At 45.9% G+C, this 1,153,433-nt stretch overlaps 1 protein-coding gene across 1 annotated transcript; it reads left to right on the forward strand.

Annotated features, from left to right (window-relative positions):
• The first annotated feature begins 49,442 nt into the window (after positions 1–49,442).
• Positions 49,443–742,266, forward strand: LOC138473084 (neurotensin receptor type 1-like). The gene is made up of 3 exons (XM_069611583.1): positions 49,443–49,717; positions 551,160–552,240; positions 735,998–742,266. Exons 2-3 carry the CDS (start codon positions 551,334–551,336, stop codon positions 736,462–736,464), a joined length of 1,374 nt encoding a protein of 457 aa, XP_069467684.1. The 5' UTR covers positions 49,443–49,717; positions 551,160–551,333; the 3' UTR covers positions 736,465–742,266.
• The last annotated feature ends 411,167 nt before the right edge of the window (positions 742,267–1,153,433 follow it).

Below are 1,153,433 nucleotides of genomic sequence, written 5' to 3' on the forward strand. Positions count from 1 at the left end.
GTGGGGGCCCAGGTAAGTTGCATGGTTATGATTGCAGGCCCTGTGGTTGGTTCTATAGAGCATTAGGATTGTGCCTCTGATGCCTAAAGTCACAAGTGGTGTATCACTGGTCAAATGTGGGAACTGCACTGTCCCAGGGCTGAGGCTGTGGTATGAGCCGTCCCATAGGAACAGTTGTTGCTAGGCTCTAGGTGGATGGGTCGGGGCCATGTGGCATGCCATGGGCTGATACAATTAGTCCAGTGTTAGTCAATGGATAAGAGCGCATCTATATGATGCATTGGGTGGGAGCTGGAGGGCAGAAAATACTCCAGCACACCTGTATAGAAACTAGTGCTCTGTGTCCACCGAGTACTGGTTTAACACTACAGCAGCGAGGCTATTAGGAATTGGTTGGGCTGTGGAAGGGGCTAGGAGAATGAATTATGCTGAGTCAGACAGCAAGGAACGAAAATCACAAAGTAGCAGCTCGGTTTAGCTGGAAAAGTTGTGGTTGCAAGTGCACGCCGTTGGTGGTTTTCCTAAAATGCTGATGGTTTTTGTTTACTTATGGCGAGTTATAAATAGCGTGCTTCTGCTGGTAGCTGAAGCGATGAAGTTGTATCCCATTTTAATTAGTGAATGCTCGTAGAACAGGTTTCTAGTTTTGAGGTACTGGGGCCAAGCAGTATTGGGTAAAGGTGACAAGTTGTGGTGTCACCCAAAACCAATGTCACAAGAACAATTTACAATTGCAAGTCCAAATATGTTGTGTATGTCATCATCTGTGTTTGCAATTTGTTATTTATTGTTCATTTATATAGCACCTATACACAGGTGAGCACCACATCGGGAGAACCATCAGGGAACTAAGGATAAGAATATGTGAACATCTCAGCCTGCTAAGCACCCAAAGCGCAATATATCCCCGGCTGCACACTGGCAAGACAAGCACCAACTAGACAACAAAAGAAACATCTAATGAATCGATCTACAAACAGTAAAATGTGAAACAAGAGAAGGGAACCACAAGTTAAAACTGAATCAAAGGGAAGCCAGACTGATATGCAAATACAGATGTATAAATAATGGTTTAAATACTGAACATGAACTTAATATTTTTGTATGAACTACTATCACATTTACATTTAGGCACGGCCCGCTGACCTAATTTGTTTTATATTATGGCTTGTCTATGCACCTACAAAGGCCTTTCCCAACCCAACCCCCACCCACACACCTACAAAACTAGGAACCCTCTTAGTGGCATAGCCTCAGGAGGAACCCACATCTGCTAGGTGAGATTGAAGTGACGATGATCAATGTGTACTACAAATCAAACATTCAAGTTGCAGCTAGCTGCATTCTTTATTGATTTGTAAGCTGAGTGATCCACCAACAAGAGTCACAGACACCTTTCCTCCATCCAGATGTCAGCCAGAACCTGCTGGTGCAAGAGATGTTGTGGGGGGAGACAGCGTTCGTCGTCCTGCTTGCATGGTGAGATGGACCCATGCCCTTTTCTGCATTCACAGTATGGAGTCCAACAAGAAAATTGTGGAACACTTTCATTTGCAAGACCACCAGCCCAATCACAAGATTCAACTTGGGCCAATTACAAGTGCAGTAACTGTAACATATGCATGTGGATCCGGACTCGCCATGGCTGCTTTCACCAGACTTTCCCCCAATTACTCCCTGTTAAAGGATGTGAACTGAACACATTCCATTCACAGGGAATCGAAAGAATCTGGTGACATTGATTCAAGTCAACACCTCCCCAAATTGGGAGTGACAAATTAGCATGCCTGCTGCCTGCTGGCTTCCTTGGATGTGGGGGCTGTTTGTCAGGCTCACTCACTTGAACCGAAACATGATACATCCTTACCTATGAGCACCATGGTGGGTGCAGGATGTTGTCTGGCTAGACATCACTATGTATGATTGCTATCACAGGGCGGTACAAAATGACCAAGTGTAGCTACAGTCACTGAAGCGGGCATGATATGCCATATAGTCTGATTAATGCACGCATGCTAGGAGGTCAGCGTCTGCTTCATTTATTAGCTGTACATCCACCACGGAAATCAAAATTACAGAGCCAGTCATCAAATGGGGCATCACTAACTGAAAGGGCTATTTGCACTGTCACTGTACTAGCCATGTTTACAGACACGTGTATGGCTCACCCATATGACACTGGCTGGATCCCCAAAGTAGCTGCAAATGCCTGAGTATGAAAATGGGGGTGGGTTGCACCCGCCTCAGACTGATCTGAATGCCCGCAGGGACCTCTGTGGGATAGAAGCAAGAGAGCATGCAAAGCACCAACACTTCGGGGGTGGGCAGGCCAACCACACGAGCACAGGCCGGCCAGCCTGCACAGGGGGTGTTCATGGAAGGGGACAGACTGGGAGGGGTCATGCCACGCATCACCACCAGTGTGGTGACAGTGGCGGTTGGCACTCCACAGAACGGTTGCTCTGAACTGCTGCACATACATGCTCAGTGGGGAAGGCTGAACAGCATTGCCGAGAGGGCCCGCACTAGGGCAAACAACACCCAACCCCATCCACTCTGAACTGGTCACCAGTGAGCTTCCAGGATGCGCAGCCTCTGCTCTGCCTGTAGGGGAGAAGACGCCCATGTAAAGGTGCCCACCTGAGGGGGCATACTCTTGACACAGTCCCAAGGTGGGTGGAATCCCTTTCCTTAGACTGCGGCCATGAATGTGTGAGGCATGTCACAATAGGAAATCCTGTGTGGGTGCCTCCAGGCAGAGCCACTGTTCAGGATCAACCCACACGATGGACTGGGTCCCCTGTCTGGCAATAACAGGAAGGTTTATTTATTTATTTATTGTGCATTTGTAAGGCATTTATAGATCAAGAGATTGTGTTTCTAAATGTCCACAGGTCAAAGGGGAGGGAACAAGGGAACAAAAGAAAAGAGAATAACAAAGATGAACAGAGGAAGTCCTACTAGGCCTTGTGAACATTCAGAAAGTGCAAGTGCAGAGAGAGAGAAGGGATTTTGGAAGGAGGGTAAGTGCTGAGGTTCCACTGAGGGGGGAAGTACCAGAGAGACAATTGCAAGGCAACAGGTAAGTGCCTGGCAGAGACAACACTTGGTGGAGAGTGGCATAGCTCTCAACTCACCCACTTTTGGCGGGTGTCACCCGCCTTGCAAACGGCTGACTCACCCGCCAAGCCTCCTGCACGCCCATTCATTCCAATGGGCATCTCACCCGCCAGAAACAAAATCGGGTGATTTCACCAGCCTTTGCGAGACAAATGGTTGAGAGCTATGGAGTGGTCACCCGCCAGTACAAAAAGTGCAGGCCTGTCGGACAGCACAGGCCAGTGGGTGCCCAAAGGCAAGTGCAGGGGGAGGGCGGAGGCTGAAGGCGATTGGACAGAAGGCCTGGACCCAGAAGGACACATAAGGGCCCAGGCCAACATTCTCAGCGACTGTGGGGTTTAGCACAGGAGTGAGAGGGGGAAGGAGGAGTAGAAGAGGAAAGTCTTGAGGAGCTCTGCAGAATTTGTGATGTGGGTCAAGATGGGGAGGATGTGTGAGGCTGTTCCAGTGGAGCGAGCCAGCCGAGGAAAGAGATCGGCCACCCGTTCACTGCTTAGACACACAGAGAGTTCGAGCAGGGAGATCTGAGAGATCTGGAAGAAGAGTATTTGGTGAGAGCTAGTTTTAGATAGCATGGTCCCTGGCCCCAGGCAGCCTTATGGATGATGCAGAGGGATTTGAATTTGATCCTTGCACCAACCGGGAGCCAGAGGAGAGATTTTAGGGCTGTAGATATATGGTCCCTGGGCTTGAATGCAAGGATACATCTCACTGGGGTGCAAAAGATAAGCTGAGGTTACATCAAAGAGTGAGCACCAATGAATACACCAACATCGGACATCAGGAACACAGTAATCACTGGCAGTGAAGTAAACACATAGGCACTCTGGACACAGGAGTTAGTCTGCCATGGGCTGCGGGCACAGGTGGGACATTGATGGCAGGTATTTAAGTCTGACACACCTACTTCCGGGTTGCCCCGGGGCCTGTGGGGTACCCTTGGATGTAGAGGAGGGAAAGGGACATCAATGGAGGAGGTGAAGGGCTCGGGAATAAAGGTATAAGTGGGGGAGCTGATGGGAAGGAGGAACAAGGGCAAGAAGGACTGGGAAGAGAGGAGACATTGGGAATAATTGGCAGATGGGGAGCGGAGAGAGAGAGAGAGAGAGAGAGAGGGGAGCAAGGAGGTGATATGCTGGTGGGGAGATGAGGGGAGAGAAGGGGGCTGTTACAGTGGGTGAGGGATGAGAGAAGGAGGGAAGAGAGGAAGACAGAGACAGACAGAGAGGAAAAGAAATAAGCAGTGGCAGAGAGGCCGGAGCTACACTGATGAAAATATAGAACAGTTTGGGATGAAGGAGGACAATAGGGGGAGAGGGTGAAGGGCAGAGTGTGAAAGAAAGGTCACCTGCTAAAGGAAACTCCTCAGTTTCTCATCCCCCAACCCACATGGTCAACACACCGTGGCAGGAAACCCAGAAAGAGACCCCGGTCCCCCACAGGTCCTCAATACGCATGCATGTAAGGCTGTGGCACCCCAAATCCAGACTCCGCCTCACCCACCTACCACCCCTGGTGGACACAATAGTACATGGACAGGTCATCACTCCCCAGCTGTCACTTCCCCCACAATCATAGCCCACACGCAGAATGAACCATTCCCAGGAAGGGGGCGGGAATAATAGGGTGTTGTGCCAACACTTGCAGGGACAGCAGATGAACAGAAGCTGTGGGGAGGGGATGATGTTTCACATGCATGTGCCCACAATATACAGTCACATACAGTGAACATTTGCACTATTTCAAAAAGGAAATCCATGCAATACATTGAAGATAAGAGAACATACTGAAAACCAACAGTAAACAAGTGACGTACATGTGGAACACAAGTAAAGGCAGTGCCAAGCAGCACAAATCTAGATGGCCCAAGTGCGCTAAATCAGTCCATTGGAGTGCAGGGAGACATACAAGCATGCTTCTCTGCCATCTGTGTGCAAGTCAGCTGATGTTTACCTTTTGCCCAGGCACCTTGCTGGCCAAAACAAGCTGGACTCTTGAAAAAACCAAAACAGCCATTTTATGCAGTACAACACTGCTATGGGACAGCAGGGTTCCCCCAGCAGTGCAATACATGCTGGTACATTGTATGAGGTGTGGCCTTTGTCCGGCTTGGAGAAGGAAAGACGCAGGTTTTGAGGGCCTTCTGGAAGGATTCTCAGTGGGAAGGAGTTTCAGAGTGTGGGAGCCTTGATGTAGAAAGAGGTACCTCCAATTCAAGTGGAATTGAGGGAAGGGGTCACAAGGAGTAGTGCAGAACCTGAATTGAAGTTCATGTAGTGTTGGTAGCCTGTGAGCTAGTGTTGGAGGCAATCAAGTCACATCTTGTGTAAGGCAGAGTAGCTGGTGCAAATGGCTCTGAAGGTGGTGTGTCGGACAATGGGAAGCCAGTGGAGCACACAGACTGTGGTAGTCATGTGTTCCTGTGGGTAAGTGCATGGATGAGGCAGGTTGTGTTGTTCTGTATCTGCTGTCGCTTTCTGAGCTGGGAGGCAGGGGTGCACACATAAGTGCAATAAAAGCAGTCTAAGCGGGAGAGGATGATGGCCAATATGGCCATGGCTCAGTGAGGGTAGGATAGGCAAGGGAAGGATCATCTAAGGATGTGGAAATGTAGATGCCAGGATCTACAAGCAGTGTTAATGTGGTGAGAGAGTGTTCTGTCATAATCCATGGTGCATCCCAGGTTCTTTACTATGCTAGATGCTATTGGAATGGGGTATTACTGCAAGTCAGGATTCCACTTCCACCAGGATCTAGGAGGAGTTGTCTAGCTACCAGGTAGTGTTTTGAAAACTGTGTAGCCCGAGGTAAGGTCACGATAGGGCATAGCCGACATCTTGGGTATCTTGGAAAGGATGTGGGTGTCATCTGAGTAGTTGTAGCAGGACAGGTCATGTGATCGGATAAGGGTGAGGAGGGGGCTCAGGCACAGGTTGAAGGGTTGGGTGAATAGGAAGTCCACCTGCAGGTCCTCCTTGGAGACAGGGTGGGGGGAGAGGAAAAGGTTAGTAGGAAGATTTGTGAATGGTCAGTGAGGTAAGAGGTGAACAATCTAAATGAAGAGTCCATAATGCCTAGAGAGTGGAGTCTATCAATGTGGATGCTGTCATTGATAGTACCAAAGGCTGCCGATGGCCCAAGGAGGATAAGTGCAGCACAGCCTTCTGAGTCTGCTGTCCTTTGTGGAAGCGTGACCAGAAACCCAAAGCACATGAATGGATGATCAAGGGGACATGTTTGTCAGGAAACCACCTCGTTCTCACTACACTGCGCACAGCGCACCTTTGCAAGGCAGGTACTCGCTCATTTCCTCCAATCCTGTGATTAAACCACATAAAATTTTGCGTACACTACGTTAAATTGGTCTCGCAAAGGTAAATCCCCTATGCGCCGCATCTCATTCCGGGAACGCTGGGGGTTGTTTTGGAAACGCTGGCAGCCTATCCATAGACTCCATTTGGTTAGTGCACAGCGAGACACTTTGCGTCAAGTCAGTAGATGTCTTAAAGACTCTGCCTCGGATTCAGAGCGCTGCTTCTGATTCTCGTTTCTAGTGGCGTCTTCCTTGTTACACACCTGGTTCTTGTTTACCTCGACCCGGTTTACATTCTGGACTGCTCTCTTCTTGATCCTCGGCTCATCCACTACGACGGAATTCGACTCGGAATGTTCAACAGACTTCTTTTGCATGCTGTTTTGTCATTATTGCCTTTTGACCACGGATTTCCCAATCGGATTGTTTTCATTTCATCCTCAAACTGTTACCTTGTATCTCAGAACTTTTCATGGACTTCCTTTGAATCTTGCTTGCTTGGACTAAGGACTGGGATACAGGTGTCCTCGTTTCGTCAGTGTTAGATGGATTTCAGGACTCTTGCAGGTGTCCTCGTTCCATCGGGAATAGTCTGCTGCGGGACTTGTTTCTTGGATTTTCACCTCCACTGCACAGAATAAGGACATCGGAACTTCTCCAGGAAACCTCGCTCTGTTAAACACTGGTAAGATTGGTACTGAACTCTAGTGTTTTTTCTATGGCCCTATATTGATTGTTAGCTTACACTTCTGGTTATACTTCCAGGGTTACATCTCCCATTTACATTGACAATATCCTTGGCAGACTTCATTTACTCCTCATTAGTGAGTATTACTACTGTCAGTATCTTTATGTGTACTCTGGTGTGTGTTCTTGGCTGACTACTGTTATTTTCTTTGCAGCCAGCGGTGTACCTGGTCATAACTCATTTTCGGGCAATACCTCAATCTGTCCTTTCGTACTCTTGAGGGGTATATTGTCAGAAAGACCTAATTACTTCACGACGTGTCAAAAACTGCCGCTCTGTTCTGTTTGTAGACGCTACGTCTAACATATTCAGAATCCAGAACTTACTATGGAGCCAGCTGAGGACCCGTTAATGGTCCTGACCCAGTTGGTGGCAGATCTCAGAGCAGAGCGCAGCTCATGAGGCTACTCAACATTGTATCAATGCGTTACATGCTGACATGCTATCCGGGGCAGAGGCCCTTCCTTCTGTTTCCGGTTCCACCTCAGAGGGGATTCCTCCTAGACAGGAGAACGTCCCCGTCTACATGACGGCTCATTTTCCTTTGGCTCCACCTGAACGATTTTTGGGTGATCCGAAATATTTCAGGACATTTATCAACCAATGTCGTTTACACTTTTTATGTAGACCCTCATGGTTTCCGGATGCTGCTACTAAGGCGACCTTTGTCTTATCCTATTTGGGGGGTACGGCCGCAATTTGGGCTAACCCTCTGTTGGAGGAAAGCAGTCATTTACTTCATGATTGTGACGCGTTGATAGTGGCTATGTCCCACATTTTTGATACCCGTTACAAGTCTCAGGCTATGGATCTGGAACTGCTTTCCCTGCACCAGGGGGATACGCCTTTCTTGAATTATTTGGCTAAGTTCAACCAACTAGTAGCAGAAACCAGTTGGCCGGATGAAAAGAAAGAGGCATTGTTCTATAAAGGTCTGATTCATTGAAGGATGTGCTAGCCACAGCACCAGTGGTTCCTTCTGCGTTCCCTGAACTGGTGGATATTGTTCTACAAATAGATGCACGAAAGGCCGAACGTAAAGGTGAGAGGAAAACAATATCGTCAAACTCTCCTACCTTGCTGCTGGCAACGCTTTCTGAACCCATGCAGATAGGGGCATTGCGAGGTCCACTATCCAATGATGAGCGGGAACACCGTAAGAGAAACAATGTATGTTTCTACTGTGGATCATCAGAACATTACTTACGATTGTGCCCCAAAAAACCTAAGAAGGCGGAAACGCCAAAGCTCACAACAGAAGGAGTCCAATTGTCAAGCTAGAACATTCAGGACTCCTCGGGTCTTGTGCCTTTTTCTGTTTCTGTTACCCTTGCTTTTCCTTCAAGGGACTCATGGCCTGTTGAGATTATTTTAGATTCCAGAGCCACAAGGAACTGCATGGATGCTCAATATGTACGAGACAATGCTATACCTGTGGAACCTGAATCATGTCCCGGGTTGGTCAATGCAGATGATGGTACTACACAGGCCTAGTCACAGAACACACTGTTGATCTTACTATGACCCTTTCCTGGGGGCATACTGAGGTTATTACCTTTGATGTCATTACAGCCCCTCAGTTCAAGGTCATCCTTGGATTACCATGGTTAAAGTTGCACAACCCCGTGATAGATTGGTGTTTGGGTTCCATGGATTTCGTTTCTACTTATTGTGGGAATGTATGTTTTTCTAATCAGGCACCTAGTACTGGTCCTGGTACTCTGTTATTGGCGTCCGCTCCGTGTTAGGGAGAATTCTCTGTTTAGGCTGAATTTCCTAACCTAGTGAGTCCCCCAGCAGCTTTGCTGGATTTCTGGAGTTTGTTTTTTCCATCCTGCCAAGAGTGAGACACTTTTTCTCCCACTCTTGGACATGAATGTGTGTAATTCCTTTGAATGTCAATGTGTTCTATGGGCTATGGGGTCTTTTACTCCATAGGGTCTCATATGTTTTTCTATGTGTGTTACACCGCACCCTCCGTGCCGTAGCACTGGGGTGTCCTAGCGGACCTCCATCACAGACTCCATACCCGGGGACTGACTACTGTCTCCCCGGGCATGTAAAGTCACCATTGGCTTTACTAGACCTAAATTTACTAACAGAGCTAGTACACACCATCCTATTGTGGATGTACTAGTAGGGGTAATTCGATTACTCCTAGGTCTGTTATTAGAGGGGGCACTGTCCCGTCCCCCCTCTTTGAGTTTTGGCTGGTGGCAGTGGAAACTACTTGTTATATTCGACCCCGAATATAACCCTATGGGATTCTTCCCATTGTTGGAGGTTAATACTTTTCCTCGTTAATCTTTAACATACAACCGGTTTATTTATCTTAAATAAATCTATCGGTTGGTATTTTCTGCCAGAACTCGGTTTTTAAAATGGCGTCTGTGTTTGTCTCTGTGACTCCTAAACCAAAGGTTGAGCCCTTTGTTCCACTTTTGGCGGGCCTCTACACAGAGGCCCTCCAAAGTGGTGCCATTCTGTCTGGGTACCACAGGGGGTGTGGGAGGGGGTTTAGGCACCCTGGACTGAGTTGCCTTGCCAACTCAAGTCGCACTCTGGTGTGATTGGCCCAAGTGGTGAGCCACCCCGCTCACCACTTAGCGTGTTTTGAGTGACAGCTAGGCTGAATGAATGGGGGTTTTCTGCATAAAAGCAGGGCTTTTGGGACTGGATCTTCAGAAGGCGCCACAGGACCTAAGAATCTGACGAGGGTAAAGCTGAGCCGACCTGCAACGACGACACCTCTGGTGGAGCCCTGCTGAACCGACTCACCACTTCCCGACGACAGAGGAGATCTCCCCGCCGGAGAGTCTCTTCCCCTGACTGGTGGGAACAACCAGTCCCCCTTTGTTTTTTCTTCGTTCCAGGATGTAGTGGTCGAATTGCCCGTGCAGAGCAACCCGGCAACCGGATAGCCACTACCCCTGTACCATGACCAAAAGGTGGTGCCTTGTGATGGAGCACTCCGTGGCTGGTCTCTTCCCTGGTGGTGCAACGATCTTCTACTTTCCTTCGACGACAAGATCATCTCTTCTCTTGGCAAAGACCCGACGTGCATCCACCACCAGGAACAACTGCCCCCGCCGGAGCTGTCTCTCCACAAACAAGGTACCATGTCTGCCTGGCTTCCCTTGTGTCGGTTAGCGTGAGGTGTCTGAATCCTTGCCTCTCCATTGGGTCGCCTCCAAGCGTTCTCATCTCTCTGTTCTGAACTGGTCCAATCTTTCTATAACAATTTGCGACAAAGACTCGAAGTGCATTTCCACTGGGATACTTTCTGGGACATATGGCCTCGCCTCTCTCCGAGTGGGCCTGGCCTCTGAACTTTGTGATCTACAGTGACCCCTGCCTTACTTGCCTTGCATTTGTTCGTAAAAGTGTTGGTACCGAGTTGATTTCTTACCCTGCCTTTCTCTCCCGTCCTAACGAATACTAGAGTGCCATCTAGGTTAAAGCATTCACCTCTGTCTGCAAATAAGTGGTGCCGTTGAACCTAGACTTGTCGAACTATTGTTAGGGGGATTGATTTTTCTTATAGTAATTGTGCTTGAAGTGTTTACCATATTAGTGCCCGAGTGTTTCTCATAGATGTGTTTTATAAATAAATAACTATATATCTTTACACCGAAGCCTTGTTCCGTGTTTGCTTATTCTACTGTGTAAATTGCCCTATTTTGTATACTCCACATACTGCCTAACTCTTCTTGAGGGAAGTCTGACTGCTCACCACAGCTACCAAGTGAATCTTTGTGGTACAGACTGCTACCAAGTGGGTTTACTGCCAAACACCTGTAGTCCTAAATCTTTTGCAGTGGTCCCAGAGGGAACTGCACAGGTTTCCGCCTTACACTGGTGTACAGCGGTGGGATTTGTATCGAGTACACAGTTTAGAGTGCTTTTCAACACTTTAGGATAACTAACCACAAAGCTTAGCACTAAAAAGCAACTTTCAAAAACATGTCTACTATGGAAGTTTACAGTCAAGAATCCTTGTCAGGTGAAAATACTGAGCCTTTACGAGCCCTCTGTAGACAAGAAAATCTTTCTGTAAAAGGCAAGAAAGTGGAACTGATAGCGAGATTGCTGGAAAAACAAAGCTTGGGTACTGGTTCAGAGGAACCAACTTCTCCAGCAAATGTAGAAAACAGTAATGGTATTGATCTGAATCAAAGTCTTGATAATGAGTCAGAAGAGGAAAGTGAACCTAATGAAGTTAGCCACTCTGAGCCTCTTTCTGCCTTACCTACTGTACCTATGGGGCCCATATCAGGTCCCACATGTAACCCTGCTTATTGTGAACTTGAATAAATGAAGCTCGAATTAGAATACAAACGCTTCTTGGCTCAATCTGAAAGAAACCAAGAGCTCGAGTTCAGACGGATGAATGCCCAGGCTGAACAGAAGCAAGCTGAGTTAAGACTCAGAGAAATAGAACTTAATCACGAGTTAGAGATGAAAAAGTTGTCTGTGGAAAATGCTTCTCTCTCCTCTGGTTCCTCTAGAAGCTCCAGTCCCAAAAGACCCCGGATGCCGAAGGAATTAGTGGGTATGTATGAACCAAGATTGGATGTTTTGGATTGGTTAAAGCTGTTTGAGTACAATCATGGGCTCCAGGACCTCACCGGGAATGATCTACTTCCCTGGTTGTTCTCTAGGCTCCCCCCTGTTGCGACTGATGTGGTAATGGAGTTCGGGGAGGCGGATAAGAAGGATTACAAAAGTGTGAAACTAGCTTTGATAGCTAGATTCGGGAAGACCCCTTCCCAGTATCTTAAGAGGTTTAGAACCCTCAAAAAACATGATGGTACCCCTTGGGCTACCTGGGTGAGTGAAGGGTTGAAAAACTCAGAGGGATGGATTAAGGGTTACAAAGTAAACACTTATGAGGGTATGAAGAATCTTTTTATGTTGGAGTCTATTTATGATGCCTGTTCTCCGGAGCTCAGACAACACTTGGCTGATTCGAAGGAATTGGATTCCAGGAAGCTAGCTAAGGCTGCTGACTTGTGGGTTGCCAACAGGGCTACTCATAAGAATTATGGGGCATCTCAGAAAAAGGAAGAGTGAAAACAGCCTAAAAAAGACTCAAAAGAGAATTCCAATAACTCAAATTCCAAAGAGGGCCCCAAACAAAACCAGAAGGGTAAACCACAAGGAAAACCACAGCAGAATAGTGTGTCTTCTGGTGCCAAACCGGAAGGGGGCCAGAACAAGCCACCATTCCAGAAAGCATTTGGTAAATGCTTTGTTTGTGGCTCGACTGACCACGTGAAAGGAGATCCCAGATGTAAAGGTAAACCTTCAGGGGTCCAGCTTGTCTCCTTAGCCTTTGCTCCAGAGGAGGAAGTCCAAATGGCAAGTGGAAACTTTCTACTGCTAGCTGATGAACCCATTGGAGTCTCAGCCAGCGTTTCTTTAGTGTCTCTGGGGTTGTGGGAACAACAGAATTTAGACGTCTATAATTCTATCCCCGATAATACTAAAGAGTATTATAAGGACAGTGTCCAGGTGAATGGTCAGGAGACTCCTGCCATTAGGGACACTGGGGCCAGCATAACTGTGGTGGATAAATCGTTTTTTCAGGCTGACGATGTTGCTAAGGCACCCAAACGCCTCACCAAGTTAGCTGGAGGGCCTGTGCAGATGCTTCCCCAATTGCCAGTTCTCATCCAGTGTAACGACATGACTGTGAAGATCCCCGTCAGCATACAGAGTGAGGTACCAGGACGCGTTCTGTTGGGTAACGATTTGAAAACTCTCGGAGTTGTATCGCATACCCCCAGACCTCCTAGTAAACGGTTACAGGAGCTAACCAGACCTGCAAGAGAGAGGACCATGCGCGGTACTCTCCAGGAGATGATGAAGAAAAAAATCACTCCTGCTCCACTGGAATTGTTGCCCGCCGTCTCGAAGAAATCAGAAGCGAAAGGGAAACCTAAGACTTCTACCCCGAAACCAGCCGCCAGCATTCCAGTGCAGCCAACAAGGACTTCCCTGCGGTTGTCCAAAGTTACACCCGTAACTCCACCTCCAGCTGAGGCTGAGAGGGAGGTTCAACACTGTGTGGTAGAATTAGACTCTGACGAAGAGCTACTGGAAGGCCAAGAACTCATTGGAGATCTGGATCCTGGTGACCATCCTGAGCTGCAGTCTTTACTGGCAGAAGGTGGACCCAGCAGGGCAGACTTCAGTAAGGGACAGAGAGAATGTCCAACTCTGGAAGGTCTTCGCCACCAGGCAGAAGCTCAGGCTGAAGGGGAAGAGCCTGGGAAATACAGGTTGCACTAGGAAGATGGCCTCTTCTACAGTGAACCGACCGAGTCTGCACCTGGAGACTACAAACGACTTGTAGTACCCCAAGAGAACAGACCACAGTTTTTGCAGTTAGCCCACGAGATTCCTTTGGCTGGTCACTTGAGTTTCAAGAAGACTAAGGAAAGGCTCTCCCTCTACTTTTATTGGCCAAAGATGGGGGCCGAAGTAGAAAAACACTGCAGGAGCTGCCACACCTGCCAGACCTCTGGTAAGGTTGGCTCCAAGAATGTGGCACCTTTAGTGCCTCTCCCAGTCGTGGTAGTCCCATTTGAGAGAGTAGGGATTGACATTGTTGGTCCCCTTGATCCTCCAACCTCCTCAGGCAACAGGTTTATATTTGTTGTAGTAGACCATGCTACTAGGTATCCTGAGGCCATTCCTATGAGGACTGTTACAGCTCCGGCTGTGGCTAAGGCCCTCGTTGGTATTTTTACTAGGGTCGGGTTTCCTAAGGAAGCAATCTCTGACAGGGGGTCAAATTTTATGTCCCACTACATGAAAGCCATGTGGAAAACCTGTGGAGTTACTTACAAGTTCTTCAAATCTTACCACCCACAAACAAATGGGTTGGTAGAACGGTTCAACCGAACCATGAAGAGCATGATAGGTGCTTTAGAGGAACCCCTTAAAGGTAAGTGGGACCTTCTACTGCCATGTCTTCTATTTGCTTATAGAGAAGTCCCTCAGGAGGGAGTAGGTTATTCTCCCTTTGAGCTTCTCTATGGTCATCCCATCAGAGGTCCATTGGCCCTGATTAAGAAGGGGTTGGAGAGTGCTCCTTCCCCCAAGCCAGTCAGAGTGACTGACTATGTGATAGGTCTCCGGAGGAGAATGTCACACATGATGACAGAAGCAAGCGATAACTTGAAAGCTGGACAAGCATTGGTCAAGCACTGGCACGATCAAAAGGCTAACATGGTCGAGTTCGCTCAAGACCAGCTTGTTCTCATTATGATCCCAACAAGGCAGAGGGCCTTGCAAGACAAATGGATGGGACCCTTCAGAGTTGTGGGTAAACTCAGAGAGGTCAACTATCTGGTGGACTTGGGCAATCCCAAGGAGGCTCCGACAGTCTTCCACACCAACCGACTCAAAGCATATGTCTCAAGACCTGATGTAGGAGCGTTGCTTCTTGCATCATCCGAGGAAGAAGAAGAGAGTGAAGCTCTTCCGGATCTCCTCAGAGGCTTATCTTTAGACGAAAAAATTGAAGGAGTAAATCTCTCTTCAAATCTGACACCCGAGCAACAAGAAGAGTGCAAATCTATGTTGAATACGTTTGCCTCGCTGTTCTCGCTTTCACCAGGCTTGACCCCTTGGGGCCAGCATGACATACTCACTGGTGACTGTCTGCCAGTCAAAAGAAGAGGATACCGAATATCAGAAAATGTACGAACCCACATCAAAGGTGAGGTCAGCAAGATGCTCGATCTCGGGGTAATAGAGGCCTCTACTAGTCCATGGTCTAGCCCAGTTGTGTTAGTACCAAAGGCCGGATCTAAAGAACTTAGATTCTGCGTGGATTATAGAGCTCTTAATGCAGTCACCAAGACTGATGCCCACCCTTTGCCAAGAACAGATGAGTTGGTGGACAAACTTGGCGCAGCCAAGATCCTCAGCCCATTTGACTTAACGTCAGGCTATTGGCAAATAGCCTTGACAGACCATGCCAAGGAGAAAACTGCCTTTTCTACCCCCGTTGGCTTATACCAGTTTAAGGTAATGCCTTTCGGATTGAAGAATGCACCTGCTACATTTCAACGGATGGTAAACCAGGTTCTGAATGGGATGGAGGACTTCTGCATGGCATACTTGGATGACATAGCAGTGTTCAGCAATTCCTGGGAAGAGCATGTAATCCACCTGAGAGATGTTTTGCAGGCTCTTGGACGAGCCAATCTGACCATAAAGGCGAGTAAATGCCAAATTGGACAGAGTAAGGTAGTCTATCTTGGACATGAGGTAGGAGGTGGAGAAATAAGGCCTTTGCTCAGAAGATTGAAGCTGTGCAAAATTGGACAACACCTACTACTCAGACCCAGGTGAGAGCCTTCCTAGGCCTCACTGGGTATTACAGGAATTTCATCGAGAACTATGGGACCATAGCTTCTCCACTGAATGTCATCTCCTCGCCCAAATTCCCTAAAAAGGTTAGATGGAACGAGGAGTGCAATCAGGCTTTTGAAAACCTGAAAAAGGCTCTTTTCCAAGCCCCAGTACTCAGAGTTCCTGATTACCGCCAAACTTTCATTGTGCAGACAGATGCTTCAAATGTAGGGATAGGTGCCGTACTCAGTCAACTGGATGGGAAAGGAAGGGAGCACCCCGTTTGCTTCATCAGCCGCAAGCTGAAGGATCCTGAAACAAGGTGGGCATCAATTGAAAGAGAGTGCTTTGCTATCGTGTGGGCTCTGAAGAAGTTTAGGCCATACTTGTATGGTTCTACTTTTGTCATTCAGACTGACCACCAACCCTTGAGATGGTTAATGCAAATGAAAGGGGAAAACCCAAAACTACTGAGATGGTCAATCTGCCTGCAAGGGTTTGATTTCACCATTGAGCACAGGTCAGGGTGTCACCACCAAAATGCTGATGGTCTCTCGAGGATGTATGTCATCGACTAGAGGTATGGGATTCATCCAGGAGTGGATTAAATTCTCCTGTCCCTTAGTCTGGGGGGGGCGAGTGTTAGGGAGAATTCTCTGTTTAGGCTGAATTTCCTAACCTAGTGAGTCCCCCAGCAGCTTTGCTGGATTTCTGGAGTTTGTTTTTTCCATCCTGCCAAGAGTGAGACTCTTTTTCTCCCACTCTTGGACATGAATGTTTGTAATTCCCTTGAATGTCAATGTGTTCTATGGGCTATGGGGTCTTTTACTTCATAGGGTCTCATATGTTTTTCTATGTGTGTTACACCGCACCCTCCGTGCCGTAGCACTGGGGCATCCTAGCGAACCTCCATCATAGACTCCATACCCGGGGACTGACTACTGTCTCCCCGGGCATGTAAAGTCACCATTGGCTTTACTAGACCTAAATTTACTAACAGAGCTAGTACACACCATCCTATTGTGGACGTACTAGTAGGGGTAATTCGATTACTCCTAGGTCTGTTATTCGAGGGGGCACTGTCCCATCCCCCCTCGTCGAGTTTTGGCTGGTGGCAGTGGAAACTACTTGTTATATTCGACCCCGAATATAACCCTATGGGATTCTTTCCATTGTTGGAGGTTAATATTTTTCATCGTTAATCTCTAACATACCATCGGTTGGTATTTTCTGCCAGAAATCGGTTTTTAAAATGGCGTCTGTGTTTGTCTCTGTGACTCCTAAACCAAAGGTTGAGCCCTTTGTTCCACTTTTGGCGGGCCTCTACACAGAGGCCCTCCAAAGTGGTGCCATTCTGTCTGGGTACCACAGGGTGTGTGTGAGGGGGGTTTAGGCACCCTGGACTGAGTTGCCTTGCCAACTCAAGTCGCACTCTGGTGTGATTGGCCCAAGTGGTGAGCCACCCCGCTCACCACTTAGCGTGTTTTGAGTGACAGCTAGGCTGAATGAATGGGGGTTTTCTGCATAAAAGCAGGGCTTTTGGGACTGGATCTTCAGAAGTCGCCACAGGACCTAAGAATCTGACGAGGGTAAAGCTGAGCCGACCTGCAACGATGACACCTCTGGTGGAGCCCTGCTGAACCGACTCACCACTTCCCGACGACAGAGGAGATCTCCCCGCCGGAGAGTCTCTCCCCCTGACTGGTGGGAACAACCAGTCCCCCTTTGTTTTTTCTTCGTTCCAGGACGTAGTGGTCGAATTGCCCGTGCAGAGCACCCCGGCAACCGGATAGCCACTACCCTTGCACCGTGACCAAAAGGTGGTGCCTTGTGACAGAGCATTCTGCGGCTGGTCTCTTCCCTGGTGGTGCAACGATCTTCCACTTTCCTTCGACGACGAGATCATCTCTTCTCTTGGCAAAGACCCGACGTGCATCCACCACCAGGAACAACTGCCCCCGCCGGAGCTGTCTCTCCACAACCAAGGTACCATGTCTGCCTGGCTTCCCTTGTGTCGGTTAGCGTGAGGTGTCTGAATCCTCGCCTCTCCATTGGGTCGCCTCCAAGCGTTCTCATCTCTCTGTTCTGAACTGGTCCAATCTTTCTATAACAATTTGCGACAAAGACTCGAAGTGCATTTCCACTGGGATACTTTCTGGGACATATCGCCTCGCCTCTCTCCGAGTGGGCCTGGCCTCTGCACTTTGTGATCTACAGTGACCCCTGCCTTACTTGCCTTGCATTTGTTCGTAAAAGTGTTGGTACCGAGTTGATTTCATACCCTGCCTTTCTCTCCCATCCTAACGAATACTAGAGTGCCATCTAGGTTAAAGCATTCACCTCTGTCTGCAAATAAGTGGTGCCTTTGAACCTAGACTTGTCGAACTATTGTTAGGGGGATTGATTTTTCTTATAGTAATTGTGCTTGAAGTGTTTACCGTATTAGTGCCCGAGTGTTTAACATAGATGTGTTTTATAAATAAATAACTATATATCTTTACACCGAAGCCTTGTTCCGTGTTTGCTTGTTCCACTGTGTAAATTGCCTTATTTTGTATAATCCACATACTGCCTAACTCTTCTTGAGGGAAGTCCCACTGCTCAGCCACAGCTACCAAGTGAATCTGTGTGGTACAGACTGCAACCAAGTGGGTTTACTGGCAAACACCTGTAGTCCTAAATCTTTTGCAGTGGTCCCAGAGGGAACTGCGCAGGTTTCCGCCTAACACTCCGGTAATTGGAACCAACACAACCTTTTCCTTGCCCAGGGAATATGAGAAGTTCAAGGACGTTTTTGACAAGAAGGGGGCGGAGGTCCTTCCCCCACACAGACCATATGACTCTCCTATTGACCTAGTCCATGATGCTTCTACACCTTCTGGGCAGATTTTTTCTCTGACTTAGAAGGAAGATGTTATACTGAAGGAATACTTGGAACAAGCATTAAGGTCAGGGTTCATAAGGCCTTCTCGTTCACCAGCAGCCTCTCCTCTTTTCTTTGTTCCTAAAAAGGAGGGGTACTTACGTCTCTGTATTGATTATAGGGCTCTGAACGCGGTTACCATCCGTAACCAGTATCCAATTCCACTCTTCTCGGTCCTATTAGACCAGTTGGGCTCTTCTGTTCTTTTCACAAAACTGGATTTACTTGGGGCCTACAATTTGGTATGCATGCAAAGGGGTGATGAGTGGAAAATGGCATTCAAGGCCAAATATAGGCTCTATGAATACTTGGTCATGCCCTTTTGGCTGTGCAATGCCCCAGCCACATTTCAGTGCTTCATTAATGATGTCTTCAGGGATCTACTGGACTGTTATGTCATTTTATGTTTGGATGACATCCTCATATATTCACCTTCGTACGAATCTTATGTTCTGCACGTTTCTACTGTCTTACAACGGTTACGTGAGAACAACCTCCATGCCAAACTGGAAAAATGCATTTTCCATGCTACCCAAGTGGAATTCCTGGGTTATGATATTACTACCGAAGGGGTCCGGATGAGCAACACTAGGGTCAAAGCCATTCTTGATTGGCCTGTACCTACCTCAGTTAAATCCCTTAAATCTTTCCTGGGTTTCAATAACTTTTATTGATGTTTCATCCTCTCTTTTTCAGCTACTGCTGCTCCTCTAACAGCCCTTACTAGCTCTAAGCGATCCTTCATTTGTACTGATGAAGCTCAAGCTGCTTTTGATACACTCAAAACTGCCTTTACTTCAGCTCCTGTACTGCCACACCTTGATCCTAGTAGGCCCTTCTACGTTGATGCCGACACTTCGGATGAAGCAGTAGGGACTGTCCTATCACAGTTATGTGCTGATACGGGTTTTCTTCACCCCGTTGCCTATCATTCCAGGAAGTTAACCAAGTATGAGTCCAATTACACCATTACCGAACAAGAATTGTTAGCGGTCTGGGATGCCTTTGCAGTCTGGAGGAATCACCTTCTTGGTACTAACTCTACGGTGCAAGTATATACAGACCATCATAATCTGCTGCCCTACAGTCAGTTAAATGTACCACAGCTCGCCACGCCAGGTGGCACGAATTCTTTTCCATGTTTAATTTCGTGCTCACTTATCGTCCTGGTTCGCTACATTCCAAAGCAGACGCCCTGTCTAAGATACATGGGGAGGAACGTTCACGTGCCTGGCGAGGGACTATCTTGCAATCCTGTCATGTAGTCTGCTCTTGTACCCTTGACTCTTCCTTAAAGACTATGCTCCTACAGTTGGTAGCGACTAACCCGCCTGAGATAGCAGACTACAACATGGATCTAGTTCGGTCTCTGCCTTACCTACAGGGGCGGATCTACTTGCCTGATGCAGCGACCCGTTTCTTAGCATTGAAGTGAGGTTATGATGCGCTTATGGCCGCACACCCTGGTCGATGCAAAACCATCGAGCAATTGAAGCGATTGTTTTGGTGGCCTTCCATGAGTAAGGATGTAGCGGAATACATCGACACCTGTTCTGTTTGTGCCCAATGCAAGGGTTCTACATCAAAACCCATGGGATTACTACAACCTCTACCCGTCCCTAAGAAGCCCTGGGTCATGATCTCCATGGACTTTGTAGTCAAATTGACATTGGTCCAGGGATACAATACCATCTGGGTAGTCATTGATTATTTTACCAAGATGGCCCTGTTAATTCCATGTAGGTGCCTACCCACAGCTCCAGTTCTGGCTGAGCTGTTCCTGAACAACGTTTTTAGAGGTTTTGGATTGCCGGATATCATCATTTCTGATCGAGGTGCGCAGTTCACCTCCCGGTTATGGCGGCATTTGACTACAACTTTGGGTTCTCAATGGGAGATACTCCACTGCTTACCATCCTGAAACTGATGCGCAGACCGAACGTACTAATGCTACTCTAGAGCAATTTCTTTGGTGTTTGACTATGCAACATCAGGAGTCCTGGTTGTTCGTTTTGGGGGCTGCAGAGTTCGCTTACAACAACTCTGTTCATGCATCCACTGGCTCTTCTCTGTTCTTTGCCCTTTATGGTGAACACCCAAGAATTCTTCCCTTGGATTTGATGCCCATATCCGATAATCCGGCTTTACAAGAGGTTGTCCGGGATTTGTAGGCTCTACGTAAACAGATCTTTGAACATTTGGAATCGGCTAAGCAGCAAGCCAAGTTTCACGCTGACCGTCATCGAGCTCCCGCACCTGTCTATCTACCTGGGACATTGGTTTGGTTGTCCTCAAAGAACCTACACGATCCAATCCGCAAGTGTCTGGTGCCCCGTTTTTTGGGCCCTTTCCCCGTGAAGTCCTTAGTGAACCCTTTAGAAGTCCAACTGGATCTGCCCCCTCATTGGAAGATCCTATCATGATCTCTGCTTCCAAAAGATCAGGACTTGCCCGACTCCCTTGGAAGCAGACCCATAACCCCGGTTCCGAGTGCCAGCCAGTCCCAATTGGGACCTTTTGGACCCTGTCCTGGCGCCAGTGGCACCAGGCTCATAAAGATGCCCAGTCCCAGTGCTGGAAGCGCCGGGCTCATAATGCTTGGGTGGACTTACCTGCAGCAGACCATGCTGCTTACTTACCTGCCAGTTGAACCCCTGATCCTCTTCTGATTGGGACTACTTTTCCTGTTGGGTGGGGCAGGAGCCACTCCCTAGGTTCAGAACACTGGAACTCTTCTGGAAAGCGGGAACTCTTTTCTTACCTAGGCGTGGCTGTGGAAGGAGACACCTAAGCACTACAGGAGGCTATTTAAACCACACCCAATGGATGAATCTTGCTTTGCGTTATTCTGCATTCTCTGCAGCAGAACGCTCATCGTGTCTTTTGCTTCTGATCCTGGGCCTAAGGGAACAAAGGCTTACCATCCTGGAATCCAGTCTTCAGCAGCACCTGTAAAGACAAAGAAAGAACAGGTTAGCACTACAGTCTTCAGTGGCAGCGCATCTCTTACCTGGTCCATCGGCTGTCACCAACGTCTCGCGCTGCATTCCGGCATCTGAAAGACAAAGGCTTTCCTACTCTTCGCAGGCTCCAGAGGTCTTCGCACTGCATTCCGGCATCTGAAAGACAAAAGCTTACCAGCTCTTTGCACGCTCCGGAGGCCTTCGGCGCTGCATCCCGCATCTGAAAGACAAAAGAAGGTGTGTTTAAAGACATTGGGCAACTTTATTACTCACGTGCCATTACTCCTTCCCACGCCGAATCCAGTGGGTATTCCAGCACCCTTCAGCTTCTCTAAAGCTCCGGACTTGTACCTGCAAGATAAAAGGGACAGTTAGTGCGCATCGTGAAGCAGGCTACAAGCGCTTACTTACGTGCTTCCAGGCGCTTCTATTCCTCACGCGGGTTCGATCCTCAACTCTCATCAGCCCGCCATCCGCCATCGCCGGAACCCTGCAAAACAAGGGATATCATTACAAAAGACTTTTAAGACATTTGAAGTGCCCAGAACTTACCGTTCGTGCAGTTAACGACGGACAGCAGTCCTCTGAGGTCAAGAGGCCTGCACCCTTATCCAGTGAAGAAACTGGTTACGGCACCCTGCCCCGAGGCAGATGGAGAGTTCGGCGTTCACTTACCTAAGGTGAGGGTGTTAACCTTTGGGGTTCTACAGGAGAAGAGAAAGGGAAGAGGAGAGAGGCACCCAATAACCCCAGTTCATTAATCCCATATTTTCTATCTGCAGACATCTTACTCTTCGAGTCAGGCATACAGCGCACAGAGGTCCAGCCCAAAGAGCCAACCGTGTGTTACACATCACCTTTGAAGATACGGCATTCACCCAGTCAAGACCGGCACCTCTGCGGGAATCAGGTGAGCGTTACAGAACGCAAAGCCTACCGCAAAACTCCCACCCAGGCGCTATGGAAACCTCGGATACCGACCAGCTAGCCCAGTTACTTGGGGAACTAAGAGCAGAAGTGCATGCAGCCTGTCAGGAAACAAATGCTCTAAGAAGGGAACTGATTATTTCCAAGGAGCGAACAGACGATCTCGCTAGACAATTGCTACAGTCACAAGCCGGACAAACTCCGTTACCCGCATCAGGGGCAAATCTTCCTTCAACATCCTTTACGAACCCAGTGCAGATCAACCTACCTGGGAATGTACCTCTGGCTCCGCCCGAATGATTTTCTGGTGACCCAAAGAGGTTTGCAGTATTTATTAATCAGTGCCGGTTGCACTTCTTATGCCGGCCAGCAGCCTTTCCAACTGATCAAGCTAAGGTAGCTTTCGTGCTTTCGTACCTTAGTGGCAATGCGGCAGACTGATCGATCCCTCTAGTTAATCAAGATGATCCGGTTCTCCATGATTTTCAAGCTTTTCAGCTCAGTATGGAAAAACTGTTTGCAAGACATTCACAGGGGCAGGCCTTGGACAATGAGCTACTTTCATTACGACAGGGTAATCAAGACCTTTTGGCTTATATTGCGTCTTTCAACAGACTGATAGTGGAAACTCGATGGCCTGAGGACAAAAGGATTACGCTGTTTTATAGAGGTCTACGTGGAGAGCTCAAAGATGTGTTAGCCCAAGTAGTGAATCCCCCGCAAGACTGTTCGGACTATATTGACTTAGTCGTTCAAATTGACCACAGACTGCAGAACAGGAAGGCCGATCGTTCCAAGTTTGATGCTCGAGTATTTTCCAAACCACCAACTCCTACCAAAGGAGTAGACTCCGGGGAACCCAAGCAAATAGGGGGCCTGAAAGGACCACTAACACAAAAGGAGCGGGAAAGGAGAAAACAGCTGCAATTATGCCTCTATTGCGGAAACTCGGGGCACTTTCTTCGAGACTGTCCGGTGAAACCAGCCAAGAAGGCAGTAGGAGCTGCAGTTACCAGGGTCACAAACTCTGAGCAGGGAAACGACCTCGCCCGACAAGAATAGAGGTCCTCTTGCCGAGCGTTAAAACCAGTTCGTGACCTTGCATTTCGTGATACCTATGGTCCTCATTAGCCCTGAACATCTGGATCGATTACATGCGATTGAAGCTTACGTCGACAGCGGTGCCATCGGCAATTATGTGGATCATGAAATGGTTTTGAGGATGAATCTGACTCTTTGTCCAAAGGCTGTAAAGGACGTCATTACTACGGTGGATGGTACGGAGATATCCTCCGGACCAGTAACGCATACCACCCAAGAAGTGACGCTAGTAAGTCAAGATGGACACCATGAGAAGATCGTGTTCGATGTGATCAAGGCCCCTCAGTTCCAGATTATTCTAGGAATTCCTTGGTTAGAGAAGCACAATCCTCAGATCGATTGGCAAGGAAGAACGGTTCAGTTTCCAGAATGTGTCTCTACTTGTCACCCTCGACCTGGTGTTGCACTGGCAGCAATTTCCTCTGAGGCTCCCCAGTTACCTCCTGAATACCTAGAATTCCAAGATGTTTTCCGGAAGGATCAGGCTAACTCTCTACCTCCTCATAGGTCTTATGACTGCCAGATAGACCTGATACCTGGATCTACTCCTCCTTGTAGTAGAATTTATGCCCTCACCGAGCCTGAGAATCTTCACCTCCGACAATACCTGGATCAATACCTAGCGAATGGGTTTATTCGTCCTTCCAAGTCCCCTGCTTCCTCAGCTTTATTCTTCGTTCCAAAAAAAGAAGGGGACCTTAGAACTTGTATAGATTATCGCGCCCTGAACCAGATCACCGTTAAGAATAGATATCCGTTACCTTTGATCCCTGAACTCCTGGACCAAGTCAGAAAAGCATGCATATATACAAAGCTGGATCTTAGAGGAGTCTACCACTTGGTACGAGTAAAAGAGGGCGATGAATGGAAGACGGCCTTCCGCACCAAGTATGGGCTATTTGAATATCAGGTCATGCCCTTCGGACTTTGCAATGCCCCGGCCGCCTTTCAATATTTTATGAACGATGTCCTCAGAGAGCTCATAGATGTGTGTGTTGTTGTTTACATTGACAACATCCTCGTTTATTCTTCATCGGAAACTGAACATCGGAAACACGTGAAAATGGTTTTTGAGAGATTGCGTCAACACAAACTTTTCGCTAAGTTTGAAAAATGTGTTTTCAACGTGACTGAAGTTGAATTCTTGGGATTCATATTATCACCTAGCGGAGTGCGTATGGATTCAAAGAAGGTCGATGCAATTCTCAAATGGCCATCGCCATCCTCCGTAAAAGGTGTTCAAAGCATGTTAGGCTTCGCTAACTTTTACCGCAGGTTTATCCCCGAATTCTCTCGAATAGTCCAGCCCATCACCGCCTTGTTAAAGAAAAACAAACGTTTTGAATGGTCTACCGAGGCGGAACAAGCTTTCCAGAATTTGAAGACTAGATTTATCTCTGCACCGATCTTAAAACATCCTCGCCAAGAACTCCCCTACATCGTTGAAACTGATGCTTCGAGCCTTGCCATGGGGGCAGTTCTATCACAAAAGGACCCAGTAACCAATCAGTTGCATCCCGTGGCATTTTGGTCCCGCAAATTCTCGCCTCCTGAAATCAATTACACTATTACTGATAAGGAACTTCTAGCTATCAAGTCCGCCTTTAAGGCTTGGCGGCATTATCTTCTGGGGGCCCGACACACCGTTACTGTGATTACAGATCACCGAAACCTGCAATATTTGAAAACCGCAAAAGCTCAATCCTCTAGGCAACTCCGTTGGGCACTATTCTTTGCCGAGTTTGACTTCATAATTACCTATCGACCTGGTACAAAAAATGGTAAAGCTGATGCCCTTTCTCGGATGGGAGTGGAAGAACATTTGATCAATCCTAAACCTGTACCTATCATTCCCGAACAAAGAATTCTAGGTGTAATCGCCACACAATCCATAGAGGAAGTTAAGGATAAAGCCAGGCTACTGGTAACTCCAGCAGACATACAGAATTGGCATCTGCAGGGAAAGGACTTTACGGTGAAGGACAACCTATTATATTTCCAAGAACGGTTATACCTGCCCAGCACAGATTTACAGAAAAAGGTAATCTCTTGTTATCACGATTCTTTAATGGAAGGACATCCCGGTATGACCAAGACCTCGGAAAAGATCAAGCGCTACTTCTGGTGGCCGTCTTGGAAAAAAGATATCAGAGACTTTATAATGTCCTGTGGAGTATGCGCCCAAAACAAGAGTCAAAAGGAAAAACCAGCCGGCCTCTTACGCCCTATTGACATCCTGCCTCGCCCTTGGCATACGCTTTCTATGGACTTCATCACCGATCTCCCTCCATGCTCCGGATACAATACGATCCTAGTAATCGTGGACCTATTCTCCAAGATGGCGCATTTCATTCCACTCAAAGGCTTACCAACAGCAGCAACTCTGGCCCGAGAATTTCTCGAAAACATCGTCCGACTGCACGGTTTTCCTTCAGTTCTAATTTCGGATCGAGGTAGTCAATTTATTTCTCATTTTTGGCGAAGTTGCTGTCGGTCGGCTCAAATTGATGTGAGACTTTCGACCAGCCACCACCCTCAAACCGACGGACAAACCGAGAGGACCAATCAAACTCTGGAACAGTATTTGTGAGCGCAAGCTACAACAAACTGAAAAAACTTGGAAAGATATCCTTTGGATAGCCGAATATGCCTACAATAACTCTGTCCACTCGGGAGCTGGGAAGACCCTGTTTTTTCTTTTATACGGTAGTCACCCTCGAACCTCGGAGTTGGATCCACTCCAAGATCTTGGAACACCAGCAGTAGACCACCTGCATTCTACAATCACCCAAGCCTTTAAGGAAGCCGTTTCTCACCTTCAAAGGGCTAAAGAACAATACAAGAAAGGAGCAGACCAACATCGGAAGGAAGCCCCCCAATATCAAGTAGGAGATCAAGTCTGGTTATCCACCAAATATCTACCTCTAAAAGGACCACGCACATTCAACCCAAGATACCTTGGTCCCTATTCCATCACTACCATAGTAAATCCAGTAGCGGTCAAGTTGGACTTGCCCCCTCACATGAAGATACATCCGGTCTTCCACGTCTCTCTATTAAAACCTGTGCAACCTCAAACCCGACTAACTACATCTCCAAAACCTATTCTAGTTGATGGAGAACTCGAGTTTGAAGTCAAAAGCATCCTGGATTCCAAGATCTCCAAATCTAAACTATTTTACCTGATTGACTGGAAAGGCTACGGTCCCCAGGAAAGATCCTGGGAACCTGCAGAATATGTCCACCCGCCTCGTCTAATCAAAAGATTTCATCGAACATTTCCTAACAAGCCCAAACCCCTGGAAAAGCCCGGTTTGGGAGGGGCCTTGAGGGGGGGTGCTGTAATGATCTCTGCTTCCAAAAGATCAGGACTTGCCCGACTCCCTTGGAAGCAGACCCATAACCCCGGTTCCGAGTGCCAGCCAGTCCCAATTGGGACCTTTTGGACCCTGTCCTGGCGCCAGTGGCACCAGGCTCATAAAGATGCCCAGTCCCAGTGCTGGAAGCGCCGGGCTCATAATGCTTGGGTGGACTTACCTGCAGCAGACCATGCTGCTTACTTACCTGCCAGTTGAACCCCTGATCCTCTTCTGATTGGGACTACTTTTCCTGTTGGGTGGGGCAGGAGCCACTCCCTAGGTTCAGAACACTGGAACTCTTCTGGAAAGCGGGAACTCTTTTCTTACCTAGGCGTGGCTGTGGAAGGAGACACCTAAGCACTACAGGAGGCTATTTAAACCACACCCAATGGATGAATCTTGCTTTGCGTTATTCTGCATTCTCTGCAGCAGAACGCTCATCGTGTCTTTTGCTTCTGATCCTGGGCCTAAGGGAACAAAGGCTTACCATCCTGGAATCCAGTCTTCAGCAGCACCTGTAAAGACAAAGAAAGAACAGGTTAGCACTACGGTCTTCAGTGGCAGCGCATCTCTTACCTGGTCCATCGGCTGTCACCAACGCCTTGCGCTGCATTCCGGCATCTGAAAGACAAAGGCTTACCTACTCTTCGCAGGCTCCGGAGGTCTTCGCACTGCATTCCGGCATCTGAAAGACAAAAGCTTGCCAGCTCTTCGCACGCTCCGGAGGCCTTCGGCGCTGCATCCCGCATCTGAAAGACAAAAGAAGGTGCGTTTAAAGACATTGGGCAACTTTATTACTCACGTGCCATTACTCCTTCCCACGCCGAATCCAGTGGGTATTCCAGCACCCTTCAGCTTCTCTAAAGCTCCAAACTTGTACCTGCAAGATAAAAGGGACAGTTAGTGCGCATCGTGAAGCAGGCTACAAGCGCTTACTTACGTGCTTCCAGGCGCTTCTATTCCTCACGCGGGTTCGATCCTCAACTCTCATCAGCCCGCCATCCGCCATCGCCGGAACCCTGCAAAACAAGGGATATCATTACAAAAGACTTTTAAGACATTTGAAGTGCCCAGAACTTATCGTTCGTGCAGTTAACGACGGACAGCAGTCCTCTGAGGTCAAGAGGCCTGCACCCTTATCCAGTGAAGAAACTGGTTACGGCACCCTGCCCCGAGGCAGATGGAGAGTTCGGCGTTCACTTACCTAAGGTGAGGGTGTTAACCTTTGGGGTTCTACAGGAGAAGAGAAAGGGAAGACGAGAGAGGCACCCAATAACCCCAGTTCATTAATCCCATATTTTCTATCTGCAGACATCTTACTCTTTGAGTCAGACATACAGTGCACAGAGGTCCAGCCCAAAGAGCCAACCGTGTGTTACACATCACCTTTGAAGATATGGCATTCACCCAGTCAAGACCGGCGCCTCTGCGGGAATCAGGTGAGCATTACAGATCCACCCCGTTTTTCACCTCTCCCTCGTAAAACCTTGTCATGCTGGCACTAGGTTGCCTTCACGTCCTACGCCTAACATGGTCCAGGGCACAGAGGAGTACGAGGTCCAGGCCATTCTGGATTCCAAGTTGATTCGGGGTATCCACCATTCCATTATTTAGTGGACTGGAAAGGGTATGGTCCTGCAGATCGCACTTGGGAGCCTGAGTCGCATTTACATCCTTCTGAATTGCTGACTCGTTTTTTGGCCTCCCGTGCCTGAGAGCTTTCTTTGGGGGAGGATGCTGTCAGGAAACCACCTTGTTCTCACTCCAGTGTGCACAGCGCACCTTTGCAAGTCAGGTACTCGCTCATTTCTTCCAATCCTGTGATTAAACCACATAAAACTTCGATTACAGAGCATGGCAATCCGTCTCGCAAAGGTAAATCCCCTACGTGCCGCGTCTTGTTCCGGGAACGCTGGGGGTTGTCTTGGAAATGCTGGCAGCCTATCCATAGACTCCATTTGGTTCGTGCACGGCGAGACACTTTGCGTCAAGTCAGCACATGCCTTAAACACTCCGCCTCGGATTCAGAGCGCTGCTTCTGATTCTCGTTTCTAGTGGCGTCTTCCTTGTTACACACTTTGTTCTTGTTTACCTCGACCCGGTTTGCATTCTGGACAGCTCTCATCTTGATCCTCGGCTCATCCACTACGACGGAATTCAATTCGTAAGGTTCTACTGACTTCTTTTGCATGCTGTTTTGTCATTATTGCCTTCGACTTACGATCACGGATTTCCCAATCGGATTGTTTTCATTTCATCCTCAAACTGTTACCTTGTATCTCTGAACTTTTCAGGGACTTCCTTTGAATCTTGCTTGGACTAAGGACTTTGTTACAGGCGTTCTCGTTTCGTTGGTGTTAGGTGGATTTCAGGACTCTTGCAGGCGTCCTCAATCCTTCGGGAATATTCTGGTACGGGACTTGTTTCTTGGATTTTCACCTCTACTGCACAGAATAAGGACATCAGAACTTCTCCAGGAAACCTCGCTCTGTTAAACACTGTTAAGATTGGTACTGAACGCTAGTGTTTTTTCTACGGCCCTATATTGATTGTTAGCTTACATTTCTGGTTATATTTCCAGGGTTACATCTCCCTTTTACATTGACAATATCCTCGGCAGACTTCATTTACTGCTCATCAGTGAGTATTACTACTGTCAGTATCTTTTGGGGTACTCTGGTGTGTGTTCTTGGCTAACTACTGTTATTTTCTTTGCAGCCAGGGGTGTACCTGAGCGTAATTCATTTTCGGGCAATACTCACCTCAATCTGTCCTTTCGTACTCTTGAGGGGTATATTGTCAGAAAGACCTAATTACTTCGCGACAGTGTAGAGGAGGTCCCAAATAAAGCCTGCACTCCAGTTGCCCATTTTGATGTACCAGGAACGTTCACACCAGAAAATGTGACGTATGATGAGCAAATAAACCAGCAGAGCGCCGCAGTAGGGCTCTGCCCAATACCTATCAGAAGAGCAACACCTATTGAAGTACCAATACCCACAAAACCATGTACAGTAAGGTATCCATTAAGAAAACCCTACCAGCAAATGAGATGAAATGAAGATTGCCTAAGTACCGTCCCGGAAGAAACTAAAAAGGTCTTAATGGAAGACGAATGGTGACGTCACAAGGACTCAGACAGACTCGCAGATAGAATAAATGATGACCCAAGGATGAAACAAAGAGATGAAACGTCATGAGAAAAGAGATTGTGACCCTAAAGTGAAAGAATGCTATAAAAAATACAAGAGAGTTAAGCTGTAAGCAAAATGAATACAACCGATCAGTTTACACCTGTAAATATGCTTGAAACTCTCAAAAAGCAAAGAAAACAGTACAGCTTGCTATGCTAAGTAGAAGAAAAGCGCATCAAGCGCCATTATACATAATCTACCTCAAAACGAAAAGCAAAATCAACCCAGGTTACTAAAGGCCGAATGATCAGAGATTCATATTCTAGCAAAACGAGAAGAGACAGCTGAATCGAAACTCAGCAGATGCAACTCGTGCCAGGAGAGCAAAGGTCATACCAATAGAAGGAACGAACAATAGCTACATATAATTGAAATTTAAGAACAGAATATCCTGTCTCTGAAAGGTCGAGATAAGGAGGCATAGGCAGGTGGCAAGCTAAATAAGAATCAAATACACAAATTGAGAGAAACAAGACAAATTCACGGTGTGTAAATCACATGACCAGCCCAGCGAGAAGAGCACGGGTTCACACCTACGCTTGGCATCTGCCCAGACAGGGATATCAGAACTTTTCCAGACAGAAGATGCAGTTTCGAGGCCAACCACATTGAAATAATTGACACATAGTTGCTGAAGCGATAATTGATTGTGACCATAATTGGAGAAAGGGGCACTAAGGGGCACCCTGCACCTGGCTGACCATTCTGCGTGCTGTTAAGCGAAGTGGAAGAATATGCATGGGGTGGTGCCATCCCAATCACAATGGACCAAACAATCTAGGGTCCTATAGTTAGTAGAACCAATGGGACGTCGTACTTTTAGTGACGTCTACAGTAGTTATTTTTTAAGGAAGGGCTTAGACGTCCACCTGACATTGTTTATCCAATCCCCTCACTCCGTTACAATATACAGATAAAGTACCTATAGTAAAGTTACCTTTTCCTAACCAATAGAATTTCATATTAACTTGTGAGTGTTAAACTTCAATGATGATGACTTTTGAGTATAAATATCACTGCTTGTATGAAGTTTGTTGGAGTTGAAGCGAGAGCGAGATGGACTATCACATCACTGCTGATTTCCATGACTACCCCGTTTTTTGTACTTGTCATTAAACTGACTCTCTTTGCTAAACCATTGAGTTGTCCTTATTGATTGGTGTTGGAGTAATAAATCTGCACCCCATCCATCTCAAAGGTGCAGCTATCTCGTCTTAAAGTACTTCAGAGCAAACCTCGGCTCTATGGGCCGGCCAGGGGGTCTCCGGAGTACAACGTGTCAAAGACTGCCGCTCTGTTCTGTTTGTAGACGCTACGTCTAACAATGTTCACATAAAGACATGTGGCTCAACTCACAGCTTCAGTGACAGTCACCAATACACATGATACATGCAAACCCTACATGTGTCAATGCATGCCAATTTTGGGGTGCAAATGTTGCCAAGATAATGAACATAATTGACAGTGAACAACATTACCATCTGGCAGAGCGGTTCTGCTGTGATTTCCTCACCCTCTCCGCCTAACACTGTGCCTCTATATTGTAGAATGGATGGCCAGTGTCTGGTAGAGGGTATGGGGGCTGGTGTGGAAGATGGTGCTGGGTGGACCTCTCAGGGAGTTCAGGTACTGGATAAGGCAAGATACCTGTAATGGCATGGACATTGGGTTGGACCAGCAAAAGGAGCCATTCATGCACACTGCACATGTGTACATCAATGTAGAGTGTAATCTGTACCTGTATGTGTGAGGCTGTTGCAGTCAAGTTAACCATGGCAGTTAACTCACTGAGCATAGCTGCATGTCCGTCATCCACTCAGGAAGGCCTTGAGAGGGCCATGGCCCATCACTGAAGGTGAAAAAAGATAAAAGATAAAGTGTCCATTTTGGACGGGGTTAAAAAAAAGTATGTCCACCATGGGAGTGGGGCGACAAGGGGAGAGGTGCGTGTCCACCTAAGTGAACTGAAAAAAGTTAATAGATAAACAAAAAAAATCATACCCCCTGCATGGGCTCATGGACATCAGGGCACAGGTGGTTGAGGTGGCGTGGTTGCTTTGGGAATGCCATCCGGTGGTGGTTCCAAGGGTGATGGTGGGGGTGGTGGCAGAGCATCCTGTCCACATAGTATCAAAGCATGGTTTTCATTGGCTGGGGCCATTTGTGACACAGATGCATGCATGAGTAAACCAATGGCAGGGAGTTCACAATCGTCTTCTTCCCAAGTAAACACAGAGTCCGCAAATGCACTCACTCGTGATGCATCAGACTGCTGGGAGAGTGTCTGCCTCAAGGCATCCACCTCCAGGTGGAGGTGGGTCCTTGTAGCCAAAAGCTCATCATGCAGTGAAGCCCTGAAGCTCTCATCTCACGGTGATGGGAGGTTTGAGATGCCAACATCTCCAGCTGCAGGCCTTTTCTCTGTACCACCACATCTCGATGCAGGGAATCCCTCAGAGATGCCAGATTAGCCTGCTGGCATTTGATGTTGACCTCCATGCCCAGTTTTTGGGAGAGCCTTGAGGACCTAATCTCAGCATGCAGTGTCCTCGTCAGGCTGTCCTTCAACTTCTGCTGATGGTCCTGAGAGACCATATGTTGTGCATTACATGCAGCTGGTGAGGAGATGTTCTCAGCCAGGTGATGGATGTCTCCAGCCATCACCTGCATGACCTTGTCATGTCAGATGGTTGCACGCAGCATCTGCTGCTCCCACTCCAACTGTCCATCATGCACATGTCCACCATTTGTGCGGGGCCCATGGCGATGGGATGCCGGGGTCCAGGCCTGTTGTGGGAACCCTGCCCTTGGCTGCCAGCTTGCAATCCTCCATTGGCCCACAGCCCCACTGCTGATTGCAACACAGGCGAATGTGATCTTGCAGCTGTAACCACCGTAGACGCAGGGCTTCCCACTGACTAGACAGATGGCTCCTGGCTCACCTCCTCAGATTCAACATCCCCATCTGGACTGCCCATTGGGGCTCTCTCCATATCCCTCAGTGTGTACTCCACATTTGATTCAGAAGCTCCATTTGAAGAGTATGAAGAGTCAGAAGAGTCAGCAACCATACTGAGGTGTGCCTGTAGCACCTAGGGATTCTCATGGAGCACGACACTGCAACCTCCACTGGTGTCCACGTCGTCTTCCTCCTACACCTCTTCATCTGCTGTATCATCACCTGCACAAAGACAGAGAAGAACATTCTGAGGCATGAGTACCTGACAGAACATGATTATGTGCATTACAATGCATACAGACACATAATGGCTGGCCACACATACATTACACATTGTGACTGAGCACACAGTCACCTGTACGGCACAGATGAATGGGTCGATGACCTGTGGAATCATGGCTGCGCATATTAGGCTGTGCAGCATGGCATGTTTTGTGGGATCAAGAGTACATGCATGCACACTGACATGATTGGCAGTGAACCACATCAGTGGGAGGACAGAGGTCTGTGCATCATAAGTGAGCCCCTACTTTACTCTGACCTTTTTTTGTTGAACATGTGTACATGACCTACATATCTGCTGACACCCAATTTCATGCAGGCATATGTGTTGCCATCATCTCCCCAACCACCATTGCAACATTGCCCCCTGCAAGATATGTGGTTGGTCACAATCACATGCATTGCAACCATGTGTGCAGGGAGTGCTACATAGAAATGACTAATGAATGCTTGCAGGGCCACTTCTCCATCATTCATGCAGCATTCATGCAGTGGCCATGGATGGCTGCCAACTGCAGCCAACTTTATTTCCACACATATGAAACACACAAATGGCACTCACCAGATGTATCGACATAGACATCCATGCCTTCCATGCCAAGCACCTGCTCACTACTGATCATTCCACATGCGACCTCTTCAGAGTCAGCTCCTCCTCCTCTGGTGGCCCCCCTCCAGTGGCCTGGGCAGAGGCCAAGTTGCTACTGAACTTATCCTTAGTCCTTTGAATTAGGTCATCTATCCGCTTGTGGACATAATTAGCAGCGCGCCTCTCCACACCAAAGGCATTTATGAGGTCCGTGACCACCTGCCACATCATCATTCACTGAGTGCTATTACGGGTGCTGCCAGCCGAGTGGTAGAGTTACCCACAGTGGTCCTGAGCATACACTGTGAGGATTTCAAGCTCCTCATCAGTGAAGCGCTTCTTCCTCTGATCATGGGGTGGTGCCTCTTCCTGCTCTGCAGGGTGTCCCCTCTTGGCCCTGGTGGCTATTGTTGGAGCTGGGCCACCTGTAGGCCTCTGACCATGTCCTTGTCGTGGTTATGAGTCTCCTGTGGGCTGAGTCTCACCACGTCACGCTCCTGGAGCTGGAGCAAGTGTGTATTCGCCACATCTCCATCCTTTCCCTTTTTGAGCCTTCCCACTCATGGTGTAGGAAAACTGAAAAGCAAACTAAAAATGGTAACAGCACAAAACAATACAGGTTACATGATGGACTACGTAGATGCGTGGTCCTGCAAGGCTCCAAGGCACCCCAAACACAGTATGCGATACATATAGCGGCTCCCGACAGAAAATATGCATGTGCAATACATTATAGGTACCCCAAACACAAATAATTCAGTACCTGATATGTAGAGGGCCTCCAAACAAAATAAATGCATATAAAATTCCATATGGGCACCCAAACCCAAAAAATGCAGTACGCAATATGTTGAGGGCCTCCACACAAAGAAAAATGCATACACGATACCATATGGGCACGTGGAACGCGATACGTAGAGGCCCTACAAACAAATTAAATATATACCCAATACAGTATAGGCACCCCAAACATTTGTAAATAGTTAATTCGTATTCGTTTTTTTTTTGTGTGTGTTTTTACATGGACATTGTTACCCTTCCATTTTTAATCCAACCTTTCATCATGCCATGCTTCTTGCAATGACTTTATCCGTGTGCACATTTATTTTTCCATGTTCTCCCAGTGCATAAATTCTATGCCGGTAAGGCGGATTGGGACCTCACTGTGTGTGTCATGTTGTTACTGTGATGTTTGGTGGGGGCGATGTGATTCTGCTACATGTGTGGTAGTTGTGGCATCCATGCTTGGTGACCATGGGTAGGGACTTGTAGGTGCGGGTAGGTGAGGTGCTTTTGTATTCACATTTCTGGAAGCTTATTCATGCACGTGTGTTGGTTGCCTACATGCATGCTTTGCAATACAGGTATGTTGTTGAATTGTGTACATGGTGTGGATGTGTGTGTGTGTGAGTTGTTTGCTGTGGTTGAGACTATACTCCATTGCTGGATATATTCTTGTGTGTTTTGATGTTGTGTGTTGTTTGAAATGATGGCATTCTTTGGATTGACTTTGACATTTGCAGATGTGTTTCACATGTATGTGATTGGTGTTGACTACAGCTGTTTCTCTGATTCCATACCTTGTGCAGGGGAACTAGGTGTCTGCTGTCAGTGTGTTGGTGTTGGTGGAGTGACTTTTTCAGTATGTGTGTAATGGTGTGCATACATGGATGGTAGTGGTGATGTGTGAGATGTGTGATGATGGTGTTTGGTATCTCTCATTGGGGATGGGTACTCACCTATTCAAGTGTATTTCCAAATGCTCAACATGTTTTACTTGCTCGTTGTATGTGATGACAGCTCATTCACTTCTGGACATTTACTACTGGGGTTGGATTTTATTGGACATTGAGTTCCTTCTTGCTCGACTGATATTTAAATATTCCTTTGGCACTTGCCTGTCAATGTGTATGTGCCCACGCTTCAGTCACTTGTATGGGTGTTTGGCAATGTGGGTGTTGCAGTGAGATGTGATCTCACTGTGGATGGGTGGGCTAAACTAATCGCTTGTGCAGAAGATGGAATATTGCTGTGTCACTCCCACGTTATGGCCACCCACCTGCACACATCTGCAAACACTGGTTCCTAGTCATTGCAACGAATGTCAAACCATTGAGTTCCTAACCATAGAAAAAAAGTATCGAAAAAAAGCATCGAATGCATTTAAAAAAAGAAAATGTTAATGGGGGTGGAGGTCCTTCTCCAGCCCCCCTTTTTTAACCTCAAAACCCATTATAATTAAAATAAACCCTTTACCACTGAAAAAAATGCATTCAATGCTTTTTTATGCATTTTATTCTATGGTAAGGCTTTTGATGCTTTGGCATTCGATGCAAAGACTAGATACCGCAATCATCCACTACCTGCTCTCATATAATGCATAACCTCTGCCACTAGAATGCAGCTGAGTACCATGATTGATGTTGAATCTAGAAGCACACATTTTCTGTCTCTCGAGTCGCACATTCTCTGACAGGTTTCACATCACCCATACAGTGGCCTGTTCTGCTTTGGTCAACTGCAGGGACTTTGCCACCCCTACCTACCTGCCTACTTTTGTGTAGGCTGAAATGCACCCATGCATTCTTTATAATTAGCTCCAATTTGTGATTCCTTGGACTTCTGTCCTCCAAGGGCATTTACTTGCAGTGCTTTGAGGCCATTGTAATGACACAAAGGCACTATACAATAGTCACATTGCATTGCTTTACCATGTCACGTGTACATGGGGTGGTCACCGTGTAGGTGAAGCAACCGTATACTGTCCTGTTGATGTGCAGTAGATTTTGGTCTACCAGGGAGGATTTGGAAGATGCTCCAGGCCTGGCTTCCACAGCAGTGCTGCCAGTTGATTGTGTTGGAGGGGGATATGTGGCAGGTATACTTTATGGTGGAGGCAGGCCTGAGGAGTTGAGGTAAGTTAAATCTTCACATTGGATTGGTCAGGCTGTAGACTAGAAGGCGGCTGCCTGGGGGTTGGGGCGGAGGTCAGTGAGGGTGGTCAGAGGAGGGTGGACTAGCTTCTAGATTTGAAACTTATCTGATTTCCAACTTAGACTTCTCCTGTGTGGCGTGTCTCTTTGACGGCTGCGACAAGGTCCTGATTGTATCAGGCCTCCTGGAATTACAGTAGTTCTTCTGAACTACATTTCCCAGCTTTCCCGAGTCTCTTGGGAACATCGGCTGCGCGTTAGCGCCATCGCGTTTGTGAGGCCAGTTATCGACGGTTTGGGCAAGGGGAGAGCGGTGTGCCTCCCTCAGCACTAAACGATGCAGGTAGTGTCTTGTTTGTTAACTGATATTTATTAACATCCTGTGCATGGATATAATGGCCATGCAAATTCACTCCCTAAACAAGTGGATATTAGCACTTGTACTACCTGCCCCACTGATAACAGCACTATCAGTCTCCCTTTGCAGCCAGATTCCCTGCACGCTCCCTTACAGCACACACCTCATGAGAGGACCTCTGCCTTGGCCATCCCTCTTTCAGCCCCAGATAACATCCTTCCTACTTGTCATGCCCATACTGAAAGTTCCTTTAGTCCTGCTGACATAGAAAACACTGCCACTACACTTGGTTCTTCTCTATCTATCAATTCTGATGTGATCAACTCTACGCTTACCTTCTCCCTGCTAAACACAAGATCACTTCTTAAGCACAGAGCAGAGTTTGCAAATTACCTCACGGAATGTGGCCCAGATCTGTTGGCCTTGACCAAAACATGGCTTAAGCCCTCTATTCCCACAGATACAACCCTATCCCTCCCTCCTGATTACATGCTCTTCTGGTCCGACCGTCTGGCCAATAAAGGTGGAGGGGTGGCAATCATGTGTAAAAGCCACCTTGACTGTCACACCGTCACTCATACCAGCCCTGATGATGGTGAATCATTGTGGGTCAAGTTTAAGGTTAATGCAAACACTTCCTTAAGTGTTCCTTGACTCTCTACAAACCCCCTTTGGATATGCCACTCGTTGAGGAGCAACTCCCTGAGCTGCTTACTCATATAACCAAAGTAAGAACACTATGTATCATCTTGGGTGACATTAACCTCTTTGCAGACCATCCCTCGGATAAACAGGCATCCTCACTCATTGATTCCCTCAACACTATTGGGTTCTTTCAATGGGCAGGGGACTCCACGCACAGGGGGGCATACGCTGGACTGGGTAGTATCTCATTACTCACAGATGTCCAGCATTGTAGTCACACCCTGTGCGTGGTCAGACCATTGCTTGGTGCAAGCTGGCATGCATCTTCCTGTACCACCAGTGAGATTGGACACAGTGGCGAGAGTAAAAAAAAAAACTCTCAAGACATTTTAAAAATGTCACCCCTGCTAAATTCTCAGCACATCTCTCATCTGGTCTCGAGTCACTTGAGCGCTTTTCCAACTCCACTCAATTGGTGGATCATCTTACCTTCGCTATAAAACATTTAATTACAGTTCTGGCTCAACAGAAAAGCAAAATAATCAAGCCTGAGGCCAACAAAAATACATGGTTTAATGACGATATCATCGCAGTCAGGCGGACAAAGCAGACGTGTGAAAGAGCCTGGTGCAAGAATCCGAGCCCCCTCACTATAGCCCAATATAAACAGGCAGTGGAAACATTTCAAACCGCCATCACCACTGCCAAACCCTCTTACGTTAACAACAGGATCACTAATGCTCGGTTCAGCTGAAGTGCATTTTTTTAATTTTGACTGAATTTCAGGATTCCCCTCTCCTAATCAGGACCTGATGAAGGACTCAACATGATGTCCGGAAATTCACAATGGCTTTTTAGCCAAGATCTCAGCTCACAAGCAGACAATCAGCAATATGCAGGTACAATTGCAGGGCCATATCACCCCTCAAACTGTTGTTCAGGATGAGCCCTCCGTACCTGATAATGTTCCCATCTTCAAATTTGTCCACTGTACAGAAGATCAAAACTTTAAGGTCATCCAAGATTTGAAACCTACATCATGGCTTGGCAATAGCTGCCCATCAGACATTTGTAAGGGCTCACTTGAGCTGTTGGTCCTCTGGAGGACAAAACTCATTTACCTTTCCTACGATGAAGGCTTAGTTCCATTTGTCACGGTTTATAACACGGCACACTCCAGCCAGGGACTCCTTCCCCGACAATGAATGTGGCGTATAATAAAGTGCTTTTTATTTTTAATAAACCACAGATTTGTTTGAGTAGGCCTCCAACCCGTCTCACACTCAACCTTCACAAACACCCCATGTCACAATGGACTAGGAAACAGGCCGGTGTGTATTAATCAGATATGTATTAATTTATGGTTTAATGAAAATGATTCCTACAGAACAATTGGTTCAGAAATCTTAACACAGTTCACACGGATCTTTAATGGCAAAACAGGAAAAACAGTTTTGAATCAAGTGATAGCACTAATGTTTGGCACTCAACCCTGCAACACTCAACCCCACATCAGCTACTTAATTCCTTTGAATGGAAGGCTGTGGCAAGGAGATGGGTTAGAAAAGAAACAATCAGATTTGGAATAAAGCCCACCACCTCAACATGGGAAGCCAGAAAATAAAGTGAAAACCCGCTTTTGGAGCAAAACGGCAGAATCGGATTTGGATTATTACTCGCACGGTTACTCACAACTCCGGTGGGACAGAACAAAAGGAAATTTGTGTTGCTACACTTGGGGAGATAGGGAAGCTTAGAAACTACTAATCAGTACACAGAACAACGTGGAAATGAGGTAGGAAAATCGATTTTGTGAGAAACCAAACGCAAAAGAAAAATACAAACGGCAAATGGAAATTCATTTTACACAGGATTTACAATGACAGGCAGCTAAGGAAGGAGTTTAGCTGTCAAAATCGGAAATCGGTTTTCACGGACAAGGAAAGAGGAACATAACAGATAGAATTCTAGGCGAAAAGGGATTGCTCTCAATGGGACTACAGTTTGGGTTTTTAATAGATAAGATGCAAGTTAGGAGTTTGGGGGTAATGCACACAATACACAGGCAAATTCGGTTTTCAATTAAACAGAGACTAATTCTGTTGAGGCTATACTTTAATGACTATAGTTATTAAAGAAAGACACTAGGCACAAGGGGGTAATTTCGAAATGTATCCAACTCGTACTGAATTTCAATGGGGAATTAATTGATTTACTTCAAAATAATGCTAAGGATTTATGCAGACAACTGAGAGATTTATCACAGGGAATATGCTAACATACACAGGCTAATACCAATTTTACTACGGAAGGTGCATGAATTATGCTGGCAACAGTTTTGAAATTTCAATGAGATTTTCAATGGAGTTTCAATGGGATGCAATGCTATAAAAGGAAGGGCTTATGCAATTTAGGGCTGGGGTTTTTTGCTACTTACAAATTAAGCCTTGGTTTGGGATTCTGGGCAGCCAGCTGGATTTCAGGACTCTCTGGACAGCTAGGCAAGGGGTCTGGTCTTTGCACTCTCCTGGATGAGATTCTGGACAGCCAGCTGGATCTCAAGACTCTCTGGACAGCTAGGCAAGGGGTCTGGGCTCTGCGCGTTCCTGGATGTGATTCTGGACAGCCTGCTGAGTCTCAGGACTCTCTGGAAAGCTAGGCAAGGGGTCTGGTCTCTGCACTCTCCTGGATGGGATTCTGAACAGCCATCTGGATCTCATGACTCTCTGGAGAGCTAGGCAAGAGGTCTGGTATCTGCACTCTCCAAGATTTTAAGGATCAGCTTTCCCTCCATCCTCTTTCTCCTGTCTCCCTGTATTCTTGTGTGTATGTCTAGTACAGTCCCTCTTTATATAGGCCAAATGACATCATTCACTTTACAATCTAGGGGGAGTATTCTAGAATTACTCCTACCCTGGGATAGGACAGTCTACCATTCCTCTCTCCGCCCCCTACAACCATTGGTTCAAGGGGAGGGAGCACCATCTGTGTGTTTGGCCATTTATTACAGTTCTTTCTTCTCCGGTCAACTTTTTAGCAAAACAGAGTTATGTATCTTAACTTCAAACTTATACTAGCCACCACCATAAGAAATAGATATGCGGTTTCAGTGGGTCATAGGGAATTAGACAAGCCGATCACCAACTCTGTGCGTGGTAGTTTGGCCCTTTGGCCCTTTCTTGCCCTTTTCATGAAATGCATAACAGTTATGACTCTGCAAATGATAAAACATGTCCATAACCTAATTGTCCATATTTCCACCAATTGTGATATTTGTCCCATTTTTAAATCAGCCATAAATGAGTCTTTACTGTCCATCTCAGTCTACAAAGTCCTAGAAACATACACTTAGGGCCTCATTACACGGATGGCGGTAAGGGTTTACCGGTACTGGTATTTTACCGGTACCAGTAAATCCTTACAACCTTACTACGAGGTCCCTTTGCGGGTTGGAGAATTTAACGCCTGCTTTTTGCAGGCGTTAAAAACCAACCCGCAAAGGGACCAGTGGAGCTAATTACGGTATCGTAATTAGCGCCTTCCCCATTCCCATAGAGCCCTATGGGGCAAAAATGGGAATGGGGAAGGGCAATGTTGGAAGGGGAAATTACCGCCCTGCCAACCTTGGAATAGGGCGGTAATTCCCCTTTCCACCAAGCCGGTGCCGGTATTTTACCGGCATGAACCATGGCGCTAATAGCACCATGGTTCACCGCCATCCGTGTAATGAGGCCCTTAGTCTCTTAAGAACCCCCTGAAAATTGCATGGAAAAATAACATAAAGCGAAATTACTTCTTATTCTGAGTACTGGGGAAAATGCCTAACATGAATCAATCCTTTAATGTCAATTTGGAGGATCTGTCACATATGGGAGGGTGGTGCTTCATCCCCCACAGCCAACTGTCTCCCCTTGGCTCAGCTTGCAACAAAAGATTTTTATTACACCCTTTGAAGTTTGTCAATTTGTCCTTGGTAGTGGGTGCTGGAGGAACTCACACTTCTTGGTCAAGCTCTAGCCACACTTGCTTTCTTTGTCCTCCCTGCTAGTACTGCCTTCCAGTCTGGCAGAGAGGAGAATTATAACACCCTCATCACATGTCATTGCGGAATGGTTCACTTATTGGTGCGTCTTCCAGTGGGAGGCAAGGCTTTCAATGGAGAAGTTTCCTGCCTGTTTTTTCCGGTCCTCTGAGCCTCATCCAAGGTGATTGAAGTCTTGTGGGGGAAACATCATTTACATAGCTTTATTCAACACCCCACCCACCACATATTTACTGACATTTCTGTGCAAGCAAATCTATCCTTTCACAGTGGCTTTTAAACGTAATTTTTCTTATGTTCTTTCACACGTGTGCAAGCCGTATTTCATCTAATGTTTGAAATGCTGTTCTGTAGTTTATGGGATTTTTTTATTTGTCCTTTTGAGTGGGTTTGCATTTACTGTTGGTCCATGTACATGGTGGGGTAGGCCCCCTGCACAAGGGTTATTTAATTGGACACTGAATAGAAGAAAAAGCCAAGCTGTTTTTTATTTGCAATATGATATGATATGATATGATTGTTTATTTATATAGCACCTATACACAATGTGTTTCAAAGCGCTTCAAGGCAAGGGAGGGAACAAGGGAAAATACAACCACATTCTTACAGGTCATGAACAGTAAGGATGTGAAATTAACTATCGTACTCGGCCTGACGACATTTCAGATAGTGCAAGAGCTAAGACATAGATAAGTAAGGGAGGGGGAGAGTGGGAAAGAAATGGAAACAGACAGGCGACTACCGTACTAGGCCTGACGACATTTCTGGTAGAGCCGGAGAAAAACAAAAGGTGAGGGAGTGGGGTGCAGAAAGCGGATACAATTGCAGAAGTCAGTAATAACACATAATGTTGCAAGCCAGGATACAAGATAAAGATGGGAACAGCATGATTCAGGGCCACCATGAGTACAAGATGCAAAGGAAGTCCAGCATGAGAGTTGAGAAAGAGTGATGCACCGTGAATGAATGAAGTCCATAAAAGTCAAATCCAGCATGGGCCACAAGACAGTGATGGTGAAGGAAGGCACCAGGTGGGCGGGGCTTGCTAAGTGGTGAAAAAGAGCAGCAGGCAGGAAGGTACCAGGTGGGCGGGGCTTAGGCCAGGTGACCTAGATCCACTTGCACCTGCTCCTCATCTGCAAAGGAAAAGAGGCTGGAGGACTCCTTAAGTAGGGAAACAGAGCGGCAATCAGGAAGGCACTAGGTGGGCGTGGCTTGCTAAGTGGTGAAAAAGAGCGGGAAGCAGGAAGGCACCAGGTGGGCGGGGCTTACTAAGTGGTGAAAAAGAGCAGCAAGCAGGAAGGCACCAGTTGGGCGAGGCTTGCTAAGTGGTGAAAAAGAGCGGCAAGCAGGAAGGCACCAGGTGGCCGGGGCTTGCTAAGTGGTGAAAAAGAGCGGCAGGCAGGAAGGCACCAGGTGGGCGGGGCTTGCTAAGTGGTGAAAAAGAGTGGGAAGCAGGAAGGCACCAGGTGGGCGGGGCTTGCTAAATGGTGAAAAAGAGCGGCAGACAGGAAGGGACCAGGTGGGTGGGGCTTAGGCCAGGTGACCTAGATCCACTTGGACCTGCTCCCCATCTGCAAAGGAAAAGAGGCTGGTGGGTTCCTTCGGTAGGGAAACAGAGTGGCAAGCAGGAAAGCACCAGGTGGGCAAGCTTACTAAGTGGTGAAAAAGAGCGGCAAGCAGGAAGGCACCAGGTGGGCGGGGCTTGCTAAGTGGTGGAAAGGAGCGGCAAGCAGGAAGGCACCAGGTGGGCGGGGCTTGCTAAGTGGTGAAAAAGAGCGGCAGACAGGAAGGCACCAGGTGGGTGGGGCATTGGCCAGAGTTTAGAGCGCTGCTGTTCACATGAAAGGGAAAACAAAAGCAGTGTCATGTTGCAATGTTGAAATCCTTGCCCCTCGTGTAAATTAACAGTAAGACAAGCCATTTTTTTAATGTAGTGCATACCTTTTTGGCATTTAGATGAAATAAAGCAAACACAGGGCTGTTCTTCAATGCAGTGCATAACTTCTTGTTAGTCAGATGAAAGAGGAGCATACACAGGGCAGTTTTTCAATGCAGTGCATAACTTCTTGTTATTCAGATGAATGAGAAGCAAACGCCGGCCGTTTTTCAATGCAGTTCATAACTTATTGTTATTCAGATGAAAGAGAAGCAAACGCAGAGCCATTTTTGGTGAAATGTTTAAATGCTTGCCACACATGTTCCAGGGAAAGCACTGTTTTTTGTGGCAATGTTTAATGCAGCTTTTCAGGTGACAGGGATTTCTGTTTTGCGCCTTAAATGCACCCCACACATCCTCCCTTAAGGAGGCATGGATTACACCCATGCTTAGGAAGAGCAACATAGACCCTCGAGTCGTTCATAACTATCGACCCATCACAAATGTCCCTTTTATCCTTAAGATCATGGACAAGGTAGTATACGTGCAGCTACAGAGACATATTGAAGTGCAACACATCCTGCGGTCACGTCAATCCGGTTTCAGAGCTAAACATGGGACGGAGACCGCTATCCTTAAATCCACCTTGGCCAGTATACTGTATATGCTCATGGATCTAGCACATTGTTCTGAGCTAGTGTTAGGGAGAATTCTCATTCTATGGCTAATTTCCCTTACCTATAGAGTCCCCTAGCAGCTTTGCTGGATTTGAAGGTTTTTTTTTTTTCTCCTGCTAAGAGTGTGACTCTTTTTCCCACTCTTAGGCCTTTTTTGCTTTGTGTGTCCCAGGCTATTTTTTGTGGTTAATGTCTATGGGGTTATCTCACCCTCATAGGAACCATCTTTTTACACATGTGTTACACAGCACCCTCCGTGCAGTTACACAGGGGTGTCGTAGCGACCCCCAAACATAGACTCCATACCCTGGGACTGACTACTGTCTCCCAGGACATGTAAAGTCCCCATTGACTTTACTAGTCAAATGTTATGATTAAACCAGTACAACCCATCTTACTATGGAGTTACTGGGAAGGGTTAATAGTTTTTCCCTGGTGTTCATTTTCGAGAGAGTACCGTACAGTCCCTCTCACAAAAGTTTCTGGCTGGTGGCAGTGGTTACAACCGAAAATATTTGACCGCAAATATTTCCCTATGGGATTTTCCCATTGTTCGAGGCTACCCCATTTACTGACAGCCTCTAACATACCGCTGGTTTATTGTTATATTAACTTTACTCCAGTAGGTTTTATTTGTCAGAACTTTGATATAAATTCTTTCTTGTGTCTTTCTCAAAACTCCTATCCCAGGTCGGGGATCCTTTGTTTGTCCTTTTAGCGGGCTTCTGCCAGGAAGCCCTCCTTTCAGCGCCACTGAGTCTGGGGTGGGTCCATTGTGTGGGAGGGGGAGTAGGACCCCTGGACAGGGTTGCAAAACAACTAACGTCGCACTCTAACCTGATAGGCTGGAGGGTCTCCCACCAAGGTAACCACTTCACTGTGTGAGTGACAGCTAGGCTGTATGAATGGGTATCTTTTTGCATAAAAGCAGGGTCCTGAGGACTGGAAGAGCAAGACGTCGCCACTGGAACTACGGAACTGAAGAGGAGAGAAGCCAAAGACATCTGCACGACTGAACCACCGGTGAAGCCCTGCTGCAGCGTCTCACCACTTTTCTCCACATGACAAGAGGAGATCTTCATCTGAAAGAGCCTTCTTCCCTTGAGCTGGTGGGACCAACCAGTTTGCCAATCGCCTTCTTGGACCTGTCTTGGTCGAATCGCCAGTGCCCAGCACTTGGAGGCCGTATAGCCAGGCAGCCATCCACCCGGACCGCGATTTAAAGGAGCGTACCTTTTATTCGTTGGGCAGCACCGCGGCTGGTTTCATGGTTTCATCCCTGGGTAGTGCAGTAACTCGAACCTTCCTCCACGACGAGAGCCTCTCTTCCTCTGCTGGATCCCCCGAACTACCAGGAACAACCACCACCGCAGGAGCCTCTTCATCATTTTAAGGTACTTTGTTCCGCCAGGCCTCCCTTTTCGTGTGGTAGTGCTAAAGGTGTTTTAAATCCTTTACCTACCTGTTGGGTTGGCCACACCTATCGTCTAACATTGTCTTTCGCCTCCTGCATCCACCTTTTTGAATCGTTAACCAAAGACTTGACATTTTGCTCATAAACTCTTTGTCCTTTACCACTGACTCTGGCACAGGCCCATTGACTCTGGCTGAATTTGTTAGAACTGCCTTCTCTAGATTGCTTCTCAACTAGAACTGTGTTGATGCACCTAATTCTTCTAACCTCCTTTCTTCCTTCCCACTTTTTAACTTGTGAAGTGCCATTTTGCTTGGTTTTCATTTAAGTATTCTTATGCTAAAGTACTGCCTTGCCTAAACTTGTTCACAAACTTCTGGGAAGTGTTGCTAGGGTGTGTAAGAAGATATTCCTGTATAACGTGTGCTTTCCCTCCCTTGTGAGAAATTGCTAGAGTGCCATTTGTGTTTGGTTTTCACTGTGCCGTTTTGCTCAGTTTTCACTCTTGCTCAAACTTGTCTACAATTTAACAAGGGAGTTGTGTATACTTGTCTTGACTGATTTTAACTTGCTTTATTAATTCTGATTAAGGTGTTGAAGTAGAAGTGTGTAAAATAAATATATATATTCTTTTAATACAACGCTTTGGTCAGTGTTTCCTTGTACCATGGTGCTGAGGTCCTATTGTGTAAACCCTGAATACTGCTCATCTCCATCTTGAGATAAGTCTGACTGCTTAGCTTCAGCTACCAAATAAATCTTTGTGGTACAGACTGATACCAAAGGGGATTTATTGCTCATACCTGTAGTCTTAATCTTCTGTAGTGCTCCCTAAGGGAACTGCACAGGATTCTGCCTAACAGCTAGCAACACAATGGACATACTTGTTTCTTGGGCCCCGGTCCGTCCAGGTAGAGATGGGTGAAGCAAGCTCTTCCCCTGTTCTCCAAACATGTGGTGTTCTCCAGGGCTCATGTATCTCGCCTAATTTTTTCAATGTTTGTATCAGGCCCCTGCTCGACTTCCTGGATGCCCTGGGTGTGCAGTATACGAACTATGCTGATATTCAGGCATCATGTCGTCCTCCAGTTGAGTGGAACTATGTGCAGGATTCAGTCGTCATGAATGAAATCTATAATGCTGTTCGGTCATTGATGGCAAACAACTCACGCGGCCTGAACTGCGAAAAAACTGAGCTCTGGATTGTGGCATCCAGTCCACGTCTCAAGAAGCTGGAGCCTGCCTTTGTCAAATTTTACATTGCCGGCAAGATCATTAATGTTTGCAAGACAATAAAAGCTCTAGGGGTAATCCTTGATGCCGAACTGACCATGACACCACATGTCTCTCATATTCGATCTTCCTCTGGGCTCATCTCTAAGCTAACTAAATTCGCCCATATCTTTCATTTCAGAACTGTATCTTCTGGCCACAGCATTAATTAACTCCAGACTGGACTGCTGCAAGAGCCTCTTTGCTGGAACCTCACTTTCCAGTATGCAGTCAGTACAGGTTGCACAGAATGGCACATTTCGTGCCATCCATAGCATGTCCAAGCACACCTATGTGGCTGAGGTGCATAGGAAACTGCATTGGCTACCAGTAAAGCATAGGATCACTCACAAGATTCTTAGATTGTCATTCAAATGCCAGTCCAGTTCAAGCCCTAAATACCTAAAGGATTGTTTGAAGGTCCATACCTCAGGGAGACAACTCTGATGCTCTGCCTATCCAACACTTATTTAGCCTAGATACAAGCATGCTCGTTTTGGGGGGACATTTTTTGATATTCAGGCTCCCTTGCTCTGGAATGCCCTTCCCGGGCCTATACGCTTGGTCAACACCCTTGCCCAGCTCAAAAAACTAGCTAAACATCATCTATTCAATCTTAATCCAGGTTAAGTATGGGGCTCTTCTGATTCTACTTGATTCTACTCTCTGGCAACTGATCCTTTGTCCTTGACTGTTCTTGTCTGGTCGTTTTTTTGTGCACCCTTAGGCCCATTGACATGAGGCATGCTATAAAAATTAAAATAAATAAAATAATAAATAGCAGGGGGCTGCCTGGGGTAGTGGGTGGAGGTCAGTGGGGTGTTGGGTGGTGTCAGGACTTGAGGGGGCTGCCTGAGGGTTGGGGCGTCAGCGGGGGTGTTGGGTGGTGTGAGGACTTGAGGGGTTGCCTGGACTAATAGGCATAGGTCAGTGGGTATGGTGGGCGGTGTCAGGATTTAAGGGGGCTGCATGGGGGCGGGGCAGAAGTCAGTGGGGGTGTTGGGTGATGTGAGGTTCTGAGGGGCTTCCTAAGGTTTGGGGCAGAGGTCAGTGGGGTGGTAGGAGCAGAGTGGACTAAAAGGGGGCTGCCTGGGGTAGTGGGCAGAGGTCAGTGGGGGTGTTGGGTGATGTGATTTGAGATGGCTGCCTCAGGGTTGGGGTGGAGGTCAGAGTGGGTGGGTGAGAGAAAGGTGGACTAGCAGGTAGCTGCCTGGGGAAGTGGGCGGAAGTCAGTGTGGGTTGTGGGGGGTGTCAGAACTTGGGGGGGCTGCCTGGTGGTTGGGGCAGAGATCATTGGGGGTGTTGGGTGGTATCAAGACTTGAGGTGTCTGCTGAGGTAGTGGGCGGAGGTCAGTGGGGGTGTTGGGAGGAGGGTGGACTAGCAGTGTGCTGCATGAGGGTTGGGGCGGAGGTCAGTGTGGATGGTTGGAGGTTTCAGGACTTGAGGGGCTGCTATGATTTTGGTGTGGCAGGCCACAGTTTCGCCGGGATGCCGCTTGAATTTACAGGTGACGATCTGTAGTTTGGGTGCCGCTTGATCTTAGGGGTGGCGGTACGTAGTTTAGGCGTTGCTTGGGGTTAGGGGTGACGGTCCACAGTTTCGCCAGACCACTGCCTTGAGTTACGGGGGCAGTATGTAGTTTCACCCGGGTGCTGCCTTGAGTTACGGGGGCAGTACACCGTGTTGCTGGGGTCCTGCCTTCAGTTACTGGGAACAGTACACAGTTTTGCCAGAGTGCTGCCTTGAGTTACGGGGGCAGTACACCGTTTTGCTGGGGTTCTGCCTTCAGTTACTGGGAACAGTACACAGTTTTGCCAGGGTGCTGCCTTGAGTTACAGGGACACTATGCAGTTTTGCCGGGGTTCTGGATGGTGGTGCAAAGGTAGGAGCAAAGGTTGATTGATGGTGCTAGTTTTTGTTTGCATAGGGGTGTGTTGTGGGTGCTTCGTGCACAACTCGTTGTTGTTGGCACTGCTGGTTACTTTGCGCTTTAGAATCCATGAAACCGCTTTTCGCATGCGCAAGTAGGCGCAATGTTATTTATGGCGCAAAGTAGTGCCTTTTCTATGAATTTGGCCAAAGAGTGTACCAACACTTCCTGCATGCAATGTCCATGTTCGTGTATTAAAAACGTCATCTGCTAGTACTTCCAATGCATTCTTTAGGAGAGGGGCAAATCTGGGACTGAAAACAAAACCTCTTACTGGGGCAATACGTGAACAATACAGCATTTCTACCCAAATGTCGACAGTCTGAACACATATAAAATTGTCATGAAAGCAGTCTACTCAACAGTCCATCCTCACGCCTGCTGTCAGACCCTGCCTATTGCCTCTTCTGAACCTGTGGAGAATCACACGCTCCTGGAGCACCGGTCTGGCTGCAGCCCCCTGCTTGTGACATCTACAGGCTCAGCGTGGCGCTGAAAGAGCTGCAGTCGCAGACTGACTCCGCGCCTTCACAGAAACCTCGAGGGGGCGAGTGCGCGCGAACAAACGCACAGCCGCATATGCCGACATTCGAAGCCTGGCCATAGCGCTAAGAGGTGAGCGAGAGGAAGGAAACGGCACTGTATGCGTCTGTAACTCTGCATCGGGGCTTTACACGTGCACGGTCGGCTTTTGTGCGATGGCTGGGTCATTAAAAGACTGGTAAGCGGCAGCTTTGAACTTATCTAAAAATGCATGTTCGGGGACTGAATTTATTGTGGCTTCGAGCAGTATTTCTGATAGATGTATGCGCCGTTTAGTGAGCTGTTGCACTTCATGTAACCTGTTGCTCTCTGGTTTTCCATCAGGAGAGACTAAATCCGGCAAGAAAAGCATGTTTACACGCATTGAACTGATAGTGACAGCAGGCGCCTTTTTCTAATTGAAAAATATTGCTGCCCCTCAATATCCTTCTGTTATGGGCAGCTCCGATCGCGGCACATAGGTACACGCGGGGTGAATGAAGTGTGTGCTGCAGCAGAGGGAACCTGTGTTCTAGTGGGTAAGGCACTGGCACTTAAATTCTGCTAAATTCATCTTACTTTATTGTGGCGATCCTCGGTGTGTCCTTGGAAGCTAATAAGTAGAATTAAAGCCCTGTAACACAAAACAAAGTATTGAGTGTACACACGCACACATTCACACATCCTCTCACGCACTCCCAATAAATTAAAATGTGCCCAATGCTTGCCTATTGCACACACAGTCGTCATCAATAGAGTCAGAGCATGCCATTCAGAGAACCTGGGTTACACGTGACATGACAATGCACTCTTAGCTCGGAGAGTGGTGTGTAAATGCCACCAGAACACAAAGACATCATGACCGAACTCCAAAGAAATGTCATGTTGTGGCTTTTCATAGGATTTTGGCTGCTTTCATAACGCACGAAGGATATGTCTTTTTTTTAAATCGGAAAATGTTTATTGAATGCAATTATGATTACTCCATTACTATTATGATGTGTTATTTATATAGCACCTTTATCCAAAGCGATTTACAGAGCACATATTTACATACAATATCACTGTACCCAAATGGGTACTCATTTATCGACCTCGGAAGGATGAAAAGCTGAGTTGGCCTTGCCAGGATTCGAACCTGCAACTGGCATATCATGCTCAGATCGCAGCAGTGAGCGCTCAACCCACTGAGCTAGCTTACCAGCTATTATGTTATTCATAGTAACACAATATGTAATCTTATGTTATCCAATACTTACACTGCACCCATCACCACCGTAGTGGTGTGACAGCACCTGCCTTTGTCCGAAAGGTGGCATATTGTGACCCTGCCAGGGTGTCACCAGACCTTAGTCTGTGGAAGGGGAGGGGAGGGTCGGGTGGAGGTGATAGGAAGGAGAAATTAGACAATAGAATGACCAAAATCAGAGAGGAAACCAATTGAGATGAGTGAGAGGGGATATGGCTGTCGAAGCAGGGGTGTTTTTTTCTCAAATGTGATCAGTTATTGGTAAGCAGGAGTGTAGGACTCAAGGGGGTACAGCGCGGATTAGACCAGAGTTTTATTGTGATGACACAATCTAGAACCAAAGAACCATGGTACTAGATGGTGATTGATGCGTGACTATCAAAGAAATGCCTAATTATGGTAGCCAGTGAAAGTGCAGTGTAGCTAACGCATGCAGTGCACTGTTTGTGGTTGTTGACACGTGCATTGTTTGTGGTTGTTGACACGTCTTCAAGTGTTCCAGTGCTGATTGGACAGAATCGTCTTAAGGGTTCACCTGACAATGGCAGCTAATTAGTTGCTCTGTTTGTGATTCATGTCTCCATTATCAAGGGCAGATGACTGCTTGAACCAATGGGCTGCTTCCTCTGGATAGAGTGGGTCTTGATTATCCAAAGGGGCTGCTGTGCCTGGACAGGAACGTGACTAATTAGCTGATGCAAACAACGTCATTTCCTAGCCTAGCTATTGGATAAAATGCACAGTTCAAAGACATGATGTCATAGACATATGGGAAATGATTCACTCGTGTGGCACAAACCCTTAAAGCACTAGGTTCGGATGTCACCACCACCTGTGCATTAATACATGCCAGCAAGTAAAAGTAAGGGAATGCCAGTGAATGATGCTGTAATGACTCTATTTAATGCAGCTCAGTGCAATCTGGGATAACCGAGATGCTTGGGTAGACGCTGCAATTTTGCATTCATGGTGCAGCATAATTATCACTTAAGAATGCCATTCAGCCCATCTTCTTCGTTCAAATGCAACCATGCACCGCTTCATATGACATGCATGTCAGATTAGTAAAAATGTATTATCACAAGTAAAGTCATAAGTCTAAACATGTTCCGCCTTTTAAAAAAAGGAACACCCTACTAATAGCACTGCCTGTTACAGGACGTAATGGCATTCCCAAATGTTGTCAGTGTCAATTGTTGTATATATAGGGTATCTTAAATGAAATGACTGTCACGTGTGTTTGAAACAGAAGCATACACGTGGCTGGAGGTAGAGAAATAGATAGTTTCACTAAATTGTCACAGCATTCTTAAGGGGTACATTGAGACGAGCAATTATAACATGAAGGAATCCGATATGAAGCCTTCTATAAAAGTGGGGACTTCTTTTAAAAAATGCCAACATTAAGGTTTCATCAGACACTAAACATAACATTGGATTAAAGCAACAGCAACACTAACCATGCCAAAATAGAAATAAAAATGTCTTTGTACTGGATGTAATTTCTCACATATGGGCTTCCATACATATGTACAGCTATCAAGAGGTTCCAAGGGTGAGTTTATTTAATTAGGCTGAGTTCCATTGTTGTCTCTGCCATATGTCTTTAAATATACAAGCAGTGTTTAAAAAAAAAGCAATCTATAGTTTAGTTACTGATTATGAAAAGGTGTAGTTCTCAAAGCTGTGTCAGATCGTCTGTAATTGGAAGCAGAACAGCCACCCACTATGGACCAGCCAAGCCAGCCCAGTGAAAACAGTGAGCGCTCCCTCTGATGCAGAAAGCGGCTGAGGGGGTGCCCTGGGCTGGCATTAGCTGTCAAAGAGAAACCTGATTTCCTTTTGACAATTGTCAGTACCCCAGCACACATGCAGGGTCATGGGCATTTTGCTTAGCCAGCATTGTATGGACCATTGAGGATGCAGGCTGGGGTACTGCAGGGCTGACTTTGTACAGGGGGTTACTCCACCTACCTGCACATACAGTAGCCCACTGGCAAAGAGCTGGTAGTGCTGTGCCACCTCCACACGTGTGTCGGAACCAGGAAGCTCTCCCTGCTTCCTGTTCCTTTTTGTTCTGCATGGGAGGCAGAGAGCCATCATGGGAGCTGAAGGCGCATAGGATTCTTGACTGGGACTGCAGGTAAGGAGAAATAAAATGTATTTATGTGTGTATGTGTGTGTGGCTGGTCCTGAATGAATGAGTGTATGTTGTATGGGTGCATGCGTGAAAGACTGTATGAATGCCGGATGGATGAGCAGATGAAAGAGTACATTAATGCTACGTGGGTGTGCGGGTGAATGTATCTGAATGGTGAATGATTGTGTGTCTGAATATATTTAGTTAATGTGGCATGATTTCCTTACTGGCAACACGTGTAAAGTTAACATAATGAGTGTTCTTATGTGACCATACTGTCCTACTTTGGTGGAGCCAGTTTAGACATGTTTTTTTTTTTTTTTACTGTGGCATGGCATTTGTTGCTGAAAAACCCAATAGGAGTATTTCCTGATTTGGTAATACTGGCATATATTGTTGCATCCTGCATGGACATGTATAGTCATAGCCAGCACGGAAATGTTCATTTATACTGGCATATATTGTGGTCAAAGGCATCATGAAAATTAGTTGGAAAATGCTCCTGTGCATTGTTGGTGATTTGAATCTATTGCATTCTTTCCTGTGTTACCATACAAAATGTATTGAAAACTGTGTGGCTTTTTTACCCTATTTCTCAAACAAAGTGTGCTGTAAAATGCATCATTTTAACCAATTATTTTACTAGTGGAGAACCCCACAGAACCCCACTTGGTTGATTTGGGTTCCCTCACCATACACAGTAATTCCTCCATATTTGTGGGGAAAATGTATGCCCCTCCAACTAAAGAATTCACCAGCCCCCACTATTGCGATGGTATAGTTCACACATGTTTGAAATGCCATTGTTAAGGTCTAAACGATCAATCGAAATCAACTATTTCTCTATAAAATAAAGTCCATCAAACTTACAATTTAAGGATTAAGTCACAGTACAGCACAGTTTCCAAAGATGCACATTAGCTACCAGATATTTAAAATGGAAGTTATAAAGTAGCAGTCATTAAGAGAGTCAAGGTATTGTGTGTGTGTGTGTGTGTGTATGCATACACCTCATATGTGTGCATTGTTTGCTATCCCTGCATCATTAGTGTGATGAAATGACAACTGTCCTGCAGAATTACAAAGAGGAGTACTGGCTGTGCTACCTACTGATCCCTCACACTTCTACAAACCAACAGTGATCCCACTCATGGGGCGAGTCATGCTGGTCTAAATGGCGACATTGTGTCAAGTCAGTTTGAAGTTGTTGCTCTGTGCGGTTCAAAGACAGTGCTCGAGTGATGCAGTTTGGATGAATCACCAGGGTCAGTTAGATGTTCAAAACAATTTAAGACATGGGTAACCACTGGGTCAAATCGATGAGTGATGCCATGCTTCCAGTGGTTTCAGACCAGGTCCGTGGTACAAAGTGGTGACCTTGACGGTCTGAGGTGATGTTCAGAGATGTGGTGGGTTCAAGTCACCCGCAGAGGGAAGCTGGTTGTACGAGCCTAACAGGTGACATGCTCTGCTTGGTACAATGCGACATTGAGCTGTTTCATGAATGAAGCAAACGCAGCTTGAGGAAGTGTCAAAAGCAGTTTTGCAGATACTGTCTCATCCTGACCAGTTCCCGTGCCTACAAATTCCAAGGCCCTTTGGTCTGCCAAACCCTGGTGTGAGGATGGACTTTTGTTTGGGTTATGCCACTTTGAAACTGGTTCCCCAGAGGCCCCTGCTGAGAGCTTCCTGGTCTGGAGAGAGGGATTACATGTCCTCACAAAGGATTAAAGTGAGACACAGGGCTCATTAGGAGTTACACAGTATCCTGCTGGTAATTCGGACGGGAAACCACAGAACTTCCATCCCATCTCCGATGCCTGATATCCCGGTGTTACCGGGATGTTACGGGCGGCGGAGACACTGCTAACGCCCTAGTCCATGGAGTCCGACTCCATACAATGGGTTGCCCGAATCACCGGCACCGCTATCAACAGTGCCAGTGATCCAGGCATTTATCTACTGGTAGGGGCCTGATCTACTGGCAGGTCTGGCCTGCCGGTAGATCAGACTTGTAGTTTGCCAGTCCAGAAAGGTGCCAGTATATGTTATTTCCGCCACCTTATTTACAGACCAGCAAACATGTAATGAGCCCCACAGTCTTCCATCCCCTGTCCTGCTGCCTGGGCAGAGAAAGGCAGTCTGGCTGGAATACACAGAACCCTTTCCTGGCTGGCCTGGGTCCCAGCGTTGACATGTGTATGATACATATCTGCTGTGGCTTCAGTAATTATGGGAACTATCAGCCACTAGAGTAATACCCAGAAATGGCTTATAATGTAAGATGACTCTGCCACCAGGATGTCGTTTATTATAATTTATATGTTTTGGATCAGGAGTGTACATTTAAATGCGACTTTTGTCTGCATTGACCTTGCTGTCACAGAAGCTGTCAAACAGGATACCTGTAACATCTGAACCTGACCTGTGCCACTAGAGAGCAAGACCTGAAGATCAGGGAGGCCGATTCAGCAGGACATGAATGGATCTTACTGAGACGGTGGTCTGAATATCAGACCACCCTTTCTGATACATTTTCTACATCATTTTAGTATTTAATAAAAATTCAAAATGCCAGGCTTGTACACCCCTACCAGATCCAAAATTATGTTTTTTGAAGCCATAGCAAAGTCCAGTCCAAAAGAAGACTGTTTTCTGGGAAACTTTCTTTTACTTGAATGTAATCTTCATAGGTCATCAACATTTGCAGGTTTTGTTTGAATGTGGCCGATTTGTTTATTTGCTACATTTTGAGAACTTTCATGGTCAGCGTCAAAGGTTGCTTAAATTCTCCTGTAGACCTATCCACAGTGTTGCTCGTGCAACACTATGATATCTCCAGTTCCATAAGGAACCTGCTAAACATTGATGCTAATATCTGCTCACTGAGCAGCCCTATGTTTGCATATGATTAGACAGAATAGGAGAGAGAGAACCTGAACATATCCCTGCCCAAAGGCTCTTCATGTCTCTACACAATGTCCCTGTCATGTTGAACTGATGGATTGATGATGAAAACAATCATTTGGTGCAGGTTTTGGGGTGTTCACATTTCTTCATAATTCTAGTGGTTATATACATGGGGAAAGTCGACTGCATCTGCAGTAAATATGGGCTAATACTGCCCTAGATGAAGGTCAATAGTTTATAGCCCGAGGCCACACATGTCAGAACCAGCCCCTGGTGTCTAAGATGCTTTTACTTGAAGTCAGGGAGTTCTGGATCATGTTGTGCTGTGAAAGGTTTTCAGTGGCGATTTTTCTCCCTCTCTAGGGAATGCGCCAACCCCCTTCTCCGTCTCTTTACAAGTGCAGAAGTGCCTTGTGCGCTCCACTCTTTAACCTCCTTTCTCAATCCTCTATGTCATGCTCTTTACCCTGCAACCACGATTTCCGTCACTCCTCGTTAGGTCTATCAATCGAGAACTTTAGCTCTTTGACAAGGCTCTTGAAAATATCTTTAGAGCGGGGGTCTAGTGACAGTCAGCCCCTTTGTGATGCAAAAAAGTGCATCCTGATGAAAGCTCTGTAAGAGTGGCCGCCATTTTATAGGAGCTGTCAAAGCTGGGAAGAGATTTGTGCATTATGCTTTCATCACAATTGTTTGTTTCCCTGCTGCTTGGTAACCTGATGTTTTCTTTTCAGATTTGGGCTGTATTACATAGCTTTTGCTATTATTGGGAATACTATTAGTTGCATTGTGCTTTATGTTTTAATTTATTTCAATTGTGTATGATTGTGTAAAGAGAAGGGATGCATTTATCCTATCAATCACCATAATTCATCCGTCCACCCAAACTCAACCAAACATGCAAACATGCTCATACATCCATCCAATCACACTTATTCCACACAATTTGCAGTTCACCCCTTCATCAGTCCACTCAGTCAAACGCATGAATCCAAACACACTCAACCATCTTCCCACCTATAACCACAAATATACTGACAAGTCCACTCAGTCAGATCCATGCACACAATCACCCACCTATCCTTCTAACAATCCATAAACATGTCCACGTTTAAAAGCCAGACCTATTGTTAATAATAATAATAATGATTTACTACTACGAACCCTCAGGCATCTGAGTGCTGCTTGTTATTACCCACGGTGTGTGGTGTTCATTTTATTGACCTCGGAAGGATGAAAGGCTGACCCTGCCGAGATTCAAACCTGTGTCAGTAGGCTCTGCACAGATGTCAAACCGAGCACCCCTACGCGCTGTGCTATCAGACCCGCTATTGCTTTGAGAAGATTTGTTCTACACAGCAGCCCCAAGATTGCAGCATCTTGATAGTGTCTTGGGGCAGTGCTGTAGCTCAAAATGTGGGAGCCTACCAGTGAGCCATCCCACCCCACAGCTCGGCAACAAATCACAAGTCACGCCACACTCTGGGCCGGCCTATATTATCAGGCTTGCACAATATGCACAAACGTGCTGCTGCAGGGGTACGCCGCACACTGCACTAGGAGAAAGAAAGACATATGTTTTAATGCATTATATAGCTCACTTTCTGAGAATAATTGGCTAAACGGCCAGAGCTTTTGCAATTGCTTTGTAGGGTAACACTTGCTTTGTAGGGTAACACCAATCCAAAAATCCAATACATGCAAGTCACCAACAGTGCACATGAACATTAATGCTTTAATTAATTGAATGCTTTGCGATTAAAAATGACATTCCACAATGAAAACATGTCCAACTGGCTGCACAATGTAGACACATAATAACATATTACAGTAAACATACCAGGCCACATTTAGACATACCTAGACTGGTTGCACCAAAATGCCAGTGGTAGCAACAACACTTGTCATGGTTGTTTTTATCACAGATGCCCAGAAAAATATACAATGCCACAGTAAGAAACGGCTAGATTGGCAGCATCCAAATACGAGTCTAGTCATGTAATTCCACCTAGCAAGACTGCTTTATCAGAGATGGCCGGTTAAAAAACAGTCAAGACAAACTAAGAAATGACTGGAGTGGCTGTACCAAAATGCCTCTCTATCCACTAATACCACCGGCTTTGCCTGGACATGGATGACCATTAAGATGTATAGCACAAACCCTGCCCTCTTCCCCACACATATCTTCTCCCTCCCATTCCATGCCCCAGACCCTGAAATCAGCTCCTCGGCTCAGAATTACCGTCTTCCTTGTCTGGGTGCTTACATATGATCGACTTTGCCTCATAGGCACGTACTGGGACGAGGAACAGTGGAACAAGGAAAAATGAAGATTACAGGTAACTAATCCAGGCATCACCTCCATGTCCCTCTACCTCATCTCAGCACTTGTGTATAAGGTTAAGTGCCAGATACACTGCTACTTGGACGAGGAGAGGGTCCTCTCCCAGGAGATGTGGTGGGGCCGATTGCAACTCGGGAGGTGCGGGGACCCCAGCTATGCCAGTGTCTTGGAGCTGTTGCAAAACACTCAGTGGCAGAAACATAAACAAGAATAGCAAGCTCATGAAACCCACATGAAAATATGCACATGTGCAATTTAATTAGCTAGTCGGTGGGTGAAAATGAGATTATTTTCTTTATCTGGCTTACGCAAGTAAAATATGTTGATTCATGAAAAACATTTTTATGTAAGCTTTATTTTATTGCCATCTCCGAACAAATGATATAGTAGTACATACAGTCGAGAAGATCATAACATCTTTTACACCTTAATAGTTACAAGGAACAAGCTGATGGTTGTTAGAGATAACAACAATTTTAAATGGTCATAACTCGTTCCCCTCCCACCTCCCTGCGCCCCTTCAACATAACATAAAAATGGTGGTGTGACAGAGTTCTGCGAGTCTTACAATCAGTCTCTCCTCCAGGAGTGTCCGCCGCAGACCAGGGCAGAGGTGAACCGGCTAGAGAACCGAGAAATTGCAGAGCAGGCTAGCCTAAAGTAATTCTGTTCTGTACCTGAGACATGTTCCTAAAATGGGAGCCGCGCTCCGAGAAACCTTTGGTGTGTACCATTGGCCAGTGCACATGCTTTCTCCATTGCCATGATTCCCCATATCCTAACCCACCACATGGCCACTATTTGTCCCTGTTCTGATTTCAAACCATGGACTGTTGTGATCCTTGATGCTGTCAGCATGTGTATAATGAAGGCTGCACGTGCCCCGCCAGACCCTCAGCCACCGCCCCCAGAATCACTACCGTCGGATTGTGAGGCAGCTGTATTCCCAGTATGTCCTTCAAATGGCTTAGAATTTCTTTTCAGAAGACTTGTATCTTTGGACAAGACCACCACACATGTCCTAGGTCCCCCACCTGCTCACAATTCCTCCAACACAGAGGTGACACGTGGGAATTGATGTTATGTAATCATGTTGGGATCATATACCAGCGGAAACATATTTTGTATGGCTGCACATTTGAACGCTTTATGGGCACTACTCCAAATCTGGCTCCATTCCTCCCCAGTTATGCTGATCCTCAAATCTTGCTCCCATTTGGCCATATATGGCAGGTTGTCCTCTGGCACAGCTTTATCTAGAAGACAGTAGAGTCTAGCAACCCCTTTCTGTAGTAACCCTTCTCTAATTGTGATTTCTAAGCCCAAAAGCAATCTTGTGACTGCATCGGTGACCACCCTGTGTGAGATCCAGTGTCTGATCTGTATGTATCAGAACCATTCCTGTTCCATCAAATGGAATTTTGTTTTACAGTCTTTGAATTGCAATGGGTCCCCTGCTTGATAAAGTCTGCTCTGGTTAATATTGCTTGACAAGCCGAGTTTGCCCAGAGTTCAGAGGACCTAACTGGCCCAAAATTGACTTTGTCCCCCACTGGGGTGTGTGGTCCCAGATCTGGCTTCAACTTCTTTCCTCTTAAAGCCTGATCCCAGTACACTAATGAACATTTTGTGGTTTCGAATAAAGGGCCTCCCGCCCGACGTGCCGCATGCTCGAGGAACCTAAGACGTCCCAATGGAATATCGGTAGCACTTTGTTCAAGTTTGCACCAGCCTCTAAGATGTACAGATGAAGACCATTGCAGCATTGGGGCTATTTGTGCACCCTCAAGCCCTCCAACACCAGTGGGTGAATAAGGACCTTCCTGACTACCCTAGGCTTCTTTCTACCCGAGATATAGCTGAGGACCTCCCTTTGCAAGTTCTTCACCATTTGGATTGGGATCCGGACCAGGAGAGAGCCGGCCACATATAAGAATCTGGGCAGTAAGGTCATCTTGACTGCCGCTACCCTTGCGAACCAAGAGAGATCTTGCATGACCCATCTCTTAAGATCGCTTATCATTGTTTCCCATAATGTAGGGAAATTTGCTCCAAATGAATCCCCATACTTCGGGGTCAGTTTGACTCCCAAGTATTCTATTTCGTCACGCTCCTAGGTCATGGTGAATCTTCTACTCCAGCTATTTACTTTTCCCGGGCCCTCTGTGGTATTAAGTGTTTTCGACTTTGAGTAGTTAATTTGGAATCCTGAGACCTCTCCAAACTCTTTTAGGAGTGACACCACTTTTGGAAGGGAGCGTGATGTATCGCAGAGGAACAGCATCACGTCATCTGCATATAATGCAATCTTGTGCGTGTCCCCATAGTCAGCGACTTCATGGATTTCCCCATCAGTTCCGACTGTCTGTGCCAGCGGTTCCATGGCCATTGCGAAAATGGGTGGTGACAGTAGGCAGTTCTGTCATGTGCCCATTCTCACCTTAATTGAATATGAACACGCACTATTGATCTGTAGTTTCATGGAGGGAATCTGAAAATTCTCCAGTACCATCCGGCAAGATCAGCCCTCATACGAACTTCTCCAGGGTTGGCCTCAAGAATCCCTAATCCAGACAATCGAAGGCTCTAGAAGCATTAAGCACAATTATGCAACATTTTTTAGCCGTTCTCCATCCCCATAATGCCAAATTCACTGACCTTCTAATGCTATCTTGGGTGTGCCTCCCCATAATGAAACCGGCTTGATCTGGATGCATGAACTTGGGTATCACCCGCATTTGTCGCCTGGCCATAATTATTGCATAGAGTTTGGCGTCCCCATTAAGTAATGAAATAGGATGGTAACTAGAGCAATCAGTCAGGTCCCCCCTTTTGAAACTTTCCCTCTGGGTCTCTTAGCTAGGTTATAAAGTTTTGTCCCTTTGTTTCCTCAGCATTGCCACTAGAAACCGATTTTGGCCTTGCCCTCCACTCAGATAGTAAGATTGTTGGGTTTGAATTAGGAACTGCGCCAACCTGTCCGTTAGGTGGGCCTCTAATGTTGCTCTCACTTTCATCAGGGCCCACCACGCTTTCAGAGATCCACACAATTTATGTAAGCCCTCAGCCTCTTTCACCTTCTGCTCCAGGACTACACGCTGGAGTTCCCTTTCCCTCAGGAAGGCTGTTGCCTGGACAATAAACTCCCCTCTGTTACGGCTTTACTGGCATTCCAAATCGTTCTCCAGTCCATGTCATCTGTTTCATTTTCTTGGAAATGATTTTGCACAGCTCTTTCCATATGTGTTCTTAATGCTAGATCCCTGAATATCAATTTGTTCAGTTTCCAGTTTTACATTCTGTCAAAGGAGGCAGGAATGGTTCGGCCCGGAGGATGATTGGAGCGTGGTCTGTCAAGTATCGCACCCCAATTACCTGTGGTATAAATGTGTCTGATATCAGAATCATGTCTATTTGTGAGAACCCTCTGTGTGCTGCAGAACCATGTGTATGGTCTCGCTGGGGAAAGAATCACCACTTTTTGATTAGGCCGAGTTGTCTAAAGCAGCAACTTCTCCACAACATCCTGTCTCCGAAATCTCCTGACCCGTCCCTCCTTTCATCTGTTTCTTCCTCTGACTTTGCTAGTTACTTCACATCTAAAGTTGCTAATATTTGTTCTTCTTTTGCTTCTTCTCCCACTCCTCCTTCCTCTTCATCCAGTTTACCTTCATACTCTTTACCCTCATTCTCTCCGCTTACTGATTCTGATACTTCTGCCCTTCTTACCCTTGTTCATCCTACAGTGTCTCCTTCTGATCCTCTTCCCTCTACTCTGATTCCACATGTTTACCCCCATATTCTTCCTTATCTTACTTAAATCATTAGTTCCTATCTTTCTAACAAGTTTCCCTGCTACCTTTAAGCATGCTCTTATTCTCCCAATTCTAAAAAAATCCTGACTCTTGCTAATTTCCCCCAATTTCACTTCTTCCCTTTCTCTTTGAGCAGGTTGCATGTGTCAAGGTTGCTAGTTTCCTAAATCCTAATTCTCTTTTACCACCTCTTCAATCTGGATTCCTTTCTTCTCATTCTACTGAGACGGCTCTTAAGCATGTGTCTAATTCTCTTCTATATGCTTGTCATTCTAAGCTCTCTATACTTATTCTTCTCAATCTATCTGCGGCATTCAATACTGTTGATCACACTCTTCTTATTTCCTCACTTTCTTCTTTGGGTAGTACTGGGTCTGTCCTTGACTGGTCCGGCTCCTATTTTTCTCAATGGTCCTATTCTGTAACTTGGGCCAGACACACCTCTTCCTCACTTCTTCTCTACTGTGTTCCTTAAGGTTCTGTACTTGGTCGTCTCCTTTTCCTTCTTTAGACTGCACCACGCTCTCCTCTTATTGCTTCATTTAATCTTTCCTTTCATCTGTACGCAGACGATACACAAATCCTTCTCTCTTTTTCTTCCTTTGACTCTATTCTGCACTCGACTGCATCAACTTGTCTTTCTGCTGTCCAAAACTGGATGGCTTCTCATTTTCTACACCTCAATCATTCTAAGACTGAGGGTCTGTTTTTTCCAGATTCAACTATTCCATTTACTATTCCTCCCCTGTCGCTCTTTGTTCCTCTTCTGCACAGAATCTGGTGGTTATCTTTGATTCCTCACTTTCCTTTAAAATGCATATCTCAAATATTGCTCGCTCCTGCCACTATGCCCTTTTAACATCTATCATACTTTCCCCTATCTCTTATTTCAGGCTACTAAACCTCTTCTGTTCTTCCCGGTCTTTCCTTGTATTGACAACTGTTCTTCACTTCTTCTTGGCCTTCCTGCCTTACATCTTCTTCCTCTCTGATCTTTTTATAATGCTTTGGTTTGTCTTCTCTTCTCTTTACCTATTCACTCCTCTGTCACATCTTCTTTACTGTCTATTTCACTACTTCTCTTTGAATCACATCTTCTCTACCCTTTTCTTTCTATTGTTTTTAAATGTACTCATGACTTGCCTCTTCCTTATCTTTCTTTGTTAGTCTCATTCTATTCTCCCTCTCGGACTATTCGATCACATTGCTTTTTTCTCACTGTCCCCAAACCTCTCTGTGCTTCTTCCAAATTCCGATCTTTTGCCCTCTTAGCCCCGAAACACTGGAATTCTCTCCCTCTCTCTGTCCGCTCTTCTGCATCTCATTGTATCTTAAAATCTAACCTGAAAGCTCATCTTCTCTCCCTTCTCTTTACTAAGCAACTTCTATTTCTCTCCCCCTCCTTTTGTGTTTAGCTGTTTTTGCATTAGCACATACATTGTACAATTTTGCTAATATTTTGTAATACCACTTTTAGCGAAAGGCACTTTATAAATTCAAGAAATGAAATGAAACAAAATGAAATGAAATGTAATGAAAATTAGTTTTATCCAGAGACAGATCCATTACACAATCAAAGTCTCCACCCACCACCCCCTGGCCTACACACCACACTGCCAGCTTTCCCAGCAAGCCCATCAAACAGTGTTCCTGTTTCTCGTTAGGTGCATAGATCACTACCAAGGTCACTAATTGGCCCTGCAATAGTCTCCTAAGAATTCAGATAGCGCTCCTCAGGGTCTTTGTGGAGAAAGTGTTTAGTGAAGCCCGTTTCCCTCGCGATCAGAATTGCTACCCCTTTCTTTTTAGTACCACTCGAGGTGAAGTATTGCGAGGGAAACACTCATGCAGGGCTCATCTCTTGGGAGCAGGTGTGTCTCCTGTAAACAGACTTTGGAGGCTTGGGGCTCAGTTAAGCGCCTCAGGATTGAGCATCTTTTCACCAGCGAGGTTAAGCCCTGAACATTCAGGGAAACCATGTGCATCTCAGCCATCCTCTAGACACTGTATGTCGTGTCCCATAAAGGGTAGTTGCAACCCCCACCTGGAGCATCTTTTAGGAGGTCTTGTGCACCGCCATCTTACCATTAACAATGTAAACCAAAGTGACCCCCCCTAAACTTCCCCAAACTTTAAAATCCCAACAGGATAAGTAGCATCTCCAGCCACCAGTTTCTGAGGAGCAACCTGGAGTAAATAGGGCTAATTTCCAATGTCCCATCCGCCCTCCCCCCCACCATTGTTGGAATACGTTCCCCCCAAGATACCCTCCTTGGCATAACCCATGGCACTGTTAAGAGAGTTGTGAACCATGTTCTGTTATCTGGGTGGATTAGCCTCAGAGGCCACGGTTCAAAGGCGCCCATATGGCCTCAGCTGCAGCTCCAAAAATTAGCAGTCAGGTAGGGCCTAAGTTCCAAGCTCCCCGGCCCCTCACCTTAGGATGCAGGCAACACAACGTCCATCCCTCCCTCTTAGGCAATGGTGCAGTGCTTGTGTTATTATCTGGTTCAGCAGTGGGTTCTGTGGGCCATGATGCTTCGTCTCCCTCCTTCAGATCTGCAGCCTCTTCCTCCTTAGTGATAGTGTATGATTGGCCCTGCCATTCAAAACACAAACCACACAGGAATGACCATCAGCATCCAATATCCTTAGTCTTGAGCCAGCTGATCACCATCTGCAATCGTTTCTATTTATTCAGTGTTTCCTGGGTTATATCCTGAAAAAGTGTCAGGGAGGTGCGCCGGAACCGCACATATTTTAAAGAGGGTGTGTACGTGGGCCACCGTCATCTGTTGAGGGCACTTCAAGGTATCAGCCCCTGCATTAATACCTTCATGTCGCACAGTAAAGATCCTTTCTGCTTCGCAGATTGCTTCAAAATTTTAGTGTGACTGAGGATATGCAGGGTAGGGTATAATGCTCCTGTGGCTCCCACCCAGATCCCGTTCTTCACAGCAATGCAGGGGTCAGGTGTATCCCCAGCACCCCTTGCATCTCTGGGGCACCACCACAGTGTTAGCCAACCCCAGGTGCTAATTGCCTCAGACATTGCCCTTTGTTGAGGGAGTACATGGGCTCTCAGGTGGGTGATTTTCAAACATGTAGATGACGCAGTGTGGCCTCCTGCAGACAATATGTCAGCCTGTCAAGCAACTCCAGTTCCTTCGATCTAGAGAACAGCCACCACAGATCTTTCCCAAGGGACTTCACTTCCCACACCATGCGCTGATGGCAAGCTAAGGCAAGATTCCCAAAGCTACAGATGTCTAGGGCGACCTGCCAGTGATCGCCACATTTATATGGCCCGCGGTGTGCTCTCTTGTCCGTTTGCAGCCACCAGACTCAGATCATCGGGGCAATTCGCACTCCGGTTTCTCCAGCCAATTCCTGGAGTCTGCACAGTCACCATCAGGGACATAGTGCCCGCCGAACCACTCTTGCATCAGCAGACCGCACCCTTCCAGCACGCCAGTGAGGAATCATGGGCAGCCCGGACGGTGGGGCGCACGTCGCGCCACGAGCCCGGGTCGCATTATCAGCTCAAACCTTCTCAGCACACCAAGCCCATCTCCACCATGGGTCCCAATTTCTGTTAATGCCACTACAGAGTGGGCTTACTTCATTTGAGAGAGAGAGATCAATGCTGCGAGGCTCAGCTATGGTCTTCCCCTGGCCGTTAAACACCAGGCACACCCCGCCATCATTGATTCCCTGAGGGTCACATGTCGGGCGATGATTTTTCATCTCCCAGTGAATAGATTAGGCTTACAGCTTCAGGGACCCACCAACACTAATTCCAACACCTGTCAAGCAGTCTTCGAGGCAATTCTGATGTTCTAGAGGGCGTAGCGGCCCATGGAACAGATGTGGTTGTAGGAGCATACCGCAGAAGCATCCGTTAACATCCGCAGCTAGCCATGCCCCTTAAAAAAAGAAAATGTTAAAACACATTTAACGTATGGGTTTTGTGTGGGGTCAGCAATGCAATGCGGACAACTCTTGTATGTTTGTTCAACATTTGCCATTTTATTCGAATTAAAAATAATCTTTAAACGCCTCACTATCCCTACTCTGCCGAGGATTTCTCTGCCTAACAACACTTAGGGAAAACACTCTAATACAGGATGTCTGGCCCTTAGACTTAAACAGAAGAGAGACCTGGGCCAATAAACCTTCGGTGTGGGCCGCACACCCTTAATAACCACTATGGGTTAAACAGTTTCCTGATGCTTGTATATAAATTTCAATAAGGTAAAAATACCGAGAAGTGAATCCCTGGAGTGGGTAGTTGCGCACACAGTATTATTAGTTCACTCAAAACAATATTCTGGTATGAAAGTGGGACATTAGCAGCAGTAGCAGAGCGTAGAAGGGTAACTTCTCGGCATCCCTTCTATACAGTGGACAGTAGGCAAGGTAGTGCCTGCTTATCTGCGCTACCCAAAACAAATAGTAATCAGAAGTCGGTTTTGTGCCAAAAATTAGCCTAATGCCACACTATCGTGGATTATACAATGAGTGTTTTTAATTGACAAAAAGTACAGAAACACTACACGCCAACACGTGTTTCAGCCCTCTCTGGGCCGTCCTCAGGGCGTATGTATATAACAATTAGGTATAACTGTTCCATAGACATATTAAAATACATTTGTCAAATGTTAGACCAAAGTAATAAGACAGCCAAAAAATTCATTTGAGTCAAAATTGGTTACATAGATCATGTAGTTCATAAAATGGAAAGGAGGAGTAGGGTGGAGGACAAAAGAAGGGGTGTGGGGAGAGAGAGGAGAGAAGAGAAAACAAAATGTTAAAATTAAAAATGAAAGACTGAACATTATTATTAAAGGTTGTGCTTTAAGTAAAAGTTTATGTTATCAACTTATAATTGCTATGTTGCCACATACTGTGTATTGGATTAGGTTAAAGAATAATATTTTTTATGTTAAAGAATATTATTTTGATTTGGTGAGGTCGTTACACCAGAAGGACGATCAATACTCCAATGTTATGCTGTTCCTACAAGTGGTTAATATTGCCAAATAAGTCTATAGGGTAGATTGGTTCGAGTCGAAAGATAGCTGCATTAAATATACATAATAGTATATTACCCATTCCATGGGGTGCTAGAGACTTGCATACAATAATTCCATCTAATAAGTGTATTAAAGCTCGTATCAACTCATAATGTTCAAGATTGCTTACCACTGAACAAAGTGCTGTCAAGCGTGATCTCCAAGAAGGTTGTGTGTTACTGCAAGTCTAATGTCCGTAAAGTACGAGCGTCATCTATTTCAAAAGGAAGCGGGAATGTTGTAAGAAACTGGTAGTACTTGCTGGTCGTAATGTAACCTTGTCTCTTAAAAAGGACAGAGACAGAGGCAGAGGCAAAGGCAGAGCGCTTACCATAACACGCCTGAATGCGTTCCTGCAATATTAACCACTTGTAGGAACAGCATAACATTGGAGTATTGATCGTCCTTCTGGTGTAACGACCTCACCAAATCAAAATAATATTCTTTAACATAAAAAATATTATTCTTTAACCTAATCCAATACACAGTATGTGGCAACATAGCAATTATAAGTTGATAACATAAACTTTTACTTAAAGCACAACCTTTAATAATAATGTTCAGTCTTTCATTTTTAATTTTAACATTTTGTTTTCTCTTCTCTCCTCTCTCTCCCCACACCCCTTCTTTTGTCCTCCACCCTACTCCTCCTTTCCATTTTATGAACTACATGATCTATGTAACCAATTTTGACTCAAATGAATTTTTTGGCTGTCTTATTACTTTGGTCTAACATTTGACAAATGTATTTTAATATGTCTATGGAACAGTTATACCTAATTGTTATATACATACGCCCTGAGGACGGCCCAGAGAGGGCTGAAACACGTGTTGGCGTGTAGTGTTTCTGTACTTTTTGTCAATTAAAAACACTCATTGTATAATCCACGATAGTGTGGCATTAGGCTAATTTTTGGCACAAAACCGACTTCTGATTACTATTTGTTTTGGGTAGCGCAGATAAGCAGGCACTACCTTGCCTACTATAAATTTCAATAAAGCTGCAACCATTTCAGGGTGGTTTTATTTCTCAATAAGTAATCTATGTTCTCAAATCATCAAATTATTGATTCAATGTCATCAAATAGGCTAGAGTTGAGACTGGGGCAAACAGTAACCGATTGGGCTAAAGCATTTCAGAATGGTTCCTTCTTCAGAGCCGGGTTATAAATACTAGTTTAGTGGTATTCACATGTCCAAAAGTTTTATATCAATTAGTGCATCGTAACAACCCCAAATCATGATTCAACATTATAATGCAACATAAAACAATATTGCACATGACAATTTTCCCCCAAAAAAACAACAGGGCGCCCACAGGTACAAACAAACATTAAACAATAAATAGAGAAAAAAGATGAGAAAATGTACTTGATTAATCTATATACTCAATGAGATCTCCAATAGCAACTTTAGGCATTGCCTAAAACCGGTCAACACAGTGTACGTAACCCAATATTTTATCCTCATGCATACGTGTGCTTAATTCATTCAATATTAGCTTGATCTATGGTGGTCACTTTCATTCATGATTGTGGCAATGCTTACAGTAAAGTAATATTGGTCATGCAGTGTGCCCCATTGCTGTGATCCAGTGTCATTCAGCTTCAGAAATAGTCACCTCTATACTGTGGGTAGATAATGTGACTGTGCATAGTTGCATGCATCAGGAGTTATTGACCTGTCTGCCGTGGTTTTAACTTGCACGGATGGATTCTGTGTTGTTTCTATCGAGATACACTGTTAGATAGTATCAAATGGTCAGAGTTAGAGTTTCTCAATATTACCTTTGTGGTGTCTGTTACAACATTCGATCGCTCGTTCTTGCGTTCAACTCTTCTTACCTTGAGGTGTAAGGAGCCGGGACCTGCTCCTGCTAACTCGAACGGCGAAAACAGATTTTGGTTTGTGGCGTTGCTATAGCAACGTTGTGTACCAATATGGCCACGCGTGTGTAGTCGCATTGGCCATGTTGGTGGGGGCAAGGTCAGAATGTTTACGTATAGGCTGTACGCTGAAGCCTTCGCGTTCAGTACAGTTAATGTTGCGGATGTAATCTCTATTGGCCATGCAGTGATCACGTTCTAAAGTTAATTATGAAGATGCATTACCATGTTGTGGACTATGACACGTATGTGTAGGCAATGTACTTCAACGACCAATATTGAGTGTATTTGTGATTCTATTAAGGGTCAAGTATTCATGTTTATTCAAATCACAGGGATTCTTGTTTTGATTGCCAATGACAACATAAATTGGAGTGACTAATCAGATTGTCCTGTAATTTTTCTATGGTGACTATAATAGTTGCGCTGTATGTCGTGAAATACTACAAGCTCATGTTGCACTTGTTAGTGTTGAATGGGAGGATTTTAAAATAAATGGTACTATGGCCGTGATACATTCAATCATCTCATATTGATAGTGTTACATTGTGAGTGACATGAGTGAAACAACAATATTATTTAGAAAAAACAATTAAGATCAAACTCTTCATTGAGTCCTCGTGGGGATAGTGCCTCTAAGCGATCTATCCAGTATGCTTCTTTTTGCTGTCCTCTCTTTTTCGTATCTATAGGTGAACCGTGTGCTTCAATGGTTTCCAAGACTTGAAATTTAATCTGAGAAATGTTATGCTTCTTCTCATTGAAATGTCTTGCGATCGCAGAGTTCATGTTGTTGTTGCATATGCATGACTTGTGTTTGTTCATACAAATACTCAACTTTCGTCCTTTTTCTCCTACATAGTAAAGCCCGCACAGACAACGTATGCAATAAAATGCAATTTTCTGTGTTGCAAGTTGCAAGCATCTGATTGCTATTTTCTCTCCAGTGTAAGGATGTGGGACTAATCCGACTTTGATGATATTGTTACAAATACTGCAATTAGGGCAGGGATGAGTCCCTACTTTCTTCGGTTTGTTCCCTTTCTTTTTAGTGTCTCTGGTGTTCATGAGCAAGTCTCTCAGATTACTTGATCTTTGATATGCGAATGTGGCGGTTTCAGAAAAAAGAAGTTCTTTCATCACTCCTGAGTATTGTCCAGTGTTTGTTAATGCACCTTTTTATCTGCATACCTTGTGAGGAGAATTTTGATACATACACTAACGCTGGCGATTGTTTCTTGTCTTTCTGTATGAGTGCGCTGGCTCTTGTTTTGGTAGATAACTTATCCTTTGCTGTTTGTAAATATTCATTGGGATAACCTCTTTCTTTTAGTTTTTTGCTCAGTTTCTGTAACTCTTGTTCACATTCCCTCTTGTCACTGATGATCCGTTTCAAGCGCAACATTTGGCCATAAGGTAAGTTCTTCAGGGTGTTCTGCGGGTGAAAACTCATGCAGTGTAGTAAATTATTTCTGTCAGTTGGTTTGGTAAACAGGGAGGTTGTAATCTGTTGATTGTGTACGTTTACATTGATGTCCAGGTAGTGTATGCCTGGGTTACCGATCTCTGAGGTGAACTGAATCCATGGATCTATACTGTTGATGTAAATCATAAATTCGTCAAGTGATTGTCTTGTTCCTTGCCAAATGCCGAAAATGTCGTCAATGTAACAAACCTATTTTTTCAATCTGTTTTGCCATTTTGCTTTTTGTAGAATGGGTTGTTTCAAAACGGTGCATAAATGCATTCGCAGAGGCAGGTGCCATTGTTGCACCCATAGCTGTGCCGGAGATTTGGATATAGAATTCATTTTTGTACTCAAAATAAGAGTTCATTGAGATGAAGGTAAGCAGTGTCAGGATGAATTCTTTCACAGCTCCCATCTGTCCTTCCTGTAACAGTAGCCACTCGACCACTTCTTGTTCTAGGTCATGAGGAATGCTTGTGTATAAATTAGTCACATCGATGGTGAAAAGAATGTCCTGCTCTTTTAATCGTACCTCTTCAATAATATTCAAGAAGTGTGTGTTGTCTTTTACATAGGTGGATGTCTTCTGTATTAAAGGTTGGAGGAAGTAGTCGATGTAAGTTCCTAGTGGTTGCAGGATTCCGCCTGTGGCAGCCCCTATTGGTCTTCCTGGTGGATTAATAAGACTTTTATGTATTTTAGGCAATTAATAAAAGTGAGGTATATTGGGTTTAAGGTTGAGCAGAAAAGCTTTGGTTTTCTTAGTTATCATGTCTCTCCCCTCTGCTTTAGTGAGCAGTTCTTCTAGGTTCTTTCGTATCTCCATAGTTGGGTCATGATCAATTTTAGAGTAGACATTGTGGTTGTGAAGTTGTCTCTTACATTCTTTCTCATAGTCCAATGTGTTCTGTAGTACTAATGCACCCCCTTTGTCGGCCGGTCTTATGGTTATCGTGTCGTCAGAATATACATTCTGTATTATTGACATTTCTCCTCTGCTGAGGTTTCTATTCTTGGATGCACCATACTTGATTTTCTTGAGATCTGCTGTGACCATTTTCTCAAAGATGTCTATAGCTGGAACACTGATAGGTGGTACAAATGTACTCTTAGGCTTGAATTCAACTAAATCTGGTGGTTCGTGTGTGGGAGCAGTATTGTCCATTTCTGCGAAGAAAAGTTTGAGTTTCAGTTTTCTGGTAAGTTTGTGTAACACGACCTTGGTGTTAAATAAATTGGTGTTATAGGTAGGTACGAATTTCAAACCATTTTGTAGAACATCTTCTTCTTGTTTGGTAAGTCTCCTGTTTGAAATGTTGACCACTAGGTTGCTCGCGCTTGAAATCTCGTTTGTACTACGGGGCCTTTTCCTCTTCCCCTTCCTCGTTCGTTTCTTCCTTGTTGATTGTCTAAAAAAAACACTGTACTGGTGCTTGGAGTGGCACCACTGGCGCCTCTTCCTCCTTCTGTTCTTTGTTGTTGTGCTTGTGAGGTCTGGTCCTTAGAGTGGGTATCTGCAGCAGTAATTCCACAAGGTAATTCCATAAAAAAAGCCCCATTGGGTCCAATGACCCAGAACTAAAGGGAATTATGACTCCACCACCACTTGTAATCAGGCAGAAATACCACCTGACCAAGTGGTGGCAACAGTAATTGCTCAGCGCTATTTTTTGGAGGATTTACCTCTGAATTTCCATCTAACTCGTAATGAGGCCCAGTGTTCACAGTGGCTTTCTGCAGCGTTTCCTCTTCACGCAAGTGAAATAGATATTACCAAACACACGTGATTGCTACTTTTGCATTGTCCCATTATTAAAGGTTCAACAAACGACTTCAGCTCGCTTCTGCTTATACGCAAGTGAATGTTCAAGCTGGACACTGTTGCCAGCAGTGCTCGTGCAAGGAATCATAACACAAGATTTGACTCATCGGCTTCTGTGATCCATGTTCTATGTGTTGCACAACTTCCAAAGCTTCTTGTACAACTTCTACTGCTTCTGGCTTCACTAGGACCCACTCCCTTCCTCAATAAAGGTGTCTGCAGTCCGACCACTCGACAAAGGAGCCCCTCTTGCTCCTGAGACCCACAGCTTTCCAACAGCTTCTAGTCTCAGTCTCCGACACGCCTCTGGTACAGCAATCTCTACAATTAGGCTCACATGGCGAAAGGTAACCTTCATGTACACCTTCCACAACGCAGCCTCTGCAACTCAGAGCTTGAGGGAACACAATACTCTCAAAGAACAAGCAGGTGGAATCTGCTGTATCAGAGCTCTGGCGCACCTTTGGTTCTCCCGCGTTTGCCTGTATTGAAAGCACTGTGTCTTCTGTTTTCTGTGCAAACTCCAGCCACAGTTCCAGCTCCTTCTCTCTCGCAGTGCCTGCACCTGAGGGGGCCTTTTATGCCTCTCTGGTTCCCTCAGGTGTAGACCGTTCTGCTTCATTGCCTGACTACTATTACAGCATACCTCTTCAGCCCTCTTCGTCATCCCAGTACTTATGGGATTATAGGAATTGTAGTCCCCATCAACAAAATTAGTTCTTTTGAATAATTTCAGTGGTTAAGGGGAAGATTTAGTCCCCTTATATGTATCTAAAGATGAACCATTCTAAATCATTGTTACAGAGGAAGACTGTTTAAGGCAATAATTCCAATATCCTTTTTATTATGCCTTTGGGAATGGGGAAGATTATTCTCCTGAAATAACGTTCAATGTCTTCGTATTATTAAGGTCTGTTCAGGTTTAAAGGCATTTGCTTTCAGAGTCACAGATCTTATATGTGGTTCAGACACATCATAATATCAATAGGCCATTACCTGTTCTGGTAACTAAAAGGTTATCCGTTGTAAAGGACAAATACCTTGTCTCATCCCACAGGATCTCCTCCGCACCCTGGGCCTTGTCTCCTCCCAGGTGATCCTCCCGCAGTAGGTCGGGATCAGGAAGCGTCTGCCTTTCCCTAGCCACCTGGGAGGAGACTTAGGCAGGGGTTCAGTGTTGATCGGTAGGATTCTTCACATTTTCCAGATGACTTTCCCAGAGGAGAGCCCTTATGTGACTTCCAATTTACTCATGGATTCCCCTTTGCGCTTAAGGTGCAAAGTCAGCACTGCCAAGTGGGGGGCACTTATCAATTACATAACTAATGGGGGTTTGCAGCGTGGAAGGGGAGGGGGCACTTCTAGGGATGAGGACATCATTGATCGCTGCGCTATGCAGGCTATGCGCAGGTGCGGTAGAAGATGTCCACTGAGGTGAGGGGCATGTGAGGGATATAGGTAGTGGATAATGGGAATAGTATAGCACGATGTGAATTATATAACAGACAATTGTAGCATAAATATGTAACAGCCCTTTGTAGAATAGTCCTCAGGGAAGTAAAACTCTTCTCTCTTTTGCAGCTGCTGGTCCCTTGTATTGGGTGGACAGGGATTACTTGAGCACTCAGTCTCAGGCGATGTGCTGTAGAAATGTTGCAAGCTGACGGTTCCGAGGAGAACATGGCTGCAGTGGAATGGGACCAGTAGATACTTTCAAGGCTAGCGGGACAGGCAAGGAATTAGAAATGAAATGCAGTTAAATACAATCCAACCACAGTGGGATATGCGGTTTCAAATCACCCCTTGGCAGATGGTCATGGGAAGAGGGCTGTGGGACAAGGGGGCGAGTGACGAGGGGACCAGTCACTGTGAGTGGTTTCAGAGTCCCTAGGGTGCAACAGTGTTTTGTGTCCTTTCTGATGTCCACGGGGCACCTCATTGTTCGGGTGCCGTGTGAATGTCTTCCCTTTGCCAAACTTAGGTTGTCCTGTGTGCAAGCTGGGAGCTGACCAATGGCAGAGGAATAAAGTTCCAGTGGTCCACACAATCATGTAATGCTTTAACACATCATTGTGGGGGCGATTTGGGAAGGTTTGTGATGTCACGTGGGCTTGTGTTGGACAACTGGGGCCAGGATGGCATTAATCGATTGCAATCATTTAATGTATGCCTTGATATAGGGGACTGACATAGTCCCACCAATCAGCTTTTGTGAGGTATTGCAAATATTGTTTCAAATGTGTTTATGCAAATTATGTCGTTTGGGTATAGAAGGTTTGCTCAGTCTGTGCAGCGTTTATAGCTCTCTTCGTTCAGTTCTGCCATGCAGTTTGAACCGGGCTCTCCCAGCTGTGACTGGGCATAAATAAACTGTATTACTTCTGCTTGGTCGATGCTTCTTTTTGGATTACTTTGGTGTTTCAGTCATTACTTCCCTAGGAGGACCCCTGATGCACCTTCATGACAATCCATGTGTTTATCTTTTATGGAGGTTTTATATGGTGCATTATTGGGCGTTTGAGTTTGAACTTGACATATGATGGCAGTAGTGGGACATGTGGGGGTGACACATTATCAAATAGTTATTATACCATGCATATAATCGCATTGTTGGTACCTTTCGGCTGCACTTAACATATGGCAGCTATTTCTTTAGTTTTTTATTTGGGCTATTAGGTGATGCTTAAACATCAGCTATAAGCTAAATCGATTGCATTGGGGTACAGGTATGAAGGGAGATGAAATGTGAAAAGGAACACAGAGCTTTTGGGTGTTGTTTGGTTATTTACCCACCCATTGACTTCCACTGACAGTGCTAATGCCTATGACTGTTCCCACCCACTACCTGCTCCTCTCCAACCAAAACAAATTCAACTAGGATCTCTTTGAGCTCGTTCTATCAAGAGATAACATCAACCTGTAGCTTGTCACTGTTATTTCTACACAGTCTGCTGGGAGTTAATGGGTGAAATACAGCTACAGGTGTCTACTGCAGTAATACAAATGTCTCAACCAAACATGTCTTCTTCGGTCACTTGATTTGCCTCTCTTTAATGCAGTGAAGTCCTGTTAAAAACAAGCAACGGCAAAGTCAACAGTTTTGGCTTGGAGTATTAGATCAGCATTTGACAGCACTGCTGTTAGACGTCCAGTTAATCAGTCTATTTTCCAGTTGTTGTAAAGCTGTGCATTGTTGTGATCATATGACCATTATGCCAGTGTCTAGCAAATACCTACCGTATGCATGCACAAAATCGCAAACTGTTGCCTTTGCAAATGCTTATTTTGTCTTTGTCCCTGCTTGTTTAGAGCATGTTGAGGTTTTTGACACTACTCTGTGCCAGTGCAAATATTTAGTTATTTATACTTATGTAGCACTTTATGGATGAGTTTAGTGCGTGCTGGCGCTATTTGGCTGATAAAGTAACTAGAGTGTTGACAAAATTCATATGAGTACACAGTGTAGCCAAGGGAGGGGACTCACACTCAGCTTTCTTGGTTCCACTCTGTTCTATTATTCCACTAATAGGCTCCCCTTCTTTTTGAAAAGGCGTGGCCAAGCGTTTTTTTGTAAAAACAAAGTTCGTCCAGAGGGTACATTTTAAGAAACTCGCCCGCATCCACAAAACCCCTGTGTGTAAATTATGGAAAAAACTAAAAAAAAAGTGTTTGTGGGTGGTTACCCCTCTGGATGTCTATGCAACCAATGTTTGGGCCCAAAATGTTGACTGTGTAGTGCAGGTTTTATTTCTTGCATCGCCCGTTTCCTTCTAATGTGCTGCACCTCACTACAGGTGGCAATGGGCACACTGCTCACCCGCCAAAGCATAAATAATGCCAACTAAAAGGCATTGCAACGAGCCAGAGTGACTTTCGGGTGTCCGGATGTAGAGAAGGATCTGCATATTTGTATTATCTGTTCAATGATTCCTTGGAGGAGAATAGACTAGCACCTGTTATGGAAGACATTTCATACAGAATATCTACTAGTAATCATCACACTTTGTTATTTATGCATGTATTTGTGTTCACAATATCATTTGGTTGAGAATGACTCTAAGGCTTGAACCTACCTTAGGACTGGGCCCTTGTGCCAGATTCACTCTAATGGTATGCCGCATGCAAGGTGACCCAGATTCAGGGCTCGACTGGAAAATAGGCCTGCGTACCCCCCAACAACAGGCAGATTTTTGCTAATGACAGTTTGGAACTTTTTGCAGCAAACTGTTTGTGTAGTACCAGGGCAAAGGGTCCATTGTGGGGAGAACTTGTAGCAGAAGGTGCATTTTAAAGAAGGTTGGCCCATAACATTGTCCAGATGTCCAAGGTGAACAACCGACTAAGAGCTGTCATTGCCTCACTTTGGCCTGCGAAACCTGTCACCACTGACCTGGTACGGTGGTCCTTTCGGCACCGCCCTATTGCCCTATGGCCAGTGTGGGCATGTCTACGACACTTATCTTTCTTCGTTGCTTGCCGATTTGCTGCCAGCTTCCTGTGAACTCTAAAATCTGATGAGGTCTATTGAGTTGTACATGGCAGCTTAACATGACACATGCCCTTAGTATGTTGATATTGTTCGAATCTGTAGGAACGGCCAGGCTCTTGTTATATGTATATATATATATATATATATATATATATATGGCTGTATCCCTGGATGTGGATGGGAGGAAGAGAAGAGACAGTAGGCATCAGAGCTGTTTCTATCTAAATGATACCTGGCCTTGCTGTGACCTACAAGTGAAAGGATGCAAAGAGTTGGGCATCAGAAAATTGGGTCTCAGAATCAAAACCAGCACTAAAGTTTGTATAGAACCAGCTCTACATCTGCAGGGAAGTACAAAAAGCTTTAAAAGAGAGGTCATTTCACCTCTCTTAGAAAAAACCTCAGTTAACCCAAAAGTATTTGACATTTTGATCCCTAATTCCCAGGTTCCATTGGTGGCATGGATTCGGGAGAAACTTGTCACCGCCCAGCTGCATGGGAGGCTTGCATCCTGTGCATGCATGTAGTTTTAGGCCTAGGAGAAAGACTGTAATTGCGATTTTCAATATCATAGCATGTTATTACAGCGCAGGGTCTTGAGCAGTTTCACAACGTGATTCAATGGATTGTGTTGCTGCACTTGACATCATTACCATGCGACTCTTACTGGCAGACTTTCCTCTTTGCCTCAGATAACAGGCTCACTGTTAAGCTGGATCCATTCTTTCTTGAACTGAAAGCATCCACGGCTGTGACTTGGCAAGAGTTGGTCGAGTAATTTGAAAGCCACCCTTAGGGTCCCTTAGGGCACTGCAGTCTCGCTGCTTCTCTTGATGATCAAGGGGTGTGACATGGTGTTTTAAATGTATGTATATGAACCCGGTTGTTGGTTGACCTTGATCTGGATGCGGGAGATGAAAGCCCGGTTGGGGACTGCCTGCTGTGTATTCTGGATTGGATGGGAGTTAATTCACCCTGCCTCAATGCAGGAAAGGCCATAATTCTCCTCTCTGGTCCACGACCAGGCATGGTGATCTCCCGTTTGCCTGACCAGAGACTCTCAGGCCTCCTATTCCTCTGACAGGGCTTGTCTACAAATTAGGTGTCTTCTTCGAGGTAACCCTGTCCTTATAGAGATGGGTCAATTCTGTGGTAAAGAGTGTCCCATATCAACTTGGACTCATTGCTCAGCTATGTCCCATGCCTAGCCCCAATCGTCAGGCAGCTCTCATCCAAGCTGGATCCCTGTTCAGGCTGGATTACTGCAACAGTGTTACTATTGCATGAGGTTACCAAATAAATATCTCCATACGATCGTAAAATCCAATTGCTCCAATATTCAGCTTTGATCTGAGAAGGTCTGAGCCTGTTTCTAAATACTGCGGCTGAGAGGCTGGCTTAACATAGACCAGCAGATTAAGCAGACTCTGCCCCTCGCCTCTACAGTTCAGGAAGGAGCTCAATACCCTCCTCTTTAAGGGATGGGTCCTCCGTAACACCTAGGTCAGTACACCGTACACTCCCCACCTTACCTGAAACTGCGTGATCTGATCCCCACTATTTTCTCCCGTTTACTTGTAGATCCATTGCTGACTATTGCCCTCCCTCCCCTCTTGTTAGATCCCTCCTCCTTCATTTCTCTGCTCCCTAACCTTATTCTTCACCCTATGATTGTAAAGTGCTTTGTTACTCCCACAGCTAGGACCATGCTCAATAAATACCTTTATAATAATAATAATTCTAATAAAAGCTTAAAGCACTATTATTTTCATGGAACCTCGAGAAGTCTAGTGGTTGACAGTATCTCAGCACATCAAACAGGAAGTTTCACATCAGTCAGGGAGAATTCTCTGTTGTCCAGTGATGACAAGTTACTTTTGTTGAAGGTCTGTAGTCAGTGGTAGATTGGTAAATGCTTGCAGGTGTTGGGCTCGAAGTCTCCTTGCCTGCTTCTACCCGACATCAGTCATACTATAGCATTTTTTTAAATACATGTCAAATCATATTCATTTAAAAATTAATAAGGTTATAAATTAGATATTTATTGTTGTAATTATGAACCTGGTTTGAAACTGTTGCTTATTTTCATGGAGTTTTATTTTATGGTTTTTTCATTTGTATTATCTGTTTTACATGTGTGCCATGATGCTAGTATGTAGTTTTGTGCACCTACTACATGATTGTATTCATTCATTCATTCATTCATTCAAGTGTAGTGAGCAAGTGCTGGAAGTAATAAAGACCATCCCAAAGGAGAGAGAGAGAGAGATATCTTCCCACAGGAATTTGGTAAATAGTGGGATTAAAGTTGTATGGTACAGCTCATGGGCCAACGTATTGCGTGAGCCTTGTTGCTTAGGAACTTCATTCTTAATCTTCGGAATCATTCCGTAAACTAACTGCTACAGCATTTTCTTCTTCGCCGCTGAAGAAGATGCAGTAGCAGCTAGTTTACGGAATGATTCCCAAGCTTAAGATTGAAGTTCCTCGGCGACATGGCTCAGGCAATAAGCCTTGAGGATGTAGCTAGACTCCGAAATGCATCGGCTTTGAGCCACATTGCGATTTAGGAATTGTTTTGCCTCATAAAAGCTGATTCTAATGTTGGTTTATGTTGGATTCAAATATTTTTTCAGCTTTTTTCACAATTGTGTGAATGATCTTTTGAATGCAAAGTACACACAGAACTATGCAATTAAAGAATTGAATTAAAGAAAAGGAACATCAGCACAAGAATCATCACAATCTAATAGCTCCTTCTCGAGCAACATGAGAGCATTGGGCATTACTGGGTGGACACACCTGGTTCTTGTTTTTTGGGATGATTTCTAACGACTCTTAACCACTGCCATGCCATTACAGAAGAGGAAAGACCTGATGCAAAGCAATCATGATCCATCATCAGAAAGGGTAGCCCAGTCCACACTGCTTGGTCGCATCCCTTCTGCCCGCAGTCAGAAGCAACCGGAGACATGTTTCGGCCTGAGTGGGTATCATCAGCGAGATGTAGCTTGGGTCTCCAGGCACAGGATCCATGTCTGTGCACAAGACGTTTTTAAATGAATAGAAACTACTGCCAAAGCTTTGTAACCCTCCAGACCATCGTTTTGAGGGTTATCCAGAGAAGCACCTGTGGTTATGGTTAATTCAATATTGTGTAGCCTTCAGCGTTCTGTGTTGCTGTTCACAAATGTCAGAGCTGCTGCTTCCATTAACTAAAGCTGGGTGTCTAGCAGTGCACTGCTCACATATGCCCCAGCTGTTCATTTGCCAGGGTGCCACTACTTGCACCAGAGCTGCAACTCATGTGCTAAAGCTGATCCTCGTGTGTCAAGCTTCTGCTTGTGTGCAGGAGTGCTACTAATAGGCCACTTTGATGCTGCAGCAGCATGCATGTGCCATGTCCAGTAATGTACCAAGTTGCTCCTATTGTGCTAGGGCTTTGCTCATCCGCCAGGAAATGCTCACAGGTCAAGGGACTCTATTTGCTGGGATTCTGCTAACATTCAAGTAAATGGGGTTTCTCCAGTGGGGCATAACTAATCCTGAATGAAGCTGCTGCCCGTATACTAGTGCTACTGCTCCAGGGCTGTCATTTCACCAAAATGCCATGGGTAGCGGAAGTGACATCGCGTGACCCTTGACCTCTGATGACACCACAGGAAGTGATGTAATTTGACCCCACCCCAAAGTGACATCACGGAAGCGATAGAACACAACCGTTAACCTGTTGACAAAACAGGAAGTGGCATCACATAGCATTGTTTCTAAGTACTCTATGAAAAATATGGTCGCCATATCACTGTAACATGATATACATTTCATACAAAAATAGATCACCATATGTATCGGCAGAAAAAAAGATGCTATAACTGCAAAAAACAAAATACATAGTCCAAAACGGATGCTTATTCTACTCTAAATGCTTTTTGGAGTATTTTCTCTGAATTGTGAATCTGAGGTGTTTAAGAACAGACTAAATCAGTGACTCATCTCCTGAAGTGTGCCTGAAATAAACCTTTAATGAGTCTAGCAATTATTGTATAGAATTCCAGAAAGACACATTATTTGTTATTCCTATTCTTTCTTGTTTAGGGACACTACTCAAAGTGTAACACTTGTGGAACCCCCTGTTTTTTTAAGAAGCCTGATCAAGAAAGCCTGCTGCTCTAGAAACAAAGAGCCACATGGCATTGGCCACAGACCAGGGGCTTCAATTTGTTTTTAAAAAAAGTGTTTTTAAATTGTTTTTTTAGGGGTAGCAAGGGAGACCTCAGGGGTCACAAATGCGACCCCTGGTGACCACTAAATGACATCCCTGTGCTGCTCCTTTTTAAATAGGATGCTTGTGTGCCAGGGGAAAGTTATGTTTCAGTCTATAGTTTTGCCATTGGGTTTGGCCCGTTCATTTCCTTTTTATTAGGCATGCCTTTGGATTTGCTCTGTTCTTCCTGAACCTATCCTTCCATTAAAAAAGTGTTCCATTATCAGCAACAAATAGGATCACTTTTTCATCACAGAGCTCCATGGCACATGCAAGAATAAGATTCCTAGAGGATCCTCTTGGTGCCTCGCAAGCAGCCTTTAGCACGGCCGCTAATGAATTAGCACCGGAAAACTTACCTTAAAAAACAGTCCGTTGCTCAGCCCCCTGGTTTACTTCCCATCTGAAAGCTCTTCAAATGCAGCACAAACAGGCTGAGTGTCAGTGGCGGCGTGCCTTTTCTGACCGAGAAAGAGCTTCTTCAAGAAGCGCCCGTTTGATTTATCACGACGCTATCAAGGAAGCTAAGGTTTCCTATTTTTCGACCCTTATTTCATCAGCTAAGAATCAAACGACAGAACTCGTTGCTGTCCCTTGGGAACTGTCTGCCCGACATCTGCTGTATCAGTCATTCCAGCATCTCAAGTTCTCTGCGATGCTCTATCAGCCTTTTTTACGGAGAAAATAGTTACTATCCGTAGAAATATTCCTGATACGCCACAGCAGTCTCTCTGCTCTTCTGTTTCTTTGGACTCTAATTCTAATAAAGCAGAGGTATCTTTCCTGGCCTTCCTTCCAGCTCCCAGGGATCAAGTTCTGAAGATTATTGTTCAATCTAGATCCTCATCTCCCTTAGACTGCCTACTGTTAAAAACAATTAAGGAGATTGGAGCTGATATTGTGGCATTGGTGATGGTTGCTCTGAATCACTCACTGGCTACTGGGTTTATTCCCACTGATCTGAAGCATACCATTGTTTGCCCTATTCAGAAAAAAACGATGTTGGATCTGGAATCCTCTGCCAACTTCAAGACAACCTTCCTTCTTATGCTTTTAATGAAGGCACTGGAGGCAATTGGTATACCACAGCTTCGAAACTTTCTCGAACATTCTAACACCCTGGATACCTTCCAGTCAGGGTCCCGACCTGGAATGGGTACCGAATCTGTGCGTGTGTCTGATGATCTAGCAATGATAGTGGACCAGGGAGGAGTAGGCCTGCTTATTTTGTTAAATCTCTCTGCGGTATTTGAAACAACTGACCATCCTACTTTGTGTCACTGTCATGAAGAAATTGGCATTGGGGGTTCCGGTCTAGGGTGGTATCAATAATTTCTCACCAGTCGGAAACAGGTGCTTTCTCTCCCTCCTTTTATGTCGGCCCCTTCTTCTCTTACTTGTGGGGTTCCAGAGGATTCAGCTATCTCTCCACTACTTCACTACTTCATATTTATGACTTACATCTTGCTAGACTAATTTATTCCCACGGTGTCTTTTCTATGCCTACCCAGATGATACGCAGTTGGTATTGAGAATTGACCACCACCGCGATGCTATGTCATCCTGCCTCAGGAACTGCTTAACCGCCCTTGGCAGTTGGAAGAATGCCAACTGGCTGAAGCTTAATACAGAGAAGACCAAGGTCATGGTTTTTGGCCATTCTCCAGAGATTCAGTCCTTATGGACCCCTAAACTCAGGCCTACTTCTCTTGGCCCCTTACCCACTCTGGTTATCGTTGGTCAAGAATCTTAGAATTCAGATCACCTCTTCCCTTTCTGCACTGCCGCAGGTCAATGCCAGGTGTGGATCTGGCCATCTGAAGTTAAGAACTCTGAGAAAGGTAGTCCATTTTATTCCGGTCCATCTGCATAGTACGATGGTCTCGCAACCATCTCAGGGACACTGGACTATTGTAAACCCATTCTACTCACACAGCTAGAAATGTACCAAAATGCTTACCACGTAACTGCCACTAAGCAGTTACGGCGACTTTGATTCATTTCCTTTTGCCAACTCCCATTCCTGCGCGCAAGCAGAGTGGTGGTTGCAGGGGTGGCCCCCGCCCTCCTTGCGTGCAGTAACGGGAGTCAGGGGTTGCAGGGGTGTCCCCCGCTTATCATTGTGGTGACAGGGGGACAAGAAAGTTTAAACTAAAAAAAAGCACGCTGCAGCGTCATCTCCGACCCACCTAAGTGGGAGGAACTGATGCCGCAGGGATAGCAGGGAGTCAGAGGTGCACACAGAAGTGTGCCACCGTAAAGGTAAGTGGGGGGCGGGTAGGGAAATGCGGGCAAACTGATCTATCTGATCTCTGCACCACCGTAATTGGTGTCCACATTTTCATCAGTGCAGTTAAGGGCGGTGCAGTGTTGACATAGATTCGCACAGCCAAACTTTTTGACCAGGGTTTACAAGCCTTGCAGAATTCTGCTGCACATTTGGCTGGGGGCCTGCCACAATTTGTCCATGTGTACCCTGTACTACAGAGCCTACATTGGCTCCCTGTTGAAGCACGGGTCACCTTCAAGTGATTGTGCATGGTCCATCAGGCCTACTATGACACTGGGGCTCACTATCTTGATGAGACATTTTTTAAATGTGTTGCATTGAGGCAGCTGCGCTTGACCAACCAGTTGTTTTCGGTGCCCCACTATACCCAGGCCACTGTGGGAGATAGGGCCTTTTCGGTGGCCACCCCCACTCTGTGGAATATGCTGCCATTTTCTCTGCTTGCCATTTCTGACAATCTCGCATTTATGTTGGCGCTGAAGACTCATATTTTTCCCTAGGTGGTTGAAACCTTTCTCTTTCTTTTAGGGTTCTCTGTTTTTTAGTTCTCTCACCGTGTACCCCCTCACTTAGCGACAAGACACCTTCTGGTCTAAGCCGCTCCATAAATTCCAAATTCATTCAAATTCTTTCATAGAGGACCAAGTGAGATTACATCATTTTATTTTAACCATAATTTAATGGTGATCTATCTTTCTGAATGCAGTGACGTTTGCTTTACTTAAAACTTATGGCGAGTTTTCTGACTCTGCGACAGAATGCCATTTGTGAAGGTGTAGTCTCATTGGGGTTTTTTTACAAAACATAATAAAGGTAATTTTTTTCTTTTTGCTGCAGGACGGTGTGCCCTGCTTACACACTTTCCACATATCCTCTTTTACTAAATGTAGTTTGAGTTTTTTCACCAGAGATGGTTTCAGCCTCTGCACGAGAGTAACATAATCACTGTTATTCATTCAGTGGATGCAAGTATACTTCTGTTATGCACAGCCCAAAGATAAATTAGCAGCGGAAAGGTAAATTGGGCACTTTCTAGATCAAAAGGATAAAAGCAACTTAACATTTTCAAATGAAAAACTGAAGCTGTTTATAAAAGTACCTTGTGTTAAAATCCTACATGCGCTAGAGAGACAGGCCAATATTATACTAATTAAGCAATATAACCAGAGCGTCAGGGGCATTACTGACTCAGGTAATGCCCCGGGGCCCATAGGTAAGGCCCTGAGCGAAGCGAGGGCCTTACCGAAGGCCCCGGGGCATTACCAGTGCCGGTAATACCCCCGACACGAGGGTTATATTGCTATTAGTACCCCAGCCCGCAAAAATTGCGTGACCGGGGCACTAAAAGCTTTTTTTTTGTCCCGCATCGGGAGCAGACGCGCTGGGAACACAAGTGTTCCCAGCGTGTCCGCTCCTGAAAAAGGATCAAAAAGAAGGTAAGTGGGGTTAGGAGGGTGGGAGTGGGATGGGAGGAGAAAAAATAAAACCCTACCTGCGTCTCCGGCGAGGGACGAGGAAAGCCTCCAGCCGTGTGGAGGCGCAGAGCGGGGGTGGCCTGCTCCGAGTCTCCACACGGCTGGAGGCTTCCCTCGTCCCCCGCCGGGGACGCAGGAACAAGAAGGTAAGTTGGGGGGGTTGTGGAGGGGAAGGGAATAAAAAAAAAGGCCTCCTCATTGGCTGAGGGGCTGCCATGCCCCCACCGGGAACAATGGCCGTGGAATCCCGGCTGAGGGATTCCCGGCCGGGTAATGACCCGGCGAAAGCCTATCAGAATGCGTGTTGCATTCTCCTTGGCTCTCGCCGGGTACTAATATCTATTAGCAATTCCAAACATATCAATATAAAAAAGAGTTGGAGAGAAGATTGATATTGGTCTGCTAAGCCCTAAATCACCAAGCAGACATATGTTACATTTTAAATGTTAAAGGTATTTGTACCGTGCACTGTCACCAACGGAATGGATCCCCAGGCGCTCTGGCAGATCTGTAAACGATAAGGTGGGATGGTTTAGTAAGGTGAAGAGGGAGTAGGATAGTGAGAGGGGTGGTGTCCTGTTGGCAGCTTCAGCTCGGTATCCACCGGGTGCTGAGCTTTGGTGCGGGTATTGGATCGGTGTCAGCCCGTGTGTGCTGTTGGTCTGGCTCATGTGTTGTTGCAGTGTTGTGAAGTGCGTGTGGCTTGTTGTGCGAGAGATGGTTGTGTGAGTTTTTTGAGTGAGATAAGTATGCAGAGTTTGAGCTTATATTGGTTAGTGGGTTACCTGACCTTTAGCATGCTAACATTCACAGTTTTGTCTAAGTGTGGCACTTGTTGACTTTCACAATCCTACCTAGATGTGGCGCAGGCTAATGTTTAGAAATCTGTCTGGGTGTGGGCATGCTAACATTCACAATCCTATCTTGATGCTATGCATGCGAGTGTTCACAATTCTAAGTGTGGCACATGCTAACATTCAAGTTTCACCTACGTGCAGGTATGCTAACATTCAAAGTCCTATGTAGATGTGATGCAAGCTAATATCCACAATTCTATCTAAGTGTGGCATATGCTAGTATTCAAGTTTCATCTAAGTGCGGGCATGCTAACATTTAAAATCCTACCTAGATGCTACGCAGGATGATGTTCAGAATTCTATCTTGGTGTGGGCATGCTAACATTCATAATCTTATCTAGATGCTACGCAGGCTGATGTTCACAATTCTATCTAGTTGTGGGCATGCTAACATTCACAAGCTTATCTAGATGCTACGCAGGCTAATGTTCACAAATCTATATAGGTGTAGGCATGCTAACATTCACAATCTTATCTAGAGGCTACGCAGGCTAATGTTCACAATTCTATCCAAGTGTGGCACATGCTAGTATTCAGGTTTCACCTAGGTGCGGGCATGCTAACATTCAAAGTTCTGTCTAGATGCGATGCAGGCTAATATTCACAATTCTATCCAAGTGTGGGCATGCTAACATTCAAGTGTCAGTAAAGAAGGAGAGGGATCAGCCTAAGAAACATTGATGGCCCTCTAGGTGGATAATATTGAGCCGATTGACAATTGGAAAGCAATTCAAGATGCTGCAACTGAGGGATGCCACAGAGGCTGACCTGGGCTCGGAAAACTAAAGAGGAGAAAGACCCTCCTGTCGCGTTTCTCAAAATAAAATAATGACACTAATGGTGATTTGCAACGAAAAATTTAATTACAAGTCATTTGATTTGAGCATAGATAGGACAGACAAGCCTGGATGTAATAACAAAAGCAAAAAATAATTTTTTGTTCTGGTACTTAGACAAAATCCAGTTAATTTTCAAATTGTGATGTCCTTAGTTAAATGCACTAAGTATTAAGTATTGAGGTAAAGATCCTGGTACCAAAAAGGTAATCTGTGAAAAAAAAAATGTGGTGACTTGTAATGCCCTAAGTTTCTGGCGTGATGACTTCAAAAAGAAATTTGCTCATTGGCTGAAACTTGAAGTGTGCTCAGTTATCGTCACTAAGTTCACTGATGCGATGTTGTAGTCCAGTTAGATTCCAAATTGTAATATCCTTAGTTGTGTTCACTAGGTATTGAAATAGAAGTTCTGGTTTCAGTAGGATAATTTATAACAGTGATTCAGGCTCGGAAGGTTGTGGTTTTGGCAGAGCGAAGCTATGTGTTTCCTCAACCCAATTGAATTTCCAAATTGTAATATCCTTAGTTATATTCACTAGGTAATGTAGTATAAATCCTGGTTGAAGCAGTATGGTTCCACTTGGAAGGTTGTGGTTTAACAGAACGAAAACAATATGGTTCCTCTTGGAAAGTTGTGGTTTAACAGAGCGAAAACAATATGGTTCCTCAACACATGTTTCCCCGCCGCTGATGCGCGGCGGTTCTTCAGGAGGATTGTGGTATAGAACAATTGTGTTCAAATCTGAAAGGAAGGAGGAAGAAAAGAGAGCAAAAAAGGAAGCAAATAACGGTCGTGGGAAAGCAGTATGATATATTGTTTAAAATATCACATTGTATCTCAATACGATGTGACAAGTAAAGCAGAATAAGTACTTACTTGTGTACAAGATCAATGGTGTTGGTATGATGATTCTCACTCTATTGTAGAATACGTTGTATGGTCTGTAGCACGGGGTCTTATCTGTTGAGAAATGAGTATATAAGAATACTTTTCTCAATGTATGTTGTTACTATGTGTATTAGCTGAGGTCTAATATATAGAAGAAGTGCACATAATGATAAGATTAATGTGAAAATATGTGAGATTATATGGTACAAATGACAGGTTAAACCGAAAAAGTACTGAGTTGGGAAAAGATGTAGGTGCACTTATAAAGAAATGGTGTGGGTATGCATAAATCGGATGGAGAAAGGGGGAGGTAAAAGGGCTGTATGGAGGAGGTAATTTAAGTAGTGTAGCATGGGTGGAGGTTAATCCAGTCCAGCTTCCTTCTAAAGAAAGGTGAAAAAAGAGAAAGCTGCTTACCTCTGAGTAAACAAATGTCCTGCCCGTTTGGATTCTGCTGCCGTGCTGACAGAATACAGTCTTGGAGAATAAGTGTGTATTCGCGGGCCGACGCGAGCGCTGTGATATCACGCGCACGCACGTTTTTGCGCGATGACGTCATCGTGCCCACGCGACACTGCGCTATTATGGTGTGACTTAAATAACAAAGTAGCTTACTCTCCAGGCACCCGTGTATATGTATACACATTATGTCAATGCAAAGGTATGATTCTTGAAAAAATATGTAGAGATGCAGGAATACTGACTAGAAGATATGCTAAGTATAAAAATGTGAATGATATTCATAGTAATTACTAAAACATATACGTGCCGATAGGCAGACATATGTTCTGAGTGTCAGCACCATGAGTGCTAAGTCTGATGGTTTCTGGGGTGCAATATTTACGAGAAAACTAGCTATGTCAAACCTGGTAGCGGTTGGACTAGCTAGGTGGTATGTGATGGCTCTGATAGTATTCTATGTACTTTATGGTCAAAAGAAGAGGACGATAGAAGGAAAACAAAAGGTTGCAGTGGACAGGGTCATGATACAGTCACAGTAATGGGAAAGACACACATGCATGTAAGGCCTGGTGGTACCTGAGCTAGCTGACTGGTGATATATCTGTTCACGATAGATGGAACAATCATAGTGATGGGAGCATGAGAAGACCATTGTAAACGAATATAGCATGTGGTTTGTAGAGATCCAAAGGGTAAGAGAGAGGGTGATAATTAAGAGCAAAACAATCTCTCCAAGGCCGGGTAGTTATAAGAAAGTTAGTAAGAATGTCAAAAAATGGGAGAGGTAAGATGACATGCAAAGTATGCTGAACCATAAATTTACAGAAAATGGCATAGTTCCTGGTCGCTGTTTAGACCTGTGTTGCAAGTGTCCATTAGACAGATCCAGCAAGCTTCTTGTTGTCTAAGTTTCAGTTCCATATTGTTTCCACGGGGGGCAGGTTTTAGTTTGACAATTCCAAAAAATTTCAATTGGTTAATCTGAGTCAGTAGATGCGTTTGTTGAAAATAGGTGGCTAGCGGAGATCTTAAATCCTGGTTGACGATTGCCCGAATATGTTCACTGACTCTGATTTTAAGTTTTCTGATGATGCTCCCAATGTAAAACTTGTTACACGGGCACTGGATGATGTATATTGTAAATTTGCTATTGCAGTTGATGAATTGTTGGATGGTGTAAATGGTGCCATTTGGTTTGGTGATGGTGGTTCTAGCATTGTCCACATTTGTAGTTACCTTTGGTAGGTTTGTGTAGCCACATAGTTGGTGGATTTGGGTTGTTCGTGGCGACGTTGGCTTCAAAATGAGATGGATTTAGCTCATCCTTGAGAGTTTTTGCTTTCTTAAATGTGATTGTTGGTTTAGTATCCAAGAATGTCGTAAGATCAGGATCTGATTTAAGAATGTCCCAATATTTGGTAATTGCTTTCCGAATGCAGATATTGTTGGCACTATAGTTTGTGATGAAGCTGATTTTCCTATCGATGTTGGTGATAGTTGTGTTGGTTTTGACTTGTAGCAATGATTGCCTGGTCCTAGATAAAGATTTCTAATAGCTGTTCTTGACGAGTTTGGTAGGGTAGCCTCTCGTGATAAATATTTCTACTGTGATTTTGGCCTTTTCAGTAAAATCATCATCTTTTGTGCAGTTCCTTTTTACCCTTAGGATTTCGCCAAAGAGGATGTTTCGAATGATATGCTGAGGGTGGCTGCTGGTTGCGTGAAGAATGCTGTTGACGGCTTTCGGTTTGGTGTAGAGCGTTGTGCATATAGTGTCATTTTCGATGTAGAGGGTAATGTCCAGAAAATTAATGGCTGTTTGACTGTATTCCGTGGTTAGTTTTAGGTTGTAGGTATTGTTGTTAAATAGTTGAAATAGAAGTGTCACCTAAGTGCAGCGCTTGTTGACCTTGCAAAGTATGTTAGTATGTAATGCAAGGCAACTTCTACAATCCTGTCATGAATATGTTCTGTCTGGTGGTCACAAAACTTTCTAAGTATGCCTGATGTGAGTCTATGGCAGTCTATGTTATTGGAAGGTAAGATAGAGTGGCAGGAGTTTTCTGGAGTAGAGTAATTGCTCTGCTCCCCACCCATGCCACACTCACAGTTTTTGTTGGTGTCTGTTTACTGCTGGCTTCACTAGCTTCCCCTGCGGACACCTGCAGACACATCTTGGAGCCGCCAATGAAGGAGCCGCCCTTGGCCTTGGGGCCCTTAGCTTTAGGGGCTGCCAGGCAGAGGGCTGCCCTGAAGTGTCCTTGATGCGCTAGGGCTGGGGAGACAGGCTCGAGGCAAATCAGGAAGCGGGCGGGCATGGGCATGTGAACCGCACGCTGAGTGAGCTCCAAGTGCTTTTAAGCACAATTTAGGCATTTCTGGTGGAAAATATGCAGGTGAGGGTCAGGAGACTCTTACCTAAGGCAGGGGGGCTCAGCAAATGGCGCAGATCTTCTTGCTGCAGGCCTTCCTTATGGCCTGTGTTTGCTGTTTTTTTCTTGTTTCCCTGGACCAATCAGGGCTGGGGAGGCGGGCTCGAGGCAAAGCAGGAAGCGGGTGGGCATGGGCAGGGGAACTGCACGCCGAGTGCACTCCATGTGCTTTTAAGCACAATTTAGGCATTTTTGGTGGAAAATATGCAGGTGAAGGTCAGGAGACTCTTACCTCGCTTTTCTAAAGACATATTGGGCCTCATCACGATCATCCGGCATCGCCTCCCGCGATTGGGCAATACACTCCCATTACGAGATGAGTGGGCCGGTAATTGCCCATTCGCGGGAGGCGGTAATGCCGGGCTTCCGATCCCCATTCTGCCCCATATGGATAGAGCATGGATGCTACTAACGGTGCCGGCAGCATTATGAGTTCAGCTCGTGGGTGCTGCACAGCTGGCAGGCTGTCAGGAACCCGCGAGCAAAACTCTTAATGCTGCTGGCACTGCTATTAACGGTGCTGGTGCCTTACCTGCACTGTTCATACCACCGGTGCCAGCCTCATAATGAGGCCCATTGTGTCTGGTGGCAGTGCCCAACAATCCTACAAAGTGACGGTGGACTTTGACTGAGATACATAGATCGATATTCTAGCAAAGGAGAATATTGGCATGTGAAGGAAGATATAGACACTCCAGATTCTGTATTAAAACATGTAATTTTCTTCCCTGCCACACATTGGCTAAAGCAAAGACCCATCAGCTTGAATACGTTCCTATCTTTTCCTGCTGATAACCTATGAGTCGGCTCAACCCAGGGACCCCCTTTGTCAACTCGAGTGAGAATCTAACACCTCCTCTACTTGTGGGAAAGTTGTGTTTCTAAGGTAGGGTTGAAGCATACACATTGCTAGCAAGCCAGGGCAGGGAAAGAGTGCATTCATTACTGGCAGGCATCCTTTGATCTGCAGCAGATGGAACATACCGGTATCTAAGACAGCCAGGCAGAAAGACATTAGGTCTCATTACGAGGAGGGCGGTAAGGGGTTAACGCCGCCGGTAAAGGTGCCGGAGCCGTTAACCCCTTACCACCCTATTACGAGGTCTGCTCGCGGGACCCCGTGAGCATCCCAGCATGCTAACAACGGGCCTGTTATTAACAGGCCCGTTGTTAGCATGCTTCCCATTCCCATTGAGCCCTATGGGGGCTCGAATGGGAATGGGGATGTACCGGGTCTGGGTTTCTTGAATGAGGAATTACTGGGCCCTCCAAGGTTGGAATGGCCCAGTAATTCCTCATTTAAGGAACCCAGACCCGGTACCCGGTAAGGGGGTAGCCATGCGGCTAATAGCGGCATGGCTACCTCGTAACTCGTAATGACCCCCATTGGGCCTCATTATGAGGAGGGTGGTAAGGGGTTAACGGCACCGGTAAAGGTGCCGGAGCAGTTTACCCCTTACCGCCATATTACGAGGTCTGCTCGCGGGACCCGCTAAGGCCATCACCAGGCAGCCTTAGCGGGTCCTGGTAAAACCAGGCAGCCTTAGCAGGTCCTGCGAGCAGCCCAGCATGCTAACAACGTGCCTGTTAATAACGGGCCCGTTGTTAGCATGCTCCCCATTCCCTTTGAGACCTATGGGGGCTCGAATGGGAATGTCGATGTATCGGGTCTGGGTTCCTTGAATGAGGAATTACCGGGCCCTCCAAGGTTGGAATGGCCCGGTAATTCCTCATTTAAGGAACCCGGACCCAGTACCCGGTAAGGGGGTAGCCATGCCACTAATAGCAGCATGGCTACCTCCTAACTCGTAATGACCTCCATTGTTGTGCTTAGTGCTAGATTTTAGGAAAAACACAAACGCGTATTGGGGGTCATTACGACCTGGGCGCAAAGGCATACCGGGCACCGGTAATGACACTGGTGCCGGTAATCCCTTTGCGCCCTATTCCGAGGTCCCTTTGCGGGTCCCACCCTTAACGCCTGGTTTTACCAGGCGTTATGGACGGCACCCACAAAGGGATACCGGGGTCAATTGACGCCTTCCACCTTCCCATTGAGCCCGATGGGGGCTCAAATGAGAATGGGGAATGGTTTTTCAAATGGGGATTTACCGGTCCCGCAATGGTCGGAATAGACCGGTAAGTTCCCATACCACCAAGTCAGTGGCGGTACCAGTATTGTTGTTAGTCATAGCGCTAATAGCGCCATGACTAGCACCACAATCGGAATGAGGGCCTTAGTGTCTTGTGCTATTGTGCTTCCTTACTCGCTTACCAGTTGCAAGCTGAAAGCAGAGGTGTATCGCTGCTGGGACATTTAATGAGTGTTGCTACGCTCTGCTACCTTAGTCTGGAAACTTCTTCAAGCAGAAATCTACTTATTGAGCCTGGATCTGGAGCTAACCTTGTCACGTGTTTTTTCATAAAAGCCTCCGCCGAGCGCATGAGCGTGCGTGTCAAGTGCGAGGCTGAGTGTCTTGTGCTATTGTGTTTCCCTGCTCGCTTAGCGGTTGCAACCTGAAAGCAGAGGTGTATCACTGCCGAGACATTTAAAGAGTGTTGCTACGTTCGGTTACCTTGCTCTGGAAACTTTCCCTCGAGCAGAAATCTACTCATTGAGCCTGGACCTGGAGCCAACTGTGTCACATGTTTTTCATAAAAGCCTCCCTCGAGAGTATCAGTGCGCGCATCGAGTACGATGCTGAGTGTCTTGTGTCCTGTGTTCATGTGGCCATGTTTGGTGGGGCCTCCATGTCATGTCTGCTGGTTCTCATGTCCATACCAGTACTAAGCTTTCTGCCACTTCACAGGCAATACGACTGCCATTTGCCTATAGAACGGCTGCCAAGCCGTTCTTCGCTAGTTGGAGGCTTTCAGGGAGGTTGCCATGGCGACGTTGTGGGACTCCGGGCTGCCGCACAGTTACCATGAGTTCCACGGCTCATCACTGTCACGTGGCATGGAACGCTGCGTATCATGTCAGGGCCGTGTCATAAAGACGCTATTTAAACTGTTTGTGTGTGGCAATCAGGTGCTTCTGATTGTTGTTTCAGCCCGAAGCTCTGTCCGTAAAACACTGCGCCACCTGTCTGTTGCTTGTGATATTCTGCTGACGGTTTTGTTTTGTTATACAGACTTCTCTTTTGTCTCTGCCCACGGCCATTGCTAATTGCAAATCTCCTACGACCCAGGTTTTCAATTACGGTCTGCCTTACTTTTTGTGGAATTGTCACGTCTTTTGCCTGCACATTGACGACTGGATTTCTACATGAATTCCTAGCCTCGCTCCCCGTTCCAGGGCTGCCTTGGTCATTCTAGTGCTCGGAATTCTTCCGCTCCTTGCAGGTACCATTCACTGCACTACCTCTCAGCACTCTAGGCAATTCAGAGCCTTCTACTTCCCTGCTATCCCTGAATCCACCTCGAGGATCCAGTTTCCAACTGAAACTCCTCCTCGTTTCCTCTCCTATCCACCTTTACCCAAATAACCTTGTAAACCGTGCAAAGGACTTTATGGATGTTCTGCTGCAACTATCAACGTGTGCACCTACCCGACACTAGTGCGTCCCTCGTGCCGCCCAGGTCCTAGTCCCTCACTAACCTTCGCTTCTCCGTTTTTCCTACCCCTGCCACCATCCTCTGGACAAGTAATCAGGACCATCATCAAACCTCCCTTACGGTAAGAGAACTCAGCAGAGGGGTGTTATCAAATCCAAACGCAAGGGAAGGAGGTGGAGGGTGTTAGACTGACATCTCCCTTTTCTCACTTCTTTTAACTTGCCTTCCTAGGGGGAGTCAAGAAGGAGGTACACTACCACCCAGGAAGGTCGGGATCCCTTACGCCCAGGTTAGTCCAGCATAACCAAGGGTCTACTTAATTCTATTTGAGGAAAGTCACTGATTTGTGCCTCTTTATTCCAGACAGGTGTGTTTCCTGTTGTGGATTCCTCACCCTTTCAAATGATTTACTCCTCTAGCTTTTCTTATTGTTAGGAGCTAGTGAGGTGTATCATTAGGAAGGTCTTTATTGATTGAAGAGGTACGGACTGTTCTGGAGTCCGGACCTTCTTCTTCACCAGGGCCAGTGAGGTACCCAGTATACCAGCCAGAGGTCTCATAGTTATCCCTGGTCAGTTATTCCTTGCTTTGAAATTAGTGAAGAACTATGACACTCCACTACTTTCTTAGTACGCTTATTGCTCCTGTTCCATCCAAAGGTAAGAGCGGCTTATTACTCGCCTTTTTATAAGCGAAGTCTCATAAAGCCTCGCTGCTCAGTGTTGCAGTGAACAATAAACGAATAACAAAGAAAACTGTCACCAAACAGGGAGCAAATGTTAACATTGTGCATACTCCTACAACTCAATCAGATATCACTGCTTTCTTTGAAGCTAAGCATGCGCGCGAGTCTCGTCATTCATCTACAACACTAAATGACAACTCGGACCACTCTTTATCTCAGGATATTGATAATAACAATTCTCTTCTGAAGTTGGTAGTCAATCTGAAATGCGCATCTCTGGGCGGCGAACAAACTTTGCCTTATGTAAACATTCTGGAAGATATAATTTATATCAACTTATCCAATTCTCCAAATATGTCCGCCTTTGCATCTTTTTCAGAATCTGTGATCACAGCTGACTCCAGTGGAGGTTGTGATAGCTCAAATCCAAACGACATGAGTCGGGGGCGCTCCACTACATCAACATTCAATCCCAACGCTCTCAAGGCTAAGTTAGATGAACAAGCCATTGCACTGTCCTCCTTATTGGAGGGGCAACTGGAAGGCAAAGTAATTATATCGCAAATATTACAAATTGTTTCAGCTCTGGTAATGAAAAACTTGGCCAATAATGTGAAACAAATGTTAACAAAGGAACTTACAAAAAAGCACAATGACACAAGTTGCCAATCCTGCTTTTGTAATACGAAACAGACTGAAATGAAAGAGGAAAATTCTGTTAAATCAATTCAATCTCTTGAAATGACTAAGAAATCAGTCACACTGGGATGGGATTTCGAGGAAATCCATATTCCTCCTCCCACAGAGTTGAAACACGCCCTAAAGAACAAACGGCTTCTGCAGACCTCGCAGCCTCCTTTAGACTTTCCTAGGCCTCTGGTCACAATGGCGAAACCAGAACTAAGTGGGGTGCTTTTAATAAACAAACACAATACTTTAAAGTGCACCTTAGTATCGAAACGCGCTCCAGATAGCAGTATACCACAGGCTTATCTACATGGTCCCCTGAAAATTGGGGGGAATAAACCTTCAGAGAACCATACACTTGTTTGACTGGTCAAAAATAAAGTTCTGGCAAAAAAACTTCCTGACACAGTTTTCCATGCCGTACCATCTGCATCGGCAAGAAGAGACTTGATAGACCCAACGTCTAATCATAAGTCACAAATGGAGGTCTTGATCAAGGATTTTCAGCCCACTACCCCTATAATTCACCCAGATGCTCTGAAAGATATGGGCACTTGGATCAATTTGGAGGAACATCTTTCAACTGCCTCTAGTGCTTGTTTGAATAGATCCACTCTATTGTCCATTTTTCAACAGACTCCATATTTGGACATAATTCAATCTACTGATATCTCGAAAACTGAGCTAGCGGCATGGAATTGCTCTACGAACTGAGCCTTGGTGGAGTTTGCTTCTCCGTTAATGGTGGCCTTGCTAAAAACCCATGTGGACCACCTTTGTTAGATGGGCTGTGCACAGATTGCTTGTCGAAACATTCAACATTCTAAGGAGTGCGAGTTTCAGTCAGCTAGTCAATATGTCACCCAAAACTAGCATGAGGCACTAGGAGCGCTGCAAAGACAAAGCACCAGAGCAAAAGAACGTGTTCAGGCCACTGAATATTGGATGCCGGTGTGTCAACAAAGTGGGGCAAATTGACCACGTGTATCCTTAGTTCATCTACACTGACTGTCCTGGAATATTAGGGGGTTTCGTTCCTTCCTGGTGCATACTGAGGGGCATAAACTAATAGAGGTTTCGGACATATTTATCTGGCAAGAAACTTGGTGTACTAAACCTATCTTTATTGACGGCTACCAAATATGAACACATAACGCAACCCCCTCTAAGAAAGGATGTGCAAGTGGTGGACTGGCTACAGGTGCCAAAACTTATTTAAATGTATCCCAATTTACAAATCATTTAAATTCTCCATTTGTGCTGATGGGTATTTTACAACCTTCCTCGATAAAAGCTGAGGAAATCCTAATCATTAACATTTAGGACCCCTCGAAGATTCCCACACTAGAGCCATTCAGTCTATTTTGACAAATTCTATCTCTTATTGGTTTGAGAGGTCATCCACTGGTCAAGTTGTGATAGCAGGCAACTTTATTAAAAGGGACTTACATTTAGCACCCCTATTTTATATCTAAGGGCAACAAAAATTGGATTTCTATGACTTAACATATTTGAATTTTTTCAATACATCAGAGCATGAGCCACATTTCACATGGACTAATGGTGTTGTTAAATCCCATATTGAATACTTGAAAACTAGCCCAATTTTGAGTTCATGTTGTAGCCACATTGCTATAACTCATAACAGGCTGAACGATCAAGGTGCTCTTGACTGAACTATGAAACTGAAAGGTGCCTCCTTGCCATGTGCACAAAGTAGTCTGCTGATCTCTAATTATTCGGGACTCGTTTGCAGTGGGCATCTGATAATATTAAGTTCACAAATGGGTCTTTACATCAAGATCTACCTAGCCTGTCTGGTGCCTTAGCTGCATCTGAATGGAATTTGGCAAAACTGGTAACTGCTTAAACACAATTATTGCAAAATAAAAAATGGTGAGTTGGAAATAATAATAAAAATAATACATCTGCTCCTTTTGTCTACCTTATATCTGATAGGAAAAGATCATATCGGAGAGAGTGCACTGCTGTTAGACTTAATATTGAACTTAACACCCTGGAAAGACTAAAAGCATTTACAAATCTGAGAACTAAGTATAGAAATTGGTTAAAACAACACGAATATTCCATCAGAAGTGCTAACTGGTTGAGGCTCTTTTCCTGGCTAAGAACGTACAACATGGGTACATTCTGGCAGCACTGCAGCGATTTCCGTAAATCTTTCTCTCCAATAGAATTGAATCCCATATCTCAGGAGACTTGGCTTCAATATATTCGGGACTTATTCTATAGTCCCTCTGAAATTTCATTTGGGCCTGGTATAGATAACCACTGCAAATTATCGATGCCCATGGCTTTGCCACAGAGTCCCTTTCACTCTGATATCGAAGGGGGAAACTTAGTGAGGTTGATGGCTAAATCCAAACCCTCACGGCCCCCGGCCCTGATGGAATCCCCAATATTGTTTTCAAAGTGGACCCGTGATTATGGGCTAAAGTATTGAAAGCTTTCTTTGATCATAGTATTCAATCTGTTTGAATGCCTGAAAGCTAACTTAGATCTATATTAGTACCCATTTTAAAAAAGGAAAATAGATTGGAGCCATCGAATTACTGTCTTCTGGCAATGATGGACTCCAGTCAGAAGCTTTTCGCTAACATTCTTCTTAGAAAACTAACTAGCTGGTTGGAAGATGCAAATATCCTAGGCATGTTCCAAACAGGATTCGAAAAAGCATTAATACCGCGACTAAAATAGCCATTCTTCTATTTCTCCACTCGTCTTGGGTCAAAGGGAGTGAACGTAGTTTGCTCTGCTGCTACGTGGACTTCACAAAGGCCTTGATCTTGTCCCTAGGTCCAAGTTATGGGAAAAGCTGAAAAATCGGGGATTTATTCGCAATTGCTGTATTTTATACAATTCCTTTATACTAACACCTCAATATACATATGGCTTAGCTCTGAAGGTCACCATTCTAAATGTTCCCGAATAAACTGGGGCTTAAATCAGGGTGTGTACTGGGGCCCACTCTATATAATGCATATACAGCAGATCTGGAACCCACTTTACATCATGTACCTAATAAATGGTACCAAGATTACCAGCATGACTTACGCTGATGACATTATTCTATTTGACCAGACTCACATCGGTTTGCAGCGATCAATAAGTGTGCTTGCCGAGTACGCAAGGCAAAATGAAATGGTTATTAATAAATCTAAGACCAAAACGATGTTCTTTGGCGGCAAACATACAACGTTAGAAACATTTAAATGTCAAGTGGAAAATACTGCTCTGGCCAATGCACAGGAATTGGTATACTTGGCCTTTTTAGTTAAAACTCGAACTCCTACTTCGTATTATGAGGCTTTTGGTCAGGACATTTTTTTTATGAATAAAAGGCTGGTAATTAAGAATTCTATTGAACATCATGGAGGATGTAATATTTGGGGTTTCATAGAAATGTACAAAGTGAGTATTAATCCCTCAATGTTTTACGCATTGGAAGTTTTGCCATCCGTACAAGTGAAATTGTAGGGCAAAATGGAAGCAAAATTATTGCAATCAATTATGAATCTCGCAGGGACGTTTCCATTTGAAGCCTTGTGGCTTGAATACGGTCTCTCATCTTTACACTCTTTTTGGAGTGTGAGAAGAGTTTTATTATACGCTGAATTGTGTAAATTTGACCAAAGCTCAAACGCTCTGCTACAACTGTTGGGTGAAGGGATGAACTCGTTCTGTCATAACCCTTTTGTTGTTGAACTGCAAAGGTTCACAAAAAGTAATCTATTAGAATTGGGTCCTAAACTGTATGTTTTCGTCCTGATTACGAGAGAATGATTAAGTCTTAAACTATGCAATGGTACATGGCCTCCAATATAGAAACACTCCACAACTATAAAAGATACAACAAATATTCGTATCAGAGTTTTAAGGGAGGTAGCAAACATGGCTATGTGATAAAATGCTGTAGCCCAGAGTTAAAGCGATTTACTATTCATCTTCACTTTAATATCCTCCCTACCAAAGAATATATTAGTGCCTGGAAAAAGTCTGCAATACAAGATGATGGGCCTCATTACGACCCTGGCGGAAATCGTGGCGCCAAATGCACCATGGAGCACGGCGGAAAGCTGCCGATAGCGCCATGGGGGTTGGCGGATTTACCGCCCCATTCCGACCTTGGCGGGGCGGTAAATCCCCATTCCCCATTTTACCCTTCCCCATTCCCATTTTTGCCCCATAGGGTATAATGGGAGTGGGGAAGGCGTTAATTACGCCACCGTTAAATACGGTGGCGTAATTAACAACAAGGTCCCATAGCGCCATGGATTTCTCCGCCCGGAAAAACCAGGCGGAAAACGCTCCATGGTGCTACGGGAACTCGTAGTAGGGCGGACGGGTCCGCCGCGAATAACGCTGGCGTAAACCCACTCCGCCAGGGTCGTAATGAGGCCCGATATGTATTTATTTATTTATTTATTTATTTATTTAGATTTGTAAAGCGCACTGCAGCCCACAGGCATAGAGGTGCTAAGAGGTGCTTAAGGAGGCTTACTTATGGGTTACATGAAAGCCGCCCAGGATGATTCTTATACATAGTAAGGTTGGTACAAAACATAGGAGAGAGCTGCGTGTTCAAAAGGCTGCTTGGTTACAGATGCAGCGGTTAAGAGAAGCAGGTTAGTGCAACAGATTCAAACAAAGAGCACGGTTTTGATCGCCTTACGGAAGTCTGCATGAGTGTCAATGCTCCTGATGTGTGGCGCTAGGGCATTCCAGTTTTGTGCGGCCTCGGTGGGGAAGCTATTTCCACCGGCATGCTTTTTGAGAGTTTTAGGGACAGTGATCAGATTTGTGTAAGGTGTTCTAGCTGGCCTGGATGAGAGGGGTTTGGTGATCCTCTGGGCCAGGTAGGGAGGTGCAAGTTGGTGTAGGCACTTGTGAGTAAGGGCTAGAGTCTTGAACAAGATATCTGCAAATGCTGTAATAATGAGGTTGAATCTTGTAGATAATTGTTAACTTATTATACAGTGCTTGAAGGACTATTATTTGAGGGGGTATGGAACCTTTGTTAGCTCTATAAATAGTATAAGAGCGAATTAATTTTGGTCCACACTGATGGGGGGCACAGTCTCTCGTGGTCAATGCTGCTGCTTTTGCGATTTGGAATTTTTTTATAAGTGGAAAAGAGTTTCGATAATTTATATATGATTCATTATTGTTTTATATGATGGTGTAATGCTTTCCTTTTTATATTAAAAATCTAATTTGTTTATTTTAATATTGTGACTATATGTTAAGAGAAAGTAAGTTTTTTCTTTTCGCTTATTTTCCCTTTTAACTTAAAATTTTAGATGTATGTAAATGTGCTTAAAGTTTTCTGTTTTTCAACTTAACTAATGCACTATAAATAAAAAAAAATAAAGAACGTAGCACAGGAAGAAAGCCCCCTTTAACTCCCTGCATCCTTTGCTCTGCTATGCAGGACCATCTGGGGATTTAAGCCTTTGGGTACTGAAGAGGTTGAACACTGCCCTAAGAAGTGCTCATGATTGCATCTTCGGAAAAGGCTTGAAAATACACCAGTCGCCTTCCAGGCCTTCACTGAGTGCTCACTCTGCATTCTTTTGATTTGCCATTGTTGTTGTTGACAGTCCCTGTCTGTCTGGTTATATGCATTCTCAAGGAACAGAGAGGCCACCAACTGGAGGACTCCTGATACATAACTGCAATCAAGAATCCTGTGACCAGGACTCCTAATTATCAAAAATCAGACTGCTCTGAACATAACCTCTTGCACTTCCCCTGCCTGGTATATGCAGACACAGGCTCCCCCTCTTGTAGGGGTCCCGTGCTGGGACCCCAGGGAATTTCAATGGCAAGGGCATTACCCATAGCATTAATGTTGCTCAACATTTTAAAATTTGAATTAAAGGCATTTTCAGCCTGACAAACCCTTGCCAAACCCTTTTCATGATGACCCTGGCACTGCAGGCACCTGGTGACTACTGCGCATCGAGAGCTTGCCTTGGCTCTGTCAACCTTGCCACACCACTAACCAAGATAGCAGTTTCCAAGCAGGCCTCCATTATTCATGCCCCTTTAAGTCTCGTCAGTTCACGATGCCAGGCCTGAATCTCCTGCTTCAGCTAAGAGAGATGCCCCAGTAAGCTTTCTTAATGCTGTTGATCCTGCTTAGGAGACTATGCTACTTGTAGTGTGGATTAGGTGCCGCCTTTCCAAGGCAGTCGTAGGTACCCTGGCATTTCTCTTGGTGCCCTAGGTTTGGCCCCCTTTCCCTACATTGCCAATGACATTTGCAAAAAAACATTTCTTTTTTTCTTCTGTTTATTTATTTTCGCCGGCATTAATGCCTTGTGCCGTGTACCATTGTGTGCAAACAAAGGGGGGTCTGGGAATCTCTCTACCAGCACGAACACAGCCCAATGACCTGTTCTTGGGTGAATAACCCCTGGGAGAGACTCTACCAAGTCTTTAGCTCACTGTCCTTTTCACAGAGAAGAAATTTCCCCGCATATCAGCCTTTGTCCTGCCCAGGGGCAGTCCAGCGCCGAAATGCTAGGCAATTCTCCTCTGAACAAGAGTACCATCAGTAACCCCATACACGTGTTTCAGCCTTGTTGGGCATCATCAGTGAGGTGAAACTGTTGCCTCTCTAAGAACAGTGAGCAAGGGGTCCACGTCTGGATTGCCCTGTTAACTTAGGGTGAAACCCAAAGTTAATGTATGCAAACAAAGGGGGGTCTGGGAATATCTCTACCAGCACGAACACAGCCCAATGACCTGCTCTTGGGTGAATAACCCCTGGGAGAGACTCTACCAAGTCTTTAGCTCACTGTCCTTTTCACAGAGAAGAAATTTCCCCGCATATCAGCCTTTGTCCTGCCCAGGGGCAGTCCAGCACCGAAATGCTAGGCAATTCTCCTCTGAACAAGAGTACCATCAGTAACCCCATACACGTGTTTCAGCCTTGTTGGGCATCATCAGTGAGGTGAAACTGTTGCCTCTCTAAGAACAGTGAGCAAGGGGTCCACGTCTGGATTGCCCGGTTAACTTAGGGTGAAACCCAAAGTTAATGTATGCAAACAAAGGGGGGTCTGGGAATCTCTCTACCAGCACGAACACAGCCCAATTACCTGTTCTTGGGTGAATAACCCCTGGGAGAGACTCTACCAAGTCTTTAGCTCACTGTCCTTTTCACAGAGAAGAAACTTCCTCGCATATCAGCCTTTGTCCTGCCCAGGGACAGTCCAGCGCCGAAATGCTAGGCAATTCTCCTCTGAACAAGAGTACCATCAGTAACCCCATACATGTGTTTCAGCCTTGTTGGGCATCATCAGTGAGGTGAAACTGTTGCCTCTCTAAGAACAGTGAGCAAGGGGTCCACGTCTGGATTGCCCTGCTAACTTAGGGTGAAACCCAAAGTTAATGTATGCAAACAAAGGGGGGTCTGGGAATCTCTCTACCAGCACGAACACAGCCCAATGAACTGTTATTGGGTGAATAACCCCTAGGAAAGACTCTACCAAGTCTTTAGCTCACTGTCCTTTTTACAGAGAAGAAATTTCCCCGCATATCAGCCTTTGTCCTGCCCAGGGGCAGTCCAGCGCCGAAATGCTAGGCAATTCTCCTCTGAACAAGAGTACCATCAGTAACCCCATACACGTGTTTCAGCCTTGTTGGGCATCATCAGTGAGGTGAAACTGTTGCCTCTCTAAGAACAGTGAGCAAGGGGTCCACGTCTGGATTGCCCTGTTTACTTAGGGTGAAACCCAAAGTTAATGTATGCAAACAAAGGGGGGGTCTGGGAATATCTCTACCAGCACGAACACAGCCCAATTACCTGTTCTTGGGTGAATAACCCCTGGGAGAGACTCTACCAAGTCTTTAGCTCACTGTCCTTTTCACAGAGAAGAAACTTCCTCGCATATCAGCCTTTGTCCTGCCCAGGGACAGTCCAGCGCCGAAATGCTAGGCAATTCTCCTCTGAACAAGAGTACCATCAGTAACCCCATACATGTGTTTCAGCCTTGTTGGGCATCATCAGTGAGGTGAAACTGTTGCCTCTCTAAGAACAGTGAGCAAGGGGTCCACGTCTGGATTGCCCTGCTAACTTAGGGTGAAACCCAAAGTTAATGTATGCAAACAAAGGGGGGTCTGGGAATCTCTCTACCAGCACGAACACAGCCCAATGACCTGTTATTGGGTGAATAACCCCTAGGAAAGACTCTACCAAGTCTTTAGCTCACTGTCCTTTTTACAGAGAAGAAATTTCCCCGCATATCAGCCTTTGTCCTGCCCAGGGGCAGTCCAGCGCCGAAATGCTAGGCAATTCTCCTCTGAACAAGAGTACCATCAGTAACCCCATACACGTGTTTCAGCCTTGTTGGGCATCATCAGTGAGGTGAAACTGTTGCCTCTCTAAGAACAGTGAGCAAGGGGTCCACGTCTGGATTGCCCTGTTTACTTAGGGTGAAACCCAAAGTTAATGTATGCAAACAAAGGGGGGGTCTGGGAATATCTCTACCAGCACGAACACAGCCCAATGACCTGTTCTTGGGTGAATAACCCCTGGGAGAGACTCTACCAAGTCTTTAGATCACTGTCCTTTTCACAGAGAAGAAATTTCCCCTGCATATCAGCCTTTGTCCTGCCCAGGGGCAGTCCAGCGCCGAAATGCTAGGCAATTCTCCTCTGAACAAGAGTACCATCAGTAACCCCATACACGTGTTTCAGCCTTGTTGGGCATCATCAGTGAGGTGAAACTGTTGCCTCTCTAAGAACAGTGAGCAAGGGGTCCACGTCTGGATTGCCTTGTTAACTTAGGGTGAAACCCAAAGTTAATGTATGCAAACAAAGGGGGGTCTGGGAATCTCTCTACCAGCACGAACACAGCCCAATGACCTGTTCTTGGGTGAATAACCCCTGGGAGAGACTCTACCAAGTCTTTAGCTCACTGTCCTTTTCACAGAGAAGAAATTTCCCGCATTTCAGCCTTTGTCCTGCCCAGGGGCAGTCCAGCACCGAAATGCTAGGCAATTCTCCTCTGAACAAGAGTACCATCAGTAACCCCATACACGTGTTTCAGCCTTGTTGGGCATCATCAGTGAGGTGAAACTGTTGCATCTCTAAGAACAGTGAGCAAGGGGTCCACGTCTGGATTGCCCTGTTAACTTAGGGTGAAACCCAAAGTTAATGTATGCAAACAAAGGGGGGTCTGGGAATCTCTCTACCAGCACAAACACAGCCCAATGACCTGTTCTTGGGTGAATAACCCCTGGGAGAGACTCTACCAAGTCTTTAGCTCACTGTCCTTTTCACACAGAAGAAATTTCCCACATATCAGCCTTTGTCCTGCCCAGGGGCAGTCCAGCTCCAAAATGCTAGGCAATTCTCCTCTGAACAAGAGTACCATCAGTAACCCCATACACGTGTTTCAGCCTTGTTGGGCATCATCAGTGAGGTGAAACTGTTGCCTCTCTAAGAACAGTGAGCAAGGGGTCCACGTCTGGATTGCCCTGTTAACTTAGGGTGAAACCCAAAGTTAATGTATGCAAACAAAGGGGGGTCTGGGAATCTCTCTACCAGTTCTCTAAGAACAGTGAGCAAGGGGTCCACGTCTGGATTGCCCTGTTAACTTAGGTAGAGAGATTCGCAGACCCCCCTTTGTTTGCATACATTAACCGAGCTGGTGGATTACGGTGCGGACTGAGGATTGTAGAGCAGACGTCATTGGTGGTGGTTGACAGTACACCCAAGTAAAGTAAAGCAAGGGCTTTGTTGGGCATGCAGTCGCGTGGAGGAGTTTTCCGCAATCCATCAATACTATGCTTAATTTGCATTCAGCGTGTGCAAAATGAAAAAAGTACATTCACAAAAACGCCTTATTACTGGAAGATCAGGAACCAGAATTTGCATTTCATTTGAAGTTGCAACTTTTACCTGAAACTCCATATTTCAAGAGACCCTTACAGAGCTAAAAACAAAAGACCTTATTACTGCAATCTGCCCTTTACAACCGTCCTGATATTGTCATGCTGATACCATGCAGTCTGAAAGTGCATCTCCCATGATGCACATTGCTTAGCTAACTGAAGACGTAGAACTAGAACTTGTGCATTTGAGCCTTCCTTAGTATCTGATGCTGGATACTGCAAAGCCATAAACAGTTTCCACCAAGATGCACAGTGCTGAACATCGAAAATTCCTACAACTGCAATTTTCAAGTTAAAGCCTTCAGATGCTTGTTAGGATAAAGCCATCAACTATATCCCCCAAGCCGCATTGTGGTGGATCCCATAAAGCCGTAAAACCTATAATCATTACTTCCAAACAACAAGTTAAGACAGCATCCACTCCGTCCAAAACTGGAAGTGTGCAATTTTATCTCTAGGCAATTCATGGCACTTCATAAACCTCCCTAAAAGATTTGCCAGTCCATTCAAACCAGCACTAACTGTTTCTGCGAGCTGCCTCTAAAACACTCAAAGCGCATCTTGTGGCAGTTGGTGAAATCAGTATTGTCTGTGTCTTCCAGGCACAGTTGCATCCATATCTGCTGCTTGAAGGGGTTTGTCATTTCAGGATTGTGCATGCGGATCAATTGCACTTCCGAGGCTTTTAGCGGGAATTAGTGCTGTTTGGCATGCACATGGTAAATGCACTACATGAACCGCAATGACGTGTTCTTAGCTACTGAAACACTAGAAATGGAAAGTGCACTGCAAATAATTCCTAGTGCTTTGAAACGGAATATCTATCGGCTAAAAACTACAACGCGCAAGATAGAACATACATGAGTTGCTGGCACACCTGAACAGAGACGTAGACAGGGTATGGCCTGACCTGGCAAAGCCCACCCAAAATCTGTAAATGCCCACTCGGCAGCGCCATGTTTTGGCATTTCCAAATGTTGATGTCACTGTGGTGGTCCCCTTAGCTTCAGGCCCCACTTGTAAGGCACTCCTGGTTACACCTCTGAACTTAAACAGAGATGCTGTGCTTTTTACAGGCTCCTTGATGCTGTGGTGCTGGAAATCACACAGACAGAAACACATTCTTCCAAGGCACAGTGGGTTGCGCTGCTCAAAGACCCGGAACCGGAGCGTTCACTTTCCAATCTTCTGCATTGCAGCATGACCTCAAACCAAAATCAGCCCTTTTGAGATCTTGTGGGTGTTATATTGCGAGCGGCCATGCATCAAGGAACGATGCATTGTGCTGAACTAGGAGGTAATTTTGCATGTCCCTGAAGGATAAAAGGAGGGGCAAAACCCAGGTTTCATCATTTATTTATTTTATTTATTAATATGTTTGTATAGCGCTGAGAGCACGTTCCATATAGACAGGGACATAGTAACGGGACAACAATTATGTGTGTGGTTCAGGTGTTGGATTTAGTAGTGCTCCATTGGAATAACAGTGTTTTCAGTTTTTTGTTAAAGCATAACAGGTTTCTTTCAGTTCTTAAAGTCTCCGGTAGTTTATTCCATTTTGTTATTGCTTTGGTTGATAAGGCCCTGCCTAGGCCGTTTGTTTCTTTAGTTAGCGTGGCCTGTAATAGGCTTTTGATCGTAGATCTGAGATTTCGACTTGGTTCATATCTCATGAATTGTTGCATCAGGTGCTTTCATAACGCACAGGACTTTGACACAATGTGAAAGCATAGTGGGCATACAGGTCCCACCATGCATCACTGATCTGCCATCATATAACACATGGTTTTGCCCATTTTTCTGATAGAATAAAACCAATAGTTTCCTTTGGAAACTGCGTGTTTTTTGCACCATCAGGCAGACTCCATTGTAAGTGTTGTTCAACCATTGTAAACAAACACAGCAGGTGGCATTCACACTTATTTTGCAAAGCAGAGTGCAAAAACATGTTGTAAAGGTAGTTTCACCTACTTTTACACGTATTTATTGCACTACGTTATGCAAATGATTTAACTTGCATGGAGGGGACCCAGGTGCGTGTAAGTGCTCATTGATGTCCTCTCCATGCAATTACACTTTTTGGGAAAATGACTTGACCTGGAAACTGGTCAGGGTGGGCAGCATTAGACATTGACACGTTGTGCTGGGGCCCTTTGAAGCTAAAGAATTGAAATGATCACTTACCAAGAATTCCTGCTCAGAGCTCGTCCATTGACACCACTGATGGAAGGGAGCATTCCTGCCTGGAGCCCAACAATGAGGTAAACTACTCTGTGTAGTATTTGCTCCTCACTTTCAAAATGTAGTGTAGCCCACCCATTCAAAATAACAACCACGGTTATTTCTTATAAACAGTCAAATAGAGCACATATGAGAACATTTTGCATGTATTACATAATCTGTAGGTGGCCGCATTGGTCCACAGATCTGAGTGTTTCGTATTGATTGTGCACAGCCATTCGAGATGATGTTCATCATTTCACCAGTAGGTGGCTCCTTGCCATTCATTGTAGGTGCAGTCCTTGACAAGTGCAGTGAAGGTGGGGGGAGAATGTGATTTAGGCGTTCTCTCAAGCACACAGCTCAGACACCCATCGCACTCTGTATCAGCGGAAGCGGCAGTTTTGAAAATTATTCCTTCAATATGTTCTATAAATATAGGTATGTTACTGCCGTTTTTACAGCATATTTCTCTGTCATACTTTCTCATGCCTCTCTTTCCCTATGCCTCTCTTGGTGCACCACCTCCTTGATAGGGATAGTGGCACCTTATAGGTATAGGGTGTTCTTCTGCCTAGGGAAGTCTGCAGCAAACACATTCGATGGAACTATTTAAACCAGTACCGAAAAGCATTGGAGTATGCTCCTTGAAGGTGTTCACGTGTGCTATAACCATTGTTGTACCTAACACTTTAGGGTATTTTTTCTCCCACAACCAGATTCCCTGATTTTATGTTTAAAAGCGGTATTGCAACACATGACCACATACTTGGACGCTGCATACAAGGGGAAGAAATTAGAGAAAAGGTTGGCTATTTTAGAGCTTTGGAAGATGTACCAGGAAGAGAGGGAAGATCGGCCAAGGAGTGGATGCTAGGCCAGCGTAAGGAGGAAGGTGTCAAGCCTGCTGCTCCCCTTACCTCCTCTGAAGTGAAAGGCGTTGATATGGAAGATTTAGGGTTGTATCCATTAAAGGTACCAAAGGAGGTGGCATGGTATAGTAATCCGATATACGAACCGCATGCTTATAGCAGTGAGTATAGTCCAGAGGAGAGTAAGAGAAAATATTAGATTGTTAGAATCATACAAGATAAAGAAGAGAAGAGTGAGCGATCGAATGTGTCAACAGAAATAGAAAGAGAGATTAAAAGATAGAAAGGAGAAAAAGATAGAGCTGACGAGATAACGCCTGTGCAGAACAAATGGATAGGAGGACAGATATTACTCATGTTGGATGGGAAAAGCATTGAGGAAGAAAGGCGAAGAGAAGATAAGGATGAACAAGATAGAAAAGACAGGGAATGTTAAAAAAAGATTGAAGGAAGACGTACACAAAAGAAAGAGCAGAGAACAACGTGAACAGATGTATCAGGAGGAGCAACAAAAGAAAGAAGAAAGGGCAGAAGCGCAAAGAAAATATGACAGTAGAGAGTGATGGAAGACAAGGAGTGAAGAGAAAGGAAGAGAGCAGAGGAAGAAGAAGTGCAGAAATTAAGGAACACAAGGATACAGAGACGAAGAGAAGAGGAAGAAAGGAGAGCAGGAATGAGGAGAGAAGAGATAAGACAAGAGGAAGAGAGAATCAGAAGGGAGGTGAGAAAAAGAAGGGAATTAGATGAAGAATTAGAATGAAAAAGGAGACAGCAGGATTCTGAATCCAGCCTTGTTCGAAGGGAGCCAGTAGGGCCGAGTCCAGAAATATGATGGGACAGAATAGAAGAGTTTCTTCCGAAGAAACAAGCAATGCCAGGGGCATCTGGAGTAACATTAGAAGAGGAAAACATCGACATAGGAAGTATCAGAGATAGGATTGATAAGGCCTATCAGAAATTAAAGGGAGGTAGCACTATGAAAGTCAAGAGAAAGGGGATGTCCCCCCAGCATTTAAACCGTGAAACGAAGAAGAAAATCAGTTTCGTCTTGAGCATAGAGCCATGTCCTTAAGTAGGCTGAACCTAGACCAAGGTGAAGGGGAGGGAAGTCATATTTCGTGGGGACAAGATATGTCAGATGAAGAAAGAGCATCTTTCCTGGGGGGGGGGGCGAAGGAAGTACATGCACCCCCGAAGACAGCCTGCAAACAGAAAAGTAAGTAAGATGGTCATATCTGGAACAACCTCAGACAGGACGCCAGATCCAATACTATATTCAGAACATCCCTGAGGACGATTGTATAGTGAGAAGGGAGAATCACGCCATATGTGAGCAGGTTAATATCGTTACCAGCGAGGAGACAGTCAGGAATGGTCATCCCTGCCATGGATAGACAGACGATGGGAGCTGAATGCAAGTTAGGGTTTATGCAGTTTCCCTAACTGGAAAAAGGGGGAGCAAGACCACAGTATATTCCATGGCCTCAGAAGGACTAGGATAATTTAAGGTGCAAGCTGCTGAGTTTGACATCAGGCACTGGGAAATGGATAGATGAATTAGAAAAGGTGACATGAGGAAACACATTGGCCATAGGGGACATTAAGGGTCTCTTGGCAGCTATTATTGGAGAGAGAGCTGATGACATATGGAGGAGAGCAGGATATGCAAGTCTGACAGCACAAATCACAGCACATGATAGCGTGCCATTTAATATTTGCACAGCAGGTGTGTGGCAGGCTCTCAGAGTGCTGTATCATGACACATCAGATATGGGTGCAATTATCACACATCGCATCTATAGCGCTCTGAAACACTTGTGTACGAGCGCAATAGAAATAAAGTGGTGGCAACTTGAAATGAAAGATCCGTGGGAAAAAACCAGTGGCATTATTTTACCACATTTTATGTTAAGGGTTGCCTGAGCCAGTACAGAGACAAATGAAGAACCTGGTGGGAATGGAAGCCAAACGGTGGGCTGAGATATAGTTGACTATAGTGTATCACTGTCGGCTATTGCAAGAGAAAAAAAAGAAGGAAGATGAGGCTAGGAAAACTGACAAAGCCAAATTAGTTCAGAAGAAATTGTCAAAATACACCATAGAAGGGGTGGTATTGACAAGCGGAGAAGAATTGGGGATACAGCAAGCAGTTTGGCATCTCAGGAAAATAATCAGTGCTCGATGGCCCAAGGAGGGAATGGGTTCATGCCACGAGGCAGAGGTTTGGGATATAGAGGAAGGGGTGGATTTCAAAACAATCAAGGTGGGGTTCAAAATGCACAGAATGAGAATCAGAATGTGCAAGGAGGATTCAATCAAGGGGGACTAGTCAGGCGGTCTCCTCTCGTGGACTTGTGGGATGATAGGACATATTGCATGCTTATGTGGGAGCCAAGGGAATGAACAGAATGGAAAATTCACAAGAGGGGGGACAGCTAATCCTCCACCATATAGCACACAACCTAGAGAAGGATTTGCCCAAGATCAGACAGTGTATCAGACACAAGCGCCCCACAAATGCAACAGACATCACAACTAGAGCAAGTGCAAATTAATCCACCGCAAAGAAAATCGCAACATGCCCCCATGAAGATACAGCAGTATGCAAATACAGGACAATTACTGATACATGGAATAGGAGGTGCCAATGTGGTGGGAGGGAATCCCTTCACAGGTACAGGGATATGTATGTGCCCAAAGTAGGACAGCTCACAGGGTGACTTGATTAGTTCAGTACTATCTGTGACACCAGACACCCAAGAGGAACCAAGGGTCAATGTGACAATAGGAGTCAAAGCTTTTTTTTTTTAGTAGACCCAGGGGTAACTTGTTCGTGTATACGAGAGGGAAAGTATCCAATGTCTGGAATTGCCATGAATGCTCAAGGGTTCTCTGGAGCTACACGTCAAGTTCCTCTGATTGATGAATTACCAGTCTCTACAAGAGAGTGTGACATGTCTGTTCCATTGTTGTATTCATGACAGACACCAGTTAACATTTTGTAAAGAGATTTGATGACAAACCTTAATATGCTGATTTCATTTACTGATGAAGGAATATAGTGTTCCACTCCTACAATACACTACATGAATGTGGGCGAGTTTATACTGGCGTTCACAGGGCAAGTGGTTCTGCAAGGCATTCCAGTTGAGCCAGAAGTTTTCCTTTATGGGGTGAGCATTTTATTAACATGGCTACCTGGCTTAGTGGGGAAAACTGTGAGAATACCTGATGAATTCTTGTTTTGACCACAGATACCTATTGATGAAGAGGGTGGACAGATTATCCCTATAGTGTTAGAAGCAGCCATAGTACGAAGGGAAATGACAATGCTCAAAGGAACGGATGATGAGGGTATACCATGGAGGACAATGATAGCTCTCAAAGAAGGGTACAGGTTGACTGACATTACTGATGACATGTTTAGAGATGACCCAACAGATGATGAAGTAGTGTTCTTTATGAGCATTACATATTGAATAATAATAGAGAAAAGGGAAGTACCACAGGGAATGGCAATAATGCAGCAGCATCCAGCATTTTTTGAGGAAGACTTGGACAAGGTGCCCAGCATTCTTTGGACCACAGGCCACCATGATGTAGGTTTGTTAAAAGGGATAGGGGAAGTCAAAATAAAGTTGAAGCCTGGGGTGATTTTACCTCGAGCAAGACAGTACCCCATATCTGGAGAGACCGATGAGGGTATATTCAAGACCATTTCAGTAAATATGAAAAAAGACATTCTGGTACCATCAGAATGGTCATGCAACACCACAGTGTATCCTATCAAGAAATCAAAGGGAGGGTCATGCAGATTTATACAAGACATGAGAGCCATCAACCAGATTGTAGAGGCAGAGTTTCCTTTAGTGCCTAACCCAGCGATGATACTATGATGTATCCCGGTGGAAGCTTGATATTTCACGGTGATGGATTTGAAAAATGCATTTTTCTCAATCCCGTTGCACAAGGACTCCCAACACTTGACTTAATTTACGTTTCACCAGACTTATCTAAAACATACTAGGCTGCCTCAAGGGTACTGTGAGTCTCCATCTATCTTTAACAGGGTCCTCAAGATTGACCTAGGCATTATCGATTTGAAAAGCTTGATTATACAGTATGTAGATGACATTTTAATTTGTAGCATTACAGAAGATGAGTGCAGACAAGACTCGGTTAAGCTGATAACTATCATAGTAGATAAGGGATACAAGGTACACAAGGAAAAACTGCAGTAGTGACAAGAAGAGGTGTTATAGAGAGGACAGTTGATTTCACATGAGGGAAAGCAGGTGACACCTGAAAGGGTTGAGGCAATTATGAAAAACGCAAAGAAACGCACACAGTAAAATACATGCAACAATTTGTGGGACTGTGTAATTATGCTAGAGCCTGGGTGTTTGATTAAACTTCATATACAAAACCCCTTTTGCAGGCTTTAAAAATGGCACAGTGGACAAAGTTACAATAGGATGAACTGGAGATGGAGGAAGGATTTGAAGAGTTCAAAAAAACAATTTGTACAGCTCTTGTTTGGGGATTCCCAATTATGCTGAGGACTTGTATTTATTCTCGCACACAAATGGAACAGTCATAACTGCAGTGCTTACATGGAGGACCACATTAGGGTATAAACCTTTAGCAGTGGGATTTTAGACGCAATTATAAGAGGACACTTTCCTTGCGAACAGTCATTAGCAGCTGGCGTGTTCACAATTGACAAGTCTACAAGCATTGTGATGGACTGCTCTTTGACTCTCTTCTTCTTGGAGCATGCTCTGTTCGCCATTTAAGAGAAACCTAAGGGAACGTTGACATCTCAGAGAGCTTCTGCTTATGAAGTAATGATTTTGAACCCAACAATCAAAATTTTAGGTGTAAAATAGTGAATTCTGACACGTTTATAGGTGAGCCAGTGCATGAGTGTGCAAATTAGGGTTGTAACAGTAACACTGTGGTCAATTTCATTTTGCTTAAATAACCGTTACCTTGTTCGTAATGATAAGCCGATTTAAATGATGATTTTATTTTACATGTGTACGGTGCAGTGCACTTCAACGAATGCAATTGAAAATAGCTAGCAAGCAGGACTGGCACTGGTCTGGACTAGCTTCTTTCTGTGTTCAGCAAGCCTGGGACTGGATGAGGTGGAGTTTGCCTAGGCCCAGGCTGCTTGGTGGAACATTCTCGAGTACCGAAAAATCACAGCTCTTCACTGCTGTGACAGGTGGGTGTTGGCTCCAACATTGGTGCCTGCCCTGTGTGTGGATTCAGAATCTGCACAGCACGAGCACCAAAAGAAAGGTATGGTTTTTTTCTTAACTGCAGTGCTGCAGGCTGGAGTTGAAAGTGTGATTTATTACACCCACGCCCTTTACAAGAAAGGGTTCCTTGAGGCTTCATCCATATCTGAGCCAAATAAATCAAGCACATGCCACCGCGTATGTGATGCACTTCGGTTGAATGAAAACACCAAGTTACAGACTTCGTGCAGTCTTTATGTTAAACTTTTGGACATTGATTGTATTGATTGTACTGCCACTATTTGGAGTAGGAAGCTTAACACATTCCTCCTGCATGTATAATTACAATATACAGAGTGTCCGTGGCTTGGGAGCTTCAAATACTGCAGTCAGCACCTTTCAACATGCCATTTGTTTTCAAACCGCGAATAACCTCCTTTTAAATTCACTGTGTGCAAATTTAGCGTGTGTGGCTGAAGAGTCTGGGGGGTCAGCTAGGATTGTGTGCTGTTAGACGCGGGTGGGTTATGTGTTAGGAAATCGCTTTCTCTGGAGCTTTGGAAGTGGTGTGAAAAAGACACAACATTTAAGTCTGTGTGTTTGGGTGGGGGAAAGAGATGATTGTGGTAATGTGAGCTTCTAGGCTATTCATTTAAAAAAAATCAGGCTACACTTGCTTGTGGCATTTAGAAACTGTTGGACTGAAAATGTGCATTTTTAAAAACGAAAATAGAAAATGCACAACTTTTTTAAGCACGCTGTTAAAATGGCCAATTGCAAATTAATTTCTTATCAGTGGCAGTCAGAGCCTACCATATGCATGATGGAACGTTTCCACTTTCCAACCCAAAGAGCTCACACAGCAGTGCACCTTGCAAATCTGTGATAGTTAAAGTGATGAACACAAAGCACCCATTTAAAGACTAGATGCAAACCAATAAAGTTGCCGGAAGGTACGTTTGGTGCAGCACTGTCCATATGCCAGACAAGTCTATTCTTCTACTTGGCTAAATTTCGTTTTTTGTTGATGAAGGAAGCAATCGCGTTTCTAGCGCTTGCAGACTCCACTCCCACCCCAACCGCCCCAGCTCCTTTCCAGTCCCTGCAAACTGCTTGCATCCTTCCCCAGCCCCACTATGTGATTAGGTCCCGTTGCCCTGTGTTAACTTCAAGCATTTTGCAAGCCATGGGAAATTGTGCATGTAGTGCTGGGTGGCCATCTCTTGCCAGGTGTGTTGCCAGGAATCTACATATCTATGTTTGTTTATTACACAACTTCTTTTATTACATGTCTTAAAATCACTGAAAGTACTGAAAGTACGGTGGACATTATTTTGCATTCTGGGACTTATAGTTTACCATTTTGGATGTAAAATTTAAAGCCACAGTATAATTTTGGCTTTACATGTTGCTATAGGGATTTACATGTTTATGTGGCGTCATTGCCCCCAGTGATGGGGGAAGCAGTCATTTGTAAATTAAAATGACGGGAGAGAGGGGTGATTGGTGCAAGTGGTTCTCCATCCCATCATTTAAGTTAGCAAATGAAATGTCTCTTCTCCCTGCTTGAGGCTGGCAGACGGGTTCTGTGCCTCAGTGCATGCCAGATAGCGCCAGGGTTTTTAAACCCATCAGGTGGAATGGCGTCATGAGTCACTCTCAAGGGGGTTAATCTACAGCAGCTGCCCCCATTATTTGCAGCGCCACAGTCAGTGCAGGCAGTAGGCTTAGAACATGGCAATATATTCCTTACATTCGTTCAGGGGTTTTAAATGTGCACTTTGAGAGCTCACCTTACAACTTCAAGCTGTGTTTGCTGGATCCCTGCGGCTGTCACTTTCCTCCTGTGTTATCACCTCAGTCATTGCCTTAACAATCATCTGTTCCACTTCTTAACTATGGCATTTCCAACCCAAAGAGCTCACAAAGCAGCGCACCTTGCAAATCTGTGATAGTTAAAGTGATGAACACAAAGCACCCATTTAAAGACTAGATGCAAACAAATAAAGTTGCCGTAAGGTATCTTTGGTGCAGCACTGTCCATATGCCAGACAAGTCAATTTTTCTACTTGGCTAAATTTCGTTTTTTGTTGATGAATCAAACGCGCTTCTAGCGCTTGCAGACTCCACTCCCACCCCAACCCCCCAGCTCCTTTCCAGTCCCTGCAATCCGCCTGCATCCTTCCCAAGCCCCACTACATGATTGAGCCCCGTTGCCCTGTGTTAACTTCTGGCATTTCGCAAGCCATGGGAAATTGTGCATGTAGTGTTGGGTGTCCATCTTTTGTGGGCCCAGAGCTATGCCTGCAGTTGATTAATTTTAAAACCTTCCAGCCATCATACTTTGAGACCCTAGGGTCATACATGGCTTGGCCTCCTACTTCTTTAGTTAAACTTCTGAAAAGGTTGTATTGTTTACAAAGTTAAATTGGACCCCCTGCTCCGTTGAGTTAAAACTAAAATAAATGTTTATAAGACAAACTAAGACAACTTCCTGGTGATGTTTTCTTGTTTGTGTATTGTGTCTTGTTGAAAATGTGACTTTTCCTGGCAAAATAATATTTAAGACAATGCTTATAGACACGTGCGTGCTATACCGCAATAACTGCGGTATACCATCATTTCAAATGAAGGTTATCATACCATCAAAAAATCAATATCGTGAAATCACTAGAATTATATTGAATTTTATGATTATATACCCTGTGTGAAAAAATAACGCTTTGCCAGGAGGGGACATTCTCTTTATTTAAGGTTCTTCAAAAATGTATCAGGCAAGTTGGTAAAGGCATTCAGGCGCAGCTGTAATAAGGCATAGACTAAATGCAGAGTTTGAAGTGGTAGCAAGTGCAAGACTACCGTTTCACTTTTCCACGCAAGCAGTGCAATTGGTAGCGCTTATTGTCACGCTTGAAAAAACACAAAGGGCAGGAAGTGACAGTGTACAATGACTCCGCCTATGTGACGCCAACTGTACATGCAGGGCTAGCACATCGGAAAAGGGGGGGCTACCTCTGTGCAGACGGCACTGCAGTCCAGCACGCATCCTTATTGGACAGGCTTATTAAAGCATTACAGCTACCAGCCGCCATAGCGATCTTTAAATGTGCAGCTCACACTAAGCAAACCGACTTTATTTCTTGCAGGAACAAAGCCGCAGATGTAGAAGCCAAGAGCAATGTATATTCTCCAGATATTTCAAGCTTTGATACACCAAATATCAAAAGGAAAAGTAGTCATAGTTATGGTGTTGCAAGAAGGATTTAATACATTACCAATGACCCAATTAATGGAGAGTCAAGGAAGTGCACAACAGGAAGAGCAGGAATTATGGAAGCAAAGGGGGTAATCCTTATCCCCCACAGAAGCATTATGGCAACAGGACAGCACTGGAAAGCTGGTGATGCCAGTAGCATTATTAAAGGTTGTGCTTGAACAGCTGCATTACCCCCCGCATGTAACTAGGGAAAGTCTTGCTGCAACAATTGCAGAAGACTGGTTTATTCCAAATTTGTTAGAACACATTACATTTTATGTAAACTGCATTGTATGTCAGAAGTTTACCGCTGGGCATACACTGAGAACGATTAGATGAATAATGTCTCGACCGAATGGTCCTTTTCAGCATTTACATATTGACTATGTTGACATGCTGCATGTATGTCATGGATGCAGGTATCTGATAGTGGTGGTGTGTCCCTTCTCCAGGTGGATCGAGACAGGTCCGTGTACACACCCGGAAGTTTCTAGTGTGCAAAGTCTTTCCAAGATGGGGTGTGTGTGAAGTGCCGAGAATCGATATTGGGCCATATTTTGTCAATAAAGTATTTGAAAAGATAGGGCTTTTGTTGAACATTAAGCATATGTTTTGTTATGCTCATCACCCACAAGTAGAGTGGGTGATTGGGGTGACGTAGAGTGGTGAGTGGGGGTAAGCCAGGATGGGTGAGTGGGATGAGGTAGAGTGGCTGGGTGGGATGAGTTAGAATAGTATGAGTTTGAATGGGATGAGGTAGTATGTTTAAGGGGGAGGGTTAGAGTGGGTTGATAGAGAGGGGTAGGTTGGAGTAAGTGAGGGGGGTGAGGTAGGGTGGGATGGGGTACACTGGGTAAAGTACAGTGGCTGAGTGGGGTGAAATAGAGTGGGTTGATATAGAGTGGTGTGGGTTGGAGTGGGTGAGTTGGGTGAGGTAGGGTTAAGTGATGTGGAGCGGGTAAGGTTGAGTGTTTAAGTAAGCCCATGTACAACAAATGGGATGCAGGCAATGTAGACCTGCTTTAGTCTACTTATTAATGGCTTTATTAATGGCCTGGGAGGATAGCTCATGGGCAACACAACAGGACAACACACATTTCGAAACTGGTTTGTTATGAAATATTGATTATTAATAGCCAACACCGTAGGTAGCATGGACATTGTTCCCTTACCTGCAGGGTACCCTAAAACTGAGGAATGTTTTAATAAATTCCTAAAGAGCAATTTGTTTTTTTCACTTTGACCTGTGTTTTTGTAGATTTACTGATTTAATGTACTGTTTGTATTTACTTCAATGGCTATTTCAATCCGAATAAAGTTTGTTTGACTGACTGAGTTAGGGTGGGTTAGAGTGGGTTGATATTGAGTGGGGTGAATTGGACTCGGCGAGTGGAGTGGGTTAGTGGAGAAAGTGGTACTTATATATGCAAGGCCCATTGCTGTTCCAATTGACACCAGTAAAATATTAAGAAGTTAATGTTAATGTTAAAGGATATTTGTACTGCGCGCTATCACCACCGGTTTCCATCTAGCGCCACACCATGGAGAGAGTTCAGAGGTGCAATTACTTACTCTCTAGGGATATTGGCAATGTGGGCAAAAAAGAAATAAATCAAGCATAGGTCACTCAATGAGTGGGTTTGCATAAGGGGAAAGGGAGTGTTGCGTTTTGGGTGATAATACAGCTGTCGCGGTCACGTAATGTACATCATCTGTAATTATTTGCTTCATTTTATATCATGTGGGTGTTTTCCGTTGCGCTATTTTGTACCAGGGCTACTTCAAAATGCTTATAATAAAAACAGAGGACAACAATACAGAACATTGCAGAAGAGTGATAAAGCTGGTACACACGCACACAGCAATGATAAAGCGTTCAACAACTTAAACAACCATAGTACAAGGTAGAGGGGTAAAAAGTTAACAATCACAGCACTTCAAATGTACATTCCTCGTTAACAAAATGAAATCAGCTTCACAGATTAGGTTAGAGTGTTGGTCAACAGTAACACGTTTACCAAACTGTCGAGCAGTTGAATATCCAGGATGAGACATCAGTGGGAGTGAGAAAGCAGAGAAGATTCAAGTTTAATTCTAAAGTTGCGAAGTGAAGCTTCCAGTACAATTTTCAGTAGGCAAAGAATTGCAGTTCTTGGCTGTGAAATTCGTAAAATATGTTTTCATCAGGTGCTAGCATCCATCGATGGGCATCAGATGTCATCAGTTCAGGGTTGTGTTCAAAAGCCTTGATCAGTAATGAATGTAAACTGCGACCAAAGGGATTGAAAAACTATTTACCCCACTCTCTACTTGTATCACACAAGCTGGTGAAACATATAAAAGTTTCTCTCCGAATATTCTCCTTTCTTTATTACATCAGTCAAAAGAAGAGAAAAGAAGAGCAATATCTCGAGACAACTAAGAAAGTTTTTTTTAAAATATGCTTTATTTATTTTCAAAATATTCCTAAAACATTTTTACTTATACAGCACATCTGTGATGCAATTTAGCAATTACTAAAGCCCATTTTTAAGAAACACAGTATATGCAAAACAATTAAGAAGAACAATTAAGAACAAAATTCAATGGGGTATATTTTTGGACATTTTTCATAGGTATATTCCGTGATACAACATAACAAATGTGTTCATGTTGAGGTCTAATCTAGATTTTGATCAAACATGAAGACTTTTTCTATTTGGGTTTTATAGATAGTCGACATGTTTCAGCCTCAATGTTTATGAGACACTATCTTTAGTGTCCTTTTTTTTATTTTATCGGCCTTCTTCAGGACAGGAGCATTTCTTTTAAGCAAGGTATTAATCCTGTACAACAGTGTAGATAACACTTCAAACAACACAAAACCTCAATTTCATGTTACAATACTTTCTGACCCGTGGCAGAGATTTGTTCAGCACTTCAAAGTACATTTCACACATTTTTACACAGAGGTAAGATATGCTTAATGTTAACAGTTTTTTACATTCAATTCCAGAATACATTCCGAGAGAAACGTTTTGTTAAAGAACACCAGTCTACTACGTACATAGGATACGGGCGTGAGAACCCTCTAAACCTACGAGATAGTTTGCCTGTGGGACAATTTTTGAGAATCAGGAGAAACTGCTCTGACATTAATGAATATGTCAAGGAAAAAACCTCAAGTTATTCATACTTCCTATAAGCGCGCACAACACACGAATAGGGAAACATGTCAACTGTTCTTTCTTTCCCTGGGAGGTAATATGATATGAATTTTCTTTCCCAGTGGAAGAGATCCTTTGGCCTGCATGGTCATCTCTAAGTAGGTTGTGATTGCTCAATTTAGATAAACTCGTCTAAAATCTAGCATTCTCAAACCAGAATACATGATTCTTTCCTGGCAACTGCAGATTGAAGATATCGCCTAGCACAGTAAAAGAATTAGAAGCTCATCACACAAATGATGCTTGTAGACACAGAAAAGTAAAGCATTGAAGCATTGATGGGTAGAAGAGAGCCTTATGGCTTTGGATCAAAATACTGATAACCTGTTCATGTTGTTCTGTGGACTGTTTTCTGGAAAAGCAATTGTCTCCTATTGTACATCTCTTGTACACGCTGCAAATGCATGACAATGTGAACTGCTGCCTTGAAAGACTGGAGAAAGCCAAAGCGGGTTCCTAGGAAAATGCAAACACGCATAAAGAGAGGAGCAATAGCTGTGGAGTCCATAAGATACCTCGCCAATGTCTCTGTGCAAACGCAGTCATAGGTTAGGATCTTGCTTCCGTTGATTCAGCCTTCACCCTTCGGTATCATCACATTTATCAACAACAGCAGCAAATCTTATAGTGCAGGGCCCATCACCCTGGCCAGCATAGTCAATTGTGAGCTATAATGGGCAGTCATAGTCCAACTCCTGTGAAGATGCGACAGGTCGAAGACCCCTGTTCTAGTGCTTAGAAGTATGTTACATTCAGCGTGATGTGCTCTAAATATATGGCATTATTCAATGCCAAATCCTAGAGGGAGAAGCAACATATGTGTATGGTCCATGCTGTATGGCCAAGATAGTTGGACTGGAACCCTCGATACAGGAAAGACCCATTTCTGGGGATTATCTGGATTGCAGTGTATGGGATATGGAATTATAATGTAGAATATATGATTTTAAGGTTGTCATTGTATGACGCCCCTGCACCCCCTGTTTTGTGATGATAAGTAGTCTGTATGCTCCAACTGCTTTTAGGCAGCACAATGGCAATTGAGATAAAAGGTCATTGGGACACTAAAACACATGGCCACATTGAGCGTATGGCGGTAATGGTAAAACATGTGTTATTTTAAATACCTTTGGTTTAAAAATATCAATTTTACGTTGTGATCATCTTGGATGAACCTATAATATTCTTTATATTAGACAGTATGTTCTGTGTACACATCGCTGTAAATATGCCTTGCATGTGTGACTTGTAATTAGGTGGCCTTTTAAAGCAACAGATGTACTGGGACGTTTATGTGTTTGCACCACTATCACTATCACCAGGAGGATAAAGAAGCCGGAAAACCTGCAGCCCTCTAATGCTGCTCTTCCGGCTATGATCAGGGTCTTCCATATAGTTAATGTTGCCTGGCGATAGCCAATGGATGCCTGGCCTCCAATTGTTTCAAAAAGAATAGTCAGAAGCGACGTGCGCTTAGTCAAAGGGAGGGTAATCCACAAAATAGGTTTCATTAAACCTGACCGGATATACCAAGAAGAACCATTATCCTGAATCAGAGCAATTTAGATGTTCATGAATTCACTTAAAATACTTTAGTAAGCAGTCAAATATCCCATGTTCGCCTGCTGGGAGCGATCTCTAATAGCCTCTCCTCTCGCATATCTAGGACAACGAATGGGCTGCAGCATTTTCCAATGGTGCATATGTGTTTATGCCAAATTGCTCCAAATTGTCTCAATCAAATGTAAGTGATAGATTTATTACATTACTTTGTCGGAAAAAAATACACATTTTTGTGTATGTGTGCCAGTCTATGTAGAATGCATGGTTAAAAGTTGCCACTGCCCTTTAACGAATAAAGCAATTACCCTTTAGACAATGTAAATAGTGAAATGACCAATCTGTGGCAATGCTACAGTACAAAGCCTGCAGCAGTTCTTTTAAAAAGTACTAGAATAATTTCAATTGTGACTTCCTTTGTAATTGCTTGAATGGGCTGCGTACTAAGAGAATCAGTCAGTAAAAGAGGGTAAATGAGGGGGCCGAAGACCAGCTCAGGAGACTTTAAACAATGTCCTTGTGACAAATTGGATTCTGCCCTACTGAAGTACACAGATGAGTAGGCGCTAAAATGTGCACCCAACCCTCACACTGCTACACAACAAGAGCCAGCACAATCATAAGTGTAAAGCATGCAGAGTTAAGAGATATACCTCCTATGCCTTTTGTGGTAACGCGGGCTGAGGGAAGGCTAGGCTCTTAAGAGGGCTGTGAATGTTATTCAGTAATGACCCAGACACCAAAGCATAACGGCCAAAAATAAATTGAATTGAGAGATGTATTTTTGTAAAGGTTGAATACATTTAAGCATGTACAAATATATTTTTTTTAAAAGATAAAGGGAATGTCCACTCAAGGTTCTATAAATATAGATATACTTTAATAAAAACCCACCGTCTGCAAAAAAATTAAATAGACAAAAACAACACAAAACCCACCCCTGAAGAAAGAACATAGAATAAACCAAGATATCACAATACATCCCTCTGACTAATGAGTCCAGGGTGAACGGCAAGTAAAAACAATAAAGTTATTTTAAAAGGATATGTTTCTTGGATGCAAAAAGTGCATTTCTTGATGACCGCCGGTGTCGGTTTGGTAGTGAAGTGGCTGATGCCAGATATGCACTTGAGTGCAGTGTGCAAAGATCACGGTTCAAAAGTACCATCAGGGTCTTCTTAACTGCTGATTAAAATCTGCAGTGAAGATGCTGACAATTCGAAGGGGTGGTTCAAAGAAGGTAGATGCAACAATGAGCTTCAGGTTCGAGCTGGGGCAATGACGTACTGAACTGATTCATCAATGGCAAACTGGTTTGAGGGTGCAGTTCAGGAGCAGCAGTCACATGGTTCTAGACCCAGAGTGGTTTCAAGATCGGTACAAACATTGGCTTGCTGCGTTTTGAATGCAATGCTTGAAAAGAGCAAAATGTTGGGGCCACCATGGTCAGTATGACAGTTGGCTGAACTGCAAATATTCTGGAGACTGGATACGCAGTTCGATTTGAGGGGCTAAATGCAACGTTCGATGATCAGGGATCACTGGACCACCAGGGTCAGTCCTACTGGCTATGGCAATTGGCAGCAAAGATGCTGGCAGTTCATGCGGCAGTTTGAAGGAGGCAGATGCAACTATGAGCATGTAGTCAGAGCTCACTTAACGGCGCACTCAGCTAGCGTGGTGCAGCGGCGAACAAGTATCAACATGCAGGACGGTGGCTCGAGGATGTAGAGTGCCAACAACTGCTCTGGAGAGTCCTGTGGGTTGGAAGGAATCTAACAGGCTCAAAACACGTCTCAACTTGCTTTGATGGTAGGAACAAAGGTTTCCTGGCTGTCTTGGTACTTTGGATGCTCTGAGCACCTATCAAGGGGCTCAAGGCTACATTTTGGTCCTTGTTGTCATTCTCCCAAGCACTAGGGAGGCCGGAGGAATCCTACAATGCAGTGAGGTCCTGGATACTGCTATGGCTGGCAGAGAGGCAGGTCCTGTTCCAGCAGCAGGTCATCTCCAATGGTCCCTGGGAATGGTTAGGGGACAGAGTTCACCTCTGCCTTGGACACTCAGTCGTCCTCCCCTCGCTGGTGTAAGACTTTGGAGAGATCAACTCTCCCAACAGAGGTCCAATTAATTATTATTCAGGTTTATGCTCAAGAGTGAATGAAAGAAGTTGTGTGAGACCACTTCTTTTAAAGGTAAATGTCTGCAGGTAATTGGACTAAATCTAGCCTGCTTTAGGGATTCAATCCCTGTTCTCGAAAGAAGTGGACTTTGCCCTTCTGAGATCACACCCAAATTGCTCCGTTATAGAGGAAGAAGAGTGAACAGGAAGGAGAAAGAAAGGCAGAGAGAAACAAGATAGCAGAATATTCCTTCATTTTTTATAGAGCTCACCCAGTCTACACTAGCCCCACCACTCCCCTTCTAAATAGGATCAAAGGCCCTTTGAAATGCAGCACCCTGGTGTGAGGCCAAGCCAAGCCTTTTGTGAATGGGTGTGCCATTTGATTTCGTTTCCCTGGCCAGTTTCCTGTGAAGTGGCTGTCTTCTGGGAAGGGTGTTACCTATGATATGGTATTTGTAACGCGCCTATACACAAGTGTTTCAAGGCGCGACACTAACCTACCCTTACAAAGGAACAAAGGGAGGCAATCGCCAAGTCTGCAGTCCTGCCAAGAGTAGCAAGGTCCAGCCTGTCCGGGAAGAAAACACATAATCCTTTCACAGCTGAGCATGGGCTCACAGGGCTGACACATTTGTGATATTGAAATGCTGTGGCTGTAATAATTATGAAAATGCCATAACTCATGCATGGCTTATATTCAAAGATTATTCTCCCAGCAGGAGGTAGAGTCATAATTATAGGATGTTGGAACAGAGATGCATATCTTAAATACAGCCCCTGTGCTGTAAAGACTTTGCCGTCACAACAGCTGTCAACTGGGCACTGGTGACCTCTGAAGCTTCTCTGAGCCAGTGGTAAAACAGGTGCTGCAGGTCAGGATACTGGTGCAGCTGGGCACAAGTACATACTATGCGCTTGGCATGGGACTTGTGAATGGGGAATCTGATTAGCATACTACCCTTTCAGAGATGGAGTCACCTGCATCATTTCATTACATTTCTAAATATCAAAAAAGCCAGGTCCCCAACACCCTTGCCAAATGGCAATCCGTCACAGTCCTTGTTTTTTAAACCTTTGATTTGGAATTAGAAGACATATATTCAGGACTTGAAATTGATCATAAAAGACTGACAGCTCTAGTCTGTAAAACAGGGGTCTGCAACATTTTGATCACCAGAAGTTTTGCATTACAACGCCCATCAACCGCTGCCAAGAGGTGCCCAGTCAATATATCTAAAACATTACAGAGTTGTACATTTCAGAGTGGACCATAAGTTATTTTGGGTCAGGCTGGGGTTGCGGTGGTCGTATGAGGGTAAAGAGGGGTGCCCCAAATAAAAAAATGAAAGTTAATTCAGTATTTTGTCCACAATGAAATTTACCCTTCTGTAATTGTGGTCGGTAAGATTACATATAACCTGCCAAGATAGTTAATCGTGAGGGATCATGGAAGTCGTAGTCCTAAAACATCTGGAAAGCCGCTGGTTGCAAACCCCTGCTATAGTTCTTAGAAACTTGTTGAATCCAGAAAGAAGTGCTACATACAGACGGATATTATTCTATGCTAAATTATAGAGGGAGGGGCAGAGAATGACTACTCCATACAGCATTGTCAACATTGTAAAGCAATCCGAAAAATAGGTGGCACAGGAAACGAGCAGCTGTTCTTCAAAACCGGTGGTATCACACACAATGCCATGCTTTTGTGAATGCGGCTTTTGGGAGATCAGTTTTGTTTGTTCCTATTTTCACAAGAGTATTCATCAAGAGGGTGTTTAGAGAACAACATTAGGTGTGTAAGAATAGGTTCTGGTTCATCTCATCCCTATTAATTTCCCTCTGACTAGGCACGAAGGGAGATATCCTGGAAAAAACACATTGTTATGTCCTCTCTCTTCCCATAAATGGCTGTTGTTTATTGTACATCTCGAAGTGAATCCCTATTTCATTAGCTAAGAGAATGAGTTGAAGAGAAAAGAAGTGATTTGCCCAAGATCACACAATGTAATAAACTGGTAAGCCTGTGATTAGAGCCAATGTGCCATGGTTCCACTGTACCATAACTTAGATATTCGAGCATGTAGCCTTGCATAAATTATAAACATGCTAGGGCAAGCAAGGAGCCACTAGCACATATTACTTCAATGTATTATCTGGCACTGTGCCCAGAAGCCGGAACATATCGGCACCCTGCTAACAGCCCCGTCTGAAGCAGTGACTGAGTGCCTGGTTCCCTCTGAGTTCTACAGGGCACCAGCCCTACCGCTCAGTCGACCCCCCATCTGTGCACTAAGCATGTGGACCTGCACCCCATGCAATTCCCTGGCACTTGCCCTCCTGTCCTCCCCTTAGCACTCGCTTAGCCCCGTTTACCCTCTTCCCTCCCCCTCCTCCACCCCCATTCACTTGCATTCCCTCCTCTCTACCCTGCACTTTCCTTCCCACCTTAGCACTTCGCATACGCGTGAATGGCACTTCTCACTCCCGTCCATCGTACTTCTTGTTACTGCACTTGCACAATCCGAATGTCACAAGGCCTAGTGGGACCGTTATTGTTATCTTTCTCTCTTACCCCCACCCCCCCCCGCCGGATTTTGTGTGTTGTGGCACCTTGAAACACCATGTGTTGTACAGGTGCCTTACAAATATCCAATAAATTAAATAAATAAATACATAAATAAATACTGGTAAAGCCAATCGTTTTAACTTGATTAAAGTTCACAACAGTGTTTTAAAGGGAAAAAAGAAGTGTAAGTACTCACCAATCTAGGCTTTAAGGCAGGAAGCCCTCAGACCCTGTAAGGTCAAAAAATTGCTCTCGTGTCGGAACCCTGCAGGATCTCACCATTCCATTTCCATTAAATTAAACCTGTCTCCCCCTCCTGTTATGTAATTCTAAATTTATATCACTTTCTATGTGTGTCTTGCTCTTTGTGTCTTACTATTTGTATCTCTTTCTAATTGTCTTTCTCCCCGCTTGTCCCCTGTTCCAACCATATTTTCATCCTCTCATTCACTTCGTGTAAGTCCCTTTTTAGTGTTCACTATTATCTGTCTCTTGTGACACCTACAAGCTGAAACTATTGCATTCCAGTACAGAAAGTGACGATTGGCATTTGAGGAAGTACACACAGCCTGTAGGTATTGTTTGGTTAATTACCCACCTATTAACCTTCCATGGCCATGTTTATTCCTATGGCGATTCCCACCCAGTTCCTGCCCCACCCACCCCACCCAAAAAACTTCCTCATGGGAAATCTTTCAAACTTTGCACTGGAAGTGTCTGCCAGGGTTTTTTCAAAGCAGTCTCTGAGAGTGAATGCCTGAATTGTAGTTGTAAACCAGCTCCTTGTGTAATAAGAATGTCTTAACCAGGTCTATCTTCAGCCACTCGATTATAAGCACTCTGCATGTCCTTCACTGAATTCCTGTTAAAAAGAAGCATTGGCAAAGCCAACAGTTTCTTCCTGTGTTTACGTATTTGGCATTTGCCAGGCACTGCTATTAGATGCCCAGGCACCCGCACCATTTTGCACCTATTACTATCAATGGGCAGTTAATACCACTACAGCTGTGCCTGGCAAATGCCGTTCCCATTCCTACACAAAAGCCCAAACTGTTGGCATTGCCAATGTTTGTTTTCTGAGATTTTGCCTTGGGAACTGACACACTGTAACATTATAACAAGGCTAAGTAAAATGGTTTGCTTTTAAGTTACTTGCTTGAAATTACATTTTCTCAGCCTAATGCATTCATTTCTCACAGATGTTCATCAATCACAGACTGACTTTGTCCTGTTTGGCACCAATATTGTGATCAATAAAAGTTGGAAGGCTATGAAGGAAAGGCAGGCTAGAAAGACAAATATTAGTATAGAAATCCCTATGCTTGTTGTAATCAATCTGATTGGCCCTCGCCGGGTCGTTACCCGGCCGGGTAGGACTTACATGTGTGAGGGACACGTCCCTCACTGTTCCTTTCCTTTCTCTGTCTGTCCGTCATGGAAAGGTAGAAGGGGACCATGTGTTGTCCCTTAGCCCGATCCATGGTGGCCATTTTCTCTATTTACATTTATTTCAATGTTTTTAATGGCCACCATGAAAAGGGAGAAGGCACTACATGTAGTGCCTTCTCCTCAATCCCAGGCGGCCAAATTCTTTTTCATTTTTTTCTCGAGTTGAGAAACGGTTGCAACACTGTCTCTCAACTCGAGAATAATTGCTATTAATATCCCGGTACAACATGCCTGGGTACTAATAGCAATGAAACGCTTGGAGGGGGGCATTAGCAGTCTGGTAATGCCCCCAGGGCAACGTTAAAGCCCTCGCGTATTGGGGTACAAGACCGTTACTCTATGTAATCAAGCTACTGTGGGAGTGTACATGCATCAGTCTGATGTTTGTCAGGTCTCCTTACTTTATTAAATGAGAATAAAGTAGTACTTTGCCATATTCCTTGAGTCTGTCTGATTACTGGTCTGAGATCATTATTTGTGATTCTATCTAGCACAAAAGACGCTTTAAGGTGCTAGAGCACAGTTTGGAATGAAAAATATAAAAAAAATAGTTTTATAGCAATGGCATTAAATAAATAGGTTTAGAAAAATGTTGAGCAAAAATAGGATCATAGCTTTATTTTACTGACCCTTACCAGTTCATAGTAAAAGCGTGTATTTAACAGTTTTTCACTGTGAAAGAATCGGTTTTTTTTTTAAATGTTATCTGCTAGAGTCTTTATTTCACATAGTATGTAATCTTATGCTTCCCCATTCACACTCTTAATGGACATTAGTATCCGGCAAGGCACAATCAGATTGTATCAAACGATCCAGCCAACAAAGAGTCACCTTCTGTGGGTCCACGCTCGTGTCCAGTTCCTTTCCTTTCATCATCAGGCCGTCATGGAAAGGGAGAATGGACTAAGAGTCCATTCTCCCTTTCCATGGTGACCACTTTGTTTGTTTGCTTTTCCCCCTATCTTTTTAAAGGCCACCATGGAAAGAGAGATGGGACTACATCTCCCTTCTCCCCAATCCCTGGAAGCCACTTTTTTTCTCGAGGTGATAAACAGTTGCAACGCTGTGTCCTAACTCTCTTAACTCGGGAAAGCTTCTATTAGTACAACATGCCAGGGTACTAATAGCAATAGAACCCTCAGATGGGGGGCATTACTGGTAGCCAGTAATGCCACCACGCACCCCCAAGTTCTATTGCTTAAACAGTCCTTCAACAGGCATCCTTGTGCCTGGGCCATCAACATCTAATCTCACTTTTTGTAATGTTTTGTTGACACAAAACAAAACTTCAGAAGATGTCTTGATTTCTTTTTAATGAACTGCGCCTCCTCCTGGAAAAGCAGATATTTCACTAATACACAATGTCATGAGACCAAGTGGCTTCCAGGCGGCAGTCAGTAAAGAAATTGCCTTCCCTGGGACTAGAGCTGTGGGACTAGATCACATTATCCATGTGATGTTTTATTTTGTAAAGCATGGATGAAGGGCGAGGGTACAGGACCAGGTGTTAAGGGGCGTTGTCAAGTAAGTCCAGCGTTCATATTCCAGATCCTGACCAGAAAGGAGGAAATAGTTGGAAACATTCACAGCAAAGTCCACAGGCCACAATCCATTGTCTAATTGTCCACTATTAGAGGGAGAGAGAGAGAGAGAGCTGAGCAAAGGAAAAGGGAGGGAAGATCAGATTGTCCAAAAGATCCAGAGAAGCCTTTATGCAACGCAAAGTATAATTGTGCGTAAACTGAGCATATTCTTTTGACACAGGACCAGCTAAAGGTTTGGCGTACATATGAAGCATCTGCACAAAGCCTGTTAGGGTTTGTTCTGGCCAGTAGCCGGTAGTGAGTGCCAAATTCTTGTCTCTGGCGGTAAACTGTACATCTTTATCTCCTTCCTGTTTCTGGTGAGATTTTCTTCCTAGTCGTAGGTTCACCAAGATGATTCTTTTCACCAAAAAACAGCTGTTTTATTTTGGCATGGACAAAGGGTCTATCACTCCACGGTCTGTGGATAAAATAAGGCAGCACCGCATTTCTTCAACTCATAATGTCAGTTCCTTCTGATGAGCTGGTGCCGCTCCAGAATACCAATCTAACTCTGTTAGGTTAAATTTAAAAGGTGCAGTGATTAATGCAAGGCCCACCACGGCCAATTTCCATATCTAACATAAATGTGTTTGCTGACAACCATTTCCATATACTTTTGAAAACGGAGTCTTGGTTAATTGAGGACTGTGGTGTTATCCGACCATCTCTTTTCCAGAATAAATAAGCTATTAAATGGCTCAACAGACCTCACCAGCGAGTGGTTGAGGGTTACTTGGTTTGATCTTTAAAACACATTTGGCTATATTTGACTTTGATTTTGTAGCCTGGCAAGGGGGCCTTCATATTGTTACAGACAACCACGCCTTGTGTTATACATTTAACATTAGAGTAGTACTTTGCTATCATCCTCGGCAGACGTTTTTTTGGGTAATTCAATCTTTCATGTTCTCATATGCCTGGAACTTTAAACATCTGTTGACCCTAGGAGAATTGAATATCTGCTGTTGGGCTGGATGATTTGTTGTTGGGTGGGGGTCATGAGTTCCGCCCCCCATCAAACTCAGCATCACATTTTAATGCACTTTAGTTGGATTTAATTTGAATCAGAGTTCTGTCTGCTAAGCTTGGACTGGTCATTCTGTCAGGGTATTTGAGATGTTGGGTGTTGCCCTAGCTAATAGAAATGCTAACAAAGCATCAAGGGTCAAAGTAAGGAAAAACTGCTTTTCAGTCAATCTAGTGAACTCCTCCCCAGCCTGCATATATTTAACCCTAAAAGCTATTAAACGTTTTAACAGGAACAATGTCAATCTGCTTTTTGGTCGTCGTGCACTATCAGAGCCATGCTTCATGTATTAAACCCTTCCTATCCGAGGGACAGCAACACATACGATTGGGTCCCTTTCTGTCAATGCCACCTTGTGTTAATTGAGGTGTTCTCCAGGGATTTCTACTTTCACCTCTTTTATTCAATGAATAAATCCATCCCATGATGTCTCTTTTCGAAAAATGTAGACTGGATATCACTCTTATGGTGATGATACCCAAGTGTCCCTCAAATTGAATGAAGGAAGTGCATGGATGCTCCACAATGAACTGCAGTTGAACCACTCCATGGCTGAGGTCCAACACTTGCATAACGATTCGTCTTGCCATCCTCCCTCTCCTGCTTTATTCGACTGCCAAAAACCTTCTCTGATAAGGTAAAGAATTTTGGTGATTTTGGCAGTCCAAACATGGTGTCAGTCGCCAAGTGGCAAAGGTGGTTAAACATTTATTTTTAGATTGTGGCAACCATATGATCCATTATCTCCCTTGCAGTGATGTTTGGAGCTTTGGGTAAATCCAAACCTAACTACACAACTGTAAGCTTTGCATGAATTCACGATGCGCAACAGGCAGGAGTTTTACTTATTTTTGGCTCCTCAAATCCCATTCTGCCTCTTGCTTTAGACAGTCACTTGACTGGCAGCCTCTACAGTTTAGTGTCAATTTTAAGTTGCTATGTTCTGTCTTCAAATGCCTTCATGGACTTACTCCCCAATATCTGCTAAAGAAATCAATACTCCCAAAACCTCTGTAAGACAAGAGTTGAAGGCAAGATTTAAGCAGCTGCACCCCATTTATGTATGCCTTGCCTATTAACATCCCACGCCTTCATTCCTTGCCTTTTTTCAGCAAACCATTACGGACCAATCTGTACAGTTAATAATCACGCTGACTTTGGATTTTTGGTACCAAGAACCTGCAGCAAGACGCAGTTCATTTTGGTTGGTCCACACAGCACAAATACCTCAATATGAAAATGGAGCTAATAGCATACCTCACTTTCCTATGGATGCCCTCCCTACTAATGGTACACTGTGTGTAGTCTGTAATGGAATATTATGTGAATGGTACTGGAATAGGATATCTCTGCCCTCTTTTTACGTTTGTCTGTTCTGCTGTGGAAATCTCAAATGGTCCTGTTTCAAGAGCCACCTTTCAGTTGACCTGAGCTATACAATTGCCAGGGTTTTTCCCTTGAGAACGGAGCAGGAATATACATTTGCCCAGAATATGCTAGGGTATTGTGTAGGAGAAAGGTCAAAGGAGTAGTGACTGTAATAATAAGACCACACCAGATCCCACCTCAGCTTCCTGGGATGACAACGTGAAGTCAAGCTAAGAGTAGAGTAAATGAAATCCCTTACCAGGAGCCAGAATCAGTCCATTAAAATGTATGTAATACCACCCCCACAGTACAGAAAGCAAGAGTGTGTATCAAGTGAGCACCACCACGTCTAAGGCATTTTAGAGGAGTCATGGGTGTTCAGTTCCCCCAGAAAGCCTTTAAAGTATAGAACTGAATTATCTACTTAATAACACAGCTTTGCAAATATATTGGCTTGGAAGACATAGGCATTCCTCTGCTACACAAGTAAATGTATGTTTCAAGCATCAACGTGTGTGCCTGGTAGGATAGAAGAACTGGGTCACAGCAGACAAGTGTTTGTCGTATGCAGTGTGTGAGAGAGAGAGCCCATCTGAAACATTGTGTTTCAGTAGAAAACAACATAAACTCATCATAAATCCTGTGGCAGAGTAAATAATATAGCCATAACCACCCATTCCATGGGCTGGAGGTGGTAGTAATGGCCTGGGGCCTGAGTTTGTTTTAACAAGGGTCTCAGTGCCATTATCACCCCTTCCAGCCCGTGGAATGGGTAATTATGGCTAATAGCACCCCGGGTTTCCAATACAGAAATCCAGGGTGCTAAGAACAAAGTATTTTGTTTCAATGAACGGGATGCCTCGCGGCGTCCCTTTCATTGAAACAAAATACTCACTAAAGATGGCCTCCATGGAACAGAAAGGCGGGGCTCCATACTGAGTGCCTCTTCCATGTCCATGGTGGCCAGCAGGAACAATGCAGTGGTAGCAGCAGCGGCGGCTGTGGGAGCCGCCACCGGAGTAATCAGGTCAATGAGGCTGGGGGGGGTATTGAAAAAGAAGGAAAGGGAGGCTGGGGGAAGATGGTGGGCCAGGGAAAGCAGCCATTGGGTTGCTCAGAAAGCAGGCTTGGATCGGTAGATTCAGCCCGCAATCCAATCAACCTGTTTGGATGTGTCCCCCACCCCGGTGTTAGTAGAATTTAAAACGCATGTAGGCTCTACGCAAAGAAACCCATGGTAGAGTGCATTGCAGCAGTCACACTGCTCACATATGCTAGAGCGCTTGACTTGAGAGGGCCGCTGTGTTGTGCCAAAGGCGTTGCTTACGTTTGCAACAGCTATTCAAATGCTTCTGGTTCTATTTACATATAAGAGGGCTAGTGCGTACTTGAGTCAGATTTGCACCTGTGTCCTAGAAGAGCTCTCATATGCCAGAATTGCTAAAGTGATACTCATTGTGCCAGGTCTGCTGCACATGTGTAAAGGATAATGTTTATAAGTCAGGGTGCTGTTCAAGTGCAAGAATTCTGGTCTTCTATTGAGACAGAGTGCATCATTGATTCTGATTATATGGGAGGTCCGAGGTTCATGTGGCATTGGCCAGGGCCTGTTCATAGTCCATGTTCCAGGGAGCGGGGCAAGGGCCATCAGACTTTAAGTTCTCTACGTGCTAGTAGGTTTTGCATATCAAGGGACAGCTCATGTGCCAACTGTTAATGAGCGGCTCCGGCAACTGTTAGTATTGCCAGAGCTGCTCATTACGCAAGGCTGGTGCTTACCCGGTTCACTTGTTCATTCACAATGCTCGTGCTGCACAGGGCTGCTAACTGTAGAAGATGATTGCTAATATGCATCAAGGAGTGCTCAACGAGTGCTGTTTGCTGGCAGGAGACCCGTGTGGAGACCTGTGGAGAGACTGTGGCGTCTTATTAATTGGACCTGCTACAACCGTGCTATTTGTTTTATTCGTATTTATATAGCGCACAACAGCCCGAGGACATCATGGCACTTGTTACAGTACAAAGCTTATTTACTTAGTTACATGGTCATTAGCAATATATATCCAGGTTGCAATATAGTTACATAGTCATTAGCAGTATATATACAGGTTACAATATAGTTATATTACATTTGTGTTATATTACAATATACATGGCAGAAGTGGAGGAGGCAGTCCTCCACTTGCTATTTGAGGAGAGTGGCCTTGAGGTTGTTGTGGAAGACAGAGATGGAAGTTTCAGCTCTAAGGGTGGCAGGGAGTGAGTTCCAGAGTTTTGGTGCAATATAGGAGAAGCCTAGAGCTCCCGCTGTGGCTCTCTTTATGCGCGGTATGTGTAGCTGGTTGGTGTACTGAGCTCTGGTGGGGCGAGTGGATGTTGTCCTTGATATTGCTTCAGATAGGTATGCTGGAGTGGTTTTGTCGATGCACCTGTGAGTGATGGTGAGGATTTTCAGAGTAATAAGGTCTTTGACCTAGAGCCACCGTGCTTCACGTCTGGCGTGGGATATATGGTCTCTTCTAGGGATGCTCATGGCGGCTCTGAGAGCATTGTTTTGTGTGGTTTGCATTCTGTGAATGTTTTTGGCGGAGGTGCCAGCTAGAAGGGCGTTGCAATAATCGAGTTTGGCTCCTATAGTTGCTCTAGCTATGGCCAAGCGGTTGGGGGTGGATAAGTAGGGTTTAATGGCATTGATGAGTTTGGTGCTGAACGCTGTAGCAGAGGCTATGGCGCTGACTTGTTTGTTCATCGTTAGATTTGCATCAATGTGAACACCTAGAGTCTTGACAGAGGATGATACGGAGATGGTTCAGTTGTCTATGTTGAAGTTGTTGTACTGGGGGCTTAGTTTTGGTAATGTGTTTGTCTGGCCCAGGATGAGAATTCCAGTCTTCTCCCTGTTAAGACAGAGGCCATTGATTGCCATCCAAGCTTGGATAGTGGCATAGATGTTGTGAAGGGCCGTGGCGTCTTGGTGATAGAGTCCAGATAGGGGTAAAAGTACTTGAGTGTCGTCTGCATAGTTTGTATATGCAACACCCATGGAGTCAAGTAGGTCGAAGAGGGGTTTTGTGAAGAGGTTATAGAGGGTGAGGGCTGTACAAGATCCTTGGGGGACACCGCAGTTTATAGTGTTAGGATCTGCGTTAGCTGTGTCGGAGTAGACCTTCATGGCTCTTCCTTCAAGGAAGGAAGTGATCCGGGATGCTGCTTGATTAGAGAAATGGGCTGCATGGGTGAGGTGGGTGGTGAGTGTTTGGTGATCTACCAGGTCAAAAGCAGCTGATAGATCGAGGAGGAGGACCAAGGCAGGTTTTCCTTTGTCCATGATCTGTGAGATTTGATTTTTTAGGTCTAATAAGGCGGATTCTGTTGCATGCCCGACACAGAAGCCAGATTGTCTTTTGCCTAGTATGGAGTTAGCTTCTATGTATGATTGGATCTGGATGTGAGCTTTTTCTTCCAGGATTTTTAGGAGGAACGGGACTGTCGTTATCGCTATGCCGACTAGAAATATCTAGCTACTTTAACATAGACTTGCCATTGACTCTGAATCCAATAGTCACATTGGACAATACGCAATGGTTCTTAAAACCATTATTATCTTTTTTTTCTAGTTTACTGCTCTGCCCCCTTAATCCGGACACACTACATATTGAGCAGTGCGCGCGAACATGTGTGCCTAAAACCATTGCTAATCCTGATGTTGCAAGCAAATCTAAGAAGTTAACGACTTTCTTTTGTAAATGGAAAAATGTAAGTGCAATTGATGAGGAGGATGCAATACAGGAAATTGTGTCAGAATTAAACCTATCACTGGGCTGTATGGGCTCTAAATTGTTAGCTCAAGTAATTAGTCCAGCTATCAGTCCGCTATAAGTACAAGGGATGAGACATTGACTGTGACAGATTTAAGCTGTTTTATGGTACATCATGAACAAGATGAATTGCAAGAATTAGCACAATTCGTGGAGTGTGTGAATGGTGCGACAGATGTGTTGTTAAACTGTACAGATGAGGTCATAACAGCACCTAATAATCTAATAGCTGATGAATGTATCTACGCAAATAACAATAATAAGAGCAATAATAAGATTAAGGAGCATGAAGATAGGCAAATTGTTGAAAGGCGTATTGAAGTCGAGAGCAAGGTAAAAAGCCATATGTCGACACTGCTGCTTTGTGCAAATGAAAACTGCCATGATCTGCTTGATGAGATTGATGAATGAAATCAAAATTATGACCATACAAAGGAACTTGATCTAAGCAATATTAGAAATACAATTGATATTAGTGATATAAGTAATACTAGTATGACTTCGACTGCAATGTTTAAGGTGTTTGAACACCTATTGTCCACCCTGGTTGAGAAATTCATCCAATCGATCCTTTTACATAAAAGTATAAATCGAGGCAAGAAAACGATAAGAGAACAGGGAACCAACACCAGTGAGCAAATAGGAGTCATTGTGGCTAGAGAACAGGCAACAAATAAAAATAACAATAGTGAGAACCCCGTTAATGTGATGTTATCCTCGAGAGAACCAAAAAAATGAAAAAGGAAGGCTATAACGTAAGATTTCATGTATGCAAAACAACCTAGATTAAGTAAAAATGTATGTGTTGTTGGTAAAGAAATGTAAATGTTAGTACTATAGATCTTGAAACCCCAGATGTTGAGTTGATGCTTTCGACTACTAAAGTTGTATGTCCCACCCAAGTCCAATAAAGAGAAAAGGGAAGACAGACGTAGCTATTTAGTAGAAACTGAAATAGTGCATGATGGTGGATGTCCTGTAGTTGAACAGGAAACACAGTCCTGAATAGACATGAAGTGCAAAATGAACAAGGTGTGAACTGAGAATACAGATCGCGCATTGGAGGATATAGAAAGCCTTTATACAGCTGAGGAAAATAGAGCTCTAATTGCTAGAACCAGTAATATTGCAGGGAGTAATATTGGAACTGTAAGCACTGTATCACAAACAGGGCAAAATGGTCAGATCAAGTCATATGAGTATCAGCAAAGGGAAGCTTGTCTCAGTGCTAGATATGAAGCTGCTAATATGGATGCTGTTTCTCGAACAGAAATCAGTGCATTGCAAATAAAACCAATCTCATCCTCCAAATATGAACCGGCACTAAATCGAGCAGAAATTCTGAGTATTTATAATACCATTGTGGTGCTTAGAGTCATCACCGCTGATGATATCAAAATGGTGGAGCAATTAGAAAATACAGTAACGTCCATATCAAATATTTGGTTCACTTCTGATGCAACACCTGAATATATTCTAAAATATCAAAATGAGCTATTTAGGATCGGATATACCTGTAGGGTCATAAAAATAACTCAAATGAAAATGTAACAAAGATACCCAATGCTACCAACTACCCCACTAATGAACAGGTAAGACCTACGCAATCCAAAATAATATTTGAAAGGGGCACCAATCACAGTGGACATGACAAAATGAGGATGAGAGACACTAATAGAGAGGAAATAGAAAGTGGAGATGGTTATTGGAAATGACTGCCCAAGGTTCTCAAGGCCCATTTCACATCGATGCCTCGATGACGAAATCATGACTTGTTCCTGGAATAATCGGGAATTTGCACATTTGTCTGCTGAGGATGGGCTCTTAAATAATATACAACTTTTCAGTCTAATTGCACTACAGGAAACACGGATGACAGAGCAATGTGAATTTGATGGAAGAAGTACTGTGCAGATACCAGAGATTAAGGGACCCATTGGTCTTCCAAAGGGAGGCCTTTTGGTCTCTGCACACCATCTATGGTCATTAAGTCTTGTGGATGGCACATCTGCAATCGTAGTAGCAGTAAAAATAGGCTATAGGAGATCGTGATTAATATGCATGATCCACCAAATGCAGTGGCTACAAAACATAACTCAGGCACAGTTACAAAGCGTATTGATGGAGCTTATCCTAATGTACGTTATGATTAGTAGGGGATTTTAATGCTAAAATGGGTGATGGTGATGAAGAGTCATGTCAAATGAACAACTCTGCTCCAATTAAGCCCTCTACTTTGACTCGGCAGGGGAACGCCTCGGCTAAAATGTTATACTCTTGTTCACTAATTAAATGGTCTTTGTGCAGGTGATGCCCACAAAGCTTTAACGTGTGTGAGCAGCAGCAGTGCCGCAACCATTGACTATGTGTTTGTAAACTCAGCAGCGCTGAGAATGGTGGATGATATGGCTGTGCTCATGCGTGAAGAAAGTGACCACATGCCCCTGTGTGTTAAGCTAAAAATGGAAACGAGTGTTATGATACCTGACACATATGATCTAACTAAAGACATCTATGTGAATAATGGCAGAATTGCATACAATGGAACACAGTGAATTTAGACATAGCAATATGGGTAGTTGAAATGTTGTTACCCACTTATGTACAGCGACACACTGAAGGTCGTCATAGCAGTGGTACCGCTATCATAACTGACTTTTCAGTATTAACAGCAAATATTAAAGAGGGTATGCAGCAAAGACATAATTATAACAGTACACAAGAACGCTGGAACATGGCACAAAAAAAAGGCCAACGATACGATAGGAAGAGAAAATGCAGCAAAAATGAAACTTGGAGCCAACATAAGAGAAGACTTACACTCAACTCGGGCTGAGTACACAGCAACCGAAGTTAATGAGCTTATCAAGAAAGCTAAAAGCACTTACCATAGGTGGTTGAGAGAACACGGAGCAAGAGGCGAGATTGAAGTCTGGCAACAACTTGCGAATCATGCGAGAATAGGAAACACGACAGGTATCTGGACTGTGATTAGAGGCGCAGCAAGACAAGCACCGGCCATTAATAGTGTCCCTGAGGATGCCTGCCGTGCACATATTGCAATAACATTGAATTCAAAGGCACCAATAGATATACAGACATACATCTGTTTGAGACATGGACATGTAAATCTTCTATATCTGATACATCGGCCATAATAGAAAGACTACCTAACTCTAGAGCTGCAGGGCCGGATGGCACGTGTAGTAGTTTGGTTAAATTGTCACCAAACCCATGGGCACATGCACTGCATATTCTTTTTGTGCACATAGGTGAATGTGGCATCCTCCCTGCCTCCTGGAGTGAGAGTCAAGGTCTACCAGCATTCAAGAAGGGATGCTGGAAAGAGCCGGCAAATTACAGAATGCTTGTTGTGTTAGACATACCTGCAAAAATATTTGCCAAAGTACTACTGTTGGAACTGAACCAATGGATAAATGACAATGGAATATTACCCCCGAATCAAATTGGTTTCAGGTTGAATTCCAGCACAACGCATATTGTATTGATTCTTGTGTCAGCTGTGGAGTATGCATGGATAAGACGGCAAGCATTGGTCCATTCCATGGAGCATATATTGATTTGAGTGTGGTCTTTGATACGGTTATGAGAAATAGACTATGGTAAACATTAATTTCCTGGATCATTCCCAGTGGTCTGTTGAACATGATCATGCTGTTACACATAGTTACCGGACCGGCAAACTTGTAACGAGGCCCAATATCTGTTGTTAAAATGTAATGTCAGTGAAGTCTTGGAGATAAAGGGTGTGAGACTTGGACTTGGTAGATTGGATTTAATGTGTTGCTTATGTAGGAATAAAATCATTGGAACTCATTATAACCCTGGTGGTACGGTAACAACGGTGCTGGTGAGCTACCGGCACCGTTGTTACCGCACTGCCATACTACAAGTCCTGCTCGTGGGTGCCCATGGCGGGCGGACCGGCACCCGTGAGCAGAGCATGATGGTAGCACCGGTACCATTATTAACGGTACCGGTGCTACCGCCCTCCCCATTCCCATTGAGCCTTATGGGGCCGAATGGGGATGGGGAGTCCCTTATAACCGGCACCCGCTAACGGGCAATTACCGGGTCCGCCAACCTGAGCATTACCCGGTAATTGCCCATTTGCGAGTGCTAGAAAAAATGCAACACCGGCAGCAGCCATGCCTGTTTTACAGGCACGGCTAACGTCAGGGTTATAATGAGGCCCATTGAGTCTCTTGAACAGGTAATGATTCACTGTGAAAGTCTAAATACGCTTAGAAACAACCACATCAAATCATACAATAATAGGACAGATTGTGCTGACAAATTTTACATGTGGCAAATGTTTATGCAAGGCAATGATATTAACTGAAATGTAAGGATATTTTAGATGCATTCTCTGAGTTTTTTTTATTGAAATATATGCAAAGTTGATTTTATATTATTTTTAAACCACACTGCTTTATTGGAGGTTTTAGTTATATTTATTTTATGTGAATGGAATATTGTTTGTATAATGCAGATTTTAAAACGTTGATGTATTATGTGATTGATTTTATGTGATATATATATATATATATATATATATATATATATATATATATATATATATATATATATATATATATATATATATATATACAAAGCCATGGTGGCTGTGCGTATTTTAAATAAATACATAAATAAATAAATATGCCAGAACAACTATATACTGTTCCACTAATGTTCATGTTCCAGGATATTGTTAATGTGCCAGGGATCCTCTACTTATGGTAAAGCTTCTCCTTTTGTGTTCAAACAGTTAGCCTTCCCCATTGGAAGCGCTATATCTTAGCTTGGATGGTTTAAATCACCTAGTGAATTTATGGTGACAGAGAGGTGGGGCCTATGGTAGGCAAGAGGGCCAGGAAATGCATAGCAAAGTTCCTAGCAACAGACAAAGCAGCAATCATGTTCCTCTGTTCTGTAACCAGCTTCTTTTCTCCGTTAACACCACTTCTTGGAGTCAGCAGGTGCAGGCTTTGCAGCCGAGCTTTGTGTACTTCCTCCTCAAGCGCCATTCAGAGGAGGTTACATTGGTCCGAGAGGGTGGGGCAAGAGGTGGGGCACTGAACCCTCAGCCCCCTCTTGTCCCACGTTGTACGTACCAATGAGCCAAGCAAAGGATGCAAGGTTTTGAGAGAATGGAAAAGAGTGACAGAACACTACTTGCCCTCTGTCACTGACTCATGACTGCTGTTTGCTGAAGCAACACTTGCATCATCAGGGTGGGATTAAAGCTGCTGAAACCCCAGCAGCAGCAATCTCTTGCATGTTGTCTCAGTTCTAGGTCAATTTGCGATTTACTACAGTCTGCATCACTCAATTACTTACTAACACAATGGGCAATATTCAAGTACACTAATAGACTTTTCTGGCTGTGTGTATTTTTTATTTGTTTTATTGTATTTAGTTAATATAGAACTTTTACAATTTAATTTACTTATAATACAGTTATCCAAATATTGCATAATCATTACATGGATGTACTTGTACATTAGACATTTTTAAAAAAATCCTTTTACAAAACAGTAATACAACGATTAAAACACAGTGATAAAACCGTTCCATAAAATCCTAAAACCTTTCATTAAAACTCATTGGGAAAAGAAACAGTTCACAGTCAATTCAATCCAATTTCATTCAAATTACGGCAATTTCAATCAATTTTCAATTTCAGTTGTACACATTTCCAAACCCAGTAAAGTGCCAATTGTGTATTCAAACAATTAAATCCAGATTTCATAGGACTTAATGGTGTCGTAGTCGTGCACTATGCTACCCAAGTTGCTCATATATAGGTGTCCTAGGTATGGACACTCTGTGAGGAGATGTTTCACTGTCTCTGTATTGTCAGGGATCTTACAGATTATGCAATACCATTCTTTTTTAGATGGGTTCCTCTTGGCACCGCACACCACACGCACCGGGAGCTGATTAGTACGCATCAGCAGCCGAAATTAGCGGCCCTCTGGATCAAGACATATAGACAGATAACCTTGAGGTTTCAAATAACTATGAGTCACATGGCTCACCTGTGGGTATCCATGTAGCCGTGAAAGGTGTTCTTAATTTCCAAGCCAATCCCACTTCTTTACTCTCCAGGTAAAGCCCTTTTGAGTACCAAAAATGCATCATAGCGTTCAAAATATGGTTGCCAATTTATGAGATGGCAAGTTTGGCTGATTACATTTACTAACGGATTCCCTATTCCCTCTTTTTGTAGCTTATCATAATGCTCACCTAATTTTGCTAAGAGTGGGCACTCCAGGAATAGCATTGCTTTTAAGAACAAAATACCCTTGCCTATCAACAGCATAGCCCTCCTAGAGACCAGACCAAATTCCAAGCAGACTTATTCAATATAGGCAGAACGTGGCAGACCCAGCACATATCTCCAAAAGTTACCCTCAATTACATCCAACCATTTTACATTGGTAAACCAAAAAGCCTCCAGGCCGTACAGGATCACTGGGCAAAACCACTCCCTGTATAGGGATAGAACACCCTCAAAAGAAAACCCTGCGTAGGAAGTGAAATATTTACGAACTAGTTGTGTAATTTGGGAACCCAATCTAGTTTTAATTTCACAGATATTTTTGTGGTTACCGCTATTAGATATTTCGACTCCCAGATATTTATAGGTGTCTGTATGGTCGATAATACTCAGGCCGACCTTCAGCCGAGTTTTATTGACTTTCTTTGCCGTAACTAACATGGTTTAGTCTTCGTTAAGTTAACTGGCATTCCATGTTCTTTCTCATGTCTCCCTAACTCATTCATGATTGCTTTCATGTCAGTCCGCAGCTGGTCAAAGACCACTAAAACATCTGCATACAGCATGGCAGCAACAATGAATTTCCCTATTTTGGGGGGCACTTAGCACTTTTCCTCAGTCTGGCCAGTAAGTCAGCAACATAGATGTTAAACAACAACGGCGCTAACATACAGCCCTTTTTGAATGCCTTGGTGATTCTTATGGGACTGGACAAGTTTCCATCATTATCAAGACGAATCTGGACAGTGGTCTTAGTATGAAACGCTACTATGATCTCCAGTAGCCAACTAGGACATCCCCATCCCCTAAGTTTTTTCCATAACAGTTTACGATCTACTAGGTCTAATGCCAACCTAAAGTCGACAAAAGTAATATATACCGCTGTAGAGTGGTACCTTTTAACCTGGCTGATTAGGGTTTACAATACCCGGACATTATGCACTGTACTCGAACCCGGTCTGAAACCTGTTTGGAAATCATGTAAATATTATTATCACTGACCCAAGATTGAGCACATATGATGCAAATATTTTGCCCATTACATCAGGTATTGATAATAATCGATCATTCTCAGGGAATAAACAATCCTCTGCATTAAACACTGGAATCAATATTGATTTTTTCCAAGACCCCAGTATCGATGTTTACCCACATACTTTCTGGAACTGAGCACATAGTAGATTGGCCCACAATAGGCCATCTCCTTTCATTATTACCACTGTGTGTATTAGTTGGCAGAATTAGCAGCTACAGAGCCCATTCTCAGGTCATCATAAATAGGGGTGAGCACATTTGGCTATTTCCACACCATGGGGTGGAATGGAGGTTTGGGCGAAAAATTCACCTCGTCTCTATTGGTGCAAACACATTTAGTTTTTTCCCTGAGAGTCATTGGCTGTGGACAAATGCTATCTACTTTGAGATTTATTTTTTCTTGGATGTGCACACATTTCAGACAATTAAGATAACAGGCAATGTTGTGCCCTCTGATTGGCTGAAATGGCAACCATTCTCAAATACTGGCAATCTCGAAATCAAGGGTGCTCACTATCAGATATTGGAGTGCAACATTGGGATCTCCTCTCTGTGGATTTAACGGCCTCACTGATCTTTTATCTTTTTAAAAAATGTGGCAGCATTTTTGTTCGTACATACCAGCTAACACATTTTCCATTTTAGAGAGCTATTTAGCTCCAAGAGGCCTGAATTATGTGCCCATTGTGCTTTCTAAGCACCTAAATATAAGCACTTGGTGGCAGTATTACATAAACTTTGCACTGTTGCAAGAGCAATTAGCATTAGAGCAAAACTGGCCCTATTGCACAAAAAAAAAGTTTTTAAATCCATTTTTTTCACCAGGGGATTGTTTTACCTGTTCATAGTTATTTGTAGTGGTGCAAAGCTGAATTGATAGAATATGTTTTTTGCACTGGGGTAATATTTGCCCTACTGCTAATTCTACTTGCACCAGTTCACATTGTATGCAATGTTGCCCTTGGTGCGCTACTCTGTGTTACAACCTAGAATACTCCATTTGGAGCCAAGTGAAACTTTGACAGTCTAATATTCAAATATTATTAAAGATTAATCATACAAATATAAAAAAAATACTCAATTCCCTTTAATACGTGTTTAAATGCCATTTATTCACGCCCCTAGTTGGAAAGAACTGTATATATTTGAGAACTTTGTTGTGGATAGTTAACACACAAACCCACATAGGCAGTGAATGGATTCTAACAAGATCTTGTCTATGGTCCTTTTTAGTTTTGACTCATAGGTGGCTCTTTAGATCTACAATATATTTTGGCTCATTTATGGCCTACTGTTAATAGCTACTGCTATTAGCAGTTTGTTTCTTCAAGTAGTTTTGGCTCATATGTTGCACATGTTTTTTGTCATGGTCAGTGCCTTAACGCCACATTTAATATTAGCTCCTAGTGAGAGTGCATAGATTTGGCTTGTATATAGCACTTTTTATCACAATTAATCTTAGCTTATGGGTGGGGCTTGGCACCTCCATTAGTTTTGTCTCCTTTACATTACTTTTTTGCCACTGTCTGCTGTGGTTCCTAAATGGAGTTTTAGAACCATAAGTCGTTTTTGGATTTGGTGCATTTTTGTGGTATAGCCACCAAAATATCATCAACACCATTGCTACAGGGAAGAGAGAGAGAAAAGGGGTGCAAGAAGCTGGCAATGTCTTTGGCAGGACAGCTGGAAACGCTGAATGATCGGCCGACACACCGTTCTATTACGCCAATGTAATCCAATTGAGGCCTAACTCATTTTCTCCCAATTAATGTCACATGTCTGTGTCACTTTGAAAGCTGAGGCTGCGCAGTGATTTTCTTTTCACTGCAGCACAGTTTGTCTCCATGTAGGGTTGATAGATTGGGCTATTTCCCTTCTGAGCGTTTAGGTTTTGGGGCTGTTGTGGAATACATTATGTGCAGTTAATCGAAAAGGAAATATTTGCTGGTCAACCAATAAGGGCTTGTGTGTCAGCCTGCACAGAGAATATTTCCTGTAGTTTAAGTACGAAGACTAGAGGGATCGACACAGATGGCACAGAGCTTTGTCATTACTAGAGGCGGGAGGGACAACAGATGTTAGGGAATCCATGCACAAACAGAGGAACGTTGTGGGCCTTACGTGGCTGATAGCAGACCTAGGCCAATGAAATGCCTTAGTATGCTGTCAGTCATTCAGACATTCATTAGCCACTGGCTGATTTTCTAAGCCAATGGAATAAAATGTGTGCTCTGCATGGGGTGGAGCTTCAGTGCCACACCTAATGTTTTGTTTTAGTATGACTGCTGAAAAGGCTCCAAAGGAGCACTCCAGAGAGGAGCCACAACCTGACATCGAAGAAGAGGATGTAAGGTTAGTGCAATAGGTGATCCCTGGGCCACTGCTTGTATTATTTTTCTACAGTTCTGTGGTGTGGCCTGAGCTGAGCTGTCATTAGTTTTAGGTATGGGTGATTCCTCACTCCTCTGAGCCAAGGGTCAGCAGAGCAGTGTGTACTCCTCTGCCTGTAGCCTACCCCTCTAGTGATGGCCACGGTCAAGCCTGATCTGATTAACCACGTCTCAGTTAACTGCCTCTGATGGGCACCAATTAAGATGATTTGGTTTCCGTGTCCACTTTGTTTAAGGAGATTGCTAGACTCTTGGGCCTTAATGGGCAGGCAGAACCAACCTCTCCACTGACATTACTTTACTTCAGATTGATGTTCTTGAATAGCTCGATGACTCGCCCCAACTGTCGAATGGACACCACACTATTGCAATGCAAATGCAATTGAAATGTTAGTCGTGAAACTATTATGCCATTTCTGATGACAATTTCTAGTTTACTATGATAACAGCTAAACTATCTCCCTGTCACATGCACTTCATAAATATATACCATCATGCTCTGGGCGTAAGAATTTTCAAAGGAAAATGTTAATGTGCATCAAACGTATGTAAAAAGAAAACTCATCCGAGGTTGGCATACGTAGATGTGAGAGAGCTCATCGTGTAAAATGCTGGTGTTCAACCTGCATCCAAAAAAGCTAACTCAGCCCTTCACCCTTGCTTGGTCGATACACTGGGTACCCTGATTAACCCTAACAGTGCTCGAATAAAGAGAATCTGGCACAAAGCGCTATATTATAACAAATTAGTTATTCATATGCACTGGGAATGGGTCAGCCTTCAAGACCTCAAGCAAGATCCAGCTATTGTGATCAAACAAGCGTATAAGGGGGGTGGTGTAGTCGTGTTGGACTCTGACCAGTATAATAATGAAGTTATGCGCCAACTTAATAACCCTGAATTCTATTGAAAATTGCAAGGTGACCCAACGGACAGTATACGGAAATTCTGTTAGTCGCTTCACGTTCACGTGATGCAGGGGTGATTAATGAGAAGGAGTTCTTACTTCTCACAGCTAAAGGCACAAGAACTCCTCTTATATATACACTTCCTAAAATTCATAAAGATCTATTGCATCCACCTGGACGTCCCATTCTGTCACTTTGTAGTTCAGTGTTGGAACCTATTGGTCAATTTTTGGATTTTTTTCCTCAAACCCTTGGCAGCATCCACTGACACATACCTTTCTGATACCACAGACACCATTACTCATTTTGAAGTTTTATCCTTTGATTCCAATTCAGATATCCTATTGACACTTGATGTGGAATATTGTAATATAACACAACTTGAATCCTTACAGGTTATGAAAACATTTCTTGATCTGAGACCTGGGGTTCATCAGGTTCCCAGTGAAGTGTTAATAGACTTATTGGAAATAGCTCTATCTAGGAATTATTTTTGCTTGAAGTCCACTTATTATTTACAGGTCAAGGGGACAGCAATGGGGGCTGCTTTTGCCCCTTATTACGCCACCCTATACATGTGGAATTTTGAAAAGAGATTTATTTTGACAGACACTAACCCCTTCAGATCCGCGATCAGACTCCATAAACGGTATATTGATGATATCATCATTATATGGGACAAATCTAAAGGAGATTATCAGATGTTCCTCACATGGGTCAATACTTTGAATACCAACCTTAAATTCACCATGTCCGCCAGTAATTCCTCTCTGCCATTTCTAGACCTCCTCATCAAAGATGGAGGCGGACACATCATAGTTGACCTGTATCAAAAGGAAACCGACCAGAACACCATTTTGAGGTTTGATAGCTTTCATCCTCAATCGTTGCGGGAAAGTATTCCTTACGGTCAGTTCCTTAGAGCTAGGCGTAACTGTTCCAGGGTTGAAGATTACATGACACAGGCAGATATTATCCAAGATAGACTCCAGGGACGTGGATATCCCTCCCATTTGCTTAGACAATCATGCAAAAGGTCTAAGTTTCAAGATCGAGACGTTATTTTGACTAAGCCCAATCATGAGAATATCACTAAGAAGCAGATAGTCTGTGCCATGACTTTTAATACTCACCATCACAAAATTAAGAAGATTATTGCAAAACACTGGCATTTTCTTCAAATGAATATTCCCAATCTACCATGCCTGCTATATGCCTTCAAAAAAGGTAAGAACTTGAAAGATTGGCTCACTAAAATAGACAGAGCAGTGCCTGTCACTAAACAAAATACACTCATGAGCCTATGGGGTGCTAAAGCCATCACTGGCCACTTTCTGTGCGGTTTTTGTAACCAATGTGAGTATACTACTGCTTGCACATCCGTTACGATTAATGGAAAGAGCTGGCATCTTAAACAGCATGCCACATGCAACACTAAACATTTTATCTATGTGATATTCTTCCCTTATGCCAAAACATATATCGGAAAAACATCTAGGCCCATTAAGTTGAGGATTGGAGAGCACAAATCCAAAATACAGACAAATACTATTACAGCTCCTTTGGTAGCCAATTTCTTAGATTACAACCACAACTGCAATGATTTGAAATGGTGGGTCTTAGAGAAAGTATCTTGGGTCGACTCCTACAACATAGCATCCAGATTGGCCCAACGGGAACAATCATGGATGTATAACACCAATAGCTATGACTTAGGCCTCAATCGCCAAGAAGAGTGGCTTCATTGTGTTCCATGAGACTTCTGTGTCGAGTCACAGTTAGCTAGATTAGGTAGCTCTCCCCACAGTTTCCATTCTCATTTTCATTTTTAGCAATCTATGATAATAATCATAGATAAAGACTTCTGTGTCGAGTCACGGTTAGCTAGATTAGGCAGCTGTCCACGCAATTTCCATTCTCATTTTTAGCAATCTATGATAGTCATTTTTTCTCTTTTTCTTTCTTCCTTTTCGGTTATAATTTCATTATACCATTGCTATTATGTATAATTACTAATTCTCCTTATTTTATGACCATATTTATTTCAGTTATATTGTTGATGCAATTGCTTTATTTAATTTTATTTTTATATTTTATTTTTTCAGCTCGTTCTCTGGGTTTTACTATTTTTGTACTTTATCCTTTCATTGGCCTTGCATCCGTATATACAAATAACTGTGGTGCCTTTGAGATTAGTTAGCCCTTCTCTTATTTTTATTGTGCTTTGGCTCTGGTGCCCAGTCCCATTTCTCTGTCTAATTACTTGTGTTTACGAGGTTGCAATAGTATCACGGTGTCAGTTTCAGCGTGTACGTGACACGCGAATGAAGTACAGCTAGTGTTTCTCGTTTCTGGCTTCCTGCAAACTCGTTACGTGACACACGAATGAAGTACAGCTAGCGTTTCTCGTTTCTGGCTGCCTGCAAACTCCTTTTGTGACCACCCGGAACTCTTCTTAATACCGCATTGGATTATAAACACGGTAAGCACACGCGGTAGACTCCCTAGTCTGCAAGCATACTAGTACGTGGATCTGTGACAATTACAAGTTCATTTACTTTATGGCTTCACTAGGGGCTAGCTTCTGGAAGTTTTCCTTTTTGCTGTACAATTTTTCCAACTGTTGGCAGAAGTATTTGCTATTTATACGAGGTAAGCCTCGCTTGGCTCACTTATTGGCTTGTTACATTTATATGTGACACGCATCTGTTTGATCCATTTATTTAGTATAGTATTGGGTACTATTGTGCCCTCTGACAATTGTGGTTCTCTTTATTTTGACATCATAAAGAGTCCCATTTCGACATACATTTATATGATATGCCAGTTCTGGTTCATTGAGCATTTTACAACACACTAGATAGCTGCTGTTTGTCAGCTTGACCAGTTTTCAATTTTTGATAGCCTAGATCTTTCCAATCTAGTGAGGCTTTAAAATATATATATATTTTTTCTTATGTTTCAGGGCCTATACCAGTCGGCCTATTTCTACACTCTACCTCTTTGAAGTGTACTATTGCTGCACCGAGATGCCTCTCCTCACGGCAACCCTTTGAATGCTAGATGCGAGCAGGGTTCAGCGATCAACTTTTGCAAATGCTTTGTACCGGCATAACGTGGAGGTTAGTGTACTTTTTGGATATGCAGCCCCTTACACGTCTCCAGGCCAGTCACTTTGTGTAATATGGCTCGAAGTTTGGGATAATGGCTATATCCCATATATTCTCTTGTCTCCACAGATGCTAAATTACCACCATCTGTTTATTTATCGGGCTGCGTGAATAAAGTAATTGTGTTCTGCGCCCCACATGGACCAATCAAGGTGAATATATTTTGCTTGATAATGTTAGTCCATCAAATTGAATTCTAATTAGGTGTGGAGTGTTTTGAGGCACAGTTAGTTTTTTGGTTTAGTTTTTAATGGATGTTTTTCTTCTATTTGTTTTTGTCTATTTGGGTCGATGCTCTTATAGATATTCAGATCTACAATCAAGTTTGAGGTTCAACATCTGTGCAATTATGGGATCCATTGATTTAACTATACATTTTATGCTAATAAACATATCGCTGGTGTTCCAATGGTAGATGTTAGTTCAATAGTGCGCCCTGACGAAGGCGACGATCAGTTCCTATGATGGAACTAGATATACCTTGTCGTCAAAACTACATTTTTGAAGATACTTTGTAAACCTGTACTCGTAGTAGGCACTTAGCACATTTTTGCTAGCACCTTCATATTGATTAGTATACAATGCTTATGAAATATAGATGGATATGAATTACATCTAGCACTATTTGATAGGTTGCTTTTAGATATATTCCTTGATATTTTGTCAATGTTGGTATACATGTATTTTATGATATTACTGTGTGAATGTAAAAAGCTTTTTTATTCTATTACGATGTTTTGATAAATAATAAAATATGATGTTATATTTGTTTATCTGACTGACCCCCTATCCACTCCACATTTATTTGAATCAATTATTATTTGAATAATTGATCTCCTTACCCGTGTGACCTTTTGTTTTGTTCTCTCATATATAATGTTCCTCCTGTCCACTGTTCAGAGGATACCCATTGTTTTTCTCATTCAGATGCACTTTGCCAGATTCCACCAACTTCTAAGCGCTGTTAAAATTGTTATTATTGTCTTTGTGGTACTCAATGTATCGCTTTTAGGAAGGGGGTGAATGCCTGAAATGGACAGCCTGGGTATCCTACCCTTGACGCTGTAGCATCCTATTTCAAAGATAAGCTCATTTCCTCATTTCCCTTTTGCAAACCCCCTCCCAACACCCAAATTACAAAAGGTGTAAAAAGAATGTAGACTTGCAGACTCACTTAAAGACAATGATGACTGTTCATAACAAGAATGAATGAAGCATAATTATTGAGATGACTTTTCATAGAGTTCTTTCCTCTTTTCTCTTGCAATGATCTAAAATATTATGTTAAATTTGCTAAATTGATAAATCACATCATCTTTAAGACTCCCACGCTCTTACTAACTATGTCAACCTGCCAGAGACTATGGCATGGCGCCCCATCTCCCAGCCGAGGCCTATCCTGTGGGCGCTACACCGTTTCTGGGTCATCACTCCCAGTCCTGAGCCCTGAATATTAACATGTCTGGTTTAACAAGTCCGGCATAGACTCACCTTATGCCACCAACTGTCCTTGTTCCCCATACCATAGGACCGAGTTGTCAACAAGACATTCCTCTAGATGACTTCTTTTATGGGTAACCTACTTAATGCAGGATATGTGCTTTTTATTCCTCACAGTGTGCATGAGCGGTGAATGAGCTGGCACTCAGACTCATGCTGTGACAATTTGCAATTCAATGAGTCGCAAATGATTATACATTTCAGCCGCTGACCACACATCCCACAGAGTTACATATCCTGAATGAACTGTCCCATTTCCGTGTACCATAGAGTATGCTTTCTTTTGTCACCAGGTCCCCTGCAGAGATGCTGCTGCTGAAGGCGTTAGCTTCTCAGAATGATGGAGAGATGCCACTAATGAGAGTGATCGGTTGCATCTGTGCTATTCAAGCCTGTGTGAGAATAGTAGATGTGAGAAAAGTTCTATATCTGCTCCTGTTTTGTTTACCTTTGCCAGCCAGATTCTGGAGAAGGGATTAGGGGCTTGTGTGACCCCTGTTGCTGTTCTGGATGGTCAGGGCTATCGGAGGTTAGCCAGCTCTCAGCTCTGCATTATCAAGCCATTCCTCGGGCGCCACAAATCTCCGTTAGCCACCTCTAAAGTGAAAGATCCCTCCTCATTTCCGCACACACGCACTTCAGAAGTAGCCCCCACCCAGTGAACCTTTAATATCTTCCAAAGTTACTGTTATTCTCATGTATCTTTGGCTCCTTGTATAAAACATTCATTACCCAACATGCTACACTGTATCTCCTGTAAAGTCTTTTTCTGGTAGCAGTAAAGTCCAACACTCTGAACTAAATGCAGAACAGCCCCATAGCGCTCAATGGGAATGGGGAGGGCACAAATAACGGGCTGGCGTATGTCAAGCCCCTTAGTTGCGCCCTGGTCCCTTAACGGGTCCCGTCCATAACGCCAGGTGAGACCTCGTAGTAGGGCGGTAAGGGATTACCAGCACCGATCTCCTTACCAGTGCCCGGTACCCCTTACCGCCCAACTTGGAATGAGGCCCATTGTGTTTCTGGCTCGGGGGGCAAACTGTGTCATACATCTGTTCAGAATATGATTTATTCCTCCAAACATTCTTCAGGACACCCAGCACGAGACGATGTAAAGACTCTCAGGGAAGACGCTACAAACAAAAACATAGTGGATATGAAAACCTGACCATAGGGATTACCATTGAGTGTATAGCATGTATACTGCTGCTGTCTACCCACCTTTTCTTTCTTCTTCGTGTCGTGGGATGCTTGTTCACACACGCATAATCATTTCTGTATGTTTCCACACATGTTGTTACTGGAAGGCAGAGAAAAAGAAGAAAACAAAGGACAACCCTGTAATCTTAGTACTTATATTTACTATCTAGTTTAGTGATGCTGCCAACAGAGTATCTTGAAATCCCCTGTATAGTTGGTAATTCCAGTGCTATGCCTGTCCACAATGGGCAATTCTGTGACTTGCACCTGAACATGAGAACCTCCAGGAGAGGAGGCTGTTTAGTTTACTTCGCAGTGATTTCGTTCATGGTGTTCCATCTGAAAGGAGGAGGGAGAACATCTATTTAGTTAAATCATCCTCTCCTCATAATGTGGCTACTGCAGCACGCGTTGAACTATTTTAGTACATTAACTTCAATATTCTTGCTTATGTATTGCCCCCCTGCCTCACGATCCTCACGGAGCCATGCGTACGGTCCTGAACCGTGCTGTGGTCCGGTGCTCAGTATATGAGAAACAATAGACTTGAGCGTTGAGGTTGCACTGGCGTGTGTGCATACTTATTACCCCGGTGATGGCAAGTGAGATGTTCTCTTGCCTACTTAGATCCAGGACAGAGGTCTCCAGCTTCATTCACTGATTCCAGATCGTGAGACTGGACTTCCGTGTTAGTGCGTAATTGCATGCCATTACGCACTGCTGGCGGTTGACACCATCTTGGCGAAGGCTGTACTATCCAGACGTGTGGCTATGAATAACTTTATTAACTGATGCCATTGCAAGCCGAACAATGGAAACTATGTCAACTTCCACGCCAATTGTGCTCTGCTCATGTGGGGCCCCGGGCTCCTTGGGGTGAGCCATCACATGGAAATTTGTAATCAGATAATGTAACCCACTCAATTGTGTCATCCTCTGCGAACTGGCCATAAACGAGTGAACTCATGTGGCTGCCATATAGACGACCCTGTGCCCCGTCACAGTGAGCAGTGGAAACTCACGGGGTCTGCCTTATCCACTGGTGGACAGTGTATCATGTCAAAAAGTACAGATCATGATGGTAGACCTGATTAGCGTGGAAGACAATGGCAATGCGTAGCCTCGTCTTAATGCAGAAAGAGATTGCACTCAATGGAGGTGTTAAGACCATTATTCACTGAGTCCAGATTCGTCATCAAAGTGAGAGGGCAGGAGCCCTCTCCCTTCAGGACCGTCGCCACTATGAGCCACCTTGGCTCTGCCTGCACCATCTGCAGGATTCCACAGGACCCAGACGTGGACCTGCTTAACTGTGAAATTTCGATTGAAATTTTGATTGTTCCGCATCAGTATATTTACCTACATGATGGAGAAATTATATGATATGATATGATGTGGCATTTATAACGCGCCTATACACAAATGTATCTATACTGCCCACAGCACCTTTTCTCGGTGCATGGTAGCCGTTAGCTCCTTATCCACGGCATCACATTGCCCAGTTGCTAGAATGGCAGCCGTGACCACAGCATTGATTTTAATTTGCCCTGTTTCCTGCTTTTCGAATATTGCGTGCTGATTGGCCTTTCACTGTAATATCATCCAATTGCCTGCACCGACAGGCGGAAGCCGGCCGCACGGCCAAGGGCAGTAGAATAAGGGCCTGTCTGTGCCTGTACAGCCCGGTAGGACCATAGGGGCATGTCCCGTTGCCCAGCTACCACCACATCCTGCAATCCTGAGACTTCCCTTCCCCTCAAGGGAAACAACCGTACCTGCACTGCCTTTTGACTGAGCACATTCCCGCGTTCCTGTGACACTGACTGCCGAGGGTAAGATCCCAAACATGAGTCACGATTCACCACTGGCTCTTCGCGTTTCCCAGATGTGTATAATGTTCAGCAATATGGAATTTGTGTTCTGCTAAAGGATTATTGCATGAACGCTAGTTGCAGACGTTCATTCGCCCCTGTTTGTAATCATACAAACTGCCTATTACTTTAACAACCAATGCTATTACCTGCACTCTCCCACTGTCTAACTGTGATTGGCAACATACACATACCATGTGCTAAGGAGATTCACACATGTTAGCCAACACATTGCCATGTATCACATCATGTTCGCACTCTGCCGGTACAACTGCCTATAACAGTCGTAGCCCATGCTCCCGCTAAATACGCTTTGAGCCGGATCGTACCGCGATGAACGGCCGAGGCCCTATGTTATGATATAATCTGACTTAGCTTCCGGGGTCTGCTTCATCATATACGTACCTCGTTGCACTAAATGCCAGTATCAATTGTGACGCTATGAAACGTGACATCTGCATTTTACTATGTATAGCATCGAGAACCAATACAGCTTTATGCGCCTCCTCATAATGTTCAGCACCCGACATAATTGTGATGGACAGTTGAAGCCATTTCTCAAGTTTTTCTAGGCTACTCTCCTCTTGTGATGGACCTTGACAGGCGCAATTTGCAATTCTAGTTGCATGTCAACTTTATAGCTCTCTGTTAAGCCCCACTGGCTATTCTCCCTCGAACAACGGGAGCCATCACTTTATCACACTATCTAGCTACGTGCCCTTTCTCTACAGCTGCCACTCGAACCTACTAGTAGCTCTAACTACTGTGATCACCCTATGTATAGTGCTACTTGCAGTCTGCCATACCATCCAGTTAGTCAATTCTGATGCTCTTCATTGTGCATAACCCGCATTTGACCTTTACTATAAGGGCTATCTCAGGTATATTTATTACGTATCTTGACATACGTACTGCCTGCAGGAAAATTTTAGTTTCATCTTCTCCTATTATTACCTGTATTAAACTACTAAAACGTCCCTAGATTCACTATCCAAACTATGTGTTTCCACCCTCAACCTAATAGCTGATCCTCCTATACACATGTGGATCACCTCAGTATTTCAAGTCATGTACTGCTTCATTACAAATATTCTAGTAATAGTTATATTAACCTGCTCCTTCAGTTCACACTCTCTAGCTGCACTCACTTTTAACTCCATGGTTAAGCCCTTAACTCACACTGCCTCAGACACAGCCAACACATTATGGCCATTTCCTCTCTCACCAGGTCTGGACTGCCACTACAGTCTGCACATATTAGACCTAGCTACTTCCTGCCACCATTACTTCCCACTACCGATAAACCTACTCGTTCGGGCCACTTAGTTGTTAGACCAACCTGCCCACTTACCCATGCCCAAAGGATTGAACGATTTGCCACTAGACCTACTCCTAATCAACCGTGTCCTATTAACCTCAGAAATCACAAGCTCGGATCAAGGCTCAACGAAACACTCCTACCACCCTCCACTTCGATCAATATACTGAATTTGCAAACCCCACTTAAGATGAGAGCTAAACATAAACCTCATTTATTTATTAGATTAGATATACATCTAGCCAAAAGGCTTTGTATAACACATGACATACAACATTTACATAAAAACCTACACAAAATATACAAAGGACATATTGCACGTCTAAAATACATCATCCAATACAGTTTAAAATCTCCACAATCTTTAGATAAAATACTACGAAGTAGTAGATAAGATTAATATCATTGCCTCTCATAAAAGTCATACATAAATCAATTGTTTCTGTCATGTCAATTGCATTATTAAAAGATGTAAAATACTTAGTTTGCAAATCAATTAAACTTTCACAAACCATAATAAGGTGGTAAAGTGACTCAGAGACATTATTACCACATAGACAACATTTCCTCAATAAGCGTGGAATTACTAATCTATCGCCTTTAGGGGGTAATACATACATGGATTATTTGCGCCCAAAAAAACGGGATTTGTGTGCCATTCTGCCCGCAAATCCCTGTTTAACAAATGGGGATTTGCGGGCAGAATGGCGCACAAATCCCGTTTTTTTCAGCACAAATAATAATGAATTACCCCCTTAGTCTCCAGTGCCTCTGTCATATTAAATTTCATCAATAGAAAGGTTCAGAACGTACAAATACTTGGATATGCTTTTATATGCTTAGGGGGCGTAGATAAAAACTCTTCGAGGTACACTCCACTGTAGGCTTTCGATGCTATGTTAATCAAATTTTGTTCATGCCAAATGTCATACACTTTCTTCTTTAGACCCCTTTTTAGGACCAAGATAGGTGTAGCAACTGGTGCGCACCCAGCTAACCATTTGCAATGTAATCTTTGCAAGGTGCCTGTAGTGCCAATCATCACATTTCCTTCTAATCTTAGATATGCTTTCACATATGGGACAATAATCGTATCCGTTTGGGATGTAACTACCTTTTCGTAGGACAAAACACATTGGCTAGTATATGCGTACCATATTCTTTTTATGGCAAACTCCAAGTACAGATATTCCACACTAAAATGTTTTGGTAGTCTTAGTAGTTTTCTCAGAAGTTTGGCTTCAAGTACTACTAAACGGTTTACAAAAGTATGACCCTATATCTCAACTGCAGAGACTAAAATAGACCTTATTTTCACTAGATAAATATTCAGAACTGCAGAAACTAAGTAGCCGCTGTTTCTTCCAATAAAAGCACTCAATGCATTCAATGCATTCACTGCTACAGAACACCGATTTTTCACTGCAGACCATTGAGATGCCCAATTTAACTTCTCATTTATGATGATTCCAAGGTATTTATAAGAAGTCACTTGTTCAACTTTTTCTGAGGCCAAATTCCATAGATATTTCCTTGGTCTTTGCTTTTTCGAGAAAACCATTATTTTGCTTTTATCAATATTAATGATAAATCCATTATTTATTGAATTAGCAACTAAGGAGTCAAGCATATTCTGCAGACCTACTGGTGCATAGTCTAGTATCAGCAGGCCATCGGCATATGCAAGACATCCAATACTCACACCATTGACCTTCACAGGATTTGCTTCAGATTTGTTGAAAGCTTTCATCATATCTGAAAAATATAGATTGAATGGGATCGCTGCGAGAATACATCCTTATTTCACCCCACAACAAGTTTCCACATAGTGCGAGAGTTTTCCTGCTGCATTTAACCTGATTCTAACTGAAGTATCTGTGTGTAGCAGAATCAACATTCTTAAAAGACCTTAAAGAATCCCCCAGGAATTCAATTTATGCCATAATCTATTGCGAAGAACAGTATCGAATGCTGCAGAAAAATCTATATACGCACAATAAACGTCTAAGTTCCGTTTACCCCATGCATGCTCAATTGCAGATGTTAGTATCAATAAATTATGGGTCGTGCTGGATTTATCATGAAAGCCTATTTGATTTGATGGTAGAATGTTAGACTCAGCAATCCATGCATTCAATTCCCGAAGCAAGACCTTAGTAAAGATCTTCAATGAAACATCGAGCATCGCCAACATTCAGAAGTTTGCAGGTTTATCCCATGCCCTCTTCTTATGTACCGTTAGTATATGGCTAGTTTTTCATGAAGGAGGAATCACTCCCAACTTACCAATTTGTTTAAATAATAGCAGAAGTGTGGCACCCCATAAATCTTGTTGTGTTTTAATCACTAAGTTACAGACACCATCGGGGCCTGCAGCGCGTGAATTCTTCAGGTTTTCAATAATCATAATGATGTCTAATTCAGAGGTATTACATTCCCATATAACATCCGGAATTGTAAGAATATTTCCGGACAAGTCAATCTTACCCAATGTATCTTTTATGGATTGAGCCTATGTTTCCTCAGTGATACACTTAATAGTCAAATCCCATTTTTTATGTTTACTAAGGAGATGCCATGTACCTTGGTTGTTATTTGATGATGCCATCAGCGCTATTTTTTTTCCATATAACACACTCACATTCCCTTTTATGCAAGGTAAGCCACTGTTTGTAGTTCTTTTTAGGTTTTTCAATGTGGCATGCGACTGCTTGCGCTGATAATGATATATCGATTTTTCTTACCACACTACAAATTTCATTACGGAGATTCTTTTTTGCTTCTTGAATCATTTTATCATTACCATATCTACGAGGTAGCACAATATTGGACCGTTCACCTACAGATTTGTAGGTTCTCCGTTCAACCACATGTTTTTGAATATCTGCAGGAGCTGAGAATAATTTGACAGTTTAACGGTCCCAGTATTCTTTCCCGAAACACCCTCTTTAATAAACTCTGGTAGTAGAACCGACACCACTTTGGTGACATTATCAATGTTTCGCTTATGCCAAATTATTCGATTTTTCCCTTCATTAATGTGAACCATCCCATTTTCGTCATAATCACAGCTCACATCACAAAGGCCAGGAAAGGCAAACAATAGACAAAGGGGGAGATGGTCGCTTGGGGGGCAGACATGGGGTTCAAAGGTCCGCCAGCCTGAGCTTTGGCCGTTAAAATCCATCTTTGCCCCCAGCCGGGGCATGACAGCAATCCACATCCATGGATTTCCCAGAGTGCGGATAGTTTTCTTTTATTTTTGGCCAACGGGAGATGAGCTCAGCGCAAGCCCATCTCCCGTCGTAGAAAAAATAACATGTTCCAAAATGGCCACCGTCATCCGAAAAGGGACCAAGTCCCCTTTATTTTTCAATGATTGCAGCCAGACGGAAGGAGCATCGGTAACCGGAGCCTCCAGTCCCACAAGTTGGGGTGGGGAAGTGGAATTGGGTTTTTCTAACATGGGCAGGCAACATGGCCACCTGATTGGCTGAGCACCCTTCCCTGGGTGCAAATTCTTGTTAAAGTCTTAAAATGTTAGTCGTACAAAGGAATGCAATTTGTCAGAAAGTATTGTTAAAAACTTAATAAAAGCACACTTGTAATTGTGAGACTGAGGGTATGGTTTTCAACGGTATCATTTAACATTTTCCAGAGGTCAACTGTGCAGCACATGGGGTCAAGCACATATATTAGCATAGTCAGCATTGATAGGTTATCTTACTCTTAAGCAGTATAGGGCATAGCGAACATTAAAATGAGTTTTTACACTAGCAGAATGTTAGATTATATTAGGGGGAAGGCATCATGAAAATGCATTAGGAAATGCTCCTGTGCAATGTTGGTGATTTTGCATCTTTTGGGTTTTTTCTTATTGCCCTACAATATTGGTTGTACATTTGTATACCTTTGTACCCAATGTTACTCAAAAAATATATGCTGTAAAATGCAAAATTTTAACCCAGTAGTCTGAACATTTCTCCTATTTCTCCTTGGTTAGTTCAGATTTCCTTGCTGTGCCTACTAGGCGAGTCTAGACCCCTGCTCGCGGGACCCGCTAAGGATGCCTGGTTTTACCAGGCGGCAGGTGGCCTTGGCGGGTCCCGCAAGCAGAACTCGTAATTAGGCAGTAAGGGGTTGACGGCTCCGGCACCTTTACCGGCGCTGTTAACCCCTTACCGCCTAACTCGTAATGACCGCCATAGTGTGCCAAGGATATGGTTCCAGATCCTGGGTACGTAAACTGTGGCTCTCCAGATTTTCTAGACTACGTCTCCCATGATCACTCACTATTGAAGAGACAAATCAACTTCCGGGGCACCAGTGGTCCCGGGTTGAATATCGGTTTCTAAACCATCAATCAGCCCCAACCGTCTAATACACCAGAAGGGATTCAAACAGATTGGAATAACAAGCAAATTATAAACCTCTTTGTCCAAATTTGGTAACGTGGATGGAGTGGCAGGCTTATCTCCGAAAAGGTTGAGGATCATTGTTTAGTTGCAGCACAGCAAAAATACAATTATTACCCAATGATAAAAGGGACTGTCCCGTTCAGGTTATATCAAAAATATCTACTTTATTTATTTCACATTAGACAGTTCTAGCAACACTACGAAATACAACCCACCCTGTAAAGGAATGCAGAGGACAGAGAGTTTCAAGCAAGGAAAAGGGATACACTCTGGAGGGTAGTCGGTATTGTTAATAACCACAACAGTTTAAGGTTTCTTGGCTTAAGCACAAAGGGAGTAATGGGTCTTAAAATGTCTCTAGGGGCGTTCTGGGAAGGATTAGGGGGACAGAAGCACAATGAACCTTCTGCTGTGGGTGTTCTTGACAGAATTCAAGACAGGAGTCAGCTGTGGGTATCAGGCGGCAAGATGGGTCAGCGAGCGAAGCAAAACGTACGGCTGCAGGCCTGCCTACATGGTGGCTCGGGGTAATGAATCATTGTCTCAGTGCTGATCGGTGGTTCTGAAACACTTGTGTATAGGCGCGTTATAAATGCCATATCATATCATATCATATCAAGACATCTCAGATGTAGTCATGCAACTGCGACTTGACAACAGTCAGCGTTGCAGTCGGTTGCAGCTAAAGCAACTGGACTGGCTTGAAAATGTCCTTCATGAAGGATGGCAGTAGAACCTTGTCGAGGCATTTCTCCCAGCTTCTTCAATTAGCTGGTATTGTCCTTTAAGGCAGATGGCACAAGGCTGACGAGTGTGTTGCATGCAGCAGCCATGTCCTTGTTTTCGGGTTCAGAGATCTTCTGGCACTTCCTACCTTGGAAGCTTGCTGCAGAGCCTAGCATGGCATGCTCTGTGCTGGCTGGGTACCGGTCCTGGAGCGGCTAGCGAGTCCTCTGGATTTGATATCTCCCTCTGTTCACTGGGAGATGTTTAAGAGAGGGATCTTGCTTCCCTCTTTGGAGATCCTGGCCTTCCTTCACTGGTTCACTGGCAGAAGATGTAAGGCAGACTGTACCTTGAGCCAAGGTCCAACGAAGTGTTCTTCTTGCTACTCCTTGCAAAGTCTTCAGATGATCTGTCAAAAGAGGGGCTCAGCCCTCGTTTAAAAGCAAATGGGCCACATTGATTGGTGTAGGTTAAGCCTACCTTAATGAACCAATCCTGGGGTCCTCACCAACAATCTCCTGTAAGCGTGAGGTCATATGAGCATAAAGCAGGTGAGCACAGTCTACCCCACCCTTCCACACGTACAGAAAATATTGTACTGAATTATTCGACAATATACATGGTCAGGCAGATATTTTTTAAATTATTTAAAAAGAACGTATTCAAAGTCAGTATCAAAAAACATATCAAACATTAACATGTACACAATACAACATTTAATAATATGTTACAACACCCACTAAGGGCGACTGTATTACATGACCTATTTTGAGGGTTTGATGAATATGGTATATATACGCTTTACCCTTTATCAATGTGAGGTTAGTAAAAGTGTGGCAAAAATTACACTAAACATGTCAACACATTGGGCCTCATTCCGAGGTTGGTGGTAGTCAGGGTGCTATTTTCCCCATGACTGCCACCAATAACGGGTCTGGCACTGGTATAGTTCAATGGGGACTTACCGGTGTAGTCTGACCTTTGCGGGACCGGTAAGTCCCCATTGAAGATGCCATTCCCCATTCCCATTGAGCCCCATAGCGCTCAATGGGAATGGGGAGGGCACAAATAACGGGCTGGCGTATGTCAAGCCCCTTAGTTGCGCCCTGGTCCCTTAACGGGTCCCGTCCATAACGCCAGGTGAGACCTCGTAGTAGGGCGGTAAGGGATTACCAGCACCGGTCTCCTTACCAGTGCCCGGTACCCCTTACCGCCCAACTTGGAATGAGGCCCATTGTGTTTCTGGCTCGGGGAGCAAACTGTGTCATACATCTGTTCAGAATATGATTTATTCCTCCAAACTTTCTTCAGGACACCCAGCACGAGACGATGTAAAGACTCTCAGGGAAGACGCTACAAACAAAAACATAGTGGATATGAAAACCTGACCATAGGGATTACCATTGAGTGTATAGCATGTATACTGCTGCTGTCTACCCACCTTTTCTTTCTTCTTCGTGTCGTGGGATGCTTGTTCACACACGCATAATCATTTCTGTATGTTTCCACACATGTTGTTACTGGAAGGCAGAGAAAAAGAAGAAAACAAAGGACAACCCTGTAATCTTAGTACTTATATTTACTATCTAGTTTAGTGATGCTGCCAACAGAGTATCTTGAAATCACCTGTATAGTTGGTAATTCCAGTGCTATGCCTGTCCACAATGGGCAATTCTGTGACTTGCACCTGAACATGAGAACCTCCAGGAGAGGAGGCTGTTTAGTTTACTTCGCAGTGATTTCGTTCATGGTGTTCCATCTGAAAGGAGGAGGGAGAACATCTATTTAGTTAAATCATCCTCTCCTCATAATGTGGCTACTGCAGCACGCGTTGAACTATTTTAGTACATTAACTTCAATATTCTTGCTTATGTATTGCCCCCCTGCCTCACGATCCTCACGGAGCCATGCGTACGGTCCTGAACCGTGCTGTGGTCCGGTGCTCAGTATATGAGAAACAATAGACTTGAGCGTTGAGGTTGCACTGGCGTGTGTGCATACTTATTACCCCGGTGATGGCAAGTGAGATGGTCTCTTGCCTACTTAGATCCAGGACAGAGGTCTCCAGCTTCATTCACTGATTCCAGATCGTGAGACTGGACTTCCGTGTTAGTGCGTAATTGCATGCCATTACGCACTGCTGGCGGTTGACACCATCTTGGCGAAGGCTGTACTATCCAGACGTGTGGCTATGAATAACTTTATTAACTGATGCCATTGCAAGCCGAACAATGGAAACTATGTCAACTTCCACGCCAATTGTGCTCTGCTCATGTGGGGCCCCGGGCTCCTTGGGGTGAGCCATCACATGGAAATTTGTAATCAGATAATGTAACCCACTCAATTGTGTCATCCTCTGCGAACTGGCCATAAACGAGTGAACTCATGTGGCTGCTATATAGACGACCCTGTGCCCCGTCACAGTGAGCAGTGGAAACTCACGGGGTCTGCCTTATCCACTGGTGGACAGTGTATCATGTCAAAAAGTACAGATCATGATGGTAGACCTGATTAGCGTGGAAGACAATGGCAATGCGTAGCCTCGTCTTAATGCAGAAAGAGATTGCACTCAATGGAGGTGTTAAGACCATTATTCACTGAGTCCAGATTCGTCATCAAAGTGAGAGGGCAGGAGCCCTCTCCCTTCAGGACCGTCGCCACTATGAGCCACCTTGGCTCTGCCTGCACCATCTGCAGGATTCCACAGGACCCAGACGTGGACCTGCTTAACTGTAAAATTTCGATTGAAATTTTGATTGTTCCGCATCAGTATATTTCCCTACATGATGGAGAAATGATATGATATGATATGATGTGGCATTTATAACGCGCCTATACACAAATGTATCTATACTGCCCACAGCACCTTTTCTCGGTGCATGGTAGCCATTAGCTCCTTATCCACGGCATCACATTGCCCAGTTGCTAGAATGGCAGCCGTGACCACAGCATTGATTTTAATTTGCCCTGTTTCCTGCTTTTCGAATATTGCGTGCTGATTGGCCTTTCACTGTAATATCATCCAATTGCCTGCACCGACAGGCGGAAGCCGGCCGTACGGCCAAGGGCAGTAGAATAAGGGCCTGTCTGTGCCTGTACAGCCCGGTAGGGCCATATGGGCATGTCCCGTTGCCCAGCTACCACCACATCCTGCAATCCTGAGACTTCCCTTCCCCTCAAGGGAAACAACCGTACCTGCACTGCCTTTTGACTGAGCACATTCCCGCGTTCCTGTGACACTGACTGCCGAGGGTAAGATCCCAAACATGAGTCACGATTCACCACTGGCTCTTCGCGTTTCCCAGATGTGTATAATGTTCAGCAATATGGAATTTGTGTTCTGCTAAAGGATTATTGCATGAACGCTAGTTGCAGACGTTCATTCGCCCCTGTTTGTAATCATACAAACTGCCTATTACTTTAACAACCAATGCTATTACCTGCACTCTCCCACTGTCTAACTGTGGTTGGCAACATACACATACCATGTGCTAAGGAGATTCACACATGTTAGCCAACACATTGCCGTGTATCACATCATGTTCGCACTCTGCCGGTACAACTGCCTATAACAGTCGTAGCCCATGCTCCCGCTAAATACGCTTTGAGCCGGATCGTACCGCGATGAACGGCCGAGGCCCTATGTTATGATATAATCTGACTTAGCTTCCGGGGTCTGCTTCATCATATACGTACCTCGTTGCACTAAATGCCAGTATCAATTGTGACGCTATGAAACGTGACATCTGCATTTTACTATGTATAGTATCGAGAACCAATACAGCTTTATGCGCCTCCTCATAATGTTCAGCACCCGACATAATTGTGATGGACAGTTGAGGCCATTTCTCAAGTTTTTCTAGGCTACTCTCCTCTTGTGATGGACCTTGACAGGCGCAATTTGCAATTCTAGTTGCATGTCAACTTTATAGCTCTCTGTTAAGCCCCACTGGCTATTCTCCCTCGAACAACGGGAGCCATCACTTTATCACACTATCTAGCTACGTGCCCTTTCTCTACAGCTGCCACTCGAACCTACTAGTAGCTCTAACTACTGTGATCACCCTATGTATAGTGCTACTTGCAGTCTGCCATACCATCCAGTTAGTCAATTCTGATGCTCTTCATTGTGCATAACCCGCATTTGACCTTTACTATAAGGGCTATCTCAGGTATATTTATTACGTATCTTGACATACGTACTGCCTGCAGGAAAATTTTAGTTTCATCTTCTCCAATTATTACCTGTATTAAACTACTAAAACGTCCCTAGATTCACTATCCAAACTATGTGTGTCCACCCTCAACCTAATAGCTGATCCTCCTATACACATGTGGATCACCTCAGTATTTCAAGTCATGTACTCCTTCATTACAAATATTCTAGTAATAGTTATATTAACCTGCTCCTTCAGTTCACACTCTCTAGCTGCACTCACTTTTAACTCCATGGTTAAGCCCTTAACTCACACTGCCTCAGACACAGCCAACACATTATGGCCATTTCCTCTCTCACCAGGTCTGGACTGCCACTACAGTCTGCACATATTAGACCTAGCTACTTCCTGCCACCATTACTTCCCACTACCGATAAACCTACTCGTTCGGGCCACTTAGTTGTTAGACCAACCTGCCCACTTACCCATGCCCAATGGATTGAACGATTTGCCACTAAACCTACTCCTAATCAACCGTGTCCTATTAACCTCAGAAATCACAAGCTCGGATCAAGGCTCAACGAAACACTCCTACCACCCTCCACTTCGATCAATATACTGAATTTGCAAACCCCACTTAAGATGAGAGCTAAACATAAACCTCATTTATTTATTAGATTAGATATACATCTAGCCAAAAGGCTTTGTATAACACATGACATACAACATTTACATAAAAACCTACACAAAATATACAAAGGACATATTGCACTTCTAAAATACATCATTCAATACAGTTTAAAATCTCCACAATCTTTAGATAAAATACTACGAAGTAGTAGATAAGATTAATATCATTGCCTCTCATAAAAGTCATCCATAAATCAATTGTTTCTGTCATGTCAATTGCATTATTAAAAGATGTAAAATACTTAGTTTGCAAATCAATTAAACTTTCACAAACCATAATAAGGTGGTAAAGTGACTCAGAGACATTATTACCACATAGACAACATTTCCTCAATAAGCGTGGAATTACTAATCTATCGCCTTTAGGGGGTAATACATACATGGATTATTTGCGCCCAAAAAAACGGGATTTGTGTGCCATTCTGCCCGCAAATCCCTGTTTAACAAATGGGGATTTGCGGGCAGAATGGCGCACAAATCCCGTTTTTTTCAGCACAAATAATAATGAATTACCCCCTTAGTCTCCAGTGCCTCTGTCATATTAAATTTCATCAATAGAAAGGTTCAGAACGTACAAATACTTGGATATGCTTTTATATGCTTAGGGGGCGTAGATAAAAACTCTTCGAGGTACACTCCACTGTAGGCTTTCGATGCTATGTTAATCATATTTTGTTCATGCCAAATGTCATACACTTTCTTCTTTAGACCCCTTTTTAGGACCAAGATAGGTGTAGCAACTGGTGCGCACCCAGCTAACCATTTGCAATGTAATCTTTGCAAGGTGCCTGTAGTGCCAATCATCACATTTCCTTCTAATCTTAGATATGCTTTCACATATGGGACAATAATCGTATCCGTTTGGGATGTAACTACCTTTTCGTAGGACAAAACACATTGGCTAGTATATGCGTACCATATTCTTTTTATGGCAAACTCCAAGTACAGATATTCCACACTAAAATGTTTTGGTAGTCTTAGTAGTTTTCTCAGAAGTTTGGCTTCAAGTACTACTAAACGGTTTACAAAAATATGACCCTATATCTCAACTGCAGAGACTAAAATAGACCTTATTTTCACTAGATAAATATTCAGAACTGCAGAAACTAAGTAGCCGCTGTTTCTTCCAATAAAAGCACTCAATGCATTCAATGCATTCACTGCTACAGAACACCGATTTTTCACTGCAGACCATTGAGATGCCCAATTTAACTTCTCATTTATGATGATTCCAAGGTATTTATAAGAAGTCACTTGTTCAACTTTTTCTGAGGCCAAATTCCATAGATATTTCCTTGGTCTTTGCTTTTTCGAGAAAACCATTATTTTGCTTTTATCAATATTAATGATAAATCCATTATTTATTGAATTAGCAACTAAGGAGTCAAGCATATTCTGCAGACCTACTGGTGCATAGTCTAGTATCAGCAGGCCATCGGCATATGCAAGACATCCAATACTCACACCATTGACCTTCACAGGATTTGCTTCAGATTTGTTGAAAGCTTTCATCATATCTGAAAAATATAGATTGAATGGGATCGCTGCGAGAATACATCCTTATTTCACCCCACAACAAGTTTCCACGTAGTGCGAGAGTTTTCCTGCTGCATTTAACCTGATTCTAACTGAAGTATCTGTGTGTAGCAGAATCAACATTCTTAAAAGACCTTGAAGAATCCCCCAGGAATTCAATTTATGCCATAATCTATTGCGAAGAACAGTATCGAATGCTGCAGAAAAATCTATATACGCACAATAAACGTCTAAGTTCCGTTTACCCCATGCATGCTCAATTGCAGATGTTAGTATCAACAAATTATGGGTCGTGCTGGATTTATCATGAAAGCCTATTTGATTTGATGGTAGAATGTTAGACTCAGCAATCCATGCATTCAATTCCCGAAGCAAGACCTTAGTAAAGATCTTCAATGAAACATCGAGCATCGCCAACATTCAGAAGTTTGCAGGTTTATCCCATGCCCTCTTCTTATGTACCGTTAGTATATGGCTAGTTTTTCATGAAGGAGGAATCACTCCCAACTTACCAATTTGTTTAAATAATAGCAGAAGTGTGGCACCCCATAAATCTTGTTGTGTTTTAATCACTAAGTTACAGACACCATCGGGGCCTGCAGCGCGTGAATTCTTCAGGTTTTCAATAATCATAATGATGTCTAATTCAGAGGTATTACATTCCCATATAACATCCAGAATTGGAAGAATATTTCCGGACAAGTCAATCTTACCCAATGTATCTTTTATGGATTGAGCCCATGTTTCCTCAGTGATACAGTTAATAGTCAAATCCCATTTTTTATGTTTACTAAGGAGATGCCATGTACCTTGGTTGTTATTTGATGATGCCATCAGCGCTATTTGTTTTCCATATAACACACTCAGATTCCCTTTTATGCAAGGTAAGCCACTGTTTGTAGTTCTTTTTAGGTTTTTTAATGTGTCATGCGACTGCTTGCGCTGATAATGATATATCGATTTTTCTTACCACACTACAAATTTCATTACGGAGATTCTTTTTTGCTTCTTGAATCATTTTATCATTACCATATCTACGAGGTAGCACAATATTGGACCGTTCACCGACAGATTTGTAGTTTCTCCGTTCAACCACATGTTTTTGAATATCTGCAGGAGCTGAGAATAATTTGACAGTTTTAGGGTCCCAGTATTCTTTCCCGAAACACCCTCTTTAATAAACTCTGGTAGTAGAACCGACACCACTTTGGTGACATTATCAATATTTCGCTTATGCCAAATTATTCGATTTTTCCCTTCATTAATGTGAACCATCCCATTTTCGTCATAATCACAGCTCACATCACAAAGGCCAGGAAAGGCAAACAATAGACAAAGGGGGAGATGGTCGCTTGCCTCTCTCTCGACAATACCCCTTATAGAATGTAAACCTACATTGTTGGTGAAGATATAATCAAGAGTAGCTGCTGATCTACCCTCAATCCTAGTGAATCCCATACAGCCATCACCTGGAGTCAAACAGTTTAGTTTTACTAGACAGTTGGCGTTCATTATATTTGCCCATGTAAGCCCTTGCCTATTGTGAGTCATTGGGTTAATTCCTGATCTTGTCAGGCCACTCAACCACTCTACATTATGGCTAAGATTTCCGATTTTTTGCATTGAAATCAGCCAAAAGCCATATCGGATGACGATGGTTATACAACTTTAACACAGTGACTACAGTCTTCACATTTTCCAGCGTCTTGATCAAATTAGGAGGATTGTATATGTCAATGACAATTACCACTTCCATTAGCCAAGACAATGTTGTCACCAATACATGATGTGTGGACAGAGGAAGTTTCACTATCTTCCATGGCGATTGAACAGATACCAACAAACCCCCCTTCGGTCTACCAAGAGGACCCTTGGTAGCTATCTGATGTACAGTGCTTCTATCATCCAACTGGATCTCAGATGTTAGCCAAGTTTCTTGGAGTGCAACAATTTTAAATAATGCCAGATGTTCAATAAGTCCCTCCTCTTGAAACAAATGCACATGCCCTCTGGTATTCCAAGAATACAACAACTGTAGAGGGTTCTGTCATTGACGAGACCCAGCAAAATGTGACTTAAAGCTCATTGGTAACCATTGCCAGTAGCCTTCATGAATGTCATGAGTACCACCTTTTGCCATATTCGGAGCCCGGGTACATGAGCTCTTGGCAGCAACCTGGCTTTCCAGATTAACTGGCGTGATTCTAGGGTGTTTAGTAGGAATAGACCTCTGGTGTTCGGGTCCTTTGCGAGATTTCACAGCAGGTATCAGCACTTTGTGTGGTGCATAACCCATACGCATTAGATCAGCTTCATAACATAATATATAATTCAACGTTCCCTCAGCTTCAAAACATACATTTGAAATATATTGGTTAGTAAGTTCAAGCTGGTCAACCAAACGAATATCTTTTGATGAAATCATCCTCAGGGGCACAATAAATTTGAAAATGCTCAGGACTGCTGCACGATTTAACGGAAGTGGAGACTTATCCTTGTGTATCTGGGTAATTTGCAAGGCAGACAACATACCAATGTTGGCATCCCCCTTTTTAGTGCTGCTAGAACCCCCAATGATTGCGTTGTTCAACACCCATGCTTCCGGTACTGTTGTTTGTATTGGGGCAGCTGATACGTCAATAATTGGAGCAGGCCCTATAATACTTGGTTGCTTTGTTACATGCAGGGTTGCCTTAACAAGAGGCAATGTGGTCGCGTCCTACACATAGGCGATCACAGGTACTGCATTAATCTTATTTATGGATGACTCTCTATCTAGAGAGTTATCATCAGCATGTCCCTGATCATCAAGCACAACAATATTTGAGACAGACTCATTCTTAGTATCGTGTCGGTCCTTCGATGGCACTACATCTGCACCAACAAGTGTTTGTTTTTTCCTTTTCACAATTCTCTTACTATACATAAATGCTTGGTTAACACATGGAGGTTTCCGTTTGACCAAAAATGCCTTCTTCTTTGCCTTCCCACCCAGACTCTTATTGCCTTTTACCTCACTGACTTCTTCAGGGGATATTGCATGAGTCATATTACGCTTTCTTTCACACACTTCACACCATTGCTCTTTCAGTGCGGAATGAATTAACAACGATTGCACATCAATTTTAGTTTCCAAGTGGGTACATTTCTCAAGCAACATAGAGGGCACATTTTCTAAGGCATTAAACATTTTTTTCTGAATTCATACTAGTATCTACATCGTTTTCACATGACCCTTCCCCATGATCAGTAATAACATTACTAGGGGATCGAACAGGAGCAGTCATTCCAGGCTTTACTACTGAATTAAAACTGAATACAGGTGGTATGTTGATGTCATTACACTCTAGGCTTTTAGAGACAGACTCAACATTAATGGCGTATTTAACATCGGGCATAGACGGCAAGGCCATCTTAGTAGGGGGGGGTAAAATACATGGGGGTCACAACCACCTCATCTATGGACAATTCCCATGTACTCAATATCTAGTTCTTCCAGCTCAGAGTTGGAAATATCAATGGCATTCTTTACAGTACCATTGAACTCCCTATGAATCATGATGTTGGTAACACCACTTGCCTGTGTCCTATTATTGCATGCCATACTACACGCATCAATGTTTATAGAGGATGCTTTCACCACACCAGGCATAAAACCAACAGCCTTGGGATCAAGCACACTAGAGATAGCATTTAGCACAGCATTATTTTCCAGGGAGATGCTATCCATACATTCACTATTTCTGTTCAAAGGACCACATAATACATCACACAGAAGTTTAGAACGTACACATCCCAAATCACTTTTCATCTCCGACACCAAATTAGCAGATGCTATATTAAGAGAATCAATGTCAGCAATCACCAATGGCATAGCCACGGTGTGCATTTTCCAGAAGTATTCAATAATTGTATTACCCTGGACTGGCCCCTTTTTGGGACGTGAAATGATCTTCGGAACACAGATTTGTCTATTACGCAAATTTGTATGCATTGCAATTTCCTTTTCGTAGTCATCCATATCAACCCACAGAAAGAAGCTCTAAATCTGTAGGGTCAACAGGAGTCGATACGAAACTCATCAGATTATTTTAACAGAGAATACGCAGCACCAAACTGTAATCCACTGCTCCTAAAACCCCAAAACCAATATCGCTGTGCAATGATAAGGCAATATATCACACGCAAAACAGTAAAGATAATCTGTAGCTTATTGCTAAACCTTAATTCAATAGTTAGAAGCCGCCAGTAAATGAGTGCTTATACTCCAACACACAAGATCACAAAATCCCGACTAGATCAAAACAATGTCAAAGATTAATAAAAGAAGAAGTATAAAAGCACCAAACTCGGCACCATTCACAGTAAAGTGGAGACAGAGACAGAGCAGAACTACTTACAGTCTAAAGAGTAGTATTGCCTCTTACTTGGAGATGGGGGACGGAGATACGGACATAGCTTTCCTAATGCCTCGTGTCACGTCCTCCAATTGTTCGTATCTTAAGGCTTCACAAGAAGGAAACTCCCAGCTCGACCCCTGCTTATTGTCACGCTATGCCTTTGGGAGGACTATAGGAGCAACACGCTTGCCCGCTTGCCGACCAGCAGAACAGCAAAACAGCCACTTCCGAGCCACTTCACAGAACGCGCGCGCAAGAGCGTGTGGGTGGCAACTTTTAATGACTCTGCAAAAAGGGGGCATGGCTTCACTACCTAAAATCAAGCAAATGGTGTATTTAGGGGCTAGAATGCAACGTAGACTTAGTAAAATATATTAGAGAGTCCAAAGAAGTCCATTGAGAGTGCTGGATAGATGATATTGTGCATACCAGCGCGAGCTCCTCCAAGTCATTAATCACACGGACGTAGTCTCCAGCAAAACAGCCACTTCTCAAGATTCCATCAACCGTCCTGGTCAAAAATCCCAACTATGCCCACCTAACAGAAAAGATAATAACTTGCCTTTGAAGGTGGATTTATCAATGCCAGATTGATGGTAGCTCATGCCATAGACATTCCTGATCTTATTGTCGCAAACCAATACAATTTGGCTTCACCAGGCAGCAGGACCCACTCTTTTTATAGCCATTCCAGAGAAATATTCCATACCGAGACTAGACAGAGAAACCTCTAGAGGAAGCGGCATTACTTTTATTGCCAAAACTAAACGGGGACTAAGGATAGCAACACATCCACTGTTCCCCCTCAGGAGAACTCCTGACAGTAAAACTACCTCTATCAGCTTCACAAACCATTATCATGTACCTCTTACACAGACCGTCTGGCCCTATCTCAACGTTTGAGGAAGTCATAACCTCATTACTCACTACAATCATGAAACCAGGTTCGCAAATCATAATATTAGGAGACTTTAATCTTGGCCTGAACGATTTGAACGATGTTAATGCCTCTACTCTTGCTAATACTATCACAGAGTTAGGCCTTACTGATAGGATCAACACGCCTACTCACACTAAAGGACGTACCTTAGATTGGCTTGCCGACATCAACTGCAAGACCTCTATAACGTCCATTGTACCATGCACCTGGATGGATCACCATCTTATCTCCTTCTCAATTCAAGATAATCTACAACCTAATCTGAACAGTCAGATGGCCCCACCAACCATAACTAGAAACAAATGCAATATAACTGTAAACAACCTACTACCGCTACTCCATCCTATCACCAACCACACAGCTCTCATTGCAGACCCAGCAGTGCTAGTAGAGTTATACAACTCAACGCTCAATCAAGCCATTGATAGACTAGCTCCACTAAAATTATGCAAAGGGAAACCACAAGCTCACTTTAACTCTTGGATTACTTCCAAGCTTAAAGCTATACAAAGTGAAAAAAGGAATGCGGAATCCCTCTGGGAAAACAACCCCTCGGTTCAGAATAAGGAGAATTTCATCAAAATCTAGATAAAATTTAAATCTGAAATCCTCCAAACCAAAAGAAACACGGTCACTGATAGCATTATCAAAGCTAACTCTAGTACAGGGGAACTCTTTGTCATTCTAAGAGAATTAGAGTCTCCCTCTCCTCCAATCGACACTTGCATTAAGGACACGACCTGGTGCACTAATATCCAAACTGCGCTCTGCAATAAAATATTTCTTCTACAAGAGAAAATGTAAGCCAAAAAAGCCAAAAAACTAAACCTCTCATCCAATGACTTACCATTGCAGGAAGCACCGAAGATTCTGAAAAAACAGGTCCATTCGTTTAAATTTGCCCCAGTTTCCATCCACGAAGTGAAGGATATAATAGCTTCACTTAAACCATCTAGATCCCAAGGGGACACCTGTCCAGCATCAATAATTGAAGAGGCAGCTAGGGACCTAGTGCCTTTCATTACTCCCCTAATCAACTCCTCACGATTGCACTGTCCCAACTTATCTTAAAGATGCCTGGGTACTCCCCCTATTAAAGAAACTGAATCTCGACCCTAGCATTCCTACCAATTACGGACCGATAACAACAGTCCCATTTCTCTTGAAAATCCTAGACAAGGCGGCTTACCGTGAGATTCAAACGGTATCAGGTAATATTATCCCCACCAATTATATCAGCATATATATGGTCGTGGGGTAAGGCCATAGGCGATATTATTGGTGGGGATAGTTTATGGGCTAAATGGGAGCGGGGGTTGTGGGGGTGTCCCCCACTCCCTTTTAAAAGATATGGGAGTGTCCCCCGAAAGTTCCATAGATTAATATTGCCGCGAAAACATGGTGATATTTTTGTACGGTGATAATTTTGCGGGGATATTAACACATGGAACCATTCAAAGACACCTAGAGGCAAACAACCTGCTAGGACTCTGTCAGTCAGGTTTTAGACTGAGACACGGTACATAATCTGCTCTCATTGATTTGAAGAACTAAATGGGTGATTTAAAGGACAAGGGTGAACAACTGGCCCTCATCCTCCTACTGGACCTGTCTGCCGCTTTTGATTTAGTTGATCATAAAGTGCTTTGTAATCATCTGACCTCAGCTGCTCACTTTTCTGTGGAAACTACTGCTTGGATTCAATCCTTTCTGGATAATCACTCCATGAGAATGTTATCACCTACTGCATTAGCGTAGCCAGTACCTGTAACCTGTGGAGTACCACAGGGTTCATGTGTCTGCCCCACAATGTATAACATTTTCACCAAGCCTCTGTTTGATGACCGTGACAATCTGAGTGTCACCTACACTAACTATGCGGATGACACTCAGATTCTCATTCCCATATCAGGTGACTATGACATTGACGTGGCCAGGCTGAATAAAATTTACCTCACTATTCAAGCGTGGATGGCCACTCACAGTCTTTGTCTCAATGACAAAAAGACAGAGCTCCTGCTCATCGGCTCGTCAGGCAGACTCAAAAAACTTAGTAACCAGTTTAAGTCATTCAACATTGACGGTATAAACATCAAAGTTTCCAAAGAGGTAAAACCTTGAGGTTTTTATGTGGACTAAGCTCTGAACTTGAACAAACAAGTCAACGCAACTGCTTCAGCTACAGGTTGTACATACAAATGAATTAATGCATGTAAACCGATTCCCTACACAGATAGTTGCATTACCTTAGCAAGAGCTCTTATTCAGTCAAAATTGGACTACTGCAATGCACTCTATCTAGGATCTAGCAAACATATTGTCAACAAACTGCCAACACTACAAAATAATGCCTTGAGAACTGCGTTAAGTATCCCAAGAATGCTAGCACATCTCGAACACCAGACGCACCACTAAATGTCTTGCAATCAAGGACAGAATTAAACTCAAATCCTTAACCCTCACCCACAAATGTCTCTCCAACCTGGCCCCTAAATACTTAATGGATACATTCTCCAAACATACATTTGAACGTCCCACCAGAACCTTGCACTCAAATTGCCTTAAGGTCCCGAGATGCAAGCTCAAGAAAGCTGGGGTAAGTAGCTTCCGGTTATGGCAGCCCAGGTGTGGAACTCCTTCCCTGTAGCCTTAAGACCAGACCCGTCCTATTATAGTTTTAGGAAAAAGACTAAAACCTGGCTTTTCTCCCTCGATGTTTGTTAAAGCCCCCTGTTACCAGCCTGCTCATATGCCGAATACCTTGCCTGCTTGTATATTTATGCAGAGTAATTGTGAAAATATCTGACTGTATATGTATGCAAAGTAATTTTCTGAAAAGTCATTTACCTATATGTTCTATAATGTTACGCAAATAATTCTAATTATCTTCTTTACCTTATATCCTGCTTTAAGTAACCATGTAAACTGTAATGCACCAAAATACCCTGGGGTTCGGTGTGCTAGATAAATAAATAAAAAAACAAACAAAGATTCATTTTTCTCTAATTGCCTCAATATCAAGTCCCGATCCCCACCTTAGGCCGTGCATTTTATTGTCTGAATAATGAACCATAGTAGATTGGGGTATTTATGCTATTTTGCCCTAAAATGGGTCACCATAGGTTTCTCTGCTGCTTGGTTCTTGATGCAAGACCAGTGTTCACATATCTGTTAACAAAAAAGAGGGAATTAACCCACATTTTTCAGATGTGTGAAGTCATAACCAGAGTGCTTTGCAACAAGAAAACAGGAAAGGTAAAGGGGTGAAAACATGTGATAATAAGTCCCACCCATCCTCCTCTTTGTTGTGGATCAAATGAGTCTCTCTGGGTAATGGATCTCTCTGGGATTCCTGATTAAAGTAACAAGGCTCCCTTGAAGCTGTGACGAGACGAGACTCTCTGGCTCCTACAAACCACATTCTCGTACCTTATAAATGGGGTCCGCCTGTGGGGTTCACTACTGTAAACACCCAGTCCATGACATGACAGTTCACTGTCATTGATATTGAGGGTGGGAGCTGGCTTCAGGTTGACAAAGTTGTTGGGGTTTCCGGTCTCCTTTGTTAACCTCTGCAGCCAGGCCCCATTTTGGCCTGTTTGAAGCACACTCTATAAGCATGATAACCACTGCTGCCAGCTGCAGGGCCCAACAAAAGAGCAGGGCAGATCCATGGAACCTTTCTTTGTTAATCAGGTAGGCCATGGCAGGGGGAAGCTTGGTCCTGCCCCTTTCTGGAGATGACATGTGTACTTCTGGCTGTCATATCCCAACCAGAAATGAAAGCTCAGACTGTGCCTGTAGGCTGTGTCCATTACATGGTATGCAGTAAGGGATTACCGGCACCAGTAAGGGCACCGGTGCCGGTAATCCCTTACCCCCCTACTACGAGGTCCCTTAGCGGGTCCCTTCCTTAACCCTTCCTTGGTTTTACCAGGCGTTAAGGAAGGGACCCGTTGAGGGACTTCAGAGCTAATAACGGCCCGCTAATAGCGGGCCCGTTATTAGCTCCTTCCCCATTCCCATTGAGCCCTATGGGGGCTCAAATGGGAATGGGGAATGGTTCCCGGAATGGGGACTTACCGGTCCCGCCAGGATCAGAATTACCTGGTAAGTCCCCATTCCGGGAACATGGACCCGGAATGCGCTAAGGGGGTAGCCATGGCGCTAATAGCGCCATGGCTGCCGCCTACCGTGTAATGAGGCCCTATGTGTTTGTAGTGTTATGAGCATAGGAAAATGTGTGTGGATTAGCCCCACACATTTTTCCTGAGGTTGGTCTACCATCATTCCATTTAATTAAACATTTCAAAAAAGCCTGGGCGAGCGCACACCCACCGTGTGGATGGTCGAATTCCTCACAATTGACTATGGTGGCTAGGGCTAATGAAAGTTGCAGTGCAAAACATCTAGAGATCCAAAGGTTGCAGATTCCTGTTATAGATATGTGTGATGTGGCATGCAATAGCAAGCACAAGCTGAAAATTACCAGTGAAGAATCTGGGACCAGGGAGCGCAGGTGCACAGCACTCCTCTCTCATGGTGCTGCCCTTTTTGCTATTCATACTGCCTTTCTGGTCTCTGATGGGCACATGGGTGGCAGCTTGGATGGCTGATAGACTTCTGTTTAGCAAAGCCAAACCTGTTGGCTTTGCCAACGATTATTCTTGTTGATCAGAGAGGTTTCCTTGAGCCAATATATTGCACGAGAAATGTGTCTATCTACATGCCTCAAGAAAGTAGTTGCAATATAAATGTGTTTGTTTTCTTCTGCCATTAGATAAGCCTTCTGTAAAATAGCCAATTGGTTATGTCATTATACAGGACATCAGTGACATAACAAATCATTAGATATGTGCAAAATGTCCAGCTATATTTTCTAATTTATTTGTATACATCAGGGGCGTTGCTAGGGGGGGGGGCTAAGGGGGCTATAGCCCCTGATCTTTTGGTTGCAGCCCCGGATAGAATCTCAGGAGCTACAGCCAAAAGACTAGCTAGCCCCCAGTCCCAACAGTTCCGACATCAGCGTAGCCCCGGGTCTTTTCCAGACCTAGCAACTCCCCTGGTATACATGATCCCTAGAACTAGCTCAATTCGTTTCACAGTCCCAGTCTATGTACGCTTTAATCAGTCGGGTACTCAATGCTGTGAACAGTATCGCGTCTTTGCGTTCTCCACATGGCGCTTTTGTGGGAAGATGAGCAATTTGATTCTTTGACTGCACCATCGATCTTCTGATGAATATGCTCTGTTCTAGTTCTATTTTCATCCCCTCTTTCAGGTGCAAAGCATGTACGTTGTACAAAACACTTTTTTTTGCTTTCCTGAAGTGATCATATCAGACGGCCTCTTTGATTCTCCTTCAGGAAGGGTAACAGCTATGCCCAGGGCAAGGGAACATTTCGAGGAGGAGACCTCCTGGAGACTGGTGATTGAAAGACACCACTGGCATAACAGGGTACTGGCCACCGGAGTCCCTTTGATGTAAGCAGGCATGGCAGGAGGGCAGAGTTAGAGAAGCCAGAAGGGAGAGGTGGGCTGAGAGAGGGGCTTCAAAATCTTAAATTTTCTGTTATGGATCCCTTCCTTTTTCTGTCCCTCCTTTCGTGCAGGCACAGCACTCTGGTTGCGGTAGCAGGTTTGCTTTAGACCATTCCCCTGTGGCATGCTGTCATTATATAAAAGGGGCACCCCCACTTATTTTTCATTCATGTTTGGACTCTTAAAAGTACAAGAAGGATGTTCTGGACCTTTGTTGGGAGTACTGGATACTTTCAGGTCCTCTGTCACAGAGGTGAAGACAGAATGCATCCAAGGTGGAGGCAAGCTCTGTCTCCTAAATATCCCCAGGAATCAGTATGGGTGACTCCTGTTGGTTCAATGACCCACTTCTTGCTGCACTGAAACTAGGACCCTGTTGTGTGAAGGGGAAGGACCCCCTGTAAGTGCGAGTTACTTCCTGGATTTCCAGCACACCGAAATCCAGAAGCAACTTAAAATCTTGTTTTGTCACCTCGTGTTATCTTTGAGCCAGATCGACTGCATGCAAAGCCTTCAATCCACCACAGGAACCGCTGTTCTTCTTTTGGCACTCCTTGAACCTTCAAACTGCTCACTGTATGTCAAGCCCTAATGCATCTTCTCGGTCAAACAGATTGTTGACTCAGTCTTTGTGGGAGCAACTAATTTGAGTGGCAACTCGACCTACTAGAATCTATGGACACTTTGTCACTACCTTCATCTTGACCCAGCAGAAGTATAATCTCACCCCAACTTGACCGCCACCCCAAACCATTGGAAGTTGTTTGTCTTGCCATCTTGAATGCTAAATTGACCCATCAGAAGCCTGTCACTTTGAACTGACTCTATGCTGACTGCCAGTGAGTTTGCATCAACTCAAACTTCTCATTATCGGGTTGACTGCAGCTAAAATGCCAACAAGCCTGGTTCAACATTGATGAGCACCCAAAAACAAGAATAAAGGTACTTTGAAGAGAATTCCCTGTGTTCACTTTTTGCACCCATAGTTCTTTTTAGGCTCACCCTTCTCTACCTTGTTCTTCAAAGACACATCTTGAACAGTGTCATAGCAGGCAGACTCCATAGAAATCCATTGTTCACGCTGCCTACCCTGCACGCATGAGAGGCAGCATTTACAAGTACAATTAAATGCTGCCTGCCAGGTGAGCATGTAGGCAGTGTTTACCCATTTGCTCTGGAGAGTGAAAATGTGCAGGGCAAAAGGCAGCATACATGCATGTATGCCGCCTTTTGTCTGGCACATTTGCTCTACGCTGTGCAAATGACAAATATTTGGCAGCAGTGACCTGGGTTCGCATGAGTGCAAATGTACCAGGTCCCTGCTGTCAAATTACGAACTGGTGCAAAATGATCTCCCATAGTTCTACGTTGATTTCCGAGGAAACAGCTTAGCTGTTCTCCTCATGCCAGTCAAATCATGTGCCTGTACTTGATTAAACAGGGAGAAGTGCTACTTAACTCAAAGGCCACACACATCTTCTAGAATTGACCAAACTCCCAGCTTCACTGAAATATCATCCTCACTACGTTTGGAATACCTCCTGAGGAATCATTTGGACTCCTTAGCCAAAGTGCAACCCTGCGCTGTATTATGCGGCAAATAAAAGAAATTCTGCGAAAGCGGCCATCTGATAAGATCGCCCCATGGAAGAAAAAAAGGGGGTTTTGTACAACGTACATGCTTTGCACCTGAAAGAGAGGGAGAAAACAGGGCTAGAACGGAGCACATTCAGCAGTAGATCGATGGCCCAGTCAAAAGAATCAAATTGCTCGTCTTCCCACAAAAGCGCCCTGTGCAGAACGCAAAGACGAGATACTGTTCACAGTATTGACCATCTGACTGATTAAAGCGTACATAGAACCGGGACTGTGAAAGGAAGTGAGCTATTACTGGGGATCATTTATACCAATAAATTAGAAAATGTATCTGGACGATTTGCACATATCTAATCATTTGTTATGTCACTGATGCCCCATATAATGAAATAACCAGCTGACTATTTTACAGCCGGCTTTATCTGATATCAGAAGAAAACACACTGATTTTTGTTGCAACGACTTTCTGGAGGCATGTAGATAAAGACACCTTTCTCGTGCAATATACTGGTTCAAGCAATCCTCTCTGATCAACAAGAATTATCATTGGCAAAGCCAACAAGTTTGGCTTTGGTAGACAGAAGTCTATCAGCCATCCAAGCTGCCACACATGTGCCCGTCACAGAGACCAGAAAGGCAGTCTGAAGAGCAGAAGGGACAGTGCCATGAGAGAGGAGTGCAGTGCCCCTGCACTCGCTGGCCCCAGATTCTTCACTGGTAATTTTCAGCTTGTGCTTGCTATTGCATGCCACATCACACATATCTATAACAGGAATCTGCAACCTTTGGATCTCTAGTTATTTTGCACTGCAACTCTCGTTTTCCCTAGCCACCGTAGTCAATTGTGAGGAATCCGACCATCCGCTCAGTGGGTGTGTGCTCGCCTGGGCTTTTTTTAAATGTTTAATTAAATGGAATGATGGTAAACCAACCTCAGGAAAAATGTGTGGGGCTAATCCACACACATTTTCCTATGCTCACAAAACAACAAGAGCCCTTATACTCAGGGTGGACACAGCCTACAGGCACAGTCTGTGCTGTCAGAGGTTAACAATGGAGACAGGAAACCCCAACAACTTTTCATATGTAACTGTGTCAACCTACTCCCACCCTCAATATCGATGACAGTGAACTGTCATGTCATGGACTATGTATTTACAGTAGTCCACCCCACAGGGGGAGCCCATTCATAAAGTATGAGAATGTGATTTGCAGGAGCCAGAGAGTCTGGTATCTTCGCAGCTTCAAGGGAGACTTGTCTCTTTAGTCATGAACAACAGAGAGATCAATTACCCAGAGGGACTCTTGATCCACATAAAACAGGAGGATGGGTGGGACTTAGTATCACAAGTTTTCACCTCTTTACATTGCCTGTTTTCCTGTTGCAAACACTTTAGTTATGAGCTCATGCATAGAGGAGATTGTTGGTGGGGACCGCAGGATGGGCTTATTAAGGTAGGCTTAGCCTGCACCAATCACTGTGACTCATTTGGCTTTAAAAGACAGCTGAGCCCCTCTTTCGGCAGATGATCTGTAGACTTTGCAAGGAGCAGCAAGAAGAACGCATCATTGGACCTTGGCTGAAGCTACAGTCTGCCTTACATCGTACGCCAGTAAAGGAAGGCCAGGACCTCCAAAGAGGGAAACAAGATCCCTCCCTTAAACATCTCCCAGGCAACAGAGGGAGATACCAAATCCAGAGGACCCTCTAGCCGATCCAGAACCGGTACCCAGACAGCACACAGCATGCCCTACTAGGCTCTGTAGCAAGCTTCCTAGGTAGGAAGTGCCAGAAGGTCTATGAACCCGAAACCAAGGACAAGGCTGCTGCCTGCAAGAGACTCCTCATTCTTGGGCCGTCTGCATTAAAGGACAACACAAGCCCATTGAAGAAGCTTGGAGAAGTACCTGGACAAGTATCTACTGCCATCCACCTTAAAGAACATTTTCAATCCAGTCGAGATTCTTGAGCTACAATCGACTGCAATGCTGCACGTCGTCAAGTTGCACTCGCAGTCACATGAAGACATCCGAGATGTCTCAACCAATGCTTCAGAACCACCAATCAGCACTGAGACAATGATTCCTGACCAGAGCCACTGTGTAGGCCAGTCTGCAGCAGTTTGTCCAGCTTCGCTCATGAACCATCTTGCCGCTTGGTACCAACAGCTGACTCCCATCTTGAACTCTATCACAGTAGCCTGCAAAGCACCTTGAAGCCGACTCAATCCTGTCAAGCAGCAAGAACACCTACAGGCCAAGGTTCCTTTCACTTCTGTCCCCGTGATCCTTCCCAGAAGGCCTCTAGAGAGATTTTAAGACCCTTTGCTCCCTTTGTGCTTAAGCCAAGAAACCTTAAACTGTTGTGGTTAATAACCACACTGACTACCCTAAGTCAGTATCCAGTGTGCATCCCTTTTCCTTCCTTGTAGCTCTCTGTCCTCTGAATTCCTTTACAGGGTGGGTTGTATTTCGTAGTGTTGTTAGAACTATCTGATGTGATATAAATGAAGCAGATATTTTTGATAAGACTTTGACTGGACAGTCCCTTTTATCATTGGGTAATAGTATTTTTGCTGTGTTGCAACTAACCAATGATCCACGACCTTTCGGAGAAAATCCTGCCACTCCGTTCACATTACCAAATTTGGGCAAAGAGGTTTATAATTTGCTTGTTTTTCCAATCTGTTTGACTCCCTTCTGGTGTATTAGATGGTTAGGACTGATTGATGGCTTAGAAACCGATATTCACCCCTGGACCACTGGTGCCCCGGAAGTTGATTCGTCACATCAATAGTGAGTGATCATGGGAGTCATAATCTAGAAAATCTGGAGAGTCACAGGTTTCATACCCAGGATCTGTAAAAATATCCATGGCACTCTCTGGTGCGGCAGTATTGCCCAAGAGAAAACCAATGGTGATGCCTCATATGTGCAAAAAGTATGTAGCATCAATCGATGTTGTTACTGCAACCCCTATGAGCAAAAACGAATTGTGATGCTAAAGTACACACTCTATGGGCAGGATTCATGGACCTTTTTGCAAGGTTCAAAGTGACCAAAGTGACTTTGCACTGCTGAAAAGTGAATGTGCACTGCCGACCCAAACCCTGATTCATGGAACTGTGCAAAGTGTATTTTTGCAGTGCAAAGTAATTTTATACTGCAAAAATGACTATGCACTGACTTTGCACTGCAACAATACACTTTCAAAACTAATTGTGGCATAAAGCTAGGAACCAAAGATGGTAGTGGCACCTTAGTGCCATGAATGTGCCAAAATGAATTTCAACAATAAACTGCCAAACATGAATCAAAACTAATTTTGGCGTGAAAGCACCATTTTAGACATAAAACTCTGTACCCTTATTATGATCCAGAGCTAATTGTGGTGCTGCAGCACCAGCTCGAAGCCAAAACGAATTGTGCCACTAAATCCCCACATTAGTCTGAATTCACAGCATGAGTTAATCGTTTGCATTTGACTTCGCAAGACTGAATCCGATCCTCCTCTTCAACTTTCCAAGGTTGATAAATGGAAGTCTGTTAAGTTGGGTAACAATAACCCCTGCTGTTACATCACTTGGGAGTGGGAGGAATCCGAAATGAAGAGCTGTTTAAAGACATATATTACTATTATTTTGAGCCAAAGCTAAGTATCTAGCAAATGCATCCTATATTGGCAAAACACTTTGCAAAGTGCTGTCTTTGAGCTAAAACTAATTCCGTTAGCAAAGTGATGAGAAAAAACAAATTGTCTCGCTAAAGCAACACCTATGAGCTGAAACTACCTTTGGTGCTAAAGGAGCATCTATGAGTCAATACAATTTGTGGCCCCTAAGTGCAACTACACAGTGTGACATCTAAGCTCTCTATCTTCAAATTAATACTAAGTGTAGCACTAAACCAGGGAAGGAGGGACAGTGCAAGGGGAGAGGAGGTACAGTGCAAAGGGGGAGTAGGGACAGTTCAAGGGGGAACAGGACAAGGGGGAGGAGGGACAGGGCAAGCAGGGAGGAACAGCGCAAGGGGGAGGGACAGTGCAATGGGGAGGGGCAGCGCAAGGTAGGGAAGAGGGACAACACAACAGTGAGTGGGATAGCACAAGCGGAGGTGGGACAGCAGCCTGGTTATGGAGCAACAGCATAAGTGGGACGTGACATCTGTTGGTTGTGTGACTAACTGAAGCCTTTCGTCGTAGTTGTCATATAGTGTACTTCTGAATGTGATTTTAGGAACAAGGACACCTGTAATAATACAGGTGTCAGTGGTGCTGAGACTCTCCAATGAGCTACAACCTACATATCCTCACAAATTATTTTATTAGAGAGGTGCAGTACCACTGACAACATACAGATGTCCTCATAAGAAATCAAATTGAGATTGGAAAACTGCAGTGCCACTTACAACATAAAGATGCAGTCATAGGAAATCACATTGAGATTTCTTATGAGGACATCTGTATGTTGTCAGTAGTTTTTCACCTCGCCAAAAAATAAAATAAACAAAAACCAGGGGAAACAGGAAATGGAAACAGGTTATGAGCAGGAGAAAACATTTTTTAGGTTCTGCAGCTCTTCAATAAACTACAGCTTACAGAGGTCTTCACAATTTATTGGCGCATTGCAGTACCACTGACAACATACAGATGGCCTAATTTCCTATGAGGACATCTGTATGCTGTCAATGGAACTGCACCTCACAAATAATTGCTTATATAACAGGATCCAGAAAGGGATACCTGCGTGTAGCCAATGGGTCAGGGATGTAGCCCATATACAGCCCAATTCCCTCTGGCTGTTTCTTCTTTTTTTTTTTTTTTTTATTTTTTATTCTCGTTTTAACCATAAGATTTTTACAAGAACATTTTTATGAGAATTTCAACATTTTCAATATAATAGTCTAAATAAAATTGATGTTCATATTCTTTAAAACATTCACAGATTTTTGTTATCTATGTGCACAATGTATACATATTCAATAACCCTTTTTTTTTTTTTTTTTTTTTTCCCCCCCTTACCCTCTTCCTGTGTGTGTTTGTTTCCACATGTTTATAATGATTTTATATGAGTGCAGGGGTATCTAAGCACAATTTATTAAAAAAGTTCACGGATGCAATAGATAAACTCATATTTGCAGAGTTTAAAAGGAAAGCCCATCTCAAGGATGCCTGAACCGAAGCAACCACACACATATTTTTTGTTCCGAATATATTGTATCTGATTGAACAAAGTGCTGTGCAGTCTATTAGTAGATGTTTTAAGGTTTCTTTTTGAGACACATCAAGACAGAACCGGCAAAAATTCTCCGACAAGGGTATTTGCTTACGCTGAGCTAGGATGTCTCTAGTCAGCCATAAATTGAATCGTATTCGCATGAATGCACTACGCATGTATGGAGATGGTGACTTTAGCAAGTATTTTTCTGGGCATCTCATATTTTTATCCGGATAGAGGTGCGTATCAAAGTGTTTATATTTCAAACATGTTTCACTTTATTTTTTGCACGGACGGGATTCAGGATCAAGGTTTCAACATCAACATCTGTTGCTGCCATTATTCCATATACATATGTAGTCCATTTCACTGTAAATTTCTGAGATGAATGAAATAGATGTTTTGCCAGGACAGCAATTATGGTGTCAGATTCAATGTTCGTTAAACATTTCCTGAGCAAGGCACAGAGCTGCCAATGATATCTGGCCCTAAGAGAAATGAGACCAAGTTCGTATCTGATACACGCAATGGGTACAGATTGAGGCAGATTCAAGAGAGTTCTCCAATATTTGGCTTCAATTTTGTCGAGCTCCTTCACATCTGAGATGTCTCGAGATTCCAGGCCATAGAGTATTATTGGTATCACTTTCTGCTGCCAATAATGTAAGATAGACTCCACTGAAAATTTGCCGTATTTGTGTAATATCAATTTGGATTGTGATATTGCAGTTGTCACTTTGCTTTGTAGTGATTGAAAATGCTCTGTTACTACTGAGCTGGCTTCAAAATGAGTTCCTAAGTATTTATAGCTTGACACAATGTCAAGAACGAGCTGTTTCTTCTACATTAGCCATTGTCTGACAAAAACGGATTAATAGCTTTTCAGTGGACATCAGTGGCAGCTTGTTATTTGTTTCCTTGCTGGAGGCGTAAATCTTTCCCACGGTATCGCCCTAGTAGGCAGAGCAAGGAAATCTGAACTAACCAAGGAGAATTCGGGAGGGATCCGCCCCTGATAAATGTTTAGACTATTGGGTTAAAATTCTGCATTTTACAGCACAAATTTATTTTAGACACATTGGGTACAAAGCTATTCAATGTACAACCAATATTGTAGGGCATTGAGAAAAAACCCAAGAGATGCAAAATCACCAACATTGCACAGGAGCATCCTCCACCCCCCAGTATAATCCAACATTCTGCTAGTGTTAAAACACATTTTAATGTTCGCTCTACCCTATACTGCTTAAGGGTAAGAAAACCTATCAATGATGAACATGCTAATATATGTGCTTGACCCCATGTGCTGCACAATTTTCTTCTGGAAAATTTTAAATGCTACAGTTGAAAATCATACCCTCAGTCTCACAATTACAAGTGTGCTTTTATTAGGTTTTTAACAATCCTTTCTGACAAATTACATTCCTGCTTAGGACTAAGATTGTATGTCTTTAATATGAATTTGCACCCGGGGAAGGGTGCTCAGCCAGAAAACCCAATTCCCCTTCGCCACACCAACTTACTTGAGGGAGTGCAGGCTCCGGTTCCCGATGGTCCTCCCTTCTGGTCGCCGCCATTAAAATAGAAAGGGGACTAGGTCCCTTTTCGGATGACGGTGACCATATTGGAAAAAAAATGTTTTCTAAAACGGGAGATGGAATTGCACTGAGCTCATCTCCCGTCGGCCAAAAATAAAATAAAACTATCCATACTCTGGGAAATCCATGGGTGCGGATCGCTGTCACACGAGGGGCATAGATGGAATTTAACGGACAAAGCTGAGGCTGGCGGCTGTTAAACCCCATGTCTGCCCCCCAGTGCGGGCATGAAAGCTATAATGATGTTTACTTTGGCCCTGGCAACCAGTAAAATTGACTCACGATTTTAAAAAAGATTGGCAAAGAAAACTTTGACAAATGAAACCTGCAACAGTTATAATGTCTACTTAATATTTCTGTTCTGCATTTAATTCACAGTGTTGGACTTCACTGCCATCAGAAAAGACTTTACAGGAGATACACGTTTGTTGGCTAATGCATGTTTTACACAAGGAGCCAAAGTCGCTTTGGAAGGTATTAAGGCTTCACTGGATGGGGGCTACTTCTGAAGTGTGTGTGTGAAAATGAGACGGCATCTTTCATTTCAGATGTGGCTAACGGAGGTTGGGGGCGTCAGAGGAATGGCTTGATAATGCAGAGCTGAGAGCTGGCTAACATCTTATAGCCCTGACCATCCAGAACAGCAACAGGGGTCACACGAGCCCCTAATCCCTTCTCCTGAATTTGGCTGGCAAAAGTAAACAAAACAGGAGCAGATATATAACTTTTCTCACACCTGCTATTCTCGGATGCTACAGATCACTGTCATTAATGGCATCTCTCCATCATTCTAGGAAGCTAACGCCTGCAGCAGTAGCAGCATCTCTGCAGGTGACCTGGTGACAAAAGAAAGCATACTCTATGGTACACGGAAATGGGACAGTTCGTTCAGGATATGTAACTCTGTGGGATGTGTGGTCAGCGGCTGAAATGTATAATCATTAGCGACTTTTTGAATTGCAAATCGTCACAGCATGAGTCTGAGTGCCAGCTCATTCACCGCTCATGCACACTGTGAGGAATAAAAAGCACATATCCTGCATTAAGCAGGTGCCACATACAAGAAGTCATCTATAGGAGTGTTGTGAACAAGGACAGTTGGTGGCATACTGGTTAAACCGGGACCACAGACATTTTGCTTTATTCATTCTTGTTATGAACAGTCATAATTGTCTTTAAGAGAGTCTGCAAGTCTACATTATTTTTTACACCTTTCGAAGTTTGGGTGCTGGGAGGGGGTTTAAAGGGGAAATGAGCTTATCTTTGAAATAGGATGCTAGAGTGGCAAGGGTAGGATACCCAGGCTGTCCAGTTCAGGCATTCTCCCCCTTCCTAAAATTGATACATTGAGTACCACAAAGACAATAATAACAATTTTAACAGCGCTTAGAAGTTGGTGGAATCTGCAATGAAGTGCTATATGAATAACTAACTTGTTATAATATAGCGCTTTGTGTCAGATTCTCTGTATTCGGAGCACTGTTAGGGATAATCAGAGTACCCAGTGTATCGACCAAGGGAGGATGAAGGGCTGAGTTAGCCTTTTTTGGATGCAGGTTGAAGACCAGCATTTTACACAATGAGCTCTCTCTCATCTACCTATGCCAACCTCGGATGATTTTTTCTTTTTTAACGTACGTTTGATGGACCTTTTTTAATTAGCATTTTCCTTTTAAAATACCCACGCCGAGAGCATGATGGTATATATTTAATAAGTGCATGTGACAGGGAGATAGTTTTGCTGTTTTCATAGTAAATTGGAAGTTGTCATCAGAAATGGCATAATAGTTTCACGACTAAGATTTCAATTGCATTTGTATTGCATATAGTGTGGGGTCCTTTCGACCATTGGGGCGAGTCATTGAGTTATGCAAGAACATCAGTCTGAAGTAAAGTAATGTCAGTGGAGAGGTTCGTTGAGCCTGCGCATGAAGGCCCAAGAGTCCACCAGTTTCCATAAACAAATTGGACACAGACACCAAATCATCTTAACCGGCGCCCCTCAGAGGCAGTTAATGGAGATGTGGTTAATCAGAGCAGGCTTGACCGGAGCCCTCACTAGAGGGGTGGGCTTCAGTCAGAGGAGAACACATGGCTCTGCCGACCCTTTGCTCAGAGGAGTGAGGAAACACCCATACCTAAAATGAAAGCTCAGGCCATACCACTGATTTGTAGAAAAGTAATACAAGCAGAGTCCCGGGAATCACTTATTGCACTAACCTTACATCCGCTTCTTCGATGTCAGGTTGAGGCTCCTCTCTGGGGTGCTCCTTTGGAGTCTTTTCAGCAGTCATACAAACACAACATAAGGTGTAGCACTGCAGCCCCACCCGTGCAGAGCACACATTCTATTCCATTGGCTTAGAAAAGCAGCCAGTGACTAATGAATGTGTGAATGACTGACAGCAGACAAAGGCATTTGATTAGCCTGGGTCTGCTGCCAGTCACGTTAGGGCCACAACGTTCCTCTGTTTTTGCATGGATTCCCTAACGTCTGTTGCCCCTCCAGCCTCTAGTGAGGACAAAGCTCTGTGCCATCTCTGTGTATCTGTTAGGTCTGTTCCTCTGTGGCGTCTGTGGAGCTGATGGACCTTCTGCCATTGAGGGGACCTTACGTCTTTACTGAACGTGCAGTAACACACTAGTAGTTTGTAACATAGACAGAGCCTGAATGAATATCTTCATTCAGATTGACGGCCATGGTGAGTTGCAACCCTCCGAACATCCTTATGGATTAGATATTGTTTTAGGTCTTTCGGCTGTGTCTTTCTCTTGTGTTTTACCTACTGTTTTTCTCCTGCCTTTGTTTTCTACCCTTTCTGGGTCTGTTTTCCGCTGGAGCTCTCCCCGTGGTTTCCCGAGTGGGTTTCCCTCCCCCTCTGTGCTTGCCTGCTCGTCTCTCATTCGCTGGGAATTTCCCTGCTCTCTTTCATACTTCTTTTCCTCGTTCCCGTCTCATCGGGACCTGGTTCTCTTTACTCCCGCTCTCTTGGGCTTCTGCCTCAGTACTTTCCTCTTGGGCCTTCTACCTGTGACTGCAGGCTGACTTCATCTCTCCAGCGTCTTGCACAGCAGTCAGAGCTGGATTTAGTTGGGCTGCATCTTTTCACAATTCAAGGACTTCCAATTAGTCCCCATGCCTACTTTTAATCCTGAGTTCTTTTGGAGCACTTAACCAGATCTCCTCCTCACGGTATTCTTCCAGGGGTTTTTCTGCCTGCCCAGGCTTTTCCCCTGTTTAGCTGTTTCGGGAAGGGGCCACTAGTCCGTCAATTTCCAGGCAGACATAGTGGCTTCACACCGCAACAGGACTTACCTATTCAAGGAAAGGAAAACCACAAGGAAGAAGAAGAAGGGAAGAAAAGGAAGGCCTTAGGGGACCTCATCTTTAAGTCAAGAAGAATCAGGTGAGGAGTTAGGGGTCCTCTCTGATACTGGAACCATTCCTGACAGATTGCAACACCATAAGAAATCATGGTGAACCCTTAGGCTCTTTAAGACGAGGCAACACTCTACAGGATGGATGGTGATGGAGAAATGACTCAGGCATCAACAATAAAACTGACTCAGGAAGTTGGCAATAGACTTGGTCTGTTTTAATAACAATGATCTAAAACAGGGAGTACAACGGACATCGTCGGATGTCTGACAGCAAGATCTCAGCGAACAACATAAAAACACATTTATATACTAAAAACTATCATTGACATCACACTACGTGGCAAACTGAGAAAACTTATGTGTGTCTATGATTGGGTAACAGGGGACATCTAGATTTACTGAGTTGGTGTTGTGATTGGGTCTCTATTGTCAGGTGGGCAACTCTGCCCACCTCTAGTGCAAGTAATTGTGAGCCTCATAAAATAACAACGTCTCATTGGACCTCTAAACTATAGGGCTCTTTGGTACGTGACCCTTTATAATTGGTTGGCACACTTGTACCATTCTGGAATATTCCACTCGCTAGCAGAATTCAAGCTGGTAACCCAGGTGTTGGTGGTTTCGGCCTGGTCATGCCTCCCCACCCAATTAGCCCATCATCCATCATCACTCAAGCTGTCTGACATGAGACTAGTATCACTGCTCCTGCGAATCAAGGGGGTGTGAGCATGACTTTCTCTTCTGGTCTCAGTGTATCTTGCCCAAAGTCTATTTTCCTCTGACCATGTGGCTGGAGAGCTCTCTTGTTATATTTAATAATATTAAATGAATAAAAGTTGGAACTCAATGTCCTTCCACCGCACCTTGACAGGAGCTCGGCTCACGCCTTCTCTTCTATTGTATCTTTTCATTATAATTAACTAGCTTCTTAGCTGCCTCATCCCTTGACATTGGGCCAGGCAGGACTCTTAGATTCTTCTTCCATTCTCCAGTAATGCTTATTCTGCTGCACTACACTTCTCCTGCCCTTCTATTTGTGGGGTCCAGTTTGCCCAAATACAATGTGGAACTTTCAGATTCCTATGCATATATATACCTTGGCGCATTGCCGCAATCTATTCACTACATAGTCAGCCTTATGATTATTTTGTCTACTTGTGTTACTGCATCTGTACAATTATAAAATGGTTGTCTGCTTATTCCATGCCCTTCACACGTATGATCATCATGCCATATATGAGAGTTTACTCGATTCTTACTTCGTCATCAGATTCTATATGGTCTAGCAATCTTCTTTCTTATCGTCTCTTCTGAGGTGTGTCACTTTACTTCATGTGACATCACCAGCCTCGTCTTTCATCCGTCTTCATGGTCTCTTCAGGGATCTTTCCCAGGAGGCTGTCAGTTCTCTGTGGATACATAAAGAATGGTTGCCTTAATGGATACTTTGCTTCAAAGGCTGCTCGTGTGATAGGCATCATTACAGGTGTCTTGCTTGTCACTATTTCCAGTTCCCAACATATAGGCAATTAATGGGCAGGACTTCCGGCAGAGGCTTTTGGCTCCTCCTCTACACTCCCCCTCTGGTTGATTCATCGACCACTCTATCACCAGACTCTGCATCTAGACATCCTCTCTTGAAGAAGTGCTTCTTAGGAGTCCAGATCTTCATCACGCCTTTCAAAGATCCTGCTGATTTTACATGTTCATCAACACTCTAAGTCATGTGGCTGCACTGTCCACTCGGGCTGCAGTAAATCCATCTCCCCACATACTTCATGTGGTCTCTTGGATACAGGAACTTTGTTCCCTCAGGTGCATTGATGCTAGCTTTTATACAGTCTCTGATTTCTTCATAGGTCAGCTCTGTAGGTTCAAATCCAGATTCAACATTGATCATACTCTTCATTCCTACTACTTTATTTGCTGTCTTCTTGCACTCTGTGATTATTATCTTGATCACACAGAATCCAAACATGATCATCAGCAGTAATGCTCGCAGGAACATAAAGATATTCTCAAACCATTGTGGTACCCATGAGAAGTTTGCTGCAAACCAGCTGCCATCTGCAATATCTTCCACTTCATCTTCCATCTTGATATGCAGTGTTATCAACAACGTTATGGCCTCTGTCAAGGTCCCATTCTCTTCATTGTGAGCAGGTATGAATGTGCAACACGATTCTCAGATTTTGGCGCAAACACCTACATCCATGGCTGTTTTCATGTCCAAGACATATCTATTCTGGAGTGTCATCAGTGTTATAGCTCTCAGCTCTTCTTTGATAGCATTAAATCCCTTTATGGTAGTGCTGATCATCTGCAGGCGCGCCCATTTGGTCATCTGTAACCATTTGGCATTCATCATCACCTGGATCCTGGGCATGAAGATTGTCATGAATATTGCTGAAATCTGACTGAACAATAGGTGTTCATAAGGTATGGCCTCAAAAGCTTCTATTGATTTAGCTGAGAAAAAGTTCTCCCTCTTTGTCCTATTGAGAATCTCTAGTGATCTGTTCTTCCTTAGATGAGCATCAGCCTTTGGAAATTCTCCAATGCTCAAGCCACTTTTAGGAATCACTAATGGTGAAACAGGAATAATCACTATGGAGCACAGTCCTCCCCAGTCTCTGGGTAGCTTTATATAAACCCTGGATCCACAGGCCCAGTAGTGGTCCATTATCACTACTGTCCCATCCTTCGTTCCTGGTACATCAAAGATTCGTCCGCATTGTTGGTTTCTCCAACATTTCTTGTGTCATTGTTTCTGAAGCATAGTTCTGCACTTACCAGAGGCCATATCTGCACTGGGACTCCATTATCTTCAACCCATGTCAGCAGTTTGGCAAGCTTCGGCCAGAGAGGTTTGCATCCCTTCTTGACACAGTCAATAACTGGTTTATGATGTCCTGTTACTGCCAATGTGCTGCATATGACTATGCCTTCTTCCCAGCCATCTGGTGAAAGTACTGTTCCCCAAATGTGCATTTGGCTTCTCTCTTTGCATCTTTGTATTTCTTTATCAGTCTTTCCTTGAAAATTGAGCTTTCTGTTTATCTCCCATCTAATTCCTGCTCCTTTAATTCCAGGCTGTTCGTATCTTATCACATTATCTCTGGTGTGTGGTCTTGCTGTTGTCTTCAAATCTTGAACATAATCGTCTTCTTCTGGTGCTGATCATTCTGTCACCCATACCAAGTATGTTGTTCAACCCTGGAATTGATCTCTCATATGGCAGAATGCAAGGTGCATCTAGCAATGAGCAGTTTCGATTTCCATATCTATAGCTATGAATATTTTTGAATTCTCCAATGCATAGGGTAGGAAAGCACAAAAATAGCAGCTCTCTTCAGAGGTTCTCATGCGCACCTCTTTCATGTGCTGACACCACATGTTGTTCCCCAAGTGTGCTGTATTGTCTATATAATTATTCAACTCATAATCATCCTCGCTTACACTTCTCTTGGATCTCTTTCTGGCCTAGTGAGCTCTCATAAGTAACTCATGAAATACATCAGTGTACATTCTTCCTACAAGGGGAATCATAGGAACACTTGTCAGTGAAATTGTTGACCTTACGCGTGTCACTGGTGTAGGAATAATCACATATGGTCTTGGCCTTCGTGCAGCAGTTATGTCTGTAAGGGTCACTGGTGTAGGAATAGTCAGAGGGATTCCTGCCTTTTTTGGACCAGCAAGGTAGGCAGCATGCATTAATAAAAACAGGAATACAATAACAGATGCTTTGCAGACATGTACTTGGCACCAATACATTATTCTCCACCAGTGGCGATTTCCCATACCTCGTTGAACTCGCTGATTTCCCTCCACTGCATCATTTTCAGGATTCCACATTATACCAGTGTACTATTTTTTAAGGAAGGAAAAAACCTTTTTAATCAGGCAAATCCGTTTAATACTCAGGTAGCTGCAGGATCTGCTCAATAATTGCTGAAAGCAATTTCTTTATAATTGGAACATTCTTAGGATCGTGCAAGAAAACCAGAATGTCAGTACTTCTCCCCACAACTGCAGGATATACCCAAAGCATAAAAATAAAAACAATAAGCAAGAGCCAGTGAATGTCAACATCAGATAGGACCATTTGCGTGTCCAAAGAAAAATTCAGAAAGAAAAGGGTCAAGATACTGCTCCCTCTTCCAATTTATAACCAGATGTTGTTGTTTAAGCATAATAATGATGTATCAACAATTTTCTGAAATTAACTTTTTCAAAATATTCCTGTCACTCAAGAACAAGTTTGCTTTCTCACTTCCTGCTATAATATCTACACAGAGTGTCCCATGGGAGCCACAGTCAAAATGCACACTTGCATTCATACAACTAATCATGTCACCATCCTTCTTCCTTGTCTGCACATGCTTAACTACTTTGTGCTGTCTTGCTTCCGAATCGGGTGGGGGTATTCCGGTCTCAGCTGCCTATGGCTTGACGTTGCTGAGGGGAATCCATGCACGTCTTCCTTGGACCTTTACTGCTGAGGGAGTAATGTCTATCACAATATATGGACTACTGAACTGGGGCTCATGCCACTTCCTAGTGAAGTTGCGGATTAGCACGGCATCTCCCACAAAAAGCTCAGGCACTAATTGATATTCCTTAGAAATGGTTGTTGTATGGTCTTCATCTGTGTTTCTGAGACTGACACACCTTGCGCTTGAATTCATCTGAAATGATAGATATACTAGTGGTCATACATGTCAAATAAGCAAATAACTAATTTCCTAAGATTTCTGCTGTCTTCTGGGCATCACTCGGAATCCTTCATTGAGGAGTCAGAGGCGTTCACATTCGCCTCCCCGTTACTAGTTCATTGGTGTGAGATGGTGGTCCGACCCGGGTTTATTCCTTAATGCTAAGGGCAGGCAATAGAGCCAGCCACCCCTTCTTTAGTGACAATTTCAATTTAGCAATCATCTCTTTGAGAAGGCCGTTGAGCCTCTCACATATTGCATTCACTTGCGGGTGATAAGCCTTATATGGTCGTAGACTTTACAATAGCAAACGCGGCTGCTGCCAGCAATTGTTCGCAAGAAAAGTTTCCTCCCATAACTTGATCTAAAATCCCACTATAACATGCCAGAGGTTTGTAACTCAGTGTAGTCCTCTGTGTAAGCACTGCTGTCATAATTGTCCCATTTGTGTGCGAAGACAGGTAATACTCTTCAGAATAATTGGGAATTCCTAAAACTTGAGCGGTACAAATTGCTTTCTTTAATTGTTCAAACCCTTCCTCCATTTCCTCAGACCATTTTATTTTCTCATTATTCACTTGTGCCATTTTTAGAGCTTGCAAAAGTGGTCTTGTGTATGAACTATAATCAAATACCCATGCTCTAACATAGTTGCATAATCCTAAAAACTGCTTCATTTGCTTTACTAAGTGCGGTTTTGCTGTTTTCAAAATTGCCTCAGCCCTTTTAGGTGTGACCTTTTGTCCCTCATGTGAAATTAACTGGCCTATAAACAACACCTTTGCTTGGCAATACTATAGCTTCTCCTTGTTCACTTTATATCCCTTGTCTGCCAGGATAATCATTAACTGAATCAAGTCTTGCCTGCACTCACCTTCTGTTATGCTACAAACCAAAATGTCATCTACGTATTGCAAAACAACACTTTTCAAATCAATATTGCCTAAATCCATCTGCAGGACCCTATTAAAGATCGATGAAGTCTCACAATACCCTTCAGGTAATTGAGTGTTTTTCAGTTTGGTCTGGTGAAAAGTAAAAGTCAAAATAGATTGTGGGAGTACTTGTGCAGTGGGATTGAGAAAAATGCATTTTCAAGTAAATCACTGTGAAATATCGTGCCTCAACGGGGACATAGTATCATTGCAGGATTTGGAACTAGAGGAAACTCTGCCTCTACAATCTGGTTAATTGGCCTCCTGTCCTGAATTAAATGCCATGACCCCCTTCGATTTTTTCACAGGGTACACATCGGTATTACGCAGTGACTCTGACGTCACCAAGATCCCTTGTTCCATTAGTGCGGAAATAGTTTTTAAAATACCCCCATCAGCCTCTTGAGACATGGGATACTGTCTGGCTCGAGTTAAAATTGCTCCTGGCTTCAGTTTAATCTTAACTTCTCCCACACGCTTCAATAGGCCTACGTCATAGGGGCCTGTAGTCCATAACAAGGCTGGTGCCTTTAGTCCTCGTCAAAATAAACTGGACGCTGTCACACTATCATCATTCGCTGTGGGAACTCTTTTTTCTCTATTTTGATCCAATAGGTAATGTTCATTTCAAATATCACTTTATCATCAGCTGGATCGTCCATAAACATATCCTCATGTGTGACATCAGTCATTCTATACCCTTCCCCAAAGGCAATGACTGTCCTCCATTGCCTGCCCCTGTTGAATCCTTTGAGCATGGCAATTCCCCTTGTACTATGGATTGAACTAGTTCTAGATGAACCGTCTGTCCCCCATCCATAGGTATCCGTGGTCTAAATAAAAACTCATTAGGTATTCTGATAGTCTTTCCCCCTAAGCCGGGTAACCATGTTAACAAAATGCATATCCCATATTGGAAGACTTCAGGTTCCATTGGCAGTCCTCACAGGGCCATGTGCCATGTGAATGCCATAATAAATTTGCCCACATTTAAATAGTTTATCCCTGGAGTCAAACACACTATTCCATCATCAGTAAAAGAAATCGTCAAGTTAAGCTTTGTCATTAAATCTCATCCCAGAATATTAACAGGGTCTGCCGTGAATACAATAATAGAACAGACATGTCACGTTCTCCTATAGAGACTGGCATCTCATCCGTAAAAGGAACTCTTATTGTTGCTCCAGAGAATCCTTGAGCATTCATGGCATTTCCTGATAACGAAATGTTCCCTCGTATACATGAGCGAGTTGCGTCAGTGTCTACTAAAAAAGAAAAAGATTTGCCTCCTATGCACACATCAACTCTTGGTCCCTCATGGGGTCTGGTGTTACAGATAGTACTGAACACATCAAGTTACCCTGTGAGCTGTCCTATTGTGGATATATGCTCCTCCCCGTACCTGTTAAAGGACTTCCTCCCACTACAAAAACCCTCTATTCTAGGAGTTAATAACTGCCCTGTTTGCATTCTGTTATATCTGCATGGATGCATGCTGTGACTGTCCTTGCGGTGGATTCAATGGTGCTTGCGGTAGTTGCTGTGCCTGTTGTATTTGTGGCACTTGCTGCATTTGCAGCACTTGTGCTTGATACACCATCTGATCTTGAGCAAACCTTTCCTAACATGTGGGCTATATGCTGGAGGATAAGCTGTCCCCCTCTTGAAAATTGGCCATTCTGTGCAAACCCTTAACATCCACACATGCGCGCTTCATGCCCTGCCATGCCACATGTCCAACATATAGGAGGTGTTCTTATAACTTGCCCTCTTTGCATACTCTAGTTATTATTCTGCATATTCTGAAAGCCACACTGATTATTCTTGAAATTACCTCTCCCTCTGTAACCCATTCCTTGGCCTCTCGGCATAAACCCATTTCCTTGTTGGTCCATCTGGCATTGATTATCTGCCTGTGATGCACCTATAGCTTGTTGTTGAATTCCCAGCCCTTCTCTGCTTGTTAATACCGCACCTCCTATGACGTATTTTGACAATTTCTTCTGAATTAATTTAGCTTCCTCAAGCATCCTAGCCTCTTCTTTCTTCTTGTTTTTCTCTTGCAAGAGTCGACAGTGATGCACTATGGTCAACTGTATTTCTGCCGAAGGCCTTCCATACCCACTAATTTCTTGAGCTGTCTCTGCACTTGCTCCGGCACACCCTGCCATAAAATGAGGCAAAAAACCACCACTAATTTCCACCATGGCTCGCGTGTTTCCAAAATCCACTGTTCCTGAATATTTTGAATGTAAGCATGCAGATCTTTGCCTTCTTGCATCTTATGTGCAATAATTGCACCCATATCTGATGTGTTGGATATTGCACCCTAAGAGCTCTCCATACGTCTGCTCTACAATTATTAAATGGTGCTCCATCATGGGCTGTATTATGCGCCTTGAAACTTGAGTATCCAGCTCGTGTCCAAATGTCATCAACCCTCTCCCCAAGAATGGCTCCTAGGAGACCCTTAATGTCCCCTATTGCTAGAGTGATTCCTTTTTACTTCATATATCCATTTTCCGGCACCTGCTGTTAAACTAGGGAGTTTACATCTTAAATTATCCTTATCCCTTTGCGGCCATGAAATATACTGTGGCCTAGCTCCTCCCGTGTCCAATAACAGGAATTGCGTGAACCCAAATTTGCAATCAGCTCCCATTGTTTGCCTATTTAAAGTGGGGACAGTGGTTCCACATTGCTTTCTACCCGGAAATGACCTTAACTTGCTCACATATGGTGGCGAGTCTCCTTTCTCACTACGTGATCATCCTTTAGGGTGCTCAGGATATGCCATGCGATCTGGCGTCCTATCCACAGGCTGTTCCAAATCAGACCACCTTACTTCCTTATCTGACGACATGCATCCCTCAGACCACATACACTTTCTCCCTCCTCCCCACTGAAGGTTTCTCTTTCTTCGTCCGACATATCTCATCCCCAAATAGTATGGCTGTCATCTCTTTCATCTCTGTTTAAAGTCAGCCTTACCAAAGACAAGGCTCTGTGCTCAAGACTAAACAGACTTCCTTCTTTGCTTTGTGACCGGTCAATCAACGATCGATCCTCTTTTCCTCTGCTCCCCGATTAACCTGTTGTCCTCATTTCTTGATAAAGTTTATCGATCCTATCTCCAATGCTTCCTATGTCAAAATGATCATCAAGGTTTACCCTAGATGGTCTTGGAGCTGCCTCCTTTAATGGGCCAAACTCTTCGACGTTTATCCCAAGTAGTGCTGCCGTTGCACCCTGCAGCAGGAGAAACTTCTCGATATGGCTCCATGATATTGGTGGACATGGGTCCAATAATCCCTTTCTAATATACTCAATATTCTCAATTATCGTGTTCCTTCTGCCTCCTTTTTCTATCCATTTCTTTGTCTTCCCTTTGTTTCTTTGCTTCTTTTTTAACCCTTTCCTCTTCCCTTTGTTCGTATGCTCTACGTCTTTGCATTCTTTTATCTCATAATTTCTGAGCTTTTTCCTCTTCTCTCTTCTTTTCTAGCCTGGCTTGTTCTTTGAGTGCTTTCTGCCTGTTGTAATACTTTCTCTGCTCCTCTGCACTTTCTTCCTTTCTTTGTTGTTCCTCCTGATAGATCTGCTCTCGTCTTTGCCTATTCTTTTGCTTGTTCTCATCTTCTTTCAATCTCCTTTGTCGTCCCCTGTCTTTTTTATCTTGCTCGTCTTGGTCTTCCCTCCGCCTAACATCCTCAAAGATTTTCCCATAAATCTTTAATAAAATCTGTCCACCCATCCATTTGTTCTGTACAAGCATAATCCCGTCAGCTTTGTCTTTTTCTCCTTTTCATCTTTTAATCTCCCATTCTATGTCTAAAGATATGTTTGATCATTCACTTTTCTCTTCCTTGCCCTGTAAGATCTTAAAGAACTCTTCCTTTCTTTTAGTCTCTTCTGGACTATCGTCACTACCATAAGCGGCCAGTTCATTTATAGAGTTGCTGTACCCAGTCGCCGCATTTAGTTCTTTTAATGTATACAGTCCTGCGTCTTCTGTACTATCGCCATTTACATCCGGCGGAATAAGGGGACGCAAGCTGTGCTGTGGTGAAAAATAAATGACTGCGCGGCCTCAGCTTTCAAAGTGACACAGACGTGACATGGTACAGTACTCATGATTGGGACAAAACTAGTTAAAGAAGCCTCTATTGGATTACATCGGCATAATAGAACAAGAAATAACATTTAGTGTGATGGCCAATCATTCAGCGTTTCCAGTTGTCATGCCAGACACAAAGTCATCTTCTGGCACCCCTTTCTCTCTCTCCTCCCGTAGCAATGATTTTGAGCTATGCCACCAAAAGGCAACAAATTCAAAAACGACTTATGGTTCTGAAGTTCCATTTAGGAACCAGAGCTAACAGTGGCAAAAAATCACTGTATAGAAGACAACACTAATGGCGGTGCCAAGCTCCACCGGTAAGCTAAAATTAATTGTGATGATAAAGTGCCATATATAAGCCAAAGTTATGTACTCTCACTATGAGCTCAAATTAAATGTGGTGTTAAGACACTGTTAATAACAAAAAACATAGTTTGGCACTAACGTGCAACATATGAGCCAAAACTACTTGAAGCACCAAACTGCCAGTAGCAGTAGCTTTTAACAGTAGGCCAAAAATGAGCCAAAATGTCAAAACTAAAAAGGACCATAGACACGATCTCGATTTTGTTAGAATCCATTCACTGCCTATGTGGGTTTGTGTGTTAGCTATCCACAATAAAGTTCTCAAACATATACAGTTATTTCAACCTAGTAGCGGTAATAAATGGCATTTCAACCCTTATTAAATGGAATTAAGTATTTTTCATATTTTTATGATTAATCTTCAATAATATTTAAATATCAGACTGTCAAAGTTTCCATTGCCTCCAAATGAGGTATTCTAGGTTGTAACAAATAGTAGTGCACCAAGGGCAACATTGCATACAATGTGAACTGTTGCAAGTGGAATTAGCAGTAGGGCAAATATTACCCCAGTGCTAAGCTGGAGCTCCCCCTTAGCGTTGCAGGAGCAGTGCCTCTTCTAATCTGCTCACCTGAAGCGCTCGCTGCCTAAGAGGTAAGCCTGCTGGCTTATTTCACTGCTGGTGAAAGTCAGCCGCTTTTTCTCTACTCGACGACGGCACTGCGACTAATGCACTATTATTGCTGGCATACCTATTGATGCCTCTGAGATTCAGTATTGAGGCCCATATATCCTTCGTTTGGCTGGATGCTAACCTCAGCCTGTGCCTACACCATTGCCTGCCATGAGGCATATTGCACACCCCAAGATGGCCGACTTCGTCTCCGTTGTGTTTGGGCTTGCCTGAACACCACCATTCCACCTCCCCGATTGGCTGCTGGCCTCCTCTTGTGGGCCAATCCACAGCCGGTAGGCGATCAGTCGGGCCAGAAGCACTAAGGCCAGAACACGAAGGCTGACTCCTGTCTTCAGCCTGTCCGCAGCCTCCGTGCCTATTGCCTGGATTCCCTGCACAGTCGGACGCTTTGTACACATTGCAAATTACCAGCTTCACATGTGGCACCTCGGACCTGATGCCCAGTCATTCACTGTGTAAAACCTTTCTTTTCATTTGTATCCCATAAGCATATACTGCCGCACCTGTCCCCTCATAAGTGCCTGCACTATACGCGCTGCTCGAGGCCTGACCCTCTCCTCACAGCCTGCCTCTCACTTTTAGGTGATTCTAACCCGTGTCACTTGAGGCACCTTTGTTATAAAATTGCTTTGTATACCATCTTGCTCTACATTGAACTACATCCCCTTTGCCTGACTGTGTCACAGTTGTTGTGGTTGTTTACAATTGTTGTACCCGGATATCTGCCCTGACTGCTTGTTGCCCTAGCCCCAATGCAATACGCACAGCCTCGTGCACTCCTATGGTAACGCCTGGAATCAGCACGCTGCATTTATACTTATGTCTGCCAGACTGTGCTACATTTGCTGTATTCCCGTTACTCCACCAGACTGCGTGCTGCTCAGGTCGTGAAATGCTGGTCTGCATCCCCACTATGCCTGATTGTGCTAAGTTGATGTACACTTCAACCCTTGGCATGATTGCACGTTGCCTATATTGCACCGTTATACCTCTAGGCTTCACTTGTTATCTGCATATTATACTTTTTACCTGCGATTTGTGCCGAGTTGTGTTGTCTGGATATCACTAGCCATTCTGTGCCCACGCTCCTACGCTGTGCTGTGCCCATCTACTGACACATGCCACGATGATGCCCTGCCTCTGTCCATAGCGGCCCTAGTGTTACCTGCGCTAATTTATACTGCATGCTCAAATCGCCCTGTGCCTCCACCCATAGCAGACCCAGCGCTGCCTGTGCTAATTTATATTTAATGCCATAATTTTGCCTATGATAATATACATTGTGTGCATATATTGACTGTTTAAACTGCCTGCTTTGCCCTGCTGAGATGGCCCTGCCTTATCTAGTGCTCCCTAGTTCTGACCTTATGATCGCACATTGTACCCATTGACTGATGCTGTTCCAATGTAAACTCTATGTCTACATCTACTGCATATACTACCATCCAAGTTCACTTGCCACGCTACAAACTGCCAACACACAAAACCATTGACCCCTTCCTCTGCCAATACTACCAGGAGCCTAACCTCCTATGATGGCCACCCTAAGAGGTGCCACCCTCACCATGGCAACTCTCCTTCCCTTACTCCACAATATCGCACCTCAGAACTGTACCAGCACGGCCATTCCACTTTACCCAGAACCACTTTCCCCTATGGAATGGATAAACAGATTTGCGTGCCCACTCAAACCCCTCACACCATGCCCCACACTTCTTAGAAACATACGACTAGGCTCTCGCCTCTACCTACCCACTACCACCATCTTGAATGCTGTTCCATCCACCACATATAGAAACACTAGACTTAGCCTCCGCACTAGCGCTAGCCACAAACTCATTACAACGATGACCAACCTGACTAAGAACCATACGCAGCAGACTTTGCATATCATCTCCACAGCGAGCCAAAACATCACAACTCCCCATATTCCTCCACCCTCGAAAGTCAACCCTACTTCCATTCCCATAAAGGGTGCTCTCATTAATGCCTGCTCCCTGGTAGCCCACGCCACAGATGTTGCAGACATTATCTCTGCTAACCACCTCGACTTCATCGCCATCACTGAGACGTGGCTCCACTTAGCAGCTGGTCCTACTTTAGCTTTAACTAGCCCGGATAACTACAACATCTTCCGTGCTGACAGAAAAAACGGGATAGGAGGAGGTGTGGCTATTATTGCTAAAACTAACCTAAACATCAGAGAAGCAACTAACTCAACCTTACCTTCAGCTGAACTCCTCTCCATCAAACTCCCATTATCGGACACCCAAACCATCCTCCTACACATTATATATAGACCCCCAGGCACCCTATCCACCTTTGAAGAGGATATCTCTCTCCTACTCACCACAAACACTAAACCCAAATCACAAATCATCATCATGGGTGACTTTAACCTAGGACTCAATGACCCTAACGACAATCACGCCACCTCTCTCAATGACACCATTACTCACTTAGGCCTCACTCAACACATTAAAAAACCTACACATATAAAAGGCAGATCCCTAGACTGGCTGGCAGATGCCAACTGCGACCTCTCACTGACAGACATCACACCTTGTGCTTGGACCGACCATCACCTTATCACCTTCTCTCTACCCAGAACTGTACCCAATACAAAACCGCCTTCTAGGACACCACATATAATCTCTAGAAACAATCGCAACACCACCATGGAAAACCTTAGACCACTTTTCATGCCCATTACTAAAGCCAACCTTCCCATGCAGAATGACAACCCGTCTACCCTGGTAGACCTATACAACAACACGTTGGAACTAGCCCTAAACCAGATAGCTCCACTCAAACAACGTAAAGCCAAACCCCTTGCCCACACCAACAAATGGTTCTCAGCAGAACTAAAAGCTCTCCGCAACATCAAAAGAGCGGCGGAAACTAGCTGGAGAAAAGCCCCATCTCTCTCCACTAAAGACAAATTCACTACAGCTGCCTCCACCTACAAATCTGCTATCTTAAATGCCAAAAAAGAGATTTATAAAACAAGAATACACAACGCCAAATCTGGTATGAAAGAATTATTCTCTATACTAAGAGAACTTGAATCTCCACTGCCACCCACAGAGGACTGCACGAAGGATAAGGCATGGTGCAATAATATCCAACTAGCCCTCTCTGACAAAATTGCCCTTCTACAAGCAAAGATAGAAGCCAAAAAAGCCAACCTTGCCGCCAAAGATACTCTGAACAGCAAAAAAGACCCCACCATTCCCAACTGCCCACCTTTCCACTTTTCCCTAGTCACCGAAGAGGAAGTAGTCAAGATAATTGCTAGCCTTAAACCATCCAACTGTAAAGGTGACCTATGCCCGCCTCTGTAATCAAAGATGGAGCCAAAGATCTAGCCCCCCTCATCACCTCACTGATCAATTCTTCCTTCAAGAACTCAGTAGTCCCTAATAACCTCAAAGAAGCGTGGGTTCTCCCCCTTCTCAAAAAAACCAACCTAGACCCTAACATTCCCACGAATTACAGACCCATCACTACGGTCCCTTTCCTCCTCAAAATATTAGACAAAGTAGCCTACCTCCAAATAGAACAAAATTTGGAAGACAATAACCTCTTAGGCTTGCGACAATCCGGCTTTAGACCCAGGCATGGGACCGAAACCGCCCTCCTGGATCTAAAAATCCAAATGGATGAAGCCAAAGACAAGGGCAAACTGGCCATTTTGCTCCTGTTGGATCTCTCCGCTGCCTTTGACCTAGTTGACCACCAGATCTTTACACAACACCTCTCATCGGCTGCCGCATTCTCACAGAATGCCATCAATTGGATTCAGTCATTTTTGTCTGACAGGTTGACTAGGGTCTTCGCCCCCTCAGCGGCTGCCGACCCTATCCCAATCATATGTGGAGTCCCCCAAGGTTCCTGCATTTCTCCAACACTTTACAACATCTTCACTAAGCTTCTCTTCGACCGTCTTGACAATCTGGGTGTCAGCTACACTAATTACTTAGACGACACCCAGGTCCTCATCACACTCACTGGTTCATATGAAGAAGATGCTGCAAAGCTTAACGAAATCTACACAGAAATCCAAGCCTGGATGGCGACACACAGTCTCTGCCTCAATGACGATAAACCGGAACTTCTTATCGTAGGCTCCCAGGCCCGCCTCAATAAATTGGACTCTAGATACCAATCTTTCTCCATCGATGGCAACATCATAAAAGTCTCCAAAGAGGTCAAAATTCTAGGTGTGTACCTTGACTCCACCCTATCACTGAAAAAACAAATAAATGCTACCATCTCATCTACGACATACACCAACAAACTTATCAATGCCTGTAGACCTTTTTTATCTTCAACCAGCTGCCTCACCTTATCCAGAGCACTGATACTGTCTAAATTAGACTATTGTAACACACTCTTCCTAGGCACCACCACTAAAAATCTGAACAGACTCCAGATTCTTCAAAATAATGCCTTAAAATGTGCTCTTAACCTCCCGCGCAAGGCTCACATCTCCATTGCCAGCAAAGATGTCCACTGGCTCCCAATCCGAGACAGAATCAAGCTAAGAACTCTTGTCATTACACACAAGTGCCTGTCACTGACTGCCCAGCGCTACCTATCTGACAAATTCTCTAGGCACAGCACTACCAGACCCACCAGAACTCCATATTTGCACCAACTCAAGGTCCCCCATTTCAATCTAAAAACAGCAGGAGGTTCCAGCTTCCCAGTTCTCGCAGCACAATGCTGGAACACACTCCCGCTTGCAATCAGATCAGAAGCTTCCTTCTAGCCATTCAGAGCCATGGTGAAATCCTGGCTCTCTGCCTAACACTCTGCTACTTACCCACCTCCAGGCCGCTTCACTCTACCAATTTCAACTGTATGCCTTAACTTACCTGTAACGGACCACCATGTAACCAGGTCCTATATTATCTACTGTATTTATCTCATGCCACATACTGTACCATTGAATGTATGTACTCTTTCTTTTTGCTGCGTGCAACGATATGTAACTATGTTGTCCACATGATTATGCGCCCAGCTACCTGAGGGTTCGGACGAAACTAAACTAAACTAAACTAAACTAAACTAAACTAAAACCATATTCTATCAATTCAGTTTTGCACCACTGCAAATAACTGTTAACAGGTAAAACAATCCCCAGATGAAAAAATGGATTGAAAAAATATATTTATTTGCAGTAGGGCAATTTCTGCACTAATTCTAATTGCTCTTGCAACAGTGCAAAGTTTCTGTAATACCACCACCAAGCGCTAATGTTAAGGTGGTTATAAAGCACAATGGACACTGAATTCAGGCCTCTTCGAGCTAAAGAGCTCTCTAAAATGGAAAATGTGTTAGCTGGTATTTACAAACAAAAATGCATTTCTTTTAAAGATAAAAGATCAGTGCGGAGCCTTAAGTCCAAAGAGAGGAGATCCCAATGTTGCGCTCTAATATCTGATAGTGAGCACCCTTGATTTCTAGATTGCCAGTATTTGAGAATGGTTACCTATTATGAGCCACAAAAACAAACAAGTTATAGTTGGTTCAAATATTTTAAACACCTGTTATAAATGCAGGGCATGACCCAAAGATGGCTCACATCTTGTCCAAAAACACACAAAGGGGACTAGGTAGGGTTTGCAAACCCTTCACATATACCCAAACATTATCACACATAAAATGACAGGTCCCGTCGAACCAGCAAAGTCCTGTGAAGTCCCTCTCTGCCCGCTACTCTCTGCTTGCTGTTCCAGATTTTTATCTGAAGCATGTTGAAGACTCAAATAAGGACTAAATAAGGAGTAAAATAAGGACTCAAAGACCCACAAGGCTTTGTGTTATTGTGGGCGTGACTATTTAAGAGGACTCGCGCGCATCACGTGTGTGCACCGGCGAAGTCCCGTGAAGTCCCGCTTTGCCGCTTTGCCGCGGCGTCGCGGGCAAAGCGGGGTATTTGGACTGAGCGCCGTTTGTGCTCACCTTTTATGCTTACCTACAGGTGTGGAATTTAGAGTGCTTTAGCATTTGTATCTGTTGTTGGTTAGTGAAAACATACTACTTTTGGATTCTCACTCACTTGCCCTAGATACTTTAAGGTATAAATTATGCGAAACCTGTATACCTTGCGAACTGGAATGCCGTCTTTAAAGTGTATAGACCTGAATTTAAGTGATAAACAAAGGCAGTGCCATGTGTTTCAACCCCGCGACCAGTAGGAGGGGATTCGAACACAGGTTCGAAAATAAGTTATCCATCATCCATCAAATGCAAGGAAAAACATTCTAAGCACTCATGACATACGCTTCTTTTATCCTGATTGTGTAGTTAAAAATCAGACTCAAAAGAGTCACATAGGGCCTCATTACGACCCAGGCGGTAAGGGGTTTACGGCAGCGTAAACAGCGCCGACCCTTACCGCCTGAGTTCGAGGTCCCTTAGCGCCATGGCGGATTTAACACCTGCTTTTTGCAGCTGTTAAAATCCATGGTGCTAAGGGACCATGGAGTTAATTACGCCACCGTAATTTACGGTGGCGTAATTAACGCCTTCCCCACTCCCATTATGCCCTATGGGGCAAAAATGGGAATGGGGAAGGGTAAATGGGGATTGGGGACTTACCGCCCTGCCAAGGTCGGAATGGGGCGGTAAGTCCGCCAACCACCATGGCGTAAACGTAGTTTACGCCATGGTGGTAAAGTCACGGACCAGGCGGTAACTTACCGCCTGGGTCGTAATGAGGCCCATAGTCAGTACTCAGTCTCCTCCTAAAACAACCAGTAATAATCAGGCTGCGCATTGCTCGACCTCACATGTCTCCTTATCAGACAGTACAGTCCTAAGAGGAGACTCCATGGCTCAAATATCCGAGGCCAATCATTGCATATCGTCAGCAAAAATTTCTGAGGATGTAGCTGTGATTGACCTCCCTTCCCCAGGTTCAAACTTTACACATCAAGAATCATTTGGCAATCTATCTTTTTCACCTAAACTGTTTTCTAATGGAGGATGTACTCAATCTAATATAACGTCATCTTTCTTGGATCCTACTCGAAAATGCTCTCCACTAGAAAAGTGTCAACCTCTTCAAAATGTGCCGAGAGTAGTCGAATTGACTTTAGAAGCCATGAATGTGACCATGCAAACTATTACCCAATTGTTTAACACACTGAACACTAAATTGGATGTACAAAGTGCACAGCTAATATCTGTTTTGGCTTGGCAGGCAAAACAAGAGATACTCTGGCCCAAAAGCAAAACTACTATAATTGATCCCATTTTGCCTCCGATGGTACTAGTTGATAAATATTTATCACTGATAAAGTTTGGAACTGTTGCAACCTCAACATCAGCCATGGCTTTTAATCTTTCTCAAGTTCACCGCAGAAACCGATGGATAGGTCGGATTTCCACGTAAATTCGGTGAGTCAAATGTCACCTATCACCGTAGACAACTCTGGAATACTGTGTTCCCTTCCTTATATTGGCTAAATTATCAGAGAAAAAAAAAATCTTGATAATAAAAATTGTGCGACTGGCCCTCCGATTGCGACTGTTAATGTCCCAGCTCAGGAACCGTACACGGTTTTCTGTAAAAATCTGCCTCCACTGAAAAAAAAACTGACTCCAGCTGTTGGGAAAAAATCCAAAAATGTTAAAAGTGCTACAATAGGCACCTCGGCGAGTTTGAAGCATTTTATTAATATGCTCACTCTTCCCAGTAATCACAGCCAGCTGGCTTCCTCAGCGATAACAAAAAAGTATATGCAATTGAGTCAAGTTTGTAAATCAAAGCTTGCCATCTCAAATAATAATCCAACATCCATAGTGCCCTATGCTCCTCGGAATAACTTAGTTCAAGCGGTCCAGCATCACGACAATCAGAAAGCTAGGTCGGAAGCCCAGCATTCCACTCGGCGATTGGTGCTAATTCAGAGCAAGCTTTCTTGAAAAGCACTGATGCACTGACTTCTGAGGAGAAAAAGTAAGCCAAGTTCTACCTCCCAAGTCTAGTTCACCTTCTGAAAATGAACAAGCTGCTCTAGCTATTCGAAGACAAGACATTTGAAAAGAAGTTGATTTCTATATGAGCAGATTTTCGTCCATACCGACACTCCAAGCTCCTTTGCTTGGGCCAGTGAATCCTAATACTGAAATAAATCAGTATTTTACATCGAAGCCCATGGTTACATTCAAATGTAATAAAAACGCGGAAGTCGAACGTTCTGCTCCTTCCTCAAACTATGCACGAAATAGCTAAATTGTTGCAATCACTGCGTCCATTCTCTCCTATGGAGCGGATACTACTTTATCGAAATCAAGAACATTTTGGGATTGCTTAGAAAGGAAATTTTGGAAAGCTGTTTTTCGATTACCCTCCTGTACTCCTATTTGCTTTCTTAGATACAAATTGGGCCTAATTTCATTGTTTAGACGGGTTCTCTGGAAACTGTGTAACTTTTATCGTAAATGTCTATTGGGGCGTAATACTCCGAACATCTTAGGCTCAGTAGCGATGTACATCTACTCTTCTAAAGATGCGTTTCCTAAGAAGTGGGTCAAAGTTATTTTGATTGCGCTTGATGATGCTGATATCACAATTGATTTATTACTTACTAACCCTGAAAAAGCTAAGAAACAAATGTATTGGCATGATTGGATTCTGACACAACAAATTTGCACAAACTATGTAGATTTTGATTTAAACCTGTTCCCACACAAGAAATTTAAACAAATGGGTCATTATCTCATAAAGTGTCCATCACATTTTGTGCGTGCTGAAATGCTAAGGTTACGCCTGAACCTTTGCCCGATGAATCAGATCCTGGCAAGACGTGGCTTAATCTCTGAAAATGAAAACTTTTGCCGATTCTGTAAAAATGTAAAGCAGTTAGAGACATTATCTCATTTAGTAGTTGATTGTCCTGCATTGTGTGGACTACGTGAACATTACTTTCGCAATTTATTGCAATTTTCTTCTGATCGTTCTTCCTATGAAATATGGAGTTTATTAATCACGAGCAACCGAACCACTATCCATATTGCGCTTACGCAGTTCATAAAAACAATACTGCCGCGTGATCCCATTTTTAATGAAAATTGAAAACTGTATTGTTGTATGTTCTGCAAAAGATTGTGCTCATTTTAAAAGTGCTGCTAATATTTTATAAAACTGGGAGTTTTCCTTTTCACTAAAAACTTGTGTGTTATTATATGTAAATGAACTCTTGAACACATTTGCGTTGTTTTTAAAGAATTGTGTATAATAGTGGTTACTATTGTAAAATTGTAAAATTGTGGAAGAAAAATATGATGTTTTTTTAGCTAATTAATTGTTTAATTATGTTGTAGTTATGTTGTAACAAAGACATTTTGAAAGGGTGAATTCTTCAGCCAAACAAACTAAAAAAAAAAGAAAATGACAGGTCAATCTTACTGATTTAAATAGATCTGAAATGCCGCTAAGTTATTGCCCTAGTATGATCCTCTAACCAGTGCTAACTCTCCGTATGGTGGTGTTCTCTCCCAAGGTTGAGTTGGTGTGCTGCCTGTCTAGGTTGAGGGTATAGAACTGGCCCTCTTCTCACTATTGCTTAGCGGACTGGAGTGACCAACTCCTAAAGAGCTGAGTTTTAGACATATGTTAAAAAATCCAGAAAAAGGAGAAAAACAAGTGTGCTCGGATTGTGAGTCTAGGAACAAGGAATTGGTACTTCAATACTCTTGCTTTCTTTGACTCAAAGAGTGAGTTATTTAAGTTTTTTAAAGAGGGTCGACTAATTGTTAGTTGGTCATTCCATGTTCTGCCTGCTACTGAATTTCTGTAGGCAATTTACTGCATATTTTAGAAGTCCTATATGCACTACCTCAGCATGGTCAAGAGTTCAAATCAACCTGAGTGACAGTTGCACATTGAGAATATTTATATATTTAAAGTGACATACTTGACGGAAGCCAACAGTACTGTATCACATTAGAAATTTGGGCAAATAGCGAGAGTTTGCTGACAAACAGAAAGCATACGTGGCTAACAAAATCACTACGATTAGATAGAGTACCAAGTTTGAAGGCCAGAAATAAGGGGATCAATAGGCAGGATCAGGTCCAAACGTTATAACCTTTTTCTTTATAGGGTTAAGCTTAAGCTGGTTAAAAGCCATCCAGTTATGAATATGCAGAAGATGCTGTCTCAATAAGTCAGTTGATATCTTCCAAGAGAGGAGAAAACACAGACCCTTGAGCCACCCCACTAGCAAGAGTTAAGTCCTTAAACCTGAATGGAAGAAGTGATACAGACTGCCAATGATCTTCCAGATTCCCTGGACACCAGTTTGGCACAATATCAAAAACTCCTATGTCTTATTTCCTTGTCACCAGTGTTCTATGGCAAACAGTGTCAAAGGCTGCTGACAGATCCAGAAAGATCAAGGCGGCTGCCACTCAGTGATCAAAATATAGTCTAATTCTGTATAGCACTGTACACAGTACTCTCTCTGCACCCAGGCAAAGACCTCCTGCAGCAGATCTAGTACATTAATGTATTCAGTATAAACCTGCAGTTGTTGGACCATATTTTCAATGAATTTGGACCTATAGCGAAGATTAGAAATAATTCAATAGTTAGAGATGTCCTCTGGATAGAGCCCGACCATCTTAAAAAGTGGAATTACTACCCCGGTTTTTAATAGAGGGGACAGATATCCCTTCACAATAGTGTCAATAATGTAACTCATAAACACAATACTACTAGAGGGATCATTAGACCTTTTTTAAAAGATTTGTTGAGGACAGGAGTCAAAAGGAGATCCAGAATATCTGTTAGACATCACCATTTTGGAAACGACTTTGATAAAAATGTGTCCAAAAGTTTGCAAATGAGGACTACAAATATGAGGTAGGTCAAATACGTGGTCAGTGCTATTCCCACAAGTTGCAATTTCTATCATGTTGTCTTTACCTTTCAAAGATAATAGAATATACTAGATCTTTTAGATGAAAAAGCCTGCCACCCATCACATAAGAAATGAGAATCTGGAACCTCGTGGATTTTTTTTAATATCTCATTTACTATCATAAAGCAAGTAGAGACAACTGAAAAGAAGTGCCCAAAATGATCCACGCTATGTCCACTGCCCTCGGCTCAGAAAGCTTAGAATTGTAGGTAGAGCTGCCACTCAGCATTACGAAATTGCAGCAACATTTTGGTAGAATGTTCTAACAGCAAGAGAGTCATTTTTGTCCAGGCTCTGGTTCAAGACAATGCCCTCAGTGTTATGCTTCCTTCGATACCCAAGTGGCAAGATCACTAACTAGTGACCGCATGGCAGGATTCTTCTACCTGGGTACCGCACACATATGTTCTCAAGACTTCCCAACATCCACCTCCTTCAATTTCTTTCTCCTATAGTGCCCCTTCGCCATTTTGCTTTTATGCATTCATCTTTACACAGTATTTTAAGTATGCCTATGTTGGATCCCAACAAGTTCAAAGGAAATATGACTAAGAGACATTGGGCCTCATTACGAGGCTGGCGGTAGCCGTGCCTGTTACACAGGCACGGCTACCGCCGGTATTCATTTGTTTCCGGCTCCCAGAAATGGGCAATTACCGGGTCATTATGGGCTTGCCAGACCTAGTTTTTGCCCATTCCTGGGCCCTGGAAAAAATTCTTCCCCATTCCCATTTGAGCCCCATAGGTGCATACGACATGCTGTGCTCGTGGGTGCCTTTCATTCCGCTAGTTCAGACCTGGTGGAATGAAAGGCACTGCGAGCACAACTCAGAGTTTGCTGGTCCAGATACAACAATACCGTCATGCTTACCGGTACTGTTGTATCCGGACCGGCGAGCTCATAATGAGGCCCATTGTCTTTTTTCAGCCTTTAGACTCCTGTTCCCAGAAATAACATGCTTATCAGCAGGGCTGCATGACATTTTTACCAGGGCATTGGAATTGTCAGATTCTAAAAATAAGTACAAATAACCAGCGGTGCAGAATTTCTGGGGCGTATGCCAGAAAGTGAGGTGCGGGTGTAAAACACGTTGATATAATTTTTTGCATGGACGTGCAAATAGTTGAGCTAATTTGGAGGTATGCATAATGAGGCCTCTATCATTGGCTGAAATGGCTGCAAAAGTATGTAGCATCAATCGATCTTGTTACTGCAACCCCTATGAGCCAAAACTAATTGTGATGCTAAAGCACACACTCTATAGCCAATATTCATGGACTTTTTTTGCGTGTTTCAAAGTGCCTTTGCACTGCTGAAAAGTGAATTTGCAATGCCGACCCAAATCCTGATTCATAGAACTGTGCAAAGTGTATTTTTGCAGTGCAAATAATTTTGCACTGCAAAAATGACTATGCACCTACTTTGAACTGACTTTGCACTGCAACAATACACTTTGAAAACTAATTGTGGCATGCAGCTATGAACCAAAGATGGTAGTGGAACCTTAGTGCCATGTAAGTGCCACATTTTCAACACTAAACTGCCAACCATGAATCAAAACTAATTATGGCATTAAAGTACCATCTTAGAGCTAACATTATGTACCCTCATTATGATCCAGAGCTACATTTGGTGCTACAGCAGCACCTTTGAGCCAATACTAAATGTTCCACTAAAGCCCCACATTGGTCTGAATTTACAGCTCATGTGTTAATCGCGTGCCTCTGACCCGGGGCCAGCCTGCACTTCGCAAGACTGAATCCGATCCTTCTCATCATCCTTCCAAGGTTGATAAATTAAAGTCTATTAAATTGGGCAACAATAATCCCTGCGGTTACAGCGTTTGGGAGTGGGAGGAATCCGACATGAAGAGTTGTTCAAAGACACATATTACTATTATTTTGAGCCAACGCTAACACATTGCAAAGTGCTTTTTAAGAGCTAAAAGTAATTGTGTTACAAAAGCGATGACAAAAAAACCAATTGTCTCGCTAAAGCAACACCTATGAGCTGAAACTACTTAAGGTGCTAAAGAAGCATCTATTAGTCAGTGCAATGTGTGGCCCCTAAGTGCAACCTATCAAACTACAAAATGTGACATCTGAGGTCTACTTTCAAATGAATACTCAGTGTAGCACTAAACCAGGGGAGTATTGACAGTGCAAGGGGAGAGAAGGTACAGCACCAAGGGGGGAGGAGGGACAGGGCAAGCAGGGAGGAACAGTGCAAGGGAGAGGGCCATCAGATAGGATTCTGGCACAGACAGGAATATGGGAGAAGTGGTTAACAGCACTGGCTCATTCCTACACTAATAGCATTATTGACTTTCAAACCTATTATTATTGATTACTGTTTTTTCCTTACTCTTTTTACAGGCTTTTTACAGGCTTGGGTCTCTAACTGTGGCAAGTGCCAGAAACTAACATCATTGATCAGCTCAATGGTCAATGAAGCTACAATGGTCTGGACCTGAATGAAATCACTGCAGGGTTTCTTTTTTTGTATTTGGTTTAGTTAAACCTTAACAGACAGATAAGAAACAGCAAAAATGTCCTTCAAAAATATTACAAGAACATCAATAGAACATCAATAGAATACACATTATACAAACAGTATAAAAACATTACTTCAATTCATCTGGCTTATGATCATTTTGAAATTCCAAGTAAAACGCAAAACATAAAATACTCATAAAAACAGAAATACAAAAATGTAGAAAAACAGTGCAGTATATTATAAAATTCGAATCCCTATAGTTGTGAATCAATAGAAGCTAAAAATCGAGTTAAATCCCAAATAAAGGCAACATTGTCACGAAATCACTGCACAGTTCCCAAACCCATCAGTCAATCATGCCACAGGACCATTCACATAGATGGTTTTACAATAGCAATTGTCGCACGCGCAATGTGTGGCCCCTAAGTGCAACCTATCAAACTACAAAATGTGACATCTGAGGTCTACTTTCAAATGAATACTCAGTGTAGCACTAAACCAGGGGAGTATTGACAGTGCAAGGGGAGAGAAGGTACAGCACCAAGGGGGGAGGAGGGACAGGGCAAGCAGGGAGGAACAGTGCAAGGGAGAGGGCCAGCACAAGGTAGGGAGGTGGGGCAGCAGACTGGGTAAGGAGCAACAGCAGAAGTGAGAAGTGACACTATTGGTTGTGTGACTAACTGAAGCCTTTGGTCACATTTGTCTTATATTATAGTTTTGATTTGAATGTTATTTCAGGGACAAGAACACCTGTAAACATACAGGTGTCAGTGGTATTGAACCTCTCCAATGAGCTACAACCTACAGATGTCCTCACAACGTATTTTATTAGACAGGTGCAATACCACTGACAGCATACAGATGTAATCATAAGAAATCAAATTGAGATTGGAAAACTTCTGTGTCACTTAAAACATAAAGATGTCCTCGTATGAAATCTCATTGAGATTTCTTATGAGGGCATCTGTATGCTGTCAATGGTACTGCACCTTGCAAATAATCACTTGTATGATAACAGGATCCAGAAAGGAAAAGCTACATGTATCCAATGGGCCAGGAATGCAGCCCAAATGTAGCCCAATTTCCTCTGGAAGTTGTTTTCTACATTAGCCACTGCCTGACAAAAAAGGATGAATAGCTTTTCAGTGGGCCTCAGTGTCGGTTTGTGATTTGTTTCCTTGGTGGAGGTGTGCACCTTTCCCACGGAATCGCCCTGAACTAACCAAGGAGAATTCCTTGGTTAGGAAAACCAAAGAGGCAGCATCCTGGGCATTCTTCTACATGGTTGCAGTTGAGACAGCCGTAAAATACACAAATACACTAATACACATCAGTCCTGTCACAGCTGGGCCCTTCTCACAGAGCTGAAAATAGTGTGAAAGCAAATTGAAAGCAAATTGCTGTGGCTTTATAATTGTTTGATTCTAGCAGCCATCATGGCAACCCAGGCATGGGTTATATTTACAGATTTACATGACACCAGACTGACTTGATTACACTATTATTATAATTTAGATTAGAGGTGCAGTCAGTTAAAGGTCCACCTCTGCCAATGGCAAGTTTATGATCCAGCATCTGACAGTAATGCATATATGACCTTTGAACCAGCCCTGTATCACGACTGGGCTGGTTCTGTAGATGTCAGTATGCTGGTAGAGCAAAAGGCGCATGCATGTAATGTGCTTTTGGCATTGATTTTTATGAAAGTGGGAGGTCTGCTTAGCAGACCACCCTTTCAGAAACTGAATTACCTGCACCATTTTAATATTAAAAATAAAAGAAATCTGGGCTATACTGCCTCATCAGATAGGATTCTGGCACAGACAGGAATATGGGAGAAGTGGTTAACAGCACTGGCTCATTCCTACACTAATAGCATTATTGACTTTCAAACCTATTATTATTGATTACTGTTTTTTCCTTACTCTTTTTACAGGCTTTTTACAGGCGTGGGTCTCTAACTGTGGCAAGTGCCAGAAACTAACATCATTGATCAGCTCAATGGTCAATGAAGCTACAATGGTCTGGACCTGAATGAAATCACTGCAGGGTTTCTTTTTTTTTGTATTTGGTTTAGTTAAACCTTAACAGACAGATAAGAAACAGCAAAAATGTCCTTCAAAAATATTACAAGAACATCAATAGAACATCAATAGAATACACATTATACAAACAGTATACAAACATTATTTCAATTCATCTGGCTTATGATCATTTTAAAATTCCAAGTAAAACGCAAAACATAAAATACTCATAAAACAGAAATACAAAAATGTAGAAAAACAGTGCAGCATATTATAAAATTCGAATCCCTATAGTTGTGAATCAATAGAAGCTAAAAATCGAGTTAAATCCCAAATAAAGGCAACATTGTCACGAAATCACTGCACAGTTCCCAAACCCATCAGTCAATCATGCCACAGGACCATTCACATAGACGGTTTTACAATAGCAATTGTCGCACGCACAACATCATTCTGCAACTTCAGTGACTTACATGACAATTTCAAGACACCCATCACCTGCTCTCAACACATAACCTTTCTAATTCACTTGCTGTTACCTATGACACTGGGTCAGTGTATAGATGAAAATGTCAGAGGAGTTGTATTTTTGTAGAAAATAGGTATATATGACATTCACCTGCTACCTGCAATGAGATCTTGGTCCATGTCTCTCTTATGGGTAGGCATTATCCTGCATAAAGAAATCTAAACTGCAAATACAGCATGAAACTACCTCTAGTGTTTTTAAAATCACATAAATTACTGACACACACGTATTTGAGCTGCTACGGCATAGCATATCGCATGCCAATCAGAGAGCTCTCTCTCTCTCATATTTCCCTCTCTCTGTTTCCCTCTGTATCTCTGTTTGTTTTTATGTGGGTGAGAGTTTGAAGTATCCTGGGTTCTGATAACCAGAGATGACTCTGGAGGAAAGTTACTACAAAGGGAAAAGTAGCTTTATTGTAGTTACATGGTAAGCTATAGAAAGGAGGTGTTTGTGAGTCCTATCATTATATACTTACTGTTTGATGTGGTTGTATGCAGTTTTTTCATGACATGAGTAGTTGGAGCAGACATGTCTTTTCAATCACTGTGATAGAATAAAAGATCACATGTTAGTGTAGGTAGTTTGTAATGAGTATTGGATTGCATAGTAGACATTTCTGTATTTTTTCGACCCTCATAGTTAGTACTTTAGAAGTACTATAGTTCAAACCAGTGTACATTTGTTGTGCCTCCTGCGTAGCAGATTATACCTATTGTTGTGAAGGTTTTCTTACCAAGTGATACTTGTCCATGTGTGAATCCAGTCAGCTTGCAGTTGTTTTTGGTACAATCTGACTTGTAATGTAAAAGCATTACTATTACGTATTTACTATGTGTCTGTATTTGTAAAGTGGAGCAATTATCTGAATTGCAGGTAGTACATAATCTGTCATGGTTTGCATTTCGTACAAATTGCTGAAATGGAATGGATTCACAGTTAGGTATGGATACATACACAAATCGTTCATTAGGAACTTATTCTTGTGCGACATGGCTGCAAAGAGTGCATGTATGTTTCCACATGTATGAAATCTGAAAGATTTCATTTATAGGTATGTTTTTGTTTTCTAGTACTTTTAATAAGTACATTAGAAATTCTTGTGGATCTTCTTGTGTTTTTATAGTGAATTTGACCATTCCATCACAGTAGTCAAAATCCTGCCTTATTCCAGAAACACTGTAAGTGTTGGCAGGATTGTTGGTTGCATTTCTATGAAGGACTAACATTTGCAAACACAATTGGTCTGTCCCATGTAAGTAAATGTTGTCAATAATTGGTGGCAATTGGAATACAATATTGATTGCTACATTTGCGTAGCAATTTACACCAGTTGTATTTGAAAATTTGAATGGACCTGACAGTCTCTGTCCAAGTCAATTGTTCGGAGAGCGCGTTGTTTATTTGAAGAGGTAGTTGACTTTTTTTGTGCAGTAGATTCTTCTTTGGTTGTGGTCCTTGATGAAGTATTAGCTTCTTTTAATTTCTTTGGAGGAATTGCTGTGAGATCCTGCATAATTTAATTCTGAAGTAGTTTTCTTTTACAAAGTTTTGCTTTTTGTGGAACAGGATAGATTTGTAGAATGGGGGTGTAGAGTGAACACACTCTATTGTATTCTAGAATGTAAGGAATATCAGCATTTACTTTACTTGCATCAACGTTGATTAGGAATAGTCCGTCAAGTGTACTTAAGCGTGATAGGGCTACATAGCTCATGCCTTCTTTAAACACTGTGCTACCAATATCTATCAATGCTTTATCTAGGGTAAGACCTTGTGATTTGTGAATGGTGACTGTGTATGCTAGAGTTAGAGAAAATTGCTCTCTACGTACATACATGTCTTTGAAAAGAAGGAAGCGGTCTGTTGAGCGTCCTATCCTTTTAACGTCTGATAGTTTGTCAAATATAATATTGACAAACTGAATGTTGTTGTCAATTGGGTATGTTTGAAAGCCAACAATTGTACCAAGTGCTCCATTAACTAGTCCTTGGTCCACGTCAAGGTTATGTTTAAGCATTACTCTACAGTTTAAAGATAATTTTAATATTTTCTCCAAACCAGCTATGTTAGAGATAGAGTTTTCTAAGGTAGTTAGCCTTGTTGTGGCTTGTTGACACATGGGTAGTGTCATACCATGTATGTCCAGTTTGTCTGTGGAGCAACTTTGAACTATTGGTTGCATTTCTTTTTTTAAAATTGTTTCATGAAATTTTGAGCAGCTTGCAAGAGTTGGCATCAAGGACATACAGTTTACATTTTTGTGTGCTAATTGTTCATGACATCAGTAGCACATGAGTTATGGCCATTGAGTGCATGGATGTGCCTGGTTTTTAATATAGATTGTGCTTCTTGAGATAGTACACCAACTCTAATACTTTTTAAAATGTTGGCGTATGTGAGGTCTGCAGACTGACGCATGTTTTGTTAATTCTTTGTATTGGAAATGTTGCCAAAGGTTGACATTTCCTATGCTGCCAAGAGTTTTACAGCATAGTTTGTCATCCGAGGTTTTAAAAATAGGTTCACTTTTAACTGGTGTTAATTGAAGAAGATCTCCAAAAACTATAATGTGTTTTCCTCCAAAGAGTTCTTCATAGTCTGTTTTCAGGACCTCTTGTAATCTGAGGTGAGTGAAGGCTAACATTAGATTTGAACCCATGCTTACCTCATCTATTAGCAGCATTTTCATTTGTTTGAAAACTCTGCGTAGTTCCATTTCAGCTTCTGGAGAAAGTTTGTAATAGTCTAATTTGTTTTGGTGTTCTACTGGAAGAAGTAGTAATCGGTGTAAAGTGACACCTCTTATGTTGTAGGCAGCTAAACCTGTGAGGTAAGTTACAACAGCTGACAGTTTGTTGTTTGTCAATTGTTGGTGGAACTTTCTGATGATTCTGATTAAGAACGTTTTGCCTGAACCAGCTTGACCACTCACGTATAGCAGTATAGATTTGTAGTCTTGGCAGGTACAATTTTTACTTTCATGCTGCACACAATGTTGAATTTGTTTTGTTACTTCTAGGAAAATGCTACGCTGCTCATTGTTTAGTTGTGATTTTGGTAGAGCAAAGTCTTCTGTAGATTGCTCATAATGACACATGGTGTTTTCTACTTCTGTCATGGCTAATTCTTCCTCATTTGCTATTAGTGGATGTCCAAGTGGTTCTTGGATTCCTGTTACAGAAGGCTGACTTCTGTCAGGAGTGCCCACACCTAGTTGCACCTGGAGTTTGTCTTCTTGTTGCTGTTCATTGTGCAACATTGTTTTATACTGTGTAAAGTCTACATCTATTATAGTGCTTTCATTTGATTTGAAAGTGTCTTCATAGGAGTCATAGGTATCTAGTAAATCTTCTTCTTTTCTCCATGGTTTAAAAAGCTGTAGCAGGGACATGTAATACTGTTCTTTATGTTGAGGAGTTTTGAATGACAATTCGATATGATTAATTAAGCTTTGTTTGGTAAGTTTCACTAAGCTGCCTTCACACTTTTCCACTCTGTATCTACCTTTCTTTTCATCTGGTGTAATATTATTTTTGTATGTGAGGTTTTGTGCTATGTGGTATAGACACATGGTTTCCAAAGTGGTACTCCTTTTTGGGTATTATGTGTCAAGTAAATGGTTTTTCAAAATGTCTTGGCTGTTGGGATCATTTTTGGCTATTGTTTCTATGTCTTCATATGATTTGAGAACTATTTTTCTAGATTTAGCAAGACCAAGCCTTAGCGTACTATAATTTCAGATTTTCCATACAAGGCTAAACCATCTGCAGCTTCATAGCAGCCACATTCTCTATGGGAGAGCAGTTTTATGCCTAAACTGTACAATTTCTGTGATAGTGTTTTGTCAGATGATATGTCATCCCAGAGGTCTTGTAGCTCTGTTTTTTCTGCTTTGGTTAAGTAGGCTGTGACATATCCTACAACTGCAGTGGAATTGTCTGCAATGTACTGCACATCTATATTTTCATTCCATAGGAGTGCAATGATTGCATTGTAATCATTGATGCATTTTGATCCTTCTGTTCTTTTTATGTTTGTTTGTTTCATTTGTTTGTTTATTCATTTGTTAAGCGCACCGGACTCGTGAGTAAAAGGGCACAGCAATATGGAAATGCAAGACTTACATAGTTACGTATACACAGTTTACAATATTTACATATAGCAAAATATATAATTTTACATGAATACAGGATATATACAATGTACAGAATAGGACGAAGAAGGAATGACCAAAGAACTTAACTAAGTGAACAATAGGCACTGTACAGAAGATAAATGTGCCACATGGGCCCTTTGTAAGATACTAGGCTCCCGAATGGATCACAATGCACAAGGTCTTCAGAGATTAATACAGAAGTCAGAGTTAATAAAGTAGTCCACAGTTACTGCAGGATAATCAAGTCACTATGGAAGTGGGCAAGTCCTCAAGGGTAATGGGAAACTAAGGATCCGTAGCAGTGATATGTTTTATTAAATTTTTCCTGAAATGTATGTAGGGTTGGTCTGCTCTCAGCTCCTGAGGCAATGAATTCCAGCTTTTAGCTGCCTTAACAGTAAAGCTATTGCCCCCAATGGTGGTGAGCTTGTATTTGGGGATAGTCAGACAATTAGTATTACCAATTCTGGTGGGTCTGAGCGGAGTTCTTCTCTGGGGTTTATCTATGAGGTAGCTGGGGGCTGCGTTGTTAAGGGCTTTATGTGTCAAGGAAAGTGTTTTTAGTAGTATATTGTTAGATGTAGATAGCCATTTATGTTTGCGTCTCAAGGAAGAGATGTGCTCATAGGGCATTATTCTGTAGAGTTTGGATCTTTTGAATGGTAGATTTATTAGCCCCACTGTAGAGGGCATTACAGTAGTCGATCCTAGAGAGTATTAGAGCTCTGGCCAGGATCAGACAGCTATTGTCAGAGAGGAATGGTTTACCAGCTCTGAGTAATTTGCAAGTGTAAGCTGTGGCCGAGGTAAGGGATTTAACTTGTTTATCAAAGGACAGTGTGGAATCCAAGTAGAATCCAAGGGTTTTTACTACCTTGGAAACTTTAATGGTTTTGCCGTCAATATTGAATGATGAATATTCTTGGCCTAGTTTTTTGATATTGGCCTGTGAACCCAGAATTATAAGTTCAGTCTTATCATCATTCAAGCACAGGCCATGAGTAGCCATCCATGCTTGGATGATAAGGTAAACTTTGTTCACTAAACCCATGTCCGTACCGTAATCCCCAGAAAGTGGGAGGAGAATCTGGGTATCATCTGCATAATTAGTGTAGGTGATACCCAGCTGGTCCAGATCGTCAAACAGTGGCTTAGTGAAGATGTTGTAAAGGGTAGGCGAAACGCAGAACCCTTGGGGAACACCGCATAGGATAGGTATAGGGTCGGCAGCTGCTGAGGGGGAGAAGACTCTCATGGTTCTCTCACTCAGGAAGGACTCAATCCATTTGATGGCACCCGTAGAGAAGTGGGCTGCAGAGTCAAGGTGCCGGCATAAGACCTTGTGGTTGACCAAATCAAATGCAGCAGAGAGGTCAAGTAGGAGCAAGAGTACTGTCCTTCCTCTGTCTCTCAACTCATCTATTTGGGACTTTAGGTCAATTAGGGCTGTCTCTGTGCCGTGTAGTGGACGGACACCAGATTGTCTGTTGCCTAGAAGTTTTCGCAATTCTAAGTGCTTTTGAATTTGAGTGCAGGCAGCTTTATCCAGTATTTTTAGTAGAAATGGGACTGTGGTAATGGGCCGGTAATTAGTGGGAATAAGAGGATATAATGTCTGTTTCTTGAGGAGTGGTAGCACCCAGGATTGCTTGAGGTTGGAAGGTATGGTACCTGTGGCAAATGAGGCATTTATCAATTTGGTTATGAATGGGGAGAATTTTCTAGCAGGATCTTTTATTAACTGTGCTGGGCAAATATCGCCTTTACAGTTTGAGGGCTTCAAAGATAGGATCATTTTTTCTACCTCTAGGGTAGACATTTTAGAAAAGTGGAAGGTAGTATTATGTGCCGATGGTGACTCGTTAGGCAGGTGGGTGTTAGGCGAATGCTGTAAATTCAGAGCTTTTTTTTTGTTGAATTTTATTCTGGAGTGTGTCCATTTTATTCGCTAAGGCCTGTTGGATGTCTGTACACCAGGATTTGTCCTTAGTGCAGACATCAGGAATAACAATTGGGGACTCTAGTTCTTTGAGTATGCAAAAAAGTTCTTTCATGCTTGAATTTGAGTTAGCAATACGCTTGTCGTATGAGTCATGTTTAGCCTGGCAAATTTACTTCTTATAGTGTGAGGAAAGTGAAGTTAATTTGGCTTTGTTCTCGCTAGAGGGGCAGAGTCTCCAATTAGTTTAACTTTTGTTCTTTAAGGTGCAGAGGTCTTTAAGTTGTGGAGTGAACCATTTGTTTAAGTGGGCTATTGGTTTGCTAGGCCTAAGTTTGATAGGGGCAATTTTATCAAGTGTAGTGAGCATAATGTTGTTAAATTCCAGAACTAGGCTACTGGGGTCAAGATTTTCAGGCAGTGCGTTAAGTGTGGGCAGTATGGCAGGGATAACTTTCTCTGCCGTGATACTTTTTTTACTTCTGGTTGAGCATGGTGGCGCTAGTGGTTGGGCCAGTGCAGTAGGTCTTATAGTGGATAGGTGAAAGGAGATCAGAAAGTGGTCTGTCCATGCTAATGGCAGGATGGATGAAATAGTGGCTGAACAGTTAAGGTCCACTATCCAGTCCAATATTCTCCCTTTAAGGTGGGTAGGTTTATTGACTTTTTGGGTGAGGCCTAGTGCTTTGATTGTATTGGCTATTTCCATTGCGTTTTTATCTATTTGGTCATTAAAACCTAGGTTAAAGTCACCTAATAGGAGTAGTTGCGTGGTGGGTTTAAGGTTGTTCATAATTATATTATGCAGGTCTTCCTCAAAGGTGCCAAGAGGGCCAGGTGGTCTATATATAAGGTGTATAGTAAAGGATAGTGAGTTATTTATCTGAATTTTGGCAGTGAGAGTTTCACATGATTGTGATAGATGGGTAGGGGCTAGTCTGAGACCAAGAGCCTATGTGTTCTTAGGTGATTTACCTTTGACACTATGGGCCTCATTAGGAGTTTGGAGGTAACCATGGCGCTATTAGCGCCATGGCTGCCTCCAAATCCTTACCGACTCCGCCCTGGTGAATGGAGCTATTACCGCCCCATTCCAAGGTTGGCGGGGGCGGTAATTCCCCATTCACCAGGGCCTTTGCCCATTCCCATTTGAGCCCCCATGCTGTTATTTGTGTGGGTCTATCATAGTACCTTCCTCCTTTTCCAGTAGGAAAGAGCAGAGTAAAGGCAAGTGCTTCTATACTTTTTTCCTACATGCTGATTGGAGATCCTTTGGCTTGTCGCATTTGGTATGTTTCCAGTGCATCATCTATAGTGTCTTTAGAGTGTAATGGGTGAATTGTATAATGGTCTAAAACATTGGATTCTGTAGCAGGATCTAGAAGTTGAAATTGACCAGTTTCTGATGAGTCTTGAATTATTTCAGTGGTTTCTCTCAGGTTTTCTTCAATATTTATTTCTTAGTAGTATTTATTGTTGTCTTTTAGATATTGCAGGGCTTGTCTAACTTTATGTAAATCCACGAGTTGTTGCCAAATGTATTTGTCTTTTATAGGTACGCCAGTTACTAAGATAATAAAAGATTGATCTATTGAATGTTGCACTCCCAGAGTGTGTGCATTTTCTTTGACATCTAATGGCTGAAGGCGTATTATTGCTTGAAATGAGTACACTGTTTGAATTATGATGCTCTCATACAAGTTAAGCTGTTGCAGGGGTTTTGGTAGTGGGAATAACTGCAAGTTATTTGTGATAGCACGTGAAGGTGTTTGGTTGTTGTCAAGTGTTGCAGTGCAGTAACTGCAAAGTATTAAGAAGTCGGTAATTTCATATTTGTTTTCTGCTATAAGATAGAGAGCTAATTGGAACCATTGTCTTCCATTTTGTACATTATGTCTACAGTTTTTGTGCTATTCTTATAAAAAGTCCTGCGGCAACACACACACATGGTTTGGTACTTCAGCAGATGTACTTTTAAACTTTAGTATTCCTTTTTTGTATGTGGGTAGTAGAAGGTTGCCATCTGAAAGGTTGTTTCTAGTCTGTTGTAAAGCTATTGCATATTGTAAGTGGTTTTCACTTCCAAAATATTTTCTCTGGATATGCTCTATTTCTTCGAGTAGTTCTTTGGCTGTACCATGTAGAAGATTGTTATTTACATTGGCTAGTGCTAAATCAGGACTTTTGGCATAGTACAATTTATGAACCAGATTTCTTATAGTTGAATGGTGTGTTGATATCATTTTGATATGGTGGAAGGTGCTTTTGCAAATAGGTCTAGAAATGCAGGCTAATGAATGTCCTTGTAGTCCTGTGTATTTGGCACTGGACAGCAGTCCATGCTTAGTGATAGTTTTATTTTCAATTTGTCTTTGCCTTTCAAATACTGATTGAGGAACTGGCGTAAAGATCTGAAAGATTTTTGCCTATGTTACACGTTGATGTGCACGGCCATTAGTAGACTGGATGCATTGGTTCAGTGGAATGGAGAGTTGATACTAAGTTTTCTGGGGATATTTTTGTGAGCAGCGTTTCTTGTTCCATAATGGTATTGTTAGGTTTGTTATATCCTCGTCCACTGCTATGTATGGCAATTGGGTTTCTTTGCTTTTGTTTCTATGCTTCTTCATTGAAATATGGTTCTGTGCTGGTGGTGTGACTCCATTCACCTCCACAGATGTTTGCAAAGCTATCTTTGTTGATATTCCGTTTATTAAGAAGTCTTTTTTATAGTTTAGTACTTAGTTATGTTAGTGGTTTCATTCTGTTTAAAACTAAAATAAATAATTTCCTTTTCAGAAGGATTGCACTGTCTATGAGAGCTTCTAGGATTAATTTTCTACGGTAGGTTTTAAGGGTTGTGCGTGATTTCTCTCCTGTTTTTATAAGGTTCTGAAGGACTCTGTGGCTGAACATTTTTTGTAAAATAATTTTTTTGGTATGCTTACTTGTGGCTACATCGAGATTTATAGATGCAGTGTTGGCACTAGTGGTAGCTTCAGCCTTGTTAATCACTTTCTGTTTTGTTTTACATTTTGAAAGAGGCTTTCTACAGAGTGGCTTTTTGGTAGGCATTCTTTGGGGTTTGTTGGAGAAAAAAGAAAGTGTGAGTTGGGATGTTGTGCAGTGTATGTGTGCTTTGTGCATGAGTGTGAGTATGATGATAGGCATGTATGTAGAGGTGTGTGATTGTGCAATGGGCTGTTACTTCAGGTTGAGAAGGCTATTCTCGTATTTGTTCAGATGACAATACAAAGTATGCAGCTGCTGAGGGGCAAGCAGTAATACTGAATCTAATGCTGCAGTGTTAATACAATTGTGTGTTCTACAATACTAGAATTCTACAGTGTTTGAGTAATAGTTAGAACATTATGGCAGTTTTGCACTTACTTTTTTGGATGGAAAGAGTAGGTTTCTTCTTAGTTCTGGTTCGTACTTCAGACGTTGCTGGTTTTCAGGAGAGTGGTCTTCACTGCAATTGTGAAAGAAAGAAGTTAGTTAAAATGTGTGTTAATAGCACTGTTGTTAATTTAGACATGAATGTGTTTGTTTTTGCAGTAGTAGTGCTTTCTGATAACTGTGCATAGGATGTAGATGCAGTTTCCTTTGTCTATTTGCATTCTGTATATTTTACTTCGAATCTGTCAGTTGAACTTGCCTTATTACAATAGTAGGCACACAGAGCACACTTGCCTTTTTAAGGCAGTGTTATTGTATGTTAGGAGATAGGAGAAATAACTATACTTTTCTTACTATTTAACAGGGTAAATGGCAGGAACTGTGTGGAAAAGCATGCAATGTATGCGGTTGTGAAGGTGTGGGAAATAAAGCAGAAGGATTTGATGGGTTCAGCAGCTTATTACTCTCCAGGATAGTTGTAGAGAAAAAGGTTCAAATAAGGAAAACTGGAAAAGTGGCAAAGGGACAAAGCAAGTTTACCAGACTGCAGGTGATTAGCAAACTACTGAGTGATCCTGTGGTGTTTGGAAATGGGAGAGTCTGAAATAAAGTAAGGGTTTCAATTAAGGGTCTGGTGCTTGCGTTGCAGACTGAAGGGAAGCGGGGATATGTTGTATGTGTTGGTTTACTACACTGTTTGTACATAGTTGTACATGAAGTGATAGACATGACGGCACCTGTTTATAGTTGAATGCTGTTGTAATTTTTAGAATGGAATGGGCAACCAGCTGGAATGAGAGAGCTGTCTAGATTGGAAGTACAGTTGTAGAGGCAGTGGTGTTGTTTCAGCTGGGAGCCTTTCAAAAGATTTTGGCTATCTGCATGAATAAAGATGCATGTACTCATCCTGGCTTTGTGTCCCTTTATAACTCCCACAATTATACTGTTATTTCTCCCATCTTTTAATGTGAAATGACACTTTGTTAGACAGCTGTGTGTGTTGTGTCTGATTGCTATTATAATCATTCCTAAAGAAAGTTCAAATGATAGATTGGATGTAAAATATCCAGAATGCATAGAAAGGAAATTGTATGTACATCCTAGGCACTATAATGCATTAAATGCTATTGTGCTTGAAATGTGGATAAATTGGTGGCAGTGGTTACGCAAATGACAGAATGAATGAAGAGAATAACAATTTGCACATTACAGTTAGTAATATAGGTAAATAAACATTTGGAGAGCAGACACCATTGCATGTTACACTTGATCATAGCAGATGGGAGAACTGACAGTGAGCTTTTTTCACAGGTTATACAGGGTAAGTGGCAGTTACCCTATTTATATGCATTTGTACAAGAGCTGTACATGAATTGTGCAGACAATATTCATACCTGTAGTTTGTGTTCATGCATGTGGATGTGCATGAATCTGCAAGCAGAAATCTTGGAGAGTTTTTTAGTAGTTGTTGCTGTAGGTGCTTTGCAATCACAGCACAATTGTACTCAGAGTAATCAAGAGTACATCTAAAGTGCAGAACTGTGATGATGGAGTTAGATGTAGAGTTCTTGGATGTGATTGGTAGATGGTTGTGTGACTGCTCAACAGTAGCCAATGAGGGAATGGTGCAGAGAGTGAAGTGGAAAGGGTTGAAGGACTGCCCCAGTGTTACGCGCTCAGCGGACAGCACGGGTGTTCGTGGACAGGGTGTGTCACCTCCAGGGCTTCTCAGCATATCTGGCATGGAATTAGGACTAGGGGAATTAGCCAATCAGGTGCTGAGGGTGCCATTCATAGGGAGAGAGGGTAACCATTTTTTTCATTGCTGTATGCTGTGAATTGCATTGCGAGCCTTTTTGGAATTATAGCAATTCTTTTTCCAGTAGATGTTGACCATTTGAAGTTTTTGAAACAAAAAATAAACACTACCAAAAGGCTCTTTTCAGAGCCACCACTTCCTTCCGGAGAAGAGTGCAATGGTTTTGATAGGGCAGCATCCCACAAAATGTAAATGTCCGCGGACTGTCCGTGGACTTCTAAAATGCACAGGGCCCTGCAACATTTCATTTGCACTTCTATTTTTGAACTGTGAAATGCAGCTCTGAGAAGAGCCTTTTTTTGTTGAGTTTTTGTTGGTTTGTATTTTGTTCGGTTTTTCAGACATGGCACATAAGGAAAGGAAGGGAAGGAAGGGTAAGGAAGGTGCACCAACCACAGGGAAAAGAAAGGGCAGGTGGAGAGAGGTAGATGTAGGGTGGGCCTTAATCAGGTAGTGGACAGTCCTTCTCATGCTCCCAACCGTAGCCGCAAAAGCACTTCAAAGGGTCTCCCCCTGCAGAGTACTGCATCACAGTACATGCACGATACTGTGACCCTCAAAAGGCAAGGGTCTACAGCATCATGTATGGCCTGCGAGGCAGCAGGAGGGATGCGCTGCCCCACAGGAGTGCGTCTTGTGGTGGCAGGAGCAGAAACGGAGGATGCTGCAGGGGATCTTTTTTATTTTATTTGGTTCAAAGTAAACATTTCATTCGAACCTTTACAATACTCATTCATACAAAACACTTAAACAATCACTTAAACAATCACAGAAGTGGAGAGAATAAACAAGGATTAATAAGAATTAATAACATCTTACAACATAGTAACTAATATAAAAAATCCATTCTCCCCACTTCTTAAGGCCACTATGGGGGAATTATCACCACCTCCTGAGCCCGAATGTATGTCTTTAAAACTATGGGATTGTGAGCCTACCTGTCCCATTTACTTATCATCAAACCAGGGGGGCCTCCAACTCTGTTTTCTCCTGTGGAGATTCACCTGCACATTCCCCACACAAGTTTGCCAAGCCAATGTGCACTTTCCTTCAGTGCTAACTAAGAAGGTTCAGTTTTTCCAGTATTTATACCACTGTTGCAGTTAGCGGTACTTCTTGGCCTGCAATCATTCTTTCCCATAGGTGTTCTGATGCAATTCCCTCCTCCCTATCAGTGAATATTCTTAGCTTGGCCAACCTTAAAGCCCAAGTTCCTTTGCACTCCATTAGAATGTGACGGAGTGACTGAGATCTTGGATTAGTACCGATTTTACATAGTTTGATTGCCTGCTTCTCCTGTTTTCTTATACCCAGAACTTCACCAATGGGGAGACAGTTCAATCTTACCCACAAAAAGTTAGATCCTAAATAGTGGGGGAGGGACCCTACATTTTTTTCCACCATTAAGAATGCGTTGCGTGGCGTGGAGCTTCTCATCATAGATATGGTTTTGATCCAGTCCAAACGTTCTAGATTTTGTTTTACCTTGAGAGGATTAGTGATCAGGGTCTCAAGATCAACAACTGTCCTATCCAGAATAGTTTTTACCCTGGTCTCCAGCCCTTGCAAAATACTTGATTTTGAATGTTTTAAATGAGCTCTGATATCTTCATAGAATGATCCGTTCTTAGGTTTTGTTATCTCTCTGTAAAGTGAGACTAGTTTCCACTCCGCTCTGCACTTTAATGAAATGAGGACCAATTCAAACTGTAGATCCCATCCCAGCGTGCTAAAAGGAACATTAACATAGTCCTTCCAGATTCTTTCTTCTACTTTGGCCCAGTTTATATTCCAAAGTGATGTTTTGGCCTCTAGGCCATAAAGGATGACCGGTATTATTTTGGCAACGTAATATTTTACCATTGGCAGAATGGTAAATGTACAATACTTAGCTTTGATCTTTTTTCATGTGGGGCCTTGGCGAGAATGTCAGGCTCCTGGTTTCCCGGGCTAGCATAGATCTTATAGCCATGATATGTTAGATCCTCTACTCGCGGTATTATCTGCCCGTTCAGGGACCAGTTGTCAAAGCTGATTTTCTTTCTCGAGTGTTTGAACACTAGTTTCTTTGATTTTAGAGGGTTTATTACTAATCCATTTTTCTCTGCATAATCTCTCAATTTGGTCAACAATCTTTGGAGACCTATAGCAGTTCTGTCCAACAGAACAATATCGTCTGCATAAGCCAGCCAAAAGATCTTATTTCCATTGAGGATTGGGCTGGCCAATGCGGACGGTTCTAGTTCTTGCCTCATGTCTGACAGGAAGAGGTTAAAGAATAAAGGCGCTCCCAAACACCCCTGCCATACTCTCTCTACTTTCACTGTATTTGACAAATGTCCCTTATCATCCAATCTAACCGTTACTTTTTTGTCCCTGTGCAGCTCTATCAGCATGGCCAACAAGGGTTCTGGAACTCCCTTTAGTCTGAGTTTTGCCCACAACTTGCCTCTGCTGATTTGATCGAAGGCCTTAGAAAGATCAATCCAAGCCCCATACAAAGGCAATTCCCCCTTCCCAACAGTGGGCTCACTCACCAGGCTTAAGATTATACCATTTAACGCCGTAGAAAGCCCCTGTCTAAAGCCTGTTTGGAAACGGGCAGCACCCCCACACTACCCACCCAGTGTGTTAGCTCCTTAACTACCAATCTCATAAAGATCTTACTTTCAATATCTAAAAGTGCAATTGGACGGTAATTAGCGGGGTCTGTCCTGTCACCCCCCTTGAAGAGTGGTATGATCAGTGCTGTTTTCCAAGACGGGGGAAAATGTTTCATGGACATAATCTTCCCGAATATGTTCCTCAGGAACCCTGCCCAGAACTCGTTCGTTCTTAAGAACCTGATACGTCAAGCCTCTAGGGCCAGCAGCCTTGCACAGCGAAGAACCCTAATTGTCTCCACAATTTCATCCTCTTCCAAGGCTAGGGTCCAGTCAGTGTCCAACTGCTCTATCCTCCCTTCCTTGATAGGCTTCTTAAAGATTTTTGAGAGATGTTCTACCCATTTGTTTTCTGTAACCAAATTGCACAAGGAACTGTTTGTTTGAATATCTAGTTGGACCATGACCAACTAGAATCCTCTGGTGTTCGTCTCAGCCAAAAGCTTTAACATGTGTTCCCCATCATTTTTTAGCCTGGCCATTCTATGGTTTTTTGACCAGTGTCTATATTTACTCTTAATGCAATTTGCTTCCTTTTTGTACATTTCGGGGGCCATATTCTGTCTTTTCAAGCTTCGTAGCTCACTTCTCATTACTCTTTTTTTAAGCTTCGATTCCTCATCAAACCCATGCAAATGATGCTGCTTAATTCCAATAGATGGCAATTTTGGGGGAACATGTGACCAGTGATCTATTATGGTGGAGTTAGGCATTCTCTTTAGTTCTCATTGTGGAAGCTTCCAAAGACTCTGCTTCCCTGACTACGCAAGGAGTTTTTATGAATAGCCCCACTGTGGAACGACCTTAGGTGTCGCTTCATTGAGGTAGTACCGTAGCTGTACAAACCTGGTTTGCCATGACTCAGCACCAACTGGCATTGAGTGCAGCGCACCTTATTTGCACAAGCTTTCGGTACTCCATCAAGAGTGGCAAACAACCTCCACACCCAAGATTCACGGTGAGTGCTAGTAGTAGGGACTACCAGTACCTCAGCCTCGTCATCATCTTCATCCTCCTCTTCATCCTCATGCTTGTTCCCCTATTCAGGCCCTTGGGGAGGTGGTGGCAGTGGAGGGGTTGGGGTGGAGAAGAGACAGAAGTTGCAGCAGAAGCAGCCATGGATGCCATCAGGACAGCTGTCAGGAATTTTCCAAAATGAATTAATACAGTAGCAAAAGCAGGTCCACCAAGGATCAATGTCCAGCATTTCTCTGTCTTGCTTGGAAATCCAAAAGCAGAATGACGATCAGCTCTGGGGTGTGGCCTTTTATAGGGGTGCTGGGGCACGCTTTGCAGACACCCGCGTTGTCCGCGAACACTTCGAACACCAAAAAAGGGCTCAAAAAGTTCCAAAAAGTATGTAGATCGCTAGGGACATTGTCTGGGACATGTGCAAGGGTGAATTTTAACAGGAATATACCTTGAATTGCTCAAAGAAGCACTTGTTTGGTGTCCAGGGGGCCGGACTGTGTTCGCGAACAAGGACCCACGCATAGCGTGGGTGCGGTCACATGGGATGGGTGTCTGTAGGACACCAAATGCGCAGAGTCGGGTGTACGCATGTGTGCGGGTGTTCTACGGACAGTGTTTGAGTCCCTGAACTAATTAAAAGTGCAAAACATGTGCAGCGAACAGTCACGGACAGGCGCGATGTTCGTGGGACCCAAGAGTGTGATACACATGCATGCAGGTGTTCTACAGACAGTGTTCAGGTCCCTGAACAAATTAAATGTGCATCGCAACTTTGCAGACAGGCGGACAGGCTATGTGTTCTACAGACATATTCATTCTGGTTGCGGGCAATGCGAACAGGGGGATGTTCTTAGGACACTTTATTTTGAATAGTTGCGGACATGCGGATGGATTTAGTGTACTGCAGACACCTCCATTTTGATTGTGGACAGTGCAAACAGGCATATTGTCCTTAGGACACCCCCATATCCCTTAACAGCCTTTTTAAAAAAAAAACAAGACACAGAGGAATATAGTAACAGTACACATAATATGTTATTATTGTATAAAAATATAAAAATTATGAAAGAGCGGGGGAAGCAGAAATTGATACAAATACAGGGGAATTAGCGGTTTGTACATGTTGGATGGTAGGGGAGGAAAGGATTGAAGTCTCATCATACCCTTTTTTGTGATGGGGATTTTTTGGGGATGGTTGGCTGGGACATGGAGAAGGGGAACAGGTACATGTGGGACAGTGATATAAATCTTTTTCATTTATATGGTCCTCTGCAAAGTTTTTCAAAATAATGAAATTGATCATTAATAGATCAATTTTTTGCTCCAAATGCTGCAGATGATTTTCCAAGATGTCTGTTTTAGTATTATTCTATTTATTATAGTAGTCTGTATGTTCTATTAAAATAAATATGTTAAATACACATAAAATAATGGTTATTAATGGTTGATGTACTGGGTGTTAGTCTTAGCAGTGCACAGTGGTGGCACGAGTTATGGTTGCTTAGCTTACCATGACTGGCAAATTTCAGGTTATTTTTGGTTTTACTTGTGATTAGTGAAACTTAACCATAATGTCTCATTAACAACATGTTTTCCCTGAATTTCAAAGGTTTTTAGGAGCGCAACTTTACCATAATGTCCCTTTAACAAAGTATTTTCCCTGAATATAGATGTATATACACTTCTCAGATTAAGGATTTCTTTCACAAAAAATCTGGATCAAATATGACTGAAAACTTAAGAAAATTATTAAGCCACAGCTGGGGTTTCACATTTTGGATATTTATGAGCTTTTCACACATTTTCTAAATTTTAATCTTTTTCTATTTTTTCATCTGTATTTCTACACAGTTCTGTTGTCTTTTTTAATTTTGTTTGTTTTTTGGATATTCAGAATAGAAGCCTATTGTCAATGCGGGCGCTATTATCTTTTTGATTATCCTTGCATATTTGGATGATATGAAGGTAGCATTTAGGAGGAGTTTTATTGGGTCAGCCACTGTGGGTTTGTGGCACTGAGCCATGAATTCAATATAATAGTTTAATGGCATCCGGGATATAGCACTTTAGCTTTATATTGCAACGTTTGCACATAGAATTTTTACATGTTATGTCATCCTTAGTTTTGAGTTTTGTACAATAGGAGAACATGCTGGTAAGAAAAAATTGTTTTAGTACATAGTGTCTAGTTTTGTACAATGATGCATAGGTTGGAGAACAATGAGGATAATCTTGCCTCAATTTGGAGATGTACCAACCCGTAGCTTGACTGACATACTTTGGACTGGGTATACACTCTCAAGGTTGCTTTAAGGGATTTTCAAGTGTTTTTTGTGCACTTCACAGTACAGGTGGAATCTCCTAGAAAAATCAAGGGCAGTAGGACACAAGTGGTTCTAGTGAGAAACCTTAAGAATCTTACTCTGGAGTGGATCGAACCCCTGTTAAGCCCAATGGCTAACCTCCTGCATCAAAAATCCTCTGACGAGATGTCGAAGGCTCTTCTATCGATCATGGATGACATCGCCAACTTGTTGGCTCCACCTAAGCAGAGAATGCATAGGTAAGGGACAATAAATAACTCAGGGTTCGCTCCGAAACTAAAAAAACTTAAAAATTCCACGCTTCAACTTTTTTAAATATGGTAATCTAACCCCTCCCATTTAACATTAGTAGTCTATAAAGGAGCAGCCAAAACATATAGATTAGCGATCATACACGCTAAAGAAAACTCTTTTAACTCTAGAGTCCAGAATGCATAGTCTGATGTAAAGGAGCTTTTTAAGATTCTGAAGGAGCAAGAAACTATGCATACTCCTGAGTTTGGTCTGTTAGTGAAGGATGCTTTCTGGTGCTCAGAAATTCAGGAAGCCAGGCAGGGCAAGCTATATATAGCATGGAAAAAAGAAAACCAAATTAATATTCTAGGTGAAGGCACGACTGGGGATCCTGTTAGATGTCCTTCCAACCCTCAATTTAGCTTTTCTGCCATAACGGTCTCTGAATCATCTACTATAGTACAACGGTTAAAGGCCACAAAGTGTAAGGGTGACCCCGGCTCAGTCATCATTATCAAAACTTGCTCACTCACTCTGCTTAAAGCCATTTGTACATTTGTGAACATGTCCCTCATGGAGGGTTTGCTGCCCCAGGAATTAAAAAAGCCATGGGTAACCCCTATCTTGGAAAAACCTGGGTTAGCCACGGATGTACCGCTTATTTATAGGCCAATCACTAACATCCCCTTCTTGCTAAAAATGTTGGATCGGGTGGCGTATGTGCAAATTGTAGATCATCTTAATAAATTCCCCATTCTTAACAGCTGGTTTTAGGCAGGGATTTGGAACAGAGACTGGACTGCTTGAACTGAAGTGTAGGCTCTTGGAACATATGGATAAAAAAGCATCCTTGTTGACGCTGCTCAACTTGTCGGCGGCCTTTGACCTGATTGACCATTCCATCATGGTCCCCAGGTTCAGGGACGTTGCAAACTTTTCACCAACAGCAGCTCACTGGATAGCTTTGTTCCTAACTAAACGGGACAGCAGAGTTCATCATGAGGAGGCAGTAGCTCTGTCAATTGGAAAGTATAGGAAGCTACTGTAAAATAATGAAGACACACCAGTCACGAGGAACAAAAGGTATAAAAATCAGTTTATTCGTACTCGAGCACGGATTACGGATTGACTTTACAAATGCATGACATACAAGCATAAGGATGTGAGCCCCAACTTCTGGGCATACGGATATTATATACAGTTCCACAATACCGTGACGAATTTAGGCTAGCTTATCACGTGGTAATTACTCATGACCTAAGGACCCATATACATGGGCAATTCTCCATGGTAACATGTGCTTGAACACTCCATGTCATCCTGCAGACTATTTACTGAATGGGAAACAGGACAGAAAGGATGTAGGAAGATACTGTGTTCTTCAGTACAAGGTAACATTCCTCACGCTATATTATCTATGTTTGTGTTAAGCTAAAGGTCAGTCTGCATGTCTACTCAGTAGTTTGTTCATTTTCAGCAACATAATATGCTGTAAATCGTGCTTCACTTTAATAGTCTGGATGGCACATTCACAATTAACTGCGGAAAACAAGACAGTCAGGAAAGACAGAATGGCACCTAATTTACAGATTAGCTACATTCGTGCCAGTGCTTCAAGGTTCACTGTTGCAGAGATCAGCGTGCTCAGTGATTCTTAGCATTCCTGTGTGGGGGCAGGTTTTAGAGAAGATTCCGAAGTGGTGACTTTGCGAGCTTTCACCGCGTCAGAATGAAAACTCAAAAATGAGAGCAGAGCAGCCACGGTTGCGTTTTCGGACACTGCAATGGTGCGGCACAGTGTGTATGTTCAATGTGTATGTGTATGTGCTTAGGCCAACATTACAATGCAAAATATAACTAATTTAAAAGCTCTGCCTATTACTCTAAAATATGGTGTTCCGCAGGGATCTTGCATTTCACTGTGCCTATATAATATCTTTATGGCACCTTTTTTGCCCTTTTGGAACAAGAGGGAATTGTGTTTACAAACTATGCTGATGAAACAAAGTGCGTCAATCCCTATCTCTGGGACTTATGTAACCGATGAAGCAGAGTTGAACAGGATCTAAGCTGTTATAGAAAGCTGGATGGTTCATAATAATCAGGCTGTGAATAGAGAGAAGACTGAGCTTCTGATTGTTGGATCCCGTGGTACAATACAGAAGCTCGGTCCGACCTATGAGAGCTTTCTCATTGGGGACGTAAGAATAGTTCCTCAAAAGAAGGTTCAGTCTTTAGGAGTTATTTTTGATCAACAGCTCAATATGAAGGCATCAGCCTACTATATTAAGCTTTTGGCCCACCTATGACCTTTTATCTCCGAAACCAATGCAGAAACCATTGTAAGAGCAATTGTAGGGGCCAAGATAGACTACTGTTGTAGCCTGCTTGTGGGTATTAACAAAACAGAATGTAATAGGATGCAGGTGGTTCAGAATACAGTAGTGCGTGTGGTTATGAGACTTACCCGGAGCCTCATTACAAGTTTGGCCATAGCCTTTCCGGTAAAACCGGCAGGCTGCCGCCAAACTTGCACATTTTTCTGGCCCCTGGCAATGGGGAAATACAGAGCCATTACAATCTTGGCAGACCCTGTATTTCCCCATTGCCAGGGGCCGGATTATTTTACTCCCCATTTCCATTTGAGCCATATAGAGCTCAATGGGAAAGGGGTGACCGGTAGCACTGGCACCATTCAGAATGGTGCCGGTGAAACCGGCAGTGTCTGCTCGCTGGTGCCAGTACGCAAACTCGTAGTTTGCTGGTCCGGTAACAATGGTGCCGGCAAGCTTACCGGTACCGTTGATACCAGACCGGCAAACATTTAATGAGGCCCCATGTCTCAGAGGCTAGACAGGCATTGCATTGGCTCCCAGTTAAGGCAAGGATCCTTTTCCGCCTATTGGTGATTGCTCACAAATGCAGACAGGGCAAAATGCCTCTCTACTTCCAAGATCTTCTTAATGAAAAAACCCATATGAGAACTCTTAGATCTAGTGACCTGGAACAGATGATGCTCCCTAGATGCAGGACCGTGAGGGCCCAAAAGGGGGCCTTTCATAACGCAGTTCCTAAGGCTTGGAATGACTTGCCTCTAGAACTCAAATGCCAGAAGTCATTAGATCTCTTTAAGAAGAAACTAAAAACACTTCTGTTTGCTTGAATCTGCAAGTATGAATTTTTAAGATCAGTTTGTTACTGAAGAGCCCTTGTTGTTGTATTGTTCTTTGTGTGTTGTGCCCTAATGCCCATGGGTCCAAGGTCTGCGCATTATAAAAACCTAAAGTAAAGTAAAGTATAGATATGTTAATCACTTGCACTTTATTTCTATGCACTTTCTGTTGCCCTGCTAGTCTAATGGGTTCTAGCATATGGGAAATGCATAGGACTTCCGTCACCCTATGTATTATTTTGCGTGGATTCTTCCAACTTTATATCTATTCTCAAGGTTTTGTCTACATGAGATCCAGTTGACAAATACTTTTTGTGTATACTCTTAGGTTTACCATGACGAAGAAATGAGATGTGGAGCATGTGCATTTTACCTAAGGGCCTGGTTATTTTAGCTATGCTAGGCACTATGCCGATAATATTCACAATATATTACTATTGTGAAAGCAGAAGGCAGTGGTTTATAGAGACCGCATTTTGCGCACATAGCTATCTGGGTCATTTGTGGTATTAAAATGTACTTTTATGTGATTGCATGTAAATAGTAGAAGAATGAGGTTGGTAATATTCATATGCAAGTGCATTAATATGCACTAGCCTTACATCAACATTTGTTTTGACTTGGTTTGTCCATACATGAACTGTAGCAAGCATTTGGCTTGAAAAACTTGTTATAAGATGGCCGCCATGTGCAACCCTTTGGAGAAGCACTCCTAACGGAGAACAACTGGGAAAACGTACTATGCACTTCTCAAAGGAAATATAGCTGCTTTATAAGGTGTTTGCTTTCAGGTCGCTACCGTTTGTGAAAAGGCGACCAGTGAGTTGTGAAATGCATAATACGGATTCTTATCTGCCTGATTATAGAGGATCATGAAAGAAAGAACGTTTGCCTCGTCTCTGCTTATGCTGTTTATTCATGGAGACCCCGGAGTGAGGTTTAATGGTATTTTGGTACCTTTTGGTAAATCAGTGCTAGTGGGTCCAAAAGAAACCTATTTGTGCAGCAAGTGCAGTGGCCAAAGGCGAAGGCCGAAGCCACTCACCATGGCCAAAGGCCATGGCTAGTGGGCCCCAAATAATCTTATTTGTGCAACAAGTACAGTGGCCGAAGGCCAGGCCCAAAAAAACGATAGTATAACAAAATCCTTGCAAATCCATGTAAAAAACTTTAGTTAATGTTATGTTTTGTTACTTGACATTTATATAGTGCTCTATATATCATTGGTATGACCTCAAAGCGCTGGTAGGTTGAATGCCCTCAGGAACCTTAGTTCTAGTCAGTAAAGAGAGATAGTGTCATAGAGTGCGTGGGTGCACCAGATATGTGTGCAGCTGATGTAATTGCCAGGTGGTAGCTGCATCCTAGCGTTAGGTGTGGTGCTGGAGATATCAGTTGGATGTGTGCAGTCTGGTGGGTGGACAAACAGACTGGCTCTGGCTGCATTAGGCCTGAAAGACGCATATGTGAGAGATTAGGCCGGAATGTGCTCAGCTAGTTGCGTTTTATTAGGGTGATGAGGTGTTCATGGGGTAGTATTCGTGTGTTCACAGCTAGGCCGAATTAATCAGGGGTATAGCTGTGTTCTAGTTGAATGATCGTGTATAGTAGAGAGTAAGCGTAGTGATATGATGATTATCTTTACAGCACCCGAGACCAGGCTCATGAACAGGATGGCAGGGAACATAGCGACACACAGGCACACAGAGACAGGGGGCTCGGCTTATAGCGACAGGAGTGGGCATAGGGGTATATAGCAACAGCATGGGGAACAGGAAAGCAGGGTACATAGTGACGCACAAGTGGGGCATGCTAACATTTACATTTACAACTAGATGCGATTTAGGCTAATGTGGGACATGCTAACATTTGCATTTCTATCTAGATGTGGCTCAGGCTAATGTTCGCGACTTCATTTAAGTGTGGCACATGCTTCATCCACAAGTTCATCCAAGTGTGGGACATAATGACACTTGGATTTGTTTTTGAGGTTGGGTAAGCACAACCAATGTAATCTCTTCTTCTGGTAATTCAAATAGTGTTCAAATTGATTAAGGGTGCAAACCCGCTGGAGAAAATGCCTCCGTGGAATGGCACTGCGAAAAACTGTATTCAAAGACCTTGGCTGTGAAGCCAGCGGTGCGGGCTGCACTCCTGTGCCCACTGTTTAGTGGTTTCTTGAAACTTAAGATGGGTTGTTATCCGAACTCATATAAAATCATGTATGCTTAGATTCTTATTCATATAGTTATATTTAATTCCAAAAAATGGTAAAGGTAGGTAAATTAAATTAATGCAGGTGCCTTTAGGAATGGCCAATGCATTTCGGAAGTCAAACTTCCTTCATTAGGGCCTGGTAAGGGTTATCATTACAAAAGTATAGCGAAAAAACATTAAAATATGACCCGGTATTATCAAAGTACCATATTCGACCATGTTATACAAAATCATTTGATGCATGATCATATTGAATCACAGTTATTATGCAAATCGATCAGACAGTATTCATCCGTTAAATGTCCCAAAAACACAACCCAAAGTAATATACATTCATACCATTAAAAATAAAAACAAATAAAGTATACATACGGGTTGCATGAAAAAATGCAGCATGTGCATGTAATCCCCACGTGTATGTAGAATTTATAAGAAGAAAAGAGAAAGAAACAGTATGAGCGATGGTGAATAGTCGTCCCATGGGGAAAAAACAACTTAATACATGAAAACTCTGCGGGGAAACTGACCTTGTTTCCCTTCGGTGTAGGGGTGCGTGTAGAGTTGAGATTAGAAGTCACCCTGCTTGTTGTCTAGTGAACGCGCGTTCATACGTAGCGCTTACACTTAAGCTCTGTAATAATAAATTCAGGGTCAATGTTAGCTTCACCGATGGGTCGGGTAAACTGAGTAATTTAGCGCACGGATGCTAAAGCTTACCTTTATTCATCGAAAACGATTGTGAAACTGAGCGAGAAGCCGCGAGGACGCGTGTAACTCGGCAAATGGCTAAGTTGTTGTACGTTGTTATGGTTACCAATATAGGCTAGACCGGGAAGTGAGGTTGGGTCGTTATGGCGGCCATGTTGTAATATGACAGCCTCTCTATGATGGAAAGTAAAGCGTGTATGGTGCAAGCTGAGAGAAAGAAACATTAGGAAAAAGAGAAATACTCATCAGACTTGTTGCCGTGCCGGCTCGTGGATCTTATTTACCATCGATCCGACATACAATCTAAAGTAAGGCTAGGTAACAAATAAACTGCTGCCTCGGAGATCGGAAACAATCTATAGATCTCGAGTGAGGAAGGGGAGAAAAACAACTAATATTACCATCTATAACCAAACTCATGTGTGAGTCACAAATTGAAATAATGCGAATCCATGAAAAGTTCAAACAACTATTTCACAATTACATACATCAAAGTAAATTTTGAGTCCTATATTAAAGTAACTATTTCAGAATAAAAATATATACGATCATCTTTAAACTCCTTCTTCTACTTCCCAGCTATTGATACTAATAGCCCTAACCACATGATTTAAAAAATCCCGATCTACATCATTGAATACTGTGATTTGACATCAGTCTATTCCACAAACATCATGAAAACAAATGAAAATTAATTACAGTCATGAAAATTCTTACACATAGTTAACACATAATTCAATTTATAAAAAACAACTCAAATCGAATTCTTCGTTAATTCCATCAGGTGACAATGCATCAACTTTATCAATCCAGAACGCTTCCTGTTGCGCCCTCCATTTTTTCATGTCCTTATTAGCCTTTCTTGTGGGTTGTACTTCCAACACTGTAAATCTTAATTGTGTTACCGAATGTCCATTCATCATAAAATGTCTTGCTACTGCTGAAGTAGTATTTTGATTTTGGATACATGACTTATGTTCGTTTATTCTGACTCGTATCTTACGAGCTGTTTCTCCCACATAATATATGCCACATGGGCACCTTATGGCATAAATCACGTTTTCTGACAAACATGTCGCATGATATCGCAATTTAATTTTTGCACCAGTTTTAGGATGCATTAAGGTATTGCCCTTCATCACATTATTACAGTTGTTACAACTCATGCACGGGTATGTTCCAGGATGTTTGTCTGGTTTCCTACTTGTATCTTTACTTCTCGTATTCACTAACATGTTGCGTAAGTTATTACTTCTTTTATACGCAAAAACCGGTGGTTGTGGAAACAAATCCTTGGTTCGTGAATCACTCATAAGGATACTCCATCTGTCTTGAATTATGTCTTTAATCTTTCTGCTTTGTATGGCATAAGTGGTAATAAAGACCAATTCAGGCTTCTCTCGTTCCTTCCTTTTAGTCAAAAGTTGGTCCCTTGTCTGTATTCCTGTCTTTTGGCGTGCCGTTTGCAAATCTGTCTCAGGATAACCTCTTTCTTTCAATCGTTCCTGCAGAAGTTCGAGTTGTCTCTCACAGTCTTCCGGATCACTAACAATCCGCTTAATCCTCAGCATTTGTCCAAACGGTAAATTACGTAGTAAGTTTGGTGGATGAAAACTTATCCGATGCAACAGGTTGTTCCGATCTGTTTGTTTAGTATACAGTGTGGTATTGATCCTGTTCCCACATATCACCGTTTGTACATCTAGGTAATGTACATTGGGGTTACCAACCTCTAGGGTAAATTGTAGGCGTGTGTCTATGCCATTTAGGTATCCTAGAAACGTGTCCAGGTCTTCCCTTCTCCCTGACCATACACCAAAAATGTCATCGATATACCTCACCCAAGTTTTCAAGTGAGGCTTCCATCTAGTGTTTCCTAAGATATTCTTGCTTTCAAATATGTACATGAAGGAATTCGCGTAAGCTGGTGCCATGATTGCCCCTATAGCTGTCCCGGATATCTGCTATAGTGTTTATGGTTATATTCGAAACAAGAGTGAGTGGCTATAAACTCAAGTAACATCATCAGGAATTCTTTGTTTGCTCCAATCTGTTCTTTTTGAAGCAGGAGAGTCTGAACTGCCTCTTGGCCCTGATCGTGAGGTATGCTTGTATACAGGCTAACGACATCTATAGTAAACAGTATGTCTTCTTCTTCCAGTTGTATCTGGTTAAGAATTTGCAAAAAATGAGTCGTGTCCTTAACAAAAGTAGAGGTCTCCTGTACTATCGGTTGCAAAAAATAATCTATATACGTGCCAAGGGGTTGTAGGATACTCCCTGTCGCTGCCACTATCGGTCTTCCTGGTGGTCGGTCAATCCTTTTGTGTATTTTTGGAAGGATATATAGATGAGGCATCTTAGGATATGTTATAAAGAGGTATGATTTTGTTTTTTCTGTAATCCAATGATTTTCCACTGCTTGATCTAGTAGTACTGCTACTGAAGAGACAATATGGTTTCGGTTAATTGCAGGCGATTCCACCAGATGGTCCAGAGCGGCAGCTAAATTCCGTGAAGTAGCCCTGGCAAAAGCCAGTGACAGTACTTCGTCGCCTGCAACACCAACAACACCAGCAAGTGATCTTCAAGGAAATTCGAACTTAATACAACTTAAACAGAGGTGAACTGTCACAGATTAAAAGTTTGTTTGCGGATGACTCTATCACAATCAGACCAGCTGATAAAGGTGGAGCAATTGTAATACAAGATACTGAAGATTATCATAACGAATGTCTAAGACAATTAGCGGATGCTAACACATATAAGGAATTACCACATAACCCGATTATGGAAATAAAGAAGGAGCTAGCAGTACTACTAGATCAAGCAGTGGAAAATCATTGGATTACAGAAAAAACAAAATCATACCTCTTTATAACATATCCTAAGATGCCTCATCTATATATCCTTCCAAAAATACACAAAAGGATTGACCAACCACCAGGAAGACCGATAGTGGCAGCGACAGGGAGTATCCTACAACCCCTTGGCACGTATATAGATTATTTTTTGCAACCGATAGTACAGGAGACCTCTACTTTTGTTAAGGACACGACTCATTTTTTGCAAATTCTTAACCAGATACAACTGGAAGAAGAAGACATACTGTTTACTATAGATGTCGTTAGCCTGTATACAAGAATACCTCACAATCAGGGCCAAGAGGCAGTTCAGACTCTCCTGCTTCAAAAAGAACAGATTGGAGCAAACAAAGAATTCCTGATGATGTTACTTGAGTTTATAGCCACTCACTCTTGTTTTCGAATATAACCATAAACACTATAAGCAGATATCCGGGACAGCTATGGGGGCAACCATGGCACCAGCTTACGCGAATTCCTTCATGTACATATTTGAAAGCAAGAATATCTTAGGAAACACTAGATGGAAGCCTCACTTGAAAACTTGGGTGAGGTATATCGACGACATTTTTGGTGTATGGTCAGGAAGAAGGGAAGACCTGGACACGTTTCTAGGATACCTAAATGGCATAGACACACGCCTACAATTTACCCTAGAGGTTGGTAACCCCAATGTACATTACCTAGATGTACAAACGGTGATATGTGGGAACAGGATCAATACCACACTGTATACTAAACAAACAGATCGGAACAACCTGTTGCATCGGATGAGTTTTCATCCACCAAACTTACTACGTAATTTACCGTTTGGACAAATGCTGAGGATTAAGCGGATTGTTAGTCATCCGGAAGACTGTGAGAGACAACTCGAACTTCTGCAGGAACGATTGAAAGAAAGAGGTTATCCTGAGACAGATTTGCAAACGGCACGCCAAAAGACAGGAATACAGACAAGGGACCAACTTTTGACTAAAAGGAAGGAATGAGAGAAGCCTGAATTGGTCTTTATTACCACTTATGCCATACAAAGCAGAAAGATTAAAGACATAATTCAAGACAGATGGAGTATCCTTATGAGTGATTCACGAACCAAGGATTTGTTTCCACAACCACCGGTTTTTGCGTATAAAAGAAGTAATAACTTACGCAACATGTTAGTGAATACGAGAAGTAAAGATACAAGTAGGAAACCAGACAAACATCCTGGAACATACCCGTGCATGAGTTGTAACAACTGTAATAATGTGATGAAGGGCAATACCTTAATGCATCCTAAAACTGGTGCAAAAATTAAATTGCGATATCATGCGACATGTTTGTCAGAAAACGTGATTTATGCCATAAGGTGCCCATGTGGCATATATTATGTGGGAGAAACGGCTCGTAAGATACGAGTCAGAATAAACAAACATAAGTCATGTATCCGAAATCAAAATACTACTTCAGCAGTAGCAAGACATTTTATGATGAATGGACATTCGGTAACACAATTAAGATTTCCAGTGTTGGAAGTACAACCCACAAGAAAGGCTAATAAGGACATGAAAAAATGGAGGGCGCAACAGGAAGCGTTCTGGATTGATAAACTTGATGCATTGTCACCTGATGGAATTAACGAAGAATTCGATTTGAGTTGTTTTTTATAAATTGAATTATGTGTTAACTATGTGTAAGAATTTTCATGACTGTAATTAATTTTCATTTGTTTTCATGATGTTTGTGGAATAGACTGATGTCAAATCACAGTATTCAATGATGTAGATCGGGATTTTTTAAATCATGTGGTTAGGGCTATTAGTATCAATAGCTGGGAAGTAGAAGAAGGAGTTTAAAGATGATCGTATATATTTTTATTCTGAAATAGTTACTTTAATATAGGACTCAAAATTTACTTTGATGTATGTAATTGTGAAATAGTTGTTTGAACTTTTCATGGATTCGCATTATTTCAATTTGTGACTCACACATGAGTTCGGTTATAGATGGTAATATTAGTTGTTTTTCTCCCCTTCCTCACTCGAGATCTATAGATTGTTTCCGATCTCCGAGGCAGCAGTTTATTTGTTACCTAGCCTTACTTTAGATTGTATGTCGGATCGATGGTAAATAAGATCCACGAGCCGGCACGGCAACAAGTCTGATGAGTATTTCTCTTTTTCCTAATGTTTCTTTCTCTCAGCTTGCACCATACACGCTTTACTTTCCATCATAGAGAGGCTGTCATATTACAACATGGCCGCCATAACGACCCAACCTCACTTCCCGGTCTAGCCTATATTGGTAACCATAACAACGTACAACAACTTAGCCGTTTTCGATGAATAAAGGTAAGCTTTAGCATCCGTGCGCTAAATTACTCAGTTTACCCGACCCATCGGTGAAGCTAACATTGACCCTGAATTTATTATTACAGAGCTTAAGTGTAAGCGCTACGTATGAACGCGCGTTCACTAGACAACAAGCAGGGTGACTTCTAATCTCAACTCTACACGCACCCCTACACCGAAGGGAAACAAGGTCAGTTTCCCCGCAGAGTTTTCATGTATTAAGTTGTTTTTTCCCCATGGAACGACTATTCACCATCGCTCATACTGTTTCTTTCTCTTTTCTTCTTATAAATTCTACATACACGTGGGGATTACATGCACATGCTGCATTTTTTCATGCAACCCGTATGTATACTTTATTTGTTTTTATTTTTAATGGTATGAATGTATATTACTTTGGGTTGTGTTTTTGGGACATTTAACGGATGAATACTGTCTGATCGATTTGCATAATAACTGTAATTCAATATGATCATGCATCAAATGATTTTGTATAACATGGTTGAATATGGTACTTTGATAATACCGGGTCGTATTGTTAATGTTTTTTCGTTATACTTTTGTAATGATAACCCTTACCAGGCCCTGATGAAGGAAGTTTGACTTCCGAAATGCATTGGCCATTCCTAAAGGCACCTGCATTAATTTAATTTACCTACCTTTACCATTTTTTGAAATTAAATATAACTATATGAATAAGAATCTAAGCATACATGATTTTTTATGAGTTTGGATAACAACCCATCTTAAGTTTCAAGAAACCACTAAACAGTGGGCACAGGAGTGCAGCCCGCACCGCTGGCTTCACAGCCAAGGTCTTTGAATACATAATGACACTTGCCCTTCTGTCTAGATGCGACTCAGGCCTATGTTCACATTTCCGTCTAGGTGTGGGACATGCTGGGACATGCTAACATTCACATTTCTATCCTCATGCGACTCAGGGTAATGCTCATGATTATGTCAATAGACTAAGGGCCTCATTACAACTTGTGCAGAATGGGTTGAACGGCGCCGGTAATGGTGCCGGCGCTGTTAAACACACTCTGCACTATTACGAGGTCCCCTCGCGGGGCCCGCTTGGACGTCTTGTGTTTCCAGACGTCCATAGCGGGTCCCGTGAGGGGACCAGGGAGCTAACAACGGCCCGTTCGTAATGGGCCCGTTGTTAGCGCCCTCCCCATTCCCATTGAGCCCTATGAGGCCCTATGAGGGCTCAATGGGAATGGGGAAGGACCGAGCCCGGGTTCCCTGAAGGAGGAAATACCGGGCCCTCCATACTCGGAGTGGCCTAGTATTTCCCCATTCAGGGAACCCGGACACGATTTTTGAGGCATGGCTAACTCCAAAGTCGTAATGAGGCCCTAAGAGTTTATGCCTGGCTGAATAAAGCGAAGGTCCACATCGCAATGCTGCAAGAGACACATCTGACGGCCGAAAAACAGATTAAGTTAGCTAAGAAATGGGGAGGCCAGTTGTATAGCTCAACGTACTCTAATTACGCCAGAGGAATGTTGACGTGGGTTGCTCCGGAGACCCCGTTCCAGCTCATAAAACAGGAAAGGGATGCGGAAGGCAGAGTGCTGATCATTCACGGAATGCTGGAGAGCCGGGAGATGTGCCTTGTGAATACATGCGGCCCCAACCACGACGCAACAGAGTTTTTCAGGACACTCATGCCCCGGCTGGACCCGTACCAAGAAGTGTCGATCATCTGGGAGGGTGACTTCAGCTGTACATTGGATCCACGACTGGATAGATCAGATTCTAAGCACAAGAAGCCAGCACCGGCAGCCAGAACACTATGGAAGATCCTGGACCAACTCGAGCTGGAAGACATCTGGAGGAAGGTACATGTAGGCACGAGGGGGTACACACATTATAGAGCCCCACACAGGACATTCACGCAAATAGATTATCTTATCTCGGCCAAAGAGACACTGTGGTAATTCAGCAGGGCACACATTCACGCACAAATACTATCCAACCATGCCCCGCTAGTTGCGACATGGGCACCCATATATGGGAGAGCCCCCATACCCACCTGGCAAATGAGGGCAGAGGCTCTGACGGATGGGGACTTCCAGGAGTATATCCAGGGCACAATAGATGACTACTTTGACCATAATACGGGGAGTGTGGATAGCACTGGAACGATCTGGAATTCCTCAAGGTGGTGGTTAGGGGTGCAGCCATAGGGAAGACTGGAGAACTCAGGGGAAGCATTCTGGCTGAACTGGATGGTCTAGAAAGGGAGGTTGAATAGGCTGATGCACGAGCGGGGAAGATGGGGGTTGAACCGGGGGATCTCACCACACTGAGGCTGCAGTGTATAGCAATCTGGGAGAGGCTGGGGAAGCTGGATTATGGGAGGTATATACAGAGGCTACATGCAGAGGGGGACAAACCCAGTAGGCTCCGAGCCTGGCTAACCAAACAGGAGGGTAAGCGGCAGCCAATAACTGTGATTAAAGATGAGCAGGGGGAGGAGGTCAGGACCCAGGAAGGCATTAACAAGGTCTTCTCGAGATTCTACGAGAAACTGAACTCCCGGGTCCAGGAGGCTGAGCAGGGAGATATAGCTGATGATCTGGCAGAGATCAACCTTCCCCAACTAACATCGGAGCAAGCTCAAATGTTAGATGCACCCCTCACAGTGTAGTAACTGTCGGCTGTCATAGCTGATCTCCCGACAGGCAAATCCCTGGGACCGGATGGGTTACCCAGTGAATTTTACAAGAAATACAAAAATAGCCTGGCCCCGAGACTGCTGGAGACACTGGAGGAGGCATACAAGAGGGGACAACTCCCCAGTAGTGTGTCAGAATCCATAATAGTACCCATATGAAAACCAGGGAAACTGCCCCAAGAGTGCGGTTCCTACAGACCAATCTCTCTGATAAACCAAAACTCCAAAATACTGACTGTGGCCTTGGCCAACCAACTTAAAACATTTGTACCCATGCTGGTACACACAGATCAAACGGGATACGTACCGGGGAGGACATACAATGTGGAACCTTCACAGACTCCACCACATCATATACATCACAAATCAGAGATGGGGGGTGGAATGCGCAGTGTCTTCACGGGATGCTATTAAGGCGTTTGTCTCTGTGAACTGGGACTGGCTCTTGGGGGTGCTTGCCCACTTTTGGATAGGTGAGGGGTTCCTACGTTGGGTCAGGCTCCTATACAAGGATCTAAGGGCAAGGATGAAGAAGGGTAGGCACATCTCGGAGGAATGGTTCATTGCACGAGGCACGAAGCAGGGATGCCCACTCTCACCGATGTTATATATCCTGGCCTGGGAACCATTTTCAGCTTTCCTCAGGGCCGAGTACAGGGACACAGAAATAGAGATAGACGGAGAGGTGCACTAAATATCTTTTTATGCTGACGACATGCTCTTCTATGTCCAAAACCCTCAGACACATATGCCAGACCTGCTTGAAGCCCTGGGAGCATTCAGCAGACTGTCAGGAATCATGGTCAATAAGGGTAAATCCGTGCTGTTCCCTCTGGCGGCCCAGAGAGTAGCAACCGCAACCCAGTTACCGGACCCAGGCCTCACATGGGCCCCACTCACCTTTAGATATCTGGGAGTGGATATATATCATGACACCAAAGAGACACACAAGACTAACACTCAAGTGGCCCTAGACAAAATTGGGAAATCCATGCAGTTCTGGAGGAAGCAGCCATTGGGGATGATAGGGAGGGCGGCCCTGTTGAAAATGACAGTCCTACCCCGGCTCCTGTATTACTTCACTACATTCCTTATAACATACCTGGGTCGTTCTCTACACTATTACTCACTATGACAAGGGAATTCTTGTGGGGAGGAGGGAGAAACAGGATAGCACTGAGTACACTACAAAGGGACTATGAGTGGGGGGCATTAGGTTCCCGGACTTCGAACGATATTTTTTGGTGGGTCAACTTCAATTTGTGGTCCAGTGGATGGGCGAAGACACCTCTATAGACTCAGTACTCTTTCAGCCGGCGGTGCAGCAATACTATCTGAGGGAACTCAGAGACAACCTCAGTAAAAACAATCCCCTACATGTACAAGCTGGGCATGGACCTATGGAAAAGGGCGTGGAAAATCCAAGGGGTGAGCGACCCCTGCTCTAACTTGACAATGTATAGAACACAGTGGGAAGATAAGGGGGTAGCCCAAATAGGGGACCTGTAGCGTGACAGTCACTGGGTGGACTTTCAAACCCTAGTAGAAGAGCAGGGCATACATACTGCCCAATTCATATTGTATAATAACATTTTCCGAATGATCAGGAAAAGATGGGAGACCTTACTGGAGGCGGACGAAGCAGGAGGGGCCCTGGATGCATGGTGTGACATCTCAGAGGGGGGACATACAGTATCCAGACTTTACGAACAACTCCTGGGTGTTAACAATATGAGAGAACAACAAAGGTGGGCTAAATGGGAGGAAGAGCTCCAGAAACCCTTTACGGACGACGAATGGAGTCGGCTCCTCAGATATGCAAAGAAAGTCTCCAGGAACGCATGGTTCAGACAGATGCAGCTCTATTTCATTTATAGGGCATACTTAATGCCCAAAAGAATGTCGAACATGGGGAGTACACAGACCTGGTACTGTCCGCACTGCGGGGAGGAGTGGACGGATATGTTGCACATGTTCTGGTCATGCCCGAGGATAACGCAATTCTGGAACTCTTTCAAGGAGAAAACGTTGGAGGGGGGAATCCAAATGCAGGTATAGTCGCCGCAGTCTTACCTGCTGGGCCTGTTCCCGAGAGGTGGTAGACAGAGAACACACTTGGTGAAAATAAAAGTCTTGATGGCGATGCTGGTGAAACGCTGCATAGCAATGGCATTGAATACAAGCATGAGACCGCTGATAGAGAGGTGGTAGGCAGACCTGCAAAAAGGGGTGATTGCTGAAACATTAGTGTAGAAAAGGGTGCTGTATAGGGGGGAAAGTGACGGCAGGTGAATGTATTAGCATGTAACACTCTGGTACTGGACCTATTCGGAAGTGAAGAAGGAGACAGCATTGGCGAGCCTAGGGGCTCAGAGGAGGACCGCCCATGACAGAGGAAATTCGGCAAACCAGAGATGGAGTGATCAAGGGGAGGCGGCCGGGCCCAACTGAACCCTGGTGTAATACACAGAGTAGCGCAAGAATTCTACGGACGGATGGGAAGAAGGCCTCGCCGTGAAACAAACACACGAGAATATATTGCAAACTCCAACTTGAATGTGCCAGTAGAGGAGTGATGTGTGTGATTGTTTTAAGTTGTTATACGTTATGTTTTGTGTTGAAAATGCAAATAAAAAGGTTTTTAAAAAAAGTATCACAGGAACGTGCAGTAAGCCTGAGTCCCTGAAACTTACATTTGTATATATTAAATCATGTAGAGATTTCCCCAAAGTGTTGAACAAACTAAACGTAGATTGAGTAGAGCACAAGTCATGGAGGGAATTAGAACACTGTCCCCCACGCATAAAGGCAGGCACAACTAGCCCGACTGAGAACCGAAAAGGCAATGGAAAATGGGGGTAAACAAGCCCTCTATGTGTTCTTTAAAATAAATGACGTAAAAAGCTCTGCCTCACGGGGATAGCATCCGTAGCTTCCAGCAGTGAAAAAAATGATATTCAAAAGCATTACAATATGAAATGACAGTCTTTGAATGTCACACAGTTCACTTTTATGGGGGGGGGGGGCTTTACAGAACGTCTTTAGGGGTGCTTTGACCTTGAACTTAACAACAGAGTACCTGTTCTGTACATTTTTCACATTACACAAATCTCAAACTGATGCATGCAACAATCTTCCCCAGCTTGAACGAGGTGGAATGGGAGCGACGAGGGGGTCGAGACGCTCCTTTAATGCAAATTAAGAGAGAGTTAAGTTGATCATATTTAAAGTAAAAAAACATAGCAACAAAACGATTTTAAGAGAGAGTTAAGGTGTTCAGATTTGAACAAAATCCTTGAAATTAAACACTCGCATTTGAAGCAAGTCTACCTTAACTTTGTGACCCCTGTTGCGCAGTGTATGCCCAAAATGATGACACCAGAGATGACATCACTAATTACATCATACATGACATAATTAATGATGTCACTAATGACATCATACACTACATCATTGATGATGTCACTTTTGATACATATTTTTATTTATTACACTTAATAATACCAACATGACATGAAACAATACATTTATACACAAGTATCATTATTATGTGTGTAGCATGCATTTGTAGTACTTATCAACTCACAAAATGTTCAATGAAAATATATATAACGTTATACAAATGGTTTGAATTTCATATTTAATGTTATACAAATGGTTTGAATTTTCATATATTAGTAAGCAGTAACAATAATTAATTACAGGAAAAATACCTGATCTGGCTAAATCTATTTCAAGTATTTCAAAGATAATATAATGAGTAGATGTAGTAGTAAAAAAAATAAGAACAATTGTCAATTTTCACACCTTAATTTGTAATTTTCCTCATCGTAATACGTCACGCGAACACATTTTTTTCTAGACAAGTTTATTTTAAAAATGATCTCTGTGAGGGCATCTTGGAGTAAGACACAGACAACATATTCTGAATTACCAATACAACTTTATTAACATAAAAGTCAGGATGGAAAAAGGCCTATCTTTCCCTATAGTATGGTGTGATTTCCCTACCTAGTCTTCATTACTCCTGGTGGCCTCTTCTTCTTCCCAGTACTGTTAGTAGTCATAGATGAGGAAGTCAGGGGAGTTGACTTATAATACCCCATAAATGGGGGAAGGGTTGGATTGGTCACTAGAATAAAAAGGGGGATACCATGTCTGTCCCAAGGTCACCACACTCTTAGTCCCCAAAGACCCTCCATGCAGGTGATCCTCCCTCGCTTGTCCATCCCCAGGGTAGGAATCCAAAAGTGATGGCCTTTCCCTGGCCACCTGTGTAGAGGAGCCATAGGGAATAGGAGTGCGAATACCCTCAGGATTCTCACATACCCTCCCCAATGCGGGTTGGGCCAGGATTCTTCGCAAGGAAACCGAAAGGGGAAAGTTATTTTATCTTGCTCTCGTTCCTCTTGAGCTTCCATTGTGGAGCAACCAGGCTGACAGTTCAAGAAACCTTGCGTTTCTCTAAAGTTAGGTCCTCTTTGTGAGAATATTGCATCAGTTTTCAATAAAGTAACCCTGTCCCCCTCATCAGTTTTTGGTTTTAATTGGGGAAGTTCTTCCTTCAAAGGGGAAGGAAGTCCAAATACAGAATTTTGGGAATTTATTTGGGCCATTCATGAAACCCATTGATCAAAGTGGGGTCAATCCCTCCCTAAGACTAACTGAGCTGTCAAATTGGAAATTACTCCTACAGTCAGATCAATATTTCTTCCTAAAATGGAAATAAGGATTTGGGTCAATAGGTATCTCTGAGAATGGGCATGTACACAAGTTACCTTTCCTTTTACCCCTTCTTTCCACCTCTGGGGAAGTAGCTATGTTCTTATGACACTTTCTTTGCTCCTGTTGTCAAATTCTGCCCAAATCAGTGTACCCTCTAACATAACAGGGATTTTTTATGAGGTTTTCCCTTTCGTGTATAAAAGGCATCAAGTCTTCTTTGAGGCTGCTCCAGGTTTGATGGACAATAGAGATTTGGGAAGTCCTTTGCAAGAATAACACTTCCGATAGGGATTGAGAAATGGATTTAGTACTGCAGGGTACCCTCCTTCATCTGTTGGTTCCCCTCAGGATCCAGCTGTTACAATCCATGGTTCTGAAGATGTCATTATCTGGGGAAGATGAATATCAGGTAACCCTGATGAGGAAGGTATAGTCTTACTTGATGACCAACCAGAGTGTGCTGGGTTCTCTTCAAAAGGGTTTGTCAAGGCCATGTTTTCCGCTCTTCCTCCCTGGCTTCAGGTAGACTCAAACATTCGGGGGCTAGTAGCTGAATCCAATAATGCAATTTCTTTTTTTATTTTTTTTTTTATTTCATTTAGTTTATACAAACTTTTTGAAAATAGATACACATAAAGAGGGGAAAAAAAAGAAAAAGACAAGAAAACTTGTCAACATAGCATTTTTCTTACTCTCTAAAATCATTCATCTTTCTCATCAATCCTTTTCCTTCATCATTCTGATGATCACATATTACTTTACTTAAAAATTAGACTGCTACTTATCTTATGAGTCTTTCATTTAAAACATCAAGTCTCTTTCCTCTCGCACTCTGCGGCATCGCTACAAGTATGTGGGGATCTTGTCTCCAATTGGATTTGGATTTGCTCCAAAAATCGCATCATGCCAATCAGCTTTTTGCTTTCTCTGATGTGCAGATGTTTCCACCATTCTTCAGCGTTATACGTCTGGTATGAGCTCCTCAATTTATCCAGACAATTCTCACGTTGGATCCTTAGGTCCGTACAATACAGAATCAGGTGTTTTAAGTTTTCCTCGTCCTTAGCACACAGTCTACATTTTGTATTGTTTATCGGGATCATCCGTCGGTGACTCAGAATTTCTTCTGTTTCAAAGATATTCAATCGGAACTTTAGGAACAACCTTCTTAAACGCTTGCAAGGTGCTAGCCTCAGGTAATTTGGAAGCATATTTCATTTTTTTGCTTCTGGTGGTAGATTTTGCATGGATTTATGGGTCAATCTTTTCTCTGCTATTTCGATCCAATCACGATCCAACAATTTCTTTTTCACAGAGTCTGGATTATACCAAAGAGTTTGTTCGTCTGTTCCGAGTTGGATTAGGATCACTTTGCACTGTTGTTTCCATTCGTTTAGCGCTGATTTCTTTGATTCATCTCTTCTCTCAAAATTTTGAAAGGAGGTAGATTTGCCTCATCACATGTCTTCCTAAATAGTGATAGCTTATTCCAAGTGATCCTTGCATTAAGTGACGACGTTCCTACTTCAAACAGGACACTCGCAGTTGGCGTCCCTTGGGGATCTGGAGAATTTTCTTCCAGAAAAAGCCTTCGCATCGTGACCATAGTTTGTATTCGGACCCAAACATGTTCTCAGCTCCATAGGTTAGAATTGGCGCAATTTCCCCATGGGAGCATTTCATTGCTCCTCTGCTCCTAAAGGGTGGGGGCCAACTTTTTTTCTTACTGGAGATGTTCTTCAGATGATTCTCTTTTGAGACTGAATCAGAAGAAGGTTCCCATAACATTTCATACCTCAGAATTCCAATCAGCTGACCCCTTTTGATCTCAATGGGGTCATCAGAAAAATTCTAAAGGACACATTTTAATTCCTCTCTCCAGGATGAGTTGTATCCTTAATCCTTTTCCTTTAGGTAGTAATATATAGTTGCCTAAACCATGGGGAAAATCGAGATGTAAGCCCAACGAGATTATTATTGAGTATTCACCAGTCATAAGGACAAAAAAGATGATAGTCATTCCATTCTACAGATTTCCTGATAAGCAGGATGGCCTATGTGGTGAAAGCCCAAAAAGTCACCCCTCTCTGATGATCCCACTGGTTGGGAAAACTGATCTTTTCTTCAGAACTCAGACTTTGTGGGATGAACCCATAAGAAAAATGTTGGCTTGCCACTATCCTTTCACTAGTGGAAAATGCAGATAGTATGGGTGTACCAACTTTCTGGCAACTCATCAGGGCTTTAATATCAGCTCCATCCCAAACCAGAAAAACCTTTCTCTTAAATAGTTTTGAAGCTTCCCATGGTCTGAGTGATATTTCATCAAATGGGACTGAGCTTTTCCCAATACCAACTTTGTATGACTTTATGGAATCACCAATTGTAGCTTTATCTTGCCTTCTGGTGTGGCATCCCCCCGTGACCAATCTTATGGCCTCGGTAAACATGGAAGGGCTTCATCCCGTTCACTTTGGGGGTCATTACGAGTTTGGAGGTAAGTAACTGCCCTTACTGGCATGGCGCAAATAGCGTGTCCGTGTAGACAAGAGCCCGCTTATAGAGGGCTATTACGACTTCGCGGGCACAAGCTTTGCGCCATGCCGGTAAGGGCATTACCGCCATGCCTTTAAAGGCACGAAAAATGCCCTTAGCGGCATCATGCATAGCGCAGATTGCACTACCGCATGAGCCAATGCGGCATTAGCGGCCACCGCTATTAGCGGTCAAAGCTAGTAGCGGTGACCGCTAATAACGGTCACCGTAAATAGACGGAACCGGAAGTAGCGTCATCGTACAGGAAAGGGAAGGAGCACAGTGGCCATCTTTAAAAACACAATCCGTTGCCATCCTCAGTACACAGGACCTGTGGGACACTGCTGTTCGTGGAAAATCATCATCCAAAACACCATAATGCCAAAGGCTATTATGAAGGGCGCCTCCCACCTGCGCAAGGAGCGCTTCAATGAAGACGAGTTGGAGATGCTAGCTGGCACCCTGCAGGAACATGCAGACATCGTGTTCGCCCAGAGCATGAAAAGGGAGGCCATCATAAGAAAAAAAGAGATCTGTGCACTTGTGACGCAGAAAGTGAGTGCAGTCGGCAACACCCACACACCATAAAAGACTGCATGAAGCATTGGGAAGACTTGCAGCTGTGAGTACGGAACATACTCTCCGTCAACAGGAGCCAGGCAATGGCAACAGGCGGAGGAGCCAGCTCCCCCATCAAGCTGTCCCCATGGGAGGACATCTGTGCCAGCCTGATTGGCATTGAGGGGATAGAAGGTGTCGGAGACATGGAGTGTGGCGCCACAACGTCGGTGGATGGAGGTGAGTGTCCTAATAAAACACTGTAATGCAGAGTGTAATGAAAGTCAACCAATATTTCTGTCCAAAAAGGCAGGCCATGGCCCAACACACACACACTGCCAGCAAAGTTGTCGACGCATCACAAACACATGCAGATGCCTGCAGCAAGGCAATGCCGTACCTGACACATACCACACAAAAAGTAAATTCTATAAGTCACACTGCATGCAGGCCCCAACAAATATGCATGTCACATACCATAGGTCTTGCCCAACATGAGTGACCCCAACGTATGCCTGCATCACCCACCCATGTATCAAACAATGTGATCATCCAAACTCAAATGCCTATTACCCTAAATTGTGTGGATGATCAATTGTACAAATGTATGGATGATGTCATCAAAACATCACTCATGCCGTCCCTCTCTTCCACCCCCACAGGCTCAGACCATGACAGCGATGCCCAGGACTCAACCCCACAGAAAACCACACCCCGGAAGAGGGCCCGGGATGAGGCCAACCAGCCTTCAACCTCGAAGGGCCAACCCAAGGCCCGCCGTGCACCACCAGTGAAAGCACCTCAGGTTGCCAGGGCACCGGCCAAGGGCCGTTGAGGAGGAAGTGGCAACACCTGTTGCACAGCCACACCAAACAGCCAAGGCACCAAACTCGGCAGAGTCCAGTCTGGCTGGGGAGGTGGTAGCCACAGCACCCCAGGCTGAGGAGGCACAGGAAGAGGTATGGGTGCCCGTTGGGGATGATTCCTCAGAACTGCCCCGCACGCCCAGTCCACTGCCACCCCACAAATCACATCACTTGAGTCTGACCATGCCACCACACTGGAGCAGTATGGGGGGGAAAGAATTCAAGGGGACATTAGTCCCATAATGGAGAGCAGTGAGGCCGAGCATGACACACAGGCACCGTCCACCTCCACAGGTGCACCGGCAGGGCCACAGCGTTCTGAGCAGCTGACTGCCCTTGTGCGGCAGTTCGTGGAGGACAATGCCCAGGCAAGGCAGGAGTGGCGGGAGAACATCGCCTTTCTAGGCACGACAATCACAGGCAACACCGCCTCCATGGGCAAGATATTTGCGGAGAACACTACCCGCCTGTGCGAGGAGGTATCCGCCCAGGTACTCAGCTGCAAAGTCGATGCCATGGAGTCAGAACATCCAGCAACCCAATTTGAGCAGGCGCCCACACCATCCTCGTCAAGCTCTACCCAGAACAGCCCACTTCGCAGGTCATCCCGCACCATGCGCCGGCCAGCCATGCGGCCACCAGGTCCAGGGAGTGCTAAAAAATAGTCTGGGCAGCCTGATGAAGGCATTTGAGACTTGTTGGGACATGTGTGGGGGAGTTGCGGGAGGAGGGGGGGTGAGGGTGTGTGGGGGAGTTGTGAGGGGAGGGGGTGAGGGTGTGTGGGGGAGTTGTGAGGGGGAGCAGGAGGGGGTGAGGGTGTGTGGGGGAGTTGTGGGGGGATGGGGAGGGGAGGGGGGTGAGGGTGGTGGAGGGTTATCGTTGTCATTGTTAATTTCAATACACCCATTGTGTCAAAAGCAAGACCTGAGTGGACATTCATCATTGCACATGTGTCATTTAATCATATACAGTGCATAGTGTGAATGTAAACCCCACACCCAGTGCCCTCTGTCAAACTATCATGTCACCCTCTGCAGCCATGTGTGTCAGTGATATTGTGCAATCACTGACTGACCCACAGCACGTCCCTCCTGTGCATCAGCACCGCAATGATGTGCAGCCACTTCTTCTTCATCCCCTTTATCATCACCAGGTGGTTGCAGTTCAATGTCAGGGGGTAGGGGCACATTGCGTTGGATATACATGCCGCCAGATTATCGTTGGCCACATGCACATGTCCCTTGATGTATGCACGCCATTTGTATGCCCTCAATGTGTCCTGTGCCATGGAATAATGGTGTGGGTTGCATCTTCAAGATGATACACGGTGTGCTCTGCCGTCTTGTTGCTCATGCATTGTGTACGCATGCAGCTGTGACCATGTCCATGTAGCGCTCTGTAGGATTTTCTGATGGGGAGCGTTGACAGTAGGCTCTGCAATGATAGGCATTCGGCGCTGATTTTTCACATGGCGACATGCAGCATTCCTGTGGCTGATCCGGGATATCGGGCACAACAATGTGTGATGATCTTGCTGGCGTCGCCTACCATCTGCACCTTGTTGGAGTGGTATTGCTTGCGATTGCGGTACACCACCTCTATGGCAAGCAGGGCCGGCAACTCCACGTGGGTGCAGTCAAGTCCACCTATACAATTTGGCATGCCTGCCAGTGCATGGGGGCCACATTTTGTATCAAGAATCTCCTGGGGAGTCCATGGTAGGGATATGTATTCCATTGTGTGCTTGAGGAGGGCATCCAGCACTTGATTCAGGATGCGAGTGAATAAGGGTGGTGATATGCCATGCATGTGCCCCACTGTGTGCTGGTAGGTGGCTGTGGAAAGGAAGTGGAGCACTGACACTACCTTCAGTAGAGGGGTGATGGCAGTGTGTATTTCAATGAGGCTGACAATCGTGTATCATGTCCACGATGGTTTTGATAGTGTCCCGGTCCAGACGGTACAGGGTGTGGTTCTGCTCCAGGGTTGGGTTGAAAGTATTGGCTCTGATGTTTGGGATTGGGGCTGCATGTGTGGTTACATTGGCTGCACTGGTGGGGCATGCTGGTCCTGTCTCACCCTCCTTCTCCTGCTGCATCTCCTCTGTGGTGCCTGCTGTTGGTGTTGTTGCTGGTGTTGCAATGCAGGCATGTCCTCCAGCTGAAGTATTGATGCTACTGTTGGATTGCTCTTGGTGTGGAAAGGGGTGTGGTGTGTGGGTGTGCTCCTTTTGTACAGGCCCAGACTCGATTGCCTACACCTGTGCTGATGGTGTGCACCTGTGGCAGTTTGGAACACTGCACATGGCATTTTACGGTTGGTCAGCGATGCCGGTATTTACAGCCTGCCGGTATCCACTTTTAGTACTTTCATGATGCCGGTATTTGCATGTCCGCTTGACTTGTGATGTCCTCCATTTTATGGCATGCCGCTATTGCCGGTATGATGGGCCGTGTGCCTGCGCCCATGCCGCTTATTTACGGTGCCGCTAATAGCAGTTAGGCTGGTCAGAATAGCCCGGAGTGGTAAGCGATGCCAGTAATCCTTTACTGACATCGTTTTTCCCTTACCTCCAAACTCGTAATGACCCCCTTTAACATCGCCTCTGAAATTTGGATCTATCACCCTGGCTAAGACATCAATCCCAAATCAACAAGCCAACCCTAACTTGGGTGCTGGTCTAATATATGTATCAGGGGGTGAAATGAATATCAAGTCAGTAGGTATTAATCTTTTTTCTCCTGGGGGAATTGTTTCATCCCTTCTTCTACAGATATCAAACCTGATAGAGCCCATAGTGGCTACTGAAGGGTCTGATGCTCTGGCACTTTCAAAGTTTAGGGTCTGCCAACTTGTATTGGTTGAGCCACATCCCACCGCTGACACCATCTTTGAGGGAATCTTGGAGTAGGACACAGACAACAGATTCTGAATTAACAATAAAACTTTATTAACTTAAAAGTCAGGATGGAAAAAGGCCTATCCTGCCCTATACTATGGTGGGATTTCCCTACCCGAACAAACTAAGGAAAGCCAAAGTCCAAGAGTTCAATTTAGGAATGTGTTTGTGTACAAAACCTGTACGTGCCCTAACCACTAATCTATACAAAGTGTAGGGATGCCAGCAACCAACAAAAGAGTGCTCAACATAAAGTATGGATCCCTGCCCTGTTTGCAACTTTCTTTCAGCTACCTTTCTCAAAGTATAAGGCAGTTCCCACAACAGTCTCAGGAATGACTTAAGTTCAGGATGATATAGAATTCACCAGCATTCAGGGTTCCTTCTCAAGTTACAAAACACAGTTCAAAAGAACATGCAGGTTCTTGAGACTCTGTCCTCAAGTCAATCAGTAATTCAAACCTCAGGGTTCCGGTCCCCAAGTTGTACTTTGAATGGTATATTGATGGGATGGTAACTCCCAGATTTCTTAAAGATCTAAACCTCTCCCTGGCAACCTTCAGCATACGGTTAGTCTGTGTACAACAAAATAGCCGTGACTGAAAATGGCAGTTTGTTTTAATTCACTTGTTAAAGTTCATCTCCAAAGTTCCATTCACTTTGTATTCCAAAATACATGGGGTTCACTTGTGTTTTTTAAATTTCTATTCACTTTAAGGTTCAATATGTATTGGTTTCTTTAATTCAAAGTTTGCTTGATTTGTAGACTCAACATATATTAACTTTGCTTGAATTTAAAGTTTCATTCACTGTGAACTTGACAAACAATGGCTTAATTTAAATTCTAAAGCTTCAGTTCTTTATAATCTTCATAGGTAACAGTTTCAGTGCAGTATTCAATAAATATGAAGACATATTTGCATTCAGTTTGGGATTCAATGATTATTAAAAGTTTTTCATTCAGTTCTCTTTGTTGTTATATTCAAACGTTCATTTCGTTGTAATTTGCTTTTGTTAGTTTGCAGCACTCAGAGACTTTCGAAAAACATGATTTTATGTACATGCAACCACTCCGTAACAAAGTATTTTCAATTGTTGAAAGGTGAACAAGTTCCACTGTTCACTGGTTAGCAAGGACTCGAATCGGAGACTTTAAAAAACTTGTCTCATTATTCACGCAACCACTTTGATACAAAATAACCTTGCACGTAAGATGAAACACTTGCGTACCGGGTTTCTGCTTTTATAGAAACTCACCCAGCGCAGATCTCTCTGCCTTCGGGTCTCCGCCTCAGGGCTCCACCTTCTGCCCCTCAGGCACTCCTGGGTCAGCTTCTGTTTTGAACACCAGAGAAAGGGGCAGCCTCCCTGCACGGCTCCCCTTTTAATGTCCATTCGATTCCACAGAGCACCAGTTCCCGGGATGGTCTCCCTCGAACCGTTGGTATGCTCCCCACATACAGCTCCTCGCTGCTTTGTTTGGCATCTATGCTGCTGCTTCACACTGGCTGCCACTGCATCTCCCACCACTGCTTTTTGCAAAGTTTGGTGGGATTTTGTCAAGAGGGTGCAACATGAAAGGGGTGTCTCAACATGTTTAGTTCGCTTCTAACTTTGGTGCCATTTGATGAATCTGTGCAAAAGAATTATGAAGATGTGTCTGGGTCGCCTCCAAGAACTCACCAAAAATTGCAAAAGTAGTCAAAAAGGAGTATAGACCGGTGTAAGAAGTAACACAATTTTATTCAGGGCCCCAGACGCAGCTGGGACAGCAAATTCGAACGGAACGCGGAACTGAACTTCATGAAAAGATGCTGTCAAAGAACTGCCATTAAAATTAAAACTTTTATAAAAAGTACAATAATTAGCATTTGCGATTGTGTGACATAGAAAAAAATGTCCCCACACAGAAATGATTGATCCTCACACTTTGGACCCATATAGAACGCTATATGTTGTGATTGATCATTGGGTCCATAATCCTTTCCACACTGCCCTCAATTACAATAATGTGACGTCACAATCCACCCCCAATTCCCAAAACACAAAATGAAATGATTGAAACATTTGAGACGACCAGCAGAACTTTATTATTCTGTCCTGGTCGCCTCTTCCTGACTCGGAACAGCTACCCACCATGATGCCATTCGAGCCTTGACCCACAGATATACTATTGAATAATTATTGCAAATTGGGAACATTCTAACCCTCTTCCCAGTGAAGAATTGTCTGTGTGCGATTTGAAACTGCCGTGGGTCTTATCGGCTTCACTATAAAATCACATTTCATAAATGATTTTGAATTATAAAATGCTCATATATTCCTCCTTCACCAGCAGACCCTGTACGCTCTAATCAGTTGACCTAAAAAAATAACAACTTCTGTGCTCTTCTCTGAACGCTTGGCCGGGGATCGCATGCACTGTACTAATGAACCGGTTGCAGTGGGCTTTACCATGAACAAAATGCACGCACAAGTTTAAAGTAGAAGCAGACTCTTGGTGCCTATTTACCGCGCTTCCGTCTACCACTGAGTTTGATTATACTTACCTGTGCCCCAGGATTTATGGATTAGTTTTCTTAGGCTTTCCATTTCGCAGGTATCAAAAAGAGCACCACCGTGCCCTTTTATAGTGGTACTCTCTCAGTTGATAAGTGATTTCCTTCATACCGTGCTGAACTTGCATTTTTATTACAGACCCAACTTTGAATTTGTGTGCAAAGTTTAAATGGATTTTGTCAAGTGAGGGCTAAGTTATATGACTATTGTATGTATGTACATTTTGACAATTTTGAAAAAGAAAACATGGACGGATTTGCAGCAAACTTGTGCGAGGAGCATTGGCAAGTACCGAAAGTATGGTTTCGCAAAAATGTGTTCGTGCTTTTTTGTTTAAAGTGTCATAATAAAGGTACAAAAAATAGTGATATTCGTTAGCTGACTGACGTATAGCCTGTTTTCATGGCCAGTGGCCAGATTGTCTGAGTCATGCTCAAAGTGCTGGACGGGATTGCAGCAAACGTGCGTGAGGAGCATCGGCAAAGACCTGAATGTATGATTTTGTCTTGTGTTTTATTTTTCCAAAGTGTCAAAATGTAAGTACAAACAATTGTGAAATAACTTTGGTGCCTGGCCAGTGGGCCTGGCCCTTAGCAAGGAAAAATCTCTACTGATTTGCCTTCTGGAGCATGCAGCATAGCCAAAGTCCTTGGTTTGAATGGGAAAATAAATTCTGCTTGCGGCTGCAGCCCGAAGTGCTGGACGGGATTGCAGCAAATGTGTGCGAGAAGCATCAGCAAGGACCTGACAGCATGCTTTTACAAATCTGTCCTGTGTTTTGCATTTTGAAAGTGTCAAAAAGTATGTACAAAGAATAGTGGTGTAACATTGGTGCCTGGGCAGTGGGCCTGGCCACTCAGCAATGACAAATGCTTCTCTGATTTGCTTATTGGGGCATGCAGCATGGCCGAAGACCATGCCCCCAGCCATGAGCACTGGTCATGGCCATTGGTCACATAATGAGGGTATAGTAGACACCGAACCAGGATTCATGATGGGTGCAGTGGATAACGGGGGTGGCTTGGTGGGGCTGGGGTCATTGTAGAGTCTCATACCCTAGGCAATTAAACCATGACTTGCATCCCCAGAATGCCCTGCTGATAGCGACGCACATCTTTATGCATTGCAAAAAATATGTTTGTTAAAGGAGGATTATAGTTCTTTCATATTTGTTGAAAGAGTACTTATTAATAACATATACAGTGATGTAACATCACAAAACATTTTCACTCATAAAAAACGATGACATTCACTGAAAAAGCATTGTTCAGGGACCTTATGGTTAGGTTTCACTAATTAAAACCTATGAAATTCAGTGAACATTTTTTAAAGAGACGTTATGGTTAAGTTGAACTAATAAAAACCTATCAAATTCAGTGAAAAAAACGTTGTTATAGGGATATTATGCTTACAAGTAAACTCGAAAAATCCAGAAATTCACCAATTATGGTAAGCTATGCAACCATAACTCATGCCACCACCATGCACTGCTAACATTAACACCCAGGGTATCAAAGATGACATCACAAATGACATCATAAATGACATTTCATATCTGGAGTGGTTGCTTTTGTTCAGTGACAGTATTCATTTTAAGCTGAGGACTTCATGTGTTTATACTACATTGAAACAATGATACATTTAATATAAAGGTACTGTGCATGTAGAGCTTGACCTTGTGCTATATTGTGAAGTTCTTTTCCCTACTGTCACCTCAGTGTTGCTCCTCTGGAGTCTGGACCTCCCCATTTTTTTTCAAACTCCGGAGGGCGAGGGGCACACTCTGGTTCCAATCTTAGTGTACCTTCCACAGTCAGTTGATCTTCTCCTCCAATCACTTCCATGCCTCTTGCACTCCTCAGGGAGGCAGTTTGTTCAGGTTATGCTAGTTAATAACAAATATGGCCTCAGGGGTTTCTGGTTGCTGTAGTCAATGCTGGTAACCAGGAACCAACTCTCCCTCCAATTACACAGTGTAAATTCCACAGTGGACGGGAGTGGGGAAAACCAGCAGTGTGGCTCTCCAGAGTGAGGCATGTGTCACCCCAGTTCTGCCCCCATGGAGTCTGGAACTCCCAAACATGTTTTCCAACTAGTGGGGAACAGGGGCTCACTCTGGTTCCCAGCTTAGTGTACCATCCACAGTCCAGTTGATCTTCTCCTCCAAGCGCTTTCATGACTCTTGCATTCATCTGGGAGGCAGCCTGTTCAGGTGTTGCTAGTTAATACTAAATATGACCTCGGGATTCTGGTTGCTGTAGTCAATGCAGGTAGCCAGGAACCAACTCTCCCTCCAATTACACAGTGTAAATCCCACAGTGGGGGAAGGCGAAAAACCAGCAGTGTGGCTCTCTGACTGAAGCATGTGTCATCCCGCTGCTGCCCCTCTGGAGTTCGAAAATCCTGCCCATGTTTTCAAACTAGGGGGGGGGCAGTGCGCACTCTGGTTCCCAGCCTAGTGTACCTTGCAGAGTACAGTTGATCTTCTGCTCCAAGAGCTTTCATGACTCTTGCACTCATCAGGGAGGCGGTCTGTTCAGGTGTTGCTAGTTAATACCAAATCTGGCCTGAGGGTATTCTGGTTGCTGTAGTCAATTCAGGTAGCCAGGAACCAACTCTCCCTCCATATATATATATTCAGTGAAAAAACTTTGTTAAAGGGACGATATGGTTAAGTTGCGCTACTAAAAACCTATGAAATTCAGTGAAAAAACTTTGTTAAAGGGACGTTATGGTTCCAAGTAAAACCGAAAAACCCTTGAAATTCGCCAGTTATGGTAAGCTAAGCAACCATAACTCGCGCCACCACCGTGCACTGCTAAGACTAACACCCACGACATCAAAGATGACATCACAAGCTGCTGGCCCAATCACCGTCCTGTCCGCGAAGCGAACAGGGAAGTCCGTCCGCGGATCGAACACAGATATCACTAATTTTTTTTGCCCTACTTTTTGGTCAGTTTAAAAAAAACTACTGGACGGATTTTCACCAAATTTGCAAAAGCACGCTTTCGGGACCAAGCCGCTGCTCCTGGTCCAAATTTGGTGAAAATCCGTCCAGCGGTTTGGGCTGTAGGCGCGAGCAAAATTTTGAAAACTGAATGGGAAAAACAGAAATTTTGGGACCCCCCTATAACTTTTCCCCCCCTGCACGAATCCTCACCAAACTTTGCAAAAAAATTCAGAGTGGGCCATATACTTTTTTTGCAAAGTTTGGTGAGGATTCGTCCAGCTCCCAAAAAGTGGTCTTCCTATGGAAACAGCAACTTAACCATAACTACACTGCCACTAGTGTAATATATATATATATATATATATATATATATATATATATATATATATTCAGCAGATGTGTGAAGACATGACCTGCATAACTCAATAACTCAGCACCCATTGATATCCCCATAATGCTGTGTCCCCATAATGCCATTTTGCATGTCATTATGAATTCCTTCTCTTATACAATGTATGTGCTCATGGGCTTTGCAACGGGAACACAGGGAGTTAAGCTGGTCATGGCTTCCCACATCTGCTGAATTCCAAGGATTATGTTGTGTTAAATCTGCGCAACTTAACTGCACCTTACCTAAGGTTTCTTCAGTAAATTTAGAGGGTTTTGTTATACCATAGCTTTTTTACAGGTCACTACCCATAGCCTTCGGCCATCTTCACCCAATATGTTTCTTTTGGACACAGTAGGTGGCCACAGCCTTTGGTTGTGGCCACTATGCATACCTTTATTTTTTTAACTTTCTCTTTTCCCTCCCCACAATCAGGCTGCATCAACTGCCTGTGCTTCACCAAGGACCCTGTCTATATACATGACTGACATTCTACTATGTCATAATACAACAGCCTGGGCTGGAGGCCAGTCTGAACATCAATAAACAGCTTTGAATGAATACATGTGTACATCTGCTACAGCATTACAGTGACTACTGACCAATATCAATTTGAATGTAAGCATGTACAAAATATAGATGTAGACAATATAACACATCTCCCTCTTTTACTGCTGCAAGGAAATTAGAACATTAATTTCTTGCATGCCATCCTTGCTTTAATGAACATTAGTACCCTGGAGGGTCATGCACACTAAGCAGGAGATAACCTGATTGGTGGAAACACGGGCTGTTCCTGAGCAGTATTCCCTTCCTTCTTCGGTCTTGCGCCGCAACTCCAAACGACGTTTCTTTGTTCACTGGAGAATTCTGTCTCATCCTCTGTCAATACGCTGGGTGATTTTCTCTGTGTAAACTTTAAAGCTGACACTTCGCATCGGTTAAAAAAGCTGCGCAGGGCACAGGACCGGAAAGGGTGAACAGCAAGACATATTTTAATCATGAGCACGGTGAGCATTGTAAACTTTAATCTCCTTGGCTCCCACACATTAGAGGATTGGATGGAAAACAGTGACACTGAAATAAAGGACAGACCACACCGTCACACTGGTACTAGTCCTTCAGCTACCTCTACTAGTGTGGCAACACCTAAAAGCAGACATGCTTCTTTGGGCAATGTGGATTTGGATGCCATTGAACTTTGTAAAGCTGAAGCAAACACCCAACAGGCAACAAAATGGGCCATTGAAACATTTAAAAGTTGGCTTCTCCAAAAAGGACACATCACATCCTTTGAGTCAGAGCCCATACAGTCTTTGGCAACACTTATTCTGCATTTTTATGCCTAGGGTTCGCACTGCAGGGGTACAGAATACCAGCCACAAAGCCAAATCGAATTGCGCTATGGCATCATTCGGCATTTTAATAATCCACCCTTTAGCCGGAACATCAACATAATGCACAATCAAGCCTTTTTAAGCGCAACTAATGTATTTGTCAGCATAATCAAATGTCTACGCAGAGCAGGCAAAGACACTGCAGCGCACAAAATGCTATCTCTCCCCTAGACCTACAAAAATGACGTTCTTCCAGTGTATTCAACATTCATTCTCCTGATACCCTACAATACAAAGTGTGGTTTGACATTCAGATCCATTTTGCTCATCGTGGGCGTGAAGGTCTTCATTGTTACCCGCCAATGCTTTCACTGTTGTTACCGATGAAAATGGTAATAAGTATGCTAGCCTCACATTCAGTGAGCTCACTAAAAATCACCATCCTCTTTTAGAGAGAGACCGCAGCAACCTTTGTGGCCGCATGTACGCCATTACTGATGCCCCTGACTGTCTAGTGAAGTCGTTAATCCATTACATATCCCGGATTCCTCCTGATGCGCCGTGTTTTTTGTTGCTCCCTGTTGCTTCACTGAACAAGAGCTACTAACAGAAAAAAAACATGGTACTCCAATAAACCATTAGGCTAAAACACTCTTGGCAATTTCATGGTGAAAATCAGTCATCACGCTCATCTTCAGGTCAACTGCACCAATCACTCCATTCGTGCAACAGCAGTGCAACTACTAATGCAGGACTCGAATCACATCAAATTATGTCTGTCACCGGACATGATCTTAGGAATGTGCCAGCCATCCAATCCTTCAAGAATAGAACTAAACAGTGGCTTCACGAACAGGATGCTCTGGCCTCTGCCTTGTAACTCATGCTGCGGTCACCCGCAAACAGGCTACTCACTGTATATTCTGTATATTTTACCTTTTTGCTAGTCCGTGCAATATTTTCTGATCCATGTTCTTAATCTTTATGTAAATATGTCTTTAAAAGGTAACTTGTAACTATCTATGCAAAATTTATCTGTAACTCCCTTTCCAAACATGCGCCCTGATGCCCTTGGGCAGGGTGCGCAACACAAATAAACAAATACAAATACAAATACATCGTAATGCCTCTTCCATAGAGAGTTACTGTCAGCCTCAAGCAGCAGAAAGAAAGAAGTGGTATTCTTCATCATGGATCCAGCAACCTTTCTTCTACCGAATCTTCATCCACTGCAACAAACGCAAACAGTGTACCTTTATTTCCCAAATGTGTTCCATACTGCTCTGCAACCTCATCGGTCACCTTTCAAAATCCTGTTTCCTCATCTAGCTCTTTTCCACAGTTCGCAAACTGTTCATTTACTTTCCTCGGAAATGTTCAATTCAATTCACACTGAACAATTACACACACTTAAGTTTGCAATTACCTACATTTCACTTCTCCTTACAGTTCAAGTACATTAACTGTGCTTTCGTATTAACATGCTCTTCAGTCTAATTGGAAACTTCTATATGTTTATCTGTTTGATGTTACTGCTTGAAAAAGTTAGGGTTGTATTTACTTCCATGTATACTGTAACCTTTCAAGAAAACCAGTCTTATGTATAATTGCAGTTTTGTGCTACAAGGTGCTACAAAAGTTACATTTTTTGTCATGTTTCATGCAATTTGATGTTACAGCTAGAAAAAGCAATGCATTTTTTCTAATTACATTTCATTTTCTTCTCCAAGTTAAGATACATTACATTTTTCCATAACTTGAAATACCTGTTTAATAAAATTGATATATATGTTTGTTTAATAAAGTTCATGTTTCTGTTTCTCGCCTGCCTCCAATTCTGAATACCATGAACACAGTTATTTTTGAAAAGTGATTATAAATTGCACACAGTGTGTCTAATAGTAGCATGCATTGTTCATTAGTTACCATTCCAATGTGATTATGGATGGCACACTGTGTCTCAAACACTACCATACATTGATCAAGGGTGTACATTCCTAATGCAAACTGTAAGCTACTAATAGAAACTCAGGTGTTTTCAAAAGAAAAAACAACTGTCAAAGATTTTCAAATTACACCTAGTTTATAGATGACCCCTGTGTCTCAATTAGTATCATGCATTTTTCATTTGTGCCCATTCGTAAAGTAAAATGTAATTTAAAAAAAATTGACAGCATTTCAAACCTAATTTGAAATGCTGTCACATTACAATGTACCTCAATCTCTTCCCTCAATATGGCTGCCAGGCTTCCCGCACTACAAGAATTTACGACGCATTCCATTCATTGGAAGCACTCTGTACGCCTCATAAAGGTTAGAATCCTGTCAATGGCGCACCGTGCAACAACAGGAAAAGGTAAGACACATCAAATAAGTATTGTAGTGATATTAGTATTCCAGGACTGTAGCCCAGAATACTAATAGTAATATGCCCCTCACAGCGGGGACATTACCGACTCAGGTAATGCCCCGGGACCTTCATTAAGGCCCTTGCTTCTCTCGGGCCTATAACTATGGGCCCCGGGGCATTACCTGAGTCGGTAATTCCCCCCCGCCCGCTCGAGGCAGTTTGCTTAATTATACCATACTCTGACCAGCACACATTCGTTTTGACCACTACAGGGCCTTCATACCTTCTTTCTCTCTTCTGTAGAAAGCCAGGCGTGCAAAACCAGACCCTGGCCCCTTTAGACACTCTTACCAGTCTGGTCCTCTTCTGGGCATCATACTTTCTTTTCATGAGATCCATCTTACTCTCCACCTTTTCACCCAACCAAGGTGGACAGACTGCACGTTTTCCAATCTCCACGGTTATATTAGTAAAGTACTAAAAATAACCCGGGATATAATTAAACGTTCACAAATAACCCCGGTTATACATAAAAAGTTGTGCAAAATCCCAAATTCTTCTCTGCCCTCCCATGCCCCCCCACCCCAAGCATCCCCCTTCTCACGCCATGCTCCCACACTTCCCCTGAAGTCCTTTTACCCCATAGCCCTCTCCCATTCCCCAATGTAGAGGAGCAGGTGAAACTTTCTCAGTAGTTCCCACCACCTCACCACCGGCATATTGAGACAGTAGACGAATTGATATGGATGGGACTCCTTGTGTAATCCCAGTACTGCATCAGGTGTGTGAGAGATGTTATGCACTCAGCCAGCCATATAAAATGTACCCTTGCACTGAAAGTGTAGAAGGATGCTGCATGGAAGGATGTCAGCATGCACCCATGGACATCATGGAGCGATAAGTGAAATCTGACGAGGATAGAATTATGTCATAAAGAAGATAAATTAACCTATGCTGATACGATAGAAAATACTTAAGAAAAATATGTACCTAAAGCTAAAGTAATCATGTAGATAAAGAAGAATGAAGAAACTTTACTGGTTAATAACTATAAATATGCCATAACGCAAGATGGATGAGACATATAGAAGCTTGCTATAGAGGAATATATAATGTTGCAAGGACGGCCATGATAGGAAAATAGATGCTAGCTCATGTCTAATTCAACCAAGCTAAGCTACCTCAGAGACAGACCGAGGCATCAGAATCAGGTGATGCTGTCAATACAGCTTGTGTGCAAAACAGCGATGAGTCAAGGTTGGCCCAAGATCAAGGCAACTATTTTAAGGAATAATTGCAAGTCACATAGGAAGTTACTTGGATAAGCTCTGAATGTGAGACATTCCTCTTAGATTAAGGAAGAAGAAAACATATTCAACAGGCAAAGTATTGGACAGTTAAAAGTGTATGAAGTATATGCAAGATAGAGTGAGCAATAGCACCATGCATAATTGAATCAAATAGCAGTAAATAAGAGTCTGAAATGGATACATTCATAGTCTCTTCACATGTGACTCAGAAGTGCTATTCATTAGAGCCTCCGATAAAGATAGTGGTGTGCTCACACTCCCTCAAATGTTCCAGGACAGTGAGCAGGCTACAAGGTCGACTACAGATGGAAGACTTTGGCTTATGGCCGACCAATGAGGGATGATGGATAAATTGGGAGAATGAGAGTAATCTTACGCACTTCAAAACACCTAGGTTTCGTTTTATGTACATGATATGATTTGATATGGCATTTATAACGCGCCCATACCCAAGTGTTTCAGGGCGCAACGAGGCAAGGGAGGGGAAAAAATCAGTGGGAAACAGACAACGCTCCTACTAGGCCAGGTGACATTCATATCGGGCAAGTGCATGGGTAGGGAGAAAGGGCAAGTGCCTGGGGGAAGGCAGAGGGGGAAGTGCAGTGCAAGGGATGTAAAGAATAAATAAGATAATAAAAGCGGCCATATGGTGTCAAGTGCAGGGTAAGCGCAGAATAAGTGCTGGTAGGGGACTGTAGGGAGACAGAAAACAGTCCCCAGGTGCGATCATTTGCCAGGAGGGGCATGGCAAATGTGCAAAAAGCAGGGCCTGCCCTGGACCCAATATCAGAAAGGGTGGCCAGGTGACCAGTGCATTTCAGCCAGGAGTTTCAGCAGGGGAGAGAGGCAGAGAAAGCAGAAACAAAGAGGAAGGTTTTGAGGTGTTTCCGGAACCGAAGATGGTACTCCTCAAGTTTCAGGGAGGCAGGGAGGTTGTTCCAGAGGGACGCCCCTGCTGAAGAGAGAGCTCGACCACCCACTTGTTGCTTGGAGAAGCGACTGACCCTGAGGGAGTTGGAGGCAGATGAGCGAAGAGCCCGAGAAGGAAAGTATTTGGGAAGAGAGAGTTGAAGGTATTCCAGCCCCCGGCCCCAGAAGGCCTTGTGGACAATGCAGAGGGTTTTTAACTTAATCCTTGCAGCCACTGGGAGCCAGTGCAGATATTTCAGTCCTGGAGAGATACGATCCCTGGGCTTGAGGCCAAGGACAAGTCTCGCAGTCCTGTTTTGGATAAGTTGCAGAGGGCGGAGAGTAGAGGCAGGCAGATTAAGATAGAGACAGTTGCAATAGTCCACCTTAGAAAGAACCAGGGGTCTGGAGACGGTGAGCTTCTAGGGGAAGGAGAGGAAAGGAAAAATACCTCTGAGGAGGTGCAGCTGCTAGTGGGATTTCTTAGAGACATCAGAGATGTGAGGGGAAAAGGAGAGTGTGGAGTCGAAGATGACCCAGAGGTTTTTAGCATTGCAGGTGGGGGCAGGAAGAGGCCCAAGGGATGCCTGCAAGAGAGCTGCAAGGAAGGAGGGAGGGGGTGTGCCGATGAGTAGGATCTCAGTCTTACTGGCATTAAGACAGAGGTCATTGACGGTGCACCACTCCTGGATGACAGACAAACAGTCAGAGATGAAGGAAGGAGAAGAAGAGGCAGGGGATAGCCTGAAAATGAGCTGGGTATCATCCGCATAGCACTGAAAGTTGGGGCAGAGAGCGGCGATGGAGATGGGCAAGGAGTGCCAAGTATTGGTTGAACAGCCAGGGAGAGAGGTAAGACCCCTCGGGGACACTACAGGCAGAGAAAAAGATATCAGAGAGGAAGGACCCGAGTTGGACCTGGGAGGGTTGGTTGGAGAGGAAAGAACTCAGCCACGCCAGAGCCTGTCCACTGATACCCAGGTTGTCACAGAGATGGTTGAGCAGGATGGCATGATTGACAGTGTCAAAGGCAGAAGAGAGATCAAGTAAGATGAGGACACACGGGGTGTTGGAGTCAAGGTTGGAGAGCAGGTCTTCACGGATGTTCAGGAGAGCAGTTTCGTGCTTCTGTCAGCCCTGAAGCCAGACTGATGGTCATGAAGACAACCAACAGATTTGGTATGGAGATTAAGCTAAGAGATGGCAAGTTTCTCCAGGAGCTTGACCAGGAAGGGAGTGATGGATATTGGGTGATAGTTAGCTGGGCAGGAGGGGACATCTGAGGGTTTCTTAAGAAGAGTATGCACAAGGGAGTGCTTAAGGGAGGAAGGGATCTGGTGGTGATGGAATGATTGCAGAAATCGGCCAGGGCACGAGCCAGGGAGTCATTGTGGTCCTTGATAGTTTTAGAGGAACTGGGGTTAACCTGTTTCGACAAGACTTTCATAGATCAGACTTGTTGAGAAACCTTCTCTGCATAGAAAAGGGGAAAGGCAGAGAAGGAAGGAGGTGGGGTGGGTGCAGAAGGGTCAGAGGAAGAGCAGGGAGTAGAAGGAGGGAGGTAATAGGAGGAGAGTGAGGACAGGATGTCCTGAGTTTTTTAAATGAAGTGAGAAGCCAATGCCGTACAGAGGGCCTGGGAGGGGACAGGAGAGGTAGATGCTGCGGCAGGTTGGCCAGTTCCTTGTAGATTTTAAAGAGTTCAGCCGAGTTGTTAGATGCTGCTGAGATACAGACTTGGATATGTGCTCTCTTCTTGGTGAGAACGGAGAGCCGGTATTGCCTTTGCAGCAGGCCAGTTTTGTCAGAGGATGAACATGAAGAACGCCATTTCCTCTCGGCCACCCTGCACTTGCGTTTTAGGGTGACGAGATCTGAGTCATACCAGGAGTTACACTTGGCTTTAGGCTTCAGGCGGATTCTCATGACAGGTGCAAGGATATCAAGAGTATCAGGTATAGCAGAGTGGAGCGTGGAGAGGGCTGTGTCAGGGTGAGAGTCAGTCAAAGGGGCAAGGGGGAATGAGAAGGTGGCGGCGAAAGCCTCAACTGACACGTGCTTCATGGGTCGGATGCCCGCGAAGGAGGGTGGCAGTGATGAAGGTGGCTTGTCCAGAGGGTTAGGGAGGGTGAGGTGGGAGGATAGGAGAAAGTGATCACTCCAGGAGAGAGGAGTGGAGAGAAGGACAGAGAGGGGAAGGTTAGAGGAGATCAGAGCATCGAGAGTGTGCCCTGCAGAATGAGTCGGCCCAGAGGGGAGAATGGATAGTGAGAGAGAGTCGCAGAGGTCGTGAAAGTGTCCGGAGGGGGGACAGGAGGCATCCAGGTGGATGTTGAAGTCTCCAAGAAAGAGGAGTTCAGTGGTTGAGGCCAAGAGTGAGTAGGAGAGGTCCGCCCACTCGGAGAGGAAGGAAGAAATATAACCAGGTGGCCGATAGATAGTAACCACAGTAAAGGAATGGCTAGGAGAGAGAGAGAGTCGGCAGACAAGGCATTCAAAAGAGGAGTAGGTCTGCATAGGAGTGACATAGGCAGGAATCCACTCAGGGAAGATAAGGGCAACACCCCCACCAGCGCGGTTGGGCCTGGGCACGGAGAGGATCTTGTAGCCGTCAGGTAGGAGTATGTCAAAGCTGGTGACAGAGCTGGCTGTGAACCATGTCTCAGTGAGACCGAGGACATTGAGGTCCAGTTCCTCAAGAAGGCGGTGGAGGAATGTTTGACAGCAGAGCGAGATTTAAGAGGTGCAATGTGGAGAAGGTTGCCATCCTTGAAGGACTTGTGGGGAGGGGTACAGATCAGAGGTACACCTTGCGGAGGTGTAGAAGGAGCTTGAGAGGGGGCAGAGAGGGAGGAAGAAGGCAAGGTAGCTGAGGAGAGGGGAGGGGGGACAGCAGGAGAAGAAAGGAAGTTGATGAGGCGCAGGAAGCGTCTATCAAAGAGGTGAAGGTTGGCCTGAGGGCCTTGGACCAAGACGGTCCCATTAGAGTAGACATTAATGATGACCTTAGAGGAGTGGAAGGAGACCAAGAGGACATCCCAACGGGTGCCACCATTAATGGGAGAAGAGGAAAAAGGAGCTAACACAGAGACCATATGAAGGTTCCATAGGTCAGGTGAAGGCACCACAAAGAGGATGTCGGTGAGAGTTTCCTTGGAGGAGGCACTGGTGTAGTTGTCAGCGATAGGGAGGCCTGGGTTGGAGACCAGGATGTCCTCTTTAAACTTTTTCCTACCAGAATTAGTGAGGAGAGCAGGATAGTCAATGGAGAACCAGCTAGAGAAGATAGGAGAGATAGAGAGCACCATAGAATAGGTGGGATAGGAGGGGCGGAGGGAGGGAGATGGGAAGACAGACGAGAGCAAGCAGACAAGATAGCGAACGGCAATCAAGTTGCGCAGTAGGAAAGACTATCAGTGTTAAAGATCTCACAGTGCTCAAATATTGAACCGGGGAGAAGCCACCTAAGTTTGAGAATCCTGGCATGCTGCTAAAAGGGCCAAAAGTCCAAGATTGGGATAGTATGCCAGCCAATCAGTGGGCCTAAGGGGTAACCTGCTATACAATGTTGCATACTCCAATCTGGTACTATTTAGCTATAATCAGTACTATACATATTTAGAGGTAGTTCATTTTGTGTCCTACAGATAAAGGACAGCCAATGATGTATTCATTCTTACATAGTCTATAAGTATATATGTTCCCCTAACCAATGCCTTCCTTTGATAGTTTTATGATTTGCCACGTAGGATGACATCATAGATGACGCATATTGTGGTTCAAGACCTCTGTGTAATAAAGATAATGTGAGTGTTCATGCATCAGTCTGATGCCTGCCTGTTTTCCCTGCTTCATTATACGACAAAAAAGTATTTCTTTGCCATATTCCTTGAGTCTGTTCAATTATTTTGAGTGAGATCCTTATATGTAATTCCATCTAGCACTAGAGACGCTGCAAGGTGCTAGAGCACATTTTGGTAGCAGTGTGGATGGTTGCGGAGTAATCGACCAAGGCCAGACCCCCAGATGCTTGGCTGCTCCCGAAATTAGCCAGGAGACCACACAGCTTCCTGTGCAGAGTCACACGCAAGAAGATATGGTTAGCAGGTCCCCCTTTGATGAAATTCCTGTCTGGTCCCCACAGGTGTCCCATGGACAGAAGGCAAACTGGTCGATTGAGGAAGAGTCAATGCCGAGGGACTAGAGCTGAGTCACAGATTTAAGTAGAACAATGAAGGTGGCACAAATAGGGGGAGGCATTGTGTTGTAAATAATACATACAAACGTAACAGGAATTTTGGGGAGATTATAAAGAGCAGAAGTAGATACCTCGATTGCTGGTTCCAAGGGGGCAGAAGGATACGCACTAGAGTAAAGACTCCAAATAGGGGTGTTAAGGATTTCTGAGGTAAGCCCACAGAAGAGTGTGTATCAAACTCCAAAATGGAGTAAAGTTGAGAAGATACATTTACTAAAAATATCAAAAGAAGGCGTATGTAGCAACATTGAAAAAGTCCATGTGTGGGGTTATAAGTATGTCAATATAAAGCTTTTGTTGTGTTTAGACTAGTAAATATAGCATGAAAGTAAAACAATGAAGGAGATTGGTGAACATATGGACCAAGAGATTGATGTCAATAAGGAGGGTAAAATCAAAGGAAATTAATATATAAATAAAGAAGAGACTCTTAAAATACCAATAATAGAAGAACAAAATAGTACAAATTGACAGAAAGTCTAAACAAAGGAGCAAACAGAACATCATTGTATAGATTTTTAAATAGGAAAATAATTAGTTAAAATATTTTGTTGGGATTATAAGTGGTGATTGATGGTGCCTTTTTCAATTGATCGGTGTGGTGTATTTGATAAAATAAAGAATCAAGTAAAATCATGGGTAAGTATTGACAGTAGATACTGGCTTGTCATCACATGGGGCACTCCTCTTTTACATCTCTGCAGGACATTGCTGAATTATACAGCGGAGATAAGGAAATATCATTTGGAATGGGTCTGAGGCACGACTAATAAGACACTCATGCTGTGACCTCAGGAGGGTTTGCTGTCAAAAACCATACTGCAGCATATAACAAAATATTTGCATGTCACATACATGGGAATAAAGTTACAGAAAAGGCTGGCCACTTCAGAACTGTGGAAAATGTACCAGAGTGATAAAGAAGATTCAACCAAGAGGGAGTTAATGCTTAATCAGTATAAAGGGGAGGATAAAACACCTTCAACACCCTTTTCCCCTCCTGAAGATAAGAGCATAAACATAGGGGAGAAGGGATGTTATCCTTTAAAGGAATTAAAACCAGCAGCAGTGTGTTGTAATCCAACATATGCACCCCCCACTTATAGCAGAGTCTTGCTGCTACAATTGCAGGAGAATGGTTTTCACCCAGTCTGTTAGACATGTGGTACAGTTCATTGTAAATTGCATCATATGCCAGAAAAGAGGAGCAATTCCAAGACCCAATGGCCCATTTCAGCATCTACATATAGATTATGTGGATATGTTACAGACATGCAATGGCTACAGATATATGATGATCGTATTATGTCCTTTTTCTAGATTATTCGAGGCAGGTCCATGCATGCACCCTGATGCCTCATGTGATGCCAAGTTTCTAGTACATAAGGTGTTGCCCAAGCAGGGGGTGTGCAAGGTTTTGTGGTCTGACAATGGACTGCATTTTGTAAATGCAATGTTTGAAGAAATAGTTCTCCTTTTAGGTATTCATCACACATTAACTTTGGCTTATCACCCACAGCCGAATGGTATATGTGAGAGATTGAATGGGCTATTAAAGGAAAGAATAGCAAACCTCAAAATAAGCTTAGAAAAAGGGATGGCTGCATTGCCTACCTCTTACCTTATAGACGCTGAGAAATCAGCCTGGTTCAGATCACCATCTAACTCCTCATGAGTTGGTGACTGGATGCTGTTTGAGAACCCCACTTGCTCCTCCAACTATGGTAAGAACTGATGCACACAGTGTAGTGAAGACATTAGGTGATGAGATGATCGATTACCTAACAACAATGACTGAAAGTATTTCTTTCATGCCTCAAAATATCAAAAACAGATGGGAGGATTCAAAATGAAGCAACAAAGATAATCAACCCAATGATTTAGAGGATTTACTGCAGCCACCTGTTTTGTATCCAAGAGATCAGGTGCTGGTATGGAAATTCATGCGCACCTGAAGCACACTTCGCTTTGAAGGTCCCCACAAAATGGAGGAAGTTAATCCCACCACAGTAAAGTTAAAAGGATGGCAAGCTTGGCTACATTTACATGATATAAAGATATCAAAAAGGACAATACAGATATGGAGGATGTTAATGGACCACTACTGCAATTCCCACTAGAGGCACATACAGCTTTTTCTATAATATAAGAAAACATCTATGGTCTCAATTTAAAATGGATGTTGAGGAGAACCATGAAAATATAAATATGTCTCTTGACAATTCAGCTCATTTAAAGAATAATCTACGGTATCAGCACATGAAAAGGGTGGGAAGAAGAACGTCAGATGAAAGATGTTATGTGTGTTACCTTATACCTTATGCTTTCGGAACATCTAAAATATTCATGGCAACAGATGTTTCATTGAAAAAGGCACATTGCTTGGTGCAGGTTGCACTTTGCCTGACAAGAGGACAATTCCAAGAAGACAGTACAGCATCCATAGCATGTGTGCATAAAAAGATGTCTGAAAGAGAATAAATGTATGTACAAGGTATAAAGTCAAGAGAAAACCAAGAGCTAAAGCATCAAATGATAAAATATGAAAAGCCTGGAATAAATGGAGAAGGAATAAAGAAGACAAGACTAGGTAGGAAAGACGAGAATGCTGGGAAAGAGGCCATTTACGAATTAAGGCAGCAGTGCTCACTCCTGAAGGATGGATTGATGGATAGGTTGTGTGTAAAACCCTAGCATTAACAGGACAATGGGAAGAAGTTGTGATGAATGCAGAGAAAGAATGTAAAGACCAATGGTCTAAGACTGCAAGATTGTTAACATGGGTCGACGATGAGGGGGGACCCTTGCAAATACCTCTGAAGAATGCATCATTATGTTTCAGAAATAATGGCACAAAGTTGGGGAAAATCTCAAGTGTGGCTGAGTTTTTGATCTCCCAAGAATGAAGAAAGGAAAAGCAGTCCTTATGGACCACTATTGGACCTGTGGATCAAGAGTATATATGAAATAACCACCAAAGTGGGGATGTGTGTGTTCATTGGTACAAGTATGCCAGCCTTGGTAGTATTACAAAGTGGCTTGCAGTCAACACATTTTCCAAAGATGGATGCACACCTGAGGAAGAGAAGGTCATTCAGCAGACACCGACAAACGAGATACAATTATGTCCCAGTAAAATCAGTAGACTCATATTATGATACTTCAGATGAGTATAAGCTGTTAAGCAGTGATAATGTCATCTACCTTCATGCCAGGAGTTCAGAATGCCGTGAATGCCAAGAGGTTACAGATGACCACAAGGGAGGTGCTGCAGACGATTAATACGACAATAACATGATGTAATACAATCAGAGAAGAAATTAGGGCAATTAGGTTTATGGCCCTCCAGAACAGGTATGTCCAGGACTTAATCACAGCAATGGAAGGAGACATTGGGCCTTCTTGCTGTACATGTTTACCTGCCCATGATAAAGAAAATGGAACCCTGACAGAAGCAATAATGATGTTGTCAAATCTGCTCACAAAGATGGTGGATGAAGTAGATGAATATGAGGAGGATGATTGGTTTACATCTTTGCTTTCATTGGTTCCGACCTGGCTGGGGAATGCCTTCAAGCTACTTGGAGCAATCTTAGTGTTTGTATTGCTAGGATTTTGTTTTATAAGGATCATCTTCGGACAATGCCAGAAGACAGCCAAGAAAGCTATTAGAATGAGTATTATGATTGATAGAGACACTGAAACCTGGAGACAAAATGCAGAGTGAACCCAGTACACGTGAGAATATAAAAAAATATTTAAAAAAGTACTCTTGCACCTCCAGCAACAAAGTTCTACTACCCAATGGATCACACAAAAATATGTAGGATGTTGGATATTCTGTACAGCATCTGGAGAAGATCGCTGCCACGTGCCGTGGAGTGTGGTTGAACATATAAAGAATGCAGGTCACCTGAGGGGGGTGACAAAGATCCAGATCCCAAAGAAACGGCTATTTGAAGAAAAAATTAAGGAGGCTGGAGAAGAGAATGTGTTTGAAGATTTGACAAGAGGGGGAATGTAGAGGAGCAGGTGAATACTTTCTCACTAGTCATCACCCCCTCACCAACGTATTAGTAAAGTATATGAAGCAATATAGCTGGGACCCCTTGTGTAATTCCACTATCACATCGAGTGTATAAGAGATGTTATGCGCTCAAATGGCAATATAAAATATACCCTTGCACTGAAAGTGTGGAGAGATGCCATATGGAAGGATGTCAGCATGTACCTATGGACATCATGGATAGTTAAGTGACATCTGATGAGGACAGAATGATGTCATAAAGGAGATACATGAACCAATGCTGAAACAATATGAAAATACTTAAGAGTAAGGATATAACTGAAGAGAAATATGTACCTAAAGCTAAAGTAATCATGGAGATAAAGAAGAATAAAGTAACTTGCTGGTTAATAACTGTACATATGCAGTAATGCAAGATAAATTAGACATATAGAAGCTTGCTATAGAGGAATATATAATGTGGCAAGCACGGCCATGATAGGAAAATGGATGTTGGCTCATGTTGAATTCAACCAAGCCACCTCAGAGACAGACCGAGGCTGCAGAATCAGGAGACTCTGGAAATATAGCTTGTGTGCAAAACAGCCACGAGTTAAGGTTTGCCTAGGATTGAGGATACTATGTTGTTGAATAATTGCAAGTCACAAGGGGAGTTACACAGATATGCTCTGAATGTGAGACATTCCTCTTAGATTAAGGAAGAAGAAAACATCTGCAACAGACAAAGTATTGGACAATTACAGGTGTATGAAGTCTATGCAAGTCTCTAGAGGCCAGGAGGAGCAACAGCACCCTGCGTAATTGAATTAAATAGCAGCAAATAAGAGGCTGAAATTGACAAATTTGTGGTCTCTTCACATGTGACTCAGAAGTCCAAGACAAGGGCTATTCATTAGATCTGCAGACAAAAATAGGGATGTGCTCACACTCCCTCAAATGTTCAAGGACAGTGAGCAGACTACAAGGTGGTCTACAGATGGAGGACTTTGGATTGTGCCAACCGATTAGGGATGATTGATTAATTCAGAGAACAGGGAGTCAACTGGCGCAATTCAAAGCAGATAGGTTTCGTTTCACGTACGTGCTGCTAAAGATCCGAAAGTCCAAGGTTGGGATAGTATGCAAACCAATCAGTGCGAAAGTCCAAGGTTGGGATAGTATGCGAACCAATCAGTGGGTCTAAGGGGCAACCTACTATACAATGTTGCATAGTCCAATCTGCTGCTATTTTGTCTGCTAAAATCAGTACTATACATATTTAGAGGTAGTTCAAGGCATATCCTACAGATAAGAGGCAGCCAATGATGTATTAATTCTTACTTCTTACATAGTACATGTGTGTATTTGTTACCCTAACCAATGCCTTTCTTTGATAGGTTTTATGATTTGCCACGTAGGATGGCGTCATAGATGACGCATATATTCGGGCATAAGACCTCTGTGTAATCAAGATAATGTGTGAGTGTGCATGCATCATTCTGATACTTGTCAGTTCTCCGTGCTTTATTTAATGAGAACAAAGTAGTACTTTGCCATATTCCTTGAGTCTGTCCAGTTATTTGGTCAAAGATCCTTATTTGTAATTCCATCTAGCACAAGAGACGCTTCAAGGTGCAAGAGCACACCAACACTCATCATTTTGTGTGACGCACTTTACTTCTCAAAAAGTCGTTTTTTTACTTTCTGAAAGGCCTCGGCTGCAAAGCACCATGGGGAAAAGAATGGAGCTACAACTCGTGAGAGTCACCCCCTTCTCCGTCAAATATTTGATCAACTACTGGATGGAATAACCCCTCCCAGAAATTAAGTCAACACTTCATGCCCAAGTTGTTTCGTACCTGGTCCAATTCGGTCAAATGATTTTTGCTGTGTGCTGTGCAGAAATGTGTACTTTATCTATATGGGGATTTGAATGGGAATAGACCGAAAGCAGCGTTTCTTTGCTTTTTTTAATAACTATTTCAATTTTGCAACAAATCTTTCCAAAATGTCCAGTCTGGGGGACTGTGACTTTGATCAATATCTTTCAGTTTCCAAACTTCACAAAGAACATTAATTGTAAGATGTATATTGGAAATGTAAGCTAGAACATGGTTTTTTTTTTAACTCTTCTCCGTTAAACATAACCTTGGAAAACCTTGTGTTGTACCAAGAATGTGCATAGGTTCCATTAAGTTGCCTATTTAAAAGATTGTCTTTCTCAAAACATATGTTTTTTGTTCCTAGATGATCAAACCATGGACAAATGAAATTCACACCACAAAGTTGAATTAAAAAGCATGCTGGGCAGATGACGATTGAAAATACATTATTAGTTATATTTTCTGAACCATTTGTCTGATTAGAAAACTAAATACAGATCTGAATTCAGCAGACACACGCTGATTATATGCCTATACAAATGGTGCATTTAAATGTATGCATAACTGACATATTTTAATAACTCCATCACACATGAAGTGGTAGAAATATAAATATTATAGAATAGTCTAACAAATTTAAATATTCATTTTTTATCAATATCACATTTCCATGTAGAGAATTTTATATAAAAAGAAAAGGATGATTCCACTTTAACATTGACCTAACTCCTGGGGGTGGGGCTAATTCCTAGCTGACACACACCCTACTAATACACCTTGCTAATGTAAACTCACTGGGCCAATAGAAGTCAGGAGAAGGGACTCGGTTGGTGTGAGAAAATGAAAGGCATCAATCACAGGGTCTGTCCTAACCATAATTATGCATCAAATCATGCTTTATGGGTGGAGCTTGCTGAGTATTTAACACAAAGGAAGAAGAAGGAGTTTTGAGTAAAACAGAGATGTACGAGAGGCCGCACAACAGTAGAGATGCATATTTGGAATTCCAACTGGGTGTAGCTGATCGGGAAATCTCTTTTAAAGGGCTTTTATCCAGACTGTACCGAATGCAGATGCATTTCTCAAAGCATGGTACAGAGAGGAACTTTGGGTATGTGCCCTGGCTGAAAGGAGAACCTACTTGGTGATTCAGGCTATGGCCAGTTGGTGTTCCTCCCTGTTCTGGGTCTTTGAAAGGCAGACAAAAAATGAGGAACCAAGCCACAGAATATTTAGACAATTTTCCTCAGAATTAATGAAATCCCAGATAGCATTTAAGAGTATTTTAGGAGCACTGTGTAAAAGCTGGATCACTGGGGGTGAAACAAAGACAGCAGACGAGCTGGACATGCCACATTGAAGATCTGTATAATGGCTGTGAAAAGAGAGTCCCCCTAATAACATATATGGCTGAGTGCAGGCATAAACATAACTGAACGCCTGAGAACACTGGTTGAAAACATTGGTGGCTAATCTGGAAGCCTGAGAGAGGAATACAGAGCGCTACGGCCCAGAGGCCAAACACAGAAGAGCAGGTTGTCATCTTTGCTGGCAAGGGATTGCTACAGAGGTGTGGATCCCAAAGCTACATGAGACCAGATCAACATTGTGCGAGCAATGACTTCGACACTGGATACTGTGAGGAATCAGGAATGGAAAGCCAGACACAAAGTTGCCATGTTTTTGGTTAAAGACTTTTATTAACATAAGCGGGTTGGGAAAATTCCTCTTTTACCCTGCTCTAAGAGGAATTTCGCTACCTGAAACAAAAAACTAAGGATGTGTCTATGTCAGGATGTCAGGATGTCAAAATCAAACTGTCCTTGTTTCCAAACTTTCTATCCTGACCCTCACACTACACTTCAAACTTGAATAAAGAGTTCATAAAGGAAAATAGAACAGCGCCAACATAAAGGTTCTCCAAGGTAAAATAACCTTAGTTCTAGGGGGCGAATCCCTTCCCCTTGTTTCTTTCTCAATTCAAAATACAATTTACTCCATAGACAAAATTATATTTTGATTCCAGGGGAATTCCCTTCTCCTGCAATTTGTCTCTGGTGAATTAACCCCTTCCACCCACAAATTCACCATGAGTAGCAAGTCTTGGTTCCAGAGGTTTATTCCCTCCTTCTAGATTCTACCTTAATGCCAATATTGTAGCCGTTCTTGAGATCTTTCTTGGTTTACAATAAAACTATTTGTATTCTTCAACACTATACTAATGATTCATGGTCTAACAGTTCTTGTGTCTTTCTTGGCACACAACAATACTTTTTAGTTACAATGTTCTTTTGCCTCGTAGTTCCTCCTTTAAAAAAATCCTCCTTTCAAAAGTTCCTTCTTTGATTTAACAAACCTAGTCCTTTCTTAGGACTTCCTATAGATTTGCAACTGCCTGGAATACGCCCCTGCTAGGACCTCTTATACACTTGTGACTGTCTGGTTTACTCACCTGCCAGGCCTTCTCACATTCATAGGTAAACAGTGCATCTTTTAATTCCTGCACTTGTAGCTGCCTGGTTTACTCACCTGCCAGGGTTTCTCACATTCATATGGAAACAGTTCCTCTCTTAATTCCACAATTGCATATATCTTCTTTCGTTCTGTATGTCTGGCTGTTTGAACATTCGCACTTGTTTTCCCCCAAATCTGCATTCCCTACTCTCATATATGGTGGGGCTTGTATTTGCAATATCCCTTCTAGTATTGCAAATAATCTCATTAGTGTTTCTCTTTCTGTACATTTACAGTTTACAAATTGTCGAATGGCGCGGTCGCCATGACACCCGGAACATCACTTTGCTTGGGTTACCTCACCGGCTCTGTGTGGCATTTGATGGCCCATTCGGGCATACACTGCAAAGATTGTCTGCCCACTTTTCAATCTGTACTGCCTTCACGTTGTTCTGTTCCTCTTGTGGCTTCCCCTCAGCATGCCTGCCTTCCTTTAGGTCCCGGTAAGCGAAGCGTTGCTTTCTCAGGCTACCAAATTCCAAGGAAACTTCCCTTGGTTTGTGGCATGTCTGCAGCACCTTCAGCTCATGCAAAGTTTCTCTGGCTCCTTGCTGACGAGCCCATTGACTACGTCACACCAATCTGTGCTCCCAGGGACCACACGCCTCTCAGTGACCTGTGACAACTTCTTTCTTGACAGCAGAAGCCTATTGAAATTGTTTTTCTATCTTAAAATGTCCTTAGCACACTGTGAAACCAACTAGCAGGCTCACTGAGCTTCAGGCTCTTTCTGCTCTGTATTACGCCCATCTTCCTCCATGTCACAGTACTTGGGTAATTTTTGGGAGATGAAGTCCATTGATGTTGACTGATGCAATTTACTTGGAAAATCGCATGCAATGTTCCCAAATGATGAGCCAGTTCTACATGGATGATAATCAGATGTTTTGGGAAAAGGTTTCTCTTGTTTCCCAGAATGAGGGTATAGATGCATGGCAATAGGTCCTTAGGGTATTGGGGACCAAAAGGCCTTTTCCATGGGTAAATCGTGAATGGCATGTCTCACCCAATGGTGCCATGACATCTCCCCGGAGGCTGTCTCCCCCCATGTGATAGCCACCCCCAGGATAAGGATCAGGTAACAGCTGCCATCCCCTGGCCACATGGTAGGAGGTTACAAGTGGGGAATCCGTGATGACTCCAGTGGATTCATCACATTACGCCAGGAATCACCCGTTCCGCCTGAGAAGATCCCAGTGAGGGAATGTCCAAAATACGAAGATGGTTATTGATGCAAAATGGAGGGACCACAAGACACTGCACACATGTTTATGGTCGCCAAGCCATGGTCAGTATTGGCGCTAGAAAAATGTATGGCTGAACTGACAGATGGGAGAGGGAACTTCACCTGGAAATGGGAACTTGTGATCTTGTTTCTATCTTCTGAATGTATTTACACCACATGCCCGCATAGACTTGGAGCGGTTAGTTTGTTTGACATTCTTCAGACTAGATGAGATATGCTTACAAATTCACACCATAGGTGACTAGGCAGATTGGCGATATGGGTACATAGTAGTTACCATGGGGAAAGGATGTGAATTGTATTATGTGAAATGATTCTGTCTCTGTTTTAATCTGCGATGCTAGACCGGGTTTTGGGGACGGGGGTTGCTTGTTCAGCTGGAGAAAATTGTATAAATCTGGGAAACATTGTTTTAAATGTGATGACTCGTTGCTGAATAGGTTGCTACTCAAAACCATTATACTGCATTTGACAAAAACAAAAGCTGAATCACTGAAAGAGGGAATAGAGGCAAGAGATAAGTGCTTTGTGATTCATAATTAAAATTGAAACCGTATGCATCGTCATAACAAACCTTTTCCCCTGTAATTCGGGATAACTACGCATTTTATACATCTCGAATTCAAAAGTGGAATGACAAGTCCTTTGATTGGTGTTTGCCCTCGTAAATAAAGTAATTGAAAAATACATCTTAATGAACACATAGAACTCGAGTGTTCTTAGGGTTAACATAATTCCTTGAAAATAATCCGGTTAAGCAACAGAATTCCTGACAAACTCAAGCCTTTACACTTATTTGAAAAAAATCCAGCATCATAGAAGATACCAAATAATGTTTATGCATAATCTAGGAGCCAATGGTTTATCATGTATAGTGTCCAACATTACAGATTTAAATCAGTCCAAGTATTGGTGAACTCTATAGTAAAGTAAGCATATTTCTCTAATGCCAATACTTGTTAATGTTACATTGTACATTGTACATTGTACAAATAAGTACATTGTTTTCTTTCAAAATTTACTTTGAAAACTCCTTCACCTTTTGATATCAAGGGAAAGGGAGGTTAAAGAAGGGCACACCTTTATGTCCCTGCATTTAACGTTTTTCCCCTGAATTTCAAAGATATTGTTACACCATAGTTTTTGGCCAGGGATTTCACACCCCCAACCGCTCTGTATATGTCCCCCAATAACGCATTTTATTTTAAATAACTTTTTTTCCCATAGTGGCGGGTATAACCCAGGTTATACCCCAGGTTATACCTGCGATTATCGGGAAAAACAGCAAATACAAAATACTTCCCTGCCCTCCTAAGCCCTCACCAAGTGCCCCTCTCGTGCGTGTCTGCTCGTCCGACTACCCTCATGGCCTCCTCACCTTCACCTTCTCTCTCCCCCCTCCCTCCCACAACACTCATCGTTTCTGTGATGCAGTTTCAGTTGAAATGTCGGGAAGCTGTGGTTATACCTCAGGTTATACCCGAGGGTATGTGAAAAATGTTTGAGCTTCGTTTGCAAACTTGGTCCTTAGTCCCCCTCCAACTCCCAAATTTCAATTGGTGCCCTCTTGACTACACACCACTGCGACCCTTATGGCATATGCATGTTCTTTGACCAGCAAATGGCATTTTTCTGCTTTTTATTATTCAATACCCTAGGGTGTAACCTATTGCATAACCGCAGCTATCACTTGCATCGAGAAAAATAAAAGATGGCTGCTATTTAATTTATAAACACCCTAAACACCATGATACTAAATGTATCCAGGCAGATATAGCTATTTATTTTTGATTAGGGGGAACCACCTTATGCATCAAATAGCCAAAAAACTGGATGGAATAACTCCAAACCACAAAATGATTGCAAGTCATTGCTTCCCTTGTGCCCCCCCATTCTCGCACACAGGTGTTGCCTGTTTTGCTTGATTCTTCTACCCTGCGCCCCCCTCACCCCACTCAAGCCTACTTCTGCAGGAGTCTGTACTGATACATTCTGGTTTCACCATCACCGTCTTGTGGACAATGCTGGATTTGACTTTTATGGACTTCATTCATTCATGGTGCGTCACCCTTTCTCAACTCTCATGCTGAACTTCTTTTGCATCTTGTACTAATGGTGGCCCTTAATTATGCTGTTCCCATCTTCATCTTGTATCCTGGCTTGCAACATTATGTGTTACTACTGACTTCTGCAATTGTATTCACTCTCCCCTCTTGCTTCTCCACTCTTTTGACTGCTAACTCTCTGTTCTCTCCTCCTTTCCCTTCTCCCTTTCCTATCTCCTCCCTTTACTTTCGTCTATGCACTTACTGTATCAGAATTGTCCCTGGACCTAGTATATCAACCTCGTCTGTCTCCACCTCCCTCCCCTTACTGTTTTTTTCCTCCCCAAACCCCCTCCAGCACTATCTGAAATGTCGTCAGGCCTAATATGATAGTCGCTTGTTTTGTTCCTCCCCTACCTTTCTGCACCCCTCTCCCTCACCTCTTGTTTTTTTTTCCGGCTCTACCAGAAATGTCGTCAGGCCTAGTACGGTAATCGCCTGTCTGTTTCCATTTCCTTCCCACTCTCCCCCTCCCTTCCTTATCTATGTTTTAGCTCTTGCACTATCTGAAATGTCGCCAGGCCGAGAACGATAGTTAATTTCACATCCTTACTGTTCATGGCCTGTAAGAATGTCATTGTTTTTTTCCTTGTTCCCTCCCTTGCCTTGAAGCGCTTTGAAACACGTGTATAGGGGCTATATAAATAAACTATCATATCATATCAAGTTGTTTTGGCTGTGCGATTATGCAAAAATGTATCTTTTCTGTCTCTGAGAAAATTAATGGTGACAAGGCTGAAAGTGTTTTTTTGTTTTCTTAATAACCTTTTTATTTTTGAAAGAATTTTTCTGAGACTTTCCAGTGTGGGGGGTTGAGAGGGGTGCCGGACATGCAAAATTAATTGAAAAATGTCTGACAACTCCGTCACATGAGTCAAAAGTTATAAGCAATTCATTTTTTCATTTTCCTATGTAACTCTGACTCACCTTAACTATAGAGCGGCAACCGCAACCCTATAATATTTATATATATATTGCTGCACTATAGTTAAAATGAGTATTGAAATCAAAAAAATGTAATTGCTAAAAACCTTTGACACATATGATGGATTTCACTGAAGTTCTGCAGACAAAAATGTACTGACATCCCCTCCCCTCCTCCACAGGATCTGTCAAAAAATAAAGAAATTATTAAGAAAACAAACAAAAAATGCAGTTTCGGCCTAGTCCCCATTCATTTTCTCATAGACAAAAAAGGCAAATATTTCCTTGAGCACATACAGCGAAAACCACTGGGCAGAAATTGACCAGGTATGAACCAACTTGGGCACAAAGCGTTGACTCTATATATATGGGGGAGGGAGGCCTTGGGTTATTGCATCCAGTATTTTTTAAAAATATTTGACAAGTAAGAGGGTGCCCCCTTCTCACAAAATTATAGATATCTCTCCCATGGTGCGTTGCAACAGATAGGCTTTACAGGATTGAAAAGTCACAATTTTCTTTTTTCATGCGAGAGATAACTACGGGTATACCTGTGTCTTCCCAAAAAGAAAAATTCAGAAAAATGCTGTTTGGAGGTAAACAAATCAATGAAATGGCCTCAGCCTAGTAGTGGGGGAGGGAGAGGACAATGTGTGAAATTGAGGATTTGGAGGGGGGATAGGGACCAAGTTTAGAACATAAAGCACAAATGTTTTCTGGTAGCCGCTATTATTCGGTGGGATAACCGCGTCTCTCTGACATCGAGAATGAGAGTGTGCCAAAGAAACGACAAGTGTTGGAGGGAAAAGGAGAGGACTATGAAGGTGAGGAGAACTTGAGAGGAGTGGTGGACCAGGCACAGATGATGGGGGCATCTAGTCAGTGCCTGAGAGGGCAGGGAAGAATTTTCTTTTTGTGCTTTTTCCTGATAATCGCGGGTATCGGAGAACTACAATTAACCATGGCTAACTATAGTACATTGTATTATACCTGTGATTATGAGGAAAAAGTCAACAACAAAAAACAGAGTAAAGAACAAAATTTATTTTCACAGCTACAGTGAAGTAGGGGGTGAAAAGTGGGCATGGCCTGGAAGGGTACGGCCATGTCCACTATCCAGGTCTGAAGGACCTGGCTAATGGTCCTAAAACAGAGGCAGAATATGTGCAGTGGAAACAGCCTAGTGGCCCAGTAGTGTTATAGAGTAGGCACAGCGTAGGCCGAAGGCTATGGCTAGGGGCCAGGTATTGTTTTAAAATATAGAGTGGGAATAGCCAAAGGCCGTGCTCACTAGCCAGGGACAAAGGCTAGTGCACCTGAAAGACATGTATAGTGAACATGGCTGAAGGCCATGGCTAGTGGCCTGTAGTGTTTTAAAATACCAAAGGCCAAATGCAATGGTTAGTGGCATATTAGTGTTGTTAAATATAGAGTTGGCACGGCCAAAGACCCTGGCTAGTAGGCCCAAAAGTGAGGGGGATCCTGTGCACTGGAAATGACCGAATGATGTGGCCACTTGCCATGACATAAAGAAACTATTGGGGGAACACATACAGTAATTGGAAAATAACTGTGGTATAACAAAACCCTTGAAATTCACTGAAAAAACTTTAGTTAAAGTTTAGTTAAGTTGACCAGATGTATCACAAAAAACCCTATGAAATTCAGCACATTTGGGAAGTCATGTCTGGCTTTAGGTAACCGCTGGATGTATTTTCACCAAATTTGCACCAGGCGCAGTGACGTGGTCCCCAAGGTGTGCTTTTGTAAATTTGGTGTAAATCTGTCCAGTATATTTTTTAAAATGGCCAAAAAGTAGGTCAAGAAAATGACTGATATCTGGGTCTGGTCTGTGGACTCACTTCTTGATTAGGGGTCCGTGAACACGTCTGGGCCAATCAGGGGTTGGCGTGATGTCTGCGGACATCATACATGTTCACTGATTAGATGCTCAAAAGCATGAGGCGGGTCATATTTTTTTGAAATGGTCGCCATCTTGGATCTGCGGACAGCAGCCAGGGTCCGCGGACAGCGTGGTGGGGAAAAAGTCTGGAAAACACATTTGGGGTTATTTGGTGGCTGAAAGAGGGCCCAGAAAGGGTGGGCGAGTGGAATAAAGAGGATATGGAGCTGTTTTCACAGGTGAGAAAAAGGGCGTGCAGCTGCCGTCGAGTCTGCTGTCACTTTTGGTGTCCGCAGATATCATTTGAAATGCAGGGGGCTCAAGGTGAGTTTTATTATTTGAAAGTCTGTTGTATGTACTTGTTAGATGGTTTAATTCTATTGTGGTGGTTGAGGACAGTGACCAGATTCTTGGGGGCATGGCCACTGGCCACACAAACTATAGTAATATGTGTAAAGTAATTATAAGTAATGCATTGGGAGTATATAGTAGTTGTAATATGATGGAATTATGTAATTGAAGTGTACATGGCATTTATGATAGTAGTACAATTGAGTATAGTTCTTATGGAATATGTATGTTTTTATACTTGGTATGGTTACTTAGTTGCATACAGTAATAAAGCTGGAATCTCTGGTTATTTTTCTTTGAAAAAGACTGTATAATTTGTTAAGCAGGATAGTTTAAAAGCTTTCATTGCATATAATTTTACTGGCATGTCTGACCTCCTGGGCATAAAGGCACCCACCCGTAGAGTTTTCACGGAAGCATCAACACCATTAGCAATGGTGCCAGTGCTGATGTGTCCCCATTCCCATGTAGTCCAATTGGACTCCATGAGAATAGGGACTTACAATTTCTGTTGCCTGATATCCCGGCCCACCGGGACAATGTCCCGGTGGCACTGGAATCTCAAGTGGCGCAAATGGTGTTACGAGTCCGTCAGCAACCTGCTGGTAGGACCGGCGGGTTACCAAGGGACTTGGAATGAGGCCCTTTGTCTTCTGATGGGCTTGCAGTTCAGTTTGTACTAGACAGTTTTGTGGTTGTATTATTTGATAGAGAAGAAGTTGGTCATTGTTTCTTTAGCGTTATTGTTTTGAGATCTGTCATAGGTTCTGTTTGAATTAGTTTGCTTTTTCAAGGTTTTCTTTTTTGAGATACAGGGTACATGTCTAGTTGGGTGGTGTACAGTGCATGTAGCCTGTTGTAATATAGGATGAAAGGAATATCAGCATTGACTTTGTTTGATTCAAAGTTAACTAGGAATAGACCAATCAGTGTATGAGACGTAAACGTGCTACGTAGCTCATACCTTCTTTAAAGACTGTGCTGCCAATGTCAATCAGTGCATGATCTAGGGTTAGACCTTGCAGTTTGTGAATAGTGACAGCATATGGAAGAGATAGAAAGAAATGTTCTCTGCGTATGTATATGTCTTTGAAAAGAAGAAAATGTGCTATTGTGCAGTCAATTTCTTTTACTTCTACAAGTTTGTCAAAGTGGATGTTGACAAACTGGATGTTGTCATGTGGGTATGTTTGGAAGCAAACAACCGTACCAATTGCTCCATTGACTAAACCTTGTTCTGTGTCAAGGTCACGATTTAGAATTACTCTGCAGTTTAGACACAGCAGCTGTGTTGGAGATACATTTTTCTGAGCTATTTAGTCGTGCCTTTCTAGTTTTTCTGTGGCGCTCATATGCAGTATGTGCTGCATTTCTTTTTTTAACATTGTCTCATTGAATTGACTACAACTTGCTAGGGTTGGCATTAAGGACATGCATTTTATATGTTGTAGAGTTAATTGTTCCATGACATCAGGAGCAGATGTGTTTCACCCATATAGCTCATGGACTAGTCTCCTATTTAAGATGGATTTTTATCTTTAGTAAGTTCACCAGTTCTAATGTTTTTGAAAATGTTAGCATCAGTGAGTTCTGCAGACTGATGCAAGTTTTGAGTTTGTTCGCTGTGGTGAAAATGTTGCCAGAGGTTTACATTTCCAATGATGCATAGTGTGTTACGGCATTGTTTGTGTCCTAATGTTTTGAAAATAGGTTGACTTTTTAGGGGTGTTAACTGTAGGAGGTCTTCGGAAACAATCAGATGTCTTTCTCCAAACAGTTCTTCCTAGTCAGTTTTTAGGACATCTTGCATTCTGAGGTGAATTAAAGCCAGCATGAAGTTGGAAACCATCGTGACTTCATCTATCAGGAGCACTTTGTTTCAAAATTCATCATACTTCAATAGCAGCTTCTGTTGATCATTTGTAGTATTCTAATTTGTTTTGGTGTTCTACTGGGAGGAGCATTAGTCGGTGTAAAGTTACAACTCTTATCTTGTAGGCAGCTAAATCTGTGGGGGCAGGTACGTTAGGTTTTATAGAGATGTGCTGATTATTTTAGTTAAGACTGTTTTACCAGAACCAGCTTCACCACTTACATGCAGAAACAGAGATTTATCATTTTTACAGCTACAAGTTTTAGTTTTTAAAATCATGTTCAATTTCTGAAGTGACTTCCAAATAAATGGTGAGTTGTTCATCATTTAGCTGTAATTTCAGCACTGACAAGTCTTCTTCAGATTTTTTCGATTGATACATGGTGTTAGGACACTCACCCGGGATCGGGATCGGCCGTGTCCTCGTGGGCGGGGTGATGTCTGGCGGCTGTACCCGCGGTTTCGCCTTGGTCACGGGCGAGTTGGGGTGCATGCGTGCATACGCGGAAGCGGCAGGGAACGGGCTTGTGGTCCAAGCCTCGTTCCCGCGAATACCGTGATTCCGCGCATGCGCAGATTCGGATTGCGGGTCAAGCCTCGCTTCCGTGCCGAATCACTATAAAGGGGCTTCCGGATCTGAACTCGCCGCGTCTCAACGCGGTTTGGTCCTGACCTCCCGCTCGCTTCTGGAAAGTCTTGTGCTTCCTTGGTCTCCTCGCCTGCCTCCCTTGTTTCCTTCCAGTTTGCCCGGCCTTTCCTTCCCTTGGTGGTTAGGTTCCTTGGTTGGGGGTCTGCTCTCTTGGGTTGGGTTTTGTCCGGTCCTGGCCTAGTTCCTCCGGTCCCTTCTTCATTCCTCCTTACCTCCCTTCCCTCTCCAGCCTGACCACCTTCCTTACCTGAATTCTCCTCTGTCTTGTGCTGGGTGCCAGTGCCTCCGGTGCCTTTGTTCGGTCCTACTTGCCGTCTGCCTTTTCTGCCATACTGCAGCCCCGGCTGGCTTCTCTCAACATCTTCAAGAAGGATTCTGCAGAATCACACAACGCACTCAAGCTCGCTGTCTTCATCTACCGGCCTTCCCTGTTCAGTGCTTGCACTGTTCTGGCGCCACGTAAATCCAGGGAAGAGTTCACCCGTGGCGTCAGGAATCGGACCCATTTTCAATCCTGCAATCAGGACGGGACCCGGGCCGGTTCCTGGCGTTACCCTCTCATCTTTCGTTCTACAAGCAACGTCCTGGCGACCCCAGCACGCAAGCCTACAGGAAATACAGGTACGCAGCGCCCTAGGGACGCACATCTTGACAGATTGAGACGCCTCACCTCCGATTCAGACCCAGAGATGGAGGAAACCTCTGATCTGAGGGACGAAATCAGGTCTTTAAGGGCTGAAATGACAGCACTTCGTCTAGAAAACGAGACTCTACGTCAGATGGTGGTGCATAGGACTAGCACCACAACCCAGGCTGATTCGGCTATGGCACAGACGACACCCATGAAGTTCGACGGGGATTCCAGAAGAGTGGCCGAATTTTGTAACCATTGTAAGATCCATTTTTTGTTCCGGGCTTCCCATTTCACCGACGAGAAGGCGAAGATTGGGTATATTCTAGGGAATCTAACTGGAAATGCGCTTGCTTGGGCAGCTCCTTTGGTGTCAGCAAACAGTCCAATACTGGGTGATTTTGCCGCCTTCGAGAAAGCGTTTTTGGAAGTATTCCAGTCACCTAACTTGGCCGCCACAGCACAAAACCAATTGATGGATTTAAAGCAGGGTTCAAGTGATCTGATCTCATACATTGGTCGGTTCCGTCAATTGGCGGCAGATTCTCAATGGCCAGAAGTAACACAGAAGACGCTTTTTCGGCGAGGTCTGAGAGAGGAGTACAAGGACGAACTTCTTCATATACCAGAACCGGATACTTTACAGGTACTTCAGGAACAGGTCCTACGAATTGATCACCGTTTGGCTGAGCGGAAGGGGGAAAGACGTCGGTTTGGAGAAGCCGTACCCCAGGTCTTTTCCATCACCTACTGGCGCTTCAAGTACAGCAGAAACGGGTCCGGAACCCATGCAATTAGGGGCACTCAGAGGACCTTTGTCCGCGAAAGAGAGGAAACGTCGAAGGGACTTGAATTTGTGCCTATACTACGGTGCCTCCGGGCACTATCTGGGTACTTGTCAGTTACGACCACTCAGGAAGTCGGAAAACTAGTAGGCCTGTCAGGTATAAGGAAGGCAATGACAGGCCTACCGTTCACACCAGCCCTTCCGGATACCGATGGGATCTTACTGCCCATGTCTCCCGCAGCCCTTTTGGTACTCCGAATTAAAGTACTGTGGCAGGATAAGTCAACTGAAATCATGGGTCTTCTAGATTGTGGTGCATCTGGCAACTATATCGATGTTGAGTTCGTCAAGCAGAATCAGATCCCTCTACTTAAGAAAGGGCAAGCTACACCGATTGAGGTCATTGATGGTACACCTTTGTCTTTTGGTCCCATACAACATCACACCGGTGTTCTGCAGTTGCGGATCAATGAACATCTGGAAAACATATCTTTGGATGTGATTAAGTCACCATCTTATCCGATCGTGTTGGGTTTACCCTGGTTTTTGTACCACAACCCTAAGGTTAATTGGGTAACCCGTACTTTGACCTTTAATTCGGATTGTTGTTTGCTGGATTGTTCCTCCGCAAGGTTATCAGTTGGGATATCTACAATTGCCATGCAGACAGAGGTGAATGGAACATCTAGCGTATGCCTGTTGTCTACCATACCTTCTGAATATGCGGATTATTCCTCTGTGTTTTCGGAACCTAGGGACATACCCCTGCCTCCTCATAGAAGTTTTGATTGTGCCATAGATCTGTTACCAGAATCTGTGATTCCACATGGACGAGTGTATTCCTTATCCCCGCAAGAAAGAACAGCCTTACAAGAATACCTCAACGACTGCCTTCAGAAACAGTATATCACCCCTTCCAAGTCTCCTGCGGGATTTCCGCTGTTTTTCGTCAAGAAAAAGGAGGGTACGTTACGTCCCTGTGTGGACTATCGGCAGTTAAACGAACTTACTCGGAAGGATAGATATCCATTGCCTCTAATACGTGATATCCTGGAATCCTTGCACTCTGCCTGTATATTTACTAAGTTGGACTTAAGAGGGGCATATCATCTGGTAAGAATCAAGACTGGTGACGAGTGGAAGACGGCTTTTAAGACACCCTTAGGGCACTATGAATATCGTGTAATGCCTTTCGGACTATGCAATGCCCCAGCCGTTTTTCAGCGTTTAATGGATGACATATTTTCGGATTTATTCGGAATATCAGTATGGGTATACCTAGATGATATACTGATTTTATCAAAGAATGAGAAGGAACACATCATACATGTCAAAGAAGTTCTCAATCGTTTACGTCAGAACCACTTGTACGCTAAGACTGAGAAATGTCTCTTCAATCAAGACAAGACTGAGTTCCTTGGGTACGTGATTTGCCGTTCTGGCATACAGATGGACCCAACTAAGTCACGGGCTATTCAAGAATGGAAACGACCTAACGATGTGAAGGCCCTTCAGCGATTCCTTGGATTCGCCAATTTCTATAGGCGCTTTATACCAGGTTTTTCCAATCTCACAGCACCTTTAACCAGTTTAACCAGCAGTAAGACGTTGTTTGTGTGGAATGAGGAGGCCACCAATGCGTTTGAACGTCTCAAAGACGCCTTCAGCACCTCTCCCATCCTACATCATCCCGACCAAAGTAGACCATTCATTGTGGAAGCAGATGCGTCGAATTTCGCCGTTGGATCAGTTCTGCTACAGAAGGACCCGCAGTCGGATGTTGAATTCCCAGTGGCTTATTTTTCCCGAAAACTAACGTCGAGCGAACGGAATTATGCCGTGATCGAAAAGGAAGAATGGCGCCATCATCTTTTGGGAGGCCAATTTCCTGTTGAGGTCCGTACCGACCATAGAAATCTACAGTATCTACAATCTCTTCAATGTCGCAATTCCCGCCAGGCCCGTTGGGCGTTTTTCTTTTCTCATTATGATTTCACGATCACTTACATACCAAATGCACAGAATCTGAAAGCAGACGCATTGTCTCGCTCCTTGGAAGACATCAAAAAAGACAGCCAGAACCAGTTATTGCTAGCCCCAGAACATTTCTCGTTTTCAGTGTCTCATTGCCTGGATACGTTCTTACAGGAAACATTGGCAGACCCTTACAGAACTGAACTTTTGAAATTGCCCCAAGTTTGTGAGAACGAGGGATTGCTCTACTTCAGTGGGAGATTGTATGCACCCACCGACTCTCTTCAGAATGCCATTTTGCAGGCTTTTCACGATTCGAAGATCGGGGGTCATCGGGGCATACGTGCTACACAAGAACTTGTCGCCCGACAGTTTTGGTGGCCAGGATTGGCCAAACAAGTTAAACAATACGTGGAATGCTGTCCAGTATGTGCACAAGTAAAGATACCCAGAAGGAAACCACTCGGTCTACTCCAACCCATCGAGACACCGCCCTATCCTTGGCACACCATAGCTACTGATTTCATAGTGGAACTACCACCTTCCGAGGGCTTCACATGTATTATGGTAGTAGTTGACTGTTTTTCCAAGATGGCTCATTTTATCCCTTTTGTTAAAGTTCCCTCTGCGAGTTCCATGGCCCGAGCATTTCTGCACAACATTTACCGCTTACATGGACTACCTGATAAGATCATCTCGGACCGCGGTTCCCAGTTCATATCATCCTTTTGGAAACAACTGTGTCATCACCTGGGCATACATCGAGCACTTAGTTCTGGCTATCATCCACAGTCCAACGGACAGACGGAGAGGACCAATCAGACGTTGGAACAATATCTGCGCTGTTTCTCCAACGCCTCTCAGACCAACTGGGCATTGCAACTGGACTTTGCTGAGGTAGCTTACAACAACTCGATTCATTCTGCAACAGGTGTAAGCCCCTTTCTTTGTACCTATGGACTCAGTCCTAGACTTTTTCCGTTTGTTCCTGTACGACCAAGCGCGGTTCCCTCTGCTGATCAGCTGATTCAAGAGATCCGAAGACTGCATGCCCAGGCGACTGGTACCCTGGTTAAGGCACGTGAGGACATGAAGGTCCAGGCAGATAGGGGGCGTACCCCGGGACCTATATTCAAGGTTGGTGGGAAGGTGTGGCTTTCTTTCAAGAACTTACCTGTTCGCAACTTACCTACGAAATTTGCTCCCCGTTTCCTAGGACCCTTCCGGATTACTAGACAGATTTCCCCAGTGGCATTCAAATTGGATTTACCCCCATCCTGGCGGGTGCATCCTGTGTTTCATGTCTCCTTGTTTAAGCCTCACCTGGAGGACCCCTATGGGCGCTCGGGCTCTCGTCCTGCGGCCATTGAGGTGCAGGGTGTTCTTGAATATGAGGTCCGAGAAATCTGTGATTCTCGTTTCCATCGGGGTCAATTGCAGTTCCTGGTGGATTGGGAGGGGTATTCGGCTTGTGACCGCACTTGGGAACCTGTTGGGAATGTCCATGCTCCCCGTTTGGTGCGTGAGTTCTATTTACGCCATCCTTGTAGACCGGGGGCCCCGGGTCTTTCTGGGAGGGGGCATGGTGTTAGGACACTCACCCGGGATCGGGATCGGCCGTGTCCTCGTGGGCGGGGTGATGTCTGGCGGCTGTACCCGCGGTTTCGCCTTGGTCACGGGCGAGTTGGGGTGCATGCGTGCATACGCGGAAGCGGCAGGGAACGGGCTTGTGGTCCAAGCCTCGTTCCTGCGAATACCGTGATTCCGCGCATGCGCAGATTCGGATTGCGGGTCAAGCCTCGCTTCCGTGCCGAATCACTATAAAGGGGCTTCCGGATCTGAACTCGCCGCGTCTCAACGCGGTTTGGTCCTGACCTCCCGCTCGCTTCTGGAAAGTCTTGTGCTTCCTTGGTCTCCTCGCCTGCCTCCCTTGTTTCCTTCCAGTTTGCCCGGCCTTTCCTTCCCTTGGTGGTTAGGTTCCTTGGTTGGGGGTCTGCTCTCTTGGGTTGGGTTTTGTCCAGTCCTGGCCTAGTTCCTCCGGTCCCTTCTTCATTCCTCCTTACCTCCCTTCCCTCTCCAGCCTGACCACCTTCCTTACCTGAATTCTCCTCTGCCTTGTGCTGGGTGCCAGTGCCTCCGGTGCCTTTGTTCGGTCCTACTTGCCGTCTGCCTTTTCTGCCATACTGCAGCCCCGGCTGGCTTCTCTCAACATCTTCAAGAAGGATTCTGCAGAATCACAGCAACGCACTCAAGCTCGCTGTCTTCATCTACCGGCCTTCCCTGTTCAGTGCTTGCACTGTTCTGGCGCCACGTAAATCCAGGGAAGAGTTCACCCGTGGCGTCAGGAATCGGACCCATTTTCAATCCTGCAATCAGGACGGGACCTGGGCCGGTTCCTGGCGTTACCCTCTCATCTTTCGTTCTACAAGCAACGTCCTGGCGACCCCAGCACGCAAGCCTACAGGAAATACAGGTACGCAGCGCCCTAGGGACGCACATCTTGACACATGGTATTTTCTACCTCAGTCATGTCTATTTCTGCTTAATTTAGATTGAGTGGTTCTCCAAGTGGTTCTTGGCTTCCTGTAAGGGACGATTCACTGCCTCAGGAGTGTCTTTATCTAGCTGAGCTTCAATTTCCTCCTCTTGTTGGTGTTCATTGTCCAACATTTCTTTATATTCTTTGAAATTGACATTTGTTATACTGTTTTAATTTGCTTTGATTTCAGCTTCACATTAGTCATAGTTGCCTAATAATTCTTCTTCTTTTCTACAAAGTTTAAAAAGTTGCAGTAGGGCCATGCAATAAAGTTCTTTATGTTGTGGAGATTTAAATAATAACTTCATATGATTAATTAGGCTGGGTTTGGTAAGTTTCACTAGGCTTCTTTGACAAGTTGAGACTGAATATTTGCCAGTTGTCTCATCTGGTGTGACATTGTTTATTTTAGGATTGTTTTGGGCTACGTTGTACAGGCACATGTTTTCCAAAGTAGTACTTCTGTTTGGGTAGTATGTGCCAATTGTTTTTGAAAATGTCCTGGCTGTTGCAATCATGTTTGGCTATTGTTTCTATCTCTTGGTAGGATTTTAGTACTCTTTTCCGGGATGAAGCTAGACCAAGGTTTACCATATATGGCTGTACCTGTTAAACGGTCTGCAGCTTTGTAGAACCCACATTCTCGATAGGAGAGCATTTTTATACCAAAGCTGTACAATTTTGTGAGATTGTGTTGTCAGATGATATTTCATACCAGAGGTCTTTTAACTCTGTTTGCTCAGATTTGGTGAGATAGGTTGTGGCATATCTTGCAACTGCAGTGGAATTGTCTGCAATGTATTGTATGTCTATGTTTACATTCCACAAGTGGGCAATGATTGCATTGCAATCATTGATGTACGTGGGTGTTTCGTCACTTTCAATTTAATGTATTTTTAGGGGATTTGCCTTTTACACTGTGTCTAACAGAAGACATCAAGCTATTTACTTGTCCTTTTTTTATAACTGGTCTAGGGAAGCCAAATCGACATTTGGTATAGTATTTAACTTTGTTTTTATATCTACGTTGGCAGTATTTACCACATTTGTGTTTTTGGAAGCATAAGATTTGTGTACATAGTTCACTATGTGTGGTTTGTGAAGGGATGTCTCAAGTAATGTATTTTTCAATAAACTGTGAAACAGTGGCACCACTGTCATGCCCACATTTGGGAGCATTTTTTATCCACAAAAGCATGTGGATGTGTGGTGCTTCTCTGGATCGATATTCTTGTCTCCAAAAGAAGTGTTGCACTTCTCCAAGTGGAGGGGTAATTTTATTGCAGATGAAGTGCAGCGTGGCAATGAAGCGATGGTGAACGTACCTTGATACATTGGCAGGGTGAAGAGAACAGAGTTTTCTTGGTATTTTTATTTCTATATATCTATTCCATCTTTATTTTGGTTTGCAGTGTGTAAGAAGTTGTGCATGTCATCACATGCATACTCTGCAGAACCTAAAGTAACAAACAATGTGGGTAGGCTAGGTTCCTTAGCATAAATCACACATCAGCATGATGTTGGTACCAGTATTCTTTTGCACCATGCATATTTTCCAAGAGATTTCTGATACTTGACTGCAAAACTTCATCTTTGTCTTTTATCTTTTGAAACAGTTGGGTAGCGGACATGTTTAAAAAATGAGAGCCTGTTTTTAATGTTTGTGAAACTCCATAACATACAGTTACAATTTCACTTTCGAATTGGAGGTGAAAAATGTATTCTACATTTTGTCTGAATCTCGGGTCTTCAGAATACATTCGTAAAGAGCAATATTCTGAGGCACTAATTTGTGTCGATCTTGCATCATATCTTCCTCCTTTTCCTGTAGGAAAGAGTTGAGGAAAAGAACGTGCTTCCACACTTTTTTCCCATATGCTCTTTGGGGATCCTTTGGCTTGACGCATTTGATATGTTTCTAATACATCTTCAATGGTGTCTTTGGAGTGTAGTGGGTGAATGTTATACTGGTGTAAAATATTGACTGCAGTAACAGGATCTACACATTCAATTTGGCAAGTTGCTTGTGAATCTTGAATTATTTTGGTGGTTTCTCTCAAGTTTTCCTCTATGTGTATATTTTTGTAGTATTCATTGTTTTCTTTCAGATATTGTAGTTCTTTTATAACTTTGTTTAAGTCAACTAGTTATTACCATTTTTTTGTCTTTGTTGGTACAACATTAACAAGTACAATCGAAGATTGATCTTTTGACCGTTGTACTCCTAGAGTTTCTACATTTTCATTAAGATCTAATGGCAAATATAATACTTTAAAGTGGAGCAAAAGACTATGTTTGGCCAACTTAGTCACGCAGCCGCTCTCTGTTGTACCCAATATGGGTTATGCAATTAGTAAAATCTTCTTCCAAAATGTTACTGTGTTCAAAGGAACTACTTATATCCAACTTCAAAATAATGCTCAGAGAGAGTCCAAGTTTGAGATGTGTTGAATAAGAATTTATCAACAAACAGGTAATGAAAACCAAACACTAATGCAATCTTAGTGAGGATGCGGCTACACATCTCTTGGTGAGTATCGACTTTATATGCCAATGCATTTCAGAGTATATAAGAACTCCTTTGTCAGGGCAAGTCTCTACAATGGTGTGTAGCCAATGGTAGCTTTTGCAATAACAGGCATGTTGATTTCAAAAGCATACGCAGTCCATTAGAGGACAAGGATCAAGTGGCATTCTGTGTAAGTAGCGCGGCCGTCTGAAAAGCCGTCTGACCGCCACTGTGCATCGCCGTGTTGAATATACTACTTTGCCACACATGCCTTTTAGTAACTCAGATGGAGGCAATTTGGATGTTTTCGGTTCAAGGTGCATTATAGCTTGAAATGATTGTTTGGATTATAAAGCTCTCATACAAGTTAAATTGTTGGCAAGCCTTTGGAAGTGGGAACATTTCTAAGTTATTAGTGATAGCATGTGATGGCATTTGGTTATTGCCAAGCTTTGTATTGCAGTGCGTGCAAACTGCTGAGGGGTCTGTTATTTTGTATTTATTTTCTACTTTAGATATAAAGCTAACGGGAACCATTAGGAGTCCTTGTGGTACTCTATTTCGTAGGTTATATCTACTATTTATGCGTTCTTTTTAAGAAAAGTTCTGCGACAAAAGACATATACTTGGTCTGGTATTTCAGCAGATGTATTTTGAAACTTATCTATTTCTTTTTTGTGTGTGTTTGTTAGGAAGTTGGTGATTGTGAGGTTTTTGCTAATGTTTTCTGAAGTTACTGAATTTTCTAAGTCAACTTTAGTTCCAAAGTATTTACTTTGGATGTGCTCTATTTCTGGAACAAATTCTTTGGCTGTTCCATGTAGGAGCTTATTTAAATGTTATAGTTCTAGAGCAGGTCTTTTTGCATAGTATAGTCTATGCAAAAGATTTCGTATAGCGGAATGGTGTGTTGCTAACATTTTGATGTGGTGGAAGGTGCTTTTACAAGCAGGTCCTGAAATATAAGCTAATGAATGTCCTCGAAGTGCAGTGTGGCTGTGCACTGGACAAGAGTCCATGGTTTGTAAAGTTTTCATTTTAGTTCTGTCTTTTAGCTTCACATAGTGATTGCAGCGCTGTCTTAAAGATTTAAAGGATTGTTGGCGTACATTAGACATTGAGCTGCCTGTCCATTTATACACTGGAGAGTTTGTTTGGGCGAAAGGAATATTTGGTTGAAAGTTTGTTGGGGACGTTTTTTCTTTAAGGGTTTATTTTGCCACAGTGGCTTCTCCTACCATGGCATACCCTTGGCCTTTCCTGTCTATGGCAATTGAGCTGTTTTGTACTTGTTTATAAGCCTTGTCATTGAAATATGGTTCTGTGCTGCTTGTGTGAATCCATTCACCTTGACAGAAGTTTGAAAAGGTGTCTATATTGACATTGCGCATGTTTAATTTAGTCAATGGTTTCATTCTGTTTATAATCAATATTTAAAGCTTTCTCTTTAGTAGAAATGCGCTGTTAATTAGAGATTCGAGCATTAGTCTTCTGCAGTAGTTTTTAAGGGTATATTGTGACTTTTTAGCTGTTTTTATGAGATTGTGAAGAACACTACGGTGGAAAATATTTTGTAAAAATAATTTTTGGGAAATCCTTACTGTGGCTACGGTAACATTGGTAGATATAGTGTTAGGTTCATTTGTAACTCTGTTTTTGTTTATACATCTTTTTTTACTTTTAGTTTTTGGAAACAGGCCATACTTTTTTTATTGGTTGCTGATTTTGTTTTGTTGAGTGAGGTTACTAGCTGTTTTCTTTTAACTTTTTCTATAAATTATTTTAGAGGTGGATGACTATATGGCTTGCTTTTATTCTTATCTGCTCTATTTTTCCTTTGTTTTCTTCAGAGTTAAGGCATTCTGTTCTGTCTGTTGGGAAAAAAATAACATTTGGGTTTGAAAGTTGTGGAATGTATATGAATGTATTGTGGGTGGCTGTGTGGGTGTGATTGTAGAGATGAAGAGAGTGTTGTGTGATTGTGTAGTGGGATGATAGGTGTAGTTGGGAAGTTTGTAAGAGTAAGAGTCTGAACAGGTGTGATGGACTTGTGTTAGTGAGTAATGGAGTGGTGGTGTGATTTATTAAGTACAGACATTATGATGTTTTGAGGAAAACAGCGGTTGTTATAATGGTGGTGTTTAGATGGGAATAGAAAGAGTGTGAATGTTGCAATATAATGAGTAAGAGTGAAATAAATGTTGAATCGAAAAGAATACTAAAGGCTAATATATAATGAAAGTACATTGTTACAATTAGAAAAATATACATGCTATATTGAGGTACTTACTTTGAATGTGAAGAGGGTTTTCTTTTCGGTAGTTGTCGTTGGCAATCTTCTTCTTTCCTGTAATTGTAAAAGAAAGTTAGTGGGTATTTGTGATAATGGTGAAATACTTTTAATAATCAAGGTTGTTATTTTAGAAGGTAGGACGAGTTGTTGGGAAAAAGAGTTAATACATTTGTGTTATGGATGATGTACAAAAGTGTGTTAACTATGCTTTTAAAACAATTGGAGTATGAGTGATACTGTTTGGCACATTAGAAGGAACAGGGAGATAATGGGTGTTAGAAAAAGGTGCATATCTGGGTCATTTTTGTGCTGCTGATTTCAACAGAAGTGTTTGTGATGTAATGTATTTGAAATATGTTGCAGTGTTTTTAAAGCATATGAAACTGAGGATTTGTGGTAATGCAATGGTGAATTGTTGTTGCAGCAGAGTTGTATATATATACTTTGGTGGTATACACATATGTGTGAGCAGGTGGAGAGTGGTGGTAGTATAAGGGAAGTGATGAGTGAGGTTGGAAAATGGGACATTTATATGGAATGAAAAATGCAAAATGCTGACCATTTAAAAATATGTATTTCTCGGAGCAGTCTAATGAAAGTTAAAACATGCAGATGTGAATTTATAGCAGCACTATGTGCAACTGTTTTTTAAAATGAAAGAAAAGCAGATGGAAGAGAGTTGTAGCACATTTTTAAGTGGCAGTTGGTGTGTGGAAGTTTAATGTGTTGGCAGTACATTTATAATTGGCAACATGATCTATTGCAATCTGTAGGTGCTTATGAAGTCTTGTTTATTTCTTTGCATTCTGGGAGTTGTAGTTGCACTTGTTCAATCAGAAAACATGGATTACAAGTCCCAGAATGCATAGAAGAAACTAGGACTGGATAAGCAACTACAGATTGGAATGGGTCATGTTAGCAAGTATGCATGTACTGTGAAGATATTAAACGTCCACATAGTAAGTGGCACTTAAAAATGTGCAAATGTTTTGCATTTGCGTTTTCTTTGTTTTACAAAGAAGTTACAGACAGTGCTACTGTAAATGTATATAAGCATTTCATAACTGTAGGGAAAATGCTCCCAAAAAGAAATATTTTTAAACACGCAGCATTTTTCATTTTTCATTACATATAAATGAGACACTTTTGAATCTGGCAGTCCAGTCCTTTTTCTTTGCATTCTGGGACTTGCAGTCCGAGTTCTGTAATGATAGAAGTGGTACTACAAGTCGCAGAATGCAAAAAAAGAAATCAAGACTTGATAAGCAGCTATATGTTAAAATGGGTCATGTTGGCAAGTGTGCATGTACTGTCAACATGTTAAACTTCCACACGCCAAGTGCCACTTAAAAATGTTGGACAAATCTTTTCCATCTACTTTTTGTTTCTTTTATTCACAAGTTACAGACAGTTTTGCTATAACTGCACATGTGCATTTTTAGATGTCATGAAAATGCTGCTAAAAAGAAAAAATGTTAAATGCACAGCATTGTAAGTAACTGTCACTTGATGTGAGCAGGTGCTGAATGCTGAAACACATGGCATTTGCCAGAGTGGTTAAAAAAGAGAATATCCTTATCGAGAAACTTATTACAGGTTAATTGTCAGGAACCCTGTATAAATACATTTGTAAAAGAGTTGAAAAAAGTACTTAAAAATATAAGCATACCTGTACAATGTCTTGTTGGATGCAGATGTTGTTGAATCTGCAAATAGAAACCTTGGATAGTTTTACTGTTGTTTTGATGCAGGTGGCTGTGAGTAACAGGAGACATGTACTCTAAGAGTTCAAGAGTACATCGGTAGTGTAGAACTGAGATAACAGGGTTACATATATAGTTTTGGGATGTGATTGATGGATGGATGTGTGACTGTTTGAAAGAAGTCAATGAGGGAGTGTTAGAAACATGAAAATAGAAGAGGTGCCCTGTGCTACAGTGTCCATGCTCACCGCGGTAGTCCATGGACACTGCACATGCCATCTTGGTCTTTTAAGGATCCCTGGCATGGAAATACAATTGGAGAGGGTCATGGACAGTCGTGGTATTCGGGGACATCGGGGATCAGCCAATCAAATTTCCAGGTGTAGGAAGAGAGGGCAGCAGGAGTTTTATTTGGTGAGTGCCCTGAAGATGGCTATGGCTATGTGTTTGAGGAAGCAGAGTGTATGAATTCCGAGAGACTCTTGGATCCATTGGTTGAAGGTGTATTCTGAGCACTGTGGATTGTCTGAGATTCTTGGATTCAATGAGTTTCAAGTTTCAGGGTATGGAATTCGATGAATGAAGTGGCCGGGATTCCTCCTGTTCTGTAAGAATATGGTTCACTTGAAGCATCCGGACATAATTGTAGTTCACTGTGGAGGCAACAGTTTGGGCTATGTTACAGGAATAACATTACAGTTTGCAATGAAGGATACATTTGGAAAGTTGATGGAACTATTTCCACATTCGAAAATATTTTTTCTCGGATAGCTAAGAGACAAATATTGATGCGTTTGAATTTATTTTGTCCACACATTGAAAAAGCAAAGCACGATGTGAACACAGTTGTTTGTGCTGTTTTGCGGGATGTTGGCATGACATCTTTTCATAATGAAAATATCAAATCTGATATGATCAAAATATTGTGGAAGAAATGGAGTGCATCTAACTGATGTGGGCAATCAGAATGTTCCTGAACGCATTCAAAATGCATTGAAGCAGTATCTGTGAGCACATACAATTTGGATTCAATTAAACAAAACAAAAAAGAGAAAAAATAGAAGTACTTTTTGTGAAAGTTCTGTAAAATATTTGTTAGTTTTGTACATGAAACCAAATAATCAAAAAAACGTATAAAAGCCAAAAAGAGAAATAAAAGGTTCTTTTAAGAGCCACCATTTCTGAAGGAAAAACAATTAAAATGTTTTTCGTTCCCCACCCCACGTCTGGAATTTTCCAGATGTCTGCAAACTACAGTGCTGTCCGCAGGCTATTTAGGCCCGGAAGAGGCCTGTGATTTTTTTTCAGTTCTATTTTTTAACTATGAAAGGTGGCTCCTAAAGGAACCATTATTTTGTGTTTTGGGAGGGAAGTGATGGATGGGACACCAACCACAGAGATGGAGGGGCAGGTGGACAGAAGAAGATGTTATGCAGTCCTTAACCTTAAGGTAGGTGGCAGTGTTTCTCATGCTCCTTGACCACGGCTGCAAAAGCACTTTGAAATTGCTCCCCCCTGCAGATCGGTGCTTTGCAGTACAAACATATTACTGGGACCCTTGAAAGGTAAGGGTCAACAGCATTCTGAATGGCCTGCGATGCCACTGCCGGGATCCTCTGCCCCAGATGAGTGTTTTGTGTGATGGCAGCAGCGATCGACGAAGATGGGATAGAGGCCATCACCAGCCTTTCTCTGAGCACCCGAGTGGTTGGATCTGGTTGGATCTGGTGTGGCAGCACATGGAGGTGGCCGTGTAGGAGTACAGCCTAGGATCTTCATGCATGAGTACGATCCCACACTCAGTACATCTGACCTTGGCTGCACAAGCCTTTGGTACACCCCCAACAGTGGTAAAAACAACCACACCCAGGACTCATTTCAGGCGCTGGAGGTAGATTCTTCCACTACCTCATCTTCATCTTCCTCTTCATCCTCTTCTGCATCCTTTCATCTGTTCCTCTTTCCAGGCCCTCCAGATGGTGATGGTGGTGGTGGTGGGGGTGGCTGGGGAAGAGGAATGGCTATAACAGATGCCATTAGAGAAGATTGCACGTTTTTCTAAGAAGGTGCTGTGAGGTGCTCTCTCTTGGATTGCCAGATTGAGAATGACTGAAAGTAATGGGTAGGTCCCTTCAGAGGAACCGTACACAGACAACCGAGTCCAAAATAGGCCTTGGAAAGTTGGAAAAAGTTGCCAGATCAACTAAGATTGAGCCTAGGAGCACTGGAAGGGTAAACCTTGAACTTGAAACACCCTAGATTGCCCAAAAATGCAGTTTTAAACTGTCTGCGAAGCGAATGGATGTCAGCAAACAGGCACGCTGTCTGCAGACTAATCAAAAGTGCAGCATGTGAGACCTGACATGTCCGGACATGGCGCACTGTTAGCGGACAACCTATTTCGTAAAACAGACACACCAAGTTAATAATAGTACAAAAAATGCATTTATTTATGAAAGGGATGGGTTATTGGAATGGGAAACATAAATGGGAGAATTTGGAATTTCTATACAATGATGATCAGGGGAGGGAGGGAGTGGAATTTCATCAAAGCTCTTTCATTTATATCTTTGGAATTTGATGAGGATAATTGCTGGGGACAAGAGGGATAGTTACACGAAGGAAAGTGTTAATGAACATTTCTAATAACATGATTTTTGACATAATTTAAAAAGTTACTGAAAGTCATTACTAAGTTAATCCAATTTTGCAGACAATATCATGATTTCATTATGTACAGTTAAGGATAGAGCTTGTCTTTGCAATTCTTGGGAGTCTCCATAATTATTTTCGGTTATTGTTTCTTCATTTAAAGTATGTACTATAAGAAAAGCATATTTTAATAATCAGAGAATTCAGGGTGAGAGGTCACACATTCATTTCATATTATTTCATGGCAAAATATCAATGATGCTGCAAAAGAAAGTCACTCACAGAAAGTGTTTCGACTTTGTGTGTTTAATTTGTGTGTTTATAACAAATGTAGTGCTAGAGTGCCCAGAGACATTCAAATTTTGTTTTTAAAAAGTATACAATACAGGTAAGTACAACCCAGTCAGGTGGACTGGATTTTGATAAACAAACAACATCTTTTGCTTTCACTCAACAACATATTGTGTTTTACAAATACAATGTGGACACATAATAAATTTCAGTGAACATAACAAATGTGTATCAATGTGTGAAATCAATACTGAATCAGTAATGGAATTGTCGACACTATGGTGTTTCGGCCCAAAGCCAAGCTGTTCAGTGAAGCTTGTGTGTGCAGGCCTTCATCAGGACGTGTGATAGATGGTGAATCCAAATCCTAGGTTCTCTATCTACAAGTATTAATGGGAGAGGTGTTGAACAGAATTTGTGTGACCTCGGGGATACTTAGTACATTGTTCCAATAGCTTTAAAAGATGCTTAAAACTACAAAATAGGGGATGCTATGCTGCACTAGCATGGCCTATGTCTTACCGTAGACTATCCTGTGCTATGGTAAGTCCGATTGGTCCACTCTTGTGTGGATAACAACTGGTGTATGAGTAGCCAATAAGGAGGAATGGCCATAAAAGGGAGATAACTACATAGAACAACACAAAAACCAACCAACGGTTTATTGAAAAACCTAGTCGAAAACAACTCAAATGACGGTGACTGGTACAAGACGCGGGTTGGATCTTACCTCCAGAATTTACTTTGTTACGTGAGTTTTGAGCGGGTATCCGATTCCCAAAGTGGTGGAAAGGGCAGCTGTTCTGAGTATCAGCCATTTGCTCACGAAATCTATGGTGTGATACAAGGGGTCACAAACCATGTATTGCGGACTAGTATCAATGCTCATGATGGCAAATCACCCCCAACAAGGATAATGTGGTAGGCGTTAATGGCGATATCTACAATAAAACCCTGGGTATCATTTATTTAGAAAGACGGCAACAATCGTGCAGTCGTAAGCCTGTGAATACAAACTCATGTAGTGGTGAAGTTGGAAATGATTCAGTGATTCCCATAAGTCCCATGTGATGAAGCATCAATAAGTCTTAACGCTTATCTCAGGAAAGAAACCACTTACTTAATTGTGGCAAGAGGTGCAGGTCCTGGTTTCTGCCGTGTCCGCACTGAATGCAGTCAAGGAGCTGTTGTCATGGGAGCCGCTGTATATACGCCTGCACGCAGCCATAACCGGGTCAGTCTGGGCACACTCACAGGAACCCGTCAGCATCCCGAGTTCAATGGTGACATGCCATGTCTGTGAGAAGGGCTGTGTACTTGGTGCCGCCCATATGGAAGTAATGATGTACGCGACACGACAAATTCTGACACCGCCTGCTAAGGCGTGTATGAACCAGTGCGTGTCTAATGGGCAGTATCATAAGGTTTTGAGTGGGCGGAGTATACTTAAAAGGCACACCCCGATGGGTGCTCTGCTCCATCACAGTTTGAGGTCTAAGCGGATCAAACTGTAAAACACGAGAAACACATGTCTTATTGTGTTAGTGTGGGGTACTAAAGTTTCACCATATCTGTGGTTACATGTCGTGTGTGCCGCAGATGGAACTTGAATGGTGCGCAGGTCACTCAATTCACAAAAAGATTCCTCACTGTGTTGGCCAGCTATTTGTTTTGCCTATAGCTGGTATATGTAAAGGAGCTTAATGCAATGGATACATCACAGAACACATTATCCCCATGGCAGCTAGCCTATAGAGATAGAGACATGGAAGGCTATTTTCATGTGAAGCAAAAGGATCTCGCAACTTTAGGTGAACATAGTGTGTGATTCCAATGCAGGGTGTCACTAATATTGGACAACATGCAATGATTATAAATTGTGTCACAAGCAAGGCAGCTAGCCTTTGGATACAGGCAGAAGGTACAAATTCACACCTTTGGGGTCTTTAGTGTGTCATTCAAAAGATGGTGCAATATTCTTTTGGAACCATCATGGATTATGCAAATGAACAACAAGTATGACCATTACCCCATTGGCGACTTGTACAACATGTATAACTTGAAGCATTTGTCGGTTACTGCTCGGTAAAAACTCACACCTTTGGGAATTCTATTGTGTCATTCAAAAAATGGTGCGATATTCTTTTGAAAGCATCATGGATTATACATATGAACAAACAAGTATGGCCATGGCCATTACCACATTGGCGACATGTACAGCATGTATGATAAGAAGCATATGTCGGTAAAGAACACCTATCTTGTTTAAATTACGTGTGGGTAGTCACTGTGATTCATGGAGTGTATGGTCTTGTGATTCTCCAATTATACACAGGGGCATTACCATACAGTGTTGTGCAGCTGTGGCCAATTGTGGTGGCTAGTGGAAGAAAGGTTTCCACTCTACAGTTATGTTAATACCGTTTCTGGGTTTATAGTGATTGTTTCGAAACAAAAGTTTTGAATCACTAAAGCCTTGAAACAAAAGTTTCTAAAACAAAAGCTTTGACAAGCTATTTTTAACATGCAAAAGTGCATTTCTATCGAAACCAATCCATCGACAATAGACATGGACTGGTTTCAATAGAAATGCACTTTACATGTTAAAAATGTTAGCACTGGCCAGCCTCTTGTTACGTTTTAAAGTTTTTATGTATACTGGGGGGCTCCCCCTCAATCCCCCCAACCCCCACGCCACCCCTTCCACCCCCCAACCCTAACCCAAGCCCCAACCCTAACACTAAACCCTAGCACTGGCCCCAACCCTAACCCTAACCCAAATGTAACCCTTAAACTAACCCAAACCCCATCCCTGACCCTATTTTAACACTTAAACTAACCTTAGCCCCAACCCTAACCCCAACCCTAAGCCCTAACCCTAGCCCCAACCCTAACCCAAATTTAACTGCTAAACTAACCCAAGTCCCAACCCCAACCCTAATTTAACACTTAAACTAACCCTAACCCCAAATCCTAGCCCTACCCCAACCCTAACCCTAACCCTAATTTAACCCCCCAATGTAACCCTTAAACTAACCCAACCCCCAACCCTAACCCTGGCACCAGCCCTGCACTAATACTTACCTTCATTTAAATACCGTATTCAAATTTATTTCGGAAGAATATCTTTTCGAAAGAATGCCTTTTCGAAAAGATGTATTCTCAGGATTTACATTTGAAACTTTGGGCTTCGAAAAAATGACTGGATACCTTGTGTCTGACGGTATTAAGTTTATGAACCCATTGCTGTTCTAATCTCGTCAGTGCCTTGGCGATGTCTCCACCTCTTTTTTGTGGGGTCAGTTGTATAACTGTCCAAGTCATGTCTTTGTTTGAATGCCCCAGTCGGCTATAGTGTTCCACCATAGGTTTATCTGGTGTTTTGCTCTTGATACATGATCTGTGTTCAGAAATCCGCTGTTTAATGGGTCTGATGCTCTTGCCTATATACAGCAGATCACAAGGGAATTTGATGCCGTATATTACAAACTTGCTGTTGCAATTGGTGTGACTCTGGAGTATCCGGTGGTAGTTGTTGTGGTCAAAGGTTTTTGTAGGAATAGTGAAGCGGCATGCCACACAGTTTCCACATCTATAGTGTCCCACTACGCAAGTTACATTCCATAGTGTATTGGGTTTCTTGGTGGGTTCTATATATGTGTGAAGCAGGGTGTCTCTTAGATTCTTGTTTTTCTTAAAAGCAAAAATGGGTTTTATTTCCAGGGTACCCTTGTTTTTTATTAAGTGCCAGTGTTTCTTGATGGTATTCTTGGTGAGATCACTCAGAGGGCTGTAGGCAGTGACACAAATGACCTATGTTGAAATTTATTTTGTGTCCACATTGTATTTGTAAAACACAATATGTCGTGGAAAGAAAGTAAGTTCATCCCGGAAAGAAAATCCAAAGGATACGATTTGAAAATACAGTATCAAGGGTTTTTTTATACCTTTCATTATCTGAGTTAGATCAAGATTTAATCTGCACGCAGGCAATAATTTTACATAGCAGGAAAAGATTTTAAGATCACAATAGTTCCATAAAATTCATATTGTTAAATCATTCGACCATTCATCCACATACATTCATCATACATCAATCCACTCATACCAAACATCAACAGGTAAAAGATAAAAGCCTATAACAAATATATATCATAGCAAACAATTAATCAACAATTCAATTATTGTACAAAAATTGTGCAATACAAAGTGCATAACCACGGAAAATCCTATAAGTGGTCAACAGTTGGGATGGGCCCCAGAGGTCTTCACAAGCGGTCTCATCCCAAATTTCTCTACCGGTTTTGACGTCTTAACGTTGTTTATGTTACGTCTTCATCAGGAGATAACAACCAACTTTCTAAAGGAAAAGGGAAAACATCAAATCATAAGTTCCCTATGGTGGAAGTGTGAATACTTTAAAAAAAAAAAAAATATATATATATATATATATATATATATATATATATATATATATATATATATATATATATATACAATTGCATCACTACACAACAATCACAACATTATAAAAACCAAACAACAACCTGCTCTCACCCCAAATGTGTGTTTCTAGGGTGGACCATGGGCGTCAGGCGGGGAGTGCTACCATCAGAAATTGGTGTCCCAGGGCATAGTGGTGTCAGGATAATCCCTTTCCGCCCCCTGCTCCTCCTCACCTGAGGCTTCCTCTTGTCTCCTTTGGGTAAGTGAAGACTGTTTCCGGGGATTCTTGTGAAGATCCTTAGCAGATTTCTCTCTGGACCTTCTGTCATGCAAATAAGGTCTGGCTCCCTCAGAGGCCACCTCGACAGGAGGTAGAACCTGTCTTTGGGGTCCCCCGAGGAGCCAAGCCCCTGATGACAGGCAAAAAGCTGCAGATGGCAAAAAACCCTGAAGTGTAGCTTCGGAGGAGTGTAGAATAAAGTTCCTTGTTTCCGGAATATGCTGATGGATCAGGATGGAGTGCGTTGAAAGTGAGGAACCAATCCAGGTAAGTAACTTCGTATTCGTAGACCTTAGAGATGAGCAATAACAGCCGAAGATCAGGAACCCCAAGCAATGGTGGGCTGGACGGCTGGATTACAGGTAGGAGCTGGTCGATCATGGTGGGAAAATAAGAAAGAAGGAAGAAGATAAGTAGAGGAGATAGACGCAGACCCTACTTACCAGAAAGGAAGGAGGATCCACGAACAGTCTTGGGAGTAGCGTGAAGAGTCACGAGAGAGGCGGAAGAGGTACCGCAAGTATGAGCGGCAAGGTGCCGAATGCAGGAGAAAAAGTAGGGAAACAGAGGCGGTCGAGTACCGAGGGGAAGTACAGTTAGAGACGGAAAGAAAAAGAGAGGTAGATTCACTGGAGAATGGGGAGCCAAGGAGGTACTGCAGAAGGCAAAGGAAAAGCTATACGGAGGTACAGCCGGAGTGCAAGTATTGGTGAAAATTAAAGATACAACGCGCTAGGAAGTGGGCGGGTCTTGCATAAGTAAACGTGTCCGCCATGTTGGATGAGGGCTAGACCGCTACGTGGAGGTTCTATGTGGCGTTAGCTTCCAGTAATGCCAAAGCTTTCAGGGACGGGTTCTGACAGTATAACCTCTCCCCCATTGGTATCCCCCTGGTTTCCCCAGGTATCTCAGATGAAACCTTCTCAGCAACCTAGGCACATGAATATGGTGCTTGGGTTCCCAGGTTCTTTCGTCTGTAGAGTAGCCTTTCCAATGGACTAGGTATTGAAGTCTTCCTCGGCAATAGCGTGAGTGCACAAAATATTCTACCTCATAGTCTTGAGGTTCCTTGACAGTTGGTGTCCCGGTCTTCTGAGTCTTGCGTTGAAACAGATCTTCCTTATATTAGCGATGTATGGAAAAATGGGTGTACTCTTTGAAGGGCCTTTGGAAGGCGTAGTTCATAGGCCACAGGATTGATTTGTCTCATGATGGGATAAGGACCTAGATATCGAGAGTGAACTTGCCGGTATGTACCCATCGGGGTAGAAACTTTGTAGATAACCAGACCTTTTGTCCGGACACCCATTCCGGATTGGTGCGTCGGCCTCTATCTGCCCACCTCTTCTGTGTCTGTTGGCTGTCTTCCAGGGCTTCGTTAGCCTTCTTATGTACTTCCTTTAGTTCAGAAAGTCTGTCGTCAATTGCAGGAGATCTGGTGGATTGCAGCCCAGTCCATGGTATCTGTTGTGGGTGATACCTGTATGTGCAATAGAAAGGGCTCATTCAGATGGAAGTATGATAGTGGTTATTGTATGCAAATTCTGCTTGTGAGAGGAAAGATGACCACTTCTCCTGTTGGTTACTACAAAAACATCTCAGGTATTGTTCCAGACCAGCATTGAGTCTCTCAGTCTGGCCGTTGCTTTGGGGGTGGAATCCAGATGATAGTGCTCAGTGAATCTTTAATTGTTGGCATAATAGTGTCCAGAATTTGGAGGTAAACTGAGTACCTCGGTCTGATATGATGGTCCGGGGTAGTCCATGAAGACGTACCACGTCTCGTAGAAAGACTGAGGCTGTCTCCAGGGCTGATGGGAGACCTTCCAACGCAGAAAAATGGGCCATCTTACTGCCAGTGTCTACCGTTCCCATAATAGCAGTCTTTCCATCCGAAACTGGCAGGTCGATGATAAAATCCATAGATATGTTCTCCCAAGGTCGGTTCGGTAAGATAGGCTGTTGTAGTTTGCCCCATGGTTTGCCTGTCTGATACTTGTTTGCAGCGCAAACTGGACATGACGATACATATTTTACAACATCCTTGTGTAGTTCTGTCCACCAGAATCTGCGACCTATGAGATCCTGGGACTTCTTGATTCCAGGGTGTCCAGCGAGGGGGGAATCATGGCACCATGAGAGGATCTGTTCTCGCAGTTTCTTGGAAGGTAGAAATAGTTTTGTACCATGGTAGTACAGACCGTCATTGGCCTGAGTAACCAAGGTGGTTACGGCAGGTAGTAGACCGTATTGGGTCACAAGTTCTTGAAGGAATGGTGTGACACTTGCCATTACCTTCAGGTTTGGAAATAGGAGATCATGCTCTAGATAGAGGTTAGCTTCCTCCCGTTGACATCTAGAGAGAGCATCTGCCATTGTGTTTTCTGGCCCAGGTATATAAGAGATATTGAAAGCGAACAGGGAAAAGAAATAGGCCCATTGGGCATGTCGGGCATTGGAGCACTCCATTTGTTGTAACACTCTGAGATTGCGATGATCAGTTTGAACCAGAATTGGGTGAGCCGCTCCCTGAAGAAGGTGTCTCCACTCTTGACACGCAAACTTAATCGCTAGTAGTTCTCTTTCTGGAACCGAGTAGTTGCGTTCACTCTTAGTCAATGTCCTTGAGTAATATGATACTGGGTGGGTTAGACCGTCTTCCGCTTCTTGCAGGAGAACTGCTCCCACTGCACCTCCTGAAGCATCCGTCTCCACAATGAAGGGCCTTGCTTAATTTGGTTGTACCATTATGGGAGCCAAGGTGAACAGCTCCTTGAGACGTAAGAAAGCTTTCCTTTGCTCTGGACCAAATATGAACTTCACTCCTTTCTTGAGGAGACCAGTAATGGGTAACATTAGATTGGAAAAGTTCGGGATGAATTGACGAAAGAAATTTGATAGACCCAAGAATGTCTGAATCTCCTCGACACTTCTCGGTTCCTTTCATTCCATTATGGCCCTTATCTTGCTTGGTTCCATCTGGATCCCTTCTTTCGAGAAGAGGTAACCTAGATAAGAGACCGAAGTTACTTCGAATTGACATTTCTCTGGTTTTACAAGGAGGTGGTTCGCTCGGAGTCGGTGTAATACCTTCCTGACCTGCTCCCGATGTTCTTGAAGCTCTCGAGTGTACACGAGAATGTCATCCAGGTAAATGACAACTGACACGAATTACATGTCCGAAAAGATCTTGTCTATGAACCTTTGGAATACTGCGGGAGCATTCACTAGGACAAAGGGCATCAACCTATATTCGTATAACCCGAATGGGGTTCGAAACGCAGTCTTCCATTCGTCTCCCTTCTTTATTCTGAGAAGATGGTATGCTCCTCTGAGGTCCAGCTTGGTGAAGTAAGTAGCCCCTCTGACTGCTTCTAGTATGTCTCTGATCAAAGGCATGGGATAGCGATCTCGAATGGTGATCCAATTCAACCCTCTGTAGTCAATACAGGGTCGTAGTTCAGTGGTATCCTTCTTCGGTATGAAGAAAAGAATAAAGAAGCTCCCCCTGACGACCTAGATTCCTGAATGAGGCTGTTTTGCAAATTGGCGTCCAGGTAATTTCTTAGGGCCTGTCTTTCAGAGAGAGACAGGGGATACATCCTGCCGAAAGGAACGACTGCCTCGGGATGGAGCTCTATGGCACAGTCTTCTGGCCGATGAGGAGGTAGGAGTTGGGGTATAGTGTCTTCAAACACTTCTGCATAATCCTGGTATTGTCGAGGTATGGACGAAATCACCCTGAGGAGGGGTGGTTCATTCTCCGAAAACTTTTCCTGGTTCTGAGGAGTCGATATGCAGTTTCTTTCACAATAGGTAGAGTCGAACTTGACACAATTAAAGACCAGTTGATCTGAGGGTTGTGTCTTCTTAGCCATGGTATCCCTATCATCAAGGGAAAATGAGCTGCTCGAATGAGGTCAAAGATCATTAGCTCATGGTGTTCCCCCAAGGACAAGTGTAAGGGTATTGTTTTAGACTGGATGGGACCTGAGGACAAGGGTTTACCTTCCACCCCTTCCACTGGATGGGTCTTTCCTTCTGTCTTGTAGGTATTTGTTATTCTTTTGCCCATTCCACATCCATAAAGTTTCCTGCTGCTCCGCAATCCAGCATGGCAAACACCTCGATCTGAGTGGAACCCGTCATCCACAATCGAACTTTAAGGGGCCAATTCATAGAATTCGGCGCACAAGTGGCGCACGCGGCTGGCGCACAGTGTGCGCGTGCGGTAGGCTGCGCCAGCCGCGTGCGCCGAAACACATTCAGGCGCACAGCGTATTCATGGATTCCAACATCCACAACCAGCCGTGGCGCAGAGTGGCGCAGCGACCCTGCAGCAGCGTCAGTTACGCCCCCAAGAACGCCCCTTGCGCAGGAAAAAGCCATCAAAATCCCCAATCCAGCGCAAAGGGCAGCAGCAAACGCAGTGCGGGGAGCGTGTATTTCAGGGGTGTGCGGGTGTCCCCACACGCGATAGGCCTGGGTACGTGTATTACAGGGGTGCGCGAGAAAATCTACACGCGATTGGCCTGGGTACGTGGATTTCAGGGGTGCGCGAGAAATTCTACACGCGATTAGCCTGGGTACGTGTATTACAGGGGTGCGCGAGAAAATCTACACGCGATTGGCCTGGGTACGTGGATTTCAGGGGTGCGCGAGAAAATCTACACGCGATTGGCCTGGGTACGTGGATTTCAGGGGTGCGCGAGAAATTCTACACGCGATTAGCCTGGGTACGTGTATTACAGGGGTGCGCGAGAAAATCTACACGCGATTGGCCTGGGTACGTGGATTTCAGGGGTGCGCGAGAAATTCTACACGCGATTGGCCTGGGTACGTGTATTACAGGGGTGCGCGAGAAATTCTACACGCGATTGGCCTGGGTACGTGGATTTCAGGGGTGCGCGAGAAATTCTACACGCGATTGGCCTGGGTACGTGGATTTCAGGGGTGCGCGAGAAATCCTACACGCGATTGGCCTGGGTACGTGGATTTCAGGGGTGCGCGAGAAATTCTACACGCGATTAGCCTGGGTACGTGTATTACAGGGGTGCGCGAGAAAATCTACACGCGATTGGCCTGGGTACGTGGATTTCAGGGGTGCGCGAGAAATTCTACACGCGATTAGCCTGGGTACGTGTATTACAGGGGTGCGCGAGAAATTCTACACGCGATTGGCCTGGGTGCATGGATTTCAGGGGTGCGCGAGAAATTCTACACGCGATTGGCCTGGGTACGTGGATTTCAGGGGTGCGCGAGAAATCCTACACGCGATTGGCCTGGGTACGTGGATTTCAGGGGTGCGCGAGAAATTCTACACGCGATTAGCCTGGGTACGTGTATTAAAGGGGTGCGCGAGAAAATCTACACGCGATTGGCCTGGGTACGTGGATTTCAGGGGTGCGCGAGAAATTCTACACGCAATTAGCCTGGGTACGTGTATTACAGGGGTGCGCGAGAAATTCTACACGCGATTGGCCTGGGTACGTGGATTTCAGGGGTGTGCGAGAAATTCTACACGCGATTGGCCTGGGTACGTGGATTTCAGGGGTGCGCGAGAAATCCTACACGCGATTGGGCCTGTGCGAGTGGGGCAGTGTATTACGTAGGTGTGCGGGAAGTTGAAGAGGTGAATTGCCAGTGTGGGTCCTCCCAGGTCTCCCCTCTACCCCCTCCACGACCTCTGCAGGCAGCCCACACCACAGGGGACTACCCTGCACCCCTGGTCATGTCCCGCAGGCAGCCCATCCACCATGGGCATGCCCCCCAGCCAAGCCACATGTCCCCTTGCACCCCCACCCCCCAGCAGGCCCCCACTCATGTCCCCCTGCACCCCCACCCCCCAGCAGTGCAGGGGCAGCCTCCACCAGGCCCCCACCCATGTCTCCCACCACCCCCAGTCACCAGCCACCAGGGGCAGCCTCCACCAGGCCCCCACCCATGTCCGACTCATGTCTCCCAGCACCCCCACCCCCCAGCCACCAGGGCCAGCCTCCACCAGGCCCCCACACATCTCACAGCACCACCACCCCCCAGCCACCAGGGGCAGCCTCCACCAGGCCCCCACCCATGTCTGACTCATGTCTCCCACCACCCCCACCCCCCCAGCCACCAGGGGCACCCTCCACCAGGCCCCCACCCATGTCTCCCAGCACACCCACCCCCCAGCCACCAGGGGCAGCCTCCACCAGGCCCCCACCCATGTCCGACTCATGTCTCCCAGCACCCCCACCCCCCCAGCCACCAGGGGCAGCCTCCACCAGGCCCCCACCCATGTCTCCCAGCACCCCCACCCCCCAGCCACCAGGGGCAGCCTCCACCAGGCCCCCACCCATGTCTCCCAGCACCACCACCCCCCAGCCACCAGGGGCATCCTCCACCAGGCCCCCACCCATGTCTCCCAGCACCACCACCCCCCAGCCACCAGGGGCAGCCTCCACCAGGCCCCCACACATGTCTCCCACCACCCCCACCCCCCAGCCACCAGGGGCAGCCTCCACCAGGCCCCCACCCATGTCCAGGAACAGAGACTTCCATGCTGTCATGTGTGCAATCTGCACAGGGCTCCCCATGTCACATTCAAACACATGCAACAACCATGCGGTTCACACATTACAGGTCGCACATGCATTACCATGATGTCCCTGCACACATACATGCGTACATGGCCTATGTCACACATACAGGCAGGTATCAGACAACCAGCACACTGCAACATGCCCTGTCTCACACAGCAATGCTTGGCCACTTACCGCTCAACTCCAGACGGGTCTCCCTCTCAAGGACCTGGCCGTGGAGCGCTGGGTGTATGCGTTCCAGGACCCTCAACTGGATGGAACTCATGCGGCCCCGGCCCCCCTCCACAAGGCGCCGGGCCTTCATGAGGGTCCTTGACCTCAAGTCCTCCCAGCGCTTCTTGACCTTCTGGATGGTGCGGGTTGCCACCCCCTCTGCGTCCTCTCCCGTCCTTCCCTCTTGGCGCGGGACGATCCGAAGAGGGCATCATACTGCCCCAGGACTTGCTCCACCAGGACACCAACTTCGGTGGCAGTGAAGCTGGTGCCCCTCTGCCCCTCTGCCCCTCTGGCCGGGGGTTGCAACTGGTGTCAGATGTGGATGTGCTCCACATGGCAACCCCAGGAGCAGGAGTGGGTGACCAACTGGGTCCTGGGGCTGGGCTGTGGAGCGATGTCATTTGAGTCGGGACTCTTCTGTACCAGCAGGGGTGGACACAGCAACTGGACCCCTGCAGATGGCTGATGTGCAGGCACCAAATGGCAGGGCACGGTGGCAGCAGGCAGGCAGGCAGGCAGCAGCAGATGGCATGTGGGAGGCTGCTTGGGGCACTGGGGGCCAGTGAAGTGTCCTTCTGGGCAGGAGCGTGGTCTTCCGTGCGTTTTCGCGTGGCCAGCTTCATACGGAGTGATTAGGCACGTGAAAAATCTGCACGCTGCGTGTAATGCGCGTAAGCGCGCGTGAAAAACTGCACGTCCGCGTGTAATAGGAGGAAAGGGCCCATGCATAAGCGTGCGCGCGTGAAAAACTGCACGTCCGCGTGTAATGCGCGTAATCAAACGTGAAAAAGTGCACGTCCGCATGTGACTTGACGCGCGCGTGCGTTTTCCCTCAGCACGGGTTAAAGGTGAGCGGGCCCAGCAGTTCGCTGTACGTGCCTTTCGTGGAGACCGACGTGTGTTGCTGCTTCCAGTTGTTTCGCGCGCCATCTACTTCACAGCTCTCAAGGACGTATCTCTTCTTTTGGCGGGGGTATTGGCTACGCGTGTTTTTCTGCATCGCGCTAGTCAGACGGTGAGTCGCAAACGCTCCTTTTCCCACTGCGGGTGCCCCTGTGTATCGCACCCATTTTCGATGTCATCGTAGCCTGCGTGTCCCACGCGTACGCGTTATACGTGTTACTGGGTGCCACCGCGTACTGCGGGAGGTTTAATCCACGCACGTAGGCTGCAGGGTTGCGTGCACGGTTTTACTGCAGTTTTGGGGTGCCTGAGCGTTGCGTGACCCGTCAACACATCACCGGGGTCACATACAGCCTTGCAGGTGCAGGGGGGCTGTTAACATCTTGCTTCCCACCCCCTTCACCCCAATTGCCCAGGTCAATTGTGCTGTACACCTCCCATTGGCACCACTCCATCTGTGCCAGCACTATAACATCTGTGCCATGGTAGGGAGGCTACCAAAGGTGAGGGGCGCCTCAGCTGGGCGTCCTCCTCGTGGCGGGCGTGGTCGGGGACGTGGCCGTGGTGACCAGGGAGTAGGGGGACTCCAGGGTGTCCAGGGCAGCCACAGAGGGGGAAGAGGCAGGGGTGCGCCACTTGAGCACAATGTTGTGCCATGTGTCGGTGCAGCCATGCCACCACCCCCTGTGGTTCAGGGGGATGCAGCTCCTGCATCTGGCACTGGCACCCGTATGACCCGGCAGTCCGTTCCATCGACTGCCACGGGCCCAAGGGTAGCGGTAGCTGCAGGTGCAGTTGTGGACACCGCCACCCAGGCTCAGGGTCTGCCAGCGCAGGCTGCGTTGGCACTTGAAGAGCCCTTGGTAGATCTCCAACAGGCCAGGGGGGAAACCATTGGGGCAGGCCGGGCTGCTCAGACCAAGACACGTGTCCCTGGGGCAGTCATGTCATCTGCTGCCCCGAACAGCCGGGTGTTGGCAAGTGCAGGGGCAGATGCACCCAACAGCACCCCGGTTGTGAGTCTGCCAACCAGGACCGTTGCGGTCAATGACCCTGCCACAGCTGATGTTGCTGCGCAGGGTCCATTAGTGGGCACCCAGCTGCCACTGACACAAGTCAGGCCTTTGGTCATCCCTCCACCTGCCACTCCCTCGGCTCAATCCACCCAACCCACTGGCCATACTGGTCAGGGCGGCATTAGCCAGCCAGGGTCTGCGCCACAGTCCAAGAGGAGGAAGGTTGCATCTGCAGCACAGGCTGGGACCCCACACACAGCCACGACCTCCTGCACGTCGAGGAAGAAGCCTTTCTGTAAGCAGGAACTGGACTTCCTCGTGGACTACGTACGGGGACACAGCCGTGACATGCTAGTGGGTGCCAATAGTCAGACTACGGCTGCCCAACGTGACACCCACTGGAAGCATGTGGCGGAACATGTCAGTTCATTCGGCCATGAGGTGCGCACGGCGCAGGAGTGCAAAAAGCGCTGGAATGACATCAAGCGCAGCACTAAGGCCAAGCGTGCCTCAAATTACAACTTGACTCTGGTGACTGGCGGTGGGCCTGCACCAGAGGAGGAAGAACTCACTCCGCATGAGGCTCTCGTTGCGGAGTTCATACCACCAGAATTGGTCGAAGGTGTGGGAGAGATGCTGGACTTTGATGCCCAGTCCAGTGAGTGTTGATGCGTAGTTGTTGAGGACGTGTGTGTTTCACATGTGGGATGTGTTGTGCATGATTGCTGCTACATGTGACCTGTACATGGTTCTGATGTGTAAGTAATGCAATGCCACCGTCATGCATGTCTCCTCTGCCTGCATGCGGGACTCCATGTGGCCATGCTCCCTTGCCCCTCCTCCGCCACTCTGCACCCCAGTTCCACCTTTGCACTGGTCTGCTACATTCTTGCCAATGTGTAGTTTCATGTTCATGTGTCCTGTGTAGATGCTAACTTCCAGCTTAGAAACTGCCAGACATATGCCGTGTGGTACAGCCTTAGTACTCGATGCAGGGCATCCCACTTGTACTGTGCATGGGTCAGATGTCCCGCAGGGACATGAGTGCCCATTCATGCTCCATGTGCATTGCACACATGCCCCTATGTGTCCTTGACTGGATGATCACTGTAATATGAGTCCTTGGTTACATACATTGCCTGCCATATTTTCGGCCTCCCCATGTCAACTGTGGCTCAGTCCTGCGTTGCACACATGTTTAGGCTCTGACAATCTGTGTGGCTCACAGGCCTCAGCCTGTTCAATGGCCAATGACTCTGTCCAACTCCTGTCGTGTCTTCTACACACGTGGCCGGCCTCCGGATCTTCCATCATGTGTCCTGCCCACTGTCCCAGCATCATTTGCAGTGTTGTAATTGAAATCACAGTCAACACTGCCTGTCAATACACAGGTGTATGGTCAGCCTTTTGATACCATGCTAGGCATCCCTGCTTTGGTACTGGGGTGGAGGGGTGCTTGCCTTCTAGACATGGTACACATTGAATACACAATGCACGTGATGTCTGATTTTGACATTGCACTGCCTTCACATTTCCTGGCACACACCATGGAGTGCTTGTACATGTAGGTAGTGAGTGGCGTACACATTTTCTGCACTGCATAGACCCACTTCCATGCAAACTGCCACCTTTCAACAGGTCTGATCACAGAAGCTATTCTAAGTAGACCCAGCATGCATGCAAGGTCATATGTTGTGTGTCACATGTCTGCCAGATGCCTTTGCTGTCGGTGTGTGTGTGTGTGTTGTGTGCTTCTGACATGTGTACTGACCCTTTCCTCTCTATTTTTCAGGTGATGACGCAATGGATGCAGAGGATGGTGTTGTCATGCCAGACACAGGGTTGGTAAGACCACATCAACCCGGCACTAGTGGGGGTCGTGGGGTGGTAGGCCACGAAAACCCCCAAGTGCTGCAGTCCATCCTGTCTCTGGCTGTCTATGAGTCCAGCCTTGATGACGACTCTGACGTCCATGTTGAGTTGGATGACCATCAAGTCCATGTGTCAGGGGTGAGTGATTCTGATGTGGACACTCCTCTGTCTGCGACCCCTGCACTGAGGGATCAGACAGTCTTGGTTCCTCCGCCCGTGGTGGATCGGGACGCAGGGTCACCCTCCACACCAGTCACTGATGTGCCTGGGACATCACGTCGACGGGGGCATGTAGTCGTGCAGCCGCAGGCGGTGCCAACACAGCGAGGACCCCCGGTCCTCGGGTCCCGCAGGGGTCAAGCCCGGCAACGCGGTCGCCGCGCGCAACCGCTGTATACTGAGTGGGAGCAAGACATGACTGCCAATTCAGAACGGCAGGGGGCAGCAATGGAGAACATCGCTGACAGCATGGAGCGTGTGGCCCGATCTGTGCTCCCCCCTGCTCGGCAGGTGCTACTCCAGCAGCAGGCGGCACGGTCCACGGCCCGCTCACTCAGGCTGGGCATGGCGGCCTCAGACAGGGCACGCCAGGCTGAAATGTCGTCTCTGCGTCAAGCAATTGCTGCTCACGCAGAGGCGCACATGGATGCCCTGAGGGAGGAGTATGCCTCCCTCAGATCCACTCTGGGTGTCCTTATGATGTCCCAGAGGCAGCGGGCAGAGGAGAGGTTTGCACAGCTTGAGCGCACCATCTCGGCTGAGCTACAGGCTTGCCGGGAGGTGCAGCGGTTGTCCAGCCAGGCCTTGCAGGAGGAACTCCGTGTTACACGTGCTACCTTGCAAGAGGAAGCACGTGTATCACGTGAGGTCCTGCATGCAGACCTATGTAACATCGCCACACAGAACCAGGCTCACCTGTCCGGCAGACTTGCTGCCGACGAGGGGCAAGCTGCGGCTAGGCGTGGCCAGGCTACTGTGCCACGTCCTCCTTTCCAGGATGAGCCAGACTCGGACGACCATCTATCTCCCACATAGGTCGTGCTGTGAAGGCGTTGAGCCCATGGAGGTATTTTTTTTTGGCTCAGCATCATCGCATGTGGATGTTGATCAGCACCCTGTACCTCCCCCCTCCTGGGTGCCTCCCCTCCCCCCCGGGTCGTATGTGGCCATTTTTGATTTTTCTTTTAGTTTAGTTAGTTAAGTTTCTGTTTGATAGTTAGTTTAAATAGGTAATGTAGGTTTTCCTTAGTTAGTGTAATTAGTTAATAGTTGAGTTAGTTTAAAATTTGTAGTCTATTGTGCTTACATGTGACAGTGCGGTGCCTTGTGGTTTTTGAAGGCATCCACTGTCTGTTCCAGCTGGGCCCTTCATGGTTGTCTTGTGTATGTGTTTGCTGCTTGGGTTCCTTGACTCACATATGCCACTCCTGCCTCCCTTATCCATGGGCTCGCAAGGATGGTTCGGTGTAACAGAATTTTACACAAGGGCTTTGGACTGTCATATCTGTGGCATGTCTGGTGCTTTTTGACTTGTGTTGACACCCCTAGTGGGGATGATTTAGGTGTAATTGTCCACTGTTCAGCTTTTGCTAGATGGGGCGTGTCATGATTAATGTGGACATTGATTGCTATGCATTGTGTATTATGTTTCATATCTTTCCTGTACACGTGCTTGTTGCAAATCATGCTGTAGATAGTGTTCCACACTTTGGAGGTGAAAGACGGACTGATGGTGTGATTTGTGATGTGACTCTCTGACATGGTCAAGTAATGAGATGCCTGATGAGACACACACAGATCACTTTGATGCATTAATCATGTGTTTCATGCACTTTCTGCAGGGGGATGAGGCATCAGAGCACCTTTGCCAGCAGACATGGCCCATTGGACGACCTAATTCCTGACCCGTTTGTTGGTGCCCACATGCACATGTGTGCACAAGCAGAGCCACAGTGATTGCAGACCCACATCCTAGAACTGCTGACATGTTCCAAGCAACTCCAGGCAAGGTGAGCATCACAGGGGGGCCACGAGACAGCAAAGCTTGCACCAGGCGAGTTGCACGTGCAGGCTTAGTCACAGCACTGAGGGTGAGCTTAGACAAATATTGGTGTTGAAGCACAGAATGCAGCTCAGATGTGTTTGTGGACTGATGGCTGTTGATAGTAGGGTTGTCTGGGACACATGCGGGGGCAGTGGCACATACCCTGCGGTACACCAAGGTTCATTGAGGCACTTGTATCAACCATGTAGCCTTCCAAGACATGGAAAGGGGCAGCTCACAGGGACATACAGCAAGGGACATACTCGGGTGCAGTGCATGTCTATTCCACGTACTTCATGATAAATGCACTGGCAACTTTCTTTTGGTCATGGTGGTACGCAACTTGATCTGTAGTCATGGCTTGCCATATGGGTCTGTCTGCTTACCCAGGGAACATTGCATGTTGTGTGAATTGTGACACATTGGTGTTCCATTTGCCACGCACCCACCAGCGGCTGACTTACTGCATTGACTGTGAATGACCCGTCACAGGGTTGATATTATATATGGGTACGAAGCATGGAGCACAGATTTTCTGTTTGTAGAGGTGTATGTTGTTATGGGGCATGTTTTGTGTTGTGTTTTTGTGCAATTGGCATGTACTGGTTGCTGACTGTGTCTCTCTTTGCAGCATTGCAGTGCTCCTGTAACCGGACCTGAGAGTGCGCAGGCAGGAGGCCAGCACTCAAAACCAGAGCTAAGTGTCTTGTTGTATTTTCTTACAAACTGCCCTGCATAGGCTTGCTGGGGAGTGTACTGATGCATGGATGTATGTGTGGTCCTATTTGGTATGTTTTTTACCCTAATCACCCTTGATCCTATGCAATTTCGAAACCTGTACCCTCTACCCGGTGTTCCTGCTTCCCATGCCTATCCAAGCAATGTTCCCTGACCCTCTTTCCCCACTGGGGTTGCGGATGCCTGTGTAAGCCCCGAACTTGCAGGCGCCAAAACCCTAGAGGGGGTGGTTGGTTCGTACCACTCCTGAGCCTGGACTACAGAAGGCCATGACAATGATGTCCAAGTTTGTTTGTATTGTGCATGTGTTCATGCAGGTTGTACATTTTCGTGCATTCCCTGGTTTCATGTGTCATTCCTGCTCCCCTCACCTGCCACGCATTCCAGTCATCCAGTGTGTCTACACCTGTCCAGACTGCATATCCCTGAACCTCTTTCCCCACCAGGATCTCAGGGGCCTGTGTGAGTTTGACCTTGCAGGCACCCGGGACATGGTGTGGGTGGTTGTTTCATGAGACTCCAGCGCCTGTACAGGGGATCTGTGACAGTACACATCCATTCATGGTGCATCATCCTATGTCATGTACCACACATGTCTCACATCCAGTCGTGACATTGTTTTGCTGTGCTACCTTGGTTGTTGCATCATTGTGGTAGTACTTGGCCTTTGAGACGTACTGCTATGTCAAGTCATCTACTGGAGGGTGTTTGGGTTCCTTTTCATGCCTTGGATTATGTGATTTTGGAAATGAGTGTGGATTCTGAGGGTTCAGGCATCTCTTTACACACAAGGTGGGAGATGGACACGAAGGGTAAAGGTGATCCTGTGGCCAGGTGGGAATGAGGGTTGGAGGCTCCATGACCCAGGTGCAGTTGTTCAGTGGGTCATGGTCATTTGCGAGGGGGGGGGGGGTTGTTGTTGATAGTTGCGTTGCCCTGCAGTGTGATGGGAACTCTGACATTGTAATGTTGTTGTCCTATGTACATGTTGTGTTCTGCTGATCAATGCCTGTTCATGTGTTGTGTTTTCCTTTCAGGTGCGAGGGGATAGTAGTGGTTTGACATGCTGGGGTGTACACATGGTGGATGTTCACATGTGATGTGTAGGGAACACTGATGGTCCCTTGAGTGCACATGCATATGTGGAGTGCATGTCCTTGCAGAACCACACACTTGCACTCGGATGCACTCCATGTACTCCCACCCTTGCATATCCACGTGTACACTGTTTGCCTTCTGGTGGCCACTGTGTCCCGCCAGCACATGTTCTGTGACCGATTATGGTTCGAGTACATGCCTAATTTGATGTTTGATGTAGTCTGTCACTTAGATGTGATGCTCAGGGTGTGCATCACACGCAATGGCTGTTCACTGTGCTGTGCGCTGAGCAGTGTGATGCAGGAGTAGGACATTGCACACATGAGCTGCAGTGTTCATTTTGCAATGCATCATGTGCATATAGCCAGGCATTCATTGTGATGTTACGTCTACGACAGTTGTAATGCATTAGGAATCGACTTATTTTTTGTGGGACATATTGTTGGTCTGTCATTTCGTCGGATTCCGGGTCAGGCATCATTGTCCGATGCCACTGTACATTTAGGACATGGAAATGTGTACCTTATCGTTACTGGGTCGGTGTATGGGTATTGCTTGCCATGTCATGTTGATGTTTGGGAGGGTTTGACTGTCATGACAGTGATGGCCATGGCCTGTTTTGCAGGTGTGTGTGATGCACACCTTGCATGTCCAGGTCATCCGCTTCTCAGAGCAACTAGCTGGGGGTAGGTTTCTCTCCGCAGCAGGGCCCTCCCCCTCAAACCGACTTCCTGACTTGACCTTGAGGGGAACCATCTCCAGTTCAGGAAGCACCTCAAGACCTTCCTCTTTGCTTCTGCTTACTCTCTGCCTCTCCCTTGCAGAATTGTTCACTGGAACTGCACAGGAGCTGCAACTGGGCCACTCTCACCAACCTCGGTCCCTGGCCCAGCCACTGTCCACTTGCACTGCCACCCTGGCAACCCCTGCACTGCAGTACTGTCTCTCTATCCCTACAGCCCTCCCTTCCCAGCACTCGTCTGCACTTACCTTAGCAGTTGCCACCAGGCGACCTATGTATAATTGTTTGGCCTACTTCCCCTGTACTGGACTCCCCCCCCCCTTGCACTTTTCCCTTCCCCCTACCCCTGCACTTGCACAATCACAATGACACCTGGCCTAGTAGTACCATTCTCTGTGTTCCCTTGTTCCCCCCCCCTGCCTCATTGTGCCTTGTAATACTTGTGTATGGCTCATGTCATGTCACATGTCATATGTGTGCAATTTGGTTGCACAGGATAGCTTGTGTTTAAGTAGCTAGGGATGCAGACAATGTGGCACTTCCATGGCAACTATCTCAGGGTGGTAGGGTTGTGACAGTTGACTGTCACTTTGTCATCATCGATTGTCACCTGGTATGTGCCAGGCCTGTGTGCACTCCGCAGGGGTGGGAGTTTAGGTGAAAAATGTGGCCACAAGCTGGGTCCGGGCTACCTCGCCACGTGCCCTGTCCCCTCCCATGGGCAGCGCCTGTGCCTGTGGTTGGGGATGTGGGGGCACCACCATGTCCACCGGGACGCCCTGCCGTGTTGCAACATTGTGCAGGACACATGCTGCCACAATGATCCTGCACACAACTGCTGGTGCATAGAGTAGTTGCCCACCAGAGCGGTCAAGGGAGCGGAAACGTCACTTGAGCACTCCGAATGTGCGCTCCACTATGCCCCTGGTTGCAATATGGGCAGCGTTGTATCTTACCTGGGGTGGTGTGGTGGGGTTCCGGATTGGCGTCATCATGTGGTTGCTCAGAGGGTAGGCACTGTCCCCTGGGGAGGTGATAATTGTTCAGATTAATGGGGTTGGTATATTTGTCTGTGTGTGACTTGCATGCATGTGCAAGGGCATTTGTACTCACCTAGGAGCCATGTGTCGCCATGCTGCCCAGCTTCCAGGGCCCGGCTCAGGGCGGACATTCTGTATATGAAACTGTCATGGGTGGAGCCAGGGTAGTTTGCATAGACAGAGGTGATGATTCCCTTTGCATCGCATACCACCTGTACATTGATGGAATGCCAGTGCTTGCGGTTTCGGTAGATGTGCTCAGTGGCCCTAGGTGGACGTAGGGCAACATGGGTGCAATCTATGGCACCGAGCACTTTGGGGAAGTGTGCCACCCTGAAAAAATCCAGGACAACGGCCTGCCTTTCTGCGGGTGTTCTGGGCATGTATATGTGCCTGCGGACTGAGGGGCGCGCTGTCATGATTGCCAGTACCTGGTGTAGGCAGCGTGACTGCGTGGCCTGTGAGACCCCCCCCACTATGGCAGTGGTCCGCTGAAACGACCCAGTGGCCAAGAAATGCAAGACATTGAGCAGCTTCTCCAAGGGGCTCAATGCTTGGGAGCAGAGGGTGGGGGATGTGAGGTCATCTTCCCACTCCCTGACCAGGTCTAGGATGATATGGGGTGGAAACCTATACCTGCCGTAGACCTGGTCGTCAGGCATCCCAAAAAGGCCTGTCCGTGGTGCAAAAATGCGTGCCCTGGCTATTCTCCTCCTCCTGCGGTGTCCCACAATCACTGCAGCAACAAATGGGGCATTCATCGTCGCTGTATATACGCGTTTGTTGTTTTTGCGCACTTTTATGCTGGGCGCGGGCGCGGGCCGCCTCCGTGTGGGCGGACTCGTTGGTTTCCCGTATTCTGGTGTCATCGCGTGTGATCGGAGGGCAGCGAGCGTACATGCGATTGGCCTGGGTACGTGTGTTTCGGGGTGCGCGGGAAGTTCCACACGTGATTGGCCTGGGTACGTGTGTTTCGGGGTGCGCGGGAAGTTCCACACGCGATTGGCCGGGGTACGTGTGTTTCGGGGTCCCGTGAACTTTCACACGCGATTGGTTGGGATCCACGTGTGTACTGTCATCACGTGCAATGAGGGATACTCCCTCGCACGTCACGTCACAGACGCGCTCACGCGCTGAGGGCCTTTGGTCCAATGAAAATGCGTATGCGTGCAGACGCGCTTACGCGCTAAGGGCCTTTCCTCGAATTACACGCTGACGTGCAGAATTTTCACGTGCCTAATCACTCCGTATCAAGCTGGCCACGCGTAAGCACACGGAAGACCACGCTCCTGCCCAGAAGGCCGAACTACTGCCCCCCAGAGCCCCGAGCACGCTCCCACCTGCCATCTGCTGCTGCCTGACTGCCTGCTGCCCACGTGCCCTGCCATTTGCTGCCTGCACATCAGCCAGGGGTGCTGTTGGTGTGACCACCCCTGCTGGAACCAAAGACTCCCGACTGGGATTCCATCGCTCCACAGCCCAGCCCCAGGACCCAGTTGCCCACCCACTCCTGCCTCTGGGGTTGTCATGTCGGGGCCAACTCCATCTGTGACCACTGACAACCCCCGGCCAGAGAGGCAGAGGGGCACCAGCTTCAGTGCCACCGAAGTTGGTGTCCTGGTGGAGCAAGTCCTGGGCCAGTATGATGCCCTCTTCGGAAGTTGCCGCGCCGACAAGGAAGGACGGACTCGGATCTGGACTGACATCGTGACTGCCATCAACGCGGAGGGGGTGGCAGTCCGCGACTTCCAACATGTCAAGAAGCGCTGGGAGGACTTCAGGTCCAGGACCCTGACCAAGGCCCGGCGCCTCTTGAAGGCAGCGGATGCCAAGGGGCGCCGGGGCCACTTGTCGGAAGAACAGATGAGGGTCCTGGAACACATATCCCCAGCGCTCCACGTCCAGGTCCTTGAGAGGCAGACCCGTCTGGAGTCGAGCGGTGAGTGTACATGCATCCTGATTGTGAGCAGTGCGTGTGGTGATTGTTCAGTAGTGTGCAGGTTGCACATCTGTTTGTATGGGGTCGAGTATGGGTGCGGGTGTACAGGGCCGTGGGGCTGACACATGCGAGGGCTGTAATGTGTGAGACATGGATGGTGCCTGTGTGTGTGGGCTTGCATGCCAAATGCAGTTGTGTGGGCACACAAGTCTGTATGAATGTGTATGTGAGTAGACATGTCCGTGATGTCACGCATGTATGTTGTTTTCAGCTGATTGTATCAGCGCTGTGTACATGTGCATGTGTGTGTATTTGACAAGGGTGCAACAGTGATGCAACATGGATGCATGTGACAGCGGTATGTGGAAGCCTGATTGGCAGATGTGACATGGATGCCCGTCTGAACACTGCGACACTTAGCAGAGGTGTACACATGCATGCAAGTGTGGTGGTGTGTGTACATGTGTGGTGCACTTCCTGTGTTGCATGTGATGTCTGGCTCACCTTTGCCTGCTGATGCTGTTGTATGTGTATGGATGGTGTTGGCAGTTGCAACATGGCTGTGGTATGGCTCGTGTGTGCAAGTTGTAATGACATGTGTGTTGGGGATTGTGATGACATGTCAGAGGTTTGCCAATGCCACTCATGTACAACTGTCATGTGTGTATGTGTACATTGTACAGTGCCCTGATGCCTGTGTTTTGTTTCTCCCTGTCTGCAGCGTCAACTGATGAAGAGGGCGGAGAAGGTGCTGTGGAGCACAGCGGCGGGGATCCCACCGCCAGCCGGAGACGCAAGGCCCGGCTCCCCTCCCAGGTTGTCATCTCGTCGGGGAGTGAGGAGTCCGGTGCCGCGTCCCAGGCCGCAGCTGCCGGGGGGAGGTCCAAGAGGCGGAGGTTGCAGTTGGACTCCTCGGCAGCAGAAGGGGCAGCTGGGACCCCACAGGGCCCAACGGGGGAAGATGGCACAGAGTCATCCAGGTTGGTGGGGGGTTTGGTGGAGGAGGAGGCCGTGCAAGCACCGGAGACGGGGTCTGGGGGTGGGGATCCCACTGGTGCTAGTGGTGCAGTGCAGGACCAGGGACAGGAGGCAGCACAGGCCGCCGCGGAGGTGCCTGTGTGCAATCCTGTCCCTGATCCTGTCCCTGCATCATCTTGCACCAGCAGGGATGCCCATGTCCAGACCAGTTTTCAGGCAGGGGATGAGCTGACGTCAACTGGCCTTCCCCTGCCTGCGGACGTGGCTATCCAGGCCCGGGTTGAGCCTGTCCTGGCTGGAGTGGCGTTGCGTCAACGGGCCATGCGAGGCGACCTGCAGTCTTTTCATGAAGAGACTGCAGGTCATCTCGAATGGCTCGTTGACCACGTCAGCCTGCTGGGACAGGTCACCCAGGCCGGATTCCTCCGTCTGATGGGGCTTGCCACGACCCCCTCCTCAGCTGGACCCCCTACGCGCCAGTCGTCCTCTGTGCCATCTTCCCACCCATCAGTCACCTGGGTGCCCTGTGGAGCTGCCTCTGACGGTGCGGCCAGGCTGGTGGAGGAGGCATCCCTGCCACAGTCGGGAGTCGGACGTCCAGCAGGGGTGGCCACGTCAACGACTGCACCCCAGCCGGCGGAGGATGTGCAGGCAGCAGGAGGCAGTGCAGGGGCAGAGGCACAGCAGCAGCAGCTCCATGGTGGGAGCCATGAAGGCTCGGGGCCTTCGACATCGGAGGGGCAGGCATCGGCCGGAGGGCAGGAGGACCCAGGACAAAAAGTGTCTTCCGTGTGGCAGCGTTTGGGCCACGCCATAGATGCGGAGCGGCAGCGGGCGGAAGAGGCACGGCTCTCAATGGTCAGGGCGGAGAACTCCATGCAGAGGGCCCTGAGGCGGGTCGAGTGCCTCGAGGCAATCCGCAGGGCTTTGGAGGTGGACACGTCGACGGCCCTGCGGACCCTCGGGGCCATGGAGGAGGACCGCCTCCGGGACATAGAGGAGGAGTTCGATGATGCCCTGGCCCGGCACATCCAGAAGTGAGCCGTGGAACTAGCCCGCTGCCCTTGTACATAGTTATGTAGGTAGTGTTAAGTTTCATTTTTGTTTTTATTTCATTTGGACCTTTTGGACATTGGCCACATTTTTGTATATAGTTTTTTTTATTGGTTAGTGTAGTTAGTTAGGTTTCCTTTATTTTGTTGGGATGATGGACCCTGGCTTCTTGCTTTGTACATAGTTGTGGACTTGTACAAACTTTATTTTTTAAAATTATCCATGGATCAATGGCTTATGTTTTTTTTTCACATTGGATTTTGTTTGGTGGACATTGACTTTGTAGTACATTACTTTGGATTTCTATATTCTTTGATTTTTTCTTTTTTTTGGACGGACATGCTTCTTTTCATTTTTTCCATTCACATTGCAGTTTCTTCATTTTTGTTTCTATTCATCTTTCCTTTAATACATTATTTATTTGTTGCACTTCAATGTGTGGTGTCTCATTGTTTTCATGCATTTCATGTTATGTGTTTTGAGATTCACTGACACCCATTGGGTGTATGTGAGGGACATGTGTTTGTTTTGGAACTTGCAATTGGTGTTCTGTGATGTAATTGCAGAATATGAGTGGGTGGATGCAATACTCGGGTGGGTGTTTTGCATTTGGGGGCTGACCATAGAGACCAGGGATCTGGACTGTGATGACATGTTGGGTGGGGAACATGAGTTGGACATGGGTGGGGGCCTGCTGGCAGGTGCCCCACAGTGCTGGGGGGTGGGAGACATGAGTGGGGGCCTGGTGGAGGGTGCACCTGGATGCTGGGGGGGTGGGGGTGTTGGGAGACATGAGTGGGGCCTGGTGGAGGGTGCCCTGCACTGCTGGGGAGTGGGGGGGATGGGAGACATGTGTGGGGGCCTGGTGGAGGGTGCCCCTGGATGCTGGGGGTGGGGGTGCTGGGAGACATGTGTGGGGGCCTGGTGGAGGGTGCCCCTGGATGCTGGGGGTGGGGGTGCTGGGAGACATGTGTGGGGGCCTGGTGGAGGGTGCCCCTGGATGCTGGGGGGTGGGGGTGCTGGGAGACATGAGTGGGGGCCTGGTGGAGGGTGCCCTGCACTGCTGGGGAGTGGGGGTGCTGGGAGACATGGGTGGGGGCCTGGTGGAGGGTGCCCCTGGATGCTGGGGGGGTGGGGGTGGTGGGAGACATGAGTGGGGGCCTGGTGGAGGGTGCCCCTGGTGGCTGGGGGGTGGGGGTGGTGGGAGACATGAGTGGGGGCCTGGTGGAGGGTGCCCCTGGATGCTAGGGGGTGGGGGTGCTGGGAGACATGTGTGGGGGCCTGGTGGAGGGTGCCCCTGGATGCTGGGGGGGTGGGGGTGGTGGGAGACATGGGTGGGGGCCTGCTGGCAGGTGCCCCACAGTGCTGGGGGGTGGGAGACATGAGTGGGGGCCTGGTGGAGGGTGCCCCTGGATGCTGGGGGGTGGGGGTGCAGGGGGACATGCGTTGGTGGGCAGTAGTGCTAGTTGATATGTGGGTTGGCTGGTGGGCATGGCCATGGTGGATGGGGTGCCTGCAGGACATGTGCTGGGTAGGCCCCTGTGGTGTGAGCCACCTGCAGGGGCCGTGGAGGGTGTAGAGGGTACACCTGGGAGGACCCACACGTGCAATTCACGTGTGCTGCTCCCCGCGCACCCCCGAAATACACGTACCCCGCTCAATCGCGTGTGGAACTTCCCGCGCACCCCTGAAATCCACGTACCCGGCCAAATCGCGTGTGGAACTTCCCGCGCACCCCCGAAATACACGTACCCCGCTCAATCGCGTGTGGAACTTCCCGCGCACCCCTGAAATCCACGTACCCGGCCAAATCGCGTGTGGAACTTCCCGCGCACCCCTGATATCCACGTACCAGGCCGATTCGCGTGTGGAACTTCCCGCGCACCCCCGAAATACACGTACCCCGCTCAATCGCGTGTGGAACTTCCCGCGCACCCCTGATATCCACGTAACAGGCCGAATCGCGTGTGGAACTTCCCGCGCACCCCCGAAATACACGTACCCCGCTCAATCGCTTGTGGAACTTCCCGCGCACCCCTGATATCCACGTACCCGGCCAAATCGCGTGTGGAACTTCCCGCGCACCCCCGGAATACACGTACCCCGCTCAATCGCGTGTGGAACTTCCCGCGCAACCCTGAAATCCACGTACCCGGCCAAATCGCGTGTGGAACTTCCCGCGCACCCCTGATATCCACGTACCAGGCCGATTCGCGTGTGGAACTTCCCGCGCACCCCCGAAATACACGTACCCCGCTCAATCGCGTGTGGAACTTCACGCGAACCCTGATATCCACGTACCAGGCCGAATCGCGTGTGGAACTTCCCGCGCACCCCCGAAATACACGTACCCCGCTCAATCGCGTGTGTCACTTCCCGCGCACCCCCGAAATACACGTACCCCGCTCAATCGCGTGTGGAACTTCCCGCGCACCCCTGATATCCACGTACCAGGCCGAATCGCGTGTGTCACTTCCCGCGCACCCCCGAAATACACGTACCCCGCTCAATCGCGTGTGGAACTTCCCGCGCACCCCTGATATCCACGTACCAGGCCGATTCGCGTGTGGAACTTCCCGCGCACCCCTGATATCCACGTACCCGGCCAAATCGCGTGTGGAACTTCCCGCGCACCCCCGGAATACACGTACCCGGCCAAATCGCGTGTGGAACTTCCCGCGCACCCCTGATATCCACGTACCAGGCCGAATCGCGTGTGGAACTTCCCGCGCACCCCTGATATCCACGTACCCGGCCAAATCGCGTGTGGAACTTCCCGCGCACCCCCGGAATACACGTACCCGGCCAAATCGCGTGTGGAACTTCCCGCGCACCCCTGATATCCACGTACCAGGCCGAATCGCGTGTGGAGCTTCCCGCGCACCCCTGATATCCACGTACCCGGCCAAATCGCGTGTGGAACTTCCCGCGCACCCCCGGAATACACGTACCCGGCCAAATCGCGTGTGGAACTTCCCGCGCACCCCTGATATCCACGTACCAGGCCGAATCGTGTGTGTCACTTCCCGCGCACCCCCGAAATACACGTACCCCGCTCAATCGCGTGTGGAACTTCCCGCGCACCCCTGATATCCACGTACCCGGCCAAATCGCGTGTGGAACTTCCCGCGCACCCCCGGAATACACGTACCCCGCTCATTCGCGTGTGTAACTTCCCGCGCACCCCCGGAATGCACGTACCCCGCTCAATCGCGTGTGTCACTTCCCGCGCACCCCCGGAATACACGTAGCCCGCTCATTCGCGTGTGTAACTTCCCGCGCACCCCCGGAATACAAGTACCCCGCTCAATCGCGTATTTTACTTCCCGCGGCGCCACTTTTTTGATGCGCTGGGACTCTACCGCCTGCCTTCGTGTGGCGGACGTGTTTCAGCTTGTGCGCGGCTTTGGCTGTGCGTGGGTTTGCCCTATTCCATTCCATGGATACGTGTGGTTCGTGTGCGTGTGGGCGTTACCTCTGCTTCCGTGCAGTGCATCCCCAGTTACGCCCTTATTTTCGCGTGTTGTTCCCCATTCCGCGCGTTACGCCCCATGTCCCGCCCACTTTCTGCTGTGTGCGCTGAGGTTGTGCGCTTTCACTGTGCGCGTCGCGCACCGTCGCGCACGCCTTTCGCGATGTTGCAGTGACTTGTGCGCCATGCACGGGTTTGGCGCACATCGCGCGGTGAACACGCGCAGGGACTTCCATGAATCGCACGCGTGCGCGTGCGCCTGTTTTTTTCCGCTTGCGCCTGCTTGCGCCTACTTGCGCGTAGATTTTCGGCGCACGTTTGTTCCATGAATCGGCCCCTAAATATCATCAGGCTGTTGTCATCTCTCAATTCCGTGGGTCGGGTAAGGTAGCAAGGACTGTGTCTGTCTCCCCCGAGACCTCCCTTGCAAAGGACCGGGGTTGTAGTTTTCCTTCCTCCGTGGAGGCACTTCGGGACAATCCCTGAGTAAATGCTTTGAAGATCCACAATACATACAGAGGCCAGAATCCCTCTGCCTCTTTCATTCTGCTGGGGTGAGCGGACCTCGGGCGGCTCCTATCTGCCGAGGTGGCCACTTCTCTTGTAGGATGAGGAGTTGGGTTTGGGGCTGGAAGAGATAGGCGCAGTCTTCTTCTTTCCTGGCGGCGTTCCGTCAATCGATATTCTTTCTGTAGGGTGAGTGTCATGAGATCTTGAAAAGATGGGAACGAGCTACCCTAGCCAACTCATCCTTCAATTCGTCATGGAGTCCTCTCCGGAAAATAGTTTGTTTTGCAGAATCCGGCCAGTCTGTCTTTGCAGCTAATCTTAGGAAGCGGGAAATATAAGTCTGCACGTCCGTATTACCTTGTTTTACATCAAGAATCGCTTCCAAAGAGGTGTAGAAGACCTCTGGTCGATCAAACCTTCCTTTGAAATGGTCTACAAACTGGTCATAATCCGTCAACATAGGATCATTTCTTGTCACTAAAGGAGTGACCCAAGCCAAAGTGTTTCATGTTAAATTAGCAATAAGGAATCCTACCTTAGCTCGGGCTGTCTCAAAGGCATACTGTCAAAAGGTGAAGTAAACTTGACAGGCATCCAGGAATTCCTTAAGACCCCCAGGGTGTCCGTCGTATTTCCCAAAGAATAAGGGGTTCGGTGGCAAATCCCCTTGGTCATCTCTGTGTAGGACTACTTGTTGGCGCAAAGCTGCATTTTCGGTTTTGAGAGACAGTACTTCTAGGGTTAAACCTTGTAAGGCGGCTACAAGCTCCTGGTATTGTTCTATGGAAGCCATTGGTCTGTTAGGGCGCTGTATTCTGTCAGGATAATCGCTTTCCGCCCCCTGCTCCTCCTCACCTGAGGCTTCCTCTTGTCTCCTTTTGATAAGTGAAGACTGTTTCCGGGGATTCTTGTGAAGATCCTTAGCGGATTTCTCTCTGGACCTTCTGTCATGCAAATAAGGTCTGGCTCCCTCAGAGGCCACCTCGACAGGAGGTAGAACCTGTCTTGGGAGGGCCCCTGAGGTGCCAAGCCTCTGTTGACAGGGAAAAAGCCGCAGACGGCAAAAAATCCTGAAGTGTAGCTTCGGAGGAGTGTAGAATAAAGTTCCTTGTTTCCGGAATATGCTGGTGGATCAGGATCGAGTGCGTTGAAAGTGAGGAACCAATCCAGGTAAGTAACTACGTATTGGTATATTGGTAGACCTTAGAGATGAGCAATAACAGCCGACGATCAGGAACCCCAAGCAATGGTGGGCTGGACGGCTGGATTACAGGTAGGAGCCGGTCGATCATGGTGGGAAAATAAGAAAGAAGGAAGAAGATAAGTAGAGGAGATAGACGCAGACCCCACTTACCAGAAAGGAAGGAGGATCCACGAACAGTCTTGGGAGTAGCGTGAAGAGACGCGAGAGAGGCGGAAGAGGTACCGCAAGCATGAGCGGCAAGGTGCCGAATGCAGGAGAAAAAGTAGGGAAACAGAGGTGGTCGAGTAGGTAGATTCACTGGAGAATGGGGAGCCAAGGAGGTACTGCAGAAGGCAAAGGAAAAGCTATACGGAGGTACAGCCGGAGCAGAGCGCAAGTATCGGTGAAAATTAACAGATACAACACGCTAGGAAGTGGGCGGGTCTTGCTTAAGTAAAGGTGTCCACCATGTTGGATGAGGGCTAGACCGCTACGTGGAGGTTCTATGCGGCGTTACCTTCCAGTAATGCCAAACCTTCCAGGGACGGGTCCTGACAAGTGGAAAGAAAGTAAAACATGTTGTTTGTTTATCAAAATCCAGTCCACCTGACTGGGTTGTACTTACCTGTATTGTATACTTTTTAAAACCAAATTTGAATGTCTCTGGGTATTCTATCCCCACATTTGTTATAAACACGCAAATTAAACACACAAGGTCGAAACACTTTCGGTGATTGACTTTCTTTTGCAGCATCATTAATACTTTGCCATGAAATAATATGAAATTAATGTGTGACCTCTCACCCTGATTTCTGTGATTGTTAAAACATACACCACCTGGGTTTTTCAGGGCATAGCCAGGTGCCCTTCGATATTTTTTTCTACAAGAAAAGAAGACATTATTATTCCATTGAGGTCTGTAGAAATTACATTATTTGTTTATATTAGAAGATGTATTGTTTACCCTTAGAGATATTATCATCACTCATTTCGACTTTTGTAAAGTTTTCTTCCAACCACTGAAGCGTGTTTGCCATCTCTGTTAAAATAAAAATGGTGATATTTGCTTATAAGAAATGTTTACAAAATGAATGGTAAATAAATTCAGTGTACTTACTATTTGGTGGGAGTCTGTATAAAGAGTTGTACTGAAGTGAAGATATGAGGTGTACAGTTATGGTTTGTGCTTGAAGAATTCCATTATATTATGTGAAAAATTAAAAAAAAATGTGTACATTTTGAAGTGATGATTTGTACAAAAAAGGTACATTTTGGTGTAGTAAATTTAAGTAATGTTGTTTTATGTACATGTGTTTGTTGGTTGATGGGTATAACATTTTCTGTTCTCCCCTGTGCTTTTGACTTTTTGGAATGCTACCGTCTGCCACAAACTATAGCACTGTACGCGGACTCTACAGCTGCTACATTGGGGTGAATATAATATAAGAAACTTGTGGCAAATTAAGGGTGCACTGGTAAAAACCTATGAAATTCAGTGAAAAAACGTTGTTAAAGGGACGTTATGGTTAAGTTGCACTAATAAACACGTGCGAAATTCAGTGAAAAAACGTTGTTAAAGGGACGTTATGGTTACAATTAAAATCGAAAAACCTCAGAAATGTTCCAGTGATGGTAAGATAAGCCCCCACAGCTCACTCAACCACTGTGCACTGCTAAGACTAACACCCAGGACATCAAAGATGAAATCACAAATATGACATCACACTGCACCTCATTTGCTTGTGTTCTAAGGGAATGGGCTCTATCAGTCCAGATTAGATTTCTCCTAATGTGGGCGGACTGATTATTCCTTTTGAAATGGATTGTCCCCTGAGGAAACGGCACAGAAGAGATAGACAACTATTTTGTAAATATGAGCTCTTATCAATTTGTTTTGTCCTTGAGAATTACATTTCCCGAGTGCCTTTCCTCAAATACCATTTTGTGCAAGAAGCATTTTTATAAAAAGCTCTATTTATAAAGTGCATGCTTGGGGTGGGGATCAACGTAAATTCAGTATTGGGGTTAGGGTATGGATTAGAGTAGAATTAATTTTAAATTTAGTGTTAGTAAAATAGTCATGTTTAGGGTGTGGGTTTGGGGAGGTTGTGAGGATGCAGGGAATTCTGAGAGTTAGGCCCATTTTAAGTCAATTTTAATAATGGTTGTTGGAGTTAGGTTTAGGGTGAGGGTTTATGACATGATAAAATATGACATGGGTTTCCATCTGTTAAAATGAAATCAGATTAGGTGAAAAGTTGTGTGTGTGTTCAAATCTTTGTGAAGTATTGATCCTAGAACAATACCCAGAGGAATTCTCAGTGCTTAGTAAGCATTTATTCAGCCATTTGAATGCATCATGATTTTTATCCTATGCAGTGCAGTAGGGCATGGTGAACGTTTTTAGTTCCTCCATAAAAAAAACTATCCTCAATAATTGAATTGTGGGTTTATTTCTGGCAGATTAGCCATATAGAACAGCAAATCACTTCTTTAGTTTGGTACTAATTCATTTTAGTCACAAATTGGTTCACCAAAACAATACCAATAACATTGATGTTGTGTCTTAGAAGCTATGTTCTTAATGACTTAATTCTTATGAGCAACAAATGTTTACAATTTATTTTTGGCCATGTGAACCTTAAAAGAGAAAATGGGGGATTTGCAATTCACCATCATAACACACTTAAGGACACAAAATGGCCCAGTTCTCACAATCCATCAGGTTACAAGCTAAAGGAGTATGTACAAATGTTTGTACTGAAATGGAGCTATAGTAGGAAGCACCATTCAGACATGAATGGATTAAGAAGGCCTTCGTAGCAGTCATGCTTGCTGCTCTTCGGATTTCTCTGACAGTGATATATTTGGGGACGGCGCGGACACCGCTTTGCTATCACATACATGCTAACCAACCTCTTTAGAGGAGAATTGCATGTGAGCCTCTTAACGGTAAATAGTAAAATAAATAATCCACCAGGTGAATGAACACTTTTTCCCTTGTACAAACTTTAAACAAAGTACACACATTAAATAGAAAAATAAAATAAAGTTATAAGAGAGCGAGGCTTGTCTGGAAATTGGTGTATTGGGCCCCTGACGGGGGAATCCAGCCAACAGTTTGCAGAACAAGAGAAAAAGTAATATAAGTTTAAGGACAAGGGAAAGGTAACAGAAACAGTGATTTCCAGCAGAGGCAAGGCTAATTAAATGTTGAGGGATGATGTTTGAGTACAGGTACATGCAGATCCAGCAAAAGCGGAATATTGAAGGGAAAGGCAAAGGCATCTATAGGTAGGAGGGAGTGCTTAATTGAAGTCAGTGTTAAGAAAGGGTCATAAGAAACATAAGTATAAATAATTTGCCTGTGTGGCAGTGCGATGACTTGTGAGCTGCACTAGCAAACCCTTACAAGTGGGAAGGCTTTTTGGTGTCAGGGGATGTGTTTAATTTCAGCACCCAAGCATGATCTAGAATAGCAATATTGAGACTGCTAGGAACGCAGGCCAAGAGCACCAAGACAAGAATAGACTGTGTGACAGTGCAAAGTGAATGGAAACATAGAGGAAGAAGATAGGGAAAGGACAGGTGTCCGTCCTGTATTCACTAAAAGCATACTATAAAGTGCTGTAGCCTGGCACCTGATTGCGTGAACGTGTTTTAGTGGGTAAAATGTAAGTAACTTGAGAATAGTTTTGATGAATAAAATGCACTAATACCTATTAGCATTGACTGCATTCTAAACATTCTGACCCTCATTCCGAGGTTGGTGCTAGTCATGGTGCTTATAGCCTCATGACTAGCACCAATCCCGGTACCGCCACCGACGTGGCGCTATGGGGATTTACCGGTCCATTCCGAGCTTTGCGGGACCGGTAAGTCCCCATTTTAAAAGGCGTTCTCCATTCCCATTTGAGCCCCCATAGGGCTCAATTGGAAGGGGGAAGGCGGCAATAACGGTACTGCAAATTGCAGTACCGTTATTGACCCCTTTTAGCAGGCGTTAAGGACAGGACCCCGCAAAGGGACCTCGGAATAGGGCGCAAAGGGATTACCGGCACCGGTGTCATTACCTGTGCCCGGTATCCCTTTGCGCCCGGGTCATAATGACCCCATCTGTCTTCAAAAGAAAACAGGGAAACAAACAACAGTGCAATTTCGATGCAAGATTTATTTCAACAAGACACCTTTTCTCTGACATGCAGTGGTCAAAGTGGGCGGGAGCTGTTGTGAGCGGTGCTCCTTTTCTTTTTTAATTAAATTTTACAGTTCCTATATTTTTATTTTAAAAAATGGTTTAGTTTTAAATTAAGTATAGGAAGAAGTTGAAACTTGAACTTTTAATGCAATGCACTAAACGTTCTCTTTAACCGCTGGCACGTTTCTTTGGGGATTTGGATTGCGTGTGGGACGGGGCATAGTTCCACTACTTCTTTTCGTACACTTCGACTACTGCTGGCATGACTTTTTCTTTTTGCTGCAACATCCTATTGTGCAGGCCAAGATTAAAGCTATGGCCTGGGAAAATGCTTTCACCTTCTTAGAGAGAAACTGTTTACTTTTACAGGACCCCTAATGTATGTTAAACCATCTCCAGTTTGGCCAAGTTTGCAATTGAAATGCATAACGCATGAAGCCAACCTTGTTTATTAAATCCTACAAAATAAAACCACATTTAATTTACTGACTTTGTCGATGTACTACTTTATTATTAAACTATGTTTTTTTACTGCACAACCAAACATGATTTGCTACTACAACCATGTGCTCATAGCCTTATAGACCTCAGGAAGGGTAATTATCGCCTGGAATAATGACCTATCACCAATTTATGGCCCGAGGAGAACAAGCCATTATCCAGCGATAATGACGACTCATTGGTCAATACGACTACAGTATAATGGGGGAAAAGATGAATTGGCTGGGTAGAGACTTTGTTTTATCCATCTCCCTTTTCATTAGCTCAGAGCAAAATAGTAAGTTGCAATGTTGTAGTCTTCTAAGTGCTTGCACTGCAAGACCTTTTGCCGTCCATGTTAAAGAAGATGTGTTTAAGAAGACCCAAATGGAAGCTTGCAGTGAATATTGAGAATTAAGATTTCAAAAGTGCAAGCATCTATGTTTAATAACATGCACCTTCTCAGGCCCAAAGCAACACTCCTGTATCTCCAGCGTTTGAAGGGATTGTCCGTATTCGGTGGAGCCTATTTATATCTCTGTGGTGGAGAACATTTAAGGGACACTTCAAAGGATACGATTTTGTATTTTGATTATTTAATTGGAAAACAGAATTACATTGATTTTCTTTTTCTTATTTATTTACTTGTGTAAGGTACTCTGTGTACTAAAATCACAATAAAAAAACAAAAAAACAAAGGTTAATCTATTTTTCCTTGCATCACTTTAAGGAATGTATGGATCACCTTACTCACAAAGGTGATGTGTGCATTTCTTGGGGGCATCCAGCAGCACAAAAGAGGTGCCAGGAAAATACTCAAAATATTGTATCGCATGCTCCAAGCTAAGATCACATTTCATTTTGACAAGACCTTAAAGGGCCTGTCATTGATAAATGAAATCAAATAAAATAATTTCTATCCCTGTTTGGGCGATAGAAATACAAGTGTGCCAGAAGGATTTCACACTGCTGCTGTTACACTTAAACGAAAATAGGCATGACAGGGTCAGAAATCATCGAGTCATGAATTGTGCATCCCCTGCCCCAGTTCCAAACAGGAGCAGGGGATGAACTTGTTTTCTGATCATTCCAATGCACATGCCATTTGTGAATTTGAGATGTGCATTGAAATTTCTGGAAATGCACCCTTATTTGCATACATGTGCAAAGGGGTGTAAAAGGGCATTTGAATATGTGGATCTGTGATGCACCCATTCAATTGCCTTTTCTTAATAGGGAACTTTTTTGGCATGAATCACAAGATGCGCTAGCATATCTCCTCACTTGCACCAGAACAGTGGTTCGAGAATCTCAGCCTCAGTTTTCAGTAATTGCATTGCCATTGTATGCTGCTAGCCAACATAGTTTTCTTTTAAAGCATATAAGCTAAATGGCACACATTTGCTCCAACCAGTGAGACCTCAATCTTGCCAATATATCTTCATATTGCTGTTAATGTCATGCTTAAATTGGCACTATCATTAGGTCATATTGTTATTCAAATCATTTGCTAGAATCAATGAGGCTGATTCGGGAAACCTGTTGGAAGAAGAACACTACCAAATTGATGATCACATCCTGGCGCCACCAGGAGCTGCACAGAGACCCCTGTATTCACAAAGGCAGCCAGTGTGCAAATGGAAGGCAAACAGTGCATGGGGCCTGACAGCATGAACAGCTGGCTATATCTAAGTGTCGGGTGTGCCACGAACCCTAAGTCACACATTACCCCATCACCAAGTGAGTGGCGGGCAGGGGCAGGTTCTTCACCCACGTGTGTGCAGGGTGCACATTGCAGGTGACAGTCCTTAACATGTCTAGCACAGGACATTACTTACATTTTAACTCCTATTTTAAGGCTGGGAATGTAAAAAACCAAGCATCAAAATCCACCATGCTGTGAATTCTGAGCAGTTAAAGGAAGGCAGGGGTCTGAAAAGATCATTGGCCCTCATTGCGATACCGGCGCTAAACCATGGCGCTATTAGCACCGTGGTTGGTGCCGGTATCGTAACGTGTCCGCCATGGTGAAATGGGGAAATACCGGCCCATTCCAAGGTTGGCGGGGTGGTATTTCCCCATGGCCCTTCCCCATTCCCATTTTTGCCCCATAGGGCATAATGGGAATGGCGAAGGCGCTAAGTACGGTACCGCAAATTGCGGTACCATACTTACCGCAAAGGTCCCTTTGCGGGTCCCTACTTTAATGGCTGGTCTAGATCAGCCATTAAGGTCGTGTCCCGCAAAGGGACCTCCTAATTAGGCGCTAATGGGTTAATGGCGCCGCAGCCGTTAACCCAGTAGCGCCAGGGTCGTAATCTGCTTGGCATATTCCACTGGGCCTGTGACAGGGCAGGTCAGGAAGTGGGGAAGACATCGAAGAGATAGTCCACCCCTTTCTGAAAAAGAGAAGTGCTCTAAAATGAGCACTACACACTTAAGCACATCCACAGTGGCAGCACACACATGGAAGGCATTTCCATGTGCAGTTGTCACGTGAAACTAGAGAAGAATGGTTTTGAATTGGGGCAAATTAAGGTAAAGGAGCAGTAGAAACCTTTCCAGAAATCGTTGAATACACCTAGGAAAAGTGTTCTGTGTGTGATTGCCCAGAGAGAACAGTGTCATAAGAGTTTTTAAAGAAACTCCCAGTTTCAGAAAAACCAGCTTGCAGTCTTCTCGGAGATCTTTCATAAAACCTATCGTGTCATTAACCCCAAGCAAGTTATAAAGATTCCCCTTTAAGCTTGTTTACCATTTCCTTAGCAAGGACATTTTTTTTCTCCATAAACCACACTCGAGATTGACTGAAGACCCAGCACATATCTGATAATCTGCAAAGGGACACATTTAGGCAAATTATATAAAATCGCTCTCCAAATCGTACTCTCTGCTGACTTAGAGAAGCCACCTAGGGAAAAACTCTAGCCCATAGCATAGTTGGTTCACACTTTCAATCTTTAAAAATCACAACATGAAATAATGGAAAATCGACCTTATTTTCTATGCATTTTTCGCATTTGTCTAGACAACCCCAATGTTTTCATTTTTAAATAATTGCAACAAAAATATTTTTTTTAGGATTTGCTATGATCGGATATCCCAAATACTGCATATCATCTTTGATTGAGGGAATAGGGCATGATTAAAGATAGCGTAGGTTTGTTTTATCGTTTCATTCCTGTTCTTTTTCTTTATAATACCAGTACCCTCTCCCTGTTTTTGTTTCAATACACCCACCAATTTACAGTCGCCTATTTCATACTCGACTTGTCCCTTCATTAGATCAATCCATTCCCCAGGTGCTTCTTGGGCTACCGGCTCCCCCCTGCACATAACATTCCTCCACACTCGCATTGTATTCCTGCTGTTCAGCTGCCTTACCCTTACTACTTTTTCCTACAATCTCCATTAGGGATTCCCCCTGGGAGATCTGCTCCTGAAGGTCTTGAATAGCCACATTACCCACATATTTTCAGAATGTGGCTTTAGAGGCTCTTAATTCCGAAACCAAATTACTCTTCACTTTCCTTTTTTCTCTTTTCTTTGAATTTTTAGAGGCAACGGTTACAAAAGGTACCTGACCGTCATCCTCTCTCTGAAACTCCTGCATATCACCAGAGGGCAGCTCACAGACCTCCTCTGTGTCCACCAATACCCCCTTGACCTCAATACCACCCTTCCATACTGTATCCATACCAGCAGACTTATGGAAAGCCTTGACCACTTTTTCCAGACTATCCATAAAGCAATCCTTTTGGGTTGCATTGAATTTGGAGAGAGAGATGCTTAGCTCTTTTAGGTAGATTGTTTGCAGTTATCATACATTCTTTCATACTTATCAGAGCATCAACTATCGGATTTGGATCGTCATGGGGTCTTGCGGAGGGGTTATGGGGCCCTTTGTAGAGTCTACTTCCTCTCCCACTAACCCCACCTCTTTCAGGTGTTGAGACATCACCAGCTTAGTAATTTCCCCATTCAAAAAGATTGGGGGGTATCCAAAAATGAGCAGTCTAGATTGCCTCTTTTAATCAATACAGGCTTAAGTGGGCCAGTCAGCTCGTCCCCAACAACGTTTAACTCCACGTCTTCAGCATAGAGAGATTGCGAATGATTGGGAGCATACATAGGCCGGTTAACACCCCCCGCCGCACCCATTGGATCCAGTTCTAGCGCTTCACCCCTCCCATCATTTTCCCTTTGTATTGCATTTTGGGAATGCTGGAGAGAGTCAGAAGCCTTTACATCAACAGGGCATATCCCATCGAGGCTACCCCTCTCCTCACGCTCTTTTGGAGGAGAGATTGCTAGCAGCATAGCTCTCACTCGGGATAGGCTGTCCCTTCAGTTGGTGAAAACCAATGGGGCAGATAATGTATCTTTGCGACTCCCGGTTGCTTTCTTCTTCATACTCTTTCAAAACTTAAACCAGTAATGCCTCAAACCCTTTCCCAGCCACTGCCAGAAACCTAGCTAATCACAAAACAAATTACTCAAATTCCCATAAAGTTATGTGCCACACCCTGATGACAAGCACCCAGATTACCCAGTATACAAGGAATCCTGCGTTGCTGCACCCAAAGGCTTTGAGACGCAGTCAGCTTTTTGATGACCATGCAAATATATAAGGCGCCTAGACCCGCTTGAGCCCCTTGATGATAACGGCGGGCGTTAAACAACTTACCCAGAACTTTTTTGTGGGTGTAAACACTAGCTCCACAGGTGAAATCAGGCTAGTAACCACTTCCACAATTGCTATTCTTTAGTTCTAGGTGGCAATCAAAGTTACCACGCAGAACAAATCAAATACATAATAAAAGAAGTTTTGCCAAAATGCGAGAGAAAAAAGAAAAAAATAAGAGATGTTCTCCATGGTCCCCCTCTGCCAGATAACAGCTAACAGCTAACAGCACTCACTGGGCACTCCCTTGTTGCGTGCGCGCAGGTGCACGTGCCCGTGACTTTAAACATGTTTTGAGTGATCAGCGGGCAGGGCAAAAGTAAAAAAAAGAAAAAGAAAAACGTTAGTATGATCGTAGGTAGTTGTTCCAAAATTATATTACAGTCTCTATAGTTCCATGAATAGACAATGAGACAATGATCCGATGAAGTCCGAAGGAGAAGACTACCATTCAAGAGAGTGTTTTGGGTTATGATCCACAATATCCACAACAATATCCACAATGCTATTGTCAGCGGTTTCATACAGCCTCAGCCACAGCAAACAACACTCACTGGGCACTCCCATGGTGTGCGCACTAGGCTGAATTAATCGACGGGTATAGCTGCATTCTATTGTTTGTTGGTGTAGCATATTGTTGTGTTTGAGTGTTTGTGTAGATTCGAGGGGGACCCTGTTCCCGATGAGTTTCCAGTGACTGTTGAGGGGATGGTTTCTCCCTCTTGGTTTGGCTATTTAACCAGGTCCCCCCTATGTTTTGTTGGGTCAGCAATTGCTTATTAGTGCAAACGGTTGGTTGTTCTGCTAAATACTTCCCAGATTAGGGACGATATATATATAAATGCCAATAAACCCTCAGTGTGAAGTGTTGCTCAAAGATTTCCAGATGAGTAAGATCTGCAAGGATGGGTATATCTGGACTGATAGCATGGGGCATATCTGGAGGGAATAATGAAAGCTCAGCCATTGGTAAATAAGTGCTCGATACATTTCCAGATAGCTAGGATTAGCAACATTAAAAGTGCCAGTCGGACCTCGGTATGATGTTTTGGTCAAAGATTCCAGATGAGTAAGATCTGCAAGGATGGGTATCTCCTGGACTGATATCGTAGTGCATATCTGGATGGAGTAATGATTGGGCTCAGCCATCGCATTGGTACTTAAGTGCTTGGGTTCCAGGTCTAGTACAGCCGATTCAAATAGTTTGAGATACATTTCTCTTTGCCTCATAGCGCAGTGAATCAACTGCATCCTGGCAAAGGTATATAAGTGCTGAGTAAGATTAGCGAGGATGGGCATGCCTGATAGCATAGTGCATATCTGGGAGGGGGGATACTGGTCAAGATAGGTCTTGCGGTAGGTACATAAATGCTATTAGTGCTTGAGTTTTGAGTCCAGCACAATCAAACATACATGATAATTGGATCTAGATATCTCTTGGTATCAGAGCGTAGTATATACCTGATGGAGGGAGGCAGTGATTCAGCTCCATCATGGGGTAGGTGCATAAGTGCTACTATGATTTGGGTTTCATATCTAAGGCAGTGGCTCCAGATATTAGGAGGTAGGAATCTCCTGGCCTAAAAGCCTATTGAGGGCCTGTATTGCAGAGGTCACCATGCCATTTCTTGGATGTGGTGGTAAGTCAGGGGGTCAGGGTGATCCCTTATATGTTTTAGGGGAAGAGCCAGGTTTTGAGTGCCTTCTGGAAGGCTATGTAATCTTGGCAGTGTCTTATGCGTGGAGGCAGTGAATTCCATAGAGTTAGCACCATGGTTGAGTAGGTGGACTCCGATCCTGCCCAAATTGGATGGTGGGACCACTAGGTGGAGTGCTGTGCTTGACCTTAGGGTGCGAGTTGGGTGGTAAGGCCTACTTTTTTCTTGTAGGTATTTCCGGCCTGCTTTGTGCACCACTCAGTGAGTAACACACAGGATTTTGAAAGTAGCTTAACATCCAATAGGGATCCTGTGTAGGGTGTGGAGAGCGTGTGAGATGTGGGCCTTTTGTCCCAATGCAAGAAGCAGTCTGGCAGTGTGGCAATCTGGCAGCCGAGTTTTTGACTCTTTGGAGTTTGTATATATCAAATAATGACCACCTCTACATTGAATTGAAATCATTCAATCAATGTGATCAGAGATAAGAGCGGAAATAGGAAAATTGATGGGTATTTGCTGTCCGAGTAAGTCACTGAACAGAATTTTGAATTTACTGGGACAATACTTGCATTGAGGTTCTATTAATTGATCCCAGTGATTCAAGAAATTAAGTTGCAAGAGTTTCATCCTGGGCCTGGCTAGAGAGATAATTTGAATGGAAGACGCACCAGTATTCAATAGTCTTAAACCATCAGCTTGTTGCAAAAAATGCTGCATGGTCCTGTTTCACCTATACTCAAGGGCAGACCTGTCACAACCAAGTGCCCATGTCCCCTCAAACAGAGCCTCCCCCACACTATCCGGGGCACTGCAATCCACACCCAATCAGGGATCAAGCATCAACGAATCGCACATGCACCCTTGTCATGCCCTAGACTCCATATCCATTAACAGGAACATAAATTGCATCAATAAAGGACAGTGCAGCCAGCACCAGGCAGAGGCAAACTACCACACATCACCCTTCCCCTTGCCAGGCCGCCAGCCTATCAGCAGTCAAATGGATCACTGCCCGCGGCCCGTTTCTTTGCTCAATCTAGGCTCTATATATGGAGCCCCTGCCCGCGGCACGAATCCCGCATATCGCCATGTTGAGTAGGAGCACTGCCCCAGGTACATATTGCTCCCTACCTGGGTGCTTGTAATTTGCACTTGGCTCAACACGGACCACGGACGGGCTCTCTGTCTGCTACAACAGCAGCCACAACACCGTCCCACCCACCTGGGTCACCCATACCCTGCGCACAGCCACCACTGGCCCACGTCCAACTGGGACACCCCAGGAGCACTGTCAGGACCACCCTTTATGCCTAATTGGGGCTCCAACTGTCTCCTTCCCACCATGGCTCCCGCCTACCTTGACCAACAGCCACCTTACCCGCCCACCACCAGACTACTCTCCATACAACAAAGCAGCCTCCTACTATAGGCACTCCCCTGCCTGGCCGAGAACGCCATGAACTGAATCATCCCCATCCAGTCTCTGGCACTCCTCCAACCGGGACACTGCAGGACCACGCACTAGGACCACTTACTATGCCCACAGAAGCTGCACCAATCTCACGCCGAATTAGGGTTCCAACCACACCACCGTCACCTAACGGCCGACTTGCCATTCACCACTTACTCCTCTCCACACCTCAGAGTGGCAATCGACCAGAGGCACTCCTCAACCTGGCTCCAGCAGGCCCCAATCAGCATTTTAATGTGCCACAGACCGCCAGGCTAACTGCCCCTAATGCATCATCTTTCCCTGTCCATACAGAAGCTTACCAGCTACCAACATCCAGGACCCACTGGGCCCACTTCCTCATGGTATGGACTGACCCTGACTACCTAACACCAGGACTGCTCCCATGCATGCCCCATCACTAACGCATCCTCTTCTTTCTCCCCTCCTTGTGTTATAATCTTGTGGCAATTGTCAATACTCAATAACCTGCTTACCATTATGACTGTCTTTTTTGTTGTTTTTTTTTACCATTATACGCACACGGCTCACAACTCACAGTCTACTGACGGCTCACCACCAACTGTCTAATGTACATATGTCAAACATGAACTCCCTACCATGTATTATTTACAAATGTACCGAATTCTCCAATTGTAACTTTTCAACTGCAAAAAAACAAACGTAACATGTATTCACATCACCACCAAAAATATGTTTTTCACAGCACTCTCCCACACTTCCTGTTATCACTATCATCACACACAATTGCACAGCCTTGAGAAAGACCATAGGTCGAAACACGTGTCGGCACACTAGACATACGAACGGCATATGGTGTATATGCAACGGTATACAATCATGTCTGCCAAACCATGGCAAATATCGGAAACAAAACCAACAAACCATTAAAAACGACCAATCTCAAGTGACTAACAGTGTCCTGAATTATTGGAGACATTTTACAGGGTATTAACATACCAACTGGCAACTGCAATATCCAGCGCCACGCTAACAGGGGTTCTTAAACCAACCTCATGGTCCTGTTCAATGTTGCAGCCCTGTCTAGAGGAGGAAACAAATGTAGAACGGAAGTGGTGTGTAAGTGGTGTTTCCAGGTGGCACTGCAACCCTCTATTCATTTTGGAACTGAAGTCTGTGGCGAACGCTGCACTACCTTGACTGCTGGAGGAGCGTTTGAATAGCTGCTGGCCCCTTAACTAGAGGTGGAGCCTGTGTGTCTACATCTACTTCAAAACACCCTCCCTCTGTGGAAGTGTAGCGGAAGTGGTGTGTAAGTGGTGTTTCCAGGAGTTTGCGGGCTTTCGTGAGTGGCTACGTATTTTCATCGTAGATGAGCTGCACACTGACAAAGCCTGTTTCCCAGGAAATGAACCCTGATGGACTTAAGGCTCCGATGGAGGATTCCTCTCAGGTGACAGCCGGGTCCCGTATCAGAAATCAGGTAAGACTAAGACTTGCCTCTCTGCCGGCCCAGGCCCTGCATGCCCCCTCGAGTGAAAGTAAATTGCTAAAACAATCGCGACTGCTAAATGCAGTCTGCGATCGTCTACTGGAAACATCAAAGCACTCTACCGTGCCCTCAGGGGCGGAGTTACTGGTAAAAAACTGCCCCCCTCAACTGTTCCTACTCTACTGTGTGAAGTTTTAGAGGGGCCTCTGATGCCATCTACTCGCTCCCATGTAGCGTCTCATAAGGACTCCCAAGGCAGTCAGGATTATGACCCGGATCACGATTCTGATTCCATGAAATTTTGGCCTTCGGACTATGCTGTGGCAACGTGTGACTCCCGAAAAAAGAAGCCTCTATACTCAGAAAGTAAGACAAAGTGCGGAATGCTAATTACAGCGCACACCCTGAGCGTAACTCCGACTAAGACCCTCCAATATAATATTCCATCCTCTCCTACTATGGCTCCTCTCCAACGTGCAGAATCATTTGCGGCAGTGACTTTGGCATTCACTGAAAGAGGTCTCCTGTCCATAGTTAATTTGAATAAGGATGAACAATTGGAAGTGTTAAGCAATGGGGCCAACCTAAGTACATCAGGGCCGGCGCTGATAACAAATATAAGTTCTACTGATCCACAGATGGATCTGCCAGCGGCTGACCTGTGTAATGCCTCCGGGTCTGCCATCCTAGAGGCTCCGGGGGACTTTCCATCACTAGAGGAGGATGAGGAGGCAGAAAAATTGAATCAATCGTACCGTCCATGTTCAATGGTAAATAAAGAGGTCACCAATGATGGGACCGAGGATCAATCAAATCTGAACAATGTTGTTCTACCTAAATACCAGCCCTCAATGCCCCTCTCTGATGATTGAGGCAACTTTATCTCGGATGTGTTAAATGAATACACCCAAGATGATCTGATGTCCCTCCATCCCTCTTATGGAGCAGCTGCTAAGTTGAGCAGCACTGCATTACCGGAATGGTCGGCACCACATGTCCCAAATGACTTTTGCACTCCAAATATATTAAACCTAAATATGGAATGAAACGAAAAATGTGGGACCCGGTACCCGGGTCCAGGAAAAATACAACAGGACCGAAACGGATCAGAGAAAAACCCGAATCCATACCTAGTGAAGAGGCTAATGCAAGATATTTCAGCTATAAATGGTAAGATTGCCACAGAAAAACAGAAGAGTCTCTCCTTTATTAATGAAAAGATCGCAGAAATGGACGACCAAATTCTGGATTCTTTCCCACTGAGTACAATCAAAAAGAGACCTCAGTTATTGCTGGGACCTCCTCTGCTTAGGCATGGTGGATGGAGCTGTAACAGTAGGAAAAGCGCCCCACCCGGAGACACAGTTGGAAACTTGCCGAAAATCTGCCTGCACCGAGACGGAGGTACTTGCCGAAAGTCTGCCTGCACCCAGACGGGGGTGCTTACCAAACCAAAGGGCCCTGGCCCAAATGAAAACCAAGATTCCTGCCAGTAAATTAGATCTGCTCTAGCCCACATTCAAAATACAGTGATGGCAGCACTAACTATCGCTGTAGTACCTTTTATAAAGCTCTACAAGTGCATCAATTTGTCACTAGAAGACCTACAATCCAGCAGCCAAATAGCAGCATCAAAACAGATGGAGGTGGAAACCTTCACAAAAGAAATTGAGCACCGTATGGACAAACAGGCCGAGCAAACACAATTATGGCAAACCGACTTGGAGACTTAGTAAGAAGGGAATCCTTGCATAAGTCAGCATTAATGGAAGCAGTCTTGGAAGACTGTAAGTGGATGTGACATAATTTAAAAAAACAGGAAGAAGCTATGTCTACAGGAAACCACAAATTAAGACCGGGCATTGACTTAACAAATTGTGAGACCAACGTAAGAGAGGAAAACGAACAAAAACTTCCCCTGAAGACTGAATTAATCCTGTTGAAAGCTCAAACTTTTAATAAAAAGGGCAAAATAAAAGCTACACAATCAGCTAAAAAGCCGAATACGACACAACATCCCTCTCACTTCTCTATTTTTCATGGATCCGAAAAAGAAGGAATGGCCATTCAAATGGAAAAGGATTCAACGTTGACAAATCCAGAAACTCTTTCTAAAATGAGTAAAAATAAGAAGCAGACTGAAAAAGGGAAGCTAAATGGCTTGAGATCTTTGCTAAGAAATATAAGCTTTCCACCAACCTCAGAATCCTAGCCCCAAGCAAGGAAAGCCCGCAGAGAAATGGTTATTCTTAATGACAAGAGGGAGTTTTGGGGTGTGTGCGAAGATTGGGCTCAGCCGATCAACTTGGAGGAGGAGGACGCCTGCGAGTCCGACTCAAGAGCCAACCTAATGGCCTAATCCAGACAATTGAGGAAAGTGCAATGGATGAAGACTGGAGAAATCTAAGCAATTCCGAATGGGAAGAAATTGAGAATAACATCCAAAACATTAAACGGAAACACAGCCGAGAAAATTAAATAAAAGAGAACAACAAGCCAGTGCTTTCAGGTGGAGCAAAAACACAGGCGACAAGGATCAAACCACTGACTATAATACCAGAGAGGAAAGACTGCTTCCTAACCCTGGATGAGAAAAGATGGATTGTAAACAACCAAAACAGCTCTCTAGGAGGATCAAGCAGACAAAACAAGAAAACAAACCAGACCTTAGCACTGGAAAAAAAGAAAGATAAATGGCTCTGAGAAAAATCTGGTGGGTCAATCTAAGACCTATGGAACCAATTATGGAACTGAAACAAAGAGAAAATCATTGGAAGAGGCCAGAAAAAGAAAGGGTGGTACAACCTTTAGGTTAAGCCTTGAAAGTCTAGAAAGAGCAAAGACTCGGTTCATCCTGAATAGGGATCAGGTGATGAAACTTTTCCAACAAATCCCTGCTACAAGATACATATTGTCTGATGACATCTGTATAGTGGAGTTTATAAATGAACGGCAGATGGATCTGGTGATATTACATCTAAAATCACAGGTAATAAAAGAATCTCTGCTGGATGCACGAGATAAAATAGAGTAAGAATAAAATAACACTGAAGATCTTTAAATCCTCAAAAAGACGTGTCTAACTCATCCGAAGAAATGGGTAGTAGACTAACTGATAAGGAAAGGACAAAAGAAACAGATCTATTCCCAAAAGAAGAAAATAAGCTGTCCTTTACTATTGACAACTCAAAAGGTTCCCTAAACTGTAGGAGCACAAAACAGGGAGAGCAAGTAAACTCGCAAGATTGGTCGTGGATGGCTGAAGTCTTATCTAGGAAAAAAGAGCAATTGAATAAGAGAGAGGAGGAGGACAAGACTCTAACATGTGCATCTTGGAATACCTGTGGTTTCTTACATCTGTTCACAGGAGAAGATGATTTCCTAAACCAGTTTGAATTACTGTGTTTACAGGAAACATGGTTAGGGAAAAAGCCGATTTGTGCAAACTACGAGGTGTTCATTAATCCTGCTAGAAAAGGCCCCAAAGGTCGTCCATATGGAGGCTTACTAACACTGATAAAATTAAATAACATGCTAAAAGTAACAGCGAGTTGAAATCCTAATCCGGGATTACAGATTTTGGAAATCTTGAGTACCACAAATACTCACCAAACGAGTCTATTCGTGATTAATACATACTGGACTGGTAATGACTCCTCGCCTGAATCTTTTCTGAAGAGTATATCCAGTGAAATTGATGCATCAATGCTAAATGCCCGTAACCAATTGATCATGCTCTATGGAGACCTCAACATGAAGCTTCTACAAAATGATGGCAAGGAGATTGCGGTGTCCAAACGGAAGGGTAGAGCTTCAGAATCGGTCAAAACAATGGTAAGTAGAGCTATGAGAAGATTAAATGGCCAAACAAAGGGTGATCTCCATGGTGCATGTACTTGGAGGCGAGGAAACCACCAAGCCTGCATTGACTACTGCTATGTTTCAGAGAAATTGCTGCAACAAATTGAAAGCTTTGAAGTGCTTCACGTGAAGCAAGCGACCATGACACTTTGGAAATTAAAACAACGATCCCTCTCTCTACTTTAAATAAGTGCCAAACAAAAATGGGACCAGTTTCTGTGAATTGGGGCCAAAACAGAGTGCAAATCAAATCGGATGAATTACCAACAGTGACGAAAAAGTATGAATCCTACGTTAGAGCCAACCCCTCAGCAGTCGAATATCAATGGCTGCTTAAAGCCTTTGAGGTGGAAAGGAAATCCAAAACAAGGGTGGAAGTGACAAGGAACCATGCCTATGATAAAATTCTGGTCACTAAGAGGAAAAAACTCAGATCAGACAGTCGAGCACTGCAAAAGAACTTCACTGATGAAAATGAAGAAAAAAATCAGGCAACTAAAGCAGACATATAAAAACTGGATAAAATCCACAAAAGCGATTAGAGCACAAGCCGACGCTGAAAAGATGCTAGCTGCGATATCCACAAGCAATGCGCAAAGTCTGTGGGAAATAATAAATAAAGGTGATGATGTGCAAGTGGATTTAACAACTAACCAAGTATCTGAAACCACTTGGTTTGAGCATTATTTGGAGTCGTTCAAAAGAAAGACCCTGTTCACGCCCTCCACCAATAATGAAAAATCTCTCCAGGGCATTTGGATGATTAATTTTGACCGCCTGGATATTGATCTGATGATCCAGAAACTGAGTACATCAAGAGCATCCGGCCTGGACGGCATCTCTAATATGGAACTCATGTCTAATGAAGAAAAATGGGGAGAACTGATCTACTTTCTTTTTAAGCAAATTATGATAACGAAAGAAATCCCCCGGTCATGGAGAGAAGGAATAATTATTCCCATATATAAGAAAGGCGATAGAAGTGACCCTCGAAATTACCATCATATTGCCCTACTGTACTCAATTGGTAAACTTTTTGCTTCCTTGCTGCTAAGAGACCTGACTAGGTGGGCCACTATGAAAGGCATACTAGATCCAAGGCAAACAGCCTTTCTACCTGGAGTGGGAACCAAATTAAGCTTCTTCCTACTGAATCTTCTGAAGGATAAAGCAATCAACAACAAGTCAAAAATATACCTGGGCTTTATGGACCTCGAACAAGCTTTTGATTCTGTCAGTAGGGAGCGCCTCTGGATGAAATTGGAAAAATGGGGCTGCTCTGAATACTTAATCGAAGCTTTTAGAGCCCTTTATATGGATACAAAAAGTCTGACTAACTAAAGAAGGTCACTTATCTAATAAGACATGTACCTATCAAGGTATAAAGCAAGGTTGCGCATTGGCGCCCATATTGTTTGTATTATACATGATAGACATGGATGCAAATCAAAAGGAAATTAGTGCCTTCCCTCCGCAAATACATTGAAGTTCTATCCCATGGATATTGTATGCGGACAACCTGGTCTTTATCGATCAGACACCCATTGGTCTGCAAAGACGTCTAAATGCCTCCCAAAGTTTCTTGGAAGAAAACCAAATGAAGGCGAATGTGGGAAAATCTAAAATTCTGATTCTCAAAAAGGCTGGTGGTTGGAGAAAAATTAAAGACCCAAATAGGTGGTTTCTGAACAATCAGCACCTAGAAATAGTTGACTCAATTACCCATTTAGGTGTCAGAATTAATAAAAACTCTAACGAATCAGGACACTACCAATACATACGAGAGAAGTTGGTTAAACTGACAAACCAAGGTAGAGCAATTCATAATCGATATGGCAGATTCTCTTTCATCCCCATCATAAAGTTCTATAAACAGAAGGTGGTGTCTACCCTTACATATGGTGCGGAGGCCTTAATCAGTCTCCACCGGAGTTTCAGGGATACATGAGAAGGGTATTTTTGGAGGAGAATACTGCGACTTCCAAACTCTCTGCCTGGCTATATGATCTGAATTGAACTACGACTCCAATCTATGCACTCGATAGTGGTATGGAAAATCATCTCCCTCTATAGAAAGTGCATAATAGACTCTCCACCTGTACCTTATGACACACTAAACAGAGCGTATACTAATTTGGATTTCCATTTATCTGCATGGAAAAGAGCTTGTCAAGCGTTTCTGGAAGATGTGAATGTGGATGAAGAGATGTTAAAGATCACACCATGCACGGCAAAGGAAAAACTGCAAGACCGTTATTGGGAAGATACCTCAGACCTAAGAAATGGTTTCAAGATGTGTATTAATATCAGCTGGGAAATTAAGAAACAAAATCTTCTCTTAAAGGAATGGTTCGGTAAAAAAATGTTATTGCCCCTACGGGTCGGCCATGTGTTTTTAAGCCTATGTCGCTAGATTTTAGAAAAATTTCCTATGCACCTTACCCGAGTTTTCGTCCATTAAACGCACATGAAAACAGGCATCAGGGAGCTGCCATTTTGTGATGATCCTATCATTTCCCCCATCGCCCTGGCTGACCTGCTTTTGCGGCACTAAATCATATCCCCCGCCCCTGAGCCTGTCATCAGCAGACGCGTACCGCCCATTTCACAACGCCAAAGCACGTCTCGTGTCAACATTCGCTGCGCTTCAGCTAATGACATGTCGCCATGGAAATGGCAGGACGCCTCTTTCCTCAATAAGTATAAACAGACCGTTTCACAACACACAGCAGCAGATTTTCGATTTCATTCCTCTCTCTGTGTTACTTTGAGTATTCTGTGACTCGTTTCTGTGCTCTGGTCAGCGATGGGTCTTTGGACGGCAGTTGGGAGGACGATTTAACAGCTGAAGAGCCTCGACCTAGACGCATGGACGATGTTTCCACCTGGTGCACATGCAATCGGTGCAAGCTAATGCCAACCGAGGACGAGAACTGCTGCTGCTGTGAAAACTCGGGATGCGTGGCCTACATTTCGGAAGGCGAGCCACGGCCACAATGCATCACCGAGCTGCCAGACTTCAGGGCAGCCTGCCTCACACGGTCCGTGTGGAGGATAATGATGGTGCTTATGCACGAATTTATGCCAACTGTTCGTCCTCGTAATCTGAGTAACGAGTAAGTATACTCTGCTTGTCATGCCACTCCTATTTCATGGTCTTCTACTATATCCAAAATTACATATACATATCATTGTAACGCATGAAAGTCGTTCAATAGTGTGCAGTGTCTAGATAGCATTTGTCCGAGAAGAATTTCATTGGCTACAAGAATTGTCATTGACAACAAACGTTTATTAAACTTATCTTGGTCATTTAAAAACAGTTTGTTTCATTCCTTTTCACAGGTGGTACAGGCTAGTGGCCTATCGTTCCTTTACATGGTGGCTTCATGGTGGCTTCATGGGAGGCTTGGACACCGCGTTCGAAGAGTAATACCCTCCTGTGCTGTTCGTGTCATAAGAGAAACGTTCCCGAGTGACAGCGGTCAGTACAGGGGATTTTCTCTCACTGTGCTGCAACCTGACCTGTACAATGTGTAAAGTCTTGTATTTTTGTGTCATCAAAATAAGATACAAAATAAAACACCACATATATTTTAACAACAGTTGTTTCGATTTTTTAAATGAATCAAGTGTGTCTCCATTCAAGGATGGACGTCAGACATCTGTGCTCCGAATGGGTGAAGGTCAGGTCGCTGTGAAGCAGGGTAGTCACTATCTAAGCTAAAATAATATATTCTTAATAATGCATGCAGGTATTGAGGACAGGTTTGTGGAGATGAACGAGCTATGTGCTTAGTTCAGGCTGGTTCACATGCAGGACAGTGATCGAAGAGGAAGAGTGATGTGTTACATTTATTAGCAGTTGCAAATACCTCTGGAGTTTTCCAGTCAGAGTGGGAACGAAGGTGCGGGCCATGTGCTGTGCGCAGTGAGCCCTGGTCACCAAGATGGATTGGAAAGGGGGTACAAAAATGGATGCCCCGTGTCCTGCTCAGTGGTCCCATCTACGCGAATGTCAACCAAAGTTAACATCACATAAGGGCAAGGGGCGAACACACTACTGGAGGCACTTGGTCCGAGTTTCTACTGAGAAGTAAAGGATGAGAGGGGCCTCATGGCCCCTCGCTCCCACACACTTGCCTGCATGCCCACCGGCCCATCCATCCCACCCCCCTCTATCAAAGGCGGTTCGCACCCGGGGATGAGCGCTGGCATGGGGGGCTGTCATGGGCGCAAACGGCCAAGGTGCCAAACAGCATGTTCACTTCAAAAGGTATCCCACACCCAGGGGCCATCGCTCACATGGCCTCCTCAGACCCCGTGTCTCCAGGCAGGCCTCCCCTGAGGCAGGCCGCCCCCCTGCAATCCACATAAGTGTGTCTCCATTCAGCAGTCTTCCTGTGCCTTATCTGCATGCCCCAGGCCCATCCATCCCACCCCCCTCTATCAAAGGCAGTTCGCACCCGGGGATGAGCGCTGGCATGGGGGGCTGTCACGGGCGCAAACGGCCAAGGTGCCAAACAGCATGTACACTTCAAAAGGTATCCCACGCCCAGGGGCCATCGCTCACATGGCCTCCTCAGACCCTGTGTCTCCAGGCAGGCCTCCCCATGAGGCAGGCCGCCCCCCTGCAATCCACATAAGTGTGTCTCCATTCAGCAGTCTTCCTGTGCCTTATCTGCACGCCCCAGGTCCATTCATCCCACCCCCCTCTATCAAAGGCGGTTCGCACCCGGGGATGAGCGCTGGCATGGGGGGCTGTCACGGGCGCAAACGGCCAAGGTGCCAAACAGCATGTACGCTTCAAAAGGTATCCCACGCCCAGGGGCCATCGCTCACATGGCCTCCTCAGACCCCATGTCTCCAGGCAGGCCTCCCCTGAGGCAGGCCGCCCCCCTACAAACCACATAATACCACGACATACACACGTCATTCATTCACAAACACACCCCTGTTTCTAATACTTTATAAACCACTTGATATGTCTCATGATTACATCTTTGTGCTTTGCAAGTCAACTCCTGAACCTTCTACCTGAGAAGCACTGAGATCTATGCTAATCTGCTCGTCGTCGTGCTATCTGTGACTGCTTCGAGCAAACTCGTCAGTGTGCTACCTGTGGCCATCTACCTGTTCTCCTGCAACATACTGCTCAGCCTGCTGAATCCAACTGTTTGTTGGTCAAGGTAAGGTCATGTATCCTAGTCATATTTCGGTCATTTTTACATTTCTATCTATTCGCGATTACAGTACCGAATAGAGCTATGGTCATTGGTCTTGCTATTGACTTGAGTTTCAATTGTTATGCTATCAATAGATCTATTTATTTTCATCTGTGTCAATTGTCATCGAATTGCATCCTTCGGGGGTCCAGTCTATAATGTAAGCATGTTTCCTTTTCCTGCAAGACAGAACATCCAAGGGACGAGTCACATGTTCAGAGTTTAGTCACATAATTTAAACAATTTCTGTAATTTATGCAAATACTAAGCCACACATGATGAACTGGTATAGTTCCGGCGACCAAAACAAACCTTGCATAGAGCATGGTATGGTTCATTTACTTTTTTATGAAATTTTTATTCATCAAGGTTTTATAATAATCTTGATATTTACTTTTCGGAATGTTCAACAATGCCTGCCTGTTCCATTAGCGGTTGCCCTTCGACGACCCATGCTAAATCTGAAGGCACTACAATGCATGTATTCCCGAAAACTGTTGATCGAATGAGAGAATGAGTCAGACATTGCGAATATCCACTGGAGAGCTGGAAAGTAGAGTCCAACAAGTCTTAGAGGACAAGAGGGGTGATCGATACCGCATATGCAGCCGGCACTTTTCCTCGAACATGTACGCCACATCTTGGGTAACAAAGAAGAATAAACGGCGAACGACACGAAAATTGCTTGCAAACGCTATTCCAACTCTATTCGTCCACATTCCGCCACTGGTGAGTCAAGTGTCCGGATTTAGCTTTAGGCCTTGCGGTAGTGTGTAGGTAGCCGAATGGATTAATTGATATTTTAGGTGTTGTGTCCCTTGTAATACTCCCTTGTAATACTTTCGATATTGATATGAGTGTATAGCTTTTTGAATAATGACATTTATCAATAAATTATTTTTCGATTTTATAACCCACAAAGGAAATCTATTTATGGGCACAGGGAACTGTACTATATTGCGCATTTTCAATTGCATTATTCTCAAGTATTCTGTCGGTTTACATGGCAATTTTTTAATCTTTGCATTTCATCATCAAACAATAATTTACCTTTACAACTGCTTGACTATCCACTGAATCTGAAGCAAGAACATTCTACATCTGTGACGTGCCCGCAGTTATCAACCACTTCTAGCGTGTATCAGGTAATCATACTTGGCTATTCCGCTACAGACTTGTTTTATGCATGTCAAGTAATAGTTTTTATGTATTGTGTGATTATTTTACCAATTGTTTGGTTAGTGCTTTCCAATTGATATACACTTTAGTTGTCGTCCCTTGGTATTTGTTTTCAGTTATAATTAGTGTTATCCATACTTATGCAAGTACTGTCTTTCAGGGAGATGCTGAAGCGTCCACCACATTGACAACAGCCCTAGATGTTCTTCAGCAGTACGAGGTATGGATACTGACAGCTCCATCGACCGTGATCATCAGGACTGGAACACTTGTCGTTTGATTGTTCTACACCATGTTTCATTCGTGGTTAGCCATTGATATGTACCTGTGCGGTTGACCCCAAGTGTGTGTTGTGTTTTCAATATTGTAATACTAATGCAAATACTATGTTTCAGGCACTTGTTGAAGCGTCAACCCAAGCGCTTGATGCGGAGCCCGACATTCAAGTAATTCCAGGGGAAGCGGGACCATGCGGATACGAATCGGCGCAACAGCTTTCGGAAGTGCGCACCACATTTACAACATCCATAGATATTCTTCAGCAGCACGAGGTATGGATATTGACAGCTCCATCGAGCGTGATCATATAACGTGATTCCATTTGCTATACTTTCTTCCCTATTAACGCAAGTACTGTGTTTCAGGGAGACGATGGAGCTTCCACTACAATCCCAAGATCCCATTTAGATGATGCAGATGTAAAGAAATCAGAGGAATAAGTCAATTAAATCTGATCATATTTAAATATTCCTTGATTCTTTTAGACAACGCAACATTTGTGGTTATCTCTTTATATGTACCTGTGCCGTCGACCCCAAGTGTGTGTTATGTTTACAATATTGAAAACCATACTAACCCAAGTACTGTGTTTCAGGGATTTGCTGATGCCTCCTCTTCAATACATTCATTTGTGGGAGTCCATGCAGAGCCAGCGGTATGGATACTGACAGCTCCACCGAACTAGATCATCAGAGCTCGAATACTTGTCGTTTGATTGTTCCACACAATGTTTAAATCGTGTTTGGCTATTGAGATGTACCTGTGTGTTCGTCCTCACGTCTGTTTTATGCTAACAATATTTTGATACACAGTAATGAAAATACTATGTTTCAGGGTGTCGATGAAGCCTCATTCTGTTCTGTCTATGCGGATACAGAAAATATAGTTGTTGCAGCGCAAGAGGAAGGGGAGACATGCGGATACGAATCGGAGCAACAGCGTGCAGATGTTGAAGGTCGAGTCAAAAAAGTTGCAAAGAAAAGAAACAAAAATAAGGTTAGTTACAAACAGTTCATAACTTTAGAATTTTTTTGTGCTGGGGACTATTTTATGTTTTTTTCCAGTCAATTGTACTATACTTTATCTTGTTTAAACTGAACATCCCTTTTCCAATCTGTCCTCTAGTTACCCGTGGGTGTCCAAACTATACATACACAGACAGTGAAGCGAATGAGAGATGTTGCTTGCCAGACCATTTACACTATGGGGGAACTATTAATTCAGACGCCGCGTGTTGAGACTCGAGATGCTCATGTCCAATGGCCAGAACATGAAATGAATGTGTCCGGAGAATCCAGCAAAGTTGTATTGGACCATTGCTACAGTGCGGCCGCACCATCACAACAACATGATACTGGACATATTGAAGATAGCTCTGAAGTAGTCGCAGATCAATTCACACAATCTACACCCGCCAGAAAATTGCCACCAAAAAAGCTGTCGACATTGTTGTGTTCTCCCATCAATGTTGAAGTAGCAGATCTTGAAATGACAGAGAATGAACCAGCAGCAGCATTCACCGACGCATCAGAACTTGATAGCAGCGATATTTCTTTCAAATGTGGTGATATGTCCTCAACGTCACAGGCCGAAACAACTTTGACGCCGGATGACAGTCTAATGAAGGAGGGCAAATACATAGTATTCGACAGTTGTTTGATGAATATTATAAGTATGCTGAAATGTGGGTCACTGATGCACCACTGTTCCAACGTGCACCGCTGGTCAGAAAACCTACATTTCCACCAATGTGAACATGGCCCTTTGCCCCCAGTGGAGGCACGGAAGAAGAAGTGGTTGATTCCATCTTCACGACACACAAAGCCATTGAGAAGATTGTTTTCGATAAAACTCTATCAAGAGATTTGAGGGGACTGACAGAATTCTGTCACACAGGAGGTTTGGAGGTGTTCCACAATATGTGCCTAAAGTACAGGCCAAAGCGCTTGCATTTCAGCATACAGGGCATGAGACATAGGACTCTACTTGCCGTCTTGGCCCATAACGAGAATCTCGGCCGTGAACAATCTAGGACTACGGGTAATGTAAGGATGCCTCGCTACACTAAGGCCTTTTCAAAAAGAAGTAAACAATGGGTGATCAAACCAGTCTATGAGGAAATGGAGTTCGACTTTGTCAAAAGCCTTATTGTTGCTGTATTAGAGAAGCACAGATATGGAATTTTGAACGTTTCTGTGCAGAGCACTGATCCATTGCCAACAAACATTGCCACTGTGCCATGTCACCCAAAGGAGAGCTGGTTGTGAAGTACAAATCCCGGTTTAAATAATTGTAATACGATTGTCTTTTTCTAAATAAATGTTATTGTACAGTGTACATACAAAGTATGCTAACCCTAACCCCTACCTTCACCATCCTGGGTGGCGAACAACCTGGGTGTCATCTTTGAATTCTCTCTCTATTCACCTCATATTGCTGACCTTGTCTATATGTATATGTATATATTTTTGTTGATGTAACTAATTTTCGCAATCTCATGTAAATGCTGTGCACTGTTAACCGAGGGGAGGCTTGCGTATTGCAAATAATAAAACAAACAAACAATAAATCTCACTTTCAACTCAACTCCTCGGGTACTTTATACTTTCCCTGACCTTCCCCAAAAAATTTAAAGTCTCAATAGTTATGTTTCTTTGGGGCTGGAAAGCTCGCAGACAACGAGGACAAAATTGGGGGCCTTAGAACGCGCCAAGCGAGCCGTTGCAGATGGGAGAGAAGCCAGTTCGCATTTGCACATTGAGGCGCAGTACATAGATGGATTCGAAACTTCAAGTTCTCACAGATGGCTTTACTACGGGATGTTGCAAAGAAAGAATATGTGCTCATTTCTAGTGAAGGCCAGCGGCTTTGATTTTCAGCTTGCGGCCTGAAGAGGCCCACAACTCGCACTGGCAGTATAAGGTTCTATTGTTTTTTGACCTTGAGAGACAGGGACCATGCCGAAAGAACTTCATTTGAAGGGGGGGTGCAATAACGTAAGAGACGATAAGGCAGAAAATTCTGAAACTAGACCGAGTTTCATGTTAGTTCAGTATACGAAAAATCATTGTCAAGAGTCATTGTCAAGAGCACAGTGGGATTTACGGACTGCATTACGCAGAGACACAATGGAAATTGCAAATATAATGTAAGTATAGACGCTTTTATACCGGAATGAAGAATTAATGAATGGATGCATGAATAAATGAATGAATGAAGAGCTAAGAAAACGTTTGTGGGATCGTCCTTGTAGCGGGCACATGGGCATGCAGGTCCACATTCCACACGCATGTAGACAAACAGTCATTTCTCATTGTGTGCTAACCTCGATTTATTTCGTTACTTTTCGCATTGATTTTAGAGCCGAACATACTCCATTGCACTATCCTGCCGGTCAAGTGGCACAGCGAGTAGAGCGCTCGCTTTGACATCAGTGAAGAGCCTGCGAATGCAGGTTCGGATCCCGGCAGCGCCAAACTCAGCGTTTCATCCTTCCGAGGTCGATAAATGAGCACCACACACCGTGGGTAATAATAAGCAGCGCTCAGATACCTGAGGGTTCGTAGCGCTATATAAATGCCAAATTATTATTATCCTTGAAAGCAAATAGTTTCAGCTCGGCCGTAATAAATAAAATGAATAATATTAATAAAGATCAGCTGGCAAGACTAATTATAATTTTTATGTTTTCAAAACAGGTATATCCTTCCCTACTGCGACTGCCACCAGTTTCAGACCCCGGCAGACGGCTTCTTCAACCGCCAGCTGCAGCTTCTTGTCAACAACTGCACCACTTTGACGATCTTATGGGACGATCGCCAAGGGCCCATATGCCCTCACGTGGTACTAGCGGCTAGAAGCAACATATCAACCTTTACGCTGGCATAGTGCCTACTTGATGGAACAGCCTTGCGGTTCACCGTGCGACCAAAGTGCTTCTTTTAACGAAAACCAACACCCTGTGTACCATAAAGGAACAGCGCGTGACTGACGATAAAACGGAACAGTTTTTGCGGATAGAGATAAAAGAAAATAAATGGCATTCCGAGTTAATATGGCAATTGCTGAATATTCTATAAACATTTAATGTCAAATAAATGTACATTACTAAATGTACTGTGTTGCTGTTTGATTTTAAAGTACAGTTTCATATTCCGAATTGTGGTGCGCTGTGTTGTGAGTTCATCTGTGTTGGTTTCCGGGTTCTGTGTGAAGTCGTGTAGAAGACGACTGGGCGCGTTTGCCTACGCAGCACAGAAACGTCACGGAGAGAGGCGGGGAATATGAATGTTTTGATAATGTCAGGTTCAGGGGCGGGGGATGTGATTTAGTGCTGCAAAAAGCAGGTCAGCCAGGACGATGCTGCAAGTGATAGGATTATCACAAAATGGCAGCTCCCTGATGCCTGTTTTCGCGTGCGTTTAATGGACGAAAACTCGGGTAAGGTCCATAGGACATTTTTCTAAAATCGAGCGACTTAGACTTAAAAACACATGGCCGACCCCTAGGGGCAATAAAAAGTTTTTACCGAACCATTCCTTTAAGCTATCAAAAAAAGTTTCCATCAGCTTTCTATCGGGACTTGCTGTTAAGGAGCCGATTGAATATTCTTCCAACGAGGGAATGATGATGAAACAGATCAATCAAAAAGACTCTGGCTGTCGATTCTGTGATTCAATTGGAAAAACAGAGACATTAAAACATCTTATGATATCCTGCCTAGGTTTCAAAGAACTTCGTCAAACATTTTTAGGAGAATATTTACAACAATATTCCCACTTGACTGAGGAGCTGTGGTGGGAAGGAATCCTATCAGTGGAAACATTTGGCATTACAATCTCTGCCATGAAAATGATGAATACAATATTTGAGACCAGCAGTGATGGCTGATGTAACCCACTAAGGAAAACTAAACAAACTAACCTGTAGGAAAGTGAATGAAAGGAATCAAAGGAATCAAAGAATGTAATTGGCATTAATATGTTGGACTATTGTTCAGTATGTTTAAGGTTTGTATTGTATTAACCAATAAAATAATTTAAAAAAGTAGAACAAATATTTCTGTCATTATGTTTATTCAGATTCAAAATCCATCAAACACATAAAAATACATAACACAACATTAATTACATTCAATAAAATCCCTTCCCTCACACATCCACATGAATTCAACAACACATATTACATATCAAATTAGAATGCATAAAATATCAATTCATACTAGAAAACCAATATTAAGAACACGGGATAAAACAAGAAACATTCATAAAAACAGCCCTCTTGATGACAAGATCCAATAATCACATAGCCCAATTCTTGGGGAGGAATAGAATGGTACAGATAACCAGATAGACTAATTCACCTAACAACCCCATGCTGAGATGCATGGCTGTTTTAAATGAAGAAAGTAATGCCCACGCAGTTAAAACAGAGTCAGCACTCAGAAGAAACAGGATAGCAGGCCTATGGAAGCATATATTAGCTTCCCTTAGGACTGGCAATAGGGTTGATCATCTAATCCCACTGTAACCATGGCAAAACAATAGCAGGTGGGCCAAGTCCTCTTTTATATGGCCACACACCGGACACCCCGCCAAGTCCGGGCAACCACTCCATTTAACTGTGTTTCCCTTCAGGAGAAGGCAATCAAACCTTGCACATGTGATTAGCCAGCGATCTTTCTTGGTAGAGCCCCAAATTAAATAGAGCTGTATCTCCTTTGCCCGGCTAATCACTGCATGCTCTTTATCTGAATTAATCAAATGCTCCTGAAAGGTTCTTTTCATTGCAAACACTTCCCCCAAAATGCGTTTGTAGCTTCTCAACTGAACTTTAGTCAGGAGTGCATCTGGGCGAGAAAGAGCCCTTATGTCGCCCTCTTCCAAGGCTTTGTCAATATAATCGAGCCACATGATTCCTCTCCAGCCATCCCTAGACATTAAAGACCTAATTATAAAATGGCAGAATGATGCACGTTCATTTGCCCATATTCTGACCCAGAAAATTATAGGGGCCAAGGCCCACTGGTCCTCCCAAAATTCCATACCCAGTTATCTATGGATAGAGATACAGGGAGGATAATTTAGGAGCCCCAGTAGTCTTCTAAAGAACAGATTCTCTTTTACTTGTAACTCATGGGCTTTTTGAAAGCCCCATAGTGGAGCGCCATAGATAGTAACCACTTTCGTTTGTGCCAAATACATTACAATACAATACATGAGCACAGCATCTAACGGTTCGCCCTCACGAGACAGAACACGGGATATACCCCCTAACTACTGAGTTAGTTTGACTGATTGTTTTTTTTTTTTTACATGAGCCATCCCTGTGAGGAGAATCTAATCCCAAGGTAATCAAAATCCTTCACCCTTGGGATGATTTCCCCATTACATATCATGGGATGCATTTTCGCTGACCACTTTCTGCCTACATGGGCCATTACAGCCGATTTCTTAGTGTTGACCTTGAGCCCCAAGTTACCCATAATGGTTGCATACACATTAATACGAATCTGTAATGCTCTAGGGGTCCTGGCTAGCAACACAGTATCAACCGCATATGTCAGCACAGGAAAAGCCATGCCCCCCAAAACCAAATAATCGCCTTTGTATCAATCAGATCCTTTATGTTATATAATCATGGTTCACGTTCTGTTACCCATGGAATATATTGCAATTGTGATTTAGTACCTGATTGTCACAACTGCTCTTCATTATTGTTTTTTGCGACTTAATAATGTTGAAAGGCTTTCCTATTATTGGGATCTATTTTGAATATGCCATATATAACCTGACCATTTGGTCTATATATGGAATTATATAATTGTTATGCGCAATGTTTTTGGTGTACATTTGCAATCTCCCTGTTTGAAATGTGCAAATAGCTGTGTTTCTATAAACAATATCCATCAGAGGTTGTTAGACAGAGCTGGATCATAATATTGTTACATGGGATATGATGACTGATGAAAAGATTACACTCTGTGCTGATGGACATATAATCATAGATCATTTTTCGTAATTGATCTTTTGATGTCAAATATAGTTTATTTAATACACGCTTATATACACACTGTATGTTGATTGATTTTTCTGCAGACAAAGGTGCTATTTCTTTCACAATGTTGGATTCTTTTTTATGTCATTTTCAGTTTGCATATATTTGTTGTTGAACATACAGTATGAAACAAAGATTGCTAACGGCACAGTATGCAGAACATTTTCTCAATGTTTGACTGTTCCAATTTTGGTATTTACTCTTCAACTTTATTTAGTTTTCACTCCAACAACGGACAATAACGTCATCAATGCCCGTTCGATAGTACCCGTTCTGAGCATTGACACAATGACATCACGCGCTTGCTGTTTACCCTGGACTTTCACCATAATACATATTAAAAACGCTGTCAACGTCAGTTGCAGACAGTCTTCATGCTCCAGTGTCTCTAGAAATATCCCTGCTTACATATCCCTGCACTAAGGTATGTCACCTCGAAACTAATGATTTCAGCCCTGTTTCTTGGTTATTCTTAGCGCGTTAGGCGCGGTAACCATTAGCATTTTTTTTATTTATTTATTTTTTTTCATTACAATATTTGTAATTGAAACGCACGTGTTTTCTTCACATGTGCAAGCTAATGCAAGCTGTGGCCATCCATATAATTGAGGCATTGCCACCTGATCGCCATTGCAACACACGTGCTGGTAAGCACTCCAAGATGGCTGCCCGTGCCATTTGAATTCTCCCTTTCACTCTGCTTCTTCATCCGACGAGAGGCGCCGGCTTATTGGCTTCTGCAGCCTGCCTCTCCACCAATCCGACGCTGATCTGAGCCAAGCCCCTGGAAAGGCTCCGTGAGGCAAACCAACAGTGCCCAGGGATCAGGACACTCGAAATTCGTCTGAGCTGGAGCCGGAGCTCCTGGCCACTGCTGGAGCAGTGGTCCACAGCTGCCACCCCTAGTGTAGAATTGCACTAAGGTATGTCACCTCAAAACTAATGATTTCAGCTCTGTTTCTTGGTTATTCTTAGCGCGTTAGGCGCGGTAACCATTAGCATTTTTTTGTATTATTTTTTTTTTTTCATTACAATATTTGTAATTGAAACACACGTGTTTTCTTCACATGTGCAAGCTAATGCAAGCTGTGGCCATCCATTTAATTGAGGCATTGCCACCTGATCGCCATTGCAACACACGTGCTGGTAAGCACTCCAAGATGGCTGCCCGTGCCATTTGAATTCTCCCTTTCACTCTGCTTCTTCATCCGACGAGAGGCGCCGGCTGATTGGCTTCTACAGCCTACTTCTTCACCTATCCAACGCCGGGAGGCGTAAGCCAGGGACATACCCCCTGCCCATTTGAGGCTGTGAGTAACTTATATTTGCCTTAAGCTATATTACCTGCTCTATCCTCCCAAACGGCTCTCCGCACTGCCTTTCTAGCACATGTCATGCGCTGCAGTCACCGCACGGGACGTTCAGGTTGCCTAAACTGCCATAACATTGCGCCACTATAGCTTGACCCACGTTCACCATACCCTGATGGGTATCATTACTACGCTTATTATGCCCATTCACCCTCTGGCATTTTACATTGATGTGCTCTTTTTTTTCTTTTCTTTCTTTCTTTGCTCATACATTTTGATCTTGTGGCCCACTGAACTTTAAGCTCATCCTGCTAAATTCGAATCCAGGTACCCCTGATTTATGCATTCAAATTGTGTCCCATTGCATTATTAGCCAGTGCCTTTTTGGCTCCTCCTGCTAAATTCGAATCTAGGTACCCCTGATTTATGCATTCAAATTGTGTCTCATTGCATTGTTAATGCACCGATTCATGTTTGCATGATTTGATCTAGACCTGTACCCACAATAACTGCCATAGCTGTGTCCACATACTTAGACCCTAGTTTTCTTGGTGCTACTTATACCCAGGTGTTCATGGTTCACCTTATTGTGTTGTGCCTTATGGTCGCTAACGGACCACTTTAACTGTGTTGTGCCTTATGGTCGTTAACCGACCACTTTAACTGTGTTGTGCCTTATGGTCGCTAACGGACCACCTTAACTGTGTTGTGCCTTATGGTCGCTAACGGACCACTTTAACTGTGTTGTGCCTCATAGTCGGTAACGGACCACCTTGATTGTGCTGTGGCCCTTCATCATTAACAGACCATGCACTCTAGTTTATACTGTGTTTTGTGAATATCATGCCCTTTAACACTAGGCGCAGCCCTGGCTTCAACTAGCCACCTGCACTACACATTGCGTCACCCTAGCCAGACATCTTAGCGAAACAAGGGAACCACACCAACTACCATGTGCAGAAACTTGACCTCCCTGACCCTCCTAGTTACAATCATGACCTTTGCTACCTTTAGTACTCGTCCCCCCACAGACAGAAACCTGAGACTCAGGGCAAGGTTACCTTGCATATACGAACCTAAAAGAAACAGTACTAACAATACTGCTAGATTCCCATCTATACAGACACACATGGATAAGCAAACACTAACTACGTCACCTTTAACTGTAACCCTAACTCCTACTCACCTCCACCAAAAGAAACGCCGGAGTCAAAATAAACATACAGATATACTTGTAAGTCACCCTATTCCCAAGAACACCCTATCACTTACTGGAGCCCTTATCAATGCCAGATCCATGGCAGCCCATGCAATTGAAATTGCTGACATACTAAACAACAGTAGCATTGACTTCCTTGCCGTAACAGAAACCTGGCTCCATGAGGCAGCAGGACCTTCACTGATGTTAGCCATACCTGACAACTACCAGATCCATAGAGTAGACAGGCCCAATACTAAAGGCGGTGGCCTAGCAATCATCGCGAAAACCACTTTGCCTATCAGACTCACCACCTCACCCCCCTGTGCTTCCTGCAAAGTACTCTCAGCAAAAATGCAACTTTCCAATAACCGCACGCTAACCATTCACTTGATCTACAGGCCCCCAGGTCCCCTGGGAAACATTGAAGATGACCTTACCACCCTCATAGCGAACAATACCCAAAGTCACTCGCAAACGCTGCTGCTGGGCGACTTTAACATCGGCTTCAATGAGCCAGACAACAAAAACGCCCTCTCTATAATAGCTATCCTAAATGACCAAGGCCTCACCCAAAAAGTTCTCTCCCCCACACATGCTAAAGGCAGAACCCTTGACTGGGTATCAGAACTCAACTGCAACATAGTCATCACTGCCATTACCCCTCAACTATGGACTGACCACTCACTAATAAATTTCACTGCCACACTTGACCTCCCCAGCCCTAAAACTATCAAAATTATACCACCACTCCCTACCAGAAGTAAAAAAGACATTACTACAGAAAAACTCATCCCCCTCCTCCTGCCCACTATTAACGGTCTGAAGGACAACACTGACCCAGACATACTAGTAGACACCTTCAATAAAGCTATGTCTCACGCACTTGACACCATTGCACCTGCAAAACTACGCAAAGCCAAGCAAGAAGCCCACCTCAATGTCTGGTTCACCCCCCAGCTTAAGGACCTTAGAAAGCAGAAACGAAAACTCCAAACTATCTGGCGTAATTCGCCCACCAATGATAACAAAACTAAGCTAACCCAAGCTACAAAACACTACAAGTCAGAAATTATCAACACCAAAAAAAATGTATTCAATGACAGAATTACCAATGCCAAATCGAATACCAAGGAACTTTTTGCCATCCTCCGGGAAATGGAATCCCCTATCCAACCAACTAATACGGTCCCAAAGGACAAGATATGGTGCACTAATATACAGAATGCCCTATCAAACAAAATCTCCACCCTCCAACTTAAAATAATGAATAAAAAAGACACCCTCTCCCCTACTGATCAACAAGTGCCTCTAGCAACTGAACCTATCACCATCCCCCCTTTTAGCTTTAAACTCATCTCCATCATCGACACTGAAAAGGCTATCCTCTCACTTAAGCCCTCCAACTGTAAGGGCGACAGCTGCCCAGCGCAAATAATAAAGGACGCTGCCAGAGACTTAGCCCCCTTCATCTCGAAGCTTATCAACTCATCCTTCAAATCCAACACAGTGCCAGCCAACTTAAAAGAATCCTGGGTCCTCCCCCTTCTCAAAAAACAAACCCTCGATCCATCTATCCCGACCAACTATAGGCCAATCACCACAGTACCCTTCCTACTAAAAATTATCGACAGAGTAGCCTATCTCCAAATTCAAGAATACCTAGAAGCTAATCATCTACTAGGCTCGTGCCAATCGGGCTTCCGCCCACTCCATGGCACTGAAACAGCCCTGATAGATCTTAAAACTAAAATGGAGGAATTTAAGGATAATGGGAAAATAGCGCTGCTACTTTTACTGGACTTGTCAGCAGCTTTTGATCTGGTGGATCCTGCAGTCTTATGCAACCACCTCAAGCTGGCTGCCAACTTCACAAGAGATGCTATAGCTTGGGTCCAATCCTTTCTAGCCAACCGGACCATGAGAGTGTTCTCCCCTGCCACTTGTGCCGACCCCATCCAAACCACATGTGGAGTCCCACAGGGCTCCTGTGTCTCACCCACTATGTACAACATCTTCACCAAGCCATTGTTCGACAAGTTGGACAGACTGGGCGTCACCTACACTAATTACGCAGATGACACCCAGATCCTCATACCCCTTTCGGGCAACTATGAAGCGGACTTGGCTCTGGTGAATAAAATTTACATCCTCATTCAAGCATGGATGGCCACTCATGGCCTCTGCCTGAACAACGATAAAACTGAAATCCTGCTCCTCGGTTCAGACCACAACTTATCCAAACTCACCCCGGACTATGCCTCATTTAACATCGATAACAACACTATTAAGGTTATGCGCGAGGTCAAAACATTAGGTTTTTACCTTGACTCAGCTCTTACCCTCAAAAAGCAAGTGAACTCCCTCGCCTCCTCAACCACCTACACGTGTAAACTTATCCGTGCCGCCAGACCCTTCCTGTCCAGTGCCAGCTGCCTCACCTTGGCCAATGCCCTTGTCATGTCCAGACTGGACTATTGCAACGCCTTATACTCAGGCGCAAACAAGTCAGTCACTGACAAACTCCAGAGATTACACAATAACGCTCTCAGAGCAGCTCTGAACATCCCACGCAGAGAGCATATCTCCAAACACCGGACAGAAACCCACTGGCTAAAGATAAAAGACAGAATCCTCCTTAAAACTATTTCCCTCACCTCTAAATGCCTCAACAATCAAGCACCCCCCTACCTAGCGGAAAGAATCAACTGGAGACCCCCCAACCGACTGACGAGATCTGCCAACACCTTCCTACTGGAAGTCCCTAGATTCAAACTTACCACAGCGGGCGGTGTGAGCTTCCCATTTAGAGCTGCACAATCATGGAACACACTCCCATCCGACCTTAGACGCCCTCTACCCTACACAAGATTCAGATCCCACGCCCTCAAATGGCTGCACAACAACGACATGCAACGATCCTCATCCTAGCGGTAATGCTACAACCTGTTAAGATGTTATTCTTACGCGCTTAACCTTTGTTATTCTATATGTACTGTATCACCCATTGTAAGTAACCATTGTTTTTCTGTAATAGACTGTGTCAGGCATTGTAACTAAGCTTCGAGTCCTCTTGTATTGCTGCGCCCAGATGCCCACAGGCTTGGAGCGCATTACCAAATAAATAAACAAACAAACAAACATAAGATTGGGAAAGCTCCATTTCAGCATCTATGAAATACTGTACAGCCTCTTTTCAAAGGAATAGTGAGTAACTAGATGGTCTGCTAGATTAGATTTGATATTTTTACAGAATCATCTATGTACGGCCATTGATAGACACTGGGTCGTCAGAGGAAGAAGACACTATTTCTAATTATGATTTGGGATACTCAATGTTCACTAGATGAGTGCACGAGGATCAGTATATTTTACATACACAAGTCTCACTTTGTTTTACCAGGTGTGCTCACCGGTGCTCCTTTCTCCACTGTTGAAAGGTATGCATTTTATTCTTCAAGTTCATTACAATTGAATTTCAGACTGATGAAATATACAGATTATTTAGAATCATTTTTAAATATATTGATTGTAGAATCATCCCCCATGATTAACCCAGAGTCCAAAATGCATTGGCTAGAGATTCTGCCACTCGAGCAATGATGAGAGGACAACACCAACAAAGTAAAGACACTATTAAAAAAGTAAGCTTTTTATTTACCTGCATATTTTGGTTACAAACTTAACCTTTTAACACACAGACAAAATGAAATACCACAACACCACTAATTCATTATGTCAATCAATCACTAAAACCAATTCATATATCAACGATTAATAGCAATCAATAAATAGTGAATTATGTAAAATCAACTAAAATATATTTTAAAACTAATTAATAGTCTTTATCAAAAATTGCCAAACATAATAAACTCTGTGATAAAACAAGATTTTCACCAGAATAGATGTAGAGTCATGTCTGATCTCACTCCAGATTAGTTATATCGATATAAGCAGTAAACCTTCTTCTGTAGACCTCCATCATTTTTTGACACCATGTTACAGATCCTGCACAGTATGTCATGATGGGGAATAAGAGCCCAGGCATCCAGACAAACCATGGTGGCCAGTTGTTACAAACAAAATGTAAAATAAATATTTTAACTCTAGCATTTTAAAATGTTAATAATGTAGGAGTAAGGCATGTCAATCTTAAATTTCTGTTTAATGTAATTGGCAAACAAGGTCTTCTAAATTAACTTCATATTATTATTTCTGTCCCATGCCAGGGCCTTCTGTTTAATCTCCTTTACAGCAATGCCTACATTTATGGGGTAGGTTATTAAAAAGTAAATATAATCAAAAAACAAGGTGACTTGTATCCAGATTCTAAACACTTTATAGGGGACTTTCCCATCTAATAATTCAATGTGAGTATAAGGAGGTTATATTCCCCTGCTCCAGGAGTATTTTAGCATAAATATTCCAGTCGCTTTTTCTTCTGGATTATCATTGATGCCAGACACAGTTCACTGTGAATTGCCTCAATCAGAGTAGATTGAGACAAGCCTCCTGCAGGACACCACAGTCTATCCTCCAATTTTGTCAGCCATATAGTTTCCTTATTTGTAAATATGTCAAGCCCCTAAAGCGCACTGGAAATAATACTAGACCTATACACCTCTAGTAGTCCTTCTGTAGAGTATCTGCAGTGATTAAAACATTTTTTTACTTCGTTAAATCTCTTTTGCACTTTCCCCATGATTGCTGTAGCAGGTATATTAGTATTCAATGAATCAGAAACAGGAACACCTAGATAGTCATATTTCTTAATTACCTCTATATGCTCCTCCTTATGCTTCCTTGTAAAATGAGTGCTCCTTTTTCTACTAGTATAAACAACCATTATCTTTGTCTTTCTCTGATTAATACTAAGACAATTCCTGTTCTCATATTGACCTAAAGCAGTAAGACTGCGTTGGAGCACTATCTTAGTGCGGTCGAAGATAACAATGTCATCTGCATATGGCAACCAGACTATTGATTGGGATCCAACGCGAGGCAGAACTTTTTTGCATTTGGTCAAGTTTTCCCTCAGATCCACAACATATAAGTTAAATAATACTGGTGCCATGATGCAACCCTGCTTTAATACATAATGTGTGTTAATCGTAGAACCAAGCGTGCCTTCTTGGTCTAACCTCATCTGAAAAAATTATCAGTGTGGAGGGATTTAAGAAAATGCAAAAACCATAGGTTGAAGCCCCCCACCATTCAGTATAGCCCACAGAATATGCCTATTAACAGTAACAAAGGCAGAGCTATAGTCATAAAAAACATATATACACAGGTGAATCCTTGGTCAATAATGAGTTACAGATCAGAAACATTAATGTCCAAAGATTTGCCAGGGTGACATTGCCTTTCTAAAGATAGTTTGCTGTACGCTGAGGATTCTCATCTTGTCTATCCGGATGGTGACCTTCACCAACAAAAGGTGAGAGAAGATCTTTGCCATTGTGTCGATCATGGCTAATAATCAATAATTTCCTGGGTCTTGTCAGGGTCCCTTTTCAAAAACAGGAACAAGTATCTGTAAAGAAGCCACAAACTTGGTAAGTGAAAGCCAGTTTATTTGGAACAGCTTCAGTAACTCACTTAAGACCCCCAACACAGGCAGCATCCAGGGTATAGCTGACTTCACTCCAGAGTAAACATCTCCAAGCACACATCATTCCAGAATGGCACAGTAGGCATAAATCCATTCTGGAATTACAGATGATGTGCTTGGCATAAACACAGCTGAAAACCATAGCAACAAGAAAGCATACAAAGGTTTAGCTTTATACAACACATCCCCCTCCCTTATGAAATACATTTCTTTATTGTGGGATATGTACCCACTGAACAGATATATACTTACATCATTTTACTTTCGCGATTCTGGACAAAGACCAGACTTGACCACTTTCTACACACACAGCGTTTTTGAAGACTCGTGTAACCCTAACAAGCTCTGTGTATAACGGTTCCCCTTTCTTGGTAACAACAGCCTTCCTTATCCGTAACCAATCTCCAGCTTTGACCACGATTATTCTCCTTGGGTGCTTCTTATTGACTCTTTCCACCCACTTGTTTTTTTGGGCTTCCTTCCCTTTCTTTACATCATCCACAACCGAATCTGACGCTCTCGCCCTGCCCAACCAAGCTGGCGCAACACAGGTATTTGCCTTTCGCCCTCTCATAAGTTCAAATGAGCTAATCCCTGTTTCTACTCGCGGAGCCATCCTCAAAGCATACAGCCTGTCTCTTACTGCAACCTTTTTGTCAAGACCACATGCATTAGCTCCACGAATAGCATCCATAATACTTCGATTCACTCTCTCAACCATACCATTTGCTTGGGGACAATACAAAGGAGTCTTTTTGTGTTTGATTCCACATTTGTACAGATACTCCAAAAATAGTTTTCCCATGAATTGTGGACCATTATCCGTGAGAATGCTCCTGGGCAAACCCTCCCTTTCAAACACATCCTCCATGAAATCAATTATGCGTTGACACGTGAATTCCCTCAGGATCTTAAACTCTATCCATCTTGAAAAGGTATCAACCATCACCAAAATGAACCTACCTCTACTTGCACCCATGTCTACGGGACCTAGAACATCCATGGACAAATCTTGCCACACACCATCAGGAATGGTAGTTTTACCCATTGGTTGGGACACAGCTATCACGTTCTTCCCTGATTTGGTACAGTCACTGCACGCACCAACCACTTTCTCAATTTCGCAATCATTCCTGGCCACCAGTAATCGGCTTTTATTACTTCTTTCGTTTTACAAATGCCAATATGTCCCTGATGGGCACAATCAATCAATTTCCTCCGCAGACTGCCTGGAACCACCAACTTGTCCCATCTATACAACAGCTCTCCTTTTACGGATAGTTCATTCCTTACTTCCCACATAGCCCTCTCTTCACCTAATAGTAGCCTTTTCTCTGGCCACCCATCCGCCACAAATACCATAATCCGCTTCCACATTTCATTGGCCCTTAACACTGGAATCCACTCTTGTTTCTGAATTATACCCTCCACAGTTGCAAAAACCATTTCATGTTCACCATATACATTACTTCCTTTTTCACCAGCATCATTCTCCAACTTCACTCTCGAAGCGTGATCAGCTTGCACATTCTCTTTACCAGCAACTACTTCTATTTCAAATTTATGACACTGTAGCCTGGTTACCCAGCCTGCCACTCTCCTTGAAACCTTGTCGAGGCCTTTACTTTCATAAATCGCCTTAAGGGGTTTGTGATCTGTTCTCAAGGTAAACTCTTGACCCCAGACAAAATCTTTCATCTTTTCAATGCCCCAATGGCACACCAGGGCTTCCTTTTCCAACACGGAATAGTTCCATTCTGCACCTCTCAACATGCGGGATGCATGCATTACAATCATCTCTGTACCATCAACATCTGGCTGCAACATCACCACACCTATACCTGTCTCACTGGCATCCACGGCCAGAATGGTTTTCTTCCTAGTATCAAACATCGATAGGGGTTTTGCCTATGATAGAACTCAATAGTACCTAGAAATGATCTAAACACAGCCTTATTCTTTGGTGGCTGTGTTTTCAAAATGGACTCAACTAAATCCCTTTTTGGTTTGAGTCCCTGCTCAGAAATTTCATGACCTAGATAATCAACCGCTTGAGTCAGAAATACACATTTTTTTTCGCCACGCAAAGTTATTCCTCTTGCTTTAAAGATCTTGAGAGCTAAATCCAGTCTTGTTTTTAACTCACTCTCGTCCTTCCCACATATCAGGACATCGTCCTGAAAGCACCATACACCGCCGACATCCTTCAACAATTTGTCCATAACCTTTTGGAATACGGAAGACGCTGACACCAGCCCAAATGGCATGCGCTTGAATTGATATATTCCCTCATAAGTGATGAAAGCAGTCAATTTGCGTGACTCATCATCTAAACTTATCTGATGATACGCACTCGCCATGTCAAGCTTTGCACTCCCTATCCTACTTAATAACTCCCCCATATTGGGAAGAGGATGGCGATCTGCTACCACACACTGATTAAGCTCCCTCAAATCAATGCATACCCTCAAATCCCCATTGCTTTTCTTTACCACCACCACAGGAGATATCCACTCTACAGCCCTAGCTGGCTCAATAATTCCTTCTCTTTCCGATTTTATTAATTCCTCACGCACAGCATTCCGCATAGACAGGGGCAGCAGTCTGAGCTTGGACGCAACAGGATTGCTTCCTTCTTTCACCTCAATCTTGTGCACTATCCCTTTGAGACACCCCACTCTGTTACAAAATACCTCAGGATATCTAGTCACCATTTCACATTTTGTTTTGTCACTATTAACCTCAGAAGAATTAACCACATTGAGGACTTGCTCTTCAATATTAGGATCCAACTTGATTCCCAAACCCCTTTGTTCCTTCCAACCTAACAAGGTTTCAACTCTTTTGGTAACATATATGTTCCCATGTGTGAACCTCCCTTTGAATTTGAATTCTGTCTCATAGCACCCCAGAATTTCTATTTTGTCTCCGTTTTATCCGCCAGGCATTTTATCTGAAGGAATCAAACATCTGACATCACCTCCAATTACATTCTCAAAAACAGTTTTAGACATTAATTGGAGCAGGAGTCAGCAAGCATTTTAACCATATGACCATTTACCTCTATTCATGCTGATGGATGCTCGCACTCATCAGAACCTGAACACTTTACCATATGAACGGTAACTATTTCATTCTCAGAAACATCAGCTTCTTCAGAAGATACACCGTCATATTCTTTAATCAGGAGGGTTCTCCTTCCACCTCCAATTCGATAGTTTTTACAACAATTCTCGAAGTGCCCCCACTTCTTACATAAACCACAATTCACTCGCCTCCCAGGGCAAATGGGAGATGTAGACAAATGTCGTGAGCTCCCACAGCGAAAACATAACCTATCTTCCTTTTTCACATTAAATTGAGCGGCGTCCTTTTGAAACCGCCTATTATTCTGCTCACAAACCCCACCTTTGGCTTGGGTATTCTCATAATGTTTATTGGGCTTGGTTCTATGTTTTTTCTTTTCCTTTGGGCACCCTCCCTTCTTATCTCCAACTCTTAGTACCTCAACACTTGGGGCTGATTTATTTTCCTTGAGGGACAGCTTTGCTACACACTGTAATGTGTGCTCAATTCTCTTCGCTATACTAATGACCTCCTCTAAGTTTGGATCATCCTTTAACCAAATTTCCTCCCGTATTTTATCATTAGAGCAGTGAATCATAAATTGATCTCTTATGTGTTCCTCTAATCCACCACCAAACTTACAATTGAGGGATAAATGTCTCAAAGCAGTTATATAGTCTTCAACAGTTTCTCCTTCATGTTGACATCTCATGCCAAAATCATATCGCTCCAATACCATGCTAGTTTTTGACTCAAAATGCCTATCAAGTTTGGTCAATGCCAGGTCAAAATCATTTGTTCCCTCTTCTGAATCTAATTCGGAAATATCAGGAAGTGTGTCATATATCCTCTGACCTTCATACCCCAGAAAATGCATTAACATCGCTACTTTACGTTCTACAGACATTCCATTCCCACACGTAGCTTTAACATAATGTACGAATCCCTTCTTCCACGGGGCCCACTTAATTTTTGGCGGACCTGGTGTGAGCATAAATACTTGCGGACCGGGGACTCCAGACAGGGACATATTTATAACCTCTAAATGCTACGTAACACAATGCGTAAAATAACAGGTTAATATGCGTCCAAAGTATATGACACAACAAAAACAATTTTGCTTTCAAGATGTCAAATAGTGATTCTTAGAATATCGTCAAATATTGCCATACATAGCCACTCTATTTTGGCTATGCTTGTCCAGTCACCACCACAAAAATATCTCCTCCTTTGGAGGGCCAGAGAAAGCACCTTCTCTAAGCTGTGGTGCCCTTTGTCATACACCCCTAATTCGGCTTCCCACAGGGGGCCCTGGGCGAGGTTTCAGTATCCTTTCTCAATTCAGCGCCAAATCCGCATTCAGCTGGGCTTGATTCAGCGCCACATCCACTTTCATGCAGCTTCCATCTTCCAGCTTCCTGCTGATAGCTCCTCCTAATTCGTCTTCCCACAGGGGGCCCTGGACGAGGTTTCAGTATCCTTTCTCAATTTAGCGCCACATCCGTATTCAGCTGGGCTTGATTCAGCGCCACATCCACTTTCAGGCAGCTTCCAGCTTCCAGCTTCCTGCTGATAGCTCCTGCCAATTCCTCCTGGATGGTGGCTGCTCCTACTGACAGCTCCTGGATGGTGGTTGCTCCTGCTGATAGCTCCTGCCAATTCCTCCTGGATGGTGGCTGCTCCTGCTGACAGCTCCTGCCAAACACCACTTCCAGTCACTGTTGGGGGTCTTGGCTTCTGCAGGGATCACTACAGACATCCCACCTTCGTCGCCATTGTAAAGAAGCCACAAACTTGGTAAGTGAAAGCCAGTTTATTTGGAACAGCTTCAGTAACTCACTTAAGACCCCCAACACAGGCAGCATCCAGGGTATAACTGACTTCACTCCAGAGTAAACATCTCCAAGCACACATCATTCCAGAATGGCACAGTAGGCATAAATCCATTTTGGAATTACAGATGATGTGCTTGGCATAAACACAGCTGAAAACCATAGCAACAAGAAAGTATACAAAAGTTTAGCTTTATACAACAGTATCGATTTATTCCAACTATGGGGAACTACCCCCATAGCCAAGATGATCATACATTTCTTGTATGTAATAAGAACCCAACCCAGAGAGTCGCTTGTAATTACCATATCAGCTAACCCATCTGGACCGGCAGCTCTTGAGGGCTTTCGTCTGTTAATTACTTCCATTATATCCTCTACTGAAATAACAAAAAAATTGTCTTTCCACCACTGACACATATGTCATCCCAGGGGCAGAGGTGGGAATATTTTTCAAATAGGAAGCCCGAATATATTTAGCTCAATTAATTTCAGGGATTGGATTCCCTTAATTTTTGACATATGAATTTGAATATGTTTTAATTAGGGACCAGAGCCTTTTGGTATCACTATGGCCCAATGCTTAATACATAAAATTCCATTGTGCAGTTGCCACTGAACCTTTATATAATATTTTCCAGTTCTGGTATTGCCTTTTCAGGTTAATAATGACACCCTTGATTCCAATACTTGATCATTGTAATTTAGTGGCTTCTTTAAACGCCCTTTTCAACTGAAACTTTCTGGTGACAATTGCTGGTGGGTTCCATCAGTTTCTGTACATATTTCATTCCTGAAACAGTGGAATTCAAATTTTGTGCTTACCAAATACTAATTAGGATACACACTTAATGAAATCTTGAACCGGGAGGGCTACCCACTCAACGCAATTGTCATCAAAATTGAGGTCATGTACACTCTCATAGTGATCCAGAAATATTATTCCTAGAATTTTCCTAAAATCCATATTTAAGCAATAAATCTGTTATGACTTGGTGTTGGTCTTTAGAAAATAAGATGCTAAAACAAAAGGCTTGTTGAAAGGGGTGTGGGAATATTTTCTGGTATTTAGGCGAGAGGAGACCATGTGCGGATAGAAGCATGAAGTACCCTAAGCCAAGGTGACAGACTGAGCAGCAGTACCAGCATTCCCAATCAGTCGTTTTGAGGATTAGAGAGCCTCCTAGTTATTGGTGTATTTCTGAATATCTGAATCTCTTTGCAGACTAGTGACCAAAAGGAACAAGAACACAAGAGGTTTCTTGATTAGCAGAAGGGGGAGGAGTCCCCTAAAAAGTGATTTCCGTTTTCCACACAGACATGGTACAAAAGATGTTTGAGGTCTTTTCGTGACAATGGAATGCCCCCCACCTTCAATGACAGAACTGCTGAACTTCACTGCACCCATAGTGCCTTTCTATTTGGTGTTATTATGTTAAGCCCGGGTACTATTGAAGCACCTGGACCTTCCCTGTAGAGAAGCTGTGCTATGTCCCCTAGGTTGAATGGCAATGTTCCCCATCACAATATAGGAATATTTTTCCGCAGAACATTGAGTGAGTGGTATCCTTTGTATAGAGCACACTGCAACAACTGTCCAATACTGGCACATGTTCTCTTTGTGTAACACATTCATGTTCTAAAAGCCTTTGACAGAGTCCTTTCCATCCAGAGGAAGTACAAAGTGAAACCAAAAGCTTCTAAGAGCAATGCCCACACTTTTATCATAACTGAGCTTGAAGGTGATTCAAAAGAAAAGGTTACCCAGACAAACGTAGACAGTATATATGCGTGTGTAATGATGTGAGAGCAGGCTACAATCTTCAGAGAAGTTAGTCGGCAAAGAATACCTCCAAACATCACAGTACTAAATAAACAATTCTTGGCAAAGCCAATAGTGTGGGCTTTTATGTAGATATGGTATATCCATTTTCTAGGTTTTGAGATAATGGTCATAAAATGTCAACAGCCAAGACAACACAGTGATTACCTGGGCATGTGATGGCAGTACATGGCAAATGCCTATCTAATACACCAAGTCACAACTGTTGGCTTTGTCATCGCTTGTTTTTAAAAGGACTTCAGTACATGCAAGAACTATACCTTAAGTGGCTTGAGGCACACATGCTTCAGTCATTTTTCATTACACCAGTAGCCATTTATAGCTTCAATTAAGCAATAAGCTCTGAGCAGACCACTTAGAAATAACCCTGGCTGGCTAATGTGCGGTGGCAACGCTTGATAGAGAGAGCTCAAAGAGATCCCAGGAGGATGTGTTTGGGGCAGTGAGGTGCAGGTACTGGGTGGGAATTGCCATAGGGATTAGTATGGGCATGGGCAGTCAATTGGTGGGTAAACAACCAATCAACACCAAAAAGCTGTGCGTCCCTCCTCACATGCCATCTCGCTCCTATGCATTAGTGTCGGTTTATAGGTAGTGCTTAAGCACCACCTAATAGCTCAAACTAGAAAATGGGAAGCAATTCAATAAAAACATGTGCATTCTTTACTTACACACAGTATACAGTTAAAACACCAGCAACCATCCCCTCCAAAGGATACGTGCACTATAAAGATACTTGGTATCACAATAGCAGACCGCAGAGATAGAAATTGCTATTTGTTTGCAATTTAGGAGGTATGTCAACAATAGGCTATTGATTATAAAAATGTAAAACATTGACACTGGGCCTCATTCCGACCCTGGCGTTAACCAAGGCGCTATTAGCGCCTTGGTTGACGCCGTTATTTTTCTGACTCTGCCATGGTGAATGGCGGAATTACCGCCCCATTCCAAGGTTGGCGGGGTCGGTAATTCCCCATTCACCAAGGGCCCTTCCCCATTCCCATTTTTGCCCCATAGGGCTCAATGGGAATGGGGAAGGCGCTAATTACGGCACCGTAAATTACGGTGCCGTAATTAGCTCCGAGGTCCCTTTGCGGGTTGGTTTTTTAATGCCTGCAAAAAGCAGGCGTTAAGTACCAACCCGCAAAGGGAACTCGGAATAGGGCGGTAAGGGTTTAACGGCACCGGTCTAGTTAACGGTGACCGTTAACCTTTACCGCCCTACTCGGAATGACCCCCACTATCTTCCAAAAACTGTCCTTTAGTCAAGGTAATAGCAAGGGATTTAATCAGTCTCTAGAGACCAGAGCAAGGCCTGGGGTCTGTGTGATTAGATTGCCTGGGACTGGCACCTAGTCCACTAGTTACCTTAGGCGTTGGTTGATCAGGAGTATCAAGCTGGTCTTTTACTGGTTAGACCGGTCATTCAATGTTGTTGAGTCTGTTATCGCAGCGATGTCTGGCGAGACAAGCTCACCGGGATTCAATCAGGTTGACTAAGGTCTGCCAGTTGCCTCAACACTGCACTGCTTCAGGATGACCTGGAAGAGGCAGGCATGACTGGCTCAATCAGAGGACTGATGATTCAAATCGGGGCCCAGTTTCTCCTATAGCAGTCCATTGCTTGGGAAAGCACTAGCTCGGCTGTCAAAAGAAAGAGTGAATGAATGAGATTGATTTTCATGTATCCATGGTCAAGCACACAATTTTAAAACTGAGACAAAGCCATTCCCCTGAATAGGTATTCGAATTCAACGACTTGATAGAGATAAAACGTATGCACATTAACATTAGTAGAATGCACATTACAGTGATTTATTTTATACAAAAAGATTAATGTTTTAAAGAATTATCCATTCACATTCCTCTATACAGTTGTGTCTATTACTAATCGTTTCAGAAAGGCAGCCCTTTAGCTGCTGGCATAATATTTATTATGCAAGGAATAACAAAAGCAGCACGAATTGACAATGCAAAACGTTTTGGCATTTCTGTGAGCATTATATAGGTATCTGTATTGGTATTTCCACCACAGGGTCAAGTGCATGACATTTACGTCAAATGGCATTTGTTTCTATCAGCTATTAGTTATTGCTTTCATAAGCAAGGGTACGCACACATTTTGCCCATTTCGCCCACAAAGGGCCTATTTCATGGATTTTTGTTGCCCAGCGAATCAGGACTTTGTGGGCCATTTTGCGCACAAAACCTCCTCCATTGATTCGTGGAATAGACTTTGCAGGACTTTTCCAGAACTTTCGTCAACTTTGCGCACGTCTGGCATGCTTCTGTGGGTCGGGCCTGCGCACATAGATATAAATAGGGGGCTGGACATGCATATTCCGTATCCTCCACAGAATAAGGAAGAACAAGGAATTACGTGGCCATGTCGAGGGACGGCCTGCTCGAGGAAATCACATGCCCAGCACCACGCAAAACCAAGCACATTCGTGGATCTGACCATGCAACATCACGTCGGGACAATCAGCACGCAAAGCTACCGATCACACCACCACGTGAAAGCAGGCGCAAGGCCCCAATCGCATAGGAGTCACTGCGCACATGTAAGGTCTGATCGGGAATTTAGGGGTCTGTGCACACAGTTGGGGTGCCAATTGGAGAGTTAGGGGTGCGCATAGGCAGAGTAGCAGGGTACAGCCACGGTTTATGGGGGTTCACACACAGATTTACCGCGGACTGACTATAGTTACGTAAAATGGTACGCATGTTGACAGGATGCTGTAAATAGTTATGGGGGACCCCACGCAGTGTCGCTGTGGTGATGCCTTGGTTGAGAGGGTTTGCATGAAGTATTCCTGGGGCGCATTACTTTACAGACAGAGAGGGTGCGTAGGTTGATATACGTGGCTGGATTTGCTTTGCGTGGGGACATGTCATGGGCATTCCGTCCGCTACTTGCGAATAGGGTTACTTTGCGGCATCAATTCGATGAATATGCAGAGCGCGCATAGGAAACATTGCACGTATGGAAGCGCAAAGTCATTCTCGGTATGGGGACTTTGCAGGATTAAAATGCAAAGTTTTCCATGCATCAGCCCCAAGTCAAGATTGTATTGTATCCCATTAGCCAATGAGGCCAGATTTCATCGTGCTGAAATAGCAGAGACGTGCTATAAACCATCATGTCCAGATAGCACAGTAAGGCCAGTGACTATCATGCCCAGGCAAGAATCCACTAGATCTAGTAAGCAAAGTAATGCCATGATCCAAAATTGTGTATTTATTTATTTGTTTATTTATTTATTTTTTAAATTCGTTTGTAAAGGTGTTCCATGTGTCACTGCTGCAGTCAACTGCTTTACAAAGCCATAGTAAAGATATACATCTAGGTGAGAGAAACAACAAGAAGGGAGGTAGAAGCAGAGGAAGATACGATTCCTTAAAGGCTAGTGTTGTATCTGTCTACATTTGTGACAATGTGGTGATTGAGCAAAAGAAAGAGATACGCAGGGTTCACAAGCCTTATTAAAAGAGTGACGTCTTTGTCAAAATAGTAAGTTGGCATTACTAGACTAGCATCAGGACTTATACTTCTCACAAGCCAACAGGGTGAATAATTAAAAGCTATAGGTCATGCTTACGAGTATGGGTGTGCGGGTAAAAGTGGCAGTAAAGTGGCATCAATTCCATTGCCGCCACTTTACCACCACGTTACCTCACCAACGTGCTACTAGTTTAGTGGTATTGGCGAAAATGCAACTGCAGCAAAACGGTCATCTTCTCCCTTACTGTCAAAAAATGGTAGAATCTCTGCAGCGTATTGATTTACCAGTGAAAATCCCCATGGAGTCCTATGGACTTCGAACATGGGGAATTACACCACCCTACCACCACACCTTGCTCTTTGAAAGACTTGTGTACGAGTGTGATATAAATAAAATATCAATCAAACTTGTAAGCCTGTGGTAAACCCACAGGACCAAGTGGCAGTAACAGTAATCAATGTTGGTGGTAATTTGGCTGATTTACTGCCATATTGCCACCAAACTCATAATGCAGCCATTGTGTTCTTCAGTAAAACAGATAGGAGACTTGCCTTGTTTGAGAGGTAAGTCTTAAAAGCCTCGGGTTTGAGGAAGTCATTGTTGATTCTAAGGTGGATTATTAGAACATTCTAAGTTATAGCTTGTCAGGCTTATGACAAGAAGATTGTGAGTAACTGACAAGCAATTAGGGGACAGGTAGTTTTCTTTCTGAAAAAAAGCGTTCTCTTTCTATTGCTGTTTAGAATGCACAGTCTGTCTGCAATAAAACCTCCTTTACCTCCAACTTCTTCCTTTCTCACTCTCCTTCTCCTGACCTCATTACCTTACTGAAACCTGGATTTCTCCCTCTGCAACCCTGACTGCCCTTTGACCCTGCCTACACCTTCATTCACTTTCCCCTTCATTCACTTTTTTTAAGGCTGAATTAGTCTGCATAGGTAGACTTGTACCAGGACATGTTCGCATTTGTGCACAAGACAAACATTTTGGGACTGTGCTCTCCACTTCATCGGAAGGAACTATAATATGGACTGATGTGGCCTGAGCAGCATAGTTGTGTGCTTTTAAAGGTCTAGGGAGCATAATTCTTTATTTCTTTATTTATAAAAAAGTCACAGGGAAAGTAAAGCTTTTTTGCCACAAAAACACACACAGAATTTACTATTGATAACAGAGCGCAGGACATGGGTCCTCTATAATGCAGTGAGAGAATATTCATCGAAGACCAGAATTTGCAGGGGAAGGTGGAAACATAAACCGTGGACAGGGATTGGACTGAATGACACAGGAACAGGATGATGGCGAAAGTGCTGAATTAAGGATGGAGGAGTGACGCAAACGTGCCATAGGCGTGCCCGTGAAGAGTAGGGAGAGAGCAAAACAGGGTGATTCAGCTGCGTAGAATGCTAGGAAACAGGTTCTTCAGAAAGGAGAGCTTTGAGGTTGGATTTAAATAGTGTAGAGTTGGAGTAGTATGGAGAGGGAGAGAAATAGCATTCCAGAGAAGGGGATCGAGGAGAGAGAGTGGAAACAAGAGGGAGCACAGGGGGCTCAAATGGCGACAAGGAGGTGAGCTGAGGATTATCTTAACAAACGACGGGGGGAGTAGGGAGTGAGATGAGCAGACAGCTAGGATTGGGCAAATCCATGGATAGTTTTGAAGATTATGAGACAAAGTTTATAATTAGCCCTTTGTTTCATAGATAGCCAGCCAATCTGGCAACAGACACAAGAGGAAGAGGTAAAACATTAAAGGTTGAAAGTATGTGGATCGCAAAGTTGAGGACTTTGCCCAGAGGTGACAAAGCACAGTTGGGAAGGCTTTAGAGGAGGCTGGCACATTAGTCAAATCTAGAAACGACTAAGGTGGAGATTAGCTGTTTAGCAATATTGAAAGGAAAATATTGAGGGGGAGGAGTCTTGCTGCAGTGGCAGATTTGGAGATGAAGAGCGAGAAGTTGTGCGATAGGTTGAAGATGACACCAGGGTTAAGAGTGGAAGCAGAGTAAGGAAGGTAGGCAGGAGAGAAGAGAAGAAGAGGAGCAGAGGAAGAAATAGCCTGTTTGGCTGGGCCATAGAGAACTTCAGTCTTAGTGGAGTTGTGCATGAGCGAGTGAGATGATATCCAATATTTGATGGCGAAGAGACAGTTTGACATTTTTGACAACAGCTTGTTGGATAAGGCCTGAAAGGGGAAGATTTGATAGGAGAAGCCATAAGAGCAGAACAGGGTTCCAAGAGCTGAATTATAGTGAGTGAAGAGAAGCGGACCAAGGGCAGACCCTTACCTTTAGGGAACTCCAACAGTAAGGGGGTGAGTGGGAAGCTAAGGCATTTCAAGGAACCCTGAAAGTGTCTGTGGGCAAGGTTTGACGTAAACCAAGCAAAGACCCTGGGAGTCATTCCGAGTTGGCCGGTAAGGGTTTACGGATGCCGGTACCGGTAAACCCTTACCGCCCTATTCCGAGGTCCCTTAGCGCGTCCCAGCAGGAACGGCTGGAATGACCAGCCATTCTCTGCGGGTCCCATTTAGGGACCTTGGAGCTAATAAGGGGCCCGTTATTAGCGCCTTCCCCATTCCCTTTGGGCCCTAGTGGGGCTCAAAGGGAATGGGAAATGGTTTACTGAATGGGGACTTACCGGGTCCTCCAAGGTCGGAATTACCCTTTAAGTTCGCATTCAGTCAGAACGGACCCTAATAGCGCCATGGCTACCTCCAAACTCGTAATGACCCCACTTATCTCTGATGCTAAGGAGAGATAATGTAGAGAGACAGTCAGAATGGTTGACTGTATCAAAGGCAGCAAAGAGGTTGAGTAGAAGAAGAATAGATGAAAGGTTTGCATGCTGAGAGGCAGAGACGAAGAGACGAAGTTGCAGATATTGAGAAGAGTTATCTCGGTATAATGCAGAGGTCAGAAGCCAGATTGAAGAGGGTCCCGGAGGATATGAGTATCAAGGATTGAAAACTACTCGCTCTGGGATTTTTGAATGGTGTGCTATGAGAGAGATAGGGCAAAAGTTGGCAGGACAGTTAGGATCCGTTTTTTAAGGAAAGGGATGGAAGTAGCTGTTTTATGGGATGAGGGAAAATGGCATTGTAAGGAGAGGAGTTGAAGAAGGAATTAAGATGCGGAGCAACACTAGGACCCATGTCTTCACAATGTGAGGGGGCTGTGAGTCAGTGGCAGTCCAGGAAGGGCTAGCCTTGAGGAGTAGCTGGAGAGGACGGTAGGAGTGGTGGATAAAAGGGAGCAGAAGGAGGAGATAGAAGGTAATAAGCAAGGGTATTGTAAATGGTAGACATTTTAGATGCAAAGTAGAGAGCAAAATAATTTTTAGAAAGACAAGACGAGATGGAGGTGGGGTGAAGAGGTGAAAGAATTGAGTGGCAAGATTTGTGGAAGCACCTAACTTGGGAGGATTTAGACGACATGAGAGAGGGATAGAAGTTCCATTTGGCAGAGTCAAGAGTAGAACAATTTTAGATAGCAGTGTGATAGAGGTAGAGATCAGAGAAGTGTCTTGACCTTTGCAAAGTGCAAACCTTTTTCTGCATTGTTGTTTTCAGGGTGCGGGTGAGAGGTGTAATCTAGGGCTGTGGAGGGGAAGATTTAGGGGTGGGTGTGGTAAGAGGGTAGTGAGTGGAAAAGGGAGCATAAAGAGCAGTGTTAAAGATAGTGAAGCCTTCATCAGTGGATGGAAAGGTGAGTTCAGCATATGAGGAGAGAGAGAGTAGTGTAGATCAAGGAGGTAAACTTGTGCTTAGTAATAGTTCTAGAAGATAGAGTGATTGAGGAAGAAGGAGGAGTGGAGATTGAGGCATAGACGATAGAGTGATCAGAGGGAGCAGGCACAGTGGGGATACTAGAGGCAGAGAGTTCAGAGGAGATGAGAATAAGGCAAAATGAGTTTCCATGTCAATGGGTGGGCAGAGAGTGAACAGAAGAGTGTGAGTAGTTAAGTAGAAGAGAGTTCAAGTCAGTGAATAGAGCAGTAGAGAGAGAGGGGAGGCTGAAGTCACCAATGACTGGTGGTTGGCAGAGAGTCAATTAGTTGAGAGATGTGGTACGACAATTGAACTGCCAGGCCAGGTGGCCAATGGAGAGAGATAATATGCCATAAGGGCAGTGATTGTGGAGATAGTGTATTCGAATGAGGCAGAATAAGCAGGAGATAGGGGAGTAGGAGAGATAGGAAGTTTGGAGGTTGAAAACAGTCCTACAGCACCACCCCTGCCAGTCGGGTGGGGAAAGTGAATGAAGGTGTAGGCAAGGTCACAAAGGGCAGTAAGGGTTGCAGAGGGAGAAATCCAGGTTTCATTAAGGGTAATGAGGTCAGGAGAAGGAAAATGAAAAATTAAGAAGTTGGAGGTAAAGGAGGCTTTAATGCAGACAGACTATGCATTCCAAACAGAAATAGAAAGAGAGAGAGATTTACGAGCATAGCGACATTGAGTCTGAGTAATAAATAGGTGCTGGGGGTAGATGCGAGAGAAGAGGATGTGCAATGAAAGTTGGGGTTGGAATAGGTTTTGTGAATAGAAAGAGTAGCGGAGCGAGATGAGAGGTGGCAACGAGGATGATAGAGATGGGGAGAGAGTTTAGAGTGGAGGAGAGTGAAGAGAGAAGTAGAAAGGAAGAGATAGCATGAGAATAACATGGTGTGGGTGAAGCTGAGAAGAAACAATAATAACTGCTTACAGACAAGTAACAAGAACAAACTCAGAAAATCAAATATTATAGGGCAGCTATTTGTAGAAGACACTACTAAGTGGCACAAAGTCACCATGAGGATTAATGTATATCTGTGGAGTGCGTGGAGTAAACACAGGACTGTGAATATAGTGACTTGTGGTGTAAAGGAGAGGTTGTGACTGACTGCAACAGAAAAGTTTTAAACCTTTTGTACTAGCTTGAGGGGTGGGTCCAGAGAATGTGGCCACCTGCAAGGGAGAGCCATAGATGCCACCCGGCCCATTACTAGGATTTCATTATTTTATCCATTCAGGCAGAATCCACTTTGATGCATCCACTCTTCAACTTGCATGATGCATGTTAGTGTCGGGTTTGGTCACTGGGGTTGTTGAGTATTTTGAGATGGAATTGAGTGCTACCAGAATACAAATGGAAGTTATTATGGTATGATGCTATGATTTGAGCCAGTGGGCCCATATGGATTTCGAAGATGATCAGTGAAAAGGGCTGATGGGTGAGATTAGTGATTTTTACATGTTAGGGCCATACTGTTATGTATGATCCTTCAGGAAAGACTAAAGGATGAAGTTATGTGACCAATTACAACTCCTTAATTAGACAGTCTATGTGCCCATTTAATACAAAGAGGCCAAACTCTATAATTACCATTTGGTGCAGTAAGGCCATATTCCATTTTTCTCATGTAGAACAGTAAGGACAGATTTGAAAGGCCACATTAGCCAAGACTGCATTCCATGATGTCCAGTAATGCCATGGACCCATTTAGTACAATAGGACTGATTTCATTGGTATGGTATGGTACGGTTTGGTATGGTATTATTTATTTATATAGTGCGTAAACACAGGCAAGTGTTTCAAAGTGCTCAAGGAAGGTGGGAACAGGGGAAAACACAACAGTCGCTCAGAGCCCTTGAAATTCTGAGCGATAATTGTCTGCACAGGTAGGGTAAGTGCGTAAAATACATTTAAGTTTGGGGGAAGCAAATAGGTCTGATGGCGATTCTGCAGTTTTACCAGTGAAATTAAGGGGTGAAGACAAGGGAGGCAGTACATTATGCCCAACTAGCAGAGCATGAACAGAGGAGTTGGCTGTGAGAGATGACTGCAATGTTGCTGCACTCCACTGGTCTTTTCTTGATCCCTCGCCTTGCTGCCACTGACAGCAGAACTGGAGATATTAAATGATAAGGTCATGGAAAAAGAGTCTTTGTGATCATAGCACTTGTGTCCCCCTCTTGCCCTGCACATACTTCCCTAGTCCCACTGACAGCCTGACTGGAGAAACAATGAGGAGGGAGAGCACTGCGGAGGTGGAACCATGGTCTTGGTCTCCACATTAATGTATTCTGTTTGCCTGCCCTGCACAAGCCTCACTACTTTTGTCACTGGGACCAGGGAAGCGGCTGTGTAGAGAGGAAAGAATGGACAGAATAGGAACGCTGTGCCACACTCAAACCGCTTTGAGCAGAATAACAGCATGGCAAATATTATGTCCTGTCCCTCTCAAAATAGTGTTTCCTCTATATAGGCAAACTTCCAAAAGCCCAAATATATAACCACTTTGTTGGCTTTGCCAGACATGAGACCACACTAAAAGATAGAAACGGATTTCAGCATGTAGTGACCACAAGCTCAAACTTTCTTGCATGGTCAATGTTCATCTGATGGAAGAAAGGCGCTTAGATGCAAGGTTATGATTAATATTCCATTGTCCTAACCCTGTTTTCTATAGGTCCAGAAACATGGGTTATAAAATGTATCAAAGTAACTAGAGCAATGAGATTGAGAAAGTCGGATCATGTGTCGCTGGATCAGAATAAAAGACAAAGAGGAAAGCAAGTTTAGAAGCACAGAGTGAGCAGGGACGTAATTTGACCAAAATGCCATAGGTATCGTAAGTGACATCACATGCCCCTTGACCTCTTATGACATCACAAGAAGTGATGTAATTTGACCTCACCCTGAAGTGAGATCGTGGGAAGCGATGGAACACAACCTTTCACTCCCTTAACAAAACAGGAAGTGGCATCACATAGCATTGTTCCTAAGTACACTACAAAGAATATGGTTATGATATCATTATAATGTGATAAACATTTCATACGAGAATGGATCACCATATGTATTGTTATTATCAGTGTTTATAGGTCCATATTACCAAATTACTGTCAATGCAAGCAGACGTCCAATGCCAAATGATAATGAGCTGTTACTATATAACACTTACACTTAAGCGCTTTATATAGAACAAATAATCATGAAATATCACCGAACCTGTGTTGGTACTCCTTTATCGACCTCAGAAGGATGAAAGGCTGACCTGAGGTGTTAAAGAACCAACTAAATCAGTGACTCACCCCCTGAAGTGTGCTTGAAATAAACCTTTAATGACTCTACCAATTATTATATAAAATTCCAGAAAGACAATTATTTGTTATTTCTATTCTTTGTTATTTAGGGTCACTGCTCAAAGTGTTACACTTGTGGACCCCTTGTCTTTTTTAAGATGCCTGAAAAGTAAAGCAAAGCCACTCCAGAAACAAAGAGCCACATGGCGCTGGCCACAGCCCAGGAGCGTACATTTTTTCTTCCTTTAGGGGTAGCAAAGGAGACCACAGGGGTAGCAAAGGAGACCTCAGGGGTCGCAGCTGCCATCCCTAGCGACCCCCAATTGACATCCCTGAGAGTGAGCTGTTCGAAACCATGGCATTCACAGAGATAAAGGAAGCATTGGGAAGCCTAGACCTTCCACTCCCTAGATGCTAAATGCAAGGACAGTTTTTACCACACTGGTCACACACACACATGCTAGGTACACTCCAAAGCACACTACTTATTTTAGACACAGGATTTGGCGACACCTGTGTCCTATAGTCACAGCCACTTTTCTTACATTGTTTGTTTTGTAAATCTACCCATAGGACTGTTACCTGCTTGCGGGGTATCCTACAGCCCATGTTACACAACCTTTTAGCAGCCATCAGCCAGGACTCGTGACTCCTGAGGAGGCAAACTAGCTGTCTCCTGGGATTCTCTCCAGGCAGGGCGTAACAAGATCAATGTATTCTAATTAACAATGGGCTACTTAGACTGCCTAGGGACCACCATCAGGGGGCCGGTGGAGTAGGGCAAAATGGACGGATTTCTGGGTGATCCTAGGGCTCCGGTTTCATAGGGGCGATGTCCGAGGGATTTTTCATTTCATTCTTGTGCCCGCTGCCAGCCATCACAATGTCACTGCTGCTTTTCTTTTTCTTTGATGATAGAGAAAAGGTGTCCTTGTTCTGCTGTACTCAGCTTTCGTGACGGTTTTAAATTAGTTAGCTAACACACCAGCCCGCACATAATCGACAGATATGTGTGCAGGGGAAGGATGCCCACGTTACCAACCACAGAAGCTTAGACCATATCTTGACCTCCAGGTGCCAGGGCATCAACACTCACTTCAAAGCCCTGAGATTGATCTTGCACACTCGGGCATGAGATCCAGAAACTCTGGATAACCATCCATGCCTGCAGGGTCATCTGATACCCCACCACTCAACCATCATTTCACCATTAACCTACCACACAAGCCCGGTCTATGCTGTCCTTCCACCAATCAGGAGGTCTGCAAATGCTCATACATCATCTCAACCAACAAACCTGAACAGGTAGATGAAGAACACCTGTGGATACCTAACCTCCCAACGAGGACTACTTACTTCAACGATCAGGCATACCTGCTGAGCAAGTGCTCGATAGGAGCCTAAAGCTAGCATCTAGCATCTAGCAGTTGCTCATGGCCTGAAGTCTGATCACCCTGAGTCATTGAAATCGCACGCAGCTGACACACAAATGAGCAAAACTGCACTAACACCGACACCCAGGAACTGTGGAAAGCCAAAGCCTTATGACGCCTCTATGCAAAGTATCCAAAACCAATATCCACTGTAAGGGTGTAGAAAAAGCAATGCTACTTCACCCGTCTAAGCCAAATCATAAAGAACCCGGTCCTTCCCACAGAGAAAATCGGAAGCGCCACAAGACCATGAGGATTGCAAACAGTGTGCTACATAAAAGCTTCCTAACATGACATAATATCACAATGTACACTGAACGGACGCAATCTAATTTAACATAAAAGAAAGGCTTCAAAATAGAGTCATACCGGAAGTTCAATGATATTTGGCAGGTCGAGAGGTAGATAATTCTTCTGAAATTGGTATCTCCTGAATGCAGTCATGACACACAAGAGGTATGCAGAGAATTCATTTGCAGCACACTTGTTCCATAAAATCCGTAGAACATTGCCTCATTACACGGTAGGTGCTAAACCATGGTGCTATTAGCACCATGGTTCATGCCGGTAATTTACCAATTCCACCATGGCGGAATGGGGAATTACCACCCCATTCCGAGGTTGGCGGGGCGGTAATTCCCCATGCCGCCATGGCCCTTCCCCATTCCCATTTTTGCCCCATAGGGCATAATGGGAATGGGGAAGGCGCTAATTACGGTACCGCAAATTGCGGTACCATAATTAGCACCAAGGTCTCTTTGCGGGTCCCTACTTTAACGGCTGGTCTACACGAGCCGTTAAGGTCGGGTCCCGCAAAGGGACCTCGTAGTAAGGGGGTATGGGTTAACGGTCACCGGTAGCCTTTCCGGTGACCGTTAACCCTTACCGCCTTCCGTGTAATGAGGCTCATTGTCTCTGTTCTTTATGTGTTTGTTAAAAAGAGTTGGTACATGTTTCACCAGGGAGAAAAAACACAATGCCACTGTGCATGTCCATCGCTGACATGCTAACGTTCAAATAACACCATTTCATGCAATGTGCAAAGAAGTGGTGGATATGAGATGGAGGAAACAGGCCCTGTAACAACAATAGGAGAGGACGTCGCAAATTCAGAAGAAGCACGCGCTTGCTGTTGCATTCCTACAGTAGAAAAGGAACAAATGGGGAGAGCATGTTCATTATGACCTCCTTACTTTCCGCAGCCTTTACAAACATCTATTTGTTTTTCAGTTCAGTATAGGTCAGCTTGTGTCACACTTGCATATGCCTGTCTTGGTCTTTCAAATGATAACTACTCCCTCCATATTTGCCGACAATAGTGTTCCCCTATTATCAAGTTGATGTAGGATGACAAGAAATCAATTCCCTTGTGTACACTCACCCAGCCGAAAGAGCTCTCAGCTCTCGGTGTAATAGCTCCCTATTCTTGTCACAAGAAAGCTCTTGCTGAAGAAAATTACATCTTTCAGAAATGTTATTCAAGACTGTGTAGCCATATTCATGTCAGAGCATGTCTATTTGTTTCTCCGTTAACCGCTTTACAGCGGCAGGAATTCGTGCCTCAAAGTGGATGCTTCTAAATTATAAGTTGCCGCTAGGATGTGCACATCCAAATATTTTGCAATGGTGCATTGGGCTGGGAGGATAGCTCAGATACAATGCGCTTGTCTTGAAAGCAAGACAACACTGAGTAAAGTAGCATGGGTTTGAAACCCAGTTCTGCGCGATTAGATGCTGGACTTTGGCCTGAAGCGACATAAAAACCCATAAAGAAAAATTAAATATACATTCATATGGGGCACTTGCTATTAGCACCGTGGCAGGGGGAGTCAGCCAAACAGGTGGCTAGGAACGCGGGCTCGAATCGCTGATGAAAGCCTGTATTACATGGTGACTGACGACCGGCTCCCAACGCCATCCGTCCCTTTTTTGTTTTTTCCACCTGCCACTTACCTTATTCCTGCGGCAGCCAATGCCACTGCCGGAGCCGCTCCTACCTCACGGCTCCCGTAGCTCGCCATTGAATCGGGAGAGGGGCTCGGTACAGAGCCCACCTTCCCTTTCCATGGCGGCCATCTTGGCAAAGTATTTTCCTTTGTTCAAAGGTACGCACGTAGCATCCTGTTAAACGAAGGAAAATACTTTTTGTTACTACCTTGGGTTACCGCTTTGGCAACCCGGGGTGCTAATAGTCTTAATCCCCCGTGCCAGTCCTTGGAACGGGGATTAACATCATACTATTTCTTTTATGATCCATGATAACAAGGGGACTCATCTATCCTCAACCGAACATTATAGGTCTTCACACCATCATCAGCTTGATGGTCACATGAAAAGTGCTTGATCAAATTGGACGAATGAAATTATTGCAAGTAGTGCAATTAATGAGGAAAATGCAGCATGGAGATGTTGCGATTTAAGTCGCTAGAGTATGGCCATTGGAGGCAACACTATTTTCTGTGTCCCACCTATGTGTAACCATTTTACTCGAGGGTTTTGAAATGCATACAGTGTTTAAGAAATATAGTGTAACAGCCTGTATGGCATGAGTATATCATTTGGTAGAAGGTTTTGCCTGGAGATGCTTGACCTGGAATGACCTGGAATGTCGATGCTTGCACATTTCCAATCAAAGCAAATTTGAAACCTCTAAAATAATATCTTTACACCATGTGCAGTCCCTACTATACTTTGTGAGTTCGTCCACGAGATTTATTTATCACACCGTGCTGCCACTTTTGTTTCACTGCAACACATTCTACTACAAATTATTAACATGAAAAGCTTCTTGCATTCTCTTAATTCAATGCTTGGCAAAGCTTTAAATTCAAGGCTGTGTTTACATTTTATTTTTTGTAATTTCCCTGGAAACACATTCACACAAGATTGCCTTTACCGCTCCTCAAATCTCATTAAGCTAATTTTGGCAGTCGCACCGTTACAACACAGTTCTTTAGCCAAGTATGCTTTTTCTTAACTCTCCAACTCAGGGTCTGTGCCCCTCTCACTGCTGGAAGAGTAGCCATACCATGCGTACATGTCCCCCTTCAGTCTGTTCCTGGGCTTTGTGTCACTCCTTTTCCCCAGTCGGTCTCCTTTGCTTGCCTCCATGACTCTTACTATCCCATCTCAGTGGCATCGTCTTCTTCTCTCTGTACACTGAAATGAGGGTTCTTATACCATGACTATGAAACTATGTGAGCCCTGGCCTTGCACCTTGTCCCTGTACTCCATCCTGACTGCTCCCAGTTCCATGGTTCTGTGCACTTCCCAGAATTATAATCGAAATCTGCGTTTCAGAAGTATGACACGTTTCCCTGGCTCAGATCTAATTCAAATCTGTATCATATTCTATTGGGATCAAAAGTGTTGTGATTCTTCTTCACATTCACTCTTTAGAAATAATTCATATGTTCCTTCATTCTTTCAGTACCACCCATGAACTGACCTGCAGCAATGATATAAATTACTTTTCTTGTACCAAATCATAATAAAAACAAATCATCAATGTATCTATTTTTCGTACCCAAATCATGTCGACTTATATGCACAGTTATTCCACTGAAAGGCCTTTGTGCACCTCTGCATCCTAGGCGCCTGTGCTAACACAGTCGGATCATCTCTGAAAAGACTTATGTACACAGCTATTCCACGTCAATGTCTTTGTGCTCATCTGCACCTAAGTCTCTGTGCTAGCACATTTGCATCATCTCTGAAAATATTGATATGGACAGTTATTCCACTCAAATGTCTTTGTGCTCCTCAGAACACTCTAGGTCCCTGTACTACCACACTCAGATAATCTCTGCAAAGACTTATGTGCAGAGTTATCCCAATCAAATGTCTTTGTGCTCCTCAGAACACTCCAGGTCTCTTTCCCACCACACTCAGATCCTCTCCAAAAAGACTTATATGCACAGTTATCCAACTCAAATATTGTTGTGCTCCTCAGTACACCATAGGTCTCTGTGCTACCACACTCAGATGATCTCTGAAAATACCGATATGCACAGTTATTCCACCTAAAGGTCTTTGTGCTCATCTGCACCCTAGGTCCCCAAGCTAGCACACTCGGATATCTCTGAAAAGATGTGTATGCACAGCTATTCCACTTCAATGTCTTTGTGCTCATCTGCACCTTAGGTTTCTGCACTAACTTATTTGGATTATCTCTGAAAAGACTTATATGCACAGATATTCCACTCAGATATCTGTGTGCACATCCGCATAACCCAGGTCCCTGTGCTGGCACACTCGGATCATCTCTGAAAATACTTATGTGCACATCTATTCCTCTTAAATATCTTTGTGCTCATCTGCACAACCAAAGTCCCTTTGCTGGGACACTTGGATTATCTCTGAAAACACATATATGCATAATTATTCCACTCAAATGTCTTTGTGCACCTCAGCATCCTAGTTGCCTGCACTAGCACACTCAGATCATCCCTGAAAAGACGTATGTGCGCAGATTATCCAGTCATATGTCTTTGTGTACCTCAGCACACACTAGATCCTTGCACTAGAACACTCAGATCATCTCAAAAAAGAAAAAGACTTATGTGCACAGTTATTCCACTCAAATGTCTTTGCGCACCTCAGCATACCCTAGGTCCCTGTGCTAGAGCACTCAGATCATCTCTGAAAAGACGTATGTGCACAGTTATTCCACTCAAATAATGGTGTGCACCTCTGCACAACCTCAATGTGCCAACACACTCGGATCATCTCTGAAAACACTTATATGGACAGTTAATATATTCAAATGTCTTTGTGCTCCTCAGCACACTCTAGGTCACTGTGCTACCAAACTCGGATCATCTCTGAAAAGACATACGTGCAGTTATTCAACTCAAAAATTGCTGTGCACCTCAGCACACCCTGGGTCCCTATGCTAGCACACTTGGATCATCTTCGAAAGGACCTATATGCACAGTTATCCCAGTCAGATGTCTTTGTGATCCTCAGCACACCCTAGGTACCTGCACTAGCACAATCAAATAATATCTGAAAAGACTTATCTGCACAGCTATTCCACTCAAATGTCTTTGTCCACATCAGCATACACTAGGTCCCACTCGGATAATCTCTGAATAGATGTATATGTACAGTTATTCCAGTCAAATGTCTTTGTGCTCATCTGCACCCTATATCTGCATTTTAGCACACTGGGATCATCTCTGAAAAGACTTATATGCAAAGTTGTTACACTTAAAAGTCTTTCGGCTCATATGCACTGTAGGTCTCTGTCCTAACACACTTGGATCATTTCTGAAAATGCTTACAAGCACAGTCATTTCACTTGAAGTTTTTTGTAAACCTTAGCAAAGGTAAAGCTCGTCCATTTCTCACTTTTGAAGCCTCTAAATTGGTGATTTCCTCTTGATCTTTTCCCAACTCTTTTATTGTTCCTCTGCTCTCTTTTGGCTTCCTATTTCCTGTCTAGCCCCTCTTATATCTGTCTGTAACTCTTCTATTCGTCTTGCCTGCCCCCTTCCTCTCCGATATTGTATCTCCTCTTCTCTTGCCACTCTTGGCTGGTTATCTTTTCATATTCAACTTAAATTTAATTTTCTCTGCCTTGTCTTTAAATGCCTCTTTGGTCTTGCTCCCAACTATCTCTCTGTTCTGGTATCTTTCTATTCCCACTTCTCGTTCTCTCCACTCCTCTTCTCAATTTATCTTGGTGGCACCTCGCCCCCCTTGTGCTCCATCTCGTGTTCATACTTTCACGCTTCTAGCTCCTCTTCACTGGAACACTCTTCCTTATTCCCTTTGTTCTATTCCTGTCTATTCATTAATGCATAAGTCTCTGAAGTGTCACCTCCTCCAACATACTTAATTGATTGTTTTTCTGTATTTGTTGCCAACTCATTTATTGTACTGTTCCCTGTTCTCTGTACAGCGCCTTGGCTTAAAGGGGTAGCTCGGTCCGAAACGTTATTGGTCTAATAGATCGGACATGTATTTCATAGCATACATCAATCATTCTTAAATAAATTTCCAATGCAACTTACCCGAGTTTTTCTCACTTTCACACATACAAAAACGATGGCTCGGGTAGCACCAATATGTGCTATTCTGATCCGTTGATCTATCACCCTAAGTTCAAGTGCCCTTGCAGCACTGATTCGGATCGCCACCCCTAATGCTGACATCACTAGATGCTCCAGAAGAGCTCCACCTATTTTCTAATGATGTTAGTGGGCTGCATAGACAAAAGTACCATGTCATTAGCAACGTCATAATGTTATATAACGCAGAACGAGGAACTTAAACACACACAACAAAAAATGCAAAACATTTGTTTCACAAAACTGACAGAAACATTTGATTTTGAAGAAAACAGCAGTAGCCGGGAGTGTAACAAATGGTTTTCATTTTGACACAACAATGAAAATAGTAAAGTCCATGAAATCTTTGTTACCTTTTTTGAACACAGAACATAGCTAGCAAACTTTGCATCATTCTCATTTTTGGTGTAACTGTGAACAGTGATCTTCTAATGCCGAATCTGATCATCAATCGATTAATCCAAGTCTTTCCGTTCTTCACAGAAAGTTATGTTCCATGACCGACGAGTAATCTACGCACATGGCGCTCCATTACAGAGAAGAAATGAGTGCTTTAAAATTTAATTAAAAGCAACACGTTCACATCCACACGTTTCTAGGAACTATAGGTTGCCATGTTGCTCCTTTTTACTGCAACCGCAAAAGGACAGATTGTTGTCTGGTGATCGTCCCAGAGGATAGTTATAACATATATGTAGTTGATCATTATTGTCCAAATATTGTTGAAGAAGCTGTCAGCCAGTAGTCTGTATCCATGACAGACATACATCGAGATCATTGAGAATGCAAAAACATATTTCAGTACCCACTTTAAAATTGAATATACACAGTACATTCTTATGTTGGCTATACATTTAAGTTACAATTAACATGCCCAATGTCTATTCTTCTCGTCAAATTGAACTTTCATCCGTCACAAAGTTCATCATGTACCCCACAGCACACTTTCCATCCACACTTGGATAAATACTGTTTAAAATGTTGGGGCTACTCAACCGCCAGATGGGTTGGTCCGAGGCTTGGAGAGGCTTGGAGAGGATCTTGAAGACATCATTGAGGAGGGGGTCAAAAGCAGTGACAAAGCTGGCATTGAACCACGTCTCATTGAGCCCGAGGAAGTTGAGATCAAAGTTTTTAAGAAGAAGGCAGGTGTCAGTTGTGACTTACTAGCTTCTGTGTAGATCTACTCCCGCAATCATATAGACTTCTGCATTGATGCAGGTGCGCTTCGTTGTCATCCACATGTGGAACTCCACAGTAAAATGTAAATGTTCCAAGGCCACCGGCGCATGTTCATAATGCACATTGGCAATTCATATTCCTTGTACCGGGCGTGACAAGACACGGAAGTGGAAGACATAGGGGAACAGAACAAATAATTGTACTAGGCCTTGTGTTATTCAGATTGTGCAAGGGGGATGTAGAGGAGAAGTGCTAGGGGGAGGGAAAGGGAGAGTGCAAAATGCTAGATCAAGAAAGTGCCACCGGGGTGGCTTGCTCTAAGTAAGTGCAAGTAGGCAGGGGACTTTGCGGATTTCAGATACAGTCCATAGTGTGTGGTAGGGTTGGAGGCAGTGCACAAGGCTACTGGTCCTGAGGGAGCCTGGTCCCCATAAGCTGTGGAACCGCTAGCCCTATGGGGCATGCATTCTATACAGTAAATTCATAACACAATATGCAGAAACTTGTTTTGTGTTCGCAGTAAAAAGGCTGTGGCTTTTTATTAAACATACTACTACTAAAAACATAACTTATTATTATGGGTATCCCCCAACAACAGGTGTGCAGTGTTTTTTTAGTTCTGTACTTTTAGGCACTTGGGCCAAGAAATCGAAGTTGTTCTTCTTTGCTCACAGGGTGTCCCCAGCGTGAGCTCCCATGTCTGTGTTTTTGGGACCTGTAAATTGGCCGGTGAGCACGCCCGTGCCCGATGGCAATTTCCTTCCAGGCCCATGCCGCCTTTCCTGCTCTTCTTTACCCTACTTTCATACAATGACCATTGTCCTCTACTTGCCCAAATGTACCTTTTCCAGGGATGGGTGGTATCTGGGCAAACGAGAAGCTGGGTCTGCAAACAGAGAGTCCAGATACACTTAGGTCAGAGTGTTCTTTCTGCAAGTCTGATCCAGCTGCTCATCCTATATAGAACAAATATGCCCTAGGGCCATGCCAGTATATTGTTACTGCCCCCCCCCATGGCCGGCCTGTGCCGACAGCCGTTTCGCATCTATGTGTGTGGATTCCTGCCTCCCCCTCTGTTATTGTTAGGGTATTCTGTTCCCCTCTGAAGAGAGGGTGAGACACTGGGGTTTCGGTGTAGGTGCAGCCTGACTGATAGCACCTTTTGTTGTGTCCTGAGTCCCATCCGTGTCAGGCGCTTCCTGAGGGTCCTGCTTCAGGAGAGAACAGGGGGAGGAGGAGTGATGTGCCTTATGGTCACCTTTCTTCCCCACCTTACCCCTGTGGGTTGCTCCCAAGATTAAGGGCCTGTGCCCTTGAGCTCCATGAGGGGTGCCCCCTCATTCCACGGTACTTGTCATAAAGTTCTGCGGATGGCCAAGTAACCATTTAGCGCAGCAGAATGAGAACATCAGCAGGGGAGAGAGAGAAAAAAAGCAGGAGCATAAAGAAAGGTCTTCAGTTGCTTCCAAAACCTGAGTGGTCGTGCTCAAGTTTGAGAGGCCAGGTGGCTGTTCCAGAGGGAGGCACCAGCCAAGGCGAGAGATCTACCCCCACTCTCTGCCTGGAGAAGCGTCTCACCCTCAGAATTGGAGGTGGATCAGTGGCGGGCTCAAGAAGGAAAATGCTTAAGAAGAGAGAGCTTGGCGTAGTGTTGTCCCCAGCCCCAGAAACCCCAGAAAGCACTGGTTCTTGAACTTGATCCTTGCAGCCACTGGGAGCAATTGGAGATATTTCAGGGCTGTAGAGATACGATCGCTCGGCTTGAGGCCAAGGACAGGTCTTGCCGTCCTGTTCTGGATAGGTTGCAGAGGGCGAAGAGTAGAGGCAGGAAGATTTCTAAAGAAGCTGTTGCAATATTCCAGCCTACAAAGAACTCGGGCTCTGGGGACAGTGATCTTCTGGGGGAAAGTGAAAAAAGTAAGTATACCTATGAAGAGGTGCAGCTGGTATTGGAACTTTTTAGAGATGTCTGTGATGTGAGGAGAGAAGGAGGGGGAGGAAAGCCCAGGGAGGATGGCCATGGTTAATTGAGGAAAGATCGAACAGCAGTCCTAATTGAAAGGATATCAGTCTTGCTGGCATTGAGAAAAAGTACATTCAAGTCAAACACTTGAAATAATCATACAGGCATTTATTGTTGAAAAATAAATAATTTATTTCACAAAAAGAAATGCATTAAAAAGCACACATTTATTATCAATTACATCTCCAGTCACATGCTATTTCATTTTTTGTACAATGAAAACTGCTTGCAGGCACTTTGCAGAAGCTTGAATCTGCCTTTGTTAAACATTGCAAAGCAAGCCACACATCATTTAAATCTCGATGTCAACCTTTCCACAAGTTCAAGTTTGGGGGGGGTAAACCTCTTTTACATTGTTACACGGCACAGCCTGGGCCCTAGAAACAAAATTGGGGTACATTCCATGCGTTTGCATGGCCAGCACATTCAATGACAGTTCTTCACCTTCTTTTGGTATACTCCTTGTTGTAACGAGGCATACCGAACATTCCTGCAGTTTTTACTTGTTCCCTTCCAATGTTCCTGTTGTGTGTAAGTACAGCCAGCCCCTGCTGAAATGGCCTGTAGTGTAGGCACATATTGTTGAACACCTCTAAATCTCCAGTGTGGCTGAATTGGGTGAGCCCCCTCATGTCTTTTGAAAGTGTTTTGTCGCAAACAATCTTCTGAAGTTCTGAGTGAGGTGGGGAGCCTTGAACCAACCCCCTTTTCTTATGCTTCTCCTCCTTGATCAATGGTCCTGTAAGCGGTTTCAACCCAGCACTCCAACTAAGTCAATGCCTAGTATGGGATGCCCAATGGAAACCCTTATTTATATATTTTTATGTCAAAAGTTCTTTTAATTGTGGATGATGTACCCTTATATAACGCCCCTCTCTTTGAATTCCCCTGGTCGCACTGAACCAAGAAATAGGTTTGTTTTGCAAATTAAAAGATTTATTTGAAGAATTGAACAATATATATATCACACTTTTATAAATATGGATAATATCTGAATATCACACTTATGAATATTTATGCAATGATCAGCAATCGGTAATATGACAATATCAACAATCTCTTTAATCAATTAGGAGAAGGAAGAGGAAGATTAATGTAGCAGGGAATAACTTTGTATGGGTTCAAGGAAATGCAATGATAGGAAAGAATGCAACACAGAAATAAACTTGATATGAATTTAACCAAAGACAATGTAATCACTCTTCCCCCCTGTTATTACTCACTCCCCCCAATATGCAATATGAAGAGATGGAATGAGGGCACACAGGTTTCAGGAATAACAATCAACAATTGCAGTTTCAATCCCGATTCCCCCTAGCAAGCTTTGAGAGAACAATAATGATTTTAAACAGGTCAATTGCTTTTAAATGTAATATGTAATGTCTGGAAAAATGCTAAAATGATTTTAATTCGCTAAATTGAATTCAGAACTAGTGAGAGTGGCTTTGGATTGGTTCAGGTCAACACTAGCAATGATTGTAGAATGATTAGCAGATGGGAAACGAAATTCAGAAGTTGAAATCAACAAATAGCTATTTTTACATGTGATGAAATTGAGGCAAATGCAAATATGCAGCAACTTTTCCGCGTTAGAGAAACGCAATTACGGAAAAACTATAAGGAATTGGAATGTAATCACTCTTTCCCCCTGATACTACTCAATCCCCCCTAACATGCAATATAGAGATGGAAGGAGAGAAAACAGGTTTCAGGAATATACACACTCAACAAATGCAGTTTCAATCCCAATTCCCCCAGCAAGCTTAGAGAGAAACAGGAATGATTTTAAAACAGGTCAAATGCTTTTGAATGTGGCTTGTAATGAATGAGAAAAACACTGAAAAATGACTTTTATTCTCTAAATTGGATTCAGAACTAGTGGGAGCCGCTTTGGTTAGTTCCAGGTAGACACTAGCAATGATGATTGAATGGCTGGAAGATAGGAAACTGAATTCAGAGGTTGAATGCAAAGAAATAGCTATTTTTCATGTGGTGAAATTGAGCCAAATGCAGAATCGCAGTGAACTTTTCTGTGCGCGTTAAGCGCGATTGTGGCAAAACTATAAGGAGTTGGAATGCGCTGAGTCAAGATTTCTAATGAAATTGCGTTTTGAATTACAAAAAAGGTTGGCTTACACTAAAAATTATCACAGGATTAGATGGATGAGAAAGGATTCAGAATGGACTAAAGAGATTCTACAAAGCAGTCTGGATATGTTGGAATGGGTTGGATGGATTACTTTAAACCAAGAGATGACTATGGACAGTTCTACGCTAAATACTCACAACTCTGGTTTAAAATGGACCCGTCAAAGATCTGGTCAAGGATTTGGCCTGGACTTCGCTCACCACCGGATAGGTCTCAGGCGCTTGGTTCTGCTCTCAGCACTCTGGTCTCTGCGCGGCCTCTTGGAATGGATCTGATGGGTTCTGGGTTACAGCACTGCTCTACCGGTTTGGATTTCTGGTTCTAGCACGGGTTCTTGGCCAGAAGCAGCAAAACAGCTCAGCCAGGCTGTTGAATGGTTTAGGCCCAGTGGAAGTTTAGGGGTTAAAATTAGGTTGCTAGATTCTAAAGGCCTGCTGAAAAGGGTTCAGCTTTTTGGGTTAGGCCTCTGCTTCAGGGTTCTGGAGTCTGGTTCCAGAGTCTGGTTCTGGATCGTCCTGCAGGGTGCTTTGCCGGTGGATCAGTTGATGAGTGAATGTGTGTGTGTCTGGGTCCTCAACAGTCCCTATTTATCCATCTTCCAAAGGGGTGGGGAGGCTGATTCTACTATGCCCAACCCTCTAAGGATCTGATAGGTCAGATAATTCCCCCTCTCCTGATTTGAGAAAGGAACAGTTTGTCATCATGTGTCATCATGTGTCAGAGTGACACAGTGTTTAGGGTCCAGAAAAAATCCCTCCCCTTTGCTTTTACCCAGAAAATCTATTTTTCCCAAAAAACACATTTCCAATATGCACAACTTGTTCATAATACATATTTACATGATAGAGTGACTAAGGTATGTTTCTGTCAAAATCTTATCTTCCTACGAGTTTTGGTTCACAAATGACAGTTTTTCACGCTTTTGGGCAGTTACACATTTTCGGATCTGTACAATTTTTTACACATACATGAACATACCCTCTGGGCATATTCCTGTATTTTTGCATGTTCCTAGCATAATCACAAGAGCTAGAATATGAAAATTTCCGGGGTTCAGTCTCTGAATGTCGCACAGATTCCAGATTAGTTTTAAACTGTGAGCGAATTTTTCATTTTAATAATCTCTAAGTTCCATATTTTTGTCAGTTCCGTACAATTTGTTATAAGTCTTTTCCTTAGACATATATTTACTCCAGTTTCAATCCACATTTTCAGTCTGGCCCGCCTCCAAGATCTTGGCTGAGTCAGGGAGTCACATGGCTTGTTCCTGACAGCGCAGTTGGTGTCCGTCACACCTGAATTAGCATTTTCATTCAATTCAAGGGAGTCCTTTGTCTTCACTCCCAGAGCAGCAGAGGAAGTCTCCTCCCCTTCTCATTAGCATTCCAATGCGACATCCTCTCCTTTTGGTGGGAAGGAACAGGATAGGTTGTTCTCAGGGGAAGAAGCCTATTTGAAGTCTTAGCTGAGTCAGGTTACCTTATGGTCAATTATAACATTGTTTCTTGTGAAAAATTACAGTTACAAATTTAAAATAAGCAAACATGTCTTCAATTCCAGTCGTTTTCAACATGAAAATCAAAGTGTGGCACCCGATATTGCATTTGATGGAAGTCCCTTCTTTGGCATATTTAGCTTTTGAGACACAAGTTTCACCTGTCAGATTTAGAGATCGCCAGTGTCTGACAGAGGTGAGTAATGGTATTGCACCCATTTTTGACATGTTTCTTTCCAGTGGTTCTGATAAAATATACTTCTGCTGACATTATATTTATGTGGATTCTTGAAGTAGAATGATGTTCAGCACCCAACAAGGAGGTTGAATCTTTTTGTGAGCCATGATTTTTACAAATTTAACAACCAAGAAAAACGGATTTTCACACAACTCTGTGTTTCTTTTGCAATCAGCTTGCTTTTTGGGCAGCCAAATGATGGGTTTTGGCAGTGTTCTCCTCTGTTACCACTGACATAGGCAAAAGTGGATGGCGGCCTATTTTTCAGATTTTTCCTGAGCACTTCTGGGTGATATTTAGCGAGCAGAATGCTCACCGGCGGCCATTTCTGATGTTTCTGCTGCAAGCAATGCACAGTAATGTTGCAGGGCCTGGACTAGTGAGTAAAACATCCCACAAGCCCCCCTCTTGCGATTGGCGTTGATCGATCATCAATGGGAATTCGCAAGACTGGGATGTCAGTTTAATATCTTCTGATTCCTCAAATGGCAAAGTTCATCATCTTTTCCTCTGTCAGGGGTGGATCGATCGGTTCTCCTTGCCAGTCCTGATGGGAGTATTGAGCGATACTCCGGGCCCCTCGGATCTTTGCTCCCGATCCCCGGGAAGTCCTTCTTGGTTAGTCTCCATGGTCTCCAACCAACTAGAGTTTATCCTAGGATGACAAAGCAAAAAAACATATTTGTAGACATTTCCCCACCACTATTAATGTAGTGGGGCGGACACATACATTTTGATAATCAGGACACATTTTTATTATTATATTTTATAGACTATATATGGAATATTTTAGAGTTGGAATTTTATGGAGCTGGAGTGGCCCCCTCTGGGGTTCCAGAAGACTCCTCCAGTTGCTGCAGAGTGTGCCTAGGATGACAACACTTTAGTTGATTAATATGGACCCACTTATCTTCCGCCTCTGCCAAACTGCCTTTGGGGATGCATATTTTGTAGGCGACTGGTGAGATTTTGTCTACAATTTCAACAGGACCCCTCCAGGTAGGCAAAAATGTGCGCTGTTTGGCCTGGTTCCTTTGGAAATTGTATAAGTAGATCTGGTCTCCTACATTGTATTCTTTTCTGGTAGTTTTTAAGTCATAGTGGGTCTTCATGCTGTCGGCTGATCTTTCTAGATTTCGCTGAGCATAAGCAAAAGCATGTTGAAGGTGTTTTCTTAGATTTTCAACATACTCATGAGTTGTGGAGGCATTGATCAATGTCTACTCTTGGGTCCTGTAGAGCAGATGCTGGGGAAGCACCATCCTGCATCCAGTCATTAGCTCAAACGGTGATATTTTAGTTGCAGATGAAGGGGTAGATCTGATGGCCATTAGGACAAGAGGTAATCGAATATCCCAACGTGGCCCTGAATCTGCCACAAACTTTTTTAATATGCTCACAATTGTTTTGTTGTATCTCTCCACTGCGCCACTAGAGGCTCGCCGGTAAGCAATGTGTAGCTTCCTTTTTACCCCAAGTATCTCCCACATCTTTGTCATTACTTCGCTGGTGAAATGGCCACCTCTGTCTGACTCGATCCTTTGGGGTAGTCCAAAACGCGAAAAGATGTGGTTGATCATCAGGGCAGCTTCTGTTTCTGCCTTGCGGTTTGGGGCCGGGAGACATTCCACCCATTTTGTAAACAAGCATGTCACGGTCAACATGTACTTGTTTCCTCTGGAGGAGCAAATCACGGGCCCGATAAAATTGACTTGCATATCCAACCATGGCAGTGTCATCTCCCTCTTTTGGAGAGGTGCACGGTGTGTGAGGGATGTTGGCTGAAATTGTGCACACACAAGACACCCCTTCAAGTATTGGTCGAGGTCCTGCCCCATGTGTGGCCAGTATGCAACCTCTCTTAAGATTTCAAGTGTTGTATGAAACCCCCTATGACTGACTGTGGCTGCATCATGGGCGTGACTTAACATCAGGCTTCAGAATGAGGTAGGGACCACCTACTGATCATGGCCAGCTAGGGATCTCCTGACCAACAAACCGTCTTGGATTCGGAACATTTTTGGACATTTCATCAACACTCTGAGGTCCTCTTTCCCAATGTAATTGGTATCCGTCAGGGGAAAGTTCTCAGGGTCCTCAATGTGTTGATAACATTACCAATTATGGATCCCCTTTTTGAGCCCTAATCAAATCAGCATCTGGGGTCTCCTTACACCATTGTGCAGTTGAGAGATCATTGTGAGCATTTGTCCGGGACCTAGTGATAGAGGTGACCTGGATTTCCCCCAACAGGGACTCGATCTCAATTAGATCCCCTTGGATGGCCCCGGTTTTGGCCAGCTGATCAGCTAAGTCATTTTCAGTTTTGTCTGGTCCCTCTACCTTAGAATAACCCTTGATCTTTTTCCCGTAGATGGTCATCCCATTTGAGGTGAACAGATCATCAATATTTTGAATTAACTTCCCATGTTTCAAGGGTTTGTTATTAGCACATAACATCCCTCTGGTTTTCCAATTAACCAGGTGCTCCACGAACCCATTCCGTACATAGTCCGAATCTGTGATTATGACCAGTTTGTGAAGTTGATGTTGGACATCAGTGAGGATGGCTTGATGCACAGCCATCAACTCTGACTACTTCAGGGACCAATCTTGTACCCAGCCGAGGGTTCTGGGGACTCATTCACCCATGCATTCCCTACTCCGGCCACAAGTTATTTTTCCCCGTTGTTGTCAACATGGTAAGAGCATCCATCCACATAGACAGTGGGCATTCCCTCACACTTGTCTTCTCCAAAGACTTTGTGTGGGGAATTGAGGTATGCCTCCATGTTGTCCTTGATTTTTAGACTTTCGTCCTCAAGACAGTTTTCTCTGGCACAATCATGCAAGTCACCCAGACCTTGCGCGAGGGGACTCTTTGTGTTTTGGCCATATCTGACCTCTACAGGAAAGACTTGCATTGACAGAATCCAGGAAGTTATTTGGGAATTACTATTTCCGGCCCAGATTCTGTCACTTTGGATATATTTCAGAGGCTGGTGTGGAGTCTCCAATATGATGTGTTCCCCCTGGATAAACGGGCAGTAATTCTTCAATGCCCACACCATTGCCAGGAGTGCCTTCTCACAATCGTTGAATATTTCCTCCACAGAGGATAAAGTTTTACTCGCATAAGAGATTACTTTATTGACCTTGTCAAGCTTTTGGTACAATACTGCAGTCAAGCATGTATTAGAGAACCCTGTCTCTAAGAAGAACTCCTTGTTTCTGACAGGGTAAGCTAGGCAAGTCGCTTGTGAGAGGCTTCTCTTGAGTTGTCTTACTGCCTCGGCTTGTTCTGGACCCCATTCCCACTTGATTCCCCCCTTCAAAAGATGAATCAGGGGTCTTGTGATCTCAGCGTAGCCCTCAATGAACTTTCTACTGTAATTAGTCAGGCCCAGGAGGTTCCTTAGTTCCCGCAGAGTTGTGGGGTCTTTCAATTTCTGGAGTGCTTCCACTTTCTTTTCCTGGGGACAGAGACCCTGAGGAGTAATCTCATGCCCCAAGAAATTGACACGGGTTCTACACCACTGTGCCTTTTGAAAGGAAAGTTTTGCTCCGGCGGCCCTCAACTGTGTCAGAACATAACGGATCTCTGCTATGTGTTCCTCCATAGTTGAGCTTTTAATGAGGACATCATCTACATAAGCCAGGTAACCCATCTCACCCAGGTCGGGCATGGCCTTATGTAGGAAAATGTTGAATTCATTGCCGGAGTTGATGTATCCGAAGGGAGTCTGGGTCCATGTGTACTGCTGCCCCCCAAAGGTAAAGGCTAGCTTGTATTGGTCCTCTCCACTTACAGGTACAGTCCAGTATCCATTGGTCAGGTCTATTGCAGTGAATACCTGGGACCCCTGGATCTGGGCCAGCCCTTGTTCAATGTAGGGAAGAGGCCATCGGGAAGTATGGACCCGTTTGTTGAGCTCCCTAAGGTCGGCGCAGAGTCTCCACTGGCCGTTTGGCTTCAATATCCCCAGCACCGGATTAATGAAGGTGCTGTGGACTGGACGGATTATCCCACAGGACTCAAGGTTCTGAATTATTTCAGTAATGGACTCCATTGATGCGAGAGGCATGCGATATTGCTTCACAAACACTGCAGTCATGCCAAGGTCCGTGGGAATTGTTGTTGTGTGGATGTCGGTGCGACCACAGTCATATGAGTCCACCGCAAAGAGATCTTGAAAATCCAAGAAAACTTGTTTCAATTTTTGCTTCTGCTCCAGAGTCTCACAGGCATCAGCTAGGTTGACTCTCTCTTCAACCATCTGCCTGAAACCTGGAAAGACTTCTGGTTTTGCTAACTCAGCGGCCTCCTCCAGCTGGGTGGGGAAGTCCCTGGTCAAAGTGCTGATTTGGACTGGTGGCTTCAGGTGGGAAAGGTAGCCCTAATGGACCTGGAAAATCACCTCATCCCTCCTGAAGTCACAAGTCACATCTTCCTTACCATAAGGGCAGGAAGTGTACACCAGGAAGTTCCCCCCATGCCGGGTAAAGATCCTGTCTGGTGTTGTGTTGTCATCACTGTCACTGTCAAAACAGTCCTTGGGGATTGGTCCTAGCAGTTCATTGCCTAAATCAATGGAAAAATGTTGGTCATCAACTGCCATTCCAATAATGGTGCCTGTGGCTAGAGAGATACTCTTTAAGTCGCTGTTATCCACCTCTATTGTAATGGTGTCATTTTCTATGTTGACTAGTGGTGTTGGGTTTACCCCTAACCCTTGCTGTTGGAGAGAAGCATTTAGATGAATATAAGCATCAGGGTTTTTCAACTTCTGTCCTCTTTTAACTTTCACTTCCAGGGAAAATTGTCGGGTCCTTTCTGGGATGGTGTCTTCCTCTCCTATCTGAATTTCAACTGCATAAGGCAGCAGTTGAGCTGACCTAAATGCTTTCTCTGTATCATCAAAGCCCATGAGATTATACGCTAATCAGGACCAAGCTTTGAAGTTTATTAGGTCCAAACTAATGGCAAAGCGATTGAGAATGTCACTGCCTAAGTAAAAGGCAGCAGTGACGTCTCGCACAACCCAACAATTATGACTATGCTCTTGTTGCCTATGTAGATTTTGAGCATACACCTGCTTGGCAGGAGATGTTTGGAATTGGGTGTTTCCAGATCCATTTCCCATTTGTCTATGAGTCTAAATGTGGGAATGGATGGATCTTTTGGGAGTTGGCGGAACATGGCTTCGCTGATGAAGCTCTTACCATTGTTCACACACACTCGGGCGGGAACAGAGTCCTTCCCTTCATTTAACTGAACAGGGATGAACAACTGCTCTCCAATTTGCTGAATATCAGCCAGGCTCTGAGCTGATTTCACATCTTTCTGGACTATAGGAGTGGGAATGTCTGATTGTGGATTGGTAAAGAATTTCAGAGTGTTACCTTCCAGTGTGGAATGCCGCCTTAAACTGGAAGGAAGGTTGATTTTCAGAAACAGAGAGGACCCCCCATCAACAGTCTGTTGTCCTACTGCTATTACTGTCACGCCTGGAAATTGGTTGTTCTGGAAGTGAAATTCTACTTGGTCAGATGGACATTTTGTTTTAATTTTATTGGTCGGCTAGTCTGGGTCTGGAGGACCTTGTTTTCACAATCTATTAAGGGTGACAACCTTCTCACTAGGTCATTCCCTAGTAAACAAGGGGTGCCTTCTGGAGTCACAACTATGACCGGGTGCTTCACCTTGTGTCGCCCAATTTTAATGTCCAAATCCGCAGTCCCCTCAACAGGAATTTCCTTCCCGTCAAAGTTCTGAAGTGGTCCAGGAAGAAAGGTGAGAGGAATTTGGTAATTCTCCCCCCTTCCTGAATTTAGTTTATCAAAGGCCTTTTTGGACAGAGGGGTAGCTTGGGATCCAGTGTGCACCAGTGCCAAAATTGTACCCTGCCCCTGTATTTGTATCGGGGCATAGTATCTTCCCTCCTTCTCCGCAAGGGGGCACAGATAATGCACATTTTTGGACAACTGGTGGGTTAGTTTTTTTGTTTTAGACATTGAGAGAGAAGAGATTTGAGCAGAATTCTGTGGAGAGTCTAGGGAATCTGCAAAGAAAAGGTGGCAACTACAGATGGGAGAAGTTTTGAGTTCCCCTGGTTCTGGTTCTGGTCCGCCCCCCCTTTTTGGAGGCAGTCACCAGGATGGGTTTGAACCAGGGGATTTTGATGCTGTTGGTTCTGGGTTTGGATGATGGGTGGCGCTAGCTCAGTCCCCACATCTACCCAGTCTGGATTTGAATCCTTTGGGACCCATTTTTCTTTGGGAGGAGTTCCCCCATCTCTGAAGGAGAAGATCCTTTTCCCAGGATCCTCTGAGGATCCCTCTCCTTGAAATTGGAAGATCTGTACCTCCTCCTCAAAATGGGTCTTTTTAGGTTCTTTGTTTCTCCTACCCCCCTCTGCTCCTTGGGTGGCAGACTTTCAGGGGCAGGAGATTTTGGTTCCGGTTCCTGGCTTTCCAGGGGCTTTTTACAAGTGGGGAAGGAAGCTTCCTCCAAGGCTTTACACCCCCCTTCCCCTTGTGCCTCCTCCCTGGGAACTGGTGGTTTGTCGGGGTGCTGCCCCCGTCATTGTGCTGGAGCAACAGGTCCAGAGTTTGGGGCATTCTGCACCGGCATGCTCATCTGAGGGTTCTGTTGAGCCCTCAGCATGCGACCCAGATCCTGTGCCATGTTTTGGACCTGGCGCTCTAGCTGTGAAACCCGCTCAGGCTGATACGGGGTTCTCATTTCTCCCCTGGGCTGATCCCGGGAAGGGTAGCTATCCCTTCTCTGGTAATACCCCGGGTTGGGAAGATTTGGGTACCCCTCCACCCTTGGCCTCCCCTCTCACGGATTAGGTTGTCTGGGTTCAGGAAAGTGGGGAAAGAAGGATGGATTATTTTGGGGTTGGAAGTTTTGTGGGTACCTGGGGGAAAAGTTCTGCCCAGGAGTTGGGGAATTTCTGCCCTCCTGGGGGAAGTGCGGAGGGAAGTTCCCTGGGTTAGGTGCCTGGTTGGATCCCCCCCTTGGGATGGAGGAGTCCACACATAACCCAGGATGGGTCTGTTCCCCTTGTAGCGGGGACTTACATAGTCAGGGGAGTGAGGGATCCCATTTTTGGGACTACCTCCTCGGCTCCCTGTCTGTGACTGGCCCGAGGGCCTTCTGGGCTTGGGATTATTCTGCTGTGCAGGCGGGTTTTTAGACCCCCCCATCTCCAAATCTAAAATGGGGGCAACCTTTACCTCTGCACCTTAGCAGCAGCAGGGGTGTTGGTTGGTTTAGGGCTTTTTTTAGTATTCTTGTTGTCTATGGGCTTTTGCACCTCATAGATCCAGGTGGCCTGTTCAGTGACCCAGTCTAGTGATCTTTTCTCATGAAATTCTTTCACTAGCTGGGTCATGATGTATTTTGGTAGAGCATGGAAAAAAGCATTAACAAATTCTTTGCTGTCTGTGCGCACCCTTCTGGTAGTCTGCACAAAGGCACGGTTTAATTCCTGCACAAATTCTTGTGGGGCCTGATCCTCCCCACATTGTAAATTGCAGGCTGCCTTGCGAGCCTCTTGGGGATTTCCTTGAACAGAAAAATGCTTCAAGATGGCCGCCCTATATGTGGACCATCTTGAATGATTTTGGTCCTCCAGCCCCGCAAAGAAACTGGAGTATTCTGGTGAAAAGGTCCAGTTCACATACTGAATGCAACTACTGCTGTCTTTCAGATGGAAAGTTTCCATCATCTGCTCAAAGAGCTCTAAGTGCTCCCAAACAGAATACTTAGCGTTCTTATGATAAGGCATGATGACGCTCCTTATTGCCTTGATTTGTTTTAAGGGGTCCTTAAGCAAGGCCCTTTTTTGCCTTATTGGCCTTCTTGGTTCGGGTAACCCTGGTCCAATCATCCTCTGACTCAGAGGCACTGCTCCCAGAGGTGCCCATCTGGACTTCTAGGTTCTCCTGGATTCTGCGAGCCTGGGAATGGCTGGCAGAATGTGGGGACCTAGTCTCCTGTGTCCTGGGGCGCTCAGATGAGTCTTCTGATTCCTCCTTGCTCCCAGGATTTGAAGAGGTTTTTAGGATGCCCTAAGTGGGCCTACTCTCCTGGTGTTCCTCACTAAATTTCACTGTACTTGGGTACCCACACCTAGGTGTCCGCCCATCCATTCCTGGGAGGTACTGGTCTATGAGCCCCATTCTTCTGACTGGATAGTAATCTGCCATCCCCGTGGCCCTGGGCTCATGTGCGCCAGTGGACATGGGGTTGGCAGAGTCCAGGGACTGGGAGAGATGAAGGCCTGTGGTAGTAGTGTTCCTGAGGTTATGCTCAGGTGTTTCCTTTTCCCAGCGAACCTCATCTGTATCAACCCCTGCTCTCTGTTGCCATGCAAGAACCTGAACATTCTGTTCCTCAATCAAGGCCTTACTAGTCCCTATCAGTCTCTCTTGCATGGCTACCTGTCTGTGGAGCCTATCATTGTTCTCACAGAGAGCCTCATTTTCTCTCTGTGCTTCCTGGTTTGTCTTTGAGTATTGGGCCACTCTTTGCTGCAGGAGGGTTACCTCCTGAGTCCTGTCCCGACTGGCCTGCTCCTTCCTTGCCAGAGCATCTTCCACCCTACTGGTGTGCTCTAACAATATATCATGCTCTTTTCGGAGGTCACCCAGTCCCTGGAGGGCTAGGTGATTTTCTTCCAGTTTCTCTTTTAAGTGACAGACTCCCTGGCCTAGGGTGTCCCTTTCCTGCGCAAGAGCCTGCCTCTGTGCCGCCAGGTCGTCCCTCTGCCTTTGAAGGGCACCAGCTTTCTGGCTCTCTTCATCAAACTCTGCCTGAGTATCCAGGTCTTTCAGAATTCATTTGTTGTTCTCTGCCTTCTCTCTATCTAGGTGGCTTTGCAGGGTGACTATCTGCTCTCTGCATGCCCTGTTGAAATCCAATTGTTGCACCAGCTTTTTCTGGCTCTGCAGTAGGGAGTCTAAACTTGCTTGGTACTCCTTCTGCAAGGCCATAAATCTGGTATCCTGTTCTGCCTTTTCCTGTTGCAGGATACCCATATCCTCTTTTATTTTAACTATATACTGCCTGCTTTCATTTTCTGACTCCTGGCTCCTCTGCAGCCTCTGCTCAGAAGAGTCCAGATCAGATTGGGCCTTTTCTAATGCCATCAGTTGCCGACTTGCATGATCTTGACCTTCAGCATATTTATCCTGTATGGCTCCCATAGATAAATATAGATATGCCGCTATCTTGGCAATCTTATTTTGCTCATCCTTGGCCTTAGGGGCCATATATAGTTCACTCAGGGCCACATGTAAGGGACCCTGATCTCTCCAGGTATCTAACTCTGTTGCCGTGATCCGTTGTGTGATTGCCTGCAACCACACATTTTGATCCTGCTCAGTCCACTCACCTCTCACAAATAACTTATGTAAAAGGTGTTCTTTAGCTATCTTGATGTCTACCAATGTCGCCATTTTGGAAATATTAATTTCCTTCCTGACTTACTGAAGTTCATTATTTTATTTTTTGCAAAACCCACCGTTTCCTTAGAGCGCTCCCTTTTGAGGGGTGCTTTTACAGTGTAACACAGCGTGGCAGCCCAACAGGATTTATGTATCCTGTCAGTTAGCACACTGTATTAAGCTGCACAAGTGGTAGATCTAATCCAGAAATCCTGCTACGAGCCCCCAATCTGTAAGCGGTTTCAACCCAGCACTCCAACTAAGTCAATGCCTAGTATTGGATGCCCAATGGAACCCCTTATTTATATATTTTTATGTCAAAAGTTCTTTTAATTCTGGATGATTTACCCTTATATAACGCCCCTCTCTTTGAATTCCCCTGGTCTCACTGAACCAAGAAATAGGTTTGTTTTGCAAATTAAAAGATGTATTTGAAGAATTGAACAATATATATATATCACACTTTTATAAATATGGATAATATCTGAATATCACACTTATGAATATTTATGCAATGATCAGCAATGGGTAATATGACAATATCAAGAATCTCTTTAATCAATTAGGAGTAGGAATAGGAAGATTATTGTAGCAGGGAATAACTTTGTATGGGTTCAAGGAAATGCAATGATAGGAAAGAATGCAACACAGAAATAAACTTGATATGAATTTAACCAAATACAATGTAATCACTCTTCCCCCCTGTTATTACTCACTCCCCCCAATATGCAATATGAAGAGATGGAATGAGGGCACACAGGTTTCAGGAATAACAATCAACAATTGCAGTTTCTGTCACGCTCACCTGATTCCCACGGAGGCGCAGGTCTGGCTTTGAGTGCTGATGCTTCTTCAATGGTGAAGCGCAGGACTCTGAGGATGGACAGGTAGGGCCCCTCTACTCTGGCTTCTCTGGCTCGCAGGAATATTCCCCTGTGCGTGAAAAGGGAGTATTACCTACTGACGGAATAATGCTCAAGCCTCCCACTCCCTTCCAACTCTCCACGATACCCTTCCACGATTCCCTGTGAAGTCTCACCTTAGGGTCTGGAAGGATGAGTTCTCCATCCTGCTTCTGATGCAGGGGCGCGTTGAAACCCAGTTACTTCACTGGATTGAGGTTTGATGGGAGTTCAAATAAGCTTGACTATTCAGGTAAGGCGCTGTAAGAGTTCTGTAGCAAGTTCAAAAGTTCAAGCTTAATAATAATGTTCATTGTCTTATTGCAGCAAGCGCTAACGCTTATGTCTTTTTCCCCTTAGGGGCCGGGGTTCGGAATGCCGGAGATATGGCGCCGACCCGAAGTGAAACGTGCAGTTCCAGTAAATGACAGGTAAGTTCTGGATGAGCGTTCGGGTAATGTCTTTGCATTCGCTCATTCAATGTCTTTGTCTTTTTTCCCCATAGGGGCCGGGGTCCGGAATGCCAGGAAGCGGCAGGACCCGAAATGAAATAGGAATGACCCAACAGGTAAGTCTTAGAAGGAAACTGAGCTTTTCCTATTCCCTTCCTTCTCTCACCTTGTGTTCTTGTCTTTTTCTCTCTAGGCTCTGAGAAGTGGCTGCGGATCCGGATGATCGCTGCTGACGATGGAGGTGCCCAGGAAAGGTGAGTGAAATGCAGCGCTGCAGCGATGGAAGCAAAATGCTTTTAAAAATTATGTCTTCCCTTTCAGGATCGTCGATGTGAAGTCTCCGTGATGCAGCTTTAGCAGGTATGGTCTTCTTTCTCTCCAATTCTCTCTTAGCAGGTGACCCAGGATGCTGACAGGCGTGGCTGAAGTCCAGATGCAGGAGCTGACACGGTGAGCGTCCAGCTGCGAGGAGCAGAACAACGCGAAGCGTGAGTTGCTGATCCGGCGTGGTTTAAATAGCTTTGGAAGAAGTTCCAGGTATGTATCCTTCCACCGATCAGGTATGTATCCTTCCCCGACCACACCCAGGTGGAAAGTAGTCCCACAGGTAAAGTAGTTCCATTCAGGCCTCAAGGGGGCCTGGATGTAGCAGCATGGTCTGCATCAGGTAAGTGCACATTAAAACACTTGAACACATGTCTAGCTTTATGAGCCTGGCACCTAAGGCGCCAGGACAGGGGTCCAACATTAGCCTGGCGCCTAAGGCGCCAGGACTGTGTCCAAAGGGCACCAGCTTGGGCCCGCTGGCACTTCCCTGGGGGGAATGATGCCTGCCTCTGGGGTTGCTGGGTCGGACCTGGCTCCTTGGAGGCAGGCATCATGACAGTTTCAATCCCGATTCCCCCCAGCAAGCTTAGAGAGAACAATACAGATTGCCCATGCGACAAGCGCAGGAAGTCTTGATTCTATTAAAGACACGGAGGTACGCATTATGCTTTTCTTCTTTTATTACTGCTCAACAGCAATTTAAAACTTTACTATTCAAACTGTTGTTTTTTTTAAGAGCGTAAGCCCAATCAGCTTAAAAAACAAACATAAAACAAACTTGAAACTTAAACCATCTATCCCAAGATTCATAGAGGCTCTGCAGTCTTAGCCTCCTTTCTGTCCACCAATGGCAACCCCTTGCCTAGTATAAATACCCATGTCTCTAGGTCCTTTCCTCTTCTTTTTTCTTCCTCCATTGCTGACTAACTTTCCAACCAATGAACAAATCCAACTTTGGATAACTCGAATCCCTCTGCTATGCGTCGAGGTGTAGACTTCCTTCCTTCCTTCAATCTCTGTTATTTTTCTGCTCTTCTCCTAGAACACAGAGAAGGTCATCATCATTAGGGTCAGGAAATCTTTCTGCGTAAATAACAACAATGTAGTAAAACACAATCAACTTCTGAGGGTGGGATAATGCTCAACTCCGGCTGCAAAAGCTCCTGAAGCCATGGCTGCCCTAGCTGAATGAGCCCCAAATCTAGATATGTCTATTCCAGCCCACTGCATGACCTCCTTCACCCATCTCACTATGGTTGCTACAGCTACAGCTCTAAATGGCTTTATACGTGCTATAAGCAGCCGAGTCACTCCTGCCGGTCTCACCACCACTGTAACAGTCTCATACCTCTTCACGCACTGCGCTACACAGAGCTTACTATTACCAGGAAAATACGTCTGAAATACGCCTCCACGAAACCAAACATAATAACATAGCTAGCTTCCCGGACAATTGCTTCTCCGTCAGGAGCTAATTTCTTGGCCATTGCTCCAGCATGCGTAACACTTTTGTTACGTCCCACATAACTGAATATCTAGGCAGTGGATGCTTACTTAGTCTTATCAATGCCGGATGCTCCCCCACGGACACTCCTTCCACTAGATCGTGCCCCGCCGAAATGGCTGACCTATACACCCCAATCGTTCTGAATGCTTTCCCCTGTGAGCTCAGAACCGCCAGAAAGTTTACGACTTGAGCTATAGGTGCTGAAATGGGAGAAAAACTCTCTCCCTGCACCATAATTCCCAGGCTTGCTGAGCGGAATTATAGCTCCTGGCTGTCGAGGGACCCCATGATACTCTGATGAGCTCCGTAGCCTCCTCTGAAAGGCCCGGCAAGTGCCACCTTCTCCTGAAATTCTGCAGGCCAACAGTGTCAGAGTTTGATCCCTGATCAACGGGTGAGGCACGCCTGCTGGATCCAGTAGGAGATCCTCTCGGAGTAAGATCCTCTGAGGGAAATCCGTGGAATGTTCCATCAGAATCGGAAACCAGGCCTGAGAACTCCATTCCGGAGTTACTATCACTAACTCGGCCTTGTCCCTGCGCACCTTCGCTAGTGATCTGGCTATCATCGCGAAGGGGGGAAATGCGTAATGGACGCTCTGTCCCCATCTCTGAAGGAATGCGTCCGTCCCCGAGGCCTCCGGGTCCAGCCTTCAGCTGAAGTAATTCTGCAGTTGTGCGTTTAGTCTGGAAGCACAGAGATCCGTATGTAGCGGCCCCCATCGGTGCTGCAGCCTGCCGAACACTGATTTGTGTAGTCTCCAGTCGCTGGAGTCTACTAGATAGCACGAATTCCAATTGGCTACCGTGTTCTTCGCTCCCGGAAGATATTCCGCTTTGACTTCTATGTTCTTGCTCAGGCAGAAATGCCAGAAGTCTTTGGCCAACTCCACTAGCATCTTGGACTTTGTTCCCCCTAGCTTGTTGATATATCTCACTGCTGAGATATTGTCCATGCACAGTAGAATGCAGCACTGTGCCCTGTCTCTGGAGAACGCTTTCACTGCGAAAAACTCCGCCAGTAACTCCAAGCAGTTGATATGCAGCTGCAGCTCTTCTGGAGACCACTTCCCGCCTGTTTCTGGGCCTCCGCACCTGTCACCCCAGTCTGACCTGCTGGCGTCTGATTCTATTATGAGTTCTGGCCTGTCTCCAAAGATGGCTCTGCCGTTCCCCCGCCTCCATGTTGCTCAGCCACCAACGAAGTTCTGACCTGCTGTCCTCTACCAAGGGGACGTGATGATGGTATCTCCATCCGTTCTGCAGGTATTTGATCTTGAGCCTCTGTAGAGCTCGATAATGTAGAGGCCCGGGGAAGATGGCCTGAATTGAGGCTGCCAAAAGACCCACTATCCTGGCTAGATTCCAAAGCAAAATAATCTGTCTCCCTAGAACTGATCTCAAGTCCTTCTTGATGGCCCTTATCTTGGATGGCGGGAGGGCTAGAGTGGCCTTTCTTGTATCTATGGCAAAGCCTAGAAACTCTAGGCACCTGCTTGGGACGAGCACAGACTTCTCCTCGCTGATCAAGAAGCCTAGACTGGAGATAAAGGCAGTCAACCACTGTACCTGCCTCTGCAATATTTCCCTGCTCTCTGCCATAGGAAGGATGTCATCCAAATAAATAATCATCCTTATGCCTTGCTCTCGCATTGCTGCGGCTATAGGCCTCATCAGCTTCGTGAAGGCCCAAGGAGCCGATGCTAGCCCGATCGGCAATGCCTTGAACTGCCATATCTCCTCCTTCCATCTGAAGCGCAGAAAGTGCCAGAACCTCGGGTCTACCGGGATCGTCAGGTATGCGTCCTTCAAATCTAATCGGGCCAGCCAATCGTCTTTCCTTAGGAGGTCTGCCAATAGGTGCATCATCTCCATCTTGAAGTGTCTGTAAACCAGCCACCCGTTCCGTTCCTTCAAATTGATAACTGGCCTCACTTTCCCGTTGCGGTGTACCAAGAACATGTTGCTCAGAAAACCCTGCGCCTGAGACTGCGTCCTCTCTATTGCCTGCTTTTGCGCTAGCACCTCTAATTCTGCATCTAAGAGAGCTATTTCCTCTATCGACGAATGCATACGCTGAGGGGGTTGGAGCTGCCTTGGCTCCTCTACGAAATCTAGCTGAAACCCCCGTGTCGTCTGAATCACCCAAGCGTCTGCTGATAATGCGCGCCAGTTGTCTATGAAACGCAACATTCCCCCTCCCACCGGGGGATAACGCGCAGTGCTTTTCCTCACCTGTGGGGCTATTCTGGTGCCTGAAATAGCCTCTTCCACGGCGCCCTCGGAAACCTCTTCCTCTGCTTGGGAAGAACGCATCTTGCTGACGTGACTCCCAGTATTGCGCCCTGGGTCCCTGAGGTCTTCTGTTGTAATTGAGGCGGCCGGACAAGCGACCTCTGTTGTGGCCGGCCCCTGCAAAAACTCGGGTAGGAAATACCTTCCGGATTGAAGCCTGAGCTTTCTCGAGAGCGGTAAATGTCCCTACGAATCTGTTCATTTCTTTGACAAACGTATCGCCAAACAGCAGGCCCTGCGCGCCTTCTCCTGCCTCATAGGAGGCTAAGTCGCCCAATTTGTTGTCACTCTTCAATAGCGCCGACCTACGATTCTCTCTGCTGAAATTGCGGTATTTGCATTTCCTAAGAGGCATACCGCCCTCTGAGCCCATCCGGCAAGAATGTACGGGTCCACCAACTCCCCCGTGTCTTTAGCCCTCTCTGCGAGGTCCATGCTTTTTGCTATTGGGCCTGTCAGATCCAAAATCTTATCCTGACAGGACCGCCATGCGCAGTCCATCCCTCTACGCGTGTCCTTACCAGCCTTTTAATGAAGGTCAACATTCTGGGGTCAAGCTCTGGGGTTTCTGCCACCTTCCCCAAGAGCGCTGGCCTGGGACACTCTGAACGTAACCTGAACCTGATCTCTTTCTCCAGAGGTTTCCTTAATCTCTGGGACATGTATAGCGCCACCTTGGGGGATGGCGTCCATTCCGTGGATCACAGATGCCTGATGGTTTCAGGCTCAAACATATCAGACATGTCCTCCGGGGCACCCTCCACCACGCTGGCATCTTTCACTGTCTGTCTTTCATTCTCTACTTTGCTCCCTGACAGACTCCTCGCTTCTTCCTCTTGTTCATCGTATTTATCGGAGGAAGATGGCGTAACCCCTATGTTTTTCACCCCTGGGGATGGGGGTACGAGGCTGGGCACTGCTGACCTGGAAAAGAATGCATCCTTGAGCCTGTCAAAGGCGTCAGCTGCCTCTAGGGACTTCTTTCTCTTCCCCGTCCATAAGCCCCGGGGGGTAGAAGAGTTCTCTCTCTTCCGGGCTGCTTTACACCCCCTCTGCTCCTTCTGTGGAGGTTTGGTGGTGGAGGTCCCCTCGCCTGGGTCCTCACCTCTGCCAGCTTTCGTGCCCAATATATTTTCAAGGACTTGAAGCATGTCCTGGATGGGCTGGACTCCTTGAGCCACAGCTCTAACTAGGGAATCCCCCAGAACTTTCTTAAAACTTTGGGAGCGGTCGAATTCCTCCTCCTGAAATTCTTGATCCTGGTCAGTGTACTCCTCCCAGCACTCATCACCTCTGTCACAGGCCATCCCTGAGCCTGGAGATGTTGTTATAAGCTGCTAAAATATGGAACAGACTGCTTATGCCAAGCTGCAGCTTACGAGCGTGTAGATTCAAGATGAGATATATTCTCTTTTTTTTTTTTTTTTACAAGCCTCCTGAAAACGCTCGCTCCGTAGGATCCGTTGTGTTCGAGCGGTTGACTGCTCTCCCAACACTGTATTCTGTAACGTTTGAGTAAAGAACGTTACTTATTCCCAAGATTCCTACTGCGCATGCGCCATTATCTACAATGAGCCTGCCCGGCTCCCTTCCTACATGTCTTACGCGCCTTCGCGCCTACGCCCTGTTGAGGGAAACGGGCTCCTAAACGCGAGCAAAATCACTCGCGGGATGCCTCTTTCCTTGAACGCGCCCTGTCACCAAGATCCGCGGCTCCGACGCGTGCACGGCATGGCCGTGCGATACGACCTCCTCAGTCTAAACGCTGCGCTCGCATGAAAATCTACGCGCCTAGCAAAGAGCTTTACCTGCCCCTACCAGTCCCTGCCTGAAATAATCATAAAACGCTGACACCTATCTGTAAACACTAATATACTAGGCAAGGGGTTGTCATTGGTGGACAGAAAGGAGGCTAGGACTGCAGAGCCTCTATAAATCTTGGGATAGATGGTTTAAGTTTCAAGTTTGTTTTATGTTTGTTTTTAAGCCAATTGGGCTTACATTCTTAAATATAAAAACAGTTTGAATAGTAAAGTTTTAAATTGCTGTTGAGCAGTAATAAAAGAAGAAAAGCATAATGCTCGCCTCCGGTCTTGTAATAGAATAATGATTTTAAACAGGTCAATTGCTTTTAAATGTAATATGTAATGTATGGAAAAATGCTAAAATGATTTTAATTCTCAAAATTGAATTCAGAACTAGTGAGAGTGACTTTGGATTGGTGAAGGTCAACACTATCAATGATTGTAGAATGATTAATAGATGGAAACGAAATTCAGAAGTTGAAATCAAGAAATAGCTATTTTTACATGTGGTGAAATTGAGCCAAATGCAAATGCGATTATGGGAAAATATAAGGAATTGGAATGTCGTTTTGGGTTCATTTGAAAGCTGGGGATGTTAGCTTCGAAATTCCATTTGAATTGCGTTTCTAGGACGCTCGGTTCAAAAGTTACACAGGTTTTAGTAGGGGTCGATTTTTCTCTAAAGGAGTCAAGATTTCTAATGAAATTGCGTTTTGAATTACAAACAGGTTGGCTTACACTAACAATTATCACAGGATTAGATGGATGAGAAAGGATTCAGAATTGACAAAAGAGATTCTACAATGCATTCTGGATATGTTGGAATGGGTTGGATGGATTACTTTAAACTAAGAGATGACTATGGACAGTTCTACGCTAAATACTCACAACTCTGGTTTAAAATGGACCCGTCAAAGATCTGGTCAAGGGTTTGGCCTGGACTTCGCTCGCCACCGGACAGGTCTCAGGTGCTTGGTTCTGCTCTCAGCACTCTGGTCTCTGCGTGGCTTCTTGGACTGGATCTGACGGGTTCTGGGTTACAGCACTGCTCTACCGGTTTGGATCTCTGGTTCTAGCATGGGTTCTTGGCCAGAAGCAGAAAAACAGCTCAGCCAGGCTGTTGAATGGTTTAGGCCCCATGGAAGTTTAGGGGTTAAAATCAGGTTGCTAGATTCTAAAGGCCTGATGAAAAAGGTTCAGCTTTTTGAGTTAGGCCTCTGTTTCAGGGGTCTGGAATTTAGTTCTGGAGTCTGGTTCTGGATCTTCCTGCAGAGTGCTTCACCAGTGGATCAGTTGATGAGTGAATGTGTGTGTGTCTGGGTCCTCAACAGTCCCTATTTATCCATCTTCCAAAGGGGTGGGGAGGCTGATTCTACTATGCCCAACCCTCTAAGGATCTGATAGGTCAGAGAATTCCCCCTCTCCTGATTTGAGAAAGGAAGTGTATGTCATCATGTGTCATCATGTGTCAGAGTGACATAGTGTTTAGGGTCCAAAAAAAAATCTCTCCCCTTTGCTTTTACCCAGAAAATCTATTTTTACCAAAAAACACATTTCCAATATGCACAACTTGTTCATAATGCATATTTACATGATAGATTGACTAAGGTATGTTTCTGTCAAAATCTTATCTTCCTACGAGTTTTGGTTCACAAATGACAGTTTTTCACGCTTTTGGGCGGTTACACATTTTCGGATCTGTACGATCTTTTACAGATGCATGCACATACCCTCTGGGCATATTCCTGTAATTTTTCATGTTCCTAGCATAATCACAAGAGCTAGAATATGAACATTTCCGGGGTTCGGTCTCTGAATGTCACACAGATTCCAGATTAGTTTTAAACTGTGAGCGAATTTTTCATTTTAATAATCTCTAAGGTCCATATGTTTGTCAGTTCCGTACAATTTGTTGTAAGTCTTTTCCTTAAACATATATTTACTCCAGTTTCAATACACATTTTCAGTCTGGCCCGCCTCCAAGATCTTGGCTGAGTCAGGGAGTCACATGGCTTGTTCCTGCCAGGGCAGTTGGTGTCAGTCACACCCGAATTAGCATTTTCATTCAATTCAAGGGAGTCCTTTGGCTTCACTCCCAGAGCAGCAGAGGAAGTCTCCTCCCCTTCTCATTAGCATTCCAATGCGATACCCTCTCCTTTTGGTGGGAAGGAACAGGATGGGGTGTTCTCAGGGGAAGAAAGCCTCTTTGAAGTTTTAGCTGAATCAGGTTACCTTATGGTGAATTATAGCATTGTTTCTTGTGAAAAATTACAATCACAAATTTAAAATAAGCAAACATGTCTTCAATTCCAGTCTTTCTCAACATGAAAATCAAAGTGTGGCACCCTATATTGCACTTGATGGAAGTCCCTTCTTTGACATATTTAGCTTTTGAGACACAAGTTTCACTTGTCAGATTTAGAGATCGCCAGCGTCTGACAGAGGCGAGTAACGGTATAGCCCCCATTTTTAACATATTTCTTTCCAGCAAGTAGCTTCAAAAGTGGATCTGGTTCTGATAAAATATACTTCTTCTGACATTATATTTATTTGGATTCTTGAAGTAGAATTAGGTTCAGCACCCAACAAGGAGGTTGAATCTTTTGAGTGGTTTGTGAGCCATGATTTTTGCAAATTTAACAACCAATAAAAACGGATTTTCACACAGCTGTGTGTTTCTTTTGCAATCAGCCTTGCTTTTTGGGCAGCCAAATGATGGGTTTTGGCAGTGGTCTCCTGTGTTACCACTGTCATAGGCAAAAGTGTATGGCGGCCTATTTTTCAGATTTTTACAGCGCACTTCTGGGTGATTTTTAGCAAGCAGAGTGCTCTCTGGTGGCCATTTCTGATGTTTCTGCTGCAAGCAATGCACAGTAATGTTGCAGGGCCTGGACTAGTGGGTAAAACATCCCACAGCCCATGTGCAAATTCATGGAAATGTTCATTTTCTTGTGAAGCTTGTATGATAGAACAATGGTGCATCACTGAATGCCATTTTTCAAGTAGAATATCAACAGATCCTTGACAAGTTTTTGAGCTCTACTGAAAATGGTTGCTTACAGACTGTGACCAATTTAAAATGTTTTCTGTTGCCTTTTATTTCCAGCAGATGTAATTTTTTTTTCAGAAAGGGATTTTGCTATGTGCCATACATCATATTGATGCTTTATGTCTGGGAAATGCTCTTGCATGGCTATGGCAAGTGAAACGTGCCTGTCAGTGGCTATCAGGTCTAGGTGAAATCCTCTTGATTGCAGTAGTTGAATGGATTTGATTAAACCATATTTTTCCATGGCAACAGAAGATGTACATTCAGTTACTTTCACAACCACTGAACTCACAATGTTTTGGGTTTCCATGTCTTGTAAGTGTTAAGTGCATTATTGAGCAGAAAAAACAGGACTGTCACACTGCCATCACCAGCAAACCAGAGCCTTTTGCCAGCGAGAGCTTTGTCGATTGACAACTGTTTGAGTGTCCATGCCTGGCTAATAACGGGGAACAAGAAATCCTTCTAATATTTGTAGTATTGGGTTCTTGAAAAGAAGTGGAGTCCCACAGTGTTAGAAAAACTTGAACGTGTACTGAACGTTCATCTGCAAAACAACAATGCAGATGGAAAAAGTACATTTCCAGCAGGCACTTTTCCAAGTATAGGTTGAGCAGACCATGAACATGAATTATGGTGGAGTACACAGCTACCCTTGATCTGCATGTTGGTGCCTTTAACTAATCGAGTAAACTCCACCAATGGCTCCCCACATATAATCTGATGCAATTTATGATTGCATTTAACCATTTTCATGATCTCTATCTTCCATGAATGCACCATGTAAACGCACCATAAGCCACAAACCTGTACCACCTGTGTAAGAGATAAAGATGTAGTTTACTGGAGAGAACCCAATAATTGCATTTTTTAAAAATGTTGTGCTCCCTTGCAAAATGTACTGCATTGTTTTGATTTAAAAAGTACCTTTTCATACAACGTATTGACAGCACTTGTCATTTCAAGTATGGATCAGTTACAAATGTGAACGCACATTAAAGAAAGAAAATATTTCAAACTAAAACAAACGCAATTATCTGAATGATAAATCTACAGTGGAATACTTTGGCTTCATTCACAATGAGTAAATTATTCAATTTGCAGAAACATTCTCGCATCAGTGATCCCTCGAACTTATATTGATCTAGGAGAACAATATATTATGTTACCCGTCTCTATTGTCAAACAAATAAGATATATAGAATGAACTAATTACTTGGATTACGAGGCTGTATTATGAGGGCGTACTGTAGCTTGAAGTTCATGCATAAGCACCATCATCATTCGCACCATGTATCTTGTAAGGCAGGCTGCCCTAGAGTAATGCAGCTCGGTAAAGCATAGTGGTGGTGTGTCTTCTTCGGCAATGTAGGCCAAGCAGCCACAGTTTTCGCTGCAACAGCAGTTCTCCACCAGAGTATGCAAAAGCTAACAATGAAAGCAGGTACACCAGATGAAAATGTCTTCCATGCGACTGGGTTTAGGCTCCAGCAATTGATCCTGACTTTCATCTGATTACACATCATCTCAATTTTTTTCTCTTTCAAGGATCTCCTATTTTGAGTATTCAAGCTCGTACATGTAGGGGTGAATTGTTGCCATAGTTCCTGAATAGTGAGGAAGTACAGAATCAACAGAGAGGCAAATAAACACCTTTTTGTTTGTGTAAAGCTGTAAAGCAATGAAAAAACATTTCCCATTAACATTGAATGTTAAAGAGAGACAAGCAAAGAAACAGCCAATGTCACAAAAGCACATCGTAAAAAGGCAAGATTAGTAGTCTCAAACTGTAAAAATTCCCATGGACACATTTTTTAAATATGGTTTAGAAAAGGCCTCTGTACATAAAATAAGAACTGAAAAGCGCCTACTGGGTTAATTGATTTCGGGCCGTATAAGTACTTGTTCCCAGTGTGTCTAACTTGGCAGAGAGCTCAACAGAGCAGAAACAAGTCAGGGAGGTGTAGGGGAGGAGTGGTCCAAAAGACCCCCCCTCCTTGCCTACATCTCCACCCCGGGTGAGGGCCATGGCTCATCGGGCGTTCCCTCCTACCACCAGGGAACAGGTGGTGGATGGCTCACCTGCTGAAGACATTGCCCGCACGTATTAAATTTAGCTAGGCCTCAGAAACCATTTTCTGTCTGCTAAAGATGGTGTGAGCTCAGCGCGCTGCAGCGCGGCCCCCTCCTTCAGATAGTTTCAGTCCTCCCTGTCTCTGCAGCACCATGGTAGATCCGCTGCAAGCCCGTTCCCACGAACAAGACGGGCATGATCTAGCGTAATACATTAACATTGTAACAGTTCACCTTCCGCAGTGTATCACTGCTCCCACAATGACCCGGTCAGCAAGGCCTGGGCGATGGGAAGATCTGTAGAATGGTCATCTGCTGGAAGCAGACAGGTACCTAAATATGAATGTAAGAAACCACTTTTAACATATGTATCCTCTCCGTACAACCACTCTTACTAAAGAAATTTGTGAAATTGTGCAATTATCGTACATGACACCAGCCGTGAAGGACCCACACCGCTGCAGGGGTGTGCAAATGTTAGAAGCATTCCCGGGGGATTATTCTTCATAAGTATCACTGAAAGCCACACGCCCCGCGGTCCCACGCCACAAATGAACTGATGCTGCTAGGGTACACAAGAAAACGAATGTAACCATACCACGGGCACATGTGAAGAGTGTGCGAGAATGCACTCGTCACACGTGTATGTCTAAGCCCCTCACGTGCCACCTCCGCCACGTACAGTGGCGAGTTACTTTCTATGTACTCCACCAACCCCCAATACTACCTCACTTACTGCAAATGTATATATAACTAAATACTGTAGTTGTTAAAACATAGTGTACGGATAAGGTGCTCAGACTGAGTATAATCGAAACACATCCAGCAAAGTTTAAATGCATGTTTCAAAATGATTTTGAATAAGTATTATAGAGTGTTCAAATGTTTGTGATGTTTTTACCTAAAATCGGCAACACACGAGGGAGACACCTTTTGTGAAATGAATGCAAGGCCGTTGCCCTCCCACCCTGTGAAGGCTGCCAAGACATGAGAGCAGAGGCCCGCGCTGCGCTACTCTGCCTCCCCCAACCAGACTGGAGCCGCTTCAAAGATTTGGAGCCCCCTCTGCAGCACCCAAGGCCACGGCCCGCCACCTGCATTATTTACAGCACGGCAGTAAACCTCTGCCTGAACACACACTTCTAAAGGCACCCCCTCGTAAACCCCATAGCCCACCGGATCATCTTAAACTTATGGCCCTGTGCAATCAGGACACCCAACACTTTGACAACACACAGCGGAACATCCATAACAACTTCTAACAAGGTAGAAAGACCTGTACCGCCCGTCCCAGGCCCTGGAGCTTAGCCCCTCGACCTAAAGCCCCGGTCAACAGGACACTGGTAACCATGTCCTGACGTATTACCTCCAGACCCCTCACAAGGTACATTCCTCCTGTGTTGCATTAACCTGTAGAATAACCTATTGGAAGATTTACTAAAGAAGATAATATTGAAATGACTGAATGACTGCGGTGTGCATGGCCTAGGGCAAATAAGTCAGGAAAAGACATTAATCTCTGACACTGGCCGCGATGGCACAACAACACCGCCCGGATGAACTCTGCCAACCTGCCAGGCCCTGCCCAACCCACGAGGCTGCCCAGTGACGTTCTCCAGCCACGGCCAACCACATCGCAGCAGCACCTATAGTTAGTCGTCGCCACCCAATCCCATTGAACTTGTGCCCGTTATAGTGTGTAGGTTTTTATGACGTTTTTTGTAAATATATACGCCTGTCTTTGCTATTGTCAGACAGAGCGCTCTCGGAGTTTGCAGAGTTCTTTGCATGCCGTATTCTCATTGATAAACTCCCATTTAAGCTCACCCGCACTCTGTCTTGGCCTTATTCCCGATTTGGGAGAGTCCTTCATTGTCTCTCATTGCGGGGAGGATCGTGCTGGCTGGGGACGCGTGCCTTCAGTGGTGACCCCGAAAGCGTGATCATTATTATTATCATTTTCCTAACATTACCGTCCCCTTTTGGCACGAGAATCTCCGGTCGAAAAGGGATACGCACGGTGAGCCGGCTCCGGGAGGCTGCCCGCCAACGGCGACTGGTACACTAAGAAGTGCGCACTCAATAGAGAAAGGGTACGGGATCCCGGTTGAAAAATACCCTTTGAGTACCGCTCGCCGGAGCCGGGGCTGACTGTTGAGCTGACGGCAATACTGCCTGGACGGACCCAGTTTCGGAGACTATCGGTTCAAGACGGGCACGTGAGTATTGAGTGCGAGCGATTGTAAAGGGAGTGGGGGAAGAAGTGTATGACAGGGAACGAAGAGGGGGTACGCAGATCTACTAAGGATCATCCTAAAATTTTCCTTGCTTTTTCTTTGCATATGGCCATTAGGATTAAGAGGTGAATAAGAGATAAAAGTGACGGGAACCTAGCTCCGAAAGGGGGTGGAAGGCGGCGCCGCATAGTGCTATCTTGACTAGTACTGGGAATATATGAAGAAGTGGAATATAAGATAAAAGTGTTCAGCAAAAGGGGGCACTGCGAATATATTAGTGACCGCTATTACATCTTTCTTTTCTTTTTCTTTAGGGTTAGGGGGAAAATAAACAGTGAGATTAACGCAGATTTAAGGAGAAAGTAAGAGTCCTACTAGAAAAGGGAAGAGCAGACCTATATATATATATATATACGCATCCATAGATCCAAGTAAGACGGACAGGGACAGCCGGCTAGGGAGGAAAGGGAGGACGGCGTGAATTGTGAATAGAGTGTTACCAAGAGGTGTGTGCACCTCGCATGTGTCAGAAGACAATTTGATGTTGTGAATGTGTAAAACGGTTATAAATGTATAGTAGTTAAATGGTCATGGTAAGTGTGACCGGATAAAACTTTTTGAAGACAACGTTGATACAGTGAAGTGAGTGGGTACCTTTTTGATTTCCGGGTTGATGATGTCAAAATAAATGATGGGTTGCTCTTGCATGTGCCCCCCAAAGAGAATATAGTAGAAACTGTGTACAGCCAGTTTTGTATTGTGCAGGCAGGGGGGGGAGAGCCCAAAGGAGCCCAATATTGAATGCGAAGTAGAAAACGAAAAATAATATTGATAATACATTCACATTATAGTTGCAGACACACAGAGACACACAAGCACTAGGAGGGCGCAGAGATGGGGGCTGAAACACTCCTATCACATATTTGTAAGAATCTCCCAGGGTACGCAGAGCGGATTAAGAAATATCACGACCAATGGATAACCGAGTTGAAGGGAGAGGGATTACCCCAGATATGGCCCGAGGGAGGGTCGTTTGATAAAAGTGTTCTGGATATGGTGGCCACATGCATTTGTTTGAAGTACAAGGGGAAGCAGTTGCAAAATAGGAGGGAAATATTAGATCTTTGGAGGTTATTTGAAGAGATACCACCGCCTAAAACACCAGCATTAAATCCTGATCTCCCGTCCACCACAGACAACCCACTAATGATACAGAAAGATGTTAAAGAATTGTCAAGTGTAGCGCCACCAGTAGAGGTAATAAGTTTGTACCCGATATTAAACAAGCCTGTGCCCGCAGAAGGATACAGTGACCCCACATATGTGCCTCCCCCGACAGCTACTACACCCCACCGGCCCACGGCACCCCCACCATATGAAAGTACGAGAGAGCGAGACCAGGCGAGTACACAAAGGGTGGACATAGAAAAACTCACAGATGATTTACAGTCAAGACTCTCAATAGCAAAAGATGAGCTCTCGAGGATAAAAGACATGTGTGGACAAACAGCCCTTAATACGGCTAGATCAGGGCGCACGTCTAGAGCGCCAGGTGAAAATAGAAAGCCTGAAGAGGGGTGGAAAAAAGGTGAGATACTGTTCAGAATTGAAGAAGAACCGACACGAATAATTGAAATAGGGACACGAGAAGGAGATACTGACAATGAAGAAAGGCCTATGGGGGACAGAGAAGAATTACTATGTGACATAAGGAACGAGTTACAAGAAAGCGACAGGTTGAGCATGGCAATGGGAGGGGGAAGCGAAGGAGGGGATGGTACGTGTTCAATGAGAACACTGGATGATGAGTGGACGGGGCGATTAAGGAACAGAGTGGGGAAAATGGCATCACTGGGAACCTCAGCAGCAAGAACGGGTGCAGAGGCAACGACAAAAGGAAGGCTACAGCTCCCATTGATACATAGGCAAGGAGGGAGGCCTAACTACATCCCATGGGCTCAGATGGATAAAGCCAATTTATTAAAGCTATTGCCCCCGTTATCAGGAGGGGCAAGTAAGTGGATATACGCCTTTGAGAAACACACTGCCGGGGTACCCCTAGCTATAGGAGATGTGAAGAGTTTGCTCGTATCAGCAGTGGGCGATCAGGCTGAAAGAGTATGGGTTAAAGCCGGTTTCCCGGGAGTAACATTAGACTGTGACCGCCATGATGGGGCCTCCTTTAACACAGTGCGAGCCAGGGTGTGGGATGCCTTACGCGAAACATTCCCAGATACACCGGACTTACAGTCAGTGATGCAGTGTACAATGAATGACTGGGAGGAGGCTATGGATTACATTTTTCGGGTCCAAGAGATGTGGAGAGCAGAAACGGGCACACCCTGGTATCAATCGACATCTTTATTTTACTTCATTATAAAGAGAGGGCTCCCAAAGGAAGTGCAGAAGGCGCTCGACAAGATAGCAGGTATTGAAGCAAAGGGATGGCCAGAGATTCAGAGTATAATAGTACACCATTGTAAACGAATCAAGGAGAGGGAGAAGGAGGTGGCGCAGAAAAGATTGGCAGACGAGGCGAAGTTAGTACAGACAAAGTTGGTGAAGGTTGCAGCAGCAGTAGCCGCGCTCCCACACAGCAGGGAGGGAGATGATGAGGAGGAGGGGCTGATAGCACTACAAGGAAGGGTGGCAACTAATTGGGCGGGAATAGGACAGCGGCAGTGGAATGAGCAGCAGCAAAGCGGAGGTCCGCAGTGGCAAGAGTGGACCCCTCGAGGGGGACGAGGTGGGTACAGGGGCCGAAGAGGAGGTGGATCAGGGTACGGGGGAATGGGAGGAAATGGATGGCAAGGTCCTAGAGGTGCGCAAGGAAGTTGCTGGAACTGCGGGAAATGGGGGCATTACTCTAGAGAGTGCAGAAGCAGACCCAACAACGGGTTCCAAGAGGCAGAACAATATGGCCATCCCCACCCGGGAAGCCCATATGGTCTCCCAATGGGACAACAGCAACTAAGAAACCCAGGCCAAGGTAATGCTGGCCAGCAACAGGGACCCCAGTATAGAACACAGAACCACCCACAAAACAATGACAGTATGCAATACACGCCAGGTAACCCTTTCGCGACAACAGCAAACGGGGCCCCCGCACCAGTACCTTACAATGGCATGTCAGTGATTTCAGGAAGTGTCTTTAATGAGGGGGGGGCGATGAGACACCCCGCATAGGACAGCCCACAGAGAACACTTGCGTGTCCAGTTCTATCTACCACCTACAATGCAGCAGAGGAACCATTGGTAGGGGCGCAGATAGGAGACAAGCAGTTCATATTCATGGTTGATTCGGGAGCGGAGAAATCATGTATCAGAGAGGGCCGGTTCCCGTTATCTAACCGGAAGTTAGAGACGCAGGGGTTCTCTGGGGCTGTAATTGAAGTTCCTTACACAGAAGCTTTGGATGTAACAGTGGGGGGTAAAACTGTGAAGGCACCCTTACTGTATTACGAACATTCCCCAATAAATTTGTTAGGGAGGGATCTCCTGAGTAAACTTAACATGACCATATCATTTACCGAGAGAGGAATAGTGTGTTCTACACCCGGGATATGCCCCTTGCGTGCGATGTTGGTAGTGCAAGCCTACACAACCACACAGGAAATACGAGGGCTGCCACAAAATGAGGAAATGTTTATTGAAGGGCTAAAGACTTTGGCCCTCATAATTCCAGAACTAAGAAGAATGGACTGGAGGATTCCAGCGGAGTTCCTCTTCCGCCCCATAGTGTGTCCCAACGCAGCACCAGGATCAGTGGTATCATTGGACTTGCACGCTGTACAGGTATCAGCGAAAAGGATTGCTGTGATTGGAGTGGACAGGGAAGGATGTGAGTGGCGCACAGTGCTGTGTACAAACGCCAACATCGCCCTACGAGAGTTAATAGAGGATCTCTTTTCAGACACAGAAGGGGATGGTGAGATAGTAATGGAAATAGCAATGCCCTGTGACATTTTGATTGAAGCTAGGGAAACCCCCGTCCAATTGATGGCAGTGGTAGGAGCACCGCCGTCCTTTTTTGATGACGACATGAGGCTCGTGCCAAACAATTTATGGACAACAGGCCCCCATGATGTAGGGCTGTTGCACGGAGTACAACCTGTGGTAATAAAACTAAAGCAAGGAGCAAGTTTACCCCGAGTTAAACAGTATCCATTGTCCCGTGAAGCTGAAGAAGGGATAAAAGAAACAATAAATGCACTACTAGCACAAGGGATAATAGTGCCTTCAAACTCCCCATGTAACACATGTATTTATCCAATCAAAAAAGCGAAAGGAGGGTCTTGGAGGATGATACAGGACTTACGCCCCCTCAATGATGTAATTCAGAAAGAGTTCCCTCTAGTCCCGAACCCTGCATCAATACTATGCAGCATCCCGAAAGTGGCATCACATTTCACAGTAGTAGACTTGAAAAACGCATTTTTCTCAATACCCCTGGCTGAAGAGAGTAGATACCTCACAGCATTCACACTGGGGGGTAAGAGATATGAACACTGCAGACTACCACAAGGATACTGTGAGAGCCCGAGTATATTCAACCGCATATTGCATGAAGACTTGGGAAACCTATCAGTTGAGAGTACGATTATTCAGTACGTAGACGATTTATTAGTGTGTGCACATGACGAGGTAACATGCAGAAAGGATTCAACAACGCTCCTGACCCTACTGGCAAACAAGGGGTACAAGGTAGACAAGGAGAAGTTACAGTACTGCCTGACAGAGGTCTTATACTTGGGACAGCTCATATCAAATGATGGAAAAAGAATAATTCCCGACAGGGTAGAAGCAATAAGATCAGTAGGAGAACCCACAACAGTGAAAGACATGCAGAAATTCTTGGGGATGTGCAACTATTGCCGAGCATGGATATTAGATTATGCAGCATACACGAGGCCCCTCCTACAAGCACTCAAGGAAGCACAACAAGAGAATAAAAAAATAGAGTGGTCAGAAGAAATGAGCACATCATTTCAATCATTAAAAGAGCTAATTTCAAGCGCTCCAGTGCTAGCAAACCCTGATTATGGACGCAAATTTTACCTATTTTCACACTGCAAGGGAACACTCATGACAGCTGTACTGACACAAAAGACGTCCTTAGGACACAAGCCATTGGCTTACTATAGTGGTACTTTGGATGCCGTGATGCAAGGCCATTTCGCGTGTGAGCAATCACTCGCTGCAGCCGCGTTCGCGATTGAGAAAAGGGCCACAATAGTAATGGGTTGCCCTGTGACATTGTTTGTGGAACATTCATTATTTGCAATACTTGAGAGATCAAAAAGCACACTGACCACACAGCGAGCGACAGCCTACGAGATTATATTGTCTAGCGCCAACATCCATATAGTGAGATGCAAGACAGTGAACCCCGCCACATTCATTACAGAAGCATGCACACTAGAGGACATGCAGAACCACGATTGCGCAACCTACACAGGAGAAAGAGGGGAGGACACAGTTGTGTGTGAGAATGCTCTAAGCGAGGGGGAAGTGTACTTTGTGGATGGGTCTGCATCAATTGACGTGGACACGGGAGAAAAACACGTTGGCATGGCAGTAGTGAGGTTAGAAGACGGTGAGTATGAAACACTAGTACAATACCGCCTCCCATCACATTACTCTGCACAGGCAGCAGAACTGATTGCACTCATAGAAGCACTACGTGCAGCAAAGGGTTGTGCAGTGACAATATACACAGACTCAGCTTACATGACGACGACAGTACATGGAGGTCTAGCAAGATGGGGGCGTAGGGGATTTCGACGGGCAGACGGAACACCAGTACAGCATGCAGAATTGTTGAAAGAGTTAATTGAGGCCCTACAAAATCCTACTGCAGTAGCAATAGTAAAGTGCCAAGCACATACATCCAACACAGACGTTGTGTCTTTGGGAAACGCGGCAGCGGACGCTGCCGCCAAGGAGGCTTCCTATTTTCAAAAATATGACGCAGGTGAGTACATGCTTCAGCATAAGAGAAACGAAGAGCCCCTAGAAGGGTACAACATGATGCCCATATCACAAATACTAGAATTGCAGGAAGGAGCTAGTGCAGAGGAAAAATTGATGTGGACAAAACAGGGGTGCAGCAAGTCGGGAACAGACCTGCTGTGGCGGCAAAATAACTCAGGGAAGGTGGTAATGCCAATACAGTTACTAGAAATTGCATTTCAACAGCTACACTTCCCCGCACATAATACCAAACAGCACATTGCAGCAGAAATACAGGAAGAGTGGTTCGTGCCCTGTCTCCAGGAGCACGTATCTCGATTAGCAATGGAATGCACAACATGTCAGATCTACAATTCAGGAATGACACTACGCACACTCCAGGGAACAATTCCTAAACCCATTGGCCCATTCAGAGAACTGCATATAGATTACGCAGACATGGGGGAAAGGTCTAATGGCGCACGGTACATGATCGTGGTTGTGTGCCCATTCTCACTGTGGGTAGAAGCTGGACCATGTGCACGACCTGATGCCAAAAGCGCCGCCAAGTTCCTAGTGAGGGAAATATTCCCGCGCTGGGGAATTTGTGACGTGATTCGCTCAGACAATGGTACTCATTTTGTAAATGAACTTTTCAAGGAAGTAACTGCATTATTGGGAATAAAACACAAATTGTGTTCGATTTATCATCCTCAAAGTAATGGCGTAGTGGAAAAGATGAACGGACTACTAAAGGGCAGGCTATCAAAACTCTGCTTTTCACTTAAAAAGAACTGGATCTACTGTCTGCCCCTTGCGCTATTTGAATTGAGAAATCAGCCAAGTAAAGATCACCATTTGTCCCCGCACGAAATCGTGACTGGGAGACGAATGCACACAGCACACTCCCCGCTGCGTGAACACTCAGATGCACACAAAAGCGCCGCGATATTAGGAGAAGAATTCACGGACTATTTGAAAAAACTAACAAGGGCAGCGCGCGTAATATCATGGCAGCTCTCCCCACCTTTCACTAGAGAGGAGGGAAACATAACAGGGTCTGTCACAGAACCTGAGCAGCAGCTACAGCTGATGCCAGGCGAACTAATCTATGTCAGGAGTTTTGTGCGTTGATGGAATGCACCACGGTTCCACGGCCCATACGAGGTAGTGTTCTGCACGCCCACAGCTGTAAAAGTGAAGGGCTTGCGGTACTGGATACACTTGACAGATGTGCGAAGAGCTTATAATAATGTGCAAGAGGAGGCAGATGAGGAGGCACAGACAACAGCAACCAATTTAACTGAACAAAATGTCTGAACATCGACTTGTGTGTGTGTGCGTCAGCAATGAACACGAATGGGAAAGTGACTGATGAAGTATTGTTGCATTTTCTTGATTATTTGTTTTTTTGTTGTGTTTATCCCATTATGTGATTGATGAAATGATCAAATTATAACTTGTTAACACCCTTGTCGGTGAATTCCCCTCCCTACAACCCTTCCCACCTCCATTTCCCGTCAACATATAACAGCCCTAATGGTGCCAACAAAATGTTTACATGCATGCACTTAATGCACTTTTATATCTCAAACAGGAACTACCATGGCATCTAACAGGCAGCCTGCAACGGATAGAATTAGCAGAATGAGAGAATTATTAAATGAGAGATGTAGATATTCGTATGAGTGCGGATTGTCTGTGTGTATTACGATGTTTTTTATGCTAATGTTTGGCCTGGTTACATATTGGTTTGTCGCGTTCATCTCTATCGAGATGAACGAGGGGGGAGGGATTAACAGCACTGGGATTAACAGCACCTCTGGGACCAATGTAACTACAAGTGTCAATACGAGAGAAGGTGATTTTCTGGTATGGGATGGAACTAAACTTGTATGGGGTTATCACACCACACCACCCAATGCTGCCATATCAGAGAAGAAAGAGCCACAGGGTGGAATGCAAAACAACACAGTGTCTCCACCAGTGATGTATAGGTATAATGCTCGCAGCTTAAATGACCAAAATCCGTCTGCAATATCGTGGTTGTATGATACCCCCACCAGTCAACCTGCCCCCGTCTTAAAAAACCTGCAAGATAAACTCAGGGACGAAAAGGAAAAGATGATAGCAGCACATGAAATTTTATACGATGAATGGGCCGCGGGGGGCGGGAATGAGAAAGGGGGTCTATTTTATCCTTCGCCCAGGGAGTTGGGAAGTACATGAGGAACAAGAACAACAGACGGAGGAGGGAAGCAGGGAGGAGAAAGTATGATGAGTACTATGGGCTAGGTTTAGATAAGATGGAAGACCCACGACACCCCCACCAAACAAATAAATGGTATGCGGATATGAGTGCTACAGCTAAGCAAACAACAAATGAGAGCTGCTATGTCTGCTCCCTCATTCCTCACGCTTCAGGTACACCAAAAGTATTGCTACCCAAAGAGTTGCCAATTATAGATGCCCAATGTCTCCTTCATCTCACGTTATGCAGGATTAAGAACACCTTCCAGGCACACAAAGTTACTTTTCAAATGCTGCAGAACGAGAAAACGTGCTATCCAAAGACGGCAGGGGTGATATGTTTGAAAGAACCGTTTTTTGCAATACAAGGGACACTTTTTTCTGATAACAAGTGGAAGGATGAAAAAGTAATGTGCAAGGCGGAAGCACTGATGGGTGTGGCACCAGAGAAATTGCAGTGGATAGAAGAAACATGCACACCAGTATGGAAAGAACACATTTCAAAACTAACTTGGGTAACCGCCATCGAAAAACCTTTCAAACTACAGAGCCAAATAGACTATGAACTGTGTTTCAAAGGGGAGGGGAAGACCTCCATGGGAACAAACAAGAACTGTAACAAGACCCTCACCATCCCAGATCTGAGAAAAGGGACAGCGGCCCTTATGGACACGTACTGGGTATGCGGCAACCAGGCATACCTACATCTCCCCCCGTCATGGAGTGGCAGCTGCTCAATGGCCACTCTACACTCAGCCCTAATGGTAATACCAGAAAGCCATATTGACGGGAACAACAAGACACCGGAACGCCGGCAACAGAGTACAGCCCAGCCAACTGCTGAGTCGTAAATGTACGTCCTATCTTCCGGAAGCAAGGGAGAAGTGCTCACCCGTAACAGACGTGCGTCAAACTACATATCAAAGGAATCCTCAGAACTATTGGCCCAGATCCCAGATAGATATCGATTATTCAGCTCAGCCGAAACATTCTTTGCCTCACTGATCTCAAGTGTCCAAGCAAGAGCAAATGCAAAATGGCTCCAGATAACACGCTGGGAACTGATTCAGCTGGCGAACGACACTGAAGAAGGGTTTAACGTAATCAAAGTGGAACTAAGGGCTTTGCGACTGATGACCATGCAAAACAGGTATGTCCTGGACCTGTTGACGGCGATGGATGGAGGTGTTTGCCGAAAAATCGGAAGTGCCTGCTGCACTTTCGTACCTTCCGAAGACGCAGAAAATGGTTCCCTGTCCCATGTGATCGAAGCAGTCCACAACCTGGGAGAAAAAATGAAAATAGAAGGCGGAGCAGAAGAGAGTACATGGTTCGATAACATCTTCTCCTGGGTCCCCTCATGGCTTGGAACAACTGTGAAGTTTTTGATGCCAGCTGTGGTGTTCCTTCTTTTAATTTTTTGCCTGTGCCAGGTGGGCCTTCGATGTTGTGCTAGCGCAGTACCTAATGGTGCAATGATGATGGTGACAATGGGCAACACCCGTGGGACAATACAAAACATGTAGGAAGTACAGGTCCAAACAGGAACAGATGACACACCAAGATATCAGCTAGTGCCTATCTATCACGACAAAGATATCATAGATAAAGCATGGCACACCACCATTAGAGAGCCCCGTGTATTAGAATGGTACCAGGAGGTGTGGGTAGATTTGGCGGGAGATGGCGGATGTATATACCTGACTTGTACCCCAGATGAATATGCCAGAAGAGGGGAAAGCTTACGGGGGGTGTGCAGAGCATGGATGCCCATAAAAGGCACACCTGCATGGGACGAGGCAGTGATGGACGAAGTGGAGTGTAGAAGGTTGGAGGAGTTAAAGTATTCGTTACTTAAGTAATGAAAGGGGGGAAATGTAGGGGAGGAGTGGTCCAAAAGACCCCCCCTCCTTGCCTACATCTCCACCCCGGGTGAGGGCCATGGCTCATCGGGCGTTCCCTCCTACCACCAGGGCCCAGGTGGTGGATGGCTCACCTGCTGAAGACATTGACCGCACGTATTAAATTTAGCTAGGCCTCAGAAACCATTTTCTGTCTGCTAAAGATGGTGTGAGCTCAGCGCGCTGCAGCGCGGCCCCCTCCTTCAGATAGTTTCAGTCCTCCCTGTCTCCGCAGCACCATGGTAGATCCGCTGCAAGCCCGTTCCCACGAACAAGACGGGCATGATCTAGCGTAATACATTAACATTGTAACAGTTAACCTTCCGCAGTGTATCACTGCTCCCACAATGACCCGGTCAGCAAGGCCTGGGCGATGGGAAGATCTGTAGAATGGTCATCTGCTGGAAGCAGACAGGTACCTAAATATGAATGTAAGAAACCACTTTTAACATATGTATCCTCTCCGTACAACCACTCTTACTAAAGAAATTTGTGAAATTGTGCAATTATCGTACATGACACCAGCCGTGAAGGACCCACACCGCTGCAGGGGTGTGCAAATGTTAGAAGCATTCCCGGGGGATTATTCTTCATAAGTATCACTGAAAGCCACACGCCCCGCGGTCCCACGCCACAAATGAACTGATGCTGCTAGGGTACACAAGAAAACGAATGTAACCATACCACGGGCACATGTGAAGAGTGTGCGAGAATGCACTCGTCACACGTGTATGTCTAAGCCCCTCACGTGCCACCTCCGCCACGTACAGTGGCGAGTTACTTTCTATGTACTCCACCAACCCCCAATACTACCTCACTTACTGCAAATGTATATGCGTATAACTAAATACTGTAGTTGTTAAAACATAGTGTACGGATAAGGTGCTCAGACTGAGTATAATCGAAACACATCCAGCAAAGTTTAAATGCATGTTTCAAAATGATTTTGAATAAGTATTATAGAGTGTTCAAATGTTTGTGATGTTTTTACCTAAAATCGGCAACACACGAGGGAGATACCTTTTGTGAAATGAATGCAAGGCCGTTCCCCTCCCACCCTGTGAAGGCTGCCAAGACATGAGAGCAGAGGCCCGCGCTGCGCTACTCTGCCTCCCCCAACCAGACTGGAGCCGCTTCAAAGATTTGGAGCCCCCTCTGCAGCACCCAAGGCCACGGCCCGCCACCTGCATTATTTACAGCACGGCAGTAAACCTCTGCCTGAACACACACTTCTAAAGGCACCCCCTCGTAAACCCCATAGCCCACCGGAATATCTTAAACGTATGGCCCTGTGCAATCAGGACACCCAACACTTTGACAACACACAGCGGAACATCCATAACAACTTCTAACAAGGTAGAAAGACCTGTACCGCCCGTCCCAGGCCCTGGAGCTTAGCCTCTCGACCTATAGCCCCGGTCAACAGGACACTGGTAACCATGTCCTGACGTATTACCTCCAGACCCCTCACAAGGTACATTCCTCCTGTGTTGCATTAACCTGTAGAATAACCTATTGGAAGATTTACTAAAGAAGATAATATTGAAATGACTGAATGACTGCGGTGTGCATGGCCTAGGGCAAATAAGTCAGGAAAAGACATTCATCTCTGACATGGCCGCGATAGCACAACAACACCGCTACGGATGAACTCTGCCAACCTGCCAGGCCCTGCCCAACCCACGAGGCTGCCCAGTGACGTTCTCCAGCCACGGCCAACCACATCGCAGCAGCACCTATAGTTAGTCGTCGCCACCCAATCCCATTGAACTTGTGCCCCCTATAGTGTGTAGGTTTTTATGACGTTTTTTGTAAATATATACGCCTGTCTTTGCTATTGTCAGACAGAGCGCTCTCGGAGTTTGCAGAGTTCTTTGCATGCCGTATTCTCATTGATAAACTCCCATTTAAGCTCACCCGCACTCTGTCTTGGCCTTATTCCCGATTTGGGAGAGTCCTTCATTGTCTCTCATTGCGGGGAGGATCGTGCTGGCTGGGGACGCGTGCCTTCAGAGGCTTGAAATGAAATAAACTGACACAAAGTAACAAAGAACTAGGCACATTATTTGTGTATCTTTTGTTGTGATCCATCGTTGTTTACACGTCTATCGATTTCCATTTCCATGGCATCACACAACTCTCTGAAAAGGCATGCCAAAGTATAAGACACCATATCCACTTTTCATTTCAATATAACCTAAAGGCAGAGTCATCTGCACCAATCTATAAGGCCACTTACTGCATGTTAATTCCAGTACCACCTATTTGGACAATTTCTACCACTTCATGACACTGGGGGCTCATATATATATATATATATATATATATATATATATATATATATATATATATATATATATATATATATATATATATATATATATATGTCTTTCCACATAAACAAATTCATGTATCTGAGTGTTATGCTATGTCATGTTATGTTATGTTAAAAAAACTTGTAAAGCACAAACATTCATCCCGAAGGGCATCATGGCGCTAAGGCAGAAACCAAGCAGAAATAATGATCCAGAAAGCTGAACGAGGTTAGACGACAAACAGCCAAATGTAAATGGCATGCCTAAAACTAAGGGTTCTATGTGATTTCATCGACAGACATTTCATTGCAGGTTTTTTGCCGCAGATTTATTTTTGAAAAAAAACATCGATTTTTTTTGGTTTTTTTGGGTGGGGTTAACCCCCAGGCCCCCCATCAATTTAATTATTTTAATATTCCCCTAGACACACACCAAATGTATTTAATTTTTAACCCCCAAAAAAATCGATGGGTTTTTTTTTCAAAAAAAAAAATCGCGGCAAAAAACCCTGCGATGAAAAGCCAGTCGATGAAATGACGGTATACCAAACTAAGATGGTCCTCAGTGAGGCGAAGAGGCAGAGGAAGAGAATTCCATATCTGTGCCGCAGAGACTGAAATGGAGCGACTCCCCATGTGATCACGCCTGATGCACGGCACTGCAATACAAGCCCTATTGGCAGACGTCAGAGGACGGGCCGGAAAATAACGACAGAATTTCTGCTGAAGGAAATCCAGACCAGTGTTATAAAAGGCACAGTGCACACAACACCGTGCCTTAAATTTGACCCGGCTGGCCATGGGGAACCAGTGAAAGGATTGAAGAATGCCAGAGGCAGAGGCAAAACAGGAAGCCCCCCTGGAGAGCTGAATTCTGCAGAAGCTTCAAACGATGCAGAAGATAAGCCGGCCGGGACAGTTGCAGTAGTCCAGTGCACCAGCAACTAACGAGAAAACCACCATGGGACGAAGCCCCAGGGGAATGAAAAAGTGAAAAGTTTGAAGTGGACCCCTTGGCACACAGTGCTTAGTTGGGGAAGCACAGAAAGAGAGACACTGATAGCCTGACCTCAATGTTTTTAAGTACTGCAGAAGGCTGGGGTATAAGGCCCAACTCGGGCAGCCAAAAGGTGGCTGACCAGAGTGATACCTCAGGGAGGGCCCGACAGTTTTCTCACCATTAAGTCAGAGCCAATTGAAGCCCATCCCGGCAAAGTACGCAGAAAGGCAGCGACAGCAGTGCTCGGCCGTCGACGAATGTGCCAGAGCTAATCACATAAGGATCTGGGAGTCATCAGCGTATGAATAACGCCAAAACCCAAAAGACTGTATCAGAGAAATTAGAGGTGAGATATAAACATTAAAAAGAAGAGGCACAAGAGCCAAACCATGAGCAACCTCACAGGTCAATGGAAGAGAAGCAGAGGTGAAAGGAGACAGAAAAAGTGACTGAGAGCGACCAGCAAGAAAAGGAGAGAACCAGTCCAGGACCCTGCTGGCAATCCCCACAGAGGCTAGTCTCTGGACCAAGATGGAATGTTCAATGGTATTGAATGCCACAGAGAGATCCTTTCTGTCTGAAAGGGAAAAAAGCACTCCATGAAGATGTGTCTATAAAATCGATGCTATTGGTATTGGTCTGCTTGATGAGAAATTCCTACACTGTAGGTGCAAATAATTTTGAAACTCACTAATATATCTTGATGTCCTAATCGCTAGAACTGGTGAAATGCTCCGCTAAGATTCCATAAAAACTAAGGAGATGGCAAAGAGAGGTTCATTTAAATATAATATGGGAGCCAGTCAGTCACATATCATGCTGCTGTCCTATGTAATTAAGTACAGATATCTACTGGTAATATGATGGCCATTTGTAGACGGGTTGGTTTATGTTCTCTGATGCATATCTGTGTAATTGTCCTACGACGAGATCCACATTATAACATCGTAGTGTCTGTATACTAGTCACACAACAATGGTCCTCATTACAAGGTTGCTGGTCCATTAATAACGATAACGGTATGTGAATACCGGCACTATCTACCGGACCGGTGCATTACGACCCGAGATGCTGGTGCTACCGGCATCTGCAGGGACCCGTTGTGACCGGGTAGCACCTTCCCGGAATGAGCGCGGGCACGCGGCATCAGTGCCAGTAACACCGGCATGCCGCAAGGAAGTGCACATTATGAGGTTCACGGACATGTACTTACCGGGATCCAGATGCTGATAAGAATGGTTACCATGATGCCGTTAACACCGGCATCGCGGGGCAGCCGTTAATAGCAATCTGCTGTGTTGAAACCTGCCGCAGATGCACACAATCAGCACAGGTGGAGGCAAGAGAGTCTGGCACAGCACAAAAGAAGCACACCCACACACCACACCCTTTCCAAACGCAAAATGCTACCATTAGCAGTTGCAATACTGGGGCTGGAGGACATGCCTGCACTGCTACTACTCCAGCAGGCATTGAACCAGGGAATGCAGCGGGGGAGAAGAGGGTGAGACAGGACCAGCACATACCACCAGTAAAGGCAGTTGTACCCCACAGGCAGCCACCAATCCCTCACCTAAGGGCCAGTCCATTTGACCTAACCCCTGCATAGATCCACACCCTGTACTGCCTTGACGGGGACACCAAATGCACAATAGTGGACCTCATCCATGACGACCTGGTAAGCCTCATCAACATCCGGACAGGCATCCCCCCCTTGCTGAAGGTAGTGTCTGTGCTGCACTTCCTTGCCACAGGCACCTACCAGCACACAGTGGGGCAGCAGCATGGCATCTCACAACCATGTTTCTCCCGGGTGCTCAACCAGGTGCTATATGCCCTCCTGAAACATGGAAGGGACCACATATATTTACCACGGACTGTGGAGGAGGAGAATGTTTCCAAAATAGCATTATATGCACTGGCAGGCATGCCAAACGTAATTGGTGCCATCGACTGCACCCATGTGGAGCTGTTAGTCCGGCATGCCGAGGAGGAAGTGTACCGCAACAGGAAGCTCTACCATTCCCTGAATGTCCGGATGTGTGCAATGTAAGCAAAATAATTACGCATTGCTGTGCAAGATTCCCAGGATCCACACATGTTGCCATTGTGCCTGGCTCCTAGGTAAGCCCAATGACAGGGCAATGAGGGGTGTTGCCTGGGGGGGACCACAAGCATAGGCAACCTGTCTGCTGGCTGCGGTATGAGGGGTGTTGTTCGGGGGGGAACACAGCGACCTGGGTGGCAAACTGTAACCCCAATCACCTCAACAGAATGTTGGACACAGCCAATGGATGCTGATGTGGCACGCCTACACAGCTGCGCGTTAATATAAGCAACATACACAGCGCCCACCTCAGCACATGCACCTTGAACACCATCAGACATGAACCACGGGTACCACGATGGACCACCCTGCAGGCAAAATGTATGAAATACATGAGCGGAGCAAAGTCCATCACGGGGCATGCAGCCATGCCTGGGGCAATCCAACTGCCACACATGGAAATCTCTGCCACTGCACCCACCCACCAGCCCAGGCACCTCAAGGGACACTTCCTATTGCAATGGTGCAAGCAAGGAAACTAATGTAATCACCAATCAGTTACCAACACTAATATATGAGTGAGTGGCGCAGGACCCATCCACAGTACCTCTGCTCCACTATGCCAGTACACACCCAGCCCCATCACAGAAATGTTTGCTGTCACTGACGGGCCATGCCACCATTGCCATTGTGCCTTGGTTATGTGGGGAAAGGCAGTGATGGACAAGTACATGGTGACATCAAGTAGTTGTAAACATGATTAGAAAACCACTGTGTATCATTAAGCACATCAGGCAAATGTGTAATGATGCACTCCATATGTATAGTACATATTTGAAATGCAACACACCCATCAGATGTCAGCACATCATGGTCATTCTCAACTCATTTGTGTGAGTGCTGTACCTGATGGAAATGTCCCTAAGACGTGAACGGCACACATACCCCCCAAGCATGGATCATCCCTAAGTACACTTACCTGGGTTTTACTATAAGGAAATGTCAAGTGCAGTCATGATGAATCTGTGCCATGTGACCATGAACACTGTACAGGCATTGCACACAAGGAATGACAACAAAGTTCACTTTCCACTGCTCCTGTGCAGGTGATGCTGGGTATCCCCTGAAGCCGTGGCTCCTAACCCCCATAGGCAACCAGTCAACAGGCACAAAGAGGACTACAACCGTGCACATGCATGCACTTGTGTCACGATTGAGCAGACTTTTTGCCTGTTGAAGGCCCGTTTTCGCTGCCTCAGCAGGTCGGGTGGGGCACACATGTACAGGCCTGAGAAGGTGGTCAAGATAGTGTTGGCATGTGCCATGTTGCACAACATGTGCATCCGGCGCAACGTACCCCTGCCCCCTGACACGAACCTGATTCCACTGGATAATGAGGAGGATGATGGTGAACATACTGCATATCGACCAAGGAATGAATGAAGGATGTGTTGTATGCCAAACTTTGATTGCACAATACTTTTGTTGGACTGGGTAACACAAGGCACTGGGAATGGGGATCACTGAGCACTGTTAAGAAATATATTGGCACAAACTCAAAAAGCAATGTCCGGTCATGTGTTTTTCTTATGCACACCAGGTGTAATAATTAAATGAAAACTATGTTCAGTGAACAGGACCCAACGTGGACCTCTACCTTTTGATATACAACAAACTACCCCCAACTCCCCCACACACCCATACTCCCCACCCCCAATGCCCCCAGACACCCACACCCCTCAACCCCTACCCCCCAAAACACCCACACACCCAAACCCCCCACCCTCCAACACCCCCTCACACCACCCCGCACACACTTCAAGTTCAACTGGACTCCCTCCTGGCATGTCCATGTGTGTCAGGCTACTGACGCACCCTTTTAGGTGGAGGGGGTTGTTTGTCTGGGTGATCTCTGCAACATGCTTGTCTGGGTAGAACTCGCTGGGGTTGTGCTGGTCAATGGTGCTGGTTGTGGGTCGGCCTTTGCATCACGATGCTGGGCCATGGTGGCAACCAACTGGCTGATAGCCTGTGTCATGGCTGTCAAGCATTCACGCACATGCAGGGCCACACGGTACACAGCACGGCTTACTGTCCTGGTGTTCTCCTGCATGGCCCGGCATGTGACTTCCCCTTCCGCAACGTACTACTTGACCATGTCATGCATGGTCTGCTGGCACTCCTCCATGGGGGTCAGCCACCCCTACAGGTCCCGGATGGATTGTGCAGCTGGTGGTTACATGGGAGGTGGTGTGTGTATGGTTCCAGGGCTGTGTGCATCTACGGGCATGTCCTCTGCAGAGCTGTGTCCACCTGAGCCATGTTCAGAGGAGAACTGTGGGGTATGCAGCATGGTTGAGGTGTTCGGCATGTCCTTAAAGATGCAATAACCTGCAGTGTCTGCCTCCTCCAGTTCCTCCTCCTCCGCACTATGTTGTGCGGATTGTGCCGCCTCACTGAGGTCACTGGTGGCCATTGACTGTCGCCCCTCCACATCATTGGCCGCTGGGGATCCCTCCTCATCCACCTGAGGTGTTTGCTGTGGGGCAGATGTATTTTTGTTGTGACCTTTGTGGCAGGGGTGCCTTTTGGCATGGGTGCCTTGATGACAGCAGTGTGTCCTTGCTGGGGCTCCTTCCTGGATGTTGGTGGTAGCTGCTCAGCTGGTTCTCCAGCCTGTGCCCCCTGTTGGCTGGGGGTCTGTGGCTTGGGGGCGGTGGTTCGCTTCTGGCCAGCCCTTGATGTTGAAGGCCTGGAGGCATCGTCGTTCCTTCGGCTCAGGCATGCTGGTGTCATTTTTGGTGTTGCAGTGTGTTCCGCCTAGCTGTCTGATCCCGTACCTGTTGGGGACAGAGAGGCAGGGCATCAGTCATGGGTGAACGTACATCCTACATACATCGATGCTAGTACATTTAAAGTCCTGTGCATTCTCGTATACATGTTGGAGGGGCGGCCATGGTGCTTACAGGAGTTGGGGGGGGTGCAGTGTTTCAGCATCCTTCTGGTGCAGCCATGATGGGCATGGTGTCTGTTGGGTGGCCTACAGGTGTATTGTGTCTTGCGTGCTGTCGCCATGCCTCAGAAGCTTTGTGCATGTGTTGTTTAGATGTGGGTGAAGTGTGCAATCCGTAGTGGTAATGTGTGCACCATGGAAAGGGATGGCACAGTGGTCAGGCCTGCATCTGTACGGTGATGTATATGTGTGTGTTTGCATGCAGATGGTGCTTGTTTTTGCAATTGGGGACTCATGGCAGGGATGTTGTGGTTTTGTAGGGGCTGACTTAAAGTGGGAGGTGATGGGCCATGTATTTGCTCTCATCTACTTGCTATTTGGACTCCACCATTGTACTTGGGGTATTAGGTGTGTGTGGTGACTTTTGTATTACGCTAAGGGTCACTCACCATCATCAGCCGATGAAGGGACACCCATCTCGGAATGGCCAACACCCTCGATGGCCTTCATGTCTATGACAGTGCTGCATGTCTCCTCCCAACAAGCCAGCTTAATAGGGGATGATGCTCCGCCACCTGTGGCCTGGGCCTGGCTACAATTTGCTGAAAGGATGTTGTGGACACACAGCCGCAGATCGTCCCAGCGTTTAATGCAGTCTCGTACGGTGTGTGGGGTTGTCCCCACCACAGATACCTTTTGCACCAACTCCTCCCAGATGTTTTTTTGCAGATTTGAGCCGCACGGCACAGGTCTTTACAGAGCATACCATCTGCGTGCTCCACCAGTGTGTTGGGGAGCATATTGAGCTCCTCATCACTGAAACATGGATTTCGCAGCCGCACTGTGCCTTTTCTGGTTGCCATGCCCATCGCCTTTCTGACACAGTCCACAGCTCGCCGGTCCTTCTGCTGCTGTAGGCAGAGGATTGCAATGGATTGTGTTTTTAAACATGGCCACCAGACCATTTCCTGTTCCAGCACAATGCCGTTGCTTGTGTTACCGGCACTTCCGCTACCAGTATTTACAATACCGGTATCTATAGTACCGTTCCTCATGGCATCTGGGATGCTAGTGTCGGTGTCTGCGGCATTAATGATGCCACTATCGGGGCTTTGGAGTGCCTTACCGGCATGCCTGTGCAGCCGTTACCGGCATGCCGTTATGCGCACAAACACTGAAACACTGACTAGGAATCAACAGTTGATTCCGGCAGCAGTGCTACATGGAGACGGTTGCAGTAATTTGCTTTTCTTACCGGCCAACTCGTAATGAGGCCCAATGTCTCTAAACTCATCCACCCCAATCTGCTGCAAAATGAGCTGTACATTCTTGTGTGCATTGTTTGAATACAAGTTCTTTCCATTCTAATCGGATGACACACTATTCCATTCCTGTAAGGCAGCAGCCCAGTCTGCCATCCTGTCCCCACATGCTTAGGTGACCCAAAACCATTTTAGAACGGAATGATTCAAATATCAGAATGTGTTCTCAATCGCTAAATTCAAATAATACGGTGCAAACAGGGTTTCAAATTCTACTTTGTCTCAATTCAATGCCCTCTTCTCCCATTTTATAACTATTTGTAAATCTACATATCCGTCCTCACTCAACAACATTACTTCAATTTATAACATTTCTTCTGATACTTGTTGTTATTAGTATGTCCCTTTCTTCCCAGTCACTCTCTCGGACCAAATTTCTATGTTGTTACTAATTGTCTCACTGAGATAAGGAAAGGCCCATTGAAAAGCTCTTGGTGAATCAGGCCCAGAGTCTCATTTTCATTATATCCAGATACCCATGTCAAAGAATCTCCTAGAAATCATACTGCTCTTTTATTCCATGGGAACCATTCAATATGTGCTTCTTTGTCCTGGTATTTTATTAATACTGATAATGGCCCCAATTTTATAGCGGGACATGCAATACTGCACCTTGCTTATTGTAAGCTTTATGTTCACAATTAATGTAACCAGATGTTTTGGATCTGTATCTAACTTTGTGTTCACAGTAAAGCACAATGAATGTATTAAACAATAAAGGGGAATGTTATCAACAATACAATATGTCACATCTTGTAAATACATTGAAATCAGATCCCAAATAAAGCTTTCCTCTCTCGAACTATCATCTCAATGGATGCTATCACTTTGAAGCTACTGATCAATATCATCTTCTTCAATCTTCTCATAGAGTTTGTCAAATTCTAATCCATCCATTATTTTGCATGTCTCCTTTGGGAAGAAGGTATTAGTACCTAACATCTCCCCAACATGCCCAGATATGAACAACTTCGCTATACTGGGAAAAAACTGCTTCAGTTTGGATATAACAGGAGGAGATTCCAGCTTTAAAGGATTTCGGTGGTCGCCAAAGTGCTATCCAAACAGGCCATGTACCTCCACATCTAAGTAGTCCCACGGATGAGGGTAACGTATGATTTCACTGCAGCTACAAAACGTTGCACAGGAGACCAATGTTTTATTTCTCCTAATATTCTGCAATTTCCAGACTTTTTCTAGTACTGGAGTTAGTTTATATATTTATACCAGTCTTAGAACACTTTGAGAGGGTTATTTCATTGGAGTATGGGAACATTGTTCACCGAGGCAATGTTTGTAGAGTGATTAAATTACTTGGAACCAAGATAAGGTAACCATTCACTGCATGCATGGGGCATCACAAAACTAGTGAGCAATTCAAATCTGGATACTACTTTGGTAAGAAGTATGTCAGCTAGATGTTGCCCTCATACCCAGGCTACCACACAAAATCATCATTTGCACGGCCTTTACTAATTTTGACCAGTGGTTCAACCAGGCTAAATGAATTTACAGGAAATGGGTTCCAAACCATATGCCAGCATGTAATGTTATTACTGAATTTACTCAAACTACCCAGCCCAATTTTGCTTGGCTTGATGACAGTCCTGATGAAACTAAAGCAACATGACAATTCTGGGATAGCATGAAGAAAAGGATGGTATACAATGAAGTGACCTCCAGCTCAATGTCGCCAAGCTCTGGGAGTGAAATCTCCAGGTCCTCAAGGCCAGAAAGGACACTTCTAAAGATATCCCAAGGACGAAATTCACAGATGATTTTTTAAAAAAGACCAATATATAAGGACACACTTCTACCAGAAGGATCCTCTTGCAGATGAGAACCCTGAGAGGATTCGAGAAACTAATCTAACAATCCAAGGACAGGAAGACTGTGAGGAAACCATAATCAGCCCACAGAAGCACCCACATTTGAGGCTCATAAACTCTAACCAATTCATTTAATTTTTGGCAGTGGCTGGTTTGTATTTTAATATTTGAACCTGGAAAATTAGGATCATATAGATTCATTAATTAATTTAGACTTGGCAGGTTTGCACTTTAATATTTGAACTCAACTACATAGGTGTCTTGTGGTGTAGTCTGCATACATGCAAAATGATTTTCACTCTTTTATCGAATGAGAGATAATTTTAATGCATGGCCATGGGTGAATTACGTTTTAATAATTACATCAGTTATGCTGAGCACTTGATTATATGAAATAAAAAATGATACCTCTTTACAATGTGTGTTTATTTTTTTGATTTTTGCATTTTTTGAACTGAAGGTTTGGATCAATTGTAAATTTGATATGTTATGTAAATTATGTCAATCACTTTTCTTTATGAATATTGTGTGTATTTGTTATTAACTGACAAAAAACGTTGTTAAAGGGATGTTATGGTTAGGTTGCACTAGTAAAAACCTATGCAGTTCACTAACAAAAAACATTGTTAAAGGGACGTTATGGGTAAGTTGCCCTAAGAAAAACCTATCAAATTCAGTGCAACAAGTACTTGAAAGGAACATTACACTTACTTTGCACTAATAACAACCTATCCATATTATGGTTACAAGTAAAACCAAAAAAGAAACAGAAATTCGCCAGTTATGGTAACCTAAGCAGCCATAACTCGCACCACCACTGTGCACTGCTGCCCATGACATCAAACATGACATCACAAATGTCATTGATGGCATCACATCTGAATTCACTTTTATGAAAATCCTCCAGACGGGATTGTCATTAAAATGTTGTCAGAAAACTATCAGAGGTCATTGAGAGAACTATCGTGAGATACATAGTTAATTAAGTAATGCATTGCCATAAACACCATTTCATTACAGAGTTATTTCTATTACATGCATGTGCAAACGTAGGCATTAGGCCTCATTATGAGGTAGGAGGTCAAGGATTACAGGCACCGGTAAGGGTGCTGGTGCCGGTAATCCCTTACCTCCTTATTCCGAGGTCCCTTAGCGAGCCCCTTCCTTAACGCTGTTAAGGGCGGGACCCGCAAATTGCGGTACCGTTATTAGCTACTTCCCCATTCCCATTGAGCCCTATGGGGGCTCAAATGGGAATGGGGAATAGTTCTCAGAATGGGGACCTACCGGGTCCTCCAAGGTTGGAATGACCCGTAAGTACCCATTCCGAGAACCTGGACCCGGTATGCGGTAAGGGGGTAGCCATGGTGCTGGTAGCACCATGGCTACCTCCTACCTCGTAATGCGGCCCGTGGGCCTAATTACGACTGAGGCAGAACGGGTTAACAGGCTCCGCTAAAGGAGGCGGACCCGTTAAACCCGTTCCGCCTCATTACAAGCTCCCCTCGCGGGACCCGGTAAGTAACTTCTGGTCAAACCAGGCGTCCTTACCGGGTCCCGCGAGGGGAAGAGGGAGCAAACAATGGGCCGCTCATAATCGGCCCGTTGTTTGCACCCTCTCCCATTCCCATTGAGCCCTGTGGGGGATCAGATGGGAATGGGGAAGGTCCGGGCCCGGGTTCCTGGAGGGAGGAATTACCGGGCCCTCCGAACTCAGAATGGCCCGATAATTCCCCATCCTGGGAACCCGGACCCGATTTCGGCGGCAGCCATGCCGCCAATAGCGGCATGGCTACTGCCGAAGTCGTAATGAGGCCCATTGTCTGCAGCATGCACCTTTGAGGTGCAATATTCAAAATGTTGCCATGTTGCATAGTAAAACGATGAATGCTTTTGTTTCACAGTTTTGCGTACTGTGAAACATGTATTAAGTAGCTACCAATGCCTCACTTACTACATAATTGTACTACTACACAAAACATAAAGAGACCACAACGGATACAAATATAAGCATATACAGAGAAAGTAACTTAAGCAAAACAGCTGCAGTATTACCAGAAAGTGTTCATAACCTAACTGCCTACCTTCATGCACAGAAATGATTGCTGTGTTTTAGGCTTCCTTCTTCCCCTATGTATATGTATCATATGATGTGACTGAACCCTAAGGAAAGTAATGTAAGAACATATGAAAAGGGTAAGGTCTACAGATATATTACCTTTTGATTTTTTATTTCCTGACTGTCAGTGAAGAAAACCACCTGGCCTAGATTTTGCTGAAGACATCCACATCTTCTTGCCCACCCCATCCTTCACTCCTGATGTACACTTGCATATATATCCATCCATCACTGAATGGCTCATAGGTACATGATAGCCTGGTTTAAGAGAAGCGCTCACAGAAGTCACTGCCTACCTTCATGCACGGAAATGATTGCTGTGTTTTAGGCTTCCTTCTTCCCCTATGTATATGTATCATATGATGTGACTGAACCCTAAGGAAAGTAATGTAAGAACATATGAAAAGGGTAAGGTCTACAAATATAGTACCTTTTGATTTTTTATTTCCTGACTGTCAGTGAAGAAAACCACCTGGCCTAGATTTTGCTGAAGACATCCACATCTTCTTGCCCACCCCATCCTTCACTCCTGATGTACTCTTGCATATATATCCATCCATCACTGAATGGCTCATAGGTACATGATAGCCTGGTTTAAGAGAAGCGCTCACAGAAGTCACTAGTAAACTAATTAGAATGTTCATGGTATATTTTTCCATGATGGCTATACCTTTCAGGAACCACTTATGAAATTGACTAAATCTAAGAACTTTCTTACATCATCTCTATCTGTTTCATAGCGCTGTATACTAGTGTGCAATTGTCTTTGAGGCATTGTTTGAGGTTTTCTTTGCTTACCACATAGGTACATAATGATCAATTATACTGAGAGCATCATCATCTTGATCTCTTCTGGCAATGCCATCACCCCGCTGACTGCTCCTGTTCCTTGCCCTGACCTCTTCATCCCATCCCCAAAGGCATTCAAACGTGCGATCCTCTTTGACAGCTGTCTGAAACCTCAATAATGCATTGCACTTATTGAAAATCAGGGTGTGTGCCAGGTATTTGCACTGGGGCCAAAATGGCCTTGAAACACAAATGTAAATATCAAGCGCTCTTACATCTGAAGCTCTTCTTCTGACTCGATTTCCATTTAACCCTGATCTGTATCTGAATTATAAGAAATGCTCAGGTACATCATATGATTTCTTAATGATAAGAAATGCTCCGGTTCATGTTATATCTTAATTATAGGAAATGCTCAGGTTTATCATGTGATATCTTAATTATAAGAAATGCTCAGATTCATGTGATATCTTAATTATAGAAAATGCTCAGGTTCATCATGTGATATCCTAATTATAACAAATGCTCAGGTTCATGTGATATCTTAATTATAAGAAATGCTCAGGTTTATCATGTGATATCCTAATTATAACAAATGCTCAGGTTCATGTGATATCTTAATTATAAGAAATGCTGAGGTTCATCATGTGATATCTTAATTACAAGAAATGCCCAGGTTCATGTGATATCTTAATAATAAGAAATGCACAGGTTCATGTGATATCTTAATTATAAGAAATGCTCAGGATTATGTGATATCTTAATTATAAGAAATGCTCAGGTTCATCATGTGATATCTTAATTTTAAAAAATGCTCAGGTTCATCATGTGATATCTTATTTATAAGAAATGCTCACAATCATGTTATATCTTCATTATAAGAAATGCTCAGGTCCTTGTGATATCTTAATTATAGGAAATGCTCGGGTTTATCATGTGATATCCTAATTATAACAAATGCTCAGGTTCATGTGATATCTTAATTATAAGAAATGCTCAGGATTATGGGATATCTTAATTAGAAGAAATGCTCAGGTTTATGTGATATCTTAATTATAAAAAATGCTCAGGTTCATCATGGGATATCTTAATTATAAGAAATGCTCAGGTTCATGTGATATCTTAATTATAAGAAATGCTCACGATCATGTGATATCTTCATTATAAGAAATGCTCAGGTTCATGTAATATCTTAATTATAGGAAATGCTCTGGTTTATCATGTGATATCCTAATTATAACAAATGCTCAGGTTCATGTGATGTCTTAATTATAAGAAATGCTGAGGTTCATCATGTGATATCTTAATTACAAGAAATGCCCAGGTTCATGTGATATCTTAATAATAAGAAATGCACAGGTTCATGTGATATCTTAATTATAAGAAATGCTCAGGTTCATCATGTGATATCTTAATTTTAAAAAATGCTCAGGTTCATCATGTGATATCTTATTTATAAGAAATGCTCAGGTCCTTGCGATATCTTAATTATAGGAAATGCTCGGGTTTATCATGTGATATCCTAATTATAACAAATGCTCAGGTTCATGTGATATCTTAATTATAAGAAATGCTCAGGATTATGGGATATCTTAATTAGAAGAAATGCTCAGGTTTATGTGATATCTTAATTATAAAAAATGCTCAGGTTCATCATGGGATATCTTAATTATAAGAAATGCTCAGGTTCATGTGATATCTTAATTATAAGAAATGCTCACGATCATGTGATATCTTCATTATAAGAAATGCTCAGGTTCATGTAATATCTTAATTATAGGAAATGCTCGGGTTTATCATGTGATATCCTAATTATAACAAATGCTCAGGTTCATGTGATATCTTAATTATAAGAAATGCTGAGGTTCATCATGTGATATCTTAATTACAAGAAATGCCCAGGTTCATGTGATATCTTAATAATAAGAAATGCACAGGTTCATGTGATATCTTAATTATAAGAAATGCTCAGGATTATGTGATATCTTAATTATAAGAAATGCTCAGGTTCATCATGTGATATCTTAATTTTAAAAAATGCTCAGGTTCATCATGTGATATCTTATTTATAAGAAATGCTCACAATCATGTTATATCTTCATTATAAGAAATGCTCAGGTCCTTGTGATATCTTAATTATAGGAAATGCTCGGGTTTATCATGTGATATCCTAATTATAACAAATGCTCAGGTTCATGTGATATCTTAATTATAAGAAATGCTCAGGATTATGGGATATCTTAATTAGAAGAAATGCTCAGGTTTATGTGATATCTTAATTATAAAAAATGCTCAGGTTCATCATGGGATATCTTAATTATAAGAAATGCTCAGGTTCATGTGATATCTTAATTATAAGAAATGCTCACGATCATGTGATATCTTCATTATAAGAAATGCTCAGGTTCATGTAATATCTTAATTATAGGAAATGCTCTGGTTTATCATGTGATATCCTAATTATAACAAATGCTCAGGTTCATGTGATGTCTTAATTATAAGAAATGCTGAGGTTCATCATGTGATATCTTAATTACAAGAAATGCCCAGGTTCATGTGATATCTTAATAATAAGAAATGCACAGGTTCATGTGATATCTTAATTATAAGAAATGCTCAGGTTCATCATGTGATATCTTAATTTTAAAAAATGCTCAGGTTCATCATGTGATATCTTCATTATAAGAAATGCTCACAATCATGTGATATCTTCATTATAAGAAATGCTCAGGTCCTTGTGATATCTTAATTATAGGAAATGCTCGGGTTTATCATGTGATATCCTAATTATAACAAATGCTCAGGTTCATGTGATATCTTAATTATAAGAAATGCTCAGGATTATGGGATATCTTAATTAGAAGAAATGCTCAGGTTTATGTGATATCTTAATTATAAAAAATGCTCAGGTTCATCATGGGATATCTTAATTATAGGAAATGCTCAGGTTCATGTGATATCTTAATTATAAGAAATGCTCACGATCATGTGATATCTTCATTATAAGAAATGCTCAGGTTCATGTAATATCTTAATTATAGGAAATGCTCGGGTTTATCATGTGATATCCTAATTATAACAAATGCGCAGGTTCAAGTGATATCCTAATTATAACAAATTCTCAGATTCATCATGTAATAACTTAATTATAAGAAATGCTCATGTTCATGTGATATCTTAATTATAGGAAATGCTCGGGTTTATCATGTGATATCCTAATTATAACAAATGCTCAGGTTCATGTGGTATCTTAATTATAATAATTGCTCAGGTTCATCATGTGATATCTTAATTATAAGAAATGCTCAGGTTCATGTGATATTCTAATTATAAGAAATGTTCAGGTACATGTGATATCTTAATGATAAGAAATGCACAGGTTCATGTGATATCTTATTAATAAGATATGCTCAGGATTATGTGATATCCTAATTATAAGAAATGCTCCCGATCATGTGATATCTTCATTATAAGAAATGCTCAGGTTCATGTGATATCTTAATTATAGGAAATGCTCGGGTTTATCATGTGATATCCTAATTATAACAAATGCTCAGGTTCATGTGATATCTTAATTATAAGAAATGCTCAGGTTCATCATGTAATAACTTAATTATAAGAAATGCTCATGTTCATGTAATATCTTAATTATAGGAAATGCTCTGGTTTATCATGTGATATCCTAATTATAAGAAATGCTCAGGTTCATGTGATATCTTAATTATAAGAAATGCTCAGGTTCCTCATGTGATATCTTAATTACAAGAAATGCCCAGGTTCATGTGATATCTTAATAATAAGAAATGCACAGGTTCATGTGATATCTTAATTATAAGAAATGCTCAGGATTATGTGATATCTTAATTATAAGAAATGCTCAGGTTCATCATGTGATATCTTAATTTTAAAAAATGCTCAGGTTCATCATGTGAAATCTTATTTATAAGAAATGCTTGCGATCATGTGATATCTTCATTATAAGAAATGCTCAGGTTCATGTGATATCTTAATTATAGGAAATGCTCGGGTTTATCATGTGATATCCTAATTATAACAAATGCTCAGGTTCATGTGATATCTTAATTATAAGAAAAGCTCAGGATTATGTGATATCTTAATTAGAAGAAATGCTCAGGTTTATGTGATATCTTAATTATAAAGACTGCTCAGGTTCATCATGTGATATCTTAATTATAAGAAATGCTCAGGTTCATTTGATATCTTAATTATAAGAAATGCTCACAATCATGTGATATCTTCATTATAAAAAATGCTCAGGTTCATGTGATATCTTAAGTATAAAAAAATTCTCAGATTCATCATGTAATAACTTAATTATAAGAAATGCTCATGTTCATGTGATATCTTAATTATAGGAAATGCTCGGGTTTATCATGTGATATCCTAATTATAACAAATGCTCAGGTTCATGTGATATCTTAATTATAATAATTGCTCAGGTTCATCATGTGATATCTTAATTATAAGAAATGCTCAGGTTCATGTGATATTCTAATTATAAGAAATGTTCAGGTACATGTGATATCTTAATGATAAGAAATGCACAGGTTCATGTGATATCTTATTTATAAGAAATGCTCAGGATTATGTGATATCCTAATTATAAGAAATGCTCACGATCATGTGATATCTTCATTATAAGAAATGCTCAGGTTCATGTGATATCTTAATTATAGGAAATGCTCGGGTTTATCATGTGATATCCTAATTATAACAAATGCTCAGGTTCATGTGATATCTTAATTATAAGAAATGCTCAGGATTATGTGATATCTTAATTATAAGAAATGCTCAGGTTCATGTGATATCTTAATTATAAAAAATGCTCAGGTTCATCATGTGATATCTTAATTATAAGAAATGCTCAGGTTCATGTGATATCATAATTATAAGAAATGCTCACGATCATGTGATATCTTCATTATAAGAAATGCTCAGGTTCATGTGATATCTTAATTATAGGAAATGCTTGGGTTTATCATGTGACATCCTAATTATAACAAATGCTCAGGTTCATGTGATATCTCAATTATAACAAATGCTCAGGTTCATCATGTAATAACTTAATTATAAGAAATGCTCATGTTCATGTGATATCTTAATTATAGGAAATGCTCCGGTTTATCGTGTGATATCCTAATTATAACAAATGCTCAGGTTCATGTGATATCTTAATTATAATAATTGCTCAGGTTCATCATGTGATATCTTAATTATAAGAAATGCTCAGGTTCATGTGATATTCTAATTATAAGAAATGTTCAGGTACATGTGATATCTTAATGATAAGAAATGCACAGGTTCATGTGATATCTTATTTATAAGATATGCTCAGGATTATGTGATATCCTAATTATAAGAAATGCTCACGATCATGTGATATCTTCATTATAAGAAATGCTCAGGTTCATGTGATAGCTTAATTATAGGAAATCCTCGGGTTTATCATGTGATATCCTAATTATAACAAATGCTCAGGTTCATGTGATATCTTAATTATAAGAAATGCTCAGGATTATGTGATATCTTAATTATAAGAAATGCTCAGGTTCATTTGATATCTTAATTATAAAAAATGCTCAGGTTCATCATGTGATATCTTAATTATAAGAAATGCTCAGGTTCATGTGATATGATAATTATAAGAAATGCTCACGATCATGTGATATCTTCATTATAAGAAATGCTCAGGTTAATGTGATATCTTAATTATAGGAAATGCTTGGGTTTATCATGTGACATCCTAATTATAACAAATGCTCAGGTTCATGTGATATCTTAATTATAGGAAATGCTTGGGTTTATCATGTGATATCCTAATTATAACAAATGCTCAGGTTCATGTGATATCTTAATTATAATAATTGCTCAGGTTCATCATGTGATATCTTAATTATAAGAAATGCTCAGGATCATGTGATATCTTAATTTTAAGAAATGTTCAGGTTCATGTGATATCTTAATTATCAGAAATGCTCAGGTTCATCATTTGATATCTTAATTGTGATAAATGATCAGGTTCATGTGATATATAATTATAAGAAATGCTCAGGTTCATCGTGTGATATCTTAATTATAAGAAATGCTCAGGTTCATCATGTCATATCTTTATCTTGAATAAGGCAAAACATTGTATGCCTCAGCCGCTGCCTAATATTGCCCAAAGGTCCAAGGTTCAGGTGAGTGCAAGATAAGCATAGGCGGCAACCAGTCAATGTGAAAAGTCCAAGGTTGAGACAGTTGCCAAACATTTTAGGTGGCAATCCACCAATAAACATTAGCAAAAAATGTTTATCTATCACATGAGGTCACTGCACATCATCTCGAGCCCTATACCAGTTCAGTTCAGTGAGAGTTCAATAGTGTTTAACACTATCTGAGGTTACATCATGTCATTCATCTGAAGAATTACTTAAGCAGTGTAAATTACACAACTTGCACATGCTACTAAAGAAGGCAAAAGCTTACTGTTTCATGCGCGTGCAAGGAAATCTGTTAAAACATGTATTATCCATTTGATGTCCTACTTTGTATGTCAAACAGTCCTATAAATGCAAACTGCATCCACCATATGAAATATCTGACATGTTATGTGCTTCATTAGAATACATGAAAAATAAACTTAAATGAAGCTTTGTAATGAATGACAAACACACAGGTGTGTTGATTCTCAGAAACGCTGCTGCGAGGCAGGGCAGGACAGGAATGGAAAGAACAGGCAATGTTTATGCCAACAATCTAAAAAAAACAACAACAAAAAACGACTAAAACAAACCTTAGGGCAGAAGGGAAATAATACTGTAAAAAAAACCTTAATCTTCTTCACCAACATGTAGCAAAGGGACACATGGGGGAGTGTCCTTAGTGCAGATCGGTAGAAGGAAAACAAATGTCTGTACAAGTGTGGATATCCTTTGTCCTAGAAGACACATTTATGGATAGAGCATCAATGCATCACCAAATTGGGCACAGGCAAACAACTGACAGGCAACCTCTGTGAGCAAGCTGAGGTCCACATCTGTGAGGATCGGCAATGAGAAATCTCATGGAGGGTCCTCTGTGGAGACATTCTCAAATGCGAGGGAAGGTGGACCCTTTCCTGCTGTTCCTTCGGCAGGTGGAATGATGGGAGACATCACCATGTAGATTCCCCCTTCCCTTCCTATTTTCAGCAGTGTAGACCCATTGGCTTGATATGAAGAAGGTACCCATCAAGGTGTCAAGGGCTAGTGGTGCACTACTGGGCAGTGGAAGAGTACAGGATAAGAGGCACTTCTAAGTAGGGGTGTACCGAACTTTGGCTTCAAGTAAGTATTCAGCCGCATTCCAGCTGAAAGAAAGTTATTTGGCTTCGGCTGAATTGTTTCTTGGTATTCGTCTCTTGCCCAATACCTTGCCTTCTCATTTGAATGCAATTAATATTTGAGAGAGATACAAGTACAGTGGAGATTACAAAATAAAAATGGAAATTAAATTTCTGAAAGTGCAAAAGTGAGCCTTAATAGAAAAGCGTAAGCCATTTATGCCTCCAGTTTACACTTTTGGGCTTTTTTATTTTATTTGAAGGCAGAGAAGGGGCACACAGCAGAAATAACATTTCCGCAGTGCTTTCGTTCTCTGCCTTCATATACTACATGGTATAAAACTAGCATTTATTTTCATGCTTGCATTTTACTAATGGATTTCTTTTAAATGTACCTGTATGCACCCCCTGTCAAAAGCAGGCTGATTCCATAGCAATCCATTCTGAACGTTTTCTGTAATTGTAATTTGTAGGCAGCATTTAAGTTTTACAAGGACAGAAAAATGAAAGGGTAAAGGTGATTGTGCCTGTTATTACTCTTTCAATTAACATGTTAGCATGTACAACTGCATGCCAGTGACCCACTGGCACGTACGTGCTACAGTTAGAAGCTCCCTGCATTCAATGTACACTTTGTCTGACAGCTTTCACGATAAAATGTCAGAGTAAAGTGCATTATGTGCGTGTATTGGAGTAAATGGGAGGCAAGTATTGTCTTTTTCCTAATGGGAATGTCACGGAGAAACTAAGAATTCACAACAGTTAGTGGACAACAGAAGTCTCAGGTAGTCAGTTATGCCAGGCAGAGTGATATGCCCCCGCCTAAGAGGCATCTCAAAGGAACTTCATGTTGGCAAGTCTAACTAATTTCCCTGGGTGTTAGTCTCTAAGAGGTGGCATGGAGAGACAGGCGTGAGGACACACTATCACACATAGCAGAGAGCTATGTTTTACTAGTAAAATTGTATGGGGGTTAGGTGTGTTTGGAAAATGGAAAACATACCAACAGGTGGGCCGCCTCTTGTAGGTCAGTAGGGCTGTCGGAAAGTCAAATACATATCAGGCAGTACAAGATATGACTGACATTTCCCAAACCATATTAGCCTCTTGGGCAAACTAGCCTCTTGGGAAATCTGCATACATGAAGCCTCATACGTTATGTATCACCAGATTTGCATTCACAACATCGTTCCATACATTAGATCCCTGTTTTCTTGTTCATCTGTTCTTTTCTAGTCAAGTTTGTATGCTTTAAATAACGATATCTGGGTTTAAATCAAGACAAATAAATGAAAGATGGGAATATATCTAAAATAGTCCTTTCATGTTTCTTTTAAAGTGTGTTTTGTAAGACTGGAACCTGATTTATTAAATAAAACAACTATTTGGCTTTATATTCAGATTCGGCAGAATACTTCACGAACTATTCGGCATTCGGCTGAATACTAAATACGCTATTCGATACCCCCCTAGTTCTAAGTCTCAGGTCCCTGTGTTCTGTTAGCTAGTGACTGGACTGGCAGCATCTTGCTGAAATTAATTGAGCTGAAGAGGTACCAGACAGGTAGCTTATAAAAGAGGTGGTGGGAAAATAAAAGTGATGAGGAATTTTGCTTCATGAAATGAGGATGCATAATGCACTTCTAAGTGTGCTGGGATATGTTTGTAGAATACACATGTGCCAAAATATCTAACAAAGAAAGCATAAGCTGCCATGCATGCATTTTCCATGTCATCTTCAGGATCTAGTAAATCTCCTTGAGTAAACATCATAAGATTCCCCCTCAGTATGTCCCTGTATCCATTGGAAATATGCACATCAGCAGAATGCAGCCGTGACTTTATCACTGATAGTTTGTATATCTGAAGTGTGAAGGTGTATGGCAGGCCCATAAAGTCTGTACTGGGGTTTTCAGATCTTGACTATTGGGGGTGGTTGAATGCTTATGTATGAAAGGGCGCTACCATATTATCCTCATATGTGAAGAATCTATTTGCATCAGGTTTACCATCTTACTGGCACAGCAGGGTGTGTTGTGGCTAGAATACAGAATCTTCTAAAGGTTAATAATGCACAGATATCAAGAACAACCATAAAACAATGTTTACTATTATTGGGTAGAGAAGAACTGGCATTGTATAGTGTGAGAACATATTTGCAGCAATCCTTGCACTTAGGCAACGTTTTGGCTTCCTGTTGGTATTCAGATGTGGTAAGTGGCAATGTTCTCTCCTTTTGGGGAAAGGTCTGGAACTGTGTAGGTATGGGCTGATATGATCAGCAGACACTTGATATGTTCCCTTTTGATTACTTCAATAGTAGAATTGTATTGAGGACAAAGGTGATTACGATCAAGTAGTTTCACCAGCATCCAATCCTTTTCTCAGGATGCCTTTATCCACCTTCAAGAGGTTACTTTTTAGTGTGTTGATCAGTGTGTATTTGACCTGTTGATAAAGCTAGGTAGACTGTATAAGTCAGGCATAGACAAGGAAGTGCCTGAAAGTGGTTAATTTGGAGGTTCAATGGTGTTTTATACTCCCCCCTCCCGTCTGGCTTGGAAGGTTACTTATGGTTCGGATTGAGAATATCAAATGATCCACGCAGTATTCCTAAGGAAAGTATGCATCTGGCCAGAGTCTGTCTAAAGATCCCATTTCGTTAATCTCAAAGAATGCATGATACTGTAGTCGGTACACTTTTGGGCATTGCAGTGTATATCCTCAGTTTGAATGGAATCTTAAAGGGCATGGCCAAACATTGACCTGCTGTAAGCATGGAACCTTTCAGTGGCGTAGCACACAATTTGGGCCCCCCTCTGTGAACCATGCTGAGGGTCCCCCAACCTCAGCAACAAATTCAAAGTCATGCCATACCCCGGGCTGGCCTAGACTACCACACCCAGAATAACCTCCATGTCCCTCTTCCTTGTACATATAAGGCAGCTTGACTAATAGGTAAGTACTGGGATGAGGAAAAGTGGGACTAGGAGTAATGAAGATTGCAGGTCACTAAGCCATGCATTACCTCCATGTCCCTCTACCTCATCCCAGTACTTGCCTCAGACACAAGTACTGAGACGAGGAAGAGTAGGGATAGGAGTAATGAAGATTACCAATGAATAATCCAAGCATTAAATACAAGCATACACAGACCATTCACCATCCACTCACACACACCCAGCCAACCGTACATTTACATGTGCACCCTTTCAACATACACTCACACATGCCCACCCAGGCAGCCACCCATAAATCATGCATTCACACACATTACATTATATACATATATATGCACACGTATATGCATGCATACACATTTAAACAAAATACATGTTCTTACCTTTTTGAATCCGTTGGTTCAGGGAACAATGGCTTCAGCTCCCTGCAGCAGCCAGGAACGCCTGTTCCCGTCATTTACAGAGAATCTGGAGGCCTCCATGTCATAGGGTGGAGCCACTATGACTTCAAAAAGAAAGACTTTCTTTTTGAAGTCACTCTGCGTTCATAAAGAAATGATTTCCATTACGGAAATAATCACTTGCACCAAACAAAATGTGCCCCCCCGAATTCCAAAAGGACCTCTGAATGCGTACATCTTAGATGCCCTTTTTTACTCCCTTTGTGCATTTTTACAAATAAGTGGCCTTTTTGCACATTTCAATGCACATCCCAAATCCACACATGGAATGTGCTTTGAAATGTGCAAAAATCAAAGACCTTATCCTGGCGAGCAGCGGCTGAGTGCTACATACGCCCGACACTAATGTATTCAAGGGGCATGGCCACACTAATGTATTCAAGGGGCATGGCCAGCGCACCTTTGCGCTACTCTTAAGCCCCTCCTGAAATGAGCACGCCGCCTTTGAGAATAAGGTGACTTTTGCATTTCTGCAATGAATGCAAATGAAAAAAGTGCATCCTCTGCGCTATTTCCATTTGCACTCATTTTTGAGAATCTGCCCCACAGAGACTGTTTTCATCATCGGTACAGAGAGACCCATTTGGATGTATTAGTTCCACATTTGAGCTGTTATCATTTGCCTTACCAGAGTTTTTTTTTTTATTGGGAGAGTGATATTTATGCCCATTTACATTTATGGACTACTTATTGGTGAGGGTTGCAGTTATTTTCACTATTTGTTAATTTAATTCAGAGGGAAGTAGATTGTATGTCTACCTATTTATGTAAGTGCTATTTAGATGCGTTTAACCTAATCAATGATTCTATTAATCACAATATCAGAAGAAAAGGCGAGAGCCGGGCACCTCTGTGCGCCCCAGGTTAAATACAGAACCACCTTTTTGGGGGTTTAAAATTAGGTCTGCATGTGGAAATGAATGCACTGTGATTTGCTTTATTTGCACCATGTTTGCACCCCATTTTTTTGCAGAAGGTTCTGGGCGTTCAGTCTTTTCAACAGGAAGCTTCAGGCTACGGGCGGGCATACCACTTAAAATGAAGAAAGGACATTAGTTTGAAGATAAACTAACCCAAAAACAGAAAAAACAATTGTGAACAACCTAACATATTAAGAAGAGACATCATTCCAGGGATTCAAAACTATTGAAGATTACTTTGGACGTCTCTCCTAATGAGCCATTATACCAACAATGGTGAAAAACGTGTCGAGAGAGTGAACACATTTGAAAAACAATGACAGAGAAACTAATTGGCAATAAAATCTTCTTTTCTTAACCTGAACATTGTAAGATTGGCATTAGAAAAATGACTAAACAAATGATCAGCTACAAAACTTCACAAAAATAATTGAAACAAATCGCAAGGACATCACTGGTATTTAGCCAGGATTTCTAATCTACTGGTTGGCGCATGAGAATATTATCCCCTCTCCATCCTCACAATGCCACACGAGCCAAAGAACACAGGGCTCTTCCATCATAGGAGTGGTGTAGCCCAGATCCTGCAATATTCTTTGTTGGTAAACATACTCATACATTTTGACTTTTGCAGATGGCAGCTGTCTCCCATCATTACCATTTCAGGTTCATAATCATGCTATCAGGCATCTTAAGCATGGTGCCCAATTTACGCCATACCAACCGGAACGCTAAAGGGTTCATGCTGGAGATAGTACCACCAATGTGCCACTAGGGCAGCTGGTAAAACATTGCAGGGATACTCCTGGGTAAGCCTCGTCATTACAAACACCCTTCATACTAAATATTGGCACGGTCTGTAGCTGGAAGAAAACATGCCAGGTTCCCTTTCACCAATCACCTTACATGATCAGCTGTTAGCTTTATTAAAAGTTCTTGACCTTGTAACCAGTTTGTAGAGAACTCCTTTTGGGGATCAATAACACTCTTCTCATTATCAGTTGTTGCTACTGCGTGTACTATGCTAATGTGGCCGCATGAACAGAAAGCTTACTACTTTTCAAGGGATCCACTTGTAATCCCCCTTCAGCAGCCCTTGTCTGAGTGCATCCATCAGCTGCCTTTGCCACAGGTATATTTAGGCATCTCTCCAACCCCCACTCCAGACAGCTGCCCCAACTTATTTTGTGTTTGTGATGACTCTTGTAGCACAATGTCCTACATCAGTACCAGTATCTTCAGTGGGAGGAAACCCTTTGCTGTTGCAGTGGAGGGGTTGTCATGGCACACTCCAGCAGCCGCACAGAGAAGCTGTTTCCAACTCCTCCAGAGGCATGTGCTCTTACAATTTGCTGATCTGTGTGCTCCACCTGCACCTCTTCCTCCTGCAGATGCAGAGGCACGCACATCAATTTCTTCTCATATGATTGGATAAAAGAGGATTTCATTAAATAGTTTTCTGACATGGGTGCGGGTCAAGGAATGGAAAAAAGGTCAGCTATAACCAGGCAAGCGTACAACCAACACAGACACACACACACACACTTCGGTTAGGGTATTGCTAACGGCCATGTCCTGGGCTGAGTGGCCTATAACCTTGCTGCCTTCAGGCATTCCCACATTGGTGATGTCATCAATGATATAACTGATGATACAATTTGTGGTACCACCTGGGCAGTTGCATGTCCAGACTCTTTTGACTGTGGTGGCCTAAGTGGGGACTGACTTATGCGGCGGTGGCATGAAGTACTATCGCACACACACAGAATGATTATAATTTAGGATAATGGGGTGGCCATTCAGATTCCCACACATAATGATCATAGTTTAGGATAATGGGGTGGCCGTTCAGATTCCCACACATAATGATCATAGTTTAGGTAATGGGGTGACCATTCAGATTCACGTGCCACCACATGCCACTCCCTGAACAGGCCACTTGGAGGACAGGAGGTTGCATGGGACATCAGGTGCTGTCCTTGGTGGTGGCAAGTTGAGGTTGTGTTGCTGACCATAACTGTGACACTTCAGTGGATTTTAGGTTATGCATGTTACCTTAACATGACTTTAACTACAGTTTTGCATTGATATAATACACAGGTGACTCTGTAGTTATGAATAGGCTGAACTCCCAATTGGAAGAGTATTTTTCAGATGTGTATAACTACAGCACTGTTTGAAGAACTCCACAAAAACAGAGCATTTGCTGTTTTTGTAGAAAAACTCATGGACACAGGTCCCGGTCTGTGGATCCAGGGCAGACCCTGAGTGTCACAGAGCTTGATCTGTGGACCTGAAGCCTTGATTAGAGAGCTAGATCGAAGTCTATGAGGCCCACAGACTAATTAGAGAGCTAAATCCAGGTCTAGGAGGCCCACAGACTAATTAGAGAGCTAGATCCAGGTCGAGGAGGCCCACAGACTGATTAGCGAGCTAGATCCAGGCCTAAGAGGACCAAAGACTGATTAGAGAGCTGGATCCAGGCCTAGGAGGCCCACATACTGATTAGAGAGCTAGATACAGGCCTAGGAGGACCGCAGACTGATTAGAGAGCTAGATCCAGGTCTAGGAGGACCACAGACTGATTAGAGAGCTAGATACAGGCCTAGAAGGACCACAGACTGATTAGAGAGCTAGATCCAGGTCTAGGAGGACCACAGACTGATTAGGGAGCTAGATCCATTTCTAAGAGACCAACTAACCTGATGCTGAACCTGTGGCCAGGTAAGGCCATCAAATACCAAACACTCATATCGTTGCCAGGAATAGCTATCAAAAGTCCAAGTGCTCACAATATTGCCAAGTATTTCCATTCAGGGGCATGTATCATTACAAAGCTCCACCATCCAATTCCGAGGTACTCATACCATTTGCAGATGCATCCATCAAATGCTCCGCCAGGTACTCAGTTCTTTGTCTCTGACTGCCATGAGGTTCCCAGGCACACCCTTCACCCAGCTCCATGGGAATTCTGGAGGCTGACTGTTGGAGAGAGGCATTATTGCTCCCACTCCCAGCAGACTATCACTTTTGATCCAAGAAAAGGCACAGGAGTTGGGGCCGGTGTGGGAGAAAGTACAGCAATGCCAATCTTGTTACCGTGCATCAGCATATTATAGCAGTTGGCTGGTGGGGATGAGTGGCACATCCATGTGGATCAATGGCTCACCATGTTCCGCAACCTCACTGCCTTTATACTCGCTCCTTGTCTAACATCATTATGTATTAAATTCTCCACCATTTATTCTGTATAGTTTTTTGTGTTTCTGTGTTGAAGATCCCAGGTGGTGTTTCTTCTTCTTTGTGAGTTTTGTCTTCATGTCACCTTTTATAAAATCACTGATTGTTAGATCCAAAAAGCCTGTCATCACATAATGATCATAGTTTAGGATAATGGGGTGGCCATTCAGATTCCCACACATAATGATCATAGTTTAGATAATGGGGTGACCATTCAGATTCACGTGCCACCACATGCCACTCCCTGAACAGGCCACTTGGAGGACAGGAGGTTGCATGGGACATCAGGTGCTGTCCTTGGTGGTGGCAAGTTGAGGTTGTGTTGCTGACCATAACTGTGACACTTCAGTGGATTTTAGGTTATGCATGTTACCTTAACATGACTTTAACTACAGTTTTGCATTGATATAATACACAGGTGACTCTGTAGTTATGAATAGGCTGAACTCCCAATTGGAAGAGTATTTTTCAGATGTGTATAACTACAGCACTGTTTGAAGAACTCCACAAAAACAGAGCAATTGCTGTTTTTGTAGAAAAACTCATGGACACAGGTCCCGGTCTGTGGATCCAGGGCAGACCCTGAGTGTCACAGAGCTTGATCTGTGGACCTGAAGCCTTGATTAGAGAGCTAGATCGAAGTCTATGAGGCCCACAGACTAATTAGAGAGCTAAATCCAGGTCTAGGAGGCCCACAGACTAATTAGAGAGCTAGATCCAGGTCGAGGAGGCCCACAGACTGATTAGCGAGCTAGATCCAGGCCTAAGAGGACCAAAGACTGATTAGAGAGCTGGATCCAGGCCTAGGAGGCCCACATACTGATTAGAGAGCTAGATACAGGCCTAGGAGGACCGCAGACTGATTAGAGAGCTAGATCCAGGTCTAGGAGGACCACAGACTGATTAGAGAGCTAGATACAGGCCTAGAAGGACCACAGACTGATTAGAGAGCTAGATCCAGGTCTAGGAGGACCACAGACTGATTAGGGAGCTAGATCCATTTCTAAGAGACCAACTAACCTGATGCTGAACCTGTGGCCAGGTAAGGCCATCAAATACCAAACACTCATATCGTTGCCAGGAATAGCTATCAAAAGTCCAAGTGCTCACAATATTGCCAAGTATTTCCATTCAGGGGCATGTATCATTACAAAGCTCCACCATCCAATTCCGAGGTACTCGTACCATTTGCAGATGCATCCATCAAATGCTCCGCCAGGTACTCAGTTCTTTGTCTCTGACTGCCATGAGGTTCCCAGGCACACCCTTCACCCAGCTCCATGGGAATTCTGGAGGCTGACTGTTGGAGAGAGGCATTATTGCTCCCACTCCCAGCAGACTATCACTTTTGATCCAAGAAAAGGCACAGGAGTTGGGGCCGGTGTGGGAGAAAGTACAGCAATGCCAATCTTGTTACCGTGCATCAGCATATTATAGCAGTTGGCTGGTGGGGATGAGTGGCACATCCATGTGGATCAATGGCTCACCATGTTCCGCAACCTCACTGCCTTTATACTCGCTCCTTGTCTAACATCATTATGTATTAAATTCTCCACCATTTATTCTGTATAGTTTTTTGTGTTTCTGTGTTGAAGATCCCAGGTGGTGTTTCTTCTTCTTTGTGAGTTTTGTCTTCATGTCACCTTTTATAAAATCACTGATTGTTAGATCCAAAAAGCCTGTCATCACATAATGATCATAGTTTAGGATAATGGGGTGGCCGTTCAGATTCCCACACATAATGATCATAGTTTAGATAATGGGGTGACCATTCAGATTCACGTGCCACCACATGCCACTCCCTGAACAGGCCACTTGGAGGACAGGAGGTTGCATGGGACATCAGGTGCTGTCCTTGGTGGTGGCAAGTTGAGGTTGTGTTGCTGACCATAACTGTGACACTTCAGTGGATTTTAGGTTATGCATGTTACCTTAACATGACTTTAACTACAGTTTTGCATTGATATAATACACAGGTGACTCTGTAGTTATGAATAGGCTGAACTCCCAATTGGAAGAGTATTTTTCAGATGTGTATAACTACAGCACTGTTTGAAGAACTCCACAAAAGCAGAGCAATTGCTGTTTTTGTAGAAAAACTCATGGACACAGGTCCCGGTCTGTGGATCCAGGGCAGACCCTGAGTGTCACAGAGCTTGATCTGTGGACCTGAAGCCTTGATTAGAGAGCTAGATCGAAGTCTATGAGGCCCACAGACTAATTAGAGAGCTAAATCCAGGTCTAGGAGGCCCACAGACTAATTAGAGAGCTAGATCCAGGTCGAGGAGGCCCACAGACTGATTAGCGAGCTAGATCCAGGCCTAAGAGGACCAAAGACTGATTAGAGAGCTGGATCCAGGCCTAGGAGGCCCACATACTGATTAGAGAGCTAGATACAGGCCTAGGAGGACCGCAGACTGATTAGAGAGCTAGATCCAGGTCTAGGAGGACCACAGACTGATTAGAGAGCTAGATACAGGCCTAGGAGGACCACAGACTGATTAGGGAGCTAGATCCAGGCCTAAGAGGACCGAAGACTGATTAGAGAGCTGGATCCAGGCCTAGGAGGCCCACATACTGATTAGAGAGCTAGATACAGGCCTAGGAGGACCGCAGACTGATTAGAGAGCTAGATCCAGGTCTAGGAGGACCACAGACTGATTAGAGAGCTAGATACAGGCCTAGGAGGACCACAGACTGATTAGGGAGCTAGATCCATTTCTAAGAGACCAACTAACCTGATGCTGAACCTGTGGCCAGGTAAGGCCATCAAATACCAAACACTCATATCGTTGCCAGGAATAGCTATCAAAAGTCCAAGTGCTCACAATATTGCCAAGTATTTCCATTCAGGGGCATGTATCATTACAAAGCTCCACCATCCAATTCCGAGGTACTCATACCATTTGCAGATGCAGCCATCAAATGCTCCGCCAGGTACTGAGTTCTTTGTCTGTGACTGCCATGAGGTTCCCAGGCACACCCTTCACCCAGCTCCATGGGAATTCTGGAGGTTGACTGTTGGAGAGAGGCATTATTGCTCCCCTCCCAGCAGACTATCACTTTTGATCCAAGAAAAGGCACAGGAGTTGGGGCCGGTGTGGGAGAAAGTACAGCAATGCCAATCTTGTTACCGTGCATCAGCATATTATAGCAGTTGGCTGGTGGGGGATGAGTGGCACATCCATGTGGATCAATGGCTCACCATGTTCCGCAACCTCACTGCCTTTATACTCGCTCCTTGTCTAACATCATTATGTATTAAATTCTCCACCATTTATTCTGTATAGTTTTTTGTGTTTCTGTGTTGCCGATCCCAGGTGTGTTTCTTCTTCTTTGTGAGTTTTGTCTTCATGTCACCTTTTATAAAATCACTGATTGTTAGATCCAAAAAGCCTGTCATCACATTCGCAATAAGTGAACTTATCATATAGGTTGTATACTAATTGACCTTTTCACAATTGACCTCGGGAGAATTGACGTCGGGAGAATTGACCTAATATAGAATAGGTCAATTAGGACATATATGCGGGGGAAAACCCCCCGCAACATGTGACCCAATCCAAAACCCCCCACAACCTCTCACCCAATACCCTTATATTATTTATAATCTAAAACCAACCCAATATATATATTAAATAACTCAAATAATATAAAGGTCAATTGTGCAGAAGGTCAGATAGGACAGCTATAATTAGGTCAATTGTGCAAAAGGTCAATTGTAAAAGGTCCATTTGGGTAATACCATCATAGACAATAAAAGCCTCCATTTTTTCAGGCAGTAAATGGACTGGATCAGAAAGATCACAAAGACAAGATCCTTGCCAATACCAAAAGCATCTGCACCCATATCTCATGTTTACTCCTTGGTCAAGTTGTAAAAGATTCCCGTTCATATTATCATTATTATTTAGTTTTAATTGAATGCCAATGTAGGCATTTTAGGTCATACTAGTTTACAATTAAAAAAAGCACTGACAAAGAGTTTCAAACCCAGCTCTAATGGTTGATCCCTTTTTCAAATTGGGTTTTCAGTACTGTGCTCACAAAGCCCCTCAAGCTTACATAAGCTTAAGCACAGCACAGTAGCTCCTCGTGCATTCTGCAACATCTTGCGAATGGCAGTGAGTACATATCATGCAGTAGATAATGCAACATGTTTTGTACAACTAAAAGTTTGTGCATGGGCAGTGCAGTGTGTGTGTTTAGTGCTACGCCGTAGAGAAAGTAGAGGTATGCAGTAAGTTTGCTTTTAGGATTTATCAACTATGGAGGAAAATATGCAAATGTGTGAATGCAGTTTGCTGAGGCACAGGGTATTGTATCACGGCAAAGTGTACGTTGCATGTCGGACAATGTTGCAAATGTTGATGACAAGTACTGTGGCAAGGGTAAATGTGCTGATTTTAGATAGAACCACATATTTTACCTAACCTTCATTGCCCTTAGCTTGGCTGATTGCGTGCAGCAGCTGGAGCATGATGCTATATTGCCTCTAGCTCTCCAAGAGACCAATCAGCTCAATTTGAGAGTTGTGACATATTTTATAGGGACTATTGTTTTCACTTAATCCATTGCTTCTAATTTTAGCCATTATATTAACAGAGCCAGTACCAAATTAATATTTTAATAAGAGAATGAAAAGTCTCTCCACATCGGGACAGTGATTAATTTTGTATATGTAAAAGGATTAAATTAGAATGATAAGTATTTTCCAAATCTGAGAAATGTGTGCAGGTTTGTGTTTGCACACTTTAACAATACTAATATAACTACTAAATATGTATGTCTTTTCACTACGTCTACTAACGCTAACCTGTACAAATTTCAGAACTCAGAACTTTTCAAATTAATTCCTAACTATGGAGGGCATACTTTAGTCAATGTGGAGAATTTAGGGTGCATGTAGATTTGATGATATGTAATGATTTATTGGGAGTCCAATCTCAAATTGGTGAGTTCCTTCCCTCCCCAATCAAGGTGTCGCACAGTAAAACATTTAACAGATGCAGACTTGGTCAGGTTTCCAAAGTGTCTACTACCACTCAGCTTCTACCCTCTGTGCCACCAATAAGCAAGGAACCAGGCCGGTGCATAGAAGTAGAAATATATATATATATATATATTTATTTAAGTTACACAATTAATAACAGCTGCAGCACAATAACACAAACCGCCAACTCTGTGGCACAACACAATAATCACAGCACCTGAACAATTTTTTTGCGTTAATAGACGGTCATGTATTTCTTAATAGACTTTCAATTGCAACAACAAAACACAGGTTGAATTTAAATTAGATCATCCATAGAATTTCTCTGCACAATAACACATAGGAAACTTTAAAAACACACCATCATTACTTTATTTATCAACCTGCTTTTTCTTCCAACCCCGCCCCGCCAAGGCGTCAGTTTTCTGTGACACCCCTTGGTTTAAAGGCAAGGTTTGTGGAGTGGGAGTATATTGGGAATTTCGTTTGGCTTTTCAATTTGAAAGGCAAGGTATTAGAATTGAAATCTATGGGAAAATGTGTTTGGATCAGAACATATTCAATCGAAATGCAGGTTTTGGGATTCTTGATTTGGAATTAATGGGAACATTCTATTGTGAACAATTTAATGGAAAGCATTAATGCAGGTAGAATCCCCCACATAATGGATAGCTTTGGGATAAATCTACTTACATGGGGCATCTCATTTATTAGCTCTGATGCCAGTCAGAATTTAGGACCCTCTTTTGGTAACAGATAGGCAGCTCACACCTCTGGCCTCTATTCACAGCAAGGTCCCACCAGCCACATGGCTCTCTCTGATAGGGCTCCCAGTTTTTCAAGAAAAAGTCACAGCAAGTGTCCAAGTGTCTCCTTTTCTCTTTCTCTGGCTACCTTCTGCATTTGTTTATCTGTCCTTGTCTGTTTCCCCCTTTTGTTTCGTCATGGGGAACTACTATTATAAAGTACTTATGACACATCAACATTATGAATAGTCCCAAGCATTAGATTGGACATTCATTGTCTCCTCACCTCTCTAGAGCCCACCTCTGCCAGCCGATAGGGCAAGGGGTTTAGGAGGTCTAGATTAAGTATAATGAGGGGAGGAGAGAATTGCATATTTTTAAACTGACATTTAAAGTAGAATTGTTGTCTCTCAGAAAGTCACACAAGACAAATTTCTGCAATTTACAGACAACCACAATTATATATAAATATATATGGTTTGAACGATGTCCGCTGGATCTGGGGACAATACTTTGATCGCTGCAGGACCTTCTTGGAGGAGCTATCATTTTTCATGGTTTATTCATACACCCCAATAGTTATGACCATCACACTTTACAAAACCAAGCTTTCCATCACCTCACTGACTTTTAGATTTCTCTGATTTATGAGAAGGCCAGAATCACACTTTTCTTATTAACTTATATTATACACATCACATAAAATCGGTATTTACATAGGACTGACAGGATTTTGGTGATCTCCGAAATGAGTCCTGAATAAGCCCATTATGAAGCACAGTTCTATTATCATTAATGAAAAGGTGTTCCATGTTATTTAAATGGCAATACATTAATATGGGCCATCCTTAAGTTTCCATTTCTGAAAACCCAGGCAGTTTTGTTTCCTCCAAAGTCACATGACCTGGACATCTGCTTATCTATTTTGGCTGTTTATGTAACAGTCTTTGAAGTTCCATTACCATTGTTTGTTTGAAGATGCGAGGCAGTTTATTGGGTCCATGACAGCCCTGAAAGATCAGGGCTGTCTTCCTTATCTGACTCTTCCACAATGTTTATATGAAAACAGTGTATTGTTTAGCATGTTGCTGAAACATACCTGAATTCCTGCTAGGCCTCACCCAAAGGTCTAAGGGGTCAGAGATCCAGCTACCCATTATTCCCCCAGCACTTCAATGGGGGAAGCTGCAAAAGCAAGCTACATGTATAATTCTGAAATAAATGGCATCTTAAATCAAAAAGAAATGTTTTACATTTAACAGTTTACATCTAATCTGGGCTTTCTGTCCATGTGCAGTGTATTGCTTTAATCTAACAGTTGAAAATACATGAGTATCCCTTCTGTATTGTCCACACATCGGCCATTATTTACCATGGGAAACCAATGTCCACTTTAAAACTCCAAGTAAATGTCAGTTTATATTTTGGAAAGTAAGTGGTTCTATTTGTGTCAAATGAAATGTGTCACTTGGCTTCACTTGTAGATATAAAATGGTGTGCACTGTTGGGTATTTTGTGTAGATTTGGGGCCTGGCGGTATTTTCTTACCGCCGAAAAAATAATTTAGCAACAATCACTCCTTGTATTCAGATTGGGTTATGTATAATAATAATACAGTGGATATGCATTATTTCAGTACACAGACATATTTAGATGGTATACATTTGTTGGTATGCGCGGTTGGTATGCGTGGTTGGTGGTATTTTTGGTGAGCATAAATCCTTTGTTTTATTTGTGGCCCCAATATCCAGAACCCCTTATTTTTGTTTAGCTTGTTCGTGTGATCACTAGAGAGACCTCAGGCCTACATTTCAGAAATACCACATTTTCATTTTTAGTGTGCCACCACGGGCAATTTCTCACTGAATTATTTACAACAGCGAGCTAACATGTGGTACAACACTCACTATTTTATAAAAAACGGTGAACTATGTCCCGGGTCTCTATTTCTGCAGACTCATTTACCTTCAGCAGGCTATAACACATACAGTTATTTATAATTGCTCATACTGGATGAAATCGTGCACACAGCTGCAGCCAAGTCTTATTTTTAGCTACCTTAAAAATGACAATTGCACTGTCTAAACATCTCCCCACATCATCAGCACTGTAATGGTAAATGCACAAAGGAAAGAGAAAATAAAACACACTACCCGTCTGCTTTCAGATATTTTTGTGTATTATAAAAATTGCATTTAAACACGATCTTACTCTTTTTACAGAAATAAATGAAATAGCACAGTCAACATTATCTTTAACAAAACGAGAAGAGAGCGGCGAGAACAGTCGTAACATTAAACATTTTGATAAGTCAATGGAATTTCCCTCTTCTACACTGACTGAATAGTTTCGCACTCATGCACACTGACCCCGTACTTTGCAATGTATAATTACCTAATCTGTTCAGCATGTCAAATTCTTCAGCTGGTCGCCTTCTGGATGTGGCAATTCCCTCTTCAAGCACCCCCAGTGAGAACAGGCATCTGCCGTTACTCAAACCGGGGATTATTGTCTGGAATTCCCGGTCTCTGCAGCAGTGCAGCTGGGATCTGCTTTTTTCAATCAGGAATTCGACAGCAACTAGTCAGGTCTTTCTCCGAGCTGTGTAAAATGTATTCTGCCTTCTTCTCCCCCCAGATTCTACAGGAAAACTTGGTTACAGCCTCTAATATGATGCTTGTCCAATAAGAATCCCTCATGTTCTATCCTCCTCCTGCACACAATGGGAATCCTTTAAAGTAAGCAACTGTAACAAAACTGATTTCCTGCTATTTGAGTCTTTGCTTCCTGCAAATACTGTGGACAGAGCAGCACAGAGCAGCAAAAAGAGAAAAAAAAAATCTGGATGCGCGTTTAAAATGACTTTCAGAGTCTGCCTCATTTTGCAGTGGAGAACACATTATATTATTAAGAAGTTAAGATCAGGTTAGTTTTGTTAACGAGGTTAGTTTATTCATTCTCAAATGTGTCTCTTGCAACAGAGGAATTTTAGGTGATAAAATGGTGTGCATTTTGAATGTGAAAAAAATGTGTGCTTCTGAAATGAGAACATGGTTTGTTTTTTACCTGTGTAGCCTGTCTTCATTTACATGTCCATAGGTTGCACTGGCAACACATAGCTTGAACCAATTGCATCATAGCAATGCACCAAACCCATGCAGTGGTGCTGCATAAAATAAACATGCTATACATTGATCCTGTGTAGTAGTGCTGTGCTCTGCGCTCCCAAAACACGCCAATTAATCTTACAGGACCTAATAGCCATTTTCTCACTTTCCCCCAGAAGCTCAATGTCTCCAGAGCTGTGGTTCTCTCTAGGCCAGTCTACTGCAATAGCCTTTTCCTGAATCTACTTTCTTCCTCACTATGACCTCTCCAGCTAATCCATAATAGGGCAGCAAGACTTATCCTTGGCCTCAATCAAAGGGACCGCATCTCTCTAGCCTTAAAAACTGTCCAGTGGCACCCGGTTTCTGCAAGGATCTAATTAAAATACCTCTACATCTTCCACAAGGCTATCTGGGGTCAGGGACCATGCTATCTACAACTTGCTCTTACTAAATACTCTTGATCTAGATCTTTACATTCCTATAGTACCAACTCTCTGCGTGTCAAGTGCTTTGCTAAACAGAGGGCTGCTTGCCGATCTGTTTCCTCAGCTGGCTCTCTCTTATGGAACAGCCTCCCTCTTTGTCTTGAGCCAGAACTCCTCAAATTTTGGAAGATCCTCAAGACTTACCTTTTCACCTCCTCCTTCCCTTCCTCCCTCCTCTGGTAATTCCACAGTTACTGAGATTGGTGACCAGGGCCCCTATGTGTCCTTCTGGGCCCTGGCCTCCCACACCCAATCACCTTCAGCCTCCTCCCGCTCCCAGCACTTGCCTTTCCAACCACTGGCCTATGCCAATGTAGGCCTGTACTTACCTATTTACTGGCAGCTGACCTCTCCCTAGCACTTCCTGCACTGGGCACTTATATATGCTGCTCACTCATGAGCATCATGAGCTAGTAGGTCTGTCTTTATCATTCAGTTTTGTTTTTCAATCCCATGCTCCATCCCTGTTGCCCTGTGGAACTTTGAAACACAATTTACCTGTTGTATAAGTGCATAACAAATGCACAATAAATATATAAAGAAGTAAAAATAATTCACAACTTTACTTGGATTTCTTAATCTCAGCCTTGCATTGCATTAGAAGTCAATGTAACTTGCTACTGTTTGTCTTCCTCGGTCAAAATGTGCCTTTCCCCAGTTTACATGAGGTCAGCATCTGCAGCACCACATATCTGTTTGGAATCCATTGGACACATTTAGAATATTACAGTTCTAAGGCACACTTCACTTGATTGCCTTTCCATTTTGGTAAAGTTGTGTGAGGCCCATTTTTGGCATTTATTAGGCCTCATGTTGGAAAATAAGTGGTTTGGGCTGGCCTGCATGTTCCAATGCGTCTCATTCATCAACCGGCTTTAACCTTGCAGTAGTGGCCTTGCATGGCCTCTCAGTTCATATCATTCTGGGGCTGAATTTACACCCCACAGACCCCCCCCCTTGTTCTTTGACTGGGGTCACTCATAGGAAAGAGCAAGGGAGAGGGTTTTTTTCTTTTCTCTCTTTTTATTTATTTTGTTTCTGTTGAAGCACGTCCGCTCCTTTTCCCATCTTGAGGGGGAGGGCACTCTGGCCTGCACCCCTTTCTTTGGATTTTGGGGTATGGTCCTGAACCATTCCTTTTAGGGACCTTCTTTCCCTCAGACTGTGAAGGTAAGGGAGTTATTGAGTCTGCACAGAGGAGTAAAAGAGAGGTTCAGTATATTGTACAATACCTTTTCACTGGTAACTAGGTATACATTTTGAAAAACAAACCAGACATTGACCATTATTTGAATTGCATTACAAACATTATTATTTTCAATCCTTATTTGTACATTTCTTTATGAGTGTTAATTATTTTACTTACTTTATGTCTGTTTTAGTTTCCATCCGGGTTTCCATCCTTCCCTTTTATACTTTATATGGTTCCTGGGCTCTACCCATGCTGGGCTCCTCAATCAGCCGTAAAGCTTCTCTTGGGTGACAGCTCTTTAACTGATTGATATGGACCCATTTCTCTTCCATGTGTTCACCTTTAGTGATGCAGATCTTAAAGGCAACAGGTGAAAGTATATAGTCAATTTCAAAGGCACCAAGCCAAGAGAGAAGGAACTTCTGCTCCTTAGTCTGGTTCCCCAGAAAATTAGATAGGTAGACCCTGTCGCCTACTTTGTGCTCCTTTTTTGTGGTCTTTATGTGATAGTAGGTTTTCATTCCTTCAGCCGACATTTCTCGATTGCGCTGAGCATAAGCAAAAGCGTGCTGGAGGTGTTTCCTACAATTTTCAAAGTACTCATGGGTAGTGGACGCATTTATTAGTATCTGTTCTTGGGTTCTGTAGAGCAGATGCTGAGGTAGCACTATCTTTAATCCAGTTATGATCTCAAATGGAGTCTATTTTGTTGCAGAAGATGGTATGGACCTAACAGCCATTAGGACAAGCGGTAATCGGATGTCCCAACTAGGTCCAGAGTCTGCCACAAACTTCTTCAAGATGCCCACAATCGTCTTATTGTACCTCTCAACCTCCCCGCTGAAGGCTGGGTGGTAGACAATGTGGAGTTTTCTTTTTACCCCTAGAATCTCCCACATCTTGGTCATCACCTCACTGGTAAAATGACTTCCTCGGTCCTACTCAATTCTTTGCGGAAGGCTGAAACAAGAGAAGATGTGGTTGATCATTAGTGTGTCAGCTGTCTCTGCCTTAAATTCGGCACTGGAAGACACTCTCCCCACTTGGTAAACAAGCATGTTACAGTCAGCATGTACTTGTTTCCTCTAGAGGAGCAAATCACTGGCCAGATGAAATCGACTTGCAAATCTGATCAAGGCAGTGCCTTTCCCCTTTCTTTTCTGTAGGGGGAACTCTGTGTGTGAGAGAACTTGGCTAGAACTGAGCACACACAAGACACCCCTTTAAGTACATGTCAAGGTCCTGACCATGTGTGGCCAGTATGCAATCTCACGCAAGATTTCCAGTGTCGTATGAAACCCCCTATGACCGGCAGTGTCCACGGTATGGGCGTGACTCAACATCAGGCTTTGGAATGAGGTAGGTGCCACCCACTGGTGATATCCAGTTAGGGATCTCCGTACCAACAAACCGTCTTGGATTTGGACCATTTTGGAAAATGTCATCAACACCCGGAGATTCTCTTTTCCGGTATAATCCAATTCAGTCAGAGGAAAATTCACGGAGTCTTCAACATGATAACATTTCCCAATGACCGAGTCTTCGCTTTGTGCAGTAATCAAATATGCATCTGGGGTTTCTTTACTCCACTAGGCAGTTGAGAGTTCATTGTTGGCACGGGTTAGGGACCTGGTGACAGCAGTTACATGGATTTCACCCAGCAGGGATTCTGGTTCTATGAAACCTTCGTGAAGAGCTCTAGTTTTAGACAGCTGATCAGCCAGGTAATTTTCAGTCTTATTTGGCCCCTCTGTTTTAGAGTGACCTCTGATCTTTTTCCAATAGATGGTCATCTCATTAGAGGTTACCATAATATCAATTGATTGGATACATTTCCCATTCTTTAATGGTTTGTTGTTTGCACACAGCATGCCTCGATTTATGCAGATAATCAGGTGTTCCATGAACCCATTCCTAACATAATCAGAGTCAGTGATTATGACCAGTGCTTTGATTTGGTGGAGTGCTGCAGCGAGGATGGCTTGATGTACCACCATCAACTCTGCCACCTGACAACTTCAGGGACCTATTGTGTAACCAGAAGAGTACTCTGGGGTATCATTCACCCTGGCATTCCCAACGCCAGCCACTAATTCCTTTTCCCCATTATTGTCAACATGGTAGGAGTACCCATCCATATAAACTGTGGGTATCTCCTGACACGTGTCTTCTACACATACTTTGTGCAGGGAAGTAATATACACCTCCATATTATCGTTCGGGATTAAACTTTCATACTCAAGACAGTTTTCTTGAGCACAGTCATGCAAGTCAGCCAATCCTTGCGCTAGAGGAAGCTTCTTGTTCTGGCCATATCTGATCTCCACAGGAAAGCCTTGCATGGACAGAATCCAGGAAGTAATTCTGGAATTACTTACAGTCCCTGCTCAGATTCGGTCACTTTGTAAGCATTGCAAGGGATGGTGTGGAGTCTCCACAATTATGTGCTCCCCCTGGATGAACGGGTGGTCATTTTTCAATGCCCACACCTTTGCCAAGAGCGCCTATTCGCAATCACTACATTTTTCCTTGACAGAGGAAGACGTTTTGCTCACGTACGAGATTACTTTATTGACCTTGTTGTGTTTTTGATACAATGCCACTGTTTGGCAGGTCTCTAAAAACCCTGTCTCCAAGAAGAACGCCTTATTCTTGATGGGGTAAGCCAAACAAGGAGCATGGGAAAGGCTTCTTTTCAGTTGTTTAACTGCCTTGGTTTGTTCCAGACCCCACCCCCACTTGACTCTGGCCTTTATGGACCAAAGGTCGAGTGACCTCTATGTAGTATTCAATGAACTTTCTACTATAATTAGTTAGTCCAAAAAGGCATCTTAACTTTTGCAATGAAGTTGGGTCTTTTAATTTCAATAAGGCTTTGACCTTCTACGCCTAGGGATTAAGACCCTCAAGGGTGATTTTGTGCCCCATGAAGTTCACACAGGTCTTACACCACTGAGCCTTCTGGAAGGACAGTTTTGCTCCGGCTTTCTGCAACTGGGTCAGAACATAGCGACTTTCTGCTATGTGTTACTCCACAGTTGAGCGCTTGATTAAGACAACATCTACATAGGGCAGGTTTCCCCTTTTGTCCAAATCGGGCATGGCCTTATGCAGAATGATGTTGAACTCGTTGTCGGAGTTTATGTATCCAAAGGGGGTTCAGGTCCAGATGTATTCCTGCCACCCGATGGTGAAGGCAAGCTTGTATTGTTCTTCCCTACTAATGGTACAATCCAGTAGCTATTAGTCAGATCAGTGGCACACTTTTGACCTTTAGATCTGTGCCAGCCCTTGATCCATGTAGAGAAGTGGCTATCTTGACATGTGGACCCATTTGTTCAACTCCTTTAGTTCTGCACAAAGTCTCCATTGGCCATTGGGTTTGAGCATCCCCAGTACCGGGTTGTTAAATGTACTGTGGATTGGACAAATTATCCCACAGGATTCTAAGTTTTTAATAATCTCTCTGAGTGACTCCATGGGCACAAGAGGTAACAGGTATTGTTTCATAAATACTGGAGCCATTTTGGGGTTAGAGGGTATGGTGGTTAAATGTATATCTGTACGTCCACAGTCAAATGAGCCCACTGAAAAGATATCCTGGAAATCCCAGAACACCTGTTTTAGCTTCTGTCTTTGCTCCTCGGTCTCACAGGCGTCCGCAAGATTGATCCATTCTTTGACCATCTGCTTGAAGCCTGCAAAGACCTCGGCTTGGCAATTTCGGCGGTATAGTCCAATTGGGTGGCAAGATCTCTTGTTACAGTGTTAACCTGGATGTACATTTCCAAGGATGTGAGGTAGTCATTGCCACTGCATCCTCCCTGATGTCACAGGTCACCTCTTCCACTCCATAAGGGCAGGAAGAGTACACCAACACATTCTCCCCTTGTCGGGTGAAAATCTTTTCAGGAGGGATACCGTTGTTGATACTGAAGCAGTCATTTGGGATTGTTCCAATGATTTAATTACCTAAATCAATAGAATAATGTTGGGCATCAACTGCCATTCCAATAAAGGTGTGGGCGCCCAAAGTGATACTTTGAGGGTCGCTGTTATCCACCAATATTCAAATGGTGTCATGTTCTAGGTTTACTAGGGGCGTTGGATGTAAATACAAACCTTGTTGTTGAAGATGATGATTCAAATTTATATAGGCATCATGATTTTTGAGGTTCTGTCCTCGCTTAATTTTGAGGTGAATCGTAAATTGTCACACCTGTCCTGGGATGGTAACCTCTTCTCTCACTTGAACTTCAACCACGTAAGGCAGCAATTGAGCTGACCGGAATGCTTTTTCAGTGTTGTCAAAGCCGATGAGGTTACCCCCCAGTCATGACCAGGCTATATTATTGATGAGGTCCAAATTGATTGTGAATCGGTTCAGTATGTCACTACCCGAATAAAAGGAAGAAGGGACATCTGTCACGACCCAACACCCCACATTGGCTTTTGTTGCCAATTGAAATTTTTAGCATACACCTGCTAGGCAGGAGCTGCTTGGAATTTGGGGTTTCCAGACCGACTTCCCATTTATCAATCAACTTAAGTGTACCAATGATCCGATCTTTTGGGAGTTTCCTGAACAATCCTTCACTGATTAAGCTTCTTCCGTTATTCAGGCATACTCTGGAGAGAACAGGCTCTTCCCCCTCATGTATGAATGGGGAAAACAACTGCTCACCCTTTTTCTGTATGTTGATCAGCCTTTCAGCCAGTTTTTCTTCATCTTTTGTCATGGGATTCGTGTTTTATTCCGATTTTGGACTCATATATCCCCTTGCAGTGTGGAATGCCACTCAGAACTGGGAGGGAGGTTGATTTTCAAGAACTGAGAAAAGTTCCCAACACCAGTTTGTTCTTCTACAGAGATGACGGTGATGTCTGGGACTTGATTATTCATGAAATTAAATTCACTTTGTCAAACCGTTGTTCAATTAAATGGCAGGTGCCATTCAAGCTTACATAGATTGTGCTTTGTTTGAGTTTGATGGGCCGGTTTGTCTGGGTCCATAGGTCCTTGATCACACAGTCAATCAGGGGTGATAACCTCTGAAGGAGGTCATTCCCCAGTAGACAAGGTGTGCCTTCTGGAGTCACGACTATCGCCGGGTGTTTCACCCTATGCCACCCAAGTTTTATTTCCAGATCTGTAGTCCCTTCAACGGAAATATCATTCGCATCAAAGTTTTATATTTGTATGGGAAGTGGTGTAGGGGGAATTTGGTGACTCTCTCATCTTGCTGAATTTAGTTGGTCAAAGGCCTTTTTGGAGAGGAGGGTGGCTTGGGATCCAGTATCCATCAGCTCTGATAATGCACAGTGACCCTGTAGCTCTCATCAAGGGGTCAAAGAAAATGTGAATTGTGTGCCAGCTCGGCTGTCACATTTTTTATATTGAACTAAAACACTGTGTGATCTTTGGCAGTTTTCTCTGTCGGAGTTCGTGAATCTGTAAGAAAGATTTGACATCCAGACAAACATGGTGTTGGGGATCCTCTTTCTCCCCTGATTCTTCACTGCCCCCTTTTTCCTGGAGACAGTTCCCAGAACCTGTTTGGGAGGAGGATACCTCAGTGATTTCAGGGTCATCTGGGTGACATTGTTGAGGTTTAAGAACTTCTTGCTCTGGGTCAGTTTCCATATTTACCCATTAAAATCAGGCTATGTAGGGACCAATTTTTCTTTGGGAGGGATTTCTCTGTCCCTGAAAAAGAATATTTTGTTATCTGAATCCTCCAGGGATTCTTCTCCTTCAAAGGGGATGATCCAGAGTTCCTCCACAAAGTGGATTCTATTTTGCTTTCTCATACTTACCCTCTGTTCTTTAGGTTACAGCTTTTCAGGGGTAGAAGATTGATATACAGGCTCAGAGGTTTCCAGGGTTTTCTTCCGGTTGGAAAGGAAGCTTCTTCTAGGTCTTGGCACCTCCCCTCCACCCAGGCACCCTCCTCAGGACCCTGTTGGCTGTCAGAATTTTTTTTCAGTCATAAGACTCAGGTGTTGGGTTGTTCTGGGCAGCAGATTCCAGTTGAGGGTTCGACTGAGCCCTCAGCATGCATCCTATATCATTGGTCAATTGCTGGACCTGTCGCTCCATCTGGGAATCTTTTCTGAATTGTAAGGAGGTCTCTGGTGTAAGAAACCCATGGTGGCAACAGTAAAGACAAACACAAGTAATCACATTTCAAGGGTGTTTATCAAACTGTTTAAGTGTGTTGGAAAAATGCCTAATCTAAACCTAAATCTAAGATGGGAGCAAGCTACTCCCGTCAAATAATATGAATAAGGCAGTCCTAGTGGCGTCTTGTCAAATAAAAGTGCCTATACTAAAAAACCTATTGCCAATCCTTACAGCAAATTTCAAAAAGAGTGTGGGATAATGTACGTAAGAAAATAAAGAAGTGTTCACAAATGATAAGTCAGGATGTTATAGCCGCGGGTCTCCCTTCTCCATGTTTTAAGCACGGGACAAGGCAGGACCTTTGAGCACAGCACACTACTGGGCCACGCCAACAACAAGTTTTCAGTTCCTTTCAACAATGCTAAGAACTTCTGGGGTCAAATCTCTTTCTCGCAAAGTCTCTTGCCTAAGAAGGCCTGCTGAACCAAGAACAATAAACAAAACAAAGTTCTTTTGGCAATCTTTCATGTTGGGCAATTGCTCTTTGCCCCTTGGATCCTCCTCAGTCTGACTCCTATCCTAATCTTTCACGTTGGGTAATTGCTTTTCACCCCTTGGATCCCCCTCAGCCGGGTTCCAATTCTTCTTGCAATGTTAGCCTCTCTCAAATGGGTTCACTACGGCCTTTCACTCAAAAACGTATCATTCAACAGTCTCAATGTCTTTTTAACCAACTATCCATTGTTGACATCCCTCTTCCAGCTTCACACTTGCCATCACAATGTTCACGGGTATATCACCGTTTTACCCTCAACTCGCAGGCATCCCTCTGTAGGGTTCACATGTCCCAGTTTCCCAGTCCAATCAGTTTTCTCCAATGTGTCAAAGACTTTCGAGTTTACAAGGGGTTTTGCCTGACCCTCGTAGGACCACTTTGACACTTCACACTAGCCTCTCCTAAGGCCTCAAGATTTTCATAGTTTCAGCAAAACAACATAATCCAAAAAAGACTTCAGCCAGAGTCCTTCGAATGAGCATCCATGTGACGGCTGATCACTCTGCTTCTGAACCTTTTACTAGGGTTTCTTTAAAGTTCAATTACACAAGTTCTTTGTTCAAAAAGGTTGCCGTCTGCAACCTTGGGCCCAGCACAGTTCGGTTTTACTATATGTCTTCTCAAACTCACCGACTGTGCTAAACTGTTGGAGTTTCTTGTCTCAGGAACCATAGACGTAATCACGCGGCAAGCACTTCTCCCAGCTTCGACTATCAGCGCGGCAGGGCCCCATGTGTCACACCACAAGCCAGCTGGACTTCCTGGTCTTATGTTGTCCCTTTCGGAGGCTTCGCAGATTTGAGTTTTAAAGGGCAAGGGCAATTCCCTCTTTGTCGTCCCTCCAGCTCTCTGCACCTTTCTTCTCCACTTGAACTGCTGGTCTGGAATAGCTGCGTCCTCGTGTGTTCAACGTTGCTCGAAGGGTGCTTTCATCCTCCGCCTTTTATCCCTGTGGGGAAGGGAAAGGGCTGCCAGGTGTGCATAGTTATTGTTAATTGCCTAACTCTGCCTTACCGTTGTGTTGGGACACGTCAGGTAAATGGCCCGCATGTTGGTCCGTTGTCTGACTTGATGTAGGAAAGTGTTTGTGTTGGAAAAGGGGGACCAGAACCTTTGAGCATCCTACGAGGTATAAAGGGGAAAAGGTGTTATAAGAAAGCAGGTACCATGTCTCACCCTTCGGTGTCCCACTTCCACTCCCCGAGGACCCCTCATCCAGGTGATCCTCCCGCACTGGTCCACCCCCAGGAACTGGATACAATACCGATGGTCGTGTCCTGCCACCTGGATGACAGATCCCCTTGGACTAGTCTGGGAGAAAACTTCAGGTTTCTCACACTGGTCATACCTCTGCTGCTCCCGGAAAGGGTAACTGTCTCTTCTCCTGGAGTATCTCAGGTATGGGAAGTTTCCTCCATAATTTTTAAATCCTGGTTCTCCCATCTCCCGGGTTCAGGAATCTATTGTCCTGGAAGCGGGGAGAGAGAGGAGGATTATTCTGGAAATTCTGATTCCGGGGTACCTGGGGAAGACGTTCAGGTTGGGAGGTGGTAGTATTACTTTTCACCGGAGGGAAGTTTGGTGGGAAGTTTCTTGGGGCATTAGTTACCTGATTGGACCACCGCCTGTGTGCCAGCGGAGTATATACATATCCTGTTATTGAGTTATTGGGTATTTTACCTTTGTATCTTGAGCTTACATATGTGGCAGGGCTAGTAGGGTCATTTGTCGTATCCTGCCTGACTCCCATTTGATTGGGCTGGAATCTGAGGGTCTCATCTGCCTTTAATTGTGCTTGTTGGCAGAGGGAGTTTTTTTAGCCCCCCTTGCCGCCCGACTCCAAATTCAATGCTGAGGTATTTTTCACCTCTGCCACTTTCACAGCAGCAGGTGTGTTGGATGGTTTATGGGTTCAAGGTTTATTTTTACTTTCAGAGGGCTTTTGGACCTCATAGATCCTGGTGGCCTGTTCAATCACCCAATCATGCTCATGAAAGTCTCTCACTAATTGACTCAATATGCATTTATGGAGCGCATGGAAATATGTAGTTATGAACTGCCTGCTATTGGTATTCACCCACCTAGAAGTCTGGGCAAATGGTTGTTTCAAATCCTGCACAAACTGTCTAGGTGCCTGGTCTTCCAACACTGCGGGTTATATGCCGCCTTGCAAGCCTCCTCTGGGTTTCTGTCAGTTGAACAATGTTTCAAGATGGCCACCTTATATATGGACCATTCATAGAGAGCATGTTCCTCCAGCCCAACAAAGAAGCTGGATTATTCAGGGGAGAATATCCACTTAACGAACTCCATGCAATTCCCATCATTTTTAATTGCAAATGATGTCATAATTTGCTCATAATGCTCTAAATGCTCCCATACCGAATATTTTGCATTTGTGTGGTAGGAAGTTATGAAGCTCTTTATGTGCTTGATCTGTCGTATTGGGTCTTTCACCAAACCTTTCTTCTGTTTGGCAGCCTTCCTTTTCCGCTGCCCCTGAGTCCACTCTCCTTCTGAATCACAGCTGCTACTGTTTGTAGTCCATTCCATGTCCTCTAGATACTCACTATCTCTGTGAGATTGGGACTGCCTCCCTGAGTCACCAGGTCTGGACTCCACTCTCCTATGATGCCGTGAACTCTGAGGGTCATATCCTCTGTAGTCTCCTTTCTGCACAGGAGAGTATTCATTCCTTTCATACCTCCTTCCAGGTAGGCCCAGGTAAACCCCTCCACCCCCTGAATGTGGGGAGGATTTCAAGAGGCTCTGCCTAGGTCCAAGCTTTGGATCTTCTCTTTCTGCAAAGCAGATGAAGTGGTCCCTTTGTAGATTTATTTTCTGGCAGTTCAACTCCCCGGTCTTTTCATCATAGGAGTACTCATGATCAGAAGAACTCACTGCAATATCTTTGATTTCCCAGGATGCACTGGTCCGGCCACCTTCCCTTTTCCTTCCCTTCTGCTTGGTAGAGATGAATAATCATCAATATCTGATAAGGACTGGCCTTCAGGGTTCAGTTTGGCTAGGCCTGAATCCAGCTGCCTCATGTTTCCCTGCTCATGATATGTGGTATGAATGATGTCAGTTGCCGTCTGCACATATGAAGTGGTAGTTAACTGGCATGAGGTCCCATGTAGGGAGGGCGCTGCTCCATGATAGGAGGGTGCTTTCGATACCCTGCTTATCAAGGTGCATCAAAGCTTGCTTATACCTCTGTATTTCATTTGCCAATCTCTCACACCAGTTGTTGTTGGTCCCTATCTTTTGCTGGGATACAGAGATCTGAGGTTTTCATTCTGATACAAGGGCTTGATTGGCTTCGAGCACTTTACTTTGAGCCATCAATCAATCCCACCGATTTCTTCGCAATTGGACTCATTTCCATTTTGTGAGGCCGGCAATGTGCGCACATATTCTGAGCATTTCATTTTCAAGAGACTCATTTCTTCCACTGTGCTGCCTGCAATAGGTCAGCCTCTGCTTGCCTCACATGCTCCATTAATTCTTCATTTTCTCTCCCAATGCCAGTCAGTTACTGAGAAAGGACACTATTCTCTTGGTTTAATAGGTCTTTCTCTTTCCTCAACTGCTTTTTCTGTTGTTTCAAGTTGTTCATATATTGGTTCATCTGATCAAAATCACCCTAGGGCACAATCCCTTTGATAATTAATTGACTATTTTCAGTTATTAATTGTTTTATTTGTAATTGGAACGCAGTAATGTCCTCAAATAAGACTATATTATGAGCTTGTGTTGCTGTGCGCTCAGACTTTCCACACACTCTTTATGCTCATTTGCAGTGCAGAAAACTACATTTCACGCTCTGCATTTTCTTGTTACTGAGCTTTAAGCTAATTCTTGAGCTGCTCAATGGTGCTTTCTTTTTTTAACTCTAAAATGCAGCTGTGCTTTGCTTTGTTTTGTAATTGCTTCAATTCTTGCTGGGCTTCATTCAACACCACAGTCTGATTCTGCACACAGGCCACACTGTTCTGATGTCATTCCTCCACTATCAGCGAATTAAAGTGTATATAAGCAGTGAGCTGAGCTATTTTAGTCTGCTCATCCCTAGTGGTTTGTGTCATATAAAAGTCTGATAGAGCTTGATGTAACAGACCACTATCCTGCATGTGTCAGTGTTTACAGAGGTAACCTCCTGCATCATTCTGGCTTGCCACATTTCATTTTCTTCCTCCAACCATTCACCTTTAATAAATAATTTGGATAGGTGGCGCTTCCTGGCAACATTGATTTCTATGGGGCTCATTTTGAAATGTGGTCTGCAACCTTATACACTCTCTTTGCAGGGGCAAAATCTCACCGTGCTTAGGTTACACTCATAATACCAAATTAAAATCAATACCCTTCAATCTTATGTTTTCCCTATACACCTCCCGGCCACCCAGGGTTCAGGTCTGAGCAGCACCTTAACAATGCAAACACAACTTTCTATCCACTGTAATTCAATTACACCCCAATGAATAGTCTGCAGCTAATGCAAATGTTACAAGTCAAAATTCTCAACCAATTCACAGCACAAGCCCCCAATTTGTAACAAATTATTGGGTGGCCACTCTCAACTCGGGGAGTTCCTTCCCTCCCCATTCAAGGTGTCATACAGTAAAATGCTTAACAGATTCAGACTTGGTCAGGTTTCCAACCTGTCTAATACCACTCAGCTTCTACCCCTATGCCACCAATAAGCCAGGTACCATGCCGGCGTATAAAAGTAGAAATATATATTTATTTAAGTTACACAATTAATAATGGTTACACCACAATAACACAAGCCACCAACTCCACGGAACAACACATTTAATTGCAGCACCTGAACAACTATCTTATGTTAACAGACTGACATGTATTTCTTAATAGACTTTCAGTTGCAACAACAAAACACAGATTGAATTTAAATTAGATCACCCATAGAATTTCTATGCACATTACACATAGGAAACTTTTAAAACACACCATCATTACTTTATTTATCAACCTGCTCTTTTCTCCCAGCAACCCCACCGGTCTCCTAGGCATCAGAGTATATTAGGAATTTCATTTGGCTTTTCAATTTTAAAGGCATGGTTTTTTTAATGAAATCTATGGGAAAATGAATTTGAACCAGAACACATTCAATCGAAAGGCAGGGTTTTGGGATTCTTGTTTTGGAATTAATGTGAACATTTGATTGTAAACACAATACATTCAAATTAAAGGCAGGGTTTTTGAGATTCTTGTTTTGGAACCAGGGACACCCCTTTTCTGTAAGGAAGTCAGGGATTACAGGAAAATAGGGTCACCCAATTACTTTATCGGTTAGAGTAACTATAACACACTGGGAATGAGATTTGTTAATTTATATAATATATAATAATCCAGTGATCTTTTCTATACTGGAATTAATTTAATTAATTCTTATCAAATGGCTAAGGGTCTACAAGATTTTTGCCCCCCCAGCCACAATTTAATGAAAGAATTAAGGCAGTTAGTTTCCCCCATACAATGAATAACTTTGGAATATATCTACTTACATGGGCCATCTCTGTTCTTAGCTCAGGAGGCCAGCCAGAGTTTAAGACACTCTTTTGGTAACAGATAGGCAGCTCACACCTCAGACCTCTATTAACAGCAAGGTCCCACAAACTACAGGCCTCTCTCAGATAGGGCTCCCAGTTTTCAAAGGTCCCCAGCAAGTGTCCAAGTGTCTAATGTTCGCTCTCCCTGTCTACCTTCTGCCTTTGTTTTTCTTTCCTTGTCTGTCTCCCCCTTTTCTTTTGTCATAAGGGACTGCTATTATATAGTACGTATATAGTAATATGACACATCCACATTATGAATATTCCCATGCATTGGATCAGATATTAATTTTCTCCCCTTTTTTATTTTTTAGTACAGGGGGGTGGTCCTGTCCTTGAACATTTTAACTACAATAAATCGTTGTAGTAACAGTTTCAACACATCTCCATATTAACGTTATAATACATCTATATAAGTATGTATCGTTGGAGGAAAGTACAGATCCAAAGCCTGGAAAAAGAATACAGTTAAACTGACCTTTATTAATTAGGTCCCATGTTTTTAGACATTGGTAACTAAATGTGCATATGAACAAGTTTACAAAAGTTATTAAGTAGTAGAGTCAACCTTGTCATCCGCTTGGTGTATTTGCTAGAACAAGGGTGCTGAGTGCGAAGGGGAATGGCGTTCCCCTTTGCACGACGAGTATAGTTCAGCTTTCTGACCGATGACCCTAACTTGGTCTACAACCTTCATGTTGACGTCGCCAAATAGCAGACCCTATTTTTAGGTTTCTTTTAAGTAATGCACTGTGTTACTAATGTTGTATAATACCAGAAGAATAACCCAACAGGTTGACCAATATGATGTAATAATTGTCAACTGAATGACACAACACAGCTAAAGTATAGTTGTGTACCAGTAACACACTATATGCACTGTTCAAATGTACAGTTACTTTTCTTTTGAATTGTTGGTACATTTTCTAAGATCACTTCTGTCTATTGCACTGTATGAAAAAATGGAGTGATTACCTGTCTCTACTGAAACATGGATTGTTACTCATACTTGCACTTAATATTTGTAATAATTGCACCCTTGTTCTAGCAAATACACCAAGCGGATGACAAGGTTGACTCTACTACTCAATAACCTTTGACATGTTATGTAAACTTGTTCATATGCACATTGAGTTACCAATGTCTAAAAACATGGGACCTAATTAATAAAGGTCAGTTTAACTGTGTTCTTTTTCCAGGCTTTGGATCTGTACTTTCCTCCAATGATACATACTTATATAGATGTATTATAACGTTAATATGGAGATGTGTTGAAACTGTTACTACAACGATTTATTGTAGTTAAAATGTTCAAGGACAGGACCACCCCCCTGTACTAAATTTTGACCTAGCCTTACGTCCTGCCCAACCATAGGCTATCCCTGATGTTACAAATTAATTTTCTCCCCAGCTCTCTAAAGCCTGCCTCTACCAGCTTATAGGGCCAGGGATTTAGGAGGTCTAGATAAGGGATAATGAGGGGAGGAGAGAAATGTATCTTTTTAAAATTACATTTAAAGTTGCATTTTTGTCTCTAAGAAAGTCACACATGACAACTTTCTGCAAATTACAGATTACCACAATAGTGTATATATTTTTGGATTCAACGATGTACACCGGATCTGGTGACATTACCACTGCAGGAACTTTCTGAGGGAGCTATCATTTTTTGTGGTTTATTCATACAACCCTATAGTTATGATCATCAACCTTCACAGAACTGACATTAATTTTCCTTTCCATCACCTCGCAGACTTTTATAATTCTCTGATTTATGAGAAGGCCAGAATCACAGTTTTCTTATTAACCTAAATTCTACACATCACATAAAATTGATATTTACATAGGACTGATGGGCTTTTGGTGTTCTTCGAAATGAGGCCTGAATGAGCTCATTACGACGCACAGTTCTCCTGTTATTAATGAAATGTGTCCCATGTTATTTAAAGGTCAATAAATTAATATGGGCCATCCTTGAGTTTCCATTTCTCAAAACCCAGGCAGTTTTGTTTCCTGAAAAGTCACATGACCTGGACATCTGCTTATCCATGTTGGCTGTTTATGTAACAGTCTTTGAAGGTCCATTACCATTCTCTGTTTCAAGATGCAAAGCAGTTTAGTTGGACCATGGCAGTACTGTAAGGTCAGGGCTGTCTTTCTTTGTCTGACATGTCCACAATTTGTATCTGAAAATAGTGTCATTTTTTGCATTTTGCTGAAACAAAACTGCATTCCTGCTAGGCCTTAGCCAAAGGTCTCTTGGGTAGGGATCCAGCTGCACAGCCCAGTAGTTCAAAGGGGGAAGCTGCAAAAGCAAGCTACATGTATAATTCTAAATTAAATGACATTTTAAATCGAACTGAGATGTTTTACAAGTAACAATTTACTGTACTACATGTTAGACTACCTATTGTTTAAAAATTGTTCCAACCGCCACTATATTCATGTTGTGCAAAATGGTGCGCCTTTACAATGCGAGTGTTGTGATTGTACTCATTTGATGATCAAACTGTGATTCCCACTGCCTGCCGCCTCTACCACACCAGAAAATAACTTGACATAGCGATTTATATTGCATTTCATTGCCCACCTTGCTTACCTCCCTACCCCCCATAGCTTAGCCAGGACCCACTACGGTCTCTGTTCTTACCTAGTACAGACCATCCCTGCTCCTAGCATGGCAGTATGACACGGAATCACCCTCACAGAGGGATTAGTGGGGCACGATTCCTGCCTACCTTCATCACCTACCTAATGTGCATAGGATCTAGCCAGGCCATCACCTCAAAACAGCATATTGCACAACCACCACCGCCCTACCTCACCTTGGGCTTGCTCCTACTCAACATGGACTCACCGCCCTGTTCAGGAGGAGCTTTCGTATCTGTAGATAATGGTTTACTCAAACTAGGTTGTCCCTGCCACTATCCCACTCCGTGCCCTACCCCCTTCCTTCCTAAAACTGCCCCTTCCTTCAGCCTACACCACTACTGCCCAAAACCTACATGCCCTAATACAACACTTGAAACTCTACTAAAGACAATACCATCCCTCTAGACAGCTCCCAGACCAGTAGAACCTGCACACGCCCATGCATCGGTCCTCCATGGACATACCGCCTCAAAGCCAGACTGCCCCCGCCACCTCCAGTATCCACCTACCTGTGCAAAGCATATACCAGGCGCTCTAGAGTGCCAACAAGAAAAGCCCAGCTGCACAAACATTAAACCAAAGTTTATCACACCCTCACCTCTCCTACGGCTGCAAAGCAACTTCAGCCATCTCAACACCAACAAGCAACAAATGTAACATCCCTACCACTCAGGCCCATATTTGCCACCCCGCAGCCCCCATTCATGTGCCCTCAACCACGCTCAAAGGAGCACTCATCAATGTGTGCTCCCTAGGTGCCCACGCCATTGAGATACATGATCTTATCTTAGATCACCACTTTGACTTCCTAGTCATCACTGAATCCTGGCTGCACCCAGCGTCGGGACCAGCACCCACATTGGCCAATTCCCCAGACTTCACCATATTCAGATCAGACTGCATTAACTCAGTAGGAGGAGGGTTTGCCCTCATAGCTAAAAATCATCTTCAAAATAGATCCTGCCCCTGTGATAACCTGGAAGGTTATGAACTACTCATTGCCAAACTTACTACCAACCCCAATACCAATATCAACCTCCTCATTACATATAGAGCACCTAACCACCTCAACCATCCTGAATCTGACATTCCAGTTCTTATCACACCGTACATCAAACCTAATGCCAAATTTGTATTACTTGGCGACCTAAATCTTGGCTTAATGATGCCTCTGACCACAAAACAAGCGTCCTTCACTCCTTGCTATCTGACATGAACTTCACACAACTCGTGAATTCACCTACTCATGTTAGGGGCAGAATGCTAGATTGGATGCTTACCCTCAATGCAAGCCTGTCCATCGACTCTATCTCAGCCATCAATTCGTCTGATTACCACCTCATTGTCTGCCAAATTCTCTCACAAGGACTAATAACCAGGGACATGACACCCCTCAGCCCCAATGAAATAATGAATACGAAACACCTTTCAGCTGATACTATCACCCCTGTCCTACTAGAGGCACTCACTGCACAAACCAGTATAGATACAGACCCTAGCTGCCTCGCAGACTCCTATCATACTTGCCTCACTACCACTATCAAGGCACTAGCACAATCAAAACAAAAGTTTTAAGGCCGGCTAAACGCTCCAATTTCTGGTTTAATGATAAGTTTGTAGCTTTAAGGCACAACAAAAGGATGCAGGAACACATCCATAAAAAAACAGAACTATAGATTCTGCAAAGGCATTCACCAAAGCAAAGCAAACCTACAAATCCACCTTAATAGAACAAAAAGCAAATGTTCTCAATACACGTATCATTAATGCAGCGTCAAACACCAAAGAGCTCTTTGCCATATTGAAAGAACTGGAAAGTCCCCTACCCATAACCTCCCCCATAAATACAAGCAACGTATGGTGTACCACCATACAAAAGGCATTGGCATAAAAAATTGACATGCTCCAAAACAAAATTATAGCTAAAAAAAACTTGCTGGTCAGCAAAATAACCCCTTCCTAATCGCTGGACCTAAAACCCAGAAACCCAACAATAGCATTTAAATTCTCTCAGGTCAGTCAAAAGCAAGTCCTTGATACCTCTCTAAACTTAAAGTCGCTAACTGCAAAGGAGACTGCTTCCCAGCTAAACTTGTCGAACTATGCGCTCCTACCCTATCACCTATCATCACTAAATTTGTCAACGCCTCATTTGCTTCCATGAAGGTCCCTGCCAGTATCAAAGACTAACTCGCCGATACCCACAAACTATCTCCCAATAACTACTGCCCCCTTTTTGCTCAAAAGAATTGATAGAATAGCCTACTCCCAAATTCAAAACTACTTGGAGGAGAACCACCTCCTAGGTGCCAGACAATCAGGACAACGGAAATCTTAGCATTCTACTACTATTAGACCTATCTGCCACATTCGATCTGGTCGACCATGACAAACTATGTATTACCATGCGTACTAACTTCAATTTCTCCCAAGAAGCCACACTCTGGGACAAATCATTTCTATCTGATCGCACCTCCAGAGTAAGCATTGTAAAGGAAGCAGACGACCCTATCCGAGTCCCGATAAAAGTGCCACAAGGCTCTTGCCTATCACCAACTCTCTATAACGCTTACACAAAGCTATTCTTCGCAGCACTAGATAACATGGGAGTAATCTATACGAATTTCCCCAACGATACGCAGATTCTTATCCCGATTACGGGTAACCATGAGCAAGACACAATCGCAGTTAACAAAATCTATGATATTATTCAAAACTGGACGGCAAATAACAGTCTTTGTCTAAATGGAGAAAAGACAGAGATCCTAATCGTGGGGTCACCTGCAAAAATGAAAGCCCTCCACAGAGATTATAACTCCATAACTATCGATGGCACACCTATCCCCTTTTTCAACCAAGCCAAAACGCTAGGAGTTCACCTTGGCACCAACATAACACTGACCAAACATGTCAACGCTCTCTACTCAGCCACTTCCTACCCCTCAAAGCTCATGGCACTGAGTCGAAAATGTGTGACCACCCAAAACTGCATTACTCTAGCCAGGGCTCTTATCCTGTCTAAGTTAGATTATTGCAACATATTAATAGTAGGTGCCTCCAAATCCATTATTACCAAACTCCAACTCTTACAAAATAAAAGCACTACGAGCAACATTAGGTATACAAAAAATCTGACCATATTTCAAAGATCAGAAGGGAAGTCCATTGGCTCCTGATCAAAGCCAGAATCTCCTTTAAAACACTCTGTATCACTCACTAGTGCCTTAACAACACAGCCCCCACTTACCAGAACAATGCCATTGTCTACAAAACGAGTATCAGAGTCCTTAGATTTAGCAACAATTCACTTATTTTCATCCCCTGATACCAAAGATCAAGGGCAGGGGGTCACAGCTTTGTGGGTTTTGGCCCCGAAATTATGGAATACCCTTCCCTCCAACATCAGAGTCAAACCCTCCCACCAGATATTCAAGAAAATGTTAAAAAACTGGCTTTACAACCTGTATGACTGAACCATAGCAAACGCCTCGCTTATTTATATTTGTAACTCATGTATTGATTGTGACCTGTAACCAGAAAAGTAAGCATCTTGTAACTCATGTATTGATTTTGCACTTTAAACAGGTAAGTAAGCATTCTGAAACCTACGCCATGATACATCCGGGTCTGGGCATATAACAAATAACAAAATAAATAAAAAATGTAATATGGGCTTTCTGTCCATGTATAATGTACTTCTTTAGTCTAATAGTTGAACAAACATGAGTATCCTTTCTGTATTGTCCACATATAGGTCATTATTTACCGTGCGAAACCAATGCCCACTTTAAAACTTCAAGCAGAACTTTCCATTTAAATGTCTTTTTATATGTTGGAAAGTAAGTGTTTCTATTCCTGTCGAATTAAATGTGTCACTTGGCTTCACTTGTAGATACAAGATGGTGGAGACCTAATAGCCATTTACTGTCTTTCCCCCAGAAGCTCAATGTCTCCAGAGCTCAGATTCTCTCTATGCTAGACTACTGCAATAGCCCTTTCCTGAATGTACCCTCTTCCTCTCTATGACCCCTCTAGCTAATCCAGAATAGGGCAGCGAGATGTATCCTTGGCCTCAAACCCAGGGACTGCATCTCTTCAGCCCTAAACACTCTCCACTGTCTCCCGGTTGCTACAAGGTGCAAATACAAATCCCTCTGCATTATCCATAGGAAAGTCTGGGGTGAAGACCATGTTATCTACGAATTGCTCTTACTAAGTAATCTCCATCTAGATCTTTCTGTTCGGCTAGTACCAACACTCTGCATGTCAAGCACTTCGATAAACAGAGGGCTGGTGGCTGATCTCTTTCCTCAGCTGGCTCCCTCTTATGGAACAGCCTCCCCTTCCTCTTCATCTTGAGCCGGATCTCCTCAAATTCCAGGAGCTCCTCAAGACTTTCCTTTTCACCTCCTCCTTCCCTTTCTCCCTCTTCTGCTAATCCCACAGTTGTTGAGATTGGTGACAAGGGCCCTTATGTGTCCTTCTGGGCCATCGCCTCCCACCCAATCATCTTCAGCCTTCTCCTGCTCCGAGCACTTGCCTTGCCCCCCACTGACCTATGCCACTGTAGGCCTGCACTTATTTTTAATTATATGTTTATAAAGCACCGGAAACCGGCAGGCATCAGGGCGCAACAAGAACACAAGTGGAACAAAACAATAAAGACGGGACAAGGAGATCTAGATGTCGGGTATCAGTTCAGGGTATTCACTTGAATAGATGAGTTTTCAGGGCTTTTCTAAAACACTTCAAATTAGGCAGAAGTCTAAGTGTTGGTGGTAAAGCCTTCCAAAAAGATGCTGCTTCAACTGGAAATGATCTTACCTAATTACTGGCAGCTGACCTCTCGCTAGCACTTCCTCCACTGGGCACTTACATCTGCTGCTCACTCACGAGCATGGGCACTCCCAGCACTAACCCACGATTCCCTTCTCCCCTCTCCCATCTCCTCTCTCTGCACTTGCACTTACACATTCAGAATGCTCACAAGGCCTAGTAGGTCCGTCTTTATCCTTCAGTGTTGTAATTGTTTTTCAATCTCATGTTCCCTCTCTGTTGCTCTTTGTGCACTTTGAAACACAATTTACTTGCTGTATAAGCGCATAACAAATGCACAATAAATAAATAAAAATAAGTCACAACTTCACTTAGATTTCTAGATGACAGTCTTGTATTGCATTAGAAGTCAATGTAACATGCTGCTGTTTGTCTTCCTCAGTCAAAACGTGCCTTTTCACAGTTTACTTGAAGTCAGCATCTGTAGCACCACATGTCTTTTTGGAATCCATTGGACTCCTTTAGCAATATTACAGGTCTAAGGCACACTTTCCTTCACCTGAGTGCCTTTCCATTTTGGTAAAGTTGAGTGAGGCCCATTTTTTCCATTTACTAGGTCTCATATTGGAAAATAAGTGTTTTGGGCTGACCTGCATGTTCTAATGGGTCTCAACCATCAGCCAGATTTAATCTTGCAGTAGTGGCCTTGCATGGCTTCTCAGTTCATATCATTCTGGGGCTGAATTTACAGCCCACAGATCTCCCACTCCTCCCCCCTTGTTCTTTGAATCGGGTCACTCGTAGGAAAGAGCAAAGGAGAGTGGGGTTTTACTTTTCTCTCTTTTTATTTATTTTGTTTCCGTTGGAACACGTCTGCTCTTTTTCCCATCCAGAGTGAGTGGGTGCTCTGGCCTGCACCCCTCTCTTTGGATTTTAGGGTATGGTCCTGGAGCCACTCCCTTTTAGGGGCCTCCTTTCCTCATGCTGCGAAGGTAATGGAGTTATTGAGTCTGCAGAGCGGAGTAAAAGAGAGGTTCAGTATATTGTACAATACCCTTTTCCCCGGTAAATAGGTATACAATTTGAAAAACAAAACCACAAATTGACCTTTATTTGAATTGCATTACAATTATCCTACAAACATTATTATCTGCAATCCTATCCTTATTTCTACATTTCTTTATGAGTGTTAGTTATTTTACTCACCTTATGTCTGTTTTAGTTTCCATCCAGATTTCCATTCTTCCCTTTCATCCTTCAGATGGTTCCTGGGCTCTACCCTCGCTGGGCTCCTCAATCAGCCGTAAAGCTTGTCTCGGGTGACAGCTCTTTAACTGATGGATATGGAGCCAGTTCTCTTCATGTGTTCTCCTTTAGGGATGCAGATCTAATAGGCAACAGGTGAAATTTTATGGGCAATTTCAAAGGCACCACACCAAGAGGGAAGGAACTTCTGCTCCTTAGTCTGGTTCTTCTGAAAATTGCACAGGTAAACCCTCTCGCCTAGTTCATACTCCTTATTGGTGCTCTTTAGGTCGTAGTAGGTTTTCATTCCTTCGGCTGACTTTTCTACATTGCACTGAGCATAACAAAAGCATGCTGAAAGTGTTTCCTTACATTTTCAATGTACTCATGGGTGGTGGACGCATTTATCAGTATCTGCTCTTGAGTTTCGTAGAGCATATGCTGAGGTAGCACCATCTTTCGTCCAGTCATGAGATCAAATGGAAACATTTTTGTTGCAGAAGATGGTGTGGACCTAATAGCCATTACGACAAGCTAGAATCGGATGTCCCAACTCGGTCCAGAGTCCATCACAAATGTCTTCAAGATGCCCACAATCATCTTATTGTACCTCTCAAGCCCACCCCGCTCGAAGCTGGGCGGTAGGCAATGTGGAGTTTTCTTTTTACAGTTACAATCTCCCACATTTTGGTCATCACCTTGCTGGTAAAATGACTTCCTCGGTCTGACTCAATCCTTTAAGGGATGCCGAAACAATAGAGAAGATGTAGATGACCATTAGTGCGACAGCTGTCTCCCCCTTACAATTCGTGGCCGGAAGACATTCTTGCCATTGGGTAAACAAGCATATTCCAGTCAGCATGTACTTGTTTCCTCTAGAGGATCGAATCATTGGCCCAATGAAATTGACTTGCAAATCTAACCAAGGCAATATCATTCCCCTTTTCTGCAGGGGAACTCTGTGTGTCAGAGAACTTGTCTGGAACTGAGCACACACAATACACCCCTTTAAGTAGATGTCGAGGTCCTGACCCATGTGTGGGCAGTATGCAATATTGAGCAAGATTTCCAATGTTGTATGAAATCCCCTATGATCGGCAGTGGCCACGTCATGGTCGTGACTCAACAGCAGGCTTCAGAATGAGTTAGCTTCCACCCACTGGTCACATTCAGCTAGGGATCTCTGTACCAACAAACCGTCTTGGATTTGGAACATTTTAGAAAACTCCATCAACAACGGAGATCCTCTTTTCTGGTACAACCCGATTCTGTCAGAGAAAAATTCATGGGGTCTTCAACGTGATAACATTTCCCAATGATTGGGTCTTCTTTTTGTGGAGTAATGAAATCTGCATCTGGGGTTTCTTTACTCTACTAGGGAATTGAGAGTTCACTGTTGGCATGGGGTTGGGACCTGGTGACAGCAGTGTCTTGGATTTTCACCCAGCAGGGATTCTGTTTCTATGAAATCCTTGTGTAGACGCTGATCTTCTTCCAATAGATGTTCATCTCATTAGAGGTTTCCATATAATTAATTAATTGGATTAATTCCCCATTCTTTAATGGTTTATTATTTGCACATAGAATGCCTCAATATTTTTAGATAATCAGGTGTTACAGGAACCCATTCCTGACATAATCAGAGTCAGTGATTATGACCAGTTCTTTGATTTGGTGGAGTGCTACAGTGAAGATGTCTTGATGTACCGCCATCAACTCTGCCACATGAATTCTTCAGGGACCTATTTTGTAACCAGCAGAGGGCTCTGGGATATCATTCACCCAGGTAGCCACTAACTCCTTTTCCCCGTTACTGGCAACATGGTAGGAGCAGCCATCCATATAAACTGTGGGTATCCCCTGACACGTGTCTTCTTCATACACTTTGTGCGGGGAAGTAAGGTATGACTCCATATTGTCGTGTGTGATTAGAATTTTGTCCTCAAGACTGTTTTCTTGAGCACAGTCATGCAAGTCAGCCAATCATTGCGCTAGAGGACTCTTCTTGTTCTGGCCATTTCTGATCTCCACAGGAAAGCCTTGAGAGAATCCATGAAGTAATTCTGGAATTACTTACATTCCCTGCTCGGATTCGGTCACTTTGTAAGTATTACAAGTGTTGGTAAGGAGTCTCCACAAATATGTGCTCCCCCTGGATGAACGGGCAATAGTTCTTCAATGCCCTCAACGTTGCCAAGAATGCCTTTTCGCAATCATTGAATTTTCCTTGGCAGGACAAAGTTTTGCTCGTGTATGAGATTACTTTATTGACCTTGTTGTGCTTTTAATACAATACAGCTGTTAGACAGGTATCTGAAAACCCTGTCTCCAAGAAGAACGACTTATTCTTAATGGGATAAGCCAAACAAGGAGCTTCGGATAGGCTTCTTTTCAGTTGTTTAACTGCCTCTGTTTTGTTCTGGATCCACTCCCACTTGTCTCTAGCCTTTGATAAATGGACCAAAGGTCGAGGGACCTCTGTGTAGTCTTCGATGAACTTTCTACTATAATTAGTGTGTCCCAAAAGGTGTCTTAATTCTTGCAAGCGCAGTGGGGTCTTTCAATTTCAACAAGGTTTCCACCATCTCCGCCTGGGGATGAAGACCCTCAGCAGTGATTTTGTGCTCCAAGAAGTTCACACAGGTCCTACACCAGTGTGCCTTCTGGAAGGACAGTTTTCCACTGGCTTTCTGCAACTGGGTCAGAATATAGCGACTTTCTGTTATGTGTTCCTCCACAGTTGAGCTATTAATAAAGACATCATCTACATAGGCCAGGTTTCCCTTTCGTCCAAATCAGGCATGGCCTTATGCAGAAATATGTTGAACTCGTTTTTGGAGTTTATGTATCCAAAGGGGGTTTGGGTCCAAATGTATTGCTGCCCCTGACAGTGAAGGCAAGCTTGTATTGGTCTTCCTACTCATGGTACAGTCCAACAGCTGTTAGTCAGATCAATGGCTGTGTACACGTTTGACCTTTGGATCTGTGCCAGCCCTTGATCCAAGGGGGGAAGTGGCCATCTTGACATGTGGACCCGATTATTCAACTCGCTTAGTTCTGCACAAAGTCTCCATTGGCCATTGGGTTGGAGCATCCCCAGTAGCGGGTTGTTAAATGTACTGTGGATTGGACAAATTATCCCAAAGGATTCTACATTTTTAATAATCTCTGTGAGTGACTCCATAGGCTTGGGAGGTAACAGGTATTATTTCACAAATACTGGAGCCATATTGGGGTCCGTGGGTATGGTGGTTGAAGAATGTACATCTGTGCGTCCACAGTCAAATGAGTCCACTGAAAAGATATCCTGGAAGTCCAGGAACACCTGTTTTAGCTTCTGTCTTTGCTCCTCTGTCTTACAGGCATCCGCAAGATTGATCCATTCTTCAACCATCTGCTTGAAGCCTGGGAAGACCTCGGGTCTGGCAATTTCAGTGGTATCCTCTAATTGGGTGGAGAGATCTCTTGTTACATTGTTAACATGGACATAAGTTTGCAACGATGCGCGGTAGTCATTGTTGACCCGGAATACAACCTCATCCTCCCTGATGTCACAAGTCACCTCTTCCACTCCATAAGGGCACGAAGAGTACACCAAAAAAGTAGTCGTTTGGGGTAGGTCTAATGATTTCATTACCTAAATCCATAGGATAATGTTGGGCATCAACCACCATTCCAATAAAACAAACTGCATCCAAAGTGATACTTTGAGTGTCGTTGTTATCCACCATTATTCGAATGGTGTCATGTCCTAGGTCGACTAGGGTTGTTGGATGTAAATACAAACCTTGTTGTTGGAGATGATGATTCAAATTTATATAAGCATCCTCATTTTTGAGGTTCTGTCCTTGCTTAATTTTGAGAGGAATAGTAAATTGTCCTGGGATAGTAACCTCTTCTCTCACTTGAACTTCAATCACATAAGGCAGCAATTGCGCCAACCGGAATGATTTTGCAGTGTTGTAAAAGCCTATGGGGTTACCTCCCAGTCGTGACCAGGCTTTGTTATTAATCGGGGTCCAAATTGATTGCAAATCGGTTGAGAATGTCACTACATAAATAAAAGGAAGAAGCGACATCTCTCACAACCCAACAATTATGTTCTATGCTTTTGTTACCAATGGACATGTTAAGCATAAGCAGGAGCTGTTTGGAACTCGGGGTTTCTAGAACTACTTCCCATTTATCAATCAACTTAAATGTGGGAATGGTCTGATATTTTGTGAGTTTCCTGAATATTGCCTCCCTGATGAAGCTTCTTCCGTTATTCAGGCATACTCTGATCAGAACAGGCTCTTCCCCCTCATTTATTCAGGTTTTCTTCTGATTTTGAACTTGTATAAAAATTCAGAGTATCTACTTTCAGTGTGGAATGCCACTCAGAACTGTGAGGGAGGTTGATTTTCAAGAATTGAGAACAGTTCCCAATACCAGTTTGTTCTCCTACAGAGATGACGGTGATGTCTGGGACTTGATTATTCCTAAAATGAAATTCTATTTTGGCAAACCGTTGTTCAAATAAAATTGCAGGTGCCATTCAAGCTTACATAGTTGGTGCTTTGTTTGAGTTTGATGGGCCAGTTAGTCTGGGTCAGAGGGCCTTGATCACACAGTCAATCAGGGGTGATAACCTCCGAAGGAGGTCATTCCCCAGTATACCGGGTGTGACCTTTGAAGTCACGACTATCGCTGGGTGTTTCATCCTATCTCACCCAATTTTTATTTCCAGATCTGCAGTCCCTTCGACAGAAATATCATTCCCATCGAACTTTTGGAGTTGTACGGGAAGAGGTGTGAGGGGAATTTGGTGACCCTCCCCTCTTCCTGAATTTAGTTGGTCAAAGGCCTTTTTGGAGAGGAGGGTGGCTTGGGATCTATTATCCACCAGCGCTGATAATGCACACTGACCCTATATCTTGATGGAAGCATAAAATCTCCCTTCTTTCTCCTCAAGGGGGCAAAGAAAATGTGAATTAAGTGCCAGCTCAGCAGTCATCATTTGTATATTGAACTCCAACACAGTGTGATCTTGGGCAGTTTCTGTGTCGGAGTTCGTAAATCTGTAAGACAAATTTGGTTTCCAGACAAACATGGTGTTGGAGGATTCTCTTTCTCCCCTGATTCTTTGCTGCCCCCTTTTTCCTGGAGACAGTTCCCGGAACCTATATGGGGCGTGGATACCTCAGTGATTTCAGGGTCATTGGGGTTTAAGATCTTCTTGCCCTGGGTCGGTTTCCATAATTACCCACTTCCAATCAGGCTCTTTTGGGACCCATTTTACTTTGAGAGGGATTCCTCTGTCTCTGAAAGAGAAGGTTTTCTTATCTGAATCCTCCAGGGATTCTTCTCCTTCAAAGGGGATGAACCAGAGTTCATCCACAAAGTGGGTTCTCTTTTGCTTTCTCATACTTACCCTCTATTCTTTAGGTTCCAGCTTTTCAGGGGTAGAAGATTAATATTCAGGGTCAGAGGTTGCCATCGGTTTTTTGACCGGTAGGAAAGGAAGCTTCCTCTAGGGCTTGGCACCTCCCCTCCACCCAGGCCCCCTCCTCAGGAACCTGTTGGTTGTCAGAATTGTATTTCACACATTTCCCTCCTGGGGCATAAGACACAGGTGTTGGGTTGTTCTGGGCAGCAGATTCCAGTTGAGGGTTCAACTGAGCCCTCGTCATGCATCCCAGATTGTTGGTCAGTTGCTGGACATGTCGCACCATCTGGGAAACATTTTCAGAATTCTAAGGAGGTCTCTGGTCCTACCTCTGCTGCTCTCAGAAAGGGTAACTGTCCCTTTTCCCAGAGTAGCTCATGTATGGGAAGTTTCCCCCATAATTTTCCATCCTGGGTCTCCCTTCTCCTGGGTTCAGGAATCTATTGTCCTGGAAGCAGGGAGAGAGATGGGGATTATTATACCCGATTGGACCCACCCCCACACCTTTGTTCCATGGGAGTATGTACATTTCCTGTTATGGGTCTTGTACCTTTGTATCTGGGGCTTACATATGCAGCAGGGTTAATAGGGTCATTTTTCCTATCCTGCCTGACGCCCATTCGATTGGGCCGGATCCATGGGTCTCCTCTGCCTTTCCTTTGGCTTGTTGGCAGAGGGAGCATTTGTAGGACCCCCATCTCCAAATCCAATGATGGGGTATTTTTACCTCTGACACCTTCGCAGCAGCAGGTGTGTTGGATGGTTTAGGGGTTTTAGAGTTATTTTTTACTTTCAGGGGCCTTTTAAACCTCATAGATCCTGGTGGCCTGTTCAATCACCCAATTCAGGGTCCTATGCTCATGAAAGTGTCTCACTAATTGAGTCATTCTGTATTTAGGGAGTGCATGGAAATATGTAGTTATGAACTGCCTGCTATTGGAATTCACCTGCTTAGAAGTCTGGGAAAATGCTTGTTTCCAATCCTGCGCAAACTATCTTGGCGCCTGGTCTTCCCCACACTGCAGGTTATATGCCACCTTGCGGGCCTCCTGTGGCTTTCTGTGGGTTGAACATTTTTTCAAGATGGCCGCCTTATATGTGAACAATTTATAGTGAGCTTGATCCTCCAAAGAATCTAGATTATTCAGGGGAGAATGTCCACTTGACAAACTCAATGCAATTCCCATCATTTAAATTCCAACCAATGTCATCATTTGCTCATTAAGCTCAAAATGCTCCCATGACGAATATTTTGCATTCTTGTGGTATGGAGTCATGAAGCTCTTTATGGCCTTCATCTGTCGGGTTCAGTATTTCACCAAACCTTTCACCTTTCTTCTGTTTGGCGGCCTTCCTTTTCTTCTGCACCTGAGTCCACTCTCCTTCTGACTCAGTGCTGCTGCTGTTTGTAGTCGATTCCCTGTCCTCCAGGTGCTCCCTATCTCTGTGAGATTGGGACTGCCTCCCTGAGTCACTGGGTCTGGACGCCTCTCTCCCATGGTGCTGTGAACTCTCAGGGTCATTTCCCCTGTAGTCCCCTTTCTGCACAGGAGAATACTCATTCCTTTCATCCCTCCTTCCATGTGGGCCCAGGGACATCCCCCCGTCCTCCTGAATGTGGGGAGGTTTTCAATATGCACAAGCTTTGGATCTTCTCTTTGTACAAAGTGGATGAAGTGGCCCCTTTGTAGTTTCATTTTCTGGCAGTACACTCCCTGATCTTTTCACCATAGAAGACCTCATCCTCAGAAGGACTCATTGCAGTTTTTTTGATTTACCAGGATGAACTGGTGCGGCCACCTTCCCTTTTGCTTTGTAGAGATCAATGTTCATCAATATCTCATAAGGACTGGCCTTCTGGTTCTGGCTAGGCCTGAGTCCAGCTGACCCATGTTTGCCTGCTCTTGATAAGTGGTATGTATGAGGCCAGTTGCTGTCTGAACAAATGATGTGGTAGTTAACTGGCATGAGGTCCCTGGTAGGTAGGGCAACACTCGTTGATCAGAGGGCACTTTTCAATAACCTGGCTGATCAGCATGCCTCAAAGCCTGTTTATATCTCTCTATTTTTGTTGCCAATCTCATTCTGACACAAGGGTTTGATTGGTTTCAAGCATTTTACTTTGAGCCATCAATAATTCTTTTAATCCCTTGATTTCTTCGCAATTGGACTCATTTTTGTTTTATGAGGCCGGCTTTGCGCGGAGCATTTTATTTTCAAGAGACTAATCTCTTCCACTGTGCTGCCTGCAATAGGTCAGCCTCTGCTTGCCTCACATGCTGCATTAATTCTGCATTTTCTTACCTAATGCCAGTCAGTTCCTGAGAAAGGACACTATTCTCTTGGTTTAATAGGTCTTTCCCTTTCCTCAACTGCTTTTTCTGTTGTTTTTTTAGGTATTCATATCTTGTTGCATCTGATCAAAATCATCTTAGGACCAAATCCTGTTGATAATTAAATGATATTTTCAGTTTTCAATTGTTTTATTTGTAATTGAAAGGCTGTAATATCCTCTAATAATAGTCTATTATGAGCTGCCTGAGCATTTAGCTTGTGTTGTCGTGCGCTCAGATTTTCCACACTCTTTATGCTAATTTTGCAGTGCAGAAAACTGCATTTCACCTCTGCATATTCTTGTTGCTGAGTTTTTAACTCATTGTTGAGCTGCTCAATGATGCTTTCTTGTTTTGACTCTAAAATGCTGCCCTGTTGTGCTTTATTTTGTAATTTCTTGAGTTCTTGCTGGGCTTCATTCAACACCACAGTCTGATTATGTACATAGGCCACACTGTTCTGATGTCATTCTTCCACTATCAGCAAATGAAATTACATATAAGCAGTGAGCTGAGCCATTTTAGTCTGCTCATCGCTAGGTAACCTCCTGCATCATTCTGGCTTGCCATATTTCATGTTCTTCCTCCAACCATTCACCTTTAATAAATAATTTGGATAGGAGGTGCTTCCTGGCAACATTGATTTCTATGGTGCTCATTTTCAAATGTGTTCTGCAACCTTATACACTCTCTCTATGCAGGTGAAAAATCTCACTCTGTTCCCGCTTAGTTTCCACTCATAATACCAAATTAAAATCAATACCGTTCAATCATATGTTTTTCCTATACAGCGCCCCGCAACCCAGGGTTCAGGTCTGAGCAGCACCTTAACAATGCAAACACAATTGTCTATCCACTGAAATGTAATTACACCCAAATGAATAGTATGCAGCTAATGCAAATGTCAGAAGTCAAACATTTCAACCAATTTAAAGCACAAGCCGCCAATTTGTAACAATTCATTGGGTGGCCACTCTCAACTCTGGGAGTTCCTCCCCTCCCCAATCAAGTTGTCGTACAGTAAAACACTTAACAGATTCAGACTTGGTCAGGTTTCAAACCTGCCTAATACCACTCAGATTCTACCCTCTATGCCACCAATAAGCCAGGAACCAGGCTGGTTTATAGATGTAGAAATATATATTTAAGTTTCACAATTAATAATAGCTACACCACAATAACACGAGCCACCAACTCCATGGCACAACTCAAGAATCACAGCACCCAAACAATTTTCGTACATTAATAGACTGACATGCATTTCTTAATAGACTTTCAATTGCAACAACAAAACACAGGTTGAATTTATATTAGATCACCCATAGAATTTCTCTGCACAATAACACATAGGAAACTTTAAAACCACACCATCATTACTTTATTTATCAACATGCTCATTTATCCCACCCCACGCATCAGTTATCTGTGACATCCTGTAACGCTCACCTGATTCCCGCAGAGGCGCCGGTCTTGACTGGGTGAATGCCGTATCTTCAAAGGTGATGTGTAACACACGGTTGGCTCTTTGGGCTGGACCTCTGTGCACTGTATGTCTGACTCGAAGAGTAAGATGTCTGCAGATAGAAAATATGGGATTAATGAACTGGGGTTATTGGGTGCCTCTCTCCTCTTCCCTTTCTCTTCTCCTGTAGAACCCCAAAGGTTAACACCCTCACCTTAGGTAAGTGAACGCCGAGCTCTCCATCTGCCTCGGGGCAGGGTGCCGTAACCAGTTTCTTCACTGGATAAGGGTGTAGGCCTCTTGACCTCAGAGGACTGCTGTCCATCGTTAACTGCACGAACGGTAAGTTCTGGGCACTTCAAATGTCTTAAAAGTCTTTTGTAATGATATCTCTTGCTTTGCAGGGTTCCGGCGATGGCGGAAGGTGGGCTGATGAGAGTTGAGGATCGAACCCGCGTGAGGAATAGAAGCGCCTGGAAGCACGTAAGTAAGCGCTTGTAGCCTGCTTCACGATGCGCACTAACTGTCCCTTTTATCTTGCAGGTACAAGTTCGGAGCTTTAGAGAAGCTGAAGGGTGCTGGAATACCCACTGGATTCGGCGTGGGAAGGAGTAATGGCACGTGAGTAATAAAGTTGCCCAATGTCTTTAAACGCACCTTCTTTTGTCTTTCAGATGCGGGATGCAGCGCCGAAGGCCTCCGGAGCGTGCGAAGAGCTGGTAAGCTTTTGTCTTTCAGATCCCGGAATGCAGTGCGAAGACCTCCGGAGCATGCGAAGAGTAGGTAAGCCTTTGTCTTTCAGATGCCGGAATGCAGCGCGAGGCGTTGGTGACAGCCGATGGACCAGGTAAGAGATGCGCTGCCACTGAAGACCGTAGTGCTAACCTGTTCTTTCTTTGTCTTTACAGGTGCTGCTGAAGACTGGATTCCAGGATGGTAAGCCTTTGTTCCCTTAGGCCCAGGATCAGAAGCAGAAGACACGATGAGCGTTCTGCTGCAGAGAATGCAGAATAACGCAAAGCAAGATTCATCCATCGGGTGTGGTTTAAATAGCCTCCTGTAGTGCTTAGGTGTCTACTTCCACAGCCACGCCTAGGTAAGAAAAGAGTTCCTGCTTTCCAGAAGAGTTCCAGTGTTCTGAACCTAGGGAGTGGCTCCTGCCCCACCCAACAGGAAAAGTAGTCCCAAACAGAAGAGGATCAGGGGTTCAACTGGCAGGTAAGTAAGCAGCATGGTCTGCTGCAGGTAAGTCCACCCAAGCATTATGAGCCCGGCGCTTCCAGCGCTGGGACTGGGCATCTTTATGAGCCTGGTGCCACTGGCGCCAGGACAGGGTCCAAAAGGTCCCAATTGGGACTGGCTGGCACTCGGAACCGGGGTTATGGGTCTGCTTCCAAGGGAGTCGGGCAAGTCCTGATCTTTTGGAAGCAGAGATCATGACACATCCCATGTTTTAAAAGAAAGGTTTGTGGAATGAGAGTAGATTAGGAATTTCGTTTGGCATTCCAATTTGAAAGGCAGGGCTTTAGAAGTGAAATCTATGGGAAAATGTGTTTGGACCAGAAAACATTCAATCGAAAGGCAGGGTTTTGGGATACTTGTTTTGGAATTAATGTGAAAATTTGATTGTGAACACAATACATTAAAATTAAAGGCAGGGTTTTTGGGATTCTTGTTTTGGAACCAGGGACACCACTCTTCAGCAAGGAAGTCAGGGGTTACAGGAAAAGAGGTTCACTCAATTACTTTATCGGCTAAAGTAACTATAGCACACTGGGAATGTGATTTGTTCATTTCAAATGTTTACAAGAATCATCTGGTGATCCTTTCTATAGGGGAATTAATTTAATAAATTTTAATCAAATGGCTAAGGGTCTACAAGGTTTTGCCTCCCACCCACAATTTAACGCAAAGGATTAAGGCTAGTAGTTTCCCCCATACCATGGATAGATTTGGGATATATCTACTTACATGGCAGATCTCTGTTCTTAGCTCAGGAGGCTACCCAGAGTTTAGTACCCTCTTTTGATAACAGATAAGCAGCTCACACCTCGGGCCTCTGTTCACAGCAATGTCCAACCAGCTACAGGCCTCTCTCAGATGGTGCTGCCAATTTTCCAAGCAAAAGTCCACAGCAAGTGTCCAAGTGTTGCATTTTCTCTCTCTCTCTCTCTCTCTGTCTACCTTCTGCTTTTCTTTTTCTGTCCTTGTCTGTCTTCCTCGTTTCTTTCATCATAGGGCGCTACTATTATATAGTACATATATAGTACTTATGACACATCCACATTATGAATATTCCCACACACAGGATTGGACATTCATTTTCTCCTTACCTATCTAGAGCCCGCCTCTGCCAACTAACAGGGCCAGGGGTTTAGGAGGTCTAGGTTATGGATAATGAGGGTAGGAGGGTAAAATGACATTTAAAGTTACATTTTTTCTCTCAGAAAGTCACACGTGACAACTTTGTGCAATTTACAGGTAACCACAGTAATGTATATATATGGGGATTCAATGATGTCCACTCAATGTGGGGCCATTACTTTGATCACTGCAGGACCTTCCTGAGGGGAGCCATCATTTCTTGTGGTTTCTTCATACTCTCTAATAATTATGATCATCAAACCTCACAGAACCAACATTCATTTTGTTTTCCATCACCTCACTGACTTTTAGATTCCTCTGATTTATGAGAAGTCCAGAATCACAATTTTCCTATTAACTTAAATTCTACACATTACATAAAATTGATATTTACATGGGACTGATGGGCCTTTTGTGATTATTGAAATGTGTCTTGAGTGAGCTCATTACGACGCATGGTTCTCCTGTTATTAATGAAAATGTATCCCATGTTATTTAAATGGCAATACATTAATATTGACCATCCTTGAGTTTCCATTTCTCAAAACTCAGGCAGTTTAATTTTCTCCAAAGTCACATGACCTGGGCATCTGCTTATACATGCTGGCTCTTTATGTAACAGTCTTTGAAGTTCCATTACCATTCTCTGTTTGAAGATGTGAGGCAGTTTATTGGGGCCATGACAGTCCTGAAAGGTCACGGCTATCTTTTCTTATCTGACCCTTCCACAATTTTGATCTGACAATGGTGTACTGGTTAGCATTTTACTGAAACAGACCTGCATTCCTGGTAGTCCTCAACCAAATATCTCTGGGGTGTAAGAGGATTCAATTCAACACTACAGCTAAATCAATGCCTAGTCTGGGATACTGAATGGAAACCCTTATTGATATATCTTTATGTCCAGTTCATGAGTTCTGGGTGACTACCCCTATATAACACCCCTCTCTTAGAATCCCCCTAACCCCACTGAGCCAAGAAGTAGTTCTGTTTTGCAAGTTTAAAAGGTTTATTTGAGAATTTAAACAATATATATATATCACACTTTATAATAAATGAATATCTGATAGTACACTTAGACATATGATGTTGATCAACAATGGGTAATCTGGCACTAGCACACTTCTTTACAATCAATGAGGAGTTAGCATAGGATGGATAAAGTAGCAAAACTACTTTTATGATTTCAAGGGAAAAGCAATGAGGAATAAAATCCAGTGCAGAAATACTTGAGATGATTTTAGCAAAAGATAATATAATCACTTTTTCTCTGGCAATTCACCCCCCTCCCCTATGCAATGTAAGAAATGGAAGGAGATGGAAAGAGGAGCACACAGTTCTCAGGAATGCAATCAAATACAATACGAAATTCAGTTCCCCCCCAGCAAGCTTAGAGAAAACCGGTATGAGTTTTAAAACACAGGCCCAAGTGCTTTGAATGTGGTGGCAATGAAGTGAGAAATATGCTGAAAATGCTTTTAATTCCCTTTAGGAGGTTCAGGGTGAGTGAGAGATACTTGGGATGAGTTCAGGCTCACTTTAGCAATGATTCAGAGATGGTGATTAAGAGGCAATCGAATTTTTAGCAAGGAAAGAAATGACTGCTGATGGTTACACGTGGCTGGATTTTTAACCAAATCGCAAATTGCGGTAAAATTCGCGAGTGCGTGAATCGTGATTGCGGAAAAAGTATAAGATTCTAAGCTTTCAGAGGAAAGTTAAACCAAGTTCGTAGCCCAAACGGTTCCAGAGATATGAACGATTTTGTAAAGGTCGTTTTTCGGTTTTAAAGTAAACTCAAAATGACAGGTGACAGCTTGCAGCTTCAGAATTGACAAATGACAGTGGTGCAGCTTTACAAATGACAGGTGACAGTTAGGAGGCAGTTCTACTTAGGTTAAATAGATTGAATTATATTACTTTAAACTAAGAGATTTGGTTTTGCCCCGTCCTAGCTGTACTCACAATATATTTGGAAGGACTGGGTCTCGTCACGGATCTGATCAATCAGGCTAGCGACATTTCACAGCGATCTGGTCTCTGGGTCTGCAGTTCTGCGCGGTCTGGTCTGGTGGGGTCTGGCACTGGTCTGGTCTGTCCGGATACAGCGGTCTCTGCACGGCTCCTGGATCTCTGCACTGGTCCTGGCAAAAGTTCTTGGCAAGGGATTCAATCAGCTTGCCCGGCTGTGAGAAGCTTGCAATGATTTGAGGCCTGCTGCAGAGAACTCAGCTTGTGGTTTTAGGCCTCTGATTTAGGTTCTAAAGTGTAAGTTCTAGGTTCTGGAGTATGTAGCTGGAGTCAGTCTGGAACTGGTATCTTCTGGATGTTGTGTGGTCCGGCAAAACGCTCTGCAGCAACTGGATTTTGAATGTCTCTACCTGTCCCAGCAGTCTCTTTTTATGTGTTTTGAAAATGGGTGTGTGCCTGGGCCTAGCTAAGCCTGCCCCTCTCTACTTGTCATTGGCCCAATTCTCCCCTCTCCCATGATTGGGGGAAGGAAATGTGAGTCAGAGTGATGATGTAGGTTTTATGGGTCAGAGGATCCTCCCCTGGTCAGTTTCCACACAAATCTATATTTGACCCAAATACATATTGCACAGATACGCAGTTGTTTAAAATTACATGCACCCATCACATATCACATGAGGTATACTCTGTTCAAACTCTGCTCTTCCTGGGGGCTTGCATTCAGAAATGGCGCTTTTTAACTGGGTTATGCAACATTGGTTTTTCATTAAAATTGATACACATATACACCCCCCTACTACACATATCTCAGTAGCTTTCCATTTGTCTAGCTTAAATACAGTGTCTGTGGTGTCAATAAATGGCGGGGTTTTGCCCAAGAACATCACACAAATTGGAGTTTGGGCTTAAATTGTAGGCAAAGTTTCCATTTTAAGGTTCCCCACATTTCACATTTCTGTCATCCGGTTACCAAGAGTTATCAGTGTTTCTGTAAAATATATATTTTGCTTTCAATTCAGTTCTCAGAGTGTTGGAGTCCGCCTCCAAGACTTGGGTGGGTCAGTGATCAGATGTCTCTTCTGCTGGGAGCTCTTTGTGTACAGTCAACAGTCAACATCAGCATATTCTATTCAAGTGCAAGAGCCTATTGTGTGGTCTCTGGGAGACTGAGGTCAGCAGACCAGGGAGCCACTTTGCATTTGGTTAGTATGACCATGTGGTTTCCTGGGCTTCCTGAGGTGAGAAGGGTTCCCAGCCTTTTGGCCTGTTAATTAAATCAGATTGTCTTCTGGGAACAGCATGTGGTTAAGATTTTAATTAACTCCCAGCCTTTGATGTAAAGGCCTCTCCTGCAACTCCTGACATGCAGTTTCCCTGTCAGAGTTTAGACCGCTAGCGCCGCCTTGAGGTATTTATCGGTACTGCGTCCATTTTTTGGATCAATCTTGAATGAATGCATTCCAAACAAGAGATTTTACATGGAAGTATATTATCCAGGTTCAGCACATGGCACTGGTGTGGTTCTGCAGTAAAATAATTTTGTGCCCGTTGAATGAATGAATTCCCAATAGTTGTGGGTTGCTTTTGGCAATCAGCATTGCCCCTTTTGCAATGGTTTCAGGCTACTGTGTGTAGCCCAATGGTGGTTTTAGGCAGTGCCCTTCTGTGCCCATAACATTGGCAAAAATGGGTGGCAAGTTAGGCAACCATTTTGGTGTGCGCACAAATTGCGTGGTTCTCCTGGATTCTGGCGCTTTTTGGCCATCTTGGATTTTCTAAGCCCACAGCACCAAATGTTGCAGCATGATAGCTCAAACGTGGGTCAGGACACCCAACAAGGCCCCCCCACTCGACTGCACTTTGAATTTGAGTCGAGTGCACAGAAGGTTTTGACCCACGCACTGGTATGTCCGCATAATCTTCTTCCAATTCTGCAATGGCACAGTCAGCATCTTTTCTCCATCCGGTCGGATCGATCGGTTCTCCTCGCCGGTCCTGATGGGAAGATTGGGCGGTACCCTGGGCCCCTCGGGTCTCTGCTCCCGGTCTCCGGATCGTCCTCCTTGGCCAGTCTCCAGGTTTTCTTTCTCCTAGGACGACAAAGGAAGAGCGGCAATACCTATTCATGGACATTTCTCCCCCACCATTGATATAGTGGGGTGGCATATATATTTTAGAACTCAACAGAAATGAACATGCACATTTTTTTAAATTAAGAGACAGGAACACATAAACTTGAGAAACACAGAATTTGATAGGCTATATGTAGGATCTTTTAGGGTTGGAATTGAATTACTCTGGAGTGGTACCCTCTGGGATTGCAGAGGACTCCTCCAGTTGCTGCAAAGTGTTCCTGGGATGGCAACACTTCAACTGGTTTATGTGGACCCACTTGTCTTCCCCCTCTGCCAAACCGCCTTTGGGGATGCGGATCTTGTAGGCCACAGGGGAGATCTTGTCTATAATTTCAAACGGTCCTTTCCATGTAGGCAAGAATCTTCGCTGTTTGGCCTGGCTCCTTTGGAAATTATATAGATAGGCCCGATCACCCACCTTATATTCCTTTCGGGTAGTTTTTAAATCATAGTGGGTCTTCATGCTCTCGGCTGATCTTTCTAGATTCCGCTGAGCATAGGCAAAAACATGCTGAAGGTGTTTCCTTAAATTCTCCACATACTCATGAGTTGTGGAGGCATTTATCAACGTTTGCTCTTGGGTTCTGTAGAGCAAATGCTGGGGAAGCACCATCTTGCATCCAGTCATCAACTCAAATGGTGACATTTTGGTTGCAGATGAAGGGGTAGATCTGATGGCCATTAGGACCAGAGGTAATCGGATATCCCAACTTGGCCCAGAATCTGCCACAAACTTCTTTAATATGCTCACAATGGTTCGGTTATATCTCTCTACTGCCCCAGAAGAAGCTGGCCGGTAAGCAATATGTAACTTCCTTTTGACCCCCAGTATCTCCCACATCTTTGTCATTACTTCACTGGTGAAGTGGCTACCCCTGTCTGACTCAATCCTTTGAGGTAGACCAAAACGGGAAAAGATGTGGTTAATCATCAGGGCAGCTGCTGTTTCTGCCTTGCAGTTTGGGGCTGGGAGACATTCCACCCACTTGGTAAACAAGCATGTAACGGTCAACATGTACTTGTTTCCTCTAGATGAGCGAATCACAGGGCCTACAAAGTCGATTTGCAAATCTGACCATGGCAGTGTCATCCCCCTCTTTTGGAGAGGCGCACGGTGCGTGAGGGATGATGGCTGAAATTGTGCACACAAGACACCCCTTCAAGTATTGGTCAAGGTCCTGCCCCATGTGTGGCCAGTATGCAACCTCTCTTAAGATTTCCAGTGTTGTGTGAAACCCCCTATGACCGGCGGTGGCCGCATCATGGGCGTGACTTAACATCAGGCTTCGGAATGAGGTAGGAACCACCCACTGATCGTGGCCAGCTTTGGATTTCCTTACCAGCAAACCGTCTTGGATTCGGAACATTTTTGGACATTTCATCAACACTCTTAGGTCCTCTTTCCCAATGTAATTGGTATCCGTCAGGGGAAAGTTCTCAGGGTCCTCAAGGTGTTGGTAAAACTTACCAATAATTGGATCCCCCTTCTGAGCTGTAATCAAATCAGCATCAGGGGTCTCCTTGCTCCATTGGGCAGTTGAAAGATCATTGTGAGCATTTGTCTGGGACCTAGTGATAGCAGTGACCTGGATTTCCCCCAACAGGGACTCTATTTCGATTAGATCCCCTTGGATGGCCCCGGTTTTGGCCAGCTGATCAGCTAAGTCATTTCCAGTTTTGTCTGGTGCCTCTACTTTGGAATGACCCTTGATATTTTTCCAGTAGATGGTCATCCCATTCGATGTGACCAGATCATCAATGTTTTGGATTAACTTCCCATGTTTCGGGGGTTTGTTATTAGCGCATAACATGCCTCTGGTTTTCCAGTTGACCAGGTGCTCCACGAACCCGTCCGTACATAATCTGAATCTGTGATTATGACCAGTTTGTGGAGTTGATGCTGGACAGCAGTGAGGATGGCCTGATGCACAGCCATCAATTCTGCCACCTGACTACTTCGGGGACCAATTTTGTATCCAGCGGAGGGTTCTGGGAACTCCTTCACCCAGGCATTCCCTACGCCGGCCACCAGTTCTTTCTCCCCGTTGTTGTCAACATGGTACGAGCATCCATCCACATAGACAGTGGGCATTCCCTCACACTTGTCTTCTTCAAAGACTTTGTGTGGGGAATTAAGGTATGCCTCTGTGTTGTCCTTGATTTTTAGACTTTCGTCCTCGAGACAGTTTTCTCTGGCACAATCATGCAAGTCAGCCAGACCTTGCGCGAGGGGACTCTTCTTGTTTTGGCCATATTTGACCTCCACAGGAAAGCCTTGCATTGACAGAATCCAGGAAGTAATTCGGGAATTACTCACATTTCCGGCCCGGATTCTGTCACTTTGGAGATATTGCAGAGGCTGGTGTGGAGTCTCCACTATGATGTCTTCCCCCTGGATAAACGGGCGGTAATTCTTCAATGCCCACACCATTGCCAGGAGTGCCTTCTCACAATCATTGAATTTTTCCTCCACAGAGGATAAAGTTTTGCTCGCATAGGAGATTACTTTATTGACCTTGTCATGCTTTTGGTATAATACTGCCGTCAAGCACGTATTAGAGAACCCTGTCTCCAGGAAGAACTCCTTGTTTCTGACAGGGTAAGCTAGGCAAGGCGCTTGTGGGAGGCTTCTTTTGAGTTGTCTTACTGCCTCGGCTTATTCTGGACCCCATTCCCACTTGACCCCCCCTTCAGGAGATGAATCAGGGGTCTGGTGATCTCTGCGTAGCCCTCAATGAACTTTCTGCTGTAATTAGTCAGTCCAAGGAGACTCCTTAGTTCCCGCAGAGTTGTGGGGTCTTTCAGTTTCTGAAGTGCTTCCACTTTGTTTTCCTGGGGACAGAGACCCTGAGGAGTAATCTCATGCCCCAAAAAATTAACACGGGTTCTACACCACTGTGCTTTCTGAAAGGAAAGTTTTGCTCAGGCGGCCCTCAACTGGGTCAGAACATAACGGATCTCCGCTATGTGTTCCTCCACAGATGAACTTCTGATGAGTACATCATCTACATAAGCCAGGTTACCCCTTGCACCCAGGTCGGGCATGGCCTTGTGTAGGAAAATGTTGAATTCATTGCCGGAGTTGAGGTATCTGAAGGGAGTCCGGGTCCATGTGTACTGCTGGCCCCCAAAGGTAAAAGCCAGCTTGTATTGGTCCTCCCTACTGACAGGCACAGTGCAGTATCCACTGGTCAGGTCTATTGCAGTGAATACATGTGACCCCTGGATCTGGGCCAGCCTTTGGTCAATGTAGGGCAGAGGCCATCGGGAAGTATGGACCCGTTTGTTGAGCTCCCTGAGGTCGGCGCAGAGTCTCCACTGGCCGTTTGGCTTCAATATTCCCAGCACCGGATTATTGAAGGTGCTGTGTATTGGACGAATTATTCCCCGGGACTCCAGGTTTTTAATTATTTCAGTAAGGGACTCCATTGATGCGAGAGGCAAGCGATATTGCTTCACAAACACTGGAGTCATGCCTGGGTCCGTGGGGATTGTTGCTGTGTGTATGTCGGTGCGACCACAGTCATATGAGTCTACCGCAAAGAGATCTTGGAAATCCAAGAAAACTTGTTTCAACTTTTGCTTCTGTTCCAGAGTCACACAGGCATCAGCTAGGTTGACTCTCTCTTCCACCATCTGCCTGAAGCCTGGAAAGACTTCTGGTTTGGCTATTTCAGCGGCCTCCTCCAGCTGGGTGGAGAAGTCCCTGGTCAGAGTGCTGATTTGGACTGGAGGCTTCAGGTGGGAAAGGCAGCCCTCATGTACCTGGAAAATCACCTCATCCCTCCTGAGGGCACAAGTCACATCTTCCTTACCATAAGGGCAAGAAGTGTACACCAGGAAGTTCCCCCCATGCCGGGTAAAAATCCTGTCTGGTGTTGTATTGTCATCACTGTCACTGTCAAAGCAGTCCTTGGGGATTGGTCCTAACAGTTCATTTCCTAAATCAATGGAAAAATGTTGGTCATCAATCACCATTCCAATAATGGTGCCTGCGGCTAGAGTAATACTCTTTAAGTCGCTGTTATCCACCTCTATTGGAATGGTGTCATGTTCTATGTTGACTAATGGTGTTGGGTTTACCCGCAACCCTTGCTGTTGGAGAGAAGCATTTAGATGTATATAAGCATCAGGGTTTTGCAATTTTTGTCCTCTTTTAACTTTCACTTCGAGGGAGAATTGTCGGGTCCTTTCTGGGATGGTGACTTCCTCTTTGATCTGAATTTCAACTGCATAAGGTAGCAATTGAGCTGACCTAAATGCTTTTTCTGGATCCTCAAAGCCCATGGGATTATCCGCTAATCGGGACCAAGCTTTGAAGTTTATTAGGTCCAAACTAATGGCAAAGCGATTGAGAATGTCACTGCCTAAGTAAAAGGCGGCAGTGACGTCTCGCACGACCCAACAATTATGGACTATGCTCTTGTTGCCAATGGAGATTTTGAGCATACACCTGCTTGGCAGGAGATGTTTGGAATTAGGTGCTTCCAGGTCCATTTGCCATTTGTCTATCAGTTTGAATGTGGGAATGGCTGGATCTTTTGGGAGTTGGCGGAACATGGCTTCGCTGATGAAGCTCTTACCGTTGTTCACACACACTCGAGCGAGAACAGAGTCCTTCCCATCATTTAACTGGGCAGGGATGAACAACTGCTCTCCAATTTGCTGAATATCAGCCAGGCTCTGAGCTGATTTCACATCTTTCTGGACGATAGGAGTGGGAGTTTCTGATTGTGGATTAGTAAAGAATTTCAGGGTGTTTCCTTCCAGTGTGGAATACCACCTTAAACTGGAAGGAAGGTTGATTTTCAGAAATAGAGAGGACCCCCCATCACCAGTCTGTTGTCCTACTGCTATTACTGTCACGTCTGGAGTTTGGTTGTTCTGGAAGTGAAATTCTACTTGGTCAGATTTTTGTTCAACCATGTGGCAGGTGCCGTTTAAACTAACATGGTTGACACTCTGTTTTAATTTTATTGGTCGGCTAGTCTGGGTCCAGAGGACCTTGTTTACACAATCTATTAGGGGTGACAACCTTCTCAGGAGGTCATTCCCTATTAAACAAGGGGTGCCCTCTGGAGTCACTACTATGACTGGGTGTTTCACCTTGTGTCGCCCAATTTTGATGTCCAAATCTGCAGTCCCCTCGACAGGAGTTTCCTTCCCATCAAAGTTCTGCAGTTGTCCAGGAAGAGAGGTGAGAGGAATACGGTAATTCTCCCCCCTTCCTGTTCCTCAAAGGCCCTTTTGGACAGAAGGGAAGCTTGGGATCCAGTGTCCACCAGTGCCAAAATTGTACCCTGCCCCTGTACTTGTACCGGGGCATAGTATCTTCCCTCCTTCTCCTCAAGGGGGCACAGATAATGCACATTTTTGGACAACTGGTGGGCTAACTTTCTGGTTTTGGACATGGCGAGAGAAGAGATTTGGGCAGAATTCTGTGGAGAGTCTTGGGAACCTGAAAGAAAAAGTTGGCAACTGGAGATCAGAGCCATTGTGGGTTCCCCTGGTTCCGGTTCTGGGCCGCCCCCCCCCTTTTTGGAGGCAGTCACCAGGATGGGTTTGAACCAGGGGATTTCGGTATTGTGGGTTCTGGGATGAGATGATGGGCGGCGGTAGCTCAGTCTCCATATCTCCCCAGTCTGGATTGGAATCCCTTGGGACCCATTTTTCTTTGGGAGGAGTTCCCACATCTCTGAACGAGAAGAAGATCCTTTTCCCAGGATCTTCTGAGGATCCCTCTCCCTCAAATTGGAAGATCTGTACCTCCTCCACAAAGTGGGTCTGTTTGGGTCCTTGGTTTCTCCTATCCCCCCTCTGCTCCTTGGGAGGCAGGCTTTCAGGGGCAGGAGATTTTGTTTCCGGTTCCTGGTTTTCCAGGGGCTGTTTACAAGTTGGGAAGGAAGCTTCCTCCAAGGCTTTACACCCCCTTCCCCTTGTGCCTCCTCCCTGGGAACCAGTGGGTTATCGGGGTGCTGCCCCCGTCATTGTTCTGGAGCACCAGGTCCCGAGTTTGGGGCATTCTGCGGTGGCATGCTCAGCTGAGGGTTCTGTTGAGCCCTCAGTATGTGACCCAGATCTCGTGCCATATTTTGGACCTGGCGCTCAAGTTGTGAAACCCGCTCAGGCTGATACGGGGCTCTATTTTCTCCCATGGGCTGATCCCGGGAAGGGTAGCTATCCCTTCTCTGGTAGTACCCCTGGTTGGGAAGATTTTGGTACCCCTCCACCGTTGGCCTCCCCTCTCCCGTATTAGGTTGTCTGGGCTCAGGGAATTGGGGAAAGAAGGATGGATGATTTTGGGGCTGGAAATTGGGTGGATACCTGGGGAAAAAGTTCTGCCCAGGATTTGGAGAATTTCTGCCCGCCTGGGGGAAGTTAGGAGGGAAGTTCCCCGGGTCAGGTGCTTGGCTGGATCCCCCCCCCTTGGGCTGGAGGAGTCCACACATAAACCAGGATTGGTCGGTTTCCCTTGTAGCGGGGACTTACATAGTCAGGGGAGCGGGGGACCCCATTTGTGGGACTACCTCCTCGACTACCTGTCGGTGACTGGCCCGAGGGCCTTCTGGGCTGTGAATTATTTGGTGCAGGCAGGTTTTTAGGCCCTCCCATCTCCAAATCTAAAACGGGGCAACCTTTACCTCTGCCACCTTGGCAGCAGTAGGGGTGCTGTTGGTTTTGGGGTTTTTCGGCGCATTATTTTTATTTTCGATAGGCTTCTGCACCTCATACCGATAGCCGTAGCCTGTTCAATGACCCAGTCTAAAGATCTTTTCTCATGAAAATCTCTCATGAGCTGGGTCATTATATATTTAGGGAGAGCATGGAAAAATGTATTGACAAACTCTTTGCTATCTGTGCGCACCCTTCTGGTGGTCTGCGCAAAAGCACGCTTTAATTCTTGCACAAACTCTTGTGGGGCCTGATCCTCCCCACATTGCAAATTGTAGGCTGCCTTGCGAGCCTCTTGAGGATTTCTGTGAACAGAAAAATGTTTCAAGATGGCCGCCTTATAGGTGGACCATCTTAAATGATTTTGGTCCTCCAGCCCCGCAAAGAAACTGGAGTATTCTGGGGAGAATGTCCATTTGACGTACTGGATGCAGCTACTGCTGTCCTTCAAATGGAAAGTCTCCATCATTTGCTCATAGAGCTCCAAGTGTTCCCAAACGGAATACTTGGCGTTCTTATGATAAGGCGTGATGACACTCCTTATTGCCTTTATTTGCTTCAATGGGTCCTTAAGCAAGGCCCTTTTTGCCTTATTGGCCTTTTTGGTTCGGGTAAACCTGGTCCATTTATCCTCTGACTCAGAGGCACTGCTCCCAGAGGTTCCTGTCTGCTCTTCCAGGTTTTCCCGGATTCTGCGAGCCTGGGAATGGCTGGCAGAATGTGGGGACCTGGTCTCCTGTGTCCTGCGCCGTTCAGAGGAGTCTTCAGATTCCTCCTTGCTGCCAGGATTTGATGGGTACCCCCCCCCCACTGACCTAACTGGGCAGAAGTTTTCAGGATGCCCTTAATGGGCCTACTCTCCTGGGGCTCCCCACTAAATTGCACTGTGCTTGGGTGCCCATACCCGGATGCCCGCCCCTCAATTCCTGGGAGGTACTGGCCTATGAGCCCCATACTTCTGGTTGGATAGTAATCTGCCAACCCCGTGGCCCTGGGCTTATGTGCGCGAGGGGACATGGGGGTGGCAGAGTCCAGGGACTGGGAGAGATGAAGGCCTCTGATACCAGGGCTCCTGAGGTTATGCTCAGGCGTTTCCCTTTCCCAGCGCACCTCGTCTCTATCAGCCCCTCCTCCCTGTTGCAATGCAAGAGCCTGCACTTTCAGTTCCTCAGTTAAGGCCTTACTAGACTCTATCAGTCTCTCCTGCATCGCTACCTGTTGTTGGAGCCTATCATTGTGCTGACAGAGAGCCTCATTTTCTCTCTGTGCCTCCTGATTGGTCCTGGAGTACTGGGCCAGTCTCTGCTGCAGGAGGGTTACCTCCTCAGTCCCATCCCTACTGGCCTGCTCCTTTCTTGCCAGAGCATCCTCCACCCTCCTGGTGTGCTCTAACAAGTTCTGGTGTTCTTTTTGGAGGTCACCCAGTCCCTGGAGGGCCAGGTGATTTTCTTCCATTTTCCTTTTTAAGTGGCAGACTTCCTGGCCCAAGGTATCCCTTTCCTGAGTAAGAGCCTGCATCTGTGCCGCCAGGTCGTCCCTTTGCCTTTGGAAGGCACCAGCTTTCTGGCGCTCCTGGTCAAACTCTGCCTGGGTATCCAGGTCTTTCAAAATCAGTTTATTGCTCTCTGCCTTCTCCCTATCTAGGTGGCTTTGCAGGGTGACTACCTGCTCAGCGCATGCCCTATTGAAGTCTAACTGTTGCTCCAGCTTTTTCTGGCTCTGCAGTAGGGAGTCCAAACCTTCTTGGTACTCCTTCTGCAAGGCCAGAATTCTGGTATCCTGGTCTGTCTTTTCCTGTTGCAGTATATCCATGTCCTCTTTTATTTTAATGATGTACTGCCTACTATCATTTTCTGACTCCTGGCTCCTCTGCAGCCTCTGCTCAGAAGAGTCAAGATCAGATTGGGCCTTCTGTAATGCCAGCAGGTGCCTACTCGCCAGATCTTGGCCTTCAGCACATTTGTCCTGCATGGCTCCCATATGTAAATATAAATATGCCGCTACCCTGGCAATCTTGTTGTGCTCATCCTTGGCCTTAGGGGCCATATATAGTTCACTCAGGGCCACATGTAGGGGACCCTGATCTCCCCATATATCTGACCCTGTTTCAGTGACCTGTTGCGCGATTGCCTGCAACCAGACCGTTTGGTCCTGATGAGTCCACTCACCTCTCACAAATAGCTTATGTAAGAAGTGCTCTCTGGCTATTTTGATGTCTACCAGTGTCGTCATTCTGGAATTTGAGTTCCTTCCTGACTTACAGAAGTTTGTATTTTATTTTTGCAAAACAGACCGTTTCCTTAGAGCGTTCCTTTGAGGAGTGCTTTACAGCGTAACACAGCGTGGTGATCCGACCGGATGTATGTCTCCTGTCAGTTAGCACACTGTATTAATCCGCACAAGTGATAAATCTAACCCAGAATATCCCGGCTCGAACCCCCACTTTGTAAGAGGATTCAATTCAACACTACAGCTAAGTCAATGCCTAGTCTGGGATACTGAATGGAAACCCTTATTGATATATCTTTATGTCCAGTTCATGAATTCTGGATGACTACCCCTATATAACACCCCTCTCTTAGAATCCCCCTGACCCCACTGAGCCAAGAAGTAGTTCTGTTTTGCAAGTTTAAAAGGTTTATTTGAGAATGTAAACAATATATATATATATCACACTTTATAATAAATTAATATCTGATAGTACACTTAGACATATGATGTTGATCAACAATGGGTAATCTGGCACTAGCACACTTCTTTACAATCAATGAGGAGTTAGCATAGGATGGATAAAGTAGCAAAACTACGTTTATGATTTCAAGGGAAAAGCAATGAGGAATAAAATGCAGTGCAGAAATACTTGCGATGATTTTAGCAAAAGATAATATAATCACTTAAAGAGGAGCACACAGTTCTCAGGAATGCAATCAAATACAATACGAAATTCAGTTCCCCCCCAGCAAGCTTAGAGAAAACCGGTATGAGTTTTAAAACACAGGCCCAAGTGCTTTGAATGTGGTGGCAATGAAGTGAGAAATATGCTGAAAATGCTTTTAATTCCCTTTAGGAGGTTCAGGGTGAGTGAGAGATACTTGGGATGAGTTCAGGCTCAAATTAGCAATGATTCAGAGATGGTGATTAAGAGGCAAACGAATTTTTAGCAAGGAAAGAAATGACTGCTGATGGTTACACGTGGCTGGATTTTTAACCAAATCGTAAATTGCGGTAAAATTCGCGAGTGCGTGAATCGTGATTGCGGAACAAGTATAAGGAGTAGGAAGTCGGTTCCAGGCGTCTTAGAAAGCGTAGATTCTAAGCTTTCAGAGGAAAGTTAAACCAAGTTCGTAGCCCAAACGGTTCCAGAGATATGAACGATTTTGTAAAGGTCGTTTTTCGGTTTTAAAGTAAACTCAAAATGACAGGTGACAGCTTGCAGCTTCAGAATTGACAAATGACAGTGGTGCAGCTTTACAAATGACAGGTGACAGTTAGGAGGCATTCTACTTAGGTTAAATAGATTGAATTATATTACTTTAAACTAAGAGATTTGGTTTTGCCCAGTCCTAGCTGTACTCACAATATATTTGGAAGGACTGGGTCTCGTCACGGATCTGATCAATCAGGCTAGTGGCACTTCACAGCGATCTGGTCTCTGGGTCTGTGGTTCTGCGCGGTCTGGTCTGGTCGGGTCTGGCACTGGTCTGGTCTGTCCGGATACAGCGGTCTCTGCACGGGTCGTGGCAAAAGTTCTTGGCAAGGGATTCAATCAGCTCACCCGGCTGTGAGTAGCTTGCAATGATTTGAGGCCTGCTGCAGAGAACTCAGCTTGTGGTTTTAGGCATCTGATTTAGGTTCTAAAGTGTAAGTTCTAGGTTCTGGAGTATGTAGCTGGAGTCAGTCTGGAACTGGTATCTTCTGGATGTTGTGTGGTCCGGCAAAACGCTCCGCAGCAACTGGATTTTGAATGTCTCTACCTGTCTCAGCAGTCTCTTTTTATGTGTTTTGAAAATGGGTGTGTGCCTGGGCCTAGCTAAGCCTACCCCTCTCTACTTGTCATTGGCCCAATTCTCCCCTCTCCCATGATTGGGGGAAGGAAATGTGAGTCAGAGTGATGCTGTAGGTTTTATGGGTCAGAGGATCCTCCCCTGGTCAGTTTCCACACAAATCTATATTTGATCCAAATACATATTGCACAGATACGCAGTTGTTTAAAATTACATGCACCCATCACATATCACATGAGGTATACTCTGTTCAAACTCTGCTCTTCCTGGGGGCTTGCATTCAGAAATGGCAACATTTTGCGCTTTTTAACTGGGTTATGCAAAATTGGTCTTTCATTAAAATTGATACACATATACACCCCCCTACTACACATATCTCAGTAACTTTCCATTTGTCTAGCTTAAATACAGTGTCTGTGGTGTCAATAAATGGCGGGGTTTTGCCCAAGAACATCACACAAATTGGAGTTGAATTGTAGGCAAAGTTTCCATTTTAAGGTTCCCCACATTTCACATTTCTGTCATCCGGTTACCAAGAGTTATCAGTGTTTCTGTAAAATATATATTTTGCTTTCAATTCAGTTCTCAGAGTGTTGGAGTCCGCCTCCAAGACTTGGGTGGGTCAGTGATCACATGTCTCTTCTGCTGGGAGCTCTTTGTGTACAGTCAACAGTCAACATCAGCATATTCTATTCAAGTGCAAGAGCCTATTGTGTGGTCTCTGGGAGGCTGAGGTCAGCAGACCAGGGAGCCACTTTGCATTTGGTTAGTATGACCATGTGGTTTCCTGGGCTTCCTGAGGTGAGAAGGGTTCCCAGCCTTTTGGCCTGTCAATTAAATCAGATTGTCTTCTGGGAACAGCATGTGGTTAAGATTTTAATTAACTCCCAGCCTTTGATGTAAAGGCCTCTCCTGCAACTCCTGACATGCAGTTTCCCTGTCAGAGTTTAGACCGCTAGCGCCGCCTTGAGGTATTTATCGGTACTGCGTCCATTTTTTGGATCAGTCTTGAATGAATGCATTCCAAACAAGAGATTTTACATGGAAGTATATTATCCAGGTTCAGCACATGGCACTGGTGTGGTTCTGCAGTAAAATAATTTTGTGCCCGTTGAAGGAATGAATTCCCAATAGTTGTGGGTTGCTTTTGGCAATCAGCATTGCCCCTTTTGCAATGGTTTCAGGCTACTGTGTGTTGCCCAATGGTGGTTTTAGGCAGTGCCCTTCTGTGCCCATAACATCAGCAAAAATGGGTGGCAAGTTAGGCAACCATTTTGGTGTGCGCACAAATTGCGTGGTTCTCCTGGATTCTGGCGCACATGGGGGCTTTTTGGCCATCTTGGATTTTCTAAGCCCACAGCACCAAATGTTGCAGCATGATAGCTCAAACGTGGGTCAGGACACCCAACAGGGGTCAGAGATCGAGCTACACAGCCCAGCAGTTCAATGGGGGAAGCTGCAAAAGCAAGCTACATGTTTAATTCTGAAAGAAATCACATTTTAAATTAAAAAGAGGTGTTTTACATGTAACAGTTTACATGTAATCTGGGTTTTCTGTCCCTGTGTAATGTATTTCTATATTGTCCACACATAGGCCATTATTTACCATGAGAAAGCAATGTTCACTTTAAAATTCCAAGTAGGCTTTTCCATTTAAATGTCAGTTTATATGTTGGAAAGTAAGTGTTTCTGTTTGTGTCAAATGAAATGTGTCACTTGGCTTCACCTATAGATAAGTCACAACTTCACTTACATTTCTAGATCACAGTCTTGTATTGCATTAGAAGTCAATGTAGCATGCTGCTGTTTGTCTTCCTCAGTCAGAATGTGCCTTTTCCTAGTTTACATGAAGTCAGCATCGACAGCACAACATGTCTTTTTGGAATCCATTGGACACATTTAGCAATATTGCAGTACTAAGGCACACTTTGCTTCACCTGAGGACCTTTGCATGTTGGTAAATTTGAGTGAGGCCCATTGTTCGCATTTACTAGGCCTCATGTTGGAAAATAAATATTTAGTGGTGGCCTGCTTGTTCCAATGGTTCTCATCCATCAGCCAGCTTTAACCTTGCAGTAGTAGCTTTGCATGGCCTCTCAGTTCATATCATTGCTGGGGCTGAATTTACAACCCTCAGATACCATCCCGAAACTTGTTCACAATTCACTGCAGTGACTTAAATATGTCCTTCATAACTGAGGGTCAATGCGTTGGTCTTGCAAACAAGACAACGCAGAACAAAACAGGTTCATATCCCGGTCTGCGCTTAAAGACTGGTCAGTGGTGATAAAGCACATTATAAAAGATTAATTCATTACATATTTAGTTAATATTTTTGAGTTATGGTTTGTGCACTATAGCATTACTAATAGAAGTAGTAAAAACTCTTGATTTAAAGAGTACGACTTCATTGACGATGGCCCCTAAGCTTCAGTTCATGCTATGATTGCCATTTTCATTTAGTCTTACAAATTTCACTGCTAATTACTATATTGAATGAACGATCCCTTATCATGATGCACATTTAAAAAGCTGTTTTGCATATCATGTGTAGCTTGATGTACTCTGATTTATTTTTCTTGGGCTACAAGTGTGTTACTCACCTAAAGAGGGAACACCGGCGAATGAAAACTGTCAACACAACATAATAAGAAACTGCAAAACCCGGATCACCCAAACAAAAACCTGAACCCAAACTAAATAGAATAAGATTAAACCAATGGACTAACCCAACGCACAGATAAGACCCAGACGGCCCCTGACCAAACCCTACTAAAAACTCTCTCTGGAAGAGGTGCGTGGTATAAATCACAATAACATATTTGAGAGGCTAGCAGGCGGGTTTTTGCCAAACAATGGCAACAGCATTCCCTGCAATGGAAACCTTATAACACCCAAACTGTATCACACTCTGATTTTAAACAAAAATAATGTGGAATAATTATCTGCAGGAGTGTATAATATAGACAACGAGTTCAGCAAAACAAATTAGATACTTCACAAAGTATTTTTTGGCAGATGCTTCCAAGTGTAATTTAGGAATTTATGTCTAGGGGCCTTATTCACAGCATTGTTTCATAATGGCAAAACCCCATTGGAAAACTCTCTGTCAATAAGGGCCTCAGTGATGACAAGGCATGTAAATCTAAAATGCTGGTGGCCGGGTGGCAGGATACTGTCTAATCTGTATCCCTCTCTTGTATTTACCCTCTCATATATCAGTCTGTTTATTTCTACTCTTCACACATAGTCACTCAGAAAACAATGTTTTTTTAATTTTTATTTGTATACACTGGCTCCCAGTGGCTGCGAGGATAAAGTTCAAAACTCTCTGCATTGTCCACAAGGCCTTCTGGGGCCTAAATACCTTCAACTCTCTCTTCCTAAATATCTTCCTTCCCGAGCCCTTCGCTCATCCGTCTCCAACTCCCTCAGGGTTAGCCGCTTCTCGAAGCAACGAGCTGGGGGTAGATCTCTCTCCGCGGCAGGGGCCTCCCTCTGGAACAGCCTTCCTGCCTCCCTGAAACTTGAGGAGAACCATCTACGGTTCCGGAAGCACCTCAAAACCTTCCTCTTTGCTTCTGCTTTCTCTCTCCCTCTCCCCTGCTAATTCTTCGCTGAATCTGCACCGAATCTGCAACTGAGCCACTCTCGCCGACCTCGGTCCTAGGCCCAGCCATTCTGCACTTGCACTGCCTCGCTGGCAATCCCTGCACTGCGGGACTGTCTCTGTATCCCTACAGCCCCCGTTCCCAGCACTTGTCTGCACTTACCTTGCACTTGCCACCAGCTGGCCCTATTCATTTTATTTATATATACTTACCTTGTACTGCACTTCCCCCCTCCCCTCCCCTTGCACTTTCTCCCTTCCCCCTTCCCCTGCACTTGCGCGATCTGAATGACACCTGGCCTAGTAGGATCGTTGTCTGTCTTCCCCCGTTTTCCCCCTCCCTGCCTCGTCGCGCCTTGAAACACTTGAAACGCTTGTGTATAGGCGCGTTACAAATGCCATATCATATCATTATACGAATGATACAAATTCAACCTTTAAAATACGTTAAAAAAACAATTTCAAATAGTTTGTGAAGTTTTAATTCCATGATTTTTTAAATTGTCTTATTGTTATTCAATGTATTTCAAAACAATTTGATGATGATATCATAAAAATTCATAAAACCTTATCTTTTGAAAGTACATTGAATAATAATCCTATCTTTTGAAAATACATTGAATAATAATCAGACAATAAAAATAATGGAATTAAAACTTCACAAAATATTCCCTTTCTAAAACAAACAAATTATGTAAAATGTATATAAGTTCTAAATATAAATATCTCATGAACCTTAACATTTTACCTCAGTACTCACTTGTTCTGGATTAAGAGGCTCAAACCTTTAGGACTGCTATACAAGTAGATGATGAACAACCGCCATGGTATGTAAGCCCAAATGACACACATGATATTTTGTTCCTAAATAGAGTTTTAAAATACAAAGTGCGGGGCGTGTTAGGTGCTTTACAATAAACTAACAGATGCTTCACAGTTTTCAGTTCGTCCCTATTACAACAGGAGCGACAAAAGGTGTTTTCCTGGAATAAAAACTTACCCCTGAGCAATATTTCTCTTGAGGGAAAGAGATTCTATCTAAAACGTGCAAAATCCTCTCTAGAGTAACAATTAGGAAAAGTACTCCGATATGGTGTGACTGTTCCACTCGTTTTATAATCATGGCGCAAATGGTTTAGAAAGACATACCTGTGATATTTATCAACAGGATTACACCATTCTAGTTTGTAGGGAGCAGACTTTACACCACCTTGATTCTCAAAAAGTTCTTTTGTTTGTTTTCTGCATTCTGCAAGTAATAATTCCCACTGTTCCTTAAAACAAGATAGAATATGCTCTTTATTTGAACTCATTGCAGAAGCCAAAACCTCATAAATTGAGTTGACAATAAGGAAGATTGAACCTCGGTATAATGATAATAGTCCCTTATTTTGCTCTTACCTGGAGCAACTTGAGTGAGAGCTCATAGCGAATAGCAGCCACTGGAATTCTATTAGGAACGTTCAAGGCTTTGCACCATATCATTGCTTCCAACTTGTCTAACAGTACCAGAGACCAGGAAAGCAACAATTCATCACCATATAGTATTTAAGGAACAGCTCTTCCTTCATAGAACCGTAACACTGGCATAACTGAAAATCTACCATAAGTATGATTTACTCTAATTATCTGCTTTGCTAATATTTGTGCCGTGAGTTTCAAAGAGCATATCTTGGCTTTCTGGTGTTGGCAAAAAATAGGGAAACCTAGATAAAGTATACCAGCTACCGAAACCAAGTTATCTCTGTCTATGTTCCACCTAAACAAAGTCTTCTTTCTACTTTATCTACCTCCTGCCCCTACCCACGAAGCTAAGAACCTCAGGGTCATCTTTGACTCCACACTTTCCTTCTCCGCACACATCTCTGACATCTCTAAAAAGTCAAACTTCTTACTGCACCACCTTTCCTCTCCTTCCCTCAGAAGCTCACTGTCTCCCAAGCTCTGATTCTCTCTAGGTTGGACTGCTTAACAGCCTCTTTGTAAATCTACCTGCCTCCACTCTCTGCCCTTTACAACTAATACAGAACAGGACTGCAAGACTTGCCCTTGGCCTCAAGCTCTGGGATCGTATCTCTCCAGCTCTGAAATCCCTTCATAGGCTGCCAGTGGATGCAATGATTAAATGTAAAACTCTTTGCACTGTCCACAAGGCTTTCTGGGGCCTGGGTCCAAAATAACTTCAACTATTCCTCCATAAATACCTCCCCTCTCGAGCCCTTCGCTCCTCTACCTCTAACTCGCTCAGGGCCAGTTGTTTTTCAAAGAAACGAGCTGGGGGCAGATCTCTGTCTTCGGCTGGGGCCTCCCTTTGGAACTGCCTCCCTGCCACCTTGAAACATGAGGAGAACCATCTATGGTTCTGGAAGCTCCTCAAGACCTTCCTCTTTGCCTCTGCCTTTGCCCCTCTTCTCCCCTGCTGATCTGCTTTCTCGGCACTGTTGCACCTGGCCACCCCTGACCTTCGGGCCCGGGTACCTACTCACCCTGCCACCCTCCTGCACTGCCTCCTGGCCACCCCTTGCTCTGGAGCCTGTATCTGTACCCATACAGCCCCCCCCATTCTTCTTCTGCACTTATCCGATACACCCGATCTGACTGACCTTGCACTTTGCCACTCACAGGCTGCACTACCATTGTTCTTGATCACCTTATATATTTATGTATTACTTATTATTTATCTTGTTCTCTCCTAAGCTCTGCACTTTCCAATTTCTCCCCCCTCCCATGCACTTTCCCACTTTTTTGCTTCCCCATGCACTTGAGTGTTCTCAATGTCACTGGGCCTAGTAAGATCGTTGTTTTTGTTTTCTCCCCTGTCCCCCTTCTCTTTGCCTGGTCACGCTCTGAAATACCTGTATATGAGCACAATATAAATAAAATATCATATCATATCATACTTTTTCGAAATGTGTAAGATCTTGGTCTTCCAAGAGTTAATACTCAGGAAGTTATCATTTGCAAAGTCCTTCAATGCATTTAAAACACTCTGAAGACCAATTGGGGTACAGTCGAAAAGTAAAAAGTCATCAACGTAGGCTAACAATAAAATACTAATTTGACCCAGTTTAGGTGGGTCAAAAGATACAGGAGTCAAAGATTCCCCAGCATCAGATACATATAAATTAAAGAGGCATGTAGCAAAAATGCATCGCTGCCTCAAACCGGATCTTGTTTCAACTTCACACGAGAGTGAGCCTTCTTGGTCCAGTCTAACTTGAATGACTGAATTAAACCAATCAGCAATCTTAGTAACCCTTCAGTGATACCCCATTTTTCCAGCTTAGCCCACATATGCTGCTGATTGACTCTATCAAAGACTGCTGACAAATCTATTGAGGCCATATATATTGACTGACACCTTCTAGACCACTAGTTCTTGCAGGTGTTTTACTACAAAGCCATTAACCGAAAGCGCTGTGTTCTTTCCTAAATCCTGTCTTATACTTGTTCAAACGACCAATACCTAGAGCCCAATTCTCCAGATGGGGCAATAAGCTGGATACAAAGACCTCACTGTTTGCATCCATTTTGGAGATAGGACAATCATTCTTAGGATCGGTCTTTGCAGCCCTCCTACATATCAAGATTACGTATGATATATGTCAGGTCTCCGGAAACCGCTCCAATGCAGCAATCTCTTTGAACAGTATAAGGAAGATAGAAGCCCAAGTGACAAGGTATCCTTTAAATAACCAATTACATTAATAATTTTGACATGGGGGCCCTAGATTCACTGATAGGGTGATACTCCTCGATCAATCAATATTCACTTCCTATTTCCTCTCCGGGGCATTCCCATAAGGCCTGCCATACTTAAACTCTCCAAATACACTACTTGCAGAAAACAAAGTGTCAACTGGGACACCCCATCTGCCTCCATCACACACTTAGTTTAACAAGTGACGTGGCTGATCTCCAGGGCATTAACCTTCCAAAATTCACAGCTATTGCTATTTTTAAGAATCCCTAGCAATAGTTCAACTTCCCTTTGCAGCATAACTGAGCGATGTTGTCTCATCCAGTTTTTAAAGCTTTGCTCAACTTTTCTAATCAAGGATATGTTAACGTCTAAGTGTATTCTTGGCCTGTTAATAGCCCTGATTTTTAGTCACGTATTATTTATATCGCGACAAAGTTTTGGGATGTCTGTTTGAGAATCCTAGCATGCATCACTGGAGGTAGCTAATTCAAAAGAAAAGTACTGCCCACTCCTTTTCAACCCGTGAATGCAAATCATGCCAGTGAGAGCAGCTGACAGGCATTTCAATCCAGCTCAGGAAATGAGGGTTCCACGCGTTCAGAAGTAGCTTCTAGACAATGAAAGAGATGCTTCAAAATTCAGAAAAACATTCAAAAAGAGACATGGGCAGAATAGGGGGAAGTGACAAAGTCAATCGATGTAATTTGAGCATAAGTTAACTCTCCATCTTCTTTTCTATTGCTCTATCGATTTAGGTATCTGTACCTTTTAGTTTTGAAATACTTCCTCAATTTTAAAAGTTATTTCCTGAGAAAGCTTTCTGGTAAATCATTAAAAGAATCACGAACCTGACTTCTGTTCATCTTGGAGCTATTTCTAACATAATAAAGATATTTTGTTCTTTTATGCGGGTAAAGCACACGTTTATTTCACCTCCATGTTCAGCTGCTTACATCAATATCAATAAGACCACAACGTTGTGTGACTCTAAAGTGAGCCCTGAAAACGGCTTTTGATCCTACACTCAGCTCATGCAGAGCCAGCCGCTTGATGCATAACGAACCTTATGCGTCTATGCTCTGCACACCGAACTCATTATTTATACCACAGCCAATATTCCCTTACCCCAGGCCCACTCTGAACGATCAACCCTTCTGTCAGTCCGTAAGCCTCACTCTGAAGACCCTGACCCCCTGCCAGCTCAGCAGAGGCATAGCCAGAATTGTCTAACAAGTAGGGCCTGAAGATAATGTAATTGGGCCCATCAGAGATCCATTGACATCTGTGAATGTCCACATAGCACTTACTGATTTTGGGTGGACATTGCCCACTCAGGCCCTACCCTGTCTACGGCTCCACCGCCCAGTCACTCTCCGTGCACTGCTAATCCCTTCTGCGAATCACCATGCCTATGCAGAGTCCCACTCAACCATAGAGCCCTCTCCTTGCTTATTCATGCTCTGCACACAGCCAAGCTCTGCACCATCATTCATGGTCATATTGTTATTATTATTATTATTATTATTATTATTATTATTATTATTATTATTATTATCATTATTATTATTATTAGTCGTAGTAGTAGTACTAGTAGGGTGTGAATAATGCACCATTTCTGTTGCTACAAGATGATGTGGAGATGTCTGAACTTGGGGTCATGAGAAGTCTGCCAGGCTGTGTGCAGAGACATTGCAAGGAGTTCATCTGTAAATGAACAAGCCTAGGGGTCCAGAACGGCAACTGGAAACTTGCTTTCAGTTGTCAAAAGCCTCCCTACACCAAGTGCTCATACTTTCTACTGCATATCTCGGGAGGATAGCTCAGCAGCAATGTGCTCACCTTGGAAGCAAGACGACACAGAGCACCACAGGTTCGATCCCCGGGTCAGTGCTTAGAAACCTCTGGGTATTAAGTGTGTTATAAATAACCAATCATATCATATCATATGGAACTGCTCTTCCATTTACCCAAACTGGTGATGGAAGCTGCTGGAAAGCTTTGAGGCTTGCGGTACATTCGGCAGTTTAAGTATTCACATCACCTGCCCCCGATCTGAAAGAAGTAAAACAAGTCTTCATAGTTGATGTATTTGCATTGGGCCTCATTACGACCCTGGCGCTCCCGTAATGAAGGGGGCCGGTACGGGACCGGCCCCCTTCATTACGGGAGCGCCGATTACGAGCTTCCCTTTGCGGGACCCGGATCGGACGCCTGGTAAAACCAGGCATCCTTTCCGGGTCCCGCGAGGGGAAGCGGGAGGTAATAACGGGCCAGTTGAAATCTATGGGGGCTCAAATGGGAATGGGGAATGGTTCCTGCAAGGAGGAATTACCGGGTCCTCCTATGTCGGAATGACCCGGTAAGTCCCCATTGCAGGAACCCGGTAATGGAGCCCGGTTTGGAGGCAGCCATGGTGCTAATAGCACCATGGCTGCCTCCAAACTTGTAATGAGGCCCATTGTTTCCAAACTGCTGAGTTCATCCATCCAAGCTGATTTGTATGACTCTTGAGAAACTTTAGCTCCCTCTGGCTTATCTTCCGTTGGCCATGGGTGCTCATGTTTTCCAGGCCCATGTCATACTGCCTTTAATGGAGTGCTTCAGGACCCTTCAGTGTGAAGCACATCACTCACCATCTTGAAGCCAGCTCAGCCTGAAAGGAATGAAGCATAACAAAAGATGGCATTTGACTGGTCAAACGCCAGTCTATTCATGTGCTATTGACGCCTCCAAGCTCTCACACCATAATATGAGTAAGAAGGAGAAGCAAGAGCGTCTTTCTTTGCCACTTGCTGGCGTGACTTTGATACCTCAACCTATAAGTCTCCAGTAACCCAGGTAGGGGTGCCTTCTTTGCTCTGCCTCCCTCCAGACTCCTGCTTTTCAATGGACTGCACAGATGGATGCTAATACCTAGAAGAGGTTCTATAAATATGTAAGTATTTTAATTAAACACACCATCTGCAAGATAAATAAATAGCAAAAGACTGAGTGAAATCCACCCCTGTGGAAAGAGCGTAGAAGATGCAACAGGAAGAAGAATGTATCACTCGGAGCCTGAATACAGGGGTGATAGGCAAATAATAAACCACACAAAAGGATATGTCTTGCTGGTGAAAAATCCACACAGGAGAGCTAACCAGTCTCTAGGGCCCAAATGGACAAGGGTGCAGGGGTGGGGGGCAGGGGGGGGGCAGTTATTGGTCAATCGTACATTGTTTTGGTTCGTTAGCAGTGATGAGAGCGGATTGAGCTCAGCACGGGTACGTTGGATCGTGGATTCCGAACGGCATCGAGCAGGTGTGAATGCAGTAGCTCTGTGCGGTTCGGTTGCAGTGTTCGGTGAAGCAGGTCGGGCATTCAGCAGGATCTGTTGGAAGTCAAGCTGGGTTAAGTCGTGTTGTAACCACCAGGAAAAGTCAATGAGTGACGCCCCAGCAATTCATTGGATGGAGGTGATTCGAATCAGTGATCCCGCTGCTCGATGTGCAGTTTGATGAAGTGGCGAAAAGGATTAAAGCTCCTGTTCAGTATTTGGGTGGGTGAAACAGCTGAAATTCACTCCGGAGAGAAATTGACAACTTCAGTGTAAAATGTGTCTGCTTTGTCCCGTGGAGCAGAATTGGACATTGTGCACGTTTTCCCAAATTTCATTTTTGCACTGTCGGCCTTTTAGGGGACTGGAAAACTTTTTGGCCGCCTAATTGGCTTAAAAGAGGGCAAAAAAAAACGTTTTAAAAAAACGTTTTTTTAGGAAAAATTTGAAATTTCAGACAAAAAGCAAAATTTGCCTAAAAGTGGCATATCAGAAAAAAGTCTGCCTTTGAGGTGAATTTGACCAAATTTGATTTCACGGGTGGTAATTGTTGAAGTTAAAGAACAGAGCAATGAAGTGTATGCATCCACATTCTGGCTCATCATATGGGTCCTTCCAGAAAAATGAACGCGTGCACCCTTGCTCTGAGTGTTTCAGCAAGGTTGTTATATTGTACATATGTTGTTTGTGCTGGTCAGGCCCATGCAAATTAAAGCACATTGATGCGCAAGTAGAACTATTTCTGAACAAAAAGTAAAAGTTAGCATGACCATGTTCACTCTTCCAACACTGTCCGTCCACTGTACTAACTCCACTCAACTCTGCATAGCCCATCACTTTTGTGAAAAAAAACACAAAATGATTTACAATAAGAAAGCAGCACAGTCATTCTCTACATTTTATGAAAATGAGACCGGGGTGATTTCTGGAGTATGCATAATAGTTAATGCTCGAAGAAATGAAGACCCAGGGATGTAGAGCCAACTGGGAGGTTGTCAATGGGCTGCCATTGTGAACTGGAAGCACTGGGAATAGTTTTCAAAAGCACATCTATAATATTAAGCATTGGCAAAGCCAATAGGTCTGGATTTGCAAATGTTGAGGGTAAGTCTTTTGATGTCCTGCAATATATGTCCTCAAGAACCCCTTATCAGCAAGCCACTGAAAGAACCTCGAGTAAAATCTGCAGGGAGACTGATTTCAAATAGCAAGTTCTGCACAGAGCGCACAGGGTTTTTTAACTATAGCCAATTGTTCAAAAACAGAATGCAGGAGCCATTTTGGTGTGAAAGGTGCAATGCTTTCACACCATATTCGAAGCCAGGGTAAGGCTGCTTTAAATTAGAACTCAATGGCATTTTCCCTGCGTTCCTATGTTGCTTAATGTGACATGGCCAGTAAGCTGCGTCAGCCACATGGGCAGTATTGCTTGGGAGGGCCCCAATGTCTGTCTTTTCCCCCAGTGCCAGTGTGTAGCCAGCTGGTCCTTTTTGCCTTACCTCCAAGATCAAATGCTTGTCAGTGTATTTCTGTTGTGTTTAGAAACAAGAGAAGCAGCAGATTCATGAAACTGTACCCTCAGAAAAAACAATTGATTTACAATCCGACCACAACATTGATCCTTCATGGAGAGAGTGAGAACTGTCGAGAAGTAGGGACACGGCCGCATTGCAAACGCATTCCAGACACCACCCACAAAGATTTCAATAAAAACCCTTGCGCCGCCTGCGCCGCCTCTGAGGAGGCCCGTCAGTGCCATCTGCGACAGTAGATGAATACATATTCTGTGCTTTCTAAAGTGAAAACACAGCTTCTCTAAAATGCAACGCGGTAGATTCTCAATGCAACCTACCCGGGTCGGATTATTCTTACATGCATATACTAGAAGCCAACAGCACCACACATATGCAGGGAAAACAATACCAATGGGGGAATAGAGTGGGCCCTATTCATGGAAATAGGAGCATTGACCCTGCAAAGTTTGTGCCTCGAATAGACCTTTGCGCGTCCTTGTGAAATTAAGGTAACCTGCGCTCTATACATATTCACAGAATTCCCCATTCAAAACAGTCCTATGTGCAAGATCGGCTGGAATGCCCACGACATGCCACCACGCACAGCATTTCCAACCTTGCATACAGACCTTTGCGCACTCCTTGACTGCGAAGCAACGCACCATGGAAAAGCAGCAGGTGAACCCCCACTACGAAGGCAGCACAACGGCGACACTGCGTAGTGTCCCGCATAACTGTTCCCAGCACCCCATCAATATACATAACATGTCGTGTAAAAGTTGTAATTTCCAAGGAAATATGCGTGTAAACCCCCCATTCCTGCACCCCTCTATACTGATAACACCCACACCTAACTTCTGTTGGAATCCTGACTGCGTGCACGCACACTTAAATCCAAACCAATCCAGCATGCAATCTTACCTCTGCACAGTGATTCCTGTGTGCAAGTGTCTGTATGCCTGCCTTCGGGTGGCGACTACTTTGTGAGCTTTGCGTGGTCATTTCCCCTAGATGTGAGATTACATGGTCAGATCATGAATACGATTGTACCTGCGCAGTAGTGGGCGTACGATCGTCACGCCTGGCCTGTCCCTCTAAGTGCCCACAATTTTCCTTGTTCTTCCTCATTATGCATGTTCCGCCCCCTACTCTGGTCTATACACAGGCCACGCCCACGCTCCTCGAGGTGTCTAGCGCAATATGATCTACTGCACGCAGAGACGTGCCGGACATGCACGAAAGCCCCGCAGAGCACTGATTTCCCCCCGCTGAGTCGATTCCATGAATTGATGGACAGGGTTTGGCTCATGGTTTGGTGCGCAAAGTCCCTATTTGCTGCGCAATAAATTTCATGAATGAGGCCCTAAGTGTAATCTATATAGATCTTTCTCTAATCTTTCTCTGTTAACAATACTTGTCGTTGATATTGGAGAAAATAAAGTTTTTAAATAATGTGTCATCAAACCAAAGTGATGTGATCACAAAGGTGCATAGGTTAGGAGAGTCTTTAAATTATATTGGCTGATCCACGGCAATGCTCACAGTAAACTGTACATTTAGGTTAGAAATAGCTGTGTAGAAGTATAGATTTGAATTTGGATGTGCGTATGCATGCAAAAGTACAGCGATTTTACAAGCAGTTTAAAATCTTTCCTTTTGTAGCCAAGCTGCCTGTGATTACTCCAGAATAAAGTTGGGTTCATTTGTATTTAAATAAAACAGAGTTGTTACTCCATAGCCTGTTTTTTATCCCAGAAATGAGGGGTGGAATTGTTTAGCACGGGGTGTTAAATCAGGGAGTGCGCCTTAGCAGAATTAAGAATTGTGCCCACTAAATATCCGACAGCATGTGTTAAGCGTCTTGACAAGAAAGTTCTGTCATTTTAGCAAATGGAAGGCCGAGAAGTGCCAGCAATTGCCTCGTTGCAATGCGGAAGGAACTCTGTTCTGTTCCATTAGTTGCCCTTTCAAAGTTTATGAAAAATGTTTAGTCGCCAATGAAAAGAAAATTAAAATGGTCGGAGCGTGGGCTTTTTCAATAGAGGAGTTTGGGAATTTCAGAAACATATGTGTACCTGATAAATGTTTCAATAAATCGCAAATATTCTATGCTTTTCAGTCTAACTTTATTATAGTTAGGGTTGTAAATTATCAAAAATTGCATTTTTATAGCTCGAGAATCTATTTTCATATAGCCTGACTTTGTTTGATATTTCCATTCATGGATCAATAAACATTGATCCATAAATGTAACCTGAAATTAGATATAGCCCATCCCGCTTTCAGCTTGGGTAGGCACAGCTTCTTACAAGATATTTATTTAATGTATTTATTTGTCATGCACTGGTGCCTGCAGGCGTCAGGGCGCACATAGACACAAGAGGTGCATTCAAGATAAGACAAGATACAAACATATGCTTGGAGTCTTGCATTCCCAAGGGAAAGAACTCACTGCTGGTTCAAATGTGTTCAGTATAGCGTTGTGTATGCATCCATGGTGCGCTCGTGCTGTAAATACACACCGTGGAAGAAACCCCCTTGTGATGATATTTATTCCGCCACCCTGTGCAGGAGCAACCCATGCCAATGTTCCAGATCTTTGATGATCCTTTGCGGGATTGTTGCAAGGGATACTTTAAGGAACATGTTCAGGCCGGTAATGCTGATCCGTAGGCACTTAACTCTATATGCGTCATGGAGTCAAATGACGAGTTCAGCGGTAACCCGCCAGTGCTACCTGCTGCCTAACTCATGATACCGTTCCGCTGCCTAATATCCTTGTGCCACCGGTACAGTCCCGACGGCCCCTGGATGTCATGCAGTGGAAAGCGCAAGTCCCCATTCCACTTGGAAAGTGGACATGGAAGCACTGGCACCGTTGATAACGTTGCTTCAGTGAAACTTTTGCCTGCAGGGGCTGGTGTCCCCAGCAGGTCACACCTGCCGGGAGCAATGGCCCCTGTAGGCATAGTTGTAGTTTGGTGGTCCGAAAAGGGTGCCAGTATGTTGCTACCAGCACCTTTATTTCCGGACCGCCAGACTTAGAATGAGGCCCATGGTCTTTGGCGAATGTATTATCCATGACACTAAGACCATATTTTCAAAATGGATTTTTAGCCTAGCCTGTGCTTTTCATGAATGTGGGCAATACCTTTTCCTTGTTAGCCATTCATGTTTCTAGTTTTGGGGAGATGACAAAATCTGGGCTGTTATTTGTGGGTCGCCAGTGGTATCAGCTACTCCGCTTCATGCCCCTTTTGCTACTCCTGGCATTGTCCCTGGACATCCTGGGTCTGGGTTGCAGCAGTGTCGTCAGGGACAGAATGGAACAACGTGATCTTGTCATTATGATCAGCTTTCATTAACCCCATCCCGCCTCCTTAGTGTCGGGGACCTGTTTATTTCTCATGGCCAGTATTTATAAAAATGTGCAAATAGGAAGCGTCCTGCAGCAAAACGGACAGGAGCAAAACACACAGCGTGTGCAGTGCACTTTAGGAAGAAATCTGGAGGCAGGTTTAGGGAGGTTAGGCTACCGGCATATGATCAGTGTAGGTGAACAGGCAAATGCTACCTGCAATCATTGCAAAAGAGAAACAGGCGTATGTGCATGAGTTTATGAGCCCTCTTTTTACCACAGTTATACCGATCTATAATCCCCAGATTCAAAACAATGTTAATTGGCACCCCACTGTCCATCTATGAATGGGGCACAGATGTGTTGTGGAGAGCGCTGGGTAGCAGTGTGACCACAGCTCTGCTTCAAAAGCAATCTGCAGTCCTTCGATGTTCAACAGTTTAGTTCAACAGTCAACAATAATTTGGTGCACAGCTCTGGCTGGGGAAGCACTGTCATAGTATTAGGTTTACTATGCAGTTCATTAAGCTGTAGATGTGTTATGGTGCACATGTTATAGCCACAATGCACAGTCCTGTTTTGGAGTAAACCGAAAGTAATCTAAGGCACGTCTTTACTTTTTGGAGCATTATGGTGCTAGGTTGCACAGATATCTTTGGAGACTTGCACTGCAGCGATGCGACCTTCCCTTAACCTCTTCAAACTCAAAGCTAAGCTCTGGCTAGCTACCTCACGCTAAGAACTAACCTTGTTCTTGTGCATCCCGGATGGGACCCTGTATCACATTGTTCTTGTACATTACCTCTCTTCGTGGAAGATTAGATATTTGTAATATCTTCTGTAACTCTGTCACAATTGTTATGTCTACTGTGATCATATGTCATTGCTGTAACGCTCTATTAAGATATGCGCTCGCTTGCCCTTGGGCCTGGTTTTGCCCTACACAAATAAAATAAATACGAATAAATACAAATACAAATACAGAACTTCCTATGATGCACAGAGCTGTGTTGGCAACATTCAGGGATGGCATTTCGAAAACTCTGCCAAAACAAAAGAACACACTTTTCATTCTTTTTTACTCATGTGTACATGCATTCAGTTTTCTGTGCCTGTATGTTCTGTCATTAAAGACCTTCTTTCTTATATTTTCTGGCAAACTGATTTTATTCTTTTTAATTTCAACCTCTATTAAAAAAAACATGCTCTGTTTTATGACAGAGGTTATGCATGTTATTAAACTGTGGTTTAATAACATGCATGCCATGCAGCCTGATTCTCGGTGATACACAACGTGTCTGGCATTCTTTTTACTCTATATTCTCGTCATAGTGATCAAGTGCTTTATCTGCCAGCACTTGGCTTATGATGCCAGTCAGCACCCGATTTCTATGAGGCTAAACCTGGCTTCAGATGGCAGTATTTGAACAGATGAGGCTGCTTTTTGTCTATAATGGCTGAACCCATGTATCCGGAGAAATTCCTTGTATATGATGACTGTACTTGGCATGTAAGGCTATCATTGGCATAACATGACGGCATTTGGGTGGCACTGTTTTATATGGTGTTGAGGAAATGGCTCACTCACGACTCTGGTGGATTGGTGAACACTTTATTAGTAGTAATCAGTGACATCACAAACCCAACAGCAACAGGTGGTACAAAGTTCTGAGAGTCCCCTTCCCTCCGAGCTCCCCAGCCTTTATACCCGACAGGGCCCATGTTTTCCAATGTAAGGGTCGTCCCAACATGTCAAGGTTGTACACTCAATTCATCCTGCTAGCAAAGAACAAAGCAACATTATCTCAGCCTTTCACACAGCTGCTCTCTTTCATCAGTGAGGTTAGCCTGCCATAACCCAGTTAGTCAAGGTTCCTACACCCCTTAAAGATTCCCATTTGCATTAAGGGAAGCGAGAGCATTAGCGATGTGACGACTTCTGCTCCTCTGTGTCGCATTTCTTAAGAAAGCGAGAGCCTAAATCCTGCTTGCATATGCCAAAAGGGAAACACGTCAGAAGTGAAAGATGAGATAGTGAGGCACAAGGTTTTCATAGCAAAGACATACCCAGTACATCCTACAGTCTCTACCTCGCATGAGCAAGAAACGTTGTTGAAACATGGCAGGGGACCAGTCACTGTAATACTGTAGTGCCAGGCATGGGGAGTGCATACCATTTTTATTTCCCAATTTCCTCCACAATGCTAACTGACACGATGCTCCCGGGCTGCATTGCACGCTTTATAAATGCAAATAAATAAAAGAAATGAATAAATCATTGCCACCTGAGTGGATATCTGGAATGGTGTGGCAGTCACAGACCATATTAGGATATATTGGCATTTAGTTGATTGATTCGTTTCATTTAGAACACTTTTATAGGACAATTATTCCCACAAGCCAGTCCCCTTGGCCTTTGAAGGCTCCACCCTTGCCATAACAAGACAGCACAGCAGTTGATAAATGGTCGTAACTAAAATAGCATTTTGTCCTCTTTAATAACATATATATATTTTTTATCTTATTTATTTTATGTTACATCACTTCCTGTGGTGCCACCTGTGTCACATTGCATGTGCTGTCCTTCCCTCTGATGTAGTATCAGTAACCACTGGCATTTGAGTGAATACATGTCCCTGGGCAGTAGAGCATCTGCACATGGTGCCAATATCTGAGGAAATGTCTTGGGGCTAAAGCCTTATTTAGTTCTTGCTACCTTATTCTGTGTCTGGATAGTTACATAAAATGGCAAACAAGATTTGAGATAAAGTGCAACTTTGTCTTGTTCCTCTAAACATTTGTATTGCTTTGAGGATGTGATGATTTACCTTACGCTTCACTTTATGATCTTTTAAGCAAATTGACAAAAAGAAGATAAATTCCACCTGGCATTTTCTTGGAAGTTGCACACACAATCCTCATGCTTTCCCTGCATCTGAGCGTATGAGGGTGAGCAGGAACCACTCCTCAACTAGCAAATGCCTTAGTGAGTAGACTGGCTTGGTTTGTTAAACCATGGACCTCATTACGATTTTGGTGGTAAATGCGCCAAACTAACACCAAACTCTATTAGCGTTACCGCCACATATATTCACAAAGCTTCAGAACTTCTCTGCTTCAGCAAACATGACTATTATTACCTCTTTCTATGTATCTGATATAGAGGCAGTGTTTTTCAGGTGTATTCATTTTGTGGAGAATGGGGCAATTTTCTGTTTCAGGGAACATATCTAATTAATTTATCATACCAACGGGCCTTGGAGTGGAATCATTTTTGAAACCCTCTGTTGTGGGTTTCATTGTCTCGCCTGGAAAAATGTAAAGGCGTCTTCAATATCTGTGCCATTTCTGTTATTAGAGATGATCATTCCAGGGTTTCCAAAAATCTGCTGTTTTTCCCTTCTCCCAAGGCCTCATTAGAAATGAGGCAGTAAGGAGTTAACTGCGCCGGTAAAGGTGCCAGAGCCATTAACCCTGTACCGCTTCATTACAAGGTCCCCTCGTGGGACCCGCTCTGGATGTCTGGTCAGACCAGACGTCCTTTGCGGGTCCCGTGAGGGGACCAGCATGCTAACAACAGGCGCGTCATCAACGGGCTCATTGTTAGCATGCTCCCTATTCCCATTGAGCCCTACAGGGGGTCAAATGGGAATGGGGATGGTCCGGGTTCCCTGAATGCCTGAATGGGGAAATACCGGGCCCTCCAAAGTCAGAATGGCCTGGTATTTCCCCATTCAGGGACCACAGACCCAGACCCGGACCCGAGTTTGGAGGCAGCCATGCCTCCAAACTCGTAATGAGGTCCTCAGTGTTTCTCTTTAATACAAGCACCGATAGGAGTGGCAGAAGTGTGCCCTCTATTCAATTTTGGATGCCACTTCCTTGCTTTTGGTTGGGAAGAAGAGGTCCCCAGTGTTGTTCTGTTTCTCACTTGCCTCAATCCTCAAGGCTAGCAATTTGTTGTACTGACTGGTACAGTCACATTGAATTGTACTGTTACTCTATTAATCTTTTGCATTCTTTAGTTTTCTTTTGGTTGATGGTTGAGCCTGGGCTAAAGCTTCATCCTATTTTCTTTGAACCTCATTTTATGCCATCCTCCAGTTCTGTTAAAACCTGAGCCTGCCTAGCTAATCCACCACTTGTAATCTGGACCCTGACATTATTACGATTACAGCAGCATATTTCCATGCTAGACAGGGTGTAGTGTCCATTTTGTCTAACAGGGATCCCCCCCTAGAAGTCAATTTTTTGGCAATTCTGGAGGTGGATTAATGGCAGTGCTAATATACCATATTGCCCTGGGCGCTCTGGGTTCTATTATTGCAAAGATCTGATATATTGAATGTGCAGTGTTTTCCAGGATATTCCCTTTGCTGAATCTGTTTGCGTTTCTGAGCTACCATCAGCTGGGCCCGGTGCTGCATCGAAGCCTCCTCCTGGTATATCTGGTGAAGGCAATGTTGCTAGGCAGAGACCCATTTATTGAATGACTGCTGGAGCACCCCGATATCCCTTGTTCCTGGAAGTTCCTGCTTGTTTTAATTACTGCCAGCTGCATGGCCACAGTTGTGCTGTAGAATATGCAATTTTTTATTTTATGTATAGAAAACATGCATAGAAACAAGCTAACAGTTTCTTTTTTTTCTTCATGTAGGATGAAGCAAGTGATAGTGAGATACAAATCAATTTAAATTTGATTCCTAAAAAATGTGCTTCATCTGATTGAACACCCAGCGGTCCCTTCAAGGATGTTCTAAAGCGGGAATTCTTTTCACCCAATACTAGGGACGCTTAACTGCAACCAATCAAATTTGAGCTAAGCCCAAACATGAACAAGTCAAGCAACCCGTTTTCCAATGAGTGCTTGAAGCACATTCATTTTGACAATGAGTCTTTGTGGAATGAAACTACAACCTCCAATGCGACTCGAGAAAGCCAAAGTCATCTCTTCATTGGTGCCCAACAACAGGAACCAAACCATGTGGCCATTCCTGCAACCATATTTTACAGTCTGCTTTTTATCTTTGGTATTCTGGCCAATGGACTCAGCATACTCACTTTGCTGAGGAACGGGCGCATGCGGGTGAGTGCAGTTCGCTTTTATCTTCTGAGTTTGGCGATGGCAGATGTTCTCTTGCTGCTAACCATTCCAGTTACCTTGTATAGATATTTCTGGCAGTATTACCCTTGGTCCCTCACCGATCCTGTCTGCAAGCTCTACTTCATGATTCGACAAGTCTACTGTGTTACCACCAGCTGGACAATCATTGCCTTTACAGCTGAGCGGTACATTGCTATTTGCCACCCTATGTGGTCCATTGCAGGCCTGCGCCAATCCCGCATGGCGTACCTGTTGGGTATCATCTGGCTGATCTCCTTCGCCACGTCTGTGCCGGTGGCCATGGTGTACGGGCAGTCCGCTGCTTGTATCCTGGACTATACCGCCACGTCCCAGGACGAGGCTGTTCTTGACTCCACAGTGTGTGAGATGTTGGAGCAGAAACCCTACATTCTTTACAAGAGCATCGTGCAAGTGCGCAGCGCAGTGTGCTTTGTCATGCCACTGGTCACCATCAGCACCTTCCACCTTCTCATCTTCCACCACCTGAGCATAAACCACCGCCAGCGAGAGCAGATTGGTCTGACTGGCACCTGGGCATGCCGCTTCTCTTCAACGCGTACTAACCAGGCCAGGAGCCGTCCTCTCTCAGAGAAGAAAGCACGTCAGCTCATGGGTGAGTGGTTTATTTTTACGCAAATGTTATCATCTTCAGATACAAAAGTTGCACAATGATTTTAGCCCTTGATTTTTATGGGAGCAGAGCAAAATCTAAAATATTTTATACATCATCATTTCATTATTTATAAATCATTCACACTGACCAGGCAACTAATATTGCGAGAAAAACTGGCAATTTGTAACAACCTGTATTCTTACCAAATAGCAACAGCAAAAGGTTTTGAGTAACTTGGCAATGCACACCACGATCTGAAATTCAAGAATTGTACTGCTTTTCAACCTTACCTTTAATATAATTTTCACAAAATGTTAATTGAAGGGCAATGTGTTTTCACAAGTGAAATACAGAGCTGCCAAGTGCCAACATGTCACGTGTGGTTAATTTAGACAGCTCTTGGAATGTAGCCATTAGCGCTGTGCAGTCAGGAAGTTATAGGTTTAGTATTGTATTTTTAAACGTTTTTTTCCAAGCTTATTTATTGTTTGATGTCAAGTCTTTACCACTAAGCACGCAATCAGATCATATCAAAAGGAAATTATATACACTGAAGTCTAATTATACATATGTTAAAAGAAATGTTACTACGTGAGACTATAACACCTGTTTGTTTTCATAAGGGATCTACAGGCAGCAGCTGTTAATCCCATGCAGAAAGATACAGAATGAAAAATAAAACATGAATTATTTCTCTAAATAGTTCCATTAAGTTAAAAGTGTTTGGCATAATGCTCGTGATGGCACAATAGCCAATACTTATATCACCCTTCTAAACTCAGTGCGGTCTGTTTCAAAATGTATCTTATATGTTATCTTCTACTGCGCCATTCACCAGCGTAGTAGTCTTGCAATGCCCTTAACTTGTCAGAGAAAATGACATATTGTGCCCCCACCTTGCATAACAAGAAGAAAGGACAGCAGGGCACAATGTGGGTGAGGAGAGAAACAGGAATAGGGTGGGGACGCACAGGTAATCATTTCTGAAGTTTCAATGGGATTGTGGTACAGGCAGTATGATTGTAAAGTAGGGGTGTGTGTGTGTGTGTAATTTGTAAAAAAATAAGTGCCAGTCCCCAAAAAATCTTAGCCCCCTAATACCGGGCCGGTCCCGGCACCGGCGGGCGCTGCCCGTGGTGCGGTTGGCCAGTGCGGGCTCAGTACTAGACCTAGATCGGCCTCTCAGTCTATACGCCCATGCAGCCCTCCTTGTCAACCAGGTAGACTGTAGCCAGATCTGCTTCCTCAGCTTCAGAGCCACTGCCTTTTTGAAGATGGAAGACAGCCCCGCCAACTCACATGTGTTCAGGCGAAGCAGCGTCTCCCTAAATCACCATAAAAAAGACATACTTTTATTGCTCAATAGATTTCTATGACAATGTATACAGTGCATAGTTAGTTTACTATGAAAGGCTAGTTTATTATGTAATGTGGTTTGGTTCCAAGGCATTGCTATAAATAAATAATTATTTAAGCACATGAAATGCAAAGCAAAACCTAAATAAACATCTATATCAACTAAGCCTGGGAAGATGTGCACAGTTGCTTAAATTGTCTGCATCCTAGTTTCACCATTTACCCAAAGTGTGTGATCCTGGGCAAATCGTTTGATCACACTGTGTCTTATCTGCAGCCCTGTAAGTGATTCTGATTCACTTCAAAGCTTATGTTAATATATCATGCTATTATAAAAATAAAAACAAATGCCTACAGAGTTGCTCCATATATAACAAAAGCGCAATTTAGGTATTTTGCACCAAAAGGTTATTTGCCACTTAGTCAATTGAGCTTGCTTCCATGGTGCGTCCAAGTATCAAAGACTGATTATGCTTATTGTGATGTCCTTTTCTGTGAAGTCACATCTGTTGGTGCAATCCATATGCAAATTAGGAGGTTTGCCTTTGTTTTGCTCCAGAGCGCCTGGAAGAGGTCCAATAGGTGAGTTTCTGCATCAGTTATGAGTCTGCAGTTTAACTTTTTGTTATGTGTTAAAATGCCATCTGCCACTAATGTAAAACAAAAGTAAATTGGGGCAGAGGTGGGCAGTTTAGGGTGTGTGAATGAGACCGTATGCAATTGCGTGCACTTCATTTGTGGGAAAAAGAAGCACTGTAGCAGGACTTATTTCATGGCTCGCCCTCCTTCCCTACCCCCACTCTTGAAATGCTGGCTACTTCTCTGCACCCGGGGCTGTGATTGAAGGAGGGCAATGGGCAGGCATGAAGGCCCTTGCAGAATGATGCGCCGTGAGGCCTCTTAGCCCTCCTCACCCCCGAAATGCTTGGGCACTTACTGCACACCTAGTTGGTTGGCATCTATGCAGTATCTATCCTTACAGCAGTAGTAATGATAGATATTGCATAGATGCCTACTTTATTCAGTCAACCCATGAGCATACATTCACTCACACACTTGCGCACACACTATACTAACTCTCTGCTAACAACATACACACACAAGAACACCACAGTCCCTCAGTCACAAGTCACTCACTCAATGTTTACATAGACATTACACACATAACAAACACGCACTCACACACCAGCATTCATATCACGCAGGCATATACACATAACATTAACATAACATTAAAATAATGCTTGGCTCGCTGCTGACGCTGCAGTGCTTACCTTCGGAAGAGTCTTCTTTGGTCGGTCGGTCGGCCCAGGCACAGTGGCAGCAGCAGCAACACCGAGCTTCTCAGCACATAGAGAGCAGCTGGCAGAGAAAGAGACGGCACGCCACACGGTTTTACAATCTAAACCAAGGAGCCGGTGCACTACGGAAGGGGTGGCCCAGCGCTTCTGTGCAGGCATGGTTGGCCCGGGGCCGACCTTTGCATGGATACAGTGGTTGCATAGCAACCAGCACTGAGCGCGTCAGGCGTGCGCGCCAACAACTCAAAAAAAAAAGTTTGCACTGGCCTGCTCCCTTGCAAAGCAACGTGGAGCGGAGGGGGGAGGGGTGCAACAAAAAAAAAATGTTGGCGCCACTCCAGGTCAGAGCAACGCAGGTTTTTAGAATTTTAAACACAGGCGAGTGTAAACAAACCAAATACATATCGGATTAACAAAGCGTTTCCATCCATTGAGAAACACTTTGTGAATCAGGTCCCGAATGTTTGTGTGCCATGCCCGTTTAAGAATGCCTTTTGTAAATCAGGCCTGCGCACTCTACTTGTTCTTCCCCAGAATGCGGTTAATACAGTAGACAAATACATTCACAACATGTTCACAAACTAGGTGACCCATGACATGACCTGACCTGCAAGCCGCACGTCGGCAGTGCAGGTCAGGCAAGAAAAATAAAATAAGCTGGTGGCCGCGTGCTGCCGTGCCCCAGGCGGGAAGCGCTGCGCTGTGTTTTATATTATTAGGCAATGAAGGCAGGCACACAATGAGTTCCGGTGCCAAAAAAACTCTGCCGGTGTTGGGGACCGGCAAACACCGGCACAAATTAAGCACTGGTGTGTCTCTATAATGGTAGGCAGTGGATCAGGTGGAAGACTGATCGAGAAAGAGGAGAAAATAAAATCTCATTGTAACTAGCATTTTGCAGTGATGGCAGGTTCTGGTTCCAGCAAAATGTGCTAGAATTAGTGATAACATAGTTGAAGTGCAGACGCCAGAATTGTATCATGCCCGCCCCACAGCGGGTCACTAACCTGCAGCAGTTTCACATCTTTATCTGAGGTGGTTATTTCGCTGCAGGATGCCATGGAGACTTCTTTGCCTACAGCCCCAGCCCCGGCAGATTCCCCACAACGCCACGGTACACCCGTATCCTGTATGTTTGTTCTGCCAAGTGCGGGTGGTGACTTAGCCCCCTTCCAGCACTCTCTGCTCTCAGCCTGGTGCCCCGGTTGTCATGGTGACATGTTTATGCTGCAGCAACCTGGAAGCCATGAAAGCTGGCCTCTGCAAGCCCTTGGTGCATCTCAATGCTCTGGATGCCAGTGCCCTGTCCTCCTTACTTCTGGTGCTCTGCGTGTTCCCGTCTAGGCCCTTGCCTTTTCTGCCTACTTCCTCCTACTCACTCCCTTTGTTCCTGTGCCCACCTTGTGCCCTTTTATTGTCCTTTCTTTATCCTTGGTTGCTTCTGGATTCGCTCTTTCATCATCTGCCGTGTCCTGCCGCCCTGCCTGCTTGTTGTGTCCTGCAACCCTAGAAGCTCAATCTATTATCTGGCAAGGCTCTTGGTACCAATCTTCATCTTGTCTCCAACCGGACCATCGCCTGCCAGAGAATTGTGCTACCTCATTGGCTAGCCTGCCAGTGCTCTGCACTGTCCTGGTACCATGCTAATCTGGGGAAGTCAGACTCATGGTGCTGGGAAGGGCCTCCACCCACCCAGGTATCTTTTTGGGTATGCTCCCGGTACGAAAGTACAGTAATTGCTGAGTCGGGCAGAACTTGAGGAATTGGAATCAGGTAGAAAGGTAAACTACACAAGCGTGACCCACTCCTTCACAAATTGCCAGATAACATGTTCAGATGCCTGCGGGAAACGCTAAGCCACCTGCCAGTGGTGACAGAGCCAATGGTAGGCTCTGTAAAAAGGTGAATGCGCGGAACCACAATGGAAGGAAAGAAAATGAGGAAGAAGGAAGTAGGAACAATCCTACAAGAGCCATACATTCATGGCCTATCCATGGGGATACATTAATTAATTCAAGCTGTGGGAGGAGTGGAGCTGATGAATTGACCTAGTTTACCAGTGTATGAACTAGACTTCGCGACCAGAGGCTGAATGCCTAATATGAGCGGCTATACCACATAACAATGATGCGGTACTAAGAGACATCCGAAGGAAAAGACATGCAATGGAGCCCAGAATACAGATACATCATGACACACGTGAAAAGTATAAAAGACGTCGCGCAATGTAATGACAACAGCTGTGGGCATTCTGCAAGGTTATTAGCCGGCGTGAGACTCGTTGATCTGTCGAAACTTGACACATACAAATTAAGTCAACAGTTCTCCCCTAAAATAATACCCCTAAAATATTAGGCAATAGTGTCACTTTAGTGGTGCATTTAAGAGCTTGTTAAATGATAAATTAATCTATGTGATTTTTAGTATTTATGTGATTTACATCGCCCCCTGCCATGTGATGGGAATTTGGCTTGCATTTTTCGATTCAGCATCAAATTTCCTTTAAGAATATAGTTTGTGTGACCCGTTCAGGGGAGGTTGATATTTCTGTTTTTAAATGTCACTGCCTTCTTGCTAATTATGCACATTTTATACTTTACCAAACCACATCTTTTAAGTATTGTTCCTCATATACCTCTAAAATGTCATCTTATAGAGTTTCATGTACTTTTTATGTTACCCTGCTTTTAATGTAAATTTTGAACTTCACCGAATCTCGCTTTGAAGATGTCCTTCCTACCTGGCATTCTTTTGGGCATTCAAAATGTCATTTTATGAATAATGTTTACATTTATCTGAAAACCTGCTTCAGAAATCTGAGACCTAGCACATTTGCCGGTGGGGTAAACTAAAGATGTTCCAGAAGTAATCTTCCACACTATTCCACAGAATAATATTGTGGTAATTGTAACGACAAAACATTGATTATGGGAGAGCACGACTTTCCTAGCCAATTGAAAGAAATCTCATTTTTCATAGACATGTCTTGCATAGGCCAAATTAAAGATGAAAGTACATTCCCTAAAATACTAAGGGCCCAATTCAAAGAAAACACGCTAAGTCTGCTCTAACTACTTTGCTCCATAAAGCACATTGTGCGTATTTGTGCGTATGAAATGTTTAGCTCTGTTCTCTGATTTATGGATTCTAAAGCGGAAAGTAACCTGCAGCGCAAAGAACAACGCGTTGCGCCCTTAATGCCCACAACACACAGCCCACTAGCACCAACAAACATCCTCATAGCTCTGGGCCAGGGCTGCATCCTGAACACCCTCCTTGATGCCCCCACCTTACCGCGGGGTCTGGGCTGCAATGGCCTCCTCCACCTCCTCCTCCACCTCCACCTCCGGAACCATATAACTCCAGCGAGTCCTCCGTCGTCGATCCCCCCTATGTGGCAGCACCCTATCCCACTGCTGCTGAGGTGTCCCCCACCACCATCACCGCCTGGGACTTATCCTCAGCAGCTTCGCCTGATGGAACTGGCGCTAGCCCAGCCATATTGCTCTCGGAAGGGGAGGTGTGAACTGGGAGTGGCTGGGATCCATGCCTGGGTCTGGAGGCCCTGTCCCTGCTTCTCTGCTCCACTGCACTAGCTCTGCCCTCTGCACCAACTGCAGCAACTGTGGAAAGGGGGACAGAGAACATAGACATCAGTCAACTTTGACAATGCATGTATGACATACAGCACATAAACAGCACGGGTCAACCAGCAACTGCCACACACATACATGCCCATGCAATCAGCATGAATACTGACGTACAAGTATAGGGACAATGATGAGTCACAATTATGACACGCGCACATGTCAAACCAGCACATTGATGTCTGGCCACAAACACATTGCAAGAAATCATGATATGGCACAATACCAATGCCAAAGTGACTCAAGTGTTTCCCGCAACCAGGGCCATGGGAAGTGCACCTGGGCACATGTTCCACCACCACCATTGCATGACTCGCATCATCACCTTGTCCTCTCGCTTAGTCATGCAGCATGGGAAAGCCTAACAACGGAATGGCCACGAGGGGTCATGCATGGGACAGGGAAACTTGACAGCAAAGGCCAACACAGTGGCACACAAGTGTGGGGCCACAACGTGCACAACCGGGGCTATGCCATTGAGGCCCAAGAGGAGTACCCTCTCAAGAGGCCTCGGGACCCTGACTGCCTTAGGGTGCCCCATTAGCACTTCCCTGGGACACCTACCAGAGCCTATGCTCTGCCTGGCCATTCAACTGCTGGCCATGCTTAGCCACTCCCACAACAGCCGGGCCTGTAATGCCACACCTGCTCGGGTGACCTGGTACCAGCACAGAGGAGCTTTTCAAGCTCCCATGCCACATGTATGTCAGACAGGGAGACACTTACCACATACTACAATGCATGCAGAAATTGGGGTCCATGGATCCCGGCTACAGACAAATGTGGGACACAGCTGGGCCAGTTGTGACTCAGGCCATCTGGTGGGTCTGACCCACCACATGGGAACTTGGGACTAGCCAAAGGAACTGGCCGAAGGAACAGGTGGATGTGTGGGCATGAGGCAGTGCTAGCCATGAGGCCTCCATCCAGGGTCTGGCACAAAGCCAACAATACTGGGCTGTGGTCTGCTAGCAGCATAACACCATCTGTGGGTTGAGCTCCATCAAAAAGAAGACTTGTGCCCCCAGAGCGGTGCTGGGAAGTTGGCCACTGTACACCCCATTCCCTCTGTCTGCTATCAGATGTAAAATCAGCACAATGGACTTCCAGCATCACTCAATGTGACTGAGGGACCCCTGGACATGTAATGATGATCCACCCAAGTAACATTACTAAATGTAGCAGTCTTCCATGTCTGATCTGAGTATATAAGAAAACAGCTAAGTTCCCAAAACTTAGCTGTTTTGTCATTGTTCTGTACAACCTAGGTGTCAAGGTTGTTCCTCTCTCCTCTGCACCTCAAAATCACTTACTGTTCTTCTCAATACTTCTCTTAACAATTACCCTAGAGGTTTATCTACATCCCTTCTACTAGGGTGTGCTACAACGGTCCATTCCTCTTCTTCCATGATCTGAGTATATAGCCAGGTGAAAGGTGCCCAGGTGGCTGGTCTTGTGATGAGGTACACATCCTCGGGCCTGTCCGTGTGACCTCAGTGTCAGTGGAGGGCCCAATGCTGCAGAGTGTGGGACCCAGGCAATAATCTTGTGAGAAGGGTTGGGCTGCTGCAGATGCCCACAACACTGGTGTGGTGAAGGGTGGGCTGCCACCCTGTTGCACTATCGTCATCCCGGACTTCAGTTGAAAAATGAGCTCAGCAGAGAAGCACAAGGGCATGGCTGACATGGGCCCATACCCACTGTGTGTAGCCCAGGCCTTGTGGCCAGGCCACCATCTCAGGAAGCCAGAGGAAGGCAACAATGCTAACTTGTAAACTGTTTACCATGGGTGACAGTGGAGGAGGACGGGCCAAAACAGCATGCCTTCTCATACACAGATAGGAGTACATTCCAGATTAGAGACCTTCCAGACCCCAGGAGCCAGCCAGCCCTCTGGACCTACCATCCATTCACAAGTTCCGCCATCAAATGACCGGGCATGGAGAGCGGACAACTGGCATTTCAAATGATCACGATGGGCACAGGTGGACCATGGCCCTGGCCTCCTGGCAGATACCACACCCCTGCAGTGTGTACCTTGGTGGGGTGGCAAACCACTGAATGCATGGGAGCATAGCTCGTCCAAGAGGCCTCCCGGGGGATGCATAGTGCACTGCTGGGTACACCATTGCTGTCAAGACACCCTGTTCTATGCAAGATCCCTCGAGCCAGTCGTGATTAGTCTACGCACATCATGGTCATGTCAGCGGATGTAGAGGTCTCATGACCCCTGCTTGGGCGCTTGAATATCCAAATACATGTAGCAACATGCACCCCTGACAGCATTGCTGGAAATCTGGCAACATGTACAGGCACCCATTGTTGAGGTACAAGCACCTGTGCTGTTGATACTAGCACAAACAAATGGCATGTTAACACGTCATCACTGCCATTTGTTTGTGCCAGTATGCTGTGAGCTGGCAGATCACACTGCCCTCCCTGAGAGGTCAATGCAACAACATGTGATTTCCAGTCATTCATACTCATGTGTTAGTCTCTGCCGCTGAGTGCAGATGATGCAATCTCCGATGTAGGTCCACCACATGTCTACAACATCACAAACTGGCATCTCCACCTGCCAGTGTACTTGCTGACATCAACTCACATTGCATGCGTACGAGTGCACCAAGTGTGAGAAGCCTGAAAGTACTCTCACAACCACTCCCCAGGGATCTTCTAGTCAGGTGACCAGGGAAGGACCACCGCTTTTAGATCCCGACGCTGCGTGTGGACTAACCAGGGGGGATCACCTGCATGGAGGATCCTTAGGGATTGGACATAGGGTGCCAGAGGGTGAGACACGGTATCTCCCTTTTCCTGACAGTGGGCCTCATTCCAAGTTTGCCGGTCCGGTAACAAGGGTACCGGTAAACTTGCCAGTACTGTTGCTACCAGACTGGCAAACTACGAGTTCTGCTCGCTGGTGCCTTCTCGACCGCCAGGTCTGACCTGGCAGCCGTACCGGCACCCACGAGCAGACCATGCTGGATGCACCACCACCATTCATGAATGGTGCTGGTGCATCCGACCTCCCCATTCCCATTGATCCCTACGCAACTCTTGGTATGATTCTGACCTCTCCGCCCTTAAACGCAATTGTAGGGCAGCAGAGAGGAAGTGCATGGCATTGGATTGACAAACTGGCCTGCCGTCTGCTCCAAGCCCACATCTCTGTGGCATCTAATAACTCGGACGAACTTTTCAAGATCTGCAAGGAGCTGGCCAATCCTACTGCAGTCTCTACCTCTCCTGTTCCCTTCCAGGCCCTCTGCATGGCGTTGGCCCCTCATTTCACCACTAAAACTCAGGATATTCTGTCCACCCTCTCTTCCTTTACCTCCTCTTCTTCCTCCTCTACCACTCCTGGCCCGTCTGAGGCCGTCTCTCCTCCTCCTTTCTCCTCCTTTCCCTTGTTCACCCCTGACAATGTTTCTAGACAAGTCCGATCTATGACCGGTTCCCGGTCTGTCCTGTTACTTTTTTTCATACGTGGCCGTGACTTCGCCTCACTTTCATCCCGCAACACGGATTTATGTGTAGAAGTGTTCGCCGCACTCCCTAGGAGAGAGGTAGGCTATCCTTTGCGGGATATCCACTTAAAGCCCCTATGCAATCTAAATGCTCTGATTTATTTGACAATTATATTGTTTTATTGCACTACGTGCTTTTAAGATTGATACTTGTGTTACCATTGCATATTGTTATAAGGAGGCCGGTTCCCGGTCTGTCCTGTTTCTTTTTTCATAAGTGGGCGTGACTTCGCTTCCCTTTCATGCTGCTACGTGCATTTATGTGTAGAAGTGTAGCCCGCGCAGCGGTCGGGTGCATTGGGCGTGCCGACTGTGCGCCGAAGGTGCTCTTAAGGCAAGCCCAACTGTGCCCAACCGTGCTAGGACTGGTTTGGATGGGCTCATACATTTTTCTCGGCCCGATCTCCTTGCTTTGGCTCCCCCCAGCACTGACTTTCCTGCAGGCTGGGTTGATCTATCTATTCTTGGTCTTAATATTGATGATCCTCTCTGCAGTCTTCGGTTATAGGTGACATAAGACTGTTGTTCCGTAATACACGCTCCTTGCCTGCCCATCCGGATAACATCTATCAGGTATTATCTGATCGCCTTCCTGATTTATTTTTCCTCACTGAAACCTGGTTACAGGATTCTTCGGCTCACGATTAGATTCAAGCTATACCAGATGGTTTTTCTACCATCCATGTTGACCGCCCCACTTTGCAAATTGGAGGTGGGGTAGCAGTGATTTTCAAAGGTTTCTAAATTGGATTTTCCCCATAATCTGGCTGTGGATGCTATTTTGCTTCGCTGTGCTCTATCTCTTTCTTTTGTATGTACTTTTTTGCTTATTTATCGCCCGCCTGGGTCCTATACTGGCTTTCTCAAGCCCTTACTGGACAGTGTGGCTGACTTACATACACAATTCTCCCATTTTGTTGTGTTAGGAGACCTTAATCTAAATTTAGCAAACCCCAAACCCTTACACATAGTTCCTTTTTTGACAGTATGATTGATTTGGGTCTTACTCAACCTGTTCTAGAACCTATCCACAAGTTGGGCAATATTCTTGATCTGGTTCTAGCCAACAAAGGCCTACTGACCAATTTTTCTATGGAACCAGTACTCTGGTCTGACCATTATTTGGTATCCTGCCTACTTAAGGGGGCTTGTATACAACAAAAGGTAGCACTCTTGAAAAGATGGCAACAGGGCTGGTGCTCAGTTAACTTACCTAACCTGATATCTACAGTCAGAAGTAAAGGTTGTGAGCCATCTGCAACGACACTATGAGGGTTTACAAATGCGGTGCATGCTGCTGCAGATCTAGTAGCCCCGGAGATTCTTAAATTACTTTGTCTCACCATGAGGCATGTAAGAGGATTCAATTCAACACTACAGCTAAGTCAACGCCTAGTCTATAATACTGAATGAAAACCCTTATTGATATATCTTTAGGTCCAGTTCATGCGTTCTGGATGACTACCCTTATATAACACCCCTCTCTTGGAATCCCCCTGACCCCACTGAGCCAAGAAGTAGTTCTGTTTTGCAAGTTAAAAGGTTTATTTGATAATTTAAAATATATATATCACACTTTATAATAAATTAATAATTGAATATCACCCTTAATCTGATATGATAAAGATTAACAATGGAGAATCTGGCACTAGCACACTTCTTTATAATCACTAATGAGTTGACAGGAAATGGATAAGATAGCACACTGGTAAATAGGAACAAAAGTATAATGTGGTAGAGGATGCTTTATGTAAGCTCAGGTGGATGCAATATTCAATGAATGCAGTACAGAAAATACTCAATAGGATTTCAACCAAACAATGTAATCACTTTTCTCTGGCTATTCACTCCCCCCCTCTTTATGCAATGCAAGGAAATGGAAGGAAGCACACAGTTCTCAGAAATGCAATCAATGTAATCAGTTCAATCCAGCAAGCTTAGACAACAGAAAACAGATAGGAGTTTTGAAATCACAGGCCCAAATTGCTTTGATATGTGCTGGCAATGGATGGGAAATATGCTGGAAACGCTTTTAATTCCCTTTCAGAGGTTCAGGGTGAGTGGTATCTAGTTAATATTAGTCCAGGCTCACACTAGCAATGATGCAGGGATAGTTAGCAGGTCAAACGAATTTCTGGCAAATGGAAGGCAAGCAGCAGCAGTTTTTACATGTGAAGAAATTGCAAATCGCGGTAAAATTCGCGGATGCGTGTTCCGCGATTGCGGTAAAACTATAAGGGGTAGGAATGCGGTTCTTGGTGCGATTCAAAGCTACGATTCTAAGCTATTAGAGGAAAGTTACTGCAAGTCTCTAGCCCAAACGGTCGCGGAGATATGAGCGATTTAATAAAGGTCGTTTTTGGGTTTGCAAATTTCAAAAGCTCAAAATGACAAGTGCAGCTTGCAACTAGAAATGACAGGTGACAGCTAGGAGGCAGTTCTACTTAGGTTAAATAGATTGAATTAGATGAATTTAAACTAAGAGATTGGTTCTACACAGTTCTGCTGGGTACTCAAACTATATTCTAGAATTAAATGGGCCCCATCACGGATCTGGTCAGGGTTTTAGACTGGGCTCTGGTCACTCTCTCTGCTGGTCTGGGTCTCTCTGGGTACAGCACTGCTTTCTCTCTGGTCTGGTCTCTTAGTTCTGGATAGATTGAAGTCTCTAGTTTGGCTCTCTGGAGGTTTGATGGAGGTAAGTATGGATTTTTCCGGCAGAGCGTCCCGCTGCAGATGGATTTGGAAGGTCCCTATCTGTCCTGTCTGTCTGCTTTTATGTGTTTAGAATGTGGGTGTGTTCTAGCATCACTGACCCTACCTCTCTCTCAGCTTCTAATTGGTCAAACTTCCATTTATCATTTGATTGGGGAATGAACTGTGAGTCAGCGTGATGTCATTTTACAGCCTGCAGAAAGTCCACTCCTCCTGTCAACTTACACACAAATCTAGATTTGAAACAAATACATATTTGCAGAGGTACATATTGTTTTAAAATCATATGCACCCATCATGCATTACAGGAGGTATCCCCCGTTCAAACTCTGCTCTTCCTGGGAGCTTGCATTCAGAAATGGCACATATTTCACTTTTTAACTGATTTTTCAATTTCTGACATTGACCCAACTTTACATACATGTGCGCAGGGAGTAGGGACATTAACTGATGAAGTTTCAGATTTTTAACATGCATACATTTAGAGTTATATCCACTTTTCCGCTAAAACCCCCCTGAACATGCCACCGGGTCGAAAAACCTCTTAAAATGTGGGCAGAAAAATCACAAGAATTATGGTATCATTTATAAAATTTTCACATGTCCGCTCTATGAGTTATTCATCTTTTTAAAGTTATGTTCTGGCTCCAAAGGGGTGTGGTTTACCCTCAGCACAAGGTTGAATTTCTGGTTAATCCAGTTCTGCCAAGCCAGCTTGCTCTCACAGGCAGTGCCCCTCCCAGCTCCTGCCAAGAGGAAGCTACATTTTACGACTGCGGTAATAAAAACCTTTGCCTGAGTGAAGAGGGCTTTGTTCACTCTCCTGCAGAGCAGGTAATTCAATTATCAGATAGATGGCATATCCTTTGTGTGGGCAGCAAAAGGAAGGTTGGCCTGGGAACACAGTGGTGACTCAAGTTTCACTGCTGATGGGGGTAGTTGCCAGGCAGAATCAAGTTCCTTAAGCCAGACTTTCAGCTACTGTCATGTTATTTGTTGCTTTTTAAATTAACTTGCAATTTTACACATGCAGCTAGAATGCTGATTCTAAGTGCAAAACTATGACATTTAAACAATTGCAACCTATGTGACACTCAAAAGTAGGTCACTCAGGCAATTTAAACATTTAGATTTTTTTTTAGTGTCTTTCAATCCAGTGCAACTTAAACTGCTGAAATCCACAGCGCAGCCAGTCTTGTTATAAACCTTGTCTTATGATCTTCATTTCCCAGATTTTGTAGGCACACAAAACTCCATTCTGCCAAATGTCTGCTGGTGTTCAGTAAATATTTTGCACATATTGCAATGTTTGAAAATAGGCATTTTGACTTGCCTTCAGAGAAACACAGGGTGGTTTTAAACTGCCGGCTTTTGGATAGTGGTGAGTACTGGTACTGCACCCATTTTTGGGATTTAACAAATGAATTCCCCACAGTTATGGGTTTGCATTTGGCAATCAGCATTGCCATTCCCAATGGTTTCAGACTACTGTGCGGGTAGTCCAATGGTGGTTTTAGGCAGTGTCCTTCTGTGCCCATAACATCGGCAAAAATGGGTGGCAGCCTATTCTTCCTGCATTTCCCTGTGCATTTTCTGGGAAGCTCTGGCCATCATGATGTTTTCATGTCAGTACTGCACAGTTTTGAGGTAGGGCTCGGATGCATGGGTAAATACATCCCACAGGCAAGTGGAACATAAGTGGCAGATGGCATATGATCCTAGTCTAAAATGAGGCTACAAATCATGTGCCACTGCATATTCCGCAGCTATTCTGGCAGCAAAATTGGAATCTTCCATCAGCAAACCAAAATCGCTTTTCGTAGTGATATTGATATTGATGATTTATTTCTATCGCGCTCGTTTTTCAGAGCGCGACAAGGCAAGGGAGGGGAACAGAGGAGAACAAAACAACAATCTTACTAGGCCCAGTGACATTGAGAACATGCAAGTGCATCAAGGTGAGGAGTAGTGAGCTCTCTCTCATCAGCAGCTAGATTGACCCCCTTAGCTACTCCCGCTCAGGACTGTTGTGATCTCTTGGCTCAATCTTTTATCACAAAGATGACTAATATTGCAAAGGCCATAATGACAACTACTATTGATCCTAATATTGTGATTGAAGCGTACGCTCCTATGAGACAGACAGTCTCTGAGGGCTGGTCTTCATTTCCATTGTTCACAGAGCCAGACGTTCTCACCGCTGTCTGCCATATTAAGTCTGGGTTCCCTTCAGGCGCCATTCCCCTGGCCGTTAGGAAAGACATTTCTTCTGAACTGCTCTGTGAGATCACCAGCGCAGTTAACAATTCATGTCAAACCGGCAATAACCCCTCTGAACTTAATGCTGCCACGTTGATCCCTTTACTTAAGAAACCTTTGTTTGATCCTCTGGTGCCTTTGAACTATCGTCTCATTTCACTACTCCCGTTTGTTATGAAACTTCTTGAGTCTTTTGTCTCTCCCATGCTGTCATCTTATATATATGGAATCCGTGTTTTTTTTTTGATTTTGCTCAATCTGGCCTTAGGCCGGGTCGGGGGACAGAGAGTGTCCTGGTCTCAATTCTTGACAACATGGCCAGGCTGGTTGAAGCAGGAGGGGTGGGTGCCCTGATTCTATTAGATCTGTCAAGGGCTTTTGACACCGTTGACCACCCCATCCTGATTTACCGCCTGGTCGAAGTCAGAATTTCGGGCCCGGTTGACACCTGGTTCACCTCATTCCTGGCCGAGAGAACTCAGACTCTTTCACTTCCTCCCTTTCCCTCCTCTATTTTTTCACTCCTCTGTCATGTCCCCAAAGGCTCTGCCTTGTCCCCTATTTTTTTCAACATTTACATCTGGCCTCTTGTGTGTCTCATCCGCTCCTTCGGCGACAGGTGCTACTCATATGCCGACGACACTCAGATCCTGATCCGTTTAGATCTTGATCCCTGGCTTCCATGGGAGACTGGATGAACCGCAACTGGTTGAAGTTGAACGGGGATAAGACAGAGGTGCTGGTGGTGGGTTCTCCTCCCGATCCCTCACTTTGGGTGTCTTCTTTTTGGCCTTCTTCTTTGGGTCCCCTTACTGTTCCGGCCGACAAGGTGAGGAATTTGGGGGTAATAGTCTCAGCTTCTCTCTTTTTGGAGTCACAGGTTGCTGCTCTCTGTAAAGAAGGGCATTTTCATCTTAGAATTCTGAGGAAGGTCCTTCCTTTGATACTTCCTCATTTACATTCTCCGGTAGTGGCTGCCCTTGTGCTCAGTCAGCTAGGCTACTGTAATTCTCTGTATCTATCGCAATCAAAGGGACTTATACAGCGGCTTCAATGTCTGCAAAACATGGCTGCTCGGGTTGCTACTGGCTCCTCTTATGGTGCCCATATATCCCCTGTGCTATGTTCCTTGCATTGGTTGCCGGTTACCCAGCACATTGTCTTTAAACCTCTTTGCCTAGTGCACCGTGCCCTGCATGCCCAAGGTGCTGAATATCTTTGTGATAAGTTCTCCCACTACCTTCCTACGCGGTCTCTGGGCTCTGCTACAGCTGGCCTACTCATTGTTCCTCTGTTTCAACGTTCCCGTAGTGGTGGGCCTACCTTTTCTTTTGCTGCAGCTCTGCTTTGGAATAGCCTTCCGCTGTTCTTGAAAAACTTGGTAAATCATCTTACCTTTAGAAAGGCACTGAAAATGCATCTGTTTAAGGATTATGACTGTAGACAGTGGTGCTCTCTCTCCTTTTTGAGTGCCATGATGCCCTTGGGTGAAAGAGCGCTTAATAAATTACTTTAACATAACCTAACATAACATAACACAAAAGTCTTGTCAAAGCAGGTTCTCCCCTGCTCATCCAGAACCATCAAGGACCACATCAACATCCTTGGCCGATTTCTGCAATCACTCCTTTGCCACTGGACCTTTCTCCTCCCCCCTTAAGCACTCCCTTGATCACCCCCTTATAAAGAAGCCCTTGGCTGATTCTTTCTCACTGTCTTACTACTGCCCTATCTCCATCACTCCTTTCCTGGGCAAACTATTGTAAACGCTGTTATCGCCTCAATTAAGGGCTGGCCTGATCACGAGTTGGGCGCTAAATGGGCTGTATTACCTCCAGCTTTTTGCTGGTAGTGAAAATCACATTTAGTGCCCATTTTCGGTGCTATTAGCACCCCTCAGCCCCATTGGTTCCAATGGACCCAGTGGGGAATGGGGATTTCCCACCTTATTGCTACTCGTGATCCGGGGCGCTAATAGCACGGGAGCGAGTATCAGTAACGCTATTTGCGTTGAGCAGTATCCCTGTGAGATACCGCCCAACTTGTGATCAGGCCCTATAGTCAAGAATAGAATCTGTATAAAGGTGAATGTCATTGGTAACAAAAGCTAAGGGAATGGAACAGTAAAACTAGTATGGTCAAATTGAAACAACCCTGCTCTTTGATGTCAAAAAGGTAATTATTATTTGTTTAACATCTGTTACTCTAGTTCATTAGGAACTTTTCACAAAAATACAACATTTATGTATAAAAAGGAAGGCTAAAAAGAAGATATATAAAAATAAAAACAATACAAATTAAATATCATATAAATACAATACAGGATAAAATACTCATAAAATACATCAAACATTCTAAAAAGCGAACAATAATATCAACTATTCTTATTATAGCAGGAACCACCACCTTCTAAGAAAATTAAATTCCATATGTCCCACTTGTTCTCAGCATCCAGTAAATGATCACAAGTTACTATGAGCGGTGAACATTTTAACAACAATGAAACCATAGATTGAGGACAATTTCGAAACACACAGATAAACCCACAGATTAAGACCAATTTTTACCTAGTCCGACAAGTCCAACCTCGAACGTCTGCCATACCTTCGCCAGAGAAATGGATCTGGTCAAACTATAACCAGATAGACTATTTAGCCAAAACACGTTGCCCTGTAGATCCTGTAGACTGTCAGCAAAGTGCATGTAATGTTTAACATAATACTTAATCAAGCATCTACAAGATGTAAGTACTTGTCGGAGAGATTCAATAAATCCCATTCCCTTGCAGAGACGAAAACTGCTTGTTCAGTGGGCAGATGAAGCTCTGCCCTTTTAACCTCCATAACCTCAGGTTTATTCAACATCATCAACATACATTTCCTCCTAGCTATAGGGCTAGGGAATTGATGTATATACTTTTGGGCCTTTCGCTAGAGAAAAAACGTTTAGAATACATATGTAATGAGGATAACCTTCCGACATGGTTGTGGCAGCGTGACCAATCCCATTCCAAGACTTTCTTTTGAAATGATCCTAACAAGGGACCCAAGCCATCAGACCGGTCTGGGCACCACGCCAGTTTAGAGAAAAAATCCTCATTCCTAATTCTAAACTCATACAAATATCTACAGGTACCCCTGAGCATTTCAACAATGAGCATACTTAACACAGATGATGATTCTTAGAACATTATTTTTATAAACAGATTTCCTCTATCTATATTTATAAAGGTGAAAATGTCTGGGTGGCTGGGTTTGTGGCAAAGCATTATTCCTTATATAATTCCACGCTGTTTCACCAATCTGCACCAATGTGTGCATAGTTACCTGTTAGGACACTCTAGACATTACTGGCTACCTGCCATTTGGACACCCCACCCCTTTCCCTGGATTTCAGCAAAACTCTGAATATGTTTGTGGGTTTCTGGCTTTGCAAAGCATTGTTCCTTATACAATTTTGCACTGTTTCACCAATCTGCACCAACTCTTGCATAGTTGCCTGTTAGGACCACCTGGACATAACTGGCTATTTGACATGTGGAGGCCCCACCCCTTTCCCCAGATTTCAGCACAAGTCAAAATATGTTTGTCGGTTTGTGACTTGACGAAGCGTTGTTCCTTGCACAATTCCACACCGTTTCACCAATCTGCACCAAATTGTGCATAGTTACCTGTTAGGGCCCTCTGGACATTACTGGCTACATGACATTTGAACACCCCTTTCCCTGGATTTCAGCACCTTTACACATGAGACAATTGCCCGGAATCGACTAAACATCAATGTAGTTGTAGAAGGACTAGCCTCGACATGACGAACAAAACTCAAGGTCCCATATTTCAAGGCCCTAGGATACACAGTTTTCAAGATGTTTTCAATGCAATGCACTGCAATGAACTGCAGCACGCCAGGGTGAGGCGACAGGTGGGGAGAGAGAGCACAGAAGGTCCTAGTATGCAGCAGCACACCAGCTCTCGCCACCTCCCCCAACGTCTCCTCCGGGGTATGTCATCCAGCCACCTGCACCCATTCTCAGTGCAGTTTACTTCAGGGTGCAAAGCACATCAAGCGATAAGCGAATCGAAACAGCAACGTATAGGATCTTTGATTTTCCACATTTGATGAGAGTGTTATCATGTCAGTCTACAGAACCCATTCGAAGAATGGGTACTTTTGCTAGTTCACACTAATAATTGTGCTCAGGGAGGTTAAACCCAACTCGTTTGTTATAGCCTGTATTGGTGTCACTTTTAAAAGACGTAGGCTATGTCACCAAATGCAACCTTCCACCTGATTTACCCATTGCTCATGGTTAATATAAGAGCATTCCAGTGAGTATGCAATACTTGTTACTACTTTTTGACGGTAGAGTGTTACTATCCCAATGAAACTTAATCCTGCACTAGAATTAACAAATTCCTTTATTGAAAACATTATTGCAATGGCTTTAGTATGGCGTTTTTTTTTAGTGCCAATCGCTTTTTTAGATGTGACTGAACCTCGTACCCTATATAACAATAGTTGTGCAAAATTCCACCAGATGTTACAATACTTTCCTTATCTCCCTTAACATTTCCAGAATGCATGAATTTTGATTTGTCTAAATTGATGTTCAATTTGTTAGATTTGGCATATTTGATCACTGTATTCGCACTTCTACATAAACCAACGTAGGTGGTATCAGAAATAGCCAGATTGTCGCTATATGCCAGAAGTAAAACCTTTGAATTACCCAACTTGGCGGGAAGATTGTGGGTACGGCCGATATGCACCCTTGCTTCACTCCCCTGGCTATGTCAAACAATGCAGACAATTCACCATAACTATTCAACTTAACACGTGCAATATTATTTTCATGCAATAGTTGACAGACTATGAGTAGATCCTTTGGCATCTTTAACTTCTTTAGTTTGTCCCACAATAGTGAACAGTCAATCGACCCAAGTTCATCAATGCCTGAAACACCCAAAACGCAGTAGCAACTTAATTTCCTCTTGCTTCCTACTCCGTATTCTACGTATTCTAATTCTACGGAGTTGTAAGCAAGAGAAAATTAAGTTGCTACTGCGTTTTGGGTGTTTCAGGCATTGATGAACTTGATTCCGTGTGGTGGAAAAACCACTTTTTACATTGTATACTTTTATGTGGTATATATGTTTTTTAATGTTTTTGATATTTGTGCTATGACTTAATAATTGAATTAAAAACTTGACTTTTTAGAGATTCGGTTGTATATGTTATGAATTAGATCACACACAGCCCATATTTGTTAAGTGGCTGGTGGCAATGGTTTGTGTCCTGAGGGTAACATGTTATGTTGATTAATTATGTATGTGTCCCTTCTTTTCGTTAAATAGAACCCTAAGGTTGTAACATCCAAACACATTATACCAAAAGAAATAACTTTTTTGTTATCTTAAACTAAATGCCATCCCAATTCCCAAGGGTGCAATACAAAGGATTGTGGAAATGGTGTCTTGTCTAAACCATCTTCCTCTATAAAAATTAAATCTCACTGTCCCCATGTTAATATTAAAGGACTTAAATCTACCCTTATAATGAATCAAGACTGGAAAACCTAACTTTTTTGAAAAGAACTATATAGTACAGAATCCTAGAGCAACTGAGATGAGGAAGAGGCTTGAAGAGGCATGTTTATGTAGTAATCAGGCAATTAAGCCTAGTAGCCATTGCAGGAGTCAGACATTTGAAGCTAATGGCTCACACATGAAGCATATTGTCAAAATCGTGAGGAATAAAAGGCCCCAACAGGAAGGTAGAGGGGGAAGGAGCTGGAGCAGGAGTTGGAAGGGTGGCAGTAGTAGTAGCAGAGGAGAGGCACGAGGCTGGGAAGTCATGAGGAAGTGGGAGCATGTTAGGGAGAATTCTAAAAATGTGCTAATCCCCCTCTACCTTAGAGACCCCCAGCTCTTTTGCTCAACTTTGGGACACTGTACTTTTTTATTCTGTTTGTTTTCTGTGTTTATTTTCTTTGGATATGGAGTTTTAGACAACTCATTAGGCATCATCTTTTCTTGTGTATCGCACAGCACCCTCAGTGCAGTGGCACAGGGATGTCTTTCAGGCTTCCCAAGGTTTAAATACCTTCTCTGGGACTGGCTACTGTCTCCCAGTGAATGTAAAGTTAAATTGACTTTGCTAGTCATTATAAATTGCTCGACCCAGCATACACTGCCTTACAGCAGAGTGCTGGAGGGAATACTTAGTATTCCCTATGCCTAGAAAACTCATGTAGCACTCAAATGCTACCCTTTCCTCTCAGAATGGCTGGTGGCAGTGGTATTGCCATGAATTTCCCGACTGTGACCCGTTTAAATGCTCCGGTAGCTAAAATCCAACAGAGACATGTTTTTCAAGATGGTGTCTGAGCCCCCTCTGTAAAAACAGGTTCTGATTGACTTTTTTTGCAATTTCTTTTTGGAAAGGTCCTTCTAGTGTTTGTCTCTGCACGCCAAACCAGGTTTGGTCCCTTTGTTCATTTGCCTTTGGCGGGCTTCAGTACTGAAGTCCCCCTCTGGCGCCTGAGTGTCTGGGGTAGACAAGATGTGAGGGAGGTGCCTGAAACTCCATGTGCTCGGTCTCCTATGAGACATGAATGTACTCTGGCGTGATTGACTGGCTGACTGTCCAGAAAGGACAGCCACCCTGCTGGGTGAGTGACAGCTAGGCTGGAATTAATGGGAGAAAACTGTTTAAAAGAAGGTCTCTGGGACTTGGAAGACAGAGTCGACCACTTGAACGAAAGAACCGAAGACGAGCTGAAGGAAGACGACTGCTGCAACTCCTGGACCGTTGGATTGCCCGGTGAAGCCCTAATGCAGGTCCGAATTGCCTGAAACTACCTCGACAGAGAAGTCCCTTCAAGGATGACCTCTTCCCTTGAGCTGGTGGGAACAACTAACTTGCAAGCCACCTGGAAACCGTCTCCATACTGGTCGAATTTTCTTGAGAGTACTGTTGAAAACGGGATAGCCAGTGAGAAGGATACCAGCTTGTGGACTTTAAGGCACTCACACATTAAACTGACGTTTTGCCAAGCTTGTGGATCTGTGCCTGTGCAGGAACCTCCCGATGTCCTCTTTCTTGTCCCCACGACTGAGACCCGTGAACAGCGAGATCTGCAGGAACTGCCAGGAACATTTGTCTCAGCTACAGCTTTTCTTCATTATACAGGTACTGTGCAAATGCGATTAAGAACTCCTCTCTGCCGCGGTGAAAGTTTGTGAAGCTTTCCCAACTTTGGAGTCTTGTTCGCTCCTAATCTGACATATAACTCTTTTTTGTGCAAACTACTTCTAAGTACATTGGCAAAGACTTAACCATATACTACCAGAACTGCGATATCCTATCCAAGACACTGACCCATGGACTTTGGCCCAGGCCTATTGAATTGAACTGCCTCTTGTAGTGAACTGAAACTATTTGCCCTGCCTAAGAAAGTATTTCTGTTTAATTCTTATTACCTGTTTCTTTTTAATCCCATTTAAAGTTACTGAATTGCCATTTTGCCCCCACATCTGGGGAGCCTAACTTGTTCAGAAACTTATTGGTTTGGTACTGAAGTGTATTATCAGTATTATCATTTTATCCTCTAATGCTTATTCCATAACACCCGACTATGGCTAAACACACAATTTTGCTGATACCAAACACCTAGGTTCTGGTACCAGTAACATTCATCACTAGTACTATTTCTACCTGTGGCAAATCTATTGTGCGTGACTTTACATGTAGTACTAGAACTACCTGTATGCTGTCAATATCGCGCTACACTGACCTGTAACGCTTTTGTGCCATCTCATCGCCTCTTATGAGTTTGCTGGCCTCCTACCGTGAAGCTTCACAGTAACTAACCCTCACACGCCACCATGCACTGGCTAAAGACATTCCTCATTCCCATTCTGTTCCTTATCATAAGACATATCTCTGTGTCTACTCTCCACACCAGGACCTACCTACTGTATTCCCATACTGGCCTCATGCACAAGTCACAACACAACGCTGGTAGTACGTTCCACGTTCCTCACCTCACAACTTCTCAACACTGACCTCTACTTTCTTCAGCTATCTATACCGCACATTCGCACACCCTTACTCCCATAGACACCATGCCTTGTATCAACCCTTACCTAAACGACCCTGCCCTTTGCCTACAACACTTTGCCACCAAACCCACATCTAACCAACCATGCACTACCCATCTCAGAAATCAGAGATTAGGCTCTAGACTTAGTCTACAAACCAAAATTGATATCAATCAGCCTAAATTTGCACCTAACCAACCTTGTACTATCTACCTCAGTAATGTGAGACTAGGAGCAAGACTCAGCAAAATAAGCCCTCGTCCATACCCTCACATGAATAGCAAATCTCCCATGCACCTGCACACCCCTATAACTGTCACCAATAATACCGGCACTACAACTGCTACTTATAAAAATGCCTCTACACTCATGGATAGTAGCACGCCTCATGCTAAAGACACTATAATCAAAGGTGCCCTTATCAACGCCAGATCACTCCCAGCTCATGCACTCGATATTGCCGACTTCATTAAAACTGAAGACCTTGACTTCCTCGCCATTACGGAGACATGGTTACATGCAACAGGTGGTCCATCACTGTCCTTGGCAATTCCAGATAACTACACCATCATTAGATGTGATAGGAACACCAATCAAGCTTAAGGCGGAGGCATTGCCTTCCTCTTCAAGAGTTTGCTCGAACTCAGACCTATTCCAAATCTGCAGATCCCATCTGCTGTATCACTATCTATCAAACTGCCTCTATCACCTAACCAAACCACCACAGTGCACCTTATCTATCGGCCACCGGGACCTAGTTCCACCTTATTGGAGGAGATCTCTTCCCTCCTCAGTACCAACACCAAGCCTAACTCACAATGTATACTACTTCGAAACTTCAATCTTGGCTTCCAAGACCTGAACGATCCCAAAGCCCTTGACTTAGCCAGTAAATTATCGGATCTAGGATTCACCCACCATATTCACAAGCCTAGAACTCTTGATTGGCTAGTGGACTTGAACTGCACGATTAACCTGATGTCTATCTCACCATTTATCTGGTCTGATCATCATAAAATAACATTCTCAATTAAATCCACCTCCCAGAGTCCCAAACCTAACTTGCACTCTCCATCCATACCCGAAACAAGAAGGACATCATGAAGGAGAAACTTCTCCCACTTATCCTTCCCCTTCTTAATAACGCTTCCTCATCCTACTCTGACCCCACAGCTCTAGTGGACATCTATAACCAGGCCATTCTAAAAGTGCTAAACTGTATAGCTCCATAAAATTGCGCAAAGCCAAACCACATCCCCATCTTAACTCGTGGTTCACACCACATTTCAGAGAACTCCGCAAAGTGAAAAGAAAAGCAGAGTCACTCTGGAAAAGTCTCCCCTCAGAAGCTAATAAAAGTACATTGACCACGGCCTCCTCCAATTACAAAGAAGCTATATTTCTAGCAAAAAAGACACCTACAATAAACAAGTTGTACAAGATTAATCCAACACTAAAGAGCTCTTCAAGATCCTTAAAGAACTTGAGTCCCCTAAAGCCCCTTTAGAGAATTGCATCACTGAAACCTCCTGGTGCACCAACATCCAAAAGGCACTTCTTGATAAAATATCTACACTACAAACTAAAATGAATACTAAAAAATGCAACCTACTCTCAGATCCAGTTTCCAATTCCGCCACCTATAATATCACTGCTCCGGAGCACTAATTCAAACCATTCATTTTTTCACCCTTGTCCACTTGAAACATCATCAAGAAGCTTAAACCTTCTAATTGTTGAGGCGATTTATGCCGTGCACCTCTCATCAAGGAAGCAGCCCATGCCCTTGCTCCATTCATCACCACCTTCATAAATGCATCCTTTAAATCAGGAACTGTCCCTGTTAACCTTAAGGATGCTTGGGTCCTCCCCTTAATCAAAAAACCCACCCTTTACCCTAGTAACCCCTCTAACTATAGACCGATTACTACGGTGCCCTTTCAATTAAAAATCCTGGACCGCACAGCGTATTTACAAATCCAGAACTATTTAGAATCTAACAAACTTCTGGGCCTTCGGCAATCGACCTTCCATCCTAGACACAGAACAGAAACTGCCCTTATTAACCTAAAAACGCAAATTGAAGACATAAAAGATAAGGGCAAGCTGGCCCACTTACTTCTGCTTGACTTATCGGCTAGCGTTTGACTTGGTCAACCACCAAACTCTTTGCCGTCACCTGAAAACAGCTGCCACTTCTCAGATGAAGCCACCTCCTGGATCAGATCCTTCTTGGCAAACAGAACTATGAGAGTCTTCTCACCCACCTCATCTGCTGAACCGTCACCGGTCCCATGTGGGGTCCCACAAGGGTCGTGCTTTTCCCCCACCTTACACAATGTGTTCACAAAGCCATTCATTGATATTCTTGACTATCTGGGTGTCACCTACACTAATTATGCGGATGCCACCCAGATTCTCATCCCTACCGCTGGTAACTAAGAAACTGACACAAAAGCACTTAACAAGGTTTACATAGTCATCCAGGCTTGATTGGCGCATCATGGGCTCTGCCTAAATGATGAAAACACTGAGTTACTTATCCTCGGCTCCCACCTTAGACTTAACAAAGTGGACGTTGCCTTCAAATCTTTCATTATTGATGGAAATACCATCAAGTTCTCTAATGATACAAAAACGTTAGGCATCTACCTCGTATCCACAATATCGCTCACAAGACAAACTAACGCTGTGGTATCAGCTTCATCCTATACTTGCAAACTGATGACTGCCTGTAGACCTTTCCTTACTGCTCCCAACTGCATCATCCTTGCTCGAACCCTCATTACGGCCAAAATTGACTATTGTAATGCCCTCTACCTAGGGACCAGCCAAAGAAACATCAACAAGCTACAAGTAACCCAGAAGAATGCCATTAGGGCTGCCCTTAACATTCAGAGAAAACTCCACATTTTGGACACTCAACGAAACTTACACTGGTTACCTGTCGTGCACAGAATATCCCTTAAAACCCGTGCCTTGACTCACAAGTCTCGGGCCAACCTTACCCCGGTATACCTTGCCAACCGGTTTACGGCACACACTTCCACCAGACTTCTGCGATCTGCACAAGCCCATTCACTAACTATACCTAGAATCAAGCTCCAGAAAGATGGAGGATCTAGTTTCCCAATTCTGGCAGCTAAACTGGGGAACACACTTCCCATTACACTTAGATCTGAACCATTTTATCACTCATTCAAGCACAAAACCAAACTTTGGCTACATGAGCTGGACTTAGCTGTGTCACGTACATAATGTAGACCTTTGTAACTGTGAATGAAGGATCTTTCTACTGCTAATAATGTGTACCGTTCTACTTCACCTATGTACCTGCTTAAACACTGTGTATGTACATACTATGTAACTCATGTACATTCTTATGAAATGCACCCAGATGCCTCAGGGCCAGGTGAGCAATACAAATAAAATAAATACAAATAACTACAAATACAAATACAAATTATAGTGTGATATAGAGCTGCATATTGCTGGTGGAATGCTTTCTAACTAACTGTGTAAATGAATTGATATTGTTTTACCAAGAAACCTTGAGTAAGTGTTTGTTTGAACCACTGTGATTGCAAGTCCTTTGTGTAACACCTTGTACTGCTCAAATCCCTCTTCAGATAATCCTGGCTGCTCAGGCCTGCTACCACAAAACTGTGTAGTACAGACTTATACCAAAGGTGAGATTGTGCTTACACCTGTAGTCTTCATTGTGTGTAGTGTTCCCAAAGGGTACTACATGTAATTCGGCCTAACACTGGTGGCAAGTGGTGAGGATATAGTTGTTACATTGAGAGTGCTGCTCTTACTGTTGTTCAAATAACTTTCACAAGGCTAAGCACCACCAGAAAAAGCAATTGATTTATCATGCCTGATATGGATAACTACAGACAGGAGGACGTAGTAATTTTAACAGTTGATCAACTAAAGGAAATGTGTAAAACTAGGAACCTCACTGTTAAAGGCAAAAAGAATGAATTGATAGAAAGATTGTTGGAATTGCAAAGTCTGAGAAGTAGGTCTGCTATACCTACTACTGCAGCAAATGTGGAAAATGATGATGAGGATGATAATGTTTCAGAGTCCAACTCAACTGTGATTGACGAGTTAAAGGAGGCAGAGGAGTCTCAGGATGTAGGCCCTACTGCACCTCTACCCGCTCTTATGCCTCAACCTTTAGCCACAGGGATCCTACCAGGTCCAGTACTGAGTCCAGAGTTTGTCTCTCTTGAGAAGATGAGACTTGAGTTAGAGTTCCAAAGACTCCAAGCACAAACTGAAAGTAAACATCAAGAACTTAAACTAAGGGAAATGGAATTACAACATGCTCTTGAAATGAAGAAATTGTCTCTTGAGAATGGTTCTCTCCCAGAGTCTTCTAGGTCTTCCAGTCCTAAGAGTCCTCGCATGCCCAAAGATACAGTAAGTATGTATGAGGTTAAGATTAATATTTTGGATTGGTTGGCTGCTTTTGAATATAACTATGGGATTCAGGAAATTACATGGAATCAGCTGATTCCTTGGCTTTTGTCTAGGCTACCCCAGGCTGCAACTGATGCTGTAATGGAGGTGGAGGAAATAGACAGGATGGAGTATGAAAAAGTGAAACTTGCTTTGATAGCTAGGTTTGGGAAAACTACATCCCAGTATCTAAAGAGGTGTAGAACCCTCAAAAAGTATGATGGTACCCCTTGGGCTACCTGCGTGTTTGAATGTTTCAAAAACGTAGATGGTTGGGGTAAGGGAAACAGAGTTAACACTTATGAAGGTATGAGAAATCTGTTCATGTTAGAGTCTATCTATGATGCCGACTCTCCTGAGCTGAGACAGCACTTGGCTGACTCAAATGAGATTGATCCCAGAAAGTTGGTAAGAGCAGCTGACTCGTAGGTAGCCAACAGGGCCACTCATTAGGATCCTGGGGTCACTCATAAGAAGGATGAGGGGAAGCAGAACACAGATGAGAATAAAGGTAATTCTAATCCCCACCAACCAGAAGAGGCCCCCAAACAACAGAAGGGTAGACCCCATGGGAAACCTGGTAGGTCTAGTGAATCCTCTGGTGCCCAACCAGAGGGAGATCAGCAGAAACCCCCATTCCAGAGAGCATTTGGTAAATGCAATGTCTGTGGGTTAACTGACCATGTGAAAGGAGATCCCAGAGGCAAGGGTATACTAGCAGGGGTCAGCACTACCTCCTTAGCCTTCTCCCCAGAGGAAGAAGTACAACTGGCTAGTGCACACTTTCAACTATTTGCTGAAGAACCCTTGGGTCCTCAGGCCACTGTATCCTTAGAGTCCATGGGTCTGGGTAAGAAACAGAATATGGGTGTGTATGACTCCATTCCAGAAAACTCGAAAGGGTATTATTTGGACAGTGTTCTTGTAAATGGTCAGGACATCCCTGCCATGAGAGACACTGGGGCCAGCAGAACAGTTGTGGGTGAAAGCTTTTTCAAGCCTGAGGATGTTGCTAAGGCACGCAAAGGTCCCACTAGACTTGCTGGAGGTCCTGTCCAATTGGTTCCTATTCTACCAGATCTCATTCAGTGTAACAATATGACAGTGAGAATTCCTGTCAGTTTTCAGAATGAGGTGCCTGGGAGAGTCCTGTTGGGGAATTGCTTAAAAGCTCCAGGGGTAGTGTCCAGTACCCCCAGCCCTCCCAGTGAGAGGAAACAGAACCAAACCACATTGGCTAGAGAGGGAACCTTAAGGGACCACTCTGAACCTGTGTGACCCTCTACAGAGACCCCCCACTATAATACCTTGTGTTAGTAAGTTGACCTCTAACCAAGGCAAATCTAAGGCTAGAATAGAAGGGAAACGGGAGGCCCCAACCAAGCACCATCATTGCCAATCCAGTTGTAAAGTCTCTGACCCCCCCTGCTTCTGAGGAAGAGGTGGATAGACAAATTGGAACCCGCTCTAGGACTGTGAGAACTGGTAATTCTCAAAGCTGGTGGAAAACCGGGAACTATAGGTCTATGGCTAAAAACCTTAAGACTGATGGATCTTCTACTGAAGACTCCAGTGTAAGCCTTAGTGTTAGGAGGGAAACTTCTAAACCAGCTAAAACCAGATCTCAGAGGAAGTGGAAGCATGTACCTTGCTTAACCACAGCCCCTCCAACCAAGATACCTGAGACCCAACCTGCTCTTGAAAGAGAGGTGGTGAGGAACTATGGAGGCCCCTCTAGGTCTAAGGGATTCCTTTGTAAAGGACCCCTTGAAAAAGCTTATTGTAGGTTCAGAGTTTGTTACAACTTCTGAGAGACTGTTAGATCAGATCCCCTATACCTTAAATAAGAAAGATGTACCAAACAAGAGTTTTTAGGTCATATAGTTTGCAAAGGAAAAAACCTGATAAAAAGGGTCCTAGCAAGGGTTACAAAAGGTTGATGGTGTACTCAGCAGGCCATTTAACCGACTTGCAACAGGAGATCCATCCTGGTGGGGATTAGATCCTCCTGTCCCTTGGTCTGTGGGGGACGAGTGTTAGGGAGAATTCTAAAAATGTGCTAATTCCACTCTACCTTAGAGACACCCAGCTCTTTTGCTGAACTTTGAGACACAGTACGTTTTTATTCTGTTTGATTTCTGTGTTTATTTTCTTTGAATATGGAGTTTTAGACAACTCCAAAGGCATCATCTTTTCTTGTGTGTCACACAGCACCCTCAGTGTACAGGGATGTCTTTCAGACTTCGCAAGGTTTAAATGCCTTCTCTGGGACTGACTACTGTCTCCCAGTGAATGTAAAGTTAAATTGACTTTGCTAGACCCAGCACACACTGCCTTATAGCAGGGTGCTTGACGGAAGCCCTAGTATTCCCTAGGCCTAGAAAACTCATGTAGCACTCAAATGCTACCCTTTGCTCTCATAATGGCTGGTGGCAGTTGTATTACCATGATTTTCATGACCACGACTGGAGCCATGTTTTTCAAGATGGCGTCTGGGCCCCCTCTGTAAAAACAGGTTCCAATCAACGTTTTCTGCCATTTCTTTTTGGAAAGGTCCTTCTAGTGTTTATAGTGTTTATCTCTGCGCGCCAAACCAGGTTTGGTTCCTTTGTTCATTTGCCTTTGGCAGGCTTGAGTATTGAAGCCCCGCTCTTGTGCCTGAGTGTCTGGGGTTCACAGGAGGTGAGGGAGGTGCCCGAAACTCCCTGTGCTTAGTCTCCTAGGAGACCTGAATGCCCCCTGGCGTGATTGGCTGGCTGACTGTCGAGCAAGGACAGCCACCCTGCTGGGTGCGTGACAGCTAGGCTGCAATGAATTGGAGAGAACTGTTTAAAAGCTGGTCTCTGGGACTTGGAAGGCAGAGTCGACCACTGGAACTAAAGAACCGAAGACGAGCTGAAGAAAGACGACTGCTGCAACTCCTGGACCATTGGTTTGCCCGGTGAAGCCCTGCTGCAGGTCCGAATTGCCTGAAACTCCCTCGACAGAGAAACCCCTTCAAGGACGACTTCTTCCCTTGAGCTGGTGGGAACAACCAACTCGCAAGCCACCTGGAAACTGTCTCCATACTGGTTGCATTTTCTTCAGAGTACTGTTGAAAACCAGATAGCCAGTGAGAAGGATACCAGCTTGTGAACTTTAAGGTACTCACACCTTAAATAGACGTGTTGCCAAGCTTCTGGATCCATCCCTGTGAAGTGCAGGAACATCCTAATGTCCTCCATCTTGTCCCCACGACTAAGGCCCAGGAACAGGGAGATCTGCAGGACCTGCCAGGAACATTTGCCTCAGCTACAGCTTTTCTTCGTTATAAAGGTACTGTGCAAATGCGGTTGAGAACTCCTCTCTGCCGCGGTGAAAGTTTGTGAAACTTTTCCAACTTTGGAGTCTTGCTGGCTCCTAATCCGACATACAACTCTTTTTTCTGCAAACTACTTCTACATACATTGGAAAAGACTTAAACGTTTACTACCAGAACTGTGCTATCCTATCCAAGACACTGATCCAATGACTTTGGGCCAGGCCGATTGAATTGAACTGCCACTTGGAGTGAATGGAAACTATTTGCACTGCCTAAGAAAGTATTTGTGTTTAATTCTTATAACCTCTTACTTTCTACTCCCATTTAAAGTTACTGAAGTGCCATTTTGCCCCCACTTCTGGGAAGCCTAACTTGTTCAGAAACGTATTGGTTTGGTACTGGAGTGTATTATAGTGTGATATTTAGCTGCTTATTGCTGGTGGAATGTTTTCTAATTAACTGTGTAAAAAAAGGTATATTGTTTAACCAAGAAACCTTGTGTAAGTGTTTGTTTGAACCACTGTGATTGCAAGTCCTTTGAGTAACACCTTGTACTGCTCACATCCCTCTTGAGATAAGCCCAGCTGCTCAGCCCTGCTACCACAAAACTGTGTAGTACAGACTTATACCAAAGGTGAGATTGTGCTTACACCTGTAGTCTTAATTGTGTGTAGTGTTCCCAAAGGGTACTGCATGTAATTCTGCCTAACAGTGCAGTGGAGTAACTTTGCTGAAAATGTTGGGGGGAAACATGACATCTGAAGAAAAGGTGCCCCAGCCAAGTGAATGGGGACAAAATGGTGTACCATGAAAGTTGCGGGGGACCAACATCCCGCCCCCCCCTAAAATTACACCCATGAGTGGGAGCACAGAAGGGACATCGGAACGTGGAGACAGCAGATTTCACCTGCAAGTTCTGAGAGGTTCCTGTGTTTACAAAACCTGTATTGCATAGGAAGACATGCTGGAAGTGAAGTTGTCAGCATGTGAGCTGAGTTGCTGCGATTTCAGAGCCTTGACCGTGCAGTAGCCAAGGCCAGAAGCAGAAGGCAAGCCGAGGGTCTCAGCAGTTAAAGGAACTTCCAACTAAAGTTTCCAGACCAGAGACCCCCGTGCTGGAGAAGGACGTGGATCCCAAGTGAGCCAGAAATAGTAGCAATAGTCGAGGAAGTTGGGAAAGCAGAGCAACCCACAACAGCAGTGTCCCTGAAGTGCTACAGGAGAGGAGGTAGTCTGGAGCCTGCTCCCGGAGCTGTGTCCACTGGGGCCAGCTCTACACTCCCCAGGCCCTCATAACTTGGGTGTCCTGTGTTCCTTAGCAGGCTCCTGTCCTCCCCGCGAGGACGGGGCTCAGTACAGCACAGCGCTGGGGAGCAGAGGAAGTTTGGAGCCTGCTCCCAAGACAGTGCACATGCTGAGTCATAGCACATGCCGTGGCCCTCCTCCCTGGATGCCCTGCGTGTTTCGGCGGACCCCCATTTTTTCTGTGATCCTGGTGGGGCACCGGTGGGTACTCCCCACCATTTTTTCTATTATTTTTGTAGAGGCCGCTGGGTTGGTCCTGCTGGTGCTGAGACAGCATCAACTCATTGGGAGCTGGTCAGGACTGTGCAGCTACCAGGTATCCTTTTGGCTGGCCAACCTTGAGAGAGTGCCACACTGGGCAGCCAAGAACTTTGTGGGATCTGTCAGGAGGATACTGGTCCCTAGCCTGGAGGCAAAGACTTTGAAGGAGCAGGCTCACTTCCGGCCATGGGGTGTCCCACACCCCTGAATTATCCCAGGTGAGAGCTGCCCTCCTTGTGGTGAACTACCCCCAATATGGGGAAAACTGATAAGGGACAGAGGAAGCTAAACTGCGAGAGGGGTGCATCCTCCAAACCCCTATATCACAGCAGCAGGCAGTGGGGTCGGAACTTGAGGGGGCGATGGTAGGAGGAACCACCCCTGTGCTGGAGCTAGACATTAGGGAGATACTCCTGGACCTCAAAGCGGGCATTGGGGAGCTGGACTCCAAACTAGACTCACTCTCCACCAAGGTTGACATGCTTCAACATCGGCTGGATAAACACAGCGACCGCCTGGACGAAGTGGAACACAGAGTATCCGGCCTGGAGGATTGATCAACATCGCTGGCAGCCAGGGTGTCAGCCCTCAAAGTGCAGCTCATGTCGGTGGCAGCTAAGAATGAGGACTTGGAGGGCAGGGCCCACAGAAACAATATTCACTTGGTTGGTATCAGAGAATGTCAAGGGCAAATCAAGATGGAAGAATTTGTTGAATCACTGTGCAGAGAGGTCTTTGGAGGGCCGTGCTCTCTCTCCGGTTTGTGGTCAAAAGGGACCACCGCATTCCAGCTGCACTTCTGGTACCTGGGGCTCCTCCACACCCCATCATTGCTCGCCTCCTGAACTACAGGGATCAGGACATGATTCTTCCTCTGCCCCGGCAGTAAAGAGACATCAAATATGATGGTGACAAAGTCCAGATTTATCCAGACTTCTCAGCGGCAGTGCAGGCATCAAGACGGTCCTTTACGGGGATCAAACGGTGCAACCAAGATTGCAATAATCCTTACTCCATGCTGTTCCCCACTAAGCTCTGAATCCAGCACAATGGGAAGACACATAGAGGCGTAAGCTCCTTCCTGGACAAGATTGGTGGGCGTCCCCGCCCTGACAGAGCAAGGCCCTGGGATGGGGCCCGGGAACTGTGGCTGTGGGGATCAGGAGTCCCCCTGAGCACGGTTTCCTGACAGATGACCCCGGGAGAGAATAGCAGGATGGCCAAGTCATTGTTTAAGTACTGCTGTCCCATCTGGTTCCTAGCCCGGGCTGGCAGGAAATATGTTTATTGGGTAGCGGGCCGATGCGGGCTTGGTTGGGCCCTAGCATCCCGAGCACAGCACTGGTTATGGTTTGTGGAGGTGGTGGGGTAACATTAGGGCAGGTTAGAGGTTGCCTGTGGGTGTGGCGGGATGTGGTCCAAGGATGGTTCAAGGGGAGGGTGGAGTACAGTGGTTGGCAGGAGGGAAGGGAAGGGGAGGGGAGGGAGGGGTTAGTTTGGTTTTGTTTGTTAGGAGTCTGAATCGGCACCTTCTGTCTCACTATCATATCCTTCAATAAAAAATCTTTGGGGAAGATGACTTTCCGGGTAGGCACATGGAACATTAGGGGGGAACAGCCCCTCCAAGATCAGGAAGGTTGCACAATTCCTCCGGAGGCACTCGGTGGAAGTGGCCTTCATCCAAGAAACCCATTTTATTCCCTCCTCCAAACACAAATGGGGTGCCCATTGGGGATGTCACGGGTATTTCTCTTTTTCCTCCTCCTATGTGAGAGGGGAAGCTATCCTGATAGATAGGGGGGTCAAGTTTTGTCTGGGATTGACAGCGAGAGACAATGAAGGGAGGACCCTGCTGGCGTGTGGGCTCCTAGAGTGGGTACTGGTGGCACTGGTGAATTCATATGGCCCAAATGGTGAGAATGCCAACTCTTTTGACTGGGTGATGGTGCAGCTGGCCGGGTGCCAAGGTGCCACCATTCTGTAGGACGGGGACCTAAACACGGTCATGGACCCTGTCAGGGATAGATCCGGGGTGGGTCAGGCTCCTGTGTCCAGGGCGAGCTTGCAGGTGCAGGAAATATGCAGGACATACAATCTTGTAGATGGGTGGCAATGCCAACAGGAGGATGAATGAGATTACACCTTCCACTCCTGGGTTGATGAATCCACCTCTAGGCTGGAATACCTAATGGTGTCCCGCGCAGGGAAGCTCACGCAGGGTGACTGCTGGATACTCCCCCAAACTCTCTCAGATCATTCTCCTGTGCTTCTGGAGTGCAGGCTGGGTGGCTTAAAAGGGGGAGGGGGGCATTCTTGGTGATTCAAACCTGGTACAATGCAGGACCCAGTGTTCTGTCAGGAATTATGGGAGGAGATCCATTTCTTCCTTCAGCACAACAAGGGTTCTGTCTCCTCGTCTGGGACACTCTGGGAATGCCTTAAGTACTATGTCAGAGCGGTGTACATGACCAAAGAAAATGGGATTCTCTGAGGCATCAGAAGGCACCTTACGGCAGGGGAAGCTCGACTCAAGAATTTAGACACTGAGTACGCATCCACGACAGACCCCCGGAGCTCAACAGGTTCAGGGCCAATGCTGATTGGGAGATTCGGTTTCTGAGTCTGGGCCATCTGATACGTCCGTACGGGGAGGGGCGGAAACCAGGGACCTTGCTAGCTCAGCTATTAGCGGCCAATAAGCAGCCCCCGCAGGTAGAATGCATTAGAGACCCCCGGGTGAGCTTGTGTACACGGAAGAGGATATATTATTGCAGAATTTCAGGCTTCAACAAGAGTCTGTATGGATCCAGGTACTCGCAGAATTCTAATGCCCTGCGACAATATCTAGAGGAGGTTGAACTCTACTGGGTGTAGTCGCAGCTCTGTGAGCCTCTCAACCGGAGGGTCTCATTGAAAGAGATTCTGGTCATGATCAAGGAGCTCCCAGGATCAAAGTCTCCGGGACCCGATTGCTTAACTGGGGAATTTTATAAGCTGTATGCTCCCATCCTGGCGCCAGTGCTCCTGCGGGTATATGAGGAATCTCTCGCTGTCGGGACACTTCCCCCACTCTGCATGAGGCAAACATTGTACTGTTACACAAACAGGGGAAGCCGACTGAGAACTGCGCCTCGTACCGGCCAATTTCTCTAATTAATGTGAATAACAAAATATTTGCTAAAGTGTTTGCTAACCGGCTGCTCCCTCTGATGCCCGGCTTTGTACTGGCGGACCAGGCATGGTTTGTCCCCGGGAGAACCACCGCGTTTGGCCTTTGACGCTTCTTCTGGGTTCTTGCGGTGCTTGAACAAACATCACAAGTGGTTGCTGTTTTTCTAGATGTCGAAAAGGCCTTTGACTCCTTTGAATGGCCCTAACTGTTTGCAGTACTCCAGAAGCTGGAGCTCGGCTCTTATTTTATTAAACTGGTTTCTTTACTATATATCAACCCCCTGGTGAAAACTGTTGTGGGTCGGGCAAGCTCCCAAAGATTTGAAATGGGAAGGGGGAAGTGGTAAGGATGCCCGCTCTCCCCACTCTAATTTGCCCTTGCAATGGAGCCTCTGTCGGCGATCCTGCGAGAGCGCCATATTCAGATGGGCGGAACCTTAGACCGCACAGGCTGATTATCTCTCTGTATGCAGATGATGTTGCCCTCTATATTGACAACCCTGCTGACAACTTGAGCCCCGTGATGTGGGAGGTGCTGGGGTTGTGGAAATGCTCGGGTTTGAGGATCAATCGCAACAAATCTGTTTTGTTCCCCCTCACGGAGGGGACACACGGGTTCGAAGTTGATTTCGGACTCGGTGGGAGTCTTCCAGTGTCCGTTACCTTGGGGTGCAGGTTTCTCAAACTTCTGATGACCTGTTTTGCGACAACTACGGGAGAACAATTGGGATGCTCCAGGAGGCTATGGCAAGATGGCAGATGCTCACGCTATTAGGCCAAATTTCCATCGTCAAAATGATTGTGCTCCCCAAATTGTTGTACCTTTTCCTCAACATTCCCCTGCAGCTATCAGGTAGCTTTTTCCAGCATTTGCGTGCGCTCATCCTCCATTTGCTGTGGGCTGGAAAGCCGGCGAGAGTGGCGTATAAAATGTTAATACAACCAATGGAAACGGACCAGACCTCGAACAGTAATACTGGGCAGCGCAGGTGCACTTTCTTGGGCACTGGTATGCCATTCACTTTATGAGGCCACATGTGCAGGTGGAGAGGGCGCTTGCTGCCCCAGAACTGCTGCGTTGCCATTATTGCAGGGAGTGATTCAATCTTGGTTTCGCGGATATATAGTAGCATTATGTCAAACACACCGTGGGAGGGGGAGACACCGAATAGACGGTGGGAGAGAGCCCTGGGCAAGACCATAGAAGATGAGGACAGGGCATATGTTTTGAGACAGACCCAGAAAGTATCACTAAACTCTAAATTCAAGTTAATACACTTCAATTTCGTACATAAAGTTTATCACACCCAGCCAGGCTCCATAGACTTTTCCCTGCCGCACTAGCTGCTTGTTCCAGATGTGACTATACACCAGCAGGATTTCTCCATCTGACCTGGGAGTGCCACAGGTCTCCATCCTTTGGTCAGGGGTACTAAAGGAAATCTCCTTGATCACTGGGAAAAAGTTAGAGGCAGACGCAGTGGTGACTCTTCTGGTGTGCACAGGGGCCCTGCAGCCGAGGATGTAGCGCTTAGCGGGGCTATTGCTTGTGGTAGCACACAGGAGGGTAGCCATGTCATGGGGGAAAGCGCTCCCCCAGTGTACAGGGGTGGTTTCAGGATGTTGCATATTGCCTGGATGTGGAGACGGTTTTTATTCGAACTTTGTCACAACATGCCCACCTACCAGAGGTTTGGGGCCCGTATATTCAATACTTGATTGCAATAGTGGACTGATGCTGTAGGGTGGAATGGTGGCGAAATCAAAGTCTTATGTATCACTGATGTGCACAATGTTATGCTGGGTGGGGATTGGGGGGGATCATACTCCTTATTTGTTTGAAAAAAGAACAAAAATAAAGTATTTAAAAAAATTATTGTGAAGAAGGAACGTTAAATCCATTACAAATATCTAACATTGATGCTGTACAAGAGTTACAAGTGATACCCAGTAATAGCTGCACAAAAGGAAGGTTGCGTGCAACCAATTGTGCTTTCCGAAGGAAGTCAGAAGTGGCCTCCTTTAACAATACAGGTGATTACAATTCACTTAAAGCTTAAAATTCTACCTCGGAGTGATTGTGTGTGCCCAATTATGTTTTCACTTTGAAGACTGAACCTTGTATTGTATTTAGAATTGACATTCTTTATTCTAAAAAGTAAAGATTACCCAATACCAAAGAGAAGAACAAGCATTACCCAGGCCAAGAGGTGAACCCTTTCCATAGTGAAACCAGTCTTGTTTAAAGCTATCCACCTACTGTGTGAAGTTGTGAACAGTCAAGTGGCCTAAGATATAAGTGTGGCATTGTTATCTGAAGCTGAAAGAGTGGCACTACGACTTCTGGGTAATTACTTGGGCAGAAAATGTGTGAGTAAAGCTAGGCAAGGAGAGAGGGGTGCTTGTAAAGAACATTCCGAAGTAGATCAAACCTGTAATGCTAAAGACTGCTGAAGTTGAAGGGAAGGAAGCCTGGTGGGCAGAAGCAAGTTATTCCTGTGGAAGTTAGACAGATGGAAGAGGCAAAGAGGCTACCTCTACCCCTTTTTAGGAATTCATTAAAAGGAAGAATGCCTTGCCTACCTGAAGAGGTCGAAGTGTCTTGTCAATACATGCCTAACGATTCTTAAGTACTGAAAAGTTGTAATTGTGTTTTTGTGGCAGTCCGACAGACGGAAGAGGCAAAGAGGCTGCACCCTTTTAGAAAGGCATTGAAGGGAAGAGTGTCTTGCCTATCTGAAGATGTCGAAGTGTCTTGTCAGACCGTGCCTGATGATTCTGAAGTACAAAGCAGGGGTAGAAGTACCTGAACTGTGGTGGTATGCAAAGTTGTCAGCGGATGTCACACTGGAGTGGTGTTAAGTAGTGGCATACTGATGGACAAAGGTGATTGTTTTGGTGGACGCCCAGGCATTGAGAGAGACCCTGAGCATTATTAGCAGGGCATCTAAAGCCCAGCTTGAGGGGGCACTAATGGAAGTTACAGGGGAAAAGGGTGTGGGGGAGGGGAGACCACAGTGCAGAGCGGCGTCCGAGGGGCCATCGCAGCTGTGGTGACTTGTAGCCCGTCGGCAGGAAGGGGGAGGCATGGACCAGAGGGAGCAGGAAGAGCAGAAGGGAGGTACCTAGGAGAGCATCCAGGCGTGGTGGAGCAGACGATGATGAGTCGGGTAGAGGGACGGGAGCTAAAGGATCGGGGAACACACTAGTGGTGCAGGAACATGAGTAGAGGTGGGAACAGGACAAGGAAGGGCAAGGTTTGGGTCAGCTCGGACCCAAGAGGAGCAGCTGTACAGAGGGCCAGAGGAGGGAAATACCTGCAAGAGAGTGCAGGTGTGGAACGACCTCCCGCCTAGTAGGATGGTATGCGTAGGGCGTAGTATGGCGTACTACAGTGTAGTACGTCCCCCATGGATCCTGATGAAGTCGACAGAGAGGGCTAGTGGATGGCCCCTCTGGAAGGCAGTAGAGAACTGACTAGAGGGTACAGTACAGCCCCTAACACAGCTAAGCATAGGGTGGAGGAGAGAACCCCTCTCCCAAGAAGAGAAGAACAGGAAGGGGTTGGCGTGACCCCCGCCAAGAAGATTTCACAGGAGTGGCAGGGTGCATGCCCTCGGCTCACCTGAGGAAGAGCTGCCCAGCCTGAGCGTGCACTCGCAACAACAATGGTATTTCACTGGTGAGGATGAATGGGAAGAAGAGAGTGGTGTGCATTGGGGGGATGAGGAGCAAGGTGGGTTGCAGTGGAGGGAAAGGATGTAGAGGTTTGAAGGGGAAGCTGGGGTTGGGGGGAGTAGAAGGGTATAGAACGGCAGGGAAATTGGCTGGAGGACTCTGCTGATGTTTTTTTGTCCCTGCAGCAGCGGCCCGGTGAGAAAAGAGAGGAGGAGTGTTGGAGTGGAGGCCAGGATGCTGCGGCTAGGTGATGGCAGGGCAGCAAGAGGTGAGCAGGAACAGGAATGGTCGATGGCATGGGTCAGGTTGTGTACGAGGTAGGGGGCACGCAGGGAGGGAGCTGGGGTCCAGGGGACAGGTGGGGAGATGGAGACTCTGACCGCGGGGGCCTTGGAAAGGGCGAGTGGAAGGAGTGTCTCCTCTGTGGAAGTACAAACTGACAAGGTGGTGGAGTCTGTGACACAGGAGGTGATGGGGGTTCCTAAGGAAATGACTGCAGAGGGTGCAGGGAAGGACAAAATGATGACTTATATGGGCATTACAAAGCTGCTAAGTGCACATTTGATGGGGGCGATGAAAGAAAAAATATGGGCCGGCGAGTTTGTGGATGTTTTTAAACTGCCCCACAGGGAGGTGAGAGCGAAAGAAGGGTCCAAGGAGGAGGAGTGGGAGTTGGCCGCAGGACCAAAGGTGCCGGTCACAATTGACAATTGGACGTCAGCATTTATAATATATGCGAGTGTTTATTGCGAGATGTTTCCCGAGAGGTGTGTAGCGCTACTCAAATACATGTACGTAATAAGGAAGGCGTTAACAAGTTTCAGGGGTTTTGCAAGGGTGAGATACGATGAAGAATAGCCTAGCGGTATGGAGAGAGGTTGACATGGACCTATGGCTGCAATGGATGTGCCTACGTGTCCAGCACCAATGCTGCATACGGCAAGTACTTTACCTGTGCCTTACCAGCCCTTTCATGGTTGCCCCTCCATGGAGGGGTGGGGGGACGAGGCAGGGGTAAGCCATCAACAGCATGTTGGGCATTCAATAAAGAAAGCTGCATGAGAATAGGGTGCAAATGTAGGCACGAGTGTAGCAGACGCGCAGGACGGCATCCAGCTACACAATGTTTTCAAACAGGGGACAAGGGGAAGGGGCGGGTGCAGGACGAGGAGTTGTGGGGAAAGGCCTATACTCCAGTTAAAGTTGAGGTTTTGGAAAAGTGGCTCTGTTTTTACATGGACTGGAAAGGGGCCAAGATTTCTGGTGAAGGTTTTCTCGAGGGTTTTAGGTTGGGTTAAGGTTGCACCGATGGGCAGAAAATTTGAAGTCGGCAGGAGAAGGTGGAAGTGGTGAGTGGAAGTGGTGATGGTGAAGCTGCACAGAGAGGTGGCAGTGGGGAGAATGGTGGGGCCGTTTTCCGATTTGCCGGGAGACTTGGTGGTGTCCCCGTTGGGGGTAGTGCCTAAGAAGGTTGCAGGAGAATTCAGACCAATTTACTATTTATCATGGCCGGGGAGCATGTCAGTGAATGATTTTATTTTGCCTAAGGATTGCAGGGTGTCCTATGCCAGTGTGGACCAGGCAGTGAGTTTGATGAGGAAGGAAAATTGCGGGGCTTTCATGGCCAAGTGCGGCATCAAAGCAGCTTTTCATTTGTTACCGGTGCATCCAGAAACATTTTGGCTGCTGGGGATGCAGTTTGAAGGCCAAATTCATGTTGACAAAGCTTTGCCGATGGGCTGTGCAATTTCATGTGCATTGTTTGAGCATTTTAGCTCCTTTTTGCAGTGGGTCTCTACTTGCAGTTCGGGTTGTGAAGGAGTGTTGCATTATTTGGATGTTTTTCTTTTAATTAGCGGGGCGGGCAAAGAACAGGAAAGTATGAGGATGCTGGAGACTTTTCAGACATTGATGCAGGACCGGGGAATTCCATTGGTGGAGGGTAAAACTGAGGGGCCGGCGGTAGTGTTGACCTTTTTAGGGATAGAGTTGGATTCAGTGGCCATAACATCATGCTTGCCACACGACAAGGTGACCAGGCTGGCAGGTTTGCTTGAGAAGCCAATAGCGGCTTGCAAAATGACACTGGTGGGCATAAAGAGGTTAGTGGGGCATCTCAAATTCGAGTGTCAGGTAGTGGCCCCGGGTCGCACTTTCTGTAGAAACATGGCACAGTCTATGGCGGGGCTAAGTGCCCACATCACAGGGTGAGGTTGTCTGGAGCGGTAAGGTAGGACTGCACGATTTGGCTACGATTTCTGGAAGAGTTCAATGGGTGTCCATGTGGCTGCAGAGTGATCCAGTTTCGTGGGAAGTTCACGTTTTTTTTGGACACGGCAGGCTCAGGAGGTTTTGGAGTGTTTTGGGAGGTAAGTGGTGTGCCGAAAGGTGAACTGAGCAGTGGCAGAGTGTAGGTAGAAGCAAAACCTTTCGGGAATTTTTCCCGTTGTTGGTGGCAATGAAGTTGTGGGGCGGAGAGTTGAGGAACAAGAAAGTACATTTAATATCGATAACGAGGCAGTGGTCAATGTGGTGAACAGGCCATCGGCAAAGGACCAGAGGGTGGCTAGAATAATGAGAACATTTGTATTGCGATGTATGAAGTGGAATGTGGTGTTCAGAGCAACGCACAAGCCAGTGGCAGAGATTCCTTGGAATGGCACCAGAAGCGGAATTGAGCAGGCATCAGATCCCGGAGGAGCTGTGGTGGCTAGGAAACTGAGTGCACTGTCCTTAATGGAGGGTTTGCTAGCTCCAGCGTCTAGGATTGCATACAAGAGGGCATGGTTGGAATTTATGAAGGGACGAGCGCGCAGCTGGAAGGGTATGAAGGACGCGGAGGAGAGAAGAAGGGATGATTTGGTTGACTTTGTACTGGAGTGTATGGACAAGGGCTGGTCAAGGGCAATGATATTGGGGAAATTGGCGGGCATTGTTTTTTACTGGAAATGGTTTGGGGGTTTTCAGCCCAGTGGTGTGGAGATGGCATGTAGAATGTTGAAAGGGTGGGCAAGGAAAAACAGGAGGGGGCAGGAGAGCAGGTTACGAGTTTCAGCGGCCCTGTTGGTGAGGCTGTGCAATTCTTTGAAGGGGGTGTGCTGGTCTTCATGGGAGAAGGACATGTTTTCAACCTGTTTCACTTGGTTGTTCTTTTTGGCATTTAGGGTGTCGGAGCTGGTGGGGGAGAAGAGGGGAAGGATGTCTATGGTGGGGAGATGTTCATTTATCAGAAATAGGTGTTGATATAAAGATCAGCAGATCAAAGACGGATCAGAAAGGAAATGGCTCTTGGGTGCTTCTGGATAGAGGTAGTAAAGAGTTGTGTCCAGTGAGGATGGGATTATCTTGTCGGAAGACATGTAGGGGAAGAGAGGGGTTGGTTTTTCAGCATGAGGATGGGTCGGTGGTGAAGGCAGCTGAAGTTCTGGGGGTCATGAGGAGGGCTTTATTGGCCTTGGGGGAGAGAGCAGAGGATTTTGGAACTCAGGGCCTCATTATGAGTAGGGCGGTAAGGGATACGGGCACCGGTAAGGAGACCGGTGCCGGTAATCCCCTACCGCCCTATTCCGAGGTCCCTTGGCAGGACCGTAAGGAACGTGTGGTCAGACCACACGTACTTTACGGGTCCTGCTAAGGGACCAGGGCACTCATAACAGGCTTGTACACCGCGAGCCCATTATTAGCACCCTCCCCATTCCCATTGAGTCCTATGGGGGCTCAAATGGGAATGGGGAATGGCATGTTCAATGGGGACTTACCGTTCCCGCCAGGGTCGGACTAGACCAGTAAGTCCCCATTGAACTACACCGGTGCCAGACCCGTTATTGGTGGCAGTTATGGCGCAAATAGCTCCATGACTACCACCAATCTCAGAATGAGGCCCTCATTCTGTCAGGATGGGGCAGCATTGGAAGGTAGCAGAATGAGTCTATCAGAGAATGAGGTCAAGAGTTTGGGGTGCTGGAAAATGGGAAAGTACAAGGGGTACATCAGAGAGTTAGGAAAAGGGGATGGTTAGGACTGGAAGAAGTGCATGGGGTGGGTGGGTTTGGCAGTGGTGGAGAGAGACTCATAATATTTTCTCTTTTGCAGATGTGGCACAGAGGAGTGGTGAGTTGCAGCAGATATGGGTTTGCGGGCATTCAATTATAAAATGGGCCGGGAAAGATGCTGCAAAAAGGATTTTTGGAACACAATTGGGTTGCAGCTACAGCATTGCCTTATTGAGGTGGTCGGGGATAGGAGGGCTTAGGTGGGACCAATTGCTGCCCATGTTAGCGGGTTTGAGGGAGCACCATAGGGTTCCGGCGGCAATAATTCTGCATGCTGGGGAGAACTACCTAGCTAGAGATACAGGGGTATCATTGTTAAGGAAGATGAAAAGGGACCTTAGCTGGTTAAGGGAGATATGGCCCAAGGTGGGTCTGGTTTGGTCCAAGTTATTGTTAAGGAGAGTATGGAGGGGTGTGTTGAATGAAGGGGCAGTGGAATGGACAAGAAAGAATATTAACAGGAAGATGGCAACAGTTTGTGGATCTTGGGGGGTGCAAGTGCTGGAGCACCAGGAAATAACTTACAAGGACTTTTCAGTGTTTCGGGAGGATGGAGTGCATCTTTCGTTATTTGGGAACATGTACTACCTGGGGGATGTTAGGTTGGCAGTGGAGGACATCATAAAGAGTTGGAAGTAGAGGAGAACCTAGCATAGTAGGGGCAGAAAGAACACCTCAGGGAAGGATTTTTCTGGTGCCGGGGACATTGTCCTTTGGAGAAGGGGTGGGGGAAGCACAATGAGGTACTAGCTAGGTAAAGGAGGGGGGTGGTGCTGTTTGCACGAACGGGCTACCCCAGGGGTACAAAGAGGGGGAAGAGGTGCCTCAGGGAGAAGATGGAAGAAAGCGGGAATGATGGTTCACAGGAATTTAAGGGCACGGGAGGGAGCAAGGGATAGGAAGGGAAGAATTTTAAATACTTTATTTATTTCATTGTGGGGCAATTGAAAGTGTTTATTTATTTAATTGTTTGGCAATTTGTTGAAATGGATATGTAATCCCGGGGAGCCAGGTTAGCGTTTTTTGTTAGCTGTGGCCTGTCACATTAAAGTGACCTTTTCCACTTACAAGCGAGTCTGGGTATTTTTGTGCAGTAAGCCAAATGTTGCTTTATAAAACTCACAGGAGTATCGAGACTCTGTTGGAGGGTGTGGGCAAGGCAGCCAACCCCAGTGGCCATCGACCAAGCATTGCAGTGAAACATAACAAGCCAATGCCACAATAGAGAAGTGACAGTTTCTGGTGCACTCAACCCCTTTTTATTGCAAAATTCGCTGTGCCGTACCAAAGACAGGGGGTACTGCGTCATTCGCCATGCACACATTCCTAACATATAATTAGTTAAAAGGCCCCAAGCTGGTAAATCGTGATACCGTCCCGGGCATTCACGTATATGTCCCCCTTTACTGAGTACTGGGGTGCTGCCCGCAGTGCACACTCACTCACAAGATGTAAAAGCTAATTCTCATCATCTCAAACCCAGGCTGCACACCGACCGCACATGCCACAGATAACGCATGCCCATTTCGCTCACCATTAGCCAGAATTGCAGCGCACAATATATACCCTACAAATGCGCATTGCAGTCTACCAACCATGTTCTGACAACGATTCCTGACAACTGCAGGGCGACCGAACACAGTGGGGCTGCACTGATCCTTACCCATGCCCAGCGTCCCCCGGAACATTGAACCGCTGGGAAGTTTAAGTTACCAAAACATGCACCTGTAAAGCATTTCTTATATGGCGCTACAGAGCATGATCCCGCCGAGTGCTACTTACTTTATCGGCCTCGGTCGGATGTGACACCAGAAGACCCAGGGGCATACAGGCACCCTCATCCAACACGGAGTCACACCCACATGGCTTAAACCAACATTAGATCACAGACAAAGACAACCGCGCAGTTAGCCCTCACGGTATAATACCCATATGGAATTGGCCCAAATATGTAACATTGCAGCGCGGCAGCAGTGCAAAACAGACAATAGCCAAATTTAACCCTGCATCTAATCCACACAGTGTAAGACCCCTATGCCATAAACCACATCCAAAACCATGAAGGTGATGATAGAGAAAAATGGAGTAGGCGCCCGGATAACATGGGTAGGGGCCTCCACCTCCCTCCCCCCTAGGTAAGGGGGAGGGTCGTGGCAAGCGGGGCACAGGAATGCAAAAGCCTGCGAAGTGCGACAAAGGAAGGGGTTGTGGCAAGCAGCATATAAACTGGCGGGCGTCCTGCTGCAGGAGCATCCAGCCCCAAGCAGAAGGACGCCCGCCACACCGGAAGACTGGTTTTCATTTTGCTTCTGCCAGAGATGCCAGCCCGAGGGGGAGGACGCCCGCTACACCAGGAGACAAGTGCTTTCTTCATTTTCAACTGTGGTTCGAGGTCGATCCGAAGAAGGAGGAAGCTGACAAAGGGCTTCAGAACATTGCTGGTTCTTCAAAATGCCCACAGGAATGGAGGACGGAGCAGCGTCATTGGAAGGCAGGAGAAGTTTGTGGTGGTGCGTGTGCCATTGAGGCCGCCCCAGGATCGAGGTGCCTTCCTGGAGCGGCAGCTCTGGAGCAACAGGTGCCAGTTGGTGCGGGTCCAGCACATTGCAATGGAGGCTCCAGGCATGCAAGACGACCCGGCGAGCAAAGCAGCGCGGGAAGGATTAGAGCCGGCGGGTTGAACAGGGGACGCAGTGGATCGGGTACCTGAGCTGCAAGCAAAGGAGCAGCTAAACCGAGGGCTGCAGATGGGGAGAGGCTACACCGCAGCAGCGGGAACCCGAGGCGAAGCGAGGAGATGGACATTTTTGTGGCAGTTGAGTTTAGCACAGGGCACGAGGGCGCAGCAGGCTGCGGCGATGGCACAGTGCCTTTCATCTGGAATGAGCATGAGTACACTGGGGAGGTTGGCAGGTGAGAGGTATCAGGTTTGTTTCAGTCCCCTGCCTTGGGCGGGGGCCACGAGTGCGTTGATTAGAGGGCCTCTCTGGGTGTCGCGGCGTATACCTGCTGCTGTCAGGGACGCTTGGGATATAGCTACGGTGTGGTCAGTGGTATGGCTTTTGTGACGCAGTGTGTTGTGGCCTTGGGGTGGCCGGTGGTCCTGACTGCGGACGTGTGCAATCCTCCTCCATGCAGCCTTGTAATTGTGGGACTGGGTGCGGCAGGATAGCTTGTACGGTCATTAACTGCACCGGCTTCTGGCGCTGGCTTCTTATTAGCAGTGAACTGCTTCACTGCTTGACTTTCAGCTTGACTGTGCCCTGATTGGCCCTCCTGGTGCTTTTGTGCACCAATCACAAGCCGGCAGGCGAGTTCGTGCCGGCCCACCTCAATGAAGGCACACCTCGACAAAAGGCTCTCACAGTGCCTGTCCCGAGTCTGTGCCTTGCCGACAGGCCATCGGCCAGAACCCCTGCCTGCCCAAGCCCAATCAACATGCACGGCTAAGTAACACTACAACCACTTGTGACATTATTGCATTATCACTCCAACCCTATTAATATTAGCTGATATGCACACGTCTATCAACTAATGCAGCACACCTGGTCTCTAAGCTCCCAGTCGCCATGTACTGCATCCTCCCGGATTCACTCCCAATATATTAATGGATCAGCATCGAGCTGCCTCAACAGCTCTGCCTGGTCACTATACTATTTGCGCCCCCTACTGTACCTGACCGCTTCCATAGGTGTTACATTACTATCCAGCCCAAATGTGTTATCCCATATCAAAGCGCTCACTCATTGCATCCATCACGTTTTACCCACCTGGCATTTCAGCCTTATTGTGTCTTTCTGAATGTAGCATTTGATCGTTGCACATTTGAGTTGTGTTGTGCCTTATGGTCACCTTCAGACCACATTTGAATTGTGTTATGCCTTATGGTCGCCTTCAGACCACATTTGAATTGTGTTGTGCCTTATAGTCGCTCACTCCTGCCTACCTCAGGCTAGGTCCACCCAACCTGACTGTGTCCTCCTCTACACACAGCCCCACCTAGCATACAATCATGCCCACAGTGTCCTGCAAGCCCACCGTTGCCACCACCACGCTGCTCACTCTCCTGACAACACTCACTGCTCCACAACTCTATACTCCTACCCATCCCCTCATGCCCACACCACTAAGCCCACTCCCCTACCCCATGCATCTCGCTACCCCGAATACCACACAAACCATGCCACCTTGCACACCCTGTGTCGCAATTATGCATAGACTAGAAAGGCTTAGAGCTCACACACAGACCACCGAATTTATCACACTACCCCTTCCCACAGAACACAGAAACCATAGACTGAGCTCCCGCACCACTTCCAAACGCTGCCCCCGCATGGGACACCCAATAACCACACCACACCCCACAATACCACCTCATTTAACATATCAGATACGACCACCACTCACACGTCCTCAAACAAACCACACACACCTCACATCAAATCTGCCCTCCTCAATGTCCGATCACTCCCAGCTCATGCATCTGATATTCATGACCTCATAACCAACAATAACATTGACCTATTAGCCATCACTGAAACATGGTTACATGAAGCATCAGACCCCGCCGTTGCACTTGCACTACCACCTGGCTTCACCATACTCAGACAAGACAGGCCAGATCGAATAGGAGGCGGAGTAGCCCTCATCTACAAGGAGAACCTCCAGCTTCGACCTGTCAGTCACCCCTCGACCAACAACTCTGACCACTTATCGACCAAACTCACACTGTCACCCAACAGCACCATCAACATTCACCTTCTATACAGCCCCCCAGGTAACACCCCAGACTCCCAGGATAACATCATTCACATCCTCAGCAATAATATCAAAAGCTCTACCAAAACCTTTCTACTAGGGGACCTCAATCTCGGATTCAACGATACTAACAACACATCTGCAGCCACTCTCACCAAGGAACTTAATGACCTGGGCTTCACCCAAAAAGTAGAAAGTCCTACTCACGCCAAAGGCCGCATTCTTGATTGGATTGCAGATCATAACTGCCTCTCCACTATCACCTCTAACTCCTCATTGCCCTGGACTAAGCACAACTGCATAGAGTTCTCTAATCCTATCACCAAAAACCACAAAACTCTGACCCCTTCTAGCGCTGCACAAGTCAGAAGCTCAAAAAAACTCACAGAGGATAACCTGCACCCATACCTCAATACACCTGAGCTAGCTCACCCATTCGCTAATGACCCCAATATCCTAGCAGACATCTAAAAAGATGTCATCACCAAAGCTATCAATGAAATAGAACCACTAGAACGGAAAAAAGAAAAGAAATCTCTACACACCAACTCTTGGTTTACTGAAGAACTGCAATCAATGCGATCCCACAAAAGAGCAGCACTAAAAACCTGGCAATATGACCCCTGCACCAGTACCAAAAACAATTTCAATCTAATCTCCCACCAATACAAGATAGCTATCACCAATGCCAAAGCCAACGCTTTCAACACACGAATCTCTAATGCGAAATCACACTCTAAGGAGATCTTTGCCATTTTTAATGAGCTCATCTCCTCCCCCAATACACCAGACAAAATAATCAACAATGAAGCTTGGTGTACCAGCATTCAAGCTGCCATGCTACACAAAACTGACCTTCTCCAAAAGAAAATCAAAGACCACTGCAAAGCACTTCCTCAACAGACAGGAACTAAACTCACCAACACCCCACCCACCTCGTCCAAGCCCACCATACCTGACTTCTCCTTCGGAGACGTCACTGAATCAGAAGTTATCAACCTACTAAAAAATCTCAAACCCTCCCCCTGTAAAGGCGATATTTGCCCACCAAAACTCGTCAAAGACTGTGCAGACCGTTTTGCGCCGCTCTTTACGGCATTCATCAATGCGTCCTTTGAAACCGGCATCATCCCAGCTAACCTCAAAGAGGCCTGGGTCCGGCCTCTCCTAAAAAAAACTACTCTCGACCCCCTACAACCAAACAACTACAGACCAATAACCACTGTGCCATTCCTCCTGAAATTACTGGACAAAGCTGCACATTGCCAAATCCAACACTTTCTGGAAACCCACTCCATCCTCGGGACTTGGCAAACAGGCTTCCCGAAAGGACATGGCACAGAAACAGCACAGGTGGGTCTGAAGAGTCAGATCACCCAAATCATGGACACAGGCAAGCCTGCTCTTCTGCTCCTTCTAGATCTCTCAGCCGCTTTCGATCTGGTTGATCACAAGACTCTCACTTCACACCTCACACACTCAGCCAACTTCTCTAAAGAATCTGCTCTCTGGATCACCTCCTTCCTAGAGGGAAGAGCCATGAAAGTCTTCTCGGACATCGCCAACCCACCCCCATGACAATCCACTGGGGGGTCCCTCAAGGATCATGCACTGCACCCACACTCTACAATTTATTCACCAAGCCCCTCTTTGACAAACTCGACTCATACGGCATCACATACACGAACTACGCGGACGACACACAAGTACTTCTACCCCTTTCAGGATCATACAACGAAGATGCCAAGGCACTCCACACAATCTACTCCATCATCAAGGCATGGACGGCAGTTAATGGCCTTTGCCTTAATGGTGACAAGACTGAAATCATGATATTAGGTCAATAGAACACCCTAGACAAACTTGACAAACTGTACGCTAACTTCTCCATTGACAACATCCCCGTATCCACAGCCGTAAAGACACCGGGAGTATACCTTGACTCCTCACTATCTATGACTAGACTAGTCAGCGCAATCACTTCCTCATCTGCGCACACCACCGAACTCATAAACGCCATCAAGCCTTACCTCTCCAATCCCAACTGCCTCTCTATAGCGAGAGCAACCATTGGAGCCAAACTGGACTACTCTAATGCACTCCTAGCAGGCACATCAGCCAAAAACCTAAAAAGACTACAAGTCATGCAGAACAATGCTCTCCGGGCCGCTCTTAGTATCCCAAGAAGAGAGCATATCACCCATGCCAGGCACTCAGGCAACTGGCTCCCGGTCAAAGAGCAGATCACTCTCAAAATCCTCACCCTCACACACAAATGCCTCTCTCTCTCCGCCCCGTCCTATCTATCAGAAACCATCTTCAAACCATCCTCCTCCCGTCCCACCAGGACGCAATACTCCAACCTACTCTACATCCCACGCATCAAAAAAGCCAAAGCCGGAGGTCTAAGTTTCCCCTACATCGCAGCCAAGACCTGAAACGCTCTTCCTGTAGACATTAGAGCGGAAAACTCACTCCCTATTTTTCGCAGGAAACTGAAAACCTCATTCCTTGCAAAATAATAGGAAACTCTCAGGAATCCATGTAAATATACTGCATTGCTAATGTGTACATGTCTACTGTAAATATTGTATCTGTATGTAAATATTGTATCCTATGTAAGTAAGATATTGTCTGTAACAAGCGCCATGATGCCCCCGGGATGACATGCGCTCTACAAATCTGAATAAATAAATAAATAAACTGGTCGGTGGTCTGTACCGGGACGTGTGCTTTTCCATGGGGGAAAAATAGAGGAGCGGTGGGTTTGGTGGGGTTCCGGGCGCGGTGTTACGTGCAGTGAGACATAAGAGCTTGTAAGGCAGTGCTACTTAAAAGCACCTTAAGCTGGTGGTACATAGAAGCGGGTTCTGTATGTGATAAGGATTAGGGTCTTAAAATGAGATACAACAAAGAAAGGAGCAAGGACTCTTACGGCAAGATTCTGCAAAAAGGTACCAGTTCATGATTTCTTGCTTGCTGTGTCCTAAACACAGGCACAGGGCATTATTTGCAACCGCGTTTTGAATACGAAGCTCCCATTCAAAACGCACGAGGAAGAGTTGTTATTTTGAGACACAAGTTTCGAATCGTCACTGCATTGCCATTAATCGTGCTAGATATAGGTATGTGTTGTCAAACCTTCGACTGCGCTTTATTTTCATGATTTCATGCGGGAGTTAAGGAGACCTTGCTGCGAAGGATTCATTGCCAAGTACAGTCTTGTGGGTTCATGTGTAAGGCTGTGGTCCTTTTATTGCCGGCCGTTGATTGAAGTGAACATCGGCACTCTCTAAAATGGTTTTTGGGGTAAGACGACCAACGCGAGTCTGAAAGCTTCTTAGCCTGAATTCCAACAATGGTTTTTAATATCGTGTCAGCTAGTGGGGTGGTTTTGTTGCCGACTCTTCGAATGGGGATTGTGGAAGAACACTTTATGCTATGCAAACAGAGGAATAAACTCAACTTCATTCATCAGATAACAGCGCTCCCCCAGCATGGTAAACTCCTGCAAGGGCAAGCTGTAAGCGATATTCAATCAACACTACAGCTAAGTCAATGCCTAGTCTGGGATGCTCAGGAAAACCCTTATTGATGTATTTTTATGTCCAGTTCAGTAATCTGGATGAGAACCCTTGTATAACACCCCCCTCTTAGAATCCCCCTGACCCCACTGAGCCAAGAAGTAGGTTTGTTTTGCAAATTAAAAGGTTTATTTGAAGAATTAAACAATATATATGTGTCACACTTTTATAACAAATTAATATCTGATAGTACACTTAGACGTATGATGTGGATCCACAATGGGTAATGTTACAGTGGTACACTTGATTACTTAGGAGTAGTATAGAGGATGAGGTAGCTGAAATGCTTTATGGTTTCAAGGAAATGCAAGGTGGAATAAATGCAGTACAGAAAATAAACTGATATGGTTTCACAAGAGAAAAAATGTTCACTTTTTCCCTGGTGGCAATTCACCCCCCCCTATATGCAATGCAAGGAGATGGAAGTAACACACACAGTCTTCAGGAATACAATCAAATACAATACGGAACACAGTTCCCCCCCAGCAAGCTTAGAGGAAACAGGTAGGAGTTTGAAACACAGGCCCAAAATGCTTTTAAATGTGATGGCAACGGATGGGAAAATGTGCTAACTGATTTTAATTCCCTCTAGAGATTCAGGGTGAGTGAGAGATGCTTGTTGGTATTAGTTCAGGCTCACTTTAGCAATGCTCTATGAGTTATTACCAGGTTGCAAACGGATTTTAACAAAGGAAGGAATGGAGCTGCTATTTTGACAAGTGGAGAAATTGAGCCAAAATCGCAAATCGCGGTAAATCTCGCGAGTGCGTAAATCGCGATTGCGGAAATAGTATAGGAAGTCGGTTCTAGGTTCGTTGGAAAGCCTAGAATCACAGCTCCTAGCCCAAACGGTTCAAGAGATACGGACGATTTAATAAAGGTAGATTTTCTGATTTAAAGTAAAACTCAAAATGACAGGTGACAGTTTGCAGCTTTAGAATGACAGATGACAGCTCGCAGCTTTAGAATGACAGATGACAGGATTACTAGGAGGCAGTTCTACTTAGGTTAATATAGTTTGGATTAGTTTATTTTAACTAAGATATTGGTTCTGCACAGTTCTGCTAGGTACTCACAATATAAATTTGAAATAGGCCTCGTCACGGATCTGGTCAACACGTCCGGCGGCGGTTCTGTCTGCTCGGCGGGTCAATCAGGCACCGGTTCTGCTCACAGCGATCTGGGTCAGCTCTGCTCTGCTGGTCTAGCCTCTCTGGATACAGCGGCCTCTGGTTCTGGATACTGCTCTGCTTTCCGGTCCAGATCAAGTGGATTCTGGATGTAACACTGCTTTCTGGGTACTGGCAAAAGTTCTTGGCAAAAGAATTCAGACAGCTCGCCCGGCTGTGGAATAGTTTGCAAATGATTTTAAGGATGCTGAGGCCTGCTGAGAAGAGTTTTCAGTTTGTGGGTTTAGGCCCTTGCTTTAAGTTCTGAAGTAAATTTCTGGTCTCTGAAGATTGATGGATGTGAAGTCTGGAGTCTCCGGGCAGAGCGTCCCGCAGAAAATGGAATTGAATTTCTCTACCTGTCCCAGCAGTCTCTTTTATGTGTTTTGGAAGTGGGTGTGTGCATGGCATAACTGAGCCTTCCCCTCTCTACTTGTCATTGGCCCAATTCTCCCCTCTCCCATGATTGGGGGAAGGAAATGGATTGTCATCATGATGAGGTCTGTTTATGGATCAGAGGATCCTCCCCTGGTCAATTTGCCCACAAATCTATATTTGATTCAAATACATATTTCCCAGATACACAATTTGTTGAAATTACATGTACATATTATATATTCCTTATGGTCCATGCTTCTCCGCCTCTGATCTTCCTGGGGGCTTGCATTCAAAAATGACAACATTTTGCGCTTTTTGGTTGGTTTACCAATATCGGACATTTACCCAAAATTACACAAATGTGCGCAAGGAGTATGGACATTAATTGATGAAGTGTCAGATTTTTAACATGCAGACATTTGGAGTGAGACCCTATTTTCCGCTAGCAACCCCCCAGCATACACCACAGAGTCCTAACACCTCTTAAAACGTGCACAGAAAAATCACAAGAATAATGATATTACTTATATAATTCTGACAAGTCCGTACTATGAAGTATCCATCTTTTTTAAAATTATGCTCTGGCCCAGATGGGTATGGTTTAGGTTCCAAAGCACATGGGGGAAGCTTCTGTCTGCCCCCGCCTCCAGCTCGGGTGGCTCCCAGAGGCACTTCTCCTCCCACTTCTCCCAAGAGGAAGCCACTTTACGGCCCCCCCAATATAACATTTGCCTGAGTCCAGGACAAGGCTTTGTGCAACCTCCTGCCGGTGCCCCTCCCCTAATCTAATCAGAGAGGTGTCAACTCCTTTTGGTGGGGAAGCAGGATGCAGCTAGGCCTGGGAAGAGTGGCTGAGCAGGTTTCTCCTGTCGGGGGTAGTTGTCAGGCAGAATTCAGCTAAATGTCACTTTAGTTCCCAGTTTAAATCAAACTTACAATTTTTACATATACATTAAATAATTACTTCCTTCAAGTCATTTCAGAATATAGTTTTACATTGTATCCACCTCTTAGCAAGTCTTTCCTTGGTCTGGTTTGGGTTCCTCTGTTCAGTTTTACACAAAAGTCTGGTGGTTTTAAAACGCCGGCTTTCTGATAGTGGTGAGTACCGGTATTGCAACCATTTTTGGGATTAAGAAAATTAATTCCCCACAGTTCTGAGTTGCTTTTTGGCAATCACAACATAGGCAAAAATGGGTGGCAGCCTATTCTTCATGTTTTCCCTGTGCACTCTCTGGGGAGTTCTGGCCATCATGATGTTTTCCATGCCAGTACTGCACAGCTTTATGGTAGGGCTTGGATGCATGGGTAAAAACATCCCACAAGCTCCCCCTCTTGCGATGGCCATTCTGTCCTTTCACTGATGGAACTCGCAAGATCTGGGATGTTCGCCTCCTCTTCTTCCAATTCCATAGATGGCACAGTTCAGCATCTTTTCCTCCCTCCAGTTGGATCGATCGATTCTCCTCGCCGGTCCTGATGGGAATATTGGGCGGTACCCCAGGACCCTCGGGTCTCTGCTCCCGGTCCCCGGTCGTCCTCCTTGGTCAGTCTCCATGGTTTCCTCTCTCCTAGGATGATAAAGCAAAAGCGCCAATACACATTCCTAGAAATGTTTCCACCACTATTAATGGTGTGGCGAACATGTACATTTTATACATCCGAATGCATTTTGCAGCCTGATTTTAAAAACCATATATAACAGGGAACATTTGCATTACGTTACTATATTTTTGATATGTGGAATATTTTAGAGTTTGAACTGACTTACTCTGGAGCGGCCCCCTCTGGTATTGCAGAGGACTCCTCCAGTTACTGCAGGGTGTGCCTGGGATGGCAACACTTTAACTCATTTATATGTACCCACTTGTCTTCCCCCTCTGCTGAACTGCCTTTGGGGATGCGGATCTTGTACGCTAGAGGGGAGATCTTGTCTATAATTTCAAACGGTCCCTTCCATGTAGGCAAACATTTTCGCTGTTTGGCCTGGTTCCTTTGGAAATTGTATAGATAGACCCGGTCCCCCACAGTATATTCCTTCCTGGTGGTCTTCAGGTCATAGTGGGTTTTCATGCTATCAGCTGATCTTTCTAGATTCCGCTGAGCATAGGCAAAAGCATGCTGAAGGTGTTTCCTTAAATTCTCCACATACTCATGAGTTGTGGAGGCATTTATCAGTGTCTGCTCTTGGGTCCTGTAGAGCAGATGCTGGGGAAGCACCATCTTGCGTCCGGTCATCAACTCAAATGGTGACATTTGAGTTGCAGATGAAGGGGTAGATCTTCAGAGGTAATCGGATAACCCATCTTGGCCCAGAATCTGCCACAAACTTTTTTAATATGCTCACAATGGTTCGGTTGTATCTCTCCACTGCTCCAGAAGAAGCTGGCCTGTAAGCAATGTGTAGCTTCCTTTTAACCCCCAGTATCTCCCACATCTTTGTCATTACTTCACTGGTGAAGTGGCTACCTCTGTCTGACTCAATCCTTTGAGATAGACCAAAATGGAAAAGATGTGGTTAATCATCAGGGCAGCTGCTGTTTCTGCCTTGCAGTTTGGGGCTGGGAGACATTCCACCCACTTGGTAAACAAGCATGTAAGGGTCAACATGTACTTGTTTCCTCTAGACGAGCGAATTACAAGGCCTACAAAGTCGATTTGCAAATCTGACCATGGCAGTGTCATCCCCCTCTTTTGGAGAGGCGCACGGTGTGTGAGGGATGATGGCTGAAATTGTGCACACACAAGACACCCCTTCAAGTATTGGTCGAGGTCCTGCCCCATGTGTGGCCAGTATGCAACCTCTCAAGATTTCCAGTGTTGTGTGAAACCCCCTATGACCGGCTGTGGCCGCATCATGGGCGTGACTTAACATCAGGCTTCGGAATGAGGTAGGAACCACCCACTGATCATGGCCAGCTTAGGATTTCCTTACCAACAGCCCGTCTTGGATCCGGAACATCTTTGGACATTTCATCAACACTCTTAGGTCCTCTTTCCCAATGTAATTGGTATCCGTCAGGGGAAAGTTCTCAGGTTCCTCAATGTGTTGGTAAAAGTTACCAATTATTGGATCCCCCTTTTGAGCCGTAATCAAATCAGCATCAGGGGTCTCCTTACTCCATTGTGCAGTTGAAAGACCATTATGAGCATTGTTCTGGGACCTAGTGATGGCAGTGACCTGGATTTCCCCCAACAGGGACTCTATTTCTATTAGATCCCCTTTGATGGCCCCGGTTTTGGCCAGCTGATCAGCTAAGTCATTTCCAGTTTTGTCTGGTCCCTCTACTTTGGAATGACCCTTGATCTTTTCCCAGTAGATGGTCATCCCATTCGATGTGACCAGATCATCAATATTTTGGATTAGCTTCCCATGTTTCAGGGGTTTGTTATTAGCACATAACATGCCTCTGGTTTCCAATTAACCAGCTGCTCCACAAACCCGTTCCGTACATAATCCGAGTCTGTGATTATGACCAGTTCATGGAGTTGATGTTGGACAGCAGTGAGGATGGCCTGATGCACAGCCATCAATTCTGCCACCTGACTACTTCGGGGACCAATTTTGTATCCAGCGGAGGGTTCTAGGGACTCATTCACCCATGCATTCCCTACGCCGGCCACCAGTTCTTTCTCCCCGTGGTTGTCAACATGGTAAGAGCATCCATCCACATAGACCCTGGGCATTCCCTCACACTTGTCTTCTTCAAAGACTTTGTGTGGGGAATTGAGGTATGCCTCCATGTTGTCCTTGATTTTTAGACTTTTGTCCTCGAGACAGTTTTCTCTGGCACAATCATTCAAGTCAGCCAGACCTTGCGCGAGGGGACTCTTCTTGTTTTGGCCATATATGACCTCTACAGGAAAGCCTTGCATTGACAAAATCCAGGAAGTAATTCGGGAATTACTCACATTTCCGGCCCAGATTCTGTCACTTTGGAGATATTGCAGAGGCTGGTGTGGAGTCTCCACTATGATGTGTTCCCCCTGGATAAACAGGCGATAATTCTTCAATGCCCACACCGTTGCCAGGAGTGCCTTCTCACAATCGTTGAATTTTTCCTCCACAGAGGATAAAGTTTTGCTCGCATAGGAGATTACTTTATTGACCTTGTCATGCTTTTGGTATAATACTGCCATCAAGCACTTATTAGAGAACCCTGTCTCCAGGAAGAACTCCTTGTTTCTGACAGGGTAAGCTAGGCAAGGCGCTTGTGAGAGGCTTCTTTTTAGTTGTCTTACTGCCTCGGATTGTTCTGGACCCCATTCCCACTTGACCCCCCCCCTCCAGGAGATGAATCAGTGGTCTAGTGATCTCTGCGTAGCCCTCAATGAACTTTCTGCTGTAATTAGTCAGTCCAAGGAGGCTCCTTAGTTCCCGCAGAGTTGTGGGATCCTTCAGTTTCTGGAATGCTTCCACTTTCTTTTCTTGGGGACAGAGACCCTGAGGAGTAATCTCATGCCCCAAGAAATTAACACGGGTTCTACACCACTGTGCTTTCTGAAAGGAAAGTTTTGCTCCGGCGGCCCTCAACTGCGTCAGAACATAACGGATCTCCGCTATGTGTTCCCCCACAGATGAACTTTTGATGAGGACATCATCTACATAAGCCAGGTTACCCTTCGCACCCAGGTCGGGCATGGCCTTATGTAGGAAAATGTTGAATTCATTGCCGGAGTTGAGGTATCCGAAGGGAGTCCGGTTCCATGTGTACTGCTGGCCCCCAAAGGTAAAAGCCAGTTTGTATTGGTCCTCCCTACTGACAGGCATGGTCCAGTATCCATTGGTCAGGTCTATTGCTGTGAATACCTGTGACCCTTGAATCTGGGCCAGCCCTTGGTCAATGTAGGGCAGAGGCCATCGGGAAGTATGGACCCGTTTGTTGAGCCCCCTAAGGTCGGCGCAGAGTCTCCACTGGCCATTTGGCTTCAATATTCCCAGCACCGGATTATTGAAAGTGCTGTGGACTGGACGGATTATTCCCCGGGACTCAAGGTTCTTAATTATTTCAGTAAGGGATTCCATGGATGCGAGAGGCAAACGATATTGCTTCACAAACAATGGAGTCATTCCAGGGTCCGTGGGAATTGTTGTGGTGTGGATGTCGGTGCGACCACAGTCATATGAGTCTACCGCAAAGAGATCTTGAAAATCCAAGAAAACTTGTTTCAACTTTTGCTTCTGTTCTAGAGTCACACAGGCATCAGCTCGGTTGACTCTCTCTTCCACCATCTGCCTGAAGCCTGGAAAGACTTCTGGTTTGGCTATCTCAGCGGCCTCCTCCAGCTGGGTGGAGAAGTCCCTGGTCAGAGTGCTGATTTGGACTGGCGGCTTCAGGTGGGGAAGGCAGCCTTCATGGACCTGAAAAATCACCTCATCCCTCCTGAAGTCACAAGTCACATCTTCCTTACCATAAGGGCAGGAAGTGTACACCAGGAAGTTCCCGCCATGCCGGGTGAAGATCCTGTCTGGTGTTGTATTTTCATCGCTGTCACTGTCAAAACAGTCCTTGGGGATCGGTCCTAACAGTTAATTCCCTAAATCAATGGAAAAATGTCGGTCATCAACCACCATTCCGATAATGGTGCCTGCGGCTAGAGTAATACTCTTTAAGTCGCTGTTATCCATCTCTATTGGAATGGTGTCATGTTCTATGTTGACTAATGGTGTTGGGTTTACCCCCAACCCTTGCTGTTGGAGAGAAGCATTTAGATGTATATAAACATCAGGGTTTTTCAATGTTTGTCCTCTTTTAACTTTCACTTCCAGGGAGAATTGTCGGGTCCTTTCTGGGATGGTGACTTCCTCTTTGATCTGAATTTCAACTGCATAAGGTAGCAATTGAGCTGACCTAAATGCTTTTTCTGGATCATCAAAGCCCATGGGATTATCCGCTAATCGGGACCAAGCTTTGAAGTTTATTAGGTCCAAACTAATGGCAAAGCGATTGAGAATGTCACTGCCTAAGTAAAAGACGGCAGTGACGTCTCGCACGACCCAACAATTATGGACTATGCTCTTGTTGCCAATGGAGATTTTGAGCATACACCTGCTTGGCAGGAGATGTTTTGAATTGGGTGCTTCCAGGTCCATTTCCCATTTGTCTATCAGTTTGAATGTGGGAATGGCTGGATCTTTTGGGAGTTGGCGAAACATGGCTTCGCTGATGAAGCTCTTACCGTTGCTCACACACACTCGGGCGAGAACAGAGTCCTTCCCATCATTTAACTGAACAGGGATGAACAACTGCTCTCCAATTTGCTGAATATCAGCCAGGCTCTGAGCTGATTTCACATCTTTCTGGACTATCGGAGTGGGAGTTTCTGATTGTGGATTAGTAAAGAATTTCAGGGTGTTTCCTTCCAGTGTGGAATACCACCTTAAACTGGAAGGAAGGTTGATTTTCAGAAATAGAGAGGACCCCCCATCACCAGTCTGTTGTCCTACTGCTATTACTGTCACGTCTGGAATCTGGTTGTTCCGGAAGTGAAATTCTACTTGGTCAGATTTTTGTTCAACCATGTGGCAGGTGCCGTTTAAACTAACATGGTTGACACTCTGTTTTAATATTATTGGTCGGCTAGTCTGGGTCCAGAGGACCTTGTTTACACAATCTATTAGGGGTGACAACCTTCTCAGGAGGTCGTTCCCTAGTAAACAAGGGGTGCCCTCTGGAGTCACTACTATGACCGGGTGTTTCACCTTGTGTCGCCCAATTTTGATGTCCAAATCTGCAGTCCCCTCGACCGGAATTTCCTTCCCGTCAAAGTTCTGCAGTTGTCCAGGAAGAGAGGTGAGAGGAATACGGTAATTCTCCCCCCTTCCTGCATTTAGTTCATCAAAGGCCTTTTTGGACAGAAGGGTAGCTTGAGATCCAGTGTCCACCAGTGCCAAAATTGTACCCTGCCCCTGTACTTGTACCGGGGCATAATATCTTCCCTCCTTCCCCTCAAGGGGGCACAGATAATGCACATTTTTGGACAACTGGTGGGCTAACTTTCTGGTTTTGGACATTGCTAGCAAAGAGATTTGGGCAGAATTCTGTGAAGAGCCTGGGGAATCTGAAAGAAAAAGTTGGCAACTGGAAATGGTTTCAGGTTCTGGGCCGCCCCCACCCTTTTTGGAGGCAGTCATCAGGATGGGTTTGACCCATGGGATTTTGGTATTGTCGGTTCTGGGATGAGATGATGGGCGGCGGTAGCTCAGTCTCCACATCTTCCCAGTCTGAATTGGCATCCCTTGGGACCCATTTTTCCTTGGGAAGAGTTCCCCCATCTCTGAAGGAGAAGATCCTTTTCCCAGGATCTTCTGAGGATCCCTCTCCCTCAAATTGGAAGACCTGTACCTCCTCCACAAAGTGGTTCTGTTTGGGTCCTTTGTTCCTCCTACCCCCCTCTGCTCCTTGGGAGACAGGCTTTCAGGGGCAGGAGATTTTGTTTCAGGTTCCTGGTTTTCCAGGGGCTGTTTACAAGTTGGGAAGGAAGCTTCCTCCAAGGCTTTACACCCCCCTTCCCCTTGTGCCTCCTCCTTGGGAACCGGTGGGTTATCGTTGTGCTTCCCCCGTCATTGTTCTGGAGCACCAGGTCCAGAGTTTGGGGCATTCTGTGGTGGCATGCTCATCTGAGGGTTCTGTTGAGCCCTCAGTATGTGATCCAGATCTCGTGCCATATTTTGGACCTGGCGCTCAAGTTGTGGAACCCGCTCAGACTGATACGGGGCTCTATTTTCTCCCCTGGGCTGATCCCGGGAAGGGTAGCTATCCCTTCTCTGGTAATACCCTGGGTTGGGAAGATTCAGGTACCCCTCCACCCATGGCCTCCCCTCTCCCGGATTAGGTTGTCTGGGCTCAGGGAATTGGGGAAAGAAGGATGGATGATTTTGGGGCTGGAAATTGGGTGGATACCTGGGAAAAAGGTTCTGCCCAGGATTTGGTGAATTTCTGCCCTCCTGGGGGACGGTGGGAGGGAAGTTCCCTGGGTTAGGTTCTTGGCTGGATCCCCCCCCCCTTGGGCTGGAGGAGTCCACACATAAACCAGGATGGGTCGGTTTCCCTTGTAGCGGGGACTGACATAATCAGGGGAGTGAGTGACCCCATTTGTGGGACTACCTCCTTGGCTCCCTGTCTGTGAATGGCCCGAGGGCCTTCTGGGCTGGGCATTATTAGGTGCAGGTAGGTTTTTAGGCCCCCCATCTCCAAATCCAAAACGGGGGTGACCTTTACCTCTGCCACCTTGGCAGCAGCAGGGGTGCTGTTGGTTTTGGGGTTTTTCTGCGCATTATTTTTATTTTCGATGGGCTTCTGCACCTCATAGATCCGGGTAGCCTGTTCAATGACCCAGTCTAAAGATCTTTTCTAATGAAAATCTCTCACGAGCTGGGTCATTATGTATTTGGATAAGGCATGGAAAAACGTATTGATAAATTCTCTGCTATCCGTGCGCACCCTTCTGGTGGTCTGCGCAAAAGCACGCTTTAATTCTTGCACAAACTCTTGTGGGGCCTGATCCTCCCCACATTGCAGATTGTAGGCTGCCTTGCGAGCCTCTTGAGGATTTCTGTGCACAGAAAAATGTTTCAAGATGGCCGCCCTGTATGTGGACCACCTTGAATGGTTTTGATCCTCCAGCCCTGCAAAGAAACTAGAGTATTCTGGTGAGACGGTCCATTTGACGTACTGGATGCAGCTACTGCTGTCCTTCAAATGGAAAGTCTCCATCATTTGCTCATAGAGCTCCAAGTGTTCCCAAACAGACTATTTGGCATTCTTATGATAAGGCGTGATGACACTCCTTATTGCCTTTATTTGTTTCAATGGGTCCTTAAGCAAGGCCCTTTTTGCCTTATTGGCCTTTTTGGTTCGGGTCACCCTGGTCCATTCATCCTCTGACTCCGAAGCACTGCTCCCAGAGGTGCCCGCCTGATCTTCCAGGTTTTCCCGGATTCTGCGAGCCTGGGAATAGCTGGCAGAATGTGGGGACCTGGTCTCCTGTGTCCTGTGACGCTCAGAGGAGTCTTCAGATCCCTCCTTGCTATCAGGATTTGATGGGTACCCCCCCCACTGACCTAACTGGGCAGAGGTTTTCAGGATGCCCTTAGTGGGCCTACTCTCCTGGGGTTCCCCACTAAATTGCTCTGTGCTTGGGTGCCCATACCCGGATGCCTGCCCCTCCATTCCTGGGAGGTACTGGCCTATGAGCCCCATACTTCTAGCTGGATAGTAATCTGCCATCCCCGTGGCCCTGGGCTCATGTGTGCGAGGGACATGAGGGTGGCAGAGTCCAGGGACTGGGAGAGATGAAGGCCTCTGGTACTAGGGCTCCTGAGGTCATGCTCAGGAGTTTCTCTTTCCCAGCGAACCTCATCTCTATCCGCCCCTGTTCCCTGTTGCAATGCAAGGGCCTGCGCTTTCAGTTCCTCAGTTAAGGCCTTACTAGACTCTATCAGTCTCTCCTGCATCGCTACCTGTTGCTGGAGCCTATCATTCTGCTGGCAGAGAGCCTCATTCTCTCTCTGTGCCTCCTGATTGGTCCTGGAGTAGTGGGCCAGTCTTTGCTGCAGGAGGGTTACCTCCTGAGCTGTGTCTCTATTGGCCTGCTCCTTTCTTGCCAGAGCATCCTCCACCCTCCTGGTGTGCTCTAACAAGTTCTGGTGTTCTTTTTGGAGGTCACCCAGTCCCTGGAGGGCCAGGTGATTGTCTTCCATTTTCCTTTTTAAGTGGCAACTTCCTGGCCTAAGGTATCCCTTTCCTGACTAAGAGCCTGCATCTGTGCCGGCAGGTGGTCCCTTTGCCTTTGGAGCTTTCTGGCGCTCCTGGTCAAACTCTGCCTGGGTATCCAGGTCTTTCAAAATCAGTTTATTGCTCTCTGCCTTCTCCCTATCTATGTGGCTTTGCAGGGTGACTAGCTGCTCAGCACATGCCCTATTGAAGTCTAACTGTTGCTCCAGCTTTTTCTGGCTCTGCAGTAGGGAGTCCAAACCTTCTTTGTACTCCTTCTGCAAGGCCAGAAATCTGGTATCCTAGTCAGCCTTTTCCTGTTGCAGCACATCCATATCCTCCTTTATTTTAGTGATGTACTGTCTGCTGTCCTTTTCTGACTCCTGGCTCCTGAGCAGCCTCTGCTCAGAAGAGTCCAGATCAGATTGGGCCTTCTCTAACGCCATCTGTTGACTATTTGCCAGATCTTGGCCTTCAGCACATTTGTCCTGCATGGCTCCCATATATAGGTACAAATATGCCGCTATCCTGACAATCTTATTATGTTCATCTTTGGCTTTAGGGGCCATATAGAGTTCACTCAGGGCCACATGTAGGGGACCCTGATCTCTCCATATATCTGACCCTGTTTCAGTGACCTGTTGCGCGATTGCCTGCAACCAGACCGTTTGGTCCTGATGAGTCCACTCACCTCTCACAAATAGCTTATGTAAGAAGTGCTCTCTGGCTATTTTGATGTCTACCAGTGTCTTCATTCTGGAATTTGAGTTCCTTCCTGACTTACAGAAGTTTGTATTTTATTTTTGCAAAACAGACCGTTTCCTTAGAGCGTTCCTTTGACGAGTGCTTTACAGCGTAACACAGCGTGGTGATCCGACCGGATGTATGTCTCCTGTCAGTTAGCACACTGTATTAATGTGCACAAGAGATAAATCTAACCCAGAATCTCCGGCTACGAGCCCCCACTTTTGTAGGCGATATTCAATCAACACTACAGCTAAGTCAATGCCTAGTCTGGGATGCTGAGGAAAACCCTTATTGATGTATTTTTATGTCCAGTTCAGTACTCTGGATGAGAACCCTTGTATAACACCCCCCTCTTAAAATCCCCCTGAACCCACTGAGCCAAGAAGTAGGTTTGTTTTGCAAATTAAAAGGTTTATTTGAAAAATTAAACAATATATATGTGTCACACTTTTATAACAAATTAATATCTGATAGTACACTTAGACATATGATGTGGATCCACAATGGGTGATGTTACAGTGGTACACTTGATTACTTAGGAGTAGTATAGAGGATGAGGTAGCTGAAATGCTTTATGGTTTCAAGGAAATGCAAGGTGGAATAAATGCAGTACAGAAAATAAACTGATATGGTTTCACAAGAGATAATATGTTCACTTTTCCCCTGGTGGCAATTCACCCCCCCTATATGCAATGCAAGTAGATGGAAGTAACACACACAGTCTTCAGGAATACAATCAAATACAATACGGAACTCAGTTCCCCCCCAGCAAGCTTAGAGGAAACAGGTAGGAGTTTGAAACACAGGCCCAAAATGCTTTTAAATGTGATGGCAACGGATGGGAAAATGTGCTAACTGATTTTAATTCCCTCTAGAGATTCAGGGTGAGTGAGAGATGCTTGTTGGTATTAGTTCAGGCTCACTTTAGCAATGCTCTATGAGTTATTACCAGGTTGCAAACGGATTTTAACAAAAGAAGGAATGGAGCTGCTATTTTGACAAGTGGAGAAATTGAGCCAAAATCGCAAATCGCGGTAAATTTCGCGAGTGCGTACATCGCGATTGCGGAAAAAGTATAGGGAGTTTAAAATGAAAGTTAAACCACGTTCCTAGCCCAAACGGTTCAAGAGATACGGACGATTTAATAAAGGTAGATTTTCTGATATAAAGTAAAACTCAAAATGACAGGTGACAGTTTGCAGCTTTAGAATGACAGATGACAGCTCGCAGCTTTAGAATGACAGATGACAGGATTACTAGGAGGCAGTTCTACTTAGGTTAAAATAGTCTGGATTAGATTACTTTAACTAAGAGATTGGTTCTGCAAAGTTCTGCTAGGTACTCACAATATAAATTTGAAATAGGCCTCGTCACAGATCTGGTCAACACGTCCGGAGGCAGTTCTGTCTGCTCGGCGGGTCAATCAGGCACCGGTTCTGCTCACAGTGATCTGGGTCAGCTCTGCTCTGCTGCTCTAGCCTCTCTGGATACAGCGGCCTCTGGTTCTGGATACTGCTCTGCTTTCCGGTCCAGATCAAGTGGATTCTGGATGTAACACTGCTTTCTGGGTACTGGCAAAAGTTCTTGGCAAAAGAATTCAGACAGCTCGCCCGGCTGTGGAATAGTTTGCAAATGATTTTAAGGATGCTGAGGCCTGCTGAGAAGAGTTCTCAGTTTGTGGGTTTAGGCCCTTGCTTTAAGTTCTGAAGTAAATTTCTGGTCTCTGAAGATTGATGGATGTGAAGTCTGGAGTCTCCCGGCAGAGCGTCCCGCAGAAAATGGAATTGAATTTCTCTACCTGTCCCAGCAGTCTCTTTTTATGTGTTTTGGAAGTGGGTGTGTGCATGGCATAACTGAGCCTGCCCCTCTCTACTTGGCATTGGCCCAATTCTCCCCTCTCCCATGATTGGGGGAAGGAAATGGATTGTCATCATGATGAGGTCTGTTTATGGGTCAGAGGATCCTCCCCTGGTAATTTTGCCCACAAATCTATATTTGATTCAAATACATATTTCCCAGATACACAATTTGTTGAAATTACATGTACACATTATATATTCCTTATGGTCCATGCTTCTCCGCCTCTGATCTTCCTGGGGGCTTGCATTCAAAAATGACAACATTTTGCGCTTTTTGGTCGGTTTACCAATATCGGACATTTACCCAAAATTACACAAATGTGCGCAAGGAGTATGGACATTAATTGATGAAGTGTCAGATTTTTAACATGCAGACATTTGGAGTGAGACCCTATTTTCCGCTAGCAACCCCCCAGCATACACCACAGGGTCCTAACACCTCTTAAAACGTGCACAGAAAAATCACAATAATAATGATATTACTTATATAATTCTGACAAGTCCGTACTATGAATTATCCATCTTTTTTAAAAATTATGCTCTCGCCCAGAAGGGTGTGGTTTAGGTTCCAAAGCACATGGGGGAAGCTTCTGTCTGCCCCCGCCTCCAGCTCGGGTGGCTCCCAGAGGCACTTCTCCTCCCACTTCTCCCAAGAGGAAGCCACTTTACGGCCCCCCAATTTAACATTTGCCTGAGTCCAGGACAACGCTTTGTGCAACCTCCTGCCGGTGCCCCTCCCCTAATCTAATCAGAGAGGTGTCAACTCCTTTTGGTGGGGAAGCAGGATGCAGCTAGGCCTGGGAAGAGTGGCTGAGCAGGTTTCTCCTGTTGGGGGTAGTTGTCAGGCAGAATTCAGCTAAATGTCACTTTAGTTCCCAGTTTAAATCAAACTTACAATTTTTACATATACATTAAATAATTACTTTCTTCAAGTCATTTCAGAATATAGTTTTACATTGTATCCACCTCTTAGCAAGTCTTTCCTTGGTCTGGTTTGGGTTCCTCTGTTCAGTTTTACAGAAACGTCTGGTGGTTTTAAAACGCCGGCTTTCTGATAGTGGTGAGTACCGGTATTGCAAACATTTTTGGGATTAAGAAAATTAATTCCCCACAGTTCTGAGTTGCTCTTTTTGGCAATCAGCATTGCCATTCCCAATGGTTTCAGGCTACTGTGTGTGTAGCCCAATGGTGGTTTTAGGCAGTGCCCTCCTGTGCTCACAACATAGGCAAAAATGGGTGGCAGCTATTCTTCATGTTTTCCCTGTGCACTCTCTGGGGAGTTCTGGCCATCATGATGTTTTCCATGCCAGTACTGCACAGTTTTATGGTAGGGCTTGGATGCATGGGTAAAAACATCCCACAAAGCAGAGCAATAAGAATTTAGTGGCGGAGCTTTAGCCTAATAAAATGCGGAGAGGAACATAGTGAGGGTGAAGTATGACAAACGAGTGAATCCCACAGTTGGGGGAAACCAAGACCCGTGGTCTGAGAGCAATCCAAGGCAAGAATGGAGGGGCAATGGAAGCCATTCAGCAGTGGAAAAGGAAGGAAGGAAGCAGAATGGGGCAAGGGGAAAATGGGGCAGAACGACGCCCCCCGCACCGGAGGACTGGGTTTCGTTTTCCGCCCAACCACTCTTCCTGCATAAGGAACAGCGGTACGGCAAGGCCTGGCTGTTGATGTCGCAGGACCTTACTGGGTGGGAGAGGAAAGGGGAAAGAAGAATGAGCAAGTGTGATGGTACAAAGATGGACAAATGCCCAGGTTATTGCAGTGCGGCTGCCGCTGAAAAGACAACAGTAGACAAAGGCAACCTTGCAACTAATCCGCATGGTGTAACACCCATGAGGCATAAACCCACGTTGAAAACATTGCGGCGCAGCGGCCGTTCCTAAAGGAAACAGTAGAAAAAGGCAAAACATTGCCTTATAATAAAACATTGCAATATAATTGTGCCGTGGAATTTAAAACCCCTGAGGCCCGAAAACGCATCTCAGCGCTGCCGCCCTCCCGAACGGAAGCCACAGGCTACCGAGGTTCCTGGGCCATGGAACAAAGGAGGACTTGAACCCCAATCGCAGGCCCGCTGAGATCACATATTTACCTCGCACTCAACAACACTGCTTTCCGGGGGAGGCTGTGGAAAACCAAGCGGAGGACTGCGGAAAACAAGGTGAATGGCCTACCATTTAACGAGGAGCAAGGAGACTGCCCTGAGCTTCCTCTGCTTTCTGCTTTCCAATAGTATTCCAGCAAAGAAAATAGTGGCAAGGCACCGGTAAGGTTACCGGTCCCCTTTTGGTCCCAATAGACAGCAAAAGACCACTTCACATCCACTTTTCATCTGTGCAGTGTTCCGCGCTGTAACGCAGGCTTTATACACTTATTAAACTGCAAGCAAGTGAAACAGCTCCTCTGTGAATGCCCACTATAGACAGACTGTACAAAAGACTACTTGTCATCCACTTTTCTTCCACGATAAAATGTCATTATTAAGAGTTTGTTCTGTAGTGTTGTGCTATACTTTCTTTTATTTCATGGTGAGAAAGAGTGGTGCCTTACTTGGGAAAAGGCTATCTGCAGTGACAACATATAGCCTGAGAGCTTCCTGTGCAGGCTATGTTCATTAAACTATATGAAAACGAGGAATTGTATGTGAGACAGGCATGTAGGTAGGGAGAGGACTAGATGTCTGTACTTCTAATGTGGTAACAGTCTAGAATCATTTTACCATGTTATATTCTTATGTTGTGACTGTTACCATCAGACAATACCTTGCTGTGTTGCATGTACAGCCCTTTAGGACACAGTAATGCCATATTAGAGTGCCCAGTAGCAGGGGAAGTATCTTTTATATTCCAATAAAACAACGTGAGCACAAGCGACCTCACAGATCAGCACTGAAGGACCCCTGAGCCAGCCAGCCAGCTTGCCATAATGGAGAGAATTGAAGTGTTATAGCAGTGAATGTGCTCCAAATGGGCTCATAGGGAAGACAAATGGTGATCTGCATAATTTATACATCTCGATGCAAGTAGTCCCACAACTCCCACCTAAGGACACACACAGTAATATTGGTTTTGCCAATAATGCACTAATGCTGCAGTAGGAGCATGGGTACATGGTGACGGGCCATATGTCTGCTAGTATCCACACGTAAGAACACCCTTATACCGGCTTTGTTCCTGATGCAGTAAAAATGCCAGTGTACAAAAACATTTTCAGTTTGGCTGTACCAATATATGCTGGTAGTCCCACTTATGGCAGCCCTATTTTTGGCTTTGCCCATAATGCAGTAATTCCACATTAAGAAAACGTGTTCTTGCTAGCAGTGCCAATATATGCTAGTATCTGCATATAAGAACAAACTCATATTGTCTTTGCCCATAATGCAGTAATAATGTTACTGTAGTAAAATATGTCCAGGATGGCTGCACCAATATATGGCAGCAGTTTCACCTAAGGACATAGGTTGATTTTGCCCATAAAATGCACTTATGCCATTACGCTAAGACTTGTCCATGCTGGCTAATAAATTTCAGTATAGCATGTATCAATCCCTCACACCTGCAGCAATGACTGGCCCTTCCATCCTGTGTCTGCAAGCAGCCCACAGATACATTAAATGCACACACACTTTGCATACAATTTCACACAGGCACTATCACACTGTGCACTCACAATCACTTATATGCACACAGACAAAAACAAATACACACTCGAACATCCTGTGATGAATCCCAAGGTATCATCACTGCTTTGGATGGGGAAGCTGCCCGCCCCCCTCATGAGGCTATGGTGGTGAGGCTGCTACCCGATAATCCACCTAGGGGTTGTACTGAGCGGGAGGACATCCTGGGTGGGGAGGCCCTGTCAAGAGCAGTGACCAAATAGGGAGAACACAGCACCACGTTAACCCTCCCACCTTTACCTCAACCCCTTCGTTGTACCCTCCAGCAAGTACCATAATGTACTGTTTTAGTTTCTCTCTAGTAGAGCCCATTGAGAAAAAAGACACTTACAAAGTACTCACTGGTAATACTAGGATAGGGAAGAGGACCAAGTAAAGAAGATCGCCAAAAGGAACGGAATTACATGCTCTAGCCTTTTTGACAGCTGATTGGTCAGCTGCCATTCAAAGGCGGAGCAGCAAGAGAAGGATGTGAAGGATGTTGTCTTTGTTCAATGCTCGGTGTGCACCAAGCCCTTCGCAAGAGCCGTGCAGACACTCAGCCGAAAGAAGCAGACGATGCGCAGGAGGAGGGCAGACCCGCGGGAAACCAACGAAGCAGGAAGCACACCATTGGAGAGGAAACTTACCTGCCTGTTCCTGGGGCTGCCACGCTGATATCCAGGCAACAGGAGACTACAAGAAGAGTATGCAAGGGACGGCAGAAGGTCCCGCTGAGCCCGAAGCCACAATTCCTGTGAGACCTGCAAACAACCAGAGAGACGAGGCCAAAGCCCTGCAGGTACAAATGTGGCTAGTCTAAAGGTTGTGGAGACCCAGGTTATACATGGGGCACAAAGTAGAGCAAAGGAAGGCCAAGTGCCGGCACTGAGAGTCCTGGTGGAGAGGCTCTGGGACCCAACAAACTTTGTAGAAATAAAGGACATTCACTGACCTTGGCAGGAGAGTAAACCAGGGATCTGCAGTGTGGGAAGAGTGAAGAAGAATGCCAATGTGAAGAAACCAGTGAAAGAGGTCTGGGACCCAGATGATAAAGAGATACCCCAATTTGGAAGAGGGGTAATTATGAGTATTGAAAAAAACAAGAGACATTCGCAGACCCTGGCAGGAGAGTAAACCAGGGCTGCGGGATAGAGAGAGATTGGCAAACCAGAGCGCTGTTACTGAATATGTGAAGGGGATCTGGGACCCTGGCTGGGGGAAGAGTTCCTCAAACTATATTCAAGAGGAATACGAACTTTGCAGGTGTTGAGAACACCGAGAGACCTTGGCAGGAGAGTAAACCAAGGCTGTGGGTAAAAGTGAATGACGAGAAACAAAACTGGGATGTAAAGAACCTGGTGTATCCTACTTGTCGAGAGAGTGGGCCAAGAAGAGTGATATTGTGAATGGGGTCTGGGACCGACAACAAGTGAAAAGATTTATTGCAGCACAGCTTGGAAGAAAGAGACAGTCTATTTTACCTTGTCACAGCCCTGGGAAACATGTCTGCTCACAATGATTACACTTTGGGGAAAACAAGAAAGGCTTTGGGGAATGGGAATCAAACCCAAAGCTTGCTGGAACTCGTGCACAGCTTCGGAGAGAAAACCAACCTCCTTTTTTTTGTCAGAGCTTTGGGGGGCAAGTTTGCACACAAAGAAACCTACATTGTGTAACAGCGAAAAAAGGTTTGGGGAAAGGGAATTAAACCCCAAGCCGTATGGAACTTATATTTTCTTTTCTACACCCTTTTTGAACTTTTAGTTTGGAACTATAATATCAGGCTGCAGGTCGGCAGTTAAAATACATTTCCTGTTTCATCTTTTTCCTAAGTTTAGTTTGTGGGGGATAGAATAGGTGTTTTGGACACAGGACGGTGGTCTATAAATTGGACATCCTAACACTGACAGTATAATTAGTTCATTTCGTTCAGGAAGGGAAACGCCTCACATAGATAGGGCCAGGTAGACTTTTCTCCAACCCTTCTTAATTTGTCTTGAATACAAGTTTTTATCCCTCAATATGCCACCCTTGTGTCCGTCTCTTACCCCTACCGCCTGAAAATACATACATGTTCAGCCAGATGGTCCGCCTTTTATCTCTGTTGTCGCCTGTCAGCCAGTGTGCTGCACAGATGAGAGGTGATGGAGTCAGACTTCCTTCAACCTGCTGGCCAATCAAATTTGCAGTCTGCAGATCCTTTGTATTAGAAAGTAAAAACTCCATGATGGGAGGAAACGTCCCTGCTCAAGAGGTAAGCTGGCAGCACGATTCTCATCTTGACAAGCATTCTGACTGACTTTCTCAGAGCCAGTGAAAAATATACATTCAGAATTTTAATCTTAACTTGCATCTCTATACCTCAATTGATAAATTGGTCTCAACCTTTCCCTCTAATGAATAGCACCAGATTCAGGACTTCCCCAATGGCTGTTGATTGCATTCACAGACTCAAGCTAACTTCACAATATCATACGGAAATGATGCTACATCTTCACCTGCCAGGATCACATTCATGTAAATGCACATGTACTTGTCTCCAAGGTACATTCTGCTTCTACTGCAACCGCCCCGGAAGAAAAAAAATCTGATTATGACCAGCTTGGAAATATGTAGCACAAACCGTGTTCTCCCAAATGATTTCTGTAATGTTGTAGCTCAGTCCTCCTCATTGTATGTAGGAGGAGCTAGGAGATGAGAGTTGGGTGGTGGGAAACAAGGGAGGTGATGTCAAAAGGAGAGCCAAGGCAGGTCTGTTCATTGCCGGCGCTTCCCCAAGTGAGGGACCGTGAACTCTACATTGGTAACGAGAGAAACATTACCCATGTGTGCCGCGCAGCGGCACCCACAACGGGGCACAAGGGGTGCTGCAAGAAGCAGGCATGGCCCTGGAGAAGCCATGCTGCAGATCCGGGCAAGAGCGCTGAGAGCACAAAAGCACAAGCAAAATCACACTTGCCATCAGGAGAAAAACTTGAAGAAAAAATAATAATAATAATAATAACCACGGGAGCACGAGGAGAATCACCCAGTCCATTAAGAGGAAATGAGGTGTCCAGCTGCAAGGGACACAGAGGGCCAATATTGCTCAAGAGCAGGGGTGCCTCAAGCTGCAAACAACGAGAAGATGTCGGATGAAGACACCCTGCAACAGTCCCAACATCATCCCCTGGTATATTTCCGTCATCAAGGGTTGAGGTGTCGCTCGAGCTACCAATGGCATTTGACTTGACTGACACAAGCAATCTGGGCCCCAGCTGGGCACGCTGGATCAGAGCCCCTAATAATTATATAGACACACTGGGACCATTGAAAAACCACAGAATTAAAGGTTTGTGGACACTGGCTGTGGCGGCCACAGTGCAGAATAACTTATATGAACTTTCTGGCAACATCAGTGCCGCATAGGAAGAACTGAAAGACGACCTTTCCCAATATTTCCCATCGCACTCCAACATCAATGACGAAAGACACATTTTCCACATGATCACACAAGACAAGGGTGCAAACATGAACAATCTTGTCATGTGGTTCAGGATGATAATCAAACATTGTGAATTCCATGAGTACTCGAATGATGAGGCTTTGAGATCACGAATCATAGCAGGCTGTGAATCTCCACTGATTAGGAAGCAACTACTGCAAAAATCTCACACTCTGGAGAAGATATTGACAATGGCTTGCACTGAAACCACAATTGAACTACAGGTGGAGACCATGGCCAAACTCAAATTACACTCATCACCAAGAAAACAAGCCAACCTCGACAAAATCTCATGCCGTCCAAGCAAATTATTAGCGAATGCATGGACGTATCTTGTTTCAAATGTGCTTATGAGTTTCTGCAGAAGGGGACCTCTCCAACAATGGGGCACACGTGCTCGGCATGCGGGGGTGACAGTGTGCTGGAATATGCCTGAAGGCACACATCCACTTTCAACCCTGCACTTGTTCCTACACGCACATCATTGAAGTGATGCCCCCAGACAATTTGTGGAGGACAGGAAACATGGGCATCACGCCCCCGAGGTCAGAAGATACCACTCTAGGAGGGAATATAGATCTCCGGAACAAAGAGAAAAATAATGTCCGTGAAGACAAGTGGGCTACATGGAAACAAAATATCCAGGAAGTGAGTTCAGCTGGTCGCAAGATGACCCTCGTAAGAAAGGATACGTGTGGGCATTAGGAAACACATCTGCAAAAGAATACAGTCCAGTCATAATGATGTAAGTGAATGAATCCCCTACGTAGCTTCTAGTGGACACAGGAGCCACTGTAAACATCATCAGCGAGGAAGCATATCATACCCTACCAAGGCTCCTAATCTGAGACCAGCTGAAGTGGACATATATCCGTATAGATCAAATGTCCCCTTGTCATGGAAAGGCACTTTCCCGACCATATGTACTTACAAGTCACACTTGACCAGAGTGCAACTACATGTATTCAAGAGAGTGGCAGAAAGTAGTATAGCTTCAAGACCACACTGGATATAGGACTGGTGCACATCCTACATAACCTAATGACACATAAGTACATGGCCCGAGGGGAAAATGTTGAACAAGCATTCCCAGCTGTCAGGATCAAGTCAGACTTTGATAAACTCAGTCTCTATGACAACCGGGGTCTCATTTCACAGGGAGACTTTCCCCCTAAGAGCGCAGCCTGCAGAGAAAAAATAGAACCTGTCAGGCCAGGGGCTCGAGTGAAAAGGCAGGAGCAACCAGCAGGGCCTCAGGAGGGAAAGAAAACAAGTACAATACAACAGTATTCCTTCTAATACTTAAACAATATAGGCCACACCTCCCTCAGACAGTACCCAACTCCTACGTGCTGTGATGTAGATGGAGGCAATCAACCTACTTGGAAGCTTCTACCAAGGTAGTCCAGAGAGTCCAGAATAACCAGAAGGAGAAGAATGTCACAGAGAGACCCAACAAAGTCTTCTTTGTGAAGGAAACCTGACCCGTACGGCACAAGGGCGCAATCTAGGGGCAGGACAGGTCATTCAGTTCCAGTATGTAGGATGATCCCAATGAGAGTCTCTGAGCAGATAACCAAAGGAACAAGGAAAAGTACCAAAATATCAAGTAAATCCAGGTAGAGCCAATTTCAGTTCCGACAAACAAAATAAAGAAAAAAGAAAGCAATCCAGGGCGTAGAAACAAGAATCCGCAGGAAACCCAGGAGGTGAGTCGATGTCCGATGAATTAGCCAGAAAAGTCACAACCAACAGGGATGAGGAAGTAGCAGTCCGGGAAAACAGAAGCCGAGGTCAGGGGGCACCAGGAGATCTTTCCAAATGAATCGAGCACCAAAACAGATAAGGGTAAGCCATGATCAGGATGCAAAAAGCGAGAGCCAAAGAGGTCTGGAAGCCGGGAGGAAAGCAAGAAGATCAGGGTGCAGGAAAAGCTGCTGGTCGGGCATAACGCGACAGTTAAGGAGCGCCGCCCGGCAAGTTCTAATTGCTTAAATACAGCATCTTCCGGGTAGCGCTGAGAACAGAAAATGTGACATGTCATCTGCATGGAGTCCCGGGTTTGCTGGGAAATGTAGTTCATGGTGAACGCAGATGTGTGTGCTGCCCCAAACGCCACGGCAGCCACCACAGGCGATGTTGACTGGCCTGAAAGGAGTGGGAGACCGTCGGGAGTGGGAGGACCATGACACTGGCTCTCTTCAAAGGCTTGGGAAAACTAAGAAATTGACAGATAAGACTTCACATAAATGAGTCTGACAAACCAGTGGCCCAGCACTATCGGAGAATCCGTGTTAATATAAATCTACAAGTTGAAAAAGAGATAAGGAAACTATTGATTCAGGACATCATTGAGCCAGTCACAGGATCCACACCATGGGTATCCCCATTGTCCACGTCCCCAAGAAACCCATGATGGGTCCATTTCATTGTGTTTCGACATGCAGAGACAAAATGTAACGATCCAGAAGGAGTGACGCTGGGTGCTGAGAATCAAGGACATGACTCACCTATTGAATGCAGTTTTCCCCAAACTCGACCTTAATAAAGGTTATCAACAGTTGGAGCTGGTCCTGAAATCCAGCTATATAATGACATTTGTGACACATATAGGTTTATATCGCTGAAAGCGGTTGATTTTTGAGGTCTCTGGCACAGCTGAAATCGTTCAGGAGGAGATCCATAAAGTGATCCGACATGTACCAAATGTATAAATTATAGAGACGATATACTTGTGTCTGGTAAGTCCATGGAACAGCTTGATGCCACTCTCCATCTAGTATGCATGGAGTTGGAGCCAGCCCGTCTCACAGTGAACAAGGAGAAATGTGAGTTCAGAAAAGGAACTCTAAAATTCTTTGCTCACGTGTACTCTAAACAAGGCATGCACCCTTATCCAGACAAGGTGGTGGCACTGAACGAAGCTCTGAGGCCGGAAAACATCTCTGATCATCGTTCTTTGTTAGGTTTGGCCAGCTATTGGTCCCAGTACATGCAGGACTATGCAACTGAGAGTGCACCTCGCCAAAGTCACCAGTCATTTACATAAGTATATTTAACCCAACATAAGTTACAGGAGGTCATGGAAATTTCCCGGACAGGTGAAACAGTTGGCCACAATTTTCCTCTTTTATATTGCCAAGAACAGGAGTCAATAATAACAATATGTTGATATGAAATCTATGCAAGTAACCTATTAACAATCTCACTGAAAACTATATAAGTATCTGTGAAAATTGCATACCATCAGTTTGGTTTGTTTGTTTGTTTTATTATTTATATTGTGCACCAGACCCAGGGGTATTCGGGTGCAAAGGCATGAAGAGGGTTGATCAACTTGAGTTACAGAATCAACATAATATATACAGTACAGCCATGGTTACAATGCTGTATACAGTCACAAATATAGAAAAAGCAGACAAAAACAAGGTATATACAATTAGTGGGAGGAATGCCTAGAAAGGCAGCGCATATATACAGTGGATCCCTGAGAGGCTGGTGTGGTGTGGTTAGACGTCATGTTCCTTTAACCAAAGAATGAGGTTGGATCTGAATTGTAAGTAGGGGAGATCTTCCCTCAAGGCAGGGCGTTCCAGTGTTGGGCCGCTTTGACGGGGAAGCTACTCCCACCAGATTTAGTGAGCCTAAATCTGGGTACCAGCAAGAGGATGAAGTTAGCTTTTCTTAGGGGGCGTGCGGCTGTTTGTCTGGTAAATCTGTATACTAGGTATTGGGGTGCTGAGTGGTTAAAGCATTTGTGTGTCAGAGATGCCGTTTTAAGGAGTATTTTGTCTTTAGTGGAGAGCCAGTTGACAGATCTCCTGAGGTCTGATATATGGGCGTTTTTAGGAAGACTAAGGGCAGCTCTTTGTGCATTGTTTTGAAGGGTCTGAATTTTGGAGGTGATGTAGTTGTTGCTGCCTATATATAGAGCATTACAGTAGTCTAATTTAGACAAAACTAGTGCTCTAGCGAGGGTGACGCAATTATTGGGGGAAAGGAAGGGGTTGGCTGCTCTGATTAACTTGCAGGTATAGGATGTGGCTGAGGCCATAGCGTTTATTTGTTTGCCTGCCAAATGTAAGCGTGGAATCCAAGTAAAAGCCGAGGGTTTTGACTACTTTGGCCACAGTTATGTTATTGGTGTCAATTATGAAGGCGGCATAATTGGGACCGAGTTTTTTAATATTGGAGGATGAGTCCAGGATAAGGAGTTCTGTTTTGTCATCATTCAGGCATAGTCCATGGGAGGCCATCCATGCCTGGATGATGAGGTAAACTCTGTTCACAAAGGCCAAATCCTTGTCATAATCACCCGTCAACGGGATGAGGATCTGTGTATCATCTGCGTAATTAGTATAGGTGATACCTAGACCATCTAGATTATCGAAAAAGGGGCTTTGTGAAGATAGTGTACCCAGTGGGAGATACGCACGAACCCTGGGGTATGCCACATGTGATGGGAATAGGGTCTGCAGCTGCTAGGGGAGAGAAAACCCTCATGGTCCTGTTATTGAGGAAGGACTGGATCCAAGTGACTGCCTCTTGGGACAAGTGGGCTGCGGTGACCAGATGGTCACAGAGTATTGAGTGGTCTACCAGATCGAATGCGGCAGAAAGGTTGAGGAATAACAGGAGTGATGTCTTGCCTTTGTCCCTAAGTGTGTCAATTTGTGCCTTGAGGTCTAGGAGTGCAGTCTCAGTACCATGTTACGGTCTGAAGCTGGACTGGCGAACTCCAAGGAGTTGGTTAAGTTCCAGATGATGCTGAATTTGTGAGTGTGCTACTTTATCCAAAGTTTTAAGTAAGAATGGCACAGTAGTTATGGGTCGATAATTGGTTGGGATGGCTGGGTCCAAGGTTTGTTTTTTGAGGAGGGGAAGGATCCACAAGTGTTTTAAGTTGCTGGGTATGGTGCCAGTTGAGAATGAAGCATTTATGAGTTTAGAGATGAAGGGTGAGAGTTCACGGGCTGCGTCTTTTATAAGCTGGGCTGGGCACAGGTCACCCAGACAATTGGACGGTTTAAGGGTGAGGATGACTTTCTCAACTTCTTCAATAGAGACTTTGCGGAAGTGGAAGTTGGGGGTGTCTGGTCTATGAGGCATTGGGGTAGGTTGCACGGTAGGTGGGAGGTTCGTGGCGGTCTTAGGGGTGATATCTTTGATATTGGTTTTGGGAGCAGTGACAGCACTTTTTGTATTGTTAATCTTTGTCTGGAGCATTGTGATCTTATTGGCCAGGGCTTCTTGTATACTAGTGCACCAGATCTTATCTTTGAGGCATGAATCAGGTGTTTGGATAGGGGATTCTACTTCTTTCAGGATCGCAAACAATTCTTTGGTGTTAGATTTAGCTTGAGAGATTCGGGAGTTATAGGAAGTTTGTTTAGCTAGGATAATCTCTTTTTTGTAGAGGGCAGCTAGTGTGTTCAAGTTGTTTTTGTTGGCGTCTGAAGGGTTTAATCTCCAGATTTCTTAACTCAGACATTTCTTTTGTCTGATGCCTTTCAGGAGTGGCGTGAACCACGTATTTAGGTGTTGGCGGGGTTTGATTTTTCTGATTTTCAGCGGTGCAATGGCATCTAGAGAGGCCAACATCACTTCGTTGTAGATATCTACCGTGGTGGCTGGGTCAGCCTGACCTGAGATGGAGTTTAAGGTAGGTATGATGAGGGGGATGAGGTTTTCAGGAGTTATGTTTCTTTTATTTCTGGTGGGAGCTACGATACTTTTGTTTAGTGGTGGTGTGGCATCTAGGGAGAACGATATCAAGTGGTGGTCGGACCAGTGTTGAGGCAGTATGGACGTGATAGTGGTTGGGCAATTATGTTCCGCAATCCAATCAAGGGTCCTGCCTGTAATGTGCGTAGGTTCTGTAATCTTTTGGGAGAAACCTAGTTCCTCAAGGGCGTTGTTAATCTGTAGGGCATTGGGGTCTTGTGTGTCATTAAATCTGAGGTTGGAATCTCCTAGGATAAGGCATTTAGTGGAATTTTTTAAGTTATTGGATAGTAGGTTCATGAGGTCGTCCTCAAAGGAGCCTAGGGGTCCTGGTGGTCGGTAGATTAGGTGGATGGTGATAGTTTGGATACAGTGAGTTTGGCTGTTAGGGTTTCACAGGAGTTAGAGTTAGTTGGTGCAGATAGTCTTAACGTTAAGTTATCTTTAACAATTATAGCAAGGCAGCCACCTCTAGAGGTGGTACGATCCAGTCGTATAAAGGAGTAATTGTCTGGGATGGCTAACATGATAGCTGGACCTGCTGCGGGATGGAGCCAAGATTCAGTAATAGCTAGGAAATCTAGGTTTTCGTTTTGGATTATGTCCGCTATGTCTGTGGCATGGGCTACCATAGAGCGGGCGTTTAATAGGGCACTTTTTATGCCAGGAAGTGTAGGTGGGGCAGGGGGTGGCTATTTGGGGAGGCGGTGGAGTCTCTAAAGAGACGGCAATTAAGTTGTAGAGGATGTTGACCATGATTGTATTTGTGGGATGGAATATTGGAAGTGGACTGGGTGTGGAATGTAGAATGCTGAGAGTTAGTTAGGGCATCATGGATTCTGGGTAGTCTAGCGCGGAGTTTAAGGTTCTGCTGTTGGAGACTACAGGGTGTGGTAATTATGGTAGCGAGTACTTGAGGTGGTGTTAGTGCTGCGTTAGCATGAGGTAGTTGGTTCTGTAGTTAGGACATGTTTGACATGTGAAGGGTGATCAAATTCAAGATGGTTCTCAGTAGAACCGTGTATAGTAGTGGCAGGTACATAGTATACTTGTTTACGTAGCTAGGAAACTATGAATTATGGCTAGGCTGGGCTAGTCGTGTCGTGACAGTCTAAGCAGGGTATATGGCAAATATGACAGGTTCTGGCAAGTGTATATCTTATAGTCTGGCAGTAGCTTAGCTATTTGCTATGGGCAATAATACATTAGCAGCGGGTAATTACTGGTGTACATTTACAGAGGCTCTGCAGGGCATCTGGATACAATCTTGCAGATACCATCAGAAAAGGCAAACAAAGGCTAATAGGAGAGTGCACAGCACAATGGCAAATAGGGCTAGTAGAGGGATGCACAGACCACCTCGATGCGAATTTGCACAGACAGGCAGGGATGTTAAACGATGGCTGCTAGGGGGATGTACAGCTAAATGTCAAAGAATAAACTAGTAGAGGGATGCATAGACCACCTAGATGAGAATTTGCACATACAGGCAGAAAAAGTGAGCGATCGCTAATACGGAGAGTGCACAGCACAATGACAAACAGGGCTAGTAGAGAGATGCACAGACCACGTAGATGCGAATTTGCACAGACAGGCAGGGATGTTAAACGATGGCTGCTAGGGGGATGTACAGCTAAATGTCAAAGAATAAACTAGTAGAGGGATGCATAGACCACCTAGATGAGAATTTGCACATACAGGCAGAAAAAGTGAGCGATCGCTAATACGGAGAGTGCACAGCACAATGACAAACAGGGCTAGTAGAGAGATGCACAGACCACGTAGATGCGAATTTGCACAGACAGGCAGAGATGTTAAACAGTGGCTAATAGGGAGATGCACAGCTAAATGGATGACAAAGACTAGTAGTTTATGATATCAATAAACTAAGCACTACACCTAGAGCTTCTTCACATACCTCATTTCTGGAGTGCATGCCTGGGGATGAATCTTCCTAAACTCAAACTAGGGTAATAAGGGGTTTCCTGTGAACAAAACAACAGCCGTTCTACCTACAAATGCACAATAAATAAAATAAATACAATTCGAAGAAATAGATGAGCTTTAAGAGAACAGTTTAAAATAATGGACTAATAAGACATCTTGTACGTTTGCTATTTAGTGCGCGGCTGGAATGCAAGCCAGTTAGAGCCGCAGTCAAGCAGCATCTTGTGTTGCCAAACAAGCAGCAAACTTGCCTGGAAAGGGACCAACGCTAAACTGCGTAAAGCGTTTGCCTTACAGTATAATCATTATTTGCCTTTTCTGCTATGTAGAGCTACTGTAAAGATCATAGTAATGTGTAGACTGTAACAGGCTTGTGATGTCAACTGGTTCTGCGATAAGAATGTTTATGCTTGAGGGGAGGTAGTTGGCTTGGGAGACCTAAAGGGAAGGTTGGGGGTATTTAGTGTGCTGCATGGAAGCTACAATAAACCCTGCTGTTTCCCAATATGCCTCAGAGTGCATATTTATATTTACCTCTAGAGGATGAAGTCCCACAATATTTTGCATAATGTCTTCTAATTATTATTATTTATTATTTTATTTTTTATTATACAGAGTGACACGCCCATGGGCCTCCACACAGCATAACATGTTCAGACATACGCAAAACAAAACCAACATACTAATAAAGCATAACACATTGTTTTAAAGCACACTAGCCAATATCTCCCTCAAAAAACAAACACATCTAGTGCAGAGAACAAGGCTAAATAAGGAGCTATTACTCTGATTCTTGCATCGACTCAAAAACAGTGGGAGATTACTTCAGACACAGTCGATCACAATACAGTCAGTATTACGAACAGAGCACCACTTCTTAATTTGTATCCTCTAAAGGAATCTCAAGTCCTGTTTTCTAATAGAACCTTGCCCTACCCTCATATGTAACAAGGCCAGGCCAGGTCTTTGTTCCGGAACACTTCTTCCAGCTCGTTCTTCTCAGGCTTATCCACATTTGTAATAATGATGTTTCTGTGATCTGTGATGAGCTCTCTAAGATTTATGTCGGAGATCTCTGGTATACAGATCTTTCTAATGTGGCTATCCTTCTCATAAGGAGAGATAACCAAACTATGTGTGTGGGCCGTCAAATTCACAGACTTTTGAAAGGAAGGTGAGAAACCACAGGATGATTCAGCAGATGCTAACAACAACACTGGATCGGCCACTAACTCGGTAGGTTCAGTCTGACCTTTTGTAACGTCATTGGTGGCAGTTATCACACTACTGGTTCCCTTCAGATCAGTTTGACAACCTTTTTCCGATCCTGTTAGGAGGTACCTGTATTAAGTTAAAGTAAGTTTGATAATATTTGTCTTCATTACCCGGATGTATCTGTGTTGCTACCTTATAGCCTAGGTCAGATCTATTGGAAGATATATGTGTCACACCAGGCCCAATGACAAAATGTATCCACTTTCTTGGGGTGTGCATGCATTACCAATTAGTCAAAAGAATCAACCAATAAGCAAACAGGGTTGGACTGGGACATGAAATAGGCCCGGGCACCCAAAAAAAGGTGGCCCAGCCCTCGCCTCCAAAAAGTGGCCCACCCCTCACCTAAAAAAGCGTCCCACCCCTCACCTAAAAAAAAGTGACCCTCAAACCATCATCCGTGAATCGTGTCAATTCACGACTTTACAGAAAATGCTACTTATGGAGGGTTCATGTGTCTGTTGCATGTTGTTATGTTTTGTGTAAACGCTTGAGAAAGTGATAACATTCCTTTTGTTCTTTTTTTTATAAAAAATCATCATCACATAGCTAAATACTTATTTTTCAGAAAAGAACCAGACCGAAAGCATGTCTACTCGTTGTCACCAGTAATGAAAATAGAGTTGCATTTAATAAGCAATATAGCCAAATGAGGACACCGGAAATTACCAGTTGCCAGTTGTATTTATGCTCAAATAATAACACAACTCATAAAATAACATAACTTTGCATACAGTTCTGTGACAGGGTCCACAGCTCCTGGAAATCCTGCTCCAGCTTCATGAACATCTTGGAAATCACTCAATCAAGAGTTCCTACAACAATGCACTTTTATGTGCAACCTGGTTGATTATGTCCGGATTTTGCAATTGGACAAGCACATTCCGCTCCACAGACATGAGCATAAAGGCTTCGAGGTTGTCCTGGCAGAGGTGGTTTCTTATGCAGTGTGGGATGTTTTTACCCATGCATCCAAGCCCTACCATAAAACTGTGCAGTACTGGCATGGAAAACATCATGATGGCCAGAACTCCCCGGAGAGTGCACAGGGAAAACATGAAGAATAGGCTGCCACCCATTTTTGCCTATGTTGTGAGCACAGGGGGGCACTGCCTAAAACCACCATTGGGCTACACACACAGTAGCCTGAAACCATTGGGAATGGCAATGCTGATTGCCAAAAAGCAACTCAGAACTGTGGGGAATTCATTTTCTTAATCCCAAAAATGGTTGCATTACCAGTACTCACCACTATCAGAAAGCCGGCGTTTTAAAACCACCAGACTTTTGTGTAAAACTGAACAAATGAAACAAAACCAGACCAAGGAAAGACTTGCTAAGAGGTGGATACAATGTAAAACTATATTCTGAAATGACTTGAAGGAAGTCATTATTTAATGTATAGGTAAAAATTGTCAGTTTGATTTGAATGTAGAAAACTGGGAACAAAAAGTGACATTTAGCTGAAACCTGGCTTAATGAAACTGGATTCTGCCTGACAACTACCCCCGACAGGAGTTGAAACCTGCTCAGCCACTCTTCCCCTTGCCAAAAGGAGTTGACACCTCTCTGATTAGATTAGGGGTGGAGCACCTGGGAACTGGAAGGGACAGAACAATGCAACTCCCTTGACTCAGGCAAATGTAATATTGGGGGCGTCGTAAAATAGCTTCCTCTTGGGAGAAACTGGGGGGCAGCTGTGCCTCTGTGAACAAGCTGGCTTGGGGGAAGTGGATAAACCAGTTATTCCACCATGTGATGTGGGAAGCCACACCCCTTTTTGACCAGAGCATAATTTTAAAAAGATAGATAACTCATAGTGCGGACTTGTCAGAATTATATAAGTAATATTATTTTTGTGATTTTTCTGTGAACATTTTAAGAGGCGTTAGGACCCTGTGGGATTCTGGGGGGTTGCTAGAGGAAAATAGGGTCTCACTCCAAATGTATGCATGTTAAAAATCTGACACTTTATCATCTGTAACCCATATCCCTGATGCACATTTGAATAAAATCTGGAAAGGTTTAGAGGTCATTATCTGGATGAAAAGGGGAGAATTCTGTCATCAGTGGACACGACATCGTACAAAGACATCGATGGGATGGTTTGGTGCTACAGAAAATATGTTAACTGGACCCATAAAATTAGAAAAATGGTACATAGATAAATATGTATTTGGGTCAGAAATAGATTTGTGTGCAATCTGACAAGGGGAGGTTCCTCTGACCATAAAACCTACAGCATCAATCTGACTCACATTTCCTTCCCCCAATCAAGGGAGAGAGGAGGAATTGGCCAATGATAAGTGAGAGGGGCAGGTTTAGTTATGACCAGGCACACACCCATTTTCAAAACACATAAAAAGAGACTGCTGGGACAGGTAGAGACATTCAATTCCATTTGCTGCGGAGCATGCTGACCGACGACTTCACATCCAGAGATCCAGACTTCAAATCCATCAATCTCCAGAACCTGTAGCAGAAATTAACTCCAGAATTTGTAGCAGAGAGGCCTGAATCCACCAGCTGAATCCTCTTCAGCAGGCCTCAAAACTAACCAAACTATTCACCAGCCGGGCGAGCTGTTTGAAATTTTTGCTGAGAATTTTTGCAAGAACCTGTAGCAGTACCCAGAAAGCAGTGTTACATCCAGAATCCAGAGAGGCTAGACCAGCAGAGCAGAGCTGACCCAGATCGCTGTGAGCAGAACTGGTGCCTGATTGACCCGCCGAGCAGACGGAACTGCATCCGGACCTGTTGACCAGATCCGTGACGAGGCCTAGTTCAAATTTATATTGTGAGTACCTAGCAGAACTGTGCAGAACCAATCTCTTAGTTAAAATAATCTAATCCAAACTATTTTAACCTAAGTAGAACTGCCTCCTAGAAATCGTGTCATCTGTCATTTTTAAAGCTGCACAACTGTCACCTGTTAATTCTGCAGCTGCAAGCTGTCACCTGTCATTTTGAGTTTACTTTAAATCCGAAAAACTACCTTTATTTAATCGTCCGTATCTCTGGAACCGTTTGGGCTAGGAACGAAATTTAACTTTCATCTGAAAGCTTAGAATCTAGGCTTTCCAAATAACTTCATACTCCCTATACTTTTTCTGCAATCGCGAGACACGCACTTGCGAAATTTACAGCGATCTGCGATTTGGCCCGATTTCTTCATCTGTAGAAATCAGCAGCTTTTTCCTTCTCTTTGCTAAAATTCGTTTGCAATCTGCTAATCATTCATAGAGTATGTTAAAGTGAGCCTGAACTAATATAAAGTAGCCATCACCTATCCTGAACCTCTAGAGGGAATTAAAAGCAATTTTAGCACCTTTTCACTTCCTTGCAAACCACATTAAAGTAATTCGCCTGTGTTTAAAACTCATCTCTGTTTTCTCTAAGCTTGCTGGGAGAACTGGAACTGTGTATTGCATTATAAAGTGTGATTTGTTGGGATTCTTGAAGACTGTGTGCTCTCCTTCTGTTTCTGGTATTGCATAGGGGGGGAGTGAGTTGTCAAAAGAAAAAGTGATCATATTACCTTTTGCTAAAATCATAACAAGTTATTTCTGTACTGCATTTTATTCCACCTTGCGTTTCCTTGAACCATATAAAGCATTCTTTCCCACCTTGTTCTTCTGTTCCTATTCATAGTTACCTCTTGCTGATTACTGCTCATATTCACAAGTGTAATATCCATTATCAATTTATCTATAGAAGTGTGATATATATTTTATTTAAATTTTCAAATAAACCTTTTAATTTGCAAAACAAACCTACTTCTTGGCTCAGTGTGGTCAGGGGGATTCTAAGAGGGGGGTGTTATACAAGGGTTGTCATCCAGAGTACTGAACTGGATATAAAAATACATCAATAAGGGTTTTCCCCAGCATCCCAGACTAGGCATTGACTTAGCTGTAGTGTTGATTGAATATCGCTTACAAAAGTGCGGGCTCGGAGCCGGGATATTCTGGGTTAGATTTACCACTTGTGCAGATTAATACAGTGTGCCAACTGACCAGATACACATATCCGGTTAGATCACCACGCTGTTTTACACTGTGAAAGCATCGCTCAAAGGAAACGCTCTAAGGAAACGGTCTGTCTTGCAAAATAAAATACATACTTCTGTAATTCAGGAAGGAACTCAAATTCCAGAATGACGACCTTGGTAGATATGAAAATAGCCAGAGAGCACTTCTTACATAAGCTATTTGTGAGAGGTGAGTGGACTCATCAGGACCAAACGGTCTGGTTGCAGGCAATCGCGCAACAGGTCACTGAAACAGGGTCAGATATATGGGGAGATCAGGGTCCCGTACATGTGGCCCTGAGTGAACTATATATGGCCCCTAAAGCCAAAGATGAACATAATAAGATTGCCAGGATAGCGGCATATTTGTATCTATATATGGGAGCCATGCAGGACAAATGTGCTGAAGGCCAAGATCTGGCAAATAGTCAACAGATGGCGTTAGAGAAGGCCCAATCTGATCTGGACTCTTCTGAGCAGAGGCTGCTCAGGAGCCAGGAGTCAGAAAAGGACAGCAGACAGTACATCACTAAAATAAAGGAGGATATGGATGTGCTGCAACAGGAAAAGGCGAACCAGGATACCAGATTTCTGGCCTTGCAGAAGGAGTACCAAGAAGGTTTGGACTCCCTACTGCAGAGCCAGAAAAAGCTGGAGCAACAATTAGATTTCAATAGGGCATGTGCCGAGCAGGTAGTCACACTGCAAAGCCACCTACATAGGGAGAAGGCAGAGAGCAATAAACTGATTTTGAAAGACCTGGATACCCAGGCAAAGTTTGATCAGGAGCGCCAGAAAGCTGGTGCCTTCCAAAGGCAAAGGGACGACCTGGCGGCACAAATGCAGGCTCTTAGTCAGGAAAGGGATACCTTAGGCCAGGAAGTCTGCCACTTAAAAAGGAAAATGGAAGAAAATCACCTGGCCCTCCAGGGACTGGGTGACCTCCAAAAAGAACACCAGAACTTGTTAGAGCACACCAGGAGGGTGGGGGATGCTCTGGCAAGAAAGGAGGAGGCCAATAGGGACACAGCTCAGGAGGTAACCCTCCTGCAGCAGAGACTGGCTCAGTACTCCAGGACCAATCAGGAGGCACAGAGAAAAAATGAGGCTCTCTGTCAGCACAATGATAGGCTCCAGCAACAGTTAGCGATGTAGGAGAGAATGATAGAGTCTAGTAAGGCCTTAACTGAGGAACTGAAAGCGCAGGCTCTTGCATTGCAACAGGGAGCTCAGGCTGATAGAGACGAGGTACGCTGGGGAAGGGAAACGCCTGAGCATAACCTCAGGAGCCCTGGTACCAGAGGCCTTCATCTCTCCCAGTCCCTGGACTCTGCCACCCCCATGTCCCCTCACGCACATGAGCCCAGGGCCACGGGGATGGCAGATTACTATCCAGCTAGAAGTATGGGGCTCATAGGCCAGTACCTCCCAGGAATGGATGGGCGGGCATCCGGGTATGGGCACCCAAGCACAGTGCAATTTAGTGGGGAACCCCAGGAGAGTAGGCCTATTAAGGGCATCCTGAAAACCTCTGCCCAGTTAGGTCAGTGGGGGGGGGTACCCATCAAATCCTGGCAGCAAGGAGGGGTCTGAAGACTCCTCTGAGCATTACAGGGCACAGGAGACCAGGTCCCCACATTCTGCCAGCCATTCCCAGGCTCGCAGAATCCGGGAAAACCTGGAAGATCAGACGGGCACCTCTGGGAGCAGCGCCTCTGAGTCGGAGGATGAATGGACCAGGGTTACCCGAACCAAAAAGGCCAATAAGGCAAAAAGGGCCTTGCTTAAGGACCCATTGAAACAAATAAAGGCAATAAGGAGTGTCATCACGCCTTATCATAAGAACGCCAAGTATTCTGTTTGGGAGCACTTGGAGCTCTATGAGCAAATGATGGAGACTTTCCATTTGAAGGACAGCCAAAGCTGTATTCAATATGTAAAGTGGACCTTCTCACCAGAATACTCCAGTTTCTTTGCGGGGCTGGAGGATCAAAACCATTCAAGGTGGTCCACATACAGGGCGGCCATCTTGAAACATTTTTCTGTGCACAGAAATCCTCAAGAGGCTCGCAAGGCAGCCTACAATTTGCAATGTGGGGAGGATCAGGCCCCACAAGAGTTTGTGCAAGAATTAAAGCGTACTTTTGCGCAGACCACCAGAAGGGTGCGCACGGATAGCAGAGAATTTATCAATACGTTTTCCATGCCTTACCCAAATACATAATGACCCAGCTCGTGAGAGATTTTCATGAGAAAAGATCTTTAGACTGGGTCATTGAACAGGCTACCCGGATCTATGAGGTGCAGAAGCCTTTCTAAAATAAAAATAACACGCCGAAAAACCCCAAAACCAACAGCACCCCGGGTGCTGCCAAGGTGGCAAAGGTAAAGGTTGCCCCCGTTTTAGATTTGGAGACGGGGGGCCTAAAAACCTGCCTGCACCAAATAATTCACAGCCCAGAAGGCCCTCGGGCCAGTCACAGACAGGGAGTTGAGAAGGTAGTCCCACAAATGGGGTCCCCCGCTCCCCTGACTATGTAAGTCCCCGCTACAAGGGAAACCGACCAATCCTGGGTTATGTGTGGACTCCTCCAGCCCAAGGGGGGGATCCAGCCAAGCACCTAACCCAGGGAACTTCCCTCCCAACTTCCCACAGGAGGGCAGAAATTCTCCAAATCCTGGGCAGAACTTTTTCCCCAGGTATCCACCAAATTTCCAGCCCCAAAATCATCCATCCTTCTTTCCCCAATTCCCTGAGCCCAGACAACCTAATCCGGGAGAGGGGAGGCCAAGGGTGGAGGGGTACCAAAATCTTCCCAACCTGGGGTACTACCAGAGAAGGGATAGCTACCCTTCCCGGGATCAGCCCAGGGGAGAAAATAGAGCCCCGTATCAGCCTGAGCGGGTTTCACAACTTGAGCGCCAGGTCCAAAATATGGCACGGGATCTGGGTAACATACTGAGGGCTCAACAGAACCCTCAGATGAGCATGCCACCGCAGAATGCCCTAAACTCTGGACCTGGTGCTCCAGAACAATGACGGGGGCAGCACCCCGATAACCCACCGGTTCCCAGGGAGGAGGCACAACGGGAAGGGGGGCGTAAAGCCTTGGAGGAAGCTTCCTTCCCAACTTGTAAACAGCCACTGGAAAACCAGGAACCGGAAACAAAATCTCCTACCCCTGAAAGTCTGCCACCCAAGGAGCAGAGAGGAGGTAGGAGAAACAAAGGACCCAAACAGACCCACTTTGTGGAGGTGGTACAGGTCTTCCAATTTGAGGGAGAGGGATCCTCAGAAGATCCTGGGAAAAGGATCTTCTCCTTCAGAGATGGGGGAACTCCTCCCAAGGAAAAATGGGTCCCAAGGGATGCCAATTCAGACTGGGGAGATGTGGAGACTGAGCTACCGCTGCCCATCATCTCATCCCAGAACCGACAACACCAAAATCCTGTGGGTCAAACCCATCCTGAGGACTGCCTCCAAAAAGGGGGGGGTGGCCCAGAACCCGAAACCATTGCCAGTTGCCAACTTTTTCTTTCAGATTCCCAAGGCTCTCCACAGAATTCTGCCCAAATCTCTTCGCTAGCAATGTCCAAAACCAGAAAGTTAGCCCACCAGTTGTCCAAAAATGTGCATTATCTGTGCCCCCTTGAGGAGAAGGAGGGAAGATACTATGCCCCGGTACAAGTACAGGGGCAGGGTACAAGTTTGCCACTGGTGGACACTGGATCCCAAGCTACCCTTCTGTCCAAAAGGGCCTTTGAGGAACTAAATGCAGGAAGGGGGGAGAATTACCGAATTCCTCTCACCTCTCTTCCTGGACAACTGCAGAACTTTGACAGGAAGGAAATTCCTGTCGCGGGGACTGTAGATTTGGACATCAAAATTGGGCGACACAAGGTGAAACACCTGGTCATAGTAGTGACTCCAGAGGGCACCCCTTGTTTACTAGGGAATGACCTCCTGAGAAGGTTGTCACCCCTAATAGATTGTGTAAACAAGGTCCTCTGGACCCAGACTAGTCGACCAATAAAATTAAAACAGAGTGTCAACCATGTTAGTTTAAATGGCACCTGCCACATGGTTGAACAAAAATCTGACCAAATAGAATTTCACTTCCAGAACAGCCAAATTCCAGACGTGACAGTAATAGCAGTAGGACAACAGACTGGTGATGGGGGGTCCTCTCTATTTCTGAAAATCAACCTTCCTTCCAGTTTAAGGTGGTATTCCACACTGGAAGGAAACACTCTGAAATTCTTTACCAATCCACAATCAGACACTCCCACTCCTATAGTCCAGAAAGAGGTGAAATCAGCTCAGAGCCTGGCTGGTATTCAGCAAATTGGAGAGCAGTTGTTCATCCCTGTTCAGTTAAATGAATGGAAGGACTCTGTTCTCGCCCGAGTGTGTGTGAACAACGGTAAGAGCTTCATCAGCGAAGCCATGTTCCGCCAACTCCCAAAAGATCCAGCCATTCCCACATTCAAACTGATAGACAAATGGGAAATGGACCTGGAACCACCTAATTCCAAAAATCTCCTGCCAAGCAGGTGTATGCTCAAAATCTCCATTGGCAACAAGAGCATAGTCCATAATTGTTGGGTCGTGCGAGACGTCACTGCCGCCTTTTACTTAGGCAGTGACATTCTCAATCGCTTTGCCATTAGTTTGGACCTAATAAACTTCAAAGCTTGGTACCGATTAGCGGATAATCCCATGGGCTTTGATGATCCAGAAAAAGCATTTAGGTCAGCTCAATTGCTACCTTATGCAGTTGAAATTCAGATCAAAGAGGAAGTCACCATCCCAGAAAGGACCCGACAATTCTCCCTGGAAGTGAAAGTTAAAAGAGGACAAACATTGAAAAACCCTGATGCTTATATACATCTAAATGCTTCTCTCCAACAGCAAGGGTTAGGGGTAAACCCAACACCATTAGTCAACATAGAACATGACACCATTCCAATAGAGGTGGATAACAGCGACTTAAAGAGTATTACTCTAGCCGCAGGCACCATTATTGGAATGGCGATTGATGACCGACATTTCTCCATTGATTTAGGAAATGAACTGTTAGGACCAATCCCCAAGGACTGTTTTGACAGTGACAGTGAGGACAATACAACACCAGACAGGATTTTCACCCGGCATGGGGGGAACTTCCTGGTGTACACTTCTTGCCCTTACGGTAAGGAAGATGTGACTTGTGACTTCAGTAGGGATGAGGTGATTTTCCAGGTCCATGAGGGCTGCCTTTCCCACCTGAAGCCTCCAGTCCAAATCAGCACTCTGACCAGGGACTTCTCCACCCAGCTGGAGGAGGCCGCTGAGATAGCCAAACCAGAAGTCTTTCCAAGCTTCAGGCAGATGGTGGAAGAGAGAGTCAACCTGGCTTATGCCTGTGTGACTCTGGAACAGAAGCAAAAGTTGAAACAAGTTTTCTTGGATTTCCAAGATCTCTTTGCGGTAGACTCATATGACTGTGGTCGCACCAACATCCACACCACAACAATTCCCACGGACCCTGGAATGACTCCAGTGTTTGTGAAGCAATATTGCTTGCCTCTCGCATAAATGGAGTCCCTTACTGAAATAATTAAGAACCTTGAGTCCCGGGGAATAATCCGTCCAGTCCACAGCACTTTCAATAATTCGATGCTGGGAATATTGAAGCCAAACGGCCAGTGGAGACTCTGCGCCGACCTTAGGGAGCTCAACAAACGGGTCCATACTTCCCGATGGCCTCTGCCCTACATTGACCAAGGGCTGGCCCAGATTCAGGGGTCACAGGTATTCACAGCAATAGACCTGACCAATGGATACTGGACTGTGCGTGTCAGTAGGGAGGACCAATGCAAACTGCCTTTTACCTTTGGGGGCCAGCAGTACACATGGACCCGGACTCCCTTCGGATAACTCAACTCCGGCAATGAATTCAACATTTTCCTACATAAGGCCATGCCCGACCTGGGTGCGAGGGGTAACCTAGCTTATGTAGATGATGTCCTCATCAAAAGTTCATCTGTGGAGGAACACATAGTGGAGATCCATTATGTTCTGACACAGTTGACGGCCGCCGGAGCAAAACTTTCCTTTCAGAAAGCACAGTGGTGTAGAACCCGTGTTAATTTCTTGGGGCATGAGATTACTCCTCAGGGTCTCTGTCCCCAAGAAAAGAAAGTGGAAGCACTCCAGAAACTGAAAGACCCCACAACTCTGCGAGAACTAAGGAGCCTCCTTGGACTGACTAATTACAGCAGAAAGTTCATTGAAGGCTACGCAGAGATCACTAGACCCCTGATTCATCTCCTGAAGGGGGGGTCAAGTGGGAATGGGGTCCAGAACAATCCGAGGCGGTAAGACAACTCAAAAGAAGCCTCTCACAAGCACCTTGCCTAGCTTACCCTGTCAGAAACAAAGAGTTCTTCCTGGAGACGGGGTTCTCTAATACGTGCTTGACGGCAGTATTATACCAAAAGCATGACAAGGTCAATAAAGCAATCTCCTATACGAGCAAAACTTTATCCTCTGTGGAGGAAAAATTCAACGATTGTGAGAAGGCACTCCTGGCAACGGTGTGGGCATTGAAGAATTACCGCCCGTTTATCCAGGGGGAACACATCATAGTGGAGACTCCACACCAGCCTCTGCAATATCTCCACAGTGACAAAATCCGGGCCGGAAATGTGATTAATTCCCGAATTACTTCCTGGATTCTGTCAATGCAAGGGTTTCCTGTGGAGGTCAGATATGGCCAAAACAAGAAGAGTCCCCTCGCGCAAGGTCTGGCTGACTTGCATGATTGTGCCAGAGAAAACTGTCTCAAGGACGAAAGTCTAAAAATCAAGGACAACATGGAGACATACCTTAATTCCCCACACAAAGTCTTTGAAGAAGACAAGTGTGAGGGAATGCCCACTGTCTATGTGGATGGATGCTCTTACCATGTTGACAATGACGGGGAGAAAGAACTGGTGGCTGGCGTAGGGAATGCATGGGTGAAGGAGTTCCCAGAACCCTCCGCTGGATACAAAATTGGTCCCCGAAGTAGTCAGGTGGCAGAATTGATGGCTGTGCATCAGGCCATCCTCAATGCTGTCCAGCATCAACTCCACGAACTGGTCATAATCACAGATTCGGATTATGTACGGAACGGGTTCGTGGAGCACCTGGTCAACTGGAAAACCAGAGGCATGTTATGCGCTAATAACAAACCCCTGAAACATGGGAAGTTAATCCAAAATATTGATGATCTGGTCCCATCGAATGGGATGACCATCTACTGGAAAAAGATCAAGGGTCATTCCAAAGTAGAGGGACCAGACAAAACTGGAAATGACTTAGCTGATCAGCTGGCCAAAACCGGGGCCATCCAAGGGGATCTAATAGAAATAGAGTTCCTGTTGGGGGAAATCCAGGTCACTGCGATCACTAGGTCCCAGACAAATGCTCACAATGATCTTTCAACTGCCCAATGGAGCAAGGAGACCCCTGATGCTGATTTGATTACAGCTCAGAAGGGGGATCCAATCATTGGTAAGTTTTACCAACACCTTGAGGACCCTGAGAACTTTCCCCTGACGGACACAGATTACATTGGGAAAGAGGACCTAAGAGTGTTGATGAAATGTCCAAAAATGTTCCGAATCCAAGACGGTTTGTTGGTAAGGAAATCCCAAGCTGGCCATGATCAGTGGGTGGTTCCTACCTCATTCTGAAGCCTGATGTTAAGTCACGTCCATGATGCGGCCACCGCCGGTCATAGGGGGTTTCACACAACACTGCAAATCTTAAGAGAGGTTGCATACTGGCCACACATGAGGCAGGACCTCGACCAATACTTGAAGGGGAGTCTTGTGTGTGCACAATTTCAGCCATCATCCCTCACACACCGTGCGCCTCTCCAAAAGAGGGGGATGACATTGCCATGGTCAGATTTGCAAATCGACTTTGTAGGCCCTGTGATTCGCTCGTCTAGAGGAAACAAGTACATGTTGACCGTTACATGCTTGTTTACCAAGTGGGTGGAATGTCTCCCAGCCCCAAATTGCAAGGCAGAAACAGCAGCCGCCCTGATGATTAACCACATCTTTTCCCGTTTTGGTCTACCTCAAAGGATTGAGTCAGACAGGGGCAGCCACTTCACCAGTGAAGTAATGACAAAGATGTGGGAGATACTGGGGGTTAAAAGGAAGCTACACATTGCTTACAGGCCAGCTTCTTCTGGAGAAGTGGAGAGATACAACCAAACCATTGTGAGCATATTAAAAAAGTTTGTGGCAGATTCTGGGCCAAGTTGGGATATCCGATTACCTCTGGTCCTAATGGCCATCAGATCTACCCCTTCATCTGCAACTAAAATGTCACCATTTGAGTTGATGACGGGATGCAAGATGGTGCTTCCCCAGCATTTGCTCTACAGGACTCAAGAGCAGACACTGATAAATGCCTCCACAACTCATGAGTATGTTGAGAATTTAAGGAAACACCTTCAGCATACTTTTGCCTATGCTCAGCGGAATCTAGAAAGATCAGCCGAGAGTATGAAAACCCACTATGATTTGAAAACTACCCGAAAGGAATATAAGGTGGGTGATCGGGTCTATCTATACAATTTCCAAAGGAACCAGGCCAAACAGCGAAAATTCTTGCCTACATGGAAGGGACCGTTTGAAATTATAGACAAGATCTGCCCTGTTGCCTATAAGATCTGCATCCCCAAAGGCAGTCTGGCGGAAGGGGAAGACAAGTGGGTACATATAAATCAGCTATAAAGAGTTGCCATCCCAGGCACACTCTGCAACAACTGGAGGAATCCACTGGAATCCCAGAGGGGGCCGCTCCAGAGTAATTCAGTTCCAACCCTAAAATATTCCACATATAGCATATACAATTCTGTGATCCTTGTATATATATATATATGTTCTTGTCTCCTAATTTAAAAAAGAAAATGTATATGTTCATATCTTCTGATTCATAAAATGTATATGTTCGCCACACCATTAATAGTGGTGAAGAAATGTCTAAGAATAGGTATTGCCGCTTTGCTTTATCATCCTAGGAGAGATGAAACCATGGAGACTGACCAGGAGGACGACCGGGGACCGGGAGCAGAGACCCGAGGGGTCCGGGGTACCGCCCAATCCTCCCATCAGGACCAGCAAGGAGAACTGATTGATCTACTGGAGGGAGGAAAAGATGCTGAACTGTGCCATCCATGGAATTGGAAGAAGAGGAGGCGAACATCCCAGATCTTGCGAGTTCCATCAGCGAAAGGCCAGAATGGCCATCGCAAGAGGGGGGGCTTGTGGGATGTTTTTACCCATGCATCCAAGCCCTACCATAAAACTGTGCAGTACTGGCATGGAAAACATCATGATGGCCAGTACTCCCCAGAGAGTGCACAGGAAAAACATGAAGAATAGGCTGCCACCCATTTTTGCCTATGTTGTGAGCACAGGAGGGCACTGCCTAAAACCACCATTGGGCTACACACACAGTAGCCTGAAACCATTGGGAATGGCAATGCTGATTGCCAAAAAGCAACTCAGAACTGTGGGGAATTCATTTTCTTAAACCCAAAAATGGTTGCATTACCAGTACTCACCACTATCAGAAAGCCGGCGTTTTAAAACCACCAGACTTTTGTGTAAAACTGAACAAATGAAACAAAACCAGACCAAGGAAAGACTTTCTAAGAGGTGGATACAATGTAAAACTATATTCTGAAATGACTTGAAGAAGTCATTATTTAATGTATAGGTAAAAATTGTCAGTTTGATTTGAATGTAGAAAACTGGGAACAAAAAGTGACATTTAGCTGAAACCTGGCTTAATGAAACTGGATTCTGCCTGACAACTACCCCTGACAGGAGTTGAAACCTGCTCAGCCACTCTTCCCCTTGCCAAAAGGAGTTGACACCTCTCTGATTAGATTAGGGGTGGAGCACCTGGGAACTGGAAGGGACAGAACAATGCAACTCCCTTGACTCAGGCAAATGTATTATTGGGGGCGTCCTAAAATAGCTTCCTCTTGGGAGAAACTGGGGGGCAGCTGTGCCTCTGTGAACAAGCTGGCTTGGGGGAAGTGAATAAACCAGTTATTCCACCATGTGATGTGGGAAGCCACACCCCTTTTTGACCAGAGAATAATTTTAAAAAGATAGATAACTCATAGTGCGGACTTGTCAGAATTATATAAGTAATATCATTATTTTTGTGATATTTCTGTGAACATTTTAAGAGGCGTTAGGACCCTGTGGTGTATTCTGGGGGGTTGCTAGAGGAAAATAGGGTCTCACTCCAAATGTATGCATGTTAAAAATCTGACACTTTATCATCTGTAACCCATATCCCTGGTGCACATTTGTATAAAATCTGGAAAGGTTTAGAGGTCGTTATCTGGATGAAAAGGGGAGAATTCTGTCATCAGTGGACACGACATCGTACAAAGACAGGGATGGGATGGTTTGGTGCTACAGAAAATATATTAACTGGACCCATAATATTAGAAAAATGGTACATAGATAAATATGTATTTGGGTCAGAAATAGATTTGTGTGCAATCTGACAAGGGGAGGTTCCTCTGACCATAAAACCTACAGCATCACTCTGACTCACATTTCCTTCCCCCAATCAAGGGAGAGAGGAGGAATTGGCCAATGATAAGTGAGAGGGGCAGGTTTAGTTGTGACCAGGCATACACCCATTTTCAAAACACATAAAAAGAGACTGCTGGGACAGGTAGAGACATTCAATTCCATTTACTGCGGAGCATGCTGACCGACGACTTCACATCCAGAGATCCAGACTTCAAATCCATCAATCTCCAGAACCTGTAGCAGAAATTAACTCCAGAATGTGTAGCAGAGAGGCCTGAATCCACCAGCTGAATCCTCTTCAGCAGGCCTCAAAACTAACCAAACTATTCAACAGCCGGGCAAGCTGTTTGAAATTTTTGCCGAGAATTTTTGCAAGAACCTGTAGCAGTACCCAGAAAGCAGTGTTACATCCAGAATCCAGAGAGGCTGGACCAGCAGAGCAGAGCTAACCCAGATCGCTGTGAGCAGAACCGGTGCCTGATTGACCCCCCGAGCAGACAGAACCGCAGCCGGACGTGTTGACCAGATCTGTGACGAGGCCTAGTTCAAATTTATATTGTGAGTACCTAGCAGAACTGTGCAGAACCAATCTCTTAGTTAAAATAATCTAATCCAAACTATTTTAACCTAAGTAGAACTGCCTCCTAGAAATCGTGTCATCTGTCATTTTTAAAGCTGCACAACTGTCACCTGTCAATTCTGCAGCTGCAAGCTGTCACCTGTCATTTTGAGTTTACTTTAAATCCGAAAAACTACCTTTATTTAATCGTCCGTATCTCTGGAACCGTTTGTGCTAGGAACGAAATTTAACTTTCATCTGAAAGCTTAGAATCTAGGCTTTCCAAATAACTTCATACTCCCTATACTGTTTCTGCAATCGCGAGACACGCACTTGCGAAATTTACAGCGATCTGCGATTTGGCCCGATTTCTTCATCTGTAGAAATCAGCAGCTTTTTGCTTCTCTTTGCTAAAATTCGTTTGCAATCTGCTAATCATTCATAGAGTATGTTAAAGTGAGCCTGAACTAATATAAAGTAGCCATCACCTATCCTGAACCTCTAGAGGGAATTAAAAGCAATTTTAGCACCTTTTCACTTCCTTGCAAACCACATTAAAGTAATTCGCCTGTGTTTAAAACTCATCTCTGTTTTCCCTAAGCTTGCTGGGAGAACTGGAACTGTGTATTGCATTATAAAGTGTGATTTGTTGGGATTCTTGAAGACTGTGTGCTCTCCTTCTGTTTCTGGTATTGCATAGGGGGGGGGAGTGAATTGTCAAAAGAAAAAGTGATCATATTACCTTTTGCTAAAATCATAACAAGTTATTTCTGTACTGCATTTTATTCCACCTTGCGTTTCCTTGAACCATATAAAGCATTCTTTCCCACCTTGTTCTTCTTTTCCTATTCATAGTTACCTCTTGCTGATTACTGCTCATATTCACAAGTGTAATATCCATTATCAATTTATTTATAGAAGTGTGATATATATATTATTTAAATTTTCAAATAAACCTTTTAATTTGCAAAACAAACCTACTTATTGGCTCAGTCTGGTCAGGGGGATTGTAAGAGGGGGGTGTTATACAAGGGTTGTCATCCAGAGTACTGAACTGGATATAAAAATACATCAACAAGGGTTTTCCTCAGCATCCCAGAGTAGGCATTGACTTAGCTGTAGTGTTGATTGAATATCGCTTACAGCAGGTTTTAATATTCTTCAATTTCAAAAACGTTCACATGCGTCCTGTGTGCAAGATAAGGTCAAGATGAACTTGTATGCCAAATACAATTGCCGGTAAGCACTACTAAAAAGTTCATACCTTTTTAGAATTGCATAGCAACATATTGCACAGTTACGGCATGTATTGCATTTCTGTACTAAATGTTTAGGTAGCTCTCCAAATTCTTGTAGTGCTGGATCTTCACTAGTAGGGCTTCAAAGGCATACTCTTCTGGTAGTGTCCTCCTCAGTTTAGTCCACTTGCTTACAAAGTCTGAGAGTTCTTCCCTTAACCCCTGTAGCATTATGGAGTCATCCAGCAGTCTTTCAAGCAAGGAGCACATTTTTGTAAGAGCATTGTCGGGTAGACTTTCATTGACATTTTTGGGATCCAGGCATGCTGCATCTGCAGCAAGAGATGAGTGGGTTTTAAAACGACTAGTTCTTTGAAGAATGTTGTCCATAATGGCATTATGTACAGTAACTCTAAACCAGTCTTTAGCCAAGGAGATTGGCTCGTCCCTTGCATTCATTCCAGGAATCCTCTTTTTGTGGGACACTGTCCTCTCTGGAAGTGCAGTTTCCACTCCTTTATCATAGCTTCTCTTTTCCAAGCCCACGTTGGCCTATTCTGTGAATTTTTCAGCTGCAGAATACACAGAATAAAAATGTCTTGACTGTGCAGCAAGCACTTTTGTAGTGTCTGAGACCATTCTTTGTGCCTGAAGGATGTCCATTCCACTTGTCTGGAGGTACGTAGATAATAGGGTTGTCGAATTAAATACTCTGAGATATAACTGGGCTGTGAGCACTGTTTGGAATTTGCACAGAGCCTCAGAAAGGTTTAAAGCTTGGTAACGGATGTTTGCATTGAATTTATCTGTATTTGAGCCAATATTATTGAGTGCAACAACCACATCAATGAACATTGCTTTGTTTGGGTTATTAAAGGAGCCAAAAGCTTTCCGTTGTGCTGCATCCTTTGCCCACCACCTTGTTTCTCCTATTATTTGGATTGTGCGGCCTTCCACAGACGACTCACGCCACAAATCCATCATTTTGTAGTACTCCCTGAAAATAAACGGTACAGGAGTTTAACAGGCCAAACAAAGACGTGGATTCATTTGATGCTTGTGTTCCTTCCACAAGTACAAGATTTAATACATGTGCATTTGACATGGGGATTCCTTCCTGAGCCAGGATGTGAGACCATTGTACTGCCCCTGCATATTGGATGCACCATCGGTTGAATTTCCAATGCACTTGCGTAGGTCCAGACTATTATCTTTAATAACACTCTGCACCAACTCAAACAGCCCCTTTCCAGAAGACAAAGTGCAGTTGGTTACTGCTAGCAGGCGTTCATGGACAGTGCCAGTAACATATTTAATCATTATAGAGCACTGATCAGTAACACTCACATCTTGGGTTGAGTCTATCTGAATGGAAGATATTCCTGCTTTCTTTATTTCTTGACAGATTACCATTTTGATCAGTTTGGAAATGGCTTCAATAACATACCCAACTGTAGTCTTTGACCTGAAGGTCACAGAGCATCCCGTCCTTGCCCAGTTTTCTTTTTGGATTTGGTTTGAATTGACTCAAGAGGTCTGTCATATTTACTTAGGAGCAGAAGGATTTCAAGGAAGTTGCCATGATCCAGCTCTTCATTATCCAGTTCGGACATGGACTCTGATTCCCCACAAAAAATGAGCCCCCTTTTCCCAATGACTTTTACAACGTCAATAACACGCTCCAATATGTCTCTCCTTTTTCTGATTTGCTCACTTCGAGCTAATTTCTGTCGGTAAAAGAGTAAACCGCCTTTGTCGACCCCTGAAAAGTTCAACATATATGGATCTGTGCACCTCCGTTGACCTTGGCCTTCCTCATGTTCTGCAATGCGCTGGTAAATACGCCTCCAGTTTTTCATCCCGTTGATGAAAAGACCCCTCTCTCCAAGTTTAAGAAACGCTAAATAAACTGTGCAAAAAAGGGCCTTTTGTATTTCAGAGTAACTTAACCAATACCATTTTCCCCCATCTTTCCTCCAAAAGGCTAAGCTGGCTTTAATGTGTCTATGTTTGGCAGGTTGAATTGGATGGTGCTGAAAGAAATAGGACAGTTGATCTGGTTTTGGACGTTGAAACAAATAGTCTTCCACCTGTAGATCATCTTTCCGTGCTCTGTGCTTCACACCCCCGTTCCCTGAATCTTCAGTATGTTGTAAAGCAGATAAAGATTCTTCCGAATGACTAGTACCTGCCACTTCCTCTGGGGGGATGATGTTGTCTCCAATTATTTCTGGCAGACTTGTTTCTGACACTTCCTCCATGGGGGAATCTTCAATTGTTTGTGGCAGACTGGTACCACCACCGGCTGCCACTTCCCCCTCGGGGAGGACAGCCTCAATTATTTCTGGCAGACTTGATTCTGACACTTCTTCCTTGGGGGAATATTCAACTGTTTGTGGCAGACTGATACCACCACCGACTGCCTCTTCCTCGAGATGGGCAGCCTCAATTATTTCTGGCAGACTTGATTGCGACACTTCCTCTCGGGGGGTACCTTCAATGATTGCTGACATTGTAGTTGCGGCAGCATCTGCCTCTGGTGAGATGTCCCCAATAACTGCAGAGACTCTGGCTTCCAGGCTTCTCACATCTTGAGCTCTTGTTGATGGGTCCAGTGAAGAACCAGGTTTAACACTTGTACCTGAAGAAGATGGCTGGTCACCCTCATCCACTTTTCTCCCAGCAATACCACCATGTGACATTTTGATGGTCTGACCTGTAAACAGATCTTCTCTTAGTTCTTCTGCCCCTCCCTTTCTTTTTTTTAAAATCCATTTCTCTCCTAAAAAATAAAATTAGCTTAATTGTGCGTTGGATTGCTACCTTTATCCCAGTGGGTCTAAGTAATCTGGCTGCCAACATCCAAAATATCATTTCATTAACAGGAAACAAGTGCTTGTCAGCATTTTCAGATTTGACTGTTTCCCAGCCTCCCCATAACCTCCCTCCCAAAAAAAGAGAACAATATCCAGCTGGGTCTATAAAATGCTGAGTCTAACAGTAATCCAGTCACATGGCATGGTAAATGAACTGGATGCATGCGTGTTATTTCTCCAGGCCAGCAGCGGCCTGGACGTTGTATTGTGGTATGAGATCTCAGAAAAAAATAGTAGCCAAAAAGGAAAGCTACATTATAAATAACTTATGAAAAACATCAAGGGTGCATGCAGCAACATACATATAGCAAGTGAATTCCTGGTGCATGCATACACGTGCACACGTTTGTGTAATCATCCTACCCTCCACCCCAGTGTTTGAGAGAGGTATAATCCAGGTTTTCCTTTTGCCCTAGCACACATTAGGTCTAGATGCAATGCAAATTCGCAATAACAAAACTTGGCCAGATTGAAAGAGGAGGAATAGGATAGGAGTTCTGCCTGGTCACTGTGCTGCTTATCAGCTGGACTGGAGCCTAGGATGGCCATGCTTCTGGGGGGCGACAACAAGTGTGAATAATAAATGCCAAAGTGTTTTGAGTGTGCTATACAGGACCACCTTACATTTCACTGCATTGAAGATATACAGTCACTAGTGGTTACTTACCCACAGGGATGGGCTCGCCTGGCTGGCTGTTGCCGGTAGCTCGGTGCTAAGGCCTGACTAGAATGGATACTTGAACAGCGACCTGCCTGCAAAAAGAAACAAGATAAAGATGATGAAAACCCAATAAACACAGTATAAATGATATAAATAAAGTGCATGGCTTGTAACAAAGATATGATGGGCGCCGAAGCATCCCCCAATAGCTACGGGCTAAACCATAGATAGTCTGTCACAAAAAAAGGAGTCGAGCATCCAGATTCATAAAGGCTGTATACAAATTGTCAAATTGAGCTAAAAACAATAGAGGATGATTTGTGATGTGTTGATGTATTCCTTGTTTCATTTGGAGGATGCAAATTGCTAAAGAATTTCCAGACTGGCATTGTCTGTGCCGCAATAAAGCTTTCGCGCTCCTAAAATGAAAGATGAAACCCTGCTTTTAACAGTGTGGTTTACTCTATGCAGACATGTAATTTCTAAGCTATTTTCAGTTAAATATTAATGCGCCAGTCTTTTTAGCTGAATTGTTCCCTCACTCTTGCAGAACAGCTGCAGCCTTCTGTCTAATAGCAGTTCTTAATGGCTGTTATCTGGGATGGGGTGAGCTGTGAATGCAGCAAAGGGCACGTTTATCCTATAAATATTTCAAAGTGAGTGGAATGCTCAATGCTTACAGAATAATGGTCGCAGCATAAGGCCTTTGTTTTTTTCTAGATATGGGGCGGCACTCCGAGTCTGTTATGAACACATTGAGTAGTAAACCAACATTTGGGGCACTTGGATCTAGAGACCAAACCTTTCCTGGAACAAGTGACAGGAGACCCTTGTACACCCTTGTCACTTGCGCCAGCAAGCAAGCATTGCAGGACATTCACAACAGAGATGAACATTTGAGCATTTGTAATGTACACATTCACATCTGCTTTGTGAAAAGTGTGTGTGTGTGTGTGTGTGTGTGTGTGTGTCCCCGTCTCCCCAGACCGGTCACCTGGCCGAGAGGTGCACAAACTGGTGGTGGTGGTAACTTCAGTTACTCATGACTCATGTTGTCTACTAAAGCGAAAACATTTTTGCAAATAAGCTTATTAAGAAACGCTTTCTCATTGGCCCAAACAGTCAACCACAAATCATGACATAAGGCAGTGTTATGTATGACAACTGAAAAGGTTGGATGGAAGCTGAGCAAAACTCCCTGAAAACCAAAACGTGCAATTTTGAAATAATCAGAATTGGAAAGGGAAACATAACTCGGATACAACAGGGACACCTATGTGTATGGGTGGAAGGCCCTCCCACCCAAATAAAGGCCAGGGAAGGTGTATATTAAAAGGAACCATTTCATTTTAACATTAAACGACATGGGCGCCAACATTGCTTTACATGTCCCACAATGGCAACGTACGGATGGGATCCATAAGAAAATAAAGACAACAAAAGATCACACACTGAATTGTTCAAAGCGCTCACCAAAGAAAACGTGCACAATTATAAAGCAGCAAAGCAAGTTACAGCCCCAGCGCCATTCCTGCCAACACCCGGTACAACGAACTTAGCTTGGCAACAATGGGACGCCAACTTACTAGTGTACTTGGCTTCTTTAGGCATCCACTGGAGTATGTAGAACTGCAAACAAACAGCCCTTTTGGTTAAATCTCTGGGGATAGACGGCCAAAGGGTGGTGTTCAGCGCCCTACCAAATGAAAAACAAATGCCAACAGTTTGGCCTTTTGTTTATATATGGGAAAGGCATTTGCCAGGCGGGTTTAACTGTCCATTGATGATAGCAGGTGCAAAATGGTGTGAGTACTTTGGCAACTAATAGCACCACTAGACAAATGCCTAATTTTTTATTTTCAATTCTTTGCCAATGCTTGTTTTTAAGAGGACTTCAGTGAAGGACATGCATAGTGCTTATAATTTGAGTGGCTGAAGGCAGACCTTACTAAGACATTTGTATTACACTAATAGCACTTTACTGCTTCGTTTAAGTCATTAACTCTCAGAAAACTGCTTTGCAAAAAATACTGGCAGGAACTTCGAGTGCAAAGTTTGAAGGTAAGGCAAAGTCCGAGAGGAAGGTATGGTTCGCCAAATGATCCTTTATCCGTGGGGCTCGGAGGAAATCGTGGTGGCTTTGGAAAATGCCACTCAAATGGACTTTAGGCAGAACAGACAATTTTGTTTGCAATGTCGTTCACATTAAGACAGGCTGTGTTACTAACAATCAATGCTTTGTTGTATATACAGAGTGATGCATACACATAAAACACAAGCGCTCTGTCTGCATATTATTTGCCCAGGATCATCATCTGGACCAACGCTTCATTATACATAATGGGAACTTTTGAACTTTTGACACTGATTGATGTATTGTGATTTTCAACAATATATATAATAGATTGTCACCAACTTGGTAATGATTACTGTGTAATGGCAATACACTGAATAAACTGTAACCACATTTTACTAACCCACTACTGTGCAGATTATACATGCAATTTTATATGTATCTGTATTGTGCCATGGCACAAAAAAATTTCTTCAGACAAAACCTTTTTTGCTAAAAATAAATGTTTATCGCTTTTTCATGTATTCTATGGTGAATTTCGTTTTTTAGAACTATCAATGATATAATTCTTCTGCAAGGTCCTGCTGAATTATTATACATAATGGGAACTTTTGAAATACAGGGGCCCAACAACACTTATATTCTAGTGGTAATAGGCTACACCTCTATGTGGATGGATGGGGTGAGCCCAGGTTTACATTTGTTGACGCACGCAATGGAGGACATACCCGATTGAAGGCTGACTGACATGCATGCGGCTCTGCTGCTCACAGAAAATGCAGACCTTTATTAGGGAAATGGGTATGGAGCACAGGTGGATCGCACTGCATCATCCGTCCACAAATGGGCTAATGGAAAGGCTATACATTAAAAGGCTATACCCCGGCTGGTGTAGCATTCCAGGTCCCCACTTTCATTGGCCGAGTTAGACGGCATAATGGGTGGTGGACGGTGGTCCTTGACCTTTGCGTACAGTCTTTAGGCTGTCAAAGAGTCTGTCAAAGGTCTCCACTTACTGACCCGGGCACTGATAGTTCTACTTGTGGACCTAGTGCTGAAGGAACCTGTAACAGCAATTGTGAGCGAGGAGCTTGTCCACATTCCATGAAACCTTGAGGAGCTTCTAAATACTTACCACACATCCTGTTTCATATTTCAGCATGACTGTCTACATACACAACCCCAGAGTTAGAGTGCATGTGCCTTTGTTCCCGAATTCCTGTTGTTTGATATGCATTTGACCTGTGTGATCTTGCGCACATTTCCCTTGCCAGTATCCTTTGCCTCCTTTCTCCCGGTGTCAGTTGCCTTCTAAAAACAACTGTAGCTTTCGGGTCTTCAGTAGAAGAAGAATGGCGTTGCCTTGCAATACTGGCTGCTTCTTCTTTGTCAACGGATGTAATCACGTGCGACAGAAGGGGAAGATTAGAGACCCGTCGCAAGCATGACTGTGATCACAAGAACTGCATGCGGTGCAGATATGGGGGATAAGCGGGCGCGCAGATACAATGCAGCCTGTGAGTGCGGGCACTTACAAGGAGATACAAACCCACTGAACCTTGCACGCCATTGTCACACTTAAGCAAAGGGGCCATGTTGCAAGAAAGCTTTATTTACAAGACACAAGATGTTGACTTTCTTATAATTCATTTTGTTTATGATTGTACGCATCACAAACTCTAAAATGTAAGAAGCCTTTGCATCACCCTAGTAGCAGAGAGAGGCTTACTCTTGTTCTCATTCAGGCAAAACCAAATTACACTGCATATACATTCGGTTAAAAAACTATTTAAGAATGTGAAAGAATTCATGAACCCTTCTAACAGCGGCACCTGCATTTTTTCTCAATGTTGAGTCCACCAAGCAGGATAGCCTTGAATGAATGCAGAATACAAACATGCTAAAGGCAGCAGTTCATCGAGTTTCTGTTCAATGTTTAGGAGTTGGGAGTGTGGTTAAGCCACATTTGATGCCAACCAATTCACAGGGGGTGCAAACCAAAAACTAGGGAGAGCATGCCTTTTTCTAGCCCCCAAGTGATGCTTCAATCTCCCTGACACAGGCAAGGCGTTCCAGAAGTGACATATCACTGATGTCAGGGCCTTCCTCATCCAATTCCTTCACGCACCCCGTTTCTTTGCCGAACCAAACGTATTCCTAGCTCCCCTCTTTCTTTCATCAGCCCTGGGCACACGCTGCAAAGATAGCTCTGTTGGTTGCGCACATATGCCATAAAGAGTAAAAATCAACACTCCCCCTAGGATCTCAAAGATATAATTACTGGTGAGGGCGGGTCTTCCTTTTAAGTACAGGGTCTTATTTTTAAGTACAGTGTACCTACATACGCATACGTGTAACTGCCGGTGGGTTGCAGGGGCTATAAGGTCAGTCACTATAAGAAAAGAAAAACACCTTTATTAGGGATATGGTATGGTCAGGTGAGGTCCTCGCCATCCTGGCCAACCCTATCCCTCCACACGAGTATTCACCCACTCCCAATCCTGCTCAGTGCAGCCTGGCAGCTGTGTCTAATGAAACATATGCACAGCAAACTGAACAGGGCATGAATGCTCCCCCACATGTGAAGCTGTCCCAGCAGAACCTGAGCACAAAGGGTTAAATCCATAAAGCGCAGAACCTCAACCTCTGCCTGCAGACACGCCCGCCTTATATACAGAGTGATGATGCATTGCATACACATAAAACACAAGCGCTCTGGCTGCATATTATTTGCCCAGGACCAGGAGAAGGTTGCACTGACTGCACGGCAGTAAAGGCTTAAAGCATCCCGATCTGATCGCAGTACATAACTCCCTGAATCATAATGCCTATACCCTGCAAAAACACAAGTTCAACCTGCTTTTAATGTAACTTACTAATATTGCTGGCATCAAATCCGGCTTCCAGTCCAGTCCCACCACACTGTCACCATTCACGTGACTCCATAATCAGAGACTAATGCTACTTGTGTGCCAATCACCCCGAAAGGGCCAAGAGGCTATTCTAACAACAACAACGACACAACATATTCTAGTGGTAACTTTGTGCAAAATAAAATAAATAATATGCTAGGCACTCACTCACCGTCGATACTTCGACTTCTGCGATGTCGCCCACGTGTGGCAGGTCAGGTCTCGATGTGCACAGCAAAGTGGGGACTCAGCCTCAGTCTACCTGCTGCTGCTGCTGGGGGGCCGGGATCAGGGGCCACTGGGCAGGGCAGGCTGTGGGTGGCTGCCAGCCACTAGTCTGCTGGCCTGCTGCCTGCTGCCAACTGGCTGCAGTGTCTTCGTCGAGTCCACTCTTAGTCAGTCTTGGGCAACGGGGATTATGAGGGCACTGGGCTGGCTCAGCTGACTGACTCTCTGGGGGCTGCCTCGTCGACTTGTGGCCAAAAAATAATGCCAGGGTCAGAAAGAAGCACCACTATATCACAAAGAGTCACCCATGTGTCCACCTATTGTGGTGGCACGGAGTCTGTCGGAGACTGTCGCCGCCCCAGCCCCCCACAGGCACAAGTTGCTTTCAACTTTGCAGGGCAACAAATCCGTTTGTTGTCACTTCCTGAAAGTTGAAAGCAACTTGTTGTGTGTCGACCTGGTGGGGGCAGCCCTGCCCCCAGACCAGTGGCCCTGCAGACAGAGGAGCCGGAGCCCGGAGGGAGCACAGACCAGCCAGCAACCTCCTGCTGTGCAGTCTGCAGAGTGCAGACAGTGTTTGTATATTCGTACACTGACTGTACATGCTCACGGAGAGGCGGGCCCCTGCTGCACCATGGCTAGTAGGCCCTCTAACATATGCACATAATTGTGATGCATATCATGCATGCATGCATCATCGTTATGATGCATGCATGCATTGCAAATCATCAAAGCAAGGTAACAATGTGGGTGTTGTTTGATGAATATGCACCCTTCAGGTCAGGAGGACCAGCTGCCGCTGGCAGCTCCAGGCTGAGGCTCCCGTGGGCTCTGGGTGTGTGGGCCGGCGGCCACCCAGAGAGAGAGCGAGAGATAGAGCGTGCATCGTGTGCATCAGTTTCCTTTTCGGGCTCGGTGCCCCATGCGAGCTGAGCTTGCTGCTCGAGCCGTGCCCAGCTTCCCAGGCCGGCAAGGCACACGCCCACCGTGCGCACTGCCCATACACATCTTACAGTTACATCTACAAAAAAATAAAAGGCCCAGATTGGGCTGCACGGCCCACAGAGCAGGCTCGCAGGCTCGCAGCAAAAGAGCAGCAGACACATGTTTGTGTCCGCAAAAATTATAATGTAAACACTTACACACAAAAAAAAAACGGCCCAGAGGTGGCCTCAGGAAAAAAACTGGCCCCCAGGTCCCAAAGGTCATCGGCCAGTGGCCAATCGACCAATACGGCCAGTCCAACCCTGTAAGCAAACATCCAAAAGATTATCACACTGATTATAATCCCGTATGGTTTGTTTCTTAATGTATTGCCATCTCACAGGGCTCATAGGGCCATCCACCATTCCCTTATTTCTCAACTGGACCTGTAAAAGGACATCCGCAATAACATTATCCATGCTCTTCATAGGGGACTGCAATGACCTGGACAGGGCCAGAGATAAAATGCCAGTATTCCGATTGGACTTTCGGTCCCAATGCGCTCTTTTACAGGCTGGTGTGACTTGCCCCATATATCAACAGTTCTATTTGAGCTGGTTAGTAAGACAATAGGGGATCTAGCCATTGACGCTAGATCATCTGACTGGGTCTGACCGGGCTTATATCTGAACCAATTACCTGGACCCCCATCTGTTCGCTAGTCATTAGATTATATAAGCCAGCCTCCTGAGAGATTTCAGATTCTCTGATTTTCTGATTCCGCAAGCGTTGTTTGCACTTGGCACACAGGGTGAGAACCTCCGATAGACGATTCCTTCTGGATAAGGAAGGGTTTAGACGACTACCCAATTGTTAAACAACGGGGCTGGACTCCCTCGTATTTGAAAAAACTTTAAGAAACTCCACATCAGGCTTTGCTGAAGACCTCCTACCTAGATGCCAGTGCCTCAAAAATAACAAGTAAACTAGCCCACCAAACTGAAGTGCCTGGAGCCGTATCTCAGGTGGGCCGAAGAAGCAGACATTGAAGCAGGAAAAACCAGGTGCCAAAGTGCCCGGAGTGTAGCACCATCCACAACTTCCAACATGTCCATCAAGCAGATCCTGCTTGCTACTACAGAACCTGAAAGATCCAAGGTGGAAGGCTGAGGAGGATAAAGGCTGTTTCAAATAACAGACACTGCTAAATCACTTAAACAATGCTGGACCCACCCTTCCAGCATACTCAGTATGAGAATGACCTCACTCTCACAAATAGAGTCGAGGAACTGACAGGGAGGTCCCTCTCTACCATGTTCCAGAATTCTAAACATGACACACTACCATACTGAAAAATCAGGCCATCTACCATCAGCAGAAAGAAGGTGGTATCCAAACTGTGAGGCTAGCTTCCCTATGGAGGCCCAAAGGATGTCCGAAGGGGCACGAGTCTCCTTCAAATAAGAAGAAAGTAACTGTTTCTAACAGAAAATAGAAGCAGTTCTGGCTTTTGAGGGTGGGACTAACAACACCATTTTTGTTCAGGGAGAAGCTCAGCATAAAAGGTTTGGAAACCACTGAGGTAAGAACTCAAAAGAGGATCTACCGCCCCCATTTCTCCACACCATGGAGGGCTAAGGGATCCAAGAGATCTTCAGCGCGTCCACCTCAGCTAATACAGTGCTAGATCCAAATATATGTTACGAATTATTTATTACACAACCGGCTGCCCACACCCCATGCACACATCTTTAAAAGGTCTACTGCTAGCAGCCGACCTGTACACGCTCCATTCATCCTCCAAGGTGAAGCCAGCACATGGCCAAACCACCTATGCCACCTTCCCATATGTCCCACCTATTTCCCAGACACCTAGACCCCTTCCTAGACAGATTTTGTGTGACTATAAACAAAGCACCTCTATACACGGCCACTTCCATGACTCATAAGCAGAGCCAGTGATGACCCACGGAGGTCTGATACTGCTATCGGTCAGGCAGAATCTGCTAACTCTCCAGTATTCCCAAGCCTTCGGGACTAGTGTAGACCAACCTAAGGATGCCTCCTAATGCGAGAAAACATGAGCCAGGGATTCGATCTGAGAGCAGTGACTCTGCCCAGTATCACTGCAAGCAGGCTGCCAACTTCAAACACCCTGGGATACTTCAAGTGCAACCATGAGAACCTCCCCCTATACAAACAGGGACCAACTGGTACCAATGAAATCTGTCGCTTGCAAACCAGAACAGGAGGGGAGCAAATGCTCTCCTAAAACTCTGGTCACCAACTGGAGAAGGGCAGGAAGTGAATCCCAGAGACCACTCCTTGGTCACCGTGTGGGATCATATTTTGGCCACTGCCGATGCAGGTCAATTGTCCTTGCTGGTCATGCTTGACCGATCAGCAGCAATCAACACAGTGGATCGTTCTATCTTACTGACTCATCTTGAGATTTTAACTGAGATAAATTTTATTCACATCTACAAAGCAGTCACGAGTAGCACACCAGCATCACCGGCAGCTAAGCTCCACATATCTGGTGACACACACTCCTCGCGCAGAAAATTGACCAACCGGCTTGAATCCCAACTCATCCACAAAGAGAGGACCTGCAAACAATCCTTCTCTTGTCATGCACCCACCCTCTGGAACTCGATCCACGTGTTAGCTTGGAATGCCCCCACAATTTTCCAATTTTGCAAATCTCTCAAAATATGGCTCTTTCAAGAAAACCTGACCAAGGACTAATTCAAATGGATGCACATGCCGACGCACAGACCTCACAGTTCTGCACTACTGTTAAAAGATGGCAGCCCAAAACTTTAAACAATAAAAAAATTAAAATAAATAGAAAATAAAATAAGAATGGATCCTTGTTATTTTGTTTTATTATTATTATTTATTTTTGTTGCTGGCACACATTTATTTATTTATTTATTTATTTATTTATATCGGCAGGAACAATGCTCTTTCAATCACAAAAGAATGAACAATAGTTAAATCAGATTTAAAGGGTAGCAGTGAGCGTTTTACAATGGGGTGAGTTTGAGTGACATTCTGACCAGGTTGTGTATGGGAGTAAATGAAAGAGTCACTGGAAGCAATTGCTGGACTTAAATAGATTAATGAGAATCAACATTAGCCATTTTTAAGTGCAGATAGGCAGTACAGCCAACTCTGTTAGGCTCGTTCAAAGGTATTCTTACTGAAAGCGAACAATTGGTAAAGATTGGACCATATGTGGGGCTTAAGAATGCCTGGATTACTCCATCATTAAAGAAACCTGGACTGTGGCCTAATACAGTGGCCAATTACCAGCCTATTACCAACACACCATTTCTTTCAAAAGTTTTAGATCACGTGGCTTATATCCAGATCTCGGCTCACTTGAATGAACACATCATTTTAAATGAATGGCAGTCGGGTTTTAAGCAGGGACATGAAACTACTTTGCTTATGCTGCTGGATTTGTCCGCAGGCTTCAACCTGGTGGAACATGCACTATTGGTCACTAGGTTGAAGGAAGTGGCTCATTCTTCAGACAACGCGGCTCTCTGGATCACCTATTTTTTGATGTGTGCAGCAAGGACACTGATGCCATACCAGTGCCTTTAGCACATGGTGTACCACAGAGAGCTTGTTTGTCACCCTATTTATATAATGTTTTATTGTTGCTTTTTTTAACCTCCTGGAGAAAAATGACATGGCTTTTACCAATTACACAGATGACACTCAATGTGTCATCCCGCTAACAGGTATATATATCTGGAGGATGAAAGTACCATTAAAAAAGTGTATGACCTTATACAGACATGGATGATCCAGAATGGTCTAGCACTTAACGGAGAAAAAACTGAGTTGATAGTAGTAGGGACTGCAAAGAAAATAAGGAAGTTAGGCCCAGGCTACAATTGTTTTTCAATAGCAGGGTGTGATACCTTGACTAAGAAGAAAGTGAAAAGACTAGGTATTGCACTAGACCAGAATTTGTAAGTAACATGGTTTGCTCATCAGCCTGTTATATAAAGCTGCTAGCACATCTCCGGCCATTAATTTCTCAAACAAACCCTGAAATAATATCAAGGGCCAGTGTGGGGTCAAAGATAGACTACTGCAGCAGTCTTTTAGTGGGCATTCCCAAATCGGAATGTAACTGTCTCCAAGTCATTCAAAACAGTGCAGTGAGAGTTGTCACCAGACTCAAACGGAAAGATCACATCTCAGACGCTAGACGTGATCTACACTGGCCCCCGGTGGAGGCCAGGATTCATTATCTTGTACTTTTGATCGCCCACAAGGGTCTTGCTGGATCCATGCCAGTTTATCTGAGTGAGGTGTTGTCTGAGAAACCCAGTGTAAGGTTCCTTAGGTCAAACAATACCAATCAGCTGAAAACTCCAGCCTGCAAATCTAGCAAGGCTATAAACTCTGTGTTTGCTATAGCTGCACCCAGTGCATGGAATGCCCTATTGCCCAATTTAAGAGGAATGGGCTCAACGGCAGTTTTTAGAAAGAGGCAGACAACTTTGTTACTTTTCTGATGACAGCTACGAACCTAAGACCCCCTGACCTGGTATCTTGACTGAGTTTTCTCTCTCCCCAGGAATGTACCCGTTCTATTTTTTCTGTCTTGTGTGTTCAGTCTCAGTTTGTGTGCGCCCGTAAACCTCAGGGTCCTTGGTGCACATTATAAATTGAACAAAGTGAAGTAAAGTAAAATCTATATATGGCCCAAACGCCAGACCCTACCAAGTATGGTGTTCCAGAGGGATCTCCCTTGTCCCCCTGTCGTTCAATATCTATCTTTAATCACTTATGACCATCTTTTGGACTTTCCACCTTAAATTTCATTCACATGCATACGATATGGGGAGCTATGTTACAGCAGAGTGTCCCCACAAGAATGCTTTTGCATGATTGCCTTAGATTGGTTCAGCAATGGATGACTGTGACTGGCCTCCAATTGAATCCCTCTAAAACCGAGGTAATACTCTTAGGCACGATCCATCTGCTCAGACAAACAGTACATACCCTTCTGCCCCCAATTGCCATAAAGGGAAGAATTTGGGATGCAGACTTGTCTCTCACAGCCCAAGTCAAGGAACTTTCCAGAGCATCTGGTTTGGGGCTTTGTTTGCTCTGAAAGTCTCTTCAATGTATTACCAAAGAATTCCACTCTCTTATTGGTGGCACACTTATAAACTCCCTCTTAGCTTATGCCAACGCCCTGTATGCAGGCATTTTGAATACCTCCATTCGAATCAAAATTCCGCAGCACAGTTGATTTTTAAATTCTCAAAGTCTTCTCCGGTGTCTGTGTACCTTGAACAACTTGATTGGTTGTCAATCCAGAAAACGTCTGTCTCATCTTCAAGTGTATCCACAAGTCATCCCCATCCTACCTCTGTATGTATATTTCTGTGCATCTTCCTAGTAGATCACTGTGTTTCCGAAAGCAAGAATCGTCTGGCCATTCCTCGTTCACTCTCATCTCACATTAGTTGTGACAGACAACTTTCAGTCTTAGGCCATACACTTCGGAATCATCCTGAAATTTAGATTATTTTCTGCTGTTTACAAACACGTTAAAAACCTTCCTCTTCCAATAATATCTGCACTTCACATGTTGCTGTTTATGAATAGCTTATGTTTTTCCCTTTCTATAATACCTATTTGACTAACATTCCTATTAGGTTCATCTCCTCCCAGATGCAGGTCTCCTGCAAGGTTTCCCATCTTGGAGTTATGAGATTTACGAATGAAAATCACAAATCACTCATGGGCCCCCAATTACCTTGCTGCAACTCATAAGAACTTCAAAACCATGACATTGAGAATCCAGTGGCCACACTAATCTGTGCATGACCCCCGCAGCATGCTGAAACCACGCACCACAGGTCTGGGTGGAAAGGGATCCCGCAAAGGGCTAACAGGGTTCAGCCAAAGGAAAATGTTTGCCCCGTCCTTTTGTTCAGCATGTTCTAAACTCGCACACAAACACACCATGGGGTTTTTGGGAACCCAGAGCCATACCACTGGCCATCTTGCATCCAACGCAGTCTGCAAGCACTGTGGCTCCCGAGGAACGAGATGTAGTAGCACGAGGGGACCTTCCTGCCAAGCTCCTTGTTGCTATGCCATCAGTCAAAAAGTTCAAAGACCAGTAAACTCTGATTCTCTGAACCCCCTGCCTTCCCAATGAGATGCTGCCATTTTACAGCTGAGCCCAAAGTCCCTCCTCACTTCCAGGGGGACTGCAGCCTTGTAGGGATGATTGCCCTGCATTCCACACATGATAGCCAGGTACACAACATTTAATCTGCGTGGTTTCCTCTTGTTTTTTAGAATTAAAAAAAGTTGTTCAATCATCTGAGTGGTCATCTCTGAGTGGGTACTGAGATCCCCATCTGTGGGGCTCAGAGTCCAATGTAACCATTCCATTATGCAGGTGCCACCAATACAGCAGACACATAAATGACTTACATGGAAATGTCCCTCCAATTCCAATGAAAATGTAAACAGATTTTTACAGTGTAAACAATATCTGCATTGCACATGCATGCTTGCAACACATTGACCTTTTCCTTTGTAAACATTCAGAGCCAAAAACCAACATAATCCGCTTTTAGTCAAAACAGAGTTTTGCAAGAAAGAAAAGGCAGTGCAAAAAGAGGCCTGTGCACCCCACACCTGAATTTGATTGAAATGGCAGAGTTGTCTGGAAGGATAAATGAGTCACCAACTACTTTACTACCAACTACTTTCAGCTGCTGACACTGCAGGGTTACCATAGCATCCAGTGAAAAAAGTTAATGCACAAAAACAGACAGCCCAGACAGCACCAAAATGAAAACCCTGCTCTGTTGTTAAGAACCCCCTTCCTCATGCATGCTGAACTGCAGAGAACCTCCACCAGCGTTCTTTTCTTCTCTAGCTCAAGCTGCGACCAGCGGCTAAGAACTGCAGGTGCAAAAAACAGGGGATTGAAGGTGGGACACAGGGAAGCCGTCAGGGCAATGTGTCTGCCAGGCCCATTCAATGAGGCAGCAGAGAATGACCCACATTCATTTGGGGGTGGGGGCAGGAGATAGGGTTTGCCTAGCAGCACTGGCAGGCTGCCCACTCTGCTGTGGAAGCATTCACTGCAAAAGTATCACTCTCCCCTACGCCTGCCTGCCATAAACATGACAAGAGGAAGTATCCAGCTCTTTTCCCATATGAAGAAACTGGAGGACCGGCAAACCTTCAAGAGGCCTTGTGGGTTGCCAACCGGAGAATGGGGAATTCCTTGACCCACACACAGAATGCAGTCAACGTACATGAGACATAGAGAATGACACAGTGACTGCAGTCCTATTTTTCCCTACTCGTTGTGACATCAACGTTCCGTGGAGAGGCATTTGCCATCCACACATCCCCATGCAGTGCTCCTTCCTTTATTTTGGCAGAATTGACAAACAGTGCTGTGAGGGGATACACAGACAAAATGTCACTACCAACGACATGGTCAGTGCTCATGCTGCCATTTCAGCAGCAGGGAGCCGTGCCCCACCCTCTACGCACACCAAGAGACTGTGAACCTTAGCAGCACCTGCAAGAGGCTTATTAGTTGCTAACCTGAGAGCCTGGGACCACCATAGCCCATCAGCCGAATAGGGGCAATGTAAATGAGAGGCATAGAAAATAACACAGTGAGCATTGTCCCGTGCTCTCCTGCTCACTCTAACCTCAAGGCTCCTTGGAGGGGGATCTGTAGTGCACACATTCCCATGCAGTGCTCCTCCTTTAAGTCATGGTCGAAGCGTGGTCCCCAGTGACATCCGGCACTGGGCGCGTTGTTGCTCGCTCCCAATGCCCTGACCTTTTACAGGTCTAGGAATATCCATCTGCAGCCACCCATATGCCCGGGCACCCCTAGCACAGTCCCAGCCCAGATGAAACTCCAGGAATGCCGCGTACTTACCAAGCCCGGGGATCCCCTCCCCTCCTGAAGTCCAAGCACCAAAGACCTTGCTCCTCCACCCACTTTCATCTCTGGTCACGATGGTGTGGGGTCAGAGGTGGGGGTTGGTGAAGGCTAAGAGGACATTTGTCTGAGTGACTACCCTTAAAGTAATACGTGTCCATTCATGGCCAGTAAAGCATTAAAAATGTATAAATGATATTTTGCTGTACAGTGTTCTTTTCTGAGTGTTGCTCTTTGGTACCCTATTTCCACAAACGTTAAATACATTCTTAAAACTTGATAACCACTGTGCTGTTCATGATCGTTTACTGGGCTCTTGCGTTCACAGTGGCCATGACATTGAAAGAAAAGATAAGCCTGGTCACTCCCTTTGGAAGAAGTATTGCCATTGCATAGCAGAATATACCACTGCTCAGTGCAATCAAGCTGCAGCAAGTGCAGACTTGTACAACATACCTGAAATCATCAAATCCTAACCTAGCGCTATGCCCTTTTTTGGGCCACCTTATGTGATCCAACATGCTGCACCCTTTGTTACATACAGTGATCTGAAACCTTTACCTCTCCAGCTGATTTGGACTGCAACTCCCATCAGCTGTACCTGCCATGGTAGAAGGAGAGGGACAACACCTGCAAATAAGCCTCCACTTTAAATGCTTTATCAATTACTCTATAAGGTACAAACAACAACAATCTCCTGTGTCCTTTACCTTCACTGCACAGGCGTGTCCCACACTAAACTATTTTGTTTGTTTGTTTGGCTTCGCAACAAATGTATCAGTAAATAACGGGAGCTCCCATTATTACACCAGCAGCGTAGACACACTGCCTGACAGGAGAGGAGCCCCTCCTGTCAGTCGCCATGTTCACATAGCGGAGACTGGCAGTGTGAACATTCTGACTGAGCATCCTGTCATGGATGACATTGATGACAATTCCATTAGAATTAGAAACAAGCATGGCTCCCTTTTATTTACATTTAGGCAATATGACCCATGGAGGGGGAGCATTGCCAATCGGGTAATGCCCACGGGGCTATAATTAGAAGCACCAGCGAAGCAAGGGCTTTGAGGGAGAGCCAGGGCATTACCCAACTGGTAATGCCCTCTCTGAGGGTAATATTGCCATTAGTACCCCAGCACGTTGTACCAGGGTACGAATTGCACTTTTTTTTCCTGGAATCGAGAAATGGTGTTGCAGCTGTTTCTCGACTCAGAAAAAAAAGCAAAGAAAATGTTCTCCCTTTCCATGGTGGCCATTGAACGTTATGTAAAAAAAATAAACAAACAAAATGGTCATGATGAAACAGTGAGAAGGGACTACACGTAGTCCCTTCTCCCTGTCCATGGTGGCCAGTGCCGAAGGAACCCGGAGCTGCGGCGGTGATTGAGAGCCTTGCCGGTCTGGTAAGGCTCGGGCGAGGACCAATGAGCTTGCTTTTTTCAAACTCATTGTCCCTCGCTGGGTACTAATTTTGTAATTGTGTTTAATAGCATACATATGTGTGTTTGCCACAAGAGATGTGACAATAAATGTGATTTGTGATTAGTTTGAAAGAGAAGCACATCATCTTGTTTGCATCACTCAGCTAAAGTATGCACTGCATTGCACATTTGGTTTACCCTTTAATAGACAATTAGAAGTGATGGGATTGCACTGAAGTGCCTTGTGATCTTGGGCAAAGCGGTTCTGTGAATTTGCGTTAACCAGCACTGACTTTCTTGACAAATTGAAGCATCAGTAATGCATGTATGTAGTGATGGGGCAAACACAATCATCTGGACTTACAATTAACCCAATTGTAGACACTTCTATATCAGTGGATGATTTCTTTCAGATGTTAGCATTGTTTTGCAACCCAGACCCGGTGTGCCTGACTCAGAAGCCCTTAAATCCTTTTTGTTGGAGATGTGACAGCAAGGCTATACATTTCTGGGCTATGAAATCTGCCAACTTTTGGAGATCCCAGGAGGTCAAAGCTCTGTCACTAGCAGAAGCAGACCTCAATAAAGCCATTGCATGGAGATGAACGGCTCGCTTTGCATGTAAAAGGGTAATCACTTTAGTAAGTGGGGAGCGTTTTTCTCAGCCTGCTCGCAGATTTCCAGACGCGTTTGCAGCCTCAGGGGTTTGTTGGTATTTGCAGGTCAAACCTTCGAGTTGCGGGTCCGTTGACAGCTCTGGTTATTACCTAGCTAGACTGTCCTACATTGAAAGTAGGCCAGTCTATCCACATACTAACACTTGGCTTTGCTTAACCCTTGATGCACTGTTACTGTACATTTTAACTGTGCATCAAGGGTAAACCAAACATGACAATTGTTGTCACAGACCTACTTCCACTGTAGGCAAGTCTAGCCAATCTGGATATACTTTCTTTCAGTGGCATGGCATTTCTTTTACTGTCTGTGACTCCTCATATGTTAATATTTACATATATTGGTGTAGCATGCATTGACATGTATGAGCACAGCCAGCATGAAAATATTTTGGGCCTTATTCAAGGAAGGTTATCCTATGGGATTGCGCCATTATAAAACACTTCCATGAATCAGGCCCTTTATATACTGGCATATATGCATTGGAAAATGGTCCGGGCATTGTTCGTAACTTTCATCTTTTAAGTTTTTCAGGTGCTACCATACAAAATGGATTGCAAATTGTGTACCTTTTTATCAAATTTTTCACATTGCCTTCAAATGCACCGTGTTAACCCATTATTTAAAAATAATTCTAGGGGGAGACCCCCCTAACCCACTTGGTTTGATTCAGGCTCTCTCCTTACACTTGGTCACTCACGCATAATAGGCACATACATGTACACCCCACCAATTCAAAAATTCACCGGCCGCCTTACGCCATCAACATTTTTCATCCTGATCAGACAGAAATCATCAATGTGAAAAGGTGCAAACACCTTGTAGGAGACTAAAGGCGTTAGCTGGTAGTCAACATGAGGTTAATATCTCTGTATCAGTGAGGTGTCCTCGCCCTACATCAAAAGTCACAGATGGCACAAGAATCACTCCAAACAAGCTGAGACCGTTCAAGGGTTTTTATTACGTTTTCAGTGGGCCCTAGGGCTGTCCCTCTCTATCCTCTTGATGTGACCCTCCTCCCGAACCCAGGGGTCCATAACCCCAAGTTAGTGCTACTGAATAGTAACCCCCACTATCTTGAAGCTTGCTGGTTCTAAATATGATCATCTATAAATGCTAGCTATCTAAACTACCTCTGGTACTTTCTAACCGTCCCTCCAGTATGCAGTTTTTATTGTGCTACAGGGAATTGGGATAGTGGCTTGCAAATACACTGTTGGATTCAAGCTTTCTCTAACACACCCACTCTCATGTTTGTCCTGTCTACACTCACTACTGCACCCACTCTTTACTCCTCCAACCACTCCTTTATCCCTTTGATGTTTCACACCACTGAAGCCTTGCGTCTACCCTTCTCCCTCTAAGCCACTACTCCTCCCTCAAAACTACTCTTTCTCCCCCCACCAAACCACTACTCCCACCTCCAAACCACTACTCTTACGACTTCCTCCCACTTTCACTAATCACACACCCTCCTGTCACTCTGTACCATACACTTCAAAATCACTCCTTACGCCATATATTACATAAATAATTGCCGCACATTCAAGCACACGCAAAGAGCATTAATACTTCCACTCAATGACCAATACCTCACCTTTTACACAATTTGCCTTGGCATTCCATTGCTCCTTGCAGCATCATGCCGTTCTCTTGGTCCTCCATCTCCACTGCTTCTGAACTCACCCACACTTCCTGCTTCCGGTGAACTCTTCTTATGCCCCACCACATCAGGTGGTTGTTTCACAATCCCTGGCCAATCCGGGCTTGCCTTCCTCACTTGGGAAGGTTTGATTCTGTCCAACATTACAAGAAAGGAGCTAAGTCCTGTCCACTTCTTATGTGTGGCTTTGGTGCAGAACCAATACACTGGTTGCTTTGGATGTGCAATGTTTCAGTGTGTGTTCCTGGTGCTGTAAATTATGGTTACGTTTTTGTGTGGGAGAGGTTGTTGTTCTGTGTCCATTCTCTGGCGGTCTAGGCTATTTGTTTCTGCTTGCGTGTGCTCTTTGGTGCTTCCAGGCAGCACCACATAGCTCTTCTCTATGCTGACTCATGGCTTTACTCTGTCTGTCTGTCTCTTTCTTTCTCTCTCTCTCTCTCTCTCTCTCTCTCTCTCTTTTCTGCTCTTTGGATTTGTGGTACTGCTTTTCCATGGAGATGGAGTGCTTTCTTTGTGTTGGGGTTGGGTTTCTGGGTGCTTGGTATCACTGACAGCTTGCAGTGTTGTCAGAGGCTGCACAGTGGGGATCTTTACCTCAAGCTCTCATTAGTATTCTCTCTGCGGCTTCTTTAGGTTGGACTGTGGGATGTTTTAACCCACTTTCTGCTCTGCCATGCTGCAGCACTGAGTTATGATGGTGCCAGAAACATCAAAATGGCCACAAAACCCTTGTGCGCACCAAAACCTCTGAAAATCGCGCTATGCAATGCACAAAGATGGCTGCCCAATCTGCCACGCATGTTGTCAGTGGTGGAACAGAGATCTCACTCCTGGAATATGTCACTGGGCTCCACAACAAGTAAAACTGGAGTACAGAAGGAAAAAGCAGTGTTGCTAAATGAAAACCCAACTCTTACTTTAAATGCCTTTTTTTTTCTTTGTGGCTGAAAATGCCGGTACAAAACACCCTCAAACATCCAAAATTCTTGCTGGGTGCTAGAATTCACTTAGTTTAAGAAATCATTGTGAACTTGCAAGGTCCTGAAAAGCTGAGAGCATGAGGAAAATTCCACAGCAAAAGTGGTCTGTCTGTGGATCTGTCAAAATTCTGGGTGCAGTACCCTAGGCCGCCTGAATCACAGCTGTCAGGAGCTGGCCTGAATAAACTTTAAACATGTATATAAACTGAAATCAAATGTTTGAAATCTAAGAGGCCTGTTACTGAGAGTAACCTATGTTTTGATCACATGGTTTAAAAGCTTGAATACGTATTCTAGCTGCTACTTTGAAATCAAAAGTTTGTTTTAAGCTAAGGGAAAATGCAACAGAATTAACAATTAAATCAAGCCTGGCTAAAAGCGACCAAACTGGAATATCCGGTTTCTCCACAGAAGGATGGCCTTTCCCCCTACCAGGAAATCACACCAAAGTGATAATTATATGGTTTGGAAAGAACCTGGTCTACAGAGGCAAAAGGGAACAATGAACAGCTGCCACTAAGGACATTTGGGGTGTGAGGACAGTCGTAAATGCCCTCTGCCAAGAGCAAACAGGGAGGAGACTGCTTCTGAACTGCAGGGAGACAGAAGGAGGCGGAGACAAACAACCATCTGTGGCTGAACCTTCACAAAGAACACTTTTTAAAAGACTTATAATTTGCCAGTGAAAATGGTGTAAAATATATCAGTAACAGATTTGTGAATCTAAAGTTTGGCTGCACGTTTCAAGAGGCGGCAAAATCGTGTGACATGTCCTGGAAAGAAATGGCAGAAAATGTGATTTTGCACAAAATGTATTGCTGCTAGAAGTATGAAACTTTATACACTTATGCCCATGTTAAATGCGCACACTTGTAGAAATGTGCTTATAAATGGGACATTGTGTTCCTGATGAAAAGGGCAAAATTCTGTGAAAATCCGAGACAAGATCCCACCACTACGGGGTTTTGAGGGATACCTGCTATATAAAATATGTGATTGTTATAGATGCTGCACATGTGTAAATATGTATGGTGTCAAAAGTAGATTTTGTGTTCAAGGGGCCAGGGGGGGATCTTCAGCCTCATAAAATCACACAATAAAGGTGACACCCTGTTTTTCTCCTCCTATCAAGGCAGAGAGGAGACTCTGACCCAATCACCTGTCGAAGGGGTGAGCTTAGGATAAACCAGCCCACACACCCCTTTATCATAGCATAAATAGAGGCAGTTTACCACTCAAAAGGACAGACAGATTCACTCACTATCCCGATGCTGGCGGAGCACCCTGCTAATGAACTTTACATCTTCCTTGCTCCAGACTCCAGAAACTTGGCAAAGCAGAAATCCATTGCATAGCTGAACCATTTTCAGCTAGGCCTCAAATTCCAGAACCAAATCCCCACAAACCTAAGGGGAAGCATCAAAATACAGCCGGGCTGCGCTGTACTGCTTGCCTGCTAAAAGAATTATCATCAGAACCAAGAAGGGCAGATCCAATCCAGTCATGTGCCGTGCTGTGACCAGAGCGCCTTGCTGATTGCAGATCCAATCCGATGTGCCAAGGCGTCTGTCTTAGAACCAGATCCAATTCCCTGACCAGAATCTTGATGGACCAGAATCCTGACGGTTCCATTTAAAAACATATCTAGTGAGTATCTAAAGAAAGAACTGTGTCACTAGCATAGGTACCTTGCTTAGTTAAACCCATCCTTTCTTGTCCTCTGAACCTGTATAGTTAGGAGTATTTTTGAATTGTCTGAACTCTCTATCCAATCCATCCTATCTTCCGCTGTACTAGTATTGCCAAAAGTATCTCTGCGCTGATCTTTTCTCATCTGAAGAAGGTGAGTCCTGCAGGCAGTCACCCTGATCAAGTGGCTGTGTTCCTGTGGGGTATTCGTTTTGTTCATAGTCATCCGCTAGTGTAAGAAATCCTTTTTGTCATTTTAAAAGTGCTAGAAACATAATTCCAACTTCTGGTTGTAGCTAACATCCATAGTTTTTAATCGCATCTAAAACCGCATCCCAAATCCATACAGTTCTCCCGTTATCGCGATTATCGCGCAGTGAAAAGTTTGCCGCGAATTTCGTTTTTGGGAAATTCTGACACGTGCAAAACAGCTTTTGATTGCTTCCAACTTGAATTTAAGATTTCAAATTGTTTCTTGGTATTAAATCATTGCTTGTGTTTGTGTGCAACTATCCAAAGCGGCTCCCATAAGAATGTATGCAAGTTCAGCAATTTTGACCATATTTAGTGTTTTTGTCCAGTCCATTCTCAAGATAACTTTAAAAGCCATTCTGACAGCTTGACAGTCAATTCCGTTTTTCTCTTGTGTTTGCTGGGGGAAAGTGGGATTGATATTGTGTGTGAATTCTGCCATTCCTGAATACCTTCTCTCTCCTCCTATCTCTTTACTTTGCCTATTGGGGGTTGAGGGGTATGCAGGGGGGAACCTTTAACCACAGTGTGATCTGATCTGAACACCCACACAAAAGTATTCTTTCTGTGCTGAATTGTTTGCTCATTATTACTCCTTGTGTATTAAAGAGATTATTCAGTGTTACATCACCCCATTGGTGATTATTGTGTACCCATTCAAACATAGTTTGATTAAATTGTAAATACATAAATAAATATTTTAACTTTGCAAACCAGCCTGATTTCTGGTTCAGTGTGACCGGAGGGAGGAGGGGTCGGTTCAGGAGAGGGGCGTGATATGAGTGGTACATTGTTCAGAATAAAGAACTTTTAGACAAAAATAAATAAGGATTTCAGTTGTCCATTACACGCTAGGCATTGACTTGGGTGTGTGCCGGATTGAAATCACTTACAGGACACTGGGCCTCATTACGAGTTTGGCGGCAGCCATGGAGCTATTAGCTCAATGGCTGCCGCCAAACCGGGCTCCTTTACCGGGTTCCCAGAATGGGGAATTACCGGGCCATTCCGAGTTCGATGGGCCTGGTAATTCCTCCCTCTGGGAACCCGGGCCCGGACCTTCCCCATTCCCATCTGAGCCCCCATAGGGCTCAATGGGAATGGGAGAGGGAGCTAACAATGGGCCAATTACGACCGGCCCGTTGTTAGCTCCCTCTTCCCCTCGCGGGTCCCAGTAACGACACCTGGTTTTACAAGGTGTCCTTACCGGGTCCCGCGAGGGGACCTCGTAATTTGGTGGCACGGATTTAACGGGTCCACCTCCATTAGCGGAGCCCGTTAACCCGTTCCGCGAAGGTCGTAATGAGGCCCAGTGTCTGAGTTAGTAAAATACTGCAAAAACCCAATCAGGCAAAGGGGTGCGGGGTTGGCAGGTGTCGGGGCCCTCTCAGGGGTAGGACTGGTACTGGATTTCTCCCTGATAGGCATCCTACCCCCGACTGAGAGGTGTTCCCATTCTCTCCTGACATGGCCTGTGTACTTGCCTTTTCACACAACTCAATCCCAAACTAATATCAGAAGCCGTATTGAAAAAAGTACTGTACACATATCACAGCATAGAAAAACAGTATTAGGAATAGCGGAGGGGTAAAGAAAATGTCAGTAGAGCAATTTCTCCTTACCCTGTCTTGGTCACCTGTGTGGGAATCTGAGGTGGTTGCAGTATAGTTTAAAATGGATGGTGGCTACCTTGAGGAAGCGAATTATGCATTTGGTAGACAAGAAATACCAATAACGATTCAGAGGAGGCAAGGTAGACGTGGACCTATCAGAGGATGGCAAGTGGATGCTGGTTCTCGTTGTGGGTGGCAAGTCATTTGTACTGTTAGGGTCAGTTGTATGGAGGGAACCACCTGTCCAACAAAAGCAGGTGTCATAGCCTGAGCTGGAGCAGTTGGAGGGCATGCCAGAGGTGTTAATTGAGGTCTTAACAAAATTGTTATTGGAGGCTGCAGCGACCCTGAACGAACTTCTGCACAGTGTGGCTGACCGAGCAGGGGTAACGGCTGAGGAGGTGGTGCCGTACCTGAAAACCAGAATGCAAAGAAGGAGAAGGATGTTTGGCATCAGAAGCAGCGTGTCCAGGGCATGGGGAGTCTGGAGGGGAGGCACCAGAACAGGAGCATCTTCAGGAGACAGAGCAAGGGGTGTTTCCCCTAGCAGCCGGTGGCTAGAGGAAAGGAGGAGAAGCGGCAATGGTGGAGATAGTGCCTCGGGAGGAAAATAAGGTGGAAAGGCAGCCAGAGGCTGATGTTGCAGAGGCAGGGCGGTGGGCAGTGAGTCACTAACTGCATCTTCTAAGGGCCAGGCCACCAGCCAATTACACCACTGACTATGATTATTTTTTGTTTCAATCATACATGAGACCATTGTTGTCACTGCTGTGCATTATTCCATATAAAGCTCATTCCCTGAATCACTCTGTCTTACTTTACCACCGTCTTGCATTGGCAAGGCCAAGAAGAAAACATTGACTTTTATCTGATCCCTCAGTGGGATCTCTATCAGAAGAAGTGCCACCCAGCATCAACTTCCTAAGCTGCCTTAGCAGGTATCAACTAATCTACACGTATTCACATTGTGTGGTAAATATCTTAGAGCCCATAATCTCTTCACATCAATTATTAACTTCTTTGGCAGACAGCTCATTTATATGGAGGCCCGTCCACGAAGCAACCCACCTTTCTTACAGAATATTCCAGAACCAAATACAATCTGAGAAAAACCGCAAAATGTTCTTTCAAAGACCCTAAACACTCCCAGCCAAAGGGACCTTTAGCCAACGTGCAGATCTCAATCCGCTTCCATGTGGATATTTATGTGTTGGCATGTCACTACAAATACAGAACACGTTCTCTGTTAGGTGGAATTGTCCTCTCCCTGATGACTTTGAAAACCTAGGAAAAAAGATATTACACCAATCACTAACCTCATCCTGGCACAAACTACAATCACCAGATTTAATTAACCAATGCAGCAAATAAAGGTTTTAAAAAAAAAACTTAATTCACTCCAAGTCAAGCTAGCTAAAAAAGATACTCAGCTGTATATCATCCTAGAGCTGGGCAAGCCCAGTAGGGATCTGGCCGTCGCATGTCTGGCTAGCTCCAGGGGTGGACTACCCTATAGGGAACTCTGGAGATTTCCCAGTGGGCCTCTGTACCCTGGGCCTCTTTTGTGTGATAGTTCCAAATTGTCTCATAGGAAAAGTATTGTGCTTGCTGAAAATGTGTAATATGGGGCCACTTTGAACATTATTTCCAGGGCCTCTTTTGGTCCCCAGTAATTATTTCCAGGGCCTATTGTAGTTCCCAGTCCACCCCTGGCTAGCTCAGTCCGGCCAGAGCCCCACCTAGGGCTCTGACCTGAACCCCCTCTCGGGCCTGTAACTGCCCAAGGCAGGGGCAGCCACTAGCACCATTGGGTGCTTGTCCACTCCGACTTTTTAAAAAGAAAAAGAAAAAAAAGTGCTTGCGTCTGCCTTGCTTATGGCCGCCGGACTGCCAGCATCAGGTCCCATCCTTGCTCACCACTGTAATACAGCGCCTGCTCAAGGTGCGCTCATGGGGTGTGGCCCGGCCAATACTTCAGTTTACATGACAATGAGCTGGAGGCAAAGAATCCTTTATTTGCTATTGGTCAAGAGGTGCTATCCGTGACTGGAAACAGGCAGGAAATATAAACAAAGGTATGCTAAGATAAATGAGCAGAAGAGCTGGAAATGCGTGGGGGGGGGGGGCGAAGGAGGCATAATTAAGTAAACGTTTAGTGCCATTATGCGTGGAACTCCCTGAACTGCAATAGACCACCCCGCCCCCACAGCACTCTCACTACCAGTGGCTGGCCTTCTCATGATATACTCGATAAGCAAAAGTCTGATAATCTCCACACCCGCAGCCCCCACTGGTACCCCAAGGCCATGCTTTTCACATTGTCTGAGGACGCCACTTCCATTGACTCCATGATGCCCGCAGGGATTTCCCTCTTATCCGTGGTGGTGTTTGGAGGGAGTAATACAGAAACTCGAGCTTAGCAACAACAGGTGCTAATTCACACATTTTCGGGGTCCACAGCCTGGATGAAGACGTTACAAAGTTTAGCTATTTGCAGTCGCTTTTTTGGGGTAGAGACGGGGTATTTAAGAAGCTGCATTGGTAATACCTTTCCATCACTGAAAAGCACATAATACAAGAACAGCAGGGGGCTCAGTTGCTGTGTGTTTTTTTCGGCGTGTCCCCATCTCTCCCCAGTCCCTCGCAGGGGTTGTCAGTATGCACCGAAATATCTGGCATAGGGGGGTGGCATACCTGGGGCTGGCACGGCTGTAATACCATGGGTGAGGCTCTGCAAAGACTAGATGAACACCCGCTCCGTGTGTTGCTCCAGTCAGCGCATGTTATTCCATCTCAGGGCCATTCCCGCCTCCTGCAATCTCGTTGTTTTCAATTGTGACGTAGAGGCGGAGTGTGAAGTGCAGCAGGGTGCCACCCTCGCAGACTGGTTGCTCGAGCATGGATCCTGCTTACATTCATTTGACATTGAAGTTAAAAATATTGTATAAGGGTAAACTCGGAAAATTGATCTTCATCTTTCTTATACTTTATTCCGTATCATAGCTGATAAGATAACTCAGCAGGTTGAGCACTCGCTGCTGCGATCTGTGTAGGTTATGCACGTTGTAGGTTCTCATCCTGGCAAGACCAACTCAGCCTTTCATCCTTCCCAGGTAGATAAATGGGTATCAACTTTGGGTTCACATTTATCAACATGCAAATATGTTGCAGAAATACACATTATTTTAATTTTGGAATGGTGAAGTAACAACTTGAAATAAGCTGGCAGCTGGGCTCATGCAATGCCTTCAGCTAGATAGCTGGGGAAGTGGAGTTATATGGAAATGGTATTCTGTGCGCTTTTATTTTTCTGGCAGGATTATAATGTTGGTTCTTTTAAAAGCTGCAGGATTACTCACCCAGAGTTTTAGCATGTTCCCTGTGTGGGCTTTATTGTGAATGACTGATCTCTGGCCCTCTTCCGCGTCGCCTCCTACCTTCATTAACCAGCTCTTGCTAACATGCTGTATTCTTTGCTTTCACTCAGGCCTTCTGTTGTGTGTAGTTTATAATGCGCTTAATACCCAGAAGTTTCTAAGTGTGGACCCTGGGATCGAGCATATTGCTCGACGTCATCTTGCTTCCAAGGTGAGCGCCTTGCCTCTGAGCTATCCTCCCGAGATGGAGTGTGGGGACAGTGGCCAGGTGCCAGTCTTGAATATCAGTTTCAGAACACATCAATGATTCTCTGATGAAGGGCGTTTCAGTTTTTTTCTGTTTGTACAAATGGGATGCCCTTGCTGCACTCTGTTTCTGACACAGACTTTGCTGCAAAATAGATTCACGAGAGTGACACTGAAAATGTTCAGTTTAAAGCCCACCCTTTTCATATTTCGCTGTCTCTTGCCATACCATTGCTCCATGGGATTATTGGTGGTTTCTCACCTTCTTTTTTGACCCTGTCACAGACCCCCCTGCCCCTCCACACCCACAAGTCGTTTTGTGCAGCCTTTTCCGGGGCCATTGTGGGCTCCTAGATCCAGGCCTGACCCACAGACGCGACCCTGGCTCGGCCCTGACCTCTGGTTCCCCCACTTCTACATCAGCCCTCAAAGAGCTCATTCCAGTAGAGAAAGAATGCATGAAATGAACCCCTCCTATCCAGCCCCCTTCACCAACCATAACATGCATAACGTCCATGCGACCATTTTCACAGTCCTCCCAACATCCCTGTGTCCAACCCCTCCATCCCTACCTATTCATACCGATTGCTCTCTTGTGATGACATAGAATGTACCCATCTCTTACGTGAAACCGATAAACTCCTCAGATGATCACATCGCTTCAAAGCATCATTAAACAACTCACTGTATTCATGTGCAATTTATGGAAACATCACTCATCCCTTACTCCATCAACGGGCCGTAGAGTCAGACCTTATTGGGGTCCAAGGTTCCCCTCTTAAAGCCAACATCCCTCAACATCTGCAATACCTCCCCTGCTGCCCACGTAATTCTCTGCCATTCCTCTGACACCAGCTGCAATTCTGGTGTAGCACAGAGGCCAACACCTAAATGGGCGCATACTCAAAGAAGTTACACCTCGATTCACAAAGAAGTGACCTGGAGTAACTCTGACTTGCTGCATGATAAAGAAGAATCAGTGCGGATTAACTCAGAGTTACTCCTGGTAACCTCTGCGAATCAGCCCCATCTTGTTCAGACTGTGTTGCTATCTCTTGGTCAGATAGAATAATGCATTAAACAAATGGTTCCGAAAGAAATTAGAGAATCTATGTGCAGTTTGGACTCCATCAAGGGCTGCGTCCTTCTGATTTCTTAAACTGACCACCCACCCCCAGCTGATATCCTACTGATCACCCCTGACCACCCACCCCCAGCTGATATCCTACTGATCACCCCGATCTTTTCAGAATGACCTGCCAAGAACAATTTGTTAGTGTGCTTTCTCTTTCTCTCTCTCTGTCTCTCTCCCACTCCTTCTCTATCACACACACTCACACACACACTCTATCTCTTTCTCTCTCCCTCTGTATCTGCCTCTCTATCTCTCTCTCTCTATTTCACAATCTTGTTCTCCCTCTCTCCCTCAGCCTCTCTCTCTCTCTCTCTCTCTCTCTCTCTCTCTCTCTGTCTCTCTCTCTCTCTGTCTTTCTCTCTCTCTCTCTTACTGTCACACACACACACCGAATTGTGTAGCTCAGTGTGTTGGGGTTGTTCTTGATCTACTCTGGGACCTAAGGCTTCATACCAACACAATTATAATTAAAAATAAACATGGAAGTGTATGGAAGTCTGCTGTGGCTGTTTGGCTGGGAGCATTGTGTTGAACTTTGTGGAATTGACGGGGAATACTGCCGGATTGCTTGTTCTGCTCTGCAAGGTCCCGTCGCCAAGAGGAAGCGTGAGTGAAGTTGAACCGCGATAGGGGCTCGTGAAGCGTGTGCAAGGACTCTAGTAAATATTTAGCTTCAGCTGAATCCTCCGTGCAGTACTCTGCAGTACTCTTAGTGTACTGCATTGGTAAACACTAAATACTGCTTCTCTTTTCTCCATAGTCCAGCCCCCTGCTACGTGTGCAGATTCCCTGGCCCACCCACCGACTAGCCCGCGGGCCACCACTCTCCATAAAAACTCCGGGCACGTGCACCGCACGCGCACCGGAAGTGAATGGAAGTGTGCTTTGGCTGTTTGGCTGTTCATGTGTGCTGGGGCGGGGAGCAGCAAAAGCTTTCAAATAGCAATTTCGAAACAGTGTGTAATGTATTGGAATTGTAGATAAATTGTTCTTATATCGGACCAGTTAGACTGAGGTGCTTTTGGGACTCGATCATACCTCAGATAACTCACATTGGTCTTGTGATACTCCAACCAGGTGGGGCTGATTGGACTGGCTCATGAGGAGAAATAAACTACCACTGCTTAGGAAAGAGCAAGGGGCTGATTTCTTTGCTGCAGTTAGTATGCGGCAGGCCAGCCTGGTGCAGGCTGCGGCATCCCCCCTTCCTCTACCAGGTCGGATGAGGAGTTTCTGCAGTGTGCTCAGGACTGCTCTTTGGCTCTAAAGGGTGGTAAAGAGACAAGTGACCCCTCGCAATCACTACTTATGGAGGATTTGTCAATAGATAATCCAAACACCAATGCCAATTGTCCTTTACCATCACATGATTTTCTCCTGCCAAGTGATTTCAGCAAAATCGAATCTTATATTGATACCCCAGTAATTTTTCTACCAGATAACTCTATTCCAGACCCTAATTCAGGGATCTGTGGTGAATAAATTATGGAGAAGGGTGTGGAGGGGATCTTTGAACAATGCTCAGCATTTTCAATAGATTCATTCTTTCTGAAATATGTAAACAAACCAAAGTCTTAACCAAACTAGCTGAAGACTCAGCATTGTTACCTTCTAAATTGGTCAATGCACTAATGTCCACAACACAGTGGGGCTATATGGGGGCACAACCACGTAATGGGGATAATTGGGAGGCGAAAGCAAATGGTAATGATGTGTGGGCAACTTTAGTACCAAGGAAGGTCATTACAATTCTTGATCGAATGTCTGTAAATACTACTTTGGAGGACCATGAAGTAATTGTCCTACCTGATAGGCTGGATGGTACAGAAGGAGGTATGCTGGTACCTCTGGAATTGCCTGCTAAACAGATGGTGAAAGCCATAAACAAATTGACTAAAAAACAAGAAAAAAAATTAACAAAACAAAAGAAAAAATTGGAAATCAATAAAAAATCATCCAGAAAATTCTTATGGGATTATAGGTTTAAACACATGATTGATGAGGAAAGTAGGGATGCGAAGGCACGAACCATACCCCCGTACTACACAAAGGTCCCTCTGATGGTGTCCCTGCTGTCACTACAGAGTGGACAAGGTCCACTGACCAAACTACCCAGAGGGAATATCTGGAAGGTGAGAACCAGTTGTTTGACATAATGAAAAAGAAAAGAGACCCGGTTACCATCGTCAATCAATTAAAGTCTTTGGAAAACGGGTTGAATATTTTTGAGATTTTTAGAAACCGGGTTGACTTAAGGAAGGAGACTCAGTTAGAAGTGACGAATGATAAAGGGCGCATGGAAAAGACTGCTACACGGATCTATCACTAGGGGGAAGCCAATACGTCCTTGGCTTCAAGGATTAATTCTGAGCCAGCCGCTTCCAGCTCCAGAGATCGGACCGTAAGAGTCAATAAAGGTCTAGGACAGAAGGAAGGGATCAAATTCAATACCAATCCCTTCACGAACAATGCTCAAGTCTCAGAGTCTAAGCCCAATCAGGACAGGAATGGAAAAATAATAACAGTGAATATTGACAAGAAAGAGTCAGCTCACAAAATGCTTGCAGGAAGCACAGTAAGTGAAGATCTTTTGATGCGTGATGTTCAGAAGGTTCTAGCTGAAAGTCAAGCCCTAAAAGATCCTGTGGTGACTGTGATTAATGAATCAATTGTATTGAATGACCAAAAAGTATGGGGCGAGTCGATCGGAACTGAAGCAAGTTCGAACAAAACCGATTCACTAGCTTATCCCTTTGAGGGTGGGGATGAGAGGGTGGAATTCCGGTAGGATCACTCTCCCAATAATCTGAGAACATCGGTTTATCCCGAATTACCGGGTCTGATACTTTGTTCAATGTTTAATAAGGGTGGGCAGTTACCCCTGAACAGACTATTTATTCTCTTGCTATTTGCATCCATTCCCGAATTACGCCTCATAGCTTCTGCAGATATTATGCTGGTGGATTTTATTCACAAGTTTAGATACGATTTTGTAAGATTGGTCATACCGTCATCGGCAGTTATGTCATTAATAATGAAAGAAGCTGAAACTCTCCATTGTAGAGATTTTGACCTGTTTCCAATTAAAGGTCTGAATCCTTCTGTTGGTTCACAGAAAGTGGTGCCCAACAAAGGCAACGCTGTGTACATTGAGGCAAAAGCTGGGCCCAATTATACTGGCCCTGAATATAACTCAGAAAAACAAGATTGGAGGTGGCTGGCCGTTTCCTTGAGGGATTTGATCAATACTTTGAAACAGTTGGGGAAACCCCTCTAGCTTGTGGGTTCAATTGGCGGTTAGTCAGCTGGAACTCACGTGGGTGTTACCATCTAAGGAATAATGTGAGTCTGACAGACAAACTAATTATGTTTGACTTTCTCTTATTACAGGAAACTTGGGCACGTGAAAAATTGGGATGGGATACTTTTGTAGTTGAGGAAATCTGCGCAACGGGTGGTACAAAGGGACAACGAAAGGTGGGCTGACCCTGGCTCATAAGAAATCTGTGTATATTGAAAAAACGGGGCTTTGATCCAATGCGCATTCAATTCTGGTGGTCACTGTTAAGGTTGGGGGAGGAGGCGGCAGTTATCCCCTTCTTATTGCGAACATATATTGGAATCCGCAAGAATTTACGGATGAGCAGTTGGAGACTGAGCTGAGCACCCTTGGGGAAAAGATTGAAGTGTGGCTGTATGATAATTCGGGAGGTCAAATTGTTATAGCTGGGGACCTGAACGCTGACTGTTTGGTTGATAGGGTGGTCGGGGATGTCCTATACACTAACAGGAGTGTCTCTACTCCGAGAGGTGGGAACCTGAAATTAAGAGGTATCCTGGGGTATGGAATTGGTACAGAATGATCACTATACTTGAATGCAAGGGGTCTAACATCAGTAATCGATTACATCTTTTTGTTCGCTGAATTAACTAACAACATTTCTAAGTTCGAGGTTAAAGCGGTACAGGTTAGCGATCACTGTATGCTATCCGTCAAACTTATGGGTAAAACACAACCACAAAGGCATCGTCTTTACAACAAAGGTATTGTGATCAACCCCAGGGGAAACTGAATCAAATGGTCCTTTTCTAAATCCCAGAGATTTACCTGTACAATGATAAATGAATATGATGGGTCTCTCCTGTGCAAACGAACCAATAGGTACTCAGTAAAGAATTTCGAATCTTATATTGGTATAAATATCAAAGCCTTGGAGAGGTTTTACGAGGCCTTGGGTTCCTATAAGAAAATAAATAGACATTGTAATGACATTGAGGTCCACGAACACAAAACTTGCATGCAGAAAGAATTGCAGAGACTCCGCAGTCTGCGAAAGTTCGATGTAGTGACCCTGAAAGAGATGAAAAAGATTAAACAGCATTACAAAAATTGGCTACTCAATCATCGAAGTAGAAGAGCGCAACTAGATGGGGAATTGATGCTGAACTCTTTAAGCGGCATTAATTCGGCTAACTTTTAGAATCTTATTAATAGTACTGAAAGCTCTCAGAAAGCTTTTGCTTTGAACCCTATTTCGGAGGAGGTTTAGGCGGGACACTTCTCGACTATCTACAAAGGGGGTGGCCATACCTTCATCTGATAACAACTTACAATGGTCTATTAACAACTCTGTTGAGATAGTGAGAGACTTTATCATAAAATCTAAAAATTCGGGGGCTCCTAGACCCCACAACCTCTCTAATAAAATTTTGAAACTCAATCCCTTATACTGGGCCAGAATTGTGTGCATCCTATTTAATGATGTGTTGATAACAAAGAGTATTGCCCATTCATGGAGGGTTTCCATTGTATTACCAATTTTCTAAAAGACAATCGTATCTGTCCAACAAGTTATAGGCCGATAGCTATCGCAGACCCGGAGCCTAAATCTTTGCATCAATCGTTTTGGCGGACATTCGGGAATGGATTACTTATAACCATATCCTTGATATTAAACAAATTGGTTTCAAGAAGAACAATGGAACAGATTGTGGGGGTCTCATTTTGCATTGTCTTCAAAGCCAAGCGATGAGAAAGGGAGCAAAGTCAATGTTTGTTGCTTCAATGGACCTGAGTATGGCCTTTGACTTGGTGGATAAATCCACCCTATGGAAAAGATGAGTGCACTTGGCATGCCATCACATCTTTTGGATATTGTTATTAACTTATACACTGATACAAAACGTACAGTTCCTTTAAACTCTGAGGGGTTGTTATCTTCAGAGATACCTATTCATAACGGTTTACGTCAAGGGTGCATGTTAGCGAAGTCAATGTTTGTTGCTTCAATGGACCTGAGTTTGGCCTTTGACTTGGTGGATAGATCCACCCTGTGGAAAAGATGAGTGCACTTGGCATGCCATCACATCTTTTGGATATTGTTATTAACTTATACACTGATACAAAACGTACAGTTCCTTTAAACTCGGAGGGGTTGTTATCTTCAGAGATACCTATTCATAACGGTTTACGTCAAGGGTGCATGTTAGCGAAGTCAATGTTTGTTGCTTCAATGGACCTGAGTTTGGCCTTTGACTTGGTGGATAGATCCACCCTGTGGAAAAGATGAGTGCACTTGGCATGCCATCACATCTTTTGGATATTGTTATTAACTTATACACTGATACAAAACGTACAGTTCCTTTAAACTCGGAGGGGTTGTTATCTTCAGAGATACCTATTCATAACGGTTTACGTCAAGGGTGCATGTTAGCGAAGTCAATGTTTGTTGCTTCAATGGACCTGAGTTTGGCCTTTGACTTGGTGGATAGATCCACCCTGTGGAAAAGATGAGTGCACTTGGCATGCCATCACATCTTTTGGATATTGTTATTAACTTATACACTGATACAAAACGTACAGTTTGTTTAAACTCTGAGGGGTTGTTATCTTCAGAGATACCTATTCATAACGGTTTACGTCAAGGGTGCATGTTAGCGCCAACAATCTTTAATCTGTACGTAAGTGGTGCTGAAAAGGCTCTAACAAAGAAAGGTTTGGTATCGCCTAAACTGTGCTATCTCCGTATTTTGTGGCTTGCATATGCGGATGATTTTCTGTTATTGGATAACTCTAAGGTGGATCTTCAGCATCTTATTAATGAATTTAAAAAGTTAATCTCACAGCTACACTTCAATTATCCAAACAACGACCATTATTATCCGTATGGGTAAACCCTGTAAGAGTGAGAATGCTTTCAAGTGGCATTGTGAGGGCAAACTTATCAAATGCCAATGTGCGTTCAAAAATCTTGGTTATTGTTTCTCTGATTCTGGTTCCAACGCTTTATTTAAAAAATCAGTTGAGTGTTAAAATCGAAGTAACATTGAGGCAAATGCGTCTTATTGAAATGAAATTTGGCAAATTTACAATGAAACCCCTGAAGGAATTGTATACCCTGAAAGTGTTACCAAGGCTTTTATATAGTCTGGAATTTTTTGCCTCAGATTTTACTGACTATCTAAAGGTGTTGGAAGGTAGATTGTGGAGGGGTATTTTGTTTTTCCTACCTAAATGTATACCTATAGAAGTAATTAGATATGAACTTGGTCTACAATCTATTCATTCGTTAGTGATTGTGAAAAGACTCCTATTATGGAGAAAGTGTATTGTGTCCAGGGAAAATGACCTATATGTATGTGCTGGAAACGCATCTCCATGTATGTTTATGAATGAATTACACACAGAGGAGGAAAATGTGCTCAGGAATCTGGGCATAGCATGTTGTACTTTGATCAACAAACCTAATAAGATCAAACAAATTCTAAGGGGAAATGACTGGTTAGGTACCTTAAGCACAGTGTCCAATTCGAAGTTATATAATCAGTCATATTCTCCTTGGAAATTCTTCCCTGTAATGGAAGGGTATCTGTGTAAATACCCCTCCAAACGGATTCAGAATGATTTTATGTGTTGCAGAATGAATGTGATGTTAACCAACCAAATTAGGCATATACGAAAGAAAACAGAGGAAGGTTGGAAATGGTGTCCTTTTTGTAAAAGAGAGGGCGTGTAGAAAACTCTCCAATACATTTTGCTAGTTTGACCTGCTCTTTTACTGCAGCGAATTACGTATTTTGCACAATTTGTGAACTTAACTGCTTCTGTTAATACAGAATGGCTTTAGTATAGAATGATGCACGAAAACTCAGTAACTCTAACTATACGCGTAACAGCCTTTCTGAAAAATATATGTGATCTTTGATAAGGTGCTTAAGGAGTCTTAGCAGTGTGTATACTTATATTTTAGATGTGTAATTCATTGTGATTTCTCGTTTATTAATAAAATGGTTTTCATGAGATATTTGCATATTTGAATGTGTATTTTATGGAAATGTATTGTTTTTTGTATTGTAAAGGTTTAAAACAACCCAAAACAATTAAATTAAATTAAATTAAATTAAAAATTAAAAATAAACAATACCTTGAATTCCATTAGAATCTGATTCTTGGCCCTCGCTAAACTGACCACTATCCCTGCTTGGCCGTCCATATTCCCAGCATGATTTCAAGCTCTAGAAACCTCAACCATTCCACATCCATGCTGATGCATCTTCCCTAACTTCCAGGCGTCAATGGCGCAGTTCTATATGTGGCACTTCGAGCTACCCTGGCCTTTTGCATTGCATGCAGGGACTTGTAGAACCATACTCACAATGTGAAAAGTAAAACTACAAGTCCCAGCATGCAATGAGACACATTAGGACTGACTCGAGGTGCCACACTAGGAACTGGGAAACTTTAGAGCTATGATTACAATCTGGGCTTAATTATACTTAAAGCAGCTACACATAGTCAGCCTAACAAATGATGCTTCGGACAGAGCATTCCTATAGGACATGTGCTCGCCCCATGCAAAGATGTCTTACAACTAGGCTTTCAACCTTCCAAGAAATCTAAAACTATGACCCAAGCATCCCCAGCAAATGCACGAGGATTCTGAGCACACTACCTCTGGGCATCCATGCTACGCCCAATTTAACTGTATCAGTATTTTGGTGCAAATTGAGAACCTTATTTTGAAGTCCTCACTAGACACCTTTAAAATCAGGCCAGTATTATATACTATGGAAACTTCACTGCCTGTCGACCATGACTCCAAATGATATTTTGAAGTGGGGGTATTTTACAATATTTTAAGAAGTTGGGACTGAATTGTCTTTAAGGTATATTTTGTAGGCAAGTCAAAGTATATTAGAGCTCCAAAACAGTTACTTTTTGCCATTCATATGTCATTGCATCTACTAATTAAGGGACATTAAGCAATGCAGGTTTATCTTCAAGTTCCTCTTCATATCACACATTAATATAAGTAGAGCCTCTGCCTGTGGCACTGCTCTGCTGGTACCACTGATCTGAATATATGCGTGGATCTGGGTCTGTCGAAGTAGAGAGAGATGCTCCTCTATTTTGACTGTTTACTATTTCTTGTTGGGAGTATGTTTACTCCCTATGTTTCCTTTGTTGGGCATATGTGCATGTTTTATGGAGAAACAATGGATGGTGTGTAGAGGAGGTCCCGGGCATGGCCTGCACCCCTGCCCCCCATTTTGAGGTACCAGGAGCATACTCGCCAAGGTATGTGACGTATGAGGAGCAAATGAACCAACAGAGAGCCGCGCTGGGACTCTGCCCACTGTACATCAGAAGAGCCGTACCTGTTGAAGAACCCATAACCAGACAGCCATGGGCTGCACGATACCCTCTTAGGCAACCATACCAGAAGCTGAGACGAAATGAAGAGTACCTACAGACGGTCCACGAAGAGGGCCAGTGGAAATGACACAAGGGCCTGGACAGACTCGCGAATGAACGAAAACGGCTATCAAGGATAGCACGCCAGTGCAAGCAGCTATGAGAAATAGATGTAATGGACACAGGAAAGAGACGATGTTAAACCATAAGGAAACGTTGTGAGGAGACAAGATGGAAATAACCAACGAATTAACGCGTGTAAATAGGCTCAAACCGCAAGAAGCTAGGAGAACGATACATCTTGCAGTGCTTAGTAGAAGAATAGAGCGGCAAGCGCCAACCATATATCTACCTCAATAAGGCACATTATACAAGTGTGACTCCATTTTGTAAGCAGAAGTATGCCCAGGCGGCCAGAGGCCTACTAGGCCAGGTTTCATATTCCAGCTGAAGTCTGAAAGAAGAGCGGAATCGAAACTCAACAAAGAGCAGCTCATGCCTGGGAATTCGAGGTCAACCCAAGGAAAGGGGGAGAGCGACAACGCTAGAGAATCAAAACTTCAGAGCATACCAGCCTGCACCATGAAGCTCAAGATAAGAGGGGCCCAGGAAGGTGGCAAGGTTAAAGAAGAATCAAATACACGAAAAGCTGGAAACTGAAGCAGATTCACGGTGCACAGACATGTGAACAGTCAGGCGTGAAGAATTACCAACGTCTGATGTCACCCAGATCCAAGGGTGCCATACTGTAAGCCTCCAGATAAGAGGCTACAGTTTCGAGGCCATACCCAGCCAACTAATTGACACATAGCTCAAAAGCCCTGATTGATGGAAGGGAGGCAGGGTGAATCTTGGGACACTAGGCACCTGGGTGTCCAATCTGCATGCTGCTAATTAAAATGGAGATTTACGTCTAGGGGTGTAACCTGCCCAGTCACAATGGAGCAAGTTATCTAGGGTCCTATAGATAGTAGAACCAATGGGACGTCGTAGTTGTAGTGACGTCTATCATGCGTGATGTAGAGGGTTGGGCGTAGACGCCCACCCAATAAGAGTTATCCAATCCGCATGCTCTGTTACCATATACAGATATAGCACCTATACTTAAGTTACCTTTCCTAACCAATTATATTGCATGACAAATTTGTAGAGTTATTCGTCAGTGATGACGAGTTTTATGTATAAAAGTTGCTGTTCAACTGAAATTCGAGGAAGTTGAAGTGAGACAGGCGATCGCCATGATGCTGATTTCCAATTGTTTCCCTGTTTGATGTACTTGTCATTAAACAGACTTCCCTTTGCCAAACTACTGAGTTCTCGTTATTTGAAGTAAGTGAATCCTGCACCCCCATTCCTCACGTGGTGCAGCTATCTTGTCTTACAGGTACTAGAGGGTGAACACTGACCTACGGGCCCGTCAGTGGAAACACCGCCCTCCTGTACACTTGGTAGCGTGAGGATGGTTTTGGCCATCAATTATTGATTATTGATTATATAATTCTAAGACACCTATAGACCGACGGCACAAAGTAACTCTAGGCCTTTGGCAATATCTCAAGTCCTTTGGCCATTCCGGCTGAGTAGACTGAGAAGCTTCCTGTGGACAATGATAGTGTAAGTCCATAAAATCTGCAGTGGGTCTGAAGGAAGCCACCTTTCCAAGCATAACCCTTTGCGTTCCCACGGGCAGCCAATCGGATGAAAAGACTGCAAGAGGCTGAAGAGGAAGGGGCAGTGATCCCGAGGTTCCAGAGAGGAAAAGATGCGAGCAGTGAGTGAAACAATAGACTTGTTACTTTGGCAAATGTCTTGTAGGCATTAGAACACGCAAGGGAAAGGTAACGGAGGGTGGCGGAGAAAAAATAAAATAGTCAGAAATAGGGAAGACTCTACATATATATATATATATATATATATATATATATATATATATATATATATATATATAAGGTGTAATGACTAGAGCATAAGAGATAAAAAGTAGTTACCGGGGGGGGCACCCGAGAGAAAAACGAATGATTACCGGGGGGGCACCTGAGAGAAAAACAAATGATTACCGGGGGGCACCCAAGAGAAAAACAAATGGTGACCAGGGGGGCAGCTGAGATAAAAACGAAAGGATTCGCCTTGTTCCTGCGCTTTAATACAGCGGTCAGAAGAAACGTGAACTCATAACCCACATAATGAGGGACAATTAGACTACGGTGACGTTTAAAGACACATCAAAGGAGTTTGTTTAAACCCCATGTCGGAGAATTGATTAGAAGGCAGGTATATGTATGACCAGCTGGTGTCAGTCTAGTCTGTCAAGTGTCTGTCATATGTGTTCTGTTGTACGTCAAATGTAAAAGAACTGCATTATTGGTTGTTTGAAATGAAATTTGGTTTTACGCGATTCCGTAACTAAGAGGGAATCGCCAATGAATTGATGGTTTTAAGTAAACTGATAGTATAAATTTTGTCGGGAAAAGAGTGGATTGGAGCTTGCGTATTTGGTGCTCGATCATACTATTGGTAGGATAAAAGCTGCATAAATACTGGTGGTAACGAAAGTGAGAATGGAAGAGGTTACCCCGCATCTGTGTAAGCAGTTACCTAAACATGCACCTACACTTAAAAGGTACAGCACAGAGTGGGTTAAGGGTACCGCCCACAAGATGTTTATGCCTTGACCACAGATTGGGTCCCTATTTAAAGCCGTCTTACAACATATGACGACTTACCTGCATGCCACATATACTGGCAAAAAACTAGAAAAACGCCCCGCTGTTCTAGAACTATGGAAGATATTCGAACAGACGAAGGAGGAAGAACCGCCCTCAGACTGGATACTAAACATATGCACGGAGGAGGGTGAGACGCCTACCGCGCCACCAGCCCCGCCTGAGCCAGTCATCGAAGGAAGCAAGTCAGAGGGACTCGACCCGCTAAGAGAACTTAAGGCAGCCACGGGGTATAGCAATCCTGCATATGAGTCGCCTACGTACAGTAGTGATGACAATAAAGGAAAGGAACAGGAAACCAATCTTGCCTCTGCAGTTCCGAGGGACAAGGAGAGACGCGATGATGAAAGGAAGGACCAGGCACAGAGTTGTGCACCTCTCATTAAGGAGAGAGAGGGAAAGAAATCGAAAGGAAGTGTAGACAGAACTGATGAGATAGCATTCGCAAAAGAAGAATGGATGGGAGGACAAATATTGTTGAAACTTGATGGAAAAGGAAGTGATGGTGTGAGACCGAGAGAGAGGTCTAATGAGACGCAAAAGAGGGAGAGAGGAAAAGAGATGGAAATAAGGGACGAAAGGATAAGAAGGAAGGATGGGCTGAGGCGAGAACAACTATATCGCGAAGAGCAAGAGAACCAGCTCGATCGCAAACAGAAGGCAGCCAATGACCAGCACAAACAGAATAAGCAAAGGTTGGAAGAAGAGCAAAGGGTACGTGAGAAGAGAGTGAAGAGAAGAGAAGATAATGAAATTAGAAGGGCAAAGGAACGTAGAAACGAAAGGATGAGGGAAGTAGATAAGGCTAGAGAAGAAGCGAGGAAGCGCAAGGAAATAGATGAGGAGGTAGAACGTAAGCGCAGACAGAGGGCACAGGATCTTGAATATTTGGAGCGGCAAGTTAAAAAACCCAATCCTGTTGTTGAATGGGAAGACACAGAATAATTCTTTCCTGTGAATGACTCGGTGCAAGGTACAAGTGGGACAAATATTGAAGATGACTTTGACATCAGAAGCATCGGGGAAACGATTGATAAAATATATGATGAGATGGGGCTGGAACAAATTTCCCAAGGGGGAAGGGAAGACGGGTGATTGAAGAGCACTCAGCTGTATGACACTGAGGATGTCACTCAAAGTAGTGGGAGCAGGGGACTGTCCCTAAACAGGCTGGAGATTGGGCAGAACGAAGAAGATGCAAGGAGTTGTGTAAACTGGGAGTATGTAATGCTCACCTGGTATCCACGGGGATGTCACTCAGCCTGTTATGACCTCTTACGACCTCTAACCCTTACCTGAAGACTGGGCCTGAAACACAGGATTGGTAGAGTTTAACTCTCTATTGTCTCTGTGTGCTTGAACTCCTTCTTCCCCGGGGTCCAACCCTTCCCTTTGATCCACAGCTCACCTTGTTTTCTTGGATAGTGTGCTCTCCGTAGTGCCTTCAGTGCAGGGGCGCGTTGATTGATGCGGGCTCGTCGCTGCCTAGTTACTTCACTGGCAAGAGTCCGACAGGTAAGTATAATGAGTCTTTTGAACAGTTCTCTAACTTCGTTCCTTTCCTTCCTTAGATGATGGCAGGCGTCCGGGGATGGCGGCGTGCTGATGAGATAAGTAGCGCTGAAGGTGAGTGAAAGCGCGATGTGCGATGGACCCCTTTCGTATTTGCATTGAACTGAGTTATTTTTCTGTGTCTTTTAGGTGCCGCAACGTTTTCAGCGTGGATGCCGGTTATGAAGAACAAATGCGGTGGGTAAGCGCAGTATGCGGCGCCTCTAGATGTTTCCACGCTAACCTAGAGTGTCTTTTCCCTCTTGCAGATGGATGAGAAGTTCCGGAGACAGAGCTCCCCCAGAGCGGCTGGGTTTCAGGTAAGCGTTTGAAGCTCGTACAGTATTTAAAAAATAAGCGAAGATTTGCAGAATGCTTACTAATGCCTTTTTTTGTTCTTTTCCCTTTTCCTTAGGAAGCGGTGTGCCGGGATGGTAATGACACCGCTGAAGATGCCCGCAGAACAGAAGGAGCGATGACTGATGGGCAGAAGCGCCACAAGGTAAGGTTGTTCCTAACGGTGTTCTTGTTCTTGCAGGAGCTGAGCACAGAAGAAAGATGCAGGCCTACTGGAGACCGATCCGAACACGGTGAGTGTCACGCTGCAGGTGCAGAAAACGCAAAGCATGTTTCTCAGCCTGGTTGTGGCTTAAATACTCTTTGGGTATCCCAGGTGCCTCTGGGCTGAACCACACCCAAAAGACTAGACCGCACATGCAGTTCTGGGAACCTAAATATGTGGGGGCATCCATCTTGTCCCCATCAATGCACTACAAGTCCAATCCCCAATGTTATCCTATGGGAGTGAGTGAGTCTGGTGCCACAAGCGCCAAGTCTGACTCCAAGTGGGTCTTTGGAGTGATGGAGAGGCCCTTGAGGACCATGTAGGTGATCGTGGCCTGGCTCCCGCCTGACATCTTGTAGGGCTGGGGACATGAGGGGCAGGAATCATGACAGAGTATTCAGAATCTGACTCCACTGGGGAAACGGAGGATGAGGCACACGAAGAAGGGAGACGGTGCGAAAAGTGGCTCCCAAGGTTCCAAGGGGTATGGTCAGATGCCAGCAAGTCCGCAACTAGGACACCGAAGTCAGCTGCACAGTCCGGCCAACATGAAGGAACACCGCACGGTCAGAGGGGGGCGTCAGCACCTGCCTATGCAGACAGATTGAGGGCATTCCCAGGTAGACGGCAAGGTGGGAATGCTACCCCAACGGTAGACAGGAGAACTATGGGAAGAGAAAAGGAAGATTGCACATTCAAATTTCCGCTGCTAGAAAAGGGGGGAGCAAAACCACAATATATTCTATGGCCACACATGGATCGAGAAAACCTCAAAAACAAGCTTCCAATGCTGACATCGGGAGCCGGGAAGTGGATACAAGAGTTAGAGAAAATGACAGGGGGTGTCACCTTAGCTATAGGGGACATTAAGGGCTTCCTGATCGCCATACTTGGTGAAAGGGAAGACGATGTATGGAAGCGGGCAGGGTATCCTAGGGTAACCATAATTAACACCTCCCATGACGGAGCGCCATTTAACAATTGTAGAGCAGCAGTGTGGAAAGTGCTACGAACGCTATACCCAGACACTTCTGATATGGGAGCTATAATGACTCAAAAAATGAAAGAGTCAGTGGATCCGTTGATTTATATCCAGAATTATCAAGATCTGTGGATACCCGAAACGCATGAGTCTTGGATGAAATCTATCCCTGTATTCTACCACATATTGTGTCAAGGGTTGCCCAAACCGGTGCAAAAACAGCTCAAGAAATTAGTGGGTGTTGAAGCTAAACCTTGGGCCGAAATACAGTTGTCAATTGCACACTACTGTAGATTGTTACAAGAAAGAAAATGACAAAAGGAGGCAACTCGTAAGGTTGAGGAGGCAAAGCTGGTGCAAAAGAAACTCTCAAAGTATGCTCTCGAGGGAGCCATGTTGACGAGCCCAGCTGAACCAAGCACACAATCAACGGGTAACCCATCCCAGAATAACCAGGGTAGCACAGGATTTTACCAGAGGGGTAGGGGTTTCGGAGGAAGAGGATGGCAGAGTAACCAGGGAGGGTTTCGAGGTAACCAGGGAGATTTTCAGACCAACCAAGGTGGATTTCAAAACACGCAGATGGGCAGTCCAGCTACGCCAGATGGACAGATGGCACGACCACCGCCAGTGTGTTGGTTGTGTGGAATGACAGGACATGTGGCACATGTGTGCAGAAATCAAGGCATGTGGCCGAACGGCCAAGGAATGGGAACAGGCATGGTGAATCAGCTTGCCGTCCCACAACGAGGCGGTGCACAGAATTACACAGTGCAGCAAAGTGCGCAGCAAGGGGTTCAACCCTGGAATGTGGGGAACTTGCCACAGGGACAATCCCAACAGGCACTGCCGCAAATGCCTCAGGGCACTAACTCCGGAGGGGGAGTCAACCCTGGAAATGGGGGAAAGTATACAGTGGGCCGAACTTATACATGAAATAGGACAGCTCACAGGGGACTCTGATGTGCTCTATCCTATCAGTGCCACCAGACCGTAATAGAGAACCTAGGGTGAATGTCGTCATAGGGGGTAAAGAATAATCCTTCTTAGTTGACACGGGTGCAACATGCTCGTACATACGAGAAGGCAAGTTTTCCTTGTCCGCCAAGGCCATAGATACTCAGAGTTTCACGGGAGCTCACAGTAGAGTTGCCTTTACGGATAATCTCCCAGTCTCTGAAGGAGAGTGCAAAATGAATGTGCCCTTATTGTATTCACGTCAGACCCCAGTAAACATCCTGGGTCGGGACTTGATGACAAAGTTGAATATGACAATCTCATTTACCGAGAATGGTATAGTGTGCTCCACTCCAGGAATGCATTATTCAAACGTGTGCGAAATGATCAGAGCATACTCAGGACGTATAGCCATGAGAGCTATACTGTTAGAGCCAGAAGTCTTCGCATATGGCGTGCGGGTGCTCATGGCGGGATTGCCAGGCCTCACAGATAGAACTATGAGGACACCTGTTGAGTTCCTATTCAGACCAAGAATACTGATGCATGAAGAAGAGGGACAAGTATTTCCCTTAATGATACAATCTGCCACAGTGCGAGGGAAAGTGGTATTGGTCGAAGGATACGATGATGACAATGGTGCGCGATTATCGCCATCGAAGAAGGGTATCGAGTGACTGACGTCACCGATGACGATCTGTTCGAAGAACACCATGACCTAGAAGAGACAGGGTGGAAGTGAGTCTCATATTTTGGGTCAAAATGATAAAACGGGAGGTGCAACAGAGAATGATATTGGCACTGATACATCCAGAATACTTTGAAGATGACACTGCCCAAGTACCTGTCACAGTATGGACTACAGGGCCCTATGACATAGGCCTCCTTAAGGGGGCAGGTGAAGTAAAAATTAAACTGAAACCAGGAGCAATTTTACCAAGAGATCGATAATATCCCATGTCCAGAGAAGCGGATGAAAGGATTGCGAAGACAATTGCCACCATGATGGAGCAGGGCATCCTAGTGATGTCAGAATCACCTTGCAACACGGTGATCTACCCTGTCAAGAAATCGAAGGGAGGGTCTTGGCATTTAATCCAAGATTTAAGAGCATTAAACGATATTGTTGAAGCCAAGTTCCCTCTAGTCCCGAATCCATCTACAATCCTATGTAACATACCCACTGAGGCAAAATATTTGACAGTGATTGAATGTGTTTTTCTCAATCCCATTACACCGTGACTCACAAGATCTGACGTCATTTACTTTCAGACAAATGCGCCTGAAAATCACGAGGTTGCCACAGGGATATTGTGAATCCCCATCCATCTTCAACAGAGTACTGCAAATGGACCTAAGCAATATTGTGGTAGACAGTATTATTTTGCAGTATGTGGATGACATTCTGATCTGCAGCATCAATGAGGAACAATGCAGGCGCGACTCTGTCCAGCTGCTGACTATCTTGTCTGAGAAAGAATATAAAGTTGATAAGGAAAAGTTACAATACTGTCAACAAGAGGTGCTGTACATAGGCCAGCTGATCTCACACGAAGGGAAAAAGATAACCCGGGAAAGGGCTGAAGCTTTCATGAACACGGCTAAGCCGCTCACGATAAAACAAATGCAAAGCTTCTTAGGCCTGTGCAATTATGTCAGAGCATGGGTCTTCGACTACAGCTCGTATACCAAGCCCTTTCTTCAGGCCCTAAAGAAGACCCAGGCGACAAAAGAGAAAATCGAATGGACTGAGGCAATGGAGAAGGGGTTTTCAGAACCCAAGGGGGCGATTTGAAAGGCCCCAGTTCTCGGGATTCCTAATTATGCTGTTCTCACATACCGATGGCAATTTTATGACGGCAGTGCTCGCTCAGCGAACCTCGTTGGGATACAAGCCCCTAGCGTATTACAGTGGGAGTCTGGATCCGGTCATGAGAGGCCACTTCCCATGCAAACAAAATCTAGCTGCCGCCATGTTCGCCATCAAGAAGGCATCATCCATTGTAATGGGGTGCTCCATGACTTTGTACGTCGAACACTCATTATTCGCCATACTAGAGAAACCAAAGGGCACGCTGACATCTCTGAGAGCATCCGCATATGAGGTGATCATCTCTAACCCATCGATCAAAATAGTTTGATGTAAAACAGTAAACCCAGCTACGTTCATAGCTAAGCCAGTCACAGAGGGAGAACCTATACACGACTGTGCGAATTATGAGGAATTCTATGATGAAATCCCCAGGATAAAGGAAAATGCCCTGGCGGGTGGAGAGATCATTTTCATTGATGGTTCATCAAGAATGGACTAAAAGGATGGACTAAGATATACAGGCGTGGCCGTGATAAAACACCTAGCGAATGGAGAGTTTGAGGTACTCGTCAGTGCGTGAATACCATCTCATTACTCAGCACAGGCTGCAGAACTATTGGCACTGATACTCGTCATCGAGAATCATGCAGAGCAGGAAGTAACAGTGTACAGTGACTCTGCCTATGTGACATCCAACGTACACGCAGGTCTAACATGCTGGAAAAGGAGGGGCTACCTCCGAGAACACGGCATGCCAGTGCAACATGCAGCCTTATTGGACAGGTTGATAAAAGCACTACAGCTCCCAGTGGGCATAGAGGTCGTGAAATGCATCGCCCACACCAAAGGGAAGGATTTTGTGTCGCGTGGAAATCATGAAGCGGACACGAAAGCCAAGCGTATGGCATCCAAGAGTGAAACAATCATGGACGTGGAGGTGGCACTTACCCATGAAAGGATGATGGTAGCACGAGCCACACCCGAGGCCTATAGCAACATGGGGCAGACTCAGCTGATGGAGCTCCAGGGGGAGGCACGTCAAGAGGAAAAGAATTTATGGAAGTGTCAAGGGTGCTCTTTAAGCCCCTCTGACGGATTGTGGAGGCAAGACAGCACTGGTAAACCAGTAATGCCTGTCGCCCTACTGAAGGTAGCATTGGAGCAATTACACTACCCTATAAATATGACAAAAGGAAATCTCGCTGCAACGCTTGCAGAAGACTGGTTTATACCGAATTTAGCAGAGCATGTTGCATTTTTCATGGTGAACTGCATTATCTGCCAGCAATTCACCGCTGGGCACACATTAAAAGTAATGAGAGGAGTATCCAGCGCTTGCACATCGACTATGTTGACATGATTCAAGTGTGCAATGGGTACAGGTATTTAATTGTGGTGGTGTGTCCATTCTCTAGATGGATAGAGGCAGGTCCCTGTACACAACGAGACTCTACCTGTGCTGCCAAATGTCTGGTGAGGGAAGTGTTCCCTAGATGAGGTGTGCGTGAGGTAATGAGGTCAGCTAATGGGGCTCACTTTGTCAATTCAGTGTTCGAGCAAATCAGCTTGTTGGTTGGTATAAAGCACAAGTTCTCGTTGGCGTATCATCCGGAGGGGAATGGCAAATGTGAGAGGCTCAATGGCTTGTTAAAGTAGAGGATAGCCAAGCTGAAACTCACATTATGAAAGGGATGGCTGCACTGTCTACCACTGACATTGTATGTACTTCGGAACCAACCCAGTTCCGACCATCATCTCACGTGCACGAGATAGTCACGAGCAGAAGAATGAGGACCCCTCTTACTCCCCAAGATAGAGCTAGATGTGATGCCCAGCCAACAAAAGAGGTCTTGGGGACAGAGATGCAGGATTACTTGAACTGTATGACATCCAGCGTCTCTGTCATTTCAGGCCAGCAGCAGCGACGGAGAAAAGGGTGCAGCGCAGCACAAAACACAACAGGAAGTGCTGAAACAGACCCAATTCAAAGTCTATGTACAGCTCTCATCTTCCCTGGTGGTGCTGTACATATAAGGAACTTTAAAAAGAAAAGGAGGGACGAGCCACGATTCAATGGCCCTTTCATTGTGGAGGACTGCACCCCTTCAGCCGTCAAGCTTCAGGGAAGAAGGGCATGGCTCTTCCTAAAGGACATTAAACCATATATAGGGGGAGCCCTCCATCTGCATCTAACCGCGAAGAAACCACAGACAATGGGGAAGAACCTCAGCACGTGCAGACAAGATCCATGGCGAGGAAGAAGGACGCATGACCAGCAAAATAAAGGCAAAAGAACTCTGTTACAAATTGTGGCTTTTAAACCAGACATTTCCTCAAACCAGAGAAAGGTGATAAAGAACAATAATACGGACACCCTGTGCACGACAGTTGCAGGGTGAAGAAGAGAACTAGACATACAAAGCCACAACAACATTGATAAAACAAACTTTTGAAATCACGTCACGCTCAAGTAGTATAAAGAATCAAGACTCAGATAGACTGCAAATAAGAACTTTTCTGAGAGTGTAACACAGCATCCTGAAGCAACCAGTGTCGAGACTTTGTTTACAGAACTTATGGTATCACCGAGCAGAAATCTCAAGTGGGATGTGCTCACATATTTCCAGTTGGTGGTGATATCATATCCATCACTCATAGGGAGAGAAACCAGTGTTACAGACTTTATTCAAGATCCTGCTAACAAGAAAGTAATCTGCCAACTGCTGACTGTCATCGCGGAAGCCTTCGCCGAGCTACCAGAGCACAGCGAAAGGACAAAAATGCTTCCACCGCCGGTAGACATTGATGAACTCACCTTCACACTGTTCTTTCAAATAATCGAGAAGTGTCCGGCACTTGACGGAAGAACCACGGACACACGCATTTTCATCAGAGACCCAAGAAACCTAGAGCAATTGAACCAGCTGTGGACTAAACTAAATGACCTAGTGCCAATCCACGCAACAGGAAAGTGCAGAGACTGTTTGAGTCAAAAGAAAAGCTTGTGATCAGGGCCCAGCAAAACAGAACAAATGTACCTGTCACCCGACGACGCCCAGCTGGCACATAACGTTTTATTCAGACTAGTCACAGACTATCTGGAAATGGTGGGAAGGCCTGCAGATGTTGACGTCATCACCTTCCTCAGAGATCCAGCCAATATCCCACACATGGGCACACTCCACCACAGAATCATGCTCCAGGTAGAGCTGTCCACTTTCAAGCGAGAATACTTGAGGAGATTCCAGTGAGACTTTCCGCCGTGGGACAGATCGAAGAGACAGAGAGACAGTGCTTTATCTTTCCGCACAGGTCATCATCTTTTTCGGGACAGATCGAGATGAGCAGAAACAAGAACTACACCATCTGATTTTTCTTTTGCTTTAATTTTTTCTTCTATTTTCCTTATTTTTATTCTTATTTTTCCATGTTTACTTTTATTTTTTATCTTGTTTTTATTTTCACGACATTTTATTTTTGTATGATTTTTAGCAGTTCCATCTTTTCATTCCTTTGCATTGAATAGGTTCCAGCAGGTCCTCAGAACCAAAGCAAATTCGAGGACTGCACCAGGATCTTACCTATCGTAGATATGCATAATGAATGTGACATGCCAAAGATGCTAGCCTAACCTTTTTCCATAGTCCAGCAAAAGAACTATATATCCAGAGACTACCGTCATCACTTGCAAGAGGGGGGACACTTGAGGAGCACTCGTCACTTTACAAATTCACAAACTTTTGAGCAACGAAATCAGAGTAATAAAAGAAGTAAACACTGAAAATAGACTTATGTTCAAGATGGGGGCCCGGAACAGTAACTCGGTTTTACCACCAACTGAGTGGTGCCCCCGCTTCCCTGGAAGGAAATGCTGCCAACTGTCCTACAAGTCTATAATGTTGATATGCGTAGTAATTATTATTGTATTTCTGTCTTTGACTATCAGGACAGCATTTTTTATCGGTGCACGAAGTGTCCCAATTTCAGTGCACCCGCCTGATAATGAACTCCTGGGTCCCACGAAAGCACCCAGACCCTATATAGTTATCCCAGTTCCAAGGAAAACTGATGGTAAAGTTAACAAACTAAAATTGAATGCAATTAACAGTGACATATACACACTCGAGGTGATGAATGAAGAGAAAAGCTGGAGACAGGGTCAGCACGGAATGAATGAAAACATAGCAATGACCACTACACGCGCACACACACTGAATGCACATGAACAAGGGCAAGCATCAATGGCTGCAGAACCTCGAACTATGGCAACAGAAAATAAGAGACTGCCTACCTAACAACCAGTTCCAGAAAATAGTGGAAGCAACCAAAAGGAGCCAAGCGAAAAACCAAAGAGAGAGGGCATCGCAAAATCCCTCAAAAGAACAGAAGTAACCACAAAGGAACTCACAGAGAAAACACAATTGCTGATAAATAATTTGTTCCCGTTCATAATTAGAGCAAAGAAACTGCACGAGGAGCCGAGAAATAAAACTACAGAGACTGTAACAGCAAGCACGCCAGCTCCAACACAAGGAACAAGCACCAGGCCTACAACACAGCCACGCGTTGGGAAGTTGGTGAGCCAATGGTGGTTAGAGGAAGTCTATAAAAAATGACAAAAGGGAAGGAAAGGGAACACAAAACCTTCTCTTACCACAGCGATACAGCCAAGGCAACCGGCTCCACCGAGACACCCAGAGTGGAAAAGCAGCACAGACGCATTTAAAGACATGGTCATAGCAAACTGCAGAATAACGCTGAGAATCAACAGAAGCCCACATGAAGATAACAAAGAACTCAACGATTACCTGGACAGCACAGCCCATCTCGGAAATAACATATGGTATCAGCACATGAAGGAAGTAGGACGAAGGAAATCAGAAAGAGAATGCTTTGTCTGTGCACTCCTACTGTACAGCATGGGAAAATCCAAGATCTTCGTGGCTGTAGAAATTGATGTCCCCACAGCACACTGTATGTCACACTTAGTAATGTGCAACACCAGAGGACAATTTATGGGAAGAGACCCCTCACTGATATGGGCCAACGAAAAGGATTACCCAGAAGAAGATGGCTGCATCCAGGACATTAAAACAAGAAACAGGACGCACACCAGGAATCACTTGATCAGATATGAGAATCCTGAAGTTAAAGGATCAGGAAGAAGATGTGAAATAAACCCGAGACTGAACGTTCAGGGAAAAACTGCAGAAGAGGCTCAAATTTGGAACAACAGAGGCCAATTGCAGATTTGGGGAACAGTGGTTTCCCCAGATGGATGGGAAGAAGGAGTAGTAATCTGCCGAGCTTGGATGGTCTTTGGAGCCTGCCGAGAAGCAATAGAGAATTCGCAGAGGTTATGCAAACCTCTATGGCCAAAGTTGGTAAAGCTGCTGACATGGGTCGAGGACAGAGGAGGACCCCTTCAAATAGTACCACTGGAGAGCCTGAAACTATGCTTCAGAAGCAACGGCACGAGAAAGATGGGGGAGAATCAAAACTGCGGACAAATTTATGAGGCCCCAGGAATGACACAAGGAACCACAGTTATTATGGACCATTACTGGGCATGTGGATCCAAGGCATACATAAGGTTGCCGAAAAATTTGGGAGGCATATGCACACGAGTGAACGTCCACGTTCCTACACTAGTGATCCCGAAAAATGACCTGAGTATTGTAGGGGAGGATTGGTCCAAGAGACCCCCCTCGCCTGCGTTTTCTCCCTAGGTGAGGGCAATGGCTCATTGGGGGTCCCCTAATGCCACCCGGGCCACCCGGGCGGATGGAGGGTTCACCCGCTGGAGACATTGCCCACACGTATTGATTGCCCAACACATATTGACTGCCCACATGTATTAAAATTTAGCTAGGCCCAGAAACCATTTTATTTGGTAAAGATGGTGTGAGCTTGGCGCACTGTAGCGCGGCCCCCACCCTTGGAGAATCTCAGTCATCCCTGTCGCCGCAGCACCCTGGCAGATCCGCTGCGAGCACGTTCCCACGAACAAGACGGACATGAGCTAGCGTAATACACTAACATTGTATCAGTTCACCTCCCGCAGTGTATCATCGCTCCCAGCATGACCCGGCCAGCAGGCCTGGGAAATGAAAAGGACAGTAAAACGGTCATCAGATGGCAGACAGTCTTTATATATTAATGTCAAGACCACTCGCAAAGTATGCTTTCTTCCACAAAAACCCTGTATATTACAAAAGCCTGTAAAATGTATAAACCTAAGAAAGCATGCTTCCATGATATAAGCGATGGCGAGCCCACACCATTGCAGTTAGGTGCTAAAAACAAAGGAACGCACCAGGGATCTATTTGTCACGTGTATCACTGGGAAACTTACACTCTATGGGCTTGCGCCATAACTGAACTAATGCTGCTAGAGGACACGAGAAGATGAATGTAACCATACAGAGGGCTTATGTGAAGGATGCACGAGAAGGCGTTTGTCATGTGTGCATGTCTAGGCCCCACAGGTGCCACCACCGTCACGAACAGTGGCGGGTTATTTTCTGTGTACTCCACCAATTCTAATTCTACCTCACTTACTGCAAATATATATATATGCATATATATAACCAAGTACTGTAGTTGTTAAAACATAATGTATGAATAAGGTGCTCAGACTGGATATAATCGAAACGCATCCAGCAAAGTTTAAATGCATGTTTTGTATTAATTTGAATGAGTATTATAGAGTGTTCAAATGTTTGTGATGTCTTTACCCAAAACCGGCACCACACGAGGGAGATACCTTTGTGAAATACGGGCAAGGCCATTCCCCCTGCCACCCTGCGAAGACTGCCAAGGCATGAGAACAAAGACCGCGCCGCACTGCTTTACCTCCCCCAACCAGACTGGAGCCGCTTCAAAGAGTTGTAATCCCCTCTGTAGCACCCAAGGCCGCGGCCCGCCACCTGCATTATTTACAGCTCAGCAGTAAACCTCTGCCTGAACACACGCGCCCCCTTGCAAACCCCACAACCTACCGGACCATCTTAGACTTATGGCCCTGTGCAATCAGGACACCCAACACGTTGACAACACACAGAGGAACATCCATAACAACTTCTAACAAGGCAGAAAGACTTGTACCGCCCGTCCCAGGCTCTGAAGCTTAGCCCCTCGACCTATGGCCCCGGTCAACAGGACACTGGTAACCATGTCCTGACGTATTACCTCCAGACCCCTCACAAGGTACATTCCTCCTGTGTTGCATTAACCTGTAAAATAACCTATTGGAAGATTTACTAAAGAGAATATCACTGTAATGACTGAATGACTGCGGTGTGCATGGCCGAGGGCAAATAAGTCAGGAAAGGCATTCATCTCTGCCACAGGCCGCATTGGCACACCAACACCGCCCGGATGAACTCAAGCCGACCTGCCAGGCCCAGCCCAACCCACGAGGCTGACCAGTGACGTCTTCCAGCCAAGACCAACCACGCCGCAGCAGCACCTATAGTTAGTCGTCGCCACCCAATCCTATTAAACTTGTGCCCCCTATAGTGTGTAGGTTCTTATGACGTTTTTTGTAAATATATACGCCTGTCTTTGCTATTGTCAGGCAGAGCGCTCTCGGAGGTTGCAGAGTTCTTTGCATGCCCTATTCTGATTGATAAACTCCCATTTACTCTCACCCGCACTCTGTCTTGGCCTTATTCCCATCCTGGGAGAGTCCTTCATTGTCTCTCATTGCGGGGAGGATCGTGCTGGTTGGGGACGCTTGCCTTCAGTGGTGACCCCGACGTGATTTTTTATTATTATTTCCCGATCCAACATTACCGTCCCCTTTTGGCACGAGAATCTCCGGTCGAAAAGGGATACGCACGGTGAGCCGGCTCCGGGAGGCTGCCCGCCAACGGCGACCGGTACACTAAGAAGTGCGCACTCAATAGAGAGAGGGTACGGGATCCCGGTTGAAAAATCCCCTTTGAGTACCGCTCGCCGGAGCCGGGGCTGACTGTTGAGCTGACGGCGACACTGCCTGGACGGACCCAGTTTCGGAGACTATCGGTTCAAGACGGGCACGTGAGTACTGAGTGCGAGCGATTGTAAGGGGAGCGGGAAGAGAAGTGTAGGACAGGTAACGAAGAGGGAGTACGCAGATCTACTAAAGATCATCTTAAACTTTCTTTGCTTTTTCTTTGCATATGGCCATTAGGATTACGAGGTGAATAAGAGATAAAAGTGACGGGAACCTAGCTCCGAAAGGGGGTGGAAGGCGGCGCCGCATAGTGCTATCTTGACTAGTACTGGGAATATATGAAGAAGTGGAATATGAAATAAAAGTGTTCAGCAAAAGGGGGCACTGAGAATATATTAGTGATCGCTATTACTTCTTTCTTTTCTTTAGGGGCAGGGGGAGAATAAAAGTGAGATTAACACAACCTTAGGAAAAAAAAAAATATATATATAATAAATAAAAGAAAAAGAGTCCTACTGGAAGGGGGGGGAACAGGATAACATATATATATATATATATACATGCGCATCCATAGATTCAAATAAGACGGACAGGGACAGCCGGCTAGGGAGGAAAGGGAGGGCAGCTTGAATGGTGAATTGAGTGGTACCAAGAGGTGTGTGCACCTCGTATGTGTCAGAAGACAATCTGATGTTGCGAATGTGTAAAGCGACTATAAATGTATAATAGTTAAATGGTCATGGTAAGTGTGACCGGATAAAACTTTTTTTTTAAAGACAACGTTGATACAGTGAAGTGAGTGGGTACCTTTTGATTTCTGGACTGAAATTGTCAAAATAAATGATGGGTTGCTCTTGTATGTGCCCCCCAAAGAGAACACAGTAGAAACTGTGTACAGTCAGTTTTGTATTGTACAATCAAAGGGGGGGGGAGAGCCCAAACGAGCCTAACATTGAATGTGAAGTAGAATATAAAAAAAAAAAAAAGCAATATTGATATTACATTTACATTGTAGTTGCAGACACACACACAGAGACACACGAACACTAGGAGGGCACAGAGATGGGGGCTGAAACACCATTATCACATATTTGTAAGAATCTCCCAGGGTACGCAGAACGGATTAAGAAATATCACGACCAATGGGTAACTGAGCTGAAAGGAGAGGGGTTACCCCAGATATGGCCAGAGGGAGGGTCATTTGATAAGAGTGTTCTGGATATGGTGACCACATGCATTTGTTTGAAGTACAAAGGAAAGCAGCTGCAAAATAGGAGAGAAATAGTAGATCTTTGGAGGTTATTTGAAGAGATACCACCGCCCAAAACACCAGCATTAAATACTGATCTCCCATCCACCACAGACAATCCACTACTGATACAGAAAGATGTCAAAGAATTGCCAAGTGTAGCGCCACCAGTAGAGGTAATAAGTTTGTACCCGATATTAAACAAGCCAGTACCCGCAGAAGGATACAGTGACCCCACATATGTGCCTCCCCCGACAACTACCACGCCCCACCGGCCTACGGCACCCCCACCATATGAAAGTATGAGAGAGCGAGGCCAGGCGAGTACACAAAGGGGGGACATACAGAAGCTCACAGATGATTTACAGTCAAGACTGTCAATAGCAAAAGACGAGCTCTCAAGGATAAGGGACATGTGTGGGCAAACAGCACTTAATGCACCTAGATCAGGGCGTGCGTCTAGAGCGCCAAGTGAGAATAGAAAACCTGAAGAGGGGTGGAAAAAAGGTGAGATACTGTTCAGAATTGAAGAAGAACCGACACGAATAATTGAAATAGGGACGCGAGAGGAAGATGCCGACAATGAAGAAAGGCCTATGGGGGACAGAGAGGAATTACTATGTGACATAAGGGACGAATTAGAAGAAAGCGACAGGTTGAGCATGGCAATGGGAGGGGGAAGCGAAGGGGGGGATGGTACGTGTTCGATGAGAACACTGGATGATGAATGGACGGGGCGATTAAGGAACAGAGTGGGGAAAATGGCATCACTGGGAACATCAGCAGCCAAAACGGGTCCGGATGGGACAACGAAAGGAAAGCTACAGCTCCCGTTGATACTGTAGGGGAGGACTGGTCCAAGAGACCCCTCTCGCCTGCGTTTTCTCCCCAGGTGAGGGCTATGGCTCATTGGGCGTTCCCTCGTGCCACCCGGGCCCAGGTGGTGGAGGGCTCACCCGCTGGAGACATTGCCCACACGTATCGAGTGCCCACACGTATTGATTGCCACACAAATTTAGCTAGGCCCAGAAACCATTTTTTGCCCGGTAAAGATGGTGTGAGCTCAGCGCACTGTAGCGCCCTGTAGCCCCCACCCTTGGAGAGTCACATCCCTGTTGCCACAGCACCCTGGCAGATCCGCTGCGAGCATGTTCCCATGAACAAGACGGACATGAGCTAGCGAAATACGCTGACATTGTAACAGTTCACCTCCCGCAGTGTATTATCACTATCAGCATGACCCGGCCAGCAGGCCTGAAAAATGAGAAGAACGGTAAAATGGTCATTTGATGGCAGACAGTCTTTATACATATGTATATATTAATGTAAAGACCACTTGCAAAGTATGCTTTCTTCCACAAAATCTCGTATATTACAAACGCCTGTAGAATGTATTAAAATGAGAGAGCATGCTCCCATGATATAAGCAATGACGAGCCCACACCATTGCAGGTGGATGCTAATAATAAAGGAACGCTTCAGGGATCTGTTTGTTGCGTGGATCACTGGGCAACCTACCTCCCATGGTTTTGCGCCATAACTAAGCTAATGCTGCTAGAGTACACGAGAAAGCGAATGCAACTATACTATGAACTCATGTAAAGGATGCGCGAGAATGCACTTATCATGTGTGTATGTCTAAGCCCCTTATGTGCCACCACCGTCACGTACAGTGGCGGGTCGTTTTCTATGTACTCCACCGACCCAACTACTACCTCATTTACTGCGAATGTATATGCATGTAACTAAAATACTGTAGCTGCTAGAACATAATATACAAATATGGTGCTCGGACTGGGTATAATCGAGACACATCCAGCAAAGTTAAATGCATGTTTTAAAGTGATTTTGAATAAGTATTATAAAGAGTGTTCAAATGTTTGTGATGTCTTTACCTACATTCGGCAACACACGAGGGAGATACCTTTGTGAATGCGTACAAGGCCATTCCCCCTCCCACCCTGCGAAGGCTGTCAAGACATGAGAACAGAGGCCCGCTCTGCGCTACCCCACCTCCCCCGACTAGACTGGAGCCACTTCAAAGATTTGTAGCCCCCACTGCAGCACCCAAGGCCGCGGCCAGCCACCTGCATTATTTACAGCACAGCAGTAAACCTTTGTCTAAACTCAAGCGCCCCCTCGTAAACCCCACAACCCACCGGACCATCTTAGACTTATGGCCCTGTGCAACCAGGACACCCAACACTTTGACAACACACAGCGGAACATCCATAACAACTTCTAACAAGGCAGAAAGACCTGTACCGCCCGTCCCAGGCCCCGAAGCTTAGCCCCTCGACCTATGGCCCCGGTCAACAGGACACAGGTAACCAGGCCTCGATATATTACCTCCAGACCCCTCACAAGGTGCATTCCTCCTGTATTGCATTAACCTATAAAATAACCTATTGGAAGATTTACTAAAGAGAATAACACTGTAAATGACTGAATGACTGCGGTGTGCATGGCCGAGGGCAAGTAAGTCAGGAAAGGCATTCATCTCTGCCACAGGCCGCATTGGCACACCAACACCGCCCGGATGAACTCAAGCCGACCTGCCAGGCCCAGCCCAACCCACGAGGGTGACCAGTGACGTCCTTCAGCCAAGACCAACCACGCCGCAGCAGCACCTATAGTTAGTCGTCGCCACCCAATCCCAATGAACTTGTGCCCCCTATAGTATGTAGGTTTTGATGACGTTTTTTGTAAACGTATACGCCTGTCTTTGCTATTGTCAGACAGAGCGCTCTCGGAGGTTGCAGAGTTCTTTGCATGCCCTATTCTGATTGATAAACTCCCATTTACGCTCACCCGCACTCTGTCTTGGCCTTATTCCCATCCTGGGAGAGTCCTTCATTGTCTCTCATTGCGGGGAGGATCGTGCTGTTTGGGGACGCTTGCTTTCAGTGGTGACCCCGATAGCGTGATTTTTATTGCTTCCCAACTCCTTATAACCGTCCCCTTTTGGCACGAGAATCTCCGGTCGAAAAGGGATACGCACGGTAAGCCGGCTCCGGGAGGCTGCCCGCCAACGGCGACCGGTACACTAAGAAGTGCGCACTCAATAGAGAGAGGGTACGGGATCCCGGTTGAAAAATCCCCTTTGAGTACCGCTCGCCGGAGCCGGGGCTGACTGTTGAGCTGACGGCGACACTGCCTGGACGGACCCAGTTTCGGAGACTATCGGTTCAAGACGGGCATGTGAGTACTGAGTGCGAGCGATTGTAAGGGGAGCGGGGAGAGAAGTGTAGGACAGGTAACGAAAAGGGGGGTACGCAGATCTACTAAGGATCATCTTGAACTTTCCTTGCTTTTTCTTTGCATATGGCCATTAGGATTACGAGGTGAATAAGAGATAAGAGTGACGGGAACCTAGCTCCGAAAGGGGGTGGAAGGCGACGCCGCATAGTGCTATCTTGACTAGTACTGGGAATATATGAAGAAGTGGAATATAAAATAAAAGTGTTCAGCAAAAGGGGACACTGAGAGTACATTAGTGACCGCTATTACTTTTTTCCTTTTTTTCTTTAAGGGTAGGGGGAGAATAAAGAACTGTGATTAGCACAAACTTAGGGAGACAGTAAGAGAAGAAGAGTCCTACTAGAAAGGGGGGAAAGCAGGTTAATATCTATATATATGCGCATCCAGATATTCAAATAAGACGAACAGGGACAGCCGGCTAGGGAGGAAAGGGAGGGCAGCTTGAATGGTGAATTGAGTGGTGCCAAGAGGTGTGTGCACCTCGTATGTGCTAGAAGACATTTTGATGTTGTGAATGTGTGAAGCGGTTATAAATGTGTAATAATTAAATGGTCATGGTAAGTGTGGTCGGATAAAAGTTTTTTTTTCCTTCTAAGACAACATCACTATAGTAAAGTGAGTGAGTACCTTTTTGATTTCCAGGCCGACATTGTCAAAATAAAGGATGGGTTGCTCTTGTGTGTGCCCCCCAAAGAGAACAGAATAGACATTGTGTACGGCCAGTTTTGTATTGTGCAGTCAGGGAGGAGGAGAGCCCAAAGGGAGCCAACATTGAATGTGAAGTAAAATATAAAGAATAACTTTGATACTGCATTTACATTGTAGTTGCAAACACACAGAGACACACCAGCACTAGGAGGGCACAGAGATGGGGGCTGAAACACCCTTATCACATATTTGTAAGAATCTCCCGGGATACGTGGAGCGGATTAAAAAATATCACGACCAATGGGTGACCGAGCTAAAGGGGGAGGGGTTACCTCAGATTTGGCCCGAGGGAGGGTCATTTGATAAAAGTGTTCTGGATACGGTGGCCACATGCATTTTTCTAAAATACAAAGGAAAGCAGCTGCAGAATAGGAGGGAAATATTAGATCTTTGGAGGTTATTTGAAGAAGTACCACCGCCTAAAACACCAGCATTAAATCCTGATCTCCCGTCCACCACAGACAATCCACTACTAATACAGAGAGATGTCAAAGAAGTGTCAAATGTAGCGCCACCAGTAGAGGTAATAAGTTTGTACCCGATATTAAAGAAGCCTGTGCCCGCAGAGGGGTACAGTGACCCCACTTACATACCTCCCCCAAAAGATACTACACCCCACCGGCCCACGGCACCTCCGCCATATGAAAGCACGAGGGAGCGAGCCCAGGCAGGCACACAAAGGGTAGATATAGAGAAGCTCACAGATGATTTAGAGTCAAGACTGACGATAGCAAAAGATGAGCTCTCAAGGATAAAAGACATATGCGAACGAACAGCACTAGATGCAACTAGATCAGGGCGTACGTCCAGAGCACCAGGTGAACATAGAAAGCCCGAAGAGGGGTGGAAAAAGGGCGAGATCCTGTTCAGAATTGAGAAAGAACCAACGCGAATAATAGAAGTAGGGTCCCGAGAGGGAGATGTTGTAAACGAAGAAAGGCTTGGGGGAATTAGAGAGGAATTGCTGTGTGATATAAGGGACGAGTTAGAAGAAAGCGACAGGTTGAGTATGGCGATGGGAGGGGGAAGCGAGGGGGAGGAAGGTACGTGTTCAATGAGAACACTGGACGATGAATGGACGGGGCGATTAAGGAACAGAGTGGGGAAAATGGCATCACTGGGAACATCAGCAGCCAAAACGGGCCCGGATGGGACGACGAAAGGAAAGCTACAGCTCCCGTTGATACACAGGGGAGGAGGGAGGCCTAACTATATCCCATGGGCGCAGATGGATAAAGCCAATTTATTAAAGCTATTGCCCCCGTTATCAGGAGGGGCAAGTAAGTGGATATATGCCTTTGAGAAACATACTGCTGGGGTACCCCTAGCTATAGGAGATGTGAAAAGTCTGCTCGTGTCAGCAGTGGGCGATCAGGCTGAAAGAGTATGGGTAAAAGCCGGTTTCCCGGGAGTAACGTTAGACTGTGACCGCCATGATGGGGCTTCCTTTAACACAGTGCGTGCCAGGGTGTGGGATGCCTTACGCGAAACATTCCCAGACACACCGGACTTACAGTCAGTGATGCAGTGTACAATGAATGACGGGGAGGAGGCTATGGATTACATTTTTCGGGTCCAAGAGATGTGGAGAGCAGAAACGGGCACGCCCTGGTATCAATCGACATCTTTATTTTATTTTATTATAAAGAGAGGGCTCCCAAAGGAAGTGCAGAAGGCGCTTGACAAGATAGCAGGTATTGAAGCAAAGGGATGGCCAGAAATTCAGAGCATAATAGTACACCATTGTAAACGAATTAAGGAGAGGGAGAAGGAGGTGGCGCAGAAAAGATTGGCAGACGAGGCGAAGTTAGTACAGACAAAGTTAGTGAAGGTTGCAGCAGCAGTAGCCGCGCTCCCACACAGTAGGGAGGGAGATGATGAGGAGGAGGGGCTGATAGCACTCCAATGAAGGGTGGCAACTAATTGGGCGGGAACAGCACAGCGGCAGTGGACTGAGCAGGAGCAAGGTGGAGGTCCGCAGTGGCAAGAGTGGACCCCTCGAGGGGGACGAGGTGGGTACAGGGGCCGGAGAGGAGGCGGACAAGGGTACGGGGGAATGGGAGGAAATGGATGGCAGGGTCCCAGGGGCCCCCAGGGGAGTTGCTGGAACTGTGAACGATGGGGGCATTACTCCAGGGAGTGTAGAAGTAGACAAAACAATGGGTTCCAAGAGGAGGAGAATTATGGTCATCCACACCCAGGGAGCCCATATGGTCTCCCAATGGGACAGCAGCAACTAAGAAACCACGGCCAGGGTACCACGGGCCAGCAACAGGGACCCCAGTATAGGACACAGAACCACCCACAAAACAATGACAGTATGCAATACACACCAGGTAACCCTTTCGCGACAACAGCAAACGGGGCCCCCGCACCAGCACCTTACAGTGGCATGTCAGTGGTTTCAGGGAGTGTTTTTAATGAGGGAGGGGCGATGAGATACCCCGCATAGGACAGCCCACAGAGAACACTTGCGTGTCCAGTTCTATCCACCACCTACAATGCAGCAGAGGAACCATTGGTAGGGGCCCAGATAGGAGACAAGCAGTTTATATTCATGGTTGATTCGGGAGCGGAGAAATCATGTGTCAGAGAGGGCCGATTCCCGTTATCTAACAGGAAGTTAGAGACGCAGGGTTCTCTGGGGTTGTCTTTGAAGTTCCTTACACAGAAGCTTTGGATGTAACATTGGAGGGTAAGACTGTGAAGGCACCCTTATTGTATTACGAACATTCCCCAATAAACTTGCTAGGGAGGGATCTTCTGAGCAAACTCAACATGACCATATCATTTACCGAGAGAGGAATAGTGTGTTCTACACCTGGGATATGCCCCTTGCGTGCGATGTTGGTAGTGCAAGCCTACACAACCACACAGGAAATACGAGGGCTGCCACAAAACGAGGAAATGTTTATCAAAGGGCTAAAGACTCTGGCCCTCATAATTCCCGAGCTAGGAGGCATGGACTGGAGAATTCCGGCGGAGTTCCTCTTCCGCCCCATAGTGTGTCCCAACACAGCACCGGGATCAGTGGTATCATTAGACTTGCACGCTGTGCAAGTGTCAGCAAAAAGGATCACTGTGATTGGAGTGGACGAGGAAGGGTGTGAGTGGCGCACAGTGCTGTGCACAAACGCCAACATCGCCCTACGAGAGGTAACAGATGAGGATCTCTTTTCAGACACGGAAGGGGATGGTGAGATAGTAATGGAAATAGCGATGCCCTGTGATATTTTAATACAAGCAAGGGAGACCCCCGTCCAATTGATGACAGTGGTAGGAGCACCACCGTCATTTTTTGATGACGACATGAGGCTCTTACCAAACAACTTATGGACAACAGGCCCCCATGATGTGGGACTGTTGCATGGAGTACAACCTATGGTAATAAAACTAAAGCAAGGAGCAATTTTACCGCGAGTTAAACAGTATCCTTTGTCTCGTGAAGCTGAAGAAGGGATAAAAGAGACAATAAATGCCCTACTAGCACAAGGGATAATAGTGCCTTCAAACTCCCCATGTAACACCTGTATTTATCCAATCAAAAAAGCAAAAGGGGGGTCTTGGAGGATGATACAGGACTTACGCCCCCTCAATGATGTAATTCAGAAGGAGTTCCCTCTAGTCCCGAACCCTGCATCAATACTATGCAGCATCCCGAAAGAGGCATCACATTTCACAGTAGTAGACTTGAAGAACGCATTTTTCTCTATACCCCTGGCTGAAGAGAGTAGATACCTTACCGCCTTCACACTGGGGGGTAAAAGATATGAACATTGCAGATTACCACAGGGATACTGCGAGAGCCCGAGCATCTTCAACCGCGTATTACATGAAGACCTAGGAAACCTATCAGTTGAGAGCACCATAATTCAGTACGTAGACGATCTACTAGTATGCGCACAGAACGAAGAGAAATGCAGAACAGATTCCATAACATTACTGACTTTGCTGGCCAACAAGGGGTACAAAGTGGACAAGGGAAAACTACAGTACTGTCTGACAGAGGTCCTGTACCTAGGACAGCTGATTTCAAGAGATGGGAAAAGAATAATACCAGACAGAGTAGAAGCCATAAGATCAGTAGGAGAACCCACAACAGTAAAAGACATGCAAAAATTCCTGGGAATGTGCAATTACTGCCGAGCATGGATATTAGATTATGCGGCATACACCAGGCCCCTATTACAAGCATTAAAGGTGGCCCAACAGGAGAACAGGAAGATGGAATGGACGGAAGAGATGAGCTCCTCTTTCCAAACATTAAAAGATTTGATTTCAAGCGCCCCAGTACTCGCAAACCCTGATTATGGACGCAAATTTTACCTATTCTCACACTGCAAAGAAACACTCATGACAGCAGTGCTGACACAAAAAACGTCCTTAGGACACAAGCCATTGGCTTACTATAGTGGTACTTTAGATGCCGTGATGCAGGGCCATTTCGCGTGCGAGCAATCACTCGCTGCAGCCGCGTTCGCGATTGAGAAAAGTGCCACAATAGTAATGGGTTGCCCTGTGACATTGTTTGTGGAACATTCATTATTTGCAATACTCGAGAGATAAAAAAGCACACTGACCACACAGCGGGCGACCGCCTACGAGATTATATTGTCCAGTGCCAACATCCATATAGTGAGATGCAAGACAGTGAACCCCGCCACATTCATTACAGAAGCGTGCACACTCGAAGACATGCAGAACCACGATTGCGCAACCTACACAGGAGAGAGAGGGGAGGACACAGTGGTGTGTGAGAACGCTCTAAGCGAGGGGGAAGTGTACTTTGTGGATGGGTCCGCATCAATTGACGTGGACACGGGAGAAAAACACGTTGCATGGCAGTAGTAAGGTTAGAAGACGGTGAGTATGAAACACTGGTACAATACCGCCTCCCATCACATTACTCCGCACAGGCAGCAGAACTGATTGCGCTCATAGAAGCACTACATGCAGCAAAGGGTTGTGCAGTGACAATATACACAGACTCAGCTTACATGACAACTACAGTACATGGAGGCCTAGCAAGATGGGGGCGTAGGGGATTTAGGCGGGCAGACGGGACACCAGTCCAGCATGCAGAATTGTTGAAAGAGTTAATTGAGGCCCTGCAAAACCCTACAGCAGTAGCAATAGTAAAGTGCCAAGCACATACATCCAACACAGATGTTGTGTCTTTAGGGAACGCGGCAGCGGACGCTGCCGCCAAGGAGGCTTCCTATTTTCAGAAAAATGACACAGGTGAATACATGCTTAAGCACAAGACGAACGAAGAGCCCCCAGAGGGATATAATATGATGCCCATACCACGAATAATAGAATTGCAGGAAGGAGCCGGTGCAGAGGAAAAATTAATGTGGACAAAGCGAGGGTGCAGCAAGTCAGCAACAGACCTGCTGTGGCGGCAAAATAACTCGGGGAAAGTGGTAATGCCAATACAGCTATTAGAGATTGCATTTCAACAGCTACACTTCCCTGCACATAACACCAAACAGCACATCGCAGCAGAAATACAGGAAGAATGGTTCGTGCCCTGTCTCCAGGAGCATGTGTCTCGATTGGCAATGGAATGTACAACATGCCAAATATACAATTCAGGAATGACATTACGCACTCTCTGGGGAACAATTCCTAAACCCATTGGCCCATTCAAGGAACTGCATATAGATTACACAGACATGGGGGAAAGGTGTAATGGCGCACGGTACATGATCGTGGTTGTGTGCCCATTTTCAAGGTGGGTGGAAGCAGGACCTTGCGCACGACCTGATGCCAAGAGCGCCGCCAAGTTCCTAGTAAGGGAAGTGTTCCCGCGCTGGGGAATTTGTGACGTGATTCGCTCAGACAACGGCACTCATTTTGTGAATGAGCTTTTTAAGGAAGTCACTACATTATTGGGAATAAAACATAAATTATGTTCAATTTATCATCCTCAAAGTAATGGCGTAGTGGAAAAGATGAACGGACTGTTGAAGGGCAGGTTATCAAAACTATGCTTCTCATTAAAGAAGAATTGGATTTACTGCCTACCCCTTGCGCTATTTGAATTAAGAAATCAGCCAAGCAAAGACCACCATTTGTCCCCGCACGAGATCGTGACTGGGAGACGGATGAACACAGCACACTCGCCACTGCGCGAACACTCAGACGCTCACAGAAGCGCCGCGATATTGGGAGATGAGTTCACAGATTATTTAAGGAAATTGACAAGGGCAGCGCGCGTAATATCAAAGCAACTCTCCCCACCCTTCACTAGAGAAGAGGGAAATGTAACAGGCACTGTCACGGAGCCAGGGCAACAGCTACAGCTAATGCCAGGCGACTGGATTTATGTCAGAAGCTTTGTGCGTCGGTGGAATGCACCACGATTCCATGGCCAATACGAAGTAATATTTTGCACGCCCACGGCAGTAAAGGTCAAAGGCTTGAGGTACTGGGTGCACTTGACCGACGTACGGAAGGCATATAGCAACGTACAAGAGGAGGTAGATGAGGAGGCACAGACAACAGCAAACGATGCAACTGAGCAGAATGTCTGAATATGAATTTGTGTGTGTGTGTGTTGATACTGGACTTGAATAAGAGAATAACTGATAAGGATACTTAAGAAAAAAAAAATGTGTTTTCTCTTTTTATCTTGTTGATTTGTATATACTTAATGAAATGACCAAATTATGGCCTGTATAAACCCCTGTCTGTGGATACCCATCCCCGTATCCCCACCCGCTTCCATTCCCCGTCAAATATATATTGGCACTGATGGTGCTAGCAAAATGTTTACATGCATGCACTTAATGCACTTTTATATCTCAAAACAGGAGCTTCCATGGCATCTAACGGGCAGCCTGCAACGGATAGAATTAGTAGAATGAGAGAATTAGTACATGAGAGATGCAGATATTCGTATGAGTGTGGATTATCTGTATGCTTCATATTGTTTTTTATGCTAATGTTTGGTCTGGTTACATATTGGTTTGTAGCGTTCATCTCTATCGAGATGAACGAGGGGGGAGGGATTAACAGCACTACTGGGCCCAATACAACTACAAGGGCCAATACTAGGGAAGGTGATTTTTTGAGATGGGACGGAACTAAACTTGCATGGGGGTATCATACCACACCATCCAGTGCTGTCATCATACAAAGAAAAAAACCACAAGGTGGAATGCAGAACAACACAGTGTCTCCACCAGGGGTATCTAATTACAATGCCCACAGTTTAAATGACCGAAAGCCGTCTGCCATATCGTGGTTGTATAACACCCCCACCAGCCAGCCTGCCCCCATACTAAACAACTACCTGCCAGATAACGTCAGGAAGGAAGAGGAAAAGCTGCTAGCCATACACGAAATATTATATGATGCATGGGCCAAGGGGGGCGGGAATGAGAAAGGGGGGTCTAGTTTGTCCCTTGCCCAGGGAGTTGGGAAGTATATGAGGAATAAGAACAACAGACGGAAGAGGGAAGCAGGGAGGAGGAAGTATGATGAGTACTATGGGCTAGGTCTAGATAAGATGGAAGACCCACGACACCCCCACCAAACAAATAAGTGGTATGCAGATATGAGTGCCACAGCTAAACAAACAACAAACGAGAGCTGTTATGTTTGCTCCCTCATCCCTCACGCATCAGGTACACCCAAAGTACTGTTACCCAAAGAGTTGCCAATTATAGATGCCCAATGTCTCCTTCATCTCACGTTATGCAGAATTAAGAACACCTTCCAGGCACATGAAGTGACTTTTCAAATGCTGCAGAACGAGAAAACGTGCTACCCAAAACCGTCAGGGGTTGTATGTCTGAAAGAACCATTTTTTGTAATTGAAGGGACACTTTTTTCTGATAACAAGTGGAAGAACGAAGAAGTAATGTGTAAAGCTGAAGCACTGAGGGGTGTGGCACCGGAGAAATTGCAATGGATAGAAGAAACGTGCACACCCGTATGGAAGGAACACATTTCAAAGTTAACTTGGGTTACGCCCATCGAAAAGCCTTTCAAGCTGCAGAGTGAAATAGACTATGAACTGTGTTTTAAAGGAGAAGGGAGAACCCCCATGGGAACAAACAAGAGCTGTAACAAGACCCTCACCATCCCAGATCTAAGAAAAGGGACTGCGGCCCTTATGGACACGTACTGGGTATGCGGCAACCAGGCATACCTACACCTCCCACCGTCATGGAGTGGCAGCTGCTCAATGGCCACTATGCACTCAGCCCTAATGGTGATACCCGAAAGCCACATCGATGGGAGCAAAAGGACACAGGAACGCATGCAGCAAAGTGTGGCTCAACCAACTGCAGAATCACAAATGTATGTCCTGTCTTCCGGAAACAAGGGAGAGGTGCTAACCCGTCACAGACGAGCATCAAATTACATATCACAGGCATCATCAGAACTATTGGCTCAGATCCCAGACAAATATCGATTATTCAGCTCATCAGAAACATTTTTTGCCTCGCTCGTATCAAGTGTCCAAGCAAGGGCTAACGCAAAATGGCTCCAGATAACCCGTTGGGAATTAATTCAGCTGGCAAACGACACTGAAGAAGGTTTTAACATAATAAAGGTCGAACTAAGAGCCTTGCGACTGATGACCATGCAAAACAGGTATGTCCTGGACCTGTTGACGGCGATGGACGGCGGTGTTTGCCGAAAAATAGGAAGTGCCTGCTGCACTTTAGTACCTTCTGAAGACGCAGAGAACGGCTCCCTGTCCCATGTGATCGAAGCAGTCCACAACCTAGGAGAAAAAATGAAGATGGAAGGCGGAGCAGAAGATAGTACATGGTTCGATAACATCTTTTCCTGGGTCCCCTCATGGCTTGGAACAACTGTGAAATTTTTGATGCCAGCTGGGGTGTTCCTCCTTTTGATTTTCTGCCTGTGCCAGGTGGGTCTTCGAGTCTGTGCTAACGCAGTACCAAATGGTGCAATGATGATGGTGACAATGGGCAACTCACACGGTACAATAAAAACGATGCAAGAAGCACAAGTACAAACAGGGGTAGACAACACACCCAGGTACCAACTGGTGCCCATGTACCACGACAAGGATATTGTAGATAAGCTGTGGCACACCACCATCAAAGAGCCCCGCATACTAGAATGGTACGAGGAAGTTTGGGTAGATTTGGAGGGAGATGGTGGGTGTATATATCTCACGTGTACTCCAGATGAATACGCCAGGAGAGGTGAGAGCTTAAGGGGGGTGTGCAGAGCATGGATGCCTATCAAAGGAACTCCTGCATGGGATGAGGCAGTGATGGACGAAGCAGAATGTAGGAGGATAGAGGATTTAAAGAATTCGTTGCTTAAGTAACGAAAGGGGGGAAATGTAGGGGAGGACTGGTCCAGGAGACCCCTCTCGCCTGCGTTTTCTCCCCAGGTGAGGGCTATGGCTCATTGGGCGTTCCCTCGTGCCACCCGGGCCCAGGTGGTGGAGGGCTCACCCGCTGGAGACATTGCCCACACGTATCGAGTGCCCACACATATTGATTGCCACACAAATTTAGCTAGGCCCAGAAACCATTTTTTGCCCGGTAAAGATGGTGTGAGCTCAGCGCACTGTAGCGCGGCCCCCACCCTTGGAGAGTCACATCCCTGTTGCCGCAGCACCCTGGCAGATCCGCTGCGAGCACGTTCCCACGAACAAGACGGACATGAGCTAGCGAAATACGCTGACATTGTAACAGTTCACCTCCCGCAGTGTATTATCACTATCAGCATGACCCGGCCAGCAGGCCTGAACAATGAGAAGAACGGTAAAATGGTCATTTGATGGCAGACAGTCTTTATACATATGTATATATTAATGTAAAGACCACTTGCAAAGTATGCTTTCTTCCACAAAATCTCGTATATTACAAATGCCTGTAGAATGTATTAAAATGAGAGAGCATGCTCCCATGATATAAGCAATGACGAGCCCACACCATTGCAGGTGGATGCTAATAATAAAGGAACGCTCCAGGGATCTGTTTGTTGCGTGGATCACTGGGCAACCTACCTCCCATGGTTTTGCGCCATAACTAAGCTAATGCTGCTAGAGTACACGAGAAAGCGAATGCAACTATACTATGAACTCATGTAAAGGATGCGCGAGAATGCACTTATCATGTGTGTATGTCTAAGCCCCTTATGTGCCACCACCGTCACGTACAGTGGCGGGTCGTTTTCTATGTACTCCACCGACCCAACTACTACCTCATTTACTGCGAATGTATATGCATGTAACTAAAATACTGTAGCTGCTAGAACATAATATACAAATATGGTGCTCGGACTGGGTATAATCGAGACACATCCAGCAAAGTTAAATGCATGTTTTAAAGTGATTTTGAATAAGTATTATAAAGAGTGTTCAAATGTTTGTGATGTCTTTACCTACATTCGGCAACACACGAGGGAGATACCTTTGTGAATGCGTACAAGGCCATTCCCCCTCCCACCCTGCGAAGGCTGCCAAGACATGAGAACAGAGGCCCGCTCTGCGCTACCCCACCTCCCCCGACTAGACTGGAGCCACTTCAAAGATTTGTAGCCCCCACTGCAGCACCCAAGGCCGCGGCCAGCCACCTGCATTATTTACAGCACAGCAGTAAACCTTTGTCTAAACTCAAGCGCCCCCTCGTAAACCCCACAACCCACCGGACCATCTTAGACTTATGGCCCTGTGCAACCAGGACACCCAACACTTTGACAACACACAGCGGAACATCCATAACAACTTCTAACAAGGCAGAAAGACCTGTACCGCCCATCCCAGGCCCCGAAGCTTAGCCCCTCGACCTATGGCCCCGGTCAACAGGACACGGGTAACCAGGCCTCGATATATTACCTCCAGACCCCTCACAAGGTGCATTCCTCCTGTGTTGCATTAACCTATAAAATAACCTATTGGAAGATTTACTAAAGAGAATAACACTGTAAATGACTGAATGACTGCGGTGTGCATGGCCGAGGGCAAGTAAGTCAGGAAAGGCATTCATCTCTGCCACAGGCCGCATTGGCACACCAACACCGCCCGGATGAACTCAAGCCGACCTGCCAGGCCCAGCCCAACCCACGAGGGTGACCAGTGACGTCCTTCAGCCAAGACCAACCACGCCGCAGCAGCACCTATAGTTAGTCGTCGCCACCCAATCCCAATGAACTTGTGCCCCCTATAGTATGTAGGTTTTGATGACGTTTTTTGTAAATATATACGCCTGTCTTTGCTATTGTCAGACAGAGCGCTCTCGGAGGTTGCAGAGTTCTTTGCATGCCCTATTCTGATTGATAAACTCCCATTTACGCTCACCCGCACTCTGTCTTGGCCTTATTCCCATCCTGGGAGAGTCCTTCATTGTCTCTCATTGCGGGGAGGATCGTGCTGTTTGGGGACGCTTGCTTTCAATACACAGGGGAGGAGGGAGGCCTAACTATATCCCATGGGCGCAGATGGATAAAGCCAATTTATTAAAGCTATTGCCCCCGTTATCAGGAGGGGCAAGTAAGTGGATATATGCCTTTGAGAAACATACTGCTGGGGTACCCCTAGCTATAGGAGATGTGAAAAGTCTGCTCGTGTCAGCAGTGGGCGATCAGGCTGAGAGAGTATGGGTAAAAGCCGGTTTCCCGGGAGTAACGTTAGACTGTGACCGACACGATGGGGCCTCCTTTAACACAGTGCGTGCCAGGGTGTGGGATGCCTTACGCGAAACATTCCCAGATACGCCAGACTTACAGTCAGTGATGCAGTGTACCATGAATGACGGGGAGGAGGCTATGGATTACATTTTTCGGGTCCAAGAGATGTGGAGAGCAGAAACGGGTACAACCTGGTATCAATCGACATCTTTATTTTACTTCATTATAAAAAGAGGGCTCCCAAAGGAAGTGCAGAAGGCGCTCGACAAGATAGCAGGGATTGAAGCAAAGGGATGGCCAGAAATTCAGAGCATAATAGTACACCATTGTAAACGAATTAAGGAGAGGGAGAAGGAGGTGGCGCAGAAAAGATTGGCAGACGAGGCGAAGTTAGTACAGACAAAGTTGGTGAAGGTTGCAGCAGCAGTAGCCGCGCTCCCACACAGCAGAGAGGGAGATGATGAGGAGGAGGGGCTGATAGCACTACAAGGAAGAGTGGCAACTAGTTGGGCGGGAACAGGACAGCGGCAGTGGAATGAGCAGGAGCAAGGCGGAGGTCCGCAGTGGCAAGAGTGGACCCCTCGAGGGGGACGAGGTGGGTACAGGGGCCGAAGGGGAGGTGGACCGGGGTAGGGGGGAACGGGAGGAAACGGATGGCAGGGTCCTAGAGGTGCACAAGGAAGTTGCTGGAACTGCGGGCGGTGGAGGCATTACTCTAGAGAGTGTAGAAGCAGACCCAACAACGGGTTCCAGGAGGTAGAACAGTATGGCCATCCCCACCCGGGAAGCCCATATGGCCTTCCGATGGGACAACAGCAACTGAGAAACCCAGGCCAGGGTAATGCTGGCCAGCAACAGGGACCCCAGTACAGAGCACAGAACCACCCACAAAACAATGACAGCGTGCAATACACGCCAGGTAACCCTTTCGCGGTACATGTAAACGGGGTCCCCGCACCAGCACCTTACAACGGTATGTCAGTGGTTTCCGTAAGTGTATTTAATGAAGGGGGGGCAATGAGACACCCCGCATAGGACAGCCCACAGAGAAAACTTGCGTGTCCAGTCCTATCCACCACCTACAGTGCAGCAGAGGAACCATTGGTAGGGGCGCAGATAGGAGACAAGCAATTCATATTCATGGTTGATTTGGGAGCGGAGAAATCATGTGTCAGAGAGGGCCGATTCCCGTTATCTAACAGGAAGTTAGAGACGCAGGCGTTCTCTGGGGCTGTAATTGAAGTTCCTTACACAGAAGCATTGGATGTAACAGTGGGGGGTAAAACTGTAAAGGCACCCTTACTATACTATGAAAACTCACCAGTAAATTTATTAGGGAGGGACCTCCTGAGTAAACTTAACATGACCATATCATTCACCGAGAGAGGAATAGTGTGTTCTACACCCGGAATATGTCCCTTGCGTGCAATGCTGGTAGTGCACGCCTACATAACCACACAGGAAATACGAGGGCTGCCACAAGATGAGGAGATGTTCATTGCAGGGCTAAAAACCCTGGCCCTCATAATTCCAGAGCTAAGAAGCATGGACTGGAGGATTCCAGCGGAATTCCTCTTCCGCCCCATAGTATGTCCCAACGCAGCACCAGGATCAGTGGTATCATTGGACTTGCACGCTGTACAAGTATCTGCGAAAAGGATCGCTGTGATTGGGGTGGACGGAGAAGGATGCGAGTGGCGCACAGTGCTGTGTACAAACGCCAACATCGCCCTACGAGAGGTAACAGATGAGGATCTCTTTTCTGACATAGAAGGGGATGGCGAGATAGTGATGGAAATAGCGATGCCCTGTGACATTTTAATACAAGCCAGGGAGACCCCCGTCCAATTAATGACAGTGGTAGGAGCACCGCCGTCATTTTTTGATGACGACATGAGGTTCGTACCAAACAATTTATGGACAACAGGCCCTCATGATGTAGGGCTGTTGCACGGAGTACAACCTGTGGTAATAAAACTAAAGCAAGGAGCAATTTTACCCCGAGTTAAACAGTATCCATTGTCCCGCGAAGCTGAAGAAGGGATAAAAGAAACAATAAATGCACTGCTAGCACAAGGGATAATAGTGCCTTCAAACTCCCCATGTAACACATGTATTTATCCTATCAAAAAAGCAAAAGGAGGGTCTTGGAGGATGATACAGGACTTACGCCCCCTCAATGATGTAATTCAGAAGGAGTTCCCTCTAGTGCCGAACCCTGCATCGATACTATGCAGCATCCCAAAAGCGGCATCACATTTCACAGTAGTAGACTTGAAAAACGCATTTTTCTCAATACCCCTAGCTGAAGAGAGTAGATACCTTACCGCCTTCACACTGGGGGGCAAGAGATATGAACACTGCAGATTACCACAGGGATACTGTGAGAGCCCGAGCATATTCAACCGCATATTGCATGAAGACTTGGGAAACCTGTCAGTTGAGAGTACGATTATTCAGTATGTAGACGATCTATTAGTGTGTGCACAAGATGAAGCAATATGTAGAAAAGATTCAACAACGCTCCTAACTTTACTGGCCAACAAGGGATACAAGGTAGACAAGGAGAAACTACAGTACTGCCTGACTGAGGTCTTATACCTGGGACAGCTCATATCAAAGGATGGAAAGAGAATAATTCCCGACAGGGTAGAAGCAATAGGATCAGTAGGAGCACCCACAACAGTGAAAGATATGCAGAAATTCCTGGGGATGTGCAACTATTGCCGAGCATGGATATTAGATTATGCAGCATACACGAGGCCCCTCCTACAAGCACTCAAGGAAGCACAACAGGAGAATGAAAAAATACAATGGTCAGAAGAGATGAACGAATCATTTCAATCATTGAAAGAGCTAATTTCAAGCGCTCCAGTACTAGCAAACCCTGATTATGGACGCGAATTTTACCTATTCTCACACTGCAAGGAAACACTCATGACCGCAGTACTGACACAAAAAACATCCTTGGGACACAAGCCATTGGCTTACTATAGTGGTACCTTAGATGTCGTGATGCAGGGCCATTTCGCGTGCGAGCAATCACTCGCTGCAGCCGCGTTCGCGATTGAGAAAAGTGCCACAATAGTAATGGGTTGCCCTGTGACATTGTTTGTGGAACACTCATTATTTGCAATACTTGAGAGATCAAAAAGCACACTGACCACACAGCGGGCGACCGCCTACGAGATTATATTGTCCAGTGCTAATATCCATATAGTGAGATGCAAGACAGTGAACCCTGCCACATTCATTACAGAAGCGTGCACACTCGAAGACATGCAGAACCACGATTGGGCAACTTACACAGGAGAAAGAGGGAAGGACACAGTGGTGTGTGAGAACGCTCTAAGCGAGGGGGAAGTGTACTTTGTGGATGGGTCTGCATCAATCGACGTGGACACGGGAGAAAAACACGTTGGCATGGCAGTAGTTAGGTTAGAAGATGGTGAGTATGAAACATTAGTACAATACCGCCTCCCATCACATTACTCCGCACAGGCAGCAGAGCTGATTGCGCTCATAGAAGCACTGCATGCGGCAAAGGGTTGTGCAGTGACAATATACACAGACTCAGCCTACATGACGACGACAGTACATGGAGGGCTAGCAAGATGGGGGCGTAGGGGATTTAGACGGGCAGACGGAACGCCAGTACAGCATGCAGAATTGTTGAAAGAGCTAATTGAGGCCCTACAAAACCCTACTGCAGTAACAATAGTAAAGTGCCAAGCACATACATCCAACACAGATGTTGTGTTTTTGGGGAACACGGCAGTGGACGCTGCCGCCAAGGAGGCTTCCTATTTTCAGAAATATGACACAGGTGAGTACATACTTAAGCACAAAAGAAACGAAGAGCCCCCAGAAGGATACAACATGATGCCCATATCACAAATACTAGAATTGCAGAAAGGAGCTAGTGCAGAGGAAAAATTGATGTGGACAAAAAGGGGGTGCAGCAAGTCGGGAACAGACCTGCTGTGGCGGCAAAATAACTCAGGCAAAGTGGTAATGCCAATACAGTTACTAGAAATTGCATTTCAACAGTTACACTTCCCTGCACATAACACCAAACAGCACATCGCAGCAGAAATACAGGAAGAATGGTTCGTGCCCTGTCTCCAAGAGCATGTGTCTCGGTTGACAATGGAATGTACAACATGCCAAATATACAATTCAGGAATGACATTACGTACTCTCCGGGGAACAATTCCTAAACCCATTGGCCCATTCAGAGAGCTGCATATAGATTATGCAGACATGGGGGAAAGGTGTAATGGCGCGCGGTACATGATCGTGGTTGTGTGCCCATTTTCAAGGTGGGTGGAAGCAGGACCCTGTGCGCGACCTGATGCCAAAGGCGCCGCCAAGTTCCTAGTAAGGGAAGTGTTCCCGCGCTGGGGAATTTGTGACGTGATTCGCTCAGACAACGGCAGCCATTTTGTAAATTAGCTTTTCAAGGAAGTCACTACATTATTGGGAATAAAACATAAATTATGTTCAATTTATCATCCTCAAAGTAATGGCGTAGTGGAAAAGATGAACGGACTGTTAAAAGGCAGGTTATCAAAACTGTGCTTTTCATTAAAGAAGAATTGGATTTACTGTCTACCCCTTGCGCTATTTGAATTGAGAAATCAGTCAAGCAAAGACCACCATTTGTCCCCGCACGAAATAGTGACTGGGAGACGGATGAACACAGCACACTCTCCACTGCGCGAACACTCAGATGCTCACAGAAGCGCCGCGATATTGGGAGATGAGTTCACAGATTATTTAAGGAAATTGACAAGGGCAGCGCGCGTGATATCAAAGCAACTGTCCCCACCCTTCACTAGAGAAGAGGGTAACGTCACAGAGTCCGTCACGGAGCCAGAGCAACAGCTACAGCTGATGCCAGGCGACTCAATTTATGTCAGAAGCTTTGTGCGTCGGTGGAACGCACCACGATTCCATGGCCCATATGAAGTAATATTTTGCACGCCCACGGCAGTGAAGGTAAAGGGCTTGAGGTACTGGGTACACTTGACCGATGTACGTAAAGCATATAGCAATGTACAAGAGGAGGTAGATGAGGAGGCACAGACAACAGCAAACGATGCAACTGAACAGAATGACTGAATATGAACTTGTGTGTATATATTGGTACTAGATTTGAATGGGAGAATAACTGACAAGGATACTATCAAAAAAAAAAAATGTGTGAAGTATTCTCTTTACATCTTGTTGATTTGTATATACTTAATGAAATGACCAATTATGGACTGTATATACCCTTGTCTGTGAATACCCCTCCCCACATCCCCACCCGCCTCCATTTCCCGTCAAATATATATATATATATATATTGGCACTGATGGTGCTAGCAAAACGTTAACATGCATGTACTTAATGCACTTTTATATCTCAAACAGGAGCTTCCATGGCATCTAACGGGCAGCCTGCAATGGATAGAATTAGTAGAATGAGAGAATTAGTACATGAAAGATGCAGATATTCGTATGAGTGTGGATTATCTGTATGCATAACATTGTTTTTTATGCTAATGTTTGGTCTGGTTACATATTGGTTTGTAGCGTTCATCTCTATCGAGATGAACGAGGGGGGAGGGATTAACAGCACTACTGGGCCCAATACAACTACAAGGGCCAATACAAGGGAAGGTGATTTTTTGAGATGGGACGGAACTAAACTTGTATGGGGGTATCATACCACACCATCCAGTGCTGTCATCGTACAAAGAAAGAAGCCACAAGGTGGAATGCAGAACAACACAGTGTCTCCACCAGGGGTATCTAATTACAATGCCCACAGTTTAAATGACCGAAACCCGTCTGCCATATCGTGGTTGTATAACACCCCCACCAGCCAGCCTGCCCCCATACTAAATAACTACCTGCCAGATAACGCCAGGAAGGAAGAGGAAAAGCTGCTAGCAATACACAAAATATTATATGATGCATGGGCCAAGGGGGGCGGGAATGAGAAAGGGGGGTCTAGTTTGTCCCTTGCCCAGGGAGTTGGGAAGTACATGAGGAACAAGAACAACAGACGTAAGAGGGAAGCAGGGAGGAGGAAGTATGATGAGTACTATGGGCTAGATCTAGATAAGATGGAGGACCCACGACACCCCCACCAAACAAATAAGTGCTATGCAGATATGAGTGCCACAGCTAAACAAACAACAAACGAGAGCTGTTATGTTTGTTCCCTCATCCCTCACGCATCAGGTACACCCAAAGTACTGTTACCCAAAGAGTTGCCAATTATAGATGCCCAATGTCTCCTTCATCTCACGTTATGCAGAATTAAGAACACCTTCCAGGCACATGAAGTGACTTTTCAAATGCTGCAGAACGAGAAAACGTGCTACCCGAAACCGGCAGGGGTGGTATGTCTGAAAGAACCATTTTTTGTAATTGAAGGGACACTTTTTTCTGATAACAAGCGGAAGAATGAAGAAGTAGTGTGCAAAGCGGAAGCACTGAGAGGTGTGGCACCGGAGAAATTGCAGTGGATAGAAGAAACATGTACACCAGTATGGAAGGAACACATTTCAAAACTAACTTGGGTAACTGCAATCGAAAAACCTTTCAAACTACAGAGCGAAATGGACTATGAACTATGTTTTAAAGGAGAAGGAAGAACCTCCATGGGAACAAACAAGAGCTGTAACAAGACCCTCACCATCCCAGATCTAAGAAAAGGGACTGCGGCCCTTATGGACACGTACTGGGTATGCGGCAACCAGGCATACCTAAACCTCCCCCCGTCATGGAGTGGCAGCTGCTCAATGGCCACTCTGCACTCAGCCCTAATGGTGATACCCGAAAGCCACATCGATGGGAGCAAAAGGACACAGGAACGCATGCAGCAAAGTGTGGCTCAACCAACTGCAGAGTCACAAATGTATGTCCTGGCTTCCGGAAGCAAGGGAGAGGTGCTGACCCGTAACAGACGCGCATCAAATTATATATCAAAGGCATCATCAGAACTATTGGCTCAGATCCCAGACAGATATCGATTATTCAGCTCAGCAGAAACATTTTTTGCCTCGCTCGTCTCAAGTGTCCAAGCAAGGGCAAACGCAAAATGGCGCCAGATAACTCGCTGGGAATTGATTCAGCTGGCAAACGACACTGAAGAAGGGTTCAATATAATAAAAGTGGAACTAAGAGCTTTACGACTGATGACCATGCAAAACAGGTATGTCCTGGACCTGTTGACGGCGATAGACGGCGGTGTTTGCCGAAAAATAGGAAGTGCCTGTTGCACTTTCGTACCTTCCAAAGACGCAGAGAACGGCTCCCTATCCCATGTGATTGAAGCAGTCCACAACCTAGGAGAAAAAATGAAAATGGAAGGTGGAGCCGAAGACAGTACCTGGTTCGATAACATCTTCTCCTGGGTCCCCTCATGGCTTGGAATAACTGTGAAATTTTTGATGCCAGCTGTGGTGTTCCTCCTTTTAATTTTTTGCCTGTGCCAGGTGGGTCTTCCAGTTTGTGCTAACGCAGTACCAAATGGTGCAATGATGATGGTGACAGTGGGCAACTCACAAGGTACAATGAAAACGATGCAAGAAGCACAAGTACAAACAGGGATAGATAACACACCCAGGTACCAACTGGTGCCTATATACCACGATAAGGATATTGTAGATAAGTTATGGCAGACCACCATCAAAGAGCCCCGTATATTAGAATGGTACGAGGAAGTTTGGGTAGATTTAGAAGGAGACGGTGGATGCATATACCTAACGTGTACTCCAGATGAATACGCCAGGAGAGGTGAGAGCTTAAGGGGGGTGTGCAGAGCATGGATGCCCATCAAAGGAACTCCTGCATGGGATGAGGCAGTGATGGACGAAGCAGAATGTAGAAGGATAGAGGATTTAAAGAATTTGTTACTTAAGTAACGAAAGGGGGGAAATGTAGGGGAGGATTGGTCCAAGAGACCCCCCTCGCCTGCGTTTTCTCCCCAGGTGAGGGCAATGGCTCATTGGGCGTCCCCTCATGCCACCCGGGCCCAGGTGGTGGAGGGTTCACCCGCTGGAGACATTGCCCACACGTATTGATTGCCCAACACATATTGACTGCCCACATGTATTAAAATTTAGCTAGGCCCAGAAACCATTTTATTTGGTAAAGATGGTGTGAGCTTGGCGCACTGTAGCGCGGCCCCCACCCTTGGAGAATCTCAGTCATCCCTGTCGCCGCAGCACCCTGGCAGATCCGCTGCGAGCACGTTCCCACGAACAAGACGGACATGAGCTAGCGTAATACACTAACATTGTATCAGTTCACCTCCCGCAGTGTATCATCGCTCCCAGCATGACCCGGCCAGCAGGCCTGGGAAATGAAAAGAACAGTAAAACGGTCATCAGATGGCAGACAGTCTTTATATATTAATGTCAAGACCACTCGCAAAGTATGCTTTCTTCCACAAAAACCCTGTATATTACAAAAGCCTGTAAAATGTATAAACCTAAGAAAGCATGCTTCCATGATATAAGCGATGGCGAGCCCACACCATTGCAGTTAGGTGCTAAAAACAAAGGAACGCACCAGGGATCTATTTGTCACGTGTATCACTGGGAAACTTACACTCTATGGGCTTGCGCCATAGCTGAACTAATGCTGCTAGAGGACACGAGAAGATGAATGTAACCATACAGAGGGCTTATGTGAAGGATGCACGAGAAGGCGTTTGTCATGTGTGCATGTCTAGGCCCCACAGGTGCCACCACAGTGGCGGGTTATTTTCTGTGTACTCCACCAATTCTAATTCTACCTCACTTACTGCAAATATATATTTATGCATATATATAACCAAGTACTGTAGTTGTTAAAACATAATGTATGAATAAGGTGCTCAGACTGGATATAATCGAAACGCATCCAGCAAAGTTTAAATGCATGTTTTGTATTAATTTGAATGAGTATTATAGAGTGTTCAAATGTTTGTGATGTCTTTACCCAAAACCGGCACCACACGAGGGAGATACCTTTGTGAAATACGGGCAAGGCCATTCCCCCTCCCACCCTGTGAAGACTGCCAAGGCATGAGAACAAAGACCGCACCGCACTGCTTTACCTCCCCCAACCAGACTGGAGCCGCTTCAAAGAGTTGTAATCCCCTCTGTAGCACCCAAGGCCGCGGCCCGCCACCTGCATTATTTACAGCTCAGCAGTAAACCTCTGCCTGAACACACGCGCCCCCTTGCAAACCCCACAACCTACCGGACCATCTTAGACTTATGGCCCTGTGCAATCAGGACACCCAACACGTTGACAACACACAGAGGAACATCCATAACAACTTCTAACAAGGCAGAAAGACTTGTACCGCCCGTCCCAGGCTCTGAAGCTTAGCCCCTCGACCTATGGCCCCGGTCAACAGGACACTGGTAACCATGTCCTGACGTATTACCTCCAGACCCCTCACAAGGTACATTCCTCCTGTGTTGCATTAACCTGTAAAATAACCTATTGGAAGATTTACTAAAGAGAATATCACTGTAATGACTGAATGACTCCGGTGTGCATGGCCGAGGGCAAATAAGTCAGGAAAGGCATTCATCTCTGCCACAGGCCGCATTGGCACACCAACACCGCCCGGATGAACTCAAGCCGACCTGCCAGGCCCAGCCCAACCCACGAGGCTGACCAGTGACGTCTTCCAGCCAAGACCAACCACGCCGCAGCAGCACCTATAGTTAGTCGTCGCCACCCAATCCTATTAAACTTGTGCCCCCTATAGTGTGTAGGTTCTTATGACGTTTTTTGTAAATATATACGCCTGTCTTTGCTATTGTCAGGCAGAGCGCTCTCGGAGGTTGCAGAGTTCTTTGCATGCCCTATTCTGATTGATAAACTCCCATTTACTCTCACCCGCACTCTGTCTTGGCCTTATTCCCATCCTGGGAGAGTCCTTCATTGTCTCTCATTGCGGGGAGGATCGTGCTGGTTGGGGACGCTTGCCTTCAGTATTGACAGTTTCCCGAAAGCAGATGCTCATCTAAGGAAGAGGAGATCTGTGGAACTGGTATCCCGGATGAAGAGAGAGAATTACTTTTCTACCAAATCAGAAGAAGCATTCCATGCAATCCCATATGAGCACAGACTGTTTAGCCTCACCTCAAAAGTATTTACAAAACTACTCCTGCCCCACGTCCAAGATGGTGTAAATACGAAATGGTTGCAGATAACCAGATGGGAGTTATTGCAGAACATCAATTCTACTATAAAGGGATTTAACGCCATCAAAGAGGAACTAAGAGCAATCTGACTGGTGACCCTCCAGAACAGATATGTACTAGACATGATCACAGCAATGAATGGAGGTGTTTGCGCAAAAATCGTAGAATCGTGTTGCACATTTACACCATTGCACGATGAAGAAAATGGAACCCTAACAGAAGCCATAGGTATGTTGACAAACCTAAAGAACCAGATGATCGATGAAAGTGATGAGGTGGACGACGACAGCTGGTTTGGAGCCCTACCCTCATGGGTCCCACAATGGATGGCGGATATATTCAAGTTTCTGGGAGTCTTACTAGGAATGATACTGCTAGGATGCTGTATTATCAAGATAATCATCACACAGTGCCAAAAAACTGCGAAGAAAGCCATTGGGATGAAAATAATAGTTGATGTCGAACCAGGATGGAAGCCCAGAGATTTGACAGATGAAGAAATAAGAGACTTTGTGAAGGCTAGTGAATTTGCGCCAGAAGGAACAAAGTTTACATATACCAGGAAACGAAGAAAGAATGAAGGGAAATGGATCTACTGCAGCCCAAATGGACAATGCCAGCTATAATGACATGGAATAAAGATGAACATGTAAAAACCGCAGGAAGTTTGAAGGGTGTGATAAAAATGTGGACTCCAAAGACGCACACATTCACACCATCATGTACAAACCCTGAAGACGATGAACAGGACACTAAGGAAATAAATACAAAAGAAGAAGCAGAAGTGGTTGATGAACCGACCAGAGGGGGGAGTGTAGAGGAGGTCCTGGGCATGGCCTGCACCCCTGCCCCGCATTTCGAGGTACCAGGAGCCTACTCGCCAAGGTTTGTGACGTATGAGGAGCAAATGAACCAACAGAGAGCCGCCCTGGGACTCTGCCCAGTGTACATCAGAAGAGCTGTACCTGTTGAAGCACCCATAACCAGACAGCCATGGGCTACACGAGACCCTCTTGGGCAACCATACAAGCAGCTGAGACGAAATGAAGAGTACCTACAGACGGTCCACGAAGAGACCCAAAGAGCCTTAATGGAGGGCCAGTGGAAATGACACAAGGGCCTGGACAGACTCGCGAATGAACGAAAACGGCTATCAAGGATAGCACGCCAGTGCAAGCAGCTATGAGAAATAGATGTAATGGACACAGGAAAGAGACGATGTTAAACCATAAGGAAACGTTGTGATGAGACAAGATGGAAGTAACCAACCAGTTAACGCGTGTAAATAGGCTTGAAACGCAAGAAGCTAAGAGAACGATACAGCTTGCAGTGCTTAGTAGAAGAATAGAGCGGCAAGCGCCAACTATATATCTACCTCAATGAGGCACATTATACAAGTGCGACTCCATTTTGTAAGCAGAAGTATGCCCAGGCGGCCAGAGGCCTACTAGGCCAGGTTTCATATTCCAGCTGAAGCCTGAAAGAAGATCGGAGTCGAAACTCAACAAAGAGCAGCTCATGCCTGGGAATTCAAGGTCAACCCAAGGAAAGGGGGAGAGCGGCAACGCTAGAGAATCGAAACTTCAAAGCATACCAGCCTGCCCTGTGAAGGTCAAGATAAGAGGGGCCCAGGCATGTGGCGAGGCTAAAGAAGAATCAAATACATGAAAAGCTGGAAACTGAAGCAGATTCACGGTGAACAGACATGTGACCAGTCAGGCGCGAAGAATTACCAACGTCTGATGTCACCCAGATCCAAGGGTGCCATAACTTCTCCAGATAAGAGGCTAAAGTTTCGAGGCCATACCCAGCCAACTAATTGACACATAGCTCAAAAGCCCTGATTGATGGAAGGGAGGCAGGGTGAATATTGGGACACTAGGCACCTGTGTGTCCAGTCTGCATGCTGCTAATTAAAATGGAGATTTACGTCTAGGGGTGTAACCTGCCCAATCACAGTGGAGCAAGTTATCTAGGGTCCTATAGACAGTAGAACCACTGGGACGTCATAGTTGTAGTGACGTCTATCACGCGTGAAGTAGAGGGTTGGGCGTAGACGCCCACCCGATAAGAGTTATCCAATCCACATGCTCTGTTACCATATACAGATATAGCACCTATACTTAAGTTACCTTTCCTAACCAATTATATTGCATGACGAATTTGTAGAGTTAGACGTCAGTGATGACAAGTTTTATGTATAAAAGTTGCCGTTCAACTGAAGTTCGAGGAAGTTGAAGCGAGACAGGCGATCGCCATGATGCTGATTTCCAATTGTTTCCCTGTTCGATGTACTTATCATTAAACATACTTCCCTTTGCCAAACTACTGAGTCCTCGTTATTGAGTCGTGTTGGAGTAAGTGAATTCTGCACCCCATTCCTCACGAGGTGCAGCTATCTTGTCTTACAGGTACTAGAGGGTGAGCACTGACCTATGGGCCCGTCAGTGGAAACACTGCCCTCCTGTACAGGTGCATTGCTTATCTAAGTATGTCTGTCCTCAACTATTGCTGCACGATGTAAACTCACTCTCTCTTCTCTCTCTCCCTCAGACTGCGAATATGCACGTATACCCCTTAGAATATGATGTGTTCTGTGTAACTGCCTAGCTAGTTTCACACCATACTAGTTAAATAACTAAAGGTGCAATCAATTAGTGTTTTGAACATTTATGTCTTAGTATATTCCATAAAATGTTAAATACAAATGAAATAAAATGCATCACTTCCAGCTGTAAAATGAATGCTTCTTTTTTGCATTAGTGTATGACATTTCCTTCTAATCAGTACAGGGTGTGTTTGTGAACAGAAGCGAAATTGTCTGGAATGAACCACCCTTTTAGATTATTATGTAACTTGTACATGACTTTGTTTTCTTCTGTTTCTGCAGGTGCAGTTGTTGTCGCATTTTTTCTGTGCAATTTTCCTGACACCGCCTCATCGCTCATGCAAATTTATATTGACAACTGGAATGCCTATGTCTACAAGGTTTACACTTGGCTGAAGACCTACCTGTCTTTGCCACTTTGGTATCTTAACAGTGCTCTGGATCCAATCCTCTTCTGCATTTCCTCTACGTCTTTCAGGAGTGCATGCTGGGAGAGCTTGTCTCCTCTCTTCCCGTGGACTGACAGATCGATCACTGGAGCCGGAAAGAAATTCAATGTCTCCTGTGTGAGGTCCAGGGGATCTTCCATTGTGTCAGGGCCAATTAATCGTTCAACTTGGACACTAAACTCCAATGAAGGGGAGCAGAGAGAATCTGCTGGGCATGCCGGGGCCAGCGACCCCCAGCTTCTATCTTTAAGACACCTAACTTTGATGGAAACCAGAAACTGTACCTACTCTATCTCTTAGAGAACATATTGTCACACATACAAGAGACAGCCAGTCGCACAATTATTCAGTGACTTGTTCACTTCACATGATCACAGCTGGAAGTGAGCTTGTACATGTCCTCGCTGTCTCAGAATTCCCTATCCCAGCTCCTAACTGTGACCAGCCGGAATGATGAATTAGAATTATGAGAAAGGAAAAGAAGTATATTTAGAAATGAATGAGGACAGAAGGAAATGGTGCAGAATCAAGTCGACATAATAAAAAGAGAAACATAGAAAGTTTAACAAATGGGCGTGAGATGAAATAGGAGTAAACAAGTGAAATGACTGGAAAGGAAATGTGCCAAATTTGAAAAGGCAAAATGTATTCTGTGAAGCTGACCTTTCATTCTTGTCCACCCAGGGTAACTGAGGAACTCAGTCTCTTAAGGGAGGGATGAATATCACGATTGCTATTGGCAAGTTGGTGGAGAACGATCAGGCATGCTCTAGCCGAGAGAACTATGTTTTCCAAGATTTGTGACAAACATTGTCTGGCTCATTTTACCCGTGTTATGCTCTAAGATAGATCTTGAGTACTCTGTTATCGTGGAGTGTGATAGTCAATTGAGATAAGGCATTGGAACGCAATGTTTCTTAATAGTGGGATTCCCTAAACTGAAACGAGAGAGTGATACAATGCAGTGGTTGTTGGATGCAACCGGGAACACTCTTTGAGGAAGATTAAGCATAACGATAGACGGTGGGATGGAAAAAGCAAGGATATTAAAAACAGTGAAACCCTTAATCATTGCAGCAATTGAGTGTTTTCCAATTCTTCAGGTTCCCTAGCAGTCCAGGTTTTCTTTTTAATGCCTGCGCAAATTGTGTTCTCTAGTTATTTACCTGAATATGGACATCCAAACCATTGGTGATCTTATAACGTTGGTTTCTAGCCTCAAATTACTGAAGTTAGAGACATGGCCCAGCGCACTTCTCTGCTAGGAAGCAATGTAGGGGAGCCTATTGAGAACGGTTTCCTAGAGTAGCTCCTTTTTTGGGGCGCTGCTCGTCTGTCGATTGTCTGCCAAAACAAAAACTTTTTTTATAAAGCACATGGAAGAGAAAAAATAAGAAAGGAGGTAACGTGTGGCTATTGGGAGCAAAGGAGAACAGAAAAGGAAATTGAAGACTAGTGATGGGATGCCTGATGGATGTTAAAAAAGTGTCTTAATCCACCTATCATAGTTTGGAATTGGCAGCTGTATTCCAAGAAACTTTGCGACATATGATTTCTTTAATCTCAAACCTCATGTCATCGTTTACACAAGAAAATGTAGACATCTAAGAACATAAATATATCTGTTTTCCTTAACACACAATCTGAATACCTGAAACATGCCTTGCTGAAATTCTTGTAAATTGTTCATTATTAATCTGAAAGGTTGTGTTTTTACTCCAGAAGAGATAATCAAATGTATTGACTAAAGTCAGAAATTTTGTAATTAAATGTGCAATGACACAGACATTGGAATATTCCAATCAACAGAAAACGGCAAAGCTGCCTACAGTACTTTCGAGGGACAATTCAGAACAGCACTTTTTTTCTAACCTGAAATGGCCATTTTATTGACTCGTATTGGCCCCAAAATCTACCCACAGTGCAACCAATAAAGCAGATGGAGACATAAGGCCTCATTACAAGTGTGGCAGTCCGGAAATATGGGTGCCGGTAGCAACGTACCTGCACCCTTTCCAGACTGGCATACTACGAGAAAGCCAGTAGGGGCCACGGATCTCCCTTGAGGCCTGACCTGCCGGGTTTTCAGGCCCCTATTGGCATGTCTCTCACATGTATTTAGCAACAGTGCCAGTGTTTCCGTGTCCCCATTTCCTTGGAGTCTTATGGGAAATGGGGAGTAACCATTACCGCTGCCCTTGTGGCACCGGGATATCAGGTGGCAGTATGGCTGTAACAGGTTGGTGGTAACCCGCCAGTGGCATCAAAGTGTTACCACCAACCTCGTAATGAGTCCCATAGTCTGTAGGTACTGCACATGTTGTCTGCCTAATATTCAACAGCGACCAACATTTCTGCACATAAATGCTGTGTCTACAATGCACACAGGCGACTTCAAATAAAAGTAGACTCCTATTTACTGGGGTGCACATACTTGCCAGATCATTTGTGAACCAAATGTTAGAACACTCTATTTTGGGACTTTTGCAGCTGCAAAAGATGTAGGTTCCATCCGAACTCACCAATTTTCTCTTGAAATTATTATTGCTCACCCCCATTTTTAATAGTAATGGTTTGTGAAATTATATACAGAACACCAGCAAATACTTAATGTGCAGCAGTGATTATCCAAGACCCCATCACCTTTGATGCTCATGAGCAAATTCCTTTGTGTCCAGTTCCCAAGTTAAGTGAGTATGTTGGGCAGGGCTTAAGGTAGAGCTCTGATCCTGCTGCCTTTGTCAATCCCCATAAAACAGAATGTGTGGATAGACCGTGCATCCCAAAGCACCAAGTCCTGCGATCCAGATTTATACTTTATGCTATCAAGGAATTCTAAAAAAAGCCCAGAGGAAGAGCCAAGCTCGAAACATGTGTTGGCTATCTGTTTCAAGAAATCACTTGCATGTTGTTTTTATAACCATCAACGGTCAATTTGGACACCTATACTTGCCATTTCTATGCAAAGATTTCCCACCTGTTAGCTCTGATGCTGTGTATGATTCATTTGGCAATCAACCATTAAACTCTATTTTTTGTTATCACTATTGTAAGAACCTTCAAGCATCATCTAACTCAGAAAAGTATCCAATACACGTCAAATGTTTTCCACAACCAGTCTATGAGTTTCTGTCTTTAATGTTTGGAGAGAGGCGCATGGTGAGACCAGAGGTTTCTTTCTTGTGTAAGTTATTTCTCTTGGGGTACGTAAGGGAAACGTCCCGACTGGTCACAACTGCGACTGCTATTTGTGACAATCACAGTTTGTACAGCGCAATCTAAGGATTTTTCAAACCTCTTAATTATTGCTATAGCACACAGTTGCTGCAAAAAGAAATTAATTTTTCATGCTATAATGTTTTTATTGTTCAGCTATTTCACAGCATGTAAAAATGGGGATTTTTAACAGGGCAATGTTGTATCAAATATGTTAAATGCTGTCTTTATGATTATGAACACGACACAGTAGGTACCTGAGGCCTATTATGTAGATTCAGGCAGGGCGTTAGTAGTCTAGGGATCTGGAATTTGCCAAAAAGTAACATGACCCATATATATAAAATGTCTGCTCCCTCCTAGGTGACCAATGCTCTTTTCCTTTTCTTTTACAACACAATGGGTCGATGATGTGAAGGCATACACTTGGTGCATACCTAGGACTATATGTTTTTTAATTGTCTCCTTATTAATGCTTCTTAATGTTTATGTTCCTTTGGTGAAAGTCAGTTAATGAGTTGTGAGCGATGCTTGAAGAACTTCCAAAACTACTGAGGCAAAGGTTCACTCTGCAACTGTCACTCCACAACCATCAAAGGTGATGGGGGTCTTGCATAATCACTGTCACTTGGTGCTGCTTTTTGTCAACCGCTACTGCTCCTCTATTTGTTCTCTTTTTTACTGTTTGATTTAACAGCAACATCAGTAAAAACGGTCCCACTTTCCTCACATGAGTGGTGCAGTCGAGCTTTGAGCACAACATGGAGGGCCATTAAGGGTGTTTTGCTCTTTTGTTACATCACAAATAGCAATAATGGCTACCCTACACGATGCTAATTGATGCCTACAATATAAGCACCTCATAACATGTCTTCTCTGCAAAAACAAATCTTTTCGGCAAGGCTCTATCGGCTGATGAGAAAATAGTGCTCGTAGTGCTTAAGAACGAGTAAGAGATACCATATTGCCTTGATTATTGCTTCTGCGAACTGTAAATAGCGGCCAAGAAGTTACAAACTAAGTGGACCGCGTGGCACAAATAGCTAAAGTGTATCGATAGACCAGTGTTGGGACATGATTTAACATCAGAAGTAGAAAAAAAAGTCTTATTCTTCACCATAGGTAGGTCACTGTACACTCTGGTACTTTTGTTCTCAGTCTCTTTCCATAATCAAAACTAGTACATATTCTATGAGTGACAGAGGGGTTTGTCTGTCTTCTCTTTTGACTAAAATGGGATCTCATTCAAAACCATTTGACTTCACCCGCACCCATTATGTGCACATGTTTGTTTTGAGCACAAGCACCTTGATTGCCCATGCCAGATCTGGACCTCATACCAGAAAATGTCTTGGAGGAGGAATTTTGGAGCAAGCAACTGGATGAAAGTTTAGTAGAAGGATAGAGGACAGGTAACGCACAAAGGTGCAATCCATTCAGGAATTGCAGATCACGCAGGACGCTTCCAATACAGAAGAGCCCACATAGAAACCTGGAATGCAAGGCATGCCCCCACAGTGCAGGTTCTGGGATGCAGTGGGTGAATGATGGAATGTGCAACTGGAAGCAGCATGTCTACCCTCTAATGCGCCAACTGTGTCTCTTCAAAGACTCTGCAGAAAAGGGGCCTGGAGATAGGACTGCCTCGATGAAGCAGCTAATCAGATACAGAGGGCACTGGAAATGGCATTTGGCACCCATGGTATTGTAAGGAATAACCATCCTGCCGAAACCCGACCCACACCCCTTTTCACCCCCATCCACATATATATAGAGAAATATATATATATATATATAATTTGGTTGCACCATGTACATATATATGGCATGACCAAATTAAGTTTAGGTCGAACAAATTTACCACTTTCAAATTTGTTACAACAAAACCAACACCCTTTGTGTTTTTGTGTATATGACTGCAATGTTTCTATTGCTCTCTGCTTGTCTACCGGAATATCATTCTGAGCATTGCTAGCAGACAATCACTGGCTACAATGCCCACTGTGCGATCCCAGGAGAATTGTGCTAAATATAAAACTCCAGAACAATTTAATTCTTGTTGGTGGCAGAAAAGCAATCAGTTTCTTCTTGTTTTCTTGTTTTGTTCCTTCTGAAAACGTCACTGGCAAAGAACTGTACCTGCTCTGTTGGAGTTGGAAATCCATGCCATGATACATCAACAAAAAATAATAGTTGGAGTTCTAAACAATGATAAGGACAGACGACCTATGAAGACTTTCCAATCATGGATGAATTGACAATGCTTTGCATTACATATTTTAAAGGTCTATGGCATGTGCTACCATAATTCAAAGAGGAATTTATGGTAATAGAAAGGAGACCACGCATGATGCTGCAGATTAAGCATCTTTTGCACTGACTTCGGTTTTGATGATGAAAATAATGCTATCATGATAACTATGTAACTTTGCTTCCTCTAGTGTGCACAGCTCCAAGGTGTGACTTCAGGTTCTTGCATGTTTGCTTAATGTGTTTTATATTCGATTACAAATGAAATCGTATTCATCGCAGATCTGATTTATTCAGAACAACATTCGTCTATTCTGGATGTTCAAAGGATCTCTGTGAAGTCAGGTATTGTTCAAGAGCACTTGTACTCTTGCTTTGAGCACAGTTTATTGTACCTGCTAATCGCATGTCATGCAGGAAGAGCGCAGGGATGGCCTGGGTCTGAAATCAGATCTTGGCATCCATCGCACCAGGAGATAAAAAGAAGGAACGTTCAGGGAGACTGGTTTGTTTGGAAAACGTTTTCAAACATAATTGGTTTTCCCTTTCAAATACAAAATAAACCTTCTGCAGTTGTATGAAATGTATATGGTGCAGTTCATTGATGGCAACATTTCAATAAAACAAAAACAGGTGATTGAAAAAAGTATTCCAGACTGATTATTTGGTCATTTGTCAGTATTATGAATAAAGCATCCCCAAGACATACAACAAGTTAACTAAACATTTTCTATCTACTAACAGGCCGTGGCATGCTGTAATGCTATGCTTTGAGATGTCATGTTTCAGATTTTATTTGTTTTTACTACGTGTGGACCAAGCCCAAAGGCATCACATCACTTTACAGTGGACATTGCAAAACAGCAGACAAGTATTGCACATAGAACGCCATGGTCTATGGGTTCCAGATCAGACTGCATTACAGAAACATGAAACATGAAATGTATTTTGGCAATATCCTAATGATTTAACTTGTGTTGTTCTGTGCAGTGATGTGCTGTATAGAGCTATACTATGTTATGTTATGTAGGATTGGCATGCCCACCAGTTGCAACAGAATACTTAATTCTTTACCCAAATACTACTGCCTGAGTTGCCTGTGTGTAATGTCTTCTTCTCCCAGGCAGATGGGGAGCAGGTGCAAGTGGACCTAGGTCACCTGGCCCAGGCCCTGCCCACCTGGTGCCTTCCTGCCTGCCGTTCTTTTTCACCACTTAGCAAGCCCCGCCCACCTGGTGCCTTCCTGCGTGCCCCTCTTTTTCACCTGGTGCCTTGCTTCTTGCCGCTCTTTTTCACCGCTCTTTTTCACCACTTAGCATGCCCTGCCTACCTACTGCCTTCCTGCTTGCCTTTCTTTTTCACCACTTAGCAAGGCCCGCCCTCCTGGTGCATTTGTGCTTGCTGCTCTGTTTCCCTACTTAAAGAGCCCTCCAGCCTCTTTTCCTTTGCAGATGGGCGCAGGTGCAAGTGGATCTAGGTCACCTGGCCTAAGCCCTGCCCACCTGGTGCCTTCCTGCCTGCCGAACTTTTTCACCACTTAGTAAGCCCCACCCACATTGTGCGTTCCTGCTTGCTGCTCTTTTTCTCCAGTTAGCAAGCTCCGACCACCTGGTGCCTTCCTGCATGCCGTTCTGTTTCCCTAATTAAGGAGCCCTCCATCCTCTTTTCCTTTGCAGATGGGGAGCAGGTGCAAGTGGATCCAGGTCACCTGGTCTAAGCACCACCCACCTTCTTAGCCCTGCCGCTTCCTTCCTGCTCTTAACTATTAGACCAAGGGCATCTCTCGCACGGGCGTCTGCAGTGAAGGGCAGACGAAGAAAAGGGCAATTCCTGTTTGGACCTGTTCAGACCAGGAGGACCCAGGGCCCGACCCCCTGCTCAGACTGCAGGTAAGCATGCACCAACATGTGTTACCCACTCTGTCCCCACAGGTCATCCCCACCCCTCTAGTCCCCCTGTGATGTTCCCTTGTGCACCCCCTTCTCGCACACAGGTGTTGCCTGTTTTGCTTGATTCTTCTACCCTGCTCCCCCTCAACCTCCTCCAGCCTACCTCTGCAGGAGTCTGTCCTGATACATTCTGGTTTCACCATCACCGTCTTGTGGCCAATGCTAGATTTTACTTTTATGGACTTCATTCATTCACGGTGCGTCATTCTTTCTTAACTCTCATGCTGGACTTCCTTTGTATCTTGTACTCATGGTGGCCCAGAATCACGCTGTTCCCATCTTCATCTTGTATCCTGGCTCACAACATTATGTGTTACTACTGACTTCTGCAGTTGTATTCGCTCTCCACTCTTGCTTCTCCACTCTTTTTGACTGCTTACTCTCTGTTCTCTCCTCCTTTCCCTTCCCCCTTTTCCTATCTCCTCCCCTTACTTTCTTCTATGCACTTACTCTATCAGAATTGTCCCTGGACCTAATATGATAGCAACCTCATCTGTTTCCTCCACCCTCCCATTACTGTTTTTTTCTTCCCTCCCACCCCCCAGCACTATCTGAAATGTCGTCAGGCCTAGTATGATAGTCGCTTGTTTTGTTCCTCCCCTCCCTTACTGCACCACTCTCCCTCACCTTTTGTTTTTCTATGACTCTACCAGAAATGCCGTCTGGCCCAGTACGGTAGTCTCCTGTCTGTTTCCATTTCCTTCCCATTCTCCCCCTCCCTTCATTATCTATGTTTTAGCTCTTGCTCTATCTGAAATGTTGTCAGGCCGAGTACGATAGTTCATTTCACATCCTTACTGTTCATGGCCTGTAAGAATGTCATTGTATTTTCCCTTGTTCCCTCCCTTGCCTTGAAGCGCTTTGAAACACATTGTGTATAGACGCTTCGTAAATAAACTATCATATCATATCATATCCCTTTACAAAGCCACCCTCCAGATAAACTGGTGGCAGGCATGTGTTTGAAGGGACAGGTTCTCCAATGGTCAACTTTGAAATAAAATCTTTGGCTTTATTCAGAGCTGTTTTGAATTGGGGCGTCACTCTTCACTAACTAGGGTTTATTCCAACTCAAATTGGCATTGCAAAAACCAACAAACTGCGGTACTGTTATTAAGTAATAAGCAACAAATGTGATATTTTGACATTAAACAAAAATTCCTAGAATCAGATTTGAGACTGAGCGTCCAAATGGATCACGTGAGGTAGCAGAGCTTTCTCCAAAACCTTACATTCTGAAAAGAAGACGACCCTTGTAGCACAATTTAGCCTTTAGCTTGGCCAAGTTATTTCATTCCACTCTTTAATATATCTACCATATTGGTATACGAAAAAGACCTGATGAATAACATTTCTATTTATTTAGAAAAATCAAAATCTTCCCCATTGAAAAAGAACAACCCAATAATTCAATAGAAGTAGAAATAAAAATTCTGATGCCTGTTGTTTTGCCAATAATTGTACATCATAATGTTTCATATAGTATAACACATCATATGTGCAATGTTCTTTCTGCCTCTGTTGCTAATATTAAGCCACTTACCAGGGGCGCCGAGAACACGGGTGCTCTAGGGCTCGGGCACCCACCAGGAAAGGCCATCTGCGTAAAAGTCCCTATACTTTAAATGGGACTTTTTTTTCCGGGCACCGCCAACCCCCACACCCCCTGGGAAAACATGAAGTCGGTGCCCCTGCCACTTACCAATACCGTAAGTTATTTCCTACATATCTTTTATTCAATGTAGCTATCAGCCCCACGGGGCATACATAGCCGGTAATGACCCACCAGCTACACAGTGCTAATGTTTCCTTTTAATGGAAAATCGTTTCTCTCGATGAACGGGATGTTGGCAAAGGCTTCAGCTTTTTTTAAAAAGTGAAGCAGATGAGAGCGGGAGAGGTCGGAAGGCTGGAGTTAAAACTATTGGTAGCTACCTTATTAAACCAATGTTATATTTATATGGGGCATAAACAGGATTAGCAGTTCAAAATGGAGCAAGGGTTTGGGCTAATGCTGAGTGTGGCTAACTGGAATTTCTCAAAAAAGCCTTCATGCTAAGATTGCTTAGGTTACTCCAATCTGCCACTGTTTTTATTTTGCAAACTGAGCTGGAGGTAGACTGCACACCTGATTATGTTGGGTTCAACCCTTTGCTTTTCGGTTCTCAATTTGGGCAAATCCAAAGCAGTATCTCAAAGGATCTACTCTTCACCAATATTTGCTGTACAATTCTGTGTCTAAACTGTGTAAGTCGAGAATTGGTCAACACAGATCTTCAGTCTTGGTTTGTTAATCTGGAACATATTGACTGAAAAGCACTGAGGACTGTGACGGGGCAGAGAAGAAGGAGTCGGACTAACGTTGCACATTTTCAACTCATTTATTTAAATAATAAGAAAAATGCCTATCTCGCCCTATTGTTATGGGAATGTTCCCTACCTAACCCAACTAAGGGTGCTCGTCTGTCTCAAAAAAGTCCTAAGAAAAATGTCCTCAGTCCAAAACCTTCTTCTATCTGACCCTACCGCAACAAGTCTGATTGTGCCACTAACTCGAAATAAGTTAGTAGAAACTATTGATCCTGGTTCCCAGTGTTACCAGCCGTCCCCCGTTTTGCCTTCAGGTACTTACATTAGATGGGGTTGGGTGCGGGTGCTACTGCCTTCTCGTATTAATCACCTCTCACCTTCCCCATCAAAGCTGTGGGATATCCGGTGCTTCTTCCTGCTTTCCACCTTCTTTCTATGCAATCACTCAGCTAGCAGAGTTATAAAAGCATTCCCTGGCTGCTTGATTGCAGTGAAGTGCATCAGTGCATCTGGATTCGTGGTTCTGACTAAATCTGTCCCTGAAATCCTGACACCTTCAGACTCTTTATACTTAATGTTCCTTTGTACAAGATATCGAAGTGCTTTAAACACTGCGGGGACGAATAAAGGCGGTTCATTTATGCATACGGAACTAATCAAGGTGAGAGCAGCGTGCCAGTGAACTGAAATAAGTACAGGAAAACATTAAATAAGCAAAGTACTGGCCTGCGGCAAGACGTGCGAGCACTGTTTCTTCTGAACTTCGACGGCCTCAATACATTAGAGTAAAGGACCTTACGACCTGCTACGACGTGACGGCCATCTTGCAGAAATATACACTTGTTACAGTCTAACCATAGTAACGCTGATACAGAGCGCATTCATACGCGCATTTGACTGTGGGCTGAAAAGTTTTGCATAGAATACAATTATGTGATTATTAGTCAAAGTTGACTAATTTTTGTAGCAGCTTAAAAAGGAATCCTTACAGTGCAGCATACAATTTATTAGGTTTGAATCTACATGTAAAGCAATGCTTCAGCAGATAGCACAAAAAAATTAAATAGAATATTAAAGAACTTTCTGGTGATCAGGAAGAGACAATTGAACTGTGCCACGTCAAATAAGTAACAACTCAAATGGCATTCAGAGTTATTCAGTGATACCCTTCACGCTATTTGGCACCAATCTGTGAACTATAGCCACGCAGTACAAGCTGGTGGACACAACTACAGTGTGGATATAATATACCAACATCATGCAACATATCTCAGCACCTGTGCAATTTCTTCCATGCCCTGGTAACCCTACGTGCCCATGGAAGCAATGGATTGATGGCTTCCAGGTGTACCTGAGGGCTATTGGTGGCAACAAATACAATGATGACCTTAAGGAAGCAACATTACTGAACTGTGTCAGAGCCGAAGCGTTAAGGATTTTTAGAACTCTTCCCGAGTTGGATGATGCAGAGGGTGGGTCTGGTGACATTAACTGCAAGTTTGAAAGTGCCTTAGGGAAGCTTGCCAAGCACTTTGGCAACAAGACTAATGTGGTATTAGAGAGGTACAAGACTTTTCCAGACGACAATTGAAGAGTGAGTCAAATGATGCGTATATGGCATCTCTCAGAGGACTTATGTCCACGTGCAACTTCACTGGTGTAGGCGAAGAGTATTTGAGGGACCAGCTTGTGTTGAATGTTGCTGACTCACACATACAACAGAGGCTGTGGCAAACCAACAACCCATCATTGGAGCAGACAATGGAGATAGCCAGGAGCATGGAACTTGGTGATCGCTGCATGAAAGAAAGGTTTGAAAAGACAGAGGATAAAGAAATCAAACTTATTGAAGAGAAACCCAGGGATGAATTAGAGGAGTCTTTGGTGTCAATGGTAAGGAAAATGACCATCAACAATACAAGGGCAAGTTCCAGAACGGGCAAGGACACAGGATATGGCAACCAGTTTCAGAACCGTTGTCAGAAATGTGGGTGGTACAGACACAATGGGCCTCATTACGAGTCCGGCGTTAACCAAGGCGGTAAAACCGCCGGCTTAACGCCGGACTCGTATTACCATTCCGCCTCCGTGATTCCCGGAATAACCGGAGCATTACAACCCCGGTTTTCTGGGAATCACAGAGGCGGAATGGTGTAAATCCCCATTCCCATTGAGTCCTATGGGACTGGATGGAAATGGGGATCATGGAAACACCGGCAGCATCTCGTAATGCTGCCGGTGTTTCCTCGTCCGCCTGCATGCGGGAGGTGTTAAACCCATAGGGCATAATGGGAATGGGGAAGGCGCTAAGTACGGTGCCGCAAATTGCGGCACCGTACTTAGCACCAAGGTCCCTTTGCAGCATGGTTTTTAACGCCTGCAAAAAGCAGGCGTTAAAATCACCATCCCGCAAAGGGACCTTGTAATCAGGCGTTAAGGGTCGGCGCCGTTTACGGCGCCATAAAACCCTTAACGCCTGACTCGTAATGAGGCCCTCAGTCTCCTTATGAGCCCTTAACGAAGGAACACACTAAAAGTAACGCCATGAGAGCGGCTCCCCCACTCTCAGACAATACAATGTTACATACACCCTTGCCATGTTTGACCACTAAAAGAAGATGCACTAAGCACTTAGATAGACCTTTAACGTCCTCTCCATGTTTCGAGCCTGAACTCTCACTACATGCTAGGCACTCTGATTCGTACAATTCGATACTGCAGGATTCTCAGACCGTAATTAATCTTATTTCAGCCAGTTTATGCCCGGAGTGTTCACCAAGTTCCCCTTCAATTTCCTTTGTCTATCCGACTCCTCGCAGAGTCCAAATACAAGTCCCACAGGAACTTTCTTTTCAAAGTGCGGTGGGAAAACTCACTTCTCAGAATCCATCTAACACCTCATTATCTAATCTGGTGGGCAAAACAAACGTGCCGTCTAAGAGCTTATCTCTTATTACAACCACCTCACCAGTGCGGACTGTATTACCAGTTGACGCTCATCTCCCTCCAGCTATCCTCCCAATAGAGGCCAGGGTTCCTCTATCAACATCCGACATTACCTTGGCCGCTATGCAGCTAAATCCAAAGTTACTGCTCATTCAGTAGAAGCACACAAAACCTTAGTACTACTCAAGACTCTAGCTGATAATTTGTCATCAAATCCCCCTGATCCTTGTCCATCGAACAATGCTCATGATGACGATATTTCAATCGTGACCATCGGATCTACAAGTCCCCTGTCCCTTAATTTTCCATCTCCGCAGATCATACCTGCATTTGCGGATATTATTACTTCTGAAGGTCGGTTGAATCCTGCCACCACTCGTGATCCTGTGAATAATACCATTCTCTCAACTGATCCTTCTACCCTAGTGCTTTCACCCCCCCAGTTCCTATGCCCCCTGCGACTACTGTTGAGAAAGGAAATGATATTCTGTCCTTACCAGCAAGAAGAAACAGAAAAAAGACTTCCAAAATCTCGCACAATACCCAGAAAAAAATAATAAGAAAAACTCTAACCTGTTTACCCTGACATTACAGAAACAAACCATGAAAACCTTTTTTCAAACTTTGATCCCGGTACCTGAGTCCTTGGCAGCTACACAAGCCTCTCAAGACTCAACACAAACGCCAGTGTCTAAACAACTTTCACCTACGCTGGCTCCCGATTCAGCTTCTACTATTAGTAGTGCAAATTCTTGTCCTCTGACTCAAGCGTCAATTGCTTCTTTGGCGAGTAAGCCAGTTCAAACCCTCAAGCCTACACGACCGATAGCAATATCCTCTTCTGTAGTGCCTCCCACCTCTGGTCTACAGAATCCTAAACCCATTTTAGGACTTCCTACTGTACCCCTGGCTAATACTGGAGTGCCTTCTTCAAACCTGATTCTAATTGCCCCACCTCCGTGTCAGAACCCTTTACAGACCAATATTGGGTCTATTATCCCAGTGTTGCCTCCAGTATCTATTACTACCATGGCCTCTAGCCATCCTCCCTTAGATGCCTTGATTCGTGAACTTGAGTCAGCCTCCACTTGCCAGCTTCCAAACAAATGCAATGGCCAAACAAATCTAGTCGTTAGTGACAAAATTGTGTCTTCAGCCACCAAAAAGAGCATTGACTCTTCCACCACAATCTCCGCGGAACAAATACGTGAGGCTGTAGATGCATATTTGGCCTCCTGCTCTCAGCCGATCCCTTCTAAGCTTCCTCAAAAACTAAGTGGCCCAAATTCATCTCTGAGCCAGTGGCTCTTACCGAGTACTATGCCAACATCCATAGTAACTCAACCATCCTCTCTGCGTACTGACAATCGCCCTCATGCTATTCAATCTCACGTTTCAGATCTATCCAAACCTAATCTAAACGATCCTTTTTTTTCTGTTAGCCACAATTCCCGAAATAACACCCCAGCGGTACCCACTTCTCATCCCTTGACACGGCGCAAATGTCATTCTTTAATTTTGAAGTGTCGAGGAGGAAATTATGGCACCTACGATTTGAACCGTCGTAGTGTGCTCAACATTTTCTCTGAAGTGGTGGAGCTCGAAGACATAAGCTCGAGTGACATTGAGCAGATTGAATTTATTTCTGAGAATACTTGTTCAGTGGTGCGTTTGTGGATACCTTCGGGTATCGTTCTAAATACCATATGGAAATCAAAAATGCAATTATTTTCGATGGGGTTCCTATTAGCACAAGACCCAGCATTTATGAATGAGGACTCTAACGCAAAGCAACCATCTAATCAATCTAGCGCAAGCTTTCCTTTGATGCAAAATATTGGTCGTGCCGAGTCGTATATGTCATAACCATTAGAAACCTCTAAAGACCATCTCATTAATGTTGCTTGTTGGAACACTAGATGTTATACTCATCTACAAACCTCTATTGCTAATTTTCCAGCTGTTATGGAAATAATAGCCTTACAGGAAACTTGGCTCCTGCAAACACCTGTATGGAACAATTACGAGATTGTTCTCCTTCCAGCCATTGGGAGTCAAAGAGGTCGCCCATCATCAGGATTATTGACAGGAGTGAACATATCCAGTGGTTTCGCCATTGAAGCCTGGGATTCTGTTTCTGCTTTCATCCAACTTGTCAAGATTACATGTCCAGCACATACTATTGCATTAATTAATATTTACCGCAATCCTTTAGGGTTGACTGATTCTGCTTTTTATGCGGGCTTGTCCAGACTTTTAGATTTGGTACTCCTTTCTCAAGATATTACGGATACCCTTATCGTAGGTGATCTTATCTTGGACTGTATTAATCCTAAAGGAAAAATCTCAATGGAGAAGGTCAAGCGATGGACCTTCTTTATGTCAAATCGCCATTTTCACATCACTAATGGCGAAATTCAGGGCGATATTCCGGCGCAGCCCACATGGCATAGGGGTTCTTTGTCTACTAGGATAGACTATATGTATACACATACCAACTTAACTGGACAAATAAGTACTTTTAAAATATTTCCACAAGTACATAGTGATCACCATCTACTAGTACTCACAATTAAGTGGAATTATTTAACCATCAAAAGGTCTTACTATACGAACAACCTAATAGTCAATAATGCTAAAACGCGCTTTCGCTGGTCAAATAATAACTTGTCCTCCTTAGCTCGTCTAGTCATCTCAAATGATAGCTCTATTTATCCAAAACAGTATACTAATCTTCTCCTTACTTTTGATTCCCGTATGAAACCACACCAAAAAAAAGAGTTTCATCCACACAAACATACCTTCAATCCACTAATCAAGGCTAAAAAGACTGAATATCATCGTGAAAAAAGAATGATTCTCAAAATGAACTTGCCTAATTCCATTCAACAGTTGCTAATCGTTAAAAGCAAATTCCACAATTGGATGAAACAACATTGTGCACACATTTTACAACTAGATGGTGAACATATGCTTAAATTAATAGCAAATAAGAATACGGCCGAAACTTGGGCAATTTTCAACCAATGTGCTAATAAATCTCAAGGTACTTTACAGGCCTCTAGTGTTACTGAGACCCAATGGATTGAACACTATTCTAGCCTATATGCAGACTCGTCATTTGTGCCTTTGGTCAAGCTGCCTAGTGATTCCGAGCGTTGGTCTCTTGCTTGTTCCCCACTTATACTTGAAGAATACATCAGACATATTAGCTCTTCTCGATCTAAAGGCCCCGATGGCCTTAGTAATCATATGTTTAAATTGAACCCTACAATGTGGGCTGAAATATTAAATAATCTCTTCCAATCTATCATCAGGTCCCGCCAGATCCCCGACTCATGGAAAACATCTATTATAGTTCCTATTCATAAAAAGGGTGACCGCACTTTACCGTGCAATTATAGACCCATTGCCCTTCTTGATGCCCCCGGAAAGCTCTTTTCAAAACTCATTTTGAGGGAGTAGCTCATGCAAGAGACCCGTTTCAAACGGGTTTTCTTGCTGGGCTAGGCACAAATATTAACTTGTTCTGTCTTAACGCTCTTAAATCTCAAGCGCAAAATACCAAACAAGCCCTTTATTTTGCTTTTGTGGATCTCCACACGGCATTTGATGCCATCTCTCGTCCAATTCTTTTTGCAAAACTTACCAGAGATAAGTGTCCGCCCACTTTACAACAAATTATTCAGTTGTTACATGGGGAAACCTCAGTGCGCATTAGACTGAACATAGAAGGTCTTTTATCCAGAGCCATTCCAACTGCTCGTGGCCTTAAACAAGGCTGCCTTCTAGAGTCCGCAATTTTCAACTACTTTATGTATGACGTGCGAAAGGTTTTCGAGGAAATAACATCGGACTCCCCCAAGATAAACAACTGCCAGATTCAAACTTTAATGTATGCCGACGACTTGGTGTTAGTTTCCAAAACTCCAGTCGGACTACAAAAACTTCTTGATGGCTTCAACAGCTATATTTTGGCCAATGACTTACATGCGAATACAACCAAAACCCAGGTTGTCGTCTACAGACCTTGTAACACAACAAGATCTCTTTCATCGTGGTCCATTAATCACATAAATCTAGCGATAGTATCAAGCTATGTTTATCTTGGTATGGTCTTTGATGTTAGTGTCTCGACTAATGCTCACCTCGATGCTATTAAATGTAACCTTAACTCGGCTATCTCCTAAACAAAAATTATAATGCACCGATATGGTGCTTTTTCGATGCAACCAGCTGTCCTCTTTTGGAAGCAAAAAGCCACCCCATGTATCTTATATGGTTTGGAGTCTCAATCACCTTGGCTACCAAAAGTTTTTGATAAGCTCGAAGGCAAATTCTGGAAAGCCATTCTTCAACTGCCTCAATGTATCCTGATAGTCTGGATACGGTATGAATTAGGTCTCACTTCTCTCTATGACCAGTATCAGTGGAGAACATGTGCCTTATTGCGGAAAACCCTTCTACCTCACCGTGAGTACAATATTTTACAATTTTTGTCGAATTACATGTTCCATACTGAACACTCTTTTGTCAAACAGTGGTTGCGGGCAACTTATCGCACTTTGGTAGAGGCTGATGCGTCGCTTAAATTGCTTTTGACCAATCCAAACAAAGTAAAACAATTAATTTACCACAATGATTGGATTAATACTCGAAACAAATGTTTGCAATATAAGTCTGCAATCCCTGAAAAATTTCGACATAAGAGGTTGGGATGTATTGAACCTTATCTCTTAAAATTTCCCTGTAAGCGAACACGCTCAGCCATCCTCAGAATGCGCCTGAACTTATGGCACACTCGTGAACTTTTGGCCAAACGGAAGGGCAGTAAGGAGGTGGCCTCTTTCTGTAGATTTTGCGGGGATACTCAAGCCATAGAAACCTTAGAGCATATACTTTCGTTATGCCCCGCGCTAATTCAAAAACGCTTGAAATTTTTCTCATGGCATTGCAGCTACTTAGGGAATTTAGAATCAGTAGAAAGATGGTCCACACTATTGCTGACGACTAATGTTTCCCTTCAAATTGCCATTGTCAATTTTCTTTATGGAGTGAACCTAACCTGTTAAATAATTGTTGCTGTTTACTTGAGTTCTCTGTCCTCTCATTTATCCAAGAATGGCATGTTGAATTTTCTCGTTTTCAGTACTTCTGGTTAGACGTGTTTTATATGAATTGAACTGAATAACTTCTTTTCCTCTTTTATTGTTCATGTGAATTGTACACCATCTTAATGTATCAATTTTAATGCTTCAATTAATTGTAATGAATTCTTTCTTAATTTTATGTACCTTTTAAGAACAATTGTATGTAATGTTTTGTATTGAAAAGTTGATTTATTTCAACGATATCAATAATAATAAAAAAAAAAAAAAAATTACTCCACTATCGAGAGGGAAGCTCTAGGAGTGAAGTGGATTTTGGAACATTTTAGAAAATGGGGTTTACCTGTTATCTTCAAGACTGACCACAAACCACTGGTCCATGTTCTACAGTCTAAGTCACCTCACTTAATGTCACCGAGAATTATGAGATGGTTTCTAGATATAATGCAGTATAATATTCATAAATGTCATACGCCAGGCACCCAAAACCAGGTAGCTGATTGTTTTTCCAGATTGGCAATTCACCATGGAACAGGGATTGAGTCAATTGATGAAGATATTATAGCCACCGTGAAGGGGGGGCGTGACCTGGAGCTGATGGCGGTAGGAGGCTGAGTTGCCATGCTCCGGCCGGGAAGCCGCATCTAGATCCTTTTTCGTCTGATCAAACCCTCCCTGCACTATAGAAAAACAGTTCTGAGTACTTCGGAACCGGTTCCCGACAGAATCCTGTGATCCTGGTCCGGATCGGGTCCCCACGACCCGTGTGGTCCCTCTCGCAAGAAGCCCCCCCCTGCCTTCACGCAATCCAAGATGGCAGCCACCTCCTGGAAATGGGCCCGATGACCACCACTGGCCGCTGATATCGCGACCGCAGCCCACACACTGGTGCTCGTTCCTGAAGCGGACCGAGCTGGGAGAGGGGCCTACTCCTCTACTTGGTTCCGCCCCTTGCATTGCGCAATGCCTGCTGCTGACGGACCGCTGCGGCGAGCAGCGGAGCCCGGCCCCACCGCACCGGAAAGCAACATCTAGTGGGGGCACCTGCATGGTCGAGCTGGGTCTGGATTCCTGCACATTTCGGAGGCGGCTGCGCTCGAGGTGGACCCCGTCCCCGCACCAAAACTTGCCGGCACATCCCTCGCCGCGGACCGCTCTAGCCCAGACCTCGACCCATACAACAGCGGACAGAACGCTGCGGCGAGCGGCGGAGCCCAACCCCTCCGCACCGGAAAGCACAGCACACGACAACATCTAGCGGGGGCACCTGCATGGTCGAGCTGGGTCTGGGCCCTGAACATTTCGGAGGTGGCTGCGCTCGAAGAGGACCCCACCCCCGCACCAAAACTTGCCGGCACATCCCTCGCCGCGGACCGCTCTAGCCCAGACCTCGACCCATACAACAGCTGGGGAGAGCCCCCAGATCCGCAGCCTGCAGAGGAGAGCCGAGGCCACGACGCCGAGAGGGGACACACCCACGAGCTCCAGGATTCGGAGGTGAGGAGTGCCGTGGGGGGCACACACTTAGCCCGGGACACTGAACACCCCTACTGCGGGGGATCATAGCCGCAAGCTGAGCACATGGGGGCGAACGTTCTCCCTGGACAAAACTAAGCACCCAAACTTGCTGAGCCAACGAGACCCCCCAAGGAGTTACCCGAACCCAGGACACGTGTCTCAAGAGTAGCAGTGGGAGCAGGGACCGCAGGAGTACACCCAACCCCAGCTCCAGCACCCCTCGCTCGGCTGATGGCCCTTGGGCCAACACGGGGCACGGACACTGCTGTTCTTAAAACAGCCCAAGAGAAGCCCCCATTAGCCCCTCACAATGTCAGCCAGGAACAAGGCGAAGACAACCACCATGGAGGCTTACATTACCACCAAAACGAAGTCCCCACCACGCCCAGGATCCTTCACACCTGAATCCGCCCCGGCAAAAGCACCAGAGCCATCCGAAAATCAAGCCCAGGTGTTGGAAGCCATTGCATCCCTGCGGAATTTCATAGACTCCAGAATTAGCGAGTTCAAATCTGAAATACAACTCATGCGCCAGGATGCTCGCAATCTAACCGAAAGAGTGACACTTGCTGAGACAACCACAAAAGAAACTTCCGAAGAGACAAAAGACATGAGGGCTAAAGTGGTCAACCTGGAAAGAAAGGTAACCGAACTCGAGGTCAGGGCCGAGGAGGCAGAGGGCCGGGCCAGACGTAGCAACGTCAGAATACTTGGAGTCCCTGAAGGAAGCAAAGGCTCGAACCCAACGGCCTACATTGAGACCCTAATACAACAGGAGATAGGGGCCGAAAAGTTAACACAAAGTTTCTCGGTTAAAAGGGCGCATAGATCCCTACAGAAAAGACCTCCACCCGGCTCCCATCCCCGCCCAATAATCGCTAAAAAACTCAATTTTCGGGATAGGGAAGTCATCCAACGACACTCTAGAGAAGAGAGACCCATCGAGAAAGGAGACTCCAAGATAACCATCTACCCCGATTACACCCAGAAAGTCCAGAGGGAAAGAAACTCATTTGTACCGATTAAGGCACGTCTCAGACACCTGAACTTGAAATACATGTTGCTATATCCCTCCAGGCTGAAGGTGATTCATAAGGGTCGCGCAATCTTCCTGGAGACCCCAGCGGCTGCCAACTTGTGGCTGGAAGATAACAACTTAGCAGATGGCAAAGACGACCCCCCAAGGACAACTAAGAAGCCCCTAAAGTAGGAACCTAAGGCAGGGGCGAACACACAACTTGCAAGTATCTGCAGGCATAAAGCACAGAAGAACCAAGAAGGTAAACCAAACAACAGTTAGCCACATAGATGCGGCCCTCGCTCGGCCTCACGCCGGGCACAGGGCCTTTACCCCCCGCAAACAGTTGGAGGACAGGCCAGCCGCCTACCAGACCCCGCTCGAGCCTGATACCCGGATGGGCCCAGAGCACCGAGAGAAGAATGGAGTGGCTGGGCACATAAGTTTAAGTTTTGTTAAATGTTTGTTAGTTAAGCAGTCTTCAAAATACCGAGGAGGGAGTGACCGGAGTCCGGGCGATCCCGGAGAGCAGCCACAAGAGCACGATGGAACCCGGGTTTCGAAATATCACAACCACGAGCAACGGCTGCCCCGGGTCATCAGTGGGGACCGGAACGGAGAAGCCAACAGACCGACGGAATGGCAACCCAACTTAAAGTGATGACATGGAACGTGAGAGGAATGGGCACGTACTTGAGAAGGAATCGAATACACTCCTACCTGCACAGGAAAAAGATTTTGATTGCACTACTCCAAGAGACTCATCTCACAGAGGAAGCCACAACCAAATTATCCGAGAGATGGGGCAGCACCGGGAGAGGGGCGTCCTACTCCAAGTTCACTAGAGGAGTATTTAAATGGGTGAACCCAACCGTGCCATTCCAACTATTAGATTACGAGGCTGATAAAGAGGGCAGATTCCTGATAATGTGGTGTATTATCGAATGCAAGACAATTTGCCTAGTAAACTCATACCTACCACAATTCGGAATACCGGAACACCTGAACATGTTAACCACTAAATTAACACAGCTTAGATAAAGTTTATTTGTGTGGGGGGGCGACTTCAACTGCATCAGGAACGGAGCTGTGGACAGATCAGATCCTCCCCGCCAACCACACAATGCTGCACCCAAAGCACTGAACAGCACAATAGATCATCTAGACCTCATGGACATCTGGAGGGAACAACACCGCACTGCAAGGAGCTATTCCTATTACTTAGCCCCACATAAGGTCCACACGAGGATCGACTATCTGCTCGTAGATCGAGAAATGGCACAACAGGTTGAATCCACTGAATACCTAGGCAGATCAATATCAGACCATTCCCCGCTGGTTATGCAATGGTCAATCAGAGGACCCAGACCACCAATTCGACTATGGAGAATGCCATCGGCAGCACTCACAGACCAAGCATTCAAGGAGGAACTGGGTACTAAGTTAACAGACTATCTAGACATCAACAAGGGCTCGGTGGCAAGTTGAGCCACATTATGGGAAGCCATGAAAGTGGTGACGAGAGGAGAGGTGATATCCGGCGCGGGAGGCATCCGTAAACAACTGAAAGCAGAACTAGAAGACCTAGAAACTAAGATAACGCACCTCGAATCCGAGATGGACACCTCGACAAACGCTGAGACCGAATTAAGGAAAACCCGCGAGGAAGGCCTTGTTGCCTGGAATAGGCTGTCCAAATTCGACTACACGACTTACACGGCTAAGGCACACAAGGAAGTGGATAAGCCTGGTAGAATGTTGGCCTGGCTATGCAAACGCGTGTTTCCAAAGCACCTTCCAACCGAAATTACAGATGAAAGTGGGACAACCCACAGGACACAATATGACATCAACAGCTCCTTCGCTGAGTTCTACTCCAGACTGTATGCTCACGACACCAAGATACCTATCGAAGATATAAGAGCCACCATAGAGGAGATAGAACTCCCAAGACTGTCGGAAGACCAGAGAGACCTGCTGGACGCTGAAATTACCACAGAGGATGTGACGGAGGCGATTAGATCGCTGGCCACATGCAAGGCCCCCGGGAGCGACGGATTTACGCCAGAATTTTACAAGGCATATGAGGCGACCCTCACCCCAATCCTACACGAGGTGTACTCAGAGGCCTACGAAATTGGAATCCTACCACCCTCCATGAAAGAAACAATAATCATCCCCATACTTAAGCCTAATAAACCCAGCGACAAGTGTGACTCTTACCGCCCGATCGCAATGCTAAACTATGATAGTAAAATCCTGACCACAATCCTAGCCAAGAGGCTTGCGAAGGGGGTGAAATCCTTGATACATGAGGACCAGAATGGCTTCGTTCCAGGATGTAACACCACAGCAAACCTGAGAAGACTCCAACATGTTATAGCAGAGACCCATGATAGAAACGAAGATCTAGCGGTGCTGTCACTTGATGCCATAAAAGCCTTTGATTCTATCTACTGGGAGTGGATGATTGAGGTGTTAATGGAGTTCGGCTTCGGTGAGAGTTTTGTGCGTTGGGTCAAGGTGCTGTACAACTCACCGGTAGCGAGAGTAAAGACCGGAGCTATGGTGTCCAAAGCTTGGGCGATACAGCGGGGCACCAGACAAGGATGGCCACTATCCCCAATGTTATACATTCTAGGCCTCGAACCTATAGCCATATACTTCCGGAAACAGCTCTTCGACGCTGGAATCAAGTTGGGTAACGAATACTCCATAATTTCCATGTATGCGGATGACGTTCTCCTATACCTTAAGGACCCACAGCTCAACGCACAGGTAGCATTGGACATCCTGGATAGTTATGCCCGCTACTCCGGAATCGAATTCAGCAGGCTGAAATCCTGCGCATTCCCACTGGCCATGCTCAGAAGCACAGACGAGTCTGACTTGCCAGACGTCGGGATAAAATGGCAACCAGAAAAGTTCAAATACCTAGGAGTTGATATATGCCACACATCCGAGCTCACACATGAGCTTAACATGGAGAAAGTAATAAAAGGACTCCGCAAATCCATGCAGTTTTGGTCGAAACTCCCACTTGCAATGATAGGCAGAGTGGCAATTGTTAAGATGATAATCCTCCCCCGTCTATTGTACTACTTTGCAAATATCTGCTACTACATCAGACCTCCCTTCTTCAAAAAACTAGGCTCTTTAATCAAGGATTTCATATGGGGGTCTTCCAGACACAAGCTATCCCTGTCCACGCTCACACTTCCACACAAGGAACGGATAAGACTTCCAGATTTCCAAAGATACTATCAGGTGGCACAACTCAGCCATGTGACGAAATTGCTCTCCAACGACCCGTCGTCCGAAATTGAGCTACTCCGACAAACACCCTCCAAGCTATTCCCCAAAGAAACCCTCTGGAATCCTATGAAACACTCATCACCCGCCCCCATGATTGTGACCTTAGGCAGACAGGAATGGGCTAGAACCTGCTCGATGCAACAAATGAAACATCCCTACAGTCCCAACACTCCCACCCTGGTTGATACCTGTAGAACCCAAACGGACCTTGCGACAGCCAGAACCTGGGAAAGGGCCGGGATTTATACATGGGGAGACATGTTCGAGGAAGGCACATTCATGGAACTTGAAGCACTCCAAACAACCGAAGGAATCGGAAGTGGCCAATTCCTGTGGTATCACCACCTTAAGAAGACAGCCATGAAGCAATGGCCGGTCTGGCCAGAGGAGCCCACTCCGGACCCCCTCCTTCAGGAACTATACGACGTAGCTGACGGCTGGAAACCGGTTTCCCGCCTATACAACAAACTGTCCGACAGACCCAACATGAAAGCGCAGTGCTGAGGCAGAAATGGGAAACCGATCTGGAAATCACACTAACCAACAACGAATGGGAACGAACACTACTCTACCCCAAAGAGGTATCAAGAAAATCCAGGTTCAAACAGATTCAACTGAACGTCCTGTACAGGACATACATGACCCCTCACAGGGTCGCCACCTTTAATAAAAAAGCACTACCGGAGTGTCCTTGGTGCGGACACGACAAAGCCGACATGATTCACATGTTCTGGACTTGCATCAGGACGGCTAAATTCTGGTCCATGGTGAAAAACACCTGCACAAGCGCCGGCCTAACCAGGTACGAATGGAACCCAAAAGAATGCCTACTAGGGGCTCATCCCAGACCAAGCAAACACAAACACCTAGTCAAATTAATGGACCTAGCCTGCATTCTAGCTAAACGTACCATAGCAATGGCTTGGAAATCATCACAGGGTCCCCAACATAAACGATGGCTTGTAGACCTGGACAGGTGGTCAGAAGCCGAGACAAGGGCCTGGCAGGAGGGAGTCTATTCAGGCGATGATAATGCTGACGACACCCTAGACTCATGGAAGGCCCTCCTCCGAGACATACAGTACACTGCTGATCACAAACCCCCATGAAAAAGCACTTTCACCATCGATCAGCCTGGGATCCACTGAAGGAATGGAAACCCCCCCGAACTTAGCTCGTTGTGGCCCCTGAGTCGCCGGACACCTGCCCCCTTCCTATCCACATTACTAAGAATCAAGAATTGCATCAAGTAGACTGCACCAGTTTGTTAACTGTTTGTTGTTTAGTTGACACTTGTTGTTTATTGAAGTATGAGTGTTTATACAAATGCTAATAAAATACTTTGCAAAAAAAAAACAAAAAAATAGCCACCGTGAATCCAGGAATTGCCAAAGAAGAATGGAAAAACATGACTGACACAGATCCAGAACAAATAGAGATAAGGAAAGCCTTAGCTTGTGATTGGAAAGAATATGAACAAACTCTGGGAGATTTTATGCAGATTAAGGAGGAATTATCCATGGAGCAGGAACACATTTATAGAGGGGATCGAATAATTCCTCCTGTGCATGCAAGAAGCAAATTACTGGCTGTGGCACATGAAGGACATCTGGGAAGGAGTTTGACTAAGAAAAGAGTGAGGAGTAACTATTGGTGGCCGAACATGTGGAGAGAGGCAGAAGAAACTGTTAAGAATTGTACTGCATGTGCCACAAGTGATAAGTCTAAGATTTTGAGAAAACCACCACTACAACCAGTAAACAAGCTGGTCCAAAGGCCTATGTGAACGACCAGCGCAACTGCACAAGAGTTAGAAGTTTAAAAAGGCAGCGTTCAACATGAGAGTGTGAGGGAACCCGGACCAAGGACCCTCGATAAGAAGTAAATTAGATATAAGCAGTGAACTGCGCCAATTGACAATAATACAATAATAATTGAATTATGTTTTTAATTCCATTCCACAGCCTGACACGTGTTTCGAGCAAAGCTCTTTTTCAAAGGCTGTACATAGTAACAATTATACAACCAGTAACCCATTCATTAGTGATATACATCATGTCAATTGGGCAAACATCAAGGGGTAGCAAGGGAGATGGCCAGAAGAAATCAGGACATCATGGCATTAGATTAAAAGGAACATAGTATAATATAAGTCATTTTACATACAACATTTACCGTTTAAGCAGATGATCCATCCGGTTACAAACCCAAAAAAAGAAGAAAAAGAAACATAACATAATAAGATAATAAGAGATTAGGTGTGTGCGGTGGAAAATCAACCATAGATAACATAATTTGTAAATCAACTCAAGGACGACTGACTAGATAATTACCGTTGAACCTTGTCCAAAGGAAACTATACGGCAAAAAAGATAAATTAACAAGGATTATCTAATGTCATGTGCATTCAACCGCCAACAATTATCCCACAGTAGATATAAAATTTAGGTATAATTACCTTAATATTACTTGCGGTTGCAATAACCATTAATTAATTACTGCAAAAAGTCCACAGCCAAAAAGGAAAAGTTGCGCGTAGATAACACCAACCAACCAATTCAGGACGAGTCACGTATCCAATACCAATATTAAATTGGACAATTTACCAAAAGAAAAAGAGAGGAAACCGGCTCTTAGTTAAATAAAATTAATTAATTACAACATAGGGATCATATCGAAAGAGCACAAAAGTTTCTTACCAGCCTTCCGGCAACAACAATGTACAAAGAGAGAGTGCGCGCGCGCAATGCATCTCGTAGTAGTTAAAAAGAGAAATAGATCGCATAGGCAGCAACAGCACAAGGCATACCGCGGCGGCCATGTTAGGTGAGGGAAAGAGCCGGTTATTGATTAGATCAATAAGGCCAAGTTATGTATAAAGCACACAATCTATCGGTGCTATACACCTGAGCATCATAATTTAGTCGAAAATAAAATTAAAGGTGAGCAATACATAGAGCGCACTTGTTAAGCTGATGATGAAAAGATTAATCTTGGTAATGTATAAGATTATGTTATCACAGGTTGTGTATTCAGCCGCACACATCCATTAATACATCAAGAAAATATACAAACAATTAGGTATTCAGAAACGAAATTAAATAATATGAAGCACGGTAGTTCAGGTGTAGCTACCTAAGTATCAATGACACCAAACCAACTCTAAATATAAAATTGAATCATAAGAACACATGAAATTCATGATCGGAATTAAGTCCAAAATTTACTAATCTGTGTTTACAAATAAGTCTAGCCTCTAATTGTCTAAGTCTAAGTTCCATATTGCCCCCTCTTTTTAATGGACGTATTTGAGACAGCCCAATAAATTTCAAAGCCTTGAAGTCATCGAGTTGATGTAAAGTCTGCCAATGTAATGCCAGTGGATATTTGGCATCCTGTTTGTGCAAAGAAGCCAAATGCTCCCGAATACGCATTTTGAGTGGCCTAATAGTGCTCCCGACATAAAATAAGCCACAGACACATATAATGCAATACACCACAAATTTTGTGTTACAATTAATGAATGAATTGATAACATGTTTACCTGTTGTACCAAAATCAAATGCCTCAGATTCAAATACATGTGAACACATGTTGCAACTCCCACATTTGTGAAACCCATTCGCACGACCCAGTTCTAACCATGTTCTAACAGTAGGTGCTGGTGCCATGAAAGAGGGGGCAATATGGAACTTAGACTTAGACAATTAGAGGCTAGACTTATTTGTAAACACAGATTAGTAAATTTTGGACTTAATTCCGATCATGAATTTCATGTGTTCTTATGATTTAATTTTATATTTAGAGTTGGTTTGGTGTCATTGATACTTAGGTAGCTACACCTGAACTACCGTGCTTCATATTATTTAATTTCGTTTCTGAATACCTAATTGTTTGTATATTTTCTTGATGTATTAATGGATGTGTGCGGCTGAATACACAACCTGTGATAACATAATCTTATACATTACCAAGATTAATCTTTTCATCATCAGCTTAACAAGTGCGCTCTATGTATTGCTCACCTTTAATTTTATTTTCGACTAAATTATGATGCTCAGGTGTATAGCACCGATAGATTGTGTGCTTTATACATAACTTGGCCTTATTGATCTAATCAATAACCGGCTCTTTCCCTCACCTAACATGGCCGCCGCGGTATGCCTTGTGCTGTTGCTGCCTATGCGATCTATTTCTCTTTTTAACTACTACGAGATGCATTGCGCGCGCGCACTCTCTCTTTGTACATTGTTGTTGCCGGAAGGCTGGTAAGAAACTTTTGTGCTCTTTCGATATGATCCCTATGTTGTAATTAATTAATTTTATTTAACTAAGAGCCGGTTTCCTCTCTTTTTCTTTTGGTAAATTGTCCAATTTAATATTGGTATTGGATACGTGACTCGTCCTGAATTGGTTGGTTGGTGTTATCTACGCGCAACTTTTCCTTTTTGGCTGTGGACTTTTTGCAGTAATTAATTAATGGTTATTGCAACCGCAAGTAATATTAAGGTAATTATACCTAAATTTTATATCTACTGTGGGATAATTGTTGGCGGTTGAATGCACATGACATTAGATAATCCTTGTTAATTTATCTTTTTTGCCGTATAGTTTCCTTTGGACAAGGTTCAACGGTAATTATCTAGTCAGTCGTCCTTGAGTTGATTTACAAATTATGTTATCTATGGTTGATTTTCCACCGCACACACCTAATCTCTTATTATCTTATTATGTTATGTTTCTTTTTCTTCTTTTTTTGGGTTTGTAACCGGATGGATCATCTGCTTAAACGGTAAATGTTGTATGTAAAATGACTTATATTATACTATGTTCCTTTTAATCTAATGCCATGATGTCCTGATTTCTTCTGGCCATCTCCCTTGCTACCCCTTGATGTTTGCCCAATTGACATGATGTATATCACTAATGAATGGGTTACTGGTTGTATAATTGTTACTATGTACAGCCTTTGAAAAAGAGCTTTGCTCGAAACACGTGTCAGGCTGTGGAATGGAATTAAAAACATAATTCAATTATTATTGTATTATTGTCAATTGGCGCAGTTCACTGCTTATATCTAATTCACCACTACAACCAGTAGAGGTTCCCAGCAGTGTATGGTCTAAATTGGCAATCAATGTCATGGGGCTGTATTAAAATCTAGACCCGGTTAAAATATACATCATAGTCCTTGTAGACTACACCTCGAAGTGGGTGGAGTGGGGAGTGTCTGAAGGAAGTGCTACTACTGAAAAGATTCTGAATTTCTTAACTGAAGTCTTCAACAGGGAAGGTGACCCCAAGGAATTGGTATCCGATAATGGGTCTCAATTCACTTGTGTATGCATCAGAGAGCCCAGGAAAGCACTCAAAGGTGAATCCAGATTTATATCGCCACAAAGAGTTACGAATTGTCAAGGCAAATCGCTGGTGTTGGAAGATGGAAAAAGATGGTCTGCATTACAAAAAAAACTTCTATTTTTTTCTAGAGGTCGCAGGGGTGACCACAGAGGTCACAATGGGGACCACAGAGGTCGCAGTTGTGACCTCTGGTGACCCCTAAATGACATCTCTGTGTATAATGTTAGGGGTCATGTTTGTACTGTGACTTTTTGACTCGCAATCTTCTTATTGTTTCTGTCTCTGCAACTTTACAGTGTTCAAACTGTATTTGGAGCAGTCACTGAAACACCCCCGGCTCCCCACTTTGCTTTGGCTCACTCACCAGCTCTGTGTGGCGTCTTCGGTCCTGTTTGTGCTTACGTGGAGTAACTTTGCCACCTGCTTTGCAATCTGGACTCCAGCTTCTCTCTGAGCTCTGCTCCTGCATGCCTGATTTCCTTCAGGTCCTGATGAGGGTAACGTTGCTTCTTCCAGCTGCCAAACACCCAGGAATCTTTCCATGGTTCCTGGCGTCTCTGTGGCATGTCCTGCTCGTGCAATGTTACTTTCCCTCTCTGCTGGCAAGCCCCTTGGTTCCGCCACACCGGCTCGTGCCACCAGCTTCCATATGCCTCTGAGGGAAATGTGACGTCTTCTCCTGAAAAGCCTCTGCCAATAGTTTGTTTTCCATTAAATATCCCGCACATAGGTACTTTCTGAAAACAACTAGCACACTGATTGAGCCTCAGGCTCCTTCTGCTCTGCATCATTTCCTTCATCCTCCTCATCCCCGTACTTGAATGACTTTGGGAAGTGCAGTCCATTGATGTCAGCTGATGCATAGTATACTTGGACAGTCTCTTTCAAAGGTTCCAGATGAAAAACAAGTTCTATATGAAGGCGAACTATAACTGAAAAGGGTATTCTTGGAGCTTTTACTTTTTAGACCATGGATGGGAGTTTGGCCTAAAAGGTTTGGGAAAAGGTTTCTCTTTTTTCCCTAAAAGGGGAAACATATGCTTAGCAATAGGCCATTAGGGTACTGGGTATTGTCTTTTTCATGGGCAAATGGGGACTACCATGTGTCAACCAGATAAGCCATGACATCTCACCGGTGGTTGTCTCCTCCCATCCGATCCTCCCTCATATAACTGCCCCCAAGGGTCAGGGTCAGGATCAGGTAGCGGCTGCCGTCCCCTGGCTACATAGGAGGAGGCTACCACCGGGGAATCTGTGATAGCTGCACTGGATTCAAAACACAACCCAAACAGTGAACTATAACAGTCCAAAATAATGGAATGCCCAATCAAGGTTTTATAATAATATACTCTTTACTCAGACACATCATGTACAATAATAACTAACCAGAAAGCACTGTAAAACACAGTGCTGTACAAGAAACACAGAATATGCACTGATAGAATAGATGCAGTACTCTGAGTGATGAGACAAGAGGTAAAAAACAATCAAACAACCACAACCACAATGTTCAAAAGGATATTTCTTTGAGTTGCAAAAATTGATTTAAATGACCTATCCAGTCTCTAGGGCCCAAAGATGGACCAGGGGCAGATATCAGTCAAGAGTACCATTGCAAATATCTTGGTGGTTCAACGGCATCGAACCAGGCTTCTCACCGTTGATCGCAGTGTCAGCTCGGGATTGAGGATGCAGCAGTCACGACAGCCCAGTGGCAAGCTAGAGTTGAGTCGGGGTCGAAAGGAAGGTGGCTACAGTGTCCAATCATCTACTCCTGCTGTGCGTTTCGGGCAGTCCCCAAGTTCAGCCGGTGGTCGTAGTTTGACGGCTGTGAGCTGGTACCAGGATGCGCAGGCAAGTGAATTCTATGCAGAGGCTCAGAGGTCACTGTTCAGGGAACACCAGGATGGGGTAGATCAACTTACAAGAGGCTGTGATGAAGAAGCTGGTGTTTCGGATGGCGACTGGAGCAAGGCAAGGCAGTGGTACTTCGTGGTTCAAGCCGAAACAACAATGCTCTTTTGCTGACACAGTACCAAAAGGAGTCATGCAGAGGATGGCGGTTCAGAGAACAATGGAAACCAAAGGGCAGCGTTGAAGGTTCCTGCTAGTTCCCACGGTGTCGAGCGTGCTTGCGTCATGGCTTAGAGTGAGTCATCATAGACTTGGCTGTTCTGGCTTCCAGCTACTGTGAGTCCCACTCCAGGGTTTTAAGGGCCAATGTCAGTCAATTCCTTGGGATATCAAACATGGGGAAGGCTGGCACTCACCTTCGGGTGACCTTCAGCATGGTGAGGTCCTAGGAAACAGGGTTGACGGCAGAGAGGCAGGCTTATGGTCCCGCAACATTGTTCACCCCAAGTGGTCCCTGGGGATGGTTCGGGGACATAGGGTGCCTCTGCGTTTAGAACATCTGCCTTCACCTCACAACTGGAGGACTTGAATAAGAACTGCTCTCTTAGCAGGGTCCAACAAAATCTTTTCAAGTGATGATTTAAAGATGCTTCATGAGGATTCAAAGAAGTTGTGGGAGACTGCAACGAATTGGATTCTGCTCCACAGCAGTACAAGGATGAGTAGGGGTAAAAGGACCAACTCAGCCCTCACACTTCTAAACCCAAAACACAATGCAATTGAACCCATAGACCTGGGTCCTTTAAGAAGAGGCAGCAATACTTAGAGATGGATAGGGATAGAGAACTTACTCATACATCAATAATCAAACTGACTCAGGAAGTTGGCAAAACTTAGTACTGTTTTATTTGTAATTATCTAAAATAGGGAGTTACAATGGACATCAATGGACGTCGCAAAGGGCAATCTCGATGAATTTCATAAAAAACACAACTTTTATTGTCAAAATTCATCATCATTGACGTCACACTATGTGGCAAAGTACAAAAACCTACTTGGGGATGTGATAGGTTTACAGGGAACATCTAAGTATACGTTCCATACTAACAATGGTTGTGATTGGGTCTCTAATATCAGGTGGACAACTAAGCCCTCCTCTAGGGCAAGTCGTCTTCATCATCACAAAATACACAAAAATTCATTTGTTACACAAACTATAGGGCTCTCTGTTACGTGGCCCTCTACAATTGGTTGGCACTCTTGTACCCTTCTGGAATATTCCACACGCTAGCAGCACGCAGGCTGGTACCCCAGGTGCTGGGATGGGCTGCCTGGTCATGACTCCCCACCCAATTAGCCCTACACCCATCATCACTCTTGCGGTTTGCCATTCAATTAAGGCTTTGAACTTTGCCTTGCAGAAGCTCTCTGTGACTGAGAATAAAAGGGAGTGTGGCATGGTCTTATCTTCTGGTTTTGGTTTAGCTCGACCCAAAGTCTATTTTCATCTGACCATGTAACTGGAGACCACATTTTCAAGCTGTTTGCTGCATATAATACTATTAAATGATGAACGCCTAATGTGTTTTTTCATCCCACCTCAAACAGAAGTTTGTTCCTTTCTCATGTTCATGTAACTACTTGACAGACAACCAAGCTCACTGTGGCCTCGATTCCTGGTGCTGGGCCAGCCAGCCTTTCTTGAATTGTCCTTTGCCATTAGTTATTTTCCAACTGCCCACACCGAAGCCCTTTCCATTCCATTTCCATTCACGGGCTTCAAGTCTTGCTAAAGTGCATCGTGGAAAACCCAGGTTCAATACATTCCTATGTATATACATTGGTGCATCGCTGCAATCTATTCACTACTATTCACTACGTAGCCAGCCTGAAGATTATTTCGTCTACTTGCTTTACAGCATCTGTACAAGTGTAAAATGACTTTTCATTTTCTTCAGAAATTTCTTTGCATGAGTATCTTAATTTCAATCCCGAAATGTTGCTTATCTTCGACACCTCAAATCTTATAGAATGTCTATGTTCTTTTGTCTTGTATATCTTTTCAGGGTGCGTAAGTTCTGCTTCGCATGACATCACCAGTCTCGCTCATTTTCACACTTATTCAGGAATCTGTCCAGAAGACCATAATTCCTTCGTGAATGCATATAGGGTATTCTCAATGATACCTTGTTGCAAGAACTCTTTGCGGTATAGGCATCCTCACTGGTACTGCACGTGTCACAATTTCCGGTTCCCAACATATAGGCAACATGGGGGCGGAGCTTCTGGTTAGGGCTTTTGGCTCTTTCTCTACACAATCATAAAGGTAAAATAGGGACAGTTAAGAGATATACCTCCTTTGCCTTTTGTGGTAACGTGGGCCCGGGGAAGGCTATGCTCTTAAGAGGGGTGTGAAGGTGAACCAGTCATGCCCCAAACAATACAGTATCATAGTCCAAAATAAAGGGACAGTCCAATCAAGGTTCTATAAATATACATATATATTTTAATGAAACACAGCATCTGCTCATAGAACAAATAAAAAATACTGTACATAAACCCACCCGGAAGGAAGAACAGAGAATATGGGATAGACTGGACAAAGTAGCCCGTTGAGCATGGTTCCAGGTGTGGTAGATAAAGTGCTAAACACAAAAAGGATATCTTAGTTGAAAACAGGAGCAACCATGATCTAACCAGTCTCTAGGGTACCAGTGGATCCGAGGGGGCAGTTGAGTGTCCGCAGAGCCTGAATTCAGTTCTTGGTGGACTGACACAGTCAGACACAGTGTCGAATGTAGATGCGAGAGGATTAGGCTCAGTTCGGCATGTAGGGTCATGGAGACCCCAACAGCAAGTGGGCATTGTGTAGGAACGAAGATGGGTGTTCTGTGCAGTAGAAGAGCGGCTCTCAACAATGCAGGTTGGGGCTGTCCCCAGAACACTTTGCAGTTGGCCAATCCGAGTCAGGCTTTAACTGCCAGGAGGGCTCGATGTGTGACGCTCCAGTGGTTCGAGTCAGCAGGTGGCAGTCGTGGAATTGGTGATATTTGGTGCGTCGATGTGCGATCAGTGAGGTGGCAGTTCAAGAGACAGATGGGTCTAGCCATGGTTGTAAGCCCCAGTTAGAGTCAGCGTTTGGCTCTCCAGTCATTCAGTTCGGGTACCGGCATTGAGCAGTCGCTTTGGGCCTAGCAGGTGATGAGCTTTAGCTAGAACAGGATGCAGTGTCAAGCTGGTCGAAAGTGCAAGCAATGTTCAAAGTGATGAGGAGCACAGCAATCAGCGTCTCTGTGACTTCCCTCTTGTTCCCAGTGCAGTGAACCTAGAGGGACCGGTTCAGTGAAGTCGGACAGGGAGTTTCAACTGGTCCAGTCCTCCGGTTGTTGTGAGGCCCACTGAGGGGGACTTGAGGATAAGATGGTTTCCTAAGTAAGTGGTAGGTCCTGATCCCCAGCAGAGGTCACTCCCAATGTGCCCTGGGAGCGAGTAAGGAACAGATTTTTCTTCTGTCTTGGATGATTCCTTCTTCACCTTAGGCTGATAGCGTTGAAAAGCACAACCTTCTGTGTCTTTAGAGTATTTGAAGAATGGTTGGGATACCCCTCTTTTAAAGGCAAAAGTTCTCAGGTGATTGGACTAAATCTAGCCTGCCTTAGTGATCAAAACCCTGCTTTTGAACAGAGTTGGACTTTGCCCTTCTGAAGTTACGCCCACAGTCCCTTGCGCCAGACGAAGTGGTAGGGACAGGAAAGAGATAGAGAGAAAGTGGAAATCAAAATGGTGGAAGCTTCCTTCCATTGACTAAAGCCCTCCTGCCTACCATAATCCCGCCCTTCCCATCTCAGTGAAAACAAAATCCCTTAAATAAGCAGCACCCTGGTGTTAGGCTATTCCAGGCACGCAGCTGATTTGGGCACAGGGTGTACCCTGCTCTCACAATGAGATCAAAGAGGAGGCGCAGCCCTCCAGGTTCCTGAAGTCCCATTTGATTGGCTACACCCAGCTGATCAGAATACGAATATGCCGAGTTCGAGGGGTATAGCTGTGTTTTATCATAGAGTTGCAGTGTTCATGAGGCAGTTTTCGTACGTGAGCAGCTAGGCTGAAATTGATCGAGGGATGTAGCTGCATTCTAATTGTGTGTTGATGTAGAGAAGAGAGTGAGCGTAGCGATAAGAGAGGTGAGTGTATGGGAGGAGGGTGTGATCTAGCGGGCTCACTGTTTCGGAATTAAGGTACGCCTTTGCAAATGCTGCAGTCAGAGTAAACTTATTTGTAATTTATTAGCTGTCTTCAGTGGCGTTATTGCTCAGGATTTCTGAACATTCGTCATCGTCATCAGGTAGCAAGGTTTCAGCAGTCTTACATGGTCACATTCAGCATTATGGAAAGAGACAGGTTTTTAGAACTTTGCAAAAGGCCATGTAGTTGTGGGTGTGTCAAATATGAGCGGGGAGAGAGTTCCACAGAGTAGGGGCTAAGGTTGAAAAAGCGGATCCTCCGATCCTGGCAGAGTTGGAGGATGGAATCGCTAGAAAGAGGGCAGTGCTTGATCTGAGGATGCGTGATGGGAGGTAGGGTTTTATCTTTTGTTATAGGTATGTTGGGTGGGTCTTGTGCACTGCTCGGTGGATAATGCATATGGTCTTGAAGGAGGCCCTTCGTCCAACTTGGAGCCAGTGGAGGGTTCAAAGAGCAGGAGGAATCTGGTCTCTGTGTCCCAGCAAGAGGAGGAGTTTGGCGGCAGTGTTTTGGACTCTTTGTAGTTTGTTGAGATGGTATGCCGGTGCTCCCAGAGTTGGCATAGTCCAGTCTCGAAATAACAATAGACATAACAGCGGCAAGCCCGTTGGGGTAGGAGAGGTAAGGAAAAATGTGTCTTAGCAGTTTGAGGTGACAGCATTTTGAAACATTATTGATCTGACGGGAGAGGGTTAGGCCTGAGTCCCTAGTGCAGCCAAGGTTTTAGACTATATCGGACGGAGGGGCAGGTGGGCCAAGACAGGGGGGCCATGAGAGCGGTTGTGGGAGAAGGGTGGTATTGCTGCACACCATGATTTCAGTTTTATTGGGGTTCAGAAGGAGGTAGTTACAAGTCATCCATCGGTCAATATCACAAAGACAAGCCTTAAGGTTGGGGCGTGGGTTGCTGTTAGTCTTGGGGATTCTTAGGATAATATGGGTATCGTCTGCGTAGTAACGAGAGGTTGCGCACGTGGATGATTCCTGATAGAGTTGTCAGATAGAGGTTGAACAGGAGAACAGAGAGGCATGTACCTTGGGGTACTCCAGTGTTGACAGGGCGAGCAGTTGAGACAAACGGGGGGAGGAAGACGGTTTGTTTCCTGTTGCTGAGGAAGGAGGAAATTAATTTGAGTGCCGAGCCAAGGATTCCTATGGAGTGGAGGTGATCAAGGAGCATTGAATGGTTAATGGTGTCAAAGGCTGCAGAGAGATTAAGGAGTATCAGTGCTACGCATCCATCAGAATCTGCCATGACCTTGAGATCATCCCAGATTGAGATCAGAGTGGTTTCTGTTCCATGTCGGGATCTGAAGCCTTATTGTGCGGGGTCAAGGCGATTGTTTGATTCTGCAAAGCAGTTGAGCTGAGAGTTTGCAGTCCGGTCAATGAGTTTCGCTAGAAATCTGGTGTTGGAGATCAGTCTGTAATTCTTGGTTTCAAGTGGGTTGAGGGATGGCTTCTTTAGAAGTGGCTTGACGTGAGTGGTTTTAAAGACTTCTGGGAAGATGCCAGAGGTGAAGGAGTCATTAAGTATTGCTCTTGCATGTTCGTGTGAGCATGTAGAGGAGAATATTTCTTTCAAGACAGAGGCAGAGCAAGGGTCGAGGGCTGATCCGAAGGGTCTGCTGGCTGTTAGTAGGTCACGGAACTCATCTCTGGAGATGGGTTCGAAGAAGTCGAAGGTTGGTTGAGTGGGCGCCTGGGCAATGGGATCAGGAGGGGTCATTGTAGGGTAGGGTTTCAGCAAGGGCAGTTTGGAGTGAAGGGTTGCCGTCCGGTCAAGTTTGATGTTATAGATATGTAGACAGAGGGAGTCACAGAAGGCGTGTGTGGGAGTTGATTGGGCAGAGGTGCAAGCAGGTTTCACGAATTTGGAGATGATCTTTATGAGTTCTTTGCTGCTGCTGCCAAAGTTCAGAATTTGTTTATTGTAATAGGCTTTTTTGGCCTTACGGATCTCGGATTTGTAATTATGGTGGTGGAGGGTGAACAAGGATCTGGTGTGGTTGGTTTTAGAAGTACGCCATTTGCGTTCAAGAGAGTTATTTTGTGTTTTGAGTGTCCTCAGGAGGGGAGTGAACCATTTGGGGGATGGTAATTTACGTGAGGTTGCAGGGTCTGAGGAGGTGAGCGGAATAAGTGATTCTTCAAGCCAGGAGTCGAAAGATTTGATGGTTAAGGGTCTACCACAGGACAACGTTGCAGGGAATAGAGTAGCAGGGCTTCAGCTTAGTCGTGGAGTACTTTGACTTGGGTGGGTAAGGTGGCTGCAGGAGCTAGGGCTGGTGTGAGGATTGAGAAAGGGATGACAAAGTGGTCTGTCCAGATAAGTGGTTTGGGACTGGATATAGAGACCAGGTCATAGGAGTCGAAGATCGCGTCAAGGGTGTGCCCACCTGACTGGGTTGGACCAGTTGTATGTTGGGAGAGGTTGAGTGAATCGTGACTGCCGACCAGCGGATGGGTCATGGGGTTGTTAGGCATATCAAACCAGATATCGAAGTCTCCCAGGAGTGTAAGGGATGGGTGCTTTACCTGAATGATGGCAATTGTTTTGCAGAGATTATTGGCAAAATGTCTGTCGTATCCAGGGGGTCTGTAGATGAGTAGGAAGCTGTGGGTCAATGTCAATGGTAGAGAGAGTTTTACCAGAAGGGCTTAACAGGAGGCGTTGCATGTCTGGATTTCGATGAGTGGGACAGAGAAATAGGGTTTGTAGAGGATTGCCACTCCGCCACCTCTGGAGGGTATATTGTAGGTGATTAGCGAGTAGTAAGGGGGGGAAAGCCTTGTGCGCCACTGGCGCAAAATCATCGGAGAACCAGTTTTCGATGATAAAAATGAGGTTGGGATTGTCAGAGGAAAGGAGGTAAAAGATGATGTGTCTGTTTCGTGCTATGGAGCGGACATTTAAAAGGATGCATGTGTCTTTGTGAGGGGAGGTGGATTTTGAGGCACTCATCATACAGGGATTTTGGGGGACATAGGTGCTGGACGATGAAGGGGCTGTGGGGGGTCATTCTGGGTGGTAGAGAGTGGTAGAGGGGGACTGGATGCATGAGGGACTGGAGGGAGAGGTGGGGAAGGCTGGTAGGATGGTCCAATGGAGAAAGGGTGAGGTGTGGAGGGTCGAGGGAGAAGACCAGTCATTATTTCGATGTTTTGAAGGTTTTGGTGCCATGGGAGTGTGAGAGAGGGAGGGGGTCAGAGGGAGGAGGATGAAGCAACAGTTCTGGAAAGGGCAAGGCGAGCTATTTTCAGAGAAGGGAAGAGATATGAAGTGGGTGTCTGTGGGCGGAGGTAGAGTAAAGGGTGTGGGGCAGGGAAAGGGAGGCATTGGAGGTAGGGTGAGAGGGAGGGGAGTTTTTCGATAGGCACAACGATGGCGTGGTAGTGGGGTGGAGGCAGCGGGGGGAGAGGGTGGCATGGGAGGTAGAGTGAGAGGGTGAGGAGTTTCTCGATGGGCAAAACAATGGCATGGTAGTGGGGTGGGGCAGGGGGTGAGGAGAGGATGGGATGGGAGTTAGAATGAGAGGATGATGAGTTCTGCTGTGGGCAGAGGGATGGCGTGGTAGTGGAGTGGGACTTGTGATGTTTGGAGCACCAGAAAGCTCCTCTGGCTTGAGAGTTTGATATTGCGTGCAGTGAATGGACGGGGTTGTTATCAATGGATGCAGGAGGGATGATGGGTGGTGGTGTGTTTGGGTGGGTTGAGAGGCACTCGTGAAGTTTGGAGCGCCAGAGTGCTCCTCTAGCTTGTGAGTTTGACACTGTGCGGGGTGTATGGCCGGGGAGTGGGGGGTTGTTATCACTGGATGCATGATGGAAGATGGGTGGTGATGTGTCTAGGTGGGTTGAGAGGCGCTTGTGAAGTTTGGAGCACCAGAGAGCTCCTCTGGCTTGTAAGTTTGACATTGCGTGGGGTGTATGGACGAGGGGAGGGCAGAAGTTCCCAATAGATGCTAGATGGAGGGTGGAGATTGAAGTGTTCTGAAGGGCTGAGGAATGGAGGATGGGCGTTTGAGGAGACTGGGGCATGCCTCCCCAGAGGGGTGTTCTGATCCCAGGATTAGGGGTGGGGAGATGGTGGGGGGATGTGCAGGTGAGTTCTGGGTGGAGTAGAGATTGGGAGATGGGTTCATGGGTTGTGAGCTCACATGGGGTGTAGGAGTGATTCATGAAGTTGGGTGCAAGGGTGAGGGCCATGCGCGGGGTGTGTGAATTACACAGGAAGGGTAAGGTCTTGAAAGGCCAGGAATGAGGGGTTATGCGAGGAGGGTTTCGTTGATGTGTGGTCTCCATTCTGGGGGATGTCTGGGGCAGCACCTAGAGTCCGAGGTACCTGTTACAGCGAAGGCAATGGCCCTGGATTTCATACCAGCGTCAGGACTTGGGCTCAAGGACAGAGAGAAAGGGTAAAGGGCTAGAGAAATTGCAGAAATTCAGGGTGCAATAACTTGCAGTAAATAAAATGCAGGGTTCCACAAGGATCATGCGTCTCTCCCATGCTCTTTACAAAGCCACTTTTTCACTTACTGGACTTCATCGGCATAGCCTACACCAACTATGCCGATGACATGCACATTCTCCTGCCCCTCTCAGGCAATTACTCAAATGACGCTGACACTCTGAATGTAGCCTACACAACTATCCAAGCCTGGGTGCCAATTGTAAGTGATTGCAACCCGGCACTCCACCTAATTCAATGCCAAGCGTGTAATGCACAGCTGGAACCCTTAATTATATATTTGCGTCTATAAGTTCTTTTATTTCTGAATGATGTACCCTTATATCACGCCCCTCTCTTTGAATCCCCCCGGTCTCACTGTACCAGGAAGCAGGTTGTTTTGCAAAGTTAAAAGATTTATTTTATGAATTTGAACAAGATATATGTCACACTTTTATGAATTTGAACAATATCTAGATATCACACTATTAATATTTATACAATGATCAGCATTGGGTGATATCACAACAATCAACAATCTCTTTAATCAGAATGAGTATGGATAAGAAAAATCATGCAGCATGGAATAATACTTGATATGGATAGGAAAACAATGCAGCAGGGAATAATACTTGATGTGGGTTCAATCAAATGCAATGTCACTCTTTCCCCGTGATACTACGCAATCCCCCCTAATATGCAATATAGAGATGGAAGGAGAGAAAACAGGTTTCAGGAATATACAATCTCAACAAATACGGTTTCAATCCCAATTCCCCACCAGCAAGCAGAGAGAAACAGGAATGATTTCAAAACAGGTCAAATGCTTTTGAATGTGGTTTTGAATGAATGGGAAAAACACTGAAAAATGAATTTCATTCTCTAAATCGAATTCAAAACTAGTGGGAGCCGCTTTGTATAGTTTCAGGTAAACACTAGAAATGATGATTGAATAACTAGCAGATTGGAAACAGAATTCTGAGGTTGGATGCAAAGAATAGCTGTTTTAGACGTGTTGAAATTGAGCCAAACGCAAATTTGCGGCAAACTTTTCCGCGCGCGAGAAACGCGATTGTGGAAAAACAATAAGGAGTTGGAATGCAGTTTTGTCTGAAAGCTGAGGATGTTAGCTTCAATTCGACACTTAAATATCGTTTCTAGCATGTACGGTACGGAAGTTATGAAGATTTTAGTCCTACACTAAGGAGGCTATGAACATGCAAGATACCCAACGGACAGCCACCAGAACAGCGGCGCCTCTGCTCTGACTTTTGCCCGCCAAAACACTTGTCTTTCTTCAGCAAATATATTAGCGCAAAGATGAATTTATCACTACAATTAACAAAGGACTATATGGATGAGGGAAAGATTCAGAAAAACAAGAAAGATTCTACAATGCAGTTTTGGATATGATAGAATGGTTTTGGATTTGATTACTTAAGAATATTAGATTGGCTCGGGACAATTCTATGCTATAGATACTCACAACTATGGTTTTGGAATAGGCCCGTAAAAGATCTGGTCAAAGGTTTTGGACTGGAATCTGCTAGCCCACCTGACAGGATTCAGGTGCTTGGTTCTGCACTCAGCATGGCACTCGGGTCTCTGCACGGCCTCTGAACTGGATCTGACGGGTTGGTTCTGGGTTCAGCTTTGGAATTGGGCCTTCTGCTTTCAGAGTTCTGGAGTCTTGGATCTGGGTTCTCCTGCAGAGTGCTTCGGCGACAATCAGTTGATGGGTGAATGTGTGTGTCCTTCTAGGTCCTAAGCAGTCCCAATTTATGTATTTCCCAAAGAGGTGGGTAGGCTGAATTATACTAAGCACACCCTCCAGGAATCCTATTGGTTAAAGTCTTTCCCCTCTCTTGATTTGAGCAGGAAATCTAGTGTCATAATGATGCTGCATTTTACAACCCAGGGAATAATACTCTTGTTGTGTTCAGGTACTTTCAAGAAATACCTAATTAGGTTGCCGTGTTTAAATAGCTGTCGTATGTTATTCCTTGGAAGGCTGCTATCTTAGTATCGAGGATTTATTTAACGACAACCTGACCTTAAATGAAGTTAGGGACTAATTCTCTAAACTAAATCAATTTTCCATTAGATACCTTATTTATGGGCGTGCCCAGTAAAAGATGTTTTCCTTTTTCGACTCCTACAAATATAGCATTAAAGTTATTTTCATCATTATTAAGATTGATTTAATATTTCATTATACAAATGTTGTATGAGCTCATGACATATAGCGGAGTTAAAAGCTGAAGTTTCAAATATCCTAATGCTTCTTAATGTCAACATGTGTTTCGATCCATTGGACCTCTTTACGGCATTCAAATTAATAAAGAAATAATAAATATTATCAATCCTTAATCATACTAGACAAGCTGATATATTTAATGTTGTAAATACTGTAATAAATAAATATAAATGAGGCTTCTAGTGGAAACGTTATGGTTATGTACTGTGTACTAATAAGGTTATGACAACTAAACTCAGATCAGATCAACTGAACCTCTAATACACTCTGTGTCCGCTGTAGTACAACCAGTTTTTGCATTCACTAAAGCTCAACCTTTGTAGCATTTTCATCTTTCTGGAGAAGAAGATAGCTCAGTGCGCTTAGCACTTGTTGTGGAAATCTGTGTTCATGCACCTTACCGCAGTACCCAATCCTGGTGTTTCCTCTTGTGGAAGTTGATATTTGTGTACATACATTTTGATAGTAAATCCTACTATGCTGTGAGGATAGCTCAGGTGCAACTCGCTAGTCTTTAAAACAAGACTATTCCGGGCAGCATGGTTTTGATACCCAGTCCCGTGCTTAGAGGCCAGAGTCCAGCATGAAGTGCAATACAAGAACACAATTTAATGTTTGTGCTACGGGAACATGCCTCCAATAAAAAGTGCTAGTTATATAAACTAAAATATCGTCATTATGGTGCATTTCCTTCCCCAAAAAAGCACATTATACGTTATTCGTGAGAGGTGGGTAGATAGTCAATTTAGAGACAGTGGGCCTCATTACAACCCTGGCGCTAATGGGTTAACGGTGCCGTAAAAGGCTGCAGCGCCGTTAATCCATTAGCGCCTTACTACGAGGTCCCTTTGCGGGACCCGACCTGAACGGCTGGTCTAGACCAGCCGTTAAAGTAGGGACCCACAAAGGGACCTTGGTGCTAAGTACGGTACCGCAATTTGCGGTACCGTACTTAGCGCCTTCCCCAGTCCCATTGAGCCCTATGGGGCAAAAATGGGAATGGGGAAGGGCCAATGTTCAATGGGGAATTACCGCCCTGCCAACCTTGGAATGGGGTGGTAATTCCCCATTGAACATTGGCAGACTCGTTACAATACCGGCACCAACCATGGTGCTAATAGCGCCATGGTTTAGCGCCAGTATCGTAATGAGGGCCAGTGTAACTAACATGTCGAGGTTTGTATCCTGCTTCACCGCCAGACAATACAGTGATTCTAGACAGATCATCTTCATTGATTGAATAGTTCTGAGGTATCTTCAGTGAAAAGGTTTGCCTTCTCGCATATTGGCAGAATTATTTAGCCATTTGGCTGCTCTTTACCTTTTTGTAGGTGATTTGTGCGGAATGGGTCAAAGGCAGGAGAGGGATTGCCAAATGTTAAAGGCCTTTTGTGAGTTTATATGACACAAACTCTTTGCTTTCACTAGAATTTCAAATGTTCTTCATATCATGAATAGCAATCTGAAAGTGTGTGTCAGAAATTACTATAAACAGATGGCATTATCACTCGGTTTCTTTTATGGGGTGCACTTAAAGCTTCACAATTGCAGTAATAAGGACCCTTGCACATGTGGACTTCCATTTATGATGGAGGAATAAAACTAAATGAATGCACCCTTTGCATCACATGTTTCTAAGATGATTTATTAATAAACATATAGTAATGTTGGTTTATCATGTGATTGATCTACTTTCTATGGCAGGTCTTTAAAACATGGTATTTTATTTCATTAGTGTTAAAGAAAATGCAGAACTAATTGCACTTGGCTGCATGACAATTGCTGGGAAACAAACTAGACAAGTGTTAGAATTTTAGACTGGGATCCACTCTCAGCTTCAACACTCAATAAAAGTGTCTGGCCATGGCCAGCACATTGATATTGATATTAATATTGTATTTCAATCGCGCTCGTACACAAGCGTTTCAGAGTGCGACAAGGCAAGGGAGGGGAACAGGGGAGAACAAAACAACGATTTTACTAGGCCCAATGACATTGAGAACGTGCAAGTACATGGGAGAGTGGGAGGGGAAAAGTGCATGGAAGGGGGAGAAGTGGAAAGTGTGGTGCAAAGGAGAAACAGATAAATAATAATAAATAAATAAATAAATAAATAAATAATAAAGGCAACAAACTGTGGTAGTGCAACCAGCAAGTGGCAAGTGCTGGGTTTAAGTCAGCAGACAGGGTAGGTCTGATAAGTGCAGGAAGAAAAGGGGGGCTGTATGGGTACAGACACAGACCCCAGTGTAAGGGGTGTCCCGGATGCAGTGCGGTAGGGTGGCAGGGTGAGCAGGTACCTGGGCCCGGAGGACAGAGGGTGGCCAGGTGCGCGGTGCCAAGAGAGAACAGATCAGCAGGGGAGAGGGGGAGCGAAGGCAGAAGCAAAGAGGAAGGTCTTGAGGTGCTTCCGGAATCAGAGATGGTTCTCCTCAAATTTTAGAGTGGCAGGGGGGCTGTTCCAGAGGGAGGGCCCAGCGGAAGATCCATCGCAGTGACATCATTTTCAGTCCTTAAATATTTAAAAATGGTCAGTTACTTAGAGTGATTTAGTTCCCAGAATAAACTCTTCAAACAGCCTCACTCAAGGGTTTGATGTTGCTTCATATATTAGTTTAGTAACCATTCATATATTGCACACCAAAAAGTAATTTCATTCTTGGCTCACTCACAGCAGCACAGCTTGAAATCCATGGCCCTCTTCTAACCTTTATCCATGTTTAGATATGTGCCACTTCCAGGTAACCTCTAACCTGCATCTACCATTGATGCTTTCATGTGAACCCTCCTCGTAGCTTGAAATCTGCCTCTTAAATCCATGCTTGAGCACGTGTACATTCTGCAAGGCTTCTGATCTGAGTTCTGGATCTGCGCTGGTGTGTGTGAACCTTGGTCATATGGCTACTGATCTGTGTCCTGCATGCATAATAAATAAAAATAAATGAGGCATCTAATGGAAACGTCATGGTTATGTACTGTGTACTAATAAGGTTCTGACAAATAGGCTCAGATCAGATCAACTGACCCTGTAGTACACTCTGTGTCCACTGAAGTACAACCCGTTTTTGCATTCATTAAAGCACAACCTTTGTAGCATTTTCATCTTTCTTTAGGGAATATATTGATCAAATATAATAACCAAAGTTGAAATAACTATGTAAGCATTTGAGTGCCACCATGGAGAAGAAGATAGCTCAGTGTGCTAAGCACTTGTTGTGGAAATCTGTGTTCATGCACCTTACCACAGTACCCAATCCTGGTGTTTCCTCTTGTGGAGGTTGATATTTGTGTACATACATTTTGATAGTAAATCCTACTATTCTGTGAAGATAGCTCAGGTGCAACTCGCTAGTCTTTAAAACAAGACTATGCCAGGCAGCATGGTTTTGATACCCAGTCCCGTGCTTAGAGGCCAGAGTCCAGCATGAAGCGCAATACAAGAACACAATTTAATATTTGTGCTACGGAAACATGCCTCCAATAAAAAGTGCTAGTTATATAACCATGCATGCATACTGCAGGTGGTATAACGTGTGGTAGTTATTGGTGAAATGAGTCCTGTACCCATGCTTGAACACAACTACCCTCATCGTGAACTGCTAATAATTGCCATTGAATTGCCACTTGCTTATTATTCTGAGTCTGAAACAGATAAAGGGAGTTGGGGGATGAATAAGTGCCAGGGGCGAGTATGCGCGCCCTTTTTTGCATAGTCTTGGATAATAGCCTGGCACTTAAGGGGCCAAGCTATTATGAGACCTGTGCTCTATTACGAGAGCACAGGTTCTCATAATAGGGTCTCTATTATGAGATGCTATTATGAGATCCCTTAAGAGACCCTGTGCTCATTTTTATCACTGTCAGGGGAGGACACCACGCTCCGGGTCGGTTTTGGCATAAGACATTTTGGGGTGGCAAAAGGAGATTGTTGGAATCCCTATTTATTTGGGTTTGTGAGTGGCACCAAATGGGTCCGGGTATTTAGATGGCCCTTTGCAAACAGTATTTTGTAGTATGTTTATCTCTGGAGGAGTAACTCATGTTGTTCATGGCCATTACATGGAATTGGGTAGAATGAGGGTGCTGTAGAGGCACTACCCCACATCCTTCTCGTCACAATTGACCATGCGTTGAGTGGAGCCCAAAAACAATGGATCAAGAGAGGGAAGAGATCTAAAGAGACACCCGTGCTCATAAGCACAATATTTGCTCTAATCTTTCCAGCATAGAGTTTCAATCTAAAGGCACTTAGAAATGTCCCTTTTAGAATGTGTGTAATGTAATACAAATGTTAGTTAAGAATCTTTAGAGAAACATCTGTAGTCATAATAAACCAAATTAGGGTTTGCCCGTAGCTGACATTAAAGGCATAGTCCTGGCAACGCCCATGGGATAAGCCGCTGGGAAAATATAGTGAGGGGGCAACAACATAAATCTGCCCTGGGCAGCCCAAACCCCAGCAACAGCCCTGCTCATCTTTCGGAATGGACGTGAACACTACCAATAAAACTGGAAAGAGCCTACTTTATAGCAACCCGTGCCAATATCAAGCACACAACATAACCCAATTCAAAACCGCCAGAGGGCCGACTGACAATACTTAAAGCCCTTTAAATATATGTGTTCTTTGTTCATAGATTTATTTTGAAAAAGAAAAACAAATAATGACTGTTTTAAAACACAATCACACTTCCAATAAGTTGCAGATTTCTCATCAACAGCACAATACTTAAAGCTCATTATAAACAAATTTTCAGCAAAACAGTATTAGAAATAAAGTATTTGTGGACTTATAAAACTAACCTTCAAACAATTGACGTTTTAGGGCAGGGATTTCATCCAAACAAAGTACTATTCATCTTTTTGAAGCTCTCAAAAATGTAATTGTTTTAACAAGGCTTTGATGTTTTGTAATTGTTTGCATCTTTGCATTCTTTAGAATCCAAAGAAAATAATTTTGCTATTGCTTGTATTTCTACCAAATTCACGTTATCTTTATGTCTATTGCAGAGCAATATGATTCAGTCTTTTCTGAGATGTACTTGAACGCAGTCAGGTTTTTAGTCGTCGCAAAACACTAACGCTTCTCGCAGCCTGACAGGAAGAAACTGGAACAGTTAAGAGGATGTGCAGTAGCTTCCCCTGGGCAAAGAAAGCTCTTTGTCTGGGAAGATTCCTTAGAAAAATATCTACCAGCTTTGGGACTGAAGAATACTTGTGGATGCTTGATAAGGTTGTCAGTTGTGTAGAGAGGAGAACATATTTGATTTCTAGATATTTAACAATTATTTCAGAGCTCCTTGATAAGTGGAAGAGTGGAATGGAAGAGTTCAGAAGGGGGACTAGGGGAGAGAGAAAGAAGGGAGTAGTGGACAGTAGGATAGTTGCTAACAAATTAGTGTGAGATTAGTGGAAAAAAGATGATCAGGAAGGTGTAGCATTTAAGAGGGACAGTGCGGTATAGATAATATCCAAAAAAGGTTTATAGATCCAGTTACTCATTTGACTATTACCAGGCCTGTTGCAGCATTTTAGACTCCACTAAGAACAAGCACTGACAAAGCAAATAGTGTTAGCCTGACGTAAAAGCATGTTATTTGCATTGGTGTTAATCTCCAGGTACCCATGCTAATTACCAGCTGTCTCCATCAAAGGTCAGAAAGTAAGACAAATTTGTCAGGTATGAGAATGATGTGGTCTTGTACTCACACCATGCATTATATATTGTGCTCTTATACCAAATAACACAATCAAACGCCCAAGTACTTACAATCTGAAAGTTTTATTATCAAAATCCAAGGTACTCATACCATCACCAGGTATTGCCTTCAATACATCAGGTTCTCGCACAACTACATCCAATGCCCAGGTACTCAATCGATTATCGAGGCTATGCAAAATTAGCATTGTAGAGCCAGTGTCCACGATGTCCAGTTAGGAGGCAAAGAGATTCCTGGCTATATTATGCCCATTTAGAATAGCAGTGCAAGATTTGGTTTCACTCAATTATGATGTTAATGCAAGGTTCCATTATATCTACTTGGCACAAAAAAGCTAGATACCAATATGCCAAGTTATCATATGCCAGTAAGATAGCTCAGCGGGTTGAGTGCTTGCTGCTGTGATATGAACATGATCTGCAGGTCACAGGTTCGAATCCCGACAAGGCCAACTCAGCCTTTCATCCTTCCAGGGTCGATAAATGAGTACCAATTTCGGTTGGGTGATATTGTATGTAAATATGTGCTGTGTAAAGCGCTTTGGATTAAGGCGCTATATAAATAACACATCATTATCATTATTTGCAATGGCAGAATCAAATATGCCCAACTAGCACAGTGATGTTACATTAAATTATTTGTAGTTTTCACAGTAGAGCAGATAGCATTATGAACACCAGCATGGTAAGGCCAGACTTCAGTATGCTTGGATAGCACTGCACTTACATATTGTCTAGGGGGATGTATGTGTGGTGCAGTCGGATGTATGTGTGTGGTGCTGTGGGCAGTGGGAGTGTGCAGTGCAGTGCCCAGGCATTGTATGCACAATGCAGTGAAGTGTGTATATTGCTATGCTGCGGACAGTGTGAAGTTCTGTTTTGGAATGCTGTGTGTGTGCAGTATGGTGATGTGTATGTGCATGGTTGGTTGGGGGCCTACGGTGCAGTTGGGTGGTGTGTATGCACAGTGCTGCATTGGGTGTATACTCAGTGCTGTTTGGTGTGGGTGTCCATTGGTGTGTATGTGCAGTGCTGCATGGAGTATATACGCAGTGATGGGCAGTGCTGCCTATGCAGGCTTGCCATGTTTATTTCCAAAGCGTACTTAGGCATATGCTGTGCCTGCCTCATACTTAACAATTAAAGGACTTTCTTAATGTTGACCACATCTCCGAATGCATGTCCTTTTAATGTACCTAATTAATTGAACAGAAATGCATTCAAGTGCTGTTTTCACACTTTTTAAAGAATTTCAGCTTTGCCAACTTTCAGCCAAAATTAAAAACAAGCACTGACAATGCCAACAATTTGGGCATTTGTGTAGGCATGAGAAAGGTACTTGCCAGGCACTGCTGTACTGGTATTAACTGACCATTGGTGGCAGTAGGTGCACAATTATGTGATGACCTGGACATCTAATAGCAGTGTTTGACAAATGCCAAACACGTATACAGAAGGCGGAATTGTTGGCTTTGCCAATGCTTGTTTTTCATTGGACTTCAATGAAGGACATGCATAATGCTTATAAATCGAGTGGCTGAAGGCAGACTTGGTTAAGACATTTTTATTATATCAGTTGCATGTTTACAGCTTCAATTAAGTAACTAACTCTCAGAAGATTGCTTTGAAAAAACATTGGCAGGCACTTTGAGGGAAATGTTTTTATGGTACGTCTTGATTAAAGAAAGCTCAAAGAGTTCCCCTGAGGAGGTCGTTTCAGATGGGGAGGGGCCAGAACTCGGTGGAAATGGCCATAGAGATAAGCATGGCAATAGGCAGTCAATGGATGGGCAAATAACCTACAAACTTTGTGTCCCTCCTCATATGTAATTTATCGCTAGTTGTATTTTTATGCAATAGTTTTGGTTTATAGGTGGCGCAAGGCTATGGGTGGGTCATTAGAAAAATTCAATGCAGAAGATTCTCAAAACATTTTTCGTGCAAGTGAGATGTGCTGGCGCATCACCTCACTTGAGTCAAAAAAAGGAGAAGCCCAATTCACAAGGATCATCTGAATAAGTGCAACCTAGATGCACTTATTCAAATGCCCTTTTTTCCCCCTTTGCGCATTTTAAATGACTTGAAATGAGGGTCATCCCCCTGTGCCTTTGTAAAAAGGAGCAGGGAGGAGGTGCAAGTCATAACAGGGTCCTTTCTCACTCTGTCATGATTTTTTATCTTAAGTGTGACAGCCCCTGGAACTCCTCAACAAAGGCACAGAGGATCTAGACAAACACCAAGAAACAACCAACCCCACCAAACTGGTACACACACAACCCACACACCTCACCTCCACTGGACAGCCAGGAAAAGCATCCGAAAATGAGTTATCCAAAGCACACATGCTACACTGCAGCCTGCCCAACATACAATCAATGGCAACACACCAAATGGAAATGTTCAACCTCTTTAACGAATGCAGCATTGATGCCCTCTTCCCCACAGAAACATGACTATCAGACAACTATAAAGTATTTGCTCATGAAGCCATACCCTGCAATTATAAACTAATACAATCTAACAGAGAAGGCAGATGAGGAGGAGGAATTGCCGGGGCACTCAAAAAACCAAATGAGCTCGACATATTTACCTTCAACAGACATAGAAAACTGCAAATCACTCCTAGTCAACCGCAAACTCAGCGAACAATCCAACCTACTCTTCCTTCTTATCTAGAGGCTGCCCACCTACAACCCTAACTTCGGCCCAAAATGCACTGATGCCACAGCCAGCGTAGCTGTAAATCATGACATCATCATAATTTGGGAGATTTTTACATTTGGTTTGAAAGAGAAAACTAAACTAAAACGAACTCCATCAACGCACTCCTGGAAATTATCCATCTCAAACAAATGGTGAACGGACCCACCCACAGAGCTAGACACACCCTCTCCACTACCGCCGCACTGGTACCAATCATCTGGAGGGGCCATCATATGATCCCATTCACAGGTACCCATATTATACCTACAAACATAAAGCAACTGTTGACAAACAAAAGAAACTGGAAAAGGCTTGATCTAGAAACTCTAACCCAACTAATAGAAACCACCAAACCAGATTCCTCTCAACTACATGAAACAACACCAGACACTGTTGAAAAGAACCTTCACACCTGGATCACAGATAGATTAGGCCTATTGGCACCTTTAAAAACGTTCAAACCCACACCAAACAAGTAGTGGCTATGCAGTTCATAGAAGACATTTGAAAACTCAAGAAAATAGCTCATAAACTAGAAAAGACATGAAAAATACAAGCAACTGGACAAAAATAAATACCAAATACAAATGTATCCATACAGTGTTCAAAGCCAAGAAAGCACATTACGCTGCAAGAATCCAATCGGCAACAAACACCCAAAAGGCAACCCAACCTCATTCAGTAACAACACCGTACCCTCGCAAATGTTATGTGACAGTATCGCAGACCACCTTAGAACAAAAATACGCTCAATCCAGTCAGCCACAGAGGCATCCAGTAGGACAACTAACAAAACCCTCCCAGAAACCAGATCCCCAATAACCAGCGCATCATTCACCCAATTCAAACCAATTAGCAAGAAAACCTTCAGCAACATACTGAAAGAAACCAATGGGGCTGGATCCCCAAGTGACCCATGCCCACCGGATATCTACAAACAGCTACTCACCCCTAAAACACCCGCCTTTTACATCTGACTACTAATGAACCTATCCCTGACCACTGGAATACTATCAAAATGATCATAAATCGGCCAATATTAAACCATTCTTAAAAAAATGAGGCCGGAAAAACATATGATCCCGAGAACTACGTACCTATATCAAGCCTACTCTATCCAGAAAAAATCTTGGAGAACCACTTATACAAAGAACTGCTCAACCATGTGGTATCCAACAGACTACTTCACCAATCCCAGGTTGGTTTCAGACCTATGAGAGCAACTGAATCAACACGCCTCTCCATATGGGATAACCTAAAGATGAATGCCGACAACAACACCAAATCTGCCCTCATACTTTGTGTCTTATAGGCTGCCTTTCATACAATTAAAAACACACCATTATTCAAAAGACTGGAAGAAACAGGCATTCAAAACACAGCACTTCAATTACTGAAATCTTTCCTCACCAACAGAACTGAAAGAAACTACCACCCTCCATTTACATCAAACACAAAAAACTTAACCTGTGGCCAGGGGCGTTGCTACGAGGGCCATGTAGGAGGACGCGATCTGGAGGAGCTCCCGAGATCCTGAAATGATCCTGGCGAAATAGTGCATAACAACGTGCCTATGACTGCTGAAAACACACATGTTGGTGTGTGAACGGTCTGACTGCGCTTGGTGAACTTTTGGAAGGCGTGGGAGGAATGGTGGTGGAGTTTTGTGCGAAAAAGATAAGGAGCGCCAGAGACAGAAGACGAAACAAAATGGCCGATCAACGACCAGAACAAAGGAAGGAACAGGCCGCACTGTGGTCGGGCGATAGGAGCGGACTGTGTGCGCATTTGTAACTTGCGCAGAACGCAGTTCCCCTATGTTGAGATACTAACGCGAATCGGCCTGTATGGCTGCAGAATCATGTCTAATAGAACCGTGAGACCGAAGGCGAAGCAGCCCACGTTGGACGACTTCGCCAAGACGTCCCCTGGTCCGGAAAGTTCCAAGAGCAAGGATAAGTCGTCTGCAGGCGGAATGCCTGTGACGGGCACTAACCAAGAGGTCCTGGCTGCGATTGCGAACCTGAATGCGACCTGGGAGGCTAAACTTGAACTGGCTGTTACTGAGCTGAAAACGGCATTGGACCTTAAGGTCGGTGGTGAATTTACTTCGACAGGACGTCAGGTCTCTGGCGGAGTGCACTGAGACCCTCGAGAAAGAGGTGAGCCCGAACACCGCGGATTGTGCCTCCCATAAGGCCGAATTGCATGCCCTAGTGCAGAGAGTGGGCAACTTGGAGAACAGGGCGGAGGAGGCGGAAGGACGCGCCTGACGTAATAACATTCGCATTGTGGGCCTGCCAGAAGGATCAGAGGGCTCCGATCCCACGGAGTTCATCGAATCTATGCAGTTGCAGGAGATACCCGGAGGAGCTTTATCTCAGGGATTCGCGGTGGAACGTGCGCATAGAGCTCTGACAAGGAAGCCGCCGCCGGGAAAACCACCTAGGCCAGTAATTGCCAAAATCCTTAATCACCGGGACCTTGAGAGGATACTAGAACACTTCCGCAAGGGTGGAACGATTACACGAGGGGCGGCAAACATAACAGCCTACCCGGACTATATCCTGACTGTGCAGCGTAGCGTATGAACTTTGGGACGGTAAAGCAGAGATTGAGAGAAGCGGCCCATAAATACATGGTGCTGTATCTGGTGAAATTGAAAGTTTTTCACAAACACAGGACTTTGTTTTTTGAGACTCCGGAGGACGCCATGGGATGGCTCGACGCGCAGGGATGCCCCCAGGAGCCTGACGTTCGGATGGGAAGAGGAGATGGAGGAGATAAGTAGTGCACGAGGAGGGCGCTACAAGATGGCGCGGAATAGGACTCTGGGACTTGATTATAGTCATTTGAGCAGCCTTAGGCAGAAAAGGTCAGACTGTTAAACAATATATTATGAGCACTGTGACTATTGCTGTTTTTAGGGGAGCCTTGCAGAGCGGATCTCTTTACCCCACTTAGTAACCTTAGTTAAGTGGCCATTAGGGCAACCTCACCCTACTGGGCTCTGGGCATTGGTTGGTGCTTGCAGGGCTAGATGTGGGGGTGCCTGAGTTCCATGGATGGAGCTGGGCAGCAGTTGGGGAGTGTAGTGTTGGGGACGGGATGGGTAGAGGGTGGGGAGGGAAGTGGGGAGTTTGGGGTATATATAGTTATGGGGAGTTCGAGTTTGTACATGAGGCTACAAGAAAAAGCTAGAGGGCTGTATCTGTATCGCATGGGCAGGTGGGATTGGCTGCACGGAAGGGGGGAGGATACTTATGAGCTATGGGGGATCTTAAGATCGTAACGTGGAATGTCAGGGGACTCAATAGTTACTTAAAGAGGAACAAGGTCATGAAGTATTTGAAAAAACAGAAGATTGATATTGCACTGTTGCAGGAGACGCATCTGACTCGGGAAAAGTTGGAACTGGTGGGGAAGAAGTGGAGAGGTATTGTAGTGGGTTCTTCGTATTCTGCCTACGCTAGGGGAGTGTTGGTCTGGGTGGCACCGCACGTTCCGCTCCAACTTACACAAGAGGTGGTGGATACAGAGGGGAGTATGGTTATATTGAAGGCACTGGTGGAGAATAAAGAGGTGTGCATTGTAAATACGTATTCCCCCAATCAAAACACGGCGGCATATTTTAGGACTCTGTGTACCAACCTGGGTACGTGTGTGGGTGGGGCGGTTATTTGGGGAGGGGATTTTAATTGTGTGCTGAACCCCAGGGTAGACAGATCTGATGATAAGATTGATAGGCCCACCCCAGCAGCTAGGGCATTGCAGACGCTGCTCAACGACTTCGGGCTGGCAGATGTTTGGAGGCTGAAACATCCTAAAGGGGAGCAGTATTCGCATTACTCAGCCCTGCAGCAACTGCATACGAGACTTGATTATTTTTTTTCCACGCCAGATGTGGTGGTATAGACCACCCAAATAGAATACAAAGCGAGGGTCCTGTTGGACCACTCGCCTCTGGTCCTGGGGTGGCAGTACTGCCGCCCCAGAGCGCGGATACCGACGTGGCGCCTCCGGGCTGAGGCGCTCAAGGATCCGGTCTTCAGAGAGGATATCAGAGACGAGATTATACATTATTTTGAAGAGAACACTGGCAGTGTGGATTCGGCGGGCACGCTCTGGGAAGCCTTTAAGGTGGTGTTGCGGGGTGCTGCCATTGCAAAAATCAAAGGGCCTGCAGGGTGGGATCCTGACGGAGTTAGGGGGAGCTGAGGATGAACTGGAAAGGGAACTCAATAGTGGAGGGGGGGATGCGGAGCTAGTACTTAAACTACAGCAGCGGTGTGCGGAACTTTGGGAAAGGCTCTGCAACCTTAACTATAAGACGTATGTTGAGAGGCAGCATGCAGGTGGGGATAAAACGGGCCATCTCTTGGTGTGGCTATACAAGAGTGAAACCCCTAGGCCCCGGATTAGGACGCTAACCGGAGAGGATGGAGAGGTAGCGAACACCCAAGAAGGAGTCAATGAGGCATTCTTGGATTATTACAGGGCACTATATGAGGACAAAGGGGGGGCAGCCGAGAGGAGATAAGGGAAACTTTAAGAGATATGGGATTACCTAAGATTAGTGCCGAAGAAAGAGAAGAGCTGGATGCACCGATTACTTTGGAGGAATTGGAGGAGGTGGTGAGGCAGCTGCCCACCAGTAAGACCCCGTGAGTGGACGGACTTCCTAGCGAATTTTATAAAGCATATAGAGAGGAGGTACTCCCCCCCATGCTAGAAATGCTTAATGAATCGTTTCAGGTGGGCCGGTTGCCGGAATCGCTTAGGGAAGCGATTATAATACCCCTCCCCAAGCCCAACAAACCAGGGCATAGCTGCGGCTCCTACAGGCCCTTGTCAATGCTGAACCAGGACGACAAGATATTGACGGCGGTCCTGGCTAATAGATTACGGAGAGTTATTAGTAAATTGATACATCCGGACCAAACAGGTTATGTCCCCAACAGGAATATAAGCCACAACCATAGGCGACTCCACCGGGTGGTTGAATGGGGGAGCAAGAGCGAGAGTGAAATGGCGGTTGTGTCCTTAGATGCAGTTAAAGCTTTCGATTCAGTCAGGTGGTTGTGGTTGCTGGAGGCCCTGAGGGAATACGGGATGGGGCCGGGCTACATTTGGTGGGCGAAGTTGCTGTACAGTGAGCCGCTAGCTAGGGTACGTACAGGAGTGGTGATATCCGAGAGGTGGCAACTTAGCAGAGGCACCAGACAAGGGTGCCCCTGGTCCCCGATGTTATATATTCTGGCCCTGGAGCCCCTGACAGTGTACCTTCGGCAACAATATGACATGATAGGCATTGAGGTAGGGGGAGAGAAACACCTAATATCCCTGTATGCTGACGATTTGCTATTATATTTGAAATATCCGGAGGAAAATATTCAATATATTCTGGAGGTAATGAAAAGGTATGCAGAACTGTCTGGCATAGCGGTGAACCCCCAAAAATCGAGCATATTCCCATTGGGTAGCTACAGAGGAACCTTTCCGGAGCGGTTGCCAGAGTTGCCGATACCATGAGCGGTTGGTTCCTTCCGCTACCTCGGAATAGATGTGTATCACACGGTAGAGGGGGAACATTTGCATAACACCGAGGTGGCTGTGGGAAAAATCCGTATAAGCATGAAGTTTTGGGAGAAGTTGCCGTTGGCGATGATGGGACGGGGGGCGATGCTTAAAATGGTGGTCCTGCCTAGGCTCTTACATTTTTTCAGAAATATTCCGTATATGATACCTAAGAAGTTTTTTGCCAAGCTGAATAGTATGTGCAGAGACTTCCTATGGCATGGCACCCGGAATAGAGTGGCGCTATGGAAGTTGCAGAATTTCTATGAGAGGGGGGGGTATTAAGCTGCCTAATTTTGAGGCCTATTATGTCGCTGGTCAGTTGCAATATGTGGTCAAATGGCTCTCTGATGAGGTAACTCCCGAATTTAGGCTGTTTGGACAGGACTGCACTCCGTTTTATCTGAAGGAAATTATTTGGTTGCCTAGGTCAGAAATGAAGGAGCGCCTGGGAATGATGTTGCTGGGGTGGAAGATGTGGCGTAGAGTATGTCGAATGATGGAGGACCCGTACCCGTGTTCCCAGCAGGTGCCGTTGGTTGCTTTGGCAGGGGAAGACAAGCAACTAAGGATGATAATCAGGACCTACTGGGCGTCGGTCGGGCTGGTTACATTGGGGGATGTTTGGCAAGAGGGGACCATTAGGGATTTTGAAGGACTAGGGGAAGAGGCGGGCTTGCATAGGGGCCAGTATGTCACAAACCTAAGGCTGGTGCAGAATATTCGTAAAATCTGGCCTGAGACTGTATTGGCGGAGGAACCAGACGCCACTATGGGGACAATATATGACATATCAGAAGGGGGGCATGAGATCTCTATATTGTATGAGATCGTGATGACCCGGGTTGGGAAGGAGTTGACGCATTTGAGGTTGGATTGGGAAACAGAGGTGGGAGCACAGATGGAGGATGGGATGTGGGAGCGTGCTATGGGATACCACAAGAAGGTGTCAAGAAATGCTAGATTACAACAAATACAGTTGTATATAACGCACAGAGCTTACATGACACCGATGAGAATATCGAAGTTTGTAAATGCGTGACAACAAGTGTGCCCAAAATACGATAAGGAAAATGCTGATATGACACAAATGTTTTGGTCTTGCCCAGTGATTGAGAGTTTCTGGGGAGAAGTGGCGCAAAAACTAGCGGACAAAGGGGTCACGCTCATTATAGATACGGCCAGGGCCTGCCTGTTGGGAGGGTTTCCCAGACCACGGAAACTTAAACATGTTGGGAAATTGAAGGACTTGGCATATGTGCTCGCAAAACGAAGGATTGCCATGGGATGGAAGCAGTGTCACAAGCCATGGGTGGAGGTATGGTGGTGGGAATTGCAGAAATGGGCGGAGGCTGAAACGGTGGTATGGCAGGAGGCATGTAGCATTTGCGGGGAAGAAGAAGTGGGTACCCTGATGGCATGGAGAGTATTATTAGCAGGACTGTTTGAAACAATAACGGATTCTGCAGACTCGGAAGGAGGTGATACCCTGCCACAAGTAGCAGCTACGGAAAGTGAAGGACAAGCAAGCTCTTGAGGGGGGAGGGATTGGGGGAGCAGTGGTCTTGAATAATTGATGTTCATGTGATTGTTGCAAAAAGCGCTGCCAGTTTGGTTTGTATTGTTTGTTTGTTTTAAAAATTAATAAAAACCGTTTAAAAAAAAAAAAAAAACCTGTGGCATATAACAAAGATCAAGCCTCTCTCCACTTTTTGTCAATATCTACATGCCGCCCCAATGAAGCTCATACAAACTCATGGACTGACATCTTACTGCTACACAGACGACAACAAACTCATTTTCAAGATGACTACCAACAACGACCTGACAATGCCCTGCCCACACAACAACAACCTAACACAGACATCTCTCACCTGTCTCCCATGTATGGGAACACAACCTGAATCGTCAACCATTACAAAAAACCTGGGAATACGCATGGACAGTGGTCTCATCCTGGAACCACAGGTCAAAGCAATAGCAAACAAATAATTGTACCATCTTCGACTAATAATAGCCTCTACCTAGGAATGACCGAACACCCCACCCAAAAACTACAGCACATCCAAAGCATAGCAACAAAACTACTCCCAAGACTAAATAGAAGAGATCATCTCAGCTCTGAGAATTCTACATTGGCTAACAGTGAAGAAACAAATAAACTTCAAATCCCTCTGCATTGCAAATAGATCACTACACAGACAAGGTGCCAAATTCCCCAAAGCAAAAATCACCCAATACCAACCCAGAAAATCCTTAAATTATAGTACCAACCTCCAAATAGAAACAAGACACTATGAGAAAACTAAACTCAGAGAAACTGCTTTCTCCATTCTCTCAGTCAAAATATGGAACTCGATCCCGAAGGAAATGAAGACAACAGAAGACCACCTAATCTTCTGGAAACAGCTTAAAACTTGGTTATTCAATGTGCCAAGATAAAAACAGATCAACAACATCTATACAATGATCACCCTCATGGGCAGGCCATTTCAACGCCACACAATGTGCAAAGCATGGGCAGGCTCCTACACCCCCATACAATGCCGAAACCATATCCACAAAGGCATTGAAACTCTAGCCCTGAGGGACAGAACTGCGAGGACCCCTACAACCGAACACTCTGCAATTTTTGGACCAATGTTTCAAGAAAAATGCACACAAATTTGCATAATGGATCAAGAGGACCCTGGAAACCCAATAACCCCTTGACAACACCCAGCCCCTCTAGAAAATTACCCACACCAGTGACAGCTAACAGTCCCCTACACAATATGTTCTAGCATACTGATCTACTTCTTTCATTGTAGTCCCGTCCCACCAATCCAATTCTAACCTCACGCCAATGCAAGGTGATTGTCCTACAAAAAGAAAACTATAGCATAGCTGAATAGTATCCAGAGACCACCCAACATCGTACCAACCACGTCCTCTTCTCTACCACCGTCCGCCACCATATACTTACCACCCACATCCAAATGACTAGTGAACTATCCTGCTAAACACCCAAAATCTCACATCACTTTCAAACCAACTCACAAACCCCAACAACACAAACACTGGACCTGCCCACCCAGAAACAATAAGCATGTCATGTACAAAACAAAGCACACCCAGGAAGCACACATGCACAGACTCCAGTCATTCCTGGTTCTACACGCATCAAACCACCCAACTTTACCATATAGATCCATGAGAGCGCCTGGATACCATGGATTTGGCAGTGGTTCACAGTATAAATCAGCTCAACATAACACCCCATTTCCACCCCAAAGCAGGAATGGAAATGCTTTTTTTTCTTTGAGCATTTCACAGAGACTGGCCCTTTAATAGACCGTCTTGGTGAAATGCACGTGCAGCAATCACGTGGTTGCTGGAAGCCTGTCATACATTAGTATCGGGAGAGCGCTCCGACACTAATGCATGCCAGGGGGCTCAATAGAAATGGTCAGGTCACTTTGCAAATAAGATGATCTGAGCAATTCTGAAAGCAGCAAAAATGAAATGAGTGCATTTGCTGCACTCCTTGCATTTGCGCTGCTTCTTGATAATCTGTCCCAATGTCTGGCTATACTATTCCATGAGCAAATAATGATTTAATGCCAGATTTAAGCAAAGCACGAAGGGGCCTCTCTTCCGCCTGCAGCGTCAGTTTCAGAGCAAATCACGAACAATAATCGGAGTGAGTGCAGAGTGAGCTCGCAGACTTTGGCAGACTTTGGCAGACTCTCGATTCCACAGAGTCTTTCTACAGTGGACATATCCTGTCTGGCTTGAAAAGGCCATTCTATCCGCGGAGCGGCCGCGGAGTGAGTGCAGAGTGAGCTCGCAGACTTTGGCAGACTCTAGATTCCACAGAGTCTTTCTACAGTGGACATTTCCTGTCTGGCTTGAAAAGGCCATTCTATCCGCGGAGCGGCCGCGGAGTGAGTGCAGAGTGAGCTCGCAGACTTTGGCAGACTCTAGATTCCACAGAGTCTTTCTACAGTGGACATTTCCTGTCTGGCTTGAAAAGGCCATTCTATCCGCGGAGCGGCCGCGGAGTGAGTGCAGAGTGAGCTCGCAGACTTTGGCAGACTCTAGATTCCACAGAGTCTTTCTACAGTGGACATTTCCTGTCTGGCTTGAAAAGGCCATTCTATCCGCGGAGCGGCCGCGGAGTGAGTGCAGAGTGAGCTCGCAGACTTTGGCAGACTCTAGATTCCACAGAGTCTTTCTACAGTGGACATTTCCTGTCTGGCTTGAAAAGGCCATTCTATCCGCAGAGCGGCCGCGGAGTGAGTGCAGAGTGAGCTCGCAGACTTTGGCAGACTCTAGATTCCACAGAGTCTTTCTACAGTGGACATTTCCTGTCTGGCTTGAAAAGGCCATTCTATCCGCGGAGCGGCCGCGGAGTGAGTGCAGAGTGAGCTCGCAGACTTTGGCAGACTCTAGATTCCACAGAGTCTTTCTACAGTGGACATTTCCTGTCTGGCTTGAAAAGGCCATTCTATCCGCGGAGCGGCCGCGGAGTGAGTGCAGAGTGAGCTCGCAGACTTTGGCAGACTCTAGATTCCACAGAGTCTTTCTACAGTGGACATTTCCTGTCTGGCTTGAAAAGGCCATTCTATCCGCGGAGCGGCCGCGGAGTGAGTGCAGAGTGAGCTCGCAGACTTTGGCAGACCTTGGCTGGACCTCGTGGGACCCCTGGGGCGGTGTTTCCCATTCCAACACGCTAACACTGACGGCTGACACCCTCGGTCAACTCATCTCAACTTAACTTCACCGGATTACCGGTACCGTTCCACGATGGAGGTCCGCCCGCCCGACATTAACATCCGCGAGCCAAGACCCGACTCAGGACCCGAGGTACTTTTGTTAAACAACACTACAACTCCTGGCTTGGAACCAGCTCGCCCCCCACAACCAGCCGCCATTGAAAGCTCATCTTCCACCCCCACCCCTTCCCGAACCTTTGCCTTACCGTTCTCCCCCTGCCATCCCATACCTGCCCCCCCTCCCCCAACTCCCTCCATACCTACCCTTCCTATCCCAGTACCCGTCTCCCGCACACCATCCTTACCTTCTGTTCCGTTCCGAGCGGCCTCGGTGGACCGTGGCTCTGTGGGATCCGAGGAGGAGGGGGAGGGGCCCGCTCGCCGGGCCCTCCGTGCAAGGAGAGAGCCTGCCGCGCACGCTGTGCGCCGAATGCCTACGAGGAAGCGTTGTGAGGGGCTGGCGCTCCCCAGGCGGGCAGCGCGGCCCTTGGCCTCATTGGGCCCGATCGCTCAGACCTTGCAGCCCGTGGATCCGGCGGACAAGCCGGCGATGGGGCTGGCCGTCCCGGCGGAGTGTGGAGAGGCGGTGGGCTCCGGCTCCTCCCACCTCGCCTCCCTTGGCTCGGATGACCAAGCGACCCACACTGTGTGTGAGTTATTGGGCCGTCTCGTGGACGAGGATTCCCAGCGGCCCATCTCAGCCTCGGCGGAGCTGGGGAGGCGGATCTGCCCCTCTCCTCCGGGGAACGTGGCTCCTAGTACATCTTGTGGGCAGATAAACCCGTTTCCATGGCATAAAGGAGATATAAACCTCGACACAACGGACACTGCAATTCCCCTAGAGGGAAACGAAACGGCAGCGGCACCTACCCAGGTGGAAACCTATTCCATCACTCCAAAAGGATCATTACTTAACGTCGAGGTCCACCAAATACCCAATTGGAATTCCTTGCCGAGCCCTAAAGAGACCTCTCACCACTTAGTGTTAGTTACAGACACTGTTGAGTGCACGACGAGTCCAATTCCTTTTTCCAATTCAGACCTTCACCTACTTGATGCGGGCACCTTCAATAAGGATGAGGCTCCATCATCAGAGCCTGGAAGATCGGCAAGCTGTCTCCCTAACACACCTTTGAAGAAAATACATCAAGTAGCCCAGGCGATGTATGCTCAACAAGCTCCCCACCTACAGCCTAAAAAACTAGATAAAATCCTGTTAGTTGAGGAAGATCCGAATCCAACTACCAAAATCTACATTAAACGACATTGTAATACAAGTAGTAAGTGCAGAAAAAGGCAGACCATGAAACCAACGGTCCCGCAAAACAAAAAAATGGGACCCATGAAACATCCCGCATTACCGGTCACCGAGGCGACCATGAATAACTTCTTTAAAAGGAAAATGGATAGCCAGTGGATTCCCCAGGCTGAAATCTCTGACAACGAAATTTTGGATAGTTTAAACCATCAAGAGCACCTTGCCTCTCCCTCAAATTCAGCGCCAGGGGGTCATCTCAAAAAGCTTCAAGACGTACAGTGCAGAACACCGCCACCAGCGGCAAAAGACCCTTCTGTGGTAAGATGGCACTGCACTCCTAAACTTATATCAACAAAGGAAAGAATCAAACTAAGCACTGAACCAACTCCTGACACTGCTGTAATCTCACTAAACAAAGGAGGTGAGAAGCTACCTACCACACCCCTGAAAGAACGTTCAACCGCAGTTCATACAGAGTCTTCCACAAACCCGGTTTGTCAGGGCTCTGACCAAAGGAGTATGTTTGATGCTCCAAGTCCTCCTGTTTCAGTACCAGCAGCCATCAAGTCTCCTCACCACAGAGGAAAGAGTCCTGCCTCAACAAAAACTAGAGGATCCACCAGTTCATTCAACATTCCTAGTACGCCGACACAACTGAGAAGACCGAACAATGGAGGCTATTCGACACCCCAATCAACGCCTCAACACAAAAAGGCAGACCTGATGTCTATTATGTCAACGGTGACGATTGAGCTTGCTCCATTTAGCAAGCTGTACGAGAGCATCAACGACACCTTACAAGACCAGACGTCCCTAATAGCATCAATGCAGTCAAAGCTGAACTATCTCGAAGGCTTGCTGCAAAAATAGACCAATCGCTCAAAACGGCTCTCTCCAAAACCCTACTGCCCACGTTCGGCACATTGGGGGTCCAAGTAAACAGAGTGTCAACATCTACTCAAACAATTCTGGTCCCACCCCCACCTGAAGTTAAGGACCACCACGAGGCCGAAGTCTCCAAAACACGCGATAATAACGTCTCTGAAACAGAAAACCTCTTTTATCCCCTCGACGCATTAATCGCGATAATAGACGAAAACAATAAACCCTTCCATAAGGATTACCGAACCAAACCCTTCACTGGACCCAAGCCCTCAATGCTAAATCCTTTCTCATACACAAAACCTTTGGGTCACCGAATGGCCACCACCAAAGGTCCAGATCAAATCCCGAAGGTTTTTTCCTACGGGATTTTTAACCAACAACAGACGGCGTTTCACTTTGGTGCAAAGAAAAATCCAAAAAAGATTGTGACGTTACAATGTTCCCAATCAACAAAGAATGAAACCAAGCGGGTGGAACGAACCCAAGACCTAACAACCAAGTCTCAAGCTGCAAAATCTATTCTGACGAACCATCAACCGATCACAATAAACTTAACAGGATCAGAGGAGTTATCGGACTCAGTAACGACTGTTGAAGATCGACCTGACTGGAGCCCGATATCGATCGACGAAATTGGCTCTGAACCAAGTAAGAAAAAATCTTCCAAACGGAAAGCTACAGAAGCAGGTATTCCATCAGACAAACGAGAACCACCAATCAAAGTTCGTCTGCACGACCAACCATCAATAGAACTGCGTGTAGCTAAAAAATATCCAAAAAAACAAAATGACTGCCTAGAAATCCCAAAGATCCAAACAGTCAACAAAAAAATGATAATCACGCAACAAGAACATCAAATTCCTCCCATCGAGGAATCAGACCTCGGTCCGTGAGTCCACGTTCCCGCAATCCTGTGAGAACACCCGAGTACAGAACTCGCTCACACGAAATGCAATACGAATCTAGTAACAGATCTCAACTACTCTCTCAGAACCAGCGTGCAGCAATAACTATTAAAAATTCGATAAGGCAGAAGAGTGAAAGAGACCCAAAGGCCTTAACGAAGCAAATCATAAGCGACACCATTATCAGGTTGAAGAAGATCAACCCAAACGGGGGAGAAATTACATTGAACAGAACCAATATCCTGAAAATAATGGCCCAAATTCCAAGCCTAAAACAGATTAGAAACTACGACTTGTGGATGGTGGAACCAAGTACATTAGGAAGAACGGACTATTCATACATTCATTTAAACTCGGAAATCATCAAGAACCAACTGATGAAGGAAATAGAATCACTGACGATCCTCGGTTACGAATTTACAGAAATTAAGCGATCAAACAATCAAACTGAACCATCAGCTCGATCACTGACGGGCCTGAGAGAACCGACAACCTCACCATCAAAGCCCGTTCCTTCTCGTATCCATTTTGTTAGCAGGATGGATCACCTACGAGCATCTGACAATAACCGAATAAGTGAGAAACCAAGAAGACGCACAGCTCCAGATGCGGACCTCGATTCTTCGACTAATCGTCACAGGGGACAGCTAGCGTTCGAGCAACCCCAAGTAAGATCGCAGAGAAGTTTAAATCAGCTTCAGAATCTAGCACCATCGAAGCAACTGGAAAAAACAGCGGAGAGAATTAAAAGGCCTTCGACATGGTCTAAGGAAGAAGTACAACGTAACAAGAAAAATTAGCAACTACCTTTAGAAGATGGAACTAATTCATCAGGTGCAGGAAAAAAGGAAAATCGACTTAAAACAGACCTAAAGAACCCCCTAAAACTGGGAACATGGAACACACGTGGATTTGAGCACCTAACTAAAATAACGGATGTCAACTTAGGCATCTTTGATATCCTATGTCTGCAGGAGACGTGGCTGACCACTAAACCACAACTAGATGGGTATGAAATAACATTTTCAGCAGCAACAAAGGGAACCTTGGGTCGACCGTCTGTAGGGCTAATCACGGCTCTCAGATCAGGATCGGGAATCAAAGTAATCGAAGTTCTGGTTACACCTAAATGGATCCAGGCGATGATCTTAAACCAAACATTCACCCAGGACCCTTCCCAGATTTCGAACGAGGGGAAAACCCTCTTACTTAATATATACTGGAATCCAGATGCAACACCTATTGAGGAATTCGAATCCACCCTCTCAAATGTGTTCGACGAAGCCGACGAAAAAACTCAACATCACAACATCATAGTAAACGGGGATTTTAACGCAGAATGCGAAGGGATAGGGGAAGTCGGCAAACAACAAAACACTTCGGTAAGAAAAAGAGGGAAACTGCTTGAGCATCTCATGAAAGCAAGGGATTTGCATAACCTTCACCTGATGCGTACCAACGCAAATCTGGAGATCCCGACGTGGGAAAGAGGGAACCAACACGCTTCGATCGATCACGTATTCGTTTCCAAGGACCTACTTCAGGCGATCCATTCCTTTGCGGTTAAGCGGACGATGTTCAGCGACCATAACCTTCTCATTACGGAGGGGAAGAACTGCAGACCTCATTCTCTCGCATACCCAATTCCCCTGGAAAAGTCGACCACGGGTAAAGATATCGGAAAAAGGACTCAGAGAAATTGACTTTCAATACTCCAATCTCCAAGCTAACGGTGAGACTCCGGGAACTACTGTCAGAGACGCCCTGGATTACACCCCTTTGCTGATCAATTTCTTGATACCAATATCAAAAACCCGCAACCTGGCAATTGCCCCCAACCACCGATATAACATCGACTTGGTGGAAAAAAGAAGGTCCCATCGACGCTTAAAGAAAGCCTACGCTAATAAACCCACCGCAGAAAATCTTAACCTGTGGAGGCTGGCTGTCCGTGAGTATAAGAGCTGGCTTAGACACTACCGGCACAAACTCTATCAACATGACGCAGAACAAATGCTGTCAGCCATCTGCGGAAATAAACCCAAAGAATTCTGGAACCTGATTAAGGGAACTCTCAATAAAACATCCGGAGACATCCAGAACAACGTAGGAGAGGCCAAGTGGATAACCCACTTCTCAAACCTGTTCGCACCGATAGTTGACAACAACTTTTCGTTGGGTTTTGGCACCAGAACAACAGTCCAGGACACCGGATCTTGGAATATCCCGGCTGATGAAGCATCGATCCTACTAAAAATAACTAAATTGAACAACTCGAGGGCCCCCGGCCCGGACGGCCTCTGCAACGCCGAGCTTAAGTCCCACCCAGAACTATGGGCTACGATAATGAGTAAGATCTTCAAAAACTGCAACCGACTCCAGGATATCCCTCCGTCTTGGCAAAGAGGCATTATTGTACCTATTTTCAAGAGGGGTCCCATAGACGACCCGGGTAATTATAGACCGATTGCCCTTTTGGACGTCATGGGTAAGGTGTTTGCATCTCTGGCCCTGGACGTTTTTCAAAAATGGATTACGGACTCGGACCAAGCGGACCCTTTTCAAAACGGCTTCGTAAAAAACTCTGGAACATCAACCAACATCTTTTTAGTAAGCTCTCTGAAAGCCAATGTATTGCAGGGAGGACCTCCCATTTACATGGCTTTTATTGACCTGGTCCAAGCCTTCGACCAGGTCAACAGACAACGATTATGGGCCAAATTGGAAAGCTTAGACTGTCCAAGCGACATCTTGGAACCCATAAAAGCCTTACATCACGGAACGTCAATACGGGTGCGACTAAGCGCCGAAGGCAGATTGTCAAAGGAAATACTTACATCAAAGGGCGTAAAGCAGGGATGCCTGCTAGCACCAGCCCTGTATAACGCATATATAGCGGACTACAAGAAATCGTCGGAACTGATTAGAAGTTTCCCTCCATCCTTAGGAGGCTCAAAAATCGAGAGACTACTCTATGCAGATGACATCATCCTCATGGATTTAACTCCGATAGGCCTGCAGCGCCAATTAGACAATTTAACACACTATATGGCAGAAAACAACTTAAGACTGAATAAAGAAAAAACTAAAATTTTAATACTGGGAACAGCAGCTACAAGACGGAAAAAATTCACTTGGTATGGAGAGGGGAAGAAGCTGGAAACTGTCGAGGCTTTTAAATACCTGGGCATTATGATCAGCAACGACAAGGAAGAACAAGCCATGCAGGAGGCCCTCTGGACAAAACTGAAGAAGCTTACGGCGCAGGCCAAAGCAGTGGACAGGAAGCACGGAAGATTTTCCATCATTCCCGTTATAAGATTTTACAAAGCTAAAGTCGTTCCTGTCCTGATTTATGGCATGGATGCAATGCCACTGATCCCTGACTCAATCTGGCCCAAACTTGAAGGTTTCTTCTGGCGGGGTGTCCTAAACCTGGCCACCTCGACACCGATAACATTGATAAGAAGAGAATTGTGTTTATCCTCTCTCCGGGCCTTAAAGATGAGATCGACCATCATGCTATATCGCAAAGTCTTTGTCTCCCCAAAAAATAGAGTTTTGGACCTTATTAGGAGAGAAACTCACTACGGGAACAACACAATGTTGACCAAATGGGCCCAATACAACCTCTCCATTCTCCAAGAACTGAACCTCAATCTGGAAATATTAATACAAAACCCCAACCAGGTATCAAAGAAACTTCGTGAAGCTGACTGGATAAACACCCTGGAAGTCGCAAACAACTATTCGATGACAGCTAACCTACCCAGCACGCCGATGAAACTCGACGGGGTACGTGGATATCTACACAAGTTCCCAGACAAACGGCTAAGCAGAACTTTTTTAAGGTTCAGACTAAACCAATTGAAAACTAACGAAGTCCTAGCGACCCGAAATCAATCCAGCTCAAACAACTGTCGGTTTTGTGAAACATCGGACACCGTGGAGACTACTAAACATCTGATCCTCGAATGCCCGGGCCTAACAGAGAACAGACACCGATTCTTGGCCGATCGTTTGAAGAATTATCGCTCCCTCGATTTAGAAAATCTATGGGCCTTATTGGCTAGCGGTAACAACAGAAGATGCACCATCGGTCTCTCTCTGTTTTTGGAAAAACTGAACTTGTGAAATTGGCCTTTCTGATAAAAGACCCCATTTGGAACTAAAAACGAACAATTCAATAATCCATCATTGGTCGGATTCCCTTCCTTTTTTGTAAAAATTGTAAAACAATTAAACCAAATAAAAAAAAAAAAATAAAAAAAATAATGATTCATTATTTATCCTAGTTGGAGAAGGAAACTTCAATGGATGAATTCTCTGCTAAACTCTGTTTATTAGAAGGTGACATTTTGCATAGTAATATTTTATTACAAATGCTTTGATACACTGTCTTCAAAAAGATGTTCTGTAGATTAGCATGTATGGTTGGGATGTGCCACGCAGCCTCTTGCATAAAGGTGGGAGGGGTTGTGATAGCTGTGAATCCACTCACCCCCTACTCTATTCATACAGTGACCTTACTGAGCCTTCATTGGAAGGTAAGCAGTGTCTGTATATATTTCAAGCATTTGGAATGATAAAGGCATATTTCTAAAAGAAAATGTTCTGCACCACAATTGGAAAAAAAAATATCCCTTCTTTCCCTTGCTCCAGATTGTGGGGGTGATAAATCATATTGTATCCCCCATGCCTACAATTGTGGAGGGGATTTATCCCCCCCTGCATCCCCCATTTCCTACGCCCATGCTGGTCCAAACAGAAATTGTCCTTTTCTTCGACTGCCCTTCACTTTGGACACCCAGGCGAGAGAGGCCCTTGATCTAAGAGTTAACAGCAGGAAGGAAGAGGCAGGGCTAAGAAGTAGGCGGTGCTTAGGCCAAGTGACCTAGATCCACTTGCAACTACTCCCCATCTGCAAACAAAAAGAGGCTGGAGGGCTCCTTAAGTAGGGAAAAAGAGCAGCAACCAGGAAGGCACCGGGTGGGCAGGGCTTGCAAAGTGGGGAAAGAGTGGCAACCAGGAAGGTGCCAGGTGGGCGGAGCTTATGCCAGGTGACCTAGATCCACTTGCACCTGCTCCCCATCTGTAAAGAAAAAGTGTCTGGAGGGCTCATGTTAACAAGAAATGGCATATGTAGGGGGTGAGGGACAAGACATTGTAAATACGCCTTAAACTAGCAGAGATGAAAATGTTCATGCAGGAAGGCATGGAGATGCACAGGTAAATAAGAGAGGGGACACTCCATGTTACTATGGTTGGCCGAAATTCACCTTGGAGACAAATTGATGAATTGCGGGCAAACTTGGTCTGCTTTGTCAATTTCACTCATGGAGCCAGATTGGAAAAGTATGATTATTTTCACAACTGATTTTTTATTTTTTCTGAAAATTGCTCTGACACAAAATGTAGGTTTTAACAAAAATCTCATGTGAAACCCTGAAAATTAAAGGAAGAAACGAAATGTTGGCCAAAAAACGAAATTTTCGGGAAAAAAGCAAACTTCACCTTGAGGTGGCAAAATGGGAAATGACTTCCCTCGCCCCCACTGCAAAGAGAAATTGGGAGGCACATTTTTATCAATTTTGTTTTTCGGCAGTAAGTTTGCACATCCCTACTCTTGATCACTGCTCCTCTCCCCTTTGTCATTATTGCTGAATTTTTCAAATAAATGACAGCCCGGCCCCAGGAATTTTTATCTGGGTGGGCCAGGTTTGTGATCAGGTGGCCAAACTTCTCTCAGATTTGTGATCCGGCAGAAAATGTCTTCCTGGATCTGAAAAATCCATTTGCCCTTAATTTGCCCTTAACTTCTTCTAGTCTGTTAGACTGCTATAAAAGGTGCAGAAGCCTGGATTCAAACCCAGGTTGTTAGGATCAGGGTTGACATATTTACCCACAAGACTACTTAAATCTCTCATGAAGATGCTTGCAGGGATTCTATGTCAAGACGGAGGCGAGTATTAAGCTTCATCTTCTTTTAGTTTCACTCTCCAGCAGTTTCAACAAATATAAACTTTGTAAACTTTCATTTTAAAATGTAACTTTTTTTTTTAAAAGAAACTTCAAGTCCCATCATTCCTGTAGTCCCATAGTCTCTGGCCATGTGACCTAGTCCTTCCTGTTCCTCTGTCCTTCCTCTTCTTTTCCTGCTCTCCAGAGATAAGTAACCATTTCATATGCTCCGTGATATGGTGTATTTGTTTAGTGATTTGGCATAATTATTAATACCTATACAATTCGAAGATATACCGAAGTGCGCGCGTGGCGCAGCGTTACATTTTTATGTTAAAATTAGATACTTAAATGTGAGGATTCTGCGGCCCCGTGCCGCACTACTCGGCACCTCAGGGGCCTGCAGAATCCCCTCACATAGTCCGTAGAGCACGCAGCGCTGTGTCTGCGCTGGAAGCAGGTAAGCCCCCACCCTTGGGGAGGCGGCGCTAAGCGCGAGCGGGGAAACCCTGGGTTTTCCTCCCCGCTCGGGTATCATCTGAAGTAGCCCCCACCGTTGGCAGTGAGGAGCGCGAGTGGGAACTCCTGCGTTCGCCGCGTAATCTATGAGCTCCAGCCCCCACCCTTGTGGGGGCGGAGACAGCAAGCGAGCACGGCTTGCGTGCAGAGGGAATCCCTCTACTGAGTTACAGAGCGATATGCTCACGTGAGAGGAGCCCCCACCCTTGGGTAGGCGGGGCCTATCACGGAAAGCTCCGTGTGGAGAAGATTTTTGAAGCAGACGAATCAATTGCTTCACTACGGAGCAGAGATAAACTCCAGCTTTTGTCATAATTCACTGATTAAGCTTGATAAAACACTACTGAGTGTACATCTACATGAGGGACAGTGTAAGAGTCCCAGGAAAAATACTGCACAACACTACTGGGTGCAGATAAGGTGCAGCCTCACAGAGTGGATCAGTGGACATGCCACAACACCTTTCTAGGGTATTTAAGGCACCTGACAGCACTAAAATGTCTCGTTTCGATTGGGTTGAGGAAGAACAGGAGGCAGTCTCTCAAAGGAACTGGCCTAAAGTTTTGCTGGGGGATTCACTGACAGAGGCAGTAGCTCAGGGAGTTAGACCCCTACAGGAGAGACTCCAGACCATCAAGCTATTCTTGAGCCAGAAAGACTTAAGCACCGAAGAAAGCACGTCCACTAGGGTCTCAGCAAAGGACCCAAAGGGGTGTAACAAAGCCCGGAAGAGCAAAGACTCTTCTGACCTCCCGGGCCAGATTGAAGGGGCAGGATCAAAGGCCCCAGAGGCTTCTAACACTTTCAGAAAACTAAGGGAGGCGTTCACGAAAAAATCGCAGGTCCCGAGCTTCGAGTCCCCCTACCCTGGGAACGATAATATGGGCAACATAGAGGAAGGTTTCCCCGAAGAGGAAACGCAAGAATTCCCGAACTCCTCACAGGAGGAAGCGGATAATGAAGAGGACGAGGTAAGCCAGCCTCCTCCGAAGAAAAGGCTTCAAAAGCTGAACAACCTAGAAGAGGAGGAAACCTCTGATATGTTCCAGCCTGAGGAGATACGAAATCCCATATCGTCGGAATGGGTGCCCTCAACGAGAGTGGCGAAATACATGACGCAAAGACTGCATAAAGCATTAGAGAAGGAAGTAAGGCAGAGGATGAGAGCGGAGTGTCTGAGACCAGACTTGCTGGGCAAGGTGGCGGAAGCCCCGGAACTCGACCCGAAGATGCTCTCTTTCATCTCTAAGTCGAACAGGGACCCCAGGAAAGGGATAGGCCGTTCCTGGAAAAGCTGCCAGGAAAAGATCCTGGACATAGCTAGTCCGCTAGCAAAAATGATGGACCTAGCAGAACGGGCTAAGGACACTGGAGAGGAGGTGGACCCAGGAGTCCTAGCAAACTGGGCGCAGAGGGCCGTATGCCTGTTAGGCAACACGAATTGCACGATTTCATCGGAGCGCAGAAAAGGCCTCCTGCTAAAAATTGACAAGAAATTAGGAGATCTGTCGTCTTATGAAGCAGGCGAGGCAGCTCAAGGACTCTTGTTCGGCGACACGTTTGGCAAAGAAATGGGGAGGTTCGTAGGAACATATACCTCCCTAGAAAAGGCGCAAGCGTCAATGAAGAAGATCTTCCCCAAGAGAGTTTTTGGTGGGACCGGTTGGTTCAGAGGCCGAGCGACCGGTCGCTCTCAAGCGTTCAGAAGGCCTCAGGGAAATAGAAACAACTACTGGGAGAACAGACAACCAGACTCATTCTTCCCACCAAGAGGTCGCTTCCCGAGAGGGAGGAGAGACAGAGGACAGGGAAGAGGACACAACTTCCCCACAGGTGAGAGTTTGCGTATACCCACCGGTTGGGGGGAGAACAGCGATATTCTGGGAAAACTGGCGCTAGTTTTCCAACGACGCCCTGGTTCTTCAGACAGTGAAAGGCATGCACATAGAGTTCATAGGGACCCCCATTCAAGGTCAAACACCCGTCCTCTAGCCCCGACACAAATAGAGAAAAAGCTATTACACGCAGAATTACAAAAGCTAGCAGAGAAGCAAGCGATAGAGCACTGCAAAACATTCCCGAAATTTGTGAGCAACATGTTCTTAGTCCATCGAAAGGACAAAGTAAGACCGGTAATACATCTAAAGAACATGAACAGATGGGTAGTCTACAACCATTTCAAGATGGAAGGGACCCATCAGCTCAGGGATACACTCAGGCAAGATGACTGGCTAGTGAGGATAGATTTGAAAGATGCATACCTGACGATACCAGTACACAAGGAGTTTCGCCCCTTCCTGGCATTCGACTGGGATGGGCAATTATGGCAATTTGCCACAATGCCTTTTGGGCTAGCATCAGCGCCATGGGCATTCACGAAGATCATGAAACCAGTAGCAGCAGCGATCAAGGCGAAGGGGATACGTATGATTATATACCTGAACGATATCCTACTGATGGCCACCTGCAAGGAAACACTCCTTTATCAAGCCGACTGCGTGGTGAAACTCCTGACGTCTCTGGAATTCGTAGTGAACCAGGAGAAATCAGAGATGAAACCAACCAGGAGATTAGAATTCCTAGGGTTGATCTTAGATACCAGGACAGCAACTCTAGAGCTTCCAAGCAGGAAGATAAGAGACATAAAAAGAGAATTGAGAACATGTCTCAACAAAACAGTTATATCCCTCCGCACTATACCACGAGTGGTATGCTTGTTAGCAGCCTCGATACAAGCGATCTTTCCAAGTCCGCTTTGACACCTACAACAGGGCCTGCATTACCACCACTTAGTTAACATCGACCAGGAGTCCAGGACGGAGCTACAGTGGTGGTTAGCTAATATGGAAACATTGAACGGAAGAGCCATTTTCAGCGACCGTCCAGATCTGATAATAGAGTCAGATGCCAGCCGAGCAGGCTAGGGGCCCGATGCGGAAATCTCCAGACAAGACGGAGGTGGAGCGCGGAAGAAATCCAGCTGCACATCAACTGTCTGGAACTGTTAGCCGGATCTTTTGCGATCAAGGCTTTTACAAAAGGGAAAGTGAATTCCTGTATTCTGTTCAAAATGGACAACATTTCAGCAGTCAAGTACATAAATCATTTAGGAGGGACAAGATCCAGACTGCTGGCGGAGATAGCCAAGGATTTTTGGCACACCTGCCTGGAATCAGGGATTTCAGTGGTAGCCGAGTACCTTCCAGGATTGCTGAATGTGATAGCGGACTGGAACTCCAGATACCTCTCAGACTCCAGAGATTGGATGCTGGAGCGGGGCATATTCCGACAGCTGGAAGAACTGTGGGGACCGATTCACACAGATCTGTTTGCGTCCAGACTGAACGCACAGAAAGAAAGATTCTTCAGCTGGAGATTAGACCCAGCAGCAGCAGGGGCAGATGCTTTCCTGCAGGATTGGAGAGAGCAGATACTCTACGCTTTCCCGCCATTTATAATGATGAGCAGGGTACTAGCGAAGGTGCGTAGAGAGGCGGCAAGCCTCATAGTAGTGGCTCCGATCTGGAAATCGCAAGTATGGTTTTACGATGCTCATGGAGCTGTTAATAGACTACCCGGGACTATTGCCTCAAGGAGGGAGCCTGCTCACGGATCCAGGTGGGTCATATCATCCTCTGAGAGTGAAGGGGACACTGCCGCTGATGGCGTGCAGGATAGCAGGAGATGCTGGAATCTCCCAGGAATTTCGGCGCAAGCTGCGAGCCTCATTGCCGAGACCTGGACACCCTCTAACAGAAGGAGCTACGACACAGCTTGGAATAGGTGGTCGACATGGTGCAGAAGGAGAAATATTCATCCCGTTTCTGCCCCTCTAGTCGAGATAATACATTTTTTAGCTGAACTGCTACAAGACGGTAAAGCTTACAGGACTATAGGAGTATATAGGTCCGCAATCTCAGCAGGACACCTGCCGATAGAAGGAATACCAGTAGGAGAAAACATAGCGGTGATAAGGCTCTTGAAAGGGATAAGATTTAGGAAACCCCCACAACCAAGATACAACACTCTATGGGACGTATCGATAGTGGTAAGGTTTCTAGCAGATTGGCCCAACAACAGGTATCTGTCCCTGGGACAGTTGTCCGGAAAGCTAGCTATGCTCCTGTGCATGGTATCATGCAGGAGAGTAGCAGACGTGAAAGCATTAGAGATCAATCGAAAGACTTATGGGCTGGAGGGAGTGACGTTCAACATAGTCAGAAGGACAAAAACAGATTCTTCCAGGATCACTTACCCATACATGCAAGAACACCCTAAATGGTGCATAGTGACATGTATTAAAGAGTACGAGAGCAGAACGGCAGAAGTGAGGCCATTAGGAATAAACCAACTATTAATAGCGCGCAGGAAACCGCATAGAGGGGTAGCAACAGCCACCAAAGCGAGATGTGTCAGAGACATCATGAACCTGGCAGGCATTGACATGTCCAAATTCGGTGCGCACTCAGTCAGAGGTGCGATGGATTCAAAAGCATTAGGGCAAGGCACAGCGTTGCAAGACATCATGAAAGCAGCAGATTGGCCTAGCGATACAACGTTCAGGACGTTCTATTTTAGACCTTTCAATACAATAGCAGATGCAGTGGTACAAAGCTTTGAACAAGCTTAATGCTCTCCTCCGTCTTGACATAGAATGAGGATTCCCCCTGCTAATAGCGCAGGGAGCTCGTGATTCTATTAAAGACAATGAGGTGAGCATTAAATTACCATCCCAAATACACAAGTTGATGCAATAATCAAGTAAATGAAGTGATGCATTGTTGATAATTAATATGACTATTCCTTCCAGTATAGGGTGTGTATTCCCCGCCCTAACATATACCATTTTCTTTCTTCCTGGCATTAGGGGATGTGCAAAAGAACAGCTGAAAGCCCTAATCAAATCAGGTTGCCTGGAGCAAGCTCGCAAGTTCGAATTTGAGAGACCGATCCGGCACAAAGCAGGAAGTTCATTGCAAGTTGACCAGTTGGTTACGCAGTTAGAGAAGGATTGCAGTTCGAGCAGTCAAAGAAGAGGAAGGACAGAGGAACAGGAAGGACTAGGTCACATGGCCAAAGACTATGGGACTACAGGAATGATGGGACTTGAAATTTCTTTAAAACATTTTTTTTTTAAAGTTACATTTTAATATGAAAGTTTACAAAGTTTATATTTGTTGAAACTGCTGGAGAGTGAAAATAAAAGAAGATGAAGCTTAATGCTCGCCTCCATTTCTTTCTGCGCTATTAGCAGGGGGAATCTTCATTTCACTCCCTGGCAGATTTAAGCCAAATGGATTCTTGGGTAAGGCTGACAGATGGTCCCGAGTAGATGGGGCATGGGTGTGGATCTTATGGTGGGAGTAGTTAATCACTGTCATGAATGCCACAAATGAAACATGTTTTTTAATTTGTCATTTTCTACTATTGGAGCTGTATGTTTAGGGGTAGGACTCTAGCTGGAAACAGCCTGTTCACCTCACCAGGTTTTGCTGACATGAGTTGATTTGCCCAGGTTCACTCAATGTGTACAAATGGGAAACCTGCTCTCGCTTTCCATCTGCTCATCCCTTCCAAAATCACAGGCTCTCCAGTACCCCTTCCACAGTCTTCTGCTCTCTTCTTATATTTGCCTCTTTGTTTCCTTCCATAAGCTCCCTCACAACTTTGACCTTCCAATGGCTACTCACTTCATCTTCCATATGCTCCCCCATATTCATATGGAAAAAGTTTGCCAAAAATGAAAACTGAAAGCTGTACACTGCACTTAACAAGCTCCTGAGAGATTAATCCCAATTATTCATGCCCTAAAATATATGTTTTGTATACTTTTTCAACATACTGCTATAATTGCTATAATTGAGTTATGAAAAAACAGTAGAGCAAAAGATTTGAAAAAGGCTTAAGGTAGCCGAAACACGTGTCATCTACAGTTTATGGGCTTTAAAGACATATCTGGTTGATCATTAAAACCAAACATATATGCAATTGATGGCGCTGAGTCCTGGACTCATTACATAATAAACCAATTTAACAATGTGTTCATCATTGTAGAATAGGGTTGATGAAAAAGAGTATTGGGTTCATTTTGTTTTAAAACCCAAATTGCATAGAGGGGACTGCTACTGTTTGCACCATCTTTGCAAAAGGGATCCTACAGGCAATTTGAATTGTTTCCACAAAGTACTGGAAAAGTAAGTAGCAAAACATAGGCAAAATCGCCTTTTCACCTCACTTTTTCTCTATGTGTCTGGAAAAGTATAAATGTCTCCCACAATTAACGATTTTGAATCTGCTTGCTTTAACCAATAAAGTTACAATCATAGATGGTAATTTTCCACTTCCTGTGGAGTGGAAAAAGTGGTGGTAAAATGATTTTTGATTGTAGCTTTATTTTCCCTGCTCTGATTGGAAGCCTGCAGGCTCCAGAATACTAATTAATCAGAACTTACAAAAGATCCCACACAGACACAAAGTGAAATTAAATGCATAACAAAGTAATTTTTTCACACAGCTTGTTCTGTACCCCCATCATTTCCAATCACCCAACAGCCACACTTAAATAGATTATTAAAAGTGGATATAATTTAAAGACAGAAGTACCTTTTCATATCACTAATCACTTCCTATTTTAAATAATCTCCATCTGAGACATGTTAAAAAGATAAGGTGTCACTGGGAGGGTCTATGCAGCCCTGACTGACTTTGAGAGGAGAAAGGCAGAGCAAGGCTGCCCCATGGACATTTTTCCATTATCCGAATGTCAAATCCACCTCTGATTGCACTCTGCAGGAAATATTTCAATGCCATTTTCTTATGTTTAAGAGATGTGTACCGTTTATACATTGCCAGAAACATATTAAGAAATGCTCTTTTCTTGTGTTATTGTCAAGGTTTCATGACCAATCTTCTGAAAGCCAAGTTTTTATTGGGGGAAGTGGGAACAATCCTCCATCGCTGCACCCCTCTGCCCCCCCTCTGTCACTGGTGGGATCCCACAGTAAATAACTTCAATTTCTGGCACTGCCTAATCACCTAGAAACTATATCATACTTTTCAAACAAGACCCACTGTACACATGATGTATTCAGTTTGCATACAGACATTGTTAATTGTTACTCCAATAGTATGATGTTATTAAGGCAGTACACATCTGCCCATCTCATGAAATGTTCTGGCCAGGCAGCTTAAGCTTCGACACAGAAAAATAGGTATACTATTTAGGTCAGAACCCCACTGGTAAGTATGCATGAGAAGATGATCTGAAGTTGGTCCATACTAGCCTTGATATGTTCAGGTAGGTTCCTGTTGGACCAACTCAGTGAGGTGCACTTTGAGTCCCTAGGCGTTGAAAACAAGGCTCCCACATCAGGGCATATATACTTTCACTTAGGGAGATAAACTGAAACTAAGGCACATTGGCAAAGTCAACAGTTAGGGCTTTTGAATACAAATGGCAAAGGCAATTGCAAGGCACTGCCATAAGGGTACCACCGGGCAATAAGGTGGGAACATCTAGAACATGGTGCGAGTACCTAGGCATATGATGTCATTGTCCGGAAAATGCCTCTGTAATACTTATACACCTGCCAAAACGGTTGACTTTGCGATTGCTTGTTTTAGGATTCCAGTGCAAGGAACAGATGTGAGGATGCCATGTTGCTTTGAAATCTACTGGCTGAAAACACACCATGTTAACAGATTTTTTTTATTACAACAGGAACTCATTTACTGAGGCAATTAAGTCATTAAACACTCAGAAGAATGTTTAGATATAACACAAGCAGGCCCAATACAGCACAAAATGTGATCTTACTTTGTGACAGAACTAGCTCAAAGAGTACCCAAGAGGGTATGTTTCAGCATGGAGTGCGCAGGTAGTTGGTAGGAATACCATAGAGATCAACATGGCAATAGATGGGTAAACGACCAAACGCATCAATCAAATGTGCATCCCTCCTAACATTCTTTCTCCATCCTATCTGTGGTCCAATTGTTCTGGCTTACACCTGATAGCCTACTTCAAAGCCTTACATCAAATCACTTTGATTTTACTACACTCTCCCCTCCAGAATTATATTGTTCTTACGACCAACCTTATTGTTTCACCTATACTCAAGTAGTTCATGCAGCAGAATATATACTTTGAATGGAACTTGTAAGTGCTCTCAGTCTGATTAATCATTGCCATTGCTTCAGTCAGGCTTCCATACCGTTATTTATGAATCAGCCTAGCCTCCCTGCCACTAATGTGAGCAGCCGTGCCCAAACTGCTGGACCACAAGGCTTAAAAATATTTGCGGTATCTTGTGTTCCAGTGAACGTAACTTGTCAGTGTCCTCAGCCGCTTATGCACCTGGTGTAGAAATCTGTGTCCAAGCATCATCAACTGCCATTTACTGTTTTCTACAGTTAACCATCTTTTTAGGCCTGATTGGAACAACAGTTATATTCCCACACATAAAAACCGACATGCAATTACAGAAATCCACTTGATAGGTTTGAAACAATAGCTACCTTATACATGAGAGGTATGAAATATAAGCAAGATTAAAAGTGCAGTTAAAAAAGGAACGCAGGATCTTGCTAGACAGTTGTAGGCTGACTGGGTGAGCAAGTGTGCTACCTTACTTAGAGGTGTGAATGGCTCTCCACATCCCTGGTCATTTCTGCTTTCATGGCTGTGGGGCATAAATCATTGTGCAGAAAAAGCAAACAAATCCTGACTGAGATGCCTTCAGTGCAGCTCCTCAGAATGCTAATCGCAAAATCCACCCAGCCTGTTTTTACCCCTTTAGTCTCGCCCTTCACACCCTGGGTCCCAGTGGCAGCCTTACCCCCTTGTGCTGTAACATTCTCAGTGGGGGTAGTGTGCTCTCCCAGTGCTGTACTCTTAAAGTCACGTGTTGTAATATTCTCACTGTCTGTTGCACCATCCACTTCCCGCTGTAACATTGGCCTCTTTTGCTGGTACAGTCGCTCCCTGGGGTGTGCACTTCTCTTCCTGCACTTTAACGCCCCACCCTGTGTGCTGTAATATATCAGTGTGGAGTTATTTCCCCAAAATATCTGCATTAAATCTCTCCTTGCTCAGCAATCATTGGCTAGTACATTATGCCCTGCCCACCCCTTTGCTCCACACACTCTCTGTCCTCCCCTCCACCACCCGAATCCTCCGGACTCCGATGGTAATTTCATATCTGCCCGGCTGATTCATGGGTGCCTGCCTGCATGTGCCGTTGGGGCCGTAGTTACAGGCCCAAGCGTAGCGAGGGCCTTAATGAAGCCCCGGGGCATTACCGTGGGTGGTATTGGCCTGCTGCCAAAGGTCTTATAGCCACTAGTACCCTGCCCCGTTAGACCGGGGTACTAATGTCATTTTTTTCTGTTTTGAAACAGAAAAAAAAAGTTGAAAAAAAATTGGCTGCCAGGAAAGGGAAAACGTAGTCCGTTTTCCCTTTCCATGGCGGCCATCGGGAGCGGACGCACTGGGAACAGAAGTGTTGCCAGTGTGTTTGCTCCAAGAAAAGAAGAAAAGAGAAGGTAAGTGGGGTTGGGAAGGTGGGGAGGGGATAGTTTGCGGGTGAGGGGGTGGAGGAAAAAAAAAACATACCTGAGTCCCCGGCGGGGGACAAAGGCAGCCTCCAGCCATGGGGGGGCTCGGAGAGGGGATTGCCCTGTTTCGAGCCTCCTCATTTGCTAAGGGGCTGCCAAGCCCCTCGCCGGGAGGAGAGTACCCGGCACGCACAGCCTACATGGGAATACCGTTTGGTATGGCTCGGAAAAGAGCCAATCCACACGTTGTATTCCCGGTGCGCAGCACGTGCTGGGTACTAATTTGCAATAGTGCCCCTTGGTGCAGTAATATTTTCCTGTGCACTAATATTGCTCGTTCTTGCGGCGAGATATGGAGCCACTTTGATCGAATTTTCCAGGGCCTCTTTTGGTTCCCAGTCCGGCCATGCTTCCTTCCTAGGGGAGCCAGTGGTTGGCCTTGGGGGGGGGGCCTGGCCCGCCTGGCCTCCCTGCTGGAGCCGGGCCTGAAATGCAGGCATAAGCACAGGCAAAGGACTAATTTCTGTCTGTGTTGTGTCTATTTTTCAGAAGTAGCAAAACACCGGTATAAAACTATTAAAAGAATAATGTATGTACGTTGGATATAAAGATATCTCCTAAATATTACATTTTGATTAGAAGAAAGTGTCCGGGCTGTTGCTAGAACGTGGCCATAAAAGGTTCGAAATGAAAATAGCCATGTGCATTTCTTCAGCACCGCAGGTCTTATTGCACAGACCTTTCACAGAACCTACATTCATTCAAGGCATTTGATGGCCATTCATTGTGTATTACTCTGCCCCTGGCTTCACCATGTGATACACGTTCTACGGTGGTGAGGACCCAAGACGCATGTGTCATCTCAAAGAACTTCCGTTATTGCTGGCTTTATCGCTTCATTACCCTGCTGGCAAATCATCTCACATTTAAAAGCATATCTACAGAGATCTGGGCTGGAAAATGTGCAGTCCTCATCTACGAGCGTTCATCTAATTACCTCTCTAATAAGCCTTGCGCTAATCTCTGAAATGAAAGGCTGCCTTATTATAATTGAGTTAATAGATTTCGCAATTACCTTGTTTATTGTGTTTTTCCTGCGGTGCCGTGCTTTACAATATGAGTTCCAAAGAGCGTTCCCTGCATGCGCAAGGTTTGGTTTCACTCAGGGCTCAATTTTGAAAAATAAGTGTGTTCGATACATTGCATTGCAGACCGTTCATTGAAAGGCAGTGGAGCACTTTACACAGAATATTTATGTATATTTGTATTTGTTGTCTGTATTAAAAGGAAGGAAGAGCGCTCCAATTGAAAACATCCATAATAACAGTGGGCTGGGGCCACTACCAGACCCAGAACAAGATGGACGGATTCACTAAGACCCCTTCGGAAACTGACCTAACTCATTCGGTATACCGTTGTATCATCGACAGTCATTTTTACGACTGTTTTTATTAGGATTACATTTTCCCGAAATAATTCATCCAAATTTTGGGAGGGGGGTTGGGAAAAGGAAGATAAGGGGTTGGGGTGTCAGGGATAATTAAAAATAGGTGGGGGGTTTGGGGTGGGCACCCCAAACCCCCCCCCCCCCCCCCAAAATAAAAAATACAAATTTCAGTGATTTTCGGAAAAGTTTATTCGTAAAAATACCAGTCGTAAAAATGACTGTTGATGAAATGTCATAGAACCACTGATTGATAGTCCTGCACCTTTTACCATTGGCACTTTGATGCTATGCTGGCTGTGCGTAATGTTTTTTGTGCTGATTTCGAGTGATCTGTGAACCAATGGGGTGAAGGATTCGGGCACATGGCCAAAAGCTGAGGCAGCCCTCCAGGGACAGAGTTTGGTGGGGAGGCTGTGTGACCATCCTGCGCCCATCTCTACTAAGGATTTGGCAAAGAGACCTCCTTTGTGTGTGATCCCAGTATGGGGGGGGGGAATCCCTGAGCCCCTTTGTGGCCCTCCTACTCTGCACTTTTCATCATTGGTTCTCCCATCGCGAGAGTTGTCCTGTAGAGTTGTGAACGGCAGCACTGTAGAAGATGTGGGCGCCGCCTGAAGGCAGGAGCGAGCTACTGAGTTATCTACTCAGCCAGTGGCCTCCACCTCTGTTTATGAACTACTAGCAGTGAGGGAGCAGCACCTGGTTTAAGACCCCATGTTGACCCCATGAGAGACCTAACAGAGCCCTGAGCTTGGCAAAGCACCTGGGGACATTTTCTTTGCCCTGGGCCCCCCCTCTGCCTTGATTGCCTGTGAATGCCATCGTGTCTGTAAAATCAGCTTCTCTTGGTGTGCAGGGCTTGAGATGCCTGTCACAGTGGGGGGTCTGGTTCTACTGGGAGACCCAAGGAATGCATAACAATGCGGACTAGCTTACAGCTAAATGTGAGGTTTGTATCTCTGCTTGCTATCCATCTTGCTCTGACTGCATTCCTGGCCAGTAATCATTAAACACAGTGGATACAATTATGAAATCTAAATCTGTGGAACCTATTTGGATGGGAGGAGGAAGAATAGGGACTAGACTGTGTAGGCACAGGGGTCTCACACCCCATCATTGTGTGGAGCCCTTAATAAGCAGACCCCTCCTGAAGACTTCCTGATTCTATACCAAGATAAAATCTCACATCAGCCCCACATTAGTGGCACGGGAGAGAGGACAGGAATTCAGACTGTGACAAAGAAGAGATGACTTAGAGCAATGAAGATTACTGGTAAGTATTCAGGCCATCGCCTTCCCTTTTCCTACTTCCTCATCGCAGTCAATACTTATAAGGAATAATTTGCATGGAAGATGTGTGCTCCAACAAATGGCAAAGAGCACAAATGATAAAAAACATGTGTGTGAGAAATTATCATCTGGCAAGGGTATAAAAGCTGTGACTTTTTTATGTTAATAAAATGGTGCACGTAATTCTATGCCTTTTACCATGGCAAAAGCATAGTCTACAAATGTGCTCTGCTGTAATCAGTACCCTGATTTGCAGATCCTGCTCTCCAGTAGCACAGAGCAAGGTTAGGAGTCAGAGGTGGCCTGTTTGACAGCGACAGTGACAGCATGGTCGCTGCAGTGCAGAGGCTGCATTAAAATCAACGCATCTGTTCCATAACCATTACAGTTAGGATAAACTATCGCCCGGAGGCAGGATAACCTGGTAATACAAGCCATAGCTAGGTTTTGGGCTGGAGGGTCACATATTTATTGAAGCTACATATGATGTGTAGCATATCAGTGTCATCCCGGGGAGTTGAGACAAGCTCGGAGAGGCTATGTGGATTCCAGGCACCTTCCTATCTGTCAACAGCCACTCCTAGGCACGTCATTTGTATAGAGCTAGGACTAACCTCACTGAGTGCCTGATTAAAATAAGAAGAGGAACAATGTATCTACTGATCATGCTAGCCGATGATGATACTATTCTGGAAATAATAAAAAGGGGAATACATGAGGATACATATAAAAGCTTGAGGACAGTTAAAAACCTAAATGAGACATTATTTAAAGAAAGAAATTGGACACTGATCTGGGTGGATGGATTGGGGGCTTTAAGGGCAGAATTGATAATGAAAGCAAACGATTGGGATTGGGTATGCAAACTGGAACATGTTAGTAGATTGAAATCACTAGAGTATTATAAGAACGTTTGCTATGCCTATATATATATACCTTTTCCCAGGCCCTAGATTCTGCAGGATCTTTATGCAAATAAGTTTCAATGAACTCCCAGTTCTAGAGATATCGGGGAAATGTTTGAATATTCCAAAAGAGAAAAGAACATGTAGATTATGCAAGGAGCCGAGTGAAGTGGAATCCCTGAGACATACCTTAACTGAATGCCCTTATATGCAAAAATATTATTATTACTATTATAGACATCTGGCACAGGGCTATCAAGATATATCGGGTGAAATGTTCTGGTTAAATGGTATAAGCGGACGTAGTTTGGGAAGAGCCATTGCACTGATCCAGGTATGGATGATATTCGAGAAGGAAATACTGGTGATGAAATAATCTTTTAACTTGATGAAATTGATCTGTAGAATGTAGCTTAACTGAAATTAAATGTTAAAGATTTTATATTTTGTTTGTATATATGAAAAGTTCAATGAACTAAAACACAAATAATAAATAAAAAAATAATTTAAAGAAATTGCAGTGAATGGGACACCATACAGTATGCCTGCCTCTGTTGACACTCTGGGAGGAAGGGTAACTCCTCCCTGCCAGGCCCAGTAGCTCACAACAGGAGATCTATTTGGAGCCTGACTTCAAAGAAGCAATTCCATAACAGAGGCCTGCCTCACAATAGTGGGCTGCACACCAGAGATCCTTTGACACTGCAGGCTGGGAAAAGGTAGGGGTTAGGATAGTCAAAGAGCTGTCACATCTCGCAATCATGGCTGGTCATTATGGTGCCGCTGGCGGCATCTGGCTGTGGTTCACTCTGCTCCCACCAAGATGGCGCCGCAAACGAGAGGTTCCATTTCAGACTTTCCATCCAATGCTGTTGATCTGACTCCAGCTCCAATGTCAGAGAAGATTCGTAGGGCGTCTCTGCTGGCCACTCATCGCATTGCTACTCCTATGGTACCCACTTATCGTAAGTACTCCCACCTCTAGGTTCCTGTCCCTGTTCAATAGCCAGAGGTCTAATCTGCTTTCTCTCTCTCTTTTGTCAATCCTCGAATCCCTCAGAAACCTCCCCCTGGCATCCCGCATCTTGTTAGATTCCCACCGTTGCTCTCTGAGTACCCAGAATTTATCCTTAATCCGGTTAGCTACTATTCCCCATCGAACAAACCCTCCAGTATCTCTAATCCTCCCACACTTACCCGTGGTTTCCTTTGATAGTGTCTACATTCACCGCACTTGATTCTGCCTTCATCCGGAATCGCCGGAACCCACTTGAGAAGCGCCACTGCAAGAATTCAGTCTCTCAGCGCAGGAGCCTACTTGCCCCGCCTCCCGGAACCATAGCCACTTTAGGGACTATTCACCATTGCTTCCCATTCAGTTTTGGTTTCTCTCATTTCTCATTTTCTCTGCTCCTCATTAGATTACTCCGGGGCATATTAGAATCCGGTCTAGTTCACTGTTGCACGGATTTGGCAAACATTCTCCAGTCAGAGTCAGTTCACAGCATTAACGGGTAACAAACTTTCCTATTGTCTCTTATCTTTCTCTTTGCCAAAACTAATACTGTCCCTATCATTACAGGGTAGCAGTTCATCTCCACTAGACGCCTCATCAAGAAAAGAACCCCGGCCCAGACCATTCGGGTGTCCAGATTCCAGAACAGGGGTTTCTTTCCACAAAGTGTTTCCCTGGAAGCCCCACTCCTCCAGTCAGGTTTCATTGGGAGGCGGAGGGTGACCAGGTGGATTCTCACATCTTCTGAATTTCTGCATCTGATTCAGGTTGGGGCCTCTTGATATATGTTGTGCATGTTTAGACATGGCAGGTCATTACACATAGCAACGCTCATCTGCCATAATGGAACATGTACAGCAATTAGTACATGCAGTACAGTCATAAACTACGGAGGTATAGCAGCTTAAACAGCAGAACGCCACATTACGGCAGCAGATAGGCCGGCCCCCCCGGTGTTCAGAACTCCCACCGGGCCCTTTACCGGGCGGCCGGTTCGATGGCAATCCCCACAAAATTAAAGAATTCTTAGAAGCTTGTACAGTGCAGTTCGCTTTTAAGACCGCTTTCTTCCCCATTAACAGGGACAAAGTAGGGCATCTTATTTCTCACATTTCAGGGGCTTCCCTTGCTTGGGCAACTCCACTAGTCACGAACAACAATCCATTATTGAATTCATACCCAGCTTTTTGCAATAGTCTTAGAACCATGTTTTGTGGACAAGAAATTACAGTGTACTCTCAGGAACATCTTTTAGATTACAAACAAGGTAGTCAAGATCTTCTAACATATATTACCCGATTCAAACACCTTGCTTCTGATACAGCGTGGGTTATCGGAAAATTTAAAAAATGAAGTCTCTCGTATCCCTCACCCACATAACAACTAGATTATCGCTTGCAAGAAAGGAATAGAGAGAAAAGAGGAGGCCACCCTCCCGGGAATCTTCCTGAGTTTGCTTCCTCACCTGGTAAAGTGCTCACAAAAGAACCCATGCAACTCGCTACAGCCAGGGGTCCACTAACAACAGAAAAAAGAAATTGACGCAGATCCATGGGTCTCTGTATGTATTGTGGGGATAACACCCACCTAGTCCAACAATGCCCTGTAGCACTTCCTAGGAAACAGGGATACGCCAACACTCGGCTGTAAAGGGAACCACGGTAGGGGATGGATCCAGTGGTTCCCCGATGGTATTTCATTCTTCACAATGTACAGGAGCCCAAGACACCCATATGTTGGTACTACTGATCACTCTCTCTTGCAGGTCTGTACAGGTCAAACAGGTTCCAGCCTTAATAGACAGTGGGGCTGCAGACATTTTCATTGATGAGAGAACAGAGTACCACGTTCAATCAAGGCAATTTCCATCCCAGTGGGTAGAGTGGATGGAAGCCCGTTGGTATCCGGTCCCATCCGTGAACAGACTAGTACTCTTCACATGGAAATAAATTAGCATAAAGAAGAAATAGCTTTGAACATTACTAAGACCGCTCACTACCCAGTAAGACTAGGTCTACCATGGCTACGGGTTCATAACCCATATGTGAATTGGGCAGCAGGCACATTCTTTTTTGGGTCTAAATTTGTCTACATCATTGCCTGTCTTAGGGATTAGTGGAAGTTCTTTCTCCTGTTTTTTCAGATTCCATTTCTTCTAAAACAACCATGCTTAACCAAGTACTAGGTCTTCCGGAACCGTACCAACCTTTTCAGAAGGTTTTTTCCTCGTCGAAATACACTGAACTGCCACCCCATAGAAGAGATTACTACGGGAATGATCTAGTGCCCAATAGCCCACTGCCTTTTGGGCGTATGTATATTCTGTCGGCTCGAGAAAAAGAGGTGCTTACGGAATACCTTCAGACCAATCTGAAGAACGGCCTCATCATGGAATCCTCATCTCCCGCGGCAGCTTCTTTATTCTTTATACCAAAGAAAAACACCACCGAACTTTGCCCCAGTATCGATTTTCGAGGGTTGAATAAGATTACTATCCCAGATCGATACCCTATGCCGCTCATCCCCGACATCCTGAAAGCGGTGAAGGGAGCAGTTATATACAGCAAACTAGATCTAAAGGGGGCTTACCTCCTAATTCGAATAAGAAAAGGAGATGAATGGAAGACGGTCTTCTGTACACCCTTTGGTCATTACCAGTACCAATTCATGTCCTTTGGTTTATCCAATGCCCCAGCCATCTTCCAGCGATTCAAGGATCACTTATTCTCTGATATTCTCCTACGTTTCATCATAGTCTATTTGGACGATATACTGGTTTTCTCATCCACAATCCAAGAACATACCTCCCACGTGCTCGAGGTATTACAGAGATTACAACAAAACCACCTTTTTGCAAACTGAAAAAATGAGAATTTAATTGAGACAAGGTCACCTATCTGGGATACATTCAGTCCGACACCGGACTCACCATGGATCCAGAGAAGGTAGCAGCGGTTACAGCTTGGCCTGCTCCAAAGACGGTAAAAGACACAATACATACAATACAACAAATCCTTGGATTTGCGTATTTTACAGACATTTCATTCCAGGTTTCTCTAGTCGTCACGTCCCAACACCAGCCTTTTAAAGAAAGGATCCACTTTTTATTGGACCGAGGAAAAACAAAAGGCCTTCGATCACCTCAAGCTCTCGTTATCTCAGCCCCAATTCAGCTCACTCCTGATCAAAACAAGAAATTCATTGTTGAATCAGACACCTCATCACATGCCTTAGGGGCAGTTCTGCTACAACCAGATCATCTGCAGAGAGAGAGGCCTGTGGCTTACCTATCTAAAACCTTGACAGCAGCAGAGCTAAATTATACAGTCCTGGAGAAGGAACTTTTGGCCATCAAGCGAGTCTTCGAGGAATGGCGTCATATGCTTCTGGTTGTTCGTTTTCCTGTGGAAGTCCACACGGATCACCACAACTTGCGAGCCCTTCAGTATGCACAGACTCAAAACAGTCGGCAAGCTCGATGGGCACATTTTTTTTCTCCCTTTTGGATTGAATTCTCTTTTATACCAGGGAAGGGTAATCTTCGAGCAGATGCCCTTTCCGGAAAGACCCAATACAAGCCAAGCCATTTCCTTCAGAACATATCTTCCCGAACGATATCTTTTTGCATAGTATCTCGGATTTCATGAACAAGATCAAGGTACATTCTCGGAATCTCAAAACCTCAGAACCCAAGACCCTGAGAAAATATGGACTAACTAGAGAAAAAGGATATTATTTTCATGATCAATTAGTATTTGTTCCAACTGCAACTCTCCAAAAAGAAGTCCTCTGACTATGCCTCGATTCTCTGGCGGCGGGTCATTGTGGAGTTTGTAATACCTCAGATCTTATCAAAAGACACTTTTGGTGGCCTTCTTTGAATAAGGATGTCACCTAATATGTTTCTTCATGTGTTGTATGTCAGCAGACCGGGGTCCCACACGTCCCTCCTGTGGGTGAACTGACGCGCATGCCTCTACCGGATAGACTGTGGCAGACTATTTCTACAGATTTTATAGTAGAACTTCCTCCCTCAAGGGGATGTACGGCTATAATGGTCACTATTGATTCATTTCCCAAGATGGCTCATTTTGTTCCGTTAGCAGGTATCCCATCTGCACCTCAGATGGCTCATATCTTCATCAAACATATATTCTCCAGGCATGGACTCCCAGACACCATTATATCTGACCAGGGAGCTCAGTATACCTCCAGATACTGGAAACAGGTGTGTGCCATTCTTGGCATAAAGAGAGCTCTCAGTTCCGGATACCACCCACAGTCCAATGGACAGACAGAGCGTCTCAGTTAGACCCTGGAGGGGTATTTGAGATATTATGTTTCCTCTGCTCAAGAAAACTGGCAAGAGCTAGCTACTGTCCCTGGCTCAATTTGCTTATAATAATGCATCTCACACAGTGCTTAAAGTCAGTCCTTTCTTCTGTTTGTACGGATTCCATCCAGCCATTTTTCCTACTGTGATTTCTTCAGCCTCATCATTCCCTGACATTGACAGTTTGATCACCCTAATCCAGCATGGTCACAGAGAAACCGCAGTACCCTACAAACAGCTCAAGACAGGGTTAAACGGTTTGCATATCGTCATCACACCCTGGCACCTGCAATTGAGTTGGGAGACAAAGTATGGTTGGCATCTCAATTTCTCCCAAAAAATCTGGTCCCATCAAAACTGTCACCCCGTTTCTTTGATCCTTTTCAGGTGATTGGCCGTTGTGGCGAAGCAGCCTTTCACTTGCAGCTTCCCCCTGCGTGGAAGCAGATTCATCCCATCTTCCATGTTTCACAGTTGAAACCGGACATCCGCAGTCGCTTTCATTGGATGGTTTCTGCCAATCTCCCCCCTATACTTACCACCACAGGGGATGAATTTGAAGGCACTGGCATTTGTGACTTCCGTTATCGCAGGGGTGTACCTAGTTGACTGGAAAGGTTATACACCTGCCAAGCGCACTTGGGAGCCTGACTCTGCTGTGCATGCCCCACATCTTATGAGGGCATTTCACTTTTGGCACCCGGATAAACCTGGTTCCATTTCCCTCCGGAGGGGGCATATTGTCACATTTCGCAATCATGGCTGGTCATTATGGCGCCGCTGGCAGCATCTGGCTGTGGTTCACTCAGCTCCCACCAAGATGGCGACGTGAACAAGAGGTGCCATTTCAGACTTTCCATCTAGTACTGTTGTTCTGGCTCCACCTCCAACGCCAGAGAAGATTCTTATGGCATCTCTGCCGGCTACTCATCGCGTTGCTACACTTACGGTAGCCACTTTATTGTAAGTATGCCCACCTCTAGGTTCCTGTCCCTGTTCAATAGCCAGAAGTCGAATCTGCTTTCTCTCTCTCTTTTGTCAATCCTCGAATCGCTCAGAAACCTCCCCCAGGCATCCTGCATCTTGTTAGCTTCCCAGCGTTGCCCTCCGAGTAACTGGAAGTTATTCACAATCTGTACGCTACTATTCCCCATCGAACAAACCCGCGGGTATCTCTGATTCTCCCACACTTACCTGTGGTTTCCTTTGATAATGTCTACAGTCACTGCACTTGATTCTGTCTACATCCAGAATCGCCAGAACCTGTTGAGAACTGCCACTGCAAGAATTCAGTCTCTCAGCGGAGGAGCCTACTTGCCCCGCCTCCTGAAACCATAGCAGCGGTAGGAACTGTTCACCTTTGCTTCCCAAACAGTTTTGCTTTCCCTCGTTTCTCATTTTCTCTGCTCCTCATTAGATCACTCCAGGGCATATTAGAATTCGGTCAAGTCCTCTGTTGCATGGATTCAGCAAACATCCTCCAGTCAGAGCCACTTCACAGAATTAACGGGTAACAGACTTTCCTATTGGCTCTTATCTTTCTCTTTGCCAAAACTAATACTGTCCCTATCATTACAGGGTAGCAGTTCATCTCCACTAGATGCCTCATCAAGAAAAGAACCCCGGCCCAGACCATTCGGGTGTCCAGATTGCAGAACAGGGTGTTCTTCCCAAATAGGGTTTCCCTGGAAGCCCTGCTCCTCCAGTCAGGTTTCAATGGGAGGTGGTGGGTGACCAGGTGGATTCTCACATCTTCTGAATTTCTGCTTCTGATTCAGGTTGGTGCCTCTTGATATCTGTTGTGCATGTTTGGACGTGGCAGGTCATTACAAGAGCACAGTGGGTGTGAGGAAGAGTCACTCCTTTTGATTCTCTGTGGGCTTTTCTCTCCTTCCTGTCCCCACAACTTCCTCAGGGTATGACATCAGGAGGCACAGGTCACATGCCTGAGTGCCAGAGACTGGACCCCTAAAGCAGGCTTGCTTTCATCCAATACCACGTGGCCTTGAAGCTATAAAGGAGGGGGGCTTCTACTCCTTCTTTGGGTCCCTTTTAGACCTTCAAGGACACCAGGAAGAATTCATTTGGGCCTTGTTGGGAGAGCAGTTCTTTTTTTAAATATTTGCAAGGATCTTGGGGTTGGTCACCCTGAGTTACCTGGGGGCAACCAGACGTGGACTCCCTGCTCACTGTGCTCAGAGAGGCACAGCTTCACCTCACTGATGAGGCCCAACAAGGCTGAAACACGTTTATGGGGTTGCTGTTGATACTCTTGTTCAGAGAGGAATTGCCATAGCATTTCGGTGCTGGACTGCCCATGTGGGCGGGACAAAGACTGATATGCAAATGCATATTTCCCATCTGTGAAAGGTACAGTGAGCAAAAAGCGTGTGCTGCAAACTCTCATCTCAGAACAGGTTATCATGCCATGTTCTTTCTGGAGAGGAGCGCCTGCTACCTTTTTTGAAATCCTTTCCAAATGCCTCTGCCAAAGTTGAAGACAGATGCTCCAAGGCAGAGAAAAGTGTCATAATCTGTGTGGGATTGATTATGGTTATTAGTGTTGTGGTGAAGGGCGGTGATGTCACTGACATTCTAGGTGGAATGTTGGTGTGGGGATGTCACTGGGACTCTAGGTGGAATGTTGGTGTAGGTTTGATTGCAACGTTCTACTGATGGCAGTTAGACCTAAGATACTGGACCAGATGGATGTCCCAGTGCTTTCTCTACTTACTAACTAAGAGAATAAAACCTACATGTAAACTACTTACCTTCTGGTGTTCCTGATTGGTGAAGGAGGCCTAGTTTATGTCACTGGCGACGAGGACGAGGAGTTTATGTCAAAAAGCTCAGCAGCGAACCCATCCCCAGTACACATTAGAGTAAATTTGCTGGGGACCCAGGCCTACCACTCTGCTAGCAAATCTCCCTAGGCTGGTAGAGCAGGGATGGAAAAGAACTCACCTTGCCCTAGAGCGCCTTGCAGTGGGACTCCCAGCATTCAGAGGGCCAAACCAGTCAGATCTTTTTTCCTCGTCTGAACCACATTTAGCCACATTCAAACTGAGTTTTATGCTTTCGAGTCATCAGGATATGGGGTGCTACCTTTGGTGCTCATCTTCAAACTCAGAGCCACCGCTTGCATCAGCTGAACTGACTCGACACAGCATTGCTCGAGCAGACCCTTGTCATCTATCATGTTCGAGGTCCACTGCACCGTGCAGTCAACTTCGAAGCACTGCACCATTGACCCAAGCATTGAACAACAAGGATTTACATCACAGTTTCATTTGAACTACTGGAGCATCGGGTCACTCATCGACCCGAAACAGTGGTGTTTAGTGTATGGAATCACACTCGATTTGTGAACCCCTCCTGGTGGTCCATCAATCTGAATCACTCACTGGCGCCTCGAACCGCACAGAGCACCGCTCCGATTTGACTAGCCATCAACTCACTGCCTAGGAACAGCGTGACTTGCCACTTTTAAACCCGGTTTGACTCATCAGCATTGCATCTCAAAGCCTGGTTTGACACTGTTGAACCGCCTAAGAACGGGAATCAGGTACTATTGAGAGCATCCTGTCCCCCCGGGCCATTGTTGTGGCACAAGAGACTAGTTAAGGCCTGTGTTGCATAATTTCCCTAATTAGTATATCCTTTTGAGTGGCATTACTGCAATTATTGCCTTTTTCCTTCTTACTAAAGTATCCAGAATGCTTACATATATGTGTTCTGCATTTTCTGTCTTCTTTTACAGGTGTGCGTTTTTATCGGGTTTTTGATAGTTAAGTGTATGATTGACTTATTAAAGTATATATATATTCAATGAAAAAACTTTGTTAAAGGGACGTTATGGTTAAGTTGCGCTACTAAAAACCTATGAAATTCAGTGAAAAAACTTTGTTAAAGGGACGTTATGGTAAAATTGCGCTACTAAAAACCTATGAAATTCAGTGAAAAAACTTTGTCAAAGGAACGTTACGGTTCCAAGTAAAACCGAAAAACCCTTGAAATTCGCCAGTTATGGTAAGCTAAGCAACCATAACTCGCGCCACCACCGTGACCTGCTAAGACTAACAGCCAGGACATCAAAGATGACATCACAAATGTCATTGATGACATCACTGATGACATCACATGTGTATGTAATTTTCATGAAATATGTGTACAAGGGATTCTTATTATAATGTTGCGAAACAAGTGTCAAGGATCATTGCAATAAATATCATACCCTAATTAGTGCATTGAACGATGCATTGATATAAATAGCAATCTATTATGGGGTTCTATCTAGTATACTAAGCTACTGATACAGAAACATAACATGGTGTGCAGTGTACAAGATGAAGGTATAATATTCGTAATGTTAATATGTTGAATAATGAAATGATAATTGTTTTCTTAATAGAGTTTTGTGTACTGTGAAATATGTAATACGTAGCTAATAAAACATTACTATAGACAAAACACAAAGACACAAGAACACATACCAATATGGGTATATACAGGGAAAGTGAAGTTAGCAAAAAAGCACAAGTAGTAGCAGAAACAATTCATAACTTAACTGATTATTTTCATGCAAATAAATGATTGCTCTGTTTCAAAGCTGCTATTCACCCTATGTATATGTATCACTTGATGTGATTGGACCCACAGGGAAAGTACAGCCATAAAAAAAAACAACAGAACTATCAGAAAGTGCTCATAAGTCTATTGATTATCTTTATGCACAAAAAGGATTGCTGTCTTTCAAGCTTGTGTCTTCCCGTATGTATATGTTTCATATGATGTGACTGGACTCTAACAGAATTACTGTAAGAACCTACTTGAAGGATACGTCTACAAATAAAATAAAATGTTTAGTTTCTGACTGTTACTGAAGAAAACCATGTGGCCTAGATATGTCAGCAAAAGAAAAAAGAGTGAGCCAGACATGTGATGTCATCAGTGATGTCATCAATGACATTTGTGATGTCATCTTTGATGTCTTGGGTGTTAGTCTTAGCAGTGCACGGCGGTGGCGCGAGTTATGGTTGCTTAGCTTACCATAACTGGCAAATTTCAAGGGTTTTTCGGTTTTACTTGGAACCATAACGTTCCTTTGACAAAGTTTTTTCACTGAATTACATAGGTTTTTAGTAGCGCAACTTTACCATAACGTCCCTTTAACTAAGATTTTTCACGGAATTTCATAGGTTTTTAGTAGCGCTACTTAACCATAACGTCCCTTTAACAAAGTTTTTTCATTGAATTTCATAGGTTTTTATTAGTGCAACTTAACCATAACGTCCCTGTAACATTTTTTGTTTACTAAATTTTAAAGGTTTTTATTAGTACAACGTGACCATAACATCCTTTTCAATAGATGAAGACCACTAACATCTTATGTCCTCAAAGTGGGAATGCCGGGTGGTAAAAAAAACAAAAAGATTTTCCTTCCTACGCCGGGACGCTTGCGGCGTCTCGGTGTAGGAAGGAAAATCTTTTACCAAAATGGCCACCATGGAAAGGGAAGGCGGGGTGTATAAAGAACACAACGGCGCATGAGCGGGGTTGGGGGGGCACAGGGGAGACACATGGGCATGAGCGGCGGGTGAGAGGGAACAGGGTACAAACGGGGCATGAGCAGGGGGTGGGGGGGAAAAGGAAGGAAACACAGGGCATGAGCGGTGGTGGGGGAACACGAGAGAGACACGGGGCATGAGCAGCGGGTGGGGAGGAACATGAGGGAGACACGGGGTATGAGCAGGGGGTGGGGAGGAACACGAGGGAGACACAGGGCATGAGAGGGGGGGTACAGGGTACAAACGGGGCATGAGCAGGGGGTGGGGGCGAAAAGGAAGGAAACACAGGGCATGAGCGGTGGTGGGGGGAACACGAGGGAGACACGGAGCATGAGCGGGGGTGGGGGGTAACACGAGGGAAACACGGGGCATGAGCCGGGGGTGGGGGGAACACGAGGGAGACACGGGGCATGAGCGGGGGGTGGGGAGAACAGGAGACAGACACGGGGCATGAGCGGGGGGGGTGGGGAGAACAGGAGACGGACACGGGGCATGAGCGGGGGATGGGGCAACAGGAGACAGATACGGGGCATGAGCGGGGGTGGGGAGAACAGGAGACAGACACGGGGAATGAGCGGGGGGTGGGGGGCAACAGGAGACAGACACGGGGCATGAGCGGGTGGTGGGGGGCAACAGGAGAGACACGGGGCATGAGCGGGGGTGGGGGGCAACAGGAGAGACACAGGACATGAGCGGGGGTGGGGAGAACAGGAGACAGGCACGGGGCATGAGCGAGGGGTGGGGGGAACAGGAGACAGGCACGGGGCATGAGCGGGGGTTGGGGGGAACAACAGACACGGGCATGAGCGGAGGGTGGGGAGAACAGACACGGGCATGAGCGGGGGTGGGGAGAACAGGTGACAGACACGGGGAATGAGCGGGGGGTGGGGGGCAACAGGAGACAGACACGGGGCATGAGCGGGTGGTGGGGGGCAACAGGAGAGACACGGGGCATGAGCGGGGGTGGGGGGCAACAGGAGAGACACGGGACATGAGCGGGGGTGGGGGGAACAGGAGACAGGCACGGGGCATGAGCGAGGGGTGGGGGGAACAGGAGACAGGCACGGGGCATGAGCGCGGGTTGGGGGGAACAACAGACACGGGCATGAGCGGAGGGTGGGGAGAACAGACACGGGCATGAGCGGGGCGGTGGGGGGCAACAGGAGACAGACACGGGGCATGAGCGGGGGGTGGGAGGAACAGGAAAAAGACATGGGGCATGAGCAGGGGGTGGGGAGAACAGGAGACAAACACGGGGCATGAGCGGGTGGGTGGGGGGCAACAAGAGAGAGACACGGGGCATGAGCGTGTGGGGGGAACAGGAGACAGACACGGGGCATGAGCGGGTGGGGGAACAGGAGACAGACAAGGGGCATGAGCGGGAGGGGTGGGGGGCAACAGGAGATAGACACGGGGCATGAGCGGGGGGTGGGGGGAACAGGATACAGACATGGGGCATGAGCGGGGTGTGGAGAGAACAGGAGACAGACACGGGGCATGAGCGGGGGGAACAGAAGACAGACATGGGGCATGAGTGGGGGTGGGGGAAGGGGAGAGAGACACACGGGGCATAAGCGGGGGTGGGGGGAGGGAGAGAGATACACGGGGCATGAGCTGGGGGCGGGGGGAGGGAGAGAGACACACGGGGCAGAAGCGGGGGGTGGGTGGGAGGGAGAGAGACACACGGGGCATGAGTGGGGGGTGGGCAGGAGGGAGAGAGACACACGGGGCATGAGCGGGGGGTGGGCGGGAGGGAGAGAGACACACGGGGCATGAGCGGGGGGTGGGCAGGAGGGAGTGAGACACATGGGGCATGAGCGGGGGTGGGGGAGGGGAGAGAGACACACGGGGCATGAGCGGGGGTGGGGGGAGGGAGAGAGATACACGGGGCATGAGCGGGGGGTGGGGGGAGGGAGAGAGACACACGGGGCATGAGCGGGGGGTGGGTGGGAGATAGAGAGACACACGGGGCATGAGCGGGGGGTGGGCGGGAGGGAGAGAGACACGCGGGGCATGAGCGGGGGTGGGGGGAGGGAGAGATACACACGGGGCATGAGCGGGGGGTGGGGGTAAGGCGAGAGACACACACAGGGCATGAGCGGGGGGTGGGGGGGAGGGAGAGAGACGCACGCGGCATGAGTGGGGGGTGGGGAGAAGGGCGAGAGACACACGGGGCATGAGCGGGGATGGGGGGAGGGAGAGAGATACATGGGGCATGAGCGGGGGTGGGGGGAGGGAGAGAGACACACGGGGCATGAGCGGGGGGTGGGTGGGAGGGAGAGGGACACACGGGGCATGAGCGGGGGGTGGGCAGGAGGGAGAGAGACACACGGGGCATGAGCGGGGGGTGGGCGGGAGGGAGAGAGACACACGGGGCATGAGCGGGGGGTGGGCAGGAGGGAGTGAGACACATGGGGCATGAGCGGGGGTGGGGGGAGGTGAGAGAGACACACGGGGCATGAGCGGGGGTGGGGGGAGGGAGAGAGATACACGGGGCATGAGCGGGGGGTGGGGGAGGGAGAGAGACACACGGGGCATGAGCGGGGGTGGGTGGGAGATAGAGAGACACACGGGGCATGAGCGGGAGGTGGGCGGGAGGGAGAGAGACACGCGGGGCATGTGCGGGGGGTGGGCGGGAGGGAGAGAGACACACGGGGCATGAGCGGGGGTAGGCGAGAGGGAGAGAGACACACAGGGCATGAGCGGGGGGTGGGCAGGAGGGAGTGAGACACATGGGGCATGAGCGGGGGTGGGGGAGGGGAGAGAGACACACGGGGCATGAGCGGGGGTGGGGGGAGGGAGAGAGATACACGGGGCATGAGCGGGGGGTGGGGGGAGGGAGAGAGACACACGGGGCATGAGCGGGGGGTGGGTGGGAGATAGAGAGACACACGGGGCATGAGCGGGGGGTGGGCGGGAGGGAGAGAGACACGCGGGGCATGAGCGGGGGTGGGGGGAGGGAGAGATACACACGGGGCATGAGCGGGGGGTGGGGGTAAGGCGAGAGACACACACAGGGCATAAGCGGGGGTGGGGGGAGGGAGAGAGATACACGGGGCATGAGCTGGGGGCGGGGGGAGGGAGAGAGACACACGGGGCAGAAGCGGGGGGTGGGTGGGAGGGAGAGAGACACACGGGGCATGAGTGGGGGGTGGGCAGGAGGGAGAGAGACACACGGGGCATGAGCGGGGGGTGGGCGGGAGGGAGAGAGACACACGGGGCATGAGCGGGGGGTGGGCAGGAGGGAGTGAGACACATGGGGCATGAGCGGGGGTGGGGGAGGGGAGAGAGACACACGGGGCATGAGCGGGGGTGGGGGGAGGGAGAGAGATACACGGGGCATGAGCGGGGGGTGGGGGGAGGGAGAGAGACACACGGGGCATGAGCGGGGGGTGGGTGGGAGATAGAGAGACACACGGGGCATGAGCGGGGGGTGGGCGGGAGGGAGAGAGACACGCGGGGCATGAGCGGGGGTGGGGGGAGGGAGAGATACACACGGGGCATGAGCGGGGGGTGGGGGTAAGGCGAGAGACACACACAGGGCATGAGCGGGGGGTGGGGGGGAGGGAGAGAGACGCACGCGGCATGAGTGGGGGGTGGGGAGAAGGGCGAGAGACACACGGGGCATGAGCGGGGATGGGGGGAGGGAGAGAGATACATGGGGCATGAGCGGGGGTGGGGGGAGGGAGAGAGACACACGGGGCATGAGCGGGGGTGGGTGGGAGGGAGAGGGACACAGGGGGCATGAGCGGGGGGTGGGCAGGAGGGAGAGAGACACACGGGGCATGAGCGGGGGGTGGGCGGGAGGGAGAGAGACACACGGGGCATGAGCGGGGGGTGGGCAGGAGGGAGTGAGACACATGGGGCATGAGCGGGGGTGGGGGGAGGGGAGAGAGACACACGGGGCATGAGCGGGGGTGGGGGGAGGGAGAGAGATACACGGGGCATGAGCGGGGGGTGGGGGAGGGAGAGAGACACACGGGGCATGAGCGGGGGGTGGGTGGGAGATAGAGAGACACACGGGGCATGAGCGGGAGGTGGGCGGGAGGGAGAGAGACACGCGGGGCATGTGCGGGGGGTGGGCGGGAGGGAGAGAGACACACGGGGCATGAGCGGGGGTAGGCGAGAGGGAGAGAGACACACAGGGCATGAGCGGGGGTGGGGGTAAGGGGAGAGAGACACACAGGGCATGAGCGGGGGGGAGGGAGAGAGACGCATGCGGCATGAGCGGGTGGTGGGGGGGAGGGAGAGAGACACACGGGGCATGATCGGGGTGGGCGGGAGGGGGAGAGGCACAAGGGTCATGAGCGGGGGTGGGCGGGAGGGTGATAGACATGGGGCAAGAGCGGGGGTGGGCGGGAGGGTGAAAGACACGGGGCAAGAGCGGGGGTGGGCGGGAGGGTGAAAGACACGGGGCAAGAGCGGGGGGGGGCGGGAGGGTGAAAGACACGGGGCAAGAGCGGGGGTGGGCGGGAGGGTGAAAGACACGGGGCAAGAGCGGGGGTGGGCGGGAGGGAGAAAGACACGGGGCAAGAGCGGGGGTGGGCGGGAGGGAGAAAGACACGGGGCAAGAGCGTGGGTGGGCGGCAGGGGGAAAGACACGGGGCAAGAGCGAGGGTGGGAGGGAGGGGGAAAGACACGGGGCAAGAGCGTGGGTGGGCGGGAGGGGGAAAGACACGGGGCAAGAGTGGGGGTGGCGGGAGGGGGAAAGACACGGGGCAAGAGCGGGGGTGGGCGGCAGGGGGAAAGACACGGGGCAAGAGCGAGGGTGGGAGGGAGGGGGAAAGACACGGGGCAAGAGCGGGGGTGGGCGGGAGGGGGAAAGACACGGGGCAAGAGCGAGGGTGGGAGGGAGGGGGAAAGACACGGGGCAAGAGCGGGGGTGGGCGGGAGGGGGAAAGACACGGGGCAAGAGCGGGGGTGGGCGGGAGGGGGAAAGAGACACGGGGCAAGAGCGGGGGTGGGAGGGAGGGGGAAAGAGACACGGGGTAAGAGCAGGGGTGGGTGGGAGGGGGAAAGAGACACGGGGCAAGAGCGGGGGTGGGCGGGAGGGGGAAAGAGACACGGGGCAAGAGCGTGGGTGGGCGGGAGGGGGAAAGACACGGGGCAAGAGCGGGGGTGGGCGGGAGGGGGAAAGGCACGGGGCAAGAGCGGGGGTGGGCGGGAGGGGGAAAGACACGGGGCAAGAGCGGGGGTGGGAGGGAGGAGGAAAGACACGGGGCAAGAGCGGGGGTGGGCGGGAGGGGGAAAGACACGGGGCAAGAGCGGGGGTGGGTGGGAGGGGGAAAGACACGGGGCAAGAGCGGGGGTGGGCGGGAGGGGGAAAGAGACACGGGGCAAGAGCGGGGGTGGGAGGGAGGGGGAAAGAGACACGGGGTAAGAGCAGGGGTGGGCGAGAGGGGGAAAGAGACACAGGGCAAGAGCGGGGGTGGGCGGGAGGGGGAAAGAGACACGGGGCAAGAGCAGGGGTGGGCGGGAGGGGGAAAGAGACACGGGGCAAGAGCGGGGGTGGGCCGGAGGGGGAAAGAGACACGGGGCAAGAGCAGGGGTGGGCGGGAGGGGGAAAGAGACACCGGGCAAGAGCGGGGGTGGGCGGGAGGGGGAAAGAGACACGGGGCAAGAGCGGGGGTGGGCGGGAGGTGGAAAGACACACGGGGCAAGAGCGGGGGTGGGCGGGAGGGGGAAAGACACACGGGGCAAGAGCGGGGGTGGGGGGGAGGGAGACAGACACACGGGCCAAGAGCGGGGGTGGGGGGTAGGGAGACAGACACACGAGGCATGAGCGGGGAGTGGGGGAAGGGGAGAGACACGCGGGGGGTGGGCGGGAGGGGGAGAGACACGCGGGGCATGAGCGGGGGGTGGGCGGTAAGGGGAGAGACACACGGGGCATGAGCGGGGGGGGAAGAGACACACGGGGCATGAGCAGGGGTGGAGGGGAGGGAGAAAGACACACGGGACATGAGTGGGGGGTGGGCGGCGGGTGGGGAGAGACTCACGGACATGAGCGGGGGTGGGCGGGAGGGGGCGAGACACACGGGGCATGAGCGGGGGGTGGGCGGCGGGTGGGGAGAGACACACGGACATGAGCGGGGGTGGGGAGAGACACAAGGACATGAGCGGGGGCGGGCGGCAGGTGCTGAGAGACATACGGACATGAGCGGGGGGTGGGCGGCAGGTGGGGAGAGTACATGGACATGAGCGGGCGGCGGGTGGGGAGAAACACACAGACATGAGCAGCGGGTGGTAGAGACACACAGGGGTGGGAGAGACACACGGGGCAAGAGCGAAGGGTGGGCGGTTGGGAGAGACGAGCGGGGCACGAGCAGGGCATGAGCGGGGGGTGGGCGGGAGGGAGAAAGACACACGGACATGAGCGGGGGTGGGCGGGAGGGAGAAAGACACACGGACATGAGCGGGGGTGGGCGGGAGTGAGAATGACACACGGACATGAGCCGGCGGTGGGCGGGAGGGAGAAAGACACACGGACATGAGCGGGGGTGGGAGGAACATGAGACAGACCCGGGCATGAGCAGGGGTGGGGGACTTACTGTGCAGGCGGGATACAAAGCCTCTCATGTGAGGAACAAAGATGGCGGGCGTCTCTGAAGCCAGACACACTGCACGCTTTCACGCATCCAATGAGAGAGCACGTCAGATGTCCGCGGACATCACGCAAGCTGCTTGCCCAATCACCGTCCTGTCCGCGGAGCGAACAGGGAAGTGTGTCTGCGAATCGAACACAGATATCACTCATTTTTGTCACTTACATTTTTGTCATTTTTTAAAAAACTACTGGACGGATTTACACCAAATAAAGCAAAGCGCGCTTTTGGTAGCAAGCCGCCGCTCCTGCGGCTAATTTGGTGTAAATCCGTCCAGCGGTTTGGGCTGTAGGCGTGAGCAAAGTTTTTTCCCATTATGTCTATGGGAAAAAAAAAGTTTTGGGACCCCCCTATAACTTTGCCCCCCCCGGACGAATCCTCACCAAACTTTGCAAAAAGATTCAGAGTGACCCAAATACTTTATTTGCAAAGTTTGGTGAGGATCCGTCCAGGGAGAGCGAAGTTATAAGCCACCCAAAAAGTGCTCTTCCTATGGAAGCAGCAACTTAACCATAACTACATGGCCACTAACGTGGCCATGTAATTTATAGAACCTTGAATGGACATTCTTTTATTTTGGAACTGTTACACTACTGCTGTTTGGGTTGATATTGGATCACATCCACACCCCTTATGAGAGTATAGGCTTCCCTCATCCCACGTTACCTTAAAAGACGAAGGAGGTATTTATCTTAGATGTACTTGTTTTACCTTTATGATTGAGATCTCTGTTGATTTGTAGAAGTGTGAGGTTTGAGTAGGCAGTTTAGCCACTACTTAGCCTTGTACACCTGCAGATCTGGGACCAGATGACAGAAACTTTGCACCGGTGCAAGTGCAAAGTTTGCACGGCATTAGCACTAGGGCAACGTTTGCCCTATTTTTAAAAACACTGGGCCACATTAAAAAACAATTGCAACTACACAAGTGCAGTTTGTCATATCAAAAGCACCAGGGCTAAACTTGCTGTAGTGCTAAAAAGATACATTTTTGATGCATTTTTGCATCAGGGCAAAGTTTACCCTAGTGCTAATACCATTCCGTATTAGCAATAGGGCACACTTTGCCCTGGTGTAAACATTTAGTGAAAATGCATCTTTTTTGCAGTTTCTAAGGGTCAAATGCATTGTGAGCAATCAAGACCTCTGAAAAGATGAATTTGAAAAATGATGCACCAAATTCAGGGATAGGGGTTATCCCAAGGATGAACTCACATCTGCATTAGAAAAGGTATCATCCAAAATCAGGGTAGCATTACTGCAAGATAAAGAACAAAGAACCTTTCCATGTCTTGTTTTTGTTTCACAATACTCTTTACAGAGTTCCACCATCAAGAGGAGTATTAACAAACACTGAGATATACTTATGAATGATCCCAGGATGAGAACTTTATTCTCTCGTCCTCCGGTCTTTGTGAACTAAAGAAGTCGCAATTTAAGAGACCTTTTAATAGACACCAGTGGCAGCACTTCCACAAACAGCCCTAGCAGAAAGAAAGGCATATATCCATGTTTGAGCTGTACGAATTGTAACAGTGTCATCAAAGGACAATATGTATTCCATCTGAACTAAGGGCAACGTTGAAAGACTTTGCAACTTGTTCTACAGAGAATGTGATATATTGCATTCAATGTCTTTGTGGCATCTATTATGTTTTTGAAGCCTCATGTAAACCAAGAATTAGCTGCAATGAACACAGGTCATGTGTGAGCACCAAAAACATGAACTCTGCTGTCGCCGGACATTACATTGAAAGAGGACACTCCATTTCACAAATGAAATTTAAAATTCTGGAAGTACTTAACAAGAATGAGCTCAAGGGAGGCAAAGACTAAAGAAGAGCCCAACGTGAAGCATTCTGGGTGGAACGCATGCATGAAGAACTGAATCTGCATTGTTTTGTGTAAAATATTTATAATAATAATGTGTCTGGAATTCTATCCAATAATTGCTAGACTCATTAAAGGTTTGTTTCAGGCACACTTCAGGGGGTGAAGCACTCATTTAGTCTGTTCATAAACACTCCAACTCAGCCTTTCAGTCTTCTGAGGTTGCTATCTGAGTACCAATACAGGTTGGGTGATATTGTATGTATATCTGTTCTATTTAAAGCGCTTAAGCATAAGTGCTATATAATCACATCATTATCATTTGGCCTTGGACGTATGCTTGCATTCACAGTAATTTGGTATTATGGCCCTATACACATTGATATTAACGATACATATTGTGATCCATTCTTGTATGAAATGTATATCACATTATACTTATATCATAACCATATTTTTCGTAGTGTACTTAGCATCAATACTATGTGATGCCACTTCCTGTTTTGTCAAGGGGTGAAAGGTTGTGTCCCATCGCTTCCCGTGATGTCACTTTGGGGTGGGGTCAAATGACATCACTTCCTGTGATGTCATCAGATGTCAAGGGTCGTGTGATGTCACTTCCACTACTCCAGGCTTTTTAGTGAAATGACGTCCCTGGGGCCAGGGCATGAATGCTCTTAAAGACTAGGCAAAGAAAATGAAACTCATAATGAAGGTGAATTCGGGAGCAAGTGAAGAGGGGTCGCACAAGGGGAGATGAGGGAAAACGAGGGAAGGTTGAACTGAATTCTAAACAGCAGAGTGGAGGATTGAATGCAGAGGAAGGATGGCATAATTAGGGAGGCCAATACATATTGAACAACAGCTGTTAAATCAAGAAAGAACAATAGTTTAGAGGAAGAAAACTTTAGAGGATGGCACATCTTCTTAATATTAAAGAGGTGAAACTGGCAAGATTGGGCGATAAATGTGATTTGGGGAAGGAATGAAAAAGAGGAGTCAAAGAAGAAGCCAGGATTACATGCTTGAAGGCCAATGGGAAGCTCAAGAGGAGGAAAATAAATAGTTCAAGGAGAAAGGATAGAGGGAGAAGTGGGGTAAAACAGTATTTCGTCTTTTTTAGGGTCAAGGCAAAGAAACCGAGAAGCCATCCAGGATTTCACCATGGTGAGGCACGAGGAGAGATGCAGGTGAATGGAGTTGTGCAATGAAGAAAAGGAAGTAAAGATTAGGGTGTCATAGGCATACAGGTGCTCCTAAAAGCCAAAGCCAGGAATAAGTGATGCTAAGGGAGAGGTATAGAGTGAAAATAGAAGAGGACCAAGTACCGAGCCGTGGCAGACACCATATGAAAGAGAATGAGACTGTGAAAAGGACCTCTTCCAAGTAACTTTAAAAGAATGCTCAGAAAGATAGGAGGAGAACAACAAAAGAGTAGTACCAAAAAAAACTAAAGAGATTAGAGTATGGAAAAAAGTGTTGAGTGACCCACTGTGCCAAAAGCCACGCTGAGGTCTATTTATACAAGAAGAGAAGACAATTTACGGTCACGAGCACGAACAATAGAATCAGAAACAGAGAGAAGGATGGTCACGGACGAAAAACTGGAATGGAAGCCAGAATGGTGAGAGGGGAGAAGATCAAAAAGATTATGATAAGAGCTCAGTTTGAAGAAACTAAGTCATTTGAGAAGTTTTGAAGTAGAAGGGAGAAGGGAAATAGGACAGAAATTCAAAGGGTCAGCAGGGTCCAAGGAAGGTTTTTTAAGAAGAGGATAACCATAGCAGATTTAAAAGAAGAGGGAATGTATCCAAAGGAGAAAGAAGAATTCAAGATAGAAGACAGAGTAGAGACAAACGCAGGAAGAATATGTTTGATAAGAGTAGGAGTAAAAGATCAGAAGGATGTGGGGTGCGACTGAGAAATGAAAACGACAATGGGCCTCATTACAATAGTGGCGGTCGCCTACCGGCACCCTTGTTTCCAAGCCACCACATTCCGAGTCTGTCTGCCGGGGCCGCTGCACCCGGCAGGTCTGACCCTGCCGGGCACACCGGCCACGGTAGGCAGAGCCATCACGGAAGCACCAGCACCATTAGCAATGGTGTCTGTTCTTCCGAGTCCCCACTCCCATAGAGTCCTATACTCTATGGAAATGGGGACTTACAACTTACTGACGCCTGACTTTCCAGGCCGCCAGGGTTGTAATCTGCCGGTGGCACCTGGAAGTCAGACGCCGGTAAATATTTAGGGGTCCAGCAGCAACCTGCGGGTAGCACCGGAACGGTTAACGCCGGACCCGTAATGAGGCCCAATGTCTGCATCTGTGATAGCGCTGAAAGAAAAGGGGGGACAATCAGACCTAGAAGTGGTGGCTGGGTCAATGGAATTGACTTCAGAACTGGGGGCCGAATGGGGGGGGGTCAATGAGCGACAAACATCATCCATTTGTGACAGAAAGAAATTAGCAAAGCCATTAGGGGTAAGAGAAGATGAAGCACATAGAAATCAGAGGAAGGGTTGGTAAAAAGCTTAGTAATAGTGGAGTGGATGAGTTTGGGAGAAGAACTCTGAGACTGAATGAGATGGTGAAACAAATTATCATTATCCTGTTTCAGACGAGAGACGAAGGAAAATAATAGTGAAGAAAATGATAGTTAGCAGTGTTTCTAAATTACAGCCATTTACGTTTGGCTCTACAAAGTTGGATCCTAAGATGCTCAAGAGAATCAGAAAGCCATGGGCCTGGTGGCCCATGGAATCATGAGGTTGATCAGACTTACAAGTCCTTTCACCGACATTGCTACATGAACATTAGGTTTTGTTACCCAACAGGTCTATCACACGTGTGCACCGAAAATACAGTGGTCTGCAGTTCAATTTCACTGGATCAGTCTGTACTATATACACAACCAACATGGCCACCAAGATCATTTTTGGATTATGCAGGAGCATGTCAGTTCACTGGGAAAATGTTGCATGCAGAAAAACAAGGAGGGTACATCAACTGGCATCATTTGGCTTGGTTCAGTGGGTCTTGGGAGAGCAGAGCACACGCTACGAGCGTTCCCCTGTAATTGCAAATGAATTTCTTTTTACTGGGAATCATCAGAAACATTAAAAGTGCACAAAACTGTTTGTGCTTTAAACAGAGTTTTATCACCTGGTAGTCTCTAAGGGTTTGTTTTGCATGTGGAAGCATTCCACATGCAACACAGCATAGCTTTGATAAGTTATGCTTCACTTAGAAAAGCATAACTAGCTTCCTATATAGTGTTCAGAACACATGGGGGGTCATTACAACCCTGGCAGTAGGGGTTTACGGAGCCGGTAGAGCTGCCGGCCCCGTTAACCCCCTACCGCCTCATTACGAAGTCCGCTCGCGGGACCCGCTAAGGACGCCTGGTAAAACCAGGCGTCCTTAGCGGGTACCGCTCCTGGTCCAGCATGCTAACAATGAGCCATCATTAACGGGCCCATTGTTAGCATGCTCCTCATTCCCATTGAGCCCTATGGGGGCTGGAATGGGAATGGCGATACACAGGGTCTGGGTTCCCTGAATGGGGAAATAACGGGCCCTCCGAGGTCGGAATGGCCCGGTATTTCCCCCTTCAGGGAACTCGGACCCGGTACCCGGTATGGGGGTAGCCATGTCGCAAAAAGGGGTATGTCTACCTCCATACTCGGAATGACCCCCATGGAATGTCTTAAAGTGGCAGTTATGGTCATCATTATTTATTTTCTGATTGCAGCATGCGGCTGCACCCAGGATGCACACTGAGGGGTCACCTTTCTACTACAAGTAAAATCAAAACTATATAGACAGTGGGTGACTAGGCTAAATACCTTTAGCTACCAAGGTGCATTATTTATCTAGGCATTGATTCTTCCAACAGATAATAAGGCTGAGGCATTCATTACATAAGAATGTATTTTTATTTTAATTTTATTTTCAGATACATCCCTGATAGTTGTCTCCTTTGACTAAGAGCAGCACGTCCTGAAGAAGGCTGGGCCAAGGAATCACTGGGCCCTTATGGCTGAAACTTAAGTTGTCAGGTAATAGAGAAAGCAGCAGCATGAATTAATGTTCTCACAAATAGGGTGGACTCATTTCACACCCCGGCTTCTACACTTATGATGAAACATGCTAAAATTATAAGTGTCCGGCTTACACTGATTTGTAAACTATGCAGCATTTTCGCACATGATATGTATGTTGTCAGTATGTATTCTTTGTGAATTGTAGGCATTGAGGTTTTAGTGTAGGACTACTGTTGTGTCCTTAAATGTCATTGGAGATATTTATGATGCCTAGGTCAAAGTTATCATTGCATTATTGTATTTTAGAATATGGCTTGACGAGATGAAATATTTTCGACACAGTTTGATTCAATGACAAAAGCACCTTTGAAAATGTTTGTACCTTTTTATATGCGTGCTCTATCACAGAACTAATAAGAACATGTAAGAAAGATTTTTAGGTATCCAATATTGAGATGGGGAACTAAGTCTGGTCATGCCTAGAAGCGAAGACCTTCTTTAATCGGAGAGCTGCCCAGGCTTTAAGTGGGCTGATGAAATAAAGATTTCTAGTGTGGGAAATTATATGAGGGGGCTGTTGATTTTTGAGGAGTTACAGGGATGTGTTTCATATGTTTATCCTCCTTAAAAGCTTTTGACACCCTCTCATTCATTTCATATCCATTCAAAGGTTTTCGCATCAAGGGCAGTTTTAGTAGTGTGGTTCTCTGTTTGTCATTTCCTTAAATGTAGATGCCCCGTCCCAAGGATAGGTTCACCTGACAGTAGGACATATGCCCTGGCCGCCTCCAAGGTGATATTCATTAGATATTCTGTTTGCCGGATTATAGGAGGAATGTCAGATATGTCCTCTGCTTCATTGTTGAGCTATCGTTTTCTGCCACTCTGTCAGGAGGCTCTTGGGTCCAAGGGTTGCATATATCCCTGCCTGCAATGCCAGGTTTGAATCAGAAAAGATATGTAGAGCTTTGTTTCTTAAGCGTAAAGTCTCAGGAGACAACAAGGGATTTCCCCAAAATTTAGATAGCAGCATTTCCAGTTTTACTCAGTCTCCCTCAACTGAAGAGGCCTTGGTCATAATCCAAGGAAAATGTAGTTTTTCCATATTCTCCCAATACGTCTCTATAGCATCCTTTATGGGGGTAACTAAGGGCAATAGCTGTTGAGTAGTTTTATAGAAATGCTTATGGGCCACATTACACGGTAGGGGGTAAGGGTTTACCGGTACCGGTAAGGGCAACGGTACCGGTAAACCCTTACCGCCTTACTACGAGTTCCCTTTGCGGGACCCGACCTTAACGGCTGGTTTTACCAGCCGTTAAAGTAGGGTGCTGCAAAGGGACCTTGGTGATAATTACGGTACCGCAATTTGCAGTACCGTAATTAGCCCCTTCCCCATTCTCATTATGCCCTATGGGGGCAAAAATGGGAATGGGGAAGTGCCTTGGTGAATGGGGAATTACCGTCCCCGCTCACCTTGGAGTAGGGTGGTAATTCCGCCATCCACCAAGGCGGACACAGTAAAATACCGGCGGCAACCATGGCGCTAATGGCGCCATGGTTACCGCCTACCGTGTAATGAGGCCCTATATGTTTTAAAGGCCTGACGGCATAGATGTTTCTGAGAGGGTCAATTTAAATTCGGCTCAGTCTAATACATTTTCAACCTGTCTCTTCTTATGTACTTTCCCCCTGTCCCCTGGTTATCTCTGTCTTCACTCCCAGGAGGTGGGCCGGCATCTCCCTATGCATTCCCCTCAAAGACTTTCTCTTCAGAAGAGTAACTGATACAAGAACCTCTCCTCCGCTTGGGCAGGAGGGAGCTGTCAGCTTATTTAATCTGATGAATGTGGCCTCCATCAACTCGACCATTTCCTCCATGAAACCAAGTGAGGAGATTATCAGCGTAGCAGGCATAGGGGGAACTACCCTGCATAATGTGCTTCCTTTTTTCAGTAAATCTTTTGCTCGCACGGATGATGATGGACTCTGCCTCGCCTAACTACCTCGAACGCTTCCAGCAGTTCCTGTATGACATCGTCAAGCTGCTTCTCTGGACACGGCTGACATGCCAACAGTATTCCTTAAGGACAATGTGTGCCAAAAACACACAACAAAATCCCTCACCCAGCTGGGAAAAGAAAAAACAAGCAAAACCAGGTAGGAGTATGTGCATAGGACTTTGTTTTTCTTTTTGTTCAGGCTATAAGCATAAATACCCGTCTCGAGTTGCAAACTCACCTCACAAGTATTTTCTGTGATGAGGAAAAGGGGACGAGGAAGGTGATGATTAGTGAGGAGGATAGCATCCATGTGATAGAGGAATAAGTAGGAATAATGACAAGGGATATGGCAGACTGACAATTCATTATAAACATCATTTCAGACGTATGCGCTCAAGTGCATTGTGGGACGAGGTTCGGCATTATGGGGCTGGACCAATCCAGTGAAGGTAGGAAGTGCCTCTTCCCTGCATAGGAGCTGCACTAATAGGGTAGCCACACCGATTTGTAGAGTGGATATGTTCTTAATATCAGTGGCACAGGGTTTCAGTGGTAGGGAGACAGAAGAGTAAAGCCAAAGGCAGAGCGAGGGAAGCAGGAACTGATAGGTTGGCCTGGGTTTGGCATTGCAGGGTGGGAGGTGTGGAGTAAAGGCAGAAAGGGTTAGCCTGGTGGGAGGGCACTGTAGGCTGAGGTACCACTGAAGAAAAGAGAACCATCCCATGTGAAGGCTGTGTCGGAGAAATGGAGGATGTTGTAGAGAGTAGGAGCTGCAGAATTAGTACATTGTTGAGGAGGCAAAGGAGAAGGCACACGTGGAAAGAAGTCAGCCAGTCAAACAATGCTTTATTCTGCAGTTTCTACCATCAGTATACACACTAATCATTACATGATTTACAATGGGGAATAACACAACCTTCAATTTCATTCACATAGAAATTCATTGTAAAGAAGAGTTGTTGCTAAATTATTTCGAATCCCATTGCCTAAGCATATGATTTGTATGGGATAATGGAGGTTTGGGATGAAGGAGCTACCAGTGGTAGCTCAAGGGGGTAGATTAAGTGGCAAGGAAACCGGACAGAAGGATCGAGTCGTAAACGAATGAGGGACTTTACAGGGAAGTGCATGGGATTCTCAGGAGGGTAGTCAGAGTGTGGTGCGAAGGAGAGTGGGAATGTGAAGGTGCATTGTGCAGGCAGCTCAGTAAGTGCTGCTGAGAAGGAAGGCTGCTCAGTTTGTGTTGCAGAGTTTGGGCCAGCATCACAAGCATCCCTTGAACATGTGTAGCATGGGGAAGGGGTGGGGGGTTCTTCTGGAGAACTGATCACTGAAATCGGAATGTGACGGAGAGGAAACATCACAATGGGTAGTAGGTGGTTGCATGTTTGTATTGCATTATGTATCTTTCCATTTAGAGCCATGATAGGGCGATTTGCCTAGAGAGCTTTAATTGAAGTGCCAGAGATGAGATTAGGAGCCTGGTCTCCTGGTCTTATACTTGCCAACGGCTGTCACTGGACCCAATTCTGTGCAGAATGTTGGAATATAAAACACAGCAGCGCTAGAACACACATCCTAGAGGAGATATGTTAGTCTGCCAGCATAACGTTCCCTGGCAGTGCCACCTTTCTGAATCTTATCTCAAGATTCAGTATATGTGCAGCTGTTGTTGAAAATGGTCAGCCCATCCGTGGGCGAGCTGGGCACAGATCTGGCTCCTTCATGTGCATCAGCTGGGCACCGATCTGGCTCCCTCATGTGCATCCTTTCAGGAGAGAGTTGTGCGCTGAATGTTAGGCCAAGTCATTACTGAGGGAGCATCCTGACATTCTGATAGCATCTTTTTTCTGCTTACATTAAATGAATTTCTTCTGTCGATCAGGTCACGTATGGGTTTGTATTCACGGCACAACCCAGGTTGTTCAGATCTATTCAGGCTGTTTGAATCGATGTCTGCTATATATTCCTGTCCTTTTAAAGATGTATTTTGATTTTCTCGTTACCCTTTGTCCCATAGAACCTTCTCCCTGACCAAGCCTTTCTGCTTCAAATGTCATTCCACTGGGCTTGACATTTTGCCCATAACCGTTTGAAAGGTTTGATTCATCACATTTAAACTTGTGTAGTTTTGAAAAGGATGATAAACATGTAGATGAGATCTCATAATGGATTTATACATATATCTTATTTGAATGTATAAAACGTGCATGCAGTAAAGCAGCTCTGGGGCACTAACATGAAATACTGAGATAGCCATTGAAACACACGAACATAAGCCTCTTTGTAACTTTGCTGCCATTAAAAGGGCCTCATTACAGGTTTTGTGGTATTCATGTGGTAGATCTGACGGAATACTGTCAAACGGAATTACCGCCAGATGACAAGTGGCGACATTGTGGTGTTGGTCCCCATCTATGGAATCCGTAGGACTCCATGGGGATTTCAAGCTGGTGGTAATTCCTCAGATTTTGCTGATTTTTGGTAGAATGGCGTTGGAATTGCCTCCAGCATTCTGTTGGAGGTTTTTCCTCTGCCTCACCATTAACATTGTAGTACGGTGGTGTGTTAATTCGGCGGTAATGCAGTGGTAACGAATTTACCACTGCATTACCAGTGTTTTTACCCACGCTGCTGTACCTATAAGGAGGCCATGGTAAAAGCGCAAAACTAAATTATCCATACAGCAAGCAGAGAGAGCAGTTCACTGCTTGATTTAAAGTTATTTTCAAGGAGAGGCTATTGCCCACTCCGTAGTCCAATTGGACTCCATTGCAGACATGAGGGATACAACATGGGCAACACCTCCACTTAGAAGCAGGTGGGTTGTGCACATATGGGGCCAGATTATCAAAGGTTTGCACTGGTGCAAAAAAGTGGAGCAAATGAATTTAGCACCGATGTCACTGCTTAGATAATTGTGAATGGAGCAAACAGATTTAGCCCCAATTTGTATTATCTAAAAACAAAGTCACCCGGGCAAAAAGGAAACAGTACCATAAAAAGGAATGTAGCCAACAGATTTCTTTGTATGTTATGCAGCAAACATAGTACAAAAAGCTTTATGATGTATTTTTGCCCCATTGCAAATTGTTTTTGATAATACGGATTGTGACAAAACCTGTTTGCTCCATTCTATATTATCAAAGCATTTGCTCACTTTTTCAAACTTGTGCAAATGTTAGATAATCTGTCCCATGGTTTGCAAAACACATATTCATGCGGTACGTTAAACAAATGGGTGTTCTAGAATAGTGACTGTTTTACCATTCTCGACAAACTGAATTAAATTCATAGATTAAAATTACTAGAGCATGCATAGCCAATCAAGGACATTGTTATTGCTCTAGAATGTGCATAGACATCTTTATTTGATACCTGGGATTAATGTCAACAACTATGTTTCGCCTGTATTTTTTCATTCTTTGCTTGTTAAAGAGGTATGCCGGTGGAGGTAGTTGGGTGGATGCTTTGGGAAAGAAATGGTTATATTATAGGACAATATACACTGTGAGGGATCAAAAGTAAGACTCAGACACAGTACCAGGTTTTAGGCTCAAAGAAGGCTTTTATTATGAAAACAATAGAAGGCGTTGGGGAAATCCTATTTGTCCCTAGCACTATTAGGGGTTTCCCTACCTCAACAAAACTAATGAATGCCTGGGTCAGAATGTCTAAATCAAAAGGGTTCTCCATCCTGTGTCCAAAATCCTGATCTTTTGGGGTTAGTATTTGAATCCCAAGTAGCTTTGACACGTGTAAGTTCCCCAACTTCCTATGAGTTTGAAGGTGAATATTTGGGTGGGAAACTGTTAATCTCCTATATGAGATTTGTAAAGTCTGGGATGTTCGTACTTTGATACACCTGAATGTGTCTCCCTAGCTTGTCCCTGGGGATCTGTCATCCAGGTGGCCAGGAAATGGCCATCACTATTGGATCCAGTTCCTGAGGGTGGACCAGTGAGGGAGGATCACCTGGATGGGGGGTCCTTGGGGAGTGGGAGTGGGACACTGATGGGTGAGACGCGGTATACCCCTTCTTCTTTCAACACCTTTTCCCCATTCTACCATGTAGGACATTCCGAAACACTGCCCCCTCCCCCTTTTTCCACACAAACACTTTCGCAAAACACGAAAGACAACAGACTAACACCAGGGCCATTTACCTGACATGGCCCAATGCAAGGGTCAGGCAAGGTCAGGCAATTGACCAGAGTCACACACACATGACGGCCCTTTCCCTTCACCGGAGGAATAGACATAATTGGACCACTAGAAACCTACAGATTGGTCAATAAATATGTCTTTGTGATCGTGGATTACGCAACCCGATATCCCGGGGCATTCCCAATGTGAAATAATCCCACACAGCAGATATTTAAAGATCGTCTACCATATTTCTCCAGGGTCGTTTTCCCCAAGGAAATACTAATAGAGCAGGGTTGGAATTTTATGAGTAAATTTATGGCCGAAGTCAAAGAGTTACTCCACATTAACACCTTGCAACCTTCTTTGTACCATCTCCAAACCAATGGCATGGTAGAAAGATTCATTAAGACCTTAAAACTAATTCTCTGAAAACTGGTAGACAAGGACAGGAAAAACTGGCACCACATGATCCCATGGGCACTATTTGCCATGAGGAAAACCACCCAAGCCTCCACAGGTGTCTCTCCCTTTGAATTGCTCTATGGAAGAGAACTGAGAGATGTATTCGACATGCTCCGAGAAACCTGGGAAGAAGAGAGGAGGCCCCATTTCCCATCTCACAAACTACCACCCAAATGCAAGAACATATGAAGTTGGCCCAAAACTTAGCACTCACATGGAAAAGGCTCAAAGCCAACAAAGGGCCACTTATGATTGAAAAAAAGTGAGTTTAAGATCATTCAGTATAGGACATAAAGTACTAGTCCTCTTACCAACCTCAGAGAACAAACTGGTCTCCAAATGGCATGGGCCTTATGACATAATAGAAAGGATGGGAACCTTTACGTATAGAATAGCCCAATCGGATAGGAAACAAAAAATCGAATTATATCACATGCATCTCTTGAAAGAGTGGAAAGAGAACCCGTCAGCCACCCATGCCAAAGTACTAGCCTGTCTGATTCCCGAAGACATAGATAACTTTGATTTAATTCCTCCGAGTTATCTACTCAACACCAACAAGATTTAAAGGATGTAGTAATTTCATTTCCCGATGTATTCTCAGAAAAGCCAGGGTGAGTAAAGAATACATACCACTATATCAGAACATCTAAGGGTAAAGTGGTACACTTAAAACCATACTGACTCCCAGAAGGCCGTAAGCAGATAGTGATTGAGGAAGTAAAACATTTTTTGAAAGCCAACATTATTCAGCCATCCTCAAGCCCAGGGTCATCTCTTATCGTGCTGGTCACTAAACTTGACTACTCCTGGATATTCTGTATTGATTGCTGTCAAGTTAATGCCATATCACACTTCAATGCCTATCCCATGTAAATGCGTGGCACAACATAATTGATAAACTCAGAGCAGACACATTTCTATCTACCCTAGATTTACCCAAGGGATACTGGTAAATTCCTGTCTATGGACCAGATAAGGAAAAGACTGTGTTTTCAATGCTGTTAGGATTATTCCAATTTAAAGTTTATCTTTCAGTCTACACAGTGCGCCAGCCACTTTCCAACACCTCATGGATAAAATCCTTCAACCCTATTCTGATTTCTGTGGAGCTTATATTGACAATGTCGTCATTTATAGCAAGACTTGGGAGGACCATCTCTTACATCTTTATACCATCATGAAAGTCCTCAGAAACGCTGGTCTTACTGTTTATCCAGCTAAGTGCATATTGGATTAATCAGCCATAAAATATCTTGGCTTCTTTGTAGGGAACAGAAATGTACAACCACAACATGAGAAGGTAAAAGCTCTCTTAGATACACCAACTCCCAAAACTAAAAAAGATCTTAGAGCTTTTCTCGGGTTAATAGGGTATTACCGAAGATTTATCCCTAACTTTTCAGACAAAACAGCCCAGCTGACAGATAAACATAAGAATGCCGAACGCCAGAAATGTCATTGGAATGACAAGGAGGATATATATTATAACACCTTAAAGCAAATGCTGTGTCAGAACCCAATCCTAAAGGTAGTCAACATCTCTAAGGAGTTTGCCTTACATACAGATGCCGCCCTTACAGAATTAGTAGCCAGCCTATCCCAGGTTTGCGATGGATTAGAACATCCCATCTTGTTCACCAGCCACACGTTGTTCCCACGTGAAAGATATTACTCTGTGTTGGAACGAGAGGCCCTGGCCATCAAGTGGGCCATTATCCATTTTAGGTATTACCTATTAGGATGAAAGTTCACACTCGTTACAGACCACTCACCCCTTGTTTGGATTAGCCGACGCAAAGAATCCAACCCTAAGGTCATGCAATGGTTTCTAGACCTACAACCCTATTGTTTCACTGTGGAACACCGAAAAGGAAAAGACCAGGGAAATGTAGATGTTCTTTCCCGGTTCCCCTGTGAAACAAATGTGGCTACATCGCATGGAGGAAGGGTATGTGAGAAACCTGAAGGTGACTCCCTAGCTAATCTCCAGGGATCTGTCATCCAGGTGGCCAGGACACGGCCATCGCTATTGGATCCAGTTCCTGGGGGTGGACCAGTGAGGGAGGATCACCTGGATGGGGGGTCCTTGGGGAGTGGGAGTGGGATATCAACGGGTGAGACGTGGTATTCCCCTTCTTCTTTCAACATCTTTTCCCCATCCTACCACATAGGACATTCCAAAACAGTGCCCCCCCCTTTTTCCACATGAACACTTTCGCACAACATGAAAGACAATGTACTAACACCAGGGCCATTAACCTGACATATCCCAATACAAGAGTCAGGAAAAGTAAGGCAATTGAGCAGAATCACACACCCCTGACAGCCCTTTCCCTGCCCCACAGGGTTAAAAGGTGGAGCATGAAAGCAGAATGCGAGCAAGACAGACCGCACAATGTGAAGGCTAACTCAGCACAGCAGTTCAAGAGGCGGTAAAAGACGATGAATACCGAGAGAGAATTGACCTTGCCCTTTCCGGTGCAGGACTGTGAAACGTCCACCGATGGAAACATAAGACAATGAACAAAGGCCAGTGTGTGCTGCAGGAGAGGTCTATGGTACATGAGACCCTCCTCCGCTGATAGCTGAGCCTGGGAAAGTTGTTTGTCTCAGTGGTGCCAACCTTGACTCTAAAGCCAAGCCGTTCATCACAGCTGGTGAGCCGAGGGGTGTGTCAATAAGAAACCAAACTGTTTTGAAAGAAAAGTTACAAGAGCTAAATTGAACTTTGAAAATCAGAATAGGGGGAAACCAACAAAAGAGGAGGCCGGCACCACGTGGGTGCTGAGGCAGGATTACTTTGGGTGATTACCCGATGGTAGAAAGACTACCATAAGCAGAAGACCTTGGGAAGAGGCGAAGATAGGTCAAAGTGGTCATACAGGGGTCTTGTCAAATCCTCTGTACCGTCGAAAGTCTTTAATCGACAGATGATTGTTAAAGAAAGGGAAGCAAATGCTGCTTCAGGAAATGAGCCCTTAAACAGTTAGTTGATTGAGTGAACTGTTTGGTAAAAGGTTGGCAAGAGTGAACCCGGCAGAGGGATGCTAACGGAAAGGGGCAAAGTCTGAAGTCCATATGAACAGTGAGTTGACAGAGTAAACTGTATATTGGAAAAGTCAGCAAGTGTAAACCCGCTAGAGGGAAACCGACAACGAGAGGAAAAGCTCAAAATCCTGTTTAAAAGACATTAAGATTTGTGAAGCAAGAAATATTGCAAGACAGGGGGGAAGGGAAGCTCCCCTTCCCCCCCCTTGTCATTTGAATCCCAGCACAGAAATGCTGCCCAAGGGAGATCCAGGGGTGGAAAACTATCAGCCAAAGTTCACTGAGTGGGGTACTTTCTTGTGAATTTGTTGAATACAATTACTTAGGGGTTTTCACCCAGAAGAGGGGGACCAAGGGGTGAAGCCATCACCCAAATTATACGTTAAGCAGAACTTTGTGTTTGTTTGTCGGATACATCAGGCCTCGAAGGCAAGAGACTTTTTAATGCAAAGAGACTTTCCTAACGAAGAACCTGATAGCTGGTACAGAACTGTCGGCTCATGCTGAGAAAACTCGAGCATGTGCTGTGCTCCAAAGTCCCACCTTCACCCATGCTAAAAACATGGGGAAGGGAGACGTCAAGGCAATCACATCCTGACTTATTATTTGAAGACTGGTTCCTTTATTTTGATACCCTATCCAACACTCTCTCTGTAATTAGTTGTAAGGAATTGGCAATAGGTTTTTTTATTTTGACACAACGCCACTGGGACTGCCTTATTTTTCATTTCATGGTTGATGCTTGCTCCCATCTTGGATTTAGGTTTAGTTTAGGTGTTTTTCCACCCTGCATTTATTGCTCAATAAACACCCTGGAACTGTGATCACTTGTGTCTGTCTTTACTGTTGCCACCATGAGTTCCTTACAGTACCTATGATGGTATCTTCTGGTAAACCAGGGATGACGGCAGAATTTATTTTTGTTGTCTGGCCCTGGATTCGAATGACCTCAGGAGTTCTATGTTAGATCTCCTGGTCACTGTGGACACAAATGACTCTCACAGGGTTCCCTTCTCTCAGTTCATTTGTATGGATTATGTCTGATCTCACAGCTGTTTGCTTGTTGTGGGAGTCAACCATCGCCAACACTGGTCTCCCATTCACAGTGGCAGATTCATGTAACTTGAAGTAAGTCTAAGCAAAAAAATAATTACTGATTGTTTCAATTGGTTCAGCTTCTAAGGTATTCCACTCTTCCCATTCTTTCCATGCCATACATTCTATCTCCATGTGTTCCTCTTTTCTGTTTGAAGCACATTGTCGGGCCATATGGCCCTTCTGGCCACAGGAGAAACACACAACTGTAGGTAACTTCATACTTCTGCCTTCATCAGTTTTGAAGTCCAGTCTTTCTTTGAGTGTGAGATATTTTTTTCTTTTTCTACTTTTTTCCCCTGTTCCTTAGTCCCTGATTTAAAGGTTTCCTGGGCTTTCTCCTTCATAGACTCTTTTTCACCCAAGCTATAGAAGGTACGAGGTAGAATTATCGTGTCCCTTCTATGTTATGATATGATATGGGATTTATAACGTGCCTATACACAAGTGTTTCATGGTGCGATGAGGCATGGGAGGGGAACAGAGGGAAGACAGAGACAACGATCTTACTAGGCCAGGTGACATTGAGATTGTGCATGTGCGGGGGGGGAAGGGGACAGTGTGAGGGGGAGGGGAGAGGGGAAGAGCAGTACAAAGGATAACAGTAAATAAATAAAACAATAAATAAGAGCAATAAATAAGAAGTGCGGCCAGCTGGTGGCAGGTGAACGGTAAGTGCAGACATCAGCTGTCAAGTGCTGGTAGGGGCCTGTAGGGATACAGAAACAGCCCCAGAGTGCAAGGGTTGCCAGGGGGGCAGTGCAGGTGTGCAACTGGCAGGGAAGGGACCTGGCCCCGAGAACAGAGGATAGCCAGGCAACCAGTACAGTTTCAGTTTCAGCCAGGAGTTCAGCAGGAGAGAGGAGGAGAGAAAGCAGAAGCAAAGAGGGAGGTCTTGAGGTGCTTCCGGAACTGGAGATGGTTCTCCTCAATTTCAGAGCAGCAGGCAGGTTGTTCCAGAGAGAGGCCCCAGCCGAAGAACGAGATCTACCACCAACTCGTTGCTTGGAGAAGCGACTGACCATGAGGGAGTTGGAGGCGGATGAGCGAAAAGTTCGAGAAGGAAGATATTTAGGGAAAGACATTTGAAGGTATTGAGGCACCAGAAGGCTTTGTGGACAATGCAGAGGGTTTTGAACTTAATCTTTGCATTCACTGGAAGCCAGTGCAGAGATTTCATTCCTGGAGAGATACGATCCCTGGCCTCCAGGCCAAGGACAAGCCTCGCAGTCCTCTTCAGCGCTATGTATTGTTTTCAAATGTCTGTTAGCCTCTGCAACGTTTTGGGTGGTTTCTATGGCAGTGGCCATATGAGGCTTATTTCCCTACATTTCTGTCTCTAAGAATGTTCAGTCTGGCCATCTTTCTGCAAAAGCCCCTACTTTATATCTTAACACAAAGCTGTTCCCAGAGGGTTTAAGATTTGACATGATGTTTGCAGTTCCCTTTTAATAGGAGTCCCAAGTAGCAACATTTAAATAATTGACCCACTGAAAATGCTGAGCTAGTCTCTCAAAATTAAGGAAAAAGGTCCCCAATGCCTCTCCTTCTTTATACTGTTGAAAAAAAACAATGAGGGAGCACTGGTCATTATTGGATTGCAACCAGTTGCTCCAGTCCGTCTCCACCCTGTCCTCTGCTTGCATTTGATGTGTAGACAACCTTTCTAATAACATTTCTATGGTTGCCATATTGGTTCTTTGTACTTCGGGGTGTTTTACAGCATGATCTTTGAGTTTACTTGATGACTCAGGAAGAGATGAAAAGGAAAGAAAGCCCTATTCAAACTTTTGAAGATCATCCTTTTTTTATATGGTTTTGGTCAACTCTAAAGGGCAGATTCTTTTGTATGGCGTCTTGTACTCTTTCGTCTGGGGAAATCCAAAGAGAAATGGTTTACTGGTGAACCTCTTCAAACTAGGCTTTATGTATAGGAGGTCTATGTGAGGGATATGTTGGTTGACTACATGTATTTTACTGTTTCGAAGAATTAAGTAATCTGCTAGAGAAGATCCATCAGTTTAGGGTCATCCCTTAAATCATAGTTTTTGATCGGTATGCCCTGCTGTTTCAAGATTAAGGGCTTGATGGTTTGAATTGACTCTGGTCAAAATAGTACCAGTACACATTTCCCTCTGCCTCTTTTATTCTCAAAATCATGGAAAGGGGAGCAAAATGGGTTTTGGGTGATGAGGAGTGACAATGGATCTCCTTATTTTACTATCCGTTCTAGGTTACGGATTGGGTTAGCATCAAGGGAATCTTTGGTGCTTATAGAGAGGTTGGTAGTTAGTCAACAAAATGTTACTAATTCAAGGGTCCCCCTGTTTGTGTCAGCTGAGCCATATCCCAGTCTAACACCATATGTGAGGAGGGACCAAGAGTATGACTCAAACACAGTACCAGGTTTTAGGTTCAAAGAAGGCTTTTATTATCAAAACAAAAGAAGGGGATTGGGGAAATCCTATCTGTCCCTAACTCAATGAGGGGTTCCCAACCTCAACAAAACTAATAAATGTCTGTGTCTGGATGTCTAAATCAAAGCAGTTCTCTGTCCTGTGTCCAAAAATCCTAAACTGACCCTCACACACTAAACTCAATATAAAGTGACAGGGAAGAGTCTTTGAGCTGTATACCAACAGCTTCCTCTCAAAGTACCAAACATAAAGTCTTTCACAGTGAAGAACAGAAAAACGTACAAAGTTCCATTGGGAAAGGGGTATTCCCTTCCCCTAGGATTTCTCTTGTTGATTCAAACATGCCAATCTGTAATGTTCCACAATCCCAACGTGGATGGCTTTTCCCTTGGGTTTATCTTCGTTTGAACACTACTTTCTTATCTTCGTTCGCACACTACTTTCTTAATATTCACAATGTCACAATTCCAACAACGATTGCTTTTCCCTTGGGTTTGTCTTCATTCAAATGAAATTCTCTCTGTGGTCTTCTAAGTGTTCACCATGTCTTTATTTTACAAATCCAAGGCATACAGCCTTTCCCGTTGGATTCTATCAGTTTACACAAATATTCACAATGTCACTTATAGATATATTTCACAGTTCTTTCTTTGGCTCTCTGAAAAAGGGATATTGCTCATCCCTTATGATTCACAAATAAAATCAAGATGGGGCATCTCTTCCCCAGTTATTTCAGTTTTTCACAATGTCACAAGAAATACAGGTCTCTGCCTCAGTTCTCCAGTTCCTAGTTTATTCTCCTGCCAGGGTATTTGTGTTCTTTGCTTACTTGGGATGCAGTCCCAGACTCACAGTGTGCCTGGTTTACTCTCCAGCCAGGATCTTTGCTGCTTCACTTAGGTACAGCTCACAGACTTGCTGAAATGCCTGGTTTAACCTCCTGCCAGGGCTTTTTCAATCTATGTAATATTTGCATGCAAATGCCAGATTTCTTCTCTCTACTTGCATTTTCTCTTTCTTGTATCCAAGTAATTATACTTCTTATACTTAAGGGTCATTGACCCTCCTCCATTTAAGCTTAATGTCCCAATTACCCTGTGAGGTCTTCCTTTCGCTGCTAACAGTATGAAGCATTTAGCCTGAATTGCCCTGGTAACCTGTTCTCCTTCTCTGGGTTTACTGGATGACTTTAGCAGCTTCAGCGTCCCTCGTGTCTCTCCGATTGCTTTGCGATCCGTCTGCTGTCTGGGAGGTCTCCTTGGCCTCTGTATGTGTGTTCCTCTCGCCTTCGCCTTCGTTCATCGTTTCCTGCTGCTCCTCCTGGAAAAGCAGTGAATACTTCTTGTCTCAACCTCTCTAGATGCCGTCTTCTCCCATTTCCGTGCTTCAGACTGCCCTGTTCCACCCATGTCCCAACTAGCATTGGCAGGTTTTGGCCTCTCATGTTGCAGAGGTGTTCTGCTTTTGAATATCCCCTCACCAGTTAGTAACTTCTAACAACTAGACCGAGGTGTTGCTTTGCCGCTCTTGGTAATCCTCATTGCTCCACTTCTCTTCCTCTTCTCAGTGTTGTAAAAAGGGGGGGTGGAGTGCATAGGTCTCAGTGCTTGTTGTTCTCATACTGTTAAAGGGAGAGGAATGTATAAGAGTTTTAGTATTTACTGTCCTAGGGTTATGTGAGGGGTCAGACATACGAGGCCAACAACTTGATAAAGGTTTTTCACAAGTAGGCATTTAATTAAATTATATGGGTGTGATAAACGGCTTGCTTTCACTAGCCTACCAAAGATTTCCTTGCCTATGAAACTAAGACTAAAGAAAAATACTCTAACAACAAGAGGTATCTGTCACTCACACGTATGCATACAACAAAATCAAACAGGTATCACATGGATGTTCAAACTCAACAAAATAATGGTTAGATTAATACTTAACTTTATAACCATATATTCTTCTAACCAGGGTAAGGTTCCCTTTCCCTGGGATTAAATCAGGATTTTCCAACTCAAATGTTCAGTCAATAAAGTTCTTTACAATAATACAGATCTGCTTCAAAGTCAACACAAAGATCCTTTCAATAGTCTTTTCACTCCATGAGTTTCTCAATTGGCACTTGGCTTGTTCCAATGTCAAACAAAGTTTCCACAAACTTTACTTAATAAACCAAAAATCTTTAGCTCCACACTTCTGGTCCATACTTCTATATGACTCTTCTACATTTAAGGACAACGGTTTCCATATTTCTCTTTCAGTAGCAACAACGTTTTGTCAGAAGGATGTCACCACAGTTCATCAAACACTTTATTGGACTTTCCATTTTCTTCCACAACCCCTTTCAACTACCATGCAGCACTCCAGTATTTCCTTCCTGGTTTACTAACCTACCAGGACAAATGACTAACAGTCCCTTTCCTGGTATACTTGCCTGCCGGGATAAAAACTGCTACTACTACTACCACAGAGTACTCTGTGGTTTGGTTTAGCTTCAAACTTTAAAAAAAAGTCTTTGACTTTCACCAACATTGAATTGCACAGCTTCTTTCATAAGGATACAATACACATTGAGGTTGTTTGCTCCACTGGTATGTTTGCCAACTGTACTGCAGGTTATGTTTCTCTCCTCCTTGAGGTGTTCTATAAGTATGGCTTCTGTCCTGCCACCTTTGGGTTTCTACTGCATCACCAGTTAACTGTTTGTAATGTCTCTTTTCCACTTTTCTCTCTGTAGGAAAATGATTTTCACTTTTTCTTATAATTGCCCTTTTTTGGCTTAGGCAATGCGAGTTGGTAATGGGTTCAATATTATCCCCTCTTTACTTTGGCAATGGTTGTTATAGTAAAAATGTGCCCCTTTTTTATTTTGGTAAAGGTTGTTACAGTTCTTCTTCTCTCGTTTTCCTTCAATGTGTATATTAGGCCATAAACACTTTAATTAATTAGTTTGGTATTCAATTTGACCATTAGCAGCCAGCGGTCTAATGAAGACCACCCCAATGAAGCCAACTCACCGATCTTCATTTGCGCATCTGCTCGACCCTCTGTCGCTTCAGTCTCCTCTTCTCACATCGGGCCTGGGTGATTGACAGCTCTGGTCATACTCCCACATTCTGCACTTACTGCAACAGGAGCTTGTCACTTTGAGTGCGTGCTCCGGTGAATGCCAAGTACCGGACTGAGACGCTAGGCAGGGAGAGCAGCACTCTCCCTCGGGGGAACCCAGCAACTGCACTGCTTCCCTCTGCGCATCGTCTGCAAGGTAAACTTCCCACTTCTACGACTCTCTCAGTACTGCATTTCGCTGAAATCACAGCAGTAGTCCGGGCGTCTTCTTTCTTCTTCTTACGCTGCAGCGGTTCACTTATCCTACTACTGATTCTTCTAATGGCCTGCACCTGGAGGGGACTTAAATATTCAAAAGTCCTGCTCAGGTGTGGATCATTAGAACCACTAGTTTGCACATCATGGTTCTGTACCTCATAGCGCCTCTTCCTCGTCCCAGTCCTTGCAGAATAATGGGACTCGAAGTCCCTAATGTTCTTGTTCTTATTTTCAAAAGAAAACTCATCCTGTTTAAATTACTTTAGAAAAATACTTTTAGGGGAGGTTTGTAAAGGAATAAATGGTTGATTCTGGGGTTTACAGCGCACATCCAAGAGGGAATTAACATTATCAAATTTAGTGATATTGGTTCTTTGACTCTAATATATATCATTCACCTGTTAGTTGTAAGGGTTATAAGGAAAGTCCCACTCTGTCAACAAGCCATTAGTTATTCTGGTGAAAGACGGTGAAAGTCCTTAAAATTGCATTGTGAACCCTAGGCCTTTTTCCCCTCCATACAGGACTCTCAGACTTAGGTGTGTTTTTCTCTGTTAATTAAATTGCATTGCGAAGTAGTGCTGTTCTGTGATTTTGCCTCCTAGCAAAGCATTAATCTAGCAAACTTTCTACCATTATCTAAGCTCCTGTCGTCTTGTCCAATTGTCTACTATTGTCTTGTCTCGTCTCGTCTTACGCCCCTCCCTGTGTCCTTCCCTAGATCTCTCCCTGCCCCCACCCCCTCCCACTCCCACACCCTTTCCTCTTCTCTCCTCTCCCTACCTACTCTATGGTGCTCTCTGTATCTCCTATCTTTTCCAACTGCTTCTCTATTAACTATCCTGCTCTCCTCACTTAATCTGGTAGGAAGAAGTTTAAAAGGGACATCCTGGTCTCTAACCCAGGCCTCCCTATCGCTGATACCTATACCACTGCTTCCTCCAGGCAAACCCTCACCAACGTCCTCTTTGTCATTCCCTCACCAGACCTATGGACTCTGTGCGCTCCTTTCTCTTCTTCTCCCATTAATGGTGGTACCCGATGTGTGGCCCTCCTGCCTCCTTGCACTCCTCTAAAGTCATCATTAATGTTTACTTGAATGGTACCGTCTTGGTCCAAGGCCCTCAAGCCAAACCTCTCCTCTTGAAAGACGCTTTCTGCACCTCATCATCTTCCTTTCTTCTCCTGCTGTCCCCTCTCTCCCCTCCATGGCTTCTTTGCCAAACCCTGCTGTCTCCTCCTTATCTACCTGGCCCTCTCCTCCTTCTTCTTCTGCCCCCCTCAGGCTTCTTCTACACCTCCGCAGGACATACCTCTGACTTGTACCCCTCCCCGGAAGTCTTTCAAGGACGGCAGCCTTCTCCATATTGTCACTCTAAACTTTTGCTCAGCTGTCAAACGCTCCTCTGACATCTGCCGCCTCCTGGAGGAACTTGACCTCGATGTCCTCGGTCTCACGGAGACATGGTTCACGGCCAGCTCTTTCATGAACTTCGATACTCTCCTTCCTGATGGCTACAAGATCGTCTCAGCACCAATATCCAACCATTTAGGAGGGGGTGTTGCCCTGATCTTCCCTGAGTGGATTCCTGCCTCTGTCATTCCTATGCAGGCCTACGCATCTTTTGAATGCCTCATCTGCAGGCTTTCTCTCTCTCTCCTGGCCATTCCCTTACTGTGGCTACCATCTATCGGCCACCTGGTCAGAATTCCTCCTTCCTCTCTGAGTGGGCAGACCTCTCCTCTTCCCTCCTGGTCTCAACCACTCAACTCCTCCTTCTTGGCGACTTTAACATCCACCTGGATGCTTCCTGTCCTTCTTCTGGACTCTTTCGCGACCTCTGTCACTCTCTCTCCCTCTCTATTCTCCCTTCTGGCTTGACTCACTCAGCAGAGCACACTCTGGCTGTTTTGATCTCTTCAGACCTTCCGCTTTCGATCCCTCTCACCACTCCTCTCTCCTGGAGTGCTCACTTTCTCCTTTCCTCCCAGCCCACCCTCTCTACCCCTCAGGCCAAGCCAACTCCAGCACTGCCACATACCTCCTCGGTTATCCGACACATTGAGATAACCATGGGTGTGTCCGTTGGGGCTTTTGCCGCCACTTTCTCACCCACCTCTCTCCCCTTGGCTCACCCGCACCCTCACACAGCCCTTTCCATGCGCCACTCTGCTATATCTGATACTCCCGATGTTCTTGCCCCTGTCATGAGGATCCGCTTGAAGCCCAAAGCCAAGTGCAACTTTTGGTATGACTCAGACCTTGTCACCCTTAAACGCAAGTACAGCGTGGCTGAGAAGAAATGGCGTGCTTCCGGTACACCCTCTGACAAACTGGCCTGCCACCTAAACCAAAGGAAATAACGGCTATCTGTCCGCACCAAGAAGAGAGCCCACAACCAAGCCCGCATCTCTGCGCATCTAACAACTCAGCTGAACTTTTTAAAATCTGCAAGGGGCTGGCCAATCCTGCTGCAGTGTCTACCTCTCCTGTCCCCTCCCAGGCCCTCTGCACGGCCCTGGATTCTCATTTTATCTCTAAATGTCAGGGCATCCTGTCCTCTCTCTTTTCCTCTCCCTCTACTCCCTGCTCTTCCTCAGGCTCTTCCTCGATCACCTCTCTTCCCTCCTTCTCTTCCTTTCCCCTGTTCTCCCCAGACAAGGTTTCTAGAGAAGTCTAATCTATGAAAGTCTCATCAAATAAGGTTCATCCCTGTTCCTCCAAAACCATCAAGGACCACATTAACACCCTGCCTCCTGCTCTGGCTGACTTCTGCAACCCCTCCTTCGCCATAGGAGTCTTTGCTTCCCCCTGAAGCACTCCCTTGTGCATCCTCTTCTTAGGAATACCTCTGCCGGCTAACTATCGCCCAATCTCCATCACGACTTTCCTGGGCAAATTCCTGGAAAAGCTGGGCATCTCCCGGCTTAATCTTCACACTGAATCTGTTGGTTGTCTCCATGACCATCAGTCTGGCTTCAGAGCTGACAGAAGCACGAAAACTGCTCTCCTGAACATCCGTGAAGACCTGCTCTCCAACCTTGATTCCAACAACCCCTATCTTACTTGATCTCTCTTCTGCCTTTGACACCGTCAACCATTCCACCCAGCTCAACCGTCTCCATGATAACGTGGATATCACCGATCATGCCCTGGATTGGCTGACTTCTTCCTCTTCGATCAACCCTCCCAGGTCCAACTTTGGTCCTTCCTCTCATCTATCTCTATCTCTACCTGTGGTGTTCCCCAGGGGTCTAACCTCTCTCCCTGGCTGTTCAACCAACACCTGCCACTTCTTGCCCACCGCATTGCTGCTCTCTGCCCCAACTTTCCCTCACCTTCAACCATTCCACCCAGCTCAACCGTCTCCGTGATAACCTGGGTATCACCGATCATGCCCTGGATTGGCTGACTTCTTTCCTCTTCGATCAACCCTCCCAGGTCCAACTTGGGTCCTTCCTCTCATCTATCTCTATTTCTACCTGTGGTGTTCCCCAGGGGTCTAACCTCTCTCCCTGGCTGTTCAAGCAACACCTGCCACTTCTTGCCCACCGCATCGCTGCTCTCTGCCCCAACTTTCCGTCACCTTCAACCATTCCACCCAGCTCAACCGTCTCCGTAATAACCTGGGTATCACCGATCATGCCCTGGATTGGCTGACTTCTTTCCTCTTCGATCAACCCTCCCAGGTCCAACTTGGGTCCTTCCTCTCATCTATCTCTATTTCTACCTGTGGTGTTCCCCAGGGGTCTAACCTCTCTCCCTGGCTGTTCAAGCAACACCTGGCACTTCTTGCCCACCGCATCGTTGCTCTCTGCCCCAACTTTCCGTGCTATGCAGATGACACTCAATTCATTTTCAGGCTCCTTTCTGCCACCTCTTCTCCTTCTCTCATCTCTGACTCTCTGTCTGCTATCCAGGAGTGGTGTGCCGCCAATGATCTCTGCCTTAATGCCAGTAAGACCGAGATTTTGCTCATTGGCACATCTGCTCCCTCCTTTCCTGTGACTCTCTGGCCTGCCTCTATTGGCCCTCTTCCTGCTCCCACCTGTGAGGCTAAAAACCTCTGGGTCATCTTTGACTCCACGCTCTCCTTCTCTCCTCACATCTCTGACATCTCTAAGAAGTCACACTACCAGCTGCACCTCCTCAGAGGAATTCTTACTTTCCTCTCCTTCCCCCAGAAGCTCACTGTCTCCAGAATTCTGGTTCTCTCTAGGCGGGACAACTGCAACAGCCTCCTTCTAATTCCGCCTGCCTCTACTCTCCGCCCTCTGCAACTCATCCAAAACAGGACTGCGAGGCTTGTCCTTGACCTCAAGCCCAGGGATCGTATCTCTCCAGGACTGAAATATCTGCACTGCCTCCCAGTGGTGGCGAGGATTAAGTTCGAAACCCTCTGCATTATCCACAAGGCATTCTGGGGCCTCAATACCTTCAACTCTCTCTTCCTAAATATCTTCCTTCTCGAGCTCTTCGCTCATCCGGTAACATTTTTACAGACAGAAATTTAGGGAAATAAGCCTAATATGGCCACTGCCATAGAAATCGCCCAAAACATTGCAGAGGCTAACAGACATTTGAAGACAATAGATAGCGCTGAAGACGAAGACAATAGATAGCGCTGAAGGGGACTGCAAGACTTGTCCTTGGCCTTAAGGCCAGGGATCGTACCTCTACAGAAATCTCTGCACTGGCTCCCAGTGACTGCGAGGATTAAGTTCAAAACCCTCTGCATTGTCCAGAAAGCCTGCTGGGGCCTCAATACCTTCAACTTTATCTTCTTAAATATCTTCCTTCTCGAGCTCTTCGCTCATCCGCCTCCAACTCCCTCAGAGTCAGTCGCTTCTCCAAGCAACAAGGTGGTGGCAGATCTCTTTTTTCTGCTGGGGCCTCCCTCTGGAACAGCCTCCCTGCATCTTTGAAACTTGAGGAGAACCAATTCCGGTTCCGGAAGCACCTCAAGAACTTCCTCTTTGCTTCTGCTTTCTCTCCTCCTCTCCCCTGCTGATCTCCTGGCTGAAACTGCACTGGTTACCTGGCTACCCTCTGTTTTTGGGCCCAGGCCCCCTCCCCATCAGTTGCACACCTGCACTGCCCCCCTGGCAACCCTTGCACTCGGGGACTGTTTCTGTATCCATACAGCTCCCTACCTGCACATGACATGTGATGTCTGCACTTACCGTTCCACATGCCACTAGCTGGCTACATTTATTTGACTGTTTATCCTATGCACTCCACTGCACCCTGCCCCCACACTTTTCCCTTTCCCCCCTCCCCTGCACTTGCACAATCTCAATGCCACCTGGCCTAGCAAAATCGGTGTCTCTGTCTTCCCGCTCTTCCCCCTCCTTTGCATCGCTGCGCTTTGAAACACTTGTGTATAGTCGCGTTATAAATGCCATATCATATCATATCATCATAGAAGTATCATCTGCCAAAGAAGATGAATGCTGTGTCTCTCCTGGCAGAGCCGTCCTAATCCCTTGGCAGCCTTCTCCTACCAGGTAAACCACCCGGCTAATGCCACCCCCAGGGGTAGTATCAGGTAGCAGCTGCCTTCTCCCTGGCCACCTGGGAGGAGACTTTAGGCTGGGATTCTGTAAGGACTCTGTAGGATTCATCACATTTACCAATGGGAGGGGAATGTCCATATGTCCCTGCACTTGGTGTTTTAGTATTATATAAGGGGGAAGGATGGACATACTTGTTAACATCCTCCTCTGACTAGAAGATGGAGTTGGCGTCCTGCTTCTAATTATATTAACTCTTCTATCCCTCCTTCTCGTCTTATTTGCAAAGGGGGAGACATTCACAAAAGGTTGATGACCAGTAAGTAATTATCTACTCCACAATATGCCATGCAGGAATTAAAAGAAAACAAGGAATCCAGGCAAGGAATTATTTTGGTCCAGTGTTCTTACTCTGCCTCCCTGGAGTTTGTCCTCTCTCACATGGTCCTCTCACCGATAGCCACCCCTAGGGTCAGAGTCAGGTAGCTTATGCCTTCCCATGACCATGTTATAGAAACTTTTCCCCAGGGAAGACATTGCTAAATTCGTCACAACACTGTTGTAGCATGGACGCATAACACTGGAACCATTTAATGCATTTGTTGTTCTTTACATTTTGAAGACCTGCATTTTGAGCCTTCGTGCACTTTTGAAAAGATTTAATAAAAAGATAACATGCACAAAAAAACTAAACCAATACAGAACACAAAACAAGGCTAAGCACAGATACAATCAGAGTACCAGTAGAATCATTACACACTGGTCACCCATGAGCCAAGCGCAGGTGAAGGCATTCGTCCATTGTCAGGTAACTGGCTCTTTCGAGTCATACTAGGACAATAGTGCCTGGATGGGAATGGTCCTGTTACCAGTAATGGAACGGGCCTCGCAATGTGAACACATTCAGGCAAGCGCTTTTATCAGGATAACCGGCCAAAAGGCTGCCATGTGACGTGTGTGCCAGGAAATATCAACCAGGTGCAAACATGGCCATTATCTCTGCATATGTCATGTTATGTTAAAGTGTTATGCAGAGTCCACTCAACAGCTCATAACCTAAGTTGACCTTTAGATGAACAAAAACGTCTTTAAAGACAGAAAAAGCATGCCCCCCAAACTTGAGAGAGACGTACATGTGGAACAGAGATGGTGCATGACTCAAGGGAGCAGAGAGGCCTATTGGGGACATAAGGGCGAAACTTACTCTGCAGATATTCTGCACCTTGGCCATAAAAGGCTCAGTGCACAATGCACATGGATTTGAATTGAACTCTCTGAGCCACGGGAAGCTGCTGTAGAGCTGGAGAGATGGACATACGATAGGGAGTACCTACCACCAGTCTGGCTGCCGCATACTTGCAGGCGGTGGATCAGATCTAAAGGCTGAGCTAAATATAGCGAGTTACAGTAATCCAAGATGCTCAGCACCAAAGCAGTCACCACTGATGCATTATACTATAAAGGGAGATATCCCAACACCATACACAAGACTCTCAATTCATAATGACCCGACTGATAAACAGAGGCCACCTGAGCCTCCAAGGAGACAGAGGCAGAGCTTTTCAACCCCCGAAACTTCACCACAGAAACCGGAGTTGGACAGGGGCCCAGAGAGGAAGGCCAAAAAGCAGAAGCCCACAGAGAGGGTGTAGACATGGAACCCACCACCAGGATCTCAGCCTTGCACCCATTCAATTTAAGCCAATTGCAGGTCATCCACCTTCCCACATCCTCCAGGCAACTCTGTAGCTGAGACGTCGGGATGGAAATGATCAAGCCACAGAATAATTAATCAGCATAGGAGTTACACTGGAGGCTGTGGGAGTGGATGAGCCTAATCAACTGCTGGATATAAACATTGAATAACGGAGCTGATCCCTGGGGAACCCACAGGTCAAAGGAACAGACACTGAGCAAAAAGGTGTAAGAGAAAGAGTTTGTGTGCGATCAGCAAGAAAAGCAGAGAACCAGGAAAGAACTTGTCCAGATATCCTTGCTTCGGCCAGGTGGGCAAGCAGGGTGGGGTGGTCAATATTATCAAATGCTGCCGATAAATCTTATAAGACCAACACTCCCACCGTCACTGATCGGAGAGATGTGCAAGGTCATCCACTACTGTAACAGGTATGCTCTCCGTAATCCAGCCGGGTGGAAACCGGACTTAAAAGGATCTAAGAAGATAGAGGATTCAGAAAGAGCTAAGAAGAAGGGCAATTAAAGACTCAAGAAGCTTCATAAAGAAGGAGAGCAGAGAAATAGGACGGAAATTAGAGGGGCAGTTAGGATCCAGTGAAGGTTTTTTCAGAAGTGGGGTCACCAGTGCATGTTTCAGCTGCAATGGAATAGTCCCCAAACTGACAGGAGTGATTGATGGCTTGGGCTACCCACGGGGTGATGGCCGGTATTATATCTTTACATATCGCTAATGGAATAGCATCCAAAGCTGACGAGGATTTAAGTCGAGAAGTTGCCCTTAAGATCTCCTCCACTGAAAACGCAGGAATGGTGGCCCAAGTCCTCAGGGAAGGGCAGCCAGATGGCGCTGAAGAGCCTCCCTCAGGCCCCAAGTGGGATAACGTGATAGAGTCTCGACTTCTTATGATTTCCTCAAAGAAGAAGTTCGACAAGGTGTCACACAACTCCTGTGAAGGAACAGAGCTGCTACAGGGGAGGATAAGGAGCGCACAAGTTCAAATAGCTCTCTAGGCTGATTAAGAGCAGCCTCAACTTTGCCTGAATAGAACCGGCTCTTAGCGGCCACAACAGCATTATGAAATGCAGCCATGGCCTGGTGCACAGACACCCGGTCAGACTGAAAGTAGGAGCATCTCGATTTCCGCTTAGCCTGCCGCCGCTTAAGGCACAAAGATTTTAAAACTTCATCAAACCATGGTTTGGATTGCCAGGAACGCTGACTAGATAGTCTGGCAGGAGCAAAAGAGTCAGCTGTCTCTGAGAAAATTTCGCCCAGAGACGTCAAGTTCACAACAAGCAAGTCTCGACAGCCAGATACCACAGACTGGGACATATCCTTCAAATTAACAGACTTCCAGCTACGCTTCCAGATTTTTGGCTTTGGAATTTCCACCATTAGGCAGAAAGGAACCGCGAAATGGTCAGACCAAGCCAGTGGAAGAGTTGGGAAGTCTAAGGCTTACCCGGGAGGGAAGAATATCAGATTGAGTATATTGCCCAAGGAATGGGTAGGGCCATCCACCAGCTTAATTAAATCAAAGTCCTTCATACCTGACAGGAAACGAAGCATAGGTTGATCATCTGCCAAATTGACCTTTTGATTAAAATCCCCTACTATTATTAATCATAAGAAGGTGGGGCGATAGACCGTTAAAACATAGTAAGACAGGGAAGGTGTAACTGATAAACAAACTAACAAAGTTTTCATTTTAAACCCCTGATTGCAGGGAATAACACACGCAGTCAAGGGCGACTTGTAGAAAAGTACAACCCCGCCCTAAGGTGTCAAAGATGGGGGATCAGTTCGAAGAATATTATAATTGGGCCGAAGTGCCTGCACGATATCAGGACCTGAGTGGTCACGTAGACATATCTCTGTAAGACAGGCAATATCTGGGCCATAGTCCTCCAATAGATCATGGCACGGCAGTGCATGTGCCACTAGTGACTGTGTGTTCAATAGAAGGCATGACAAATTGCACAGATACTCACCCTGCCTTTCAACTGAGGGAGTATGTAAAAAGCCTGCAGGCCACACCGTGTCTGCTGGAGCAGCCTGTATTCGTTGTTGCTGCGTGATTGCTACCATATTGCAATTAATCCCTCCAGCCAGCCCCCCCACAGCCCTCCCGCAGCCCGGAACGAGCACAGATGGGCTTCACTTTGGCACAACTTCGGCGTGCAGAGCACTCAACCACTGCGCGGCCGGGTCTGTGAAGCGTGTCTTGTCCGTGGGGGTAGGTAAGTGTCAGGAAGCCAGGCAACCTCCAGACCGGAATGCCAGTCTACAAGGAACCAAACGATAACATTAATTAAATAAATAAAAGAAAAACAAAATATAAGAAAAGTGATTAAAAATAAATCTGTGCCATCCAGTAACCCGCCTGTGCTACGGGCTAAAAGGAAATGAAATGGAAGCACGATGGAACTAGCCAGAAGGTTAAACATTTAGGCACTAAACTGATGGCCGTACCTGCATGCAGCAGAGAATACATGCGTACAATACAAAGACTCCTAAAGTGCCTAGCCACTCCCACTGTTCCTAGAGAGTAAAGACAGACCGCAAAGCGTGTCTTGCCCAGGGGGGTAGGTAAGAGTCAGGAAGTCAGGCCATCTCCAGACTGGAATACAAGTAATCAAACCATAAAATGAATTAAAAAAATAAACTAAACTCAAAATATAATTAAAGTCATTAAAAATAAATATGTGGCATCCAGTCACCTGCTCGTGCTATGAACTAAAAGGAAATTAAATGGAAACACGATGGAACTAGCCAGAAGGTTAAACAATTAGGCACTGAGCTGATAGTTCTGCTTCCCGGTATATTGATGATAAGCTCTGGATAGAATCTAATTTAATGTAGGAGTATTGCAAACAATTTGATTCTCAGCAAAGTAAAGCTGATGGGGCAACCAAATACAGTACCTGTTTCTCTGAAATGTATATCTTAATTACATCTCGAGGTGAAATTGCCCACACGCTTCACTGGCCAGATTTTATTTTGAGCAATTGTGATATTTGTAGCAAATGATGGCATTAGTTTCCACGGCTGCTAAACTGGTTACCAGCAAAGGGCTGCAGTCGCAAATGATGTGATTTGCATGAATGAGACGTATCCATCAATGGAATGACTACAGCTCCAATATCTCACGATTTTGAATTAAACATTAGAAGAACTCTATAAAGTGTAATATAACTCATAACCAGAGGATTTACATAATGCAGATTTTGCATCCCAAAGTACATATTTTAGCAGAAATATCATTCCTCATTCTGCAGTACAGGTTCTCAAGGTCCTCAATGGACGGGCAATGTGTTGCTCTTTCCCTGACCTGAGCCGCAGCTGCACATGCAGGTGTCCCATCGAAGATTTCTTCAACCAGCCGAAAGTCTGCATCCCTGCAGTGACGGATTAAACCCTGTGGTAAAGCAGTAACCCGGGGGCTCTGATAGCAGGGTCTTTTCTATGAATGAACAGGACACCTCACAGTGTCGCATTCATTCATAGAAAAAACAGTTCCAAGATGGCCACCACAGAAATGGAAGGCGGTACCGTTTCCGTTGCGGCCGGAAAAGGGAGACAGTGAGAAGCAGCAGCGGCGACAGGCACCGCTACTGACACAATCAAGTAAGTCAGGCTGAGGAGGAGGGATTGGGATATTACAAAAACCTGCTTGGCTGCACCCCCCTGCCCCAGGTGCTAATAGAGGTTTGTGTAGTAGCCACGTCTCTTGGTGTAGTACAATAACACATTTCTGCTGGAATAACTCATCAATGTCTTTGTTTAAAAGGTGAACATGACCCCTTGAGTTGAGGTTCAAGAGATAATTTGACAAACAGAATGATCCACTACTCAGTTGTTTACTTTATATCTCTTAGGTTGACCATGTAGAATGTCAGCAATTACAGACCAGTTATTATCTGGAACTACTCACTGATTTTTCGCTGGATAGATACATAACCTTCCTTTAGATGAGCTTCTGTCATCTCCCTTATGTTGTATGAATTTTCACCTAGCATTATAGAACCTTCGGTCGATATCTCTTGATCCAACTGACTATATATGTCATATCCTAATGAGAGAAAAGATTGGGCCTCTTCTAATAGGGATGTGGTCAATCTTGAAAACGGATGTATAGATACCAAATCTCTATTTATCTACCAAACATTTTTCCACTTTGCCATAAGTTGTTCTCCTGGTTTTGGGCCATCTGTTATCTGCATACTGAGGCATATCATGTAATTTGTGTTCTAAGATCTCTGCATATCATTGTCTTTCTTTATGGTAGGAGGTGTTGGTTGTGAATCTGATTTTTCGTTCAGAAATATAGTTGGTTGGCATTAAGTGGTCTTCCTGCCATTTAAAGCCTTAGTATACAAGACCACATTTTCCTGCTGTTCTCTGTTAGTTCTCTGTTATCTTATTCATCAGAACGAGTTTATAGTAGGCTTAGATTGAAAGCTTCCTCTGAATCATTAGGGTCTTTCTCAACAAGCAACAAATAGTGACTTATGAAGGCGTTCAAGTTTTTGGTTTTTAGCCTTTACTACTTTCCATGCAATTGTCCCCAAATCCAATACCTCACTACCACTTTGTTCCAGTGCCCCATTTTTCTTTCTTTGCTTTCCTTTTCATGTGTTCTTTTCAAGGGATATAGTGTGGCTTGTTTCAAACAAAGAATGTTTTAGTTTGAACAAAAACTTCCTCAAGCCTCTGTTTTTGGACGTTGCAATATTCTTCTGTTTTTTTCGATTTCTTCTTTGATTTTTGTATGTCAATTTGACCAGAGTCCTTTTGGGCATTTGTATGCACCTCCCTCACTCCATGTGGTAAAGGAAGCTCATTCACAGGAAATTTCTGAGTGCCAGTTTGACACCAGACATTTTGGGCATTCATTTGGACCTCCCCCTCTCCCTTTGGAAGAAGATCCTCACTCACAGGAGACTGCTTAATTGAGCTGCTTGTGTGAGTTTCCTGTGGCGGTTTAGGACCCATTAGAAATGGGACACCGGAGGGCCCTGCAATCAACTCTCTCACATTACCTAAATTCAAAGATGTGGCTGATGGATTTGCACGGATGTATCCTTCCAAGAAGCACATGTTAGAATTTAAGGAATTCAATACAACTCTTTAAAATACTCATGAAACTGTTCATAGAGCTACACCAGCACATTTTCTAATACATTTGAATGCAATTAAGCATGAGTGTCCAGGGGCATCTGTAGGACCTAACGGAACCATTCATTGAGGAGAATGTAGCTGGTGGATGAGGGTTCATAAACCAGGTTCAATGGTTCAAATAAACCAGAAATTGTACTATTCTCTGTACTATTCTCCGTCATAAACAAATTGGGAGACATAGAACGTTTGTGACCAGAGACCGCCCCTCTCTTATTGCTTGTTGGGTCATCAGTCATAATATCATTACACTCATGGTTTACACAAGCAGTCTTATCCATAGGCTCAACACTTGGATCATTCGAGGGGTACAGCTCCAACCGTCATCCCCTAGCATTTGTCGCACAAATCTTCACTACCCTCCAAGGTGGGTCTGGGCATACCCTCATTGAACATTTCCAAAATAGATGCAACCCCTATATTCTTTAGAAAAGGTGAAATTTTTCCTAGGGAAGTAAGGGCTCCCACTTTCATTTTCTTCAAATTATTTCTTTTGGGCTCTTTAGTCAATTTGGGGTCATACTCGCCCAGTAAGAGACTCTGACTCAGATTCAATATACCACTTCATTGGATTTCCTGCAGCAATACCAGTGGTTTGCTACCGAGGGCTTACATCCCTTATATTTAGAGCCTCTCTCTTTAAACGTATCACTTCCACATGAAAAGGACAGTGTATCAGTAAAATCCCTCACGTTACAAGGGACCTGGTATTGTGCAGCCTGGATGCCTCTCGGCCGACCCAGGCTTCCCCAGAACGCCAAAGCCATATTCCTATGTACTCCACGCAGCTGACTCTGATAAGGTGGCACTAGAGGTGGGTGAAGGAGGAGCAGAACAAGGTAAGATCCAAGAGTTGAGTATGCAAAGAGTGCAAGATAATCCACACTCTTTTATACTTTATCACTGCACAGGGCTCCGAAGTCTGCTTAATACAGTCCTCTGGCTCTCGGACCTTACTCCACCCAAGGCTCCTCGCACTCACCTGCAGCCTTCCTGCCGACACAGAGTCTACTGCGTCTTAGACGCGGGTGTAGGCACAGATGTAGGCTGACGCCCTTTCCACTGCTCAACTCGTGTCCACCCCTGAGTCCAGCGAATTGGGGCTGCTGAACGCAAAGCAGAAGAAGCAAATCCAAAATTGTGCCCAAATCCAGAGCTCCTGTGCCCGCGAGTGAGACTGCTGTAAGCTGCTGAACACTGAGCATGCAAAAGAGCAAGCATAGAACCCTAGAACCTCTGTAGCCTACATGTAGCCGCACCACAAGAAAGGGACCGCTTCTGACACCAGCCTAGTTTTCTCTAGTTGCAGCATTGCCGCAGAACCAATGCACAGCCGAAATCTGTGGTTGTGCTCAATTTGATCACAATCCTTGGTAATTCTATTACTGCACAAATAAGTGGTGGTTATAAAATTAAGACTAGATTTTCTTTTTTTTTAAAGATTTGACAAATTTGGTTTAATATTTGCAAAGACCCAGGAAGAAATTGAAAGTTGCTTGTGGGTGTCGCTTTCCCTTCTATGAGCTTTACTAGGCTATCTTTTTTTTTTTGTTAATCATTTTATTTATCATTTTGAGAATAAAACATACAAGAGAAAAGTTACATGTACATATCCATTACACCAGAGATATGCATTCAAGCTTCTGTGTGCAGGTGCTGTGTGTGGATATTATCTCAAGCACGTGTCTGTAGCAGTGCAGTGGGAAAAGGAATGTGGGTGTGTCCCCTGAGATTCCCTCAGGAGGCGCCTTGTACTCTGAGGCAGCAGGCACTGATTCAGCCCAGTTCTCTATATAGAAAGTGGTGTGCCTTGGGCATGGCATTGCTTATTTTCTTACTCAATATTGTGTGTTATATTTGTTGGTGTTGCATTGTCTTTTGTCTTGAGATGTTTGGTTTTCTACTATAAAATAGGGATTTGTGGTAGTGTGTTTGGGTTTTAATTATTGGATTTAAGTTTGGTTAGGTTTAGTCAATTGTTATTATAAGTATTATACAAAGACTAGTTTTTTTCCACAACGCCGAACTTGAAATGAGGCACAAGGTTTCTGTATGCTAAAGTTGTCGAGGCAGGACCAGCAGCAATTCAGGATTTCAACATCACAGATTCCTCAAAGAAGAACATTATCAGATAAGTGCATACAAAGAAACATGCATTGATTAAACATGACTCGGCTCGGATCATGTGCTGTGTGGGATGTTCTAACCCACTAGTCTATGCCCTGCAACATCACTGTGGGCTGTTTTCCTCAAAAACAACAGGATGGCCGCCAAAAAGATCCATGCGCTAGAAATCTCTGAGAAATGTGCAGGGAAACCTGAAAAATAGGCCGCAAATCCATTTTGCATATGTCAGTGGTAACACAAGAGACCACTGACAAAACCTATCACTGGGCTGCCCACAGAGTAAAATGAAACTACTTGAAAAAGCAGTGCTGCATTACAGGGGAAACCCAGAACTGCTTTAAAAATCCATTTTTCCTTGGCTGTTAAATTTGAAAAAATAGTGATTCTCAAACCGCAGAGAAAATCCAACATCCTTTTTGGGTGTTCAACATCACTTTATTTAAGGAATCCACCTAAGCATAATGTCAGCAGAAGCACATTTCATCATAAGAAAATCCACATTCAAAGGTGCTTGCATGGGAAAAATCTGTCAGAAATGGGTGCAGTACCGCTGCTCGCCTGTGTCAGAAGCTGGCTTTTACCTATACTGTCATTTAAACTTGTACATTAAAATCAAAGTATGGAAAAGAAGAGACTTCCCAACAAAAGCAATATAGGTTGATAAAATTCAATCTCTATTTTTTAAAAAGGCTGGAATTAAGAGATTTGTGGCTATATTTATTAAAAATGTAAATTGTATTCTAGAAAAAGACTATTTTAAACATTGTTTTAAAAGTGAGTTAAAGCCAGCTACACTGGGCTTCAAAGACATTCCACAGCTTCTCCCAAACAAAGGAATCTTCCCCCCTGCTCTCTGCTGAGGAACTGGCATTGAGTTGTGAAGGGAAGAAGGAGGAGGACTTTGGCCTGTTGCTCTGACAAGAGTCAAAAGACTCCCTTGACTGAAAGGAAATGCAAATTTGGGCGTCAACAGAAACCAGCTGCTAGCAGGAAGAGGCTCAGGTTGCTCTGACCCAGCCAAAACCTTGGGGGCGGGACTAGACTGAAATGTGTATCTGGAACTGGAGAAAATATATTTTTCAGAAAAAGACTCATAGAAAACTGTGACAAACTGGTAAAATGTGTAGGTTGTTAAAATGAAAATGTTGCTCACAGTTTAAAACTACTCTGTAATCTGTGCAATGTTCAGAGACAGAACCACTAAAATGTTGATATTGTAGCAATTGTGATAATGCTAAAAATATGAAACTTTACAGGAGAATGCCCAGATGTCGCGCATATATGGAGAAATATTTGTACAGATCTGAAACTGGGTAACCAACCAAAAGGGCGAAATACTGTCAATTGTGAAACAAAACTCTTAAGAAGATGAAACTTGGACAGATACATGCTTTGTTAAATCTGTGATGTGAATATGTATTATTAGCAAGTTGGTGATATTGTAAATATGATTTATGCGAAAAATAAGATATACTGTACAGGAACAAAGGGGAGAGTTTTTCCCTGGACCATAAACACAGCGTCACCATGACACATCATGACACATCGTGACACACTGTTGCCTTCTCAAATCAGGAGAGAGGGAATACTTTGACCAATCAGTTTCCTAGAGGGTGGGCTTAGGATAATCAGCCTATCCACCCCTTTGGGAAATATATAAATAGGGACTGTTGAAGACCTAGAGACACACATTCACCCATCAACTGATTTACTGGCAAAGCACTCTGCAGGAGAATCCAGATCAAGACTCCAGAACTCTGAAATCAGAATGCCCAATCCAAAGATGAACCCTTCTCCGCTGGTCTTTAAAATCTTACAACCTGATTTTAACCCCAAACTTGCAAGGTGCGCAACTAATTGAACAGCCGGGCTGTGCTGTTTTTCTGCTTCTTGCCAAGAACCCATGCTAGAACCCAGAGATCCAAACCAGTAGAGCAGAGCTGTGACGCAGAACCAACCCGTCAGATCCAGTCCAAAAAGCCGTGCATAGACCAGAGAGCCTTGCTGAGTGCAGAACCAAGCGCCTGAAACCTGTCCAGTGGCTAGCAGATTCCAGTCCAAAACCCTTTGACCATATCCTGACAGGCCTATTCCAAAACCATAGTTGTGAGTATTTAGCATAGAATTGTCCATAGCCAATCTCTTACCCTTAAGTAATCCTATCCAACCCATTCCCACATATCCAGAACTGCATTGTAGAACCTCTTTTGTCTGTCCTGAATCCTTCTCTCATCCATATAGCCCTGTGATAATTGTAGTGATAAATCATCTTTGCGCTAATATAGTTGCTGAAGAAAGGCAAGTGTCGCAGCGGGCAAAGATCAGACAGAGGCGCCTCTGGACTGGTGGCTGTACCGTTGGTATCTCCCATCTTCATAGCCTCTTAGTGTAAAGCCAATCCTTGTTTTTAATATTCAAAAATGCATCTTTCATTTGAAATCTTGACTCTTTTTGAGAAAAATGTAAGTGTCAAATTGAAGCTAACATCCTCAGCTTTCAAACGAACCCAGAACCGCATTCCAAATCCTTATAGTTTTGCTGCAATCGCGCTTAACGCACACGGAAAAGTTTGCCGCGATTCTGCATTTGGCTCAATTTCATCTCAACTAAAACAGCTATTTCTTGCATTCAACCTCTGAATTCAGTGTACTATCTGCTAGTTATCCCACCATCAGTGCTAATGTCTACCTGGAACTATCCAAAGCAGCTCCCACTAGTTCTGAATCCAATCTAGAGGATTAAATTCATTTTTCCGTGTTTTTCCCATTCATTTAAAATCACATTCAAAAGCAATTGACCTGTGTTGAAATCATTCCAGTTTCTCTCTAAGCTTGCTGGGGGAACTGGGATTGGAAGTGCATTTGTAGAGTGTTATATTCCTGAAACCTGTTTTCTCTCCTTCCATTTCTATATTGCTTATTAGGGGGGATTGAGTAGTAGCAGGGGGAAAAAGTGATTATGTTGCATTTGATTGAATTCATATCAAGTATTATTTCTGTGCTGCATTCTTTCCTATCATTGCATTTCATTGAACCCACACAAAGTTTTTTTCTATGCTACATTATTCTTCTCATCCATACTCCTATTGATTAAAGAGATTGTTGATTGTAATATTACCCATTGCTGATCATTGTATATATATTAATAGTGTGATATTTAGATATTGTTCAAATTCATAAAAGTGTGATATATATATTGTTCAATTCATACAATAAATATTTTAACTTTGTAAAACAACCTACTTCTTAGTTCAGTGAGACCGGGGGAATTCAAAGAGAGGGAGTGATATAAGGGTACATCATTCAGAAATAAAATAACTTTAGACAAAAAAATATATAATTAAGGGTTCCAGCTGGGCATCTCACGCCAGGCATTGATTTAGGTGGAGTGCTGGGTTGAAACCACTTACAGATTGGGGGCTCGTCAGGGATTTCTGAATTAGATATACCACTTGTGACAGTCTAATACAGTGTGCTAACTAGTAGGGTACATAATCCCTGTTGGGCTACCACGCTGTGTTACACTGTGAAAAGCATCCCTCAAAAGGGAACGTTCTAAGGAAACAGTCTGTTTTGCAAACATAAAATAAACTTCTGTAAATCAGGAAGGAAATCAATATTTCCAGAATGGCGACATTGGTAGAGATCAATATGGCTAGAGAACACCTATTGCATAAGTTATTTGTGAGAGGTGAATGGACAAAGCAGGATCAGAATGTGTGATTGCAGGCAATCACACAACAGATCACTGCAACAGGGTTATATACATGGAAAGACCAGGGTCCATTGCATATGGCCCTGAGCGAACTATATATGGCCCCTAAGGCAAAGGATGAACAAAACAAGATTGCCAAAATAGCGGCATATCTATACCTATGTATTGGAGCCATACAGGATAAATATGCTGAAGACCAAGATCTGGCAAGTAAGCAACTACCGGTATTAGGAAAGGCCCAAACTGATCTGGACTCTTCTGAGCAGAGGCTGCAGAGGAGCCCGGAGTCAGAAACGAAAGTAGGCAGTATATAATCAAAATAAAAGAGGACATGGAAAAGGCAGAACAGGATACCAGAATTCTGGCCTTGCAGAAGGGGTACCAAGAAAGTTTGGACTCTCTACTGCAGAGCCAGAAAAAGCTGGAGCAACAGATACATTTCAACAGGGCATGCACAGAGCAGGTAGCCACCCTGCAAAGCCAACTAGACAGAGAGAAAGAAGAGAGCAATACATTGATTTTGAAAGACCTGGGTACCCAGGCAGAGTTTGATGAAGAGCGCCAGAAACCTGGTGTGCTTCAAAGACAGAGGGACGACCTGGCGGCACAGAGGCAGGCTCTTGCTCAGGAAAGGGACACCTTAGGTCAGGAAGTCTGTCATTTAAAAGAGAAACAGGAAGAAAATCACCTGGCCCTCCAGGGACTGGGTGACCTCCAAAAAGACCACCAAAAATTGTTAGAGCACACCAGGAGGGTGGAAGAGGCACTAGCAAGGAAGGACCAGGCCAGCATGGACAGGACTCAGGAGTTAACCCTCCTGCAGCAAAGACTGGCCCAGTACTCAAAAACAACCCAGGAAGCAAAGAGAGAAAATGAGGCTCTCTGTGAGAACAATGACAGGCTCCACAGGCAGGTAGCCATGCAAGAGAGATTGATAGAAACCAGCAAGGCCTTGATAGAGAAACAGAAAGCTTAGGTTCTTGCATGGCAACAGGGAGCAGAGGCTGATAGAGATGAGGTTCGCTGGGAAAGGGAAACGCCTAAGCATAACCTCAGGAACCCTAGTACCAGAGGCCTTCACCTCTTCCAATCCCTGGACTCTGCATCCCCCATGTCCACTGGCGCACATGAGCCAAGGGCCACAGGGATGGCAGATTTCAATCCAATCAGAAATATGGGGCTCATAGACCAGCACATCCCAGGAATGGATGGGCGGGCATCTGGGTATGGGTACCCAAGTACTGTGAAATTTAGTGGGGAACATGAGAGTAGGCCCACTAAGGGCATCCTGAAATCCTCTGCCCAGCTAGGACAGTGTGGGGGGAGGTACCCATCAAATCCTGGGAGCAAGGAGGAATCAGAAGACTCCTCTGAGGGTCCAAGGACACAGGAAACTAGGTCCACACATTCTGCCAGCCATTCCCAGGCTTGCAGAATCTGGGAAAACCTAGAAGACCAGACGGGCACCTCTGGGAGCAGTGCCTCTGCGTCAGAGGAGGAATGGTCCAGGGTTACCCGAACTAAGAAGGCCAATAAGACAAAAACGGCCTTGCTCAAGGACCCCTTAAAGCAGATCAAAGCGATAAGGAGCGTCATCACGCCTTATCATAAAAACGCTAAGTATTCTGTTTGGGAGCACGTAGAGCTCTTTGAGCAGATGATGGAAACTTTCCATTTGAAGGACAGCAGTGGCAGTATTCAGTATGTGAAATGGAACTTCGTACCAGAGTACTCCAGCTTCTTTGCGGAGCTGGAGGACCAAAATCATTCTAGGTGGTCCACCTATAGGGCAGCCATCTTGAAGCATGTTTCTGCACACAGAAATCCTCAGGAGGCTCGCAAGACAGCCTACAACTTACAATGTGGGGAGGATCAGGCCCCACAAGAATTTGTGCAGGAAGTAAAGCGTGCCTTTGTGCAGACCACCAGAAGGGTGCGCACGGACAGCAAAGAATTTGTCAATACTTTATTCCACACTCTACTAAAGTACATCATGACCCAGCTAGTGAGAGATGTTCATGAGAAAAGATCACTAGACTGGGTCATTGAACAGGCCACCCGAATTTATGAGGTGCAAAAGCCCATAGAAAACAAGAATAATTCTAAAAGCCCCAAACCAACCAACACCCCTGCTGCTGCTAAGGTGGCAGAGGTGAAGGTTGCCCCCATTTTAGATTTGGAGATGGGGGGGCCTAAAAACCTGCCTGCACATCAGAATAATCCCAAACCCAGAAGGCCCTCGGGCCAGTCACAGACAGAGAACCAAGGAGGTAGTCCCACAAATGGGATCCCTCACTCCCCTGACTACATAAGTCCCCGCTACAAGGGGAACAGGCCCATCCTGGGTTATGTGTGGACTCCTCCAGCCCAAGGGGGGATCCAACCAAGCATTAGCTAACCCAGGGAACTTCCCTCCTCACTTCCCCCAGGAGGGCAGAAATTCCCCAAATCCTGGACAGAACTTTTTCCCCAGGTACCCACAAAACTTTCAACCCCAGAACAATCCATCCTTCTTTCCCCACTTTCCTGAGCCCAGACAACCTAATCCGGGAGAGGGGAGGCCAAGGGTGGAGGGGTACCCAAATTTTCCAAACCTGGGGTATTTTCAGAGAAGGGATAGCTACCCTTCCCGTGATCAGCCCAGGGGAGACAACAGAACCCTGTATCAGCCTGAGCGGGTGTCACAGCTACAGCGTCAGGTCCAAAACATGGCACAGGATCTGGGTCGCATGGTGAGGGCTCAACAGAACCCTCAGATGAGCATGCTGGTGCAGAATGCCCCACACTCCGGACCTGGTGCTCCAGAACAATGACGGGGGCAGCACCCCAACAACCCACCGGTTCCCAGGGAGGAGGCACAAGGGAAGGGGGGGGGTAAAGCCTTGGAGGAAGCTTCCTTCCCCACTTGTAAAAAGCCCCTGGGAACCCAGGAACTGGAACCAAAATCTCCTGCCCCTGAAAGTCTGCCACCCAAGGAGCAGAGAGGGGGTAGGAGAAACAAAGGACCCAAACAGACCCATTTTGAGGAGGAGGTACACATCTTCCAATTTGAAGGAGAGGGATCCTCAGGTGATCCTGGGAAAAGGATCTTCCCCTTCAGAGATGGGGGAACTCCTCCCAAAGAAAAATAGGTCGCAAAGGATTCAAATCCAGACTGGGGAGATGTGGGGACTGAACTAGCACCGCCCATCATCCAACCCCAGAACCAACAACATGAAAATCCCCTGGTTGAAACCCATCCTGGTGACTGCCTCCAAAAAGGGGGGGCGGCCCAGAACTAGTTCCAGGGGAACCCAAAACTTCTCCTATATCTAGTTGCCACCTTTTCTTTTCAGATTCCCTAGACTCCAAACAGAATTCTGCCCAAATCACCTGCCTATCAGTGTCAAAAACTAGAAAACTAACCCACCAGTTGTCCAAAAATGCACATTATCGGTGCCCCCTTGCGGAGAAGGCGGGAAGATTCTATGCCGCAGTCCAAATACAGGGGCAGGGTACAATTTTGGCACTGGTGGACATGGATCCCAAGCTACCCTTCTGTCCAAAAAGGCCTTTGATAAACTGAATTCAGGAAGGGGGGAGAATTACCAAATTCCTCTCACCCCTCTTCCTGGACAACTTTGATGGGAATGAAATTCCCGTAGAGGGGACTGCGGATTTGGACATTAAAATTGGGCGACACAAGGTGAAGCACCCGCTCATAGTTGTGACTCCAGAGGGCACCCCTTTTTTACTAGGGAATGACCTCCTGCGAAGGTTATCACCCCTAATAGATTGCGTAAACAAGGTCCTCTGGACCCAGACTAGCTGACCAATAAAATTAAAACAGAGTGTCAACCATGTTAGTTTAAACGGCACCTGCCATGTGGTTGAACAAAAACCTAACCAAGTAGAATTTCACTTCCAGAACAACCAAATCCCAGACGTGACAGTGATAGCAGTAGGACAACAAACTGGTGATATGGGGTCCTCTCTATTTCTGAAAATCAACCTTCCTTCCAGTCTAAGGTAGCATTGCACACTGGAAAGACACACTCTGAAATTATTTACCAATCCACAAGCAGACATTCCTACTCCTATAGTCCAGAAAGATGAGAAATCAGCTCAGAACCTGGCTGATATTCAGCAGATTGGAGAGCAGTTGTTCATCCCTGTTCAGTTAAATGAAGGGAAGGACTCTGTTCCTGCCCGAGTGTGTGTGAACAACGGTAAGAGCTTCATCAGCAAAGCCATGTTCCGCCAACTCCCAAAAGATCCAGCCATTCCCACATTTAAACTGATAGACAAATGGGAAATGGATCTGGAAACACCCAATTCCAAACATCTCCTGCCAAGCAGGTGTATGCTCAAAATCTCCATAGCCAACAAGAGCATAGTCCATAATTGTTGGGTCGTGCAAGACGTCACTGCCGCCTTTTACTTAGGCAGTGACATTCTCAATCGCTTTGCCATTAGTTTGAACCTAATAAACTTCAAAGCTTGGTCCCGATTAGCTGACAATCCCATGGGCTTTGATGACCTACAGAAAGCATTTAGGTCAGCTCAATTGCTGCCTTATGCAGTTGAAATTCAGATTGAGAGGAAGTCACCATCCCAGAAAGGACTCGACAATTCTCCCTGGAAGTGAAAGTTAAAAGAGGACAGCAATTGAAAAACCCTGATGCCTATATTCATCTAAATGCTTCTCTCCAACAGCAAGGGTTGGGGGTAAACCCAACACCACTAGTCAACATAGAACATGACACCATTCCAATAGAGGTGGATAACAGCGACTTAAATAGCATCACTCTAGCCGCAGGCAACATTATTGGAATGGCGGTTGATGACCGACATTTTTCCATAGATTTAGGCAATGAACTATTAGGACCAATCCCCAAGGACTGTTTTGACAGTTTATGTTTATGTTTATGTTTATTATTTGATAAGGGGCTCCAAACCCAGGGGTAGCCGGGCGCAGCAGGTACAAGATTACTTAAGCTTAGGTTACATACAGAGGATACACATAGCTGATGCAATACAAGTCATGTTACCATATTTACAGTACATATATACAAAAGCACAAGATAGTGGTACCTCACAACCCACAGAGGGCAGTGAGATGGTTTGCAGTACAGATTTCAGAGGTATCAAGGCAGTTGTATGCAGTGATCCAGGGCCTAGTGCAAGGGTTCAGTTTGTTAGTTGTTGTTGGTCCAGATCCAACTTTTCACCTTACATCTAAATCTGGAGTAGGGTAGATTAGCTCTCAATGCAATAGGAAGTGCATTCCAAGCTTCGGCATCTCTAACAGGGAAGCTAGCTCCACCCGCTTTTGTTCGCCTAAATCTAGGAGTTTCTAGTAGGAAATGGTTAGAGGCTCTGGTGTGGTGACTGGAGGATTTTCTGGTCAGTCTGGCCGAGATATAAGGAGGTGCAGTATTGTTCAGTCCTTTATGGGTGAGAGATAGCGTCTTGAGAAGAACTCTGTCACTAATTTTTAACCAATGATGGTCTTTCCTGATCTTAGAGATGTGCGCTCTGCAGGGTATGTCCAAGGCTGCTCTAAGAGCATTATTTTACAATATTTGCATTTTGTTTATGACAGTTTTATTGGCGCCCGCGTAGAGGCCGTTACAGTAGTCCAACTTAGACATTACTAATGCGTTAGCTAGTGTGATGCAATTGGTTTTGGAGAGGTAGGGTCTGCAGTTCGTGATTAATTTACAGGTGTACGCTGTAGAGGAAGCCAAGGTGTTAACTTGTTTTTTGAGAGATATGGTGGAGTCGAGGTAGAAACCTAGTGTTTTTACCTCAGTTGCCACCTTAATTATATTGCCATCTATGTTGAAGGCGAGATAGTTGGGACTGAGTTTTTTAAGGTTAGAGTCGGAACCCAGGATCAGTATATCTGTTTTGACAGTAATGACAACACAAACCAGACAGGATCTTTACCTGGCATGGGGGAACCTCCTGGTGTACACTTCCTGCCCTTATGGTAAAGAAGATGTGACCTGTGACTTCAGGAGGAATGAGGTGATTTTCCAAGTCTGTGAGGGCTGACTTCCACACCTGAAGCCACCAGTCCAAATCAGCACTTTGACCAGGGACTTCTCCACCCAGCTGGAGGAGGCCGCTGAGATAGCAAAACCAGACATCTTTCCAGGCTACGGGCAGATGGTTGAAGAGAGAGTCAACCTAGCTGATGCCTGTGAGACTCTGGAGCAGAAGCAAAAATTGAAATAAGTTTTCTTGGATTTTCAAGATCTCTTTGCGGTGGACTCATATGACTGTGGTCGCACCGACATCCACACAACAACAATTCCCATGGACCCTGGCATGACTCCAGTGTTTATGAAGCAATATCTCTTGCCTCTCGCATCAATGGAGTCCCTTACTGAAATAATTAAGAACCTTGAGTCCCGTGGGATAATCCGTACAGTCCATAGCACCTTCAATAATCCGGTGCTGGGGATATTGAAGGCAAACGGCCAGTGGAGACTCTGCACCGACCTTAGGGAACTCAACAAACGTGTCCATACTTCCCGATGGCCTCTTCCCTACATTGACCAAGGGCTGGCCCAGATCCAGATCCAGGGGTCACAGGTATTCACTGCAATAGACCTAACCAATGGGTACTGGACTGTGCCTGTCAGTAGGGAGGACCAATACAAGCTGGCCTTTACCTTCGGGGGCAGCAGTACACATGGACCCGGACTCCCTTCGGATACATCAACTCCTGCAATTAATTCAACATTTATCTATGTAAGGCCATGCCCGACCTGGGTGAGAGGGGTAACCTGGCCTATGTAGATAATGTTCTCATCAAAAGCTCAACCGTGGAGGAACACATAGTGGAGATCCGTTATGTTCTGACCCAGTTGAGGGCAGCCAGAGCAAAACTTTCCTTTCAGTGGTGTAGAACCCCTGTAAATGTCTTGGGGCATGAGATTACTCCTCAGCGTCTCTGTCCCCAGGAAAAGAAAGTGGAAGCACTTCAGAAATTGAAAGACCTGACAACTCTGCGAGATCTAAGGAGCCTCCTTGGACTGACTAATTACAGTAGAAAGTTCATTGAGGACTACGCAGACATCACAAGATCCCTGATTCATATTTTGAAGGGGGGGTTCAAATGAGAATGGGGTCCAGAACAAGCCGAGGCAGTAAGACAACTCAAAAGAAGCCTCTCACAAGCACATTGCCTAGCTTACCCTGTCAAAAACAAGGAGTGCTTCTTGGAGACAGGGTTCTCAAATACATGCTTGAGTGCAGTATTATATCAAAAGCATGACAAGGTCAATAAAGTAATCTCCTATGCGAGTAAAACTTTATCCTCTGTGGAGGAGAAATTCAACGATTGTGAATAGGCACTCCTGGCAACGGTGTGGGCATTAAAGAATTACCACCCGTTTATCCAGGAGGAACACATCATAGTGGAGACTCCACACCAGCCTCTGCAATATCTCCAAAGTGACAGAATCCGGACCGGAAATGTAAGTAATTCACAAATTACTTCCTGGATTCTGTCAATGCAAGGCTATCCTGTGGAGGTCAGATATGGCCAAAATAAGAAGAGTCCCCTCGCGCAAGGTCTGGCTAACTTGCATGATTGTGCCAGAGAAAACTGTCTCGAGGACAAAAGTCTAAAAATCAAGGACACCATGGAGGCATACCTCAATTCCCCACACAAAGTCTTTGAAGAAGACAAGTTTGAGGGAATGCCCACTGTCTATGTGGATGGATGCTCCTATCATGTTGACAACAACGGGGAAAAAGAACCTGTAGCCCGCGTAGGGAATGCATGGGAGAATGAGACCCCAGAACCCTCCGCTGGGTACAAGATTGGTCCCGAAGTAGTCAAGTGGCAGAGTTGATGGCTGTGCATCAAGCCATCCTCACTGCTGTCCAACATCAACTCCACGAAGTGGTCATAATCACAGATTCGGATTATGTACAGAACGGGTTCGTGGAGCACCTGGTTAACTGGGAAACCAGGGGCATGTTATGTGCTAATAATAAACCCTTGAAACATGGGAAATTCATTCAAAATATTGATGATCTGGTCACCTCGAATGGGATGACCATTTACTGGAAAAAGATCAAAGGTCATTCCAAAGTAGAGGGACCAGACAAAACTGGAAATGTCTTAGTTGATCAGCTGGCCAAAACCGGAGCCATCCAAGGGGATCTAATTGAGATCGAGTCTTGGGGGAAATCCAGGTCGCTGCCATCACTAGGTCCCAGACAAATGCTCACAATGAACTCTCAACTGCACAATGGAGTAAGGAGACCCCATATGCTGATTTGATTACGGCTCAAAAAGGGGATCCGATAATTGGTAAGTTTTATCAACACATTGAGGACCCTGAGAACTTTCCTCTGACGGATACCGATTACATAGGGAAAGAGGACATCAGGGTGTGAAAAATGTTCAGAATCCAAGAAGGTTTGTTGGTAAGGAGATCCCTAGCTGGCCATGATCAGTGGGTGGTCCCTACCTCATTCAGAAGCCTGATGTTAAGTCACGCCCATGATGCGGCCACATGATCCTAGGGGGTTTCATGCAACACTTCAAATCTTAAGAGAGGTTGCATATTGGCCACACATGGGGCAGGACCTCGACCAATACTTGAAGGGGTGTCTTGTGTGTGCACAATTTCAGCCAACATCCCTAATACACCGTGCGCCTCTCCAAAAGAGGGGGATGACACTGCCATGGTCAGATTTGCAAGTCGATTATATTGGGCCCGTGATTCGATCCTCTAGGGGGAACAAGTACATGTTGACTGTGACATGCTTGTTTACTAAATGGGTGGAATGTGTTCCGGCCCCAAACTGCAAGGCAGAAGCAGCAGCTGCCCTGATGATCAACCACATCTTTTTGTGATTTGGACTACCCCAAAGGATCGAGTCAGACTGAGGTAGCCATTTCACCAGCGAAGTAATGACAAAGTTGTGGGAGATATTTGGGGTGAAAAGGAAGCTACACATTGCTTACCGTCGCATCTCTAGTGGTGCAGTAGAGAGATACAACAAAATAATTGTGAGCATATTAAAAAAGTTTGTGGCAGATTCTAGGCCAAGTTGGGATATTCGATTACCTCTTGTCCTAATGGCCATCAGATCTACCCCTTCATCTGCAACTAAAATATCACCATTTGAGCTGATGACTGAACGCAGGATGGTGCTTCCCCAGCATCTGCTCTACAGAACCCAAGAGCAGACATTGATCAATGCCTCCACAACTCATGAGTATGTTGAAAATCTAAGAAAACACCTTCAACATGCTTTTGCCTATGCTCAGCGAAATCTAGAAAGATCTGCAGTCAGCATGAAGACCCACTATGACTTAAAGACTACTAGAAAAGAATACAATGTAGGAGACCGGGTCTAGTTATACAATTTCCAAATGAACCAAGCCAAACAGCGCACATTTTTGCCTAGTTGGAGGGGACCTTTTGAAATTGTAGACGAAATCTCACCAGTCGCCTACAAAATCTGCATCCCCAAAGGCAGTTTGTCAGAGGGGGAAGATAAGTGGGTCCATATTAACCAACTGAAGTGTTGCTATCCTAGGCACACTCTGCAGCAACTGGAGGAGTCTTCTGGAACCCCAGAGGGGGTCACTCCAGCTCCCTAGAATTCCAACTATAAAATATTCCATATATAGTCTATAAATTACAATCGAAAAATGTGTCCTGATTTATCAAAATGTATGTGTCCGTCCCACTACATTAATAGTGGTGGGGAAATGCCTACAAATATGCTTTTGCTTTGTCATCCTAGTTTTGATTGGAAACCATGGAGATGAAAACCAAGGAGGACTACCCACGGAACAGAGGAAAGATCCAAGGGGCCTGGGGTATCGCTCAATACTCACATCAGGACTGGGCGAGGAGAACTGGTCAATCCACCCCTGATGGAAGAAAAGATGATGAATTTTGCCATTGTTGGAACCAAAAGAAATGAGACGGACCATCCCAGTCTTGCGACTTCCCATTGATGGACGTGCAACGCCTAATCGCAAGAGGGGGGCTTGTGGGATGTTCTAACTGTGTGCTGTTTTCCTCAAAAACAACAGGATGGCCGCCAAAAAGATCTATGCGCTAGAAATCTCAGAGAAATGCGTAGGGAAATCTGAAAAATAGGCCGCAAATCCATTTTGCCTATGTCAGTGGTAGCACAAGAGACCACTGCCAAAACCTATCATTGGGCTGCCCACAGAGTAAAATGAAACTACTTGAGAAAGCAGTGCTGCATTGCAAGGGAAACCCAGAACTGCTTTAAAAATGTGTTTTTCCTTGGCTGTTAAATTAGTAAAATAATGATTCTCAAACAGCAAAGAAAATCCAACATCCTTGTTGGGTGTTCAAGATCACTTTATTTAAGGAATCCACCTAAGCACAATGTCAGCAGAAGCACATTTCATCATAAAAAAATCCACATTCAAATGTGCTTGCATGGGAAAATCTGTCAGAAATGGGTGCAGTACCGCTGCTCGCCTGCGTCAGAAGCTGGCATTTACCTATACTGTCATTTAAACTTGTACATTAAAATCAAAGTATGGAAAAGAAGAGACTTCCCATCAAAAGCAATATGGGTTGTTAAAATTCAATCTCTATATTTTAAAAAGACTGGAATGAAGAGATGTGTGGGTATGTTTGTTAAAAATGTAAATTGTATTCTAGGAAAAGACTATTTTAAACATTGTTTTAAAAGTGAGTTTAAGCCAGCCACACTGGGCTTCAAAGACATTCCACAGCTTCTCCCAAACAAAGGAATCGTCCCCCCTGCTATCTTCTGAGGAACTGGCATTGAGGTGTGAAGGGAAGTGGGAGGAGGAATTTGGCCTGTTGGTCTGACAAGAGACAAAAGACTCCCTTGTCTGAAAGGAAATGCAAATGTGGGCATCAACAGAAACCACCTGGTAGCAGGAAGCGGCTCAGGTTGCTCTGACTTAGCCAAAACCTTGGGGGCGGGACTAGACTGAAATGTGTATCTGGAACTGGAGAAAATATATTTTTCAGAAAAAGACTCATAGAAAACTGTGCCAAACTGGTAAAAATCTGGAATTTATAGGTTGTTAAAATGAAAATGTTGCTCACAGTTTAAAACTACTCTGGAATCTGTGCGATGTTCAGAGACAGAACCACTAAAATGTTGATATTGTAGCAATTATGATAATGCTAAAAATATGAAACTTTACAGGAGTATGCCCAGATGCCACGCACATGTATGGAGAAACATTTGTACAGATCTGACACTGGGTAACCAACCAAAAGCTCGAAAAACTGTCAATTGTGAACCGAAACTCTTAAGAAGATGAAACGTGGGCAGATATGTGGTTTATTAAATCTGTGATGTGAATATGTATTATTAGCAAGTTGGTGATATTGTAAATATGATTTATGTGAAAAATAAGATATACTGTACAGAAACAAAGGGGAGGGTTTTTCCCTGGACCATAAACACAGCGTCACCATGACACATCATGACACATTGTGGCACACTGTTTCCTTCTCAAATCAGGAGAGAGGGAATACTTTGACCTATCAGTTTTCTAGAGGGTGGGTTTAGGATAATCAGCCTATCCACCCCTTTGGGAAATATATAAATAGGGACTGTTGAGGACCTAGAGACACACATTCACCCATCAACTGATTTACTGGCGAAGCGTTCTGCAGGAGAATCCAGATCAATACTCCAGAACTCTGAAAGCAGAAGGCCCAATCCAAAGCTGAACCCTTCTCAGCTGGCCTTTAAAATCTTGCAACCTGATTTTAACCCCAAACTTCCAAAGGGCACAACAAATTGAACAGCCGGGCTGTGCTGTTTTTCTGCGTCTTGCCAAGAACCCTTGCTAGAACCCAGAGATCCAAACCAGTAGAGCAGAGCTGTGACCCAGAACCAACCCGTCCAAAAAGCCGTGCAGAGACCAGAGTGCCTTGCTAAGTGCAGAACCAAGCACCTGAAACCTGTCCAGTGGCGAGCAGATTCGAGTCCAAAACCTTTTCACCAGATCCCTTATCATTAAGTAATCCTACCCAACCCATTCCCACATATCCAGAACTGCATTGTAGAACCTCTTTTGTCTGTCCTGAATCCTTCTCTCATCCATATAGTCCTGTGATAATTGTAGTGATAAATCATCTTTGCGCTAATATAGTTGCTGAAGAAAGGCAAGTTTCGCAGCGGGCAAAGATCAGACAGAGGTGCCTCTGGACTGGTGGCTGTACCGTTGGTATCTCCCATCTTCATAGCCTCTTACTTTAAAGCCAATCCTTTTTTGTAATATTGAAAAGCGCATCTTTCATTTGAAATCTTGACTCTTTTTGAGAAAAATCGACCTTTAGTAAAACCTTCATAACTTCTGAACTGTACGTGATAGTAACGAAATGTAAGTGTCAAATTGAATCTAACATCCTCAGCTTTCAAATGAACTCAGACCCGTATTCCAACTCCTTATAGTGTTGCTGCGATCGTGCTTAACGCGCACGGAAAAGTTTGCCGCAATTCTGCATTTGGCTCAATTTCATCTCATGTAACAAAGCTATTTCTTGCGTTTAAACTCTGAATTCAGTTTACAATCTGCTAGTTATCCCACCATCAGTGATAGTGTCTACCTGGAACTATCCAAAGCAGCTCCCACTAGTTCTGAATCCAATCCAGAGAATTAAATTCATTTTTCCGAGTTTTTCCCATTCATTTCAAATCACATTCAAAAGCAATTGACCTGTGTTAAAATCAATCCTGTTTCTCTCTAAGCTTGCTGGGGGAACTGGGATTGAAATTGCATTTGTAGAGTGTTTATTCCTGAAACCTGTTTTCTCTCCTTCCATCTCTATATTGCATATTAGGGGGGATTGAATAGTAGCAGGGGGAAAGAGTGATTACATTGCATTTGATTGAATTCATATCAAGTATTATTTCTGTGCTGCATTCTTTCCTATCATTGCATTTCATTGAACCCACACAAAGTTTTGTTCTATGCTACATTATTCTCCATACTCCTATTGATTAAAGAGATTGTTGATTGTAATATTACCCATTGCAGATCATTGTATATATATATATATATATATATATATATATATATATATATATATATATATATATATATATATATATATATATAATAGTGTGATATTTAGATATTGTTCAAATTCATAAAAGTGTGATATATATATTGTTCAATTCATAAAATAAATCTTTTAACTTTGCGAAACAACCTACTTCTTGTTTCAGTGAGACCGGGGGGATTCAAAGAGAGGGGTGTGATATCAGGGTACATCATTCTGAAATAAAAGAACTTTAGACATAAAAATATATAATTAAGGGTTCCAGCTGGGCATCTCACGCCAGGCATTGACTTAGGTGGAGTGCTGGGTTGAAACCACTTACAGCTGACTCTCAAGCACATATTGGTATCAGATCCATGAGCCCTTGGTCTCCGCATGTGAGTGAAGTGAGGCCTTCCAATCCACCAAACCCAAAGTCCTGCCAAACCCCCAAAGCTTCTGTGTGCAGGTGCTCTGCGTGGATATTATCTCAAGCACTTGTCTGTAGCAGTGCAGTGGGACAAGGAATGTGGGTGTGTCCCCTGACATTCCCTCAGGAGGCGCCTTGTACTCTGAGGCAGCAGGTGCTGATTCTACCTAGCTCTCCATATAGAAAGTGGTGTGCCTTGGGCATGGCAGTGCTTATGAGGCCTGGCCACAGTCCAAGAGGGCTGACGTGCAGGCATTCTGGGAACTGTAGTTCCCAGGCCGCCGTTCAATGAAACAGCCCATAAGAACTTCTACAGGGGTATTACAAGATGCACCCTGTTATTCCCAATTCCTGACCAGGGCAGAAGTATCCAGAATGCCCCATATGGGAATCTTAAGGGGTCCAAATATTGTGGGGCTCTTGTTTCAGCTTGTCTGTTTCTTAGTTCTTTCTATTTGGCTTATTCCCTTGTTTGCAAGTCTCATGAAATACATTTTGAATGTTCCCAATTTAGATATAAGATTGGAACCATTCTATACATGACGACCATCTGAAGTTGTAAAGCTTTAGCCTTTAATATAGGTGACTATTTTTACAGTGTGCACTATTCCAGGGTTTGACTCCAAGAGGATTAGTAGTTCCTTAGGAAACTATGGCCAAGATGACACATTTGATTTTCCTTATAGGGACAGTTCTAAACAGCAAAGCTAATGATAGGATAGATTTGAAACAATGTACATGGGTTTATATTGATAGCATTGAATGCAAAAGCATCAAATGTAAAAGTATCGGAAAAAAAGCATCGAAAAATGCATTTTTTAACAGGGGTCCCCGAACCCCCATTTTCTTACCCCTTAAAACCCATTACAATAAAAATAAAACCTTTACTTTAAAAAAAAAGGCTTTGTATTCGACGAACTCACTGGATACCATTTACATGTATTACGGGGATAATGGATTGCCAAAATGTGCTGATGCAGAACAGTTTATGTGAGTGAGTGAAAGGGATCTTTTGTATACCACGCACTGCCAAATCATTTGCTGCTTAGGCACTGGTCATCAATGCAGAGAAAAGAAGGCCATAACTCATGCATAGCAGGTGAAGGATTGCGTTTTGAGGGGAGCCTAAACCGAAAGGGATTATGTTACACATTACTCGGCAGCTGCAAAAGGCTCCAGTGTTTAGGTACCCATACTGAATACTGGCAGCCACTGCTAGTGGCGCAGCACACTCTGAAAAGGATTGGAAGGCTGTTGGTGGTGGTGGATCTCAGGGGTCTAGAGGGAATGCAGCATTGGATTAGTCCTCAAATATTCTGGGGCTGGGGGGCGCTGTTGAGCAGCCAAGCAAGATGGCCGCTTAGCGTCGGAGCTCCGTCATCGCACACCTAATCCTCGCCATATCAGCACGAATCCGGTCCGCCTGCTGCAACCACGACAACGATTCGTCTAGCGGCGTTGTCCGCTACATTCTCCCGCAATCTCGAGCCGAAACAGCGCCCGGGACCCGTACTTGCGCCGTCCGAGGCCTCCCGGATCCACTGCGACCCAGCCGCCGTCGGAGGGGACGGCGGCTCCGCGGGCCTCCCGCACCGCTGACCGCGGATTCAGCACCCCGGGGGCTTCCCTGCATCTACATTGTCGGGAGGCGCTGTGGTTCCCGCTCCTCCCGCGCTACAGCCCGCCACCGCCAGCGACGCTTCCTCACGGGGGTGACTGGCCTTGCTACGACCTCGTGGGTTTCTCGACTGCCGCAGGCTTGCGGCGCCTGGTGGGCCCCCGCGCCGGACTGAACGGCGACCCGCTACCTCCGTGGGAGGAGGACGGACCGCTCGCCCGCTCTCGCTGGTTGGGGAGCCGGGTGCCGGCCCCCGTGAGGGCTACACGACACAACCCGAGGACGCCGCTGCTGGGACCCCCCACCTCTCCAGCCTGCCACGAAGATCGCCCTGACGTGCTGCTACCGCTGTGGGCCTACGTCGAGCACATCATTCCCGGAGGCCTCAAGGTGGGTGCTTGGGCGCTGTGGCGTGTCCTCCTTGATGCCTGCCGGGGTGGGCCCCGGTCCCTTCTGGCCATAGCTAACCCCGCTTGGGGGTCTCCCTCGCCTGCTGCTGGGCTCGGCCCCCACCTGCCTTCTCCACTTTGCGCTCTGGGTCCGGCCTGGCATGTGGCACCCGGTGCCCGCATAGGATACGCGGGGCCCTTGGGCTCCCTGGACGGTCGGGGCCTCCGCCCCCCCGCGAAAACCACACCGCCCGGGACCACGCATGCCCCCTGCCAACCTACACCACCTCGGGGGCCGCACTGTCGCCCGCCTCCCCATCCTACGGGCGCACTGTTGGCTCCCCTGTTCCTACAATACTAGGGATTAGCGGCTGCAGTCCTGCTTTCGCCTCATCCGCCGACTCCACGGCCGCTGCCCGTCTCTGACTCAGCCGGAGTCGCTGGGAACCCCCCACCACAACAATGTCCAACAGGGAGCGGGGCGCCAACAAAGCGGGCGCTATGGACAAATTTACCAATCCAGCCCATCGGGCGGACACGGCGTCCTCCCCGGCGACACAGGAGGATGGCGGGACACTGCCGGACCCCCCGCAACCAGACCTCACTACCATGATGGAGTCCATGGCCAAAAACTTTGCATCCTTTCATGAAAAGCTGGATGATATCAATGCTAATGTCGCCTCTCTACGCGCCCAAATTGACTAGCATGGGTCCAGGCTCACGGAAACGGAGCAGCGGATAGGGACCAACAAAGATCACATTCACACCCTCCAGACCATGGTCTCAGAGCTCGTCCGCGACATGAAACAGGTCAAGGCCAAGAACGATGACCTTGAATCGAGATCACGGCGGAATAACATCCAAATAGTGGGGGTTCCCGAATCCGCACTCAAGGGGCGCATGGAGACCGCTGTTGAGCAGCTCATCAAGGACCTCCTGGGCAACCCTGAGCTCCCCCAGTTCTTCACTGTTGAAAGAGCGCACCGCTCCCTGGCACCCCGCCCTAAGCCCGGAGACTTCCCCAGGCCTATCATCGCAAAACTACTTAGCTACAAAGATAGGGATCACATTCTCCGCCTGGCCAGGGAGAGGGGTGAACTAAGGCTGGAATCCCAAGTCATCAGAATCTTCCCTGACTTTTCGGTGGGGGTCCAGATGGAGCGACGCCGGTTTAGTGGGGTCAAGAAGATGCTGAGAGATAGGAAAATTGAGTACTCTATGCTCTTCCCTGCCCGCCTGAAATGTATCCACCGCAACAAAAGCTATTTCTTCACGGTCCCGGATGAGGCCGTCAAGTTCATCGAAGCACAGGTCCCCCTGGTGAATCCGCCTGAGGAACGGGTGGACGACGACTGACGCCGTGACTTCTAGGCTCCTCTGCTGACCTTTGGTGGACGATGAAACCGTGTCGCTGCTCTCCTGGCGCGGGGCGGCCCCCCCCCTGGTCATCCCACCAGCCGGCCGCTTAAGGCCCCTGTCAATTTTGCAAGTATTTCCCACCCTGGGGGGGCCACCTCCCTGTGCTTCACGATGCCATGGCCAAACCCAGGTCACTACTCCAGGGACAGGGCCGCACCGCTGTCCACGGATCTGCGGTAGACTCAACTTCGTCCTTGCTATATTGAAAAATGCGGTTATCCGTTACCTGTAACCTCCACTTAAATAGTCTAACAATGCTGGTAAAAATGTGTATGTTGACATTCACTCAAAGTTCTATTATTGGTGTGCTAGACGGCAGCAGCAGCCCCCACTGCAGCTGCAAGGCCGTTGATGGCAGTAAAGTTGTGTTCGAGCCCCTGTTGGGCTACATGCCAGGCGTTGCCGAGTTGGGGATGGCACGCAGTTTCGCTTCAGGGTGGTTGCCTATACACTGCTTGGTATCACTGTGCAGTGAGGGTGGGGGGTGGGAAAGTTGGGGTTTGTTGTTCGCAAAAATGCAGGTTGGTCGGGACCGGTGCTACAGGGCGGCAGGCCTGCTGCATCACAGAGCTCCATTTTAAGCTCAAAGTGAGAATCCACGCCTGGGATGTCCCTTAACTCATTATTATGGCTATTAGGATATTGACGTGGAATGTACCGGGGCTGACCAACTTCACCAAATCTCGCAGAATTACGGCTTATGCACAAAGGCATGGGGTCAAGGTTCTCCTGCTGCAGGAGACTCATGCTAAGAAACTCCTGGCCTCAAACCTCGCACAGTCCTGGGGCCCCAACAGGTACTATACTCAGTACTCCACTCAGTCCAGGGGTGTCCTCACTCTCATCCATAAATCAATCAGATTCACACTTCACACATCCCACATTGATCCCGAGGGCAGATTTGTGATCCTACACTGCACATTAGCCGGCGAAGAATGCCTGCTTGTGAACTCGTACGCTCCCAACATTGATTCTCCCGACTTCATGGACATGGTGTACGGCATTCTCATGCAATATGTTGACGTCCCCATTATGTGGGGGGGCGACATGAATCTCATTCTCGACACAGCCCTAGACAGGACAACTACGGCCAAGAGACCTGTAGCCCGAGCGGCCAAGCGGCTGCTAACCCACATGAGCTCCTTGAAACTACACGATGTTTGGAGAACACTCCACCCCCAGGAGAGGGACTACACCTTTTACTCCACGGTACATGACAGCTCCTCAAGAATAGACCTATTCCTCCTGTCGGGTAGTCGGATGGGCAGGGTGTCCGAAGTCAAGATTCTAGCACGCACACTCTCCGATCACTCCCCCGTGCTACTCCAGATCCAGCTGGGTTTCATCGCAGGGACTCGCCCCGCTTGGCGTTTTAAATCCGACGCCCTATTAGACATCGTTTTTAGGGCGGAGATACTGGCTGACAAAAACCTGTTCTTCGAAACCAACAAGGTCTCCGACACGTCCGTTGGGACCCGATGGGAGGCTTTTAAAGTCTACATCAGAGGAATGTGCATTGCCAGAGAAGCGGGGGTCCTCAAGTCCATAAAACAGGCCTTAAGCCGCTCCGAATCTAAACTCAAAACTTTGGAGCAGGAGTATGCCTCCAGGCCAGTACCTGCCACCCTAGCGAAAATTAGGACGGAACTGGAACTATTTGAGGAGCATGCCCTTAGCGAAGTGAGATACCATACCCGCCCTGCAGCCGCCCGTAGATATGGCGAGGGGGACAGGCCAGGCAGAACCCTGGCTAGGCTGGTCCGGGCCGAGGGAGGCGGGACTCGTATAGATAGCATTATCGATAATAATGGGTCCAGACAATGGGCAGACCATGCTATTCTTGATACTTTTGCCAACTTTTATGCCACCCTGTATGGCCCCCAGCCAGAGCACACGACCCGCGACCTTGACGACCTGTTGGAATCCATCCCTATGACCCTGATCTCCCAGGACACCAGGGAACTTCTAGACGCCCCGTTCTCACTAGAAGAGATAGTCCGGGTGATCTCAGATCTCCCTAAAGGCAAAGCCCCTGGCCCCGACGGACTCACATCTGAGTTTTACCTGGAGCATTTGGCCATACTAGCGCCGTCACTACATGAGGTCTGGACCGAATCACTCCGCTCACACTCCCTCCCCCCCTCCCTAAGAGAAGCATTAATCACTGTCCTCCCCAAACCAGGGAAGCCTCCAGACGAATGCGGCTCCTACAGACCCCTATCCCTCATCAACACTGATATGAAGATCTTTGCCAAAGTAATTGCCAACAGATTCCTCCCACTAATGCCCCACTTAGTCCACGCCGACCAGAGTGGATTTGTCCCTGGCCGCTCTACGGCACTTAACATCCGGCACCTATTCAACGTACTGTCGAGAATTGACCCAAGCGCGGATGCAGTGGCAGTCACACTGGATGCCCAAAAGGCGTTCGACATGGTCTTGTGGCAATACTTATGGGCCGTCTTGGAGAAAATGGGAATCGGGCCGAACATGATCGCCTACATACAGCTGTTGTACACGGGACCGTCGGCAAGGGTGCTAGTTAACTCCGTCCCCTCTCCACCCTTCAAGTTGCATAGGGGTACCCGACAAGGCTGCCCATTCTCCCCCATCCTCTTTGCACTTGCCATTGAACCCTTGGCCGACCATGTCAGAAATCGTTATACTCATAAGGGCGTCCGCTTGCAGGGCACACCGGACATCATCTCGCTGTACGCGGATGATGTCCTCCTCTACGTCAGACAACCCTCCACACACTTGGACCCTATCATTCGAGACATAACAAAAATAGGAACCTATTCGGGCTTCACTATAAACTACTCAAAATCCGAAATCTTCCCCCTTACTAAAACAACTCAGCAACCGTCCTGCGAGTTCCCCCTGCGCTGGTCCCCGTCTGGGATTAAGTATCTCGGTGTTCAGGTATCAAGGGCTGGAGTCTCACTGCTGGTAGATAATTACGAAGCAACGGCACTGCTCATTGAAACCAAGATGCTCAGGTGGCGCAATCTCCCTCTATCCCTCGCTGGTAGACTCTCCCTAATAAAGATGATCGCGGTACCCAAGCTACTCTATATATTTGTAAATGTGCCAGTTTGGCCAGGCAAGCAGTATTTCAAGAGGCTCCACGCGTCGTTCGCCCAATTCCTCTGGCACTCGGGGGCGGTCCGTAAGAAGTGGCAACATATGACCCTCCCGTATGAGAAGGGAGGCTTTACTGCCCCCGATTTAACTCTCTACTGGAACGCTGCGCAGGCCCAGCATGCTACCCATTGGTACACACACCCCGCCCCGCCCCCACATGTTAAATTGGAAAAAATGGCGGGTGACGGTACCCACATCATGACCCTGCTATTACACCATGGTTACCACGCGGATGTCCCATGGGACCCAGTAGCATCCACGATCAGGGCATGGAACAATATCCTCTCCCCCAGCCCAGCACAGCGCCCATACTATAAGTGGCTTCCCTTATGGCAATTTCCTGGCCTAACCCCCACACATGACCAACACCTCTCCCAGCGATGGGAGAGCCTGGGGTACCGAGCCCTGGCTGACCTGTACCCTGAAGGCTCATTCATTACCCCTCTAACACTACGCCCCGGGCACTCCGGCTCCGCGCTCGACCTGTTACAGTACTACAGACTGGGAGCAGCGGTGCGGACAATGTGGCCCTCCTTCCCAGAGGAGCCTCCTGACTCACCTGAACTCCTGTACATAGCGAACTCCGCAGGCTGTAGGGGCATAATATCCTCCCTGTATAAAATGCAGATGGGAAAAATAGAGAATACCTCCCCGGCACCACGGGAGACATGGGCCAGAGAACTCGGAACAGAGATCACTAATGAAAGGTGGGGTAAGATGTGTGCACACACGCGAAAGGTATCACTCAGTGCCAGGTTCCGCTGCATCCAATACAAGTTACTCAATAGACTCTACTACACTCCGTACAGAGTGGCAAAATTTACGCTTAGTTCGTCACATAAATGCCCGAAATGCGAATCAAACGAAGCAGACCACGCCCATATGTTTTGGTCCTGTGAGGCGCTGCGCAGGTTCTGGGGGGAGGTGACACAGGCGCTCACCGAGATAATAGGCGCCCCGGTAGAGATGGACCCATTGGCCTTGCTATTTGGCATTTGGACGGGAGAAGATGTGAGGAAATTGTCTAGGTTCTTGAATGTCAGTGTTATGGTTGCCAAAAGATGCATATTACAATGCTGGAAGCGCCACACTCCCCCCACCCTCAACATGTGGCTGAAGGCCCTCACATGGGTACAAACATGCGAGGAGGAGTACATCGGCACCGTGCCCGCTCCATCCCACCCTGCAAATGTATGGACTGAATTCCGTAGTTACCTAAACAGCAAGGATGGCGCCGAACGGACATCAGCCCCTTCCCCGGCACCACTAGACTCCTCCTGACACACGCCGCATGAGTACGAATCTGCTTTTCCACTATGTGTTTTCCCCTCTACAATGTGAATCTGACGTTATTGGTGAAGCAATGTATATAGATGCTGTAAAAATGTTTTCTTCTTTTGTTCTCACTTACATGATAAATGTGCTGTACCTGTCTTGACCACCTGCCAATAAACAGAAGTTTTAAAAAAAAAATATTCTGGGGCAGCCAATGTTGGGAAAGACAAGTGACCAACACATCTAAAACTAGGGGTACAGTGAATACAAATAAAATACACACACCATGTGAGAAAAAGTTCCTTATTAAAGCAAATGTGTAGTGTGAAATGTAGTAAGTGTATTTAAAAGTTGAAATACTTACTGGCCTTGCCTAATGTAAAATGTGTAAATGTCAGTATGCTTTTATGGTGGAAAAAGCCCAGTTAGAAAAAAAACGTCAGAACTCATATGGTTATATTTTTCTTTGTTTTTTTAATTGTAAATCGGTTAAACTAATAACCTTACACCTTTAGTGCCTGATTCATGGAATTATTTGCGTGAAAAACGCACATTTGCGCACCTTTCTGCCCGAAAATCCCTGTTTGAAGTATGGGGATTTTCGGGCGGAAAGGCGCACAAATGTGCGTTTTTCACGCAAAAAATTCCTTGAATCAGGCAGTTAATAACAAGAACGATAAAGAAACACATGAACAAATTAATAAATAGCAAACAATCTACTGAGATAATAAATGCACTACAAACACAAGGTTACATAAATCATGATCAAATTAATATCACCCAAAGATTTCACAACAGCCATAGTTAGGTTTTCATTTCCACATGATATTCTAGTTTCAGAAATCATCTGTAGTTAACCAGAAGATGATGTGCACAAATCTTTCAAATATCTGCACTCTCAGTACATGTAGCACTGTGCATTCGGCTAATAGATGTTTCAAAGATTGAGTCAAATTTTCATTACGCATAATCCAGAATTTTGGGGAAGTATTAGGCCGATCTCTAATATACCAGATTTGACCAGTTAAAATTACATTTAATCTAAATCAGAGGAATTGCCCCCTATTATAAGAACTAGGGAATTTATTTAAGTATCGGGGAGATCATCCAAAGGTTTATCTAAAATTGACATACTTACGTGAACCATTAGGTTCCACATTATGGTGACTGTCTCCCCCCAATATTTTTGGAAAAGAACTTGTTTTTGCAGGGTTGTCACACAGATCATTCTTGGTCAACTCAATGTTTTTTAGGATGGCTTATGCTAATTTTTGAAAATGGATAATAGGGTCTGTTCGAGTGCTCATCAACCCCTCTTTGAAATCCATATACATGGAGATTTTTGGTTGGGAGGATTATATTTCTATGGAAGTCCAATGTTTTCCAGTTAAACCAGCCTTTCATAGATGTCTGGCCTAATTCATGACTCAGTGCAGCCATGGGAAGTGATTTTTTTTTAATTATTGTTACTATTATGGTATTTATTGAGCGTAGACCTAGCTTTGAGAAGCAAGATAGCGCTTTACAGAGGTATACACCAATACAGATACATAACAGAGCGATTTACAGAGGTGTACAACATTACAGATGCATAACATAGTGTTTTTCAGTGGTAACAACAGAACAGATATACAGTGGGAGGTAGGATCGGGGGGCAGAGGAGAGGCACAGCTTTACCATGGCGGGGAGGAAGGGGGCAGGCAGCATATAATGAGTCAGGTGGCGTGAGGGCCGTCATGATGGCCTAGGTGTTGAAGAGGAGAGACTCCTTGAAAAGGTGGATCTTGACTTCTTGTCTTAATTGTAGGAGTGCATGGTGCTTCTGCACCCTTACACACGGTTGTGGGGATACTGGAAAGTAAACTTGGTCTATGTCACCTGTGGGTAAGAGTCGCAAACATGGGATTTCATGAATGTTTGATCAGTTCAATACAATCTTCTAATCTGTATCTAACAGAAATTCCAGCAAGATCTGCTAGTTTTGATTTAAATTAGGGGGCCCTGGGAACAGTACTGATGACTGCTTTGTTTAAATGGTTATGTTGCTTATCTGCTTTGGGCCCGGTCATCTTTCCCATCTCCTCAATTTGAGATTCTCTGAAGCAGACCATGGGGCCCACTTGACTTTCTATTTGTTAGAACTACTGAAGAGGTAGAATTTGAACATGGTTGATTTAAATTGTATACTGTTTATACAGAGCAGCATTTGAGTGGCTTTATCTGACACAAATAGGGCAGGATCTTGCTGCTTGTCAACATGATCCATGTTCGCGTATGTTAAAGACAATCTGCAGGTAATGACATTGAAGAAGCTTCCATCATCCTTTTAGAAGTTCCCAATGAAGTGAGAATTACGTTGTCCCTAACTTCATCAGGCGGAACAAAATTAATGGCATCAATCGCTGCCTTTTCAGTAAGCTACATATTTCTTAAGAATATTATCGATCTGTGGGTGTGAGGTCTTGCCTTTTGTCCCATTTTTAGATTTCTTGGTTGATTTATTTGGGCATCTCACCAGATTCCTGCTGTGATCAGGGTGCGGAATGAGCTTAGGACCCTTTACGAACGTGCATATGTAATGGATGGGATCACACAGAATAATTCTGAGTCCAAATAAAAGAACCAACTCAGGAAGATGGCAAAGTAGTGTTTTATTAACAATTATCTAAAACAGGGAGTTTACTACGAACATCAACGGACGTACGCTCAATCTCTCAGGGATCTTGTTTATATACCAAAAATACATCAGCGGTGATGTCATACTAAATGGCAATAGTGAAAAACCTATCAAGGGTCGGGATTGGTTAAGGCAAACATCTAAGTATACTTTTCTATAGGAGCTAGGATTGTGATTGGCTGTCCACTATCAGGTGGACAACATCTGCCTACCTTTAACACATGTCATCTTCAGAAACATTAGATACACAGTTTCTCATTGGTCTTCAAACTATAAGGTCCTTCGTTATATGGACTGATATAATTGGTTGGCACGCTTGTGCCATGTGAGGAACATATGGTTGATTTAGCAGCACGTAAGCCCAGACCCAGGTGCAAGGAGATGGGACATGACACTACCTAACCACCCAATTAGCCCAGCATCTCTCATCGCCCATGCCTTCTGCCATGAAGATTGCCTTTGTACTTGGCCTTGCAAAGTATCCTTGTCTTTGAGAATGCATGGGATTGTGAACACTCACTATCGTGTCTGGAACCATGATTTTCTCCATTTTGCAGGTTTTAAATGCTCTAAATCAGGGGTCTCCAACCTTTACGTTAGCTAGAGCTACTTGTAGCAGAGGCCAACAGTGGGGAGCTACTAGCGGGCGATATCGGGGTGGGGATATTTATAAACCTCAGAATTTTTACCAATATTTTTTTGGCTCGATTATTTCCCCTCTATAAACAGACGGACTAACATATGCCTTCACGAATATATTAAGAACTTCAAAAACCTCTTTGTTGCATTATTATTTATTAGTAGCTGTCTCAAAAAGACAGATATTTGTTGGACTACCACACAAATATCTTGTAATTTTTGTGCCCCTTCCTTTGCATTTTATGCAGGCTTTCTACATGCTAGGCACACTATTGTTTTCCAAATGTGCATTTGACACTTCCAAAAAAATAAAAAATAAAAATAAAGTAATTTCCTAATTGAAAAATGCTGCTTGCGTTCACGAGTTTTCTTTGACATTTTTTTTTTTGTCAGACACCACACATACTCCGTTATTTGCCGGTAAGATAGTTCAGCGGGTTGAGCGCTCGCTACTGCGATCTGAGCGTGATCTGCAGGTTGCAGGTTCGAATCCCGGCAAGGCAAACTCAGCCTTTCATCCTTCTGAGGTCGATAAGAGTACCAATTTCGGTTGGGTGATAGTGCATGTAAATATGTGCTCTGTAAAGTGCTTTGGATTAAGGCGCTATATAAATAACACATCATTATCATTATTTGTGTGCCCCTCTGTGTGTTAGCACAAGTTATATTTATAAAGATGTTATATGCTTGTCGAACTTGTTAATCACAAATAAATGCTTCTGTTATGCTGACAGCAGTTTTTAGGAAATTAAACTGTGGGTTCATGTGTGTCAACTTTTGATTTTCACTACAGGGGCAGACATATCCCCACCTCAGCCCTGAATATAAGCAAGCAACCAGCCCAACCCATACCCTGGCCAAACACATTGTATAGCACTTTTTTTATAAGGCATTGCAAAAAGTCATGCGATTAACAACCTGTAGTTTTGAATATATAACATCTCAGCATCGGTCTGTCAACCTGCTGAGCTACCCTGGTAGGCTTCTACTGTACAGCGTGTCTATGGATCGATTAATGTACTAAAAGTGCGTGTACCTGTGTCATGGAAGTGATTTAAAGTGGAAATGTACAGTGTGGAATTTGGAAAGAAGCCACATGAAAGAAATTGCACCATTTTATAAATATTATTTTGAACATTTCCAGGCGAGCGGCAGTGCTGCTGTGATATTTTCATTACGTGGTCCCAATGATCCTGCCCCAGCCCCTCCAACATCTCTAGCAAACAAGAGCAGCTTGCTTAAGCAAGACAGTGTCGTGGGGGCGCACAAGGCCAACTGTGGTACTACAGGCGGCCTGCAGAAGCAGAACGTGATACTGACATCTGTCAGTGGATTCACAAGCAGCTCCAAGTGGCACAGCAGCAAAGCTCTCCGCCCCCAATTGGGACGACCAGGGTTCAGATCCTGAACACGGAAAATAACTGCGAGCTACTAGTCGCCCGCGATCGACTGTTTGGCGACCTCTGCTCTAAATGAATTAAACTTAGCACTGTTGGTGTTCTTTCTTTGCACCTTAACAAGGGAATATTTATCCTCTGCATATTTGCTCATTTCTAGGGTAGATAGCTGACCTTGGCTGCATCAGTCTTGACTACAGGCCAGACAACCTCCTCTTGCAGCTCAACGATTCTGCTAATTCTTGCTGCAACACAGTTTTTCCTTCATGCTTCAAGGGTCCTGGCTTTCTAAATTCATGATACCGATGTCCAGCTTCTATATAATGGCGGCTTCGCCTGTTTTCTATTCACTACGTATAGCCAGCTTCTATGATGACTTAGTCTACCTTGCATTTCAGCGTTTGTACATTTATTAAACGGTTGATTTTCTGCAGCACTTTGGGCATGAGTAATCTTCTTCTTTGTATTTAAAAGTTCGCTTGATTCTTTACTTCGTCATTAGTTTCTTTTGGATCTATACATCCTCTACAGTCAGTATCTCGGGGCGTCGTACATACTTTTTATGACGTCACTAGCTTCTTTTCTTTGCTCTTTGTCATATTCCTTTAGGGAGTTCCTCCCGTAGGTTGTCATCACTTTGGGGATACATTCAGTAAGGTTGTCTCAACAGGTATCGTCTTTCAAACACGCTGTGGTATTGGCACAACGGCTAGTGTCAAACACTGAACAGTCTCATGGTTACAACATATAGGAGGAAGTGGGTGGGGTCTCCAACAGATGTATACAGCTGCTCCTCTACAGGAAGAATACATGTAATTCTGGTTCTGAGAAGGCTTGTTGTTTGCACTTTGAAATCCACTTGACATCTTGGGCAACTGCCCTATATCATAATTATTGCTGTACGAATCAACCCTGAGTACAGTTTCCATAATTTCTAGTTGTATTCTTATGTCGCTAAGTGTTAACATGTTCGACTTCAGTTCTAGTTTTATGTTATCATAGAGTGCAACAAAAGAGCTTAGCACAACATTTAGAGCAGATATCGATGGGGAAGACAGCTTCTTGATGTTATTGTCTAACTTCCTCGGAGTGTGGTGTACATCATTGGGTCTATAGAGTTAGATTGAGGGGCATTAGTAGTCATGCTATTTCCCAAAACTTCCCCATTTCCTAGAAAAGACGAGTCATCAACTTCCCGCACAAGATCAAGTAAACTAACATCAGTTATAAAGTTGGATTCTTCTTGAGCCATTAGTTTACCTTCCTCTCTGTGCCAAGCCTAAGTGCTTCCACCAACTTACAGGTAAAAATCTGTGATCATTCTTCAGATCAAGTCATTTTTAAGTGTTTACACGTTCAGCCCATCCGGTTGAATTACTTTGCCATCAAGTGTGAAGGCAGCATTACCAGATGGTGGTTAAAAGAGGCTCTCAAAGGTGCTACTAGAGGTGGTGCAGCTACCAAGTCCACCATCTGCCCAGACAACAAATGAGCCAAGCTTTGTTGTGCCGATACATCAATGGATACCTCTGGCTCATTTATAAAAACTGCATCCACCTCAGAGCCAGTTGGTTCATTAACATTACCTGAGTTCCGAGTCTCAGAAATAACCCTACCATCTAGTACGGATTACTTTGCAGATTATACATTGTCAGTGAACTATTGAACTAGAGAACCGACAAAAGGGCACAGACTGTCAGATCTTACCTTAGGTAACCAACCAACAGCAGTGAAGCCGCTAATGCGTCCAACTCCCTCTGTGTCCACACTCTACACATTATACACACTCTGCAGGGTCCCGCGTGGGAGCAATGCTTTTGGATAAGGCTGGTGTCACAATTCAATAGTCACTCCAAGAAACACCAGCCAGTTAGAAAGAGTTCCATCCAGGAAACGTACACTGTATCTTCAAAACGTCAGCTTCTAGTTGTGTCCACACTCTACACACTCCACACCTACAGTCATGTCTACAAATGCACACATTTGATGTTTCCGCAGGCACCTGGATATTTGATCAAAATAGCCACTACTTCAACAGGTGACAGGGGCATTAGTCTGGCTGGATCCAGAGATAAAAGTGCTTTGACAGGCTTTTGGACGAGAGATCCTGAGGGGAATTTGGTGAAAAGAGCTCTGTTGTCACAGGTGGTCCTCTTAGTTTTTATCAGGTCAGCGCTAGGTGTTTGTGAAGCATCAGTATGCTCTGGCTAGCTACTGTTCATCAGTGCTCCGACCTCTCCTTAAGAACAAAGCCAATGCTTCAGATGACCTGCATTAACTGTGTGAGTTCATCCATGGGGGATAAAAAAGAACACAAACGATTGAAGCCTGTTCACTCCATGTGCACCAATTTGGTGCAGAAGACAGCTGAGTACACAAACACTCCTTTACGTTTGTTGCATTGGGAAGAGAAATTATGGAGGCTCGACTGCGGCGATGCCTTAATGGTGCTACGCTGCCATTTTGTTGCCAGTGGGAAATCATTATCATTTGGGGCAACTGCTCCCCATGCTGCATCTGAAGGCATAAAAGAAGCTTCTGCTGTGTTCCTGTTCCCTGCCGTTGTGAGGACTGCCAGAAACAGGAAACCACTGCCTTGCCCCCTGCAGTGACTCAGTACTGAGGAACGTCACGCAAGCAGCATTCTTTTGGCACCCTACAGAGAAGACACCCTTTGCATGCATTAAGCTCCACTTTCTCCCAAGAGGCAAAAACTGTAGAAGAGAAACAAAATATTTTCAAAACAATAACAGTTCTTCCAGAGACGACACAATATAAATGAAACGATAAGCATTGTAAATATATACCATGATATATACCATGAGAACTCAGTGACACCAACCAGAGTACTTATTTGAATAAATTGACAGAAAATTAGAATTAACCAAACCCCTAGTAACTAAGAACCAAATAGGAACATTTACTCAACATTTGCATCGCATTAATGTCAAGCACTCCTACATTACAAATAATGTACATACATACAGATAAGTAAAAACAATAATGTTGCCAAGTCCGAAAATAAAGCGATGGTCATTTTAGAAGTGGAGTTATTTCTTCTTTCCATTCATTACTTGTTTAACAATTGCACACGTAGAGGCGTATGTTGTTCTAAAATGTACATGACCGACGTGATTTGACATTCTGGACCATTTCTTTATAGTTCTGTCTTCGTCAGGGTCCAACAATTAAGTATACAATTCAGAAAGGTGTGTAGAATACCCTAAAATGTTGCATAGCTGAAAAAAGCATGAAGGGTAAACAGTATGTAATGAAGGGGGAGTTCCAAAGCCTTCTTTTTCTAAAGTCATCAATTTAACGAGCAACAAAAAACAGGATATTATCTATGACCTCACGCGTTTTGATTAAAAAATCCGGAAAGTTGGCACAGAAGCTAATATAATCGGTTCTTCTGGGATGCTAGGGTAGCCATCATATGTACCTGTGCATGAAAAACCAAGTGTGGGGTCTGTGATGCTGGAAATGCATTGGGGGTACAGGGCCTCCATGTCCTTGTCCTGTACTCCTTTTATCATGTGTGTTCTGTGTTATTTTCTGCAAAGGTGTCCATGTGGGATTCCTGGCAGTGCAGCTCTTCCTCTTTTTGGTATTGGTGAAAAGACCCTTGGGATACTCTTATGGCACCCATTGGTGGGGTTACAACCCTGTACCCCTAGTGTATGCTTTTGGGTACCTGTGTGTGGCCCACAGACCAGGGTATGGGCGTGTGGCAGCTCCATGCTGAATTTGACAGGTGCTCTGGGTATCCTCCATTTTGGGATACCCAGGCCCTGCCGTTGGAATCAGTTAATTCCTGAAATGAGACAAGATGGCCCCTGTGGCTCCTTGCTTTCCATTGCCTGTTACCTTATTTTCCCAAAGTCCTGGGAAGCCCTGACTCTGTCCCTTCCCCTGACTGGCTGTTGGGTTGAATTCCATATATGGTATTGTGGGAAGTCCAGGCCAGACTGTATGCTGTGGGTACCCCCTTGTGGTGGCAACGGGGTGAATGGAGTGTGTAACCAATATACATTTCATGTTATGGGTGTCTGGTTTCTGGTGTGTGACACAATGACTGAGACAGCCGTGCCCAAAACTGGGATGAGTGTACTGTGGAGTGCTGAAGGGCTGGGTGCTTGTCTCAATCCACATTCCTTGTTGTGAGTGTCTGGATGGAGAATAATGTACTGTGAGCCTGATTGGCTGCCTGCCTGCTGAATGCCCTTCTGAATGATTGGCTGCCTGGGCCTGGCTCAGCAGTTTGAATGGGAGAGAGAACAGTATATCTGGGGACCTCTCACTGACTAGAATCGTTTAGAAGCTGAAGTCGAAACTTGATGCTTGCCTTGAAGCCCAGCTAGAAGAAGAAGGCTTTGCTGCTGCTTTCCTTTGACGCAATCCGAAAGCTGTCATGTCTCCAAGAACTGATCCAAGAGTGGACCTGGCTAGGAGACCTCTTCCCGAGCTACGAGGGAACATCGTGCACCAGCTAACCTTCACCGAGGCTCCCTGGAAGTCAGTCTTTGAAAAAGGCTGCCGACCGGAGACGGGGACCACCGAGTAATCTAAAACGAAGCACCCGGACATTGAAGTCCATCGCTGTTGACGACGATCATCGTTGACCAGAGCCACAACACTCAAGTCCGCAAAGACGCGACGGAGATCCGAAAGCCAGCTGTGGTCGAGTCCAGATTTTTATGCCAAACGCTGACGACCCGACGCCCTTGCTGGGCCTACGTTCTTCATTGACTCTTTGCGGCAACTAACTATCGTCGTCGAGGTGCACCACATGCCTCATCTTCGCAGGACGTCCACGACCGATCGTTGACGAGCACCGCAAGGACGGAAACTGCTGCCTCAACAACATTGTTCACCCTTTTCTTTGAAGAATCTCGATGATCCGTGGCTCCTGCCTTAAAGGGAGTTCACTCAAGAAGGATCTGTCGATGGCCCAACGTCAAACTGTGCTAAACCAGGTACATTAGGGTAGTGGAACATTTATAGAAGGAAATAAGACTCTGCTAAAAAATTTATCGACTGGGCTTGTTTAATATATTATTTACAGGTTGCCCAAGTGGGGGGATCCTCACACAGAACTTTGCCTTTGGTAGGGACCCAGTATTCTGCCATTTGTTTAACCAACTTGTTTTCCTCCCAAGCCTAGTGTTGATACCGTTAGCAATTAATTTGCATGCCATTTGAAACTGTCAGCAGTTGGTGCATTTTATTGGAGTCAAAAAGTAATTGTGGTACCACATAGAAATTGTACATTTATCATTATAGTATTGCCTGAGCACAAAGTTTGTTGTCGTGTGTGTATATAACTTGAACCTTATTAATATAAAGAACTGTGTTATCACTAAAATAGTGTGCGGACATTCCTTTGTGGCGGCCTAGGGGCTACACTGTACTTATGAACCAGCCCATATCAACTCCTGAGAGCTTAAGCTTTGATTGCTCATCCATTGCTACCCAACCGTATAGATAATCTTGGCTGCAGTGCTCTGTGCTTTTACTCTGTCATATCGAGGGCAGGAGTATAGATAACCCCCCTCCAGTCTTTACACTGGTGGCAGGGTGGGAAGCTTATGGTTTTAAGACTCAGTGTGTAACCTTGCCACTTATAAAATCTCCACACTTTGTGAATTTGTGGATTAAGTGTGTAGTAGATAACTACATTACAAGCAATGGAATCTATTGAAATGGTAAATGGACTAGGATGAGCTTAGAGGCTCTCCGGAGTGCTTGTGAAGCCAGGCAGTTCGACTTTGAAGATAAGTCTAGGGCTGAGCTGATAGCTGCCCTGGTGGACTACAAGATTAATTGTGAAGCTCATGATGGAGGGGGGTGCAACCATTGAGGACCCTGCCCCTTGTGTTGCTACTGAATCTGTTTCTGGGAGTGCCACCGCTCCTGCTGCCTCTATTCCGAAACCCAGCAATGTTTCTTCAGGAAATTCCTTGGAACTTGAATTATTGAGGATGAAATTGGCCTTTGAATATAAAAAGTTGGAAACTGAAGCTGAACTTAGGAAAGATGAGTTGGCACAGCAAGTGATACTCAAAGATAGGGACACTGAATGTCAAAGAATCCAGTTGGAGAAAGCTAGAGTGGAGACTTCATCCAAACCAAGTGAAAGTGTCGGGTCACCTGCCACCAAGTTCATGAAAGATTTGTTTGGTGTTTATGTGGAGGATACTGATATCCTCCAGTGGATTGAAGCATTTGAAATGGCTTGTGGAATCCATGATGTTGATAAAAAGAGATTGGGCTAAGTGTTTGTTAAGTAGAGTGCCTCAGACTGGTTATGACTGTATTCTTAAACTGAGTGTGGAAGAAAGGGGTCAGTGTGAGTGCATGAAATCTGCTTTGATTGCCAAGTTTGGCAAGACACCTACCCAATACCTTGAAAGGTTCAGGGAATATAAGAAACCGGAGAATGTGTCTTGGGTTGACTGGGTGTGTACTGCACATATGAACATGATGGGGTGGATTGATGGTTACAAGGTGAACACTTTTGTTGAATTGTCCCACCTTTTGTTTTTGAGCATTTTTCTGAAGCCTGTACACCAGAGCTGTGTCCGCATGTTGCTGACCAGAACATTTTAGATCCCTTTAAGCTGGCCAGGCTGGCTGACAAGTGGGTCTCCCACTGGGTGTCCCCTGCGGAACCCAGTGGGAAGGACAAGGACAAAGAAAATGGGGCCTCTCAGAAGTCTGAGGAGTCCCAAAAGCAGTCACAATCAAGTAAATCTAAACCTTCCTCTCCGAAGACCCAACAATCTAGTGGGGATAGGTCATATGTGGGTGGGAGAAAGAGTAGTGGTCCTCCTGCTGCAAAGCAGGCTCCCAGTGGCCCCAGTACCATACCTCGCATTCCTGCCACTTGTTGGGACTGTGGGGCTCTGGACCACAAGAGGGGTGCCCCCAAGTGTAAAGGTAAGGCACTTGGAGTCCAGGCTGTCAGCCAGACATACCCTTGCTTCATGCCTAAGGTGGAGGCCACTGTCCTCCCCTCCTCTACAGGAATCACATTTGGTGCATCTGCAGAGATGTCTCTAGTGTCACTTGGGGCCTGGGACCAGTACGCAGAAGTACTGACTACAATCCCACAGATCACCCACCGATTTTTGAGAAGTGTCCTCCTGAATGGCTAGCCTTCTACTGGTTTGAGAGACACTGGGACAAGCATGACAGTGGTGGAAAGGACCATGCTCATGCCAGAGGACCATGTAGGTGGTCCTCTGAGAACCACCAGGTTAGCTGGTGAGCCTCCCAAATGACCTCCTGTAGCCCTAGTCACCAGCACGATTGCGGACAAGATAGCAAAGCTTCCTGTCCTGGTTCAGGACAATCTACCTGCTAACATTTTGTTAGGAAATTATCTAGTGGAGTTGGGGTTGATGTCTGATGGTCTCCCTCTGACTGCTGCTGCAGTCACGAGGTCACAGGTAACACTGGGTCTGACTGCGAGTCAGGTACCCAAGCCAAAGGGGAGACCCAAGGCAAAAAGGAAGAACAAGAAGGCCACCTCTGTGAAGGGGGCTACTTCTCTTCCTGCTGCTTTAGCAGCACCCACTGGGATTCATGCTCTGGGCGGGCTGGGTCCAGTTGTAACCCGAGACTCGACTCCTGAGGGAGAAGAGCCAAAAGACCCTTCTGTGGGAAAGGTGTTCAACACAGAGGATCAGCCTGACCTTCAATGCCTGCTGGCTGAAGGGGGGCCCTCTAGGGACGACTTCTGCAAGGGTCAGAGAGAGAGTGCCACTCTCTCGAGGGTCTGAGGAAACAGGCCCAGGCCTAGGCACAAGGTGAAGTGCCTAGGTCATTCAAAATCTATTGGGAGGGTGAGATCCTTTGTAGTGAGCCCACTAAGCCTGAACCTGGTGCCTTCATGAGGTTGATGGTACCCCAGGTTTACAGGCCCTTCCTACTACAGTTGGTGCATGAGGTGCCCTTACCTGGTCATCTTGGGGCCAAGAAGACTAAGCAGAGGCTCTCTGCACATTTCTACTGGCCCCGGATGGAAGTATAAGTGGAGTCCCACTGCAGGACCTGCCCCACTTGTCAGTTGTCTGGCAAGACTGAAGGCAGTGTATTTGCCCCACTACAGCCTTTGCCATTGGTTGGCACACAATTTGAGAGGGTTGGCATCGATATTGTCAGTTCCCTTGACCCTCCCACTTCAGGTGGACATCGGTTCATCCTGGTCTTGGTAGAACATGCCAACTGGTACCCTGAGGCTATACCCCTTTGGACTGTTACTGCCAAGGTGGTTGCCAGGGCTCTCATGGGCATTTTCACCAGAGTTGGATTCCCTAAAGAGGTGGTCCCTGACAGAGGATCCAACTAAATGTCGAGTTACATGAAAGCGATGTGGAAAGAGTGCATAGTAACCTACAAGTTCTCCACCTCCTACCATCCCCAGACCAATGGTCTGGTTGAAAGATTTAATAAAACTCTCAAGGGAATGTTGGATGCTTTGGAAGAGCCCCTAAGGAGGAAATGGGATCTCCTCCTGCCATGCCTGCTGATCGCTTACAGAGAGGTACCTGTAGAGAGTGTTGGTTTCAGGCCCTTTGAGTTGCTCTTTGGACATCCCGTGAGGGGGCCCCTTGCGTTGATCAGAGAAGGTTTGGAAGCCACCCCTCCTGGTCGTTCCAAGGAAGTGGGGGACTATGTGTTAGGCCCCAGACGGAGGATGACACAGATGATGGGCCAGGTGACAGCGAACCTTAAGGCAAGCCAAGAGTTGAACAAATACTGGCATGACCTTAAAGCATCACAAGTGGATTGGACTCCAGTTCAGGAGATCCTTGTGTTGGAGACCATCAAGCCTAGAGCTTTAGCAGATAAGTGGACTGGACCCTTCAGGATAATCTCCAGGATGGGTGAAGTCAATTATCTGGTTGACATGGGAGTCCCTGTGGTAGCCCCTCAGGTATTCCAGGTCAACAGGCTCAAGCCTTTCCATAGGTGAGCAGACGTCTCATGTCTCTTGATAGCTTCAGAGCAAGAAGAGGATGCGAGTGAGCCCCTTCCTGATTTGCTGCATAGCAACCCTCAGGATGGCTCAATGGAGGGAGTACATCTGACCAGATCAGCAGAGGGCCTGCAGGGCATTGCTCCGGCAGTATGCCCCTCTGTTCTCACTGACACCAGGCCTCACCCTGTGGTGCAGGCACGAAATTAACATTGGTGACAGTGTGCCTCTCAAAAGGAGTTGCTACTGAATGTCAGACATGGTTAAGAACCATATCCAGGCTGAGGTCGCCAAGATGTTGGATCTGGGTGTAATTGAACCCTCAACCAGTCCTTGGTCCAGTCCAGTGGTCCTTGTCCCCAAGGCAAGTTCCCAGGCAGGTACCAAAGATTGGCGGTTCTGTGTGGACTACAGAGGGATCAATACCGTCACCAAACCCGACACACACCCGTTGCCCAGGGCTGATGAGCTTGTGGACACCATAGGGGCTGCCAAATTATTGTGCACCTTTGATGACCTTACCTCAGGATATTGGCAAATAGCTCTGATGGATCATGCCAAGGAAAAGACTGCGTTCTCAACACCTGAGGGACTTTACCAGTTTAGAGTCATGCCTTATGGGTTGAAGAATGCACCTGCCACCTTCTAAAGATTAGTCAACCATGCCCTCAGTGAGCTGGAGGCCTTTTGTGTGGCCTACCTAGACGAGTTTGCTGTCTACAGTTCCACCTGGGAAGAGCATTTGGCTCATTTGGATAAGATGCTGCAGGCCTTGAAAAGGGCTAACCTTACTATCAAGGCAAACAAGTGCCAGATAGCTCAGGGGAAAGTCACGTATCTTGGTCATGAGGTAGGAGGGGGTTGTATCCAACCTCTCCCCAGTAAAGTACAGGATGTACATGACCGGGAGACTCAAACTACTCAAACCCAGGTGAGAGCCTTTTTGGGCCTCACTGGGTATTACCGCCACTTCATGGCAGACTATGGAACCATAGCTGCCCCTCTGACAGCTCTGACTTTGCCCAAACAACCAAGGAAGGTTAATTGGACTGAAGACTGTCAGAGGGTCTTTACTGGCTTGAAGGAAAGTGAACTATTGAACTAGAGAACCAACAAAAAGGCACAGACTGTCAGATCTTACCTTACTGTAACCAACCAACAGCAGTGAAGCCGCTAATGCGTCCAACTCCCTCTGTGTCCACACTCTATACATTATACACACTCTGCAGGGTCCCGCGCGGGAGCAATGCTTTTGAATAAGGCTTTTGTCACAATTCAATAGTCACTCCAAGAAACACCAGCCAGTTAGAAAGAGTTCCATCCAGGAAACGTACACTGTATCTTCAAAAAGTCAGCTTCTAGTTGTGTCCACACTCTACACACTCCACACCTACAGTCATGTCTACAAATGCACACATTTGATGTTTCCGCAGGCACCTGGATATTTGATCAAAATAGCCACTACATCAACAGGTGACAGGGGCATTAGTCTGACTGGATCCAGAGATAAAAGTCCTTTGACAGGCTTTTGGACGAGAGATCCTGAGGGGAATTTGGTGAAAAGAGCTCTGTTGTCACAGGTGGTCCTCTCAGTTTTTATCAGGTCAGCGCTAGGTGTTTGTGAAGCATCAGTATGCTCTGGCTAGCTACTGTTCATCAGTGCTCTGACCTCTCCTTAAGAACAAAGCCAATGCTTCAGATGACCTGCATTAACTGTGTGAGTTCATCCATGGGGGATAAAAAAGAACACAAACGATTGAAGCCTGTTCACTCCATGTGCACCAATTTGGTGCAGATGTCATGCGCCCCTTTCTCGCCAAGCATTGGGATCGATGGAGATTGGGCCGCCATCGTTTGTTCCATTACGTTTGACACGTTTCCTGAGCTGCGGTCTAGTCTTTTTCCAACATGGCCGCCCCCTGTATATCAGTGTTCAGTTGCTGCCGGATCGCTGCGTTGCAACTGTGTGTGTTTCGCTATCCTGCTGTTGTCACGCTCCTGTTCATTTCTCTTGGCTCTGCTGAGCCCTGCCTTTCCTTGGGTACTCGCCCCTCTCTCCGTACCTTCTTTTTCTCCTTCTCGCTCTACGCTCTTACCTGCTGGAACTCTGTCTCTGTTTCCCTCCCTTCGCTCTCTCTGTCTCTCTTTACGGCCCTCAGGGAAGCTTCAACCTATTTTTGCTTTGGCTTCTCGTCCCTCCTTACCAGTGGGGTCGCTCTCGGCGGCGCCTTCTCCAGGTTTCCCCCGAGCGCTCCCGTTTCTACTGGGGATTTCTCTCAGGTCCCCTTTCCGCTACCTGATACTCACTTGCCTGCTCGAAGCTTTCGCGTCACCAACGATCTTCAGTGCCTTGTGGTTACCATCCCTTCTGCAAGAAGGTTCTAGGGTTTTTTGACTGCGTGGCTTTTTCCCGTTCTGCGTTACAGTGTGGCATCGTTCCGTTGTAGACCGTATCTCATAAAAAAGAAATCATCCGTCAAAGAAAGAAGAAAGAAAACCTCCAAGGATATTTCTTCACGTGAGGAGGAGGGGGAGGAAACAGAACTAGAAAGTGAGTTGGACATTACGGATAAATCCCCAATTTGTGACAGTTTGCAACGCCCAACACAAACCGAGATGGCTAACCCTGAAGAACTCCAGGAATTGGTTACTGCAGTCCAGTCCCTTAATATGGAAGTCCGTAATCTCAATCAAGAAGTACAAAACCTCAAGGTGGAGAACAATGTACTTAGACAATTGCTGTCTACACGGGAAACACGTTCTGATCTCCCTTCACTACCTCTGTCTGTGGGTAGATTTGATGGCACACCTAAATCACTTAAAGAATTCATTGAAGCCTGTAATGTGTACTTTGCCTTCCGACCCACAGCATACTCGACAGGTCTGAGCAAAGTAGGGTTTGCAGTTTCCAATATGTCCGGAAACGCTTTGGCATGGGCCAACCCGTTGGTTACCGGAAATGATCCGGTCCTACAAGATTGGGAAGCATTCCTTACCAAGCTAAGACAGACTTTTGAAAGACCAGAAATAACCTACATGGCGTGTGAGGAGCTCCTGGAGGTACACCAAGGCCAGATGGATCTTTTGTCCTACATCACAAAGTTTAAGCGACTAGCTACCGAATCCACCTGGTCAGAACAGGCGCAATTCACCATATTTCGCAGAGGTCTCAAGGAGGAACTAAAGGATGAATTGGCAAGAGTTCCTAGGCCCGCCTCTTTCTCAGAACTTGTGTCAGTAGTCCTACAGATGGAACACCGAATAAATGAACGCAGACAAGAGAAGAAGAGAGGGAAAGGAATAACAGGATTTCCTGCCCCTGTTCCTCCTCCCTCACCTTCATCTACAACCCTAAGCAAGGAAGAACCAATGCAAATTGGATCCATGAGGGCTCCACTTACTCAAGAAGAACGGAAGAGACGCAGAGACTCGGGTCTCTGCATGTATTGTTGATCCTCTTCACATCTACTTCGGAATTGTCCCGAAGTCCCTCCAAGAAGGTCGGGAAACGGGGTGCCTCGAACCTAGGGGGGACCACGGTTGGAGGAATTATAGAAAGTCCCTATGTTTCATTATCCATCACACCTTCCACGCAGTCAGAAGACACCAGTTTGATGGTGGTTACTCTACACTTGTCCTGGAGGGATAAGTCAGTAGAGACTCTCGCTCTCATAGATTGCGGAGCGGCTGCCAATTTTGTGGACACCTTGTGGGCCGAGAAGATGGGTATCCAGCGTGTTCTCAATCAGGAAGATCTCAAGGTAGAGGGAGTTGATGGTACTCCCCTTTGCTCGGGTCCCATTACCCATTCCACGGAACTGATCAGCCTTACCATTCAACAGCATAAGGAGGACATATCCTTCAAGATTATTCGGGCAGCTCATTTCCACATCATCCTGGCCATTGCCGGCTTCATCTACACAATCCCACCATAGACTGGTCTAAGAACACCCTCAGTTTCCTTTCACCCCATTGCCAACAATCCTGCCTACAATCTGCAAGCTACCAACCTGCGATTCTACAGTCAGTCGAAGCTCAATCACAAACTATTCACTTGATTCCTCCTCAGTTTCAGGTATATGATCAAGTCTTCATGGAAAAGGCAGAGTATGATCTTCTCCACACCGTCCTGAAGACTGTGCCATCGATTTAGTACCGGATGCCTTAGTTCCTTTTGGCAGAATGTTTTCTCTGTCCCTGAAAGAAAAGGAAGTACTCCGGAAATACTTGGATGCCAACTTAACCAATGGCCTTATTCAACCCTCAAAATCTCCTGCTGGTGCCCCGTTATTTTTCATCGCCAAGAGAGACTCCACAGAGTTTAGACCCTGCATTGACTATTGTGGGCTTAACTTGGTAACTATTCGTGATAGATACCCCATGCCCCTTATTGCAGACATACTGGAAGCTGTGAGAGGAGCCACAGTTTTTTCGAAGCTCGACTTAAGAAATGCTTATCATCTCTTGCGCATCCGGACAGGTGATGAATGGAAAACGGTGTTTCGAACACCCTACGGCCTGTATGAGTATAAGGTCATGCCTTTTGGTTTGGTCAATCCCCCTGCCATTTTTCAACGATTCATGGATCGCACTTTTTCAGACTTGTTATTTCATTCAGTGATCATTTACCTTGACGACATCTTGGTATTTTCTAAAACCCACCAAGATCACATCATTCATCTCCACAAAGTCTTCCATCGTCTTCAAGAGAACCATATTTTAGTAAAACCCAGTAAATGTGAATTCCTTGTCTCATCTGTCCAATATTTAGGATTCATACTCTCCCAAGAGGGGATAAAGATGGACAATAAGAAGGTCTCAGCCATCTTGGACTGGCCATCTCCGAAGACTATAAAGGAGGTCCAGAGATTCCTGGGTTTCACTCATTTTTACAGGAAATTTATTCAAGATTTTTCTGCCCCAGTAGCTTCCATTACCGCTCTTTTAAAGAAAGAAAATCAACCCTTTGTTTGGTCTCCTGCAGCTGAGACAGCATTTCTGGCCTTGAAGCAAAGATTTAGTTCGGCACCCATTCTGGTTCAACCTAACCAAGACAAAAGGTTTATTGTAGAGGCGGACGCCTCAGCAAACGCAGTGGGAGCTGTTCTCCTGCAGGAAGAGGAAGGAGAGGAACATCCCATCGCATATCTCTCGAAGACTCTCACAACCAGCCAACGGAATTATTCTGTTATTGAGTGAGAACTATTAGCCATCAAATTGGCCTGTGAAGAGTGGAGGCATCTGTTGCAAGGAGGAGGTCATCCTTTCCTCATTAGAACAGATCACAAGAATCTCAGGTCTTTGCAGAATATGGAATGTGTAAACTTTCGCCAAGCTAGGTGGGCACACTTCTTTGCTCATTTTGACTTCGAGATCACATACGTACCGGGTACTCAGAACGTGATTGCAGATGCACTCTCCCATCGGTATACCACGAAAGACCCTTCACAGATCCTAAAAGAAAGGTTGTTTCCCGACAGAGTGTTTATTGCTGTTGTCTCGTCATTCCTCTCTCAAGTCAGGTCTGCCACCACTAAAGCACCATTACCTGTTTCTTCTTCACCTCATATTCAAGTGAACCTGAGAGACGGTTTGTGCTTTGTTGACAAGAGATTGTTCTTGCCGAAGGTCAGCTTGCAGAGAAGGTGTTATCTTGGTGTCACGACCACCCCACTGCAGGGCATCTGGGTATGAAGAACACGGAGGCCCTAGTTCAGAGATCGTTCTTTTGGCAAGGAATGTCCTCTGACATAAAGAAGTATGTCCAAGCATGTGCTCAATGTACCCGAAACAAGAATTGTAATAAAAAATGCATCGGATTATTAGAACAGATTGCCTTACCCAAGGTCCCTTGGGAACAGATTTCTACAGATTTTGTAGTGGACCTTCCAGAATCTCGAGGCCACACATGTATCATGGTCACTATCGATACACTCACTAAGTTGCCTCATTTTTCCCCCTTCCCGGGAATTCCTACGGCCTCCCAGATGGCTGAGGTATTTGTACGAGATATATTTCTGTTGCACGGATTGCCTACTAAAATTATCTCGGACCGAGGAAGTCAATATACCTCGCAATTCTGGACAGCTCTCTGTCAGAGATTGGGCATCGAACGAGCACTATCCTCTGGCTTCCATCCTCAGACCAACGGACAGACCGAGAGACTCAACAGAACAATTGAGCAATATCTTCGATGCTATACCAATGATACACAAGACAACTGGTATGATCTATTGCCTACCGCCGAATTTGCTTATAATAATTGCATCCATTCTGCCACGGGACTGAGTCCTTTTTTCAATACCTTTGGAATGCATCCGAGAAGTATTTTACCAGTCTCGGATTCCGCATCAGTATGTCCCACTATTGAGGACTGTCTACAGCAAATTATGGAGGCACACCGAACGGCCAAGACAGCCCTGATTCAAGCTCGAGACTGATACAAGCGCTTGGCAGATCGAAGACGTGTTGAGGCACCCACAATTAAGACATGATCAAGGTTCTGGCTGTTCACCAGATTACTTCCCCGGTGGATTCACCCATCTAAGTTGTCACCCAGGTTCGTGGGGCCCTATACAGTGACTTCTCAAATACATCCGGTCGCTTTCCGATTACAGCTGCCTAACAGCATGAAAAGAATTCATCCTGTGTTGCGTGCTTCCCAGTTACGCCCATCTTTGGCTGACATTCCGACAGCCCCTTTGGGTCCCTTGGTGGAGGAACAAGGGCCTGATGGGGAAGAATATGAAGTAGCCAAGATCAAGGATTCCCGTTATCATCGGGGATGTTTGGAATGTCTGCTTTCTTGGAAGGATTACCCGTCATCAGAAGACTCCTGGGAACCAAGTTCCAATGTTCATGCCCCCCGACTGGTAAAACAGTTCTATCGGGCCCATCCGGGTAAACCAGGGTTCTCCCGCACTGGAGGGGGGCATACTGTCATGCGCCCCTTTTTCGCAAAGCATTGGGATCGATGGAGATTGGGCCGCCATCGTTTGTTCCATTACGTTTGACACGTTTCCTGAGCTACAGTCTAGTCTTTTTCCAACATGGCCGCCCCCTGTATATCAGCGTTCAGTTGCTGCCGGCTCGCTGCGTTGCAACTGTGTGTGTTTCGCTATCCTGCTGTTGTCACGCTCCTGTTCATTTCTCTTGGCTCTGCTGAGCCCTGCCTTTCCTTGGGTACTCGCCCCTCTCTCCATACCTTTTTTTTCTCCTTCTCTCTCTACGCTCTTACCTGCTGGAACTCTCTCTCTGTTTCCCTCCCTTCGCTCTCTCTGTCTCTCTTTACGGCCCTCAAGGAAGCTTCGATGTATTTTTGCCTCGGCTTCTCGTCTCTCCTTCCCTGTGGGGCCGCTCTCGGCGGCGCCTTCTCCAGGTTTCCCCGAGCGCATCCGTTTCTACGGGGGATTTCTCTCAGGTCCCTGTTCCGCTACCTGATACTCACTTGCCTGCTCGAAGCTTTCGTGTCACCAACGATCTTCAGTGCCTTGTGGTTACCATCCCTTCTGCAAGAAGGTTCCGGGTTTTTTTGCCTGCGTGGCTTTTTCCCCGTTCTGGCTATCATGGTCCCGGGGCCACTGGTTTCCGGAAACCTTCCGCAACCAGTGTGGCGTCGTTGCGTGGTAGACCGTATCTCATAAAAAAGAAATCATCCGTCAAAGAAAGAAGAAAGAAAACCTCCAAGGATATTTATTCAGGTGAGGAGGAGGGGGGGAAACAGAACTAGAAAGTGAGTTGGACATAAATCCCCAATTTGTGACAGCAGAAGACAGCTGAGTACACAAACCCTCCTTTACGTTTGTTGCATTGGGAAGAGAAATTATGGAGGCTCGACTGCAGCGATGCCTTAATGGTGCTACGCTGCCCCTTTGTTGCCAGGCGGAAATCATTATCATTTGGGGCAACTGCTCCCCATGCTGCATCTGAAGGCATAAAAGAAGCTTATGCTGTGTTCCTGTTCCCTGCCGTTGTGAGGACTGCCAGAAACAGGAAACCACTGCCTTGCCCCCTGCAGTGACTCAGTACTGAGGAACGTCACGCAAGCAGCATTCTTTTGGCACCCTACACAGAAGACACCCTTTGCATGCATTAAGCTCCACTGTCTCCCAAAAGGCAAAAACTGTAGAAGAGAAACAAAATATTTTCAAAACAATAACAGTTCTTCCAAAGACGACACAATATAAATCAAACAATAAGCATTGTAAATATATACCATGATATATACCATGAGAACTCAGTGACACCAACCAGAGTACTTATTTGAATAAATTGACAGAAAATTAGAATTAACCAAAACCCCTAGTAACTAAGAACCAAATAGGAACATGTACTCAACATTTGCATTGCATTAATGTCAAGCACTCATACATTGCAAATAATGTACATACATACAGATAAGTAAAAACAATAATGTTGCCAAGTCAGAAAATAAAACGATGGTCATTTTAGAAGTGGAGTTATTTCTTCTTTCCATTCATTACTTGTTTAACAATTGCACACGTAGAGGCGTATGTTGTTCTAAAATGTACATGACCAACGTGATTTGACTTTCTGGACCATTTCTTTATAGTACTGTCTTCGTCAGGGTCCAACAATTAAGTATACAATTCAGAAAGGGGTGTAGAATACCCTAAAATGTTGCATATCTGAAAAAAGCATGAAGGGTAAACAGTATGTAATTAAGGGGGAGTTCCAAAGCCTTCTTTTTCTAAAGTCATCAATTTAACGAGAAACAAAAAACAGGATATTATCTATGACCTCACGCGTTTTGATTAAAAAATCCGGAGGATGGCACAGAAGCTAATATAATTGATTCTTCTGAGATGGTAGGGTAGCCATCATATGTACCTGTGCATGAAAAACCAAGTGTGGGGTCTGTGATGCTGGAAATGCATTGGGGGGACAGGGCCTCCATGTCCTTGTCCTGCACTCCTTTTATCATGTGTGTTCTGTGTTATTTTCTGCAAAGGAGTCCATGTGGGATTCCTGGCAGTGCAGCTCTTCCTCTTTTTGGTATTGGTGAAAAGACCCTTGGGATACTCTTATGGCACCCATTGGTGGGGTTACAACCCTGTACCCCTAGTGTATGCTTTTGGGTACCTGTGTGTGGCCCACAGACCAGGGTATCGGCGTGTGGCAGCTCCATGCTGAATTTGACAGGTGCTCTGAGTATCCTCCATTTTGGGATACCCGGGCCCTGCCATTGGAATCAGTTAATTCCTGAAATGAGACAAGATGGCCCCTGTGGCTCCTTGCTTTCCATTGCCTGTTACCTTATTTTCCCAAAGTCCTGGGAAGCCCTGTCAGCCTGACCTACCCTTGCTTCATGCCTAAGGTGGAGGCCACTGTCCTCCCCTACTCTACAGGAATCACATTTGGTGCATCTGCAGATATTTTTCTAGTGTCCCTTGGGGCCTGGGACCAGTACGCAGAAGTACTGGCTACAATCGCACAGATCACCCGCCGATTTTTGAGAAGTGTCCTCCTGAATGGCTAGACTTCTACTGGTTTGAGAGACACTGGGACAAGCATGACAGTGGTGGATAGGACCCTGCTCATGCCAGAGGACTATGTAGGCGGTCCTCTGAGAAGCCTCCCAAATGACCTCCTGTAGCCCTAGTCACCAACACGATTGCGGACAAGACAGCAAAGCGTCCTGTCCTGGTTCAGGACAATCTACCTGCTAACATTTTGTTAGGAAATTATCTAGTGGAGTTGGGGTTGATGTCTGATGGTCTCCCCCTGACTGCTGCTGCAGTCACAAGGTCACAGGTAACACCGGGTCTGACTGCGAGTCAGGTACCCAAGCCAAAGGGGAGACCCAAGGCAAAAAGGAAGAACAAGAAGGCCACCTCTGTGAAGGGGGCTACTTCTCTTCCTGCTGCTTCAGCAGCACCCACTGGGATTCATGCTCCGGGCGGGCTGGGTCCAGTGGTAACCCGAGACTCAACTTCTGAGGGAGAAGAGCCAGAAGACCCTCCTGTGGGAAAGGTGTTCAACCCAGAGGATCAGCCCGACCTTCAATGCCTGCTGGCTGAAGGGGGGCCCTCTAGGGATGACTTCTGCAAGGGTCAGAGAGAGTGCCACTCTCTCTCGAGGGTCTGAGGAAACAGGCCCAGGCCTAGGCACAAGGTGAAGTGCCTAGGTCATTCAAGATCTATTGGGAGGGTGAGATCCTTTGTAGTGAGCCCACTAAGTCTGAACCTGGTGCCTTCATGAGGTTGGTGGTACCCCAGGTTTACAGGACCTTCCTACTGCAGTTGGCGCATGAGGTGCCTTTATCTGGTCATCTTGGGACCAAGAAGACTAAGCAGAGGCTCTCTGCACATTTCTACTGGCCCCGGAAGGGAGTATAAGTGGAGTCCCACTGCAGGACCTGCCCCACTTGTCAGTTGTCTGGCAAGACTAAAGGCAGTGTCATTTCCCCACTGCAGCCTTTGCCATTGGTTGGCACACAATTTGAGAGGGTTGGCATTGACATTGTCAGTTCCCTTGACCCTCCCACTTCAGGTAGACATCGGTTCATCCTGGTCTTGGTAGATCATGCCAACTGGTACCCTGAGGCTATACCCCTTTGGACTGTTACTGCCAAGGTGGTTGCCAGGGCTCTCATGGGCATTTTCACCAGAGTTGGATTCCCAAAAAAGGTGGTCCCTGACAGAGGATCCAACTTCATGTCGAGTTACATGAAAGCGATGTGGAAAGAGTGCATAGTAACCTACAAGTTCTCCACCTCCTACATCCCCAGACCAATGGTCTGGTTGAGAGATTTAATAAAACTCTCAAGGGAATGTTGGATGCTTTGGAAGAGCCCCTAAGGAGGAAATGGGATCTCCTCCTGCCATGCCTGCTGTTCGCTTACAGAGAATTACCTGTAGAGAGTGTTGGTTTCAGGCCCTTTGAGTTGCTCTTTGGACATCCCGTGAGGGGGCCCCTTGCCTTGATCAGAAAAGGTTTGGAAGCCACCCCTCCTGGTCCTGCCAAGCAAGTCGGGGACTATGTGTTAGGCCCCAGACGGAGGATGACACAGATGATGGGCCAGGTGACAGCGAACCTTAAGGCAAGTCAAGAGTTGAACAAATACTGGCATGACCTTAAAGCATCACAAGTGGATTGGACTCCAGTTCAGGAGATCCTTGTGTTGGAGACTATCAAGCCTAGAGCTTTAGCAGATAAGGGGACTGGACCCTTCAGGATAATCTCCAGGATGGGTGAAGTCAATTATCTGGTTGACATGGGAGTCCCTGTGGTAGCCCCTCAGGTATTCCAGGTCAACAGGCTCAAGCCTTTCCATAGGTGAGCAGACGTCTCATGTCTCTTGATTGCTTCAGAGCAAGAAGAGGATGCGAGTGAGCTCCTTCCTGCATAGCAACCCTCAGGATGGCTCAATGGAGGGAGTATATCTGACCAGAGCAGCAGAAGGCCTGCAGGGCATTGCTCCGGCAGTATACCCCTCTGTTTTCACTGACACCAGGCCTCACCCTGTGCTGCAGGCACAAAATGAACACTGGTAACAGTGTGCCTCTCAAAGGGAGTTGCTACCGAATGTCAGACACGGTTAAGATCCACATCCAGGCTGAGGTCGCCAAGATGTTGGATCTGGGTGTAATTGAACCCTCAACCAGTCCTTGGTCCAGTCCAGTGGTCCTTGTCCCCAAGGCAAGTTCCCAGGCAGGTACCAAGGATTGGCGGTTCTGTGTGGACTACAGAGGGGTCGATACCGTCACCAAACCCGACACACACCCATTGCCCAGGGCTGATGAGCTTGTGGACACCATAGGGGCTGCCAAATTATTGAGCACCTTTGATGACCTTACCTCAGGCTATTGGCAAATAGCTCTGATGGATCATGCCAAGGAAAAGACTGCGTTCTCAACACCTGAAGGACTTTACCAGTTTAGAGTCATGCCTTATGGGTTGAAGAATGCACCTGCCACCTTCTAAAGATTAGTCAACCATGCCCTCAGTGAGCTGGAGGCCTTTTGTGTGGCCTACCTAGATGAGTTTGCAGTCTACAGTTCCACCTGGGAAGAGCATTTGGCTCATTTGGATAAGATGTTGCAGGCCTTGAAAAGGGCTAACCTCACTATCAAGGCCACCAAGTGCCAGATAGCTCAGGGGAAAGTCACGTATCTTGGTCATGAGGTAGGAGAGGGTCGTATCCAACCTCTCCCCAGTAAAGTACAGGATGTACATGACCGGGAGACTCCAACTTCTCAAACCCAGGTGAGAGCCTTTTTGGGCCTCACTGGGTATTACCGCCACTTCATGTCAGACTATGGAACTATGGACTGCCCCTCTGACAGCTCTGACTTTGCCCAAACAACCAAGGAAGGTTAATTGGACTGAAGACTGTCAGAGGGTCTTTACTGGCTTGAAGGAATGTCTGTGTAGATCACCTGTGTTCTGTGCGCCTGACTACAGCAAACCCTTTATCATTCAGACTGATGCCTGTGACACCGGAATTGGAGCTGTCTTGTCCCAGTTAGATGACAAAGGGATGGAACATCCTTTCATATTCATCAGTAGACAACTCAAGGGTAGAGAACTTTGGTGTGCTGCAGTTGAAAAGGAATGTTTTAGCATAGTTTGGAGCCTTAGGCATTTTAGGCCCTACTTTATGGGGTCTACCTTCAAGGTCCAAACAGACCATAAGCCCTTTAAATGGTTTATGCAGATGAAGAGTGAAAACCCAAAACTGCTCAGGTGGTCCTTTAGCCTGCAAGGGCTAGACTTCACCATTGAGCATAGGCCAGGGAAGAGTCATGATAATGCGGATAGCCTTTCCTGAAGGTATGTTGACTGTCTGGATGAGGGTGTCAGTCAATCTCGTGGGAGATTCAGATCACGCTAACCTCAGTCTGGTAGGGGGGCAACTTTAATACTGGGAATGCATTGGAGGGACAGGGCCTCCATGTCCTTGTCCTGTACTCCTTTTATCATGTGTGTTCTGTGTTAATTTCTGCACAGGGGTCCATGTGGGACTCCTGGCAGTGCAGCTCTTCCTCTTTTTGGTCTTGGTGAAAAGAGCCTTGGGATACCCTTAGGCCACCCTTGGGTGGGGGTACAAACCTGTACCCCTAGTGTATGTTTTTGGGCACCTGTGTGTGGCCCACAGAGCAGAGTATGGGCTGGTGGCCGCTCCATGCTGAATTTGACAGGTGCTCTGAGTATCCTCTATTTTGGGATACCCAGGCCCTGCCATTGGAATCAGTTGATTCCTGATAGGAGACAAGATGGCCCCTGTGGCCTCTTCCTTTCCATTGCCCGTTACCTTGTTTTCCCAAAGTCCTGGGAAGCCCTGACTCTGTGCAAAAGAAAAGGGTGGGCACAATCCTTCCTTGACAACCGTACAATGAGAGTGTTCTCCCCTTTAGCCTCAGCGGACCCAATACATAACACCTGTGGCGTCCCACAAGGTTCATGTGTCTCCCCCACAATGTACAATGTCTTCACTAAGCCACTCTTTGACAAACTTGACAGACTGGGGGTACTCTACACCAACTATGCGGACGATACGCAGATCCTCATACCACTATCTGGCAACTTTGTTGATGACACAGCTTTAGTAAACAAGATTTACCTCATCATTCAGGCATGGATGGCCTCTCACGGCCTCTGCCTGAACGACGATAAAACAGAGATACTGATCCTGGGTTCCGACTCCAACCTCAAAAAACTCAGCCCTAACTACTGCGCCTTCAATATAGACGGCAATATAATCAAAGTGGCAACAGAGGTAAAAACACTAGGTTTCTACCTTGACTCCACCTTATCTCTCCAAAAAAAAGTTAACTCCCTGGCTTCCTCCACAGGTTACACCTGCAAATTAATCAGGGCCTGTAGACCTTACTTGTCTAAAACCAATTGTATCACACTAGCCAATGCCCTAGTAATGTCCAAATTGGATTACTGTAACGCCCTGTATGCGGGCGCCAATAAAACGGTCACAAACAAACTACAAATATTGCAGAACAATGCTCTTAGAGCAGCCCTGGACATACCCCGCAGAGCACACATATCCAACATTAGGAAAGACAATCATTGTTTAAACATCAGTGACAGAGTTCTCCTTAAAAAGCTATCTCTCACACATAAAGGATTGAACAACACTCCGCCCCCATACATCTCAGCTAGACTGACTAGAAAATCCTCTACTCACCACACCAGAGCCTCTAACCACTCCCTACTTGAAACTCCCAGATTTAGACTAACTAAAGCAGGTGGAGCAAGCTTCCCTGTTAGAGCTGCCTGTGCCTGGAACGCACTCCCTACGGAAATGAGAACTAATCTTCCCTACTCTAGATTAAGATGTAAGGTGAAAAGTTGGCTTTGGATTAACGATAACTAACCTACGGAACTCGATCCTATCATGGCGTACAACTACCTTGATTCTGACACCTTATTATCTGATTATCTGATCGATCGGATTATCTGATACCTGACCAATGAGAGAGATTCACTTTTTGTATCTTTTGTATACTTGTATAATTGTATTGTATATATGTTAATATATCCTCTGTACGTATGTAACCTAAGCCTAAGTATTCTTGTAACTGCTGCGCCCGGCTACCCATGGGTTTGGAGCGCATTATCAAATAATAAACTAAACTAAACAAGTTAATTCAAAAATAGGTTGTAAATAGTACAAAATTGTGATTGTGAAGTGTTAAGGGAGCAGCCTCTGCGGAGTCCAGAGACACCTGGACTCATTATATGCAACAAACAAAAAAACTGAGTGTATCACTCAGCTAAACAGTTGCTCTCATGCTGTTCCCCTAACGGGGATGCTGGGAACTTAACAGTGATGTAAATGACATTCATATAGTTGGTCTTCTGTCATTCCAATCATTGGAAGTAATTGACTGTACTCAAAATATAAGATAAGTTGTTTAATTTCTGAACAAAAGCACAGGCCAATGTGTGACCCGGAAGTAAATAAGAGAGCTCTAATGCCAATGCATTTCGGAGTTTCCAAACTCCGTCATCAGGGCCAAGCCCTCTATGATATCAGAACAAATCATGTGACAATAAGCAAAACAAATGTACAAACACATGGAAAAAACGTAACATATACATACCAACGGAGATTTTCAAAAAATGGCATTTAGGAAGAAAAGAGAGGAAAAAAGAAAGCATTCAGGGTAAGCATTCGTGTGATTCTAAACGCTGAGTCAAGTTGATGTGTGTAACATCTGTTTTAGTGGACAATTACCTTCTGTGTTTAATGCTTTGTTCAGCCAAAATAAAGAAAAATATTCTTCAGAGGTATACAGGGTTCTCTGTTCAAATGACTTAGAGGCAAAAAGTCCATATAAAACTATTCTTTAATCTTGACAGTGAATGCCTGAGTGAAATATACAGGTGTCTGCTTACAAAGCCTGTGTGTGTGTTTAACCAGCGTATTTCCTGCAACAGAACTCTCACCCATTCAAGCCTCGAACGTGTATCTGTATACGTGTAAACACTGGCGTAACAGGGGCCCCCGCAGCCCCCGCGGTGCGGTGGGCCCCGCGGTGTGGGTGGCGCCATTAGCACATGTCCTGGGAGGGGACCCACTTAAAAAAAGGAAAATATTTTCTTTTGAGATTCACTCTGCATTCATAAAGAACATTTCTGTAACAGAAATCATTTCTTTATGAAGGCAAAGTGACTACAAATACAAACTTTCTTTTTCCGAAGGCCCCCCTACTTCATGACATGGAAGACCCTAGGCTGGAGGCCTCCATGTCATAGGGTGGGGGGGAGCCCTATGCCTTCAAAAATAAATAGTTTGTTTTTGAAGTCACTCAGCCATCATAAAGAAATTATTTTGGTTATGGCTTGGTCCTTAACGGAAATCATTTCTTAATGAAGTTATAGTGACTTAAAAAAAGAAACAATAGGGCTCATTCTGACCATGCCGCTCTGGGAACAACGGTGCTGGTAAACTTACAGGCACTGTTGTTTCCGGACTGGCATATTACAGGTCTGCCTGGTAGGGCTGCCGTGCCCGGCAGGTCTGACCCTGCCAGGCACAGCAGCCACGGTAGGCAGACCCGTCACGGAAGCACCGGCACCGTTAACAACAGTGCAGATGCTTCCGTGTCCCCATTCCCGTGGAGTCTGAGGATTAACGAAATTACTGGCACCTGATTTCCCGCCGCTGGACTTGAAATAGCATGGTGGCTCCGGGAAGTCAGGCGCTAGTAATTTTTTACAGGTCCGGCGGCAACCTGTCGGTAGCACAGGCACGGTTACCGCTGGACCCGTAATGAGCCCAAATTTCTTTTTGAAGTAATAGGGCTTCCCACAACTCCATGACATGTGTGTGTGGAAGTCTATGGTGAAAGGGTGCACACTCAAATGTATAGCTGGCTGCCTGTGTGAGTATATGGTGAAAGGGTGCACACTTAAATGTATAGATGACTGGGTGTGTATATGGTGAATGGTGTGTGTGTGCTTGTGTACAGGGGCACAACAAAACCTTCATTTCGGGGGGCTAACCCTTCAAATGTTGGGAGAGGCGCTAACTTCACAGGCGGTGGGGAGGGGGAAACTTGTTTGTGTGGTCGCATCCAAATTATTTACGCATTTTAATGAGACTATTCTAGTGCAGATTCAATGTTACAAGCAGTTAACTCTCTCCTATAAGTCTCCTGTTCCCTCTCTACCCTTCCATTCACTCCCCTTGCATGCAAGTACTAAACCCACATCACGATTTCAATTGCCTAAACAATGTGGCATTTGAATGCAGGTACTAACAGTGAAATGCTTTACGTTGGTAATTGCTGGCTTCTTGTTAACAGCAAAAACCAGGTGCCGTTTAAGATCTGTGTCCTGTTCGGTCCGGCAACTGCTCTAAAGGTTAGCCAGGTTGAGTCATTATAGCCCAAAATGTCAGGGGGGTAGTGCTAAAGCCCAGTCAACTCAATGGTGTTGCGCTACTACTTGTGTTTAATGCCTTGCTTACTCCTAGCCCTATTCTTCCTCGTCCCAGTACATATGTATGTGGCAGTACTTGTGTGTGAGGCACTCTGCCTCATACACAAGTACTGGGAAGAGGTAGAGGTACATGGAGGTAATGCCTGATTTAGCTACCTGTAATCTTCATCACTCCTAGTCCCACTGTTCCTCATCCCAGTACTTACCTATGAGGCAAGGAGCCTCATACGTAAGCTCTGGGACAAGGAAGAGGGACGTGGAGGTAATTCTGGAGGAGCAGCGGAGCACCTGTTTGGACGACACTTTCATAGATCAGACTTGTCTAGAAACCTCGTCAGGTGTTGTCAGCGAGAAAGAGGAAAAGGGAGCAGGAGAGGTAGAGATGGCCAAAAGGGGCCGAGAGAGGAAGAGGGGATAGAGGACAGGATGTCCTGAGATTTAGCAGAGAAGTGAGAGCCCAGAGCTGTACAGAGGGCCTGGGAGGGAACAGCAGATGTATGGACCACAACAGGATTGACCAGTTCCTTGCAGATTTTAAAGCGTTTGACTGTGTTGTTAGAGGCCGCGGAGACACATGCTTTAATGTGTGCTCTCTTCTTGATGAGTGTTATTGCTTTGACTGGCATTTTGCTGCAACCAGTCTAGGTATGTCTAAATGTGGCCTGGCATGCTTTACTATAATGTTATTACATGTTTACACTGGTCTACATTGTGCAGCCAGTTGGACATGTTTTCATTGTGGCATGGCATTCTTAATAGCAAAGCATTAATGTTCCTGTGCACTGTTGGTGACTTGCATGTGTTGGATTGTGTTACCCTACAAAACAATTGCAAACACTCTGGCTTTATAGCCAATTTATCTCAGAAAGTGTGCTGTATATTGCATTAAAACACATATTTATATCTTTCTCCTAGTTCAGTGTGCAGCATACCCCTTCAGCAGCACGTTCATGCGTATTGCACAATCGTGACAATCTAGGCCGGCCCAGACAGTGGCACGACCGGTGATTTGTTGCCGAGTTGGGGGGCCCCCTCAGCATGGATCGCAGGGGGGTCCCCACATTTTGTGTTACGCCACTGCATGTAAATATAGGGAAACGGGACCTCGTGTCACTGTTGGCATTCTAATTCCAAAGCTTAAAAACAGTGCAGTCTAATGTCAGAATCACACAAGTCCTGCGCTTACCTTCGCTATGAAAGCCTTTGCTGAGTCACATAGCCGATGGGAAATGGAGAGCGTGTATGCATCGCTCCGTCAGCTGCATTTGTACGGTTAGCATGGCGCCTGGATAGACGCCTGGAAACGGCACACCCTCGGGTGTGTTGCTAACCCAGCAGCCTCACGTCCCAATCTTCGCCGAAGGCAGAGATATCGGGACGTGCAGAACGCCATAGTGTTAAATGTTATGTACAGTGGTCGAAGTGTACGAAAAGAAGTAGTGGAGCTATGTTCCCTGCTGGCATGCCCCTGCTCCCCACAAACCCCATTGCCACAACCCCTCACTTCGACCACTGGTAACGTAAGGAGAAAGTACGTGGTACACTTATTCGTACTCCTATTTGTTAAACAGTGATTGATGTGCCCGCAGTTCCCAATGCGGCCGTTATGTTAGTGACACGCAGATGTCAAATGGTGCTCATTGATGTGCATGCCATATGCGTAATTCGGCGGGAACTATGATGAAATTAAGCAACACGCGTGTAATGTCACGTATATCCTCTATTGAGAATAGCATGGCTCAGAAGGACATAAATGGTCGCTGAAAGTACATTGTTATCGATCTCCGTTTAAAATGAATGGCTAATCAGTGGTACATTCTCATGCTGATAACATGATTTGTGTTGATGAAAAAGCTAGTGTGTCGTAAAGGAAAACCTTGTGTATAAGTAGAAAGGCTTTAGATGGAACACAGAAGTTCATGAGAAACATAATATGGATGGTCTACATACTATGTAAAATCGGTTCTAAGTGTTCCGACCGTGGCTGAATTTGCCGAGTCCGGAACGTTCGCATGAGAAAGGTGCGAACTACCAAAGGTTTGCACCCTTCTCATGCGAACACACATACATACTCACACCCATACACACAACACACCCATAACACACCTCCCACCCACACCCTCAACACAACCCCACCCACACCCCCAACATAAACAAACCCCACTTACCTTCTTCTTCACGCTGGGTCCCTGCGGCGCCAGTTCTCTTTCACTTCCGTGATCAGGAACGAACCTGCGCCGCAGGGTCCTTTTCTTTTCTTTTCTTTATATTTTTTTATAACGGAAGGCTGTGGGGGTGTCCCCGGCAACCCACCATTACTATACTATAAAGTTTTTTTACAATGCTACCACCAAAGGATCAAACTTTTGGTGTTCGAACCTTTGGTGGTAGCATTTTTAGACCTAATGGTTCATGCGAACCATTAGATTCAATCAAAACGGCCAATACCTATAAAATCGCTCAGTGGTGCATATTAATGCTTGTGCAACCATGTAAAGTAATACATGATTTCAATGTGAGTTGTCAATATAGTGGTGTGTGTGAACTTATATCACAAGTTACAGACCTGTATGGCATTCCGCTTTGTAATCGAAAGTGTTCATAATCACAAGCACCCTGCCTTAATCGGGCAGGCGGATGGTGTTCTCCTTGTGCTGTACACGTTCTTGATTAGATTCATCTCCCTACAGCGCAAAGGAGATCACCATCTGCTTGTGATTATGAACACTTTAGATTATGAAGCAGAATGCCTGAGACTATTGTCCTGGGCAATTGGGGGTCAAAGGGGTTGGGTACCAGATGGTAATCGTACCCTAGTGCTCTAGCAAGGCTGTATGTCACCCCTGGGGAAAGATGACGGGTCACGCAATGCACAGGCACCCCAAAAAAGCGAAGTAAGGTGCACGCAACCCCTCCTAGACCACGTGCGTGGAAAAATAAACCTGCACTACGCTGTGGCACCCAGAAACACAAGAATGAACGTATGCGTGTCACACGCAGCCTAGAATGACCTCTGAAGGGGTACGCGACACACGGGGCAAGCACAAATGTTAAATACGTGCGCGACTCACCGTCTGCCAGGAACAAAAGCGTGAAAAATATGCACGTGTGCGCGTTGGCAACACCCCCGCCAAAAGAAGAATTGTACGCTGACTGAGGAGACAGGACAACAGTAGAAGGGAACGCTGTTTGAGGAAACAGGCCAAGGAAAAAGAGGAAACGAGAAAAAGCTGTCAGAGGTAACAGGGAGTACGAACTGGAAACGCCGTGAAGTAAATCGCGTGTGAACCGACAAGAAGTACAGAATTCACCCACTCGCTCTCCACGAAAAGCACGTACAAGGAAATGGCGTTCTACACGTACCTTTTATACCCACGTCACAGACGCGCATACGCAATGAGGACATTTCCACCAATTACGCGCTTTGACACTCGGACGTGTATGTATCTCTTCATTTTTACACGCGCCATTCTCTACGGCCATGCGCGTGATGTCACAGCTGCGCATGGTGGCCTTTGGGCCAATGAAATCGCATATGCGAGCACACGTGGTAAAACTGCACGTCCGAGTGTCATCGCGTGTAATCGGAGGGAAGTGAGCGTACACGCGATTGGCCTGGGTACATGTATTTCTGGGGTGCGCAGGAAGTTCCACATGCGATTGGTGGAAATCCACGTGTGCTCTGTCATCACGTGTAATGAGGGAAACACCCGCGCGCTTCACGTCACAGACGCGCTTACGCGCTAAGGGCCTTTGGTCCAATGAAATCGCATATGCGTGCTGACGTGCATACGTGCTAAGGGCCTTTCCTCGATTCACACGCAGACGTGCAGGATTTTCACGTGCCAAATCACTCCGTATCAAGCTGGCCACGCGTAAGCACACGGAAGACCACGCTCCTGCCCATAAGGCCGAATTACTGCCCCCCAGAGCCCCGAGCACGCTCCCACCTGCCATCTGCTGCTGCCTGACTGCCTGCTGCCCACGTGCCCTGCCATTTGCTGCCTGCACATCAGCCAGGGGTGCTGTTGCTGTGACCACCCCTGCTGGAACCGAAGACTCCCGACTGGGATTCCATCGCTCCACAGCCCAGGAAGGACGGACTCGGATCTGGACGGACATCGTGACTGCCATCAACGCGGAGGGGGTGGCAGTCCGCGACTTCCAACATGTCAAGAAGCGCTGGGAGGACTTCAGGTCCAGGACCCTGAACAAGGCCCGGCGCCTCTTGAAGGCAGCGGATGCTAAGGGGCGCCGGGGCCACTTGTCGGAAGATCAGATGAGGGTCCTGGAACGCATATCCCCAGCGCTCCATGTCCAGGTCCTTGAGAGGCAGCCCCATCTGGAGTCGAGCGGTAAGTGTACATGCATCATGATTGTAAGCTGTGCGTGTGGTGATGTGCCAGTAGTGTGCCGGTTGCACATCTGTTTGTATGGGGCCGAGTATGGGTGGGGGTGTACAGGGCTGTGAGGCTAACACATGCGAGGGCTGTCATGTGTGAGACATGGATGGTGCTTGTGTGTGTAGGCTTGCATGCCAAATGCAGTTGTGTGGGCACACATGTTTGGATGAATGTGTATGTAAGTGGGCATGTTCGTGATGTCACGCATGTATGTTGTTTTCAGCTGCATGTACCAGCACTGTGTACATGTGCATGTGTGTGTATTTGACAAGGGTGCAACAGTGATGCAACATGGATGCATGTGACAGCGGGATGTGGAAGCCTGATTGGCAGATGTGACATGGATGCCCATCGGAACACTGCGACAGTTGGATGAGGTGTACACATGCATGCAAGTGTGGTGGTGTGCGTACATGTGTAGTGCACTCCCTGTGTTGCATGTGATGTCTGGCTCACCTTTGCCTGCTCATGCTGTTGTATGTGTATGGATGGTGCTGGCAGTTGCAATGTGGCTGTGGTATGGCTCATGTGTGCAAGTTGAAATGACATGTGTGTTGCCGATTGTGATGCCATGTCTGAGGTTTGCCAATGCCACTCATGTGCAACTGTCATGTGTGTATGTGTCCATTGTACAGTGCCCTGATGCCTGTGTTTTATTTCTCCCTGTCTGCAGCGTCAACTGATGAAGAGGGCGGAGAAGGTGCTGTGGAGCACAGCGGCGGGGATCGCACCGCCAGCCGGAGACGCAAGGCCCGGCTCCCCTCCCAGGTTCTTATTTCGTCGGGGAGTGAGGAGTCCGGTGCCGCGTCCCAGGCCGCAGCTGCCGGGGGGAGGTCCAAGAGGCGGAGGTCGGAGTTGGACTCCTCGGCAGCAGAAGGGGCAGCTGGGACCCCACAGGGCCCAACGGTGGAAGATGGCACGGAGTCATCCAGGTTGGTGGGGGGTCTGGTGGAGGAGGAGGCCGTGCAAGCAACAGAGACGGGGTCTGGAGGTGGGGATTCCACTGGTGCTAGTGGTGCAGTGCAGGACCAGGGACAGGAGGCAGCACAGGTCGCCGCGGAGGTGCCTGTGTGCAATCCTGTCCCTGATCCTGTCACTGCATCATCTTGCACCAGCAGGGATGCCTACCTCCAGACCCGTTTTCAGGCAGGGGATGAACTCACGACAACTGGCCTTCCTCTGCCTGCGGACGTGGCTATCCAGGTCCGGGTTGAGCCTGTCCTGACTGGTGTGGCGTTGCGTCAACGGGCCATGCGAGGTGACCTGCAGTCTTTTCATGAGGAGACTGCACGTCATCTCGAATGGCTCGTTGACCGCGTTGGCCTACTGAGACAGGTCACCCAGGCCGGACTCCTCCGTTTGATGGGGCTTGCTACGACCCCCTCCTCAACTGAACCCCCTATGCGCCAGTCGTCCTCCGTGCCATCTTCCCACCCATCAGTCACCTGGGTGCCCTGTGGAGCTGCCTCTGACGGTGCGGCCAGGCTGGTGGAGGAGGCATCCCTGCCACAGTCGGGAGTCGGACGTCCAGCAGGGGTGGCCACATCAACAACTGCACCCCAGCCAGCGGAGGATGTGCAGGCAGCAGGAGGCAGTGCACAGGCAGAGGTGCAGCAGCAGCAGCAGCAGCTACGTGGTGGGAGCCATGATGGCTCGGGGCCTTCCACATCGGAGGGGCAGGCATCGGCCGGAGGGCAGGAGGACCCAGGACGGGATGTGTCTTCCGTGTGGCAGCGGTTGGGCCACGCCATAGATGCGGAGCGGCAGCGGGCGGAAGAGGCACGGCTCACGATGGTCAGGGCGGAGAACTCCATGCAGAGGGCCCTGAGGCGTGCCGAGTGCCTCGAGGCAATCCGCAGGGAGTTTGGGGGGAACATGTGGACAGCCCTGCGGACCCTCGGGCCATGGAGGAGGAGCGCCTCCGGGACATTGAGCAGGAGTTCGATGATGCCCTGGCCCGGAACATTCCGAAGTGAGCCGTCGGACTAGCCCGCTGCCCTTGTAAATAGTTATATAGTTAGTGTTAGGTTTCCTTTGGTTTGGCTTTATTTTTGGACCTTTTGGACAATAGGCCACATTTTTGTATATAGTTATTTTTTTTAGGTAGTGTTATTAGATGGGTTTCATTTCTTCGGTTGGGATCATGGACCCTGGATAGTTATCTGTACATAGTTGACTTTGGGATTTTCAATTTTTATTATGATTTCGCCATGGAGCAATGGTTTTCGATTTTAATTTGTGGCTTTGGACACCTTTCCTTTGCATTATGATTTGTGGTTTAGCATTTTTTCACGGGCCTGCTGTTTTTTTTTGTTAAATTTCTATTATTGTTTGTTTATTTTTGATTCAATTTATGTTGCTTTTAATACATATTTTTTCTTCAAAGTTCAATGTGTAGTATCATCTCATTGGTTTCATGCATATCATGATATGGGTTTTGACATTCACTGACACCCATTGGGTGTATGTGAGGGACATGTGTTCATTTCAAAACTTGCAATTGGGCTTCTGTCATGTTTTTGCAATTTCTAAGTGGGTGGATGCAATACTCGGGTGGGTGTTTGCCATTTGGAGGCTGACCATAAGGGCCAGGGATCTACATTGTGGTGACATGTTGGCTGGGAGACGTGAGTGGGGGCCTGGTGGAGGCTGCCCCTGGTGGCAGGGGGGTGGGGGTGATGGGAGACATGGGTGGGGGCCTGGTGGAGGCTGCCCCTGGTGGCTGGGGGGTGGGGGTGATGGGAGACATGGGTGGGGGCCTGGTGGAGGCTGCCCCTGGTGGCTGGAGGGTGGGGGTGATGGGAGACATGAGTGGGGGCCTGGTGGAGGCTGCCCCTGGTGGCAGGGGGGTGGGGGTGATGGGAGACATGGGTGGGGGCCTGGTGGACGCGGCCCCTGCACTGCTGGGGGGTGGGGTTGATGGGAGACATGGGTGGGGGCCTGGTGGAGGCTGCCCCTGGTGTCTGGGGGGTGGGAGTGCAGGGAGACATGAGTTGGACATGAGTGGGGGCCTGGTGGAGGCTGCCCCTGCACTGCTGGGGGGTGGGGGTGATGGGAGACATGAGTGGGGGCCTGGTGGAGGCTGCCCCTGGTGGCAGGGGGTGGGGGTGATGGGAGACATGAGTGGGGGCCTGGTGGAGGCTGCCCCTGCACTGCTGGGGGGTGGGGGTGATGGGAGACATGGGTGGGGGCCTGGTGGAGGCTGCCCCTGCACTGCTGGGGGGTGGGGGTGATGGGAGACATGAGTGGGGGCCTGGTGGAGGCTGCCCCTGCACTGCTGGGGGGTGGGGGTGATGGGAGACATGAGTGGGGGCCTGGTGGAGGCTGCCCCTGGTGGCAGGGGGGTGGGGGTGATGGGAGACATGGGTGGGGGCCTGGTGGAGGCTGCCCCTGCACTGCTGGGGGGTGGCGGTGCTGGGAGACATGGGTGGGGGCCTGGTGGAGGCTGCCCCTGCACTGCTGGGGGGTGGGGTGATGGGAGACATGGGTGGGGGCCTGGTGGAGGCTGCCCCTGCACTGCTGGGGGGTGGGGGTGATGGGAGACATGAGTGGGGGCCTGGTGGAGTCTGCCCCTGGTGGCAGGGGGGTGGGGGTGATGGGAGACATGGGTGGGGGCCTGGTGGAGGCTGCCCCTGCACTGCTGGGGGGTGGGGGTGATGGGAGACATGGGTGGGGGCCTGGTGGAGGCTGCCCCTGCACTGCTGGGGGGTGGGGGTGATGGAAGACATGGGTGGGGGCCTGGTGGAGGCTGCCCCTGCACTGCTGGGGGGTGGGGTGATGGGAGACATGAGTGGGGGCCTGGTGGAGGCTGCCCCTGGTGGCTGGGGGGTGGAGGTGCAGGGAGACATGAGTTGGACATGAGTGGGGGCCTGGTGGAGGCTGCCCCTGCACTGCTGGGGGGTGGGGGGGATGGGAGACATGAGTGGGGGCCTGGTGGGGGCTGCCCCTGCACTGCTGGGGGTGGGGGTGATGGGAGACATGAGTGGGGGCCTGGTGGAGGCTGCCCCTGCACTGCTGGGGGGTGGGGGTGATGGGAGACATGAGTGGGGGCCTGGTGGAGGCTGCCCCTGGTGGCAGGGGGGTGGGGTGATGGGAGACATGGGTGGGGGCCTGGTGGAGGCTGCCCCTGCACTGCTGGGGGGTGGGGGTGATGGGAGACATGGGTGGGGGCCTGGTGGAGGCTGCCCCTGCACTGCTGGGGGGGTGGGGGTGATGGGAGACATGAGTGGGGGCCTGGTGGAGGCTGTCCCTGGTGGCACGGGGGTGGGGGTGATGGGAGACATGGGTGGGGGCCTGGTGGAGACTGCCCCTGCACTGCTGGGGGGTAGGGGTGATGGGAGACATGGGTGGGGGCCTGGTGGAGGCTGCCCCTGCACTGCTGGGGGGTGGGGGTGATGGGAGACATGGGTAGGGGCCTGGTGGAGGCTGCCCCTGCACTGCTGGGGGGTGGGGGTGATGGGAGACATGAGTGGGGGCCTGGTGGAGGCTGCCCCTGGTGGCAGGGGGGTGGGGGTGATGGGAGACATGGGTGGGGGCCTGGTGGAGGCTGCCCCTGGTGGCTGCGGGGTGGGGGTGATGGGAGACATGGGTGGGGGCCTGGTGGAGGCTGCCCCTGGTGGCTGGGGGGTGGGGGTGATGGGAGACATGGGTGGGGGCCTGGTGGAGGCTGCCCCTGCACTGCTGCGGGGTGGAGGTGCAGGGAGACATGAGTTGGACATGAGTGGGGGCCTGGTGGAGGCTGCCCCTGCACTGCTGGGGGGTGGGGTGATGGGAGACATGAGTGGGGGCCTGGTGGAGGCTGCCCCTGCACTGCTGGGGGGTGGGGGTGATGGGAGACATGAGTGGGGGCCTGGTGGAGGCTGCCCCTGGTTGCAGGGGGGTGGGGTGATGGGAGACATGGGTGGGGGTCTGGTGGAGGCTGCCCCTGCACTGCTGGGGGGTGGGGGTGATGGGAGACATGGGTGGGGGCCTGGTGGAGGCTGCCCCTGCACTGCTGGGGGGTGGGGTGATGGGAGACATGGGTGGGGGCCTGGTGGAGGCTGCCCCTGCACTGCTAGGGGGTGGGGGTGATGGAAGACATGAGTGGGGGCCTGGTGGAGTCTGCCCCTGGTGGCAGGGGGGTGGGGGTGATGGGAGACATGGGTGGGGGCCTGGTGGAGGCTGCCCCTGCACTGCTGGGGGGTGGGGGTGATGGGAGACATGGGTGGGGGCCTGGTGGAGGCTGCCCCTGCACTGCTGGGGGTGGGGGTGATGGGAGACATGTGTGGGGGCCTGGTGGAGGCTGCCCCTGCACTGCTGGGGGGTGGGGGTGATGGGAGACATGAGTGGGGGCCTGGTGGAGGCTGCCCCTGGTGGCTGGGGGGTGGAGGTGCAGGGAGACATGAGTTGGACATGAGTGGGGGCCTGGTGGAGGCTGCCCCTGCACTGCTGGGGGTGGGGGTGATGGGAGACATGAGTGGGGGCCTGGTGGAGGCTGCCCCTGCACTGCTGGGGGTGGGGGTGATGGGAGACATGAGTGGGGGCCTGGTGGAGGCTGCCCCTGCACTGCTGGGGGGTGGGGGTGATGGGAGACATGGGTGGGGGCCTGGTGGAGTCTGCCCCTGGTGGCAGGGGGGTGGGGTGATGGGAGACATGGGTGGGGGCCTGGTGGAGGCTGCCCCTGCACTGCTGGGGGGTGGGGGTGATGGGAGACATGGGTGGGGGCCTGGTGGTGGCTGCCCCTGCACTGCTGGGGGGTGGGGGTGATGGGAGACATGAGTGGGGGCCTGGTGGAGGCTGCCCCTGGTGGCAGGGGGGTGGGGGTGATGGGAGACATGGATGGGGGCCTGGTGGATGCTGCCCCTGCACTGCTGGGGGGTAGGGGTGATGGGAGACATGGGTGGGGGCCTGGTGGAGGCTGCCCCTGCACTGCTGGGGGGTGGGGGTGATGGGAGACATGGGTGGGGGCCTGGTGGAGGCTGCCCCTGCACTGCTGGGGGGTGGGGTGATGGGAGACATGAGTGGGGGCCTGGTGGAGGCTGCCCCTGGTGGCAGGGGGGTGGGGGTGATGGGAGACATGGGTGGGGGCCTGGTGGAGGCTGCCCCTGGTGGCTGCGGGGTGGGGGTGATGGGAGACATGGGTGGGGGCCTGGTGGAGGCTGCCCCTGGTGGCTGGGGGGTGATGGGAGACATGGGTGGGGGCCTGGTGGAAGCTGCCCCTGCACTGCTGGGGGGTGGAAGTGCAGGGAGACATGAGTTGGACATGAGTGGGGGCCTGGTGGAGGCTGCCCCTGCACTGCTGGGGGGTGGGGGTGATGGGAGACATGAGTGGGGGCCTGGTGGAGGCTGCCCCTGGTTGCAGGGGGGTGGGGTGATGGGAGACATGGGTGGGGGCCTGGTGGAGGCTGCCCCTGCACTGCTGGGGGGTGGGGGTGATGGGAGACATGGGTGGGGGCCTGGTGGAGGCTGCCCCTGCACTGCTGGGGGGTGGGGTGATGGGAGACATGGGTGGGGGCCTGGTGGAGGCTGCCCCTGCACTGCTGGGGGGGTGGGGGTGATGGGAGACATGGGTGGGGGCCTGGTGGAGTCTGCCCCTGGTGGCAGGGGGGTGGGGGTGATGGGAGACATGGGTGGGGGCCTGGTGGAGGCTGCCCTGCACTGCTGGGGGGTGGGGGTGATGGGAGACATGGGTGGGGGCCTGGTGGAGGCTGCCCCTGCACTGCTGGTGGTTGGGGGTGATGGGAGACATGGGTGGGGGCCTGGAGGAGGCTGCCCCTGCACTGCTGGGGGGTGGGGTGATGGGAGACATGAGTGGGGGACTGGTGGAGGGTGCCCCTGGTGGCTGGGGGGTGGAGGTGTAGGGAGACATGAGTTGGACATGAATGGGGGCCTGGTGGAGGCTGCCCCTGCACTGCTGGGGGGTGGGGGTGATGGAAGACATGAGTGGGGGCCTGGTGGAGGCTGCCCCTGCACTGCTGGGGGTGGGGGTGATGGGAGACATGAGTGGGGGCCTGGTGGAGGCTGCCCCTGCACTGCTGGGGGGTGGGGGTGATGGGAGACATGAGTGGGGGCCTGGTGGAGGCTGCCCCTGGTGGCAGGGGCGTGGGGTGATGGGACACATGGGTGGGGGCCTGGTGGAGGCTGCCCCTGGTTGCAGGGGGTTGGGGTGATGGGAGACATGGGTGGGGGCCTGGTGGAGGCTGCCCCTGCACTGCTGGGGGGTGGGGGTGATGGGAGACATGGGTGGGGGCCTGGTGGAGGCTGCCCCTGCACTGCTGGGGGGTGGGGTGATGGGAGACATGGGTGGGGGCCTGGTGGAGGCTGCCCCTGCACTGCTGGGGGGTGGGGGTGATGGGAGACATGAGTGGGGGCCTGGTGGAGTCTGCCCCTGGTGGCAGGGGGGTGGGGGTGATGGGAGACATGGGTGGGGGCCTGGTGGAGGCTGCCCCTGCACTGCTGGGGGGTGGGGGTGATGGGAGACATGGGTGGGGGCCTGGTGGTGGCTGCCCCTGCACTGCTGGGGGTGGGGGTGATGGGAGACATGGGTGGGGGCCTGGTGGAGGCCGCCCCTGCACTGCTGGGGGGTGGGGGTGATGGGAGACATGAGTGGGGGCCTGGTGGAGGCTGCCCCTGGTGGCTGGGGGGTGGAGGTGCAGGTAGACATGAGTTGGACATGAGTGGGGGCCTGGTGGAGGCTGCCCCTGCACTGCTGGGGGGTGGGGGTGATGGGAGACATGAGTGGGGGCCTGGTGGAGGCTGCCCCTGCACTGCTGGGGGTGGGGGTGATGGGAGACATGAGTGGGGGCCTGGTGGAGGCTGCCCCTGCACTGCTGGGGGGTGGGGGTGATGGGAGACATGAGTGGGGGCCTGGTGGAGGCTGCCCCTGGTGGCAGGGGGGTGGGGTGATGGGAGACATGGGTGGGGGCCTGGTAGAGGCTGTCCCTGCACTGCTGGGGGGTGGGGGTGATGGGAGACATGGGTGGGGGCCTGGTGGAGGCTGCCCCTGCACTGCTGGGGGTGGGGGTGATGGGAGACATGGGTGGGGGCCTGGTGGAGGCCGCCCCTGCACTGCTGGGGGGTGGGGGTGATGGGAGACATGAGTGGGGGCCTGGTGGAGGCTGCCCCTGGTGGCTGGGGGGTGGAGGTGCAGGGAGACATGAGTTGGACATGGGTGGGGGCCTGGTGGAGGCTGCCCCTGCACTGCTGGGGGGTGGGGGTGATGGGAGACATGAGTGGGGGCCTGGTAGAGGCTGTCCCTGCACTGCTGGGGGGTGGGGGTGATGGGAGACATGGGTGGGGGCCTGGTGGAGGCTGCCCCTGGTGGCAGGGGGGTGGGGGTGATGGGAGACATGGGTGGGGGCCTGGTGGAGGCTGCCCCTGGTGGCTGGGGGGTGGGGGTGATGGGAGACATGGGTGGGGGCCTGGTGGAGGCTGCCCCTGGTGCATGGGGGGTGGGGTGATGGGAGACATGGGTGGGGGCCTGGTGGAGGCTGCCCCTGCACTGCTGGGGGGTAGAAGTGCAGGGAGACATGAGTTGGACATGAGTGGGGGCCTGGTGGAGGCTGCCCCTGCACTGCTGGGGGGTGGGGGTGATGGGAGACATGAGTGGGGGCCTGGTGGAGGCTGCCCCTGGTTGCAGGGGGGTGAGGTGATGGGAGACATGGGTGGGGGCCTGGTGGAGGCTGCCCCTGCACTGCTGGGGGGTGGGGGTGATGGGAGACATGGGTGGGGGCCTGGTGGAGGCTGCCCCTGCACTACTGGGGGGTGGGGTGATGGGAGACATGGGTGGGGGCCTGGTGGAGGCTGCCCCTGCACTGCTGGGGGGTGGGGGTGATGGGAGACATGGGTGGGGGCCTGGTGGAGGCTGCCCTTGCACTGCTGGGGGGGTGGGGGTGATGGGAAACATGGGTGGGGGCCGGGTGGAGGCTGGTGGGTGGGGGTGATGGGAGACATGGGTGGGGGCCTGGTGGAGGCTGCCCCTGCACTGCTGGGGGGTGGGGGTGATGGGAGACATGAATGGGGGCCTGGTGGAGGCTGCCCCTGGTGGCTGGGGGTGGAGGTGCAGGGAGACATGAGTTGGACATGAGTGGGGGCCTGGTGGAGGCTGCCCCTGCACTGCTGGGGGGTGGGGGTGATGGGAGACATGAGTGGGGGCCTGGTGGAGGCTGCCCCTGCACTGCTGGGGGTGGGGGTGATGGGAGACATGAGTGGGGGCCTGGTGGAGGCTGCCCCTGCACTGCTGGGGGGTGGGGGTGATGGGAGACATGAGTGGGGGCCTGGTGGAGGCTGCCCCTGGTGGCAGGGGCGTGGGGTGATGGGAGACATGGGTGGGGGCCTGGTGGAGGCTGCCCCTGGTTGCAGGGGGGTGGGGTGATGGGGGACATGGGTGGGGGCCTGGTGGAGGCTGCCCCTGCACTGCTGGGGGTGGGGGTGATGGGAGACATGGGTGGGGGCCTGGTGGAGGCTGCCCCTGCACTGCTGGGGGGTAGGGTGATGGGAGACATGGGTGGGGGCCTGGTGGAGGCTGCCCCTGCACTGCTCGGGGGTGGGGGTGATGGGAAACATGAGTGGGGGCCTGGTGGAGTCTGCCCCTGGTGGCAGGGGGGTGGGGGTGATGGGAGACATGGGTGGGGGCCTGGTGGAGGCTGCCCCTGCACTGCTGGGGGGTGGGGGTGATGGGAGACATGGGTGGGGGCCTGGTGGAGGCTGCCCCTGCACTGCTGGGGGTGGGGGTGATGGGAGACATGGGTGGGGGCCTGGTGGAGGCTGCCCCTGCACTGCTGGGGGGTGGGGGTGATGGGAGACATGAGTGGGGGCCTGGTGGAGGCTGCCCCTGGTGGCTGGGGGGTGGAAGTGCAGGGAGACATGAGTTGGACATGAGTGGGGGCCTGGTGGAGGCTGCCCCTGCACTGCTGGGGGGTGGGGGTGATGGGAGACATGAGTGGGGGCCTGGTGGAGGCTGCTCCTGCACTGCTGGAGGTGGGGGTGATGGGAGACATGAGTGGGGGCCTGGTGGAGGCTGCCCCTGCACTGCTGGGGGGTGGGGGTGATGGGAGACATGAGTGGGGGCCTGGTGGAGGCTTCCCCTGGTGGCAGGGGGGTGGGGTGATGGGAGACATGGGTGGTGGCCTGGTGGAGGCTGCCCCTGCACTGCTGGGGGGTCGGGGTGATGGGAGACATGGGTGGGGGCCTGGTGGAGGCTGCCCCGGCACTGCTGGGGAGTGGGGGTGATGGGAGAGATGAGTGGGGGCCTGGTGGAGGCTGCCCCTGGTGGCAGGGGGTGGGGGTGATGGGAGACATGGGTGGGGGCCTGGTGGAGGCTGCCCCTGCACTGCTGGGGGGTAGGGGTGATGGGAGACATGGGTGGGGGCCTGGTGGAGGCTGCCCCTGGTGGCAGGGGGGTGGGGGTGATGGGAGACATGGGTGGGGGCCTGGTGGAGGCTGCCCCTGGTGGCTGCGGGGTGGGGGTGATGGGAGACATGGGTGGGGGCCTGGTGGAGGCTGCCCCTGCACTGCTGGGGGGTGGGGGTGATGGGAGACATGGGTGGGGGCCTGGTGGAGGCTGCCCCTGGTGGCAGGGGGGTGGGGGTGATGGGAGACATGGGTGGGGGCCTGGTGGAGGCTGCCCCTGGTGGCTGCGGGGTGGGGGTGATGGGAGACATGGGTGGGGGCCTGGTGGAGGCTGCCCCTGCACTGCTGGGGGGTGGGGGTGATGGGAGACATGAGTGGGGGCCTGGTGGAGGCTGCCCCTGCACTGCTGGGGGGCGGAAGTGCAGGGAGACATGAGTTGGACATGAGTGGGGGCCTGGTGGAGGCTGCCCCTTCACTGCTGGGGGGTAGGGGTGATGGGAGACATGGGTGGGGGCCTGGTGGAGGCTGCCCCTGGTGACAGGGGGGTGGGGGTGATGGGAGACATGGGTGGGGGCCTGGTGGAGGCTGCCCCTGGTGGCTGCGGGGTGGGGTGATGGGAGACATGGGTGGGGGCCTGGTGGAGGCTGCCCCTGCACTGCTGGGGGGTGGGGGTGATGGGAGACATGAGTGGGGGCCTGGTGGAGGCTGCCCCTGGTGGCAGGGGGGTGGGGTGATGGGAGACATGGGTGGGGGCCTGGTGGAGGCTGCCCCTGCACTGCTGGGGGGTGGGGGTGATGGGAGACATGGGTGGGGGCCTGGTGGAGGCTGCCCCTGCACTGCTGGGGGGTGGGGTGATGGGAGACATGGGTGGGGGCCTGGTGGAGGCTGCCCCTGCACTGCTGGGGGGTGGGGGTGATGGGAGACATGAGTGGGGGCCTGGTGGAGTCTGCCCCTGGTGGCAGGGGGGTGGGGGTGATGGGAGACATGGGTGGGGGCCTGGTGGAGGCTGCCCCTGCACTGCTGGGGGGTGGGGTGATGGGAGACATGGGTGGGGGCCTGGTGGAGGCTGCCCCTGCACTGCTGGTGGGTGGGGGTGATGGGAGACATGGGTGGGGGCCTGGTGGAGGCTGCCCCTGCACTGCTGGGGGGTGGGGGTGATGGGAGACATGAGTGGGGGCCTGGTGGAGGCTGCCCCTGGTGGCTGGGGGGTGGAGGTGCAGGGAGACATGAGTTGGACATGAGTGGGGGCCTGGTGGAGGCTGCCCTTGCACTGCTGGGGGGTGGGGGTGATGGGAGACATGAGTGGGGGCCTGGTGGAGGCTGCCCCTGCACTGCTGGGGGTGGGGGTGATGGGAGACATGAGTGGGGGCCTGGTGGAGGCTGCCCCTGCACTGCTGGGGGGTGGGGGTGATGGGAGACATGTGTGGGGGCCTGGTGGAGGCTGCCCCTGCACTGCTGGGGGGTGGGGGTGATGGGAGACATGGGTGGGGGCCTGGTGAAGGCTGCCCCTGCACTGCTGGGGGGTGGGGTGATGGGAGACATGAGTGGGGGCCTGGTGGAGTCTGCCCCTGGTGGCAGGGGGGTGGGGGTGATGGGAGACATGGGCGGGGGTCTGGTGGAGGCTGCCCCTGGTGGCTGCGGGGTGGGGTGATGGGAGACATGAGTGGGGGCCTGGTGGAGGCAGCCCCTGCACTGCTGGGGGTGGGGGTGATGGGAGACATGAGTGGGGGCCTGGTGGAGGCTGCCCCTGCACTGCTGGGGGGTGGGGGTGATGGGAGACATGAGTGGGGGCCTGGTGGAGGCTGCCCCTGGTGGCAGGGGCGTGGGGTGATGGGAGACATGGGTGGGGGCCTGGTGGAGGCTGCCCCTGCACTGCTGGGGGGTGGGGTGATGGGAGACATGGGTGGGGGCCTGGTGGAGGCTGCCCCTGCACTGCTGGGGGGTGGGGGTGATGGGAGACATGGGTGGGGGCCTGGTGGAGGCTGCCCCTGCACTGCTGGGGGGGTGGGGGTGATGGGAGACATGGGTGGGGGCCTGGTGGAGGCTGCCCCTGCACTGCTGGTGGGTGGGGGTGATGGGAAAAATGGGTGGGGGCCTGGTGGAGGCTGCCCCTGCACTGCTGGGGCGTGGGGGTGATGGGAGACATGAGTGGGGGCCTGGTGGAGGCTGCCCCTGGTGGCTGGGGGTGAAGGTGCAGGGAGACATGAGTTGGACATGAGTGGGGGCCTGGTGGAGGCTGCCCCTGCACTGCTGGGGGGTGGGGTGATGGGAGACATGAGTGGGGGCCTGGTGGAGGCTGCCCCTGCACTGCTGGGGGTGGGGGTGATGGGAGACATGAGTGGGGGCCTGGTGGAGGCTGCCCCTGCACTGCTGGGGGGTGGGGGTGATGGGAGACATGAGTGGGGGCCTGGTGGGGGCTGCCCCTGGTGGCAGGGGCGTGGGGTGATGGGAGACATGGGTGGGGGCCTGGTGGAGGCTGCCCCTGCACTGCTGGGGGGTGGGGGTGATGGGAGACATGGGTGGGGGCCTGGTGAAGGCTGCCCCTGCACTGCTGGGGGGTGGGGTGATGGGAGACATGAGTGGGGGCCTGGTGGAGGCTGCCCCTGGTGGCAGGGGGGTGGGGGTGATGGGAGACATGGGTGGGGGCCTGGTGGAGGCTGCCAATGGTGGCTGCGGGGTGGGGGTGATGGGAGACATGGGTGGGGGCCTGGTGGAGGCTGCCCCTGGTGGCTGGGGGGTGGGGGTGATGGGAGACATGGGTGGGGGCCTGGTGGAGGCTGCCCCTGCACTGCTGGGGGGTGGAAGTGCAGGGAGACATGAGTTGGACATGAGTGGGGGCCTGGTGGAGGCTGCCCCTGCACTGCTGGGGGGTGGGGGTGATGGGAGACATGAGTGGGGGCCTGGTGGAGGCTGCCCCTGGTTGCAGGGGGGTGGGGTGATGGGAGACATGGGTGGGGGCCTGGTGGAGGCTGCCCCTGCACTGCTGGGGGGTGGGGGTGATGGGAGACATGGGTGGGGGCCTGGTGGAGGCTGCCCCTGCACTGCTGGGGGGTGGGGTGATGGGAGACATGGGTGGGGGCCTGGTGGAGGCTGCCCCTGCACTGCTGGGGGGGTGGGGGTGATGGGAGACATGGGTGGGGGCCTGGTGGAGGCTGCCCCTGCACTGCTGGGGGTTGAGGGTGATGGGAGACATGGGTGGGGGCCTGGTGGAGGCTGCCCCTGGTGGCTGGGGGGTGGAGGTGCAGGGAGACATGAGTTGGACATGAGTGGGGGCCTGGTGGAGGCTGCCCCTGCACTGCTAGCGGGTGGGGGTGATGGGCGACATGAGTGGGGGCCTGGTGGAGGCTGCCCCTGCACTGCTGGGGGTGGGGGTGATGGGAGACATGAGTGGGGGCCTGGTGGAGGCTGCCCCTGCACTGCTGGGGGGTGGGGGTGATGGGAGACATGAGTGGGGGCCTGGTGGAGGCTGCCCTGGTGGCAGGGGGGTGGGGTGATGGGAGACATGGGTGGGGGCCTGGTGGAGGGTGCCCCTGCACTGCTGGGGGGTGGGGGTGATGGGAGACATGGGTGGGGGACTGGTGGAGGCTGCCCCTGCACTGCTGGGGGGTGGGGGTGATGGGAGACATGAGTGGGGGCCTGGTGGAGGCTGCCCCTGGTGGCAGGGGGGTGGGGGTGATGGGAGACATGGGTGGGGGCCTGGTGGAGGCTGCCCCTGCACTGCTGGGGGGTAGGGGTGATGGGAGACATGGGTGGGGGCCTGGTGGAGGCTGCCCCTGCACTGCTGGGGGGTGGGGGTGATGGGAGACATGGGTGGGGGCCTGGTGGAGGCTGCCCCTGCACTGCTGGGGGGTGGGGGTGATGGGAGACATGAGTGGGGGCCTGGTGGAGGATGCCCCTGGTGGCTGCGGGGTGGGGGTGATGGGAGACATGGGTGGGGGCCTGGTGGAGGCTGCCCCTGGTGGCTGGGGGTGGGGTTGATGGGAGACATGGGTGGGGGCCTGGTGGAGGCTGCCACTGCACTGCTGGGGGGTGGAGGTGCAGGGAGACATGAGTTGGACATGAGTGGGGGCCTGGTGGAGGCTGCCCCTGCACTTCTGGGGGGTGGGGGTGATGGGAGACATGAGTGGGGGCCTGGTGGAGGCTGCCCCTGCACTGCTGGGGGGTGGGGGTGATGGGAGACATGAGTGGGGGCCTGGTGGAGGCTGCCCCTGCACTGCTGGGGGTGGGGGTGATGGGAGACATGGGTGGGGGCCTGGTGAAGGCTGCCCCTGCACTGCTGGGGGGGTGGGGTGATGGGAGACATGAGTGGGGGCCTGGTGGAGGCTGCCCCTGGTGGCAGGGGGGTGGGGGTGATGGGAGACATGGGTGGGGGCCTGGTGGAGGCTGCCCCTGGTGGCTGCGGGGTGGGGGTGATGGGAGACATGGGTGGGGGCCTGGTGGAGGCTGCCCCTGGTGGCTGGGGGGTGGGGGTGATGGGAGACATGGGTGGGGGCCTGGTGGAGGCTGCCCCTGCACTGCTGGGGGGTGGAAGTGCAGGGAGACATGAGTTGGACATGAGTGGGGGCCTGGTGGAGGCTGCCCCTGCACTGCTGGGGGGTGGGGGTGATGGGAGACATGAGTGGGGGCCTGGTGGAGGCTGCCCCTGGTTGCAGGGGGGTGGGGTGATGGGAGACATGGGTGGGGGCCTGGTGGAGGCTGCCCCTGCACTGCTGGGGGTGGGGGTGATGGGAGACATGGGTGGGGGCCTGGTGGAGGCTGCCCCTGCACTGCTGGGGGGGTGGGGCTGATGGGAGACATGGGTGGGGGCCTGGTGGAGGCTGCCCCTGCACTACTGGGGGGTGGGGGTGATGGGAGACATGAGTGGGGGCCTGGTGGAGGCTGCCCCTGGTGGCTGGGGGGTGGAGGTCCAGGGAGACATGAGTTGGACATGAGTGGGGGCCTGGTGGAGGCTGCCCCTGCACTGCTGGGGGGTGGGGTGATGGGAGACATGAGTGGGGGCCTGGTGGAGGCTGCCCCTGCACTGCTGGGGGTGGGGGTGATGGGAGACATGAGTGGGGGCCTGGTGGAGGCTGCCCCTGCACTGCTGGGGGGTGGGGGTGATGGGAGACATGAGTGGGGGCCTGGTGGAGGCTGCCCCTGGTGGCAGGGGGGTGGGGTGATGGGAGACATGGGTGGGGGCCTGGTGGAGGCTGCCCCTGCACTGCTGGGGGTGGGGGTGATGGGAGACATGGGTGGGGGCCTGGTGGAGGCTGCCCCTGCACTGCTGGGGGGTGGGGGTGATGGGAGACATGAGTGGGGGCCTGGTGGAGGCTGCCCCTGGTGGCAGGGGGGTGATGGGAGACATGGGTGGGGGCCTGGTGGAGGCTGCCCCTGCACTGCTGGGGGGTAGGGGTGATGGGAGACATGGGTGGGGGCCTGGTGGAGGCTGCCCCTGCACTGCTGGGGGGTGGGGGTGATGGGAGACATGGGTGGGGGCCTGGTGGAGGCTGCCCCTGCACTGCTGGGGGGTGGGGGTGATGGGAGACATGAGTGGGGGCCTGGTGGAGGCTGCCCGTGGTGGCAGGGGGTGGGGGTGATGGGAGACATGGGTGGGGGCCTGGTGGAGGATGCCCCTGGTGGCTGCGGGGTGGGGGTGATGGGAGACATGGGTGGGGGCCTGGTGGAGGCTGCCCGTGGTGGCTGGGGTTGATGGGAGACATGGGTGGGGGCCTGGTGGAGGCTGCCCCTGCACTGCTGGGGGGTGGAGGTGCAGGGAGACATGAGTTGGACATGAGTGGGGGGCTGGTGGAGGCTGCCCCTGCACTTCTGGGGGGTGGGGGTGATGGGAGACATGAGTGGGAGCCTGGTAGAGGATGCCCCTGCACTGCTGGGGGGTCGGGGTGATGGGAGACATGAGTGGGGGCCTGGTGGAGGCTGCCCCTGCACTGCTGGGGGTGGGGGTGATGGGAGACATGAGTGGGGGCCTGGTGAAGGCTGCCCCTGGTGGCAGGGGGGTGGGGTGATGGGAGACATGGGTGGGGGCCTGGTGGAGGCTGCCCCTGCACTGCTGGGGGGTGGGGTGATGGGAGACATGGGTGGGGGCCTGGTGGAGGCTGCCCTTGGTGGCAGGGGGGTGGGGGTAATGGGAGACATGGGTGGGGGCCTGGTGGAGGCTGCCCCTGCACTGCTGGGGTGTGGGGGTGATGGGAGACATGAGTGGGGGCCTGGTGGAGGCTGCCCCTGCACTGCTGGGGGGTGGAGGTGATGGGAGACATGAGTGGGGGCCTGGTGGAGGTTGCCCCTGCACTGCTGGGGGGTGGGGGTGATGGGAGACATGAGTGGGGGCCTGGTGGAGGCTGTCCCTGGTGGCAGGGGGGTGGGGTGATGGGAGACATGGGTGGGGGCCTGGTGGAGGCTGCCCCTGGTGGCAGGGGGGTGGGGTGATGGGAGACATGGGTGGGGGCCTGGTGGAGGCTGCCCCTGGTGGCAGGGGGGTGGGGTGATGGGAGACATGTGTGGGGGCCTGGTGGAGGCTGCCCCTGGTGGCTGGGGGGTGGAGGTGCAGGGGGACATGAGTTGGACATGAGTGGGGGCCTGGTGGAGGCTGCCCCTGCACTGCTGGGGGGTGGGGGTGATGGGAGACATGAGTGGGGGCGTGGTGGAGGCTGCCCCTGCACTGCTGGGGGGTGGGGGTGATGGGAGACATGAGTGGGGGCCTGGTGGAGGCTGCCCCTGCACTGCTGGGGGGTGGGGGTGATGGGAGACATGAGTGGGGGCCTGGTGGAGGCTGCCCCTGGTGGCAGGGGGGTGGGGTGATGGGAGACATGGGTGGGGGCCTGGTGGAGGCTGCCCCTGCACTGCTGGGGGGTGGGGGTGATGGGAGACATGGGTGGGGGCCTGGTGGAGGCTGCCCCTGCACTGCTGGGGGGTGGAGGTGATGGGAGACCTGAGTGGGGGCCTGGTGGAGGCTGCCCCTGGTGGCAGGGGGGTGGGGGTGATGGGAGACATGGGTGGGGGCCTGGTGGAGGCTGCCCCTGCACTGCTGGGGGGTGGGGGTGATGGGAGACATGGGTTGGGGCCTGGTGGAGGCTGCCCCTGCACTGCTAGGGGGTGGGGGTGATGGAAGACATGGGTGGGGGCCTGGTGGAGGCTGCCCCTGCACTGCTGGGGGGTGGGGGTGATGGGAGACATGAGTGGGGGCCTGGTGGAGGCTGCCCCTGGTGGCAGGGGGTGGGGTGATGGGAGACATGGGTGGGGGCCTGGTGGAGGCTGCCCCTGCACTGCTGGGGGGTGGGGGTGATGGGAGACATGGGTGGGGGCCTGGTGGAGGCTGCCCCTGCACTGCTGGGGGGTGGGGGTGATGGGAGACATGAGTGGGGGCCTGGTGGAGGCTGCCCCTGGTGGCAGGGGGGTGGGGTGATGGGAGACATGGGTGGGGGCCTGGTTGAGGCTGCCCCTGCACTGTTGGGGGGTGGGGTGATGGGAGACATGGGTGGGGGCCTGGTGGAGGCTGCCCCTGCACTGCTGGGGGGTGGGGGTGATGGGAGACATGAGTGGGGGCCTAGTGGAGGCTGCCCCTGGTGGCAGGGGGGTGGGGTGATGGGAGACATGGGTGGGGGCCTGGTGGAGGCTGCCCCTGCACTGCTGGGGGGTGTGGGTGATGGGAGACATGGGTGGGGGCCTGGTGGAGGCTGCCCCTGCACTGCTGGGGGGTGGGGGTGATGGGAGACATGAGTGGGGGCCTGGTGGAGGCTGCCCCTGGTGGCAGGGTGGTGGGGGTGATGGGAGACATGGTTGGGGGCCTGGTGGAGGCTGCCCCTGCACTGCTGGGGGGTGGGGTGATGGGAGACATGGGTGGGGGCCTGGTGGAGGCTGCCCCTGCACTGCTGGGGGGTGGGGGTGATGGGAGACATGGGTGGGGGCCTGGTGGAGGCTGCCCCTGCACTGCTCGGGGGTGGGGGTGATGGAAGACATGAGTGGGGGCCTGGTGGAGTCTGCCCCTGGTGGCAGGGGGGTGGGGGTGATGGGAGACATGGGTGGGGGCCTGGTGGAGGCTGCCCCTGGTGGCTGGGGGGTGGGGGTGATGGGAGACATGGGTGGGGGCCTGGTGGAGGCTGCCCCTGGTGGCTGGGGGGTGGGGGTGATGGGAGACATGAGTGGGGGCCTGGTGGAGGCTGCCCCTGGTGGCAGGAGGGTGGGGGTGATGGGAGACATGGGGGCCTGGGGGAGGCTGCCCCTGCACTGCTGGGGGGTGGGGGTGATGGGAGACATGGGTGGGGGCCTGGTGGAGGCTGCCCCTGGTGGCTGGGGGGTGATGGGAGACATGAGTGGGGGCCTGGTGGAGGCTGCCCCTGGTGGCAGGGGAGTGGGGGAGATGGAAGACATGGGTGGGGGCCTGGTGGAGGCTGCCCCTGCACTGCTGGGGGGTGGGGGTGATGGGAGACATGGGTGGGGGCCTGGTGGAGGCTGCCCCTGCACTGCTGGGGGGTGGGGGTGATGGGAGACATGGGTGGGGGCCTGGTGGAGGCTGCCCCTGGTGGCTTGGGGTGGGGGTGCAGGGAGACATGAGTTGGACATGAGTGGGGGCCTGGTGGAGGCTGCCCCTGCACTGCTGGGGGTGGTGGTAGACATGGGTGGGGGCCTGGTGGAGGCTGCCCCTGCACTGCTGGGGGGTGGGGGTGATGGGAGACATGAGTGGGGGCCTGGTGGAGGCTGCCCCTGGTGGCAGGGGGGTGGGGGCGATGGGAGACATGGGTGGGGGCCTGGTGGAGGCTGCCCCTGCACTGCTGGGGGGTGGGGGTGATGCGAGACATGGGTGGGGGCCTGGTGGAGGCTGACCCTGGTGGCTGGGGGGGTGGGGGTGCAGGGAGACATGAGTTGGACATGAGTGGGGGCCTGGTGGAGGCTGCCCCTGCAGTGCTGGGGGGTGGGGGTGATGGGAGACATGAGTGGGGGCCTGGTGGTGGCTGCCCCTGGTGGCAGGGGGGTGGCGGTGGTGGTAGACATGGGTGGGGGCCTGGTGGAGGCTACCCCTGCACTGCTGGGGGGTGGGGGTGATGGGAGACATGAGTGGGGCCTGGTGGAGACTGCCCCTGCACTGCTGGGGGGTGGGGGTGATGGGAGACATGAGTGGGGGCCTGGTGGAGGCTGCCCCTGTTGGCAGGGGGTGGGGGTGATGGGAGACATGGGTGGGGGCCTGGTGGAGGCTGCCCCTGCACTGCTGGGGGGTGGGAGTGATGGGAGACATGAGTGGGGGCCTGGTGGAGCCTGCCCCTGGTGGCTGGTGGCTGGGGGTGATGGGAGACATGAGTGGGGGCCTGGTGGAGGCTGCCCCTGCACTGCTGGGTGGTGAGGGTGATGGGAGACATGAGTGGGGGCCTAGTGGAGGCTGCCCCTGCACTGCTGGGGGGTGGGGGTGATGGGAGACATGGCTGGGGGCCTGGTGGAGGCTGCCCCTGGTGGCTGGGGGTGCAGGGGGACATGCGTTGGTGGGCAGTAGTGCAAGGTGACATGTGGGTTGGCTGGGGGGCATGGCCATGGTGGATGGGGTGCCTGCAGGACATGTGCAGTGTAGGCCCCCGTGGAGGGTGTAGTGGGAACACCTGGGAGGACCCACACATGCAATTCACGTGTGGTGCTCCCCGCGCACCCCTGTAATACACGTACCCTGATGGAATCGCGTGTGATACTTCCCGTGCACCCCTGGAATACACGTACCCTGCTGTTTTTGCATGTGATACTTCCCGCGCACCCCTGGAATACACGTACCCTGATGGGATTGCGTGTGATACTTCCCGCGCACCCCTGAAATACACGTACCCTGCTGTTTTTGCGTGTGAAACTTCCCGCGCACCCCTGAAATACACGTACCCTGCTGTTTTTGCCTGTGATGCTTCCCGCGCACCCCTGGAATACACGTACCCTGATGGAATCGCGTGTGATACTTCCCGCGCACCCCTGAGATACACGTACCCTGCTGCTTTTGCGTGTGATACTTCCCGTGCACCCCTGGAATACAAGCACCCTGCTGTTTTTGCGTGTGATACTTCCCGCGCACCCCTGGAATACACGTACCCTGATGGAATCGCGTGTGATACTTCCCGCGCACCCCTGAGATACACGTACCCTGCTGCTTTTGCGTGTGATACTTCCCGCGCACCCCTGAAATACACGTACCCTGCAGCTTTTGCGTGTGATACTTCCCGCGCACCCCTGAAATACACGTACCCTGCTGCTTTTGCGTGTGATACTTCCCGCGCACACCTGGAATACACGTACCCTGATGGAATTGCGTGTGATACTTCCCGCGCACCCCTGAGATACACGTAGCCTGCTGCTTTTGCGTGTGATACTTCCCGCGCACCCCTGAAATACACGTACCCTGCTGCTTTTGCGTGTGATACTTCCCGCGCACCCTTGGAATACACGTACCCTGCTGCTTTTGCGTGTGTTACTTCCCACGCACCCCTGATGCACACGTACACAGGACAATCGCGTGTGGAACTTCCCGCGAACCACTGAAATACACTTTCCCCGCTTGGCGTTTGCTGTTTGCCAGCCGTGTGAACTGGTCCAGGGTTGGCGCAGCCCTTTGCGATTATTTGGGGATTTTGAAGGCTTTTCCTTGCGCGAGGGCGTTCTTGGGGGCATAACTGGCGCTGCTGCAGGGTCGCTGCGCCACGCTGCGCCACGGCTGGCTTTGGATGCGAAAATCCATGAATACGCTGTGCGTGGAAATCGATTTTAGCGCACGCGGCTGGCACAGACATTCGCACGGGCACGCTGTGCGCCAGCCGCGTGCGCCACTTTTGTGCGAATTTCTATGAATTACCCTGTATGTTTCTCATGAACTTTTGTGCTCCATCTAAAGCCTCACTACTTATACACACGATTTTCATTATGACGCACGTATGCTGCTCTACTTGACAACACACAGTTTAATCGCGAGCTTTTCATCAACACACATCATGTTATCAGCATTAGAATGTACCACTGATTAGCCATTCATTTTAAACGGAGATCGATAATAATGTACTTTCAGCGAACGGTTGTGTACTTCGGAGCAATGCTATTCTCAATAGAGGATCAACGTAACATTACACGCGTGTTGCTTAATTGCATCATAGTTCCCGCCGAATTACGCATATGGCATGCACATCAATGAGCACCATTTGACATCTGGGTGTCACTAACATAACGGCCGCATTGGGAACCGCGGGCACATCTTTGCCTTGAATTTGAAGCCTTTATTTTACAGCAATCACTGTTTAACAAATAGTAGTACTAATATGTGTACCACGTACATTCTCCTTACGTTACATTTAACACTACGGGGTTCTGCACGTCCCGATCTCTGCCTTCAGTGAGTGAGGCACTTGAGTTAGCAACAGGGCTAAAGTCGAGGGTACATTTTTTCATAGGGTGGACTCAGTCCCCCCAGCTAAAATGAGAAACACTGAAAGTCTTCCTTGAATTTATGAATTAAAGCCAACCTCAGGTCTGCAAGCCGACACTTCACCACGGCACTATATAACCTGATGAAAGATAACAAACAACTAAAGGTAAAATGCCCCATTTCGGTACTGCAAGTTCCAGCGAAAACAATTATATTGGTTTTTGAAGTTTAAAACATGCACACCTTTTAACATTTTCAAAAACACTATTAGAAGAAAATATCCTCTCTCGTCCTTGTGGGTGTGTGTTGATTTTATGAAAGGCAAATGCCATTCTTCATGTGCAATTTGAGTGTTTATGCAAAGCCAATTGAATGACATGTGCCTATTTCACCTTGATATGTACACTTCTGGAGACGTCACATCCCATTAGGTTTGTTGATGAGTCCCCCCACTTATATTTTTAGGACCACACCCCAGTGTGTGTCGTTTCCAGACATCTATCCAGACACAATACTAATGGCACAAATACAGCTGACAGAGCGTTACATGCAGCTCTCCTTTTCCCATCGGCTATGTGACTCAGCAAAGGCTTTCATAGCGAAGGTAAGCGCAGGACTTGTGTGATTCTGACATTAGATTGCACTGTTTTTAAGCTTTGGAATTAGAATGCCAACAGTGACACGAGGTCCCGTATCCCTATATTTACATGTATACAGATTCACGTTCGAGCCTTGAATGGGTGTGAGCAGGGCAGTTTCTAGTCCATTTGGTACCAAGGGCGAAACACAAAATTGCGCCCCCGCATGCTCGGCATGCGCGCTGCTCCTAAACTATACCCCCTGCGGTTAAGTAACTCCTACCCAACGTCAATAAATCACTGTTATACACATGAAACAGGTTTTCTTACATTGTGATTCAAGAACTTTTTATTAAAATAGCATTTTATTTTTCTAACAATTAGTGTCTATTTTAATTTCTTGTATGTGTGACTTATAAAAGCACATCATTTGCTTTTTCGACCCTTGGCTTCTCTGGTCCATCGTGCAACTGGTCCTTGATTCGTCACTCTCCTCCGGTCCTTGGCTCCCTTGCATGCCTGCCAGGTATTTCCATGTCGTTCGTGACACTGAGCCAGCCCAGGCATTTCCTGTTAATTGCTAGGACTGGTATTTGTGTTCTTCCAATTATAAGTATGGGCCTAGAAGGACCTCCATGCAAAGTGAAAATTCAGGACAGACTCATGGCGTCACGCATGCCATGGGCCCCCCACTTGGCAGAAAGGCCCTTGTGAGTTGCTCTGCTTTTCTGTCACCCCTCTCTCTGGTCCTTGACTCCCTTGTGAGTCACTCTTTTCTGCTCAGTCGCCCTTCTGGTCTTGGGGAACCTGGTTGATCGCTCTCCTCTGGTCCTTGGTTCATATGACCCATCACCCCTCTGGTCATTGGTTCCCTCGTGAGTGGCTCTTCTGGTCCATCACTCCTGGGGTCCTTGGTTCATATGGCCCATCACCCCTCTGGTTATTGGCTCCCTCATGAGTTGCACGTCTAGTTAATCACTACTCACATTTTGATGTAATCATAAAATACCTGGGTGGTTACCGAGGATAATTTTTGGCAAAATAAGGGAAGAATAGTGGATTTACAATGCATCCGCTTGTACTCCCCCAAGTGAACAAGCCAAGTACCAGATGCTATGGCAGTATTGGCGAAAGGACTCGGTCATCTGGTTCACGCTAGAGTTGTCCTGTCAATGTACTGAGCATGAAGGAAACTCTTTCAGCTCTCTTTAATCAAGCCTTAACATCAAACGTTGCACTCAAAGTGCATGTCAGTGTTTTTTCAAAGCAGTCTTCTGAGAGTTAATGACTTAATTTGAGCTGGAACCACTACTGGTGTAGTAAAAATGTCTTAACCAGGTCTGCTTTCAGCCAATCGATGTATAAGCACTGTGAGTGTCCATCAGCGAAGTCCTGTTAAAAAAAACATTGGCAAAGCCAACAGTTTTTGGCTTGTGTATACGTTTTAGGCATTGGGTGTTCAACCTTTCTTTGCACACTTTACTAGGGGATTATCAATTGGGCAGGCTGCTTGTAGCACAAAGTGAACTTGAATTCAGGTGCAGCCTGATGCTATGTGTGTGGGGGCACCATGAGTCATCCCAGGTCGCGCATTGGCTTTCAACACTGTTGACTATGGGGCATTACTAAAGGTTATATTCATCAACATGGAAAACTAGGGGCTACTTTTTAAAGCGGGTTTCATCTCCCTAAAATGGATGCTCAATTCGCGCAGATGCATCCTCTCAAGCTCGGACCGCATTACTGTGGAGTAGATCATGGTGTGTCCCAGGGGTCAATAACAACCATGCTATTCAACATGCATATTTTAAGTGAAATCATTCAAAGACTGAATTTTAGTGGATATGTTCACCTTCTTTTACTTATTCAAAATGAACTGTTTTTTTTTCTTTGCCATGCTCACGGAGGTAATCTGCATTTATTTATTTTTTTCCGTTCATTTTTATATTCTGCTTGAAATGGATGCATCCTTGTCTTGGGGGACCAAAATACACCCAGTACGGTCCTTTCAAACTGTACAATCTGAAACTGACAAAAAGCCAACATCTTGTGAGTTTCATACAGTATTTCAGGCCCTGGTTGCTTTTGATTTTTACCAGCGAAATTAGCTTTCCGCCTTCTATTTTGCCTCCACTACAAATCATTGTACATGCTACAACAGGCCACAAAAAGCGCACTAAACATCTTCATGTTAGCGAGAACCGTCTCTGGGCACTTAAGAAATCGTGTCCTGTAAACACTAGGACAATGGGGGGGGGAGGGAGTCTTTATGCATGGGTACAGGGCAGTTTCTAGTCCGTAGGCTGCGGTGCCAAGCCCATAAAACTTTGCAGCAGCGATCAGCGCTGCCGATAAGCCAGGGGGAAGTTAACTCCTAACATGATTGAAAAAGAGTTAACTTCCCCGTGGCTTATTGTTTCTTCACTTCACCCGCTGTGGCGCCGAGTCTCATAGTGACCCCTGCTGCTAATGAAATTTAGCAGCAAGGGTCCTGGCGCCGCAGCGGGGATTGAAATGAAGAAGGCTGAGGGGCGGGGATGTCAAAAGGAGGTCGTTTGTGCACGATTGCTCGAGTAGCTGATGTGCTCACGTTAGGTGCCGCCGCAGGCACCTAACATGAGCACATCAGAGGCAGCGCCAGCACCTGCTGCCTCTACTCGAGCAATCGCGCACAGCCCAAGGCAATTGAGCTCGCTGCATGGCGAATGCGCCCCCAGGGCAAGTCAAGCCGTCACCAGTGTGGGTTATTGCGCCTCCGGGGCGATTGCGCCCCGGGCGGTCGCCCGCCTCGCCCGGGCCAAGAAACGGGCCTGGGTGAGAGTTCTGTTGCAGGAAATACGCTGGTTAAACACACACATGGGCTTTGTAAGTAGACACCTGCATATTTCACTCAGATGTTCACTGTCAAGATTAAAGAATAGTTTTATGGGAATATGGACTTTTTACCTCTAGGTCATTTGAACAGAGAACCCTGTATACCGCCAAAGAATATTTTTCTTTATTTTGGATGAACAAAGCGTTAAGCGCAGAAGGTAATTGTCCACTAAAACAGATGTTACACACATCAACTTGACTCAGCGTTTAGAATCACACGAATGCTTACCCTGAATGCTTTCTTTTTTCCTTTCTTTTCTTCCTAAATGCATTTTTTTGAAAACCTCCTTTGGCATGTATATGTTACCTTTATTCCATGTGTTTGTACATTTGTTATGCTTATTGTCACATAATTTGTTCTGATATCATACAAGGCTTGGCCCTGATGAAGGAGTTTGGAAACTCCGAAATGCATTGGCATTAGAGCTCTATTATTTACTTCCGGGTCACAGATTGGCCCGTGCTTTTGTTAACAAATTAAACAACTTATATTTTGAGTACTTTCAATTACTTCCAATGATTGGAATGAAAGAAGACCAACTAGATGAATTTTATTTACATCACTGTTAAGCCCTGAGTCTGTCCATTCCTCTGAATGGCTGTTGCGTGGAAGTTCCATATATGGTATTGTGGGGAAGTTCAGGCCACACTGGCTGAAGCCTTCCCAGTGACTGTATGTTGTGGGTACGCATTTGGGGTGAGACCTGGGAGAATGGAGTGTGTGACCAATATACATTTCATGTTATGGGTGCCTGGTTTCTGGTGTGTGACACAATGACTGAGACAGCTGTGCCCAAAACTGGTATGAATGCACTGTGTAGTGCTGAATGGCTGGGAGCTTGTCCCAATCCACATTCCTGGTTGTGAGTGTCTGGATGGAGAAGAATGGCCTGATTGGCTGCCTGCCTGCTGAATGCCCTTATGAAAGATTGGCTTCCTGGGCCTGGCGCAGCAGTGTTAATGGGAGAGAGAACAGTGTATCTGGGGACCTCTCACTGACTAGAATCGTTCAAACGCTGTAGTCAAAATGTGATGCTTACCTTGAAGCCCAGCTGGAAGAAAAAGGCTTTGCTGCTGCTATCCTTCGAAGCAGTCCGAAATCTGTTGTGTCTCCAAGAACTGATCCAAGCGAGGGCTTGGCTAGGAGACCTATTCCCGAGCTACGAAAGAACATCGTGCACCAGCTAACCTTCACCAAGGCTCCCTGGAAGTCAGTCCTCGAAAGGCTGCCGAACGGAGACGGGGACCACCGAGGAATCTGAAATGAAGCACCCGGACATTGAAGTGCATCGCTGTCGACGACCATGCTAGGTCGACCAGAGCCTCAACGCTACATTGCCTAAGACATTTGAATCAAGGACTCCCTTGCTCAGCACCGTCGACCGCTTTGTCCCGCTGGAGTAAGTCAAGGTCCCCGACGAACCGAAGAGAATCCACTGTTGGGTTTCCCACCACCTGAAGTCCACGAAGGCGCCCACGAAGATCCGAAAGCCAGCCATGGTTGAGTCTCGATCGATGACGCCGATGACATGACGCCCTTGCTGTGCCTACGTTCTTTATTGATTCTTTGCCACAACGAACAATCATCGTCGAGGTGCACTGCACGTCTCATCTTCGCAGGACGTCCACACCCAATCGGCGAAGAGCACCGCAAGGATGATAGCTGCTGCTTCGACAACGTTGTTCACCCTTTTCTTCGAGGAATCTCGATGATCCGTAGCTCCTGCCTTAAAGGGTGTTCACTCAAGAAGGATCCGTCGATGACCCGACGTCGTAGTACGTTGGGGTAGTGGAACATTTATAGAAGAAAATAAGACTCTGATAAGCAGTATATGGACTGGGCTTGTTTAATATATTATTTACAGGTTGCCCAGGTGGGGGGATCCTCAGACAGAACTTTGTCTTTGGTATGGACCCAGTATTCTGCCATTTGTTTAACCAACTTGTTTTCCTCCCAAGCCTATTGTTGATACCTTGTGCTACTGATTTGTTTGCCATTTGAAACTGTCAGCAGTTGGTACATTTTAATGGAGCCAAATAGTAATTGTAGTACCACATAGAAATTGTACATTTATCATTATAGTATTGCCTGAGCACAAAGTGTGTTGTTGTGTGTGTATATAACTTGAACCTTATTTATATGAAGAACTGTGTTATCACTAACATAGAGTGTGGACATTCCTTTGTGGGGTCTTGGGGACTACACTGTACTTGAGATCCAGCCTGCATCACCTCCTGAGAGCTTAAGCCTTGATTGCTCGTCCATTGCTACCCTATAGAGAATCTTGGCTGGGGTGCTCTGTGCTTCTACTCTGCCATATAGATGGCAGGAGTATAGATACCCCCCTCCAGTCTTTACAGGGTCACACCTCCAAACTTAAAAACAATACTTAAAATAGGCATTTATGGTTCTAGGAAGTGTTAGCAATAACTACCTGACTACAAGATGTCCCTTCATGCCATCATGTAGGCGTAGCAGTCCAGGATATACAAAAAAACTCAAGCTGTGCAAACAAGAAAAACAAGGTCTGGTGTAGCAAGGCATAGCATAAGCAGCATCGCTTACCAATTTTCTCTGTAAATGTGTAGGTTTGCTAATTAAATTGACACTTGTGTAGCACAGCTGGCGATGTAAATTTGTATGGAGTGAATTACTCGTTTAAAAAAAATTAAAACAAAAATCGATTTAGAAAGTCTGCTCAGAGACCTCTCCGAGTGGTCTATCAAAATCGAACTGTCAACCCCTGCAACACACATGAGTGCGTGCAGTGGCTGACAGGTGTGGCCGTGCCAACAGAGGAGAGATGTGGGTGCCAGAGGTAAGTGTCTGCGAGTGTCTTTGGGGGATGAGGGGACATTTATATGGCATGTGGAAAAGAGGGACCGGGGGAGTGGGTTAACGTCAGTGTGAATGCATTTGTGTTTTATGAGGGATCAGAAATGTGAGGCAGACAACTTTGTGAAGATTTTTCAAAAGATGCAATTTTATTAACTCAAAAGGTTGAATAAATGCCTCAGAGTCCCTACCCTGATGAGGATTTCCCTGCCGATCAAAATAAACTAAAGGAAACACTCAAATAAAATGTTTCTGTCCATCACACTTATACATGGAACAAACAAGGTAATATATGGCTGTTGCAATAAAACAGAAATGACAGTTATGTTCACAACCTGACACCTGTTTCTCGTTCTAGCTTGGGTGAATTCCCCTTCCCCAGACTCAAACATGATCTTGTTCGACAGTACCAAAAAGAAGGATAAGGAAATCCTGTCTCGCAACACAGCTCCAATAAAGTTCTGTTTGTTCCAGCTTGAACTCCACCAACAGTTCACACCGTTCAACACGTTTCTCCTGTTCCCACTTGTGATAAGGAGTTCAATACAACTTCTCATGAAACAAGAGTTCATTAGAATCAACAACAATGGGCCTCATTCCGAGTCGGGCGGTAAGGGTTAACGGTCACCGGTAACGAGACCGGTGCCGTTAAACCCTTACCGCCCTATTCCGAGTTCCCTTTGCGGGTTGGAACTTAACACCTGCTTTTTGCAGGCGTTAAAAAACCAACCCGCAAAGGGACCTTGGAGCTAATTACGGCACCGTAATTTACGGTGCCGTAATTAGCACCTTCCCCATTCCCATTGAGCCCTATGGGGCAAAAATGGGAATGGGGAAGGGCCCATGGTGAATGGGGAATTACTGACCCCGCCAACCTTGGAATGGGGCGGTAATTCCGCCATTCACCATGGCGGAGTCTGAAAGATAACGGCGTCAACCAAGGCGCTAATAGCGCCTTGGTTAACGCCAGGGTCGGAATGAGGCCCAATGTCTTGGTCAGAATGATATTCTGCATTAGTACAGGGCGAGGGTCAATGAGCTTGTAAAAAGCAAGCTCATTGGCCCTCAGCATTACGGCGCCGTGCATGGCTGCATCCCGGAGTTCTTTCTACGAATGGTCGCCGTGGAAAGGGAGACGGGACTTGTAGCCCCTTCTCCCTTTCCATGGCAGCCATTTTGTTTCTTTACTTTTTTTAACATTTGTTTTATTGGCCATCATGGAAAGGGAGAAGGGACTACTAAAAGTAGTCCCTGCTCCCCGATCCCTGGCCGCCATTTCTTTTGCTTATTTTTCTGAGGTCGAGAAACGGTTGCAGTGCCCTTGAGAAAAATTGCTCTTAGTACCCCGGTACGATGTGCTGGGGTACTAATGGCAATATAACCCTCGAAGGGGGAGGCATTACTGGTAGGGTAATGCCCCCGGGACTTTGTAAAAGACCTCACTTTACTTGGGCTTCTAACTAGGTCCCCGGGAGCATTACCCTGTTGGTAATGACCCCCTGCTCTGGTTATTTTTCCTTAATAGTTCTGTTAGGCGGAAACCTGTTCAGTTCCCTCTGGGACCACTGCAAAAGATTTAGGACTACAGGCGTTTGGCGGTGAACCCACTTGGTAGCAGTCCGCACCACACAGATTCACTTGGTAGCTGTGGCTGAGCAGTCAGACCTCTCTCAAGAAAAGTTGAGCAGTATGTGGAGTATACAAAATAGGCCAATTCTTCAAAGCAAGACAAGCAAACACGCAACGAGGCTTAGTGTAAAGATATTAAGGTATTTATTTATAACAGAACATCTATGAAAAACACTATGGCACTATCACGGCAAACGAATCAAACACAATTACTCTACGAAGAAGAAAACGATCAATCCCCCTAGACATGTTTCGACAACTCTAGGTTCTACCGGTACCACTTATTTTCAGACAGAGGTGTATACCTCAACCTAGATGGCACTCGAATATTAATTAGGACGGGAGAGAAAAAGATAGGCAGGTTATGAAATCAACACAGTTCAATACTTCGCGGGTAAAATGCACGGCAAGAAGGCAAGAATCACAATAGAGCATAAAGTTCAGAGGCCAGGCCCACTCGGAGAGAGGCAAGGCGCGATGTCCCAAAAAGTCTCTAGCGGAGATGCATTCAAGTCTTTGTAGTAAATTATTATCGGCAGATTGAACCAGTTCAGAACAATAAATGAGAAAAGCTTGGAGGCGACCCAACGGAAAGGAGAGGATTAAGGCACCTCACTCAATCCGATCGAAAGGGAAGCCAGGCGGACATGGTACCTTGTTGTGGAGGGCAGCTCCGGCGGGGGCAGTTGTTCCTGGTGGTGGTTGCACGTCGGGTCTTTGCCAAGAGTAGAGAGGTTCTCGTCGTCGAAGGAAAGTGAAGTCCAGTGCACCATCAGGAAAGAGACCAGCCGCGGAGTGCTCCGTCACAAGGCACCACCTTTTGGTCGCGGTACAGGGGTAAGGGCTATCCGGTTGCCGAGGTGCTCTGCACGGGCAATTCGACCACTGCGTCCTGGGGCGAATAAAAAGCAAAGGGGACTGGTTGTTCCCACCAGTCAGGGGAAGAGACTCTCCGGCAGGGAGATCTCCTCTGTCGTCGGGAAGTGGTGAGTCGGCTCAGCAGGGCTCCACCAGAGGTGTCGTCGTTGCAGGTCGGCTCAGCGTTACCCTCGTCGGATTCTTAGGTCCTGTGACGACTTCTGAAGATCCAGTCCCAAAAGCCCTGCTTTTATGCAGAAAACCCCCATTCATTCAGCCTAGCTGTCAATCAACACATGCTAAGTGGTGAGCGGGAACGCTCACCACTTGGGCCAATCACTCCAGAGTGCGACCGGAGTTGGCAAGGCAACTCGGTCCAGGGTGCCTAAACCCCCTCCCACACCCCTGTGGTAACCCAGACAGAATGGCACCACTTTGGAGGGTCTCTGTACAGAGCCCGCCAAAAGTGGAACAAAGGGCTCAACCTTTGGTTTAGGAGTCACACAGACGAACACAGATGCCATTTTACAAACCGAGTTCTGGCAGAAAATACCATCCGATGAACTTATTTAAGATAAGTAGGCCGGTGGTACGTTAGAGATTAACGAGAAAAAGTATCAATCTCCAACAATGGGACGAATCCCATAGGGTTATGTTCGGGGTCGAACATAACAAGTAGTTTCCACTGCCACCAGCCAAAACTCGACGAGGGGGGACGGGACAGTGCCCCCTCGAGTAACAGGTCCAGGAGTAATCGAATACCCCTACTAGTACGTCCACAATAAGATGGTTTGTACTAGTCCTGTAAGTAAATTTAGGTCTAGTAAAGCCAATGGTGACTTTACATGCCCGGGGAGACAGTAGTCAGTCCCCGGGTATGGAGTCTATGGCAGAGGTCCGCTAGGAAGCCCCAGTGTTACGGCACGTAGGGTGCGGTGTAACACACATAGAAAAACATATGAGACCCTATGGAGTAAAAGACCCCATAGCCCATCGAACACATTGACATTTCAAAGTAATTACACACATACATGTCCAAGAGTGGGAGAAAAAGAGTCTCACTCTTGGCAGGATGGAAAAAAACTCCCGAAATCCAGCAAAGCTGCTGGGGGACTCACTAGGTTAGGAAATTCAGCCTAAACAGAGAATTCTCCCTAACACTCGCCCCCCCCCAGACTAAGGGACAAGAGGATTTAATCCACTCCTGGATGAATCTCATACCTCTAGTCGATGACATACATCCTAGAGAGACCATCAGCATTTTGGTGGTGACACCCTGACCTGTGCTCAATGGTGAAATCAAACCCTTGCAGGCAGATCGACCATCTCAATAGTTTTGGGTTTTCCCCTTTCATTTGCATTAACCATCTCAAGGGTTGGTGGTCAGTCTGAATGACGAAAGTAGAACCATACAAGTACGGCCTAAACTTCTTCAGCGCCCACACGATAGCAAAGCACTCTCTTTCGATTGTTGCCCACCTTGTTTCAGGATCCTTCAGCTTGCGGCTGATGAAGCAAACGGGGTGCTCCCTACCTTTCCCATCCAGTTGACTGAGTACAGCACCTATTCCTACATTCGAAGCATCTGTCTGCACAATGAAGTGTTGGCGGTAATCAGGAGCTCTGAGTACTGGGGCTTGGCAAAGAGCCTTTTTCAGGTTTTCAAAAGCCTGATTGCACTCCTCGTTCCATTTAACCTTTTTAGGAAATTTGGGCGAGGAGATGACATTCAGTGGAGAAGCTATGGTCCCATAGTTCTCTATGAAATTCCTGTAATACCCAGTGAGGCCTAGGAAGGCTCTCACCTGGGTTTGAGTAGTCGGTGTTGTCCAATTTTGCACAGCTTCAATTTTACTGAGCAAAGGCCTGATTTCTCCACCGCCTACCTCATGCCCAAGATAGACTACCTTACTCTGTCCAATTTGGCATTTACTCGCCTTTATGGTCAGATTGGCTCGTCCAAGAGCCTGCAAAACATCTCTCAGGTGGGTTACATGTTCTTCCCAGGAATTGATGAACACTGCGATGTCATCCAAGTATGCCATGCAGAAGTCCTCCATCCCATTCAGAACCTGGTTTACCATCCGTTGAAACGTAGCAGGTGCATTCTTCAATCCGAAAGGCATTACCTTAAACTGGTATAAGCCAACGGGGGTAGAAAATGCAGTTTTCTCCTTGGCATGGTCTGTCAGGGCTATTTGCCAATAGCCTGACGTCAAGTCAAATGTGCTGAGGAACTTGGCGGCGCCAAGTTTATCCACCAACTCATCTGTTCTTTGCAAAGGGTGGGCATCAGTCTTGGTGACTGCTTTAAGAGCTCTATAATCCATGCAGAATCTAAGTTCTTTAGATCTGGCCTTTGGTACTAACACAACTGGGCTAGACCATGGACTAATAGAGGGCTCTATTACCCTGAGATCAAGCATCTTGCTGACCTCAGCTTTGATGTGGGTTCGCACGTTTTCTGACATGCGGTATCCTCTGCTTTTAGCTGGCAGACAGTCACCAGTGAGTATGTCGTGCTGGCCCCAATGGGTCAAGCCTGGTGAAAGCGAGAACAGAGGGGCAAACTGATTCAACATCGATTTGCACTCGTCTTGTTGCTCGGGTGTCAGATTGGAGGAGAGATTTACTCCTTCAATTTTTTCGTCTAAAGGCAAGCCTCTGAGGAGATCCGGAAGAGCTTCACTCTCTTCTTCTTCCTCGGATGATGCTAGAAGCAACGCTCCTACCTCGGGTCGTGAGACATACGCTTTAAGTCGGTTGGTGTGGAAGACTGTCGGAGCCTCCTTGGGATTGCCCAAGTCCACCAGATAGTTAACCTCTCCGAGTTTACCCACTACTCGGAAGGGTCCCATCCACTTATCTTGCAAGGCCCTCTGCCTTGTTGGGATCATAACGAGAATGAGCTGGTCTTGAGCGAACTCAACCATGTTAGCCTTTTGATCGTGCCAGTGCTTGACCAATGCTTGTCCAGCTTTCAAGTTATCGCTTGCTTCCGTCATCATGTGCGACATTCTCCTCCGGAGACCTATCACGTAGTCAGTCACTCTGACTGGCTTGGGGGAAGGAGCACTCTCCAACCCCTCCTTAATCAGGGCCAATGGACCTCTGACGGGATGACCATAGAGGAGTTCGAAGGGCGAGTAACCTACGCCCTCCTGAGGGACTTCTCTATAAGCAAAGAGAAGGCATGGCAGTAGAAGGTCCCACTTGCGCTTAAGGGGTTCCTCTAAAGCACCTATCATGCTCTTCATGGTTCGGTTGAACCGTTCTACCAACCCATTGGTTTTTGGGTGGTAAGCCGTTGAGAACTTGTAAGTAACTCCGCAGGTTTTCCACATGGCTTTCATGTAGTGGGACATAAAGTTTGACCCCCTGTCAGAGATTACTTCCTTCGGGAACCCGACCCTAGTAAAAATACAAAGGAGGGCCTTAGCCACAGCCGGAGCTGTAACAGTCCTCATAGGAATTGCCTCAGCATACCTAGTAGCATGGTCTACTACAACAAGTATAAACCTGTTGCCTGAGGAGGTTGGAGGATCAAGGGGACCAACGATGTCAATCCCTACTCTCTCAAATGGGACTCCCACGACTGGGAGAGGCACTAAAGGTGCCACATTCTTGGAACCAACCTTACCATAAATCTGGCAGGTGTGGCAGCTCCTGCAGTGTTTTTCTACGTCGGCCCCCATCTTCGGCCAATAGAAGTAGAGAGAGAGCCTTTCCTTAGTCTTCTTGAAACTCAAGTGACCAGCCAAAGGAATCTCGTGGGCTAACTGCAAGAACTGTGGTCTGTTCTCTTGGGGTACTACAAGTTGTTTGTAGTCTCCAGATGCAGACTCGGTCAGTTCACTGTAGAAGAGGCCATCTTCCCAGTGCAACCTGTATTTCCCAGGCTCTTGCCCTTCAGCCTGAGCTTCTGCCTGGTGGCGAAGACCTTCCAGAGTTGGACATTCTCTCTGTCCCTTACTGAAGTCTGCCCTGCTGGGTCCCCCTTCTGCCAGTAAAGACTGCAGCTCAGGATGGTCAACAGGATCCAGATCTCCAATGAGTTCCTCGCCTTCCATTAGCTCTTCCTCAGAGTCTAATTCTACCACACAGGGTCGTACCTCCCTCTCAGCCTCGGCTGGAGGTGGAGTTACGGGTGTAACTGTGGACAACCGCGGGGAAGTCTGTGTTGGCTGCACTGGAATGCGGGCTGCTGGTTTCGGGGTAGAAGCCTTAGGTTTCCCTTTTGCTTCTGATTTCTTGGAGACAGCGGCCGACAATTCCAGTGGAGCAGGAGTGATATCTTTCTTCATCATCTCCTGGAGAGTACCGCGTATGGTCCTCTCTCTTGCAGGTCTGGTTAGCTCCTGTATCCGTTTACTAGGAGGTCTGGGAGTATGCGATACAACTCCGAGAGTTTTCAAATCGTTACCCAACAGTACGCGTCCTGGTACCTCACTCTGTATGCTGACAGGTATCTTCACAGTCATGTCGTTACACTGGATGAGAACTGGTAATTGGGGAAGCATCTGCACAGGCCCTCCAGCTAACTTGGTGAGGCGTTTGGGTGCCTTAGCAACATCCTCAGCCTGAAAAAACGATTTATCCACCACAGTTATGCTGGCCCCAGTGTCCCTAATGGCAGGAGTCTCCTGACCATTCACCTGGACACTGTCCTTATAATACTCTTTAGTATTAACGGGGATAGAATTATAGACATCTAAATTCTGTTGTTCCCACAACCCCAGAGATACTAAAGAAACGCTGGCTGAGACTCCAATGGGTTCGTCAGCTAGCAGTAGAAAGTTTCCACTTGCCATTTGGACTTCCTCCTCTGGAGCGAAGGCTAAGGAGACAAGCTGGACCCCTGAAGGTTTACCCTTAAATCTGGGATCTACTTTCACGTGGTCAGTCGAGCCACAAACAAAGCATTTACCAAATGCTTTCTGGAATGGTGGCTTGTTCTGACCTCCTTCCGGTTTGGCACCAGAAGGCACACTATTCTGCTGTGGTTTTCCCGGTGGCTTACCCTTCTGGTTTTGTTTGGGGCCCTGTTTGGAATGTGAGTTATTAGAATTCTCTTTTGATTCATTTTTAGGCTGTTTTCCCTCATCCTTTTTCTGAGTTGCCCCAGAATCCTTATGAGAAGCCCTGTTGGCAACCCACAAGTCAGCAGCCTTAGCTAGCTCCCTGGAATCCAATTCCTTCGAATCAGCCAAGTGCTGTCTGAGCTCAGGAGAACAGGCATCATAAATAGACTCCAGCATAAAAAGATTCCTCATACCCTCATAAGTGTTCACTTTGTAACCCTTAATCCATCCCTCTAAGTTTTTCAACCCTTCACTCACCCAGGTAGCCCAAGGGGTACCATCATGCTTTTTGAGGGTTCTAAACCTCTTAAGATACTGGGAAGGGGTCTTCCCGAATCTAACTATTAAAGCTAGTTTCATACTTTCGTAATCCGTCTTATCCGCCTCCCCCAACTCCATTACCACATCAGTCGCAACAGGAGGGAGCCTAGAGAACAACCAGGGAAGCAAAGCATTCCCGGTGATGTCCTGGAGCCCATGATTGTATTCAAACAGTTTCAACCAATCCAACACATCCAATCTCGGTTCATACATACCCACTAATTCCTTCGGCATCCGGGGTCTTTTGGGACTGGAGCTCCTAGAGGAACCAGAGGAGAGAGAAGCATTTTGCATAGACAACTTTTTCATCTCTAACTCGTGATTAAGTTCTATTTCCCTGAGTCTTAACTCAGCTTGCTTCTGCTCAGCCTGAGCATTCATCCGTCTGAACTCGAGCTCTTGGTTTCGTTCAGATTGAGCCAAGAACCGTTTGTATTCTAGTTCGAGCTTCATTTTTTCAAGTTCAAAATAAGCAGGGTTACTTGTGGGACCTGGTATGGGCCCCGTAGGCACAGCTGGTAAGGTGGGTAGAGGAGCAGGGAGACAGTTTCGTTAGCCTCACCGTCCTCGTCAGCCTCTTCATCGCTATCATCAGAATTACGATTCAGATCAACACCATCACTGTTATCTACAGTCGCTGGAGAGATTGGTTCCTCTGAACCAGTACCCAGACTTTGGTCCGCCAGCAATCTCTCGATTAGTTCTAACTTCTTGCCTCTTACAGAAAGATTCGCTTGCCTACAGAGAGCTCACAAACTCTCAGTATTTTCACCTGACAAGGACTCTTGACTGTAAGTTTCCATCGTAGACATGTTTTTTGAAAGTTGCTTTTTGTGCAAAGTTTTGTGGTTAGTTATCCTACAGTGTCGAAAAGCACTCTTAACTGTATACTCGATACAAATCCCACCGCTGTACACCAATGTTAGGCGGAAACCTGTGCAGTTCCCTCTGGGACCACTGCAAAAGATTTAGGAGTACAGGCGTTTGGCGGTGAACCCACTTGGTAGCAGTCCGCACCACACAGATTCACTTGGTAGCTGTGGCTGAGCAGTCAGACCTCTCTCAAGAAAAGTTGAGCAGTATGTGGAGTATACAAAATAGGGCAATTCTTCACAGCAAGACAAGCAAACACGCAACAAGGCTTAGTGTAAAGATATTAAGGTATTTATTTATGACAGAACATCTATGAAAAACACCATGGCACTATCACGGCAAACAAATCAAACACAATTACTCTATGAAGAAGAAAACGATCAATCCCCCTAGCAATGTTTCGACAACTCTAGGTTCTACCGGTACCACTTATTTTCAGACAGAGGTGTATACCTCAACCTAGATGACACTTGAATATTGGTTAGGACAGGAGAGAAAAAGATAGGCAGGTTATGAAATCAACACAGTTCAATACTTCGTGGGTAAAATGCACGGCAAGAAGGCAAGAATCACAATAGAGCATAAAGTTCAGAGGCCAGGCCCACTTGGAGAGAGGCAAGGCGCGTTGTCCCAAAAAGTCTCTAGCGGAGATGCATTCAAGTCTTTGTAGTAAATTATTATCGGCAGATTGAACCAGTTCCGAACAATAAATGAGAAAAGCTTGGAAGCGACCCAACGGAAAGGAGAGGATTAAGACACCTCACTCAATCCGATCGAAAGGGAAGCCAGGCGGACACGGTACCTTGTTGTGGAGGGCAGCTCCGGCGGGGGCAGTTGTTCCTGGTGGTGGATGCACGTCGGGTCTTTGCCAAGAGTAGAGAGGTTCTCGTCATCGAAGGAAAGTGAAGTCCAGTGCACCACCAGGGAAGAGACCAGCCGCGGAGTGCTCCGTCACAAGGCACCACCTTTTGGTCGCGGTACAGGGGTAGTGGCTATCCGGTTGCCGAGGTGCTCTGCACGGGCAATTCGACTACTGCGTCCTGGGGCGAATAAAAAGCAAAGGGGACTGGTTGTTCCCACCAGTCAGGGGAAGAGACTCTCCGGCAGGGAGATCTCCTCTGTCGTCGGGAAGTGGTGAGTCGGCTCAGCAGGGCTCCACCGGAGGTGTCGTCGTTGCAGGTCGGCTCAGCGTTACCCTCGTCGGATTCTTAGGTCCTGTGGCGACTTCTGAAGATCGAGTCCCAAAAGCCCTGCTTTTATGCAGAAAACCCCCATTCATTCAGCCTAGCTGTCAATCAACACATGCTAAGTGGTGAGCGGGAACGCTCACCACTTGGGCCAATCACTCCAGAGTGCGACCGGAGTTGGCAAGGCAACTCGGTCCAGGGTGCCTACACCCCCTCCCACACCCCTGTGGTAACCCAGACAGAATGGCACCACTTTGGAGGGTCTCTGCACAGAGCCCGCCAAAAGTGGAACAAAGGGCTCAACCTTTGGTTTAGGAGTCACAGAGACGAACACAGACGCCATTTTACAAACCGAGTTCTGGCAGAAAATACCATCCGATAAACTTATTTAAGATAAGTAGGCCGGTGGTACGTTAGAGATTAACGGGAAAAAGTATCAATCTCCAACAATGGGACGAATCCCATAGGGTTATGTTCGGGGTCGAACATAACAAGTAGTTTCCACTGCCACCAGCCAAAACTCGACGAGGGGGGACGGGACAGTGCCCCCTCGAGTAACAGGTCCAGGAGTAATCGAATTACCCCTACTAGTACGTCCACAATAAGATGGTTTGTACTAGTCCTGTTAGTAAATTTAGGTCTAGTAAAGCCAATGGTGACTTTACATGCCCGGGGAGACAGTAGTCAGTCCCCGGGTATGGAGTCTATGGCGGAGGTCCGCTAGGACGCCCCAGTGTTACGGCACGTAGGGTGCGGTGTAACACACATAGAAAAACATATGAGACCCTATGGAGTAAAAGACCCCATAGCCCATCGAACACATTGACATTTCAAAGGAATTACACACATACATGTCCAAGAGTGAGAGAAAAAGAGTCTCACTCTTGGCAGGATGGAAAAAAACAAACTCCCGAAATCCGGCAAAGCTGCTGGGGGACTCACTAGGTTAGGAAATTCACCCTAAACAGAGAATTCTCCCTAACAAGTTCATAGAATACAATAGAATACAATAGTGGTTCTGCCACTTGTTCTTCAACATTGGACACCACACAACAGTGTCTTTGTCATGATGATTCTGCAATAGTTCACACAATTTAATAGTAGTTCTGCCACTTCTTCCTCAATACTGGACACCACACAAGGGTGTCTTTGTTAGGTTGATTCTGCAATGGTTCACAACAATACAAAAGTCGTTCTGCCACTTCTTTTTCTGAGGGGACAAGAAACACATTGCTGCTATTTGTTACACGTTTGTGATTGCCACACGCAATGCAGGTTATGCTCCACTCCTCCTGAATATATCTTGTCAGAAGGAAAGCCTTCCTGCCACTCCTGTTTCCCCACTTCCACATTAACCAATTGCTGACAATGTTTTTCTCTCACTCTCACTCTTCTTTGGCTTTGGCAATGTGGGTAGAAACCAGTTCCTCTTATAGCTTCTTTTACACACTGGTAATAAGATTTACAAATACTTGGATTTTTAATTGCCCTCTCTTGGCTTTGGCAATGTTGGTTTGTTATAACTTGTATTGATATTTTTCTCTTTGGGCAATAGCTGTTTGTATTGGTTTCTCTTTTTATTTCCCGTTCTTGTTGCTGCCAATTATTTGGACCCACACAAACACAACCACACTCTTCTGGTCTGCTTGTTAAGTTCTTATTCTGCCACCTTCTCCCTTTTGAGTCAGCTGGATTTGCAAAAAGAATTATTCGTCTGCTTTATGTCAGTTCAGTATTCAAAATGGTATCTGTTTTGCCACTTCACTCGGTGTAAATTCATTCTGTGCTTATCGCACCCTGGCCTGGCCAGCGGGTGGTCACAGAGCGATCCAGTGTCACAATAATCGAGTGAACTCACCAGGTCTGGGGTGCGAGTCTGTCAATCTCATTGCCTTCAGGTCTTCTGCTTCTGCTTTCCTGCATGGCCTGGCAAACTGTCCTTCATGACTTTCCATAGCCCTTGCAGACGGAAAAGGAGCTCTCCTTGCTCCTACGCCTCTCTGATGCTCTCCTGCCACCGGAGTCCGACTTCTGCTGGGGGAAGATTTTGAATTTCATGCTTCCTGCTTCACAACCTCTGCAGCTACGATCCTAAGGGGAAAAGCTGTCAAGCTCAACGCTTTCTGCTGTGCATCCTCTGCAATTACAGTCTTTAACAGCAGAGGCCCTCTCAGGACTGCAATCCATTCTCCTCACAACGGTGGTCCCAGCTTCTCTGCTCCCCTCCAACTTCTGCTTCTGGTGCAACTTGGAGGCACTACAACTACTCATCCTCGTGCTACTGCTCCTCCTACAACTTCTAATGGCCTGCACCTGGAGGGCCCTTTCATGCCTCCCAGTCTCCATCAGGTGTGGTTTCTTAACACTAATAGGCTGCAACTTGCGTTCCCGTGCTGCTGCTGCCCTCTTCTTCGTCCCAGTACTTTGAGCACTGTGGGCATTGAAGTCCCCAATGGTCAAATCATCTTTTCCCATGGAAATAACATTACCAGATGCCTGTCTCTCCTTAATTATGTTATTTACAGGAGTATCATAAGGATTTAATAAAGGTGTGGGCTTTACAGAAAACAAAAGAGTTTTTAGAATCCAAATTGTTAATAATTAAAGACTCATCTTTAATATTCCCATGGGGGTCATAAGAGATGTCACCTCTATAAATGTCAATCACTTTAAAAGGGGGTTTCTTACTCCCAATGTACCACAGGTTATAATTGTTTTCATCCCTGTTAATATAGTTAACTCTGGGAAATAAAAGCTCTCTCTGACAGCAAGCCACTATAGATTCTGGTATCACTGATATTTCCTTCGTTCTGGACGAAGACAAATACTGCGTCTGATCCTATGGAATCGTCCTGTTCCCTTGGGGCCCTTCACCTACCAGGTGATCCTCCCAGCTAATGCCAACCCTTCTACCTGGGAGGAGACTTTAGGCTGGGTCTTCGCGAGGACTCTGAAGGATTCATCACAGTGTGTATGGGTTGGGGGTTGACATCAGTATGGCTTCCTGAAGGAATCTTCAGGGGATGGGGGAGTACCTCCCCAGTTGTGTGCTATTTCCACTTTTAAAGGCTGCACAAAAAACTGCTGAAGCACTCCACCTGTGTATAAGCGCTGTATAAATAAATGTACAATTACAATGCTGTCTTTGTGATGTGCAGACTTTAAAATGCAGAACTATCACATAGAATCCTATCGCTGACTATATGGTCCACAGTAAGAAATGATGCAGCAGAACACTGATTGAAAGAAAGGTTCCTTGTTGATGAGAGCCATGGTGGACCAAGAAGGTGAAGGCAGAAGCCCTGCCTGAGACAATATCATGGCATACCTCACAGGCAGAGTGAATATTTTGAAGAGTATCATTAGTGAGTGACTCAGGCATGATTGTGGCACTTAGCACAGCATTAGGGCCTGAACAAATTGAGTACACTGGGGTGGGATGCCAATCAGACCAGAGAGCCCAGAGAGTTTAGTCACTTATAGCTTATAGTTTATAGCTTGAAAAAGAATGCTTTTCGGCTTATTCCCCACTCTCAAAGGATGGAGTCATACCAGTCTATGCTTGTCATCCAAATTATCAGACAAAAAAATGCATTGTTGCCAGGAGACATCATTTCCTTCCCTACTGAAGCGACTGACATTGATGTTGTGTGATGAGTTTACACTTTTTTGCCTCATCAGCTCATGTAGAAGCCTGAGGCCACAGACCCACTCACACACATGCATGTACACATCCCTGGAATGTGGCTTGTGACCTCAAAGCCAATAATGAAGGACCCACCCCATCCCTTGAGAGGGAGTCCGAGACAGGAACTGAGCATCACCAGCTGTGTAATCTGTCTCTGGTGACAGGAACCAACCTTGAACCCACATGTCTGAAACGTAGACCCTAGAACACTTATAGTGACATGGAAAAGACAGAAGATAGAAAATAACAAGCCAAAGTCACAGTCATGGCATGTCCAAGACTGACAATGGAGATAGTATGGGGTACCTTCCCCACCACCCAACAGTCAACCTTCAATGGGATTATGAGTGCTTCATCAATGGGGCCCTGATAAACCCTGTGCCTAGACCATCTAGAAGACTATGCACATGTTACCAGAGTCTCTAACCCAGGAGCTAAGTGGTGCATGTTACTCAATCTGATTAGCCAGTACATGCACAACTATCCCTCTCTCTGACAAACACCGGAGAGAATAGTAATTATACTGCAGTTCCACAGTGGTGACCGTGGATTCAGGGATGTCATTTGGGGGACTCTAGGGGTTGCAACTGCAACACCTGGCAACTCCCGTGCAACCCCTGCCACTGCCTCTGCGACCCCTGGTTAAGGGTTGCAGAGGCAGAGAGAAACCAAAGGTAGAAGGCTCAGACAACTTTAATTTACTTTCTTTTTGAAGTCCCTCTGACCTCAGAAAGAAAATATTTCTGTTACATTTATCTGTGACGGAAATAATTTCCTTATGAAGTGAGACTGACTTCATGGGAGGTAGAATGGATGTAGAATGGACGGGTGGGGGGCCAGAGGGTGCGCTAAAATGTAATTTTAATGGGCATCCATGATAAAGCAGGCATGACATGTTTTATTACTTGGCTGGACTGGCATTTTGGGTCAGTCAGTCTTTCCCTTTCTTACCTTGGCATGACATTTTTTCTGGGCTTTTATGGTAAACCAAGTATGATATGTGTTATTACTTGGCTAGATTGGAATTTTGATGCAGCCAGTTTGGACATGTGTTCTTACTGTGTCATGGCATTTTGAATGGCGAAGCTAACAAGACCAGGTTCATACCTGGGGCTAATGCCATATATAGGCAAAGCCAGCTTGGACATGTTGTCTTATAGTATCAGTATTGGCATTCTGCACCAATCACACATGAGTATGTTCTTATATGGGAATACTGGCATGTGTAGGTGCAGCCATCATGGACATGTATGGGCACAGTCAGCGTGAAAGTGTTTTTAAACTGGAATATTTTGTGGGCAAAGGCATCATAGAAATGCATTGGGAAAATGCTCCTGTGCACTGTTGGTGAATTGCATCCATTAGATTTTTGGATTAGAGTTACCCTACAAATTAATTAAAAACTGTCTGTACGTGTACCTCATTTTTCACAGCAATTGAGCTGTATAATGCACCATTTAAACCCATTATTCAAAATATTTCTCGGGCATGGGGTGATCCTCCTCCAAATGCTCTGAACCACCTTTAGTTGGTTGGGGCTCCCTCGCTTAGCTGGCCCTCTCTGGCATATTTATGGGAAATGTTTACAGCCCACCAATGGGTGAGTGACTAGTGGGTGAATGGGTATGAATGTGTGCCTGCAAGGCTGGTGCCCAGGTCAGGAGCATTGGAGCATGGATATGTTCTTACTTGTTTTACTGGGATTTTTGGGCAAAGCCAACTTGATTTATCCTATTACACATAGGAAGGTTTGGGTGGGGGTATATAGCACAATAGAGCAGGGAAACTGGACATTTTCTTTCTTTAGCATGCCATCTTTTACTCACATAAGATGCAAGGCAATTATCATGTGTGTTCTTAAGGTGGCATTGCATGTTTTACTGGTTTTAAAGGCAAAGTCAACATGATGAGTGGTTTTACATGTTGGGTGGAGGAATACATGCATCTAAACAAGGAAATGTTTCAATACAGTACCATTGCATGTGTACTGGCATTTTTGGGCAAGACCAACTTGATGTGTGTTATAACGTGGGTAGAATAGCATTTTGGTGCAGCCATTCAAGCCATTTCTTACTGTTGCATGACATTTTTTTACTGGGCATCTATGACAAAGCATGCATGATAAGTGTTCTTATGTGTCTATACTCGCCTACATTTGAGCTAGTTTGGACATGTTTTCTCATTGTGGCATTGTATTCGCCAACAGGAGCACATTGTTTTGTGGGGGTACTGTCATATATTTATTTTATTTATTGTTTGCTTGTTAGGCGCTTATACAATAAGAATATATTGTTTCAAAGCACCCACAGGGCAGGGAGGGAGAGTGGGAAATACACTACATCACAATATTTAAGAGGAGAGGGGAAAGGGGGGAGATCCTACTATGCCTTGTGGTATCATCTTGTGGTATCATAGATGCCATCCATGCCATGTTTTCTTATAGTATCATCATATGACGTTTTTTGTTGTTCACCTACCCATCCTACCCATGTGTGCTTGTCATGGCAGGTATGCAGGCAGAATACTGCAAGTACTCTCCTTTTAGGAGTTTGGGTAAGGATGCAGCTCTAAAATGTCAATGCAGAAGCCCTCCGTTCGTAAGTGATATTGCAGGTTTTCAATGTTGGTGATCCGGTTTGGAACACACCAAACCTCTACAGACCATGTATGGTAGGATGTGTACATGGAATTGAGAAATTAATCTTGATTAAAACTGTGAGTGAGCAATACTAGTAAAGCGTAGAAATAAGAACTTGAAATGTTTTGGTACGCTTGAGTTATGCTAGCACTTAGAAGAGATACAGGAATGTGATCGCTATCAGTAATCAAACCCATTTTAAATGTAGCTCTAGGTTCTGAAGTAAATAAATATTGAAGATGACTGGCTGTTTTTGCGTCAGTAATGTAGTCCATGAAACAACCACAAACAGTACATCACAACATAACACAACAATTCTTACTGAGAGTTTATCCTGAAGGTAACTTGTAGAATCAGTAAAGAAAGCAAAAGGTAACTTCCCAAATCATCGACCATAAGAACATCTGTTCTGTGGTGAAATAGTCTCCCTTTCTCCTTCTATCCCAGCTTTCCACTATCCCTATAACCACCTACCTGCCCCTGTTCCCCCAGAATGTGATTTTGCTCTCTAGTCATGTAGAAATAGCAGGGCGGATCCACATAAAGAGCGGATTTGGGTTCATACACTTCCTATGGTAATATGGACCGAGAGGCGCTGAAAATAAAGCTACATATGGTGATATATTCTTGCATGAAATGTATATCACATTAAAGTGATATCGTAACCATATTTGTCTTGGTGTACTGAAGGAGAATGCTTTGTGATGCCACTTCCTGTGATGTCAAATGGTGAAAGGTTGTGTGCCATCGCTTCCTGTGATGGCACTTAGGAGTGGAGTCAAATTCCATCCTTGCCTGTTACGTCATCTGGGATGTCAAGGTTTATGTGATGTCACTTCCACTAGCCCTGGCATGTTGGTAAAATGACGTTCCTGCATGCATTCCTGCCTCCAATTGAACGCGAACTTCACTAGGTTTTCCCAATTCGGAGTCCAACAGAAACTAGACAAGTCATTCATATTTTTTATGTGGGAGTGTAACACCTCCACTCTCCAGAGAATTATAAACTAATGAGGACGAAATGTGCACATAAGTCAGTGGTCAGTGGTGCAGAATTGGGAAGTGCATCCTGAGAGGAGTCAGGATACACCTACTGTAAATAATTTATATGGCACACAATCATAAATTAGACAAAACCTGAGCATCCATAATGGAACGTGCACTGTGCCGGATGTCCAATAAGGATGCATATGCCATCCAGGAATGCACTACGAGTGAACCTCCACGAGGCCAAAATGTACAGAATGCACAGGTGCGACATCATTAAGCATATACAAGGGAAACGACCCCCACCCACAATTGTAGTTTCTTGCATAAGGTTGCAAATGGATGTGATGCAGCAAGCTACACCAATTCTCATATTTTTGCAGAGCAAAACTCCAAATTCCATGTGCACACTACCGGCAACAAACCGGTGCAAATGGCATGAAGAGCAACAAAGTGTCAATGGCTGCCCTGCACATTCTTATTCCAGTTACACAGATATATTCCAGACGTGCCCAATAAAAGTAAGGTTACAAGATGACTCGTATCAGTCCTGGGCTTTCATTAGGCAAACAGTTTTATTATGGGGCAATTGTAGGGTTGGGTCACTTCAATTGCACAGAATGCACTCAAGTAAAACTACAGTTAAAGCTTAACAGTGCACTGGATAAAAGGGGGTATCTGGTCATTGCATCAAATGCAATAGAGTGCATCGAATGCATTTTTTTAAAAGGTAAAGGTATTCGTTTAATTATAATGGGGTTTAAAGGTTAAAAAAGGGAGTTTGGGGGGACCCGCGGGGGCCCCTCATTAAAGAAAAATGAAAAAAAAAAAGAATTTGATCCTTTTTTTCGATGCATTTTTTTCTATGGTTAGGCATTTGATGGTATTGCATTCGATGTAATGACTATAAACCGATATGGGTGTTCCCAGTATCATGACTAAAAGATGCATTAAACAGACTGTGGACCTCATCAAGACGAAGTACGGGTGCAATGGTGAACATGCTCAATGCCAACAAAACTAGAATCCTGCTGCAGGACACCATCGTGAACATATTCACAGAGGATGCACTTCTCTACTACTCCTAATGCGTGTGTTTACTCCAGCATTCAAAATGAAGACAACCTGACGAGAGAACGGATGTGTGTGGACACGGCAGGGCCTGACATCCTGATCAGTTGCGCCGATGCTAGTCAAGTAGACGCTATCATGTACCTACAGAGCCTGCAGCACAGCTGCCCTTCCGGTCACATTGCAAGCCACGCTCACCAGCATCAGAAGCACGAAGGTCATACAGTGATTGTACAGCTGACTGCGACCCTGTGGGCCACGGGGCTCCCTTTCTACCATGTGATGCACAGTCGGAAACCACCGCTGGCGCCGGAGAAAGCCGGCGTCGCGAGAGCCTGCGCAAGGCCACCATACTGCAAGAGTCCCACCCACAGTCAAGCGTATCGTAATTTGCAATTCCACAAACCAATTGTGAAATCAACTGATTTCCACAAACATAGCACACACTGTGGCGCTGCCCCGTGATGTAACTCGCACGCGGCGGCGTGACGTTGAGCGTGCTGCATAAATAAACGGGGCGTTCCCGGCCACGGGAGAGCGACCGGGAAGCCCGAACTGGCAAGACGTGTGTGTGTGTGCGTCTGTCGAGTGCGGGGGCTTACGGGACCGCATGGGGGCCCCGACCGACCCCCAACAGTGGCGACGAGTGGATGCGGATGCCCGGGCCCCGCGGTGATCGATGTCACAATTTTTTTCTACACGAAACGGAACGAATGGCATTTTGTTTCACGCCGTGGCTGTGGATCGCACACACGGCTGGCGGCCATTTTGGCAACACGATCATGGAACTTCTCCAAGCACCGGTTTGGATGGGGAAGGTGATCCAGATCTAATTTTTGGACAAACTGCTTGCAGGCAGTCTAAGCTGCATATACATATACATGATTTTTACTTCACATTTGGGCCTCCTACGTCGAGTGAGAGCAAGGAGAAGGGCTAAGATGGCAGGGCCTGCCTAGCCCAGTTTTTCTTCTTCTGTCCTTCAGCCAATTTTTGGAACATTTACACCACTGGTGTTGCTGCAGTGGAGGGGCACTGTGCTTCTTCATCCTCTTCATCATCAGGCTGCTGTGGACTCTTCTTCGTCCTCTTCATCATCAGGGCGGAGTACTGCAGTGGCGGATCCTCAAGTGGGCAGTCATCTTTTTCTAATTCATCAAAGCCAAAGGCAAGATTCCACCATACCTTCCCCAGGTTGGACTGTCGCTGTGCCTGTGGAAGGGGCATCCAGGTGCGTAGTAGTGGTGGGTGACTGAGTTGCGGCCCCCAGGTCCTAGTGTGGGGGTGCCTGTGCGCTTAGGCCCATGAGTGGCGCTGGTGGGCAAGACGGTGGGCACCTTGCAGCCGCACTACCTCCCCAAGAGGGTGGCCAAGCGGGAGGTCAACAACAAGCTCTTCGGGCTCCAGTGATTCCAGCTCTACAGCCAGTGGCCGCTCCACAGCTACCCCCTCAACCCCAAGTAGGCGGTCAAGCTCCTGCGCCTCAGGGGCCACCGGTCGTGCAGCCAGTTGCCCAGCCAGGACCTCCCATCATGGCACAAGCGCGAGCCCATGCAGCCTGCAGCCCATCCCAGAATTTGATGCGTCGGGCCCGCCGTCCAGCATGGGGCCTAGGTGGAGAAGGTGGGTCGGTCGTCTCGACATGTACGTCCGGGCCGCTCAGGTGACGAATGACGACAGCAGGGTGGCCACGATGCTGTACTCCGCTGGGCCGTCGGTCCAGGAAATCTTTGAGTCGCTTCCTGCGGTGGATGGCAGCTATGACGCAGCCAAGGCGGCACTCCTGGCCCTTGCCAATGTGGACTATGAGAGGTTTGTCATGCTGTTGGCCAAGCAAAAGGACGATGAAACATTGGACACTTTTTATGGACACCTGCGTCGCCTCTCCCAGGGCTGTGCGTGGGGAGACGCGGAGGACATGATTCGCACAATGCTAATTCAGGCGTGCTCCTCAGGCAAACTCAGGAGGCAGGTCCTGAGAGAGCCGGGTATCACTCTGCCCCGCATCCTGGAACTGGGCCGCTGCCATGAGGTGGCAGAAGCTCGAGCAACTAAGATGGAGGCGGGATCCCGCTCAGTAAAGTCTGAGGAGGTGTGTGCTATGTGGCGTGGTGCAAGAGGAGTGAGAAGACCTGGGCTGGGACCCCGGGACAGAGCAGGGAGAGCGGGGGAATCGTGCCAGAAGTGCAGATATGACCTCCCTCACCCGATAGAGTGTCCGGCAGCTGTAAAAACATTTGGTAGGTGTGGCCTGCCTGATCATTTTTCGAGAGTATGCAGGGCTGCCCTGCCCGTGCTGGTACAGAGAGGGCAGGCTCGAGTTTGGGTCGCGCGCCAGAACCGCCCACCGAATGTGGCACAGGTGGACCAGGGCGGGGAGGATGCCCAGGAGGAGGAGGCAGAGGAGGATGAAGAGAACATTTTCTTTGTCTCCAGTGTGGAGGTCCTAAAAGGAAAGAACAGAAGGCAGACGAGGTGTGTGGTTGAGATCAATCATTCGCCTGTCCCAGTGCTGGTGGACATGGGAGCCTCGGTCAATGTGATGGCCAGGGGGCACTATGATACCCTTGAATCCCCCCCGAAGCTGCTCACACCGAGGGCCCGCATATTTGCGTTTGGAGGACTGGAACCGATACCACTGGACGGTGCCTTCGTTGCGAAGGTGGAGCATGAGGGCTCGCAGATCAAAGCCCGGTTCTACGTGATGCCCGTGAGCAACAACACTCTGCTAAGCTGTGCGGCTGCGGAGGCCCTCGGAATTGTCAGCTTCGCGTACTTGGTGTATCTCGAAGACATCAATGACTTACTCGATAAATATGCCGCCCTCTTCAAGGGCATTGGAAGGATGACTGGTGAACCGGTGTGGTTACACATCGACGAGTCTGTGCAGCCCGTTGCCCTGAAACACCGGAGGGTACCGTTCCATCTCAGGGAGCAGGTAGATAAGGAGCTGGACAACCTGGTGAATTTGGACGTTATTGAAAAGGTGGAGGGCCCCACTCTTTGGGTATCCCCGATTGTTGTGGCTAGGAAGCCCAAGCGAACCTGACTCTGTCCGCATTTGTGTAGATATGAGGCTCCCCAACAAGGCCATTAAGAGGGAGCGGCATCTCACCCCCACCATCGATGACATTATTGCGGAAGTGCAAGGGGCTCGGTTCTTCTCCAAATTAGATCTCCGAGCGGGATATCACCAGGTCGTTCTCCATCCGGAGTCTCGGTATATCACCACCTTCACCACTCACCGGGGGCTCTACCGATACAAGAGAATCAGCTTCGGAGTATCATCGGCTACAGAGGTTTTTCAGAATATTATTCGAGGTGCCCTCACAGATCTGGAGGGCGTCTTAAACATCAGCGATGATTTTTTGGTGTTCGCAAAGACCGAGGTGGACCATCTGAGAAAACTTGGGAAGACCTTTGAGAGACTGCAATCTCTAGGTCTCACCCTTCACAGGGACAAGTGTGAGTTCCTGCGCCCTTCCATCGAATTCTTCGGATTTGTTTTTAAAGAAGGGGGTGTGTCACCAGACCCGAGGAAGGTCCAGGACATTAAGAAGGCGCAGCCGCCAGAGTCGGCGTCGGACATTAGGAGTTTCCTTGGCATGGTGACATACTGTGGGCACTTCATCCAGAACCTTGCCTCAAGGTCAGAACCGCTCAGGGCTCTGACGAAAAAAGAGTCAGCCTGGCACTGGGGCCCGCTTGAGCAGGCGGCCTTTGAAGACATCAAAAGCGCCCTGACAGCGGAGGACACCATGGCGTTTTTTTTTATCCGGCGCTAACATCGGAGATCGTTGTGGACGCCAGTCCATTTGGTCTAGGGGCCGTCTTAACTCAGGTGGACCAGGATGGGAGCATCCGGCCAGTGGCCTACGCCAGCAAAGTGCTCTATGAAACTGAACAAAGATACTCGCAGATTGAGCGTGAGGCTCTGGCGGTCCTCTGGGGCTGCAGACACTTTCGCCTCTACTTCTTGGGGCGTCCAGTGACGGTGGTGACGGACCACAAGCCCCTGCTGCCCATTCTGGCAGGGTCATCCTCCAAGTCACCGGCCAGAATCGAGAGGTGGATGCTTGCCCTTCTCGAATACGGAGTGACACTCGTGTACCGGCCAGGGGCCAACAACGCAGCGAACTACGACATCTGGGAGTGCGTGGGGGAGAGGAGTACGACACCTGCGAGGAGGAAGCCGACGATCACGTCCGGATGGTGGTGGAGGCAGCCACGCCCAACGCAATGCCTCTCTCAGAGATGGAAGCGGCAGCTGCCGAGGACGAGTGCTTCAAGATCCTCCAGCACTCCATGCAGCACGGCTCCTGGAAGTCTGTCCTAGAATCCCTGGCGGGGCGGACCCAGGAGGCCAAGACAGCTCTCGAGCAGCTGTGGAAGGTTAAGGAAGAACTCTCATTCTCGGCGTCTGGTGCGAGGTGACCGGATCGTGGTCCCCCAGTCCAAGGTACAAGACGTGATCGCTCTGGCTCACCATGGGCACCAGGGCGCCTCCAAGAGTAAGGCCAGGCTGCGTCTGAAGGTCTGGTTTCCTGAACTGGAGCGCAAGGTCGACGACTTTGTGGCGGCCTGCATATGGTGCCAGGCGGCGTCTCCTTTACAGCGAGAGCCCGCAATTGAAGCAATGCCCCGAGGCACGCGGTCATGGGAGGTCGTCCATGCGGACTTTGGGTCGACATCTGTGGGCACCCACTTTCTGGCAATCGTGGACGAATATTCACGATATCCGGAGGTGGAGTTTGTCGAGTCGGTGGCCTTCGAGCATGTGGTCGTGGCTGTGGATAAGGTGTTCGCAGCTCATGGGTTTCCCCACACCTTGTGCTCGGACAACGGATCGCCGTTCCAGAGTGAGCGTTTTGCGGAACTCATGGAGAGCTGCGGGGTCCAGCACCGGAAGGTATCCCCATTGTGGCCCAGGGCAAACGGAGATGCTGAGAGACTGATGCGGACGCTCAACAAGACTTTCAGGATTGCCCAGGGACAAGGACAGTCACTACAGCGAGCCCTGTATCAGTTTCTTAGGGTGTACCGCAACACCCCCCATGCATCCACGGGGGTCGCTCCGGCAGAGGCCCTGTTCAAGCGGTGCCCCCGGGGACTACTACCCGAGGTCAGAGAGAAGGAACCCGGGGTGATTGACAGTCAACAGGTCGAGGCAGACCGGCGGGTGAGGACTGAGCAGGAAAACCTAGTAGGACTGCCAGGCCTTTCTACACACAGTGGAGACTCTTTGGGAAGCTGCCGGGGAAACGCTTCCATTAAACACATCCTTAAGCGCATGGTACTACATCCCTCCACGTGCGCTTCTTTCTGCATTGTTTACGGTTGTTACAGCTGCCGGTGACATCCCGTGATATGTTTTGCCAACGTGACATTCCTTGGCTAGTTCATGATCACGCGTAGTGCGTGAGTGGTCACGTGATCCTTTATAAAGCAACGTATCCACGGTAACAATGCTTCTGATCGTTACAGGATACCTCGCGTTCCTGGAGATTTGAAGTTTGAAGTTCTATTCTCTGAGAGTTTCAAACCTATACCGCGTTCCACAGCGGTCCTCAGTTTTTCACTTACGCGCTCCAGTCCATCCTCAGAGCAGCCTTGTACCGTGTCCCTCAGCGGTCCTCTTCTCCACCTTCCTGCTCCAGGCCCGCCTCGGAGCAGCCTTACACCGCGTTCCTCAGCAGTCCTCTCTTCCTCGGTCCCGCTCCAGTTCTGCCTAGGAGCAGCCATTTCTCCGTGCTCCACAGCGGTCTTCTATTACTGCTTACTCGCTCCAGTCCCGCCTCGGAGCAGCCTTCTATGTCTACAGTTGGCGATCCTGCTTTTGTATAGTGGCAACCACTATTCCAATCAGCCTGATAGTGGTATCTCCACTATCCTGGACATCTGTTATTTTGAATCACCCTGAAAATTCAGACTATTTCAGTCACTCCTATTAATGGCACTATTCAGACAATCATTTACCTGGAACAGTATATTCAAATTCCATTACACCTTTTTGGCTTCCCGTCAGGACTCGTGCACTGGACTTATTGGACGCTATCCTGTGTGCACCAACCTGACTCTAGTGTGGCCCTCGTTCCGTCCGGGTTAGTTCCCTCTACTAACTTCCTTCCTTGTCGTTTTTCCCTTGGATTACCTGCTGACAATTCTGGATTCCACCTGTGACTGTCCTGAAATACAGGTTAGTGTATCATAGATAGACGATTAGTTACTTTCTTGGTGGTAGGTCAGTTCCTAATGTAATTCCTTATTTTCTATCAACAGCCTGGTGTATTTTGGTCCTTACATGCCCTTTCCACTAATTACTCACTTTGGCTATTTACCTTAACTAGCCAGAGAGTGACATTAGTTGGAAGGTCTCACATTGACGGACGTCGTTATACCTCAGATCATTCTGTACATCAGGGACAACTCCTCGTGTATCCTTTTGAATACCAACCTGTATCGTTTGATTGGTGTAATAGGGGTGGTATAACCTGAGTCACAACAGAATCAGAAGCCTTAATGGAGGGCACCGACCCCTTGGCTGTTCTCACTCAGTTGGTGGCAGATCTGAGACAGGAAATGATCGCAGCTCAGGATACCTTGCGCCATTGCATGGATGTGTTGCAAGATGCAATGCATGCACCCCCTCAAGGGATGGTGAACCCTGAACCCGTTGCCTCTAGTTCAGGTTTAGCAGCACCTCAAAGAGTACCCGTTCAGGTGCTGATGCCGACTCAGTTTCCTCTGGCTCTGCCAGAGAGATTCATGGGAGATCCCAAATCCTATCGCACTTTTGTGAATCAGTGTCGCCTCCACTTTTTGTGCAGGCCCAGTTCCTTTCCGGACTTAACCACAAAGGCAGCATTTGTATTGTCACATTTAGGGGGCACTGCTGCTGCATGGGCAAACCCGTTGTTGGAGTCCAACAGCCCATTATTATATGATGAGCTGTTGTCAGCAATGAGTAAGGTGTTCGATATGCGATATGCAACTCAGGCAACGGATTTAGAACTGTTGAGTTTGCAACAGGGCAACCAACCTTTGTTGGATTATCTTGCTCGATTCAACCAGCTAACGGCAGAAATCCCAATGGCCGGAAGATAAGAAGACCGCGGTTTTCTATAAAGGTCTGTCTGAGGAACTGAAAGACACCTTGTCAACCGTTCCTGTAGTTCCTTCAGGATTCACAGAACTACTGGACCTTATCCTGCAAATAGATGCACGAACTTCCGCTAGAAAAGGTGAAAAGAAACCCTTCTTATCTGCACCCAGTCGTCCTGTGGTTTCACAGACCGCCTCCAACGAACCCGAACCAATGCAAATAGGTGCCATTCGCGGTTGCTTGTCCGCTGCTGAGCGTGAAAACCACCGCAAAAATAACCTATGCATGTATTGTGGGTCTGCTGAACGTTTATTGGTTGCATGTCCCAAGAAGCCAAATAAAAAGACGGGAAACGCCAAAGCTCAGCAATAGTATGGGTCTCTCTGTCGAGTACCAAAACAGACCCCACATTGCATTTAGCCACTTCTATAGCAGTTACCGTATCTCTGAGTTTCAATGGCAGTACCGTTCAGACCAAGGCTATGGTAGACTACGGTGCATCCAATAGTTACATTGACGTTTCCTTTGCCAAACAATCGGCTATCCCTATGGTAACCAAACCGGTTCCCGAATCGGTCAATACTGTTGATGGTTCAGCCTTGTCTTCCGGCTTGGTAACGGAAGAAACAATACCCATTACAGTGTCTTTACCTGACGGTCACACTGAGAAATTGGTGTTTGATGCGATTGCTGCACCCCAATATCCAATTATTTTGGGTCTATCTTGGCTTAAGTTACACAATCCAGTCATCGATTGGGTCACGGGTCATATCCAGTACCTCTCTGACTATTGTAATGAGAAGTGTTTTCAGGAGTCCCAGGTGGTTTGTCACACCTCTGTATTGGCTTTCCTTGACGGGATTCCTAAAATAAGTACACTCGTGACAACCCACGAATTGATACCCAAGCAGTACATCGGTTATGCAGACGTATTTGATAAAGGCAAGGCGGAACTACTACCACCACACAGACAATATGATTGTCCAATCGAACTGGTTGCTGGAGCTAAGACATCAACCGGTCGTGTGTATTCACTCACTCAAAAGGAGGATGCTGTCTTAAAGGAGTATATTGATAAAGCACTCAAGATCGGCTTTATACGTCCTTCACAATCCCCAGCAGCGTCTCCTTTATTTTTTGTCCCATAAAAAGAAGGAGACTTGAGGCCCTGTATCGATTACAGGGCACTCAATGCCATAAGGGTTAAAATCAGTATCCTCTGCCCTTGATCAATGTTCTATTGGATCAATTGGGCGCTTCTGTCATTTTCACTAGACTGGACTTACGGGGCGCGTTCAATCTTTTACTTATTAGGGAAGGTGACGAGTGGAAGACCGCCTTCAAAACACGATATGGTCTTTTCAAATACCTCGTCATGCCCTTCGGGATGTGCAACGCCCCCGCGACCTTCCAGTACTTTATGAATGGCATCTTCAGAGAGTACATGGATCAGTTCGTAGTTGTCTATCTGGACGACATACTGATTTATTCAGCATCCATTGAGGACCACATTACACATGTGTCTAAGGTACTTCAGAGGTTGAGAGGGAACCATCTATTCGTGAAAGCAGAGAAATGCGTCTTTCACACTCAAGACGTAGAATTTTTGGGCTATGATATTACCAATCATCGAGTAAGAATGAGCCACTCTAAAGTTAAAGCCATCCTATATTGACCTGTGCCTGATTTCATCAAATCCCTGCAATCATTTCTTGGATTTGCTAACTTTTATAGGAGGTTTATCCACTCTTTTTCTAAGGTGGTAGCGCCTCTTACAGCATTAACAAGCCTAAAAAAATAATTTCACTGGTCACAAGAGGCTCAAGTTGCGCTCGATCTACTGAAAGACTCGTTTACCACGGCCCCTGTGTTACAACACCCTGATCCAGACGTTTCATTTATAGTAGAAGCAGACGCTTCTAGTCTGGCCATTGGTGCTATTCTTTCACAAAAATGCAAAGACACTGGGGTGGAACACCCTGTGGCGTTTTTCTCACGTAAACTGGCTCTTTACGAAAGAAACTACACAGTAACCGAGAAAGAGTTATTGGTTATAAAAGATGCGTTCCTTACATGGTGGCATCATCTCCTTGGGGCAAAACATCCAGTATTTGTTTATTCAGATCACTGTAATCTACAAGCCAGCAAAACAACGAAGTATCTTACTGCATGACAAGCTCGATGGCATTCGTTTTTTGCCCAGTTCGATTTCCGTATTTCATACAGGCCTTCGAGAGACCATATTAAAGCGGATGCTCTATCCCGCCTTCACACTGGTATTGACGATACGGGCTCAAAGAAACCTCCGTTGTTGGCAGACAATGTGATTTGCACTTGTTCCGCACAGCCCTCTCTGAAGCAGGAGGTACTAGATTGGGTTTCACAAAATCCTTAGGAGGTGCATGATCTCAATCTGGAACTCAGAGGTGGTCTCCCTTGCATGAATGGAGTTTTGTATTTACCCACAGAGGAAACTCGTAACAAAGCATTGGGTTGGGGTCACGACTCCCTAGTAGCAGCCCATCCAGGTCAGAAAAAAACATTGGATCTACTTCAAAGATGGTGTTGGTGGCCAAAGATGGAAAGGGATGTTATAGACTATGTCTCTTCCTATGCTGTATGCACTCAGTGCAAGGATTCACCAAGCAGACCTATGGGGCTATTGCGTCCGTTACCAGTTCCTCATAAACCACGGTACATGGCATCCATGGACTTTGTTGTTGACTTGCCTCCCAATCATGGATACGATACAGTTTGGGTGGTGATTGATTACTTCACCAAGATGGCATTATTCATACCATGTCAAGGCATCCCCACAGCAAGTGTCTCGGCAGATTTGTTTTTGAAGCATGTCTTTCGCTTCTATGGATTACCTTCCGTGGTGCTCACCGACAGGGGGTTGCAGTTTGCATCCCGTTTTTGGAAGGCGTTAACTTCAGCCCTTCTTATCGATGATCGTATGTCCAGTTCCTACCATCCTCAGACTGATAGACAAACGGAATGGGTTAACGGTACCATGGAACAATATTTACTTTGTTTGTGTCTGCAATACCAAACTACATGGTATTCGGTGTTGTCGGCAGCTGAGTTTGCATACAACATCTCGCGGCACTCCTCAACTGGTACCTCTGCGTTCTATGCCCTATATGGGCAACATCCAAGATCCATTGCAGTGGATTTAGAGCCTTCTGGGTCTGTTCCTGGGGCGGCTGACAAACTGGCAGCACTAACTGCTCTACATGCTAGGATTAAAAAGCATCTACTGAGCGCTCAAACCCGCTCCAAATACTATGCGGACAGATGTAGGACGGCTGCCCCGCTTTATAAAACCGGCATGTCTGTTTGGTTGTCCACCAGACCCCTTAAGATACCCGGGAAGAAGAAACTTCTGCCGTGTTTCATTGGGCCATACAGAATCACTGAGGTGCTTAATCTGGTACTAATCTGTCTGCAGCTGCCCTAATGCTGGTGGGTAGACCCGGTTTTTCACGTTTCTCTGGTGAAACTTTGTATAGCCGGGACTCGGTTGCCCATCCAGCCATTAGCGTTTTCCGTGAGAGGCTCCGATGAGTATGAGGTCTGGGCCATTCTGGATATGAAAATGCGTGCTGGCGTTCCCCATTACCTCATAGATTGGAAAGGGTACGGCCCTGAAGACCGGTCCTGGCAACCATTGGCTAATATTCAAGCTCCTTTGCTACTGCGTCGCTTCCATGCCGCCAGAGGGGTGGGGCGCTCTTTGGGGGTTGGCACTGTTATGCCTGCCAACCCAGGCCAACCCGGTACATCTGCTTACACACCTGTTGCTACACGGAGGACTCCCAATAGGCTGTTCTTACCTGCCCACACAGCCCTTAGGACTGCCATGCCTTTCTACACACAGTGGATACTCTTTGGGAAGCTGCCGGGGAAACGCTTCCATTAAACACGTCCTTAAGTGCATGGTACTACATCCTTCCACATGCGCTTCTTTCTGCATTGTTTACGGTTGTTACAGCTACCGGTGACATCCCGTGATATGTTTTGCTAACGTGACATTCCTTGGCTAGTTCGTGATCACACGTAGTCCGTGAGTGGTCACGTGATTCTTTATAACGCAACGTATCCAGGGTAACGATGCTTCTGATCGTTACAGGATACTTCGCGTTCCGGAGCTTTGAAGTTTGAAGTTCTATTCTCTGACAGCTTCAACCCTATACTGCGTTCCACAGCGGTCCTCAGTTTTTCACTTACCCGCTCCAGTCCCGCCTCAGAGCAGCCTTGTACCACATCCCTCAGCGGTCCTCTTCTCCACCTTCCCGCTCCAGGCCCGCCTCGGAGCAGCTTTACACCGCGTTCCTCAGCGGTCCTCTCTTCCTCCGTCCCGCTCCAGTTTCGCCTAGGAGCAACCATTTCTCTGTGCTCCGCATCGCTCTTCTATTACCGCTTACCCGCTTCAGTCCCGCCTCGAAGCAGCCTTCTATGTCTACAGTTGGCGATCCTGCTATTGTATAGTGGCAACCGCTATTCCAATCAGCCTAATAGCGGTATCTCCACTATCCTGGACATCTGTTATTTTGAATCACCCTGAAAATTCAGACTATTTCAGTCACTCCTATTAAGGGCACTGTTCAGACAATAATTTACCTGAAACAGTATTTTCTAATTCCATTACACCTTTTTGGCTTCCATTCAGGACTCGTGCACTGGACTTATTGGACGCTATCCTGTGTGCACCAACCCGACTCTAGTGTCGCCCTCGTTCTGTCCAGGTTAGTTCCCTCTACTAACTTCCTTCCTTGTCGTTTTTCCTTTGGATTACCTGCTGACAATTCTGGATTCCACCTATAACTGTCCTGAAATACATGTTAGTGTATCATAGAAAGACGCTTAGTTACTTTCTTGGTGGTAGGTCAGTTCCTACTGTAATTCCCTTTTTTATATCAACAGCCTGGTGTATTTTGGTTCTTACACGCCCTTTCCACTAATTACTCTCTTTGGCTGTTTACCTTAACTAGCCAGAGAGTGACATTAGTTGGAAGGTCTTACATTGACGGATATCGGTCTACCTCAGATCATTATGTACATCAGGGACGAATCCTCGTGTATCCTTTTGAATACCAACCTGTATCCTTTGATTGGTGTAATAGGGGTGGTATAACCTGAGTCACAACACCAGGTTTGTCTGAGCTTTTTCAATTTTTCTAAAATCTTCTCCTTTGCTGTTATCAATGACCAATATCTCAAATACTTTTGTCTCTTTCGAGACTTGTGGATTCGATGAAAATAATCCAAAAACACCTAGCATTGGAGATGGAGGAACCGTATCACGTGTGATCATCTCAATTCGTTGCAGCCCGTCTTCCCAATATTGAGCGAGTTCTGCACTTTCCCAAAACATGTGCAAACTGCTTTCTTTTTTTTACATGTTCAACACAAATGAGATAAGTGTGCAATCCATCATTTTTCAACGGTGTCCAGAATAATCGATTCATTCATTATTCGATCAGTATATTGCAGGTTCAAATCCACTATCTGTGAAGCATGTTTTTATAAATGTCTACCCGCTCCTGGTCTGAAATGGACGGGTTTATCTGCTTCCGCGATTCCGCCCGTTCAGGACCAACAGTTTTCATCAGCGCACATTTATGTAACGCATACTGCTGAGTGAGTCAGCTGCGAAAACAGGATGTATGGAATGTCCTTGAAAGTGGAATACTTTGCAAATGCTGCAGGGTACACAATGGACAGTGCCATTTTCAAGTGCCATTGGGAATCACAATGGCCGCATCCTGTAAATCGCAGTTTAGTGAAGGCTGAACATGGGTGCTTCCTCTTTCCTGTTACTCATAAGGAAAGACATACATGGTTTTATCCTCTCAGGCAGTCACAGACAACCGAATGGTTACCATTGACTCCGAAAAAGCAGCACCCATTTACAATGTGTAAGCAGTCCTTGAAAGACGCTTTCACGCTTTCAGGAGGTGGATTAGCGATTCAGAGACGTTTTTATGGGATGGCAAAAGGGGCACTTGCCCAGGGCCCCCACCTTTGCCCCACAAAGCTGTCTGATCTAAAGAAGTAAGATTCCATTGTTCACCAGTCCGAAATAGCACAAGTCAGGATATTGTATGGGGTGCTGCTGAGGGTCTAAACCCATTACCTTTCTGTTTTGACAAGTACATTCGGCCTTGACCAATTCATCATGTATTGCTTTCTGTGTTCACTGTGGTATACATAGTTTGTGTGTTCCTTACAGCACAACTCTGTAGCATTCTTTCCTTCCTGTGGGAATTATGTTGATCATGTGCAAAAGGCAATGGTGAAATGCATACTGATAAATTGAGTCCCACAATGGTTCAGAAGTTAGCTCAATGTGTGAAGCACCCATTTCAGAGATATTTGTTCATATGCAAAATTACAATATCACATTTCAGCAAGGCTGGCTGAGCCTTTCCTATGGCTGAAGTTTATGAACTTGCCTGCATATGTGCTTGGTTTTGCAGAACAACATATGCTTTTATCAGCAATGTACCTGCACCTGTTACGGGTTGCTATAAAAACTAACATATCATCCGTATGGTGAAGGTCTAGAAATTGGTATGTTCAGATGGGGTGTTGTAAAACCTAGGCAATCGCCTCCAACGATGGCATATACTGTTAGTCCAAAAGGTGAATAAGTATCCAAATTCAAGACTATGGAACGAAAGCGTTGATGCTTGTATCCTGGATTTGCCAGCAGTCGATAGTGATCCTGGTCAAATCATCTAATATATCTCACTTTAGTGTGCTGTCTTCTGTGAGGTTTGCCCTCTTGCATGCTGCTATTGTTTAGCCCATTACTTAATCTTTCTTCTTATGTAGGCCATTTGGGTGGAATGGTTGGTATACAGAAGAGAGCGGACCAGATGTTGCAGGCCCCAGGCAAGCATATTTTAAGGTCTGCTTGTTTGACACAAAAAATTGTTTGCTTTTTGGTAAAAGTACAAAAGACAAGCCCAGATTAAATTTGTGAAATCACATTGATTGGTATGCTGGTACTTATATACTTCCCTTGATGATGGAGTGAATGAAGCTATAACCATTCCCATTTTGCATAACACCCTTCTATATTATTTTGTTTTAAAATCATATTTGGTAATGTGAGTTTTGTACTTTCCAAGTCCGTTTTTATAAAATTAGATTGTTTTTGCTCATGGTAAGAACTGTAAAAGAAAGTGTTCAAATGCAGATATTGCAGAGTTGTCACAGATCCCAGCTTCACCCCTTAACCAATGTGTGATCCTGGGCATCTCATTTAATCTTGTATTGCCTAACCTCTCAATATTGCCAATCCCTAAACCTTTCAAAATTGTCAGCCCTTCAGAGTGATTTCCTTCTCATGGTATGATCTTCATAAAATACTTATTCATGGTTTCACTGGCTATAGGGTTGCTTTCACTTTAATACTGAGCATATTTATATTGCACACCACAGGCATTTGTTCCTTTGATATCTAATGGCAACACTATTTGAAAACCATATCCCACTTCTAATCTCAGTATGTCTGGATAAAGGCACCTTTCTGGTAGCTTCTAATCTGCATCCACTATCCATGCTATGCTATGTGTAGCTTTCTTTTCTTTCCAATTGGTCGCCTCTATCCATGCCTGAGCACCTTTGCATTCTGTGAGGCAGCTAATGTGAGTTTTCTGTCTATTATGGGTTGCATGTACCTTTTACATACGGTCCTGCATTAATACTACAGGCTGCATACCTTCCTGGATGTTATTGATCAAAAGTATCCTGTATGTACTAGAACAGTAACCTCTTTGTAGACTGCTAATGTTGGTCTTCAAATGCTACTTGTTTATCATTCTGATTAGAGCAAGAATGAAGAGGATAAGGAGACTTAAAGGGAGTAAACGTGCTTATTATGCTGCGAGACAGCATATCAACCTACAGCTTGTGGTTGCGACGGGTGGGGGGCAGGACGCGCGACCAGTATTATTGATCTCTTAATCCCTTTGGTTTGGTGGAGGGAGGCCCCAAAGATGTCCGTGCCCAGGGCACCAAAAGTGCTTATAATGGCCCTGTAGCGATTCGCAGGAGTGGTGCTGGCAAGCATCGCACAACACTGCTGCCTGGAACCTAGAAGTTGTTCTCACAATGTGGCTCTTCTATTTTTTTTTTTTGTTAAACGTCTTATCCATACCTTAAAGGGGCAAAGGGTTGTAATGCAATGCGTATAGCGAAAGTACATGTTTTCCCTTGCAGTGCACACTGAGGCATGCACGCAAAGTTCACCTCATCGCCCACTGCCCCTTTGCCCTCCACTGGATTGGTACTATCCCTAAGGGAAATGAATTGTCCTCATTTCAGCAGGCCAATCAATCCAGTATGTGTACCCAGCTGCAGATGGTGGGTGTCATGTCCACACAAACAATAGGAGATATTTCCAACTGTGCAAGTATGTAGGGAAAAATAATGCATTGTTTTCAGAGGGACAGTAAAAACTAGACTTTCAATGGAGGCAGTGAAATGAATGCAAAGACAGCAAGTTGAAATGATGGTGAATGGGCCATCTATCAGTTTCCACCAGGTTCATCTGAGAGTCCAACAAGGTGGATGCAGTGTCAATCGCATGTCGGGTGGACTCACTTGTGACCGGCTCTGCCAAAGCCTTACGAACTGCAAAGTCTTTATATCGCCCCATAGTCCAATCTACCTCACCAGAATGTCCAGGACTTGGTGTATTTCCCAATACCACAAAACAGAATGTCCAGGACTTGGTGTATTTCCCAATACCACAAAACAGAGCATGAGAGGGTTGGAAAAGTAGTGTGTGTGTGTGTGTGTGTGTGTGTGTGTGTGTGTGTGTGTGTGTGTGTGTGTGTGTGTGTGTGTGTGTGTGTGTGTGTGTGTGTGTGTGTGTGTGTGTGTGTGTGTGTGTGTGTGTGTGTGTGTGTGTGTGTGTGTGTGTGTGTGTGTGTGTGTGTGTGTGTGTGTGTGTGTGTGTGTGTGTGTGTGTGTGTGTGTGTGTGTGTGTGTGTGTGTGTGTGTGTGTGTGTGTGTGTGTGTGTGTGTGTGTGTGTGTGTGTGTGTGTGTGTGTGTGTGTGTGTGTGTGTGTGTGTGTGTGTGTGTGTGTGTGTGTGTGTGTGTGTGTGTGTGTGTGTGACTATCCTTGTGGGGACTTGGGTGTGTAAACATGCACACGCTGTGGGGACTTGATTTCACTCTGGGGACCTAAACCCAAGTCCCCACATGGTAATGCCTTCCAAATGACTTAAAATGGTCTAAAAGACATCTGTGCTAATTTTTACAACTTTTGAAAAAATGGGCTTGTAGGAACCTGTGTTTATTTTGGTGTGTGGATTTGTTTTTTTCAGCTCTGCCCCCGTAGGCTGGATGTGGTATTGCAGTCATCAACACACGGACAGGAATTTAAACACACTTCATAAATCTGATGCCCTACATGCTTAAGCAGCAGATTCATGGGAACCATTTATAAACACTCAAAATTGTCTTTTAATGGCCTAAACTCTTTCCTCGTTGTGTTTAAATGGAAAATAAATGAAATAAAGTGGGATGTTTTGCATTTTGTATGTTTACAGACTTTTATAAAAAATCAATACTTAACAGAAGTATTTCCTTATTGCACAACACATTTCCAGATTCAATATAAGTACCGGCTTCTTTTGTAACAAACCAATCAAAATGTGACTTTACTTCCTTATGTTTCTGTAAATATGTTGAAGTCCCCACAGAGGTGGTGCGTGATTATATTGAATTCCACAGTGTGAAGATCTTACACATGTTGTGTGCAATGATGCCATCTTGCCTTTAGTATGATATTTGAATTAGTTGAATGTTAGCTTGAAATGTTGTTCACAGGTTTGATGTTTATTTGATACCAATTGGATCTCATTACAAGTTCAGTGGTAAGGGGGAAAAGTGGCAGTAACGGAATTGCTGCCACTTTACCTATCTGCTGTTATAATGGTTATTGAAAATGGATGCTAATTCTTCTGGTGGAATTAACCCTGTAGATACTAGCACCAGAGGAATAAACATTGAAAACCAGAAATAATTCCACCAGGGCTAAATCCACTGGAGAAATTAGTGCCGGGAACAAAAATGCTAATTCCATCATATGTTCAGGTTGAAATACTGGACTAAACACTACCAAAAATAGTAGCTAATTGAACCAAAAACAAAAGGTGAAGGTAAATGCATTCAGGTGATGGAAATGAAGCCACAGGCGCACTCAATTGGCCATGAAAGGGTATGTGAGGCCCATACCTCCTCCAAAGACATTTTCCAACACTATGCAGCCATTATATGCAGCCACTAGACATAGCAAACCCCAGGCTCTAAGACTTCCTGCTGTACATTAAGCTGAAGAGGCATGCACAGCTGCATCACAGAGTACAACCAGCACACATTTAGAGGAGACACCTTGCAAGGACAGCACCCATTCCTTGGGTTAGGCAATCTCCCTGAGCACTACCTGATGAACAGCTGATAACAATTTAGCACCTCAAGAGAGGGACGTTAGCTGTGCTACTCTCCCTGATAAAGGCAAATCTACAAAGAATGATTAACACAAGAACAGCCATCACGCCATTGCTGAATCTTTTGTCACTGCTGTACGTTTTCACAACAGGCACCTTCCAGCACATTATGAGCATGCAGCATGGCTTGTTGCAGCCCATGTTTTCAATTGTGCTTGTCCAGGTTCTGGACACTGTAGAGGAGCAGCCGAATGCCTCTGCAGGAAGTCCCGCCCTCCTACTGCCTGTATGTTGGAAGGCTGAAACTGCACCATGTTTGACACCAATAGTTGTGACCATACCGCGTAGAGTATTTGAGAAAAGATACCCATTAAGAAAGCCATACCTGATGTACCCCCGTAGAGATGACAATCTCTTGGAGGAGATTCCTGAAGGAATGTGAAGGTGAAAGAAGGAGAAGCTGGTGACGTCACAAGAAGTGAGAGTGACACACTGAGAAGAGTGGCTGAAGAAGAGGATGTATAGACCTTTTAGAAACTGATAACGAAATAAGGAATCGCATGAACATCCTTATGCAGAAATGAAGATTGTATGCGTAAAGAGCACTGCTGAAAATGCAAGCTGTTTAATACTCTACAGATGCAGCAACGCAAGTAGAACAAACAATCTTAGAAGCTATCTATACGTAGTGAATAGACTGCAGATGAAGCCGTCTTTATATAGTGTCTGGACATCAGTGTCACAATTTTAGTAAGTTCAAATCCACAGAGAAAGAAGGATCTTGAGATATGTGTGTTCTGCAGCAAAGAATTAGCTGGAGATCGCAGACTTGAAGGGTGAAGCTGTTTGGCTTGGTGTCAAAGCTAAAACAGCCAAGAACTGGTTATCTATCCATGAAGAACAGAAACCGTGAGACATTGAATCATCTCGTGTTAAGGGGCAAAGAAGGAACACCATGAGTGCCAAGTTTTATAAAGACAATGAAATGCTGCAAAACAGGCCGCAATATGGTCACGTGAGCCAAGGATGGAAATAGGAGTTGGGCATGCAGACCAGAACTGTGATAATTGTGTGCCTCTACTCCCTTGTATTCCCAAGAGAATCTCCTGCAAGGCCAAGTTCAAAGGCAGTCTGCATGGCAGAAGACATGGGCGATGCGAGATGAGGGGCTAATTGGGTGGGAAGCAAAAGTCGTGCCCACCTCCCTGCACCTGGGAATGAGCTTATGTGCTGCTAAGGAGCCAAATGTTCCAGACATGGTACAAGCATGCCAACTAGGAATAGAGGGCCCTATAGCGAAGGGCCTCATAGTTTAAGAGCCAATAGTATTCTGTGTACTTAATAAGTATTGAAGACGACTTGCACTAGGGGTGGGCATACGTTGTCCACCTGACTATAGAGACCCAATCACAACCTGTTCCTATATAGAAAGTATACTTAGATGTTCCCCTTGACCCAACCACAACACCCCATAGGTTTCTCTTATTTACCACTTAGTATGACGTCACTTATGATGGATTTTCAGTACTTAAGTGTATTTATACGTGATTTGCATTGAGAGCTCGAACAAATGTCCGTTGATTACCATTGTAACTCCCTGTTTTAGGAAGTTGATATTAAAACTGTTGCATGAGACTTTTTGCCAACTTCCTGAGTCGGTCTGATTATTTGGTGTAAGAGTTATTCTGCATCCCTTCCATGCATGACATGTTACTGATTAAGGACCTTAAGTTCAACACGCTCATGCAGTATGCAACCGAGCACATCTCCCTGCCCACCACCCATGCACAGGTAAAGGCAACAAAGGCACAGTTGATTATGACATCCCACTTCCCCAACATCAGTGCAGCATTGGAAGAGGTGTACCGTAACGGGAAACAGCAACATTCTCTTAACACACAGGTCACCTGTGATGCAGAGCTCAATGTGACCCATTGCTATGCCCGCTACTCCAGGTTGCACCCATGATGCCATGCTCTTGTGAAACAGTACACTACCAGTATATATGGCCATCCAACGAGGCCAACAGGCCTGGATCTTGCGTAAATACAGTCAACATCAAACGCACATTCAGGGTTCACAAGTGCAAAGGGACGAACCGATGAGGGGGTGGAGTTTAACTTATGTGATTGCAATGTAATGCATGCCCTATCACAGCCCTGTGCTAGGAACTGCCCTGTGACCAAGCACATAAGAAGCTCTAGTCCACTGGACAAAGCCCTGCAGGATAACATCTGGGCATGAAAGGAATGCAAAAAGCCAAATGAACAATGTCTGAACTACAAGTCTCCTAATGTATAAGAAAGTTATACCTAGACAGGAGACGGCACAGTTCTCTGGTGTAAAATGACCGACGTAACACTGACCAGCAGAGATGGCACAAAAAGTGCATCGTATGAAGGAGGATCATGGTCACAAAGTGCACAAGATTATCAGAAAGCATATCAAGGCACACGCATGAGTTCACAGTACTGAAGATTCAAAGATAACATGTGATCTATATAAGCAGATCTCTAGAATTGCGACAAAGTAAAAATTAAGTTTTGAAATGGAGGATATTAATGACTTAATTGGCAAATCATCTGGTGCTGGGGCCCCCAGATTGAATGGACTAAGCAATTATGTCTTTAAGAATGCAACCAATCTTGGGCACACATACTGTTCTTATTGTTTAAGGATATTCTAATTGAAAAAAGAATATGCAATATTTTGAAATTATCGAACAATATCCCCATAAAAACTTCCTGCTAATTACAGGTAAACAGCCTTACTAGATGCAGAGAGCAAATTATGTTCTTCCTATTTACGAAGGGAACTATAAGAATGGGCTTCCTTAACAGGCTGCTTATCAAAACAGCAGACAGGCTTTAGGAAAAGAATTGGCACAATGATTAATCGATTAGTAATCGATGCACTTGTACAAAATATGACAAAAGATGCCCCCCCCTTATTTGAGGCGTCTATTGATCTGTCATTAGCATTTTACATTGTTGGCCATGGAGGGGGGACTTGATTTCACTGTGGGGACCTGAAGCCAGGTCCCCACACGGTAATGTACTTCAAATTATTTAAAACGACTTAAAAAACAAGTGTGCCAATTTTCGCAACTTTTAAAAAATTGATCTTGTGGGGACCTGTATTTATTTTCGTGCATGTATTCATTTTCTCAGCACTGCCGCCGTAGACCGGAGGCAGTACTGCAGTCTTCTACACACACTTGGGAATTTAAACACACTTCAGCATTATGATACTTAAACTATTGGTAGACAGGGGAGCATTTTCAAAGGAAAATGTGCTTTGACACTCATTATAGGTTTCAGACGAATACAAAGTTCTATTTAATGTAATTTTCTCCTTTCAATAAAATTAAGTATAAAACAAATGTAGTCTTACTTTTGTCCTTTGTATATGTTCAAAATGTTTAATTGAGCTATTTTAGGCAATAACTACACTATTTGATCTATTATTCATTATTTTTGTGCACAGAATACTTCAACATGACAGTTTATTGATTGGCTGCGAGTAAAATAAACAAGTCTTTCCTGGCCATTTTTGAAGACAGGAGTTGCTTTAGCTGTCTGCCTTTCAGTACAGGTGATGTTATAATGAATTGTAGCATACATAACTGTTTTCTTTGCCTACTACCTTACAATGTAGAATGTTTCCCTGTAATAAATTAATGGACTGATTCTCAAAGAATCAGATATCACAAAATAGCTGTGGAGATGCAATATCTTTTACAGGACTTATTCACAAAGGTGACTTGGACATTTCATAGGCACTGTACTCTACTGCAAACGATGAACTAGTCAATTCTTTGAGTATACAGCGTTAGCACTAATATACTGAGACGTTCTGAGCACCAACGTGGCTGCTGGTAGTGCAACTCATTATGACGGATGTTAAATGGCATAACGTAGAAAATTCCCCAAAACAAATTTCCATTGCTGTATGAGGCATAGAAACACCAGTGAGACAGCAACAGTTCACACTGCAAGTGCCTTGTTTAGAAGCGTCAGATATGTGTACATTGCCCAGCCCTTTGAGCCTGTCTCAAACAAGCTATGGGTGGAGATGTGGATTTTCCTTGCATTGAAAAATGTGTGCTGTTTGTGAATACAAATGTGCTTCCCTTCGTGGAGAAACAGCCTCACTAATCACCAAACATATGCAATTATGCAACATTCAGAGGGGATGAGACTGACATTGAAGTCCCCACAGAGATGGTGCCCTATGATATTTAAGTTCCTGAATGTACGGTGTGTGATAATGTTGAAGTCCCCACTGGGATGGTGTGTGATGATACTGAAGTCCTCACTGGGATGGAGTATGATAACTCTGAAGTCCCAACTGGGATGGGTTGTGATGATACCGAAATGCCCACTGGGATGGTGTGTGATGATTTTGAAATCCCAGGAGGGATGGTGTGTAACAATGGTGAAGTCCCCACTGGGATGGTGCGTGATGATACTGAAGTCCCCACTGGGGTGGTGCGTGATGATACTGAAGTTCCCACTGGGATGGTGCGTGATGATACTGAAGTCCCCACTGGGATGGTGTGTGATGATACTGAGGTGCGTGATGATACTGAAGTCCCCACTGGGGTGGTGCGTGATGATACTGAAGTCCCCACTGGGGTGGTGTGTGCCAGAGGGGGTTAAGTGCAAAGCTGCTCTTCAGAGTGAAGTCTGTGGAAGTGTGTTCATTATCATGGGGCAAAGAAGCCGCCCAGGAGAGTTGGCGGGGCTGGCGAGGAGCACTAAGTCTTCAGTCGATAAGACTGCAACAGTGTTGTTAAAGAAATCACAACCAGTGGATTCAAAGCCAAAGGGGATCCCAGTTGATGAAAGCAGCAAAGTGTGAGGGATAACATTTTACAAGGAGTAAGATAATTACAAGGCCGAGCGTAGGATGGGAAGTGCGCTGAAAAGGAAAGCTTTGATTCTCCATTGTGAAAGTTGAAGAGGAGAGAAACAAAGTAGCGAATGTTTGCATGTACGTTAATACGTGTTGAAAGGAGCACTAGTGAATAGAGTAATTTTGTACGGGAGTGAAGTTCACAGGGAGAGTGAATATGAAAGCAAGTGAAGGGGGGCTATGCTTGAGGGAAGAGGCACGCCGAGACCCTGTAAAAGCTTTGTGGTGAATTGTAAAAGGTGCCGGGGGCACAATATTGAGAAAAGCTGAAGTTGAACTGTAAAAAGGAGCTGGGGGCACGCTGATGAAAGTGAGTCAAGATTAACTGCAAAAAGGTGCCACGGCATGATGAGAAGAGAAAGCTGAAACAGAGGCCTAGGAATCAGAGTGGTCCCACACAGGGCCGAAAGTACTGTGTGTATCGAAAGTCTCTGATATGTTGAACTGCTGAATAACTGTGAGGAGAGCCAAGGTGTCAGAGTGGTCCTGCCTGGTGTTAAGGCATACTGCCCGTTGTCGAAGGGCTCTTGTACACCAATACATTAACCTGTTGTGAACTGTGAATGTTGTGAACTGTGAAAGTCTTGTAAACTAATGACAAGTAGTAGACTTTCTGAGGAGAGGTGACATAGAGGACTTGTTACCTAATGGAACTTTTAACTTGTGCAACCAGACTGTTTGAACTTTGTAAAAAGAACTTTATACAGTGCCTTTGAGGTGGGGAAAAGGAGATGAGAAATGAGAACAAACGTTGGGGAGTTTAATACTAGACTGAAATGATTGAGTTCCCATCTTTTGGTGACCTCTGTGTGTCTTTAAAAACAATTTTTCTTATCACACACAATCTTTGTGGGGACATTAACATCATTGTAATCACACACCATCTCTGTGGGGACCATACCATTATCATAATTGCACACCATCTCTGTGGGGACCATACCATTATCATAATTACACACCATCTCTGTGGGGACCTTATCATGATTATCACTCAGAATTGCTGTGGAGAATTTAAAAATTGGCCATAATCAAACATGATCTCTATTGGAAAGGTAACTTCACTAATATTAAACATGATCCAAAAGTAGATAACAACTCATCTCACCATTCCTAAAGAGGAGATTTGTAAATAGGGAAGATGGTGCCTGTGGAAGAATGAAACTTGAATTTGAAATCCTGCTTCCTTTTTTATCACAAAGTGTAATCCTGGGTCAATCATGGTATCTCCTGTCCCACAGTTCTCTTTCCTGGAAGTTTTTTGGTGTTTATAATAGTGTTTACTGCCAGAACAAACTGCTTTTAAGTTTCACATGGAAATTTAAACATCTTGCAAATGCAAAACCATCCTAATCCATCTGTTGTGGTGCCTAAAATTCAGGAAGGTACTTGTATATAAAATATAATTGTATATTGTATACTAAGTACTATACAGTAAGCATTTTTTAATTTGCTCATTATGCATTCCATCCCAAATAAGAATAATATAATAAGTCCCCATAAGGATGGTAACACACGTTCAAGTCCCGGCAAAGATGGTACCAAACACGCGACTAAAAATAAGTATTTTTGCATATTTTAAGTTGGATCCTGTATTATGAATTTTTTCAGAATATATTTCTGCTATTACCACATTTCCAGAACATTGGGAAATGTTAGTCCCCACAAGGCTGGTTTCCACACATAGTCCCCACAAGGTAGGTATGTGGCTGAGCCCTAGCAAAAAACATAAACAGGTGTTATTTTCTTCAACCGAACCACCCACACCCACCCCCACCCCCACCCCCACCCCCACCCCGACACACACACACACACACACACACACACACACACACACACACACCCACACACCCACACCCCCCCACACACACACACACACACACACACACACACAGTTACTGAATAGCAAGTAAGCTAGCCCATCAAGTCTCAAGTCAGCTGCAGGAGTAACACTGGTAAACCTTCTCCATGTTAGTTTCCATGAAGTACAAGCCTAACATATAATTACCAGGATCGGTTTGTAACTCAGGAGACAGTCACACATTGATTCCCCATGTAATAACCTATTAAAATAGAGGGCAAACACTGACATACTATATGTACAGAACAAAGAAATATCGAGGCTGAGTACCACAAAAGAAATACACCAATCACGGGCTGAAAAGATACAAGTATCTTTTATTACTGTACAGTTTACAAAGAAAAACAGATAGCTATCTGGCTCCCAACACCTCGCAGTTTGTAACAGCCGAAACAGTGAGGAGAGAGAGTGCTGGACATCTAAACACAGGGATATTTATACAATTTCTACAATATTGTCCAGCTTCTCTTCACGTTAATATTTCAAGGGATAAAGTTTGTGCCTAGTTCACATGTCAGATGTTAGAATATTATGCAAAGGATTACACAGGTTTACATTTCCATGAAAGTACAATGGTGCTGTAGGTTCTCAGGTCTGCGGTAAGCCTTGTTTCAAGAGTCACTGCAATGTAGTTCAGCTAAGGCATATGATTGACGTTTACTCTTCATTGTTTCGATGTTTATACAAGGATGAGGCTTGTGAGCATAGACAACACTTGAATGACAGTTCATATGAAGCACAAGGTCTCTTTGAACAGTCAGCTCTCGGACAGCCTAAACATTAACATAACTCAAAGGTTGTTCAACTCGACTGCAAGACGAAAACACAGTCCACCATTTTAGAACATGGAACATGAGTTGAAATCAAAATGGCGGATGAGTCTTAAAATGGCGGCAAAGTTAACCCAAAAATCAGAACTTTGCAATGTGGTTTTCCATGCCACGCGAACCGGCTTAGGCCAATATTCATAATAAGGAGGCCCTATATGATTACGGTTTAACAAACCCTCCTTTTGGCCTAAGCCAAAAGCTTTACTAAAATATTCACTTTACTCAAAACCCCACATTTTAATGTCCGTACATCCTGAATCACATTCTTCAGATATATCAATTGCCATTAGATCCTTGACAGTAATATCCTTCATCACAAAAACATTAGTCATTTTCTCGGGTGTGTGTATTTTTGGCCCTAATGTTTGCGCACAACATCCCCCTAAGGAATATTAGCTTACCAGCTTGAATAGTTTTTATCTAGTCAATCCCTTCATCCATTGTACAGGTATTTGTAATTACTTTCGTTACATACATTTCTGAACATAAATCAGTAGCGGTGTTATATTCAATCTCAACTTGTCTTTTGTAATTGGAACAGCCTTCGCAAATTGGAACAAAAACAAAGAATCTCCTATCTGAAAGACAGATGGGCGGTAGAATCCTGGTCAGCTTGATATTCGAAGTGAAGATCAAAAAATGGAGCGTGTGTATAAAGTTGTTTCCCAGCTGAGCTAAGGAATCCCCCTGGAAACCCCTCCGGAGCCCAGCTCAAATGCTTGGCCGCCGGAGGGATCACAGGGAAACCTTCACGGGGGAGAAAACCCTGCGAAGTGTTGCTGGGGAGCGTTGACGCCACGAGACGGGCAGGAAGGGACTGAAGATCTGTCTCTACTCTCTGGAATTATTTATACTGATCCGGTACTGTATGGGATATTAGAGAGAAAGCATAAGGTTCAGTAAAGGAGGTAGTGTTAACTAAATAAAGATCAAATAGTAAAAGGTCTTGAAATTACCATATGAAGGAGTAGGTCAGAGAAGTCTAGTTGTTGGGGGAAGAGTCCATGCGTGCTCAAGACAGCTGAGGAAATATCAGAACTGATTAAAGAACAAGAACAATGTATGAAAGGTTTAAGGAAAAAATGCTTCGAGTGAACCAAGACCAGCCGCTTACATGACAGTACTCAGCTGTTTAGTATAAAGAGACGGCATGACACCTGGAGCTTCCTTTCCGTACGCGAGGAACTGCTCTGCAATTGAGAATACAATGCTTCCTATTATAATGATGTTACGGCCAGTAAAGATTGGGTATGCAATACGCAGGTTTACAAAGGGAAACCGACCTGGATGGTAAACACGGGCCGAAGCTGAATGCAGTTGTGGACAAAAGAGGCGTGGCTTGTTACTTTCGGTTTCAGATACCTTGTTCTGTTCTAATGCCGAGCTCTGTGAGCAAGTTGAAAAATAGGAATGAGGAGTAAGGAGGTGACTAACAAATGGAAATTTTAGAAAATACAGAGGTAGAAGGGTAGCAATGGCTATACTCACGTAGCGTTTGTTTACTCCTATGAGAGTAGCAACGCGTCGATCTTCTGGGATTCCCGGCTGATATACAGGTAAGGAAGTGACCTCAGCGTCCTGCATTGCTCTATGGGAAAAAATGACTAGACTGCTGCTAGTGATATGGTCACAACCAGGCCCGGCCATGATGGAGTAATTACAATGTGGGTAATTCGTCTGTGTGATCATTACAGTATGCCCCCTCTTAGGTCCAGATCCTCCCGGCTTGTCCGGGTGTCTGTGATGGAATTTCTGCACAAGTCGAGGTGCATGTATTGCGGTTTCAGGCTCCCAGGTTCGATCTGCAGGGGAATACCCCTTCCAGTCTACCAAATACTGTAGACGACCACGGTGGAAACGGGAGTCACATATATCCTTTACCTTGAACTCGGGACCAGATGCAACCAGAATTGGTGGGGGACGAGTAGTTACAGTTGGATGAAATGAATTACGATTGTCCGGCTTCAGTTGGGATACGTGGAACACTGGGTGGATGCGTGACCAGGTGTTTGGAAGAATAAGTCTGAAAGCTGCACTACCAATGGGTGCAGCTACCCGAAATGGGCCGAAATACTGAGGAGAGAGTTTAGATGGTACTAAATGTCTAGGGAGAAATCACGAAGACGACCACACCCAGTCTTCTGTTTTTATAATGGGTTCCGGGGTTCGGGTGCGGTCTGCAAACTTCTTCATTCTGTCCTGGGTCTGCTGCAAGGTGACTTTGGCAGTATGATGTCCTTGTCGGATTTGTTCCATTAAATGGTCTACATCGGGAAATCTATTTTCTGATCTTTTCATTGTTGGAAATGATGAAGGATTGAATCCGTAGGTGCAATGAAAAGGAGAAGTGTGGATAGCTGAATGATAGGAGTTGTTGTAGGCGTACTCTGCCAATGGGAGTAGATCCCTCCAGTTATCCTGTGCTGCAGATATATCATTTCTGAGGTATCCTTCCTTAACTCTGGTTAAGTCGTTCTGTCTGCCCGTTGGATTGGGGATGATAGCCAGAACTAAGTGCCCAGGAAATCCTGAGGTGCCGACAGACATGTTTCCAGTATTGCAATGTATATTTTGTTCCTCGATCAGTTATGATTGTCTCTGGTAAGCCATGCAATGAGAAGATGTGACTGATAAATATACGAGCCATCTGGGCCACAGAAGGTATTCCAGCGAGAGGGATAAAGTGAGCCATTTTTGTAAATGAATCTATGACCACCATGATGGCTGAACACCCCTTTGAAGATGGAAGGTTCACAATGAAATCTGTGGAGATTATCTGCCAAGGACGGGAAGGTACCGGCATCCTGACCAATAACCCCAACTGAGGTTTCCGAGGTGATTTGTTTTGCAAGCAAACGGGACAAGACCTTATGTATTCTTTTATGTCCTTCTGCAGTGTGGGCCACCAGAAACACCGGGAAACCATCTTCTGAGTGGAAGCAATTCCACGGTGTCCTGCCACTTTGGATTTATGGCACATATCCAGCATTTCTTTTTGGAGGGATGTTGTAGGGATGAAAGCCCTGTGTCCATAAAAATAACATCCATCTTCTTGGTCCAACGCTTGTTGTGTCAATCGTGGGAATCCAGATTTGCCTACAGTTTTAGACTGTAATCTCAGACGTGTCAGGAAATCTGGAACAGTATGTAAACCCATAGCTATCTTGGGAAAGATAGGTTCTGATCTAAAAAAGTCATTGGGAAGTTGTTTCTTTCGGGACAGAACATCTGCTCTTAAATTATCTTTTCCGGATATGAATGAAAAAGTGATCCTGAATGGTGAGAAAAAATGTGCCCATCTGGCTTGGCGACTGTTACAAGTCTGGGCGTACTGTAAGATTCGGAGATTGTGGTGATCAGTTCGAACTTCAGCTGGATATTTAGCTCCGAGTAATAAATATCGCCACTCTTCAAAGGCCCGTTTGATGGCTAACAATTCTTTTTCTAACACCGTGTAATTTAATTCTGCAGGTGCCAATGTCTTAGACAAATATGCCACAGGATGTTCCTGATTGTAATTGTCAAGTTGAAGTAGAACTGCACCTAAGGCATATTGTGAAGCTTCAGTCTCCACAATAAACTGACGATTCTGATCAGGTGTTAGTAAAACAGGGGCAGATGTAAACAGATCCTTATGTCTTCTAAATGCTTGGTCAGTAGCATCAGACCAAGAAAAGGAACACCTTTCTTCAAAAGGTTTGTCAATGGTTTGGTCAGACTGGAAAATCCAGGGATGAATCTCCGGTAGAAATTAGCAAAGCCAATGAACCGTTGAATATCTTTACCTGAGACAGGAGTGGGCCAGTCCTGTACTGCAGAAACCTTTTCAGGGTCCATTGCTATCCCCTTTGCGGATAGAACGTAGCCTAAGTAGATTACCTGAGGCTGATGAAAGGAGCACTTTCCAACTTACAATAAAGGTGGTTTTGATGAAGACAACGAAGAACCTCCTCCACATGCTTCACATGATCCTGTAATGTGCAAGAAAAGACCAAAATATCGTCCAAGTATACAATAACATTATGAAGAAGTAGATCGGAGAAGAGATTGTCCATGAAGCATTGGAATATAGGTGGAACATTTCAGAGGCCAAAAGGCATTACCCGGTATTGGTAGTGGCCAAACGGTGTCCTGATTGCCGTCTTCCATTCGTCCCTGATTTTATCCTTATCAGATGATATGCACCTTTAAGATCCAATTTTGTGTAAACATTTTCCCCCTTAACTGCTTCCAAAATATCCGGTATCAAGGGCATTGGATATTTATCAGGTTTTGTGATCTTATTGAGACCCCAGAAATCTATGCAGGGACGAAGTTCGGTTGTGTTTCGTTTGGACACAAAGAATAGAGAGGCGGCTGCAGGTGAAGTAGACTCAGTGATTAAACCATTCATTAGATTAACCCGAAGATATTCTCATAACACCTCTTTTTCATTATCTGATAATATATACATTCGACAAAAGGGTAGAGGCTGGTTGGGTATTAGCTCGATTGCACAATCATCCCGCCTATGGGGTGGTAACTGGGAGTACTCAGAGGTGGAAAACACTTCTTTGTAGTGGTGATAAACCTTTGGAAGACCTTTGATCTGGTTCAGAGTAGTAACACTCTGAGGGCCCGGAGAGGGTGAATTTGCATCTAACAGAACTTTCTGCTGATCTTTAATGCAATGTGTTAGACAAAATTCTGATCCTAGAAAGAAGGACCCTGCTGTCCAGTTTATAAAAGGATTATGTTTCCTGAGCCATGGTAGACCTAGAATGATAGGGTGATGTGCTGCCCCGATAATGTCTAGAGTTATGGTTTCTTGGTGGGATGAAATAGACATCAATAGAGGACCGGTATGGTCCGTAATGGGTCCTGACGTCAAAGGGCTTCCATCCACGAATTCCACTGGGATGGACTCTGTCTTGCAGGAACGTGGAACACCGTGGGAGGCTGCCCAGTGATTGTCAGCAAAGTTCCCGGCGGCTCCACAGTCAATCAGGACCGGGTTATCTTGTAATAGCCGATACCCAAAGGATAAAGATACTTTTAATACCACCATGGTGGTATCAGAGAGACTGGAACAGGAAGATGAATGGAATATTTGTGAGGAACCCTGTTCTTACTTAGAATCCCGGACCGTGGTTCCCCTTACGGCCGGGCGTTGGCGTTTCCCGATCACCTTGGTGGGGTAATTGGACATTCTTGTACGGTGTGTGTGTATTGGCACCGCAATACATACACAAACCAAGGGCTCTCCTTTGATTCCGTTCTTCAGGGGACAGGGGACCGCTGGCCGTAGCACCGAATTGCATAGGTTCCTCGGTTGGTGGAGCACGTGGAGAGGTAGGGAGATTAGAAGAAAACCGAGGGATCCATCCTCTTCTTCTTTCAGTCATTTGTTCCTTCATCCAATAATCTATCTGAAGTACCAGTGCGATGAATTCAGTCAGCGTAGTGGGACGTGGGACTCTGGATACTTCGCCTTTTAAATCCTCTGACGACCCTCTCCTAAAGATTGTTATCTGGGCATCATCCGACCAAGTGGTTTCACTGGCCATCTGTTTAAATTTGGTAATATAAGCCAAAATGTCTAGATTACCCTGTTTTAAGTCAAGTAAGTGCTCTTGGGATGCCACCCGAATTTCCTGTCAGCCAAACATAGTGCGGATGCTGTTGCAAAAGGCTGTATGAGAATCCAAAATAGGATTATTGTTTGTGATCAGGGGTGTAGCCCAGGCTAGTGCTGGCCCGGTCATCTGGGAAACCATGTAACCCACACAGTCCCGGTCTGTATGAAAAAATGCACTCTTGAAGGCAAATTGTACGGAACAAGAGTCTAAGAATTCCTTAACCTTATGAGGATTCCCATCGAATTGACCCCCAGGAAGTGGTCCTGGTGGAACCTCTGAACAATGTGGGATACGGGAGGCAGCAGCCTGCTGTGCTACCTGTTGTGCTGTCTGTTGTGCTGCCTGTTGTTGGTTTTGTCTCAGGGCAGCATTATCTAGCTGGAGTTGCTGAACCTCGGTGGTCAGTGATTGGACTGCAGCTATCAGCTGCTGGATCTGCTGTTGCTGTGGCTGTTCTCGATCCATTCTATGAGATACTTAAGGTGTGTTCCAATAGTATAAGGCAGTCTATACTCTTTTTTGGGCGTTGCTAACTGTTATATTCAATCTCAACTTGTCTTTTGTAATTGGAACAGCCTTTGCAAATTGGAACAAAAACGAAGGAATCTCCTACCTGAAAAACAGATGGGCGGTAGAATCCTGGTGAGCTTGATATTCGAAGTGAAGATCAAAAAATGGAGTGTGTGTATAAAGTTGTTTCCCAGCTGAGTTAAGGAATCCCCCTGGAGCCCAGCTCAAATGCTTGGCCGCCAGAGGGATCACAGGGAAACCCTCACAGGGGAGAAAACCCTGCAAAGTGCTGCTGGGGAGCATTGACTCCGCGAGATGGGCAGGAAGGGACTGAAGATCCGTCTCTACTCTCTGGAATTATTTATACTGATCCGGTACTGGATGGGATATTAGAGAGAAAACATAAGTTTCAGTATAAGGAGGTAGTGTTAACTAAATAAAGATCAAATAGTAAAAGGTCTTGAAATTACCATATGAAGGAGTAGGTCAGAGAAGTGTAGTTGTTGGGTGAAAAGTCCATGTGTGCTCAAGACAGCTGAGGAAATATCAGAACTGATTAAAGAACAAGAACAATGTATGAAAGGTTTAAGGAAAAAATGCTTAGAGTGAACCAAGACCAGCCGCTTACATGACAGCTGTTTAGTATAAAGAGACGGCTTGACGCCTGGAGCTTCCTTTCCATACGCGAGGAACTGCTCTGCAATTGAGAATACAATGCTTCCTATTATAATGATGTTACGGCCAGTAAAGATTGGGTATGCAATACGCAGGTTTACAAAGGGAAGCCCACCTGGATAGTAAACACGGGACAAAGCCGAATGCCTGATAGTTGTGGACAAATAGAAGCCTGATAGATGTGGACAAAAGAGGCGTGGCTTGTTACTTTCGGTTTCAGATACCTCGTTCTGTTCTAATGCCGAGCTCTGTGAGCAAGTTGAAAAATAGGAATGAGGAGTAAGGAGGTGAGTAACAAATGGAAATGTTAGAAAATAGAGAGGTAGAAGGGTATCAATGGCTATATTCACGTAGCGTTTGTTTACTCCTATGAGAGTAGCAACGCGTCGATCTTCTGGGATTCCCGGCTGATATACAGGTAAGGAAGTGACCTCAGCGTCCTGCATTGCTCTATGGGAAAAAATGACTAGACTGCTGCTAGTGATATGGTCACAACCAGGCGCGGCCATGATGGAGTAATTACAATGTGGGTAATTCGTCTGTATGATCATTACAAGCGGTCTGTTTAGCTATCCTGTCAGCAAAAGCGTTTCCTCTCCCTACATCATCTACTACCTTCTGATGTGCAGCACACTTCATGATTGCTGGTTGAGTAGGAAGCACAAGTGCTGAGAGTAGCTGAACTATCAAGGTGCCATGTTGGATTTTTGTTCAGTGTGAGGTCAAGAAACCTTGTTCTGCCCATAGTCTACCGAAGTTGTGAACCACCCCAAAGGCATACTGGCTATCTGTAAATATATTTACTCTGAGCCCTTCAGAAAGTTCACAAGCTCGAGTCAGTGCGATAATCTCTGCGGCCTGCGCAGAGTTATGAAAAATTCTCTTGGTTTCCACAATCGTGCTTAGTGTAGTGATGGCATAAGCAGCAGTGGATGTACCATCCGGAAGTTTGAAGCAGGAGCCATCGCAAAACAGCTCCCCTTGGGGTCATGCAAAGGTGTATCATTTAAATCAACCCTGCCTTTGGTTTCTTGATCTGTGGTATAGAGGCAGTCATGTGACATTTCCTCACTGCAAGCAATATCTTGCGGAAGAGGCAATAATTCAGCCGGATTCAACACGCAACACCTCTTAATCTGAATATGCGGTGCAAATAGGATCAGTTTGTATCTTGTCAATTGTGCGGAAGTAAGGTGTTGCGTTTGCGTTCTGTTTAATAGAACGTCTATGGAGTGGGGTACCATCATGGTTAAAGAGTAACCTAAAACCATACCCTTACATTGTTTTACGGATACAGCAGCAGCAGCGACAGCTCTCAAACATCTCTCAGAGCACATGCAACAGGAGCAAGTGTGGAGGAAAAATAACTGCACAGTCTGTTCTTCCCCCCATGTTCCTGCATTAACACAGCCAAAGCACATCCATCACATTCATGCACATACAACACAAAGGCCTTGTCATAATTTGGTGTGCCCAAAAGTGGTGCTGAACACAGTGCAGACTTGAGCAGATCAAAAGCTTTCTGGTGTTCCAAGTTCCATGGCAATGGCAAAGAAATGCCCTTCTTTGTCAATGTCAACATTGGTTTTATCACTAGTGAAAAGTTAGGGATCCACTGTCTACAGTAAGAAGCCATTCCTATCAGGGCTCTGACCTCTTTCTGTGTATTTGGGACAGACATGCTAGAGATGCTTTTTATCCGTTCAGGTGTTAATCTTCTTCCCTCCTTTGACAGGAGATAGCCTAGATAGACGACCTCCTGCCGACAATACTGGAACTTTTTTAATGAAGCTTTATGCCCATGCTCTGCCACATGAATAAGCAACAACACAGTACCTTCCTTGCAAGCCATTTCTGAGTCTGCAGCTAAGAGAAGGTTGTCAACGTACTGCAACAATGTACAAGTGTAAGGCAACTCAAGTGTATCGAGCTGCTCTTTCAAAGCCCTACTATAAATGCTCGGACTCTCCGTGTACCCTTGTGGTACACAAGTGAATGTAAACGAGCGTCCCCCTAGGGTGAACACGAACAAATATCTACTATCCACGTGTAAGGGACTACTAAAGGCGGCATTCTTAAGATCCACCACACTGAAATGAGTAGCAGAAGCTGGGATCATTGTTAATATCGTGGTTACATCATGCACAATTGTTAATTGTGGAGCAACAGTCTTATTGATAGCACGCAAATCAATAATAAAACGGAAAGGAATCGCATTATCCCCTTTCTTATACACCAGTAAAATCGGGCTATTGCACAAACTTCCTGCAATTATCTCGATTACTCCACGATGGACAAAATCAGAAACTATGCTCAACTGAACTCTTATATTGTGGAATACGTGGCAACTTAGCTCCTGGTTTCAAAATAATTTTAACAGGCTCAATTTGCAGGATGCCGACATCATATTTGTCAACCGCCCACAAACACGCCAGAACTTCACTAAATTGAGGCGGTAAAGGTCTAGTCAAAAACTGTGAGGCAGAAGATTGCTGGGGTGAAATCGTCAAACGCACTCCATCCGATGAACAAGGAATTACCGCATTTAATTCCTTCAACAGATTCAACTCCAACAAATTCTCTCCACAATTCGTTGTTAGAAGAAATGGACAGTGATCCGTGAATGGCCCCAGTGAAATCGGTACCAGCAGAGAAACTGACTAACCACTGGCATGCCAGAAAACCCTACAGAAAGGTTATTCTGCCCTGACAGTGGGATGTCTGGAACCCGTGAATGATCAATGAAACACTTCTGTGCTCCAGTATCAATCCACAATAGATGCTTCCTATTTCCTACCTTCATCTCAATGTCGGGCCCTTTCTGATCGATGAGAATAGGCATTGGTTCCAGACCCTGCTTCGGGCTGTCATAACGAAACAATATATCATCGAAAACAAGATCCTCAGACAGATAGGCAGTTGATGAATTATCAAAAATATTTCTGCTGTCTATACTAGGTTGCTGATTATCTTGCGAGAATGACTGGGTTTTGAGCGAACTGGCTTCTACCAGGACCCCCTACCCCAAGGCGGCCTCCGTATCATCTACCCATAACACCATATGTGTTATTCGACCGCTGCTGAAGGATCGGGCATTGTGTTCGCCAATGACCCTCTTGTCTGTAATAAGCACATTGGTTCACGTGTACAGGACCCAATTGCGCATTACTTTGTGGAACAAATTGATCTCAAAACTATGTACTCCCACCTCTAGGTCATCTAACTATCTGTTGCAACAATAATGTGTTTATTAGGTCTCCCGTTTTTCTTTTCAATCCTCTCTTTTTCATTATTGACTCTATTTCTGTAATACTGAGCCATATGCAATACTTCGGACTGCGATTTAGCTTGCCAAGCATTTTCAGAAGTCATAATTTGTGACTGGATATCAGGCAATAATCCACACACAAATGTATCAACAAAAAATCTTTTCCTTGACTCGGGGCTTAAATCCTGTCCACCAAAATCTGAAAAACTTTTTGAACCAATTAAAGAATTCGGTAGCACCTTCAGATTTCCCTTCAGTACAAGCAGTGAGTTTCTCCCAAACAATCCTTTTCTCGGGAACCAAAGTTTTTAATTTCGCTACTATTCTGTCTGGCAAAGTCAGTATCACCTGCGGCGGTCTCTCACCAGCTTTCCGTTCTCTGTCTTTCTTCATCAAGTTAACCCATGTGTGATCCAGCCCTGCTTGATCGTCTACAGTCCTAATCTGTTTCCATAAATCGGCAGGTAGGATCACAGGGAACAACAGGTCTATATCACCTAAGGTGAAAACTGACGAATGCAAGACAGATTCTATTTCTTTATAAAACCCTGTTGGATTTTTCCTAATGTCTGGAATCGACTGCCTAATAGTGTTCACTTCCTGTCTGGAGAACCGAACATGAACAAATTGACAAATTGCGATATATAGTGAGCTTCAATCATAGTGGCTGATATAGCTGCTGCAGCATTAGCTGGAATCTCAACTTTAGGAACAAATGTCGGAGGAACCTCTCGCATAGGCAACTGAGAAGTAGGCAACTCCGATCGTTTATTAAGCAATAAAGCTAGATCGAGTGCTAAAGTGGTGGAGGCAGTATCGGGTGCAAAGGCTCTCTTATAGATAATCATTCATTCTGTGGGACAACAAATCTTTTTCTTTATACATTCATCCTGTAGGTATTCTACCATTACCTGTAACACTTTCTTCTGCATTTCTGGAGTATACTGACTATACGTATCATATACTTCTATGGGAGCTATCGACACATCCAAAATCCATCTAAGCGCATCCCTTGTGCAAATTCGCGTTTCTTCACTCGTTGATTTACAAGGAGGAAGGAACCATGTCTGCACATACAGAGCGTCCAATCTATCACTATCTGTTTCATTGTTCTGTAACCGTTCTAACTCTCTTCTTAACTCAAAAACCCTCTCGACATGCTCATTTACTTTCTCCGCAGTATCCCTTGAATAGGCTAAAAGATTCAAATCCCTCAACCCTTGTGGGACATCCATGTCTGTCAAATTATTCCACATTACAGCAAAATGTATTCCCATACCCTTAATAAAAACATTCTGTTTTGCAGGCTGCTGAGCAGCCTGCAAAATGGCTGCTTAGCCGTGGTGCTTCGTGCCCAGACAACGCTCATCGGATTCCTTCGGGGCTGCAAGCACCATCCTGCAGCAGAGACCTCTACCGTGTGTAGCAGCCGTCCCAAGCTACATTTTCATAAATTTCTGGTGAATAACGGACACTTATAGCCTTGTTGCAGCGACTTGCTAGCTGACCTGGGTGAGCCGTGGAGGGGCCTACCCTGGACCGTGTTGTGTGTGGACACTGCACGCCCTCTTGAGTGCGGCTGCCTGGCGGTGCCGGCCGCCCGTCACACGGCTTGCTGCGGTGCTCGCAGCAGACTCTCTTTCTGCCCCTGCCCGTGTGCCTGCTTGGGGCTGCGGGGGCCAGACCTCCCTTGCTGAGACGGGCTGCACCTGGACCCCGGCTGGTGCCGACCATCATGGGCTGGCCCCCCCCGGCTGGGGTCCTCTCACCTGCGGCCCATTTGCTCCACGCACCCCCTGTTGCCTACCTACACCGTCCCCTGCTTCTCCCCCCAGCTGACACAACTTCCTCAGGGGGCCAGAACCACTACTGTCTGTTAAGTGGTCTGCCGGCGGAGCCCAGCACATCAATTAACTCAGCAACGCGGCCTGTGCCTCACAGTGGGCCGCACACACGCTTCACATGAAAGGCCAATCACTCTCATCAATGCTGGTGCTCACGGCTGCTGCTTCCCCCGGCTTCCTGCTCCTCATAGCGACCCTCCGGGCAGGCAATAGCCATTAACTTGGAGTGGGGGTCCGCCCTAGCTTGTGGGTCAGTGCTGTCCTATCCTGCGGGCATGCATCATCACCGAACATCCACATTGTGACACTGACCGCCCGTGGTGGGCTCGACTCCAGGCCTCACATCCGGATTTCCGGTCGTGTAGACCCCTCATACTTGCTCTGTGTGGTTCGACTGAGCGGGCCTACATTTCTCTGCCCCGCTTGCCCACACGCTACCTCCCCTCGCCTGGAGCTGACTCTGCCTTCCCTCTGTGTGCATCTCGGCCCTGTTTCCTTCCCTTGCTGCGCCTATGGGCGGGCATATTTCCTACTGCCCCTTTCCGACCCAGGGTGCTTGAGTGGTGCTCCCTGTCCCTAGCCCTGTGGCCAACCCGGCTGGAGCCCCCCTGGGCCCCATTGCGTGATATCTACTAAGAGGTGCATCAGTGCTTTTGACACCCCAGCCTGCACCCGCTCCTACTGCCTCCTCACACCATCGATCCTAGGGCCTAGAGGACCTGTTCCCCCGGCTATATAGGTGGCACCTGCCTGCATCTGCACGTATCATCACCCACCGGTAGGATGTCAAAATAGGTCTTGTGGAGCCACCAAGGATGGGGCTATGGATAAGTTTACTAAGCCAACATCCAGAATCGAGCAGGGGGCCACCTCCTCGAACCATAACAACATATAAGCCCCATCGGACCCCCCCAGCCCGATCTCACGGCGATGATGGAGTCCATTGCAAAGAACTTTGCCTCATTCCATGAGAAGCTAGATTATATAAATTCGAACTTGGCCTCACTTAGGATGAAGCTCGACCGGCATGGCACTAGAATAACCGAGGCTGAAACCAGAATTGGGGCAAATGAGGATGGCATGCTCGCCCTCCAGAACACGGTTACGGAGCTGGTGCACGACATGAAGAATGTCAAGGCCAAGTGTGATGACCTGGAGTTGAGGTCATGCAGGAATAATATCCGCATTGTGGGAGTTCCGGAGTCCGCACTACAGGGTCGGATGGAACTGGAAGCGGAGTCCCTGCTAAAAGACCTCCTCGGCAACCCTCTGCTGTCCCCATTCTTCACAGTTAAGCGGGCACATCGTGCACTATCTCCCTGCCCCAAACCAGGCGAATTCCCCAGGCCAATAATAGCTACGATTCTTAGCTACAGAGACAGAGACCACATACTATGCCTTGCACATGAGAAGGGTGAACTGAGGATGGATTTGCAAATATCAGAATTTTCCCAGACTTCTCCGTGGGGGTTCAGGCGGAGTGCAGACAATTTAATGGTCTGAAGAAAATGCTCAGAGAAAGGAAAATCGAATACGCAATGCTATTCCCGGCACGCTTGAAATTCATTCACCATGATAAACTATATTTCTTCACGGTTCCGGATGAAGCAGTGAAATGGATTGAATCACAGATCCCACTGAGAGATCCTGCAGACGACCTAATGGACAATGACTGAAGTGGCTTATATTCCCAATTTAGGGGGGACCCTCCTGGGCACATACACAGCCACTGTCGTGAGTTTCTCCTTCCTACAACTCTACAACATGTCATATCATCTGCATCGAATAGACGACAGTTTCTATCTGCCCTCGCCTCTGCCGGGCTACACTTTGTTCTTCATTGTCGCTGCCATACGGATGGACTGTGCCCCTCGGCCCTTGCACCTCCCTCCTACAGACTCTCAGCAATCTGACATACCACACTAAAGGAATCCTTATTTCTTCTTGTCTGCTACCATCCACCATAATGCTTCTTTTGTTACACTGCGCACAGAAATGCCGCCGATGGATTAGGGGTGCTTGTTGCACCGTACTATCTGCTAAATTGGGTATATGGCAGTGGCGACCCCCGCTGCAATTGCAATGCCTGTTTTGACGGTTTGTTCTCAGTTGTGCCCCTGTTGGGCAAGTGGGCTGGTGTTGCCAAGTTTGGCACGGCACTCTGACACCTGTGTTCTGGGTGGGGAATACTGCACTGCTGGTTGGGGGTGGGCAGTGAGGAAGGGGGGTGGCAAAGTTCTGGGATGGTTTAATGAAAACGGCATGAGGACGGGGGCTACGGTTACAATTTGGTACAACTTTACTGTAGCTGTACTAAATGGTAGCAAATATCACTGCAGGGATGTTCCGTAATACGGCACCATGTCTGTAAACCTTATGACATGGAACGTCCGGGGGTTAAGTAATTTTACTAAAGCCCGCAGGAAAACCGCTTATGCCCAGAGGCACGGAATTAATATACTCCTCCTTCAAGAAACACACGCCCTGGGGCGCTTAGCAGCATGTCTGGCTCCGGCCTGGGGCTCTAATAGGTACTACACAAAATATTCAACTCAGTCTAGGGGAGTGCTCACCTTGGACCACAAATCAGTCCAATTCTCACTGCGCAACAGCCATATAGACCCTAAGGGCAGATATGTAATCCTTCAGTGTCTAATAGCTACCGTGGAATGTCTCCTCGTGAACACATACGCCCCGAACTTTGATGCCCCTGATTTTTCTATGAGGTGACCACCATACTCATGAGATACATTGGAGTCCCAATCATATGGGGGGTGGGACATGAACCTGATCCTGGACAATGAGCTGGACAGATCTGGCACGGCCCGCAGGGCAATGTCACGTGCAGCCAACCACTTACACACACACGTGGCCACACTGGGCCTCAGTGATGTGTGGAGAGCTCTCCACCCACACACGAGAGACTATACCTTTTACTCATCAGTACACGATAGCTTGTTGAGAATAGACCTTTTCCTCATATCGAGTGGGATGGTGGGCAGGGCTATAGACATACAGATACTACTGCGCACACTTTCAGACCATTCCCCTGTTACGCTGCGGATCAAACGAGGGCGTGACCTGCCTTCCCGCTCCGCTTGGCACTTCAAGTCGGAGGCACTGAGGGATACTGTCTTTAAAGCTGAAATCCTAGCTGACATCAACACTTTTTTTTACTGCAACAAAAGACACGATACATCTGATGGGACCCGATGGGAGGCGTTCAAGGTCTTCGTTAGAGGGATGTGTATCTCCAGGGAGGCTGGGGTCCTTAAAGACATTATAAATAGCCTACAGCGTTCTGAAACAAAGATTAAAGCACTTGAGAGGGAGTACGCCACTGCACCTTCCCCGGCCATACTGGCACAGATAAGATCAGAGCTGGAGGCCTTCGAAGCTCATCCCCATAGGGAGGTACAATATTACGCCCGTCCCCTGGCCGTGCGGAAGTACGGTGAGGGAGACAGACCGGGGAGAACTCTATCCAGGCTGGTCCGCGCAGAGGGGGGTAGACCCTGCATAGACTGCATCAGGGATGTGAGAGGCTTCCAGCACTGGTTCGTCCAAATCATCCTCGAGACATTCACCGAATTCTATGCGGCACTGTACGCTCCCCAGCAGGAGCACAGCATGCATGATACAAACCTCCTTCTGGATCAAATCCCCATGACCCTTCGTTCCCGCGCCACCAGAGAGCAGTTGGATACCCCGATCACCCTTGACGAGATCACCAAGGCTATCTCGGGTTTCCTGAAGGGCAAGCCCAGACGGGCTCACCTCAGAGTTTTACCAAGAGCATGTCGCCATCCTCGGACCCAGAAGACACCTTGAGGTCTGGAATGAATCGCTTAGTCTGGCCACCTTGCCCCAGTCCATGCGTGAAGCCCTCATAACCGTGCTCCCCAAGCCGGGCAAGCCGCTGGATGAATGCGGGTCCTACAGACCCCTATCTCTAATTAACACTGACACGAAAATCTTTGCCAAGATAATTGCAGGCAGATTCCTCCCCATAATGACGCATTTAGTCCATCCAGATCAGAGCGGCTTCGTCCCCGGTCGATCAGCGGCCCTCAACATCCGCCGGCTGTTCAACGTTATGTCTAGAATTGATCCCAATGCCAGGGCCGTCGCGGTTACCCTCGATGCTCAGAAGGCATTCGACATGGTGTCTTGGCAATATATGTGGGCTGTGCTGCACAAAATGGGAATTGGCCCTTGTATGATATCATATATTAAACTACTGTATACAAATTTGGTGGCCAGAGTCCTAATTAACTACCAGGTGTCATCACCCTTCACGCTCCATAGGGGCACTCGCCAGGGCTCCCCGTTCTCCCCTATACTGTTGGCGCTGGCTATCGAGCCTATGGCTGACAATGTCAAAGACAGGCACACCCGTAAGGGTATACATCTGCGGGACACACCAAAGATAATCTCACTGTACGCCGATGATGTACTTCTCTATGTCAGAGACCCGTCCGTCCATCTAGACCCGATTATTTGCGACATAACCAAAATTGGCACATTCTTGGGCTTCGCTATTAACTACACGAAATCTGAAATATTTCCGCTCACTGCGGCAACCCCCCAACCAACATGCGAATTCCCTCTCCGCTGGTCCCCAGGCGGAATCAGATATCTTGGGGTCCAGCTTTCCCTCTCTAGAACTTCGCTATTGGCTGACAACTGCACGGCTACGGCGCAGTTAGTGGAGGCCCGGGTGTTGAGATAGTTATGGGTGAAAGGATCGAATACAAAGGATCGAAATGCAATACATTTGAGTCAAAAGGACCGGAAAAAAAGACCACATTTTGTTTATTTTATTTTGTTTGGGGTTGGGGGGTCCCCCACCAAACCCCTGTTTTTAGGCCAAAAACCATTAATTTTACCTATACCAAAACCCCCCAAAAAAAATACATTAAAAAAAGGCATTCTGTCTTTTTTTAAGTCCTTTTGACTCTAATGTATTGCATTCAATCCTTTTGTTTTCGAATGAATGACTGGACACCGTTGAGATGGCGCAACCTCCCGCTTTCCCTATCGGGCAAGCTGTCCCTAATCAAAATGATAATAGTCCCTAAGCTTCTTTACATTTTCGTGAATGTCCCGATCTGGCCTGGGAAACAATACTTCAGGAACCTACACTCTGCATGCGCCCAATTTCTATGGCACTCTGGTGTGGTTCGCAAGAAGTGGCAACATATGGCTCTTCCATATGAGAATGGGGGCTTCATGGCCCCTGACCTCGCTCGATACTGGATTGCCGCACAAGCCCAACACACCACACACTGGTATACACACTCGGACTCACCCCCACATGTGAAACTTGAGAAGCTAGCAAGTGAATAGGTAAATACTCTGTCTCTAATCCTTTATCACATTTAGCGCGCCGACACCCCGGCGGACCCTGTGGCTGCCACGACCATGGCATGGAGACGATTACTGCAGTCCCATCCAGACCATCATCCATACTACAAGTGGCTGCCCATCTGGCAGTTCCCGGGCCTCAGCCCCACGCATGACAGACTCCTCATACAACACTGGCACAATCTTGCCTATCGGGCACTGTCCGACCTATACCCCGAAGGGAAATTCATCACCCCACAGAAATGGCGACCTGGGCACTCAGGCTAGCCGCTGGAGCTACTGCAATATTTTAGACTGAGGGCAGCGTTTCGCGCCATGTGGTCTTCCTATCCCGACAAACCTCCAGACTCACCTGAAATCCACTTCATAACCAACTCAGCCAGGGCTAAGGGCATAACATCCTGCCTGTATAAAATGCTGCTGGATAAATTGGATGACGCACCCGAGACATCACGGGACGCATGGAGTGGTGAACTGGGCCTGACTCTCACTGATGCCATGTGGGGTAGGATGTGCTTACACACACGCAAGGTCTCCCTCAATGCCAGATTCAGGTGTATGCAATATAAGCTCCTGAACCGGCTATACTACACGCCGCATAGGGTGGGGAGATTTGAACACAGCCAGGCCCCTACCTGCCCGAGGTGTAAATCCTTGGAGGCAGACCACATTCACATGTTTTGGGCTTGTGATGCGCTGGGCCCGTACTGGAGAGCCATCATCGAAGCCCTCTCTGAGATAATTGGGATCCGGATTGACCCTGACCCATTGGCTGCCCTGTTTGGGTTATGGGATGGGGCTGGGGTGAGAAAGGTGTCCAAGTTCTTGAACATCGGTACTATGGTGGCCAGAAAATGCATATTACAGTGCTGGAAGTGCCGCTCCCTCCCTCATTCGAGATGTGGCTGAAGGCCCTCACCTGGATTCAAATGTGCGAAGAGGACTACATCAACACGCTCCCCACAACCTCTCGCTCCAAAAATGTATGGACAGATTTTTGTAGCTACCTGAACAGTAAAGATGATATTGAACTGCTTTCCCCCCCCCCCGGCAGTCATATAGACTTTGTTGTTTCCTGTAACGTGTTGAGTTGAGCGAGCTTTTGCCTGCCCTTTCCAGAAAACCCCTGCATGTAATGCCATTCATGAATCTGTAACATTATCTGCTAATGTACTGTATTGTTTACCTGCTCTTGCCTCATGCCAATAAAGAAAAGTTAAAAAAAAAAAAAACATTCTGTTCGGAATACTTTCTAGATCAAGAAGTGTAGCTAACACAGTTGATGTTTCACCTTTCTCTATACATTGCTTAGCCCATGCATTCAAATCTCTCTTCTTATCTTTAGAAACTGTACTCTGAGTGACTACTTTTGATTCAACACTCGCCCCTTCATCAGTTATAAGTGGAGCAGAACCGCTTGAGAAAGATAGAGTAGACAAATCCTGTACAATAGGTAGTGAAGATACTACCGCTGGCAATAAAGACGGAATTACTGGATAAAGGTGGAGATACAGAAGGAGAACAATAATAGGAAGAGGAGCAACAGCTGGCGGCGGAGGAGCAACGGGAAGAACAGGAGTTGCTACGGGAGGAGGTGCCACAGCAGGAAGAGGTAAGATAGCAGGAATATGTACATAAGGAGGTGGTGCAGTGGCACCAGGCCTACGTTCATTTAAGAGTTTATTAATTAGTTCATCTGAGACATGAAAATCTTTAGACGGATATATTTTCTGTACACCAAGTTGAAAAGCCCTATCCATGTTTCTAACAGACTCTGGCCCTCATTACGATTTCGGTGGTAGCCATGCTGCTATTGGCGGCATGGCTGCCGCCGAAATTGCATCCGGGTCCTCAGAATGAGGAATAACCGGGCCATTCCGAGTTCGGAAGGCCTGGTAATTCCTCCCTCCAAGGACCCGGACCCGGTCCTTCCCCATTCCCATTTCAGCCCCCATAGGGATGAATGGGAATGGGAGAGGGAGCAAACAATGAGCCATTACGAGTTGGCCCGTTGTTTGCTCCCTCTTCCCCTCGCGGGACCCGGTAAGCACGCCTGGTTTGACCAGGTGTTGCTTCCTGGGTCCTGCGAGGGGACCTCGTAATGAGGCGGTACGGGGTAAACGGCGCCGGCACCTTTTACAGCGCCGTTTACCCGGTACCGCCAGGGTCGTAATGAGGCCCTCATGTCTGTTTTTGCTGATCATACAATAATGCCTTTTCTGAATTTGACATATGACGACGTGCATGCTTCTCTTTACTCTTAAGTTGCTGCATAGCTTCTTTTTTCCAATTCTGAATTACATCAAATGCTACAGTTCTAGCTTTTTTCTTTAACAATATGGACTCTAAATACTCTATTTGGGCAATCTCAAAACTACCATTGACTGGCCACTGAAATTCGGAAGCATGTCTAGTTTGTCTGTGCCAAATATCGTTGAATACTATACTGTCAATGCCATACTTACATTACATAGTACATGCCAACAACCCCTCCTGTGGTGCCGGTCGGCCAAATTGCAAAGATTGTCTGTCTCTGCGAAATAATCCCCTGAAACAGGCAGACAATTTCCCAGGCATGTCAGATTACTGGTATTACCTGGTGTTGTTTATGCTCGCAAGTACAAAACTGCAAACAAATATCAGGATACTTAGGAATCGGGGCACAACTCACCTGATTACAAAGGACTGAGGAGGTCCGATCGGATTACAAAGGACAAAGGACCCTTGTGCTTGCTGATTTCGGCAAAACTGACCACCTCGATATGTGGACCCTCGCCAAGATGCCATCTCGGATCGCGTGCTTACCGCCCAGGGATCAGATTGTGCAATACTGTTGAGGTATCGCGTCTCATACAAAAGGGGCCCCCTTTTTCGCAACGTCCGATCCCGGTCGGATAGCCACGTCTTCTGTTCAAAGAGGTGGTATCAATCTTGAGGGTCCCTATTCGGGCCCAATCTGAAAGAACAAAGAAATATCGAGGCTGAGTACCATGAAAGAAATACACCAATCACGGGCTGAAAATGACTGTACAGTTTACAAAGGAAAACGGATAGCTATCTGGCTCCCAACACCTTGCAGTGTGTACCAGCCGACACAGTCAGGAGAGAGAGTGCTGGACATCTAAACACAAGCATAATTATACAATTTCTACAATATTGTCCAGCCTCTCTTCACATTAATGTTTCACGGGCTAGAGTTTGTGCCTAGTTCACATGACAGATGTTACAATATTATGCAAAGGATTACACAGGTTTACATTTCCATGAAAATACAATGGTGCTGTAGGTTCTCGGATCTGTGGTAAGCCTTGTTTCAAGAGTCGCTACAATGTAGTTCAGCTAAGGCATACGATTGACGTTTACTCTTCATTGTTTCGATGTTTATACAAGGATGAGGCTTGTGAGTGCAGACAACACTTGAATGACAGTTCATATGAAGCACAAGGTCTCTTTGAACAGTCGGCTCTCGGACAGCCTAAACATTAACAGAACTCAAAGGTTGTTCAGCTCGACTGCAAGACGAAAACACAGTCCACCATTTTAGAACATGGAACATGAGTTGAAATCAAAATGGCTGATTAGTCTTAAAATGGCGGCGAAGTTAATCCAAAAATCGGAACTTTGCAACGTGGTTTCCCGTGCAACGCGAATGGGCTTGGCCAATATTCATAATAAGGAGGCAGGATATGATTACGGTTTAACACCATTGATCATGGAATATTGATGACAAGGATAGAGGGGGCAGGATTTGCTGGAGCAGCACTGTATTGGTTTCATGCTTGCTTGACCTCTTGCTCGCAGATAGTTTCCCTTCACCCCTACCGCTCCTCTCTGGTCTTGGTCTCCTGCGGTGTTCCACAAGGCTCGGCTCTTTCTCCCCTGCTTTTCAATTTATATATTCACCCTTTGCTGATCTTGATTCATCTTTTTTGGCTTTAGAGTCTTCTCATATGCAGATGACACACAGATGCTGTTTAGATTAGACACTAAGCAGGGCGATGTAAGAGATACGCTAAAAAACTGCCTGGAAGCCGTCCGAGTCTGGATGAGTCAAATTTACTCAAGTTAAATGGCAGGAAGACAAAGATTCTGATCTCAGGCCCACCAGGGGCTGCTGATGGATGGTCCAGTGTGTTTTGGCCCGCATCATTGGGTCTGTTACCTAAGCCTTCCAAGGCAGTTCGTAATTTAGGTGTGAAGCTTTCGAAATCACTGTCTATGGAGGCGCAGGTTAATTCAGTGTATGGTGCAGGGTTTGTTAAACTCAAACAGCTACAGAAAGTCCTCACATTTATTTCAGATAAATGTCATGCTCCAGTAGTGGCAGCTTGTGTTAATGGGAGTCTGGATTATTGTAATGCTGTTTACCTGGCATACCCTGCCTTTCTTATGCAGCACCTGAACGTGCTACAAAATGCAGCAGTGTGTTTGGTTACCCACTTGCCAGCCAGAGCATGAGTAACGAAGGCTAGACAATCTCTCCATTGGCTACCGGTAGAAGCTTGGGTACAGTTTAAGGCGCTTTGCATTATGCACCGTGCAAGTCGAAATGGATGCTTAGCCTGAAGGAGAAACTGGTTAGATGTAGCCCGGTGCATTCTTTGAGATCCTCAAATGCAGCACCCCTTCAGATGCCCAAGTATAGGAGAGAAAGTTTGGGTGGCCAGGCCTTTTCAGTGGCTGACCCCAGGCTTTGGAATTCGTTGCCTGAAAATTTGAGAAAAATTGAGGATTTCTTATCCTTCAAAAATCATCTCAAAACGTTTCTCTTCAGATAAAGCTCAGAGATACTTATCCCCTTTGACACCGGGTTTTCATTTACATCTATTCTGACTATCAGTTGTTTGAGCGCCATGATTCCCTGAGTGATAGAGCACTATACAAATAAATGTATTGGTTGATTGAAGTACTAAGCATTGAAAATGAGATATCAGGGTTCCACAATTTAAGAATCAGTACCAGGTGTGAATCCCACACTGGACTGCAAGCGCGGTAGCAGTTAACCGCCCCCAAACATTAATCTCCTTCTTTAGCAAGAAAAAGTAAGATCCAAACTCTGCCTGGCCTGTGACCCTGCTGAATATGCTGCCCTCCATACCAAGGGGAGTAACCAAACTATGATCCTTCTCTCTGGGCAGATCACTTGTCAAGGAATTGATGCCATTACCATCAGGGTCCTCTACGATTCAGGTGTGCAAGTCAAAGCTCACTGGGACCAAGAACAATGAAGAGGAAATAGCCCATATTATGAGAACCTGTTTGTTCCAAACACATTTGAAGTATAAGTTGGGTACACCCCCCTGAGATGGAAAGGAGGCAACCGAAGGGTCGGCAACCATAACCTAATCAGTAAATCTATACAGCGAAACAGCTACCCCCCATGGGAGCTCGTGCCATGAACAGACTGCCATCTACACAAATCAATGGCACTCATTCCATTGTCCCTGAAAGGATAAATGGACCCATCAGGACCCCTGTGAAACAGCCGGTGCTCCCACTGGTATGCCGTGTACTAGGATGAACAGATGGACCTGTGGTACATTTCCTGAACTACTCTATCAAGGATACCGAAAGTAGGTTCCCTGAATAAAGCATACACTACGGAATCACTGATTAATGGTGTAGTAATGCCAGAGAGCCGACAAGCGTATAGGTGGCTGCCGAACAGTCCTCCTGTTACGAATCCATACCTACACAGTTTGGGACATCCCTTCCATCAATCTACCAGGAACTGGGGCCAGTGACAGAGTTACTGGTAGATTGACCCCTTAAAGAAAACTGGCGAACCCACAATAATACGGAGAATGTCCCCACCATGGATGCATTACCAGGGGGACCACAAGTATTGCACCAAAGCTGCAGAAGGACAGATCCTGTGCTCATATTAACAGTCTAATAACAACACAGTTTGGAAGAGGAAGGAAGCTCATTAACACCTGCACAGAATAACCAACACCAAGAACCTCTCTTGGAAATTCTACTCCATTCTCCGAACCAGATTTAAGCACAACCCTTAATAAGTGCCCAAACACGCCCACTTGGGTAGAAATGGTCCAACCTAGCCCTTTAACTGAATGTGATAACATTAGGCCTGTAACACTGGAGCAAATAAAATAAAGGTATTTTTTCATGGACTCTATCAGGCAATGAACTAATCCCCAGAATGACATAGTACAGAAAGGATTCTAAAAGTCCTTACGTTATGCCACTATCGATTTTGGGAGGGAGCAGAGAGGGTTTGGCAAGAAGAGCATACTCGGGGGAACATTTATCAGATTTAGAAGTCCTGTTACCTTGCTGGCCTTGTAGCAACCTATAGTTTGGTTGTTTCATCGTCTAACTCCAAGGTCCAAACGTGTACATTTGAAGGCCAAATATTTTGAACCATTTCTGGTTCTAATGGAGTAAGTAGAGACATGCTGCATTTATCACACACAAGAGATAGGTCTCAATGAGTCGTCACCAATAAGGCTCCCGACAAGCCTGGCATGAGCAAGGCCGATTGTAATCAGCCACTGAAACTGCTTGAACTTACACAGAGGTAAGCCTGCTTACAAAAGGCTACTTGAATTAGGGTGTAAAACTCAATTTAGCACATCATCTCAACATGGTTCAGCTACAGTTTATCTTACAGTCCCAAGATACAAGTGCAATATCTTCTAAGTGGAATTGCCGTAGGTGCATTATGATAGCAAAATAGCCAAAGTACGTGTATGAGCCAAAAGTGCAAGACACAACACCAGGCATTTAAACCACGATCCACGTCGGTTTCTGAGATGACAAGTCATAAAACAAGTGACCACATTGCATTACAGCATCAGGACAAAAATGACTGAGAAGGATAAAATGCTTCCATGTCCTCCATGTTTATTACCCATGGTACAGAGTGGTGATAAACCATTTATAGTGTGAACAAGGTGAAGCTTGGGGTTCCTAACCTACAGTAGCCTTTGTCTAATTTCATCTATTGATGAATGCAAGGGTATGCTTAAACCAAGAGATCATGAGTAGCATGCTCATTGCCCCAGAATGTGAGAAACAGACTCACAACAGTGAAGCCACTCTCCAGAATGCCGGAAAGCCTGTGTGGACAGTCCAGACCTGTGCCTCCTAACCCCATAATTGAATCCTTAAGCACACATGCCCTGATCAGTAACAGCAGGCTGCACACAATGGCAGGGCATCAAAAGTGCCTCCTACGCCCACGGTGTACACCCCACTCCAGTTTACCCAGCCCAGAGCAACTCCATAATGTGTGAGGGACTTACCTCAGCTCCACATACCGAAACCCGTAAGAGTGCTGCACTGACATGGTTAGCCCACTGGCACCGGCAACACCCCAGTGTCAACACTGCACTAGGCATCTCTCCGGAGCCAGAAAAAACAGGAAGTAGATGGGGAAGACAGGGCTTTATTCGACAGCGGGCTATGAGAGTGTGGACAAAGTCCTGAAATTTGAAGAGTGGTGCTAATGATTATATCCCTCTGAGGAAGGGAAGCCTCATTTAGTAAGTAATGTGATGATGACGAGGGAGGACTGGAGGTAATCTTATATTTTGGAATGTATCCAAAATTCCATGGATGTGTTTTCATTCTTAATCGGACCCACATATACAACTCATTGTGCTAAGTGTTTGGACACATTACATGCAAAATATTGGGTGAATAACATGCTGTAAAATGTAATTTCCCAGCGTAGGTGGAATTGAGAACAGTTTTCTACGTGATACAAATATGTGTCTGGTTTTACACCAAATGTATTGCCCTGTAGATAATGAGGCCATCTGAGGACTGAATTCCTTGCTTACATTTTCCTACAGCCAATGTAGTTTAAAGTGAAAGATTGGGCCTCATTACAAGCACGGCGGTCCGGGAACTACGGTACCGGTAAGCATGCCGGTATCGTAGTTCCCAGACCGCCATATTACGTGCTCTGCTCGCAGGTGCCGTTTCACCCACCAGGTTTTTCCTGGCGGGTGTAACGGCACCCGTGAGCAGAGCACGTCGGATGCACCAGCACAACTCTGTATGTGCCGGTGCATCCGACCTCCCCATCCCCATTCAACCCTATGGGGCAGAATGGGGATCGGAAGGCCCTTGATTCCGGCACCCGCAAATGGGCAATTATTGGGTCCGCCAAGCTCAGCATGACCCGGTACATGCCCATTCGTGGGTGCTGGAAAAAATGCAACTCCGGCGGCAGCCGTGCCCTTAATAAGGCCACGGCTACCGCCAGAGTTGTAATGAGGCCCATTATCTCTACTTTTTTCCTATGTATAAGAAAAGTCCAGCAGAGTGTTTTTTGTGCTCTTTGCTCAGGAAGGGTACTGGCACGGGACAAAAAGTCTGCCTGGGCTAACAAGCGACCTGGCCTGTGTATAGTCTTAAAAATGAAGGGCTGGAGAGAAAGGAACCATCTTAGAACCCTTTAGTTGGTATCTTTATTTTGTGCAAGCCATATCAGAGGAGCATGGTCTGTCACCAAAGTAAACTCCCTTCCGAGCAGATAATATCTCAATGATTCAATTGCCCATTTGACAGCTAAACACTTCCTCTCTATAGTTGCATAGTGCAACTCGTGGGGAAGTAACTTCCGACTTCTAAATAAAATTGGCCGCTCTTTTTCTCCTTGGTTTTGAAATAGCACTGCTCCCAAACCAGTTCCCGATGCATCTGTATGTAAAAAGAATGGGGCGTCATAGTCTGGACAATGTAACACAGCTTTCTCTGTTAAGACTTCCTTTAATGCATTGAACGCCCTCTCCGTCTTCTCAGTTTGCCACTCTCTTTTTTACCGAAGAAGATTTTTTTAACATATCTGTTAATGGAGCTGCTATTGAAGAAAAGTGTGAGATAAACCTTCTGTAATATCCCACGAACCCCAAGATTGCTGGGACTTGACGGGTGTTTCCCGGAAATTGCAGCTTGTGGATTGCCTTTAACTTCTCCTCCTTTGGTCATATGACTCCTTGTCCCACATAATACCCCAAGTATTTGGTATGAAAATTGGCCACATGCGATTTTTTTGGTAAGCCTGCTCTTTTTAGCGTTCCAAGGATGGCTTGTAGATGAGCAAGATGTTCAGGCCATGATTGACTAAACACTATAATGTCATCCAGGTATGCACCAGTATATTGTTCGTGACCCTTGATAATGCGGTTCATTAACCTTTGAAAGGTGGCGGGAGCACCATGAAGACCAAAGGGAAGGACCGTGAACTGGTAAAGACCTGTAGGAGTTGTGAATGCTGTATTTTCCTTATCAGGAGGATGTAATGGTATTTGCCAATATCCTTTGGTGAGGTCTGTAGTCATCAAAAATGTTGCTTTTCCAAGATTGTTGAGAAGATCTTCTATCCTTGGTATTGGATAGGCATCAAATTTCGATACCTCATTTAACTTCCAGAAGTCAATACAAAAACAAACAGTTCCATCTGGTTTAGATACTAAGACTACCGGTGAACACCAATCACTGTGTGATGGTTCAATTACTCCCAGGTCTAACATCTCCTACACCTCCTGATTAGTCGCCTGAATTTTTGCTTCTAGAATTCTATATGGCCTTAGCGCCTTATGGTAGACCCCGGTTGGGTAGTAATATGGTGGAAGGCAAGGTTGGTCTTACTGGGAAGGGAAGAAAATATTTCTGAATACTTATCCAACAATAATGACAAGTCTTGCTTTTGATTAGAAGTTAACTCTTGGTTAACATTTAGGCTTTCTATTCCTGATTGTTTTCCCACCTGCGGAAAATGTTCTTCCTGCAACTCATTATTATTAATCATAGCCAAAGTCTGAATTGGGTCCACCCATTTCTTAAGCAGGTTGACGTGATAAGTCTGTAATGGAATCCTCTTCCCGGGTTGTTTTACCCTGTATGTCAATGGACCCAATACCTCTTCGATCTTGTAGTGGCCCCGCCAGGCTGCCAGCATCTTATTTTCTGAGGTAGGTAATAGTACCAAAACCTGATCACCCACTTTAAAGTCTCTAATACGAGTGTTCCAATTATAATGTTTTTCTTGTTTCTCTTGAGCACAAAGCAAATTATTCTTAGCTATTTCTTGCAGCTTCTCTACTCTCTCTCTGAGCTGATCTGCGTATTCTGTTAGGGATATTTCCTGTGAAGGTTGCTATTCCCAGTTCTCCTTTAGAATATCCAATAGGGTTCGCACAGGTCTCCCAAAAAAGAAGCTCAAAAGGGAAAATCCGGTTGAAGGTTGAGGAGTGTTCTGACGGGTTAGTAGGATCCAGGGTAGGTCTCTATCCCAATCTCTCTTTTCCGGCGTAGCAGTCTTTCTTAACATCAGTTTTATAGTTTGGTTGTATCTTTCCACTAATCCATCGGTTTGGGGATGATATACTGCCGTCTTCAGATGATACATTTTCAAAATTCCACAAACTTGCTTAAGGACATTGGAGAGAAAATTGGTTCCACAATCTGTTACAATTTCTTTAGGAATTCCCACTCGACTTATAAAGGGAATTAGGACATCGCAAATCTGTTATGTGTTGGTGGACCTTAGTGGGAAAACTTCAGGGTATCGTGTGGCGTAATCTACAATTACCAGGATGTATTTATGTCTTCTGGCGGAAGGGTCTAAGGTACCTACCATATCAATGCCTATACGATTTACAGTCTATGCCTCTAGGATTAGAGGCATAGACTGTAAGGGAGCTGTTCCCACGTTTGCTCTGTTTTTCTTCTGGTACTCCTCCCAACTCTGACAGAATTTAACTATCTGATTGTAGACCCCTGGCCAGAAGAATCTTGATAAAATCTTCTGAGTTGTTTTTCCGGTCCCTAAATTACCTTCTCCAACTTGTAGATGTGCTACTTCCAGGACAGTTTTACAGAACTTATTCGGCACTAGTAACTGCTTAACATCCTCCCCTTCTTGATTCTTTGTTACTCAATACTACAGACTTTTCTTTCACAAAAGGGTCCTTTTCCCGCTGGTGGTTTTAAGGCGTGTTCTCTAGCATACACCAAAAGCGGATCTAACTCCTGTGCCATCTGAAAACTGTCTCCTTCTTCATCTAGCTTCCAATCTATAGCCAACGGTAATACATTCTTAGCTCTCCATTCTCTTTTAATGATTCTCTTATCCGTCTTACTATTTTGCTGTCTTCCAGGGGAACCACTTATTTCTTGGTTGTAAAATGGAGCAGTTTCTAACCAGCTCTTCTCTACATTTTTAACCAATTGTAAGAAATTAGGTATATCTCATCCCACTAGTAATGGCTCAGGTAGCGTTGGTAACACTGCTGCCCTAATTCCTATACTCTCCCCGGCCAGATTTATCTGTATCTCTTTTGACGGATAGGATTTCACTTCACCATGTACACATCTAATGGGTTTCCTTTTATTGGAATTCAAAATTTCACCTACCAGTTCTGATGTGACAGCTGTTTGGAGACTACCAGAGTCTATTAAGGCATGGGTAGGTTTTCCATCTACTTCCGCATCACAAGTGTACACAAACTGGGACTTTTTCGACGGAGTCTGTTCTTGCTCTTCACCGTCAGCGGGGTTATCAAACAGACCCATATCCATCGGTTCACTCTTGACTCTTTTTGGACAGATTCTGGCAAGGTGTCCCCAATCCGCGCATTCAAAGCATTGTGGTCCTCTAACAGTGGTAGGTATTTGTCTCAGGTTGGACGGACCCTCGATGTTGGGTCGGGACTGGTTACTCTCCGACTCTGAATTCCTCATCATAGAGTTCAGCCATCTCGACTGACTTGTTGTTCCGTTGGTGGAGCCGGATGAGCTGTCATTAGAATGCATGTTATTAGAATAAGTTAAGAGTCGTCCCTGTCCCGCTTTCTGATATGCGGAGGCGATGTCAACGGCCTCCATTAGGGAGGGTCAGTGGTGTTGTCTGACCCATCGTTGTACTGGTGAAGGAAGTGCTTCTACATATTGTTCTAGCACAATCTTCTCTGTCAATTCTTGGGGGGACGAGGTGGACGTATGTAATCACTTCTCTGCAAGTTCTTTTACCCTATAAGTGGGGTTTTCTTCTGGTAGTAGTTTGATTTCTCTGAATTTTATCCTATATGTCCCTTCATCATGCCCTAGTCTTTCCAGAACCACTCTCTTCAGATCACCGTAGTTGTATCACCAGCAGGGTTAGCAGTTTGACAAGCGCTCTGCATTTCACCTGTCATTAAGGGCGCGATATAGTGACAACATCTTTCTGTAGGCCACTGGGCATTCATTGCCAACCTTTCGAAATTCACAAAAAAATGTGCGGGTCTTCCCCTGGTGTAAATTGCTGAAGTATCGAAGCTGGCACTTGAGTAGTGTTTCTCAAACTAGTGGCTTCTAACAACTGTGCTTGCCAGACTTGTAATGCCTGCTGGAAGGCTAGTCTATCTGCTTGCGCTTGTTGACTCTGCATTTGTAAAGCTTGTTGTTGTAAGTGTTGTCCTTCACTCAGAGTCTTAATAAGTTCTTCCATGGTGCACTCGTATCCCACCGCTGCCACCAAATGTTATACTTTGTGGGATTAAGAGATACGAGGACTACTATTGGTGTATTAACAATCTTTTTAATCAAGCAGAATAAAACTGTATCAGAATCAACCGGTAAAAGGATACGGGTAGAGGAAGTGGTCTTCAAATGTCAGAATTATGGCCAGTTGGGAACCAATTGGTGCTTGAATTGCTTGTTCTTCTGGTATAACTTTAAAACAAACAGTACTTCGGTAGGTTTCTTGGCTGAGAAGGAATCTTGTTTCCTTCTCAGTGTTCTCACAGTCTTTACTAGAGCAGGGTAGTGTTCTTTATTATCTTATTTCTTCCTCTTTAGATCATAATACAACTCTTTCTTTAGCTCTTTAACTCTTTCATGCTGTGCTGTTTTCTTTATCAGCATTGCAAAAATCTGTTTACTCAGAGGCACATCAATCATCCCCCTCCAGGGCCTTCTTCTCACCTTATTGGATAACAACCTTTTCAGCTTTGCTCCCGACTCTCGTAGATGGAGCCCTGCCTCGCCTACTCCTTCTATTCCACTGATATATCTGAGCGTAGGCTTTTCGCTCGGATATCCGTTGCGTACACCTCACTGTGTAGATAGAGAGAGAGAGGCTTTCAGCTGACGAGGTGTCTTTACTTCCGTGGCTGAATATGCCCCGCCTCTCTCATACGATGTAAACAGCTGCCGAGGATCCCCTCCTTCCCGTCCGTACCTTCTTACAGTGGCAGCAGTTTAGAAAAAGGACAGACAGCTCAGCTGTTGGGATTCTGAGCTACTCCTCCACTTAGTCTCTGCTTGGGTCGGCACTAGAGTCGACAGGGACCCGTTCTGAAATCAGCTGGGTGGCCCCGCTCCTTCCGACTCCTTCTTCATGAGAGTGTCTATCCACCTCGATTTTATGGTATCCAAACAGGTAATGTTGCACTTCTCTCCTCACTCCCAGTTTAACGTAAATTAACTAAAATGTTGTTAACAAGCGCAACTGCGCAAATTAACTTCTGTTTCTCTTCTTTTCTTTCCTTAACCACCTCACTTTCAATACGTCTTTTCCTCCGTCGTCCTCCTGTGTCTCCTAGCAACAGCAATCATAAAAACAAGCTCAACAAAGTAAAGCACCTTAACCCTTTCTTCTCGTGCTAATCCCAGATGCCTGTAAATCATTGAGATCTCACAGAGATTAATAGCCCTTTGATATATCCTTAAGGGTAGCCCTGTTACAGCACCACTCTCTCAAAATAACACAGCATGATAACCTGTTTAGTGGTTTTTAACCACTATGAGAGTTTGCAGCCATCTGCTTTTTGCTCACTGTACCTTTCACAGATGAGAAATATCCATTTGCATATCAGTCTTTGTCCTGCCCTCATGGGCAGTCTAGCACCAAAATGCTATGGCAATTCCCTTCTGAACAAGAGTACCAACAGCAACCCCATACAGGTTTTTCAGCCTTGTTGGGCCTTATCAGTAAGGTGGAGCTGTGCCTCTCTGAGCACAGTGAGCAGGGAGTCCATGTCTGGTTGCCCCCAGGTAACTTAGGATGACCAACCCCAAGTTCCTTCCAAAAATACAAAAAAGGTAGCAGGCACCCCTCTCTTGAAAGAATGAAAAAACACTGCATGATAACCTGTTCAGTGGTTTTAAACGACTTTGAGAGTTTGCAGCCATCTGCTTTTTGCTCACTGTACCTTTCACAGATGAGAAATATCCATTCGCATATCAGTCTTTGTCCCGCCCAGATGGGCAGTCGAGCACCGAAATGCTATGACAATTCCCTTCTGAACAAGAGTACCAACAGCAACCCCATACATGTGTCTCAGCCTTGTTGGGTCTCATCAGTGAGGTGGAGCTGTGCCTCTCTGAGCACAGTGAGCAGGGAGTCCACGTCTGGTTGCCCCCAGGTAATTTAGGGTGACCAACCCCAGGTTCCTTCCAAAAATACAAAAAAGGTAGCATGCACCCCTCTCTCGAAAGAACACAGCATGACAGCCTGTTTAGTGGTTTTTAGCCACTTTGAGAGTTCACAGTCATCTGCTTTTTGCTCACTGTACCTTTCACAGATGGGAAATATCAATTTGCATATCAGTCTGTGTCCCGCCCACATGGGCAGTCCAGCACCGAAATGCTATGGCAATTCCCTTCTGAACAAGAGTACCAACAGCAACCCCATACACCTGTCTCAGCCTTGTTGGGCCTCATCAGCGAGGTGGAGCTGTGCCTCTCTGAGCACAGTGAGCAGGGAGTCCATGTCTGGTTGCCCCCAGGTAACTTAGGGTGACCAACCCCAAGTTCCTTCCAAAAATACAAAAAAAGGTAGCAGGCCCCCCTCTCTTGAAAGAATGAAAAAACACTGCATGATAACCTGTTCAGTGGTTTTAAACGACTTTGAGAGTTTGCAGCCATCTGCTTTTTGCTCACTGTACCTTTCACAGATGAGAAATATCCATTCGCATATCAGTCTTTGTCCCGCCCAGATGGGCAGTTGAGCACCAAAATGCTATGACAATTCCCTTCTGAACAAGAGTACCAACAGCAACCCCATACATGTGTCTCAGCCTTGTTGGGTCTCATCAGCGAGGTGGAGCTGTGCCTCTCTGAGCACAGTGAGCAGGGAGTCCACGTCTGGTTGCCCCCAGGTAACTTAGGGTGACCAACCCCAGGTTCCTTCCAAAAATACAAAAAAGGTAGCATGCACCCCTCTCTCGAAAGAACAAAGCATGATAGCCTGTTTAGTGGTTTTTAGCCACTTTGAGAGTTCACAGTCATCTGCTTTTTGCTCACTGTACCTTTCACAGATGGGAAATATCAATTTGCATATCAGTCTGTGTCCCGCCCACATGGGCAGACCAGCACCGAAATGCTATGGCAATTCCCTTCTGAACAAGAGTACCAACAGCAACCCCATACACCTGTCTCAGCCTTGTTGGGCCTCATCAGCGAGGTAGAGCTGTGCCTCTCTGAGCACAGTGAGCAGGGAGTTCATGTCTGTTGCCCCCAGGTAACTTAGGGTGACCAACCCCAAGTTCCTTCCAAAAATATAAAAAAGGTAGCAGGCGCTCCTCTCTCGAAAGAATGAAAAAACACTGCATGATAACCTGTTCAGTGGTTTTTAACCACTTAGAGAGTTTGCCGCCATCTGCTTTTTGCTCACTGTACCTTTCACAGATGGGAAAAACCCATTTGCATATCAGTCTTTTTCCCGCCCACTTGGGCAGACCAGCAACTAAATGCTATGGCAATTCCCTTCTGAACAAGAGTACCAACGGCAACCCCTGTTTCAGCCTTGTTGGGCCTCATCATCTACTAAAATCGAGCATCTAAATATAGTGCATACTCTGCATTATTTTAAGATGCTAGATTTGATATGAATCAGACCCTTAAAGCCTTATTCTCAAACGTTCTGGGGGGGAAATGATGGGCTGTAGTTTAAACAAAATCCACAAAGCTCTTCTGAATTTGTGCAACATTAGGTAGCCAGTGATATAATCGCTGGAAATAACATGGAGGGTGACTCAATATATTTTTTTAAAAGGCACTATCCAACTCTTTCCCCAAATATTCTACGACTGGAGTTTGTTTATATAATTGTGCCAGTCCTAAAACATATTTTTTCTCATATGTTTTCACTTGCAGTTTGTGCGACTCCTGCACCAAATATGATACGATAGATTCTTAGTTTTTGGATTCATAGGTGATTTGATTCTTCATGTATTAGTTTCATACATTCCAATCATCTAAGTTTACATGCAAGCACTTTTTCTCCCAACACGTGTTTCCCCACAGTTTTTAGCCGTGGTTCCTCAGGAGAGATTCGGCACAAAAATGAACAGTAGTTTAGGATACTCTGAACAAAAATTATTAAAAGTTTAACTCAACCCAACATTGGTATATAATGATTTCACCATTTACACATTGTTTATGCATTTTCCAAAGCTTTTATAGCATCTCTGTACACGAAAAGCTAAAGTAGAGGAACTCTATTTTATTGCATTAAGTATTTAGGTTAACTCACCATATTGTGGTATTCACTTTTTGAAAGATAATTTGTAGTTTTTTGTGATTTCAGAACTTGAAAGTAGATTTCCTTTATACCAAAATTGATAAATCTGAAAAGAATTTCAGAAGGACCGGTTATTTTACTAATATCCTGGCACATTTTTTTTTCAATTACTATTTCTTAGCTATTTTCCAAATGAAAAATATAAATGTTAAGATTTTTACTTCTTTCTCTAACGTGGCTAGGTTTGAGTAATCAAAAAGTAGAAAATAAGGATGAAAAAGTGAAGCTTCACCTTAATCTGCTTTATATTCTCCAGGTCCGATTGCCTAGAACATGCTCGCCAGGATCCGCGGTTGTTGTGATGTTCATTTAGTTCCGCTTTTGTAATTGAATTTGGCGTGTGAAGACGTCATCGCATGCGCAGGCCGCGATGACATCAGGACGCTCAAAAAGATGTGCCGTGGCCATCTTGGTGTACGTATTGTTTCCCGCAAGACTTTCTTTTACTGTTAATTGCATTGTGTTGGATCTATTTTAGGGTAATGTTGACAGAACGCTCCAAAAACATGCCGCGGCCATCTTGGTGGATGTTTTACTTAATGTAAAGCTTACTTTACTAGTAATTACATTTTGTTAGATCTGATTTTATGGTGTTGTTCTACCTAACGAGAATGCATCACAATTTAAATTTTAAATTTTAAAGCTGCTTGCAATTTATCTTGAAAAAACATTCTTTTTTAAATTACTCAAATTACTTAATTTATGAGTCCTAGTTCAAATGATATATGGTTAGAAAAAAAGGATACATGTATACATTCACATAATGCAAAACCTTAAAGCAGTGGAGTTCAATTCAATGTTTAAACAAACTGAACAAAAACTGAACAAAATTATAAGCAATTTTGAAGTGATGGTTTTTGATTACATATATATTGTTGTTATAGAGGTTCTTTTGTGTGTCCATTTTCATTGTCCCTGTGTTTTGATATGATCTTCTTCTAACAACCAATAAACCATCTCATGATCTGTGTTCAAACCTGTGGAGCATGTGTCCAAAATACAGATCCATTTTGATTCTCTTTTACGTAGTTAAAGTTCTCTATCACCACCTCTTTCCGGTAGGGCAATTTTTTCTAAGCCCAAAACATTTATGTCCTTTATGTTTTCTGAATTGTGCTCATTTGAAAAATGTATGGCCATAGGATATCTCTTGTCTCGATTTTTGATAGCTCTTAGATGTTCCATGATACGAATTCTCATCTCTCTTATTGTGCTGCCCACATATTTTTTCCACAAACACATATTATTGCATAAATGACAAATTTGCTTCTGCAATTAATATATTGTCTGATTTCTTGTGTTTTTCCAGTTGGTAAATTGACTTGTTTCGTTCCATGTAACATATGAACACATATTGCAGTTTCCACATTTATGTGATCCTGTTGGTGCTGGCTGTTTCACAAATTCACTGAGATTGCTCGTTTTGAGGTTTTTGAGGTGGCTCGGACTTAACCTTTATTTTAATATCGGGGCCTTTCTGTATACCATTGTTGGTCTTTCTTCTAGATATCCTTGTAGGGTTGCATCTGTAAGTAAAATGTTCCAATGTTTATTTAATAATTTCTTCACTATATGCACTTCGCTGCTATATGTGGTGATAAAGTGTATTTTCACACATGTTTTTGTGATTTTCTGTTTATTTTTCAATAGATTCGATCTTGGAATTTTTTCTGCTTTCTTTATGGCTTGGTTCAAAGTCTCCTCTGTATAGCCTCTTTGGATGACTTTCTCCTTTAAATCCATTAGGTGTATTTTGTATCTCTCTTCTTCACTGCAATTTCTTTTGACTCTTAACATTTCCCCATATGGGATGTTTTTGATGATATGCTTCACATGGTTACTTTGTGCATGTAATTTATTATTCACTGATGTAGGTTTAATGTAAAGATCTGTTAGTATTTTTCTCCATCTGTGTACAGTTTTAAGTCCAAAAATTCAATTGTTGTTGCACTATCTTTCTCTGTGAATTTGATATTGTAATCGTTGTTATTGAGGTACATGAAGTATTTGTCTAGTTCAGTCTTGTTTCCATTCCATATCATAAGTACATCATCAATGTATCTTCCCAATATACCACGTTGTTGTCACTGAATGCTTTATGTTGCCATGCATGATTTAACTCAAAATGCCCCATGAATAAATTGGCATATGGAGGTGCGAATTTTGCACCCATGGCCGTGCCTTGTTCCAGTGTGTATATTGATTGATTTAACATGAAGATGTTATTGCTTAAAACGAAGTTAAGCATCTCCAAAATCATATTATTTTGTTGTGAGAATGAAATAGACCTTGTTTTCAAAAGAAATTCTACTGTTTCAAGTCCTTTGATATGCTGTATACTAGTGTATAAGGACACTACATCAAGGATCACAAATAAAAAGTTGGGTTCCCACGGGATAAGTTCTATCTGTTGGATGACATGTTTTGTATCTCTCAAAAATGAGGCAAGTCCCGTTGTAAGAGGTTGTAGGTGTAAATCAATATATTGTTATATCCGCTCCGTGAGAGATCCAATGTCATTTATTATTGGCCTACATGGTGGAAAAGGTTCATAATTCTTAGGCAGGAAGTAAATGATGGACATTACTGGTTTGGCTATGTCCATATGGGCTGATTCGTCTTCTGTCAGTAGACCCATTTCCTCCAAGTTTTTGACCATATGGTGCCACTCTGCTTGTAAATCCTTGATTGGATTGGGTTCAAGTATGGTGTAGCATCTTGTATCACTTAGTTGTTTAATTCCTTCTGCCATATAGTCTGTTCTTTGCATAAGGACTATGCTCCCTCCTTTATCTGCTGATTTTATTACTACTTGTTGGTTCTTGGATAGTTGATTCAGGACCTCTCTTTCTGCCTCAGTGAGGTTATGATTTAGTTTAGAAGGTTTGTTCTTCAAATCCGTTTTTCGTAATTCCTGACTAACTGCTTTCTGAAAGATATCTATGGCGTTGTTGTCGGTCAAAGTTGGAATGAATTTCGATTTGGGTTTCAAGTACGTTTCTTCTGCCTGAAACTAGTCTATGTTTTGTTCTTCCATTAAATTTTCTAAAGAGAAGCTTGTCTCACTCAAATTCATAATATTGACTGTTCTTCTGCTAGTTCCACAGTGAGGGGTGAGATGTCTTTGAGGTTGGATGTTTTTGATTTCAGTGGTGTTTCAGCAAAATATTTTCTCAATTTAAGCTTCCTACAAAATTTGAACAGATCAACTTGCGTGTGGAAGTAGTCTGTTTTGTTAGTCAGGCTAAAATGTAGCCCTCTGTTAAGTGCTGTTTGTAGTGTTTTATCCACAGGTTGTTCTGATAGGTTAAGGATCAGATTCACTGGTTCATTCTGGTTTCCTTGTTTTTCGATCTTGTTAGCATGCCTCCTTGTCCTAAACCTTGATTTTTTTCCGCCTCCTCTCTTCCCCCACTTGTTTTTGTGAAATTGGTTGAAATATTTCCGCCGAGATTGAGATTTGGCCTCGTTTTGGAAGAATTGGTTTGTTGAGTTTAAAGTCTTGTAGTTTGTTTGTATCTGCGAAATTCTTCTAAAAAAGAGGGATCCTGCGTGCTTGTGGAGGTACTTGGTGTTGAAATTGTTTCTCTGTCTGATTCACTATTGGTCTCTGTATCTGATGATTGAGTGAGTTTGCCAACATTCATTGCTGCAGATGCTTGTTGTTTGAATCTTGCTTGGTTCTTAATGTCACATTTGCGTTGATATGTGTATACCCTTCCAATTTTGTAGTCTATTTCATCCCTTATGAAAGCTTTTTGTTTTTTCGTATTTATTTCCTCCGTGAATCTATTTAGATATTCATCTAGGATTTGATAGTTGTTAGTTCCAGAAATATGTTGGGAAGGGTGTTTAGTGTCTTTGAAAAAAGAAGAAAAGCGAGTTACTTTCAATGTTATTTCCAGCGATTGTATCACATACAACCCAACATAAATGTGTACATTCACATGCCTTTTTCACTCCGGTGGTGCAATTATTCAAAGCAGGAGGATTAAGGTGGCGTTTTTGGACATCCCAAATTCAAAGACAAATGCACTTTCAAATATAGAGGGAGAAAAGCATTCCATTGCAAATGTTTGGGACAGGTAAATGGAGATGTGCAATGCCTAAGGGTAATTTCTGACCCTTTCATACATTCATGTATAGTGGGACCGCAGCAGTAGGTATTAGCTTAATTGTTTGTTTTTAATTGATTAAATGGTAGATTTGACCGAATTCGGCCAGTACCATTCGATCGATTGAAAACTAACAATTAGGCTAATACGAACGGAACATGTGGAGCAGGGGTTGCGGGGGTCACAACGATCCCCATGATCAGTATGCATTAACTTTGGGGGGTGGCAGGGATGTCTCCCGCTTCCTCAACCTCGGAGGTGGGGGACCGGAATTTAAAAAAAGTAAAAGGGACACTGCAGCGTTGGATCTGGCCCGCATCAGAGGGACTGATCTAATGCCAAAGGGGTGAAGAGGACCTGGCGGCAGGCAAACAGGCAGGTAGGGAGCCAGTAGAAATGAAAGTGCATCAACCGAGATTTTTTGGCTTGGTTCATTTTTGGGAAATAGACACGTAGTTTTAGGGTTGTATAAAAGGGATCTATGTGATTATTGTGACTGCCGAAAATGACGACTTTATTTTTTTTAACCCTTTACACCACATATATATGGGCGGGGAGACCCCCGCAGCCTCCCCATATCGATATTATCTTCTATAACCCCCCACATATATATGTGGTGTAAGTGGGTGGGTAAAAAAAAGTCAGCATTTTCGGCCATCGCAATTGTCAGGTCGACATTTTGGTACGATTCCGTATAAAAGTATGACTGAACTGGAGTCAGACAGCAAACACCATTACAACAAAATAATACGTGACACGTTCCAGGCTGCTCTTCAGCCACACACTAGAGCTTTCACATATTTCAGCATTCAAGGTCATTACACAGTGCATCTGTTATTGCAGTGCATGATGGCACAAGCCTTTTTTGTTTTATATGTGTTTAGATAAAGCATTTTTAAAATGGGTAAGTAAATGTCCTCGCAATAGTTGTGTTCCAAGTAAGTTTAGGGCTCATGAATTTAAAACCGTTTTTCCTTTTTTCCATTATGCTCGGTAGCAGAGTTTGTTTCATGCTCGCCTGGAGAAGCCTTCCAAAGTAATTAAATTCATGAGTTAGAGTGAAGCAAATCTCAGTGACATTATCAGCAAATGCCACAGTTGCAAACTAATTGTCTTCTCCTTCTCGTCTTCGGAAAAACATTTCATATGGCCCTGCTTGATATGGCCCTGCTTGCTGCTGTAGCTGTCATTTTCTGCTAGTTGGAGACAAAATGGCAGTGTGCTGGACTCAGTGGCGAAACAATGCGTTCACCCATTTTTATTTATGTATTTATTTATTTATTTGTTTGTTTATTCATTCATTCATTGGTTTCCACCGCGCCGAAGCCCGCAGGCATCAGGGCCCATCAGGGAATACAAGACGAACATGACACAAACTCTTAAGGAAATCTATCCTAATCTTCACTTTTTTTTCTTCAAGTTGTCACTGGTTTGTGGGTTCATTTAAATAAATGGGTCTGATGATATGCTAATTGAAATGGCCTGCGAGCCAGCATGTATTGTACCAGTCACACTGTGGGAGGATGAATCTTCACATTTGAACCCTAGTGGCTTCTAGGTTAATGTACTGTATACTCAGCGGTGTGGATGGGATATCAAGGCTGGGTGGTCCTGAACTGTATATTGGTGGGCCAAGTGTAGGGCCACCCTGTTGTTGTTATCAGAGTGTTTTCTTTTCCATGGTACCATGGACCAGGACAAAGTTGGAACTGCTACAGGCTATTTCATGCGTTTTACTAAAACGAAGGCTGAAGTCGTCGGTACACGCGGGTGGACGGAGTCCCCCACTTATTTCAGGAGTCCCCCCACTTATTTCAGGAGTCCCCCCATTGTTTTCAGAGGGCACCTTGACATGCTAATTTCTAGTGACGCCACATTCAATTGGTATGTTATTGAGTCCCACCACCTTTTTGTAGGACTTGACGCATGTTATTAGGCATAATTCAGCCCAATACCCCCATGCACCACGAGCTTCAATAGTGGAAAGACAGGCGTCCTCTCTAAGAAAGGGGCAATTACATTCGGTTCTGGTCACAACCTCTTTTACAGGTATTGTACTCCCATAGCAGGTACGGTTAGCTCCATTCATGCCCAGTAGCAAACACACCCAGCACTCACAAATGCCCAGTAACAGGTGCAGCCTGACCTCATTCGTGCCCCATCTGCTACTATCTCTCACTCATGCCCAGCAGCAGGCACATCATGCCCCTACCTATATCCAGCCTTTGGTACCGATACCTCATGCCAATACTCAATGAGATCTAGAACTGACTACCTCTTAATTCCTTTTTCCTTTCAGTGAGTAAGTGCTGGGCACTTTCCAAGCAATCATTACCTTTGCACAGTGGCATATCCTGAAAGACCTGGGAATATTCAGCCTATCACCGAGGATCAACACCGAGGGCAAGAGAAAAAGGTGTAGCCGCCTGAAAAAGTTCCGTAAATTGGACACATATCTTTGCGTAAAGGTAGAATCTCAAAAAGATGTTCTTGACAAGATATTTTTGGGATACATATTCTATGTTATTCCTCCAGTCACATAATTTAACTTGTATTTTAATTTGGTGATAAGTATAGGCGGTGTCAAGTCTATTTCTGTGTGGAAATTGTGACAGACTTTAATATAAGCTATTGTTATCGGGTTTGAGGCATTTTGACAAGCACACCCTAATATACCTAAGTGCGGTCTTCTGTAGCATGTATTTTTATAAATAGAATACTGTGCGTGAGTTTTATGGGAGGGGCCATTGATATGAGTCCCAGTTCAACTCTCTAACGTTATATCGGAATGCTATTTATTCATTTATTTATTTATTTATTATTGTTTGCTTGTTAGGGCTTATACAGAAAGTAAATACTGTTTCAAAGTGCCCACAAGGCAATGGGGGAGGGTTGCGGGGGTCGGGGATAGAAAGGGATGTAAAAGCGATAGATAGAAATAGATAAAAATATGAATACAGTGGGAGGGGGAGACGCACCTACTATGCCTTGTGAGTGTTCAGAACATGCAAGTGCAGAAGGGATACAGTGGGAGGGGGAGGGGGAGACGAGTGTGGAGAAGTGCCTAGTGTGGCAGGCCGCAATCTGCCTCCTATTTGTTTTTTTTTAAATGATGTATTTTAAATTTTGATAAATTCCATGACCGAATAATACTGATGGGGTCATTCTCAGATTGTAAATTAACAATGTAGCTTAGATAGTGAATCCACTCCTATTTCACTAGCACTTACTCCCCTCCCTTGTCCCTTCTCTCTGTCTGTACTTGCACGTTCTGAATGCTCACAAGGCCTAGTAGTACCGCCTCTTTCCTTCTCTTCATTGTTATTGTATTTGCCTTTCATTCCCATGTTCCCTCCCCGATGACCTATGGGCGCTTTGAAACACAATTTACTTGATGTATAAGCACCTAATAAATAGAAATTCCATACCTTCATGGAATTTCAGGCAGGCTTTTTTAGCTTTCTCCTAGATTACAATGTTATTACCCCGTGTACTACTCAGAGAAGCCCGGCCCCCAGATACATAGTGTTCAACTCTGTGTATTGGTTGTCCCTCAATACAGCGACTTTTTGAAGATCCAGTGCATTTCGTGCCAAAGGTCATGACTTTTGTTTTTGAACAATGGATCTTAAGAATGTGTGCAGTGGAGTACGTCATGAGCGCAGATTGTTCACTTTAGACAATTTGAGGTTTGGTCCACTATCAATAAAACATCTGCATAGCCGAGCCATAAGATGTGCGTGGCGCGGGGGAGTATCCAGCGTGGCAGGGCGAGGATGGGTGGGGGTACGAACTACGGAAAAAATCCTGTTGTTTATTTTTTTTTAACATGAAATTTGGTTTCTCCCAATGTACAGTCAAAGAAGTTAGTAATACCTAACTGGCCACTGTAATGGGCTTCCACGCTCCACTCTGATAATACCACTACTGTGTAGACGGATTGCAGGATGACAGCAGGTGTATTTGTAAGGTGGAGGGCTGACAATGTTTGTCCTGAATTGAACCGACTGAGCGCCCTTGAACGTTTTGGCCTGTGTGTCCCCTTAGACGTTCTTTAAAATAATGGGTTGAAATTGCACATTTTACAGCAAAAATCACAGAGAAATTGGGTAATAAGGTAGAATTTACACTCCTTCTGCAGGGCGACACATGAAACACTCCATAGATACCAGGCCACCAACAGTACACAGGCGAATTGTGACTGGTGTTGATGCTGGTTGTTCCCATAGGAAAAGAAAAACAGGAGGTCTCTATCAAGAATATATTCCAGTATTGCCCCGCTTTCAATCAGATTCTGCCAAACCAGATCATGATGTCTGTCCCCTTTTCTTGATTTTTGTGTCCAAAGAAAGTAATGAGGCTGGTCTCAACAGTACATGTCAGCATCACCCCATCAATGCATCTTCACACTGCCAGTGCCCAAAAAAGGCCTGTCTCAACAGTACATGTTCGTTCTACCCACCTTTTGTGCTGCTGGTGCCAAAATCAAATTCTGCAGTCTGTCTCAATATGTTTTTGCTGTCCCGAGTACTGCGTCATGCTGTTTTCAGTTTCCACAAACTGTGCACCCACACACACATATGTACACAAGCACATTTAAGCAAACACACTTTAAAACATATATGTTTACTTTCTTATGAGCCTAAAAGCCAGGAATGGTTAATTATTTCACAACTGACAGTTGACAACTTGAGATCTCTTTTAACCGTCCTGCGCACCACAGGTTCAAGACAGACACATCAGATGGGCCTATGTGTTAGACCCATCTGTGTGTAGTCATTGTTTGACAAAGGTATGCATCACGTATACAACATTTGCACATCAAAGAATCATCTGTATCAGTTAAGGATATGAGATTTTTGAGAGGAGAGGTCTACCCCTGCATTCTTTGCCATGTCTGCTGCAAGGGGCACAACTATACCGAAAAGTCTGGGGTACAGGAGTAGACAAACACTTCAAATAGTGGCTTTCTCAATTGCTGGTTTTTGGTGCCTGTCCATCTGCATTTTGTCATCATCCCATATTAAGAAAGGGTGACACTACAGTTGCAAATATAAAAAAAAGACTCCTGATTTACAACAGTGTACTTTTAGCACTTTAAGACACACACTAAAAGAAATTGCTCAGTATGGGCACTTTGATATAGAGATTGTTTATAACCAACTAGTTCCAGCTGACTCCTATTCTTGATATTAAGAACATGACTATGCAAATAGAAGCAAACCCTTTTTTGCATGCCATGGTTTTAAATACATTTTTAAAAGGCACTTCATTGAGTTACTCAATATAATTGTCTTGGTAGTAGGCCCAGATATAGTAGGCAACTTGGGAGGTGGATTGGTCGTTCATTTGGAAATGAACCATCAAAGTACCAATTAATTATACACTCAACCCTAAGAAAGGTGCTGCTTCCTATGTTTGATAAGGAAATTGAGAGGCTATTGCTGTGGTTGCTTTCCTCATCTGCATTTTGTCCGGCTGATCGCAGCCCTGAAGATGAGCAGGCCGCTTCAACAGAAACTCAATATGGGGTGTTGCGGCTACAGCCATTAAGTTAAATTGCTGCCCATTAACAGGGCATTGTTAAACACAATTAGTGCACCGTGAAGGGTGTGTGTTGGCCTCCTAGCCAATGAGGAGGCTCAAAATGGGGGCATTACTAAATGGTAATCCTGCCATCCAAGTCTCCTCATAGCGAGAGACCACCATCTTCCCTTTGCCTAGATCTTAGGTAAATGCTGCCCAGCAGCCTGCATCCCTGTGTCCTCTTCCCCAACCCCCTTTGCCACATATTTTCCCACTCCCATCCCACAGTGCCCGCAGCGCGTCCCAGCGATCTCGTCAATGATTGTCATGGAAAGGGAGAAGGGACTACATAGTCCCATCCCATCCATGGCGCGCATTATTTTTTTTACTATTACTATCCAGTACATTGCGCTGGATACTAATAGCAATATTACCCTCACGGCGGGCTGCATTACCAGGCTTCAACCTGGCCCGGTGAATTACTTGGCCCCCCTGCTCGGGAAATATTGCTTAAGTGCAAAAACATAGGAGTCGGGTACTGCAGGAGAATCAACGACCAGGAAACATTCTCCCAGCCGCAGCACTGTCCTGACGCGGCTGCAGAAGGGGGGAAAGTCCTAGCAAGCTCCAAAATGTCCAGTTGATGGACTGTGGAGCCATGTGGGGGTGAGGGGGTGAAGCGTGCACACTAGTTGGTACAAAACTGGCATGGTGCCTAATTGTGGAATTAAGTTGTTAACAGATTCTAGAGCCAAAGGCTTGATAGCTATATTGAAATTAAAAAGCATGGGTGCAAGCACCCAACTCTGCTTCAGACCCACCATCGTTTTTTGTGTTCTAATAATTAACCCAGACTTAATAACATGGATTCTGGCAGTGGTATTAGTACAAACCTGCTTCTGAATAATCCATATTCAGTGGATCTTTTGGTATTCCCCAATATATAAGTGTTTGCCATAATAGCTCTCTATTCACTCTGTCAAAGGCTGAACTATAATCAACACAAACTGCATAAATGGGCGGTGACAGTCCCTTTATCAAACAATGAGCCAGTAATTGTATCACAAAGGCTTATATGTAGTGGAGCAATCTTTTATGAAAACCTGTTTGCCATGGATGTAGTAATTTACACTGGGATGCCCACTGAGTTAGCTCTTCAAGTAAGATGTTGGCAAAATAACCTTGTAGTAGCCTATAATTATCAGGGTTAAATCGGTCACCCTCTTATGTACCGGAATTACTAGGGATTATGAGCTTCATTAAGAATATGGTGGTTTGGAGAAAGGTGCCGGTAACAACGTGTACCGGCACCTTTTCCAGACCGGCATACTCTGAGTCTGCCGGTAGGGGCAGTGAACTACCAACTGGCCTAACCTGCCGGGAGTTCAGTCCACTACTGGCAGACAATTCACTGAAGCACCAGCAGCATTGGCAGTGGTGCCAGTGCTTCAGTGCTTCCCATGCCATGGAGTCCGGGGAATGGGATCTTACCGTTACTCCACTGCCCGTAATGTCGGGTGATGGAAACGGTAAACCAAGATTGCCGTTAAGCCAAGAAACGGTAATCCAAGATTGCCGGTAAACCACTGATACTACCAGCAGCTTACCTGCAATTTAGTAATGAGCTCTATTCTCTCCTTGAATCTGGTATCTAATTACAATCTATGTGTATATTTGTGAAAGTGTGTTTGTATGTTCAGGGTTTGCTCCAGCCCCACAACAGCCCCATAACAGTAGGTGGGCTGAAAACCTGGCCCAAGGTCTGCATATCAGCCTAGGGTGCACTGACGATGGTTAAATCTGACCAACCGCATCCATTCACCCTGCACAGAACGGTATCAGTACAGGCGATTTCAAGAGATTTCCGATTTTGAGACTTTTTCAGAAATTGGAAGACACAAAAAAACATACACAGGGCTATAACAGACCCCCACATGCATGTCAGCTACAGACCCATGTAACGTTGGGTGGTACCGCTAGTGGCAAATATTACTGAATATTTGATTTTGGACCAGAGGGATGCATTCCTTAAAAAAGACTATGGTGCCTCATTACGAGTCCAGCGGTAAACCTGCCGGTGCTACTGGCAGATTGACACCAGACTCGTAAAATGTTACCGGTGCCTAACTTCCCGGTGCCACTGGGAGATTCCCAGTCCGGCGGACCGGGAAGTCAGGTGACGGTGAAATGTAAGTCCCCATTCCCGTAAAGTCCTTTAGGACTCTATGGGAGTGGGGACTTGGAAGCGCTGGCACCGTTGTTAACGTTGTCAGACCTGTCGAGCACTGCAGCCACAGCAGGCAGACACGTAGTTTGCCCATCCAGGAACAAGGGTGCAGGTGAGCTTACCGGCACCCTTGATTCCGGACCAGCAAACTTGTCATGAGGCCCTGTTTCAGCTAGCCCACCCAGGCCAGAAGCTCTGGATGGTTTTGGTTTTCTGATAACGTTATATATGTCTTATGGTGAGTCAGATATAGGAGACGGACAAGGAGGAATGGTTCAAAACTAAGAGGTTTTCTTAAAGAAAAAAATGCCTTGCCTTACCTATCCCTGCAACTACGCTGATGGGGTTCAGTTAACTTAAATAAAATAACAAACTGGTGCTCGTCAGGATGTCTTCACAGAAACTCAGTCCTCCGGCCAACCCTAATCTACTCTATTATCTAACCCTACCACTAATAACGAAGGAAACTTAAACTTACCCTACGAAAATATTACTTCTCTTTGCTTTTGGTGACTGGTTCCTGACCATGACAACTTTGGTTTTGTCTTTCCTCCAGGCCTCGGCCTGGTGGTACATTTCAAAATGAGTCCTCTCTTTAGGGAATAGTGGACTCTTGACCCCCACACAAATGTCCTTGTCATTTCAAAGGTTTGTTCCTCAATTGGAGGAGTTACTGGTCCTGCAATGTGACAACTTGTTTTGTACAGTAGTCTCTAGACACATGTTTAGAATAATTTTGTTGTTTCTCCCTCCATGGTGTTTCAGATTCTCCTGCGTTACTGTATCTCTTGGCCCGGTGTAGGCCTGCCTGCTCGTCAGCCTGTCCCAACATGGCACTGTTTTCACTCTCTTGTGGTTTGCCTGGTTTTGCAGTCCTGCGTGGACTATCTGGCCTCTCAGAACATCTGGCTTTCTTGTTGCTTTCACCCACTCGTAGAGTATTTTGTGTCCCAGCCTGGCATGGGCTATCTGGCCTCCTATCCCATCTGGTTTTCTGGTTGCTGTCAACTGTTCGTGGGGTACTTTGTGTTTCAGCCCTATCGTCCGTTATCTGGCCTCTTGGGCCATCTGACTTCTATATTGCCCTCACCCTGTTGTGGGGTATTTTGTGGTTCAACCCTACGTGGGCAATCTGGTCTCTCAGGACATCTGGATGTTGGATTGGTCAGACCCCCTCATGGGGTACTTTGTGTTTCAGCCCTGCATGGGTAATTTGGCCTGTCAGGCCATCTAGACCTCTTATTGCTCTCACCACCTCATGGGGTGTTTTGCTGCCTCACTGCCCTCCTCCCGCTCCTCTTTATCAGAGACGTACCTGGTTCTTGCAACACTGCTCATCGGGAACCTCAGTACCGACATCTTCTCACTCGGGTATTTCACCGATAGCACTTCGGTATGATGAACGCTGGTATGCTATGTCTGTGATGGTTCAGTGTCTAGCTTGCTCAGCGATCCTGAGCTTGGCAAGGTCTCAACCTTCCTGGGCTCGGCAGGCTCTGAGTTTCCTCCACTCACCACACCGACTGTGTGGCCTTGCCACCAGGAGCAGACCTCTCATCTACACCCTGCTCAGGCATCCGCTTTGCGCCTTCACGTGTCTCTCTCCTAATCTGTATGGAGCTCAGCTCTCTTATGTTCCTCCCTGGAACGGGAGAGGAAACACCATTGGTTCTGCTCTGCAAGCACGGACTTGAACAGTGTGCGGTCAGAAACCAACCCATGCACATTATTATATGTCTCATTCCCTATATAATCAACAAACATTTGAGACTCTGCTTTCCAGGGTGGTTATCTTTACCTGGACATTCCTTTTCCCATAAGGGGGGTCACCCCAGTGAGATCTTGCTTGCTGTGTCCCCTAGGGGGTTTTAATCATTGCAGGCTCACCTCCCTAGTTCCAAAGGTGGGGCTCCCAATTGAGGAGAAGGGACAAATTCCCTGGATTTGTCACAGTCTTCATTATCCATGAGATAATCATAACTGTGGGTGAAAACGTGTGACATAGATATTGCTGCACAATGAGTGGCTGCAACCCTTTCCCCTATGTACGTTTGCCATCCCTCCTCAGTTATAAAATTCAGCCCCTGTGTTTCATTGATTTCTTTATGATCTCTAACGAAGCACCAGAATTCTTTTGAATCCTGGCTCTTTAAAACTTTCAGCAATTATGGGCAACGCGCAGTCTTAATAGATGCTTTGTAACATTATAGCGACTTGTGATAATGATGTTTGAGCAGTACATATAAAGTTAATACCAAAAGGACAATCAAACATGGCATACCATTTTTTTAAACAACGTTTCTCACCACATAGTATATGTTTGTGAAGAACAATGTCTACATTGTAGACAGTGTGCTTACTTGCTTTCCCATCCATGTCTACATATTTGTTTATAACCGCAATAAGAACAATTATCTTTATTGTGATTAAATTCAAATTGAACTTTACACAAAGATTTAACATAACACGATACAACAAATGCATACAGGTACTAATAAATAAATCATCTACCATTCCCCAGTCAACAACCATCAATGCTAAATATTTACAGGGTAATTCATAGAAATTCGCACAAAAATGGCGCACGCGGCTGGCGCACAGTGTCCCCGTGCGATACACTGCGCCAGCCGCGTGCGAAAAAATCCTTTTCATCGCACAGCGTATTCATGGATTTTAGCCTCCGAAACCAGCCGTGGCGCAGAGTGGCGCAGCGACCCTGCAGCAGCGCCAGTTACGCCCCCAAGAACGCCCTTGCGCAAGGAAAAGCCTTCAAAATCCCCAAATCATCGCAAAGGGCTGCGCTAACCCTGGACCAGTTCACAGGGCTGGCAAACAGCAAACGCCAAGCGGGGAACGTGTATTTCAGTGGTTCGCGGGAAGTTCCACACGCGATTGTCCTGTGTACGTGTGCATCAGGGGTGCGTGGGAAGTAACACACGCAAAAGCAGCAGGGTACATGTATTTCAGGGGTGCGCGGGAAGTATCACACGCAAAAGCAGCAGGGTACGTGTATCTCAGGGGTGCGCGGGAAGTATCACACGCGATTCCATCAGGGTACGTGTATTCCAGGGGTGCGCGGGAAGTATCACACGCAAAAACAGCAGGGTACGTGTATTCCAGGGGTGCACGGGAAGTATCACACGCAAAATCAGCAGGGTACGTGTATTTCAGGGGTGCGCGGGAAGTATCACACGCGATTTCATCAGGGTACGTGTATTCCAGGAGTGCGCGGGAAGTATCACACGCAAAAGCAGCAGGGTACGTGTATTTCAGGGGTGCGCAGGAAGTATCACACGCGATTCCATCAGGGTACGTGTATTCCAGGGGTGCACGGGAAGTATCACACGCAAAAGCAGCAGGGTACGTGTATTACAGGGGTGCGCGGGGAGCACCACACGTGAATTGCACGTGTGGGTCCTCCCAGGTGTTCCCTCTACACCCTCCACGGCCCTGCAGGTGGCCCACACCACAGGGGCCTACCCTGCACATGTCCTGCAGGCACCCCATCCACCATGGCCATGCCCCCCAGCCAACCCAAATGTCACCTTGCACTACTGCCCACCAACGCATGTCCCCCTGCACCCCCAGACACCAGGGGCAGCCTCCACCAGGCCCCCACTCATGTCTCCCACCACCCCCAACACCCAGCCACCAGGGGCAGCCTCCACCAGGCCCCCACTCATGTCTCCCACCACCACCATCCCCCAGGCGTGCAGGGGCAGCCTCCACCAGGCCCCCACTCATGTCCCCTATCACCCCCACCCCCCAGCCACCAGGGGCAGACTCCACCAGGCCCCCACTCATGTCTCCCATCACCCCCACCCCCCAGCAGTGCAGGGGTAGCCTCCACCAGGCCCCCACTCATGTCCCCTATCACCCCCAGCCACCAGGGGCAGCCTCCACCAGGCCCCCACTCATGTCTCCCACCACCCCCACCCCCCAGCAGTGCAGGGGCACCCTCCACCAGGACACCACACATGTCCCCCTGCACCCCCACCCCCCAGCAGTGCATGGGCAGCCTCCACCAGGCCCCCACTCATGTCCAACTCATGTCTCCCTGCACCCCCACCCCCCAGCCACCAGGGGCAGCCTCCACCAGGCCCCCATTCATGTCTCCCATCACCCCCACCCCCCAGCAGTGCACGGGGAGCCTCCACCAGGCCCACACTCATGTCCCCCAGCCAACATGTCAACACAATCTAGATCCCTGGCCCTTATGGTCAGCCTCCAAATACCAAACAACCACCTGAGTATTGCATCCACCCACTTAGAAATGGCAAAAACATGATATAACCACAATTGCAAGTTTTGAAATGAACACATGTCCCTCACATACACCCAATGGGTGTCAGTGAATGTCAAAACACATATCATGATATGCATGAAACCAATGAGATGATACTACACATTGAAGTTTGAAAAAAAATATGTATTAAACGCAACATAAATTGAACCAAAAATAAAAAAACAATAATGGAAATTATTTTTAAAAAAACAAGCAGGTACGTGAAATAATGCAAAACTACAAAGCATAATGCAAACGAAAGGTGTCCAAAGTCACAGTCCACAAAAGTAAATCCAATGGAAAATTAAAATCGAAAACCATTGCTCCATGGGGAAATCATTAAAAAAAATGAAAATCCAAAAGTCAACTATATACAGATAAACAATCCAGGGTCCATGATCCCAACAGAAGAAATGAAACCTATCTAATAACACTACCTAAAAAAAAAAATATATATACAAAAATCTGGCCCATTGTCCAAAAGGTCCAAAAAAAATGCTAAACCAAAGGAAACCTAACACTAACTACAGAACTATTTACAAGGGCAGCGGGCTAGTCCGACGGCTCACTTCGGGATGTTCCGGGCCAGGCCATCATCGAACTCCCGCTCAATGTCCCGGAGGCGCTCCTCCTCCATGGCCCGAGGGTCCGCAGGGCTGTCCACATGTTCCCCCCAAACTCCCTGCGGATTGCCTCGAGGCACTCGGCCCGCCTCAGGGCCCTCCGCATGGAGTTCTCCGCCCTGACCATCGTAAGCCGTGCCTCTTCCGCCCGCTGCCGCTCCGCATCTATGGCGTGGCCCAACCGCTGCCACACGGAAGACACTTCCCGTCCTGGGTCCTCCTGCCCTCCGGCCGATGCCTGCCCCTCCGATGTCGAAGGCCCCGAGCCATCATGGCTCCCACCACGTTGCTGCTGCTGCTGCGCCTCTGCCCGTGCACTGCCTCCTGCTGCCTGCACATCCTCCGCTGGCTGGGGTGCAGTCGTTGATGTGGCCACCCCTGCTGGACGTCCGACTCCCGACTGTGGCAGGGATGCCTCCTCCACCAGCCTGGCCGCACCGTCAGAGGCAGCTCCACAGGGCACCCAGGTGACTGATGGGTGGGAAGATGGCACGGAGGACGACTGGCGCATAGGGGGTTCAGTTGAGGAGGGGGTCTGAGCAAGCCCCATCAAACGGAGGAATCCGGCCTGGGTGACCTATCCCAGTAGGCCAACGCGGTCAACGAGCCATTCGAGGTGACGTGCAGTCTCCTCATGAAAAGACTGCAGGTCACCTCGCATGGCCCGTTGACGCAACGCCACACCAGTCAGGACAGGCTCAACCCGGACCCGGATAGCCACGTCTGCTGGCAGAGGAAGGCCAGTTGTCGTGAGCTCATCCCCTGCCTGAAAACGGGTCTGGACGTAGGCATCCCTGCTGGTGCAAGATGATGCAGTGACAGGATCAGGGACAGGATTGCACACAGGCACCTCCGCGGCGACCTGTGCTGCCTCCTGTCCCTGGTCCTGCACTGCACCACTAGCACCAGTGGAATCCCCACCTCCAGACCCCATCTCTGTTGCTTGCACTGCCTCCTCCTCCACCAAACCCCCAACCAACCTGGATGACTCGGTGCCATTTCCCCCGTTGGGCCCTGTGGTGTCCCAGCTGCCCCTTCTGCTGCCGAGGAGTCCAACTCCGACCTCCGCCTCTTGGACCTCCCCCCGGCAGCTGCGGCCTGGGACGCGGCACCGGACTCCTCACTCCCCGACGAGATCACAACCTGGGAGGGGAGCCGGGCCTTGCGTCTCCGGCTGGCGGTGCGATCCCCGCCGCTGTGCTCCACAGCACCTTCTCCGCCCTCTTCATCAGTTGACGCTGCAGACAGGGAGAAATAAAACACAGGCATCAGGGCACTGTACAATGGACACATACACACATGACAGTTGCACATGAGTGGCATTGGCAAACCTCAGACATGGCATCACAATTGGCAACACACATGTCATTTCTACATGCACACATGAGCCATACCACAGCCACATCGCAACTGCCAGCACCATCCATACACATACAACAGCATGAGCAGGCAAAGGTGAGCCAGACATCACATGCAACACAGGGAGTGCACTACACATGCACGCACACCACCACACTTGTATGCATGTGTACACCTCAGCCAACTGTCGCAGTGTTCCGATGGGCATCCATGTCACATCTTCCAATCAGGCTTCCACATCCCCACATGCATCCATGTTGCCTCACTGTTGCACCCTTGTCAAATACCCACACATGCACATGTACACAGTGCTGATACATGCAGCTGAAAACAACATACATGCGTGACATCACGAACATGCCTACTTACATACACATTCATACAAACATGTGTGCCCACACAACTGCATTTGGCATGCAAGCCTACACACACAAGCACCATCCATGTATCACACATGACAGCGCTCGCATGTGTTAGCCTCACGGTCCTGTACACCCCCACCCATACTCGGCCCCATACAAGCAGATGTGTAACCGGCACACTACTGGCACATCACCACACGGCCAGCTTACAATCATGATGCATGTACACTTACCGCTCGACTCCAGACGGGTCTGCCTCTCAAGGACCTGGACGTGGAGCGCTGAGGATATGCGTTCCAGGACCCTCATCTGATCTTCCGACAAGTGGCCCCGGCGCCCCTTAGCATCCGCTGCCTTCAAGAGGCGCCGGGCCTTGTTCAGGGTCCTGGACCTGAAGTCCTCCCAGCGCTTCTTGACATGTTGGAAGTCGCGGACTGCCACCCCCTCCGCGTTGATGGCAGTCACGATGCCCGTCCAGATCCGAGTCCGTCCTTCCTTGTCGGCGCGCACACTTCCGTAGAGGGCATCATACTGCCCCAGGACTTGCTCCACCAGGACACCAACTTCCCCGGCACTGAAGCTGGTGCCCCTCTGCCTCTCTGGCCGGGGGTTGTCAGTGGTGCCAGATGTTGCAGTGCCCGACATGACAACCCCAGAGGCAGGAGTGGGTGGGCAACTGGGTCCTGGGGCTGGGCTGTGGAGCGATGGAATCCCAGTCGGGAGTCTTCGGTTCCAGCAGGGGTGGTCATAGCAACAGCACCCCTGGCTGATGTGCAGGCAGCAAATGGCAGGGCACGTGGGCAGCAGGCAGTCAGGCAGCAGCAGATGGCAGGTGGGAGCGTGCTCGGGGCTCTGGGGGGCAGTAAATCGGCTTTCTGGGCAGGAGCGTGGTCTTCCGTGTGCTTACCCGTGGCCAGCTTGATACGGAGTGATTTGGCACGTGAAAAGTCCTGCACGACTGCATGTAATTCGAGGAAAGGCCCTTAGCGCGTAAGCGCGTCTGCACGCATACGCAATTTCATTGGCCCAAAGGCTCCCATGCGCAGCTGTGACGTCACGTGCATGGCCGTAGAGAATGGCACGTGTTAAAAAAAAGAGATACACGTCCGAGTGTCAAAGCGCGTAATTGGTGGAAATGGCCTCATCCCGTATGCGCGTCTGTGACGTGTGTATAAAAGGTACATGTAGAACGCCATTTCCTTGTACGTGCTTTTCGTGGAGAGCGAGTGGGTGAAATCTGTACTTCTTGTCGGTTCACACGCGATTTACTTCACAGCGTTTCCAGTTCGTACTCCCTGTTACCTCTGACAGCTTTTTCTCTTTTCCTCTTTTTCCTGGGCCTGTTTCCTCAAACAGCGTTCCCTTCTACTGTTGTCCTGTCTCCTCAGACAGCGTACAATTCTTCTTTTGGTGGGGGTGTTGCCAACGCGCACACGCGCATATTTTTCACGCTTTTGTTCCTGGCAGACGGTGAGTCGCGCACATATTTCACATCTGTGCTTGCCCCGTGTGTCGCGTACCCCTTCAGAGGTCATTCTAGGCTGCGTGTGACACGCATACGTTCATTCTTGTGTTTCTGGGTGCCACAGCGTAGTGCAGGTTTATTTTTCCACGCACGTGGTCTAGGAGGGGTTGCGTGCACCTTACTTCCCTTTTTTGGGGTGCCTGTGCGTTGCGTGACCCGTCATCTTTCCCCAGGGGTGACATACAGCCTTGCTAGAGCACTAGGGTACGATTACCATCTGGTACCCAACCCCTTTGACCCCCAATTGCCCAGGACAATAGTTCACATCGACTCCCATACGCACAATAACATCAGTGCCATGGCTGGGAGGCGAACAAGCCGTAAGGGTGGCAAAGGTGGCCGAGCCCCAAGTGGTTGCTGTGGTGGATCCGGTAGGGGACGTGGCCGTGACTTGCAGGGTGCCCCTAGCCCCCCATGTGTGGAGGAGCAGTCAGGGACACCCATGCCCCCCCCCCTGGTTGAGGTTAAAGTGGCTGACACCATCCATGCTCAGCCGTTGTTGGACCAGCCCACTGTGGAACCAGACCTGGCATAGGGTGACTCCATGGCTGACTTCCAGGTCAGCAGGTCTAGGCCACGTGCGCCGGTGAACGGTGGTGTCATCAGGCCACGTGGATCAGGGGCAGCTAGGTCATCTGCTGCCCCGCGTAGGCAGGCTGGGGAGGCTGCAGGGGCAGCTGCGGCTTCATCCACCCCACCTCTCACACACCCAGCCAGGACAGTGTCGGTCCAAGTCCATCATGCTGACATTCCCCCTGACACCATCACACTTGAGCTAATCCCTGCACCAACTCCCATGCTGAGTGTACAATCCCACAATCCTAGTACAGAGTCCACCGGGGCTCCTGCCCCTAGTGTCCAGAGCGGCGTAGGACACTCAGGATCCCCACCACCTTCCAAGCGGAAGAGGAAGAGTGCTCGTCCAGTAGAGGCTGATGCCCCAGACACGGCTACACAGTCCGGCCCGTCAAGGAAGCCCAGTTTCAATGAGGCCGAACTGAATGCACTTGTAGAGTATGTGTCCGCACATGACCGCGAAATGGTGATTGTTGCAGTCTCCAAGACCACACCTGCACAACGTCAGGCACACTGGCAGACCATTGCGGACATCATAAGTGCCCTTGGAATCGTGAGGCGCACAGCTACTGAATGCTACAAGCGCTGGAATGACCTGAAGCGCAGGGCATAGAATAAGCTGGCCTCAAGTCATGCCGCAACTCTAGTGACGGGAGGTGGGTCTCCAGCAGACAACATAGAACTCACTCCACATGAGCAGGTTGCTGGGACCTACATCACAGAGGAACAGATCCAAGGCGTGGGAGAACTGGCAGATTACGAGGCATTGTCCAGTGAGTGCACATGCATGTGTGTGTCATCCATGTGCATATTGTGTTTGGGAGGGCTTCTGTTTGGGTGCCAGGTGAGGGTGTGTGTGCCTGAGTGGTTTGGGTCACCCATGTGCCTCTTCCTATACATTCTGCGCACCAGCATTTGGGTATAGCAGCATCCCTTCTGCCAACATTAGACATCCAGCCCAACACCACGCCAGTTGCCCTTGGAGTGTCATCTTGCCACAACATTGTTGCTTATTTACCTCTGTTTATTCAGGCAGATTGTTTGCATACCACCACTTTTACTCGGGATTTCTCAGTCCTATTTTCACATGTCTGACATGGCTATGGTACAGTGGACTGGCTTTGTTTCCTGGACATGATTTGTTTAGCTGCAGGTTAAACATTTGAACCATTTCAATGAAAAAATCAATTTCATTAGCAAACTGGACTGAATGAACAATTGGTGACCTCCTCTCCCTCTTCACTTCATGGCTAGGGTACATGCCATCTGTGTGATGGCATGTGTATTTGACCTGCCAATCACTGGCCAATGTGTGATGCCACTGCTAGGCAGCATTCAGCAAATGTGTTCATCTTCCATCTTGGTGTCATCAATGTGTGCCATCTGCCTACCCTTCACACGCAGTGACGGTGCATGCATGGGAGGGTTTTAGTCATGTGGGACATGTGTCAATCAAGTACTGTTTCTGTAGCCTCTCAGCCCTAATTGTGTGCCATAGTGCTAATGCCTGTTTCCATTTGTTTTCTTTTATGTCTTTGCAGGGGATGACGCACTTGATACTGCTGGGGTTGTGGAGATGGTGCAGACCCAGGAGGGGTCTGAGGGCCGACCGACCACCAGTGAGGGACGTGGTGTGGTGGTGGGTGAGAACCCACAACTGCTGCAGGTCGTGCTCTCAAGGGGTGTCTCTGGCTGCACCTCCCCCGAGCTGTATTCAGGTGTCGATTTGGATGATGAGACCTATGTGCCGTCGCAGGTGAGTGTTCCTGGGAGGGATTCTGTTCTGTCCGACCCACCTGCACCAGGGTTAGAACCCTCAATGGGGATGTCAGTGTTGGCAGGTACGCCTTTGGTGGTTACGGATGCAGTGTCACACTCCGCGACATCTGATCCTGTTCCTGGGCCAGCAGATCAGAGGGGGAATGCAGTCCTGCAGCCTCAGGCAGTGCCGGCACAGCAAGGCGCAGTTCGCCTTGCCCCAGACAGGTGTGGTGCCCGCCGACGTGGTGGCCGTCAGCCACCTGGCAATACCGCATGGGAGCAATCCATATACGGTATGGCAACCCAACAGGCAGCATCATCAGAGATGATGGCTCAGGCCATGGATAGGGTGGCCACTTCCATTGTCCCCCCGAAAGGCTGATGGAGCGACTACAGCAGGCAACCGACTCCATCTGCCAGTCACACAGGGAGGACATGTTGGCGTCCGACAGGGACAGCCGGACGGCACTGGTGACTCTGCAGGAAGCCATTTCAATAGAGTCCCAGGGCCACAGGGAAGCCCTGAGGGTGGAACTCCTTCACCTCAGGACAACTCTTCTTGAGCTTGAGGCTTCAACAAACAGAAGGACAGAACAGCAGCTGGAGCGTCTCACACGTACGCTCTCAGCTGAGATGCAGGCAACTAGGGCGGAGGTCCGGGCATCCCGTGAGTTGTTGCATGGGGACCTCCGCACACTTATCCTCCAGAACGAGACCTACCACACCCGCATGCTTGCAGCCATGGAGGAACAGACTAGGGCTTTGCGTGGGCTGCCTCCCATAGTGCCACCACCTCCGGATGCAGCTGCAGAGGGTGAGGATAGCGACAGCAGTGATACTCCCACAATAGGGTAGCCGTGTAGGCCATGAGCCCATGGAGATGTTTTTTTTTCCGCAAGATCCACACGGGTGGGTTTTGGTGTGCACCCTGTCCTCGGGCCTCCTGGGTGGCCTCCATCACCCCCCCCCCCGGGCCCATTAATGACCCATTTTTTTATTTTTTATTTTTTTGGAACAGTGTGTTGCCTTGTGTGGCTCCCGTGGGCATACACTGCATTGTGGCTGGGCACATGCAGGCTTGTCATGAATTTGGTTCAGATGCTTGGGTTTTTGTGACACACACCCCTCCTGCTTCCCGTTTCCATGGGCTTGCAAAGGGTGTGCCCAAGTGACATTGACTTACATGGTGACATTGGACTCCCATTCGATGTGTGGGCAGTCTGTAGTCAATACTGTGTATACATTCATAGTGCATATTGTTGTTGTATTGTACACTGCATGGTGTATTGATATGTGCCTCTGCATCCATCTGTTAGGCGGAAACCTGTGCAGTTCCCTCTGAGACCACTGCAAAAGATTTAGGACTACAGGTGTTTGGCAGTAAACCCACTTGGTAGCAGTCTGTACCACACAGATTCACTGTTGGTAGCTGTGGCTGAGCAGTCAGACTTCTCTCAAGAAGAGTTAAGCAGTATGTGGAGTATACAAGATAGGGCAATTCTTCACAGTAAGACAAGCAAACACGCAACAAGGCTCAGTGTAAATATATTAAGGTATTTATTTATAACAAAACATCTATCAAAAACACTATGGCACTATCACGGCAAACAAATCAAACACAATTACTCTACGAAGAAGAAACGATCAATCCCCCTAGCAATATTTCGACAAGTCTAGGTTTTTCCGGCACCACTTATTTGCAGACAGAGGTGTATGCCTCAACGTAGATGGCACTCTAATATTAGTTAGGACGGGAGAGAAAAATAGGCAGGTTGCGATATCAACACAGTTCAATACTTCACGGGAGAAAGATGCAAGGCAAGAAGGCAAGAACCACAATAGATCATAAAGTTCAGAGGCCAGGCCCACTCGGAGAGAGGCAAGGCGATATGTCCCAAAAAGTCTCTAGTGGAAATGCGTTCGAGTCGTTGTAGCAAATTGTTATCGGCAGATTGAACCAGTTCAGAACAATGCGTGAGAAAAACTTGAAGGCGACCCTAACGGAAAGGAGAGGATTAAGACACCTCACTCGAACCGATCGAAAGGGAACCAGGTGGACACGGTACTTTGTTGTGGAGGGCAGCTCCGGCGGGGGCAGTTGTTCCTGGTGGTGGATGCACGTCGGGTCTTTGCCAAGAGTAGAGATGATCTCGTCGTCGAAGAAAAGTGAAGTCCGGTGCACCACCAGGGAAGAGACCAGCCGCGGAGTGCTCCGTCACAAGGCACCACCTTTTGGTCGCGATACAGGGGTAGTGGCTATCCGGTTGCCGGGGTGCTCTGCACGGGCAATTCGACCACTGCGTCCTGAGGCGAATAAAAAGCAAAGGGGACTGGTTGTTCCCACCAGTCAGGGGAAGAGACTCTCCGGCAGGGAGATCTCCTCTGTCGTCGGGAAGTGGTGAGTCGGTTCCGCAGGGCTCCACCGGAGGTGTCGTCGTGCAGGTCGGCTCAGCGTTACCCTCGTCGGATTCTTAGGTCCTGTGGCGACTTCTGAAGATCCAGTCCCAAAAGCCCTGCTTTTATGCAGAAAACCCCCATTCATTCAGCCTAGCTGTCAATCAACACATGCTAAGTGGTGAGTGGGGAGGCTCACCACTTGGGCCAATCACTCCAGAGTGCGACCGGAGTTGGAAAGGCAACTCGGTCCAGGGTGCCTAAACCCCCTCCCACACCCCTGTGGTAACCCAGACAGAATGGCACCACCTTTGGGGGGTCTCTGTACAGAGCCCGCCAAAAGTGGTACAAAGGGCTCGACCTTCGGTTTAGGAGTCACAGAGACGAACACAGATGCCATTTTACAAACCGAGTTCTGGCCGAAAATACCATTCGATAAACTTATTTAAGATAAGTAGATCGGTGGTACGTTAGAGATTAACGAGAAAAAGTATCAATCTCCAACAATGGGATGAATCCCATAGGGTTATGTTCGGGGTCGAACATAACAAGTAGTTTCCACTGCCACCAGCCAAAACTCGACGAGGGGGGACGGGACAGTGCCCCCTCGAGTAACAGATCCAGGAGTAATGGAATTACCCCTACTGGTACGTCCACAATAAGATGGTTTGTACTAGTTCTGTTAGTAAATTTGGGTCTAGTAAAGCCAATGGTGACTTTACATGCCCGGGGAGACAGTAGTCAGTCCCCGGGTATGGAGTCCATGGTGGGGGTCCGCTAGGACGCCCCAGTGCTACGGCACGTAGGGTGCGGTGTAACACACATAGAAAAACATATGAGACCCTATGGGGTAAAAGACCCCATAGCCCATAGAACACATTGACATTCAAAGGAATTACACACATACATGTCCAAGAGTGGGAGAAAAAGAGTCTCACTCATGGCAGGATGGAAAAAACAAACTCCCGAAATCCAGCAAAGCTGCTGGGGGACTCACTAGGTTAGGAAATTCAGCCTAAACAGAGAATTCTCCCTAACACTCGCCCCCCCCAGACTAAGGGACAGGAGAATTTAATCCACTCCTGGATGAATCTCATACCTCTAGTCGATGACATACATTCTAGAGAGACCATCAGCATTTTGGTGGTGACATCCTGACCTGTGCTCAATGGTGAAATCAAACCCTTGCAGGCAGATCGACCATCTCAATAGTTTTGGGTTTTCCCCTTTCATTTGCATTAACCATCTCAAGGGTTGGTGGTCAGTCTGAATGACGAAAGTAGAATCATACAAGTACGGCCTAAACTTCTTCAGAGCCCACACGATAGCAAAGCACTCTCTTTCGATTGTTGCCCACCTTGTTTCAGGATCCTTCAGCTTGCGGCTGATGAAGCAAACGGGGTGCTCCCTACCTTTCCCATCCAGTTGACTGAGTACGACACCTATTCCTACATTGGAAGCATCTGTCTGCACAATGAAGTGTTGGCGGTAATCAGGAGCTCTGAGTACTGGGGCTTGGCAAAGAGCCTTTTTCAGGTTTTCAAAAGCCTGATTGCACTCCTCGTTCCATCTAACCTTTTTAGGAAATTTGGGCGAGGAGATGACATTCAGTGGAGAAGCTATGGTCCCATAGTTCTCTATGAAATTCCTGTAATACCCAGTGAGGCCTAGGAAGGCTCTCACTTGGGTTTGAGTAGTCGGTGTTGTCCAATTTTGCACAGCTTCAATCTTACTGTGCAAAGGCCTTATTTCTCCACCTCCTACCTCATGTCCAAGATAGACTACCTTACTCTGTCCAATTTGGCATTTACTCGCCTTTATGGTCAGATTGGCTCGTCCCAGAGCCTGCAAAACATCTCTCAGGTGGGTTACATGTTCTTCCCAGGAATTGCTAAACACTGCGATGTCATCCAAGTATGCCATGCAGAAGTCCTCCATCCCATTCAGAACCTGGTTTACCATCCGTTGAAACGTAGCAGGTGCATTCTTCAATCCGAAAGGCATTACCTTGAACTGGTATAAGCCAACGGGGGTCGAAAATGCAGTTTTCTCCTTGGCATGGTCTGTCAGGGCTATTTGCCAATAGCCTGACGTCAAGTCAAATGTGCTGAGGAACTTGGCGGCGCCAAGTTTATCCACCAACTCATCTGTTCTTGGCAAAGGGTGGGCATCAGTCTTGGTGACTGCATTAAGAGCTCTATAATCCACGCAGAATCTAAGTTCTTTAGATCCGGCCTTTGGTACTAACACAACTGGGCTAGACCATGGACTAGTAGAGGGCTCTATTACCCTGAGATCGAGCATCTTGCTGACCTCACCTTTGATGTGGGTTCGTACGTTTTCTGACATGCGGTATCCTCTGCTTTTGACCGGCAGACAGTCACCAGTGAGTATGTCGTGCTGGCCCCAAGGGGTCAAGCCTGGTGAAAGCGAGAACAGAGAGGCAAACTGATTCAACATAGATTTGCACTCTTCTTGTTGCTCGGGTGTCAGATTGGAGGAGAGATTTACTCCTTCAATTTTTTCATCTAAAGGTAAGCCTCTGAGGAGATCCGGAAGAGCTTCACTCTCTTCTTCTTCCTCGGATGATGCTAGAAGCAACGCTCCTACATCAGGTCGTGAGACATACGCTTTAAGTCGGTTGGTGTGGAAGACTGTCGGAGCCTCCTTGGGATTGCCCAAGTCCACCAGATAGTTGACCTCTCCGAGTTTACCCACAACTCTGAAGGGTCCCATCCACTTATCTTGCAAGGCCCTCTGCCTTGTTGGGATCATAACGAGAACGAGCTGGTCTTGAGCGAACTCAACCATGTTAGCCTTTTGATCGTGCCAGTGCTTGACCAATGCTTGTCCAGCTTTCAAGTTATCGCTTGCTTCCGTCATCATGTGCGACATTCTCCTCCGGAGGCCTATCACGTAGTCAGTCACTCTGACTGGCTTGGGGGAAGGAGCACTCTCCAACCCTTCCTTAATCAGGGCCAATGGACCTCTGACGAGATGACCATAGAGTAGTTCGAAGGGAGAGTAACCTACTCCCTCCTGAGGGACTTCTCTATATGGCAGTAGAAGGTCCCACTTACGTTTAAGGGGTTCTTCTAAAGCACCTATCATGCTCTTCATGGTTCGGTTGAACCGTTCTACCAACCCATTGGTTTGTGGGTGGTACGCTGTTGAGAACTTGTAAGTAACTCCGCAGGTTTTCCACATGGCTTTCATGTAGTGGGACATAAAGTTTGACCCCCTGTCAGAGATTACATCCTTAGGAAACCCGACCCTAGTAAAAATACCAAGGAGGGCCTTAGCCACAGCCGGAGCTGTAACAGTCCTCATAGGAATTGCCTCAGGATACCTAGTAGCATGGTCTACTACAACAAGTATAAACCTGTTGCCTGAGGAGGTTGGAGGATCAAGGGGACCAACAATGTCAATCCCTACTCTCTCAAACGGGACTCCCACGACTGGGAGAGGCACTAAAGGTGCCACATTCTTGGAGCCAACCTTACCAGAGGTCTGGCAGGTGTGGCAGCTCCTGCAGTGTTTTTCCACTTCGGCCCCCATCTTTGGCCAATAGAAGTAGAGAGAGAGCCTTTCCTTAGTCTTCTTGAAACTCAAGTGACCAGCCAAAGGAATCTCGTGGGCTAACTGCAAGAACTGTGGTCTGTTCCCTTGGGGTACTACAAGTCGTTTGTAGTCTCCAGGTGCAGACTCGGTCGGTTCACTGTAGAAGAGGCCATCTTCCCAGTGCAACCTGTATTTCCCAAGCTCTTGCCCTTCGGCCTGAGCTTCTGCCTGGTGGCGAAGTCCTTCCAGAGTTGGACATTCCCTCTGTCCCTTACTGAAGTCTGTCCTGCTGGGTCCAGCTTCTGCCAGTAAAGACTGCAGCTCAGGATGGTCAACAGGATCCAGATCTCCAATGAGTTCCTGGCCTTCCATTAGCTCTTCCTCAGAGTCTAATTCTACCACACAGGGTCGTACCTCCCTCTCAGCCTCGGCTGGAGGTGGAGTTACGGGTGTAACTTTGGACAACCGTGGGGAAGTCTGTATTAGCTGCACTGGACTGCTGGCTGCTTATTTCGGGATAGAAGTCTTAGGTTGCCCTTTCGCTTCTGATTTCTTGGAGACAGCGGCCGACAATTCCAGTGGGGCAGGAGTGATTTCCTTCTTCATCATCTCCTGGAGAGTACCGCGCATGGTCCTCTCTCTTGCGGGTCTCGTTAGCTCCTGTAACCGTTTACTAGGAGGTCTGGGAGTATGCGATACAACTCAGAGAGTTTTCAAATCGTTACCCAACAGTACGCGTCCTGGTACCTCACTCTGTATGCTGACAGGTATCTTTACAGTCATGTCGTTACACTGGATGAGAACTGGTAATTGGGGAAGCATCTGCACAGGCCCTCCAGCTAACTTGGTGAGGCGTTTGGGTGCCTTAGCAACATCCTCAGCCTGAAAAAAGGATTTATCCACCACAGTTATGCTGGCCCCAGTGTCCCTAATGGCAGGAGTCTCCTGACCATTCACCTGGACACTGTCCTTATAATACTCTTTAGTATTATCGGGGATAGAATTATAGACATCTAAGTTCTGTTGTTCCCACAACCCCAGAGATACTAAAGAAACGCTGGCTGAGACTCCAGTGGGTTCGTCAGCTAGCAGTAGAAAGTTTCCACTTGCCATTTGGACTTCCTCCTCTGGAGCGAAGGCTAAGGAGACAAGCTGGACCCCTGAAGGTTTACCATTACATCTGGGATCTCCTTTCACGTGGTCAGTCGAGCCACAAACAAAGCATTTATCAAATGCTTTCTGGAATGGTGGCTTGTTCTGACCTCCTTCCGGTTTGGCAACAGAAGACACACTATTCTGCAGCGGTTTTCCTTGTGGCTTACCCTTCTGGTTTTGTTTGGGGCCCTCTTTGGAATTTGAGTTATTAGAATTCTCTTTTGAGTCTTTTTTAGGCTGTTTCCCCTCATCCTTTTTCTGAGTTGCCCCAGAATCCTCATGAGTAGCCCTGTTGGCAACCCATAAGTCAGCAGCTTTAGCTAGTTTCCGGGGAATCCAACTCCTTCGAATCAGCCAAGTGCTGTCTGAGCTCAGGAGAACAGGCATCATAAATAGACTCCAACATAAAAAGATTCCTCATACCCTCATAAGTGTTCACTTTGTAACCCTTAATCCATCCCTCTAAGTTTTTCAACCATTCACTCACCCAGGTAGCCCAAGGGGTACCATCATGCTTTTTGAGGGTTCTAAACCTCTTAAAATACTGGGAAGGGGTCTTCCCGAATCTAGCTATCAAAGCTAGCTTCACACTTTCGTAATCCGTCTTATCCGCCTCCCCCAATTCCATTACCACATCAGTCACAACAGGAGGGAGCCTAGAGAACAACCAGGGAAGCAAAGCATTCCCGGTGATGTCCTGGTGCCCATAATTGTATTCAAATAGTTTCAACCAATCCAACACATCCAATCTCGGTTCATACATACCCACTAATTCCTTCGGCATCCGGGGTCTTTTGGGACTGGAGCTCCTAGAGGAACCAGAGGAGAGAGAAGCATTTTCCATAGACAACTTTTTCATTTCTAACTCGTGATTAAATTCTATTTCCCTGAGTCTTAACTCAGCTTGCTTCTGCTCAGCCTGGGCATTCATCCGTCTGAACTCAAGCTCTTGGTTTCGTTCAGATTGAGCCAAGAACCGTTTGTATTCTAATTCGAGCTTCATTTTTTCAAGTTCAAAATAAGCAGGGTTACTTGTGGGACCTCGTATGGGCCCCGTAGGCACAGCTGGTAAGGCAGGTAGAGGAGCAAGGGAGACATTTTCGTTAGCCTCTCCGTCCTCGTCAGCCTCTTCATCGCTATCATCAGAATTACGATTCAGATCAACACCATCACTGTTATCTACATTTGCTGGAGAAATTGGTTCCTCTGAACCAGACCCAGACTTTGGTTCGCCAGCAATCTCTCTATTAGTTCTAACTTCTTGCCTCTTACAGGAAGATTCTCTTGCCTACAGAGAGCTCGCAAACTCTCAGTATTTTCACCTGACAAGGACCCCCATTCATTCAGCCTAGCTGTCAATCAACACATGCTAAGTGGTGAGCGGGGAGGCTCACCACTTGGGCCAATCACTCCAGAGTGCGACCGGAGTTGGCAAGGCAACTCGGTCCAGGGTGCCTAAACCCCTTCCCACACCCCTGTGGTAACCCAGACAGAATGGCACCACCTTTGGAGGGTCTCTGTACAGAGCCCGCCAAAAGTGGAACAAAGGGCTCGACCTTCGGTTTAGGAGTCACAGAGACGAACACAGACGCCATTTTACAAACCGAGTTCTGGCAGAAAATACCATTCGATAAACTTATTTAAGATAAGTAGATCGGTGGTACGTTAGAGATTAACGAGAAAAAGTATCAATCTCCAAAAATGGGATGAATCCCATAGGGTTATGTTCGGGGTCGAACATAACAAGTAGTTTCCACTGCCACCAGCCAAAACTCGACGAGGGGGGACGGGACAGTGCCCCCTCGAGTAACAGATCCAGGAGTAATCGAATTACCCCTACTGGTACGTCCACAATAAGATGGTTTGTACTAGTTCTGTTAGTAAATTTAGGTCTAGTAAAGCCAATGGTGACTTTACATGCCCGGGGAGACAGTAGTCAGTCCCCGGGTATGGAGTCCATGGTGGGGGTCCGCTAGGACGCCCCAGTGCTACGGCACATAGGGTGCGGTGTAACACACATAGAAAAACATATGAGACCCTATGGGGTAAAAGACCCCATAGCCCATAGAACACATTGACATTCAAAGGAATTACACACATACATGTCCAAGAGTGGGAGAAAAAGAGTCTCACTCTTGGCAGGATGGAAAAAACAAACTCCCGAAATCCAGCAAAGCTGCTGGGGGACTCACTAGGTTAGGAAATTCAGCCTAAACAGAGAATTCTCCATAACATCATCTCATCCTCCTAATTTGCAGGTCCATTCCTCATGTCTTCACAATGCGGTCCACCTTGGAACTGGAGTCCATGTTGTAAGCAGTGCACCTACACTCTTGCGTGGCGCTAACACTGTATACTTGGAAGTGTTCGGAGGGCTGGCATCATCAGGTAGTGAGGCTAGCAAATTTTTAAGTCTGTAATGTCATGTTTAAGGTAGGTTGGAGGTTGTGTAGGTGTTTGGTATTCTTGGTAAGTATTTGGTAATGTGTGTTGTAGGTCCTGCATTACTGTGAGCATTTCATGTGTGGCCATGTTTCCATTAGGGACACTGTAGCTGGGGATACTTGGGGCATGTTGTGGGGATTAATTTGTTTCCTCTCACATTGCATGACATGCCATGGTGTGTTGTGTGGCCATGCCGGGGAGGGGTTGGGTGACATGGCACTGTTTTCATGTAGTATTTTGCGAGTGGGTATTCATTTCTGCAGCATGGAAGTGTGTCTTTTGATGACACTGCATTGGTGGTGTTTGTGTAGGTAGGGATGCACACATTGTGACACTTCCACATGAACAATCTCAGGCTGCTATGGTTCTGACAGTTGACTGTCCCTTTGATCGTCTTAATTGTCAGGTCGAGTCATCATTGCTTATCAGATGGTATGTGCCAGGGCTGTGTGCACTCCACTGGGGTGTGATTTCTATGTGAAGTAATTAGCCACCAGCTGCGTACGGGCTGCCTCACCCCGTGCCCTCTCCCCTCCCATGCGCAGCGGGCGTGCATGTGGTTGGGGATGTGGGGGCACCACCATGTCCACAGCCAGGCCCCGGCGTGTTGCAACATTGTGCAGGACACATGCTGCCACTATGATCCTGCACACTACTGGGGGCGCATATAACAGCTGCACGCCAGAACGGTCAAGGGAGCGAAAGCGTGACTTGAGCACTCCGAATGTGCGCTCCACTATGGCCCGGGTTGCAATATGGGCTGTGTTGTATCTTACCTCTGGAGGCATGATGGGGTTCCGAATTGGCGTCATCATGTGGGTGCTCAGAGGGTAGGCACTGTCCCCTGGTGAGGAGGTGATGGGTATCATTAGTGGGGTAGTGACATAACTCTGCATCTGACATGCATGCATGTGCAGTGGCATTCATACTCACCAAGCAGCCATGTATCGCCATGCCGCCCAGCTTCTAGGTCCCGGCTTAGGGTAGACATTCGGTAAATGAAGCTGTCATGGGTGGACCCTGGATAGTTGGCATATACTGAGGTGATGATTCCCTTGGCATTACATACTACCTGCACGTTGATGGAATGCCAGTGCTTGCGGTTCCTATAGATGTGCTCAGATGCCCTGGGGGGACGTAGTTCCATATGGGTGCAGTCAATGGCACCTAGCACTTTTGGGAATTGTGCCACACCGTAGAAATCGAGGGCGGCAGCCTGCCTTTCTGCAGGTGTCCTGGGCAGGTATATGTGCCTACGGACTGCTGGGCGTGCAGTGATGATGTTCAAGACCTGGTGCAGGCAGCGTGACTGCGTGGCCTGTGACACCCCACCCACTATGGCACTTGTCCGCTGAAATGATCCTGTGGCCAAGAAGTGCAGTACATTGAGGACCTTCTCCAGGGGGCTGAGTGCTTGGGAGCACAGGGGGGGTGATGTGAGGTCATCCTCCCACTCACTGACCAGGTCCAGTATTATGTGTGGTGGAAACCTGTACCTCCCATACACCTGGTCATCAGGCATCCCAAAAAGGCTGGTTCTGGGAGTGAAAATTCGGGCCCTCACTATCCTCCTCCTCCTCCTCCTTTGGTAACCCACGGCCAATGCTGCTAGGAACAGTATATTCATCCTGGCGTCTGAGCTTGTTTGTTGTTTGCGCGCACTTTTATGCTGCACGGGTCGACGTACGCCTGCTTCATGCTGGCGTACGTGTTTCAGGATTGGACCATTTATTTTTCGGCGCATCATAGGCGAACGTGTGAATCTTCCCGACCACCCCAGGAATACACGTAGCACGCTTTCCCTGGCCCAGTCGCGAGTAAATATTCCCGCCCACCCCTGCAATACACGTACCCCACTCTCACAGGCCCAGTCGCGTGTGGAAGTTCACGCGCATCCCGAAATACACGTACCCAGGCCAATCGCGTGGGGAACTTCCCGCGCACCCCGAAACACACGTAGCCAGGCTAATCGCGTGTGGAACTTCCCGCGCACCCCGTAGTACACGTACCAAGGCTAATCGCGTGTGGAACTTCCTGCGCAACCCAGAACACACGTAGGCAGGATAATCGCGTGTGGAACTTCCCGCGCACCCCGAAGTACACGTACCCAGGATAATCGCGTGTGGAACTTCCCGCGCACCCCGAAACACACGTAGCCAGGCTAATCGCGTGTGGAACTTCCCGCGCACCCCGAAGTACACGTACCCAGGCTAATCGCGTGTGGAACTTCCCGCGCACCCCGTAGTACGCGAACCCATGCTAATCGCGTGTGGAACTTCCCCCGCACCCCGTAGTACACATACCGGGGCAAATCACACGGCTGGGGGGTGGGGGTGCAGGGGGACATGTGTGGGGGCCTGGTGGAGGCTGCCCCTGCACTGCTAGGGGGTGGGGGTGGTGGTAGACATGAGTGGGGGCCTGGTGGAGGCTGCCCCTGCACTGCTGGGGGGTGGGGGTGGTGGTGGACATGAGTTGGGGCCTGGTGGAGGCTGCGCCTGCACTGCTGGGGGGTGGGGGTGGTGGTAGACATGGGTGGGGGCCTGGTGGAGGGTGCCCCTGCACTGCTGGGGGGTGGGGGTGGTGGTAGACATGGGTGGGGGCCTGGTGGAGGCTGCCCCTGATGGCTGGGGGGTGGGGGTGGTGGGAGACATGAGTGGGGGCCTGGTGGAGGCTGCCCCTGGTGGCTGGGGGGTGGGGGTGGTGGGAGACATGAGTGGGAGCCTGGTGGAGGCTGCCCCTGGTGGCTGGGGGGGTGGGAGTGCAGGGAGACATGAGTGGGGGCCTGGTGGAGGCTGCCCCTGCACTGCTGGGGGGTGGGGGTGCAGGGGGATATGTACGGGGGCCTGGTGGAGGCTGCCCCTGGTGGCTGGGGGGTGGGGGTGGTGGTAGACATGAGTGGGGGCCTGGTGGAGGGTGCCCCTGCACTGCTGGGGGGTGGGGGTGGGGGGAGACATGAGTGGGGGCCTGGTGGAGGCTGCCCCTGCACTGCTGGGGGGTGGGGGTGGTGGTGGACATGAGTGGGGGCCTGGTGGAGGCTGCCCCTGCACTGCTGGGGGGTCGGGGTGGTGGTAGACATGGGTGGGGGCCTGGTGGAGGGTGCCCCTGCACTGCTGGGGGGTGGGGGTGGTGGGACATGTGAGTGGGGGCCTGGTGAAGGCTGCCCCTGGTGGCTGGGGGGTGGGGGTGGTGGGAGACATGAGTGGGGGCCTGGTGGAGGGTGCACCTGGTGGCTGGGGGGTGGGGGGGGTGGGAGACATGAGTGGGGGCCTGGTGGAGGCTGCCCCTGCACTGCTGGGGGGTGGGGGTGGTGGGAGACATGAGTGGGGGCCTAGTGGAGGCTGCCCCTGCACTGCTGGGGGAAGGGGGGGTGGTGGACATGAGTGGGGGCCTGGTGGAGGCTGCCCCTGCACTGCTGGGGGGTGGGGGTGGTGGTAAACATGGGTGGGGGCCTGGTGGAGGCTGCCCCTGGTGGCTGGGGGGTGGGGGTGGTGGGAGACATGAGTGGGGGCCTGGTGGAGGGTGCCCCTGGTGGCTTGGGGGTGGGGGTGCTGGGAGACATGAGTGGGGGCCTGGTGGAGGCTGCCCCTGCTCTGCTGGGGGGTGGGGGTGCAGGGAGACATGAGTGGGGTCCTGGTGGAGGCTGCCCCTGCACTGCTGGGGGGTGGGGGTGCAGGGAGACATGAGTGGGGACCTGGTGGAGGCTGCCCCTGGTGGCTGGGGGGTGGGGGTGGTGGTCGACATGAGTGGGGGCCTGGTGGAGGCTGCCCCTGGTGGCTGGGGGGTGGGGGTGGTGGGAGACATGAGTGGGGGCCTGGTGGAGGCTGCCCCTGCACTGCTGGGGGGTGGGGGTGGTGGGAGACATGAGTGGGGGCCTGGTGGAGGCTGCCCCTGCACTGCTGGGGGGTGGGGGCGGTGGGAGACATGAGTGGGGGCCTGGTGGAGGGTGCCCCTGGTGGCTGGGGGGTGAGGGAGCAGGGAGACATGAGTTGGACATGAGTGGGGGCCTGGTGGAGGCTGCCCCTGGTGGCTGGGCGGTGGGGGTGGTGGGAGACGAGTGGGGGCCTGGTGGAGGGTGCCCCTCGTGGCTGGGGGGGTGGGGGTGCAGGGAGACATGAGTGGGGGCCTGGTGGAGGCTGCCCTGCTCTGCTGGGGGGTGGGGGTGCAGGGAGACATGAGTGGGGGCCTGGTGGAGGCTGCCCCTGCACTGCTGGGGGGTGGGGGTGCAGGGAGACATGAGTGGGGGCCTGGTGGAGGCTGCCCCTGGTGGCTGGGGGGTGGGGTGGTGGGAGACATGAGTGGGGGCCTGGTGAGGCTGCCCCTGCACTGCTGGGGGGTGGTGGTGCAGGGGGACATGAGTGGGGGCCTGGTGTAGGCTGCCCCTGCACTGCTGGGGGGTGGGGGTGGTGGTAGACATGTGTGGGGGCCTGGTGGAGGCTCCCCTGGTGGCTGGGGGGTGGTGGACATGAGTGGGGGCCTGGTGTAGGCTGACCCTGCACTGCTGGGGGGTGGGGGTGGTGGGAGGCATGAGTGGGGGCCTGGTGGAGGCTGCCCCTGGTGGCTGGGGGTGGGGGTGGTGGGAGACATGAGTGGGGGCCTGGTGGATGCTGCCCCTGGTGGCTGGGGGGTGGGGGTGGTGGGAGACATGAGTGGGGGCCTGGTGGAGGCTGGCCCTGCACTGCTGGGGGGTGGGGTGCAGGGAGACATGAATGGGGGCCTGGTGGAGGCTGCCCCTGGTGGCTGGGGGGTGGGGGTGGTGGGAGACATGAGTGGGGACCTGGTGGAGGCTGCCCCTGCAGTGCTGGGGGGTGGGGGTGAAGTGGAGCATGAGTGGGGGCCTGGTGTAGGCTGCCCCTGCACTGCTGGGGGGTGGTGGTGGTAGACATGTGTGGGAGCCTGGTGAAGGCTGCCCCTGGTGGCTGGGGGGTGGGGGTGGTGGTGGACATTAGTGGGGGCCTGGTGTAGGCTGCCCCTGCACTGCTGGGGGTGGGGGTGCAGGGAGACATGAGTGGGGGCCTGGTGGAAGCTGCCCCTGGAGGCTGGGGGGTGGGGGTGGTGGGAGACATGAGTGGGGGCCTGGTGGAGGCTGCCCCTGGTGGCTGGGGGGTGGGGTGGTGGGTCACGTGAGTGGGGGCCTGGTGGAGGCTGCCCCTGGTGGCTGGGGGGTGGGGGTGGTGGGAGACATGTGTGGGGGCCTGGTGGAGGGTGCCCCTGGTGGCTGGGGGGTGGGGGTGGTGCTCGACATGAGTGGGGGCCTGGTGGAGGCTGCCCCTGCACTGCTGGGGCGTGGGGGTGGTGGGAGACATGAGTGGGGGCCTGGTGGAGGTTGCCCCTGCACTGCTGGGGGGTGGGGGTGGTGGTGGACATGAGTGGGGGCCTGGTGGAGGCTGCTCCTGCACTGCTGGGGGGTGGGGGTGGTGGTAGACATGGGTGGGGGCCTGGTGGAGGCTGCCCCTGGTGGCTGGGGGTGGGGGTGGTGGGAGACATGAGTGGGGGCCTGGTGGAGGGTGCCCCTGGTGGCTGGGGGGTGGGGGTGCAGGGAGACATGAGTGGGGGCCTGGTGGAGGCTGCCCCTGCTCTGCTGGGGGGTGGGGGTGCATGGAGACATGAGTGGGGGCCTGGTGGAGGCTGCCCCTGCACTGCTGGGGGGTGGGGGTGCAGGGAGACATGAGTGGGGGCCTGGTGGAGGCTGCCCCTGGTGGCTGGGGGGTGGGGGTGGTGAGAGACATGAGTGGGGGCCTGGTGGAGGCTGCCCCTGCACTGCCGGGGGGTGGGGGTGCAGGGGGACATGAGTGGGGGCCTGATTTAGGCTGCCCCTGCACTGCTGGGGGGTGGGGGTGGTGGTAGACATGTTTGGGGCCTGGTGGAGGCTGCCCCTGGTGGCTGGGGGGTGGGGGTGGACATGGATGGGGGCCTGGTGTAGGCTGCCCCTGCACTGCTGGGGGGTGGGGGTGCAGGGAGACATGAGTGGGGGCCTGGTGGAGGCTGCCCCTGGTGGCTGGGGGGTGGGGGTGGACATGGATGGGGGCCTGGTGGAGGCTGCCCCTGGTGGCTGGGGGTGGTGGGAGACATGAGTGGGGGCCTGGTGGAGGCTGCCCCTGGTGGCTGGGGGGTGGGGGTGGTGGGAGACATGAGTGGGGGCCTGGTGGAGGCTGCCCCTGCACTGCTGGGGGGTGGGGGTGGTGGGAGACATGAGTGGGGGCCTGGTGGAGGGTGCCCCTGGTGGCTGGGGGGTGGGGGTGCAGGGAGACATGAGTTGGCCATGAGTGGGGGCCTGGTGGAGGCTGCCCCTGGTGGCTGGGGGGTGGGGGTGGTGGGAGACATGAGTGGGGGCCTGGTGGAGGGTGCCCCTGGTGGCTGGGGGGTGGGGGTGCAGAGTGACATGAGTGGGGGCCTGGTGGAGGCTGCCCTGCTCTGCTGGGGGGTGGGGGTGCAGGGAGACATGAGTGGGGGCCTGGTGGAGGCTGCCCCTGCACTGCTGGGGGGTGGGGGTGCAGGGAGACATGAGTGGGGGCCTGGTGGAGGTTGCCCCTGGTGGCTGGGGGGTGGGGGTGGCGGGAGACATGAGTGGGGGCCTGGTGGAGGCTGCCCCTGCACTGCTGGGGGGTGGGGGTGCAGGGGGACAAAAGTGGGGGCCTGGTGTAGGCTGCCCCTGCACTGCTGGGGGGTGGGGGTGGTGGTAGACATGTGTGGGGGCCTGGTGGAGGCTGCCCCTGGTGGCTGGGGGGTGGGGGTGGTGGTGGACATGAGTGGGGGCCTGGTGTAGGCTGCCCCTGCACTGCTGGGGGGTGGGGGTGCAGGGAGACATGAGTGGGGGCCTGGTGGAGGCTGCCCCTGGTGGCTCTGGGGTGGGGGTGGTTTTAGACATGAGTGGGGGCCTGGTGGAGGCTGCCCCTGGTGGCTGGGGGTGGGGTGGTGGGAGACATGAGTGGGGACCTGCTGGAGGCTGCCCTGGTAGCTGGGGGGTGGGGGTGGTGGGAGACATGAGTGGGGGCCTGGTGCAGGCTGCCCCTGCACTGCTGGGGGGTGGGGTGGTGGGAGACATGAGTGGGGGCCTGGTGGAGGGTGCCCCTGGTGGCTGGGGGGTGGGGGTGCAGGGAGACATGGTTTGGACATGATTGGGGGCCTGGTGAAGGCTGCCCCTGGTGGCTGGGGGGTGGGGGTGGTGGGAGACATGAGTCGGGGCCTGGTGGAGGGTGCCCCTGGTGGCTGGGGGGTGGGGGTGCAGGGAGACATGAGTGGGGGCCTGGTGGAGGCTGCCCCTGCACTGCTAGGGGGTGGGGGTGCAGGGGGACATGTGTGGGGGCCTGGTGGAGGCTGCCCCTGGTGGCTGGGGTTGGGGGTGGTGGTAGACATATGTGGGGGCCTGGTGGAGGGTGCCCCTGGTGGCTGGATGTGGGGGTGGTGGTGGACATGAGTGGGGGCCTGGTGGAGGGTGCCCCTGCACTGCTGGGGGGTGGGGGTGGTGGTAGACATGTTTGGGGGCCTGGTGGAGGCTGCCCCTGGTGGCTGGGGGGTGGGGTGGTGGTGGACATGAGTGGGGGCCTGGTGTAGGCTGCCCCTGCACTGCTGGGGGGTGGGGGTGCAGGGAGACATGAGTGGGGGCCTGGTGGAGGCTGTCCCTGGTGGCTGGGGGGTGGGGGTGGTGGGAGACATGAGTGGGGGCCTGGTGGAGGCTGCCCCTGGTGGCTGGGGGTGGTGGGAGACATAAGTGGGGGCCTGGTGGAGGCTGCCCCTGGTGGCTGGGGGTGGGGGTGGTTTTAGACATGAGTGGGGGCCTGGTGGAGGCTGCCCCTGGTGGCTGGGGGTGGGGTGGTGGGAGACATGAGTGGGGACCTGCTGGAGGCTGCCCTGGTAGCTGGGGGGTGGGGGTGGTGGGAGACATGAGTGGGGGCCTGGTGCAGGCTGCCCCTGCACTGCTGGGGGGTGGGGTGGTGGGAGACATGAGTGGGGGCCTGGTGGAGGGTGCCCCTGGTGGCTGGGGGGTGGGGGTGCAGGGAGACATGGTTTGGACATGATTGGGGGCCTGGTGAAGGCTGCCCCTGGTGGCTGGGGGGTGGGGGTGGTGGTGGACATGAGTGGGGGCCTGGTGGAGGGTGCCCCTGCACTGCTGGGGGGTGGGGGTGGTGGTGGACATGAGTGGGGGCCTGGTGGAGGCTGCTCCTGCACTGCTGGGGGGTGGGGGTGGTGGTAGACATGGGTGGGGGCCTGGTGGAGGCTGCCCCTGGTGGCTGGGGGTGGGGGTGGTGGGAGACATGAGTGGGGGCCTGGTGGAGGGTGCCCCTGGTGGCTGGGGGGTGGGGGTGCAGGGAGACATGAGTGGGGGCCTGGTGGAGGCTGCCCCTGCTCTGCTGGGGGGTGGGGGTGCATGGAGACATGAGTGGGGGCCTGGTGGAGGCTGCCCCTGCACTGCTGGGGGGTGGGGGTGCAGGGAGACATGAGTGGGGGCCTGGTGGAGGCTGCCCCTGGTGGCTGGGGGGTGGGGGTGGTGAGAGACATGAGTGGGGGCCTGGTGGAGGCTGCCCCTGCACTGCCGGGGGGTGGGGGTGCAGGGGGACATGAGTGGGGGCCTGATTTAGGCTGCCCCTGCACTGCTGGGGGGTGGGGGTGGTGGTAGACATGTTTGGGGCCTGGTGGAGGCTGCCCCTGGTGGCTGGGGGGTGGGGGTGGACATGGATGGGGGCCTGGTGTAGGCTGCCCCTGCACTGCTGGGGGGTGGGGGTGCAGGGAGACATGAGTGGGGGCCTGGTGGAGGCTGCCCCTGGTGGCTGGGGGGTGGGGGTGGACATGGATGGGGGCCTGGTGGAGGCTGCCCCTGGTGGCTGGGGGTGGTGGGAGACATGAGTGGGGGCCTGGTGGAGGCTGCCCCTGGTGGCTGGGGGGTGGGGGTGGTGGGAGACATGAGTGGGGGCCTGGTGGAGGCTGCCCCTGCACTGCTGGGGGGTGGGGGTGGTGGGAGACATGAGTGGGGGCCTGGTGGAGGGTGCCCCTGGTGGCTGGGGGGTGGGGGTGCAGGGAGACATGAGTTGGCCATGAGTGGGGGCCTGGTGGAGGCTGCCCCTGGTGGCTGGGGGGTGGGGGTGGTGGGAGACATGAGTGGGGGCCTGGTGGAGGGTGCCCCTGGTGGCTGGGGGGTGGGGGTGCAGAGTGACATGAGTGGGGGCCTGGTGGAGGCTGCCCTGCTCTGCTGGGGGGTGGGGGTGCAGGGAGACATGAGTGGGGGCCTGGTGGAGGCTGCCCCTGCACTGCTGGGGGGTGGGGGTGCAGGGAGACATGAGTGGGGGCCTGGTGGAGGTTGCCCCTGGTGGCTGGGGGGTGGGGGTGGCGGGAGACATGAGTGGGGGCCTGGTGGAGGCTGCCCCTGCACTGCTGGGGGGTGGGGGTGCAGGGGGACAAAAGTGGGGGCCTGGTGTAGGCTGCCCCTGCACTGCTGGGGGGTGGGGGTGGTGGTAGACATGTGTGGGGGCCTGGTGGAGGCTGCCCCTGGTGGCTGGGGGGTGGGGGTGGTGGTGGACATGAGTGGGGGCCTGGTGTAGGCTGCCCCTGCACTGCTGGGGGGTGGGGGTGCAGGGAGACATGAGTGGGGGCCTGGTGGAGGCTGCCCCTGGTGGCTCTGGGGTGGGGGTGGTTTTAGACATGAGTGGGGGCCTGGTGGAGGCTGCCCCTGGTGGCTGGGGGTGGGGTGGTGGGAGACATGAGTGGGGACCTGCTGGAGGCTGCCCTGGTAGCTGGGGGGTGGGGGTGGTGGGAGACATGAGTGGGGGCCTGGTGCAGGCTGCCCCTGCACTGCTGGGGGGTGGGGTGGTGGGAGACATGAGTGGGGGCCTGGTGGAGGGTGCCCCTGGTGGCTGGGGGGTGGGGGTGCAGGGAGACATGGTTTGGACATGATTGGGGGCCTGGTGAAGGCTGCCCCTGGTGGCTGGGGGGTGGGGGTGGTGGGAGACATGAGTCGGGGCCTGGTGGAGGGTGCCCCTGGTGGCTGGGGGGTGGGGGTGCAGGGAGACATGAGTGGGGGCCTGGTGGAGGCTGCCCCTGCACTGCTAGGGGGTGGGGGTGCAGGGGGACATGTGTGGGGGCCTGGTGGAGGCTGCCCCTGGTGGCTGGGGTTGGGGGTGGTGGTAGACATATGTGGGGGCCTGGTGGAGGGTGCCCCTGGTGGCTGGATGTGGGGGTGGTGGTGGACATGAGTGGGGGCCTGGTGGAGGGTGCCCCTGCACTGCTGGGGGGTGGGGGTGGTGGTAGACATGTTTGGGGGCCTGGTGGAGGCTGCCCCTGGTGGCTGGGGGGTGGGGTGGTGGTGGACATGAGTGGGGGCCTGGTGTAGGCTGCCCCTGCACTGCTGGGGGGTGGGGGTGCAGGGAGACATGAGTGGGGGCCTGGTGGAGGCTGTCCCTGGTGGCTGGGGGGTGGGGGTGGTGGGAGACATGAGTGGGGGCCTGGTGGAGGCTGCCCCTGGTGGCTGGGGGTGGTGGGAGACATAAGTGGGGGCCTGGTGGAGGCTGCCCCTGGTGGCTGGGGGTGGGGGTGGTGGGAGACATGAGTGGGGGCCTGGTGGAAGCTGCCCCTGCACTGCTGGGGGGTGGGGGTGGTGGGAGACATGAGTGGGGGCCTGGTGGAGGCTGCCCCTGCACTGCTTGGGGGTGGTGGGAGACATGAGTGGGGGCCTGGTGGAGGGTGCCCCTGGTGGCTGGGGGGTGGGGGTGCAGGGAGACATGAGTTGGACATGAGTGGGGGCCTGGTGGAGGCTGCCCCTGCTCTGCTGGGGGGTGGGGGTGCAGGGAGACATGAGTGGGGGCCTGGTGGAGGCTGCCCCTGGTGGCTGTGGGGTGGGGGTGGTTTTAGACATGAGTGGGGGCCTGGTGGAGGTTGCCCCTGGTGGCTGGGGAGTGGGGTGGCGGAGACATGATTGGGGGCCTGGTGGAGGCTGCCCCTGCACTGCTGGGGGGTGGGGGTGCAGGGGGACATGAGTGGGGGCCTGGTGTAGGCTGCCCCTGCACTGCTGGGGGGTGGGGGTGGTGGTAGACATGTGTGGGAACCTGGTGGAGGCTGCCCCTGGTGGCTGGGGGGTGGGGGTGGACATGAGTGGGGGCCTGGTGTAGGCTGCCCCTGCACTGCTGGGGGGTGGGGGTGCAGGGAGACATGAGTGGGGGCCTGGTGGAGGCTGCCCCTGGTGGCTGTGAGGTGGGGGTGGTTTTAGACATGAGTGGGGGCCTGGTGGAGGCTGCCCCTGGTGGCTGGGGGTGGGGTGGTGGGAGACATGAGTGGGGGCCTGGTGGAGGCTGCCCCTGGTAGCTGGGGGGTGGGGTGGTGGGAGACATGAGTGCGGGCCTGGTGGAGGCTGCCCCTGCACTGCTGGGGGGTGGGGTGGTGGGAGACATGAGTGGGGGCCTGGTGGAGGCTGCCCCTGCACTGCTGGGGGGTGGGGGTGGTGGGAGACATGAGTGGGGGCCTGGTGGAGGGTGCCCCTTTTGGCTGGGGGGTGGGGGTGCAGGGAGACATGAGTTGGACATGAGTGGGGGCCTGGTGGAGGCTGCCCATGGTGGCTGGGGGGTGGGGGTGGTGGGAGACATGAGTGGGGGCCTGGTGGAGGGTGCCCCTGGTGGCTGGGGGGTGGGGGTGCAGGGAGACATGAGTGGGGGCCTGGTGGAGGCTGCCCCTGCACTGCTGGGGGTGGGGGTGCAGGGGGACATGTGTGGGGGCCTGGTGGAGGCTGCCCCTGGTGGCTGGGGTTGGGGGTGGTGGTAGACATGTGTGGGGGCCTGGTGGAGGGTTCCCCTGGTGGCTGGATGTGGGGGTGGTGGTGGCAATGAGTGGGGGCCTGGTGGAGGGTGCCCCTGCACTGCTGGGGGGTGGGGGTGGTGGTAGACATGTTTGGGGGCCTGGTGGAGGCTGCCCCTGGTGGCTGGGGGGTGGGGGTGGTGGTGGACATGAGTGGGGGCCTGGTGTAGGCTGCCCCTGCACTGCTTGGGGGTGGGGGTGCAGGGAGACATGAGTGGGGGCCTGGTGGAGGCTGTCCCTGGTGGCTGGGGGGTGGGGGTGGTGGGAGACATGATTGGGGGTCTGGTGGAGGCTGCCCCTGGTGGCTGGGGGGTGGGGGTGGTGGGAGACATGAGTGGGGGCCTGGTGGAGGCTGCCCCTGGTGGCTGGGGGTGGGGGTGGTGGGAGACATGAGTGGGTGCCTGGTGGAGGCTGCCCCTGGTGGCTGGGGGGTGGGGGTGGTGGGAGACATGAGTGGGGGCCTGGTGGAGGCTGCCCCTGGTGGCTGGGGGTGGTGGGAGACATGAGTGGGGGCCTGGTGGAGGCTGCCCCTGCACTGCTGGGGGGTGGGGGTGTTGCGAGACATGAGTGGGGGCCTGGTGGAGGCTGCCCCTGGTGGCTGGGGGGTGGGGGTGGTGGGAGACATGAGTGGGGACCTGGTGGAGGGTGCCCCTGGTGGCTGGGGGGTGGGGGTGCAGGGAGACATGAGTGGGGGCCTGGTGGAGGCTGCCCCTGCTCTGCTGGGGGGTGGGGGTGCAGGGAGACATGAGTGGGGGCCTGGTGGAGGCTGCTCCTGCACTGCTGGGGCGTGGGGGTGCAGGGAGACATGAGTGGGGGCCTGGTGGAGGCTGCCCCTGGTGGCTGTGGGGTGAGGGTGGTTTTAGACATGAGTGGGGGCCTGGTGGAGGCTGCCCCTGGTGGCTGGGGGTGGGGTGGTGGGAGACATGAGTGGGGGCCTGGTGGAGGCTGCCCATGGTAGCTGGGGGGTGGGGTGGTGGGAGACATGAGTGGGGGCCTGGTGGAGGCTGCCCCTGCTCTGCTGGGGGGTGGGGGTGCAGGGAGACATGAGTGGGGGCCTGGTGTAGGCTGCCCCTGCACTGCTGGGGCGTGGGGGTGCAGGGAGACATGAGTGGGGGCCTGGTGGAGGCTGCCCCTGGTGGCTGTGGGGTGAGGGTGGTTTTAGACATGAGTGGGGGCCTGGTGGAGGCTGCCCCTGGTGGCTGGGGGTGGGGTGGTGGGAGACATGAGTGGGGGCCTGGTGGAGGGTGCCCCTGGTGGCTGGGGGGTGGGGGTGCAGGGAGACATGAGTGGGGGCCTGGTGGAGGCTGCCCCTGCTCTGCTGGGGGGTGGGGGTGCAGGGAGACATGAGTGGGGGCCTGGTGGAGGCTGCCCCTGCACTGCTGGGGCGTGGGGGTGCAGGGAGACATGAGTGGGGGCCTGGTGGAGACTGCCCCTGTTGGCTGTGGGGTGAGGGTGGTTTTAGACATGAGTGGGGGCCTGGTGGAGGCTGCCCCTGGTGGCTGGGGGTGGGGTGGTGGGAGACATGAGTGGGGGCCTGGTGGAGGCTGCCCATGGTAGCTGGGGGGTGGGGGTGCTGGGAGACATGAGTGGGGCCCTGGTGGAGGCTGCCCCTGCACTGCTGGGGGGTGGGGGTGGTGGGAGACATGAGTGGGGGCCTGGTGGAGGCTGCCCCTGCACTGCTGGGGGGTGGGGGTGGTGGGAGACATGAGTGGGGGCCTGGTGGAGGGTGCCCCTGGTGGCTGGGGGGTGGGGGTGCAGGGAGACATGAGTGGGGGCCTGGTGGAGGCTGCCCCTGGTGGCTGGGGGGTGGGGGTGGTGGGAGACATGAGTGGGGGCCTGGTGGAGGCTGCCCCTGCACTGCTGGGGGGTGGGGTGGTGGGAGACATGAGTGGGGGCCTGGTGGAGGGTGCCCCTGCACTGCTGGGGGGTGGGGGTGCAGGGAGACATGAGTTGGACATGAGTGGGGGCCTGGTGGAGGCTGCCCCTGGTGGCTGGGGGGTGGGGGTGATGGTAGACATGAGTGGGGGCCTGGTGGAGGGTGCCCCTGCACTGCTGGGGGGTGGGGGTGCAGGGAGACATGAGTTGGACATGAGTGGGGGCCTGGTGGAGGCTGCCCCTGGTGGCTGGGGGGTGGGGGTGATGGTAGACATGAGTGGGGTCCTGGTGGAGGGTGCCCCTGCACTGCTGGGGGGTGGGGATGCAGGGAGACATGAGTGGGGGCCTGGTGGAGGGTGCCCCTGGTGGCTGGGGGGTGGGGGTAGTGGGAGACATGAGTGGGGGCCTGGTGGAGGCTGCCCCTGGTGGCTGATGGGTGGGGGTGGTGGGAGACATGAGTGAGGGCCTGGTGGAGGCTGCCCCTGCACTGCTGGGGGGTGGGGGTGGTGGGAGACATGAGTGGGGGCCTGGTGGAGGCTGCCCCTGCACTGCTGGGGGGTGGGGGTGGTGGGAGACATGAGTGGGGGCCTGGTGGAGGGTGCCCCTGGTGGCTGGGGGGTGGGGGTGCAGGGAGACATGAGTTGGACATGAGTGGGGGCCTGGTGGAGGCAGCCCCTGGTGGCTGGGGGGTGGGGGTGGTGGGAGACATGAGTGGGGGCCTGGTGGAGGGTGCCCCTGGTGGCTGGGGGGTGGGGGTGCAGGGAGACATGAGTGGGGGCCTGGTGGAGGCTGCCCCTGCTCTGCTGGGGGGTGGGGTGCAGGGAGACATGAGTGGGGGCCTGGTGGAGGCTGCCCCTGCACTGCTGGGGGTGGGGGTGCAGGGAGACATGAGTGGGGGCCTGGTGGAGGCTGCCCCTGGTGGCTGGGGGGTGGGGGTGGTGGGAGACATGAGTGGGGGCCTGGTGGAGGCTGCCCCTGCACTGCTGGGGGGTGGGGGTGGTGGGAGACATGAGTGGGGGCCTGGTGGAGGCTGCCCCTGGTGGCTGGGGGTGGGGGTGGTGGGAGACATGAGTGGGGGCCTGGTGGAGGGTGCCCCTGCACTGCTGGGGGGTGGGGGTGCAGGGAGACATGAGTTGGACATGAGTGGGGGCCTGGTGGAGGCTGCCCCTGGTGGCTGGGGGGTGGGGGTGATGGTAGACATGAGTGGGGTCCTGGTGGAGGGTGCCCCTGCACTGCTGGGGGGTGGGGGTGCAGGGAGACATGAGTGGGGGCCTGGTGGAGGGTGCCCCTGGTGGCTGGGGGTGGTGGGAGACATGAGTGGGGGCCTGGTGGAGGCTGCCCCTGCTCTGCTGGGGGGTGGGGTGCAGGGAGACATGAGTGGGGGCCTGGTGGAGGCTGCCCCTGCACTGCTGGGGGTGGGGGTGCAGGGAGACATGAGTGGGGGCCTGGTGGAGGCTGCCCCTGGTGGCCGGGGGGTGGGGGTGGTGGGAGACATGAGTGGGGGCCTGGTGGAGGCTGCCCCTGCACTGCTGGGGGGTGGGGGTGGTGGGAGACATGAGTGGGGGCCTGGTGGAGGCTGCCCCTGGTGGCTGGGGGTGGGGGTGGTGGGAGACATGAGTGGGGGCCTGGTGGAGGGTGCCCCTGCACTGCTGGGGGGTGGGGGTGCAGGGAGACATGAGTTGGACATGAGTGGGGGCCTGGTGGAGGCTGCCCCTGGTGGCTGGGGGGTGGGGGTGATGGTAGACATGAGTGGGGTCCTGGTGGAGGGTGCCCCTGCACTGCTGGGGGGTGGGGGTGCAGGGAGACATGAGTGGGGGCCTGGTGGAGGGTGCCCCTGGTGGCTGGGGGTGGTGGGAGACATGAGTGGGGGCCTGGTGGAGGGTGCCCCTGGTGGCTGGGGGGTGGGGGTGGTGGGAGACATGAGTGGGGGCCTGGTGGAGGCTGCCCCTGCACTGCTGGGGGGTGGGGGTGGTGGGAGACATGAGTGGGGGCCTGGTGGAGGCTGCCCCTGGTGGCTGGGGGGTGGGGGTGGTGGGAGACATGAGTGGGGGCCTGGTGGAGGGTGCCCCTGCACTGCTGGGGGGTGGGGGTGCAGGGAGACATGAGTTGGACATGAGTGGGGGCCTGGTGGAGGCTGCCCCTGGTGGCTGGGGGTGATGGTAGACATGAGTGAGGGCCTGGTGGAGGGTGCCCCTGCACTGCTGGGGGGTGGGGGTGCAGGCAGACATGAGTTGGACATGAGTGGGGGCCTGGTGGAGGCTGCCCCTGGTGGCTGGGGGGTGGGGGTGATGGTAGACATGAGTGGGGTCCTGGTGGAGGGTGCCCCTGCACTGCTGGGGGGTGGGGGTGCAGGGAGACATGAGTGGGGGCCTGGTGGAGGGTGCCCCTGGTGGCTGGGGGGTGGGGTGGTGGGAGACATGAGTGGGGGCCTGGTGGAGGGTGCCCCTGGTGGCTGGGGGGTGGGGGTGCAGGGAGACATGAGTTGGACATGAGTGGGGGCCAGGTGGAGGCTGCCCCTGGTGGCTGGGGGGTGGGGGTGATGGTAGACATGAGTGGGGGCCTGGTGGAGGGTGCCCCTGCACTGCTGGGGGGTGGGGGTGCAGGGAGACATGAGTGGGGGCCTGGTGGAGGGTGCCCCTGGTGGCTGGGGGGTGGGGGTGGTGGGAGACATGAGTGGAGGCCTGGTGGAGGCTGCCCCTGCACTGCTGGGGCGTGGGGGTGGTGGGAGACATGAGTGGAGGCCTGGTGGAGGCTGCCCCTGGTGGCTGGGGGGTGTGGGTGGTGGGAGACATGAGTGGGGGCCTGGTGGAGGGTGCCCCTGCACTGCTGGGGGGTGGGGGTGCAGGGAGACATGAGTTGGACATGAGTGGGGGCCTGGTGGAGGCTGCCCCTGGTGGCTGGGGGGTGGGGGTGATGGTAGACATGAGTGGGGGCCTGGTGGAGGCTGCCCCTGCACTGCTGGGGGTGGGGGTGCTGGGAGACATTTGTTGGTGATCAGTAGTGCAAGGTGACATGTGGGTTGGCTGGTGGCCATGGCCATGGTGGATGGGTTGCCTGCGGGACATGAGCAGGGGTGCAGGGTAATCCCCTGTGGTGTGGGCTGCCTGCAGGGGCCGTGGAGGGTGTAGAGGGAACACCTGGGAGGACCCACATGGCCAAATCACGTGTAGCATTCCCCGGCACCACCGAAATACACGTACCCTGCTGAAATCGTGTGTGAATCTTCCCGCGCACCTCGGAATACACGTACCCAGGCCAATTGCGTGTGGAACTTCCCGCGCACCCGAAGTACACGTACCCAGGACAATTGCATGTGGAACTTCACGCTCATCCCGAAGTACACCTACCCAGGACAATCGCGTGTGGAACTTCCCGCGCACCCCGCAGTACACGTACCCAGGCCAATCGCGTGTGGAACTTCCCGCGCACCCCGGAGTACACGTACCAGGGCCAATCGCGTGTGGAACTTCCCGCGCACCCCGTAGTACATGTACCCAGGCTAATCGCGTGTGGAACTTCCCGCGCACCCCGAAGTACACGTAGCCAGGCCAATCGCGTGTGGAACTTCCAGCCCACCCAGGAACACACGCTATTTTTCACACAGCGGGTGTCCGTGTTTGTCGGTACCACTTTGCACCTCATTTGTCCTAGAGGGCCACTGTATGGCCCATTCATCATGGCTGTATATGGGTGCTTTTTGTTAGCGCACATTTTGGCGCACATTTCTTTCTGTCGCAGGGGCGCTACCGCCTGCTTTCTTGTGGCGTACTTGTTTGGCCCTGTGTGCGTCTTTGACCGTGCGCTGGTTTGCCCTATTCGATTCCATGAATACGGGTTGTAGGCGAGCGTGTGGGCGTTCCGCGCACTTGCCTCCTGTACTTCCCCCGTGACGCCCATATTTTCACGTGTTGTTCCCCATTCCGAGTGTTACGCCCCGTGTTCCGCCTACTTTTGTGATGTGCGCCGCACTATGTGCGATTTCGCAGTGGCCGTGGCGCACTCTGTTCGATGACCTGTGCGCCGGCGTGCGCCGGCGTGCGCGGCGCACATTTTTAGTTCACATCCAATGTTTTTCTCGCACACGGACTTCCATGAATCGATGTGCGCTGGTTTGCCTGCGATTTTCACACTTTTACTGCGATTCGCACGTTTTGGCACCTCTGCGCGGGAATTTTCGGCGCACATTATTTCCATGAATCGACCCCTTAGGCCTAACTCATAAAACATATGTAACATAAATCATATAATACTTAGATATTAAACCGATTTCATTCTATTTCATTTTCATCCAATTTCAACCAATTTAATCAATCAATTTCTTCTTTAAAACATGCATACATTCCCAATATGAAGTAAAATAAAATATACCTTGATTCTAAAATCTAAGATCCGATAAGTTACCTTCCATAGAAAATTAATAAACAAATTTACACAAAAATTAATTACAGCATTTTGGCCTTTACCCCAAAGGTTACCTTTTCTAAAAACCCTCAACCCTACTATTCACTAAAATGGCCACCTCTGGGTCACATGCAGCCACACCTGGTATCTGGCAATCTGCAAGGATATAGTATCAGTATTGAAACAATACTTCCAAAAGGTATCTGTAATTCTCATTGCCAGCGTAAGGAGCAGGAGCTCCCAGGACCAGCCCCCGCCCCTGCAGGAGCAACGGGCACACAGCAGGCACTTGCACCATGGATACCTCATCATTGCCAGTATTAAGGTAAGCGCTAAATTCGTAGCGCCTTTTCCAAAAAATAAACGTGCAATTATTGAATCCGCAATTTCTACCGATCCGTGCCATTTCCGAAAGGAAGGCTTGGCTTCTGTGCAGCCTAAATCATCAGAAACTAAATTTAAACATTGCTGCTGTATAGGAAATGCCATTAAAGTACACGAGGTACTTGCTTTTCCAAAATGGCAGCCCGCTTTCCTACTGCCTAACCTCAGTGCCTATCGGGGCTCCAGCATTCACCTCTGATAGGCTGCCGTGCCTACTTGATCCACCATTGGTCACCGGCAGGCGAAGCCGGCCCACATTTCCCAAGGCCCACTGCAACAAGGCCAGCACCTGTTAGATGCCTGTTTGTGCCTGTGTCTGCCGTCTGCCAGACCCCCTGTCTGCCACACGCCAGGTAACGTCTGAGCCCTCATAACACTAACACTGCGGCTCAAAGTTGAGGCGCATGTCTTTCTGTCTTCTACTACTACGCTCGCTTGTGGTACATCAGAAAACGGCAGATAAAGCGCCATAATCCTGCTTACTGCTGGTTCGTTTTACAAACTGCATTTAGACTGTCTGTCCAGCAAACGGCATTTAGATTATTTGAAATGGCCCGGACTAACGGTCAGATTAGTAAACTGTATCACGATAAGACATGACTCTGCTCGGCAGCCTTACAACTGCATTTAGATTGCTGTCACTTGCTTGACTCTTGGCCATACTAGCCACTGCTTTAACATATTGCACATAGAGTGTCCCAGATTCTGATTGACTATTTAAAATTGATTCTAGACTGCCTCTTAGTAACTGCATTTAGACTGCTGCAACCTGCCTGACCATTGCCTCTTTGCTGCATATTTATCACCTTGTAGCCCTGATTGCTAGAAAATGAATTTAGATGATCCATTGCTTGTGCATGCTGCAAATGACCCAACTCTTAGATCCGTATGTCATTGCATTCCTATAACACAAACGTACTGAATTTCATTTTGTGCTGTAGATTGTACTTTCCAGTCACCAGTGTCATAGGGCTGTCTCGTGCTCTCCAGTCACTAGTGTGTTAGGCCTTTTGTGCTAAAATCGAATCTAGATGTCAGTATGTTTGAACATCCTCACTGCATCTCTACAATTTAAATGTACTAAATGTTAGTTCACTGTACTTCCCAGTCATTAACGATTTAGGCATATTACTGAACGTATCTGCTACCCAAACTAAATATCTAGACGCCAGTACACAGTATGCTCCTGGCATAGACAGAAAATGTCCCCTACCTGCCTCACTAAAGTCACCCTGACCCTAATACTCATCACCGCTATATCTAGCATAATGGCCTTTACTATCAAAACCAGCCCTCCTAAGGATAGAAACCTGAGACTCAGGTCCAGACTACCCAGTATATATGAACCTGTAAGAAACCACAAGAATAATGCCAATAGACGTACTAATACCCAGCCAAAAAACTTGTCTCGATCAGTCAAGCAATCCACCTATACCGGCGCTCAAACCTCTACTAAAACCCGCACAACTCTAGATACCTTACCACCTAAAACTTGTCAAACTACCAAACGTAATAGCTCTTTAACGCTAATAGGATCCCTCATTAACGCGAGATATGTGGTGGCCCACGCCGCAGAAATCGCTGACATCCTAAATAATGACAACTTGGACCTATTGGCTATAACCGAGACCTGGCTTCAAGAGGCTGCAGGACCAACACTAATGCTAGCAGTGCCCGATAAATACCAAATTTTCAGAGCTGACAGGCCTAATGCCAGAGGCGGTGGACTAGCCATCATCTTCAAATCTACCCATCCCATCAGACCTGCCACATCAGTCTCCTACTCATCCTGTGAAACACTTACCGCCAAAATGTCCCTCTCTAATAACCACACGCTCTCAATCCACTTGATATACAGACCCCCTGGGCCACTAGGTACCTTTTAAGACGATCTAACTAGCCTTATAGCCAACAACACCAAAGACCATTCCCAAACCCTACTATTGGGAGACTTCAACCTCGGCTTTAATGAAACTGACAATAAACATGCAGAGTCAGTTGCAGCCCTGCTCAAGGACTACGGCCTCGTTCAAAAAGTCCTCTCCCCTACCCACATCAAAGTAAGGACCCTCGACTGGGTAACCGAACTGAACTGCAACATCAGTATCACTGTTATTGCGCCACAAACATGGACTGATCATTATCTAATAACCTTCTCTGCCACACTAGATCTCCTTAGCCCTAAAATCAACAACATGGTTCCCCCTCTCCCGACCAGAAGTAAGAAGGATATAACTGCTGAAAATATTATTCCCTCTCCATCTTCCAGCCATATCTGGATTGGAAAATAACAACCCGGACACCCTAGTAAATACTTTCAATGATGCTATGATCAAAGCACTAGACGCAGTTGCTCCAACCAAACTATGCAAAGCTAAACAGGAAGCCCACCTAAATGCCTGGTATACGCCCCACCTCAAATCTCTAAGACTACAGAAAAGAAAGCTCCAATCCATCTGGCGCCACTCACCCACTGAATACAACAAAAATAACCTAACTGAATTTGCCAAATCTTACAAAAAAGAAATAATCAAAACCAAGAAGAACACCTTTAACGACAGGATCGCAAAAGCTAACTCTAATACTAAAGAGCTATTCGCCATCCTCCGTGAACTGGAATCCCATATTCAACCAATAGACAATGCCCCCAAAAACAAAGTTTGGTGCACAAACATACAAAACGCCCTTTCTAACAAAATCTCCTCGCTTCAATGCAAAATTGCTAAAAAAAAGGCCACACTGTCACCACTGGACCAACAAATACCCCAATCTCAGGAGAATAAGACTACCTCACCGTTTAGATTCAACACTATCTCCATAATTGACACAGAAAAAATAATACTCTCCCTCAAACTTTCAAACTGCAAGGGCGACTCCTGCCCAGCACAATCAATAAAGGATGCAGCTAGGGACCTAGCTCCCTCCATTTCCAAGCTCTTAAACTCCTCCTTTAAATCCAACACGGTACCTACCAACCTCAAAGAATCATGGGTCCTCCCATTACTGAAAAAACAAACCCTGGACCCTACCATCCCCACCAACTACAGACCAATCACCACTGTGCCATTTCTACTTAAAATCCTAGACAGAGCTTCCTACATACAAATCCAGGATTACCTAGAAGCTAACCACCTGCTTGGCTCACGGCAATCTGGCTTCCGCCCACTCCATGGTACAGAAACAGCTCTGTTAGACCTCAAGACACAAATTTAGGAACTAAAGGATAATGGAAAAACAGCCTTGCTCCTCCTACTGGATTTGTCGGCAGCTTTTGACTTGGTGGACCATACAGTCTTATGCAACCACCTCGAATCTGCCGCCAACTTCACCGGAGATGCCATAGCCTGGGTCCAATCCTTCTTAGCTAATCGCACCATGCGAGTCTTCTCCACCTCCGACTCTGCTGACCCTATCAAAATAACCTGTGGTGTCCCACAAGGATCCTGTGTCTCCCCCACCATGTACAACATCTTCACCAAGCCTTTGTTTGACAAGTTGGACAGACTGGGTGTCACCTACACGAACTACACAGATGACACCCAGATCCTCATTCCCCTTTCGGGCGACTAAGAGGCAGACTCAGCCTTGGTGAACAAGACATACACTCTCATTCAGGCATGGATGGCCTCTAATGGCCTCGGCCTGAATGACGATAAAATGGAGATACTAATCCTAGGCTCTGAAGCCAACATCCAAAAATTAAGCCCAAACCACATATCCTTCAGCATTGATAACAACCCTATCAAGGTGATGTCTGTGGTTAAAACCCTTGGATTCTATCTGGACTCCTCCCTCACTCTCAAGAAGCAAGTCAACTCCCTCGCCTCCTCTACCACCTACACATGCAAACTCATCCGCGCATCCAGACCGTACCTATCCAGTGCCAGTTGCATCACCCTAGCTAATGCTCTTATCATGTCTAGGTTAGACTATTTCAATGCCCTGTACTCTGGAGCCAATAAATACATCACAGACAAACTTCAAAGACTACAGAATAATGCATTGAGAGCAGCACTAAACATCCCCTACAGAGAACACGTCACCAAACGCAGGAAAGAGGTTAATTGGCTAATAACGGATAGAATCCTACTTAAAACAGCATCCCTCACCTCTAAATGTGTAAACAACCTAGCCCCCCCGTACCTAATGGAAAAAATCAATAGGAAAACTTCCACGCGACCCATGAGATCTGCCAACACCTTTAAATTAGAGACTCCTAGGTTTAAACGTTTGACCGCGGGAGGAACTAGCTTTCCTGTCAAAGCTGCTCACTGCTGGAACAAGTTACCGCTCGACCTCAGAACTGAACAACCGTACCCTAAATTCAGACACAAGAAAATCAAATGGCTGCACGCCAATGACACATAACTCGACTAACACCTAGCCTACTCCCACCTAGCCCATACCATAGCTTTGCTTACCTGCATTTCTCCACTCTAAAATAGCCGAGTATGCATCCCCCCTACCTACCTAGCCTATATATGACACCAGATTTATAGTCTGACCTATAAACTTGATCATATAACCGTCTGTTAGATAGTCTTGCTAGAGTGCCTCGGACATCCTAATATATGCCCTGTTCTTGTACGTATGTTTGTATATATTCTTGCATATATTTACTTTTTTGCCTATGTGTTTTATATAATCATGCCAAATACTGTAATAAGCTTACATTTTCCTGTTCACTGTTGCACCCAAGGGTTTGGTGCGCATTACCAAATAAATAAACAAACAGAAAACAAATAATTGCCTCGTACCTATGGACCAAACTTCCCAATGCACACATATATGTGGGACCCATATCTACACACTGTGTCAGAACATGTCTGGCTGTCTCCCTTTTTTAGGGCTATTACAAATACGACAAAACCAGGCCTCAGTGGCAAGTTGTTTATGTGGGCCATAAACAACCAAGACAGGAAGTTGGTTCATTCTAAGCTGTAGAATAAACCGCCTTACTTTTCTGTCGTTTACAGCTGCCTCGTAGCCCTTTAATTTAGAAAGGTGTGTGTAATTATTGCACCAGTCTCCTCTATTGAGAAGCCTCACAAAAGCCTCCAGTATAGCAAAGGGCGTTCCGAAATCAGAATTTGGGACCAAATTGATTATGTCAAATCTCTTGAGGTTTAAATGTGTAAAGTTACTACCCATATATACCACTTCTTTATCACCACTTTCCCCCATCCGAGCCAGCAAAGCACAGCCTGGTTTGGCTTTGCAATTCATAAAGAAGCAACCACGTGCCCTAAGTGCCATACCCCTGAATGATGTTAGTCCTAATTCTAATCGTAGGTATTCCATAGGACAAGAGGGGCTGAGGTTGAAGACTGTGCACTAGAAGTGGCCCTATATTTTGTTTACCCAAGCAAGATCGTGCATGGCCAGGGCTTGAAGCCCATAAAGGACTGCAGGGCATAAACATTGTTTATACAATGTAATAATACCCTTAAGTATCCAGCATATTTTTGCCCGAACTTTTGGACCTGTAGGGTAAATTGTTTGCTCCACCTTACCTTACCCTAATCCGGTCATACCCACACAAAGCGTTCGCTTCCAGACCCAAATATGGGTAGGAAGAAACATAATCCATCATACCCATAGTACTTACCATCACGGCTTTATAGACTTTCCTTCGAGATATTAACATCATTTTGGTCCAGGTTAATAACCAAATCATGCTAGTTTCCATATGTTGTTAATTCATTGAGCAGGTTCTTCATGCCCACTAAGGTACGATCACAGATGATCAAATCATCAGCGTATAGCATTGCAACTGCCGACACCAGGCCAATCTTCGGGTGCAGTTAGATTTCGCAAGCAGCCACTTAATGAGGTCAGATATAAACAGATTGAACAACAGGGGAGCCAACTCAGGAACTTGCTTGACTCCCCTGTTGACACTAATCAATGATGTCACCATTCCTCCATTACAAATGATATGGTGAGCGGGCACCACGTGTACATTTGTTGCTTTCTAGATAGAAATTAGAGAGTCTCTTCAATTTCGGTAGAATTGTGAGTAGGGTGCAACCCACTGTGTCATGCCTCCGTGCTGGGCATGCGAAATGACAATAGTGAATAAGTGACCTAGGCTGATTAGCCTTCGGTGTGGGCTGCACACCCTTATTACCACTCTATTGTTTGCGTACATTTCAATCAGTCATTAACAATAATAACATTAATAATCTATTTTTCTTAGTCTGCTTTATGCTTGTTAGTGGATATACAGCAAGTAAAAGTCTCCAAAATATTTGTGAATTTTTAATTAAATCATTTATTGGTGGATGCCATCCCTGCTCAGTTATCAAATTCATCCCGTGTTTCAGTGTCCTTTCTGATCTCTAACGAAGCACCAGAATCTTTTTGAATCCTGGCTCTTTAAAATTTTCAGCAATTATGGCCAACGCATTTCAGACTATCCTTAGTCCTTCATCAGGCCATTTCTAGCTGTTTGATCAAAGCCATGTGATCATGTCCATCAAGTATAAGGAAAAGATCAATCCCATTTAACATGTCACCAGATCACCACCATATATTCCCTCCAACGTGCTGTATAGTTACAGACATAACGGCATATAGTGTTCATTAAAAATACAAAGAATCATAAAATGAATTAAATAAACAAAATAAAATAAAAAATATAAACCAATGTGTCAATGTTTGTTTGCAAACCCTAATTAGGCCACAAGACATGCATTCGAGGGACAAAAATAAGACATCATAAAAGAAAAAACATAATGCGCATCATGTAAGCTCATGACATATTTCTTATTCAATGATTAGTACCTTGGTGTTTCACAAGTCCTGGGCATGCTGTTGACTCAATCATCATGGGTGCTAATAATTAGCATAGAGGCACATTATCTTGTGTTAGTTCACCAAAGCTAACAGGTAATGTAATGTAGTTCACCAAAACTAACAGTTCACCAGCACTAACAGGTAATGAACCAGAACGATCCATCCAGTGTCTCAAAGGATACTGATATTTATGGTGTGAGTGTTAATAACCAGGGACTATTCCTGTATTAATAATATTATCATTGCCTGAGCGCCATAATATGGCTAAAGGTGGATAATTGCCTGTGTAGTAATTGTGAGAAAGACAATGGGAGTGTCGTTCTAACAGTACTAGCCTTCAATGGAGTGAATATGTCTCCAGCTGTAAAAATAACTAAGTGGGGTAAGGATCGTGAGCTGTGTAAGGATCTGTCTTCTCCTGCATCCTAGTGGAATCTGGAGTGAGTGTTATGAGTGACATTGGAATGTTACTGGATGGAATGTTTGTGTATGACTGGTGTTCTCTGGAGGGGAGTTGAAGATGTAAGCCTGAGAGAGAGGATGCCGGTGCTTGCCTATGTGAACTGGAATCTACTATCTGATTAATATGACTCTAGAAACTGGATGTTATGCTTGGAAACATAATAAAGAAGTCACTCATCCATACCATGATGTCAGAGTCATTCTACCTGAACCCAGATTTCCACATTGGCGACGAGGATGCTGGCTGTGCTCGGGGGACAGCACAGAAGAAGAGACAAGCACCGCCCCCCAAACCAAGGAAGACCCTCTCTCTCAGGTAAGGCGAGCGCTAAATGCAGTAGGCGCAGAAGGGCCTAGCGCCAAGGGCACAAGCGAAAGCAATAAGGAGCTGCGCCAAGGCCAGATGCCAGCTGGCCTGTCAACAGTTGGACAGGTCAAGCACAGAGAAAGTCAAGAGACGTTGGCAGGGCTGAGGGCCCATAAACAGTTTTAAGGGGTTTGGAAAATCAAGCTGCGGCATGGAGGGCTTGGAGCCCAGGGCAGTAGCAAGTGAAGAGGCCTGGGGTCTAAGTTACGCCTGGAAATATGGGAAGCCATGCTGCGCAGCTGGGGGCTTGGAGCCCAGGGCAGCAGTATTAGAAGAGGTTGGGAACCTAAGCTGCGTCTAGAAGTGACAGAGAAGTTGGATGAAGAAGCTGAAGAAACTTGTGGCTCATGTGCAAGGCGCCTGGAGCAGAGGAGGGTCCTGATGGCCATTCCAGCGCTTGGAGGGGTTTGGAGCCTGTGACTGGGCTTATAAAGGGGCTCGGAGCCCATTTGCAGCAACACCATAATGAGTTGGAGCCCACAACACTAGCGTCTTGTGGGGCTGGGAGCCTGTGCAAGTGGGTTTGCTACTTTCTGCTGGCATTGTGAATTTGTGGTTCAGCACCTGTGAGCTTTGACTGGACTTGAAGAGAGCTTGGAGTTTGTGTTGTGCCTAGGAGGGGCATGGTGTCTCTTGCCGGATAGCAGAGGGGCAGTGTCTTTGCCTATGGTTTGGAGAACTGTGTGCTTATTGTTTTGGGAACTGCGTTATACAAGAATCCCCAGAGGTACTTTTGACTTTAAAAGATGCTGCCACGAGGAACAGTAAAAGAAGAAAATTGAGTTTTGCTTTTGATGATTTTGGTTTAAGCAGTCAATTTTAGTTGTTGACTTATATGTCATTGTCATGTGAGGCTTGTTGATTAATTGGTCATTTCTGTGTGAATGAATTGGAGTAAATGGAGTGAAGGTAGAGTGCATGTAGTAGCCGCTGTGCTTTTAATCGGTATTTAGCAAAATGATGATTCTAGGTCATTGGCGTGTATAACAAATTGTTTTTCACACAGATGGTCTCAAAAGTGAATTACAGTGTTGATTGACCAGGATGGTAGAGATACCTGTCTCAAGTTGATATGACACGTGTTTGCTGCACTAATAATTTTCTTTTCCAGGATGGACATTTTAGTTGAGAGTGGAAAACACTGATGTTTTAAATTCAAATGCTATGACTTGACTAATATTTTAATTTTTCAGGTGGATCGGTTTATACATGCTAGAGTGTTAAGAGTTTTAAAGTAGTGTGTACAATGTTGTTATTAAGTGCAATGTTAGGAACTTTATATGTGAAGATTAGGTAATGAGTATAACATGAGTGATTCTAGTGATATGTGATACACTAGTGGTATGTATGTAGTGTAGTACTCCCGGAGTTAGGTTTTTGTGTGAAGAGAACTTTCAACACGGGCAAATGAGGAGTAGTGGGGTCACTGAGTTTGTGAAGTAGTTACCCGAGTATTAGATATACTCAGCCTGGTTGGAAGTGGTGTGTGTTTAGGCACACCTGGGTCTTGTGATTGCAGGGTGTAAGGGAGTTAAGTGTGTGTTCTATTGTGGGATGTTGGAGTTAGGATTTGTATGAGAGGTCTGGGTGCCTCTATGTGTGGAAAGTTTAGTTATGGTATTTCAGTAGTCGGAGGTGCCTCTTCTTCACTTAGCAGAAAGGGGAAGGGGCATTGTTTTAAAGTGTGTCCCACGGCTGTGAGGACGTTCATTGGTGTTGGGAAGTTGTTAGCAGAATGTCTTTGTTTGGTGAGATGATGCATGTGCATTAAACGTGTAGGTGTCTGTGTGTGTGGGTGTTTTATATAGCTGTCATGCTGAGTTAGCTGATCGTGTTTTTGATATCTCTAAGGAGGGGAGATATGTAAGGATCTGTCTTCTCCTGCATCCTAGTGGAATCTGGAGTGAGTGTTATGAGTGACATTGGAATGTTACTGGATGGAATGTTTGTGTATGACTGGTGTTCTCTGGAGGGGAGTTGAAGATGTAAGCCTGAGAGAGAGGATGCCGGTGCTTGCCTATGTGAACTGGAATCTACTATCTGATTAATATGACTCTAGAAACTGGATGTTATGCTTGGAAACATAATAAAGAAGTCACTCATCCATACCATGATGTCAGAGTCATTCTACCTGAACCCAGATTTCCACAAGCTGTTTAAATAAAACAAAGGATCGATTGACTACAATACCTATCAAAGACCTGAGAGCGTTGTCAAGGTGAAGCAAGAGCTGTAACTAGTGTCTTACCTATGACGCATTTAAAGAAATGTTTGTCGTGCCACAAGCTGCAAGAGTCAATGATCTGTTTGAACAAAATGAGAGGTTCACTAAAGATATCTCTGTCAGGCATGTGAATGTTGCGATATGTCATGAAAGAACGCTATTAGTCTCTTACCTATAACGCTCAAGGGCAATTGTACATCGTACCGCAGGTTTCCGGCATCGCAGACAGAGTTTTGGAAGCACGAGTGTGAGCATTCGTATCAACATAGGGTTTCTAAGGAGACCGTGTTAGACATGGAAAATGTCTAGCGCAGTGCTTTTGGTGAATGCAGTCGGCCATTTTGGAAGGAAGCTTGCACTCTATTCGAGATATTGGATTTACTGATTGTGATTGGGTGCTCCTACACTTTAAAACTTACATTTTGTGAATTCATCATGGCTGCTTAAGTAAGACTGTGCTATCAAGCACTAGTCTAGCATTTAGAAAAAATGTATAGATGTACATATATCAGTAAACATGATCCTCTATAATAGAAGTGCATTTCCCCCATTATGTTTTAGATTTACAGTTTATCGGGTATACATGAAGTGATCCGTTTGAGGGATGATAAAGATATTTAGTCTATCTTTGCTACAGTGAAATATTACCATTTCGTGCCAAACATGTTATGACCACATGTGTATGGATGCTCAAATATTGGGTGAATCAACATTGTTAATGTCCTAAAATGGCAGAAAAATAGTCCTGACTGTGGGAGGGCTTTGCATAGTTAAGGTAGTTTGTGCAGGGTGACCAACATAGAGCTAATCAATAAGAGCAAAATAAAAAAATAAAACATGCATAAAACACCAATAAGAAATTATATGAAAGACAGTTTTTCTGCCATAGAAAAAAACATGTGACAAATTAAACTCATAATATCCAACTGGTATAGGTTAGTGAAGTTTAGAGGAAACAATTGAGATTCCAGTCTTCATTCATCCCATTGGGGCTTAACGAGACGGTCAATCGAATAAGCTTCCCTCTGGGGTGTGTAAAACCCGGAACGCGCCGGAACGGGCCGGAACGGTACCCTAATATATAAAACGGCAGCGAAACTCACCTGAAAATGATGCAAGCACACATGAAGAACATTTTGAAATGAGAAAGGTGGACCAATATGCGGTCATTAACCCATTACTGCCCAAAATCTACATTTCATCACGAAAAAGTACCCGGAACGGGCCGGAACGCTAACCTAAAATATAAAGTGGCAGCGAAACTCACCTGAAAATGATGCAAACACACATTTAGAACATTTTGAAATGAGAAAGGTGCCCCAATATGCTGACATTAACCCATTACTGCCCAAAATCTACATTTTATCACGAAAAAGTACACGGAACGGGCCGGAACGCTACCGTAATATATAAAACGGCAGCGAAACTCACCAGAAAATGATGCAAGCACACATGAAGAACATTTGGAAATGAGAAAGGTGCACCAATATGCTGTCATTAACCCATTACTGCCCAAAATCTACATTTTATCACGAAAAAAAGTACCCGGAACGGGCCGGAACGCTACCCTAAAATATAAAATGGCAGCGAAACTCACCTGAAAATGATGCAAACACACATGAAGAACATTTTGAAATGAGAAAGGTGCACCAATATGCTGTCATTAACCCATTACTGCCCAAAATCTACATTTTATCACGAAAAAGTACCCGGAACGGGCCGGAACGCTACCCTAATATATAAAACGGCAGTGAAACTCACCTGAAAAGGATGCAAGCACACATGAAGAACATTTTGAAATGAGAAAGGTGCACCAATATGCTGTCATTAACCCAATACTGCCCAAAATCTACATTTTATCACGAAAAAGTACCCGCAACGGGCCGGAACGCTGCCCTAAAATATAAAATGGCAGCGAAACTCACCTGAAAATGATGCAAACACACATGAAGAACATTTTGAAATGAGAAAGGTGCACCAATATGCTGTCATTAACCCATTACTGCCCAAAATCTACATTTTATCACGAAAAAGTACCCGGAACGGGCCGGAACGCTACCCTAATATATAAAACGGCAGCGAAACTCACCTGAAAATGATGCAAGCACACATGAAGAACATTTTGAAATGAGAAAGGTGGACCAATATGCTGTCATTAACCCATTACTGCCCAAAATCTACATTTCATCACGAAAAAGTACCCGCAACGGGCCGGAACGCTGCCCTAAAATATAAAATGGCAGCGAAACTCACCTGAAAATGATGCAAACACACATGAAGAACATTTTGAAATGAGAAAGGTGCACCAATATGCTGTCATTAACCCATTACTGCCCAAAATCTACATTTTATCACGAAAAAGTACCCGGAACGGGCCGGAACGCTACCGTAATATATAAAACGGCAGCGAAACTCACCAGAAAATGATGCAAGCACACATGAAGAACATTTGGAAATGAGAAAGGTGCACCAATATGCTGTCATTAACCCATTACTGCCCAAAATCTACATTTTATCACGAAAAAAAGTACCCGGAACGGGCCGGAACGCTACCCTAAAATATAAAATGGCAGCGAAACTCACCTGAAAATGATGCAAACACACATGAAGAACATTTTGAAATGAGAAAGGTGCCCCAATATGCTGTCATTAACCCATTACTGCCCAAAATCTACATTTTATCACGAAAAAGTACCCGGAACGGGCCGGAACGCTACCCTAATATATAAAACGGCAGTGAAACTCACCTGAAAAGGATGCAAGCACACATGAAGAACATTTTGAAATGAGAAAGGTGCACCAATATGCTGTCATTAACCCAATACTGCCCAAAATCTACATTTTATCACGAAAAAGTACCCGCAACGGGCCGGAACGCTGCCCTAAAATATAAAATGGCAGCGAAACTCACCTGAAAATGATGCAAACACACATGAAGAACATTTTGAAATGAGAAAGGTGCACCAATATGCTGTCATTAACCCATTACTGCCCAAAATCTACATTTTATCACGAAAAAGTACCCAGAACGGGCCGGAACGCTACCCTAAAATATAAAATGGCAGCGAAACTCACCTGAAAATGATGCAAACACACATGGAGAACATTTTGAAATGAGAAAGGTGCACCAATATGCTGTCATTAACCCATTACTGCCCAAAACCTACATTTTATCACGAAAAAGTACCCGGAACGGGTAGGAACGCTACCCTAATATATAAAACGGCAGCGAAACTCACCTGAAAAGGATGCAAGCACACATGAAGAACATTTTGAAATGAGAAAGGTGGACGAATATGCTGTCATTAACCCATTACTGCCCAAAATCTACATTTTATCACGAAAAAGTACCCGCAACGGGCCGGAACGCTACCCTAATATATAAAACGGCAGCGAAACTCACCTGAAAATGATGCAAGCACACATGAAGAACATTTTGAAATGAGAAAGGTGCACCAATATGCTGTCATTAACCCATTACTGCCCAAAATCTACATTTTATCACGAAAAAGTACCCGGAACGGGCCGGAACGCTACCCTAATATATAAAATGGCAGCGAAACTCACCTGAAAATGATGCAAACACACATGGAGAACATTTTGAAATGAGAAAGGTGGACCAATATGCTGTCATTAACCCATTACTGCCCAATATCTACATTTCATCACGAAAAAGTACCCGGAACGGGCCGGAACGCTATCCTAAAATATAAAGTGGCAGCGAAACTCACCTGAAAATGATGCAAACACACATGAAGAACATTTTGAAATGAGAAAGGTGCACCAATATGCTGTCATTAACCCATTACTGCCCAAAATCTACATTTTATCACGAAAAAGTACCCGGAACGGGCCGGAACGCTACCCTAATATGTAAAACGGCAGCAAAACTCACCTGAAAATGATGCAAGCCCACATGAAGAACATTTTGAAATGAGAAAGGTACACCAATACGCTGTTATTAACCCATTACTGCCCAAAATCTACATTTTATCACAAAAAAGTACCCGGCACGGGCCGGAACGCTACCCTAATATATAAAACGGCAGCGAAACTCACCTGAAAATGATGCAAACACACATGAAGAACATTTTGAAATGAGAAAGGTGGACCAATATGCTGTCATTAACCCATTACTGCCCAAAATCTACATTTTATCACGAAAAAGTACCCGGAACGGGCCGGAACGCTACCCTAAAATATAAAATGGCAGCGAAACTCACCTGAAAATGATGCAAACACACATGGAGAACATTTTGAAATGAGAAAGGTGCACCAATATGCTGTCATTAACCCATTACTGCCCAAAATCTACATTTTATCACGAAAAAGTACCCGGAACGGGCCGGAACGCTACCCTAATATATAAAACGGCAGCGAAACTCACCTGAAAATGATGCAAGCACACATGAAGAACATTTTGAAATGAGAAAGGTACACCAATACACTGTTATTAACCCATTACTGCCCAAAATCTACATTTTATCACAAAAAAAGTACCCGGAACGGGCCGGAACGCTACCCTAATATATAAAACGGCAGCGAAACTCACCTGAAAATGATGCAAGCACACATGAAGAACATTTTGAAATGAGAAAGATGCACCAATATGCTGTCATTAACCCAATACTGCCCAAAATCTACATTTTATCACGAAAAAGTACCCGCAACGGGCCGGAACGCTGCCCTAAAATATAAAATGGCAGCGAAACTCACCTGAAAATGATGCAAACACACATGAAGAACATTTTGGAATGAGAAAGGTGCACCAATATGCTGTCATTAACCCATTACTGCCCAAAATCTACATTTTATCACGAAAAAGTACCCGGAACGGGCCGGAACGCTACCCTAATATATAAAATGGCAGCGAAACTCACCTGAAAATGATGCAAACACACATGGAGAACATTTTGAAATGAGAAAGGTGCACCAATATGCTGTCATTAACCCATTACTCACAAACATGGTCTATAGTGATTTGTCTGCCAATACCTGGATATATGGAGTAGAACTTGTCAGTTAAAGGTATGAGGGTATGCTGTATGGTAGAAGAGCACAGTCTTATCACAGAAGCATTAGCCGATGGCTGTTCAGGCAAGGCTGCCCTGGAGTTCTTCAGGATGAGGGACACGTGATTCGCTCATGGCCCAATCCAGGAGTTGCAGGCGGACCAGGGTGTGCAGGGGTGAAGGTCAGGGAGGGACTGGGAAAGGACCAAACAAGCAAAAAAACACTAAGACGAAATGAATGTGGAGGGATGGGGGACAGTAAGAGGAAACACAAGAGCAGGGGCACTCACCAGCAGTGTCTGGTATGGCTGCGCAAGTGGAATCAAGTGGGTGAGGGGAGCACATGCAAAGGAGAAGACTCTCCGCTCTTCGCTACCTGTTGGGACAAGTGACTCGCTCAGTATAACTTGGCTAGTGCTGTGGATATGCTTATGTATATATACATCTGCTCTTCTAGATTTAAAAAATCAAATTACTAAAATAATGGACACAGGCAAACCTGCCCTCCTCCTCCTACTCGACCTTTCTGCAGCATTCGATCTGGTCGACCACAGCATTCTCACATCGCACCTCTCCAATGCTGCACACTTCTCTCACAAGGCTACCACGTGGATCACATCCTTCCTTGAAGGCAGGGCCATGAAAGTATACTCTGACCAGGATAGCGCCCCCCCCACCACTATCAATTGTGGAGTCCCACAAGGGTCCTGCATCGCACCGACCCTCTACAACCTATTCACCAAACTCCTCTTTGACTTACTGGACTCCCTCAACATAGCGTACACCAACTACGCTGATGACACGCAGGTCCTCCTCCCCCTCTCTGGAAACTACGACCTTGACTCAGAAGCCCTCCGCAAAATCTACTCGACTATCCAAACATGGATGGCTATCAATGGTCTCTGCCTAAACGGAGACAAAACCGAAATCATCATCCTAGCCCCTAACGAAACTCTAACCAAACTCAGCCCCGATTATTCGCACATGATCATCGACAGTATTAGCATTCCTGTCTCCTCTGCCGTCAAGACCTTAGGAGTCTACATTGACGCGACACTCTCTATGACAAGACAAACCAGCGCCATTGCCTCAGCTTCTGCTCTGACTACCAAACTCATCTATGCCATAAAACCCTACCTCACCACGCCCAACTGCCTCTCCATAGCCAGAGCTACTATAGGAGCCAGATTGGACTACTGTAACGCCCTCCTGGCAGGCACCTCATCAAAAAACCTAAACAGGCTCCAAATAGTGCAAAACAATGCCCTCCGTGCTGCACTACACATTCCCAAAACTGACCATATCTCACAGGCCAGAAGACGCATCCACTGGCTCCCAGTCAAGGAAAGGATCAACTTTAAAATCCTCACCCTCACACACAAATGCATCAACCACACAGCACCCCCCTACCTATCTGAAACTATAACCTAGAACTCCTCCGTCCGCCCCAGAAGAAGTCATCACGCCAACCAACTCCAAGTACCCACTGTAAAAAGAGCCAAAGCCGGCGGCATTGGCTTCCCTCACATAGCACCTAAGCTCTGGAATGCCCTCCCCAACTCGCTCAGAGCAGAACCATCTCTGTATCTCTTTCGCAAATCCCTCAAAACCACACTATTCAGCTAACTCCACCTTCCCTTCACCCACTTCAGCTCGCACACATCTGATACGAAAAGTGTTAGACACGAAATGCTTCCTGTAATGAAAATTGCTTTGTAACCATCTTCCTTCCATTGTAACCAGACTATGTATGTACTCATGTAACAGCGCCACGATGCCCCCGGGCTGATGTGCGCTTTAAATAAATCCGAATAAATAAATAAATAAAATAAATACATTCCACTGCACAAGTGGAAGGCACAGGCAGAGGAGTGCAACTTTGTGTGACAAGTTTGTAAGATGGGGCATTGGGTATGACTGCAATGAATACCCAAATTCAGCAATGGCACTAAGTACAATTCACCAGTGTCACTTACCACCCTCAGTGTAATAAATCAGCAAAGGCGAGAGACATTAGTACTTGTATGTTAGCATAGATTTTATAACATTTAACCAAATGTAAATACATGAAATAACATTGTAAATGAGATACTATAACATGGTTTCAAGCTACCAATAAGACATGTATGGATGAGCTCTCTTTCACAATATATGCCATCCCTTTCTTCAAACTCTTGACCAAGCCACCTGAGAGCCTTGGGAGATCATCTCACTTGTAGGATGTCAGTAAAACCTGCCTTCTATTCCTGTTAATCTAGCACACGAGACAAGCAGATTGTGTTGCCTGAACCAGCTGCATCTGGCAAATGTTGTGCTAACAAGTCACATAAAACTTAACATAAAATGTCTTTCAAAGGTTGTCCATAAACTTTGATGCAGTGTGAGTGTCATATTTTATTGGTCTTTTGGTAGACATCTGTGTGTATTTGAAGAGATTTATTCTGTTTTTTCAAATACATAGTGCTTCCCTAAATGCACTTCGGACATTTGTACAGACCCCTAGGGAAATGAGCTAGGTCAAGGCAAGACAAATGATACCAGTCCTGGCATAGTCCCTGGCAGAGTATCATTTTTGATTTTGTTGGTTTTTTACAGAGTTTACCCATGAAACAGAGGAACCAAGTTGCTGTGTAATAGTCATCTAATGCTGTAGATAAGAATTCAACAGTGGATGTTGCCTCTTTTGGAGGATTCCTTGACAAAGGTGTATTAAAATCTTTCTTAATATTCTGCTTAATCTCTTTTTTTGCTCTGCAATATTTTTGTTTCTTCAACTGTGATTTTGGGCGAAAGGATTTTCCACTAATTAATTCCATAGCTATCCACTGCCGCACAGCAGTCATGTCTGCAGGGAATGGTACAAGTGACCCACTACACAATGTATGTGCAAATAAGCAGAGAAATAGTCCACAACTGGATGAATCATGCTGAGCTGGTACATCATGAGGAGCATGGATTGTCCACTTAGACCAGTCAATTGTGGATGCCACCTGCATGTCCATGAATGTTTGTAGTATGTTTATGTACTTTGTGTAGAGGGTTTTATTGGAGTCTAAATATAGAATAATCTTCCACTTCATGAACACCAGCATAAGTACCCAGTGAGTATTTTGCACATTTGTGGGGATGATCCAGATGTCCTTTGCCATAATATCTGATTTGATGCCAAACTCGTGAACACTTGAAGAGTATCCACGTAAGTCAATGGAATGAATTATGAATGGACTGAAAACACTCACACGTACATCACATTCAGTGACATGTTTTAGAGAAGCTCTAGTAAGCAAGAAGCCTTCAATGACTGTGTCAACCAGCCAGTTATCACCTAAGAGAGATTTCATGTCTTCAACATTGATGTAAATATTTTGAACTAGGACACTCTGCATGCGTGGATAATCTGGTATTAAGTCCCATGGAAGGGGCACCGTTTTATTTGTTTGTTTAGGTGAGCTTGACCGCTGCGGTACACCCAGATCATACCCGTCTATCAGAAAAGGGGTAAAATGTTCTTTCTTGGGAACATTCTCATATGGGTTCAATTGTTTAGTATGTTTATTTTTTGCTTTAATGTCTTCCTGAGTGTCATCAAATTTAGTTTCACTCATCAGAATAGAATCCATTGCGGCTACAGTCTGCAGCTCATCTTTCTGTCTAATTCTTTTCCTTCCAGATTTGCCTTTTCTGACATTCATCCTGAGCTTTTTCAGAGAATACACTATTCTTTTCTTACTTGAACTCTTACCAATTGACTTCTGTGCAGCCAGAATGTGGTAGCATGTTCGTGAACTGTTGCAAGAGCATGTTTCAACTGGGAATAACTTTACCACATACTTTTTGTCTCGTAATCCGGTAACTATGAAACTGTAACGCTCACCTGATTCTCGCAGAGGCGCCGGTCTTGACTGGGCGACTACCGTATCTTCAAAGGTGATGTGTAGCACCCGGTTGGCTCTTTGGGCTGGACCTCTGTGCACTGTATGCCTGACGTGTAGAGTAAGATGTCTGCAGATAGAAAATATGGGGTTAATAAACTGGGGTTATTGGGGTGTCCCTATCTCTTTCCTCTTCTCCTCTCCTGTAGACCCCCAAAGGTTAACGCTCTCACCTTAGGTAAGTGAATGCCGAGCTCTCCATCTGCCTCGGGGCAGGGTGCTGTAACCAGTTTCTTCACTGGATAGGTAGCGCAGGCCTCTTGACTTCAGAGGACTGCTGTCCATCGTTTACTGCACGAACGGTAAGTTTCGAGTCATTCAAATGTCTTTAAAGTCTTTAGTAATGATGTCTCTTGTTTTGCAGGGTTCCGGCGATGGCGGATGACAGGCTGAAGTGAGTTGAAGATGGAGCCCGTGTGATGAATAGAAGCGCCTGGAAGCACGTAAGTAAGCGCTTTTTGCCTGCTTCACGATGCGCTCTAACTGTCTTTTTATTTTGCAGGTACGAGTTCGGAGCGGCTGCAGGGTGCCGGAATACCCACTGGATTAGATGTGGAAAGGAGTAATGGCACGTGAGTATTAAAGTTCCCCAATGTCTTTAAACGCACCTTGTTTTGTCTTTCAGATGCGGGATGCAGCGCCGAAGGCCTCCGGAGCGTGCGAAGAGTTGGTAAGATTTTGCCTTTCAGATGCCGGAATGCTAACCTGTTCTTTCTTGTCTTTATAGGTGTTGCTGAAGACTGGATTCAGGATGGTAAGCCTTTGCCTTTCAGATGCCGGAATGCTAACCTGTTCTTTCTTGTCTTTATAAGTGTTGCTGAAGACTGGATTCAGGATGGTAAGCCTTTGCCTTTCAGATGCCGGAATGCTAACCTGTTCTTTCTTGTCTTTATAGGTGTTGCTGAAGACTGGATTCAGGATGGTAAGCCTTTTTCCTTAGGCCCAGGACCGGATGCAGAAGACACGATGAGCGTTCTGCTGCAGAGGTTGCAGAATAACACAAAGCAAGATTCATCCACCGGGTGTGGTTTAAATAGCCTCCTGTAGTGCTTAGATACTCCTTCCACAGCCACGCCTAAGTAAGAAAAGAGTTCCTGGTAAGAAAAGAGTTCCTGCCTTCCAGAAGAGTTCCAGTGTTCTGAATCTAGGGAGTGGCTCCAGCCCCACCCAACAGGAAAAGTAGTTCCAAACAGAAGAGGATCAGCGGCTCAACTGGCAGGCAAGTAAGCAGCATGGTCTGCTGAAGGTAAGTCCACCCAAGCATTATGAGCCCGGCGCTTCCAGCGCTGGGACTGGGCATATTTATGAGCCTGGTGCCACTGGCGCCAGGACTGGGTCCAAAAGGTCCCAATTGGGACTGGTTGGCACTCAGAACCTGGGTTATGGATCTGCTTCCAAGGGAGTTGGGAAATCCCTGACCTTTTGGAAGCAGAGATCATGACAGTACCCCCCTCAAGGCCCCTCCCAAACCGGGCTTCTCCGGGGGTTTTGGCTTGTCAGGAAATGTTCGGTGAAATCTTTTGATTAGGCGAGGAGCGTGGACATATTCAGCAGGTTCCCAGGATCTCTCTTGGGGGCCGTAGCCTTTCCAGTCAATTAGGTAGAATAGTTTAGATTTGGAGATCTTGGAGTCCAGAATGCTTTTGACTTCAAACTCGAGTTCTCCATCCACTAGGATAGGTTTTGGAGATTTGGTTAGTCTGGTTTGAGGTTGCACGGGTTTTAATAGAGCGACGTGGAAGACCGGATGTATCTTCATGTGCGGGGGCAAGTCCAACTTGACCGCTACTGGGTTTACTATGGTAGTGATGGAATAGGGACCAAGGTATCTTGGGTTGAATGTGCGTGGCCCTTTTAGAGATAGATATTTGGTGGATAACCAGACTTGATCCCCTACTTGATAGTGAGGGGCTTCCTTCCGATGTTGATCTGCTCCTTTCTTGTATTGTTCTTTAGCCCTTTGAAGGTGAAAAACAGCTTCCTTAAAGGCTTGGGTGATTGTAGAATGCAGGTAGTCTACTGCTGGTGTTTCAAGATCTTGGAGGGGATCCAACTCCGAGGTTCGAGGGTGACTGCCGTACAAAAGAAAAAACGGGGTTTTCCCAGTTCCCGAATGGACAGAGTTATTGTAGGCATACTCGGCTATCCAAAGGATATCTTTCCAAGTTTTTTCAGTTTGTTGCAGCATGCAGCGTAAATACTGTTCCAGAGTTTGACTGGTCCTCTCGGTTTGTCCGTCGGTCTGAGGGTGGTGACTGGTCGATAGTCTCACATCAATTTGAGCCGACCGACAGCAACTTCGCCAAAAATGAGAAATAAATTGACTACCTCGATCCGAAATTAGAACCGAAGGAAAACCGTGCAGTCGGACGATGTTTTCGAGAAATTCTCGGGCCAGAGTTGCTGCTGTTGGCAAGCCTTTGAGCGGAATGAAATGCGCCATCTTGGAGAATAAGTCCACGATTACTAGAATCGTATTGTATCCGGAGCATGGAGGTAGATCGGTGATGAAGTCCATAGAAAGCGTATGCCAAGGGCGAGGTGGGATGTCAATAGGGCGTAAGAGGCCTGCTGGTCTTTCCTTTTGACTCTTGTTTTGGGCGCATACCCCACAGGACATTATAAAGTCTCTGATATCTTTTTTCCAAGACTGCCACCAGAAGTAGCGCTTGATCTTTTCTGAGGTCTTGGCTATACCGGGATGACCTTCCATTAAAGAGTCGTGATAACAAGAGATTACTTTTTTCTGTAAATCTGTGCTGGGTAGGTATAATCGTTCTTGGAAATACAATAAGTTGTCCTTTACTGCAAAGTCCTTTCCCTGCAGATGCCAATTCTGTATGTCTGCTGGAGTTACAAGTTGCCTGGCTTTATCCTTAACTTCCTCTATGGATTCTGTGGCGATTACACCCAGAATTCTTTGTTCGGGAATGATTGGTACAGGTTTAGGGTTGACCAAGTGTTCTTCCACTCCCATCCGAGAAAGGGCATCGGCTTTACCGTTCTTTGTACCAGGTCGATAGGTAATTATGAAGTCAAACTCGGCAAAGAATAATGCCCAACGGAGTTGTCTAGAGGATTGGGCTTTTGCGGTCTTCAAATATTGCAGGTTTCGGTGATCCGTAATCACAGTAACGGTGTGTCGGGCCCCCAGCAGATAATGCCGCCAAGCCTTAAAGGCAGACTTGATAGCCAGAAGTTCCTTGTCAGTAATCGTGTAATTGATTTCAGGAGGCGAGAATTTGCGGGACCAAAATGCCACGGGATGCAACTGATTGGTTACCGGGTCCTTTTGTGATAGAACTGCCCCCATGGCAAGGCTTGAAGCATCAGTTTCCACGATGTAGGGGAGTTCGGGGCGAGGGTGTTTTAAGATTGGTGCAGAGATAAATTTAGTCTTCAAATCCTGGAAAGCTTGTTCCGCCTCGATAGACCATTCAAAACGTTTGTTTTTCTTTAACAAGGCAGTTATGGGCTGGACTATTCGAGAGAATTCGGGGATAAACCTGCGGTAAAAGTTAGCGAAGCCTAACATGCTTTGCACACCTTTTACGGAGGATGGTGATGGCCATTTGAGAACTGCATCGACCTTCTTTGAATCCATACGCACTCCGCCAGGTGATAATATGAATCCCAAGAATTCAACTTCAGTCACGTTGAAAACACATTTTTCCAACTTAGCGAAAAGTTTGTGTTGACGCAATCTTTCGAGGACCATTTTCACGTGTTTCCGATGTTCAGATTCCGATGAAGAATAAACGAGGATGTCGTCGATGTAAACAACAACACATACATCTATGAGCTCTCTGAGGACATCGTTCATAAAATATTGAAAGGCGGCCGGGGCATTGCAAAGTCCGAAGGGCATGACCTGATATTCAAATAGCCCATACTTGGTGCGGAAGGCCGTCTTCCATTCATCGCCCTCTTTTACTCGTACCAAGTGGTAAGCTCCTCTAAGATCCAGCTTTGTATATATGCATGCTTTTCTGACTTGGTCCAGGAGTTCAGGGATCAAAGGTAACGGATATCTATTCTTAATGGTGATCTGGTTCAGGGAGCGATAATCGATACAAGTTCTAAGGTCTCCTTCCTTTTTTGGAACGAAGAACAAAGCTGAAGAAGCAGGGGACTTGGAAGGACGAATAAACCCATTTGCCAGGTATTGATCCAGGTATTGTCGAAGGTGAAGGTTCTCAGGCTCGGTGAGGGCATAAATTCTACTACAAGGAGGAGTAGATCCAGGTATCAGGTCTATCTGGCAGTCATAAGACCTATGAGGAGGTAGAGAGTTAGCCTGATCCTTCCGGAAAACATCTTGGTATTCTAGGTATTCGGGAGGTAACTGGGGAGTCTCTGAAGAAATTGCGGCCAGTGCAACACCAGGTGGAGGGTGACAAGTAGAGACACATTCTGGAAACTGGACCGTTCTTGCTCGCCAATCGATCAGAGGATTGTGTTTCTCTAACCAAGGTATTCCTAGAATAATCTGAAACTGAGGGGCCTTGATCACATCGAACACGATCTTCTCATGGTGTCCATCTTGACTTACTAGCGTCACCTCTTGAGTGGTATGCGTTACTGGCCCGGAGGCTATCTCCGTACCATCCACCGTAGTAATGACGTCCTTTACAGCCTTGGGACAAAGAGTTAGATTCATCCTCAAAACCATTTCATGATCCACATAATTGCCGATGGCACCGCTGTCGACGTAAGCTTCAATTGCATGTAATCGATCCGGATTATCAGGGCTAATGAGGACCATAGGTATCACGAAATGCGAGGTCACGGAACTGGTTTTCACGCTCGGCAAGAGGACCTCTATTCTTGTCGGGCGAGGTCGTTTCCCTGCTCAGAGTTTGTAACTTTGGTAACTGCAGCTCCTGCTGCCTTCTTGGCAGGTTTCACCGGACAGTCTCGAAGAAAGTGCCCTGAGTTTCCGCAATATAGGCATAATTGCAACTGTTTCCTCCTTTCCCACTCCCTTTGTGTTAGAGGACCTTTCAGACCCCCTATTTGCATGGGTTCCCCGGAGTCTACTCCTTTGGAAGGAGTTGGCGGTTTGGAAAATACTCGAGCATCAAACTTGGAACGATCGGCCTTCCTGTTCTGCAGCCTGTGATCTATTTGAACGACCAAGTCTATATAATCCGAACAGTCCTGTGGGGGATTCACTACTTGGGCTAAAACGTCTTTGAGCTCTCCACGTAGACCTCTATAAAACAGCGTAATCCTTTTGTCCTCAGGCCATTGAGTTTCCACTATTAGTCTATTGAAAGATGCAATATAAGCCAAAAGGTCTTGATTACCCTGTCGCAACGAAAGAAGCTCATTGTCCAAGGCCTGCCCCTGTGAATGTCTTGCGAACAGTTTTTCCATACTAAGCTGAAAGACTTGAAAATCATGGAGAACCGGATCATCTTGATTAACTAGAGGGATCGACCAGTCTGCCGCATTGCCACTAAGGTACGAAAGTACAAAAGCTACTTTTGCTTGATCAGTTGGAAAGGCTGCTGGCCGGCATAAGAAGTGCAACCGGCACTGATTGATAAATACTGCAAACCTCTTTGGGTCACCAGAAAATCGTTCGGGCGGAGCCAGAGGTACATTCCCAGGTAGGTTGATCTGCACTGGATTCATAGAGGATGTTGAAGGAAGATTTGCCCCTGATGCGGGTAACGGGGTCTGTCCGGCTTGTGACTGTAGCACTTGTCTAGCAAGATTGTCTGTTCTCTCCTTGGAAATAATTAGTTCCCTTCTTAGAGCATTCGTTTCCTGATGAGCTGCATGCACTTCTGCCCTTAATTCCCCAAGTAACCGGGCTAGGGGGTCAGTATCCGAGGTTTCCATAGCGCCTGGGCGAGAGTTTTGCGGTAGGCTTTGCGTTCTGTAACGCTCACCTGATTCTCGCAGAGGCGCCGGTCTTGACTGGGCGACTACCGTATCTTCAAAGGTGATGTGTAGCACCCGGTTGGCTCTTTGGGCTGGACCTCTGTGCACTGTATGCCTGACGTGTAGAGTAAGATGTCTGCAGATAGAAAATATGGGGTTAATGAACTGGGGTTATTGGGGTGTCCCTATCTCTTTCCTCTTCTCCTCTCCTGTAGACCCCCAAAGGTTAACGCTCTCACCTTAGGTAAGTGAATGCCGAGCTCTCCATCTGCCTCGGGGCAGGGTGCTGTAACCAGTTTCTTCACTGGATAGGTAGCGCAGGCCTCTTGACTTCAGAGGACTGCTGTCCATCGTTTACTGCACGAACGGTAAGTTTCGAGTCATTCAAATGTCTTTAAAGTCTTTAGTAATGATGTCTCTTGTTTTGCAGGGTTCCGGCGATGGCGGATGACAGGCTGAAGTGAGTTGAAGATGGAGCCCGTGTGATGAATAGAAGCGCCTGGAAGCACGTAAGTAAGCGCTTTTTGCCTGCTTCACGATGCGCTCTAACTGTCTTTTTATTTTGCAGGTACGAGTTCGGAGCGGCTGCAGGGTGCCGGAATACCCACTGGATTAGATGTGGAAAGGAGTAATGGCACGTGAGTATTAAAGTTCCCCAATGTCTTTAAACGCACCTTGTTTTGTCTTTCAGATGCGGGATGCAGCGCCGAAGGCCTCCGGAGCGTGCGAAGAGTTGGTAAGATTTTGCCTTTCAGATGCCGGAATGCTAACCTGTTCTTTCTTGTCTTTATAGGTGTTGCTGAAGACTGGATTCAGGATGGTAAGCCTTTGCCTTTCAGATGCCGGAATGCTAACCTGTTCTTTCTTGTCTTTATAAGTGTTGCTGAAGACTGGATTCAGGATGGTAAGCCTTTGCCTTTCAGATGCCGGAATGCTAACCTGTTCTTTCTTGGCTTTATAGGTGTTGCTGAAGACTGGATTCAGGATGGTAAGCCTTTTTCCTTAGGCCCAGGACCGGATGCAGAAGACACGATGAGCGTTCTGCTGCAGAGGTTGCAGAATAACGCAAAGCAAGATTCATCCACCGGGTGTGGTTTAAATAGCCTCCTGTAGTGCTTAGGTGTCTCCTTCCACAGCCACGCCTAAGTAAGAAAAGAGTTCCTGGTAAGAAAAGAGTTCCTGCCTTCCAGAAGAGTTCCAGTGTTCTGAATCTAGGGAGTGGCTCCAGCCCCACCCAACAGGAAAAGTAGTTCCAAACAGAAGAGGATCAGCGGCTCAACTGGCAGGCAAGTAAGCAGCATGGTCTGCTGAAGGTAAGTCCACCCAAGCATTATGAGCCCGGCGCTTCCAGCGCTGGGACTGGGCATATTTATGAGCCTGGTGCCACTGGCGCCAGGACTGGGTCCAAAAGGTCCCAATTGGGACTGGTTGGCACTCAGAACCTGGGTTATGGATCTGCTTCCAAGGGAGTTGGGAAATCCCTGACCTTTTGGAAGCAGAGATCATGACAGAAACATCCAGACTGTGCCTGAAGAAATACTCGGTTTTGCTTAACTATCAAGTCTGCTAGGCCTTCCATTGCATTTGATTTGCGCTCATCACCTTTTGATATTGTTACAGGTTCTTCATCATAGTGACCCTTCTTTATAAAGTCCACTATCTTTTCCACAGGTATGTAATCAAATGGGAATTCAATATCACCAGAATTAAGTTTTTTGCCAGCATGCCTGTTTGACAGGTGATAATTCGCCATACCACACTGTCCTCTCAACACTTCCTTTAGATAAAATGTTTGCAAAAAGTAGATTGCCAATACCATTTCATCCATGTGAACCTCTTTGTGCTTAGTCAGTCTTTTCATCACTGCATTCATGCTTTCTGACACATTAGTCGTAACTCCACTGGTTTTCCTATAAATGCCAACTGTTTCCAAGACCCATCTGCCTGCCTTTGTCAAGATGTCTTTGCTCAGTTTTTCCTCAAAATATTTCACAAAAGAAGCACTCCATGTGGCCCTTAGTTTTTCCAACAATGTTAGAAAGTCTTCTTCAGTTTTTCCAGTCTAAGAGCTGTAGAATATTATTGGTGTACACTTTTCTGTCTGCTTTTCCTCCTTCATGACCTGAAACCCAGAATTCCACGTCTTTCAGTATGTGGTTCCAACAAACCACATGCTTGCATCTTGGAATAATATTCTCTACAGATTTCACAATAGCAGCTTCTCTGTCTGTTACTATAGTAATGGAACTCTGGTTAATTTGAGGCATACGCTTTGCTACAAAAGAAAAAAATGTTTCATGGACAATCGTTGTCCGTTTATCACGAATCAGTACAAAGGCAGGGATTGCAGGATTTTCCTCAAACAATGAACATTGAAATATTAGTGGAGAGAGGTAAAAATCACCTAATTGAAATGTTGTGTCATATGAAATTAGGGTTCTTGAATTCAACTTCATCATTTCCTCAAAAATATTGATAATGTCTGGAAGAGCCAAAGTTACAATAAGTTCGGGAACCAGAGAGTAATGGCATACAAACCCTTCCAGTGCATAGTGAAGCTCGAAGATGTTATATAAATCATCATGACTGATACTACATTTCTGTTTCCCATACTTAAGTTTATTTTTTATTTGCTCTGTATTTTTCGGCACTGTAACTCTCATGTGGGTAGGGGAAGCATCGCATTCTGCAATTATTTTCTGGTAACTTGAAGTTGGACCTAAATCTTTATTTCCAGCAATTTCTATCAGCACAGATGGCATTGTGCGAACATGAGCTCTTAAGGGGTATTTTCTCATATTTCCATGAGGCATGCATTGGTCAGGTGTTTTGTCTTCACCTAGATAATGGACAATCACTTTTTCAACACTTCCATCAAGAACTTCATAGCCATATCTGTAAAATGTAACTTCCTCTCTACCAATTAATCTTTGGAAGTAGGTCTTCCACACCAGAGGACTGGCCCTCGGCAGAGCATGCCTTCCTTTCTGAATCCATTTATACTGATCACATCTCCAATCATCTTTTCTATGCTTTTGTCCTTCATAACTGTATAGGAACACCTGACCATTTTCTGGATTAGTTGCCGGAAGTGTGGAAATATTGCCTTTTAGGTGATGCCTTAAAATGTTGAATACTTCTTGTGGTGAAAGCGGCGTTTGTTTGTTCATATAAACTATGCTGCACATTCTGGAGGATAAAGTAAAAATATGAATTAAATTAAAAATGAACACTGTTTCCCTCACACCCTAAGATCATTACAAATATGCAGGCAGTGGGTTTGTTACTCAAGAAGGGACACAGTGATAAGGGATGATGTCGGGACATAGTGATAAAGGAAGCATGTCTGGACTTAGTGGCCTATTCTGATGGAGGTGTAATTATGCTAGAGGTGTAATTCATGGGTGAATTCCCCATTCGGAATGTACACCTGTTTTTTACACCTGTTTCCTATCTTTATAATGGGCCTATTCTGCTAGAGGTGTAATATCCCCATGGGGTTGTTCCACCTCTAGCAGAATAGGTCCCATTATAAAGATAGAAAACTGGTGTAAAAAGCAAATGTACATTCCGAATCAGGAATTCACTCATGAATTACAACCCAGGCAGAATATGGCCCTAAGGGCCATGGATGTGTTACACCTCTAGCAGAATTGGGCCCTAAATTCCACACTATATCATAAAATGGGTCTCTATGTGCTGATAACCAGTAACCTGTGTGTATCAATGGGGTAAACACCATGGGCCTCATTACGACCTAGGCGGAGGACCATGGTGCTATTAGCACCATGGTCCATGCCGGTGTCCGCCATGGCGGAATGGGGAATTACCACCCCATTCCGAGGTTGGTGGGGTGGTAATTCCCCATGCTGCCATGGCCCTTCCCCATTCCCATTTTTGACCCATAGGGCTCAATGGGAATGGGGAAGGCGCCAATTACAGTACCGCAAATTGCGGTACCGTAATTAGCACCAAGGTCCCTTTGCGGGTGCCTACTTTAACGGCTGGAAAAACCAGCCGTTAAGGTCGGGTCCCGCAAAGGGACCTCGTAATTAGGCGCTAAGTGTTTAACGGCGCCGCAGCCTTTTACGGCGCCGTTAAACACTTAGCGCCAGGGTCGTAATGAGGCCCCATATCTTCATCGGCCTCACTAGAAGCCCTTCACACTGATTCCTCTAACTTTCCCTACTCTTACTGATTATCCTAAAAGGATGGCAGAATAGGTAGCAGGATGGCAGGATGGGAGGTCTTATGATCAGTAAAGACACGCCATCCACCTCTCTCCCCAATTACTTAATCTCATTTTCTTTTGAGTATGTTTGTATTCAGCTCCTTGCTCCACCTCCTCTTGCATAATTCTCATCTATTGACCTCTTTGAGTCTTCAATCTCTCTTTTCCAATGACTTAGACCTCCTAATCAAATCTCTGACACTGAACACCTGTCAATTCAACCTGCCGTAAACATGACTACAGCCACTGTCTTCACCTTGACTCCTCATACTCTGACCATTTTCTGGTCACCCTCCACAATCAGTTGGCCCAATTTTTCTGAAACTTACTGGACTAAATAACTCCTCATCTGAATAAAGTCAGGCCCTTCCTTTAGGTGCTCTTTCCATCTGTTACCAACTCCAGTGAGAAGGCCTTCCCAGATTTTAACCTAGCACTAGTGCTCTCGTTGAGTACCATTATCCCTCTTGCCTGTGCATTAAACCTTGGATTTCCCCAACCATCCAGCATCTCAGAACCTATTGTGAGGGGTAAGAAATGTGAGGCCGACAACATTGTAAAGGGTTTTCAACTTTAGCATTTTATTAAATAAAAAGGTAGGATAAACGCCACTCTATCCCTACCCTGACAAGGATTTTCCTGCCTAGAATAAACTAAAGAAAATACTCTTACAAAAGGATATCTGTCCCTCACACTTGTATACTCAATAAATCAATAAGGAAATGTATGGCAGTTTAATCCAACAATTATATATAACATAAAACCACATCACAATGTGGCCACTGCCTCTTCTCATAACCTGGGTTAATTCCCCTTCCCCAGGCTTGAGCAAGGATTTGCTCCACAGTTCAAAAGAAATCAGGAAATTCTGTTTTGCCACAAAGTTCCAACACAGTTCTTTCGGATTCAAAACTTGATAATAAAAAGTTCAGTTGTATCAACAATGTACGAAAAGAAGTGATAGGTTCCAACTTCTCCTGGAGTAAGAACAGGATTTAAATTCATCTCCTTCAAGTAAACAAACACTTTCTTTGTCAGGATGATATGCCGTTGTGTTGGGAGGATAGCTCTGGGGCAACGTGCTCGTCTTGGTAGCAAGACGACGCGGAGCAACACAGGTTCGATGCCCGGGTCCGCCCTTAGAAATCTCTGGGTATTAAGCATGTTATAAATAAACAATTACAATTGTGGGTGACTTTAATCTTAAGGTCAATGAGGTGGAGAACTTTAAGATTCAAAGCTTTCTGTCCTCTATGAAAGAACTCTCCCTCCCCCAGCAGGTTCATGAACAGACCCATTCCTTAGGTAACACCTTGGACCTGATTTTCTCAGCAGATGCTGAGATCACTCTTTTTGTGGCCTTTCAAATCCTGTGGTCTGATCATTTCTTTGTTCCCTTCCCCTGGGGCATTAAGGGCCCGCCATCTGCTCCACCAGCCAAATTAGTCCAGCGGCGTGGATGGCGCTCAGTATCTAAATCTGATATGACCTCTTTGATACTTGCCCGACTTTCAGGGCTGTCCCCTGTGGACATGAATTCTTTAACTAGTACTCTGACCGCAGTTGCAGACAGCCTTGCTCAGCTCAAGACATCTAGGCTATCTTCACGCCCCTCTCAGCAGTGGTTCATGGACAAGCTGCGTGCCCTTCGCCTACAATGCAGGCAGATGGAGCAAAAGTGGAGGCACTCTTATACCCCCAGGAAAAAGTTTGCCTTGTCTCTGGTCACCTCCCAGTATCACCTAGCCATTTCATGTGCCAAACGTGTCTACGTTGCATCTATTATTGAAACTTCTGTGAATCACCCCAGGGAGTTGTTCAAAGTGGTTCGTAATCTCTCTACTAGCTTACCGGTTCCTCTTCCCTCCTCTCATGCCCTCTGTAATTCCTTGTCCACATGTTTTATGGATGAAATCATTTCTATTCAATCGAATATTGCTGTTACTCACCTTCCTTCTGAGGCTGATATTTACATGATATGATATTTTATTTGTATTGCTCCAATACACAATTGTTTCAGAGCGCAACGAGGCAAGGGAGGGGAAACAAGGGAGGACAGAACAACGATCTTACTAGGCCCAGTGACATTAAGAACGTGCGAGTGCAGGGGAGAGGGAAGGGGGAAGTGCGAGGGGCAGGGGAAGAGTGGAAAGTGCTGAACACGTGATAGAACAACAGGTAGTGTGCCCAGTAGGTGGTAAGTGCGAAAATAAGGTGTAAACAACGGGTGTATTATAAGTGCTCGAAGGGGACTGTAGGGTAGCAGATACAGACCCAAGTGCAAGGGTTGTCAGGAGGCAGTGCGGGTGTGTGGCTGGGAGGGCAGGGATCTGGGCCCGATATCAGAGGGTAACCAGGTGCCCGGTGCCAAAGCAGACAGTTTAGCAGGGGAGAGGAAGAGCGAAGGCAGAAGCAAAGAGGAAGGTCTTGAGGTGCTTCCGGAACCGGAGATGGTTCTCCTCAAGTTTCAGAGAGGCAGGGAGGCTGTTCCAGATGTATGCCCCAGCAGAGGACAGGGATCTACCCCCAACTTGTTGCTTGGAGAAGCGACTGATCCTGAGGGAGTTGGAGGTGAAGGAGCGAAGAGCTCAAGTAGGAAGGTATTTACAGAGGGTAGAGTTCAAGGTATTGCGGAACCAGGCACCAGAAAGCCTTGTGGACAATGCAAAGGGTCTTGAATTTAATCCTTGCAGACGCTGGGAGCCAATGAAGGGATTTCAGGGCTGGAGAGATACGATCGCAGGGCTTGAGGCGAAGAACAAGTCTCACAGTCCTGTTCTGGATGAGCTGCAGAGGGCGGAGAGTGGTTGCAAGCAGATTGACAAAGAGGCTGTTGCAATAGTCCAGCCTAGAGAGAACCAGAGCTCTGGAAACAGTGAGCTAATGGGGGAAGGAGAGGCAAAGAAGAATACCTCTGAGGAGGTGCAGTTGGTAGTTAGACTTTTTTTGAGACGTCAGAGATGTGTGGAGAAAAGGAAAGCGTGGAGTCGAAGATGACCCAGAGGTTCTTAGCCTCGCAAGTGGGAGCAGGGAGAGGGCCAAGGGAGGCCGGCCAGAGAGTGACAGGAAAGGAAGGTGCAGGTGTGCCGATGAGGAGGATCTCTGTCTTACTGGCATTAAGGAAGAGGTTGTTGGCGGCGCACCACACCTGGATTGCAGACACACAGTCAGAGATGAGAGAGGGAGAAGAGGTGGCAGAGGGGAGCCTGAAAACAAGTTGGTTGTCATCCACATAGCACTGAAAGTTTCAGCAGAGAGCAGAAATGCAGTGGGCTAGCGGTGCCAGGTATTGGTTGAAAAGCCAAGGAGAGAGGTTAGACCCCAGGGGAACGCCACAGGTAGAAAGTGAGATAGAGGAAAGGAAGGACCCAAGTTGGACCTAGGAGGGTCGGTTGGAGAGAAAGGGTGTCAGCCAGGCCAGGGCCTGATCAGTGATACCAAGCTTATCACGGAGGCGATTGAGCAGGATGACATGGTTGACCATGTGAAAGGCAGAAGAAAGATCGAGTAGGATGAGGACAGATGGGATATTAGAATGAAGGGTGGAGAGCAGGTCTTCATGGATGTTCAGGAGAGCACTTTCCATGCTTCTGGCAGCTCTGAAGCCAGACTGATGGTCATGGAGACAACCAACAGAATCGGAGTGAAGATTAAGCTGGGAGATGGCCAGCTTTTCCAGGAGTTTGCCCAGGAAAGGAGTGATAGAGATCGGGTGATAGTTAGCCGGGTAATAGGGGTCGGCTATGGGTTTCTTGGGAAGAGGGTGCACAAGAGAGTGCTTCAGAGGGGAGGGGAAGGCTACAGAGGCGAAGGAGTGGTTGCAGAAGTCGGCCAGAGCAGGAGCAAGGGTGTCGATGTGGTCCTTGATGGTTTTGGATGAACAGGAAATAACCTGTTTTGACGATACTTTCATAGATTGGACTTTCTGGAAATCTCTTCAAGGGAGAACAGAGGAAAAAATGAGAAAGAAGGAGGAGAGGCGGCTGCAGGGGGGCCAAAGGTAGCAGAGAGAGAAGCAGGAGGAGGAGGAGAGGACGAGAGGGTGGACAGGATGTCCTGGGTTTTGAGATGAAATGAAAGGCAAAGGCCATGCAGATGGCCTCGGAGGCGACAGGAGAGGTAAAGACTGCAGCAGGGTTGGCCAGCTCCTTGCAGATTTTAAAGAGTACGGCCAAGTTGTTAGATGCCACAAGATGCAGGCTTGGATGTGGGCTCCCTTCTTAGTGCGGACAAGGAGCTGGTATTGCCTTTGTAGCAGGCGCAGGCCAGTTTGTCAGAGGATGCACAAGAAGCCCGCCATTTCCTCTCAGCCACCCTACACTTGCGTTTAAGGGTAACTAGGTCAGAGTCATACCAAGAGTTGCACTTGGTTTTGGGCTTCAAGCGGATGTTCATGACAGGGGCAAGAACATCAAGAGTATCAGAGATAGAAGAGTAGAGCATGGAAAGGGCTGTGTCAGGATGTGAGTCAGCCAGAGGAGGAGGAGGGAGAGAGAAAGTGGAAGTGGAAGCCTCAACTGACACGCTTCATGGGTCGGATGACCGAGAAGGTACATGGCAGTGTTGGAGTTGGCTTGGCCTGATGGGTAGAGAGGGAGAGATGGGAGGAAATGAGAGAGTGATCACTCCAGGAGAGAGGAGTGGTCAGAGGGATAGAGAGGGGGAGGTCTGAAGAGATCAGAGCATCCAGAGTGGGCCCAGCAGAGTGAGTTGGGCCAGAGGGGAGAATAGAAAGAGAGAGAGAGTCACAGAGGTCGCGAAAGCATCCAGATGGATGTTGAAGTCTCCAAGAACGAGGAGTTGAGTAGTTGAGGCCAGGAGGGAGGAAGTGAGGTCCGCCCACTCAGAGAGGAAGGAGGTGATTTGACCAGGTGGCTGATAGATAGTAGCCATGGTAAGTGAGTGGCAAGGAGAGAGAGAAAGCCTCAGACAAGGCATTTGAAAGAGGAGTAGGCCTGCATAGGAATGACAGAGGCAGGAATCCACTCTGGGAAGATCAAGGCTACACCCCCTCCAGAACGGTTGGATCTGGGCACGGAGAGGATCTTACAGTCATCGGGAGGAGAGTGTCAAAGCTTTTGACAATTGTGACAATTGACAATGTGACAATTGTGACAAACCTGTGGTGCTCCATGTCGTCTTGCTTGTAAGGCGAGCACGTTGCCCCTGAGCTATCCTCCCGAAATCTTGAGCAATGGTTGTTATATTGGTATTGCCGGGTTTTTAAATACTCTTTTGCTTGGTATTGTTTGTATGCTTTTGTTTGGACTAAAGCTTCACCACAGGGATTTTGGCCCTTCCACCAACTCACATGCTTGCTTGCACAGTCACTTTGGTTTAATAAGTAAAACATTTGTTGGTTTTGTACGGTTCCGTATTCAGAATTGTAATCACTGCTTCTCTCACTCACACGCGAGTGAAACTGCCTGCCGTGGATAGTGTCAGAGCGATCCGGAGTCACTTGCAAGCTGTGAACTCACAAGGTAAGTCGCTCAATCTAGCTCCGCTTGGTGTTCGCAGGTCTTCTGTCATTGTGGCTCCTCACGGTCAGGCAAACAGCCTCGTCTGGTCCACCTCCGCTCACGCCACTCGAAATTGGAGCTTCCTCCACTCGGCAGAGGCTCAGGTGCAACCCAGCCACCTAAAGCCTTTAACGAGGGTACACTTCCCTTGCTACTTCCTCTTCCTGCTGCGCAACCTCTGCACAACAAGCCTTCAATGGGCAAGCGTCCCGTTCTTACGCTTCTCACTGCGCAACCTCTGCAACAGGAATAGCTTGAGGCAAAGACCCTCACAGGACTTGACACCGCTCTTGGCTGCACAATGGTCCCGGCGTCTTCTCTCGTGCCAGCTTCACTTTCCTCTGCAGCCTGTACTGCTTTCTCCTCTCCTGCTGCTCCTGCTGTTCATGTTCTCCCTCTTCCTGCACCTGAGGGGGCTTTTTATGCCTCTCAGTCTCCCTCAGGTGTAGGTCGTTTACACTAATTAGCTGATTGCTCCCACAGCAATATTCCTCTGCATCCCTTTTCCTCGTCCCAGTACTGAAGAATTATGGGACTTGAAGTCCCTGCCAACCAAGTTAGTTTTCCTAACTTCTTCTACCTTACAATAAGCCATTCCAAGATTGGGGGTTCCGAGAAAATTAAACAAGGGAGTTTCTCCTTCCTCCTGGCCTGTTCCCACCCCATGTGATCCTCCCGCAGAACACCACCCCCAGGGTTGGGATCAGGAAGCATCTGCCTTCCCCTGGCCACACGAGAAGGGTCCCAGGTCAAGATTCTGGGGGGAATCACTACTGATTCATCATACTATATGGACATCCATCGCTGCTGTAAAATCCTTTCCCAGGTTCTTTTTGTCGCCTACAAGGAATCACTCCCCATACTCTGTTACATCCTGCACTCTGTCACATCACACTGCTACACCAACCTCATCTCTTCTCTCCATTTTTACCGTCACAAACTATCCAGGACCATCAGTTTTTACCCTTCTTCCCCCGACCTCTCTTCATTCTTTCGTCTCTCACTGCAAAAAGCTTAAAAATCTGTGATCTCACTAGCCTCCTTTCCCTCCCACCCCTCAGTACCTTCTCTCCACTATCCCCCATTCACTCAGATTTTTTCTACACTTCCCATCCTCTGCTCTGCCAACCCTTCCTGTGCGCCCACAGACCCCTTCGTACCCCAGACCTGGAGCCCCAATCAATGCCTGCGGGCCTTCCCCACCATATTTAAATAAATAAATAAACTTTAAATACATAAAATCCCCTCAACCGTCCTACCAATGAAATGCTAGAAAAACATCACAACTGAAAACACGTCACCATCCACACCGTTGACCAAACAGCAGGAATTCACACAAGGGACCGGCCTCAAACCCCACGGAACGACTGCTGACTACCCATCTCAACCAAACAAAACCACTTTATCACCTAACCAAGCCAACACTGAGGCTGCTCGACAGACAAGCAACACTACACCACCGCAAATAGATGGCGCATGAAAATGCACCACCAGTGCCCCAACAAGGAGCACCCCAACCACAAGAACAACACATTCAAGGTGTGGGAGCGACACCCCCACAAAGGGTACTGGGGTCCCCCCAACACACAATGGCAAAGCACACTTGACCAAATGGCAAAAGAACATGTGAGTGCGGGGTCCACCTCCACAGAAACAAACTAATGAGGTAAACTACACTCAACAACATTTCTCCAGCCACAACCATGAACGCAAATGGCACGGGCACATAATACCTCCCCAAAGTGCTGTGGTGTGCCATGTGCTGGCAGCTAGCAGCCCAGGTGGCTGGCACTACCCTGCCACACAAAACACAAACAAAACTGTCCAACCCCACAAGGTGGTTTGCCAGGCCACCCAGTGAGCACAACACACACAACATACACAAGTAACCCCCAGTAAGTCCATGCCCTATTCTCAAGTCCATATTCTGACAGACCTGTGGAGGCAAAAGTTAAATCAACATGCAAGAACAAACCACATTTCAACTTCCTTCAACTAACAGAGGACATGTCTTTACCAAAATACACCAGACATGTCCCAGATCCACCACAATCCACAACGTACCAATGGACAACTTACACCCAAACAGGCTTCACTTCATATAACACTGTTGATCAATATTCACGGTTCAGCATGGACAGCTCCCTGAAAAATGACAAAGCCCTGATCTAGCTTGTGGAAAACTGCCATATATTGACTTCTTGAATCACCCAGGTCAGCCCCACAACCAAGGCAAAAACCCCAGAGCTCTTCCCAGCGAACAGTCAATTCCTGCTTCCCAGAGACGCAGTCAGGATACAGCATAGTTCCATCCACACCATACCCGGAGCAGCTGTCAAGCTGGTACCTGTGACCCCGACCCCAACACACGTTGGGCCCAACCTCCATCACTGCCAACTTTTCAGGTACCAGCTGTTCACTGAGCTGACCCACATGGGTCTCCAAACACAGCACCCAGCTGTTCACTATGCTGACAGCACACACACGGCTCTCCTGAAACAACTCCCAGCTCCGGCTCGGATAGCATTCCATGCTGGGCGCCGCACTAGATGTTACCTGTCGCTTTTTCTTTTCAGCAGCATTACCATCAGGACACATCTCCTCCTCTGAGACTCAGTTCAAACCCTTAGAGGCGTGCAGCGGCAAACCGTTGCACAGTGTGTGATGCTGTCCATCCCCTTCAATGGCACATCATTCGACATCCTCAGCCATTAGCCACGTCACAACATCCTCTCTGATTGGCCGCTGAAGCCTCAATGCCATCATTCAAGCCCCAGCCTCCAAACTGCAAGGAGCTCTCAAACACTCTCTCAACATTCCAGAGGCAGGCATTCTACAAGCATTCCACAGCACCCAGGCTCACAACACAGGAACAGGGGAGAAAGCAAGACATAACACATTACACAGAGAAAACAATGAAACAGCTTTCTTCATGATGCACATCTAGGTTTCTCCTAGGAAGAGATGATGTGTCTGATTTTTAAGGGCCCCTTCTTAGGGATTCAAGCTTCCTTGTTTGCATGAAATGTGTTTATAAGCTGCTGAGCCACCTTGAAGACCTTTTATGATCCTTGCTGTGTCACATACGAGGCTGGGCCCTGTCCACTTGAAGACCTCTTTCCAACCAAGTAGTGAAAAGGCAGGGTGGTCCTACATTTGTCAAAGTTGCTGCAGCAGAGCTTTTCTATAAGAAATGATCTGGTCAGCATGAAGCAATCCATTGTTGCACTCTTATGCTCAAGGCTTGCAGAGAGAAAAAAAACATAAATCTGACCTGTATCTAAACTCAAGGTGATCAGCACAGACAAGATGAAGCTGCAACATTTAAGTGAAGAAGAAACATGTGAAATGTTACCACTTCCTGAAACAAGGATATGGAAGTGATAAAGGAAAACCTGACTATGAACACAACTAAACAGTTACTGCTCCCTCTAGTGTTCAGTAAGGTGTAGTCACCCTCCAGTAATATTTTGAAATATATAATTTCCCTTCATGTCAATCAAATGAAAAGTGTTACAATTCTACCTTTATGTGACTAGAGTATATTTAGGTAGATGAGGATTTTCTAGTACAATATAGATGTCATCACAAAGTCCCTCTTTGAGTTTACTTATTAGCTGCCTTTTTACTGAATTTTGGGCAGTAATGGGTTAATGAAAGCACATTGTTCAACCTTCCCCATTTCCAAAATGTTCTTCACGTGTGTTTGCATAATTTTCAGGTGATTTTGGCTGCCTTTTTATATGTTAGGGTACCGTTCCGGCCCGTTCCGGGTACTTTTTCGTGATAAAATGTAGATTTTGGGCAGTAATGGGTTAATGACAGCTCATTGTTCATCCTTTGCCATTTCAAAATGTTCTTCATGTGTGTTTGCATCATTTTCAGGTGAGTTTTGCTGCCGTTTTATATATTAGGGTACCGTTCCGGCCCGTTCCAGGTACTTTTTCATGTGAAAATGTAGATTTTGGGCTGTAATGGCTTAATGACAGCATATTGGTGCACCTTTCTCATTTCAAAATGTTCTTCATGTGTGTTTGCATCATTTTGAGGTGATTTTGGCTGCCTTTTTATATGTTAGGGTACCGTTCCGGCCCGTTCCGGGTACTTTTTCGTGATAAAATGTAGATTTTGGGCAGTAATGGGTTAATGACAGCATATTGGAGCACCTTTCTCATTTCAAAATGTACTTCATGTGTGTTTGCATAATTTTCAGGTGATTTTTGCTGCCATTTTATATGTTAGGGTAGCGTTCCGGCCCGTTGCGGGTACTTTTTCGTGATAAAATGTAGATTTTGGGCAGTAATGGGTTAATGACAGCATATTGGTGCACCTTTCTCATTTCAAAATGTTCTTCATGTGTGTTTGCATCATTTTCAGGTGATTTTTGCTGCCATTTTATATGTTAGGGTACCGTTCCGGCCCGTTCCGGGTACTTTTTCATGATAAAATGTAAATTTTGGGCAATAATGGGTTAATGACAGCATATTGGTGCACCTTTCTCATTTCAACATGTTCTTCATGTGTGTTTGCATCATTTTCAGGTGAGTTTTGCTGCCGTTTGATATGTTAGGGTACCGTTCCGGCCCGTTCCGGGTACTTTTTCGTGATAAGATGTAAATTTTGGGCAATAATGGGTTAATGACAGCATATTGGTGCACCTTTCTCATTTCAACATGTTCTTCATGTGTGTTTGCATCATTTTCAGGTGAGTTTTGCTGCCGTTTTATATATTAGGGTAGCGTTCCGGCCCGTTCCGGGTACTTTTTCGTGTTAAAATGTAGATTTTGGGCAGTAATGGGTTAATGACAGCACATTGTTCATCCTTTGCCATTTCAAAATGTTCTTCATGTGTGTTTGCATCATTTTCAGGTGAGTTTTGCTGCCGTTTTATATATTAGGGTACCGTTCCGGCCCGTTCCGGGTACTTTTTCATGTGAAAATGTAGATTTTGGGCTGTAATGGGTTAATGACAGCATATTGGTGCACCTTTCTCATTTCAAAATGTTCTTCATGTGTGTTTGCATCATTTTGAGGTGATTTTGGCTGCCTTTTTATATGTTAGGGTACCGTTCCGGCCCGTTCTGGGTACTTTTTCGTGATAAAATGTAGATTTTGGGCAGTAATGGGTTAATGACAGCATATTGGAGCACCTTTCTCATTTCAAAATGTACTTCATGTGGGTTTGCATAATTTTCAGGTGATTTTTGCTGCCATTTTATATGTTAGGGTAGCGTTCCGGCCCGTTGCGGGTACTTTTTCGTGATAAAATGTAGATTTTGGGCAGTAATGGGTTAATGACAGCATATTGGTGCACCTTTCTCATTTCAAAATGTTCTTCATGTGTGTTTGTATCATTTTCAGGTGATTTTTGCTGCCATTTTATATGTTAGGGTACCGTTCCGGCCCGTTCCGGGTACTTTTTCGTGATAAGATGTAAATTTTGGGCAATAATGGGTTAATGACAGCATATTGGTGCACCTTTCTCATTTCAACATGTTCTTCATGTGTGTTTGCATCATTTTCAGGTGAGTTTTGCTGCCGTTTTATATATTAGGGTAGCGTTCCGGCCCGTTCCGGGTACTTTTTCGTGTTAAAATGTAGATTTTGGGCAGTAATGGGTTAATGACAGCACATTGTTCATCCTTTGCCATTTCAAAATGTTCTTCATGTGTGTTTGCATCATTTTCAGGTGAGTTTTGCTGCCGTTTTATATATTAGGGTACCGTTCTGGCCCGTTCCGGGTACTTTTTCATGTGAAAATGTAGATTTTGGGCTGTAATGGGTTAATGACAGCATATTGGTGCACCTTTCTCATTTCAAAATGTTCTTCATGTGTGTTTGCATCATTTTGAGGTGATTTTGGCTGCCTTTTTATATGTTAGGGTACCGTTCCGGCCCGTTCCGGGTACTTTTTCGTGATAAAATGTAGATTTTGGGCAGTAATGGGTTAATGACAGCATATTGGAGCACCTTTCTCATTTCAAAATGTACTTCATGTGTGTTTGCATAATTTTCAGGTGATTTTTGCTGCCATTTTATATGTTAGGGTAGCGTTCCGGCCCGTTGCGGGTACTTTTTCGTGATAAAATGTAGATTTTGGGCAGTAATGGGTTAATGACAGCATATTGGTGCACCTTTCTCATTTCAAAATGTTCTTCATGTGTGTTTGCATCATTTTCAGGTGATTTTTGCTGCCATTTTATATGTTAGGGTACCGTTCCGGCCCGTTCCGGGTACTTTTTCGTGATAAAATGTAAATTTTGGGCAATAATGGGTTAATGACAGCATATTGGTGCACCTTTCTCATTTCAACATGTTCTTCATGTGTGTTTGCATAATTTTCATGTGAGTTTTGCTGCCGTTTTATATATTAGGGTAGCGTTCCGGCCCGTTCCGGGTACTTTTTCGTGTTAAAATGTAGATTTTGGGCAGTAATGGGTTAATGACAGCACATTGTTCATCCTTTGCCATTTCAAAATGTTCTTCATGTGTGTTTGCATCATTTTCAGGTGAGTTTTGCTGCCGTTTTATATATTAGGGTACCGTTCCGGCCCGTTCCGGGTACTTTTTCATGTGAAAATGTAGATTTTGGGCAGTAATGGGTTAATGACAGCATATTGGTGCACCTTTCTCATTTCAAAATGTTCTTCATGTGTGTTTGCATCATTTTCAGGTGATTTTTGCTGCCATTTTATATGTTAGGGTACCGTTCCGGCCCGTTCCGGGTACTTTTTCGTGATAAAATGTAAATTTTGGGCAATAATGGGTTAATGACAGCATATTGGTGCACCTTTCTCATTTCAACATGTTCTTCATGTGTGTTTGCATAATTTTCATGTGAGTTTTGCTGCCGTTTTATATATTAGGGTAGCGTTCCGGCCCGTTCCGGGTACTTTTTCGTGTTAAAATGTAGATTTTGGGCAGTAATGGGTTAATGACAGCACATTGTTCATCCTTTGCCATTTCAAAATGTTCTTCATGTGTGTTTGCATCATTTTCAGGTGAGTTTTGCTGCCGTTTTATATATTAGGGTACCGTTCCGGCCCGTTCCGGGTACTTTTTCATGTGAAAATGTAGATTTTGGGCTGTAATGGGTTAATGACAGCATATTGGTGCACCTTTCTCATTTCAAAATGTTCTTCATGTGTGTTTGCATCATTTTGAGGTGATTTTGGCTGCCTTTTTATATGTTAGGGTACCGTTCCGGCCCGTTCCGGGTACTTTTTCGTGATAAAATGTAGATTTTGGGCAGTAATGGGTTAATGACAGCATATTGGAGCACCTTTCTCATTTCAAAATGTACTTCATGTGTGTTTGCATAATTTTCAGGTGATTTTTGCTGCCATTTTATATGTTAGGGTAGCGTTCCGGCCCGTTGCGGGTACTTTTTCGTGATAAAATGTAGATTTTGGGCAGTAATGGGTTAATGACAGCATATTGGTGCACCTTTCTCATTTCAAAATGTTCTTCATGTGTGTTTGCATCATTTTCAGGTGATTTTTGCTGCCATTTTATATGTTAGGGTACCGTTCCGGCCCATTCTGGGTACTTTTTCGTGATAAAATGTGAATTTTGGGCAATAATGGGTTAATGACAGCATATTGGTGCACCTTTCTCATTTCAACATGTTCTTCATGTGTGTTTGCATCATTTTCAGGTGTGTTTTGCTGCCGTTTTATATATTAGGGTAGCGTTCCGGCCCGTTCTGGGTACTTTTTCGTGTTAAAATGTAGATTTTGGGCAGTAATGGGTTAATGACAGCACATTGTTCATCCTTTGCCATTTCAAAATGTTCTTCATGTGTGTTTGCATCATTTTCAGGTGAGTTTTGCTGCCGTTTTATATACTAGGGTAACGTTCCGGCCCGTTCCGGGTACTTTTTCATGTGAAAATATAGATTTTGGGCAGTAATGGGTTAATGACAGCATATTGGTGCACCTTTCTCATTTCAAAATGTCCTTCATGTGTGTTTGCATCATTTTGAGGTGATTTTGGCTGCCTTTTTATATGTTAGGGTACCGTTCCGGCCCGTTCCGGGTACTTTTTTGTGATAAAATGTAGATTTTGGGCAGTAATGGGTTAATGACAGCATATTGGAGCACCTTTCTCATTTCAAATTGTACTTCATGTGTGTTTGCATAATTTTCAGGTGATTTTTGCTGCCATTTTATATGTTAGGGTAGCGTTCCGGCCCGTTGCGGGTACTTTTTCGTGATAAAATGTAGATTTTGGGCAGTAATGGGTTAATGACAGCATATTGGTGCACCTTTCTCATTTCAAAATGTTCTTCATGTGTGTTTGCATCATTTTCAGGTGATTTTTGCTGCCATTTTATATGTTAGGGTACCGTTCCGGCCCGTTCCGGGTACTTTTTCGTGATAAAATGTAAATTTTGGGCAATAATGGGTTAATGACAGCATATTGGTGCACCTTTCTCATTTCAACATGTTCTTCATGTGTGTTTGCATCATTTTCAGGTGAGTTTTGCTGCCGTTTTATATATTAGGGTAGCGTTCCGGCCCGTTCCGGGTACTTTTTCGTGTTAAAATGTAGATTTTGGGCAGTAATGGGTTAATGACAGCACATTGTTCATCCTTTGCCATTTCAAAATGTTCTTCATGTGTGTTTGCATCATTTTCAGGTGCTTTTTGCTGCCATTTTATACGTTAGGGTACCGTTCCGGCCCGTTCCGGGTTTTTTTTCGTGTGAAAATATAGATTTTGGGCAGTAATGGGTTAATGACAGCACATTGTTCATCCTTTGCCATTTCAAAATGTTCTTCATGTGTGTTTGCATCATTTTCATGTGAGTTGTGCTGCCGTTTTATATATTAGGGTACCGTTCCGGGTACTTTTTCGTCTGAAAATTTAGATTTTGGGCAGTAATGGGTTAATGACAGCACATTGTTCATCCTTTGCCTTTTCAAAATGTTCTTCATGTGTGTTTGCATCATTTTCATGTGAGTTTTGCTGCCGTTTTATATATTAGGGTACCGTTCCGGGCCGTTCCGGGTACTTTTTCGTCTGAAAATGTAGATTTTGGGCAGTAATGGGTTAATGACAGCACATTGTTCAACCTATCCCATTTCCAAAATGTTCTTCATGTGTGTTTGCATCATTTTCAGGTGAGTTTTGCTGCCATTTTATATATTAGGGTACCGTTCCGGCCCGTTCCGGCCTGTTCCGGGTTTTACACCGTTCCTTCTCTCTGTGCCCTCAGTGTTTTGACGTCTTTTCTTTGGCCTTTTGTGTCTATAGTTTCCAATTCTTGGAACCGTAGTTGAGAAATGCTGTGCCCTTTCTCATTAAAATGTTTAACAACTGCGGATGTGGTGTTCCTGATACATGATTTATGTTCGTTCATCCTTAAGCATATTTTTCTTCCTGTTTCCTACACATAATAAATGCCACACGGGCATCTTATGCAGTATATTACATTTTCTGTGAGGCAGTTTTTGTATACTCTTAAATTGTATTTTTTCTCCAGTGCTAGGATGGAATAATGCTGTTCCTTTATTGATGTTATTTCAGTTACCTCAGTTGAGGCATGGAAAGGTGCCTGGTTTTTAATATTTGTTTGATGCTTAGGGCCAGTTCTCGTGTTGACCAGCAGGTACCTTAACTTATTACTTCTTTAGTATGCAAAAGTAGGAAGATTCCCAAATAAGTCTTTGGTCCTTTCATCACTGGTCAGTATATTCCAATGTTTAGTGATACATCTCTTCAATTGTTGACTTTGGGCCTCATTATAATGTTGGGGGATACAGTGTGAACGGTACCGGTACCACCGAATTACGAGTTCTGCTCGTGGGTAACTGACAGCCCGCCAGGTCTGACCTGGCGTGCTGTGCGGCACCCGCAAGCATAACTCGTAATTGCACCGGCACCGTTATCAACGGTGCCGGTGCAACCATGCTCCCCACCCCCATTCTGCCCCATAGGGCAGAATGGGGATCGGGAGCCCGGCAATACCGCCACCCACGAAAGGGCAATTACCGGCCCATTCAACTCGTAATGGGCCGGTTATTGCCCAATCGCGGGTGGCGGTGCCGGTAGCAAGTTTGGCGGTAGCCGTGCCTTTAAAACAGGCACGGCTACCGCCAAACTCGTAATGAGGCCCTTTGTGTTGAAAATATGGAAAGTCTAGTGCCTCCAAATCACTCTTCCTCATCCCAGTACTTTGGGCATTGATGGACATGAAGACCCCAAAGTTCAAATTACCTTTTCCTTTCTGACCATTGTTTTTAGATGTACTTACTTTACTTCTAGTATTGACTGCAGTCTCAGGAGGAAATTTAAAAAGAGTCAATGATTGGTCTGGAATCGAATGAGAGTTAGCTTCATCAGAACTAAAAAAGGCACTGTTTCAATGACCACATTTAGCGTTTTCTTGTTGCCTACAAGAGCTCTTATCATCGTAGCTGTGGGTAACTTTATGAGTGGCAACTCAACGCCTAATAACTTATTGATTAGGACAGTTTTCGCAACCCGCAGTGTAAATAGATTTGGAACAAGAAATCTCACTCTGAAAACAAGCCATTACATATTTTGGCATCACTGACACCTCTGAGGAAGACACACCCAAGTCTTCCTATTTCCTTGGGGCCCTTTTCCTCCCAGGTGATCTTCCCAGCTAATACCAACCCCAGAGTTAGGATCAGGTAGCGTCTGCCTTCCCCTGGCCAACTGGGAGGAGACTTTAGCTAGGGTCTTTTTGAGGACTCTTCTTGATTCATCACAGTAGTTAACGTGATATCCTTCATCTCAAATTGGTTGATTAAACCAATCATTAAACCAGCCTAGTGTCTACCTTTTTCTCCCTTTTTTGACAGCCGATAAGGTGTCATGTTACCATCAGTGGTACAGTCAGAGGATAGCCATGTTTCTTGCAGCAGAAGAATATTGTGAGCATGGATGATGTTACAGCCTGCTTCCCTTTGAGTGTAGTGCAAATGCCCACGTCTTTTCCATGAAAATAAACTAAAGCAAGTTGAGGAGATAGTATTGGGAGCACTGTTTTTGCCTGATGAGCAGAAGGAAGCCAAACTCATCAATTGCTGTCTTCTTTCACAATGTTAGCGACAAAGGCTTTTTCATTTGCATATGAATGTGCCTGTCTCATTTGTTACATGTGATTTTTAGAATCTACTAAATTAAAGATCGGTTTTAATTTCCTATTGAAATTCCCATCGTCTTGCCATATAAACCATAACCCAATCTCAAGGAAAATTGGACATGCAATTGTACAGTAATAGTTGTGGTATCTATGGGGAATAGCAATGGGCATGTGTGATCTAACCATTTGACATATTTTCAAACTCAACAAAACTCAAGCCTCTGACATAATGACTCTTAGCGCAGGTTAGAGATGCGGGAAAAAGCTCTTCTTATATTAAATTGATTTGTGTCGTGCTTTGCTGCCACTGTCATGGTCTCCAGGTGCTCACGTGGCTCTGTAAGTAAAGTGGGTTGGGTTGGTTAGAGAGGGACAGAGGGATAGGATATATTTTGTGCTCATCTGTTGGTGCATGCAGAACCAGGAGCAACTGGTGTCTGTGCGTATGAGCTTTCTGGGTGTCCTTTATTTTGTGAACTGGGGCTTTTTGTGTCTGGAAGGGTGGTGTGCAGTGTTTGAGTTGTTTGTTGTAGGCTGGTATTGGGTTTGTAGCATGGTTGGCGAGAGGTTTGTTGGTGATTTGTTTCACTAGCCATTTGGGATGTGTATTAGGTGTGAGGTGTGGGGGTGTGGAAGAGAGAAGAGGGGATGGAAAGTTTTGGGTGATCTCTGGGTGTTGACCGGCTATGTTATTGATTCTTCTGTCTGTATTTATCATGTGTTTTGTTTGTTGCAGGATTCTGGTTTGTAGAGGCGGGCATTGTTTGAGGTTGGGGTGGTCTGCTTGTGGGGCATTAGTCATATAGTTGGTCTATGTTTATCGCGGCAAGTTGAATAGCCAGGTTTTTAGTAATTTGGTTATCAGAAAGTAGAAGGCAGTTCCTCTGAATTTTCTTTTTTTGTAGGGTCTTGGTTCTATTTGGATGTCGGTGCAAGATCTTAAGTCTCTTCTCAGCCGGTATCGGGTGATTCTCGCTTGAACAAATTTGGCTCCCTATTCATATAATGATATGTGGGCAATGCAGAGACCATTGCAATTGATGTGTTTCTTTACTGCTAGCCACTGTAGACATCTCAGGCTGGTGTGATGTGGTCTCTTCTATTTAGTCTCAGGAGCAGTCTTGCTGCAGGGTTCTGGTTGCGTTGTAGTTATTTGGTGGGGCATTCAGGAATTTCTATATAGAGACTATTTGTGTAGTCTATTCTTGACGATATTAAGGAAATGATTGCAAAATTAAATACAAAAGAAAATTGTGACAAGGTCCACTCTGTGACCTCGTCACCGGAAGGATGAGGTCTGGATAGGGAAACAGGGATTAGCGGCAGTAAATATGCAAAGTGATTGCAGGCAGCTATGAGTCACCCACCTTCCCATGCCAGTACAGAGCCTTAGAAGTACAGAGTACTTAGAAGGTGGGACACAGTTTCCAGCATGCCGTGCTTCCTGGCGGAACACGATTTAACAGTGGAGAAGCACAGACCAGTACAAACATGACCTGGGGAACGAGAGATACTACAGTCATCTTATCTATCTAAATGGGGGGTCACAGGAAAAACCTGCGGACCTCAAGAAGCCCAAAGTAACACTCCCACAAACGGAACTTAGACAACAGGGAAGGACTCGATTGTCCTGGATGACAGTGGGGACTCACGAGGTGAGAGGGAGCAGGTTTTAGCCGTGTTCAAATCCCATTTCATTATTATTTGTATTTTATTTATTCATTTTTTACATTTATAGTAGCACACAAAACCCATGGGCCTCTAGGCACTGTTACATACAGTAGATATGGTGGAAATGTTACATACAATAAGGTTCAGAGTACGGTTGTTATAGTCAGAGGTTTGTATAGTGAAGTTAAGGGCAGTTAATTAAGCAAGTAGGTTTTGAGCTTCTTCCAAAAGAGGTGGAAGGGGGGCTCCTCCTGGAGTGTAAGTGGGAGAGTGTTCCAGAGTTCCAGAGTGTGGCAGAGCAGACAGGGAAGCTGGAACCACATGCTCTCTTTCATTTGAATCTTGGTGTGCTGAGGCAGTGGTTGGAAGAAGATCATAGTGGTCTGCTAGGCACGTGTCTCTTGACTGTTTGGATGAATATGAAGGTGCATTGTTGGACAGGCATCTGTGGGTTAGGGCGAGAATTTTGAAGGAAATTAGTTAGCGGACAGGGTGCCAGTGGGTAGATCTTCTTTCCTCCGAAATATGATCGTGCTTGCTCAAGGTTAGGGCGACACGTGGGCATTATTTTGCAGTACTTGCAGTTTGAATACGTTTTTCTTAGAGGTGCCACAGAGTAACACATTGCACTAGTCCATTGCGGACAGGACTAGGGCCTGAGCAATTGTGAGATGATTTTTCATGGAGAGGCAAGGTTTGCAGGCAGTTATGAGCTTCATGGCATAGGCTGAGGTCGAAGTGACATGGTTGACGTTGCGTGACATAGTGAGAGAAGCATCAAGATAGACACCCAGTGTTTCTACAGAAGTGGCCACCGGGATAGTGTGGCCATTGATGTTGAATTGGCTGAAAGCTGTGCCAAGATTGGCGAGACGGGCAGGGGATATAATGATCAGATTCTTTCATCGTTCAGACAGAGGTTGTGTGAGGCCATACAGATTTGCATACTTTCATATATGCTGTTTGTTTTGGCGGTGTCCTGAGTGTGGTCCCTGGAGAGGGGAATGAGAATTTGAGTATCATCGGTATAGTTAGTGTAGGTGATGCCCAGAGTGTCAAGGTGGTCAAATAGGGGCTTAGTATAGAAGTTATAGAGGATGGGAGGAACACAGGAACCTTGTGGGACACCACAGGAGATAGGAGTGGGTGCGGCAGCAGCATCCCCGGCAAAGACTCGGGAGGATTTGTTAGCAATGAAAGCTGAGATACATTTGGCTGCGTTGGGTGAAACGTGAGCAGAGGAGGTGAGGTGGTGTCAGAGGGTCTTGTGGTCGAACAGGTCAAAGGAAACTGAGAGGTCATGGAGTAAGAAGAGAGAGAGGTTCCCGGCATCCATGGTGTCATCAAGTTGATTTTTAAGGTCAAGGAGGGCTGTTTCAGTACCATGTTTGGATCAGAATCCAGATTGCAGTGGGCTTAGGATGTGGTGTGATACAAGGAAATCCTGGATTTGAAGGTAGGCAACTTTGTCCATGACTTTTGGGAGAAAGAGGACAGTGGTAATGGGTCAGTAATTGGTGGGAGCAGCTGCATCTAAGGTGGGCTTCTTGAGCAGAGGGGGGACCAACGACTCTTTGAGGGTGGCAGGTACCGAGTCGGAGGTAAAAGTGTTGGCAATGGCAGTGATGAGGGGAAGTAGGTGCATCTGGATGGTTTGAGCCCGTTGATTATAGCTGTCAGGTCAGACATTGAGATGGGTTTGAACTTGAATGGGTGATGTGGGTTTGCGAGTGGGCCTGGGGTATATGTGGTTGAGCTTTAGTAATGCTGGTGAGTTTCTTGCTGCTTTTTGATTGTAGTTATATGATTTTACTAGTGAGAGCATTTTGGATCTCGCTACACCAGAGGTTGTCTTTCACAATCGAAGAATGGGGGGCAACAGGGGTTTCAAGTTCTCTGAGAATTGCAAACAGTTCTCTAGGGCTGGGGGAGGCCTTTGTTATTCTTTTGTTGTAGGCGGAGGCTTTAACAGAGAATATAGCATGTTCGTATTGGAGACAGATGTTAGTGAAGTGAGTTTTATTGGTGGCTGCAGGTTCTTTCTGCCAAGAAGCTTGCTCTACCGTCTTCTTGGTGTGGATAACACGAAACCAAGTGTTGCGATGACTAGAGTTTGTACTTTACAAGGTTTGGGAGGGGCTAGGGAGTCAACTGCGTTTATTAATAGTGAGTTGTAGTGGTTTACAAGGGAAGAGGTGCTGTGTGGAGGAGGCAGGGGGAGATTGAGTAGGAGGTTGAGGCGGGTGCTGGTGAGATTCCCAGAGCTGAGGACGAGGGTTGGCGGTAATGGATTGTTTGTATTGGTTATTTTGTTTGGTGTAGGGCTGGAGAAGGAAATTATGTGGCGGTTTGACCATGGGCATGGTATATTGGTGGTGATGGAGATATCGCAGTTATGATCCAGGAGCCAGTCTAGTATGCAGCCACTTGTATCTATAGGCTTAAAGATTATTGGGGTGCAGACCTGGGCAGTGGTGGATTTGGAAAGGGCTAGTGCATCTGGGTCTGAGGCATCCTTGAAGCCTAGATTGGTGTTGCCCAGGGTGACGAGTTGGGTAGAAGGTTTGAGGTTGGTGGCAATGAGTTGAATAAGGTTGCTTTCGAATGTTGCACTGGGCCCTGGTGGTTGGTAGATGAGAAGGAGGGTGATGGTTGAAGTTTGGCAGAGAGGGATTTGCAGTAAGGGTATTTGGTGATGGTTACAGAGTGCAGACAGATGTCATCTCTGTATATAAAGGTGACCCTGCCACCTTGTATAAGGGGTATTTCACAACAGAGTATTGCATAACCTGGGGGAATGGCAATAGCGAGGGAGGGGCCAGCAGATGGAGTGAGCCAGGTTTCAGTGATGGTCAGAATGTCGAGGTTATCAGTGACAATGATGTCTAGGATGTCTTGACCATGGGCCACCGTGGATCTGGCATTGATTAGGGTGCAGCAGAAAGGTGGGGTTTGCGCAGAACAAAGGGGGTGGCAGTGGTGTTGGGCAGAGTAACTGTATGGGTTACTACTTGCATGGAGGCTATGGCTTGTGCATGGATCAGGTTAGTGACTGTGTGGTATCTGAGGCATCTGAGAGTAGTGTTGTGGCATAAAGTAGTAAGCGGAAGAGCTGTGCGGTGGTGGGAAGGTGTCTGAATATGTGCTGGCATGTGGTAAGCACATTCTGAGGTAGGTTGTGGCAGGCTGTTGATGGTGTGGGATGCTGTAATTTGCGAGATCATGGGTGGTTGGAGGTGGGCGTTGGATGAATATTTGTTTTCACTGGGTGAGACAAAGGTGTTGGGCTATGTAAGGGAGGCATGGTATCACAAGTATGACACTGACATAAAAGGTACAATTTGTAAAACCTTTATTGAAGTTTCAATGGGGTTGGAGAAACTCCTACTTTGCGCTGTAGCTAAGATGGGAGTAGTCTTGACCATCAAATAATAAATAAAAATAATAAATAAAACAGTCCTAGTTGAGTCTGTCAAATCAAATTGGCCTATACTAAAAAACCTAATGCCTGTCCTATATCTTGTAAAGAATGTGTGAAAAGGGAGAATATGTATGCTAAGAAAAGTCAGTGTTCAAATATAAAGAATAAATGTGGCTGAGTCAGCTCTCCTCCCCATGTTGGACAGCAGCAAGTAAGGCAGTCCCAGAGGACAGGATGACACCCTCTGGATCAGGCTTTTAACACAAAGACAGTTCAAGATGTTGATCGAGGCCCAACCGGCCTTCCACAATAAAGTCTTGCTTTCCAATTACCAAAGGACAGTTCACCAAAATGTTCACATCTGCCCACCTCTATAGGGTGCAGACCTCTTAAAGCAAAGGTTCACATCGATCTCCCTCCGTCTGGCTCAGACCTTTCACAGCAAAAGTTCACTTCAGTCTCTCTCAGTCGGGCTGAGACAACTCAAAGCAAAACAAAACACTTGCAGCGGTTCCCTTCCCCAAGCTTAATTCACTTCCTTTAGGGGTTCCCTTCCCTTAATTTATTACACCTTAGATCTCCCTCAATCAGACTCGGACCATTTCCTGATGTTGAAGACTTTCGAATGTGCGTGGCTTTTCTCTACAGACCTCTGCAGGGCCCCTTCCACTTCCCAGCTTTCAACTCACACTCCTATGTTATTTGCCCCAGCGCTTCCTGGTCTGGGTAGTTCACTTTATTATACATTCAGCTTTTTACTCTACTCTTTTCCTTGGGTCAATTTCAATCACCTCGCTTTTACAGTTCATTCACTTTATCGCTACAAACCCTTTACCTTTCACAGAGATTTTCAGGTCAGCTACTTCCTTTTTGCTGGATCACTCCTTACTCAGTATCGCTGACTTTACATCTATCATTACTTCAAGGTTCATTCGCAGGTCTGTCTTTCTTCGCATCTCACCCACACGTGTGCAGCCTTCACTTGTGCGATATAATGATGCCACTTCAATCTTTCTTTAGCACACACCCGTCTCTCATGTTGCTTGCCAGAGTGGTTGCTAGGGGGGAGCTATAGCCCCTGGTCTTTGGGTTGTAGCCCCGGATAGAATCTCAGGAGCTACAACCAAAAGGCTAGCTAGCCCCCAGTCCCAACAGTTCCGACATTAGCTTAGCCCCGGGTCTTTTCCAGACCTAGCAACACCCCCGTTGCTTGCCAACTCACCGGCTATGTGCGTTTCTTTCTCGTCTTTACTGTGTCCCAGTTTACTAGTCAAGGTTAGTACCACAGGTGGGGAGCGGGTAACGTAGTGCCATTGGTGGTGCTCCAGAGATGTGTGGTGCGGGAGAGAGCATTGGTGGGGATGCAAGGTGAGGAGCGGATAAAGGGGTGCCATTGGTGGGGCTCCAGGAGATGTGCAGTGGCAGAGAGGGAATTGGTGGAGTTGCAAGATGGGGAACAGGTAACAGAGTGCCATCAGTGGTGCTCCAGGAGATGTATGATGTTCTATTGCAACCAAACATGGTTGGAGGGGAGGGGGGTGTGGTGCAGGTGGCAGAGAGATTGGAGAAAGGAGGAGGGTTTTTGGCTAAGTAAATTATTCGCATCAACATTAATAGGTATAGTGCGTTGGCAAGCTGTACTTGTACAGCTAATGTGCAGGCTGGAGGCCGATGCTTAGGTTTACCTTGTGGTGGATGGAGGTGGCAAGGTTCTGCACAGCAGGTGTCCAAGGTGGGTGGAACAGCTTGTGAGCTTCACTATAATAATAATAATAATAATAATAATAATGAATGAACCCGGCGGAAATAATGTCTAGATTTTGTGATGATGCAACCGCAGTGGAAACACCAGTGAGGCAGGTTTTTTCAATGCTGCAGGTAGCTGAAGATGTGGATATATGTACAGGGTGAACGATAACGGAGCAACTAATGATTTATTGAGCATTTATAAGGCGCCTATACAATAAATGGTGTTTCCAAGTACCACAAGACAAAAAGGAGGCGAGAGGGGACAGGGGAGATAACAACAAAGAAATAAATGGTCCTACTAGGACTTGTCACATTCGAATCGTGCAAGTGCAGTAATAGAGTGCTGGGTGGGAGGGGTTAAGGGGAGGAAACAGGGGAGTTCCTGAAAGGGCAGATGGGAAGGAGAGGGGGGCTCTGGGGATGGGCAAGTGCTAGTGAGGTCCAGGAGGGCAAGTGCTGAGGAACACAGAATGTGCAGAGGGGCGGTCCAGTCTCAGTAGGCAGGTCAGGGAAGGGGGCCGGGAGGGCAACTGCTAAAGGGGATGCTGGGGTAGACTAGGCAGATGTAGGCTTGGACCCCAGTAAGGCTCATATGGGACCAGGCTGCCAGTCACAGCGGCGAGGGGCATTAGCAAGAGAGGGAGAGAGGGAAGGAAGAAGAGAAAAGAAAGTCTTGAGAAGATTTCAGAACTTAAGGAGGTCCAGCTCAAGGCTGAGAGAGGCAGTGAGGCCATTTCAGAAGGAAGCTCCTGCCGGAGAGAGAGATGTACCCCCCACTCTCTGCTTGGAGAAACATCTGACCTGCAGAGAGTTGGAGCTAGAAGACCGAAGAGTTCTAGCTGGGAGGAATTTAAGGAGAGAGAGTTGGATGTAGCTGGGGCCCAGGCCCCAGAAAGCCTTGTGGATGATGCAAAGGTTCTTGAAGTTGATCCTTGCAGCCACAGAGAGCCAGTGGAGAGATTTTAGGCTGGAAAGATGCAGTCCCTGGGCTTGAGGCCAAGGATAAGTCTGGCATCCCTATTCTGGATTAGTTGAAGGGGTGGAGGGTGGAGAGAGGAAGATTGAGGAATAGGCTGTTGCAGTAGTCAAGCCTAGAGAGAGCCAGAGCTCTGGAGACATTGAGTTTCTAGGGGAAGGTGAGGAAAGGCAGAATACCTCTAAGGATTTGAAGTTGAAAGTGGGCCTTCTTGAAAAGGTCAGCGATGTGAGGAGAGAAGGAGAGTGAGGAGTTGAAGATGACACCCAGGTTTTTTATCTCACACAAGGGTGAAGGGAGAAGACACTAGGAGGGCAGCCATACAGTAGAGGGGAAAGATGGAACAGGGGCCCCCAGGAGAAGAATATCAGTCTTACTGGCATTAAGGCAGAGATCATTAGCAGCACACCATGTCTGGATAGCAGTCAGACAATCGGGAATAAGCGAGGAAGAGGATGGGGCGGGGGGAAGCTTGAGGAAAGTTTTGTGTCATCTGCATAACAAGTGAGGAGATCAGTTGGGCCAGAGGGACAAGGTAGATGTTGAACAGCTATGGCGAGTCGATAGAGCCCTGAGGGATGCCACAGGTATAGAGAGAAGTTAAGGAGAGGAAAGGGCCCAATTGGACCTTGGAAGGGCGGTCAGAGAGGAAGGAGGTCAACCAATCCAGAGCCAGGTTTGTGATGCCAAGGAGAATGAGAACAGAAGGAGAGTTGGAATCAAGGTTTGCTAGTGGGTCTTCACAGGTGTTCAGGGGAGCGGATTCCATGCCTCTGGCTGCTCCGAAGCCATACTGACAGTCGTGGAGACAGCCAACAGATTCAGTATGGTGGATTAGTTGGGGGAATGACCGATTTCTCCAGGAGTTTGCCCAGGAAAGGGGTAATAGAGATGGGGCGGTAGTTAGCCTGGCAGGAAGGTTCAGCAGATGGCTCTTTTAGGAAGGGGTGCACAAGAGAGTGCTTGAGGGCTAGAGGGAAAGAGCATGTGGTGAAGGAATGATTGCAGAAATCCACCAAGGCAGGAGCGAGGGAGAAGATGTTGTGATAGTTCTGGAGGAGACTTTCATAGAGCAGACTATCTTGGCAATCTCATCCAGTGCTATGGCAAAGAATGAGAGTAGAGAGAGGGAGAGAGGGGGAAAGGAGGAGGCCAAGCGAGCTCTGGGAGCAGGTGGTGAAAGAGTGGGGGGGAGAGGAGAGTGAGGACAGTATGTCCTGGATCTTGGTAAACAAGTGGGAGGCCAGTGCAGTGCAGAGGATGGAGGAGGAGAAGTGGAGACTGCAGTTCCTTGCAGATTTTGAACAATTCAGCCATGTTGATAGTGGCCCCAGAGACGCAGGCCTGAATATGGGCACTCTTCTTGGAGTGGATGGAGATTCGTTATTTCATTTGGAGCAGGCCACAGGCCAGTTTGTTAGATGATGTGCCTGAAGCAAGCCACTTCCACTCAGCAACTCTGCACTCGCGTTTTAGAGAGGCTAAGTCATAGTCGTACCAGTTATTACACTTGGAGACAGGCTTCAAGCGGATCCTCATGGCACGAGCAAGGGTGTCAAAGGTGTTAGAGATGGAGAGATAGGGGTAAGTAAGGGCAGAGTTGGTGTGTGAGTCAGTGGAGGGGACACGAGGATGAGAGAAAGTGGTGGCAAAAGCCTCGACTGACGCTCTCTTCATCGGTCAAACGAGGGAGAAAGAGGCTGGCAGTGCGGGCAGAGGCTTTTCCGAGGAGCCAAGTGGGAAGAGAGGAGAGCATGGATGGGTGGCAGGGTGAGCTGGCCATACCGAGACAGGCGTCTTAGGCTTTAGAAGGAGACCTTGGAAAGGGAACGGAACATTTGCTGCATGGAGCACAGTGGTAGCACTGCTGCCCAGCAACTTCCAGGTGCTGCATCTGTTGAATAAGGCCAGACAGGCGTCTTAGGCCTTAGGAAGGGGCCAGCTCAGCCTGCCAGTGAGCTTCATGCCCCAGTATTGGTTGGGCAGGTGCCCAATCATCTGCTGCAAAATGGGCTGGTAGTGGTGGGAGACTCTGAGCAGGGACCAAGGCGGCTATCTTAGAATGGAGCAAGTGCTCCAATTAACATATAGAAAGCCCAACTGGGCTACTGGTGTCCGGATCTTCATTTCCCTAAAGGCGCAGCATATGCGGAATGGAGCGTGATGGTAACACTGCTGCCCAGCACCTTCCAGGTGCTGCATCCATTGAATAAGGCCAGTCAAGCGTCTTAGGCCTTAGAATGACGCCTTGGAAAGGGGCCGGATCAGCCTGCCTGTGAGCTTCATGCCCCGGCCATGGTTGGTCCGGTGCCAAATCATCTGCTGAAAATCATGCTGGTGGCGGTGGGAGGCTCTGGGCAGGGTCCATGGTGGCCATCATAGAATGGAGTAAGTGCTCCAGTAAGCATATGGAAAGCCCAACTGGGCTACTAGTGTCGGGATCTTCCTTTTCGTGATGGCACAAATGCTGAATGGAGCACAGTGGTAGCACTGCTGCACATGTAGTCCAAAGATGAAGAGCAGAAATTGGATTGGTAAGGAGAGCGGCCTAATGAGGTGGAGGGAACGAGGATATGAGACAAGAACAGGAAGATAACCATGTGGGCTTTCTGGATGAGATTAGAAGCAGGAGTGGAGAAGGACAGAGAGGCCAACAGGAGGGGAGAAGCAGCGGCTGGTGGCTGAGACTGTTGGAAGATCAGTAGGAGTGTGACAGTAGGTCTGCAATTTGATTGGGAGTGAGTGAAAGGTTCAGGTAGCATAAGGAAGGTCTGTGGAGTGAGTGAGACTAGGTGAGAGAAGGTAGGTTCTGTAGGTTGATCGGAGATGAGTAGGAATGGGGAGAATGAGAGTAGGAGTGGGCAGAGGAGAGCAGTAGAGGGAGAAGGAGGATAGGAGTGGCAGAGGAGAGTAGGGATGGACAGAGGAGAGTAGGATCAGTAAGAAGGCTAGTCATAATAAGGAGAGAAAAGTAGTGGTAGTGGTGTGAGGAGAATAGCAACAATGATTAGGGGAGGAATAGGAGTAAGAAAAAGAGTAGGAATAGAAGTAGGAGAGGAGGTATAGGGGTAACATTTGGGAAGGAGTAGGGAAGGAGTTAACATTAAAGGGTGGAGACAGAAAGGCGGTGTGGGACAGCGGAGGGAAAGAACATTGGAGGAGAGAAGAAGGGAAGAGGAAGAGGTAAAGCAGAAAGGCAAGGTGAGACTTGAGCACAATTGGTCTGGATGATTTCAGCAGAGAGAGAGCAAGACACTGTCCCCAACCCCTCTAAACACTAACCTGTGCTTAGATTAGGGATAGTTGGAAAGTCTTTAGGGGGTAAAACAGCTACATCTTAGGGAAGAAACTGTTAATAAGACAGCAGACAGCTATCAAACAGTAGTGGTCACCGATATGTAGCTCTTACGAGGGTTATGGATGCCTTCGTTAGGGAGGGATCGCAGACAAGACGAGAGAGAGAGAGTGATGGCCCTGGTGACTCAAAACCCTCAATAACAAAACACCCTTGAATCATCGCTGAGTCTCCTGAGTACTTGTGCCGCTTGTCACAGGTGGTGTCAGAGTGGGATGTTCTTACACCCTGATACTGAGTTAGACCAATGCCAAAGGAAATGTTAAGAATCCAGAGAATCACTACGAGTGTCAGCCTTCCCAGCTGGGTTACAATGGAGTCCACCGGATACAACATGTATGAATATGAGGAGATCATGACACCTCCCCAGGGCCAGGCTGTAGTTCAGACCGTATTGAAGGTGAAACGTCTGGAGGAAACCTATGGAAGAGTGGCACCAAATCTCACCTGGCAGAGAAACAGTCTCTGGGCGTCAGAACGGGAGTAATTGATCAAGATTACCGAGGTGAAGTCAAGGTGCTCTTGGGTAAACAATGGAAACACTTTGTTTACCAGACAACAGGGCCAGCCTACCACCCAGTTAGTTTGTGAGCACATACTTATCCCAGACATAGAAGAAGTTGAAACATCAACCCCCTACTGAAAGCACAGAGGTTGGTTTTGGGGAACTGACAGAGGGATAAAACATCCCAGATCAGTCTAGGGGGTATGGCCAGACCAGCCAAGGTCAAATTCCTGATGGCCCTAAGAACTGACCCTCTTTTGGATCAAGTTCAGAAAAACTTTGCCTCCGAGGAAGAAAGTCAGACTTTGAGGATTGTCAGATAAATCCTGACACTTCTCTTTTTGACACAATTTTTTGTTATACTACAGGCTTTTTGGCTAAACACCAGCAGGCTTTGTACTGCGCCAGGCACACACCATGTTCTTGTAACATTGGAAATGATGACAGGCTGCACAATAAACACCAGACACAATAATAGCCACCACCCGTTTTCACATTTCTCTGCTTAGATACTTTTATAGTCATTCATCAGAGAAAGAGACAAACTATCTCAAAACTGGTACAGTGGGGAGCATAAAAACATTGGAAGTAACGTTAGCAATGAACACATGAGAGAAAAAAAAACAGGAAAACATTTGTATTATTTGACCACATCCCTTAGACCCCCCCAGGCAGTACTTTGGTTATGAAAGCAAATGAACTGTAGATATAGCTTAAATTCTCATTTACTCAGCGTGCTTTTAGCTAACATTGGGTTAGTTGCCAAACTAAGAGTTTATGAGATTATGGAGACAGTGACCCCTTCCGCATGGAAGAAACAAACCCCAGTTACTAAATTTAGAGAAAAAACGACTTCATTGATCACCCAGTACCTCAGCAACTAATTAAGATGTGCCATCTGTGTCAGTTTGACACCAGACCAAATTACAGCACCCTGCAGAAAGGATCCTAGTTGATTAATTTAACAATTTAATGATTATTACTATGTTTATACTTACACTAGGCTAGATCCTTTGGCTGCTAGGAATGATCAGCTCATCTCTGCCAGCACTGCCCCGTCTCGAAACGGCCTTCCAACTCCCTTTGATAGCTACACCAGTCTCCGATAAGGCCTTCAGAGACACAGCTCTGCAGCGTTCCCCCTCCTTCCTCCAGGCCCAGCCTGTCGTTCCACCCGTCAAGGGCCAGCAAGCACTCGGCAGATCTCTGTCTTTTCAAGAAACTCCAACAGCAGACCGAACAAGGCCAGGACGCAAGAAACCAGCTAACCCCAGCTTTCTCCTTTCATTCCCTTTAAACCATTTCAGTGGGCCCTGCCTCTTATGCTATATGGTTCCTATATTCGCTTTACCATTTTCCATCCTCTTTTATGATGTCAGCTGTTAACAACCTTCTTATTTCCAACCCCTTTCATGAAGTAATTTCCAATTTCATCATATGTCAGAACCTACAACAATATTACAGCTCCTTCTGATTCCTTCACCCGCTTTCTAGTTCAACTCACGCTCCCTAGCTTTTGGCAAGCTGCATGCCTGCTCATTGTTTCTTCCTGCAGCTAGGAAAAGAAATGAAACATTCCCATTCTTTCTTCCTGTGCTTGCTTTGTATGAACAATGGCAATTTATTCTCAAGGCCCTTGACTTCACATTCTGAATCTCAACTCACTGCTGTCCCATTTTCAATTTCTGCTTTCTTTTCTAAAACTTGCAGTTCACAGCCAGTGGAGGTTGTATGCCTGCTGACTAGTTAGCACTATCAGATTATCTGGCCTAACAAATCTAGTCCCTATACTCACCCTATCTAACTGTTAGCACCCAAAGTCACCCCCCTTTGTTAGTACCCATGCTGATAATCCATGTACTAAACAACACATCACACAGCATGTGCTACACAAATTCTTTAGCTCATATCCCTTCCTACAGGATGCCTCACTTCATCAAAAAGGGCCAACTCTTTATACGGTCAGTGTTAAACCTAGCAGAGATGGGGTTAACTATTAGTACCTCAACCCTTCTAGAAGGCTGTGATGGAGTTGGTTGAGCACACAAAAGGTCAATTTGTAACCTACTTCTTCATATCTATGGACAAAATCCACTAGGGAAGAACACTATGGAATCATACAAGGATGGACTTTATGCAGTAACCTTTACCAATACCGATTATAAGTCACCCCGAGTGGGACGGGTATGCCCAGACGTGGGTCCCGAGTCTGCCGGGCCTAGAGACCCAAGCTACTCCTCACTGATGACGCCCAACAAGGCTGAAACATGTATGGGGATGCTTGTGGTCTCGTGCAGAAGAGATGTGACCTAGCAGTTCGGGCTGGACTGCACCTTTTGGGGTAGGACCAAGCCTGATTTGCATATGGTTTTTTCCCCTTCTGTAATGGCTTGGCAGGCTGAAAAACGATGGTCTGAAGGGTTGCCCAGAGCTTTGCCCGTGGTTATGATTAATTCAAAACCGTCCAGCCATCACCTTTCTCTTTTGCTAAAGTCACCCCAAGTGGGACGGGTATGCCCAGACGTGGGTCCCGAGTCTGCCGGGGATAGAGACCATAGCTACTCCTCACTGATGACGCCCAACAAGGCTGAAACATTTATGGAGATGCTTGTGGTCTCGTGCAGAAGGGATGTGACCTAGCAGTTCGAGCTGGACTGCCCCTTTTGGGGTAGGACCAAGCCTGATTTGCATATGGTTTTTTCCCCTTCTGTAATGGCTTGGCAGGCTGAAAAACGATGGTCTGGAGGGTTGCCCAGAGCTTTGCCTGTGGTTATGATTAATTCAAAACCTTCCAGCCATCACCTTTCTGTTTTGCTAAATGCTCCCCATGCTGTTGACATATATGTGGTGAAAGTGGCAACTCGGACAGGCTTATTGTGGTTGACGGATGTACTCAGTCAATATGGCAGATGTGTGATTTACAAATACCAATCAACATACACATAAAATAGCATATTCATTGTGTCTTGACATGAGACAAATGCTTAAGATTGTCTTTAAGCACAATCATCATTTACTTTTTGCTCTGACTGTATAGGTGTTTATTACGTGACTGGCAGTTACAATAATAAAGTTGCCAAAACACCAGATCATAAGTAAATTGAGTCTGAGACAATAAGTGCCGGGGCTCAGAAAGACATGCCAGAGCTGAACCCTGGCAAACACCCTCACAAAATTAAGCACTGAGAGTTAGTGAAGGTACAGCTCCAGGACACTCAATCGCTCCAACAAAAAAATGCATAATCAGGGTACTAAACTACTTACATTCCAAGTGGGAGACCCAGTGATGGTGTTATTCACCTCTACCCAAAATAAGCTACTTGCGTGCTGGCATGTGCCATACATTGTAATTGAGAAGGTATTCTCATTAACCCATAAGGCACAACAAGCCGACTGACAAAAGCCATCCAATCTATATAAAATGTATGAATTGAAGGCCTGGCGAGAAAATAGAAATCCTCAGCTACTGGTATTCTATGCCAACAATATCAAGGAAACATCTTTTGCCGACGGAAACATGCTGGGTGGCTATTCCTACCGGACTTTACATTAAGGAACATCAAGAGCTTACCCAGCTGGTTCAATGGTATTTAGATATTTTTTCGTCTAAGCCATGCACGGTGCAAGGGATCATCCATCAAATATACAACCCAGCAGAAAAGAAAGAGTGCTTCGGTTGAAACCATATCGGCTACCTGATGCATGAAAACAGATCTTTCATAAAGACACCCTGTATATTCTGCTTTCATGCTTCAGGTAGCCGATATGGTTTTCACTGAATCACTCTTCCTGGTGGGTTATGTATTTGAGGGGCGATCTATTGCACTATGCTCGACCTGGGAGTCATAAAAAAGGTCACACCGTGAGTGGTCATCACCAGTAGTTCTGGCTCCAAAACCAGATCATTCAAGGCCATTTTATATAGATTTTCTAGACTTAAAGGATAGTTCCGGGACTTTTTTTTTATTGTCCCTATGGTTCGGCCATGTGATTTTAAGCATAAATCGGTAGATCGTAGAAAACTTTCCTATGGACCTTACCCGACTTTTCGCCCTTTAACGCACTCGAAATCAGCTGCCATTTTGTGATAATCCTATCACTTTCCGCATCGCCCTGGCTCACCTGCTTTTGCGGCACTAAATCGGATAGAATCTCAGGAGCTACAACCAAAAGGCTAGCTAGCCCCCAGTCCCAACAGTTCCGACATTAGCTTAGCCCCGGGTCTTTTCCAGACCTAGCAACACCCCCGTTGCTTGCCAACTCACCGGCTATGTGCATTTCTTTCTCGTCTTTACTGTGTCCCAGTTTACTAGTCAAGGTTAGTACCACAGGTGGGGAGCGGGTAACGTAGTGCCATTGGTGGTGCTCCAGAGATGTGTGGTGCGGGAGAGAGCATTGGTGGGGATGCAAGGTGAGGAGCGGATAAAGGGGTGCCATTGGTGGGGCTCCAGGAGATGTGCAGTGGCAGAGAGGGAATTGGTGGAGTTGCAAGATGGGGAACAGGTAACAGAGTGCCATCAGTGGTGCTCCAGGAGATGTATGATGTTCTATTGCAACCAAACATGGTTGGAGGGGAGGGGGGTGTGGTGCAGGTGGCAGAGAGATTGGAGAAAGGAGGAGGGTTTTTGGCTAAGTAAATTATTCGCATCAACATTAATAGGTATAGTGCGTTGGCAAGCTGTACTTGTACAGCTAATGTGCAGGCTGGAGGCCGATGCTTAGGTTTACCTTGTGGTGGATGGAGGTGGCAAGGTTCTGCACAGCAGGTGTCCAAGGTGGGTGGAACAGCGTGTGAGCTTCACTATAATAATAATAATAATAATAATGAATGAACCCGGCGGAAATAATGTCTAGATTTTGTGATGATGCAACCGCAGTGGAAACACCAGTGAGGCAGGTTTTTTCAATGCTGCAGGTAGCTGAAGATGTGGATATATGTACAGGGTGAACGATAACGGAGCAACTAATGATTTATTGAGCATTTATAAGGCGCCTATACAATAAATGGTGTTTCCAAGTACCACAAGACAAAAAGGAGGCGAGAGGGGACAGGGGAGATAACAACAAAGAAATAAATGGTCCTACTAGGACTTGTCACATTCGAATCGTGCAAGTGCAGTAATAGAGTGCTGGGTGGGAGGGGTTAAGGGGAGGAAACAGGGGAGTTCCTGAAAGGGCAGATGGGAAGGAGAGGGGGGCTCTGGGGATGGGCAAGTGCTAGTGAGGTCCAGGAGGGCAAGTGCTGAGGAACACAGAATGTGCAGAGGGGCGGTCCAGTCTCAGTAGGCAGGTCAGGGAAGGGGGCCGGGAGGGCAACTGCTAAAGGGGATGCTGGGGTAGACTAGGCAGATGTAGGCTTGGACCCCAGTAAGGCTCATATGGGACCAGGCTGCCAGTCACAGCGGCGAGGGGCATTAGCAAGAGAGGGAGAGAGGGAAGGAAGAAGAGAAAAGAAAGTCTTGAGAAGATTTCAGAACTTAAGGAGGTCCAGCTCAAGGCTGAGAGAGGCAGTGAGGCCATTTCAGAAGGAAGCTCCTGCCGGAGAGAGAGATGTACCCCCCACTCTCTGCTTGGAGAAACATCTGACCTGCAGAGAGTTGGAGCTAGAAGACCGAAGAGTTCTAGCTGGGAGGAATTTAAGGAGAGAGAGTTGGATGTAGCTGGGGCCCAGGCCCCAGAAAGCCTTGTGGATGATGCAAAGGTTCTTGAAGTTGATCCTTGCAGCCACAGAGAGCCAGTGGAGAGATTTTAGGCTGGAAAGATGCAGTCCCTGGGCTTGAGGCCAAGGATAAGTCTGGCATCCCTATTCTGGATTAGTTGAAGGGGTGGAGGGTGGAGAGAGGAAGATTGAGGAATAGGCTGTTGCAGTAGTCAAGCCTAGAGAGAGCCAGAGCTCTGGAGACATTGAGTTTCTAGGGGAAGGTGAGGAAAGGCAGAATACCTCTAAGGATTTGAAGTTGAAAGTGGGCCTTCTTGAAAAGGTCAGCGATGTGAGGAGAGAAGGAGAGTGAGGAGTTGAAGATGACACCCAGGTTTTTTATCTCACACAAGGGTGAAGGGAGAAGACACTAGGAGGGCAGCCATACAGTAGAGGGGAAAGATGGAACAGGGGCCCCCAGGAGAAGAATATCAGTCTTACTGGCATTAAGGCAGAGATCATTAGCAGCACACCATGTCTGGATAGCAGTCAGACAATCGGGAATAAGCGAGGAAGAGGATGGGGCGGGGGGAAGCTTGAGGAAAGTTTTGTGTCATCTGCATAACAAGTGAGGAGATCAGTTGGGCCAGAGGGACAAGGTAGATGTTGAACAGCTATGGCGAGTCGATAGAGCCCTGAGGGATGCCACAGGTATAGAGAGAAGTTAAGGAGAGGAAAGGGCCCAATTGGACCTTGGAAGGGCGGTCAGAGAGGAAGGAGGTCAACCAATCCAGAGCCAGGTTTGTGATGCCAAGGAGAATGAGAACAGAAGGAGAGTTGGAATCAAGGTTTGCTAGTGGGTCTTCACAGGTGTTCAGGGGAGCGGATTCCATGCCTCTGGCTGCTCCGAAGCCATACTGACAGTCGTGGAGACAGCCAACAGATTCAGTATGGTGGATTAGTTGGGGGAATGACCGATTTCTCCAGGAGTTTGC

Source organism: Ambystoma mexicanum, chromosome 8, assembly GCF_040938575.1.
Source record: "Ambystoma mexicanum isolate Mex_15411 chromosome 8, UKY_AmexF1_1, whole genome shotgun sequence".
In the NCBI taxonomy this organism is placed as follows: domain Eukaryota; kingdom Metazoa; phylum Chordata; class Amphibia; order Caudata; family Ambystomatidae; genus Ambystoma; species Ambystoma mexicanum.

What these genes read in the sequence shown, in the direction of transcription:
- LOC138473084 (XM_069611583.1), top strand. Translation starts at nt 551,334, where the DNA reads ATGAACAAGTCAAGCAACCCGTTTTCCAATGAGTGCTTGAAGCACATT. An exon ending in GAAAGCACGTCAGCTCATGG is followed by an intron (nt 552,241 to 735,997) that starts GTGAGTGGTTTA and finishes CTGTTTCTGCAG; the next exon opens with GTGCAGTTGTTGTCGCATTT.